General features: G+C 35.8%; 190 protein-coding genes, 11 long non-coding RNA genes, 10 other non-coding genes and 6 pseudogenes across 309 annotated transcripts; 116 read left to right on the top strand and 101 right to left on the bottom strand.

Annotated features, from left to right (window-relative positions):
- The first annotated feature begins 2,361 nt into the window (after positions 1-2,361).
- Positions 2,362-4,133, top strand: LOC103855719 (annotated as a pseudogene).
- A 3,482-nt stretch (positions 4,134-7,615) lies between these two features.
- Positions 7,616-8,739, bottom strand: LOC103855718 (embryo-specific protein ATS3B). Its single transcript, XM_009132734.3, has 3 exons — positions 8,433-8,739; positions 8,242-8,349; positions 7,616-8,060 (listed from the first exon to the last, which is right to left on the bottom strand). The coding sequence occupies exons 1-3, from the start codon at positions 8,562-8,564 to the stop codon at positions 7,812-7,814; spliced, it is 489 nt and encodes a 162-aa protein (XP_009130982.1). The 5' UTR covers positions 8,565-8,739; the 3' UTR covers positions 7,616-7,811.
- A 680-nt stretch (positions 8,740-9,419) lies between these two features.
- On the bottom strand, positions 9,420-12,645 carry LOC103855717. Of its 4 annotated transcripts, XR_004456785.1 has the most exons (14): positions 12,322-12,645; positions 12,168-12,245; positions 11,932-12,097; positions 11,741-11,855; positions 11,613-11,660; positions 11,475-11,539; positions 11,340-11,400; positions 11,191-11,244; positions 11,055-11,102; positions 10,742-10,972; positions 10,593-10,649; positions 10,419-10,514; positions 10,191-10,342; positions 9,420-10,076 (listed from the first exon to the last, which is right to left on the bottom strand). XR_004456785.1 is itself a non-coding variant. In XM_033288731.1 (13 exons), exons 1-13 carry the CDS (start codon positions 12,599-12,601, stop codon positions 10,289-10,291), a joined length of 1,353 nt encoding a protein of 450 aa, XP_033144622.1. In that variant the 5' UTR covers positions 12,602-12,645; the 3' UTR covers positions 9,420-10,288. The 4 variants fall into 4 exon arrangements, 3 of the variants coding, with proteins under 3 accessions (XP_033144622.1, XP_033144623.1, XP_033144621.1); XM_033288731.1 differs by having other exon boundaries at positions 9,420-10,342; XM_033288732.1 differs by having other exon boundaries at positions 9,420-10,514; positions 10,742-10,847; positions 10,932-10,972.
- On the bottom strand, positions 11,780-13,893 carry LOC108871137 (nonsense-mediated mRNA decay protein 2). Its single transcript, XM_033288734.1, has one exon. The coding sequence runs from the start codon at positions 13,307-13,309 to the stop codon at positions 12,818-12,820; it is 492 nt and encodes a 163-aa protein (XP_033144625.1). The 5' UTR covers positions 13,310-13,893; the 3' UTR covers positions 11,780-12,817.
- A 225-nt stretch (positions 13,894-14,118) lies between these two features.
- Positions 14,119-16,359, top strand: LOC103855715 (sorting nexin 2B). Its single transcript, XM_009132730.2, has 5 exons — positions 14,119-15,226; positions 15,295-15,504; positions 15,590-15,850; positions 15,937-16,023; positions 16,138-16,359. The coding sequence occupies exons 1-5, from the start codon at positions 14,321-14,323 to the stop codon at positions 16,216-16,218; spliced, it is 1,545 nt and encodes a 514-aa protein (XP_009130978.1). The 5' UTR covers positions 14,119-14,320; the 3' UTR covers positions 16,219-16,359.
- LOC103855716 (PRA1 family protein B6) lies at positions 16,326-17,426 on the bottom strand. The gene has a single exon (XM_009132731.3). The coding sequence runs from the start codon at positions 17,171-17,173 to the stop codon at positions 16,517-16,519; it is 657 nt and encodes a 218-aa protein (XP_009130979.2). The 5' UTR covers positions 17,174-17,426; the 3' UTR covers positions 16,326-16,516.
- A 235-nt stretch (positions 17,427-17,661) lies between these two features.
- On the bottom strand, positions 17,662-19,704 carry LOC103855714 (40S ribosomal protein S4-1). Its single transcript, XM_018658112.2, has 5 exons — positions 19,548-19,704; positions 19,169-19,246; positions 18,898-19,078; positions 18,721-18,818; positions 17,662-18,279 (listed from the first exon to the last, which is right to left on the bottom strand). Exons 1-5 carry the CDS (start codon positions 19,548-19,550, stop codon positions 17,851-17,853), a joined length of 789 nt encoding a protein of 262 aa, XP_018513628.2. The 5' UTR covers positions 19,551-19,704; the 3' UTR covers positions 17,662-17,850.
- Positions 19,705-20,026: 322 nt separating this feature from the next.
- Positions 20,027-22,299, top strand: LOC103855713 (aspartyl protease AED3). Its single transcript, XM_009132728.3, has 3 exons — positions 20,027-20,593; positions 21,105-21,585; positions 21,758-22,299. Exons 1-3 carry the CDS (start codon positions 20,117-20,119, stop codon positions 22,117-22,119), a joined length of 1,320 nt encoding a protein of 439 aa, XP_009130976.1. The 5' UTR covers positions 20,027-20,116; the 3' UTR covers positions 22,120-22,299.
- A 4,224-nt stretch (positions 22,300-26,523) lies between these two features.
- Positions 26,524-27,832, top strand: LOC103855712 (cytosolic sulfotransferase 15). Its single transcript, XM_009132727.2, has one exon. The coding sequence runs from the start codon at positions 26,533-26,535 to the stop codon at positions 27,670-27,672; it is 1,140 nt and encodes a 379-aa protein (XP_009130975.2). The 5' UTR covers positions 26,524-26,532; the 3' UTR covers positions 27,673-27,832.
- LOC103855711 (fasciclin-like arabinogalactan protein 21) lies at positions 27,814-30,662 on the bottom strand. The gene is made up of 2 exons (XM_009132726.3): positions 28,397-30,662; positions 27,814-28,311 (listed from the first exon to the last, which is right to left on the bottom strand). The coding sequence occupies exon 1, from the start codon at positions 30,610-30,612 to the stop codon at positions 29,428-29,430; it is 1,185 nt and encodes a 394-aa protein (XP_009130974.2). The 5' UTR covers positions 30,613-30,662; the 3' UTR covers positions 27,814-28,311; positions 28,397-29,427.
- A 3,405-nt stretch (positions 30,663-34,067) lies between these two features.
- LOC103855706 (polygalacturonase inhibitor 2) lies at positions 34,068-35,336 on the bottom strand. Its single transcript, XM_009132721.3, has 2 exons — positions 34,761-35,336; positions 34,068-34,673 (listed from the first exon to the last, which is right to left on the bottom strand). Exons 1-2 carry the CDS (start codon positions 35,302-35,304, stop codon positions 34,222-34,224), a joined length of 996 nt encoding a protein of 331 aa, XP_009130969.2. The 5' UTR covers positions 35,305-35,336; the 3' UTR covers positions 34,068-34,221.
- A 384-nt stretch (positions 35,337-35,720) lies between these two features.
- On the bottom strand, positions 35,721-37,405 carry LOC103855707. 2 transcript variants are annotated; one of them, XM_033288733.1, is made up of 2 exons: positions 36,168-37,405; positions 35,721-36,076 (listed from the first exon to the last, which is right to left on the bottom strand). In XM_033288733.1, the coding sequence occupies exons 1-2, from the start codon at positions 36,792-36,794 to the stop codon at positions 36,062-36,064; spliced, it is 642 nt and encodes a 213-aa protein (XP_033144624.1). In that variant the 5' UTR covers positions 36,795-37,405; the 3' UTR covers positions 35,721-36,061. The 2 variants fall into 2 exon arrangements, with proteins under 2 accessions (XP_033144624.1, XP_018513405.1); XM_018657889.2 differs by having other exon boundaries at positions 35,721-36,507; positions 36,556-37,405.
- Positions 37,406-37,682: 277 nt separating this feature from the next.
- On the bottom strand, positions 37,683-38,882 carry LOC103855708 (polygalacturonase inhibitor 1). The gene is made up of 2 exons (XM_009132723.2): positions 38,330-38,882; positions 37,683-38,234 (listed from the first exon to the last, which is right to left on the bottom strand). Exons 1-2 carry the CDS (start codon positions 38,493-38,495, stop codon positions 37,783-37,785), a joined length of 618 nt encoding a protein of 205 aa, XP_009130971.1. The 5' UTR covers positions 38,496-38,882; the 3' UTR covers positions 37,683-37,782.
- Positions 38,883-41,489: 2,607 nt separating this feature from the next.
- LOC103855709 (polygalacturonase inhibitor 2) lies at positions 41,490-42,768 on the bottom strand. Its single transcript, XM_009132724.3, has 2 exons — positions 42,148-42,768; positions 41,490-42,061 (listed from the first exon to the last, which is right to left on the bottom strand). Exons 1-2 carry the CDS (start codon positions 42,677-42,679, stop codon positions 41,565-41,567), a joined length of 1,029 nt encoding a protein of 342 aa, XP_009130972.1. The 5' UTR covers positions 42,680-42,768; the 3' UTR covers positions 41,490-41,564.
- Positions 42,769-42,996: 228 nt separating this feature from the next.
- Positions 42,997-44,282, top strand: LOC103856838 (annotated as a pseudogene).
- Positions 44,283-44,508: 226 nt separating this feature from the next.
- LOC103855710 (polygalacturonase inhibitor 2) lies at positions 44,509-46,310 on the bottom strand. The gene is made up of 2 exons (XM_009132725.3): positions 45,436-46,310; positions 44,509-45,079 (listed from the first exon to the last, which is right to left on the bottom strand). Exons 1-2 carry the CDS (start codon positions 46,058-46,060, stop codon positions 44,580-44,582), a joined length of 1,125 nt encoding a protein of 374 aa, XP_009130973.2. The 5' UTR covers positions 46,061-46,310; the 3' UTR covers positions 44,509-44,579.
- Positions 46,311-46,634: 324 nt separating this feature from the next.
- On the top strand, positions 46,635-49,987 carry LOC103855705 (FT-interacting protein 1). Its single transcript, XM_009132720.3, has 2 exons — positions 46,635-46,860; positions 47,352-49,987. Exon 2 carries the CDS (start codon positions 47,383-47,385, stop codon positions 49,762-49,764), a length of 2,382 nt encoding a protein of 793 aa, XP_009130968.1. The 5' UTR covers positions 46,635-46,860; positions 47,352-47,382; the 3' UTR covers positions 49,765-49,987.
- Positions 49,988-50,330: 343 nt separating this feature from the next.
- LOC103855703 (transcription factor TGA10) lies at positions 50,331-56,118 on the bottom strand. 3 transcript variants are annotated; one of them, XM_009132717.2, is made up of 11 exons: positions 56,001-56,118; positions 55,785-55,900; positions 55,352-55,443; positions 55,049-55,165; positions 54,864-54,929; positions 54,704-54,763; positions 54,524-54,601; positions 54,359-54,440; positions 53,990-54,264; positions 52,715-52,969; positions 50,331-51,056 (listed from the first exon to the last, which is right to left on the bottom strand). In XM_009132717.2, exons 1-11 carry the CDS (start codon positions 56,072-56,074, stop codon positions 50,904-50,906), a joined length of 1,368 nt encoding a protein of 455 aa, XP_009130965.2. In that variant the 5' UTR covers positions 56,075-56,118; the 3' UTR covers positions 50,331-50,903. The 3 variants fall into 3 exon arrangements, with proteins under 3 accessions (XP_009130965.2, XP_009130967.2, XP_033144620.1); XM_009132719.2 differs by having other exon boundaries at positions 53,990-54,261; XM_033288729.1 differs by having other exon boundaries at positions 54,536-54,601.
- Positions 56,111-58,730, top strand: LOC117132988. Of its 2 annotated transcripts, XR_004456786.1 has the most exons (6): positions 56,111-56,213; positions 56,330-57,323; positions 57,425-57,489; positions 57,712-57,920; positions 58,018-58,376; positions 58,488-58,730. It is a non-coding gene; the product is annotated as an uncharacterized LOC117132988 (long non-coding RNA). The 2 variants fall into 2 exon arrangements; XR_004456787.1 differs by lacking the exon at positions 56,111-56,213 and having other exon boundaries at positions 57,247-57,327.
- On the bottom strand, positions 58,388-61,985 carry LOC103855699 (protein STRUBBELIG-RECEPTOR FAMILY 2). Its single transcript, XM_033288728.1, has 16 exons — positions 61,775-61,985; positions 61,557-61,692; positions 61,416-61,487; positions 61,280-61,345; positions 61,124-61,195; positions 60,978-61,046; positions 60,824-60,895; positions 60,687-60,752; positions 60,533-60,598; positions 60,117-60,448; positions 59,792-60,033; positions 59,450-59,715; positions 59,200-59,347; positions 58,987-59,126; positions 58,766-58,922; positions 58,388-58,703 (listed from the first exon to the last, which is right to left on the bottom strand). Exons 1-16 carry the CDS (start codon positions 61,866-61,868, stop codon positions 58,518-58,520), a joined length of 2,184 nt encoding a protein of 727 aa, XP_033144619.1. The 5' UTR covers positions 61,869-61,985; the 3' UTR covers positions 58,388-58,517.
- Positions 61,986-70,857: 8,872 nt separating this feature from the next.
- Positions 70,858-77,676, bottom strand: LOC103855697 (myb family transcription factor PHL5). Its single transcript, XM_009132714.3, has 7 exons — positions 73,054-77,676; positions 72,728-72,962; positions 72,292-72,368; positions 72,167-72,206; positions 72,002-72,056; positions 71,697-71,766; positions 70,858-71,314 (listed from the first exon to the last, which is right to left on the bottom strand). The coding sequence occupies exons 1-7, from the start codon at positions 73,465-73,467 to the stop codon at positions 71,087-71,089; spliced, it is 1,119 nt and encodes a 372-aa protein (XP_009130962.1). The 5' UTR covers positions 73,468-77,676; the 3' UTR covers positions 70,858-71,086.
- Positions 77,677-86,069: 8,393 nt separating this feature from the next.
- On the top strand, positions 86,070-86,987 carry LOC103855696 (late embryogenesis abundant protein 46). The gene is made up of 2 exons (XM_009132713.2): positions 86,070-86,290; positions 86,380-86,987. Exons 1-2 carry the CDS (start codon positions 86,204-86,206, stop codon positions 86,770-86,772), a joined length of 480 nt encoding a protein of 159 aa, XP_009130961.1. The 5' UTR covers positions 86,070-86,203; the 3' UTR covers positions 86,773-86,987.
- Positions 86,988-87,230: 243 nt separating this feature from the next.
- Positions 87,231-91,168, top strand: LOC103855695. Its single transcript, XM_033287171.1, has 3 exons — positions 87,231-90,059; positions 90,134-90,352; positions 90,452-91,168. Exons 1-3 carry the CDS (start codon positions 89,733-89,735, stop codon positions 90,578-90,580), a joined length of 675 nt encoding a protein of 224 aa, XP_033143062.1. The 5' UTR covers positions 87,231-89,732; the 3' UTR covers positions 90,581-91,168.
- Positions 91,169-92,462: 1,294 nt separating this feature from the next.
- On the bottom strand, positions 92,463-93,408 carry LOC103855691. Its single transcript, XR_630754.3, has 2 exons — positions 93,257-93,408; positions 92,463-92,757 (listed from the first exon to the last, which is right to left on the bottom strand). It is a non-coding gene; the product is annotated as an uncharacterized LOC103855691 (long non-coding RNA).
- On the top strand, positions 93,033-94,989 carry LOC117125608 (nucleolin 1). Its single transcript, XM_009132709.3, has 5 exons — positions 93,033-93,336; positions 93,678-93,748; positions 93,973-94,293; positions 94,380-94,499; positions 94,581-94,989. Exons 1-5 carry the CDS (start codon positions 93,241-93,243, stop codon positions 94,780-94,782), a joined length of 810 nt encoding a protein of 269 aa, XP_009130957.1. The 5' UTR covers positions 93,033-93,240; the 3' UTR covers positions 94,783-94,989.
- Positions 94,990-95,604: 615 nt separating this feature from the next.
- LOC103855693 lies at positions 95,605-96,684 on the bottom strand. Its single transcript, XR_630755.3, has 3 exons — positions 96,291-96,684; positions 95,887-95,953; positions 95,605-95,805 (listed from the first exon to the last, which is right to left on the bottom strand). It is a non-coding gene; the product is annotated as an uncharacterized LOC103855693 (long non-coding RNA).
- On the top strand, positions 96,123-98,047 carry LOC103855694 (nucleolin 1). The gene is made up of 5 exons (XM_009132711.3): positions 96,123-96,370; positions 96,742-96,812; positions 97,044-97,367; positions 97,455-97,574; positions 97,655-98,047. The coding sequence occupies exons 1-5, from the start codon at positions 96,275-96,277 to the stop codon at positions 97,851-97,853; spliced, it is 810 nt and encodes a 269-aa protein (XP_009130959.2). The 5' UTR covers positions 96,123-96,274; the 3' UTR covers positions 97,854-98,047.
- A 254-nt stretch (positions 98,048-98,301) lies between these two features.
- On the top strand, positions 98,302-104,678 carry LOC103855688 (homeobox-leucine zipper protein HAT14). 2 transcript variants are annotated; one of them, XR_630753.3, is made up of 5 exons: positions 98,302-101,847; positions 102,258-102,529; positions 102,642-102,721; positions 103,318-103,705; positions 104,195-104,678. XR_630753.3 is itself a non-coding variant. In XM_009132706.3 (4 exons), the coding sequence occupies exons 1-4, from the start codon at positions 101,529-101,531 to the stop codon at positions 103,613-103,615; spliced, it is 969 nt and encodes a 322-aa protein (XP_009130954.1). In that variant the 5' UTR covers positions 98,302-101,528; the 3' UTR covers positions 103,616-103,918. The 2 variants fall into 2 exon arrangements, 1 of the variants encoding a protein (XP_009130954.1); XM_009132706.3 differs by lacking the exon at positions 104,195-104,678 and having other exon boundaries at positions 103,318-103,918.
- On the bottom strand, positions 104,066-106,902 carry LOC103855689 (protein trichome birefringence). 2 transcript variants are annotated; one of them, XM_009132708.3, is made up of 5 exons: positions 105,828-106,902; positions 105,567-105,759; positions 105,306-105,499; positions 104,687-105,203; positions 104,066-104,344 (listed from the first exon to the last, which is right to left on the bottom strand). In XM_009132708.3, the coding sequence occupies exons 1-4, from the start codon at positions 106,730-106,732 to the stop codon at positions 104,690-104,692; spliced, it is 1,806 nt and encodes a 601-aa protein (XP_009130956.1). In that variant the 5' UTR covers positions 106,733-106,902; the 3' UTR covers positions 104,066-104,344; positions 104,687-104,689. The 2 variants fall into 2 exon arrangements, with proteins under 2 accessions (XP_009130956.1, XP_009130955.1); XM_009132707.2 differs by lacking the exon at positions 104,066-104,344 and having other exon boundaries at positions 104,471-105,203.
- An 8,147-nt stretch (positions 106,903-115,049) lies between these two features.
- On the top strand, positions 115,050-117,094 carry LOC103855687 (nucleolin 1; the record flags this gene model as incomplete). Its single annotated transcript, XM_033289063.1, has 4 exons — positions 115,050-116,419; positions 116,499-116,548; positions 116,782-116,922; positions 116,992-117,094. Coding segments are annotated over exons 1-4 (366 nt in total), but the record flags the coding sequence as incomplete, so codon positions are not given.
- A 4,494-nt stretch (positions 117,095-121,588) lies between these two features.
- Positions 121,589-127,446, top strand: LOC103855686 (annotated as a pseudogene).
- A 307-nt stretch (positions 127,447-127,753) lies between these two features.
- Positions 127,754-128,770, top strand: LOC103856836 (nucleolin 1). The gene is made up of 4 exons (XM_033289058.1): positions 127,754-127,791; positions 127,909-128,103; positions 128,199-128,321; positions 128,407-128,770. The coding sequence occupies exons 1-4, from the start codon at positions 127,754-127,756 to the stop codon at positions 128,711-128,713; spliced, it is 663 nt and encodes a 220-aa protein (XP_033144949.1). The 3' UTR covers positions 128,714-128,770.
- A 368-nt stretch (positions 128,771-129,138) lies between these two features.
- On the bottom strand, positions 129,139-130,672 carry LOC103855684 (probable 3-deoxy-D-manno-octulosonic acid transferase, mitochondrial). Its single transcript, XM_009132704.3, has 5 exons — positions 130,272-130,672; positions 130,093-130,186; positions 129,966-130,008; positions 129,643-129,765; positions 129,139-129,530 (listed from the first exon to the last, which is right to left on the bottom strand). The coding sequence occupies exons 1-5, from the start codon at positions 130,462-130,464 to the stop codon at positions 129,423-129,425; spliced, it is 561 nt and encodes a 186-aa protein (XP_009130952.1). The 5' UTR covers positions 130,465-130,672; the 3' UTR covers positions 129,139-129,422.
- Positions 130,673-135,260: 4,588 nt separating this feature from the next.
- Positions 135,261-136,193, top strand: LOC103855680 (TATA-box-binding protein 1). The gene has a single exon (XM_009132702.3). The coding sequence runs from the start codon at positions 135,345-135,347 to the stop codon at positions 135,969-135,971; it is 627 nt and encodes a 208-aa protein (XP_009130950.2). The 5' UTR covers positions 135,261-135,344; the 3' UTR covers positions 135,972-136,193.
- Positions 136,194-136,437: 244 nt separating this feature from the next.
- Positions 136,438-140,569, bottom strand: LOC103855681. The gene is made up of 4 exons (XM_009132703.3): positions 139,550-140,569; positions 138,089-138,427; positions 137,026-137,249; positions 136,438-136,914 (listed from the first exon to the last, which is right to left on the bottom strand). Exons 1-4 carry the CDS (start codon positions 139,763-139,765, stop codon positions 136,587-136,589), a joined length of 1,107 nt encoding a protein of 368 aa, XP_009130951.2. The 5' UTR covers positions 139,766-140,569; the 3' UTR covers positions 136,438-136,586.
- A 1,257-nt stretch (positions 140,570-141,826) lies between these two features.
- Positions 141,827-150,896, top strand: LOC103855679 (ubiquitin carboxyl-terminal hydrolase 12). 2 transcript variants are annotated; one of them, XM_009132700.3, is made up of 32 exons: positions 141,827-142,059; positions 142,338-142,407; positions 142,537-142,687; positions 142,787-142,944; positions 143,124-143,389; positions 143,491-143,709; positions 143,793-143,901; positions 143,988-144,103; positions 144,376-144,474; positions 144,572-144,681; positions 144,985-145,059; positions 145,677-145,755; positions 145,844-145,990; positions 146,065-146,145; positions 146,217-146,336; positions 146,554-146,676; positions 146,995-147,069; positions 147,173-147,261; positions 147,483-147,591; positions 147,668-147,736; positions 147,814-147,921; positions 148,239-148,294; positions 148,367-148,544; positions 148,628-148,729; positions 148,807-148,878; positions 149,166-149,231; positions 149,379-149,444; positions 149,687-149,770; positions 149,868-149,984; positions 150,088-150,162; positions 150,263-150,349; positions 150,448-150,896. In XM_009132700.3, the coding sequence occupies exons 1-32, from the start codon at positions 142,030-142,032 to the stop codon at positions 150,487-150,489; spliced, it is 3,348 nt and encodes a 1,115-aa protein (XP_009130948.2). In that variant the 5' UTR covers positions 141,827-142,029; the 3' UTR covers positions 150,490-150,896. The 2 variants fall into 2 exon arrangements, with proteins under 2 accessions (XP_009130948.2, XP_009130949.2); XM_009132701.3 differs by having other exon boundaries at positions 141,924-142,059; positions 142,341-142,407.
- Positions 150,897-151,135: 239 nt separating this feature from the next.
- Positions 151,136-155,092, top strand: LOC103855678 (probable carboxylesterase 15). Its single transcript, XM_009132699.3, has 2 exons — positions 151,136-152,638; positions 154,630-155,092. The coding sequence occupies exons 1-2, from the start codon at positions 151,944-151,946 to the stop codon at positions 154,937-154,939; spliced, it is 1,005 nt and encodes a 334-aa protein (XP_009130947.1). The 5' UTR covers positions 151,136-151,943; the 3' UTR covers positions 154,940-155,092.
- Positions 155,093-155,362: 270 nt separating this feature from the next.
- LOC103855677 (uncharacterized protein At3g28850) lies at positions 155,363-157,877 on the top strand. Its single transcript, XM_009132698.3, has 2 exons — positions 155,363-156,921; positions 157,008-157,877. The coding sequence occupies exon 2, from the start codon at positions 157,022-157,024 to the stop codon at positions 157,763-157,765; it is 744 nt and encodes a 247-aa protein (XP_009130946.1). The 5' UTR covers positions 155,363-156,921; positions 157,008-157,021; the 3' UTR covers positions 157,766-157,877.
- A 369-nt stretch (positions 157,878-158,246) lies between these two features.
- LOC103855676 (protein RISC-INTERACTING CLEARING 3'-5' EXORIBONUCLEASE 2) lies at positions 158,247-159,374 on the top strand. 2 transcript variants are annotated; one of them, XM_009132696.3, is made up of 2 exons: positions 158,247-158,422; positions 158,578-159,374. In XM_009132696.3, exon 2 carries the CDS (start codon positions 158,590-158,592, stop codon positions 159,187-159,189), a length of 600 nt encoding a protein of 199 aa, XP_009130944.1. In that variant the 5' UTR covers positions 158,247-158,422; positions 158,578-158,589; the 3' UTR covers positions 159,190-159,374. The 2 variants fall into 2 exon arrangements, with proteins under 2 accessions (XP_009130944.1, XP_009130945.1); XM_009132697.3 differs by having other exon boundaries at positions 158,251-158,422; positions 158,581-159,374.
- Positions 159,375-159,972: 598 nt separating this feature from the next.
- LOC103855675 lies at positions 159,973-161,833 on the top strand. Of its 2 annotated transcripts, none has more exons than XM_033289193.1 (6): positions 159,973-160,096; positions 160,175-160,287; positions 160,378-160,486; positions 160,553-160,592; positions 160,664-160,892; positions 160,967-161,833. In XM_033289193.1, the coding sequence occupies exons 1-6, from the start codon at positions 159,973-159,975 to the stop codon at positions 161,351-161,353; spliced, it is 1,002 nt and encodes a 333-aa protein (XP_033145084.1). In that variant the 3' UTR covers positions 161,354-161,833. The 2 variants fall into 2 exon arrangements, with proteins under 2 accessions (XP_033145084.1, XP_009130942.1); XM_009132694.3 differs by having other exon boundaries at positions 160,664-160,753; positions 160,967-161,161.
- Positions 161,834-161,958: 125 nt separating this feature from the next.
- Positions 161,959-163,722, top strand: LOC103855674 (iron-sulfur cluster co-chaperone protein HscB homolog). The gene is made up of 6 exons (XM_009132693.3): positions 161,959-162,334; positions 162,580-162,676; positions 162,770-162,859; positions 163,004-163,069; positions 163,213-163,281; positions 163,389-163,722. Exons 1-6 carry the CDS (start codon positions 161,997-161,999, stop codon positions 163,524-163,526), a joined length of 798 nt encoding a protein of 265 aa, XP_009130941.1. The 5' UTR covers positions 161,959-161,996; the 3' UTR covers positions 163,527-163,722.
- A 240-nt stretch (positions 163,723-163,962) lies between these two features.
- On the bottom strand, positions 163,963-166,881 carry LOC103855672 (fasciclin-like arabinogalactan protein 17). Of its 2 annotated transcripts, none has more exons than XR_004456913.1 (3): positions 165,022-166,881; positions 164,301-164,432; positions 163,963-164,259 (listed from the first exon to the last, which is right to left on the bottom strand). XR_004456913.1 is itself a non-coding variant. In XM_009132692.3 (3 exons), the coding sequence occupies exons 1-2, from the start codon at positions 166,319-166,321 to the stop codon at positions 164,356-164,358; spliced, it is 1,377 nt and encodes a 458-aa protein (XP_009130940.1). In that variant the 5' UTR covers positions 166,322-166,881; the 3' UTR covers positions 163,963-164,244; positions 164,329-164,355. The 2 variants fall into 2 exon arrangements, 1 of the variants encoding a protein (XP_009130940.1); XM_009132692.3 differs by having other exon boundaries at positions 163,963-164,244; positions 164,329-164,432.
- Positions 166,882-167,128: 247 nt separating this feature from the next.
- Positions 167,129-168,556, top strand: LOC103855671. Its single transcript, XM_009132690.3, has 3 exons — positions 167,129-167,336; positions 167,421-167,494; positions 167,703-168,556. Exons 1-3 carry the CDS (start codon positions 167,317-167,319, stop codon positions 168,389-168,391), a joined length of 783 nt encoding a protein of 260 aa, XP_009130938.1. The 5' UTR covers positions 167,129-167,316; the 3' UTR covers positions 168,392-168,556.
- A 246-nt stretch (positions 168,557-168,802) lies between these two features.
- LOC103856834 (NDR1/HIN1-like protein 1) lies at positions 168,803-170,575 on the top strand. Its single transcript, XM_009133966.2, has one exon. It carries the CDS (start codon positions 168,986-168,988, stop codon positions 169,625-169,627), a length of 642 nt encoding a protein of 213 aa, XP_009132214.1. The 5' UTR covers positions 168,803-168,985; the 3' UTR covers positions 169,628-170,575.
- Positions 170,576-170,857: 282 nt separating this feature from the next.
- Positions 170,858-171,827, top strand: LOC103855670 (NDR1/HIN1-like protein 3). The gene has a single exon (XM_033289206.1). It carries the CDS (start codon positions 170,918-170,920, stop codon positions 171,623-171,625), a length of 708 nt encoding a protein of 235 aa, XP_033145097.1. The 5' UTR covers positions 170,858-170,917; the 3' UTR covers positions 171,626-171,827.
- Positions 171,828-172,066: 239 nt separating this feature from the next.
- On the top strand, positions 172,067-173,717 carry LOC103855669. Its single transcript, XM_009132688.3, has one exon. It carries the CDS (start codon positions 173,009-173,011, stop codon positions 173,510-173,512), a length of 504 nt encoding a protein of 167 aa, XP_009130936.1. The 5' UTR covers positions 172,067-173,008; the 3' UTR covers positions 173,513-173,717.
- A 1,257-nt stretch (positions 173,718-174,974) lies between these two features.
- On the bottom strand, positions 174,975-184,653 carry LOC103855668. The gene is made up of 7 exons (XM_033289215.1): positions 183,492-184,653; positions 179,470-183,411; positions 179,155-179,310; positions 178,903-179,040; positions 178,630-178,717; positions 175,896-177,006; positions 174,975-175,761 (listed from the first exon to the last, which is right to left on the bottom strand). Exon 2 carries the CDS (start codon positions 183,405-183,407, stop codon positions 183,042-183,044), a length of 366 nt encoding a protein of 121 aa, XP_033145106.1. The 5' UTR covers positions 183,408-183,411; positions 183,492-184,653; the 3' UTR covers positions 174,975-175,761; positions 175,896-177,006; positions 178,630-178,717; positions 178,903-179,040; positions 179,155-179,310; positions 179,470-183,041.
- A 245-nt stretch (positions 184,654-184,898) lies between these two features.
- Positions 184,899-185,487, bottom strand: LOC103855666 (40S ribosomal protein S17-4). Its single transcript, XM_009132684.3, has one exon. The coding sequence runs from the start codon at positions 185,432-185,434 to the stop codon at positions 185,021-185,023; it is 414 nt and encodes a 137-aa protein (XP_009130932.1). The 5' UTR covers positions 185,435-185,487; the 3' UTR covers positions 184,899-185,020.
- Positions 185,488-185,512: 25 nt separating this feature from the next.
- Positions 185,513-191,696, top strand: LOC103855664 (B3 domain-containing protein At5g06250). Of its 3 annotated transcripts, none has more exons than XM_009132681.3 (3): positions 185,513-190,121; positions 190,581-190,811; positions 191,357-191,696. In XM_009132681.3, exons 1-2 carry the CDS (start codon positions 189,545-189,547, stop codon positions 190,805-190,807), a joined length of 804 nt encoding a protein of 267 aa, XP_009130929.1. In that variant the 5' UTR covers positions 185,513-189,544; the 3' UTR covers positions 190,808-190,811; positions 191,357-191,696. The 3 variants fall into 3 exon arrangements, with proteins under 3 accessions (XP_009130929.1, XP_009130928.1, XP_009130927.1); XM_009132680.3 differs by having other exon boundaries at positions 185,515-190,121; positions 191,331-191,696; XM_009132679.3 differs by having other exon boundaries at positions 185,515-190,121; positions 191,324-191,696.
- A 1,570-nt stretch (positions 191,697-193,266) lies between these two features.
- On the bottom strand, positions 193,267-199,428 carry LOC103855663. 2 transcript variants are annotated; one of them, XM_033289211.1, is made up of 4 exons: positions 199,207-199,428; positions 198,944-199,097; positions 198,820-198,854; positions 193,267-193,617 (listed from the first exon to the last, which is right to left on the bottom strand). In XM_033289211.1, the coding sequence occupies exons 1-4, from the start codon at positions 199,342-199,344 to the stop codon at positions 193,453-193,455; spliced, it is 492 nt and encodes a 163-aa protein (XP_033145102.1). In that variant the 5' UTR covers positions 199,345-199,428; the 3' UTR covers positions 193,267-193,452. The 2 variants fall into 2 exon arrangements, with proteins under 2 accessions (XP_033145102.1, XP_009130925.1); XM_009132677.3 differs by having other exon boundaries at positions 193,270-193,622; positions 198,825-198,854.
- Positions 193,788-198,812, bottom strand: LOC103855662 (putative nuclease HARBI1). Of its 4 annotated transcripts, none has more exons than XM_033289161.1 (3): positions 197,509-198,812; positions 195,783-196,058; positions 193,788-195,212 (listed from the first exon to the last, which is right to left on the bottom strand). In XM_033289161.1, the coding sequence occupies exon 3, from the start codon at positions 195,202-195,204 to the stop codon at positions 193,906-193,908; it is 1,299 nt and encodes a 432-aa protein (XP_033145052.1). In that variant the 5' UTR covers positions 195,205-195,212; positions 195,783-196,058; positions 197,509-198,812; the 3' UTR covers positions 193,788-193,905. The 4 variants fall into 4 exon arrangements, with proteins under 4 accessions (XP_033145052.1, XP_033145051.1, XP_033145050.1 ...); XM_033289160.1 differs by having other exon boundaries at positions 193,788-196,058; positions 197,509-197,572; positions 197,658-198,812; XM_033289159.1 differs by having other exon boundaries at positions 193,788-196,058; positions 197,509-198,151; positions 198,524-198,812.
- A 183-nt stretch (positions 199,429-199,611) lies between the features above and the next one.
- LOC103855661 lies at positions 199,612-205,684 on the bottom strand. Of its 2 annotated transcripts, none has more exons than XM_009132672.3 (18): positions 205,437-205,684; positions 204,631-205,087; positions 204,337-204,428; positions 203,745-203,909; positions 203,252-203,645; positions 202,771-202,889; positions 202,617-202,689; positions 202,311-202,537; positions 202,182-202,226; positions 201,985-202,057; positions 201,660-201,851; positions 201,334-201,437; positions 201,157-201,217; positions 200,863-201,012; positions 200,589-200,714; positions 200,317-200,487; positions 200,093-200,152; positions 199,612-200,002 (listed from the first exon to the last, which is right to left on the bottom strand). In XM_009132672.3, the coding sequence occupies exons 1-18, from the start codon at positions 205,475-205,477 to the stop codon at positions 199,889-199,891; spliced, it is 2,664 nt and encodes an 887-aa protein (XP_009130920.1). In that variant the 5' UTR covers positions 205,478-205,684; the 3' UTR covers positions 199,612-199,888. The 2 variants fall into 2 exon arrangements, with proteins under 2 accessions (XP_009130920.1, XP_009130921.1); XM_009132673.3 differs by having other exon boundaries at positions 201,157-201,214.
- Positions 205,685-207,920: 2,236 nt separating this feature from the next.
- On the bottom strand, positions 207,921-209,891 carry LOC103855660 (putative sucrose transport protein SUC6). 2 transcript variants are annotated; one of them, XM_009132671.2, is made up of 3 exons: positions 208,624-209,891; positions 208,476-208,539; positions 207,921-208,388 (listed from the first exon to the last, which is right to left on the bottom strand). In XM_009132671.2, exons 1-3 carry the CDS (start codon positions 209,821-209,823, stop codon positions 208,219-208,221), a joined length of 1,434 nt encoding a protein of 477 aa, XP_009130919.1. In that variant the 5' UTR covers positions 209,824-209,891; the 3' UTR covers positions 207,921-208,218. The 2 variants fall into 2 exon arrangements, with proteins under 2 accessions (XP_009130919.1, XP_033145038.1); XM_033289147.1 differs by having other exon boundaries at positions 207,921-208,539.
- A 378-nt stretch (positions 209,892-210,269) lies between these two features.
- On the top strand, positions 210,270-215,080 carry LOC103855659 (splicing factor SF3a60 homolog). Its single transcript, XM_009132670.3, has 12 exons — positions 210,270-210,418; positions 211,167-211,952; positions 212,284-212,397; positions 212,712-212,816; positions 212,957-213,099; positions 213,195-213,291; positions 213,365-213,529; positions 213,604-213,675; positions 213,789-213,950; positions 214,028-214,240; positions 214,328-214,474; positions 214,562-215,080. Exons 2-12 carry the CDS (start codon positions 211,779-211,781, stop codon positions 214,706-214,708), a joined length of 1,539 nt encoding a protein of 512 aa, XP_009130918.1. The 5' UTR covers positions 210,270-210,418; positions 211,167-211,778; the 3' UTR covers positions 214,709-215,080.
- Positions 210,709-210,795, top strand: LOC117133262. Its single transcript, XR_004457084.1, has one exon. It is a non-coding gene; the product is annotated as a small nucleolar RNA snoR120 (small nucleolar RNA).
- LOC117133263 lies at positions 210,876-210,963 on the top strand. The gene has a single exon (XR_004457085.1). It is a non-coding gene; the product is annotated as a small nucleolar RNA snoR120 (small nucleolar RNA).
- LOC103855657 (protein SLOW WALKER 1) lies at positions 215,035-216,845 on the bottom strand. The gene has a single exon (XM_009132669.3). It carries the CDS (start codon positions 216,756-216,758, stop codon positions 215,157-215,159), a length of 1,602 nt encoding a protein of 533 aa, XP_009130917.2. The 5' UTR covers positions 216,759-216,845; the 3' UTR covers positions 215,035-215,156.
- A 182-nt stretch (positions 216,846-217,027) lies between these two features.
- LOC103855656 (cyclin-B1-2) lies at positions 217,028-219,086 on the top strand. Its single transcript, XM_009132668.3, has 5 exons — positions 217,028-217,175; positions 217,401-218,116; positions 218,192-218,350; positions 218,438-218,616; positions 218,713-219,086. Exons 1-5 carry the CDS (start codon positions 217,139-217,141, stop codon positions 218,864-218,866), a joined length of 1,245 nt encoding a protein of 414 aa, XP_009130916.1. The 5' UTR covers positions 217,028-217,138; the 3' UTR covers positions 218,867-219,086.
- On the bottom strand, positions 218,632-222,014 carry LOC103855655 (cytosolic sulfotransferase 1). Its single transcript, XM_033289057.1, has 2 exons — positions 221,957-222,014; positions 218,632-220,729 (listed from the first exon to the last, which is right to left on the bottom strand). The coding sequence occupies exons 1-2, from the start codon at positions 222,012-222,014 to the stop codon at positions 219,825-219,827; spliced, it is 963 nt and encodes a 320-aa protein (XP_033144948.1). The 3' UTR covers positions 218,632-219,824.
- TRNAL-UAG lies at positions 219,574-219,653 on the top strand. The gene has a single exon. It is a non-coding gene; the product is annotated as a tRNA-Leu (tRNA).
- A 3,507-nt stretch (positions 222,015-225,521) lies between the features above and the next one.
- LOC117133110 lies at positions 225,522-225,628 on the top strand. Its single transcript, XR_004456951.1, has one exon. It is a non-coding gene; the product is annotated as a small nucleolar RNA R71 (small nucleolar RNA).
- Positions 225,629-230,243: 4,615 nt separating this feature from the next.
- Positions 230,244-231,655, top strand: LOC103855653 (cytosolic sulfotransferase 1-like). The gene has a single exon (XM_009132664.2). It carries the CDS (start codon positions 230,523-230,525, stop codon positions 231,498-231,500), a length of 978 nt encoding a protein of 325 aa, XP_009130912.1. The 5' UTR covers positions 230,244-230,522; the 3' UTR covers positions 231,501-231,655.
- A 27-nt stretch (positions 231,656-231,682) lies between these two features.
- LOC103855654 (dnaJ homolog subfamily C member 2) lies at positions 231,683-234,117 on the bottom strand. The gene is made up of 2 exons (XM_033289155.1): positions 233,934-234,117; positions 231,683-233,333 (listed from the first exon to the last, which is right to left on the bottom strand). The coding sequence occupies exon 2, from the start codon at positions 233,263-233,265 to the stop codon at positions 231,844-231,846; it is 1,422 nt and encodes a 473-aa protein (XP_033145046.1). The 5' UTR covers positions 233,266-233,333; positions 233,934-234,117; the 3' UTR covers positions 231,683-231,843.
- Positions 234,118-234,366: 249 nt separating this feature from the next.
- LOC103855652 (cytosolic sulfotransferase 1-like) lies at positions 234,367-236,370 on the top strand. The gene has a single exon (XM_009132662.3). It carries the CDS (start codon positions 234,884-234,886, stop codon positions 235,862-235,864), a length of 981 nt encoding a protein of 326 aa, XP_009130910.2. The 5' UTR covers positions 234,367-234,883; the 3' UTR covers positions 235,865-236,370.
- Positions 236,371-236,600: 230 nt separating this feature from the next.
- On the top strand, positions 236,601-238,708 carry LOC103855651 (dnaJ homolog subfamily C member 2). The gene is made up of 2 exons (XM_009132661.2): positions 236,601-236,774; positions 237,063-238,708. The coding sequence occupies exon 2, from the start codon at positions 237,106-237,108 to the stop codon at positions 238,534-238,536; it is 1,431 nt and encodes a 476-aa protein (XP_009130909.2). The 5' UTR covers positions 236,601-236,774; positions 237,063-237,105; the 3' UTR covers positions 238,537-238,708.
- Positions 238,709-238,958: 250 nt separating this feature from the next.
- On the top strand, positions 238,959-244,242 carry LOC103855650 (probable transcriptional regulator RABBIT EARS). The gene has a single exon (XM_033289207.1). It carries the CDS (start codon positions 239,966-239,968, stop codon positions 240,638-240,640), a length of 675 nt encoding a protein of 224 aa, XP_033145098.1. The 5' UTR covers positions 238,959-239,965; the 3' UTR covers positions 240,641-244,242.
- On the top strand, positions 244,054-245,659 carry LOC103855648 (uncharacterized protein At2g39795, mitochondrial). Its single transcript, XM_009132658.3, has 3 exons — positions 244,054-244,830; positions 244,925-245,298; positions 245,387-245,659. The coding sequence occupies exons 1-3, from the start codon at positions 244,579-244,581 to the stop codon at positions 245,544-245,546; spliced, it is 786 nt and encodes a 261-aa protein (XP_009130906.2). The 5' UTR covers positions 244,054-244,578; the 3' UTR covers positions 245,547-245,659.
- Positions 245,621-247,582, bottom strand: LOC103855647 (PRA1 family protein A2). Its single transcript, XM_009132657.3, has 7 exons — positions 247,255-247,582; positions 247,133-247,173; positions 246,971-247,049; positions 246,412-246,498; positions 246,249-246,337; positions 246,095-246,166; positions 245,621-246,008 (listed from the first exon to the last, which is right to left on the bottom strand). Exons 1-7 carry the CDS (start codon positions 247,410-247,412, stop codon positions 245,905-245,907), a joined length of 630 nt encoding a protein of 209 aa, XP_009130905.1. The 5' UTR covers positions 247,413-247,582; the 3' UTR covers positions 245,621-245,904.
- An 89-nt stretch (positions 247,583-247,671) lies between these two features.
- On the bottom strand, positions 247,672-247,745 carry TRNAV-CAC. Its single transcript has one exon. It is a non-coding gene; the product is annotated as a tRNA-Val (tRNA).
- Positions 247,746-248,103: 358 nt separating this feature from the next.
- Positions 248,104-252,121, top strand: LOC103855646 (folylpolyglutamate synthase). The gene is made up of 11 exons (XM_033289056.1): positions 248,104-248,137; positions 248,192-248,259; positions 248,719-248,787; positions 249,963-250,019; positions 250,198-250,258; positions 250,405-250,451; positions 250,555-250,632; positions 250,780-250,893; positions 250,975-251,250; positions 251,327-251,405; positions 251,473-252,121. Exons 1-11 carry the CDS (start codon positions 248,104-248,106, stop codon positions 251,721-251,723), a joined length of 1,134 nt encoding a protein of 377 aa, XP_033144947.1. The 3' UTR covers positions 251,724-252,121.
- A 419-nt stretch (positions 252,122-252,540) lies between these two features.
- Positions 252,541-255,748, bottom strand: LOC103855645 (cytochrome P450 71A1). Its single transcript, XM_009132656.3, has 2 exons — positions 253,903-255,748; positions 252,541-253,341 (listed from the first exon to the last, which is right to left on the bottom strand). The coding sequence occupies exons 1-2, from the start codon at positions 254,779-254,781 to the stop codon at positions 252,727-252,729; spliced, it is 1,494 nt and encodes a 497-aa protein (XP_009130904.1). The 5' UTR covers positions 254,782-255,748; the 3' UTR covers positions 252,541-252,726.
- Positions 255,749-256,937: 1,189 nt separating this feature from the next.
- Positions 256,938-263,939, bottom strand: LOC103855644 (annotated as a pseudogene).
- A 17-nt stretch (positions 263,940-263,956) lies between these two features.
- On the top strand, positions 263,957-266,173 carry LOC103855643 (probable sugar phosphate/phosphate translocator At5g05820). The gene is made up of 4 exons (XM_009132654.3): positions 263,957-264,403; positions 265,069-265,172; positions 265,245-265,473; positions 265,638-266,173. The coding sequence occupies exons 1-4, from the start codon at positions 263,957-263,959 to the stop codon at positions 265,782-265,784; spliced, it is 927 nt and encodes a 308-aa protein (XP_009130902.1). The 3' UTR covers positions 265,785-266,173.
- Positions 266,174-266,498: 325 nt separating this feature from the next.
- TRNAR-CCU lies at positions 266,499-266,571 on the bottom strand. Its single transcript has one exon. It is a non-coding gene; the product is annotated as a tRNA-Arg (tRNA).
- A 193-nt stretch (positions 266,572-266,764) lies between these two features.
- LOC103855642 (26S proteasome non-ATPase regulatory subunit 7 homolog A) lies at positions 266,765-269,322 on the bottom strand. Its single transcript, XM_009132653.3, has 10 exons — positions 268,992-269,322; positions 268,676-268,768; positions 268,509-268,590; positions 268,234-268,330; positions 268,069-268,144; positions 267,916-267,974; positions 267,613-267,735; positions 267,450-267,507; positions 267,270-267,355; positions 266,765-267,160 (listed from the first exon to the last, which is right to left on the bottom strand). Exons 1-10 carry the CDS (start codon positions 269,176-269,178, stop codon positions 267,095-267,097), a joined length of 927 nt encoding a protein of 308 aa, XP_009130901.1. The 5' UTR covers positions 269,179-269,322; the 3' UTR covers positions 266,765-267,094.
- Positions 269,323-269,377: 55 nt separating this feature from the next.
- Positions 269,378-271,810, top strand: LOC103855641 (syntaxin-31). The gene is made up of 6 exons (XM_009132651.3): positions 269,378-269,830; positions 270,438-270,688; positions 270,911-271,056; positions 271,137-271,181; positions 271,255-271,452; positions 271,532-271,810. Exons 1-6 carry the CDS (start codon positions 269,608-269,610, stop codon positions 271,689-271,691), a joined length of 1,023 nt encoding a protein of 340 aa, XP_009130899.1. The 5' UTR covers positions 269,378-269,607; the 3' UTR covers positions 271,692-271,810.
- A 451-nt stretch (positions 271,811-272,261) lies between these two features.
- LOC103855639 (probable zinc metalloprotease EGY2, chloroplastic) lies at positions 272,262-275,384 on the top strand. Of its 3 annotated transcripts, XM_009132648.3 has the most exons (13): positions 272,262-272,574; positions 272,651-272,714; positions 272,789-272,929; positions 273,116-273,166; positions 273,356-273,406; positions 273,478-273,588; positions 273,683-273,757; positions 273,836-273,941; positions 274,013-274,106; positions 274,207-274,360; positions 274,460-274,667; positions 274,752-274,912; positions 274,995-275,384. In XM_009132648.3, exons 1-13 carry the CDS (start codon positions 272,405-272,407, stop codon positions 275,247-275,249), a joined length of 1,641 nt encoding a protein of 546 aa, XP_009130896.1. In that variant the 5' UTR covers positions 272,262-272,404; the 3' UTR covers positions 275,250-275,384. The 3 variants fall into 3 exon arrangements, with proteins under 3 accessions (XP_009130896.1, XP_009130898.1, XP_009130897.1); XM_009132650.3 differs by lacking the exon at positions 273,356-273,406; XM_009132649.3 differs by lacking the exon at positions 273,116-273,166 and having other exon boundaries at positions 272,263-272,574.
- Positions 275,385-275,853: 469 nt separating this feature from the next.
- On the top strand, positions 275,854-278,779 carry LOC103855638 (anthranilate synthase alpha subunit 1, chloroplastic). 2 transcript variants are annotated; one of them, XM_009132647.3, is made up of 8 exons: positions 275,855-276,146; positions 276,440-276,624; positions 276,688-276,883; positions 277,082-277,233; positions 277,323-277,438; positions 277,526-277,772; positions 277,854-278,144; positions 278,215-278,779. In XM_009132647.3, the coding sequence occupies exons 1-8, from the start codon at positions 275,960-275,962 to the stop codon at positions 278,623-278,625; spliced, it is 1,785 nt and encodes a 594-aa protein (XP_009130895.2). In that variant the 5' UTR covers positions 275,855-275,959; the 3' UTR covers positions 278,626-278,779. The 2 variants fall into 2 exon arrangements, with proteins under 2 accessions (XP_009130894.2, XP_009130895.2); XM_009132646.3 differs by having other exon boundaries at positions 275,854-276,146; positions 277,526-278,144.
- A 247-nt stretch (positions 278,780-279,026) lies between these two features.
- LOC103855637 (cytochrome P450 90A1) lies at positions 279,027-282,878 on the top strand. Of its 2 annotated transcripts, none has more exons than XR_004456911.1 (8): positions 279,027-280,515; positions 280,820-280,969; positions 281,054-281,302; positions 281,781-281,867; positions 281,954-282,032; positions 282,135-282,252; positions 282,332-282,462; positions 282,565-282,592. XR_004456911.1 is itself a non-coding variant. In XM_009132645.3 (8 exons), the coding sequence occupies exons 1-8, from the start codon at positions 279,913-279,915 to the stop codon at positions 282,671-282,673; spliced, it is 1,515 nt and encodes a 504-aa protein (XP_009130893.2). In that variant the 5' UTR covers positions 279,027-279,912; the 3' UTR covers positions 282,674-282,878. The 2 variants fall into 2 exon arrangements, 1 of the variants encoding a protein (XP_009130893.2); XM_009132645.3 differs by having other exon boundaries at positions 282,146-282,252; positions 282,565-282,878.
- Positions 282,879-283,331: 453 nt separating this feature from the next.
- On the top strand, positions 283,332-285,276 carry LOC103855636 (signal recognition particle receptor subunit beta). The gene is made up of 7 exons (XM_009132644.3): positions 283,332-283,487; positions 283,678-283,825; positions 284,006-284,088; positions 284,225-284,311; positions 284,410-284,558; positions 284,645-284,776; positions 284,855-285,276. Exons 2-7 carry the CDS (start codon positions 283,684-283,686, stop codon positions 285,042-285,044), a joined length of 783 nt encoding a protein of 260 aa, XP_009130892.1. The 5' UTR covers positions 283,332-283,487; positions 283,678-283,683; the 3' UTR covers positions 285,045-285,276.
- A 153-nt stretch (positions 285,277-285,429) lies between these two features.
- LOC103855635 (PHD finger protein ALFIN-LIKE 7) lies at positions 285,430-287,390 on the top strand. Its single transcript, XM_009132643.3, has 4 exons — positions 285,430-285,629; positions 285,725-285,757; positions 285,881-286,106; positions 286,357-287,390. The coding sequence occupies exons 1-4, from the start codon at positions 285,455-285,457 to the stop codon at positions 286,469-286,471; spliced, it is 549 nt and encodes a 182-aa protein (XP_009130891.1). The 5' UTR covers positions 285,430-285,454; the 3' UTR covers positions 286,472-287,390.
- A 2,097-nt stretch (positions 287,391-289,487) lies between these two features.
- On the bottom strand, positions 289,488-293,622 carry LOC103855634 (probable 2-oxoglutarate-dependent dioxygenase At5g05600). The gene is made up of 3 exons (XM_009132642.3): positions 291,529-293,622; positions 290,841-291,171; positions 289,488-289,887 (listed from the first exon to the last, which is right to left on the bottom strand). The coding sequence occupies exons 1-3, from the start codon at positions 292,065-292,067 to the stop codon at positions 289,639-289,641; spliced, it is 1,119 nt and encodes a 372-aa protein (XP_009130890.1). The 5' UTR covers positions 292,068-293,622; the 3' UTR covers positions 289,488-289,638.
- Positions 293,623-299,363: 5,741 nt separating this feature from the next.
- Positions 299,364-303,169, top strand: LOC103855633 (putative RING-H2 finger protein ATL35). The gene is given in 2 exon segments (XM_033289210.1): positions 299,364-300,048; positions 300,051-303,169. Coding segments are annotated over 2 exon segments (582 nt in total). The 5' UTR covers positions 299,364-299,888; the 3' UTR covers positions 300,473-303,169.
- Positions 303,170-303,254: 85 nt separating this feature from the next.
- LOC103855632 (anaphase-promoting complex subunit 1) lies at positions 303,255-315,746 on the bottom strand. Of its 4 annotated transcripts, none has more exons than XM_033289137.1 (38): positions 314,248-315,746; positions 313,839-314,173; positions 313,520-313,583; positions 313,174-313,258; positions 312,814-313,091; positions 312,596-312,701; positions 312,360-312,520; positions 312,001-312,185; positions 311,827-311,896; positions 311,567-311,737; positions 310,911-311,380; positions 310,298-310,757; positions 309,789-310,127; positions 309,623-309,706; positions 309,298-309,390; positions 309,146-309,205; positions 308,838-308,936; positions 308,527-308,667; positions 308,175-308,255; positions 307,770-307,841; positions 307,248-307,319; positions 306,880-306,973; positions 306,734-306,807; positions 306,594-306,644; positions 306,400-306,477; positions 306,165-306,286; positions 305,921-306,081; positions 305,765-305,841; positions 305,570-305,683; positions 305,392-305,493; positions 305,173-305,313; positions 304,821-304,994; positions 304,641-304,704; positions 304,404-304,543; positions 304,148-304,305; positions 303,999-304,077; positions 303,788-303,886; positions 303,255-303,716 (listed from the first exon to the last, which is right to left on the bottom strand). In XM_033289137.1, exons 2-38 carry the CDS (start codon positions 314,057-314,059, stop codon positions 303,309-303,311), a joined length of 5,448 nt encoding a protein of 1,815 aa, XP_033145028.1. In that variant the 5' UTR covers positions 314,060-314,173; positions 314,248-315,746; the 3' UTR covers positions 303,255-303,308. The 4 variants fall into 4 exon arrangements, with proteins under 4 accessions (XP_033145028.1, XP_033145027.1, XP_009130887.1 ...); XM_033289136.1 differs by having other exon boundaries at positions 314,252-315,746; XM_009132639.3 differs by having other exon boundaries at positions 314,265-315,746.
- Positions 315,747-316,112: 366 nt separating this feature from the next.
- Positions 316,113-318,403, top strand: LOC103855627 (peptide-N4-(N-acetyl-beta-glucosaminyl)asparagine amidase A). Its single transcript, XM_009132635.3, has 2 exons — positions 316,113-316,976; positions 317,076-318,403. The coding sequence occupies exons 1-2, from the start codon at positions 316,445-316,447 to the stop codon at positions 318,269-318,271; spliced, it is 1,728 nt and encodes a 575-aa protein (XP_009130883.1). The 5' UTR covers positions 316,113-316,444; the 3' UTR covers positions 318,272-318,403.
- Positions 318,374-321,511, bottom strand: LOC103855628 (cytosolic endo-beta-N-acetylglucosaminidase 1). 2 transcript variants are annotated; one of them, XM_033289141.1, is made up of 11 exons: positions 320,981-321,511; positions 320,745-320,882; positions 320,563-320,672; positions 320,376-320,478; positions 320,198-320,305; positions 320,007-320,119; positions 319,842-319,923; positions 319,680-319,760; positions 319,520-319,575; positions 319,311-319,446; positions 318,374-319,227 (listed from the first exon to the last, which is right to left on the bottom strand). In XM_033289141.1, exons 1-11 carry the CDS (start codon positions 321,365-321,367, stop codon positions 318,508-318,510), a joined length of 2,034 nt encoding a protein of 677 aa, XP_033145032.1. In that variant the 5' UTR covers positions 321,368-321,511; the 3' UTR covers positions 318,374-318,507. The 2 variants fall into 2 exon arrangements, with proteins under 2 accessions (XP_033145032.1, XP_009130884.1); XM_009132636.3 differs by having other exon boundaries at positions 320,376-320,487; positions 320,981-321,507.
- Positions 321,512-323,200: 1,689 nt separating this feature from the next.
- LOC103855626 (abscisic acid receptor PYL5) lies at positions 323,201-329,270 on the bottom strand. Its single transcript, XM_033289208.1, has one exon. The coding sequence runs from the start codon at positions 328,424-328,426 to the stop codon at positions 327,815-327,817; it is 612 nt and encodes a 203-aa protein (XP_033145099.1). The 5' UTR covers positions 328,427-329,270; the 3' UTR covers positions 323,201-327,814.
- A 1,220-nt stretch (positions 329,271-330,490) lies between these two features.
- Positions 330,491-334,175, bottom strand: LOC103855625 (dehydration-responsive element-binding protein 2A). Its single transcript, XM_009132633.3, has 2 exons — positions 331,960-334,175; positions 330,491-331,815 (listed from the first exon to the last, which is right to left on the bottom strand). Exon 2 carries the CDS (start codon positions 331,786-331,788, stop codon positions 330,802-330,804), a length of 987 nt encoding a protein of 328 aa, XP_009130881.1. The 5' UTR covers positions 331,789-331,815; positions 331,960-334,175; the 3' UTR covers positions 330,491-330,801.
- A 235-nt stretch (positions 334,176-334,410) lies between these two features.
- Positions 334,411-335,235, top strand: LOC103855624 (cytochrome b-c1 complex subunit 8). The gene is made up of 2 exons (XM_009132632.3): positions 334,411-334,667; positions 334,920-335,235. The coding sequence occupies exons 1-2, from the start codon at positions 334,498-334,500 to the stop codon at positions 334,966-334,968; spliced, it is 219 nt and encodes a 72-aa protein (XP_009130880.1). The 5' UTR covers positions 334,411-334,497; the 3' UTR covers positions 334,969-335,235.
- A 246-nt stretch (positions 335,236-335,481) lies between these two features.
- Positions 335,482-341,264, top strand: LOC103855623 (peroxidase 52). The gene is made up of 4 exons (XM_009132631.2): positions 335,482-338,346; positions 338,467-338,658; positions 338,776-338,941; positions 339,370-341,264. Exons 1-4 carry the CDS (start codon positions 338,122-338,124, stop codon positions 339,759-339,761), a joined length of 975 nt encoding a protein of 324 aa, XP_009130879.1. The 5' UTR covers positions 335,482-338,121; the 3' UTR covers positions 339,762-341,264.
- A 1,731-nt stretch (positions 341,265-342,995) lies between these two features.
- On the bottom strand, positions 342,996-344,863 carry LOC103855622 (ribosomal RNA-processing protein 14). Of its 3 annotated transcripts, none has more exons than XM_033289191.1 (3): positions 344,682-344,863; positions 344,381-344,430; positions 342,996-344,278 (listed from the first exon to the last, which is right to left on the bottom strand). In XM_033289191.1, exons 2-3 carry the CDS (start codon positions 344,402-344,404, stop codon positions 343,244-343,246), a joined length of 1,059 nt encoding a protein of 352 aa, XP_033145082.1. In that variant the 5' UTR covers positions 344,405-344,430; positions 344,682-344,863; the 3' UTR covers positions 342,996-343,243. The 3 variants fall into 3 exon arrangements, with proteins under 3 accessions (XP_033145082.1, XP_033145083.1, XP_009130876.1); XM_009132628.3 differs by having other exon boundaries at positions 343,009-344,278; positions 344,381-344,427; positions 344,682-344,798; XM_033289192.1 differs by lacking the exon at positions 344,381-344,430 and having other exon boundaries at positions 344,682-344,796.
- A 37-nt stretch (positions 344,864-344,900) lies between these two features.
- LOC103855619 (uncharacterized aarF domain-containing protein kinase At5g05200, chloroplastic) lies at positions 344,901-347,906 on the top strand. 2 transcript variants are annotated; one of them, XM_018657717.2, is made up of 11 exons: positions 344,901-345,086; positions 345,163-345,277; positions 345,404-345,546; positions 345,628-345,741; positions 345,923-346,111; positions 346,192-346,347; positions 346,419-346,684; positions 346,782-346,855; positions 347,001-347,179; positions 347,307-347,423; positions 347,584-347,906. In XM_018657717.2, the coding sequence occupies exons 1-11, from the start codon at positions 345,033-345,035 to the stop codon at positions 347,764-347,766; spliced, it is 1,590 nt and encodes a 529-aa protein (XP_018513233.2). In that variant the 5' UTR covers positions 344,901-345,032; the 3' UTR covers positions 347,767-347,906. The 2 variants fall into 2 exon arrangements, with proteins under 2 accessions (XP_018513233.2, XP_009130873.3); XM_009132625.3 differs by having other exon boundaries at positions 346,782-346,879.
- On the bottom strand, positions 347,815-352,368 carry LOC103855621 (protein ENHANCED DISEASE RESISTANCE 4). Of its 3 annotated transcripts, none has more exons than XM_009132626.3 (3): positions 350,484-352,368; positions 350,167-350,375; positions 347,815-349,995 (listed from the first exon to the last, which is right to left on the bottom strand). In XM_009132626.3, exons 2-3 carry the CDS (start codon positions 350,285-350,287, stop codon positions 348,065-348,067), a joined length of 2,052 nt encoding a protein of 683 aa, XP_009130874.2. In that variant the 5' UTR covers positions 350,288-350,375; positions 350,484-352,368; the 3' UTR covers positions 347,815-348,064. The 3 variants fall into 3 exon arrangements, with proteins under 3 accessions (XP_009130874.2, XP_009130875.2, XP_018513232.2); XM_009132627.3 differs by having other exon boundaries at positions 350,167-350,366; XM_018657716.2 differs by having other exon boundaries at positions 350,167-352,368.
- A 228-nt stretch (positions 352,369-352,596) lies between these two features.
- Positions 352,597-354,593, bottom strand: LOC103855618 (protein NETWORKED 4B). The gene is made up of 3 exons (XM_009132624.3): positions 354,342-354,593; positions 353,944-354,022; positions 352,597-353,851 (listed from the first exon to the last, which is right to left on the bottom strand). The coding sequence occupies exons 2-3, from the start codon at positions 354,020-354,022 to the stop codon at positions 352,725-352,727; spliced, it is 1,206 nt and encodes a 401-aa protein (XP_009130872.1). The 5' UTR covers positions 354,342-354,593; the 3' UTR covers positions 352,597-352,724.
- Positions 354,594-354,829: 236 nt separating this feature from the next.
- LOC103855617 (cellulose synthase A catalytic subunit 3 [UDP-forming]) lies at positions 354,830-359,825 on the top strand. 4 transcript variants are annotated; one of them, XM_018657685.2, is made up of 16 exons: positions 354,830-354,955; positions 354,986-355,024; positions 355,114-355,170; positions 355,285-355,480; positions 355,568-355,773; positions 355,849-355,951; positions 356,048-356,228; positions 356,331-356,597; positions 356,698-357,043; positions 357,126-357,263; positions 357,347-357,472; positions 357,575-357,787; positions 357,896-358,157; positions 358,314-358,516; positions 358,615-358,965; positions 359,043-359,627. In XM_018657685.2, exons 3-16 carry the CDS (start codon positions 355,147-355,149, stop codon positions 359,625-359,627), a joined length of 3,201 nt encoding a protein of 1,066 aa, XP_018513201.1. In that variant the 5' UTR covers positions 354,830-354,955; positions 354,986-355,024; positions 355,114-355,146. The 4 variants fall into 4 exon arrangements, with proteins under 4 accessions (XP_018513201.1, XP_009130870.1, XP_009130871.1 ...); XM_009132622.3 differs by having other exon boundaries at positions 354,830-355,024; XM_009132623.3 differs by having other exon boundaries at positions 354,860-355,024; positions 355,111-355,170.
- A 160-nt stretch (positions 359,826-359,985) lies between these two features.
- Positions 359,986-362,923, top strand: LOC103855616 (autophagy-related protein 18e). 2 transcript variants are annotated; one of them, XM_009132621.2, is made up of 5 exons: positions 359,986-360,111; positions 360,337-361,088; positions 361,295-361,466; positions 361,549-361,675; positions 361,788-362,923. In XM_009132621.2, the coding sequence occupies exons 2-5, from the start codon at positions 360,360-360,362 to the stop codon at positions 361,891-361,893; spliced, it is 1,134 nt and encodes a 377-aa protein (XP_009130869.1). In that variant the 5' UTR covers positions 359,986-360,111; positions 360,337-360,359; the 3' UTR covers positions 361,894-362,923. The 2 variants fall into 2 exon arrangements, with proteins under 2 accessions (XP_009130869.1, XP_033145077.1); XM_033289186.1 differs by having other exon boundaries at positions 359,987-360,115.
- A 508-nt stretch (positions 362,924-363,431) lies between these two features.
- On the bottom strand, positions 363,432-367,802 carry LOC103855615 (cytochrome P450 708A2). Of its 3 annotated transcripts, XR_004456914.1 has the most exons (8): positions 367,328-367,802; positions 366,911-367,235; positions 366,510-366,662; positions 366,178-366,426; positions 365,842-365,934; positions 365,663-365,741; positions 363,985-364,294; positions 363,432-363,830 (listed from the first exon to the last, which is right to left on the bottom strand). XR_004456914.1 is itself a non-coding variant. In XM_009132620.3 (7 exons), the coding sequence occupies exons 1-7, from the start codon at positions 367,558-367,560 to the stop codon at positions 364,284-364,286; spliced, it is 1,143 nt and encodes a 380-aa protein (XP_009130868.1). In that variant the 5' UTR covers positions 367,561-367,802; the 3' UTR covers positions 363,432-364,283. The 3 variants fall into 3 exon arrangements, 1 of the variants encoding a protein (XP_009130868.1); XM_009132620.3 differs by having other exon boundaries at positions 363,432-364,294; XR_004456915.1 differs by having other exon boundaries at positions 363,435-364,294; positions 365,009-365,741; positions 367,328-367,793.
- A 5,624-nt stretch (positions 367,803-373,426) lies between these two features.
- LOC117133082 lies at positions 373,427-374,186 on the top strand. The gene is made up of 2 exons (XR_004456925.1): positions 373,427-373,759; positions 373,836-374,186. It is a non-coding gene; the product is annotated as an uncharacterized LOC117133082 (long non-coding RNA).
- Positions 373,696-376,608, bottom strand: LOC103855614 (probable mediator of RNA polymerase II transcription subunit 26b). Of its 8 annotated transcripts, none has more exons than XM_033289179.1 (9): positions 375,468-376,606; positions 375,353-375,431; positions 375,209-375,286; positions 375,046-375,128; positions 374,902-374,956; positions 374,658-374,817; positions 374,350-374,558; positions 374,184-374,265; positions 373,696-374,105 (listed from the first exon to the last, which is right to left on the bottom strand). In XM_033289179.1, exons 1-9 carry the CDS (start codon positions 375,782-375,784, stop codon positions 373,981-373,983), a joined length of 1,188 nt encoding a protein of 395 aa, XP_033145070.1. In that variant the 5' UTR covers positions 375,785-376,606; the 3' UTR covers positions 373,696-373,980. The 8 variants fall into 8 exon arrangements, with proteins under 8 accessions (XP_033145070.1, XP_033145067.1, XP_033145066.1 ...); XM_033289176.1 differs by having other exon boundaries at positions 373,696-373,898; positions 373,937-374,105; positions 375,353-376,604; XM_033289175.1 differs by having other exon boundaries at positions 373,696-373,902; positions 373,939-374,105; positions 375,353-376,603.
- A 4,487-nt stretch (positions 376,609-381,095) lies between these two features.
- Positions 381,096-384,208, bottom strand: LOC103855613. 2 transcript variants are annotated; one of them, XM_033289188.1, is made up of 7 exons: positions 383,314-384,208; positions 383,112-383,198; positions 382,781-382,963; positions 382,498-382,647; positions 382,319-382,372; positions 381,935-382,066; positions 381,096-381,541 (listed from the first exon to the last, which is right to left on the bottom strand). In XM_033289188.1, exons 1-7 carry the CDS (start codon positions 383,401-383,403, stop codon positions 381,161-381,163), a joined length of 1,077 nt encoding a protein of 358 aa, XP_033145079.1. In that variant the 5' UTR covers positions 383,404-384,208; the 3' UTR covers positions 381,096-381,160. The 2 variants fall into 2 exon arrangements, with proteins under 2 accessions (XP_033145079.1, XP_009130864.1); XM_009132616.2 differs by having other exon boundaries at positions 382,486-382,647; positions 383,314-384,198.
- Positions 383,843-385,680, bottom strand: LOC103855612 (zinc finger protein GIS). Its single transcript, XM_009132615.3, has one exon. The coding sequence runs from the start codon at positions 384,812-384,814 to the stop codon at positions 384,266-384,268; it is 549 nt and encodes a 182-aa protein (XP_009130863.1). The 5' UTR covers positions 384,815-385,680; the 3' UTR covers positions 383,843-384,265.
- A 203-nt stretch (positions 385,681-385,883) lies between these two features.
- CYS7 (cysteine proteinase inhibitor 7) lies at positions 385,884-387,220 on the top strand. Its single transcript, XM_009132614.3, has 4 exons — positions 385,884-386,192; positions 386,386-386,602; positions 386,672-386,817; positions 386,941-387,220. Exons 1-4 carry the CDS (start codon positions 385,977-385,979, stop codon positions 387,049-387,051), a joined length of 690 nt encoding a protein of 229 aa, XP_009130862.1. The 5' UTR covers positions 385,884-385,976; the 3' UTR covers positions 387,052-387,220.
- Positions 387,221-387,384: 164 nt separating this feature from the next.
- Positions 387,385-389,100, top strand: LOC103855609. The gene is made up of 4 exons (XM_009132613.3): positions 387,385-387,670; positions 387,873-388,497; positions 388,582-388,815; positions 388,904-389,100. Exons 1-4 carry the CDS (start codon positions 387,589-387,591, stop codon positions 388,917-388,919), a joined length of 957 nt encoding a protein of 318 aa, XP_009130861.1. The 5' UTR covers positions 387,385-387,588; the 3' UTR covers positions 388,920-389,100.
- Positions 388,985-396,677, bottom strand: LOC103855608 (transcription factor MYBC1). Of its 4 annotated transcripts, none has more exons than XM_033289201.1 (6): positions 395,877-396,677; positions 391,452-394,153; positions 391,161-391,360; positions 390,985-391,074; positions 390,368-390,482; positions 388,985-390,292 (listed from the first exon to the last, which is right to left on the bottom strand). In XM_033289201.1, exon 2 carries the CDS (start codon positions 393,471-393,473, stop codon positions 392,718-392,720), a length of 756 nt encoding a protein of 251 aa, XP_033145092.1. In that variant the 5' UTR covers positions 393,474-394,153; positions 395,877-396,677; the 3' UTR covers positions 388,985-390,292; positions 390,368-390,482; positions 390,985-391,074; positions 391,161-391,360; positions 391,452-392,717. The 4 variants fall into 4 exon arrangements, with proteins under 4 accessions (XP_033145092.1, XP_033145094.1, XP_033145093.1 ...); XM_033289202.1 differs by having other exon boundaries at positions 390,056-390,127; positions 390,211-390,292; positions 391,452-396,677; XM_033289204.1 differs by having other exon boundaries at positions 390,056-390,127; positions 390,211-390,292; positions 390,368-390,450; positions 391,452-396,677.
- Positions 396,678-398,107: 1,430 nt separating this feature from the next.
- On the top strand, positions 398,108-400,321 carry LOC103855606 (ubiquitin-conjugating enzyme E2 22). 2 transcript variants are annotated; one of them, XM_018657073.2, is made up of 8 exons: positions 398,108-398,365; positions 398,546-398,593; positions 398,799-398,873; positions 398,986-399,130; positions 399,214-399,291; positions 399,370-399,482; positions 399,578-399,681; positions 399,779-400,321. In XM_018657073.2, the coding sequence occupies exons 3-8, from the start codon at positions 398,871-398,873 to the stop codon at positions 400,104-400,106; spliced, it is 771 nt and encodes a 256-aa protein (XP_018512589.1). In that variant the 5' UTR covers positions 398,108-398,365; positions 398,546-398,593; positions 398,799-398,870; the 3' UTR covers positions 400,107-400,321. The 2 variants fall into 2 exon arrangements, with proteins under 2 accessions (XP_018512589.1, XP_009130859.1); XM_009132611.3 differs by lacking the exon at positions 398,546-398,593.
- On the bottom strand, positions 400,228-406,733 carry LOC103855605 (probable protein S-acyltransferase 3). Its single transcript, XM_009132610.3, has 5 exons — positions 406,345-406,733; positions 406,032-406,211; positions 405,638-405,949; positions 405,026-405,247; positions 400,228-404,945 (listed from the first exon to the last, which is right to left on the bottom strand). Exons 1-5 carry the CDS (start codon positions 406,474-406,476, stop codon positions 404,589-404,591), a joined length of 1,203 nt encoding a protein of 400 aa, XP_009130858.3. The 5' UTR covers positions 406,477-406,733; the 3' UTR covers positions 400,228-404,588.
- Positions 406,734-407,022: 289 nt separating this feature from the next.
- On the bottom strand, positions 407,023-410,140 carry LOC103855604 (coatomer subunit delta). Its single transcript, XM_009132609.3, has 12 exons — positions 410,085-410,140; positions 409,792-409,853; positions 409,658-409,697; positions 409,355-409,578; positions 408,972-409,214; positions 408,715-408,892; positions 408,335-408,633; positions 408,027-408,219; positions 407,788-407,941; positions 407,601-407,663; positions 407,417-407,513; positions 407,023-407,297 (listed from the first exon to the last, which is right to left on the bottom strand). The coding sequence occupies exons 2-12, from the start codon at positions 409,792-409,794 to the stop codon at positions 407,199-407,201; spliced, it is 1,593 nt and encodes a 530-aa protein (XP_009130857.1). The 5' UTR covers positions 409,795-409,853; positions 410,085-410,140; the 3' UTR covers positions 407,023-407,198.
- A 184-nt stretch (positions 410,141-410,324) lies between these two features.
- On the top strand, positions 410,325-412,292 carry LOC103855603 (translocase of chloroplast 34, chloroplastic). Of its 3 annotated transcripts, none has more exons than XM_009132607.2 (7): positions 410,325-410,404; positions 410,762-410,888; positions 410,981-411,088; positions 411,164-411,288; positions 411,370-411,703; positions 411,808-411,969; positions 412,052-412,283. In XM_009132607.2, exons 2-7 carry the CDS (start codon positions 410,787-410,789, stop codon positions 412,160-412,162), a joined length of 942 nt encoding a protein of 313 aa, XP_009130855.1. In that variant the 5' UTR covers positions 410,325-410,404; positions 410,762-410,786; the 3' UTR covers positions 412,163-412,283. The 3 variants fall into 3 exon arrangements, with proteins under 3 accessions (XP_009130855.1, XP_033145085.1, XP_009130856.1); XM_033289194.1 differs by having other exon boundaries at positions 410,346-410,403; positions 410,756-410,888; XM_009132608.3 differs by lacking the exon at positions 410,325-410,404 and adding an exon at positions 410,431-410,528 and having other exon boundaries at positions 412,052-412,292.
- Positions 412,293-412,537: 245 nt separating this feature from the next.
- On the top strand, positions 412,538-415,639 carry LOC103855602 (type I inositol polyphosphate 5-phosphatase 10). 2 transcript variants are annotated; one of them, XM_009132606.3, is made up of 8 exons: positions 412,538-413,195; positions 413,314-413,401; positions 413,547-413,651; positions 413,721-414,291; positions 414,550-414,743; positions 414,823-414,931; positions 415,024-415,175; positions 415,266-415,639. In XM_009132606.3, exons 1-8 carry the CDS (start codon positions 413,165-413,167, stop codon positions 415,414-415,416), a joined length of 1,401 nt encoding a protein of 466 aa, XP_009130854.1. In that variant the 5' UTR covers positions 412,538-413,164; the 3' UTR covers positions 415,417-415,639. The 2 variants fall into 2 exon arrangements, with proteins under 2 accessions (XP_009130854.1, XP_033145047.1); XM_033289156.1 differs by having other exon boundaries at positions 413,281-413,401.
- Positions 415,640-415,896: 257 nt separating this feature from the next.
- Positions 415,897-420,390, top strand: LOC103855601 (probable pectinesterase/pectinesterase inhibitor 47). The gene is made up of 4 exons (XM_009132604.3): positions 415,897-417,853; positions 418,920-419,274; positions 419,368-419,559; positions 419,638-420,390. The coding sequence occupies exons 1-4, from the start codon at positions 417,128-417,130 to the stop codon at positions 420,144-420,146; spliced, it is 1,782 nt and encodes a 593-aa protein (XP_009130852.1). The 5' UTR covers positions 415,897-417,127; the 3' UTR covers positions 420,147-420,390.
- Positions 420,391-420,733: 343 nt separating this feature from the next.
- On the bottom strand, positions 420,734-427,967 carry LOC108871269 (probable pectinesterase/pectinesterase inhibitor 46). The gene is made up of 5 exons (XM_009132603.2): positions 427,733-427,967; positions 426,969-427,694; positions 426,488-426,590; positions 421,888-426,060; positions 420,734-421,586 (listed from the first exon to the last, which is right to left on the bottom strand). The coding sequence occupies exons 4-5, from the start codon at positions 422,918-422,920 to the stop codon at positions 420,907-420,909; spliced, it is 1,713 nt and encodes a 570-aa protein (XP_009130851.1). The 5' UTR covers positions 422,921-426,060; positions 426,488-426,590; positions 426,969-427,694; positions 427,733-427,967; the 3' UTR covers positions 420,734-420,906.
- Positions 427,968-428,751: 784 nt separating this feature from the next.
- On the top strand, positions 428,752-430,011 carry LOC103855599 (nicotianamine synthase 1). The gene has a single exon (XM_009132602.3). It carries the CDS (start codon positions 428,812-428,814, stop codon positions 429,772-429,774), a length of 963 nt encoding a protein of 320 aa, XP_009130850.1. The 5' UTR covers positions 428,752-428,811; the 3' UTR covers positions 429,775-430,011.
- A 1,392-nt stretch (positions 430,012-431,403) lies between these two features.
- LOC103855598 lies at positions 431,404-432,286 on the bottom strand. Its single transcript, XR_630731.2, has 2 exons — positions 431,865-432,286; positions 431,404-431,665 (listed from the first exon to the last, which is right to left on the bottom strand). It is a non-coding gene; the product is annotated as an uncharacterized LOC103855598 (long non-coding RNA).
- A 558-nt stretch (positions 432,287-432,844) lies between these two features.
- Positions 432,845-436,841, top strand: LOC103855596 (histone-lysine N-methyltransferase, H3 lysine-9 specific SUVH1). Of its 2 annotated transcripts, none has more exons than XM_033289143.1 (3): positions 432,845-434,321; positions 434,538-436,522; positions 436,624-436,841. In XM_033289143.1, exon 2 carries the CDS (start codon positions 434,540-434,542, stop codon positions 436,475-436,477), a length of 1,938 nt encoding a protein of 645 aa, XP_033145034.1. In that variant the 5' UTR covers positions 432,845-434,321; positions 434,538-434,539; the 3' UTR covers positions 436,478-436,522; positions 436,624-436,841. The 2 variants fall into 2 exon arrangements, with proteins under 2 accessions (XP_033145034.1, XP_018513165.2); XM_018657649.2 differs by lacking the exon at positions 432,845-434,321 and adding an exon at positions 434,390-434,410.
- A 74-nt stretch (positions 436,842-436,915) lies between these two features.
- Positions 436,916-441,959, bottom strand: LOC103855595 (phospholipid-transporting ATPase 1). Its single transcript, XM_009132600.3, has 6 exons — positions 439,935-441,959; positions 438,523-439,490; positions 438,325-438,448; positions 438,008-438,227; positions 437,471-437,929; positions 436,916-437,393 (listed from the first exon to the last, which is right to left on the bottom strand). Exons 1-6 carry the CDS (start codon positions 441,391-441,393, stop codon positions 437,171-437,173), a joined length of 3,453 nt encoding a protein of 1,150 aa, XP_009130848.1. The 5' UTR covers positions 441,394-441,959; the 3' UTR covers positions 436,916-437,170.
- A 4,452-nt stretch (positions 441,960-446,411) lies between these two features.
- On the bottom strand, positions 446,412-448,729 carry LOC103855594 (chlorophyll(ide) b reductase NOL, chloroplastic). Of its 2 annotated transcripts, XM_009132599.3 has the most exons (13): positions 448,371-448,724; positions 448,217-448,285; positions 448,061-448,119; positions 447,886-447,972; positions 447,729-447,796; positions 447,595-447,643; positions 447,427-447,512; positions 447,300-447,357; positions 447,175-447,225; positions 447,029-447,079; positions 446,899-446,940; positions 446,699-446,809; positions 446,412-446,604 (listed from the first exon to the last, which is right to left on the bottom strand). In XM_009132599.3, exons 1-13 carry the CDS (start codon positions 448,633-448,635, stop codon positions 446,557-446,559), a joined length of 1,044 nt encoding a protein of 347 aa, XP_009130847.1. In that variant the 5' UTR covers positions 448,636-448,724; the 3' UTR covers positions 446,412-446,556. The 2 variants fall into 2 exon arrangements, with proteins under 2 accessions (XP_009130847.1, XP_033145072.1); XM_033289181.1 differs by having other exon boundaries at positions 446,899-447,079; positions 447,175-447,357; positions 448,371-448,729.
- Positions 448,730-448,841: 112 nt separating this feature from the next.
- On the bottom strand, positions 448,842-450,339 carry LOC103855593 (protein RESTRICTED TEV MOVEMENT 2). The gene is made up of 2 exons (XM_009132598.3): positions 449,977-450,339; positions 448,842-449,904 (listed from the first exon to the last, which is right to left on the bottom strand). Exons 1-2 carry the CDS (start codon positions 450,092-450,094, stop codon positions 448,952-448,954), a joined length of 1,071 nt encoding a protein of 356 aa, XP_009130846.1. The 5' UTR covers positions 450,095-450,339; the 3' UTR covers positions 448,842-448,951.
- A 97-nt stretch (positions 450,340-450,436) lies between these two features.
- LOC103855592 (lysosomal beta glucosidase) lies at positions 450,437-454,339 on the bottom strand. 3 transcript variants are annotated; one of them, XM_033289142.1, is made up of 10 exons: positions 454,066-454,307; positions 453,746-453,765; positions 453,166-453,706; positions 452,954-453,099; positions 452,624-452,867; positions 452,265-452,552; positions 451,998-452,199; positions 450,876-451,368; positions 450,725-450,799; positions 450,437-450,644 (listed from the first exon to the last, which is right to left on the bottom strand). In XM_033289142.1, exons 3-10 carry the CDS (start codon positions 453,682-453,684, stop codon positions 450,620-450,622), a joined length of 1,992 nt encoding a protein of 663 aa, XP_033145033.1. In that variant the 5' UTR covers positions 453,685-453,706; positions 453,746-453,765; positions 454,066-454,307; the 3' UTR covers positions 450,437-450,619. The 3 variants fall into 3 exon arrangements, with proteins under 3 accessions (XP_033145033.1, XP_009130845.1, XP_009130844.1); XM_009132597.3 differs by lacking the exon at positions 453,746-453,765 and having other exon boundaries at positions 454,095-454,339; XM_009132596.3 differs by lacking the exon at positions 453,746-453,765 and having other exon boundaries at positions 454,077-454,337.
- Positions 454,340-455,696: 1,357 nt separating this feature from the next.
- Positions 455,697-458,173, top strand: LOC103855591 (calcium-dependent protein kinase 1). Its single transcript, XM_009132595.3, has 7 exons — positions 455,697-456,585; positions 456,698-456,841; positions 456,924-457,076; positions 457,147-457,262; positions 457,355-457,522; positions 457,601-457,825; positions 457,914-458,173. Exons 1-7 carry the CDS (start codon positions 455,697-455,699, stop codon positions 458,037-458,039), a joined length of 1,821 nt encoding a protein of 606 aa, XP_009130843.1. The 3' UTR covers positions 458,040-458,173.
- Positions 458,174-458,662: 489 nt separating this feature from the next.
- On the top strand, positions 458,663-460,202 carry LOC103855589 (vacuolar protein sorting-associated protein 60.2). The gene is made up of 6 exons (XM_009132593.2): positions 458,663-458,923; positions 459,037-459,188; positions 459,273-459,366; positions 459,460-459,531; positions 459,614-459,725; positions 459,809-460,202. Exons 1-6 carry the CDS (start codon positions 458,855-458,857, stop codon positions 460,024-460,026), a joined length of 717 nt encoding a protein of 238 aa, XP_009130841.1. The 5' UTR covers positions 458,663-458,854; the 3' UTR covers positions 460,027-460,202.
- Positions 460,203-463,330: 3,128 nt separating this feature from the next.
- Positions 463,331-464,475, bottom strand: LOC103856830. Its single transcript, XM_009133964.3, has 2 exons — positions 464,131-464,475; positions 463,331-463,725 (listed from the first exon to the last, which is right to left on the bottom strand). The coding sequence occupies exons 1-2, from the start codon at positions 464,243-464,245 to the stop codon at positions 463,331-463,333; spliced, it is 510 nt and encodes a 169-aa protein (XP_009132212.1). The 5' UTR covers positions 464,246-464,475.
- A 1-nt stretch (position 464,476) lies between these two features.
- On the top strand, positions 464,477-466,024 carry LOC103855587. Its single transcript, XM_009132591.3, has 7 exons — positions 464,477-464,578; positions 464,649-464,760; positions 465,041-465,124; positions 465,215-465,254; positions 465,333-465,401; positions 465,507-465,616; positions 465,706-466,024. Exons 1-7 carry the CDS (start codon positions 464,551-464,553, stop codon positions 465,842-465,844), a joined length of 582 nt encoding a protein of 193 aa, XP_009130839.1. The 5' UTR covers positions 464,477-464,550; the 3' UTR covers positions 465,845-466,024.
- LOC103855588 (pentatricopeptide repeat-containing protein At5g04780, mitochondrial) lies at positions 465,964-468,032 on the bottom strand. The gene has a single exon (XM_009132592.3). It carries the CDS (start codon positions 467,920-467,922, stop codon positions 465,991-465,993), a length of 1,932 nt encoding a protein of 643 aa, XP_009130840.1. The 5' UTR covers positions 467,923-468,032; the 3' UTR covers positions 465,964-465,990.
- Positions 468,033-468,231: 199 nt separating this feature from the next.
- Positions 468,232-469,273, bottom strand: LOC103855585 (40S ribosomal protein S17-2). 2 transcript variants are annotated; one of them, XM_033289214.1, is made up of 3 exons: positions 469,114-469,273; positions 468,383-468,860; positions 468,232-468,346 (listed from the first exon to the last, which is right to left on the bottom strand). In XM_033289214.1, exon 2 carries the CDS (start codon positions 468,836-468,838, stop codon positions 468,431-468,433), a length of 408 nt encoding a protein of 135 aa, XP_033145105.1. In that variant the 5' UTR covers positions 468,839-468,860; positions 469,114-469,273; the 3' UTR covers positions 468,232-468,346; positions 468,383-468,430. The 2 variants fall into 2 exon arrangements, with proteins under 2 accessions (XP_033145105.1, XP_009130838.1); XM_009132590.3 differs by having other exon boundaries at positions 468,240-468,860.
- Positions 469,274-472,380: 3,107 nt separating this feature from the next.
- On the bottom strand, positions 472,381-475,578 carry LOC103855584 (cationic amino acid transporter 6, chloroplastic). Its single transcript, XM_009132589.3, has 3 exons — positions 474,610-475,578; positions 474,279-474,510; positions 472,381-473,124 (listed from the first exon to the last, which is right to left on the bottom strand). Exons 1-3 carry the CDS (start codon positions 475,576-475,578, stop codon positions 472,574-472,576), a joined length of 1,752 nt encoding a protein of 583 aa, XP_009130837.2. The 3' UTR covers positions 472,381-472,573.
- Positions 475,579-479,657: 4,079 nt separating this feature from the next.
- On the top strand, positions 479,658-480,966 carry LOC103855582 (transcription factor DIVARICATA). Its single transcript, XM_009132587.3, has 2 exons — positions 479,658-480,220; positions 480,429-480,966. Exons 1-2 carry the CDS (start codon positions 479,910-479,912, stop codon positions 480,754-480,756), a joined length of 639 nt encoding a protein of 212 aa, XP_009130835.1. The 5' UTR covers positions 479,658-479,909; the 3' UTR covers positions 480,757-480,966.
- On the bottom strand, positions 480,914-482,041 carry LOC103855583. Its single transcript, XM_009132588.3, has 3 exons — positions 481,789-482,041; positions 481,314-481,394; positions 480,914-481,160 (listed from the first exon to the last, which is right to left on the bottom strand). The coding sequence occupies exons 1-3, from the start codon at positions 481,951-481,953 to the stop codon at positions 481,137-481,139; spliced, it is 270 nt and encodes an 89-aa protein (XP_009130836.1). The 5' UTR covers positions 481,954-482,041; the 3' UTR covers positions 480,914-481,136.
- Positions 482,042-482,313: 272 nt separating this feature from the next.
- On the top strand, positions 482,314-485,110 carry LOC103855581 (ACT domain-containing protein ACR12). Its single transcript, XM_009132586.3, has 10 exons — positions 482,314-482,632; positions 482,969-483,029; positions 483,223-483,345; positions 483,581-483,675; positions 483,984-484,068; positions 484,176-484,235; positions 484,379-484,434; positions 484,531-484,636; positions 484,728-484,796; positions 484,878-485,110. Exons 1-10 carry the CDS (start codon positions 482,475-482,477, stop codon positions 484,938-484,940), a joined length of 876 nt encoding a protein of 291 aa, XP_009130834.1. The 5' UTR covers positions 482,314-482,474; the 3' UTR covers positions 484,941-485,110.
- Positions 485,111-485,523: 413 nt separating this feature from the next.
- Positions 485,524-492,351, top strand: LOC103856829. Its single transcript, XM_033289055.1, has 3 exons — positions 485,524-489,995; positions 490,141-490,434; positions 491,119-492,351. The coding sequence occupies exons 1-3, from the start codon at positions 489,588-489,590 to the stop codon at positions 492,289-492,291; spliced, it is 1,875 nt and encodes a 624-aa protein (XP_033144946.1). The 5' UTR covers positions 485,524-489,587; the 3' UTR covers positions 492,292-492,351.
- A 415-nt stretch (positions 492,352-492,766) lies between these two features.
- LOC103855580 lies at positions 492,767-496,914 on the top strand. The gene is made up of 7 exons (XM_009132585.3): positions 492,767-493,245; positions 493,494-493,985; positions 494,074-494,226; positions 494,309-494,368; positions 494,454-494,498; positions 494,869-495,299; positions 496,160-496,914. Exons 1-7 carry the CDS (start codon positions 492,828-492,830, stop codon positions 496,769-496,771), a joined length of 2,211 nt encoding a protein of 736 aa, XP_009130833.2. The 5' UTR covers positions 492,767-492,827; the 3' UTR covers positions 496,772-496,914.
- A 135-nt stretch (positions 496,915-497,049) lies between these two features.
- Positions 497,050-498,203, top strand: LOC103855579 (copper transport protein ATX1). Its single transcript, XM_009132584.3, has 3 exons — positions 497,050-497,193; positions 497,657-497,732; positions 497,880-498,203. The coding sequence occupies exons 1-3, from the start codon at positions 497,185-497,187 to the stop codon at positions 498,026-498,028; spliced, it is 234 nt and encodes a 77-aa protein (XP_009130832.1). The 5' UTR covers positions 497,050-497,184; the 3' UTR covers positions 498,029-498,203.
- Positions 497,955-498,451, bottom strand: LOC117133084. Its single transcript, XR_004456927.1, has 2 exons — positions 498,242-498,451; positions 497,955-498,199 (listed from the first exon to the last, which is right to left on the bottom strand). It is a non-coding gene; the product is annotated as an uncharacterized LOC117133084 (long non-coding RNA).
- A 66-nt stretch (positions 498,452-498,517) lies between these two features.
- On the top strand, positions 498,518-501,549 carry LOC103855578. The gene is made up of 4 exons (XM_009132582.3): positions 498,518-499,315; positions 499,413-500,669; positions 500,758-500,869; positions 501,095-501,549. Exons 1-4 carry the CDS (start codon positions 498,755-498,757, stop codon positions 501,343-501,345), a joined length of 2,181 nt encoding a protein of 726 aa, XP_009130830.1. The 5' UTR covers positions 498,518-498,754; the 3' UTR covers positions 501,346-501,549.
- Positions 501,550-501,625: 76 nt separating this feature from the next.
- LOC103855577 (cytochrome P450 77A4) lies at positions 501,626-504,368 on the bottom strand. Its single transcript, XM_009132581.3, has one exon. It carries the CDS (start codon positions 503,389-503,391, stop codon positions 501,790-501,792), a length of 1,602 nt encoding a protein of 533 aa, XP_009130829.1. The 5' UTR covers positions 503,392-504,368; the 3' UTR covers positions 501,626-501,789.
- A 1,031-nt stretch (positions 504,369-505,399) lies between these two features.
- Positions 505,400-506,736, top strand: LOC103855574 (uncharacterized protein HI_0077). The gene is made up of 4 exons (XM_009132580.2): positions 505,400-505,698; positions 505,772-505,891; positions 505,979-506,209; positions 506,296-506,736. Exons 1-4 carry the CDS (start codon positions 505,522-505,524, stop codon positions 506,644-506,646), a joined length of 879 nt encoding a protein of 292 aa, XP_009130828.1. The 5' UTR covers positions 505,400-505,521; the 3' UTR covers positions 506,647-506,736.
- A 1,200-nt stretch (positions 506,737-507,936) lies between these two features.
- LOC103855573 (phytol kinase 1, chloroplastic) lies at positions 507,937-511,579 on the bottom strand. The gene is made up of 6 exons (XM_009132579.3): positions 510,648-511,579; positions 510,207-510,274; positions 509,984-510,115; positions 509,771-509,886; positions 508,380-508,494; positions 507,937-508,263 (listed from the first exon to the last, which is right to left on the bottom strand). The coding sequence occupies exons 1-6, from the start codon at positions 510,951-510,953 to the stop codon at positions 508,077-508,079; spliced, it is 924 nt and encodes a 307-aa protein (XP_009130827.1). The 5' UTR covers positions 510,954-511,579; the 3' UTR covers positions 507,937-508,076.
- Positions 511,580-512,516: 937 nt separating this feature from the next.
- LOC108871126 lies at positions 512,517-520,370 on the bottom strand. Its single transcript, XM_033289216.1, is given in 2 exon segments — positions 512,517-515,479; positions 515,743-520,370. A coding segment is annotated over 1 exon segment (270 nt). The 5' UTR covers positions 519,950-520,370; the 3' UTR covers positions 512,517-515,479; positions 515,743-519,679.
- A 3,092-nt stretch (positions 520,371-523,462) lies between these two features.
- LOC117133079 lies at positions 523,463-526,248 on the bottom strand. Of its 2 annotated transcripts, none has more exons than XR_004456920.1 (3): positions 525,693-526,248; positions 525,501-525,591; positions 523,463-525,435 (listed from the first exon to the last, which is right to left on the bottom strand). XR_004456920.1 is itself a non-coding variant. In XM_033289212.1 (3 exons), exons 1-3 carry the CDS (start codon positions 525,576-525,578, stop codon positions 524,909-524,911), a joined length of 441 nt encoding a protein of 146 aa, XP_033145103.1. In that variant the 5' UTR covers positions 525,579-526,248; the 3' UTR covers positions 523,463-524,908. The 2 variants fall into 2 exon arrangements, 1 of the variants encoding a protein (XP_033145103.1); XM_033289212.1 differs by having other exon boundaries at positions 523,463-525,154; positions 525,319-525,435; positions 525,501-526,248.
- A 267-nt stretch (positions 526,249-526,515) lies between these two features.
- On the top strand, positions 526,516-529,576 carry LOC103855571 (protein BTR1). Of its 2 annotated transcripts, none has more exons than XM_009132577.2 (8): positions 526,516-526,744; positions 526,867-526,938; positions 527,425-527,663; positions 527,738-527,844; positions 528,225-528,418; positions 528,724-528,788; positions 528,952-529,109; positions 529,193-529,576. In XM_009132577.2, the coding sequence occupies exons 2-8, from the start codon at positions 526,872-526,874 to the stop codon at positions 529,287-529,289; spliced, it is 927 nt and encodes a 308-aa protein (XP_009130825.1). In that variant the 5' UTR covers positions 526,516-526,744; positions 526,867-526,871; the 3' UTR covers positions 529,290-529,576. The 2 variants fall into 2 exon arrangements, with proteins under 2 accessions (XP_009130825.1, XP_009130824.1); XM_009132576.2 differs by having other exon boundaries at positions 526,520-526,744; positions 528,661-528,788.
- A 224-nt stretch (positions 529,577-529,800) lies between these two features.
- LOC103855570 (acyl-CoA-binding domain-containing protein 6) lies at positions 529,801-532,831 on the top strand. Of its 2 annotated transcripts, none has more exons than XM_009132575.3 (14): positions 529,801-529,913; positions 530,055-530,233; positions 530,299-530,376; positions 530,447-530,551; positions 530,616-530,682; positions 530,774-530,835; positions 530,913-531,052; positions 531,151-531,277; positions 531,349-531,463; positions 531,554-531,642; positions 531,733-531,816; positions 531,902-532,228; positions 532,308-532,367; positions 532,481-532,831. In XM_009132575.3, exons 2-14 carry the CDS (start codon positions 530,123-530,125, stop codon positions 532,625-532,627), a joined length of 1,512 nt encoding a protein of 503 aa, XP_009130823.1. In that variant the 5' UTR covers positions 529,801-529,913; positions 530,055-530,122; the 3' UTR covers positions 532,628-532,831. The 2 variants fall into 2 exon arrangements, with proteins under 2 accessions (XP_009130823.1, XP_033145040.1); XM_033289149.1 differs by having other exon boundaries at positions 529,848-529,913; positions 530,096-530,233.
- Positions 532,832-535,471, bottom strand: LOC103855569 (NAC domain-containing protein 78). Of its 2 annotated transcripts, none has more exons than XM_009132573.3 (6): positions 535,143-535,471; positions 534,799-535,076; positions 534,525-534,716; positions 533,669-534,247; positions 533,470-533,590; positions 532,832-533,386 (listed from the first exon to the last, which is right to left on the bottom strand). In XM_009132573.3, exons 1-6 carry the CDS (start codon positions 535,306-535,308, stop codon positions 533,019-533,021), a joined length of 1,704 nt encoding a protein of 567 aa, XP_009130821.2. In that variant the 5' UTR covers positions 535,309-535,471; the 3' UTR covers positions 532,832-533,018. The 2 variants fall into 2 exon arrangements, with proteins under 2 accessions (XP_009130821.2, XP_009130822.2); XM_009132574.3 differs by having other exon boundaries at positions 533,470-533,587; positions 535,143-535,470.
- Positions 535,472-535,997: 526 nt separating this feature from the next.
- Positions 535,998-538,458, bottom strand: LOC103855568 (zinc finger protein ZAT5). The gene has a single exon (XM_009132571.3). The coding sequence runs from the start codon at positions 537,218-537,220 to the stop codon at positions 536,141-536,143; it is 1,080 nt and encodes a 359-aa protein (XP_009130819.1). The 5' UTR covers positions 537,221-538,458; the 3' UTR covers positions 535,998-536,140.
- Positions 538,459-539,747: 1,289 nt separating this feature from the next.
- Positions 539,748-546,402, bottom strand: LOC103855566 (salicylate/benzoate carboxyl methyltransferase). 4 transcript variants are annotated; one of them, XM_009132569.3, is made up of 5 exons: positions 542,205-546,402; positions 541,975-542,107; positions 540,738-541,133; positions 540,404-540,661; positions 539,748-540,302 (listed from the first exon to the last, which is right to left on the bottom strand). In XM_009132569.3, the coding sequence occupies exons 2-5, from the start codon at positions 542,023-542,025 to the stop codon at positions 539,955-539,957; spliced, it is 1,053 nt and encodes a 350-aa protein (XP_009130817.1). In that variant the 5' UTR covers positions 542,026-542,107; positions 542,205-546,402; the 3' UTR covers positions 539,748-539,954. The 4 variants fall into 4 exon arrangements, with proteins under 4 accessions (XP_009130817.1, XP_033145076.1, XP_009130816.1 ...); XM_033289185.1 differs by having other exon boundaries at positions 541,975-546,402; XM_009132568.3 differs by lacking the exon at positions 542,205-546,402 and having other exon boundaries at positions 540,738-541,128; positions 541,975-542,060.
- Positions 546,403-547,049: 647 nt separating this feature from the next.
- LOC103855564 (SHUGOSHIN 2) lies at positions 547,050-550,182 on the bottom strand. Of its 2 annotated transcripts, XM_009132564.3 has the most exons (15): positions 549,890-550,180; positions 549,591-549,751; positions 549,448-549,485; positions 549,259-549,367; positions 549,130-549,153; positions 548,969-549,040; positions 548,856-548,897; positions 548,710-548,764; positions 548,592-548,634; positions 548,327-548,503; positions 548,110-548,214; positions 547,923-548,027; positions 547,744-547,824; positions 547,570-547,659; positions 547,050-547,471 (listed from the first exon to the last, which is right to left on the bottom strand). In XM_009132564.3, exons 1-15 carry the CDS (start codon positions 549,933-549,935, stop codon positions 547,195-547,197), a joined length of 1,425 nt encoding a protein of 474 aa, XP_009130812.1. In that variant the 5' UTR covers positions 549,936-550,180; the 3' UTR covers positions 547,050-547,194. The 2 variants fall into 2 exon arrangements, with proteins under 2 accessions (XP_009130812.1, XP_033145042.1); XM_033289151.1 differs by having other exon boundaries at positions 548,592-548,764; positions 549,890-550,182.
- Positions 550,183-552,566: 2,384 nt separating this feature from the next.
- On the top strand, positions 552,567-557,017 carry LOC103855563 (probable pectate lyase 5). The gene is made up of 5 exons (XM_009132562.3): positions 552,567-552,984; positions 553,104-553,814; positions 553,924-554,140; positions 554,394-554,599; positions 556,597-557,017. Exons 1-5 carry the CDS (start codon positions 552,818-552,820, stop codon positions 556,832-556,834), a joined length of 1,539 nt encoding a protein of 512 aa, XP_009130810.2. The 5' UTR covers positions 552,567-552,817; the 3' UTR covers positions 556,835-557,017.
- Positions 557,018-557,484: 467 nt separating this feature from the next.
- On the bottom strand, positions 557,485-560,641 carry LOC103855562 (glycine-rich RNA-binding protein RZ1C). Of its 2 annotated transcripts, none has more exons than XM_033289195.1 (4): positions 560,526-560,641; positions 560,246-560,370; positions 558,085-558,617; positions 557,485-557,994 (listed from the first exon to the last, which is right to left on the bottom strand). In XM_033289195.1, exons 2-4 carry the CDS (start codon positions 560,354-560,356, stop codon positions 557,718-557,720), a joined length of 921 nt encoding a protein of 306 aa, XP_033145086.1. In that variant the 5' UTR covers positions 560,357-560,370; positions 560,526-560,641; the 3' UTR covers positions 557,485-557,717. The 2 variants fall into 2 exon arrangements, with proteins under 2 accessions (XP_033145086.1, XP_009130809.1); XM_009132561.3 differs by having other exon boundaries at positions 558,085-559,897; positions 560,526-560,621.
- A 3,301-nt stretch (positions 560,642-563,942) lies between these two features.
- LOC117133081 lies at positions 563,943-567,813 on the top strand. The gene is made up of 2 exons (XR_004456924.1): positions 563,943-566,056; positions 566,302-567,813. It is a non-coding gene; the product is annotated as an uncharacterized LOC117133081 (long non-coding RNA).
- An 842-nt stretch (positions 567,814-568,655) lies between these two features.
- On the bottom strand, positions 568,656-571,822 carry LOC103855560 (OVARIAN TUMOR DOMAIN-containing deubiquitinating enzyme 9). 2 transcript variants are annotated; one of them, XM_009132559.3, is made up of 10 exons: positions 571,025-571,822; positions 570,217-570,805; positions 570,042-570,115; positions 569,815-569,869; positions 569,651-569,725; positions 569,493-569,566; positions 569,373-569,421; positions 569,172-569,256; positions 569,024-569,080; positions 568,656-568,929 (listed from the first exon to the last, which is right to left on the bottom strand). In XM_009132559.3, exons 2-10 carry the CDS (start codon positions 570,712-570,714, stop codon positions 568,880-568,882), a joined length of 1,017 nt encoding a protein of 338 aa, XP_009130807.1. In that variant the 5' UTR covers positions 570,715-570,805; positions 571,025-571,822; the 3' UTR covers positions 568,656-568,879. The 2 variants fall into 2 exon arrangements, with proteins under 2 accessions (XP_009130807.1, XP_009130805.1); XM_009132557.3 differs by having other exon boundaries at positions 571,150-571,812.
- A 903-nt stretch (positions 571,823-572,725) lies between these two features.
- Positions 572,726-575,474, bottom strand: LOC117133073 (probable calcium-binding protein CML50). 2 transcript variants are annotated; one of them, XM_033289184.1, is made up of 7 exons: positions 575,160-575,422; positions 574,851-574,914; positions 573,834-574,601; positions 573,666-573,712; positions 573,416-573,591; positions 573,304-573,322; positions 572,726-573,053 (listed from the first exon to the last, which is right to left on the bottom strand). In XM_033289184.1, exons 3-7 carry the CDS (start codon positions 574,597-574,599, stop codon positions 572,949-572,951), a joined length of 1,113 nt encoding a protein of 370 aa, XP_033145075.1. In that variant the 5' UTR covers positions 574,600-574,601; positions 574,851-574,914; positions 575,160-575,422; the 3' UTR covers positions 572,726-572,948. The 2 variants fall into 2 exon arrangements, with proteins under 2 accessions (XP_033145075.1, XP_033145073.1); XM_033289182.1 differs by lacking the exon at positions 574,851-574,914 and having other exon boundaries at positions 575,160-575,474.
- On the bottom strand, positions 575,253-575,427 carry MIR1140 (microRNA MIR1140). The gene has a single exon (NR_120833.1). It is a non-coding gene; the product is annotated as a microRNA MIR1140 (primary transcript).
- Positions 575,475-576,146: 672 nt separating the features above from the next.
- Positions 576,147-578,092, top strand: LOC103856826 (annotated as a pseudogene).
- Positions 578,093-584,652: 6,560 nt separating this feature from the next.
- Positions 584,653-587,829, top strand: LOC103855556 (transcription factor bHLH101). 2 transcript variants are annotated; one of them, XM_009132555.3, is made up of 3 exons: positions 584,653-586,727; positions 587,131-587,502; positions 587,608-587,821. In XM_009132555.3, exons 1-3 carry the CDS (start codon positions 586,377-586,379, stop codon positions 587,677-587,679), a joined length of 795 nt encoding a protein of 264 aa, XP_009130803.1. In that variant the 5' UTR covers positions 584,653-586,376; the 3' UTR covers positions 587,680-587,821. The 2 variants fall into 2 exon arrangements, with proteins under 2 accessions (XP_009130803.1, XP_009130802.1); XM_009132554.3 differs by having other exon boundaries at positions 584,665-586,727; positions 587,119-587,502; positions 587,608-587,829.
- A 4,753-nt stretch (positions 587,830-592,582) lies between these two features.
- LOC103856825 (DNA gyrase subunit B, mitochondrial) lies at positions 592,583-601,030 on the top strand. The gene is given in 21 exon segments (XM_033289218.1): positions 592,583-595,686; positions 596,037-596,187; positions 596,269-596,343; positions 596,425-596,538; positions 596,651-596,707; positions 596,795-596,896; positions 597,051-597,090; positions 597,093-597,163; positions 597,237-597,364; positions 597,437-597,502; positions 597,700-597,841; positions 598,113-598,211; positions 598,304-598,433; positions 598,436-598,486; positions 598,632-598,699; positions 598,830-598,943; positions 599,040-599,156; positions 599,248-599,301; positions 599,380-599,485; positions 599,579-599,709; positions 599,790-601,030. Coding segments are annotated over 21 exon segments (2,004 nt in total). The 5' UTR covers positions 592,583-595,567; the 3' UTR covers positions 599,859-601,030.
- Positions 596,202-596,799, bottom strand: LOC117133086. Its single transcript, XR_004456929.1, has 2 exons — positions 596,612-596,799; positions 596,202-596,568 (listed from the first exon to the last, which is right to left on the bottom strand). It is a non-coding gene; the product is annotated as an uncharacterized LOC117133086 (long non-coding RNA).
- A 2,121-nt stretch (positions 601,031-603,151) lies between the features above and the next one.
- Positions 603,152-613,549, top strand: LOC103855554. Its single transcript, XM_033289145.1, has 13 exons — positions 603,152-603,240; positions 603,556-603,605; positions 603,682-603,780; positions 603,848-603,918; positions 604,004-604,145; positions 604,234-604,326; positions 604,435-604,563; positions 604,666-604,756; positions 605,023-605,093; positions 605,361-606,136; positions 609,035-609,093; positions 611,625-611,649; positions 611,879-613,549. Exons 2-13 carry the CDS (start codon positions 603,558-603,560, stop codon positions 611,916-611,918), a joined length of 1,644 nt encoding a protein of 547 aa, XP_033145036.1. The 5' UTR covers positions 603,152-603,240; positions 603,556-603,557; the 3' UTR covers positions 611,919-613,549.
- A 3,121-nt stretch (positions 613,550-616,670) lies between these two features.
- On the bottom strand, positions 616,671-617,572 carry LOC103855551. Its single transcript, XR_630726.2, has 2 exons — positions 617,417-617,572; positions 616,671-617,044 (listed from the first exon to the last, which is right to left on the bottom strand). It is a non-coding gene; the product is annotated as an uncharacterized LOC103855551 (long non-coding RNA).
- Positions 617,573-619,304: 1,732 nt separating this feature from the next.
- On the top strand, positions 619,305-621,363 carry LOC117133085. Its single transcript, XR_004456928.1, has 2 exons — positions 619,305-619,439; positions 619,838-621,363. It is a non-coding gene; the product is annotated as an uncharacterized LOC117133085 (long non-coding RNA).
- Positions 621,364-621,820: 457 nt separating this feature from the next.
- On the top strand, positions 621,821-623,781 carry LOC103855550 (S-protein homolog 21). The gene is made up of 2 exons (XM_009132546.2): positions 621,821-622,741; positions 622,914-623,781. The coding sequence occupies exons 1-2, from the start codon at positions 622,505-622,507 to the stop codon at positions 623,097-623,099; spliced, it is 423 nt and encodes a 140-aa protein (XP_009130794.1). The 5' UTR covers positions 621,821-622,504; the 3' UTR covers positions 623,100-623,781.
- A 5,842-nt stretch (positions 623,782-629,623) lies between these two features.
- Positions 629,624-633,524, bottom strand: LOC103855549 (triacylglycerol lipase SDP1). Its single transcript, XM_009132545.3, has 3 exons — positions 633,079-633,524; positions 631,457-632,905; positions 629,624-630,726 (listed from the first exon to the last, which is right to left on the bottom strand). The coding sequence occupies exons 2-3, from the start codon at positions 632,897-632,899 to the stop codon at positions 629,890-629,892; spliced, it is 2,280 nt and encodes a 759-aa protein (XP_009130793.1). The 5' UTR covers positions 632,900-632,905; positions 633,079-633,524; the 3' UTR covers positions 629,624-629,889.
- LOC103855548 lies at positions 633,316-634,586 on the bottom strand. Its single transcript, XM_009132544.3, has one exon. It carries the CDS (start codon positions 634,521-634,523, stop codon positions 633,828-633,830), a length of 696 nt encoding a protein of 231 aa, XP_009130792.2. The 5' UTR covers positions 634,524-634,586; the 3' UTR covers positions 633,316-633,827.
- Positions 634,383-638,624, bottom strand: LOC103855547 (defensin-like protein 301). The gene is made up of 2 exons (XM_009132543.2): positions 637,442-638,624; positions 634,383-637,091 (listed from the first exon to the last, which is right to left on the bottom strand). The coding sequence occupies exons 1-2, from the start codon at positions 637,506-637,508 to the stop codon at positions 636,844-636,846; spliced, it is 315 nt and encodes a 104-aa protein (XP_009130791.1). The 5' UTR covers positions 637,509-638,624; the 3' UTR covers positions 634,383-636,843.
- Positions 638,625-638,834: 210 nt separating this feature from the next.
- On the top strand, positions 638,835-641,426 carry LOC103855546. The gene is made up of 11 exons (XM_009132541.3): positions 638,835-639,269; positions 639,397-639,469; positions 639,602-639,620; positions 639,828-639,947; positions 640,100-640,169; positions 640,286-640,329; positions 640,420-640,461; positions 640,620-640,679; positions 640,761-640,828; positions 640,971-641,028; positions 641,123-641,426. The coding sequence occupies exons 1-11, from the start codon at positions 638,837-638,839 to the stop codon at positions 641,210-641,212; spliced, it is 1,077 nt and encodes a 358-aa protein (XP_009130789.2). The 5' UTR covers positions 638,835-638,836; the 3' UTR covers positions 641,213-641,426.
- A 3,234-nt stretch (positions 641,427-644,660) lies between these two features.
- LOC117133083 lies at positions 644,661-648,033 on the bottom strand. The gene is made up of 2 exons (XR_004456926.1): positions 647,059-648,033; positions 644,661-646,950 (listed from the first exon to the last, which is right to left on the bottom strand). It is a non-coding gene; the product is annotated as an uncharacterized LOC117133083 (long non-coding RNA).
- Positions 648,034-648,472: 439 nt separating this feature from the next.
- Positions 648,473-650,656, top strand: LOC103855545 (uncharacterized protein At3g28850). Its single transcript, XM_009132540.3, has one exon. It carries the CDS (start codon positions 649,383-649,385, stop codon positions 650,484-650,486), a length of 1,104 nt encoding a protein of 367 aa, XP_009130788.1. The 5' UTR covers positions 648,473-649,382; the 3' UTR covers positions 650,487-650,656.
- On the bottom strand, positions 650,549-652,358 carry LOC103855544 (probable calcium-binding protein CML32). The gene has a single exon (XM_033289213.1). The coding sequence runs from the start codon at positions 652,196-652,198 to the stop codon at positions 651,764-651,766; it is 435 nt and encodes a 144-aa protein (XP_033145104.1). The 5' UTR covers positions 652,199-652,358; the 3' UTR covers positions 650,549-651,763.
- A 245-nt stretch (positions 652,359-652,603) lies between these two features.
- Positions 652,604-653,262, top strand: LOC103855542 (40S ribosomal protein S28-1). Its single transcript, XM_009132538.3, has 2 exons — positions 652,604-652,624; positions 652,878-653,262. Exon 2 carries the CDS (start codon positions 652,879-652,881, stop codon positions 653,071-653,073), a length of 195 nt encoding a protein of 64 aa, XP_009130786.1. The 5' UTR covers positions 652,604-652,624; position 652,878; the 3' UTR covers positions 653,074-653,262.
- A 1,569-nt stretch (positions 653,263-654,831) lies between these two features.
- Positions 654,832-660,861, top strand: LOC103855541 (protein TERMINAL FLOWER 1). 2 transcript variants are annotated; one of them, XM_009132537.3, is made up of 4 exons: positions 654,836-656,031; positions 656,231-656,292; positions 656,533-656,573; positions 656,663-660,861. In XM_009132537.3, the coding sequence occupies exons 1-4, from the start codon at positions 655,822-655,824 to the stop codon at positions 656,881-656,883; spliced, it is 534 nt and encodes a 177-aa protein (XP_009130785.1). In that variant the 5' UTR covers positions 654,836-655,821; the 3' UTR covers positions 656,884-660,861. The 2 variants fall into 2 exon arrangements, with proteins under 2 accessions (XP_033145089.1, XP_009130785.1); XM_033289198.1 differs by having other exon boundaries at positions 654,832-656,031; positions 656,231-656,573.
- Positions 660,862-665,417: 4,556 nt separating this feature from the next.
- LOC103855540 (GDSL esterase/lipase At5g03810) lies at positions 665,418-671,450 on the top strand. 3 transcript variants are annotated; one of them, XM_009132536.3, is made up of 6 exons: positions 665,418-666,318; positions 666,673-666,806; positions 666,892-666,945; positions 669,567-669,746; positions 669,854-670,112; positions 670,323-671,450. In XM_009132536.3, exons 1-6 carry the CDS (start codon positions 666,084-666,086, stop codon positions 670,520-670,522), a joined length of 1,062 nt encoding a protein of 353 aa, XP_009130784.1. In that variant the 5' UTR covers positions 665,418-666,083; the 3' UTR covers positions 670,523-671,450. The 3 variants fall into 3 exon arrangements, with proteins under 3 accessions (XP_009130784.1, XP_033145081.1, XP_009130783.1); XM_033289190.1 differs by lacking the exons at positions 669,567-669,746; positions 669,854-670,112; positions 670,323-671,450 and adding exons at positions 667,230-667,493; positions 667,701-669,391 and having other exon boundaries at positions 666,892-667,125; XM_009132535.3 differs by lacking the exons at positions 669,567-669,746; positions 669,854-670,112; positions 670,323-671,450 and adding exons at positions 667,230-667,488; positions 667,701-669,391 and having other exon boundaries at positions 665,420-666,318; positions 666,892-667,125.
- On the top strand, positions 671,448-675,901 carry LOC103855539 (probable glycosyltransferase At5g03795). Its single transcript, XM_009132534.3, has 4 exons — positions 671,448-671,747; positions 672,148-672,389; positions 673,355-673,703; positions 673,792-675,901. Exons 1-4 carry the CDS (start codon positions 671,448-671,450, stop codon positions 674,455-674,457), a joined length of 1,557 nt encoding a protein of 518 aa, XP_009130782.2. The 3' UTR covers positions 674,458-675,901.
- Positions 674,973-686,637, bottom strand: LOC103855538 (putative homeobox-leucine zipper protein ATHB-51). Its single transcript, XM_009132532.3, has 3 exons — positions 676,588-686,637; positions 675,457-675,815; positions 674,973-675,324 (listed from the first exon to the last, which is right to left on the bottom strand). Exons 1-3 carry the CDS (start codon positions 676,703-676,705, stop codon positions 675,145-675,147), a joined length of 657 nt encoding a protein of 218 aa, XP_009130780.1. The 5' UTR covers positions 676,706-686,637; the 3' UTR covers positions 674,973-675,144.
- Positions 686,636-690,881, top strand: LOC103855537 (glucomannan 4-beta-mannosyltransferase 9). Its single transcript, XM_009132531.3, has 9 exons — positions 686,636-686,965; positions 687,071-687,169; positions 687,259-687,511; positions 689,454-689,564; positions 689,648-689,784; positions 689,881-689,994; positions 690,144-690,343; positions 690,430-690,621; positions 690,716-690,881. Exons 1-9 carry the CDS (start codon positions 686,636-686,638, stop codon positions 690,876-690,878), a joined length of 1,599 nt encoding a protein of 532 aa, XP_009130779.1. The 3' UTR covers positions 690,879-690,881.
- Positions 690,882-691,248: 367 nt separating this feature from the next.
- Positions 691,249-691,331, bottom strand: TRNAL-UAA. Its single transcript has one exon. It is a non-coding gene; the product is annotated as a tRNA-Leu (tRNA).
- Positions 691,332-693,045: 1,714 nt separating this feature from the next.
- On the top strand, positions 693,046-699,018 carry LOC103855536 (serine/threonine-protein kinase CTR1). Its single transcript, XM_009132529.3, has 15 exons — positions 693,046-693,887; positions 694,831-695,132; positions 695,226-695,367; positions 695,617-695,720; positions 695,855-696,060; positions 696,432-696,695; positions 696,871-696,911; positions 697,067-697,135; positions 697,218-697,318; positions 697,409-697,493; positions 697,587-697,685; positions 697,903-697,971; positions 698,071-698,202; positions 698,298-698,392; positions 698,493-699,018. The coding sequence occupies exons 1-15, from the start codon at positions 693,300-693,302 to the stop codon at positions 698,587-698,589; spliced, it is 2,394 nt and encodes a 797-aa protein (XP_009130777.1). The 5' UTR covers positions 693,046-693,299; the 3' UTR covers positions 698,590-699,018.
- Positions 699,019-699,198: 180 nt separating this feature from the next.
- On the top strand, positions 699,199-699,279 carry TRNAL-AAG. The gene has a single exon. It is a non-coding gene; the product is annotated as a tRNA-Leu (tRNA).
- Positions 699,280-700,827: 1,548 nt separating this feature from the next.
- On the bottom strand, positions 700,828-707,554 carry LOC103855535 (trihelix transcription factor PTL). The gene is made up of 2 exons (XM_009132528.2): positions 704,073-707,554; positions 700,828-703,009 (listed from the first exon to the last, which is right to left on the bottom strand). Exons 1-2 carry the CDS (start codon positions 704,525-704,527, stop codon positions 701,743-701,745), a joined length of 1,722 nt encoding a protein of 573 aa, XP_009130776.1. The 5' UTR covers positions 704,528-707,554; the 3' UTR covers positions 700,828-701,742.
- Positions 707,555-719,759: 12,205 nt separating this feature from the next.
- LOC103855534 lies at positions 719,760-722,500 on the bottom strand. Its single transcript, XM_009132527.3, has 3 exons — positions 721,661-722,500; positions 720,910-721,093; positions 719,760-720,404 (listed from the first exon to the last, which is right to left on the bottom strand). Exons 1-3 carry the CDS (start codon positions 722,498-722,500, stop codon positions 719,941-719,943), a joined length of 1,488 nt encoding a protein of 495 aa, XP_009130775.2. The 3' UTR covers positions 719,760-719,940.
- Positions 722,501-732,903: 10,403 nt separating this feature from the next.
- LOC103855533 (monodehydroascorbate reductase 2) lies at positions 732,904-735,603 on the top strand. The gene is made up of 9 exons (XM_009132526.3): positions 732,904-733,165; positions 733,380-733,451; positions 733,629-733,680; positions 733,773-733,853; positions 733,923-734,041; positions 734,121-734,340; positions 734,424-734,542; positions 734,758-734,883; positions 734,965-735,603. Exons 1-9 carry the CDS (start codon positions 733,112-733,114, stop codon positions 735,427-735,429), a joined length of 1,308 nt encoding a protein of 435 aa, XP_009130774.1. The 5' UTR covers positions 732,904-733,111; the 3' UTR covers positions 735,430-735,603.
- Positions 735,604-746,774: 11,171 nt separating this feature from the next.
- LOC103855530 (S-protein homolog 9) lies at positions 746,775-747,851 on the top strand. Its single transcript, XM_009132524.3, has one exon. The coding sequence runs from the start codon at positions 747,264-747,266 to the stop codon at positions 747,693-747,695; it is 432 nt and encodes a 143-aa protein (XP_009130772.1). The 5' UTR covers positions 746,775-747,263; the 3' UTR covers positions 747,696-747,851.
- Positions 747,852-748,081: 230 nt separating this feature from the next.
- LOC103855529 (S-protein homolog 9-like) lies at positions 748,082-749,219 on the top strand. Its single transcript, XM_009132522.2, has one exon. The coding sequence runs from the start codon at positions 748,667-748,669 to the stop codon at positions 749,099-749,101; it is 435 nt and encodes a 144-aa protein (XP_009130770.1). The 5' UTR covers positions 748,082-748,666; the 3' UTR covers positions 749,102-749,219.
- Positions 749,220-749,470: 251 nt separating this feature from the next.
- LOC103855528 (polyadenylate-binding protein 4-like) lies at positions 749,471-750,507 on the top strand. The gene is made up of 2 exons (XM_009132521.2): positions 749,471-750,046; positions 750,391-750,507. Exons 1-2 carry the CDS (start codon positions 749,803-749,805, stop codon positions 750,453-750,455), a joined length of 309 nt encoding a protein of 102 aa, XP_009130769.1. The 5' UTR covers positions 749,471-749,802; the 3' UTR covers positions 750,456-750,507.
- Positions 750,508-750,728: 221 nt separating this feature from the next.
- On the bottom strand, positions 750,729-755,192 carry LOC103855527 (solute carrier family 40 member 2). Its single transcript, XM_033289150.1, has 7 exons — positions 753,637-755,192; positions 753,189-753,536; positions 752,646-753,104; positions 752,398-752,569; positions 751,231-751,368; positions 751,004-751,114; positions 750,729-750,912 (listed from the first exon to the last, which is right to left on the bottom strand). Exons 1-7 carry the CDS (start codon positions 753,762-753,764, stop codon positions 750,757-750,759), a joined length of 1,512 nt encoding a protein of 503 aa, XP_033145041.1. The 5' UTR covers positions 753,765-755,192; the 3' UTR covers positions 750,729-750,756.
- A 241-nt stretch (positions 755,193-755,433) lies between these two features.
- Positions 755,434-757,427, top strand: LOC103855524 (dnaJ homolog subfamily C member 28). The gene is made up of 3 exons (XM_009132519.3): positions 755,434-755,736; positions 756,709-757,039; positions 757,128-757,427. Exons 1-3 carry the CDS (start codon positions 755,498-755,500, stop codon positions 757,212-757,214), a joined length of 657 nt encoding a protein of 218 aa, XP_009130767.1. The 5' UTR covers positions 755,434-755,497; the 3' UTR covers positions 757,215-757,427.
- Positions 757,428-757,499: 72 nt separating this feature from the next.
- Positions 757,500-759,679, top strand: LOC103855523 (purine-uracil permease NCS1). The gene has a single exon (XM_009132518.3). It carries the CDS (start codon positions 757,751-757,753, stop codon positions 759,503-759,505), a length of 1,755 nt encoding a protein of 584 aa, XP_009130766.1. The 5' UTR covers positions 757,500-757,750; the 3' UTR covers positions 759,506-759,679.
- Positions 759,680-760,536: 857 nt separating this feature from the next.
- LOC103855521 (MATH domain and coiled-coil domain-containing protein At2g42470-like) lies at positions 760,537-760,989 on the top strand. Its single transcript, XM_009132516.3, has one exon. It carries the CDS (start codon positions 760,537-760,539, stop codon positions 760,987-760,989), a length of 453 nt encoding a protein of 150 aa, XP_009130764.1.
- A 2,464-nt stretch (positions 760,990-763,453) lies between these two features.
- LOC103855520 (ras-related protein RABE1d) lies at positions 763,454-765,501 on the bottom strand. Of its 2 annotated transcripts, none has more exons than XM_009132514.3 (8): positions 765,226-765,501; positions 764,749-764,821; positions 764,570-764,670; positions 764,387-764,452; positions 764,207-764,304; positions 764,077-764,139; positions 763,898-763,990; positions 763,454-763,815 (listed from the first exon to the last, which is right to left on the bottom strand). In XM_009132514.3, the coding sequence occupies exons 1-8, from the start codon at positions 765,296-765,298 to the stop codon at positions 763,729-763,731; spliced, it is 654 nt and encodes a 217-aa protein (XP_009130762.1). In that variant the 5' UTR covers positions 765,299-765,501; the 3' UTR covers positions 763,454-763,728. The 2 variants fall into 2 exon arrangements, with proteins under 2 accessions (XP_009130762.1, XP_009130763.1); XM_009132515.3 differs by having other exon boundaries at positions 764,730-764,821; positions 765,226-765,264.
- Positions 765,502-766,930: 1,429 nt separating this feature from the next.
- LOC103855519 (zinc finger protein ZAT5) lies at positions 766,931-771,548 on the bottom strand. The gene has a single exon (XM_033289196.1). The coding sequence runs from the start codon at positions 767,908-767,910 to the stop codon at positions 767,080-767,082; it is 831 nt and encodes a 276-aa protein (XP_033145087.1). The 5' UTR covers positions 767,911-771,548; the 3' UTR covers positions 766,931-767,079.
- Positions 771,549-774,081: 2,533 nt separating this feature from the next.
- LOC117133077 (secreted RxLR effector protein 161-like) lies at positions 774,082-775,933 on the top strand. Its single transcript, XM_033289205.1, has 2 exons — positions 774,082-775,475; positions 775,648-775,933. Exon 1 carries the CDS (start codon positions 774,114-774,116, stop codon positions 774,828-774,830), a length of 717 nt encoding a protein of 238 aa, XP_033145096.1. The 5' UTR covers positions 774,082-774,113; the 3' UTR covers positions 774,831-775,475; positions 775,648-775,933.
- A 307-nt stretch (positions 775,934-776,240) lies between these two features.
- LOC103855518 (dual specificity phosphatase Cdc25) lies at positions 776,241-777,724 on the bottom strand. The gene is made up of 3 exons (XM_009132511.3): positions 777,499-777,724; positions 777,023-777,161; positions 776,241-776,653 (listed from the first exon to the last, which is right to left on the bottom strand). The coding sequence occupies exons 1-3, from the start codon at positions 777,621-777,623 to the stop codon at positions 776,483-776,485; spliced, it is 435 nt and encodes a 144-aa protein (XP_009130759.1). The 5' UTR covers positions 777,624-777,724; the 3' UTR covers positions 776,241-776,482.
- Positions 777,725-778,176: 452 nt separating this feature from the next.
- LOC103855515 (FAD synthase) lies at positions 778,177-782,339 on the top strand. Of its 4 annotated transcripts, none has more exons than XM_033289153.1 (17): positions 778,177-778,479; positions 778,592-778,720; positions 779,134-779,179; positions 779,254-779,411; positions 779,491-779,608; positions 779,700-779,782; positions 780,053-780,112; positions 780,194-780,421; positions 780,511-780,607; positions 780,694-780,744; positions 780,834-780,914; positions 781,061-781,132; positions 781,247-781,309; positions 781,388-781,531; positions 781,696-781,753; positions 781,841-781,893; positions 781,970-782,339. In XM_033289153.1, the coding sequence occupies exons 2-17, from the start codon at positions 778,620-778,622 to the stop codon at positions 782,045-782,047; spliced, it is 1,491 nt and encodes a 496-aa protein (XP_033145044.1). In that variant the 5' UTR covers positions 778,177-778,479; positions 778,592-778,619; the 3' UTR covers positions 782,048-782,339. The 4 variants fall into 4 exon arrangements, 3 of the variants coding, with proteins under 3 accessions (XP_033145044.1, XP_009130755.2, XP_033145043.1); XM_009132507.3 differs by having other exon boundaries at positions 778,560-778,720; XM_033289152.1 differs by having other exon boundaries at positions 778,177-778,491; positions 778,571-778,720.
- On the bottom strand, positions 782,310-784,704 carry LOC103855517 (transcription factor-like protein DPB). 5 transcript variants are annotated; one of them, XM_018657701.2, is made up of 9 exons: positions 784,279-784,704; positions 784,030-784,115; positions 783,883-783,926; positions 783,675-783,737; positions 783,453-783,599; positions 783,300-783,368; positions 783,108-783,206; positions 782,964-783,034; positions 782,310-782,875 (listed from the first exon to the last, which is right to left on the bottom strand). In XM_018657701.2, the coding sequence occupies exons 1-9, from the start codon at positions 784,464-784,466 to the stop codon at positions 782,551-782,553; spliced, it is 1,092 nt and encodes a 363-aa protein (XP_018513217.2). In that variant the 5' UTR covers positions 784,467-784,704; the 3' UTR covers positions 782,310-782,550. The 5 variants fall into 5 exon arrangements, with proteins under 5 accessions (XP_018513217.2, XP_009130756.2, XP_009130758.2 ...); XM_009132508.2 differs by having other exon boundaries at positions 782,310-782,872; XM_009132510.2 differs by having other exon boundaries at positions 783,453-783,593.
- Positions 784,705-784,925: 221 nt separating this feature from the next.
- LOC103855514 (heavy metal-associated isoprenylated plant protein 6) lies at positions 784,926-787,150 on the top strand. Its single transcript, XM_009132506.3, has 4 exons — positions 784,926-785,190; positions 785,287-785,579; positions 785,876-785,954; positions 786,233-787,150. Exons 1-4 carry the CDS (start codon positions 785,046-785,048, stop codon positions 786,895-786,897), a joined length of 1,182 nt encoding a protein of 393 aa, XP_009130754.1. The 5' UTR covers positions 784,926-785,045; the 3' UTR covers positions 786,898-787,150.
- A 637-nt stretch (positions 787,151-787,787) lies between these two features.
- Positions 787,788-794,855, top strand: LOC103855513 (putative nuclease HARBI1). Of its 4 annotated transcripts, XM_033289163.1 has the most exons (5): positions 787,788-790,116; positions 790,570-790,950; positions 791,022-791,074; positions 791,884-792,165; positions 792,651-794,855. In XM_033289163.1, the coding sequence occupies exon 5, from the start codon at positions 792,653-792,655 to the stop codon at positions 793,916-793,918; it is 1,266 nt and encodes a 421-aa protein (XP_033145054.1). In that variant the 5' UTR covers positions 787,788-790,116; positions 790,570-790,950; positions 791,022-791,074; positions 791,884-792,165; positions 792,651-792,652; the 3' UTR covers positions 793,919-794,855. The 4 variants fall into 4 exon arrangements, with proteins under 4 accessions (XP_033145054.1, XP_033145053.1, XP_033145056.1 ...); XM_033289162.1 differs by having other exon boundaries at positions 787,789-790,950; XM_033289165.1 differs by lacking the exon at positions 792,651-794,855 and having other exon boundaries at positions 787,811-790,116; positions 791,884-792,227.
- A 3,478-nt stretch (positions 794,856-798,333) lies between these two features.
- Positions 798,334-799,515, top strand: LOC103855512 (protein SLOW GREEN 1, chloroplastic). Its single transcript, XM_009132503.3, has one exon. The coding sequence runs from the start codon at positions 798,418-798,420 to the stop codon at positions 799,357-799,359; it is 942 nt and encodes a 313-aa protein (XP_009130751.1). The 5' UTR covers positions 798,334-798,417; the 3' UTR covers positions 799,360-799,515.
- A 239-nt stretch (positions 799,516-799,754) lies between these two features.
- On the top strand, positions 799,755-801,739 carry LOC103855511 (protein CANDIDATE G-PROTEIN COUPLED RECEPTOR 6-like). The gene has a single exon (XM_009132502.3). The coding sequence runs from the start codon at positions 800,343-800,345 to the stop codon at positions 801,582-801,584; it is 1,242 nt and encodes a 413-aa protein (XP_009130750.1). The 5' UTR covers positions 799,755-800,342; the 3' UTR covers positions 801,585-801,739.
- TRNAR-UCG lies at positions 799,857-799,930 on the bottom strand. Its single transcript has one exon. It is a non-coding gene; the product is annotated as a tRNA-Arg (tRNA).
- Positions 801,740-801,873: 134 nt separating the features above from the next.
- On the bottom strand, positions 801,874-803,093 carry LOC103855510. The gene has a single exon (XM_009132501.3). The coding sequence runs from the start codon at positions 802,526-802,528 to the stop codon at positions 802,067-802,069; it is 462 nt and encodes a 153-aa protein (XP_009130749.1). The 5' UTR covers positions 802,529-803,093; the 3' UTR covers positions 801,874-802,066.
- Positions 803,094-803,302: 209 nt separating this feature from the next.
- LOC103855509 (serine/arginine-rich splicing factor RS2Z33) lies at positions 803,303-805,575 on the top strand. 2 transcript variants are annotated; one of them, XM_009132497.3, is made up of 6 exons: positions 803,303-803,549; positions 803,818-803,932; positions 804,458-804,497; positions 804,605-804,700; positions 804,779-805,095; positions 805,179-805,575. In XM_009132497.3, the coding sequence occupies exons 2-6, from the start codon at positions 803,826-803,828 to the stop codon at positions 805,405-805,407; spliced, it is 789 nt and encodes a 262-aa protein (XP_009130745.1). In that variant the 5' UTR covers positions 803,303-803,549; positions 803,818-803,825; the 3' UTR covers positions 805,408-805,575. The 2 variants fall into 2 exon arrangements, with proteins under 2 accessions (XP_009130745.1, XP_009130747.1); XM_009132499.3 differs by having other exon boundaries at positions 803,436-803,549; positions 804,205-804,497.
- A 256-nt stretch (positions 805,576-805,831) lies between these two features.
- On the top strand, positions 805,832-814,741 carry LOC103856823 (putative nuclease HARBI1). Of its 4 annotated transcripts, none has more exons than XM_033289169.1 (4): positions 805,832-808,158; positions 808,249-808,386; positions 808,467-808,577; positions 809,848-810,834. In XM_033289169.1, exons 1-3 carry the CDS (start codon positions 807,964-807,966, stop codon positions 808,566-808,568), a joined length of 435 nt encoding a protein of 144 aa, XP_033145060.1. In that variant the 5' UTR covers positions 805,832-807,963; the 3' UTR covers positions 808,569-808,577; positions 809,848-810,834. The 4 variants fall into 4 exon arrangements, with proteins under 4 accessions (XP_033145060.1, XP_033145059.1, XP_033145058.1 ...); XM_033289168.1 differs by having other exon boundaries at positions 805,832-807,639; positions 807,964-808,158; positions 808,467-810,576; XM_033289167.1 differs by having other exon boundaries at positions 805,832-808,386; positions 809,848-814,741.
- Positions 808,944-809,714, top strand: LOC117133051 (glutathione S-transferase T3-like). Its single transcript, XM_033289036.1, has one exon. It carries the CDS (start codon positions 808,944-808,946, stop codon positions 809,712-809,714), a length of 771 nt encoding a protein of 256 aa, XP_033144927.1.
- Positions 814,742-814,978: 237 nt separating the features above from the next.
- Positions 814,979-816,858, top strand: LOC103855508 (probable protein phosphatase 2C 67). The gene is made up of 4 exons (XM_009132496.3): positions 814,979-815,558; positions 815,634-815,995; positions 816,083-816,319; positions 816,406-816,858. Exons 1-4 carry the CDS (start codon positions 815,288-815,290, stop codon positions 816,607-816,609), a joined length of 1,074 nt encoding a protein of 357 aa, XP_009130744.2. The 5' UTR covers positions 814,979-815,287; the 3' UTR covers positions 816,610-816,858.
- Positions 816,859-817,622: 764 nt separating this feature from the next.
- Positions 817,623-818,433, top strand: LOC103855506 (protein REVEILLE 4). Its single transcript, XM_033289035.1, has 3 exons — positions 817,623-817,825; positions 818,063-818,193; positions 818,255-818,433. The coding sequence occupies exons 1-3, from the start codon at positions 817,623-817,625 to the stop codon at positions 818,431-818,433; spliced, it is 513 nt and encodes a 170-aa protein (XP_033144926.1).
- LOC103855505 (putative F-box/LRR-repeat protein At5g02700) lies at positions 818,200-821,565 on the bottom strand. Its single transcript, XM_033289154.1, has 3 exons — positions 819,305-821,565; positions 819,037-819,210; positions 818,200-818,870 (listed from the first exon to the last, which is right to left on the bottom strand). The coding sequence occupies exons 1-3, from the start codon at positions 820,313-820,315 to the stop codon at positions 818,574-818,576; spliced, it is 1,482 nt and encodes a 493-aa protein (XP_033145045.1). The 5' UTR covers positions 820,316-821,565; the 3' UTR covers positions 818,200-818,573.
- A 1,000-nt stretch (positions 821,566-822,565) lies between these two features.
- LOC117133072 lies at positions 822,566-825,833 on the top strand. Its single transcript, XM_033289157.1, has 2 exons — positions 822,566-824,983; positions 825,063-825,833. The coding sequence occupies exons 1-2, from the start codon at positions 823,790-823,792 to the stop codon at positions 825,216-825,218; spliced, it is 1,350 nt and encodes a 449-aa protein (XP_033145048.1). The 5' UTR covers positions 822,566-823,789; the 3' UTR covers positions 825,219-825,833.
- Positions 825,834-826,123: 290 nt separating this feature from the next.
- LOC103855503 (protein REVEILLE 4) lies at positions 826,124-828,360 on the top strand. Of its 3 annotated transcripts, none has more exons than XM_009132493.3 (8): positions 826,124-826,451; positions 826,541-826,598; positions 826,680-826,803; positions 826,916-827,035; positions 827,151-827,276; positions 827,344-827,453; positions 827,769-827,828; positions 827,996-828,360. In XM_009132493.3, the coding sequence occupies exons 1-8, from the start codon at positions 826,267-826,269 to the stop codon at positions 828,035-828,037; spliced, it is 825 nt and encodes a 274-aa protein (XP_009130741.1). In that variant the 5' UTR covers positions 826,124-826,266; the 3' UTR covers positions 828,038-828,360. The 3 variants fall into 3 exon arrangements, with proteins under 3 accessions (XP_009130741.1, XP_009130740.1, XP_009130739.1); XM_009132492.3 differs by having other exon boundaries at positions 826,131-826,451; positions 826,877-827,035; positions 828,009-828,360; XM_009132491.3 differs by having other exon boundaries at positions 826,132-826,451; positions 826,877-827,035.
- Positions 828,361-828,667: 307 nt separating this feature from the next.
- On the bottom strand, positions 828,668-833,977 carry LOC103856822 (putative nuclease HARBI1). Of its 4 annotated transcripts, none has more exons than XM_033289174.1 (4): positions 832,997-833,977; positions 832,769-832,906; positions 832,578-832,688; positions 830,442-831,307 (listed from the first exon to the last, which is right to left on the bottom strand). In XM_033289174.1, the coding sequence occupies exons 1-3, from the start codon at positions 833,189-833,191 to the stop codon at positions 832,587-832,589; spliced, it is 435 nt and encodes a 144-aa protein (XP_033145065.1). In that variant the 5' UTR covers positions 833,192-833,977; the 3' UTR covers positions 830,442-831,307; positions 832,578-832,586. The 4 variants fall into 4 exon arrangements, with proteins under 4 accessions (XP_033145061.1, XP_033145065.1, XP_033145064.1 ...); XM_033289173.1 differs by having other exon boundaries at positions 830,579-832,688; positions 832,997-833,191; positions 833,516-833,977; XM_033289170.1 differs by having other exon boundaries at positions 828,668-831,307; positions 832,769-833,977.
- On the bottom strand, positions 831,441-832,211 carry LOC117133050 (glutathione S-transferase T3-like). Its single transcript, XM_033289034.1, has one exon. The coding sequence runs from the start codon at positions 832,209-832,211 to the stop codon at positions 831,441-831,443; it is 771 nt and encodes a 256-aa protein (XP_033144925.1).
- On the top strand, positions 833,974-835,234 carry LOC103856821 (annotated as a pseudogene).
- Positions 835,235-835,664: 430 nt separating this feature from the next.
- Positions 835,665-837,322, top strand: LOC103855502 (60S ribosomal protein L4-1). Its single transcript, XM_009132490.3, has 2 exons — positions 835,665-836,825; positions 837,025-837,322. The coding sequence occupies exons 1-2, from the start codon at positions 835,719-835,721 to the stop codon at positions 837,136-837,138; spliced, it is 1,221 nt and encodes a 406-aa protein (XP_009130738.1). The 5' UTR covers positions 835,665-835,718; the 3' UTR covers positions 837,139-837,322.
- A 251-nt stretch (positions 837,323-837,573) lies between these two features.
- Positions 837,574-845,450, top strand: LOC103855501 (E3 ubiquitin-protein ligase UPL4). 2 transcript variants are annotated; one of them, XM_018657973.2, is made up of 16 exons: positions 837,574-838,728; positions 838,957-839,663; positions 839,756-839,866; positions 839,969-840,085; positions 840,169-840,327; positions 840,415-840,576; positions 840,736-840,885; positions 840,976-841,097; positions 841,189-842,269; positions 842,617-843,798; positions 843,885-844,115; positions 844,205-844,309; positions 844,383-844,463; positions 844,537-844,605; positions 844,685-844,813; positions 844,921-845,450. In XM_018657973.2, the coding sequence occupies exons 2-16, from the start codon at positions 838,989-838,991 to the stop codon at positions 845,197-845,199; spliced, it is 4,653 nt and encodes a 1,550-aa protein (XP_018513489.1). In that variant the 5' UTR covers positions 837,574-838,728; positions 838,957-838,988; the 3' UTR covers positions 845,200-845,450. The 2 variants fall into 2 exon arrangements, with proteins under 2 accessions (XP_018513489.1, XP_033145029.1); XM_033289138.1 differs by lacking the exon at positions 837,574-838,728 and having other exon boundaries at positions 838,989-839,663; positions 844,921-845,004; positions 845,134-845,450.
- On the bottom strand, positions 845,408-846,910 carry LOC103855500. The gene is made up of 2 exons (XM_009132487.3): positions 846,390-846,910; positions 845,408-846,168 (listed from the first exon to the last, which is right to left on the bottom strand). Exons 1-2 carry the CDS (start codon positions 846,861-846,863, stop codon positions 845,554-845,556), a joined length of 1,089 nt encoding a protein of 362 aa, XP_009130735.1. The 5' UTR covers positions 846,864-846,910; the 3' UTR covers positions 845,408-845,553.
- Positions 846,911-847,452: 542 nt separating this feature from the next.
- On the top strand, positions 847,453-849,933 carry LOC103855497 (F-box/LRR-repeat protein At5g02910). Of its 2 annotated transcripts, XM_009132485.3 has the most exons (4): positions 847,453-848,448; positions 848,527-848,703; positions 848,818-848,964; positions 849,540-849,933. In XM_009132485.3, exons 1-4 carry the CDS (start codon positions 847,504-847,506, stop codon positions 849,540-849,542), a joined length of 1,272 nt encoding a protein of 423 aa, XP_009130733.1. In that variant the 5' UTR covers positions 847,453-847,503; the 3' UTR covers positions 849,543-849,933. The 2 variants fall into 2 exon arrangements, with proteins under 2 accessions (XP_009130733.1, XP_009130732.1); XM_009132484.3 differs by lacking the exon at positions 849,540-849,933 and having other exon boundaries at positions 848,818-849,141.
- Positions 849,795-851,005, bottom strand: LOC103855499 (40S ribosomal protein S23-2). The gene is made up of 4 exons (XM_009132486.3): positions 850,869-851,005; positions 850,378-850,533; positions 850,171-850,297; positions 849,795-850,082 (listed from the first exon to the last, which is right to left on the bottom strand). Exons 1-4 carry the CDS (start codon positions 850,871-850,873, stop codon positions 849,942-849,944), a joined length of 429 nt encoding a protein of 142 aa, XP_009130734.2. The 5' UTR covers positions 850,874-851,005; the 3' UTR covers positions 849,795-849,941.
- A 179-nt stretch (positions 851,006-851,184) lies between these two features.
- Positions 851,185-852,415, bottom strand: LOC103855489 (mitochondrial import inner membrane translocase subunit TIM14-3). Its single transcript, XM_009132478.3, has 3 exons — positions 852,206-852,415; positions 851,746-851,924; positions 851,185-851,544 (listed from the first exon to the last, which is right to left on the bottom strand). The coding sequence occupies exons 1-3, from the start codon at positions 852,206-852,208 to the stop codon at positions 851,388-851,390; spliced, it is 339 nt and encodes a 112-aa protein (XP_009130726.1). The 5' UTR covers positions 852,209-852,415; the 3' UTR covers positions 851,185-851,387.
- Positions 852,416-852,640: 225 nt separating this feature from the next.
- On the bottom strand, positions 852,641-853,894 carry LOC103856820 (protein IQ-DOMAIN 1; the record flags this gene model as incomplete). Its single annotated transcript, XM_033289217.1, has 3 exons — positions 852,641-853,482; positions 853,587-853,706; positions 853,865-853,894. Coding segments are annotated over 3 exons (750 nt in total), but the record flags the coding sequence as incomplete, so codon positions are not given.
- Positions 853,895-858,395: 4,501 nt separating this feature from the next.
- LOC103855492 lies at positions 858,396-859,169 on the top strand. The gene is made up of 3 exons (XM_009132479.3): positions 858,396-858,574; positions 858,664-858,822; positions 858,913-859,169. Exons 1-3 carry the CDS (start codon positions 858,508-858,510, stop codon positions 858,915-858,917), a joined length of 231 nt encoding a protein of 76 aa, XP_009130727.1. The 5' UTR covers positions 858,396-858,507; the 3' UTR covers positions 858,918-859,169.
- Positions 859,170-861,419: 2,250 nt separating this feature from the next.
- On the bottom strand, positions 861,420-864,032 carry LOC103855493 (L-type lectin-domain containing receptor kinase VIII.2). The gene has a single exon (XM_009132480.3). The coding sequence runs from the start codon at positions 863,779-863,781 to the stop codon at positions 861,634-861,636; it is 2,148 nt and encodes a 715-aa protein (XP_009130728.1). The 5' UTR covers positions 863,782-864,032; the 3' UTR covers positions 861,420-861,633.
- A 767-nt stretch (positions 864,033-864,799) lies between these two features.
- LOC117125630 (B3 domain-containing protein REM9-like) lies at positions 864,800-868,438 on the bottom strand. Of its 2 annotated transcripts, XM_033289200.1 has the most exons (3): positions 867,956-868,438; positions 867,591-867,885; positions 864,800-867,499 (listed from the first exon to the last, which is right to left on the bottom strand). In XM_033289200.1, the coding sequence occupies exons 1-3, from the start codon at positions 868,379-868,381 to the stop codon at positions 867,471-867,473; spliced, it is 750 nt and encodes a 249-aa protein (XP_033145091.1). In that variant the 5' UTR covers positions 868,382-868,438; the 3' UTR covers positions 864,800-867,470. The 2 variants fall into 2 exon arrangements, with proteins under 2 accessions (XP_033145091.1, XP_033145090.1); XM_033289199.1 differs by having other exon boundaries at positions 864,800-867,885.
- Positions 868,439-868,978: the final 540 nt, after the last annotated feature.

Genomic DNA, 868,978 nt, shown 5'->3' with positions numbered 1-868,978 from the left:
TAATAACATAGTTATCCTAATACTCTATTCACTATTTCCTGATCAGCAAGTTTGTATTACTGGAATCTTCTACGTTTAAACAAGTTTTATCTTAAAAACTTTATGTATTCCCTTGACCTTGGATTTTTGTTAAACTTCCTCAAATGAGATAATATCAGTTAGACAGAGAAGCTTTTATTCTGCAGTTAGACGGTAAACAAAAGATATCAGTGTTAGGTATTTGACAATTGGCACACAAAGAACAAGACCTATCACAAAAGACCAAATCGATGTGCTCGAGGATGGAAACGTGTAGTCTAAAGAAGATGGTTACGTTAAATTGGTAGTGTCCGTTTCTATACATCCCAAATTAAATATTATGTAGAAGAGAATTTAAATGAATTCATAGCTCTTTCTCCAAATACTACCAAAACCAGTAAACGCGAGAGAAAACATATGCATCTCCATGCGCCTTGAAGATGTGTGTCACTCACAGACATCACTGAAAATGTTGTACTGCCACACTCTCCACAGTAAGACAACCCTAACCCTTTCAGTTATCTTTTAAATTTATCACTTGTTTATTTTTGTCATAATATCTTACTAATACAATCATAATGGTCGGTGTATTTTTTTCATCATCAATATGTATAAAAAATCGTAAGTTATAAGACCAACAAGAATGGTTTTTTTTGTTTGTTACATAATAAAAAAATGGATATATTATTTGAATTTTGTGTATTATTACAGCTGTCGGGTTTTGTATTTGTTTATCAAATAGTACATATCATTATATTTTTGTGTGTAGTTCGACCATTGTATACTTGATTTTATACTGGTTTAACACTGATGTTTTTACACAACACATTCAATAATCTTTATAAGAAACCAGAAATCCTTTTTTTCAAAAAGAAAAAAAGAAACCAGAAATCTGTTGACAAAACCCTTTTTACTGAACATATCAGTTGAAATAATTGACTTCAAATCTTAAAATGTGACCAAATTTTTTTTACTTCAATAACTAAACTTTACATAATTTTAAGAAAAGCTTACTACATTCATTAATAAACATTTATATACCATGCGCCAAATAAATATCGTGTGGCCTTGCCATATATTTCTTAAAATGTTTTTTAGTATGTTCAAATTAACTTAAAATGTGTTGGATATTTATTTTTTTGTCAGTGTCAGCCAAATTTATGCTTGCTTACAGCATTTCGTCCTAAACAGCAATGTTAACTAGAACGTGTTAACATTCTTTTACTTACTTTTTACACCAAAAACATTTTTTATACATAAGCCAATAAGCATGTTATTTTTCTCAGCTTTGACATTATAAAACATTCGGTTCTTTTTTGTTTCTTACGTCTGGAGTTCACTAGTTCAACAGGAAAAAAAAAACAGAATTTTAGACTGAAATACAGGGGACGACAAATAAGCCACAAAAAGGTTTGAATCTTAAACACTAAGAGTCTAATAGATGTTTTATCCATTAGAGTTCTAAATATGTATAGTTCTAAAAATGTATATGTGTATAAGTATATTATATATATAGTTGTAGGGTTCATTACTTTGGATGAGGTTCTTTACAAAAGCAATGGATTCCACAACTACATATATATATATATTATATATATATATTATATACATATATACATATGCATTTTTAGAATTCTAATGAATAGAACCTCCAATTGGAAATGTTCTAAGAATCTGCCGGATATCATAAGAGCTTTTAGTAACTAAGAAAAAAATTCAACTTATCTTTAAAATTACTTTTCTAATTCTCACCATTCAGCTAATATCATCTGGCATTGTTATTAACGTTGTGATGGGCCTCACAAATGATGAAACGGTCGGTTCTTTGATGAACGTTCTAACGGACGGCTCTTGTATTATTGTAGCCAGCAGGTTTGAGTCCCTCGACTCAATAATAAATCGTACTTTTACCGCCAACGTTTTAGAAGTTTGACTATTTTTCACAATGAGATACATTAATACTGTGTCCTACTGGTTACTGGTTCAACCCTAATTTTTAAAAAACTTCTTTACTGTACTATTATATGATCATTTAAGTAACTAAAGTTAGATGATTGAAAGATAAAGAGAAAGAGACAAGTTGTATGAAATAGAACGAAAATGTATATAATAAAAGGAATAAAAACAAAGGTTTTGATTAGACACACTAATAAAGACAAAGTATTTTAAAAAACGAATACACACAAACACTGATTAGTATTCCCTACGCCTAAGACCATCTCAAATTGGATGTTACTCCAATACTCTATTTTAGAGTAAAAAATAGAGTGATAAATAAAAAATAAAACAATTACTATATATATATAGAATAAAAAATAGATTTACACTATTATAGAATAAAAAATTGAGTGCTATTAAAATATTTTTACTATAAACTCTATTTTAGAAAAGAAAATAGATTAGAGTTGGAGATGTTCTAACCTTCTCTCACACACCTATAAATATCACTCTTTGCTTCTCCACTTAGACAACCACTAAAAAAATAAGCCTCTTAACGTTAGTAATTTATATATATCTTAAAAGAAACCTGTAAAGGATCTTTCATTTCCACTAGTATATCTATACATATACATAAATGGCAATGGAGTGCATCGCAACTCGCCCTCAGAGATTCAATGAAAACAAAACCGAAGAGGATCCTTCTAACTTCGATGCAAATCTCCTGAATCAGCAGTCAAACCACATACCTCAACAGTTCGTATGGCCTGACCACGAGAAACCTACCGATGATGTTCAACCTCTCCAAGTCCCTCTAATAGACCTCGCTGGTTTCCTCTCCGGCGACTCGGTCTTGGTCTCGGAGGCTACTAGACTCGTCTCTGAGGCATCAAAGAAACATGGCTTCTTCCTAGTCACTAACCATGGCATTGATGAGACTCTCTTGTCTCGTGCCTATCTGTTTATGGACTCTTTCTTTAAGGCTCCGGCTTGTGAGAAACAGAAGGCTCAGAGGACGTGGGGCGAGAGCTCTGGTTACGCTAGTAGCTTTGTCGGGAGATTCTCCTCCAAGCTCCCGTGGAAGGAAACGCTGTCGTTTAAGTTCTCTCCCGTGGAGAAGTGCCATTCCCAAACCGTTAAAGACTTTGTGTCTGAGAAAATGGGATATGGATACGAAGAGTTAGGGTAATTAAATTAGCAAATATTTTTGAAACGTTCTGTTGAATATCTAGTTACCATAAATAGACTGAAGTTTGGTTGATTTTATCCATGCAGGAAGGTATATCAAGAATACGCGGAGGCCATGAACATTCTGTCACTAAAGATCATGGAGCTTCTTGGAATGAGTCTTGGGATCGTGAGAAGACATTTTAGAGAGTTCTTCGAAGACAACGACTCGATATTAAGGTTGAATTACTACCCACAATGCAAGCAACCGGATCTTGCATTAGGGACAGGACCTCACTGCGATCCAACATCGCTAACCATACTTCATCAAGACCAAGTCGGTGGTCTTCAAGTTTTCGTGGACAACAGATGGCAATCCATTCCTCCAAACCCTAAAGCAGTCGTGGTGAACATAGGCGACACCTTCATGGTACTTAATTAGTATGATGATCAATGCATGCATTAGTAAATCATATAGAAAGAAAGATTAACTATTTTTGGATTTTTTTTCTTTTGTGTGTGTCATATTTAGGCTCTAACGAATGGGAGATACAAGAGTTGTTTGCATCGTGCGGTGGTGAATAGCGAGAGTGAAAGGAAGTCATTTGCATTTTTCCTATGTCTAAAGGAGATAAAGTGCTAAAGCCACCAGAAGAACTAGCAGGAGTTATCTCTGAAAGAGAGTATCCAGATTTTACATGGTCCACGTTTCTTGAGTTCACACAAAAACATTATAGAGCAGACATGAACACTCTTGAAGAGTTTTCAAATTGGCTTAAGAACAGCAGAAGTTTCTAAAAATGAGGAGACAATGATGTGACCCAGAAGTTGACTTGTAGTTGGAGAACTTCCATATGGGTTTTTAAAGAAACAAGTGAGATGAGATGTTCAAAACTTTGTTTTATCAATTATTTTGTTTTTGTGAAAGATAAATTTAGCAAATAAATATATGTTCTCCATCGGACTCAATTATGATATTTGGTTCGTAAATAATATATTTTTTAATATTATCTATTGATCATTTTTAATTCACTATGACTTTATTAAATGAAAACAGTACTTTATCACATATAACATTTGTTCCAGTACATACTTCAGTCCTCATTTAAAAAAGGGCTACATGAATGCCACACCGAAGCTAAGCAAGGGGACTCTTGGAGATCAAAGACAATTCCACCATTAGACTACAATTAAGATGTTGTCCAGTTCTATATTTTTAATAACTGTCAAAACGTAATAATAACTATGTCTATAGTGAGATAATAAAATGACTATATTAGTAGAAATATTAAATATGATTCTTTCATAACTCACAAGCAAGAAAAAAAAGTGAATCCACTCTGTGGATCGCTAAATCTATCTGGAGATTTTTGAATGGTTGTACTTGTGCCATGTAAGAAGACAATGTACAAAAAAAAAGACAATGTACTTGCTTTTGTCATCTTCTTTTATTTTATTCGAAATAGAATCTATTATGATAAGAAATATATATGTAAAGATAAGATAGATTGGCCGATGTTTTTATAGAAAGGGTCTACAATTGTCTTCTGATAATGTGTATATAGCGTAACTCCAGTGAAGTAATAATTGTAGTTTTTGTGCAAACGAAAATTTATATATCCAACGAATGGATCAAAGTTGCAAACCTATTAGCTTATAGGCCTAAATTTTTGCTAGGTTGATAGCAATACTTGTAAATTTCGAATGTTTACGCAAATACCTTTTTCTATTATTTTTTCTGATTTCTTATGTCGTCTATTTTATTAATTTGAAATAGAATTACGGAAATTCTCATGCAAAGCCTTACTTATATAGCAAAAGGAACATAATTATAGAAGTAACTATTTTATTATTCTGCTATTATATATGAATAATAAAACTATGTAAAATTGTTATGATATTACCAAAAATACCAACCCAAGACTAAACCAAATTTTTTGAAGAAAAATGAAGACTAAGAACCAAATTCTAGAAAGAATCTTACCAAAAAAAATTCTAAAAAGAACTATCTTTTTTTTATCTGGTTAATTATGCTATTATAAATTATGAGAAACATTACATAAACGATATTACAATCGATAATTTTATCTGTCTTATGAGAATTCATGCCTGAGTGCATCATCTTGAGTAGCAGAGAACTATCTTTTTAGAAATGAGAAAACCACATTAGCGTGAAAATTTGCTTTATAGTTTTATTACATGTATGAATAAGGTAAGTCAAAAATAACCATCTAGGGGTGGGCATTTTACTCGAAATCCGAAGTGGCACCCGAACCCGATCCGAAAAACCCGAACTGAAATCCGAACCGAAGTAGCAAAATATCCGAACGGGTATTGAATTAGGAGAGATTGGATATCCGAACCCGAACGGGTAATATCCGAACCCGAATGGATATCCGAAAATAACCGAACATATGATAATTAACCTTATATTTATAGTTTACATCTTTCATTTTATATAAAATATTTATATTGATACTACACATACTTTAAGTTCATATGATATACATACAATTACGTAGAAGATGATTTGCTATTCGCTTAAAATGCATGTCAAACTTTTTATTTCAGCAATTAACAAAAAGTTACATCCAAAATTTAAAAACAATAACCAAATTAATGTCTTTTTAGTTTGAAAATGTTATGTCCAAATCTATTAACCATGCAATCTATTAAAAATAAAAAATAGTTAAGTGAAAAGTTATATATTTAAATACAAGAAATTTGAGAAATTAAAATTTTCATTTTTTTTTCTTCAAAATCTAAATATCTGAACCCGATCCGAAATAACCGAAACCGAACTTAAAATACCCGAACCCGACCCGAAGTACAGAAATACCCGAACGGGTTCTACACCTCTATACCGAAATACCCGATCCGAACCCGAACGCCCACCCCTATTACCATCATTAGGTGAATCAGGCTTATACGACACCGTATTAAGTCTTTCTTGTTTTTTCCACTTATCCTATTTATGAGACAATACAAAGATCTCCAATACAAACGCATTCGTAAGCTTGCAAAATAAAATTATAAAAGTATGGTCCAGCAAGTGAAGTAACATGCTCCAGTAGATAACATGTTGCTCTTTCACTATCCAATGCATTTCTCTCTCAAAAGAATTGTCAATTTTTTTCTCTGAGAAAAAAAAATATCTATTTGTTAGATTACATTTTCATGATAAATGTCAGAATGTGTTAATATTATATCATTTGAGATTTCTTCCATAAAATGTTATTTGTATTTTTCCGAAGAAGATAGTACAAAAATCTGAAACTTAAAAGCTACGCTCCAAAACACATTTTCCCGTATATATTTATATACCAAGGATACATTATGCCACAGACAATTATATAATTTCTGGGGGCTAATTGTAGTAGTACAATAGCCAAAAAGAAAAGAAAAAGCTGATAATGAAGTATTATATGATAAACTCGATTTTTTAATCCTCTAGGAAAAGGAAGTTATGTCGAAATATTATGTGTTTTATTTTAATAAAGATTTATATATCTTTCTGGCAAGTTGCAAGACCCAATCTTTGATAAAAAAAAAAAATCGTGAAATGACATTGTTGGTACTGTGTTTTTCCTTAGGTTAACTTTTTGCTATACCATGGGTCGTTTTGTCTTTTGTGTTGTCTTTGTCTTCAACGAAAAACTAAACTAAACTGTAATGGCCAGAGATTACGTCGAGGAAGGGGTTCTTAAATATTTATTTAAAATGCTTTCTTGAATCTCGATCTATTGGATTCTATAGATAGATGCGATTAAGATTGCTTGAATTTTTTTTCAAAAACTTATTCTAATTCGTGGGAGTAATTTCATTTGCTATATTGTCTGTATCGTTGTAGCAAACTACTCGCCTAGTTTCTATTCGTTTTTTTTTCTTTCATGTGAATAATTTACACACCTACTTTGAGGTTGATTTTGACGCGAATTTACTTTGTGATTTTGTATAAGTGGATTGAATTTAGGCTCATCAGCCTTTTAAATTGGGCTAAAGAAGGGCTTCATAATGCTGTCTTGTTTGGAACTAAATCAGTGGCTCCCAAAATCTGGCTTGAGAGTTTTCAGTGTTTATAGCCCAACAAGACGAAGAGTAACAACTTATCATTATCGTCTCGAACCGAATCAATCAAGTAAACCATGCATACGCATACCTAGACAATTACTCGGTCTGTTTTTAAAATTACTCTCTATGTTTCTAAAAAATCCATATTCTAGTTTTTTCACACATTTTAATAAAACACATTAAATATATATAATTTTTTATGTTTATCTTCTTTCCATAATTTTAAACCAATAAATTCTTTCCACAATTTTAAACCAATAAAAAATCAATTAGTGCAGTTTAGATTTTTAAAACTTATAATTAATTAATAAAACATGCATGAAAATGTAAAAAATGAATTTCTTATAAACAAAATTTTTTTCTAAAATATGTATCTTTGAAAAAATGGAAGAAGTAATATTTACACAAACCAAGAGTCCAATGTATAAAGAGCTATCCATATTTTAATATTAACATAGAAGTCTCACTCACCAGTAAAAACATACGAGAAGAAGAAGCAAAACAAACAAAAAATGGTTCGATACTAGACATTTAATTTACATAAGAGAGACATTAAAATTAAAGCAACGTAGCAAGCCTTTCAAGTATTAGGAGTTTGATGAGACCGGAAGGTAGGGTTAGATGGTGTTGCAGTAATTATGACCAAACCATATGCTTTCAGGGACATGCGTGTTGAAAGTGAAAGTGACTGCTTTGGAGCTATGACTGAATATTTGAACACTCTCTGGAACCCAACCATCTGGACCAGACCTGTGAACATATACGTAGCAGATCTGGCGTACACATGGTCCATTTATCTCATATGTATCTGATGAACATCGCTCAAATGCTCTCGACCCTGGGTCGTCAAGCCTAGGTGCGTATACCTGGTCAAGAAAAACGAGAGAACATGCATACAAACTTTTATCTATTCTGAAACGTATATACTATGTTACAGCAAGTTGTAAATGGGACTCTAAATCATGAAGTTCCTCAAATATAAAAACATGGAAACTTTCCGGCTAATACACCAGAGTGGTCTAGTACTTTCGCTAGGATAATCTTAACCTGATTTCTGTAGCCATCCCCGAAAGAGAGGCTGATCTGGTCTCTCGTGTACCTAGGTGAGGAACAACTCGTCCTGATGATCACTGTGTACCTACAGCTTCCGAAATTCTGCATCCTCGGTCAAAAATACAAACAATATCAGACGGCTCAGAAAAAAAGAAAAAAAAATCAGAAAGAATCAAATAAAAAACCTGAATGAGATTGATATCAAATGATTCTGCTGCATGAGGCTTCGAGACATCGATGGATTTTGAAACAGTGAAGAAGAAGAAAAAGAGGAGTGTGAGGAGTTGCAAAGACGCCATTCTTGAACTTCTTGACATTACTGCCTGCGGGATACCAAGGAAGATAAATAGCAAAGAACTCAACGTGTCAAACCTTGCATCAATGAAATAAGCCACATGTCACAAACACATTTATGTTTTACAAAAACAAATTAAATAACAAGTTTTTCTCTATGGGGTTAACCGAGTTAGGTAAAATATAATGATGAAAAACTAATATGAATACAATTAATATCCTGTTCAAAACTAATAAATAATAAATATTTCAAAAAGAATAAACAGTTCACAACGTATCCGTGAAGGTGTTTTAATATGTTTGGTGCTGATTCTAGTGTAAGGACACGTTCAAATAGAGCGTTCAAAAGAAAACAAATTTGTCTTAAGGGGAGAGTAAACATGTGAAGCATAAAATAGCAACATGAGTCGGTTACGTGGCGCCAATTTTCCCATGAGCTCTCCACCTACTACTACAAGACCAACTCCATGCATGATTCATTTTCATTTTCAACAACATTTCAATACCAATCCTAAATAATATCATAAGTTAGGTCAATTTATGTTTTATGTGGAAAGAAACCATGGTGACGATTGGTTCAACTATGGTTCTAAAAATTTAGATGTAAAAGTTTAGTTGTAAGTAAATTGGTTGTAACTGTAAAGTTGTTACTGTAGATTTTTTTTACAAAGATTTTTGTTTTAGTTAAATTTGTTGTAGCTGTAAATTATAGACTGTAGATATTTTAAAATAAATATGTGAAATATGTGATGTACATAGAAAATAATTATTTTTTATCAATTAAATAATTTATATTAATACTTTTTATAAATTCTCAAAGTTTATTGTTATTTAAAATGTGATATATAAATAATATATATTTTATTTAAAATATTTTAATAATTTTTACAACACCCAAAATTGAATTAAATATTTATAGATGTTTTTAATTATGATTATCTAATTTATTTGATATTATAGATAATATTTTATTTCACAGATTCTACAGCCTATAAAATAAAGTTTTAGGTTTTTTACCTAAAATACATTAAAAAAAATTTGCTTTAGTTTTTTTTGCTGTAGCTTTAAAAATAAAGCTAAAGCATGATTGGTAAAAGTTTACGAAAACTTGATTTAGGTTTTAACTATTAAAAATAAAGGTAAAGTATGATTTGTAAAGTTTAGTGATTTAAAAGTAAATAACGCAAGTAAGTAAGGAGATAAAGTCCAACCAGTCACTTCCCATATATCCGGAAGTTTGTTGTTAAAATTGTGGAAAATGTCTTTCCAAAACACATTACACGGCTTTAATAAAAGTCTTTTTTTTTGTAACACTGATAAAAGTCTTTCAATCTCCTTTTTAAAGCACGCACATCCATCCATTAAGGACTACTTCTATCACAATGTATAAATTTTGTACATTATTTCATTGATGATCAAACACAAACATTGCAAATTTATGAAACTTCTACCATCTAATAAGAGCACATATATATAATATGCTTTAATACAACTGTGAAACTCAAGGAACAATTAGGTACTTCCTAATGAATGTCCTGCAACAAAAATTCAAACTCGTTTTAGAAATGTGATTTGATGGAGATGTGTTGTTTGGTCTAAATATAACTAAGTAAATGTTGAGACAGAACAAAACACTAGGTTTCAAATACCTGCTAAACATGCATGATTCTTCCCTCGCATTAAAAATCTCAAATCTCTTCATAGTCATCTCTAATTTGTACAAGCAAAATAATATCTTGAAAATTCTCTATGTAGATGAGATACAAGGAGCAACTAAATCAGTATCGGAAGTGAGACATAGCTGTAAGAAAAATGTGTTAATATTCATAAGAAAACACAAATTTAAAAAAGTTGAATATGATAAAATGCTCACTTACTTTTCTGAGAGATTCAATAAAATGTTCATCTTGGGAGTTTGTGACATTTGGAGCTTCAAATTCCTTCAATGAACTAAAACAACGGTGGTTCTCCATCTACATATATTACATGGTCCATGAAGATGTTGTAATAGTTTCAGTTTCAAGAACCAACATACAATAACAGTAACTTACCCTCGGAAAATTGTTTTCATGTTTGATTTCCGTTGTTTCACCAAATTTTCTTGATACCTATCAAGAATAAAAGCTTCATGAGTGTATGTTATTCTATGTTAATCAAATACCTTTTATGGATTATAGTTCTTGTTGGGAGAGGAAACCACCTTTGATTCTAGATGTCTAATCTTAGATTCATAAACTTGACTATTTGTCTTTGAGATGTGAGATTCCTTCACTCTCCTACTACTTCTAGACACAACGGACTTTGACCTGCACAAGATGTGAAAGAAACATTCTGAGAAATCTTGATTCCAGTTCGAGTAAATGCAAATAGAGAAAAAACTATGGACTAACATTAAGGAGTGAGTAGGATCATCTTTGGGTGCATTTTTAGCCTGCAATGGAGAATTATCATTATATCCAGAGAGATATCAACAAACAGCGTAGAAACTTTGTGTAGTGAGTTTTGAGACTTACACTAGAAGAACGTTCCTTGGCTCTAAGAGATGTCCTTAATTGAAACCTCTACAAAATATAAAGAAACAGAAAATTGGTGAGACTGTGGTATGAATATGAGTATCAATTATCAAAATGTCCTTTGAAAGATTTTGACCTGAAAATCTTGAGAGCCAGGCGTACTCTTTTTATGAGAAAAACTTTCTTGAACCTACAAATGCGTTCAGACACAACAAAGATTTGTATATACTGCTGCGAACAAGTTGCTTGTATTGAAAGAAACAAATAAAAGAATTTCACACTCACTGTTTTAGTCATTGTAGAGCTAAATCTCGCAACCTGCTCAGGTGCTGAATTAGCCTTAAACCTGAAAGAGATTCATTGCAGATAGGTAGTAAGCATGCCATTTGAGGAAACCAAGATTTTAAAGAAAGTCCTTACCGCTGTCTTGTAGCTCTTTGGGCAGTCTTAAGGTTAGGTTCCTTTGGAACAGTGACTTTTGATAACTGTATATACAAATATATTAAATAAAAGAAGATGATACTATAAATGTTTAGTTTATAACGTTAAGTGCATTACCTTCTTTGGAACCTTATGTACAAAGGGAGTTTGCTCCAACCTTGATATCTAATTACACAAAGGCGAGCAAGATTAGTCCCAAAACCAAAAATGGGTTTAAGATGAGAGAGCAGTGAGTATAAAAAGACCTTGCGCAAGAAGCCAGACTCAAGTTTTTGCCTTTTGGTATCTTGTGTTTGAGGCATTGATAATATAACAGAGGATGAGATCTTGCCTTCGAGTTTCCCTAATGATCTCTGACATCTACAAAACATTTTAAATTAGATAGAAGCTAGGGGAAAAAAAAAAAGACTCCTCAAGAGGAAACATGTTATAGTACCTTGTGAGAAGCTGAACAGAGTAAATGTCAAGAGGTTTGTTCTGTCTCGCCAATAAAGAAGCAGTGGGTCTCGTCAAAGTCGAGTTCTTTCGTAAGAAAGGTTTGTTTTTAGACTTTTGCGTCGACTTAGGAAGATAATTAGCAGTTTGGTTGTAATAAATGAACCCTAATCACCATATAAAAACCTTGAGTCGCAAGAAAACAGAGCAAAAAAACAGAGGAATTAAGTATAATACCGTTGTATTTATCCGAGACGGGTTTGGGGATCTTGAGATGTTTATCGTCGAATATACAGCTCAGATTAAGGCTAAATGCTGAGATTAAAAGGGATAATCATTGTCAAGAGAACAAAAATTTCCATCAAATTATCAAAAAAGATTGAGATCTTACGTGAAGGAGGATAGTTTCCAGCTGATTCAAACCAAAGCTCTGTTTCTGAATCGAGTTCCGGTTTGGAGAAGTCATAGAACCGAGGCGCGTCGAATTCGAAATCAATGTCGAATTTCTCATTGAAGGAGGGATCTTCTGCAAACATATCCGGATCCATCATTGTCTTGTAAGAAGAAAAAATGTGGAGATTTAAATCAATCAGAACAGAGCCATGATTATGATCATTTTGTTCCGTCTCTGGAAAATTTGTAGGAACAAGAAAAAAAAGGCAACGGCTCATACCTGTATGGCGTGGTTACAAAATAATGGTGTTTAAACGAAGGCCGTTGGCTAAATACAGAAGTTAAACTTATTACCGTTTGTATGAAATTATTAGGACTGATAAATAGAAATAATGTCACACTTTATTTAACCTTAGAAAAAACTATGGTACAAAGTTACACAAAGGTAAAAAAAAAAAAAAAGTATGTCTAACGGTTTAAATTTTTTATCAAAATCAATAAACTAAGTTCAAAGCTCTAAGCTTCTCATGCTTCCACTCATTGTTGACTTTTGCTATAAACTCTTCTGCTCTTTTTCTTAACTCATCGTCTTCTTCCTCTTCTTCAACATCAGCCTCACTGCTCTCATCATCATCATCATCATCATCCTCGTCCTCCTCCTCATCATCATCATCATGACAACAATGGCAGCTTTCTTTGTCCTCGTATTCGTCTGGAATGCTGGAGGGATCGGTCAGAGACTCATCTTGAACATCAATGACAATCATCTCTTCATGATCATGATCATCACCACAACAATCATGATCTTCAGAAGCAAGGTTGTTGAAGCTCACAGAGGAAGTAAAAGTGTTGTAATCTTGAGAATCCATCGAACCGGGTTTTGAGGATCCAGTGAGGATTATGACTATGATGAGGTTGCAGAAACAGAACATAAGAAGCGAGTTCGACGTGGCTTGTCCCACCAATTCATACGCTATGTCCAACATCTTTGCAGCCAAAGTAGACAAAAATAAAATATTACGAGAAGCGAGGGGGAGAAGAAGAGTCTTTGGTAGTTAATTCAGCTTTGGTGTGATAGAATAGAACAGAGGTTTTGGCGCGCTTTATACAAAGGGGCAAAAGTGTGTGAGAGAAGCTCCTTGTCATGAGTTGAGAAGTTTTGTGGCAATGAGGTGTGGATAGAAAGCTTTGATATCTTAAAAGATTGTTTTAGACTTGGGCTTTCTTAAATATATTATTTAAAGACCCAAAACACATGAGCCTTGGGTGAATGTGAAACTTCGATGCAATGGGTCCAAAACTTGTTAAATAATGTTTGTGGTGAACTTGATTGGCAACTGTTCATTTACACAAATAAAGTAAACGGAGAGGCTTTCTTGCACATTGCACCACTCACATGGCTGGTGGAGCTCATGATAATCCCAATGATAGACTTTTTTGAAATTTGGATAATTTATCCATCAAAGAAACATCGTCGTAATTTCAGTGAATCGATAATGGAGCTCATCATAAGGTCAATGATAATAGACTTTTTTGAAATTTGGATAATTTATCCGTCAAAGAAACATCGTAGTAATTTCAGTGAAATGTCGATAAACTACTTAAATAATTTTATATAGACGTAACTATATATTTCTTACACTTCACAACATTTCATAAAATATAATCCAGGCAACTCGTTTGGATGCGGAGATATGCCGATCACGCTTGAGAATAAGTTATATATTGGGCCGTACATATTGGGCCGAGTCGGGTCAAAGCCCATCTAAAGTATTCAACATGACCCGAATCTCATCTCATCTTCCCCAATTTGATTCATTGACGGGACTCGTCACGACACTCATCGATCCAGTCTCCTCCGTGACCACCACCGCCGCGACTCAGCCTCTCCGGCTTCTAATCGCGGTTCACGACCACCGTATCAGCTTCACATCATCGGAAATCTCAATTTCTCTCTCCAATTCTTACTAAAATTAGATTCATCACTCACACCAAAAATGATGGGCTCAGAGAACGACGAAGACTCCCATCTCCACGCCTCCAAGGAGGAGATGGAGAGTCTCTTCCTCCGCGACGACAACGGCAGCCACCACCTCTCTCCGCCGCCGATCATCGTCACTCCGGCAGATTCCGATCCACTCTCCTTACCTCCAAACGGCGGCACCTCTTACATCGAGCCTCCTTCTTACGCGGACGTTGTCTTCAGCCCTTTCGATGACTCAGATGATTCCTCAGACACACTCTCTAGATCTCCGTCTTCCTCCAGCTCCTCGGACTACATCAAGATCACTGTTTCCAGCCCCCAGAAGGAGCAGGAAGCTGCAAGCTCCATGCTTTCCGGAGGAAGCACTTACGTCACGTACCTGATTACAACGAGAACGAATCTCCCTGAGTATAAAGGTTCCGACTTTACCGTGAGGAGGAGGTTTAGAGACGTTGTTGCATTAGCGGATAGGTTAGCTGAGTCTTATAAGGGGTTTTGTATTCCGCCGAGGCCGGATAAGAGCGTGGTGGAGAGCCAAGTGATGCAGAGGCAAGAGTTTGTTGAGCAGAGGAGAGTTGCGTTGGAGAAGTACTTGCGCAGGCTCGCTGCGCATCCTGTGATTAGGTGTAGCGATGAGTTGAAGGTGTTTCTTCAGGTGGAAGGGAAGTTGCCGTTAACGCTGCAGATGGGAACAGGTGTGGCGTCTAGGGTGTTGGATGGTGGTGTCTCTGTGGTTGAGGTGGCTCAGCCGGCTAGAAGCGGTAGAGATCTGTTTAGGTTGTTTAAAGAGCTTAGACAGTCGGTTTCTAATGACTGGGGTGGAGCTAAACCAGCTGTTGTGGAGGAAGATAAAGAGTTTTTGGAGAAGAAGGAGAAGATGCATGATCTTGAGAAAGAGATCATTAATGCCTCTCAGCAGGTAGAGGGTTCGTACTTGTTTAACTTCCTTTTATTGCATCGGTTAAGCTTTAGTATGGTCTTTTGTAGGCTGAGACACTTGTCAAGGCGCAGCAAGACATGGGGGAGACGATGGGGGAGTTGGGATTAGCGTTCATTAAGTTGACTAAGTTCGAGAACGAAGAAGCTGTCTTCAATTCTCAAAGAGCTCGTGCTAATGATATGAAGAATTTAGCCACCGTGGCTGTAAAAGCTAGCAGATTCTACAGAGAGCTGAACTCTCAGACGGTCAAGCATTTGGTAATGTTGTAGATATGAAGAGTTTATTCAGCTCTCGTTTGGGAAAGGCTTTGGTTTTCATTAAGGAAGTGTTGTTTGATGTCAGGACACACTTCACGATTACCTTGGCGTAATGATGGCGGTCCAGGGAGCGTTTGCAAATAGATCTAGTGCTTTACTGACAGTTCAGACGCTTCTATCCGAGGTTTCTTCACTTGAAGGAAGAGCAGAGAAGCTCGAAGCTGCGTCGTCAAAGGTGTTTGGCGGTGACAAGTCAAGGATTAAGAAGATAGAAGAGTTAAAAGAAACCATCAAGGCCACTGAAGATGCCAAAAATGTAGCCATCAGGGACTATGAGCGGATCAAGGTGGTGGTTTCAGTCAGTGCCCATATACATAACAAAAGTTATATGCCGATTTGAAGTCTTATATGAATATGTATTTATCATGTCAGGAAAATAACCGGAGCGAGGTTGAAAGGCTGGACAGAGAAAGACGTGCAGACTTCTTGAGTATGATGAAGGGCTTTGTTGTTAATCAGGTACATTGTTATTAGATGAGTGAGGTCTTAATTAGAGAGAGTGATACATTGATATGTTTAAGGAAGTTCTTACATAAAATGGATGCTATCTTAACGTTATATGATCTCTTGCAGGTTGGATATGCAGAGAAGATGGCCAATGTGTGGGCAAAGGTTGCAGAGGAGACTAGTCAATACAATAGAGAGAGCTCTTAACAAGAGAGCAGCCTGTAATTTTCTTATTCTTATTCTTTACTCATGGTTTTGTGCTTTACTCAGTTTCACTTTGTGTAAAAGAAACAACAAAAACAAAAATAGTTAAATACTCCATAAACAAGTTTAGAAGATTTTATTACATCCAAGTCCACATATTGTCGAGGAATAAATTAACAAAAACTGAAATATTACGAGTAATAAAAACGAAAGGAGTGAATAAATTCAATAGTATACAAATATATGAATAATTTTATCACATTTTTGGCAAATGTTGAAAAATGGTATATGTTTAATAAGCTTAGGCTCGAACTCTTGACATGGCGGAGGTGGCAATAGCAGCAGCTGCTGCGTTTGTAGCATTTTGGTTAAAGAAGTTAAAAAGACCAGACCCAATGGTTTCTTGCTCCTCAAGAAACAAATCTTCAGGCGCACGAAACGCGCCGTGCACGGCCACAGCCATCATCCCAAGAGCCAGAGTAGACATCAAGAGCGAACCGACGCTCGTCATGAACATCACCACCACAGTGCAAAGACAGAGCATCCCCAGCGTCTCCAGGTCGGAGAACGTGCGTCCTCCGATGACCAGCGGCTGATCCGAGGGGCGGAACACGTAGAGGAAAAGCCAAGAAGCGGCGAGGGACGCGAGGAGGAAGAGCGCGAAAGGGTGAGAGAGGAGAGAGGCCGCGAGCAAGATTGCTACTAAGGTTATGTAGTTTGATTTGAAGTAGGAGAAGTTCTTTCTTACTCGCGACGCTGCTTCTGAGAGAGATGGTGGCCGTGAGAACGCTGACCGGTCGATGAGTTCAGCCCAGGGACGAGCGTCTGATGTAGCGTGACGGACGGAGGATACAACGCGGGAAAAGAGGACGCGTAGAGAGCTCAGCAACTGTGGATCACCACCACCTGTTGGGAGGTGATCAGGAGGAGTTGAAGTTGGGAGAAGGGGAGAAGCCATTGAGAGACAGATCTAGTTTTCAGACAAAGTCAGAGTGAAGAATATACATAAAAGAGAGAGAGAGATCTCAAAAAAAGTGATAGGCTTTCACGTTCGCTGGACTTTACTTCATAGTGTCGGCTACTAGCATGTGCTTTTAACTTCTTTTCTTTAAAAACAAAAAAAAAAACTACGATTGCCTTTGTGTGTGTATTACATCATGAGCCATAAAACATCATTACACCATCTTTCACTTTCTACGTCTTTGTTCTTACTTTTTACTAGTAACCTTGAAACTTGACACTTAAGAATTGGCAATTTGGTTGCGTGCATCTGAAGTTACTCATAGGGTTTTCGCTTTCTTCGACTGTGGACTCAGATTTTGTATGCATCAAGTTGGGGTAAAGGCTGGAGCAAATGTCTGAAAATGAGATCATTGGAACCAGAAGCTAATAATAATGCATGATGGGTCTTAGAGATTCGTTTGCAATCTCGTTATGGTTTTAATATTAAGTCAACAGATTTAAAGAGTAAAATTACTAAAATTTCAATACAAAACACTCTACTGGAAACTTAAACTGTCTTGTAATAGAGTTTTGCAAGCAACATGAAAGAGGAAAAAAATCTCAAAACACAGACAAGTAGCGAGTCTAAGACACAAGAGTAAAAAACCAAACAGCCTTTGGTAATAAATTTTTTTAAGCAGCTTGTTGAGCAGAGAGCCTCTTCCTAGCTTCCTCAATGATGGTAAGCTTAATACCTTTCCCCTTAGGTAGAGACACCCACGGCTTAGTTCCTTTCCCCAAGGTAAACACATTGCCCAACCTCGTGGCAAACTCATGTCCGGTTGAATCTTGAATGTGGATCGTCTCAAAGCTTCCCTTATGCTTCTCACGGTTCTTAATCACACCAACACGCCCTCTGTTTCTCCCTCCAGTCACCATCACAACGTTGCCGACGTCGAACTTGATGAAGTCCACAACCTTGTTCTCCTCGAGGTCGAGCTTGATGGTGTCGTTGGGTTTGATGAGTGGGTCGGGGTAACGGATTGTGCGACCGTCGTAAGTGTTGAGGTAGGGGATTCCCTTTTGCCCTAACTGGATCGTCCTAACCTTGCAAAGCTTGAACTGCAAGGTACAATTAAGTCACATTATTCTTCTAATTCCTATTGGTTTTTTTCTAAAATGTAGCACTAAAAATGTAAACTAAATTTGATTCAACCAATCATCAAAAAAAATTATAAAAGTAGTCATTTAACTCAATAAAACTAAAATTGATATAAGATTATCAAAACATAATGTATTTTAAAACACAAAAATCTCTTTAAAACATCTATTTATTTTGAAACATATTCTTCTAGGGGCTTTAAAAAAAATAGTAATTTTTGAAATACTAGTGATTTAAATGATAAGAATTTGGTAAGTACAAAAACTATATATTTATTACCAACATTTTTTAAGGTTTTTAATATGTGTATAAATACATAAATTTACATTATTTAAAAACAAACCAAAGCACACATTATTCTTTAGATCTCAATCAAAACTCATATAGTCAATGTTGCATACCTTAGCTTCCTCATCCCTGACGGAGTGGAGACGGAAACGTCCCTTGGTGTCGTAGAGAAGACGGAAGTTCTCATTCGTCTTAGGGATAGAGACAACATCTATTAAGATCAAAATGAAACTTAGTCTAATGATCATTTTATAAACATGAAGTGCCGAGAGAGTATTAAGAGACGTTACCCATGAAGCCAGCAGGGTAAGTTTTGTCAGTCCTGACTTTACCATCGACTTGGATATGCCTTTGCATGAGGATGGAGATGACTTCACGGTATGTCAAAGCGTACTTCAACTTGTTCCTGATGATCAGGACGAGAGGAAGGCATTCTCTAGACTTGTGAGGTCCGGAAGAGGGCTTGGGAGCCTGCAAGAAACAGTTTAAGAGACACATGTTACAATGAGTATGTAATGAATGGTATTGAAACACAAGTTTTGAGATTAAGGAAAAACGTACGAAGGCACCACCAAGTTTGTCAAGATCCCAATGCTTGGGTGCATTGAGCCTCTTCAGATGCTTCTTCAATCCTCTTGCCTACATTCAAAACATAAAAGGTCAAAACAAACACAAGCCAAAGAGACAGAACTATCACATTGGATACAGCCTCGTCGAAATGACATTCAACATAAGCCTCAACTTGTCAAACGTTACAGAACATGTGTTATAAGGCATGAAGCGACCAAACTAGAGAAGCCATTAAGACACAACCTAAACTACCATAGTAAAATATCCATTTCTACCTAGAAATGAGCAACCATTGAACGCACAAGAGATAGAGAAAACGTTGGGACAGCATTAACACAAACTGTAAGTAAAGGAAGAAGATCGGACGAACCATTTTTGTTGCGAGCACGACGACTTGTGATTATTTTTGCGGCGGCACTTACTCTACGTTTATATATGAAAAGGAAATAAACTAAAACCCTAGAGCTGTTCACGTTATATAAATATTGGGCTTTTTACTTAGTACAGGCCCAATAAAGGAGCAAACACACTTGTGGGCTCAGTTCGGATCTTAAGAGCATGAGTTGTTGCTGAGCTGGAGTTCAATCATTGGTCACGCATGTGACAAGCAGCATTTCACCAATACTGGGACCACACATGTGACTAGTCCAATCTTTGTATAAACCCATTTGTTGTATTAAAATATAACAGAAATATTTAACATTTTCTATGTATTTGTAATATCAATTGCATGAGAGGAATGTATTCATTATTTTACTACTCAGCCCATCAGTTACAAAAGTAGTGGAAATCTCAAGTAACTTTTGCACTACTGGAAGAATTTTGGAGCTTTTTTTTTTTTTTTTTTTTGAAACACTGATATTGGAGCTTATACTACTATATATACCCTCTCATGCCAAAGCAATTAATATCACATCTTAACCCAAAACGTATAATACAATGACCACTCTAGCTATGCTCCTTCCGCTTCTATTCATCATCCCATTAGCATTTGGGTTAAACCACCCAACATGTGACCTAACCAACACTCAAGACCAAGGCTCTACTCTAAAAATCTTCCACATAGACAGCCCGTGCTCACCCTTCAAATCCTCCTCCCCACTTTCATGGGAAGCGCGTGTACTAAAGACTCTGGCTCAAGACCAGGCCCGTCTACAGTACTTGACCAGCCTCGTCGCCGGGAGATCTGTGGTCCCCGTCGCCTCAGGGCGTCAAATGCTGCAGAGCGCAACGTACATTGTCAAGGCTAAGATCGGTACTCCGGCTCAGACTCTACTTTTAGCCATGGACACGAGTAGTGACGTGGCTTGGTTACCTTGCTCTGGCTGCGTTGGCTGTCCTTCAACGACCGCTTTTTCTCCAGCCAAATCCACCACTTATAAGAACGTCAGTTGTAACGCTCCTCAGTGCAAGCAGGTATAATAATTTCGTACTTACATACCTGACACAGTGACACCTACAGTTATAATAAATACGTTTCATGGAATGTTTTTGATTATATATAACTTTATTCTTCACACTTTTTATCACAGTTGCGTAGCTTCATTAATGATCATCATCGACTTTAACATTTTTGGCTCATGTATGCATATACTATAATGTAGTCGCATTTTAATATTAGCAACCTGAATTTGTTTTCGTTTTTAAGATCTGATTATGAGAATATTCCCCAATTAAAAAATTGTATTCATACTAATGTTTTCAAGGGAGTATATCACTTTATCAGATCTAGATTGTATTTGATGAATTATACGTATATATAATAGTATAATTTTTGTGAAAAAGGTTTTCACAGAGTGGGGTCCCATGTGGTTAATAATTGATTATTCCACCCGCACTTCCAAATAATCATTCACGGGACTACAGAACACACTGCACAACTCAGTCCGACACACTTCACTAACTCACGTGAACATTTGTCTTGCAGGTACCCAACCCCACGTGCGGATCAAGCGCGTGCTCTTTCAACCTCACATACGGAAGCTCTTCCATCGCCGCTAACCTCTCTCAGGATACGATCCGCCTCGCCGCTGATCCAATCGAAGCCTTCACCTTTGGATGCGTCAACAAGGTCGCCGGTGGAGGAACAATCCCTCCGCCACAAGGATTGTTGGGCCTAGGACGAGGCCCATTATCACTCATGACGCAAGCTCAGTCACTTTACCAATCCACCTTCTCATACTGTTTACCGAGTTTCAGGTCCCTAGCCTTCTCTGGTTCGCTGAGACTCGGTCCCACTTCTCAGCCCCTGCGCTTGAAGTACACGCCCCTCCTGAGAAACCCGAGAAGGTCCTCTTTGTATTACGTCAACCTCCTTGCGATACGTGTTGGTAATAAAGTCGTCGATTTACCTCAGGAAGCTATTGCTTTTAATCCCACCACCGGCGCTGGAACAATCTTTGACTCCGGTACGAAATTTTTTTTTTTGTAAGCCGGTTTAATCTCAGTTAGATTTTTATTTTCTACTTTCTGTTTGATTTAATTACAATTTCGGTTTAGTTTTTGTACCGGTTTATCGACTCTAAATAGTTCACCTAAAATCAATGTTATTAACCGACTATATGATATTATGATGTGCAGGGACTGTGTACACGCGGTTGGCTAAGTCGGTTTACGAGGCGGTGAGGGACGAGTTCAGGAGGCGCGTGAAGCCACGTAACGCTGTGGTGACGTCACTCGGAGGTTTTGACACGTGCTACTCGGGGCAAGTCACGGTACCGGCGATAACATTTATGTTCAAGGGAGTGAACATGACTATGCCCGCTGATAACCTGATGTTACACAGCACCGCCGGAAGCACGTCGTGCCTAGCCATTGCCGTGGCGCCGGAAAACGTAAACTCTGTGGTGAACGTGATCGCAAGCATGCAGCAGCAGAACCACCGTGTCTTGATCGATGTTCCCAATGGACGGATCGGGTTGGCACGTGAATTATGCTCTTAAAAAGTTGAATGAGACAGTATAATTATTTAAGAGCAGAGACTTGTTTGTTTGTTTTTGTGTTTTTCAGTTTTGTCCTTCACGTTCTGTTTGCTCGCACTACTATTCATTTCTGTTATTAGAGGGCGGTGGCGTATAGCATTTGTCCTATCAAGTCGTTTCTTATGTGGTTTTAACTCTGGAGATTCGGGTCAAAACTAATAGAATCCCCTATATATTAAAAGAGAAACACTACAACATATTTTTGTAGCCACATGTTATCACCACAATCATTCTAAGAATCCTTAGAAAAATATGTTGGTCCATATAAATATATAATAAGTTTTTTTATTAAACTAACCATAAATTAATCATAAATGTTTTTCATTGTTTCCTTAAATAAAACTCACGGAATTACCTAATGTGGCTAAAGTATATATGATAATTAATGATTTTGAATAATAAAGATTTGATAAAAATCAGTCTATTCTCTATCATTTTTAATTCATTTTAAAATAAATTAAATAACCACATTAACTATATAATAAAAATTTAGATTTTGCCGTATATGTTATATTTTGAATTTTAAAAAACGAATATAAATGACTAAAGTTGTTAAAAATCTCACACTGAAATTTTTGTGATCTATGGTTTAAAATTTATATTATAACAAGATACAAATGATTACGAAATTACATAAGTAGGAAGTCTCATTTAATAAATATCAGATATATGCATATTAATATTTTTTAAAAATAAATTATATAGCATATAAAATACATAAGTATTTTAATTTAGAATTTTATTTGAAATTTTTTGATAAACATTTTGAACAATTATTGACAACTTAATATTTAGATTTTAAACTTTGCATTGAATATTTTTAAAATTATAAATTACTAAAACTATTAAACATCCCATAAATTTTTTATTGTTATCATTGATTTAAAATTTTTGTTATAAGAAAAATACAAACGATCAAAAATAATATGAGTATAAATATTTTTTAACCGATGTAAATATTAAAAATGTACTATATATCTATGTTAATATCATTTAAACTTAATTTTATAACATATAAAATAGAAAAAAATATTTGTCTGGATAAAAAAAATTATTTAAGTATTTGTACCAATTTAGTTATATACGTAATAGTTACTAAATTTTTAATTATTCAATATGTATTTATTATTTTATAATATGTAAAAAAATATATAATACTTAAAAATAATTTATATATAATATTCATCCCGCGTAATGCGCGGGTCTTAACCTAGTAAAATATTATACCTAAGGACTATATGTTTTGGTGGTGGTCATTACTAATGCGACTATAATAATTTTAAAATCATAACATTAGACCATTCAAACTATAGTACATGCAATTAAGCTTTAACATTATGTAACATACAACACATAAACTTGGTTAGAAATTGCTAGCTGCATTTTTTACAAAACGCTAATCATTTTAAGCATGCATGCATGTCAGTTACGTTCATCACAACGGCGTCTTTTAGCATATATGGCTGTAAACTTACACGCGTAGCCTGATTGAAAAGCCCACTACACAAGACAACACATCATCGTCTCTTCGGTCTTTTCCTCCTCACATATTATCTTTACCATTTCTCAACGTTTATATTACCATAGGATCAGGTTCAAATATATATTAAGTAAAGATGAGTTGCAGCCTATACCAATATTGTTAATATATGACTATACCAATTTTGTTAATTAATATTTTTTAAAAAAATATTGTTAATATATTATGATATAACTATATATATTAGAACATGTTTATTGCAGTCTCTTAGATTGAAATTCTTAGCGTAATATAAGATACAGTCTCTTAGATTTTAACTAAAACACTAAGAGACGTCTCTTAAATAATATAAGAGATATAAAAGATATCGCTTAGTTTTTTTAATTAAAAACTAAGAGACTATATCTTATATTACGATAAGAATCTCAATCTAAGAGACATGCAATAAACTCTTATATATATGTAAAAGTTTTGCATCTTCTTCATTTTACCACCAAACACTACACAACTTTCAATTTAAGAAGACCCACATCTTTGTAAATACAAGAAGTCTCAACAAAAATAAAAAGAGTGCAACTGAATGTTTCTGGATACATATCTCTTTGATTATACTTGATAAACACGAAGGAGAAAAATCAGGTTGTGCATAAAGACAAAACGTAGAAGGATATGGTTTAGAGTAATAATCAAAGAGATATCAGATATGTATCATTCCCCATTAAAGTAGGTCTAAAGTCACTCACTTGTCTATAGCTGTCGACTTATACAATAGATAAAGCATAAGATATAAGAGCACCTCCATCCATTAGGACTCCTTTGGGGTTCTTTAGATTAATTTAGTGTTTAATTGTGTGATTTGAAAGCTTAAGGACCCCTATTAGTCTATTTATTTTTTTCATCCTCCATTGGTAGAACCTCCATTGAGGTTCTTAAATTTTTTTTTTTGTTAAGTAGAATAATTTAAAATAAAAGCATACATAAAAGTTTTAAAAACATATTAAAAATAGAAATACAAATCATGAACGAGAAAAAACTAATTAGTTGAAATCTTAATGCATTCCAAATTTTTGCCATATATTCTCAACCAAATCAGCTTTCAATCGTTGATGTATCTGGTTATCACGGACTTCATTCCGAATGGTCATCATGCTCATAATATTCCCGACATTTGAAGGCATCCCTGGTGAAAAGTTCAAATCGACTTGTGAACTTCGGTTTGATTCCGGTTGTTCGAAAACTGAAACATCAAACTGAGTGTTCCCATCCCGTTCGTCTTCGACGATCATATTATGTAGAATGATACATGCTCTCATTATCTTTCCAATTTTTATTTTGTCCCACAAAAGAGCTGGATTTTTGACTATGGCAAATCGAGCTTGCAAGACCCCAAAAGCACGTTCGACATCTTTACGAACACCTTCTTGATATGTAGCAAATAAGGATGCTTTCGGGCCTTGTGGATTTCGAATAGATTGGACAAAAGTAGCTTCGATGTGATCATCGAAATATAATTTACCTCTTCTCCATTGTGAAATGAAAGACAGAAGCTTCGATGTGATCATCTTGAGCAATGTTCCGTTGCCTTTATTCCACGCACATCCTCAACCCTCACACAACCAACAAACAAAGTATAATTAAAAGCTTGTTCTCTGTAATGAGATAAAACGCAAACTAAAACAAAAAACGTCAAAGCTTCATCTGATCATGTGAAGCACAATTCAGATACTAATTATATTAAGCTTTTTGATTCCACAAACAATCATTTCCACCATCGCTAACTTATACAAAACTGAAGAAAACTTAACCTTAAGCATATCGATTTCCAGAAACAATGTACTAGTAATCTAACAGACTTCACCATCCTCAGTATTATCAAAAAATCACCATCGACATCAATTTTAAAAGACAAGGGATGATTTCTTACCGATAAGGAGATGGAGTCGAGATTCCAGACGAGGTTCGAGAGAGAGTCGACGAGGTTCGAGAAAGGACGAGACTTGACAGAGAGACGACGAGAACGAGATAACCAAGCGACATGACGGAGAAGTCGAGAATGAAAGTAACCGGGAGAGAAGACGGAGAAGTGGAGACAGAGACGACGAGCTTCAACAGAGAGACGAACAGGGGTCGAGATAGGGACGACGAGACTCGAGAGACGACGCGATTCGCTTCAGAGACGCCGAGAACGAGATCACCGACCGAGAAGACGGAGTTCTCCAGAATGAAAGTCACCGAGAGAGAAGACGGAGAAGTGGAGACAGAGACGACGAGGTTGGACAGAGAGACGACGAGGTTGGACAGAGAGACGACGAGGTTCGATTCTCAGACGCCGATAACGAGAGAGACGCGGAGGTCGCCGAGATCGCGTAGAGAGAAGACGGAGAAGTCGAGAATGATAGCCTTTGGCTTTCTCGCGACAAAGGAGAGAGAGAGCATTGATGCGCTGGCCAATAACAAGGCGCCACGATAGGGGTCCCAACCGAAACTACAAAGCCCAGTTTAGAGAGCGTTACTGCATTAATTTGGGCTTTTTTATTTATTTTAATTCAGTTTTGTTAGGGAGCTTGGGCTAAGTACTCCCCGATGGAGGTGCTCTAAAGAAAGCAACGTAGTTACGTAGGCTCCACTTTCTTAGTGCATCAACGCATCCAATTCCAATGCCAAGGTCGTGCATAAAACGGCATGTCGATAAATAAACTGTTCAATGTCGACACAATTGTCTTTCGAGAATACAGATAAAATGACACATCACTCTTATTATAAAGTGTAAAAATGGAGTGGGCCAAAACTTATATCCAACGTGCCTGAAAAAATCTGAGATAGCTCTCTTCTCTTCACAACACATCTCTTCATGCATTCACGTTATTATTATTATATAAACAACAAACTTGGGCATGAAAATATATCAAACAAAACATAAAGATTCAAAAAAAACAAACAAACACGTTACAATGGCAGCCTCAAGCATCAAGAGTGTAATTCCAATAATGGCGATCCCAAGTTTCTCCATTGGCCACAAGCACGAGCTCCTCAAGGAAGAAAGCAAAAGCCAAGACACGAAGCGCCAAGAAGAAGAAGAAGGGCTAAGCCACGAGTTCCTAGACATGTTGGAGTCTCTACCTAAGGAGAGAGGTTGGAGAACTCGTCACCTTTACCAGTTCCAAGGGTTTTGGTGCCAAGCGAAGGAGATTCATGCCATCATGTCCTTCCAGAAACATTTCAAGACTCTCCCAAAAGATGTTATTCTCGCCACCATACCAAAATCCGGTACAACATGGTTAAAAGCTTTAACGTTTACCCTCCTTAACCGACACCGGTTTGATCCGGTAGTTTCTGACCACCCTCTCCTCACATCAAACCCTCATGACCTCGTACCTTTCTTGGAGTACAAGCTTTACGCCAACGGAGAAGTTCCTGATCTCTCCGGTCTAGCTAGTCCAAGAACATTCGCAACACACGTCCCTTTCGGTTCTCTCAAGGGCTCCATCGAGGAACCGGGAGCGAAGGTTGTGTACTTGTGTCGGAACCCGTTCGACACGTTCATCTCCTCGTGGCATTTCAGCAACAGCATAAAGTCGGAGTCAGTGAGTCCTGTCTCGCTAGAAGAAGGGTTTGATCTGTATTGCAGGGGAGTGATCGGGTTCGGACCGTTTTGGGAACACATGCTGGGGTACTGGAGAGAGAGCTTGGAGAGACCAGAGAAAGTCTTGTTCTTAAAATACGAAGATCTGAAAGAAGACATTGAGACTAACTTGAAGAAGCTTGCAAGTTTCTTAGGCGTTTCTTTCACGGAGGAAGAGGAAGTAAAGGGTGTTGTGAAGGCGGTAGCGGATCTGTGTAGCTTCGAGAGTCTAAAGAAGTTGGAGGTGAACAAGTCGAACAAATCGATCAAGAACTTTGAGAATAGGTACTTGTTCAGGAAAGGAGAGGTTAGTGACTGGAGAAACTATTTGTCGCCTGTACAAGTGGAGAGATTGTCAGCCTTGGTGGATGATAAGTTAGGTGGGTCTGGTCTCACTTTCAGGTACTGCTAAATAAAATAAGAGGCCAAGTGTTCATGTTTGTTTCAATATATATCAGTGTGATTTGCAATAATGTTTTCGTTTGTTTGTATGTGTTATATAGTTCATGTGTGTGTATGTGACTGAATGTATTGATAAATATGTATGAATATATGTCTATGTATTATATATATATAAGGCTATGTACTAATTGGTCATGTGGGAGAGGATAATAAGCTAAAAAACACCAAAAATATTTGATATGCATTAAATTTCATCTCATCTTTGGTGGATGCATGTTCCTCATGTTGGATTCCATCTTGTTGAATGTGAGGTTTGGCGACGGCTCTGTCTATTGAGTTTGTTTCCAGTTCAGTCTTCTGATTTCTATATCTACTGAAAAAAACATGGATGATGACAAGTCCGTTTTTAAGAATACAGTTGTTGAATGATAGAGCTTAAGCTATCGAAACACGTACAATCTTCAAATGAAGAAGACGACTCAGCTACAGTATCTTGGATGTTGACTTGTTGACTGCAACAAACAATCCAACTGAATCGTTGTTCAACGGCCAGTCCACGTCACACACTAATTTCATACATTTCTGTAGAAAAACCCCAGTCTATCAGCAGATAATCAGATTTGCTCCACCTCCAAGTGAATGTTTGCTCCTGATTCGGAAAACACACACAAAGACGTCACACCTAACCTCTGTTTAAATTTGAACAACCAAGGCATAGAAATATTCTCTGCCACCTGATCTATGTCTACACTGACTCACACAGCCCGTACGCAACTATTGCAGTTGTGATACGCGAGACAACCTTCTCTCCACAACTGAGCAAACCCCTCATGCCAATGAGGTACGATTGCTTCCTAGTCACAGCCTCATCATGCTCTACATCAGAATTATGACTCTCAGCGTCAGTTTTGCCTTGTTTGCGTTGCTGCCTTGGTATCAACAGTTTTCTCCATGACCTCTTCTTGAACTTTACTATCCAGCCTTGTTGGTACTTTTGCTTCTTCTTCTTGCATTGTACTCTTTTTCAAACTCTTTTTCAAACTCTGTGTGTGTTTGCTTCTCCTTTACACTTATTTGTACCAAGTCCTCTGTCTTAGACCCTGTTAGAACATACAGTGCTTCATCTTGATGAGCAATCAACGCACCATTGTGAAAACCAGGACGTACTTCTCCCAAAACCACTTCGGATCGTGATGCTATTTTGTCCTGCAACTGAAGTTCCAGCCAGACTCTAATTATTCTTGTCATGAACATATTCACGACCACTGATTCACTGCAACTTCTATGGCCAGGTTCCAGATCAGACATTGTTACCTGAGATTGAGCAGTACAATTAGGCACCACGAGTGAAGCACGTGTCTCCGATTTCAAAGGCGGAGTGGAGGCAGTTTCGATTGATTCACAATCACAACCCGAGTTCTCCTTAAGGAAAAGACCGGCTTACCCTCACTTTTCAACTTAAACTACCCTCCAGTTATAGCATATGGTTAAACGACGACGTATCGGATCAATTTCATTATGCATTCAAAAGAATTTTTTTTTTTTCATCATAAAATTTTATACATGTAAACTTGGATCTACAAACCTGAGACAAGAGATCCAAGTTTGTGATGTCAAGACTAAGGATGATCTAGCTTACCAAAAAAAAAAAGAGACTAAGGATGATCTAAAATATAACAAACAGATGGTGAATTAATACATGGATGTCTCTATTTATTTACAAGGGAAACAACAAGAGACATGGTGAATTATGCACGTGGGATCTCTAGAGTGTGTGAGATATCCCATGGATTACAAAGTTGGAAGAAGAGAACATATCTGGAGCTATAATCTCAACTCCAGAGATCATCAAACGCTGTGACTGTGACGAGTTAACTACACTTGTTCTGGTGATTATGAGATCTTGGTAAGGATCCAGTGTCTTGAGTAACGCTTTATCAGGCATTGAAGCGAGTTCTTTGTTGGTTAGCCGTTGAGCAATAATGTGACGTCTCATGACTTCATATAGCAACGGAGAGGCAGATGACAGTGAGACCAGACTCGGTGTGGCTAGAATCGTTACTCCGGTCAAGTTCTTGTGTTGATCTGAGATGATCCTGTTGAGAACAGAGTGTAATCCGATTGCAAATGGCACAAACCCGTTTGAACTTAGCAGCTGAATGATCCGAGTCCAGTCTATCTTAACCGGGACAGCTTCTTCTTCTTCTTCTAGAATGGTTTTGTTTCTATCAGATTGACATAAAGATGAATGAGGGATATGATCCATGTGAGGTTGAAGAGGTGAGAAGGGTCCAAGAACTCCGTGAATAACCAAAGAATCCCCAAGAAACATGTCCGGATGTGAGATCATGACATGATTAACTTCTGCGGTTCTTGATTCTTTGTCAACGGTGGAGATCTGGACGCTCTTGTGACGGAGAAGGGTAGGGAGACAGGTTCCTTGAGGCTTCTGTAGGAGGTCCTTCATCGGAAGCCTTAGAGGGAGCGTGTGATATTGAAGAAGCTGTTTCAGAAACAGAGGAGGAAGAGATGACGTGTTGAACAAGGAAGAGTCGTCAATAGCGAATAGGGTGGTGTTGGGAGAAGAAGAAGAGAGGAAGATCTCAGGGGAGATGCGGAGGAGAGTGGCGATTGCTTTGAAGTTGGATTGACGTAAAGCTTGTGAAGCGTTTAAAGAGAGAGGATCACGATGAGAAAGGGGTCTGACGTTAGGTTTTGTGATGTTGGAATCTGGAGGTGGAGGTAGAGTGGTGGAGACGGCCATGAAAGCTAAAGCAATAGAGAGGACGAAGTAGACAAAGCAATCCAACGAACAACAACCCATCTCAGAAACTTGTAGAAGAAGAAGAAGAAGAAGAGAGAGCTCGTCAAAGAAATTGTTTCTTGGAGGGATGTTAGGGTTTAACAGAAGCGTTTCCGTGCGAGCTAAGTCTTTGTCATTAATAGTCATTTTATTAGTTATCCCTTTTCGTGTTTTTTTTCTTTTTCTTCAAGCGGTTACTTTTCGAACAAGCCAATGACATTATCATGAAAGAATTTTCAAACTAGTCTTATGTAAAATTCACACAGGAGCTTCAAAACTTAGTGAGAGGTAAGTTTCAAGAAAAAAAACTTAATGAGAGGTTACGTAAGTGTCGTGGGTTACAAGTGATAGGGAATGAGCGTATAGAGATGAATGAAGGAACATGCATAAAAGAAACAAAACTAGCACTGCACTCTAAAAGAGTTGTAAACCATGATATTATTATAAAAGGTTTTAAGATATCTAGAGACAAAACTTTTTGGAAAATCCAAAACAAAATTAATTAAGTCAGGACATGATATAGTTTAAAACATAAAAAGATATTAAAGAAGACGAGCTACGTTTATGTTAAACGCCTTACTGTTTTGGAAACTGTCGGTTATACTCAGTTTTGAGTAGCTAATAGTCGTTAAAATCGCTCTGTCATTTACAGTATGGTAAACTTCTGGAGTTCTGTTTTTGTCTTGCCTAAGTGGTTCTATGCGAAAGTGGACTCCCTTTGCTCCGGTTTTCTTTGGAAAAATAGCACCACTTCAGCTTCAGGGGCAAGAGTATCCTGGGAAAATATTTGCAAACCGAAAGCTGAAGGTGGTCTTGGGATCAGAAAGCTTGAAGAGTTTGAGTTGGTCTTCAGGTTAAAGCGAGTCTGGCTGTTCTTTTATGGCTCGGGTTCTTTGTGGGTTCCTTGGTTAACCAATAATAGGTTTGGAGGCAAGAGTTTCTGGCTCATTAATGATTCCCCTAGATTCTCAAGGACAGTGAGAAGTATGCTTCAGCTGAAGCAGGAGCTTCAAACCTTCCTCCGCTGTAATGTTGGTGACGGGAATACAGCATCTTTTTGGCATGATAATTGGACGGAGCTAGGTCCACTACATCTCATGTTTGGTTCTTCAGGGGCTCGGTCTCTGAGAATTCCGCTCGATGCTACTGTCTCAGGCGGTTACAAATGGAAATTGGAACCTCCCACCGGCTCGTTCTGATTTGGCTGTGACTCTCCAGATTATTTTATTGACTCTGTCGGTCCCGACTGATGATAGAGGTGGTGATGTTTACTTGTGGCGTAATCATTCAGGTGGTTTTGGTCCGTCTTTCTCTGCTCGTGTTACATGGGAGAGGATCCGTAGGCCTAGCCCTTTAGTTCCTTGGCATTCCGTCGTGTGGTTCAAGGAGGAGATCCCTCGTTGTTCCTTTATAACTTGGAATGCCTATCTTGGAAGGTTACCTACGAGGGACCGCTTGATCTCATGGGGTCTATCTGTTCCAACAGATTGTGTCCTATGCTCTACAGCTGATGAGTCTCATAACCATCTTTTCTATGAATGTGTTTTTGCGGCTGCTACTTGGTCTCGTTTTTGTGGCAGGTACATGGCGTCTCCCCCAGCTTCGTTATCTGCAGTCCTAGGCGCATCACAACATCTAAGAGGCCCCCATGCTGCTCGTGCTGTAATAGTCCTGAAGCTTCTGAATCAAGTCATCGTCTACTCCCTCTGGCGTGAACGGAATGGCCGCATCTTCAAAGGCGTATCACTGACTCAGGAGGCGTTCTTCCATGTAGTGGACCGTGCTATGCGTGATAGACTTCTTTCTCTGTCTCGTCCAGCGGCTGCTGTTGTTGCTCCCTCTCTTCTAGAGCTCTACTTCTGGTTTCTATCTCCTTATAGTTAACTCTTCTCTCTGGTTCTTGCTCTCTCTCTTGTTCTCTCTTCTTTTTCTTTTGCTCCTCCTCCTCCTTTCTCTTCTTGTGTTTATGTAATAAGTTGTGTTTCACAACATTGTAAACTCTAAAAAAGTGGTATAAATCTTAACATTTACACCCAAAAAAAAAAAAAAAAAATAGTCGTTATATTCTTTTCGTTTTGACACAGCCCAGTCGTACCAGTCGCAGTCACGGTAAGCGTCCAAACCACCCACAGCAAACTTCATATCATTCACAGAACACCATGGCTGACCTGGGGTCGCCTGCTGCCAACGTATTGGTTTAGATGACCAGTCCGTTTCAAGAAGATACGGAAAATCCACATTTTCTCCCTGCTCCTCCTCCTTCTCCTCGGGATCAAGGAAAATACGGACAGCATTGAAAAATACCTCAAGAACGGTAGCAGTACTAGGGTAGCCACTCTTGTACTGAGGAACCGGCGGCAAACTCCTCGTATACACGAGAGTAACCTCATCGAAAAACCCGCGCCTGCTATCAGTTGGGTTCAAAAACTGAAACAGAGATTCAAACTCAGGGTACATAGACACACTCCTCATCAGTTCTTGCTCAAACTGCATCCCACGACCAGCCACAGTCTTCGCTGTGAGGTGAACAACAAGAAGCTCCTTGCGCGTGATCCCGAGAGGTACTTGAGGACGTGGAGGATCAATCTTTGCCGGAGATAGGTTTGAATTCTTTTCCACAAGTTGCAAATCATTCTGCTCTGAACTAGACATTTTTCTTTCTCTGCAAACATTAAATTCAAAATCGGAGATTAAAATCAAAGAAACCATTAAATATATCTATCTGCAGCAAAAATTTACAAATCAACCGAAAGGTATATATATATATATATATATTAAGCAGAGGTTTCAAGATCAAATCGGAAAAATCATTAATATGTTCATGGGAGTAGACATAAATACTCAGAGAAAGCAATCTACATAGGAGAGTAAGAAAAAAAAAAAAAACACCGTGACCGCCAAGGAACAGCTCTGCTGGGGATAAGCGCCGTGACGACAAAGAAATCGAATAGCTTCGAAACCCTAGGCTATGTATTTATACGAAAGTAACCACCAAATTAATGACCAAAAACATTATTATATATTTTTACTTTTTCTTATTATTATTATTTTTTTTTTTTTTGATAACTTTGATATGATCCCAAAGACTTTCTAGGCCCAAGGACTAATCACCAAGAGACCCACAAAAATCCGGATTTTCTTACTTTAAACAGAAGATTGTTCTACTATTTATTTAATATTACTTTGTATATGATATAAATAAATAGTATTATACTATAAGATATATGATATATGTATCATATATTGGTAGTTTTTAATGAAACTAAACTGGACTAACTATATGTAAAAGACATTTAATGTTGACTAATGTTGATTTCTACTGTATACATGCTAAAATTTCAGAATCTAGTTTTCAGAAAATAAGGTAAAATATATATATTTTTGAATAAAATTAATAAGAAACATATTATTATTGAGAAAGTGACAATATATATTCTATATTTTTGTAATTTTTTATCTATATCTTTAGATAATGTCTGATTTAAAAATTTAAATCAGGTTATATGTAAAAATTATACATTTCAGTTGAATTTCAAATTTGATTTATTATATAGTTGATGGATATAAAACAAATAAGATTGGAGAAAATAAAATAAATAAAATATAGAGAAAAATTAAGATATAACATAAAAATGTGATGAATTCATCAAATGCAAATGTGCTTAAGTTTTTATTATTTATTCCCAATGGAAAATACAGTTGTCCTTAGACTTCATTGATACTTGTGGTAAGTAAATAGATAAACGCTTGGTAAGCTCACTTGCAACTCTGAAGAGGTGCATCACACAAACACTTGTTGTGTAAATACGCATAAGCATCAAATCTCTGAAGGTCCCCTCCCTGGGGGATGCGTCCACACAGTCTATTATAGCTTACATTGAAAGTCTGAAGATCAAGTTGGGTCCATTGAACCGGGATACTCCCTGTGAGGCTGTTGTGGTTCAAGTCCAAGAAATTAACTGTTTTAGCTACCTTAACCTTGGAGATATTGAACTGGAACATGTTTCTTGATAGGTCAATGTGCTGTGTTGTCTTTTTGGCTCCAAACAACATCGACGCATCACCTTCGAGCTTGTTCCGGGAAAGATCAATCTGGTTAATGTCCAGGTTGCCTAATGATTTCGGTATAGAACCGGACAGCTGGTTGTGCGATAGGTAAAGAGCATATACCACTCCTTTAAACGATCCAAATGACTCTGGTATCGAACCTAGTTTAAACTTTAGGTTAGAAAAACTATTGTTTGTTACTCAGATTAATCGATGACTAACAGAGACAGAGTGAGTAGTAAATTCACCTGTAAGCTTGTTCCTGCTGAGTTCAAGAAACTCGAGTTTAGGTAACAAAGAGAGTGAACCGGGTATCGAACCGGAGAGCTTATTGAAGGAAAGGTTAATGTACTCTAGATTCTTGAGCTGACTCAGTAATTCAGGAACCGGGCCGCTCAGGTTGTTCCAGCTGAGCCAGAGATAACGGAGATACTTGAGCTTGGTGATGGTGGGTGGGATTTCACCGGTGAGGTTAGGGAGTTTGTGGAATATGAGATATTCTAGATAAGGCAAGTCGCCGACTTCGGGTGGGATCTGAGCGGAGACGTCGTCGTTTGATATGTCTAGAGAAGTGACGCGGTGGTTAATAGATGCGTTGCCGCACTCAACGGCGTACCAGGTGCAGCAATCGTCCTTGGGGTCCCAGGAGATGATGGTGTAAGGGTCGTTCATGGCTTTCTTGATCTTGAGGAGGGTGTTTTTGTCATCTTTGTGACAGAGATCTTTGGATAAAGATGTCGTGAGGAGGAGAGTGAACAAGAGCAAGAGCAGTGTCGTTGTCTTACCCTCCATAGTGTGTTGTGTTTGTGTTTGAGCTTAAGTGGAAACCCGTGATGATATATACGCAACCAATTAGAAACATGGTAGGGTACTGTTTTTGTTGTTATTAATATTGCTGACTAGACCACGTGTTAAATAAGTTCGGTTGTTGGTCTTTAAAATAAAGTATTTTGATGGGTTAAACAGGTGGTGCGTGAACCCATGGACCAATTTCCGGTCAGGTTCAATTGACTGGATTACTAAACCGGAAGTTTGAAAACAATGTCCGAACTTAAGAGTTAGTTGTTACTATTAGAGCATGTTTATTGTATGTTTCTTAGGTTAAAATTCTTATCATAATATAAAATATAGTATTTTAGCTTTTAACTAAAAAAAGTTAAGAAATTAGTTAAGAAATTTTTTTTTTTTTTTTTGATCAAACTTACTTCCATTAAAACTTAAAAGAGTTTAACTCCACTAGTGGAGGATACAACAAGGCTACAAAGAGCCAAAGAAACTAAAGCACAGACCAATATACTGGACAGGCAAATGGTAAAGCTTAAACAACAAGTACTCAAGCAAAGACTTGATAAAGGTGATATCACACGTTCAACCACCGTTTTCTCCGAGAAAGGCAAGTCAGACCAGAAGACTTCTTCAAATTGACATTCCTGATCGAAACAATAAAGGGGAGGGATAAAAGCCTCCATGGTCAATGAGGTCAGACAGTTAACACCATCAAAACGAGAGACGATAGACATCTTCGCTTCTGCTACAAACAGAACCATCTTCAACACAATGCTCCCTATAACAATTTCACTTATAACAAGTGATCGATGTGGGAGGATGAAACACTCCTTAAAGGAATAGGGAGGACAAAGAGAGCCTAAACAAACCAGATTTGCTGAAAGGATACACAACTTCAGAACTTTCACTCCAAATTGCCACATGAGGAGAGAATGCCATGTCATTTCAAAAGCCATTAGAGCAAAGGTGGAAGTAAACCTGCATACTGCAGTAAAGGGACAACATCTGCATACTGCAGTAATGGACCATACACAGACCACAAAGGTACCAACAAAGGCCACAATAGCATAACCAAATGCAACCGAAACAGTCGGAACTAGAACGGAAAATCTCAGATCCAATAAGACCAGCTCTACCCACACACTGATAATCCAACCACACTCGGAAGCGTAGGGTAAAGAGTCTGAGCTTACTTGGTATAGGGGAGTAAGTACAAAGACTGTTCCATCCGGGAAGAACAAATCTTTATCTGAGGCTAGCCCACCATCTGAAATCGTCAAGCATAACTTTGGATCTGAGAACTTATGGGGAAAGCCAACGGTGGCCCAGAGATTGTACAACTGAAGAAACCCCATGACTGATAGAATATCAGGCGGAGGGTCAGGAGGAACCGGAGGATCTGGAGGATTTGACCGGAGAGCAAACTTAAAACACAAATCTGGCGGATCTGAGGGAGGGCGTGGAAAGGAAGCTAGACCTGCTACCAGCGACGCCATGGACGGAGAGGAGGAGAGTGAAGACGAAGAAGTTTCTCGTTGATACGCGTGAGGCGAAACCAAGGCGGCGAAAGGGTGGTGAAACCCTAATCACCTTTGCTATCGTCCTTTCCTAGAGAGCGTTTTTTTTTGTTATGAGTGCTCTGACCTCTATTCACCAACAGTTCATCGTTAAGAAATTTCTTTTATATCTATTATTTAAGAGACATCTCTTAATTTTTTTTAGTTAAAATCTAAAAATAGTATGAAAATATGATAGTTTTGGATTATTTTACTATGAGTGTAACTGGATGACATCATTAGCGTTAAAAAAATTAAGAGTAAAATATTTTACTCTCAGTTTCATTCAATTACATCCAATCATCCATCGTGATAAAATAGGTGAAAATACTTTTTCACTCCTTTACGGTAGAAAATGAATCTTTTATTTGCTGTTTCCATTTTTTTTCTACCCTACAAAAGCAAGAGTAAACCGGCTGAAACAAATAACAATATATATCTTTCCACTTAATTTTTACTTTAATTTACTCCAGTTGCCGCTGTCCACGTTACCAATCATACCCTATGTTATTCTTCAAACGGTGGATACCTCGAGCATTTTCTGAAGAGTTAGTGGGTCTTGTTCATGGTCACTAGCTATCTTTTATATTGGAAACAACTTTTCACCAATTAATGGTTTTGCTATGTTGACGTGGTGACATACTAGAGTCGATGAGCCTAATGAAACATTAGCTTTGGTTCCAATAAATAAAAAGTTATATATGTTTTATACTTTTAAAATTGTATAAGAATATATTTGTATCAATATTTCTTAAAATGTTATGGACTTTCTAACATACTCGAACGTTGCTAGCCAATAAATCACATACGTTTTGAAAATGTAATGAATTCATCAAATGTGCTTCATGTGTTTTATTATTCACTGCCAATGGAAAATACAGTTGTCCTTAGACTTGATTGATACTTGTGGTAAGTTTACTCGGTAACCTCACTTGCAACTCTGAAGAGGTGCACCACACAAACACTTGTTGTGTAAATAGGCATAAGCATCAAATCTCTGAAGTTCCCCTCCCTGGGGGATGCGTCCACACAGTCTGTTATAGCTAACATTGAAAATCTGAAGATCAAGTTGGGTCCATTGAATCGGGATAGTCCCTGTGAGCCCGTTGTGATTCAAGTGCAAGAAATTAACTGTTTTAGAGACTTTAACCATGGAGATATTGAACTGGAACATGTTTCTTGATAGGTCAATGTTATGTGTAGTCTTTTGGGCTCCAAACAACATCGACGCGTCACCTTCAAGCTTGTTCCGGGAAAGATCAATCTGGTTAATGTCCAGGTTTTCTAATGATTTCGGAATAGAACCGGACAGCTGGTTGTGAGATAGGAAAAGAGCATACATCACTCCTTTAAAGGATCCAAATGACTCTGGTATCGAACCTATAGTTGGAAGTTTAAACTTGACGTTAGAAAATTTATGGTTTGTTACTCAGGTTAATTGATGACTTATAGAGACAGAGAGAGTAGTAATTCACCTGTAAGCTTGTTCCTGCTGAGGTCAAGAATCTCGAGTTTAGGTAATAAAGAGAGTGAACCGGGTATCGAACCGGAGAGGTCATCTTTGTGACAGAGGTCTTTGGATAAAGATGTCGTGAGGAGGAGAGCGAACAAGAGCAAGAGCAGTGTCGTTGTCTTATCCATAGAGTGTTGTATTTACGTTTGAGCTTAAATTGAAAACTTGTGATCATATATATAGGCTAACGCAAGTCAGGCAATTAAATGGTAGTGTACGCGTTTTACTTTTGCTGACTTTTACATGTTAAACAAGTTCCGGTGATATCTTTAAAATATCCCACTTTTAAATTTAAAACAAAGTATTTTGATTGGTTACCGACGGTGTGTGTGAACTCATGGATTAATCTCCGGTCTGGTTCAGTTGACTGGATTGCTAAACCGGAAGAGACATTTGAGTCGATAAAGGGACCGAGCCTTCAAAAGTAAAGCTCAAAACAGAATTATGCACTGGAGTCAGCAATTTGAAAACGAGCCCTGAAATGTTTAGAGGTCCAACCTTTGAGTTAGCTTATAAGTGAAAAACAGAGGATAACTCGATAAGTCTTTGTCTGGCTTCTTCTCCGTTCTTAAAACAGAGGATCGAACAAGCATTTTATGAACATTTAATTGGTGTGGTTCTGATCACTCGATTTGTGTAACATAACTTAGATTTACTTTGCTAGTAAATATGGCATTAGAAATTAGAAACACTGTACCGTGCCAGTGAAGAAACAGCTCTGCTGCGGTAAGTGCCGTGACCTTAAAGAAAACCGAAAACTTCGAAACCCTAAACCATCAAAAAAAACCTGGGCTAGTATTTATATATGGAAACTCTTTATCATTTGGGCTTCTATTTTCCGGTCCGTAAAATCATTTTTAGCCCTACATTGTTAAAAGAAATGTACGTTTTATACAAAAAAAAAGGGATTTGGAAGAGATAATGTAAAAAAAAAAAACTAAAATGCTCTAAACATTTCTGTACCAATCAAAACTTTATTCACATAACAAAAAGTTTAGCTCTATCATTTTTTTTTTTTTTTTGAATTAATGTTAAATTGAATTCAAAAGAAAATATCTTTTTTACAACTATGTGTGTCCTTTCTTAAACTTTCTATACAAGATTAGTTAAAACCCAAGTAGAAAGATAGAAACTTTTCCTGCAAGTCATCAGCTTTACTCATCCCTATATTCACCTTCTTTCAATCTACCTAGCTCTCACTCCTACTAGGTAGCCAGCTCTCACTCCTACTGGTTATCCAGCACTCACTCCTACTGGATGTCTAACACTCACTCCTACTAGACCACTACATTTCATAGCAACCTTCTCACCTTGCATCCAACCATGCGGCCATCAAAACAACTTCAAATATCTGTCTATAGCAATCATGAGCTAGGCTGAACACCAAACCATGTTACCAGACCTTCTTCATAGTAATCTCCTCTTCCCTTTAGTGATAAAAGTTTCAACCTCATATACTTGTCCACAAGCTTAATTAACCCATTGATATCTCTAGGCTTCTCCCCATGCCTGCGCGCATTTCTCTCCCACCAAATTGTGTAAACTGTGGCTTGCAATACATATCGGAGTATGAATGTCTTGATAGGTGTTACCCATGATTTCGAGACTATAGATATCAACTCACTCCAGTCCACAGTGAAAGCATCTCTCATCAGACCCTCCGCAAGCTTTCTCCAAATCCTCTCGGAGTAACGACAGCCAAAGAAAAGATGAGCACAAGACTCTGGCACATCATTACAGAGCACACACGTTGTGTTAATGGAGCTATTCCACTGCTGCATTCTGTCTGTTGTCTGCAATCTTCCTTTGATAGCTACCCACATAGTAAAAGCATACTTCGGAGTTGATTGAGGAAACCAGACTCCCTTATGCCATGTGCATATGGGCTTCACATTTCGAATCTGATCCCAAGTTTTGCTTGTCGAGAAGTTGGTTCTGAATTTACCTTCTGCATGCTTCCATAATACAATGTCCTCCTCATTGCCATTTTCAAGCCTACTTATCACTTCTTCTATCTGATTTAGGATATCCACTCTATGGTTTCTTCTCCTACTACTCCTCATTCTACTTCTTTTTACTTCCGCAACAGAATAGTGGTCAGGAACTCCCAAATCAAGCGAACCTCGTTCTCCAAGCATGTCTTTTAAAATATCAAATCTTGACCAGCTATCATACCAAAAAGATGTATTCTCTCCATTTCTCACTTCCTTCTTTATATACTGTTTTGCAAGACCTCTCAGTTTCAGTAACTTCCTCCAGACCCATGATCCCGAACTAGTATTTTCTTTGATAGACCAGAATGAACCTTTGCGAACCAAATAGCATTGGACCCAACGGACCCATAACGACGTCTCTGCCAGTAGCCTCCATATGAGCTTCAGCCCATACACTTTATTTAGTTCCTTCAAAGGTCTAAGCCCCAATCCACCTTCTTCTTTTGGGTAACAGATGTCTTGCCAGCTAACCTTCGCTTTTGTTGTTTTGAGATCAGGACCAGACCAAAGATAAGCCGAGCAAAGCCTTTCAATCTCTTTTAGGCAGCTACGGGGAAGCCTGAAAGCTGCCATCCAGAAGTTAGCTAAGCTTGTTATGACAGACTTTAGAAGTTGCAAGCGTCCCGCACGCGAAAGAAGTCTTCCTGTCCATGAGCTCATTTTCTTTCGCACTTTCTCTACAAGGGGCAGATAGTCATTCACTGTCATGCGCTTAGTAAGGAGAGGTAATCCCAAGTATCTAACCGGTAGGCTACCCGTTGAGAAAGGAAAAGATGCAAGAATGTCTTCCTTTATATTGTCACTTATGCCCGCAGTGTATAGAGTGGATTTTTCCAAACTTATCCTTAAACCAGAACAGCTTTCAAACACCTTGAATATCCTGAGCACTGCTTCAATAGACCTTTTCGTGCCATCAGTGAAAACCAACAGATCATCTGCGGAACATAGATGGGAAAGCAGAATGTTTTTGCATCTATCATTTTTATAAACAGTTAATGGGAAAGATTCAATGTCACTCGATTTGTTTAACTCGTAAAAAAAACAATCACCAATAATGGTTTCGATCTGTTCATGTGGTGTCCTACTCAACGTTGCTAGACGATCAATCATATTAGTACATTCTAAAAACGGGCTAAATCTTATCAAATGAAATATGATTCATTTTTATTCCGAAAGGAACATACAGGTGTCCTTATACATGATTTATTCTGATGGTAAGTTTAGATAAAGATCGGTTGCCTGAATCTTCACGTTGCAACTCGGAAGAGGTGCACCACACAAGCACTTGTTGTGTAAATAGGCATAAGCATCAAAACTCTGAAGGTCACCTCCCTGAGGGATGCGTCCACACAGTCTGTTATAGCTAACGTTGAAAGTCTGAAGATCAAGTTGGGTCCATTGATCCGGGATACTCCCTGTGAGCCCGTTGTGATTCAAGTCCAAGAAATTAACTGTCTTAGCGACCTTAACCTTGGAGATATCGAACTGGAACATGTTTCTAGATAAGTCAATGTGCCATGTCGTCTTTTTTACTCCAAACAACATGGACGCATCACCTTCAAGCTTGTTCCGGGAAAGATCAATGGTGTTAAAGTCGATGTTGCCTAGTGATTTTGGTATAGAACCGGACAGCTGGTTGTGCGATAGGTAAATCCCATATACTGCTCTTTTAAATGATCCAAATGACTCTGGTATGGGACCTAATTGTATATTTTGATAAATGAGATTTTTAAAATTACAGCTTGTTAATAAAAGACTAATGGAGACAAAGAGAATGAGTGATTACCTGTAAGCTTGTTCCTGCTTAGTTCAAGAAAATCTAGTTTAGGTAACAAAGAGAGAGAACCGGGTATGGAGCCAGAGAGTTTATTGAAAGAAAGGTTAATGTACTCTAGGTTCTTGAGCTGGCTCAGAAATTCAGGAACCGGGCCGGTCAGGCTGTTCCAGCTGAGCCAGAGAGATTTGAGATACTTGAGCTTGGCGATGGTGGGTGGGATTTCACCGGTGAGGTTAGGGAGTTTGCGGAACGTGAGGTATTGTAGATAAGGCAAGTCGCCGACTTCAGGAGGGATCTGAGCGGAGACGTCGTCGTCTGATAAGTCTAGAGAGGTGACGCGGTTTGCGTTGCCGCACTCAACGGAGTACCAGGTGCAGCAGTCGTCCTTGGGGTCCCAGGAGATGATGGTGTAAGGGTCGTTCATGGCTTTCTTGATCTTGAGGAGGGTGTTTTTGTCATCTTTGTGACAGAGGTCTTTGGATAAAGATGTGGTGAGGAGGAGAGCGAACAAGAGCAAGAGCAGTATCGTTGTCTTACCCATAGTGTGTTGTTGTGTTTGTGTTTGAGCTCAACTGGAAACTTGTGATGATTTATATAGGCTAACGAGAGTAACGCAGTGAGTGGGAAACATGGTAGGGTATGGTTTTAGTTATTACTTTTGCTGAATAGACCACGTGTTAAATAAGTTCTGGTGTGTGACTTTTAAAATAAAGTATTTTGATTGCTAACCGACGGTGCGTGTGAAACTCACGGATCGATTTCCGGTCTGGTTCAATTGACTGGACTCCTAAACCGGAAGAGACATTTGAGTCGAGAAAGTGACTGGGCCTTCAAAAGAAAAAGCCCAAAATGAGAATAATGCAGAGGAGTTCGCAATTTGAAAATAAGGCCCAAAAGTGAAAGGTCCAATCCAACCTTGGAGTTAGTTATTACCGTTATAAGTGTAAACAGACGATAGCGACAGCGAAACGAAACCAACTTTCAGCAAGTCCACAGGCCTTCCCCGGAAGAGATTCTACAGAGAAAGAGCTCATAGCAACCCACTCAGCGATTCTCACTTCCCCATTCCCATCTCTCCATCTCACGTCGCACTTTCACTTCACTTCCCCAAAGCTAACACCAAAACCTCCAAGAAGATTGAGTTCGCAGATATCGGATGCGGCTAAGGTGGCCTTCTCATCTCCCTTTACACACTCTTTCCCGATACTCTAATGATCGGTATGGAGCTGAGAGATAAAGTCACTGAATACGTCAAGGAACGGATCTTAGCCCTGAGGGAGAGTATGAGAGCGCCTATGTCGTTAGGACAAACTCAATGAAGTACGTTCCTAACTACTTTGAGAAAGGACAGCTTTCGAAGATGTTTTTCCTCTTTCCCAATCCGCATGTCAAGGAGAAGAATCACAGGGGGAGAGTGATCAGCGTTGATTTGCTTGATGAGTATGCTTACGTTCTTAGAGGTGGTGGGATTGTTTACACGATCACTGATGTTGAGGAGATTGGTGAGTAGATGAAGTCTTGCTTAGAGAAACATCCGATGTTTGAGGCTTTGACACAAGAGGAGCTTGATTTGGATCCTGTTGTTGTTGTTGTTGTAACACATGCTTCTTTCTAACTTCAAATTCTTGGGTTATTATTTACAGAAATTTTGAAATTATTTGTTGTTTATATCAAGACACAAGAGAAGGTGGCGCTATATTAGCATCCTGTTGTAATTCTCAGTTCAAAATAAAGATGCGGAAATATTACAAAAACTCCACATTATAGAACAAAAAAACTCAATAATATCTTATATTTTATTCTGTTAGTTATTCAGTTCAGTTGAATGATTTTGAGTAACAATGAAACACAAAAAAAAAACAGGGAAAAACAGAGGAAGAGAAGACAAATCCTCTGATGCCTTCGGGTTGCTTCCGTGCGATCGACGACACATGTTTTCTTCGCGGCTTGTTTGCTTAACCAAACGTTGGCAATTTGTAATTTTATTGATCAAATTCCGGTTCAACCAAACCTAACATAATTTACTAAAATAATGATAAAATTATACTAATATATTATATGTTTTCCACGATTACATTCTTAAGTTAGCCTTGTACTTTCAGAAACGAATGTGAAATGGTTGGTTGCTTACTCCTCATTAGTTTGCATATTGATTTATATTTTCTCGCTTGTGGTTTGTGTATAAGATATGGTCATGTATCTACTTGCTACTGAGTCAGGGTAGAATGATCAATTTGGTATATCATATGTTATCTCATGGCTCTATGCTGGGGTATCAGAGTTTCAAATCCGTAATTGTTTCAATCTCCATGGCCAACCATAGTCGTTGCTCGCGGATGGATCTAATACATTTTGAAAATGTGCAGTGAATTCATCAAATACAATTTATTCATTTTTATTAATCATTCCGAATATAACATACAGATGTCCTTATACATGATTTATTCTGATGGTAAATTTAGATAAAGATCGGTTGCTTGAATCTCCACGTTGCAACTCTGAAGAGGTGCACCACACAAGCACTTGTTGTGTACATATGCATAAGCATCAAATATCTGAAGGTCCCCTCCCTGGGGTATTCGTCCACAAAGTCGGTTATAACTTACATTGAAAGACTGAAGAGTAAGCTCGGTCCATTGAACCGGGATACTCCCTGTGATCTTATTGTGATTCAAGTCTAAGTTATTAACTGTTGTAGCCACTTTAACCTTGGAAATATCAAACTGGAGCTTGTTTCTTGATAAATCAACGGACCATGACGTCTTTTTGGCTCCAAACATCATCGAAGCATCACCTTCAAGCTTGTTATGGGAGAAATCGATCCGGTGAAAATCGAGGTTTCCTAGTGATTTTGGTATCGAACCGGATAGCTGGTTGTGCGATAGAAAAAGCTCAGGAGGTACCACTCCTTTAAACGCTCCAAATGACTCTGGTATTGAACCTAACAAGAATTTTAAAGTATAAGTTAGATTAATAATGACTAATAGATAAAATATGCGACAATAAACATTTTAAAATTAATCTTAACAATTTTTTTTAATAATATGAGGCCATGCAATATATGTATTGAACCTAACAATTAGTGTACAGTATAGGTTAGATTAATAATGACTAATAGCCAAGATATGAGACGGTACACATTTTTAAATTAATCTTAACAATTTTTTAAAAATTAATATGGGGCCATGCAATCTATGTATAATATCACTTAAAATTTTTAAAGACCAAGGCGAATGTTTTATCTAAGCTCCAAACCGGCCTTGCCAAGATAGACAAAGAGAGTGAGTGATCGATCACCTGTAAGTTTGTTCCTGCTTAGTTCAAGAATCCCGAGTTTAGGTAACAAAGAGAGAGAACCGGGTATGGAACCAGAGAGGTCATTGAAGGAAAGGTTAATGTACTCTAGATCCTTGAGCTGACTCAAAAATTCAGGAACCGGACCGGTCAGGTTGGTCCAGCTGAGCCAGAGAAAACGAAGATACTTGAGCTTGGCGATGGTAGGTTTGATTTCACCGGTGAGGTTAGGGAGTTTGCGGAATATGAGGGTTTGTAGATACGATAAGTCGCCGACTTCAGGAGGGATCTGAGCGGAGACATCGTCGTTTGATATGTCTAGGGAGATGACGCGGTGATCAACAGTTGCGTCGCCGCACTCAACGGAGACCCAGGTGCAGCAGTCGTCTTTGGGGTCCCAGGAAATGATGGTGTAAGGGTTGTTAAGGGACTTCTTGATCTTGAGGAGGGCGTTTTCGTCATCTTTGTGACAGAGATCTTTTGACAAAGAGGCCGTGAGGAGGAGAGCGAACAAGGAAAAGAGCAATGTAGTCGTTATCTTATCCATGGTGTGTTTGCTTTCTAATGAAAACTCTGATGATTTATAGGCTAATTCTATGAATGTGAGCATGGTAGTAGGGTAATGCATGGCGAAGGTGTAATACTTTATTAGTTATTTTGCTGACCATACCACGTGGTAAACAAATTGCCGTGCTGATTTTGAATAATACTCACGTCTAAACTAACAAATAAAGCATTCCTGTTTGTTTGTCTTCCAATTCCCATGAACGCTTACGGCGTCGGTACGGGTGAGAGTGAACTCATGTGGTTTTAGTTGAGAAAGTTGGTGGGCCTGTACTCATGTGGATTTAGTTGAGAAAGTTGGTGGGCCTTCAGAAGTGAAGCCCAAATGAGAGTTATGCATGGGAGTCCGTAAGATTGAATTATACTCTTCCAATTTTGAACTAGTTTACACACCAAATAATTGTTAGAAGAAGTAGAACCAATCGATAACTTTTTTCGATAAAGAACCAATATAAGAACTTATTCCACACCCACCTTTCTCTTCCTTTTGTGATAATATGCATGTTTCTTTCTCAGTGCTGCAAAGTTTTCTGAATGTACATAAAGATCAAAGTCTAACCAAGAATCAGGTTCCCTATTTAATAAAACGAAAAAGAAGGAATCAGCTTCCCTATAAAAGAAGAAGCTGAAAAAAGAGAGAGAAAAAGATTAATCTTTATCGAATTTGCTTTTTCATTTGATTCCTCTTTTTCAAATAAAATTGTTTCTCTTTGTTCCTTATTTACTCCTTCTCTTTGTTGATTTGTTATTCTTTTTTATCAAACCAAATTTTGATTCCGCAACAATCTTGAATTCTTGGTTCCGTTTCTCATAGTACAACCAAACAGAGAGTTTTCTGGCAACTTCTTCAACATCTTTGTTAAGGTGCTACTTCGTATACTAATCTTCTTTACATAACTTTTTTTATATACATACATACATTGTGGATGTAGTTCATAAATCTTTTATATAATTTCTTGTTCTTGAAATACTGCTAGTCAAATAAAACTAGCTCAGTTTCTTGTTCATTCTTATACTATAGATTATATTTTCATTCGTTTTCTTTAATAACTTGTTTTAAAAAAATTAAAAGATTTTTTTAGATTGTTAAACTATGTTTTTGGACTAATTCTTCAATTTACATGATTAAGTATATTCTGTATTTTCCTGCAAACATTTGAATGAGTTCATGGAAACAGAACTAACTGTGCGTCTAGAATCCTATCAGTTTAATTTTTTGAGATTAAAAGAAAATTACTAAATACTACTTACTTAGGGTTTTGAATCAGTTCTGAGAAGATACATTAGTTTCTTAAGATCCACTTGTTTTCCCTAATCATTTTCTGAAACTAAAACACTTTTTTTATGGGAGACAGATAATCATTTGGTTCAAGGTAACCTAAAACCATGGCAAAAGATGGAGCTAAGAGCCAAGAAGATTACAAGCTCAAAGACATGAAACCAGACCTCGGAGAGAAATGGCCACACGGAGGACAACGTGGAGGAAGTGGATGGATAAGCAGCGAGCGAGTAGCAAGCACATACGACCTCGTCGAACAAATGTTTTATCTCTACGTCCGTGTGGTCAAAGCCAAGGACCTTCCTCCAAACCCTGTCACAAGCAACTGCGACCCTTACGTGGAAGTCAAGATAGGAAACTACAAAGGAAAGACTAAGCACTTCGAGAAAAGAACAAACCCTGAGTGGAACCAGGTTTTCGCCTTCTCCAAAGACAAGATCCAGTCCTCTACCGTTGAAGTGTTCGTGCGCGACAAGGAGATGGTTACGAGAGATGATTATATAGGGAAGGTTGTGTTTGATATGCATGAGATACCTACAAGAGTTCCACCTGATAGTCCACTTGCGCCTCAATGGTATAGACTAGAAGCTCGCCGCGGAGAAGCCAAGAAGAGAGGAGAGGTTATGGTGGCGGTTTGGCTTGGGACGCAAGCTGATGAAGCGTTTCCTGATGCTTGGCATTCAGATGCTTCCTCTGTTCAAGGAGAAGGTGTGCAAAGCGTCAGAGCTAAGGTTTATGTATCTCCAAAACTGTGGTATCTCCGGGTTAATGTGATTGAGGCACAAGATGTTGAGCCTAGTGATAGGAGCCAACCGCCTCAAGCTTTTGTTAAGGTTCAAGTTGGGAACCAGATTCTGAAGACAAAGCTATGTCCTAACAAGACAACGAACCCTATGTGGAATGAAGATCTTGTCTTTGTAGCTGCTGAGCCGTTTGAGGAACAGTTCTTCTTGACGGTTGAGAACAAGGTTTCTTCAGCTAAAGATGAAGTCATGGGGAGGCTGATCTCACCGTTGAATGCGTTTGAGAAAAGATTAGATCACAGAGCTGTTCACTCCAAATGGTACAATCTTGAGAAATTTGGGTTTGGTGCGTTGGAAGGAGACAAGAGACACGAGCTCAAATTCTCTAGCCGCATTCACCTGCGAGTTTGTCTTGAAGGAGGGTACCATGTAATGGACGAATCAACACTTTACATCAGTGACGTGAAACCCACGGCAAGGCAACTATGGAAGAAACCTATAGGGATCCTTGAAGTAGGTATCTTGAGTGCTCAAGGGCTTTCGCCAATGAAGACTAAAGACGGTAAAGCGACGACAGATCCTTACTGTGTCGCCAAGTACGGACAAAAGTGGGTTAGGACAAGAACCATCATCGAGAGCTTTAGCCCTAAGTGGAATGAGCAGTACATGTGGGAAGTGTATGATCCTTGTACTGTTATTACACTTGGAGTGTTTGATAACTGTCATCTTGGTGGGAGTGAGAAGTCCAACAATGGAGCTAAAGTTGATGCAAGAATAGGGAAAGTAAGGATCAGATTATCAACCCTAGAGGCAGATAGAATCTACACTCACTCTTACCCTTTACTTGTGCTGCAAACAAAAGGGTTAAAGAAGATGGGAGAGGTACAACTAGCTGTGAGATTCACTTGTCTTTCTTTGGCTCATATGATGTATCTTTATGGCCATCCTCTCCTTCCGAAGATGCATTATCTCCACCCCTTCACTGTGAACCAACTAGACAGTCTTAGATACCAAGCAATGAGCATTGTCGCGGCGCGGTTAGCAAGAGCAGAGCCTCCTCTGAGGAAAGAGATAGTAGAGTACATGCTTGATGTTGATTCACACATGTGGAGCATGAGGAGAAGCAAAGCTAACTTCTTCAGGATAGTCTCTGTGTTCTCAAGCTTGATTGCTATGAGCAAATGGCTTGGAGACGTCTGCTACTGGAAGAACCCTCTGACGACTATACTCTTCCATGTTCTCTTCTTTATACTGATTTGTTATCCAGAGCTGATCCTCCCAACAGCTTTCCTCTACATGTTCTTGATAGGTCTCTGGAGTTTCAGGTTCAGGCCGCGTCACCCTCCTCACATGGACACAAAGATCTCTTGGGCTGAAGCTGCTACAGCAGATGAGCTAGATGAGGAGTTTGATACTTTCCCGACATCAAAGGGGCAAGATGTCGTGAAGATGAGGTATGATAGGTTGAGAAGCGTTGCGGGTAGGATCCAGATGGTTGTTGGAGATATTGCAACGCAAGGGGAGAGGTTTCAAGCGTTGTTGAGTTGGAGAGATCCGCGTGCGACTTGCTTGTTTGTGATTACGTGTCTTGTGGCTGCGATGGTGTTGTATGTGACGCCTTTTAAGATCGTGGCTCTTGCGGCTGGGATGTATTGGATGAGGCATCCTAAGTTTAGGAGTAAGATGCCTTCTGCTCCAAGTAACTTCTTTAGGAAGTTGCCTTCTAAAGCAGATATGATGCTTTAAATAGTGCCAACTTCTGTATGACTCGAGGTCTTCTCTGTTTGGAACTTGTGTTTTTTGTTGTTGTTGTTCTTGTGAGTGTGTCTACTCTATTTATTATTGGGACCTTTATTATTTACTGCTTAGTTTATTACCATGGCATTTTGGATTTCTCGCATTGTATTCAATACTTGTATTCAGACTTTTGCCTCCTTATCAAAAAGATTTGATGTGAAAACTTATTATATTTTTGGTATTATCCTTCAATGTGTTGTTAAGCTTGGTCTAAAACCAAATTTAGTAGGACTTTCACCCCAAATTTATTGGGCCTAAACCCAAAATTAAATAGGCCTACTTATAGCTTGTTGATCAGCACCGTTTTGCTATGAGTTTAGTATAAAACCAAGTCTCTTGTTTCTTTACTTCGAGCGTGAATGCAAAACTTTTTAATAAAAAAAAAAAGAAGCGGTTAGGGACACAACACAACACTACACACCTTTCGTCTCAGTGGCCCACACCAGGACAATGCACGGTGTAAATAGTCCAACAGTTAATTTTGTTTGAAAGTTTATAATATTTGATTGTTGGTGTAAATAGAATCAATCTAGTTTTTGTGGAGTAAAATAAATTCTTGTTTCGTTGTTTCACCATCGTTTAAAGTTTTTTTTAGACAAAAACAGCTGACAGCAAAGACATGAAAAGTAAAGATGAATGAGAAAGAGGCCGTTGAACCCAGAGCAAAACGGTACTGATCCCAAAGTCCCTGATTGTTTCCTACAAGACTCACCATTTGTCACCTTCCTAACTCGCCGATGCTTAATTTTGACCTAACTATTCCTCTTTCTTTCTGTCTCTCTGTCCTCATTCTTGCATGCAATCGCAAAGTTGTTGCCAGACTTCTCCTCTTACCTTTCACTTGTTTTTCATATTTTTATAAAAATAAGTCACTGTCTATGTTCTTGTGTTTGGAATCGAAGATCAAGTCTTGACTTTCACATGCTCAAAGAAGAATTAAAGGTATGAAATACTTTTCTATTATCATCTGCATCATAAAAGCATATTTATATGGACTGATATATTAAGTTTTGTAGAAAATATCATAAAAGAGGTCAAGCTGGCTAACTAATCAACCGATTCTCTTGTTTTTCTCCTCATCAGTGGTATCATCCATCTTGGCGTGGACGGGCTAGCCAGAGAGAACTTAGAGCCTGAAGACGGTGGAAATACTCCGCAACGGCTAGAATACAACGTGCTTCTTGACGGGTCGTCAACAATTGGTTCAACCTATGGATCGTTTGGTGCCTCAGATTATCCGCCTGTGAGTTTTTAATGTATTAGTCAAAAGACTCAAAACTATACAAAGAAATAGAAAATGGAGCAATAGTAACAGCGAGATAAAATAATATGGAAAAAATTGCCTTCATGTTATTGACTAAGACTAATTAAGGGCAATGTATTGAATATGGACCATGACTATAATCTCATAACTTGGAAAATTAAGATATTAATGGAGTACTTAATTAAAATTTTGTATTTTGAAGAAACTGAATCATCAATCAAATGATTAGTCTCCATGACCTAACATTATATGGTTGAATGGCGACTAATGAATGCCGATTATTCAACATGTTGATCGAACAAAAATCAAAGCTTGTGCTACATTGATAAAAACACGAAACTGAATTTTAACCGGAAAAAAAAACACGACACTGAATTGTCAAGTGGAACCGTGAATTCCACATCTCGGCCCCACGCCATGCTTCATAATACTATTACTTTTTGATTATTAACTAGATAATTAGCCTATGATATAACTAGAAATGCATACCGTACCAGTAATGTAATGTAAAGGAAACTTTCGAAAACGAGTGTTTTAGGAGGATGAGATACTCGGGACGGTTACGTCCATGACATCATGGAATGATATGGGCTCCAAGCAATCCATGTTTCCATTTGATGTGATATATGTGTATGCTTTTGGACTATATATGTGAATATACAAATACATACATTCTTAAGTGCTAAAAAAATATATTAAAAATACATACATTCATGGTGGCAGTTGTCACGTCCGTTTTTAGAAGTTTGTATCACTTATCCTATTTCAGTAATCTAACTCCATATTTACAACCTCATTAGGAATTGGACCTTTTTCTTTTTTCTTTTTAAACATTTGGAGATGAAATTTTTTAAGCGTGTAGCTAAACACGAATGAACACATAAAAAATAATAAGATATTATTAAATGAAAGATGACAATTTGTATATCCATGGATGTTATACAGTATTATACTAATTGTCCAGTTGCATGTAGAACATTATATATGTATATGGGCTGTCACTTTTATAGCTTATACAAGCATATCTATAATTTGTTTTCATAAACTTGCATGTTCTAAACTAGTAAACAATTAAGGGAATTAATATTAAATTAAATAAACTTGATCTGCTAAGTAAAGCAACCCGACCAAGTTGATACAAGACAAGTGTTGGTTAGACACCTACCTACATAATGTCGGAATCAAGATGCCAAATACATTTCATTTCTCATAAACACACATAAAGATATATATATAGTTAATAAGTTTGCAAATTAGTTTGAATGTTCTCCTATAGTAATATTCTTCCAAACAAAAATCAACCACTATAATTACGAATATCCTCTCTAACCAATAAAGACCGACGACGGTACGCATATATAATATATATGAGTTGAACACAAACATATAAATATCCATATAGTTGTAGATAGCGTGTTATAACAACCAAATATATATGAATATATGATAGTGTTTAATAAGGAGTAGTTCAATAATCGAAATATGTAATCCTAGTCTGATTAGGACCACAGCCCTCGCCCCTCAGGGACCACTTGAATATCATCTCTATATATATTTGATATATAAAGATTGGTATACGTATATAGTTTCGTGTAAACTTCAGTTTTAAATAAGAAGAAATGGATTAGAGGGTACCTGAAGAACGAAGCCCTCTAGAGCAGAGAGTTTGTTGAGAGCTAAGGACATGTGTGACATAAAATTGGATAGATGAGGAGGAAATTGTGCAGAGGCAGGCGAAAGAGAGTCGGATACAATACTATCGGAAAGCGACTGATTCAATGCCTCAAGACCTTGTGAGAGTGCCTCTTCTGCCTCGTGTGTGGACTGTTGCAGCCCACAAATCCCAACTATTTGTTGCTCTGTCAATTGTTCTATCTGATTCACAATCACCTGCAAGCGTTTTACATTAATTAAACCACACATAAATATAATATATATTTACAAGGTTAGGAGAAAAATATGAGAACGTACGGTCGTAATAGATGATGCACGCATAAAAACGTTGAATGCATTAAATGTTTCGTGTACATGCAAAAGTTACTACCTACACCCAAAATCTCTTATTTGTATTCTGTTTTCACTAAAAAGGACATAAAGATTAAAGCATTGCTTTTTTTTTTGTAATTGTTGGCTCTGTTAAATTTCATGGTGCTTTTTCGTTATATCTCTCTATTATATGGTCCATATATCGAAAAAACAGACAGGCACTTTCTTTTTACATTATGCCAAAACCTAACCTTTTCTAGAAATACTTCGCAATCACACAACTGCACGCATTCTTCTCTTCTTTTTATTTTCTATAAATATTTTTTTTGTAACCCTTACTATTTTTCTTAATATAAGGACATGTATACTGTATAAACATATATGTTGGCTTTAAACATGCAATGTTATATATACCTCGTCCTACAAAATCACTATACTCTTGTGTCTTTTCTGTCTTATCTATTATTACTATAACTTACCGTCTTGAAAACAAAGACCAAAACTTGTAAAAATAAACCGGAGAAAATCAAAAATTTATATTAAGTACTAAATCCTTTCAACATGTCTTTAAAAATAATAAATGTCACTATTTTAGTCATAATAATATATTTCTGCAACAAGTATCCACATTATTTGATTATGTTCAATGACTGAATTCTGGAATGTGGATTAATCTAGTGTATAAGATATGATTTAATATAGCCAGTAAAAATCAAAAATCTAGGATTATCTAATGATCCACATTGATTAGTTTACATCATGACTAATTTAGACACATCCTACTAAACGATAGCTAAATTTATGATTATCTTAAGTTGTGTGGGGGTGTACCACACAAGTAGAAGGAAATAATAAAATGTATAAGAAAACATACTGACATATATAAAATATAATTGATTTTGTGTAAACAAAGACGAGATTTACCTTAATGATCTCAGATGGGCGGAAACCTCCCATCCACAAGAAGCAACGTTCGGCTGGAGTTTTCCAAGCGCCAGAGATAAGGTGGAACACATCGGTCTTAGCGACCATGGCCTTGAGGTTAATCAAATGGTCATAGTGAGCTAAACAATTGTCTACAAACATCCTAAGCTCGTTCTCGGCCAAGTGCTCTTGTGTAGCCATCCTTAGTTCGGTTAACAGCCTCTGCTGCTCCTCTAGCCACCTCGTGTATTCCATATCAAACACCGCTGCTTCTGCTTCACGTTGCACTTACTCAATTATTCTCATTTTCTGTTCACGAAATCTATGGTTTTTAATTCAGTCATATACATGCATGAAACTGTTACGTACCAGAGCTGGTGTTGCCGGGACCAGTGGGTAGTCCGCCTTGCTGTTGATCTCCTCCTATAAGAGACCCTCCGAAAAATACGCCCTAATTAAACATCAGAAATCAAAATAGTAAATTATAGACTCTTGGTGAAATAGATAACTTTAAAGACATGTAAGACTGTTTACTTGGGATCTGGCCCGTTGAATCTCTTGTTCTAGTTGGCTTAGCTTGATCCTACATGACTCAAGTTGCTGAACATAAGCCTGTCATAATTTACCAACATACACAACGTTAGTATATCATTCTTTTATAATAAAGTTTTTTTTTTTGCATAACGTATTCTCATGGAGTGTATATATGCTGACTTTTTTTCGTAATCTGCTTTTCCTTGCTGCTTCTCTGTTCTGTGCTAGTCTTCTCAATGTCTGTTGAAATTTTAAATTAATAAACATGACGAGAAGAAACTATCAAAAACAAAAATGTAAAAAAAATGTTTTGATCTTGTTCATATATGACAACACTCACCTTAGGGTCTGATGATTTTGGTATGTCGTAGTCCGATGAGGCAGGACCCTTGCGGTTCCCTTCTTTCTGCCATAACATTTCAAAATGACTCATTAACTTATAAAATGACTTGAACAAGTCTAAGATTAAATTCCATTTATATATCAACAAGGCAACTATAACTTTATAAAAAAAAAGATAGAGACCTTAATTGATTTAGAAGGCTGAGGAAGTTGAAACTGAGAATGATTGGCCAAGTCCATGGACGGCTCAGAAGATGGTCGAGTTGAACTACTAGGTGCAGCCAATCTTGTATTATCGGTCTTACCAAACACATTATAAACAAAATAATCAAAATCAGTACTCATTAGAAAAATGAGAAACGTATAATAATTGGTCTGACTTGATATTATAGGATATAGCTAGTAGTTGCGCTGACATTATATTAAAGTAGAAACAAAAACCAACTAAAATTGGCATATACAGAAATATATAGTAATATTTATTACATTGGGTGTTGAAGAAGGAGGTGGCTCTATGTGCATAGGTTGAGATGGAAAGATGTTGAGCGTTGATGTTGGAGGTCTCATCGCCAAATTCTCTGCCATAAGATGCATAGATAAGTCATGTGATGTATGTGAAATGGTCATGTTACGTATATAAATATGTGAATGGACTAGTTCTAATAAGAGTGAAATGGAGAGAGAGAAAGGGTTTAAAGAAGAGTCTGAAGTATATAGAGATATGGTCCGAAAAGAGAGGATTTGGTCAAAGCTGAAAGTAGAGTACTGATGGCAGAAGAAAGATTGAAATCTGTTTGAGATGTTTTTGCTGTGACTCTCTCTCTCTCTCTCAACAAGGGAATCTTCCTAATCTGCTAAAACAAAAACCAAACCCCTATTCCCAAAAAGGAAATGGGAGAGAGAGAGAGAAATAGCATACGGTTCGTGTGATGATGAGGTAAAGGAGCAGTTGATGGAGGATCATGATGTCCTTGTCCATCAAGATAGAGGAAGAGTGATGGGTCTATCTCTCCAAGATCATATCCATCTTTGTTCCTGAACATATTCACACACACACAAAGCAAAGCTCTTAATTAACTTGGGATCATCAATTCAAAAGGTTTATGACTTTAGGTCTAAAAGACACTTAAATTACATGAAGTTTCCATTGGAAGACGTGGCCGAGGCTGATGATAACTGTTGGTGATGATTCTGGTGATGACCTTGCATTTGATGATGGTGGTGGTTGAAGTCTGTGGATGCTGTTTGAACGAGTGTGATAGTAACAGCAGAAAGATGATGATAGATCTCTTATGTTGGTCTTCACCTGAGGCAGCAAGCTTATGATGACGGTGGCTTCGATCACTAGGTGATATGTTCTTATAGCTGTTCTTCTATATAACTATTATTTTTCTTTCTCTATATTCTTGAAAAGAGATAGAGATTATGTAACGGAGCATTTAAAGCTACTTTTGGTATTTTCAGAAAGAGAGAGAGAGAGGAGGTCGGCTATATTGAAGTGGAGAGGGTTCAAACTTGAGGATATTGGAGAAAATGGAGTTTGTAGAGAAGAAGGCAAAATGATATTTATTTTCTTATTATTATAGTTTGTAAAGTTTCGTCTTCCTTAAAATATTAGAAGACGACTTTGTTTTTTTCCTGTGTAAACCCAAGAAAAATATTCTGATAAAGCGGTCAAGAACATGTCTTTTTCCATCTCTTTCTCCCTCTAGAAAAATTGCTGCTAACAAACTTGTATAAATAGTTTTTGTTTGATTTCTAAATTATTATTTTATTCTCATATTGTTCAACTATATTCTTCAGATATTAGATCTGTATTTCTTTCAAGAATACTTAAAATAGTTTTCAATTCCATCATATATCATATTATTTGAAAAATAATACAACTAATAATTAATGATCAGTTAACGGGTTTGGAATTGATAAACCACTGAAATCTGAAAACTGATTAAATTCTTTTTTGTTTGATATTATACACCAACTGTTCCATTGAAGTTTGTTTGATGGATATATATGGTCTAAGTTTGGTTTTACTATAAAATTACTGGTTTGATAAAGAGATCTAACCAACCAAAGAACAATGTTTTAAAAGTGAATCCTTTTCGATCATTAGATATATAAATGTTTATATAATTTTTTTAAATAATATTTCATGATGCATAAAACATAATGTTTATAAACATTAAACTTTTTTTTTTTGGAACACTATAAACATTAAACTTAAAAAAAATAAAAAATGAGTGGATCAGTAAACCAACAAATCCGTTAAAATCCACAAATAAATTAAATCAGCCACGAACCGGAGTAAATTGGTGCGGTTAGCTCGCAAACCGGATTCAGTATATTCGATGACATCACCTTCTCTCGTCGACGATGTTCGAAATCTTCCCCATCGACATGACATCACCTTCTCTCGTCTAGTCGGAAATGCAGAATCTCAATTACGAGCACACGGAATGTTAGTATGTTTCGCGTGTTCTACGTCTGAATTCGAATCTGTTTTCAAGATTGTAGTCTTAATTTGAATTCAATTTTGTTTTTTTTTGTTTGGATTCGAAGAATGGTTTGGTGGATTGGAGGAAGAAGGTGGCATCGATTCTCATCTTTGCTTAAAGACATTGAAGGTAACTTTTGTCTGAAAATTGAATTTTCTGTCTTTTTTTTTGGTCAAAGAATTTTCTGTCTTAAACTTAAAGTGTTAGTCTTTGTTTTTGAAAAGGCCAAAGATTTATGATTTGCATCTTTGTGAAAACCTGCGTGGAGTTTTGGCTGTATCTGATGCTGATTAGTGATTTAGCAAGCATACTAGTCGTTTTCTCATCCAAATGACCTTCTTTTACTTCCAGTGATTAGTTACTTGGAGACCAAAAAGATCTGAGATTTCTTGGGATGTCAGTGTTGAAGCACCTGTGGTAGAAGAAATAACTGCTTCAGCTTTGCTAGAATCAGGCCAGGAGAATCAGACACAGTTGAGAGATTTCACAACTCTAGTCTTAGGGAGTGGAGAAGAGAGGAAACAGAATATAGGAACAAGATCCTTGATGATTTGTATGGGGTACTTACTCTTATCCCTGACTATTTAATGCTCAGAGTAATCCTGGGGATGCTTGTTGACCGCGTTTAAACATGTGTTGTGGTTTCTCTTGTGTCAGGTTAAGGCATTTTTGAACCAGCGTTTGATAGAACTGAGACACGAAGATACTCTGTCCTTGCAACGCCATGTGCAACCAGTTTCCCCTTAGTTCTTCAGCAGTATTCTCCTGAATCATCGAGCCAGTGGTGGTTGATATCTACATGGCCATCTCATTGCTAACAAACAGGATATCTCGGGATCTGAATTCTCAACTCCAAAAGGTATTTCAAGTTAAATCATCTCTGGCATTGTATCGCAGTCTGTTCCATATAGATAGGCTTGTTTCGGAACTGGAGGAGAAGAAGCACCGTTGAAGCGAAGTTAAGAGAGAGCGTGAAAGATCAGATCAATTCACTCTCTTCAATATGGCCAAAACCGGTAAGCTCATGTTAGTCTATCAGATAACTCTTTTTTTTCTTTGATTTACTGAGAAACAAAGACTAGTTTTTAATCATCATCACTTATGCTAAGATCTATTCTTTTTGACAGTACAGAAAATGTGTATGCAAAGGAAAATGGTCAGTTGGAGAGGTGGGTGAGGGTAGGCGAGGAGGGGAAACGTGTGCGTGTTGAGTAGAAAGATTTACTAAAAGGGTCCACCTCTGTCTTGTCTGCTACACTGCTTGCTGCTTCCTTGTTCTGTTTCTGTATCAATCCAGTGAGTGCTTCCACTATTTCTGAAACCTCTGGTCTAAACTCCTCTGCCTGCTTGTTGGAAGAATGATTTAGCTATTGTATTTGCAAGTGATGAATCTACTGACAGTTACCTGAGTGCATAGAGAGATAATGAATGCGTAGTGTGAGGCGACTCTTAAGGAGAATGTGCCGGCTATGCCTTGATCAATCATCTGTTCTATGCTTCGCTTGTCATGAAGTCTGGTTGATGCCCATTTCACCAGTAGCTGTTCTCCTTGGGGGCGTGAGCTGTAAATATTTTTCTTTAGCTTGTCTATTGCATCCGGAAAGTATGTGAAAGGCTTGTGTGTACCTGTCAAATGCTTTCCTTCCTGTTAACAGCTCCAAGAGTAGCACACCCAGTGCATAAGTGTCGCTCTTTGTGCCACTGCTTCCTGGTTGTCCATGTTCCGGTGCTATGTAGCCAGTGTTTTGAATCGCTATCTCTGAAGCCTGCTTCAGATCTCAACTCATTAGTTACCAGTCGAAGAACAAAGCGAGATAGAATGTAACGTTCTTCACTTACCCGAAGCTTGACACTGTTGCTTGTGAGTGGCCTTAAACTAGCAAGCCCACAGTCAGCAATCCTAGGCGTGAGTTCTTCGTCTAGTAAGATGTTTGTTGCTTTCAGGTCGCTATGGGCAATAGGAGGGCTAAACGAGGAGTGCAAATAGCTGAACATTTTGATTCACCAGATAGTGAGTGATGTGCCAAAATAAATCTGCGAGGATTGGGAATAAGCTATTATTTATGTTTGAGAAGATAAGATTACTTACTCCAGAGCTCGGGCAACTCCGATAGCAATGTGGAGACGGAAGCCCCAAGAAAGTGGCTTGTATACATCATCATGCATAGCATTGTACAGCGACAAATTCCCGGCATACTCATACACAAGAAGATGCTTCCCATTATCAATGCAGAAACCGAGAAGTGTCACAATGTTTGGGTGTCTTAGTTTGGAGGCTGTTTGGAGAAGTTCAGTAAATTTTTCCTCTTCATGTAAAGACAGCGAAGACATTGGGATGTTTCTCACAGCGGCCAACTGTTTTAAAGAAAAGCACCAGTGAGTGACATTGGAAGTTTCCCATTTTTGAAGAGAGAGAGAAGAGAAGTTATACTTCACCATCAGGCAATTTTGCTCTGTAAACAGAACCAAGGGGACCCTCTTCGAGTAGGTTTTCATCACTGAAACTGTTAGTTGCCAATTCAAGCTCTGCAGCTGAGAAAAGCTTTCCATATGCTGGGTATTGGCATGTAGCAGAGAAGCTGTTTCGTCTTGCTGTTTTATCGGTTCTGACAGGTGGAGGAGGTATATGTCTCAGCTGAGGAACTGGCGGTGCAATAGAAAATTCTGTTAAATCTGAAGTTAAAAAAATCAGTCCTGAGGAATCAGAATGGCTATGGTGATAACTGATAATGAGGGGAGAGAAAGGTATAGATCACCTCGGTTTGTACTGACTGGAAGAGAGTATGTTGTGCTATTGCTGCTTCTTTGACTAGCAGCAAGGTTCGGTGAACGTCGATGATGACTCATTCGAACTGCAAAAACTGCAAAGAAAGTTCCAAGCAAAGCCAATCCGCCAACCAGCAAAACAATACTCACTGCTCCTAAGCCCTTCTTCTTCTTTCTGACCTTCTGAGGTCTGGGAAAGTCCATGATGGCACTTGACTGAGTAGTTGGATAGCCACGGGCATTCTGAATCATCGGTATGACGTCCAGAGGGAACTTCCACGGTTTATAGTTGGCCTCTACATGAAACTTGTTTCCCCAAATCCTGCTCAGCAAAAAACCATTGATTATCCAGAGTCTTAGGTGTCTCGAGCCAATTTTTTGAGAAGAGGGGAGAGTAGTAACTCACCACAGATGAGGAATGGACTGAAAACTACTAGGGAAAATACCACTGAACTGGTTATCTTCTATATTCCTGAAGACAATAACGAAGGGTTTTGAGCTCATCAAAATAAAGGATGCTCAATGAAATGCAAAATCAAAGCAGAAAGAGAGTTAACTACAGGTCAGTTAAAGGTAGATCCGCGAGGTAGATGATTGATCCTGTAAACCTGTTGTGCTGGAGGTACCTGTAGTTTTGTTATTAGGTTACACCTACGTGCACAGAGTTGGTTTCAGATAAAGATCGTAGATAACTTACAGTGAGTTCAGATTCATTAGAGTTCCAAAAGAGCTCGGTAGATCTCCCGTCAAGTTGTTGAATGAGAGATCCCTGGCAAAGTCAAGATAATTTGAAGAATGAATGGAGCATCTTGCATCTACATATCACGATGAAAGGCTAACTGAAGGCTCACATTTCTTTGATCTGTAACCCGGAAAACACATTTGCTAGAGGTCCAGATAATGAATTATGGCTCAGGTTCCTAGAAGACAGATCAAGTCATTACTTCACAGATCAGCAAAAAGGGATGCAATGTACCATTTGGAATAAGACACTTACAGGGAGAGAAGAGATGTCATGAGAGGTAAAGAGAAGAGGAGACTCTGAGTCAGATTGTTGTAAGCCATGTTTCTGTAATCAAACAAACAAAGGAGAAAATCTCCTGAACTGCACTCTGCTGGTGTAAGCTTTAAAAGATGAATGAACAAAGCTTACAAGTGGGTAGCGTTTGGAGGCAAGCCAAATGGAATGTCACCTTGGAGGTTATTGAAGCTAACATCCCTATCACACAAAGAAAAGTGATTCAGTCTCATGATGGAGTTAGCATGAAGAAGAGGAAACTTTGCTTTACATATTCTTTAAACTGTGGAGACGGTGAAGGTTGTTTCCAAGACTTCCCAAAAGACTTAGCCCTCGTAGCTGCCTGCGAGATCATACGAATCAGATTGTTTTTGTTCGAAACTATGATAATACTGTGGGGGAGAGAAATTACAGAGCTACTATAGACGATCCAGAACAGTAAACTCCAATCCAGAGTTCTCCGCATGGATCTCCACCTCCCTCGAATCTCCATCCTCTCAGCTGCTGTGGATTGTTTAAAGACTTGTGGAGATCTTCAAGAGCCGAAACTAACGAAGAAACAAGTAATGTCAAAGGATCTAAGCAACGCGATTTAAACCCCAAGAATCAGGTGAGAATCTGGATAATTACCTTCGAGTGGATTAGTATAGGTCTCAGCTAGCGTAAACAGCATCACCGTGAAGATAACTGCAGCGAGGTATCGCGATTGCTGTTTGGTTGTCATCTCTAGGAAGGTAAGAGACGATAGAGAGAGTGTATGAGTAGGGATGCTGCAGAGCACTGATAGTGTTTTCTGATTTTCTCGCAGTTTCTCTCGCTTTCCGGGAAAGTTTCGGAGGAGAGAAAGATCAAAACAGAGCGGAAGCGTAAACGCGCGAAGATTCCACGTCAGCAAAAGCGGTTATGGACGTTGGAGTCAACAAGTCAACTAGTCATACCGTATACGGGCCTCGCTATGCCACGTGGTGGCCGTATTTTTCAGCTAATGTGAGATAATTTTCATAAGCGATCCTGTAGTTAAATTTTTTTACTAAAGAATGTAATTTATTCCAACAAAAACAATATAACTATGCCACGTGGTGGCCGTATTTTTCAGCTAATGCGAGATAAGCGATCCTTTAGTTAACTTTTTTTAACTAAAGAATGTAATATATCTACTAATAATAGCAATCCCAATTAATTCCAAAGGTTGTGAATACCATTTATGTTGAAAGGTTGTGTTTTTTCAACAATTAAAAATTGTGTCTTTTTATTTAAAAGTAACTATTTATATTGAAAAAATGTGATCATTTATATTGAAAAGTTGTGACTCTTCATATAAGTATTATTACAAAAAGACACAACCTTTTAATTCAAAAGACGTGACTCTTCAAACAAATTTTTGAAAATCTATAAATAATCTAATGTCTATGCCTTTTCAAAGCATAATTTTCACAAATCAAATAAAATGATGAATAAAAAAACAATTAATAATAGCAAACCCAAACAATGTTGAAAAGTTGTGTGCTTTATAAGAATTTTATTTCTTGTTCAATGTTGATATTAATTAGTCCGCCGTATCAACGTATTTGATGATAAAAGAACCTTTGAATTGATCTTGATTTGTCTCGAACACCATCTATCTTGCCATGCTCGACGTGATTCCGACCAAAGCATACTAATAGGCATAGAAGCAGTCATCATCATCCCGAATTCAAAACTCTTGAATAACACTGTCATTCATATTGCGCCTTTTTTAGTGCGTGAAAGAAAAACGGGACTATCAATATGATTTGCCAACACAAATCTGCCAATGTATCACTAATATTCCACAATCGCATCTTGTTATTGCTAAAGAGCCGTAAGAACTCAAGCCAAAGCCGAGAAGCCGTAGACAATTCTTCCTTAGACCTTGCGAACTTAGGACGAACCGTCCATCCAATACACCCATACGTAAGCAACCCAAATAGCTTAGCTAAACTACTAGGGTTGGTTGCTGGTGAGTACAAAAGCCCAGTGAATGGTTCATAAAACAACACCATCTTCAACGGTGGTGGCCATGCCGGTGTTATAATCTGTTCGATTGAAATCGAAACAGAACGTCAAACCGCCGGACGTAAACCGTCAAACTTGAAATTTGGCGGACAAACACCTTCAATAAACCACTGGAATTGGAGATTTTGTGCCGGAAAAATGCTCTCCCATGAGGAGAGAAAAATCTTATCGAAAACGGAAACCAACATCAAACGCCAATATGGAGGTCGCCACAAATTTATCAATGGCAAGATCAAATGAAATTCACCATTTTTGCCGCAATTGGAAAAGCCAGAGGAATACAATCCCCAAGTCTCCCAGAGCAACATCGTCTTGGCCATTTGCATGCTAGTCATGATGTGGAAAGAAATGTGAAGCAATTGAATAAAGAGATCTGGCGGACACAGCCACCGAAGAATAAACGGTTACTTTTTGTAAGATCGCCTTATGATCGTACTTGTTGGGGAGTCGTCAAACAAGTTTTTTTTTTTGTCATCACAAGTTTTTTATTTCTTGAATCAGTATATCTTGTATTTTCCATTTATCTAATGAGCAAACGTTCGGTAAACGTAAATCAAAATTTTAATAATTCACATTTAATTTTCAGTAGAATAGATTTGCCTTCAAAAATACCAAAAGTGTCTAATACATTTCTGCATCATCAAAGATCCATTATTCCATTATATTCTTCAACAAAGAAGGTTATTTTGCGTGTCTTATATTTTTTTTTAATATTTACTCTATATTGATTAAACTGGAAATGACACTTTAAATATAGTTTTTTATAAGAACGACTTTTTTCTATTGTGGTATATCAGATAGATACCTGACAACATCATTTAGTAGCATATAAGGATAACTACTTAATCGATAAATAACTAAAAAAAAGTAAGTATGATTCTATATTTGTTTATGCATATTTGATAATGAAACTTAGACCAAATAATATGGTTTAGAGTTCATGCGTAATATACCAAACACTTTTTAATGTAAAGTATATAATTCATTATATTATCAGAAAAAAACGTCCATTTAAAAATGAAACTATTAATAAATTATTGCAATGTGACCAGTGCAATGCTTAAGTTTGGTTACTAGAAAGTACCGATAAACTATTTAAAATGTGTATTTCATCAGAAAAATGATATTTTCAAGAGAATTTAATGATGTATCTTTTAATCCTTAAAATGAATAGGTTTTAAAATGTCTAAATATATATTTAACTATCCTATAAATTGTGTAACTTTTTAGGTGTTATTTCTTGTCTAATATGTGTATGTTCATAATTAAAAAAAATTTGGTATTCAAGCGGTAAGAAAAATGTTTTATGTTTTTATATATGCATAAATATTATCATCTTACAACATGTCTATCTTCCTAAGAATTGCATGTTTTTTTTTTTGATATATCTTAACGATCGGTACGGAAAGAACAAACTTAGTGTTATAGAGCGGACTTGCTACCAAACTGCGTGATCCGAATTTAGAATACCTTCCGATTAATGTAAATGGGTGAACCGATCATCTGTTACGATCTATCATGTAAATAACTTTGACCGAAACTCAAGCCCAGACTGGCAAAATAATGATTAAAATGTGTTTTTTTTTTATCTTAAGAAGTGCATGAGTTTAAAAGAAATTGTCAATTAAAATGTGTATTTTCATCTTAATAATTGTATGGTTAAAACATTTTTATTTTATGCATCGGCCTGTTGTATGTGCTATTTATTTAGTACATCAATATTACACGTAAATTAGAGAAGATAATTAGCGATTTGAGTGAATCATTGCAAGTGTTTAGTGGAACAGTTACAACTTCTTAAATGAAATATTGTAACTGTTGGTAGATATAATTTAGTGATGAACTAATGCAATTGTTGGTATTAGTAGCCTTTTGGTGATAAATCATCGCAACTTTTGGTGTTAACCAGCCATTGCAACCTTTAATCCTCTATATAAAGAGTTATGGACATTGATATGTTTCTATGTGTCTTTTTCATTTAAAATACTTCTTACTGATATGTTTTTGTTTTATTTTCTCAATTTCACTTATATTATAAGTTTTTATATTCTATGGAAAGCTTAAGGATATGTTTTTCTATCTTTTGTGACACATATACTCCTTTGAAAACAAAAATAAGATATATTATACAAAATTATAAATTATACAAAGTGTAAAATATTTTTTTTAATAAAAGTAGTTAACGATAATAAATTAAAACACACATACAAATTTCAATATGTGTGCATTAGCAATTGATACAAATGGAAATAAATAAATATATATTAATTATGAAATATTTGATACAAAAAAATTGGAAATAAATAATGTAAATATTTTTAAGGTTCAAAACATGATTGAATATATTTTTAGGTCCAGAATAAGTTGAATAATTTTTTGATACATTTATAAAATTTTGTATTATAATATGTAAAAAATTGTTGGTTATGATTAGGTGTTTTTCTAAATCTTTTCATTCTGAAGAACTAATTTCTGTGATTTTACCTTGTCAAAATATGAAATATATTTAGGTTTAGTAATAGAAATAAAAATAAAATGTGAAAGAATGTATTGTTTCATCATAAACATTGTACTGTTATCTAAGAGGTCATTAACATGTTTAAAGATGTGTCTTTTTATCCTAAAAGTTATATAAGTTTATAAGGATTTGCCTTTTCATTTATTTCACACATATTTTATGTACATTCAAAGAATCTTTAAATTTGTCTTAAAGTATTCAGGTAATTTAGTTTTCTGCATAATTAAATTATTGTCATAATACTATATGTTTTTGGTGATGGCCCATTGCAACTATGATAAACTATTGCAATTATTGGTATTGGTTGATTTTAGCAGTGACCATTGCAACTTTTAATGCTAATCCTTCCAACTATTGGTAACAAATATTTTTGGTAAGACTTTAATAAAGAACCATTGCACCTTTGGTGGTAATCATTATAACTATTGGTTAACTATTGCAGTTTTTAGTTGTTAACCATTGTAATCCTCAATTCTCTATATAGAAGTTGTAGGTATTAGCAAATAACAATAAGAAACAAATAAACAGTAGATATAAAAAAAAGATCAATTTTTTAAACGATCATCGAGATTTTAAAGAAACATATATAAACATGAAACAAGAATATTTTATTTGTCAAATACGTTTTTAAAAAGGTGATTTCATGTGTGATCTAATCATTATCAACCCCAAAATAATAATATAATTACTAATAATACCAGAATTAAAAATATATATTTAAAAATGTATATTTTCATCTTTAAATTTGTATATGTTTCAATGGATGTTTATTTTATTAGCTGGTTATGCTATTTATTGTACTTTTAAATAGTCTAAATAAATATCTAAAGATATATCTTTTCATTTTTTTTGAAAAATAGTCTGTGGATGTATTTATTTTTTCTTAATTATTCAATTTTATATACGATAATTTTTTATATCCTATATTTTTTAAGAAATCTAAAAATAGCTTCTACTACTTAATCAACCAACTTTCAATTTTTTTTAATGAAACTGTAATTTATACTACCGAACTAACACAACTCTCGTTTTAGAATATGACTTATCTTTTTCATTTATAAATAAATATTCATTCCTAACTATAACTATGTTTTTCCTAATTCTAAACATTGTAACTGTACCATGTAATCATTTTTTTACCGTACATACATTTTTATATGGTTTCAAACAAATTATTATCAAAGAAGATCTCTTAGCTTTGTAAATGAGGCTATAAATTTAATTAATGATTAGACATATATCTTATTTGAAATTTATACATATTTGTAATTTTATTACAGCTAATCTATAAATAAAACATATATATTTTAATATTATCATAATATAGCATTTATGTAAGATATTTGAAACACATATATTTTTTCCAATTGCAACTATATAAAATGTAGCAAAAATTTATTTTTATAAAATGAGTTCCCGTGCGATATCGCACGGGTTCCTTACCTAGTTCCAATAAAAACAATATAGTTTTTTTTTTAATAAAAACAATATAGTTACAAGTTACAACGAATGTAACTTTGTTGTCAAGTTCTGGAAAACATTTTTTTATCCTTTAGATAAATGTTTTTTTCTTTGGGATCAAAAGTCGTCCTTTAATTAGATGTTCACAAGATTTATTATTTTTTTTTAATTTTTTTGAATATTTTCATATGATTTATCAGCTTGATATAGTTACGTTCTTGCGATTTTACCAGAAAAAAAATTACGTTCTTGCGATATTATCTAGCTTAATCTAAACCATCAAAAATGACCATATATAGCTCATTTGAATGAGCATGAAATGGATGGACCACTTATCAACCACTTCCAGGTGCGGGCACAAAGCCAATGGTACGTGGTCCCGTGCCCCGTCTTATTTTTAACTTTTCCTATAGTAATTAGTATAAAATCTGATGAATGTCACACTTGGAAAATTAAACATAATGTAAGAAGGTCATGTGCCCCATTTAAATATAGTCCTAGATGGCTAGATCCGCTCCCGACCACTTCCATGCATAGATTTTATGCAGCAAGATTGAGGTGTTCTTACCTTCCTTTCATCCTGCTTTTGTAAACATCGTCAAACATATCAAAAGCCCACTTGCTATTATGAGCTGATGATCTTCATTTTTCAAAATAGTTATATGCAGTTTCTTGTGTTTACGTAATAGTCTACTAGAGTAATCGAGTTTTGGGAAGAAGAAAAAAGATGAACGAATTAAATTGAATATTCAAAGTAGAATGTATTAAAAAGCATAAAACGTGGGGTTGCTCATGCACAATGGTAAAAGTAGCGTTACTAATTTAAGAAGCTATCTCTTTGTATGAGTTCTTTTAAAACAAATAGATAGCTCAGACAAAGACTTTGGAGGATCCAAATCAGAGAAATGTAGTGGCAGAATCTATTGCTTATGGAAGGTGGTCGATTTTATCTATGGTGGAGGAGAGGGTTCTAAGTCAGAGGGCAAAAATTCACTGGCTAAGTGTGGGAGATGGAAACAATAAAAATTTTCACAGAGCTGTTAAAGTAAGGGAAACAAGAAATGCTATCAGAGAGATCAAGCGGCTTGATGGATCAATAGCAGAGAGTCAAGAAGATATAAAGAAGGAGGCAGTGGATCATTTCAAAAATTTCTTAACTCATGTTCCACCGGATTACCGAGAAGTGCATAGCGATGATTTGAAGCTTCTATTAAACTATGAATGCTCGGTAGAGGATGGAAGTATGCTAATTGGTGCAGTAACTGCTGAAGAGGTAAAGAAAGTCTTGTTTTCTATGGCAGCGGATAAGTCTCCCGGCCCTGATGGTTATACGAGTGAGTTCTTTCGAGCCTCTTGGTCTATTACGGGCAGAGACTTTGTCATTGCAGTTCAATCTTTTTTCGAGAAGGGCTTCCTACCAAAGGGCGTTAACTCCACCATTTTAGCTCTTATACCAAAGAAGAACGATGCCACTTACATGAAGGACTACCGGCCGATATCTTGCTGCAATGTATTGTACAAGGTAATATCCAAAATCCTTGCTAACCGCATGAAGAGACTATTACCGTTATTTATCTCACTGAATCAATCAGCTTTCGTAAAAGATCGTCTGATTATGGAGAATGTGCTATTAGCTTTGGAATTGGTCAAGAGCTATCATAAAGATTCAGTTATAGAAAGATGCGCAGTAAAGGTCGATATTTCAAAGGCTTTCGACTCAGTGCAGTGGCCTTTCCTGCTCTCAGTGCTAAAAGCTCTGAACTTCCCGGAAAAGTTTATTCTCTGGATCAAAAAATGCATAGAGTTGGCGTCTTTTTCTATCCAAATCAACGGAGAGCTAGCGGGCTATTTCAACAGTAAACGAGGTTTGCGTCAAGGATGTGCACTCTCTCCATATCTATTTGTGATTTGTATGCAAGTGTTATCAAAGCTTTTAGATAAGGCTGCAGCAGATAAAAAAATTGGCTATCATCCGTACTGCAAGGAACTGAACATGACTCATATATGTTTTGCTGATGATGTTCTGGTCTTCTCTGATGGCAAGAAAAGCTCTATTGAAGGGATTTTGGGGGTGTTTCAAGAGTTTGCGAAAATATCAGGTTTAAACATCAGCCTTGAGAAGTCAACTTTATTTTTGGCGGGTGTAAAAAATGAGGACAGTGCATCTATTCTAGAGCAGTTCCCGTTTGAAGCTGGCTCTCTACCTGTTAGGTATCTTGGGCTTCCGTTACTAACGAAGAAGATGACAGTACAAGACTACTCTCCTCTGATTGCCAGGATAAGAACTCGCATATCTTCATGGACTGCAAGACATTTGTCCTTTGCAGGTAGACTTCAATTAATTGGCTCTGTCATCTATAGTATTACCAATTTCTGGATGTCTGCGTTCAGGCTTCCCAGTCAATGCGTCAAGGAAATCAACAGCATATGTTCTGCTTTCCTTTGGTCGGGTCCGATATTATCCACGCAGAAAGCAAAAATTGCTTGGTTTGATGTTTGCCAACCTAAAGATGAAGGTGGTCTTGGGCTGCGGAATCTTATGGAAGCTAATAGAGTTGCATGTTTAAAGCTCATTTGGAGAGTGTTATCTGCTAGGTCCTCTCTGTGGGTGAAGTGGATATGGAAATATCTCATACGAAAAGGGTCTTTTTGGAGTGTAAAAGAGAAGAGTACTTTGGGATCTTGGATGTGGAAAAAGCTCTTGAAGATGAGGCCTTTAGCTGCGCAATTAACCAGGGTAGAAGTCAATAGTGGCTCTGCTACATCTTTTTGGTTTGATAGTTGGTCGCCTTTGGGTATTCTTTTTGAGTTCACAGGAGGCAGAGGGTGTGTAGAACTGGGCATACCAATACACGCTACGGTCGAAAGAGTTGTTCAAACCCACAGGGCTAGAAGGCGCAGAGTACCTGTCTTTCAACAGATAGAGTGTGAGATTATGACACTGAAGGGAAGAGGTCTTAATCAGTTGGATGATATTTGTCTGTGGAAAAGAGAGAGTGGTGATTATGCAACAGTTTTCTCTACTTCTCAAACTTGGAACTTAATAAAAGAACATAAGCAGAAGGTACATTGGTCGAAAGGAGTTTGGTTTCCTGAAGCTACTCCTAAGTTCTCCTTCATGACATGGATTGCCATTCATAACAGATTGGCTACGGCTGTTAGGGTGCTCAGGTGGAATCCCCAAGCAATTGCTACCTGCTGGCTCTGTAACACAGATCTAGAGACCCGGGATCATCTTTTCTTCGAGTGTGAGTATTCAAAAATAGTATGGAGTGGCCTAACAAAGGATCTGGCGGGCAATGGAAGACAGTTTCAATGGTCTCAGGTTATGCAGACTCTGGTTAATGGCTTACATGAGAGGGTGGTGACTTTTCTTTGGAGATATTGTTTCCAAGTTGCTCTTTTCTTTATGCGATTTGGAATGAAAGAAACCGTAGGAGAGTGGGCGAATCATTTCTACCAGCTCCCTGTCTTTTGCTGAGATTGGATAAGCTAGTAAGGAACAGGATTACTTCTTTGAGAAAGAAGAATGGAGGTAAATATGAGAAAGTTATGGAGGTGTGGTTTAGAAGAAGCTGAGTATAAAATGGTTCATATTTTTTCTTTGAATCTATTCATGAATTTGTAATAGGAAAACAGAACTACTCTGTATCAAGGTTTTTTTGAAGTGAATAAAAATTTAAAATTCTTTCAAAAAAAAAATAAAACAAATAGATAATTAAGAATAATCTCACACATCTACTAGTCTATGACTAAGACGCACCCCATCACACACCACTTGCACACATAAAGTACCTGATTCTGTTTCCAAGTGTTAGTGTATGTAGCACGTTGGACATTCTTTTGTCGCGTCTCTTATAACTTTATACCACTTTTAATAGAGTAGAAACATGCTTTAGGCCTTTTGTATTTAGCCAATCTCTCGTTGTTCAACTTATCTTTGATTGGAAATGAGTATCTTCATAACTTGGTAGCATCATGGCTTCGGCGTCTTGTAACGAGAAAGGTGGAGGAGAGTGATCGAAAGCGGAGAGAGGCAACGATACTTCGGCGTTTGGTGACTTGAGAAGACTCTCTTTTGTTTTTTGCTGTTGTTCTATCATTAATTCCAATTGTTTCCCTTGTTCTTCGATCCTCACTTGTAGGTTTCGTTGAATCTATAAAAATAAATTTAAGACGCATGAATTAAGATGAGTGTTGGTAAAAAGATGTATTTAGGCAGATAAGTATGAATAAATATAGCTCACTAGCGAAATAAATATATTGAAATTAAAGTGATTTAAGAGCCACAAAACGGTCAAACATTCAACTATAGTAATTAGAAAGCCTTTATTATTTATATACATTATTTTTTTTTAATACACTTTTGATGTTGTTTAACATATGTTTATCAAACGAAATTCTTATCTTTAAATGCAATTTTGAGGACATAATAAAATTGACGAGAGAAACCCTATTTAACCCCATAAATACTATACTGGGGAAACTGGGACAAGCATATGTTAAGTTATAAGTAACTGTTCTCGTTTTGTAACATACCTCTAGTTGTTCATGAAGATGCCTCTGAACATCAAGTTGGAGCTGGAGTGCCTCCTTAATTTGCACTCCACTGCCTCCACGATATCAAACAAAACAAAATGTAAATTAAAATCAATAACAGCTCATCATTTATTGTTTCTGAATAATGTTAATCGTATCTCGTTGTTATTGCTCCCGTAAGGCATGATGTCATCAAGTATGTCATGAACTTTGGACTTATGTGGAGGAAAAATAGATCGAGGGCTATTTAGTAATAAATAATATTAGTTTTTTCAACCCAAAACCTAAGGAGAAATAAAACATACGTTTTCGTGTCAAGCTGAGACAACTCTTTGGAACAAGATCTCTTCTCAAACTTGCCTGCAACAACATAAACTCATCGATTTGCATTATTTCCAATTTATTAATGGATATATAGTCACTATATTACTCTTAGTGACAAAAAAAAGTCACTGTATTACTCAGTTTACCTTCTCGAGGATCAGGGATGTATTTCGCAATCCTATACTTCTGAAATATAACCCCAAGAACTATTGAATAAAATGATTTTTAAAATTAAACAAAAAAAAAATGAAAAGAGAGAAGTAACGTTAACCTGTAAGTGGCTTTTAACATGAAATATTGTGAGTCCGTCAGAATCCATCAGCTTCAATATCGCTTTGGGTGTTGCCTCTGCATAGTTTTCCACCAGTTACACTTTTTAGTGACCCACCAAAGAAACAATGGCCCTTCTATCCGTAAAACAAATCTCAATTTATTTTTTCAAATAGTCGGTCCGGATTCAAAGGATAAAGTTCTTCAATCCACTCATAATGTTACTTGAGAGCGCACAATATGACTTTTGATCTCATGCAAATCATCATAACATCTATATGCTATGGTTAGTACGTGACCGTCCATGATTCATATTCACATCAAAGCATAACTTTATGCTAAAGCAAAGTTACTAGCTAGATCAAGTGATAGAGAACTAATGTTTAATTCCTCTAACTCTAAAGTTGAAGTACGTATCGCTAATGTTTCTAACTTACTATTAGCACCACCAAGGCGGTTTACACATTCCAAGAACTTGTCATGAAGGTCTTGAGTCCATCTTATCCGTGTCTTGTTCCCGGTAACCGTCCCATAGTTGCGAACCATGGACCCTCCATAGGTTGAGAAGGAAGGAGAAGAAAATCTTGAATGAGTTTGCTTAGATTGATGATGTGATAATGAGAAACTCAGTTGTGTTACATTAGAATTACTATAGTTCCCCCTACATATTTCCTGCAAGCCATCAAGTAAAACCATGATGAATGTTAAAAAAAATTAAAGATTATAAGAAAAGAAAAATTAAAAGTAGTTTTGTGTGGCATACTTGTGGATCTTGACTTGCTCCAAAACAAAGCGAGTACGAGGCTGATGAAGCATTTGTTGCTGCAAAATCGTTGACGCATGATCTTTTATATAATGGCTTTAAATATTGATCCGGACTAGGTTGCATAGGAACCATCGATTGGGATTGGTCCAATGATGGAGGATCCGAGGATTGATGATCGTACGAATGAAGCGAGGGAGGATAGGGTTTTGAAGATGAACATTGTAAGGAGAAAGATTGATTAGCTATGCAATCGTATGGAGTAAAACCTGAAAACGTCTCGGTAGTCCATGGAGAGGTTTGACTGTAATGGATCGTATCCACGTCTTGTAAATTAAACGGCTGGGGCGGTTGCGGATGCAACTGTAGACGGCTTCCTTGTGAAGCGTTTGAGGATTCAAAGTTGTTATCCATTAAAGACCAAAGAGAGACCCGGGTTGCCTCTTTTGCATCAGAAACATATGATCTTGTTGCACGTTCGATGATATACTGAATAGAATGAAAATAAGTTTCGAGTAAACACAAAAATCGGAGGGATAACGATCGAAATGAAATCTATTGTGGTTTTTTTTTGGTTTTCTGGAATCTCTTTGCATTCCTCCAAAGTCTTCAGGTGCAAGAGGGATTAGTATTGATATAGGCGATACCTTTTCTTTTAATTATTCTAAAAATGGATAGGAGTGCGCATTTTTTAACCATCCAATGGCCATAATTGCAAAAGTCCAAATATTCTTATTTCAAAAACAAATATTATAAGAAGTAATTTTAATTAAACTCCCACTTGCTTAGACTTGTCTTTATTCTTCTTCAATTGTGGAAGCATTTAAAAAGAGTTTGTTCATAAAAATAGTAAGAACGCACACGTAAAAAGACTTAAGTATTATTAATTCACTCTGAAACCCTAACTGATCCTGTTAACCCATGCATAGAGATACTCACTTAATGTTATATGCATAAAACATGAATGAATTCGAGATAATTTGATGCCTTTAATTATTTATTCTTATAGAAACATCAGAAAAAGTTTGCAAATAAAAATAGTAAAACCACGGGGAACTCAATTACATTATTAATTCATTTTAAGCCCTATTCTCTGAAACAATGCATACACATATATTGCGCAAGGCCATTCTCTATGCTTCAGACTTGGATCAAACTTATAAAAACTATATATGTTCCATAGATTTAATTTGAATAGATGATTGATCCATGCGATGATGCGAGATTATTTCTTTGACCATCACAAAAGCACATACCTTACTGAGAAAAAATTAATCAGATACAAATAAGATTATTAATAAACAAAGAAAATAACCGAAGGACGATTCAGAAACATGTAGATACAGAGTGATTCAACATCCATGTCTCATTTGAAACAATTTCAACCAACAAAAAACGTATTTTTTTTTCCAAACTCGCCAGAGACGCGACATGATAAATTTCAAAAACCAAGTGAGACCATCGTCAAGAAATTTAATGGTCGCCATCGTTTGTGTAGTTGATGCTTGTGATGTGATAAATAAAACACATATCATAAAACTAGGATAATGAACATTCAAAAACACTACTAAAAAGTTCATAATACATAGGGAGCATCCAAATTTTTGAATTTTAGTTTAATCGAAATAAAATTTCATATATATTATTGGATCTATGGTTGACAAATCTTTTTGAGGGATGTCTTGGTTTGAAACTTGAAATAAGTATTTAACACGACCACATTGACAGCTACAGATATTGATGTAACTATTTACTATATAACTCAATGCCCAATCAAAATAAAACTGCGTTTGTCAAATTAAAGGTAGATTGGGTTTGGGATACAGTTAAGACCATTGAACATAAATAATAATTTACTATGAATTTTAAATTGTTCTACCCAAGATATGGGAGAATATATCTACATGAGCATCTTTTCTTTATAATGTGTCTATAACGACGATTCTCGCATACATTTTGTTCATTTTTTTACGAGCATGAATTTGATTGATGGTCTAAAAAAGTAAAAAGTCATATCGAATTATTCTGGATAGGGTGGATAAAAATGGCTTGCCATCTTGAAAATATGTTGTTTTGGCCCAATTCAACTTTTTTTTCTTGTCTTTTTTTAATTTATAATTTATTATTTATAATTGATACGACGCCCCCAATTAGATTTATATAGTTAAAATCTTTTTTTTTTGTAACTCTAATGGTGTCACTCCGTTAAAAGTTTGTTTAGAAGCAAACCACATTCGGCACCCAAACAACATTTATATAATAATAAGACTCTAGGTAAGACCACAAAGAAATATAGCAGTATCAAATTCCATTCCATACTTTATATTAATTCAAACCTTTTATGTTACTTTTAAAATAAGGTACCGATTATTTGTACCATCTTTCAACACACATTCTCACTTTCTATTCACACACAAATCTTCTTATATTATCAGTTTTTATGAAAGACATATAATCAATATTTGTTATTGTCGTTTTCCTGTGAACGCATTAGTCTGGTGAAGGCGTTAACGGTGACAAATATATATGTACAAGAAAACATTCAAAGTTATATATATATAGTTAAGTTAACATAGATTTGGCATTAACAAAATCTTATACATACGTTATCATATTTTACGAGTGGCGACATAACATCACTAATGTATATGTGCGGTGATTTGTTTTCCTTTGAATTTATTTACGTACATGATTGGCTGCCCCTCACTTATCATAACTCCAGAGTACAGTCATTAAATCAATATATGTGATCATGCCAAAAGAACAAGATATATCTAATCAGCTAATTTTTGTTGTTCCGGTTTTCAAATATATATGTTTGATCCGATTAATATTTATTTATTTTGTTCTACTTTGCGTAGAGGCTACCTTCATTTTCTTAGTTCCATACTAATACCAATATCCCTTACAAAATTAGGAATTATTCCAATAATATTTAACCCCCTAATGTATAGCATTTGCATAAAATATGTTTACTTAGTAGTAAACAAATTAAGACATATCAGAATTTTTATTTCTTTTTGATGCGTGTACTAAAAACTAACGATAGAAAATGAAACAATTAAACGTTAGGATTAGTCAGAAAAATAATTTAACGTTAGGGCAAGAGAAAAACTCTGATCGTAACAACTCAATCTTCACAAAACATGCAAAATACAGTGACATATACTGAAGTTGTAACTCTTTAATTATTTGTCATATAATTGTCTTTTATTATAAATTTTTTGATGGCTATTTCTTCTAAAGAAAGATGGTCCCAAAAAAAACGAGATGTTTGGTGTTGGAAAATAACATAAGGGGGTCCATAATCAATGAATCAATTTTAAATGGAAAGCAACAGTGGAACAACTGTAAGATTCTCCCTACGTGTTAAAATAATACCCAATAGTAGTCTTACAAGTTGCAATTCCCACTTTATTTATTTAATTACGTTTCTTGAGGAGTTTCTTAATTGTTTGCAAATTAGACTTTATATTCGTCTTCGCCAGTCACAGATGGACCCCTGACACGTGTTGACATAACAAATATTCGATACTTTTTAATTGAATATTTTTTTTGTTTTAAATGTTCGATATCGAGGTAAATTTATTTTATAATTCTATAGATATTAATTTCTGTTGGCAAAAAACAAGTTTATTATTTTTTCACTTAGCAGAAAAAAAATTCGAGTAGACTTTGTTAAAGGCGATATCTGAAGAAATTTGACCTCAATTTAAAGTTTGAGAAATAAAATAAAATTCGAAGTTCTAAGAAATTATTTTATGTATAAGAATCGCGATATTGTAAGAAATCAAATCCTTCAGAATCTACACATGGACAAAAGAATCGTAAATAATCTAAAAATCAGATTCTAAGAAAGTATCTCCGTTTAGGGTTAACAAAGTATGTATCCCCTGCGGATATGTATTTTACAGTTATAGAAAGAAAGTAGTAGTTGTTGTTATTCCTTAAATCCTGGTAAACTAGAATTGATCATTTAGAATTTAGGAATGATTAATGAATATTAACTGAAAATAGACGAGTTCGATTTGTTTTTTAACTCTTAAGCATGTTCACAGTTCTTTTAAAACATTAAAATTTCGACTATATATGACTATAGAAAACAATCCAACGTTTGAAATTCTTTTATGTAAATATACTTAAAATTAACTTGAGATTAAAGTAAATGTTTTATTCCAAAAGGACTCTAGGCTCAGTCTAAACAAGGCATTCGTGAAGCTGACTGATCCTATATTTTGATGGGCTCAAAGACATCAATTAAGCCCATACTGTGCAAAACCTCCATGATCAAAGGCTGAGGAGAGACTCACTGGATTCTTAATTTTCTTTTCTGTGTCACCGTAAACTTGCATATCGTAGATATATTTTCTGTTAAAATGCATTTCGAGTCCACACTATCTATCTAGTCAACTGAGATGCATGCTGCGTACCCTGATTTAGTGATCAGTTGATGCATGCATGGTCAGTGGCGTAAGGAGAATATTACTTTAGAGGAATCAATTTGATAACAAATATATTTTGCAAGGGTCAATAAGTTAAATTCATCAAATTTTCAATAAAAATAACAAGTAAAATTTTGTTTTGGCAAAACTTGGCATGGGTCAATATTGACCCCCCCCCCCCCCCCCCCAGACACAGACACACACCGGCTCCGCCCACTGTGCATGGTTACTAAGACATATCATCAAAGTTAGGGATAGTTTATGAAGTTAACAGACTGATAGTGAAATTTTGAAATTCTAAGTATTTAAAATGCACTACAAGAAAACACAAGTTTTACGAGGGCAGTTTTCCTCGTTACTTCGTCGTAAAAGCAGTGTTACGACGAATTAGCGAGGAAACCCGTTTCGTCGTTATACGTTTGTCGTAACGCATATATCCTCGCTAATTCGTCGTAAGTTAGCGAGGAAATAATTTCGTCGTAAAAGCGAAGGAGGATATTTCGTCGTAAAGACCACGTAAAGATTCCACGTAAGGACGTCGCTAAGTTTCCTCGTAAATACCACGAAAAACTTTCCTCGTAAAACCCACGTAAATAAATACTCGTAAAATAAACGTAAATACCTTGACAGCTTTCCACGTAAAGAAAACGTAAAAACCTTGATAGATTTCCACGTTATTTCCTTGTAAATGTTTCCTCGTAAAAACCACGTTAAGCTTCCACGTAAAGAAGCCGCAAAATTAGCTACGAATTTACTTCGTTTCATTATTTTATAGAAATATAAAAAATTATAATTATAAATATAATTTAAATTATTTAACTTATTAATAAAATTAAAATTCTAAAAAAATCAAAACCAAAATATTTTATATATAAATAAGTTTTGAATTCATAATACAAGAACCGAAATTAAAAAGAACTAAGGGTGGTCGTTAATTAATCGCCTCGTAGAATTCATCACTCCTCGCCTGAACATCCGCCTCGGCATGTGAGTCGTCGGTCGGTGACTGGCCTGGGATAGGATTTTGTTGTCGCATGGTCCTCAACAAAGTCGCCCATTCCGGATTTGTGGCCGCTACAACGTCCAAGAAGCCCTCGAGTCCACTCTACGCAGCTCTTCGGACTCCCTACGCAGCTGAGAGACTTCATCATCCCGTCGCTGAACATAAGACGATGTCGCTCTCGGAACATCGTTGACGGAACCAATCCCCAACGTCCGTCCCTTTTTTTTAGGGACAACCTTAAAAACAAAAAATAAATTTTGTTAGTAAAAATTTAAAGTTAAATTAAATGAATATTTAAAAAAATTAAAATTTTAGAAAATTACCTCCTCGTAAAGCTTATCCACTTCAGGTGTGGATAAGGTGACGGGTAATCCATCGGTGGACTGTTGGGTCAGCTGGGTCTGGCGTTCTTCAACCCGAGCAGCCAAATCGTTGTAGATTTGCTCGGACTTGCCATCTATAAATCGGCCCGCCTTGTTCTTGTGGGTCCTCTCGTAAAGTTGCATAAGAGACGGGAATTCTCCCGTCTCTTTGGCCTAAAAAAACATTTAAGAAAGTTGTTAATTAGAATATATATAAAAATATACTAAAAATTTAATATAATTAAATTTTTAATTACCATTTCCAAACGGACACCGGCGTGGGGTTTTTGGCCCGTAGTGTGAAGCATCGGCCCGTTCCCGTGCTCATCGACTGTGTTACGGGAGTTAGAGCAAGACTGGGCGATTCTAATGGAATCAGGAAGACGCCAATATCGGATGAGGCCATCCCAGACATCCGTGGTGAGCTCAGCGGGTTTGCCACGCTCATACCCCTTCACGATCCAGTCACCCTTCCAGTTGGAGACCGTGTCCAACAAGCGAACTTTCGCCTTCGCTTCAAACTTCTTCCTCACCCTCTCAGTGATCCCCAAGGCCCAATTATATTTTTGCTGTTGGAAAAAATAATTTATAATTAGTTTTTCAGAAAAAAATATATATATAAATAATAAAAAAATTTAAAGATATATATTTAATTAATAGAACTTACAGCGTAAATTTTGAACCACGTCTTTCTGACGTAGTGGGGCGTCGTTTTCCAGTTCGGATGTGCCATGGAGAAGTAACTTTTATCGTGTCGGTTACGTCCGATGCAAGACATCCGTCAATCCCCCACCTGAAAAATACAAATTTAAAATATAAATTATTTTTTAAAGTTATAAAAGAATTTAAAAAGAATAAAAAAATAATGAAACATACCATAAAGTTCCGTCCGGTCGGTCGGGGTCGATGACTGGTAAACCTTCTCTGCCTGGCAGACGGAGAATGTCCTCTACGGTGTACTGCGAGTAAGGAGCACTCGGAGGCACCATCAAATCGGGATGAATCTCGGCCGCGGGCATCGGAGGTGCCGGCATCGTAGGAGGCACAGGAGGAGGAGGCATCTGGGGAGGCACGTGAAGAACCGATGGTGCACTAGAAGAAGGAGATCCAATGACTCTCTGAGTGTACTGAGTCTCGGGGACAGTCTCCTGACCCGAAGAACCGGGAGCTGAAGAAGACGACGGGTCTAAACGACTACCCGGCTCACCGAACATCTCTCTGTAATGGGCAGTAAGTCTACCTTTTCGAACCTGAGAAAAAAATTTAATTTTTTAAATTTTCGTGAACATATACTTCCCAACATTATCCACCTAATCAACACTAAATAACATAAGATCCGTAAACCTATCTAAATTCCCTATACTAACCACCTAATCTATCCTAAACTAATCAAACTAGAGAGGAATTAGAGAGACTTACCATTGCTACGAATTAGGGAGGAAGTGGAGAGGAAGTGGAGAGGAAAACGGAGCGAGCTCGCTCGGGATATATATAAGATTACTTGTCCTCGTAATTTCCTCGTAAACTTACGAGGAATTACAGAGGCCCGCGTTTTCAGTTACGACGAAATAGCGACGAAATACAAAGGCCCGCGTTTTCGTTAACGACGTTTTTACGACGAAATGGGTTACGTGGAATTAACGAGTTAACCAGTTACGAGGAATTAGCGAGCCTTTATTTTCTATATATACCCACAACTTTCCTTCTCAAACCACACACAAACTCACAAAACACACCCTATCTCAAATCACACTCCTCACCAAAATACTTTTCAAATTAGAAATATTTGAAAAAAAAAAGAAGAAAAGAAGATATTAGAATTTATGTGGGTGAGACTTAAGTTTCACCACATATAATTCCAGTATCTTTCTTTTTTTCTTTTTTTCTAGTTTTTATACTATGAGGAAGTAGCAAGTCCCGCTTTTCACCAATTTAGAAAATTTGGAAAAAAAAGAAGAGAAGAAGATATTTGGAACTCATGTGGTCGAGACTTACGTAAGTCTTGCCAAATGTGATTCAAGCATCTTTCTTCTCTTCTTTTTTTTTAGTATTTTTAATATTTTTGTCGTAATATCGTCGTTATTTTACGACTCTTTTACGACGATTTTGGCTTACGTGGAATTAGCGTGCCCCGCTTTTTTTAATTTCGTCGTAAACTCCTCGTGGCCTTACGAGGTGTTTACGACGAAATCATCCTACGTGGAATTAAAGAGTGCCTCCTTCGTCATTTACTTTACGTGGTATTTACGTCAATTTACCTTACGAGGTCTTTACGACGATTCTGTCCTACGTGGAATAAACGAGGATTACGTCGTACATTCGACGTCAAATTACGAGGAATTAACGAGCAGTACGTTTAAATCCCTAAAATCCGAAACCCCAAACCCCAAAACCCCATATTCCTTATCTTCTACTTCATATATTCCAAACCCCAACTTTATTTCCATTCCAAACCACAATTCCCACATTTACTTATTTATAAAACAAACTCCCACAATTTCTTATTCATAAAACAAACTCTCACATTACCTTATTCATAAAACAAACTCTCACATTACCTTATTCATAAAACAAACTACACAAAATCAAATGCATCAATCGGATACATCGACATTCTCGTCATCACTAGAAATATCATCATTTTCATTAAACTCGTCTTCTACAGCTTCGTCTGTGGCATCATCGGTAAGATCTTCGTATTCGTGATTATGCGGATCAATGAGAAGGATGTCATCAACTTCTTGTTCAGGTTCCTCGACTTCATTTATCTGTTCTTCTTGCAATGGTGGTTCTTCTCCACTGATGATTCGTCCTCGAGGTGTAACTTTGATCACTGCTAACCAATTTATACCCGAATCTCTCATCCGAGGGTATGGAAGGAAGCTAACTTGGTCTGCTTGTGAAGCTAAGATGAAAGGCTCGAATTTGTTGTACCGACGTCCACCGTTGACATCAACTACACCAAATTTGTTAGACCGAACACCTCTGTTGACGACGGGGTCGAACCATTCACATTTGAAGATGACGCATTTCAGCTTCAGTATCCCTGGAAATTCGACTTCAATAATCTCCGTCAAGATCCCGTAGAAATCTGTTTCCCCTTTCACACATATTCCATAGTTACTGGTCGCCCGCTGTCTACCATACTCATATGTGTGAAAAGTGTAGCCTCGTGTGAAATACATCTGTGATGTGGTGACCTTTACAAGTGGAGATTGAATTACTTCGTGTAACCACTTAGGATAATCTGCATCGTCGTCATAATCAACCTGCAAAAATAAAGAGAACATTAAAATACAAATCATGTATGAAAAAATAGTTTGAGTTATAATACCTGATTCCGCAACCACTTAATGAAGTGCTGATCTTTCCTTTTGTCTACGTCACTTGTGGATATACCAGGAAATGTTTCTTCGACTTGAGAAACAAATAGGCTGTAAAATTAATCACATTTCATAGGAATGAATCTCTTGCAATTATATAATTAATTATATGTGTTTTGAAGTGTCCATATATGTTACCTTTCAAAATAACGCATCAATGGATCCTCGCAATTGAGTAGAATATAGGTGTGTGCACTATGAGCGTCTTGTTCACTCGACCACCAAACCTCTTTAGACTTCCCACCGAGTCGTCCAATCTGGCTAAAGATGTCTGGAACACCAGCAACTGCATATGTTGGCGCAACTCCACCATCATCATATCTTCTTGGAGCTCTTCTACGGGTACGTACTTTTGACGCAAAGTAGTACGATGTGAAGTGAGAAACTTCTTCCGTCAAACTTCCAGCAATTATAGAACCTTCAACTTTGGCGAGGTTCTTTGCTTTTCCCTTCAAATATTTCATGGCTCGCTCATACTGATACATCCATCCGTAATGTACAGGTCCACGAAGCAATGCTTCATATGGGAGGTGGACAGCTAGATGCTCCATGACGTCAAAAAATCCAGGAGGAAATATCTTCTCCAAGTTGCACAATAAGATGGGAATGTTCTCCTGAAGCTGTTCTACAACTTCTTCTTTAAGAGTGCGTGTGCTCAGATCCCTAAAAATGCTCCAATGCCTTTTATATTCCAAAAACAATTAAACACATTGTTAGTCGTATATTATTTTGCAAACTAGACCGTTATAAAATTATTGTGATATAAAACACTACGAACCTGCAAGTGCTTCATGTACGTTTGTTGGAAGTAGCTCCGCAAATGCAAAGGGCAGTAGTCGTTGCATAAAGACATGACAATCATGACTCTTCATCCCAGAGAACTTTTGACCCTTTTCAACACATCTAGAGAGATTTGAAACATACCCATCGGGGAACTTCACTTCTGATGCCACCCAGTTGAACAACACCGACTTTTTTTCTGAAGACAGTCTGAATATCGGAACGGGAACTTGTCCATTGCTTTTAATATGTAACTCGCTTCTTGAGCAAATATCCGGCAAGTCCAACCTCGATTTTATGTTGTCTTTTGTCTTCCCTGGGACATTCAATATTGTATTCATGATGTTCTCAAAGAAATTCTTCTCTATATGCATCACATCGAGGTTGTGGCGCAGAAGAAGATCCTTCCAATATGGCAACTCCCAAAATATACTCTTCTTGTGCCAGTTGTGATGAACACCGTAAGAATCAGGCATATTACGAGGGACATGCCAATTACCACCCCAACGAACTGTTTCGTTAGCTCCGTAGTAGTCGATTTGTGCTTCAATTTGTTCTCCAGTTAGATATGGTGGAGAAGTGTCTCTCACAACCCTTTTGTGCCTAAACAAATTCTTGTTTCTTCGGTAAGGATGGCCAATGGGAAGAAATCGACGATGACAATCAAACCAACTTGTCTTCCTACCATTCTTCAGTTGAAACGCATCTGTCGTTCCATTACAATATGGACAAGCTAATCTCCCATGTGTAGTCCATCCAGACAACATCCCATATGCAGGAAAGTCACTTATGGTCCACAAAAGCATAGCTCGCATCGTAAAATTCGTCTTCGTTGAACAGTCATACGTCCTCACCCCTGTTGACCACAAATCCTTCAACTCTTTTATCAGTGGTTGTAGGAAAACATCCAGGGACCTTTTTGGATGGTTCGGACCAGGTATCAATATCGTCAAGAATAGCAACTCCCGTTGCATGCACATCTCCGGTGGCAGGTTGTATGGCGTAAGAAAGACTGGCCACAATGAATATTGTCTCCCTGACATTCCGAACGGACTAAATCCATCTGTGCATAATCCGAGATACACATTCCGGCTATTGCTAGCAAAATCCGGATGTACTTTGTTGAAATGTTTCCAGGCTCTTGCATCTGATGGATGAGTCATCTCACCATCCGTCTGAGTATGCTCGGCATGCCATCTCATCTTTGCAGCAGTCTGCTCTGATTGATACAATCTTTTCAATCTGTCTGTAATTGGTAGGTACCACATCCTTTGGTACGGTACCCTATTACGTCCCCGTCCTTGCGGCTTGAATCGTGGCTTCTTGCAGAATCGACATACTTCTAGCTTCTCATCATCTCCCCAATAGATCATGCAGTTGTCGATGCAGACATCTATCATCTCCGAAGGCAACCCAAGACTATAAACTAATTTCTGAATCTCATAATAAGAATCAGCAGACACATTGTCTTCCGGCAAATACTCTTTAAACAAGTCCGCCCATTCGTTCATGCAACTTTCAGGTAGATTGTGATCAGTTTTAATATTCATCATTCTAGCAGCCAACGACAATTTAGAGAGACCTTCTCTACAACCACTGTAAAGTGGTTGATTCGCCGCGTTTAACATTCCGTAAAACTTTTTTGCATCTATATTAGGTTCTTCATCTTCATCATGAGCTACGAATGCATCAGCTACCATATCATGAACCCTATCATAATCTACCATCTCCTCCTGATGGTAACTATGTTCATTATGCAAATGATGATTAACCGGTTCTTCCTGAAAATTGCTATTACTACTACTAGCTTCATTCTGATCATAATTATAACCTTCCCCATGTTGAAACCAGATATAGTAATTTGGCGTGAAACCTCTATTTATTAAATGCTTCCAAACATTTTCACGGTTTGCCAATTTCGAATTGTTGCATTTCCGACAAGGACAGAACATCTTACCACTTTCTTGGGCGAGCGGTGTTGAATCTGCTTGGTGCATAAATGTCTCCAGCCCCGCAAGGTATTCTTTCGTCACTCTCCCGTTAGCATCTCTATGCATATACATCCAATTCCGCAACTCGTAAATAGTTCCAGAGCCAGCCATTTTTTTTTCTTTCACGTTTTTTGTTGTTGGTGTGTTTAAAATGATGTTCCAACATCCATATTTATAGAAAATTTCGAATCTGGTAGTTGTAATTTTACTATGAAATTACGACGAAAATTAATTGTATGGCCAAAAAAAAAACGTGAGCCACCTACCAAGTTGGTGGATTCAAAATTTCTTCGTTAAGTACACGTAAAATATGTCGTCGTAAAGCACTCGCGAAATTTACGTGGCTTTTACGAGGAAAAACTATTTCCTCGTAAAAGCCACGTCAATTTACACCGTCTTTACGACGAATATTTTTTGTCGTTACCTTACGACGAAATAACGATGCTTTTCTTTCTCAACGTACTTTCCTCGCAAAATCAATGTTTTTTTACGAGGATTATTTTTCCTCGTTAAACTTCCTCGTTAAAGTTACGTATTCTTGTAGTGATGGTAGCCGGAAAATTATAGCTTAAGTGCACTTGTAGGTTTATTTTTACAAATGCTGTATGCTTGTTTTGTTGGTTAAGTGTTCTTGACCACGTTATCTTAATTATAATGTTAATTCGATCCATCTTTTAATGTTTCAACATCTTTCGGTAGCGTTTAATTGTTTTAGTAATTAGATATGTTTAGTAATGAGTGATATGACCTTTTGTGCTGAATTATTTACATGAACAAGAAAACAATGGAGAAATCTATAGTATTACTATTAATAAACGACGAACTCGGGTCGAACACTTATAAAAGGAAAAAGAAACCGCATAACGTTAACGATTAACGACTCTTTGCACTCTTACACAAAGCCTAACACGCGTCAACACTCAAACTGTTACGAGATCTACCGCTGCTACACGTGTATGACAAAGAGGTGCAACAAAGCCTACCACCTCTTGTTTCATGACACGTTTCGCTGACGTGTTGCCAAGAGCGTAATTAAATAATAGTCACAGTTACCACGTGGCGAAGGCAGTGCCTATTTTTATGAGACATGCTCACATGAACAACAAAACATAAGCTATCTTTTTGGTGTAAAACATAAGCTATCTTCTTGTAACATTTTGATTTTTACTAAGGAAGAAAGATTAAAAAAATGCAGTCGATGAAAGAAACAGCTTCGAACATTGCAGCTTCTGCAAAGTCTGGCATGGACAAGACCAAAGCTACCTTGGAGGAAAAGGTAGGTTTATTAGTTGTGTTTAATCATCGATCATTTAAGCAAAATAATTTCTTTGATAAATAATATGGTGATATTGGATTTTTTTAAAGGCGGAGAAGATGACGACGCGAGACCCTGTTCAGAAACAGATGGCCACACAGAAGAAAGAAGCAAAGATTAACCAGGCTGAGATGCAGAAGAGAGAAGTGCGTGAGCACAACGCTGCCATGAAAGAAGCTGCTGGAGGTGGAACCGGAACCGGTTTAGTTTTGGGGTCAGCCACTCACTCAACCACTGGACACGTCGGACATGGGACTGGGACCCACCAGATGTCAGATTTGCCTGGTCACGGAACGGGACAAGCAACCGGACACGTTGTGGAGAGAACGACCTTGACAGAACCTATCGGGACAAACACTGGAACTGGTCGGACCGCTGCTCATAACGCCCACGTTGGTGGTGGCACCACTGGGTACGGAACTAGTGGAGGATACACTGGATAAGGCGATTTCTCATATATATGCTTTTGTGTGTTCATATTGTTTTTCGGGTCCTACCTTTTGTTTTCTCTCCTAATAAATATGGGTTTCTTTTCTTGTTTTTTTTGGTCTGGTGACAGACTTAACGTTGTGTCTTTCTTATAATAATTATGTTAATTTTCAGTAATTGGTGTGTTAATCTTTTTTTTTTTTGGAACATATGATATGATATTCAGTAATTGGTGTGTTAATCTTCGTATCCCAAAACTTGAAACTCGAAGCAAAGATTGAATGGATGTTTGCCGATAATTACTGGCATAATGCATGTTCCGTGCTTTCTTCCGGTTTACAAAATACAAACCAAGGAGGATCATCAACAACGTCCATATAACATTGAACATCATCCCAATAATTTTTGAGGAACACATTCATTGGGGCACGCTCATTTTGTGAAACTAAACATTCAACACTCTGAAATTTACAAAAGAAAGATGTCATATCAAGTTGATATATTTGAGACTTCGAAAACTTTAACTGATTTAAAATAATTACCTACCATTGATCCCAACCTTGCTAATGTGGAAAAAACATATTAATTAAAGATCAAAACATTAAATTAGTCGAGGAACATAAGATATCACAGAGAAAAAATCAGTATCTAAACTAGTTTCAATTCGAAGTAATCAGCACAATGAAATTAAAAATATAGTTCCCTCATTGATGCTGCAACTTTTTTAGTATGTAATTACTAATTAGTAAATATCTACTTTTGTGTGTGTGTGTGTGTTTTAGGCTGTTAGGAGGAACGCGTTTTGAACTTTTGCTTTATAAACAAAACGACCAATGTCAAACAGATATGACGTGAGATCCTTGGGAATGCTTACACAACCTGTGTCAACATATATTGATTACTCATCCATTGCGTGAAAAATCTCAAGTGAAAAGTGAAAAGTGAAAACGATAGCAAAAAGGAGAGAAAAAAATTAAGAAATTTAAGTTAGGAGATTCAAGCAACCGACCTTTATCTAAATTTACCAACAGAATAAATCATGTATAAGGACATCTGTTTGTTATATTCTGAATGTTTGTGTTTAAAAAAAAAGTAAATAAAAAAAAGAATGATTAATCAAAATGAACAAATTTCATTTGATGAATTCGTCGCAGCAAATGTATTTGATCCATCGGCTAGCAACGCTCCAGTGGGTCACCACCAGAGTGGGTCATGGGGATTGAAACAATTACGGTTTAAAACTCTGATACCCAAGCGTAGAGCCATGAGCTAAAATATAATGTAATTAGGCCTAAATGTAACTAATTGATCAATCTACCCCGACTCAATCTACGTCTAATTCATGTTTTATGGAGATCGTCAAAGTCAATCAAAATGATTCCTTCCTTTAAAGCAAGAATAGAGATTATTTTCTTTGTCTAGTACTTAAACTCACGTATCTCTTTCTGATTATTTAGATAGACCATGTTAAAATCAAATGATTATTAGAGTTTTAGAGAGTTAAGATACCAATAGAGTTTTTTTTTTAATTGTTGGTTGTATATTATTGATCCTACTCTCCTAATTTAATATAAGGATCAATATTGTGTGAATCAGTTTGTAGTCGGATATCAATCACTATGAGTAATGGAACTTTGGATTTTAGTTTAATTTAAGAAGAAGGAAACTCTTTTCAACGTACCTAAACACATAATTTTAAAACTTTTACCTTAATTGCTCTCCGTCTCGTTTTTTCAACGAACAGATATAGAGATTTTTGTTATTTTTATATTAACAAAAAAAACTTTATTTTTTCAACCTACTTTTTACCGCAAAAACTATCTTCCAACATATGAACATTACTTTGTACATCCTTTTTCCAAAAACAAAAATCATTATATCAACCCATACTTTAACTACAAACTCTTCATTCATTATTTTTTTTTGCTTGCATCTAGTACTTAAACTCGTGTATCTCTTTCTGATTATTTAGATAGTTCATGTTAAAATCAAATGATTATTGGAGCGCTAAGATACCAATAGTGTTTTGATTCAATACATGTAATCAGTTAGTATCTATCGTACCTTTTTTTTTTGTCACTGAATTATATTAAAATAAAAAGGAAAGCAGGACCCAAAAGTCATTAGCCCAAGTTCTGCGCCTACTCTCCTAATTTAATAAAAAGGATCAGTATTGTGAATCAGTTAGCAGTCACGAGTCAGATTTTAATCACTATTGAGTATCGAGTAATGAAACATTGGATTTTAGTTTACTTGTAGAAGAAGAAAACTCTCTCAACGTCCGAAATAGATAATTTTTTAACTTGTATACGCACTCTTAACTTATTTGCTTTCCATCTAATTTATTCAGCGTACGCAAATAGATATTTTAGCTTTTTTTATGAAAACTTTTACCGCAAAAACAAACTTTCAACATACAAAAATAGATAATTCACCTTTTACGTTTATTTTACCTCTTAAAACTTTTCACTCTCAGCGTTTTTACTTTTTTTTTTCAAAAAAAAGTTCATTTTATATCAACCCACACTTCAACCACAAATCTTCATTCTCATTTTCTTCAACATATTTTTCCTCTCAAGCAAGATATGTAAGTTATTTAGTTTTAGTGATCTTAGTCTTATTCGTCTTTTTTTTTCTACATGAACAATGAAAACTGTGACCGTAAACTAACTTTCAACATAAGAAAATAGATAATTCTCCTTTTATGTTTATTTTACCTCTTAAAATTTTGCACTCTTTAGCCTTTTTTTTATTCAAAAAAAGTTCATTATATCAACCACAAATCTCCACTCTCATTTTTTTCAACATATTTTTTCCTCTCAAGCAAGATATGTAAGTTATTTGTTTTTAGTGATCTTAATCTTTTTCTTCTTCTTTTCTTTTTTACATGAACAAATGACATTGCTTAATCGGTGAATCATTTGTATTGGTTTAGATTTTAAAAATCTTATATATTGATTTTCTGTTGCAGAATATGGAGTTGTTCATTAATTGGGAAAATGATGCTAATAACCTCGTCGACGACATCGAGTGGATACAAATTCATGGCACGGGCTGGGCGTATTCTCTTAGGCGGCACATGAATGCGGCATGTAGAATTGCGAACTTAATTGGTGCAGAATCCCTCTCTGTGGACTACTTGGTCAACTACATGAGAATGACTTCAGGGCTTACAATCACCTTGGGTCTTCCTTCCCTTCATTCGGTTAGGCCCTTCCTGATCTGGGAGGGTATGGTCCTGGATGATGATTATCAAATGTTGTTTGCTCAATTTATGAGGATCCCGGAACTCCCACTTCCGGTACGTAAATTTAGCTTAATTTTTAGTTTCTTTTTATTGATTATAAATAAGCTCGTCTTTCTTTTTCCATGCAGAGGGGAATTCGTCGTTTCGTAGTTACGGACATGATAATTCATTCTCTAGATCACTATCATTCCCCTATTACAGAGGGGAATCCGTCGTTTCGTAGTTACGGACATAATAATCAAGACTTTGAACAAGCATTCATCAATGCAATGAATCGTTCCCCTATTACAGCGGCAATCCCAACCTACCCATCGATACTTTCGTTCTTAGCAAACGCCCCTGAAAATGTAAGTTAAAATCTATATATATATTTTTTGGTTAACTTGAATTTTGGTTTCTAAGTATTTATTAATATATATATATATATTTTTTTTTTTTTTTTGCAGAATATTTACGCTCCGACGCTCCTAGAACTTCTTTTTGATGATTACCAAATCTGCATGTTATGTTCGCTACTGGAAGAGGCGTTTATCAAGGAGTTCCTTTTGTCAGGTTTCGAGACAGTTCTGGGTTAATCAACGGTGGCTTCATGAATGTTGAATTGGGTCAAGGAATCATCGTTCAGTTTGTCGAGCTGATTGGAGCATATGTCTTTATTTGATCGGTGCCGAAATGATCTAGAGCCTGCTATGGCGATGCCCCTATCTCTACCCCCTATTTATATAACAGATTTCTATTACTTTACTTTTGCTGTTTCATAACTTATCAACATCTTTCGGTACGCGTTTAATTGTTTCGGTAATTGGATATTTGTAGTGATGACCTTTTGTGCTGAAAACTATTTACATGAACAACATATATAATAAGAGAAACCAATGACAAATCTATTAGTATATGATAACATCTGTGAAAAAATCTATTAGACGTATATAATATCAAGTACTAGTGGTGTAAATGTGATAGCTTCTAATAAAATTATATGAGAATGCATAATATGTGAACACTATAAATATTAAAGTGCAAATATTCGTTTGTGTCTACTAGACAAACTCCAATGCAATCATGATGATAAAGACCTAATCACTTATAGAAACGTGTGAAGGATTCTGTTTCTTTATGTTGGTTCTAAATGGCATTATCGGTAAGAAATAACTGATTCATAACTAAAAGTGGGTTCACTCCAAAAAGTCTTTTCAATGCTAAGTCAATGCTTCGTAAAGACAATTATTTGATATTTTTCTGTTCTTTATTTATATACACAAGATTTTTCAGAGTAACTAATAGATTTTCATATTTATAATTATATTTATATAAAGTTATATTAAATAATAAATTATGACATATAATGTGTCACCAGTAGAATACATTAAAACTAACTTTTAGATTTGATAAATTTTCATGATAGCTGGTAGTTTTACTTTCATTTCATACCTTTTATATTTATTTTTAAATTAAATATTTTAAATATAATCAGTGTATCAAATATTTTAAAACTAATTGTAGTATTCTTATAAGTAAATATGGTTTCGTGTTTTATTTATTAGATATTTCTATTTTATTCGAAATAAATTATTTATATACCAGATTTTTTAAATGATTACTAGATTTATATTCATTTAAAAAATCAGTTTCTGAAAGTGTAAGACTTACTTAAGAATGTAATTTTGGTAAAATATAATATTAGCATAACTAAATTAATTAATTTAGCATAACTAAATTAATTAATTTAGCATAACTAAATTAATTAATTTAGCATAACTAAATTAATTAATTAATTATTTTATTTGGTAAAATATAATATTAGCATAACTAAATTAATTAATTTTATTATTCTTTTAATAAATTATGTTAAAAAATTAGATAATGATACAAAAAGTTATGTAAACATTTTCCAAATTATTATATATTATCTAAAAGCATGATCGGTAGAGATTGTAACTTTATTTTCTTGGTTCAAAATATAGGGTGTAAGTTTTTTTACTTTAGATGTAAATTTATATTATAACCTTTAAATTATTAAGTATAAAGTTTTTAAAAAATTATTTCCAAAACAAATATGTTTTCTGCTTTAATTTTAGTTTGTAGATTTAAATTATTTTGGTAAATTAATATGATTGATAAAAAAATAAAAGAAATGGTATTATAAATAGCTTCTTGCTAAACAAAGAATGAACCATTCTTCCTAAATCCCTAAAAACAAAAGTATTGTTCTTCTCCATGGAAAGATAGATCTGAATCTTTTCGTGTTTCTGCTTCGTATATGGTGAGTGTTTTTTTTTGTTTTTTTATGTACACGAAAAAAACACTTGACATGAATTTATTCGGTGTATACGTACATAAACTTAAAACTAAATATTCTGTAGCTTTAAAACATATATGTTGAAGCTGTGATTGGTGAACTAATAAAAGTCAGTGAATTAAAAATAAATGAAATAGTAAAACTGAAATACATCAAAAAGTATAATAATATTTATTTTATTTATTCATTAACAAATTTGTCAAAGAATAGTTTTTCTTTGTATTTTATTTAATTATTTTTGAGATTGGTAGAATGACTTCCATTCTATTAAAATAATTAATCACATAAAAATTATAATCCAGTTGCTCCATAAACGGTTGTTAGAATATTGATATTTGTGGGTCCCAGCACGAGGCGTTACCTCTTACATTGCATCGCATGATGAGCGTTTTTCAAAAGACTCTGACCACTATTTTATCAGAAAAAGCTCTCCACTATCTTTTTTTCTTCAACCTACAAAAATATATATTTGCTTTTTTTTACATTTCTCTTTCAGATAAAAACTTCATTTTCTGTACCCTACTTTTTTTTGAGTTTTACCACAAAAACCAAGACTTTAATTTCTCTAACCACTATTTTACCAGAAAAGCTCTCCACTATCGTTTTTCTTCAACCTACAAAAATATATATTTGCGTTTTACATTTCTCTTTCCGAAAAAACTTCATTTTCTCTACACTACTCTTTAAAGTTTTTACCACAAATACCATCCACTATCTTTTTTCCAACGTACAAAAAAAAGAACGGTGCCTTTTATGCTCTTTTTTTTTTTTGCTTTAGCTATAAATTTATATTAAAATAAGATTTAAATCACTAAGTATAATTTGAACCCAAAAAACAAAAATCACCAAGTATAAAGTTCCTGAAAGTCTGTGCCAGAAAATAAGATATTCTTCCTGAAATTCCTAGAGACAAAAGTATCGATCTTATCAAAGTCCATGGAGAGATCCGAACCTTCTTCTGGTTTGATCGATTTTATCAACGCCTCGATGGAGAGATCCGAATCTTCTTCTCGGGTTTCTGCTCCGTACACGGTGAGTTTTTCTTCTCCGCGCATCTAACGGCGTCGTCACTCTGTTTTTCTTTTCTCTCAAAACTATCTTTTGCTTCCGGCGGTCTTTTCTTTGCTTTTGATTATTGTTTGAGCTTCAAAGACCCGCTGTTTATCTCTTCCCAAACTCAGTGCCTGTTTCTTCTCTATCTCTCTTACCCAGAATCTTCTCCTAACTCTTTTGTTCCAGCTGTTTGTTTTTGTCGGCGATTGTACTGTTTGGTCCCCAGTCTTTTTAGGTTTTTAAATTAATATACATATATATATATATATATATATATTATTTTTTAAAGGATTCTAATTACATTTTTTTTATAAATATAGGGGAAGAGGACTTTGTACGGTGATAAGTATGTCGAGGTTATGAAGCAGTACTATGATTACGTCAAAAGCAGGTAAATAGATTTCTGTTTTTTTTTTTTTTTGCTTTTTGGAGATTTTGTGTAATGTTGATAGATACCAATAAATATTCTATTATTTGGTTTAGACTGAATAGCTATATTCGTGGGAATATCCAGATTTTTTTTTATTATGATTCTGATGTAAAGACGTGAAGTAATACAAGATGAATACCTTCGCTTTCAAATGTGTTTGCTAATTGATTCTATTGAACAATTAGGATAAGGATCGGTGTTGAAGGTTACGATACTTCCCTTGAACCGATTGATCTCTACCGGGCTTTGGAGAGTCTTTTCAAGACATGTGGAGAAGTCCACAACATGGAGATTCGCCGAGATCGAGTGACAAAAGCACTCCAGAAGTCGTGCATTGTTATCCTTCGTGGAGAAGGCGCAGGAGACAAAGCCTTGCAACTCAATGGAAGTGACATCGGAGGAAGGAAGATTGTCGTTACGAGTTTGCCTCCAGGACTCGACCTCAGCACTGGGTTGAGTACTGATGTACTCGCTGCTAGGAACGTGGCACATAATAAAAGAAAGTAGTAAGTTATTATGTATGCTGTTGACATTTTCGGCTTATGTAAGTCGTGTAAACGATATAATACAATGCAATTTTTTACTCTTGCAGTAGCGAAGGCATATCCGTTACTGGATATGACACTTCTCTTACTAAAGATGATGTCAAGAATGCTTTGACTAACCATTTCTCCACATGTGGCGAGATTACCGACGTTTTCGTTCTCAACAGGTTAGAAGTTGGAACCGTTCTCTAGTTTTGTTACCAAACCCAATTCGCTTAGTTTCCTTTGTTTTTTCTTTTTCTTTGCAGCCGTGCCCTGGTCTACTTCTACGAACAAGGCTCCAACAACCGAGCGCTTCAGCTGTCTGGAACCGACCTAGGAGGCTGCACACTGGTAGTCAAAGCCTTGCCCTATCCAAAACCCAAAGGTCGTAGTGCCTGGACCCGTTTGCGTTACCGTTTCAGGTCAGCCACTCTCTCAACGATCACTGGGTGGGCACATCAGATGTGAGAGGAATTCTGGTTTAGTATTTTATTTTATGAATTTCGGCTTGTTTGCTTGTTCTGTTTAGTACCCAAAAAAAAACTTATATTTCGGATATGTTTGATTACTACAAAAAAACTTATATTTCGGATATGTTTAATTACTGCTCTTTAGCTTAAATTCACATGGACTGTTTTTTTAATCATTTGATTATAACAGAGAATGTAGAACTTATAAGAGTTTTCTCGACCGACTTTATCTTATTGCGTCCAAGAAAGAATTTATCGTTGGAGAATTATTTACGAATAACCCATCTATAACGACAACAAAAACCGCCTAACATGTAAATAAATTATCAACAATCATGACAGTTCTTGTGTGATGATATCACCGACATATTAAATTTACATTCGAAGTTTAGGGGAGACAGATCATAAATAATCAAGCAGTCTTGTTCCACGATGAGCTCTGCTAAACACGAATGTTCAATCCTTTTTTCGTCCTATGAAATAGATGTCCTTGGGTGGGTTGATGATAAATCAACTAGGTTTATTCGTGGGCAGTATGGGCCTGAGAAATACTTGCCCAGAAGCTATTTTTGGCCCTTTGTATTTTTTTTTGTAAAAATCTTAAAACGCTGAAACAGCTCAAGTGTCGAACCCGATTAGTAACCGGCGGTTCTAATAGAGCTACATAAGACCATCTCCATTGGTAAGAGACCTCAATGGGTTCTTATGAATAAATTAGTAGTTAATTTGTTGATTTGAAAAGTTAAGAACCCTTGATAAGCTAATTAATTTTTTCATCCTCCAGAACCTCATTGAGGTCCTTAAATTTTTTTTTTTTTTTAAGTTGAATAATTTGAAAGAAAATGATACATAAAAATTTAAATAAGAAACAAATTCTTAAATTGTTGGAGAAAAATAAGATAGGAGAAAGAAACAAGTGCTTTGCTTATAAAGAAAACATAGCTCAAGAGAAAGAAACATGTACTTGGCTTATAAATAAAAATGTGATCTCTGTGAAACAAATGAATTGGCACATGTTGATCTGCGAAACAAAAACAAGTCTAACGATTTCGTATTCGAGATCATGCACAAAAGAAACTACAAGCTCCAGAGAGATACTTACAGGTTAGTTGTGATTTTTGTTGATGATCACCATGCTTGCAAAGAACTCACACATATCGAAAGCTGCCCTGCAAAGCTCAGAGACCAGAGAGTTAATAACAATGCTTCACCATTAACGTCCAAACATCCAAACACAAGTTTTTACCACAAATACCATCCACTATCTTTTATCCAACGTACCAAAAAAAAAGAACGGTGCCTTTTATGTTCTTTTTATTTTGCTTAGCTATATATTTATATTAATAATTAATAATAACCTTTAAATCACTAAGTATAATTTGAACCCAAAAAAAAAAAACCAAGTATAAAGTTCCTGAAAGTCTGAGCCAGAAAATAAGATATTCTTCCTAAAATCCCTAAAGACGAAAGTATCGATCTTATCAAAGTCCATGGAGAGATCCGAACCTTCTTCTCGTAGGATCGCTTTTCTCAACGCCTCGATGGAGAGATCCGAATCTTCTTCTCCGGTTTCTGCTCCGTACACGGTGAGTTTTTCTTCTCCGCGCATCTAACGGCGTCGTCACTCTGTTTTTCTTTTCTGTCGAAACTATCTTTCATCTCTTACTTCCGGCGGTCTTCTCCGGCTCGAGAGAAGGCCTCCCTCTCCCTCTCCTTCTTTGCTTTTGATTATTGTTCGAGCTTCAAAGACCCGCTGTTTATCTCTTCCCAAACTCAGTGCATGTTTCTTCTCTATCTCTCTTACCCAACTCTTCTCCTAACTCTTTTGTTCCTGTTTGTTTTTGTCGGCGATTGTACTGTTCTGGTCCCCAATCTTTTTCGGTTTTTAAATTAATATACATATATATATATATATTATTTTTTAAAGGATTCTAATTACATTTTCTTATAAATATAGGGGAAGAGGACTTTGTACGGTGATAAGTATGTCGACGTTATGAAGTCGTACTATGATTACGTCAAAAGCAGGTAAATAGATTTCTGTTTTTTTTTTCCTTTGCTTTTTGGAGATTTTGTGTAATGTTGATAGATACCAATAAATATTCTATTATTTGTTTTAGATTGAATAGCTATATTATTTGGTCTAGCTAATGTATGTGTATATTTATATTATGATTCTGATGTAAAGACGTGAAGTAATAAAAGATAAATACCTTCGCTTTCAAATGTGTTTGCTAATTGATTCTATTGAACAATTAGGATAAGGATCGGTGTTGAAGGGTACAGTACTTCCCTTAAACCTATTGATCTCTTCCGGGCTTTGGAGAGTCTTTTCAAGATATGTGGAGAAGTCCACAACATCCAGATTCGCAGAGATCCAGTGACAAATGCACTCCAGAGGTCGTGCATTGTTATCCTTCGTGGAGAAGGCGCAGGAGACAAAGCCTTGCAACTCAATGGAAGTGACATTGGAGGAAGTAAGATTGTCGTTACGAGTTTGCCTCCAGAACTCAGTGAACTCAGCACTGGGTTGAGTACTGATGTACTCGCTGCTAGGAGCGTGGCACATAATCGAAGAAAGCGGTAAGTTATTATTTATGCTGTTGACATTTTCGGCTTATGTAAGTTGTGTAAACAATATAATACAATGCATTTTTTTTACTCTTGCAGTAGCGAAGGCATATCCGTTACTGGATATGACACTTTACTTACTAAAGATGATTTGAAGAATGCTTTGACTAACCATTTCTCCACATGTGGCGAGATTACCGACGTTTTCGTTCTCAACAGGTTAGAAGTTAGAACTTTTCTCTAGTTTGTTACAAACCCCAATTCGCTTAGTTTCCTTTCTTTTATCTTTTTCTTTGCAGCCGTGCCCTGGTCTACTTCTACGGACTAGGCTCCAACAACCGAGCGGTTCAGCTGTCTGGAACCGACCTAGGAGGCTGCACAGTGGTGGTCAAAGCCTTGCCCTATCCAAAACCCAAAGGTAGTGCCTGGACCCGTTTGCGTTACCGTTTCAGGTCAGCCACTCTCTCAACGATCACTGGGTGGGCACATCAGATGTGAGAGGAATTCTGGTTTAGTATTTTATTTTATGAATTTCGGCTTGTTTGCTTGTTCTGTTTAGTACCCAAAAAAAACTTATATTTCGGATGTGTTTGATTACTACAAAAAAAAAAACTTATATTTCGGATGTTTGATTACTACAAAAAAACTTATATTTCGGATATGTTTAATTACTTCTCTTTAGCTTAAATTCACATGGACTGTTTTTTAATCATTTGATTATAACAGAGAATGTAGAACTTATAAGAGTTTTCTCGACCGACTTTATCTTATTGTGTCCAAGAAAGAATTTATCGTTGGAGAATTATTTACGAATCACCCATCTATAACGACAACAAAAACCGCTTAACATGTAAATAAATTATCAACAATCATGACAGTTCTTGTGTGATGATATCACCGACATATTAAATTTACATTCGAAGTTTAGGGGAGACAGATCACAAATAATCAAGCAGTCTTGTTCCACGATGAGCTCTGCTAAATACGAATGTTCAATCCTTTTTTCGTCCTATGAAATAGATGTCCTTGGGTGGGTTGATGATAGATCAACTAAGTTTATTCGTGGGCAGTATGGGCCTGAGAAATACTTGCCCAGAAGCTATTTTTGGCCCTTTGTATTTTTTTTGTAAAAATCTTAAAACGCTGAAACAGCTCAAGTGTCGAACCCGATTAGTAACCGGCGGTTCTAATAGAGCTACATAAGAATGTGCCGTGTGATGATAAGGTTGTAGCTCACCAAAGAGAAGAGGTATCTCTCCGTACAAATCACAAGCAAAGACAAATCAGACCCTACTGCCACCGGTTCATCAATTCATCACACAATCGCTCGAAACTCCATCCACCAATTACTTCCTCAGGCGCATTGTCACGTGAATATCTCCCTCTTCAACTCCATTTCTCACTTGCTTCTCGCTTATTCGTTGGTTTGGTAAATTGAATGTGGTTTAACCACATGATCATATTAATTTATATTAGTATTGTAGTTCTATGTCCATATATAATTCAAATTTGGTAAAATACACGTTAACAGAAAATAAAACATCTATAAGTTTTTAAATCACGATTGGACTCAATGTGGGTTGGTCAAGTTAGGTTGCTTACAAAATTCTATTATATTGCAAAAAGAAAGGGGTGTTGTGTATATATTAATTATATACTAGTTTTAAGGAACGCTTTGCATGGGCAAACACATATAAAATAGTATAATTCCGTATAAGAAATATGTTACGAATCCTAAATTGTTTTAAAGTTGCATGGAAGGGTTTATAGTATATCATCAAACTGACTTGTTCGTTGCATAAAACATAGGGTTAATTAGGTGAATATACAAGCGGTTAAGTTTTGCTCAGAAAAAAAAAGTTTTTCTCAGAACTATTTAATACTCCTCAAAAACATGTAGCATAGGAAACTAACAGAAAAAGATAGCATTGGGCGTCAAATTGTATATATAGTTATATACACAACTCCTCAAAACATGTACCATAGATAAGATCAAATAAAAGGAAAATAAAATCTGTATAATTAATTTAGTAGGGCAGAGAGGAGAAACATAATTTAGGAAAAAGAATGAGATGCCACAAAATATTTGACATCGTAATTATAATAACAATAATGTGGGTATGCATGACTTCAATTATTGAAAGTAGCCTAAAAGCATGACACCCCTGTCCATTTTTTTGAGGATATCCGCGTCCCACGCGTGTGGGGACATCCTCTTACTCTGTATGCATGGAAACTCCGCTCTCGGATAAAACTTTGTAACTTCTAAAAAAACAAGATATATAGCAGTATATGCGTACAATGAATATCGTAACAAAAAAAATGCGTTCAAGGAATATAGTATGTTTCCTTTAACGCCATCAATCTTTTTTTTTCTGAAACTTAATCGGTTAATCATGTATTCATGTTACAAAATAGTGAAGGGAAACTTGTCGCTATAAAGTGATAGATTTTAAGAAGTCAAAACTAGTTTATGTAACAATAAGCGGCAGATATTGCTCCTTGAATTTTGTTAAGTACGTAATAAAATGTGGCAAAATCATGAATGAAACTTTTTTTTTGTAGAATGACATCGTTAAATCTTATTTCGGTCATGAAATTTGCGAAAAGGTAAAATCGTCGAGTATTCGTTATTCTACATAAGATTGTGAAATTTAAATTAATTGTATATACGACTATTCAATGAATTATCAGTCGTCAGACCCTACATTTTTTAGTAATTTATAACAACGTTCTATTTTGAAACCAATTATCATGTCCATCACATGTTACCATTCAAAAACTTAATAATGAGGCTGTTTAATGTTGATTTTTTTTTTTTGAAAGCAACTTGCAATAAGTTTAAGAGAAATTATAAATACTGAAAATTGTATTCATGATGTTGGGTAAGAACACATTAATCAAGTTCTTCTAGGACCACTGGCCATTGCCATGGTGATTAAAGCATTGAGCCCATAACAATTTGGTCAAAACATTTTTAAACAAAAAGGAAAAAATATTGGTTAAACTAAAAAGAAATCAATTTGATTGAGTGTTTTCGTGACCGTTTGATGGGTCATCGTTTTCACGTTTTAATTTGTCTCACCCTTGTCATTATGTGCAACCCTAATCATGAGTCTCTGATGCTGAATTCTAACGAAAATCAATCTGATTTCGATGCAGCATTAAACGGTAATTACTATGTCAGCCGTCACTATGTCCTTTTTTAACTTCCAATTATTTTTTCTTGTTTTTTCTTCAACAACTCTCAACTTTTCTTTTAAATCTCTTAAAAGTTACTAAAACATAAAGTCAAAATCGCCATCATTAACGTATGACCAAGAATCACTCTGGCTGGTCAATCTAATTATGGTTTTCAATGATTTTCAACAAACAGTCTAATTCTTTCAAAGAAATTCATTAATTCCTTAATGGTTTAATATACTTATAGTTCAATGGAATACTTGGGATAAGGTAAGAATACTAACATGAAATTCTTTCAAAATAATCCGATGCTATACGTTCGATGACTGGATAGTACTGATGAACTACATACGAGAGTCCGATATATTCACAATTGGTCGCATATTCAAATGTGTAGTTGTATTTATCCAAATTATCTGTTATATATAGGTGTGAATGCTATCTTTACATTTGGAAAGTATTCGAATGAGTTTGCACTTTGCATCTGCGAATTTCGTGATTTTTTTTTGTTTTCTATTAGAGTAAAAGTTCATACCATTTTCTCAAGATTCGACTTTCATCTTGCAAATACAAAGATAAAGGATTAACATTCCCCTTATTTTTATATATAGAGATAATATAATGACATAAACACATAAGGCGCTAGACTCGTGTAAAATAGGAATATATTTATATGCATTTTACGTGCGTATGTGAATCGGCAGTTGTCGGTCAGTCTAACTCCTAAACTCTATATCACATTATGTATGTAGATATATTTATTCAGTATATTAGATGGAGATGATTATATTCAATTAATGTTTGGCTAAAAAGTAAACCATAAACTTGTTTTTATGCGAGACGATATACTATATAACATTATTATTAATTAATTAAGTATACTGAGCCTCTGGAGATAAATAAGTGGGGCTTCACTTCATGACCATAAGGCCAAAACAGATCTTCTTGTTTCTTTCTTTCTCTCTCAAATTCTTATTTCCTTCATAAGAGATGGAACCAGCTTTGTATCTAGGTGACAATACTAACAAGTTCTCTTTTCTGGAGAAGCCCTCGAAGATTCCTAATAATCCCTCTGCCTCATCGACCTCTACTTCCGACAAGAATATTGGGTTCAACATGGGTTTGGATGTACTTGGTTTTGGTAGTCAGAGATCGTTGTCATCCTCTTCTTCCCCGTCGGTAGAAGATGAGAAGAAGTATAAGAGTAAACTAACACAAAGAGCAAATTATTCTGATGGAGTTAGGGTTTCATCTTCCGTTGATCCGTCACTACAGCTTCAGCTTCACTTACCTTGGATCCCTGAGAACAGTAAGGGTTTTAGTTTGTAAACAAAAAAATGGGGCATAAGAATCAACTAGTTTCTCGTAGTTATATTGTGTGGTTATGCGTACCCACAAAAGAAAACATACCGTATATTTTCACGAAAAACAAAAACAAAACATTTGAAATTTATTAGTATCCCTTAATATGGCTTATGTTTTACGATTTTCTTAGTATAATGTACATACTTATTATAATTAATGTGTCGGTGGGATGTTGAAATCATTTTCCAAATATGCCTTGACTGATTTGTGACAAGAAAGAAAACCAAGGTTTGGTAGAAAACGAAAATCAAATGTAATGTTGAAATTACAAAACTAATCGGTTATTCCACGACCGGCCGATAATTAGTTTTGATTTCAGCTTAAGATCATTGTTAATGTAAAACAATCTCTCAGGAGCACCTACGGTGGCAGAGCCTAGTATGCCAGTGTCCCCTCCGGATAGTGTAACGTCGTCGTTTCGATTAGATTTTGGGATTAAGAGTTATGGTTATGAGAAAAGAAATAATAAAAGAGATATGGAAGATGAGGTTGAAAAATCTACTTCAAGAGCCAGCAACGAAGACAACGATGACGAAAATGGAGCCATCAGAAAGAAACTGAGGCTCTCTAAAGATCAATCTGCATTTCTTGAAGACAGCTTCAAAGAACACAACACCCTTAATCCTGTTGGTCTCACCATTATTTTTTACATTTTGTGAATTTTATTGAGATTTTTTGTGTTTCAAATCAAATCTTATCATTTTATTGTTTATCTTATGTAAAATATAAACATTGCAGAAGCAAAAGATTGCGTTGGCAAAGCAGTTAAATCTTCGTCCTCGTCAGGTTGAAGTTTGGTTTCAAAACAGACGAGCGAGGTTAGCTTATGTCACTATAGCTTAATTCATTTTCTTTTTATGAAATAGTATTTTTTATGCAAGATACTATTTTTCTCCTATTTTTTTTGTGATGATCATTTATTTCTGAAAAAGGAATGAGGACGACATGCATGATGCATCACGAGTAATAATAACACATTGTCGCTTGTCTGTTCTTGTCCTTTTTCGTGCAAAAGTAGCATTTCACTTATGCCACCAATATTTCCGTCTATAATTTGTTTATTCTGACTTACTGATAAAAAGAAAGTAAATAATAACTCTTCATATATAATTTAACCAAATATCACAACTACTCTATTTAATGAATATACGGCGTCAAAAAATACAAGTATATGAAAAAAAAATTGAACATTGAAATCAAGAAGGCAATCTTGAACATACAAAACTTCTTTTAGCACTTGGTGAGCTTTTGATCTCTTACAAAAAGTTATAAGTATATCTTAATTCTTAATCATGTTTATAAAAAATGCTATATGTTCCCTTAGAGTTGCTCCTTTGCCTGAATTCAGTGCCTTGTAGTAATATACCAATAAGCAACATGTGTTTATGTTTATGTAATTGACAAATGGGAATAGGACAAAGTTGAAGCAAACGGAAGTGGATTGTGAATACCTAAAGAAATGTTGTGAGTCACTAACCGACGAAAACCGGAGGCTTCAGAAAGAGGTTAAAGAATTGAGAGCTTTGAAGACTTCTTCTCCTTTCTACATGCAACGTCCGGCCACCACTCTCACTATGTGCCCTTCTTGCGAACGTGTTGCCACCTCATCATCACAACCATCCACGTCAGCAGCACATATAGACTTGTCCACGTCATCATTTCATAGTCCTTTGATTCCGGTTAAGCCTGGACCGGCCAAACAAGCTTCATGAAAGCACGTATGAAATAAATGGCTGAGTGGTTACAGTTTGAGCAAATGGACCGTCTCCTATTTTAAAAGACGACTAGCGAACGATTATCCGGTTAGTCTTTTGTTTTCTTTTGGATTTTGGTACTGTTTCTGGTTGTAGGACCGGGTAAAACAGATGGAGGAAAAGGGTTGACATGTTTATTGAGTGAAAGACAAGCGAACAAAATATATGGTTTGATTTATCCATATTTTGTAAAGTATTATACTCTATTTAAGCAAAATGGTGAATATATCATTTATACAATACTATCATTTATCGGATTTATCGAGGATCTCCAAGAATGTTGAGATGTTCGTATTGGTCTTTCTAGCAATGAAATGTCATTCGCTACTTTTTCACTAAATAAAGCTATTTTGTACGATGGTTGAGTCTCGTACTGCGTACTTCAGTTTTCAGATATTTCCAGCTTTCTTCAATTTTTAAGCATTCCTTAAATTAATTTCTACACAAACATAAACACATTGTATCTACTTTTCCCAATCTCCAACCAAATAGTCACATGTCCCATATTAACTCCTACATTAATACATGATGAAATAGGTAATAAGAAGTCACGTGGAGAACAACTGCACCAGGTTGGATCCAATCGCACTGAACTCATAAAAGCACTTGTCGGAACTGTCGGTGGTCGACAATCTCTCAAATCCATGCTTCCATATGCAAAGTCTTGCGTTTACATTTACATTATTCCTAAATCCAAAACTTTATTTCAATAACAAAAAATAACAATGTTCCACCTCATAATACATGTAATTAAAAAAGTCAAAAATTATTCTCAATTTAGATCATCAATCAAACATATGTTACAGCGATTACTGGAATCAAAAGATCAATATGTAACTTCTCTCTTTGGAGCTAAGTATAGTAACCGTGGTAACAAAAGGATTTACAATAAATAGTAGCAAAGATATAAGAGAGTAAATCATACTTTTCATCTTTTTTACTCTAAACATTCTATAATCAACTAAAAACAATCAAACAGAAGAAAGAAAAGTATTGAGAGATCAAACAAATGTTCGAGATGGAAAAAACCTTTTAAGGATTCCGTCGTGTTTGGCCAAGCTGATTGAGTTTGACGAGCAGCTCAGCGTAGAGGATCTCGTTCCAAGAGTCAGGAACTCCAGGGAGGCACCAGTGGCTACAGTCTTGGTACAGCAACGGCGTTTTCTTCTCTTTATCCGATAAGCTCTGTTTCCGGTACACCGACGGGTGACCATCTTTTCTGTAGTCCGTTAATCTAGTGATGTTAAGATACGTGACCGGCGTTCTCATACCCTTTAACACTCTCTCTAGCACCTTCATTTTATCCGGGTACGGTGTAAGGTACGTCTCGTTCTTGATCGGTTCCGTCTCGCTATCGCAAGCTCCTCCAGAGTTCCATTGCCCACCGCTGAAATGCGAGGCCGAGTAGCCACGGAAGAAAACAAGAGACTTGTCAGGGTTCACGTTCTTCTCTACCCATCGACCCCATGTGGTCAAAGCTTTACGGAAAGCTTCAAGTACAGCGAGCTCGTGATACACATTGCTCCCTTCTTGATAATAATCCTCCCTTTTAAAATTAATAATTTTAAAATTAATAATATCAGTTCTACATTACAACACAAAGACAAAGCAACTCACATTATAGATTAAAGAGAGTTGTCTTTTTTACCCTTTGGATGTTTTCTCGTGAGTCCACCAATGTCCGGTATTAAAGACAATAATATCAGCTCCTTTGTACTGCTCTGAAGACTTCCCAACCAAATCAAGCCTTAGCGTCTCCTTCTTTGTTCCCTTCTTGTCAACAATCTCATTTTCTTGAACCAAGAACGGTGAAACAAAGAACTCCACCGTGCAATTATAATCCTATCAAATTAAAAAAAAAACATTTAAAAAAAATGAATTGTTGCAAGAGAAATGAAAAAGCCATTACCTGGAAGACGAAGGAGTACTCAGCCTCCCCACGAAAATGATGTCTACCACTAGCTTCATAGACTTTACTCTCATCTTTAACCGATCCTTTAAGCATACAAACCAGAGACTCCCACATGTTCCTATTCAGAGAATCCCCCACGAACACTAGCCTTCTTCCTCTAAGCATCTCAAGCATAATACCTCCATTTAACCTTCATTTTCATTACATATATTTATTAATCATATATATAATCCAAAATAGTAAATTAAATAACGTTACCTCGGTAAACTACATTTCTTAGGTTTCCACTTCAGCTTCTGAAAGTCTTTGTCGGGTCTTCCGTTTGAGATACAGTTGAACTGCTCGTCGATGATATTACACGAACCGGGTTTGTAAAGCGGGTACGTGTCGTCCATGATCCATCCACCGTCGAAGAACTCACAGTCTTTCAGAGACTCACTCCACTTCTCGATCTCTTGTTCCAATAAAGAAACAGAACCGGTTTGCTCCCCCGGTTTAGAAGGAGCTGAGGAGGTGGAATTGGATGTCAGATCCACCGACACCGGTGGTGATTTCGCCGGCGACGGAGCTTTGTCGGCGGTCCGCGACAGATTACTCGATCCTGTCGGAAGCAGAGGTTGCGAAGTGTTGGTTTTCGCAACCGGTTCGGTCCGGTTTACGACAGGAGATTCAAAGGTTGAGTTTTTAGCAACCGGAGTTCGATTCTCCGGCGGCGGTGCTTGCAACGTACTGTTTTTGACGACGGAACTCGAACTTAGGGAAGGAGAAGTGGAGTTAACGGAGACGGGGACGGTGGTGTTAGACGCGGCGTCGCTAGATCTATTGGTGGGGTTAGTTGAAGTGACATTGGGGATTATGTAGGAGAAGATCGAAGAGACGGAAGCTGTTTTCGATGAAGAAGGAGCGGCGGCGGTGGTGGTGGTGGAGGAGGAGAAGGAGGAAGAAGAGAAGATGTTGGAGAACCAAGGAGAAGATGAGTTCGGAGAAGGACTAAAGGCGAAGAAGAGAGTGAAAGAGACGAAGGTGATTACAAACGCGTAAGCGAAAGTTGATGTTTTTTTCGGTTTCACGGCGGAGATGAAGCTTCTTATTTCTGCTGCGGCGGCGGCGGTTGTTGTTGTTGCGCCGTGAATCGGCATATATTTGACGGCGTCCGACGCCATGTGGAGGGGAAGTGGTGTGTGTGGAGGAGTTCGTGGCGCGTGGGGAGTGTTTTAGTGGTTGGGAGAGAGAGAAACAGTGGTTTTGTTTAGGGTTAGAGAGAGAAAAAAAAGTAGGAGAGAAGATGAACTTTTAGAAACAAAGAGAAAGGGGTCGTAGTTATGTCCGAACGACACCGTTAGGAGAATGACTTAAAGTGGAGAGTTATCTACAAATACCCCCTCGATTTTGAAATTAATTACGGTAATGCCACTATCAAAGTGCGTGTCGGTGGTACGAGATTCGACTTTTTTTTGTTCCTATATCTACGGTCAACAGGTTAAAGAGGAGAGAAGAGATTAATGTGAATGGTTGGGAAGCTTCTTTACACACATGTTGCAACTGTGTAATTAATTACTGCTGAGTTGTTCTTATTTGTACTATGATCTAACGTAGGATATTTTCTTTTGTAACTGAAAACTAACGTAGGATATGGCATATAGATTCATGTGTTTGCATCTGAATTAAATCGAAATTTATTAGGATCCACGTCGGAATCTATTTTCAATTATCTCTGAATGACTAAATCCATGCTTGTGTAGTTGTATATATCCATACAAGTTTGCTGATTTGAATCTGATTAACTAAAGTCAAAGATCTGGATGGTGGTAACTTTGTTCTTCGATGGAAACCTAGTCAAATCTGTTTTTAATGCAAGTTTATAACATTTTGGCAAAAACTTATATGACTATTCATGAAATATACAAATAAAACAGAGGAAAAGATCAACATGGAGATGATAAAAACAAAATCAAATACGTTGGTAAGTTGTTGGCCATAAAGAGCATAACTGATTGGTGGCCACATTGAAAATTCAGTTATATTCCGATTAGCTTATACCAAAGACCTTCTTTTGTGTTATCTTGCCGAGAATGTAAATCTGCGGGGTACAAGATCATAGCGGCAGACGTTTTAACATATTTTTCCTTCATTAAAATTCATACCCCATATTAAATGTAGCCACATGTGTTTTGAGTCATCTTCACGGTTTATTTATTGACAGCAGACCTTTCCACTATATCACCAGACACCAATCAACCTACCTTGTTCTTTACGACCCTTGTCCATGTGTGAAAATTATATACGTAAGAAAATGTAGCTCGGCAATGACTAGATAAAAGCCATGTTTTTTGAGAAAGATAGATAAAAGCCATGTTCATGAGTAAATTTAGCGAGCTATGGTTATTCATATGCATCTTATATTGAGTGTATCTGGAGGTCCATGAGACTTGACTCTTTTATTTGTTATCGTCTTAGCTAATTTAGGTGGCAGGTTAGGTAGATGAAGAGGAAAGTGCTTGGAGGGCTGGTAATGATGGTGTGATGCCCTTGAAATTAATACAGAAGATTCCAATTGGCGTCTGTAAAAGTCTTAAGCGCTTCATAATTCATCACTATTTCATGGAATAAGATATTGTCTTTTAGAATTAAACTAGGTAATAACCCGCGCCTTGCGCGGGATGTGATTATTACTTTCGTTATTTTTAATAAAAAAGACAATATTAATTTAGGTTTTATGTTTTTTTGTTTTTAATCTTCTAAAATATAACTATTATTTTAAATTAATATTTATTTTAGTTTATTCGGTTAAAACATTTGATTTTTTGGTTTTTTCGGATAAAAAACTAAAATTAATATTATATGTTTATTTTCATATTATGAAGTTTAGATAGTTGTCATGTCGAACCAATAGTTTCATATTATAGTTTTTAAACAGATAATAGTTTAAGAAAAAGAAAAGAAAATTATTAAGACAAATCATTTCACTACAATTTGGTCGGTAGTGAAAGAAACATTAAGAAAAAATATTTCAACTTTCAAAAAAATTAGATACTTCAGCTGTGGTGAATACTTAGTTATAAGATGCTCACATCAAGGTGCACATGTATGTTTATGTAAAAAATATATAAAAATAGTTGAAAAATATATAAAGATATTGTTAATTAATATTAAATGACATTTTTGTTCAGAATAATACATGAAAGATAAAATTAAAATTTATTTAAAATAAAAAAGACCTTGACATTAGTCATTTTTTCATCAAAATAAAATAAAATTATATTCGTAAATAGGGGTGGACACATATCAAGTATATGGATATTTGGAAGCATTCTTGTCAATTCTATCTTTAGCCACCTAGATATTCGGTGACTCCGATATCCGAAATGTTTTAGAATTTTACAGAATATCCGATTTGATTCGTAAATAAAATAAAATTTTAAAAAAATTTTAATAATAACATTTTATTACAAAAATAAAACATTATATAACCTTTTAATTCTAGTACCTAATATAATAAATTTATATTGTAAAACTGATATAAAGTATAATATATATAATTATTTTCATATATGTATATATATGCATATAACATATCGAATTAGATATATGTTCCTAAAAATATTGGTATTAGTGATTTGCTTCTTTTTTGGATATTGTATTTTAGTATTTGATTTGTTTCGTAAAGTTTCAAATATCAAGATTTTTTGGTTCAAATCAAAACGGCTAACAAATCGAATCAAAATTTATGAATATTTTGCTCAATTTTATCTGTAAACAATAAAAATAATATATATATAGTTTGGCTTTTGATTCGTTATCTATTTTTATTCGAACCGAAAAATCCAGAGTTTTATTGGAATTATGTATGTGAGTTTATATTAAAAAAATCACAAAGTACATAGTGTGAACACATTTATGACTATAGTGTGAACGCGTTAGCATATTTATTATCAAATCATTGTGAGGCTGCCACGTGTCTATTATAATGTGAATGCATTTATTACAATGCTTCTCTTTTAATATACAAGGGATATGTGCATTGCATCCACACATGGACACGGTTTGTATTGTTTTTTACAAGAGAATATTTATATATAAAATTAGATACTAATCTGTCCACGAGAGAATATATATACTAATTATATTGTAATTGTAATAATATATTATAAAAATTAAATTTAAATTTTAACAATGAGAATTTTTGCAAAAAGAACACAGCTACGAATAGATAATATTTAAATTTGATATGGCTGTTTATCCTTGTCATATTTTTTCCAACTCATCCATCTTCCTGATAAGCTCTTTCCCGTCTCTTCACATCGCTTCCCAAACCTCTCAAAACAAAATCTTAACTATATCACATGAAAAACTTTAAAATATCTCACCATGTATCTCTTCTTTTGAAAATAATAAAAGAAAATGGCAGCTCTTGCATCAAATTCTCAAATGATAACGAGACAAGGTCACAATAATAATAAACTTTACAAGAATGAACAACTATGAATAGATAATATTTAAATTCTTAAGCGCTTCATAATTCATCACTATTTCATAGAATAAGATATTGTCTTTCATGATTAAATATGGGTATTTGGGTGTTTTTCAAAACCAACCCATATTTTCAAGTCAAATCCAAAACCAACCTTTTTTTTTTGTCCATACTATTCATCAATAAAATTTCCATACTATCCTTATGTTTTTGAATTATTCACAAAATTGCCATTTTTATTTATTTTTTTATTAATTTCGAAATTAACAAAAAATCAAATATACCCTAACCATTTCTTCTTATTTACAAAAATGCCATCATCATCAATTTTCCAACCACCATGAACAACCATTTTTGAGCTCTAAAGCTCTAGAATTCAATTTTCAACCACTTTTTTTCTCATTATAACCCAAAAAACTTCATTTTCTCTCATCTCCTCTACATTTCCATCTAAAAAACTCTCATAACTATCATTTTCATAATCACAAACTTCATATTTTCGAGTTTCTTCATTAGTGAATCGTTAAAGATGCTTCTTTTTGCTCATATTTGGAGTTTGGACGGTTGAAAAGGTTGGAAACAAGCTTTACACATGAAAAATGTAACTATTTACATGGTTTTCGTTCTTTTTCAGATCTGTGTCGCGACGGTAGACTGTTTTGTATGTCTACGCCTCCGTGGAGACTTACGATGCAGTCTATTTGTCAACGCACGGGTTAGTTTTGCAATTGAGCAGACAAATTTTTTTTCTAACGCAGACTTCCCCAGTAGTCTCCGTCTTTACCTTTGACAACAAAAATAAAACTTTCGGTAGACTTACTAAGACGTCTACCTAAAAGAGGTTAGTTTTTCATTTGACCGAACTTTTGACTTTTCAAAATAGACTTCAACGGAAGTCTACAAAATGTAGACTGCCAACAAAGTCTATAAAAGGTCAGTTTTGCATTTGACCAAAAATTTGACTTCGTGGAATAGGTTAGTTTTGTGTTTGACCAAAAAGTTTAAAAAGCAATCAAAAATTTATTAAATTGTAGACTTCATATGCAGTCTTCTTATCTTAAAAAAAAAATGTAGACTGCGTATAAAGTCTACTTTTTTATTTTGGTCAAATGCAAAACCAACCCGTCGGATTTGAGAGTAGACTTCACAAGAAGTCTACACACCCGTAGACGTTCATTTTAATCTACTGATTTGAAGTCAAACTTGGTCAATTGCAAAACTAACCTCTTTCAAAAAAATTCAAACATGTAGACTGCATATGAAGTCTAGTTCTGAAAGTCAAATCTTGGATGAATTCTGGTCAATTGCAAAAAGTAACATTTTTAAATTGTAGACTGAAATGAAAGTCTACATGTACAAAATTACAGCTTTTATTCAACTATAGAAAGCAACCCGTAAAATGGTCAATTGCAAAAACCAACCCAAAGAGTAGACCTATTTGACAGTCTACGTCTGTAAACTGAAAAGAACGTCAACATCTTCAGAGACTAAATATTAAGTCTTCATAGAAAAATCTATAAAAATGTGAATTTGTGTATTATTCATTAAATTTTTTCTAGTTTTTTTGTTTGACAGTGTGTGTTAGTTAATCCTAATGGGTTTGAGTGATTTTGAAAATAAATTTTTTTTTTATAATTATGAAGGTATAATTCATTTGATTTGACAATGTTGTTAGCTAATAATTGTAGACGTATTTCTAAGTCTTCGTTTATAGTTTTGCTAGTAAGGCTGAGCTTGTTTCAAAGCTGAAGTCGGTGACTGTGGAATATAATTTTACATTTTCAGCATATAAGACAACAAAAACTCTGTATGTGGCTAAGTGTCGTGTTCAAGGATGTGGTTGGAAACTTAGAGCGAGTGTGAAGTATGGGCCAAAGACATTTTGTGTGACAAAATATTCGAAAAAGATGAAGAATCGGAAAGGTTGAAGAATGTTCCTTGTGCATGATGGCTGTACACATGGTAAACTTCTTGAAATGACACAAGAAGATTATGATCTGGACAACAAAATTGAGAAGATGGTGCTAACCTATTCCTTACCAAACATCATTTAAAACAAATGACTCCGAATAGGAATATACTCCTCTTATGCCTATCACGAATAATCGACAAGTACGGAACTTGATCGAGTTATCTAAGACACACTTTGTACGCCTTTGTGTATCAAGCCTGCGCCAATACACTAAAAAAATTTGGATTGACTATATGTTAAATAATAAGTGTAGACGTTTTTGTAAATCTACAAATGTAGACTGCAGTTGAAGTCTACGTCGTAAATTCTATTAAAAGTGTATTTGTGTATTATTCATCATATTTTTTCATGATTTAATTATTTTACAGTGTATGTTAGTAAAATTTTAATGGTCTTGGATGAATTTCACAATTTAATGTGTTATAATTATACACTTGATACTTATTGCAAATTGTTTTGATTAGTATTATTCTTGAAAATTTTTGGGAAAATTTTGTATAGATTTTCTTCTTCTCACATGTGTGTTAGTTATTATTTTAGCTTATGGTGGTTTTACTTGTTTGGTTGGTTAGATCTTGTGAAAAAATTGATATCTAACAAAAAATTAATAATATCATACAAGTGAAAACAACTAAAAATGAATACAATGTTTATAGATTATGCATTAAAAAATTATTTAAAAATTAATATTTTATTATGAAAGTTATTACAGAGCAATATATTAAAAAGTATTCTTGAGTATGTTTGATTTTTCATAATCTTGATGCTTCAAATAAAGTCTTGGAAAAAGTACCTGCCAAATAAGATAGAGTTATGAGAAAAACATAAGATAAAAAATAAAATCATATTTTAGTAGACTTTTTATTAAGTCTACGTAAAGTTATTGTTTAGTAGACTTTAGTTGAAGTCTACACTAATGGAAAATTTTCATATTTAAAAGTGTGCATTTAGAAAATTTGAAAATACTTTGTTCTGGAAAATATTTCAAAAATGGTTTTTTGTCATCCTTGTAACAAAGCAAAAAGATAATGTATGAATCTATAAATTTAGTTCATTATAAACACAAAATATCTTATAATGAATATATGGAAAGCTTACATTTTTGGGAAGATGATTTGAAAATATTGGAAGAGAATACCTGCAAAATAAAATAAAATTTTAAAAAATAAGATAAAAATTAAAATCATATTTGAGTAAACTTCTAATGAAATTTGCTTAAAATTCAAGGCTAGTAGACTTCATTTGAAGTCTACCAGCCGTAAGTTTTAAGTAGATTTCAAATGAAGTCTACTCTATCAAAAAAAATAGATCTGAAAAATAATACATTAAAAATATGAAATAAGTTTAAATCTAAAAAACTTTTAAAAATATGATTTAATAGACAAAATAGTTATAAATTAAAGACATATTAATATGAATTTTAATATGTAACTTTATTTGAATATAAATACTAGAACACATATTTTAAATCTATAGATGTAAACCTTACATTTCTAGGAGGAGAAGAGAACAACTATGGAAGAAAATACCTGCAAAATAAGATAAAATTATTAAAAAACATAGAAAAAAAATTAAAGTCATATTTTTGTAGACTTCCAATGAAGTCTGCTTAAACTTTATGGTTTAGTAAACTTCATATGAAGTCTGCAAGCTTTAGTAAACTTCTTTAGAAGTCTACACTGTCTGATAATTTTCAGATCTGAAAAAATCTATATATTTTGAAATGTGAAAATAATTTTAAATCTGAAAATACTTTACATAATATAATTTATAAGGTAAACTAGTAGCAAATTAATGTAGAGAGCTTGATCTATAAATTTATTTGAATATAAACATGTAAATACATATTTAAAATCTATTAATCTAAAACTTACATTTTTAGAGGAGATGATGAAATCCATGAGTGATAATACCTACCAAAAAAAGATAATATTGTGAGAAATAAACATAAAATACACATTTAAAATCTATAGATCTAAAACTTACATTTTTTAAAGGAGAAGATGAAAACCATGAATCATAATATCTAAAATGACAAGATAATATTGTGAGAAAGACTTGAGAAAATTTTAGAGAGAAAGAAGATAATGAGAGAGATTTAGAAACAATTGAGAGAATTTTAGAGAGAAGAGAGATAGTTTTAGAGAGAAGGGAGAGAGTTTTAAGAACTTGTGCAGCCACTTTAGAGAGAGATTGAATAAATTTTGTTTATATAGGGAGACAAAAATGTAACTAGGTTAAAATTTACGATACTGTAGACTTCGTTTGAAGTCTACTAAAATTAAAATTTTGGAGTAGATCTTACTATAACATAGTAGACCTTTTTGGGAGTCTACTATAATAATTTAATTATTGTTGTTTATTCTTTATTATTTTAATAATTTTAATATATGATTTATTAAATTTATTTCTTTATTTTTTTAATAGTTATAGTATATGATTTCACTTTTTGATTCTTAAGGAACTTAACTTAGTTTAAATATAATGATTTTTTGTAAAACAAATTGAAAAATATAGACTGAAAAAGACGTCTTCAGATAAATAGACTTTATTGTAGGTCTACGAAACCCTAAACCACAAATATCAAACCCTAAATGTTTTGCTTGATAATCAAAAAGTCTCATTTATACAAAATATAAACTACTAAACATTAATATGCAGATTTAAGTTAATAAAAAAAAAAAAAAAAAAATCTAAAATCTAACCCTATGAAATCAACTACTAAAAGACATAACATGTTAGAACCTTTTGTTTCTAAACTATGAACATAGTCTAGCACATGATAACCAAATTAGTATATATTCTTCAAAATTGTTCGATTATATGAAATTTTAATTTATTTACTTCATATTATCCATTATATTGATGATTAATTAAAATATCACAATAATTATTTTTATACATTTTTAAAATTAAATTAGTAGACCAAATTAGAGTGTAGACTACAAAACAAGTCTATAAAGTAGACTTCGTAGGAAGTCTATATATATGTAGACTTCTTTTATTACGTGTAGACTTCCAAAGGATAGAAACGTAAAATACATTTATGTTTTTTGTTTGGTCATAAGGGTGAAATAGTACTTTCACTACTCCTTTAGGTTGGTTTTGCATTTGACTGAAAGTGGGGTACACTTTTACATTTGACTTGAATATTTGGGTTGGTTTTAGCAAATGTCACCCTTAAATATGTGCATTGCATCTACACATGGAAACAGTTTCTAATTTGGCTTTTTTTACGAAAGAATATTTATATATAAAAATTTAGGTACTAAACTAATTATATTGTAATATTTGATTCCAATATTATATTATAAAATTTGAATTTAAAATTTTAACATTGAGATTTTTTGTAAATAAAAAACAAAATTAGGCGTAGATAATATTTAAATTTGATATGGCCGCTTATCTTTGTCAAAATTTTCCCAATTCATCCATCTTCGGATAAGCTTTGTTGTGTGAAGGTATACATATCCATTACCGTTTATGTTACTGGATATGACACCTCTCTTAGTGAGATTGATACCGAGAGTGCAATGCGTAAACATTTCTCTTCATGTGGAGAGATAATTGAAGTCGATATTTCCAAGAGCTCAGCTGAATTGGCTATTGACGGAGAAGATGCGCAAGGCAAGGTGATGGAACTTGATGGAAGCGACATGGGAGGAGCAAATTACTTGTTGAGGTTATTTGTGGGGGAATAAACACTGTCCACATGAGGCGTCATTGTGCCCTCCGTAGGAGGTTAGATGACTGCGGGGTGGATAGCTCTAGATTTACAATTAGCAACAAGAAAAAACGTTATGTAGTTTTCTTGTTACTTGTTAATACATTTTTACCTCAACCTATCATCGTCGAATAGTAATATAAACACCAAAAATCATATAATCTTAACTCGAAATGGAATCCCGATTCAGAGAATCAGAGTGTATGGGAACGATAGGTTATTTCGTAGCTTTCCGTACACACTTGCTTTAGGGACATATATGACTCTCATTTCACGCACTAGTCTCGCCAAAGCAGCACGTGAACCATACCGTGAAGCTGAACGTAAATTAACCATAATGATCAACGGTTGAGAATCACTTGGGTGAGAGCAAAACGATAAGAATGTCGACAACCTGGACAAGCTCAAGATCAGGTATAAGCTGTTCTTTTCATATGCATTTATAACTAATTTTAATATGTTTTATTAAAAAGAGTGAAAACTCTAAAACATAGATATTTTAGAAACATAGATATTTATTTAATAATGAATTGGCCGTTGTGCCCAAAAGTAGGGTAGTGGAGACGATATAAATACCTCCTTCCGACCACAAAAATCCCTACAGATCGCTAATGGAAACCCTAGCAAGCAAAGTCGATCTTCTCAACTTGTCTCCGATGGACAGTTCCAGGATCAGGATCATTGTAAGTAATCTTCTCCGTATCGTTATGCTCTTATTTGCTATCGGTGAATGGTTTCTGGTATGATCTTCTTGTACCTTAGGGGCTGGCATTGGACGACCCTCGTACTCTTCCACTCAAAACAAAAATCCGGTAAAATTGATTGCTTTTGTATCTATGAGATGTCTTGTTCTTGTCACGTTGATTGCTTTTGTAAGGTTGACTGTTTTCTTTGTGCGTTTGAAATTTGATCCTTTTGTTTTGTGTCTGTAAGATATGTTGTTTTTGATCCAATTATTACAGTAACATTGATTGCTTTGTTTGTGTGTTTGAGATTTATTTTTATCTGTGTAAGATTTGTTTTGTTATTGCTCCGATTATTGCAGTAACGTTGGAAGGATTATTGTTAAGGGGTATGACGCCAAGCTTCCACATGATGATGTTGAAAGCGCTTTGAGAAAAGTTTTCTCATCATGTGGAGAGATCAATGATATTTTTATTTGCGAAACTGAATATCGTCTCTACAGGTTTGTTGCTTTCTTCATGTTTTCACAGCTTAACCCAAGAAAAAACTTTTTTTTTTTTTTTGCTCGCAGTGATGCTATTATTTATTTCATCGGAGAAGGCGCAGCAGAAAAGGCTTTGCAACTTAGTGGAAGTGACGTTGGAGGATGGAAGCCCATTGTTACACCTTATCCTTTCCGAAACTGCAGGCCGGTACGTAAATCTGAGAATGTTAACTTTTTGTTTTGTATACTATTAACCATGTGATGTTATTATAATAATTCTTGTGCCATTGCAGTTCCCTTATCGTTTGTGTTACTGGATATGACAACTCCCTTAGTAAGATTAAAATCGAGCGGGCATTGCGTCAACATTTCTCTTCATGTGGACGGTTGCGTGACTTCGACATTTCCAAGAAGTTTGCTTCAGCTGAATTTGGTATTGTCGGAGAAGATGCGCAAGACAAGGTGATGGAGCTTGATGGAAGCGACATGGGTGGACGCGAAATACATGTTAAGGTTACTTCTGGGGCAGTAACTGCTGTCCACACGAGGCGTTATCGTAGCATACCTAACAGGAGGGCTTGTAAGGTGCAACGATGTTAAGTATCATACAATGGAGGAGCCTTTCTATATAATTATGTTCTATGCTTTCTTATCTGGATATTTTATCCTGTCAATCTCTGTATGTTGTATTTCTTGTTAATATTTCTGAAAACACGAGCATTTTCCAATACATAGAATCAACTCTTAATCGGGTCCGGTATCTGTTTACGGTTTTCTTCATTCCCTGACCAACCAAAACACACCAAACGTTGAGGTTCATCTGATGCTCGGCCCAACCACTCCTTCGTTTTTTATTACTCATAATATTTCAATTTCTCCTGATCTATTCCTCAACAACATGTGGACTTGGATGTAATTAAATCTTCTAAACTTGTTTATGTGGAGTATTTAACTTTTGTTTTTTGTTTATGTTGTTATTTTACACCAAAGTAAAACTGTGTTAAGCCCAAAAGCATCACTACAGAATAATAAGAATTAAGAAGAATACAGATTGCTCTCAGTCCGGATCTGAAATTACGGAGATTTGAAATATTTCTTTAAAAATTGTAATAATTTTATTTTTTCATAATTTGGAAACATATGCTCATGTAAAAAAACTTTCAATTTTTTTTGAGGTTAAGGTTAATCCCCTATATATTAATTGAGAAACATTTGAATAGTTGTAACCTCAATTTTGTATTAATTAAAAAAAGTTCCAATGCATAGGTGGCACTCAATTAGGTAGTCAATTACATTCAATTGAAAAATAAGTAGGTCCACATTCGATTTTTATATGTTGTTAGATACATAAGTTGGTCAAACTATATGATATAATGATATGATATGATATTTTCTTTCCTAAATAAAACCTACGGAATTACCATAAATGACTAATATATATATATGACAATTAATGATTTTAATAATAAAGATTTGATAACAATTTATATCTCCTCCATCATTTTTTGTTTAATTTTATATTATTAAAATAAATTAAACAATCAAATTAGCTATAAAAATAAAATTTAGATTTTTTTCATATATGTTATATTTTGAATTTTTAAAAACGACAATAAATGACTAAAACTATTAAAATTATTATGTTAAAAATTAATGATCAATGGTTTAACATTTTTATTATAAGAAGATACACATGATTTTAAAACCATATGAGTAAAAAATATCATTTAATAATAAAATAAATATATATATATAGATTAAACACTATATACCATAAGATTACATAAATATTTTAATATCAAAACTTTCAATGAATTTTCAAGAACATTTATAAATTATAAACTTATTAAAGATTTCAGAATGAAAATTTGTTATCGATGATTTAAATATTTTGTTATAAAACGATATGAATGATCATAGAACCGTATGATTATAAATTCTTATTTAATAAATAACTATAAAAATATACTATTCTTAGAAAAATAGGTTGGTCCATCTTAATTTATATTACACTTTTTATTAAACTAACTATCGAATTGATAAATAACGTACCAAAAAATGTTTTGCAATTTCCTTAAATAAAAGCTACGAAATTACCTAATATGAATAATTAATATTTGATAACAATTTTTGTATCTTAGTTCTTTTTTTTAATCTTATATTATTAAAAGATATTAAAAATCACATTAAATATATAATAAAAACATTTATATTTTTTCTTATATGTTATATTTTGAATTTTTCAAAACGTCTATAAATTATTAGAAATTTGAAGATTCCCACTCTGAAAATTTTGTGATCAATAATTAATTTCTTGTCATAATAAGTTACAAATGATCATAAAATTGTATTAATATGAACTTTTATTTAATATTATAAGAAGATACACATGCTTTTAAAACCATATGAGTAAAAAATATCATTTAATAATAAAACATATATATATATATATATATATATATATATAGATTATACTATATACCATAAGATTACATAGTATTTTAATATTAAAACTTTCAATGAATTTTCAAAAACATTTATAAATTATAAACTTATTAAATATTTCACATTGAAAATTTTGTTATCGATGATTTAAATATTCAGTTATAAAATGATGAATGATCATAGAACTGTATGATTATAAATTCTCATTTAATAAATGACTATATAAAATATACTATTCTAGAAAATAGGTTGATCCATCTTAACTTACATTATATTTTTTATAAACTAACTATCGAATGATAAATAATCTACCAAATATTTTTTTGCACTTTCCTTAATTAGAAGCTACGAAATTACCTAATATGATTAACGTATATATGAAAATTAATTATTATGAATAATAAATAATTGATAACAATTTTGTATCTTAGTTCTTTTTTTTAATTTTATATTATTGAAAGATATTAAAAAATCACATTAAATATATAATAAAAACATTTATATTTTTTCTTATATGTTATATTTTGAATTTTTTAAACGTCTATATATTATTAGAAATTTGAATATTTCCAATCTGAAAATTTGTGATCAATAGATTATTTTTTTGTTATAATAAGTTACAAATGATCATAAATATAATGCATATGAATTTTTATATAATAAATATTCAAACTAAATAATATATATATATATACTAATGCTTTAAAGCAACAAGATTGGCTGATCAATTTATCGTCTAGTTGAAATCTTTCAAAAGTATGTGAAAGACTAAAGTAAAGTAAATATGGATTTAGAATAGTAGTTATATTTTACTAACCGAAATACTTGTTTTTTTTTTTTTTTTTTTTGTCAACTATTTCTTTCATTCAAATAACTTAAAACCCAAAGTTTTTAACAATCAACATTCAAGGCTAGCCTTTGCCAAAGAAACAACCTGAACATAATCAATACAAGGAATGAAGCTAAAAGATAGAGGATTGAAGAGAGTAGCAAGGCTTACCGTCATGGAGAACACCTGCAATCTCTTTCAAACCAGACCCTAAGCGCAGGGTAGATATGAAAACTTGAGAGTCTGAGAAATATATGAAATCTAAGGAGGCTTAATTCCTTAGCCTTGAGAAGAACTGAGCAAATCATCAAAGCTCCAACCATGAGTGAAGATCTCACCAACACTAGAGAAACATCTTTTGCATCTTGACAGTTCCAGACAATTTCACAAAGGAGAGACATTAAAGTCTCAAGGGCCAGCATGGCCAAAAGGTCAGTATCAAAGATTGCTGAAAAAAGAGCTAGTGAGGTCATAGTTTCTGCATCTGAGATAACCTTCTTCAACACAAAGTCTCCTGTAACAATGCCACTCAAACCAACGAGAACATCCTCATAACGAGGTAGCAGAGTGTTAACAGGGAGTTCATCATCCTCATACAGAGGTAAACTAGATCTCATCCTAAGAGTTAAAGAGAGAGTAACATCCTCACACTGAGGTAAATAGGGTTTCAACTGGCAGACATCACAATGAATTTTCCTCAAAAACGATTTGTTCCAAAGAGGTACATAGACAATACCTTCACAAGGCTTGTTGGAGAGGTACGATGGTCTAGGAGAAGCAGCACTGCCAATGGAATTAATCGCTAGATCTGAAAGAGGAGACTTGAAATCCCAAGTTTGGGTAAGTGTTCCGAGAGAGACGCTAAAGTCGCTAGAGAACGAGGCCAAAGGCCGAAGACGATGAATAAAGACGAAGAACAAGTCTGGAGGATCTGGTGGTTCAGGTGGGATGATGGAAGTGAGAGTTTCAAATCCTACCAAAAGAAGCTTAGATGGTGGGGGATCGGGAGGAGGTCGGCACCGCGACGGAGGAGGGGCCTTCACCATCAACACCATGGAGGAGGAGGACAGATTCTTCAGAAAAAGGAGGTCTTGGCGTCAGATCTGGAACGGCGGAGCTCCATGCCTAGGGAGTCGGGCCTGAGAGCTTTTCTAGTCTTTTTTGTTGTCACGGTTGATCTCTTGTTAAAAGCTCTTTCTCTCTCTTTGTTGTATTGACTAGTCTTATAAATTATTTAATTTTAATATTTATGTTGACAATTAATGTATTAATTATTGTTTTACTTAAGAGCATATTATTGAATCAAAATAAAAATCTTCCATAGAGATAACTAAACCATAATCGGGCAAACTGGAGTTGAAATCAGCACTAATTATAGTATTATATATTATCTAATTTTAATATTTATATTGACAACAGATGTATTAATTAGATTACTTAGGGTAACAACTACAACTTACTCTTATCCCCTCCAACAGCACAATATAGTTCCACGGTCCATAAAAACAAATCACCACGTCCACCCAAAAAGTATTCCACACAGTACTCGACATCACCACTGCCGCATCCAAAATAAAATTTATACAGCTCTCTAACACCTTCATTATACTACTTTCATTCTTCTAAAGTCGATTACAAATCCTCACCACCTTCATATTCAATCGTTGCAGGTCACCTTTACCATACTATTTACCTTCTCCTAATATCATCGATTACAAGTCTCCACCATGCACCTTCATCATAATTCTTTCATTCTCCTAAAATCGATTATAAGTCCCACCACCTCCATACATCTACCGCTCTCAGCCTCATTTACCATACTATTTTCCTTCTCTTAAGATCGACTACAAGTCTCCATCATTTACAGCTCTCCGCCACCTCCACCATACTACTCTCCTTCTCCTAAGATCAACTACAAATCTACACCACCACCATACATCTACAGCTCTCTGCTATTTTCACCATACTACTCTCCTTCTCCTAAAAAGAACTACAAATCTCCACCACTGCCACACGTCTACCGCTCTCAGCCTCATTCACCATACTTTTCTCCTTCTTTTACGATCAACTATAAGTCTTCACCACTCCCACACATCTACAACTCTCCGCCACCTCCACCATACTACTGATCTCCTTCTCCTAGGATCAACTACAAATCTTCACCACCGCCATACATCTATACCTCTCTATTATCTCCACCATACTACGCTTCTTCTCTTAAGATCAACTACAAATCTCCACCACCGCCATACCTCTACAACTCTCCACCACCTCCACCATATTCCTCTCATTGTCTTTAGGTTGACTACAAGTCTCTGCCACTACCATATATAAAACCTTCACCATATTACTCTCCTTCTCTTAAAATCAAATAAAAGTCTTAGCCACCGCCATACGTTTACACCACCCCGCCACCTTCGCCATACTATTATATATCATTCTCTTAAGTTCAAATACAAGTCCTCTCACAACCAAACGTTTAAAGTTCCTCACCACTTCCACCATATTACTATCCTTCTCCTGAGGTCACTACAAGTCTTCACCACCATCTTTCATCTACAGCTTCCCGCCATCTCCACCATATCGCTCTCATTCTCCAAAGGTCAGCTACAAGTCTTTGTCACAGTTATACATCTACAGCTTCCGCCACTTCTACCATACTAGTCTTCTTCTCGAAAGACTATTTATAAATCTCCATCACCACCATGTATTTCCAATTCACCACCTTACCACAACTCGTCTATTTTATAAAATTGTTTCATCATCAAGTAACATGATTGTGGTTATTTTTCTGATGATTTTTTGTCTTCTGATTTTTTGTCTTCTGATTCTTCAGTTGTTGCCTCTTAATTTGACTATCTTGCTAAGTTTTTATCAAGCCAATAAAGTGGCAATTTTATTAAAATACACCTGGTTTCTCGAATCACTAGAAATTTGAAAAATATCGTGTAACGTCCTACAATGTGGCTAAAGTTCGACTAAGCTTATAGGCAATTTTCAGTTGCATACCAGAGAATCGCTAAAATAAAGTCATGTATATGTGCTCAATGAAGTTGGCATATATGTTTATTAATCTATTTATCAAAAAAAGGAAAATCAGTTTATAAAAAGGAAAAAAGTCTTGATTTCCCTGAAACACCCTCGGTATTACGAAGACGGTCAAGTGTAGCTCAGGCTCCTCCTATATATACAAACGCAAGTTGGCCTCTCACAGATCAAAAACCTCTCTGAGCGAAGCGAGAGAACGAAACCAATCTCATTGTGTAAGCACAAATCTCTCCGGTTCTTTCGAAAAGCTTCATCGTTTCTAATCTTTGGTTTCTTTGGGCTACGAAACCCTAGATTTCGTGTCGGAACCAAAACATTGAATTTGATCGTAGAGAATGAGTGATCAAGATTTTGATGGGAGTAGTGAACCAGTGGACCTTATCAATCATCCGTCAGGGATCGTTCCCACTGTTCAAAACATCGTTTCTACAGTTAACTTGGATTGCAAGCTTGAGCTAAAAGCGATAGCTTTGCAAGCACGGAACGCTGAATATAACCCTAAACGTTTTGCTGCTGTGATCATGAGGATAAGGGAACCAAAGACCACAGCGTTGATCTTCGCCTCGGGAAGAATGGTCTGTACTGGAGCCAAGACCGAAGACTCCTCCAAGCTGGCTGCTAGGAAGTACGCTCGGATAATTCAGAAACTTGGATTCCAAGCAAAGTTCAAAGACTTCAAGATTCAGAACATCGTAGCTTCTTGTGATGTGAAGTTTTCCTATATGGCTTGAAGGTCTTGCCTACTATCACCACGCTTTCGCAAGCTACGAGCCGGAGATGTTTCCGGGTCTTATTTACAGGATCAGAGGGATGAAAGGAATGAAAGGAGCACAGATTGTGCTACTAATCTTTGTGTCTGGGAAGATAGTTATCACTGGAGCCAAGAAGAGAGAAGAGACCTACAAAGCCTTTGAGAATATCTACCCGGTCCTCACACAGTTCCAGAAGAAGTTCACCAGATAGGCCAAGCTCGGATCTTGAAGTTGTGTGTGGTCTTTTGTCCCCTTGGATTGCTAAGCTTGCTTCGATTTGTTTCGTTTAACGAGTGTTGATTTTGATGTTTGGAATATGAGAAAGATCATATGGTGGAAGTATATTTTATATTTCGAAAAATATCTTTCAAAGTTCTGTAAGCCATACAATACAAGGCATATTACAACTGTCGCATGCTTATATATTCTACTATAGATAATCATGTAATAAACACGTTGGTCAATTGTATGCATCGGTAGCAATTCGGATTCGTGTTCTAAAACATGCATAATATTGAGCAAATTATGATTTCTGAAGTATGTAACATTTGATATGAACAGTTTTAACAGAATTACATGAGTTTAGAGATTTTACACGATATGTAGTCTTTTGAATCCCAAGTTTGTAAAAAATCTATTATTTGTGTAATTGTTTTTCATCCTCAATAACTCACCTTTGATCTGAGAAGATAAAGCAGGTGGTTGTAGTATGTTAAGATAGTCAACAGACAGAGCACCAGACCATAAACGTTTTGACCATAATCGTTTTGATTTTAAAATCACCCTTACACAATTTTCTATCCTAATTCTTGTGACATTTTTAATTTTACAAAATTTGCCGCTCATCTAATAACTCCGGAAACGTGTTTTGACCGTCTTGGTGGTGAAAATCAATCTTCATCTCCTTAGGAGAAATAAAACAATCGATGGATAGGCCAGGGCTGCCAGGCACGTCGATTGCAACATCATCTATGGTCCATCTCTCCTCCATGCGAGTCACAGAGATTCCTCCCTTGAGATTCTCTCCAAATATTGATATCAACACATCCGTTCTACCTGAGTGTGCAATCACCACTTCACTACCTTCGATCGCTCGGTAATCATCCATCCATGACGACATTGAGGTCTCCCAGTATGTAGGAAGACTTCCTGGTGTTTGAATGGTTTCTGATATGATCTTCTTGTACCTTAGGGGCTGGCATTGGACGACCCTCGTACTCTTCCACTCAAAACAAAAATCCGGTAAAATTGATTGCTTTTGTATCTATGAGATGTCTTGTTCTTGTCACGATGATTGCTTCTGTAAGGTTGGCTGTTTTCTTTGTGCGTTTGAAGTTTGATCCCTTTGTTTTGTGTCTGAAAGATATGTTGTTGGTTTTGATTATCATTATTACAGTAACACTGATTGCTTTGTTTGTGTGCTTGAGATTTATTTTTATCTGTGTAAGATTTGCACTACAAGAAAACACGCCGAATTCCGACGGAGGTTCCGACGGATTAAAATTCGTCAGACGTTTGTGACGGATTTCCGACCAATTTCTGACGAAAACAAAAAATTTGAAGTCGTCGGAACTCCGTCGGCCATTTCCGACGAATTTCAGAGGAAAAATGGCTCGTCGGAATATTCCGACGACTTTTCGACGACATTCTGATAAAACATATAACCGTTGTAGTCGTCGAAAATTCGTCGGAATATACCGACGAACTTCCGACGACATTCCGATTGAGAGATATAAATGTTACCGTCGTCGGTATTCCGTCGGAATTTTCTGACGAATTTCCGACGAACCATGTTTCCGTCGGAAATCCCTCGCAAAATACCGACGACATAGCGACGACAAAGGGTTCCATTGAAGTTTGGAAATGTCCTCGGTAATTCGTCAGAATTTACCGACGATATTCCAACGAACTACACAAGTTCGTCGGAATGTCGTCGGTATATTCCGACGAATTACCGAGGACATGTGTTTCTAAAAATAATAAGTGTTTAGTATAGTATTAGATCACAACCGTTCAAATATAACAACTCATTAAAATATTTATGTATGCATATCATTGTTTTCATAACATCTCATCTTAACACTCATATACTTATACAATCATATTCATCTAATCTTACACTACAAAAAATGTTGTTGTGTAAAATCGTGTTATAAAAACATTTTTATTGTTAAATCTTTATGCAAATACTATATATATTATCAAAGATTTGGATTTTGCATTTAGAAACTTGTAATCAACCCCTAAACACTAAGTCGTCGGAATTCGGTCAGAAAAAGTCGTCAGTATTCCGTCGGAATCTACTGACGGACACCAATTCCGTCGGAATTTCAATTTACCCGGGAAAACCAAACCGCGTGAAAATTTTCGCGAACCGCCAATTGGTATATATTTAATTATCCCGACGGAATACTGACGAACCTGTGTCCGTCGGAAACATTAAATATAATTACCCTTCTTCTTCCTTCTTCGTTATTTCCGCCTCCGCCTCTCTCTCAATCCTCTCCGCGATTTCTCTCCCTTTCACGGCGATTCCGACCATTCTCGAGCTCCTATCACCGGGGAATCCTCTTCTCACCCTCATATCTCTTCCCCAAACCCCAAATCATGTAAGAATCATCCCAACCTTGTTTTATCTCATTTTTTTAGGGTTTTGGAAGTTAGATCTCGGATTTTAGGTTGTTTGATTGAAAATTTTAGGATTGAATGGATAGTTTAGGATATATAAGTTAGGATTGTTGTTTGGATTGTTGTTTTAGTTTTTCTTGGAATTATTTTGTGTGTTTGTTAAAATTCAAAACGTTTTACTATTTTTAAAACGTTTTTTTATTTTTAAAAACGTTTTTCAAGTTTCCAGTAATAAACTATGTATAATAAAATGTTTTTTAAAATTTTAAAAATATTTAACAACATTTTTCTATATTTATAAAAAATTTATAATTTTGTATACATATATATATATATAAATCATGTATAATAAAAAATTTTAAAATTTTTATAATTTTTTATAAGTTTCCTGTAATAAACTATGTATAATAAAAGGTTTAATAGTTTTTTTTAAAACGTTTATAAAACCTTTTGTAAATATATAAATGAAAACATTAAAAATAGAAATGATTTGAAAAGATTTTTGATGTATTAATTTTTTTTTTAGGTCTGAGGATGTACCCCGCCCCGCAGCCCGTCTTCGACGTAGTTTGGTGAGCAGTTCCCGTGCATCGGGATCGTCTCATGAACAAAACTCGGTTCCCGCATATATTCCCGCTCCAGAAGAAGTTCAGCGCCGAGATAATGCAGAAGCTAGATCGTTTGATGTCTTCGAGTTCTTAGTTTTTTCTGCTTTTTAAAACTTTCTGAATGTTTTTTTTCTATTTCGGTTTGTATGAATTTTTAACTTTCTGAATGTTTTTTTTTATATTTCGGTTTGTATGAATTTAAATTCTATAATATTATTAGTTTTAAATTTCAGATTTTATTTATTTATTAATTAATTTTTAATATAAAAAAATATATAAAAATGCAAAATTAATTCGTATTTAAAATTGATATATTCCGACGAATTGAGGGCGTCGGAATATACCGACGAACGAAGTCGTCGGAAAATACCGACGGAGAAGGTTCCTCGGAAAATTCCGACGAACCATAGTCCGTCGGTATTTTCCGAGGACTCGGTTCGTCGGTATAGTCCGAGGAACGTGCTCCTTCGGTATATAGTTTTTCCGATGAACTCTGGTCTCGTGTGTCCGCATCGGAATATCGTCGGAAGTTCGTCAGAATGACGTTTCTCGGTATTCGTCAGAAAGTCGTCGGAAGGTCTGACGAAATTCCGACGAATCTTTTTTTTCCGACGAAATTATACCGACGGATTGGTTCGTCAGAAATTCGTCAGGATCGGTCTATTCCGACGAATTTCTGACGATTTCGGCCATCAGAATCCCCCTGTTTTCTTGTAGTGTTGTTTTGTTATTGCTCCGATTATTGCAGTAACGTTGGGAGGATTATTGTTAAGGGGTATGACGCCAAGCTTCCACATGATGATGTTGAAAGCGCTTTGAGAAAAGTTTTCTCATCATGTGGAGAGATCAATGATATTTTTATTTGCGAAACTGAATATCGTCTCTACAGGTTTGTTGCTTTCTTCATGTTTTCACAGCTTAACCCAATACGTGCTATAACTAAACTGTAGAAGAAAAACTTTTTTTTTTTTTTTGCTTTCGCAGTGATGCTATTATTTATTTCATCGGAGAAGGCGCAGCAGAAAAGGCTTTGCAACTTAGTGGAAGTGACGTTGGAGGATGGAAGCCCATTGTTACACCTTATCCTTTTCCGGAAACTGCAGGCCGGTACGTAAATCTGAGAATGTTAACTTTTTGTTTTGTATACTATTAACCATGTGATGTTATTATAATAATTCTTGTGCCATTGCAGTTCCCTTATCGTTTGTGTTACTGGATATGACAACTCCCTTAGTAAGATTAAAATCGAGCGGGCATTGCGTCAACATTTCTCTTCATGTGGACGGTTGCGTGACTTCGACATTTCCAAGAAGTTTGCTTCAGCTGAATTTGGTATTGTCGGAGAAGATGCGCAAGACAAGGTGATGGAGCTTGATGGAAGCGACATGGGTGGACGCGAAATACATGTTAAGGTTACTTCTGGGGCAGTAACTGCTGTCCACACGAGGCGTTATCGTAGCATACCTAACAGGAGGGCTTGTAAGGTGCAACGATGTTAAGTATCATACAATGGAGGAGCCTTTCTATATAATTATGTTCTATGCTTTTTTTTCTTGTTCTTATCTGGATGTTGTACCGTGTGAATCGCTGGATGTTTAATAATCATCATCTTGTTATGGTAACAAAGTTTTTTCATTAGAAAAAGTCGAAACATGGTTTGTTTTTCTTGTTGGTAAAACATGTTGATGATAGTTCTGAAAACACGAAGCATTTTCCAAATTGTAGAATCAACTCTTAGTCCGGAAACTGTTTAACGGTTTTTTCATTCTCTGACCAACCAAAACACACCAGATGTTGAGGTTCCTTGCAATCTTCTCTTGTAAAAGCCTCATCTGACATGCGAACGAATCCTCGATCACAGTTACCGACATCACCATCACTGTCTTGAAATTCCAAGAAACGAACGCCTCTCCAATCAACTCCATGTCCTAAACTCAATTTTAAAAATGATAAATTTAGACACCTGTCATGAACATAACGTGATCTAAACCTTATACAGCATTAAACGCAGATTTACACAGCAGACGGGCCTTTTCTACTACAACGTCAGTACTGGAAGCTGATTTGCAGGCCCTTTGGTGGGCAATGGAAGCGCTCCATGACATTCATATCAAGAGAGTAATCTTTGAGGTATCTTCTGATGCATTAATGGAAGCGGTGTTCTCTCCTCCGAATCCCCTTCCACTATCATATGGCATCTCAAGAATCTTACGGTCCTTGCATCACTTTGTTTGATGCCAGAGGTAGTAAGAGAGGACTAGACCACCGTTTAAAGGATTTTGTAGACATCCGAGCGTTCAACAATGCCAATGGAATCTAAAAATTGGAATTAACAGAAAACACTATATTAACCAATGCAAAAGAGTCAAGTACATGTTACTACAAAGCATAAGCATGAATATCATTGAGTTTTATTTTGAAGAATCACTCGAAGTTGTGAAGCAGACATGATGAGATTAGGCCACAGCTCGTTCTCCATAATGACAATCGCATTTGGTTTCCAATAACCAAGGAATATATCAATAGCCACCGGTGTATCGAGCGGTGCAAACTGCTCAAATTTTTAAATTTAGCACATCAACAAGAGCTCAGAGATATTATATCATCAAACAATGGTTAAAGAACAGTGAATCATAGATAAACGAAGGAAATGAACTGGTGTAACTAACTTTCTGTTATTTCCGGTTTACATGTAACAGACATTTAACCAATCTAAACCATATAGTCGGTTTACTACTCTAATAATAATACCTGATGTAATACACCAACAGGAAGCTGCTTCTTTATCACTTCACTACAAACGAAACAAAAAAAAAGATTGAAACTTTCAAATTTCAATCCCGTTTTTAAAAATTTAAGTGTATGAAAGAAACAATACAATGCAGAGACTGTCGTCGTGGTCATCAAGATAGTCATCTCTGGCTTCATCTCGTTGCATCGTCTGATCACGGGAATCGCAGCCATTCCTTCACCTGAAGAGAGAGTCAGTCACCACAATAAGAAGAGCTTAATTTCTCGATTTGGAGACTAATCGGGATGATCAATGGAGGTTCTAACCTAACGAGACGGCGTGAAACCATACGAGATATCCCGGTGGTCGTACGGCGGAGGGATAACCGAACCGTTCGTGCCACCGGCGGGAATGCTCTAGGCCTCGGAGCCTGCGCCACCGCATGTGGAGGTGAAGAAACGGTGAAGCGCTGTAGGTTAAGGCTCTGTATAATCTGTATACGAGCACTCCGAGCTCCATCGCGCATCCGCAACTCAGCGACGGCGCCGACGTCAGCTCTGCTAATTGAAAGACTGCTTTTAATACGTCGCCGTATTGTAATCGGGCTGTTTAAAGCCTATAATATTAGTAAATTATTTTTCTAGCCCAATGATATTCAACTTTGGCCCAACAAGGATAAACGCTTCAAAGGTCAAACGCATAGTCATGCCTCTGTCATGTGAGAGACCAAAACTTTTTTTTTTTTTTGTCACTTTGAGAGACCAAAACTAAAGAGTGATATCCCGGTCCAGAGAAGCCAATTTCATTGCGATGCAAGTTGCAGAGAGTGTTACTAGAGACCAAAGGCTTCAATCTTATATGGCGGCGGGTGGTCCGAGTTGGCTATCATCTTCTATTACAGCTGAAGCTCTGAATGCTGGAACTTATTAGTTGGCTCATACGAATGGTCAGGAGGTTTAGCCAAGGAAAGGCTTTGATTATCCTTCTCATCTACATGCTGTTTCTTTCTTATTTGTGGCATCTACTGATGTTGGTTTTGTTTTTCTTTTCATAATACTCTGTTACCTTTTCCCTTGTCGTTTGGCTAGAACCTTCTTATTGAATGAATGATTCATTGACAAAAAAAAAAAAAATTACTAACCTATGCTCATAACGAGATCTAAACCTTATGCACTATAAATTTAGACGTGATCTAAACCTGTTATGAGCATAACGAGATCTAAACCTTATGCAGTACAAAACGCAGATTTACTAACATAGGAGTTGTTAAATTTACTAACCTTAGGCTCATAACGAGATCTAAACCTTATGCAGTATAAATTTAGACGTGATCTAAACCTGTCATGAGCATAACGTGATCTAAACCTTATGCAGTATTAAACACAGATTTACTAACATTTGTCTTAAACGCAACATAAGCTTTCAATTTTAAATCAACAGTTAAGAAAAAAATTTTAGAAACTTGTCATTAGCATAACGTGAGTCCCGACATCCCTGCACCTGGAAGACTTGAATTTTTTTAATTCAGCTTCCATTGGCGTGAAAATTATCTGAAAACAAAACAAGTGAGGACAAATTAGACAAACTTATTTTACAAAAAAAAGTTTAAGGTAAACAACAAGAGATAAATAACAGAGGCAACTTACATCATCTCTAACTCCATAAAAAGACTCCCACCACAAGACCGTTACAATTAAGGGACACTTTTTCAATCTTCTTATCATTCTGGCTTCATACCGACGGTGCCTTGTGTCAAAGTGAATCTTCATCTCGCTCACCTTGTGCAACTTTCCATCCTAATACAAATACAGTAGAGATAATTTGAAATTCATATACAAGAACATATTGATTGTAAAAAACTGCACAAAAGTTGCATAGAATGCTGATGAAGTGAAAATCAATCGACCAATTCATTGAATACAACTAGGCATCACATATAGCAGACAATATTTTATAAAATGTACTATTGTTTATGGTAATATAAACACTGGTGATGTTGAAATAAATTCTGCGTATGTATACCAAAAAAAATATTAGAATGATATATATGAGGGGTCTTGATTTGAAAATTTGGAATATAAAATCATGATTACAAATAAGAACATATTGAATGAGACTTTTTTTGGTGAAGACTTATCACATGTTAGAAATAAGAACAAGATTTAATGAAATAAGCATATTACTAACCAGATTTCTCATCAAGCCGAGGAGACTTTGTTTAGTATGTCCGATCACTGGTAGATATTGGACATTGTGGTTAACAGTACTTGGATATTGGACAAAGAAAATCATTTCTCATCAAGCCGAGAAGACTTTGTTTAGTATGTCCGATCACTGGTGGATATTGGCCATTGTGATTAGTAGTACTTGGATATTGGAAAAAGAAAACCATTTTTTAGATTGAAAATGAAGAAAGAATGATAAAGGGATGAGGAGAAAAAATATGAGATATAGGAACCAGAGGAGGAGATTAATCTACATAATGGCATAATGCTTGTTAGAGCTCTTCACCAATTCCACCATACTATCTAAAGTCGAATGCAATTTTACACCACCATCTTTCATATACAACTTCCTGTCATCTCTACCATATCACTCTCATTCTCCAAAGGCCAGCTAAAGGTCTTTGCCACAACTATTCATCTACAGCTTCTGCCACATCTACCATACTATTCTCTTTCTTGAAAAATTCTTTATAAATCTCCACCATCATATATTTACAGTTTAGTACCTTACTACGACATAATGGCACTTAGCACTAAATTTTAAGATCAATATGAATTATAAAGATATTTAAGTGATGCATCCACTCATAGTTCTACATCTTCCCTCTTAACCAAGTTATTTATATAAAATGGACAAAATAGTTATGTAGAATGAATTTTGAAAACTAAAACTAATAGTTTAATACTAGATTATGAGAGGATGCATCATAAGACTAAACTGAGTTGAACGCTCTATGTTAATACTCTGTACGACTTGTTTAATTTGAATCTTCACACGGTGGTCTACCAACATAGGTCCTTAATTATTTTTTGTCAACATTTTGAAATTTCTTATTTCGTTAACTAATTAATTTATTAATTAATTTATGTGCTCTACATATATTTAGATAATATAGTTTTATTTTAAGATTATATAGCATTTATATGGACTAGCGTTCTAGTATACTAATGATATTTTTGTTCAGAAAGTACATTTGATAGGTGAATTGTAGTTTAAAAGCAAAGTTGATATACTGTATATATAAAACTTTCTATCTCATCTCCTAAAATTACTCATAAATCTCCATCACCACCATTTATCTACAAGACGCCGTACTACTGATTTTTTAATTGTTTCATCAACAAGTAACATGATTGCGATCATTTTTATGATGATTTTGTCTTCTAACTCTTCTGTTTTTGCTTCTTAATTTGCATATCTTGTGACGTTTTGTTACCAAACCAATAAATTCTGGCTATTTAACTCCTAGAAATTTGAAAAAAATATCGTGAAACATCCAATAATATGGCTAAATTTAGACTAAGCTTAGGCAAATTTCGTTCGTTTTTTTTCGTAAATCAGTTGCATAACAGAGAATCGTTAAAAGAAAGTCATCTACTTTATTAAAACAGAAGTACACTTATAGAATAACCCTAAAAGTTACATAATATTTACAGTCAAATGCCATTGAGAATTAAATTAGTTTTACATTAAAAATGATTGTCTTTTCCACTTATTCATTGTTTTCCTAAAATAACTCAAACTAACCACAAAAAAAGGAAACATATTATTAATAAACTCAAACAAACTACATATTTTTAATTAAATGAACAAACATAAATAATTCCTCTGCAATATCGACACCCTAACATTGCTTATTATATAAATCTCATCCTTAGCTTACGTAACCTGCACGAACATCAAATTATATAAGTAATTAAACTAAGAAAAATTAACAATGATTCTCACACGAGTTGAACAATTTCAGTTCACTTAATTTCACGGTGGTGTTTGTAGCATATTTGTAACCAATTTATTATATTGAAATATTCCACTGACTTCCATATGTCCAAATAATTAATAATCATTATCTATCTTATTAAAATCTAATATTTTTGAATTGAAAATCTTTTTCCCTAACAATCTTCGGAAAAAAAAAATAGAAATATTTGCAGAATTTACTAATTTGTTTCTAAATAAGATTTCCCCTTCAATTTCGGAACAAGGAATATATATATATATATATAATTTGATCCATAACTACTAAACAATAAACATAATATTCGAATTTCAACAACATATTCTGCATACTAATGCAAACAAGAGATGCCTTACGAGGGTGGTTAAGATATTTCCTCAACTTTAGCGTTTTGTATTGCGTTAAAAAAATTGACCCACACACTTGCGGAACAAGCATAAAATCTAATCATTTCCTATTTCAAATCATAACCATTAAGATTTTACCATAATTTCAAAAACAAGAAACATAATCAACAAAATATTATTTTCATTTATTTCACCTAATATGCCTTGCAAAATAAGCAAAGATATTTATTCTCAACTAGGGTATTGTCTCTCTACTATATATTCTATCTGAGTACAAACTCATTCTACACATTCTTTTACGACTTACTTCACAAAAAAATCATGTCTGCTAACAAAAGATTTCATTTGATCAGCGATCTTAAACCCTTTAAGGAAGTGTGGCATGTTCAAGTAAAACTGATTCACTCATGGATACAAAACCCACATTACGCTGATGAAACATTAGAAATAGTTTTAGCTGATCAAACTGTTAGTTCTACTCTTTGTATTTTTTTTTGAATTTTAGTAAAGTAGATCAGGATGAATAAGTGATGATCTAAGATAAATAACAGGTAAAACATTAGAAATACCACGGTGTGATCAAATTATGTTACAGCAATATTTGTATTATGTGATGTATTTTTGTCATCATTTGTATAAAAATTTGATACATTATATAAGGTGTGAAAATTTTTAATTGCATTACGTAAACAGAAAAATACACCCGCCCGGTCGGGCGGGTCCAGATCTAGTGTACATTAATTTTCCATTGGAATAAAAAAAATAATTTGCAGATATATTCGACATTATCATTTATTAATAACGGAAAGTTAGTTTATAAAAAGGAAAAACTCTTGATTTCCCTGAAACACCCTCGGTCTTATGAAGACGGTCAAGGGTAGCTCGGCTCCTATATATACAAAACTCAAGTCGGTGGCCTCTCACAGATCAAAAACCTCTTTGAGATAAGCGAGAGGACGAAACCAATCTCTCCGGTTCTCAAATCTTTGTATTAAAAAAGCTTCATCGCTTATAATCTTTTGGTTTCTTTAAGCTACGAAACCCTAGATTTTGTGTAGGAACCAAAACATTGAATTTGATCGTCGAGAATGAGTGATCAAGATTTCGAAGCGAGTAGTAATCCAGTGGACCGTACCAATCATCCTTCAGGGATAGTTCCCACTCTTCAAAACATCGTCTCTACAGTTAACTTGGATTGCAAGCTTGACCTAAAATCGATAGCTTTGCAAGCACGGAACGCTGAGTATAACCCTAAACGTTTTGCTGCTGTGATCATGAGGATACGGGAACCAAAGACCACAGCGTTGATCTTCGCCTCGGGAAGAATGGTGTGTACCGGAGCCAAGACCGAAGACTCCTCTAAGCTGGCGGCTAGGAAGTACGCTCGGATAATTCAGAAACTTGGATTCCAAGCAAAGTTCAAAGACTTCAAGATTCAGAACATCGTAGCTTCTTGTGATGTGAAGTTTCCTATAAGGCTTGAAGGTCTTGCCTGCTATCACCACGCTTTCGCAAGCTACGAGCCAGAGATATTTCCAGGACTTATTTACAGGATCAGAGGAAAGATAGGGATGAAAGGAGCACAGATTGTGCTACTAATCTTTGTGTCTGGGAAGATGGTTATCACTGGATCCAAGAAGAGAGAGGACACATACAAAGCCTTTGAGAATATATACCCGGTCCTCACTCAATTCCAGAAGAAGTTCACCCGCTAGGCTATAGATCTTGGAGTTGTGTTGTGGTCTTTTAGCCCCTTGGGTCGATTTTTTCTTTCCCTTAACGACTGTTGAGTTTGATGTTTGGAATATGAGAAATATCGTATGGTGGAAGTATATTCATATTTACAAAATATCTTTCAAAGTCTTGTAATCTATATAAGGCGTAGTAGAACTGTAGCATGCTTATTATATATTCCAAGTTATTAATACTCCAGATAAATGATGTAATAAACACGTTGCTCAACTGTATGCATCGATAGCAATGTGGATTCGTTTTCTAACACATGCATATTGAATAATATGAGAAAACTCTGATTTTTAAGTATGTAACGTTTGATATCAACAGTCTTTAATAGAATGACATGAGCTAAGAGATTTTACACGATATGGTTTTCTGAATCCCAAGTTTGAAAAATCTATTATTTGTGTATTGTTTTTCATCCTCAATAACTCACCTTTGAAATCATCTCAGAAGATAAAGCAGCTGGTTTTAGTATGTCAAGATAGTCAGCAGACGGAGCACCTGACCATAAACGTTTTGACCATAAGCGTTTTGATTTAAAAATCACCCTTATACAACTTTCTATACTAATTCTTGTGGTGTTTTTGATTTTACAATTTTTGCCGCTCATCTAATAACTCTGGAAACGTGTTTGGACCGTCTTGGTGGTGAAAATCCATCTTCATCTCCTTAGGAGGAATAAAACAATCTATGGATAGGCCAGGCACGTCAAATGCAACATCATCTATGGTCCATCTCTCCTCCATTCGAGTCACAGAGATTCCTCCCTTGAGAGTCTCTCCAAATCTTGATATCAACACATCCGTTCTACCTGAGTGTGCAATCACCACTTCACTACCTTCGATTGCTCGGTAATCCTCCATCCATGACGACATTGAGGTCTCCCAGTATGTCGGAAGACTACCCGGTGTCTGAATCCTACATAACAACCACATCTTGTTTATCTAAACCAATACTGTCATCTATTGGTTTGCATGAACCCCTTAAAGAATCAAAATAGAATGATCAAACTGTTGTGATGTAATGTACCTAGTTAGGGAAGAGTCTTCAAGGCAAAGTAGAAGGCCACTTTTCTGGCTGAAGTAACCGAAGGCGACATGTTTGATCATCTCAGCCGTAGAGTCGCTGCGTCTTGTTAAATCAGTTTGGTCGGTTGATAACTTGAGAACGAAGCAATCCTTTCCATTGATTTCTTTCTCTCCAACAAATTGTGCCGATGAAAATACTGATGATATTGTTAGAGGATCCAACCCCTGATTGTGTATTGAGATATACAATCTCCATTAATAGAAATACAGTATTATCCTTAACAATTCACATACTATCTCTGTATTCTTAGTGGAACTATTCATATTAATCAACCGGATTTATATTGATGTTGTCCTTACAGACCGAACTGGACCACAACCAAACAACAGAACAGAAAACTACAAAATAGGGGACAATACACATGAATAAGAGCAAAACATAAACCCTCTTTATTTTTAGTGTCAATATTATTATATAAAACCAATAGAGAGGTTTAGTTTTAAATTATGATGCAAAGAATTAATGATAACAGTGATATATGTACCATAAAAAGGGGACCACTAACACATAATGTTTTGTCCCTAAAATCTAATAATTGTATAAAGTTTGGATTAACTATATATATATATATAAACTTTGAATCTCTCTCCCAAGTTCCGACCTTTATTTCCATTTTTTAAGCGCATGATAAAGTCAATTAGTAGCACGTGATTAAGGCAAAAAATATTCATCTCAATAGAAAGCTAAGAAAGCATCTCCCAAAGTAGAATGTCAGATCCAACACACTCATCTTCTTCTTTTTGCCTAAAGCAAATTAAAACAATATACAATTATGATTTTTCAGCTTTCACTAGATGTATTTCTATACTTCGAATCTTGAAAAATGTTTGTATTAACTATATGAAGATTAATTGCATAATCTCTAGTTAGATAAAGATTAACAAGCTTATTCTGGTATATATATTCACACTAATATAAGTTATTCTTCAAATGTTTACAAAAATGTGAATATTTTTGTATAAATTATTGATGAAATAAAAAATTAGCGAAAATATATACTTACTTGTAGAGTACGTCGCAAAGGCCGTATAGCGCCTTTAGCAGCGTGATCACCGAGCCAGGGTGTATAACGCCAAGCAATTTCTCCATCACTTCCGGCTGAAATCTTATGACCGCCACCGACCAGCTCGATGAGCCACTTTTCTGGTAGCATTTGCCACATGACGAAGCATCCTTTATGAGACACAGGCGAAGCATTAACTGTGGCTGAGCCACTGAGGTCATTCATCATAGTCATTGTAATTTTTCCAGTTACGAAAGTGTTTTTGATTCCTCTTTCGAGTTTCTTGCATCCCGTTGCTGCGGCGAAATGTTGTATGATGTATTGTGCTGACGATGATACCTATAATGATCATAATAACTATATGGATTAGTATGATTCATGCATATTTTAGCATGGATCTGAACCTTTTGTTTCCTCTATCAATATGTTGGAGACCATATTGTATCTAATCTATTAAACTACGAAAAGGGTATTTTTTTTTCTCTAAAATAGTAGTGATTTGAATCATAAACAATTAAAACTATGATATGTACTCAATCAAATTTGGGTCTAAGAAGTTTTAATATGCAATAGCAGCTTAATTTGTTTTTGTTTTTCTCTTTCTAGTACAAATCATGTAATTTTACTGAATACAAAATAATAATAAGTATTCATTCAGATCTGAAAACCATAAGTTTATTGTAATGGAATAATTGTGTCTCCTGTAATTATGTAGGGATCTCGTGATCGAGTCTTGCATTGACTAATTCTTATTCTTGGTATGTGACACTGACCTGTGGCCTTATTGTCCACAGATTCTAGCAAATCTCACACATGTAATCATGTATCATGAAAAATCTTAAGAATAAACAGTGGAGTCATAGAGACTCGCTTTTCACAGGAACCCACCTAGAAATATATATTCTTAGTAATTTACCAAAGAGGACACTGAAAAATCAAACACAAGACTTCTATAAACTTTAAAATACATTTATAATTAACCCGATAAATCTTATATCATTTATTCTGTTATTTAAAAAGAGGAAATGCAAAATATGGCAAGATTATCTGAATTATTAACAAATACTTGCAAATTGCCTTTTAAATATAAAGTTTTGCATATGTCATGTTTTCAAATCCGAAAAGAAAGAGAAGATAAACTACGTTATATTTTAGTCAAAAAAAACTTACGTTATTTCAACTGAGAAATATACCAAAAACCATTTATGAGGTGTAAGTGTAACTGTCGTCAATTAATGGATGCAAACTTGTCAAGTTAATAGTTCTCACCAGATTAAAAGCATGTCTATGTAATTAATACGAAAGATACTTCAGATGCAATGAGAAAATATATACAAAAGCATCATAAACTAATTTTATTTAATGCCACCCACCAAAACATGTTTTTAGTTAGTTGAAATAGTTTTCCATATAAGTACATACAGTATGTAGATATCACATACATACGCCGTATAATAGTACCTGTTGGAGAGACATCTTGGAGAGAGGAGGGACAGGGAAGAGAGGGCATCCAAGAACACTGAGAAGAACCTTTGCATCTGGTTTTTTGTGAATGATCATAGACTGCAGTTGTGTCTTTATCCATTTCTTCCATGATTTCGTTCTGATTGATCCTCCTCCTCTTTCTTGTTCTTCTTGATCCATCGGTTCTTCCATCAATGGTGCTAATCTCTGCATTTTTCTCTTTTGTTTTTTTGTTCTTTTTTGGTTCTTCCTTCCTCTCTCTCTGTGCTCAAGCAGCTTATAGACTTAGTGCGTCTTGTTCACCTTTCTTTTTCATTGTTTGTTAATTATTGTTATTTCTTTCTCTCTCTTTATAGAAAAGTTATATTGGCATAAGTCGTCACCACCTTTCTTTCTCTCTAACCTCTTTTGAGTTTTACTTTTAATTGTTCTGAGTACTTACTCTGCTGTTAATATTTATTTTTCTTCTTTTCTTAGGATATCTGAGTATGATTTTCCAACCCCACATGGAAGATTCAAGAAAGCTGAAGCTGAAAAGAAAAAAAGTGTAAACAACTGTTATATCATTAATGTTGATATTAGACATCAAGATTTGAGTTAACGTAGGATCCACATTAACTTTTAAGAAAGTCACACATGAAATCAACTGGAATCTCCAACTAGTTCAAGAAGTCTTGGATAAAGAAATTTATACCTATTCATGATGCACTGACTTCTTACTTAAATTCATCATTATTATGTTTCAAGTTCTAAATTATACTAAGTTTTCTTTTTACTGCACACCAAGTCAAATAAGAAAATTGTTAGGAACTAAATTTTACATAAAAAGATTGCATCAATATTTTTCTCATATTATTTTACCCTACTTTAAAGAAAATGTAGTCTTACTACATACACGATCTACTTCAGCCAGTGTAACTGATCAATACAACAAGTGATCCAACATATAAAGATTATAAAAACCAATTTAATAACTTTCTTCACTGATAAAGTGGAATTCTTGACTTATCAAAGTAGTGTAACCTTGTATTGAAATTCGAAGTTTGGTCAGGTGAAGATGAAAGTAAAAGGGAAGCAAGGATAGGTGACTTGTCCACGTCAATTTATCCGGTAAGTCTAATATTTTCGTCCATTGAGATGATTTAGTTCCCTGCTTAGAATCTTCTTTTAATATATTGTTCGGGTGTCATCTCAAAAATGAGACAAAGAAGCAGATAACTTGGAAAAATCAAGTCGATTGATGATGACGCAAGGGTTAACCTAATCTTATCTCCAAGTTTGATGTTATATGTATAGAAGATAGGAAAAACAGATTTTTAATATAAAAAGGAAGCTTTTGTCAAAAGAATAAAAATACAAAGGAAGCAGATAACCCATAAACTAAATTTAATTACAAATGAGAGTTAAACAGTTCTAGAGGAATATGATTTCGACTTTCTGACCTCTCAAATAAAAACCTTATACCAAAACTCTTATAAATATATACAATATTGTACTTCATGTCAGATATTTCATTTGTAAGGAAAGTTCTAACAAGCATACATATACATATTAACAAAAAAGAAAGACAACAAGAAAGTTCTAACAAAGTACAAAAACTTTTATAAATCAACAATGCATGATTCGAAGAAAAAATCTCATAAAGTCAAGGATACGCTCGGTCCTTCCATAATCCAATCTTTGTAATTGCCTATGGTCTTTGAGACTTGGGCTTCTCTGCCTTGGTGATGAAAGACCGCTCTGTTAGTCTTGTTTGCTTAAGTCATGCCATTAGACTGGCATTGTTCTCAAAAAGCCCAGTTTTAGCCCAATTTAGAGAAGAGATAAGAATTTTTAAAAATTATTTTCTTAGTATAAAAGGAAAATTAACAAACAATATTCGTCTAATTCTGCTATTGAAACTTTTTAAAAATCAAATGGTCAACATATTTACTAAATTTTACCGATTGCTATAAAAAAATATCAAAATGAAAATAGTTGTGTCTTGTGGTATTTCACAACTCTATTGTCCCAGTTAATTTATTTAGGTTATATCAAAAATAAAACATACTAAACTGACATAACTAATTAAAATTAACCAGAAAATATTTTTAGGAAAATTTAGAGCAAAAAGACAACCCCAAAGGAAAAGATTAACCTTTACCAAAAGCAAAATAAAGAGCAAATCTCAGGAGATTAACCTTCGAAGCAGCCACGTCGAGCGTCTTGTATGACAGCAGCAGCGTCCTAACACCAATACGTGTCGCTTAACCAGTGGTCTGTCTCGTTAGAAAGGACCCAACCTCGGAGAAAAAATAAATCTGAGTACGGAGCGGTTTGAAAATTACAAAAACACCCCCGTAAATCATCGAAAATATCATACTTCGAAGCCGAGAAAGAGAGTAACAAAAAGAATCGAGCAGATTGTACATCTCTCTAGTCACTTTGATTTTTCTCTGTTCGTTCTCTCGATTTCACCGTCGATCTTCCTCCGGCCAATGACTATGATGACTCCGCCTCCCGTCGATGTAAGCTCCGATTCATCATTTCCTCCGTTAATTCGATTTCCCCCGTCGTGGCTCCGTTCTGTATTCGCCGTGAATCTGCTTCTGATTGTTTTGTTTAGCTGATCCGTTAGGGTTCTTTAGATTAGATTTGGTTGAATCATCGCTGTTTTCTGGTGTGTTAGTTTAGTGATTTTAGTTTCTATTTTTTTCGCTGTTTGTTTTTGATCATCGTAGAGCGAGATTAGGGCTTGTTTTGGGGTTAGAAGTATTGTTGATGGTGATTTGTTCATGTTTTGCAGCAGCAAGAGGATGAGGTGATGCTCGTGCCGCATTCTGATGTTGTCGACGGTCCTGCTCAGCCCATGGAAGGTGAGACTCTTTTAAGGTTGATTCAATTTGATCTTGTGATGGAATTGAATGGAAGAGATGAGATTGAGGATCTTTAGCTGAGATTTAGGGTTTTGTGATTTTTTCTTACTTTTTTTGATGCATTTGTAGTTTCCGAAGCTGAGACTGCTGTGAGTACTGTGGAGAATCAGCCAGCTGAGGAACCTCCCACACTGAAATTCACGTGGACTATCCCAAACTTCTCTAGGCAAAACACCAGGAAGCTTTACTCTGATGTATTTGTCGTTGGAGGGTACAAATGGTAATAGGCTGTACCTAGCTGCAGTGGAATTTTTTGTTGCCATTGTTTGTCTAGTTTGATCGGTTGACACTTGACGCCATGTGGATTTTGCTTATGCAGGCGCATATTAATTTTCCCGAAAGGAAACAATGTCGACCATCTGTCCATGTACTTGGATGTTGCTGATGCTGCGAATTTGCCATATGGTTGGAGCCGTTACGCTCAGTTCAGTCTGGCTGTAGTCAATCAAATCCACACCAGATATACCATTAGAAAAGGTACATATACTTTATTTGTGGTGTTTATATTAAACATGGAACCTGAGTGCATGCACGAGGATAGTGCCTGTGCACTGGAAAGGTATGATTTTCGAAATTTCGAATGCTGGGCTGGAAGAAGGGGATCACTCAGGTTGATACAAATTTCACTGACATTATGAATCCTATTTGTGGTGCAGAGACGCAACATCAATTCAATGCTAGAGAAAGCGATTGGGGATTTACATCATTCATGCCTCTCAGCGAACTTTATGATCCTGGTAGAGGATATTTAGCGAATGATACTGTTTACGTTGAAGCTGAAGTCATTGTACGTAAGGTTCTTGATTACTGGTCATACGACTCCAAAAAAGAGACTGGTTTTGTTGGTCTCAAGAACCAAGGTGCAACTTGTTACATGAATTCTCTCCTACAGACGCTATACCACATACCTTACTTCAGAAAGGTTAAATATATTCTTGTATATTTTTTTGTTCAATTTATTAAATCCTGTTGTTCTCGCTTAATTCTAAGCCAAGACAATCGAATCTTGTATGATGCTTGTAGGCTGTATACCACATGCCAACAACTGAGAACGATGCGCCAACAGCAAGTATACCTTTGGCTCTCCAAAGTTTGTTCTACAAGCTTCAGTATAACGACACCAGTGTTGCGACAAAAGAGCTGACAAAGTCGTTTGGTTGGGATACGTATGATTCGTTCATGCAACATGATGTCCAAGAACTCAATCGAGTTCTATGTGAAAAACTCGAGGACAAAATGAAGGTAATTCTTTTTTTTTGCTGATAGACCATGAGTTTCTTCTCGGTTGGTGTTTCTTGTTTTGAGTTTTTTTCTGTTCTCTATAGGGAACTGTTGTGGAGGGAACAATACAACAGCTATTTGAGGGCCACCATATGAACTATATTGAGTGCATAAATGTAGATTACAAATCTACACGGAAGGAATCATTTTATGGTATATTATTTTACAAATGCACTCTGTTTTCTTATTCTATTGCACCAACGTTTTTGTCAATTCGTCATGTTCTTATCTCGTTGCAGATCTTCAGTTGGATGTTAAAGGCTGCAAAGATGTTTATGCTTCTTTTGACAAATATGTGGAAGTTGAACGCCTTGAAGGAGACAACAAATATCATGCAGAAGGACATGGTTTACAGGTTGGTTGTCCTCACTCTTTCCATTTTACTGTCTGGGATGGTCGAGTCATTCACAGCGGGCCTATTTTGGTACCTAGCAACTCTTTTCTTTCCTTGAATACCGAGCATATTAAAAGGTGTGGATACTTCATATCGTGCGAGTTGTAGGGAGAAACGAGGAGACAGTTTGAACTTTTTAACTAGTATCGTCTTCTAAGCGTAGTTAATAATCACCGACATATCTGTTATTATTAGTCCTTATCTAGTCTTATTCTGGATGAATAATGTTTCAGGATGCAAAAAAAGGTGTTCTTTTCATCGACTTTCCACCAGTTCTTCAGCTCCAGCTCAAGAGGTTTGAATATGACTTTATGAGGGACACCATGGTGAAGGTTAGTATTTGAAGTGAGCATGTTGTTGTCACCAGGAGTTGTACTTTCTCGTTTGGTGGTGCCTGATTTTGAATACTGATGTAGCTTTTATTGATAGATAAATGACCGGTATGAGTTTCCTCTCCAATTGGATCTTGATAGAGAGGATGGAAAGTATTTATCCCCTGATGCTGACAGGAGTGTCCGCAACCTGTACACACTTCACAGGTATTTATTACATCTTTAGATTAAGTTGTAGTAGATTCCTCAGGTACTAGCATTCAAAGATTATATTCTCTACAAAATGCAGCTTTGATTATAATGGTATTTTGTTGCACTATTTAGCTCTTATTAGATTATCGCTGGTCTTCTCGGAATCGAGGAATCGGCTTTATTTAACTAATATTTACCCTGTACATGCATATTTAATTAACATCTTATGAGTGTACTAGACATAAGAAAAGGTTTTCATTTTCATTTTCATTTCGTTGCTGTGACATTTCCTTTCTACCTGCTACCTTTTCTCTGCAGTGTCTTAGTTCATAGTGGAGGAGTACATGGTGGGCACTATTACGCTTTTATAAGGCCCACGCTCTCAGATCAGTGGTATGCATCTTTCTATTCTTGAACAAGCAAGTTTAGTGCTCGAGCAAGTTCATATTAGGTAGAAAATAGTCGAATCTGAATTCTGAAAAGTAATTTAGTAATCTTATGCTGCTGGTATTTCGTGGTCTCACGTTTGAGCAATTTGTCCAAAACATGTCGAAGTCCACTAGTACATTACTTCACCTATTACTAATAGCTATTACTTGAAAGAGATATTTGAATAAGCAATATATTTGGATTTTTTGATTCATCAGATAAAGGATTACCATGAAAATAGGTTGGATGAGCCAAAATATTTGGATAATAGAGAAACTAGAGTATCATAATTTGAGTTTCTTCTTGTTTTGTTTTTGCTTATCTGCTATAAACTCGAGTGGTGCTTTTTAATATGTGGTACATAGGTTTAGTACATAAAGAAATCTGTTATTATAATTATCAACCCGGTAATCTAAAAAATGGAACTGCCTTTGATGTTATGTTACATGGTGCAAGACCAACATCACACATCTCTTCTGATGCTGGTTTGAGAAACTATTATAACATATTTTTTCTGTGCATTCCTCTTAGACTTTTCCTTCTCATAAACAAATTTAAGCTTCTAGCCTTCTACTTTTCAGGTATAAATTTGATGATGAACGAGTAACCAAGGAAGATTTGAAAAGGGCATTGGACGAGCAATATGGTGGTGAAGAAGAGGTTTGCATTTTCTTGCTACATTTTCTATGTTTGGAAAAAGGCATTGCCTAATTCCTTCGCCTGACATAATTTTTTGGGTGTCTTTCAGCTACCACAGACTAATCCTGGTTTCAATAACCCGCCTTTCAAATTCACAAAGTACTCGAATGCATACATGCTTGTATATATCCGGGAAAGTGACAAAGATAAAATAATCTGCAACGTTGATGAGAAAGACATTGCTGAACATTTAAGGGTAAATTGTTTTCAGGCATTTCTGCAGTAATGTGCGTCTTAGTTTAACCTGACCAATTCATTACATTTTGACAGGTGAGGCTGAAGAAAGAACAAGAAGAAAAGGAAGATAAAAGAAAGTACAAGGCACAAGCTCACCTTTTTACGATAATTAAGGTTTGTTTTTCCCATTTAAGAGTCTAGTTTTGACATTACTGTTACTAATAGAATATTTATTAACATGAAAGGTTGCAAGAGATCAAGACCTCCGGGAACAAATTGGGAAGGATATATATTTTGATCTTGTTGATCATGACAAAGTTAGAAGTTTCCGGATCCAGAAACAGACGCCATTTCAACAATTTAAGGTGCTTGCCCAAATATCTTATATAAAAAAATAAATATATTATAACTACTGAAGAAATAGGTTATGTGAAAACAGTCTTTCTGGTTACTTGATTCTACCTTGAAGACGAGAACAATTGATCTGGATTTCATGAGAATTTTCATACTACTGCTAACTAAATAGTTCTTGATGTACTTGTAATTTGACTCTTTTTGACCACCAAACTTATGCATATATAGGAGGAGGTGGCCAAAGAATTTGGTATACCTGTTCAGTTACAGAGGTTCTGGATCTGGGCAAAGCGACAAAATCATACTTATCGTCCCAATCGCCCACTTACTCCTCAGGAGGAATTACAACCGGTATGCTATTTATGCATGTACTTTGCCTCTCTTTTTTCTTTGACATTTGAGTTGATAGCAAAGTAATAGTCCAACTGTTATAGAATCTAATCATCCGCTAGTTTTCTATTTCTATGTTATAATCTTTGCATCTAAGTATCTGATTTTTCAGAATTTATTACCACAAGTTTCTTTGTTTTTTTTGCTTTGAAATGAATTTGACTTGTTGTATGCTAGAAACTTTATTTTTATAACTTCGGAATTTGACAAGAGTCCCATGCAAATAAATTTATGTGCATCATGTACGAATGTGCTTGATTTGGTAAATGGATTTTGTAGGTTGGACAAATAAGAGAAGCATCTAACAAGGCAAACACTGCAGAACTTAAGCTGTTTTTGGAAGTAGAGCTGCTGGTAAGAACTCCTTTGTTGCAAAGTTTGAATTTTGAGGCCTTTACTATTGTTAAACAGGGAAGATGAGCTAATACTTTTTTTAACGTATTCTTGAATAAATTAGGATGAACGTCCTATTCCCCCTCCAGAAAAATCGAAAGAAGATATTCTTCTGTTCTTTAAGCTTTATGACCCCGAGAAGCCAGAGTTAAGGTAATATTGTTTTGCACATCTTTCTTTCCTCTGACTTCTAAGTAAAGTGGCCTCCCACGACTTTAGTAACAATTATACTTCAAAAACGAGGTCTTTCTTCCTATTTGCTTTGTGATCAGAAAAGTTCCAACTGTTTTGTCTTCTTTCGTCTTTTTGGTTTTTGTTTTCTTTTCTCCACTGTACCTCAGTCTCCTATGTGAAATTTTTTCTTGTGCTACTAGGTATGTTGGCAGACTCATGGTGAAAAGTTCCAGCAAGCCTATGGATATAACTGGAAAATTGAATGAAATGGCTGGTTTTGCTCCTGATGAAGATTTAGAACTTTTTGAGGTTTGATGTTACTGGTGCCTCTTAACCTCGTCTGTATCATGCTTATTGACTAACTGTTTTTGGGACTTGTTTTCAGGAAATCAAGTTCGAGCCTGGTGTTATGTGCGAACACCTGGATAAGAAAACTTCATTCAGATTGTGTCAAGTAATGTTTCACTCTTATCGAACGAAAGTTTCCAGCCTCGTGTACCTCTTTCGTGACATGCAGTTTCTTGCTTTCAGATCGAAGATGGAGATATCATTTGCTTTCAGAAACACCTTGTTAAGAAGGAGACTGAATGCCGCTACCCAGCTGTGCCTTTGTTTCTTGAATATGTCCAGAATCGGCAGGTATGATTTGACTAAGCACTGGTTCCTAAAGTCAAGCTTGGTAAAGTTAGTCCAAGTATAGTTCTCAAATGATAAGCTTTCTTTCTAGTGGCATATAAGTGTTTAGTGGTTTAGGCTTGTCTCGTAGAGTAGTCTCCTGCAGCAGCTCTAAAATGTACTTTTCGTGTTAAATTCGTACCACAGTTTCCTAATATTTTGATCGAATCCGACCAGAACGTATGCTGATGTGCCACTAATTCTTTCTATTGGCTGGGTTGCTATGCTAGTATGCTTTATTCTGAGCATTTATGACCCTTTGCGGTTTGTGGTTTTTGTAGCTGGTCCGGTTTCGTGCTTTGGAAAAACCCAAAGAAGATGAATTTGTTCTGGAGTTGTAAGTATCTTTGTGGACACATTTGTTACAGCTGATCTCGGTGAGGAAATCCTAATTTGTTACTTCCTATAGGTCGAAGTTGCACACTTATGACGATGTCGTGGAAAGAGTGGCCCAGAAGCTTGGTCTTGACGATCCATCCAAACTTAGGCTTACATCTCACAATTGCTATTCCCAGCAACCCAAGCCTCAACCTATCAAATACCGTGGAGTAGACCGTCTGTCTGATATGTTAGTTCACTACAATCAGGTAATTGCCGTGAAGTTCAGTGAATTTATTATTTCTTCTTACTTCATAAGGCATGTTTTCTTATTGAATTATATTTCTTTCAGACGTCTGATATTTTGTATTATGAAGTTCTGGACATCCCTCTTCCAGAATTGCAAGGTCTTAAAACCTTGAAAGTTGCTTTCCATCATGCCACGAAGGAAGAAGTATGTTTACGCTGATTCATAGTCTTTTCTTTTGTATATTGGAATAATTTTCAAGCCTTTTAACCATCATTTTACAGGTGGTAATCCACAATATCAGACTACCTAAACAAAGCACAGTCGGGGATGTTATTGATGAACTTAAAACAAAGGTGAGTCGCTTCCCTTTAAATTTCTCTGTAAAATGGCTGGCTTAGTTTCTAGTATGTGTTTTCTTCCTTTTAATTGATCTCTGGCTTGCCTATATATCACTGCGAGACTACTTTAAATGACAATCCACTGAAATTGAAGGCATCCGAATTATAGGGCGCTTCTATGGCTGACCTCCATGTTTTTTGTTACTTAGAAATCTCGGTTTTTAGGCTTTGGGATGTAATGGTTTTCTCCATATAATTACGAATTGTTTGTGCAAGTTAATCTAAGATTATGTCTGATACAGGTGGAGCTTTCTCATCCAGATGCAGAATTGAGATTACTTGAGGTGTTTTACCACAAGATCTACAAGGTAAACGAGCGGCTTCTTATCTCTTACATTGTAGTCAATGATTTCATGATCCTAAGATGATGGCTTCCGACTACATCTCCTGATGAAATTCTTTAAACCCTCCAAAGTATAGCGAACACTAAATCAAGGTGCTGGTATGCCTTGCAGATTTTCCCCTTAACTGAAAGAATTGAGAATATAAACGATCAGTACTGGACTGTACGAGCTGAGGAGGTAATATTACTGGGCTGCGCCTTCTATTTACTTAAGTTTTATCTTCAAAGATATTGGTGTTCACGAAGTCTTAGCGGTCTTGCTATTCATTAATTATTGCTGATTTTCTTAAGTCTACTTGTAGCTTTGTTTCCCTTTGATCTCAGAATGGAATTTGGTTTTTTAACGTCAGATATTAAACTAGTGAGATCTGCTTGTTATTCCGTCGGTATGCTGACTTATTTAACCTTCTTAAATCTCAGATTCCGGAAGAAGAGAAGAATATTGGTCCAAATGATCGCTTAATTCTAGTGTACCACTTTGCTAAGGAGACTGGACAAAATCAGGTGATGATCAGCTATATCAGAATTTTGTTATCTAACTAACTGTTGTATGAGTGTGGCAAAGTTTCTTATCAGTATCATTTTCGTTTGTTCCTCACAGCAAGTGCAAAACTTTGGGGAGCCCTTCTTCTTGGTAATACATGAAGGCGAAACTCTTGAAGAAATCAAGAACCGTATCCAAAAGAAGCTTCATGTATCCGATGAGGACTTTGCCAAGGTATGCACACGACTGAGTTATGATCAAAGCTAAATGAAGAATCGTAGGTGCTAATATTTGGGTTGACCTGCTACGGTTCTTACATTTCTCATTCATTATGTAGTGGAAGTTTGCGTTTATGTCAATGGGGCGTCCAGAGTACTTGCAGGACTCAGATGTTGTTTACAATCGCTTTCAGGTTTTTACTTCTTCCTCTAGTCTTCTAGAAGAGCGCCTGCTAGTATCTGAGATCTAACTAATCTTTCTTTTCCATTGGGATTGACAATGAGCTAAAACAGAGAAGAGATGTGTACGGTGCTTTTGAGCAGTACCTGGGGTTGGAGCACACTGATACCACTCCCAAGAGGGCTTATTCTGCAAACCAGGTAACCATTGTCTGTATAACCAGATTCTTTTACCTAAGAAATGCGTATCCAAAGTCCCGCTTCTGTTAATTTTGTTGTTGTTTGCATTGTCCTTGTAGAACCGGCACACTTATGAGAAGCCGGTTAAAATATACAACTAGCCGAAGTAAAGGGAAAATCAAAGACATTGTGGCAGCAACGTTGGCCAAAGGCATCGAATAAGAAAGAGGAGTGAAAGAGCGGAGAGTGTGATGATGATCGACCGTAGGATGTTGTAGAGAACTTGGTCTGATAGGGTTTTGGGTTTGCGCATTGATAGTGTGTGTGTGTGTGTGTTCCTTTATTTCTTTCTTTCGTGCTTCGATATACTGTGTTAATATATGCAATGTGTGAGACTTTCGGCACATCGTGCAATTTTTATTTTCGAAGAAAAGAATATGAATTCGAAAAGAATATGAAAGCCAGCCGCTTGGATTCGGGAGCACGGTTTGGCTTTCAGAGCTTATAGTATACCGAAAACCTTTGTAATTTTTAGAGATTTGGGGTTTAAGAATATATTTTTTTCTGACTGGCGATTGCATAGTTGTTTTCATTTGTAATATTGTTATCGTTTACTTTGTCGAAATCAGATGGATAGGTTTCCAGTTCAACGACTCGAAAGGGTACGATTTAGCTGACCGGTCTGTAGGAGTTGTTCGAGGAGGCTGGAACAGGAGCGATAAAATTCAACGAATGTTATAAGGAATGTGTCCTTGGTAAAACATATATGGTCTAGAGGAACTCCAGAACGATTTTTTTCGGTTCCTCTTGTGGGTAATAATAATAATGAGGGCGAGATATGTTAACTGTATCGTGTAGGCTCAAACTGTTTCACTTTGGAAAGTAAAACTCAAAGTTTCACTTAGTTACAAAACAGCTGATGCAATCAATTTTTTATCGTATTGTATTTACTTATTATTAAGTGACAGTCTAACCAAAGAGGATAACGACGTTTTGTGCATCTTCAACCGTCGACTTTTTTGCCACTAGAGACAAAAACACTGAGGTATTTTTCTGATTTCGACTATTTATATATTACACGAACAAAATCTTTTGACTGTCTGTTTATTAAACAATTTTCTTTTAAAAATCGAGTTTTCTTAAGATGTTCATATTTAAGAAGAGAGTTTGAATAGGTAAGTTCATTCAATCATTCCCTTGTTTTTGATTTGAATACGTTTTGTCTGTTGTGCATGATAGATAACCATTATGTAATAGGAAGATAAGATCATTTGAAGGTTAAGTGAAAGTGCAACATAACGTCTTGTTCTTATCATTAACTATATGTGATTTTCAAAGATAAACCGTAGATTTTCTTATAGATATGATATCCAACAAGTCATAAAAGAGGAGGAAAAATCTATAGGAATGACTTGGTCACATGTGACGAATCAGCCGCAAAGCAAAACAATTAAAACGTGGTCTCCCTCTATTCAAAGATTTTGAGATAATCATCTTTCACTCTCCATACTTATATTACAAAAATACCCTTTTTACTACCATGGCCTCTATATATTTCAAGCACATGACACTAGTGCACATATCCAAAAAGAAGATTACTTAGAGGAAAAACAAAATGGGGTCTCTAGGAGAACAGCCACAAGTAGCAGAAGACTGCATGGGCTTGCTTCAACTCCTCAGCGACGGCACCGTTGTAAGATCCAAACGCATTGACCTTATCACCCAACAAATCCCACTCGCTAACCACAAAAGTAACGTTCTCTTCAAAGACTCAATCTATCACAAACCAAACAACCTTCACCTCCGTCTCTACAAACCCGCTTCCGCCTCTAACCGCTCCGCCACCGCTCTCCTCCCCGTCGTGGTCTTCTTCCACGGCGGGGGTTTTTGCTTTGGCTCACGCACTTGGCCTCACTTTCACAACTTCTGTCTTACTCTTGCATCGTCCCTCCACGCCCTTGTGGTCTCACCTGACTACCGGTTAGCACCAGAACACCGCCTCCCGGCCGCCTTTGAGGATGCGGAGGCAGCGCTTACGTGGCTCCGGGACCAGGCTGTTTCCGGTGAAGGGGACCACTGGTTTGAAGGTGGACCGGGAGTTGACTTTGACCGGGTTTATGTCCTTGGTGATTCCTCCGGTGGGAACATAGCTCATCACCTTGCTTTCCGGTTCGGTTCAGGTTCAACCGAATTGAGTCCGGTTAGGGTTCGCGGTTATGTGCTTTTGGGACCGTTTTTTGGCGGGGTAGAGAGGACCAAGTCCGAGGATGGCCCGTCGGAAGCTTTGCTCAGCTTGGATTTGCTTGACAAGTAAGCTAACATCATAATTTAAATTTTCTTTAGACGTAACGGATATATTTTCGTTGTGCATATAAATATTAAAATATATAGAAGTTCATTGAATTATGTCATGCATGACTTCATTACTTATAACCTAACTATTAACTATTTTTAAAAATACTAAAAAACTATTTAACTACATCATGTATATTATTATATAGGGATGTATGTCGTTTTCAGTTACTTTAATTTTCATATTATCTTTGCATTGGACATGCTCTATATAGTACAGTACATGACTTTTTTTTCTCTAAAGAAACTAGACAATCAGTTACAAAAAAAAAAATCTTTTAAATTGAATGTGACATAGTCGAATACATGTGACAATTTGATATATAAATAACATACACATATGATTCATATCGAATTCGCAGACTAGTTCAACGGTGTACTAATTCTTAATTATGGCCAAAGAACACAAACTTTTTACAGAAAACGACTTCTCCTACCGGTATACATTTATTTTGTTTTGAATTTAGAAACATACACACGAGCAAACAAAACATATTGATCATTTTATGTATCGTTTACTCTTTTAGTCAAAATTTAGCGTGAAATATAACAATACTGTTATTGATTTTATTTATTGGCTAGTACATATAATTTAAGCCCATCATATATATGATTGGTAAGATGTTACGTCAGAAAATTAGTCAATGTGCTTAATCTACTAATATTCCACTATTTGATTAGTCTCAACTCATTCAACGTTAAAATAGCTTTTCAAATGTATCGGTCTCCGATCACAGTGGCTTCACGATTCGGTCTTGTAGAAAACATCCAGTAGATGGGCGACAACTCAGAAAATATCTTGTATGGAAAGTAATCGCATTAAAATCTGAAAGGAAACCTGATAGAAAAATCATGAACAACCATTTAGAGACCCTACCATTTCACGATTCCACAAGATAGTAGCTCACGATTTATTTTGTGAAAATGGTGTAAACTTAAAGAATTCGCAGCAAACATGTTACTCCGATCCCTAATCCGCTATTGCGACACAAATTCGCAAAAAAGTATAAAAACACTACACAAACTATAGTTACTCGACTGGTTCAATTTGACCATGTTTATTTTGATATTTTTTTTCAGTTACAAACTCATCGCTCGTCTTTAGTAAACTCTTAGCAGTCTATTTTGATTTTTTTTTCTGGAAAATGATCACTTAGCAAACTATGTATTCAACATATAACAACTATAAAACTAAACCTAGTACTATAAACGACATTAATTTAACCACTAGTATAATTATGCTATACTATAGTACGTTGAAAAATATGTTATAAAACAAAGTTATTCACAATACGTACTTTAATTGTTTTTGCAAAACTAAACATGCTTTTAACATTAATATGTCGAGCTTACAAGTCCACTTACCATTTATTAATATACGATTTTGTGTAGCTATAGAATAATTTTAAAAGCTCGTGTAACTTGAAAATGTCAGAATAATTAAGTTTGCTTTTTGTTGCAAAATCATGTAGTTTTAGATCACCTTCGGTCCTTCCATTTGAGAATAGTAATTAAATAATTAATGGAACAAATAGATATTCAGATATAACAGTAGTCGGTATATTTGGAATGGGATAATGCGTCATGCACTATCCTCGTTTCGTTTACTATCTCAGCTTAACTTTGCTTATGATTTTCATGAGTCATGACCATCATTGCACAGGATATAGATAAAACCAAATGCAAACAAGGTCTCACATTTTAATATAATATTTAGCATATTTGAACGTGCATACTCATTTATGTATATCAACGTGGAGTCATTGGGATCACATATCGTTGAAGTCTTCTCTACAATTGATAGTTTCTCTTTTTCTGTTTGAACAATGAAATGATTGACACGCCTTGTTCATGGCCATTGTCATAAAGCCACATGCATAGTAAAACTTGGTATAGTCAATGTCACTAAATAATACAAAATAAAAGGTCTAAAGTTTTTTTTGTTGAAGGTTTTGGAGACTTTCACTACCAGAAGGTGCAACAAGGGATCATCCCATGGCTAACCCTTTTGGGCCGACAAGTCCTGCACTCGAATCAGCTAGCATAGAGCCAATGTTGGTGATCGCTGGTGGCTCAGAGCTCCTAAGAGATAGGGCCAAAGAGTATGCATATAAATTGAAGAAGATGGAAGGGAAAAAAGTAGATTACATTGAATTTGAAAACGAGGAACATGGTTTTTTCAGCAGCAATCCATCTTCTGATGCAGCGAAACAGCTTCTTCGTATCATTGGAAACTTTACGGATAACTTGAATTTCTAGTATATTTTAGCATTTTACTTGTTTAGGTCACTGAGAGCTTACATCAATTTTGGATTCCATCTCAATAAGTTTCATTGGTGAATCATATATCATGTTTTTGGTTTCATAATACATCCTTACATATCATATCTATCTTGAATGGTATATTATTTTGTTTATGATGTTTTTTTATTCTTATGTTGTTTGCTAACTCATTGACACAAGAGGTATGTCCAACTTTATCTTAATATTTTATATGTGCTCTTCCATTTTGATGTAGTAAACTCAAACACATTTGAATTTACATATATCAAGTATTACCTATAATATTCTAAATAAATGAAAAGGGAGTTTCAAAAAAAAAATGAAAAGGGAGTTGATGCAGAAAACAAATGTTTTACCTTCAATGCCTAACTAGGCCATGGCTAGTGCAGTGGATCTAAGTCATAGAAATTATATTTTGATCATCGTTAACATAGAAATTTATTACTAAATAAGACTAATTTCGAGTAATTTAGTCTACTGAATAGATATCAAGAATCCAACTTTATACGTTCAAGTCTAAGCTTTGTTGGATAAAAATAAAATATATTTTTTTGTTGAATCATTTGTATATGCAAAATAAAATTATAATTTTATCTAACATATTTACTATAGCTTCAACCAAACTGAAATAAAAAAAAACATAAGATTCCAGTTTGTTTCGGGAATCATTTTCAACAAACCAACCCAAATTAGTTTTGTATGAAGGCACTGTATTCACTAACCACCGGTCACTGATCAGCCAAATTGGGGATTGGGGTATTTGTTAACTAATGGAGTTTTATTCCACACATTATTAGATCAAATTTAGTGCAATTGGCGAATGGACATATTCATATGACATTCATATGAAATTCATATCTCTAGTCAAACCAAGAGTCCAACGTTTATTTCCTAGCAGTTTCAACCTGATAACATATTTACAGAATGAAAATAAATTCTGAATATTAAAATAAACAACTTACATTTTCATGTGGTTCTTCATCTAGGGAATATGTGAGAGAACACATTATTATAAAATTGGGATTAGATCTTTAAATCATATAGATCACTATCTTCATCATATAGTGGTTCTTGGAAGTTTGCCTTTAATTTAGCTTCAGATATGCTTCAGTTTGCATAACCAAGGCTTATCACACTGCAATTTTCTGGTATAAGAGGAATGCTGGGAAATCTGATTTTTCAAGAAAAGTACCTCATAAGTTTGATCCTATCAGGCATCAGTCAAATGGGTGAAACATTTTTGTTTACTCTTTCAAACAGATTTTGATTTTTCTAGATTTTTTAAAATGTACGAGCATCGTTCAACTCATACACACAATACTATACATTATACATCATGCTAACAACAAAATTTTTATCTAGCTTTATCAGTAATTTTATACGTGGATTTGATAATCATATATATCACTTGCTCTTAAGGCGTCAGTCAAATGGTTGAAACGGTATTACTGACGATTTCTTAACGATCATATTAATTATTAGTTGATCCCATAATGTTATACGAGAAGTAATCAAAGTAAGTATATAGTATGTATGAGTATGTATGGTTACATTAAAAATGGATTAATTAGAAGTTTGCTAGCTAAAGCTGAGCTACTTTACCAATCCGACATCATTGCACGTTTACGGAATTGTAAAAGAAGGAATAAAACTTGTAAAATCAATCAATGACTCTTGCCATAAAGATTTATATTTATTAAAAAATTCTTAAAGCTAGATTATATCATCTTTTTTTTGTTATTATTTTTATTAATCCTCTGGCATATTGGGTTGATCTGGTAAAAATCATTACTCATTAGTCTTTTTTTCTCTGTGATTGAGGTGTGAAATTTATCATCTTACATTATTGTAGCAATGACCCACCAAAAAAAAGCATGTTCTTCTTCTTTTGTTCTGAATAAAACCCATCAAGAACGACTTTTGAAAGCTAACCAAGAAAGTGTCTTTTGAAACTCTAGGTACCCACACGTTAACACATTACGTTTTGTTTCTTATTCTCGTGCCTGATCTTATCTTTGGTTTTGTTCTTGATTTCTCTTTTCAGATTCTTGAATTGCAATGAAGGGAATGAAGGAGAGATTGGCCAAGAAAATCAAACTCATCACCATTGTATCAACCTTGAAGCAAGGCCTAGCTCATCATAGGAACAACGTTGACCGGACAATCCATCATCTAAAAGAGGAAATATTCGCTGAGTCTGGTCAAAACAGAGGTTGTGTTACTCCAACGCTACTAGAGCTTGAAGAAGATGTGGAAGAGCAAGAACAAGAACATGATCTTCAAGAAGAAGAAAGAGAGATTCTCTTGGAGTTTGAAGAGAACTGCCCACCTGGAGGAGAAGATTCGATCGTATTCTACACCACGGGACTACGAGGAGTGAGGAAAACATTTGAAGCCTGTAGAAGAGTAAGATTCTTGTTGGAGAATCACAGGGTGAAGTATAAAGAGAGAGATGTATCGATGGACTCAGAGTTTAGAGACCAGATGTGGAGGTTGCTTGGGGGTAAAGTTACATCTCCGAGACTGTTCGTTAGAGGTAGGTACATTGGAGGAGCAGACGAAGTTGTGGCATTGAACGAGAACGGGAAGCTTAAAAAGCTTCTAGAAGGGATCTCATTAGTTGATTCTCCCTGTGAATTTTGCGAGAACGAAAGGTTTTTGATATGTTCTAGTTGTAATGGAAGCTCTAGATTGATTGTAGAGCACCATGACGAAGAAGAGACTAGTAATGATAGTAAGATGTGGACGAGATGCAGAGAATGTAATGAGAATGGGCTTGTGAAATGTCCTCTTTGTAGTTAATGTTGTTGTAATAACTACTACTATCTGATTTTAACTTTGTTTGATTAATGTCTGAACATTACCATGGTTCAAAACATGTTCTTCTGTATAAGGATTTGCCTAGTCGTTTGTATTTAGTTACTCGAACCATCATCACAAAGTCATTTGAATTTAACAACTTAATTGTTCACAAGGGTCACCAAAACTCTCATCAGGCGTCCATAACTTCTCGGTTGTCAATCTTCAACAAACACAACACAAAAATAAAATCCTGTTAATTTCTAGTTGAATAATTTTATTACCGTAAAATCAAAAAGGTTATATTGTTAGGGTAAAGAATAAGAGAATTATATTGTACTAATGGGCTTTCGAATTTTGTTTAAATTCCATTCTATTGGGCCTTGGGATGTGTACCAATGGGCTTTTGAATTTCATTTAAATTCCAATCGGTTAGTTTCGGTCGAACCGGGATTTGGTCGTCTAAAAAATCACAAACCGCAATGGTTTAAGCAAGCAAACGCTGAATGGACATGTCTCGATCGCACCCAAAGTCATCAGAATCTGTCTACTCTTCCATTATCGTGGTCTTATCGCGACTCTCTCTCTTGCGGCAGAAACTGAAGAAACAGTTTCTCTCTCTCTCTCTCTCTTGTCTAAACTCCGAAAGCGTATTCTAAGGTTCGTCCTCCTCTTTGTACACTCTGTTTCTCTCTCTCTCGGATCGGTTTGTTTTTGGTTAATAGGAACTGATGATAGCTATTAAAAGTCGACGACTTTTTGTTTCTTCGTGTTATAACCTGAATCTAATACATTCTGTTATGTGAACCCTGTAGTAGTAATATCACATGACTTCATTTGATGGGCCAAAGTTCAAGATGACCGACGGCACTTACGTTCAGACAAAATCCATCGATGTCGGATCAACAACAGACATCTCCCCTTACCTCTCTCTCATAAGAGAAGACTCCATCACCAACTCAAACAGAGCAGTAATCTTCGACGTTAACTGGGAAACAGACACCAAACCCTCAAAGTGGAGTCTCTCCTCCGTGAAGCTGAGCACTCGCAACCTCTGCCTCTTCCTCAAACTCCCCAACCCTCCTTTTCACGACAACCTCAACGATCTCTACCGTTTCTTCGCTTCCAAGTTTGTAACTTTCGTTGGAGTCCAGATCGAGGAGGACTTGAACCTGCTCAGAGAGAACCACGGTGTTGTAATAAGAAACGTGATTGAGGTCGGGAAGCTAGCTGCGAAGGCTCGTGGGACTCTGCTGCTCGAGTATCTTGGGACTAGAGAGTTGGCTCACAGAGTGTTGTGGTCTGATTTGAGTAGGCTTGATTCGATAGAGTCCAAATGGGAGGAGAGAGGCGCTGAGGAGCGTCTTGAAGCTGCAGCTATTGAAGGTTGGCTTATCTTCAATGTTTGGGATCAGTTATACGAGTGAGTGAGGTTCTGCTACTTTTGTTTTGTGTCTTTTGTGATCTTGTGACTGCATCTAGTGTCTGTTTGGTATGAATAAAACGAACGCTGCATCATTACTAACATCTAGAATGCAAACACATGGGGAAAGAGATTATCAATGTTATAATGTTATCTTGTAAAGTGGGTTATATGATTTTATTGGTGGCCTACTATATTATATAACCTGACAATAGAGGTTATCAATATACAATATAAAAATGTAAGTTATTTTTCTGAATGAGTGTCACATTTATACAACAAACAAAATTAACACTTTCACATTTTTTGAATTTTCTAAAGTTTTGGAGTAGAAGAATGTCAAGTCTTATTCATCTGGTTGCTAACCATAATTGCACAAAACATAAGGACCCCAAAAATGTTCTGGTGCACCTGTCTCATCATCATCCTATTTATGACTATTTTTGTCCTCTGCATATGTATTAAAGAATAGATTTATAGAAATGTAGAGCCAAGAAGATGTGATTAAATAGGCAGAAGAGAACTTCCCACCTATCTTCACTGACACCTAAACTTGTAGTTGTCCGTTTCCATAAACTCTTAATCTTTGTCAGCCTCTCTTATGGTTAATCTTGACATTAATCTTTCTCATCACGCAACCCTTTATTGGTAAAACTTCAACTATTCCTGGAAATGAAACAGATTTTGAATTTTCTATAGATAGTTTTCCATCTAGTGGATCACGTTTTGTCCTCGGAATCTAATAAATAACTTCACTAGAAGGCTGTAAGTTTGGAAGTGTGAGATTATGGAGAAGAAACGAGAGATCTCTGAGTACAGAGAGAAGTTGGACAAGACCCTGTCTTCTCCTGAGCTCACTGATCATGAGACTCTCAAATCTCTTCTCAGAAACCAGCTTTACTCTTCTCAAGGTATGTCCATTTTGTGCTTTTATTGTTTATGAATCCACTCTGAGGTTTTGTGTCATGTTTGGTGTGATTAATGTGTAGAGTGTAATGAGAATATATTGGATAAAAGAGCAGCTGATGTATCAAAGCTACTTAGCATGCTTAGGAGTGTTTCAATGACGGATGCATCATCATCATCACATGGTGATTGGAAAGTATGTCTGACTTCAGACACACATTAAACTCTTTTTGGACAGGTGATCTTGGATTGTAACTAGTTAGCAAACAAGTGTTTTCTTTTACAGATAAAACAAGATCTTGAAGATTGCCGTGTCATGTACCGTGAAGGGCTTGAAGGAAGTCCCTTTCACACTTTGCTCGTTGAGGGTTACATGGATTCCACTCTCGAAGACTGTAAGTGTTTCTTTTAATAGCATCTCTAAAACATGATTCTGCATCTGATGTTTTATGATGATGCAGGTTTGTGTGTTTCTTGGGAAACAGCCCTCTACAAGAACTGGTTAGTGAGAGTCTCTTAAGACTATGGATTGTCAAGAACAAGGGATCTCATGTCTTGTTTTATGTTACTAGGTGGCCACAGTTTGCGTTTCCACCATTTAAGATTTTACAAGGCACATGCTTGCATAAGGTCCGGACCGGTGAACAAGTTTGTCTAGTGAGGTTTGTTCTTAAAAATATATATATAAAATTTTGTAGGGTGATAGGGGAACTTGATATAAAGCTGGACTTGGTCCCTCCGTCTCTTATGAATTTTATCGCTAGGCAGATCGTCGGTAAAGGTTTCAAACTGTATAAAAAGGTCAAGAAAACATGAGTTTTGGTTTAGCTGTCTCAGTGTTTCGGTGCAGTTTTCTTACTTTTGAATGTAAACAGGCAGCTGGTTCGGTGGCGAAACTTGATGAAGATTTCAGCAGAGCTTTAGCTGATCCTTTGTACATTAACATACGTCAAGCTATGTATTCAACTAATAAAGCAACTGAGGAAGAACAAGAGTTGGAGACGGAGAATAAACACGAAAATGATGAAGATGAAACTGTCCATTGCAGACGAGCGATTTTGGAGATTGAGGAGGAAAAAGAAGAATATTTTGAGGAAAGTGTTTCTTTTGAGGAGAGGAATGTAAATGGCAATATCAGAAGACAGTTAAGCATTAGTACAGAGGTGGAACAAGCTTTAGGAACTCTAGATAGAGCAATAAACATGGTTAGGAATATAACACCGGTCAAAGAAGATGTGGAGTTCCCGCCAAATAAAACATAGGATCAGACAAAGAAAGTAAGTTTGTCAGAGATAATTTGAAAATGTTCCTCAAAGATCACACACAGTCAAGATTTTTCAACATCAAGAGGGGAGCTATTTTAGTCAAGAAGACAAGAGAGAGCAGGAGACAGGAGATGATCACTTAAACAAAGGTAAGAATGAGAACTAGGGCCAGCCCTGAAATTTTGGAGGTTTTAGGCGATTTTTGTAAAGATTTCGGTGAAAAAAAATATTAAGAAAATTTGGGAGCCATTTTAAAAAATTTGGGAGTCTATGCATATGTAAATTTTTTTCAAAAAATATGGGACTGCGAATGTTTCATCGGGCTTTACCCTGGATCGGCCCTGATTAAAACGTAAGATAGCTTCTTTGCTTTCAGGTCTTGGCTCTGAAGGAAGCTCAGGTTCCTATGCATGCTATAGTTTTGTGGATTCTTTTTGTAAACTTGTTGCAAATTCATAATCAAAGCTACTCTAATTAGAGCTGGTCCAAGCCGAATAACAGTCTTTAACCGGAATACATTTAATACTAACCGGAAAACCAACTTTTTTACAGTTTAGACCTAACCGGTTTGGTTCGGGTGCTTAAAATAGTATACGACGATCTCTCGTACTTGTGTTTCCGACAGAGAGAGACAAATCAAATGAACAAATCAAAGAAGCTGGTGGCTTCAATCTCCACCCTTTTAATAAGACGAAGAATCTCTCATCCTTCTTCTTCTACTCTCCGATGCAATCCACTCGCAGCGATTTCGACTAATCCACAAACCGACTTGAATCCGGTTAAAACCTTGGCGGTTTCCATCAGGAGACTCCAATTTTCCGGGAGAGCTTTCTCCTCTGAATCTTCCGACAAGAGAATCTCCTCCGTGTGCTGGAACTGTGGTTTCTCTTCGGACAAAGCTGCGTTTTTGTTCTGTGACTCGTGCCGCAGCATTCAACCCGTTGATGATTCCGTCAACTACTTTCAAATCTTTGGCCTGTAAGTATAATATCTCTACACGCTTTTCGTTGATTCCAAAGGTTGTTTCAGACAGAAAGATTAGAACTTTATAGTTAGATTCAGTAACTGATCACTTTGAAAGGTGACATCTTTGAACTGGGTTTGGGTTTTAATAACTTGTCTTCATTAGGGAGAAGAAGTATGAGTTAGAAAGATTTGAACTTTATATTAGATTCAGTAGCTGATCACTTGAAAGATGACATCTTTGAATTGGGTTTGGATAGGGAGAATAAGTATGAGTTAGAAGGTGGAAGCCTTGAAGGGAAGTACAAAGACTGGCAGAAGAAGCTGCATCCTGATTTAGTTCATAACAAATCTCAGGTGTCTGTTTTGTTTTACTACTACATTGATGCATTATCATAACTTTTGTTATCATGTTTCTTACAGCAATTTCCCCTGAATTGTTGTTAACAGAAAGAAAGAGATTACGCAGCTGATCAGTCTGCAAAAGTGACTGAAGCATGCAGGACACTAACCAAGCGGCTCTCAAGAGCAATGTATATCGTAAGGTCCCCACTTTTTTACCTGTTTGTGGCTTCTATTTGGTTAAGGATTCTTGAAAGCTGAGACTTCTGACACTATACAATGATGTGAAGAAGTATAGATGGGTCTTATTGAGTCTGATTGATATTTGGTTTCGTTTTGTAGATGAAGCTGAATGGCAAAAATATTAATGAAGAAGAAACAGTAACAGATCCAACGTTGTTAATGGAGGTAAATTGATCTACCTCATAAAATAATATTAGCTCTCAATGATGAATTTTTTTGTTTGTTTGTTTGTGCAAATACACTTTATGTTTACAAATTTACAAATAAACAATATTCTTCTAGTTTTATTAACTGAAAAATTATGTCAGATGATGGAACTCAGAGAGGCCATAGCAGAAGCAGATGATTCAAAAGAGTTAAACCAAATCCAATCCCAGGTACCCTTTGAACATCCTGATTCATCTGCCTTTCTTCAGACGCTCTTGGTCACTTTTCTGAAACTGGGCACTGATTGAATCAATGTGGTTTTGTTGTTATTTTCAAGGTACAAGAGAACCTGAAGCAATGGTCTGATTCTTTTGCCGACAACTTTGAAAGCCAGAGGTTTGATGAAGCTGTAAAATGTATTCGGAGAATGACTTATTACGAGAAAGCTTGTGAAGAGATTGTGAAGAAGCTATGAGGAAAGCAGCCCTCTCTTGAACCATTCTTTTGTTCGTTTTCTTAAAGGCCTCAGTCACATTTGAAGGGAAACACATCATGATAACTAAAGTACCTTTGCTTCATGATTTGATTTACTTATAATATTTAACTGAAGACGTTGTAATAAAGAACATGGACAGATACCTTTCGCTGTGCTAGTTAAGTAGACTTCTGTATACAGGAAGCATCATCGACCACATGGGAAAAAAAGACGAGAGATTTCTCACTACAGCTAAGTTTGTATTCGTCTTTCAGACAACCAACAACACAGCCATGCAGCCAACCCGTTTCCCATGTCCATGTGATTAACTTAGAGACATCTAATCATGGTGATGATGATTATTCTCTTACCAAGTGCAAATATACCTTTCTCATAGTAAAAGCCAACGAGTCCAAAAAGCAACAAATTCTTAAGATAAAAGAAAAGGTTTATGTTCTCTCTCTTTTGTTACCCCTTTTTATTAATTGTACTTTCATTCTCATACACCACCAAATTAATTAAGAAATGATTGTATATCTAATTACAGTATTCATACTCCAACACCAATTATAAAAACTCCCCCCCCCCCCCCCCCCCCCCCCAAAAAAAAAAATATTTAAGAAAAAAAAAGAACTCAAAAACCATCTCTCTCATTTCATGAGAAAACTGGTTTCTGAAGCGTTGTTGTCTATACACCCAAGGCCAAATCTTCAATCAGCTGCATTAAGAGAAAGTCATGTTACCATTGCTAAATCGCTTGAACATATCAATGAACAAGAAACAAAGATTGTACAACCCTTACCTTTTTGAATGTGTGTACATAAGTTCTTTACCGGCATTTGGTGAAATAAGAAGCGTCCTTGCCAATAGCACCAAGCATTCTACAAGCTACTTCCAAAAGTTTTCCTGTTTGTTTCAATAAAAACAATAACACCTTTAATAAGTCAAAGTCCATCAAGATCACACACACTCTAATCTCTCCATGATTGTCCCCTTGCATTACAATAATTTTATATGTACTTTACAAAAAGCTATCAAATAATTTAAGTAACAAACCGTCTTGAAGGTAAGAAACGTGACAAGATGCTTATATCCAGCTTAGCCAAGGGCTATGACCAAACACACACACATGACACAACAACAACAACAAAAAAGCCTAACCCTTCTTTGATTCTTGCTTGGGTTTAGTATCATCCAATATTCTTCAAATCTTCACTTCCCTAACTCTAATATTGTTTCTTGCTAAGAGCCTAAGACATTTACTACATAACTACCATTCTCAAGGCCTAATTGCTTATCAGTAATCCACCTAAACCAAATTGGATTTAACCAAAGTTCAATCAAACAACTATAGACTACCGCAGTTGAATGAACCAAACATCAAATCAGTTTGCCAAAACTATGGGTGCTTAATCATCTAAACTTGCCAATACTAAAGGCAGATTATAAGATCAAAGATTCAATCAATGCAGCAAACACAGAGAAACAAACGTACCTCTTCTCGGTTGAACAACTTTCTTAACCGGTTTCTTAACCGATTCGACAACCTCCTCCATTTCAGGGAACAAAACACCATCAATCCCCTGAACCGAAATCCGACCGTCCGTAAAAATGTCCGGATCAAACAAATACGCCGACCTCTCACCGTCCCCAAACTTAACCGAACCATCAGCCTCCTTAGCCGCAACCTTATGAGGAAAACGCAGCGTATCGAACTTCACCTTCCCAAACCTCCTCACAGAGTTATACATACTCTCCTCCGTCTGATACTCGGGTATAATATGGTAATACACGATCTGCTCCGGAGCTCCAGGCTCGCTCAGCTGATCCGTAGTCAGCTTCGCCATGGCCTCGTCATTCGGAGCAAGAACCGTCAACACGTAACCTTCCGACACCAACCGACCCATCTCCGTCGCGAGCGACGTCAGGTTCACGAGAATGTCCGCCATCTCGTTGTAGCCGCCGTAATGCAGCAGCGTGTGGATGAAGTCTTTGACCTGAGCTTCGCCGTCGAAGTGGTGGCGCTTGCCTCCCGGTCCCGGCGCCGGCGCCGGAGCTAGCGATGGACCGGGAGCCATTGCGGATTTGATCGGGAGAGCCGGTGGGGATCCGGCCGGTGCCGGAGCGGGTTTCTTCTTGAGACGGTTGGTTCTCGGGTCGACCTCCGGAGCTCCTTCCGGTAACACGGCGGAGATTGATCGAAGGCTGCGGCGGCGGTTGAAATCCTCTTGCACGGAGCGGGGGATGAGGAGCCGTTCGATGCCGTGGATCAACCCGTCGGGTCGGGTCAAGTCATCGGGTCGGATTATTGCGGCGGAGTCCACCATCTTTTTGCCGTCTCCTTTGATCAAATGGAGATGATCGTTCGCTAACGTAATGTGTTTGACCCGACCCGGGTCCTCGGAGGGCCATTGGTCCGACCCGACCCGGGTGGGGATAATGTGGAACATGAGGAGTGTTTGGAGAGATTTGAGATTGCCTGGCTCGAGCAAGAAGCGCTTGAACTCCGGGTCGAGGTCACGCTCCAGAGCTTCGTTGCGAGGGGCGAAGATAGTGATGTTGTGGCGACCGACGGCGTCTTCGAGTGTCTGAAGGAGGAGAGCCTTCTCGACTAGCTCCGAGAGCTCTGTGTAACGAGAGTCGAGGAGAGCTACGAGGACGGAGTTGGAGTTGATCTGACCCGAACCGGATGAGGGATTCGGGTTCTTGGATAATGCAGATGAGGAGGAGGAGAAGAAGAGGAGGAAGAGAATGAGATTAGCGACGGCGGAGCCACCGTAGATACGGCGATCCATGGAAGCGGTGTTAGATCGAATAATCAGAAAGAGTTTATTTTTTCTTTTTCTTTATTTTTTATTCTTCTTGAAGTGTCGGCGATGGCAAGTGGAAGTGTGTGAGAGAGAGAGATGAGTTTGGTTGTGTGTCTGTGTTGTGTACTTGTGTGTAGTTTTGGGTTTTAGACCTTTCGGACCAGGCTGGTGTAGGGACCCACCAATTTTTATAATGTTCGTTGCTGACTTCATCTCCACTCAGCTCAGCTTGGCTTAAAATTTCCTTTCATTTTTTTTTGTTTTTGTAAGCTAAATTCTAGAAACTTAACAGAAACATATGTAATTTGGTACAGGGAATGATGTAGTTATGTGATGATATTTAACTTACAGTGAAATTAAAGAGAAGAAAGGCAAGTAGTGTGCGATTTTTTTTTTTTTTGAACAAATGTGAGAGTAACGCGTGGCTTTAAACGTGTGAGAGTATCAGATGAGTGAATGTAATTTCGAAGCAAAGGGTAAGCCGAGGAACGCGTGGCTCTCTAAAAGGAAGCTGTCGGTTTGGGACGTAAACATCAATCTAAATAGTAAATACACCTTTTGGGTTTGTGAATTATGTGTAATCTCTCCGTCGGAAACTACTGTCACGTGCCCTACGTGAACGTAAAGTCACGTCCAAAAGAAGCATCTACAGCCTTTTTTCTCTGTGACCAGAGGAAAAAAAAAAAGAGGTTTTCGATAATCAAGTTGGGCCACCTGAATCCTAATCAAATTAAAAGCCCATTACATATCAACACCGGCCCAATATTCTCAAAGCAAGAAGAAACGATGCCACATGAAACATACGGTTGGCACCTGTCCCATCGTCTCTCCCTTTTAATTATTTTCTTAACGACAAAGCAAGTATGGGCGGATACCAAAGCCATTTATCACGATACATTCTATATCGCTTGAAGATAAGTTTTAAGAAAAGCATCAGTCTCGTCTCTTCTACGGCCTTTCAGAATCTAAAGAGATCATAGATGGGTCTTCTCTCCAACAGGTTCCATCTTCTTTTATACTTTAATTCTTCTTGTTACTTTGCGATCATCTCATTTTTGGTGTATCGTTTGCCTTTGATGAACAGAATCGATCGATCAAGTTTGAAACCTGGGGATCATATCTACTCGTGGAGGACTGCTTACATCTATGCCCATCACGGTATCTTCTCCTCTTCGATTTATTTAATTTATCTTTACATTCGTTGTTTTGGATGTAATTATGTTAAAATTGATTTGAGAAAAAATTAGGGTTAGACAATGATTAGGTGTTTATATTGAGCCTCTCCTTGCTTGATTCACAAGCTAATTGCTTTGGTCCCAAAATGGACACAAGATAGTGTAATAATATGTTTTTTTTTTGTAAGCAGGTATCTATGTTGGAGATGATAGAGTCATCCATTTCACAAGACGAGGCCAAGAAGTTGGAACCGGGACCGTTCTCGATCTCATACTCGTAAGCTCAGGCCCATCACGAGCCCACACTCACTGTCCAACGTGCGTTCCACCCAACGAAGGCCACGGCGTCGTTTCCTCGTGCCTTAACTGTTTCCTAGCCGGTGGCGTCCTGTACCGCTTCGAGTACTCCGTCAACGCCGCTCACTTCCTCGCCAAAGCCCGAGGAGGAACCTGCACGCTCGCGGTCTCCGACCCTAACGAGATAACTGTCCACCGAGCCAACCACCTCCTCCGGAACGGGTTCGGATGCTACGACGTTTTCAAGAACAACTGCGAGGATTTCGCGATATATTGCAAGACGGGGTTGCTTGTTCTCGAAGGAAGAAGGACGATGGGACAGAGCGGTCAGGCTGTTTCGATCATCGGTGGGCCGATCGCTGCGGTTTTGTCCACTCCGATGAGGCTTGTGACGACGAATATATATGGGATGGCGGCGACTGCGGTTAGTGTGTACTGTGCGAGTAGGTACGCTACTGATATTGGTATGAGAGCTGACGTGGCGAAAGTTGAAGTGGAGGATCTCACGAGAAGGCTCTCTGTAGGGCTGTTCCAAGTGGTTGAGCCTCCAGTGGCAGCCGTAGCTTTGCCAAACACAAGTTGATAGATAAAGCTTAAGAGCTTCATCTACTTCTTGAATGTTTCAGTGATTGTATCATGTGTTGTTTCCAGTTACATTTCGTATCTAAAACATTCTAATAAGCACACTCTGCTTGTATACTTGAACCTTTCTCTACACTACATGAAAAATTGATATTTTTGTGTCATATACTATTACCGGTTTTGTAGAAATTATATTATCAAAATATAAACCCCTGGTGCAATCCGGTTTGTTTGGGATTAATTTGATTGCGGTTTAAATTGGATTCTCAAGGCAAAGCCACGGGAACAAGCTTTGATATACATTTGGAAGGAAAGAAGTGAATTAAAAAAGATTACCAAAATATAAAAAAATTCCTTAAACGAAAAGATGTACAATTTCTTTGTTCATAAATGAAAAATGTACATTTTTATGAAGCTTTTTTCTATATGATTTCATCATATTCTATTTTTTACGTTTATTAAGTTCCTTTTTTTGTTGATCAATACCAATGTATAAAACCCTACCATGAGTCCATCACCAATAGTATACGTACTTTAATAGCATCCTCAACTTCCCTCTTCCACCAACCACCGTCATCACCACCGGAACTCCAACATGCCCGTAAAAGAATGTGGCTCTCACGCCAGCAACTCACCCCGCCTCCTAAACTTCCTCGGTCGCAATATCATCTGCTTAGTAATATTCATCATCGTGACCATCATCGGAATTGCCCTAGCTTGGGTAATTCTTCACTCACCAAAGCCGCGCTTCATCCTCCAAGACGCAACCGTCTTCTCCTTCAACGTCTCCGGGGACCCACCGGACCTTCTCACCTCCAGTATCCAAACCACTCTCATCTCTCGCAACCTTAACGGCAAGACAGGAATCAACTACGACCGTCTCGACGTCTACGCTTCTTACCAGAGCCAGCAGATCACTCTCCCGACGTCGATACCGGCGGCTTATCAAGGATACGAAGAAGTCAACGTCTGGTCTCCTTTCATCGGTGGAAAATACGTCCCCATCGCTCGGGCCAACGCTTTGTCTCTTGTTCAAGAACAGTCAAGTGGTGCAGTCAAGGTGTTGGTTCATGTCGTCGGGAAGATTAGTTGGAAGGTCGGTCCTATTACGAGGACATCTGATCTCTTCGTTAGGTGTCCGGCGTTAATCAGTTTCGGGAATAGCGCCGCCGGAGTTATCGTAGGAGGTAGAGGCGTTAAGTATACGCTCGTTACCGTCTGCAGTGTTAGTGTCTGAAAAGCGACCAACTGACTTAACGGTGTCGGATATGTGATCATGTCACGGATTTTAATACTACGTGTTATACTATAATGATTTTGTAGCAGTTTAGTTTTACCATGAATTTACATTCGGTTGCTAATGTAGTATTATTTATATTATTAAATCTGATTGACCTTTCTTGTTTAAAAATATGTAACATATGAAAGCAAGTCTTCACCTAATCTTCGTCTACAAGTCTTTGCTAAATTTGTATATTTTCTTCTGAATTTTGTGACAGTTTGTTTTGTCACATATAATAACTGGCATGTTTTTTTTTTCTCGACCTTTTATGTTTGTATGAGCTAATTGAATTCTTCATTCATTTTATAACTATTGCTCCAAAGTCTTAATTTTGTCCAGTTTCGAAAACACTAGCTTGGCTATCTTACTCTTAGCAATCGCTTTTAATTAAGGAAGTTTCTTGGAAGGTTATATTACATTGTAAAGATTGCTCTCTTTACAATTCCCAAACTAACTACTGCACGAAAGGATCATTAAAGCATCTCCGATGTAAAACTCCATTTTTTCCTCTAAAATAGAATAAAAGTGAAAATGGGGTAAAATTGCTCCAACCCTACTCTATTTCCCACTCCATAATAGAGTGATGAACAAAAAAAAATAGATTACTCCATTTATGGAGTAAATTTCATTATGGAGTGAGATATGAAGTTGGGTTGGAGTATTATTTACTCCATATTCACTTTTACTCCATTTTAGAGAAAAAAATAGAGTTGAGATGGAGATGTCCTTACATTCCCACTTGTATACATTTCCATTTTCACTACATAAATATTCACGTATATACGGAAAAGACCAATGCCCCGTTAATCAAATTATCCTAGATTTAATAGAAGTATTTAACTAATTATTATAATCTTAATTTACTAATTATTTTTGAACAAAAAATTTACATAGCTAAACTAAAGAGGGTAAATAAACAGAAAAAAATCTAAGTAAAAATTAAGAAACAATATTCTTGAATGTTTACTAAACTGTTATCATAAAGATGTAAGAATTAAGAACTGTGCCGTAACTCGGAAGTAACCTCTAATTAATCAACTCGCCTTAGAATATAAAAAACGCGTGTCACCTTTGACTTTGAAAAACAAAACCGCGTCCGTTTAATCGGTTTATCTAATACACGCTATCTCTAGTATATATACACCTTCTTTCTTAAATCTTTACAATCAATAACAATTCCATTTTTATTTTCTCAAAACATTACACACAAACAGAAACTTTCTTTAGAACTATTCCATCAAACCCATGGGCGACAGGCAACCGCACTTAAACGGTGCGTATTACGGGCCATCCATTCCTCCGCCGACAAAAACCTCTCACAGCCACGGCAGACGCGGCGGTGGATGCTGCTGTTTAGGTGACTGTCTCGGCTGTTGCGGCTGCTGCATCTTAAGCGTCATCTTCAACATCCTCATAACCCTAGTCATCGTCATTGGCATAGCCGCTCTGATCATCTGGCTAATTTTCCGACCAAACGCCATCAAGTTCCACGTCACCGACGCCAAACTCACTCAGTTCACACTCGGCACGGACAACAACCTTCGATACAATCTCGACCTTAACTTCACGATCCGAAACCCTAACCGACGTATCGGTGTTTACTATGATCAGATCGAGGTCAGAGGCTACTACGGTGATCAGCGTTTTGGAGCAAGTAACATCTCGCCGTTCTACCAGGGACACAAGAACACGACGGTGGTTGGAACTAATATAGTTGGACAGAGCTTGGTGGTGCTTAACGGCGGAGATAGGGGGGATTTTGAGGAGGATGTGAAGTCAGGGATCTACAGGATCGATGCGAAGCTGAGGCTTAAGATTAGGTTTAAGTTTGGGTTGATCAAGTCGTGGAAGTTCAAGCCGAAGATCAGGTGTGATCTCAAGGTTCCTCTTAGTACTTCTAACGCAACCAGCGGGTTTCAGTTCCAGCGGACCAAGTGTGACGTTGACTTTTGATGCTAGTCAAAGTCAATACTATATTGTCATATGAATTTATAGACACTTGTTTATTTATTTATTTTAGATTATTTTCTTTATTATTTTCATACATGATGGACTTTGTGTGATATCATTGGAGAGGCATTTCTTGTGTGATAATCTTTTATTGTATGGTTCCATGTAAATTAAATAAAAAATTTGAATTTTTTGTTTTACGATATTTATTCAGAATCAAATTTTGAGATATTCCAAGTAAACATATACGTAGACAGCATAAAATAGTTGTATGCTAAAGATGTGTTGAATCAGCTTTTTAAGCACTTAAATTATACAAATCAATATTAAAGCCATCTAAATCCAGACCTGATTGGCTGATTACATATGTTTTTATATTTTTTTGGTCAAATACTCTGCTTCCTGGCCTTGTTCTAAACTGTTTAGTATTTACGCATAGAAACATCGATTTGTTTATTAATTTTCAAGAGAATTTGATAGCAGAAATGAGGACAAAGTAAACAAAGATTTTCAAACGAATGTTCCTTCGGCAAAAACAAACAAACTCAGCTCTCCGCACACAAGAAAGGATAAAAATGCCTCTGCCTTTTCACCAAACATTTGTTGGTTTGTTCTATGAAAACGCCTCTAAATAGCTGAAAATATACTTAACATCAAAACAGCTGTTGTTAGAATTTTCAGGAGTACGAGGCTAGAAGCGAAAATAGGATGAACCACAATAAACATCGTATTGAGGCGGCGAGTGGACTGGGTCAGGATCTTTGCTATTATATTTCTTTTTCTTTTATATCGGCCTAGTATTCCTTACTAATTGACTAACTTCTGAGACCAGGTGGCCTAAACCACTTGCCCAACGATACATTCATCATGTTTTATATCAAGCACCATTGGTAATACATGCCTTCATTTAGGTGTGAGTCAAACAATAGGACTTTATCATGGTAATAAATATTTATGTTATATAAACATATCATTTCTTATTTTCAAAGAAGAAACATATCATTTCTTTATTGGATGAGTTAATTACGTCAGAAGCTTACTTTAATAACGGAAATAAAAATATTTTAGATTTACATTGGGTATATATTATATCAATTACTAATCAAGTATTAGGAAAATAATGATTACGTTGGTTGGTTGGATATCCGAATTATACATTTCATCTAATCTTCACACCCACTTCTATAATATATCTTTGTCTGTATGTAAAGTACTTTACATAAAAAGAATTTTGCAATTATGAGCTAAATACACACTTGGATGGTATCATTCATACACGGTGAATGACTCACATCCAATCAATAATTATTCAGAAAATACAAAGAAAGTAAACGTTTCTCTATTATAAGCCAAAGATAATGACAAATGTCTACATTATAGACATCAATGATTACATTAGACCTCATATTTACACACAAACCCACTCAGCCACAAACACAAGAGAAGACTATGGAGATACCGTCAACATCTCCGGCGACTCCACTCCGCCGTAGAAACTCCATTTCCACGACGACACCTGCGATCACCACCTTAGAAACTCCATCTCCGTCGTTCCATTTCGAGCTCATCTCGCTGAAACCACCCTCTTACACATCCCTCAGAGATATCATCTCATCTCCGAGTAACTCCTCCGTCAACTTACCGTCTATTAACGGTAGCAGCTCTCCTGTTTTATCCACCGTGGGAGATATCTCGATACGCAACCCACTCGTTAAGCAAGCCGCTTGGTCTTATCTCCAGCCAACGGCGTTGACTTCATCGGATGACTCGCCTGGGTGTTCTCAGTTCCTCCGCCGCGTATGGCTCCACTTCTCCGCCGGGATACAGTTCTTGAAACGTATGTTTGACTGGATTGTCCGATCAATCTGTATTCCTCAGATTGTTAAGTAGCTTGCCCTATACGTTTGAACACAAGTGTTTGTATACAATAAAGTGTTACCAGAATCCAAAAATATTATCAAGAAAAGAGTTTTTGATTTCTTGAATTCTTCAAAGTCTATTATTACATAAAGTCTCCAAGACATATCCATGTTCCTATAATGTAAGCTTGACCAACCTGTTGCTTGTAAGACAATGGAAGGAAGAAGAGACTGTTTCAGCTTGTTAGTGTTGAATCAACAAAAGCCCATGAAATTCTCCAGAGCATGTGGGCTGCTAAGTAGAATTAGGCCCAGCCGCCCAATTAGACGCAGGTCTGCTTATTTCAAAAAGCTTTGAAGATATGAAACTGAAATTGATGTTAGGTTGTTGTAGATTTAAATTCAATTCTTGTTCAAAACTTGGAACATATGTTTAACATGGTATGCATGTTTTTTATGAACTCTTAAAAATGTGGGTAATACGAAAAATTAAAGAACTTATATTCACAAGGTTATTACAGTTCATAATTTTAGCTATTTCTCTGCCACGTGCGAATAGTTGCCTCCTTGAATTTATACATTAACTAGTGGTTTGCCCGCGCTACGCGCGGGATGATTGTAAATTGAGTTTGCCTTCGACTGATTTGTGTTAGGCCTGGACATTTTGGGTATCGGTTCGGTTCGGTTCGGGTATTTCAGATTTCGGGTAGTTCGGATAGGAGCTAGAGTATCCATTTAGTACTTGACCTATTTTCGGTTCGGTTCGGTTCGGATAGTAAATGTAGGATCCGGAAAATATCCAGAAAAAGTTCGGTTCTCATTTGGATCCGGTTCGGGTTCGGATAATTCGGATAGTTCGGATAATTTGGATAAAATATCGGTTATTTAGGGTAAAATATCAAATAATTAGAATGATTTAAATAAAAAATTTGGATATTTTGGATTAGTTTGGATATTTCGGATAAAACTATCTGGATAGTTTCGAATAGTTCGGATACTTTATATTTTTAACTATTTTTAGATACTTTTAATAGAATTTTAAATTAAAATATATATTTAGTTATGTTATATGTATATATAATTATATTTTTATATATTCGGGTACCCATTCGGTTCTCGGTTCGGTTTCGGTTCGGTTCGGTTATTTCGGATATAAAAATATAGAAACCGTTCGGATATTTGAAGGTATTGGTCCAGTTCCGGTTTGGTTCTTCGGTTCCGGTTATTTTGTCCAGGCCTAGTTTGTGTTTTGAAAAATTTTAATTGATGTTTTGTTATTTTGGAATTGGGTGGTTTTTTGTTTCTGAGATTGTCTTGTCCTTTGGTGTTTGTGTGATTGGTATATTTTTATGAATTGTGAGTGCTTCATATTTGATATAATCTACTACAAAAGCAGACCGACTTCTGATGGATCTATAATATTTTAGACACTTAAATATATAACTGCTGGTGGATTGTGTTCCGGAATACATGGTTGGCTTAAAGGGTAAATATTTCGAAATATTCTTATATTAGTAGTGCAAAGAACTCAACCAACATACGTAACAGTAGTGCCAAAGCATTATTTGATTTAAAAAAACGACAGCAACATGGTAAAATAAGGTTTCCATATTCACCTATTCCGTACGGGACTTCTTAGCAGCAGGCTCAATTGTCTTGAGCTTTGGATTCTACGATATGAAGTCATCAACTTCAGGGAGGTTCCCCAGTGTGCAGTCTGTAACTCACGGTGTCTCCTTCGCATTGTTGTTGCCTAGCTTAGCAGAAGCTGAGGCAAGTGAGATGGCTTCAGGCATATTGTCTTTGGGCCCATCTTCTCTTCCCTGCTAAAGGTATTTGCAAACGTTTAATTAGTCAGCGAATTAGTATATATTCCAATTAGAAAAATATACATCAACACCAAAATCAAGACGCTAAGGTCTGATGCTTTGATGTAAAATTAAAAAGAAAACAATTTCAGCTGAAAATGTAAGTATTCATGATAATTTCAGTGATTAAATGGGAACTTGTTATCCTGCTGCTCAGCAAAACCTCCACCCTGAATATGGGAAATAATGTTTTTTCAAAAAAATTACCACCGGAAAAGATGAAATTTCTTTTTTTGGTAAACATGTTAAGTAGGAAAAGGTGAAATTTGTTAACTTATAGGAGGATTAGTTGAAAATGAACCATGTGTTGCCCAACTTCAGAAGTGTGAACGTTGTCAGCTTGATCATCTCGGAAAAAGCCGCGAAGATAGCTTCCTCGGTTTCATCTAAAATGGTCAACTCCACACGGCACCTGACAAACATTACCATGAGACATGGCACAGAAAAATAGAGTTAAAATTCACTGTCTAGGCTGGTGTAGAGAATGGTAACTGTTTGTTAAGCCATATGTTCGTTTCACAGTTTGTTTAGCCAAACGTTAGTTACCTGAGAGAAGCAACAACATTTGGGTTTGTGCAAACAGTGCGTGTGAATGAAGATTCACCCTGCAGAAGCTTCTTAGAGCAACCAATGTAACACCAGCCTTTGTCAGTTTGAATTCCCATAACTTTGCCAATACAAAGGAAGTCGATTGCCTAGATCACACATCACAACAACATAATTAGAGTAGTATGACACGTGAAATTGTGTTGTGGTGACATATTCATTCAGCTCTGAGACGGTGAGGGTTTCAATTTTCTTCCCATGACGTAACTTTGTTGGCTTTGTTGGTGCTGCTGAGCCGTCAGTAGCCAATCTAATGTGTTTCATAGCTTTTAGTAAGATCACTATGAGTACTGGGAATAATTATACACAGTAGAATAATCAAATTAATTGTTGGAGATAATTTACATCTCATAATAACACTGTTTTGCAGCTGTTTCTGAGTCTAAGTAGATATGAGTCTCAGATGTTGCGTTTGCAAATAACCGCCCTGAAAAAAAAGGCGTAAATGAAGATGATGGGGGCTCAACTATATATCCATTATACCAACCTATGCACGCCTATTGGTTCCTTGAGCAGTAGATAAAGTCTGAAATAAGAAAATCTAACCTCCAACCATTTTAGGATTGACGTATGTAGCTACAACAACCTTGGTTCGGTATCAAAACCTGTAAACTATTATGAAATTTGTAGGCTAAGCCGTCAAATAAACTTAGGCAGATAGAGACATCCCTGCAAAATACAAAGTGGGTGAGTGGTAACTCGGTGCGCCTATTCTTGTTTCATAGGAGTTAAAATCACCCTTCCATCTGAACTGTTGCCATAACACACTGGTTGCCTTGCAAGTCGTCATTAAAAGAGCTTCTGATGCTGTCAAGTCTCCAATAATGTTTATGAAAATTCAAGTTGATTACATTCAGATATTGGAAAACTATAGTCTATTTAGGTAAAAAAAAAACCTGGAGGTTGAGAAGCCTAAACATTTCATCAGGTATAGGATAGCGAGGGAGAGTCAGAGATTTTGAAGACATACAATAACCTCTTTGTCTCTATGCTTCAGCCGGGAGTTTTTTTTTCCAGATGCTTGAGGACCCTATATCTCCACAGCACGTCTCTATTAATAAGAAGAACAACTAGGTGATTTTCCCGTGCTCATGCACGGACATAAATATTTATAAAATAAATATAATATAATAATTAATTGATATTTATTTTTAATTTCAAATTAATTTATAATTTGTATGTATAGTTTATATTAATTATATCATATTACTTTAATTAAATATTTATCTAATTGGTTTTGTTGTTTTTACAGTCAATTTAGTTGTCATTTGGACATATTGGATTCTGTTTATTTATTTGAATTCAACTATTATAGAGATTTTTTGTAAATATATTAATTTTTGATTAATTTTCTTATTTACATTTTAGGTTGGTTGTTGTCTTAAATACATAGGTATATTTTATTAAGATTATATATAATTTAAGATATATTGTGATTAGAATAAAATAAAAAATAAACTAAAATGTCTTATTCCAAATTACATAAATTAATATAATGATAATATTCTAAAGTCTCATGCATATATATAAATTTTACAAAAGATCTAAATTGTAACAGTGAGTTAGTATTTTATTTATCATTTGTTAATAGATTTTATGTCATCATATAATTTAAATTTATAAAATAAATAAATTATAATTATATAAACAAAATAAATAAATTATTATTATATAAACAAAATAAATAAATTATACATTCTTATTGTAGTTACATCTATAATTTTATATATAAGTTGGGTTAGTTGCTAATAAATTATACATTCTTATTTTAGTTACATCTATTATTTTGGATATAAGTTGGATTAGTTGCTAATATGTTCATTTGTCAATATGTTTATTGCTAAAATGTATTTTCAGTTTTTTCAATATCTCTTAAAATATGCAGTAAATATGTGATTGTATTTTATAAATTATATTATATAAGTAAAATAAAATTTATTTATTTTCCCATAATTGTAAGATATTATAGTAAACTAAATATATGAAAAAACATAAATAAACATTTTAATAATAATAATAAAAATTTATTTTTTGTTAATTAAACCTATATACGTTTATGTTACCTAATTATTTTGTGTAATCATCTAAGAAAATATATAGATATAAAAAAAAATTCAATTACTTTGAAAATATATTTTTGTATTGTGTAAAATTATGTTTTAAAAGAAAAATATTTCTTTTTCTAATACCAAGATCATTTGTGTGAACTTTGTTTTTTTTGAAATCGCATTATATACAAATATATATTTCATCTAAGAAGATGTAGATAAAAAAAAGTATTTTATTACTTCAAAAGTATATTTTTGTTACTTAAAGATATTTTTAAATGGAATATTACTATTTTGTGAACTTTCCTTTTTTATGAAATCATATTATATATACATATATTTTTTCGTTTTTAAATTATTTTTAAGACTTTAAAAATTTTTCCTTTTTATTTATATTGTTTTTGGAAAATTTTAAAAAGTAAAGAATTAAATGTACTTTTTTATTTCATTAGGGATATCGTAGTAATCAACCACCGTAAGAGTTAACGTGAACGCGACACCTAGGAAAGTGACTTCTCAAATAATATTATAGTGATCATAAGCAACCCAAAGCTGAGACAGTAATATCTATATTTTAACAAAAGACACATCTAGGAGAAACCTCAAGCTGAAAGGAGTGAACAAACCTCTTTTCATGCCAATGGTGTACATCATCTGTTCCTTAGCTCTCCATCTTTCAAACCGTAAGTATTAGGCTCTTACTTGCCAAATCACCTAAGAAAAAGTGAATGAATAAATTTTATGCTCGTCCATACTTGCTCTAGATCATTAAGTAAAAACATAGATATTTAGTCAAAGAAGGAACTGATGTTAAGAAAGCTTTAAGTCAAGGTGAAGAAGTCATTTCAAGAGATGCAAACATGATGGCAGCAATAAGAGAAGGTAAGAGATCGAGTCACCTAAGGATTGTTTCTTGTAGTAAATGAAACTGATTCTCAATGGCTGAATCGGATTGTTTTTGCACGAGTAGAGGTTTGACTTCATGTTTGCGGTCGTCTTTTTATGATGAAGAATTCTAGTGAAGTCCAAATCTGCAACTGTTTCAGACTTTCAGTGACGAAGCTATTATCTACAATCTATTGAACAACTCAAAAACACATAATTTCTCAAGCCAAACAAAAAAAAGGATCATGAGCAAATAGAGATCATACGCAAGAGGGAGGTTGCAACGGGGATTCAGTGATCGTCGGCGAGAATATTATAGATGTTATACTGAAGGGAGGCTCTTTCCAAGGGAGATATCTGCCGAAATACATCTTTCCATGGAATATGAGTGCCCAAAAGATAAACTTGTAGGTCTTGATCCACTGAATGTGTTCATCAGAGAAGACAAAATCTGACTTTGTTAAGAAATATACACAAAGAGAGTTCAAATAACATATTCTTTTTCTATAACCAGAATATAGAATTCTAAAGATTATTTCATCCTTTCATTTAAATCAAATGAATCAGATGAGAAAATTTACCCGAAAATCTCCACGAAGTACAGACTTGGCATCTCAAAGGGGAGACTTGACGGTAGCAAGAGAGAGTCTGGAAAGATTGTCTTTCTCAAGTTCGTAGCTTATTAATTAAAGACGACGATGAGATCGATAATTAAAGAGAACTAAAGACGCATAGCAGTTCAATATTGAATGAATGCCATAACTGTATACGTTTCTCAGAAGCATCAATGAGGATGAGAAGCTGGACCGCGAGCGTTTCACACAGAGAAGACGGTCGGTCAAAAATCATCAACATCTGTGGCTCTGCGTTGGAGCCCATTCCATTAAATAATTACAAACACTTAGCCCACTAAACAATTGCGAAAGGAAATTCAAATGGTTTAAAAGAAAAGGACACGTGTCCAATTTTAAAACACCCTCTGCTGAGGTGGCTCAAGGAAGAGAGTTTCTGAGCAACTTTATTAATATAGATATTCATGGTATTTGTTTTTATTAATAATGGTAATGCAAGAAATTAAGAAAAAAACAAATTACGTTTAATATCCTGTCAGTATTGCTCTTCATATTGAATCAATACAAAAATGTACGTAAAAAATGAGAAAATATCCCGCTGGAGTGCCCGCCCCTGGGTTCGAACCTTGGCTACTGCGAAATTTACATATGGGCTGCAGCATCCGAGACCGAAGACCATTACACGGTGAGCTACATGGTGACGTCCTGTCAGCGTCCATGCTCACTTCGGTCTCTAGTCTGGACCACTTCGGTGGAGGCAGGATACTCGGTTTACAAAAAAAAAAAAAGAGAAAATATAGAAGATACAAAGAAAACTATTGCAGTTTAAATGTGTACTGCACTCACAATAAAGAATAGCATAATTAGATTTCAACCACTCAAGTATTAATGCATTTATAGAAGCAATAAATTAAATAATTAATTAGAAGAAAACAAAACATTGAAATAAAATTATGACATATCCTCTTTATAGCTTGGTCAAATTTCTTAAGGGTGAAGTTTTTTCTGTGTGGTATTAGTGGCAAAGACGTTAACGATCATCTTAAAGAACAATACATGAAAGCTAACGCTTAGGCAGCGGCAATATCCGGAAAACTCAACTATAGTATAAAATGTACGTACGTTTCTCCGTACTCCACCACTAAATGTGATCACAAACGCTAATGAATAATATGTTTGAATTGTCGATAAGTGATTATGATGAAACCTAATTTTTCTTAGATATAAATATAACGACTGTGACTAGTCAAAATATATAAACCCCGTGGACGGCGAATTGTGTGGGATTAACACTTTCGGATGTGGAGTGAACACGTCGAGATACAATTATCTAAATTAATAATACATTTGTAACTAATTAATTAGGCTAGATATGCATTGATATATATCTTAAGAATCAGAAAGTCTATAACTAATAAAGGTAATTGGCCATATATTAATTCAAGAGTGGGATAGATTTTGCATGCTTTCTATTTGTGGACGTGCAATTGCATGCGATAGAATAAGAACGTTTCTAATAGTTTTGCGCTGTGACCAAATACCTCTTTGAGCGGTCCTCAAATATCTTTGATGGACCTCATATTTGCGAAGGGGTCCACATCAAATCTAGTATTCCACCCTCCAAACGCCAATCTAATCTTCGCATCATCACTCACATGTCTCCTCTCGTCATCATGTAACTCACATATACACATCTCTAACATCCAACATGAATATGATTAGATGGTTTATTAGAGTAGAGTTGATGGAACTTATAGATGTAACAAGAACGTTTGTGCAAACAACAATACTTTAACTAACTTAGCAAAAAAAATTCTTTTAACTTTTAAAGTCTAACTGATTTATAGAGAGTATATATTTTTGTTCCCTTTTTAATTTTTTTTCTAGAACGGCCTAATACAAAATTCCCCAACGTCCGAGCTCTCTAATAATTCTCTTCAGAAATGAGAAAATTATATATTTTGGTTGATGATATGATATGTCAGTTCCACTAACCTAATGAAGTTAATACCATCAAACTAGTTTGGTTCTGTGTGGGGTTTATAAACTCTATGAAAGTAGAATGTTAATCAAATGATCGGGCATAACTGAGAAAATGAGAGGTAGGAAGCAAGCATTGAATTAAGGGAACACGGCAATAGAAAGGTGGCATTTAGTGAATGATAAGAAGAGAAATGGAGTTCTTTTGAAGACATGGCAAGTAGCCAAGTAGTGTAATGACGAAGAGAAATATAAAAAAAAAGTTAAGAAGTAGAGAAATGAAATAAAATTCGCAGCATCATCATGAACATAATTATTGTTTCGTTCTTTGAAGAGGTGAGCTAGAAGAGAGCAATGAAGGTGAAATTAAAGTCGTATTTATAATCTGACGTAACGCTCATTACAATTCACAACTGTCTCAATTACTATTGCATTTATATTTTGGTTTTAATGATCTTTAAATCTTAACAATTTGAACAGCTGTTATATACAAACTGATGCACCTTCCTCTGATTTTATTTAAATGCTCTGAACTACTTTCCTCTTCGATTTTAACCAGTTTTCATTTTTTACTTGTTTGTACTTCGTCGGCAGATTTTTGTATAGATTCTACAAATACAATCATAGCATTTTACACGTTGCATGCTCAGAAACACCTAATCTAAAGTATCTAACTATGTTTAGCTAATTATAAATGAAAAAAAAAAAGATTACATCTTATCACTTTTCTTCCCTGATAATTGTTTTTGCCATTTGCAAACTCCCGTCCTAGGTTTGTCTGCTTTTTTTTGTCTTTAATCAAACATGCAATTGCTGAGGACAAAAATATTGTTATGGGTTCTTTTGAGTTAACATAAAAATTTTAAAAAAAACACACACATGAAAAACAAGGGAATTTTTGTGTATGAGGCCAAAGTTACCAAGGTGGGACTAAATAAGAAGTTCTCGTCTGATCTCTAACCATTCTTTCTTCACTCATCTGAACTGCTTTTTCAACAAGTACAAGGAATCTATATAGTTTTCTCTTCAGATTTTCCTGGGGATTAGGATCAAGCTACTACATATTTCACAAGGTCAATTTTAGATCTTCCTTTTCGTGATTGGTACGTAATCTTTATGCTACGCCAAGAATGTCTACTTTTCTTATAGTCAAACACAAAACGTCTAATTCTCTTATACATATGAGAGGCAGAGTACCCCAAAAAAGATTTGGAATATAAGTCATCGGTTCCGTTACGAGGGTTGCCATAACTTTGATGGATGAAACGATTTATAAGACTCAGGAGTAGAATATGGAGACAATGACACACATTTTCACGTACAGATAGATTCTTCTTCCATTAGATAACCCTCAAATGGTAGAAAAATGTTAAGGAAAGATAGGAAAAAGAAAAGATAGTGCTATTCACGCTCCACCCTTTTTTATTTGAAGTTTTGTGAGTATGAAAACCCTAGTTTCATCTCTTACGTACCTTCTTCTCCAAGTTTATAAAGTGGAGCGTGATTAGCACTACTCTCATAAACAACAGCTACATTCGCAAAGATAAAAAGGATAAATAACTAAATAAAAAAGACATGGGTTTTTGGTTTTACTGGTCTTTTCAGTTCCTCCGAGTCTTGCGACCAGAGGAAGAAGCGGCTGGAGCGTTGGCGTTTGAGGCGTTTTCATGGTTGAAATCAAGAAGAACGGTGCTTTTGCATTTAGGGCATTTAGGGTCGTCTTGTGAGAGCATAACGTACATGAGACAACGAGGACACCCGACAAGAACCATCGAGCTTGTCTCTGGACTTGTCGAGTACCTCACAGACTGATCGTCCTGGTTCATCTCCGAAGAGACACACGAGCTTTGCGGTGACGTAGGTGATGTTGTCGCAGAGCGGCTTGGAGATCGAACAACCCTCCTCCTGCTTGACGTAGGCGGCGAAAGATTCAGCTTCATCTCGGGCTTTGGACTTCTTCGACTCATCTTTCTGTGTTAAATTAGATAAAAAATATTTCAGACAAGAAGCGATTAAGTTAAAAGTGAGTTTGGTCGGAGAAAAAAAAATACCTTGAAACCTGCGGATTGAGAGGGAGTGTTTTCCGTGATCTCAAAGACTTTTCCAACTTCAATCACAAAGAGTCTCTCTTCTCACTGGTGGTTGGGTTGCTTCAGCTTAGGTCTTTATATACAAGAAAGAACACAGACATAAACTTAAAAGAGAAAGAGAGAGATAGATTGTTCATTAAGGCTTAATTTAATTATGAGTGAGAGAGAAAACCATAAAGTTTGAACTGAAGTATACACTATTAGATGGTTAATTAATTGCCTAAGGAGGGAAAGAACAAGAGAGGTGTTTAATGGCAAATTAAATACTCAACAGACTACCATTATTTATTTTATTTTATTTTCTTTATAGGAATTAATATATGTAACCAATAAATTAAATGGCAACCAACTTGAATTAGATGTCTATAATAAAAACTTGAAAATAAATAAACTCATAATTTCAAAAGTAAAAAATGTACAGTCAAAGAAATTTAATTGAAATTAAAGAAAAGCAAACAAACTTAAATGGCAACACACCAGAATTGGTACAGAGAACCTCAAATACAGGCAAATATATAAAGTGAAACCACCTTCCTGGCCTTAGCTTTATTAAAAGTCTTATGAGAAGGAGACAAAAGAATAAATATTTCAATTTCAAACCTACCCATTAATATTTTCAAAAAATATCAGATTTGCTATCCTATTGAGGATGAAATGAGAGTTGGGAGTAAGTATAAACCCCATGAAGGGTTTCAAGTGAGTCCAGTGTTTGGTAGTCAAATTTGGTAGTTGTTTATGAATAACCAGTTATGTAGGTGGACCTCAAGCTCTCAGTTATGTCTATTGTTAGATATCATATAATTTTGACTGATACCTATTCAACTACCATCTAAACCAATAATAGTTTGTAGAAATTCTAGATCTTATGAATGAATTTGTAAAGTGTGTTCCAATTATAAACTAGAAGGGATCAATACTTCTAATTTGACTATTAAAACAATATGTATGTTGGATTCGATTCTCAGGTGTATTTTGGTATCAGTGGTTCTTAAGGAGAAAGGATGTTTGATATTGCTAAGGTTTTGGTCTCTTGATCTAGGTAAGAACTCATCCTATACTATAGACATTTGAACTGAGATTTTCAGATTAGATGTGCTGTCTCAGACATTCTAGTATGTCTTCAGGTCCGATTTAGAGTTGGTCGTGGTGGTGATCTTCAAGAGTGTGTTGAACTGATGCGGAATCAAGGAGACGGTGGTTGCATTCTTCAATACCGATTCTTTCTCAAACAAAACTCGATGATGGTTCTAACAAAGAGATGCCTTATGAGGATTTCAGAAGCTAGAGCTCACACACTCCAACCATAATGCATCCACAATGTCTGAGTGTGTGTGTGCAGATTGATTATATATAGTTCAAAATAATAGATGATCTACCAACCTAAGTTCTCTAACGAAGCATTCACCAACTGTTAACATTAAAGCTTATAAGAACATTCAACGTTCAGCAAAACAAACACATACGAAAAGATACTTAAAGGATCGATTCTTCTAGAACCTCCTTCCACGGCCAAAGCCTGCGATAGGAGCAGCCGAGACCGGCTCCACCTTGACGACACCTGGCATGTCTCCCATCCCCAAGGAGGCAAGCATGTCCAGCGTCTCCTTATCGACCTCGATGCGATCGGTTTTAATGGCGGACTCGTCGGGAACAAAGTCCATGCGGCGCTCGCGCTCCTCCTCCTGGAGCTTGAGGGAGATCCCGCGGACGGGTCCCTTCTGGATCCTCTTCATCAGATGAGTGGAGAATCCGGCGATCTTGTTGCGGAGGCGCTTCGAAGGAATGATCGCGACTTCCTCGAGGATCTTCTTGTTCGTGTGGAAATCGAGCGTCATGCGAGAGTAGTACTTCTCGATCACCTGGCGAGAGGACTTCTTCACCGTCTTCGTGCGGACGCGTCCCATCTTTTCGCCTCTCTGCTTGCGGTTCTGATGACGGCGGAGAGTAGGGTTAAGGTTTTATTCTGATGGATCAGATGGTGAAGTAAGGGTGAAATAGTAAATTGATAGTTTGTCATGAAGCCCATTCTTCAAGGGAAGGGCCTGTTAAGTGTACTCTCTGAATGGCCCATTAAGTTTGTTAATGACATATATGGGCCGGTTCACTTCACTGGTTTAACTGAATGGAGGGGACAGAGCTGGCTAATCGAGATATCCAGTGTGGGGGGGGGGGGGGGGGGGGTTGTATTATTAGTAGTCGGCTAAAGTTGTTAACCCTTGTGAAAAATCGATATTAAATGTTACACAATCGTTCCATTATCTAAGCCTTAGATATAATTTTCAATATATTAAAAAAATATATAATGTCTAATTTATTCATTAATGTTTGTTTTCACTATTTAATATTACTACTATTCTTTCTGTTCCTAAAAGATCTATATTCTAAAGAAAAATTTTGTTTCAAAAATGTATATATTTATATTTTCAATGTAATTTTTGTCAACTAATAATGAGACATTGTGAAGTTCAAGAACATTAATTGCATTTTTAAAAATTTTATTGCTTTAAAAATGTAGGAAATATAAAATTACAAAAATAAATGTATTTATAGCTAAGTTTTATTAATATGTTTTATTAAAAAATGTGAAAATTCTAAAACATAGTAGATTTTTTAGGAACGGGTGGAGAATTTATTAGCTGTGCTTTATGATCCTGTCTCCAAATATTGGAATTTGATGCCTTCTAAATTCACAACTTGAAATTAATATCCATGGGTCTAACTGTTTAAGTCTAGGAAATCGGCTGTAAACTTTAGTGTGGAACAATGTAGATGAATGTTTATTTTTAGATAGAAAAAGTGGGAAAATGTGTGGTCCGCTCACTCTTCCAGGCCAGTTTTGCTTGAGAATTAAAAAAGAAAATGCAGCAAGCTTTGGTCCCCTTCTTTGAGATCAGTACATTATTATATAAAGATATGTATATATGTTATTAATTACTTTAAACATCCACTGTACATTTAGTAAAAACAATCATCCACCCTACATATACAGCAGAACATTGAAACTTTAAAATTTATTAATTTATAGATATATTAATTTACAAAAAAATTTGTATTTAGATTTTTTAATTTAAGATATATTTATTTTAAAATAAAATAAATATTTTATTTTAATGTATAAACATTAATTATTTTCTTTTAAAATTTGATATTTATATTAATTTTATTATATTATTTAGTGTATATAATATATATTGCATAGAACTTAACTTATTCTATTAAGTATATTTATGTTCCAGCACATCTACTACACCCAAAAAATTATTGTATATGTTATAATTTTGTACAAGTCTATAACTATACCCAAAACTCACACTTGTGAACGTCTCTCTTTTTTTAACATCCAGTTATGAACGTCATCAAGCCGAGCATCTCTAATTGAACATTAGTTTTCCATTTATAATTTATATTAAAATAAAATAAATCTATTATAGAATAATACTATTTAAAGTAAACGTTACTATATAATAGAATTACTCTATGTTAAAATATGATACTATACAAAATATAGGTTAATAATGACTTTACCTCGATTCCTGTCAAAGTACCTATAACATATTTGTATAATGTAAGATACACACTATTGGTTTCAACTTGAACGAGGTCAATTAGCTAGTGGATCCGCTATTAGTACGAAGTATTATACTACTGCAAAAGGGAACAATTTTGTGGACAGACTTATAAAGAGAGTGTGCTATTTTACTAGGGAAGTGAGAAAATGTCACAAATATGTATAATAAGAATAGAAAATAGCAACTTACTCGAAGCTCAGTGAAGCTTCTTGCACCACTTTCCAAAAATAACAAATGAAGATTGTCGTTTATGGACAATTAAATAAAGATATTTGTAGGTTATAGACACCCTCCACGATATTCATCGCAGATTTCTTCATGTCTTTTTCTCCTCGTTGAGAGACAATTTGCTCATATAGTTGCTGTCATTGATGAATGGTTTCTAGGAAAAAGAATTTGCTCATATAACAACATTTGCGAGTACTTAGTAAAAAAAAAACAAAACATTTGCGAGTATTACACCTATATTTTTTTTTTAACTGAAAGATGTAAACAGCGCCCATTATTATTTGTTTTCGCATATTTATATAGGTTAACTGCAAGAGCACAAAATTATCCAAAATGAAACATGTGAAATTTATAGCGTTTTGTAGCTCAATAATCTCCGGGGAATAAAAGGAACATAAGATAAGGAGAGAAGAATTGAAGATGAATGCATGGACTGGTGTGTGGGAAAGGCAAAGCACATGCTCAACCAAGTTACTCTTTACTTTATGTGTGAAAATATCCAGACGCCATCTCAGCCGTTGGACCTCTTTCTTCCTTCATCTTGCTTCCGTCATCCTCTTTGGTCCCACGCCATATTATTATTATTACAGTTTTTAAGTTACTAATTCTTTGTTGACCAAAAAAAATGTTTCTAATTCTTTCTTAGTTCTTTGTGGATTTGCGACTACTCTCCTCTCATTTTTAACCCATTGATCATAACTTATAAAATGCTCAACAGGTATATATTTAAATCTACTATATACGGTATTTTTTTATATCAACTACATTAGTCTCCCAAAAGAAAAAGTTCTCCAACCTTTCAATAAGAATTTAGATTGGGTTCGTTATCTTCCAAAACTATGTCATGCAGAATATATTTTATTTAATCAAATTGATAAATGCAATAATTTTATTTAATTTATTATATTAGCCTTTGCAGGGGTTAGGTAGATGGATGGAGTAAATATATGTAAAAACATAAAATAAAAATTATGAATACTAGTTATTTAAAATGTTGTTTTTTCTTCTCGACTGAGCTGAAGATCGAAAATGCTCGTCCTAATACAGTAGTTTTTATAATATTTTTGGCAGCTATACTGCCAGACTTTTACTCCTATGTACCTCTTAGACCTCCCAATCGTTTCTCATTTTTTATTTGCCTTAAATAGATTCGATAAACAAATATAGTACACGTACGCAACGTTTAACAAAAATTTGTATCGAACTTGTTATATACTAGTGCATAACTGCATATACTAGTGCAATTGTTCTTAAGAAAAACTAGTGCATTGCTAATGCCAATGCCAACTTCAATTGTTCGCCAACGCCGAAAATAAATAGAAATTACGTGAAATCTAACACAGATTGCGAATGCTAACGTTAGTGCATTGAACAACACTACCAAAACATATGTATATATCACAATTGACTGTGAATTTACGTCTAGCTTTTACTAATAAAATGCGTATAAGAGTATGATGTCTATGAATTGCGTCAAATATCAAGGACCATATCTTTGTTCTCTTATTTTGGGAACATTTTGAGAAACACGCAAAGAACATAATGGTTTCCCCAAGATGTTATAGATAAAGTGACATTATGACATTTTCATTTTTTTTTCTTCCAGTAATTGCATTTTGTTTTCAAATATTCGCTATTCAGATACTTCTCTACCTCTATATGGGATGATTCTTTGGGGTTTCGTGTAGCTTAACCTTTTCTTTTTATAAAAACAACCTTTTAGTTCTTCTTTCTTGTATATATCACCCTCTTCCTAATCACCTACCTGGTCCTCACCTGAGGATTTCTTTTCATATCCCTGAAAGTTATGGCAGATTAATATATATTGTAAATAAAATGTTCAACCTTTCCTATAAAAAGATCTAAATAAAATTGAAGTGATCATCATGGAATCCAATGTGTTCAGGAAAAATACCACTATCAACTATCATGATATAAATCTATAATGATAGATAGAGAGAGACAAATAGAATAAATAAAAATACTGTAAGTAGTAGAAAAAAAGTAATAATGATGGAAAAAGATAAAACATCACGCAAAACCTTAAAAGAAAGTCGTCTGGTTGTCGTGTGCTGCTCTCTCCTCAAATAGTTTTGCCAAAGTTTTCACGTCAATTTTTTTTTACCCCCACTCTCCTTCGTATCATACTATATTAGTACAACGAGTACCCACCTCTTTTTCACCTAACCTTCTCTACGCTCTCCCCCATTGATAAAAATGTCAGTCAACCATTACTCCACGGACCACCACCAGGTCCACCACCACCACACTCTCTTCTTGCAGAACCTCCACACCACCGACACATCGGAGCCAACCACAACCGCCGCCACATCACTCCGCGAAGACCAGAAAGAGTATCTCTTCGAGAAATCTCTCACACCAAGCGACGTTGGCAAACTCAACCGTCTCGTTATACCAAAACAGCACGCGGAGAAGTACTTCCCTCTCAACACCATCATCTCCAATAATGCTGAGGAGAAAGGGATGCTTCTAAGCTTCGAAGACGAGTCAGGCAAGTGCTGGAGGTTCAGATACTCTTACTGGAACAGCAGTCAAAGCTACGTGTTGACTAAAGGATGGAGCAGATACGTCAAAGACAAACAGCTCGACCCAGCCGATGTTGTTTTCTTCCAACGTCAACGTTCTGATTCCCGGAGACTCTTTATTGGCTGGCGTAGACGCGGTCAAGGCTCCTCCTCCGCCGCGAATACGACGTCGTATTCTAGTTCCATGACTGCTCCACCGTATAGTAATTACTCTAATCGTCCTGCTCACTCAGAGTATTCCCACTATGGTATGTTATAAGTATTATTCTCATTATTACCGTATTAACTTTAATTTATTTAATGGTGTTCAGTATCATCAACTAATCTTATGTTGTCGGGAGGATTACAACAGTAAACACCTAATTCATTTATATGTTTATAAATTTTTTTATAATTGTGTATGATAATTATTTTTATTTTGTACACGATATACTGCCTATTACGTGCGTATTAACAACCTGAGTTTCTATAATACAGCAATGATTTTATTTTATTTTGCTTTCTAATTTTTAAAAAGACCCGACAGCTTCTATTACTAATTATCTCCAAGTTGTTTATGTAAGAGCGCGTGAAGAAGACCGTCCAATCTCATGGGAGAAACGTGATTTTTGTTTAGTTATGTTCTTGTCTTTGTTTCTTTCCAAAGAAGTGTAGTTTCAAAAAAATAAATAAAATAAATTAAAGAAGTGCACGTGTCGAGATTACAGGCGCCGCCGTAGCAACAGCGACGGAGACGCACTTCATACCATCGTCTTCCGCCGTCGGGAGCTCGAGGACGGTGAGGCTTTTTGGTGTGAATTTGGAGTGTCAAATGGATGAAGACGAAGGAGATGATTCGGTTGCCACGGCAGCCGCCGCTGAGTGTCCTCGTCAGGACAGCTACTACGACCAAAACATGTACAATTATTACACTCCTCACTCCTCAGCCTCATAACATGGTAATTTTAATATATATATATATATATATATATATCTGTTTCAAGTTGGGTACATTACATCATCATTGATACTATAGTTTAAAGATACGTGATTATAAATACACATGGGCGACGCTGTTTCTCGAGATGAGACATATAATTAAATAAACGAGATTGATTAGGAGATTTTTTTGGTGTGTTAATTAATAATACAATGAAGAGGATTCAGGAATCTGTTAAGAGACTTTTTGAGCAGTCGCACATGGCCACTTTGTTAGAGCCCACTTTCATTAGTTTTAGATACGATAATAAATTAATCACAGTTTTTTTAACAATGGTTAGGAAATGTTAAACTGTTAGAAAAGAAAATGAACATGATTTGGAAATGTGTACAACAAAATTGATGTTTTGTATTCAAGAGTGGATACTATTATATGCATGTTAGACAATATCTTTGTAATAAAACAATGAGTGATGATTTTGGAATAATTTTTGATTAAAAAAAAAAAATTTGGAATAATTTATATAAACAGAATATAGGTTTCACGGGAGATACGATGAAGCAGGTTGGAGATAGACGAGGATGAGAGGTCCAAAGACGTGACAAGAAATGACCAAGACTTTCGGCATTCTCTATAGCCACAGATGCCAATTTTCTGGAAAATTTGTATGCATTTTTAATAAAAATATCTCATTGGCTTCCGTACTGTATGTAAATAATTAGGAAAAATAAATTAGAAAGGAGAAAACAGATCGCTGAATTTTAGGAAAACTCTTTTCTTTGTCCTTGTACTTCCAAAGTCAGAAGGAAAAAGAAATGAATACATCTCACGATGATTGATGACGATGATCAGATGATGTATTCACACACATGCATCATGGTGTATACTTGTACTTGTCTGATGATGATTTTTTTTTCTTCTGGTGAAAGATGAAATTGGAAACTGATGAGATTAATATATAAAAAGTGGGCCAACCAAATGATAATTTATTTTTATTGGAGTTGCTTTTTTTTTTTTGGATCAAATAGTTTCTCTTGCAAGTAAACCAAACATGTAAGGCATGGTTCAATACTTCAATTCAATATTTTAACTAAATATCAAATCAATCAAGTCAAATGATTATAATGTATTTTTGTCATTTAATTGGAAGTAGTGCATGAATAAGTCATGCATATTATGTATGACTATTCATACAATTATGCATTTTATCTCAGGGAGGAAGTCTATACAAATACAATTGAGATAGTCCTACAAGAACCTGTTCTTTTTTTCATGTACTAAGGTCAGATGAACAGTCAATCATCTGTTGAAAGCGATCGTATGTTCATGTACTGCTTCTTTTAGTGCTCTTCAATCTTTACCTCTCATTATATATATATATACGCAAATATCAGTGATTGGATCGGTTATCCACTTCCATGTGCTTCCAAAAAGAGATTCTGGTATGATCCAATGATAAATTTATCTAGCACATACAAAATTAAATGTATATATACAAAATTATTAATTTATGATTTTAACGGGATTATATATTTACATATAGTATTGCTGCAATAACTATCTGCATATAACACCAATGGAGTAAAGCTAAGTCTTGATTAGACAAAAAGTTTCCATAACAGAGATGGAAACAATACAACAATATCATTAGGACCGACCATGAACCATGCTAAATGAAATATTCGCCATATGTTCTCATTTTTTTTGAAAAAAATTACATACAAATAGATCTTATAAAAAAAATTTAAACTTCAAATATGTAAAAAAACATTTTTTACATAGACACGACAACCACATGCTCTCCTCCCCAAATCTTAGGGCCGGCCCTACTTATCATGACCACTCACTAACTACAAATGCTAGGGGTTGTATGCGCACATGCTCCAACTTTGAGTGCAGTAGTAACAAACAAGTGCTAATCTTTAAGGCAGACACATTTTTTTGACTTGACAGCATGGGTTTGATATTCAACAGTTAATTCTAAATATACTTTAATCTTACTTAGAGCCACAGGTGACTCTCTTAAGGGCCCATACAGATTCAGGATAGATACTTGTTGACTCGAAGGCAAAAACTGATATCTCCGCCCAAAGGGTTTAGTGGCTCAACAAGTGGGAGACGGACCCCTCAGCCTTCAAGACATGTGCCATTATCACTAGTCTTTCAAGCTTTTGGCTACAGTTTTAAGATGCTCAGTGGCTTCTCCTGCATCAGGGCTCCTGCAGATAAAGTTTTGATCATAACAGGACTTAAAGTACAGCTTTGAATGGAGGGCTCGACTTTTTTCCCCCTGAAATCTATCTGATATCTATGCTTTTTGATAACTTCAAGGCCTAGCCAAATTTTCCTACAACAGCATTATGGGAGACTGTTACATATAGCATGGATTTAATTCCACTATCTCTTAAGGTCAACAATGCTTTTAGCTTGGGAAGAAGAAATTATACAAGTCTGAAACTGTTTCTAACCATAACTAGAGTTGATTAATATATAGTGTATATAACTTGTAGAAGACAGAAGTGGCTTCACAAAGGACTAAGTTGTAGATAGAGAGATCTCTGGATTCTTGTGGCACAATCAAACAAAAACCAAGAACTAGCAAAGTAAATACTCGGATTCACGTCTTACAACAATCTACTTTGGGAGCAAACAAGTAAATATCAGGAAGTCTTTTTGGAGCTGTCCTCTTCATGATCTTTAGGGACTTGAGGCTCTTCTTTGCTCTGCATAACTTGCTGGACACCCTCATGATAACCTTTTATAAAGCTTGCAAGAGCGTCTTTGTAATTAGAAGCTCGTGTCATGTACACACGGTGTAAAGCAGGCCTTAGAGCACTTGCAATGGTCATCCCCACATTGGGATCCTTGGGAATTGTTTATTATAAATTTTTTTGCTTTTTTTTTGTTTGAACAGTGAAGGACTCGAGTCCAAAAAGCTCGTCCAATGGTGATCCCGAAGACGGAGTCCTTAACATTAAAATATTATTTTTTTTTTAAAAAAAAATTGAAATTGAAAATTTATTAATTGCATAATTAAAATAAAAGGTACAAGGATTCAATTTAAAGATACAAGGATTAAAAGATACAAGGTTTAAATATAAAGATACTAATTATTAATCTTCATCGCCAAATTTATTCCAAATGTTTTCGATCAAATCATTCTTCAATCGTTCATGAGTTTGCCTATCACGAAGATCATTTCGGTTGGGAAATATATTATTGAGAATTGTCGGGATTTCGTTTAGTGTAGGGTTTGCGTTTAGGACCTCCGAAGTTCTGGAAGATTCTCCTTCTTCAAATTCTGAAATATCGTACCGCATTGAATAACCATCTCGTTCATCTTCAACTATCATATTGTGTAGTATGATACATGCTCTCATTATCTTCCCTATCTTCTCTTTGGCCATTGTACGAACCGGGTTTTTCACAATCGCAAACCGAGCTTGCAATACTCCAAAAGCCCGTTCGACATCTTTTCGGACTGATTCTTGAACTTGAGCAAATAACTGTTGTTTAGGACTTTGAGGGAGTGCGATAGTTTGGATAAATGTTGACCATTTTGGATATATACCATCTGTGAGGTAATATGCCAACTTATACATGTGGTTGTTGACCATGTACCTCACACTGGGAGCTCGACCTTCTACAAGGTCATCAAACACAGGAGATCGATCGAGGACATTAAGATCATTTAAGGTACCTGGAAGACCAAAAAATGCGTGCCAAATCCAAAGATCTTGTGAAGCTACGGCCTCTAGAACAATAGTCGGTTTTCCGTGGCCACGGGCGTACTGTCCTTTCCAAGCGGTTGGACAATTTTTCCACTCCCAGTGCATACAGTCAATGCTCCCGACCATCCCAGGAAACCCTCGTTTCTCTCCCATATCGAGTAGTCGTTGAAGATCCTCTGCTGTGGGTGGTCGCAGATACTCATCTCCGAATAACTGTATTATCCCATCAGTGAAATGATGTAAACAAGAAAGTGCAGTGCTCTCACCAAGTCGGAGATATTCGTCAACCGTGTCAGCCGAATTTCCATAAGCAAGTAGACGAATTACTGCCGTGCATTTTTGTAGTGCAGTAAGACCCCACCTCCCCGTTGCATCTTTTCTTTGCTGAAAGAATGGAAAGAATTGTTCAAGGCCATCGACAATACGCATGAATAATCCCTTATTCATGCGGAATCGGCGTCTGAAAGTTTGTATCGAATATGTCGAATGGTCGTCGTTGAAGTAGTCATTGCTTAGCTGGTGCTGTCCTCCTTCGCGGTGTCGTTCAGTATAGCTACGGGTTCTTTGCGGTATGGGTTCGGCCTCCACTATATCGTCGTAAATTTCGTCAATGAAATCTTCGATAATATCATCCAATCTCTCCTCGATTTCATCATTTTCATCAGATGAAGATGACGACATTGCTTATCCTGGTGGATAAATAATAAGTTGCTTAGAAGATTTCTTATATTTTGAATTTTTCTACTTTTAAATCTTTTCTATTTTTTTCTTATAAGTTAAAAATATTTAGATTATTTCTACTTTTAAATCTTTTCTAGTTAAAAATATTTTGAATTTTTCTACTTTTAAATCTTTTATATTTTTTTCTTATAAGTTAAAAATATTTAGGCTATTTCTACTTTTAAATATTTTCTATTTTTTTCTTATAAGTTAAAAATATTTTGAATTTTTCTACTTTTAAATCTTTTCTTATTTTTTGGTAGTTTGGGATTCTAGTTTTTATAAATGAAGAAAATTCTAGAAACAAAGTGAGAATAAATATAGCCGTTCTTATAACTGATACAACTAGTTAAAAGTTAAAACATATATTAACAAGCATGTAAAACTGAAACAAAATGCATGTAAGCCATATGAAACAAAATGCATGTAAGCCATATTAACAAGCATGTAAAACCTAAGATGCCAAAGACGATAGCGAGCAAAATGCATGTAAAACTGAAACAAAATGCATGTAAGCCATATGAAACAACAACCGAAACCTGATTATGGTTATGGTACAGAGAAGCAAGTTGATGAGATGGATACAAAGGATTGAGAGAAGCAAGTAGCAGACAAATATTACAATGGTTTTCGTTCCAAAATATTACAAAGGTTTTGATGATAAGGTTTTTGATGTTGAGGAGAAAGACATACATATCCGAGTACTTATACTACAAGAAGGGAAAACCCGTGACTTATGAGCAGGAGCTACATGCCAAAATGCTCTCAGTACTCTAAATCCACCCGTGACAACTCCCGTGACCTCAAAGAACTACCTGCAACAACACGTTTAAAAAATGGTTAGTTTAGCTGTAACAACTAAGCAAGTACACACATCACACAACAAGTACTAACTTTTCCTACAAGTGACCTCAAAGAACACACAGTACACATCATAACATTTCAGACATAAGCTTCATTTTTAGTGTTGTTTCGATCTCAGACAATGGCTCTTTCTTGGCCAGCAAGCGATCAAGGCTTTATTTCTAGAAAGTTTTTCCTTAAGTTCCAAAACGCCTTGTAGCTTAGACAACTCCTCATCTCGACCACTCTTCTTCTTCTTATTGGCACCTTTCGCAGCCTTTACCCCGACGGGTCTATCCTCATCTTCTCCAACAACATTTTCTTCTGGTCCGTCAAGATCCACCACCGGCCTCCGCTTTTCCTTTCCACCATCCTTAGCCATATATGTGGAGGCCCATTTCTGCTCATGCCTGAGCTCTCTCCAGCAGTGATCGAGTGTGAACTTGGTATCGTACTTGGTGAAGAATATGTCGTAAGCAGCTTTGATCACATCATCATCATTTTGGCCGCTTCTCTGCTCCCTCAGCGCCTGGTTGTAGCAACCAGTGAATCTGGATACTTCATGATTGATCCTAGACCACCTCTGCTTACAAGAAGTAACCTCCCGCGGTACTTCCCCAACGAGCTGAGGGCTGGCGTTGTAGTAGTCTACAATACGCTTCCAGAAAGCAACAGCTCTCTGCTCGTTGCCTACGAGAGGGTCCTTACTGGTGTTAAGCCAAGCACCAATAAGGATCCTATCCTCTTTGGGTGTATATTTCCTTCTATCTGGAAAGGTCTTAACAGACTCCTCAGGGACTTGCCTACGAGACTGACCAGGGACTTGCCTACGAGACTGACCAGGGACTTGACTAGGACACTCAGGAGGGATTTGGCTAGGACACTCAGGAGAGATTTCGCTAGGAGAATCATCAGGAGCTTGAGACCCGAGCCAAAAAGGCTCGGGTGATTCAAGATCTACTGGGATTTGACTGTACAGAAGGTGTCTATAACCCGACATGGCTGTAAAAATACTCTGTGTTACTCAAGTAGTTACACAGAGCCTTAAGTAATACAAGTTCTAATTTATTATACAATAACACCCTATCAAATCTGAGCAGTTAGGAAGATAGGAAGCAAACTAAAAGCAATTAACAAATATCAGTAGCATTTATTAATACAGTCCTAGTTAAATCCTATGTACTATAACTGCTATTTAACCAAACACCATTCAATAAATCCTATGTACTATAACAGCTATTTAACCAAACACCATTCAATAAATCCTATGTACTATAACAGCTATTTAACCAAACACCATCCAATCAAATCACACGGGTTTTTATCTACCTACAAAAATCATTCAATTAATCTACAAAACTATTGGAATTTTTTTTTTACGGAATATACATTGTCAAGTGATAGAAAAGAAAAGCAGAGTACCTTTACTTTTTTCGCCATTGGACAGGTGATAGAACACTCCCCATTGAAGCCTTTGAAGCTACTCCTGCAAACAAGTAACATTAGGCAGTCAAATGTTTTAATACAAACGCATAAACTGAAAATGAAATCCAAATAAGTCGAGAACTTACCATGTAGAACCAAGATTACCAAACCTATGACCACTAGCAGGCACACCATTAGCTTAACTCGTGTGGTATCCTTTCCTGCGTCGTACACAGTCTTCTCTAGCAGCAGCAGCTTCTGCTCTCTCTCTGCAACTGCTTCCTTAAGCCGTCTTATCTACGTCTGAAAGTCCCTCATCTCCTCCATGACCGCGTCATCCCACCACTTCCAGATGTGAGTGGCTCCATCAACGACATTGTTGCAGGTGAAATACCTACGGCCTGGATCTTTTTCCGTGTAGGCTGTAGCAACAACCGGCTCACTCCCACAGTAGCAGATCGTCGGGATGCCATCATCCCCCTCAGGTTGAGGTTGGTTCTGAAACGGCTCTCCATTATCGAAGCTACTCTGAGCTTCATCGGCGTAACCCTGAGCTTCAGCTTCGAGAAGTGAGGCGATGTCGACGGACGCTGATGATGAGGACGGCTGGCTATAGCTATACCTTCCCATTTTCGTTAACCTGCAAAGAAAGAGACAAGCAAAACACAAAAATTAGCATTAATTTTGAAAAACAATAAGAAAGACGAACATATCAACACTAAATAGAGTCGCAACCCTAAATCGAATGGAAAAAATGCACAATGTTTAAATCCCTAAATCGATCGAGACCCGAAAAGGGTTTTCAAATCCCTAAATCGATCGAGACCCAAAAGGGTTTTCAAATCCCAAAAGCGATCGAGACCCAAAAGGGTTTTCAAACCCTAATATAAAAAATCCCCAAATCGCAGATTTTTTTCGAACCCTAATTTTGATACGAAACGATCCCAAATCTATTGAATATAAATGGAAACAACCACAGGAGATCGATAGAAAAGAAAACGCTTCTACTTACCTTGAGGATCAGACGGAGTTGAATCGCGACGGTGGGATCCGACAAATCGCCCTGGAGAGTTGAGAGGTTTTTTTTTTTTCTTTGCTTTCGTCGAAATGAGGTTTTTTTTTCGCCAATACCAAACAGAAACGCTCCTCCGTCCAATCTCTTTCCGCCACGTCGCCCACGGACCGGGTCCGTCAAGATGCTATTTACGGATCAATCCGTCAAATGGGCTGGGTTTATATTAATTAAAAAATCCAAAATCTGCAACGGACCGGGCTTAAGGACTCTATGTCATCCCCCGTTGCAAGTGCTCTTAAAGTCTCTATGCCGCCTCTTGCAGCTACCGCTGTAACAGAAAACAAAAACAAAGCGGTTATGAATAAAATGGATAGACAATAGATTAAAAAAAAAATCAATATGAATAGTAGGGCTTACCAAGATCTTCGAAAACAGAGGGCTCTTTCTCAGTCTCTTTGGCTTGTTTCTTGGGCTCAGCATCGCCTTGCTTCTTGTAATCGTTTGGACGAAGCTCGGGACCTATGTCTCGTACCCAGCTTGCACCGTAAAGCCTTGAAGCTTCCTTCAACACCTAATTTACAAAAATAAAATAAAACATTTCATTCACTGGTTAGCATCTTGTGAATAATCTTTTTGCTCAGATAAGAGAGTAATCAAAGGAATATAGGAAGGAATCTCACGAGAAAGCGCTCGTGCCAAGTCAATTTGCGGCGTTTGACGACGTGAGGTGGATCGGGAAGTGATGAAGGTAAGACGATTTCTTTGAGATCGTAGCGGATGTAATCGGAGACCTTGCGATACACAACCTTTAGTTTCATCTTCACGGAGAAGAGAAAAGCCGTTTACAGTCGCCGGTAGCAGCTCCGTTCTCACACAGTTGAGCTTACCGTCGCCGGTTATCTCTATTTGAGATTTGGCTTAAATGTTCGGTTTAGGTTTCGGTTCTGTTTCCGGTTTAGTCAAATAAAGATTAATTTTCCGGTTTAGCTGATGTATAAATATTGAGATATCTTATGTTCTTTGGTTTAGTCAAAAATGTATTTGATCGACACCATGTAATGGACTGACGAAAGGAAGATGGAACCTGATACAACTCGCAATAGATATATATCTATGATATGAGATATCAACATAGTAAGGTTTTAAGTTTCTCAACATTTTACGTATCTGACAGAGATTATAGGTAAGATGGTTCTCAAGTGGTACTCCTGTTTGTTGATGCTCCTCAGGACTGCAGCCACTGGTGCCTACCAGGCGTACACAGACACATATGGAATGAGATTCTCTATGCACACCTCTCTTGTCAATAAATTATATAGAACAAGGTGATGTATAAACTGATTTTTTGCATCTTGAATCTGTTCATGATTCTGCTTCATCGATGCCTTCCTCGAGCTCTGTTTCATTTTTCATTTGCTTGACCTTCTCCAGCTGTCTTAATAGGTTCAACCTTTCTGGTCCGTAGGTCGAAGGTATCTGAACAAAGACGGATGTTTGTCAACTTAGGGAACAGAGAAAGAAAAATAACACAGGAGAGCAAAGCAAGTATTAAAAAAAAAGCATTACCAAGCCTGGTACATATCTTTGAATTGCGGCAAGCATAGCCGCATGACCCACTGCTGTGACCTGTTTGACATACGCGTACCCATTAGATTAGTTAAAATTAACGGTGAAGCGACTTTGGTGCCAATGATAAGTTGTGAAACAGAGAAACTTCTTTACAAGGATGAACAACCAATGCGGATGGAAGTATGATATTTGTGAATCTGATGAGGTTAGTTTTTACTCACAGGAAGAAGCATAAGAACACCAATAGGAACAACTGATGCCAAGTCAGTAATAGTTCTGCGCAGAGCTTTCTTTTCTTTCTCTGTTAATTCATCTCCTATTACAGACCTCCGAAGCAGCTCCATAGCGGCAGCTGAATCAAATGCAAGAAGCTGCGTACCTTGCCACACGTCCTATAAAAAAAAAACACAGTAAAGTGAAATTTTAGTAATTAAATCATGAAGTAGACAAAAAGAAGCTGCAGGTGCCATGAGACTTGGAATGACTTTCATACTGTGCTTGTTTCTTTAATTTGGTCGAGTGTTTTCTCAATGACGCTTTCTTTCTTTGAGCTTTGAACCAACTCCACACCTTTCATACTACTGCTTGATTTCGGAGTAGGATCACCAGAGGCTTTTCCCTGCAGAACGTGCCAAATTGATTGTCAAGGAACAGAGTGATATTTGCTAGTACTCGTGAGAAAGACGCAAATGATCATCGGCTACCATGTTAAAAACTTTAAACATGAAGGAAAGAGCACACACAAAGTCTGGTTACTACTAACTAACCTCTTCCTCTACCGACTCATCTGTACTTCCTTGGACCCGCTTCTCCAGCTCTATCAGTTCATTCCTTAGAAGTTCGAACCGATAAATCTCACTAGATTCGGAATCAACGCTATCTACGTTTTCTCTGGACCTCTCAGTATATTCATCTACCTGCGTATTGTAAAAAAAAATGAAACCTTTTTTAAGTTTTAACAAAGCATCTTCTCACTGGGTGGAGACTGAGTAAGCAGAAATATTCCCAAAAAATATTAGGTATAAGATATGCTTCGCATAAGATAAGAAATTAGAGAATACCTTGGGGGCAGGCTTCTTCCTTGGAGGGCGCTCAAAGAAACCCCAGAATCCACGACTCCTACTAATATAGATGGAAAAGAATAAATCAGTTTCTGTTACCAGAAGAGAACGAAGGGGAACCTACAACTTATACTTAAACACGGAAGATATTACTGAATAACAGAACATGCAACATACCTTGTGCCTTGATCTACAGAGCTAATTGAATTCTTTGTGTCTTTTCCTTTTAGATTCTGTTTTTGTTCCTCAGAGGACACCTGGGAGTTGCTGTCACCACCTCCCTGAGTGAACCACATGAGATTTTAGCCATCCACACACGTTTAATAAAATGAAATGCACTCATCATCATTGTTTTCATATTACAAGCACCAAAACTGATGCTACACTTCGTAAAAAGGGTAAATGTTGGTGTATCTTCGGTTAGTCTAGCAAACTCCAGTATCAGCACTTGAATATCAATCCAAACTACATGAAAGGAAAGATATGATATAACCACTACACACCTCTTGCAGGGAAGCTGCTTTGGCTCTGAAAGACGCCTCTAAAAATTCGGCCTCTTTCTTGAGCTTCCTTATTTTCTTTAGGTCAGAGCAAGCAGCTTTTATTTGTTCCTTTCCAGAGGATGAGCTTGACGCATGCAACTGCTGTAGCAAGCTTTCTAGTCTCACGAGAGCTTCATCTACACTCTCTAGAGCCTGGAAAATAAGTGCTGTCAGTAGCTATATAACATTTGATAGTCACACCAACTGGAGTGCTAAACAAAATCTGGATTCAGTTGGTGTACGGAAAGTAAAGCAAATATTCATGACTAATACAGAGATTACCGACCTTGTCAAATGAGCTCGACTCTTCAGTTGATAATGCATTCATGTCAGCAAACCCTGCTTCTGTTACTGCCAAGCTGCATCACACATTATCCAATTGAACACTATCAAATCACTTGATTAATAAGGGTATGCTACATAGAATGCACAGAGTTGGATATATACAACTTCTTTCTATTCATTTATAGCTCTTTTGCTTACCTTGATATCCCCAGTTCTTCCTTGCACTGAATTAGCTTCTTGTGCCTAAAAATTGAGAATGAGAATAAATATGACCACCAACTAATTCATTTAACTATCCAAAAATTTGATAAGTAACAAGTAAGATACCCAGTAGATAAGAATTTTGCTGCCTTGACATTAGAAGGATTTTCAGGCCATTTGCTGTATTTAATAAAGCTCTGTAGCCAATAAGAGCAAACATTCAATATTTGAGGAAGAGCATCATAATTGGGTGGCCCTTCTGGTCTGTTTTTATGCCCATGTGCTTGTTTGGCTGCCTGCGAGTCCTTTTTATTTGGATAGAAAGGGAGCCACTCTAGTTCTTCACAGACAACCTGCACTATGAATTTCCATGATAAGATTTCAAAATGGTTAAAGGATAATTCCACCAATGACGGCATGGATCATGCCTACCTCTACATACAACTGGTACGAACTGATGGCTGAAAGTTGAGGATATTGGAGGAGACTGCCCCCAATGAAGTGCCTGCACAAAGAAGCTTGCGAGTTTAAGTGGTAGTGTGGAACGAAGAGTATGGGAAGCCAACTGAAGAAAATAATGAGTCACCTGACAAGGTCTTCCATAGGATTCTCCAGCGCATCAAAACCATTTGCAGCTAAAAAAGACTGTGTGCTCCTGCCTAAGGCAATGAAGAATCCAAAAATAGCTAAATCTCTTTCCAAAACCTGCAAGGAAACAGTAACCGGTCCTAATAAACTATCAAGATATTTACATTAAAGTATTCAACCATATTCTGTTACTGCACACTTTCACAATCTAAACACACTATGAATCGTTATACACTTGCGAACTGTTTCTGCCACGTTTTTAGACTCTAAACAACACTTACAAGAGAAGGCACAGAAAGTGATCCAACAACTTAACATAGAATTGGTTGTTTTCCCCAATGAATTTAAACAAGCAATTATATTAACTATACTTGCACATAACTCTAATATCTTCAAATACTATCATGAGCTCACATGCTCACTGCACAGAGATTTTAAAAGCTGCTTAAATGTGTACACTGTAACTCTCTATTCATTACCTCGATACTTTCAGACGTTGTTAATCTTGACCATATTTTCTCCCGGTCAATAGCTCGAAGCAGTTGGTTTTGTATAAGATCAACCCAGAAGACAACCTCATCTGTAGGACAATCACTTTTTACTCTGCAGGCTGCTGCCCGTGGTCCAAAATGAACAAGAAATTCTCTGCGCAGACCAAGGCTTTTCATTGAATGATAGGCCTGAGGGAGTGGAACAAAGTCAACAAATTTGTCCATCAATCTTCCTGTAGTATCCGGAATCAAAGAAAAGAAGGGCGGGCACGAAAGTTTTGTTGGGCCAAGTTTCGTGACTGCTGCAATGCAATTGAGCACAAGCATGAGAAGTGACACTTCAGTCTCATTGCCTGCAGCTGAGGACTTGCCTTTGGCGTAGCTGGAATGAACCATAAAGCATCATCACATTCCAAAGATGTTACACTCAAACGAGTATTCCACATTACTAACTAATATGAAGAGTAAAAAAATCACATACGCAGAAGTAGCAGCAACAAATCGTTGGTCCCCCTCAAAACAACTCACAAAAGATGTCACAGCAGGAGGAACTTGGTCAGACCAAAACCATTCGTTGGCTTCAGGATGACTGGAAGATAGTTTATCCCGCATCATGCTATCAAGGGGAGCAGCTAGGCGTGATAAACTGCACAATATGATTATTTAAACATCAAAACAGGCATAACCACAGCCTGTTTATGGTTCTGCGCAGGCAACAGCACGTGATTATTTTTTAAACAGTATCCGCTAGTTTTGGAAAGGTTTCAAAGTTGGTAAAGGAAATTCTTAGGAAGACTATCTAGGAAATAGATACGAAACCAAGACCACATAAATCTCAAACTCATACTTTGTTGCATCCTCTTCTAAAAGCAAGACCAAAAGAATCATTAAACTGTTAAAGAGATTCAGCCAGTAACGATTTGGTTCAATCAAGGAGATGACCAGAATTCATTAATACCATCTATTCAAGACGCATATTACTATTGATGCAATAAATAAACACGACCACAACAAAATGTTGACAAGTTCCAGTAAAGCCGAATGTCATAATTCTTAAGTAAGTCGTGCAGTACCTCCTTTGCACAAAGACATTAAGATCGTTATCTCTGTTGTTTCCTCTAGATGAAACGTCATTTGCAGCTTGTAGTAAGGAATACACGGAAGCCTGAGAATGAATAAACGGAAAAATAGTTCAGCTATTATAGCTAAAATATGACAAGAGAACTTTTTGTTCTCCACCAAATATGTATCTATCCCTGATAATAATTAGTAAAAAGCTTTCAAATCCAGTTGTATACTGCTCTATCATGGTACCATGATCGTGTGAAAACAAAAAAAACTACTGTAACCACTCAGATGATAAATACCTGATAAGAAAATGTCTTAACCCACGCGTTTCTATCGACTCCCAACCAAGCTGCTGAAAACCACGGTAACTTGGAAGAAGAAATCTTCGTTTTAAGCGCGAGTTCAAAACTTCTGGCAGCATCATGCAAAGACTGAATAAGTTCATCACAGTTGTACTCATCTTGTAGAGATCCACTGAGTTTGGCCCTCATCTCCTCAACATCATCGCTAGCTCTCGGCTGGGGAGTCCCATTGACAGCCACACCGTCGTCAGAAGATGCTGCAAGGAGAAAAGGCCGCATTCTCCTCCTCTGCGATCTATACCAGCATATCTTCTTACTCTCCAGAACATCATATGTTACAAACAACCGTCTACTCGAGTTCCCGGAGAAGTTCGATGTGTAATCCAACTCCACCACTCTTCTGCAGGAGATAAAAGTTCCAATTGACATCCGCGATAGACAAGGGTTCGAAGAGCTACAAACACAAGAAGAGTAATGAATTAAAAAAAAGCAATAAATCAAAATAGGATCACATAAATTCATTGTTCTAAGTTTCTCAGGCAAGCAGGTTTAACATGTACATGAAAGCTCAGCTAAATGTTTATACCAAGAAGTAACCAAATCTCTACCTATTATAAACTATCCCCAACGCTTGAATTGCACACAGCTGCTAAATTTCTCAGAGGACGATTCAGCGGAAACTACATTCATTTGAGCTTCGAAAACCTAATTTACGCTAAGTACGAGCAAGATCATGGACATGAACATCACGATGAGTAATTAATTTCACGATAAGGACCATAGAATCGAAGAATTGAAATTACCTTGACGGTATAAGACCCGGTCGATGTAGCTTAACCGCCATCTACCATGAAAGCTTTAGCAAGAGGGGAGTAGCTTCCGGAGTTTTGGTTTGGAGACGAATTGGAGAATATTTGATTAAGAGGAGCCGAACGAAGGAGATGATGACGTGTCACGACGTGGATCTTTATCCGGAGACGTGGAGGTCCGAAACTTCACTCACAGCAGATGGACCCAGGGACTTCGTCTTTGCAGACGGTACCCAATCAGATCGCGCCACCTGTATCGTATTTATTTTTAAAATGTAAATAGTTTTTTTTTGCTTTGTTAATTGTATAAACAAACACATAAATTTAGTGTTTGAGACAATGAAAACATTGTTACATTTTAAGAGTCGCGAAGAATTTAGAGTTTTGTTGTGATTAATAAAACTATATTTTAATAGAAGACTCAGAGATCACAATGAAACAAAAAGCTTATAGCAAAGCTAGCACATATCTCTAAACACAACACTTCATGTCTAGAGTCCAGCAGATGCAGCACTACTTTACTTCAGCTTTTAGTTCACACATTCTAATCAGGGACGGGGCCATTTGCAAGATTTTAACAAAAAAAATCTTTTTACAAATTTGGAGATTTTTACAGTGTAAATGTTTTTACAAAAAATGTAGAAAATTTTGTCTAATATTTCATTTCGTTATGTTAAGGACCACCACTAATTCTAATAGAAGATTCAAAGATAATAATGAAACAATCAGATTGTATGGGTGGGCAATATTCATTTTCAAATGTGAATAGTTTTTTTTTGTTACAGGAATCTTGTTTTGTTTTGTTAATTGTATAAATAAGCACATAAATTGTTACTGTTTGACAATGGAAACGAGGTGTTAAATAAACAAAACAAAACACATATACAAGTTCAAATAATCAAAAATATTTAGCTGACAAACAGTGAAAAATCAGCAGTGCAAATGATTAAAATATTTAGCTGAAAAACAAGAAATAAATAAGCAAAAAATAAGGATATATTATGCTCTTTAAAAACTACTTTTTAAATACAATAATAAATTTTCTTATAGTTATTACCATATATATACTATTAACTAAAATAAAACTTAGAAGTACTTTGTTTAACCAATTGATTGAATTATAAAAGTAGACCCCTCAATTATAAGTTAATAAGCTTTTGAGTTAAGACTAACGTTATGAGGTGAGGATCTAAATGCGTCCAAGGATGGGTAACATGGGATTACAGCCGCGACCAGAGAGTAATTCAGTGCGGAGAAAAATGCTGTCTCGAACTCGTTATTACTTTGATATTCATGGAGTCTATGAATCTTCATTTCCGACACCACAAACCGAGGAAATCTCTATATTAAAAAACAAACAAAATTAAAACAAGATCACACCAGTAGAAAAAAAAAATGGAAAACAATATAACAAAAGGAAAATCATCGTTACAGGAGCCGATGGTAAAGGGAGCCCACTAATACGATCACACCGATGGTAAAAATCGCTCTCCAAAATCAACCCATAAGCGGTCAGGAAGGGCACTGCGGTAATGAGCCCTTGGATAGCCATGGAGCCTGTTAGCGCACCCATTCTTCTCATATTGCAGATGAAGTGCCACACACTCAGAGACTCTGTTCTACCGAGTAATACGGCAAGACGGAAAGTTGCATTCATCTGCCGGGTGAGTCTGAAACTCCAGCAAGTGTCGGCAAACTGGGTCAAGTGGATATCGTCTACCAGGCCGGAAATGTGAGCCTCCCAATTTACAAAGATATCCATGTTTTTTTTCTTTTTTTTTGTGAGTTGGTTTACCATATTCCGAAGGCGGAAAAGTTGCTTGTGGAATATGCTTTGACTACTTCTGTCCTATACGGAGTAGTGCCAATAAGTAGCTAGGCGACTACCATCTGCATATTGCCGAGGGTTAAATTTTATTCGATGATTTTAATTATTGTATCCCAAACCCAATCAACCCCTTTAATTTTGACAAACACATTTATTTTGATTGGGCATTGAGTTACATCAATATATATATATATATATATATATATATATATACATATATATCAATGTGATTGTGTTAAATATTAATATAAAGTTTCAAACCTAGACTTCTCTCTCTCTCAAAAGATTTGGTCAACCATAGTTCTAGTAGTATATATGAAATTTTATTTCAATTAAACTAAAATCGAAAGTTTCATTTCTCGTTCGGTATACACCGATCTATTGAGTTAAACTAATATAATGACCGACCGATCCAAAGAGAGAGAGATAGAGAGCGACTTGGCTATACCTTAGAGCACCATTAGTGGTACTGGTGCTTGAGAAACCCTCACTGAGGGTGCTCTTACTCCTCTTGTCAAAACTCTCAAATATAACTGTTATATATTCTACTCAACAGTTCAATGCATCTTTCAGATTTCATTTAAATGATCATATCCTAATCTCACATCCAGACATATTTCACATTCATTTAAATGATCACATGCTTTACCTTTTGTTTACTACCATTATGTTATGCATCTTTTGTGTTTTTTTTACAGACATTATATGAAACAGTGTAGCTTCTTCTGCGAGCATTGTTTTTCTAGGAAGAATCGTTTTAATGGATTTAATTTAATTAAAAAAAGAAAAAAAGACAAATGAATAGTTCATACCAAATATATGTAAAATTACAAGGTTTTGACAGACAGATAAACATAATTCAAACTTGGCCTTATAACTCTTTCTTGGTCTATAGGGGTATTAAAATACTAAAGCCGGCCGTGATAAACACACATAACATAGATCTAATCAAGGTAGAACAGTTATTGCCACTACACCACTGATTGCCGCTGCAATTGCTCCGACCACAAATCCTGGTAGGTTTCCACCTCCGAACCAAGAATCGAACTGTCCAGCTCCAAGTGACACCACCATTTGTGGTATCACGATTGCCAGATTTAGAACTCCCAGGGAAAGCCCTATACGTTGGGACATGGTAAAGTTGGTATGCTTGACCAAAACCCATAAATAATTAAAAAATATATATGAAAAGAAATTTAAAATACCTTGGCCAGCGCCAGAGTTGCTTGAGATTATGGAAGCTAGTGCAAACGGAATACTAAACGTAACCTATATTACCAACAGAATAAATTAACGAATGGATATATAATAAGAGTAGCAAAAAATGCGAAAGGAGACAAGATGGAGACTTACAGCAAGTGGAATACCAAGAATACCAAAGAGAGTCAATGCCCCAGCTCTAATGCCATCGGTCGGACCGGCTAAAACACCGGCGGTTTTCCTGTGAGCATCCGCCAACTTTGTAACCAAAACCGTCATGGCCAAACACACAGCAAGAATAAAGTTCACAACTCCCCAAAGCCGTTTAGCTCCTCCCATTTTCCGACCAATCCATTCAACACCAAGCGACATGAACCCAAGAACGATCGCATTTATCATCAGTCCCAACGCACCAGCGTGGACTCCCTGGTTGTAAAGCCTCTTCGAACTCTCGTTTCCGCTCGAGTCTCCACCGTACACCTCACGACCCATCCAATCAGTATCGAACAGAAGAAAAGGGAACCACGCGATCCAGTTCAACGCCGTGACTATTATTAACATCCACATGGGACGTTCCATCACCTTGAAAGCTCCAAAGACCTCCCCGAAGAAGGGCGTTTTCACGTCGGAGTCTGCTTCCTCCGGCGACCATTGCTTGTCTTTAACGTACCCTAACGATGAAACGGTGACAAACAAAAGTAAAATGATGGAGAGGAAGAAACAGCTCTTGAGATTGGCACAATAAATATCACAAGCTTCAGTCATCGTGAAGGGAAAGATCTTGTGAAGGTTGGTGTAAGAACCCGCCGCGTATCCCAATATGTTTCCAACCGCCATGAAGAACGAGAAAAACGCGTTTGCGGTCCGCGTTTTCCTCGCGTCCCCCGCGGCCAAGTCCGCGAGGAAAGCGCGGCAAGGGCCTTGGAGAGTGTTGTTAGCTACGTCGAGGATCCAGAACCCGAGAGCGAAGATGCATATCGCACGCACCTTCACTGTCTCCTCGAGTTTGTCTCCAAGTACTCGTCCGAGATCAGCGGCGTATCCGATCAAGATCCCCGCGACTGCGACGAGTACCGCTCCCGACGCGATAAAAGGACGCCGACGACCGAACTTGGACGTGCATCGGTCGCTGTAGTAACCGACGGTCGGCTGGACAAGCATGCCGGAGATGGGACCGCATAGCCAGATGAGGGACGACCACTTGTGTGGGATGCCGAGAAGCTGCACGTAGGGTGTGAGGAGAGATAGCTGTAACGCCCAGCCAAACTGCACCCCAGCAGCGATCGAAGACACTGAGATCATCTTTCTCATTGGCGACGGCTCACCAAGCTGATCAGTTTGGAGGGGACTCATGTCGGCTCACAAACTTATTGTTCTTGTTGTGTGTTTTGTGATAAGGAGAGGAGAGGATGTGGTTGTGTAAATGTATGCAAGGGGTAAAGGGTGATTTTTATTTGATTCTATTAATGGAATGCTTTCTATAACTGAATATTTGTTTTTTAATTTGGGAAATAGCTGTTTTGGGAAGTAAATATACATGTATTATAATGCTGTAGTGTATGTTTATCTGTATGAGATTTGTTTATTAATAAGGGATAGTGAAAACGTAAATGTTGGTTAAGAACTGTACTAACAAAAATCAGTTTAATTTTATCCATATTTTTAACACGTCGTAGACATTATTGGGCTTTACAAACGATGGGCTTAATGGGCCTACAATAAGTTTTATATGTAATAGGCCTTAAGTTGGACTAGGGTAAAAAAACACTGTCTCCACTATATATCGCTTTCTCGCTTCTCTTCTCAATTGCAAGAGTATTGGGAGCAAATTAGGGTTTATGTTTTCGAATTAGGAGTTTTCGATTGCGCAGCCCTTAAGATCGCCTTCCACAAACTCTCAATGGAAGCGTGTCGAGTCATAGCTGCGCTAAATCGAAATTTTTATAAGGTTTGTTTAATTAGGGTTCTCCTAGTTAACTTACCTGTCATCTCCCTTCCTGATTTTTTTTTATCAGCTCGAGGCTCTTCGACATTAGAATCTGGAATCAAGATCCCTATTCGTCGTACTCTTTGAATATTAAGTGTTACAGCTTTTAATCTGTTAGAGATAAGCGTTTGGGGATTTTCAGATTCTAATTCGACCATTCCGTATCTCGTGCTTCATTATCTGGTCGGATACATATTATTGTTGTTGGCTTTGATTGATTGTTCTGTTTTTTTTGTCCTGTCGGAATGGTGGAAAATGAGGAAGAAATCAAATGTGAATCAAGACTTTAATGTTTTTGAGACCATGTACCTTATTTGCTTATTGATATTCTGATTCCACCGGTTGAATTACTTGCTCTATTTAGTTTTATTGATTGATTGGCCTTGATTTTTTCTGGTTTTTATTTGTCGGAATGGTGGGAAGTGAAGAACAAATAGAATTGTGAATCAAGGCTTTAATGTTTTGACATCATGTACCTTATTTTGCTTATTGATATTCTGATTCCACTATTGAATTACTCTATTAGTTTTATTGATTATCTTGTTTTGCTCTAATATGATTCGGTTATTCTTCCATTTGTGTCTGATTTGATGTTGTTTATAACTTTTCAAACTTGTATTTGTGGAACTATTCTTTGTGTCTGAAAGCATTGGCCTATTAGTCATAGTGATTGAAGGTCTTAGGATGTAAGAATGTATTATTTACGCAGGAATAAGCAGGGCTTTCTTTTAACCAGCCGTGATTCTCAAGAACTTTCAGTCATCAACTGGAACTTGCTACTTTATTATCATAGATATGAGATTGCAATGTAGTAGCTCGTTTATTTACATTCAACCAATGTATGTAGCTCTTTTGTAATGTTGATCCGCTTTGTAAATTTTGCCAGTCGATGGAACTTGGTAGTAAAAAGTAACTAGCTTCACATTTCCATATTATACTCGCAATACAACACTAGAAGTGTCAATTAATTTTTCCTTGCAAGGCTTGATTATATGCCTCATTGTCTTGGATGAGATAATTAGCCAAATAGCATCAGTGATTCTCGAAAGCCTCAGTATATAACCTTATCGTCTTGGACTCTCAATAATTTAGTTAAAAAGTTGTTAACCGACGTCAGACCGGTCTGTAGCCACGTAAACCAGAATATTTGAAAAAGGCCTGTAGGCCCATCACAGGCAAACCGTCTAAGAAAAGCCCAAAGACACAAGCCCAAAACTTTCAGTAGGACTATAAATATTCCCGTCGAGATTCGTATTGGAATCTAGGTTCCGGTTAAGTTGTTAGTCTCAGAACAAAAAGAAGGAGAAGCGTAGAATAGAAGATGTCGTCGACTCTCCTCGATCAAATTCGCTGCAATCACGAAGAGATCGAAAGATTGGAGCGATTGGTTGTGCAAGATCTACAGACTCATCCATCCTCGAGCAAGGACAGATTAGTACAAGGCCACCGCATCCGCAACACGATTCACTCTATCATGCGCGCCATCGAGAAGCTCGTAAGTTTATGCTCTTCTTGCTCTAAAGATTAGATAATACTCAGCTTTTGTTTTTGGCTATTATACTTTGGAGCTTTTTAGGCTGCTAGGTTTTGAATCTATTTCTGTTTGTTTTTCTTTCAACAGGTTTGAATCTTTGCTATTGAGAAAAGGCTACAGAGGTTGATGTTGAATCTATGATTCTATGTTTGTGTGAGCAAATCGTGTTGATGAATTGGTTTCTGTTACTTATAAATAATCGTAGAGCCTTTTAACAGTAATTGATTTGTAGTTTGTATCAGTAGATGCCTTTGGGATTAAATCTAACAGTGATTCTTGTGCTGGCTGTTAGGTTGAAACTTATGAAGATAAGGATGGGGCTAGGGATGATGAGATTGCTGCGCTTGGTGGCCACACTGCCACAGGGGTTAATGTGTATAGTGCGTTTTATGATCGTTTGAAAGAGGTTTGTTTGCTTTCTATCCCTTTTGCCTTTTTTTTTTAATTTTTATTTCTCAAAAGTTACCATTGTTTCTAAAATAGAGTAGCTGACCTTTTCAATAGTATTGCTTAATCAAGAATGAGAGATTTAGCAACCTGTTAATTATAATTTCATTGATTATCTTAATCCACTGGTGATAGCCGATAGGGAGTTAAGAACCATGTTCATAAATTTCAGCCAAGTAGAGTGCTTGAATGGATTGTTTATCAACTGAATCCTTGGTATTTATTCTATCAGATATTGAACTAATTAACCTTTTTTTTTTTACGAACTTACAGATACGTGAGTATCATAGAAAGTATCCTTCTGGACCTCTTGCTGATGCCACTGCGGACTATGAAGCACTTCTGCAGGTGAAACCAGTTATTTCTTTCAGTGGAGAGGTAATTTTCTGTTTGACTTCTTATTCTTGAAACATTTTAACAGAGCTTTATTAGTCCTTTTTTTTCAACACTAGTACTAGCTTCATGGCAAATTATAGAATTTCTAAAATTGTTTAAATCTTCTTTGTGTGCTTGTGCAGGAAGGAGTTGGTCGGTACTTGGACTTGCATGATATGTATAACCAGTACATCAATTCTAAATTCGGGGACAGGGTCGAATATTCTGCTTACCTTGATGTCTTTTCTCATCCAGAGAAGATACCGTGCAAACTGAAGCTTTCAAGGTATACATTTCATTGAAATTTTGTTATATACTTAAGAAGCCTCCATATTTTTTTCTAGTACTGTATGTTAATGGCTTTCCTTGTTGTCCTTTTAGGCAATACATGAAGTACATGGAAGCTCTGCTAGAGTACTTGGTCAACTTTTTCCAGCGAACGGAGCCCTTGCAAGACCTTGACAAAATGCTTTCCAAGGTTTAAACTCCTCACTCTCTTTATCTTTTTATGCACTTTGATCTCTTGCCATTAATACGTTGGTTTCTTGCAGGTTGAGACTGATTTTGAAGAGCAATTTGCAGATGGAAAAGTGATAGGCTGGGAGAGCCACGGCCAGGAAAGTAAACTTGTTCCATCTGAGCATACTGTCATTGATTTTGGTTACTACACTACAGTTGATGAATTGATTGGTGTGGGACCTGAAAAGCTGAAGGAGGTAATGACCATGCTTCATGTTTTTATGATCACTGAAGAATTATTGATCTAATTATGTGTGTTTATGTGATTCAGGCGCTGGGAGCTTTGGGACTTAAAGTTGGTGGTACTCTGCAGCAGCGTGCCGAGAGACTTTTCCTGATAAAGGTTAGTAGTTCTGTTCTGTTCTTTTAGTATGTCTATGATGGTAGAATTCGTTTGTAGCTTATGTTATTACCTGAACTTATCTTATGCCCTTAATTGATTCTGTTTATGTTCAGAATACGCCTCTGGAAAAGCTGGATAAGAAACATTTTGCCAAACCTGCGCTCAAAGGGAATCAAAACGGAGATGCCAAAGCGATGCAGGGGGCCGACAGTAGTGCTAAACAGATTGCACTAACAGAGGCCAAAGTGAAGAAGCTCTGCAACTTACTTGATGAGGTTAGTTGATGGAAGTACATCTATTGTTTTCTCCTTAAGCATGTCAGATCTTTTAACTTTGTTTGTTGTTTGTATAGACAATCGAAAGGACAAAGCAAAACGTTGTAAAGAAGCAGGCCATGACGTATGAAGAGATGGAGGAAGAACACAAGGGGGAGGAAGAGCGGGCAGAGATAGAAAGTGATGATGAAGAGGAGGAAGGTGGTTTTTACAATCCACTGAACCTGCCAATGGGTGTGGACGGGAAGCCTATACCATACTGGCTCTACAAGCTTCACGGCCTTGGCCAGGTATGTAGTAAGAGTTTATTAGACCATCAATGTTATAATAATACTTATATGGACTACTCAAATTTTGTGTGTTGTTATTTGGTGTAGAAATTTAAATGCGAGATATGTAGAAACAAAATCTACAAGGGGAGAAGGGCTTTTGAGAGACATTTTAAAGAGTCTCAACACCAAGATGGAATGCGTTGCTTGGGAATCCCAAACACAAAGAACTTCAACGAGATCACTTCTATTGAGGTATATATTATCAAGGAAGAATACTTTGATGTAGCTTAAAGAAATAGTTTGTGTAATTTAATATTTTGATTGTTTGGTTTGTTTCAGGAAGCGAAAGAACTGTGGAAGAGGATCCAGGAGAGGCAAGGAGTTAACAAATGGAGGCCAGAGGTTGAAGAAGAATATGAAGATGGTGATGGTAACGTTTACAACAAGAAGACTTACTCTGATCTTAAACGTCAAGGTCTCATCTGATTGTTCACAATTCAGAGACCATTTGTCAAGTATTGTCTTTACATAAGCTCAACAACCTTTGTTTTGTTTTTTTCGATTGACTAATTACAAATCAAGGATATTAAATCGTTACAAAAGAGAATTCTTTAGTCATATAAATTTCAGATTATGCTTCTCACAATTTGACATTTTTGATCATTTACATTTACAAAAAGTATATAATATTTTTTGATTTCTCTAATTGTTTGTCATTTCCAAAGACATCATTTGTTCCCATGTTTAGCTTTGTAGAAATTCATTATAGAATTTGTGTAAACCGTGAATACATAGTTAAAAAAAAGCCAAAGAAGCAAACAAAACTTGTATTGATTCATCATCTCCCAGCAATTGAAATAAAACAAACCTTGAAATATAATCTAGAATAGCATTACAATAAAAACAAAGCATCCAAAAACCTTACATTGATTAATCATCTCCCAGCAATTCTCATCAAAGGAGCAATAACACCTTGAATCTCCAACAGAGACTGTTGAATCTTAATCTCCTGATTCACCTCCCTCTTCAGGTTCCTCAAAATCCCTTTAAACTCCTCCTTACCGTTAATCTCCTCACCTCTAGTCTCCAAAACCTTCTTCGTCAACGCCATCAACAGTTTCGAATACCTCTCCACGGTACAGTACCTCTGCAAGAAACCGAGCAGCAATCCCAATTCACCTTCCTCCAAATTCGACACGCACTTGACAATCTTCCTCCTCGCCACCAACTCCTCCATCACCGCCACCACGTCGGCCGGCTTCTTCTCCTCCAAAACAGAGACCAAAGCCTCCTTATGCCTAAACTTCTTCAGCAGCTTATCGTGCCTCGTCAGCTTCACTCCTTTACTCTCCTTCACCAAGTAATCATCTTTCGACGGCTTCTCGCTCTGCCCTCTCTGGAAATACCTGAAGTAACTCGGCCTCAACGCCCTTCTCCTACTCTCATCCACTTCACTCTTCACACTCCAAAAACTCATCACGCTAGCTTTCTTCTTCTCCTCCTCATCTCTCGCCTTCTTCTTCTTCTTCCCAGCAAACACCATACCGTTAGACCCTCCAACAACACGAACAGAGCTATCCGGAGAGATCCCAACGGACATTAAAGGAGCTGGAAACCTCATAGAGTAAGTAACCTTCCCCCTCCCGTAATCAAACACCTTCATGTAACCGTCTAACGAACAACTCACAATCCTATTCTCCCCTTCCAACCCCATTCTCCCAACAGATAGACACGTCACCGTTTTGTTATGACTCTCCATCGAACAAACCATCCTCCCTCCTCCGATCAAGTCCCACACCTTCACACTATTCAATCCCGCCGTCGCGATCATTCCACCAGACGGTAAATACACAATATCCTCCACAGGTGCCCCGTGGTTGATCTCAGCTATCCATTTAGAGTTCCCCACTCTCGCGTCCCACACCTTGATGGTATGATCGTAGGAGCCTGTAGCGAACATCGAATCGTTCACCGGAGAGCAGTCTCCGCAGCGAACGTAATCTTTATGTCCGATTAGATCGGAGATAACCGTACCCCCGGCGACGTCCCAGTACTTGACGACTCCGTCGTCCCCTCCGGACACGAGATGGAGCTTGTCGTGGACGGGGTACTTCACGAACCTCGCCGCCGCCTTGTGGGAGCGGAGGCTACGGAGAGCCATCCGCTCCTTGACGTCGAAGACCTGGACAGTCCCGGAGAGGTCGGAGGCGGCGAGGAGGGCTCCGTCGGAGCGGAAGGAGACGGAGGAGACGACGTCTTTGAAGGAGAAGCGGCGCGAGGTGGTGAGCGTGTTGGAGGAGAAGAGGGAGACGGTGGTGGAGTGCGCGACGGCGAAGGAGTGGGGGTGGATCGGGGAGAAGGCGACGGCGGAGATGGAGGATACGAGGTTGGGGATTGAGTGGGGTTTGAAGGAGGACCAGTATCGAGAGTCGGGAGTTTCGGGTTTGGAGAGAGTTTTGGGTGTTGATTTGGGCTTCACCGGGAAGATCTTCGATGGTTGGTGATCGTTGAGTCGAACTCGAAGCTCCTCCTCCATTGTTGCAGCAAGAGCTTGAAAGGTGAAGAGGAAGAAGAAGAGGAAGAGAGGCTGTTAGGGTTTAAGCGAAGCTCTCTCATACGACTCTTGTTAATTAGGGTTCATATACCTTATTTGGGCCTTTAAATGGGCTTTTTCATTACACAGCCCAACGGCCCAGTGCCAGCGCATTACAGTATCGTTGACTGTCGTCAGATCAAAAAACCTAATGATCCAACGGTGAGAAATAAAAGCCACCAAAAATATGACCGTTGGAAGCGAACCGTTGGCTCCTCCTTCATAAGAAGGCGCTCTCTCCCATCAGAATCTCTCAGTTCTCACAAACTCTTCTTCACCAAGAGAGATCCAAAGATCAAGAAGAATCTGTAAAAAGTTCAATAATGGCGACGAGAACCAACATGCCTGAACAAGCCAGAGGTAGTAGTTTCTTCCCCGTCTTTGTGTTTTTTCGTTGATTCCGATCGATCTGTGTTTTATTTAATCTGTGTTTGTTTGATTTGAAATTGAAATTCGTCGCAGTTTAAATCGAATCTGGGTTTCGTTTGATTTAGATCCGATCGGTTTAGAAAATATCTGAATTGATTTGATTGTGGTTATGAATCGAAGATCAGATTCATCATACGTGTTTCTTGAACTTGTCAGGTGTTAACAAGAACGGCGCCGTGAAGAATCGCCGCCCGCTCGGTGACATCGGAAACAACCTTGTTTCCGTTCCCGTGGCTCAAGGAGGGAAGCCTCAGCCTCCGATCAACCGTCCCATCACCCGAAGCTTCCGCGCTCAGCTCCTAGCCAACGCCCAGAAGCCACAGCCTCTTGCTCCAAGAAACAACAACCAAGAAGCTCAAAAGGCGGTTCCCAAGAAGAACCTAGTGATCAAGCTCAAGCCGCAACAGACCAAACACGTTGAAGTAGCTGAGCCACCAAAGAAGGTGGAGAAGAAACCAGCCGCTAAGGTGACCTACTCGTCAGTTCTCAGCGCTAGGAGCAAAGCTGCGTGTTCTATAACCGCCAAGCCGAAGATTCTCGATATTGACGAGTCTGACAAGGACAACCACTTGGCTGCTGTTGAGTACGTTGATGATATGTACGCGTTTTACAAAGAAGTGGAGAAGGAGAGTCAGCCGAAGATGTATATGCACATTCAGACCGATGTGAATGAGAAGATGAGAGCTATCTTGGTTGATTGGTTGTTAGAAGTTCACATCAAGTTTGAACTTAACTTGGAGACTCTTTACCTCACTGTCAATATTATTGATCGGTTCCTCTCTGTGAAAGCTGTCCCCAAAAGAGAGTTGCAGCTACTGGGAATCAGTGCCTTGCTTATCGCTTCCAAATACGAAGAGATCTGGCCTCCTCAGGTAACATATTAAATATTGATTTGTTTGGTCCTTTTGTGTGTGTTTGTATGTTAATGATTTGGTGTGATTGTGTAGGTGAATGATTTGGTGTATGTGACGGACAATGCTTACAACAACAAGCAGATTCTAGTGATGGAGAAGACCATCCTTGGGAACCTCGAATGGTACTTGACTGTTCCGACTCAGTACGTGTTCCTTGTCCGCTTTATCAAAGCTTCGATGTCTGACCCTGAGGTGGGTTGATATTTTCTGTAAAGTGTTAATTTTTCATACGGTTTATATTGGAAAGAGACTGAGTTTTGGTTTGGTTGTTGTCTATAGATGGAGAATATGGTTCACTTTCTTGCTGAGCTGGGGATGATGCACTATGACACGTTGAAGTTCTGTCCCTCCATGCTTGCTGCTTCAGCGGTCTACACAGCGAGATGCGCACTGAAGAAGTCACCAGCTTGGACCGAGACGTTGACGTTCCACACAGGATATTCAGAATCTGAGATTATGTAAGAACAGAGAATACTTGCAAGTATCTGTTTTTGTTTGTTGTCTATTAGTTGCAGACACTTATATGCTTTGTTCTTTGTTGTTGTGTGTTATAGGGAATGCTCAAAGCTTCTAGCTTTACATCATTCAAGATGCGGAGAGAGCAGGCTACGTGCTGTGTACAAGAAGTACTCTAAAGTGGAGAACGGTGGTGTTGCTTTGGTCTCACCAGCCAAGTCTCTCTTGAGCGCTGCTCCTCTTTCTGCTTAAGTGGGGGAGAGAAAGAGTCGTTCGTCAGTCTCTCTCTGATTCAATTCGAAGATTTGCTTTAAAAACCTCTTTGTTGTTGTTATGAGTTCAAAAAGTAATAATGAATTCTTTTATGAGTGAGTGACGGTTGTTTGTACTCTCGTCCTAGAGAAACAAACATGTCTGTATTGGTTTCTTCTTTTCTATAACTAATAGATAAAAAAAGCTTTCTGATGTTTGATTGTGTTTGCTTGCATCTTGCTCAGTAGCCTCTATTGTCGGTTAATTACAAATCCATATAATATATTAAATTTAACTATACCTTCACAAACTCATGCTCACACGTTCTGACAAAGTAGGTGAGAGGTGGTAACAACAACAACTCCAACTTAATACTCTGTAGCAATGATATCTCTTGACCAAATGTTATCGTCCTACATAGTCAAAATAAGTAGGATTGATAACTTTTTGCCTAAAGTATAATAAATAGTGAGCTCCAGAAAGTTAATCTATCATGGTAGTGAGAGCTTTGATTAACACATTGATACAATCTTTTTCTCCATGCTGTATCCAAATTACATGTTGGTGCTTGTTCAACACTGAAAGAACCTCGTTTTGTATCAGATTACAAAGTCTTCAGATTACAATCTTCTTCCCCAAGTAAATGGAAAGAAAGAAAGAAATATGCGATACGGACTAATAAAATACTCTTAGACAAAGTGCAACAAGACAGTTTGGCCGAGTGGTCTAAGGCGCCAGATTTAGGCTCTGGTCCGCAAGGGCGTGGGTTCAAATCCCACAGCTGTCAAATAAATTTTGTTTTTTTGTACAACGTAAAAACTTTATCCAATAACTGAAGAAAACCAGAGAATCTTATTACGTTCATAATAAATAGAAACACAACAACAGAAATGATAGAAAATCAGAGAATCTTATTACGTTCATAATAAATAGAAGCACACAACAACAGCAAATACTCTTAGAAACTCAAACCTGAACCTCCCAGTTTCTCCTCAATGATCATGTCGATTCTGCTCTCCATCTCCGGAGTGAGATGATTTTTCCAGTCACCGACTTCTCCTTTTCGGAAATAGAACTTGTAATCCACGCCGTTGACGTTTTTTCCGGACTTGTTGATCTCCAAGTCGCTAAGGCTACGCAGGGAGCAGAGCTCCAAGATCATGTCCACAGATCCGCTCTCTAATTCTTCCTCGGTGAAAGGACAACCTAAGAACTCCGCAAGTCTCTTGAGCTGAGCATAAGGCTCTTCTTTCATTTCCTCGTACTTCATGAACAGGACACGACTCGGATCTTCCAAGCTGCCTCTCCAGTAGCTGAGGACTTGGTCCCAAAAGGGACCGTAGAAGGTGACTCCACTGCACAACGACTCGAACAACGACTCGAGAATGCTTCTACTCGCTTCAACTCTCTGATACTTGCACACGAAATACCACATAGATATCAACACGTCCTTTGCGTTCCTGCACATGAACACAATCTTGCAAGGAGAACCCTTGAGTCCCTCTTTCAAGGTGTGCAAAGGCATGTGAGTCGCAAACAGCCTCGGGGATGATGAGTACTTGGTTAGGTCCGGTGTTGAGCTTTTGAGGTACAGATTGTTCTCCAAGAATGGTACTATGCCATGAGGATTATCTGACCGCAATGGATGGTTGAGAGGATCATCATCTTGTTGTTTAGATCTCTCCAAGAGGGCGACAGTGAGTGCCTTGAGCCAAGTTGTGCCGGACTTTGGGGAAGAAGCAAGGATTATATCGGTCTCTTGTGGCTGAAAATTGTTGTGGAAATTGATGACTGCTTGGAGAGTGTTGTAGTAATACCAGCTTCCTTGGTACTTGCAGAGCCTCCTTCCTTGAAAATCTTTGTCTGTAGGTGATGTTAGGAGTTTTCAAGGCTCCTAAGACAAATGTTGTAGTATAGAAGATTGTCGAACCAGTTCTGAGGGATATCAAAGCACTGAGAATGCAAGTACTCACTTAATCTAAGTGCAACCAATGATTTAGATGGGTTTTAAACTACTACTAAACTAGAATGCAATAACAGAATGATACTTTCTTAACTAAGGGAAAAGAGAACTCATGGGCATAGGGATTAGACCTTGGGTGATCAAGTATCGAATTAAGGATGGCAAATGATCAATCAAACTATCAACCTTAAGCCTAGACACAATTCTAAGCAAGCTCTATGTCTAGATGAATGCTCATTTGCTAACATATCTCAAACATCAAATGTCTTTGGTTGAATAATATGAAAGCAATCATTAATAACAAGTCTATTAGCTATCTTAGCATCTTTAACAACAAATGTCTTTGGCAAAGTATACTAAAAGCCTAGGAGAGTTGTCTCGGGCATTTCATCGAACACCTTTCGGGTGAGAAATGCCTAAGGATCAACTTTTGAGTGGCCAACTCAGAAGATGCATTATGATTACTCTACTAGCAAGGAAATATGAATGATCTACACTAAAACATCCTAGCTCTAACCTAATCACCCTTAATCTCCCTAACCCATGAATTCAAAAGATGATTACTCACTAATCTCCATGATTCCTCTTAAACCCATATTGGATTTTAGATTAACCATGTAGAGAAATAGATAAGAAATCAACAAGAACACAAGATGAAAGCAATGAAATCTGAATCAAAAGAGGTTTTTTACTAGTTCTTCCCTAGAAAAGAGATTATTCTTGCCTCCCTTGGCTTACAAAGTACTTAACTTAGGTTTAGAAAGTGTAAAACATCAAAACAAATGACCAAAAGGTCCCTGAAAAATCATAAGTTTCGTCCAAGCAAAACACGCGGAGGGACTTCGTGGTGTAGCTCCGAGACGTAGCTCTGGGTTGGGAGCTACCTTATGGTGTCGCTCTGGAAGGTCCCTCCAGGCCTATGTTTTGGCCTCCAAAGTGATGAAAAGGCGAGTGACGTAGGGGTGTAGCTCTGGAAGGTCGCTCTGGGTTGGGAGCTACCTTATGGTGTCGCTCTGGAAGGTCCCTCCGCGATGCTCGACCAGGATGGATATGCCTCTAGTAAATTGATCATAACTCCTTCATTACATCTCCAAATGACTTGAAACCACTTCCATTAGAAAGCTAACTCGATTTTCTGTGTCTCCACAAAATCTTAGCAACAGAAGATTTCTCTAAGGCCTCCATCCATGCTCATCTTTCACCCCATTTTGGATCATAATGCTCCCAAACATCTCAAATCACTCCATGGCACACTCCAGCACCTAATAAGGACAATGAATGCAAAATGCAACCTAGACATGGCTAAATCCTAATCTATATGATGAAAATGCTCATGGATGAATGGATAAAACAATGTAAATATGCAAGATATCAACTCCCCCAAACTTGTTCTTTTACTTGTCCACAAGTGAACTTTCTAGAACTCATAGGGAGAGAGGTTGAAGGTGGGAGCACATAGCCAAAAGAAACACAACTAGCACACTCTCTTATTACACTCTAGCTTCTCTAGGCCTATCTTAACTCTTTTTGTTCTTACACTCATCATCAAGCATCCACACATTCAAATCAACCAACTCTCACATTCATTAAGCACAAAACATCAGGTGAATTCTTGCAAATGGTCAGTTGGTCCAAGTCATTTGGTTGGGTAAGGGAAGGCTTTTATTCAAGTGATTCAAGAGATTCAAAACATATGATCTTTAAGGTGGTTTACTCTCGAAACAAGTAGCCTTGACATTGCACATAATATATCTAAGAAAGGGATCAACTCATGCATACAATGCTCAATCTCCATTGTTCTACCCTTTTCCCAAACATACAATTACACAATCATTCCCAAATGTCAAACCCAACTCACATCTCTCACCAAAAGATCCTAAGAACATCAACTCTTTCTCTTTGAAATCTACAAGGGATTTTTCACAACCTCAAAACATTTCTTAGCTCTTAACAACTTTGCTAGCCCCCTTTTTCTTTTTTTTTTTTTTTTTTTCGTTTTTTTTTTTTCCTTTTTTTTTTTTTTTTTTTTTTTTTTTTTTTTTTTTAGGCTGGGGGCCAAGACTTTTCAAAACTTGAGCTAGAGGCTTCTCTACTTATCCCAATAAAACAATTCACTTAAGCACAAAGAGTCTATTCTTTTCCTTTTCATTCTCCCAAATCATAATCACAACACTCACCCCCCACCTATAGCTAGACAATAGAGTGCCCAATCTAGCAAGAATGAAGATCAAGCATTGTCGTTCCCGATACTCTCAACATTATGCACATGTAAGACTTTCCGAAAAAGGCCTCACTCATCAAACAATGAAAGCTTAAAAGGAGGGAAGGGTTTTGGGAGTGGTCTACCACTAGAGTTTGTCAAAATAAGATTGGCATAAAGGATGTGACAACTCAAGTGTGTATAGCCATGACTCAGTACACAAGGGACCATGAGCAAGAAGCATTAAGTTCGTTCAGTTCAAATAAGGTTGTAGTTGGCTTCAAAGACTGAGTTTCAGCAATCAACAAGTTTCAGGAAGAGTTTTCAAGGCTCGAAACATACAAGTCTTTTTGAGAGGTGCAAAAGCTACTCAGGTGCAACGTAGTGTTCTTTACAAGGCATTTAAAATCATTGCTCCCAATGCAAGTGAATGCAACCTATATGCTCTAGACTCTCCTAGAAATGCAAATGATGCAAACTAAATGATTGATTTTTTTTTTTTATATGCAAATAGGTATGCAATGCATGACTCAATGAAACAACATCAAAGCAAACATGATCAAATACTTGGTACCTCCCCCAAACTTGAGTTACACAGTCTCTGTGTTGTCAAGTAGAGAGAGAGATACCGAAAAGAAGACTAATATGCAAAAATAAAATGGTATATACAGGGAGTGTGGTGGGTTACCTTCTATGGGGAATGAGTAGAGGGAGATGATCCCTCCTCGTCGTCCTCAGGTGGTAACTCTTCAAGGTGCTCATCAGCAGGAGTGTCCATCTCTTCAATGTAGAAGGCTTGCCCGAACACAGTTGGTTTCCTCATTTTCCTCTTGATGTCAAAGTGGAGGATGTTCTCTTTACCCAAATGGAGATCAATCGTGCCTTCCTTCACATTAACAATAGCTCCTGCTGTAGCTAAGAATGGTCTTCCTAGAATCAATGGATCTTGAGCCTCCTCACCCATCTCAAGCACCACAAAATCTGTAGGTATCTCATACCTTCCAATCTTCACAGGGAGGTCCTCTAAGATGCCCACAGGATACTTCACTGAACGATCAGCTAACACCAGAGAGAGTCTACACTTCTTGTACTGGGTGAATCCAAGCTTCTTTGCAACAGACAAAGGCATCAAGCTGACACTAGCTCCCAAATCGCAGAGACTTTTCTCAAATACCATAGGTCCAAGAGCACAAGGTAGTGTGAAGCTTCCTGGATCCTCTAATTTCTCTGAACATCAAGCCTCTGGATGATGGCATTGCACTCATGGGTAAGAATCATCATGCCTTCCATCTCCTTCTTCTTTGCAGCTACAACATCTTTCAGAACTTGCTGTATTGAGGAATCAACATAAAAGCATCGATGATGGGCATTGCAACCTGAGCTTCACTCATTTGCTTCTCAAACAGAGCCTTGTATTTCTCTAGCAGCTGCCTCTTGAATCTACCAGGGAATGGAAGTTTGGGTTCATAGGGAGGAGGAACAAAAGAACTTTCACTTGCTGGAGTAACAACTTCACCATCTTTTACTGTCTTCTTCTCTTCCCCAACCTTTCCTTTACCTTTGGCTTCCACTATCTTTCCAAGATCTCGTCATTGATCTTCTCATCAACAATCACCACTTCATCATCTATGTTGATGGCAACCCCCTCACCTAGTTTCTCAGCATCCTTGGTGAGGGTTTTAGGAGGTAACTGTTTACCACTCCTAAGGGTGATAGCTTTGGCCTCCTTGGGGTTTTGGTCAGACTTTCCAGGTAGAGATCCTTGCTGGCGATTCTGGTGAGTGTTCATGGAAGCAAACTGATTCTCTAAATTCCTGACTGTAGAAGCAAGGTGAGAGAATTTGTTGTTGAGCTCATTGTAGCTCCCATCAATCTTGGTATGAAGGTTCTTCAACTCATAACCAACATGCTTCTCACTTCTAGTCTGAGACTCCAAGATTTGTTTCAGTAAGGTATCAGTGCTGCTCTCTTGAGGAGCAGAGGAACCAGACGAGGGGTTTTGCTGAGGCTGATAGCTGCCTTGCTGGTTGTTTCTAGGCGGATAACCACTCTGTTGGTTGTTGGGATAGGATTTCTGTTGGTAGTTGTTGTACTGAAAGTTGGGCTCCTTTTTGTACCAGCTACCATTGTTGTTGATGAAACACAACTCTTCCTGACCTTCCAAACCCTCAACCTCATTGACAGCAAGTGGATCTTCCTGCTTGGAGTTACCAACAAACTTCAGCTGCTCTTGGGTGGCTTTTTCAGCAATGAGAAGGTCGATCTTGTCTTCCAAAGCTTTGATCTCTTTCCTCGTCTGCTTATCATCTGTTCTACTGCCTCTGTCGTGGTCTCCACTGTAGACTGCATCACTCTTTACCATGTTATCAACCAGCTCTTCTGCATCCTCCTCAGTTCTCCCCAAGAAAAACCCATTGCTAGCTGTATCCAGTCTGGCTCTGTACTTAGGAAGAGCACCACGGTAGAATGTGCTCAGCAAGCTCTCCTTAGAAAAGCCATGGTGTGGGCATTGAGCTTGGTAGCCCTTGAATCTCTCCCAGGCTTCACTGAAGCCTTCCAAGTTCTTCTGTTGAAAGCTGGAAATCTCGTTTCTCAGCTTAGCAGTTCTTGAAGTAGAGAAGAACTTCTCCAAGAATGCTTTCTTGCAGTCATCCCAAGTGGTGATGGAGTCGCTGGGTAGAGACTTCTCCCACTGACGTGCTTATCCCCCAAAGAGAAAGGGAATAGCTTGAGCTTTAAGGCATCTTCGGACACACCATTGGTTTTTGACAACCCACAGTAGCTGTCGAACCTGTCCAAGTGATCAAATGGATCCTCTAGAGCCAAGCCATGATACTTGTTGTTCTCGATCACATTGAGGAGTCCTGATTTGATCTCAAAGTTGTTGGCTGCCACAGCTGGTGCTCGGATTCCCAATCTATGACCATGAATGTTGGGGCGGTCATAAGTGCCAATGGGTCGCGCTGCTCGCTGTTGGTTTTGAGGTATGTCTCCCATATCAGTATCCAATCTCTGCAAGTGAGCCTGTTGCTCTTCTTCTCTTCTCTTTCTAGCACACTCTCTCTCTAAAGCTCTGATATCTGCAGCTCTTGGAACTAGGTTTGATGGACCCCTGCTCCTCAAGTTCATACACCTGTAGATTAAAGGGAGGTGAAGAAGAATCAGTAACAAAAGAAAATAAAAATGACTTAGTCTCAAGCAAGTGACTAAATCTCAATGTTTAAATCTACTCAGAATTTGGCAACGGCGCCAATTTGATGTTAGGAGTTTTCAAGGCTCCTAAGACAAATGTTGTAGTATAAAAGATTGTCGAACCAGTTCTGAGGGATAACAAAGCACTGAGAATGCAAGTACTCACTTAATCTAAGTGCAACCAATGATTTAGATGGGTTTTAAACTACTACTAAACTAGAAAGCAATAACAGAATGATACTTTCTTAACTAAGGGAAAAGAGAACTCATGGGCATAGGGATTAGACCTTGGGTGATCAAGTATCGAACTAAGGATGGCAAATGATCAATCAAACTATCAACCTTAAGCCTAGACACAATTCTAAGCAAGCTCTATGTCTAGATGAATGCTCATTTGCTAACATATCTCAAACATCAAATGTCTTTGGTTGAATAATATGAAAGCAATCATTAATAACAAGTCTATTAGCTATCTTAGCATCTTTAACAACAAATGTCTTTGGCAAAGTATACTAAAAGCCTAGGAGAGTTGTCTCGGGCATTTCATCGAACACCTTTCGGGTGAGAAATGCCTAAGGATCAACTTTTGAGTGGCCAACTCAGAAGATGCATTATGATTACTCTACTAGCAAGGAAATATGAATGATCTACACTAAAACATCCTAGCTCTAACCTAATCACCCTTAATCTCCCTAACCCATGAATTCAAAAGGTGATTACTCACTAATCTCCATGATTCCTCTTAAACCCATATTGGATTTTAGATTAACCATGTAGAGAAATAGATAAGAAATCAACAAGAACACAAGATGAAAGCAATGAAATCTGAATCAAAAGAGGTTTTTTACTAGTTCTTCCTAGAAAAGAGATTATTCTTGCCTCCCTTGGCTTACAAAGTACTTAACTTAGGTTTAGAAAGTGTAAAACATCAAAACAAATGACCAAAAGGTCCCTGAAAAATCATAAGTTTCGTCCAAGCAAAACACGCGGAGGGACTTCGTGGTGTAGCTCCGAGACGTAGCTCTGGGTTGGGAGCTACCTTATGGTGTCGCTCTGGAAGGTCCCTCCAGGCCTATGTTTTGGCCTCCAAAGTGATGAAAAGGCGAGTGACGTAGGGGTGTAGCTCTGGAAGGTCGCTCTGGGTTGGGAGCTACCTTATGGTGTCGCTCTGGAAGGTCCCTCCGCGATGCTCGACCAGGATGGATATGCCTCTAGTAAATTGATCATAACTCCTTCATTACATCTCCAAATGACTTGAAACCACTTCCATTAGAAAGCTAACTCGATTTTCTGTGTCTCCACAAAATCTTAGCAACAGAAGATTTCTCTAAGGCCTCCATCCATGCTCATCTTTCACCCCATTTTGGATCATAATGCTCCCAAACATCTCAAATCACTCCATGGCACACTCCAGCACCTAATAAGGACAATGAATGCAAAATGCAACCTAGACATGGCTAAATCCTAATCTATATGATGAAAATGCTCATGGATGAATGGATAAAACAATGTAAATATGCAAGATATCAGTAGGAAGTGAAGAGATCAGTTTCTTTGTTTCTTCACTTACCTTGTCTTCTCTCAAGTTCATTGGAAGTTCATTGTCAGCCATTTTAGAAATGTGTGTGTTGCTTCAAAATGCAAACACATCTATTTAACTCCTCATGGATGGAGCTATCCGATTAATATTTTGTTTTATGGTGATTTTTATTATAAGCAAATTAAATATGTTTTGGATTATTGTCATGTGCAACAACTAATCAAGCAATTAGAAAATTGCAAATTATTTAATTCCTCATGGGAAGATGGAATGCGAATTAATATTTTGTTTTAAAGTATAGAGGTTACTAGGATAAGACCCGCGCCTTGCGCGGGATTAAGTTATTATTTTTATTATATTTTGGAGAATGAAACAATAGTTTGGCTTCATTTGGATTACGGGTGTTCAATCCGGATATCGGGTTGGTTTCGGTTCGGTTCGGTTTTTTCGGTATTTGGTTAGTAAAATATAACTACTATTCTAAATCCATATTTATTTTGACTTTAGTCTTTCACATACTTTTGAAAGATTTCAACTGGACGACTAAATTGATCAGCCAATCTTGTTGCTTTAAATCATTAGTGTTTATATATATATATATATATATTATTTAGTTTGAATATTTATTAAATAAAAATTCATATGCGTTATATTTTATGATCATTTGTAACTTATTATAACAAAAAAATAATCTATTGATCACAAAATTTTCAGAGTGGGAATATTCAAATTTCTAATAATATATAGACGTTTTGAAAAATTCAAATATAACATATAAGAAAAAATATAAATATTTTTATTATATATTTAATGTGATTTTTTAATATCTTTCAATAATATAAAATTAAAAAAAAGAACTAAGATACCAAAATTGTTATCAAATATTTATTATTCATAATAATTAATTTTCATATATACGTTAATCATATTAGGTAATTTCGTAGCTTCTAATTAAGGAAAGTGCAAAAAAAAGTTTGGTAGATTATTTATCAATTCGATAGTTAGTTTAATAAAAAATATAATGTAAGTCAAGATGGACCAACCTATTTTTCTAAGAATAGTATATTTTATATAGTCATTTATTAAATGAGAATTTATAATCATACAGTTCTATGATCATTCATATCATTTTATAACTGAATATTTAAATCATCGATAACAAAATTTTCAATGTGAAATCTTTAATAAGTTTATAATTTATAAATGTTTTTGAAAATTCATTGAAAGTTTTAATATTAAAATATTTATGTAATCTTATGGTATATAGTATAATCTATATATATATATGTTTATTATTAAATGATATTTTTTACTCATATGGTTTTAAAATAATGTGTATCTTCTTATAATATTAAATAAAAGTTCATATTAATAGAATTTTATGATCATTTGTAACTTATTATGACAAAAAAATAATCTATTGATCACAAAATTTTCAGAGTGGGGATCTTCAAATTTCTAATAATTTATAGACGTTTTGAAAAATTCAAAATATAACATATAAGAAAAATTTTAAATGTTTTTATTATATATTTAATGTGATTTTTAAATATATTTTAATAATATAAAATTAAAAAAAGAACTAAGATACAAAAATTGTTATCAAATATTTATTATTCATTATAATTAATTTTCACATATACGTTAATCATATTAGGTAATTTCGTAGCTTTTATTTAAGGAAAGTGCAAAACATTTTTTGGTACGTTATTTATCAATTCGATAGTTAGTTTAATAAAAAGTGTAATATAAGTTAAGATGGACCAACCTATTTTTCTAGGAATAGTATAATTATTTATTAAATAAGAATTTATAATCATACGGTTCTATGATCGTTCATATCGTTTTATAACAAAATATTTAAATCATCGATAACAAAATTTTCAATCTGAAATCTTTAATAAGTTTATAATTTATAAATGTTCTTGAAAATTCATTGAAAGTTTTAATATTAAAATATTTATGTAATCTTATGGTATATAGTGTTTAATATATATATATATATATATATATTTATTTTATTATTAAACGATATTTTTTACTCATATGGTTTTAAAATCATGTGTATCTTCTTATAATAAAAATGTTAAACCGTTGATCATTAATTTTTAACATAATAATTTTAATAGTTTTAGTCATTTATTGTCGTTTTTAAAAATTCAAAATATAACATATACGAAAAAATCTAAATTTTATTTTTATAGCTAATTTGATTGTTTAATTTATTTTAATAATATAAAATTAAACAAAAAATGATGGAGGAGATATACATTGTTATCAAATCTTTATTATTAAAATCATTAATTGTCATATATATATTAGTCATTTATGGTAATTCCGTAGGTTTTATTTAAGGAAAGAAAATATCATATCATATCATTATATCATATAGTTTGACCAACTTATGTATCTAACAACATATAAAAATCGAATGTGGACCTACTTATTTTTCAATTGAATGTAATTGACTACCTAATTGAGTGCCACCTATGCATTGGGACCTCTTTTAATTAATACAAAATTGAGGTTACATCTTTTCAAATGTTCCTCAATTAATATATAAGGGATTATTGGAAGCTTTATATTTTGGATTCTTATTTGTTGTAACGTGTAACAACTACTAACAACTAATCATTCAATTAAAATATGCAAATTATTTAATCCATCATGGGAAGTAGGAATCCGATTAATATCTACTCTATTAAAATAGTCACAAAAAAATCTACAAGATCTTGGAATAATTCATTAACAAGAGAGGAACATGGATCACAATGAACTTCCAGCGACCGTGAGAGAAGACTACATAAGTGAAGAAACAAAGAAACTGATCTTTTCACTTCCTGTGAACAAAGATTCTCAAGGCAACCTCTGCAAGTACCAAGGATGTTGGTATTACTACAACACTCTCCAAGGAGCCATCAACTTCCAGAATCATTTCCAGCCACATGACACCGATGTAATCCTTGCTTCTTCCCCAAAGTCCGGCACAACTTGGCTCAAGGCACTCACGGTCGCACTCTCGGAGAGATCTAAACATCATGATGATCATCCATTGCTGTCAGATAATCCTCATGCCTTAGTACCATTCTTGGAGACCAAGCTCTATCTCCGAACCTCAACACCGGACCTAACCAAGTACTCATCATCCCCGAGGCTGTTTGCGACTCACATGCCTTTGCACACCGTGAAAGAGGGCCTCAGGGGCTCTCCTTGCAAGATTGTGTACATGTGCAGGAACGCAAAGGACGTGTTGATATCCCTGTGGTATTTCAAGTGCAGGTATCAGAAACTCGAAGTGACTAGAAGCGTTCTCGAGTCCACGTTCGAGTCTTTCTGCGGAGGAGGCAACTTCTACGGTCCCTTTTGGGACCATGTCCTTAGCTACTGGAGAGGCAGCTTGGAAGATGATCCGAGTCGTGTCCTTTTCATGAAGTACGAGGAAATGAAAGAAGAGCCTTGTGTTCAGCTCAAGAGACTTGCCGAGTTCTTAGGTGTTCCTTTCACTGAGGAAGAAGAAGAGAGCGGATGTGTGGAAAAGATCTTGGAGCTCTGCTCCCTGCGTAGTCTTAGCGACTTGGCGATCAACAAGACCGGGAAAACGTCTAGTGGCCCGGACTACAAGCTCTGTTTCAGGAAAGGAGAAGTTGGGGACTCAAAGAATCATCTAACTCCTGAGATGGAGATGAGAATCGACATGATCATTGAGGAGAATCTGAAAGGTTCAGGTCTGAGTTTCTAGAGTTATTGTTACTCCTTCCATTTCATTTAACTAATCATTGTAAAATAAAATTTTCGTTTCGAAATAAGTGTTTCACATTGTTATTTTGGTTTGATGACCAACGTTCTTGTTAACACAAACCAAAATATGTTTGTATTGTTTCCTTGTTCAAACTAGTATGTCACGTTTTGGTTCTTAGGGGAAGCCACAAAAGTGAATAAAAATTAGAACAAAAATAGACAAATAAGAATAATTCGTTTGTTGTCAAAACACTCGGAAATAGCAGATCATGATATGGTATATGAAAAATATTAAAGGTAGCAAACAAAAATTGAGTCTTCTCTCTGTCAAAAACCAAAAATTCTCAGACCATTGCAGCAGCACGAGGGCTCTGAGTAGCAAATCCATTAGCTTCTACATGACCATTCTGCTTAACTTCTTCTTCTTCACTCTCAGTTTCATCATTGTTCCCATTCTTGAGCACCTTTGCCAGCTTCATCCCTTCCTTGTTCTCCATCTTGTCGCACAGGTTCCTCAGCTGCTCGGTGTTTAGCGACATGCAGAGATCCTCCACGTATGCAACAGAGATGCCAAGCAGACGCTGGGACAGAACAGGTGCGGAGAGAGTCCTGAGCCTACTTCGTTCCTTGGAACGAAGCTTCTTCTCCTTCTCCTTGTTTTTCTTTTGCTGCTGAGCAGCCTCTGCAGCGAGCTTAGCTTCCTCTTCTTTCCTCCTCTTCTCCTCCTCGATAGCTGCAGCAGCTTCTTCTTCCAGCTTCTTCTTGGCCATCACTTTCTCATCCTTCTTTGCCTGCTTCTTCGCCTTCTCCTCCTCCTTCCTCTTCACTATCCTCGGGTCCTTCTTATAAGCGTTGTCAACAAGAGTCCTTATCCGAGCGTACTCCTCCTTCCTAGCCTTCTGAGTCTTCCTCGCGTTCTCTCTCTCCATCCACCTCTTCTCCTCGCGCGAATCCGCCTCCTCGAGATCGTGCTCCTCCTCCTCGGGAAACTCTCTCCAGCTCTTGAAAGCGTACCAGAAGTTGTAGTAGCTGTCAACCTCTTTAACCGGCGTGTTCTCGTCTCCCAAGTCCGGCACACGAGTGTTAACAGACCACCTCGCGTTCCTCTTGAACGCTGGACCAAACACCTTAAAGAAGTCCTTGGGAGCACACTCGCTCGGGACCTCGTCATCAAACTCATCAGTAGAGTCGAATATTCTCCTCTTAGTTTTGTCCATGAGAACCTCATACGCTTCTTGGATCAGCTTGAAGTGAGACTCAATCGCCTCCTTCTTAGCTTCCTTCGCTTCCTCGCTCTCCTCAGTAAGAAGGAGAGCAGCAGCAAGCTTATCAGGATGATGCTTCAGAGCAGCGTCGCGGTAGCTTTTCCTAATCTGATCCTCTGTAGCGAGATACCTTAAACTGCCCAAACCAAGCAACGCATAGTGATCATGCTGTTCCTTGACTTCCTTACCAGACTTATTCTTCTTCTTCTTCTCCTTGTTGCTGCTACTGTTCTTGTACGTTTCATAAGAAGGAATGTCTTCAACATCGTTTGCTACTTTCTTGGGAGATGCAGAAGAGGTATCTTCTTTATCCTCCACGACTTTCTTTGCACAGCCACGGAGTTTGAGAGCAGCGGAATGAAAGGAATGACCAGCAGGCTCACGGTTTAAAGCCTTCACAGGAAGACAATTGGAAGAAACATACAACGGCTTCCCCTCAGAAAGCTCGTTGGAATAAGTAAGCAGCTTAATAACAACAGAGTTACTCCTTAAACTCTGCATGATGATACACTTTGTAGGATCCTCCAAAAATCAACCAGAATCCAAAAAGTGAGCACAAACGTTTATCCCTGTAACAAGTATTAAAAGAAAGTCACAACAAACTTCTCAGCCAGCAATATACATAAACTTGTAGAGAACACATCAGCTTCTACATCAATAAAGATAGAAACTTTTTCTTTTTTTATAATTCAGACATCTTCTCAACTGAACTCTCTTGTAACAGATAGCTAGATACAAAACAGAACCAAGCAATCAAAACACACACAGTCATAAATTGAAGAGAAACAGCTCCTAACCCCTAATTACAGTCATTATCTTCGCCATAAACAATAAAACATATTAAAAAAATAGCTTTCGTCGTTACAGTAAAGCTCTTTAAGCAAGTATACAGTGTAAGATATGTTTAAGCGAAACTAAGAAACCCTAGATTCCTGTAAAACAGAGCAGCTAAGTGTTAAAACAGAACCAAGCAATCAAAAACACAAATTTGAAGAGAAACAGTTCCTAAACCTTAGTAAGAGTTACTAATCTTCTACATAAACAATTAACACATGAAAAAACCCCTAGCTTTCGTATTTTCAGTATAGCGAAGTAAGAAACCCTAATCGATCCATAAGATTTTAAGACATGAACTCGAACAGAAGAAAAGGAAGCAGCTTTTTTCTTACCCAAAAGCTTGAGCTTGCCGTCGCAGTTTATCCTCCGAAGTTATCGCTGGCGAAGACGAGAGAAAGTTCAATTTTTGTTTCAGGAGGAAACGGCGGCGGAAGCTCAATGAAGAGAGGGAAAGAGGAGAGAAGCTAAAGAGAGAAAGTTTGCTTAAAAAAGTGGCAAGTCTTCTCCTAAACCTTGTTGGGTTTACATTTTTTTCGTTATTTATATGTTAATAATACTCACAACACTGAGGGTTTGGACCTAAAACCCTTATTTGTTTATAAACCCGATATTGTTATGGGCTTTGGCCCATTAAAATAAGAACTACATATAGACGTGGCTCATGAGATATTTAATCAGATTTCTCAGTGTTCGGTGGGAAGTATTCAACATGTTTATACAAAAAAGTTTGGTTTTTGGTTCGGTAGTGCGGTTGGTAACCAAATTTTGAACTGAATCAACCTAAATTTTAGACCGAACTAATTGAAATTACCCAAAATTCAAATTGAATTAACTGGATAAACCAAAAATTTTAACTGGACTAATTATCCCTATTTACCAAGTTTACTTGAATTTTTAACCAAAATATAATTGGAACCAAAAATTCCGGTTAGTCTCTATAAATTTTTCAGACAACCAAACTACCCGAATACCGAGCCAAACGAACTACCAGATATTAAATAATTTGCAAATTTTCTAATTGCTTGATTAGTTGTTACACGTTACAAGAATCCAAAAGATCTCATATACTTTTAAAAAACCAAAATATGAATCGGACTTCTCCATCAAATAATTTGCAATTTTTCTAATTGCTTGATTAGTTGTTTGCACATCACAATCATCCAAACACATATTTGCTTAAAATACTAATCAGATTCCATCTTCTCATGATCAGGAGCTAAATAGATGTGTTTTCATATTGAAGCAAAACACATTTCTAAACACAAAGGATTAACAAAGAAACATGGCTGACAATGAACTTCCTATGAACTTGAGAGAAGACAACGTAAGTGAAGAAACAAAGAAACTGATATCTTCACTTCCTACAGACAAAGACTGTATAGGGAAGCTCTGCAAGTACCAAGGATGTTGGTATTACTACAACACTCTCCAAGGAGTCATCAATTTCCAGAACAACTTTCAGGCACAAGAGACTGATATAATTCTAGCTTCTTCCCCAAAATCCGGCACAACTTGGCTCAAGGCACTCACGGTCGCACTCTTGGAGAGATCTAAACATCATGATGATCATCCATTGCTGTCAGATAATCCTCATGCCTTAGTACCATTCTTGGAGAACAATCTGTATCTCAAAAGCTCAACACCGGACCTAACCAAGTACTCATCATCATCATCCCCGAGGCTGTTTGCGACTCACATGCCTTTGCTCACAGTGAAAGAGGGACTCAAGGGTTCTCCTTGCAAGATTGTGTTCATGTGCAGGAACGCAAAGGATGCGTTGATATCCCTATGGTACTTCAGGTGCAAGTATCAAAAACTCGAAATGACTAGAGGCATTCTCGAGTCAATGTTCGAGTCTTTGTGCAGTGGAGTCAGCTTCTACGGTCCCATATGGGACCATGTCCTTAGCTACTGGAGAGGAAGCTTGGAAGATCCGAGTCATGTTCTGTTCATGAAGTACGAGGAAATGAAAGAAGAGCCTTGTGTTCAGCTCAAGAGACTTGCGGAGTTCTTAGGTTGTCCTTTCACCGAGGAAGAAGAAGAGAGCGGAGCTGTGGATAAGATCTTGGAGCTCTGCTCCCTGCGTAGTCTTAGCGACTTGGAGATCAACAGGACAGGGAAAACGTCTAACGGAGTGGACTACAAGTTCTATTTCCGAAAAGGAGAAGTCGGGGACTCGAAGAATCATCTCACTCCTGAGATGGAGAGCAAAATCGATATGATCATAGAGGAAAAACTGAAAGGTTCAGGTTTGAGTTTCTAGAGTATTGTTATATATCCTCTGCTGCTGCTGCTGTTGTTGTTGTTGTTGTTGTCGTGTTTCTATTATTAACGTAAATAAGAGTAACTTTGGTTTGATTTGTATTGTTCCAATAAGGAGTTTGAAGAGTGAGAGGCAACTATTAAGAAGAAAATCTTCATTATCATCATCCTCTAATCTATTTCTTCCTTGATAAAGGTAAGAATGCTAAAGTTACAAAACAAAAATATATCGGAAAGCAAAGTCTTGACACAAAGCCGCAAGTATAAGAGATCAGTTTCTTTTTAGTTTCTACACTTACGTAGTTACGTTGTCTTCCTCATTGCGAGTCATGTTTCAGAAATGTAGTTTGCTTCAACATGCAAACATATGTTAGTTTCTACACTTAAGTATTTAACTTTTGATCACGAGGAGGAACCCGAGTAATTATTAGTATTTCAAGCAAAATATGTTTTGGGATTATTGTCACGTGCAAACGACTAATCAAAGCAATTAGGAAAAGAACTGCAAATGATTTAATCCGAGTTAATATTTTGTTTTAAAGTACAGAGGTTATCTTTTGGATTTTTGTAACGTGCATGCAACTAGTCAACAACTAATCAGACAATTAGAAAAATGACCACGAGTGTTTCAATATGGGCTAAATTCTGTTTTAGTGGGTCTAGGCCCATTAGTATATCGGGCTTAAAACGAATAAGGGTTAGTGTTGGTATTAACATATAAATACGAAAAAGATGTAACCAACAAGGTTTTTTATAGTAGACTTACCAAAGTAAACGCGCTCTCTCTCTTTCCCTCTCTTCATTGAGCTGCTGCCGCCGCCGTTTCCTCCTGAAAAATTTGAACTCTCTCTCTCGTCTTCGCGAACGATAACTTCGGAGGATTAACTGCGACGGCAAGCTCAAGTATTTTGGTAAGAAAAGCTGCTTCCTTTTTCCTTTCGAGTCACCAGATGGATCGATTAGGGTTTTTTTTTAAGTTCCTCTTGCTTAGAGAGCTTTACTGAAGAGATGGAACTTAGGGCTTTTCATGTGTTTATTGTCTATGTAGAAGATTAGGAACTTTGATTGGGTTTAGGAACTGTTTCTCTTCAAATTTGTGTTTTTGATTGCCTCTCTGAGTGACCCTTCGTCGGTTAAGTGAATCTAAAGTAGAAAGTTTATATCTTTGTATAGGTTAATTGCTTGTTGCCTTGTGACAGGGACAAAGGTTTGATTTTGGAGGATCCTACACAGTGTATCATCATGCAGAGTTTAAGGAGTAACTCTGTTGTTATTAAGCTGCTTACTTATTCCAACGAGCTTTCTGAGGGGAAGCCGTTGTATGTTTCTTCCAATTGTCTTCCTGTGAAGGCTTTAAACCGTGAACCTGCTGGTCATTCCTTTCATTCCGCCGCTCTCAAACTCCGTGGCTGTGCAAAGAAAGTCGTGGAGGATAAAGAAGATACCTCTGATTCTCCTAAGAAACTAGCAAACAACGATGTTGAAGACATTCCTTCTTATGAAACGTACAAGAACAGCAGCAGCAACAAGGGGAAGAAGAAGAAGAATAAGTCTGGTAAGGAAGTCAAGGAACAGCATGATCACTACGCGTTGCTTGGTTTGGGCAGTTTAAGGTATCTCGCCACAGAGGATCAGATTAGGAAAAGCTACCGCGACGCTGCTCTGAAGCATCATCCTGATAAGCTTGCTGCTGCTCTCCTTCTTACTGAGGAGAGCGAGGAAGCGAAGGAAGCTAAGAAGGAGGCGATTGAGTCTCACTTCAAGCTGATCCAAGAAGCGTATGAGGTTCTCATGGACAAAACTAAGAGGAGAATATTCGACTCTACTGATGAGTTTGATGACGAGGTCCCGAGCGAGTGTGCTCCCAAGGACTTCTTTAAGGTGTTTGGTCCAGCGTTCAAGAGAAACGCGAGGTGGTCTGTTAACACTCGTGTACCGGACTTGGGAGATGAGAACACGCCGGTGAAAGAGGTTGACAGCTACTACAACTTCTGGTACGCTTTCAAGAGCTGGAGAGAGTTTCCCGAGGAGGAGGAGCACGATCTCGAGGAAGCGGAGTCGCGCGAGGAGAAGAGGTGGATGGAGAGAGAGAACGCGAGGAAGACTCAGAAGGCTAGGAAGGAGGAGTACGCTCGGATAAGGACTCTTGTTGACAACGCTTATAAGAAGGACCCGAGGATAGTGAAGAGGAAGGAGGAGGAGAAGGCTAAGAAGCAGGCAAAGAAGGATGAGAAAGTGATGGCCAAGAAGAAGCTGGAGGAAGAGGCTGCTGCGGCTATCGAGGAAGAGAGGAGGAGGAAAGAAGAGGAAGCTAAGCTCGCTGCAGAGGCTGCTCAGCAGCAAAAGAAAAACAAGGAGAAGGAGAAGAAGCTTCGGTCCAAGGAACGGAGTCGGCTCAGGACTCTCTCTGCACCTGTTCTGTCCCAGCGTCTGCTTGGCATCTCTGTTGCATACGTGGAGGATCTCTGCATGTCGCTAAACACCGAGCAGCTGAGGAAGCTGTGCGACAAGATGGAGAACAAGGAAGGGATGAAGCTTGCAAAGGTGCTCAAGAATGGGAACAATGATGGAACTGAGAGTGAAGAAGAAGAAGTGGTTGAAGCTAAGCAGAATGGTCATGTAGAAGCCAATGGATTTGCTACTCAGAGCCCTCGAGCTGCTGCAATGGTCTGAGAATTTTGGTTCTTGACAGAGAGAAGCGAAGAGCATAGACTCTAAATTTTTGCTACGATTAATATTTTTCATATACATCATTCATCATCATGCTACTATCCTCTCCCTCCTTACATAGAGTGTTTTGACAACTGAACCTATTCTTATATATCTATTTTGTTTCTTGGTCTAATTTGATGTTACGGTCGAGTTTCTTTTTTTCTGTGATTTGGTGTAGCAGATTAACCAAACAGAACTAATCAGAAGTGATTTAAACAGATAAACTAAACGAGACAATTTGGTTTGATATTTCATTAGAACAATTGTATCTGGTATGTAGCAACCACTTCCCCTGTACTTCGGCAGTCACTTCCATGCCATGTATTATATATTAGTATAGAACAGCAACATTTGCAGTTTAACACATGCTTGACTAATGCCAATATATAATCATAAAAGTATACAGCATGAAGGTAATAATAATACAATTCCATGTAATGTCTTCACTTATTGAATCCAGCTTGTTACGTGAACACCGATTTCTTTTTTTAACAAAACCAAACAAAGTGATATTCATGTTTTTGGCGTTTCCTCAAAACATTCTTTTAAAAAAAAATTAATCTGACGTTTATAAAAACTTGTATTATTTTGCTTTGTAATTAAGTCACTTATCAGTTTGGATACTTTGTACTCCAATACTATTTTGTTGTGTTTCTCCCACTGTCTGAAAACCGTAATATGGAGACAAATTGTAGGTTGAATAATCTCTTACGAGTCCATAAAAATAATCTAAATTTCAGGCAATGATCTCCACTTTTCATCCGTATAATACTCGCAAAACAATCACACGATATCATATTAAATTGCAGTATCCAGTGTCTTATTAGCTAGATCACATAATCTATAAATTGATAAATTAATTTGATGGTCCACTGTCTTCATCACCTCTACAGCCACACATATCCATAAATAATGTATTTGTCTAGTCTCTACATATTGTAGTCCAACATCAAAATTTACAGTTAAGCCATATATTATTTTGTCATATTATTAGGTGTTATTGAAAAACATGGACTCTAACAACTTGTTAATTTTGTAGACTCGTGGAAAACTTATGTTGCGTTTGGCATTAAGTTTAGCTACCATCGAATCAAAAGCTCGCCACCTAATTGTTACTATTCAAATATTTAAAGTGAAGACATAGAGTAACTAAAGTAAAAAAGAACTTTCCCTATCAAAGTCTCTCCCTCTTTACTCATGGTTCTCAATGTAGCTTTCTCACATTCAATGCTTTAACCATATTATACTATCATACATATACGTACATGCGTCTCTCTTTATATATGTGTTCAATTCGTGTATATAAATTTACATACTTCTCTCCCACCCTTAAAACCTCTCTCAACTTCTTATACTAATAGAGGAATAATACATTTATATTTGTATTTGTATGCGTTCGTATTCGTGTCAGATGGAGAGAGATAAATGCTTGATGTCGATGAAGTTCCGACCGGTGGTGACGAGACAATCCTCGAACGCGGCTTTACTCTGGCCATTTGGGGAAGAATATGGCGGTGGAGGTGGTTGCATGTGGCCGCCTAGGTCTTACACGTGCAGCTTTTGCGGGAGAGAGTTCAAGTCGGCTCAAGCACTAGGTGGTCATATGAACGTTCATCGAAGAGACCGAGCTCGTCTTAAACAACAATCTTTATCATCTTCATCAACTGACCAAACTACGCCTCTTGATTATGATCATCAACAACACGAAGTTCTTGACGTGGGACCAAAGTTTCCCGTCCAAGAAGATTCGAGAAAGCCAAATGGAAGTAAGAGAGAGATAAGTGATGTTGGTAATAGTAATGTTTTAGAAATTTCTATGAAAAGATTTGAGCATTACAATGATGAAGTAAAGACTGATTTATCTATCGGTCTAGTGAGTTCTGAGTTCGATCCTCGGAGGAAGCAACTAATCAACGGGGTTTTGGCGTCCAAGAAAGCAAAGACTGATGTTTCAAGATTGCCGATGATGGTAGGGTTGGTCATCGGAGTATCCAAGATCAACGGTCATCACGAGGAGTTGGATCTTGAGCTAAGGCTAGGAGCTGATCCACCAAAGGTTAACTAGCCTAAGTAGTAATAATGATAATAATAGTGAATGTGATTGCCAAAATCTCAAGAGGGAAAAGTAGGTTTTGTAGTGTTGGCTTTGATATAGTAATTAATTCTATTGTATGGGAAGTCAGCACTTTTACTCTTTGGTAAGACTCAAAAATAGAAGAAAGAAAATTCAATGATATAATTTGCTTTAATATTCCATGTGAACTCTCAATATTATAAAAAGAAATTAGAAACTAAAAGTCATCATATTGTCTATTTTGTTAACCCACTTATCATATAACCTATGAGGAGATTCGAGAAAACCAAGAACTTAAGGCTGATTATTTATTCTAATGATGATAATCGTAAGAGCTAATGTCTATAGTCTATTAATGGGGTTTGCTTGTAAATAACAGGAAAGTAATTAACGTTTGCTATAAGCTTATAGGGATGGCCACATGACCTCAAATCTAGATTAACATTTTTTACTTCTACACATATCACTTCTCAGTGGTTGACACATGGAAAAAAATGATAATTGTTTTTACTTACTCTGATATGTTTGAAAATAGTAGGAGCTTGGAAGATTACTCTTTAATGTAGCTGGCTTTGTAATTATAGAAATGAATAATACCGTAAATATTACATGAAGGAATAAAACTGATCCAGAAGACAAATACTGAACAGTAATAAAATATATTTCTTCATTATTTCTTGGTAAAAAGAAAATGCACCATCAAAGTATTAATGATCGAATTAAATAGAAATGCAATGGACAGATTATTATTATCTCGTTGACAACAACTTTGCAGATATGAACATGTTACACACAGTATGTATATATATATTTGTAAACTATAATTGTGCTTGTGAACATCTCTGTAGTTGAGAAGGGTAAACTATAATTGATCGAAGTGAAAGTGGTCTTTTCACAATTTACAGCTCCTAATATAAACACATGCAAACGTTTGTATGTTGTACTTTTAGATTACCTTTTTTGTTTTACATTTATAAATAAATTAAAGAAGAAAAAATAAGTGAAAAGGAAAGAATGGAACCGATGGTTATAAAGGGGATATGGCTTTAAATGGGAGGGGCAACAAATTTCAACGTTGTCTAAAAGAGGAAAATTCATGAAATATATCTTCTGACTTTATTATTACAAAGCATAATGCAAAAATGAGCCAAGGAAGAAGTCAATTAAAAAAAAAACTGAAAATTAACCCACACAAAAATCAGACTCTGCTCTGCAACAAGAGGAGAACTGAACACACACAAAATGTAAAGCGAATATAATAAACGGAATAGAACTTAGAGAATTTATGTCATAACTAATAACCACTAGGTGTAACATCCTTTCCTCTTTTGGGAACTCTTCTTCGGAATATTCAACGTGCTCTTCTCATTCTCAATTGAGTCAATTCCATTTTCTTCTATCATTTTGTTTTCTAATTTTTGAAGATAAATTGGTAATTTTATTATTGTAGCTAGGCAATCTATTCTTTATAGGTTTTGAAGCATTGGTGAAAAATATCCAGTTCGTAAAGAGATTTCTGTTTTATGCTAAATATTTAGTTCAGTTTCCCCACAAACAAATATCTTGTTTCCGGTGTTCATTGTTGTTTGTACCAATGTTTGTAGATGTCTGAAAGATTTAAGAGATTAAGATTTAACAGAAACTTGTTGTTACAATTTTTAAAATCTATGATTAATTTACAAATAAATAAAAACCTTTTTTTGGAATAATTATTATACCATGATGATCTTGTTGAACTGTAATGGTGGATATATGGATGTAAAACAGGCACAAGTCCTGCAAGATCTAAAATACTTGACATATGAATATGATGATTTAATGAAAAAAAAAATTAGATTGAAAAATATTTTAATAGTGTAAAGAATTACAAGTATATTAAGATCTAAAAAGACTTACAACTACTGCATCTCATTATCTTCTCCTTTTTAGCAAACAAAAAAACAAAACTATTGCATCTCATAAGTCCATATTTTAGAACCTTTTCCGGCAATTTACATTTCAGAATTTATATATCAATAAGTTACCCCAAAAGTTGATATCAATAAGTTACCCTAAAAGTTATTTTGGTGTATGTTGCTATAACACCTACATACACAAACAGGTAAAGTGAAGAACGCTATATTCTCTGCTGTCTAGCTTTCCCATTGAAGCAACTCAACTTCAAGTTGCACCATCATCATTCACTACGCATCTATTGTTAAGAGGTCTTATGTACAATAAGAAAGTGAAAGGTTTGGTAACAGGGTAGCAAATAGGTGACTTCTTTAGTGTAAAAGAAGTAATAGAGTGGTTTTAAAGGAGAGTTCAGAATGCACATGCTCATGCTTGCCCTCTCCTTATTCATCAAAATTTATTTCACTGGTTGGTTCTTTATATGTTTTGTCCATTAGAGTTTCCTAGTTTAGTAACGTTTTCTCTTCTTCTTGTTTCAATGTACTTTCCTTTTTTGGCTCTGTGTTCTGATTCACATTGCACCTTCACAAACCGTGTGCATAAGATGCATTTAAAGTCAAATGACACCATTTATGTTATTCTTTACTTTACTTTCTTTTCCCATTGGTGACGTTAAGACCGTGACGTGTGTCCATAAATTCTTTTAGACATACCAAAGCCTAATAAATGTATGTGTACGTCAAAGTTGGACTCAATGTCCCCTGAGTACATTAGCAGACCAGGCCCATTAGGATTATCTCCACCGGAGTTTGATCCAACTGCTTCACTCACAAACGCACAGCGAGATTCCTGAAGGAGAGAGTGTGCGTGACAAAGGAGTGACAAAAGATGGACAATCTTCGAACTTGGTCCTGAGCCTTCAATCATTGAGCATTATCTTTTGTCGTATTAATAAATGTAATGTAGAAAGACTTATAACTTTTTTTTTATGGTTAGACCATGTACTGTAATGTAAGTTTCCATCTATTAGTCATGATCGGTATAACATGATGAACATTACTGTCACAAGTTAGAGGGTTTGAATCATTTTACGCAATTTGTTTGACCTTTAGCACAGCTAATGAAGCCGCAAATCAGCCAAGAAAAAAAAAACAGATGTGTTGTAGTTGGCAGCTAGGTAATGAAAGCAGAAATCAACTTTCGAGCAAGAAGCCACCAACAAAACATCTGGGTGGGCATTACGGCCACCCGCGTATAGAATAATTCGGCTGACTAACGTGCCCATCCGTATAACTAGCGAGTAGCATCAACACCAAGCAGTTTAAAAAGAGAGCTTAGTGTGTACAGTTAACAGCCAAGAAAGGAGAACACCAGCTTTTGCTCACATTCAGACAGGCTACCAACAAGATAAGTGATATTGGTGACATACTGACCAATCACAGAAAGAAGCAGCCATGTAGTGGCTAATATGTGATCGGCTAATTGGTCACCTTATGGACTCTCAGATAAAAGTAATATAGTCAAAACATATATAGTTAATGATCCATAACCAAAACAGGGTTTAATCCTGTTTTCAGTGTTGAAACAAATCACCAACGAGATTGCTATAGGTGAGCTCACTGACCATTCACACAAACAAAAGCCATTAGGCTAACATGTGATTGGCTAATTAGCCACCATAAAACAGAGTTTATAAAAAAGCAAAACTACTGATTTACTCTCACTAATCCTAAAAAGAATAATACATTACAGTAGCCATATAGTGTATATCAAACTGTTAGTTATCTATATGGAATCCATCGCTACTTTCTTCTGAACTTCAAAAAAAGACTGCAACTGAAGAAGAAGAGGCAAACTAGGGTTTCTTCAGATTATGTTAAACGGTCTCCCACTTATTTAACCTGACATATCGTAATGGGCCAACCGGCCCGATATGGGCCTGTATTTTGGGCTGTTTTGATTTATTAAACCCTGAAGGAAATCAAAAACCTTCGGAGTCGGTCCATTTCTCTTCAGTTCAAGCTCCGACACAAATAATGGCGACTTTGTTACGTCGGACAGCTTCACGGCTTGTCGGAAGCTGTATCAAAAATCGCTTTTCCGTAAATCCATTTTATAACCAGACGACGTGTGCTCCTCATGGACGCTTGCGACATCTGACGCCGTCTATTTCTCGTAACAATCACTTCACTACATCTGCCAGAAAGAGAGCTTCCTCAAATGATCCTCTTCTCAGAGTGATCGAAGCTGAGATTGGATTCGCCGAGCAAGCCGATGATTACAATCGAGTAAGCCATCTCCTCATTTTCATGTCAGTTTGCTCTATAATGTCACATTTGACGCCAATCTCCTCTGTTTTTTTGCTTTTGTGTTTGAATAAAGGTTGAAGAAACTCCAAGTGGTTTCCCTTTCAAAATGGAAGACAAACCAGGGACCAAGATCGTGACTTTGACTAGAGATTACCAAGGAGAGAGTGTTATAGTTGAAGTACACATGACTAATCTTGTGACAGGTGATAAAGGAGACGACGAAGATGAGGAAGAGAGTGATGAAGAAGAAGAAGAAGATGAGGATAAGCCAGAGAAGCCTAAGCAATCTAATGTTCCTCTCTTGGTAACACTTTCCAAGGAGACAGGACCAAGTTTGGAGTTCAGATGTACTGCGTTTCCGGATAAGATTGTGATCAAGGACATGTGGGTTACGTTTCCTGATGATCCTTCCAAGGATGAGCTTGCCTATGAAGGCCCTTCCTTCCGGTAATAATAATCAGAAAAAAAAGTTTTTGACATTTGATGATTATAAGAATCATCAAAGTCATGATCTTTGATTGGTTTCTTTCTGCAGGGTTTTGGATGAAAAGCTGAGAAAGGCTTTCCACAGGTACATCGAGATTAGAGGGATAACGCCTGGCATGATCAACTTCTTGCATGAGTATATGATCAACAAAGATAGTAAAGAGCACTTACTGTGGTTGAAAACTCTCAAGAACTTTGTTAAGTCTTGAGGAAAACATAACACTTTTTTTTTTCAGTTTTCAGATGCTCTCTGTTTTCAAATTTCGTACTTGAAACACAGTTATGTTCTGTTTGGATCTATTTTATATAATAAAAATGAGTATTCTGAAATCAAATCACTAACACAGTAAGTACGAGCATCACTACAGCAAAAAGAAGTAACTCGGTCAAGTATGTTGACTACTTCAAGTGAATCTATTCTGTCTATGATCCAAAGCTTATAACCATCTTAACCAACTGAGAGCTGTGTCTGCCATCATCTAACAAAACAACGAGAGACATGCCCTTACTTGACAACATGACAGCTGCTCGATTTGCTTCTAGATTGCTTAAGGCGACCTTGTGACTTTAAAGTTCGCTGTAGTTACGCCAGACAGCCCGGAACTCTTCACGGAATGTGTTTAAGCGTGCCTTGAGGTTTGGTGTTCTCACGCTTGCATGAACAATGATCACTGTTTGAGCGAAACAACAATCTCATGTGTCAAAAACAAAACAACATCAAAGGACATCAACGATTAAAACAAGTGGAATAACTTACGGGCGAGGGAAGTGAGAAATGCATAGAGGACCCACAACAAACCGCAGGAAGAGAACCACATGACAAGACTTGCTATAATACATAAGCAAACCAAGACATTGATCACTTTTTGAAACCAATGATGCATTATATAACAAGGGATAGTGTCAAGTACCTGTTAGGAAAGTAACGACAAACACCCATCGTGGTTTCCCACAAACGTACACCGTCTTTCTTGCTGCTGATCTCCCACGTATGACAGGCCTGCAAGTGCTCACATTAGCTAAGTACTCTCTTTATATCTTCCAATGGCAAATAAATTAAAATTAGAAACTCACATGTGAGGAGGCCTCATCTTAGCTGCCAAGTGTGGAGAGAAAAGCCTAATAGTCCTTATGAACTTCTCATTAAAACTAGCCGCAAAACTGCAAAAAAAAACATCCTCTTTACGCTTGAAGAACGCTCAATAGATTCTGCTCGGGAGAACACACACACTACCACATGCTTCAATGCAGATCAACGCTAAGCAAAAATAAGCTAACATATCAACATGAACAACCAAACCGCCACAGCGAGGACGAAACAAAGCACCTTGAAACACTCAGATTTCAAGATCCAAGACCAAAAACCCTATTGAATCTCCACTACAAAATTCAAGACCAACCATTAAAGACAAAGAGAGCCTCTAATATCCTCCAATCCATGCACACAGAAACTGGAAAAGCCACTCAGATTTTCAAGAACCAAAATCACGAAACCTATAGAATCAATCCAGCTCAAGAGCAACCGTTGTATACAGAGGAGTCTAACGTCTTCCAAACCTATGCAAACTTCACGTTGCCATGAGAAGCCTCAATCGAAATTAATAACTAAACTAAAACGAAGTCACACCATTACCTATCGTTAAGGAAAGCTAAGCTCAAGGCGGTGAAAGCAGCACCAAGAATAGCCAATGGTCTTGTAATCAGAGCAAGACCTGAGCCATCAACACACACAAAAAAATCATCTATCAACAAGATCTTAAATTAAACCAAAAAAATACAAGCTTTATTCACTAACCTAGAACAAGAATCACCAGGATAAAGTAATTCGTCCGATAGCTGCAACAATAAACGAAACAATTTTAACAACATAAGAATCAAAATCCATGAGAGAGAGATACAGAGTGATGATAATTATACTAGTAGAGATTGCATTTGAGACGGCTCTTCCACTTAGAGAAAGAGCGAGGAAACGCGAATCTAGAGAAGAATTCGCCGAATGAGCGAGGAGGCGTCGACCACTCCACTTCTCTCAGCGCCTCGATCACGTCCTCTGCTGCTACGTTCTCCCAATCCATACTCTCCCCACTCGATTCGGAGCCGCCACAGGATGGAATCGATCTCGGCGACGACGGAGAGAATCAAGCTCCGATGAGTTTCTTCAGATTCGAATTTGGGTCCGTGACTGTTCGATTTTCGATTCCTGCGTAGTTATGATGACGTGGCATTCGGTGGGAAGAAATACAAAAAACAAAAAAATGAGTGAAATGTCTGAGCCCGGGTTCGAACACCGGACCTCTAATGTATGAAATTACAAAAAACTAAAAATGAGTGAAATGTCTGAGCCCGGGTTCGAACCGGGGACCTCTAGTGTGTGAGACTAGCGTGATAACCGACTACACCACCCAGACGTTTGGTCTAAAAGAGCATGCTTACTATTCACTTCATAAAGTAACGAAGAGTATGAGTGCAATGAAAGTCAACAGAATGTTTGCTGTTTCGTTTGTACCTCGTACCACATCGTGCCGTTTGATCTCTGCCACCTCTCTGTTCCTCCCCGCTGTCCTGCACGACGCTTCCACTACTACCAGCACGTGCTCTTTTCCGAGAATCTCGGAGGGTTTTCCTTTTTTTTATATCTCACTTTTCGCGTTGATCAAAAATAATATATATATATCTCACTTTTCGCATTGATCAAAAAGAATATATATATATCTCACTTTTCGCTGTTTTCATATTTGTTCGTTAAAAAAAAAAGCAGATAACGGCATGGCAGCTCCAGGTTTAGATCACTTGAATACAAGTAAAATAAACTGATAATCTATTGATCGAGCTCTCAGTTTGTGTTTGGTTACAGGACATAATGGAGGTTCGTATGAGGAAGCATTGGCTGCTTTCAGGGCCGGCTTACAAGGGGGACAAGCGGTGCGACCGCCCCGGGTCCGAGTCCGTGTCCCTCCGTGTAATGATAAATAAAGGGTCCAATTTTTTATAAATCTATATTTTTATATATAAAAAAATTATAAATACAATAAATAAAATTGAAAAAGGATCCAAAATTATTTGATATGTATATAATTTTATTTTCATTACAAAATATACAAAATATTATTGATTAAATTTTAAAAATATTTTAAACATTATCTCTATATAAATTTTAGAGAGTAAAAAAAAATTTTTTTACCCTAGGGTCCCTAACCGTGTTGAGCCGGCCCTGGCTGATTTATCTTCTTTGAGAATGAAGCGAAATCATGCTGATAATAGCGAGAAAGGAGACTGCTTCGAGATTCTTTTTGATTATCTCAAGGTTTTCTCTTACATTTTACGTTATTTTTTTTTTGTTCTCTCCTGAATATTGTAACGGTTGTCGTAATACATTTGCAGATACTTGAGCTGGAAGAAGAAGACATGTTAAATATGAAAGTTATCCATGTCGCTGGAACCAAAGGAAAGGTATGCCAACTTTTATTCTCGAGATGCTTTACAATAATACAAAGTGATTTTTTTTGTGTGTAAATATATGATTTTGATTTAGTTTCTGTTACTGGATCTCTGTTTGAATTTTTGCAAGCTTATCTTAGTTCTACACATGGCCGGCCCGGCACTGAAATTTAGTGGGATATAGAAGATTTATTAAAGATTTGAATTAAAAAAATTATTTTACAAATTTGGGTGTTTAAGAAAAATTGTTTCTGAGGATTATATCTATGTAGTTCTTTCAAAAAAATTGGAGGATAATGCCAATATTTCATTCGGCCTTGTCCAAGACCGTCCTGGTTCTACACTATTAGTGACCGTTATGTCATTATATGAACCTTTTTTGATGAAAGTGTTCGCACTGTTGATTACTATCTGATCCAGCAGCTAACATTATTCTCTTTATTTTTATCTTGGTCTGAAGGGATCCACATGTGCTTTCACTGAGTCTATATTACGAAACTATGGCTTCTGAACTGCTTAACTTCACCTCACCTCATTAGTGTCCGTGAAAGATTTCGCTTAGACGGGCAAGTTTCTCTAACTTTGTTGGAATTTTTGAGAGAAATACATAAGCCATAGAAGCAGGAACCTGATTACAAACTATTAGTCTGATGTGTTACATTGCTGCAGTGTGGACATAAGTGAAGAGAAATTTTTAGGTTATTTCTGGTGGTGCTATAACCGGCTTAAGGTATTTTTTTGCAACAGAAAAAAAAAGATTCAGTTATTTGATTCTGTTGGACTTTCTTTTTGTGTTATTTGGTTTCTTGAATGTCTAGTAGTTATCTTCAATGTTGAAGGGTACATGTATAGTGTTCTTGTTGGAAACACCTTTTGGTGTTGCGGTTTGAGAACTTCATGATAAAAACTATATTGGTGTGCATAGTTGTAAATGAAGATGGAGCTAGCTTTAATTTATTACTCAAACGACAAGGTAACTGACTATGTGCTATGCAGGAGAGAACTAACGAGGAAATACCAATGCCTACATATTTCCGCTTCCTTACGTCGCTAGCTTTTAAAATATTTGCTGCAGAAAAGGTTTGATGCTAATCTATACCTTTACTGAGTATTTTCTTACCAAGTAACAGGATAGATGTGCAAACATCTTTTTCTTTATTTATATTGCTCTTTTCTTTTTTATGCAGGTAGATGTTGCTATATTGGAGGTTGGATTAGGCGGGAGGCTTGATTCCACCAATTCAGTACGTTTGACCTTTTCTCTCTGCTGAGATGCTATATTTTCTCTAAATATGACTAAGTTTATGGTTCGCTAGGACTAGTTAAGTGTATGAGTACTGAAATATGGATTAACTCTATAATAAGTTTTTTGTTTCACCAAATAAGTTCTCATGGGGGATATACACTGGTGACATGTTACAGGTTCGGAAACCTGTGGTATGTGGTGTATCTCCTCTTGGATATGACCACATGGAAATTTTAGGTTTCTAACTGGAATCCTCTTATGCATGCCATACCTATACTTTCCTTAAATGGAAAATATACTTTCCTTAAATGGAGAAGCATAGTTCTAAGTTAGGTTCCTTTTGTTAATATTATATCATGTTTTCGCCTGTGGGTGTGTCACAGGTGATACACTTGGCAAAATTGCTGGCGAGAAGGCTGGAATTTTCAAGGTGGCTATAACTCTTTGTATATCTAAATTTAAAATGGATCAATCCTTTTTGTAACTTATTAATACTTTTGTAGTTTTCTTAATCTACCTTGTTTATATTTCAGCTTGGAGTTCCAGCTTTCACAGTACCACAACCTGATGAAGCCATGCGTCTCCTTGAAGAGAAAGCTTCCCAATTGAATGTACGCCCAATTTTTAATTATTTAATTGGGGAAAATGTTTTTGTGCAGTGAAAGTAAGTGTTTGATTTGGAGAAGCTTTTAACATCATATTGGCAGGTGAATCTCCAAGTGGTGCAACCACTAACTGCAAGGCATCTAAGTGGTTAGAAACTTGGACTTGATGGGGAGCACCAATATCTCAATGCTGGTCTAGCAGTTTCGCTTGCCTCTACTTGGCTCCAGCAAGTTGGTAAACTTGAAGTTCCCAGTCTTACTAAAAAGGTAAACTGCTCTGCTCTTTTCACTTCATAGCTTGTATCTAAGCCCTTCTCTAATCATTGTTTTCCACATTCTTTGTTTTAGTGTATTCTTCCTGAGAAATTCATCAAAGGGTTAGCTACAGCGAGTTTGCAAGGACGAGGACAAGTTGTCTCTGATCAGTTTATTGAGTCTCAGACTTCAGGAGATTTAGTATTTTATCTGGATGGAGCTCACACTCCAGAAAGCATGGAAGTATGCGCCAAATGGTTTTCATCTGCTGTTAATAGAGACAACCAGTCAGAGAGTTCAGAACATTTGCTTAGTGGCTCCTCAGAATCCTCTCATGATCAGTTTTCAGGAGAAGAAAACTGCCATCAGGTAAGGGGACGAGAGGTTTCTTGTTTTCTCTTGGATAAGAGATTTAATGAATTAAGAGCATATGGCTTGTTTGCAGATATTGTTGTTCAATTGCATGTCAGTTAGGGACCCAACTATGCTCCTTCCACATCTAAGGAATACATGTTCAAACTACGGTAAGTTTTTTGAGCATTGTGCCTTAGTTTGTAACACAATGTCCGTGAAGAAACAATACATGTGTAGGTGTTCACTTCAAGAAGGCATTGTTTGTACCAAACATGTCGGTATATCACAAAGTTGGTACAGCGGCCGATTTGCCAGAGGATGATCCACAGGTTGACTTGTCATGGCAGTTGACACTCCAGAAAGTGTGGGAAAGCCTTGTTCAAAGTGAAATAGGTAGTAAAAACAAAAACTATGTAGTCCTAAATCTTTCTGATCTCAACTCAATCCTTTTTTTTGGTTACTGGGAACGCAGGAGAAGAAGATGGTGAAAGTAGTGGGAACAGTGAGGTGTATACTTCACTCCCTATGGCAATAAAATGGCTAAGGGATAGTGTACATGAGAGTAGCTCAGCCACACGTTTCCAGGTATAACTCAAACCCTTTCCTATTCAGTATTCCTCTGTCTCATAATATTTAAGTGGCTCAACGAATGTATGTGTGTGCAGGTTCTTGTAACTGGTTCATTACATCTTGTAGGCGATGTACTGAGATTAATCAGAAAATGAAGAGGAAGCAAACACATGTCATCATTATTCAAGTTTCTCAGTACACCATACTAAATCTTATTTGTATTATTTTGATGATTTCATTTTCTACAAGACTTTATTCTTTAATCAAAAGCAAAATGTGAGAGGAACAGGTTCACAAATGCTACACAACTAGCTTGTTTTACTTCCCTTAGGATATAAGAACAAAACTGTGAGCCGAAGACCTAAGCACACAGTTAGCTAGTTCCTAACTTAGATTGTATTTGATGAAGTACACGAGTCTCGTGGCTAATGACCTTATTAGACAATATTTGGTATCAACACTAATCATTGTAGTTTCATGCCTAAAATAGAGTTTATTATTGATCAAACTAATTTGCAACGAAATAGGCAGACTTTGATAAGTATTCATTTTGAACGTGTCTTTTTGTTTAAGTGAGGTGTTGATGAATTATATGATAGGATAAGTTTTTTCTTTATGAAGAAGAAATTTCTCGTTTGCCGATCCAACAAAATGACAATCCAAAATTCTACTCGATTAAAAATAAAATAAAATAGAGCTGATTAATTAAATATATGATATAGTGTAGATATGTAGTCGTATAAATTAAAAAATTAAGTTGGTTGAATACTTTTTACGTTTACATAACGAAACGGCCTTATTCTTGCAGTAATATTATTATTGGAGAACGGAAACAAACATTTATCTCACTTATTAACAAACCAAATGGCTTGGCCTCATATAACACTTGATAATTGATATATAGGGAAACCGTACCAACCCTTAGGCATTGCTCTTAAACCTTGGAACAGGAACCAGCTTGAGAGGGTACTTCTTTGCGACAACAAATTGGCAAACCTCCTCCATGTTAAGCTCTTCCGGTTTAGAGCCATCAGGAATCTTCCAGTCAAATCGGTAGAGAAGATTCGCCATAATCTCCTCTAGCAACGCGTTACCATAAGCCATACCGGGACAATTCCTACGACCAAAACCAAATGGTGCGTACCCTTTGCTCCCCATATATTCAATGCTCTTGTCTAGGAATCTCTCAGGGATAAAATCTTCAGCGTTTTCCCAAATTTTAGGGTCACGTTGGACAGAAAACAGATTCACCAATAGTTTGGTCTTTGGAGGAATGTCGTACCCGCCTACTTTGATCCACTTTGATGATGTCTCTCGTGGAACTGTTCCCGCAGGGTGCAGCCTCATTGTCTCCTTGATTACACATTTCAAATATTGCATTTTATCTATTTCATTATTGGTTATCTTAGGTTTGGTCCCCACTATGCGTTGCACTTCTTCTTGTGCTTTCCTCATAACTTGGGGATGCTTGATGAGGTCGGCCAGCAACCACTCTAGCTCCAAGGCTACAGATTCTATAGCCGCCACAAATATACCCTACATTTGGATCAAGAACAAGCAGATATCTAATCTTTAGACAAGATCAATTAATGATCTAAAGACATAGATAATTGATTATAGGCATATGACATTTAATATCTTTTTGATCTGATACTCACTTCAAGTCGATAAAAAGATAGAAACAATTGGAAAGTTACTCATTCTAGTTTCACTGAAAATGCTATTCTACTGTTTATTTTTGTTAAAAATAGTGTTATTAATCCACAGTTCCAATGTAATTCTACATATTTAATCTCTTACCATTTTGATTAACCGATAGATTTTTATTTAATAGATTATACAATAAGTGTGTACTAGTATATTATGTAATTTTTTAATCTGTGGGAATATGTCAAAATGACAGTTTTGTGAAACGCATGGAGTACTTAGTTTAGAGTAATATTAATCAAGAATATATATATATGGTGTATGTTCTATATTTGTAAATATATATGCATGACTATGTCAAAATTATATATTTTTCTTCATAAAATTCTAAGTATGTGCGTACACACCTCTAATATTTATCAATCGATTGCAAATAATAGATAGACAAACCTGCATTATTGCTTTGACGTCATAGTCAAGCTTCTCGTTGTCTCGTTGATGAAGAAGAACATCCACGAAACTCTCCTTCTCTCTTTCATTGATGAGAGTCTCCATAATACCATCCAACTCCAAGTAAGTACTCTTTAAAAGAGTTTTGAAGCCCGTAAACCTATCCATCCACGCTAAGATCGGAAACAAATCCTCCAAGCAGAAAGATCCCAAGAGCTTCTTGAACTTGACATCCCAATTCAAGAAGACCCGCGTCGCATTCTCAAGCCCTTTCTTCTCTTCCTTTTTGTAGCTACCAGTGTACGACCTATGAACGACATTACTAACCACGGTGTTGAACATATCCGACATATCGATCTCTTCACCTTTTAGGCTCGAAAAATGAATAGTCTCCAACATACTCGAGATCTCTTCATCTCTCAACGTCTGAAACCGGTTCACGACGTTCTTACTCATGAGATGAATTGCACTGATCTTTCTTAGCTCCTTCCAGTGGTCTCCATAAGGATGGTACACCAAGTCTTGACCATTACCCTTTAGAGGATTAAGGCTAGTGTTGGTGGGTCGATTTGAGATGGTGATGTCGTGGTTCTTGGTGATCTCTTCGAGAGCATCAGCGGACGAGACAATGAGGTACCGAGTGGTTCCAAGGTTCACGAACATCAACGGTCCATGTTTGAGTGAGAGGTCGTGGAGTGAGTTGTGAGGTAGGTTACCTATTTGATGAAGGTTTCCAATGAGTGGAAGTTTTGAGGGAGATGGAGGAAGGTTTAGCTTTTTCAATTTGATCTTATTTTTGACAATTCCGAAGAAGAGAACTGGAAGTAATGCGAAAAGAGTTAAAAGGAAAGGGTTTGAGTTGAGGATGATTTGATCCATGATTCTCAAGTTAGAGTTCACTTTCTGTTGTGGTCACTTGTTTTATTTGATCTAATTACCTAGACGTCTATTTATAGGAGATAAATTTAGGATCACTAGTTCCCCCTCCCCCACCCCCTAGAATTGTCAAATCAACATGTGCACATTATATATTTTATTTTTGATTGAAAATTAGTACACGTTTTAGGACTTTTACGTCAAACAATAAGCTATTAACAACGAAAGATACGTGACATGTTCACCACATCTTTTGGGAAGTAAAGTAAAATCACCCATTTTGGATAACTAACATCCTAATGTTAAAATCTTTACAATCTAAACCATTGGATGAAAGAAATAATTCCTAATGCAAATATTGAGAAAATGATTACATGTGACTGAGCGAACTATTATATATTTTACATATTTTTGCCATTTTAAACCAGCAGAACTTCATTCTGTGCCTAAAATTGCAAGATATATCAAAATATACATTTATTCAAACTAAACACTTGAAAAGTATTAAGTTTGACTTGTCATTCTACGAAATTAGGGCACCAAAAGTTTTGTTGGTTTATGCTATATTTACGCTTCTTACGTACAAGTTTACTTGTCATGCTATATTGCTGTTACGTTAAATATGTACGTACAACTTTTTATGGTCCGTTGATTAATCACATCACCTGTTTTTTTTGGGTCAAAAATCACAACACCTGTTAAGATACGCTTAACCCGTAGACATTCGTCCCATAAAATTTGTCTCAACATTGATTAATCGTAGTGATGTGACCTATTTGCCAAATTTCATTTGTTTTTCACCTAACCCGGTAGACAATCGTCCCATAAAATTTGAAATATTTTTAGAAGTTTTTGGACGATTCAAAGGGGAATAATACGATGGTCTATTCTTGATCTTGGGTTTCATTAGTTTGGATCTACACTGATCTGGTTTAGTTTAGTTAAGACTGGTAACTAGTTATCTTTTAATTTCCTTAAACTATCAGTCCTATTTCCTCGAGATTTAAATGGACGTGGATACCTCATGCGACCTCAATTCTCTCCCGTAAGTGTTAAGAGCGAAGTGTGATTTTACTTCTTCTCCCCTAAGGGCCATCGTCCCCAAGCCCTTCCATAGTTTAAAATAACAAAATAAATATAAAAGTTACTTTTAAGATTTTTGAATTCTCCCACCCTCTTATTTACAGCAGAAATTGATTTCAAGTTGGTTTTAATTACTGTCGTTCTCTTCTCCTATTTTTCACTATGTTTTCAATATTAATGAAATTTCCACGGAAGCAGACAATATATACCAAGTAATGGCGGCAATCCTAGACTTTTGTAACTTAGTTTTTTTTTGATGTATATATAGTCGATTCATAGTGCTTGGCTACGTACTAATTACACACATACATCACTAAAGTAAAGTTTTCCGTTTGGAAACTTTTCTTAAGAACACTTAACATTCAAACATGACATGTTTATTTTTGAAAAATGCAAAGAAAATGTTAATTGCCTGAAAGTGATTTACAATAGTGTATCCATAAGAGACCGAAACGCATAAAAAAAAAATTTTGAATTTTAATACAAATCGGAAATTCTGTCTAAATTTCCGAGCAACTATTAGGTGTGAATATGGTTAGAGAACGTGGGAGATTGAGATGTATTCATGTACACAAACTTATTTGCCGGAGTATATGATTATCCGATAGTATTAGCATGTCACGTTCACAAGTTATTGTAGATATGTATTGCATCATATAAATTGCAGTGGTCGTGAAACTAATTACTATTCCAACTACATTATCTAGAAACTATATGACCATGCATGAAATTAATTAATGATAGGCAAAAACTATGTCCTCGGTTGTTTTTGTGGCAGACATATGTGGCTTATTAAGTGTGATTGTCGAGCTATGGGATTATGAACGTATGTATGCTTGTGTTGACGAAGGTGATGAGTGGGCGAATAAGTATCTATGATTTATGTAATCATCAAATGAGATATTTAAAACATTTTACTAAGGCTGGTGCAGTTGATAATGGATTTTATGATTTCTTAGAATTATTTCCTTTGAATAGGAGGACGATTGTGGCTTCTTCGACAAGGGTGGGGCGTTATGAACGATTACATTTTTGGAGTTTTTAAAATGTGAGCCTTTTGTGAAAGTTTCTCAACATTTTCTTTTCTTCTCTTATATTTTTTTTTCTTTTTTTTTTGTGTGGAAAACTTCCAATATTTATGCGGTTGCACATATATATATGAGCCAAGTAAATGGGAGAAAGGTGCAAATGTTTATGATCCATGGAAATTTTGTATTTACAAAAGAGTTTCGCATAGAAAGGTCCATACTTCAAAAAAAAAGTCTAAAAGGCCAAAAGTCTCAATCTCTACTTTTATATGGATAGGAAATTGTGACAAAAAAATATGGATAGGAATAATATTAAACACTGGTGGTGTGATAGCCATGTGACACAAGTTACAGATTAATTTACACAATGCGTGGGATGATTAACATTACTTATCTGACATGATCATCTACAAATAACATGTTAATATGTTATATTTGCTTAGTAGAATAACATGTTAATATACAAAAGAAAAAAAAAAGCAGAAGACATTCATAATTACTTGAAAGATGAGATATGATCAATCAAATGTTCTAAATATGCCGAACCATTCTTTTTTTTGGGTAAAAATGTTAAGTATGCCGAACCATTTTCTTTAACCAGCGTACGAACATATAGCTAGAAAGATGATAGACGATCAACCAAATGTTCTAAAGATCGATATGCCGAACCGTTTTGTTTAACCGATCTTCTTACTTTCTCCATAAGAAGCTTCATCCTCTCTCGTATCACTTCTCCTTCAGGCTCCAACAACAATCTCCTTACAGCTCTGTCAATCACATTTCTCTCAATCCGACCCTCTAGATGAATCCCCACCATCCACACATCACTAACGAATCTTGCATTCAGTAACTGATCCCATACAAAAGGCAAACAAATCATAGGGACACCTTCACAAACACTCTCAACGGTCGAGTTCCAACCATTGTGTGTCAAGAATCCTCCAACGGCTCTATGCTTCAGAACCTCTTGTTGCGGCGCCCATTTCACTATCTTCCCCTTCTCCTTAATCCTCTCCATGAGTTCTTCAGGGATCATCTCGATCCATTCTGTGTCTTTGACCGAACCAACCCTTACGACCAGCAAGAAGGGTTGGTCGCTGTTGCTTAGACCCCAAGCAATCTCTATTAACTCTGAACAGCTCATGTTCGCTAAGCTACCGAAACTCACGTAGATCACAGATTTGTCTTCTTGTTTGTCTAGCCACTGGATGCAAGTGTCGTCCGGTGTGAACAAGCTACTAGACGAGCCTGGAAAGTAGTTATGAGAAGGTCCTATCGCATAGATAGGGACTTTGAAATCTTGACGTGCTTGGCTGAGTGAGTCTTGATCCAACTCCTCGCAAGATGAAACGAATATAAGACCAGAAGACGTCTTTGTCGTTTCCAAGATCTTATCTGAGTACGACTCTAAAAGCTCTGTTTCTTCGTCAAGAATCTTTTAAAGATCTTTCTTTCGAAGCGGTGGAAACTCCTCTACTGGATCATCTTGTTCTGAATTTGTGATGTGACCTGTAATATTGATTTTAATCCATATGTGATTAATGATATATAATGTTTTCAAATATATATGACTAGCAACTTCAGTTAAAACTCTAAAATTTAATTTCTGATAAACACGATAAATTAATAAAATTTTCTGGTTTCAAGTTAGACCGATGTAAAATATAACACGGTTTGTTAAGATAATAAGATATTTATATTTAGAAAAATCTTAGATATATATATATATATAATCTTATTCAAATCATAAATTCATAATTACTTTATATAAACATACATAAAACCTTTTATTGTTTATTTTCTTCAAATAAACTTCTCCTCTCTAAACTTTTTGTCCAAAAAAAAAACCTCAACTCTAATTTATATTTCATTTAAGTGAAAATATATAAAAATGCACTGTATGCTATGATATGTATATAAAATATATCAAACAATCTAATAAAAACAGATGAAATTCGAATTTAAAAACTTTAACCAATACATATTATCGTGAATAAAATATTCTTTCATTTTTCTAAATAAAATATATTTTTAAACTATAATATTTAAATTAATAATTTTATTAATTGATAAATTATTATAGTCCTAGCATTATTTTTACTGGTTGGAGTGAGAGGTAAATAGTCAACACCTTGCAGTGGAAGTAATCTTTGGCGGCGGAGGTGAGGAAGAACGAAATGGCCATGAAAGAAAGAGACTTTGTAGGTATTGAGGACCAATCTCGGGAGATTCAAACTCTGAGCGAGTGATTGTGTGAAGATCCATTGAGCATCATGGATCAAACAGCTAATCCTCTGTTTCCGTTCCCCTGTTTCAGATTGCAACAGTTTAGTCAAACAGTCACGAAACGGAGACTCACAGCTTCGGTTGAGACGCGTTAGGAGAAGTGTGACATCGTGAGTTCTTGTCTCAGCTTCAGACAAGCCATCAGGGATCTGTAAGAAGGTGAAGAGAGGGTGGCTTGAAGGTTTTGGGGCGTTGAAGCGTGTGTGGATCACAGTGATGGAGAAACCTCTTGAGTGGAGGATCATTGCAAGCTGAATCATGGGGTTGATGCAGCCTTGTAACGGAAGTGGAAACAGAACCACTCGTTGGCCATTACTCTTCTCCATTGAAAGCTTTCTCCTGCTGTTTTCAATCCAAATGCATATGTCTTGATTATTTCAGTGTATGCTGTTTTTAAAATAACTCGGATAAGAAGTCAACGTGACAAAAGAAACATAATTTTCGTCACGTGGAGACAAAACTCTGTTCTTCTCGATGTACTAATAAACAAAGAGCATATCCGTTTTCCCTATCAATATTTTATCAATTTGAGTTGATCTGGTTATATAAAATATATCGACATTAACGTATTTTATGGAAGATTATTAAACTAATCACGTGTATTATTGTTTTCCGCTCAGATTTTAAAATTTGTTTGTAGTTTCTCGGAGATTACACGATAGTATAATCCAGGGGAACATAGCTGTAAACCGTATGACAGATTCAAACCAAAAACAGCCCACCAATAGGGACTCCATTTGAATGCTCTACCATTGTGAATGCTATATTTTAAATAAAGAAATTAACCTAATAACGTGTTGTTTGCATATTAAATCCAATCTTATTTAAAAAGAAAAGAAAATAGAAATAGAAATAGGTTTAATAAAAATGTTATGATTGGTTAAATTGTAGCTACTGAAATTTATTGTAATTTACTAGAGATTTTTAATGTTTTTGTATCGCTGCAAAAACTAAATGATAAACAGATAAACAAATCAATAGTTATCTACTTTAGAAAAGAAAACTCATGCAACCATTTTTTTTTATTTCTGCTTTAAAAACTACATAAAATATGATTGGTGATTTTTATGCTTGTAAATATAAACTAAAGCTAAAGATACTTGATAGCATAAAATAATCAACCTGATCAAAGTTGGACATTTTTATATATTATACATTATCTCTTATATACTAAAGCGCAAGTCGCATCACCAATCTAAGTTTGACATGTGGAAAATCTATTTTTTAAAAAAAAAAATTGAAAAAAACAGAAAAATAAAACACGTTATCAAAATATGAAAGTTTGAAAATAAGACAAATAACTAACTTTTTACGACCCAATCAGAAAAAGCAATTTTTTTTTATTTTCTTTTACGAATTTTTCTTTGCATTTCCTATTTTTCTGGAGTCTAAATATAAACTAACACAAGTCATTTAACAATGTCAATCTCTAATTGGCATGTGTCATTTACAGTTTCTAAAAAAATAACCTTTTGTTTTCAAAATAATTAATTAAATACATTCAGAATTTTCACCAATTGGGTAAACCTAAAAAACAAATAAAACAACCGCAAAATCTCTTACATACTTTTTTGAAACTGCAAAATCTAAATCCCTGAATTTTCTCAGATCACCACGTCCAAAAGTGGACATATCATCATAACTTCTATATCATTGCACGTTTCAAACTGTTTATTCTTATGTATGTATATATAACTTTCAATCAACTAATTTGTTTCTATTCGCTCTTTTTTTTCCACAGTTTCATCTTCCTCTTCGAATTGTTTTTTTTCTTTTGGGTTTTGAATGTAACAAAAGAAAACAGATACACGTTTATATTTTTCCCAAAAAAATCCAGATTCAATGTTATCTTTTTGTTGGTAATCGATTCAATGTTATCTTCTTCTTAACTTAATGTTCTCTTCTTCTTTTTTGCATGATTCACAATAAAGATACCAATGGAGTTTTCTCCTGATTCAGAGCTTAGTTCTTCCAGAAAATGGGAAATCAAAAGCATTGTCAAGGTAATAGTAAGTATATATGACTATATTATATAACGTATATTGGATGTAGATTACTTTTTTCTCTTTCTTTGACAAAAAGAATTTCACTATTTACAAATATATATGTGTTTCTTTCATTGGTTTATGCTTAAGAAGACCAAGGGACAACAGATTTAGATGTGTATACAGAGATTCCAAACACCATACCTTAACTCGATTTGAAATACTAACGTGAATATTTGACAATTTTTTCAGCTTACCAGAATTTTTTTTGGTGTTTTAAAGCTTCCTCTCCAAAAACTTATGTTTATAATGGTTATAGAGAAAAAGAAAACCTGGGCCATATTACCACTGAGGAACGTGAATATAGTTTTTGGTGCTGTGGTGGGAACTACCGAACATGATTAAGGTCAATTGTTCAAGTAAGCTTATGGATAATGAAAGTTGTTATATTTTCCTTGGTACATTATGTATAATTTATGGGTTTTTAGTAGAAGAAGTAAGTTTATAATAGTGTGGATGATAAAGCTAATTAGTTCTGTAACATGTACATAGAAAACAAAAACGGAACAAATGTCATGTGATTTAAATTTGTATATCACCAAGTTATGAAATTAATCCCATTTATTTTATTTTGACAAACAAATTTATTATATCCTTTATAAGTACAAAGAAATTGCATATTTTATGTTTTATAGTTTGTCACTATCTAAATAAAAATTTCACTATCTTTTATGGATTTGTTATGATATATTAATAAGAAGTTAAATTTCTTTTTGATAATAACCTATGGAAAGCTAAAACATAAATATATCTAAACTTATTTTCATTCAGAACTATTTATATTTATCTTCAGATTTAATACTCTAACTTAAATTTGACTCAAAATAGTGTTTTCGAATTTAGAATGTAATACTATTAAACATTATATGAAGACGAAGAAACAACAAGGTCGCACAAATAGAGTTAAGAAATGAGACCATGTGTAGAAATACTAAAGTAATTGTTTTACCACTTTTATTTCAGTTGTTTCATTGTTATTGTTTTTTCATAGATTTATAGTCATGTGGCAAAAGAAAGACATTTTATGTATCCATTAAGAAACGTGAAGATAACATATCAGTGGTGCTGCTGGAACGCAATTGAGGTAATTGTTATGATTTTTCTCGATATATTATCCATAATTTATGTTTTATGCAAATGTAAATTAACACTCTTCAGTATCTCTTGACACCCAATAAAAGTGGTATGACAATATAAGTGGAGTTAATATATTTTTAACCCAAAGTGTATTGTCAATACACGTTCAAAATATATGTTGAACTTATAAAAAATTAAGATTGTTTCCCGTACGTAGTACGGGATCAAACACTAGTTTTGTCTAAACTTTCAACATAGTACCTTTGATTGATTGCAGAACAAATTATCCACTCTTTTTTATACATATGGATTGTTCTTGCCTGCTCCGAAAATAAATTTATTAAAATATGGTGAAACTTAAAAAGGATGACAAATTTGTGATTAACAAATTAAAAATATAAAAAAATGGAAATCATAATTAACTAGCAGAAAACTATTTTAATAAAAAATGATAAAATCGTTGTGAATAGAAAGAATAAAAATGAATGTTGTGTATTTATTCCATAAGTAATGAACCTCTTACATAAAAGTGGATATTTAGTCTTACCTAGGAGATTCATATAATTTGTTCAAAATAAGCTAAATCTGAATTATTTTTGCTAGAATTTAGCAGTTCATTACATATATAAATTATGAGCTCGTGAGAAGAGTATGCACACACTAACAAATCATCATGATGAACTCATCTACAAAAAAAACTCATATCTATTATATGCTTAATGTTTACTATCTTCATGATTGTGGTACCTATAACTAGTTCTAAAGCTTTGCAACCAGATATACCTAAAAGTGAACGTACTAGAGTCATGGTTCAGAATAAAAACGACTATCTTCTTGGAGTTCATTGTTTATCTCGAGATGATGATATAGGTCTCAAGTTTCTTAAAAAGGTGAGATATATCACTGGAGTTTTGGTGTTGCTATCTTAAAAAAATACACTATCTTTCACCGTGGATTCAGTCGTGAAAACATAAACATAGGCAGATTCACAATTTATGAAGAAGCTAAAGCTTCCGGATTCTGTGACAACTGCACATGGATAGCAGAGGCATATGGTCTCCATGGATATATGCGAAAGCCCCCACCTCTGTTTTTTAAATGGTCAAATTAATATAAAAATGTTTAATTAAAAAAAAATTGTAATACTCTAATATTCACACAAAGATTATATGCTTGTGTGAACAATAAATAAAATAAAATAATATATTATCTTTATGGGATTAAATTTTTAGATCAACTATTCGATTGTTACATTATATATTTATAACGTAATGTACAATAGCAATTGTTAAAAGTTAAAACATTATAATACACCCTCGAAGAATGTTTATATAAAGAATGCCATTTTAAAATTTTAATACAAATTATATTTACTTCAAGTTTGATAGAATAAATAATTTATCTCAAATTTTATTTATTATTTATGTACAATTAATAAAAATGTAAATACATTTTAATTATTTTAATGGACATAAAAAATGTGAAATTGATACTTTATTTGTGAAACGAAGAATCTGCTAATGTAATAACAGAGAAAGATTGTAATAAAACAAATAAACTAACATTAAAAGATAGTTGTTTTGTTTCTAACCAAAGGCTCTACCTTTCCTTCATTGGTACACATCTCGACGACACAAAAGCTCTCTCCTTTAGAGTAAGATGAAGATGGCGACGAACGGCCGCGTTTTCACAATCGGGCTGGTGACGTCATGGTACACAGCGAACATCGGAGTGCTGCTGCTTAACAAGTACCTCCTCAGCAACTACGGGTTCAAGTACCCGATCTTCCTCACCATGTGCCACATGACGGCCTGCTCGCTCCTCAGCTACGCCGCCGTCGCGTGGCTGAAGATCGTCCCGATGCAGACGGTTCGATCCCGGGTCCAGTTCGCGAAGATCTCGGCTCTGAGCCTCGTCTTCTGCGTGTCGGTGGTGTTCGGGAACGTCTCCCTGAGGTTTCTGCCCGTTTCGTTTACTCAGGCGATTGGGGCTACGACGCCGTTTTTTACTGCGGTGTTTGCGTGGTTGATGACGATGAAGAGGGAGGCTTGGTTGACTTACTTGGCTCTGGTGCCTGTGGTGGCTGGTGTGGTGATTGCTAGTGGGGTTGGTCTCTTGTCTCTCTCTCTCTTAAAGTTTGAATCTTTTCGAGTGTTGATGAAAGTGTGAGGCTTTAGTTAGAGAGATTGATATAGATGTGAAGCAAGAGCATTGTTTTTTTGTGAATTGTAGGTCTACTAGCTAAATCTTGTTATTGCTAGCTCTCTGAAAGTTTGAATCTTTTTATGAGAGGACGCGTTTTTGATACTTGAGGATAGTAATGCATTGGTAGGGATGATGAAGTATGATGCTTTAGAGAGATTGATGATATACATGTGAAGCAAGAAGAGCATGAGTTAGAGGGAATGTTATTTTATTTTGTTGGTGAAATGTAGATATACTAGCTAAATCTTGTTGAATTGGTTTAGCTCAAATCTGAGAATGATACTAGCTCTTATCTTCGGAACAAGCCTCAAGCATTGCTAAAAATTGCATTTTTTTTTTAAGTTTTGGTATTGTTTTGTGTTCGACTTCTCTGAATGTGTGTGTTGTCTCTAATCATGTTTCACCATATGGACTTTATATTGCTCAAAGAGTTGTTAGGATTAGAGGAGAAATTACTCTTTTTTTTTTTTTCTCTGTGTGTTGTGTTTGCTTCCTCTAGGATCTTCTTTACTCCATTGATCATTTACATTCTGTATTGATGATTCTTAATATCTGGTTGTCTTCAGGGAGAGCCAAGCTTTCACCTCTTTGGATTCATTATGTGCATTGCAGCAACAGCTTCGAGAGCACTCAAATCAGTGCTTCAAGGCATTTTGCTTTCTTCTGAAGGGTAAGACATGGCCTCGTTGTTTAAAAATATGCTAAAGAGTGTTGCTGAAAAAGATTTTAAATTGTGTTGAAGGGAAAAGCTGAACTCCATGAATCTCCTTCTTTACATGGCTCCAATAGCTGTCGTGTTCCTTCTGCCTGCTGCTCTCATCATGGAGAAAAACGTTGTCGGCATTACAATTGCACTCGCAAGAGATGATTTTAGAATCATTTGGTATCTTCTGTTCAATTCAGCGCTTGCCTATCTCGTGAACTTGACTAATTTCTTAGTCACGAAACACACTAGCGCCTTGACTCTGCAGGTAATCATTACATATTCTTAATGACATTCCTTGTTTAATAGCTAAAAAAAGATGGTATTGGATTGTGGTTGGAACAGAGTCAGTCCAAGTAAAGCTTATAACTTATATGTATATACTCTTTGTACCGTTGTCTTGGATGTTGAGGTGGATTTGCTCTGTGATAGGTGCTAGGAAACGCGAAAGGAGCAGTAGCGGTTGTGATATCTATTCTAATATTCAAGAACCCGGTGTCAGTGACTGGAATGCTTGGTTATGCCCTCACCGTCTGTGGAGTTATCTTATATAGTGAAGCCAAGAAACGGAGCAAATGACAACACACCAAGATTCATCTTCTTCATCTTTTCCTCCTTATATATATGTGTGTATACTTTTTCCCACAGGCACGTAGTCTCCTTGGCTCCTCTTGTCTTGATGAAAAGCTGGGCCAAAAGCATGTATAGTTCTTGAGCAGAAACTGGAGAAGGAAAAGCAACACAAAGATGAGTACCAAAAGGCAAGCATTTAGAAGACTTTCTTTGTTAATAAGTAACCTTTTCTCATTCTTGGATTCTCTGGCCTTTCTTCATAGTATGTTGTTTTGTTGTAAAAGTAAACGTTGAGTTAGCTTTTGTTGCTTCCATTCTTTTACGTTTTAGTTTCATGTTGTCAAAATTTACACCGATTGACTATTTATATATAATGTTATTCTTTGAGAATTCAATATATTGTGATGCCATCACAAGTTCACTGGGTTGTTAAGAACACAGAGATGTGTACTAGCTGTTTTGACAGAGAGCTGAGAATCAGAATTGGAAGTAATAACTGTTGCAGAAGAAGGAGCTAAAAGAGAGGAGACGAGAGAGAGTTCTTTTTTTTTTTTTTACTAATGAGAGAACAGTCTAGTCTTTGTATGGTCAAATCACTCGCTTGGTTTCTTTTTCTTGAAACGGCAGCCATTATCGTTATCAAGCTGTAGAAATTCTATAGCCAATAAAAAATAATGGTGATTTCTTCTAGTGGGAATAAAAAAAAAGTTATTTTCGTAACGCGCCAGGTAGGGGTCGAACCTACGGCCTTCTGCTTAGGAAACAGACGCTCTATCCACTGAGCTACAGGCGCTTTGGTTGTTACATAATGTCTCATACTGTTAAATATCTTTTTAGTATTCGTCATCTTCTTACTGACATAAACTCTTTTTCTAATCAGGTTTTTGTTTCTATGGCCATCGGCGGCTTATGATCTTTCACGAATATTACGTAATATTAAGCCATGTCCATTAAGCGTGTAAACTACTGTTAACCACAAGATTGAGTAGAGAATAAAATTAAACACACACGCTGTGTCAAACTATCTTAATACTTTCAATGTTAACCACAATGACCCTTTGTGGAGATTTCGACGCATTAGCGTTTAAACTTTGTATCACCTAACCATCTTGAAAGAAAAATGAAAAAAAAAGACTCCTTGATAACACATTCTGAATCCAAACAACAGAGAAAAATCAACACTCAGAAAGAGACCCGTTATCAAACTAAACTCGTACAACCCGGCTTGTCACTTTCTTTTGGGAGAAACAACACTAAACAGCCGCCTTCATCGTAGGGACAATGATGACTAACTAAACACATCTGATCAGCGCGGTTTAGCTAGTGGCGGGTATGGCCACGGGCTTTGAGTCCTCTGCTTTCTCATGTTCCTTGTTCAGTAACTGAAACATAACATCCCAACGAATACGTTCACAAGCAGAAATGTAGAGACCATCTTTAAGTAGTTGGTTTCCTCTTCTGGCTAAGAACATAAGAGAGTTATGATCTAACCTTGTTGTTGATCAAGTTGTGGAGCGCAATTACACTTCGGATGAGGGACGATAGATAGATAACGAGCATCATATCATTTGTTTTCACTGCTCATAATAATAAATCGCAGTAAGACTAATGGGATCCAATGATTCAAGAAAGCAGAGCACAAAGATAATAAAATTGACCGGAGAAACTCACCTGAGAAGGCCTTCACCAACTCGTTCACATTCAGGTTTGGAAGCAAGTTGAAAACGTCCTGCAGATTATTAAGCAGACTATTTCATTAGATTACAATGACCAAAGATCACATAGATTTGGAAAATGTCAACGAGAACACTAAATGAAATATGCAAGTTCTAACCTGCAGATGGTATAGAATCTCATGATTTAGAGGGAGCTTCCCGTCAATCACAAGGTCAAGGTAACTCCGGATCTCCCGAAGACGTGCATCAAGCCCCTTCAAAGCAGTAAGTTTGGCAGTAACCTGGAGCAAAATACAATACACATTACATCAGTCCATAAGCGGTAACTATTATTTTTATATAATAATAACTTAGTAAGAACATCAATAGTAAACACCAAAGGCAACAATCATGACTTCAGCAGACATTTAAAGGGACGATAATGAAACGTTCAAGTTTTGTAAAGAGTCTAAGACACAAACCTCAGTCGCCAGGGTACTGATAGTTGTGTCTTTCACATCTCTAAGCAAATGTTCCACACCTATAAAGAAAACGAGAATAAAACAGGTATGTTTCAGCAGACCTTCCTTAAATACATAAAAAGTACACCAGACGTGTAAACATATTGGACATACCGATCTCCTCCACTTCATGAGCAGCTATTTCTGTTGACACATGGACGAACACTTTCTGGCTTTTCTGAGTAGCGTTCTGAAGAGACAATGGAATATGTAATCAAAATTAGATATAAGGATATATCTGTACAAAGTGAAAGAGATAAAGAAGCATATGTATGTTACCTCCTTGACCTCCTCCACAGCATAATAAGCTTTTGTGGGAATCCCCAATTCTTTAGGCTGTACATCAATAATGACAAGCACTGGATTTGGAACATAACTGCAGCAGCAAAAGTAAAAACGAAACATTATCTAATTAGAACTGAAACAGAAGCCACACGAAGATGTAAGGAGGACATAACCACGCTCTGCCACAACTTAAAACGGACCAACCTATCCTCAATCCATCTCTCATGTCAATACAGCCAAAAAATCTAAATGACGGAGCTGGAAACTACCCATTGAAGAGCGCGTGAACGTCCAAATCATTCTCTCGGAGTTTAGGGCCCGTGCTGTACCAACCTACAACATGCTCCTTGGCTGAAAAGGAAAGAACTTTCCGTTAAAAACATGGTTTCTACATTACCAAATACAGTCCAAGCTTCAAATTTCTGAGAAGAAGTACCGTTAATTCTCTTGAACATGTGGAACATTGATTCATGGTAGTTGTGATCAAGAAACCATATACTCGAGTCTTTGTCATCCTCCTCGAAGGGCACTACAAAATCAATATACCAAACGTCAAACAAGTCATATGCAAGCAACATCTACGTTCCTAGCGACAGTGCAAGCTCAATTACAGCTAAACCTCAAATGAATCAACCTAAAGTTTTATCTTTTCTTTTAACCCTAGATTGCTAGAACCCTAATACGAATGAAACAGCTCAAAGAGAATCTGAGATCTGAGAACACTAGGCAGTGAGATCGAAGATAACGCAAACCTGCGTAGCTGTTGGTGACGTCGACGACGCCACGGGAGCTGCTGCCGAGAAGAACACCGACGACGCGCTTGCGAGAGTCCTTAGCGACGCGGTTGTAATGGTCGACGATGCTAAGCAAGACGAGTGGGTGAACGACCACTTTCTCGATCGTCCTTGCTGATATCTGCTGCGTCTTTATCACATCCATCTTCGGAGAATCAGCCTCGCTACTAGTATAATTCGATTTTCTCCGGGGAAGATGTGAAGTTCCGATTTGTTTTTTCTTTTTAACGACGGAGCTTCAAGTTTGCTTCTTCTCCAGGAAAACTCCTCTGAACTACTTACTATTCTCAAGTCTCTTTGATTTACCTTATATGGGCCATACTTGGGCTATGGGCCGAAGATAGATTGGGCAATGTCCTACGTATCTTAAACACCACACCTTTCTATTAAAAACGCGACACCAATCAACGACATTAAAACAACAAGTCGTTCCATGTTAGAACAAGAAAACGACACGCAGGGTTTCTTTAGTTACCTTTTTTCTGTTCTAGTGTCTCGTTCTCTGGGAAATGAAATGGAGCTTACCATCTGAGGAAACTCAATCATCAAAGCTTTGGCCGGTGATCCATTTACGATGGGATCAGCGTTCCGTGATCGTACGGCGGAGTTTCGTTCGCTCTCCCAAACGTTGAAGAAGATCGGAGCGGCGATTCCGTCCGTTCATCAAGCCGAAAGTGATCCGACATCCTCCAAACGGTCTTCGCCGGGATCTTCGAGATCCGAGTTCAACAAGAAGGCTTCCCAGATCGGTCTGCGTATCCACGAAACGTCTCAGAAGACTGCGAGGCTCGCTAAATGTACGTTTCAGACTTTCAGTATCAGATTCATCTTCGCATTCTTCGTAATTCGTATAGTGGAATTAGGCTGTAGGATGTTTGGATTCTAACGAGATTCAGACATAGTTTCCGACAGCTGTCTTGTAATGAATGAAACTTGCAGTGATTCTAGAGACATTGTAGTGATTGAAGCTGAAAGTTGAAAGTGTCGAATGAATCGCGGTGTAATTAGTCTTTAGGATGTTTGGATTTTAACGAGATTCAGACATGTGTTTTCGACAGCTGTCTTGTAATGAATGAAAACTTAACATGTTTCCAGAGACATTGTAGTGATTGCAATTGAAACTGTTGATGAATCGCAGTGGAGTTAGGCGTTAGGAGTTAGGATGTTTGGATTCTAACGAGATTCAGACATAGTTTCCGACAGCTGTCTTGTAATGAATGGAACTTGAAATGACCCCACAGACATTGTAGTGATTGCAACTGAAACTGTTGATGAATCGCAGAGTAGTTAGGCGTTAGGATGCTTGTAATGAATGAAACTTGCAATGATTCTAGAGACATTGTAGTGATTGCAATTGAAGTTAGCCTTTACTTCTTCTGACATTGGTCTGGTTATTATCGACAGTGGCAAAAGAATCATCGATTTTCAATGACCGGACTTTGGAGATACAGGAGCTAACCGTGTTGATCAGGAACGACATCACAGGGCTGAACATGGCTCTCTCTGATCTGCAGACCCTTCAGAACATGGAGATCGCCGATGGGAGCTATTCGCATGACAAAGTTGGTCACTACACAGCTGTTTGCGATGACTTGAAAACCAGGCTCATGGGAGCTACAAAGCAGTTTCAAGACGTTCTAACTGCGAGATCAGAGGTTGGATCTCTAGATTTATCGACTTACTATTTATTTGTATCCAATGTTCTAAATATCGTTAGACAGTGGTTAGGTGTCTTATAGAGGATTATTGTTTAGGCTAGGCGCGCCTAGGACCATTTTTTGAACGGTTGGTTTGAAAAAAGGTTTGCTCATATCCGATTGGCCGACCGATTTTTAGAACACTGTTTGTATCTAATTGAGAATGTTGTCTTCCCGCAGAACATGAAGGCTCATGAAAACCGGAAACAACTCTTTTCCGCAAAAAACGCAGCAGTAGATAATCAGAATAATGCAAAAGCTGTACCTGAGCCTCCTCCTTGGTCAAGTTCATCAGTTCCTTCCGGGAATTTACAACAACAGCCACTGTGAGTTTTGTTCTAAAACTATCTCCTAAGTAAACATTTGCTCTCATCTAATTAGGTTTGGTCTTCTGCAAACCGACCAGATTGCCGCCAGTTAATAGTGGAGCTTCTTCAGGTAGCCAGCTTAGGTATGTCCTAATTTTCATTAGCTGTCAGTTAAGGTCAAATCATGTATATAAACATGTGATTATGCCAAAACAGACGCAGATCTGCTATCGAGAATGCACCATCGCAGCAAATGGAGATGTCCATGTTACAGCAAACAGTGCCAAGGCAGGAGAGTTATAGCCAAAACCGAGCTGTTGCGCTTCACAGTGTGGAATCAACGATAACAGAGCTCAGTGGAATATTCACGCATCTAGCTACGATGGTTACTCAACAGGGAGAGCTAGCTATCAGGTTCTTTAACGTTAACCTCACCATATACAGAGTTTCAGGGAAGGCTTTAGTTTAACATATGTGGGGTTATGTGGAACAGAATCGATGACAATATGGATGAATCGTTAGTTAACGTAGAGGGAGCACGCAGCGCTCTTCTGCAGCATCTCACTAGAATTTCGTCTAATCGATGGCTCATGATCAAGATCTTCGCTGTTATCATATTGTTCCTCATTGTTTTCCTCTTCTTTGTGGCTTGAAACAATTACCTTTATATATTTTTTGATCTTGTTGCATCAAAAACAAAGCGAAAGGTTACATCTATACACATGTTAAAGTTTGGAAGCTTCAAGAGTTCAAAAAAGTTTGAATTTTTTTTCTTGCAAGATTCAGTTTGGTTTTTGACCAGGAAACGTTTGATGTAGTAAAAATTCAAGTTATATATTCAAAAGGACTGCGTGAGAACATGCGTGACGTTTTTTATATCGACATGAGAACATCATGTCGGTTAAATTACTAAAACACACATGACGTTTTCAGTATTAAGAAGGGGAATTTATGTCGGAAGTCAAGAAAACGGCATGGCGCTCCTCTGTTTGGCAAAAACCACGCGTGTCGTTTCAAATATTAAGAAAGGCAGTACCTGTCGGTCATATCTAGAAAAACTTAGAAAAAAAGCTAAGAAAACGGCATGGCGCTCCTCTGTTTGGCAAAACACACGCGTGTCGTTTCAAATATTGGGAAGCGAACTACATGTCGGTCAAATAAGTGAAAAACTACAAAGCGTTATTCTTGGGAAGAGCTCCTCCAGTGGATAAATGAAAGATGCTCTGTTCTCCAGCGATAAGAACCACGATCGTTAAACTGTTGGAAGACAAAACAAAAAAAATACAAATCTTCTTTACGTCCTAAGATATTTAATGACACCTGGGTTTTGATCGGAGAACCTAAAGGTCTAGACTTTCCGTAGGATATGAATCTCGCGGCTAGCTTTCGCGCCAATTACGGCGTCTTGCCGCAATGCTGCAGCTCACGTTGCTGCAGTCTTCAGTTTCAGCCATTGGTAGCTACTTCGAGTTTAGGTTTTGGGCAGAGAGATAGCTATCGGAGAAAGAAGGAGCTGAAGCTGTTCCCAGTTCAAAGGTTTCATTTTTTTCGATTGTTTTTTTTTAATATAATAATCTGTTTATCTGATGGCTTTGAGCTTTGGAGTTTGCAGAAAGAGGGAGACTTTTTGTAGAGTGACGGATGCACAAACGGAACCAGATGGCAATAACGATGAGGTATTTGCTTAATAGCATCTATGCTGCTTCTACTAAGGTCTATGGATTCTGTTTTTGATCTTCCATGTTTGTAGGAAAGTGGAGGAGAAGACAAAGAGGCTTTAGCAGATGAACCTCCTTCACAGGCTCCTCCTACTGAGTTGGTTCCAGAGGCAACTGTTGTGGATGAGGCCGTAGGCAGTAATGAGGAAAACAAAGTTCAATTCAGCTCTCAGGTATTGTTTTTATGCATCAAATGACATAACTGAAGCTTCAATTGTATAACTAAGCAGTGTTGTTTACTAACTAGTAGCCTCAGAGGAATTGAATCTAAATTACTCTATTTGGCTTATATTACTTGAACCATATAGCTTCTTGGTTTTGTTTCTGAATGTATTATACTTTGCTGTATTTTGTCATAGGACGGTGATAAATTAGAAGTTAGCACCGGTTCTCCTCTTCCTGGTGTGAATGTAACTATATTAAAAATTATATTTACAAAACGGCAGCTTAATGCTCTAATTGTATAACTAAGCAGTGTTGTTTACTATCTAGCTTCAGAGGACTTGAATCTAAATTGCTGTATTTGGCTATTACTTGAACCATAGAGTTTCTTGGTATTGTTTCTGAATGTAGTTGTACTTTGCTGTATTTTGGAATAGGACGGTGATAAATTAGAAGTTAGCACTGGCTCTCCTCTTCCTGGTGTGAATGTAAGTATTACCAACAATGTTATTTACAAATGTTTTTTATTTATCTTTTCATAAAAAGTTTTTGTGAACAGCCGTTACAACTGGATGATTCCATGAGACTCCCCAAAGAAACGATTGATATCCTCAAGGACCAAGTATTTGGGTTTGACACCTTCTTTGTTACAAGCCAAGAACCATATGAGGTGAGCCACTGAGAAAACTCATCAGTTTCTTTTCTTAAGGTTATATTATCATACAAGCGAGGTTGTGAAAATTTCTCTCCAATGTTGTTGGTAGGGTGGGGTGTTGTTCAAAGGAAATCTAAGAGGCCAGCCTGCTAAAAGCTACGAGAAGATAAAGACAAGATTGGAGGTAGCAACTCTGCTTCTTTAGGACAAGCACATGTGGTGGCAAAGATTCATAGTAAATATTTTGCTCATCAATCTGCAGAATAAATTTGGTGACCAGTACAAGCTTTTCCTTCTCTCCAATCCAGAGGATGATAAACCTGTGGCTGTTGTTGTTCCTAGAAGGTCCTTGGAGCCTGAGACAACAGGTAAGTCGTACCATATGGTTCCTTATTTATAAGGTTTTCTCTCAGATTATTAAACTTACATACAACTGCAGCTGTTCCTGAATGGTTTGCTGCTGGTTCTTTCGGATTGGTGGCGTTGTTCACATTGTTTCTCCGTAATGTACCCGCCTTGCAATCCGACTTACTGTAAGAAACATCTTAAAACCATGTCTTCTCCGGAACATGTTATGCTTCAAAAACATCAATTGAAGAAACCTATTCCTCTCGTCCATGAATATGATTGCAGATCAGCATTTGACAACCTTGAGCTGTTGAAAGATGGCTTACCAGGAGCTCTCGTCACCGCTCTTGTCCTCGGAGTACATGAACTGGGACACGTTTTGGTTGCAAACAACCTAGGGATAAAGCTCGGTGTTCCATTCTTTGTTCCAAGTTGGCAGGTGAAGATTTCTCTTTAAAAAGCAAAAAAAGGGAAACCTCCTTTTTATCTGGAAATTTGTTTTTGTTAGACATTTGATGAACATGTTTTAGATTGGCAGATAGGTTCTTTCGGTGCTATAACGAGAATCAAAAACATCGTGCCCAAACGAGAAGATCTTTTGAAGGTCGCAGCTGCAGGACCTTTGGCAGGCTTTTCTCTGGGGTTTGTTCTGTTTCTTGTAGGGTTGGTCGTACCTCCGAGTGATGGTATTGGCGTTGTAGTTGACTCATCAGTGTTTCATGAGTCCTTCCTCGTTGGTGGTATTGGTAAGCTTTAGCTGTTAATCTACTATGATAATGTCAAGAGTACTAATATGTTTATGCATTTTTTTGCTTTTATCCTTTTTATAGCAAAGCTCTTACTCGGTGATGTACTAAAGGAAGGAACATCGATATCTTTGAACCCACTTGTGATATGGGCATGGGCTGGACTCCTCATCAATGGCATTAACAGCATCCCTGCAGGAGAGCTTGATGGTGGTAAAATAGCTTTCTCCATTTGGGGTAGAAAGGTAACTTCAGACCCAAACTTGAACATTCCCATTTTTCAAAAAGAAAAATACTTAAACTCATGGTTCCAAATGGTTTATTCAGGCCTCCACACGGCTCACGAGTGTCTCCTTAGCGCTCCTGGGTCTATCTGCGCTGTTCAGTGACGTGGCATTCTACTGGGTGGTGCTGATATTCTTCCTGCAGCGTGGACCAATAGCACCGCTAGCTGAGGAAATCACTGAGCCTGAAGAGAAGTATGTGTATCTAGGAATCTTGGTTCTCTTCCTCTCCTTGCTTGTGTGTTTGCCTTATCCGTTTGCTTTCACCGGTCAAGACGCCATGATGATTGGCTTGTGAAATGAGACTCATCATTATACAAACAAAGAGCAATAACTATAACTTTTAGTTTTGGTCTCTAAGTTACATAACATTTATATTTGAAAGAGACTTTGAATGGTTGAAAAAAGAAAATGGACCAACATTATTTATGGATAGTAGAGTACCAAATGTGATTAGGTATAATAATAATAATATATAAGGTAGAAGTGAACAAAAGAACATGGTTTTCATGTGGATGTATTTGATTTTGGTTGGTAGCAACTAAAGCAACTTTCCAATTTATAACACTCTTGTTAAATCAAGAAAATGTCAAAGTTTCTACATCGATAATAATCAATATTAAACAATTGACTTAACCAACCAACATTGATATCACTATCTGGTTTGGGAATGAAAACCATTCGGTTAATAAATTATACGTTGAGAGCAGGTCCAGTGGGCCCAAAAAGGTTAAGCCTGCCAGTCATCCACTTCACTTTCTTTGTAGTACAAACGAGTATTACCCTTTACCAAGAGAGAGTGAATGCACGTGACTTGGTGTAAGAAAATACAGGTGAGGGGTATTATAGTAAATTACAAAATTAGTCACATGGTCGTGCTTTATAAATAAGACATATCCTCTTTTTATGTCGTTCGCCACTCTTCTCTGAATCTTCTTCTTCTTCAATCTCGTCAACATTTGGGCCGCCGGAGCCCGTGACCACCGCTTTTTTTCTCTTCCGTTACGAATGTCTTCCTCGATGAACGTGGCGACGGTGAAGCCTCTGAGCTTCTCTCGCCGCCTCGTCCCCTCTGCGGTTTCTCGCGGACTCGCTTCTTCCGTGACGGTTTCTGGATATTCCGGTAAAACCTCCGCTTACGCGCCTTCTCTCCGTTCGATCAAGTGCGTCTCTGTATCGCCGGAAGCTTCAATAGGTGAATCAATGCTCTTCGATTTGTTAATTCTTTTTCTTTGGGTTTTGGATTCTGGTTAGGCATGCGGTTTAGGCTTATTCGGTTCAGTTATTTTGGTTTCGGCATTGAACCGGAAAATTTGAAATCGGAATCTGATTTTTGATAGATATGGTCACAATCGGAATCGGAATTAGGCAAGCGGTTTAGGTTTATTCGGTTCGGTTAATTTGGTTTTCAGTTAGTTCGGTTTTGGCATTGAACCGGAATCTGATTTTTGATAGTGTTGTAATATGTTCTCGATTTGTTATTTGCAGTAAGTGATACAAAGAAGCTCGCAGATGCTTCTAAGAGCACGAACCTTGTACCAATTTTCCGCTGCATTTTCTCGGATCAGCTCACTCCCGTTCTTGCTTACCGTTGCTTGGTCAAAGAAGATGACCGCGAGGCTCCTAGCTTTCTTTTTGAGTCCGTTGAGCCTGGCTCTCAGATGTCCAGCGTTGTAAGAATATAATAATCTTTCTTTGTATCTTGTTTTTTAGTTCCTAATACAAGATCACAATAGGGTCGTTATAGCGTTGTTGGGGCTCAGCCTGCGATGGAGATAGTTGCAAAGGAGGATAAAGTTATTGTAATGGATCACAAAAGTGGAAGCTTGACTGAGGAATACGTTGAGGATCCTATGGAGATCCCGAGGAAAATCTCTGAGTCGTGGAACCCTGATCCTCAACTAGTTCAGGACCTTCCTGATGCGTTTTGTGGTAAGGAATCCATCTTTGATTATTTGTAACTATTCACTTGTTAGAATCGATAAAATAGAGTAATGTAAGCTACTAGTTTTATGGACTGGGACGATGTGATAAAAGTGTAGATGTTTTTGATATTAGATTCGAACTAAGGACGTTAGTTTCCTCTCCATGCTTTGTCTTTTACTTAATAAGACTTCTCTATCATTATAGGTGGCTGGGTTGGTTTTTTCTCGTACGACACAGTTCGCTACGTAGAAAAAAGGAAGCTTCCATTTTCAAAGGCGCCTGAGGATGATAGGAACTTGCCAGACATGCATCTTGGTCTATATGACGATGTAGTTGTATTTGATCACGTGGAGAAGGTAATACTTTTGTTACTATCTGTGTTGTATGATTATTACTTGTGGAGTCTCCAAGTTTGGTAATTAGAGGTTGGTTCCCTTTTATACAGAAAGCATATGTTATCCACTGGATTAGACTAGATGCGACCGTTCCCTATGAGACGGCATACAGTAACGGACTGCAGCATTTGGAGAATTTGGTATCCAAGTTACACGATATTGCGCCGTAAGTATATCTCTTTGACTTTATTTAGTTTGTGAGCTTTTTTGTTACTATTCTGAAAGTTGTTTTTTTTTGTGTGAATCTCAACAGGCCAAAGCTGGCTGCAGGTAACGTGAATCTTCAGACGCGACAATTTGGACCAGCTCTGGAAAACTCAAACGTGACTCGCGAAGAGTACAAGGAGGCTGTGGTCAATGCTAAAGAACATATACTTGCAGGAGACATATTCCAGATTGTGTTGAGTCAGCGTTTTGAAAGGAGAACGTTTGCAGACCCCTTTGAGGTCTACAGAGCTCTAAGAGTAGTGAATCCAAGTCCGTATATGGGTTATTTGCAGGTCTGTAACGGAGAGACTTGTTCTTGTACAACTATGTATTTGTTCTTGCGGTGGATAACGATTGATGCTTTTAACCTTCAGGCTAGAGGATGTATTTTGGTAGCATCAAGTCCAGAAATTCTCACCAAAGTAAAGCAGAACAAGATAGTGAATCGGCCATTAGCTGGAACCAGCAGGAGAGGGAAAACAGAGGTGGAAGATAAGAGATTAGAGAAGGAGCTGCTAGAGAACGAGAAGCAATGTGCTGAGCACATCATGTTGGTCGATCTCGGTCGCAACGACGTTGGGAAAGTTGCCAAATACGGTTCGGTGAAAGTTGAGAAACTTATGAACATCGAACGTTACTCCCATGTTATGCATATCAGCTCCACCGTAAGTGTTTGGATCAAATAAAAATATTGTCTCAGATTAACTGTTCCTGATCATTTTAAGTTTAATGCAGGTGACAGGAGAGTTACAAGATGATTTATCTTGCTGGGACACACTACGTGCGGCTCTACCAGTGGGCACAGTTAGCGGCGCACCGAAGGTGAAAGCCATGGAGCTAATCGACGAGCTCGAGCCTACACGGCGAGGACCATACAGTGGAGGTTTTGGTGGAGTCTCGTTTACTGGCGACATGGACATTGCTTTATCACTTAGGACAATAGTTTTCCCGACGGCAAGTCAATACAACACAATGTACTCTTACAAAGATGCTAACAAACGCCGTGAATGGGTGGCTTATCTTCAAGCTGGAGCAGGTGTGGTGGCAGACAGTGACCCGGAGGACGAGCACCGCGAGTGCCAGAACAAAGCCGCTGGTCTTGCCCGAGCCATCGACTTGGCTGAATCCGCTTTTGTTAAAAAATGAGTTTGATCTTCGAATCATCTGTATAACAGTTTCAGGCAGAACAAGCTTTCTAAACACGAAAACAATTGTAGATTTTTTTCGACAATAAAAACTACACAGATTGTGGCAAGCAGCACGTAATGTAATAAAATGTAATCTATATTTTCGGATATTTCGGACTCGTTGTTCTTAACTAGGGGGATATACAATCTGGTTACTAAGACCAGAATTAGAGCTTGAAGTTAAGTAAACAAGAACAATTTGTATGTTTAAGCTCTACAACTAATGCAAAACAAACTAACCAGAAATGTAAACAAGGATTAAAGTGATTTACACACTATTATGATGCGGTACACATTTTATTTCATGTTTGGGTTCCAAAATATCATAAGTCTAAACCACAGTGTAAAAGTTGAAATTGTAATAAATGGAGCCAGATTTTTCACTTTCTGATATATTATTTCCTCCACATCTCTGGTTTTGTACTCACTCTCTTTCCGAAAGTAGAAAGTAGGATTTTCCAAAATTATATTTTTTTTGTTTCAAAATAATAAATTTTCTAGAATTTTAAGAAACTTTTACTAGTTAATATTGATAACTTGTATACTTTAAAAAAATATTAATTGAAAATATTTGAATTAGTTAAATATTATTGGTTGATACTTATTAGAAAATGCATAGTAAAATAAACATTAATACATTTAATTGTAAATATTTATTATATTTTAAATATATATAAATACTTTATAAAATATTTCTTTCGGAAACCGAAACAGTATCTTATATGTTTCGTAGATATTAGAAAATACATGAATTATTTTTTTGTTAGTAAATGGAATACAGTCACAAATACATGTGAATAATTATGTACATACATCGCTAAAATATCATAAATTATTATTATATTTGCACAAAATCTAATATATTCAGAAAAGCTAATAATATATGATATTTTTAGATCTTAAATGTATATCTACTCTAGTCAGTGTATTACATGCATAAAAGTCGATATATTTACATAAAAGTTAATATATACCGAAAATAATATATTTATGATATTTTTAGACAATACCTTGAATATATATCTTGGAACATTTAAAATTTCATAGATAAACACCAAGCAATATAACAATGATATATAGGAAAAAGAATCTAAAAAAAGAATACTTATTTCTTAGTTAACAATTCATAAATTAATGAAATATTAAATGCTATCAAATTTTAGAGAAAAATAATGAAGAAAAATGCAAAAGAGTATAATGATGAATTGACCAAAAAAAAGAGTATAATGATGAAAGGTCCTAACTCATGCAGAAACCCCCAGCGTGCCCACTCTCCCATCTCCATATATACTCCCTCTATCCTTTCCTCTCTATCATCATCATGGCCTTCTCCTTCTCCTTCACCGCCCTCGCCCTCCTCATCTCCTCCCTCGCAGCCGCTTTCCTCCTCCTCTTTCGCCGCACCCGTTACCTTCGGATGGGACTTCCTCCAGGAAGTCTCGGCTTTCCTCTCATAGGCGAGACTCTGCAGCTGATCAAAGCTTACAAGACAGAGGATCCTGAGCCTTTCATCGACGAGAGAGTGGCCCGGTACGGTTCGGTTTTCACGACGCACCTATTTGGTGAACCGACGGTTTTCTCTGCTGATGCGGAAACGAACCGGTTCGTTCTCCAGAACGAAGGGAAGCTCTTCGAGTGCGCTTATCCAGCTTCTATAAGTAATCTCATGGGGAAACACTCTTTGATTCGTATGGAAGGTTCTTTGCATAAACGTATGCACTCTTTTACCATGAGCTTCGCTAATGCTTCAGCCATGAAAGACCATCTCATGGTTGATATTGACCGGTTAGTCCGGTTTAATCTCGGTTCTTGGTCCTCTCGTGTTCTCCTTATGGAAGAATCCAAAAAGGTAACACATTAAATAAAAGGCATGCATGGATGATATGATCGAATGAATATAAGCATTTTTAACTTTTTTTTTTAATTTGAAAAAAAAAATCCGACAATATAAGGACCATGCTACCTATGTATAATAAATTAAAAAAAACATATTTTACCATTTTACCAAAAAAATAAAAAAAAATTAGGAATTAAAGTGAATATTCAACCGTTTGTGTCCAAAACCAGCCATGTAGGTGATATATATATCACTATTTTTTTGCTAATTTGCATGGATGATATATGTTGAATTATTATGGTTGATGATGATGCAGATGACGTTTGACGTAGCAGTGAAGCAGCTCACGAGCTTTGATCCAGGGGAGTGGAGTGAGAATTTAAGGAAAGAGTATCATCTTGTTATCGAAGGGTTCTTCTCTCTTTCTCACCCTCTCTTCTCCACCACTTACCGCAAAGCCATCAAAGTACTAATTACTCTTCTTTAACGCTTCTTTTTTTTTATAATTATTTTAGACTATTCTAATATATATTCTTGTATTTTTTATAAGGCGCGGAGGAAGGTGGCGGAGGCGTTGACGGCGGTGATTATGGAGAGGAGGGAGGAGGAGAAGGAAGGAGCGGAGAGAAAAACAGATATGCTCGCGGCGTTGATAGCGGCGGATGATGGCTTTTCCGATGAAGAGATTGTTGATTTCTTTGTGGCTATACTCGTCGATGCTTATGAAACAACGCCTACTATCATGACTCTCGCCGTTAAGTTTCTTACCGAAACTCCTCTAGCTCTTGCTCAACTCAAGGTATTTTCTATGCTTAGTACTCATTCCGTTCGCAAAGAGTGTCTTAAGTATATATGTGTCATGCATGTTTGTTTGTGTTTTTGAAAAGATATTCAAAGCTCTTTTACAAAAAAAAAAAAGGATATTTTAAAAGTTAAGATTCGATCCTCTACTGCATGCATGCAAACCGATATAATTTTAGGACCAGAGCTGCCGATGTGTTATATATCACTTATCACTTATCAACTATGCTGTTTTATCTGGGTTTTAGGGTAGAAATGAATTTTATTAAAAAGTAAATTATGTTTATTAATGTAGCATTTTAATTATTCTTTGTCTATATCATTAGTCTTGTCTCTAACTCTAAGGATGGTTTAATGTTCACTAGATTTAGTGCGTGGTACTATAAACCAAAGAACACCTAATTATAATTTTGCTTTAACCTTTTTGTTCTTTTATTATTGGTTGAGTTGGTATTGGCTTGGTTGAAATTAAACAGGAAGAGCATGAAAAGATTAGGGCAATGAAGAGCGATTCTGAGAGTCTTGAATGGAGTGATTACAAGTCAATGACATTCACACAATGTGTGAGTGTTCTTACTTAAAAGATTTTATTACCTCTTGTCTTATGATCCTTTCTCACTAATCTCTTGCAAAAATTATTATGATTCAGGTGGTTAACGAGACTCTGAGAGTAGCTAACGTCATCGGCGGTGTTTTCAGGCGGGCAATGACGGATGTTGAGATCAATGGTAAACTATATACTAACTTTGAAATTGAAACCCCTAGCAAAAAAAAAATTTGTGAAATGAAAATGAGTCAGTTACAAAATGCCAAAACGTTCTTACATGAAGAAAAAAAACAGGTTATAAGATTCCAAAAGGGTGGAAGGTGTTCTTATCGTTTAGAGGAGTTCATTTAGATCCAAACAACTTCAACGACGCTCGCACTTTCAACCCTTGGAGATGGCAGGTTTATATTTTTGTAAGCCATTGGCATTTCTTGATCTTGATTTAGAGCTTATCTTTGCTCTCTTGATTTTGATGAACAGAGCAACTCGGTAACAACAAGCCCTTCTAAAGTGTTCACACCGTTTGGTGGAGGACCAAGGATATGTCCTGGTTACGAGCTAGCTAGGGTTGCAATCTCTGTTTTCCTTCACCACCTAGTGACAAGCTTCAGGTAAATAAATACCTTGAGATACAAGATAATTAATAGCCTACTTTTCATTATCCAAATGCTAAGAAGAATGATTTGGTTTTGTTTTGTTAATTTTCTGAGCAGTTGGGTTCATGAAGAGAAAGACAAGATGGTTTTCTTTCCAACTACAAGAACACAGAAACGGTACCCGATCACCGTGAAGCGACGTGGTGGTGGCTTATCATCTACTTAATGAAAAAGAAGAAGAGATCAGAAGATTTTATTTAACTTTCTTTCTTTTATGCTCATAAATAGATCTAGAGCTGAAAAATAAAAGTAACCGTTACTTTACAAAGACTTTTGTTTACCTTAATGTTTGCATTAATCTCTTCTGCTTCACATCCCTCCATCTTTCTTTTTGCTCATTATGGGTACTAATATTAAACTATTTATTTAAATTTTAAATATCTATAATTATCATTAGATATTATATCAAAATAAACATGAAACCGAATGTTTGAAGTACATATTTATGTTTCAAATATTTTTATTGTATACTAATTTGAACATTCAGATCGGTTCCTTCAGATACTATATAAGATTTTTTTTCTGTTTATCCATTCGAGTTCGGTTAATAATATTTGAGGTTCAAAAGTTTTTTGTTTAAAAACACTTCAGGTTCGAATATGTTTTGTAACATCCTATAAAGTTCATTGTATATTATTTAAATTTTGGACTTCGGTTCGGTTTCGGTTTGAATTTCGGGTTACTGATATTATGTCAAGCATAGTTCCAAACTTCCAAAGTAAGTTAGGTTGAGCAACTTTTCCGTGCATAATTACAGTGGAAACGACGTCGCGCGCGAAAGTTCTCAACTTCTTTATAAGACACGTCATCACAACTGAACGGGCTGGGCTTTTCCTCGGCCCAGTTAAATTCTTTTTAAAAAGTAATAAAAAAATATCTGGACCCTAAATCATCCTCGCCGTGGTTTCTCCGCTTCCACCGTCGTCATCCATCTCCTCACAGTGATCTTTGTGGCATTCATTCTCCCGCCTCTCTAGTCGGTGCGTTTCCGTCTCCTCGATCCAACCGTTTCCTTTCTCTCTCTGTAAAACTTTTGTAGTTCTCATCCGTAGAAATTTGAATTCGAAATCTATATTTGAATTTTCGAGATCCGGTTGAAGCTGAAAAATCAAATATAGTGTTAGGCATTTTATCTGTTCGTAACTTGGGAACATTTATCTCTGGATTTAGGTTGAAATGGAGAATTTGGAAGATCTGAAAATGATGGCGGAGCAGTGGTCGAATCAAGGTATTGAGTATCTTCAGAAGATACCTCAAGATCAGCTCTATGCCGCCGTTGGTGTTCTCTTGTTTACAACCGTTTTGCTCCTCTTATCAAGTATGTAGCAGCATACACCACCACCATTCTTCATATTCAATAGTTTGTTGTTCCCTTGTGAATATGATTAGAATTGTAAAATTTTTAAATTTGTGTGTGTATGTGATTTGTATACTCTTAGGGTCTATGCAATACATAAATAATGGTTATTAAACTTAACATTCTTGCTGGTTTATCTAGTTCGCTTGGTGAGGCGTACCAAATCAAACACTGTGCTCCTTTCTGGGCTCAGTGGAAGTGGAAAGACTGTGCTCTTCTATCAAGTGAGTGTTTTGGCTTCTTCACGTTCCGTATGAGATGTAATTTAGTTTTGTTAAGTGTCACTAACGGCCAAATCAGGGTAGATGACTAGTTGATTGTTTTGGCTGTTATAAGATGAGATAAATGTTTGATTGGCAGCTCCGAGATGGATCATCCCATCAGGGTACTGTAACATCAATGGAACCGAATGAAGGCACTTTCGTTCTTCACTCCGAAAACGCTAAGGTGAGGCTTCTGATCTTTGTCTCTTTTAAACAACTCACCCTGTTGATTTTGATGCATATATTAACACGTTAACATCCTGTGTATTCTGTGCGTGACAGAAAGGAAAAGTCAAGCCTGTTCATCTTGTTGATGTTCCTGGACACTCTCGGCTTCGACCTAAGCTGGAAGAGTTCTTGCCCCAAGCAGCTGCTATTGTCTTTGTTGTAGACGCCTTGGAGTTCCTCCCTAACTGTCGTGCAGCTTCAGAGTAACTTCAAACTCTCTTTTTTTTTTTTGTTCTCTCACACAGATACACACAATCTTAACACATGAGGCATTGCAATGGTTTGATAGGTACCTATACGACATTCTGACGAATGCCAACGTTGTCAAGAAGAAGATACCAGTCCTCCTTTGCTGTAACAAGACGGATAAACTCACCGCGCACACCAAGGAGTTCATCAGGAAGCAGATGGAGAAAGAAATGTAACGATTTTTTTAATTTTCTTAACAAACCAAGCCAATCATCATTTCTTAATGTTTTTTTTAATTTCTTGCCGTCAGTGAGAAACTGAGAGCTTCAAGGAGTGCAGTATCTACAGCTGATATAGCCAACGACTACACCATTGGAATCGAAGGAGAAGTGTTCTCCTTCTCGCATTGCTGTAACAAAGTCACTGTCGCTGAAGCATCTGGACTCAATGGAGAAACTGTTCAGGTCCAAGACTTCATTCGTGAATACATCAAGCCCTGAGTGAGAGCCAACTTCTACATCCGTAGATTTAATCCTTTATCACAGGCTTCTTATGCACTTTGTCTGTGACTGTGATTGGAGTTTAGAGATCTTTCTTTTGTATATGAGTTGTTGTCAGAGATCTTTCGAAAAGTTAGGACAAAAAAAAAGAGAGAATAAATGACATCCATAATGATGTTATGATCCATCACACAATTTTTGGAAATTATTCAAAAATTAATATATTGATTTAGATGGGCCGACCCATGACCAAGAGGCCCAATAAAGATATTGCGTCTAACGCAAGGCATAACTTCTGTTGTTAAACAAACACTCTCCTACTTAAACAACTCTCCAACACCTTTGATTATACGTATACTCAAAGCATACCGTATCTTCTTCTTCCTCGTCTTCTCCACCAAAACGACGACATGTTCCGCCGTGTAGTTCCTTCTTCTTCTTCTTCCGCACAAAACGGCGACATGCTCCGTCGTGTAACAACTTCTTCCCCACTGATACGCGATGACTACATCCCAAGAACCGTCGAGCATATCTTCATAAATTATAGATTACGTCGCGTCGGCATGCTTCGAGCTTTCGGTACAGGTAAACAAACTGAACTTCTTGTTTCTCCTAAACCCTACGTAACCTTTTACTTTCTTTCTTTAATCTTTCTTCTTGTTCTTGCCTGTGTTTACCAGATGTTGGAACTTTATACAATTTATGCGATCCGGGTAACATAAACTCTATACATTCATCAATCAGTTCCTCTCTGTTATCATGTTGACTTGTATCTTGGGTGGTTCTTGTGTTGAACTTGAACTTATGCGTTGCATTTTCGGTGGGATTTAATTTAGGTTATAAGGAGAATCTGTCTTTATACGGATACCCGGATGGGACATGGGACGTGCAAGAAGCACGCATGCTGCTTCCTCCTAATCTTCCCGAGCCAACGGTTGGAATCAACTTAGCCAGAGATCGTATGAGGGCTATTGATTGGGTGACGGTGGTGGCTGAGCACTGTGATTCTTGGTTGCTCTCTCTTGCTTTCCTTTTCGGTGTTGGCCTTAGTCATGATGACAGGTATAACTATGGTTTCTTCCTTTACTTGAAGTATAATTAATTAACGCACATGTAACAACTACAAGTGTCACCTGTCTTTTGGTTGTATGTATGCTAGTATATATATAGTTTTGCTAAGTAGAAAGCATTGATGAAACTTTCTTCAGGATTAAAAAACCTCACTTGAATCTTAGTTGTGTGTTTCAAATTTTCTGGTAACGCTGCTGATCTAGCTGATGTTGCTGTGTCTATGAACTTATTCGTTGAGCAGGGAGCGTCTATTCGAGAGGATCAATGGTCTCCCAACTCTTGCTGAAAAAGTGAAGGAATACTATCCAGGACAGTTAATCCAATCAAGGATCCAGCAAGCAAATCTAGAAAACTAGATTGATAGAGGAAGAGAGAGAGAGCTCTTCACATGGTTTAGGTATTGAACAACAAGGTTTTATGTACATATTAGCTGTTTCAAGAACTCATATATCGAAACATTTCAACTGAGTATACTTGAATCTCAACAATAGAGTTGTAACACTGTTTCAAAAAAATCAAGGTTCATTGAAAAGTAAAAAAAAATCTTTAAACAGTAGCGTTGGGTAACCTAGAGGTTTCTTGAAAGGCAAGCTTCAGATAATAATGGGCCAGGCCCATGCAAAGTAGGCGTAATAAATTGCCTATTAAACTCAAAGACCAGAGAGAAAGAAAAAGCTGTTACTGTTGTTCTTCTTCTTCTTCTTCTTCTTCTTCTTACATCTCTTCATGTCCTGACGCACCGCACGCATCGGTTTTGAATACCATTGATACTGACCTCAAATCCAATCTTTAACACCACTGATCTACCTCTCAAAGCTCACTGACTCTTACTTCTGTACCCTTTCTTCGTTTCCTTCTACATCTATGGCTGCTACTGAGTCCTCTAACCTCACACCGTGGAAGAGATCTTCAAAGATGGTATGCAGCGTCAAGATTGGCTCTCTTTAGTTGCTGTCCACAGTGATTGTTGGCTTCTCTATGTTTCTTCCTACTTTGGCGCTCGGCTCAGTAGCAATGAGAAGTATGTAACTTTCTTTCACACATATTGTTTCTTTGCTTGTTTTTGGTATATTCATGTTTGAACATTCAACAATGACGCATAGACTCGTGACCAGTTGCTTATCATTATAATCAATGATTGCATTCATTACCAAATGTGTTTGTATATGTATTTTTTTTTTTTTGGTAAAATGTTTGTATATGTATTGACTCTACTCTCATCGTTTAATTGTGTAATCATGTTAAGGTTATTAAAAAATTTATCTTATGCACTAATCTTCACAACCTCATGGTAATTATTTATTTTGATGTTCCTTCTGCAATTGTATATGTCCTACGTGAAGACTATACTGTATCCACATTCATTTTGATGTTCCTTCTGCAATTGTATATGTCCTACGTGAAGACTATATTGTATCCACTATGATCAACTCAAACATTTTTATAAAAACATGTTCACTCATCCAATTCATTAAAGAGACGCAACCTTCTACAGTGTGAATTAAAATGCAACTTGCATTTTCTATAGTATTTTTTTTTTGAACAACTATAGTATAATATTATATAGTATTCACTTTTCTGGATAAGATTATATGTTATTTCAAGACCAGGTCGACACTTTGTGGTGCCTACCCACCTACTTGAATAACGCACATGCTTATGATTCCATTTAATACGATACTAGATTAAGATTCGCGCCTTGCGCGGAATGAATATTATATATAAATTATTTTTAAGTATTATATATTTTTTATATATTATGAAATAATAAATATATATTAAATAATTAAAAATTTAGTAACTATTACGTATATAATTAAATTGGTACAAATACTTAAATAATTTTTTTTAATCTAGATAAACATTGTTTTTCTATTTTATATGGTATAAAATTAAGTTTAAATGATATTAAGATATATAGTACATTTTTAATATTGACATCTGTTAAAAAATATTTTATGCTCATATTATTTTTGATCATTTGTATTTCGTTATAACAATTTTTTTAAATCAATGATAACAATAAAAAATTTGTGGGATGTTTAATATTTTTAGTAATTTATAATTTTAAAAATATTCAATGTAAAATTTAAAATCTTGTCAATAATTATTCAAAATGTTTATCAAAAAAATTCGAAACAAATTTGAAATTTAAATAAATATGTATTTTATATGGTATATGGTTTATTTTGAAAAATATTAATATACATATATATAATATTTATTAAATGAAATTTTCTACTTATGTAATTTCGTAATCATTTGTATTTTGTTATAACATAAATTTTAAACCATGGATCACAAAAATTTCAATGTGATATTTTTAACAACTTTAGTCATTTGTATTCGTTTTTAAAAATTCAAAATATAACATATACGAAAAAATCTAAAATTTTATTATATAGTTAATGTGGTTGTTTAATTTTTTTTTAGTAAGTTAATTTTTTTTTTTAAAATGATAGAAAATAGACTAAATTTTATCAAATCTTTATTATTCAAAATCATTAATTGTCATATATATTTTAGTCACATTAGGTAAGTCCGTGATTTTTATTTAAGGAAACAATGAATAACATTTATGATTAATTTATGATTAGTTTAATAAAAAGCTTATTATATATTTCTATGGACCAACATATTTTTCTAAGGATTCTAAGAATGATTGTGGTGATGACATGTGGCTACAAAATATGTTATAATGCTTCTCTTTTAATATATAGGGGATTATTTATATATAGATATATGTGATATCTTGTGTATAGTCAATTGTTTGACAGACTGAATCTAATGATTAATCCACAGGAATAAGGTAATCCATATGGGAACGAGAGGCTACAAGAGCGTATACGTGCTTTTTGTTTTTAGATTATTATCCACTCAGTCTTCTTATTCACCACTAATCCTCAATTTACAAATGCAGTAATATCGAATCTCTCAGGGTTTTATAATTGGATAATATTTAATTAGATAGAAATATGTTTGTCGTATATGATTCATCATCATTGACAAAGTGCAAATGATATGATATCACGCTCAAGTCTCAACTCACTTATGTATAAAGTATATCGGCTTTAGTCTTTTATTAATAGATTGTATATATTGTTAATGTTTGTGTGCATAATTTTACTCTGAATAGTTTTGTGAAACTAGTTGATTAAGCACTATTTAAATATTATCATGTGACGTTAGAATTCAATATTTATACATTTTCTCTTTATAATACGCTAATTAATTGTACTCTGGTCACTATCAGTCAGGTTTTTCAAACATGGCGACAGATTAAAAAATTAAACAAGGTGCCAAAGATAATGATAGATGTTAGTTTTGTGAAACTATGTTCCTTGAACATTAATTTGCTTGCAAAATATTAGATACTAAAACATTATTGTATAACAATATATCTCATTCAATATTTATTTACTCGAAGGTAAATCAGATCCTGAAAGATTGTACACATACAAGTCAGATATAAATCATGAAACAAACCAAAACATTTAATTTTCTTTATAGGAAGGGAAAACAATTAACGAGGAGAGACATGAGATTCAACATGAGATTTGCCTTGTGGACCTTGAGTTCTGATAAAGAGTCTGTATTGATCAAAGGTCATTGGAGGATATAAAGGAGGATTATGAGTGGATACAAGTTCTTGTAATGGTTGGATTGGTATATCGCTTTTAGGATTGTAGAAGAAAGCAAGCGAAACTCTCTCTTTCTCCGAGTTCACTATCACTCTATGCTCCACACTCTTGTATGCTGAGTTGCTTAGTATCTGCATTTTATCATGGCACACACATAAGTTATAATACTAAGATTCATAACAGTTTAGAAAATAAGATTAAAAGTTGCCGGTTTATAATATAAGATTAAAAGAATCTTTTGAAAAGTTGCCGGTTTAGTTATACATTGAATGGCAACATGGGCAAAGGCCAAACAACACATGTGCGCAGTGAAGGATTATGGCTGTACTGTTGTTTCGTATCAAAACAGGGACACCCACCCAATTTTTTCGAAACAATTATAATTGAGGATTACTTTATTTGTGAAACTGTCGTTTTATAGAAACAGGTTGACATAGATCTAAAAGGACGTAATTTCTGTTGTTGGAATTGACATAATAATTACAATGATATTTTCTTTTGAATATTCAAAAAGGTATTTTGGCACCAAGTAGTTACTGTTTATCATACTTGCATTTTAAACATGTCTAAAACGTGGAACTATAGCTTAGATACTCTTCGTTCGTTCTCAAATAACTAATTCGGCATTTGTCCTTTTATTAATAGCCTAGATTTTTTTTCAAAAAAAAAAACAAGGAGAATAATCTGTTTCTTTAAAAATATTTAGTGTATAAACATGTAATTACAGTTTGTAGGATATTTAGTAATAGTATGTGATTTATCTACTATTTTAACTAAATTTACTTTATTTCCAATTTTTTTCTTTTTATATTGTATAACTATATCGTATTTTATTCCATTCAAATATTAGTTATTCGTGATTCATAAAGAAACATGTAATGAAATTTTTTTACTTAGTTAGCATTTTTTGTAGTTTTTTGGTTATGAATAATTCGAATATATATATAGTAGATGAATGAAAAACAGATATGGAAATTGTCTCTATATATAAATAATTTCGAGTATTTCATCATTTAAAACATTTATTTATATACGTTTTAAAATTAAATTGATATAAATTCTGAAAAGAAAATTAATTAATTACCTGAATTTGATCACCGATATTAACGATGAACGCATGAGGATGAGGCTTGACGGTGATCCACATGTCATTTTTACGGACTTGAAGACCGAAGACTTGATCGTCTGGTAAGAGAATAGTCATACCGCCAGGATCAGAGTGGGAGGAGAGACCTAGAGCCAGCTCTGGTCGAGGGCATTTTGGATAATAATTAACCCTCAAACATGCCCCTATGTTTTCACCTCCAAAAGCATCTTGAAACTCATCCTCCTTTAATCCTAAGTTTAACGATAATACCTTCATGACTCTCCCGCATAGGTTCACTACTTCCTTGCCATACTCATCGATCACTTCTCTATTTAAAAAAAATATAAAATAATTAAAAATCTATGAATCAAGTTCCAAAATTGTACTTTTTGTTTTTGTTTATAGGAGTATATTTTTTCTTTTGGTGATTCCAACGAATCATATTACAAAATTCTATGGTAAACAAAGAGATTCTTCTCTTCACACTCCCCAATAAAATGAAAATACTATTTCCCAAGTTCGTACCGTTTGTTCCCTACATTTTAACGGTTAAGAAAAAACAATCTACTTTTTGGTAAAATGGGTCTTCTTTCTAGACTCTCAAAAAAGTAAAAGTAAAAAGTACAAACATTAAGAAAATTCATAATAAGGTTATAAGAAAAATATTAAAGAAGAGAGGATGGACCTAATGGTGGGAGGAAAAGAAGGCCACTTGTTGAAGTCTTTCAAATGAAGAGGAAGAAGATGGAGAAAGTAATAATCACTCCAGTCAAGAATGGCTCCTTTCTCAACTCCTAGTCTGCTTCCATATCCTTCATAGGTTTTTGGTGAGTTTCTATAAGTCTCCTTCTCATTAACCGGCAAGTGGAAAAACTCTCTCCAATTCTCCCTAGCCGCGTCCATCAGCTCTGGCCTCACACCATGGTTCAACACCTGGAAGAATCCCCACTCACGGCAAGCCTCCGATATCTGAGCCATGATGGCCTCGTCTGGCGACCCGTCTTCCGAGAAGAGTCCTTCAAGGTCAATGATTGGTATGTTGGTCGCGGCAGGAGCCTCCTCTATCGTGGTGGGACGTTGAGATGCTGGTTTGATGTAGCGGTCGGGGAGAGAGGAGAGGTTGCTCTCGGCTAAGGACTGAACTCTGACGATTGGCTCAGGCCACTCATCCATCGTGGACCCTTTCCTTGTCTCGATATTCACTTCCTTCTTGTTCTTGGTCATATTCTTTGTTTTTTATGTACTGATATTGCTCTTGCTCATGTGAGACGTTTTAGAGAGAAGAGGATTTGTGATAAATAAATAAAAAATTTGATTGATGGAAGGAGTTTATAAGAAGGGTAAATTGTGGTGGAGGAGAATCCAGAAATCGGCTCAAGAAGATGAAAGCAATCTCTCTTTCTTTATTAATGAAACGTGTTAAAATTATTATTATTATTATTATTATTTGTTTTGGGACACAACACACAAGGACAAAAATATATCGTGTCGACAAGTGAAACTATGAATTACTTTGAGTTTTATGGCAATCTTTTTCTAATATATTTACCTTTGTTAGATGACTAAATGTGGACAAAGACAAAAGATTAATCTCTTAATATATTAATTAAATGAGTTTGCCCAATAGGATGCACGTGCCATGACGGATTATGTGTAAGAGATTACGGTTATTTTATAAAAATGATAATTATATTTGTGAAAAAGAAATGGGGATTGACATCAAATGGAGAATTACGGGGATGATTGATAGAAACTAAAGTTTTCTAAAGTTTATAATATATATCTAAACAGTTCTGTCATCAATCATGATTTAAGAGCCATAAACAAATCTCGTTATTTATAATACGTACAATAATTTGTGTTTTTTTCTCTTGATAAAATACAATAGTTTGTTGTTTGTCTTATTTGTCATTGTCCTACGTTATATCGGATCTAAATTTCAGATGTGACTAATACAAAATATTAGATTACAAATTCTAATGTGAATTGTTTTCCTTGTCTAACAATTATTATGAGTCTTTATATACTTTCTGTTTTTCTACTGTAGATGCAAAAAACTTTTTAAATGTGTATGATATATTTCCTAAATGTATAGGATATCTTTCTAAATTTGAGTTTAGGAAAATTTCTTGCATAAGTATAATATCTTCCTAGATTTAAGAAAGATATTGATACATATGTATAATATGTTCATAACATATAGAATTTTTTATAAGTATAATATGTTCCTAAAATTATTATGACTATTTAGATACTTCTTCTTTTTCCACTGTAGATGCATTTTTAAAAAAAAAATGTGTATGATATCTTTCCTTAATGTAAAGGATATCTTTCTAAATTTGAGTTTAGGAAAAATTCTTGAATAAGTATAATATCTTCCTAAAATTAAGAAAGATATTGATGGCCACTTGGCCACTGAGTAAAAACTATGTAACCCTTTTCTTTCTCCTGCATTTTAATAGAAGATTTTTTTACAAAAAAAAAGAAAGATATTGATACATATGTATAATATGTTCATAAGATATAGATTTTTTTTTCAAAAATGTGTATTAAAAAAATATATTCTTAAATGTATATTTAAGAAGATTTTCATGAATATATATTTAATAAATTTGAATTATCTTTTAAATATCTATAGCATTTTCCTAAATTTTTTGGAATACATTATTGAATTTGACATCTAAATTTTATAAAGATGTTGCATATATTTAAAAGTATCTTTGTAAATTTTCGAAAGATGTTTATATATTGAGTAAGAATTTATTAAATATGCATATAAATCAAATTCAAAAAGAAGCCATAAACATTTAGAAAGAAATCAAAAACTTCTTAAATACATGGCCGGCTCAGGAGGGAAGGCCAACAGTTTAATCGCCCAGGGTCCATCCCAAAATCAAACAAATTTAACTATAAAAAAATCCAAATTTTTTTTTCTAGCAAGGGCCCCAAAATATTATTTTTATTCATCTATAATGAATAGAAACAATTATCAGGGGTCCAATAAAAATTTAGGTCGGCCCTGCTTAAACATATATAAAAGTTACATTTAAAAAGTTTATTTACACATTTATGAAAACATTCCTAATTCGGAGAAAAAATATGCAAATATTTTTTATTTTATTATTTTTAAATATTTACATTTATATTTATATATTCAGTAAATAATTAACTAAAATTATAAATAGGATAAAGTTATCTTTTACTCCTTCATAAAACTTATTTTGAATTTTATGGACTATCTAGAGAACATAAAACTAAAAATAAACTATTAAGAGATTTGTCTTAGAGAACCAATATTATTGACAAAAAAAAAACTTAAGATCTTGTTTAATATGATACCACGTGCGCTATTAATCTATATGTACAATGATGTCATCAATGACGCAATCTTTTTAAAAGATAAAACGCTGAATAAAAGTTTTGTAGAACCCTGTTAGTTTTGTACATCTAGAAAATGCATCCAGATGGTCCATTTAGATGTCTTATCCAGATGCTCCATCTGGATGTTGTTTGTTTCTTCATTTCGTCCATGCATGCAGATGAATCATCTTAATGCAACTATGTTCGTTTGCTTTTGATTTTTAACTTCCATCTGTATCCAGGTGGACTTGTTAATAAAATAACTAAAATATACATTTTTTACGTTTCAGCGGAAAAATAGCATTTTACAGTTTTGGCCGAAAATATTTTTGCGGTATTTGAGGAAATATGTGTGTTTTTGCAAAAAAAATGCATTTTTATGGTTTTGGCATAAAAATACGTTTTATGGGTTTAGCGGAAAAATACGTTTTTGCGGTTTGGACGGAAAATGTGTGTTTTGATGTTTTGGCAGGAAAAGTGTTTTTGACAGGAAAAGTTTTTTCGCGATTTTGGCGAGAAAAGCATTTTTGCGGTTTTGGCGGGAAAATACATTTTTCCGGTTTTGGCGGGAAAATATGTTTTTCCGGTTTTAGCGGAAAAATGTGTTTTCCAGTTTTAGCGGGAAATGCGTTTTTTTTTTTGTTTTGGCGGGAAAATGCGTTTTCCGGTTTTAGCGGGAAAATTTTATTTTACGGTTTTGGCAGGAAAATGCGTTTTCCGGTTTTAACGAGAAAATACGTTTTTTCGGTTTTGGCGGAAAAATACGTGTTTCCGGTTTTGGCGGGAAAATACGTGTTTCCGGTTTTGGCGGGAAAATTTCACTTTCCGGTTTTGGCGGTAAAATTGTGTTTTCAGTTTTGACGGGAAAATGTGTTTTTCGGTTTTGGCAGGAAAATTCAGTTTTCCGGTTTTGGCGGGAAATTGTGTTTTCCGGTTTTGGCGAGAAAATGCGTTTTTCCGATTTTGACGGAAAAATTGTATATTTCTGGTTTTGGCGAGAAAATGCTTTTTGCGATTTTGGTCGGAAAATGTTTTTTGGAGTTTTGGCTGGAATATGTGTTTTTCGGTTTTGGTGCGAAAATGCGTTTTTTTTTGTTTTAACGAGAAAATGCGTTTTTTCGGTTTTGGTCGAAAAGTGCGGTTTTACTGGTTTAGCCGAAAAATGTGTGTTTTATGCAAATGTGTTTTATGCTTTTTTGCGGAAAAAACGCATCTTGCGGTTTTGGCAGGAAAGTGTGTTTTTCAGTTTTTGTGTTATGCATTTTTTGGTGATAGCGGAAAAATATATATGGAAAAAATAGAATTTACGGTTTGAAAATAATATTTTAATTTTAAAAGGTCATTTTTGTCATTTATTATTTTGGACTAAACTAGATGCATCTGCATCCAGATGCACCATCAAGACTCATCTTCATTTGTGTGAGAATTTGAGATGAATTTTTAAAAATTCAGCTGGATGATGCATCTGGATGTAGCATTGTAATGTAAAAAATGAACATCAATTTGCATCTTCACCCAGATAGATAGATTATCTGGGTGAGCAAACGAACATGACGTAGGATTCTTGGATGATATATCCTCTTTAAGAAACTTCACAGATACATGGTTTTAGTCCAGTCCATACTAAATTTAAAATTCGATCCACAACTATATGGTTTTTAGGTTTCGACGATTGCTATAATATCCATTGTGATAATTAAACCGCCACGTTTGTAGACCTCCACATTTAAACATGTGGGTTCATTTTTGTCTATCTATAGATGTTCAATTCATTGAAAGAAGATTTTCTGTTAACTATATTTATAGCTTTCGTGGTTTAGTTTATTAACATGTTACGAAAAAAAAAATTGATTAACTGAATTATACGGTAATGTAAAATTGCAAGTCATCAGTCTATTTTAATGTTATAGTTGATCAAACCAAGTTTTGAACGTTCTCCATATACATCATCCTATATGTGTTACAATTATGATGGCATTTTTCTTATAATATGTACAGCGCACGACAGTGTTTGTTGAAAAAACATGGTTATTGGCCAGAAAGAACGATCTTATTTTTTAAAAAGATATTCTTTTAGTGATCTCGCATATATCTAAACAATTATGAAGTTGACTGCACTATGGTGAGGCTGAATGTTCTTCGTACGTTTTGTAAATGGTGAAAATAGTTGAAGCGCATCGAACATCATGAATCATGATAAATCTTGAGATTTGGAAATAAAATCTTCGAGTTGCTTTTAAATTGTCGCCATTCTTTACATTCTAGGTATGTGTAGATATGTAGGAAACCCCACGTTGAGAGTAGTGGATCACATGCTTCTATTGAAAGTTGTTATCAGAGTATAATCGAGTCTCTCTATATTTGGCTAAAGTCATCTCTTTCAATTTCACATATACCTTTTTTAATCAATAAAATAATTTTGTCCAAACAAAAGGAGAAAAGAACCTAAACTCTGAAATGATATATGACGAATATTCAATACATATTCAATTTGTTCTGATCTTTTGTTTTTTTAAAGGAGTATATCATAAATCGATAATTTTATAAAGAGAAAAAGACTAGGATATCACCAAACCAAGTTTTTGTTCCCAAAGTAGCACTCAAGGCTCAAAGTCACAAAAATAGATTTTATTAAAGAAGTAAATATACACTTATACCACTTGGGTTAATTAATCCAAACCTTAGGGTTTAGAGTTAAGGAGTGGGGTTTTGGAATTAGGGTTTAAAATTTTATAAAAAATAAATACTAAAATAAAAAATAAAAATTTTAAAAACAGTTTCAAAAAGTATTTTTAAATTATAAAAAGAAAATTCCAAAAAAAAAAATTAAAAAAAAAATTTTCAAAAAACAAATTATAAAAATTTCGAATCTGAAAACATATAATCTGAACTATAAAAAAAATTTCTTTTTTTTTTAATTTTTTTATTTTATTTTTTTATTTTTATTTTATTTATTTTTATTTGTTTATTTAATTTTAAACCAAGAGTATTAGGGATATTTTACCCTTTAATGAATGTCATTTTTGTGACTTTCTCCTTTTAGTGCTATTTTTGAGACATAAATTTCAAAAGGTGCTATTATTGACAATTGCCCTTTTATAAATTATAATGCAGTCTTTTTTTATTTTTTATTTGTAAAATATAATGCAGTATATAATGCTTTAATAATATTGTTTGGAGCTTTGAGATTTTATCATATGTTGTCTGGGTCGGATAGGTTGGTTAACGTTATTATGTCTCACCTGTCAGTCGTTATTGGTCGGAAGATGTGTATTTTGCTCACTCCCCGACATACATGCTACATCATATAGCAATGTTTAAAACCATTCGAAGTGTGGTAACTTGTGTGTGTATATATGCCTCATTTATATGAAAAGTTATTCATCAAAACAATCATAATTTGTTGTCCAAAAAAATCACAATTCTTCGCGAGACTTAAATTATCATTTAAGAATGTTGGTGTTTAATCCGTACTCTCTAACATTTGCACACAAGTTCGCCACATCGAACAAGTTTTCCAGTGGTGGAAAAACATTTTAGAAATTTTTATTTCGTTGCTTAAAAAAAATATTTCGAAAGTGGTAGAATGATTAGATATATATATGAAGAAATGCTAGTCTCTCATTACCCGAAAAAACAAGTGCTACATCACCAAAATTACTATTAATTTTTAAATACTCTATAGTTAGATATTGATTGATTTATCATGAACGGAACCGAAAAAGTATAAAGCATAACTAATCAAATAAGGTCGAAGGAGAAGCCAAAAGAGAGTTATGTTATGTGAAAAAGATGAGGTTGCAAGCCTAAAAGAAGGTTAAAGAGATGAGTTTGCGCCTAACAACGACGAACGAATAAGGTTACGTTTGCTTTACAATTAAATATAATTTTCCAAAAAATGATTTTGTGTTGTTTAGCTGTTCGTCAACTTCTACATATACATTTTAAAAGATAGCGGAAACTGAATAGTTTGGTACGTTTGAGATACAATCACATTTATCACGTGCTTAAAATAGAGGGAGACAAGTTGTGGTAGAGATGGGCTCACTTTGATGTAACGAACCGCCGTGTTGCTAGAGATGTCGGCAAATGTTGCATTCGCAAGTCTTATCATGTGCCCTCGAATGACAAGGCGTTCACACTTTGATATTTTATAACAAAAATACAACAATAACATGTATTGTTAATAAAAAACCATGTATTAAAATTGTTTGTTTGCTTGTTTTCCCAACTTGCAATTCGTTGATTAAAATTCAAAATACTAGTAGTCTAGTGCTAATCAAGAGGCAACACCTACCACATGAGAAACATAACCCCAAAAGTGGACTGAACAACAATATTATATGATTAAAACAAATTATACACTATCCGGAAATCTGTTATTAAATGAACTTAGTCAAATGATCTTATGTATGTACTTACATTTTATCATATTATGTTCCTTAATATATGAATATGAATTTTTAAATAAAAAGAGCAATTAAAATTTATCAGATAGTTTTCGTAAATGTAGGATTAGTAGAAAGAGAAACCTAATAAACAGTATCTCCGGTTTGAGAAAAACCAAAAAGAAATTCAATAATCCGATTCGGTTCAGTTATACCTAATCCAAAAGTTGATAGTTGCCTCTCCTTTACCGCTAGGGGTGGGCACTTTACCCGATATCCGAAGTGGCATCCGAATCCGATCCGAAAAACCCGAACCGAAATCCGAACCGAAATAGCAAAATACCCGAACGGGTATTGAATTAGGAGAGATTGGATACCCGAATCCGAATGGATAATATCCGAACCCGAATGGATATCCGAAGATAACCAAACATATGTATAATTAACCTTATATTTCTAGTTTACATCTCTTATTTTATATAAAATATTTATATTAATACTACACATACTTAAAGTTCATATGATATACATGCAATTACGGAAAAAATGATTTCGTACTCACTTAAAAAGCATGTCAAGTTTTTTTTATTTCAAAAATTAACAAAAAGTTAGATCCAAAATTTTAAAACAATAACTAAATTAATGCATTTTTAGTTTTAAAATGTTATGTCCAAATCTATTAACCATTTAATCTATTAAAAATAAAATAAAAGTTAAGTAAAATTTATATTCTTAAATACAAGAAATTTAAAAAATGAAAAATTTAATTTTTTTTCAAAATCTAAATATCCGAACCCGATCCGAAATAACCGAAACCGAACTAAAAATACCCGAACCCGATCCGAAGTATAGAAATACCCGAACGGGTCCTACACCTCTATACCGAAATACCCGAAAACCCGAAATACCCGATCCGAACCCGAACGGGTACCCGAACGCCCACCCCTATTTACCGCCATTCTCTTATCTCTTCGGCCGTACGACCGTCTCTCCGCCGATCTTCCTCCGCTTTTCAGTTTGGGCCTTAAGTTTTCCTTTTCTTAATGGGCCTATTAATTGCTGATCCACCAAACCGTGATGGCAAGCATTATCTGTTTCGGGATTCCCTTGTATCCAATTTATCTAGTTCCATTTTTCTGGACGTTATTTAACTCTCCGATAAGAAAAACAAAGGAAATGAAATTGACTTTGCTTAGATGAGACGCTAGCTATAGAACCTAAACAACGCTATAAATACAAACCATAGAACCCTAACAAGCTCATCCTCTCAAGAAAACAAAAAAGAAGTGATTCGATCATGCAAAACAGCCAGCTAGTATTTTACTACCCCGTTAGTTTCTCACCGCGCCACCGTTCGAACTGCTGTTTTTCCATCACGCTAAAGAGTTTCCGACGAGATGTTTAGCGTCCCATCACCGGAAAAGAACGACTCTTCGGACAGACACAACTTGATCCTCCAAGTTCGAAATCCCTTCAAAACTTCTAGCATTCGGCTCCGTGGAGACATGCCTACAACACGTGTCTCTTGTTTTGAAACACGTTGAGTCGAGGGTTCTTGAAACTATGGTTTTGTACGCCATTCAGCTCTTCGGAGAAAGCCAAGGAAGAACATTCGAGCTCAAAGCTAATGCGGAAGATGTCGAGTTGCACTTGATGGAAGAAAGTAAAGGCTGGAGAACTTGTATCCCTAAGTCGATTAATGAACCGGTCGATGAATGTAGTATCTGCTTTGAGGATCTATCCGACGTGGACGAGGAATCTATAGAGTTACATGATTGTTCTCATGTGTTTCATAAAGTTTGTCTTTTCCAGTGGATTTGGAGCAAAAGCTCTTGTCCTTTATGTCGTCATCCTATTTATTGTGGAAAACCAAAATCTTAGGGTTTTTCCTTCTTTTTTTTTGGAAGTGTCTATTTACTTAAATATGTGATTATTGTTTATTAATTTGTATTTTATCTCATTGGTTGAGTCTCTGGTATAAATACTCGACGAATTCGCACTTTACGTTTTGTTTCATTATCTGATGATAATCTGACCATGCATGAGATTATCTATACTATAAGAGAAAACAGAGAAACTATGTGAACCGAATTGTTTTAAGAACTTCAATCAGAAAACTCATAGTAGTTTAAGTTACCAAAATACAAAAAGCAATCTGGAAGATGAATCATGCAAAGAGTAGATAGATATTTTTTTTGGGTAAACAAAAAGTTGTTTTCACCCTCTTTATCAGAAACCGAAGCATTGTAAATAGTATTTCTAAGGTTTATCAAGAGCTGTCTAGTTCCGGTGAGTAAATAGATATTTCACTTGTGTTTTAAGTATATGACTAATTAACGCCGATGAGATGGATCGTTCAAGAGTAATATCTACGTCACTTGTGTGTTAAGTATGATCGCAACCTCATATGGTTATAAATGATTTAACAAGAACCAAACATGGCTCCAGTTTCATATTTTGTATTCGTTTTTTTTTTTACTTTGCTAATTTAAAGTTAAAAAGAAATCAGAGACTACAATATTTCCAGCTTTGTTTTAAGGTTTAGTATTCAATGAAAGTAACAACACCAAAGGAAGTGTATCTGATAGAATTAGAAGAACATATTAAGATAACTACATGCAATTAAGAGAGAGCAACACTCAGAAGCCTCCTCTTACTCTGGAACCGGAACTAGACTAGGAACAAAAACACAGCAACGACTACGAAATGTCTGATCATACCATCGATGTTGTCCTGTCTCAACTTGTTTCTCGACCACACCTTCACCTATTTGGTAAACTTTGACGTATTTCTCTTCATTTTGGACATGTTCTTCCTCGCACCATAACATGATCCTATTGGTCTTGTGGATGAAGAATGTCATATTAAGGAAATACCAACGGGATAATATCGGGAGATATGGGGGAGTCACATTAAAATACTTGCTCCACGAGACAATCTCATCAGTCACATTGTTTGTAACCCACAACTGAATCTTCCCATATTTTTCTTTAGATAACAAAGAAAGCCTATCTCCTCTGAAACCTGATAGGCGTGGTATAACCCAATCACAATCACCATCACGAGTTATAAAGGGAAGACAGCATCTGTCTTGGAATATCTCTCTAGAGAAATCAAAACACTGGATGAAGAATTCAGTTATGACTTTATCAAAATTCTGTCTCTCAGCAAACCAATACATTTTTCCATCCATAGACACAGCTTGATCATACCATGCATACCATAAATACGCACATGAGTAATCAACACTTCTCCAGAGTTGAGTCTTGAACTCATATATCTCAACGCCATTATTTCTTGAATCATAATCATGTCCTAATCCTCTACAAAACCTCAAGATCTTGTAGTTGTCACGGGATACATTGTCGTATCCAAAACCGTAGATACCCCAACACACTTTGATCGAATTCAAGGCTTCGATCCATTTGATTTGGCTCAAAAACGGATTCCAAACTGCGAGTTTTTTTTCTATACTATCAGATCTTCTACATTCACATAGCAATAATCCATCGCAATGAATCATTGAATAAATACAAGATGGACCTTGTAGACTTGAAAGGGATAGGGTCTCAACATTAATGAACTGATACAACTTATGATCAGGGACTTGGATGAGTCCTTCCCGGGAGAGTTCCAAGTGTTTGTAGATGAATCTACTGTCGTTTAAAAGAGTTTCGAGCATCAACCTGCTGTACTCATGTGAAAATATATATTCTATTAAAACAGCAGTATGGCCTATTGATATAAGTTATGTCCAATTAATTATTTTCAACCATACTAACTGCATATAATTATATATAACCACCAGCATAATAATCGGGCAGGCCATGTTTACTTCAGCATAATAATCGCACGACTGCATAGAACTAAATATAAACATTATATCGTCGATGTAACCACCATTTTTCTCCGATCTATACTTAAAGGTTTCTGTCATCTTGTATTTGGTACCTAATTAAATGGCCAATATATAATTTAAATTCTGAATATATTTTAAATGTGTATTTGATATTATTATGGAAGTACTATTTATAAAGATATACTCTATGGGATTTAATTAAAAGAGTTGTTAAAAAATTTATTTGATTAAAAATTAATATTTATTAAATGTGATTTTACTTAAAGTTAATGAAGACCATATTAATCCATTTACACACACACACACACATATATATATAACATAATATATTACAAATTATTATTTTCAAAAAACTTTTCAAAAATTTTGTTTGGTTTTCGGTGCGGGTTGGATTTAATATTGATTTTCGGATATAATTTTTTAAGAACCGTTAGAGTATATAGGCCATATCTAATAGAGTATGAAACTTTAATTTTTGGGTCAATTCCGAATTGAGTTTTTTAAGTATGAATATTCTTGACTAATTATGTTAGGTAACTATTAAAAAATATAATATGTTGCACACTTTAGAAGTAAAGTTTAAAAATAATTTCTGAAATGCATATGGTATAAGTGTATAATTATGTAACTTGACTATTTAATATAGTTATCAAAAATTATATTAAATTAATATTAAACACAAATATGATTATAAAAATAGTTTTTAAAAAATAAAAAAAAATATTTACCAGCCTTTTCAAGGACGGGTCATAATCTAGTGTCATCTTAAAAGATTATGTTTTCTGATTGCTCAAAGAGTAAATATTAATCTGTGGTAATTTAATAGCCATTTAAATTAGAACCACCAAAATCATGCTTTCACAATGCAATTGTTACATTTGATGGGAAAAAGACCCTATCAATCTCACTAATGGCACTAATATGCGTACTTGGTAACAACAATCGTAACAAAGGAACTGCCGAAGTTGAGATATTGAATTTGGATTTGATCTTTTCCACTGCTGCTCTGATGATCGATGGAGACGGTACACTGAACCATTTTAAATACCACGAGAGAAGGATTGTATCTTTCTGCAGCTTAGAGTTATGATCATCAGACCATGCCTCTGAGGTCAAATAGTTCCTCAAGTTAATCTTCAGCTCGGTTGAGCAATTCAGTATCTCTTCACACCGTTTCCCCAGTGATGCTAAGAAGATGGATTGAACAAAGCCACCTGAAGAGGCCAATCTTCCGCTTGTTACCGCCTCGTTGTAGGCAAGAGCAACCTGTGATCACAAGAGATTAGATCCAATGATAGAAAACCAAATCAGATTATACAAAATGTAAAATCAATTACCTTGAGGCTTGAGATGGAAAGTGAATCACACACATTACTATCGGTTTTGACTAGCAGATCAGCCATTGAAGCAATAGTTGTATACAAAGATAAATAAACCTATAAGAATTCACGTAAACGTATATATTAGAATAACATGTGCTATATACACTGCAACCAGAACGTTCTAAACTCTAATAACCATTAAAAAAATGAAGTTAAGTGCAATCACCTGCAAAAGAGCTGGCCTATCCTTGCTTATACAGTCGAACAACACTTGCAGACAGAACTCCTTGAAATCAGAATCAGATCTGCATAAATGAGCTCTGTTATGACATGGACACTGAGGGAAAAGAGAAAACGGATAAAACAGTATCTTACCTGTCATTCCAAGTTTTGTCACAGCACAACTGTGCAAAGGCTATTAGGCTTGGATCAGATGAGAAAGTGCTGACCAAGTGATCAACGCTATCAGAATCCAGTTCTCTATGACTATTAGCAAGCGTGTTGGATTCGCCTAAAGTTCTTAAACCAAAAACCTGTATCACCAAAAGCATTTAAACCTGTATCAGAATCCAGTTCTTGACGACTGAAAATGAATATATCTAAGCAAGAGAGTATATGATGGAGTTACAACCTTATGCATTGCTCGTGAAAGCAGTGACTGACACCCAACTGGATCATCGACATACGAACAAGCTCCTACTTTCCTTTTGACATGTATAACACCAGAACTGAAGGGATCACTCTTGTCACCAAAGCTCCACCAATGTTTCTCTGTGTTCCATAAGGTAAAAATTAAAAATACCTTAAAACCAGCTAAATGACCAAGGAGAAAAAAGGAATATACTGTATATGCAAATGAATCAAATACCTTCTGGGACAAGCTCAACTTGTTGGGGCCAGTATCGAGGACCACATACACAAATTCTCTTTAGCTGCAGGAAACAGATACATTTTTTCAGGTGAAGGAATCAAGAAAAGCTCTGTATTTTTCTTTCTGTACTCAATGTAATGCAGGGGAAGCGAGGGAAAGTTGTTGAACTTGTCTTACAATAGCACGCTCTGGCAGAATGCACGGGGTAACCTCGCAAAATCTTGTTTCTGAATAAAGTTCTGTCTCTTTTACTGTGACTTCTAGAGGGGCATATACAGGCAGGCCGGAATCAACATCAATAGTCTGCAGCCAACGAGCCTCTGTTGCAAGGACATATAAATGCCTGAAAGCCTAAAAAACGAAGGAAAGTTAGAAACCAACTTCCAAGCTTGGCATGTCTCTGATATCATGTAGGCTAAGTAACATTTTATATAGAAAAAGAAACTCTCGCTTCTATAGAAGAGAGACAGTAACCAAACCAGATACACAAAAGAGCAATTCAGAGAACAGATAAGAGAGTTAAACTTGCCTGGAGGTGACAACGATTGTCATTTGGTCCAGAAGGCAACCGTGGATAGAGAGTGATGAGCAACATAGCAATTGAGCCATTACTCGTTGAAAATGTTCGCATACCACCCCCAAGAAACAAGAAACCTGTTGCTAAGCTCACCTAAAGGAAAAAAAACACTATGCTGTCTCATGTTTCTACAAAAATAAAAGAACCTTAATTTTGCACGCAAGTGCTTACCGCCATCTGAGTGCCATAGTTAGCATGTCCATCAGCAGAGTTTCGGCTACGGAGAAACCTCAACAACCGAAATATTTGCAAGTCCCCTGATCCCGCCATGACCTACACAAGCGAGTCCTTCAACATAAAGCTACCGCCTTGTAAATTGTTGAATACGAGTCTTCAAAAGAAGTATTACCACTGAAAGGGAAAGAATGACAAGATAAAGACACATTTCAAGCGTTCCCTTGTCAACAAATTTAGATATTCCCCTCGGAAATGCAGTTCCAGATGTAGCAGAAACAGGCTTGATCTACATACATCAAAACATATAAGCTCACATTGAGATGACTAGAAGGAAGCCCAAAGAGTAACATTTAAGAATATGATATACCTCATTCAGAAGATAGAGAGCATAGTTGTAAAGCAAGTCACGAGCATTTCCATCTCGTGTACCAGCAAATCTCAGCCCTATCAAAAACAGTAATACTTGTCATAATTATCATGAGAGATAAGAGACTATCATCTCATAAGAGGTAGATTATATTACCAAGTGAAATGCAGGCCCCGGCCACTATATTGACATATGCCTGCACAAGGGCTTCAACATCCATCTCATACATATCATCCATGTCATCTTGGAGGTGGCTGATGCCATTTTTGACAACTTCAGGAACTTGGGACTCAATCCACTCACATGTAGGACGGATCCTATAAACAAAAGTTATTAGAATTACGGTCTCAGAAGCATCAATAACAGCACTACTAACTAGGCAAGATAAAAAAAAATATACCTGCTCCACATTATTAAGTTCCGAGCAATGACACGGAGCATTATGAAATCAGGCCTTACGCACTCCAACTCATAATGGGTTTGTGGAATATAGAGCTTTGAGAAAATGACCTCTGATTCTGTCTGCAACAAACATAAAATTAACCTTTCTGAATATCCAAACTCTACAAGAAAAGCACAAAAATTACAGGCTCAAATTCGAACCAGTTACTAGTTAATACATCGTCAAGACTCACCTTAAGATACATCAATGCGAGAGCAATTATCGCTCCAGGTGCAGTTATATCAACATTGGAAGTGCTTCCGTCTGTTATCTGAGACAGAAAAAATGATAATCCAATAATTAGAATTCAGCAAGTTTTGTTTTGGCACAGATTATTCCAATACAAGCTTTATAAAGAATTATATGAAGAACAGATAACAAGGGAACCTGTGCAGCACTTCGGTGATCTTCGTTTGAAGGTGCAAGGAGAGATCTTCCCTGCATGGAATTCCAGGAGTTGTTCAGTAAAACTAGACAATGTTTGCAAATCAAGTGTGATATGTGAAATCCAGAAACAGACAATTAACCTCTTTTGCTCCCAAATACTGGAGTAAGCGATTGACAAAGGGGTCCAGCGAACCGAGCGCATCACCTCCACGGCCTTGAACCAAAAAAAAAGCAAAGTGAACTTAAATAGGAAAAAATAATTCAGTAGCCAAAATCCAAGACATACCCAATGCAACAAGACCAAGTGAGAATCCTGCAGATACAGCATAACCCTCCCTTTCAAGAATATTGTCCCCTGCACTTCGGCGGCCAATTTCACCCTGATAACATGTACGAAGTGGGATCCGAAAGATAAGGGACGATCCACATGAATCGCATAGAACTAAATTGCAATATAAAAGATATGCATGAACTTAATTGATGATTTTAACTCACTTCAAGATTGTATATGTATAGACAAGTGTACTTTAAAACAAGAACCTCACATGCAAGAATGCTGTAACCATGAAATGATGAAAATGGCATATGGTAACAGGAAGAATGCTATATCAAATGTCGACCATAAGTGAAAAATAAACACGGAGGAAACATTACCAGAAGTAATTGCATTGTCTGCTGGTGTGCTGATCCTTCAAATAGAATGCCAACAGAGACTAAAGCTGCAGACTAGAGAATCGTTGAAGACAGCATGTTAAAGAAAAATGTCAACAATAGTCCTCCTTTTTCTATCAACCAGTTTCTCTGATCATCACTTCTAAAAAGATAAACTAAATTTAATGGATTCTGCTAGGAGCAAGATATATGTGAGGTAGAAAAGATGAACAATCCAAGGATGGCAGTAAAAAGGCGTTGCATATTGGCACATGTGTTTACACGTAGCGCAAATAAATACCAAGCCAAGGAAACTTTCTAAATGCCAGAACTAACGATGTCAAAATCTTATATATCACTAGACATTGATTGCTAACCTCCACTAGAAGCTCAAATAAACAAAAACATTCAGCATATGTAATTAAATTCCATAGTAAAATGCTTAACAAGCAACTTTTAGTTTCAGTAACTGCTTGTAGAGAACTAAAATTCTTTCAGCAAGTAAAACATCACAGCAATCTGTACCTGCAGAAGTGTTGGTATCTCAAACTCAGCATATGAAGCTTGGTATCGCGCGGGAACATGGAAAAAGAGAGCCTGTTATGCAAAGAAGAGTAAGTTCTTAGAGAATTTCCAGAGCTGGAACAGAATATTTTTTTTTAAAAAAGATGCTAGTAAGAAATATTAGCATCTATCAGTGTGCATAAATGAAAGTAAATATTTTTTTAAAGACGTTGATTATCCACCACTTTAAGTACTACGGATCTAAATAAACAAGAAAACATACAGAGATCCCTAAGTAGTGTTTCTTGGAAAACTTCGGGTATCTTAAACGAAAAACGGGTCTTTGGTTAAGTCGCTATCAACAAAGCACTTAGAGGCCAGTTCAAGATCCAAATAGCCAAGAAAATGAAGCAACTGAACATTTACCTTTGCGATTTCAGGTTGCATTGTTCTCCTATAAGAAGCCGCCAGACCAAGCATCAAACCTACAGTGGTGCTCTCATGGTCCTAAAAGACCAAGGAAGAAAGCAGTTAAAGTAAATAGAAAGTAGTAAGGAATAAAATTGTGTTTGAACTTATCAAACAGAAAAAATCACTTTAGTATAAGAATATAATACTATGTGAGATGATTAAGGCTGATAATGAAAAGACTACAATTGTCAGATGAGGAAACATATAAATCTAATCTCCGTTATTGGCACGTCTTACTAGTTATTATCAACCAATAGGAAGTAACGGGAAGAAATAACTTAATGGAAATGGAGCTATTGAAACAAACCTGAGTGAAATATTGGTATATGTCACTAAGGTTTAACACATGCAAATATCCCTGTAACCCCAGCCCAAACAGAAGTCCAGCATGAACAGCATTTGGCTCTCCAGGTTTATTGTATTTAATCCACGTTCTGGAGACCTTTCCCTGCACCAAATTTTAGGAAGAAATATAACTGGATTAATTGGGCCCGGATGAAGGGTACTTGCTGCAGAACAACAAATATAATGTGAGATCATGTGCACAATTTCGTGCATTCTCTTGTAGCATCTCATAGATGCAAAATAAAAAGAGAAACTAAAATACACGAATCAAACCTGAAGCGGAGCCAGTCGTAACCCAGCAGCAACAGCATTATGAAACTCCGGCCACGTCTTAAGTTCTTGGATATTCCTTACGTTTGGATCTAGATTAACCTGTAAGGGAAAAATATAGTGTAGGCAAAATTACTTTACTGTATATTTTATTTCTTGAAATTGCCGCTTCATGCAAATTATAAGTTCCATATTCACAACAATAACAAAAGCCATTCGCACAAATGGTTATTCCTCTAAATGAGAGCGTAAAATAGGTTTCTTATGTGTAAGAGTCCCTCTACTAAATCATAATAAAAAAAATTACGTACGATGGCATTTTGTTGGGCAGGCAGCCGACCAGCCAAAACAAGCTTTGGCACAGTAAACGCCTACAAAAATTCAGAGAGAATGTAAATCTTCAAGTAGTCATTAAAAATGATGAAAACCAACTATAGATTTCGCTAGATAAAAAAAAATTTGCCTCAGTTAAAAGAGTGTGTATTGTAGATAATGTGAATGCTCCACGCCCAAGGGGAAGCACAGCAGTCCTCTGTGCTATGCGCCATAGCTGGTCCTACAATGAATTAATAAAGCAACGTATTAAATATTAAAGAGAGTTTTAGACCATGAAGATCTGATTAAATTTGGATATAAAATTACAAAAAGTGATGTGAAGGCATATCAATGGAACATGAACTTTAACATTCTATCCTAATTGTTGAACAAAAAAAGGTTTCTATCCTAACTTGCTTTTAATAGTAGTTAAGATTTACAAAACAGCAATAGAAATGAACATATATGTGTACCTGTTGCTGCTCTTGATCAGATATAGTAGGGTTAGCAGACGTTTGTATTATCACAGGTCGTGCAGAGCACAAAAGACGTCGGATCTAACATGCGAAGGAAAAAAAAAAAGAGGATATCAAGAGAAATAGTATGAGTTGATAGTTGTAAATGGGTGTGTAGATATACCTCATTCAGCCGTAGATCTCGTCCATACCGTAACTGCGTATAGGAGTTGAAGATATGCTCCATTCCATCTATCACAGAACCATCCACGGAACTTGTATCCTCAATCTTACTGTTTTCCATGCCAACTGACTCAGATAAAGAGGATGGGACAATTACTGGATGCAAGTGCAGCATGTAAGGTATGAACATGGATATTAAACTCGTATCTGATTGCATCTCAAATTCCTTAGATGAGCTCAAATTTCTGAAGACGGAGAGGGCCATATCTTCTCGACCAAGAAGCACATAAGCAATTGCTGGCCAGTCAGCCGGAGGAGATTCTCGACAGCTATCCAGAGCCTACAAAATACAGCCAAAATGTTATACAAAAGATAAAACAAGTAGACGACAGGAAATAACAAACCAACATCCTAAGAGACGAGAAAATAGAATCACCACACTGATGTAGAAGTTATCAATTCCACCTGCATATTCCTCTCATCAATACATATCTAAACATTTCAACTTACATGTCTCAGAGGGAGAGATACACCAGAAGGTAGCAAATCCAGTTGATGAAGCCCAAATCTCTCTCCAGCCATAGCTAAGATAGCAAGTTCCTCGTTACTGGAATATGATCCTGGGGAAATATTACAGGGCACACCTGACGAAAGTTTTTGTCCTACTGGCTTATCACCAAATAGCACACTGTAGAAGGAAACAATTTTCCTTGCCCAGCTCACAATGGAGCAACCATCTTTACGGATCAAATCTGGGAGGTCATCAAGGTTTGTGGGTAAAGATCCCCGTCTTAAACAGTTCTCAAACCATCTGAACAGATTTGGAGGTTTTCTGCTAGAAGAAAGGGTTGTGCATGCCCGGATAGTTTCGGAAAGACGAGGAAAATCACGTATGTAGTGATCTATGTAACACTTCTCACCCAGGAACTTGGCAATATTGCACAATAAAACAGCTAGCTGATGCAAATCCCTGCACGGTATATGTCAAAAATCAAGTTTGAGTCAAGCGTTAGCAGAAATTCAAAATAATAATTTTTACTCTTTTTGAAGTTATAGCTAACCGTTTGCTAAGCAAAACAGGCAAGGTGAAAAAAGAAAAGCTATGTAGAGCCGATGTGCTTACTGTTTCCGCAGATTATCCATCTTCAAACTCTCATATACTGCATGAAGACAATCTAAACTCTGGACCATCAATTCCATTGACTTGCTTGGGATTTTTCCACCACCAGTCTTAGTACCAAATGGGACAATTCCTTCCAGATCCGAAGAATTGTTTGAAATGATGCCACTGTGAAACCTAGGGTAGGCCTTATGAAACTTGCTGCTGAGAAGAAACTCCCAGGAGGACTCTGATGATGTTTTGGGTTGCTTCTGATGTACATCAGTAGGTTTCTTACAGATCCCAAGAAAAATGTTGCAAAACGCTTCCCATTCAAAATGAACACAGGAGCCTTTCTGATCAGAATTATCGTCTCCCCAAAGAAGAGAGAGAAATAAATTATACAAATCCGATTGTAATCCCTCAGCTAAGGCTGCTATGCAATCATTTGCAAGTGAAGATGAAGGACTACCAGTTAAGGCACACCGAAAGATCTACAGGAGTATAATACAAACGGCAAATTAAAACAGAAGACAACTTGAACAACCAAATAAATAGGTATCGAAGTTCAGAATAGTAAACCTAAATGCAGCAATCACATGATGCGGATAGAACGACTATGGTACTTAACAAAACTAATCATTTTGAATTTCAAAAGGACTGATAACTCTGTCACATACCTGTGAATGATTTACTGATAAATTGATACATCCTAACACAGCATCAGATAATCCTGTAATCTTCAGGTCCCGGGGACCTGAATCTTTTTCTGCGGACTCTCTATCTCCAGAAACGAGATTTTTCCCAAACCCAGATGGCAGTACATATTTACAGAGACATTGTTTTCCTGACTACAAATAATATAGATAATTTAATTTAAACATAGTTCATAAGGATGTATATAACGAAGAAAACGGTATGGTGCATATCAAGAACCTACATAAAGAACGAGGTCATTTTCTGGAGATAAAACAATGATATCCAAATGTGGAAGCAGTCCGTTTTTCACTCTGCAGGAAAATGGAAAAGAGCATTGGACAAACTCTTAACATGACAACAGAAAAAATCTCATATACAGTGACAGAGAGGCATAAAAATGTAGATAGGAATTTACTGAGAGCGTGTCACAACAACAGGTGCGGCAGCAATTGCAGAGACACTCCAGCTTATATCAGGCTTAACGTCAAACAGAATTTCATTATTGATCTCAACAGTTTGGAGTCCCACCGATAACAGCTTCTTTTGTTCTAGAATCAGAAAGCAAATTACTGGGACTGCATCGTCAGTTGCCAAAAAGACCTGTAATAAAATGAGGAACTTGTGAGGAATCAATAAGAAGAGTAAAGACTTCAAAAACAGAGACCACAGATCTTTCTCCCATTCACAGTCAACAAACAACTTAAGTACAGTATTCGAATATTTGCACGAGAACACATTTCACAAAATGAACTTGGAATCCTATGGAATTGTCACCTTAGATGCAGCTTTCTTAGCACCTTTGGCTTGCCATATTCTGCGAAAAGATACTCGCTTCGGAAAAACAGTATCAGGAGCCACGCCGCTTGAACATGAAGCAGAAGCTTCACGGTTAGAATCTATAAACTCGGCTGCCCACACAGAATGTTGCATCTTGCCTGAAAAAAAAAACCGACGAAAAATAAGAAGAGCATGTGGCTAGTTCAGCCTGGCCGGAGAAGAAAATAACAAACCTTTGTTATATGAGGTCATAAGGGGAAGACGGTCACTTGTCCAAATTGTTCTCTCATCGTAGTCCTTCATTATGTTCAACTTTCCCCTCTCTTCTAGATAGATTGGCTGAAAAATCAGTTAGATGAGTTACCAGATGCAATATATAATATAACCAAACATTGCAGGACCAAAAAACATTAAGTAGACAAGAAAAGTCTAAGCATATGACATCATTTACCTCAGGTTCCTCTAATGGATCTCTTAGGATCAGATGGGAAGACATGTCTCTTCTGCTAGTAAGTTCATGCGCGACCGAGGAATGAAAATTCTGTGGTGAAATATTCCCAGTTTCTTTTCTTTGGCGCAGCATCTCACGGGAAGCAAGAGTGGGGGTAGCAGAAGAAAATGGAATGTGTGATGATTGATTCACTTCAGCAGCTTGCTGAAGAAGTAGACCAAACGGTAGAGGCCATATTGATATGACAGTACGTGAAAGTGGAACAGATACAACTTCCCCTGTCGCTCACAAATGCCAAAAATGATAAAAAGTAAATACCTCAGCTAGCATAATATTCCAGATGTATCTAGCCACACATACCTGACGTGCTGTATACTGTTAAACAACCAATTTGTAAGACACAAAGGAAAGCTTCTGGTCCTCGACCCAGGTGACTCCAGCATGCCTATTGCAAAAAAGGTCATTCTCGCGCATCAAACAAATAGAAAAAGAAATCATTTTCTGCTATTTATCTAATCCAGTGAGGAACAAACCGAACAGCATCACCCAAAAAAAGAATCTAACGCATTTTCCAATACAAAAGAAAGAATGGTTGATGCAGAGCTAGATTGTTATTGACTCGAGAACAATCAAGAACAAGAAACCATGCATTCTCAGAAAAAAAAAAGGACTGGAGACAAAGAGTCCAACTTGTAATGGAAACTACCTTGATGATGGGAGAAGACAAGGTGAACCGCTTGAGCACGCGTGAACCGCTTGTCCAGATTATGCTACCACCAAATAAATAAAAATAATCATATGGTCAGGAACAGATAGAGTCAGCCAGATATATTAAGATCAAATTAGCTTCTACATACATTAATAGAATAAAGAGACAAACTTGATGAACTTAAAAGATGAATTCAAGTAGTGGTAGAGTAATCATCAAAGCGTATAGACAGCCTAAAGTCATATCTGATGTAATCCCCCCGCCAATAGATTTTTAAAGTCCACAACCGTCAAGAAGATGATAGCAGGGTTCTTACCGGTTGTGTCGGATGAAGAGCTCATGCTCTCTCTGCCGCGAGAAGTTAGCTTCATTGCCATCACCATCGTTTCCCTGGCCGGTGAGATGAGGATCGAACAGAAAATACTCGTAGGAATCGGAAACATCAACGTCCGGAGGTTTACAATCAGTAGCTTCAGCGATTAGACCGAAAGGTTTGAACTTTCCGAGGACCGTAAGACTTCGAACCCCTGGAGACATTGAGCTTCGTCAATGGATGGATAGTGCACTCTCCCGCTCTTTCCCCCGTTGTCTCAATTTTCAAAATTCTAAACTGAAAAATTCAATTTCTCTTGTGGGTCTCCTCGGCATTAGCTGGTAAGAGGGCCGAAATAGTGAGCCGTGTTAGTAGACAAGTAAGTGAGAGAGAAAAGGACAATAGAGCGGACCAGCATCGCTTACGAACCAGAAAGAGAGTACGAGGTTTCAGACGAGTCCTGAGTTAGGTCAAAGCATCTACGCGCGTTAACGTAGGGAAAGTATCGAACCCAGTGAAAGAGAGATGCTCTCTGAGAAATTTAATCAAACACCTTCTGTGCAAGATGCTTCAAGCAAATCTGAAATTGAGCTCCGGGTTTAAGAGAAAATAAAATAAATAAATAAATAAATGGGTGAAGAAAGAAAGAAAAAAGAATAATAATATTTCTCACGTTTGACCAATGGGTCAATAAGTAGGCCCACTAAGAGAATAAAAGTTGGGCCCAATAAGACATCTTTCTGCTTAATTTGTACTTGGTAATAACAGTGTGTTAACGAGTTTAGAAACAGAGAGGTTTTGGTTCATGTTAACAAAGAAAATAGAGAGCGTGTGAAAAAAAAGGGGGTTAAAACTAAAACCGCCGTTAGGACCAATCCATAAGGTCGTTGACGTAACCGCCGGACGTGTAAGGAAACGAGCTATGAGGCACTTCTGAAGTTTTGAGGGAAGTTTAGGAGAGATCCGTACATCATCGTCAAAGCTAGAGACTTGCTTACACTTCTGTCCAGAAGTGTCCCTTCTCGTCAGGTAAAGCTTCTGCTTTGCTTTGCTTTTGTTTGTAAAAAATAAATAAAATTTCAGTTAACGTTTTCATGGATTTATTACTTTTTACTCTACAGGCACGTAAGATTCTGGAACACGACATGGCTTATGATATCATGAATATCCGCCGTATGGTTGTTCGATCAAAGGTACATGCTTATGATGATGATATTACAGGAGACTCTATGTGTAAATTTTACAAAGACTTTATCTTTTCAGGAGCATTTTCTAATAAGAAGGATTCGTTTTTTGGGTCATAAGTCTTCTACCTTAAAGGTGTGTGTGTCCATTAATCAATGATGTCACTAGTGTCATGTTTGTTCTTCCTGAGTCTTGATTTGTTTTTGTCTGTCTGCTTGCAGGCGCTGGAAACATCAACCAACTGTTTCATTCGGATGCAGGTAATAATTTGTCCTCTCTTCTCTTGGTTCCAATTTTTGCATTTTTCTACCTCTCATGTTTTTCTTGTCTCCTTACAGGGTAACACTATTGCCGCAATGGGTTCTTTCACGGTCTCAGACGACTCAGGATTATTGTTGAAACATGCTTCTATACTCGAAATCGTCCTTTGGATGTCTTGAGAAAGATGGATGCAGGTAATTAATTGTCCTCTCTATCTCTCTCTCTCCTTTTTTTTTTTCTTTCTGGCAAATGTTGCTCTATCTCTTTCATGTTTTCCCTTACAGGGGATAGCCGCAATGGGTTTGAAGAGATGGATGCAGAGATCAGTCCATGTAATTGTCCTCTCTGTTTCATTTTTTTTCTAATGTTGCTCTACCTATTTAAAGTTTTCGTTTCTCCTTAACAGGGGATAGCCGCAATGGGCTTGAAGAGATGACTCCATGTAATTGTCCTCTCCCTCTCTTTCTTTTTTTGCAAATGTGGTTTGGTGGTTGTTTTAATCTTTTCTTTTTTTTTTGATGCCCCCCCCCCCCCCCCCCCCCCCCCGTCCTTGCAGTACACTATGAATACATACGGAGGAGCTCTGACACTTCTTTGGAAGATTGAGGATCTGTGCTTCCTTGATCTTCTCCAGATCTTCTCCAGTAGGTTTTAATAAATTTGATTTCATTATTTCGCTTGACAATTACAAAAGAGGTAATATGTCCATGTTTTTTGTTTACTTGAAAATGTACTATGGAATCTGTTTCTTGTATTCAAGGAAGAGAAATATACCTATATATATAGAAAGATATAAAGACACTGGCAAATCGTATAAAATATTAATTACATATTTTAATGAATGCCATTGTCTTTGTCAACAGTATAAAATATTAAAGTATTGTTTATCTAATCTCTATTCACTATTCTTAACATGAATATATAAACCGGAACCAAAAAAAATTACTAACCACATGTGTCACTAGACTCTGTCACTATCAATGCTCACTAGACTCAAGGCCCTCACCATTTTATAATAGCGAAAACTACACGTAGTCGATTATTAGAAACATAAAACGCTCTGTTGTTTATCCACGGCCGGCCTTGCCTCTCTCTATTGACATTGGAGGCTTTGGAGCTTTGCATCGGCGTTATCGGATAATCAAAATACCCAGGAGACTACAATGTCGAAGATGAACCAAAACGGTGTCGTTAAGTTCTTCACTGCACTAGCTTTCCTCACTGCCACCACCGTTTCACTCCCTTCTTCGCCGGACCGATTCCTCAAATCGGCGTTAACTTCTCTCCGTTCACCGGCCCTACCCCAGGAGTACCAAGAACTCACCCTCCCCTCACCTTCCGATCACCTCACGCCATCATGCTCTCACCTCCTCCTCCGCCACTCCTTCGCCAACACCATCAACAAACCTCCGTTCACCGCTCCCTACACTCCTCCACCCCCCGATTGCGCATCGCCGCCGTGGTCTCGCGTCGTCCTCGACCTACGCGCCGCCTCGAGCGGCGATCAGTACGATCGAATCTCCGGCCTCTGGCTCGGCGGCGTGGAGCTGCTCCGGACAAGCACGGCGGAGCCGAGTCCGACGGGAATCTTCTGGAAGGTTCGTAAGGACGTCACGAGATACTCCTCGCTGTTCACGAGATCCGATCTCAACGTCACGATGATGCTCGAGAACATCGTCAACGATGTTTACACAGGTATTATTAATCGGTTTAATGTTGGTTTAGTAATCCTACCCGATTTACATAAAATCCGGTTCAGTAGCTACTATAACAGACTCTGTAACGACTTAATAGGTATCTATCACATCAATGTCACACTCGACTTCTACGAGTTCAATCCCACTGAGATAATCAGTAGACACTTCCCGGCGGATTTGATCGTTCCGGTGAGTAACGACGGAGTCTGGTTCATGATTGAAAACGCAGAAGAGAGTTATTCAAATAGGATTGCACTTCCGTTGAACACTCGTAAGATTGTGCTGGAACTGTATGTGTCTTCTCACGGAAACGATGAGTTTTGGTACTCGAATCCGCCGGATTTGTATATCGAAACGAACAAGCTAGCGATTACGCGTGGGAACGGTGCTTACAGAGAGGTTGTTGTGAAGATAGACGGGAGGAATGTGGGATCAGAAGTGCCGTTTCCGGTGATTTTTACCGGTGGGATTAATCCTCTGTTCTGGGAGCCTGTGGTTGGGATCGGTGCGTTTAACTTACCTTCGTATGATATTGACTTGACACCGTTTCTTGGAATGCTTTTAGATGGGAAGGCTCATGAGTTTGCGTTGAGTGTTAACAATGGGATATCGTATTGGCTTGTGGATGCTAATTTGCATCTCTGGCTTGATCATGAGTCGTTGGATGTTGAAGCTGGGAGTGGGTTTTACGAGAGTCCTAAGCGTCATATGGTGAGAAGAGAGCTGTTGGAAGAGCTTGATGGGTCTTTTAAGGTTGAAGCTGAGGTGCGTAGTGAGTTCGATGGGTGGGTTAAGTCGAGTGAAGGTAATCTGACAACTATGGTTAAGAGTGTGTTTAAAGTTGGGAGCTTGGTGAAGTTTGAGAAGGATGGAGCGTATAAGAGAGTTGAACAGAGAGTGGAGAGTAAAAGGGTTGTGGAGGTGACTACTGAATCGGGTAAACGAGTGGATAGAGTTGTTCATCAACGGTCGTATCCACGCACGGTGATCACTTCTACTCTTAGAGGGTTGAGCAATGATAAGGATATGTATGTGCTCGTGACGAATGTTTCACAGGCTTTGAATGAGAGATATTCAGTTGGAGAGGCGTTGACTGAGGTTTACAATAGACAGGACTCGGATGGTTGGATGCAGGTTGAAGATCACAATGTCTTGGCTGGTGAAGCGAGGACAAGACAGAGCCTCAGGTATATCGATGAGTTTGGGTGTTATTCTCGCACCGTTGTTGCGGCTAATGGTGAGATCGATCAGGACAGTTCTTCTGATAAGTGTCCTTCGTCTTCATCCTCTTAACTCAACACACTGCACAGCTGATCATAGCAATGTGAGATCAAGATGTAACACTTGTCAAACGGATGCTTGTACTTAATAACCATGTCCAGGGACAAAAACAAGAGATACAATGCATTTTCTTTATTCATTAAATTATTTCTTCATAATCATATAATCATATGCTGACCAGTGACTAGACCATGCATTAGTCCTCTATATTATCGCATGAGTTGCAAGTTCAGAAAATGGACCATTGATCAAATCAACCCACAGCAACAAAGCTTTGAACTGAGACGCTCTGCCTCAACCAGAATGTTTGGGGAAGCATCCAGCTCCTGCCATGAACCATCTTCACCACAGGTCTGAATCACAAACTTGACTTTCTTCACATCGGGTCCAACCACCATATCAGAAATATAATAAGCATCAACATGAGCCGTTCCAAGAAACACTTTCTCGCTTCTTGGTTCTTCCATTACCTTCCTTGACTTGTCATCACTTGAATTCAGCTTCTCCGCATACACATTGTACCTTGTAAACACAGAATCCTCCTCAGGATGCTTCAACCTCCATTGCAGCTTACAATTCAAAGTCCTGGAGCCGGAATCACCCGGTACAATCTCTATGTTATGAGCCTCGACAACCCATGCTGAAGCTGGGGGGAAAGGTTTGGTTTTCTGCTGGGACTTGATAGAGATATGGCCAAGCAAAGCAGAGTATCCTTGTGTGTTTGTTTCTTCTGCAAGATCATCTGGACCGTAGCACAAGGCAGAGATCTCAGTCAGTGTGTGTCCATCCATAAGAAGGTTTGTTTCGTGCACTGTCCAGTCCGATGTGGTCCTTCTTAGGCATGGCAGGAACATGTCACCAAATCTGTGCATGTATTCATTTGGAGCCATGATTAAGGACTTTGTCTCCTGTGAAGGAGTTGAAAAACGGAGGAGAAGGCCTAGCATAGATCTTTCATCTGATTTCACCTGCACCGTTCCAAACACTTAAAAGATGAAGAAGACGTCAATTATTATCAGCTAATCAAAAATGTGATGCATATGTGACTTACAGAGTAGGAGACAGAGATGTGAGAACCAGAAAGCTTTAGGTTAGGTTTGAATAGTCTTGTTGTGTAATGTGCATTTCTCTTTAGTGTTCCTTTGAAACTAATGTTCCCTCCTCCGTTATATGATGCTTCTCTACCACTGTAAAAATAGTTTCTTCTTAGGACATGTGAGAATAAACTATGTAAAGGCTAGTGTTAAGTTCAGAACTCACTCAACCATGACCTGCATGGCCTCTGACTTGTTTCCTTCATTGAATTCTAAGAGTGGCTGTTACAAAGAAGACAAGATAAGATCAAGAATGCGACTAGAAAAAGTTATGCCGTCTTGTATATACTTGGAACAGAGTTAGGAGCAAGAAGTGACAGTTGAACCTGCAGACTTTGGCAAGAAATGTTGTACCAGGGAGCATCTGATAGTTTCTGACCTTGGAGAGAAACATGAGAACCAAGTCCCTGGATAATAAAACAAGAGAAACTAGTTTCAAAACTTGCTAAGAACATTGCATCTCTGGAGACTAAGGTACTGAGACTCACCTGATTAAAATCTGAGTAGAAGGGTAAAGATTGTGGATATGTTTGAACTATTCCCCATGACTTCTCAACAAGTGACCACCATCTACAAAACAAAAAAAAGAGAATCCATGATGATAAAAGATCACATAGATCCTTTATACCATCACAAAGGCTAATAAGTATTACTTGTTTTGTGCGGTATGATAATCTGGTGGTTGATTGGTCTCATACACCCATCCAGGAGCAAATAGAGCAGCTGATACATCGCTGCTCTTCAGCAAATCAAGTGCAACATTTGCCTACAACCATGTATAAGAAGAAAACAAACTTAACATGCAGCTTATTTATGACAGTAGTGAGAAAATTGAGATGCATACCTTCCACTGGCCACCACCGAAAGTGCCCCTACCAAACACATCTATTCCCATGTAGACATCATGTTTTCTCTCACCAGCAATCTTAGCTGATGCTTTTGGGTAGTTCTCCTGAAAAGAGATGCACACTCATATATTAGGAATGAGGATGATGAGAATGAAACAAGTAAAAGGGACAAACCTTCCATGTATAGTTCATGAATATTCCATCACATATATCAAAGAAAGGCTTGTTCATTTCATTCAACTGGTCTTGCCAAGCAAGTCTGCCCTCAACAGTGACACTATCATACCTATACCATTAAAACACTCACAAGGATCAGTACATTTTAGCTAAAGAGTGAGTTCTGAGGCTTGTCAACACTTACCATATAACTAAACTCCCGGGTACAGATGAATGCATGACTTTTGTAAGATGACTAACAAAAGTCTTCAAATTTGGAATCTGGACTTTATCTATTACATTCTCTATATTAATCTGCAAGTAGGAATGTTTCTAAGGTGTGTACTAGTATCATAAATTATATCAAAAAGAAAAAAAAGAACTCACCAGCCACCCATCAAAGCCTAGAGCAGCAGCAAGTTCTGCTAAGCGCTCTGCATACATCTGCGCAGACTCCTTGGTCGCCAACAACTCCTTGCAAGTAGCTTTCCCTTCGTCCCATTCAGTGATGAAAGTCCCCAGTACCTTAGATTCAAAACCCTCCATCAGTTAACATTCAAAGATAACTTCAAGAACGAGATCCCATCTTAAGATTCAAGATCCTGAAAGGGTTATATACTGACCTTGACGCCGTGTCTGTGAGCAGTGTTGGTCCAGCAAGGAGGAGGGAGAGTGACGAGAGAGTGAGCAAAGTAGACAAAAACGTCCATCAAGTACCAGTTCCAGATCGCGAAACCTTTGTTGTTTCCACACCCTTGTACCCACTTGTCGTCAACGTACCCTCCTTTCATGTCGTGACAAACAAGAAGCCTGGATCGGTCAGGCAAGGAACCGATGTTCTGTCGGAGAGAGACTGAGGAGCGGTTAAAGGGGAAGTGAAAGGAGTCGAAGTAAGACCGAGACGCCAAGTCTTGGAGAGTTTTGATAGGAAATGAGATTGGTGTGGATGGCTTAGTGGGATCGAAAGGTGGAAGTGGAGCTAGCATAGTTTCGTCTTTGGATATGGACATCACGACCAAAGAGAGGGAGAGGAGTTTAGAAGAGATTACAGAGAAGTAGAATGGTTTTTGCGAGACTTAAACTAGTCAACGTCAACGGCAAGAGACGAAGACGATGCTATGTATCCCTTTAGTTTAGAGCAAGAGACTTTACTAGCATGTGCAAGCGTGCACACTTTATTAGGAAGATATTGGCAATCAATTAGAGAAATAATCTAATATTTAATAGAGTTACAACAACAACAAAAAAACTTATAAACAGAAGTTTGTTCTACTATGAGGATTCACTTTTGTGTTATGGCTCTTTCGATATAAGATTATCTCAGGTCTTTTTCTTTTGACTAATTATCTCAGGTCTTTTACGAGACATGTTCTTTGAAATATCATATGGAGATCGACGTGTATTTCCTTTGGATTGCAATTACCTTAGAGATACGACTTTTGATCTATGTTTTATGTTTTAGTTAGTACTAGGTTAAGACCCGCGCCTTGCGCGGGATGAACATTATATATATATAAATTATTTTATATATTATATGTTTATAACATATTATAAAATAATAAATATATATTGAATAATTAAAAAGTCATTATCTACTACTTATATAACTAAATTGGTACGAACATATAAATAAATTTTAAAAATCAAAAAAAATATTTTTTTCTATTTGATATGAAATATAATTAAATTTAAATGATAGTAACATAAATATGGTATAATTTTAATATTTATTAGATGATGCTTTTTACTCATATTTTTTTATCATTTGTATCTGTTATAGCAAAAAGTCTAATTTAGTGATAACAAAATTTTCACTGTGAAATTAATGGTTTAAGTAATTTATAATATTTTTAAAAATTAAGTTGTCAATATTTTTTCAAATTTTTATCAAAAGAATGTTCAAAGTAAATTTCAAAATTAAGGTATTTATGTATTTTTATATGGCATATAGTTTAATTTAAAATGATACATATATTTATATATCTTTTATTTTTGATACTTATTCAATGAGACTTTCAACTTAAATTATTTTTTAATTATTTGTATCATGTCATAACAAAAGTTTTAAATCATAGATCACAAAATTTGAATGTGAAAGTTTTAACAGTTTTAGTAATTTATACTCGTTTTTAAAAATTCAAAATATAATATATAAATATTTTTTTTTAATTTTTATTATATAGTTATTATGATTTTTTAATTTATTTTAATAGCTTAAAATTAAACAAATATAATTATAATACACACATATTTTTATCAAATCTTTATTATTCAAAATCATTAATTGTCATATATACTTTAGCCACATTAGGCAATTCCGTAATCTTATTTAAGGAAATAATGAAGCATATTAATAATGTATTTATTGTGGTTTAATAAAAAGCTTATTATATATTTAGATGGACCAACATATTTCTCTAAAAATTCTAAGAATCATTCTAGAGATGACACATGGCTACAAAAAAATGTTGGAATGTTTCTCAAATAATATATAGGGGATTCCCCTTTTTATCTTTATTTGCTATTTTTGATTTTTTTTTCTCTTGATGTACTGATTCCGAAAGATCGATCTTTGCATGTTTCTAGCTTTAGAATTTTTTTTTAATATAATATTTAGATAAAAAAGTTTTCTTTAAAAATAATATTGTTGATCATGAAAAGATACATGCCCGACATGGGTTATGATATTGATATTATTAATATCCGGATTTTGGTTTGATCAAAGGTATAGTTTCAATCACATGCTAGATGTTTTGTTGTTTACGACTTTATAAGCTGATGATGATGTTGTCTAGATATACTTTTTGGAAAAATAATAAGATTTTATCTACGTATCATCTAACTATTCTTGTTTTTTTGTTTGTTTTATTTAATTTAATGGAACAGTTTATGTATGATCTTTTTATTTTATTTATCGGAGTCGAATGTAAAATGATTAATGTAAATTTATATATATATATATGAAGTTTATTTGTAAGAAAATATAACATTCTAATAATATTTGTCATTTTTCATTGTAACATTTTTTTGTTTTTCTGTAGAATAATCCATAAGATTCTTAGTTTGTTTATGAAATAGTAATGATTTTATAACACTCAATATTCATAAAAATGATCAAACACAAATAAAGTCAATCAAAGTTCATCTATGCACACATGATATATTCTGTAAAAATAGTAAACTAATTTGTTTTTCTAAAATAATAATTTTATTTGATTGTATTTAACTAATTAGTTAATTGTTTTCTTTGCCATCAGTTAATAGCTTATCAATCGAGATTGAGTAAAAAATCATTGAATTAGATATATAACAAATATTTTATTGTATAGCTTATTACTTATTTATTATGTTAAGAATATAATAATTTTTTGTTTAAATTTTTTGATTGATTGATAATTGAATCATATCTTTACACAACAATTTTGATTAAATATTTTTTAAGTATTTTATAAATATGTATGTATGTTTATTAGTTTGCATGACTAGATTTGTAGAAAAATCAAAGTTGATTATGGAGCAGACTAAGAAGCATCAAATATTGATTTTGAGGTAGATGATGTTTTATTATAGTTATTAGGTTTGATGGTTACAAATTGATAATGTTAGTACTTGTTTATTATGTTAAGAATATAATAATTTTTGTTCTTAAATGTTTTGATTTATTGATAATTGAGTCATATCTTTATCCAATAATTTTGATTAAACATTTTAAGTTTTATAGAAATATTTGTATGTTCATTAGTTTGCATGACTAGATATTGTACAAAAAATCAACGTTGATTATGGAACGGATTACAGAATCATCAAATATAGATTTTGAGGCAGATGATGTTTTTATATAGTTATTAGGTTTGATGGTTACAAATTTCTAATGTCATTACTTGTTTATTATGTTAAAAATATAATAAGTTTTTTTTGTTTAAATGATTTGATTGATTGATAATTGAATCATATCTTTATCTTACAATTTTGATTAAACATTTTAAGTATTTTAGATATATGTATGTATGTTTATTAGTTTGCATGACAAGATTTGTAGAAAAAAAACAAAGTTGATTATGAAGCGGATTAAAGAATCATCAAATATTAATTTTGAGGTAGATGATGTTTTTATATAGTTATTAGGTTTGATGGATACAAATTGCTAATGTTATTACTTGTTTATTATGTTAAGAATATAATGATTTTTTTTGTTTAAATTGTTTGATTGATAATAATCATATCTTTATCCAACAATTTTGATTAAAATTTTTAAGTGTTTTAGAAATATGTATGTATATTTATTGAGTATGGACTGTAGAACAAAGCTCAATATTTTATCAATCGAATTCAGTTTTTTATCGCAGAATTTGCGCTCAAGTATTTTATTAATCCATTATATTTTGTTTGTTTGTCAACCTATTAATCCATTTGTATTACTCCATAAAAAAAGTTTTCAGTTTTGTTTTTCCCCGCTTATTTCTCTCTAATACGTATTGTAGTGTTAAATAAACAAAGAATCTCTGACGATATAAATATTAGTTGCAAAAAATAGTTTGTATGACTAGATTTGTAGAAAAATCAAAATTGATTATGGAGCGGATTAAAGAATCATCAAATATTGATTTTGTGGTAGATGATGTTTTTATATGGTTATTAGGTTTGATGGTTACAAATTATTAATGTTATTACTTGTTTATATGTTAAAAATATAATGATTTTTTTTTGTTTAAATGGTTCGATTGATTGATAATTGAATCATATATTTATCCAACAATTTTGATTAAACATAAGTATTTTAGAAATATGTATGTATGTTTATTAGTTTGCATGACTAGATTTGTATAAAAAATCATCGAATATTGATTTTGAGTTAGATGATGTTTTTATATAGTTATTAGGTTTGATGGTTACGATGTTTGATCATCGTATGAGAAACAACAATAGAACATGTGAGAAATTTCTAAAGATTACAGACTTCAATGTTTGGCTAAGTGATGCTTAATCAATTTTTTTTTTCAAAAATGTAAATATAAAAAATTATTCAAACAACGTTTAAAATTTACAAGTAAAATTGAAGATGTATAAGTATAGAATATACAAATTAGCTAGCAAGACACAAATTTGTTAAATTTCATTCCTTAAATTTCCATTAAATTTCACCAAATTTATAACATTGCAATATGTATGTATGTTTGTTAATTTGCATGGCTAGATTGTAGAAAAATAAAAGTTGGTTATGGAGCGGATTAATGAATCATCAAAGATTGATGCTACGAGAGATTCTATCTATTAAGCCACAATATTTGATCAACGTATGAGAAATAGCAATAGAAAATGAAGAGAAAAATCTAAGGATTACGGACTTCAATGTTTGTTTAAGTAATGTTTGATTAATTGGTTTTTTAGAAAAAAATGTAATTATCAAAAAGTATTTTAACAAAGTTTAGAACTTAAAAAAATAAAAATAGAGATGCATGTTGGTAAATCTTTACGGTCAGATTTCAGATTTTGATTTTTTTTGTTTACGAGTTTCAAAATTTCACAAATGATTCAATGTAATGTGTGGTTAAGTTATATAGTTAATGTTAATTCTATGAAAGGTTTATTAAATTTTTTCCTTAAAACAATTATATGGATTGAAGGGTGGATTATAAAAATATAGTGAAAATTATTTAAAGTAAAGATTTAACTAGGATGATCTCAAGTGTTTTTTTCACAAGTAAAAAACTTTTCCAAGAAAAGATAATATCATGTTTTGGAAAATTTATATACGTTTTGTCAAGTGGATTTGTAGAAATTGTATTCACACAGTGTGAATTGAACATTAGGTAACTTGAACTCATAAGGTTTTCATAAGGATTCACAATTTAGTTGCTTTTGGAGTGTACAAAAGGTTTAAATGAAAAAGTGGGAATCATTTTATTGATTTTCCATAATCTTTAGAACAATATGATCCCACGTACTTCTCAAAAACTAGAAGCGAACCAAAATTAAATACTGAACCGGCTACCAATTGAATCGTATTTTCTCGGTTTCTTCAAAAGCCCTTTTTGTGCAGCTTTCAAAAGCCCATTAATAGAAGATATCTATTTCGGCTTGATTTCAAAATACTCTCGGCACTTAAATATTATTACACGACAAAATTTTATAGTCCTTACCCGATTCATTAAACAATTTAAGTATGTACACATGTTTGTTAGTTTCCATGTCTAGATTTGTAAGAACAACGAGATCATTTAGGTTATAAGAAAAGGCACGACACCCTGATATCCATTGCATTTAAGAAAGTTACTCTTATGTTATTGATGTATGACCATTTTGTGTGTGTTCTATAATTCAAATCGTTGTAGACTTCTAGAGAAGGAATAATTTGGGTGTTTGCAGCGGAAAGCTATGAGTTTTTTGACTGAAAGCGGAAAGCTATGAGTTGATAATTTGTTCTTTTAATCCTTGTGTTCGTAAAAATAAATTGAATATACAGGTTCTTTGTATCATTTCCCACTAGGGGAATAAGAACTATCACGTTGCCACGCGTTTCCAGCTAAGTTTTATTTTTGCATGTCCTTTTAGAACCTTCTTACTTGAATAAAACTTTGAATCAAACGAATTAAAGTAACCCCATATAACAAAAAAAAATTAGTAGACCAAAGAACTTAAATTTGAATAAAATATGAACCACTAGGTTGGTTGGTTGTAATTAACTAAGGAAACACAAACGGAATAGAATAAGATAATCCCAACTTGACCAGACTAGTAGCCAATGAAACTCAAGTTGGCAATAGTTTAAGCACGTCAGTCTTTGCTTTTGTTCTAATAAATAATTATATGAACATGGTAATCAGGTTTAAACTATATTCCCTTCTTCTTTTTTTGTCAAACCAAAACTATATTCCCTTCTATATGATCTTTTCAAATACGATTCTTTTCATCTTGAATACATATGATCTTACGAGAATAATGTATACTGTTTTTTGGTCAAAAGTTGTTTTTTTGCCAGAATACCCAGGCTTTTTGTAGACAATTTAATATTTATCAATGTATTTAGTCAAAACAGACACACGGCAGATGTAACTTCTGTAATCAAATTGATTCCTAGTTCAGAATATCGGCTTTAAGATTATACTAACATCGGCCTTAAGATTATACATTTTTTTTGCGAAAAGTACAAGTATATCATGTTAACACTTACATACAACAAAAACGGTGAAGACATTAATGAAAAAGAAATCATAAATTAAACACAAATTATTTAACATATTATCAACTCACAAATGTTATTATGTACCAACGGTGCGAACCCCTCGAAATATGTGGTATATGTCGATATTGCTACCAAGTCTCAAACAAATTTCAATTATTTCTAAACCATACTTATATTAAAAAATAGGCACTCGAAATTTTTATCCTTGCCATCCAAATAAAATATAAAAAGAGAGAAAAATAGATACATAATTGCAACAATATAAAAAACATGATTATTGCCGGTTGGTACTTCTAGCCAGAGACTGAAGATTGCACCGGACTATAGTATCAACGAAGCTAACAGTCTCCTCCTCCGTGTTTCCCGGCGGTATATCGACGATATAAGACTCCACCACGACGGTTCCTTCGTCATCCGACGCATGCAGTGTCGTCACCGATCGGTAGTTCTCGAGCCGGTGGTCCCCACCCACGACGCTAAAGCTTATCACGTGACGCTCCTCGTCCAGGATCTCAAGCCTCTCGGTGCTCGAGACAGCAGGGAGTCCCGACACGACCATGACTTCCCGGAGATCTCCGGCGTGTAGCCCGTCGCCTTGCATGATACGGCACTGCCTGATGAAGTTCTTGTAAGCTCTAGGGTTATCGAAACGACGCAGGAGGGACCAGACGGACTCGGGTGGCGCGTGGATCGTCTTCACCACCGAGGAGCAGCACTGATCCGGACCAACGTCGTACGTGTGGTGCATCGCCACGTGCTCAGGCACATGCATACCGCGCGTGAGACACACTCGTCTGATCAGACCATCGGTTTGGTCGTGTGGCTGCAGCGTGTGGAAGCCGTTGGGGGCGTCGGAGCTCTGTTGGATCTGCACCGCTGATCTCATCTCTGATATCTTCTTCTTCGTCTTATTCTCTTGTTCTCACTCCTTCTTCTCTATCTAGCTCTCGTTATGTGAATGAAAAATTGTGGATTCGTATATATTGGTTGATGAGAGAAGAAGAGAACTTTTTTGATTTCGGTCGCTGTCGGTTGTCAAGTTGGTTTTGTTTGAGAAATTTTTAGAGGATGATCAACTTTTAAATAATAAGATATTGAACATATTGTGTTTTCTTTATATATAGTTGTCGATAGATAGATAGAGATAGCTGGGGATGTGAAGGGTTTGTGTGTGTATAGACTCAGTTGTGTTTGTATATGTGACCATGTATGATAGATGCATTGTACCATTTTATGTCCCATGATTTTTTATCTTTAGACGTCTACATTTTCTATAAATACATTCCATTGTATATTCCTCATTTTCCATCCAGATTGAGAATCTACAGGGTTTAATTATATATGATCCGGTAAATATTTTTTCTGGAAAAAGGTTAATTTCAGTTGTCATTTTTAATATGAATATATCATTACCTATTAAAAAGATTTGCTTGTTATTATAAAATACTCTAATTGTATTCATGTTTTAATTCATTATTACTAATATAAATAAAATGTACAATATTTCTTTTGAAGAATGATTAAGGTCAATTTATGAGTCGCAATTAAAATATCGTCTCTGATATATTTTTATATAAAAAGTCGTGATGATTATAAGTTATTTGATGTAACACTGGTTTGACTATTTATTACAAATTCAGAACATATGGTATCTATATATCTGTCAGCCGGAATAACGCATTTGAAATGTGGTCTAATATATAATTGATTGGTTGTGTTAATCACAATTCGTGATAGCCATGGCCCATAGGAATGGCTAATTCAGAGCACCATACATGCATGAGCACACGTGCATGCACAGATGTTGATGTGTTTGTTACATATATGTAAGAATATATAGTATGTATGTATTGTATATATGCATATATGTGTATGGAGAGAGAAGTTTGGAGGAAACGAGGAAGGTGAGAGACCTTATCAAAAAGCTTACGCCTGACGATGCAAGTGGATGTTGCAACTTGCAAACTTCTTTGGACTTGGTTTAGGTGGAAGATTAATCCTTTCCTTTTTCTCTATTTGTTTTATTCTTGTTGCCATTTTAATATTATATTCTCATTTAGTACAAAGGTTGTTGCATCGTGCGACTTCGTATATTTATACTTTTAGATTATGATAATCTGAAATGACGACATTGGCGTCATGGTGTGATACCCTATTTGTAGCTAATTGTATAGACATGCAGTTATGTTGCATTAATTTCGATAATCGGAATCGATATTTGTAGCTCCGTACTACATTTTTTGACGCAGTGTTAGTTATTGCATGGAACTAAAGAGACTTAAAACTTTGCATATACAAAGAAGAGTATTACTGAAATTCCAAATAGTTCAATATCTTTCTTTATCCTTCAGAATGTTGAAAAGAAGAAGCTGCCTGAGAAACATCTCTTGAAGATAATAACTACAACAAACTTTACTGACCAATTTGGCTGTATTCACTTACCATTTTGCTCTTTTAAGAGGAGGCATGTTCCTTTTCTAATAATAATTTCAAAATATCAACACCGCTTTTATCATGTAATGCAGCCACTTATCCTTATCCATATTACAAGCATACACACAACATGTGAATAAACACGAATATGTGCGTGTATATGTAGATATATAAATCTTTGTGGTGAATGAATCTGCATTTGAAAATAAGAGAAACTTGTTTAAAATGAATTATCGAATTTAAAATACACAAGATCGTTCTATACATTTTCTTTCAAAAGATATCCTTCTAACAGTAACTATCTTAAGAAATGGATTAAACCAGTACGTTAATGTATAGTACGTGTGCGTCAGTTCGTAAATTGGATTTAACCTTGTATAACTCACCCTCTAGATTCCGATAACAACAAATCACCTAATAAATCATTTAACCTGCAGCAGGTATTTTGAGTTCATGCATATTTATAACAAAATTTAAGAGACAGGCCAAATAGACGTACCATTATATTTCACATGAATGATCCATCACAATCCATTTGAGAGATACATTAAAGCCCATCAGGCATGACACATTTCAAAGCTCCTTTACATTGGATAATTACCAACAGAAGTTACAGAACTAAAGAGAGTCAGTGTAGCAACTTGCAAGTCATACATTCTCTGTTGCAGAGAAGACAGTTTCTCGCAGTATAAATATATACAGTTCAATAGAAAATATAGTCTTATGAGGTTCTCTATATTACAAAAATGTCAATAGAGTCTTTAACACACATGATGGTATAAAAGGCAAATTACAGAATACAAATATACCCAGCTACATTCCATTGTCTCATCTCTCCAGGTCCAAGAATCTCAGATCAACGAACTCATTATCATCCTGTGCATCAAGCTGAAGCGGAGGCAATCCGTAACTAGAGTCAAGGCTTTGAAGCGGATATAGTCCAATTTGCTTCTTCTCGGATTCCGACAAACCACCACCTACACTGCCCGCTAGACATTGGCTCTGGTCCAAGCCTGTAAACATGTCTCCATTCAAGTCACCTAGAAGCTCATCAACATCAAACATCTCCCAGTGACTCTGATCCAAATCCTCAGGCCAACCGTAATCTGAAACAGATAGCGATGCAGGCTGTTTCTGACAGGTTTCTACTTGCTTCTTTTGTTTCTCTTTCTCCTCCAAAACTTCACTCCAATACTTCTGTTCAAACTCGCTCAACCAATCACTACCAGCATCTACCTTAACGTCCTTCTTTACCTTTTCTTCATGTGTGTAGGCACCATTCTTGGCATCAGCTTCAACGAAGGAATTGGATTCATAATCTGCATCTTCTGTTTTCACATGAACAAGTCCTGGAGCCGTGCACACCTCAGAATGACTCGAACTACTAGTCACATCAGTCACAGACGACTGGGGGAAGTTGAGACGGGCCATGGGACCGTACATAACCCTAGCCGCCTCGTCATAAGCACAAGCAGCTTCGTCAGCGGTTGGGAAAGTACCAAGCCAAAGCCTACTACCACGGTTAGGCTCTCTGATCTCAGCGACCCATTTACCCCAAATCCTCTGCCTAACTCCTCTGAAACTACACTGACCATTCTCTGGTCCTCCTTTGCCTTTCATACACCCTTTCTTTGATCCTTTCGCAGGTACTTTCCGCTTCTTGGTGGAAGCTTCTTCTACATTATCATTGTACTGTTTCCATATCTGAAGCCTCTCAGCCACAGTGGTACCATCACGTCTACTTCTTGACTTCCTTTTCCTCGATGTATCGAGCTGAGTTTTATTAATATCCCCACTATGAAAATAAACTGCCATTTACGTCTCACCAGACACAAACACAATCTACAAAATAGCGGCAACACTTATGTATCAGAACACAAGTCCAAGTGTTATAAATACCATTAAAACAATATTTGAACACACATAAAAGAATGAATCAGGACAAAACTTATATACACAAACAATAATCAGGACAACGATATATACCTATTGGTTGTAGATAACTAAGAATCCGAAGTTGTGGTCCAAATCAAATCTGTTCGTGTATCTAATTCTTCTCGCGTCTTCTCTAATGATATCTCTCTTCTTCTTTTGGTAAGAAAGCTTGTCTCAGAAAATTACAAGTATTATGGTGACGAGAATGATCCAGGATCTATTTATAGCCTTCTCTAGATATTTCCGATTTTTATTAATATTTAGCTGCGCTTGAAAAATAATGACGTGTCATCATTTGATTCGGTCGTTGGGGTTTTGACTGGCTTAGATGTCTTCTCTGACTGACTAGTGTCCGGCATCTTCTCGAACCACTAGGAACGCGCTGTACGGCGAAGTAATATATTCTCTATATTTAAACCTTTTTGTTAAAGATCATGAGGATTTTTGTTTAAAAAATAGTTAAAGTATGACAAGGGACAACAGCTCATGCTCGTATCTGTTATCTTCGTTACTGACTCCTGCTTTTTTCTAGACAACTCTCGCCGTTGCCCACTTTTTTTTTTTTTTTTTGTCAACAAACTTATATTGATAATGCCCTAATGGGCTTTTGTACAAGTGAAGATACAATAAGGTTCATTACCCATAAGTTACAATCTCGAAATTTAAATAAACCTACATGGTAAAGCCTAATTTATTGACTTTGCCAGCATCTTCGAGAAAGACACGTCCGCAGGACGCGCGTCCATCATGCAGAAATTCTTCAACTCACGCGTCATCACACGCTTTCATATCAAGTTTGGATACGCGCCATCGCACGCGCCGCTGCTACAGTCGGGTAATTGGCACGCCACTCCTCCAGCAAAATTCACACAGCTTGCTCAAGCTTCGTGGCTGGATTGAAAGATCTTCACTTGTTGGATACTTCTCTCTGTGACGCCTCTGTCTTCACCGGATCTTCATTCTTATCGCCGGATGTGATACTTACCAAGCAGCTTGAACTGATTTACCCACAGTTCTTGTTGAAACACTTGCTAATAACAAGTTTCAACTCATCTAAAACTGAAGCAAATCACGAGACAACTTGCAAAACTCAATCTTTATCTCCTCTGGAAAACTTTGCTTGATGATATAAAGCAAAGATTGATTTCCTTATAGATGAAGATAGAGGATAACCGACGGGAAGAGGAGAACCAAATGAAAAACAGTCGGGATGTTAGGTTTCCATTGAGAGAAGACCCCTAAACGACTACCGATCAAAAGATCGGAACTTTATTAAGGATCAACTAAGTAAGACCAGAGAAAGGAATTGAATGAAAATTGGCTCTGGCTGTTGATGATCATAAGCACTTCAAAATCGCCTAGCGAAAAGAACATCCGCAACCGGAATAAAAGATCGATCAAACAGATCGAATATATACATATAAAACAAAAAAAAAGATGGTAACCGGCGGCGAAGGCCACCGGCCACCAACAAACACCAGTGATGTAGAAGCTTCTTTTTTTAGTGAGAAGTTGGAGAAAGTCCTCTCGCCGTTGCCCACTAAATGTAAATTTTTAAATCATTGGTGCATAATATTTTTGGCCTTTATTTCTAGTTATTGTAGATGTATGTTGTAATCACTTTTTTTTATAACCGAATATCCTATCTCCACCGTGGTGGTCCAGACTAGAAACCGAAGCGAGCATAGATCCGAAGGTCACCAGATGGCTCACCGCGTAACGGTCTTCGGTCTCGGATGCTGCAACCTATATGTGAATCCGCAGTGGCCAAGACTCGAACCCAGGGCGGACACTCAAGTTGGAGCTCATATACCATTAGACCAAAGCAACTTGGTTATGTTGTAATCACTTTGTATGATTGATCATTCCAGATCTAAAATGTATGCATATTCCTTTCTGAATTATTTTGCAATTTTTAACACTTTTTAGTCGTGTCTCTGTGGCAAAAGACAATGGTTAACTTTTTGTTGATGTTGTAAATATACGGTTTTCAATTTACGTTGAAGGGAGAATAAGAGCAGCTGTCATTTGGTTTCCTATCAAAAAGTTACTAACATTAAATATTTTATTGGAAATATTAAAATAGTATATTTTACTAAATACTTATTGGGGCTTAGCTTCGACCATATAATATCAGTCATTGCATGTGCGTCGTGTGTCATACCGTGGCCACTTCAGGGACTACGTGTGTTCTAACGCCATTGATGATATCAATCTACGCAATTGCCTACGTAACTACTACAAAAGCCCATATCCCTTAAGGTTAGGACCAATTTATTGTTGGTACACATGAAGCATCTGAGCTAATGCCTCTATTAAAGCCATTAATATTCCAATGGGTGGGTTTTGTTTACCCGAATAAATAGAGATTTTTTAAAATTGTTCAAAATACAAAAGAATCTTCCGTCCTCGTGGACTGAAGCAAACATCAATACATTACTCGGCAGAGAATCAGAAGCCCATTAGTACAAGGCCCAATTTTAAATACCCTGCGTAAATCGAAAACCACAGTACGACGACGTATAGGTGGAGACGCTGCGTATATCCGTCTTTGTTGTTTCGTCGCAGAAGAAGAAGACGAAGACGAAGATGGGGAAGCAGCCGGTGGAACTGAAGGCGGTGGTTTACGCATTGTCACCGTTTCAGCAGAAGATCATGACTGGTCTATGGAAGGATCTGCCTGAGAAGATCCACCACAAGGTCTCCGAGAATTGGATCAGCACTATTCTCCTCCTCGCTCCCGTCATCGGAACCTACTCGTACGCCTCCCCCCTCTCTCTCTATATATCAAATGATTGCGATGTTCTTCGAATCTAGGTTTGTGGTTTTGATTGGATATGACACACACAAATGGTTTTAGGGTTATTGATTGATTCATGGTGATTTCTTCAGATAAGGACTATTGAGGAATTAGCTTTGCTTTGTGTATTGTGAATAATTGTAATGTTGATGTTGTTGGTGATATACTATCAATCATTGTTCATTGTGGTTTGGGTTGTAAATGAACGCAGGTATGCTCAACACTACCAAGAGCAAGAGAAGCTAGAGCACAGGTTCTAAGCATGGAGATTTTCTCTGATTATACAAGAATCCAATTCTTCATTTTCCATTAAGAGAGTTTGTTTTTGTCAGCACTCAAATTAGAAGCGGAGAAAAGTTGCTTCCTTGCTGTTTTGTTGGGTTTATGAATAACACCACCCTGAACGTTTGAATGGTCGTACATAGCTGCTCTTTTTGGTTCATTTTTTTTTTTAAACTCGGTTTTGCATTTTAGAACAAAACATTCTTTTGTTACACTCTTCAGATTTATCATATGATCGTTTACTAGAAGGTTTCAAAACATGGTGAAACCCATGCACGTTCAATAAGTAAAAGAAACAGCATGATAAAAACTCAGGGACTTGTTACAGTTGAGGATCATGATTCATTTTTTTCAATAGTTCATTATCCAAAAAATGATCCATCCTTGCAGAGATTCAAAATTTTGGCTTAATTTATCTTTGACATTTCATTCAAACCCAATAAATCATAAATCCTAAAACGAGAGTGTAGATTCTAAATCTGGAATAAGGAGAAGAAAAGTCAGGTAGTGTAAGTATCTCAGGTAGTGTAACTTTATTGCAAACATTAAAATTAATTTTGATTCCGTGCACAAAGATATAGTAAACGACTGGCGAAAAACTATGGACGATGATTACAGACACACTAGTATTACAACAACGAGTTCTGTCACAGTTGAATAACTTGGATTGCGTGGTAATAACATTGACAACCGATGATTCTTTTACCACTGAAATGACACCAAAGCTTCTGATTTCAATGCAGCAATAGGATTAAACAAGGGGGAGGGGAGAGATACTAACAAATTTAAAGTCACTAGTCAAATGTCTGGGTAACAAAATATTGAAAAATGTCATCAATCTTTCTTATCATTGGAATCTGAATCACTTGCATCATAACCTGAATGAGAAGAAGAAAACAGAGTAGTACGCAGCAGTGATTTATATTTGGTCAACTTAATTATTTTTATTTTTAATTGTTATCATTTTAGCTTTCAGAATATTTCGAAAATATTTTAAAGAAGACTCATCCATGTAGATACTTTAATTTTTGTGTGTTTAAACATAAAACCTCAAACCTCTTTCAGAATATTTCGGCCTATTTTAAAGAAGACTCTGTTTTCCAAGTGTTGTTTACAAAATTCATTTATATGCTCCTGCGCACAACGTGGTCTTTATATGCTCACGCGCAAAACGTGATCTAGATGTTACGAGTTGGAACTGTTGACCTTTTAATTTTTATTTCACGTTAATAATGATCAATCATTTTACGTATGAATATATACAATATTAAGAACTGAAATATGCGTGATCAGAGTGTAATATATCATGTCACCACATGGATATACAATATCGCACTTATCACGGGACGGCCAGACTATAAAACTGTCAGATTAAACACTACTATATATTTTATTAAATTTATTAATATCTTATTTTCTCATCATTTTCAAAGTCAACTATGGCTATGGGAAGCTTCTGCTTAATTTGAAAAGCTATTTAAGTACTATTTACGTGATAATGGGTGAGATAAATTAATTAGAAAAACTTTAAACCCAGTTTACAGAATGGCTATTTGCGTACGATTAACGTGATGTTTGAGATAAATTCATTAGAAAGTCATTGTTAGAACGCAGTTACGTACTATTTGATGGAAATTTACGTACTACTCACGTGATGTTGGCTTATAAATAAAATTATGATTTCATCTTCTGTATCACTATTTGATTTTCCTCGTGGGAAAGCATCTTGATCAGATCTAGACGTATTAGCCAGATAGGCAGACACCCAGTGAAAAGATAAGTGATGTTCAATTATTTGAGTTCAGTCTAATTTTCGACCTAACAAGAGCAACGGAATCAAGCTTTGTAGGATTTGAATCCACAACAAAATTAGTGAATTAGTTGTTTTATTATATAGTTTTCGTTCATAATCATTTTTGTACAAAACGTTATGATGCCTCACCCCGCCCACAGTTAATGGGCAATCCACGTTCGCTCACTCGGCATGTAGGTCCCATCCTGTCTGACGATGATGCGTTAAATTTTCTAAAGTCCGAAAGTCTTGTTTACTGACCTTTTTCCGTGCTTTGGCCTCACTCACACGGTATCGCAAATCACTTCCCGATAGGTCACTCATCCTTTTCACTACTCCAGCTCAAACACGCTTAACTCTGGAGTTCTAAACGGATGTGTGACGGAAAAAGTAAGTCAACTTTGGTGACATAGGTAACCAAATCAATTCTCTTAAACCTTTCCATATATCACAACTCGAGATGTTACAATTAACCCCCTCTCAAAAAACGCAACGTCCTCGTTGCGCCCCATGACAGGTCTCAAGACGCCTCTCGGATCAGAACCGAGATGGCTAACCAGCTCTGATACCACTTATAACACCCCACCCCGTCCACAACTAATGGGCCACCCACACCCGCTCACTCGGCCCGTAGACCCCATCCCGTCTGACGGTGGTACGTTAAATTTTCCATAGTCCAAAAGTCTTGTTTACTGTTTATGTAATCACCACTCCGCCTTTCCCCGTGCTGTGGCCTCACTCACACGGTATCGGAAATCAGTTCTCGATAGGTCATCCATCATTTTCACTACTCTAGTCCAAGCACGTGTAACTCTGGAGTTCTAAACGGATGTGTGACGGAAAGGTAAGTCAACTTTAGTGACATAAATAATCAAATCAATTCTCTTAAGCTTTTCCATATATCACAATTCAGGATGTTACAAAAGTTTCACTTAAATTTATAGTTATCTAATCCAATAAATAAAAACTGATTTTATTACTAAAAATATAAAGATTCTCAAATCGTTTTTAAGCAAATTCCTTAGCAAAAGTTAAAGATTAATGATTTGGGTAACAAAAAAAATCAGAGATTAAAACATTTGACCAATAAATTTTAAAAATTTTGGCTGGTAAAAATATATAGTTGAATAGTTATTGGCAACTTAGTGATAAAAAAAAGAATAGTTTTTTTTTAAAGCAAAAACAAAAGAATAGTTATTGGCAACTTTTTTTCGTTTTCCAACACTCTTTCATTTTAGAACACCCTACGTCTCTATATAAACATCGACTTCGTTATGCATTGTTCCTCAAGCACCAAATCAACTATAAGTCGTCTATCCGAGTCCTTATTCACTAAAACATGGATTCAAATAAGCTTATTGCCTTTTTGGTTATCGTCGTTACACTATTACTGCATGGTAATAACTATACCGTCGTCGAAGCACAACTCAGCCAAGGTTTCTACTCATCATCTTGCCCTCTTCTTCTCCCCATCGTTCGAACTGCTGTTACTTCTGCCGTTGCATTCGATCCTAGAATGGGTGCATCTCTCCTTCGTCTGTTCTACCTCGACTGCTTCGTCAACGTAAGTTTGTTTTTTACCTTTTCTCTTTAATTATGTTCCTTGCATCCGAAGAAATATTGCATGATTTTTTTTTTTGGTTCTTTCCTGCTAATCATAGTCTTAACTCACACATATATATAGGGATGCGACGCTTCGATTCTACTAGATGACACATCAAGCTTCACGGGAGAACAAAACGCTGCCTCAAACCACAATTCTGCTCGAGGGTTTAATGTCATCGACAACATCAAATCAGCGGTTGAGAGAGTATGCCCTGGGGTCGTGTCTTGTGCTGATATCTTAGCCATCGCAGCTAGAGACTCGGTCGTAACCGTAGCTCCCTTTATCATCTCCTAGTCTGGTTTCACAAATTTCAAAACCGAACCGATCTAAAAATATTCGTCTAAAAATATATATATTTTACGTCTTAATTAATGTTTTATGTTGAAGCTTGGAGGGCCTCGTTGGCGGTTGAATTTAGGAAGAAGAGATGCAAGAACGGCGAGTCAAGCGGCAGCGAATAGTAGCATTCCAGCGCCGACTTCGAGTCTGAGCCAGCTTATTACTAGTTTCGCCAACCTTGGATTCACCGCTAGAGAGATGGTTGCTCTCTCCGGTCCGTTTCATTTCTCTCTTTATAAACCCATCTTTTTATTATATATGCAACTATTTGTTCACAGCTTAAGGTTGATTCTTGATTATAATTTTTAAAATATTTATTACTAATAATAGGAGAATTCCTTCCTAATCTATATTTTTAATTTAATATTGCTTCAAGACTAGAAAAAGAGAAATAATCAAGAGTACTTCGACAAAAAAAAAAATTGATTCTTTGTCGACTCTTTTTGTTTCTTCTTAATTTGTGTGCTTTTTTGAAAAAAAAGTTCAACACATTTTTCTTAACGCACCATCGACATTTTATCTTTATTTGCGAAAATGTAATTAGATGAATTATTAATAGGCAGTACGGAAAAAACAATTTAGTGATATTTAATTAACAAATAATTAAGTTCAATTATTTAACAAATTTTTTTGTTTCTTCAGGCGCGCACACGATCGGGCAAGCCCAGTGCAGAAACTTTCGAACGAGGATCTACCAAGAAACGAACATTGACCCCACTTTCGCCGCCACACGCCAGCAAAACTGCCCGATAACCTCCGGCTCCGGCGACGGAAATCTAGCTCTACTGGACTCACTTACGCCGTTTGTTTTCGACAACAGTTACTTCAGGAACCTCATGAGCCAGAGAGGTCTCCTCCATTTCGACCAAGTGCTTTTCAACGGTGGCTCCACCGACTCCATCGTCCGTGAGTACAGCCAAAATGCGAGGGTTTTTCGCAACGATTTCGCGGCGGCGATGCTCAAGATGAGTCAAATTAGCCCCTTGACTGGTAGTGATGGTGAGATCCGGATGAGCTGCGGGAGGACCAACTGATTCAAACCTACTCTCCAGTCATGTTGTTTGCTTTAATAAAAGTCTAATAAAACGAGCCATGAGTTTGTTATTTATGAAGTTTTTTTTTTTGAAAACTATATTTTATGGTGTTTTTCTATCCACATGATATGCCAGAGCCCAGAGCAATTCTTTATATGGATGGATTAAGGATTCACTACAAGAAAACACGCCGAATTCCGACGGAGGTTCCGACGGACTACAATGTCGTCGGACGTTTGTGACGGATTTCTGACCAATTTCCGACGAAAACAAAAAATTTGAAGTCGTCGGAATTCCGTCGGCCATTTCCGACGAATTTCCGAAGAAAAATGGTTCGTCGGAATATTCCGACGACTTTTTGACGACATTCCGATAAAACATATAACCGTTGTAGTCGTCGGAAATTCGTCGGAATATACCGACGAACTTCCGAGGACATTCCGATTAACAGATATAACTGTTACCATCGTCGGTATTCCGTCGGAACTTTCCGACGAATTTCCGACGAACCATGTTTCCATCGGAAATTCCTCGCAAAATACCGACGACATAGCGACGACAAAGGGTTCCATTGAAGTTTGGAAATTTCCTCGGTAATTCGTCGGAATATACCGACGACATTCCGACGAACTTGTCTAGTTCGTCGGAATGTCGTCGGTATATTCCGACGAATTACCGAGGACATGTTTTTCTAAAAAATTTCAAACATAAAAATCAATAAATTTAGATGCCAAAACAATGAAAATAACACATAATAAGTGTTTAATATAGTATTAGATCACAACCGTTCAAATATAACAACTCATTAAAATATTTATGTATGCATATCATTGTTTTCATAACATCTCATCTTAACACTCATATACTTATACAATCATATTCATCTAATCTTACACTACAAAAAATGTTGTTGTGTAAAATCGTGTTATAAAAACATTTTTATTGTTAAATCTTTATGCAAATACTATATATATTATCAAAGATTTGGATTTTGCATTTAGAAACTTGTAATCAACCCCTAAACACTAAGTCGTCGGAATTCGGTCAGAAAAGGTCGTCAGTATTCCGTCAGAATATACTGACGGACACCAATTCCGTCGGAATATACTGACGGACACCAATTCCGTCGGAATTTCAATTTACCCGGGAAAGCCAAACCGCGTGAAAATTTTTCCGAACCGCCAATCGGTATATATTTAATTATCCCGACGGAATACTGACGAACCTGTGTCCGTCGGAAACGTTAAATATAATTACTCTTCTTCTTCCTTCTTCGTTATTTCCGCCTCCGCCTCTCTCTCAATCCTCTCCGCGATTTCTCTCCCTTTCACGGCGATTCCGACCATTCTCGAGCTCCTATCACCTGCGAACCCTCTTCTCACCCTCATATCTCTTCCCCAAACCCCAAATCATGTAAGAATCATCCCAACCTTGTTTTATCTCATTTTTTTAGGGTTTTGGAAGTTAGATCTCGGATTTTAGGTTGTTTGATTGAAAATTTTAGGATTGAATGGATAGTTTAGGATATATAAGTTAGGATTGTTGTTTGGATTGTTGTTTTAGTTTTTCTTGGAATTATTTTGTGTTTTTGTCAAAATTCAAGACGTTTTACTATTTTTAAAACATTTTTTGATTTTTAAAAACGTTTTTCAAGTTTCCAGTAATAATCTATGTATAATAAAATGTTTTTTAAAAATTTTAAAAATATTTAACAACATTTTTCTATATTTATAAAAATTTTATAATTTTGTTTACATATATATATATATATATGTATATATAAATCATGTATAATAAAAAAATTTAAATTTTTTATAATTTTTTATAAGTTTCCAGTAATAAACTATGTATAATAAAAGGTTTAATAGTTTTTTTTTAAAACGTTTATAAAACCTTTTGTAAATATATAAATGAAAACATTAAAAATAGAAATGATTTGAAAAGATTTTTGATGTATTAATTTTTTTTTAGGTCCGAGGATGTACCCCGCCCCGCAGCCCGTCTTCGACGTAGTTCGGTGAGCAGTTCCCGTGCATCGGGATCGTCTCACGAACAAAGCTCAGTTCCCGCATATATTCCCGCTACAGAAGAAGGTCAACGCCGAGATAATGCAGAAGCTAGATCGTTTGATGTCTTCGAGTTCTTAGTTTTTTTCTGCTTTTTAAAATTTTCTGAATGTTTTTTTTCTATTTCGGTTTGTATGAATTTTTAACTTTCTGAATGTTTTTTTTCTATTTCGGTTTGTATGAATTTAAATTCTATAATATTATTAGTTTTAAATTTCAGATTTTATTTATTTATTAATTAATTTTTAATATAAAAAAATATATAAAAATGCAAAATTAATTCGTATTTAAAATTGATATATTCCGACGAATTGAGGGCGTCGGATTATACCGACGAACGAAGTCCTCGGAAAATACCGACGGAGAAGGTTCCTCGGAAAATTCCGACGAACAATAGTCCGTCGGTATTTTCCAAGGACTCGGTTCGTCGATATAGTTCGAGGAACGTGCTCCGTCGGTATATAGTTTTTCCGATGAACTCTGGTCTCGTGTGTCCGCATCGGAATATCGTCGGAAGTTCGTCAGAATGACGTTTCTCCGTATTCGTCAGAAAGTCGTCGGAAGGTCTGACGAAATTCCGACGAATCCTTTTTTTCCGACGAAATTATACCGACGGACTGGTTCGTCAGAAATTCGTCAGAATCGGTCTATTCCGAAAATTCTGACGATTTCGACCATCAGAATCCCCCTGTTTTCTTGTAGTGATTATACAATCGATATAAACAAATATTGAAGCAACGCTGTATATATAATTTGATATAGGCCCAATTATTCAAAATCCCATAAACGTGGAGCTCATCTAAAATCGTTGAAGGAAATGATGATGATGCATGAGTCTGTGATAAGTGATAACAATCGCTGACTCCAGCACGTCAAAAAATACATGCACATGGTATGTCGTAACCTTTTGTAAATAAAATAAAGTAATGAGGGTTTATAGCAATGGGCTCCACATAACACGAAAGTTCCATTTTAAATGTCCCGAACCACACTATTCCGTCCACTAATTCTAGCTAGAACTCGCACCTCAAGATCATTTTTTTTGGAACTCAATTTGATTCAGTTTAGTTCAGTATCTACAAATGTTGATTACGGATTTAAACACCAATTACTAAAACTAATATTGAGATTTTATAGCTTGTAAGTATCTTGCATTCATATCTGCTCATTTATGTGATAAGTTTGTCTATAAACTGCAAATTCTATTTCAAAACCTGTTAAGATCATTAACTAGAAACACGCAGTGTAGAAAATCCAACATCTGACAAGTCTACAAACTGTAAAACAAAACGAGCTAAAAGAGATAAGAGATATTGCTAGGGACATGATATTTCAGATGTGTAAACCCTCTTCACAGCCTCCTTTTGAGATGATCACATCTTGGAACACAAAGGGCATATCAAAGAATTTTCAGTTTCACTTTCCACCTTCATTCACAAACCCTTCTTTGCGGCCTTCAAAGCCAGGACGAAGAAGCTTCTTCTCCCTCTTTGCGATCTTCCTCAGCTTGTTCTGTTCAATCCTCTCCGCAATGTTCCCTGATCTCTTCTGCTGCTTCTCCACTCTAACCTTCTGTTGCCCTTCAACTCTCTCCTTCCACTTCTCCGCGTTCTTCTCGTGCCTCTTCTTCTCCTTGTGGATGCTCTGCTTCAGGAGCTTTGGGTCGTCATGAACCTTGATACCAGCTGCTCTGCTTGTAGCCGCCTGCCACGAGTGCTTCTTTGCAATCACTTCGCCCTTTTCTGGATCCTTCTTTGCTGCCTCTAACTTCAAAGCTCTTTCAAGCTCTCTCGACTTGGAAACCCTCCGTTTCTTTTTATCCTTTCCGTGCTCCTCGTCGTCATCGATCTTGACGTAACCGTACGTAAGATCCTTAGCAGCCTCTTCCACATCCAGCTTACCCTTCCCTTTATCTTCTGCCTTACTCTCATCCACAGAACTTGACTCCCTCTTTCTCTTATTAGGCACAATCTTCTTCCTCTTTTCGTGGCTTCTTGGTCTATCTGAACCTCCACGACCACCTTTAAGCTCATCAATCTTACGGTGTAGACGCTGCCTCAGCTCCTCGTAAGTAACAGAATCAGTCCTACGCTTCTTCTTATGATCAGTTTCCTCCTCCTCACTGTCATCATCATCATCATCTGCAACCACATGACTCAACTTCTTCTCCTTCTCTATCTTCTGTTTCAGCAAATCAAGAGTCGTCAAGCCAGACTTCTCAGGATCCAACCGATCCCTCCTCGCTTTCTTCAGATTCTCCGTAGTTTTCCTCTTGGCTCTAGCCTTCTGAGCCTTGCTAAGACCAGGAAACCACTTCTTCTCCGTCTCATCAGGTAAGTAGAATCTCGCAGGGATGAGCTCTATCAGCTTATCGAAAAACTCAGCATGCTGATGAGCAGCCACACAACTAACATCCGATTCAGAATCAACTTTCTCCTTCTTCTTAGCCATCTAATAACAATTTGCCAAAACCAAATCACAATCAACTAAAAAAAAATCACAGATAATAAACTAAAGAGTCATACTCAAATTCAGAAGGTAATCAAGACTTACATCAGTACCACGAGATTTAGTCATTCCTCTCTAACCTCAAGAACAAGCTGCAGCAAAATAAAACTATTAATCATTGTGAAAGAATCAATCAAGCGTAGCTATAGCTAAGCTAGTAAAGATACATCATCATCATCATCATCATCATCATCACTATCATCAAACGAACCCCTAAATCCGAATTGATAGTATAAGTTTCATAAAACTCCTCGTCTTAAGTTCTAAACGATTCAATTGAACAACAAGAACAAATCCAAATGGAAAAGGATCCGAGTTTACGGAAGAAAACAAAGGAAAAACTCACCGGTAGCGACGATGGCGAAGCAACGGCGATTGAGAAGAAGAAGAAGAAGAAGAAGATTAGGGTTCGAATGGTTTTGTTATTTTCTCGATTTGAATAAGGGTGTTTATGTAAATGCGGTATCGTTCAGCGTTCTTAACAACGGTTCGGTTTAAGAGGATTGAAATTAAACTAAACCGGAGATCGAATCGAACCGGGAGGAAACTAACTAACTTAGCTTAAACCGGAGATCGAATCCACGTGGATTGTTCCTCCTTCACTCCCCTCTTGTATTAACAAAACGGTGTCGTCTCTTCGTCCCCTGCTTGATCGGAGTTTTCTAGACTTCTTCTCTGCTTCAGTCTCCGGCAAGCGATGGCGGTCTCAGCTTTCCGTGGCGCGCGGTTACCATTTCTTCACCAATCTCAGGTATAATTTCTCTCCTCAGCTAATATATTTCCTTTGTCTGATCAAAATTGGCAAACGCTGAATCTCGTTTTTGAAGCTTCCCGTCGCGAGAGGAAGTTCTAAGAAGATGATCGGAGGAAGAAAGTCGAAGTCTTTTGCCATCTCGGCGCAGTATTCGCAAACGCAGGACCTTTTCACTTCTCGTCTTCAAAGTAGAGAACTTTCCTTCCTTTTTTTTGTAAACTCAATCTAAGACTGTGTAGTGTTATGATGAAATGAACCTTCAAAGTACAGTTTATTGATGCCACGTGCTTGCTCACGTGGCCCTTTTGATGCAGGCCGGATTGAGAACTTGCCGAAGCTGGTGGAGGATATAGTTCAGACTTCGATTAACACAGGTCCACGTGGTGTGTTGCGCCTTGTACAAGGGGTCCAGGCCTTTGTTGGGGTTGGAGGAGAGTGGCTGAATGATATCTCTAAGGTAACTGTTTCTTCTTATGTGAGTAAGGCACTCGACACTTCCTGTGAGCTTAAATTTGCTTCTTCTGGTGACTCTCTGCAGTTGACAAGTGTGTCTGGTGGATTACCGACTGAAATGCAGCTTGGTCTACTGTCTCCTCTGTATTTGAGGAAACTCTTTGAACGCATGGGAGCTACTTACATTAAGCTCGGCCAGGTAATTCTTGTCTCTTAAATGTAGACTGTGTTGTATCCTTTGATGATGTCGTTAGTCTCTAGACACATGTGAACTGCTTGTCTAAAGTAAGCGTAAGTTGTATTATACTGTTCTTTGTCAATTGATACTTGTTCTATCCAATTTAACAATATCCTTCTTTTAATGTCCTTTGAATTCGTAGTTTATAGCATCTGCGCCAACTTTGTTCCCACCAGAATACGTCGAGGAGTTTCAGAACTGCTTCGACAAAGCTCCTCCAGTACCGTTTGAAGATATTCGTAAAATTTTACAAGAGGAGCTTGGGAGACCCATAGAAAGCGTATACGAATATGTTGACCCTACACCACTTGCATCAGCCTCAATAGCACAAGTATGCTCTTCTTCTTCTTCTGGTTGTTTAACGAAATGTATTAGTACTCTTCTCCTGCTTAAAGAAATCATCATGACCAGGTCCATGGTGCAAGGCTTCGAGGCTCCCAAGAGGATGTAGTGATTAAGATCCTGAAGCCTGGGATAGAAGATTTCTTAGTGGCTGACCTGAACTTCATCTACGTTGTTGCCCGTATATTTGAGTTCCTTAGTCCTGAGTTCAGCCGTACTTCACTGGTATGCTCTCAAGTAGCTGTAGAGAATCCCTTCTCCTCTGTCTTAATCTACAGTTGCTGTCCTATTGGTAGGTTGGTATTGTCAAGGACATTCGTGAGTCAATGCTGGAAGAAGTAGATTTCAACAAGGAGGCTCAGAACATTGAATCATTTAAAAGATATCTTGAATCCATGGGGTTGTCAGGACAAGCCACTGCTCCAAGAGTGTATAAGCACTGCAGCAGCCGGCGGGTTCTTACAATGGAGAGGCTATATGGAGTCCCTCTTACTGATCTAGATTCCATAAGATCGCTCGTTTCCAGTCCTGAAAACAGCCTTATTACAGCTCTTAATGTGTGGTAAGATCTTTGAAATTCACTATTGAAAATAATATTTGTCCTCCTCCTTTAAAAGTAGCGGTTAGTGAATTGATCTTCATGTGAATGTAACATGCAGGTTTGGAAGTTTACTTTCTTGTGAAAGTTTCCATGCTGATGTACATGCAGGGAACTTATGGCTGTTGCGTGATGGCCGGATTGGGTTTCTTGATTTTGGTAAATCTTAGTTCCTCTTTTCCATCTATTAATGCATGATTGGCAGATTTTTTCATGAACACTCTTCCCTGTTAATTAGTAGTTTTTGGTGTATATTAGTAAGTGTCCACACTGTTTTCAGGCATTGTTGGTCGGATATCACCCAAAACATGGGATGCTATGGAAGTATTTTTAGCGTCCATTGCAACTGAAGAATATGAATCCATGGCCTCAGCTTTGATTCAAATGGGAGCCACAAATAGAGATGTTGATGCCAAAGCTTTTGCAAGAGACTTGGAAAAGATGTTCTCTTCTATCCAGGCAAGCTGGCCTACTCTTTCACAATTTTGGAGTAAAGGGCTAAGCTAAAGATTTTCCCTCTTTAGCCAGCTACATCTGTTGATAAGTACCACCAATCTTATGGGGAGTAGTGAATCTCTTCTTGCAGGAATTAGATACAGAGATAGTAGTGGCTACAGCTCGCGGACCAAACTCAGACAGAACTGCTGTTGCTGCTAACGTAGTTGTGGACGAGAGACAGATGAATGCTCTTTTCCTCGACCTGGTAAGCACTAACTAGACGTAGTTGTTTAAGAATTTTGATTATGATATTAAAGTTGCTAGCATTCAGAAGTTGCATTGATGGATGGAAGTTTAACCAAGTTGGTTTTGTGCTTTGAGCATTGCATTTGCATTTGGGCTAAAGTGTTCTTTCTTTTGTGTAGGTGAGGGTTAGCGAATCATATGGGCTGAAGTTCCCGAGAGAGTTTGCACTTCTAATGAAGCAACTTCTGTATTTCGATCGGTACACGAGACTATTAGCTCCAAACCTGAACATGCTGCAGGATCAGCGAATCTCTGTCGTGTCCAACAGGAGGATGAATCGATACAAGGACAGCTTCAACTAAGTTCATACTCATATACTCCACTTACAAGTGGTAAAGTAGATTGATAAAAACTAGGAATAATGCTGAATTCAATATTGTTACAAACATATGCTAGATGACTGTATATACAACATATATCTTTTGTGTATAATTTTGCACAAGTGTTGTGGTTTTCTCTAACCTTAAAACAGAAGTGCAGAAACAAATCTTTTTTACCTATAAACATGTGAGACAAAGAATGATAAAACGAATGGCAAAACTATCGATCTAGAAAAATGCAATAGCTTCTCGTTGCTTGATCAGAAGAAGCAGAGAGATCTTACACAGAAGGAGGACGCTGAGAAGCTTTAAAGACTTGGCTTACAGTAGAATATCCCATTAGCCGATGAAGCGGTGAGCCTCTAGCCACAGGTATCTCCTCTTCCTCTTCCTCTTCCTGAGCAGCAGAGGAGCTCGGGTTTTCGGGATTGCTACTCCTGTTAGCGTTTATGTCATGTGTTACTGCAGGAACTAAATGAGTTCTGGACTGAAGCGAGAATCTGAGAACAGTGGTGCAAGTGCCGCATCTGAGGAGATGATACTTCCTCTTGAAAATGAGAAAGTCTACAGGAAGCTGTAGGTTTGCTGAGCAGCTGTAACAGCTAACGAAAGGGGCCCCACCGGCCGTTGGACGGATATGACGCTTGGCCACAGGCTGTTGTCGACGAAGACGGGCCTCATGTCTAGTACGCTGATGATCCTCAGCATCAGAGACTATCTCATGGCTCCATCTCGGATAATACTCAGGTTGTTGTTCCATTAGTCTCTGTGGACTCGCGGAGTATGAGCTGTAAGAGCTATACATCTGACTTGAATACCAACCGGGATGGTTCGTCATCTCTCCTGAGAACCTACTCCCTTGTCCCCGTTCTCTTGCCCTTGTGTTGTTGTTGTGATACATATGGTCAACACCCTCGTATGGAGGAGGCATTTGAAGCGAGTGTGCACGGGAATAGCGATCAAACACATCGTGTGATGGATATGAAGAAGGGCTTAGACGTGCGTATGGTTCTCTCGGATATAAAGGCACGTCTGGTCGAAGTTGTTCTGAGACGTGTCTCCTCCCTTGTCTTCCAAGACGTCCTCCTGGCCCCTCAAGTTGCAGAGACTTGTACTGATGCCGTTCCTTGTGTGTGGTAGTCCCACTTGGCCTCTTGTCAGAGAAAGTAGATGAGGAACTTCCACCTTGCTCCTTGAAAGTTTGAGGGTATCTTATGTTCTGAAGAGCATTCCATTGTTGGTTTTCTTCTTGGTCTTCTCTTTCGTCGGAGGAAGACTTGCTCCCATCATATGCAGAAGAAGTCTTGTTTGCAGGAAGATCATCTGTTGAGTCCCTGTGAGGTTGAAAAAGATGATCTTCTTGGTCTTGTTGCTCCTCTTCAATTGGAGAAGCATCAGGAGAGATTTCAGCTTCAAGCTTGTGGAAAGCATCACTAGACGAATCACTAGTTCTTCTTGCTTCCATCACAGGATCATCATTCAAGCTTCCTGAGCTAGTCCCAGCCACGGATTTCATATCAGACTTCAACCTGCTGGAGTTGTCTTCTTCTTCATTCTTGTCAGAATCACCAAGTGAGAGTTCGCGCAGTTGGATTTCATTCCTCTCCTCTCCTTGAGATAACTCTAAGCCATCAAGCTGCTTCTCAGTGGACTCCATGGATCCATCCTGATCCTTCTCATCTTCTTGGCCTGAGGGTGAAGCAAGAACCGTGTCCTGCCCTGAGCTGCTGGACACATTGTTGGTTTCAGGCTCGCTTGGCGGCTCACTGGCTTGACCCCCCTCTGCTTCTCCTGCACTTGTTGCAGTGTTTAGATGCTCACTGGCTTGCGCCCCTTCTGCTTCTCCTTCACTTGGTGCAGCGTTTGGAGACTCACTGGCTTGTACCCCTTCTGCTTCTCCTCCACTTGTTGCAGTGTTTAGATGCTCACTGGCTTGAGCCCCTTCTGCTTCTCCTGCACTTGGTGCAGCGTTTGGAGACTCACTGGCTTGAACCCCTTCTGCTTCTCCTCCACTTGTTGCAGCGTTTGGAGACTCACTGGCTTGATCCCTCTCTGCTTCTCCTGCACTTGGTGGAGTGCTTGGAAGCTCACTAGCTTGAGCCCCTTTTGTTTCTCCTGCACTTGGTGCAGTGTTTGAAGACTCACTTGCTTGAGCCCTCTCTGCTTCTCCTGCACTTGGTGCAGTTTTTGGAGCAGTGCTCCGTCTTTTGGCTGAACCAAAGAAGCAAACAAACAAGTTCAATAACAGAGAGACATCATGACAAGAAAAGAAAACAGAACTACACAACTGGTTTGAGCTCAGCATTAAAATTCAAGATAACATTAATGTTTAGGCGAAATCAAAATGGTAAAGTTAAAGACTTTATAATAAAAAAAAATGACCTTGGAGAATGGCTGAGCAACCACCGCATTGATAAACAGGAACATCTTCGTCTTCCTGTAGAATCTTTAAGCACTTGGGGCATTTCACCAACCGAACTCTCTGCCCGGACTTGCTCGCCATTGGTTAGTACCAAAGCTGATGACTTTATCCCAATCTTCTGAATCAAAAGATCGAGACTTTGAGAAAGTTCTTCAAGTATCTACAGAAACTTGGAGCGAAGACCAAAAGAAGAGGAAGGTCAACACGGAATGATCAAGAGGAGAAAGGGAAAAAAAAGAAGTTTAATTTCAATGGGGGTTTAATAATGGTAACAAACCGGGTCTGAGAGCTGGTTACGGATCCGGGTCGGGATGGAGAGAAAGCAAAGATTACATCATTCAAGGATCCATAAGATCTTGTCACAGGAATCCATGAGGAATCAAGAACTTAAGCTCTTATAAGTTGAGAGATTGTGAAAGAAGAAAGACAAGAAGATTCAGATTATATAGAGAGAGAGGCCTAGAGAGAGAAGAATCTCATGTCGTGGGGACGAAGTAGAAAGAAGAGAAACAGTGACAAAAGGCCAAATCTTTGGACAGGTTTTTTTACTATGTTTCTCTTCTGAGAAAAGTCTCTATTTTTCCGTGTCAATAAAAGTTTTTTCATTTTCTTAATAATACTTTTTGGGTAATTTTATTACATTATTAACGACCTGTCTGGACATTATATTAACCAATTTTATTTTGAAAAATATTAAGGTTAATGGTCGGCAGCAGACTCGGTATTATCGTTTTGTGCTGCTGTCTATTTACCTTTCCAGATTATCGTTTTGGCTTTGTGATTCCGAAGAAGAAGTCAAACCTTTGGTTGTGGAGTCCTCCTATAGAGGTGACTTCTACATTTGTTTTCTCTGCCTAGTCCAATGACTATGTGGATACGGTTCTCAAATCAAATCAAGTTCATTTATCATTCAAGTCTTCTCAACTTCATATATGTATCGAGTCTTCTATATTTGGGACCACTACTATTTTCTTGTAGATGTTATTGAACTTCAAGGCATGAACAAGAACCTATTTTATTTTAAAAGTCAAATTAATTTTTCAAATGTATAATTATATTACTTGAGAGCCACTTCTCATTCTAAAATCACTTTTGATTTTTTTTGTCAAACTATCCATACAATAAGATCAAGTTTTAGCTGCTAAAAAACTGGAAAAACTGGTTCCAAAAACCACCTCTATCTAATCCGGTATGAGCTACATGCATGATGTTTCGATTCTTAGCTTCTTTTGCAAAAAGAACTTTCACGAATCTTCGATTTATTTGTTAGTGATCAAGAAGTTTTGAATCCCTAATTATAAGTGTAAGTCTCAATTAACATTTGATTTATTTGTTAGTTATCAAAACTATTTGTCTTTGCTACATTTATATCTCCAATAGATAAGCATAAGTTCAAAGCAAGAAGAATTACCGTTTACATCTGACAACACAAAGCAATTTACTTATATCCAAACACGTCTTAGCTATATTTGCGTACAAAACCTTAATTAAGAAATCACTAAAAGTGAAATTTAAAGGGCATGCATGCCCTTTTTCAAGAAAAAAAGAAATTTAAAGGGCATATGTGAACCTTTTCTTTTTAGCTATCTTTAAATGATTATCTGTTGTTTCTAACTAATAAAGTTCGTCGCCAGCAGTCTTGCTAAGTCATTTCACACATGCAAACACATTTACAACCTAATACCCATAATAATAAACTAATAGTAATATATAGTGTAAATAGTATAAATTATATATATAACTTTATTTGCATGGGGATGCATAATTACGCACTCAAGCATGTGTGTTTACACAATAACACAATGAGAAAATGAGACGCAATGGACTCTCTCAAAGTTGAAGTTTCGAAATTTTCATTTATCTTCTCTTTAATTAGTTAGAAACAAAGTCATGCAGATCATGACCAATCTTGAAATGATATGGTCTGATATTATTATACTATTTAAAGAAATAAAATAATAAATGATTTGACCAAGCACAAACTTGTAACACGAAATAGAATTGGAATAAGCATATTATAAAAAAACAGACTCGTTCAAATCATATTAATTCTTGGTTCAATTTTTGTTTAGTTTCTATCATTCATATTTTAGTCGAAGATGCAGTGTTCATTCAAATACCTTTTGGCAAAACATATAATAAATCAGTAGTGAATTTCAAAAAATATAATAAATCATATAATAAACATATAATAAATCAGTAGTGTCCATAGTAATTCAGTTATAAGATTCAAAAAAGCTTTTATCAGCATTTCACATTAACTCCAACTCTTATATTGGGAGAGAGTCAACCAAGTTGAGATATTGGAGGATTCGGTTTGTCTTTGGCCTTTTGACTTTTTCTTCTCTAAGCTTTTAATACCCAGGCTTTGCGTCATGATGACATCAGCATGAAATAATAAACAGTAACTTGTAGATACTAAATGTCTGACACGAAAGAGAACACACAGTATGGGACAAAGGAAGACATATTAATGGTATAAGGAATAAGCAAAGGGGAGATAGAGCATTCATCTAAATCAAACGACCATTGTTGCCTGATGTTGCTTTTTGTTGCCCGAGAGAAACCGCAGAAGCTGTCTGTATCCGCTTTTGTAATGATCCAGAGAGTAACAAAGCTGTCTTATCGCCTCTCGTTTCTCTTCCTCACCTTCTGATATCGCATTCCTCTGCAACTCTGCTTGCTTCTCCAGTTCTTTAACCATCTCCCTCAGCTCTTCCACAGTGTTCTTAGCATTTCCTGATTCAGACACAAGCTGGTTAACTCGCTCCTCCATTTGCTTGATTTGGATGTCTCTTGCCCTCATCTCCGCTTTTAGATTGTCTACTTCAGCGCAAACTCCATCTCTCTCTGCCATCAACATGTCATACCTCAGCTTATGCTTGTCGAAGTCCTTGTTCAACGCTTCAATACGCTCATCTCTTGAGGCTAAGTCTGTCTTCAGTGCATTGATCTCCGCTTCCAGCTTCACCTCGTTGCTCTTCATCTCCATTTTCTCTGCGTCAGAACGCTTAATCTGATCTTCCAAGAAAGTCTGCTTCTCTAAGAAACTAGAAACATCACTCTCCAGCTTTGTTTTTTCGGTAGAGAGCTTTGAGATCTCAGCATCTGCTGCAGCTAAACACTTTTTACTCGCATGAAGCTCGTCCACTACATTCCCTACATTGAAACGCAGGTCTGAGAGCTGAGATTCCAAATCAACCACCTGTCCTTGCATCTCCAGGGCTCGCCTTTTCTCAGTCTCAATGTCTGCGTCCTTTGCCTCTATCTCCCTCCTTGCAGCTTCAAGCTCAGCAAGAAGAGCATCATAGTCTCTCTTCTCAGCCTCACCCTTTAGTTTTTCAATCTCTTGTTCAGATTCTTGGAGCTTTAGGCTTTTAGTCCTTAGCTCTTCCTCGTATTGACCAAGCTTCTTCACCAATTCGCTGTAGCTCATTGGCTTCTCAAGACCATCCATTGTCCCTGACGAGACCAGCTGGTGGTTAAGAGATGAGTAGAAGGCCTCAGCTTCCGAGTCTAACTCGGAGTAAGAAGAGTCAGACTCATGATTTGGAGAAACATCTGAACTTCCGTTTCCAAAGCTGAGAGCTGCATGTAATCTGTCAGACTCTGGAGTTACAGGGGAAGAAGCACCTTGGTCTAAACCTGACAAATCATGTAATAAAGATTCGTGTTTGGAGCAGAAACAAAACACAACCAAAGAAGAGAGATAAATGAATCAGACAACAGTCACGTACCTGATGAGAATTCTTCAAGCGAATTTTCACATGAATCACCAGAGATCTCAAGTCTAGTTTCTTCTCTAGGAGAATCCATCTACAAAATTAAACAAAGGTAAAGAGAATCACTGGTTAAAACAATGATCAAGCAAAAACACCAAACCAACCTGAGCAAAATTAAACAAAATCCGGCAAAAATATCTTGAAGAGCTGTCACAAGTGACACAGAGGGGAAGACAATAACATGTTCTGGAGGAAAAACATAATCATGAAATTGGATACGAAAGTATTCATTTTTCTAAGTAAAAATTCCAACTTTATCAACTTGATGAAGAACCCATAAAAGAAAAAAAGCACCATCAAACTCAGATCATAAGATCTATTAGAAACATAGATAAAACATAGAAGCCACTGACCTGAATTTGATTAGGTTGAGAGGAACAAACGCTCAGATCGCAGAGGAGAAGAAAGGGGAGAAAGTTTAAGAAGAGGATTGTAGGGTTTTACGAGTTACGATGCGGAGGAAGAAGGTATAGAGAGAGGGACAAGGGAGGCGTGAAAAAGGAGGGAAGTTTTGTCGGGTAGCGAAGAGATAGTGGCGCTCTTTGGGATTCAAATGTTTGCCATTTTCTCCCTTTTCGTCAACTTACAGTCTGTCTCTCTCTGTCCACTGCCCACATGCAGAAGACCTACAGTTTTACCAATTATTGGACTCGGTTCGATCCGGTTTAGTCCGTATTAGGTTTTGAGATAAGAACATGAACCGTAAACAAACCAATTCACGCGCTTTATTGGGCCTTTCAATTTGGCCCAGTTATTGTAAAAAAATTACCGTGGAGTTGTCGGTGGTGGTGGTGGTTGCTTCATGCTTGGCTGGATATGAAAATGATTTATTTATTTTTCTACCGACGGATATGATTTGTTACAAATATAAATATTTTAAAAAATTGAAGAGTGACGAGCAGGGAGACAAAAGAGCAGCTTGCATATCGAAAGAGCCATCTAAAGATTCGTTCTCCCTTGCTTACTTACTTACATATACTCTCTCTTTAAGAGAATCACAGATTCAAAGAGATCTGAAGAGTCACATATACTCATGGTAAGCTTTCACTCTCCTTTCTCAGATTTTGACTTCTCTTCTCACTCCGATCTCCTCAGATCTAATCGCATTTCGATTATCCCCAGCAGATTTGAACTCTCCCGACGATTCGTTGATCGTATATGGAATCCGAAGGAGAAACCGCGGTATGTTCGCATAGAATCTGATTTGAGTAGATTTTGTTTGCTTGTGTACTGTAGAGATCTGATTTAAGTAAGGTTTCTAAATTTGGAATGTGTGATTCGCCTTGATTACGCTAGGGGAAGCCGATGACGAGCGTCGGCGGCCAGATTTGCCAGATCTGTAGTGACAATGTAGGCAAGACTGTTGATGGAGACCGGTTCGTGGCGTGTGATGTTTGTGGATTCCCGGTTTGCAGGCCTTGCTATGAGTTTGAGAGGAAAGATGGGAATCAATCTTGTCCTCAGTGTAAAACCACTTACAAGAGGCACAAGGGTTAGATTAGATTCCTTTATGATCTGAGTGTTTTTGAAAGCTATGGATGATCAGATTGGTTGCTTACTATAGTTTGTTGATTTCTAGGGAGTCCTGCTATTCCTGGTGATAAAGATGAGGATGTCTTCGCTGATGAAGCCACCGTTGAGTTAAGCTACCCGCAGAAGGAGAAGATTTCGGAGAGGATGCTTGGGTGGCATCTTACACGTGGCAAAGGAGAGGAGATGGGGCAGCCTGAGTATGACAAAGAGGTCTCTCACAATCATCTCCCTCGTCTCACTAGTAGGCAAGAGGTAAGGCATTGACATTCATTAGCAATTCACAGATTTGGAATATGATTTGTGTGTCTTTTGCTTTTTTTTTTACAGACTTCAGGAGAGTTTTCTGCTGCCTCGCCTGAACGCCTCTCTGTTTCTTCTACCATTGGTGGTGGAAAGCGCCTTCCCTATTCATCTGATATCAATCAATCACGTAAATATCCTTATTATCTGGCTATTACATTGCCTAGCTAGGCGTTTTTTTACGTCAAAGCTCTGACAGTGAACTATGTTTTCATTCGTGGTGTAGCACATAGAAGGATTTCGGATCCTGTTGGACTAGGGAATGTAGCTTGGAAGGAGAGAGTTGATGGCTGGAAAATGAAGCAGGAGAAGAATAATGGTGGTCCTGTGAGCACCCAGGCTGCTTCTGAAAGAGGTGGAGGAGATATTGATGCCAGTACAGATATCCTCGCAGATGAGGCTTTGCTGTGAGTCCTTGTTTTGTTTTCTCGTTTGATTCGTCATTGCATAATCTAAGCACCTTTCCTATTAAGCAGTGCTTATTTTCCAAATTTTGTTGTTTTGTATAGGAATGACGAAGCGAGACAGCCTCTGTCAAGGAAAGTTTCGATTCCTTCATCAAGGATCAATCCTTACAGAATGGTTATTATGTTGCGTCTTGTCATTCTATGTCTCTTCTTGCACTACCGTATAACAAATCCAGTGCCGAATGCCTTTACTCTGTGGCTGATCTCAGTGATATGTGAGATCTGGTTTGCCTTTTCCTGGATTTTGGATCAGTTCCCCAAATGGTTTCCTGTCAACCGTGAAACCTACCTAGATAGGCTTGCTTTAAGGTATGTTCTATTTCCCCATTCTTCTGAGGCAATTACTCAAAATTTTTGACTCCCTATACTAGTTCCCATATTAATCTGGTCATGCTCAATTTTGAAACAGATATGATCGTGAAGGTGAGCCTTCACAGCTAGCGGCTGTGGACATCTTCGTGAGTACTGTTGACCCCTTGAAGGAGCCACCCCTTGTGACAGCCAACACAGTGCTCTCTATTTTGGCTGTTGACTACCCGGTTGACAAGGTGTCCTGTTATGTTTCTGATGATGGTGCTGCAATGTTATCATTTGAAGCACTTGCAGAAACTTCAGAGTTTGCTCGTAAATGGGTACCATTCTGCAAGAAATATAGCATTGAGCCTCGCGCACCAGAATGGTATTTTGCTGCGAAAATAGATTATCTGAAGGATAAAGTTCAGACATCATTTGTCAAAGATCGTAGAGCTATGAAGGTATGTTTCTAATTTTCGCCATGAAGTCACACCCTCATTGTTATTTGAGTCTATCATATATTGACCTTCTATTTTCTTGCAGAGGGAATATGAGGAATTTAAGATCCGAATCAATGCACTTGTTTCTAAGGCCCTAAAATGTCCTGAAGAAGGGTGGGTTATGCAAGATGGCACACCATGGCCTGGAAATAATACAAGGGACCATCCAGGAATGATCCAGGTAAGAGAAATTGGTTTTAAGAAAGGAAATTGAGTAGGCTCTCTCTGGAAGTTCATTGTTGAATTAGCATTTGTTGAATGCAGGTTTTCTTAGGGCAAAACGGTGGGCTTGATGCAGAGGGCAATGAGCTTCCGCGTTTGGTGTATGTTTCTCGAGAAAAGCGACCAGGATTCCAGCACCACAAAAAGGCTGGTGCTATGAATGCACTTGTATGTTTCTGATCTCGGATTTTGACTTCTTTGTTCTCTGACTTTTTTTTTTGTTAGCCTAACCGGCTAGTTAGCTAACCATGACACTTTTCAAATGAACAGGTTAGAGTTTCGGCAGTCCTTACCAATGGACCTTTTATCTTGAATCTTGATTGTGATCATTACATCAATAACAGCAAGGCCTTGAGAGAAGCAATGTGCTTCCTGATGGATCCAAACCTAGGGAAGCAAGTGTGTTATGTTCAGTTCCCTCAAAGATTCGATGGTATCGATAAGAACGATAGATATGCTAATCGTAACACCGTTTTCTTTGATGTAAGTCACACTTACCTATACTTGCATCTAATTTTCTTCTGTCAAATTGGTTTCAGAACATTCAGTTTCTTGACTTTTCTTGTGATTTTTCGTCCATATGTTTTGCAGATCAACTTGAGAGGTTTAGATGGGATTCAAGGACCTGTATATGTGGGAACTGGGTGTGTATTCAACAGAACAGCATTATATGGTTATGAACCCCCAATAAAAGTAAAACACAAGAAGCCAAGTCTCTTATCTAAACTCTGTGGTGGATCAAGAAAGAAGAATTCCAAATCTAAGAAAGACTCGGACAAAAAGAAATCAGGCAGGCATACTGACTCAACTGTTCCTGTATTCAACCTCGATGACATAGAAGAGGGAGTTGAAGGTACACTTGTTTTTATTTCTTCTTTGTTTTCTACAGACTACAGTTTTTTTTTTTTTTTTGTGCAACACAGACTACAGTTATGAATGCAAAATTTTGGTGTAGCCAGTGCAAAATGCTTAAAGCATTGTCTTACTATTTGACATTTGTAAAACCCAGGTGCCGGTTTTGACGATGAAAAGGCGCTCTTGATGTCACAAATGAGCCTGGAGAAGCGATTTGGACAGTCTGCTGTTTTTGTTGCGTCTACCCTAATGGAAAATGGAGGCGTTCCTCCTACAGAAACTCCTGAAAACCTTCTCAAAGAGGCGATCCATGTCATTAGTTGTGGATACGAGGATAAGTCAGACTGGGGAATGGAGGTATTTTCTCATTTTAACACTTAACATGAAACTGCGATGTTCTGAGATTACCTACTTTGGCACTCACTGTGTTTATCTTATGTGCTCTCTTTGTTCAGATTGGATGGATCTATGGTTCTGTGACAGAAGATATTCTGACTGGGTTCAAAATGCATGCCCGTGGATGGAGATCCATTTACTGTATGCCAAAGCTTCCGGCTTTCAAGGGGTCTGCTCCCATCAATCTTTCAGATCGTCTGAACCAAGTGCTGAGGTGGGCTCTTGGTTCAGTTGAGATTCTCTTCAGTCGGCATTGTCCTATATGGTATGGTTACAGTGGGAGGCTTAAATTTCTGGAGAGGTTTGCGTATGTGAACACCACCATCTACCCACTCACCTCCGTCCCTCTTCTCTTTTATTGTACATTGCCCGCCGTTTGTCTCTTCACCAACCAGTTCATCATTCCTCAGGTTCGACACACCTCTCTCTTTTGAACGTATTTTAATTACGTTCAAAAACATATGAACCGTTGTTTCCTCATTTGCAGATTAGCAACATTGCAAGTATATGGTTTCTGTCTCTCTTTCTGTCTATTTTCGCCACGGGTATACTTGAAATGAGGTGGAGTGGCGTAGGCATAGACGAATGGTGGAGAAACGAGCAGTTCTGGGTCATTGGAGGAGTATCCGCTCACTTATTCGCCGTGTTTCAAGGTCTCCTCAAAGTCCTAGCCGGTATCGACACAAACTTCACAGTCACGTCAAAAGCATCAGACGAAGACGGAGACTTTGCGGAGCTCTACTTGTTCAAATGGACAACGCTTCTGATTCCTCCCACCACGCTGCTCATCGTAAACCTCGTGGGAGTCGTTGCGGGATTCTCGTACGCTATCAACAGTGGATACCAATCTTGGGGACCGCTCTTTGGTAAGCTGTTCTTCGCGTTTTGGGTGATTGTTCACTTGTACCCTTTCCTCAAGGGTTTGATGGGGAGACAGAACAGGACTCCCACCATTGTTGTGGTCTGGTCTGTTCTCTTGGCTTCCATCTTCTCCTTGTTGTGGGTTAGGATCGATCCCTTCACTAAAAGAGTCACTGGCCCGGACATACTCGAATGTGGAATCAACTGTTGAGAAGTGAGCAATAATATGCTTTTTGGGCTTCAAAAGACGCAGAAAATATATAATTTTATTGTTTTATTTGTTAAACGGTTTATTTATCTTGTTTGTGTGTATTGTCTTGTTCTTGTTTCGTTTTTTCATGTGTAGAATATATTACTCTAGTTACTTTGGAAAGATTATTAAGTCAAAAGCGAATATTTTTCTATTTTTTTTAGTGTGACCAATAAACTGGTTGTGACATTTAAATCGTACCAAATCTACGGGTTGATTTTCCTAAGAATATGGTCAAAGTATTTATAGACTACTGAACGACGTCGTTGAGAAGGGCTTAGGAAAAAGAGTTTACAACTCTAGATGATCTCGTCTTTTCTTCCTAATCCTACTCCTATTGTTAATTTGATTAACACGGAGAAGCTCAAACACACAATAAAAGATTGCCCTATAAAAACCCTTTGTTCGTGACCAAATCTCTTCTAATACATCAAAGTTGTGATTCGTAAGTAATGCTCTTCTCTTTAATAATCTCTTCCTTTGTATTTTGTGCTATTCACCTACATATTCTCTCTTCTGGAACTTTTTATGACTTCATTAGTTGTTTAATTGATTAGCTTCCGTCAGCGATTGCCCTAATTTTATTTACTTGAGCTTTACGGAAGCTAGGGTTTATCTAGGGCTTAGGATTGCTTTATATTTAAAACGCTTTGATTGTTTACTTCTGCAGTTTCGGTTGGAAAAAAAAAAGGAATGAGTTCGATGATATTCTCCACAGTCCGTGGAATAGGATCGTTATTAAAATCTAAAACTTACGATACGCCAATAGATGAAGCCGCCAAGGGCGACACAAAGGTATTATCAGTGTCCTGGAACCAGGACTGGAGCGGTTTCAGTGTCGGAACAGAACGTGGCTTCAATGTATACAGCTGCAACCCAATCAAAGAAAGCATCAGCCGCGAAACACACAAATCCGGCTTCAAAATCGTGGAGATGCTCTTCCTCTCAAATCTCTTCGCTCTTGTCGGCAACGGTTACAGCAACTCGGAGTATCCTCCTAACAAAGTCTTCATCTGGAATGATCATACGAACAGCTGTTTCTGCGAGCTCGGTTTTAAATCACAAGTTGTGGCGGTGAAACTGAGGAGAAAACACATTGTGGTTGTCCTAGAAAGAAGTGTCTATGTCTACAATTTCACTAACCTCAAGGTTCAGTCTATTATCGAAACCGCTGTGAATCCAAGAGGGCTCTGTTGCGTCTCTCAAGCTGAGGCGAAAGCAGTCATGGCTTGCCCCGGGTTGCACCCGGGGCAAGTCCAGGTCCGTGACTTGAAAAGGAATATAGTCAAAGTCATCAAAGCGCATGATTCTGATATTGCTTGCATGAGTTTGACTCTTGATGGAAGTTTGCTAGCTACTGCTAGCACCAAAGGAACACTGATGAGGATCTTTAACTCCCTTGATGGTACTCTCTTACAAGAGGTAACTGAGTAAACCTTACTATTATTTTTGTTTATTGTTTTTCTTATATACTCTATCGCCTGATCCGGTCTGTCAAGGAAAGAACACACTTAGTGTCACCACACTGTCTAAACCGAATAGGAATGATTTCTGACTAATGTTCTTATTATGTTATAAGTTATGTCGTTTTGGTTAGTGTCATATATGTTTTGGTTTTCATTGTGTAGTTTCGGAGAGGCATGGAAAGAGTAGAGATTTATAGCGTTGCAATCTCCTCTAATTTGAAATGGGTGGCTGCGTCGAGTGAGAAAGGGACTCTCCATGTGTTTCATCTAAGACCTGACATTCTTAGTTCACCAAAAGACATCAATCACGCTTCATCATTGTCGTTAATAAGAGGTAAAACTGATCATCAAGAGTGCTCGTTTGAAGAATATTATATACATTTTTGACCTTATATTTTTCTTAAACATTAATGCAGGGATATTGCCAATGTATTCTTATGGCAATGAACGGTCGTTTGCTCAGTTCTCGTTGCCGGTTTCAACCAAGTTCATTGTAGGTTTTGGACCAGAGAACACAGTTCTACTTGTAGGCATCGATGGAAGGTAAAACTATCTAGCTCTATATGGTTTCTTTATATATATGACTTGTCTCTGCATGCTTTTGGCTCTTATTACTTACTACTATGGTCTGATGGTTTATTTGGAAAATGTGAAGTTTCCGAAGATGCAGGTTTGATGGAGAAGGAGGGCAGATGGTGGAGTTGGAACACAAACACTTCTTCTCCTTAACACAAACAGAAGAAGCAGTGGTTGTGATGTGACCAACACAACACATTTTTGTTCTTCTCTTTTTCTAGATTTTGTGATTTTGGTCTTACCAATAAATGTTGATGTTGCTTATAGATTATGACTTGCACCGTACGAAACCGATGGGAACTATCTTGTTTTACATTATATCAATTTTATAGTTGATATCTTTATATTTTGTAACGCTATTATACTATATTTGTAATGTATCTGATTTATATCAAATATTCTTACACATTATATAGAAAAGGCTATTGATAAGATGGAAGAAAAGAAAGATAGATGGTATGATTGATGTGATCCGATCAAGTCACTTGGAACGCTTGGAGATGTTCATAGAGATGCCATTGGGGAAGAGAGCACCTGGTACCCGAATCACCTCGCAGTCTTTGGATAAGGAGAAATCGTAAGTGGTGACAAGATGATGAATGAAAAGTGAAATCTGAAGCCTTGCATACTCTGAACCAGCGCACTGTCTGGTTCCTGCTCCAAACACCATGAACGTTTTAGACCCAGACCGCAACTCCTTCCCCTATCCATCATATTTATCATCAGGGTGTATATAAATATATTCTAGAATATCATATATTAAAACTTTAGGATTTGAAAAATATAAATATAATATATGTTATTTTTACATAGACTAGAGTAACTGTTAATACCTCCCATCTCCACGGATTAAACTCAAATGGATTATCATAAATTTCAGGGTCAAAATGAACCAGTGAAGGTATAACCAACACTATCCAGTCTGCTGGAATCGTATATCCTGTTGGGACCAAAAAATTATGTTAGCAAAAAGAAACTTTTTAACAAAAATCTATATGTATACTAGGGATAGACACTAGTTACTTGTAAGATTTGAAATTTAATGGATTTTTTTTTCTCTCGTGTAGGCTTTATCACCTTTTATAAGTGGACTTTGCTTATTAATCCATTTAAAAAAAAAAAAAAAATACAATGCAATGCAAAAAAAATATTTTAACGGCTAACAAATATTTCTTAAGAAGTAATATATATCTTTTGAACGAATAATGAATAAAAATAATAGAGCAAGTAATGTGACAAATATCTATATATATAAAACAGGGTTTTCTCTCACCTCCTACTGCCACATCAGCATAGAGGGAGGGGCATTTTGTGACACGTCACCCTGCTTTAAACGATGTCGCAAGCTTTATCTGATTCGTCTGGGCCTTTGGAGATTTCGGGAAGGCCCATCGTTTTGTTAAAACCTGTGATCAATACCGTAACACACACATCAAGCTATGACAAATCCGAAGACTAAAAAATAATATTAATACGAACTTCCAAAATGAAATACTAAAACATAGAAAACTCTATACCATAACAACATCATAAAAAAATATCTTAGGTTTACCAAACAAAACTAAAAATAACCAAACAAAAACTTTTACAATGGATAAGAAATATTAACCATTCATATTCATAACAAATATCTTTCAATCTAAGAATAAAAAGTTGTCTGGCCGTTGCGAATGAGCCATTGACACACATGTAACGTAATTACATAAATGTTGAAAATCCAGAGGAAAAAATTAAACCGTCCAATTATGGGTTACAATAAATATACGAAAACAATTGCAAAACGTATCAATCCACTTTCTCTAAGGAAAACAAACACGAAGCACCATCCTCGGCCCTATATAAACAAAGAGAAGCAAAGAAAAAACTAAAATATAACATCAAAAGCAAAAATACACAGACAGAGGATATTTTCATGAGTTCCATCAATCCGAAACAAAGTATCATGCAGACCCTTGAGGCCATGCCTGAAGACATGCGTCTTCTAATAGTTTCGAAAGTAGGCCAAAACTCCCACGTCGACTACTTCAATACGGTACTGACATGCAGAAGCCTAAGCTTTCGTCCAGACAACCCCTCTGTTGCCAAAGATCTCAACCTCTCGCCTTTTGTTAAGAAGCCACTCCTATCCAATCAGTACGAATCATTAATGGACGCCTGCCTTAAAGCAGACAATACTGATGCTCACTTTGTAAAAGGTATGATTCAATTCTTCCAATCTCAAAATCAAGTCCTAGGTCTACATCACATCCACATAGCATCAAAGAGTGGTCACCTACAAGGAAGATACATTTTTGGTGTTCTCCTCATGGCCATCGGCGAGACAGACAAAGGAATCAAAATCATCAACAACCTCACGGAAGAGAAAGGTATTTCGTTGGTTGAGGATTGAATGATAAATTTCAAGAGGGCTCTGGAACGTCCACTTCTTCAGATGAGGGATATATATATAAGAGCTCGGTTCTGAAAATGTGGCCAGAGCTGAACTGCCATCCTGGAGACGGAACGGCGAACACGGTCTGCTCAAAGTGTTTCCACTTCTTTTTACTCACCGATTTCTACACGATGATGATGGGCTTCAACAACCTTCTGGATTAAGAACACCGTAACACCAGACTTTATTAATATCAACCCGTTCACCTTCTCTATTAGCTTGAAATAAAACTTCCTACCATTTGGTTTTACATAAAAGATCTGTGTGGTTGTACAATTTTAAACTGTTGCTTGGTTTTAGTTCCAATTTTAAATTTAAATAAAGCAGAAATTAAAATTTCAAAATTAAGAAAAAATAAACCCATGCAATGAGATAGTGCTATATAATTTTAGTTCTGTAAGTGTAATAATTATAATAAAAAACATACAAGTTAAAGATATTCTTCCAACCAAAAATATCAAACTCTGCTTCAAAAACTTTGCTTACGATCCCATAAACATAATACAAAATTCATTTCGAATTCATACATCTTCCATTGTAGTTAACACAGTAACGGAAATTTGACACATTAAACATTGACCAAACAAATTACAGTAGAGTAAAAGGTAAAACTAAGTTCAAGATACAAAACAAAACCCTTTCTATTCCAGAGAGAAAATTGCAATCAAGCACGACAACAACAAAAAACTACATACAGTCCTAAATACTACATAGAATACAACAATTCCCAAATTTTTAAAGGAAAACATTACATATGAATCCAGCTTTTGGTGTTCGTTAAAGATTTATGTTCACTTCAATGACAAACATTTTAATAAAAAACGCAAGGGTTTGTGCAGCTATAGCATCTTCGATATTAGATCACTTACTCTATTCATTTTTCTGTCGAGAAGCACCTGATAGAAGTAGGTAGAGGCTGGAGGTAAGTGGTATTTGCAGGTGAAATTTGGTTTTCTTTTGGAGGTTAGTCAAAGCAAAAAAAACCTTGAATGTTGTCCACGTTCCAGGAGAAAAATATATTTAGTTCCAATGCAATGAAATATGACTGTTTATAACGTTTCCAAATAACTCTCTGCGAATTACTTAAGTCACAAGCCAAACTCACCGTACTTACCGTAATACAAAAATACAAACATCATGCAAAATATCCAATATTTAAAATAAACACAACCCTGCCTACACTCACTCATAACAACAAAATAAAAGAACACAATGATACCAATTTGAAATAGGAAAAAAAATCCCAAACCCGGCGCGTAGCGCCGGCGAACCTCTAGTTAAAAATATAATACTATTTAGATATTTGATTCGTTTTCTAAGTAAAAAAATTTGTAAACTTTTAACTTGAATGTCATACAAGGCGAATATGAAATAAATAAAAAGTATAAGCCAAATAACAACTAATCATCAAGTCCAGCTTTTTGTATACAATTTTATTACTAGTACCACATTATTTTATTATTATTAGTACACTATTTTTTGTTTGTTAATTATAATAGTAAAACTAGTACAGTACTACTTGCCTTTTATTTCCACATCTTTCACCACTTTTCTAAACATCATAGGGGCCAGATTTGTCATTCGAAGCGACTCATGTATAACCTAGAGAGTGTAAACAAAAAACACACCATGTGAATGTGATAAACTGATAATATACTGTACAATATGGCCTTATGAAACCAAAGTGACGTTATCAACTTACCATGTTGGTGAAAATCATCTTGTGTCTGAATTCTTCCCAAGTAACTCCGCCTTCTTTATCTTCTCTGTTCGCAAGGATTGCCTCATGCTCTCTCTGTCAAATTACATTACATTGGCCAATGAGTGGAAACCTTTCTGCGCTGATTTAATAGGAACATAACTAAGCTAGACTACTATCACCAGGCCGGCTCTTGCATTAGACCAACAAAGCATTAAATTTAGGCCTTATATTAGATTTGAAATGAGGCCACATTTGACAAATAAGCTATATATAGTAGACTCGGTTAGATGCAAAATTTACTAGCTTCACCGTTAATATGCATATGTTGCTACGTACCTTCAACTCTACAAGAACTTTTGGGTTTTCCGATACGAATTTCACAACCATGCAAATGGCCTTAGAGGTGGTATCTTGAGTGATACCGGAAAGAGTGAAGATGAGGCTTACAATCACATCTTCGTTCACTGAGTTTCCTTCTTTCTCTGACTCTTCTAATGCTGTCTCAAGGAAGTCATTGTACTTCTCTCTTGACGTTATTCTCCTCGTGTAAACATCCTTTATCAACTTCATCCCCTGTCTGCATGCCTGTATGCAATATTATATTATTGTAAATTGAAATCACGTTTGTGTTATTCCCCGAGAAAAGCATCAAAAAATATAAATCTTACCCAAAGGGTGTTGTAGAGACCCCTCCCCGCAGAGAGAATGTAGGATGTCCGAAACCAATCAAAACTGAAGGCTTTGAAGCTTTCCATAAGCATTGATTGAGTCTCTGGTTTGAGACCACTTATCACTTTTGGTGTCAAGTGTGCTGTTATCAACTACAAAAAACAAATCTGGAATTAGAGTGACACATTAGCACGCAACAACATTAACATCAAGATCATAGCCAAAACCCGTTATGAACATAGACAAATAAAACATTGACATATAACCCCCAAAATTTAAGATATAATTTAGGCCCAAATTATAAAGACAAATTGTTTATCAAAATCTTTACTAAATTGCTTAAAAGCCAGTTGATATTAGTTGACGACAACAAACAAATAAAGAAAGAAAGAAAGAATACACTTGAAGCTAGGTCCCTGAGGTCGAATCTTCCCTGGCCAACTTTCAAACTAAGATGCTCGCATGTCACGTGATCCATATCTTTTATTATCTTCCGCTTCAAATTCTCGGAGCCCAAAAGACGCATACAGATTTTTTTGATGTGCTTGTGGATGTTTCCCGTCTTCAAGAACATGCTTTCTTTTCCCAATGGCTTCACTAAACCATCTGGATAACTTAAATTAAAATACTCGTTCTCGTGTCGTAAAATATCCAAGTTCACATCCATATCTGTAGAAATCACAGTGTTTACACCAAGAATGCTAGTCCGAAACAAAGGTCCATACCTGAAACACTCACACAACACACAAACATACAAGATTTCATCTCTAATGAAATGAAATATCATATACACATATATAAATGATTGAAACCTGACCTTAACATCTTCTTCTTGAGAAACGGGGAGATCTCGTAGAATCGATGAGGCTTAAAAAAATCGAACGTCTCTCCGATTATGGGGAAGCCCATTGATCCCGGAGGTAACTTGCCATTAGACTTGGGGTTTGACCATCGGTACCACCAATTGCTAATCCTCACAACCACTAGGGCTGTAACACACAATCCTGTGATCCACAGCAAGCTCATGTTGTTGTGCCTTGAACAATGCATTGGTGGGTCATATATATAGATGATGAATCCTAAAATGAAAAACTAAATTTACTTACGTGGATAGAAGAATGTCACAAGGTATTAAAAACCCGCCTAACTTTATGAAAGTAATTTGATACCGTAAAACATTATAGTTTTACCAGATGACAACCTATATCAATTGGTAATATTTAAAATCTAACATAGACTTACACCAAAAAAAAATCTAACATAGACATAGTTAATTACTTATTTAGGTTCTTTAACATAGAAATAAAATAGAGTTTCACATTTCAATAAATAGCAATATTTCATTCTTAAATTTCCAACTTCTGATTTTTGTTTGATAAAGATGAAATATAATGTTATCTTTGTTTTGATAATGTATTTTTTACTTTCACTAAAATTCAGAAAATATAAAAGATAAATCAAAATACTTTGTGTCGGTAGAATTAATATGATTCTTTGTAAAATTTAATTGGTTTAAATGCAGCGGTTGCGAATGTAAAATTGTACAGATGTGGATAGTTGCAGTTTTAATCATTGTTAATAAATTCATATAATACTAACGCATTAGTTAAAACGAATGCATTTGCGGAATAATTATTGTTAGTTGAAAAATAGATATATAAATTATTTAATAATATATTAACATTTTATATAATTATAAAATATTAAAAGATATCTTCTTATACTGAAATATAAAATCATTGATTTATATAATAAATAATAACATGTAAATTTAATGGATATACTTTTTCTTTGGTCAGAATTAATAGTAAAAATTTTAAAATTAATTTGTTAGATTCATATGTAAGTATTATATACATATTAGGGATTAAGAAAAAAGGTCTACAAAATTTTGGGTTTAAAGTCTTATAAATATAAATTATGATTGTCATCAGTGAATACAACTAGAAAATATCAAAGATATTTATATTTATAATTATACTATCTAAAATTTTAATTTTAAATTATTAAATATATTTTTAAAAATCTAAAGAGATGGATAATATTTTTGTGATTGTAATTAACTAATTAACAACAAGACTAAACAAACCCTTAAAATATCTCGACCCAAAAACGCCTTCCTCTCTACGACTCTATACACTCCATTTCACAATATTGTCGTGTTTTGACATGACAATTTAAGGTCCTACTTCTTGTCTCCAACAGATAATTACAAATGGCCTTCATAAATAAGAAAAATATTACCGCACAAAAGAGAGGAGCATATGACAAAAAAAAGAAGATGAAAACAATAACAGTCGTTTCAATAAAAAAAAAAGACAAGAACAGACGAACAAAAACAATGATACTAATCTCAAAAGGAATTTTTGGGGTCAACACATCTATACTATTAAAGCAGGATCCTATTGTCATAATTACCTTAGGGACATGTTTTCTTCACTAACATTGCATGTTTCATTAAGGGCAATTAAGTAATATTAATAACAAATCTATATTGGGTCATTATTTTTGGATCCAGCCCAAATCAAATCTCTCTTTGACTATTTGGGCCTATTAAAAAATCAGATTCAATTTTCACTTTTTTTTTCTTTTGGGCAATTGAGTCCAAGTTCAAATAATTTTTTTTCAACTATTCTTAATTATTATTTTTTTCTTTTCTTAATATAATTTAAGCATTCATAAAAATAATTGAATTTTTTTATTGAAAAGTATAAATCTTTATTAAAAGTATATAATTTTTTAATTAAAATATTAACCCCATAATAAAATTAATTTATCAGAGTTATACCAACTTAATTCATTAAAAAAATAAAGTTTAATTTTTTTAACATAAATAGTCATTTAAAATGAAATACGATAAATAAAAATAAAAATTTTAAGTCTTTTATAAAATAAAGCACAAATATATGAAAATATAACATTTACTAAATATTTGTCAATTGAAAAAAAAAACAAAAATAAACCCGCGCTTTGAAAGCGCGGGTCAAAATCTAGTACCATTTTAAATTAATTGGTATTCTCTTTGTTTCATGTTTTATTTTAGTGATCATTTTAAGTTTATGCACACAAATTTAAAAAAATATTTAATTATATATATTTCAAAAATAAAAAACATCATTATTTATACACTTGATTATATTTAATCAATAAAAAATAAATAAATAAATATTGTTAATAAATTTTACATTAAAATGCTAAAACGATATATATTCTGAGATAAAAATTTTATTTTACAATAATAATTAAACTGAAATGAAGAGAATATCATTTTGAATCTTTTAACCGTTGTAATTGTATATTGTGGTCAACACATAACCTTTTGAATTAATTGTTATTCCAAGTATTAATAAAAATTCTGATTCACAACTGATAACATAAAAATGACAAGAAATATCACTTTGATTTATGAACTAATAAATTTAGATAAAGCGAGGGCATATAATATCGGTCACATATTGCACTATAATAGCATAACTACTCAATACAAAATCTCATAAATAAATTTAAGAAAATATTTGAAACAAATTAATTACATATTATGGTTTCTTGTTGTTGAACGTATACGTATTCATACTAATGTTTATCACTCATGTGTTGTTTTAATCATCAAAGAAGTTAGTGGGTGAATGGTGATTTACTAATGTTTCCTTTACCAGAGATTGGTGATTGCGTTCGAATTGCAAGCGCTGTACAAACCCCATTTACCTTTTGTCAAAGGATATGTGGAATGCCTTGGAGGATATACAGATGAAGATTTGGAGACGTGAAAGAAGAAACAAAAAAGAAATATTATGTATGTGTATTTGAGTACCATGGGACTGACCTTAGATTAAAATAATGTGTATTTGTGTGTTCTGCAAATATTATGTGTATTTGATACAGATAATAAATAATAATTAAAATAGTTAAACAATTATTACTTATTATTATGTATACAATTTTAATAATTCATAAATAAGCTACATAATGTATTATTTTCAAATTTTATAATTATGAATAACATAATATATGGTAATATAAATAATAAAATAACTTACATAATTATCAATAAATTCAATTAAAGACTAAAAATTAATAGTAAAAACAATGTGCATTTCAAATCATATTTTCAATTTAATTTCGTATGTTTGATTATGCATTATCAAATACATATATATATATATATGCAAAAATAAGCCATGCAATTATGTTTTACAGTTTTTAATAAAAATTGGTTTTTGGGGGTAAATCAAATCATTTCTTTTCATGATATCTTAAGAATAAATTATCAACTTATAACAAAATCAAATTAAATTTCATATCGAAGTGGTATAAATGATAACTAATTACTACTCCTATCATTTAAATATTAACGATATATTATATAAAAACTTCTTTTTTCTTTTATTTTATTATAGAGTAGAAATATAATGGAATTAAAAAAATTATTTTAAAATATTGATTAAAGTAAACATTTTTCAATGAGAGTTTATTTATAGAATAAACTCATTTTTACCCTACATAGAATAATCCATTTAGTTTTTATTCATCACTATAATTTTTTTTTTTTTGGTAAAGTTCATCACTATATTTTTCACTCTAAAAAAGTATTATTAGTGTATAACACAATTCTAATATAAAATTATTCTATTTTGAAAAAAAAATAGAATAAACTATTACAGATGGTTAATTTAAAATATATATATATTTCAATAACTATATTTTAATGCACATTTTAAAGTTATAAGTTTAATAACTATAAATAACTGCAAATTTGTTATAATGATACAAATCAATTAGAATGTCAGTTTAAAACATAGATTTTTTTTTCTATTTTATTTGTTGGCTTTCTGCATTTGTATCTCTTGCGGGCCTCCTCAAACGTCCAAAACAATGAATTCATCGGTAGAATAGCACGCGTATCACATTGTCACAAAGTACTGATTTTATTTACATTCCACCCAAATATAGATAAATAAATGATTATAATTTCATCACTAATAATTTTTTTTGCATAAAAATCACTACTAATTTATAGAATTTTGCATTTTAACCGTATAGGTTATTTTAAGTTTGTCAACTTTACCAAATAATTATTCCTACCAGATTAAAGTTGGAAAAAATGTTTCATAAAAAAAGGATTTTGGTGTGTTTAAATGAATTTTCATTATTTAAATTATAAACTATAAATTTAAAAATATTTTTCATTAAATTTAATTGGTTTAGTTTTTTTCTAAATCAATGATCACAAAAAATACTTTATTTACAATATAATTTAAAGACAAAATCTTCTAAATAATCTATTTTCAGTTTTAAATGTATAGCATATTTTAAAATTTTCAGATTTTACCAAATAATATTACTACCTGATAAAAGTTGGAAAGTGTTCGAGAAAACATTTTAATTGGCTAGACGGTTTTTTAAACGTTAGATTTTATAAGATTGTGGCTATTACATTTTAAACCGTCTAGACAATTACAATACTGTAATAATAAAAATTTATTAGTTTAAATTATAATAATTAATATATTATAATACAAGATTTTATGAAAATAAAATCATTTTAATTTTTGTCATTTGTAAATAATGATATTTAATATAAAATATTACATATATTTAGTATGTTGTTGTCATTTTAAAATACATATTTTCTAAACCGTCTAACTAATAATTTAAACATCTGTTAAGTTTGATAGGCGCTAGCTAGGCGTTGAATAACAGTATGATTAGGGCCTATTGTTTTTTTGAACAATTACAATATTATAAAAATATTTATAAAACTTAGAAAATATGTATTTAGACCATCTCCAATGATTTACTCTATTTTGTTTTATAATAACTTTATAATAGAGTTGGTTGTTGCTCCAATAATACTTTATTTTGAAGTGAAAAATAGAGTGATGAACAAAAAATAAATAAATTACTCTATATAGAATAAACCTGTTTTTTGTTCTTCTATAGAATGAAAATTAAAATATTATTAGAATATTTTTACTCTAAATTTTATTTTATATTAGAAAATAGAGTGAGACTGGAAATGTCCTCCTAACTCATATACAACACGCACAAGGGACACAATGCAACATTCCTATCCATCCACGTTAGCTCTCACCACCACCACCTCCCCTTCTTTTCTTATCCACCAAACCAAACCATCTTTAAGCCTTTCAATGATATTACTTGATTGATTTAAAATAAAATATAACGAGTAATAACAAGTCAAGAAAGTAACAACACTTGGTCACGTTTGCACTCGCAAACAATAGATATCATTAGCTAGGTTTTTGTTTATTTGATAAAACAACGTCTCTATCGTGTCCCAAATCATTTCACGTACATATACAACGTTTAGTTAAAAGAGCATGTCAATTCGTACAGGCTTGTCTACCCCTTTCTTTTACATTTTAATAGACTAATCTCCTGAACTATATTTGCGAAGTGATTTTGCTACATATCCTTTATATAATCATTTTTACAAAAAAAATAATAAAATGGCTAACAAGATTGATGACATGATTTATAGTTAATATGACATGAACAATCACATTTATTACTCACATATATTTTTGGTAAACTTTATAGAATATAACAATAACTAATACATTACATTTAATGTTGATTTTATATTTTTGTTAAATTTCTTAAAATATGATAATAATTTATAAATCATCAATAAAATAAATATATTGAAATATGCATTATAAATTTAAAAATATATTATTTAATTGTATTTTTATAATTATATAATTTTTTATTACTAATATTTTCAAAATTTTCTACATCTTTTTAAAAAATTAATAAATTGTTAATCGTAATTTCATTAGTTTTTTTAGATATCTATAAATTTTATAAATATTGATTAGTTATAATTTTTAATCTATATGATTTTTTAGTAATTTTATACAAGTTGATTTAATACATTTAACCAAAATAAATAGATAAAAATTTTATCTAAAATTTGAATTTTAAATATATTATATATATATTATTAAATGTAATTTAAAATAAACAAATTTTTTTTGCTTAATTTTATGTTTAAATAATCAACTTTATATTAAATATCAGTCAAAAATAATAAAATATACAATATTAATAAATTTTATTTTAAATATAATTTAACTTTTAAAAAATGTATCACTGCACATGATGCAGGAAACACCTAGTATGTATGTATATGTAATGCAGGGGATCTCCCAAAACCGTACATGACCGACCAAACGGGATTGAACTAAACCGGGACTGTACCGAAAGTCTCAAGAACGTAACACTAGTTAGGATCCTATCTGGCTGCAAATTGGTGAATCAAAGACAGAACGAAACATAGGAGAAAAAGAGTCTGTTCAAAGAAAAGTTCAGTTGTGGAATCTGCTCGTCATCCTCTGCTTGTGAACTAGACTCTGCTTTACCTTATTTCACCAGAGCTTGCAGATATTTTGTGGTATTCATGTAAATAATGTTTTTCTCCTCTGAAAGTTATTCACCAATCTAAAGCTATTTACGACCGTTAGACCAACTTCTGTTTTTCATTCCAGGTCTCTTGAGTTGCGGTTTCTGAGCAGCACTACCACATTGCTTTGGGATCGTCTCAAGTACTTGTATTGTTCGCTGCTTCTTGGCTGTTGACAATATCACAAAACATTTTCTTGGTTTGTTAATTTTTTTTTCAAGAAAGTAATTAAAAAGTAGAAACAAACCTTTATCATGTTGTTGGTAGCTCGCTTGAAGTTTCCTCTTAGCAAACTCAAACTTTGCGTCTGCGTCAAGACCTTTATGTTTCTGCCATGGACAACAAGAGTCAATTAACATTATCCAAGATTAACGATTAAAAATTCAACAAAAAGGTTTAGTTGCCACACTCACTTCTTCTGGAGGTTTCCTTCTTTGGATCATGGGGCTTTCAGACTTTTGAACAGATCCCACTTCGTTCTTCATCCTTTGATTAAGAGGTCTCCTAGTCCCATCAGCTGGTGATGGCTTCTGTATCCTCATTTGTGCTCCCTCTGGTCTTCTCTTCTGTGGTCTTCTTTGGTCTTCTCGGCTTGTGTTGTATTCCCCAGAGTTACAAGGATCTAAAACAAACATCACCCCGGGAATATCAATCAACCAAATGTATAACTAAAACATGGTGATACCAGCATAGTTCTTCTTTAAATAAATTAAAAACTTACTTCCATCAAAGTCCAATGAATCAAAGAAATCCCCATTTAACATTTCAAAGCCGTTAGCTTCCGGTGTAAAGATATCAACACCATACGGAAGTGAAGGAAACACTTCTTCTTCTTCATCAACTACAGACAGATTAGCAGACTCTGGTGTACCTTCAGCACCTGGTTTTTAACACAAGACTTATGGATCCATTCTCAAGAAACCAAAAACTGTAAAAAGTGAATTCTCATTAAGACAGTAAATGTTACCATTGATATCCTTGGTGGTGTTCACCCACTGATCAACCAGCTCCTTCCACTCTCTGCATCAAAACAAGAAAAAACTCAATGCCATAACTCTAAAAAGTGTAAGAAAGTGTCAATCTTTTATGTAAGAATCAAAAACTCTTACGCGATCAGAGTCTTTGCAAGTTGGCGAATATTATCAGAGCCATGTTTCCTCAAACCATTAACAGCCTTTCCTATCTCAGTACTCTGCGAGAACAACCTCAAAATCAAATCACATTTCAATACAAAACCTCATGATCAACAACAACTATCCACAAGAAACCAACCTTGAGAACATCCACATCCAAAGACATCAACTTTAGCTTTCTCAAAGCCTCAACTATCACCGAGTGTGGCTGCCACCCCTACAAAAGAAACATTCAGAAACAAAAGCAAAGATACTAATTGCCAAATTAGATCAAAAAACAAACCTCGTCGTCTTTGTTGAGCAAGATCTCTTTGATCCTAACAACTTCCTTAAAAACCACAGAGAACTCTTCAATCGCATCACTCAAAGCCTCAGCTTCATCATCATCATCATCATCATGACAATCATAACCGCCAACAATAATCTGATTGTTATCTCCTCTGCTACTATTAACTTTGCTCTCTTTACTCCCATCAACCGCCTCGTCGTCTCCGGGAAGAGATAGCTCGCTGCTGTGGTGGCATCCGTTGCAGCGAGTGACTCTGCACGAGAAGAGAAGCTCTGCGATTCTGTCTCTTCTCGATTTGAATTTGTTCGGACAATCAGTGGCAGCGACCATGATGGCGTGATCGATGATCTCGAATATATCGGAGCCTCCTCGCCGGAAATAGTCTCTCCACCTATCTAACGAAGCAGCTGATGGTGGTGGTTTCATATTCTAAAGGTTGTGAATTTAGGTGATTGATTAAAGAAATGATCGAAAGGGAATGTGATCGAGAGAATCTATGCACAAGATCTGTGTTTGGTAGAGTTCTGTGGATTTTCTTTTCTCTTTTGTTGCAAAACTTTCCCGGAAAAGCTCAGAAAATGTTTTTTTTTTCTCTCGAGAAAAATAATAGAAAGTGAAGATGAGAAAACCAAAGAGGACAAAACACGAAACAGTGTTTGGTTTACGTTGTCTGACAATCTAAAAGTAAAATGAGAATGTTATACTGTATAACATTTGCTCAAAAAAGAAATGAGAATGTTATAACATTTATGGAAGATTTACTTGAACTTTTCCTCAAAAATGAAAAAAAAAAATTGAACTAAATTTTGTCATATAATCAAATCTATGGACTAATAAATAATAATAAACAGCTATTTTTGTTTAAAACATAGAAAAAAAACTTTTGTAATGTTGAAAAGTTCTAACATTTATGTGTTGGGGCAACAAAATTCACCAGAAATTTTTACCAAAAAAAAAATTATTTGATTTTATTATATACGTGACAAAACGATGGTGTAACCTGATATAACAGCCGATTATAATTTAGAAGTACAGAGACAGAGGAGTGGGAGACGTTTTAATTCATTCACCTTCATAAGCGTGAAAACACTTTTAACTTATCACAACCGGTAAATGACATATGTTGATTAGCCAAATGTCAGCAGATTTAGTGGCTTACTTTCTATTTCTTGGTGGACACATTGAAACTGGTGCCTCAGTTTTGGACTTATAAGTGTGATTTCATGTTAATAACTTTATATAGTCCACAATAAAATGCAACTATCCGATCGTTTAATCAAATATATTTGTATGCACTTTATTGACATTGTCACAGCTAGCGTTACAGCTGTGGTGAATATCACGTTCCACTTTGTATCAAGAGATTACCTAAATGTAGTGGATAATCTTGCTAAACAAGCTAGATTAGATAGGAAGTCTTACCTTTATAACATGGTTGTATTACGGTTACTAATAAAAATGTTGACAAAAAAAATGATTCTAGAACCAGCTTATACTAAATGATAACTTGGCTTTATGGTGTAATAACGATGGAAATCTCTTCAGATCTATGATCTTGCTTATGGTTCTAGTATGTTTGTACTTTGTTGTTTGGTCTCGGTTTAAGCCATGATGTTTCTCCGGTGTCAGATACTGTATTTTCAATCCCCTTTTTAGAATTTTTAATATATTTTTAAAAATGTTAAAAAAGTTACTGATTTTTTTTCTGAATTTTAAAAAATCACTGAGCAATATCATTTTCCATCCAACTAAGAAATCATTAACTTGGATGGAAAATAATATTACAACAGCTCAAGACAACATCAGCATGTTGATGAATACTAAAATCATCTCAACACCACTTCATTCTTACTTTGAAATAGAGGCTATAATTAATTTTGCTCAATTTTCACTCAATTTTTACTCTATAATAGAATAACAAATAATTTTACTTTGTAAGTAAATGAATGTATTTTTTGTTTGTTCATTATTCCATTTTTACTTTAAAATAAAGTTGAATTATTGTAAAATGCAACTCCACTATATAATTATTTTATTTTGAAGAAAAATGAAATTTTATATTGGAAATACTCTAGCGGTAAGATAAATGGATACTAACAATTGCTTAACTAGGCACAATCTATTCAATTCTACAAGAAAGCTTGATCGTTCTTTTTGTATTCGCCATGTGTTGTACCTGGACGTCGACACCAGTTAGTGAACTAGGTTAAACTAGTTTTTGCCTACATCTTTTCACATAATTATTGATGGAGTAGAATGTACTATTACGTTTGAAAATGTTAAAAGGTAGAAATCTTACGAATATACTTCATTAGATTTTCTTTCGATATTAAGCTCATTATCCTCACAACTGTCTGCAACGTTTCGAGGAAAATATAATATACAATTATCAAAACGTACGAGCGACTCACATTTTCAAAAATAACAATGTTTTATTGTGGAATCTGCATTGTAGATACGAGATTGTGATAGTGTTTTGACAGTCATAATACTAGTTATATGAAAAATAATATAATGATATTTTTGATCAATTTTGAAAAAATAATTTGCTAAACACGTTTTTAGCACTCCGCAATTTTGATATCTGATGAAATATGTGACAAAGAGTATAATTATATGTGGATGTTAGATATAGACTATTACATATGTTACGATTATAAATGGAGATTGATCGCAATTTATATAGAAACTTAGATCTATTACAAACATCTATTAGTTAAGTTTTTGTGGTTTAACATTTTGTTATTAGTTCAGTTTTTGTTAGCATTTTTCCTTACTAGTTTTCTATTATATTCATGGTTCACTGCTTGCTTCGCAGCTTAAGTGTACCTAATGTCTCTACATCGAGGAACTGATGGCGAAGATCCGCAACATAAGATCTAAGAAGAACTTCTGGCTTTCTCTGATCCTTCCATTCATTTTGAGTATGTTTATCTCTAAACTTAGTTGATTTATTCTCAGATTATTATTTTTAGGTTGATTTTATTTAGTAGGTAAAGTTGCATTCTATTACTAAGAGCAAATAGTAAAGTTAGTTTAGCTTTAAGATAGACAAGTTAAAAAAATAATAATAAATAATAAAAAAGTCGAAAAAAGTAACAAAATAAAAAGCAAAACATTCGAAAACTAGGTTTTCTCCCTCTGTTAATTAGAATTTTCAATTATATCAGAGATTGTGGCTCAAAGTCTTAGAAATACATGTACACAAACCCAAAGCCAGCATTGTAATTGGTCTTATAAACGATGATAATATGACATCTTGTTTTTTAAAAGGCTGCTTTGGTTTGTATCTCTTATATACTAAAACACAAGTCACTCTACCAATCAAATTGTGACACATGGATCCTGTTTTTTATTTTTAAAATTAAAAATTGTTTATAAAATAATGAAAGGAAAAATAAAAATGGAAAAAAGAAGAGTAACACACGTTCTTAACAATCCAGTTCAATCCAATAATCTCTTTCCAACAGTTCTTTTTGCCTACACCTCCACAATCACCATTCACGTCAATCTCTCTTATAACTACCTTTACTCCATCATTTATATTTCTGCAATGTCATTGCAAGGTTCTCTTACTCAAATCCACACAACGTTTCTTCTCCAAGATAAATTGATATTTGATGTATCATCTCATGTTTTCTCTCCTTTTGTTGTTTAATTTCTATGGATCTCATTATTTTCTATGCCTTTCACTATGATATTTTTGTACCAAGCTTCGCTCGCATGCAAGGTTTTTTAGAAATAAACCAGGTTTGTATCTTTTTTTGGTAAAAAATCAGGTTTGTATCTTCTTTCTTCCAAATATAAAAATCTGAGATAGAGGGAGCGAAATAGAATATTTTATGTAAGTGTACACCTTTACATCCATCAGAAACATGAGAGAAGAAGATAAGACAAATTGGCTTTAACAAGAATGAATCATTATTGGATCAACATACAATCCAGCAAAATAAAAGCCGAAACAAAATGAAGGACTTTTTTTCTACAACAAACGAAGGAGTAGAATCAGGTGTCCATAATCTGATAACAAGTGGTATTTTAGATCTTCTCTAATTCTTTTTTTTTGTAACTGATCTTATCTGATTATTTTTCTTATGCTTTTCTTTAAAAGTATCTATTTTATTTTTGTAGCCTTTGCTTGAAGAAATTTCATCAGTCAATATTAAAGATGTGATACAGCTTTCGAAAGAACGAAAGACATTAAAAACCAAACACTCTACTCGGGAAAAAGAGTATTAACAATTTTGATGATGCAGCTGAGTATTTACAATCTGTAAGTTATGATCTGAGTGTTTCAAAAAATCTTTTTTTTTTAATTATAATAGAGCATGTGTATTATATACAAGTTGAATATTCTAAATATATCGAATCTCTTATGTTTAGTTTTATTGTTTTTATTTGCCATTATATTAGAAATAAGGAGATTTATATTTTCAAGAAATGTATTTACAAAAAAAATGCAGACAAAACTGAACTGATTAAACATATTTTTTAACTACATTTATGCATGTGTGTGTGCATCTTAACTTTCTATGAAAATTGCTTCCAGATATGTATATTATCTCTCTGAAAAATCATAATAATTCTTATAAGGCTTCAAACTCTTTGTCTGAATGCATCCACTTCTAATTTTAGATGTCGGTGTGTGTTACTAACATAATGTTTAATTTTGATGAAAACAAAAAGGAAACAACAACATTGGAATTGTACTATAAAAAGATCGTTAAAGTGCAATATTTCAAAAAAAAACATCAGTTAAGTGCACGTAAAAATTGATCCCGTGCTTAGCACGGGGTAATAATACTAGTATATGTATATTTTGGAAGTATAAGGTAGGTTTTGTATACTTGCTTTGAATTCCTAGACAAGTAATTACAAATGCATCCAATAATTATGCCTATTATACTTTTAAAATAAAAGGTTGAACTTAATACAATAATGGATTTTAGGTAAACAAAATAACCACACCTAGCTCTTAATTTGGTAATTGTATTTAGTTTGATAGTAATTATTTTTATTTTATAAATTTGCATGATATTGTAGATTTTGTAAGTTAATTTAATAACCATTTATAGGTTTTCACAATACAGATTTTTAGGATTATAGCTATGAACCGTACTATACTTGTTCTTATAAATGTGGTTTTCATTCTCTAATTGTTAAATATGCTCTTGGTTATTCATTGTGTATAAAAGTCATAATAGTAAATTACTATGAACACTCTATCGAACCTCTCGGCATTATTAACCAATCAGTCTCACCCAATACTATATATTACATACTCCCTATACCCTTTTTTTAACAAAACTCCATATACCTAAAACACACACGAATGCGAATATAAGACGGGATCAACGCATTGAGGTTTACGAATATAAAACGGGATCAAATACATGAACGTATCGTGAAACAAACGGACTCATTTGGACATAAATATAAAACCACCAGTCTTTTTTAAAAACACTGGAATTATATTGATCTTCAAAGATACAGAGGTTGTATGGGATCAACGCACTGCGGTTTACGAGTATAAACGGGATCGAGTACATGACCACGTATCGCAAAACAAACGAAATCACAAACGCAATTTGGAATGCAAACACTTGATCGTGAATGCAGTTATATATTTTTCCACAATCGTAAAGATTCGTTGAGACGCTTTATTAGTGTAACGAACTATACACATATTACGCACAGAGCCGGTCCTTGTTTACTTAAGGCTGTTGAACATAAATTATAAAGCCAACAATCAAATACTTTATTATTATATAATAGCATTAACATAGTTTTAGCTGGTAATGTTTATATTCCACATGAATTTCCTCCCGGTCCACCAAATGTGAAAAAATAGTCGTCCCCCTTTTTTAAGCCATAGCATTTTTCACTGTCTAATAGCTTATCCAACTTAGAATATTGGTAATAATTCTTGAAGTCTGAGTTTTCGTATCTGTAGAGGAACTCTGAAACGCGTGCTGAATCCATGTCCTTTTTTGTTGGTAAATGACCATTACCCATTGGTGGACTTACACCGGAAGGTGAAGACTGGACTGCTCCTCCAATTCCAAGTATGTTCGCACCACCACCCATTAGATCAAATAGTTCTTTAGGCCAATAACCAATATGTATATCTGGTTTATTGCCTTCTTCTATATCTGTTACCCACCAGTGACCTGTGTCCGTATCCTTAAATGAATAGAAAATATATATGTTAGATTTGATATATTCAAATAGCAAGCCAAAGACAGTAAAAATCATGTTGGAACTGATTTACATATACCCAAACAATATAGTATCCAGGAAACTGCATTTGATCCCCATCCATCTTTCCTAAATCTTTATCTTCTGTTATATATTTTAACATAATGATCATTTTATTGTTCAAAATATGTTACTTGATTCATAAAATAACTAGTAGCTACTTCAAGGACTTATTGTTTAAAGCTATACAATTTACATACTATAAATCTATAATATAATGGTACAACACACAAGAGTTAACTTCAAGTTAATCATCAAATTCAAATTTAAGAATACATCATATATTTTACATATTTAATCGAATAGAATATAGGTTACCTGCTGAATAGTTAGAGCAATGTTTCTTTTTCCTTCTGGAGCATTAGGTAATGGTTCACTTAAAGGATCATCTTTTGACACTTGAATAAAACCAGGACACACTGTATTATAACAGCCTGCTCCGTTGACACCCTGTTATTAATTTTCACAAATGCATTAATGTATATTTCATAAAATCGTTCAAAAGTAGATAAACATTTTGATAAAATCAAGGAGCACATATACATTTAGTAAAAGACATGCATATGATGTCAAAAAACAAAATAAAGTAAAAGACATGCATATTAGTCTATAATATGCTCTTTCGCATAAGTAAGGTTATCGAAGAGTATTTCATAATTTGATTTGTATTGAGAAGGTGGTATAGAATGAATGAATCAATACCCTCCAAAATCCATAACTCCACGGTCGTCCATCTCCAAGTACACTTGGATTTATCTGTGACAAAATATATATATTTGAAAATTATTTATATAATATAAAAAAATAATCGTTAGCACAAAATAATTATTTTAAAAAGATAGAAAATATCATAAAACATTAAAAAATACCATCCAACCAACTTGAATAAAATTTTCTTTGTTGTTTACTCGATTGCCAACATACATGTTGGCATATGAAGCTTGGTCTCTACTAATGTTTAAGTCATGTACACTTATCCAAGCTGCTATACCATAGTAAGGACCATCCTTTTGCAATCTAATTCCTGCAAACTTCAAATTCCAAGCTTTTTAATAAGCTTCAAATCACTTTAATATACAAAGTCATAGCACAAGTAATTTTTTTTTTTTGTTTAAAAGCACAAGTAATTTAAGTAGAATAATTGATATACAATTGAGTGCTTACATGTGTTCCATGACTTTCAACTGTGAGTGGATTGAAATACTTTTCTGCAAAATATTGAGTATTTGCAGCATGGTCTTTTATGTTTTTCAATATAGGAACTGTTCCGTTTGGACAACCGATTATATTTTTACGCATTTTATTTTCAAATCGATTTGATTTAGGGACTGAAAAAGATGGTTCCATCTACAAAACAGCATATTGTCACATTAAATACATGAAATGAGGGATTAAATCATTAGACTAACAAAAATCTACCATTAAGTTATATATCAAATAAACATGAGATTGTCAAATAATATCTATGAGAACAAATTTGACGAACAAAAAATACCTGAATTTTGTGATTTTGGAGTAAAGGATGGTTTAACGCAGGCTGCTTGTAAATATCCACACAATTGTATATCATCTTTCCATTTACCTACGTGAAAACATAGATATGATAGAGATGATCAAAGATTAGTTTAAAAAAATCAGTATTGATATCATCGTAAAATCGAGCTACGGTTTTACCATAGATAATATTTTCCAATTACCTTAAAGGATTTATGAACTTTTAAAGTTTCTCCGGACTGAAATAAAGAGGATGCAATTATGAATGCAACGAATTTGAGAACAATATCCATGGATTATAGATCAATGTTTTGGAAGATTTTTTTAATAGCTCTTGTTATCTTATAGACCTCACCTCAAGTATTTATGATTACGATGGATGGTTAACATTAACTACTTCTAGATCGTTTTTTATTCTCATCCATAATACACATAAAGAGTTTTGTTGTATTCCTATTGGCACTCGACTTTTAAAGACAAAATTAATGGCTTACCTTTCATGAACAATTTATAAATTATAGTACATACTTTTATTTTCTTAAACGTGTTTTTAGTTTTTGACATCATTTTGTTTTCGGGTTTAACAGTTTCGAATATCTGTGGATTTTTTTTAATCTTTTCTTGATATTCACTTTTAGCTTTGTTCATAGTGTCCAGATTTATATACATAAAAGACATGAAACTTTCATTGTTCTCTCTTTTAAAAGAAAGAATCTTACGTTACATTACTCCATCTTCTTCTTTTTGCCAACCATCTGAGTTGTCTTCTATTATTTTTGTTCAATTGTTTTAATTTAAATGTGGTTTTAATATACATTTCTAATCGTATTCTGTATTTAGCTTTCATATTATGACATTGAATATATCCTGCATAAGCATACATTATATGTTAGTTTTCTTAACTTAATTGTATTTTTTTTTCAGCTTATTTGTAAAGGCTGATTTCATTTAGTAGTTTTTGTATACTTACTTTGATTTCCTACACAAGTAATGCAATTGCATCCATAACCAATCGTATTATACTTTTCAAGTAAACAAAGTCGAGTTTAATACGATAATGGTGCTGGAAAACATAGGAGATCATCTGAGTCGAAATTAAATTTGAAATTAGTCGATCGATTTCAAGATATTATTTAAAAGAGAAAGATTACAGCATCATAACTTGAGTGAGAGATAAAGGGAAAGGTCATGATCTTCTTTCTCAGCATCCATCTCTCTTGTTGCATCGTTTGGTTCTTTGGTTTGCGTTTGGTCTTGTGAGCTACTTCCAACACCTAGACAAAGTTTTAAGCAAATGGGTGACGATGCTGGCAATAATGATCGAGTGTGGGGTTGAGCCATGACGGATTGGTATGGGCTTTGACTTGAGTTGTAGACCACATGTAGAATATCTGGTTCATCAATGATGTAACGACGCTGTTCAAATCCTGATGGGAGTGCGTACTGGCTAGGAAACGGATGTGGGTACGGATATGGATCGGGCGGGTTCATATTCACCAACATAGCACGTTCTTGTCTTTTGGTGATCTCTCTCTCCCTCTTGTGAACATTTTGGTGACCACCCAGTGCTTGTCCTTTGGAGTAAGTCTTCGGACAATAATTGCATTTGTACGTCGCTTGTTCCATCAACTCGGTGGCAATACCATCGTCGCTAACATCACTACCGTAACTCGATTCTGAAGACAACATATCGACTGGATCCATCGGGCTCTGGCAGATTCAGCTTTAATGGTATATGAACGTGATTGCACCCTGATGGCTATTTAAAGATTGAGTATGTAATATATGTTACTTTTAATAAAATGGGAATGTATATACTTAGTTTTCTGATGTTTGAATAAGGTAGTTTGAATGCATATTAAAGGAAATGGCAAAGGAATATTTAGAAAATTAATAAATAACAAAGACTAAGTCAAGTATTTAACTATTCAATCTATGATTTCGATCTGTCACATAAGCAAACTTTTTAATTGCTAGATAGATTGAGATTGACATGATACACTTTCCGTTTGGCATACTTATTTGGTTAATTTGTTAACTTAATTACTCCTCACAGTCAAAATCGTTCCAAACATTATTTGATTTCCAAAGAAATTCGGAGTAAAAAAATGTAAGAGATATGCTTGAAAACACATTTGCTATATATATAGTCTATAAGAGTTTAACCTTTAAAATTATTTAGTAAATTTTGCAAACATGATTTAAAACTCTTAAATAAAAAAATATAGTTTTTTTTTTAATTTTAGGTCTTGTAAAACATTTATTTATTTATTTCAAATTAGCAATAGATTTTGGGCAAATCTTCAAAATAGCACATTTCTAAGTTTATATCACAAAAATAGCACTCAAAAACTAAAATGACCAAAATAGCATTTTATCTTTTGAAAAATTTAAATTTTTTTATTTTTCAAAATTTGAAATCTTATTCCCAAAACCTCACTTCTCAACTCTAAACCTTAAAACCTAAACTCTAAACCCTAAACCCTAAATTATAAACCTTAAACCCCACCCCTTGAGTGCTATTTTTGTGACTTTTGGTTTTGAGTGCTAGTTTGAGAACAAAAACTTGATTTAGTGCTATTTTGGTTTTTTTCTCGTAGATTTTTGTATTTACATTTTTGTTATTTTTTTTTTTTTTTTTTTTGTAACACTACATTTTTGATATTTAAATTACAGAAAACAACAACAACCAATTAAAATGGGCTTGGACACTAAATCATGGCCCATCAAACTTTTCCCGTGGCTCCTTTTCTTCTCTTACACGGAACCAGTCTTTTTCTATCGGCGAAAGAAACCACCGTGACTGCGATCGTTAGGTATCTAAAGAAAAGTCTCATCGAGCAACCGTAGAATCCTACTGGTAACGATGGATACGAGATTATCACTGTTGTTGATTTGCGTGTCGTTTGTTCTCCTTTCTGGACTCGGCCAGTTTGTGATCTGTAGTCAAGAAAAAGAAACTTACAACGACGTCGTGAGGATGAAGCTCGGTGGATATAGAGATTCCACGAATAATCGGAACGGTGGAGGAGAGATCGATGATATAGCACTCTTTGCTGTTCAGGAACACAACAAGCGAGAGGTTTGGTTTCCTCAAACCTAATTTCCCTTTTTAGGGTTTGTAAAATTTATATTTTTGAGCTTAAATTCAATAAAATTTGGATCTTTTAGCTACAGAACAAAACTATAGAAATGATGAATTTTATGATTTTTGTAGGATTAGTCAGCTCATGTATTTAATATTTTTTCCATTGGTTTATGGCTTTGATGTGTAGAATTGTGTTGTTGAGCTTGCTAGAGTATTAAAGGCAACAGAGCAGGTGGTAGCTGGGAAACTCTACAGTCTTACACTTGAAGTTATAGAAGCTGGTGAGAAGAAGATTTATGAAGCTAAAGTTTGGGTGAAGCCGTGGATGAAGAATTTCAAGCAGCTTCAGGAGTTCAAGAGTGTTGTCCCCTCCTTTACTGTTTCCGACCTTGGCTTGAAATCAGGTAAGAGCACCGTGTGTGTGTTTTTACTATTTAAATGTTGTTGATGTCATTTGCTCTGTTTTGAGGCAGATGGGAATGGATTTGAGTGGAGATCGGTATCAACAAATGACCCGGAGGTCCAAGAGGCAGCAAAACACGCTGTGAAGTCGATTCAACAGAGATCAAACTCGCTGTTTCCTTATAAACTCGTGGACATAATCCTAGCCAGGGCAAAGGTTGGAGTGTTTGTTTCCTTTTTTTTTTGAGCAACCGAAGTGTTTGTTTCCTAACTTGACAAGTATCAGTCTTTTTTAATCAGCATCTAATAAGGTGAAGGAATGAAATATTATGATGCGCAGGTGGTTGAAGACCGTGTGAAATTCGAACTGCTTTTGAAGCTAGAGAAGGGAAACAAAGCGGAGAAGCTCATGGTTGAAGTGATGAAGTACCAAAACGGCAAGTTTCACTAGAGTTGTTGTTGGATAGGTTGTGTCTGATTAAATAAAAGACTGAATGTTGTGATGAAAATAAACTTGTTTGCCCTGTAAAAAAGAAGTTTTTATGTAAGTAAATATGTAAAAAAATTCCACTAAACATTGGAAGTAAAGGGTGACTAATATATGTGTGTTGAACATTAAACTTTGAAATCTAGAGTCAGAGCCGACCACATCTATCAGAAGACTCCTTTTGTCTAAAAGAAAAGTTGTGGTCTTTAGTTTTTGGGCCCCAAAGACACCAACTTTGAGAAGTTTTGGGTTTTAAAGGTCGAAACTTTATTATTATTTTATTCATAAGAGAGAGAGATAGGTAAGGGTCAATAAGGTCTTTTTACCACTCCTTCCCTTCACCTTCTCTGATTTGGATTTTGTCAATCTCATCGATTCGATTCTTCTCCCAATCAAATCTCTCTCCAATTCTCATCAGGAAACTTCAAATCTTTCTCCATCATTCTCTCTCTCTTTGGGAAAAAAAAGAAGAAAAATTTGAGAAAAAGAGAAACCTTTTCCATGGCAGCTATGAGCGAGAAGGAAGCTATGGTTGATCCTTTTCTGGTCGAAGCTCTTCAGAACCCTCGTCATCGTCTCACAAGTAACTCAATTCTCCTTTACAATAATAGCTTAAAGCTCTAGTCTTTAGGGTTCGTAATCAACTCTTGGAGAATTTAGGGTTTGGACATTGCTTCCACCTCAATTGAGAATCCAAAAGCTCTGATTTTTAATTAAAATTGTTTTTTTTTAATGTTTAATCGGTTCTAACGTGTATAATCATCATTCTTTGTGTATATGCTTAGTTCTGCGTATGGAGTTGGACATACAAAAGTTCTTTCAAAGCCCAGAGCAGCACCAATACGAGTTCCCTCCTTACCCAACCTCTTACCTTCGTCTCGCTGCTCACCGTGTCGCTCACCACTACGGCCTCTTCACCACTGCTTTGGACGGTGCTGCTTTGGACGGGTCCGGGAACAGGATCCTCGTCACCAAGACCGCGGAGAGCAGATACCCTTTTGTTTGTCTGTCTGAGATCCCTGTGAAGCAGCCTGAGGTTAACGGGAGGAGGCCTCAGGGCTTTAAGCTCGCCATCAAGGCGAGGCCTAACGGAGGAAGCGGTGGGGCGGGTGGTGGGTCGGGTGTGGAGAGGAATCTGTTGAGGAGCGTTGAGGAGAGGAAAGAGGAGTATGAGAAGGCCAGGGCTAGGATCTTTAATAGTCCTAACAGCTCAGACTCTGAAGACTCTTCAACTCGAGCTCCTCCTCCTCCTCCTGTTCAGACAAAACATAACAACAGTAGACTCCCAGCTAGAAACGAGGCTGAGAATCTTGTTGATGTGGAGAGGAATAGTGTTGGAAGGACTTCACGGGTCGCCATTATTAGAGATAGAGAGAAAGATCGTTATGATCCTGATTATGACCGGAACAGGTATACAAACATCTCCTCTAATGATAACAACATTTATTTTTATAGGCCATTTCATCAATAATTAATACTGTAATGTTTTTGTAGGTACGTGAGGGTTACTCCACCTGTTGTACAAAACTTCAACCCGATGCCGCCGATTCATCTTCCGTTCCATGACGGAGTCTTCCCACAGATGCCAAGAACTCAAGCCAATATAAGCTATGGACATCCCTTGAACCCTGCTATGAGTTCTAGTAACGCGCCTGCGTATACAGAGTGGCCTAGTGTCACAATGAGTTATGCACAGACATTGCATGCTTCAGACCCAAATCATTTCAGGTTAGCTTTTCACTCTTAAAGAACTTTTCTTCATCGTCTCTGTTGAACGCTTTGTATCTCATGTTGAGCTTATGTTGTTTTCTTGCAGGCACCAGAATCCCTGACCTTTGGTCCTGATCAAACCATGTCTGTATGCTTTTATATTAGGATGTAGTCTTAGTTTTTTTTCTTCTGCTCTTGTTGAAAACATTGGCCGCACAAGACATTTTTACTCTGTTGTTACAAATTATATTAACATTATCAAGCTTTTGCATCAAAATCCCATCTGAAAGCTTTCATTTCTAAGCGGCAGTTTGCTCTGTTTCATCTATTCAAATTAAATCTTTTTTTTTGTCAAATTCAAATTAAATCTACCAAGGGAATCTAAGACCTAAAATTTTATTCAACTATTTATAGATTTATTAATAATTAAAAATGTGTTTGTTATTATGCCATTTAACTTTTTCTACTAAAAATAAAGTAATAATTATGAAGAGTTTTATAGGGGGCATTGACTTTTATAGAAGCAGATCAGAACATGCCAGCTAATAAATACACCATCATTGCTTTTAATTGATCCCCTTCTATCCAATGATAACCTATAGTTTCCTTTTTTCATCTAATTATATAGTTAACTAGGGGTTGTCCCGCCCTACGGGCGGGTGATTTTAAACTAAAATGATTTTATATTAAAATATTTCAATTTAAATTTATTTTGTTACTAAAATATAAATGTAATCTATTTTTATTCTAAAAGTATATTGTAAATTTTATTAAATTTTGTTGGTTTGAGTTGAAAAGACCACTAACATTTTTTTGTTAGAGAACACAAAATTATTAAATTTAGAAATTAAGAAAAAAGTAAATATTTATATTTTTCTATTTGATTTATATTTCAGTTTTATATAGTTGAAGAAAATCTAAGGTAAAAATAACTAATATTTTATTTCTAAGATTATCAGATTTTAATATTATTACAATAACTAATTTTCACGAGAATAAATTAATACACTAATTTTCACGAGAATAAATTAATACACCCATCTCCAAACTAAATCAATTGCAAATCAAATGTAATGTGATAAAATTATTAAAAGTTATATCTTAAAGCAATATATAAATAGTTTCAATAATACCTTAAATAATAATATATAGTATATATTATGTAACAACAAATGATGTTTTATTTTGCGCGGAGTTTTATATCTTTGGTTACATCTAGTTCCTAAATATGTTTACATATTGATTTGCTTATTTTTTTAGTTTCTCAATCTTCTCAACACCCCCATATTTTGTAGGGCTGGAGGTCGAGCCTTTTCCAATGCCACATGTCCTAAATAAGAACCGCTTTCAGTCAGTGGGTTTGGACTATTAAGGTTTTCTCCTTATGTAGAAAATAGTGGTGAAAGTCATTACCTCTCAAGATAACTTTTACCTGCACCACTGTCATTATTAAAATAGAAATGGATTGGAGAGGTTGCATTCAGGAAGAGCCGACCTGAAAAAAACTTGAGTCAATTAACATTTTAAGACCAGCTATATCATGCTTAAGAAATGGTGGTTAATTGCTTACTCTCAATTTAGGGTTGAAGTTTGTGGCAACCACCACCTTCGGTTCAATAGAAATTCTCATTTCATCAAGAGCTTTCGCCAATCCTTCAAACACACTTAGGCATACATTTGAGTTCCTGGAACGACAGTTGCGAAATTTTTTATGCATGTCGACACATAGACCTAGTTGCTTTCTATATTTGCTCGAAGCATTAGAGAAGATAAGATCAAATTATAATTTAGGATGACAGCTCAAATTATTTAATTAAGAAATGAACGTATAATCTATACAAATGTATGGGTTCTACAGAGATAATGCTCATTAATTATTTGGAACCTGCATTCGTACGACGACGTGTTCGGTTTCTTGTACCATAACAGTTTTTATTTAGAGATGGTTTCACGTTTATCCATAAAACATACATATGATAGTACATATGATATGATGTTGACTTTCTTTGGGCCAAAAGCAGTTTGTATATAGTAATACCAAATCACGAAATAGTGAAGACAGCTAGAACATTACTTTTCAGTATAGATGGGCATACTATATATTTAAGAATTCGAGCTAGTTGCATGATAATAATAAAGAAAGTTGGCTAAACTTTAATAGAAAAAAAACTGTATGTGAGTTTATACCTTTTGATGCTTATGGTAATCATCATGTGTTGTACTCTGAGTCTCCTTCCCTGTATGTAGTTCTAGTCCTCTTTACTTGGCCAACAATATCTATGGAGGAAATATAACCAAAGCTAGTAAGTCTTGTATCAAAGTAGTATATTGAGAAGTATTAAAAGTGTGAATTTAAATCTAACCTGGTAAATCAGAATTGGTGTTGGCTCGTACCATTAGTTGGTCATAATTCAGAAATCTGAAGTGCTCCACTGGGATTGGTTTGAACCGTTTCGGATATCTCCATAAAGACGTTTCGGTTGCTTCTTGTCACTCAATAACTGTTAGAAGATGTTCAGCCGGTGTACATTTCTTGATGCCTGAAGCCCTGAACCATCGTCACCTGAGAAGAAGGTAGGTTACTCAGACAACATCTTGAACACAACTTCGATAATAACATAGTTAATCAAAAAAGATCTCAGTTACAAAAATACCTTGGCATCAAGCAGTAGCATATCCATGCTCATCAATTGACCTCCTTTCTTCACATTCTGAGACGCCCAAAAACGGAGAAGTCTCGTCTGAACAATATCATTTCACCGGCCTGTCTTCAACTCGAAAAAGTGTAGCTGGAAGTTGCCATTTTTGAAGATCTTGTTTGAGAGTTTCAGTCCAGAAGTAATAGGCGGAGACTATGGGAAACGGGGAAGCCACATCGAAAATATATATAGATGCTGAAGATAGCTACTGAACAACAAATAAAGGCAGCAATAAAGAAGAGTTCATGGGATTTTTGGGTTTTCTCATTGAATGACATAACTCCCGAGAGTTACTTGGCCGAGGAAGTGGAAGAGAGATGGTAAGCTCTTCGATTACAGAAACCCTAATCTTGGATTACAGGAAGCAGAAGAGGGATCGTAAGCTCACACACAAAACCATTGAGCCTGAGAAAACAACATGATATAAGCCCAAACAGAAGTCCTGCTGTCGTAGAGCCCATAATGGGTTTCGGTATTCAGAACGAAAAAATCGATTTCATTTAAAATTTAATGAAGTGACACGTAGCGAAAAATGCCCTATGCATACTGATGATGTGGCAGCATAAGGAGGGACTCAAGCCAACTTTATTATATAAGATAGAGAAATCTTGATTGGGTTTGGTCCCCATAACCGATTCTATGTACAGAAATAAAAAGTAACTAAAATAAAGAGGGTATGATTAAGGATATGAGAGCACCGGATCTTGAGGTTCAGATTATGCCTGGCACTGTCTAGTCTTTGCTTTTTGGCTGCTTCATGTTCTATGTACAATGTACTATGATTCAATCAATGGTTTGGTCAATCAATACATATTTATATATTAGATACATTTTTCGGTTTGCTATGCAAACATTCAATATGAATTTGGTTAGTATCATATTCTTGAATTTCACAAGAAGAAAGAGAGTGCAATTTCTTTTATGAAATATTCGGTTCAAAGCTACAAACAACTTTTAGGAGACAAATCTAAACCCATAAGCAAAAACACACAAACAAAAGAAAGAAACAGAGTAAAGTACTTTTGTATAATCAAGTGAATCTTTTCGTCCAAACTCAAATCTTATACATGAAAGATATTTTGAAACAGAAAATACATAACCATGAAATATCCAGTCACATAGCCTTGTTGTACTGACCGGATCTACATTGCACAAACAGAGACAAACAAAGGTTGAACTATAATTTTGAGGAATGTTCCAATCTTATAATTGTTTTTTAATTCAATCTTGTCGAGTTGGAAACAGTGTCAAGACCGTCTTAGCTCCTAATTCCAAATCCTCTGCGTAATTAGCCACTCGACTTTGTAGATGCAATGAAGATGGTCTGATGAGAACAGGTTGATGCTGACTCTGCCTAGCCAAGAACAACGATTGTTCCATCACTTTCCCGTTGTTGTTCGCCTGAGAGGTGAAATTCACGGCGGGTGTTTGCCGGTAGAGGAACTGCTGATGCGTAAGAGTAGCCGCCATTGGGACAAAAGACGGTATGAAATGGTCGGAGCTTTGTCTCCCTGTCGGGTGGAAGAAATGTGCAGGAACAGGTGAGCTCGCGAAGAGGCGATCAGACTCACCGACGTTTCCTCCGCCGGACTGCATCCTCTTGAGGTAAAGTCGGTACTTTTGGAGATGACTAGCGACGTTCTCTCTGGTTAGCCCCTCGACGCTCATAAGCTGCATGATGGTTTTGGGAACAGCGTTCTTGATTCCTAGATGCGCCACAGCGTCTACGAAACGCTTGTGCAGCTGCGGGGTCCATACTAAACGCGGCCGTTTCAGTGTCCGGGCTGGTTCATCTCCGGCGGAGGAGTTGGCTTGTGTCGGCGTGGTTTGAGGCAGAGGGTGGCCGGAACTGCCGTTTTTGCGGTGGTGAGTGCTTCGGAGATCGAAGGCGATGGCGAGATGGGGAGTGATGAGAGACTGAGATAACGGTATAAGCTCCTCCGGCGAGGGAAGCTCTTCTTCTTCATCATCTCTCATACTTAAAGCACTCAAAATAGAAAGTCTCCGGCTATAAATGGCAAGTTATTCAAATGAGATCATCACTCTCTAGCTCAAGCCCATAAGGTGAAGATGAAGTTAAAACATCCAGAGGTAACGCAATCTCTGAGAAGGGATGATGAACAAGGAGAGAGAGTTCTTGATTTTGAGGCAAAGACTTGAAGAGACATCAGAAGATTCTTTTATATTTTTGTTTCTCAGTTGAGAGTTAAGATCATTAGAGCATCTTTAACCCTAGCACCCCCAAGTGGGGTGTTTAATTTTTTTTTTTTTTTGGTTTTTTCTCTGATTTAAAAAAAAAAAAAAAATTAAAACGAACAAATCGCGGGCCGCCACGTGTCAGTGGGGCCCACGATACAGCTCAAGCACCGGCGCCAGATCTGGCGTTTTTGGCATCGCTGCTTCTCCTTTTTTGGTGGAACCCACCCTTAAGCACTCCTCTTAGCACCTGCAATAATCCTGCTCTTAGATTCGACCGACGCTTACTTTGGCGCGTGTCTTCCACTTTTTTACCATTTTTAGTGTCATTCTATTAACTTTTTGCAGAACTGTTTTGATTCTTTGCTTATACTATATGAAGAACATGTTGAAAGTGTTATTTCATTCAGGTTTGGATTTTTCTCTTATAAGGTGCATGCTACTGCATTTAATCTTCAAACCTACTGCATTGCTATATTTTTGTTTCAGTTGAGAGTTAATCATTAGATTCGACCGACGCACACTTTGGCGCGTGTCTTCCACATTTTTTTACCATTTTTAGTGTCATTCTATAACTTTTTTTTTTTTTTTTTTTGGTAAAATGTTAAGATTATTATACTAAATTTTCTTTTTTTTACAGAAATACGAAGAAGACTAGAAACGGAATTGCAGAAATTAAAACTAAACAAAGCATCTATAATGAAAATGCACTTTCTATTACAAAGAAGAATAGTCTAAGAGATGAACCGGAGGTAACGTAGAGACGATGACCCAAAGGAGAAGTGTGAGGGGACTAAGCTCTCAGTTGCCGCGAGCTCCCAGAGAGAAAGGCGGCTCAAACCTTGAAACAACGGGTAAAGACCTACAGCTTCCAAGAGACTCAATCATCAACACAACCACAAAGAAATACATCACGATGCTGCAAACCCATTCAACATCGCCCCACCGGCAGCACGAGGAGGAGTCCACAGATAGGCGGTGCCGTCGTGCGGGACGGTGAACTGGAGATTGCTGCCTCCAACCCTCCAAACCCAAGACCGTATACACCCATTTAACCCACCGAACAAGAGGATCAGTGAGACATATCGGGCACACCTCCTCCGGAAAAGAGCAACCTTCGAACTAGTAAGAGAACCGAGTGCCAAACTACCTCCTATCCACACTCTACAGACCATACCGCTTTCACAGAAGCTACAACTCCAAAAAGATGACGCCTTTATTGCAGGAAAGAGAGAGACTTACGCGCTGCCACAGTCAAGAGCTCGACTCTGGAAGACAGAGACCACCAATGAGACGCGGATGCTGTCTCGTGACTCGTTACGTACTGTCACAGGAACCTCCAAGCTCGGACGACAACACCGAAAGAAGAAGCACCTCACACGCACCCATAACTGAGAACCAGCAACAGGATCTCCCAAAAGTAAAGAGGCTCTGGACGGATCCAAAAATCCAGACATAAAAACCCAGCCATGAAACACAAACCTCACTCGAGCCACCAAGGAAGCGTGACAATGAAGAACCGCAGGGTAGAAATCTCATCTAAACTCCATGCGCCGTCGCTCTCATGGTCGGAACCCTAGATCCAGGAAAAAGCTGAGAGAAAATCCAGCGACCTGAAAGCGGGAGAGAGGATCGACGCTGGTCCTAGCGCTAACCTCTAGAACACCGCCTCGGTACCAACAGATCTACTACAGGAGCTCCAGCAAAGATACATACGGCACCAACCACCCACGTAGCCGACTCCACCGACAGTCCCTTGCACCAATCGTCGCCGTCACACCAGATCGACTACCGCGAGAACCAAACCACCGGATCTATCACGGATAGATGAGAAGTCTGAGGCGGAGGGGACAGATCCAGGGCTTTGGCAAGACCGAAGGGAGAAGGGAAAAGCCGATGAAGCAAAACAGAAAGAGAAGACACGAGCCTCCGACGACGACCTAGAAGGACCACCGCCGCCGGAGCAGGGAGGAGCGAGGCTGGCTGAAGCTGAAACTAGGTTAGAGAGATGGTGGAGAAAAGTTTTAGAGAGAGAAAAAAGATCGCTCCATTTCTCCGTGTCATTCTATAACTTTTTGCACAACTGCTTTGATTCTTTGCTTATACTATATGAAGAACATATTGCATGTTGACGTTTGGATTTTTTTCTTATAAGGTGCCTGCTACATCATTTAACCCTCAAACCTACTGCATTGCTATATCTCAGTTTTGTAACATGGAAAACATAATTTAGGATGGAACAAATAGCCTGAAAATTATCATAAATTTATGAATTTCCAGGAACCATTTGATTAAGTATCCTTAATTGTTTTGTTTGTTAATGTATTTTTCACGCATCTATATTATCCCCAATGAAGAGAGCTTCATTAGCTAAGAGTTTATATCTTTATGGTATATGTTATTATGTTCTTAGGAGGCTGGAAAATTATTAAAAAAAATTTTGTGCACTGGACAACTACAGCTTAATTAAAGGTTTTATACATAACTTTATTTTGGATCTACATGACACTTGAACCCTAAATTAGTGGTTGTTATGGGTTTGTTTAACTTAGTGGAAGTTGTGTTTATGTATGTTAATGTCAAACATATTATAATCAAGCTAATTTGGAGGGCATGACAAACTAGATAGACCCTATGTGTGTTTAAGATACATAGGCATTACATCACTTAAAACATTTATAATTGGCTATTTAGTTATACAGATAATGCAAGCAAATAACAATGATTATGAAAAAATCATAATAGTTTTCATAACATGAAAGCATAAATAAACTATGTTCCTCTCAAGATATTTCACATATGCATATGTTCAATATGATGAAAGCTTAACGGGAAATATTCATAACAAAAAATTTTGCAAGCTTTTGGCTTGTTAACCTAGTTCTTTTACCTACCTAGCCGAACATATTTTCGAAGATAAATAAAAACGTCAATGGAAGATAAATATCCTAATTCTAAATAAATGAATGAGCAGCTAAAGAGTTTGAGAAGGTTGGAGTACGTTATACAATCAGTTTTTAATATAAAAAAATCATGTTATAAATGATGAATTCGGAATTGATTTTGGGTCCATGAGGTTCAGATTATTTTGTATTTATTTATTGAAATCTATAAGATAATACTCATAACAGAAAGACTCCTGAAGATAAACACAATACCTTCCAATCTCCTTTGTCGATCAAGTGCTGAAATTGTACACATCCACATCAAAAACATGTGTATGATGATGATATTTATAGACTAACCATTTTTCTTAAGACCCAAAATCGAACCAATCTCCAAGTTGTGTTCAATTAAAGAAATTTTTTTTGTGTAAACATGTGACAAAGAAATCAAATTATGTGGAGAGAAATTTGCTAAACCAAAAATCCAAGTCTATTTGCTAAATGTAACAAATAATCTGAATATCCAAAGAGAACAAAAAATCAAGATTGGAAGAGATTGCCATAAAACAAAACTCAAGATTGGAAGCTGATCTCTGTAACTGTAGTTGGTCTGTTGTCTATAGGTTGAGTTTTTTCCAATCCTGATGCGATAACGTTTTTTGGTAATCTAACATTTTGTGTATTAATTTTCATATTTTACAAAGAAAATTGCAATTTTTTTTTGGTATAAACAACCAACGTTGAAAGTTATAAATAAACACACAAAATTACATCGCATTAAGTCATGATTCAAAATGCATGTCGATAAATATTTATTTAGACAAAAGTGTGAAATCCATATTATGGCCTAGTAAATTCAAATTTTATTTTTAATATATTTTGGTTATTTTCTTATAATTCTTCTTCACATTGGTTTCACAAGATGATAATTCTTATTTGACCAACTATCATGAAGTCTTATTTGAACGGTAGGCCATATTTAATAGTATAAGGTTGGTAACAACCCTATTAAATTTGCAGTCTTCAAAACACGCTTTACTCAAGGTCCTCAACTCAACTAACCAATGTTCCTTCCAATACTTCACCTAGATCGCATATTTATTTTGATATTGCTCACTAGCTCAAGATTTTAAAATCTCTATTTTTCTTTTCCTTTGTTTCTAAGCTTTTGATAGCTTCTACAAAACTAGATTAAGCTTTTGCTTAATTATATGTCTACCTCCTAAGAACTGTAGGAAAACAAAGTCAGAGCTTGTATGTTTGCTTGATTTAACAGAAACCCTTTATAAAAAACAAAGATCTATTTTCTTCTTCTTGGTTTTAGACAATAATAAGACTTGATCACTAGACCAAATATTTATTATACGAGAAATTTTCTTTAGTGTACTTAAATCCTGTATTAAGTGTTATTCTCCTTATATTTAAAACATCAATATATTGTTCCCATAAATTCAAAGGTGGAGAAATAAATCATATAGTTGAAGAACACCTGACATTAAGTAACGGCTACCTAAATAGTTTGGCGGGTGTGAAGTAGAAGAAGAAGACATACTAACGGTCAGTTCCAACCTGGCAGAGTATTTACAAAAGTACCCTCAGTTTTCTTTCTTTTGTAGATACGCTCCTTAAATTTTTCTTTTTAATAATAAAGCCATCTCTCTCTTCTCTCTCGTATAAAATTACAATAATTGAACCTCTCTCTTCTTCTCTCTCGATTTCAACTACTCGTAGAAGAGAAAGGGATCGCCTTTCCTCACTCTCTGCGTCGTATCTCGATTTCGTGCGAAGGTAATTTGATTTCCGATGTAAACTTCATCGTCTTTGTTCGATTTGGGATGTGATTCTTTGCTTTGTATATGTTCCTTATCACTCGGATCTCTTCGATTTTCGTATACATCTTACCCCGAATTGAGTTTTTCTTCGAAACCCTTGAGTCGATTAAGCTAGATCCCAATTTTTCATTTTTAGGGTTTTCCTCAATCGATGTCTTTCTTCATTGGTTTCGCACTTATTTAGGTCGGATTCACTTCCCCTCTTCTTATAGAGATCAAAGTTTAAACCTTTTTTGTTTACCTCATCGATTTGTTCAATGGCCTTAGTTTCAATGGGTTCTTTGTTGTTGAGATGAATCTATGACTTGATGAAATGTTAATTAACTTAATTTGCTGAGGAAGCTAAGCATTAACCCCTTTTTGTGTGTGCGTTGTGGTTTTTGCCTCAGGTTGATCGCATTTGAGTCTTGAAGACCTGAAAACGAATTGATCAGTCAGTTCGTTACTTCTTAGTATTCTCCATGGTAACTCTCACTCTCTGTATAGTTCTTACTTTGAAACTTATGAAATGCCTTTGAAGATTACCTGTTTCTGATCTGTCTTTCTTTATTTTGATGGGTGTTTTGGAATGCTCAGGGAAGTAATGAGAATCTACCACCCAATGTTATCAGGCAGCTCGCCAAGGAACTCAAGAGTCTTGACGAATCTCCTCCGGAAGGCATCAAGGTTGTTGTCAATGACGAGGATTTCTCACAGATATGTGCTGACATTGAAGGACCAGGTGCACTACCATATATCCCCTTTCAATTCCACTGTGAACGATTACAATGTTGAATGAATTTAAAAGTAAAATGTTGCTTACAGTTGGGACTCCTTATGAGAATGGGCTTTTCCGTATGAAGTTGGCACTGTCTCATGATTTTCCACATTCCCCGCCTAAAGGTATGCATCTCACTTAAGTTGAAGGACCACTAAAATGTTAAGTTTTTAATGATCTCTTGGGTCTGCTTGCCATTGTAGGCTACTTCATGACAAAGATATTCCATCCCAATATTGCTTCTAATGGAGAGATCTGCGTTAACACGCTTAAGAAAGATTGGAATCCTAGTCTTGGATTAAGACATGTCCTCTCTGTAAGTCTCCTTTACCACTTATGTTTTCATTGCTTAAAGTGCTTAATACTTGAGACTCAGTTTTTTTTTTCGTGTGTGTTTGTACATGTTAACAGGTAGTGAGGTGCTTACTGATCGAGCCGTTTCCAGAATCTGCACTAAACGAACAGGCTGGAAAGATGCTACTTGAGAACTATGAAGAGTATGCTAGGCATGCTCGGTGAGTCCATCTACTTTGGTTTTTCATATGTTGTTTGGACAAAGAAATGAATGAATGCCGTTTTGAGTTGAAATTGACTGGACTTGTTTGTATGCAGGCTTTACACGGGTATCCATGCTAAACCAAAACCTAAGTTCAAGACGGGAGCTATCTCAGAGTCGACGACGGCTCTAAACGTTGGCCAGACTAACAACAACGAGACGCCTGGTGCTGCTTCTGCAATACCCTCCTCAGTGGCAGACATCAACAGAGTAACAACAACAACGAGTGGCCAAGACCAACAAGAAGTGGCTAACAATTCTTTAGCAGCAGCAGGTTCTGCGAGTGTGGTCACTACGACCCAGAAAAGGGAAGCCGGTTTGGCCAAGGTGCAGGCAGACAAGAAGAAGGTAGACGCTAGAAAGAAGAGCTTGAGGAGACTGTGATGATGCATGCTACTTCTCAAACTAAAGAGTTTGATAACTTTTATAACTTAATTATTTTTGTTTTTTTTTGTATTGGAATTATCTGTTGATTTGCTTTCGTACAATAATGTCTCTTTGTTACATGTTGTTTTTACTGTTTAATCAGATTTGTAAAATTGTTTTGGAATACTGAATGTAATCAGACAAAGAAACCATAGATTGCATGTTAAGATTTATGAGAGAAAAGAAACACTTAAAAAGAAAAGATAAAGAAGTGAAAAACTTCAAACTAATATTTGTATTCAGCTAGCTAATTAAGATCAATGCATTTTTTTCACAAAAAAGTCTTATTTTATTTTTATATGTTTGTGTGTTATTGGTTTGTTTATGTATATTCATCTCCCTTTGATAAATGAAATTTTTGTTATACATGTAATTTTGGTTATAAATAACTGAAATTTGGTCTTTTATGATAAAAAAGTATTCACATGCATAGCATGGAGTCAACACTAGTACTCTATAAATAAGAATTGTTTCATTGGATACAACAAAAGCACACTTTTTACTATAATTTTTACTAGTTTTAATAAATTTTAGTTAGATATTTTACAATAGTTTAAAAAATGTTTATAGCTTTTAAATAAAATGAATTTTGATAATAATTTTGAAATCTGAAAGTTCTATTAAAATTAATCACATCAAGAAAATAACAATATGAAATAAAATTAGTGGGACGTTCACTTTTATTAAACAAAATCATTGGAAAATGTTAATATAATAGAAAAAAAAAGAAAATATGTAGGGTGTTAAAATGTAAAAAAAATAGATTGGTTTGTGTTATTGGTAGTTGTTTTTCATATAAATCTAAATCTTTGGGAAAATAATTATAATTTTCTTTCCTTTACTACAGTCTTGGGTTGTAACCGGAAGTAACTTGCCCATAGCAGGTCTTGATAGGTCTGTTAAATGCCAAGAGCATCATATGGGTTGGAGGGATCCTGACGTCATAATATCTCTTTTCACGGATATGGTTCTCTGTGAAGATGTGTCTGAAGCTCCTATTAAGGTTTTCGCTTGTACCCATGATCAGGTATCTTTACACTGTCTTTTGTATGTGCGGATTACTTTCTTTTGTATGTGTGGATAACTTTCTGTTGTTTGTGTTGTTTAATGAAGCTTGATAAGCAACATCTCGAGGAACTGAAAATGGAATTAACGTGAAGTGCAGTTAATGTTAGCACATTTGTGATTGAGTTATTGGTTAGTAGTAGTATTACTACTTCATACGTCATCATCATTTTCTAGTTTCGTCCAAAACTTGTGCAATTACTTAGGTAACATATAGTATGTTTCTCTCCCCTGATTTACAATAAACAGAGGACACACAAGCCTCTCCAAAGTTCTCGTCATCCTCGTTGTGTCCATGAGAATTTCAGCTTTAGTGATAAGACATATTACCCTTCTCATCTGTTGCTGCTCCCTTTTACGTGTCATTGGAACCGTTTTCATATGAGAGTTGAATGAACAAGTTAACATAGGATGAAAACAGCAAACATCCAAAGAAAATCAATGCATGAAACTAGAATCACATGGAAATATAATAGAACTTCAGATGCAGAGGATATACTACAACTTCAACTTCAGTTCATTTTGATTTGACTGTAAAGCATCACTTAACTAAGGTTATAAATGTATAAACCCATGCAACTAAAAAAATAAAACTTGGTGTTCTTTTCCCTACGTATTCTCGTGAGTTGCGGCTTCAATTTTCCTCCCTCGGTCCATTAAATCTTTAAAGGGAAAAAGTGCCTGATTGTATGCCTCGTACGATTGTCAATACTTCCTTTGCTGCTGCCTTACAATCTTGCTCGACTCTACGACTACCAGTCATACCTAAAGCCTGAAACCATTAGAAGAAGCCAAAATTAAAAATTAAAAAAAAATTAAGAGAGATCAATCAAAATACACAGAAAGAAGAAAAACTCTTTTAATGTGCATTGCATTTTTAACTTGTTCCAACGTACGCCTTAGGCCATTACCCACAACGAGCGATGTATCAATAATTCTTGCGTGGTACATCTTCAAACCTAATAATCCTTTCGTTTCATTTTATTTGTCGTTTTAGGTTTATGCATAGTTTAAGAAAACACTTAATTTTGTATATTTTCAAAATAAAAACATTATTACCTATACATGTAACCATATTTCAACCAATAGAAAAATAAATAGGAGAATCTTGTCAATGAATTTAGCATTAAAATCAGAAAACAACACTTATTTAGAAACAAAAAATTTGATCTACAACGACAATTAAAATGAAACGGAAGGAATAGAAATCAATGATTTTAACTAATTAAGAAAAAAAAGAGAACGGGAATCATCAATTGAACAATTTTTTTTTGTAAAGTACATTCTAGATGCTTGTTCAAATGGTGACCTACCAAAACATGATGTAGAGAAATTATTCTCCGCAACGTTATCTGTAAACACAAGAGAGAGAGAAAAAGAAAAAGAAAACCACAGTTCAATAAGTTCATGTAAACATACACTCAAATAAAACAGTCGTGTACCTGCACATGTGCCATATGTAGAGTTACATGTCCTTCAACATCTGCCGCAGTGAGTCCGGTAGCTTCGGTATTGTAGTCAGCAACTGGTTGATCCATGGCCAGAAATGTCTCAACAAGTACTACCTTATTAATCAGAAGAGTTGAAAGGGATGAATAGTGAATACACATTTGCAAGAATGCACAGGTTTTGGACGAAGCTAGGAAATGATGATGATGTATGAAGTAATAGTACTACTACTAACCAATAACTAAAAGACCAATTTATCATTCTACGACTAGCTAGCATTAGGAAAATGTAACACCATTTGCAATCAGGTGTTCAACGGTTATATGTCTCTTACAATCTGGCAGCAGTTACACATGGAACTTCATCAATGTGGGCAATATCAGCCTCATTTTGAGCAATTTTATCTGGCTTCTGCATCAGGGACTGATTCTTCAATCACAAAGGTGCTAACATTAACTGCACTTTCCGTCAATTCCATTTTCAGTTCCTCGTGGTGTTGCTTATCAAGCTTCATTAAACAACACAGACAGCAAAAAGTTATCCACACATACAAAAGAAAATTAACATGCTCGAGTTACTACTACTCACATATATCTAGGTAGAAGTAAAAATAACCTTCTTCTTGGCTCTAGCAGTTTCAGCCGAAGGCAACAGATGAACAACGTTTCTGAAGCCTTTTAATGGTTTCCGCATGATCAGGAACATCACCTTCTGCTTCATTATCCACAAACAGTGACGGTCGACTTCTGCTTGTACACAAAGCAGAAATCTTAAACATCTGATTTTTTTTTAACAAAAACGGTTGCATTATCAAACCAGAGACATATGTCATTAAAACAAATTTAAAAATCTTAAATTTCTTTGATAAGAATACCATTATCAAACCAGGGACATATCTCACTGAAACAAAATCTTTGATAAGAATACAACTATCAAACCAGAGACAAATCTTATTGTTAATTGGTCTCTAAATCTCGAAATACAAATTTGGTTATGATTGAACAATAGTCCTACTCCACTAAGCACTTAAATTGTCAGATCTCTGTTAATAAAACAAAACCTTTACAAGCAAACTAGTGGGTCTTTGACCACCTCAGACATGTCAGAGATTCAAACAAACGAGTATGTTTTGTCCCTACCGGTTAAGTTTTGCTTTTCCAAACCATAGATTCAGTGACTCAGAAGGAATAAGTCAAACAAAGATGAAGATGGCTAATTTAGAACTTTTTTTATGAACAAGTAAGACTCTGGCAACCCACCAGGAAACAACATTCCTTAGTTAAAATGTTTTGAGTAGCAGTTGTCACGAACATACAAATCTTTCAACTTTGACAGCAGCATTCTAGCAAACAGTCAGCCAGGAAAAGAAAGCAGGATGGGTTGAGGTAGAGTTCACTACAAACAAATATCAAAACTACTTAAAAGGTTCCATAAGTACTAATTAATTCTACTGTATAAATGCAGCCCTGTTTTAATAGAAGTGTAACAAATATTAGGTGGTCAATTATAATGTAGCCCTGAACCACAACTCGACATGTAAACCGGTTTTGATCTTTAATCGGATTCTAAATTTGGTAGTTAATTTGGTTACTGAGACACAAGAGTGAAGGCTCTAGCGCCAATTTGTTACAGAGGTTCATTGCTAATAAACAGTAGCAGGAAAGACCAATTTAATTAAATTAATATAATAGAAAAGTTAGACAACAACATATCTTTTAGACAATTTTTGCCAATCCAACCGAATGTTTAATATTTTGGTGTTCTAAGTCTACAGTTTTGATTCTTATACATGACAATGACACATACATCAAACCTCCAGTCGTTTGTAATTTTTGTTACACAAGTTTCATCAGAATGTTCTTGACAATATAGACAAAAATGATACAACATCAGGAGGTCTCTTCATTGCAATTACTTGCAGCAAGTCTAGTTGAGATGAGAAGAAAGATCAAGAGAAACATCATCTCTAGTAGCCAGAGATTTGTCATAGTCATCACTAAGGTCAATATTATCTAAGTTTCTTGCGCGCATAGGAAGCTTCTTTGGACTATCCCGATTAGTGAGCTTGCCTCCCATTTCTGAATCATATCTGACTGATGAACTATACTCTGATTGATACTCAGATGCTATTGTCACGTCATCTTCTTCTGGTACCATTGCTCTGAGATCTAGTTGAGAAGGCGGTATCTTGGCGAAGAACACTTCTTTAACGTTCTTTAGTAACCCTCTCTTGTAAGGATTTTCTTTCTTGTCATAACGGTACCGGAAATTCTCATAAGTTGTCTGCAAAAAAAAGTAGATACAACACAAGAAAGATGTCAAAGGTAAGTAAGATAACAAGATATTTAAAGTATGTTCCCTACCTGATTTGTTGACATTAGATAGAAGTGGAAAATGGTTAGGCCACCAACGAACCAGACAGCAACGAATGTATAGACTATAAGAATGACAGAGACTATATCATGAGACATTGTCCTCCATAGTTTCCCAGGCTGTCTGATTAGATTGATCCAAGAGAACACAAAGACATATAGGCATAACAATGTTGAAGTTGAGATGAAGCATATGAAGAAAGGGTAGTTTCTCTGCAAAAGTTTCACACAAGATAAATGTTGTAGAAAAAAAAAATTGTTTCACATGTTTTTTTTCTTAATTTTATTTTTAAGTTTAAGAAAATTAATTGAATTTATTAAATTGTTATTGGTTGAAATTTATTAAAATTGATAGTTGTAAAAAATAATGCATTTATGATAGATGTTTTAAAAAAAAAATGTTTCACAAGATTTTTATGTTTTCTATGCAGAAATTAAAAATTTATTGAGTTTATTAAATTGCTATTGGATGAAAGTTATTGGAAATTGATAATTGTAAAAAATAATGTATTTATAATAAGAATATAACGTCTGAAAACAATAGAAAATTTAGTTTAAAAGAACCGAGGTAGTATATATGATCAAGAAGTGTAGGGAACTTACACGGGCAATGCATTGTCCGACCCATGGACAATGATGATCAAAGCGTTGGACACAGTTATTACATATGGAGCAGTGAGATGCGCGTGGTGGACGGTATAGCAAGCAAGTATCACAGAACTTGACTTTGATAGTGTAGCCGTTAACGAAAACGTCTTTCGTTTTAGGAACCTTGAGATGGGGAGTTTTGTTGTTGACCCATTCCATAGATTGTGTCAATGAACTCTCTGAGCCATCTTCAAGATTCATTGATGTTTTGTTCCTGGGGATGATTCCTGGATCCCTAGCTGATGTCAACAATAGAAACATAAAGTCCTGCAGGCCAAAGGAAGCAAAGATAATCAGCATTAAGGAAGGGAAGATGGATTGAACAAGTTGAAGAGAAAGGAGGTTAAACCAAGAGGGTGAGGATAAATCCTGAAGTCAGAACGGTGTAGTTGAAGGAAGGGTCGCCTCTTCGGATCCAGAAGAGCATCCTTATGCAGAATGTAAGGGCAGGAGCTCCAATCAAGAAGGAGGTTAGAAAGAGAGATGATACATCAGGACCAAAGATTAGCCTCCCACCACAGAAAAATCGCTGATGCAACAAGAACAGAATCAAATATCATTATTTATATAATCTTGGCATTGTAAAAGACCAACATCTAATAGGTTGGAGGTAAAATAAGAACATTTGAAATAAATGGAAGAAAGAATATGTAAATTATTACGTTGTTACCCTTCCAGGCTTTGTACAATCTGATCTCAGGAATGCGTTTTGAAGTAGAAGCCGTCATGAGATCACCAGAGGGAAGACAATGAACCTGACTACTCTTCTTCTTGCTCATTATCTCCCTCTGCATTTTCTGTTTACCCCTTGTCTCACAAACCCACACATGAAGCCTATTTTGAAAAAGAAAATTTTTCTACGAGATTCTAAAATTTGAACTGCGTTTTCATAAATTTTCTATTTTTTATTTGGTATCAACCAAATTAAAGGGAAAAAATCATGGGTTTTGGGGATTTCTCTATCTTGTTATTTAATTTATCTCTCTTTTTTTTTCTTGTTCTTTCCTTAATAATCCTTTGCAAACCAATCCTCTGCAGTTTTTGTCTGTCTCTCTCTCTAACAAGTTTTGTAGTCCTCTAATAGTTTCCAAGATAATCGGTAATTTTTTAAGTGAAAATAAATTTAGGATGAAACAATAATAGAAAAAAAAAAAGAGGAAATGCTGGAACGATAAAACTTTGTTTTGATGGCTGTCTAGAAGCAAAAGCTCATCAAATGAGAACACTGACAGATTCTTTTTTCTTCTGAATACTCGTAAAATTACTATTATTATAAACAACAATCATGAAACTTGGGTGTCAACAAACTGCGAGGAGTTATTATGGTTTTACTTGAGAACTAAAAGTAGAATAGCGAAATCTAGAATATAGAAAAGTAGTTAAGCTTGACAAATCAAGCAAGTCGAGAAAGAAACCATAACAATAATGTATATATGTATAGTATTATTGTCTTAGAATAAAGTCGATAAAGAAACTAGTTTAGAAGCAGTAAACAAAAAGAAATGACAGAGCCGTCTCATACGACTTGGTAATCCTGTGCAATCAGCTGCGTCCTCTGCACAAACTTTGGAGTCACACCACCACTACCGCCTCTCAGAGGAATCATCCCCGTCACCTGCACCACCGTTATGATTAACACAGTTCTCATTTGTATGTAATAATCCAACATTAATGAGCTCTTTTTGATGTCTTAATTCTCAGATGGAATTTGGATTTGTTTTTAAAGTCTCATACCTTTAAGCCACTGTATGTACTGGTGGCTGCAAACTGAACAGATATGGGGAAGAACACCGATGAATCAAATGGTGGCACAACAAACTCCATCGACCCACTACACATGTTTTTTTCATTGTTCATACTTATATCTAGATAAATAAAAGATCTACTAATATAACAGATGTTTTAATCATGCACTTACCTGCGGTTGGAGTTGTCGATAAGAAGTATAGACCATTCAAGAACAGAGTTTCTTGAGTCGTACCTGATATCATTCACAAAGGTGTGGTTGGTTAGGTTCTTATGACTTAGATAAGACAATTATAAGTTGCATCTCAAAACCAGAATGACCAGAGAGAGAAACATTAAAGTATGATCAATTCTCAAACCTCCAGTCTCCATCACATTGTTTAACGATTGGTGCATCTCTCAGAGCAGGAAGAGGTACGGAGATGATAACATTAGTTAGATCAAACGTGGATGAGGCTTCGTATTCGATGCTCACATATGTCTCGTTTCCAGAGACTGAAGGCCAGCAGTTGACTGCACCAGCACAAACGTTTTCCATGATAATTGGGTCAAACATTTAAAATGTAAACCTCTCAAAGCTAATCTCCAAAAGCATTACTTGTTAGTGGCACCATCGACTCGTCTGCTCTTTGCATTCTCCACCTCAGAAGACCAACACCACCTCCACCTTGACCAGTGGGAAATGGCTGATCAGGTCTCTTCAGCCCAAGAATACTCTCGCTATTAAAGAGTTCTCTGTTGATGTTGGGATGAGTATTGAAACGAATTTCAGGGTTTCCACCAGTTTCAATCTGAAAACAAAGTAAAGATAGAAAGTCTCATAACAAAAAAAAAACTCGAGAACACTGTAAAAGGCCTGGCAGACACATTGGAAATAGATTTAGAAATAAATGGAAGTTGGATTACCTGAACTTGGACAAACCCATCTTCTTGGTTAAGAATTTGAAGCGAGAGGGTTCCCTGCACATCAAAGCTACTGATTCCACCATCGCGTCTCAATGCGACACTGAGCTTCTCCTCGACAGTTAATGTGAAAGGATCAGTAGGAAGTGCGACAGCTGCTCTAGTTTGCCCAGTAGGCTTAACATCTTCAATGATGTCTTCACCTTCGGCTTTAAGGGACTCCATTAACTGGTTCTTTCCCGACTTGCCAAGTTTCATGCCAGAACTCTTAGGAGGAGCAGTGACGGAAGACCGTGATCTATCTGTGAGATTAAGAACGATTAAAAAGATGATTATTTGAAGTATATCAGGAAAACTCAGGATCAGTGAAGCACCACACTAACCTTTCGCCTTGGTAGTGAGCGGATCAAAATCTGAAACCATGCCAAATCCAGTACCACTACCATAACCACCGCCACCACCTTGAGATATGTTCAAGTCATTGAAACTACTGTCAAGTCTTCCAGATCCCATTGAACCCCTAGACGAAAACCCTCCCTTGTCACCTCTAGTCTTTTCAATCTGGGAATTCCATATGAAATATTAATAAGAGTTACAAATATAACACAAGAAACAGGGTGCTCTCCTGTCATGTACGTACCTTGCTTTTGTCAATCTCGTTAGCCTTACGCTTCATCACGTCTTTAGTGTCATCGATCTTGCTCTGCATTACCAGTTTATGCAACTTCTCCTCGTGACTTTCCATTTCACAGTACTGCTTCACCTGGGCAACCGTCACATCTTCCTTGTGCCCAAGTGATATGACTTCATCGAAAGCATGTATCAGGTCAAAGTTAGCCCTGCCAATCCCTTCTTCATCCAAAGACATGCAATACTCAGGTACCTACAAACAGTCAAATAATCAAAAGGCATGCCCACACTTCAGTGAAGATAAGGTGCTAGCAGAAGGAGGCACACTCAGTACTAAAACACATGCAGACTCAAGTAACAACTGAAACGTATAAAAGAAGAAAGAAAGCATACAAGTTTGGAGAGAAGCCTGAGGGTGTCGAGATCTTGAAGAATGTTACTCTGCTTAGTAGTAACAAGAAGCAGGAAGAGAGCTTCAATAGGCTGATACACATATCGCACATTCTCTGTCTCAAAATAAGTATGCTGCTTCTCCAAGCCAACCAGTTTAGGAAAAGCTGCAAGCAGGCCTTCAATCACAATACGGGACATGTCCACATATTGTCTAGAAACAAGCACTGTAAAAAAAAAAAAAAAAAATTAGTGAAAAAAAAAAGATAATTGTGGAATGACAAATTTGTAATAATAATTATTCACCTTTTCCAGATTTGGTCACAATGGAGGCATTAGTCACGACCTAGATAAACCAAAAGGTTACAAACTAGAAAACTAAAAAAAAACAATAAAAAATTCACAACAACAATATGTATAATCAAATAGAAACTCTATACCATTTTTTATTTGATTTTCAGGCTGCAACAATCTCAGCAGCTATAAGAACGGTAGTGTGAATCTGGAATACAAACACGAGATCAAACGAGATTTGATATTCAGAATCGTAAACCGCGTTAACCGTGAAGATATCTAACGAAACGAAACACTATGATAGACTAGACTAACGAATCAAAACTAAAGAATCCTGCAGAGCCAACGGATCGGATCTAAGAGCATCAGAGGCACATTATCGAGAAACGTAACTGTAGAATCAAAATCAGAGACGAAGAGCTAGAGAAGAAGACGTTACCAAGAGACTCTGATCAAACGCGATTCGCAGGAGCTCGCTAAGTAATTAGAAAAAAAGATGATACGAGCTAGTTTCGATTAAATATATAGTGTGTTAAGAACTGTTCTGGGCCGATTCAGTTTATTATTGGGCCTTTAAGCCCATCTTATACTAATTTTTCACAGCTGGTTTAGTCTGCTTGACCGATGTTCGGTTTAGTTCGGTTGACATTGATTGTAGCAATTAATCAACCTTTGAAAAGTCAATTTCATCATTCCTAGGGTTTTAATTCGATACGAGGTCAGCTAATATCCGGCGACTGATAACTCAAGCTCCGACAGGTCACTATCTCTGTCTCTTTTTCACTTACAAGCATGCTCACTTGATCTGTTTTTGACCCAGTTCTTAGGATTTGTCAGTACCCGATTAGTGAAACTTAATCAGTGCTTAAGTTATTAGTTCTTGGTATGATCAGTGATGCTTTCTGAAGCAATGAGATTGTTATGTTCCTATAAGGAGATCTAGAAGAGAACTGGCTCAAGGGTTTTCGTTGTTTAGTAATAAAGTTATCTACTTTATGGTTCCCAGAGACTCCACTTGATAGAAAAAGTCCTAGGCTTGATTCAAGGCAGTGAAATCAAACTGATTATGTAGATTCTAGCAGATGATTGAGTCTTCTCTTTGCTTTCAACGTGTAGGACAAGGAAGGAGTTGTTTGTGTACATGGCAGCTTTGCTAATGTCTCGTGAATGGATCGGTATTCAGCAGTTCCCATCTGCTACTCAATCTAAGCTGCTTGAGATCCTTGAGAAGTTCAAAGAAGAGGTTCCTTTCTTACTTACTAGCTTCATACGCTTTCTACTTGTGTAATGTTATCACTGGTTAATGTTTGAAGAGATAAAATAAAAATGGTGTAGGATGTGAGCTCGCTAACAGTACTTGTAATGGGGAAAGGCGGTGTTGGGAAGTCTTCAACTGTTAATTCAGTTATAGGAGAGAGAGCTGCTGCAGTCAGTACTTTCCAGGTACCATGCTTAATCCTCTTCTCATCGCTTTCTTCATCACTGTTAGTTAAAAGTGTTGGTTTTTCTTATTTATAGTCTGAAGGACTGAGACCGTCCTTGGTCTCTCGCTCACGGTCAGGTTTTACATTAAACATCATCGACACTCCTGGTCTGATCGAAGGAGGATATGTGAATGATCAAGCCGTCAACCTTATCAAACGGTATGTATGTATGTATGTTGTTGACTCACTCCTCCTAATTTTATTAATCATCATTAGTAAATTTTTATTGTTCTTGAACAGGTTTCTCCTGAACAAGACTATAGATGTGTTACTATACGTGGACCGTTTGGATGTATACCGGGTTGATGACTTGGATAGGCAGGTGGTGATGGCTATAACAGATGCATTTGGTAAAGAGATATGGAAGAAGTCTGCTCTTGTCCTCAGTCATGCTCAGTTCTCTCCACCTGATGGATTAAACTATGATCTCTTTGTCTCCAGAAGATCTGATGCTCTTCTGAAACTGATCCGTGGTGCCGCTCAGCTGAAGAAACAGGATATGCAGGGTTCGTTGATTCCTGTCATACTTGTTGAGAACAGTGGAAGGTGTCATAAGAATGAAAGCGACGAAAAGGTGAGTTTGTTTGGTTTCTTTCTTCCATTTTTTATCTATTTTCTTGCATTCTTTTAGTTGGTCCAATATAATCTTGTGATTTGTTTCTTCCAAACCTGTGACAGATTCTTCCAGATGGAACTAGTTGGATCCCAAATCTGTTCAACACAATCACAGAGATCTCCTTTAATGGCAACAAGTCGATTCACGTTGACAAGAAACTTGTGGAAGGGCCAAACCCAAACGAAAGAGGAAAACGACTGATTCCATTAATCTTTGCATTCCAAGTAAGCCTCTAGTTTGCTCAGAATAAACTGTTTAATTGCATACTGTTTCATGATTCATGTTTTGATGGTTTTGAATTTGCAGTACCTGTTAGTGATGAAGCCACTGGTTAGATTTATCAAGTCTGATGTATCTAGAGAGAGTAAACCGGCGTGGGAGATGCGAGACTCCGGTTCAGCAAGCCGAAGGTCTTAAAACTCCGGTTTTGGTTTTGTCTGTCTTTTGAGAAATTTCTGTAACGACACCGAAGCTTTTATTATATCTTTGAGTAATTTTGTACTTTTTTGGTATCTACCGGTTTGGTGTGATTAGATGATTTTGCCAAGTGTTATGTTTGCAGAAAAAGGAAGGTAAAATATGAAATGAATAAAACTAATTAAAGAAATCCAATTGGTTTTGTTAATCCACAAAAACGCATCTTACCTGTCTTGTAGTAAAGATATGATAATTAACATCATCTTCAAAGAATATCGCACCAACTTGGTTTTGATCGTGCAGAATATACACCGATGCTTAAATGTCATATTCAATTAAATCAAATCTATTCTAATCTGCCAAATAGTTTACCAGTGAGTTCATTTGTTTTTTATTGCAAGACCAAAACTCTATCAAACTAACGCAGAAATGCTTTCTAGAAAGAAATAAAATAAAATCAAATTAACTGGAGAGCTCTAGGCTCTCAACATATATAATTCATACGTAAATGCATATTGCACTAAAGAACGTTACTTTATAATTGAAGTAATCAAAGTTCGGTCAAAGGATGCTTCATAAGGTAACAATTGTATAGTGTAACCTTAGTTTATACACCATCTAAGAGATTGAAAAGTTGAGATGAAAAAGGAAGATGAGGATTTGTTAATAAAAAGAAAAGAAACAAGGGGTATATAAGTATCAAGGAAAGGGAACAGTGTTCTTAATTTCAGACTTTTTCAGAATATATTCATTCAAATAGTTAAAAAAATTCTTTCTTATCTTTGCTTCTTGACCTGATAAAGACCTCTTCTTTTTAATATAAAATATAAGGAAAATAACGGATTGAACACCGAAGCATTTGCATAAAACAAAACAAATTTAATGATAAGAAATGTCCTCTTCTGCAGTAGTTTCTTTTTAATTCTTTTGTGTTCCATTGGAGACCAAACCTGAAGAAGAAATCTCCAAATAAAATCTCCTTTAATCTTTGCAAAATAAAACATGTCGGATCCACTCTATATATTTAATAAAAGTATGTCAATTTATCTCTATATATATGTGTGTGCTTGTCTATGTGTAGCTTCAGATTTTTCTTGTCTTTCTCTCATATTTTGTAGATATTTTTTGGACTTTGTTTTAATTAATTGCAGAGTCTCAGTCCGAGATAGTAGTTGAATCTCTGTTATCTTCAAGCAATTTCAGGTCTTCAATGCCTGCTCAGCAACTCCAGTCCTTAAGGTCTGTGTTCATGTTTTCTCTGTAGATAGATTTTCTTGACGTGTTCCACAATTAAAGTCTTCTTTTGTTATATAAACCCTGGAAACAGAGCTGCTCTGTTTTCATTTTCTAAATGTTTTTTTTTTGTCTTGTGATTATTTTGAAGAGTCTTTGTGGCTACATGGAACGTGGGAGGAAAGTCTCCTCACTCTGGTCTTGATCTTGATTCCTTGTTTCACGTCCACAGCGAGTTCGATATATACGTTTTAGGGTAACTTGTTTTTCTTGATTTTTTTTTTGATTATATACGTTTCTTGAGTTTGTTTCTTTTTTTCATTAGTTTTCAGGAGATTGTTCCATTGAACGCTGGAAATGTTCTTGTGCTGGGAGACAACGAGCCTGCTGCTAAATGGTTATCTATGATCAACCAGTCCTTGAACAAATCCTCATCATCATCATCCTCTGGTGGAAGATTTGTTCCAAAACCACCAGCTTTTGGCGCTGGGTCCATGTTCTTTGTGAAACCATCTTTGAAGAAGATCAGTGAGAACTTCAGAACGGGGTGCAGGAGGAAGCTGAAGATCTGTAACTGCAGTTCCTTCTCTGAAGAGATTTCGAGAAAGTATGGGAGAGAATCTTGTTTTAGATGTCCAGAGTCTCTTGTTAACCAAACTGACTTATTCTCTGATGACGACGAAGAAGAAGATGATGATGAAGAAGAGGAAGGGGGAGGAGGGAAGGTTGCTTCTATTGTAAACAGCCAGATGATGATGAAGTATGGTCTAGTGGCATCAAAGCAAATGGTGGGAATATTCTTGACTGTGTGGATGAGAAAGGAACTTATTCAACATGTGACTCACCTTAGAATCTCTTGTGTCAGCCGTGGAATCATGGGTTGCTTAGGAAACAAGGTACAGTACTTTACTACTCTCTTGTTTGGGCCTGTTCTGAGGGAAACCAGATGAAACATTCGCGTTGACCTCCAAATTTTCAAATTTTATGGAGTTACTATATATAGGTCGCATGGTCCCAAATTATTGATCTTTTTTATTAAGATTAACCTAAAAGTGTTTATGACCTCTAATTTAGTCTTTTGTTACACTTCAACCAGAACAATAAAACACAAAAAACTTTGTTTCTGATCTCTTTCTGCTCCTTCATAATCATAGGGATGCATAGCTGTGAGTTTACAGCTCTACAAGACGAGCTTCTGCTTCATTTGCAGTCATCTAGCTTCTGGCGAGAGAGAAGGAGATGAACGTCGCAGAAACTCTGATGTTATTGAGATCCTGAAGAACACAAGTTTCCCTAGAATCTGTAGAACGTCTTTCACCCGTGTCCCCCATCGAATCACCAAACATGAGTAAGAACTAAGAACAATGATCATCATCTTCTATATATTTACCGTTTTTTTTTGTTTTCTTATGGTGTTCTTGTCTCAGTCGTGTCATCTGGCTTGGAGATTTGAACTACAGAATAGCTTTAAGTTACTCAGAAACAAAGTCCCTCTTGGATAAAAACGCTTGGGACACTCTTCTCAATAAAGATCAGGTTTCCTTTTACGGTTCCTTTCCACCCAAGAAACTAACTTCTAGGTTGATTACTAAACAAGAAAAGCTAAACCGGTTTTTGAAAATTTACAGCTCAAGATTGAAAGAGACGCAGGAAGGGTGTTCAAAGGATGGCACGAAGGCAAAATCTTCTTTGCACCGACTTATAAGTACTCTTATAACTCAGATGCTTACGCGGGAGACACTACCAAAGAGAAGAAGAATAAGAGAAGAACTCCCGCCTGGTATAGTCTTAACCGGATACATTATATTTTGATTTTGATTGGTTTGTGTTCGGTTAATGAATGCTGAGCGAGTTCTCTCTATTTCCTTAGGTGTGACAGGATTCTCTGGCATGGTGATGGAATCCGGCAGCTCTCGTATGTTCGCGGCGAGTCGAGATTCTCCGATCACCGGCCGGTATGCGCCGTGTTTGTCGTCAACGTTGAGGTTTGCGAGGGTAGAACCGGAACTAGGAGACAATAGTTTACATCAACTGTTGAAAGATATCTTAGTAGATACTAAAAAGGCCACACCGTTCTAAATGTTATTACAACATAGTCACTACTCACTAGCGTGTTGTGAAAAAGGTGGACAGTAGACATAGTGTCCTTGGTAATATTGACCGACCAAACCAAAAACTCCGCAACTCGTTTGTATCAGCAATGTCAACAAAAAAAAAAAAAAATCATCTGTTTAATTTGCTTAATAAATTTCCCTCTAATGGAAGTGTTGCATATTATGTCTTAAAACATAATATCCACTATATATATTATAGTATGATAAAAATATTTAGTGTTTTTAGGTTAGTGCATGATTATACATCCATATTCCATAAATGATTATGTATGTATTCACATGTTTCCGTAAGTTCCTACCGGCTGCCTAATATGTTAAGAAGATTATCGCAGTTTGACCTCTTAAAATTAATTAATCTCTTTTAGAGTTGTAATTTGACTATTCACGTGTTTTAAAATATGAATCAATTCTCTGGTAACCAATGTTTGGAAATAGTATAATCAATTTCGGCCTAACTTCTAAGTGTAACAAACTAAGTGATGATTTAAGATTTCAAAAACTTTTAGACGGGTCTTTCCTTCGACCTGAAGCTCCGCATCATCTCACATGTATTCTTTTTTTTTTTTGACAAAACACATGTATTCATTTTAACTTCATTCTAATTAATCATTACGTATTTGCTTTATGAATTATAGACATTACTGCTTTGTTTTAATTTGTTGGTTTTGTTTGTAAGAGAATTTTGATATTTATACTCTCTCAATGATGATTTTCTTTTCCTTTTGTGCTTGTCGACTTGCATGTGATATAATACGAATCGAGATACAATGTTTTTTTTTTTTTGAAAAAGGGCTATCGAGATACAATGTTCCAACATTATATGTTGTTTTTCCTAATAATAAACACATTGCGGTCGTCTATTTCAAAAAAATAAGAAATTTTGAGATCTTATCACAAGTATAATTGAGCACAGAATTTTTTAGTTACGTAATTGAGTCATATTTTGACATTATACGAATATATGATCAAGTAAAACAATGTATTAATATGTTGCGACTTATGTCAGCCTTTGTTTGCTAACGTTCATTGTTGTAAGGTGCAAATATTTTATTTCTCTCTTTTTTTTTTTGGTAAAATGATGTTTTCTTTTTCGTTTGTGCAACAGTTTGGATATGTAAATATATATCATACGGTAAGAAAATTGATTAAATCAACAATATAAACAATGCAAAAGTTTTTTCAAACAGCCTAAAACTCTGGCTTTAAAAAATTAACTCGCTGTAAAGTTGCTATTAACGTAGGTGCAACTCTAAACTCGTATAATAAGCCACCATATCAATATCATATATTAATATCCATATATTTTGGTCATTGTAAGACTCGAGAATTTGTTGCGCTCCATTGGATCTTACGGTAACTTATTCAGAAGAGCATCTATAAAAATTCTAAAAATTCCATGATCAAGATTAAAAATGATATAATATATACGTGCCTATATAATTTTATAAAACTATATGTATAATTTTCCCTCGATCTATTTTTTCCTAAACAAGGCAATACATACATTATTAATTAGTTTCTCTCTCTACCATGCAATATTTATAAATGTATATGTATTCTACCATGCATAAATAGGACAAGCTCTTAACTAGTAAACATCAAGAAAGAAGCAAGAAAAATGCAAACACAACACTTCTGTTCATCTCTCTTGTTCCTGTCTCTTCTCTGTCTGTCATGGGCTTTGATAATCTCATCGACGCAGCCTTCATCACAGCCACCGTCACAGCCTCCATCACAGCCACCATCACAGTCTCCAGCGCAGTCTCCATCACAACAAGCCAAAATCGCTTGTAAAGCCACTCCATACCCGAAACTCTGCCGCACAATCCTCTCCGCCTTCAAATCCTCACCGTCCGATCCATACCGTTACGGTAAGTTCACACTCAAGCAATGCCTCAAACAAGCGCGTCGCCTTTCCAAAGTCATCAACCGTTTCGCCCAGCGCGTACAGAAAGATCCCGGAGCGTCCACGGCGGAAGAGGTCAGCGCGGTGGCTGACTGCGGCGACCTGGCGGAGCTTAGCGTTGAGTACCTTGAAACGGTTTCGGATGAGCTGAAAGCAGCGGAGCTGATGACGGAGGCGCTGGTTGATCGTGTCTCGAGTCTTCTTGGCGGCGTCGTGACGAACCAGCAGACGTGCCTCGACGGTCTTGAGGACGCGAAGAGCGCGTTTGCGACGGTGATTGGATCGCCCTTGGGGAATGTGACGCAGCTCTACAGTGTATCACTGGGGCTTGTGAGTCACGCGCTTAGCCGTAACCTGAAGCGGTATAAAGGATCCAAGGGTAAAATCTTCGGTGGTGGTAAAAAAGCTGTGCGTGAACCGCTCGAGACTTTGATTAAGGTAATTTCCTTACTTTATTAGCTCTTTATTTTATTTTGTCTTCGTGGGTTTTTAAATAAACTTATTATGTGATTTTAAAACTAGATACGACAAAAACTAGCATAAACAATAGACTAACACCTATGTGTGTTTAAAAAAAAAATAGACTATGTCGGAATATCAAGATACGTTGAGAAATGGTTAATATAAGTATTATTTACTTTAATATTCTTCAATATTGTTAATTATATTGAATTTGTTCTATATAACTAATAATGAATATGTATGTGAAAATACTTATTAAACTACTTTGCTAGGTTTAGCATCCCTGTGGTGGACCGGGAATATTTCACAATACTTACATTGTGAAAAATCACATCGATCCTACAAATTTAAAAGTTTTAACATATAATACAATGTACGAAACTATACTTTTAACAAATGGGAAAATAAAATATAAATAGGTAAGATGCAACGTATTAGAACAAATGGATTCATCATTTTTAGTTGCTTTAAATTTAGGAAAAGTACATAAACAGCCTAATTTACTTTGCTTAATGATCAAATGTGCGTCGGTCATAAACTTCTTGAGCTCTATTTTTTTATTTGGGGAGAAGGATGTGATTAAACTGATCAGATCATTAGATGTATAATTATATAAATGATCTTATTCGTTTTGGTTAACTTATAGATCTGCACATGTGGTTCAAATAGTGGTTGGAGTGTACGTACGTACTTAGTACAATCAATAATGGCATATGGCCACATATAATACAAAGTCAACGGAATTCTGTGAATATGTCGAAAGACGTTTGAGTTTTGACTTGCAAATTTAAAACTAGAAAGTACAAACATTAAACACTTGAAAGTTGAAACTTAACACGAAAATAGACAACAAAAGATATGCGAATAAAATCACATGGGTCCACATGCTCTTTCCGGACCAATCAATACCCTCACATCACATGGATTCCCCCCTCCCTATGTACATCAGTTTTATCCTGTTCATTATGATTATGATCATGAACTCGATAATCAGAATTATGTTAAGTATCTAATAAGTAACTATAAACTAATCATTGTGAAGGTTTTACGCAAAACATGCGACAAGAGCAAAGATTGTAGGAATGATAGGAAATTAGGTGAGCTAGGGGAAACGAGTGGTGGCTCGATCCTCGTAAGAGAAGCAGTGATCGTCGGTCCATACGAAAACGATAACTTCACCACCATAACTGAGGCCGTCGCTGCCGCACCTAACCAAACATTTCCCGAGGATGGCTACTACGTCATCTATGCAAGAGAAGGTCTTTACGAAGAATACATTGTCATTTCAAATAAGAAAAGGAACATAATGCTTATTGGAGATGGAATCAATAAAACCATCATTTCTGGAAACCACAGTTTTATCGATGGCTGGACTACTTATAATTCTTCAACCTTTGGTAAAGTATCTTCGTTTTTTCTTTTCTTACATTTAGAATGGTTTGACTCCTAAATATACGCTAGATTAATTGTGATTTAACTGGCATTTGTAGCGGTGGTTGGAGACCGATTTGTTGCAGTTGATGTGACATTCAGAAACACAGCTGGACCGGAGAAGCACCAGGCCGTGGCCGTGAGAAATAATGCGGATGGATCGACATTTTATCGGTGTAGTTTCGAAGGCTATCAAGATACTCTCTACGTGCATTCTTTAAGACAGTTTTACCGTGAATGCGATATATACGGTAATGATATACTTTACATTTTTAACTCCAAACTAATACAACAATATTTTTTGAATTATTTTATCTTTCCTGTTACAGGTACCATAGATTTTATTTTCGGAAATGCAGCTGCAGTATTTCAAAACTGCAATATATATGCTCGCAAACCAATGGAACACCAGAAAAATGCAGTGACAGCCCATGGAAGAACCGACCCAAACCAAAAAACCGGAATATCCATAATCAATTGTACAATTGGAGCTGCCCCGGACCTAGCGGCGGACCCCAACCCGGCCATGACATTTCTTGGGCGGCCATGGAAGCCTTACTCGAGAACGGTATACATCCAATCCTACATTAGTGATGCTATCCAACCAGACGGATGGCTAGAATGGAATGGTACAACCGGGCTAGATACGATCTCATATGGTGAATATGACAACTTTGGACCGGGGGCTAACACAAGCAAGAGGGTCCAGTGGTCAGGTTATAGCCTATTGAACTTGGCACAAGCCATGAACTTCACCGTCTACAATTTCACTTTGGGAGACACTTGGTTGCCTCAGACTGACATTCCCTTCTACGGTGGGTTGCTTCGCACAGAATGAAAATGTCCTACTATGTTATATTCATAATTGATCCTGCGCCAAAAATAAATGCAATAAAAATTACTATTCATTTTTGCTGTTAGAAATTTTGTATTTGGTGTTAGTTACTTTCTACGATGAACGTTTCATGTATTAGGGGGTTTATGCCTATGTCAAAACTTAAAAATATCTACTTAGTATTAATGAACAAAAAATATATCTTATAAAACTCTTCAATTTAAAAAATATATAGTTCTTCTTACTTTTTTTTTTTGATCAAACTACCATTCATTCATAAATAAAAGGGGTTCAGAAGTCAGCAGAGGATAGAGTTTCCTCTCTTACAAGAGCAGCTTTCACAACCAAATCAGCATCCAAGTTTTGCAAGCTGGGAATGAAAACAAAAGAGATAGCCTCAAAGGCCTTACTAAAGTGATAGATGTCATCCAAAAAATATAAAGTTCTTCTTACTTAAAAATAGGAACTAATTGATTGTAGCCGTTGATGCAGTGCTATATTACACGCATGGTTTTTGTGAAGCAAATAAGTCGTATACCTCAAACAGTATATTAATATGTATAATGTATTACTATAATCATCTCATAACATATGCAAAACTTCATAAAGGAAAATAAATTGAATGGTATGATTATATTTGTAGATGGTAAGAAACAATTTCAGAAACTTTGAAAGCCACACAACACATGAAGAAAACTGGAAGGAGAAATTGTATGTTCGTTAAAAAAAATTAAAGAACGACAGGCATTTCAGGTAAAAAGAATCAAAAATCAGATTTGAATGGAACTTTGGTCGACGGTAACCACTTTTTGCCGTCGATGAAAGGTTTAACTGTAAACCTATTCGCTTCCTTCTTTGTTAAGAACGTCCTCAACCCTCTCCACTTAACTCGGTTCTTCGTGGAGGCTCCTGGCCCGAAATTTAAGTGCTCGGCATAGAAGATAGTGTCTGGTGCATTGTCTCCTACCCACGGTAACCACCCTTTCGGGTTGATAAATCCGTCCATGAAAGACTTCATGATCACCGTGGTAGAGAAATCTTTCCAAGGCCGGCCTAGGAAAGTTTGAACATCAGTTAAGTCATCCAAAGGCAAGATGGTACAATTGTGGATAGAGATTCCAGTGTTTTGGTTCGGATCTTTCTTTCCCTGAGCGGTTATGGTGTTTTGCTGGCCTTTCATAGGACGACGAGGTAAAATGTTGCAGTTTTGGAAAACAACCGCAGCGTTACCGAATATAAAATCGACTGTTCCAAAGATGTCACACTCTCGATAAAACTGACGTTGTGCATGAGCGTACATCGTGTCTTGAAAAGCATCCATGGTGCATCTGTAGAACACAGATAAGTCTGCGCTCACCATAAGAGCTACGGCTTGGTGCTTGGCTGGACCAGCAGTGTTGCGGAAACCCATGTCCCTAGCCATGAACCCCTTTCCGAAGACAGCTACACAATTCAAAGAAACAAATGAATAAATGATCTTATGAAATTACATACAAATGAGCAAAAACACTAGTGTGTATGGAATTACACACTAGTAGCGAGTTAATATAAATAAGTACTCCAACTCAGTTCAATTAGCTAACAAGTCACACAAAACCCAAATTATCATATACAAATCCAGCATTTTCCAAAAGCATCTATTGTTCTTTGTGTGTGTGTGTGTGTGCATGACTTTTTTTAGTAAAGATATCTAAATAAATCAAATTAGAAAATTTTAAAGATCTTCATATGTATAAGTACTTACCAAATGTGGCCGTTTGGAAAGTTGGTGTTCCATCGATAAAGTTAAGTCCACCAGAGACAATAGTCTTACTCTGACCATCACCAACCATCACAACGTTCCATTTCTTCTTCTCAACCCTAACATTCTCCACGTAAACTCCTTTCTTCACATATATTATCGTACGCTTCTCATTCTTCTCTTCCACTTCCACTAAAGCCTCACTTATCGTCCTATACTTCCCTGACCCATCTTGCGCCACCACAATGTTCGCTATCTTCCTTAAATCCCCACTCTCCAAAAGCCTCCGACCTTGCATCATTTCAAGAGTGCCAACGTCACCAGTCGCCAGTAAACGACGATGGTTTAGCTTAATCGAGTCAGCGATTTTCCCTAACCACGTTATGATCGCTAGCGCATTGCTCGTCATCTCCGTGGAACTTTTCAAATGCGTCTCCCCAAACGTCGTCGTGTTAGGGTTGTTCGCTTCGACCAACGCTTCCATGCACGTTTCTTGGTACGTTTCAACGGAGCTAAGCCACGTCCTGAGATCCGCAACACTCTTGGAGGACGACGCCGTATGGTCTTTGAGTGACGTCATCGTCTCGTTGAGTTGGTCAACGGCTAGCTCGATAAGCTCCACGCAAGCTCCCATCGCTGCTGACGTGGCATTGTCCGTGTGTTTGTTGTCCGAGAATCCGTTAAGGACTTTTGTGAGCTCCGTGAGCGTGATTTGGACAGCGTAGTTGAATAGCTCCTCAGGGTTTAGTGTGCTCGCGTTTGGAGCGGATCCAACGGTCTCAAGACATTTGTCTTTGTGTAATGTAACGTCGCACACGGCTTTCACCGAGACGGAGATTGAATCTCCGTTACCGTTACCCTCCGTTGACGACGGTTTCTTGCCGCTACTGTTAGCTGCGGTGCCGACGACTGCTCCTACCACGATGCAGACGAGGACGATGGAAGATATAGCGATAATGGCGATTCTCTTTCTCGTCCTCCGCCTTGCTTCGAGTTTGGCTTGCTCATGCTCGTTAATTTTTCCGTAGGAGGCCATTTTTGTTAATTGCCTCCTGTTCGGACCTTACAATATGATATTTATCAAATGTTTTGGCCTTTGAGTTCTTCATTGTCATTTGCATATAGGGATTTATAGTGTTGTTAATTTGTATATTTTATTTGGCTTGAAATTATTATGGAATTTGGTTATACGCGGTGCATACATATTTGCGTGCGAGGCACTAAGATGAATCGTTTGATACTTTCATTATTAAGCTGAGAACATTGCGAGTGCTTCTCATGTATATTCATATTTGCTAGAATCTTTCTGGTTTTATTCTGTATTTATTTAAAATTAAGATTGGTCTTGCTGTTTATATTATTAGTATATTATTATAACTGAAAGAGACCTCTGATTTAATAGTTGTTTGTACATTTCCTTTTATTTTATATTTTACACATATTAAGTCCAGATCTTCATCAAAATTATTGTATCCCATCACTACTAGGTGGGATACCAAATCATATATATATATATATATATGTCTACTTATAATATTTTCTCTCAACATATAAATGATTTGCGAATTTTATACAGAAACTAGTGAAGAGCACATTGTAAAAGTATTGGTGGAAGTTCTCCGTACACAAACTCCAAACTTCCATTTTATAATTACTTAAAGCTCATAGACATCTCTAAAAGCGAATCCTTCTAAACCTAAATTTCCGAACGGCATTGATTTTTCAAAAATCCAATATACATAAGTTAATTCGGTCTCCAAACTATTGTTATAAAAATATCAGAACCGGTTTTGAAGAGACTCCATCAAAAATTATACCATGCATTAAGAATCAGTAGGAAATATAGGTTGAAGATCGGTCTTAAGTTAATCTATAGGCCCAAATTGTCACCAAAAGTTAAATGAATTAATTAGCATAATGTGAAACTTTGATTAAGAAAATTAGTTATCACAGCATATAACTTCATGTATGCAGATCGAGTAAAAAAAATGTTTGTTTTATTTGATGGGTTATTAAGCTAGCTTTAGAGGTGTTCGACATGATCTTACAAAAGTCCAAACTACTTCTTGAACCAAACTACTTTATATATACTCGTATAACCAGAAAGCTAGGCAACCTGATCACATTTTCTAATACGGGAAAGCTAGCTGAGAAATGTCCATATGGCTTACAGAAGTCGGTCACATCTACACGACAGACTAGTCCCCGTTTTGAACTCGGAGGTTTTGAGGTAGCTTGAAAGGAATAAACTATACATGAATTAGGTTTATTCGTATCTGAAATTAACATATATACTAATTTTTACTTCTTTCGTATGTTCCAAGAGCGGATAAACTTCTCATCCACGTTAAGATTCACTTATCAACCACCTAGCATAAGAAAATATTTGATATCGGTTTTTAGTTATGAATATAATGCTATCTCACCTTTACATAAAATGGTATACGAATTAAGTGTAAAATAATATGCGAAAAAACATTTTTGGCATCGATGTAACTTTTCATTGATATAGACGTGTTGGTAGGGACTTTTATTAGTGGTTGCAAACATTTGTTCTGTTCACTACTTATGCAACATATTAAAATCTTTAAAATACTATCACACACTCATTTAGATTTTGGGGGGTTCTGTGTGTATTTATGGGTCTTGAAATTGCTATAAATAGACATCAAAGCATATCTGCTTGTCTAATTATAAAACTAAACAGCTACATGATGGATGTTGTATTTCTTAGTCAATCAAACCTTTCTCCATAAATAAGTGAATTTATTAATTTATATCACAGTAGAGATAATTATAAGCTTAAAAACATTGGCAGAAAGTGAAATGAAAAGAAAGCGAATATATGACACTAAAAAGTTAAAAACAGTTTTTTTCTTTAACAGTTCAACCATTGTATTATACAAAAAAAAAATCCAAAAATATGGTTTTGTTATCTAAATATCATTGAAATATTAATTAATTGTTTGTGTTATGTATTTAAAACATAAAAAACAAAGCAAAGAAACAATCAGGATCATGAATTGCATTTTAACAAGAAGTTATATAGCTTACTGTGTTTACGTTTGATTTGAAGTCTGAATACAAATCGTATTTTGTTTTTTTAGGATCATATCTGTCGACGTACATTGAGAGAGACGTCAAATTGGCCGTTCATTTTACGCAAGAGGCACTAATGGAAATTAATAAACTCACTATATATGTAACGTTAATCTAATATAATTGCATATCAAAAAGATTTGGCCAATTTTTATGATCATTTTCCGTTCCAATTATATATGCTTAGTGTACGTCTGAATGATATATAGTCCATAAACTCTTCTTGGTGGTGATCATCTGATGATAAAAGATGTACGTAAATTCTTATTTGGGTTGCTTTTCATCCTTATTTCCGTCTACCTAACTAAATCTAATATTTTTATTGATTTAAAACCAGATGCAAATTATTGTTTGAAGCCTTGAAGCGTCGCAGCAACAAGTAGTTGTGGCTAGTCCACATCACATGTTCATTATACCACATATCACTAACTAAGGGGATGAATAATGCCGAATCAAATTGATATGAATGGAATATTGAAAGTAAATGGAATCAAATGTCTATAAAGTCACCATTTTTTCATCTGCTCTTAAAAAGCAAGGAAGAATTCCTATCGAAAAGTGATCCATGATATTGTATGAATGAAACCAAAGACGAGAAGAATCATGTGATAATTGCAGGGTTTATAAACAAAATTTGAATCTCCGAAAAACTAATGTACTGCATGTTGCAAGGATGGGATATCCACGTATTGAATGAACGGGTTCGGAAGGCTGTAAGAGCATAATTAACCCTATAACCCCATTTGGGTTTCTTAATAATTATTTAAATAATTAATTGTACTTAAGAACTTTAGTTAAGAAACTATTAGATTTTGTATTTCAATGGTAGTTTCTTAATTAAGGATTCTTAAAAACAAAAAAAATAACTTGTTAAAATCAACATTGCAATGAATCAAGCGTTGTTCCACTTCCGTGACACAATAAAACTAGACCACAAGACCACTTCTACAAGAATACAAAACATGTGACAAGTAATGATTTATGACTTCACCACAAGAATGCAACACACGACAACACAACACATGGATGCTCCGTGATTTATGACTTCATCACGCCCAGTGCTCCCAATTCTCCACTCTGAAACCAAAGCCAACACAACACAAGAACAACAATGAAAATAATCTTTGGTATATCTTCACAATGGTAACACAACACAATAACATGAAACAGAAACAACTTGTCGTTACCAAAACATAAGAAGAACATGAAACAGAAACAACATTTCATTACCAAAACAGAACAACAACATGAAACATACAACAATCGATCACACGACCTTGAACATAAAACATGAACATTGAAACATACAAACTTAACATGCCACATTGAAACATTAAAACCAAAGATGAAGCCTTTACCCTAAGAAACCAAAAACAAAAATAATAGTTGACTCCACAAAGACATAATCCAAAGGAAAAAACAAATAAACCAAAGAGAACAAATCATTTAACAAAGACATAATCCAAAAGAAAAGACAATCAGAGAATAAACAAAAGGGGCTTACTTTTCTAGAAAGGCTTTTGTTAACAAAGAATTGTTCTTGAGAAACTAAACAACCTTTCACTTGCTTCAGCTCAACCGCCCTAGACATCACATTCCGCCTGAATCTGTTTAAAGCATCAAATCAAATTTCAGAAACAATATCATGAAGAAGAAGAAGAGAAGAAATAAAACTCTGTTAAAACAAAAACAATCAACCAACACACACACAATCTCAAAAAGGGTCTACCAATCCCACGAGAGCTCAGTATATAACAAGTAAACAGAGCCACAAAAAGATCAAAGCTTTCAACCAGAGATGAGTAAATAAGTACCAGCTTTCAACGAGCAAACAAATTCGATCTGTTTACTTGTTATATACTGAATCTCAACCACAAAAGATCCACAAAAAGACACAAAAATTAAAACTTTCTGAATCTCAATCACAACAGATTATACAAACCATAACAAACAGATTCAATCAAAGCATAAGAGGAGGGTTCCACCTCTGGAGATAGTCATGGAAGAAGGATCGGTGGAAGATCGGTGGTGGTTTCGATCGGTGGTGGTTTCGATGGGTTTCGCCCTTTTCCTTCAAATGGAGAACAAGAGAAGACAGCCAGAAAGTGAGAGAAGAAAAGAAAAAAAAACTTCATCTAGAACGCTGACACGTGGGTATAAAACCCCATTAATAATCGATCACCAAACACCCAAATTAAGGATCGGTAATTTCTATTTTCTTTTTTTCTGATTTAATTTTAATCACTTTTCCCCCTAAGAAACCCACTAAGGTTCACCGTTAATGATGGTCTAACATTGCTTTACCCGTAGACTGTCGGAGTTTTTTTTTTTGTAACATTGCTTTAGCATTACAGTGTTATAAACAGTTTTTTGATGTTTTTTTAGCCGTTGGATTTTTAAGGAATATATATTATTTTCTTCAGATAGTCATTACTCATTAAGGTAAAAATGAGCAAGTTTTAGCAGATGCAAACGGAATTGAGATCTATTCCCAACCAAGCATGCGAGTGAACGGAATCTATTATTTTTTTTTTTGTAAAAAGAACGGAATCTATTATTTGACGAGATTTTGTAATTCAACGCCATATAATACGATATTGACCTTAAAAAAAAAATGATATTGACCTAGATCATATTTTAAATAATTTGATATATCTTCATGGTGACTAGCAATGTTCTGAGACATGCCTTAATTAATTACCATTTACCAACTTTATAATACGTTCTCATGAATCAGTTCAAAAAAAACTTTATAATACGTTCTCGAAAAGATTGAATATATATACAACCACAAACCCGTGTAAAAACACGCATAAATGATATTAAGACAATATATCACATTTTTCTCAACATCTCCTATTTTTATTCCATTCACACGTTAATAGTGAAACTGCACGCATAATTTATGAAACTTTTACACTCTAGAGTATTGCAAATCAATAAATCTTTTAGGATGTCGAAGTTAGTGAAGAAATAAGAATCCTTCGTAAAATAAAACATAAATAACTTTTCAAATAGCCGATACGTGTCAGTTAAATTCTTTTCAATACATATGATGTGTATATATATATAATTTTTGTTATATAGATTTTTTAAAATAACAAAAAATAAGAATCTACTCGCTTTTTCATTCCAATTTAAACTAATTTTGATATAGCTTCGCCTTTCACTAAATGATTTAAAAGCATTTTATGTTTGATTTTCATATTCTGTGACCAAAGTGAGCCAATGATCAGGGGTAAAATTATTGCCATGTTGATCTCTGCCTGATCAGAAGACATGTTCAGGAAGGGTTAATCCATACGTTACCCATATAACCTAATAAATTTTATATACATTGTGTATCGTACGATACCTAATTCTTATAAGTTTATGTAGTTTTTAGGGGGTTAACTAATAAGCTTATATAGTTATAAACTTATAATAATGAACGGTATTAGTCCAAGTTGTGGGTCATGCCATGTGGGTAAAGACTATAGTATGGATTAGTGCCGCACTTTTATTTTGCAAAATTTTGCGCTTACCAGACTACCAGTTTCCTTATACGTCTAAACTATATATTAAAACTTTCAATATTATTATGTATGTAGAAAATAGAGATGATTTGATTATAAACGACACAGACCACACATCATTTATGAATTACGTATATGAATAAAATCATCAAGATAAATAATTTCATTACGGACCCCACAGCTACAACTGCCAATAAATAACGACCCTTTGTGAAGGTTAAAGCCACAACACAGATTTTTCAAAAGTCTTGAAAAGAATACTTAAGAAATCAAAATATATCATCTCTCCTAAAGATAACCTCATAGTGTCGACATGGCTTGCGAAAACAATCTTGTTGTGAAGCAGATCATCGACTTATACGACCAAATTTCAAAGCTCGAGTGTTTGAAACCTTCAAAAAATGTCGACACTTTGTTCGGACAACTCGTGTCCACGTGCTTACCCACAGACACAAACATCGATGTCACAAAGATGAGTGATGAAGTCAAAGACATGAGATCTAACCTCATCAAGCTATGTGGTGAAGCCGAAGGCTATTTAGAGCAACACTTCTCCACTATCTTGGGGTCTTTACCAGAAGACCAAAACCCACTTGACCATTTAAACATCTTTCCTTACTACAACAACTACCTCAAGCTAGGCAAGCTCGAGTTCGATCTCTTGAGCCAACACTCGAGCCATGTCCCCAACAAGATCGCCTTCGTTGGCTCCGGACCGATGCCTCTCACATCCATCGTCTTGGCTAAGTTTCACCTCCCGAACACGACGTTCCACAACTTTGACATCGACGCACACGCAAACACACTCGCTTCAAGCCTCGTCTCTCGCGATCCAGACCTCTCAAAACGCATGATCTTCCACACAACGGACGTGCTAAACGCTACCGAAGGGCTAGACCAATACGACGTAGTTTTCTTGGCGGCTCTCGTTGGGATGGACAAAGAGGCAAAGGTCAAAGCCATCGAGCACTTGGAGAAGCACATGGCTCCTGGAGCTATCCTCATGCTGAGGAGTGCTCATGCTCTTAGAGCTTTCTTATATCCAATCGTTGACTCTTCTGATCTCAAAGGTTTCCAGCTCTTGACCATCTATCATCCGACCGATGATGTTGTTAACTCGGTTGTGATCGCACGCAAGCTCGGTGGTTCAAGCATGACCGGAGTCAATGGTACTCGTGGATGCATGTTCATGCCTTGTAACTGCTCTAAGGTCCATGCGATTATGAACAATCGTTGCAAGAAGTTGATGATCGAGGAGTTTAGTGCCATCGAGTAATCAAAGCAAGTAATTACTGAACACATCTCATCTCTTGAGACTATGTGTTAATGTTTTGTCTTATATTAATTTTTCTTTTTAATTTCATGTGATCTTGTGTGTTTTCTGACGTGTGTGGTTCGTATAAGTTGGTGAATTTTGAGTTCTTTGATCTTCGTTATGAACTGTGAAGATACAGAAGAACTCTTTCTTCGTTCCTTTTTTCATCAATAAAAAATAATATAAATAATGTTTTTATTTGCTTGGTATAAATTCTTGAAAAATCCACATCCATATACTATTATGCTATCATATTGGTTTTGTTTGTGATTGATGTATATATGATTGTATGGTAATGGTGGCTCAAAAGGAAATACACCAAGACTGGAACTACACCAAACCCATGAATACTCAGTTTACAGGATTACACATTTGAAATAATGATTTGAACAACCAAACAAAAATTTAATTTGATTTGATTTGCTTCAGAAAACATGAATGGCAAAAAAAAAAAATTTGAAACTTTTTTTTCAATTGTCCATATGATTTTTTTTGGATTGGTAAAAAAATTATTATTAAAAACAACTCTATCTGATTATCCCTTATATAAAACATTACAACATTGTTTTGTAGTCACGTGTCACCATGAGAATGAAATTCAGAATTCTTAAAAAAATAAGTTGGTCCATCTTAACTTATATTATACATTTTATTAAATTAACTAAATAGTATACAATATTATCGCACTTTCTTTAAATAAAAGCTACGTAATTACTTAGTATAGTTAACATATATATGACAATTAATGATTATGAATAATAAATATTTGATAATAATTTTTGTATCTTAGTTCTTTTTTTGTTTAATTTTATGTTATTAAAAGATATTAAACAACCACATTAACCATATAATAAACAAAATTAATTTTTTTCTTATATGTTATATTTTGAATTTTTAAAACGATTATAAATTACTAAAAACGTTAAATATCTCACACTAAAATTTTGTGATCAATGGTTTAATTCTTTTTTTTGGTAATAACAAGACACAAAAAATTATAAATCGTATGAATATGAAGTCTCATTTACTAGACATTCATATTATATATTAATATAGTTTAAAATTAAACTATATAACATAGAAAATACTTAAATATGATAATTTTAAAATTTGTATTGGAAAAGTATTGAAACCTTAATATTTTAATTTTAAAATTTTCTTTCAAAAAATCGCACAATAGAAATTTTGTGTTTATCATATGAGCAAGAATTCTCAATAATAAATATTTATATTAAAATATACTATATATCTATGTTATGTCATTTATATTTAGTTATATACCATATAAAACAAATAAAATGATTGTTTTGCTTTATTTACTAAGAAGTATCCTAAATAAACAAGATATATTATTTTGATTTATGTGTTTAATCTAATTTAGTTATATACATAATACATAAATGAATAAAAATAAATAATAATAGATAAAAATTATTTTTTATATATAACATTTATTCCGCGCAATTGCGCGGGTCTCAAACTAGTCAAAAAGTATAAACAGAATCAACTACAATATACTATGTAGAAATGACTCTTTGGCTCAATATGAATTATTTATATATCAATCTCATTATGTGAATGCAACGAAGAAATAAAATGGAAATAACATTAGTTTTAGTCAAACTTTTAAGCTTTATTAGTTGTTATTTCATAATTGAGATTAACAAACAATAAAATTAAGGAGGAGGTATATTTAGGATTTTAGGGGATTTGGGATTGCAGCAACACGTTAATCCTTTACAGAAGCCTCCAGTGAACCCTAAGCTAATGCAGAGTGTATCGCAGTCTGGTACAATACCGGAATGGCATACCCCTGGACATTCATCATTTAACCCTGATCTTGCTTCTGATCCTGTAAATATTTTTTTTATGTTAGTAACCCAAAACCCAAGTGCGTTTACTTTAACTGCATTCTTATAAACTTCTGAAATATATAAATAAAAAATTACATGAGAAAGAATGCTTTGAGATTTTCAGAAAATTAATTTTGAATAATCTTCATATCCTTATAAATATATCTAAGCATGAATATAATTTGGTTTCAGCTATACCTATGATAAGGAACATTACTATGACAGAAACTGCAATAAAAGCATATGGAGATCTCCAAACATCCATGTTTTGTTTTCCTCAATAAATTATTTCTATGGTATCTGTAAAATCTTGAGAATGTTATTTAATTGGATCTTCTGGAGTATTTCAAGATATTTGAAGCTCCTTATATAGGTCCACTTGTGAAATTTTAGTCATATTTATTTATTACATGTCAGATTCAAACCTATAAATTTTGGTAGAAAAATAAATTAGTATATAATTGTTTTTTGACAAACAAATCCATTATATATTAATTGAGGAGCATTGCAACCTTTGACTGTAACCACGTGTCATCACTAAGATTATTCTCAAAATCCTTAGAAAAGAGGTCGGTTTATCTAAATATATATTATATTTTTTATTGAATTAACTATTAAATTGATTAGAAGTGCATAAAAGAATATTTTTTATTCTTTCCTTAAATAAAAGTTATGGAATTACTTAATATGATTAACATATATACAAAAAATTAATGATTTTGAATAATAAAGATTTGATAATAGTTTTTGTATCCTTAATCATTTTTGTTTAATGTATATTATTAAAAAAAAAGTAAACAATCATATTAACCATCTAATAAAAATCTAATTTTTTATATGTATTATTATGGACTTTTTAAACGACTATAAATTACTATAACTTTTAAAAGTCTTACTATGAAAATTTTGTGAACAATAGTATATATATATATATATATATATATATATATTATTTAAGTTAATATATATATTGAGACATGAATATTTTAATTTTGAAATTTGCATTGAATTTTTAAAAATGAGTATAAACTACAAAAAAAATTCACATTGAAAATTTTGTGATTAAATTTTTAATTTTTTTGTTACAGCAAATATACAAATATTATTAAAATCATATGAGTAGAAACTAGGAAAATTCAATTAATTATTCATATTAAAATATACTAAATATTTATTTTATAGAGTCTATATGAATCTGTTTGTTGCTGACAAAAAAAAAATTGGTGGTAAATATTTTTGACAGGATTTTGGAAATGTTTTGAAAAGAATTAGGAAATATAATATTAGAAATTAAGTCAATCTAATTGGTTATTTGAGAATCTTTAGTTAGTAAAATATGGAAGTTCATATTATTTCAAAAAGAAATTACAGATATTTGTAGATATAGTTAGGCTATATTTAAATGTGAATAGTTAGTAATAGTATAGGTTAAGAGAAATATATTAAGTATAGTTTAAAAAAATATTCTACCTAGAATAAAGTTGGATCCAACTTTGTGATTCTGTTTTAATAAATTGTACATATTAAGATATAGATGATATAAATAAGATAAACCAAAACCATTTTGAACAGATAAATGGTAAATATTTTTTTTTTCTGAACACACCTTCCTCTTCTATATCACATTAAAAAGTTATTATATTATTTATTAGTTTGAGTGTTTTTGTGTAATTAAAAAACAAAAAGAACAAACAGAATATACATAATATGTCATTTAAAATTTATACATGTTTTAAGCAAAAAACAAAAAAGATTTACACAAGCAATATTCATATTTAATTTGAAAGGAGTAACTATTGTAATTGTATAAATTTAAGTTTCTTCCGCGTATTATAACCTAGTATATAATTTAAATGAGAAAACAAACATCTAAAGTTCTAGTGTTTCTTATGCATCTCTTTCTAGCTTGTTTTGCTAGAAAACCGCATGAACATTTCAACACATGAAGATATTGATCAAGTTTAAACTCTAGATTGGTAGGCGAAGTGTTGTGTTCTTTTGGTGACAAACTATTATATAGTGTTTAAGTCTTCTCTTCAACGGCATAAGACGCCAACTGTGATGGATTCTTGTTGCATCTCCAACAAAAAAAACTATTTCTAGCATTGTACTAAGTTACTAATTCTTCAGATTGTTTTTAGGACAAATCACTCATAGCTTGTGCTTGATTAAAAATTAGATGAAAATGATTTTTAACCATAGCCAAGCACCGAAGCTCAGCTCCAAAACTTATTCAATGAGACGGTGAAAACAACTGAGCCAAGGGAAACGACAACCATCTTATTACACACGTGTTGACAACCAACCGGCAACTGACAGAAGCTCCAAAAAGTCATTACATCACTTCTTCAAGACGGAGTGCAAGTACACAGTACGAAACTGAAACGGAAGATACAACCTGCTCCGTAGGTAATCCAGTCATATTAGATCATTTGTACGGTCAAAGATCCAAAACAATTTTGATCCAACGGCTGATCTAATTAATCATCTTCTCCAACTATTACAGATTTTTTATTTTTTTTGTTACCAAAGGTGGAAACTTTCAGCTCGATTTGTTTCCCTCTCATTCTTCTTCTCCTCTCTGTCTCTCTCATTCCGGAAAACCCTAAAAATCTTGAACGGAGTGATCTCGATCTCAAAGTCCGTACCTTTCAGGTTAATCTTTCTCAAAGTCATAAGCTTTTCTGGGTTCTTGCGCCTTGAACACCTCTGAATCTGTGCATGCGTGTGATTTGGCTTTGAGGGTCTCTGATCTTTAGCTCGTAGGCTTAGATTAATCTGATAAAGACATTGACTTTCCCAGATCTTTCGTTAATTCTGAATAAAAATCAGATTTTTATTTAGAAATTTTTGTTTTTGTTTTGTTTGCAGCTATGGAAGGGAGCTTCGGAAGCTACACTGACAAGACTCGAGTGTTGGACATCAAACCGTTACGCACTCTAAAACCAGTGTTCCCAAGCGGGAACCAAGCTCCTCCTTTCGTCTGCGCACCTCCTTTCGGACCCTTCCCTCCTGGCTTCACACCTTTCTATCCCTTTAGCTCCTCTCAACACACTCCAGATCTCAACCAGAACAACACCTCAGAGCCTTCGTTGGTTACTCCTCTAAGAACATTCAGGTCTCCTCCTCCTCCTCCTCCTGATACAGCAACTAATGGTGATGCTGTGGAGTTAACAGTGAAGAGAAAGATTCCAAGAAAGCGCACACCAATCGCTCAGAACCCGAATTTCTCGAGTGGGATCACAGTGGCGGAGAAAGAGAACGGCGACAGGAAGCTGGTGATGAGTGTCCTCACGCGGTTCGACGCGCTGAGGAGGAGGCTTTCACAGCTGGAAGATGCAAAAGAATCCGTCACCGGGATCATCAAACGCCCTGACTTGAAAGCAGGATCCACTTGCATGAGCAGAGGCGTCAGGACCAACACCAAGAAGAGAACCGGTCCTGTTCCGGGTCTTGAGATCGGTGACGTGTTCTTCTTCAGGTTCGAGATGTGTTTGATCGGTTTACACTCTCCATCCATGGCTGGCATTGACTATCTCGTCCTCAAAGGAGGAGGAGAAGGAGAGGAAGAGCCTATAGCAACCAGCATTGTCTCCTCTGGCTACTACGATAACGACGAAGGTAACCCTGATGTGTTGGTGTACACTGGCCAAGGAGGTAACGCTGATAAAGATAAGCAATCGTCTGACCAGAAGCTAGAGAGAGGTAACCTCGCGTTGGAGAAGAGTCTGGTTAGGAATAGTCCGGTTAGGGTGATAAGAGGGTTGAAGGAAGCTTCTCAGAGCGCTAAGATTTACATATATGATGGTCTGTACGACGTCAAAGAGTCTTGGGTGGAGAAAGGGAAGTCAGGACACAACACTTTTAAGTATAAGCTAGTGAGAGCTCCTGGTCAGGCTCCTGCCTTTGCCTCGTGGACTGAGATACAGAAATGGAAGAAAGGTTTGCCTTCGAGGGAAGGAATGATCCTCACCGACCTCACTTCGGGTGTCGAAAGCATCGGAGTCTCGCTTGTGAATGAAGTTGACGGTGAGAATGGTCCTGCTTACTTCACCTACTCAACGACTGTGACGTCGTTTAAGCTTACTCAGCAGCCTTCTTATGGATGTGAGTGCGGCGGGGCGTGCAAGCCGGGGAACTTGAACTGTCACTGCATAAGGAAAAACGGAGGTGACTTCCCTTACTCCGGTAACGGAGTTTTAGTTGGTAGAAAGGGTATGGTTCATGAGTGCAGCCCGGCTTGCCTCTGCCCGGGCTGCAAGAACAAGGTGACTCAGATGGGAGTGAAACTGAAGCTCGAAGTGTTCAAGACTGTGAACAGAGGATGGGGGTTACGGTCGTGGGATCCTATCCGTGCTGGTTCGTTTATATGTATATACGCAGGCGAGGCTATAGACAAATCGCAAATGCAACCAACGGTGGCTAATGATGATTATACTTTTGATACGACGCGTGTGTATACCCCTTTTAAATGGAACTATGAGCCTGGCTTAGCGGATGAAGATGGTACTGAGGAGATGTCTGAAGAGCCTGAGCTTCCGCTGCCTCTTGTGATCAGTGCTAAGAACGTTGGGAACGTTGCGAGGTTCATGAACCATAGTTGCTCGCCTAATGTTTTCTGGCAGCCGGTTAGTTATGAGAATAACGGTCAGCTCTTCTTGCAAGTTGCCTTCTTTGCTATCTCTCATATTCCTCCCATGACTGAGTTAACTTATGACTATGGAGTTACGAGAACTAGTGGAGCTCAGAGTTTATGTGGTAAGAAGAAGTGCTTTTGCGGATCAGAGTTTTGCCGTGGTTCATTTGGTTGATGATGGCTAGAAGAGTTGACCTCTGATAATTTTTGGATGGGAAAGGTTAGTATCTCTTTTTTATTTGTTACTTATGTACTGAATCTTAATTAGATATGTGAATAAAGCTTAAAAGATGGAACCTCTGGGCTTTGTTTACCTGGCAGTGAATGGCGGCTACTCTTGGTGGCAACTAAAGTGTTAAAGTCTCGGTTTGATCTTCTCTTCAACAGCATAAGACGCAAGCTGTGTATGATTTTTTCTGGATTGTGGAAGATGTGTTCTCATGTTTCTCTCCTGTTGGATATGTAATCATATTAGTGTTCAGACCGTTTTTAAATTCTTGTGGAAACTTGTTTTTTTATTTTAGATTACATGAATGTCATAAAAGGGTAGTCTAATCAGTAGCTAAAACCGATTTTATCAGTCACTGCACTGGGAACAAGATTAACCAGGAAACGAAATGAATGAAATTTTCAATTTTCTTCTCTTTACAAAGGAAAACTGGTGTGTATGTTACAACAAAATGTAAAATTACAGCCGGAGATTTAAGTAAATCTTATGTTACATTACAAGCCAAAACAAACTCTACTCTTGCATTAGTAAGCAAACCAAGAGGGAACTTGAACATTTTATAAAATATATAATTTGTATTTACTTCCACTGAAGGGTATAAAGAATTTTGATTTTGAGAAAATGTGGTCTGTCCTGATATCATCTCCTTGGAGGATCTCGAATCTGGTTCATTTCAGTTCCCATGTTTTGTTGGGATTCACTGAAACTTCTAAGCTTCTCAACCTCCCTAGCAATCCGAACATCAGAAGGTCTGTAATACTCGACTAGAAACTTGATGGCGAATCTAGGAAGCAATGCTGTCACCACAATCGCAAGCAAGCAAAACCAGAACATCCATGTCTTCGCCACTTGGAATATTGCCCTGTCACAGCCATAAAAATTAGAACATGTGGGCAAAAAAAAAAAATGCAGGGAAGCTTGAGGGAAAGAAGTTCTTACCAGTAACCAGGGAGAGTGGGTATAACATCAATCACAACAACACATATACAAGCTGCAACAATAGATCCCCAAATGGCGGCGTGTGCGATCCAGTTCCATCTAATCACATCCATCGCCAAGTGAAGATTCACCACCACAACTGCAGCAATGGTCCATAAATCTCCTAGGCTCGACGTGTCGATGGTACTTCCCCAGTAAGCAAAGAGAGGAATGAAGAAGATAGCTGCACTTTGCCAGACCGTGTCAAACATCGTATACCAGAAGAGCGTGGTCGAATACCCCTCTGCTCTCTGGCCAACACCGTAGAGCTGAGGATGGCTTAGAAGAATCCTCCTCCCGAGGTTTTTGTCGAGTATACCGATAACTATCGTAGGGAAGGAAGTGTATACGACTGAGTACAAGACGCTGCTCCATTCCGTGATGGCTGTTGTCAATGTGTAGCAAGTAAACAAAACATACCTACGTGAAAGTTGTTGAGAGTTAAGTCTTATAGTCTAAGACGGATAGAACAAAAGGCAGTAAAGACAGTTAACTCACCAAAATAAAATTAGAACGAAAACTGCGTTTCTGTAGAAATTGTATAGTATCATGTAACCCATTCTTTGGTAGTTCCAGTGTCCATGGACGAGGAGTAATGGGACTAAGAATCTGAACTGTCCCATTGCGAAATCAGACGCCATCACAGCTTGCCGACCTTCTTGGCCGCTGATCCCTACCCCAACATCAGCCATTTGAATCATGGAGACATCATTGGCACCTGTCAAAACCCCAAAAACAAATGAGAAAGGTGAGAAAACAAAACAAAGAATCTAGTTACTCTGCTTAGATAGGATCAAGCAAACTGGTCTCATTACCATCACCAATGGCAAGAGTCATGTCAGATGTCCTGTTCTTCACAAGTGCAACGATTCCAGCTTTCTGAAAAGGAGCAACACGGCAGCAGAGTACTGCAGAGGATTTACATGCCACTTGGAAGAGCTGCATTGTAAAATAAAAATTACATCACCATGAAAGACAGACATAAGTAGAGTAAGCAAGAGATCTTCACTTACCACATCTTCAAGATCATTGTCGAGTACATATATGAGACTGGTACCGTCAATAATCAAAGCCACGCTTTCTTCGTCATCACTAGCAACACTAGCATTCGCTTCTTCTAAGCTCCTCCGACACGAATCCAACGAGTTGCTGTTTATCACAATCTGCCTCATGTTTCTAGTCAGAAGCCTCGAGGAGAAGCCAATGGAGATCGCTGTCTCTTGCTTGTCGCCTGTCAACACCCACACTTTAATCCCCGCGATCCTAAGAGACTCTATCGCCTCCGGGACGCCGCGCTGCAGTTTGTCTTCGATCGCAGTAGCTCCTACTATCCTTAGCTTAGTCTCGATGTTCCCAGCGACCTTTCTCAGCAGTCCAGCTCTACCGATCAAAGCCGTGCTCGCCGCCTCGAAGGAAGCATGCCACTGCTCGAACTCTGTATCGTTCAATTTCCTCATCCCAACAACAAGAGTCCTCAAACCATCGGATGAGTAAGCGTGGAGCTGTTTCTTGGTCGCTTCAATGACGTCACCGTAGGATTCTTCATCCATGACGCTAAACATGGACGAGTCTGCACCTTTTACGAAGAGCTTCACAGACATATCAGGGCATCCCAGTATCACCGACATTCTCTTCCGGTCGCTGTCGAACTCGTGCAGTCCCAAGACGTTGAACCTTTGCATCTCTCCGCGGACGTTGATGACTATGTGGCCAGAGGTTCTCTCTATGAGCAAGAAACCGTAAGCAGCTGCTGCGTAGACTAGTGCTTGCTCATCAGGGGACTCTCCTTGGTAATCTACCAGCTTTACGTTGGGATCAGATGTGTTGGTGACGATCGGGACGATTGTGTTGCAAGCTGCTAGTGAGAGAAAGAACTCATTCGCACGCTTTGCTTCTTCTGTTGAATTGCCGTTTCTGGTCAGCTGAAGAAGTGAAGGATCAACTCTCACCCTCATCTTTGGCTTCAAAGTAACTCCATCAACTGTATCAAAAGGTGTATGCACGTCAGCTAACAGAGAAAACATACTATTTAACAGTCCTGCGGTTTTTGTCCGAACCGAACCAGCCGAACCGAAATTTTCGGTTTCGAATTCGGTTTAGGGTTTAGGAAAATCATTTGGTTTTCGGTTTGGTTTTAGATTCGAACACAAAAAATAAAACGAAAATATCCAAAAATAACCGAAAATTCGAACCAAATTTAACTAAAAAGAATCCAAATTTAACTTAAAATAACCGAATTTAACCAAAAATATCCGATTTTAAAAGAAAACTATAACAAAATTAACCGAAAATTGGTTATTTTCGGAAAATGTGAAGACCAAAATTAACCGATAACCGAACCGAAATGTAATTCGGTTAACCAAATCCGAACCGAAATCGCAGGGCTACTATTATTACTCTCAACAACACAAAAGAGTTTCTTTACCTTCAACGGAGTATCCCTCTTGCTCACTCTCAGCAGGCTCCCTGCCAGAGTAATCCACACCTCCTATACACGCACATTGAAACTCCATCTTGTTGTCAGTGAGAGTCCCCGTCTTATCAGAGAACAAATACTTAATCTGCCCCAAATCCTCATTTATATTCAACGCCCTGCACTGGAAACTCGAGTTCGAAGACTCATCATACATCAGATCATCTCTGGTCATGAAGTACGCTTGACCAATACGGACAAGCTCCATCGATATATAGAGAGAGATCGGTATCATGATCTGATACACAATAACCGCCATAAAGAACGTGAAGAATATCTCCCAGCCCCAACCGTAGTAGTTATGATTCTTCCCTTCCGGCCTCACGGAGTAATCCTTCCTCCTGTAAAAGAGGATCGTGTCCAAGTCATCCCTGTGCGTTCTCAGCCACACAGCAGCCGTGGCAGCCGCGGTGGTACATAAAGCGATGAGAAACAAAGACAGCAGAATGATCTCTAGATTCATCCGAGTCTCCAGCCTGCTTCTCTTAGACGGCGCTCCAGAGTTGTTCAGCATAGCTTTCGTCTCACTGCCAGCGTATACAACCACACCTAAGGCCCACTCAGTGTTCTTAAGCTCACATCCTCTGAGGATAATATTAGAAGGTCCGAGAGAGAGCCTCCTCCCATCAATCTCCATGTTCGCTTGAAACCCGTATATGTTCCTATTCGGTTTCTCACACTTTATAAACCCATCAAACGTCTCCAAATCAGTAGCTTTCTGAAGAGTCTCCTGCTTAGCGTACCGCGTCTTTAAATTAGACTCTCCATCTAGATTAGTCGTTTGCACATAGACAACCCCTGTAGGATCACTCGTAGCTAATAGCACCATGTCACAAGGGAGAGTCTGGTTGGACACAACTTTAATAACCTCTCCTACACGAATGTACTTCCACTGCTTCTCTTTAAACTCGTTATCCTCGAAAACTAAAGCCAACCTATTGTTCTCGACTCTATCTGATCTATGCCTCCTAAAATCCTCGTAAGCGTCTTTGATGGCTGAGACTAATAAGACGAACGCTAAGGGCATGATGGAGGCGCCTCTCCCGAAGACTGCAAGCTGAGGGAGCTGATTGAGGACAGCTATCACCAAAAAGTACACGTAAGCGACTCTGTGGAACTGTTCGAATAAGTTTCTGGGGAGGAATGTGAAGACGGAGTATTTAGCTGTCTTGATTGAGTTGCCAGTGAAGTCGAAGGTCTCGTTGGTTCTGTCGGGGTCGTTGATGTAGATGAGACGAGCGTCCTCGTCTCTGATCTCCTTCTGAGACATGCTTAGCATCTCGGAGTCGGCTCCGGCTGAACCGTGGCGGATACGCTTGGAGCCTAGGTCGGCGAAAGTGACTTCTTTGTCTTTGGAGGAGAAGCTCCATCGAGATGATATGGATTCGTGATGAGGCGGTGGTTTGTCCATCGTCGATGGAGGATGAAAGGAGGGAGCTTTTATTAGGGATTAGGGATCGAATTGAAAACTCTCATTGAAAAGGATTACTACCCAGAGCTCGAATCGGAGATAAAGCCTTCTCCTTGGAGGGATGGTGCAGATAAATGAGGCGGATCGAGATCCTCAATTGGAGATGAAAAAGGGGAGATTTTTGGAATTGATCGAGCGCGGAGGAAACCCAGAGATTATTCCCGAAATGGGCAGATCCGGATTCTGGAGGATTTCGCTTTTTGAGAGATGGAGCGTAGACGTCAATCTCAAAGCAGATAAAATAATTTTTTTAAAAAAAGGGAATAAAATGAGAAGGCTGCGAGGGCAACACGAAGACGAAGAAGGAGAGAGATCTGGTGAGGCAAAGAAGAGGAGAAGATCGGAGGAAGGAAGGAAGGAAGGAAGGAAGAAGAAGAAGTCGCCAATGGCTGGCGACGGCGAGTATCTTTTATTCAGTTTTTTTTTTTAATTTAATTTGTATCTTTCATTTTAGAAATTAATAAAACACACACACACAGATTATGGAGAGAAAGTGAGGAAAAGTCATGTCGTGTTGGTCCAGAGAAGCACTCCAATTTTTTCTTAGCCTTCTTCTACAACTTTTTATTTATACAATTATTATCTTCTTATTTTTTTCCAATATATTTTTGGAAAATATCACACAGTAAGAATGAAATAGATTTTACATGAATGAATCAATTACAAAAAAGTTTACAAGCATCAAGCAGAAAACAAACTATTGCATGAGGTATATTGTCTGGTGACTGGCATGAATGATCTTGCTAGCATGTTACATACAATTAGTTAGCTCGTCGAAATATTATATGGAAAACTATTAACGCATTTTACAGAATTTTTATTTGAAAAGGTGATTGCTTATTTGAATCTTTTTTTTTTAAAAGGGCATAATTGCTTATTAGATTTGATACACTTAAATTGAGTATTTAATATTGCAAGCTAATAGTGGTTAGTGTAATACTTTTGATTTGATTCCAAAGGATTGTTTCTACATTTTGTTTCTATGAAATCGATACTAAGCTAAAACAAATCAGTTTGAAGTGAAAATAAGAAAATCAAACAAAGTTGTAAACAGAGTTGAATTGCTTTCAAATTATAAAAGAGTTAAGCCTAAGTAAATGATCTGAAATCAACTAGCATGAACCAAACATCTATTCAAAGAACAAATCGCAGCAAGTCGTAAACTCGAACAAGAAAACAAGATTGATCTACTTTCGTGGCATCTATCATTTATCATGCATTCATGTATCTAAATTTCCGCTTCAATCAAAGAAAGATGATAAACATTAAGACCATATTCGATAAGTTCATAATTTGCCATAACATCTATTTTTGATGGTTGAGGACAAATCTTCATGATAGTAGCTTAAAACACTTTTGCTGAATAGATTAAACCTAGACTCATGTGCTTCTTTAAGTTCAACAATGAAAGGAGACAATTAATATATCAATTTTTATTGGTGTTTAACTCATGAATCCATGATCTTCTAACACCTTAGACTAAGTAAATCAACTACGTAGCCATGGGAATAAAGAAAACATAGAGAATAATAGATGAAAAAGACATGATAAACAATTGCAATAGAATAACAAAAGGTTCATGATTCTTCTCAAGAATGTAGAGATCTTTTCCGCTTCAATCTTACAAAAGTCTTAGTTTCTCTTGTTCTCTCTAAATCTCTCTGTAAAAAGACATAAAAAGTATTATGTTCAGATAAAAATAATCAGAAAAGATATCTCGCATGTCTGTGACACGGTTCCAAAAAGAAAAGAAGAATTCTGAAATATTGAAAACTTCCTTAAAAATCTAAGTCGTTGACGCCGTTATTCTATTTTAAATCTTAATGTTTCATTTTGAAAATTTCAAATTTCACTTTTTTCTGCGCATAATTTCAATGCAACTCTAGATCTGTAACGATTCAGAAAAAAAAACTAAAATTTTTGATAAAGACTCGAACACTTTATAAAACAATGTAATTAGAATGTTTCAAAAACAAGACATCGAAATTCTAAAAAAAAAAAATCAACGCGTTATGATTTTAAAACTAGTTTTAAGCACGTCAAAGCCAAATTGTCATACTCGGATTAGTTGTAAATTGTAATTTTAATTTAAAATAAACATAAGAGAAAGGCAAAGGAGTCAAGAATTAAGATGCTCACCCACACCAATGTTAGAATTTCAAAGAACACGATTTCCACACCACACACTTAGTTTATAGTATTTCTTAGTTTATATGTATTTCTTGATGTACATGCTATAAGTGAATGATGATGTAATTCTTTCGAGTTATTCTCTTAACGATGAAACATCGGTCTTATTATTTCATTAAATACTATGATTGGAACCAACCAAGTTGTATGCATATGATATGATGATGGTTAAACATTATTCTATGTACATTAATAATTCACCTAAGGACATCGCTTTCGTACATGTTTGTTTAAATGTCCTTACATAAACTCTTTAAAATAGTACTTCCACTCATATTGGGGTTTACAGAGAAGTTTTGATATTATCGAAGATCAATAGAAAACTAAGTGAATACAGGCGTGAAAACAAAACAAACATAATATCAAAACAAAAATAATTGACATGACACATTATGTTTGATTACCTTTTACATTATGCAATTTCAATTAAGTTATCATAATCAATCATAAAATATAGAAATCGTTTTAATTGAACATTAGTTTTTTTTTTTTTTGATCAACATTGAACATTAGTTTAAAAACAAAAACTTACACAATCCATTTAACAATTTCTATATATAGAAAAGAAAAACTTGAAAGGGGAATTTTTGATATCATGGAAGGCCAATTAGAAAAATAAAAACATTAATTGACGGGCCATTATATTCAATTAATTTTTACACATGCAATTACACTTAAGTTTTCATAATCAATCATAAAATTTGGAAATTCCTCTTAAAAGTTTGAAAAAAAAAAGTTAATGATAAAAAAAAAATATTTCAAAAGACATTTATTTAGTAGAAATTTTTTTTGGAGAAGCAAAACTCAGAAATTTTGATATTATAGGAGATGAATAAACAAAATAAAAAAAAATATCTCTAACAATCAATGATAATTGACAAGATATTATGTTCAACTGTTCTACATCATGAAATTACACATTTTTATCATCAATCTATAATATAAAAATTAAAATTTCTCTTAGAAATTTCTCTTAAAAATTTTGAAAATATAAAGGAGAAATTTCACTTTCACACTTTATCTCGATATTATAAACAGGAAATATAAACTTTGAAAAGTTAGTATAAAAAAAAATTTATAAAACAAGAACTCTTTTTTCTCTCGATATTATACTCGATTGTTTACATCATGAAATTACACTTTCACACTCTTTATAAAGTTACTATAAAAAAAAGTTTATAAAACAAGGACTATTATTTTTTCTCTCGATATTATAGATTGTTTACATACAAATTACACTTAAATTTTTATCTCTCTAACAATAAACTACGGCCCCCGACCGACAAGCCAAGCCCCAGGTCCCCCGACATGCGAGCCCCGACCGGCGAGCCCCCGCGACCGGCGAGCCCCCGGGACCAGCGAGCCCCCGGGACCGGCGAGCCACCGCGACCGGCGAGCCCCCGCGGGGAGCCTCCGCGACCGGCGAGCCGGCACCCTCCGCGACCGGTGAGCCCCGCGACCGGGAGCCCCCGTGACCGGCGAGCCCCCGTGACCGGCGAGCCCCCGCGACCAGCGAGCCTCCCCCCCCCCCCCCCCGACCGGCTCCGCGACCGCCCCCCCCCCCAAACGGCCCCAAACGAGAGCCCCCGCGAACGGGGAGCCCCATCGAACAGGGAGCCCCCGCGAACGGCGAGCCCCCGCGAACGGCGAGCCCCCGCGAACGGCGAGCCCCCGCGAACGGCGAGCCCCCACGAACGGCGAGCCTCCGCGAACGGCGAGCCCCCGTGAAACGACGAGCCCCCGCGAAACGGCGAGCCCCCGCGAACCTCCACGAACGACGAGCCCCCGCGACCGGCGAGCCCCCATCCCCCTACCCTCTCTCCCTCCCTCCCTCCCCCATCCCCCCTACCCTCTCTCCCTCCCTCCCTCCCTCTCCCTCTCCCTCTCCCTCTCCCTCTCCCTCTCCCTCTCCCTCTCCCTCTCCCTCTCCCTCTCCCTCTCCCTCTCCTTGAAACCTGAAACATTTACATTGAAAATGTTATTATATAATGGCACAATATATACAAGATATTCAAAACCTTTTGGTTGTGTCACCAATGCACTATGAAAGAAGTTCAAAATAAAAGAAACATAAAATTAACTAATCAAACTTCTTATCTAATATATTAATATAATCCAATCATTTTATTTAGTTGATTTTGTAAATGAATCTAAAAAAAGAAACCTAATCCGCAAGTTGTATTCTACTAGTTTAAGTATGATTTTAACAGATGAAAATTAGTTTTTAAGTATTTTTGGAGATCCCAAAAAAGTATACCTGAAGATGAGGTTGGGGGGGGAGGAGAGAGAGAGCCAATGAATGATCGAAGAGCTTCACCAGCACAAACATAGATATCGAGAGGAGCATGGATGGCTCAAGAAACACAAGAGCGTACACCATGCTTGTGAAGCTAAAACCAGATCATCAACACGGACGAACAAAACATAGAAGAAAGAAAGAGATATGGTCATGGACGAAGGAGGGGGGGCAAAGAATCTGCAGAGTGAAAGAAAACAAGGTTCTTCTCTCTATGCAAACCAACGTTTATATAGAGATGCAAATGTTACCGTTTTCTTGAAAAAGGAAAGTTACCGTTTTGTAAATTAAAACTTGTGTTTTTCTTTTTTTTTAAATGTTTTGAAAAAAGGAAAGTTACCGTTTGTAAATTAAAACTTGTGTTTTTCTTTTATTATTAAAACTTGAAAGTTTTTCTTGAAAGTTGTGATTTTTTATTTTTATATTTTAACATGAAGTTTTTCTCGAAAGCCTATGTTCTACTCGAAAGTTGTGATTTTTTATTTTTATTATTAAAAAACTTGGTTGACTTGGGTGAATAACAAAATGTAGAGGTATTTATTTACATTTTGTTAATTAGTGTTGATGATACATGATCAGTGTCAACAAAGAAATATAGAGATGATCTACTGCGATATCTACTCTTCAGTCACGTATCTATTCTTCCTTGCTCCCAATGCAACTCTCTGAAACAAATCCACAAGAGAATTGTTTAAGTATTTTTTTTTTTTGCAGATATCATTCACATGTAGATCTATCTATCTATTATCGATTCTTAACTGAGAATATTTTGGTATAGGCTTTGATTCCGGTTAGGAAACGGATGTAAGTCGGCTTCATAGATCCACTAGCTGGTATTGCTCTAATGTTCGGGACAAGATACTCAGCAACCTGAAGAATGCGTAATCATGGGACTAGAGATTACACATCACATCATGGTTGGGAAGAAAAAAAGAAGAAGAGATTTTTTGGTTTCTTACCACTTCAGCTGGCTCAGCCAAAACATTGATGAAGAATTTGGCCTGCGCAATAGAGAAATGTATTAGAGGAATCTCTTGGAAAAGGAATCTAGAATTTTTTGTTTGTTTTAGTGTAATGAAGTCATCCAACTTGTTTAGTTGTAGCTCCAGACATGAGTAGATCAGTTGTGACCATTCCAGGCTGCAACAATAACACAAGAGAAACATATTGCAATTATGATCATTGCTTATATCAAATACTTCCTTCTAAATTACATATCTTATATATATGCATACCGATAGATTGTGTACCACAACATTTTTGACATCTTGCATCTGCAACTCTGCCTATTGAAAAAAAAAGAAAAGAAACAAGTCAAATAAAGACAGTTAAAACAGATATACAACATTGGCATTATTACTTGTAATGACTTTGTCAGGTGAACAACACTCCGTTTTGTTGCACCATATGCAGCAAACCTGTGTAAACATTAGTCAATAATATTTGACATTAAGAGAAGAGAGCTCAAATCATATTCCCTAAGAAACCTGGGTGTTGGTCTCCCATCTGAGCCAGCTCCATCAATATTGAAGATATGACCACCCCGAGATTGGGTCAGCATCATATTCATTGCCTATTGATTCATAAACACATGTAAGTCAATCCCAAAACATACAATAGCCTAATATACATGCTGAATCAATCTATCCACATACCTCTCGGCAACATAACATCAGCCCAAGAGTGTTTGTTTTCACAACTTCACTACAAAATAAAAATATTAAAGTGTTAATAAACAAAACAGAGAAGCCAACAAAGAAATGGATCAAAACTTCAAACAAAAACTTACATAAGATCCTCATCAGAGGCCTCAGACAAAGGTTTAAAGCTGTATGCATTAGATCCAGCATTATTAATCTGTATCAAGAAAGTATTAAGACAATGCACACACACACACACAACAGGGGCTAGTTAATCGAGAAAGAAGAAAGATGTATATTATTTACCCAAATATCAATGTATTTAAGATTCTTCTGACAATAAGATACAAGATCCTTCACATCCTTCCCTTCTCTAACATCACACTTAGTTCCCTGCCAAATGGTTTTGAGCATTAATTAATATTTCATGATATTACACCATCACTAACCAAAAACATGTTATTGAAAAAGGAATCAGTACCCACACATGCTCCCCATATTCTTCCTTAAGACTCTTAACAACAGACTCAACTCGTTCAGCTGCAGAGACAGAGAAACAGTCATTTAAAACATAACAAAGAAGAATCTGGTTCTCTCTTACTATCCCACACAAACACACTTGTTTGATTCTTCTTACCTGATCTGGAACATATGACAACGTTGTCTCCTGCTTTCAGAAACTCTCTAGCTAACGCATGTCCTATACCTGAAACCAGTTCAAGAAACTCAAAACGCCACGTGTCAGCCACGAAACGAGTTAACAAGGACAGAGTGAATCAATGTGAAAATACCTTTGGTCGAGCCAGTGATCAAGACGTTATAGGGAGGCGTCATCGGCTCTCTTGTCCCCGAAATGCGAGCTTCCACCACCGCAGACGGCGGAGAAACCGAGAGGTTTTGGCGCGAAACAGTTACAGTTGCGAGACCGAAGCTTTCTGCTAGTGAACGACCGTTACAAGGGGAGAGAAACGGAGGTTGAGCGGCGTATGCGACGGAGGAAGAGCGAAGCCTGAGAAAAGGAGAGGAAGAGATATGGAAACCACTCGAAGTAGCCATTGCAGAGAAGAGAAGCTGAAGAACAGAGATGAAAACAGAGAGAGAGAGTTTAGGAAGCAAGCGCCTCTAGAGAAAAATGCCACGTGGCGATATACAAGATGATGATTGAAAGCCTCAATTATTGTTTAAATTACACTAAAACTCCTCAAATGTTTTGGATTTTATGTTAGAGTCCTATACTATTGTTCTTACTACAAACAACCCTATAATTTCTTAAAATATTACATCATCAAACTTTATTATCTTTCAGACTATATTACAGTTACAAATTATTAAAGCACTCTTTCACACAACAACAACTTCTTCTTATAAGACATCATTCTGGTTTGCTAGGAGGAGCAGAAGATGAGGAACAGAAGGTATAAGAAACGTAAGCTCCAAGAGCAAAGATCACAAGAGCAGCCACTCCTGTATTCACCATCAACTTCTTCTCTTCACTTGTTATCTTTTTTCCTCTCATTTTCTCCATCATCCCTTTCTCTATTTTCTTTTCCTTATCCACCACGTAACCTAGTTTCTCTTCTGCTGATTTCACGACCTCCCTTGCTCTTCCAGACACAGGTTTGGTCACAGAACCGGAGCCAGATTTTGTATAATCCACTTCTGGAAGCACCCTCTCTATTATCTTCCTGTTTCCTACAGATTCATCCACATACTTTTTCTTTAGTGAAGCTTCTTCCACACGCTTCCTCTCCTCAAGCTTCTCTTTTGCTTTGGCCTCTTCTTGAAGCTGCCTTGCTCTAGCTTCTTCCACACGCTTCCTCTCCTCTTTTGCTATGGCCTCTTCTTGAAGCTTCCTTGCTCTAACTTCTTCTTGAAACTTCCTTGCCTCAGCCATCTCTTTTGCTATAGCTTCTTCTTGAAGCTTTCTCGCCTTATCAGCCATCTCCTTTGCTTTGGCTTCTTCTTGCAGCTTCCTAAGTATTGCCTCTTTCTCTTCCAGAAGCTTCCTCTTCTTCTCATCCTCTTCTTCTTTCCTTCTAGCTTCTTCCAACAGCCTCTTCTCCTCCAGCTGCTTCACCTTCTCAGCCACAGTTTTAGAAGTCTCCGGAAGGTTAGGCGTCTTCGTAATAGTCTCCTTAGGCATGGTGATGGTGAGGGCATTGTTCTTGAAGCTCCCATGGATCTTATCCACTAGACAGTTCTGTGGAACAGTGAACACTTCATTGAAACGGCTCCATCTCCTATCACCCAAGGGACGCTCTCCGGTGACTCTTATCATCCTTGAGGTGTGCACATACGTTACCTTTATTTGCTCCTTTGTAAAACCTTTAAAAAAACAATTCACATCAGAACTAGAACCACCACAATTAGTACAACTAATATTATCTATCTACCAACCTGGCAGATCAATGGTGAGAATAGTGGCCTCAGGCTGATCTTTCCATTCAGATTTGGGGACAAGATCCTCATACTGAACCACCAAGCCTGTTCCTCTTGGTTGCTGTCTTGCTGCCATTACTTAAAATCTCTTTCTGAATTTGGTTGTTTTGTTTGAGCTTTTGTGAATATCCATTAGGGTTTACTGCTCTGCTTATAAATAAGATCAAATCTCTGAAGGACTTAGCCATTTTCTCTTGTGTTATGCAATGGATATTCCTAGTTTTGCGGCTATGTCTCCTGTTCAACCAAAGTCTCTTCTTTAGTCTCAGGTCATCATTCATAAGGTTTCTTCTCTTACAAAGAAAGCATAAAGGTTGCTTTCTTCACAAGTTTATGCCTTGTGTTCCCCATATGACGTCAGTTTTATATTTTTTTACCAACATTTACCATTAGTACCCCACAAAGGTTGAATATAAAGTGATTTAAAAGCAGAGATACTGTCAGTAGAAATTCAAGAACTTGAGTTTAATCATTTAAGAATGTTCCAGGTTTGCAATATAACTCTAAACATAACATGACACAGATTCAGAATCTCTTCTAGCTAGGGCTACAAGAACTACACTGCGTACAAAAAAACAACTCCAAGCGTTTGCAGCTTCTCTCATCTCCTCAAACCCCAGCTCAAGCTGTAGACAAAAAAAAAGTCAGATTCTCACCAATTTATGTGGAAAATCAAAACAGAAGTTGAACTGATAATGATACATACCTTGGGAAGAAAAACAGACAAACAAGAAGTGTGATTAAGCATGGCTTTGCACCAGCAGCAGAACCTGAGGTTGACCTGTTCACAACCAAAAAAAAAAAAGGAGTTTAAGCATCATAATCTCATGTCTAAGTATAATGTGAAGGACTGTTACCTAGCAACAGTGCTCACAACAGACTCAGTTTCAAGACCAGTCCCATAAGCAAACAACGGATCATAATGCGAATCTCCAAAGTTCATAGGCAACTGCTCCGTGTTTCTAAACCACGTAACAGGAAGCTTCCCACTGAAGCCATGGTCCCCAAAGAGAGCGTCAGCGACACCTTTGCCTTCTGTTCCCGGTAGCCAAGCTGCAACCAATGCCTCTATCGAGTCAACGTAAGGCTCCATCACAAGCGGTCTCCCTGAAACGACCACAACCACACATTTGACAGCCTGACAAGTGGAGGTCACGATGGCTGGACCGGGGTCCATCATGGTTAGCTTGTCGTTGTCTCCAGCTGTCTCTGCGTATGGAGGTTCACCAACAGCGATGATTGCGTAAGAGAAGTTGTTGGATTTGAGGAACTCAGCGTCTGGATTCTCGTTGAAGATGACTTCGGTGGTTTTATCAACAGCTGATTTTACAGCGCCAAGAATCGTAGTCCCTGAACCAGAAAAAATATACACTCTTCATATTATTTATTGCTGGAATGTTTGTTAACACTTGTATTAGGCCTGGGATTTTGAACCGAACTCATGAACTGAAACTTTGGTTAGTTCGGTTTGATTCGGTAGGTTTTCTAAATAGTTCGGTTTCAGTTCGGTTGTTTCGGCAAGTTACTTCGGTTTTCTTCTTTTTTAAAGGAAAAAGTTTAACTAAAATCCTGGACCGAACTAACCGAATTTTGAGCCGAAGTAACCTAATTTAACCAAAGTTATCCAAAATTTTATATAAAAACCCGAAATCTAACCAAAATCAGAAACTTCGGTAGAATTTTTGAAAACATAACTAACTGAATACCAAACCAAACTTTATTTCAGATTAAATCGTAAGACTTATGCTAAACCGAACTAACCAAATTTTGAACCGAAGTAACCTAACTAAACCAAAATTATTCGAAATTTTTTTTAAAACCAAAATAAAAAATTCAGTAGAATTTTCAGAAATGGAACTAGCCGAATACAGAACCGAACTTTATTTCAGATTAAATCAGTAAGGTTTATGCTAAACCGAACTAACCGAATAACCGCATGCCTAACTTGTATAAACTACTATAAGAGTTGCACAATGTACCTCTCGTGTCCTTGTTACCGTTAAACCCTTGCCAAGTAATGGTCCAACCACCACACTGATAACCTAAATTATCAGCGTGAGTGCCAGTGACTAGGATCTTCGAAACCTTCCTGGGAAGTGGGAGCATAGGATTGGTCTTGTTCCCGTTTTTCAGCAGCACAAGTGATTTCCTCACAGCCTCCCTTGCCAAGTCTCTATGTGCCTAAATAGAAGACAACATTCAAATACTTTGCAAACAGGTTCTAGAATACTAAAGCAGCAACTGACCTGGCTTCCTAGTTCATTGGAGAAGCTGTAATCAGCTAAAGGGTTCTCAAAGAGACCCATTGTGAACTTGACACGCAGGATTCTTCTCACAGCATCATCAATCCTGGTGACAGGAATCACTTTGTTCTTCACCAAGGAGGTGAGATCATTGACAAACTCAGTAAAGTTGAAAGGGACCATGACCATATCTATCCCAGCTTCAATAGCAGCTCGGACAGAAGCCGTGTAGTTCGAATGTGGAGGTGAAGAGATCTTATCAACGCCTTGCCAATCCGAAATAACAAAACCCTGCAAACATAGACAAAAGGATTCACACAAAGCACATGGCTAACGAGAAAAAAAAGAGAGTGTAAACAGACCTTAAACTTAAGGGTACCCTTGAGATACCCTGTGATGAGCTTTGTATTAGCATGCATCTTCTCACCGTTCCAGCTAGAATAAGAAACCATCACTGTGGAAACGCCTTTGTAAATTGCATCAGCGTAAGCAGGCATGTGAATGCTGAGGAGACTGTGTAGATCAGTCACTGTGTTGTTCTCGTTTATTCCTCTGGTTGTCCCACCATCTCCCACATAATGCTTGGCACAAGCTGCAACTTTATCCCTAATAATCAAAAAATTCAAATTAATTTAAAAGAATGAAACATTCACTTATAATTAAATTAGCAGCAAAAAAGAAAAAGCTTTTACTTTCCACCAACGAAGGGAACTCCATGCTTATAGTTAGAAGGAGGCTCTCCTTGTAAGCCAAGTATGATGTCAGTCATGTTCTCCACAACTTTGTGATCCTCTCCGTAGCTCTCATAACACCTGCCCCATCTTGGATCTCTACAAACCTACAACAAGTCAACAAGTGAGAACTCATCTTTAGAACTTGTCCAAAAGTGTATTGTAACACTTACTGCAATGCAAGGAGCAAATGTGTATGGGATTCCAGTGGCTCTGACTTCTACAGCAGTTGCTGCTCCAATCCTCTTAACCAGATCAGGATCCCTGGTGGCTCCAAGGCCAACATTGTGAGGGAAGATGGTAGCGTTGAAGACATTGTTATGGCCGTGAACAGCATCAATGCCATATATCATAGGAATGCCCAAACGGCTGACAAGAGCTCCTTTCTGATACTCATTGATCATATCAACCCAGTTCTGAGCAGTTGCTTCAGGGAGTGGAGCACTCCCACCACCACTCAAGACACTGCCAATGAAGTAGTCTCTCATGATGTTGACAGTGGCAACACTTCTGTCAATCTGAACCATCTGACCAATCTTCTCTTCAAGAGTCATTCTACCTAGCAAATCCACAACTCGATCTGAGACCTTCTGTTTGGGATCCTTGTAGAGGAGATACTCTCCATCATCCCCGTTACAAACCCACACACAACAACACATCCATAGAAGGATCCTTACTGGAACTTTGCTCATTTTATGTTAACAGGGGGCAGTTCTGGAAGAAAACAAAAACAACAAAGACAGAACAACAATCAAGATAAGAAAGAGCTCTCGTTTCTTAGCTTCAAATGTCCAAAGAAGAAACCTTTTTCAACAGTGAGACAATATAAGAAAAAAAAAAGTAAGCATTGTTAGATAAAGAAGAAAACTTTTTTGAGATTCACTGTTGGGGTTTCAAACAAAGATGAACAAAGACATGATTTTTAAGAGATTTTTTCTAATTTTCTTCCCATAAAGTTTTACTCAAACAAGATTCAATCTAAGCACAAACTGGGTAAGAGCTGGATACATGAAAGTAATATACATTGCGGGGAAAGAAAATGCAAGATCTCAACAGTAGAATGGAGGGAGAAAGAAGAGCTTACAAGTGAAGAAGAGCTCACAAGTGAAGAGGAGCACACACACACAGCAACACCAGAGAATATCAGCAAATCTTTATTCGTGATAAAAGAAGTAGTTAAAAAACGCTTTTAAAGCAGATTGAGAGTTTTTTTTAATAAAATAATGAGAGAGAGAGAGAGTAAAGAAGGAGGTTTTGATGCAGTTGTGGTTTTTTCTTGAAACGTGGGTTGGCTCACGTTTTTCCACACAACATCTCTCTCTCTCTGTACCAGACTAGACGGCAAAACGACGACGAAATGCGGCGTCGTTTTCTTTTGTTAAAGTTACTTTCTTTTTCATTACTTAATTTTCTTACCAAAAAAATATCGTACGCCTTGATTGCAAATTCTACCTAGCTTCAAGCCTTCACAACACACGTAGGAAAGATCAAATATTAATTGTTAAATAGTTTGTGCACAAAAAATTGTTAAATAGTTTGAGAATGTTAGTGTGATAGTGATCCTCTGTTATTGCAATTTCTTGGAGCTTAGTTTAGCTAACACACTGGATGAAAATTGATTCAAGTCTCAAAACGTTACAAAGGTAGTTACTGGGTTGCATCATTGAGGACTGCACACAAAACCTGCCTTTTTGAATACTGATTCAACCCCCCCCCCCCCCCCCCCCCCACCATCTTCTCATGCATGACAATTGACTACATAGCTTTATTTTTCTTTGTTTAGATTTTTAGACACTTGAGCGTTCCGTTAGGACCGTCCAAAAGGCAATGAGGAGTATGGAACATGATGTAATGATATGTCAAAGTCACAAGATAAGAATGTATATGGAGCTTGACATAATCTATGATCGGAAGGTTTTTTCTTCTCGCAATGCTTTTGGATGAGAGAAACTATCATCTTTCTCGTGAGAAATTAGTATATTTCTTTCTCGTGAAGTTCCACATGGGCCACTGAAGGGGAAAAAAATGGCTTATGGTAAATACCCATTGGTTGTTCAAAAAAAAAGTAGTACTTATTGAAAAATTGAAACCCAATTAGACGCTTTTGAGATTGAGAGGGGCTACCTACTAGGGCTACTACCGCTGCTTTTTTAGAAGTTGCCAAGACTGAAGAAAAGGTTAGAGACTTTTGGAAAGAAAGAACAAATTAATTAAAAGACAAACCGCAGCGTAAAACTCGGGGAGATAGACTAAATAGACACAAAGAAAAAGACTAATAAAAACTGGTTCAGTCTTTCTTCTTCTCTCCTCAAACCTTTGACTCTCTCCCTCCTATTCTCCCAATTAAATTAACAATGTGCAAGTGTAGTAGTGCTATTAAACTACCCTTCTAGTATATTTCCCCTCATTTTCCTACCCATACCCAATCTATTTTTCATTTACTCCCCCAGATCTCTCTGTTTTTTTTTTTGTTTGTTCTTGTCTGAGAGAGATTTCTTCTATCTGGGTTTAGTTCATTACATACTTCTCTGTTCTGGGTTCGTTTCAATTCACAAACTTTCCATTACCCTTTTGATCTTACTTGCTGTTTTTTCACCTCTTGATGGTCTTAGCATCGAAAGGATTTGACTTTCAATGAGATTAGATTGTTTTTGACCGTTTTGTAATCAGATCTTGATTGTTGAGATTAAGACAAAGTGTTTAGATGGGTAACACTTGTGTTGGACCAAGCAGAAATGGGTTCCTCCACTCTGTTTCCGCCGCCATGTGGCGGCCACGAGATGCAGCAGATGATTCTGTTTCTCAGACCAATGTAGACACTGCAAGTGAAGCTGTCTCAGGAGAGCTTCGTTCTCCATCATCTGATCAAGTCCTGAACAAACCTCCTGAACAGCTCACAATGCCAAAGCCAGGTGGCACTAACATCGAGATAAAGGCCAAAGACAATGTAGAGATCCAGCCTGAAAGCAAGCTGGAAGAGAAAGAGGAGACAAAACCAGAGACCAAGGAGGAGACTCCAGCTGATGCTAAGCCCCCTAAGAAGCCCAAACACATGAAGAGAGTGACCAGCGCAGGCCTCAGGACCGAGTCAGTACTCCAAAGAAAAACCGAAAACTTCAAGGAGTTCTACTCCTTGGGAAGAAAACTCGGACAAGGCCAATTCGGAACCACTTTCCTCTGCGTGGAGAAGTCCACAGGGAAGGAGTTCGCCTGCAAGTCCATCGCCAAAAGAAAGCTCTTGACCGACGAGGACGTGGAAGACGTGAGAAGAGAGATTCAGATAATGCACCACTTGTCTGGTCACCAGAACGTTATATCCATCAAAGGAGCGTACGAGGACGTTATGGCAGTGCACTTAGTGATGGAGTGCTGCGCTGGCGGCGAGCTTTTCGATAGGATTATCCAGAGGGGTCATTACACTGAGAGGAAAGCCGCTGAGCTGACGAAAACTATTGTTGGTGTTGTGGAGGCTTGTCATTCTCTTGGTGTTATGCATAGAGACCTCAAGCCTGAGAACTTTTTGTTTGTTAGTAAAGACGAAGATTCACTGTTGAAGACTATTGATTTTGGACTGTCTATATTCTTTAAACCAGGTTTGGATTCATTGTAATATTAGTTTCGTCCCAGCGAGACCTCTGACACAATGGTCAGGGTTCTTTCCAGTTGAGCTGAGATTTTTAATCTTTGATCCTTCCTCTTTGGCAGATGATGTGTTTACAGATGTTGTTGGTAGTCCGTACTATGTAGCTCCTGAAGTTTTGAGGAAGCAGTATGGTCCTGAAGCTGATGTGTGGAGTGCTGGAGTGATTGTGTACATTTTGTTAAGTGGAGTTCCTCCTTTCTGGGCTGGTAAGAAAGTGTTATATATTTGTAAAAACAAAACATCTCCCACTTGTCCTAATTAGGCTTTGTTTTTTGATTAATATTCCAGAGTCAGAACAAGGTATATTCGAACAGGTTCTCCACGGTGATCTTGACTTCTCATCAGATCCCTGGCCGAGCATATCTGAAAGCGCAAAAGACTTGGTGAGGAAAATGCTTGTAAGGGATCCCAAGAAAAGACTAACTGCACACCAAGTACTATGTAAGTTAGTTCTATCTTAAACCTGTACAATGTATCTCTATCTCTCTAATGAAGTTTTGCTTGTGAACAGGTCACCCATGGGTACAAGTGGACGGCGTGGCTCCAGACAAGCCTCTGGATTCTGCTGTTCTGAGCCGTATGAAGCAGTTCTCTGCAATGAACAAGTTCAAGAAAATGGCTCTTAGAGTAAGTGGGATTCTCTTCTTCTTTGTTATGTGTGGAAGGAAAGAGACAATGCAAAAGGCTAAGTTTAGTCTCTTTTTGACGCCTTGTTGTAGGTGATTGCTGAGAGCTTGTCTGAAGAAGAAATAGCAGGCTTGAAAGAGATGTTTAATATGATAGATGCGGACAAGAGCGGTCAGATAACATTCGAAGAACTGAAGGCAGGACTGAAACGAGTAGGTGCTAATCTCAAAGAGTCTGAGATTCTCGACTTGATGCAAGCTGTAAGTTATCACCAACCCAGCCCCTTTGCTAGTTTATTAACTATGGTTATGAACAATGTGAATGTGAATTTTTTTTAGGCGGATGTGGACAACAGTGGAACAATAGATTACAAAGAGTTCATAGCAGCGACGTTGCATCTAAACAAAATAGAGAGAGAGGACCATTTGTTTGCAGCGTTTACGTACTTCGACAAAGATGGGAGCGGTTATATAACACCGGACGAGCTACAACAAGCTTGTGAGGAGTTTGGTGTTGAGGATGTTCGGATAGAAGAAATGATGCGTGATGTTGATCAGGACAATGTAAAGCTCCTTTGAAAATCTTGTTTGGGTATTTTTGGTTATAAATGATGAGAATGTTGAGCAATATTTGAATTGTTGTGTATTGCAGGACGGGAGAATAGACTATAACGAGTTTGTGGCGATGATGCAAAAGGGAAGCATGACAGGAGGAGGAGGTCCAGTGAAGATGGGAGGACTAGAGAAAAGCTTTAGCAATATTGCTCTTAAACTCTGAGTTTCAGTCTGTTACAAAACCAAAAGACAAAAACAAGAGTAGTTTCTTCTGATGCACAAGCCAAGATTCTCAAATCTTTTGAATGAGAAAATTGTCTTAAAGACTTGTGTTTGGAAACTTGATTGGTTTCAACTTCAATATAAAAGAAAGAAACCATTTGACAAGAACAAAGAGCTGTTCAACAACAGTCCTGTTCGTTAATCGAACGCTGCCGCAGCGAAATATAGAAGGGAAAAAGAGTATCCAAAAAGAAATAGAGAATAACGGATGACGCGCGTCTCTGTTTTCAGTAGCAGAGAGGAGAGAGAAATGGAGAACAATGGTCGCTACTTTTTTTGACGTCAGCGGCAACATCGGAAAGCTTCGCTTTTTTTGACGCTGCGTCGCTTGTTAATTGCCGCTGCGGTCATCGGTGTTGTGTGTTGCCATGATTCCCGTTTAATTTTTGGCCGCTGCCGCTGCGTCTTGCGGCAAAGAAACGAACACAGCTAACGACCAATGCAAAAAAAAAAAAAAATAACAAAAGAAAAAAAACCAGGAAGACTATTTGAATCTCCAACTTGTTTTACTAGTAAACTTCTACGCTAGTGCAGCAATTGAAAATTTCAAAGTCTCATTACTCGTTTTCTCTCAAGTATTATAATTTTTCTTATTTTCTTTTTGGGGTAAATTTTTAATTATTAAAAAAATAGAGATAAAGGTGAATTTAATTATTTTCTTATAGGCAAAGCTTCCCCTTCTCCTCCTCCTCTTCGATAAATCTCGTGTCTGTGTAATATCTCAAATCTATCGTTCTCACAGATTTATTGTTGAAGATGAAGAGAATATTCGGTGCGAAGAACAACAAAGAACCTCCACCTTCCATCCAAGATGCCTCTGATCGGGTTTGCTTTCTCCTTTTCGATTCTCGCGTCTCGAAATCGTTAGAGAAATGTAGATGATTAGGAACTTGTAGCTTTTGATCTTTTAATCCTTTCCTTATTGTTGTTTTTTTCAGATCAATAAAAGAGGAGAGTCAGTGGAAGATAAGGTGAAGAGGCTTGACGCTGAGCTCTGCAAGTACAAGGACCAGATCAAAAGGACACGCCCTGGTCCTGCTCAGGAAGCTATCAAAGCTCGTGCTATGCGAGTTCTCAAGCAAAAGAAAATGTATGAGAGATAAGATTATCATCCTTTGTTCATGCTTCTCTCTCAATGGTTTAGTTAATAATCATTATTTTTTTTTGGATTAAGGTATGAAGGACAACGTGACATGCTTTATAATCAAACTTTCAACCTTGATCAAGTTTCTTTTGCTGCTGAAGGACTCAAAGATGCTCAACAGACTGTATCTATCTTTTTCTATCTTATACATATGAGTCTTATGATGCTTTATGTACATGAATGTGGATAAATATTATAAAACTTGCATTCATTGCAGATGACAGCGTTGAAGTCTGCTAACAAGGAGTTGAAAGGAATGATGAAAACCGTCAAGATTCAAGACATTGATGTACGTTTCTTATACGAGCTCTCTTGTGTTTGCTTCCTAGATGATATATTCTTTTATTTATATTGGATTATTTACTTAACAGAATTTACAAGATGAGATGATGGACTTGATGGATGTGAGTTCCGAAATTCAAGATTCACTCGGTAGGAGCTACAATGTTCCTGATGACATTGACGAAGATGACCTCATGGGCGGTAAGTTGTTGACACATTCTTTTCTAATATATATCCACTTTCTGCTGCTGCTACTTATTGCCATGTGTGTTTGTGAATGCCAGAGCTTGATGCTCTTGAAGCTGACATGGGAAACGAGACTGAAGCAGACGGTGTGCCTTCCTGTCTCCAACCCGATACGGAACCTGATCTTGATGAAGGGCTTGACTTGCCTCCACCACCAACGGGAAGGACACAAACCGCCGGAGCTCAACCTGGACGAGCTCAGGCTGAGGATGAATGGGGATTACCTGCTGTACCACGTGCATCACTTCGGGGATAAACCCACCGTTTTCACACACTTCTGTTTGTGTGCATTCAAAAAATTCATCTCCAAGCAATTTCACTTGTGAAGATTTTTATAAATCCTTTTGTTATTATGCAATCATACGTTTTGTGCATAACAGTGTCTAAACCTTGGATCCAGATTCATCAGATTGAATAGCTTTTAGAACCAAATGGAGAGCCTTCCATGGTAAATAGGTTAACATTATACTACAACACTAGGTGATACCCGCGCCCCGGTGATTTAATGTTTGAAATCAAAAATAGAATATGTATTTGCAATATATCATCGATGAAGTACGACTTTATAACAACGGAGAAAATTTTAAAAAATGTATGATTTCATATACCTTTCCCCAAGAATGGTAAAAGCATATTTAAACAATAGAAAAACTCTCTTATAACTAAAAAGCTCATTTTTATTAAGATGCATAATTATAAATGTTAACACCCTACATAAATGTATAACAATCCACGTCAAAAATAAGGATACTTCTTCACATAAAAATAACGGAACAGAAAGAGTAAAGATGCCTTACATTGGAGTCGATTAGAACCATTTCGATCGTCAAACCACCAGAAGCAGAATACTGTTTCCACAAATGTAGGATCTTCACTCTAATCTTCCACATTGACTTGAATGGTTTCAAATCACACACGTTGGTTATCGCAGCCATTGTAATAGAATGAGATAAGATTGTAAGTTTTCGACTGTATGAGATCAATTATACGTATGGCAGAAAGGGGTCTTATATAGCAAAGCGTAAACCTAATTCAATGGAGAAGATATGTCGTTTTATGAAAATTTAATAGCAAATATTTTTACCTTGCGGATCACTCTAATATCTATATATTACCATAACTTAAAAACTATAAATATATATTGCATTATACTATCATTAAATAACCTTGCAAAACACTCAAAACATAAAGATTCGGACCAAGCAATTAAGTTTGGTTTTATTTGGGTTGTTTATTATTGATTGAATCACGGTTTGTTTATTTTGTACGTGAATTTTTTAAATACAAACAAATCTTCCGTTCGAAATTTAGTTGGCCAACAACGTAGGTGCATGAACACACACGTACATGCGTTAACTCGTAAGAAGACACCGAAACTACATTGAAGCAGTTAACCTAAATACACCAGTCCATCTTGAACTTCTAAACGAAGTCTTAACTTCCCTGAAACTACACTGAATCTTCTCCGACCCTTAATTTCCTTCAATGCAGTATTTCTTGGATCAGTTTGCAGGTAATTAACGCTTCGTGGGGGAAGAAGCTTGTTCTTTGTTGTTGTTGTACTCTTTCCAAACCTTAAGCCTCTCATCGACAATGTCTTGGACGTTACGCAAGTTGAAGCCACGATGTCTTCCCGGTGACCGTCGATGAGATCAGTCTGCTATTGCAGGTGCTGCAAAGAGGTTCGGTTAGAGGCTCTGGTAGGAATGGTTGCACCCATATTCCTCGCGGTGGTTCAGGAGGGTGCCGCCACGGATAAAGCTGTCACGACAAACTTCTTCATGCTTTGGCAGAGAGCTAATGTGATATGTGATTACCGTCCCGAGCTTCAGGGTTACTGGATCATCGTTTCCTGAGTCTGTCTCCACGTAGAACTCCGAAGCTTTCTTTAAAAACAGTACGTTTGAAGTAAAAAGTGGGAAAGAATGAAGAAGAGACAAATCTCTAGCATTAGTTTTACGTGAAAACTCCAAAACATTAGTTGGTTACTTATTTTTGTAGAATAAGGAAACTGTTTAAGAAATTTGTTTATAGAAAAATCAAATAAGGAAACTTATTTGTGAGAGTGTCTATGCAATAGACACGTGTCCAACTTGGTGTGAAAGCATTAACTCCAATGCTTCTCTTTTAATATATAAGGGATTAGAATCCCAACCAGAAAGTTGGATACTTCTCTATATACAAATCCAAAAACGATCAGTCCTTTTTCTCAAACATAGAAACCGTTATTAAATCCTTTATCCTTACGCTACTTCCAGTCCAAGTGTGACGAACCTGGCCTTGGACCTATACTTGAACCAGCAGAATTTGACCAGTCTGTTATATATAATGAAGATTGACACAATATCTAATGAAGTTACCTGTATTGGGTTATCCAAGGTTTTCATTTGATGTTGTTGTTCCACAAAATGCATCACCGTATGTTTGAATCTTCCAGTCCATATTTTGGATATATGTGGTCAGCAAAGCAAAGGGAACAACGGACGCATGGTCCATGACAAAGAGCTACATGTATCAACGTGAAAAGATATTGCTTTACACAAGGTGAACCACACCAAACTAGATTTCCGCTATAAACACAAGTTCTTTGCGGGAAGGGCTTGCGTTAATAACCAAAATCTAGTTTGGTTCACCTTCTGTAATCTTCACGTGGATACCGGTAGCACCTTGACATGGACCTCACATAGTTACTGTGAATTTCTTCTATCATTCCTCTCGTTAACCATTAAACCAACTGATGTATCCCTCACAATCCCCATTTATTATTAACACACTTCCTAGAAATTGTGGTGATATGCTTTTATAGCATAATGAGGGGGGAGAAAGAAATGTCTTATGCTTTTATTGCATAATGAGGGGGAGAAGGAACTGTCTTAATTTTTTTTTTTGAACACACGGAACTGTCTTAGTTATAAATGAAAGATTCGTGAAGTCGAAGAAAGTGATATCGAAGCATGGAGAGAAAGCGTGTGTCACACCAATAATGCATCAAGATGATTTAGGTAGAGATTAGGTAATGGGCAAGGAGTAAGAAACGATGGAATAGGTGAAATTTAGTTATTTTATTCTTAAATCTTTCATAAATTAGAAATTTAAATGTTTTTTTAATTTAGAAGATTTTTTTAAAGAGAATTTATATTCTCTACACACAAAATCTACTCTATTTGCACTCCATACTTTATTTTCCCACAATTTTCTTTTCCCATCATTACTATTTTCTCTCATTCTATAGTATCTCACTTTTTTTTAGTATATTGAGCTAATTTGCTCTTTTTTTAATTTTATTTGAAATAATTAAAAGAAACTCATGAAGCTAAGCACAACACATATTTTTCAAGTTCCAAAGCACACAGCAAACTCAGTTTCTTCGTTCAAAAGCGATTCAGTGACCGCACAAGTTTACCATATACGTATAGGCTCCGAATGGTAACATCCGTCCCGCATCGCACAGCAGTTAACAATAACAAAAACCTCTACATATACTATATATCTATACGTTTTTATAATTGTCAGAACTGCACCGTAATTAAATCGCTTATCCCGCACCGTTCAATCCGTTGTTACCATTCGGAGCCTATAGTATATAAGTTAAATGATTTTTCTCGGTTGGAATAATCTACGGTCAAAGCAAAAACACACATATGGAGATGATTTCGCCACGTGGACGATAATCCACCACCGATCCATTGCAGATGTCTAGGAATGGCAATTGGGACAACCCGCCCCGCCGTGGCCCGCCCCGCTGCGGTCTCTATCTCTGGCGGATCTTTGCGGGTCAGCCCGCCGTAACCCGCGGTTCCCAAACCTCTACCCAAACCCGCCCCGCTTGCTATATAGGACTTTGCGGTCCGGCCCGCGGGTAGTGAAAATGCTGTCCTCATTTCTTTGTTGTTGCTTGACTCGTGTGGTGGTGGTTCATGTGTGTCTAATTTTGTAGTAAAGCTTCTCAGCACATCTAGTGACATTAAAAAAAAAAGATAAGAAGGTTGGTTGTCAAGCTTTTTAATGAGACCAAACAAGTGGTATACAATGGGTGCATACCTCTCACAAGTTACGAGTTTTTTATAACCATCATCATCAAGCAACTTATAAGACAAATGACAATTAACAGTAAAACTTTAAAACAATTAACCGTAAAACTTTAAAACTGATAACTTCTTGTCACTAAAGTCTACAACCATCATGTTTCAAGTCAAGTAGTCAAGTCAAACAAAGCAAACGAACTCTTGAACTCAATACTGTAACTTAGTAGCAGATTGTAAATTTGTAATCTAATTACAGTATAGAATGGCGAGTGATATAAATAACATGCAAAGATTTAACTTTAACTCGTGTCTACTGAGAGGAAGAAATCATATACCTGTATAGATGGTAGATGGTGGTAGATCGAGGAAGAGGTGATGAAGATAAGGCTCAGTGGTGACCTTAGTCGACGAGTGGAAGAGAAGGTTCAGAATTGCCTCCACAGTCGCCATTTCTCACCTTTTTCGTCGGTTAGCAGAACACCAAACGTCTCTGGTGAAGAAGACACGCGGGTCTCGAATGCCCCGCAAACCCGCGTCGACCCGCCCCGCATTGGTCCATACCCAAAATTGACCAACCCGCAAGACCCGCAATATCTCGGGCCTAAGATATCTAAGCCCAAACCCGCCCCGCAGTGGGACTTTACGGGCTTAGCCCGCGGGCTAAGGTCCCAATTGCCATCCCTACAGATGTCACTAGCTAGTTCCCTCGCTTCAGTTTCGTAATTCAATCTTTCAACAATCTCTGAAACGCATCAATGGGGAAAGACGATAATCCGAGTCCAGGTTCGTTCAATTATCTTCCTCATGGATCTGATTACCGATGAACAATGATCCTCTGTTTTGTTTCTGTTAGGTGAGACTGGAGCGGCGGTGACAGATCCGGCAAGGGAATGCGAGGGAAAAGGAGCTTGTGAATTCAAACAGACTCGTTTCGCTGATACAATCATGCCTCATATCCTCAACTTGTTAGCCCCCCCATGTTTTTTTTTTTAAATCGATTTTGTTCAGATTCTGATGTTATTATTGGGTTGTCCACTTGATTATAGTGGTTGTAAGTTTTAAGGCATGACTGCGATTAATCATTGATCATACTTGTTTCTTGCATCTCAAGTCACATTGTATTTAATTACAGTGCAGATCACAAGTTTGATTTCCATATAAAACATATCACTGTATGAACTTGAGTTTGTGTATTGAATTTGATTCTGATGTCTTAAACGCAAGTTGTGGGATTGTTTTTTTCAGGTATGGGGCATGTGCAAAAGCCAACGACTTTGACATGTACGCGCCAAATGCTTCTTTTGAGGACCCTTTAACACATGCTCAAGGGTGTGTAATGTGCTCATCAAACTTACAAGTCCATATTCTTTACTCAGCTTTGAAATGATCAGTGTTCTCTACCCATGGCTTGCTTTTCAGGGTGAAGCAAATCAAATCAGCATTTTACTCATTAGCTAAGGTATACAAATCTCATTTATGTTGATGGAACTATCTCCATCGTCCAAAGACTCAATCCCACATCATATTTTCCTTACAGGTGTTTGGTGAGTCGAAGATAGTTGAATACCAGGTTCAAGAAAGTGATATCGCACCAGGGAAGAAAGAGGTTAGAATCATCTTGTTTTAGCCTACTCATTACTACTATAATATAATCTTTAGGGTAAACCTTTTCACTATCTAAATATCAAACAACTCATGGAAAAAAAAACAGATACTAATCGACAACAAACAACACTACAAGATCATGGGAAAGGACATAGATATGATCTCTCTCATTAAACTCTCTGTTGAGAACGGGAAGATTGTCCGACACGAAGACTGGTAATAACTAATAAACTCCACATCCCTTTTCTCTATATACTTTGTGTCATTTCATTTAAACTTGATTGTTGTGTAAATGATGTTACAAGGTGGGACAAAAAACCTCTGAGGAACAGAGACACGGTTAGCTTCCCATTAGTCGGTCGGTTTATGGAGATGGGTCGTAGAGGCATGATGCTAGCTACTCATGCCATGATGGGTTTTGGTAAAGATCCTGACTCCCATTGAACAAGGAGATATTCATCAGGAACAAAAACAGTTATATTATATAGTGTCTAGGCTCCTCAAAACACTCCTTCTATCTGTTTGGTTTGGTTTGGTTTCGGTTTTGTTTTATATATGTAATATGTTAAACGTGTGTTTGGTTATATTAGTCACCAAAATTCTCCACAAGAACATTGACCATCACTGAAATGGTGAAACCTATTAACATCTCTAACAATGATTAATCTTCCTGTAGCCATCGATGCAGCCTTCATGAACTCATGACAGTCCACACAGATCCTCAGGTTCTTCATGATCCTAACACTAGAGCCCTCTGGCAAACACATTATGCCAAAAACCAAAGCTAGCTTCTCGCTGTGCTGCATCAGAAGCTCCTCTTTCTTCCTCTCCTCCACGTCGTGCAGCTCATGTTCTACTCTTGGTTTATATCCAAACTTCCTCAATTCGATCACCAGACTGTCTAGCTTCAAACAGATCTCGCGGATTCTCGGATGACCGCTCTCTCCAACGCTGAAAACGTGGACCTTGTCCTTGATCTCAATCCAACTTTTCCCTCTCACTTTCTTCACTTCGCTGTCTCTGAGAAGCTTTCTTGATTTAACAATGTCCTCCCAGTGATTGTTTGCTGCGTATATGTTGGATAGCAAGACGTGATTACCCGCATTCTCTGGCTCTAAACTGAACAGTTTCTCAGCTGCAACCTCCGCCAGCTCGAGATTCTTGTAGACGCGACAAGAAGCAAGAAGAGAGCCCCATATGGAAGCAGTAGGATCAAAAGGAATAGACTTTATCAACTCATACGCTTCAGACAACAGTCCAGCACGACCAAGAACATCAACCATACAAGAGTAATGAACCACATTCGGAGATACACCGTACTTGCTTCTCATGAATCTGAAAAACCTCCTTCCTTCCTCCACCAAACCCGTATGAGCACAAACAGATAACAAGGAGCTAAAAGTAACCTCGTTTGGTTGCATTCCACCTTGCTGCATCTTCTCAAACAAGATCATCACTTCCTTTGGACGAGCGTGCTTCGCAAACCCGGAGATAATCGTGTTCCAAAGCTCAATATTCTTCTCTCCCACTTCTGAGAAGATGATGTAAGACTCTCTCAAGCCTCCGCATTTAGCATACATATCAACAACAGAGGATGCCACAAAGACATTAGAAGCATACCCGGTCTTATGTATAACAGCATGCATCTGTTTCCCTTCTATTAAAGCAGCCAGATTCGAGCAAGCGCAGATGACCGAAGATAACGTGAACTGATTCTTCTCTAGGCTCATCCTCTGACCTCGACGGTAGAGAAGCAAAGCCTCTTCGTAACGTTTGTTCTGTACATAACCTGCTACCATTGAACTCCATGTTACTGAGCTTTTCTCCTGCATAAACTCGAAAACCTGCACTGAGTCCTTCATCATCCCGCACTTTGCGTAGAGATCAAGCAAAGCAGTTCCAACGTACACGTGCGTGTCGAGACACGCTTTGAGTGACAAACAGTGCAGTTGCTTGCATTCCAAGGCACCGCAGTTCACTCCACTACAAGCGGAAAGAACGCTCGAGATCGTGAATTCGCTAAACTCAACTCCTTCTTTCCGCATCTCCGAGAACATATTCAATGCTTCTAACTCCATTTTGTTCCGTGTATACAAACCAATCATGGTGTTCCAAGAAACCAAGCTTCTCTCACGCATTCCATCGAACACTTTGCGTGCAAGCTCAGCAAAGCCACATTTGGAATAAGAGTTGATAAGAACATTCGACAGAGTAATGACATCTTCATGCATCTCAAGACGGATAATCTTCCCGTGGCAAGCTTTGGCTTCAAGAACGTCTCTATTACTAGCACAAAGCTGCAGAATTTCGATAAAGTCCGAAGCTTGAACCACGTTACGATTCCAAAACTCATTGTCATATCGTTCTAGTGTAACATCATTCTGCTCATAAGCAATAAATACAGAGAGATTTCGAAAAAGAGGACGCGCATGGCTTCTTCTTCTGGGCAAGATTCTGCACTGTCTCAACAAGTTCATTTTGAACCCAAGTATGTTCTTCCTTGACAGCGAAAGAAACAACATACTTGGTCTGAGAAGGAGGGTTTAGTTTTTTAACCAGATATGGGCCGTCATATCAGGCCCATGATGTTAAGCAGAGACCCTAGTAGCCCAACAAGTTGAAATCCTGTGTCCTCAGATTGTGATACTGATTTTTAGTGAAAAAAAAGTGAAAATTTTAATTTCACCTCAAAAAATTTCAAAGAATTTCAATACCTTTAACACTCTAGAAAATAATATCAAAACTATATATATTAATTATTTAATTAACTTTTATATTTAATCTAAGAAATTGAACAAGTTTATAAGAAACAAATAAGTTTGGGTATCATAAGACTAAAGATCATCAAAACTTAAAAACCATGGAATAAAAAAGAGAGTGTAACTTTCAGTTCAGGACATAAATCTCGAATCAAAAGCAACAATAAACATTTCAAGAACAGCAAGTCTTTTGTCCCTAACTTCAAAACAAAAACAGCCAAATCTAAAGATTTCTCTTTTGATTCGACTGATAATAATAACAATAAACTCCTCAGAACCTTCTTGGTGGCCTGCTGAAAGTAGGTGCAGCCTGTGGCTCGACTTCAGAGATGCCACTAGTGTCAGACATGCCAAGGGAAGCAAGCATCTCCAGAGTCTCCTTGTCGACCTTGATCACATCGGTCTTGATAGCAGACTCGTCGGGGACAAAGTCCATGCGGCGCTCACGCTCTTCCTCTTGAAGCTTGAGCGAGATGCCACGGACCGGTCCCTTCTGGATACGCTTCATCAAATGGGTGGAGAATCCAGCGATCTTGTTGCGGAGACGCTTCGAAGGGATGATGGCGACTTCTTCGAGGATCTTCTTGTTCGTGTGGAAGTCGAGTGTCATGCGAGAGTAGTACTTCTCGATGACTTGGCGAGATGATTTCTTCACGGTCTTGGTTCGGACACGCCCCATCTTTAAGTTGTCTGAAACTTACCTGGTAAGAGAAAACTCATGTCTTAGCAAGAACACATTGAAGTAGTCATGTCTTAAATTTTCACCATTATGGTATGATACTAACAACGCAAGACACATGAATTGTTATGGCAATGAACAATGAACTTATTAACAAAATCTAAGCCACTGACGAATCTATTAGCAAAAGCTAAGACTACCATTCTAAACCTTTCACAGGACAAAAGCTTATAGTTCCTATGTGTTTCTCTATTATAAGGTTAACAAGAGCGTACCTGCTAGGAAGATGAAGCTGCGGCAAAAATGAAGAAGAGACGGAAGTGAGGCTTTGCCCTTTGCTTATAAATAAGGTTCCCTCTTTAGGGTTTGGTTTTTTTATTCAGCTTACGGGCTCTATCATCAGGATCAGCCTCGTATTATTTTGGGCCTAGGTCTAATTTAATAATGCTTAGATGAGGCTCATTAGCCCAAAGGTTAAATTCCTCTTTTCTCAAGTTTCTAGGCCTATCTACACAATCAATGTGATTTATATAATACTGAATTTTAGTTAAAAAATCAAAGAGTTCAACTGGTGAACTTAAAGGAAAAAGTTTACATGAATGAAAATGAATAGTTGTTTCATCTCAAATTTAACAAGAAATAGTTTTGTTTTTTATTTCTCTACAAAAAAAAAAAAAGAATTATAAAAAATGACAAAAAAAATTATTTTTTGTGAAAGATAATATTTTTTTTAGGAACGTTAGATAATGCATTATCTTTCGTCGTTTTCTGGTTACCATTTATACCCATAAATGTAATATTAGAGTTGTCTTTTCTTTAGTTCAACGACTTTGTTTCTTGAAAGAACAAAGATCTACCACGTAAACAAAAATTTAGGCTACTTTGGTCCCAAAAAAAACAATTCAAGGGAGTGTAATTTCTTGTATTATGCTAAGATAATCAGTGAAGCTATTAGTTAAAGTCAAAGTGTTAATAGATATTGTTATTAAGTATGGTTTATGTATCTTATTCTACTTCGATTTGTTTGGTTAAAAAAAATAATTGATGTGGTTTGCTGATCTAATACAATTGGTGAAAGAATAGACATATAAAATCTGCGAATCCATATTGTATGATTAGAATGTTGAATAATGTCCAAGACCAAGTTGAGGACAAGATTTACACATCATGGAATGGAATGTTTTGTAACTTTAATTTTACTTTTTGGATGATAAATATGTGGAAGGTATTGCAAGTTGCAAAGAACTTCCCTGTTTAAGGAGAATCTAATCAAAAGTCGTAACTCTAATCTTTCTAGCTATTTTTCCTCTTGCGGTCTTTTTTTGGAGAGACTATATAACAACTTGCTATCAAATATAAAGATCACAATGATTCGTAAAGCGAATGTCAAAGCTTATGATAAGTTGAGAAAAAAATCGTAATGAAAATGTCAACAGAAAAGTGAAAGTAATTAGATTATACCTATATCTAGCTATGGACTAATGGACTCACTAGCTTCTGCACAACTTGTCTTAGATTGTGTCTTGAGTGGTTTTAAAGAGGTTGACATTTTTGTGGTCCCATTCTCTATTGAATCATGATTAAGCTATTGGCTTTTTCATCTACTCTATTGCATCTTACAAGTCTAGCTAGTCTCAATTTATACTACATACAATACCTTTTTTTGTTCAAAATACTACAATACTTTATTCTAAATCCGAACCATATTTTCTTTCTTACATCTTGGCTTTTGGCTGATCTTAGAATTTGTTGTCATCCTTTCTATGTAGTTGTCTAGTAGTTATCTTTTATGGCTCTGGAAAGATTTCGATCTTTGCCGGCTTCTGGCTCTGGAAGGAAAGTGTTCCTTGCCGGCTTATGTGTATTCGACTGCATTTCACCCGTTTTAATATTAATCCAACAGATGACAAAAAAAAAAAAAATCCAAACCATATTTTATACACCTTTTTCATGGCCGTCGGAGAGGAAAAAAGTGGTGTAGTTGTTATCCTCGAAGGATCAAAATAATGGTAATCCAATGTAGAATCCAACATTAAGGTTTGTGATTAGGATAAAGGCAAGTTCGAAAGAGAACACTCACACTTAGATTTTAATGAACCCTTTTGGTGCTGGAATGAAACTCATGGCTTAAGTAAAGTGTTGTTTCTAGAAAGAGATTAAATATATGTTATTGCCAATAGAATCAATCTTTCTTATTGGCAGAATATTTTCTGAAAACAAATCCAAAAATATAATAAAAAATATGAATAAAAAGTTTCCAACAATTTGAAGATCTTGAAAAATTGGGCTATTCTTGGATGGTCCCTATCTCTAGGAATATAGTCACCAAAAAGAGAGCGAGAGAGGGAATGTAAGCAAGTGTCGTCTCCCACTTAAACACACTTATTTCAGATTCGAGTATATATATCATCCACTTAGAAATATATAAATGTAATTATGTATATTATATTAACCAAAATGCTCACGTAATTATTGAGAGTGTTCAATAAAAGAATAATTGGACTGATTTGATTATTCGATTAAGATTTACAGATTCGCTCCTGACTTACACAGTCCTCTGCAAGAAAAGATTAGAAAATACAGAACTTAAGTATTAACTAAACTTAAAATGAAAACATATTTAACAAACCAAAACTTTTTGAGCATATGCTTAGGTTTGTAGCCAATGAAGGGTATAGGAAATACTGTAGAATATGTAATATATTTCGTCCATTTAATATTGAAGTTCCTAGCTAACACGAAATAATGTTCTTTAAGCTAAAGTAACATGTATTACACTTGAAATGGTATCAAAAATGTTATTTGGTTCGATATGTAAGAACATTACTGATTGACATGTATACAGAGTCTTTTACATTTGAGAATATTTAACAGTACGAAAAGGTAAGTTATTGATCACTAACACACTGACCTCGTAAGTGAATAATTAAAGGCTAAGAACATAATAACTACGTATATCAACTATCAATATTGTGTATGAGAACAAAAAAAAGAAATAACAAAAAGAATGTATTATATCCTTAAGTAATTCGTAACAAGTGATCGTGGAAAAAATAAAAAAGAAAAAGGTGATATTGTTCGACTTGAAGCTTCGGATAAAGTCACGTATGTGTGTCCCGTGATAAAGATGGGGACCCTTCGCTATCAATTGTATGCCATCTCTCGTATTCATGAGAGGCTTATGTCTAGCTAACGTATCCATTTATTAAGGGAGTGTATCATATATTCATTCATATATAATACGCCATAACTATTTCATACCAGATCCTGCCTTATACGATTGATAAAGATTGATGTTTAAATGTCGCAATCTTCTTTATCGGATAGGTGTAATTTAATATAAATAAACGGATTAGTGTAGTTAGAAAAAAATACACGTTTAAATGTGTTGTTAACTACTCAAATGTTACACAATATGTCTTAACAAAAAAACGACTCAAATGTTTAGATGTTGCATAAGAAAAATAAAATATATTTGCAGTGGACTTTAATTTTCCTCACAGAATCTCACAGACAGGAATATATACATCAGTTTCCAAAACTGTTAAATAATAATTCTGTCACATATATATTCTCAATAATCACCCTCTGCCAGAAACAATCAAGAGTCCAAATTCCCCTAAAGTTAGATTAAATAACTTTCATTAATTATTTCAAAACCCCCTCCTTTTGAAAATAGAGAGTTTAATTACATAAGCTAATTTTTAGGAAACAAACTAAATAATGTTCACTTATTCACACTTCAGTTAGTTCTTTCAAGACTTGTCCATCTTCTTTCACACCAAAAGACCCATTCGCTTCAGCGTCAGAGCTGGCATGAACACCATAAAACAAATACACAAGCACGATCAAACCGGAGAAGAACCCAAACCGGACATACGACGGTGCGTCCAACGAACCAAGCAAGAATATGTTCAAGAAAATCGACACACACGGGGTCCATGGCATGAAGGGGACACCCCATAACTCAGGTTTGTTCGCCTGAGGGACCAAATAATGGAAAATAAGCACGATGGCTATAGCCACCACCGCACTTGCACCGAGCATGAAAGCCTTGACCTTCCCTTGTGGCGCAAGTTGCCAGATGAGGGTGAAGACAAGAGAGATGGTGGAGAACAGTGTGAGAAAAGTGAGTGTCGGCCATGGCTTGGTGGGTCCTACTGGAACATAACGCTTGAAAATGAGAGCGTTTGCGACCATGTAGAAGACGAATAGGGTTCCAATGGATACTAGGTTTAGTAGGATGTTAAGGTCGGTAAAGAGGGCAAGAACCGCCGTGAAAATGCCTGATATGAAAAGAACAGAATAATTAAACAAATATTAATAACTGATCAATAGATTATTCCACCGGCGACAAAGTCTAGTTGAAAATCAAATTGAAGATAGTAGTGGGAGAAATGATTTAATGTATTTTGTCTCTTTTGCCATAGTAAGAAAGAAATTGTTAATGCTCTTGATCAATATAGCAAATTTGAGCTAGTGGGATGCTAAAATTGGTAAGGATAAGGTTGGACGCTTATGACCCTAAATCATAATGATCCACTTTGTGACAATGTGAATAGCTTTATGAGAAAAACCCAATGTTTATGCATATATCATATGGATAAAAGAAAGTGTATGGCTCACAACAATGCTCTGATCAACTTAGATTATGGCTACCAATAATTGTAAAATGTTGATTGTCATGACTAAGATGTAACCATTGAGATACTGCCAATATATTTCGAATATATGTCTTCCATGCATTTTCAAAAATATCTTCACGGTTTTTGTTTTTATAATGATATGATGATTAGTCGGCCAATGGATGAAGTTCCTTATAATTATCCAACAAAAGTGGAATATGTGTTTTTAACACTAAGGGAACACGAAAGAGACCAAAAAGACCCACCAAGCAATATATCACAATCAAGACCGTTGAGAAAGACTGAATCTTTTGGAAGCTCAGAACTTTACACAGAGCAAAAGAAACCAATGGTGAACATGACATCTAGCCATCGTACTCAGATGCTCTCTCTGTCTTAAAGTTGTAAGACCCAAACACCACAAAACCCATGACGTCCCTACGTCTAATATACCTTCTACACATCTTGTCACGATCAAGATCGATAGGTGAAAGATTTTTAAATGGTTGAGTCCAAAAGTTTTGATTTTGAAATATATTTTTGAAATGGACACGTATAGATAATGCACTCACGTGGATCGTATGATCTTTGAGAAAACGTTAAAACATCAAATCAAAGAGAGAAGAAAAAAAGATCATGACAACAACTGAAACGGTTCTAGCTTCACTTTCTAACCTAACTGCTTGCCTCTATCTCACTTTATAGACCAAAATGCACAAAATCTAATTTTACTAGTATATTGATTATTCATCATCATTGTTTTTGACAGTAATAATATAAAATGAATGCGACAGAACAAAAAAATAAAAACGTACCAAGAAAAGAGGAGGCGTTGACTGGCGTAGATGTTCTGTGATGAATCTTAGCGAACCAAACGGGGACCACTCTGGACCGTCCGATGACACACATGTACCGAGCTTGACCTAACATGGCCACCAAAAGTGATGTTAAGATCCCAAAGCTTGCTCCTATCCCCACCACTTTCGTCACCCACTCCCAGCCGTTGGATCCTCTGAACGCCGCGGAAAACGGCGCCTCCGGATCTATCTGCGTTACACATGTCCGCCGTTTTCAACCCCCAAAGTCAAACAACGTACCGTTTTTTCTTTAACATAAATAAAATAAAACATTTAAATGATTACGGACCAGATCGTATGGGAGGAGCATTGACATGGAGACGGCCATGAGGCAGTAGAGAACCGTAACGATGGCGACTGAACCGGAGACACCGACCGGTATGTCCTTAACCGGGTTTTTCACTTCTTCCGCCATGGTCGAAACGGCGTCGTATCCTATATAGCTCAGGTAAACCATGGCGGCTCCGTTGAAAACACCCGCCGCTCCGAACGGGAAAAACCCCGACGGATGCTCCGGTTTCGCCGGAGAAGTCAGATTCTTGGAGTCTCCTCTCAAGAACCCCATCACGATCACGAACACTATGAACGCGATGTGAAATGCCGTCATGATCATGTTCACCTTCGAGCTCTCCCTCGTGCTGCAGCAGATGATGACGGTGATCGCGAGGACCACGACGACGGCGACGGGATCGATCTCGTTGAACCCGCCGGGGAGGGCAGAGACGACGAAGCGCCATTTGTGAGTCGAGATCCCGAAGGCGGTTCCCAAGTACGCCGTGAAGCTCCTCGAGACGGCGGCGTTCGACATCACGTAGTCCAGGACGAGATTCGCTCCGGTGAAGAAGGCCGGAAACTCGCCGAACGTGATGCGGATGTAGCTGAAGGCGCCGCCGGCGACGGGGAGGTGCACGGCGAACTCGGTGTAGCAGAAGGCGGAGAGGAGAGCGCAGAGGCCGGCGATGGCGTAGGAGACGACGATCGAGGGGCCGGCGTAGAGGCGGCTCGCGCGGCCGGTGGTGACGAAGACGCCGGCGCCGACCATTCCGCCGATTCCGAGGCCAATGAGATCGTACCACCGGAGCGTACGGCGCATGTGCTCGCCGGAGACGGCGCGGACGCGGCTCATCTCGTCGGAAGAGGTGGAGACGGAGACGGCGCGGCGGGCTAAGCGGGAAGGGGTCGAGGAGAGGGAGTTAAGGTAGACGCGGAGGCTGGAGAAGGAAGAGTGTCCGCCATTGTTGCTGCTCTGCACCTCCATTTTCACCGGTTTGAATTCGGGTCGGGTCGGGTCGGGTCAGATTGTGGAGGACTGAGAATTTTAGTGATTTAGACAAGACTTGGTTATATAATAGAGAGATTATGGAAAACTGAAAGGGAGAAGAATAAGGATAAAAGATAGTGGCGTTTTGCTGTAATTAATGATAATGTTTAAGGGTAAGTTCATATTACCATATTATTATTAAGAAGAAGATTGTTCTTATTCACAGTAATCTCATAAGCATCGTCTGAATAAGCACAATTACAAGATGCCTTATCTGTTTGGTTCGGTCACAATTAATTTTATATATTACCAATTATGCTAATGCTTTTATAGATTCATGTACAAATCCTAAACTAGTTTGGTAAGTATATAGTATGACTTTCAGAACTAGCTTTGCTTGTAAATAAATTTTTATTGAATAAATAATCTACTAAAAGTAGCATCTTAATTAATGCCATTAGATTACGTGAGAAGATAAAATTGATGTGTTTCTAGACTGAAAGTTTGTAATTACGTTATTGCTAATTAATTGGCACTAACTTATGTACATACAATTAAGAACCTATATAGTTGAACAACTACACTTGTTCGAAACGTAACGACTCTGCTTCAGAGCTTCTTTGTTAGTTCCCGATGAAACCGTAACGGACGTTAAAAAGAAACAAAATCAGACGGCGTTAACTTCCGAATATACGTAAGACACGGTAACGACGACGTTACCTTTGACGGCTATGTAGGTCTTGAAGGTTCACACGTGTGGCAATGAATGTGACACGTGGGATACAGTTTCTTAAACAAATGGATAAGCACACAGGTTTTAAAGCATATATAGCGTGACCCAAAATCGAGGAAATCAGTTTTTTTCCTTTTCGTTTTGTGTTGGTTTTAAACATCTCTTACAATCTTCTAGGAATATTCATATCAAATACCTTTTGTATATCACAATTTGGATATCATACTATAATAGTCCTGCTATAATGTAATAGGCGATTATTTTAATGAAGTGACTTCTGTTAGGTCAGCACAAGTCAAAGATTGTCAAGACCAACTAACAAAATGTCCAAGATCATTTTTACATTTAGTTTTAGCTTCAATGAAAGCTGAATGTGACTCATCTGGCACCATCAACACTTGATGAGGTTACTGTAAAATGATTTTGTATATGCTAGGCAAAATGCATGCCCCTTCCAAGATCCAATCACACTCATATCTGGATACATATTTCATTGCATTGACGTTTTTTGGACGCGCATTGCACTAGCTTATCCAAACAAATATGAAATATCTACTTGGAAGCCTATCCTTTTCACTATAAAGGATAATTAGAATGAGTGTTAGCCTATCACCAACGTTGACACATATTCGCATCAACCACACACATATACACATTAAATTCGACGAAAAAAATAAAACACTATGATTCGCATGGAGTCCAATCACGAGTCCACATTTTTTTGGTTAAATAAAAGAGTAAAGAGATAACGCAATAAAAACACAAGATAAGGGGGAGTGGTTTATACAGCGAGTGGGATGGTCAAATCTGATTTTAGATAAGATGCAAAACTCAGTTTGCCTCAATCCGATCACGTCTCTCACACACTGTATATCAGACCTGCCCATCTCCTATAAATTAATACAACTATATATGAATATGAATATTTTAAATAAGAAATGTTTACCTTATCATACAACAAGCAAACATTATAATTTACAGTGAAGATAACAACATTCTGCGTTTTGTAGGGTTACAGGTTTTTATTTTATTTTGTGGTGTAGCAACTAGCTGAAAGCACACAATTAACCATAAAATTTTTTGTATGTCAAATGTGTAAGAAATGTTTGATAAAATTATATATAATATGGGTTTAAATTGTTATTCAGCAACTAAAGAATATATCTTCATTTGAGCATCACGCAATGTAATGTAACAATTCTCTATCTAAACAGAAAGAAGTTCAAGAACCTCCTTAGACATTGGTTAACATAACAGTCTTCATCACCTTCTTCGTATTGTAATGTTTTCCTTCTTTATACTTTTTTTTTTTGCCTTCGAAGCACTTTGTTTAGGACTTAATCTTTAGCCAAAAAAAAGTTTCTCTATTTGAATCTCTCTTGTAGCGTGAGCTAATTTAAGTTGGATCAGCCCATAAGGTAACTACGTATTATGGATCCGCTGATAGATAGTTAAGCTTACGAGCCCAATTTAAACTCCCTTTCGGAGGCTTTAACTAACCCATTTAATAAATGTTCCTTTTTCGCCCCCTCGTTTTCGAAGATAATATCAAAACTAAAATGTGATAAACAGCCAAAAAAACTTATAAAAAGAGCAAGAAATTAGTAGATTTTTCTTCAAAGAGCCACGTGATGGCTGCGCAAGAAGCCACGTCATATAGGCAATCAGTAAGATGCCAAAAAGTACTTTTGAGAAACAATTAGGAGAATGACACGTGACTCAATATTGCCATACCGGTGAAGAGTCGGTCCACGCACCTTCCTGGAGTGCGTAACGTATCCACTTAATTCGCGGATCCAATTAGATTAGTAAAAGTGTGTAAATCATATTAAAACAAGTAAACTACTTTGTGATTTAAATAAGTACAGTTAATATACTAAAATACTCGTCGAAGTTCCTTTGTTTCCTTTAATTAATTTGTTGAAGTTGGTTGAGACTCGATAATATAATAAATAAATACAATGAAAATATCGGATAAGATAAGACAAAACTGAATGTTGTCTTTGTTTTACTGAACAGAAGTATATTATAAGTGGTATATAGTCTCAACATAAACGTGCAACTTATAACCAAACGAAAACTTGTTTAACTGAAGCATGGTAATTACGAATATTGATTAGAATATTTAATTAATCACTAGGTAAAGAGTCTTGAGTCTTGAGTTTTGAACTTTTAATTTTAAAATAGTTGAAAATTGTGCGTTTTGACTAACATTAATGGCCTAACTATCAAACATTGGTCAAATTTTGCGGTAAATACATAAGTAATCTGGTCGAAATGTGAAAAAAAAAACTGGTCACACTGTTGAGCAATCATGGTATTGTCTTATTTGAATGACAAGAGTTGCGTTCTCGGAAAAATAGTTAGATGGATTAATCGCCAAGAAACATGAAAAGTCAACAAGTTTTACATATGCAGTGAAAGGTAACACAACAAATTACAGTAGAGGAAGTAAGGCGTTAGTATGATTTAAGTTTTAAATTAAACGGACGGTGTAGCAAAGCAGCACATTGGACCCCCAAGAAAAAGAAGAAGAGTGACAGGTATAGCAAAGAGACGTAGACAGTGGATTCCTTTGCGAATGTGAACTCGAAAGAAACTTTTATAGACTGCTTTTCGTAATTTTAGGCGGTTAGTTTTTCAAATAGCCACCTGTCGAGATATTATTGGAAAGTAAAGTGGCATATGCTTATAAAAGAATTATAAAAGGGCAATTGTCAATAATAGCACCTTTTGAAGTTTATGTCTCAAAAATAGCACTAGAAAGAGAAAGTCACAAAAATGACATTCATTAAAGGGTAAAATATCCCTAATACCCTTGGTTTAAAATTAAATAAACAAACAAAAATAAATAAAAATAAATAAAATAAAAATAAAAAAAATGAAAAAAAGATTTTTTTTTTTTTTATAGTTTCAGATTATATGTTTTCAGATTCGAAATTTTTATAATTTTTTTTTTCAATTTTTTTTTTTAATTTTTTTTTTTCAAATTTTTTTTTTATAATTTAAAAATACTTTTTGAAACTGTTTTTAAAATTTTTATTTTTTATTTTAGTATTTTTTTTTTATAAAATTTTAAACCCTAATTCCAAAACCCCACCCCTTAACTCTAAACCCTAAGGTTTGGATTAATTAACCCAAGGGGTATAAGTGTATATTTACCTCTTTAATGAAACCTATTTTTGTGACTTTGAACCTTGAGTGCTACTTTGGAAACATAAACTTGGTTTAGTGCTATTCTAGTCTTTTTCTCATTATAAAAAGTCAGAATAAGAAAGAACTGTAACAAACTGGAGCATAAAAATACAGTCATCAGGGGTCAGGTGTGTAACCCTAAAATTAAAATAAATAAGAAAAAAAAATAGAGAAGAGAGAGAGAGACAAAAGACATCCCAATTGCAGAGAAACCGTGTTGAAGTTGGTCTCTGAGCTGCTTCTTCGCCCCTCTTTATATTTTCCAGCAAATTATTTTCCTTTAATAAAAACTTTTCTAAGAAAAAAACCGTATAAATTATCTGAGAGTCTTCAACAGTTTCTCCAACATCCAACAATTTTCAGATTTTTTGGTGACTTTCTTTCGATTAAATCTTTGGATATGGCGTCGAGTCAGTGGACGAGGTCAGAGGATAAGATGTTCGAGCAAGCTTTGGTGCTTTTCCCTGAGGGATCTCCCAATCGGTGGGAGAGAATCGCTGATCAGCTCAACAAATCGCCTGGTGAAGTTAGGGAGCATTACGAGGCGTTGGTGCACGACGTTTTGGAGATCGATTCCGGCCGAGTCGATGTCCCTGATTACATGGATGACTCTGCGGCGGGTTGGGACTCAGCTGGTCAGATCTCGTTTGGTTCTAAACACGGCGAGGGGGAAAGGAAACGAGGAACTCCTTGGTCGGAAAACGAACACAAGTATGTGTCCTAAAATCATAATTCACAATTTTTGAAAAATCTTTTTTGGTAAATTAGGGTTTTGGTTGGTTAGGGAACTTAGGATTTAACAGTTTTAAAATTTATTGTCGTAAAATTTTGATTAATTTAGGTGATTAATTACATTGTTTAATATCTAAATATAGGTGATTAATTACATTTTTGAATGTTATGAATCTTTTTGTTACAGATTGTTTCTGATTGGATTGAAGAGATATGGTAAAGGAGACTGGAGGAGCATATCAAGGAACGTGGTGGTCACTAGGACACCTACGCAAGTCGCCAGCCATGCTCAGAAATATTTCCTTAGACAGAACTCGGTGAAGAAGGAGAGGAAGAGGTCGAGCATACACGACATAACTACGGTCGATACTAATTTAGCCATGCCTGGTTCCAACATGGACTGGACTGGCCAGCAGGAGAGCTCTGTCCAGGCTCAGCAGCAGCAGAGCATGTCGGAGTTTGGTCAGGAACTGACTCCTGGTGGTCATTACGAGGAGTTCGGTTATCGGATGTGATAAAAAAGGGAGGAAGTTTGTAATGGTTTTAGTTTGTTTAGTAGGGGGTTTTACACATTTTATGTGAATAGGAAAGCAATAGCATTGGGTTTATTTTCTTATACTGATGAAAGAATAAAAAAATAGTGTATAGAAGTAAGTTTTTTTTGTAACACACTTTGTTTGGTACCTTTTTGGTATTTTGAATCAAATGCATATGGTTGTTTTTCAGTTGAGGCAGTCATTTATATTTTTTTATAACAAACACACAAACAAACATACATCAGGAGGGTGACAAGTACAAAGTCTCAAACCAAGAGGACAAAGGTCAAACTGTCACAGGCTTATTCTTCACTTTTTTTTGCTTGCCTTGTGACCACATGTTAACGCCGATGATGAACTCATGGCTTCTTATCCTCTGGCTTCTGCATAAGAGAGTGGAAGCAAACGATCAATGAACGAGTTCTTTTATTTGATATGTTCCTGCTACATTAGGGTACTAGATATCCCCCTAGTTACACATTATTTAAAGAAAAAGAAAACAGAGTGTAAGTTGATGTGGTATGATTAAAGTTTACCTTTCCTGCACTTCCTTTCTCACTATCTGTCTTCTGTTGCTCGAGTTTCTTCTTCCTCTCAAGTATCTCCTTCTCCATTTTCTACAACAAAAAAAAAAGGTTCTGGGACTTCTTAGATGTGGGTTGTGAGAACTAGATGATACATAGCTTCATAAACTAGACGGCGTGCCAAAATACATTCATTCAACACAGAGAAACTGATATAGAGCTGCACAGCTCATCGATCTACTCTTTGACTTTGACTTTTTGAAACGAAGGCAGACCAATTTATATATCAAAAGTACGGATCCAAATCTACCTAATCAGATCTAGCTTCATTTCCATAAATGGCATTTTGATCGATTAACAATGATCAGATATTTCTTTATCTGGATTTTTTCTCTAAACATTGAATCTAAATAAGTAACAGCGAATTAAAAAAAACTCTTATTCAGCAATCAAGGGACAAAAAAATGAGCTTAAAATGAAGAAGAACCTGGATGTAAATGGTCTCTTTGGCACGTTCCTCATCGCTAAGCACACGACCTTTGTCGTCGCTGAAGCAACGAACCGATCCAACAGAGCGAGATGCACCAACCTGACTCTCCCCTAAGGATCGAGCCAGACCTAGCCGTGCGATCGCATAACGAGCCGAAGACATCTTTGCTAATCACTGATATTTTTCTCGAAATGTCGTTTATTTTCTTTCCGGAGAGAAGGAGAGTCTCGTAGCAGATTCCGGAAGAAACCGCTTTAACCGAACATATTTAAAGGCCCATTGGGCTGTTATTGCCTAGTTTTAAGCCCAACATCGTTTTTTATTTATTTATATGCATTAGTAAATCCGAGAACAAGTCCGATTGGCTTGTAGATTAGAAACGTCAGCAACCAAATCAATGCGTCTAAATTCGACTCACTCTCACATTATTTATAGCAATTTGAATAGTTTTCAATCAATTATTCGTAGAAACATACAAGAAAAAAATAAATTAATATGCGATGGTACTACTACTACTACTACTACAGGTGGACCAACTAAAAAAGTGACGTCACACATCAGCAGATTCAGCACTCCACCATCTTGTGTGTTATCACAAAACGCCAATTATTATCGCCGTTTTGGATTCAGTTCTCTTCTGACTTGGGAGGAGAAAGAAGAAGAAGTCTGTTTCAACAACTTCAATGGCGCTCTCGAATACTATCTTCTCTCCTACTCATTCTCGCCCGATCAGCCGGCAAGCTCGTTTCCCCGCGCAAACTCCACCTCCAGATCTACCGTCTGCTTTGTTCGGTGATCGCCGCAAGTTCGTCGAAGGTGTAATGCCTCTATTGACGATGAGGTTAGCGGTTGCGTTTTTTCTTCGCTGGAGATTTACAGTCATTGTTGCTCGTTCTGATATCTCGGATTTAGCGAACTTTTGTTAGGTTCTTTATATTAAAGCTACTCTTAAGTTCGAATGATCGAATCTACTAAAATATTTGCTCAGTATGTGATCTAGATTCGTCGTTATGAATCTTGAGCTTAAGAGAATCGAGAAACTATATGTATCGTTTGTTTAAGATGAACCAATCGCAGATTCTTGTGTGTGTGTGTGTTTTTGGTGATATCATTGGTTCGGGTGATTGATCTGAGATCTGCTATACATCTTCACGTCCTTGTTTGATTTGATGTGCAGTATAAGAAACCGTGTATATGCTTCGATTAACAGCACTGATGCATCCTCTCCGTCTTATCCGGTTAGTTTCTTGTTTCAGCCTTTTTGTTTTTTGGATTTTAATCACCATGGACTTGCATGTATAAGGTTTATGTGTTCATGTGTATAATATTTGATATATGTGATCTCATTTTCTTATGTTTAATAGGGATAACGGTCTGCGTATGAGTGTTTATGTTGTTGAGATGACATTTGCTGGATAATTTTGATCGCAGAAATCAGAAGACGATGAGGACTTTGTTCCAATGCCAATGGTTTTGATTGACCAGGATGCTGACCCTGAAGCTACCATTGTACAGCTCAGTTTCGGAGATCGTCTTGGGGCTCTCATTGACACTGTTAGTGATTGATTCTGCCCATTAAGCTTGTTTTGGTTTTTATTCCCATCTTATTAATGTGGTAAAGATCCTGCTTACACCGGCAACAGCACAAGGCTTTAGCCGTTCTTGATCTACTCGAGCTAGATTTGTAGTATTTTGATGTTTGACTATTAGCTTATCTCTGCTTATCTTCTGGTATTGTGGAAACTTGCCTTGTTTTCGGCTTATGAGAATCATTGTTGTGTTTTGGCAGATGAGGGCGCTGAAAGATTTGGGATTGGATGTAATAAAAGGAACTGTCACAACTAAAGGATCCGTTAAACAGACAAGGTTTTCTATAACAAAACTGTAAGAAAGTCCTTCTTTCCTGCTCTCTCTCTTTGCTTTAGATGTTTTCCTAATCACTTATTGGCCTCTAACTTCTTCAATAGCATGTACAGTTTTGTTAATGTCCACCTTGTTTATGATGATCAACCGTGGAAATTTATTTTCATCTTATGCTGGTGTAGAGATCTTTCATATGTGACATTTACTATAATATTTATCTGAATAGTTCTTTCAAAAATTGATAATTTCTGCAAGTATCATCTTCAGCTACCTGGATTGTCAGCTGTCATAGATGCCTAAATTGATTTTCGATATATTTTTTATAACAGAGACACTGGTCGGAAAGTGGAAGATCCCGACTTGTTGGAGCAAATTCGGTTAACAATCATCAACAATCTCTTAAAATACCATCCGGTCTGCTTATGCTTTCTTTATCCCTTTACCTTAATCACATTCACATTCAAAAAGGCTTGCATTAAGCTTTGGATAATGTTATAACATTTCCCGTGTTTGTTTTGCAGGAATGTAGCGAACAACTTGCAATGGGTGAGACCTTTGGAATAAAGGCTCCAGAAAAGAAGGTAAGGTTTACTATCCTTGTTGGACTGTACTTATGTTCCCCATGTCTTCTGGCTAAATCGAGCGTTTGAAGAAGTTTGAAGTTGTTCTAAAAAAGCCAGCTTTACTGATATCTTTATTCTATTTTGGATTCATGTGGTGACAGGTTGATGTTGATATCGCGACTCACATACATGTGAAGGAAGACGGACCAAAGAGGAGGTATATATATATAAGTAGAAATGAGAGCACACAGTCACATTTTTGTGCCTTACAGAATAGTTTACATAACCGTCGCCGGTTTGTTGTTTTCTCTAGCCTGCTTTGCATAGAGACAGCAGACAGGCCAGGTCTGGTTGTAGAGATGATAAAAGTGATGGCTGATATCAACATTGACGTGGAATCCGCAGAGATAGACACAGAAGTACTGAAAATTCTTTAATACAATCTCCACATGTACCTGCAGTGTAATTCCCTTTCTACATCCTTATAACAATAACGTGTAATTGTCTCAGGGACTGGTTGCGAAAGACAAGTTTCATGTAAGCTACCAAGGGCAAGCACTAAACCGTACTTTGTCACAGGTGAGCTTTTTTTTGTTTCTGTTACTTTCTACTTGAAACATTTAAAAAAAAAGATAGGTTAAGAATCAACTTCTCCTGCAGGAGCTGGTGAACTGTCTGCGTTATTTCCTGAGAAGGCCTGAAACTGACATCGATAGCTACTAAATGAACTCTGTTTGTTCAAAAACATAAATTGCTCTCTATCCTTCTTCACGCAGTCGTATCTGTGCTTCGAAACTTTCAAGTCATCTGTTTGGAAGATGATGTAGAAATTCCTGATACTAAAACTGAACCATTGTGGCTAAAAATAAATAAATGGGGTTCTTGACACTTGATTTTTGGGTCTTTTTGAAAATAATAAGAGACTCGAATTTTTCAAATTCGAAAAAAACTTGAAAACCTGCCTTTCCTTCCGGATATTGAAAAGGGAAATTGCCACAAATACCACATTCATAGTACCATTTTTCATGTTTACTCAAACTTTTAATGAAGGAAAAATACAATTATACTCTTAGGATTAACTAATGTAGACATAGGGTTTAGAGTTGAGAGGTGGGGTAGGGTTTTTGGAATGTGAAATTTATAATTCTAATAAATATATAATTACTTAAAAAATATATGAAAAATAGTTTCAAACATAATTTTTGTTTTTAAAAAAGAAATTTGAAAATAAAATTAAAAAAGTTCAAAAAAAAATTCAAAAAATTATTTTTATAAAAAAGTTCGAATTTAAAAAAGTATAATTCGGAAACATAAAAAAAAAAATTATTTTTTTTTATTTTTTATATTTAAATAATGATTTATTATATATATATAAATAACAAGGGTCTAAGAGTCTTTTGCCACTTAATGAAGAAGGTATTTTTGAAAATGTCTCATTAGTGGTGGTAAAAATGAAAAGTGATACTATAAAATTGGTAAACATGTAATTTCTCCTATTGAAAAGTTTATGTTTCAGGGCTGGACTGGACTGGACCGAGTAAGGCTGGATCTTTGGATAATAACGTGACCTGAATGACCCCTAGGATCAGAGTAATAATAGGGTGTATCTCTGAAATAATATAGAAATTAAACATAAATTTCCAAGTGGAAAACCCAATAGTACTAAAGCATAATTTATTTCAAAATAACACATAAGACGATCTCCAATGGTGCTCTATAATTTTTTGTATTCTTTTTTCTCTATAATTTACTCTATGTATAACCACTGGAGCAAATTCAACTCTATAATAGAGTTACTCTATTTTATAGTGAAATAAAAAAAAATATATAGTGTACCATTATAACATAAAATAAAAGTTAAAAAAAAAATATTTATATTTTGGTTATTAGGATTTAGGGTTTAGTAGGAAATGGGGCCAAGATAAGGGTTTAAAGTCGAAAGTAATTTAGTAAATTTTGATTAAATAATTAATATTATTTTGAAAAAAATCTGTACGCTATTTTTATATAATTTTATTTTTTGCTATTTAAATCATTTATCTTAAAAATTGAAAACAAAATCCAAATGTTTGCAAGCTCTACAAACATAAATTAGTAATCATAACAACACGTTAACTAAAATTTATTATTATTTGAACTCACTAACTGTTTTATATTTAAAATAATATATTAATTATTTTTTATTTGAATACATCTGTTTTTTGTTTTCTAAAATGTAATACATAATCAATTATGAGAGATATTTTTTGTTAAAAAGGATTAATTTAATTAAAGAGAGATTTGACTATTTTTATTTAGAAAATAATACCGACAACTAGTACGCCTCTAGATTTTATAACAGTCGCCATCTCAAGTAGCAGCATCATAAGAGATTTTTCCAACTTCAGGTTCTTTTTCAAAAGCTTTAGACATCCAGCTTTTTTTTTGGTAAAATCTTTACTCAAACTTATTTCAGAATCTATCAACATATTTTTGAAAAATTGTAAATCTTTATGGTGTATATGCTCCTTTTTTTTTGCTAAAAGTGACTATGCTCCTTGTCAGCATTATTCGCTGATGTTAACAAATTTTGTTTAGTATATCATGTTTAATTGATAAATTGAAGGTGAAAAATGCACTCCACCACCTCATTAATTAGCTGTATTCTGTAATAGTCAATCATAAATAACTAAACAGTTTTTCGAAATTAAAATCGTTTTGGACTGATTCTACTCTTTTTTTGGTCTCCAAAGATAACATTAATAAAATTAATAGAAACTTCGCGTAAATAATTTTAATTGTTTTGGTGACTAATTCTAGTTTCTTTATGACTGATTCAATAACATAAAAAGAAATTTCAGTATCTCAACAAATTATTTTATTTTCAGAAACTTAATAGAAAACCACTAATGGGACCACTTCTCCACATGAACGTAATACATAAACTGGAATGTCAGTTGCGGAGATGTATATTTTTCTCCCAGAGGTTGATTGTTTCCAGTTTTTGAAGTAGTTTTTGGGTTTTTGTTTTTTCTAAAAACTATTTTTTAGACAATCAAGCTTTTAGAGAAATAGATTTCCTATAATCCAGAAAAATTAGTTTTTTTCTTCAAATAACTGTCTTTTATAAAGAAAAAACTAAAATCTAAGTTTTTATGGTTTCTTCCAAATCTAATGACAGTTTTTCAATTTTTTTATTATGATTAAATTTTTGCTATATTTTTGCTTTAATACAGGAAAACAAATAAAACAATAAATACTAGAAACAAATCAGATTTAATAAAAAAAACATCTGTTTAATATATATAATACAAAAATAAACTAATAAGAACATTTCTAAAACTTGTCAATAAAATTAACTTAAGTATTTAAATTTACTTTTATGTAGAGTTTACATGTTTTGTTAATAATCTATTGGTATTATTTATTGATTTTTTTGATTTATTCTTTTGATAATTTAAGTTTGGTTTTTAAAATCAATCTATAAGTGAGAAAATTTCAAAATAAAAGAAAACATTGATAAAATTTAGAAAAATTAAAATACTTTTAAAAATAAAAAATAAAAAATTTAGAAATAAAAAAATCTAAAATCAAAAACCAAAATCCAACATTTTCAAGTTTGTTGTTTAAAAAAATTTCATTTATTTTTAGTACAAATAAAAAATTCATGATCCAACTTACGTAAGTTTTTTTAAACTAATCAACATAAATTAATTGCGGATAATAGCATTTTATTTTTTATTTTTTCAGAATAAACATTTTACTATTATTAATATATTTCTTTTTATTAATATTAAAAACAGAAACCAAAAACTTAAACTTAATTATATGCACCGGTGCCAAAAGTTATTTTATAGTACAGATTATAATATTCTTAAGAACACATAATATAGTTTTCATAATTTCAAAGGGTCAGCCTTGGCCCCTCTATTACTAAATGACCTCTTGGTCTGCCCCTGGGAACGTCTAGAAAAAATTATGTGAAAATCTCAAAGGAATTTGACAAACCAAATATACCAAAGGAATTGAAACTGTCCAGCATGATCTTTTAATTTAGTAACATTCTATATAATATGTTTGTAATACTGTTTATAAATGTTTCGTAAGAAAACAGAGAAAAAAAAACCAAAAAGTCAGACGAACAAAAATAATCATATAATCATATACTAATAAGTTCCTTTTACGGCAACAAAAAAAAAACAGTAAACATATTATTTAAGAGAATGTAATGACGTGAGAGTAATTGCGCTAAAACCCCTATAAATATAAGATTCTTATTGTGCCAAGATTTCATCAAATTTTGAAAGAGAGTTGATTTGAGAATAAATTGACGAAACAACTCCCGATTTCCTATCAGAATCAAAAGAAATGCCAGGTTCTTCAGCTAGTTCCTCAGGACAAGCCGCAGCTAGTTCTTCAGGACAAGCCGCAGCTAGCTCTTCAAGACTAGTACCAGGTTTTTTAAATAGCTCACTACTGTTTCTTTTCCAGTGAAACTGGGTTTTCATCATCTCGTTACTACTTAAGCACTTGTGGCGACTCTGTGTAAGAACACAGACGCATGTTTCTTCCACGTCAACGGTTTGCATGTTGTAGTTCTTATAACTTGTTTTCAACGTTAGGTTCCGTTTGCATATGGATGTGGATGCGCATATAAATGCATCGTCCATATTCAGTATCAAATATTATTAAACCGTATAATTTTGCATCTGAGTATATTTTAAGGGAAATAGCCATAAAAAAACACTAAATTTTTTTTTGTCAAAAATATAGACTCGCGTGATCAAAATGACCAAAATATTTCATTAAAGAAGAAATATACACGTATATGCTTATGATTAACTAATCCAAACCTTAAGGTTTAGAGTTAAGGGATGAAGATTTGAGATTGAAATTTAAAACTTTATAAATAAAAAATAAATATTAAAAATTTGAAAATAAAAATTTTAAAAATAATTTCACAAAGTATTTTCGAATTACAATAAGAAATTTGAAAAAAAAATTCAAAAAAAAATTTCAAAATATTTTTTTTTATAAAAAAGTTCGAATTTGAAAACATATAATCTAAAAATATTTATTTTTTTTAATTTTTTATATATATCTAGGGTACTAGAGTCTTTTTACCTATTAAATGGAACATTTTAGTTATTTTCTTCCTTGTGGTCTATTTTTGTGACCAAAACTTAAAAATGGTCTATTTAGGAAAATTGCCTTTTTAATATGGATGTAACTTGTTCGCTTGTTATTTTCATAAAATTACCAGTTCATAAATGCAATTCCTTTTTAACTGGTTAATTATTTTCTTATTTCATGTGCGGTTTGTAATTTTTAGGTCAAAATTGTGAATGTTCACAGTTAGAATCAATAGGCCTGGTTGATTTGGAAAACATCATGAACCGGCGGCAAAATGCAACAACGAGAATCGACGTATTCGAGTCACCATTGCAAAAAGCATGTACTTGCAGTCAACTGGAGATCGTCAAGCTACAATTGCAAGAAATGACGTGGCCTAACCAGACGTCGGAGAGTTTAGCGGTCGATATTGCTGCTGGTAATGGCGATTTAGTGACTGTTAAGAACTTGTGCAATGAAAAAAATCTTGGGCTGGTTAGTGAAAAGCGTCCAGCTGGCTGTAAGCTAGCTGTACCGGTTGTGCGGGCTTCAAATGCAGGGCACAAAAAGGTCACTCGCCATCTTTTTGATCTGACACCTCTTGACGTTTTGATGCATGAAGACGGATATTGGGCTACATGTCTCCTTCTTGACGCCATTTTCTATGGATTTCTCGGTAAGTCTTTAGTATCTGGTATCTAACTGAGGCCGTTTATAGTTGCTTTTATAATATACTCAACTTATGCAAACGTTTCATTTTCGAGCTGTTAATTCAAAATTTTCGGAAACCTAAATAAATACAGCTGCATGCATGTTTAGTATTTTATGCTAGTATTTAAAAATTGTCATAAAATTTTGGTTTCATGGATTGCTAGACATTGTGTTGGAGTTATTCGAAAAAGTCCGGAAAGATGTCGATCCAGTCGTTTCAAAGAAAGTCCCGTATCTGGCAGCGACTAATTACTCCAGTCAAAGGTCGTCTCCGCTTAGGTTGTTAGCTTTGAAACCTGACTTGTTTCGTAGCCACGACGATCTTGGACTTTGGAAAAGCCTCGTCTATACTTGTATGTATCCACCTTCACAATTCATCACCCTCCTTTTCTGTCTCTCTTCATTGAAATCTTGCTAACTAAACTTGATTGTTCATATATAGGTATAGGTATAGACTTAAATTTTCCAACGGACTTTGAGACTCCAAAACCAAGCCTATACCAACGTACGCCATGCACACATCCAATTTTGGATTCTTTATATCCCAAATATAACAATTAATTTCAATTAATATATATAAATATATACTTACTGAAGTTTATCTGTGTTTCCTTTCATCAGGTCTATTTTGGATGTCAGTAAAAGCTCTGCCGAAATGGTTTGGTACGTAAGTTGAACTTGTTTTATTTCACCCTTTATTATCTAAGTTGCTTGATGATCTATGCCACAATGAAAGTTCACACACACACAGACGTATATATACCGATTGTTTTAATTTCTAGATGAAGTTAATTATTATACATGCATGTCGTTAGTAGTCAAGGAGATTTTCTTTTTCTTAAATATTTGGTCGGGCTCAGGCTATTTTTCTAGAAACACACACTTAGCCAGTACTACTAATTCACATGACTAATATCTATCTGCGATGAATCATGATAAACCACATGGACTTTTGAAACAAAATCATATATCAGTGAGTAGGTTGACCAATTAGGTTTTTTCATATATTAGTTTTTTTTCCTTTCTAATTAATTTCCATTGTGGAATTCATAGAACCATAGCTATACCTAAATGCTTAGCTATCAAAAGATAATAACATAAACTATGTTTTTTCTTTGAGATAGGATTCAAGCAAATATATGAACTTAAAGATAAACATCTTAAAGCTGATACTTTGCTACGATTAATGTGCAAATCTGCCAAAGAGATACGAGACCCCGTTAATGATAAGAGTTGGAGAGATATGATCTATGAAGCACTACTTGAAGCAGTGGAGAATGGGAACAAGGAATTTTTCATCGAGATAATTAAATATAACCCTCAACTTCTTTGGATCTTTGAAGCTGTCTCTGGCCGAAACCTCTTTCAGCTGGCCGTTGTATTCAGGAAGGAGAAGATCTTTAATCTCATACATGGCTTAGATAATAGAAAGGTCGCGCTACTTAGATCTCTCGACAAAGATAACAACAACATCCTCCATATAGTCGCTTATCTATCTCCTCGACCAGACCATCTATCCAAGATTTCAGGATCTGCCCTAAAGATGCAAAGAGAGATTCGATGGTATATGGAAGTAAAGAGCTTGGTATCAGAACGTGAAGTGGTGCAAAAAAATAACGAGAAGATGACACCACGGCAAGTATTCGAAGTGTCTCACGAGCCTCTAAGAAAAGAAGGAGAAGAATGGATGAAATACACAGCCACTGCTTGTAGCTTCGTGGCCGCTCTCATTGCAACCGTCACCTTTCAAGCCATATTCACTGTGCCTGGAGGTTATGATGAGACGTTGGGCAAGCCTCTTCTTCTTAGAGACTTGCATTTCACGGCGTTTATCATTTCAGACAGTCTCGCCTTCTTCACCTCTTGCACCTCTGTGCTCATATTCCTCAGCATTTTGACCGCAAGATACTCTTTTGATGACTTCATTGTATCGCTTCCTAGAAAGATGATATTTGGTCTAGCCATCTTATTCTTCTCCATCGCATCGCTGCTTGTTGGATTCATCACTGCTCTTTCCTCAACGATGCGTCAAAAGCCAACGCTTGTAGTCCCCATGAAGCCACTCGCTGCCCTCCCTGTCCTTCTCTTCTTGATGTTGCAGTATCCTCTTCTCAAGGAGATGATTTCTTCCACGTATGGCAAAAGACTCTTCCACCGCGATACAAAAAGTTGGCTAGAACTTCCTGGACAAGATCAACATGCTAATGTAACTTCCGTTTATGTAGGATCTTCACATAGTCAACACTCAGTTAACAGTCATCGAAGCCAGTAGGCAGTACTGATAGTCAAGTTTCCTTCCTTGTTGTGTTAAAGGTTACTAATCTATTGTACGTTTTTAAGCAGAAATTAATAAAACTTTTTTTTCTCATATTTCTAAAGAACAACAACCATCCTGCAGCAAGAAGATCATTATTCTTCGACTGAACAATTGTTAAACAAAGAAGGTTTGCATTATACCTTCCATAAACAAGATCATTATTCCATCTTTAGTCCTTTTCGCAACCAAACCAAACACGAGAAGTATTTTACAGAAACATGTTTATTAGTCGTCATTCATCAGTTTGATGTTTCATTTTTAAAAGGGAAGTGACGAATAGTGGTATATATATAACGTATGATGAAGTGCAAAAGGAAAACAAAGGAGATGTATATTTTTCTTTCCATTATAAAAGCAATCTTTCATTAATTACTAATTAAATGTATTAACAGCAAAACGTACACGTGAGTCATATTTCAAATTAATAATTTCATAAGGAAGAACCTTTATTTGTCTTTCAACCAGAAAAGCACAGCTTTCGAAATAAAATAATGAGTAGCGAAGCAAAGCATATATTCTTATGTAAGATCAATCAAAGAATAGGACAGAAAAACACCAAAGCTTTTATGTTACTGTTATGCTTTGCATGTACGTACAGACAACGACATAAACGCATTTATATATATCCTATTACCATTTCCGTTCTTGTTTCTTATACTTCAATTTGTTTAGAGTTTGTCAAAGAAAACTTAATTATGGCAATGGGTTCTAATTACTTAGATTCAGCTGGTTTAAAGGAGACATTTAGAAGGAGCCCTTTCAAATTCGCTAACACAAAGGTTCCTCAAGGTGGCTTAGGAGATAGTTTCACTCCTATAAAAGAAGCTCCTGAAGATGAAGCTCCAAATGATCACTTAAATATCCAGACTCCATTCATCGAATCAGCTCTTTCCGCATCTCGGCTTCACGGTAAGTTATTTGCATAGCACATGACCGGTCATGAGCATAGACTAGTGAAGCATTGGTCTACAGCCTCCAAATTTTTAGATTTTTTTTTACATATATATTTAGAGGTTTTACATTTATATAAAACCTCTAAATTTGTTGGAAAAAAATTATGTAAAACCTTTACTATAAATAAACGATCCTGCCATAACATGATCTCTAGATGCAAATAAATGTTTATTGTGTTTATTGATATCTTGTTGATGATGTAGGGAAGAATACAAATGTATACTATGACTACATACAACTTAGTCAAGGAATAAGCCAAGGTCGTGTAGAAGCCGTCAAGGACTTCTTGAACCAGCGTCCAGACGCAGTAGATGAATGGATAAACTTTTACGAGACGCCTTTGTTGAAAGCATGCGCGTGTGGCAAACCAGAGATTGTTAAAGAGCTTCTGCGTCGTATGACACCTGAACAAATGCTTCCCAAGATGAGCCAGAACGCTTCCTACCACACTCCTCTCACCGTCGTTGCGGTCAGTGGAAACATGGAGATTGCTGAAGTCTTGATCGCCAAGAACCCTAAGCTGCTAGAGATTCCTGGAAACAATGGGCAGATTCCTGTTGTGGTTGCGGTTGAGAACACGCAGATGGAGATGGCTAGGTATCTTTACACTAGAACTCCTGTACAAGTGTTGCTTGATGAAGATGGGTATCATGGTTCCTTGCTCTTCCTCAACGCCATCTTTTATAAAATGCTTGGTAAGCGATTTCTTGGGTTTCAAGCAACACATGTTTTAGGCATGTTTTAATGATAATTTTCTTGATTTTTTTTTCTTTATTCAATTAGACATTGCGTTGGATCTGTTCAGCATGTGTAGACGCTTGGCCGTCACAAAACATTTGCAAATAGAGTCAATTCCCATCATTGTCTTGGCTTCCAAGCCTGATCTTTTTCCTGGTGGCTGTTATCTCGGACCGTTGGAACGCTTCATCTACTCTTGTTCGTACCAATCTAAGACTTTTAAATAACAAAGTTCCAAAAATGCTTTTAGAAAATGATATTTACTTTTATCATCTATTAGGGTTAGAAGTAAAGCTGCCGACTCTTCCAGAGGCTTCACGTTCAAGCAAAGATCAACATAGTACTTTTCTATATACATCATCAATGTCTATATATTCCCTTAAAAAAAGTGCGAAAATTTGATTTTATTTCTCTTGGTTTTTTAGATACTCTAATGGGGAAACTGCACAAATTATTCACCAAATGGACGGGTAAGTATTAGGCTTCTCTACATTTTTGATGATTAAGAGGTTTTAAGTAGGCTTGAAACTTAATATCCGGTATCCGATCTAGGATCCATTCCGATCTGGCGGATCCAGATCCGTCCCACCCTCTAGTTTTAAGTACGAAGTTTCATACATCTCCTAAGACAAAGTCAACCCCATGTTAAATTAACTATTCTTAAAACTATTTCCCCAAAGGAAATCAAATTGAACCTATGTTTCTCTTAATCTCTACTAGTTGATCTAAGAGTTTTAGGCTTTTAACCATTAGATACTTTTTTGTTTATTTTTTCCTAGATGATAATGTTGTTTGGTAGAGATTACATGAAATTTTAATTTGAGTTGAGAGATGGTTCAGGAATAGATGAAGTGTACAGAATGAAGGTGATGCATCTACAAGCCAAGAAGCTTCTACTAGGAATATCAGAGGAAACACTAGCTATGGGACTGAATGAACGTTCTGAGACAGTGGACGAGGCTTTACTCTTTGCAGTAAGATTTGGGAATGTTGATTTCCTGGTGGAGATGATTAAGAACAACTCCGAGCTTCTATGGTCCACGAGGACTAGCTCGAGCAGTACTCTGTTTCTTTTGGCTGTCGAGTTCAGACAAGAGAAGGTGTTTAGTCTCCTTTACGGTCTGGACGACAGGAAACACCTGTTGCTCGCTGATAAAGACTGTTATGGGAATGGTGTGCTTCATCTCGCCGGCTATCCTTCCCCTCCTTCTAAGCTCTCTAACGTCGTTGGTGCGACTTTGCAGATGCAACGCGAGTTACAATGGTTCAAGGTTTGCTATGTTTCACTTTGTTTGCTCTGTTTCTCTATGTTTTTCTTTGTTTTCTTCTGTTTTCTCAGTTTTGCTATGTTTCTCTCTGATTGGGCATTTCGGTTTAATTACGGGTTCGGTTTGGTTTAAAAAATCTTGAACCAAAGTCAACCCAAATTAGTATGGTTCGGTTTATGTTCGGTTTGGTTCGGTTTTACTTCTGTTTGGTTTGTGTTCAGTTTAGTTTGTGTTTGGTTCGGTTTAATTTGGTTTTTTTTGTTTTTTTCAATTCAACCGAGTTAGCTTTTTAGTTTTGTTCTAGTTCAATTACAAAAATATTATTTATAAAAACATATACAAACCATCATTTGATACTAAATTATTATTTCCTTCATATTTAAATGTAAAACCAAACATTATGTAAAAAATGTAATTCAATAATTTTATATTATTATCTTCAAACCTAATATAAATATCATAAAATAATTTTCCGTTTTGATATTAATGTATGAGATTTATCTTATTTTATTTTATTTTATTTTTAGTTGTGCTTATTTTATTCATTTAAAAGTAAAATATATAAAATTTTGTTTAGTTGTGTAAGCTAAATGGTTAAATATATTAAATCTTAATATTATTAGTATATTTAATTAATCTAATTAAAAAACACTTCAGTGTTTCGGTTTGGTTCGGTTTAAAACCAAACCAAACCGAACCATTTGGGTTGGTAAAATTTTGAACTAAATGGATTAGACATATATTTGGTTTAGTTTGGATCGGTTTGAGTTCGGTTGGATCAGTTTGGTTTGGTTGGGTTTTTTTTGCTCACCCTCTTTTCTCTTAGCAACAGATGTCTAAAAATCAATACTTCGATCACGCAGGAGGTTGAGAGGATCGCACCGGAGATAGAGAAGGAGAGAGTGAACACGGAAGAGCAAACACCGAGCGAGATATTCACAAAGGAGCACGAAGCATTACGCAAAGAGGCAGAGAAATGGATGAAAGACACGGCGATGTCGTGCAGCTTAGTCGCGGCTCTCATCGTCACGGTAACTTTCGCGGCGGTCTTCACCGTTCCCGGCGGCACTGACGACAATAAAAAAGGTATCCCCTTTCATCTAAAAGACCGACAATTCGTCACGTTCGTCGTCTCCGACTTGGTCTCGTGCTTCGCCTCGTGCACCTCTGTTCTCATATTCCTCGGGATACTCACGGCGAGATACTCATTCGACGATTTCTTGGTCTCGCTGCCGACGAAGATGATCGCCGGACTCTCGATACTGTTCGTCTCCATCGCGGCGATGCTTATAGCGTTCTCCTCGGCGCTGTTTACGATGTTTGATGACGAGAAATGGATAGTTCCTCCGACGATACTTCTCGCTTGTTACCCGGCGCTGTTGTTTGTTCTGCTTCAGTATCCTCTCCTTAAAGAGATGATCTTTTCGACTTACGGCAAAGGAATCTTCGACAGAAACATGAAATGTTGGTCTTAATGTAATGACATTGAACAAACATGTCAAAAAAAAACTCGTTGTAAATATTCTCTTTTTTTTTTTTGTAAAGTTTCAGACTTTGAAATGTGTTTGAAAGATGACATTACGATAATTTGCTGCCGTACAATTTTATCTGCCGTGGATTCAGTGGCTTTGATGTTTTCTAGTTACCCGTCCATCAAGGTCATGCATCCGTTATTTTTTTTTTGTTGAATAGTTGGTCTAGTATGATTTGATTAAATAAGAATATCTTCGGGTGACCTCACAATGGAAAAAAAAAGCTAAGAATATATTCGTTGAATTGGTCAAAGCTGCATTCGTTTAAAAAGCTCCAGAAGCATCTCTTTTCTTTTACAAAATTTTCTCCGCTGTGGTTGAAACTTTTACATATAGGAAGGAAAAAGAGAAGAAATATGTCTCAGGTACTTTTTTATTTATTTTTAAGTATGTCTCAGGTACTTGAATCTGACTTTGGTTTGAGTTATGGTTTGTTGATGCTTTGTAATCTGGTTTTATGATGTATGAATCAGTTCAGCGAGAGATCTGTAGTTAAATATATTAAAAACATTGGTGTCAGTAGTTTCCCATTTTATCAAACTGGTGATGATAGCAAGGATCATATAAGACCATGAATCATGTAAAATTGTTGTTGAAAAGGGTTGATCTGTCTTTGTCTAGGTCAATCTAGCTGATTTTTTTTTTTTTGTATGGAGGAAGTAGTTTGTTTCTGTGAGATGATTTGAGGAATTTGATTAGGACATGGTGTTTCAAAGCAATTAACGGGACAGTGTTTCAAGATTCTTTTACATCTTGACAAATCCACTTTGATAAATCTTTCCAGAATTTTAACTTCAAAATTTTTTTTTTGGTACGTTACCCGAGTAGACTGTGGTTCTAAAGGTGGCTATGCCATGTGAGGGATGCGTGGGAGCTGTGAAGAGAGTCTTAGGCAAAATGCAAGGTTAGTCTCAGATAACTTTGCATTATGTTACAAACTCTCTGGTTTCATTAATTTGCATATATCTTATTTATGGTTGTATATATTTGCTTTCTCATCTCATTGATTTTTATGTGTAAACAAAACAAACAACGAATATTGTATTGGTAGGTGTGGAGTCATTTGATGTGGATCTGAAAGAACAGAAGGTAACAGTGAAAGGCAACGTGGAGCCAGAAGCTGTTCTTCAGACAGTCTCAAAGACAGGAAAGAAAACAAGTTTCTGGGGAGCTGATGAGGCTGAAACCGCCAAGGCCTAAATATAACAAGCAATAAAAGCATCCTACATGTTATAATAACTCTGTTTTAGCAGAGATTCCCAAATAAAATAGAAATCATATGTAATACAAAGTCAATAAATCTAATCTCTAAACAACCCTTTTGCTTTTTAAAATAGACATTGTGTTTGGTCTTGTAATCCTCCTCTTCTTCTCACATCTCAGTGTCGTCTTAAACAAGTGTAGTTCCGACACCTTCCGCTTTAAAGACAAGGGTAGTTCTGTCAATTAACATCTTGCCTTTTGAAATTTTCGGCCCACTCCGTTTTAAATTCAATTGTTTTAGATATTCGTGTAAACCCAAAAAATACGCCGCCTACGTATGCAAAAAACAAATAAATATAGCCTTCCGGGACCCACCGAAGCCGAATCAATCCGAACCGTCGTTTCAATCATCCAACGGCCACGACCCAATCTACCCCTCGAAATGATAATCTCCTTCGATCATAAACCCTAGATAGCAGCCTCCTCAGTTCCCTCTCTTCCTTCTCCAAACGAGAAACTTCTCAAAACTTCCTCATCTCTCCACCATGTCTACTTGATTCTTGAATCAACGACCCATGAACAGATCTCGATCGAGTTTCTCAAACTTTCTTCGATCTCCGTAGATCTACTCGATTCGAAATCGGATTCGGGGGTCCTCCGAGAAGATAGATCGACCGAGTAACAACAAGTCAGAGCCTATTTGAGTGAAACGCTGTCGTTTAGATGCCTTCAGTGGGTATGAGACGCACCACGAGGGTATTCGGGGTGGTTAAAGCCGCGGACGGAGCTCGGGTCCTCCGCTCGGGTCGCCGGATTTGGCCCAATAACGACGAGCCCAAGGCCAAGCGGGCCCATGACGCTGTGGATCCAGATTGGGACTGCAAAGGGGGCAAAGTCTTCGCTGAGAAGCAACAACACGACAAAGGAGAAGACTTTACCGTCGTGAAACGGAGGAGAGTGAGAACTGAAGCTGTCGGAGATGGGAAGAGTGTTGATACTAAGTTTGGGATTGTATATAATAGAAAAAGGAAGAGACTTTGTGACCAATCAAGTGGTGGTAGTTCAGACCTCAAGTTTTATCGCAGGCGGACAAGACGACTTTGTGGTCCTGTGATTGCTCTTACAGTAGATTGGTCTTGTGGGGATTGCTGGTTGTCGACTGTTTTCGGTTTGGTGATGAGGTACTTGAGGAGGGAAGAGCTGAGTCTGCGTACGCTTGCGTCTTTCTTCTTGTCTCAACCTATCAACGACGACTTTGCAGATCATGGCGTGAGGTTTCTTGAGGTAAGTAACTAAGTTAATAGCATGTTGATATAAAGTTAGGATCTTTAGTGTTTATGTTGGTAGTGATGATATAAAGTTAGGATCTTTAATGTTTCAGGAGCCTACTTCCCTTAGCTCAAGGGGTGTATGCAAGTTCTTTGGTGGCGTGGATTGTCTTCCTCTCTTGTCAGCTGATTTTGCTGCCATTCCTCGATTTTTCATGGATATGCATTTGACTCTGTTTCTCAGAGATGCGCCCCGCTCCTTTGCTTTCGTGAAGAGATCTCTTTATTTGCTAAACAATCCAGTTGTTGAAGAAACTGATTCAGAGTCTGAGTTAGTTTCATCTCCACCTTGTCATCCGAGGAGAGCCTCAAATGTTCAGTATAAAGGCAATTTAGGGTTTCACAGTATCCAGAAGAGGAGAAGATCCTTAAGAAGGAGGAGAGTGAGGAATCTTTCGCATAGCGGACACAAGTTGTACAATGGAACGTCTGTTTTCGAATTATCATGGAGAAACAGGACATCAGCAGCAGCAGTATCTACGAGAAGGCTTAGAAGTTCGGTGCTAAACAACTCAAATGAGATTAGTGTCGTTCCAAAACCGTTGACAAAAGAGGAGATTGATTCTCTACGTTGTTCTGTGAATATTTTGGTTTTGGGTTCAGACAGATGCACCAGAGAAGAAGGTTTCAGTGCCGTGTTGGAGTTCGTTTCTTCAAAGGAGTGGTTCGTTGTTATCAAGAAGGATGGGGAAATCAGATATAAGCTCAAGGCGAGGAAGACTATGAGACCTTGCTCGTGCAACAGGTTCACACATTCTGTAGTGTGGGTAGGGGACAATGGTTGGAAGCTTGAGTTTTGCGAGAGACGAGATTGGCTCGGTTTCAAGGAGATTTATAAAGAGTGCTATGAACGGAATGTGTTGGAACAGAGTGCGAAAGTCATTCATATACCTGGAGTAACAGAAGTGTGTGGCTATGCAGAGAATATTGATGCTTTGCCTTCATTTTCTATGCCGGTTCCATATATATCTGTGAAAGAAGATGAGGTTTCAAGGGCCATGGCTCGAAGCACTGCCATCTATGACATGGATTCTGAAGATGAAGAGTGGCTGGAGAGGCAGAATGAGGCAATGCTTGGTGGAGAAGATGAGAAGAAGTCTCAACAACTTCATCAAGATACTTTTGAACTGATGATTGATGGGTTTGAAAAGTACTACTTCCATAACCCTGCCGATGATCTCTTGGATGAGAAAGCAGCTAGTGTAGCTAGTCTTTCGTATTTGGGTAGGCAAGATGTGGTTGAAGCTGTGTATGATTACTGGGCGAGGAAAAGGAAGCAGAGGAAAGCACCACTCCTCAGAGTTTTCCAGGTAAAAAATCATGTTCTTGTATATACTTAGACCAGTGTTCTTTATTTTTCCATCAGTGTTACAAAAGTTATGTTTGTTATGTAAACAGGGTCATCAAGTTAAGAAGACTCCTCTATTTTTCAAACCTGTGTTTCGGAAGAGAAGATCTTTCAAAAGACAGGGGAGTCAACTCCATGGCAAATCCAAACAGTCAAGTCTCGGTATGTTCCTTCCTTATACATTACAAGTCAGAGTTTTTTAAGTAGATCATATATGTTTTGTGGTGGTTAGTGTTGTGTTATATTGGTTTTGCTGAGTACTTAAAAATGATGAGTAGTATATACACCTGAGATAGAGATTAGAGAGGATAGAGAAAGTTGTGCACTTTTATTGAGATAGAGATCTAAATAAGATCTGAATTTATGTGGACCGTTTAACTTGGACAGTGTCTGTAAAGGCGGCTAAACTGGAAGCTTGGGAGGGACAAAACGTTTTTCTTAGAGTGGAAAAAGCCAAAGCCTTGGCTGATACATCTATGGAGATTGCCATGGCCAAAAGAAGAAGAGCTCAGGTTCTTGCAGAGAATGCAGATTTGGCTGTTTACAAAGCCATGCTGGCTCGTAGGATTGCACAAGCCGTGAAAGTAGTAGCTGATTCAAGCGGCGAGGTGGCTGATGCATCCCTTTTCTTGAACTGATAATATTTGGTAATGACAGAAAATTAAACAAGCTTACTTGGATTGAATTAAAAGGCTTGCTTCTTTTTGAAGCATAATAGTCTCTGTAGCTTCTGCTTATGTGTATATATAGTTTCTCTACGCTAGGGATTTGTAAATGGGTTTAGAATATTTTATTCCTTTCGAAGGTTTTTTGATATATAACTAATATTATTAATCAATGCTGACCTTAAGTTTTCTTAGTTAAATATAGTTAACGGAAGCTTCTAAGATTATTAAAAAATTAAAATGGTTGTAAATGGGTTTAACAATCAAGTATCAACTACTATTAATCAATCTCTTGGATCATAAGTTTGTTATTTAAATATTTTTAACAGAAGCTTCTTGTAACCATTATTGGATAATTAGAAAATTTATAATATAAAGATAAAATTAAAATACGTGAAAGTAGATAACTTTAAAAAATTAAACCCTTGGTTTAACCATGGCTCTCAATGGATTCTTCATCACCACTGTGAACTCCGTTTTACCGGCGAAGTCAATCTCGCTTCCGGTCGGATAAGCGGTCCACTCAAACTCTTGAACCATCCTCGCAAGCATGAGGTGCACGTGTACGGTCGCCATTCCAAGCCCAGGACAGATCCGACGGCCAACACCAAACGGAATCATCTTCACTCCACTAATCCCGGTTATGTCAGCATCTTCTTTACCCGATATAAACCGGTCCGGATCAAACTTCTTAGGATTAGACCAGATTCTCGGGTCCTCGCTTATACCGGGAATATAAACCTCGACGTTAACGCCCGCGGGAACATCATAACCGCCAAGCGACGTCGTTTCCATGACCGCGTGCGTCAGCGAGAAATAAGTCGGAGGATGTTTCCGGAGAAGCTCCTTAACGAAGGCTTGCAAAAAGACCATTTTATCCACGTCACCCTCCTCGATCCGACGATCTCCAGCCGTCGATCTAATCTCATCGTAGAGCCGAGATTGAATCTCGGGATTCGCGATCAGCTGCGCGATCCCCCACTCGATCGCCGTCCCCGTCGTGTCCGTGCCCCCGTTGAGAAACTCCGAGCAGAGAGTCACGATCTCTTCGTTAGATGGCGCCGTTTCGCGTCCTTCTACTTTCAAATCGAAGAGCGTGTCGAGGTAAGAGAAAGACGGCGCCGTTTTATTCCGAATCGCTCTCCGTCGCTTCTCGATGAGGCTCACGACGAGATCGACCTGCTCGCGGCGGACTTCGAGAGCTCGTTTCCTCTCTTTGGAGAAGAACGGAGCGAGGATCGGGAGGTAATCGTCGATTCGCGGATCCACCGTCATCAGCACCGTCTTCATCATCTCGTCCATCTTCTCGATCGACTCCTCATCCATCGCGATTCCGAAACACATCTCTAACAGAATGCAAAACGCGGCGAATCTCGCGTTTCGAAGCACCCAGATTAAACCGTCGTGCTCTTTACCTTCCGATTTGATCCGTTCGATGAGTTTATCCATGGCGGATCGTCTAACGGATCCGAACTCCCTGAGGCGGGTCGAGGAGAGCATGTTCTGGACCATGTTCCTCCTCAGGGACCTCCACACGGGGCCGTATTTGGCCGCGTTGACGGTGAATTTATCGCAGCTGAAGATCGTTCGGGTCGGATTCTCGGCGGGTCGAGTGGCGAAGAGAGATCCGCGCTGGATCAGAGCTTCGTGGACTAGCGTGGCGTCGGAGAGGATGATCATCGTACGAGTACCCATCCTGACTGTGAAGATCGGGCCGTAGGTTTTCTTGAGCTCCTCTGCGTATTCGAAAAACTGTTTCCCTGAGCGCGCGAACTGGAATAGGTTACCGACTACCGGCCAACCCGGTGGGCCTGGAGGGAGGTTTAACCGTTTCTTCGTCTTTGAGTTCCTTCGAGTGAGAGTGAAAACTAAACCGGAGACGATAACCACAAGGATTGTTAAACCAAGAGAAAAGGAGAAGAGAGACATTATAGCTCTTCTTGAATCACTGCATGCAGGAGTGAGTGAGTGAGAGAAGAGAAGGAGATGATATATATATATGGAAACAGAGTAATGCATGCAAAAACTTAAATAAAATTTAATGGTGTTTGTACTGTTTGGTCAACTACATTCTTTATCTCTACTTAATAGTCAAAGTCAACATACTGTGGACTCTGGACTGTGTCTGCTCACTAAAACAAGGCATGTTGATTGGTCTTAAAACATATAAGTATAACCGATTGTTGCAACCAAACCCATGTGCTGAACGTAGTAATTAGATGAAAGCTTAAAACATGATATGTTGTCCCATATACTTATTTAAGAGATGCTGGTGAAAGTAGATAATTATAATGAAATTAGAATTGTGTATTTAGTATTGTCCGGACCAAATTAGCTGTAACTGTGAAGTGATATAATGAAAATAGAATGGTGTACCCACCTGATGAACATATAAGGTTTAGTATCCGTGAAAATTAGCTGTGATTGTGAGAGTGACATAGATAATTTTTTTGAACTCATTGCGTTCAACTGCTCATTTAATTGTATTGGCGTCTGGGAAATATAAATGTCTGCAGAAGCCATTTCTCACTTCCAATGTTGTATATACTTTAAAAAAAACTCGAATAAACGTGTTTGACTTGTTTGTAAATTTAATTTACTTGTCAGAAATTTCCAACCGTATCAAAATTGACACGCGAATACTCAAGGTTTAATCGATATTCTGCGATGACATAATGTAGTAACCACAAAGAAGACCGGTCTTGATGATGACTGGTTTTGGTATTTGTAATACTCATTGATAGTAAGATTAGTTTTTTTTTTTTGGTTAGATACTGTATTTATTTATAACAGTGAAGGTTAGTATTATTTTCTTCTTTTTTTTAGCTAAGGTTTTTTTGTATTCAAATAGTCACTTCTTCTTTGACAGACACACTAAGAGCTTGATTGGTTTCCCCGCTACCACCCGCAAACGCAGCTTTTGCGGTTGGTAGCGGTTGACAGCGTTTCGAAACAATCATATAAACCGGTACAAATCGCTTCAAACCGCTCCGAACCTCTTAAATTCAAAAGCTGGTTCCAGCTAGCGTTTGCGGTTGCGGGCGGTTGCGGGAGGATAATTTTTTTTTTTTTTAAAAACCATATAAATACAAAAATAAAAATATTCAATAAATTTTTTAAAATGGAATTATAAAAATACTAAAATATATCTATTATATTTTAATTAATATTATAAAATTTTAAAATAAAAATATTTTCTATAATTTTAAAAATTTAAAACTATAACTTTGAAAATATAATTTACATATTTATTATAATATTATGATTTTTGATATTTTTATAATTATATAAAATGTAAATATTGTTAATTTATTATTTAACCGCTGTTGTATTTGGTAGTTAACCAGTCATAAGTATCCCGCAAACGCACCAATATCTAACCGCAGAACCAGTCGTACAAATCTCTTAAAACAGCTAAAACCCGCAACCACCCGCATCCGCAAACGCCCGCAGCCGCAACCGCAACCGCTGCGTTTGAACCAGTCAGGCCCTAAGGTTCACTAAAGTTTGCGTTTGGGCATGTGACAGTTTCACTAGTTAGGCTTTTAATTTTTTTGGCCCAAGGAAACATTGATCCACCTTCTTCTTTGGTTCTCTGTTTTACAGTGGAGACCATGTAACTTTATGTTAAAAAATGCATTGCACATTTTACAAACATAGGGGACTACAACAATACAGTAAGATTTTTGATTCACTGAGACAAAGAAAAGGTTTTAGAGTCTGGGAGAAAGAAAGGAGGGAATCTGAGTGGTGTTTTGAAAGTCCAAACAAGAAGAAACCGCAGTGATGAGTTTCTTCACATCTTCTTTGGTATGTGCTTGCACTAAGCGTCACCCTTAACCTGAACAAAAATTACATCGACAGGCATATAATAGTGCTGCTAGTTAATTATCGGGTCTAATCCGACAAACAATGAAATATTTATTACAGTAATCTGCTCTTTGGTCCAGCTATGCCTAACTTTGACTTTAAAATCAAGTATAGAGAACCAAACAAAGTCACGCGCTTGAAATATACGTCATTTAAAGGACGTGTGATCCACTCTCTGCGTTCGCGCGTGGAATTATGTTTAAACATACAAGAAGTTAATTACATCACGTGTCGGCCATCTCAACTCCGCCGGCAAAACAAACGAGTAAGAGAGAGAGAATGGATAGCGAAACCCTAATTGAATCGGCGATTAGAGTTCTGAACACAGCCGACCCATACGAAAAAGCGCGGCTTGGAGATTCGATTGCAGTCAAATGGCTCCAAGGCGCTATCTCCGAACCGTACGATCCCACCGTCGATCTCCCCGTCATGGACAGGCCAGCTCGTCTCACCAACGTACTTGTCTCCCCTTCTCGTGTCTATGTTTAGTTTATAAAATTGCTTGAGACGAAAACCCAAAATCTTGTAGGTAAAACTGGTGTCTCCGAGTCTGATGCCAAAGCTGGGGAAAGCTGGTAGCTTGCAGAGCAGGCAAGCTATTGTTCACAGTCTTGTTCATATTGAAAGCTGGGCTGTTGACTTATCATGGGTAAGCTAGAAAGATGTATAAGTCTCTTTTTTTTTTGTTTTAGTGAAAACTTGGGTTTGACGATTATGCATTATTGTTAATGCTTAGGATATAATTGCTCGTTTTGGCAAGCAAGAGAAGATGCCGAGAGAGTTCTTTACGGACTTTGTTCGTGTAGCTCAGGACGAAGGCCGTCACTTCACGCTGCTTGCAGCTCGGCTTGAGGAGATTGGTTCTCGTTACGGTGCATTCCCTGCCCATGACGGTCTTTGGGACTCTGCAACCGCTACTTCTCAGGATCTCTTGGCTCGCTTGGCTATAGAGCATTGCGTTCACGAGGTGAAGTTTCATTAGAGTATTGTGTCATTAGCTCCTTAGCAAGTGAAGAATAGTCTTTAGAGGTGTTTCTTTGGTACCACTTGCAGGCTAGGGGGCTAGATGTATTGCCCACGACGATATCGAGGTTTAGGAACGGAGGGGATAACGAGACAGCAGATTTACTGGAGAGAGTTGTGTACCCTGAAGAAATCACTCACTGTGCAGCTGGAGTAAAATGGTTCAAGTATCTATGTGCACGGTCCAAGAATCCTGAAGTTACCGTCAACAGCGTAGAAGCAGATGATATCAGTGAAGAGATAATCCAAAAGTTTCATTCGGTAGTAAGAGAGCATTTTAGAGGTCCGTTGAAACCGCCTTTTAATGCCGAAGCAAGAAAAGCTGCTGGTTTTGGCCCTCAATGGTATGAACCTCTTGCTGTCAAAGAGAGCAATGCCTAGCAAAATCAAACATGTCTTCTTGTTTTTCGGAATACATTTTGTTTGAAGCATATTTAAATAGACAAAGCTTTTGCATTTGCTCTCTTTTTATTGTGCTGTCAAAAGTTGTGAGAATGTGGAAGTGAAATGTTCAAAGTGGTTATGGTAAAAAAAAACATCAAAAGAATGAGTTTGAACATGTTTGGTCTGTTCAAATCTCTAAAAGGAAAGAAAAAGAAAAGAAAAGTCAGTACACATGCAGTTTAGTTTTTGGACGTTACAGAGAAAGAAAACCACTTGTCATGTAAAGCCTTCTCCATCTCTTGCTCCCATCACCGCCTTCTCACCGAATAGTGTTAAATGACTTAACCATCATTGCCATCTATACGTGAATGCTAAATAGATACAAGTCAAACGAACAAAAACAAAAAAAAGAGAGAAAACAAGACGAGAGATGTTCTGAATGAATAGTTCGAGTCGGCAGAAAACATTACCGGGCCTGGTAGATTGAAGAACAGAAACGGTATCTGCTATCAGTTGGATTGAGGAACCCGAACCTAGGGTCATTTATCACCCTATTCTTTAGACCATCCCTGAAAGTACATCCCAAAAACTGCCACAAACTGTGCTGTGAGCTTTATAATACCAAGCTCTTTGTGGGTGATATCTTCAGCAGGCCCGACCCATAGCATAGGTAGAGTAAGCCACTGTTTAGGGCCCAAACAAATTTATAAATTTATTGAGTCTAAAAAATTATATATTTTTAAAATGAATTTTTAACGCTAAAACTCCACAACTAAGTTTGTTTTGGGTTAAAATCTCAAACTAAGTATTTAACGAAAAAATCTCCAAACTAATTTTATTTAATAAATTAAACTCTACCATTACTACCGGTAAATTTTTAGTTTAGGGGTTTCTACATTAAGTAAACATAGTTGACGGGTTTTACCATTAAAAATATAAAAAATCTAAAAATTAAAATTTTTATAATATTATCTACAAATTAGTAACTTAAATTTCCAAATATAATTTTTTATTTTTTTTTTGTAAATATATGAGTTTGATGTGTTTTTAACATCAACATTATATATGTATAAATTAAAAATGTAAAAACCTATAAAATATAATAAAACTTATCTAAAGATTTGTTATTACATTTTTATTAGATAAGATATAATTTTTATTATATTTTCTTGTTTTTTATTTTGATTATATTTTCTTGTTTTTTACATTTTTAATTTTTTAGTAATTTTATTATAGGTAAATCTTTAGATAAGTTTTATTATATTTTCTGGGTTTTTACATTTTTAATTTATAACCCGAAATTGTATTAGTTATGAATCTTTGAGCAGTAATAGTAAAATATATACAACTGGTAGCATATTCGTAGCTGCATTCCCAGGTCGTATTTCATACAAATACAACTTATACAGTTTATGAGAGGGATGAGTCTAATATCCAAAACTTAGGTAAGCAGCCAAAATAGTAGCCAGAGGAACCGAAACGTTGTCGTCTATTTGATCGGTGATGGGTAGTGACTCAACCAACGTAGCGACCAATGAGACAATCGCGACTCTCGTAAAGGTTGTTTCCCAGTTCATGTGAAGATACCCAAGGCTTGAGTAATAGTAAAGTAATCTGCATATTATTACAAAAGAAATAACGTTTTGGTTTAGTAGGAAAAAGAGTTGTTCATCAAGAAGACACGTTATGAATGAATAATTCACTAATTGTGGGTTTGGTGCTTTTTTGACCCGATGGAGATGAAGAAGCCGAATATGAACATGGAGATGCTTCCCGCCAAGCTCTTTCTTGGGTTGTAAGGTATCTTGTATGATCCGTACTTACGTCCCATGATATCAGCTATTCCTACAAATTATACATTTTCGCAATAAGTTAATATATTTATGTGTGTATATAGTTAACAAAATTATAACTGATAGCTATTATAGATGACAAAAATCCCCTATATATTATTTGAGAAGCATTGCAACATTTTTTTGTATCCACGTATCATCACTAGAATAATTCTTAGAATCCTTAGAGAAATAAATTGGTCTATCTAAATATATAATAAGCTTTTTATTAAACCACAATAAATACATTATTACTGTGTTTCATTATTTCCTTAAATAAGATTACGTAATTGACTAATGTGGCTAAAGTATATATGACAATTAATGATTTTGAATAATAAAGATTTGATAAAAATAAGTATGTATTATAATTATATTTGTTTAATTTTAAGATATTAAAATAAATTAAACAATCATAGTAACCATATAATAAAAATTAAAAAAAATTATTATATATTATATTTTGAATTTTTTAAAAACGAGTATAAATTACTAAAACTGTTAAAAGTTTCACATTCAAATTTTGTGATCTATGATTTAAAACTTTTGTTATGACATGATACAAATAATTAAAAAATAATATAAGTTGAAAGTCTCATTTAATAAGTATCAATTATAATAGATATATAAATATATGTATCATTTTAAATTAAACTATATGCCATATAAAAATACATAAATATCTTAATTCTGAAATTTACATTGAACATTTTTTTGATAGAAAATTTGAAAAAATATTGACAACTTAATTTTTTAAAATATTATAAATTACTTAAACCATTAATCTCACAGTAAAAATTTTGTTATCACTAATTTAGACTTTTTGCTATAACAGATACAAATGATATAAAAAAATATAAGCAAAAAACATCATCTAATAAATATTAATATTAAAATATACCATATATATGTTACTATCATTTAAATTTAATTATATATTATATCAAATAGAAAAAAATATTTTTTCGATTTATAAAATTTATTTATATGTTCGCATCAATTTAATTATATAAGTAGTAGATAATGACTTTTTAATTATTCAATATATATTTATTATTTCATAGTATGTTATAAACATATAGTATATAAAATAATTTATATATATAATGTTCATCCCGCGCAAGGCACGGATCTTAACCTAGTGTATAATTATTATTGTTTATTAGTAATCATCATATTTGAATTAGTTTAAAGTTTCTAGTATTTTAGTACATTAAGTTTTGTTATAAATATGATGATTATGGATTCTTCACCCCCAAAAGAGATTAACAAAAGATAAGAAATGTTACCGTCGCCACCACACATCATTGCCAGCGAGATCATACCGGTAGGAGAATCTCTCCAGAAGAAAACCGCAGCAACGAGAAGGGCTAGAACGTAGAACAATGGACCTTTAAGCAACTCTCTGGGGGACAGGTTGGTTGGAAAAAACAAGAAGTGTGTCGGTCATAAGATTGTTGAAAATCATCAGAGTTTGGAGAACGAACAAAACAACAACTTACTCTGGTCGTCCTTCCCTAGTGACGGATTGGATTAGCGTGGAGTTAGGGGAGACAGATAATCCATTGACAACAAGCCTTAGGCCATTCACTAACGGAACAAAAGCAGCAAAGTATCGAGCCTCCGTTGATGCGCTAAACTTAATTAAACATGAAAGAAAAAAAGCAATCATGATGCTGAAGTTTTAAAGGGTTTAGAGAGGTTTCGTTTGCTGCAAAGGAATACCTGAAGATTGGCCACGAGAGTACGAAAAGCAGACCTGAGAGTATATGCACAAGCTTTCTGCTCAATCTCTGTTTAATCCAAAATAATTCAAGAATTATAGAAAAGTTATTAGAGAATCAAAGTCCATTGTTTCTTCTTATTAGGTATCACTGTTTACCAAGAAAATAAAAAAAGTCTAGTGTTGTTCCTGTTCCTAAGTATTACAACATCAGTTTTGTAACACTATAACGAAATGAAACATTAGTTTTTGTCCTCAAAATTTAAATGAATATATTGTATAAATCATTCAGCTCCGATTCTTATTAAAAAAATATTTGATCATATAGTTTTTAATCTGAAATTGTTTTAAGTCCCATAAATTTGGTCAAGAACAAGAAAATAAAGTATAACTCGAACTTCAAGAGTTTAATTAGATCATTAAAAAGCGATTAAAAGAGAGACCTGTGGAATCACGTCTCGCTTCGTGAGACTCTCGAAGAGTAAGACAAGCGCGTAGGCTCCACCAAGAACTGCCACCGTGGCTCCGACGTCATGCAATAGATAATCAGTCGAAGCCGCTGAAGAGATCAGAGGGTGGCGTGGCCGTAACTGACTCGACGAGCCGATTCCTTTCACGCCGATGAGACAGGGAGAAGTAGTCGAGAAAACCGGCGAACAGAACCTGGGAGTCAAAGCGTTGTACCAGAACCTGTTGCTTCTCCGACATAACTGATGGCTAACCGGAGATAAAGGTAAGGCTGCCGCCATTTTAAACGCCTCACCGGAGGAAGCAAAGCCGAGATGGGCGGAGGAAGAGAGGAGAAGCTTTGAGAACTCAATAATTTCGTTTTTGTATTTTAGCTAGAAAGAAAACGTTATCTACGATGTGTCGCTCTCATTGATAGATGAGAGAATCTGAAATGTAACTCGTATGAAAATCTCGTTATTTGTTACTTGATACAGTTGGGGACACTGTACTTCCTAGTGATGGTAAAAGCCAATGGGCATGTCCTATTTAGGGGTGTGTTTTTTTCCTTATCGTGCCAGTTTTTTTTTTTTTTTTTTGGCTTATTGTAACTATTGTAAAATGGGTGTGTGTGTGTTTTACATGGGAAATCCATTAATAACATTTTTGTAGTTTTTATCATAAAATGACACATAAATATTATCTATTCTATTAATTTAGAATCCTATTTTTTTATTTACTTATAAATGTTGTCATTTAAGTTTTGGATTTGTTCACATTTCACTAGAAATAAATATTAATAAAATCTTTTTGAAGTTTCCTTAATTTACTTTCAATATTTCAAATGTCCCACTCCAATTTTTATGGCTAACAACATTAATTAGTTTCATCCTAAGTACTATACATTCGTAAAACTTTCACCATTTATTTTCATTTAAAACCTATCAACATTTCGTTGTATTTAATTATTTCTTATTTATTCTGGCATTTAAATTTTCCAAAGCCTAATAATATACAACAACATTGCTTCGACTTTTACTATTAATATGAATTTACGATTGGTAAATTATATTTATACAACTATACGCTTTTTATAATATAGTTAACCTTTAATATTTTCATAGCTATAATATGTGATTTTAATTAAACATATTTTACTCAAATGTGGACTAACATATTAGATCACATATAACACTAAAATGTAAATCATATATTTATAACAAAAAAACTAGATTTTTCATCCGCACATCCGTGCGGATAGATTTTCATTTTATAAATATATAACATATACCATCGCAAAATTTTCAAAGATATAATTTACATTTTAGTGTTATATATTGTGTAAATCTATAATGTTATTGGTTATGTTTCTTATTCGATATTATTAATGTATAATGATTTATTTTATATATTTTACTTTATTATTAATTATTATTATATATTAATATATTTTCGAGTTTAGTAAAAAAATTCATAGTATGAAATAAACAAATTGAGAATTTCGTTCATTTTTTCTAATTTTTACAGACTGAATACAACACATTTTAAAATTTTATGTAGTTACTATAGAACTCATATTTTCTTAGCATAATTTATATTTCTATGTTATTTATTTTAGTATATTGTGGGATTTTATAAGTAAATAGATTATAATAATACTATATTATTAATTATGAAATCAATCGCTGCATTAATTTAAAAATATTTTAAAATTTTATTAAGATTTTGTTAGATTTTTTCCAACTTATTTTGTTATAAGTAAAAATAAAATTTAAATTTACAGTTAAAATTTATTTATTAATATCTATATAATTTTTAAGATTTTTTAGAAATGTTATATATTAAATATACTCCCTCTATTTCAATATAGATGATGTTTTAGGTGATTGTTTTTGTTTCACAATAGATGATGTTTTCACATATCTAGGTAACTTTAACTTTATCAAAAACTGTGTAGCCAATTGTGTTTTTATTATTTTTTGTTTATAATTAAATAAATTAGTTTAAAATTATATTTTAATGATTTTATGTTTAGAAAAGATAATTTCGTAATATGTGTGCAAAGTACTAAAACTTCATCTATTATGAAACGGAGGGAGTATTAACGTAAATAATCAAATAGATGCAATTGATGAAATAGACCTAGTATGAAATTTTTATGGTATTTCTTTTAATAAAGAAGATATAGAATATAATTATAAAATTTGAAAAATATCATACACTTTTATTTTATTTTGTTTTATAATAAAATCTTATTTAAATTAATGTATAATAGTATATATTATTAATTATGAAATTAATCAATGGTATTTTAAAAAGATTTTGTTAGATTTTTTCTCAACATTTTGTTATAACTAAAGATAAAATTTAAATTTACAGTTAAAATTGATTTATTATTAATATCCTTATATATTTAATAGATTAATGTACATAACTAAATAAATGTAATTAATGAAATGGATCTAATAAGGTTAGTATGACTTTTTTATGATAGATAAAAATGGTACTTATTTTTTAATAGAGTAGATATATGCACAGACGTGTGGGTTCAAACTCTAGTTTCTTCTTAAAATAACATTCATTAACTGATAAAAAAAACTAAATTACCCTACATTATTAATCAAAATCCTACATTGATCCTTAAATGCTAAATCCTTAACCATAATCTAAAACTCCAGACCTAAATTTAAATTCAAATATAAATATACAATTATCGTATTTAAATAATTAAGAAAAATAATTCAAAATTTAATTTTAATATATTTAATTAATTATATAGTTATAAATAGATATATATCTTTTAATGAATGTTGTCTAGGAGATTTTCTGTGTTATTTTAGAAAATACATGTTTTAGTGCTATTTGATGGTATTTGGTTTGAATATTTTTTTAGATAATTTTTTTTACAAATCTCTGTCAAAATTTAAACAAAATTAAAAATATTGTTAATACAGCAGTGAAGATATTCTCATGACCTTTTTACCAATAATGATGTCCTTGTAACTACAAAATGCGGTTTAACTGCGGTTTGTTCAAGAGAAACGCATGCTGCGGAACAACTGCGGTTTGTGTAAAATAAGCGGTTCAAAAAATAGTATGAATGGTAACATGTATAATAAATAGTATAACGGCGGGATACATATAATATATTTTAAAAAAGCAATGATACTAATATAATATTTTAAAATATAAAATTTATTTATAAATTAGTTTATATATCTCAAATATGAAATTTACTATGCTATTACTGAAATTTTATTTAATTTATAAAATAAATTATATATTGGAGAACTTTACAAATCAGATTCACATATACCTCATCTAAAATATTGTATTCAAAACTTTAGCTAGGCATGGACACATTTATCCAGAACCAAAATGAACCAAACCGAAAAATGAAGTTTGGTTTGGATTTGGGTTTTGATCCTATCATTTATACTAGTGGATCATATATCTTTAGAACCGAAAAGCTAGAACCGAACGAAAAACTGAACCATAATTGAATCGAGATCCGAATAGGTATGTGAATTTCTATAATATAGTTTATATATTGATAAATATTAACTATATTTGTTTTTATAATAATCTAATCTATGTTGCATGGAAATTCGGTTGAAGGTATGTTTCATGTTTCGGAAACGTTTCAGAATCGGAATCTTTCGGAAACTCGCAGAAACGCATTGGAAACTCGTTTCTTAAAAATCTCAGTTTGGAAACTTAGTGGAAACTTGCGTTTCTATTGTGGAAACTCGCGTTTCTGTTTTGGAAACGCTAAAACTTTCCAATTAGTTATGATTTGTTGTTATGATTTTTATTTTTGTTAAACTATTTAATATTTAAGTACTCGGTTTTTGTTATTTTGAATTTTTATATGATTTTGATGTTTAATAATGACTTTGGATATAAGCAGATTCTCAACTTTGTTATCCAAACCGAACTGAAACCGAACCAAACTTTCTAAATACCAAACGGATCCTAAAGCTCTAGAACCGAAGAAACGAAAGAACCAACTGAAACTGAACCGAAAAGTAGTATTGATGTAATTGAGTGAAACATATTTATAATTATATAGACAAAATAAAATTAAGTAAATAAGTAAAGATAATATAAAGATATAGTAGATAAATGTATAGAATAAAAATAATTTATTTACAATAATATAACCTCTTAACCACACTATATTTTTGAATACAGATTAATGTGCTCTAAATAATGTGTTAATATGTAAAATTTTAGAAATATTTTATTATTGATGAAAAACAATCAATAAAGAACCGCACGTTGAAACACATCTCATTTGCTGTGATTAAAGTTTGCATGGCGTTCCACTGATTTTCTTACGTAATGCGAACCGCCTGCGTTTCAGTTGATTTTTATATTATTTAATTTTCAGCTTAAACACATCTAAATATTTGTGTTGAATGGTAACCTTAATTGCGGTCCAGTCCGTCCCGCATGTCAACCGCACTATACATTCATAGCCAAAATCTAAAGAAAAGGACAAGGTAAACAGTATATTATCATGTGCTTATATGTGAGAGCTCTTGTATAAGGGACCCCAAAGCATAAACGATTTGACAAAGGTACAGTATAAGGAGGACGAAGGGTGTCGATGACGACGAGCATGTACTTTTTATGATTTCGATTTACTGTTCGATGAAAAGACATCGGATCAATATATTCCACGTTTAATCCATTTACATAGATTGCATGTAACCATAATATATGCCGCATTTCATAAAATAAATAAATGTCTGCTACATTGAATACAATTGCAGACATTGCATTTATTTGAGCTTTGATTTGCGTTATACATTAGTGAATGGTACTCCCTCCGTTTTTTATTATAAGTCGTTTTAGAGAAATTTTTTTGTGCCAAATTATATGTCGTTTTCGGTTTTCTATGTAAAATTTATTAATAATTAATGTTGTATGACCAATGGTAATATATCTTATATTTTTCTATTAGTTGAATTGTGGTTAGGTAAATAATTAATGATGTTTTTGTTTAGAAAATATAAGAAATTAATAGTTTTTTTAATCTACGTGCATAGTTGTAAAACGACTTATATTAAAAAACGGAGGGAGTACGTTGATAACAATCTAACATTTGATAAATGATGAATGATAGTAAATGATAAACTACATTTGTTCAAACATGGGCTTCCAACATGGGCCATGTCCATTGCATGCTCATGGGCAATTGCCATGTGTTTCAGTTAGATGTTGCTCCTTGTTTATGTCAGTATGGAATTGAAGCTACATTACTTTCTAGATGTGCCAAGGAGTCTGCTGGTACATCATGCTTGAACTTGGCGGTAGGTGCTCACGGTTACTTTGTAATTATTGACATAGTTAATCTTCCGTTTCACTCTAGTTGGAGCCTATATACAGCTAAAATTATCAAATAAAATTGTAATGTACTATTAAGCGGTCGGTTTGTTTGTCTATTCTCCGGACAGGGCTTGTGGACTGGACACTATCGAACCAGAGAATCTTTCAATAATTTTGAGATCATACACGAGATAAAACAATGGAGTTCCACTATTCAAAAATGAAATTACAACCACATATGTTGTAGATGACATGACTCAAGACCAACAATGCTAACAACCGTCTTGATGCAGATTCACCACCTCGTGTTTGATTTGCATTGAGAATCAAGTAGAACCCCTCGACATATATAAAACGAAGAAGAAGAAAAATCATTACAAAAGCTAGTTTTAGTACCCGATTTATCAATATCTCAATACTTTAGACAAAAGTATTTGAAGACAGACCAATTCACATGCGAGTTTGGACTCAATCGACCCTTTAACAAACCCTTTTTCGGCCATCTACTAAACAAGGAGGGACCATGCATAATTAAATCCTACATAACTTTTGGAAAGCTAAAACGTGCAAAGCTTCCTTTTCTTCATGTCTACATCGATAACTGACCTAATGAGTTGAGCATTTATTTAATTGTGAACTGTATCAATCGGAAAACAGTGAATTTAACGAATTCATAAAATTAATTGGTATGGGGACAATCGAGCAGAATCAAGAAAAGTTTGGTATAATAGTATATAAATGGTCCCGATACTTTATAATTCTCCAACAAACTTTTTTTTTTTGAAACAAATTTTTACTATTTAATTAGCAAACTAATTTTACCAGTTATTAAGTTATATGGCCTATGGTTAATTGGTTATATCATCTACTCTCCAGTAACTTAATATCATTGAATAGAATAAATATGAGAAATTGATGTCCGGAACTTCCATAATAATCAAAAAAATAATCGTATAAAGTATTTTATTACAATTTATATGTTACATTCTTAATTACCATATATATTTTCTCATTTTATATAACTAATACTTTTGGATTCCTTTTTCGATGTTAGTTCTGTATATGTATTTTATTTTTGCTGTATATATATGCATATATATGTTTTGGATACTTGATACCATTGTTAAAAAGACAATCGGACATTTATGCAACATAAACATCCAATAGAGGACCTTTTCATGATCGTTATCTACTTCGTGTCATTCGAAAATTAATAACTTTTTTTTTATTTAATAACAAATAACTTTAAGTATTTAAAATAGAACTTTGGAAACTAGTTTGATAGTATTATATAAGGACAAACATGCACGTTACGTTTTACTTGTTTCCCCTGTAGAAATTTTTTGTAATATCATTTTACAATTTTTTTGTAATATCCCATATTTATATATTTGCTATTAGGAAGAGGAGATACATTTATATAGTAAAGATGAAGAACCTAAAACTTGAATACAAATAATTTATAATAATTTTATAAATATTGTGGATCTTAGCTATAGTGATTGTCATGATTATACCGATTAATAATCTCGATCATTCATTCCCTTGTCTCCACCGTACTTTACAACAAACAAGATATTAAAAAAAAAACAAATACTAATACTTAGTTAAAAAAACAAATAATACTTTAACTAAGCCACGTAATGAACTGTATTCATATATGTCAACCAAGTAAATGTAATATGTAATATCATTTAGATAATTTCATGCGTTGATTCTTTGTTTGTATAATTGTATCGAGTAGTTCTAAGTAGGTATTCATTGATCTACTCGCATAAAACTGAAACCAGAACTTAATAAAAAAACAACTGAAACCAGAACAAAATCCTTGCATCTCTTTTCAAATATCACATTATTCTTATGAAACCGACACTCAGTTTTAAGTTTAGCAGTTAGACTAATGTGTCTGTTACTAAAATTCCTTTACACATCATCGTATATATAAAATAAGATTAATCTATTGATCATATATATTAGCTAAATAAGTAATACCAAATCTTCAACAAACAAATAGAGCTTGAAAGGCATGAACTCTCCAATATCAACAGAAAAGTTTTATTGTTGTCAACAACTAAAGTAGTTCAGAAGGAAAATTTAAAATAGGAAAAACGTCCCAAAGGAAAAAAGTTAAAAAAAAGTAACTCTATTGTGTTAAAAATCTAAGTAGAAAATGGAAAGAAAAAAAGACAGTGAGATTCAGATATTGGGAATGATTCAGAGGATCGTTTCTTCTTATGTACCTTTGTTTTGGGTTTCATCGTCTGATATTACCAGTCACTTTCACAGATCTACCCTACATCACACCACATGCATCCTCTTAAAGTAAACATGTGGCATATATCTTTAGATGATAGATTCTCTGCACAATAATACGTAAACGTAATTACCTTATGTAATCAACACTTATACATCATGTCTGAGTATGCTGACTTTTAGTTTTAAGTAAATTTTGTTTTTTTTTTTGCTAAATAGTTTTAAATAACTTAAAAATATTTAATTATGAATAGGTTTATATATTTGGCATCAGGAGTCTATTGTAAGGCATATATACAACCCATGATTAATTCTAACGTGTCATGTCGTGCGGATCCATTGTAGATATTAATCAACAAGAATCATACGTACAAAGATGCAATGGAATCTTAATTAATAAATGAATAAGGCTAGTTCCTCTCGTAATGGATCTTAAATGATAAAAAAATAAAATAAAAATTAAACCGATTGCAATTATATAACAGATCTTACTATAAATACACCTAATAAATAATATATTAACAAATATATTTTAAATAAAATTGCATGCGTAAATTACTAATGCATGTACAAAAAGTCTAAAGTCTAAACACATGACATGTCTCTAGTTTCTTTAGCGGTACACCACATAAATTCTAACCAACCTCTACGTTTATCAAAAACTTTGGTCTGAAATTTGAATCCTTTTAAATATACCTAATTTGTATATAATATTTATTAATCAAATTTTGAATCCTTTTAAATATACCTAATTTTTATATAATACCTATTAATCAAATTATATATATTATAAACTAAATAGTAGATGTACTATTGTGCATTTTTTTAAGAAAGGGCCCTACTATTGTGCATGTTCCTGCTTGATTGTTTTCCAAACATATGCATGTTACTACTTTAACAAATATGCAGGATAATCTATTCGCATTAGTAAAATTTGATTTATTTTTACATTTTTCTTTCTAAAAGTAATACATAATATTGCATATATGGTGTATACGTTTAAATGGCTAAGTTGAAAAAAGAATGATGCCAAGTTATAATTTTTTTTCTAAATTTACAAAAGAAGTTTCAACCACAATTGGTGTTTAGACTATTGTAGATTTTTTTGTAGCGATCAAAATAAAATATAAAGTACAAAATTATAAACTAAGTTTCAGAATTGTGTAACTTCGATTAGTATAATATTTTGGTTGAAAGGTGGTATAGTTTTTTTCTCAAAAGCAGTAAATGAAGAGAAAGTAGTGTGGTTTCTACTTTCGTGTCTTATCTTTCTAATTATATATTAAGATATATATACACATAAATAAAAGAGAAGCATGTATGTAAAGACAGAAGCACATATATACAAGAAACCTACAAGTCCACTTCTCTAAGAAGATTTGTTCAGTATACACGACAAAACACAAAAACAAAACCTTCAAGAACAACTCCATTTAAATATCTATAAAGAAATGAATCTTGATTTAATACAAGATCTGCCCATGCTGAAGTTCCCATCACCCATCAAGATCCCATCCAACAACACCAACAGAGATGATGACGGCAGCAGCGGCGGCTGCACCACTCCCACTTCCTCCGACCACAAGATTCCTCCCTCCACCGCCACTACTCCTCCTCCTCCGCCTCAGAAACGCCGCCCACCTCCGTCGCCATCATGTTTCATCAGATCTTGCAAGAGGAAGCTTTTGACGCCATCAAAGGTTGAGATCATCGTCAACAAAGATGAGATCGAACGCTTCTTCTCCTCTGTTTACAATCACCAGGGCCGTCCCTGTAATACGTGAGACCCTAGGCAAGAAAAAAAACGGGGGCCTACACATTATTGTAGAACATAAAGCTTAGGATAATTTTTTTTTTTTTTTTAAAAGCTTAAGAGTAATGGAAAAAGAGGAAGAGAGCCAGAGATAAAAAATAGTCAATGAAAAAAGTTAAAAGAATAAATTTTACGTAGGTCCCATTTTAATTTTGTGTTGTTATCTTTTTCTGTTTTTCATTTGTACATTTTCATTATGTAACTGTAAATTGTGATAAAAAAACATTAGCTGCATAATTTTTTTTTTAAATGGAGGCCTTTGAAAAATGGGGGCCCTAGGCCTAGGTTTCATTGTGCTCTGTCCAAGAACGCCCCTGACAATCACTCAACGACGTCATCCCCCACAACAACCACCACCAAAACGGCTCTCGCGGTGGTTAGGCGACGGAGAAGTTTCCGTTCTTGTTCACGAAGATGATCAATAATTGGAGTTAACCACAATAAAGTTAAAGGTTCCTTCATTTCGGTAACTTTTTATTTATTTTATGTAACGATTCTCAACTTTACACGTCGACCCACTCTATAAATATACATGTGCTATCGATCGTTGGAATCTTTCTTTTCTTAATAGCTTCATGAATTATGTAAATGTTCAATAAATTTATATTTGCTAGTTGCTTTGTAAACGAACGAACGAACAATTCACTAATTCACTGACTCAGTATGTACATATCATCTTTTAGTAAAACAATGTTAAATCGACTAATAAATATTTCAGAAGAAAAAGCCAAAATTAGAATATTTCCACTGAAAATTAACAGTGAAAGCCCATAGCACAGTAACAGTGAAAGCCGAAGCAGTTCAGTGTTAGATGCACTTTCGTAAGATGGACATATGAAATTGAAAATTTTACACTTACACATACTTTTTCCTTCTTCCATATCATATAGACATACTCTCTACTTGTCCAGTACTTTATTAGACTCAAATGACTTAAATACCCCACAACCAGAAACACCTCTAGTTTAGTTAACACTTTTTACACCTTTAGTTTAGTTAACACCTTTTACGCTACTTTTATTTTTTATTTTTACCTCAGCCAATTTCATCCACCTTACCGTAACCCTAGATATTGTTTATTCCCCTCTCCCCACCGCAGTTATATATTCACGTCGTATCCATCTCCGAGATTCTCCTAAATCTCCCATTACTCAACACAATTTCATCTTCTCTTCTCTCAAATCTACAATTACTCAACACAGTCTCTGAATCCTATACATCGTCGATTGTTCTCTTCGCGGCGCAGCTCCAGAATCATGCCGTCTTCTTCGCCATCCTCCAAGTGAGTCACTGATATTAGCCGCTTCTCCGGCGAACAATGACTGGTATGTATTCTCTTCTCCGAAATCTCGAATCTTTCTTACATAACCTTATTTCTAACTAATTCCTTTCAACTCGTCATGCATACACTGGCGTGTGTTCCCTACCAGATCGCCGTCTTCCGAAACGGCTCTTTGCAACAAACAGGGGCAGAATTTCGAACTCCTCTTCGTCGACCACTTCTAGTTTACGCGTCTCACTCTGTGCCGGTGTGACCACATTGTCGTGACCAGGGTTTCTCGACCATGGAAATTTCACTTCTTCCTCCTCCGGTTTCGTTTTGGCGTTGGAGGAACTCGGCCCGCCAGTGACGACGGTATGGTCGAAAGCGTTGTTGGTGGTGCAGCTATAAGTTCTACGGTTAGTGTCCTCGGCATTGAAGACCTTCCCCACAACATCAGTACCGCAGTTGTCCTCTCTTATGAACAGGACATGACCATGCAATACTCGTCCATGTCGTGACCACAAGTTGTTGCACCTGCAAAAACATAGGTAGACATCGTTTCAGAACAACACCAAAACAAAGATGGATCCATCATAATCTAGGTCTCTTCGAAACATTACCCACAGATTTGGTCGCCGAAGGTTTTTCTGCTTTCAGAGGAGAAAGAAGATAAGAATAAGCAATTAATAAATCTCTTTTACCGCTTCAAGCATCCTTGTACTGCTTTAAACGAGGGCTGTCCAATCCTTTCCAAAAATATATACATCTAACGGCTCATAATAATCCCACTGTTTCATGTACCTTCCAATTTTTGACTAATTTATTACAACCAGCCCATATAACGACAATCTCAAATGTAATTGCTTGGCTCCTTTAGACTTAACCATAGTTAGAAAGTTTGTCCACCAGAAGGGTTTTTTGGAGAGAAAAATAGCTAAAGTAAGGGGAAAAGTATGCCTCAGTTACAAAGTATGTGAACATGCAACAAACAATGGAAAAGTACTCTTAGACGTAAACAGCTCTATGAAATTCGTGAATGATCAATAAGAATTATGGAATCAATGTAACATATGTTATGATGGTAATTAATTAGATACACGTAGCAATCTCAAAATAACCATGTGAGTGAGAGATGTCACGAGAGAAAGAGTGAAAATGAGTTGCCTTTGCAAGCAATTATTTTTGTCGGCCACGATAGATGTATATAATGTGTTACCATGGTGTGCATCATCATGCCTCTCGATGATCCGATCTAATTAACATTACATATTCTGATGATACTAAAAGTTAAAAAAGAAATCAGCATCATCAAGATTATCTAAAAACTCGAAATGTTAGTGAGAATACTGAAGACATGAAGTTCAGATTAAACAAGTAATTAATAAAATTAGATTATGTAAAATGATAAAAAGTTATAAGGTTAAAAGTTCATGTAATGGCGTTTCAGGTGTTGGTTTGGTATGGTAGGATGAGATGTGTAATAGTCGCGTGTCTTGTGAAAGACGTCACGAGAAAAGATAATGATGCCTTGATCCAACTATTTTAAATTAATATTTTTGAATAGATTGTTGCTTATTTTACAAGCTAATTAAAGTAACTATTGTAATCGAGTAAAGTTGATCGGAAATTCATGTTGATCTCTGACATTTTTTTGAGCCGACAGGTAGAGCGATAAATATGGCTTTGGGATCGGTAAATTAATGTTGTTTGTGGATGACGTCTCCTAGAAAAATTAATCTAAAATTTGTTAGGAATGCCCATCCGTCACGTACTCGGAAAATCGTATAGATCAATACTTCATACACTTCAATAGTTTTTTTTTTTTTTTGTAACTTCATAGAAACTAGTTGTATATGATTAATGTATTTCTATTGTAAATCTGGACATAATGAACATTTTGTTGATAAATCAGCGTTAATCTGAAAGATTCATTAAGATGCTACTAAGTCAACGCATATGCTTCGAAATTTAATTTTGTTAATGATTTTTTTTAAAAGGCTTACTTCATTCTTATTCACAGCGTCGAGAGTGTTAAAAGTTTTATTTAAGGACTTTTTAAATGGCTTACTTTATTTAAGGATTTTTGGATTAACTTACACAACTTCGAAAACTCGTGAAATGTTGCAATCGTCTTCTTCGCTTATGAATTGATTTTTTTTTTTTTTTGAAAAAGTGCTTATAATTATGAATTGATATTGTGAGAAACGAATTTGAACTACATGTTATTCTGAATCACTTGAGATATACGTAATGTATGAGTTTTTGATATGAGTTTCTTTTGATATTTGAATATTGTAGAGGGTCGAGCTATACTCGTATAAACATTGTCAATATTTACTACTTACTGACATATTATCGACAAATTTGATCTTTAACAATGGGATGACGTCAATTAGCAACAAGTACAAACATTACCAAGTATGAGATTAAACAAAAGAGGTTAAACAATATAATATAGTTTACATTGTAGATTTACTTTTCATTATGGAGATCTTGTGAATGCGATGTAAACAAAGGTGGATAAGCACGATGATGATTGATGAAAAACATAGAGTATTAATTTCCATGATCCTTGTTAATTATGTTTGATCAGGTTTATTTTATTAGATCGTGCGTGAAAGTACCTACAATAAAAATGTAGTACTTTATATAACACGCCGTAAGAATCAACAATGATGATTATTCCAGCACATGAAATCAAATATTATTCGATATTAGTATCAAATCAACAGGTTATTAAAAAAATGTTGGCTAGTGGGGTACAATAATTAGCCGGGTTTGTTTGGTACAGTATTACCATCATGAAGTCTGCAAAACTTTCTAGTATCATATTATAAAACGAACGTCAACTGAATATACTGATCTATATGTAGTCTTTTTTTTTTTTTTTCTTCTTCTGGTTACTACTTACTACTGAAATACAGTTCCATTATTAAGTTTTGTGAATATATACGATGGATATGTAATTAAATAGCTTATAAAATTAGGTTACAAGGGGTAGAGATGAAATAAATGGAATTAGACCAAACATTTTTAATGACATTGAAACAGAAAGTATTGAATGGTACTGTGGCCAAAGATCGGAGCCATGCCTACACATTTAAATAGGGTAATGATCTCACCTTTCACCACATTAGTTGTTTTTACCATTTAAAAGATTTAACTGCTTTGGTGCTTTTACTATTTTGTCTTACTCGAACAGTATCAGAGTTTCACATGAGTTGTGGTCTGGTCTAAAAGAGATGGCTTTATATCCCATCTCATCTAAAGCTCTACTTAGTTCATGACTGTTTAGCTTGTACTAAGATTTGATTAATGGAATGAAAAAGAAAACATGAGTTCTTGTCCTAAAAGAACAACTGTTGTCTAATCTAATATTACAATTAATCTGGTCTAGTTCAACCTATATACAAGATTTAACTCACACTTTTAGCAATTAAATCTATGACTGAGGCTAATCATTAAACCAGTTTAACCGGATGGTTTAGCTGAATTTTTTTCCCCTTGAATCAGCTAAAAATATACTTTGGGCTAGGTAAAATACGGCACATTTTAAGGTCGGGTCAAATTTAAATATTTATGGGTTTTGCATATTATGGGCTTTGGCTGGACCAATTGACATTCCTAAATAAAGTGGAACAAACAACCATTCTATCAAAGAATTTTATTCCAGAGAATTCAAACTCATCTATGGTCATTTTACAAGAACACATTTGAAAAAGATGAAGACTTCTCTGAGCCAGGTAAGGTCCATTTTGATCTACTATCAGATCTCGCCAGTCCCAAGAGGTTGCCTTGAAGTGTCTCCGGAAGCCCATGGCTTGATAGTCTTTGGAGAGCTAGAATCACGAGTAAAAGAGTATGTCAAGATTATATTTCAAGGAGCCAGGATGATCTTTCAGTTTAAAAACATGGTGGCCACAAAGAACCAATGAAACGGGTCACATTGACGCAAGATAAGTGATCATAAAAGGTAATAGTACAGATATGTTTCCCTTCATACCTGAGACAAGAATCGTGGTAGCATGAGTCTAAGAATCTGGTCAAGAACTTGCGTCCCCGTCGCCTCTATAGCTCCCACAGGAAACACTCTAAACGCAAAAGAAACCTCTATATTGACCTACAATTGCCAAATAAGTCAGAAACACCACAACAATACACTCATTAACTAAGCACTTAGATAACCTCAATGACTGCATCTGAAGTAATCCGTTGCTCTGATGAACCCTCCAGAGTGCTATCACATGATACCCGGTTCACCATAGAAGCTGCATAACTAGAAAATAACAAATGTTAACAATCACCAAATCTAAATTACAAAAAGGAGCATGCTTTCGAAATGGGGTTTTTAGTAGAATCATATAAAGTGATGCTTACCATCAAATTTGTCATTTTGAGCAACCACAACCGGCGATCGGGAGGACAACCATCACCACCAGCTTTACGCGCGGTGTATCACTACAGTTAAAATACGGCGAGTGTTGTAAGCAGGCCCAATAAGAGCCCATGAAATAAATATCTAACCGCATGGGTCTAATTGAAATTATATAACGAGAAGTAATTGCTAATTATAAAATTAAAGTATAATGCAACTTGATTTGGTTGGTCTTCTCCCAATTTTAATTTGTGATACCGAGAAAAACTATGACTAATAAAAATTTCACTAATTAATCTGCATAGCATTGTCATGAGGCAAATACTGGTTGCCACTTCCCATTATTGTCGGACTAAATACTTAAATCACATTATAACTAATACTATTGACATTCATTAATGGACCAATCCAAATAATAGACATGCATTACCATTAATGGTATCTAATCTAAGTATCTATTATCTTCTTTGTCAACTCTGATGTGTTGTATAGTTTGAAAATCTAATAATGTGTAATCACTAACTTTTTTTTTTTGCCAATGTATAACTAACAAACTATGAAAAATTCAAAGTTCAAAGAAAAACATTTAATGGATGCAAAAAAAAAAGAATTCAATGTTTAATAATTGATTTTTATACTAAATTAATAATTGATTTTGAAAAGATAAAATCACCTAATCTAATAATGTGTAATCACCAACTTATTTGTCATCGTAATTTAGTGAAAGTTGAGTTGATTTAATAATTTTAGATATTTAACTATAAATTTGCCCCAAAAAAAAAAAAAAGATATTTAACTATAAAATAATAAGATTAAAAAAGGAAAAAAACAATAGAATAAGCAAGTGGATAGAAATAGATTAGTGGAAAGACACAAAGAGCCAAACCTTCAATTCACTTCACAGATCGCTCGGCGACAAAGACGACGAATCCGAGGAATCCAGCAAGTGTCCAGAGACGCAGACTAACTCCTTCTCAGATTCAGAAAACCACAGGCTTGAGAGAGTGTCGGTGACGGAAGTAAGGAGGAGATTCGAATTTGTGCGAGAACAGAGGTAACTCTTTGAATTTTCTTATCTCAATCTCAGATTCCCACGAACGACTCTTATCTCCTTTTGTATTGGTAATGTCGATTGATTCGATTCGATTCGATTCGATTCTTATATATCTTATGCAGCGGCAATGGAGTCCACCGAGTCGTATCCCCCTGAAGAGCTCACCAACAGATCCCCTGAACCTTCCGAAGATGGTATTCCCGATCCGATCTGCTCTTTTTGAGCAAAGATAATGCATTTCCGTGTGATATTGACATCGTAGATTTGGTGGTTGACGCAGCCGGCGTCAATTTTTTTAATAAACTCTTGTTCGTTTCATTGACGCCGGTACTGCGTCAGCGTCTACGAAACGAACAACAACTATTTTTATTGAAGCCGACGCCGAAAACTGCGGCAACCAAACGAACATGACTATTGAAGAAAATCTAGTAACTTGTTTAGAATGCAAAATAATTATACTTAGGAAAATAACCAAATAATTATGTGATTTGAGTTAGATCAAATTCATCTTCATATATATTTTTTTTAATCGAGGTTGTATGTTTTTTTTTTAGTAAAGATTGTTTTTTTTTCTGCCTTTTTCGAATTTTCAATTCAACGTTTAGCTCAACTACTGATGAGGATTCTATGCTCTCTCTCTTTCTCTCTTTGACTTTATAATGATTTTTCTCTCTTTGCAGACTCTGCTGAGAAGCCAACGCACATTCGGTTTCTTGTATCCAATGCGGCGGCTGGTTCTGTCATTGGGAAAGGAGGCTCCACCATCACTGAGTTTCAGGCTAAGTCCGGTGCTCGGATCCAGCTCTCGCGTAACCAAGAGTTTTTCCCTGGGACGACCGATAGAATTATTATGATATCGGGATCCATTAAAGAAGTTGTCAATGGTCTTGAACTTATCCTTGATAAATTGCACAGCGAGGTATATCATTTAACTAATGTATACATAGTTTGTTATGACGAGAGCAGTTTTGACTTTTCTATTTGTTTGTTTAGCTTCATGCTGAAGAGGGTAGTGATGTTGAGCCTAGGAGAAGACTAAGACTTGTGGTTCCTAACAGTTCTTGTGGAGGCATTATTGGAAAAGGAGGGGCCACCATCAAGTAAGTTTTTTTTTTTGTTCTGAATTTGTCGCAGAAGATACTATGAGATTGTCAGAGCCTCGATGCTCTGTTTCCCTTATCACCTTTTATTATATAGCACACTAAAATCACCAACTTACATCTAGAATGCATCTGGTCGTGTCCTTGCATTGTTTCCATGCTCATTCCATACATAAACAAGTCAAGATCCTATAACAGATGCAAAGAGTTTTCTGGATAGTAGAGATGACTCAGTTTGAAGTATTAGTGTTAGTTAGGGATGTCTAATTTCTCTTTAATTTTTAGAATATGGCTTTGCATTTTTTTTGGCGTTAGGAATATTGACTTCAGTAGTACTGCTGTCACCAACCGTTAAAAGACATTTATTTCTATTGACACAGGTCATTCATTGAGGAATCTAAAGCTGGTATTAAGATATCCCCTCTGGATAATACCTTCTATGGGTTGAGTGATAGGCTAGTGACATTGTCTGGAACCTTCGAGGAGCAGATGCGGGCTGTTGATTTGATTTTGGCTAAGCTTACCGAGGACGATCATTACTCCCAGAATGTACATTCCCCATATTCGTATGCAGGTATATCAACTCAGTATTAGCTTAGTTAGTTTTTTTTTTCCTCATTAAAGTTTATTTAGATCACTTCTGGACTATTCTTTGGGTGTACACTATGTACATTATCAGATGTCAACTAGGTAGTAATGGGTTTAAGTATCTTTCATCTCACATGGAATTTCTATCTTACTTTGGGTATTGTGTATGGTGCTTGTCAATTGTTAAGCTTATTTTTCTTGTAAGTTCCTTTTAAATCGACATTTTAGGTCTTTCCTACTCTGGTTTTCATGGTCATCCATATGCGTATGTGCTTCCTTCTGTTGCAACAGCGGGATACAATTCGGCTAACTACGCACACAACGGTTCTGGAGGGAGGTATCAAAACCACCAAAAGGTTAGTCTCTTTGCATCATATTCCACCCTGTTTATGAATATATATTGAAGTGTGGTGTATAATTTTGCATAATATATGTTCAACCCTGTTCATGTAAATGCACTCAGAGATGATTTCTTTCGTTTGATCATTTCTTAAGCTTTGTTTTTGGTATACATTCCAGGAAGAGGCTGGTAGCACGGTGACAATTGGTGTGTCGGATGAGCATATAGGCTTGGTCCTTGGTCGTGGAGGAAGAAACATCATGGAAATCACTCAGATGACCGGTGCTCGTATTAAAATATCAGACCGAGGAGATTTCATGTCTGGAACCACTGATAGGTAAAAAGCTAACAGAGTTATAACCGAACAGTGTGTTGAATACCTCTCATGTCTAAACATTTGAAATGGCAAAAAATGGACAGGAAAGTGACTATCACAGGATCACAGAGAGCAATTCAGCAAGCTGAGACGATGATAAAACAGAAAGTTGATTCAGCCTCTGAGAGAGAGACCGAATAAAGAAGTGTCCATCTAGGTTCCTTATTGTTGGTCATTTGTTGAGGCTTAAGCTTTCAGATGGGGATCACAAATGAGGCAGAGAGTTGTCTCTAGGAGCTTTGTTGTCTTCTTGTTTCATGTCTTGACATAATACAATGTGTTTTTTTTTTCTCTTGGGAGAGAAGCAGGTTTGGATTTAGAAGTATTATTTTCACTTTGTTTTTTTTTAATAACTTTATTTCAGTTTTGCTGCCCTTGAGTTCTTTCTGTTTGTAACAATTTTACAATAACACAACCATTACATTGCACTTGCTTCTTTCATTTATTTTCATTATTTACGCTCATTAACAAAAACTTTTTTATATTTCCCAAAGTTCCCCTATCTTCTCATATCTATACAAAACTACCGATCCTTTTGGCTATTCACCTAATTGACAAGTAAGCTTTTGATATTTGCCGAACCACCCCGTTCTTGTTGAATTTAATAATTACTGAAAGTACCAGAAACTTATACAATTTACGGAAATGCCCCCAAATTATCATATACTCGAAGATGATTCAATCTCACTCCCACATTCCTTTCACCTTCTCCGGCTCCGATACCATTCGCTCTCTCCGGCGGCTCTGCCTATCGCCGCCATTTAGGTCTACCTCCGTACCTTTATTTCTCCGTTATCTCTTAATTAATGTTCAGATCTCATTGTGATCGCATTGTTCCCCCCTAGTCTGATCTCGTATCTACTCGATTATGAATTTTCCTAATTCGATATCAATTCGTTAAATCAGATTGAGATCGTAGCTCATCTCATAACTTATCTAAAAATTAGAAGACTTAGAAGCTGTGACGTGTGGCAATGGAAGAGATCAGGAAAGAGATAGACGTCGGTGACTGGCATTCGAATCTCCCCCACGACGAGTGGACGCCGCTCACTGTTCCTGGCTCACGAGCATCGGCTCGGTACAAGGTGGATTTGATCGATTCGTTTGATTTGATTGGAGATTTATTATGCTTATTATCTGGAAAATGCAGCATGCGGCGGTGGCTGTTGATGAGAAGCTCTACATTGTCGGTGGAAGCCGTAACGGCCGATACTTATCTGATGTCCAGGTTAGTTTATTTCTCTGTTTCCTTTATCTTTTTCTTTAATGGATCTGTGTTGATTTGTTCAATTTGTCAGGTGTTTGATCTTAGAAGTTTGACTTGGGATAGTTTTAAACTGATAACTGGAGACGGTGATGGTAGCTTAGGGGAAGCTTTTCCTGCTATTTCAGATCACCGCATGGTTAGTCCTTTACATGCAGGAGACTTTTTTATTCATACTAAAAGTTTGTGAAAAATATTGGCAGATTAAGTGGGGAAACAGGCTTCTCCTGATCGGTGGATACTCCAAGAATCAATCAGATAACATGTCAGGTTAGCTTCTTGCTTTCTTGATGTTCTGTGAGATGCAAAAGAAGGAAGAAAAGGTAATGTGTTATAGAGTTTGATAATTTTTTCCTTACAGTGCGGTTCATTGATTTGGAAACGCATCTGTGTGGAGTCGTTGATGCCTCCGGGAATGTTCCGGTAAGGAAACTGTTGTCTGAACTGGTCCGTACACATTTTATGTTACGGCTAGTTATAATCCTTTTGTTGTTTTATAGGTATCACGCGGTGGACATTCCATTACGCTGGTAGGTTCCCGAGTTTTTGTGTTTGGTGGGGAAGATAAGAAAAGGAGGCTCCTGAATGATCTGCATGTTCTTGATCTCGAGACAATGACTTGGGATGTGGTTGAGACATCGTAAGTTTATTCAACTAGATTTATGTTTATTTATGTTTTAGTGCAGTTATTTTCTTGCTGGTCTTAGATCTTAAGTGTGTACTTTTCTTGTTTGATAGGCAGACACGCCCAGTTCCCAGATTTGACCACACAGCTGCTACGCATTCCGATCGTTACCTTTTGATTTTTGGTGGTTGTTCTCATTCTATCTTCTTTAATGATCTTCATATCCTCGACTTGCAAACTGTAAGCACTTTTCGGGAATTTTATTTATCATTTTCATCATGTTTCTGATAATTATCTTACATACGTCGCAGATGGAGTGGTCACAGCCTCATGTTCAGGGAGATGATGTAACTCCTCGGGCAGGACACGCAGGAATAACCATTGACGAAAACTGGTTTATAGTTGGGGGTGGTGATAACAGTACCGGTAAATGCACTCAAGATTACGCCTAACAGGCTTTTGCAGTTAATACTCCGCATGCATCTCTCCTCTGTGACTCTTTTCTTCCACGTGCAGGTTGTTTAGAGACACTTGTTCTAAATATGTCGAAGCTGGTTTGGTCTACATCAACACATGTAGGAGCAAGGCATCCACTTGCTAGTGAGGTTGATAAACTAATCCGGAATTCAATTTTTTTTTTTTAATTTCTTTAATGTCTGAGCTTTTTATGCATTGCTGTATTATGTAAACTGCAGGGTCTTAGTGTGTGCTCAGCATCAGTATTTGGAGAGAACATCTTAGTAGCTTTTGGCGGCTATAACGGGAAGTATAACAATGATGTAAGCCCATAGACAGCTTACACAAATCATGCCTTAGTCATATGTCTTATCCATTATATTCTCGACTCTTGTCTTCTTTACGCAGATATTCGTCATGAGACTAAAGCCCGGAGAACCATCCTCGCATCCCAAAATCTTCAAGTCACCAGCAGCCGCTGCAGCTGCGGCCTCTGTCACTGCTGCTTATGCCATAGCCAAGTCAGATAGTTCAGACTTTCCTCCACCACCTGCAAACCCAACTCTCAACGGAACAGGAAACAGCTTCTCTGGGAGTAATATCAGAAACACAATCGATTCCATTAAAGAAGAAAAAAGAACTCTGGAGTCATCTGTTGCAGAAACCCAAGTAGAAAACTCGAAGCTTAGGGAAAAGATAGATGAAGTTAATAGCACCCACGCTGAACTATCTCAAGTTCGTACCTCTCAACACTCTCAAGTGAAATGTTATCCCCCTTTTGTGTTAGATTCACAATCTTTTCACATTATTGCAGGAACTCCAATCTGTACAAGGTCAACTTATCTCAGAGAGGTCAAGATGCTTTAAACTTGAGGTATACAAAAGCCTCCTTCTATCTTCACAGTGTGCTTAAGTTTTCGCCTTTTGTCTCTCTTTTCCAAAATCTCCAACTCAATTGCGAATTCTCTCTCTAATGGAATGTCTCAGGCACAAATAGCAGAACTGCAGAAAGCATTGGAGTCAGGACAATCCATTGAAGCTGAAGTTGAGATGCTTAGAAAACAGAAGTTAGCAGCGGATGAAAGAGAAGACGGGACCGTGAAAAAGCAAGGCTGGGGCTGGGGTGCTAGGTAGAGATCCCACTCAATACATACATTTGAAGAATGCTCAACGTTCGAATCCAACATTGGTTTATAATACTACTTTTGAGAGTGAGAGTGTGGGGATATAAGTTATTTTTTTCTATCTATTACAAAAGATTCAGAATCAATTTGTTTGTTATGAATGTGTTTTTTTTTTCACCCTCATCTTAAATAAAGAACTACATTTTGCTGATAATTCCAGTTTGAAACGTTTAAAGCCAATTGATAATTATGTTCTTATTTCTGGAAGTTAAACCAGAAACTGTAAAGAGAGTTCAAACTACACAAAATCCTTACACGAAAGATAAAATATTGGGGGCAGCAAAGCATTGCCAAAGTAAAGCCTATAAATAGTTGGGCGAGGTACAACTTTTTGATGTTAATCACCGAGCAGAGACCATGGTTCCTATCTTGAAGCTAACGGAGAGCAGGAGAATCCATAAGCAAAGGAAGATCAACATGGCTCTTGTCGCTGGAACTCCTCCTGTCTTGTTTACAGAGGAACTCATCCCATCATCTCGTTGGACCGAGCCGAAAGAAAGGACTACGTTGAGGTTATTGTTCTTGTCATATGACCAGCCCATATCCGCTGCTAGATTCATGTTTGATATTCTGATTATACCTGCAGTAACGTGAACCGAACCTGAAGATTGTCCTGCGTGTAGCCGGTCCTTTGTTTGGAACTGGGAAGCAAATGAAGATGTTGCTCCACACATCTGGCTCGCCTTCTTGAGGAAAGGGTACTTCGAAGCTGCATGATTTAGTTTCAACAGGGTTAGAACCAGTCATCAAATGCTTTGTTTAACAAGGAATGTATGAACATCTGAGCGTTACCTGAATCGAAATCCGTGACATCCGCATCATGCTTTGAGGTAGATCCTTCGCCACTTTCATCTTTCTCCACCGCCTCTTTGCCTTGTGCGACCTCCTTCTCCAAGTCGCCAGAGGAAGGCTGCTGTCGTAAAAGTAAGTTAGAAAGGACTTACACATATAAAGAAAAACTAAAGCAAGTCAAAAGGAAGAAGACTCTTACTATCTGCTCAAGGCCGCCTTCTTGTTCAGGAAGCGCATCTTCAGATCCCAACAATTGAGAAACATCGAGAGTTAAATTCTGACCGTCCTCATCGCCAAAGAAGTCAAGATAATCTTCAAAGTCAAAATCATCCGGTAGAGCATTGCCGAGATCATTCCCTTCCAGGTACAGACCATCAGTGAGTGGAAGGTTGTTGCTAGGGTCGATGAACGACTCGTCAGGCATATAGTTGGTATCATCAATAGGAATGTCGCTGTAGCAATTCTCAGCCGCAAACACATTACTGTTGGACGTTTCCAGATTCACCGCGTTCTCATCATGCACACCACAAACATTTTGCTCATTAGGAAACAGAGAACAAGGCTGAATGCTACCGTCCCGAATGATAGGCTTCTGATCTTCCCCAAACGTTTCAATTGTCTGTCCAAAGCAACCACCAGAGTCAACAGCAAAGTTTCCTGGTTGAATGAAGTTTCCAGAGTCTGAGTAGTTTCCTGACTCAACGTTATTGCTTGATTCTCCGTGGAAATAATTAGGATCAACAGGAATAGCATCATAGACCACCAGATTATCAGGCTTCTGCGAAAGAAAATCAAATTCAGTCCGACATTCACACAAAATAAATGCCATCAATGCATCTTAACAATAAGATAATGTAGAAATTCAAACCTAAGCTAACTAACATACATCCCTAATCTATAATCTAAACAGTTATCATGTTCAGCATATGCTATAACCCCACACCATTTATTCTAACCGCATCGCTAAACACTCTTACACTACGCATAGATCATAAATAGATATAATTTCCAGACTTGTTGAAGAAATAGCTAAAGCTACTACTTAATACACAAACCTCTTCAAACTCGTCGATGCCGAGATAAACATCATCATCAAAACCCAACCCTTCACTAAGAGCCTCTTGTTCTGGCACAAACGTCATTTTATCCTCTTCCCACTCCTCCTCAAGATAAGGAGCACCGTACTGCTCCCCATTCTTAGGCCCCGTACCACTCTTCTGGAATATCCTACACAGCACAAACGCATCCTACACAAACAGACTCAAACAAAGTCAACAACTCAAATCCATAAAATTTCTAGATCACAATAAAAAAAAAAGGAATCTTTACTTGTGGGGCACCAGTTCTCTTCAACTCCTCATCAGTAAGACGATACTCATGCATAACCCAATTAGTCCTCTCACCACGTGGAGCTCTCCCCTTGTGATAAACAAGCGTCTTCTTCATCCCCACGGCTCTCGAGCCATTACGAATCTCCCGATCCTTCCCCGTCGTCTTCCAGTATCCTTTCTCCGTCGCACGATTCGTTTTCGATCCATTATTGTACTTCTTATCCAGCATACTAAAGAAGTACCACTCCAAGTCTCTACTTTTCAGCTTCGACTTGTCTACAAAACCCAATCGAATCAAAACCTAATTCAAGATTGAGCTTAAACCAAATTCGATTATCTAACCTGGTAGATCCCAAGGCTCGGATTTGTACACATCCGTGACGGAGATAGCGTCGAGCTTGAAAGGTTTGTTGCAGACCTTGCGCTTCAGGTAGTAGCGAACGAGCTCCTCGTCCGTCGGGTGGAAACGAAACCCGGGAGCTAGCGACGTGGCTGAGCCGCGACCCATCGATTGGCGAACAAGAACTCGAGAATTTTAGGGTTTTGCCGATTCTGGGTGAAATTAACAGATTAGGAAAATTAGGGTTTTGAATTGGGGGAAAATTGGGGGAAGGCGATTCACGAAGACGTTGTTATGAAGCAACCGTAAAGAGAAAGGGAAGAAGCACGAAGGTGAGGTTGGAGAGATGTTTATAGTGACGGTACGTTGATATTTTGATTCGCGACGGCGTTCTAGTTAGGTGACACGTCAACACGTTTCTTAATATTTGTGATTCTAGAAGTTTCCGACGTGTTGTATAGGTCGTTGGGACGCTTATCTGTTTTTTCACGCTATTTATGATTCCAAACGGGTTATGAATCAATAAATTATGGGCCAGATCATAAGCAGAGAGGCCCATAGTTTTCTGGCATCAATTGGTGGTAATAGTTGAAAAACTGAACAGCATGCAGTCTTCACAGTAAATACCAAAACAGCATACACTTCTAATCTTGAAAAGCAAATACTGTCTTGAGAGATACTTTGACGTTGGTGAAGCATCCATCTCTTACAAATTGTTGGCTTACAGAAAAAAAATGATAAAAAATTAAAGATGAAGTGAATATAGAATATAGATTTATCTGATCAAAATCATTAAAGAACGTGACATCAATAGACAATATTTATACTTTAGTATATACTGGTCTGAAAACAAAAAAGACAGAAGAAAGAATCTCGCAAGTATTTAAAGAAGCAAAGAATCGGTTACAAAAAAAACGTTAGATATATAATAAATTATCACTTTCCTAGTAAGTCAAAAAAGAAAATAATATGTTCTTAGATTGTGGAGTATCATGATAAATCAGTAATAGCAATCCACCAAAGTAGGAGCAGACAAGACAAGAGACACTTGTTCTTCTCTTTGTTTTGTCTGTTGATGTTCTTGTTCTTGTTCGTGTTTTTGCTTCAAAGTCAAGCTCAACCCGTTGACCCGATTCTCATCTTCCGGTGCGGGTAGATTCAGATCCAAATCCAGTGACACGACCATCTTCTTAGCTTTCTTTGCCTCTGGCATCACCAGATGATCTTGACCCTCGGATATTTGATCATACGACATGGAAGACAATGATAACTCCGTGTTGGCCGCAGCCGCGGCCACCGTCACGATGGGAGCTGGTGCCGCAGCCACAACCACCGCACCTCTATGCCGTCTCATGTGGCCACCTAAGGCTTGTCCTGACGTAAACTCGGCTCCACATATTCCACATTCATGAACTTTATTGTTACCTGCCTTTCCGTAAGCAACAAGCGACCTATTGTTATTGTTCTTGTTATTGTAAATATTTGTGAGTGAAGCGGCGTCGTTTTCGTAGATACTCTTCTTTACGTCAAGGTTGGAGTAAAAAGAGGTGGCTCTAGGTTTCTTATGGCTAGCTCTATGGCCGCCTAGAGCCTGAAAAGAAGGGAAGGTCCGGTCACATGTTTTGCACTGATAAACGTAGTAACCTGATTTGCCACCACCGTTTGATGAAGAAGTCTCTAGAAACCTCCTGCTGCTAAATCTATACGTGTTATTATTGTTTATTTCTTGGTGAGGTATCTTGAGCTGTTGGTTGTGTTGAGGGAAAGAGTGTCCCTGGGAAAGGAGTATCAAACAATTGGCTATGTCTTGATCTTCCTCGTCTTCTTCGGCCTTCAATGTTGGGTTGTTGTTAGAGGACCAAGAGGCTGATGAAGATGAAGACGTGATCACACCATCTTTTTTGCGGTTTGCTACATCATTTTCCTTGGAATCAAGAACGTTGGATACTTCTTCTTCAACTATAGGAGGGGATACAGAGAAAGGAATAGGAGACTGTGGACGTTGTCGCTTTGTACGCTTCCCTTTAAGGATCAATGCTTGCTCTTTTGAGGCCGCTATCGCCTCTTCAAATGCTTCCATTATTCTGATGTTCAAGAAAAGAGAAGAGGAGTTGTGTTGTTGGTTATGAAGATGTTAAACTGATGTATTATATTAATGTGTTAAGAGGAAGATGTGTGTGAGATGGAGAGAGATGTGTGGAGAGATGGATACATAAATAGTGAGTGATATAGAAAGAGAGGAGTCAAAGAGAGACACCACCACATATATAGCAAAAATGTACGAGAAAAGCTTTTTAAGTGTGTGAATATGTTTGGACTTGTCTTTTTGTAGCCTCTAAAATTTTAGTAATTCTGTTATTGTCTCTCTTCTACCATTTTTCCAACTTGGCAAACTAATCACAATACAATGAGATAGAGAGAGAGTAACCATTTGCAACAAAATGTACAATTTTAGACAATGTATATAGTAATATATGTTTGTTCCAGTTCATTATGCGTTGTTTAACTCTGTATAACGATTTAGTGTGTGTGTATGTGTGATGATGTGATCATACATCAAATAGTTTGGTTAGTTTTTTTCTTTTTGTTAAAGCTGTTTTTTAGTGTTACAAAAAAAAGAAGAAGTTAAAACTGGTTTTCACTTTGATGAGTTAATTTACATAAATTTTATGAATCACTTTGAAATAGAAATTAAAAGACAGATGACCTCATTAAGTATATCTAATTAGATTATTCAACATCACTCTGAAATAGACATTAAACGATAAAATAAAATAAAATAAAATTTCTGTTATTTGATTAAAATTATTTCTTATGGTTATATTATGTAATGTAATTGGATTATATGTGTTTCAGAAAAAAAAATGGGATTATATAGGATAGGAATCTTTGATATTCGGAAAGGGAAAAAAAAAGATTTTGTATTGTAGAAGCTTTTTCAAATCTTATGGAAAGGAAAATCATTTAAGGAAATAAAGAAAACTAATGACCGACATATTCTTAATCTTAATTAAATAAATTTATGTTATTTGATTAAAAATATATCTTATGGGTATTTAAGAAATAACGTGAAAATGGTATTTAAGAAATAACAAAAATGAATGACCGTTAAAATTTTATTCTTAATTGAAATCCATGTTATTTGATCAATTATAATTGTTTTATTGTGGGAGGGGGAGAGGGGTGGAATGTAGATATGGAATCTTCAAACTTAAGCAAAATGAAAAATTGAGTAATAAAAAAACCTCTAGCCAACATATATAATATCATTTTATATATTATAACAAAAACACTTACTCAATATAGATGAAAACAAACTACACATCTGATTCAGATTTCTATTGTGAAATTTGTAGGTCAATTTTAATTGAACCACAACAACAACAACCAAAAACAGATATTAAAGTTTATAATCTTCATCAAACAATGCAATCATACACCTGCATGAAAGAGTATTAATAGGCCGTAAGATTCCAATCATATCTTTTCACCAAAGGTAAACCATGGGGGTCTTGTCTAAAGTAGATCCCATCCTCTCTTCCTATCCAATAGGTGTATCCCACATACTTACTCCACGTAGATCTGTATGCCTCAAACACTTGTTGAATCTTATAATCAGGTCCTTGCCCCATATGACACCAGAAGAGCGTCGTGTGCCAAAGATTATCCCTGAATTTATATTCTTGGCTTTGGCCGACGGCCAAATAATGGTCACCAAGGTCGTCGTCCTTGGATTTACAATGTATTGCGAGGATTTTGTTGTTCAGCTCGTTCGTGAGAACGAGAGTTTCTTTTTCGTCTACTATCTGTCCGATGCATCTACTAAGAAGAATGAAAAAGATGATGAGATTTTTCATTTTGTTTTTTTCTGAAACCAAACCTCTCTTTAACTTTTTGTAAAGAGATTATATATATATATATATATATCCATCTTAGATGGTATTCATACACATTTTCACGCTGAGATTCCTCCTTTCTTATTGTTACCAAATGATATTCTGCAACAAAAATTGATGAAAATGGTAAAATAATTATTCTATTTCTTATTTCAGTTTCTTCTTATCTTTATCTTTATAATATAACTTTGACCAACAATATTTATCTAATCTTTTAATCTTATTTTGGAAGTGTATTTAGTCTAATTTGACCAGCAAGACTTAACCATTTCTGCTTAATTTGACAAACCAGATTCTATAATTTGGTTTGACAAAATACAAAATTGTAGATTTGTAACTTACACAATCGGTTAAGTAGAAGGGGAACGTCAAAGATAACATAGAATTGGTATACAAAAGCATGAAGTAAGCTTCGGAACAACAATTTTGAATATTAAGAACATAAGAGGCCAAGAGAATGCTGGAGATTCAGCCGTTTCGCCGCATCTTCACTTTAAGTGAGACTTCTTTTATGATTGGCCTTTCTCTGCTGCATGTCTTGATGGGCTTCCCACATATGTTCTTCTCATATTCCTTCATTTTTTTCAGCTCTAGGCTTGTTCTTTGATTCTCTTTCATGATCCCCCTTAGATACCCTTGATGGTAAAAGATCAAACTCTTGAACCATGTTGATGCACAGAGATAGGTCTGTTTATCTACTCTAGATGGGTGTAAAAAAAAATTATCTAGATGAAAACCTCTAGTTACAGAATCTAGATGAAAACTTAATTAGCCTAGAAATTCAATTTATGTCTTTATGGACTTAGATGATTTATATATTCTTTAAACGCAGGAATTCATGCATGATCGACGATATACTTTTAAAATATTAACCATTCACATAGCTCGCCAAGACTAAACTTTATTACATAATAAAAGTTATTTGCGAGTCAATGAAACAACTAGACTAACGGTCGTTTTGTTTCTGCAACCAGCATGTTGAGACACATGATGTGCGAACTTGCCAAACAATCTATTGATAATGGCATTTCCAAAGTGAGCCACGAGCAATGGTTCGCTCACCGCTCTTATATAAACGGCTTCATTTTGCCCTGACTTACTTCTCTTTGACTGGTCTTGGTTACAATGGCCAAGATCATATTCATGTGCCTCTAAATCTTTGATTTCAAAGGAACCCTCTTTCCCTACTATTTCTTTAACTTCTTCTTTGCTAGGATCATAAAAAGGCATGTAGAACGAATCTACCATCGAAGCACTCACAAGACCCTACGAAAAAAAAGTAGATATATGTGAAACCAGTGTTTGAACATATATTCAAAATATGGAAAGACAAAAAAAGAACGTTTTTATTTTATTTTGATATATACCTCGATGACTAGGTCATGAAGAGATTTGGATAATAATGTCCAAAAGTGACAACAATCTCTATGCAATGGATTATCCATATTGTTTCTACCAATGAAAGTGAGAACCATACGTCCATTAGAAACCATTTCTTCAGAACGCAGTTTCAAAAATGTTGTGAAATCTCTTTGGAATTGTTTTAAGTAAGCCTTGTATGCACTTAGGGGACTTGAAGCTGTGATGTACACACTCATTTTGTTCTTTTCAAGTCCTTCAGGAACCTTACAATCAAATAGTTCCAACATTATAGCAAAATTTCGATACAGAATAATCAGTTTCTTTATAATGAAGCCATACCTTAGAGAGCCAATGGAGGCCATAAGAGGAATGTACTAAATGGAGACTCTTACGAGGGAAGAGCCTCGAGTAGAAGGAACCTGGTACTCCAGAAACGAAGTATGGTACTTTACTTGTGAAGTTCTTCTCTTTGAAGGAATGTATGAGTTTGAATGTCGTGTTAAAATCGTTATTAGGGAGATCGTTTAGACAACAATCTATTTCTGGTGGGTTTTGGTTCCACTTTTGACAGAACACATTGATTGTATTGATGATTTCAGACATTGCCAAGAACGTGTTCTGTCCTGAAGAGCAGCCCAAATCAGCTACTTTAATGTATTTAGGAAAGTTCAAGTCCATCATCAGCTCCTTTATGTTCTTAACCAAAACTGGCTTAGCCTTTGCTAACGCTCTTCTCTTAAAACACGGAATTTTTTGAATGAGTTAAGAAAAAGTTGAGCAATATAATAAAAACAAAAATGATGTGACTTTATAAAAATAATAAAGGGGGATTCTAACTGGTTTCCTTTGTAACAGCCTAACAGGTGTATAATTGAATTTAAGGCCATATTCAAGGATCCATTTATACTTGAATGATTGGTACCCATCTTGTTCATACATGGCCTACATTAATTAATATGTGTCCAGTTTATAGTGTAAAGTAACGAGTTGTGGTACTGAGGATATTCTAAAAATTATATGAAATCAAACCAAAGATAAATCGTAAATTATGAAGCAGTATTGAAATTAAATGTTTACAACCGTATCGGATATAATGTTTAGTAAAACCAATGTTTTAGGCGGTGGTTAAACGCCTTATAGAGCAATATTATGTTTTAGACGGGCCTAGACCGATTATTTAATAAAACAGTTTGAAAAATTGTTTCCTTCACGTCCGATTTGCCGATTAAGCACCGCCTAGACCAAATTTTAGAACTAAACCAGAAAATTTTGTAAGGCTAATCATTTAATCACCATCATTATTTATGCACAAAACAACAATTTTAAAAAAATTATACTATATCATAAAAATTAAATTAACTGATACTGATTTTAGTAATTATTTCGTTTATATTTTTCTACAAACATAACATATAACCAAAATAATTTTGTATAAAAGAAAAAATGTAGTCATAATCCAGCAAATTGTATTATAAACAACAATTAAACCGAATCACCCAATGCGAGTCTAAATTTATTGATCAACCACCATCTACATAAAGCATTAAATTTTGTATCTGTAGAGGGAAGGAAAAACCTGAAGAAGAGAATTTGTCGAGTAGCTGTTGGCTCCCTCTCCTCCGCTCATACATAGAGCACTCACAAAAGAGTATTTGCTACTTCTCTCTTCATCGCCGCTACTCGACTCGTTCTCAGTCTTATAATCACATCTGCATGTCATACATAAAGAAATACATATAGAAGGTGCATGAATACATCTATGTAAACATAATATATACAATCATATTATGAATTTGAGAGAAGAACCTCGAGGAATGAGTGATCTGGATGAATCTTGATCGAATCCATATTTCTCGCAGTATTTCAAGGAGAGAAAAACGAGAGTTATTACAATATGTTATGTTGTGTAGGGTGGTGACACCTTGTTCACCTTATTTATAGAAGTGGGACATATCTAGAACGTGAAACACGTTGAGTTGTCGTAAAATAAACTCCAATAATTAGTCTTTACCCAATCTGTATAGAGATTTTTGGTTGTGATTTTCGTGACGTTCTGAAATATCATATAGCATCTGATTACAGTCATATATAGAGAACCAAAAGAAAGTGCAATATGGCATTGGTTGTAAAGTAGAATTATGGTGAAGATCATGAAGCATAATTATGACGCCCCATGATATTCTCAAAGAAACCATGATATTCTCGATGATATAAAATGTACCGGTTTTTAAATAACTTGTTGTAGACATGTGCTTGTCGTACTCGAACTTTCCTCGAAAATAAAGGGTTCTCTGCTGTGGAGATTCCATACGACTGTCTTCGTTTGGTTTTGTTGTACTTGTATTGTATCTCTTGATTTTCTTTAAATTTTTTTTACTAATTAATTTTCTTTTAATATTTAATATTCAATTTGCTTTATCCGAATTCGAAGGCCCCATGCAAAGATTGCGGAGCCATCTATTAGGAGACTTAAATGATGATCCAAAGCAAACGTATCAATAAATACATGCCAAATGCCGCTATGTCTTGTTTCGTATGGCAATACCACCACTAGCTTTTATTAGAACATACTATAATCAATATTGCAAAAAAAAAAGAAGGGAAACCCAATGCACATGCATGTTACTGACAGAATATTATGGAACATAGCATTTTATTGCTTTACTTGTTTTGCTAAAAGAAGATATGCTCAAAGTCACTCAACCATTCCTGATTCAACTCCGCGTTTTCGAAGACTTAATCACCTGCGATTTTAAATGGACCATATATATTACTCATTCCGTTTCATTATAAGTGTCATTTATACACTTTTTACACATATTAAAAAAATGATTGAAATGTATTTATGTTTCATTGATTACATCTAATTGACCAATAATATTTGAGATAAATAAATTTATTTATTAGATCAATGCATTTTATAATTAATATTCAGTTGAAAATAAGTAAAAATTGTATTGGAAATCTAAAACGACATTTTTTGAAAAAAAATCTAAATTGACATTCTTTAAGAAACAGAAGGAGTATATATTCTTTTGCAGAAAATATCAACAATATGCTAGCTAACACTTCAATATTGGAAGACCAAAGAGAACGTTAAACATTTTATCAAAGGTAATTAAAATCCATTCGTCTAGAAAAGAAGTAAAACGACACCGAATCTAATCAATGGGAAAGAGTCAAAAGTGATTGGCTGAAAACAAAATATAAGATTAGTTATTACACGATTTGTATTTATAAATCAATTAATAATTTTAAATCAATCATGGAGATGATGATTTGCATGCATTTAGTAAGCTGATGAAAGCTGATCTACCTAATCAAATCATATATGACTCAAAAACATCTCAATAGTGGTTGTATCTCTTAAAACATTATCTAGTGATTCTTATCTTCTTATAGTTCCTACTAGGTGATAACCCGCGCCCTGCGCGAAGCGAGGAGATTATTAAAGTATTATAACTTTTAATATGTAGACATAATAAAAGTTAAAGTTATAGTAAGAAAAATATATGTAGGAAAGTACGGATTATAGCTAAGAATTTTAGTATGTCAATATAAATTTATATGCGATGGCCATTAAAATTAAATTGTATATTTGTTTGCATGCGGGTAAATTATAAATATAATATTAAATAAAACATAAGCAATAGTCTAATAAAATATAAAAGAAACAATGTATAAAAAAACAAAAGAAAATTAAAAATAGAGACAAAATAACTGCTGTCAATAATGCCTTCAGAAGTCTTCGTTTGCAATCCTATTATGAGCAATAGCAAAGAGATCATCTAGAGAATTTAAAAACATTATTAAAATGATGAGAAATTAATACCGTATACCAGTTGCCTGATTTATAAATTGTGTGATGCCTGGACGTGAAATAGATAAGGAAAATCAGTGATGGTCACGCAAAAAATATTTCAGAAATATTCCCCTATCGATTAAGGTAAGTTTTTCAATTCTTTGAATTTTGTTTCCTTGATTACGTACACAATTCAATGGTGTTTCCAAAATTGAATTGTGGCCGGTGCTATGTTAATATTTTTGAAGCACTAAGTGATGAATTGAATCGAAAATATCATAAAACGATTTGATATGAATATTCGTATAGGTTATGATATGAACATTATGATAAACAATTCTATATTAGTTTTGTGTCTAACATAGTTTGCTTGTTGCAATATTAGTTTTATGATTTTTGATATGAACTTTAGATGTACCAAGTACTGATACAGGTTAAAGAACTTAGTTGTACCACGTTTAAAATTACGAAAATTGTACTAAAGCGTACATGACTTTAGATGAGACACTTATTTTGTTGCCTTATCTAAATGAAACACTTCCAAATTTTCGAACATACCATAAAATCTCTCTTAGGAAGGAGTTAATATGCTGCCTTATTTAGATCCCCGTTTTTTTTTTGAATTCAAAATGTAATCAAGTGTAAATGTAATCCGAAATCATATAGTATAATGTAATGACCAATGTCATTTGTTTGTAATTTTTCTAGTTCATAAAGGGTTTTTTTAAAAAGTAAGTGAGAATGCATGTGGTGATGACACCTAGGAAATGGCACCAATGTAATAAACACATGAGGCCAAGGTTTATTTCTATCAATGCTCCTCCTTTAATAAGAAAGGGATTCTTTTGAAAAGTACCATTCATTCAATGATTAATCTTATTCCCATTTCCAAAGGAGACACCATTTGAGTTTTACAATTAAAAATATTCAGAGAGTGAACATTATTTAATATATATCAGCAAAGAATATAAGCCCTAGTTTTTCAGGATGTGATGAGGACCATCCCACACATATTTCTCATGGGAGAAAAATAGATTACATCTAGCAATGATTCACGAGCTTTGCCCCCACGAATCTTCATATGCCACAAACACTTGTTGATGTTAAAAATTAGGACCCTGTCCATTTTACACGAGTAACGCGCCGTTCCGATTTTGTTATCACCTAATGTAAACTCGTACGCTTCGCCGATTTTCACAATCTTCTCGTCGTCTCCGTTGTCACAACGAAGTTACGAATCTTTAGGAGTTTGTTGTTTTCCAACTGGTTGCTTATCATGGCTTTACTTTCTCATTTATGGAAACCATTGCTTAAGCTGATGACATATGCCTCAGAATATCGCAATTATCAAGAGATTGTTCTTTTTTTTTTGTCTGCTATATCTGAGACTTGGGAGATAGACTAAATCTATAGGAATTTTTTTTTTATCAAGCCTAAATCTATTGGATATATTCGTGGTTTACGTTTCAAAACTGTACATATATGTTGTGTATTTATATTTCACGTTTTTGTTCATGAAGTACATTTTTTACATTCTTTATTTCATTATTTGTATCAAAAAAAAGTTGACACAGCATGTGGAATGACTGATTAACCAAACAAGGAAACATTGACCAAAAAGTATTTCTTATGGTTATTTGTGGCATGTAACAGAACTAAATATGATAGAATCTTTGATTATGAAAAAAAAGAGGATATTTTGTTCTGGATTGTATAAGACGTTTCATATCTTGTAATAAGGTAAACTCTTTTAAGAATAAATAAAATTAATGACCAACAGATTCTCAGTTTTGATTGAAAATATGTTATTTCATAGTGCCTCAGTTTTCAATCTCTCATTTCTCTCAATCCTTGTTTGAGATATTATTCCTCTTTAGCAGAATTGAAAATTCTCAACGCTTTTCACCTATAAAATTTTTCCCCTCACCATATTTGATTTTGATTAAACGTAATATTTAATTTCTGTCAATAACAAAACCTCTAAACTAAATATACAATATCATGATTAATATCATTTTTATATATCAGATAAAAATATATACACACCATAGATCTGAAAAGAAAAAAACTAACCACACATCTGATTCTGATTTCTATTGTGAGATGTATAGGTCAGTTTTATTGAACCACAACAAAAACATAGATGCAAATGTGTAATTTTTCATCAAACAATGCAAGCATACACCTGCATGAAAAAAGAATAGGCCATCTTTCTGATCAAGGTGCCGTATGATTCCAATCATATCTTTTCACCGGAGGTTTATAACCATAGAGTTCGTCTTCTCTAAAGTAGACCCCATCCTCTCTTGCTATCCAAAAGTACGTTGGATCCAAGTGTCGTTTCCACTTAGACCTGTATGCATCAAACCTTTGGTGAACCCTATAACTAGGTGCTTGCCACATATTACACCAAAATAGCGTAGTTTTCCAAACGTTATCGCTGAATTCGAAACGCTTGCTCTGGCCAACGCGCAAATCATGGTCGCCAAGGTTGTCGTTTTTGGATTTACAACGTATCGCCAGGACTTTATTGTGCAATTCGTTCACGAGCACGAGTTTAATTTCTCCTCCTATTGTATGCTCGATGCATAGACTAAAAAGAATCAAAAAGATGAAGAGATTATTCATTTTTTTTTTTTGGGAACGAAACTTCCCTTTTTATTGTAAAGATATATTTCTCCATCTTGGTGTTATTTATACACGTTTTCATACTGAAAACTCCTTCTCTTTTATTGTTAGCGATTGACATTCAACAAGCAAAAATAGGAGAAAATGGTTATGATATTTTGTTCTTTATCTTATTTTTAGTAAACATTTTTGTAGTCTTCTTTTTGAAATTTGTTTCTATATATATTCTACGTGATCTTTATATAGCAGGATAAGAAACGTATATGTAGAGAGAAATTAGAGCACACATAATCATCTAAAATATCGGTGAAACAAGAAAAGTAAAAAGTGTTTTTTGCCGCACTATAAGTAAGCTTCTTAACAACTTTAGAAGTTTCGCCGCATTTTCACTTTTAGTGAGACTTCTCTGTATGATTGGACTTTCTCTGCTGCATGTCTTGATGGCCTTCTTGCCACAGATGTTCTTCTCATTATTCCTTCGGCTTCTTCAGCTCTAGACTTGTTTTTTGATTCTCTTTCTAAGTCCCCCTGAGACGCCGTTGATGGTAACAGATCACACTCTGTCACTATATCTTTGATGGCTCCATTGGTGTCTGAAGCTGTCTGAGATTTACCCTTTGTTGATTGCATTCTCGTCGAGACTCTGGCGAGAAACACCAGAAAGATAACAATCACATTACATCACTGAGACTCTAAACTCGTCAGCGGAAGTGCATGAAGTTCAACAGTCACTTAACAAACCTGCGTTTCCCGTTTGTATTTTTTGTGTCATGTCTGCTTTCAGATGGTTCTTCTACAGCTTCGGAACTTGATCCTTCGCTTACTAAGTTTCTGAAAACGCAAGTGGGTTTAGCTAACACAATGCTGTCAATCAACGTGGTAAAGAACAAACTAAAACGGTATGTTTCAACAAACCCTGCATCATCAGCATTCAAGGTTTCGGTCACTTCCGGTTCTTGGAAATCAAACATTGAAGACTGTTGTCTTGAAGAGACTCTGCCCAGTTATACAAGAAATTAGTGACCTCTACTGCATCGTTTTTAGTGATATCCATACAGGCTATTACTTGTAAATAGGAAGTTAAGCTAACAAACCTTCTCCTCTTGGTCGTCTTCCTGACTTCGCCCCTCACATGGAAGCTTTTACATGGTTCAGCTTCTTCGGGCCTTAACCGAGCAGACCGTCTTCTCAATGAGAGCCTGCTCGAAACGGAGACAGTGTCAGTCCAATACGCTATTTGTCAATTCATAGTTTACAAAAACTACTAACTAAGTAACTAACCTTGCTATTTCTTTAGTTTCTTTGGCATTATCCATCACAATTAGTGTTTCCGTTTGTTCAGTTTCTTGAACAGCAAACCTTGCAGATGTCCTTCGTAAGCATTGCCTATGACAAAACAACCAGACAAACTAATTAAACCCCAAATAAGATACTATTGTCTTCCCATTGTTTTGGAAGATATATGAAAAATGTGATTCTCGGGACTGAATATAAGAACCTCTTGCTACGCACACTGGCCTTTACGGGGTTGGCTGCATCAAGAACAAACTTCTTGTTGATAGTATTGCCAACATTTTGGTTTGCCCCTTGAGAGACAACCCCCTTTTCAATGTCACCTTCAGTCTGACAGGTCAGTTCGGGGATAACAGTAGTATCTCTGACTCCAGAAACTTTCCTACAAATGAAACAATACCAATTCAGGTTTGTTTGACTGCCAAAAGCTTTCTAAGAAAACATGGATTACACATGAAGCAGATTTGAACCTTTTAGTGTTTGCGTTCTCTTTAACGATAGAGCTTTCTGAAGCTGAAAATGAAAGGATATAGGATAAGTATGCCAAAAGGGTTTCTGAAGCTGTAAATAAAAAAAAAAACAGATAACCTTTTATCCTTGACGTTCGCTTTCTCTTGGTGTATTTCTGATTCATATCAACCCCCTGAAAGGGTTTGCAATCCCCATCAGAAACGTTTGATGGAACCTTGACAAAGCCAAATAGCGTGAAAACAATTATCTTATCAAGTAAGCACCTTATGTTTCGAGGGGTGATGAGTACATGGAGGTTCTTGCTCCTGAACGAAATCAGATGAATGAGTTTATAACTATAACCAATGGGAATATACAGAATGAGTAGATGACTTGCCTCAAGCTGCATTTTCTTCCTAACCCCGAGTAATACATTCTTGCAGCCAAGTTCATGCTGAAGCAGCTTCAGCTGAAAACGTACATACACAATGTCATTTGAACGAAGAAATTGTCAAAGCCTCGTTTTGAGCAACTTCAGAGTTCAAGAAAAAAACATACTCTGTCTCTGTTTGTATTGAGTTCCTGCCACGAAAAAAAAAGACCCATACTTTAATCATAAAGAGTTACAAAGACTCTCACAATCATCTCAAGAAACTGAAGCTTATAGAAAAGATTGGGAGTCCCCACCGCCAACATATGAGTGTTCGCCTGTGCAAGATGCATATTATTCTCCTGCACTTTCCGTAAGTTGATCTTCAGTTTCTGAAACTCAACACCGCTCAGCTCGATTATCTTACTGAAGCCACAACACAAAACAAAAATACAAATATCAAACTCACAAGCCAACACACTGTAAAGAAAAAACAAGATGGTTACTTTCTGTGAGCTAGAGCTTTCATCAATGTCATGTTTTCCTGCAAAAAAAAAAAAAAAAAAAAATCAATAAAGCAAACCAAATCAGCAAAACACTTAACCGCCACGATTACAACAAAAAGATGAAAGTGAAAAAGGGAATATGCCTTTTGGAGCTTTTCAGGATAATCCTTGGAAGAGGAGAGCAGATTCTGTTGCTGATGCGTCTCTTCTGTGTTCAAGTTGCTTATATCCGCAAGTTTCCTCCTCTGTTCGCTGCTCATCACAACGCTCGCCGCTTTCCCTTTTCCTTTACGAATCGGAACCTCTGCCATCACAATTTTCACAACTGTGTTAGCGAAATCCCTAACGCTAATCTAACGAAACCCTAATTGAGCTCGCAAGCAAGTCAATTCCAAATGAATTGCAAAATCCGATGGAAGATGAGTAAAGATGGAATTGGAACCTTGAGGAGCGTGATTGTCATCTTCGAGAACCGTCACGGAGCTCATGGTGGAGGCGGCGATCGGGTTTTTCCGAATTTTGAATCGAGAGCGAGGGACGACGACGATTCACGACGGCTGGTTTTGAGGGTAAAACCGTCAAATTCTTATGCGACTCTGGTTAAACGACATCGTAATAGTATGTCGTTTTGGTTTACGTGATGTATTGTCCCTCGGTTTCCATTCTAACCGGATTGATTATTCGAATTGGTTAAATTTTATCCCATGATCATCACTCTGTTTATCTATTTTGAGCTGCTATAGAATTAGACAGTGTTCTAAAAATCAGTGTACATCCGCTTAGGCCCTCGCCTAGTCGGTAGATCACGTATGAACAAAATAATTTTTCAAACCGATCTTTCTAAAAAATCGGTCTATACGTTCAAAAAATCGATTTAAACGTTCGCCTAGACAATAATTTTCTATAAGACGCATAACTTCAGGCTGACGATTTTTAGAACATTAGAATTAGGCATTAACCATTAATTTTTTTTGGGTAACTAAAATTTTTCATAACTTTCCACAATTATTTGACATTTTAATCATCTTTAGTAGAAGAAAATTGAGCTTCAAAAAATAAAAATCAAATAAAATCTTATATTTCATTATCTATTCTGCATAGGCTTATACCACCAACTACTATTCAACATAACTGATAACACCCCAGAGAGAAACACCGCCGCCGTTAGGAGCATTTCAAGAGCTATGTTTCTCTGTATCATATTCTGAAGGCCTTCAAACACACACACACACAGAGAAGAAAGATAACTCATGTAGTAAGAGTGTGATAAAAATTCCTTTAACCAAAAAAAAGAGAGTATGATGACAAGGAAAAAAATGACAGGAAGATAGAGCATATAAGTCGAGAATGTCAGTGGGCATGACTACTTGTTCTTCCAGTTCTTGGGAGTTTGCATTTTTCTTGTCAATCATGTTCCTAAGTTAGAGTAGTTCAGCCTGCATAAACTATACTTGTCCTTAGTACTCAGAAAAAAATATCTATAAACAGAGCTTCGGATCTCTTTTTATCCCTGGGAATTATATTCATAGCCACCGACACGAGAACGTTACGAGCACGGAGCATCATATACTCTATTGCTCTTCGCCTTATCAGACTGTTGCCCTTAAAACGTTTTCACATGATACAGTAGTTCGCTTAAACCGTGGTCATCAAACGGACAACAATGTCAAACTTACCCTAGAATCTGACCAAAGAGTAATTGAATTATAATATTTTGAATTATATGTACAGCATTTCCTTTTGTATTTCTGTCTTATTCTAACACGTTCTGTTATTCACAGTCTGTTATTTTCTTTGGTACGTTCTCCATAATACTAAAGTTGCAATAAACAATTGAATGCAGACAAGTTGTTCGGAGCGCCACCTTTGACGGTTTAAATTAGCAAATAGATTCACGAATTCAATTCATCTTGTTTCCTTAAAAACAGTCGAGTAATAGGCAACAGTTAAGTGAAAAGACGATGGTAGGTAAATATATTCAAAGGTCAAATTCGACTGATTATGTTCTTTTTCTTTGACCTTTTACTTTAAGAAAATTCAAGATAATAATAATTGAGGATCATGTATATATCTTTAAGCTATCATTAGTGGGGTTTTTTTTCTTTAGCTTACTTATGTTTTTTTTGTAATGACATTAGTTATGTTTTTAAATGCAAATTTATATTGAATATGCATTCACTAAACCTGAAATGATTTGATGTGTAATTTACGACTTCGATCAGCACAAAAGTCATATGATAGTTATGACTTATGATCGTGTTTATAAATTATAACTGTTTCAATACTGATTGGTTGTTATATTAGTTTTTTACTCCGCTTATTAGAAAAGCTTTGGATCTTAAACCAGCTGATAACGAGATGAGTCAAACTGAATGTTTGCATCAGATTAAATAAAAACTAATTGATGCTGCGTAACAAAAGAATCGAATATGAATGTTATTTTAAAAGTTTTACAGGAATCTTCAAAAAGTTTACTTTTCTATGAAAAAATCACCTTTTTGTTTTAAGTTTTACCCTCTTATTCTTTAACTAAAAGATAAATAATTCATGTCATGTGTTCTAAACTTGTCAATATATTAAGTTTCCACAACTAAAACGGTTAAATTTCTTGAGAAAGAATTTTTCCAAAGAATGTCAAGCTTCCATTTTGAGAGATTGCGAAACAAAATTTCTAATTGTGATTGAAAAAAATGTATTTATGTAAATTTAAGTATAACTCCTTTACAAGAAATATTCCGATAAAAATTGTCTTGAGGAACAACTCTGTTATTTTGAGTTTTGGAAAAAAATTCTTTAGAAGTTTTTGCTCTTGGTGTGCACAATCAAGCCAGAATCTTCGACACAGAGTACTCTTAATTTCTCATCTCGCATTCGAGGTAAATATCCTTTTACTGCATACGTTTATCTATGTAACCTGAATTACAATCTTGAACAACATATATTTTGTGTAACTTGTCCCAAGTTTAATGGCATCAAATCCATAGAAAGATTGTTTCCTGGAGAGGATGTGTAGGTGATTGTGTAATGCAAGTAACTGAGTCACTCTTACAAAAGTAAGAATCATATTGGAGGAAGGAGAGAGAGAAAGAGTTTTTAAGCACTTTAAGGATTCTCTGTGCCTTCACACACCCTATCTCCATCTCTCTCTCTCTCTAAACTTCCTTTCTTCTACTTGAAACAAACTATAGAGATTAGAGAGAGAGAGATTAAGGAAACACACCTAAATTCTTTTTGACCCTTGTTTATTATATAAACCCAAGTTGCACAATTCCCCATAAACCCATATTTAAGAAACTTCTGTTTCCTGATTTGGCTGGTCTTTTTTCAGAAAGAAGAGATAAATAATAGAGGGAGAGAAGAGAACATTATAATGGTGGCTCATAAGAGGGTCCATAATCCTCTTAGACCAACATGCATTTGCATAATCTGGTTCTGCCTCTTGGTCTCTCTCCCTTACCATGGAAGAGCATCTTCCTTCAATCTTTCTCTCCCACACCAACACCCATTCCCTGAACATGTTGTTCTCAATGTTCAAAGGTATAACCTTTCTCTTGCATTTGATCTTTTTTTGCCTTTTAACTAAAAAATCCTCTGTTTTAAAAAACAGAGGATCATCATCTTCTCTGTTTTAACATCCTCTGTTTTATCAACTGCAGAAAACTCAACGACTCTCTCTCCAGAAGAAACCTCCTCACTTACCAACAAGACGACGCCACGACGGCGTCGTCGGCGCCAATACCTTCTTGCCTCACCGGAAACCCAATCGACGACTGCTGGCGCTGCGACCCGAACTGGTCGCAAAACCGCCAGCGCCTCGCCGACTGCTCAATCGGCTTCGGACAAGGCACACTCGGCGGCAAAGGCGGCCGCTTTTACCTCGTCACCGACTCCTCCGACAACGACGCGGCGAACCCACTCCCCGGAACCCTCCGCCACGCCGTGATACAGCCAGAGCCTCTCTGGATCATCTTCTCCGGCGACATGGGGATCACGCTCCGGCACGAGCTCATCGTCGGGAGCTTCAAGACGATCGACGGGCGAGGCACGAACGTCCAGATCACCGGCCACGGGTGCCTGACGATACAGCAGGTGAGCCACGTCATCATCCACAACGTCCACATTCACCACTGCAAACCCTCCGGGAACACTCTCGTCGCCTCTTCGCCGACGCACGTCGGGTTCAGAGGAGTCTCCGACGGTGACGGGATCTCGGTCTCGGCTTCGCATCACATTTGGGTCGATCACTGCTCTCTCGGGTACTGTTCCGACGGACTCATCGACGTCATCTTAGCATCAACGGCGGTCACAGTGTCCAACAACTACTTTCATCACCACGACGAAGTTATGCTCTTAGGTCACGACGACAGGTAGTTATTTTCCCGCGAAAGTCCCTTGACTTCATTACCTTTTAAATTAAAGCATACAAGTTTTGAATGTATCAATTTAACCCAATTATTTTGGCTTTTGATTAAAAAGGTATACGGCGGACTCGGGGATGCAAGTGACGATTGCATTCAACCATTTTGGGGAGGGGCTAGTGCAGAGGATGCCACGGTGTAGACATGGTTACATCCACGTGGTGAATAACGATTTTACTGCATGGGAGATGTATGCAATAGGTGGAAGTGCTAACCCTACGATCAATAGTCAGGGTAACCGTTACACCGCACCTATTGATCCCAATGCTAAAGAGGTAAATATTTATACATTAATGATTCTATTTATTACATGAAAAATACATAAGTCAATTATTTTGAAGATAATGTTTTGTTTTTTGGTTGATATTTTGGGAAATATCAAGTTCTCTTTATAACTGGATATGGTTTGGTGTGGACACTATGCTCTGGCTGATGTGTCTACAATAATGGGCCATGCCACGGTGACATGCATGGTTTTGACTTTTGATGTTGTCGTTGTTCTCATGTGCTATGTCATTTTTGTGATAGGTGACGAAGCGTGTGGACTCAAACGAGAAACACTGGGGGAAATGGAACTGGAGGACGGAAGGAGATGTTATGGTTAACGGAGCGTTTTTCGTACCGTCAGGTGACGGAGTGAGTCCGGCGTACGCCCGAGCCACTAGTCTTCAGGCAAAGACCGCTGATGTTATTGACCAGCTCACGGTCAATGCCGGCGTTTTCGGCGATCCCAGGTATGATATTATCTACTCTAGTATTGCTTCATCCACCCAAACTAGCATCTTTCTTGCTACTGTTTTTTGTCCTTATATTCTTTATTGAATTCTTTTTATAAATTAGGACATTATTTTTAGACTATTATTAATCCAAAAATATCTTAGAACATTACCTAACTTTGTGATAATTCAACAACATATGTCTAATAATTTTTTCAAAAAAATATTAATGATATCATTTTGAGCAGCAACATATATCTAATAATTTAATTTTGTGATAATTCAAAAGTTAGTGCTATTATAATTACAAAAATGATTGCAAGTTGTGTTTTTATATTTGTATTATTTCTATATTTTCGCTTTACCTAACTTGCCTTCTTAAAAATTTAAGATTAGGTTCTTCATTAAAAAATATTAGGTATTTTCTTTAATACAAAAAATATTTTCATAGAGTGTATATTTTCTGACACAGAGAGAGTATACTCCTTTTTTTCAAGATATAGAAACATGAATTTATGCATGCCATATAAGTGTTTTGGATGTTAAAAAGTTAGTGAGTTACACATCAAAGTGCTAAAGACAATTCCGAAATGGCAACAAAGAAAACCATGACGTTAACATGAACATGCATAAAGTCTTTTTTCATGCTAAGAAAAAGCTCAGCTTTTACGATTTGATAACTCACACGTGCTGAGCGTGTGGATCCGAGATCTAAACTTCTAAAAGATCTCCGATCTAAAACCCAAAAGCCTTTCTATAGTGTCTGATCTATATGCCTTTCTTGATGCTTTGTCGTATTTCCTCTTATACATGCAAAATAACAAATGTAAAACCTATTAAAAATATTCATTTCCCTATTACTATTTCTTCACCAAATTAGGGTTTGGTGGTTTCTTTCTTTGACGACATGGTATATCTTCAACTCCCAATAACAATAAAATAAAATAAAATAAAATAAAAAACATTCATTTCTTTATTAGCAAGTTCTTTGCAAACTTAGGGTTTAGTGGTTCTTTGTTTAGCAACTTGGTATTATATCAAACCCCCGCAAATTGGAAGAACTTAAGGAAGAAGGAAAAAATATTCATTTCCTTGTGAAATAGTTCTTCACATACTGAAGGTGTGGGAAGTCGCATTTCATCAAAGTTTGATTATCGGCTCAAGTGGACCATTATATTTGACTTTAGTATTGAATATGTGATAAGACATATATATTATACGTATAGTAAATATAGGTTTCTATTTCGTAATATATTCCCGTTTTAATCATCTCCTTTCCAGCAACAAACAAACGAAACCCAATGGGACCTTCTCGAAGACTATATAATATATAGATTCTATCTACTTAAATGATCTGGTTAAGTAGTTATAATACCTATTTATACGTATGATATTCTCCATTACGTACTTGGTGTCATTTTATCTTTTTGATAGATAAATCGATATAAAAGTTTATATTTGACCCTCTTTTGCAAAAGTAAAGTATGCAAGAAGCTTGGTGGATTCTCTTAGCCGGCTTGCTGTCAAAAGTTCGATATTCCTTGTCATACTACTTTAATTTCCGGAATTTACCGGTTATCTAGTTAACCAATACTGGCTTGCTGGATAATTATTTATAGTGGGTTAATATTTTGTCGAGGTGTAAATTTCAAATTTGTAGTTTACGTTTTTTTTTTTTTTTAGTTTACGTAACTTTTTTAAAGTAAAAGAAGTTCCATTTTATTTGATAGGAAATTGAATATTAAACGTAAATCATAAACTCTTTTTTTTTTAACACAAACTCTAATATGAAGCATGCATGTGATGGAGCAACTTGTTTTCGTCTTTACTCTCTCTTTTGAGCTTTTTACATTGATTGGTCCATTTTGATCAGAGACTCATGTCACTGTCAGTATCTTTCGACACAGCACGTTCAAACGAATCATGATTATGATAGCAATATTGTTAGTATGATGATTTTTATTGACATGTTATTATATGATGGTTTTAACTGTTGTTGATATGGTTTGGTGTAGTGGAAGAAACGGGCAAGGAGGAGGTTTCCCCGGAATCACGGGCGGTGGTGGGACCGTCACACGCGGTTACAGTAAAGGTGGACCCGGAGGCGGTAGCAGCGACAGCGATGATGGCATTTTCACAATGATATTCGGTAGCAATTCCAGTGCGGCGGCGGTGGCTTTGAGGCCGAGACAAGTCTGGTCAATTGTATTCACTATCATCTTACTTTGGTATTTTCCACACCATAGGAGATGACAACTTCATTATTGGTTCAAGGGGTTCCACTATTTATTTTAACGGTATAAAAAGCTATGAAAAGAAACCAAAAAATCGAATATACATACATATTAAAAACAATATATAGAGTTATATACCACACATGCATTTGCAAGTTGTAGAATATTGCGGAAATATATAAAGAAATTTTATTCTTGTTGATGGCTTAACTTTTTTGGGTCCCTCGTCAATTGGCTAGAGGAATCTTTTATTTTTATTTTTTTCATTACTCTGTTTCTTGATTTTCTTACAAAAATTCTAAAATATAATTGTGATTAAAAATGGTAGCTAACTAAGAGAAAAGAGGAGCTTGATGGGATACTACTTAAGAAGTTAGTTACCAAGTCAACTTCAAGAAGTTTGTCTTCTTTCTTCTGATTCACTGTCTTCATTCATTTATTAGACGGAACAAAATGCAGTTTTAATGCGAACTACATGTGAATAAACTAAGCTGTGATGCGTCTTAAGAAAAATCACTAGTGACCATCATTTATAATAAGATACAGAAAAAATGAAACCCAAAAGTCAAAGGAGCTGCAAAATAAGAAGAAATCCCCAAAAGATGAGCAGGAGGCACCTAAATATTAGACTTAGAGAATGTAAGAACTACTTACTACTCAGGATGTGTATGGTTTAAACACAACACAAACTTGAAGCTCAAAGTCATTGTAATTGTACCAGAACAAACCAAATAAAATATCATGATACAAAGCTAACAGTTCTCCAAACTAACAGTACGAAAGAAGTCTTTACATATAAGAACGATTACAGAGATATCCATTACCACATACGCATACGCACACACACAAGAGTGAGTGTAAATAACCCTAAACCCAACATCATTCACTTCTTCATTCATGCCTTAGTAACGGTCTAAAGTACCGGAGGATGGATAACCACCACCACTGCTTCGGCTCGGCCTATCGTAAGGACCACTGGCTCTGCTTCTAAACCCTCTTCCCTCGTCTCCTCCACGAATAGGCCCGCCAGCTCTACCACCACCATACCTGTCACTGCCTGCACTTGGGACTACGTCTCTCTCAAAGGACCTGGGTTTCTCATAACTCGCTGGAGGGTAACGGTCTGATCCACGGCTGTACCTATCCCCTCCTGCAAACCGATCAACCGGGGCTGCATACCTGTAACATCATTGGATGAATCATCATGCAAATGCAATGCAAGTCAATGTAAGTATCTGTCAGTAAACACAGTTATAGAGAATATATAACCTGTCACTGGCGTAACGATCACGTGGGATGTAAGCTTCTCTGCTGTCAAACCTGTCTCTAGCACCAAAGCGTGGAGCACCACCATCATATCGATCATCTATGTAACGTTCACGGTCCACATATCGCTCACGGTCTGCATAACGGTCGACACGCCCATCAGATCCTCCATACGCAGAACGGGAAGAAAAGCCACCAACGGGTCCACCACGACCACCAGCAGCAGACGGGCAGTCACGGGCCCAGTGCCCAACACGTCCACATTTGAAGCACTCATCTTCACCAACACGGCCACCGCCACCAAAGCTTCCCTTTCCAGCCAATGAGTACCCACCATCTCTGCCACCACCTCTAGAGCCATGACTTTCCCCATCATCTCTCCCTCCCATTTTCGGTTCAGCTCTGTTCACTGAGATGACCCGATCACCGAAGTCCCTTCCGTGCATCTCTCTGATGGACTCGTCCATAGCACGGCGATCAGCAAAGGTAATAAACCCAAATCCACGTGAACGACCGGTGTCTCTTTCCATCATGATCTATACACAACACACCACACCACAAAAGCTGATTTTCCCAAAAGTATATGCTAGAAACTGATCAGAAGGGCAGTAGAAAATGAAACATATGCAAAATCTGAAAGATCATATCAAGTCCATCTGTTTAAAGGTTTACTGCATAACATTGACTCTGTCTTTTGTGCAGTACTAAATTATCATTCAATCTTCACTTCAGAGCAAAACAACTAGAGATCCCCAGAAACTGAAGCAGCACACCACTAACATTTCTTCCTCAGTCCAAAATGACAGCTCCATGAATTAATCCCCTAAACGAATCTACTAGTCAATCCCTATTTTCAACAACTTTAAAGAGAAGAAGTTTATAGACAGAGAAGGAAGCCACTGAAAATAAGAGTACACAGTATTCCTGATCAAACATCTGTTTCTTCTCAATATGCAGATATCATCTGACATTGATCCAGCTAATGTTATTCAGTTCTCCTGTAGCTGACAACTCTTTGCATAGCCCCAAAGCCCACTGATCAGAAACACAACTCCGTCTCACACAACGAACTTTATCAGATTCCAGAAACATGCGAAAAAAATAAGGGCAAGGAACTGGGGTAAGCGGATCTAAAAATGCGTGGCCTACGCACAAGATTCATTTAGCTGGGCATGTAGTTATATGTAAGGGCGTGTGTTAGGCTTGGAGAAGAAAAAAATAATGAAAGGAAAAGTTAAAATCCATGCAAATCCTACTAAGCACAGAGGGTACGAGAAGCGGCGTTCTTCAACTGGCGCAGTCTTTCGTTCTGCAGTTCCATCGTCAGCACTGGGGCTCAAGGTATCAGGAAGAAATAGAAATCTTGCAACAGGACAGCTGAATTTCGGACTGGGCTACTAAGTATCTTCATCCACTGGCCTAAACTGAGTAGCATCTTCAATTCACCACTCAAAATTAAGTGAGGAATCCCAGCACGAGCTAACAAACAAAACAAGACACAAGCGCTTCTTCCTAAAGCTTGTTAACCAGAATCTCGACTCAGAATACAAGAGGCAGCAACAAGGACAATTTCAGGAAGGAACCAGTAACAACCCAGTGTTGCATACTTAGAGAAGTCAGAGACTACACTAGAAGAAACTGAAGTAACCCGATACCACAGTCTCAACCTCGTGAAACAAATCCCAAAACAGTGGAAATCAATTTTCTCAGAGACTCAAAACACAATACTGAGTTTCCTAAATTCTCAGGCAGTTTTATTCTTTAATCACAGAGCAGTATCTCAACTCGACTCATGTAGCTCTGATCAATGTCATCCCTAATTCATCAATTTATAGTGTTTTAGTGGAACAATACATTACCAGCATCAAGGAAACAATAGAGAAGACACACAATAAGCAAGGATATGAAAAAAAAAAAAAAAGTTTTTAAAATTTCTACTCATTCATCTAATGGCTACTACAAGTACTATTTTTTTTTCACAAATCAAGAGAATACGCTCCAAGCAACAACAACTTAAAAGGTTCAAAAATCATCACAGATCATGTTCAATTCTATCCAAAAAAAAAAATCAGAGCTTTAATGTACCTATAAGTCCTCAGAAAGCTTAAAAATTTATAGATAAAACATCTCTAAGTTTCAAGATAATTAAATTAGAAAAAAGTACCTGACAATCGAGAATTTCACCGAAGCGGCCAAAAGTTCGCTGAAGGTCTCTCTCTGTCACCTCCGGAGATAATCCACCAACGAATATTCTGCTCCCTTCTTTCGTCGCCATCTTTTGATTCGTCTCTTCACACAAAACAAAGCATTAAATTAGGTTAAACCCCCACAAAAAAAAATCCCCAAAAATTCAACAAAACCACAAACACTTCGTCTTCCCGAGAAATCAATCGATGAACTACTACTACGGCGGAGAATTACGAATACGAATTGATTCGTCTTACCTTGTTAACGAAGCTGCGGATTTCGAAAAGATAATCGTAGTGTTGTTTTCTTCGCCGTCAAATGTTAGTGATAAGTGTAAGGAACCCTAGAAGGTGGTTGAGATGTTAAGGCCACACACACACGGAAAGAAAGATAGAGGCCCAGGCCCATATTTCATTTTGGGCCCAAAACATAAAGCTTATTCGGTTAAGCTCACTCACATACTAGAAGAACCCTCTTCATTTACCAGCTTCTATTGATTAATAATATAGCTTTGAAGTTTAATACATTACAAAACCTCTTAGCCAATGAATATGGAAGCCATGTTTCTCTACAATGTTTATGAGAGTGTAACTGAAAATTAAAATCAGTTAACAATAAATAGATCAGAGGTAAATCTGATTTAGAATTACTTTATTTGAATAGTGTCAAACTCAGACTTCCAACCAAAACTAATCTAATAGTATTTTTTTGTCCCTTTAGGGCTTTTTTATTCAGTTTCCTGATGTTTTCCAATAAAAACCATACTATTTGGCATGTTTGTAGCTTTACCAAAACACAGCTTTTCATGTAATGGGGTCGTTTAGGGTTTTGACGCTGTTATATGGTTAAGGCCTTATTAAGGGATTATTTTCATCCCAGATGAAAAGTTATTTCCTAACTCCAAAGTTTTAAACATTTTTATTGAGGTATACGCTAATATCCATATTATTGAGGGTCTGAAATGGATTTGCTCTTAATTAAGGGGTTTCTCCATTAAATTATATTTGCTTGTTTTAATTTTATGATTAGACCATGCTTTAAAAAATTAAGTGCGAATATTTTTTAGTTGATTTATACTGTTTTTCTTTCTCAATATATTGTTTTGAACTTTTAAATAAATTAGAATATCTGAAGGTTCATTCCACGTGAGATCCAAGTCACAATGTTTAGATGACCTAATGACGCATTGATATCAATAAAAAAATATTTAACCAGCCCACAGTTTTGGAGCAATACAATCTAGCGGAACTGTATTCATCATTTGACCCTACTATTGTTTTAAAAGTATTCATTATATCCAACCATATCCTAGTACGCTAGTACATATATAATATGATGGAAATTTTTTTTTTTTTTTTTTTTACTCGAAAGAGAGATATCATTTCCAAAAGAACCCAAAAGGAAAAGTTTACATCATTTTCTACAGCATAATCGAAAACACAAAATAGGGTGAAACTCATGTGAAGCAGAAATTTATGGCAGTGTCTTTGTTAGTCTTGATAGTCTTTCACGCTTGATAGTCTTTCACGCTTGAAACTGATTGAACCATGTGGAGATAAAAGATTCCTGAGTACGAGATCGAACTTGATAAGATAGGAAGATTTCCTTATCCATTCCCAACAGCTTCGCCCTGATTTGAACCTGAATCTCTTTTACAATTTGGGTGGCCGGTTTGTTCACACCCGAGTGTAAACGTGAGTTCCTCTCTCTCCAAATGAAATAAATCGCCCCCTGAAAAACCAACTTCAAGATAGCTCTAACCCGAGGTCTTACTGTGACATTTAACAACCAGTGAACAATTTGTTGTAAGGTAGATGGGTAAGCCATTCGAACCCTCGCCAGCAACAAATTCCAGACTGCATAGTATTGTTCAATAGTATTGTTCATCTTTTACATAGCATTGTTATTCAGTAAACCGGAAGCTCCAGATTTTATGGAGAAAATTAGAAATACCATGAGTCCATTACGTACGGGTAAACACTATGATAATATAAGCATCACTTTGCTGGTAAAAGTATATTACAATTTGTCAAGGTCTTGCATAGGTAGTAATAATATATATAAAACGATGCCCTTCCAGACAGGTTACGAAGTTTAAAAATAATAATCATTTGATTTAGTTATAAGCATTCATGTTCCCATGTGGACACATGTAATTGATCTAAAGTCACTGATTAAGCAAGATGGGAAAATAAACAAGGAATATTCGTAGTATACAAATTTGTATGGCCTAATAAAAATTTCACTCGAAAAGGAAAATAAGTTTATACTCACATAAATTATTTTAGAACTTCAAATTTCAAGAGTTGTTTTAATGGAAATACAATTTTGGCTAGAAATTGAAATATTTGGTTTAATTGTAAGGTTAGTTATCGTCAAAGGAATAGGTTGCGGTTGTAGATAGATATGGGTGATGATTGTTTATGGTTCTTGTTTTCTCATTCGCACATCTACAAAACTAAAATCTTTTAAATAAAGTTTGCTTTAGAATTACTAATTTTGCTGTCAAGATTCGAGAAAAGAGTTTTATAGAACAAATAAACGAAAACTATATACTATCTCAGTACCAACTTGGATTAATGCATAGTTCCGACTGGTGCATAAAACTTACATTTGTTTAACCAAACGCAATATTATTTTGTAAATTTCGAGGGGTTCCAGCAAATTGGAAAAGATATATATATCCAATACCGTATATGTGATTTCTCTTGATCGAGTTTTGAGTCAAGACTCTTGACCTAATAGACCATTTAATGACCCAAAAAGTCATATCTAAAGAGGGACAAATACTATATTAAATTTTTTGCTATGAAAATTTGTTAGTAGAAAATACTGGAGCATGGAATATAAAACCAAATATAACCTATGGAAACGTGGACCGATGTAAATGTACCAGGTTGTCTGCCATGATATGGGTAGATAAGAAAATAATTGTCTGCAAAGTTCTTTTGTATTGACAACTGTTAAATGTTTCTTTTAAAAAAAAAATTGCCCAGGCGGATTCTTTAGAAAAAAAAACTAAAATCAGAAGCATTCTATTTTTCATATAGATAAGAACGATTCAATTTTGTCCGGAGAATTATCTCATTGAATCAGAACTTGTTATAGTGAAACGGATAGCTGATAAAAAATTGAGTATTTCTAACCATTTTGTATATCTTACTTACAAAGAATACTAAATACTTAAGATATTTATTTCTATTATACTATATGTTTTACTAAAATTAATATTAGTTATATTTTTAGGTTTTGTAATATTTTAGATATAAAAATTTATGTTGAACCGGGCCTGACTATATGTTATCAAAGTGCTTTGGGGTTTTATTATACCCAAAAACTCCACAATAAATCGCATGTTTAATATGAAACAACACATATATTGTTTTTCAAAAAAAAAAACAGCACACAAATTGATAATTTACTGCATATAGTTTTTATCATTGTACGAGTAATTAATTATATTATAGCTCAGCACTTTATCCAAACATATAAATATTTAGTAAGGCACAAGTAACAAAACGTATAGCAGTCTAAACTTATGAATGATTTATTGTTATAAATTCTTACAGTGTTATGTAATTCTTTTATAAATTGATTAAATCATATTGTATATCATTTTTTGCAAAGTTGTATATAATGTTTTTTTTTTTAAGTTATTTATAATAAGCATTAATAATCCCAAAATAACTTCATTGCTATGATTTTTTAAATCATGATCATAAAATAATAGCTCATTTTGTCACTACTATTTTTTGCCCAGATTTTATTCAGTTATTATATTTTGTATTATTATTCTAAGATCCGAAACTAATCGGCAATAGTTAATACAATTTTTACACATCAGCAGAGCTTCAAAAATAAAAATATACCAGCTTTATGAGAAAGACATTACTTTCATGGCAAAAGAGAGAAACGAAAATTGTGGGATCCATGAGAATGAAGCACATTTTTGTCCGTTTACGTTTTTTTGTTTTAAAACTAATAAACTTATTAATGTTTTCTAACATATATAATAAAAATGGTAATATACATAGTGGTTTTGTTTCTAATTTTATATAGGGTTGTGGCTTTTGATGATCTTCAGGTGAAAGTGTAGGAGACAGGGAATCTCTCTTTGTTGATGTGTAGTGTACTATGTTTATCAACTTGCCCTGAGCACTTTACGTATATACACACTCATTTCCAAGTCAATGGATATATTAACTAGTATATATTAAACATTGTTGTTTATCTAATGCTTATAATGTTATATAGTTGGTCGATGTAGTTAATTGTGTATACTCTTGTTTGGTTGAGAATCGAGACGATAAGTTAAAACCCACCATCATATGGAAACAATTTGTTTGTTACACTATCCCAGAAATTTTGTAACGAAGTCTTTTTTATCAGAGATGCAAATCAAGACATTCGTTGAAATTTATTCATGAATTTATATATTTTAGGAAATTAATATATAGCACAGTGATCATCTTTTTTGGGAGAACGTGCTGAACTTATCAGTTCATCATTCACCAAGACCAATATTTTTGCAGTGTGGGAACACTCGCTAAGTCGCAATATTTAATCTCATGGACGAACGCATAGTATAACGATAAACTACATGTAAACACCGCATCATATTAAATATTCAAATAAAATTATGACAATACTTATACACACATTTTATGTATATATATAAAAGAAATTTCTATTTTTCTCGAAAAAATGGATTATAACTTGATGATACTTGGTAACTAAAGAATTTGTAGGGCTAGAATCCAAATAAACTTTTAGGTTTAGAGACAATCAACCATACCATCAAGAAACCAAACCATACCATCAAGAAACCATAAACATGGTTCGGTTCCTTTCGGTTTAGCTAGTTTACCTAAGCTATTGCGTCTCTATAAAATACTCACTCCGAGCTTCTTCTTCACTTGCCCCTTTCACTCCTTCTCTCTAACTAGTCGTGTGCTTATAAATATAGACATATATGTATGCATGTATAAGTACTCTTCAATCGTAAATAAATAATTTTAAAATTCTGTTAAGCATTTATGATAGAAATGTACAAGATTGGTTTGTTGTGTCTGAATCTGTACGGGTCGACAGATCGGAACATAACTAACCAGTCAGTATTGTATATTAATTTAATATATCTTCCACCTATATGCTTCGTTCTTCAACAATCATCGCATATTTTTTCCTGGAATTATGTTTCGTTTTCAATATATTGGTCCCTAAATTGATTATTTTTTGTAATTTCTTATGGTATAAAACAAAATATTCCATATTTTTTTATATGACGAGAAAACATTTACAGGTTGACACGTCAGCCCTTGGATTCTGGAACGTATTCTCTATACTTCACACCTATATGTACTTGCTTCATCTCAGACTGCTTTTCTCCTTGTTTCTTCTTCAGGTTTCATCTTCTCAGAGTAGATAGTTATCGAGGAGATTAACCAGATCTTTTTCTACTTATTTAATTTGCGATTATATTTCTGATTGTTCAATCAACTTTATATTTGTTCCATTAATTCGTACAATCTATTTCTTGTGTGTGTGTGTGTGTGAATCTGATACAAGCTCTCGGAGGATCCGTGGGGAAAGTTCATCAGTCGCTTTTTGTAGGTGCAGCACCATCAAGATTCACATGGAAATTGAAAAACCCCTAATCTTATTAATTAGGGTTTTGATATGTATATATGAGAATCTTGATGATGCTGCATCAACAACAGACGGCTACCAAATACCTAAAGCTACAGAAAGAAACCACTTATATTATTACATGAAGTCTGGATCTTGGGTAAGAAAACGGTAGAAACTCGATTATCTCTTGATTACTTTTGATCTTTATTTTTGTGTGTGTTGAATATATTTTACAGCTTTACATATATATATCCTATAAATATTATCTATATATATATATTTTTTTTCTTTGTCTGATTAGGGCGTTAATTGCAAATGAAATGGAAACTATTTTGTATTTAATCTTAGCTTGTGTTTGATGAATGGATATAAAGGTATGCAATATCTGAACTGTATTTCCAGGATATGATACTCTGTAGTCCATATTCAAATCATCGGGGTCCTTATCTGTGATGCAATGATCAAGAACAACAAGATATTGAACACAAATCGAATACTTGGGCCAGTTTAACTGGTTTTACTATCTCTTATCGTCTCTAGACATTTTATATATTGTCTTCCACAACTCTCTTGTACTAACACTTATTTGCCATTGTTTCAGCTTCTATTTCTGAGTTATCACTTGTACTCTATTCACTATCATTGTTCTAAATTTGTAATATTATAAATAATGTTTTTATGCCAAATCAAATCAAACATAATGGAGTGTTGTACATTGTACCATAACTTTGTTTTTAAGTGGCTCAACTTGAGAAAGATTTGTCTCTTCCCTTCCGGTTTGTATCTATATATTCCTGAAACAAAAATAAGAAGAGAGCATTGAACATACTTTCGCTTAAATATTTAATTTTGTGTAAAGGTCAATTGGGCTGTGGCCCGATATCAAAACTAGTTAAATCAATTTATTCTCCTCGTTAGTATTCATCAAAGTTTATAGCCTTGAAATTTCCTATATGATCGCTCTTGGTTATATTGGTAAAGTGAAAACAATTCGATAAAAAAATAGACATATATATGCATCGCATCAAAACACTAACGGAATGAATTAAGTGAAGGAATTAGAAAATGTGCTCCACAAAAAGCCATTGGAGAGATGGAATCTAAAGAGATTGAGTCATGTAGGGCACGCAATTAAGGACAAATTTGAGCTGGTTTGTCTTTTGGCATTACTGATGAAAAGCAAATTAAATAGCAAGAGTAAAATGTCAAAAGTAATGGTGATGATTTGGGTTCATCACAATATATTGTTCCCAGTCGCTTCTTAAATCTCTCTGAGTAAGTAGGTTACTATCCATAAATTTAACTTCCCCAATTGAGTGTTCTAAGATTTTCTAAACAAAACTAGTTGAATTCGTGGTTCCTAGTATACGATATTTTGAGTTTCTTTACCACAACTTACAAATGTCAGTCAACTGGAAAGGAGTCAATCTTGTATATGTATACATAAATTAAGAACTATAGTATTAGTTTATTGGAGTATAAAAATCAAAACAAAATAGTAGTATCATATATCGTATAAGTAACATGATAGTATATAAATGAATTAGTGGGAGCAGCATATAGAACTAGAAGTTCGAACACAAGTTTATTGGAGGTGAAAACTATTATACCAAAAAAATCAACATCCTCTAGAAACTTTTGTGAAAAAACATCCCCTAGAAAAAATTATTTTAATTACTGGGGCCACATGACCTCCCAACACATATACATTCACTTATATAGCTATTTGCATAGACTGAGGGAATGATGTCCAGTCTAGGGTTCTCGTTTTTTTTTTTGCATACGAATGATAACAATGGAAATAAAACGCTTGTATTGTTGATGGTTTCTGAACATTAGTATAAACTAGAAACGAAAATATTATAAATCTTTGATTGGTGAAATTAAACCTTTGTGAGTGTTCCAAAAAAAAAAAAAACTTTTGTGAAATACAAGATGTATAACAACATATTCAATAATATTAACTTGTCTTTGATAACATTTTCATAAGTATCAATATAATTTAATTATGCCAAAATGAAGAAAGTGAACCAGAATCAGACACGTAGAACCATGTTGTGCCAATAAAATGTAAAGGACACATATCACATGGTAGATAATAAACTTATGGTAGCTGTCCTGTCCATTCATAGTACAAATCTTCATCAAGTTATTGTACTATATATGCCATATATACAATGTATTATGTATATACTACTTTGAAATTTTCTAAAGTATATTAATTGATCGTGAGTCTGTGACTATATAAAAAGAACACAACACACTTAACTCTGGAAAACCATAAGAAGTCTCCTATTTAATGACGTTTTCTGACGTATTTAATGAGTCCTGTCCATTTTATTTTTAACTCCACCGTAAGCCCAATATTTCAGAGAGTAAAGACCAAGCCCATCTACGAAACTACTAAACATATCTGATGGGCCTCGCTTCGTTCAAGTAACAACAACAATACAGGTGAAGTATCTTATATCTTGGATCTTGATTCTGAATAACTGTTTTGAAAACAATCACTGTCTATGTATCTTGTTCCCTTTGCAGCTATGGAGAGATAACCAGAGACAAGCTGAAGTTACCGGTGGCCACAAAGCGCATTTCGTTAACTGGGATATGATAGAGGATGATTCCATCAGTTGAAACTAACAGTCTCAAGACTCTGTCCTTCTGAATGTTCTTAGTTTTGGGAACCCCTCCTAGTTTTGAAGCAAAGTGGATTAGTAATTTGTAAATTGTTCTGTTTCTCCATAGCTATAACCAGATACTGAATAGTATAGAGGTTAAGTTTTTTGGTAAGCAAAGAGCTATAACCTTCCTCTATTTATTTATTACCACACCTATAAAAGTAAATCTTAAAAACAAAACAAATGAGAATGCTATAAGTCTAAGTAATGTACAAGAGCATATTGCTCTCTAGAACTAAAGTTAGCAACAAGAATAAACATGTTAAATATTATTCAGACTTCATCAACGCTCCCATCAGAGCTCAGAAAACCCAATATTTCTTCTTCTTCTTGCCTTCCTGTACCGGCAGCTCTACACAAAAGTTCCAACAACAGAAGAAGGCTGCTTAGAAACAACTACTTGTATCTAACTTGACTCAACACATCTTATAAGAAGTACCACATACCTCCTTCAGGATAGATTGAATTGTAATGAACCTCAGCCCAGAAGCTTAAACATATAACTGATTCACAAGCCAGCCAAACACATGAATTATTATTATGAAGAAAACCAAAACTTTTTACTAAATAGAACAACATTGAGTAGTAACTTACGGCGATTAGACTTCTGCAGATGAGGCAAGATCTCAATGTAACATGTATCCTTGAATGAAGTTATCACAAACATCCTAACACCATACTGCCAATAACATCAAAACCAAAATGCCACAATCTCATTTCATATGTCTTAAGTCCCTAAAGATTCTTTCTTCAAAAATTATATAAACTACGAAAGAGTTTAGGTTGTATAAGTACCCAATCAGCAGCAGCCTGAAGAGTAACGTGATCACCCCATTCTCCATTCCTGTGTTCATAACAAATCACGGTTAATATATTAGTGGAAAGAACTGATTCAAAAGAGAGAGAGTTTCAGACCGTTTCATTGTTTTAAGATAGTCAGTGTACGCCATTGGAACATAACCTTCATACATCTCTCGATTATACGCAAGCTGAAACAAAATATGAGAGAATGTCAAATGCAAGCTGATATGGAGGGAACTAGATTCATTTATTGATACTATATATCTCTCAACCTGATTAACAACTTGTTCTCTGACAAAATTATGATGCTCTGAAGAGCGGTATAGCTGATCTGACAGTGACCGAAACTGAAAAAATATATATAAAACCAGTCACATACTGCTATAAATTTCATGTCTAAAACCATAATTAGAAAAGAGAAGAAGAGAAACAAAACCTGGCAGTTTCCGTCTCCTTCTATCTTGTTCTCCACCAAGCCATAAAGCTGTAATCTGTAAAGTGTATAAATTACCATACATAAGAACAACTAGCAAGAAGCCTAATGAGACTTAGTTAAAGACCGCACAAGAGGTTGGAGATCCAATTGCATTTCAAAGTTCTAACATGTTACATCAAAACCATATTCTCTAAAAATTGTATTTGAGATCAGAACTATAACTTTACCTCTGAAAGAGCCGTTCATGATCAGAAACCTGCTCATCCTCTGACGGTAACTCCCCATTGATTTTCGGCACATGCTTCAACACAACAACATCAAGATTTTTTTTAAAAAACTTGAATACATTTCTTCTGAAGAGTTTATATTGGAACAATCACAAAGAAGATGTAAGTAACTCACAGCAATAGGTATCAATTGGTTCATTCGCTTGCCAACCTCAGAATCCAAAGACCAAGACTCTTCCTCTATCTCCACAGAACAATCTGACTCATCATCATCACCACGAGCTGGAGCACTCTGCTCTCCCTGAATCCTATCCTCCATGTCACTTTCACGAGAAATATCAATAGCTTCCCCTTGAAGAGGGTGATGAGGCCACTCTTGTGAAACAACAGAGATCCGACTAGGATTATCACTAAGCCTCAGATGAGACTCTTCTTCAGCTCGTTCAACTCTAGACAACTCGTCTTGGTAAAACTGAGCTATAACCGCATCGTTGTCTGCATAACCAGTGAGAGGCTGGTTGTAACCTTCTCTAACGTAGCCTTGAGCGACAGCAGCATCATCTGTCTCGTAACGCGTAACGCTGCCGCAAGAGCCAGCGTTTGTGAGGGTGCACACTTCGAGATCGAGGAGACCCCAACGAAGAGCATCTGGATCAGGCTGATTATACCCCATTAATAAGAAAAAACGGTTAAAGTATCAAACTTTATAAAAACACACAAACAACCAAAGGGGAGTAGTAGTATTGCGTGTAGAGTTGAGTTTCCTGCAAAAGAGAGGGAAAACGTGGAAGGCATGATTAGCATTAAAAATGAAGATGTGATGATCAAACTAACTTGAGGGGAGAAAAAGGAACCGCCTTTGGAGTGAAAAATCATCAAATCAAGCAAACAGATTGTTCAATCGATAAAGGTTTTAAAATTGGCAATCAAAAACAACTACAAGTGGAATGACATAGTTATGACCAACCCAGAACCAAACTCACCAATAATCCCAACAAAACCGATAAAAAGGAAAACTCGGGAACCTGGAGATGCCCCAAAGATGAAGCTTTTGGGAACGAAAAAGCAGACAGAGACAGAGAGAGAGAGAGAGAGAGAGAGAGAGAACCTTGGAAGGTGGGTTTGGTCGCGGACAGCCGTTGAAAATGCAAAAGAGAGAGAAAAAAAAAAGAGCGATCGAAAAGACGGCGGAGAGATATTTAAAACCCGTTTCGTTTCAGACCGTCGTTGTTTGGTTTATCGGAACAAAACCCGCTCTATTTCCAACGACCTCCGCGGTTCTTCCACGTGTCTTTTGTTTCTTATCCTTTTCAAATATCTTCATAAATATAATCCTAAAAATCACGTAATTTTATTTTTTCCATTATTCCCAAAATTTTGTTGTTTTGGAGATGGGGTTAGTATTTATTTACGAGGTGGTTTTAATACAGAAATGAATTACATCTGATGCCAATGTGCTCAACTAATCTTCTATGGAACTGCAAAACTTTCTTACACATTAAGCGGTTAAACATAAAATGCCATAAAATTTGTAATAATAAATATCATTTTGCAGAGAAACACAATGAAAAAACACATCAACAAACTAAATATTCATTCTAAACATAATTTTGTTCTATTCTTTTATAACTTGAATTTCAATGTTCCTAAACATTCTAAATATACATTTTTATATTTTTTGTTAATTAATAATGAGAAATTGTAAAATTTAAAAGCACTAACTACATTTCTGAAGTCTTATTGGTTTATAACTATAACAAATATAAAATTATAAGAAAATAATGTATTTTTAATTAAGTTTTAATATGTTTTATTAATATGTATGAAAATTCTAATGTAATATTTCAAAACAGAGGGAGTATTAATGAAGACAATTTTCTTTTTAACAGTTTAAAATATTTGGGCAAAGAAAATGAAAAAGACACATTTTATGAAACAGAAAATAATTAATACTGTGGATGTGGTTAGTAGTAAAAAATTGGTGAAACCAAAGTATCTATATATATGAGTTATAAATATTATGTTTTACAATTTTTATTATGTATCTATTATTTATTTATAAAATTTTAGTGGTTATAATTAATTATTATGAAACTGAGGATTAAAATGTAACATATTTAAATATTTAAAAATATATTTGAGGTTTTCAGTTGGAGCAACTCATCCTCAAACTTTCATTTTGAAAATGAAGTTCTTTGTTGGAGATACTTTTAGGTGCTCACGGAACTACGATGGATCCGATCCATGTGGGATAATGGACTCACGTTCACGTAATAAACATCTGATATTGACATAGATTTCAAGTTTGTTTTAAAACACCTGATTCTCATATCACCAACGACACGTCGACACATATAGATCATGCTTCTCACGCGTAGGTCTTTACAGAAACAAAAACTTTACAAGTAATAATGCTTGCCAACTAAAAAGAATTACACAAGACAAAGATCACACAAGTTATGCTTTCGCATCATGGATCATGTCCACGATTATGTTCGTTTCAGGAGCCCTTCTAAGCCAAGTTAAGCTGAATAATTTTTTTTTCACTTCCTGCTGCTTGGTGGTGCATAATTTCTTCCGACAATAAGTTTTATGCTACATTTTGACGATAAAACATTGTTTGCTTTTCGAAACTCTCATATGCGTATTATTTGGCTTTGGTCTTGGTTAACATTTTTACTGACAGCGTATAATGGACAAGATCAATACGATCTCAGACAAGCATAGATTCAAGAGAGTTCGGATGGGATCTCTTATACAAAATTCTATGAATATAGAGAGGGTCGCTGACGACGACTTATAGTTAAAATCATCAACAAGGTAGTGCTCCTAAACCGGAAAATCACCTTAACAACGAACGTGCAACAACAACCAAAAAAGACTGAAAATGTGGAAGACGGAACCACCTTAAGCGATAAGGAAGGGGAGGACAGTGAGCATGAAGGATTCGTAAGTGAAAGTAGCTGAGCCTGAGTATCCTGTGTCCTTCTCCTTGAACTTCTCTGTCAGTCCCTGCAAATTTTCCATCATTAAACAAACATATCAGAAGACCTACTAACCTCATAGTATTGAAGACAAATCAAAGAACAACATATATTCCTCTGTTTCTGAACCCACCAAACCTCAACTTATTTGGCAAAATCAACATCAAAATTAACATAATGGACTTTGATATTCCTCTTATTTGAGCTAAGCATTTATCTACGAGACAGCAACAGAGTAAATGAAAAAAGAAGCATCAGAGTAAATGATATGCGTGTACCTTAACGGTAAGACAACACCTGCATCAAGGCAAAGCAGAGCGAATAATTAGCAACAATTAGAAACAAAATAAAGAAGGCAAGAAGAGAAGGGGTATGGAACGAGAAACCTACTCAATGAAATTATCATACTCAATGGCCCTATTCTTGCCTCCACTTTTGTCAAACTTGGAAACTAAAAGATCCAAAATCACAGGAGAAACTGAGAAACCAAGGCTCATAAGCGCATCCCTAAGCTCATTCACATCTATCCTTCCGCTCCTATCCTTATCAGACCTCTCAAAGATAGACTGAACCAAATCACATGAGTGTCAGCTTCAACCAATCTTGCTATCATACTAAAACATAAAACAATCAAACTTACCCTCCAGTTCTGAAGACTGTAGAAAAGTGCAGTAAACTCCTTAGGTCCTGCCAACATAGAGATTGCACAAGTCATTAGCAATACATAACTTGACAAACCAACAATCCTTGTCTGAATCTAGAAAGCTTCTATGATCAACGGCACCAAGGATATATAAAGAGAACTCACCGATCTTCATGGCATTGCTGTTGGTGAACAGATACATAAGGAGATGAACCGTTCTCATGCTGAACCTCTGCTGATACGAGGAGAGAGCCCCTTGAAGCTCCTTGTCATCGATGAACCCGCTACCGTCCTGATCCGCAGCCTGGAAGCAAGCCACTATGTTCGGATCCGTCCCCGGAGCAAAACCAGACGGAATCAGAGAAGCGAATGGGCTTCCATAAGATCCCTGAGGAGGAGGATAGCCTCCGTATCCTCCGTGCCCTGAAGACGCCGGCCGAGGAGGTGGAGCACCACCGTATCCTTGCGGTGGAGCAGCACCGTATCCTTGCGGCGGAGTAGCACCGTATCCTTGCGGTGGAGTAGCACCGTAACTGCCATACTCTGACGGTCCATGCTTCGGCGGAGGTCCGTAACCGGGACGTGGTGCAGCGCCGTAACCGGAAGGGTCATGCGGCGGTGGATCTCCGTAACCTCCGTAAGGCTTCTCCTTTGGCGGCTTGTAGTCCCCTGACGAAGCAGGCGCGTACGGTGGAGCAGACGGCGGCGCGTATGGTGCGGAAGGAGGCGGCGCGCCGTAGGACGGAGCAGACGGCGGCGCGGATGAGGACGGCGGCTTAGGTGCGCCGTAGGGCACAGCGTAAGGAGAGGAGGATGTTGATGATCCGTACGGCGGATTGTTTCCTCCGCCGGAGGAGTAAGGTGGAGGCGGTTGATTACCGCCGCCGTAACCGTAACCGTAGCCTTGACTCGTCGGAGGGTAACCTGACATCTCTGGAAACGAAAAGGTAAAGACTTTAGCAAAAAGAGATCGAAGAAGAGAATCAGTTGACTTTTAAAAGCTCTGTTTCAGAGAAAAGGAGGATGCTTTTTACTTTCTAGGACTTTGGTTTTTGAATTATTTACAAATCATGCCATTGGAACTGGATCTAACCGACAAATCAAGTTAGAGGCTTTCTCGAGTTTGGTTCAGTAACATTTGACCAAAAAAAAGTTTAAAATCCGTTGAAAACGATTTTATACCTCAACCGTGACGGAATCTGGACTCTGAGACAGTGGCGATCGTCGTACTGCTGCACATTGAGTCCTTGACCACCCAAAAAAAAAAAAAAAAAAAAAACTAAAGCCAAGTTAAAAAAAAAAAAAAAAAAAAGCTATCTTTGTACTGAAAAAGACAAGATTTATTTAAGCTCAATCTCAGTTGTAAATAAGCTTCAATGAAGAAAGAACATTTTTGTAATGAAAAAAAAAAAGACAAGATTTTTTTTAAGCACAAACTCAGTTGTAATAAATAAACTTCAATGAAAGAAGAAGAGAACAAAATTCACAAACCTTGAGTAACTTCTTGGGGACGCCAATCAGAGAACCAAAAGCAGACCATATCTTTGTCGGAATCCAGTGTCACGAGATCGATTTGCCTTAATACCCTTACAAGAACTCATCACCATGGCTCCGATTGGTTTAGGCTGTTGTGGCTGTGACTTTTAAAAAAATTTAACGTGATTGTGAAAAACTAAATTTTGAAGACTTTAGAAAGAAGTCAAAGCCACAACAGCCTAAAGCCAATCGGAGCCATATAAAAGATTGAGAGAACAGGGGAGAAGAGAACACAGAGAGACTTAGTTATCTTTTTTTCTTTTCTGATCTGTGAGGGATTTGAGAGATGATGAACAAGGAAAGAGAGGGAGAGCTTCTTATTTATAAGGAGGAGGAGCCAACGGTCATATTTTTTTGGGAAGAGGAGGAAGGAGGAGCCAACGGTCATATTTTATGGGGAGTTGTGTTTCTGACCGTTGGAAGATTAATTAGGTTTTGGTGGTTGTGTATATGAATTTACCACAGATCATTCAATTCCCTCCGCCTGGTTAATGAATTTTAATTAGTCCGATGTCCACAATCTTCTCTTTCAGACAAAGGAGGTTACTTTAGGACACTGCTTTTGATGCTATTTACGAACTATGCCATTAGAACTGAATCTATCCGACAATCAAGTTAAGAGGCTTTCTCTAGTTCGGTTTTTTTTTTTTTTTTATCAACTCTCTAGTTCCGTTTAGAAACTCAAAAGGTTCTCTTTTTCAGACAAAAGCCTCTGTTTCAGACAAAGGATGATACTTTAGGACTCTGTTTTTGAAGTTATTTACAAACTATACCATTGGAACTGAATCTAACCGACGAATCAAGTTAAGAGGCTTTCTCCAGTTCGGTTTAGAACTCAAAAAGTTATCTTTTTCAGACAAAAGCCTCTGTTTCAGACAAATGATGATACTTTAGGACTCTGTTTTTGAAGTTATTTACAAACTATGCCCTTAGAACTGAACTACCCGACCATTAAAGTTAGAGGCTTTCTCGAGTTCAGTTTAGAAACTCAAAAGGTTTTCTTTTTCAGACAAAGGCTCTGTTTCAGACTAAGTTATTTACAAACTATACCATTGGAACTGGACCTAACCGACAAATCAAGTTCAGAGACTTTCTCTAGTTCGGTTTAGAAACTCAAAAAGTTCTCTTTTTTTATCTCTCTTTCTCTCAACGAATCTCGATCTCGAGGAGGAGGAAGAAGAGACACAACAATGTCGTCTTCTTCGTCGAAGAGGCAAACCCTCTTCATATCGACATTGATCATCTCATGGTACTCCTCAAACATCGGCGTCCTCCTCCTCAACAAGTTCCTCCTCTCACATTACGGCTTCAAGTTCCCTATTTTCCTCACGATGTGTCACATGTCCGCTTGCCCCATCGTCTTCCTCAAGCTCGTCCCTCTCCAGCACCTCAAATCTCGCTCACAGTTCCTCAAGGTCGCCACTCTCAGCATCGTCTTCTGTGCCTCTGTTGTCGGCGGTAACATTTCGCTTCGTTACCTTCCCGTCTCTTTCAATCAAGCCGTCGGTGGCACGACGCCGTTTTTCGCCGCTCTGTTCGCTTATATTATGAGTTATGACCCTTAAGAGAGAAGCTTGGGTTACCTATGGTGCTCTTGTCCCTGTCGTTGCAGGTGTTGTCATTGCTAGTGTGGTAAAGCTTCTTTTGTGTTCTTCCTCTGGTTTAGATTCTTTTAGTAGTAATAATGTCAAATCTTTGATATGAATCTTGAGGTTTCTGTGTAATGTTCTGTGAAAATTTTAAGCATTTTATGGTTTAATCATGTGTAGAATTTGGTAGTAACATCGTTTTGGGATCTCATCTAACCTTTGAGCTCTCTCCTTATTTTTTACTGCAAGGTGATATCTTTTTTTACTGTCTGTCACTGTATTTTGTTAGGAAGCTTTATCAAGTGGTTTTGGTGGTCTCTTGTCTGATCTTTGATCTAAGATCTAAGCACCATTCTCTCTACTGCAGGGGAGCCAGGGTTTCACTGGTTTGGTTTTATCATATGCATTATTACCGCTACGGCGGCAAGAGCATTTAAATCTGTTCTTCAAGGCATCTTACTTTCTTCAGAAGGGTAAAAAATATTTTTAGAACTAACTTTGTTACCAACCAAAAGATTGGTGCATTTGATATGTAATAATATAGTTGACAAAAAAAAAGATATGTAATAATATCTGTTTTTTTTTTTCTTATGCAGGGAAAAGTTGAACTCGATGAATCTGATGTTGTATATGTCCCCTATAGATGTTGTTGCTCTTCTTCCAGTCACGCTGGTTATGGAACCAGACGTGATCAGCTTGACCTTGACGCTAGCAAAACAACGTCAGTACATGTGGATACTTCTTTTGGTTAACTCTGTAATGGCTTATTCAGCAAATTTGTTGAATTTTCTTGTTACAAAACACACAAGCGCCCTCACTCTCCAGGTAACTAAACCTATGTGCAGGCCTCTTATCAGGCTCCAATCCTTAGGATGTATTATTGTGAGATAACAATGTTGATTGTGTTTTACAACTAATGCAGGTTCTTGGGAATGCTAAAGGAGCAGTTGCAGTGGTGATCTCGATCTTGATCTTTCAAAACCCGGTTATTGTTATGGGAATTGGCGGGTACTCCATAATCGTTCTTGGTGTGGTTGCTTACGGAGAGACAAAACGCAGGTTTAGATAAGAACTATTCAACAGCACAGAGCTTCTCTCCTTGTGCTTGGTTCTTCTTCTGTTCATCAAGAACTTATTAATTTAGGACCTGCAAGTTTTGGGGATTTCAGAGATGAGAATGTCTCAATAGTGATTTTTGTAACTATTCTTATATTAAATATGTAATATGATGTATCGGACTATGTTAGATTCTATGGTGAGATGTCATAGTTGTTTTCTCAAGACAGCTTCCTTTGTCTACTACGATGAGATGCTAATTTACTATGCAAGAATATTAATCCATTCATCCTATGGTTATATTTAAATACTACCACCTTTTGGTGTTTGCGTTATATTTAAAAAAATAAAGATACATATAACATTTTTTATGTTGTTCACAATATGTAAAACAATATGCATTGTGAACGAATATTTTCATTATTTTTGTGTTCACAAGATGTAAAGTAAATGTACTATAAATTTATATTGACTTGTTAACTCAAACGTAAGCATAAACGTAATTATACTGCAAATGATTGAAAAACTACCTATAACACTTTTTTAACTTAACTTTCTAGAACACTTACTAATCATGATTTATTTAAATAGCTTATATATGCGGATTTTAATTTATGGACGGCTTAACATTTAACAAGAATAGTAGGAAAAGTTAAGCTTCCATTTACTTTTTATGCATAGGAATATATATGTTCTGGCTTGTCGCGGACGTGCTAACCATCATCAAACTAAACATTCTGTTTGTCTTCTGCTTTCTTTTTAGGGGAATATGGTCTTATAGTTTTTTTTTTGTTTATGTCAACTAGTCTTGGTTATAGTTTAAAAGTCTTATAAGGACTAAACCATCAGGACTGATTTGAAAATGATAGAATTAAACAATATTGAACAAGTGAAGAAAAGTTAGTGAAGATTTTTAAGAAAATGTAGTCTTCAAAGACTATTGAACTTAATGCTCGATATTAGATCTTCGAACCTTTCAAGGTGGTTCATGGAGTGTTCATTAGAAAGACCATGAAAAATTGCTAGCACACAACATTGAATTACATGGGTTTCACCTCAAAGTCACTGTAAGAGTATGGAAAGTGTATAATCATTAACGTCTATCAACGGCTATATAGTCTGTAATTAGTCTATTGTATCTCCTAGAATATTGTCTTGCCTTTCTTGTAATCATCTCTGTACATATAAGAACTGAGCTCCTTACTCAATAATATTCATTCAATTCCAATACTCAATATGGTATCAGAGCCCTATAGGTGAAAACCTATTTTTTTCTTTTCTCTTCCGCCTCTCTTCTCCCAAATCTCGTTTCTTCTTCTTGTCTCAGACCTAACTTTCTCTCCAAGTATCAATGACAATGAATGAACACACGGCTGAACGTACGGTTGTGTTCAATCCCGATGATCCACGCACCACCCTGCTCTCGGTCAACATGTCGAGCGTGACCAAACTCACCACGACGAACTATCTGATGTGGAGTCGCCAGATCCGTGCGCTTCTTGAGGGTCATGAACTTCATCACTTTATTGATGATAACAACACCGCACCTGCTCCGACTATTAATGTTCATGGCGAGGCTCAACCAAACCCGGCGTTTGCTCCTTGGAGGAGACAAGACCGGCTTCTCTACAGCGCTATCATAGGTGCGATCACCTTACCGGTTCAGACCGTCGTCTCCAGCGCAACAACAACAAAAGAGGTGTGGACTATTCTCCTGTCTACCTTTGGCATTCCGACTCGTGGTCATGTGCGCCAGATCAAAAAGCAAATTGAATCTTCTGTCAAAGGTACCAAGACCATTAGTGAATATCTGCGCCTAGTTAAGTCCAAGGTTGATGAGCTAGCCTTGCTCGGCAAGCCAATGGATCCAGAAGATGTTACTGAGAGAATTCTTGATGGACTCCCTGAGGAGTACAAACCAGAGATTGATGCTATCAACGGCCGTGACACTACGATCCCGTTCACTGAGCTATACGAAAGACTCATTAATCGCGAGGCCATGCTCATGTGTAAAGACTCTTCTGCTGCGACTCCGATTGTGGCACACGCTACTGATGCTAGACCACGCTCTCACTGGAAGAACAACAACAACAATCACAACAACTATTCGCAGAACAGAGGGAATCAAGCCACATTTCAACCAAGGTTTAACAAACCTTATCTTGGCAGATGTCAAGCATGCGGCACACAAGGACATAGTGCCAAGTATTGTCCACAGTTCCGTCTTGTTCGAGGTGCAGCAACGCCACCACAAGCGACTGCAATGCGACCTCAACAGTCTTGGAACTCTCAACAACTCAACCTGGCGTGGCATCCTCAAGCTAATCAAGCAATCATGCCTTCTCCGATGAATCAACCAATCATGTCTGATGCATCTACATGGCTCTTTGATAGTGGCGCTTCCCACCACATGACATCTGACTTGGCTAATCTGTCTCTCCACAATCCTTACAGTGGCGGTGATGGTGTCTTACTCGGTGATGGGTCAGGCCTCAACATCTCCCACACTGGTTCTTTATCTCTTCCTTCTTATACAAAACCTTTCTTTCTTAATAGTGTATTATGTGTTCCATCGTTACAAAAGAACTTAATTTCTGTGTTTCAATTATGCTCAACTAATGGGGTTGCTGTCACGTTTACTCCAACTTACTTTCAGGTGAGAGACTTGCAGACGGGGGCTCTTCGTCTGGAGGGCAGGCCTAAAGATGGTACCTATGAATGGCCGCTTTCAAAAACCTCTAAACCTCCTTCTCTTGCGTTTGCTTCAGCTGTCAAGACCACTATGTCTGATTGGCACTCGCGTCTTGGTCATCCTGCTTTTCCAATTCTTCAAAAACTAGTTTCTATTTATCAGTTACCTACTACATCTAGTGTTTTAATGGCTTCTCCATGCACTTCTTGCTCTATTAATAAAATGCACAAGTTGCCTTTTAAAAATTCTACTTTGCGATCATCTTTTCCGCTTGATATAGTCTTTTCAGATGTGTGGACATCACCACAAATTTCAGAAGATGGTTTTAAGTATTATGTTATCTTTGTAGATCATTTTACACGCTATACATGGTTATATCCATTGAAACAAAAATCCCAAGTGTTTGATGTTTTTACTAGATTCAAAGTCTTGGTTGAAAATCGATTTCAAACCAAACTTAGAACTCTATACACTGACAATGGGGGTGAATATATAGCGTTAGCATCCTTTTTAGCTTCTCATGGCATCTCTCATATGACAAGTCCACCGCATACTCCAGAACATAACGGTATATCGGAGCGTAGACATCGACATATAGTCGAGACTGGTCTTGCTCTGTTATCTCATGCTTCAATGCCTAAATCGTTTTGGACTTATGCATTTGCTACGGCTGTCTATCTTATAAACAGAATGCCAACTCCGGTTTTAAATTTTCAAACTCCTTTTCAAAAGTTACATGGACATGTTCCAAATTATGAAAAACTTCGGATCTTTGGCTGCCTGTGTTTTCCATGGCTTAGACCATATGCATCTAACAAGCTTGATGCACGATCGACACCTTGTGTCTTTCTAGGCTATTCAATAACACAGAGTGCCTATTTCTGTTTTGATAGAGAAACAAAACGGATTTATACTTCGCGTCATGTAGTTTTTCATGAATCGGTTTTTCCATTCTCTATTTCTTCTTCAAAAGTTTCAACAGAGGATGATCAAGACGTCCCCACTCGCTCTCATCCTGTTGTCTCTCTTATACCACAACCGGTTCCTCATGCTGAACCCCCACCCGCAACAAACCCACCTCAGCCTAACCCTCCTGCTACTACCACTCCCAGCAACACTCCACCCCTCGATGTTCCTTTACCTCCTCCATCTATACCACCTTCAACCCAACTTCCTCAACCTACTCGCGCGAGTACTCGTACCCGGAAACCAGTCCAAAAACTAAACCTTCATACTACCACTACCTCGCTCTTGGAACAGATTCCTAAAACAGTTGCTGAAGCCCTCAAGAGCCCCCATTGGCGCAAAGCTATGAGTGATGAGTTTGATGCTCAAACAGGGAATCATTCATGGGATTTAGAAACACTCACTGAAGCAGCTAATCATGTTAATGTTGTAGGTTGCAGGTGGATCTTCACCATAAAGAGAAACGCAGATGGCTCCATAGCTCGCTACAAAGCCAGACTTGTTGCCAAGGGTTACACTCAAAGACCAGGTGTCGATTATCATGACACATTTAGTCCAGTCGTGAAGCCGGCCACAATCAGGACCATTCTCAGCATTGCAGTTACTAAAAATTGGAACCTGCGTCAACTTGATGTCAACAATGCATTTCTTCAAGGTCATCTCAAAGAAGATGTCTACATGATGCAACCCCCAGGTTTTATTGATAAAGATAATCCCACTGCAGTGTGTAAGCTCCGGAAGGCTATTTATGGACTTAAACAAGCCCCACGGGCATGGTACAATGAGCTCCGCACGTTTCTTCTCCAGTCTGGTTTCAAGAACTCAGTAGCGGATGCCTCTCTCTTTATCTACAACAAGAATGGGGTTCTCATCTACATGCTTGTCTACGTAGATGATTTGATCATCACTGGAAACAGTCCCTCTCATACATCCCGGTTTATCGAATCCTTATCTCAACGTTTTTCTTTAAAAGATTTAGATGATTTGTCGTTCTTTCTTGGCATAGAAGTAATTAGGACAAAGGAGGGAATGCACTTGAATCAAAGTCGTTACATATTAGATCTTCTACATCGTACAAAAATGGCTGACTGTCATTCAATCAAGACACCTATGTGTTCTAACACTACTTTAACGTTGTCTTCAGGTACTCCTTTGGCTGATCCTTCAGAATATCGAGCAGTAGTCGGCAGCCTCCAGTATCTCTCATTGACGCGGCCTGACATCTCCTTTCCAGTAAATAAGCTGTCGCAGTTCATGCACAAGCCCACCACTGACCACTGGCAAGCAGTCAAGCGCATCCTTCGTTATCTTGCTGGCACAACCACACGCGGCATCTTTCTTCCAGCTCACAACACTCCTAGTCTTCACGCGTTCACTGATGCGGATTGGGCTGGGAACCGAGACGACTATACTTCCACTGGTGCTTATATAGTCTATCTTGGTCGTCACCCTATTGCCTGGTCATCTAAGAAACAAACTGGTGTAGCTCGATCATCAACAGAAGCAGAGTATCGGTCTCTTGCATCCACTACAGCTGAAGTCTGCTGGCTTCAGTCTCTTCTGTCCGAGCTTGAAGCCCCATCTCCTACTAAACCAGTCATCTACTGTGACAATATTGGCGCTACATACCTTGCTGCCAATCCGGTCTTTCATTCCAGAATGAAACATCTTGCTCTTGACTATCATTTTGTTCGACAATTTGTGCAAAGCGGTGAACTGCGCGTATCTCACGTCAACTCAGCTGATCAACTTGCCGACGCACTGACGAAGCCATTACCTCGCACACGGTTTGATTCTCTACTAGTCAAGATCGGACTCTCGAATGGCCGTCCGTCTTGAGGGGGTGTGTAAGAGTATGGAAAGTGTATAATCATTAACGTCTATCAACGGCTATATAGTCTGTAATTAGTCTATTGTATCTCCTAGAATATTGCCTTGCCTTTCTTGTAATCATATCTCTACATATAAGAACAGAGCTCCTTACTCAATAATATTCATTCAATTCCAATACTCAATAGTCACTTCTTAAGTAAATAAATTGGAATATTCTAATATAAATTTCATTCTAAGCAAGTTTTTCTTTAATATTAAAAGGTTATTTCATAACAATTTCACTTTGTCATGTTCTTGCATATTTGTATGACTTGAGTAAATAAAATATTTTTATTTTTATTTGTTAATTTTGGAAATATTAGCTGTTAAGATGTCAACGTAGGCGAGACCAGAGGTAGGTCAAGCCTTCATTATAATATGCTTTAAATTCTATTGTTTCTTAAATGCAGTTGTAGACATTTTAGGGTTCTTAAGTTCTTACTAACATGTTAGAGTTGCAAAACAATATATTATACTATATCTCAGGTAGTTGCAGTAAATGACTATATAACATGGATAATACTTTTGAAAAATATGATACTTTTGTAGGCATGGTACGTAGTTCAATTTATGGCGTATTCTGTCTAAATAACATGGATTTTGACTTGTTTTTTTTTTATAACATCATATTATTTATCTAGAAACACTCTGTTTAAGCCAGTTTTAAAACACTGTTTACATATGATATTTTATTGATTTTCCAAAAAGGGTTATTGAAGTAGCATGGATCTTCTAAATAGCATGAGTTTTGATGTGTTTAATTTCTCCTATATATAACATTATGTCTTTTTGAGAAATATTATTTTACATTATGTCATGTTATAAAAATCAGGCTATTTATTATAATTATCATATTACAATTGTATTTTTATGGACTTCTGGTCCTAGCTGACAAAAAAGGACTTCTGGTTCTTTAGAACATGATTATCGGATGAAATTTATTTTGGGTTTCTAATTTTTTTTTTCTAGCTAAAAAAAAATTAAAAACGGAACTAATCGCAAGTAACCATGTGTCGTGCAGTCCGCAAATAATACAAAGAGCTGACCAAAAACGTCTCTTATCTAACGACTTTTGCGATTGTTTTAACTGAAATTCGCAGGACCCACCCCTTAAGAGACTGGGTTGGGAACAGCGATAATCATGGCCTAACATGGTCATCTACAAAGTGTTCCTAACATCCTTTGAACAGGTAAAATAAAAGAGATAACTAATTAAAAATAGAAAGAAACTGTTTTTTTTTTCTAAATGAATTTGCAAAGAGGTTATTTTATCGTAAATATTAAAAATATTTTTTCCATTAAAGACTTACAAAACATTCGAAATGTACTACTTTTAAAAGATAAAAAGCTGGAAAAAAAATTCTTAGCTCGAGCGTAATCGGGAAGTGGCTGATGATGTGGACATGGAGAGGTGGGTTACTCGGTTCTAGCGCACAGCTGACACGTGCCGTTAACCAACGAGCTCGTGCGTTTACCCTCTTTCATCATTCTTGAGTTTCCATTTGTGGATGGTTAAATTATATTCTATCCGAGCTTTGTTATTCAGAAAAGATGTTATGATATAAGTAGATAACATTAAAATATAGATATGACCAAAAAAAGATGAGTAATGAAACCAAACACCTATAAACGATAGATAATATGTCTAATTTGTTTTATAATTAGCTTGACTATACATTCTATTATTATTCAATTCATCATCTGAATTTTTTTTTGTACTTTCAAGACTTTTAAGTTCGCTATTCTGATAAAAAACTAGACTCTAGCTAGTAAAGACCAATAAACCCTAACATTAAGATCAACCGTACAAAACTATAAATCATAAGCTTATAGTACGGGATCAAGATACGACTAAGCTGATAGTATTTCCTTTACCCTTTTTATAAGTTAAATGAAATAATATGAAATGAAGTGATGATCACAACAGAAATGTTAAACGTCATCGATTAGATCATATAGTGTCGTTTCTTCTTACTTTGTATTTGTTTGTTAATTCAATATTACTTCTAACTTTGTTTTTTTTTTTGTTAATTCAATAGTACCTTTAGATAGTATCTAGAAACAAGGGTATAGTACATGTGATGATAGAAAAAGGAGTACGTATTGCGAGGAATTTTATTTCCATGGTTAAATGCGTTGAAAATAGTTATACCGGAAAGAAAGACAATTATTTTGATCAAGGATTGTGAAAATAATCTGAACTCCGTTAATTTGTTTAAACATAATTAAATCTGATTGTGATTTTCTTTTGTTAATCTCTGACGGTTCTTTTAAACCTTTATCTATTTTATTTGGAAGAATGATGGATTATCAAACATCATGCAGAAAATTTCATGAGGGAAATCAACAAAACTAATAAATCAATGATATCTAAAAGAAATTTCCTATGATGTATGCATACTTTTTTTAAAAAAAGTGTATGCATACATTAATTTGGTGATAGTTGAGCTGATGCCCTTAAACCATGCGTTCACATGTTGTAGAATATAACTGAGAATAGATGGATTATGTATAAAAGTAGGTTACATTAATTATACATACAAACATATTTATAATGTTATTTGGGCTCTAAATGTTAAATAAAATTAAATGCTAGTAATTCAAAATTGATTAGCCACTTTTAAATGACAAAGCAAGATTAGCAAGTACAGAGTAAAAATTAATTACCAGTCATAGCTTTGAATAAAACCTCGATTATCGAGTGTTCTATAACTCTAGTTATCAAGGGAAGATAGAATAATAGATAAGGTTGTACGATAAACCTCGTGCCCTACTCGTTCCGGCACGAGACTGCGTGTGGAGTGTAAGACAACTTAAAAAAGCTTTAAAAACTTCCTTAAGACATGGAGCTATAAGTACCAAATACTTGGAGACATAACTAGCTACATCCATAGATTCCATCTCAAATTCGGTCTTATCATCAAAGTCTCTCTCTCTCTCTCTCATCTACTTAATTTTCTTTCTAGTTGATTCCTTCAAATAATTGAGAGGACAATAATGTGTGCCTTAACACCAATGTTTCCAAGTAACCAACAAGAATGGTACTCTACTTCAACAATGGAGTATCCATGGCTTGATTCCTTCTCTCCTACTCTCCCTTCTTCTCTTTATCCTTCTTTCGACCAACTAGATGAATTCAAGAACTATAACATCAATCTTCTTCCTCATCATATGAATCTTGCCGACATAAATGGTACTAACAATACCAGTAACAATGATCAAGAAGAACATCAAGGATCGGTTTTGGAAAAGAAACTGAATCACAACGCAAGTGAACGCGACCGCCGTAGAAAGCTAAACGCCTTATACGCTTCACTTCGTGCTCTCTTGCCTCCTTCTGATCAAAAGGTTTGTGCTCGAAAGAAATCTACAAAACCCGTCAAGATAATTAGGTTTTATAATCTTGAAATGACTATACTATACACTTATGTTTCATAAATAATGTTATTTTGATATTTTTTCTTGTTACACAAAATGTTAGTTTAAAATTTCAATATAATATATATATAAACCTTAAAATTAATTACAAAATATTTTAATTTTATAAATAAATTTATTTATCTTAAATATTATTGTTTAAATAAATATACGTATTACAGCTATAATCAAATTTTAATCATTTTCTTAATTTGTAAAAACATGTCAAAATGAAACTTCATAAAACTGAAAGAATATATACTAAAAATGACTAACTAAACAAAACCCTCTTTTGATCGATGATTGTTTATTATTTATGTAGTCGGCGAATCAGAGAAAGTTGAGCATTCCAAAGACCGTAGCGGGAGTGGTGAAGTATATACCAGAGCAGAAGCAAGAACTTCAACGTTTGTATAGGAGGAAAGAAGAGCTTATGAAGAGGATCTCCAATAAGATAGAGACTTTGAATCATCAACAAGAACAGCTGAGAAATAGAGCATTAATGATGGAGTCAATAGATTCTTCTTCACAAAAGATCGCTGCAAATTGGATCACCAACACAGAAATAGCTGTCCAGATTGCTACATGGAAATGGACATCTATCTCAGACATGTTGCTTAGGTTAGAAGAAAACGGGCTTAATGTCATAAGCGTCTCTTCTTCGGTTTCTTCCACCGCAAGGATCTTCTACACACTGCATCTTCAGGTAACTTGTCCAAAGAGATCTAATGAATACATTAAGTAAAAAAAAAAATCTAATCAAGAACTGATATCTTGTTGTTTTTGTTTTGCTTTGTTCTAATTTGTGCAGATGAGAGGAGACTGCAGAGTGAGATTGGAAGAACTCGACAGTATGCTATACGGATTTCACCAATCACTTTGAGAGATGAGAGTTTCAAGGAATGAGTCTAGTTATTTAATGTTATAGACTTTTATCAGATTTTAAAACTTTACTCTTTTGTAACGTCTTCTTGTTATAGTTTTCTCTTATTGTTAAATTAATGATATTATTTGACTCAGAAACTTTATTCAATGATCATACAACTTTATGAGATTTTTTTATAGCAACTGAATACTGTACAGTTAAAGAAATCCCATGCAATGGAAGACATAAGACCAGAGCCATCACCAGGTCCAGAATCATTGTCAGCTCCACAACCTCGACGATGTTCCATACACCCGAGAGCAATAAGAGCATCCTTGACGACTCCATGTGAAGGGATGTTATCTAAGTTATCTATAAACCCAACTCCACAAGCTCCTCTCTCAGACAATATCTACTCCAAACTAGCAACCTGCTTTAACACAAAAGAATCTTGCAATATTGACATGGCCCAAATCACTGTTGGAATGTTTAAATGATTATGGGCTCTGAAATTATTGATTTTGATAAAGCCTATACTAAATCCAGCCCAAGTCAGGGTATATTAACTACTTTGGAAACCGCGCTAAATCTCTGGTTTTCGTAGTTACTAGAGATTAACCCGGGCTACACCCGGGATTTTTATTTTTTTCTAATTTAAGTTGTTAAATTATTTATATTAAGGCTATGATTTATATTTATATGAATGTTAAAATACATGTCATAATTAAAATTTATTTTTAAATTTTAACACGTTAAATTAACATATTTTTTACTATTTAAATATTTTTTGTAATTTTATTGGCTATCTAGTTATCATATTTAGCAAAACTATCTTTTGAGTGTTGGAATAAATGTTTTAGAGATTTTATTAAACTGCAGAGTATTTTTGGATCGACCACATGCTCAACATTCGAATGATCCGTAAAAAGATGGTCGATCTCCTTGGCCAGGTAAGTATAATTTTAGCAAAAATATCTTTTATTTTCAAATATTAAGTATATAACTATTCTTTTTAATATTTTTTTAATTGTATTTTTGATTAAATTATTGTATTATAATGGTTATGTAAATATTTTTTGTGATGTTTGAATTTTTGTTGTTCGTATACTTAACCTAGATGATATTGATGTTTAACAATTTATTGTTTTCTGGAAATAAAAAATAATGATATATCAAAACGTATCTAAAACTTGTTAAATGATAGTATAATGTAAATTACATCCATTATTTGAAAATAAACATTTGTTGTTTTTATTTTTATTTTAAATCAGAAATTATTTTTATTTAAAAACATTATTCATATATAATATAATAGTTTAAGTTTTGAAGATTAATCTATATATATAAATTATGTATATTTTCTAAAACATAATTTAAGATATTATATATTGAGTATCTGAATAAAAGCTGAATTTCTTATCTTGAAAATCAGATATTTATATTTTTGTCTTCATGTTATACTCACCAATCCATCATTGATATGTATAACTCAGTATGTTTTTTTAAAAAACTTAGTTTTAAGTAATAAACGAATTTAATAAATTAAATTCATCACCTATAATGTTCTGTAAACTATATTTGAAAACTCTCTAAAATTATATTTTAAGCATAATATTATTATTATTTAATTTAAGTTATTTTAAACATAATATATGCTAAACCAACTTAAATTATTTACAATAGGACCATCCTAAACCGGTTAGTAAACCAAAAACAATACTAAACCAACATGAACCAATACCTGATTCGGCGAGGAAGGAAGTGTTTCGGGATAAACGCTTGAATGGTTATTAACTGAAATGGTTTGATCATGAAAGAGTTAGTATGAATATTAACAATAAAATTATAGATTAGATTAATTTAAATTTGTAAGAATACCTTTGAGTCTATGAAAAGCAATTCAATTCCCATGAATAAGTTTGACTTTTGGAAGTTGCGGGTTTCCCAACAATAAATCCACCTAACAAAAAGTTTGCTGTTATAAAAAAATCTCATTCAAGGTCATTAAAGGTTTCTGAGACGGCAAGAGTTGATAGTGAAACCATTTTTTTGCTCGAGTGCTTTGAAATTTTCCTTAATAGTGTGAGGTTGATGTGGATGGAATAATGAGTTTTATAGAGACTTTCTTGATGTAAAACTATACATTTTTTTTTGTTTAATGTGGTGTTTCCATTTTTATATAATTTACTACCATTTTAAGATAGAAGTACATTTAAAGATAGATGCTTAAATCTTAATGTATTTTTTCCATTTTTTTAATGTTTATTTCCATTTCTTATATTTTTATTTACGTAATATCTATATTTTATATTTTAAATAGATATTTAAATATTAATGTTTTCCATTTTTTAAATTGTGTATTTACTTATATTATATATTTTACATTTTAAGATAGATGTTTAATGCTTGATTAACTTTTTCCATTTTTAAAAAATTGTGTATTTACTTATTATTACATATATAATTCATATATTATATATTTACATTATTTAATTATTATTTATTTTCATGTATATGTATTTCCATTTCTTGTACTTTTAATTTACTTAATATCTCTATTTTACATTTTAAGATAGATGTTTAAATCTTAATGTATGTTTTCCATTTTTTTAAATTGTATATTTCCATTTGTTTTACTTTCTATTTACGTAATATCTATATTTTAAATTTTAATATATATTTTTAAATCTTAATGTAATTTCCCATTTTTTAAATTTGGTATTCACTTATATTATATATTTACTTATTATTTATTTTTCTTTATATTGTGTATTTCTATTTCTTATACTTTCTATTTACTAATAATTTTATATTTTAAGATTGATTTACATTTTAAGATAGATGTTTAAATACTAATGTATTTTTTCCATTTTTTTAAATTGTGTATTTCCTTTTCTTATACTTTATATTTTCTTAATATCTATATTTTACATTTTAAGATAGATGTTTAATATTTAATGTACTCTTTCCATTTTTTAAAAATTGTGCATTTACTTATTATTGTATATATAATTCGTATATTTATATATTTATAATATTTACTTATTATTTATTTTTCTATATATTGAGTATTTCTCTTTCTTATACTTTATATTTAGTTAATGTCTATATTTTATATTTTAAGATAGATGTTTAAATCTTTACGTATTTTTCCATTTTTAATGTAAAACGGCAATGTTTAATAGAAGAACTTGGACAAATAGTCAAATAGTTATATTTATGTTTTTTTTTCTTTTTTTAATAAAATGGTAATGTTACATTATGAAGATAACCCTTTTTTTTAGTGAACAATGGTAATCTTACATATGTTTAATGTAGTTTTTCCATTTTTTTATGTTGTATGTTTACATAATATTGTTATTTTTAAATGTAAAATGGTAATTTTACATATGTTTAATGTAGTATTTCCATTTTTTATGTTGTATGTTTACATATTATTTATTATTTTCGAAATTATATATAATTCTTTTTTTTACAAAATAGTAATGTTACATTATGGAGATAAGCCGTCTTTTTTTTTAAATGAAAATGGTAATCTTACATATGTTTAATGTAGTTTTTTCATTTTTTATGTTGTATGTTTATATATTATTTTCTTAAAATAAAAATGTAAAATGGTAATCTTACATATGTTTAATGTAGTATTTCCATTTTTATGTTGTAAGTTTTACATATATTTATTATTTTCAAAATTATATATAATGTTTTTTGTTTTTTTAGAAAACGGTAATGTTACATTATGGAGATAAGCCGTCTTTTTTTTTAAGTGAAAAATAGTAATATTACATATGTTTAATGTAGTTTTTACATTTTTTTTATGCTGTATGTTTACATTTTTTTTATAATTTTCGAAAATAAGTAATATTAAAATGTAAAACTATATTTTAATGTCATGTGTCATCTTTCGAGATGATATTATATATTTACTTATTATTTATTTTTTCTTTATATTGTGTATTTTTATTTCTTATACTTTCTATTTACTAATAATTTTATATTTTAAGATTGATTTACATTTTAAGATAGATGTTTAAATACTAATGTACTTTGTCCATTTTTTAAAATTGTGTATTTCCTTTTCTTATACTTTCTATTTGCGTAATATCTATAGTTTACATTTTAAGATATATGTTTAAATCTTAATATACTTTTTCCATTGTTTTTAAGTTGTGTATTTCTTTTTCTTATATTTTCTATTTACTTAATATCTATATTTTACATTTTAAGATAGATGTTTAATATTTAATATTCTCTTTCCATTTTTAAAAAATTGTGCATTTACTTATTATTGTATATATAATTCGTATATTTATATATTTATAATATTTACTTATTATTTATTTTTTTAAATATTGAGTATTTCTCTTTTTTATACTTTATATTTAGTTAATGTCTATATTTTATATTTTAAGATAGATGTTTAAATCTTTACGTATTTTTCTATTTTTAATGTAAAACGGCAATGTTTAATAGAAGAACTTGGACAAATAGTCAAACATATTTATGTTTAATGTAGTATTTTCATTTTTATGTTGTATGTTTTACATATATTTATTATTTTCGAAATTATATATAATTTTTTTTTTATAAAACGGTAATGTTATATTATGGAGATAAGCCGTCTTTTTTTTAAAGTGAAAAATAGTAATCTTACATATGTTTAATGTAGTTTTCCATTTTTTAATGCTGTATGTTTACATATTTTTTACAATTTTCGAAAATAATTAATATTAAAATGTAAAACTATATTTTATGCCACGTGTCATCTTTCGGGAGAAATTTTTTCCGCTGATGTGGACGCCCTATGGAGCCTCAAAAACTCCATTTTATTAGTAGAGTGAAAAATAGTAATCTTACATATGTTTAATGTAGTTTTCCATTTTTTAATGATGTATGTTTACATATTTTTTACAATTTTCGAAAATAATTAATATTAAAATGTAAAACTATATTTTATGCCACGTGTCATCTTTCGGGAGAAATTTTTTCCGCTGATGTGGACGCCCTATGGAGCCTCAAAAGCTCCCTTTTATTAGTAGAGATTAATTTTATTTACTTACTAGTGGTGTGTCCGCGCAACGCGCGGAGTGATTGTCTTTTGGTCTAATTTGTATTAGTTGATGTAGCTATATTTTAAGCTATAGAATTTTGTATAAAAGTGAGTTGTTGTTGTTGTTTTTTATGAGAAAACAATGGTGAGAAATAAAAATATATATTAATGAGGACAAATCATTTATAATTATTTTTAAAAATTAAAATCAAAGTACATAATAGGACATAAATGATATTAGAATTAGTATCCAATAAACTCTTTTTAACTTTTTAATTAAGCTAGCATCATAGATTACTTTCTTATATACCGGATAACTTTTTTTTGTACGAATCCATTGATTAATGCAAGCAAAATGGAAATTATGGCCGAAAGTAAGAGAGCAAAGATTGTTTCCATCCTTGTAATTTCGGAAGCATACAACGCATATATCATTTTCTTTCTCTGTAGTTGGAGGCCTATTACTACCCTCTAGATCGGTGATGATCAGATCAACGTCTAGTCTTGATGTTGCGTTTTGGTTATAGTCTTTGATAATTAGAGTAACTTGAAGATCATTAACTAAGATATTTCTGACGTCTCTTACTTCATTCATCACGTATTCGATAGTTTCTTCAATGAGGAATGTTGAGTCGAGGTAATAAATATCATGATATGTTAACATGTATTCCATGCTCTCAGTTATTAAGTCATTAAAATTACATTCGCTGTCGATGATAGATGGTAGCTAAAAATCAATGATGGATTATTGTGTGTTGGATCTGTGGATGTAGTAGTGTTTGCTTTGGGTTTTCACCTGAACAACTTGTTTGATGTGACAGCCGATGAGATATAAGTGTTTGGTTACTCATTCTTGGAGTATTTGTGGGAGCATAAGGTATTGTAGAAACGTATTATATAGGGTGAGGTTAAAAAGATGAATTAATTGCCTTCTTCTAACTTTGGTTTTAAAGATCATTTATTCATGGGTGTTAAATTTTTTGGAGTTATTTTTTTTGTATTGAATTGCCTTTTTTAACGTTTTACAGGTTCTTTTTTATCAAGACTATGTATTATTTTCATATTGTGTTTATTTTGAAGAGACTTTCATAGTATTAGTTGTTATGTAGCGTTCGGGTTTAGTAATAATATAACTTTAATTTTAAATTGTTAAACAGTATATGGTTTAACTAACCCAAGATATTTGTGCTCTTTATTGCAAAGTTTGTATATGGAGTGTTGTTTTATAACTAAATGAGTCATAGCTAAGCTTTGCATGAATTTTATATAATTCATGGTTGTAGTGGAATATTTTTGTTTTGTTTTGTTTTCGCAGGGAATGGGTGATAGATATATATACTGTTCTGTCGTTTTTTGAGTTGCGTTATCTGTAAATATGAGATTTTTTTTTTCATGGGACTGCAAGAAAAATTAAAGGAAATTGTTTGAATGTAATTTATAAGGTATTTTAGGACCTTAACTTATGTTTTGGTACTTTTCAATACACGATTATGAATATATTTTATTTTATTGGTGCTTTTATATCAGTGATATGTACTTTTTTATATATGTTTTACTAATTTTTCAAGACAGTTAAAGCAATATGGACTTATTTGGGCAAATCAAAATTACCTCTTTTTGGTTTTTTCTTTTCATTTATTCTTTAAAATCAAAATATAGAAAGTTTAGAGTCTAAACTCTTTGAAGCAAAGAAATAGATAAACTGGTGGAATTGATCTCTTTTCTAAAAGGAGATAATAACCCACTTATTAACTTAAATCTCAATAGCGCAGATCTTCATCGCTCCAAAACACTTATTTATAACTCGACCTTGGATATGTTACAAACACCGATTGTTAATGAGAATAAATGAGACGGAGTGGAAGAGAGGTGGGGTGAAACTTAATGATTGAATTAAAGTTTCATTTTAATAAACATGGAAGACGTTACATGAATATGTGATTGGGGACGATAGAAGTTGATGGCTTTCAGATGAAGACGATATAGCTAACCTTAAAAAAGAAACGGGCCGCTCAATAAATAAATAGAAAGCCTAAGAAAGTCCAAAGAGAAAAGAAAGAGAAAATCGTGTGTTCGAAGCAAAAGAGTAAAGAAGAAGTTGTCTCTGCTCGACACGTGGTACGATATGGAGATAGGAGAGATGAGGTGGCAGCATGTGGAGCTTTTCTCTTCTACTTTATTAATATAGATATCTAGGGGCAGGCACGATGCAAGTAATTGTCGATTCTTGGTTACTTGCTACTTGACTTACCTTGTCCGAGTAATTTTTTTGCGACTTGATACTTGACTTACTTGAAATAAGTACTTGTTTTATCAAGTATTTAAAAAAAAAATTGATACTTGCAAGTAATTTGCATTATCTTGTTATTTGCTAAACCAATTAATTATCTCTTGATTACATACAAAAAAACATATATATTTTAAATTTTTAACATCCAAAAATTACATGAATTTTTTTTAAAAATAGATAAAAATTAAAAATAAGCGTTCAAAATATTGAAAGACCATATAAAACTCAATATTCTTCCATTTTATTTCGATGTTCCAAACTTTTTTACAAATAACAAGTATTATTTAGCAATTAACAAGTATTTTATAGAACGAGTATGGTAAGTACCAAAAAGGAAAACAATACTTGATATTTGTCTTGTCTTTGCAAATAGTAAATTTTTTTGATTTGTTAGTTAGTTTTTCAAGGCGAATACGGATCAAGTCTGAAGTATAAGTCGAGTATCTAGTAATGATGCCCAGCCCTACTTAACCGTTTAAATTTGAGCCAAAGCAAAAAAATTCTTATAGGGTTTTAGTGAAAAAAGAAAACCGAAAAACCTCAGAGTTCGTTCTTCCTTCCATACGATGAGCCTTGTTCAGAGAGCGCTTTGGCGGATAATGGCTTCTCGTCGTCCGCGTCTTTTCTCGAGCCCACTCTCTCCTTCTCTTCACCGTCACTGCTCATCTCTCTCCCCAACTCCCAGGTTCCTCTCGGTTCCCTTTTTCCTTTCAGCTCAACGAGATATATTATAAGAGATTAGGTTCGCATACTCTGTTCTCGTTACTGTGAAAAGATACAAACTTTTTTCATGGGTTTTGTTAGTCTTGTCTTCAGGTTACTCAAAGTGCCAAGCTTTCGCGATGGTAACTTCCTGTATACTCTGTTCTCGATACTGAAAGATACGATCTTTTTCATGGGTTTTGTTAGTCTTGTCTTTGGGTTACTGAAAGTGCCAAGCTTTAGCGTTCTACATTGGCTTTAGCGTTCTAAAGTGCCAAGCTTTAGCGTTACTCCTCGGTTGCTTAATTGAGTTTTGTTTCTTTCTATTTTCAGGATAAATTTTCAGTTAGCCAAGGTTTTGAGTCAAGGGCTGATACAAAGGAATGCAATTTCAACGAGGTCCTTTATGTCATCAACCATATCCACCGAGTCCTTCCAAGAGAGCAGCGCCACGTCTAAGGGTTACAGCTCCGAGCAAATCCAAGTAATCTTCTTTTTTTTTAATCATCATTACACATTCTTGTTGCTTTGGTTATTGACCTCTCTCCTACTATACATACATTAGGTGCTGGAAGGATTAGACCCTGTCAGGAAACGCCCAGGGATGTATATAGGGAGCACTGGACCTCGTGGTTTGTATGTAAAATGTTTCTCCATTTAAAATCCCTTGTTCCCTATTGGCTGTTGATGTGATCTCTAATAATGTAACTTCTTTTCCTAGGTTTATGAGATACTAGACAACGCTATTGATGAGGCTCAAGCTGGTTATGCTTCAAAAGTTGATGTTGTTCTGCACGCAGATGGTTCAGTTAGTATTATGGACGATGGGCGTGGGGTATGTGATATATGTTACACCTTCTCATTGCTACCAATGGATTATTGTTTTCACTGTCCTTTCTCATATCTACTGTGAACCACACTGTAATCTTGTTTTGTCATTCTTGCAGATACCTACTGATTTGCATCCTGCGACAAAAAAATCTTCACTGGAGACTGTTCTTACGGTAAAGATTACTATTATATTTTCATTTGCTTAGTTAACATGGTACTTGATCATCTGATTTATCAACTATGTTTGTTATTTTGTGCAGGTGTTACATGCCGGTGGCAAGTTTGGTGGCACAAGTAGTGGTTACAGTGTGTCTGGTGGATTACATGGTGTAGGTTTATCAGTTGTCAATGCTTTGTCTGAGGTCTGTTCTAATCTTTACTCACATTGCTTCTTCTTTACTTTTTGAAATAGTTTTTTTTCTTCTTTATATCCCATAGTGATTTGTGAAACCATAAGCTACTTGGCATTGTTAGAAAGATAAAGCTAGAATGTTTCCTTTATCTATTGATTTGCAGGCCCTGGAGGTTACGGTTTGGAGAGATGGGATGGAGCATAAGCAACTGCGGTTGAGTTCGATCATAACACTATTGCTGGACGAATCAGGGAGCTTGCATTTCTGAATCCAAAGGTTAATTTTCTTTACTCTTAACAAAGTCAACCATGACAAGTCTTATCGAATGTCTGTATCCTTGTGTTTGCAGGTAACCATATCTCTCAAAAACGAGGATGATGATCCTGAGAAGAACCAATATACTGAACAGTTTTATGCTGGAGGATTAAGTGAATATGTTAGTTGGCTAAATACTGATAAGGTGAGAATCTACACCACGTTAAGTAGGCTAACATGACTAGTGAAACTCTTATGCATATGTTTTCATCATCATAATTATTACTTGAAAAGAATTGATGACGTGCTTGGCTTCAGGAAAGAGATCAATGGTGCCAGCATTAACGTTGCTCTTCAGTGGTATGTTGTTTTTCCAATTAATATTCTGTTACAAAGTAGTCTCCCCAGCTTTACTACACCTACAGAATTGAACACTTTGAACCTTTGTTCATCTTATTTTGTAGACTGCTGTCATTTGTTATCACAAGAAAGCACATATTATTATATGGCTATTTTAAAGGGGTCTGATCTTATGGATTATCACATTTTTGTACCAGGTGCTCAGATGCATATTCAGACACAATGCGGGGATATGCCAATAGCATTCGCACTATTGATGGTGGAACACACATCGAAGGTGTGAAAGCTTCATTAACAAGGACCCTTAATACCCTTGCAAAAAAGTCTAAGGCAGTTAAGGTATCAAACCAGTAACCAATTTAACTTATGTGGCTATTTTCAACTACTATTCTTCTTGATCATAGCTTGCTTGAACTAGAAAGAGTCCTCTGAGATTATGTAGCTAGAGAACTATATTCTCATCTTCATGAATTGGATTGAATTTGAAAAAGCTGTACATATACATTATAGTAGGTCTGTATTGCAAAGATCCTGCTTTTTGCACTAACTTCCTAAAGTGTTCTTTTTTAACTTTTAGTACGTGTATAATCTTGTTGGCTGTGTGTTTCAGGAGAAGGATATAAACTTAAGTGGAGAACATGTTAGAGAGGGGTTGACCTGCATTGTCTCAGTCAAGATTCCTAATCCTGAGTTTGAAGGTCAAACAAAGGTACTTGAACTCATAATGAGCGTCTCTTTAGCAATGATCTCTTTACCCCTACTAATATAATTTGTCTCATGATGCTCCCTTCCACCTCGCAGACAAGATTAGGAAATCCAGAGGTGAGAAAAATCGTTGACCAGTCAGTTCAAGAGTATCTCACAGACTATCTGGAATTGCATCCAGATGTATTTGAGAGAATTATTTCCAAATCCCTTAACGCTTACAAGGTATGCTTCCTGGGAAACTTTCTGATTGCTCATCAACAAATCCTGAAGAATCTGGTATGTATTGGCCAGCATTAAAATGTTGTTTGTATAATTGATGAAAGCTTAAACATGAAATGTCAAACGTATGCTTAAACTATGTTAACATCTGTATCACATGCTAATTCAGTCAAGTAGTGACGTATCTTTGTAATGTCTCCAGAGATTTTTATAGTCGAAGGAGATTCTGCTGGTGGCAGTGCAAAACAGGGACGTGACAGACGTTTTCAGGTAATCAACACTTCTACCTCTATATTTCAGTTTGTAACTATAGAGAATATCAGCCATTGTGGAAAGTTAAATTGATATGAATTATATGGGAGTAGTTATAATGCAGAAGCCATATTTTGGATATGTGTAGGCGATTCTTCCTTTGAGAGGTAAAATTCTGAACATTGAAAGAAAGGATGAAGCAGCCATGTATAAGAACGAAGAGATTCAAAATCTGATTCTTGCCCTTGGCCTTGGTGAAAAGGTGACATAGTAATAATCTCTTTCCCATCTCTTGTTTTTTTTCTTTCCTTTCTTCTCTTTTGTGTATATGTGGAAAACACAAAATTACTGGTTTCAGGGAGAAGATTTCAAGTTGGAGAACTTGCGGTACCACAAGATTATCATCTTAACAGATGCAGATGTTGATGGTGCACATATCCGGACGCTTCTGCTAACCTTTTTCTTCAGATACCAGGTAAAGTTAGTTTAGTACTAAACAAAAAAAAATGTCCCATAGAAGAGTTTATCTTAGATGTCAACTTAACTTCAATATTTTGTTTTGACAGAGAGCCTTGTTTGATGCTGGTTGCATATATGTTGGTGTTCCACCTCTTTTCAAGGTAATATAAACTATAATCTTCACCGCATTTTTTAAATTTAGATCCTTAAATGTATTATTCTCTTTGAAAAACGAGCAGGTTGAGAGGGGAAAGCAAGCACAATATTGCTACGATGATGCAGACCTTAAAAAGATTACAGCAGACTTCCCTGCAAACGCTTCCTACAGCACTCAAAGGTTCAAAGGTAAAAATGTTTAAAAAACTAGTGTAGGCCGAGTCTTTTACATATAACCAAATCAAGAGTTTAATTGCTAATATCATTTTGCTTATTTTGCAGGTTTGGGAGAGATGATGCCTGAGCAGCTTTGGGAAACAACGATGAATCCAGAAACAAGGATCTTGAAGCAACTCGTTGTTGATGACATAGCAGAAGCGAATATGACTTTCTCCTATCTTATGGATGCTCGGGTAAGGCTACCAACTCTACCATATTTGTTTATTCTTTCGGGTAAAAAACTTAAGACAGCATTTGATCTTTTTTATCTCAGGTTGATGTCCGGAAAGAACTCATAAAAAATGCAGCGACTAGGATAAATCTGCAGCATCTCGACATATAACAGGAAACGCCTGGAGATTTGTGAAAGTATATTTTTTCTCCACCTATTGGAGACGTCATCTTTAGATTATTTTAATCGGAGACATATTACTATATTAATGGAAAGTCTCCCACTTGTTCAACATGTTCTTTAGTTGGAAGTTATTCAGTTGATACTTTTTTTGTGTATTTAAGTAATGAGTTGTTTATGGAATGCGATACGAAGAGAAAATTGAAATAAATTGTTTCTTAAGTCTTTAGGATCCATCATGTTGTTGCGACTAGAAAAACATGCTTTGTGGAAGCACCGTAGCCTATTGGTTAAGGTTTAAAGGCTTTTACATCCAGGTCTGAGGTTCAAATCCCAGACTATGCAATTTATTGCAGATTACAGGAAATCCAGGTTTCACGTCCCGGAGAGAGCGGTTTATTAAACAATTATGCAGACTATAGAGGAAAGGTTTGCAAGGGATCTTCAACATGGTGCAAGTAAATCTGGCCAGGCGTGGATCTTCATAGGACGGCTCAGGTGATGCAGTTAGGCGTAGGTCTTCATAAGGCAGGTAGTATTGTCGGTTGTCGAATCGTCTATGTAATATTTCCTCTATCATAATTGTAAGATCATGATAAATCAGCGTTATAAAAAAAAAGAAAAACATGCTTCGCACAGTTGAGATAAACATATCCTTTCGTAAGAGTGCACTTAATGTATGGTTAGCTCCGTGGCCCGTATGTCATAATTTGATAAGTTGACCACTTATTCTTACGGCTCTCATGTAGTACAACCTTTTTCTACGAGTTAACAATGTTGGGATCCCAACACATGACACATGCTAAAAGTAGAATATTTCATCGAACTTTAGTCTTCTAAGCAATTCTGACAAAAGTACTGCCATGTGTCACTATTAGATTGGTTACTAGAAAATTATCAATAAAATAATATTGAGCCGATTAAATCTTAAGAGCACATACAACGCGAGTCCGTAGGTGCAATCCATAAAAAAAACAAATATTAAAATATTGATTTTGTTGGTTTCTGTGCCGGATCGAGATCGAAAAGTCCGAACCTAAGAATTGATCCAAGTGGAGTATTGTTACTGTGTCGCGGGCTCCACGATACGTGGCGGTCCACGATTAGTTTATTTTTTTTAAATTTTTTTTTTCAATTAGAAGAAAAAAGAAAAAAACTAATAATAAAAAAAAACACATAAGAAATCGAGCCATATCAGACTCACCGTTGCGGTTGGTCTAAGAAACAGAGAAGTAAAGATTGAAAAAACTTTTAAACAAAGATCTAAACCTTAACCGGTAAATATCGCTGATGTTAATGTTTCAGAAAACCGATAACATAAACTAGAAAATGAATATAAAACAAACCCAGATAATCATATTTAAACTACCATAATCATCGAGGCAGAATATGAAGAGGTTAAAGCCATAGCTGACCAACATTTTACTTAAGAAAGCTAATGGTTGCTAGAGTATGAGCCTGAACACCGGGAGTCAGTTGCTGAAAAAAGCTTGGAAAAGAAAACTTTGTTTCTTTTTGTGAAAGATAGTTAAAATTTTTTTTGTTTGACTGGTAATTTGGAATATTTGTTACCTAATCATAATATTCTAAATATAAATAATTGGGCTTAATATTAGTTTAAGGCCTAAGCCCAATAATTATATGGTTAAAAATGTCTTTTACATATTTAGGGTTTTAAGATTTTCACTATAAATATGATTTATTTTTACAAGCATTCTCTAGCCACAACACCTAAGAACACCACATAAAACATATCAAACATTCCAAGAGACAAGGTATCCCTGGAACAAAGCTAGATCCATTACAAGGTATTCGATTTTCTAACTTAAAATCGATCGATGATAATTATATGTTTGTGTATTCTGCAAAACTATACTTGGTAGATGAACATTCTTTTAGAACATAAGGATCTGAGCCTAAGTGTAGTATTAATCTTTTACGATAGTATAAAATATGTCAGATCTCTTTACAAAACTAAATGTTTTCCAAGAGCACAAAATAAAATTTCAGTTTTTTTAGTTAAGATTGCGAGATTTTTTCATAGGGAACTTTGTTACATATGTTGTTCTATTCCGGTCTGGTTACCTAGACCACTTCAAATTTGAGTAATAGAATAGCCGTTCGCTGTAAAAAAAAAAACTAAATTGCTCAAGTGTTTTGCTATAAGTTTTTTGAGTTCATCTTAAACATACAAATCATATCATGGGGGTGATTGGTTGGGCTGTAACTGTAGAATATATACTTTAGAATTTAGTCTATAAAAATTTTTGATTTAACTTTAAAGGATGTAGCATTAAAATTTCCTACAGCTAAAAAGATGGAGCTTTAGAAAATAAGATTTTTACAACCATTTTTTGTATGTTTTTACTGTAGCTTTAGTTCTTTGGTTGTAGCTTTAAAAAATAACATAGTGCATGATTGATAGTATTTAAGGTTGTAGATAAAAATTAAAGCTAAAGTCACTTCCTACCGCCCAACCAATCACCCTCCATATGATTTTGATAAAACAATGTTTGATAAGAACTATTGATTATTCTTAACAAAAATATTTAAATTCCTGGAAAACTAGGAACACAAAACTTTATTTTTTCGTCATCTTAAATTTTTCAAAAATTTATTTTAAAACCAATTGACAATAAGCAAATAATGGGCGAATGGTCTTTCATATGTCCATGTAATCGAGTTTATAGTGATCATGTACCATGTTAAAAGTTATCATATTGAGATTTTTGATTCAAAACCAATTGATATTCAATTTCTTTCCAAAACCTTATATTTAGTATATTGATGATATGAATTATCATTAAACATTATATTTTAAAACATAATCTAGTCAATAAATTAGGAAATCATTGATAATATCTTTCCTTAATAAAAACCTAGAGAATATTCTCTGAACATTAGAAAATAGTTACTAGATCTTAACAATATTCACGGATATATCACAATTTCTTTCCTTCTTTTAAAGATTTTTTTTTTCTAGTCGTCAAAAAAAAAGGATTATTTTTTCTAATAAATAAATTCATTAATTAGAGAAGTGAAAGCATATCTAATAATTACCGCTGGGTATAAAAAGTTAAAAACTGTATATAGATTTTGAATCTCTCTTTCAAACAATGAGGCAAAACACTGTAAAATAAGTTTTTGCTTTTTTTTTGTTCGTCCTTGGCTCAGTGCTTATGGGGGAACTTTGTTTTTGTACATAGTTTTCGTTGTTTTGTCCGTATAAATAACTGACGGTTTCATAATTTTTCTGGGAAAATGAAGGAACATCGCTCATGATTTCATATTAGTAAGGTTTCTCTTATTGTGTGTCTCTCTCTCGATCTCGATTTTCTCGCGTATTTTTCTGATTCGATTAAAGTGTCGATAGGTAATGATGTAATTGAGACATATTGAATATGTTGTGCTGTTTGATTTGGTTCTGTGTGTGTTGTTTGTTTGAAATTGAATTTGATCCAAGTCTCAAAATCTGATTTGATTCTGCTCTGTTTTGTACAATTAATACATGTTTGGTTGCTCTTTTTGAATATTAGATCAGAATCTCTCTGTTCTGACTCTTTTTGTGGATGATCAATCATTTCATTGTGTATTTTTCAGAAAAAATTGCATATAAATCGATTTAATAAGTTGTTTATTGTGTTCGTTAATTGGATTTGAGAGACCAATCAATTTTGTAAATTTGCAGCAATGTCTTGTGGAACTGTAAGAAAGGTTACACGGAAAGATGTCAAAGTGGTAAGTTTCTTGTTGCAATTGAGTAAGAGGATTGTGTTTTGGGTCTATCCTAAAGGCTCTATGCTAATGTGCGCAGGTTAAAGCTTCTATGGAAAAGGAGGACAACCTTTATAAAGACTGTGTAAAAGGTGGAGGAGGCGCTAGTGTATATATCACTTGGCTAATTGGTGATAAGGTGAGACATTATTGTCTGTTAACATTTTTTTTTGTATGTGTTGTTTTGATGTTTATATTCTCTTCAGAGACCACTTCATGATGTGATGGGATTCAAAAAGGAGGTAAATGATATGAAAATCGACATTGCGCTTCAATGGTATGTTTCTTTTTTTTTTTTTCCTGTTGTCTTAGTTACTCTGAACAAGATCCTATTGATCTCATCCAATGTTGTTGTATAACAGGTATATAGATGTATATTCAGACACAGTGTTGGGATATGCCAATGGCATCCACACCGTTGATGGCGGAACACACATTGATGGTGCGAAAGCTTCAATAACAAGAACTATCAACACCCTTGGTAAAAAGAAGAAGTATGTCAAGGTATAATAAGACCAGTGCAGTCACATCATTAACTAGTTTTGTCTTCCAGGGGAGGCATGTCTGATGGTAATATAATTTTTTTTTTCAGGACTTAGACTTAAGTGGGGAGCATATTAGGGAAGGCTTGACTTGCATTGTCGCAGTTGTTGTTACAAAGCCTGAGTTTGTAGGTCAAACTAAGGTACATAAGACTATATTGATCGTGGTCCTCTTCTTTGGCAATGATATATCTGTTTAAAAAATAGTGATTTTTTTGTTAATATATTTGTCACATATAATCTGGAAAAAGAAGAAATTAGGAAACCCAAAAATCAGGGAAATTGTTGACACATCAGTCCAAGAGTACCTAACGGAGTATTTTGAATTGCATCCAGATGTATTTGAGAGCATTTACACCAAATCCTTTAAGGCTTACCAGGTATGATATTGGTGATAATACCTATTGATACTGACTGTATCTTCAGTTGTTTTCTCTATATTTTTTAAATTAAATGACCATGCCGACTCTTTCTATTAATAGAAAGCTTTGGCTTTGAAGAGGGCAAGGAAAGTGATTTCAACGCCGCGCACCGTTCCTCAGAATCAGACCAAAAGATCTTCTGGAAAATTTGGTATGTTTTAGTAAATCACAACATGAGCTATGTATTATGATTTTTTTTTGGTACATATAATATGATTGAAAAACCTGGGGGCAAGTCCTAAACTCTGATGTTAAACAATCATCCTACTCATCACCACGAGTATTGCACTATGGAACCGTACACATGGTTCCAGTAATAAGTAGTGTGGCTGGAGATTAGATCTCGTAGATTCAGAGTGAGAATTATAATAGGGAAACAATATAGTTTTTAATTAAAGTTTTTTCCCATGCCTCCAGAAATATTTATACCCATAGGAGAATCTTCTGTTGGCGCTGCTAAACATGGTGATAATGACAGGCGTTTCCAGGTAATATATTCTTTTTGACTTTAGATTTTATATCTTGGGCAATAAGACAACAATAGTCCGCTTTCAAGCGGACTATTGTTGGATGCTTGAAAATAGCCATTGCTTTTGAGATTTTATATCTGTGCGATAAGTAGAGTCTAGACAGCTCGTGAGAGTTGTCTGAAAGAGATGGAAACAAGGCATTGGTGACTAGTATGCCAATGCCTACCAGCCAAAAAGACATTTGTCTTGGTGGCTCTGACGGTTATAATATCTATCTCTTGCCAGAGCAAAAGGACACTGGAACAGCCTCTGAGTAATGGTGCAGCAGTCTCTACAGCTCCTCCTGGAAGATCGTTAGAGAATACTATTGATTCAAGGGTTGACAAGAAACGCCAAAAAGTTGTTCCATCCTCACAACATCCCTCCTCTTCTTCACGACAAACTGTTGCTGCTGCTTCAAAGCGACCAAACCGTAAAGATGTTGGCGCCAAGACCCTCAAAGGTGTATCCACTGGCTCTAGCAAAACCAAACCAGTCATCCCTGTCGGTCCTGGTTTCCAGGCTGAAATTCCTATTTGGATTGCCCCTACCAAGAAGGGGAAGTTTTACGGTAGTCCCGGAGATTCCGACACTCTTAGGTGGATTGGAACGGCTGTTTGGCCAACATATAGCCTAAAGAAGAAAGATCACCACAAAAAAGTCGGCGAAGGGAGATCAAACTCTTGCACTTGTGCTACTCCAGGATCAGTCGATTGCGCGAAGCTACACATTAAAGAAGCAAGGGAGCTTCTAGAAAAGGAAACTGACGGTGCTTTCTATACTTGGAAGTTTGATGAAATGGGTGAGGTGGGATCAAAATCATGGACGGCCAAGGAAGAGCAAAAGTTTGAATCTCTTGTGAAAAAAAATCCTTTGTCTAGTTGTGATGGGTTTTGGAAGTATGCTTCAAAGGCTTTGCCAAGGAGAAGTGAGAAGGATCTCATTGGTTACTACTATAATGTTTTCCTCAACCACCGTAATACCGATGATGACCACTATGGTGACTTCTTAGCGGATCACAGGTAACTCAAGTTTCCAAGTTCCTGATACTTGGTGATTCAAGAACATGTTCCATTTCCCCCTTAAACTTTTCTGCCATATGATTTTTTCCAAAAGAAATCTCTATAGGGCAAATGCACCAATCTAAAATGTTTTTTTTTCTTTCTCCAATTCTTAACAGGTAGCTGTTTTCTTCTTCATGAACCTTGTTACCTTGTTTCACTCAAGAAACAATCTTGAATATTTTCGAATTTGGCACCTTTATTTTCTTAGCTCCTTTGAGGATGCTTGGACTAAAATGTCTATGATTGTGTCCTTTTTCTCTTCTTTGTGCATTAAATTTATATCTAAACTTGCATTAAACTAAATCCAAAATTATCATCGATGTGAGTAAACCTCAAATATCTTTTGTAAGATTTCTGATCGTAATCCATCTGTTCTATCGTAATCCATCTGTTTCATCGTAATTCAAAGCAAACTTTCACCACGAGACGTACATAGTAATAGTCCATGTTACGGATTTCATTCCAAATTCCGATGGGAAGACCGACCATCACGAAGATTCTATCCCGCAATGAAACAAAGAAAACTTCATCGAAACTCTAATATACAAAGGCGAATTGAATACATCTCTATTCCATATCTACACATTTGTTATATACTTTATTCATCATCAAATGTGATATTCTTGATCAATTATCATCAATGCGAGCAAACCTCAAATACCTTTTGAAAGATTTCTGATCTCGCAGTCCTTCCGTTACATCGCAATTCAAAGCAAAATTTCACCACGAGACGTACATAGTAATAGTCCATGTTACGGATTCCATTCCAAATTCCGATGGGAAGACCGGCCATCACGCAGATTCTATCCCGAAATGAAACAAAAAAAACTTCATCGAAACTCTAATATACAAAGGCGAATTGAATACATCTCTATTCCATATCTACACATTTGTTATATACTTTATTCATCATCAAATGTGATATTCTTGATCAATTATCATCAATGCGAGCAAACCTCAAATACCTTTTGAAAGATTTCTGATCTCGCAGTCCTTCCGTTTCATCGCAATTCAAAGCAAACTTTCACCACGAGACGTACATAGTAATAGTCCATGTTACGGATTCCCTTCCAAATGGGAAGACCGACCGTTACTCGGATTCTATCCCACTATGAAACTTAAAAAACTTGGCCTAAACGTTAATATACAAAGGCAAATCAAATACATCTCTATTCCATATCTACACATTTGTTATATACTTTATTCATCATCAAATGCGATTTCATGATCAGTTATCATCAATGCGAGCAAACCTCAAATATCTTTTTAAAGATTTATGACCTCGCAGTCATTCTGTTTCATCGCAATTCAAAGCAAACTTTCACCACGAGACGTATATAGTAATAGTCCATGATACGGAGTCCATTCTAAATTTTGATGGGAATACCGACTGTTACACGAATTTTATCCCGCTATGAAACATAAAAAACTTGGCCTAAACTTTAATATACAAAGGCGAAGTGAATACATCTCTATTCCATATCTACACATTTTTATATACTTTATTCATCATCAAATGCGATCTTCATGATCAATTATCATCAATGCGAGCAAACCTCAAATATCTTTTGAAAGATTTATGATCTCGACAGCAATTTAAAGCAAACTTTCACCACGAGACGTACATAGTAATAGTCCATGTTATAGATTCCATTCATCATTCCAAATTTTGATGGGAAGACCGACCGTTAGACTGATTCTATCCCGCTTGAAACATAAAAAACTTGGCCTGTACTTTAATATACAAAGACCAATTGAATACATCTCTATTCCGTATCTATACAAATATGCACATTTTTTATGTACTTTATTCATCATTAAATGTGATCTTCATGATCAGTTATCATCAATATGAGTAAACTTCAAATATCTTTTTTAAGATTTTTGAGCTTGCAATCATTCTATTTCATTGCAATTCAAAGCAAACTTTCACCCTGAGACGTTCATAGTAATAGTCCATTTCTCTAAGTTTAAATTTTTTTTTCTAAATCGAATCAAACTGCTAATTGTTCTTGCAAGCAATATACTCTCCCAGTTTCTCCGGAATGAATATCCAAATTAAGTGATGCAGATGTTTAAATTCGAAAAAATTCTCATTTGATATAAAAAGAGATATTTGGTTTTATTCAATTCTTCTATGAAAACCAATGCATAAAGATCAACTAACAACGTCAACCAAACATTTCATACATCCAAATTTCAATAGATCTAAATGAAAAATGGAGATCTGAATCAAGGTACAACGTCATCGTCGACGTACTGGATATTAAAAGGAAACTTTTCCTCACTACCATGTAAAGAAACTACCATTGAGAGGTGTTGAAGAATCTGTCTGTAACCGATATTAGATCCCCCAAAAAATACAGTCCAAAATCTAAAATAGCTACCTAGATTTATGGATGTGCATGAAAGTCTTCTTAGTGTAGCGGTTTGACTAAAAGTTCATTAATGATTTTACATCATGAAGTATGAGTTTCAAATTTTATTAAAGACGAAATCACGCAGATTTATAGAAAAAATACTTACAACAGATCTTTAGTATGGTGAAAGGAGTACCGTTAATTGTCATTCTTATAAGGTATTTCAGGTGATGCAGTCAAACGTAAATCTGCATAAGGCATATAAAATTGTCGGATGTATAATATTTTTCATAGTTAACGAAAGCATAATTATTCATCATTAAGAAAAAAAATTCACGGGTATGTTTTTAGGGGAATTGATTTCATATAGTTAGTACCAACTCGAAATAACCAATTCGAAAGATGAGTTATGTTTAATATAATTAAAATAACTAAACAAAAAAAATCTAAAATTGAAGTTTTTTTGTTAATTAATTACTATTTTACTTAAACGCAGACATGCGAGGAGGCGAAGAGGAGCAATCACGTCCATGCACTACGAAAACTTTTTTTTTGGTGTAATGATACAGTAAAACGTAACAGGGAAAGTAGAAGAAGAACAGTAACTCGTATGATTCGATCCAATGTATTACACAAAGAATCGCTCTCTCTCCTGCCAAGAGTTTACATGTAGAAACAACTCAAAAGCAAGGATGAGGAATCCATGGTGATTTTCTAGGAAAATCACAGAGAAACAAACCAGAGAAGATGCGAAGAAGATAACAAACTTTCTTGATATTTTTTCGATGATCCTAACTTCTGTTTTCTCAAGCTATATAATTGCTTCCTCTTGCTGACGTGGCTGAGATGACGTGGCTCTCTTAGTATCTTCTTTTCCTATAGCAAATCCTCCCTCTTTGAGAAAACCTTGACCACAAGGTTTTGAAGAACCAACAACTCGTGTCCACAATTGCAGCAGAAATGAAGATTTGACACTACTCTGGCCATTGGTACGTCTGTTGTCTAGTTCTTTAAGTGCTCTACTGGCCAGTGATAGTAAGGCCAGCAACATGAAAGTTCTTCTCCTGTATCTCCAGTGTATCAGCCTCGTGTGCAAACAGGTTGCGTAACAGGTCTCGTGTTGTTGTTTCGTAATGTTGCAATAACTTTGAACTTAAACATCCAGTTCTTGCAGAACCGTCTCTCCCAGTTACCATCATGTAACCTGAGGCACTTGCTTCGACAATCCAGAATTATTTGCTCCAGATATAAGTGTGTGTGGTCAGTTCGTAACACCACTGTCTTGTTGAGTATTGGCTGTTCTGCATCAAACGTGTTGTCATCCCTTGCCATGATCACGATCATTGGAACTGAAGTTTCTGTCATTACAGTCACAACACTAACAACAACTTCTTCATTGTAGATATGGTCTCCAACCATCCGATAATCTCCTTTTTGACAAAACCATCTCACCGGTATTATTGAGTTTCCGAAGAGAAGAAGCTCACTCTCATTTCCCCTGTAGCTCTGCTTAGTACCTGATTCCTCTTCCCAAGCAGCCTTGAGTTTTTCACATTGTAAAGGAAACATCAATCTCAGTTTGAACAACAACCATGAGCACTTCTGTTTACTCCAGTGAGCTAAACTCTCTGCCACTTTAACCATCACCGTATCAATGAGGATAGGTGGATAGGGACATGTAGGATCAGACTGGTACTGAACGAGATTCTTCCCCAAGTCTGAGAAGGGTACTATCTTTTTCTCAACGTGAGCTTCAGAACTGAAGAACCATGACTGTTGTTGACTTCTCCAACGACCACAAGTGCTCATTTTCTCCAATGATCCCACATGATCACTAGCACATAGACTGTTGGAGGTTTGGTGCTTTACTCTCATAGATGTATAATGATCATTTTGTGGCAGGAATCTCCCTAGGTCCTCCATTTTATACTTAAATTTCCAGTTCTTGTGACACCTCGGTTGCTTCCTTTTACAACCAACCCTTTGAAGCAAAAGATCAAACAAGTGGTGTGCAACTAGCTCAGCCTCAGCATCTGCTGATTTTTGAATCAATTCTTCCCCCATGTCAACATCCAAAACGTATGTGTGTTCTACCCTTGGAGATTTCCACTCATCAACTCTCAGTTTGTCAAAATCTCCATGTAATTGCAAGCTTTTGTTCTCAAGAAACACATATTCCAATCTTCCTATCCTATGGCATGGTTCCAAAAGAGAAATTGGTACCTCGTTTACTAGCGATTCAATCTGCTCTGGATCCTCTGAATTCACATCTACATCAAGAGTCAAACCAGTCGACTCCATCTTGGTAGTTAAATCACTTTCATCTCGTATGTGAATCGCTGAAACTGATAAGGACTGAACTTGCGACTCTGAAACAGCAGGATTAGGCATCGTCATCTCTTGAATCACATCGGCCTTCCTGACCTTAAGTGCCACTAACCAATTATGCGTTGATACGTCCCTCTCCGTCTGCAATCTGATCCGTTCCGGATCATCTCGTTCACCAAACATACGTATCAAGCTACTCTTTAGTTCGTCCCAAGTTTCAAAATACTTGATTTCTTCTCGTTGATGAACAAAAGATTCTGCTTTACCTCCAAGAAGATACACAGCTAACGCTAATTTGTTCATATCCGAGTAGTCATCACAAGCAAATTGATCTTCCAACTTTGAAATCCAAGGACGCAAATCGCAGGAAACACCTTCGAAGACTTGGAACTCAACGCCTGCCATTGATTCCGAGGTTCGACTGGCTCTGATACCTTTGATACAGTAAAACGTAACAGGGAAAGTAGAAGAAGAACAGTAACTCGTATGATTCGATCCAATGTATTACACAAAGAATCGCTCTCTCTCCTGCCAAGAGTTTACATGTAGAAACAACTCAAAAGCAAGGATGAGGAATCCATGGTGATTTTCTAGGAAAATCACAGAGAAACAAACCAGAGAAGATGCGAAGAAGATAACAAACTTTCTTGATATTTTTTCGATGATCCTAACTTCTGTTTTCTCAAGCTATATAATTGCTTCCTCTTGCTGACGTGGCTGAGATGACGTGGCTCTCTTAGTATCTTCTTTTCCTATAGCATGTAAGCACTACGAAAACTTAAGGTTAGTCTTCTTTATTCAATAGTTAAGCTTATTAGTTTTTTTTTTGAAAAAATTAACATGTAATTAAGTTTTGTAAAAACATGAGGTAAACACACACACACATATATATATATATATATATATATATACTTATCATAATTAATGTGTAATGTAAAATGTAAGTGGAAATTAAGTTAATAACTATAATTACCTAAATTTCATATGCTTATATTTGCAAATTTTTTGCAAGAATCGATGAAACTGCTATTGAGGCTGCAAAAGCGAGGTGAGGCTTGGTGGAGCGTCTTCATTTGTGCAAACGCCTAGCTCACCTCTTCTAGGCCTCGCATAGGCACACACGACTGCTAAAATACAATCTTAATTAGATCCACCTGAATTGAAATCAAAACTAAACCAAACCATCCCTAATGCGTTTGATATTATATTAATATTATAATTTATTAAAAAATATATATATATTATAATTTATTTAGATGTTTGCGTCAGGTATGAGATAAATAATTTTCTTGTCCCATATTTAATTATTAGTGTTTTAAGTAAAATTAAGCTGTGTTATAAATATTATTCTTTTTAAATGTGATTGTAAGTTATTTTAAATAAAAATATTATAATTATTAACAAGGTTTAAATTTCTTTTACTAATATAGATTATTTTGTAGTTTTAGATTTAAATTTAAACTAGATACTGACCCGCCCTTTTAAAAAGCGGATATTCTATCTATTAAAATGTCATTTTTCAATTTTAATATTATTTCTAATTAGATGTGTTTCAATATTTTATTATCTAATATGGTTTTATTTTTATAAATTGTAATTCTAATTAGTGCGAGTATGTGTTTGAATAGTTTATTATCTAATATGGTTTTTATTTTTATAAATTGTAATGTAATTTATTTGTTATTAGTTAAATTGTGTTTACACATATAGGACTGCAAATCCGTTGTTTGTTTAATTCTTAAATATATCACATATATTAATTTGTTTATTTCTTAAATGTATAATCTCAATAAAAATAAAACAGGTTTTTTATGATTTTAAGTATAGATATTTTACACAAATTGGCATAATGGGTTAATATATTTGTTTATCTCTTAAATGTATAATTCCTGTATAAAAAATAAAACAATCTTTTTTAATGATTTTCACTAAATATATTTTAACCAAAATAGTCTAATGGGTTAACAATGGTTCAATTTGGATCTATCCAATGGGCTTTAAATTTCTGTAGATCATTAAAGATATTAAAAAAAGTTATGGTATGTTTTGTAATTTTTAAAAAAATTCAGGGGCATAATCATAAGAAGGATTCTGCTTTAATAGTATAGATGATAGACAAAAATTTTTGTTGATTCTTAGTAATTTGGAATAGTTACTATATTATCACTAATTTCTTTTTATTTATCTATACTATATTAATGCATAAATATATATATATATATGTATATTAATATTTCAACAAAAAGAAAACAAAAAAAAATCACGTACATACATACATTGCTTAAGGAAACCAAGAAAATGTGGTTTTTAGTTTTTGCTAAGAAGTAGGTAGTTGTTTCAAAATCTGGTTTCCCAAAATTTTATGACTTTTATGATACTGGATTTTCTTTGAATGTTGAGCCGCTTTATTGGGCAAGCATAAACCCAGTATCAATCTGGTTTGTTTGATTTTTGGTCGATCGTATACCAACTTAGAAAATTTGATAACACTTAAGTTACTGATATATGGTAATAATCTTCTTTCAATGCATACAAGCACCACCCAGAGTATAGGAAGTTAAGATTAAACTACTATATAGTCCCTGCAATCTCTCTCGGTGATAATATTAAAAGCCACTAATAGATACACAAGGAAGCTTAACACACTGTAGTAGTGTTCTTTTTTTTCCTTAGAAACACATTTCACAAATCCAGCAGCAGCAGAGTGCAAAGAGACTGCATAGGAAGAAGCAAACACAAGAGTTAGTGCTAGAAAAACACAGGAACAGAGTCTTTGATCTGTTTTCTTGTTCAGTTCTTGAAGTTTTACCATCCTTCAATGAAGCCTTTGTCTCCTCTCTGCTTTGTCTCGAGCTTCTTGTTCTTGTCTTGTTGTCCCCGCAGTTCAGGGACCTCTACTGCAGCTGGATATCCTGCCAAGAGAGGTAAGTACTACATATCTCTTAATTAATTTGCTTCAGAAAAATGTTTGATTCGTTGTTATCTCTCAAACTTACAAACAAAATAAAACCACATAAAAATCCTGACCTGGTGGAAGATGTTGTTGATCTTGTGCGATTCCCGTGTCCTTCTGCATCTTTTCTTACAGAAGACTCTCCTCTCTTTGTGTTAACTCGTTCAGTTTACAAGTGGAAACAAACAAAAGGCAGTTGTGTTTGTGTGATTCGAGATTATGATTCTTGTTTTGGTTTTGATATAAAACATTTGGTTGTGAGGATGCCTCTTTTTATATAAGCTGTGATATGATAGAAAAAAAAAAAAGAAAGCTATAATAATGGCGCGCGGCAACGGCAGATGATAATATTCTTCTTTAGTTTTATTTTTTCTGACTTTCGGTTTATTCGAGTATATCTTTATACCTTCCTTCACGAAGGGGCTACTGCAGAATCTAAGTTTTAAACTGTGAAAAAGGAGACTTTTGCCTTTTTGAGGTTCTTTACAAATTGGTTCACACTTTTTTATATTTGTTTGGCTTTTACATCATACTTTTCGTCTCTTTTTGCTGATTGTCCTCAAAACTTCTTCCATTCATACATTTTACCCCTACATTTTCATTATGGTTCTAGACGTCCTAACGAGTTTCTTTAACCATAATAACATAACAGTATTGATCTCTCCTTAACATGATACAAGCAAGGTATTAGCTTCTGTTTTTCATATTACTACATCAAGAAACATACTTAAATGCTGATTGATACAAGTGAGAACATACTTATGTGTGCAAATGTGTAATAACCGATTGGAGAAGAGAACCAACACTTTTGGACTTTGATGTCTGTTTGCAGTATTATACGTAAGAAACTGCGTTACACATTAAATTGCTTCTTGTTGGCGATTAACAGAGTGATTTAACGTGGAACCGTGATCAGAGATAACTTGTGTGGATTGAGTTGTCCAAAAAGTTGTTTGGAAAAAGTAATTACTTTTAAATACCATCAAAATAAATTGTTATAGACAAAATCTAATGATATTAATTCGTGATTGGGATTCTTCCTATATGTTTAATGAAAATTAGATTTTGACCCACGCTTGAAAGCGCGGGTTTGGTTTTGTTTTGCTTTTCATAATTATTAAATTTAGTGTTTGAATCATATAATCTTGAAGATTATTTCACTAATGAAATTTAGTATTTGAATCATATAATCTTACACCCAAATCTTTTATAAAGCTTTTATGTAGTGTAGTGTCTTACATGTAACGTGTTTTGTAATCGATGGTAGTATATGAGGGAAGTGAATATTTCGTTAACGTAACAGTTATAATAGGTTGTGCTTTGGTTTTGGTTCATGTAATGTATTTTGTTTGGGTAGGGTGGTTTAGCAATCGGTTTTAGTGGTTATGTATAAATAATAATGTATACAGTTCGTATGGTTAGAGTAATAATCGGGGGTTTATAGGGTAAAAAAGTTGTTAATTATTGTTATAATATACAGGGTAAGTCCAAAAAAATTTAAAAGTAATAAGTCCAAACAACTTTCATAGGTAGATTTTTTCAAAATCCTTCCCTTTTAATAATATTGATTTATGTTTAGAGCAAAGATAAAAGTGAGTGTTTTTTTGGACAATAGATGAAAGTGACTCTAAAAATTTAATGAAGGAAAATTTGCCCCTACAACCATAAAAAAAACACAAACCTTATATAACCAAAAAACTCTCTCTCCTTATTTATCTTCCTATTTCTCTCTAACTTCTTACTAAAAATCTAATTACTTTTTTTTGGTTATTTGGCAAATAAGCCCAAATGTTAATATGCATAGTAAAGTTGTTTTGTCTCTTTATCATCTCACAATTTGGCTATCGTGGCAAAAAAACTAGTTCACACTTCACAGACGTAGTTGATTATATGATTATTACCCATATTAGCTTAAGACATGCGTGGAATGAATGTTATATACAAAAATAGTTTTTTATCTATTATTATTTATTTGTATTCATTTACGTATTATGTATATAAATAAATTAGAGTAAAAGAATAAATCAAAACAATACATCTTGTTTATTTACGATACTTTTTTGGTAAATAGATCAAAACAATAATTTTAGTTATTTTATATGGTATATAACTAAATTTCAATTACATGGACGTAGATATATAGTATATTTTAAAATAAATATTTCTTATTGAGAATTCATACTCATATGATAAACACGAATTTTCTAATGTGAGATTTTTTAATTCAAATTTCAAAATTAAAATATTAATGTTTCAATACCTTTTTAATACAAATTTAGAAATTATCATATTTAAGTATTTTCTATGTTATATAGTTTAATTTTAAACTATATTAATATATGATATGAATGTCTAGTAAATGAGACTTCATATTCATACGATTTATAATCATTTGTATATTGTTATTACCAAAAAAAAAAGTTAAACCATTGATCAAAAAATTTTAGTGTGAGGCATTTAATGTTTTTAGTAATTTATAGTCGTTTTAAAAATTCAAAATATAACATATATGGTTAATGTGGTTGTTTAATATCTTCTAATAATATAAAATTAAACAAAAAAAGCTAAGATACAAAAAATTATTATCAAAAAATTATTATTTATAATCAGTAATTTTCATATATACGTTCATCATATTAGGCAATTCCGTAGCTTTTATTTAAAGAAAATGCGAGAATATTTTTTGTACACTATTTATAAATTTAATAGTTAGTTTAATAAAAAGTATAATATAAGTTAAGATGAACCAACATATTTTTCAAAGAATTCTGAATTTTATTTTCATGGTAACACGTGGCTACAAAACAATGTTGTTATATTTCTGAATTAATATATAAGAGATGTATGCATGTATCCTTAAATAAACAAATTGATTCTTATAAGTTTATCTTACTTTTAGATTTATCTTTTATTAGTTGGATTACTAAACATAATTTTCTAGATAATTAAAGACATACATCTAGAACTTTTCCAATTATTGGAGACAACTAAATCAACTTGGGACACAAGTGCAAACGTCAAATTGGCAGATAATGCGATTGTTTGGTGGACACCCATCAAGAATACAGTCACGAACTCCTAAACATTGATCGCCAATAACAGCACCATGGGCACAAGTACACTTGTGGTCTTTACATATTACATGTGTATATCCTCTGCAACCACGAGGATCACAGTCCTCGGCTTTGTTACATCGAAATTGACCTTCACTCCTCATTATCATGTCTATGTAACAATAATTAAATTTAAGTCAAACCCAATCAGACCAGATGATTGTGTACTATTAAATTAAAGGCCGGGAGGGGGGAGGTGGAAAAAAAAATGTAACCAGTTATAATCATTTTCAATGTTCTTCTCTTAGTTTCTTGCTTAATTTTAATAAATTTCATTTTTTTGTAGTGTAAAAATCTTTCATATAAACTAGTTACAAATTTCATCATTTTCTCTAGTTGTTGTTTCTTGGAAAAAGAATATATTCGATCAATATAATATTGCAAGTAAAAGGCAAGTTTAGATTTGATTAAACATGTATTAATATTCACATATATAATGAATTATTTAACATCTGAAAAGAAATGACAGTTTTAGATTACTTACATGAAGAAATTAGGAGAACAATGACGAAAATGATTGTTGCTTTTTCCATTCTAATTTTTCTCCTTCAGTATTTTTCTTTCATTTTGAGGGTGATTTAGAGACGTGTTTATATAAGTTTTCTTGGTCATCTTTGTAATGGTAATAACTCTAGCTAGATTTTTATCAAACACTTTTATGGTAATTATTGAAACGGATATTGGTCAGATCAATATATTTTTTGTAACATAATTTTCCACAGATTTATATCTTTGACCAAATAATAATTAATATGACTCCACATATCTTACATCTCAGATTCAGAAAGTTGGATGTTAGGTGTGATTGGTAATGGTTATAGGTGTTGTCTACGGCCTCATTTATTTATATATCACTAAATTCACATCAATCAAACTTTTAAAAAAATTCAAAATCACAGTTTTTGAAATTCACCACAGCTGTACAAGTGCTCTGTATAACCAAAAATCCAGAGCAATTTTTTGGAGCTTTCTAAAAATTCTAAAACAGTAAAATATAAATCCACAGCAAAAAATCTACAGATTTTTTTCTACAACAAAATTTTTAAAACTACATTCATTACCAATCGGACCCAAGTTATTTTATTTTCTTCCTAAATAAGGCATGCATAATAAATAAATATAATCTACTCCATTAACCACATATGTTATTAGAAAACATTGAATTATATAACTTCTATAACTAAAACATAGAACTATATTTCTAAAACATAGATTTTTTTGACAAAGAAACATAAAATTTTATTACTCACAAACATATTATATTTTATAAACAATTCTAATATATGAAGTCCTATATATATACATTTTTGAATATTAATTGAAATGTGATCTACAAAACATAATATTTCTATAATTATAAATAAATTTTAATTTTAATTTTATTAATAAAATTATTATTATGTAAAGTATCCCTTTAAGATTAAACATTTGATGATTTTACTGCATATCATGCGGATCTTATTTAAATAAAAATGTGTATTTGTTATTCTTTTCTTTAAAATACTTACTAGATTTTGACCCGCGCTTTCAAAGCGCGGAATCATTTCTTTTTAAAATTTTATTTAAATTAATAAATATTTGTCTAATCTATATTTTAATAGATTTTATATTTGTTTATAGTAATTTTTTATAATTTTATCTTCTTTATTTTTTATTATATAATAATAAATTTGTGTACTAATTAATTTGTGCAAACTTCTACTCAATAAATTTAATCATATTGTGATTATATATTTACTAAGGTTATTTATTTACAATTTTAACTTATTAATTAAATATTATATGACAAATGTAATAGACATTACGTTTTTCATTCTACATATTTTTCAATAATGCATAAATATTAAATTATAATTACACAAATATTAAATAATAATTATGTATTTAAATTGACTTATAATTGTTTTTAAAAGAAAATATTGTTGGATTTCTTTGACTTTAAGTTTTTAAATTATTGGGTTGTTTTGTTTAGTTGGACAGAAGCAAATGTGTTGGGCTTTTAATTTTTGAAACCCACTAAAAACAATTTAAAAAAGAAATGGAATGTTTTGTAATTAATAGAAAAATTCAGGGGCAGATTCATAAGAAGTATTCTGCTTTAATAGTATAGATTACTTTTGTTTGAAAAAGACTAAAAACAACGAAGACATTGTAAACGCAAAAGAAAACTACTGTATTTTACCACTGACGTCCACAGATATTACATCTCACCTGCATTGATGAATTATATTGGACTTCTTCCTATATATATAGTTAAGACATACATCTAAAACCATTCCAATCATTAAGTACCGGACAAATAAATCAATTTGGGATACAAAGGCAAACGCCCTCATAAACACCAGCATAACGATTGCAAATAACGTGATTGTTTGGTGGGCATCCATTACGAACACAGTCACGGACTCCTGTACATATGTTTCCAATAAGAAGGTCACAAGTACACCTGCGGTTTTTACATACTGTATGTGTATATCCTCTGCAACCACGAGGATCACAGTCTTCAGGTTTGTTACACTGATACCGACCTTCACTCTTCATTATCATGCATGTATGTATAAACCAGATCAGATTATACCAGATGATTGTCATTCCGTTCAGTTTGTCTTTATGAATAAGAAACCTGAACTACTGGGAATATTTTTGCTACTTATACTTCATCAGAGGAAAGAGGACTGAAAAAGAGCAAAATATTCATTTTCTTTGTGCTTGATTCATCTAAAATATTTACAGATTCATCTATTTTCTCTGGTCATGATTTGTCAGAAGAAGTCTATCTTGGAGCAATGGAATATTGCAACTAAAATTATGGAAACACATTTATATTATATCACTTCTTATAAGCTAAAATTATGTAAATAAAATGAACATGATTATTCAATATTCTTTTTTCGGAAATTTACAGATATTTCAACACAACAAACGAAAATGTGAAATTTCACTCAAATGATCAAATCAATCAGTTTATAACACTACCAGACATCGGTTCTTGTAAACCGAAATCGTCTGAAGCAACTGGAACCGAGCGGTTATGTTGATATTCTTCATCATCATCTTCTTGATCTACTTCATGTTCTGATTCAGAGCAATTATCAATCTCCTTCTCAGGTATGTCGTGCTGTACACTCTCAGGTAGCTTTGTGTTCTGGTTCCCTATAGACATTTCCAAATTCTCTCTTCTAACAACGTTCAACACTATACCATTGCTCGTTCTCGCTGGCTGTAGAAAATCACCTTCAGTAACTGTTATGCTTGAAGTGTTTGCAGCTGGAGAACTGGGGCTGCTACTAAATCCTCTGGTCAATGCAATGTCGACATCAAGACTCCGAACGAAATCAATGAACTTATTAGCAGAAGCTGTTCTCATCAAAGGTCCACCAGTTCTTGTCCAAGAACTCAACTCCACGCTCTCCGTTTCACTATCACTCAAGTTCCTGCCCGAAGACGCGTGCAGATTACTCTCAGCGACCAAGTCATCAAGAGAACCAGTAGAGTTCTCTCTGGCAATAACGTTCCAAGAAGGGATTCTTTTAGAAGCATTGAACCAAGTGGAGTAGTGGTTGAAGCCAAACCGTGATGAGAGGAAGCTGCTCTCTCGGCGCTTCTCTTGAGCCTACGCATATGGTTGAGGACAGCTCCTCACTTTGTGTTGACTCGTTCAGTTTACAAGTGGAAACACACAAAACGGAGCTGTGTTCGGGATTATGATATAAAACATTTTGTTGAGGATACTTCTTTTTATTATATAAGCTCTGATATGATAAAAATCTGGAGAAGAGAACAAACACTTACTTTTGGGCTTTGATGTCTGTTTGAAGATTTGTTGGCCGTTTGTTCGGCTCTGATGTCTGTTTGCAGTATTATACGTAAGATATTGCGTAACACATTAACTTGATTCTTGTTGGCGGTTAACAGTGATTTAACCTGGAACCGTGATTAGAGATAACCTGTGTGGATTAAGTTGTCGAACAAAATTGTTTGGAAAAAGTAATTACTTTTATATTGTATCAAAAGATAGTAATGGTAGCCAAATCGATACTATTATTTGCGAAGTAAAATTTTGCAACGGAGCTCTCACATTAAAAGTTATAGCGGTTAATATTGTTTATACCCTTAATGAATAATTATATAAATTAGTCAAAAAATAAAAACGAATTTCAAGTCTATCTGATTAAAATCTATACTATTATTTGCGAAGTAAATTTTCGGAATCGAGTTCTCACGTTTAAAGTTAAAGTGATTAAATTTTTTATACCCTTAATGAATAAAATGTATAAATAAATTAAAAAATAAAAACAAAATTTTAATTTATTTGATTAGATAATTGATTAAAATTAATAATAGTACGAATTATCCAAAATCTGAAAATATAATTGATTAAAATTAATAATAGTAAGAATTATCCAATATCTGAAAATATAATTTAAAAAAGAGATAATTTCTATATATATTGTATTGTTATCTGAAAAAGTCTTTTAGTTAAAAGTTTAAAACATAATTATATAACTAAAGTTAAATTTTTGGAATCGAGCTCTCACGTTAGAAGTTAGAGTGGTTAATATCGTTTATATCCTTAATAAATAAAATGTATAAATTAATTAAAAAATAAAAATGAACTTTTAATTTATTTGATTAGATAATTGATTAAAATTACTAATAGTAAGAATTATCAAAAATTTAAAAATATAATTAAAAAAAAGAAGATAATTTCTATATATATTGGATTGTTATCTGAAAAAGTATTTTAGTTAAAAGTTAAAAACTTAATTATATAACTAAATATCAATCAAATAAAATTCTTAATTATATAGTTAAAAATAGAATATTGAATTATCCAAAATCTAAAAATACAACTAAAAAAAGATAATTTCTATATATATATATATTGTATTGCTATCTGAAAAAAGTATTTTAGTAAAAAGTTAAAAAACATAAATTATAGAATTAAAAGTAGAATATTGAATTATTTTAAAATTTATTTTAGTATAATGTATATAGTGTACAAATAACTTTTCAAAAATTTATGAAATGTTTAAGTTCGCATCGCGGACAAAACACCTAGTAAATTAGTAAGGCATAATCTATTAATCTAATGATATTAGTATATTACGTTTAATTAATGTCCACGATTATGAAATATCATAAGATTGAAAGTCATACACTTCAAGTCATGGTCCAATAAATACAAAATGAAACTCTATCTATAGGATACAATCTAAATTAGGATTATTCTATAGTAAAACTAGATATACAAGTTGATATATACATCATTATTTCGTAAGTAAAAAAGGTATAATAATAATTGATAACAACCAAAATAATGTTTAAAATATAGAAAATCTAGTAAAAATATTTGATAACATCCAAAATAATCTTTAAAATATAGAAAATAATCTAAATGTGATTACTGTTCTTTCAATTATTGACTGCATTCGTGATTATTTTTGAACAGACAGATTTGTAAAAGCAAACTTTTCATATGAAATATTAAAATATTAAAAAATTAAAAAAATATGGAGTTTATTTTTGTATATATACATGTATTCATTCATATACGAAAGTTTATACAAAGATGAGGGAAATTCTAGTATTTTTCCTGATCGTCTTCATCTCAATCCACAGAATAGACTCTATCCTACTCTTTAGGCATTTTAACATTGATATTCAAAATAAACTTGCAGCTAACCAAATGGTCTATTGTAGAGACAAAAATACATTATCCAAATTTGAATTTCTTCGCTTCAAGACCGTAATGGAAGTTAAATTCATAATCTACCCAAAAACTTTGATATGGTGCAACTTATGGAAGGTATAATTTGCTATAATTTATATTTTTTGTTCATTAGATTTGTCTTTTTTTTTTTTAAAGCAAGACTTGTCTATTTTCAATAATCCAAACTTATAATATTTAGACTATTTTATAACGCTATATATATATTATGTTATTCCATATATACACACACATATATATATTTATGCAGGGACCTGATTATGTGCATCATATACGATTTAATGCATTTATTAAGACTGAGGATTTCATACATGACTTATGTGGGGGTATGAAGCCTAATGTGTGTTTCTGGCAAGTGCAAGATGACGGAGTATGGTTACGTCATAATCCAAGCGGTACCCTTAGGCTTATGCATGAATGGGGTGATAAAGTTTGACCTATGAATTTATTTTTTATTTTCTGATATGTTGTCATTATTTATCGAGATTTGTTATTACATTTAAACTATAATAAACGTAAAATATATTAAGGAAAATTTATGTTTAGGTCAAAGATAAAAGTGAGTTTTTCTATCAACGGATAAAAGTGAGTCTAAAAATTAATATGTGTAGTAAAGTTGTTTTGTTTATTTATCATCTCACAATTGGCTATTGTTTTAGTTTATGAAAAGAAACCTGAACTATTGGGGCATATTTTTGTAATTATATTTAGTCAAAGGAGGTGGGAGGTGAAAAGGAAGAAAAACAAAATGTAACTAGTAATACTCATTTCTTTGTTATTGTCTTAATTTATTGCCTATCTTAGATCAAAAGAATATTTGCAAATAAACTCAAAATTAGGTCAAAGAAACATGTATTAATTAATATTTACATATATCTATCTATCTATACTATTTGCGAAGTAAAATTTTGCAACAGAACTCTCACGTTAAAAATTAGAGCGGTTAATATCGTTTATACCCTTAATGAATAAAACGAAATTTTAATTTATTTGATTAGATAATTGATTAAAATTAATAATAGTAAGAATTATCTAAAATCTGAAAATATAATTTAAAAAAAAAAGATAATTTCTGTAAATATTGTATTGTTATCTGAAAAAATCTTTTAGTAAAAATTTAAAAATATGAATTATATAACTAAATATTAATTAAATAAAATTCTTAATTATATAATTAAAATAGAATATTGAATTATCCAAAATCTAAAAATATAATTAAAAAAAGATAACTTAAATTTTTGGAATCGAGCTCTCACGTTAAAAGTTAGAATGGTTAATATCGTTTATACTCTTAATTAATAAAACAAAATTTTAATTTATTTGATTAGATAATTGATTAAAATTAATAATAGTAAGAATTATCCAAAATCTGAAAATATAATTTAAGAAAGAGATAATTTCTGTAAGTATTGTATTGTTATCTGAAAAAATCTTTTAGTAAAAAGTTAAAAACATGAATTATATAACTAAATATTAATCAAATAAAATTTTTAATTATATAATTAAAAATAGAATATTGAATTATCTAAAATCTAAAAATATAATTTAAAAAAGATAATTTCTCTATATATATATTATATTATATTATGTTATATAAATATTGTATTGTTATCTGAAAAAATATTTTAGTAAAACGTTAAAAACATAAATTACATAATTAAATATTAATCAATTTTTTTAAATTATATAATTAAAAATATAATATTAAGTTATTTTAAAATTTATTTTAGTATAATAAATAGTGTACAGAGAACTTTTCAAAAATTATTAAAATGTTTAAGTCCGCATCGCGAGCAAAACACCTTGTAATTAATTATTTAGCGCCTAAAAAGAAATGACAAATTTTTGGAAAACTTACATGAAGAAACTAGAAGAAGAATGAAGAAAACAATTAACCCTCTCTAAAGGCAAAAGAAAATTATTTTAACACTGACGTCCACAGATGTTACATCTCACATGCATTGATGGATTTTGAATTATGTTAGACTTCTTCTTATATAATTAATACATACATTTAAAACCATCGTATCATTAGGTACCGGACAAATAAATCCTATTATATACTAGTTAATACATACATTTAAAACCATCGTATCATTAGGTTCCGGACAAATAAATCAATTTGGGAATTGGGATACAAAGGCAAACGCCCTCATAAACGCCAGCATGACGATTACAAATAACGTGATTGTTTGGTGGGCATCCATTACGAACACAGTCACGGACTCCTGTACATAAGTCGCCAATAAGAGCACCCTGGCCACAAGTACACTTGCGGTTTTTACATACTAGGTGACTATATACTCTGCAACCACGAGGATCACAGTCTTCAGGTGTGTTACATTGAAATCCACCTTCACTCTTCATTATGCCTGTGTTTTTAAACCAAAACCAATATCAAATTCAAATCAGATTAAACCAGATGATTGTCATCCGTTAAGTTTGTCATTATGAATAAGAGACCTGAACTACTGGGACAAATTTTTTGGTGTACCTATCTATATATATAAAGGGGAGTTTTCTCTCACCTCCTGCTGCCACATCATCTCTATGCATAGGGCATTTTGTGCCACCTATCCACTTCTTAAAAAAAACTATCGGCAAGTTTATGTTTTCCCTGTGTTTTGTGTATTAGGCCAAGTGCATTGAACCATATTTAATCCATAAGACCCAATAGTTTTTAGGGTTTTGTCCAACTCGCTGGTCCACCTCCGTATCTCCTCGGATCTCGACGCCTCCGGCAGCGGCTACCGTTTGTATTCTTCTGACGTATTAGATCAACCATTTACGTTTCAGTGGGCTTTAAATACATATGCTATAAAACAAAAGATTTCTATTGATGAATTTAAGAAACATGCATGTAACCAGACGGTTGTTACATGTCTTCTACGTTTCTTGAGGCGCTTGATGTGAAAAGAGGGTGAGCTCATGGTCGCGGACATGATGTTTCTTGATGAAAAGGTATGTATCTATGTGATAAGCTTCTAAAATCGTTAACCCCAAATTTGCGGAAGGTTCCCTGCGTTCCAAGAAGTAGATTGTCAATATTTTTGATTTGTGTTCTTTTCCTTGAGTCCCTTGATAATGTGTTTTACATTGATTTGGTAGCCATATAAACAATTACCGTACTTTAACTTTCAGGTTCTTCCATATTTTTTTTCCTTAAGTTTCTAATGTATAATTATGTTGGTTTGAACAGCCCTACTGCAACTCGTGTGCTTAAAGCAGCACTCAGTGATCAGCATGTCAGAATTCAAGTATGTCTCAGATGCTTAGTTGTAGTGACAAACTCATTATAAAAGGATTTATAAACTTTTTTTCTAGGATGCCGTGAATGAGAGACACTCTTATTCTATGGAACCGAAGAAGCTACTAAAGAAAGAAAGTCTTACTGCTTGAAAACTCTGTTGAATTTCCCAGTAAACTCTTGACTGGAAAGGTACTTATAACTTTCCCGGCTGATATATAGTTTCATTTATCTGCCTCCAATGATCGTTATTGGTTGAGTTCTGCAGAACATGGCCTCCAAAAATCAATCAAAACTGTATGAGCCCATAGAAGAGATTGATATAATGTTGAACCAGACATCATCCTCACCAATGCTCCATTTTTCTTTCATATCTCAAAGTCACCGATTGTTTTTTTTTTTTGGCAGGTGAACCTAAGGAATCTGAAGTCACATTCCTAGCTTTAACATTCAGTTATAAAGTTAATCACAACACTGAGTTGCTACCTTTGGTACACTCCCCAAGTCCTACCAAACAGATGTATGTATTTTCTTAAGAAATATTTTTTCAAATCTTTGGAAGTGTTATTATATTATTTTCTTGACAATCTAATACATTAATCTTATTAGTATTTACAAAGAAAATGTTACATTATGTTTTATTAATGCATAAAACATGGATATAAAAAACATAAATATGTCCAAAGCTTAACCTGAGACGTATACATGCCCCTCTGAAGCTCACTTGAAAGAGTTTTTCATGTTATCTCTTACGTTTCATATTTATTGCTTTTATTTTTAACTTATTCATTTAAAATTCGTTAATAATAATGTATAGATAAAAGTTAAACTATCGTAAGATTATTACTGTCTGTTTGAGAGGGTGGTTTATACTTGCAAGGTTTGGGTAATTATAATTGCATAATTTTCAATAACATATAAGAAAAATTCATAAAATAGAAGTTAAGAGAGTCAATTAGCGATATTGTTTTTAACATTTCATCAACGTAACTCACCAAAAATTTTAAACATTAACTCTGCCAGTTTTAGTTTTCATTAATAATCATTAAACCCAAGATAATAGAAACTGACAATACATTGAGGAAACCAGCGAAAAATTAAAACATAATTGGAAAACGAAGGGTGACCAACTCGGGAAACAAACCGGACATAGCGATAAATTATAGGGATGTGTTAAAAACTGGGAAGTCAAGCTACGAAAAGACAAATCAGAAATTTATGAGTACAAATCAGAAATTAAGAACAAGATGAGAGACTGATTGTTCTGTACGAGCAATAATAGCTCTAACAAATGATAGAAAAAGTGGCAGAAGAATATGGTAATGATACTTTTACTTTAAGATATGCAAACATATATATATTTTAATGAATAATGATGCTTTCACTTTTAGAGATAGAAAAGGAAAACACATAGTATAAAAGAGAGCGTAAGCAACGCAGCTTGCATAATTGGTGAGGAAGGATGCTACAAGAATAAGTGGAGCTAAGGGAAGGCTGTTACTACTACCCACTTATGTGCTCCAATGTTCCAAGTTTGGTTTAGATCCAGTAAGGTCCACTATTGTGTCTACTCTGTTTTTCTTTCATGTAATTTGAATCAAGATCAGTTAATAAAGACATAGTTTTCAACTTTGAAGAGTGACGGAAAGGTTGAGACATGATTTTCATTACGAGAAGATGATCAAATTTTGAGAACATATACCGATCGAGCTACTCACACTTAACGAAAGGCTATTTATAAAAGGCTAATATCATGTTTTTCTTAACATACTTTCTGGCATACTCATTGCACTTGCACATCACTAATCCTATATCATATTATATTTTCTATTCCTATATCATATTACATTTTCCTCAATAGAAGAAGAACATCCTTAAATATTTGGGCCAGTAAGTTTTATGGTCTCTTTGTAACATTCTTACATTTAAGCCGGTAGATATGGTTGTCAAATGAATAGAAAGATTAATAATGCCAAAAAAACAGTTGACTAACTACTGGTCACTCTAAAATAATTGTAAGTCTGTCGTCATTAAATTGAACCAAACAATAGTAACTGAGTTTCCTTACTTTTTCGTTCGGAGAACAATAGCATTTTTTGTCGTTTTGGTATTAAAGATCAGACGAGGCACTCAATCACCTACGCAATTCTGCAAATGCAAATTATCTTTGTGGTTTATTACTTTTGTGCAAATGAAAAATCAAGAAGAAAAAAAAGTTCCTAGATACCCTAGACTGGGAACGCACACTACCTACATCCGATCGTTGCTGGAGAAAAATTAAAAAAAACACTCAGTGTCTTCCTATTCAGCTGGAGGACGTATATCTAAAGAATATGGCTAGACTCAAACCCCCAAGAAGTTGCGACCTCCAAAACATAAATCATCTATGCAAGAATTGTTACTACTTCATAAGAGTTGAGAAATTTGTCGATTACATTGTTCATAGATTAAAAAAAATGTCATTGCTTACTTTGATTTTTAAAGACAAAGCTGATTTTACATTTTTTCTATCATGAATATTTAAAAATCTTTAATTTATTGTTTGCTTTACTTTTGAAATTAATTATTACTCCATCATGCACCTCCTACCATCAACTTTCCGTTTAGGATAAACCCATAAAATTCAAAAAATAAATAAAATTCTTTATACATACGTAAACCAAAAAAATACATTTCCCCCATAAGTTAATTTTTGTTTTTGCATTTTCACTAACATGTACTCATAAAATCTATTATTAGTCACGACCCTCAATTCTTAATTGGCAAGAACTACTAATTCTAACTCGACTGGATAACAACTAACAGATGAAAAATGAAACTAATTGAATTCAAAAGAGAAAACAACGTCGAAACCCGGCGCGTAGCGCCGGAATACCCCTAGTGTTTTATTAAAGGAAGGTGGACTGGAAAAGAAAAGAAAAATGTAACTAGTAATACTCATTTTCTTTGTTCTTCTCTTATTAGCTTCTTGCTCAATTTTCATAGATACCACGTTTTGTTAAGTATACTATCTATAATATTCACAATTTCGTCAATTTTCTCATGTCATGGTTTCTAAGAAGAAATACTATCTTGGATCAATAGAATATTGCAACTGAAATTATAGAAACAGACATTTATGTTATATGTATATATATATATAATTAAAGTATAAAACACCCGTAAAGAAATGACAAAGTTTTAGAAAACTTACACGAAGAAATTAGGAGAAGAACGACGAAAATGATTGTTATTTTTTCCATTAGATTTCTTCTTTTTCTTCTTCAAAGTTCTCTTTTATTTAATTCTGGAGTGGCGTGTTTATATAAGGTTTTGGTCATCTTTGTAAAGAAAGTTTTTCAATGATATTGATCAAATCTTAAGAAGGTATTGATCTGATTTTAAGATACTTATGGAAAGTTGGAAACGGATATTGATCAAATAAATATATTTGGTTATATATATTGAAACGGATATTGATCAAATTGTTCATATCCTACATACATTATAAGCTAACTTGATACGGATATTGATTAAATCAATATAATTGGTAACCTAATTGACGGAGTAACATAATTTCAACGGACTAATATCTTTGACCAAAAGATAATCAACATGTAAAATGAGAACTAAAAACTTATTTCGGTAGCAGAAACGAGATTTCTACCAAAACAAATATAATTTTATTACAAATATAGAATTCTATTACTCAAAGCCCACATATCATTTCTCTGTAAACATAAAGTTCTAATCATAAAAGCTAATTAAGTACTGTAGAATATTTTATTCAAGCTAGTATATATCACTCACTTCTCATAAGCTAGAATTATGTAAATAAATTGAACATGATTATTCAATATTCTTTTTTCCGGAAATCTACAGATATATTTCAACACAATAAATGAATAGGTGACACTCCATTCAAATACCAGACACCGGTTCTTGTAAACCTGAATCGTCTGAAGATACAGTAACCGAGCCGTTATGTTGGTATTCTTCATCATTCATCCACTTCATGTTCGGATACAGAGCTATTATCCATCTCCTTCTCAGGTATGTCAAGCTGCACACTCTCCGGCAGCTCAGTGTTCTGGTTCCCGACAGACATTCCCAAGTCTTCTCTTCTAACCACGTTCAACACAATACCGTTACTCGTTCTCTCAGGCTGTAGAAAATCACCTTCAGTAACTGTTATGCTTGAAGTGTTTGCCGCTGGAGAACTGGGGCTGCTACTAAACCCTCTGGCCAATGCAATGTCCACATCAAGACTCTGAACGAAATCAATGAACTTATTAGCAGAAGCTGTTCTCATCAAAGGCCCACCAGTTCTTGTCCAAGAACTCAACTCCACGCTCTCCGTTTCACTATCACTCAAGTTCCTGAGATTACTGTCGGCGACTAGTTCATCAAGAGAACCAGTAGAGTTCTCTCTTGCAATAACGTTCCAAGAAGGGATTCTTTTAGAAGCATTGAACCTTGTGGTTGAAGCCAAACCGTGATGAGACGAGGCTGCTCTCTCGGCGCTTCTCTTGAGCCTACGCATATGGTTGAGGACAGCTACACACTCATCAAGCGCGAGCTCAATCCCGCAGTTTGCTTTAATGGCTGAAAGCTTCTCCCAAGTGCACCTCCTTCCTTGGTTAGCCGCTTTCTGAAGCTCCACGTGAGTAGGGTTTTGTATGATCTTTGAGTATTGAGCAAGAGTAGCAGGCATTACAACTGTTACATCACCTTCCCACTCTTGAGCAAAGAGCTTTGCGAGTCCACCGAGTGGGAAGCCTAGCTCTAAAACCTGGTTGCATCTATGTTTAACCTCCATCTCCACTAGATGCGCAAGCTACAAAGACAAGACACGCATAACGGTTATAACTAATCATTGACACATTTATCCGGAAGAATCAAACTGTACTGAACTGAAAAGACTAAAACCGAACCGAATTTCATAAATAACCAAAAATCCAAAAACTGAAACCGAACCAAGAACCATATAGATATTTATTTTTTTTAAATATAAATTATATACATAAAATGTTAATTATATTTAATTTCAAAATAACCAAAAATCCAAGAACTGCAACGGAACAGAGAGTCCAGAGCCGAATAGATATCCAAACTTTTTAAAATACAAATTATATACATAAATTATATTTAATTTATGAATATAATTTATGAATAACCAAATATCCTGAAATCACTATTTATAAACTAAATTACACGAATATTATTTTATCCAAAATATTAAAATTTATATAAATTATCTCATATTTTTTAATCCAAAATTTTCGAATTATCCGATATTTAAACTCAAAAACCCGAATTATCTTATGTTTTAATTTATATTATCCGAGATTATCCGCAAGGACAAAGCTATTTTTTTTAGGATATTAACCGGTTCTCAACTTTTCTATCCAAACCAAACCAAAATAATTGAATAGAAACCAAACCGAATTTTATAAATATCCAGAACAGTTCGTAAACTTCTAGAACCGAAAAACATAACGATATCCCTATGCCTAGTTATAACAAAGACCGAACAAAACCGAGTTAAGTATGAGACATATACATACCTTGGCAGCGAATCTTCCACCATAAGCTCGAACTAAATCCTTTATACGCAGTAACGGAGCAATGTGAGGATTAGCTTGACTCACAATAAAATGATTAACATTAAACAGCTCCTTAAGCTGCATCATCGGCAAATCAACCTCCAAGCTACCATCTCTCCACCTGCGTGCAGACGGTTCAGTACCTTCTTCAGGATCCAAATTAAAAGGCGGATGATACGGCACAATCTCTCCACTTCTATCTTTAGCCATTAGCTCCTGAGCCTCAAAGAGACCAGGAAAGGCGCAAGAAGCAGTCACCGCGCTCCATATAACAACATGAGGCGAAGTCAAATAGTTAAGACACCGAGGCGGCTCGTGCTTCCTCGGGGAGCAAACCGTTATCCCCAGTATCCTCCCCGTTAGATCATAAGCCTCTTGGAACGTGAGGTTGCACGTGAGGCTCCTAAGCATGCACTGCAACTGTCTTATATCGTGTAACGCCCCTTGCGTCATGACGCGTTTCACGATCGTGAAAACGCCTCCGAGCTGGTCAAAGAACTGTAAGGACTGCAGAGAGTTCTCGAAGAAGCCTTGTAGCTCGGGCCAGGATCTTGACGCCACGACAGAGCAGATTATCGAGCCGACGCTTGAGCCAGCAATGATCCGAGGCAAGAGCTTGTGCTCGACAAGAGTCTTGACCACTCCTACATGAAACGCGCCGAGAGACGCCCCGCCGCTTAGAAGCAGAGCGGTTCTACCAAAGGCGTGGCGCGTCTCGTGCATAAAAGAAAGCTTCTCATCTAAAGAAAGATCCTCTAACGAGTCAGAGTTGTTACAGACCATTCTCAGCTGAGTAGAGACCTCGTCTATATACTCTTTGATAAGCCTAGGAACCTGGAGTCTTCCTTTGTGAAGCTCAGAGTTACACATGTTACCGAGGTTCCTCACGAGATCGGCTCTCATGCAGAACATGATCTCTCTAAGGGACGCTTCTTGGCGACGGTGGAGAAGCTCGTTGAGTTTGTTCTTAACCAACTCTTCGTCGTAAAGATCAGACTCGTTTAACATCTTTAAAGTCGTTGTTGTCTCCTTCTCTAGCATCTTAGCGGCGTGAGACCATTCCTCGTAAGTCAGAGCAGTTCGCATCATGTTCCTCCAGAACTTCCTACGGTAAGCCATCTCTGACTTTATCTTCACGTTCGTGTAACGTTTCAGCGCGAAGGCGATGACTGTGACGACGGCTAAGATCCCTTGCGGGTTTTTCCGGGGGTGGAACCACGACACGAAGGGTGTAATAACCAGCTTAAATGTACGGAACCAATGGAGGAAGAAGCGTAGGAGATCGCGTCTGAGCTGTGTTATTGATTTGCAGAACAAGACTCTGAAGGCGATGGTTCGACCAATGATGGATGTTGGTCCGATTGAGAAGGGATCTACATTGGCCTCGTTGCTTATATGATCCATCAGAAACTGAAAATGTAACAAAAGTCATAAACTTGACGATGAAGAGAAACAGAGTCTTAAACAGAAACAGAGTATTGTTGGAATTTTAAATCAAGTCTGAAACTTTTTGGTTGCCCAGATTTTGAATATCAATGAATCTATGAAAATGAGATCGTAAACCCAGAAAATAACGAAATTACCTGAATCGAGAAGCAAGAGGAAACGTAAAACAGAGGACTTTACTTGGGAACAGAGAAGCAATCAGAAACAGAGGAGGGAAAGAGAGAGAGAGAGAATAATTAAATCATAGATTGCATTGGGAATCGCGACGAGATAAGAGAGGGAGATAATGGTGACGCTGACGCAAGCTCGGACACTGCCGAGATATGGCAGATCACGAGTCGCGACAGCTTTTTTTTTTTTTTTTTGTTCTTGTCTGTTCTGTTCTTTTTTTTTGTTTGTTTTGTTCTTAAGCACTTTTTGGATCAACGTGAGAGAGAGACAACAAGAAAAATAAGATTTACGCGAGAAACGGCATAGTGGTTTCGTTTGAATAGGTTAAACAACTAGTAGTTTATGAAAAAATGACAGATTGTTTTATTTGGACGCCGAGTTTTTGTTTTCTTCTCTAAACGCTGCGTTTCACAACAAATTACTAATGTGGGAGCAAGCAAACGCTGATTGGGAAATATTCGTGTCATTTCTAATTATAGACATTCCATTACTGTTTTAAAATTAGGATGAACAAACGATTTGTTGAGTTATTGAACGTGTAATGCAAGACCATAGGGTAACAGCAAATAACCCAGCGCTTATCTTCTAAACAAATATTAAAGTTTTATCATCCAGGGCTAGTTTATATACAACCAAAACCCAAAAAATTTTGTCCTTTGAACAAACTCAAGACTTTTTTTGTATATATATCTATTATCTATCTGTTATATTCTTCTTAGTATTCAGGTTCAGGTATGCTATCTAACACAGGTCTCCACCCTCCATTACATTCAAGATTATCATCATCATCAGTATGCAAAACTTGTTTCTCAAGAGTCTGGTACATCATCTCATGGACCGACCCTCCTCGAAGCAGCTTCTCCAACTCTTGCTTACGCACAACGATCTTCATTCTCACAACACTCATGCTTTTGTTGTCATCTCTGTTGCTCTTGCTTTCATCAGTATCACCATGATGTTGTTCATCTTCTTCACTTGGTAATCTTTCTTCTGGTTTCACCTCAGGATCAGCAAACCTCACTTTCTTGGTCTTTTTCTTGTTTATTGTTGTTGGTAGGAGGTAGTAGAGACGACCAGAGAGAAGTTTAGCATCAGGCTGAAGATGACAACTAGTATTGTTGTCGAAGACAGAATGGCCAGAGAACTGAGTAAGGATGTGATGAACACAAATGGGTTTTCTATATTCAAGTACCTTCCCATCATTTCTCATTATCGTTATCAACTTCTTCTCCATTACTAAACAGTTTCCCATCTTCTTCTTTCTTTGCACTTTTTTTTTCTTCTGTGTTTTTGTTTTTATTTGCTTGGAGATTTTGTGTTTGTTATATTTATAAGAGTTTTTGAGTTTTCTTTTAGTGCCCCCGTTGGCGGTTAGTGCCATATCAGGTAGACCCCGGTTTGATTCTTCCATCTTCTCCTTTTTATTACTTTTATTGTGGGTGGGGTGGTGTGGTGTGGTCGGGGTGTTGCATTTTGTTCATTGTTCTATGTATCCTCTATGTATGTGATTTTTTTCCTTCTTTACGAAAACATATTTGGGTTGGTGGTCCACGGATACAAGATGATGGTATTGCGCAGCTAATGTATATGTTTAGCAATGTGATCCCAAGTTGTACTGTTTTTGATAAAATGTTCGGGTGTTAATTTTCTTTTTCATCATGACCTCATGTGTAACAAAAGATGTCAGCCAAAAATAAGACTATAACGATGATGAACACACTTGGACACTGAATCTACATGTTACAATTTCAACCATTGAACCATCATTAATTTATACATAATTATGTTTATCTATATATTGTTGCATGTCCGTAATTTTACCCTCTAAATTCTTAGTAATCTAACTATCGTATCGAATTAAGGATATCAATTGATATTTGTGTGTCTTGGTATTTTCTTATTATCGAAAAACTTTAAATAATATTCCAACTTTCGTATCGAATTAAGGATATCAATTGATATTTGTGTCTTGTATTCTTTTTTAAAACATGATATAATATTTGTCTCTCCGAACTACGGTAGAAATGAGTAGAGGTAAAGCTAGAGGATGAGAAGTAAATTTGTGGTCAACGCAAACCATTTAAATGGTATATACGTAATTGGTGGGTGTGGGTCAGTGGGTACTGGGTGTATAAGAACTATCAAATGTTTGTGCCAAAGTGGATTCACTTTCATCTTATGTATTACTAGTAATGTTCAAGGTCAACGATCGATTAGCAATAAACGCACACAGTAAAATAATGCGATATTGACATGATCGATAAAATGATATAATGTATGTTCTAGCATATTGTAGGGCTTTCTCATAATGACGGATATACAAATTTGTTGTATATAAGGAATTAGAAACCAAAAAACTATACGTTGTCCACAACTAAAAAAATTCATCTAATAAATTATATGAGTCATAGGGAGTTAGTTCTACCTAAAGATCACATTCCAAACCAGCTCTCTTTTTGAACTTATCTAGTTAAGAAATTATTTTGTAATATAGAATGGTAAAATGTTATGTTACATGAAAACAACAAATTCGCATTCAAAGTATAGACATCAAACGCTTATAATTAGTGTGACAATTAACCATAGCTTAACGTTATAAACTTGACAAAATAAGCATGCCATTGAATTTTGCCCAAGGCATCGAGTACGTTTCCTGTGTTATAGTGGTGGTGGCAGAAAAAAATTGTTTACGGTATCTCAATGGCTGGAATTACTTTTGGAAAACTTTAACCAAAAGCGCTAAACATAAACATGTCACTAAAGAATCAGAGATTCTTTTTTCATTCTCTTTGGAAAAGTACAAAGAGCCCTTTCGTGATCCCAAGCGACGAAGGCAAAAGGAATTTAGATTTCTGAGTCTTGAGTTCCCATGCTTTTGGTCGGCTCACGTGCTACCCTCCACCAAATCTACTTACGTCACGTGAGTAGTCCTCTGTTGTTTGTACTTGGTAGGCGCCGTCCAAAGACCTCTTTTTCGTTAGAGACGATCTCAGAAGGCGTAAACATAAATTTAGGCCCATTAATAGTTAGAAGCCCATACCTTAACGAAGATATACAACACTTTTATTGGGACTGGGAGTTTCATACATGACATGTGTGGGAGTAGAAAGCCTAAATGTGGGTTTATGCCAAGTGCAAGACGACGGAGTATGGCTGTATGCGTCATAATCCAACCAGTGCCCTTAGGTTTATGTATAAATGGGGCCATAAAGTCTGACCCATATATATATATATATATATATATATATATATATATATATATATATATATATATATTTTTGAACTGAATATATATTTACTTTTTCTTTACTGAAAATGTTGTCATTATTTACCAAGAGATGTTATTACATAAAAATCTATAATAAAATTAAGTTATTTTAATGAGAACTTATGTTTAAAAATCTATAATAAAATTAAGTTATTTTAATGAGAACTTATGTTTAAAATCAAGATTAAAGTAAGTCTAAAAATTAGTTTATGTCGTAAAGTTGTTTCATTTTTTTTCAAAAACTATAACAATTTGGCTATCGCAACCAAAACACTAGTTCGTACCTTCACACATGTAGTTGATTATACGATTATGCCAATGCCTGCATGAATCATTAAATAAACAAATTGATTCTTTTAATTTTGTCTTATTTTTAGATCTCTTTTTTATTAGTTGGAGTACTACAATTATTTCTAGATAATTAAAGACATACATCTAGAATTATTCCAGTCATTGTAGACCACTAAATCAACTTTGGGACACAAGTGCAGCGGCCAATGTTGCATTTTACTTGATTCTTTGGTGGACACCCATCAGGAATACAGTCACCATCTCCTTTACAATTACCGCCAATAAGAGAACCATGGTCACAAGTACACATATGGTTTTGACATATTACACGTGAATATACTCTGCTGCCCTTGCAACCACGAGGATCACAGTCCTCAACTTTGTTACATCGAGATTGACCTTCACTCCTCATTATCATGCCTTTGTACCAAGAATTAAATTTAAGTCGAACCAAACCAGATGATTGTGTACCTCTATTAAGTTAAAGGAGAGGGAGGTGAAGAAGAAAAACAAAATGTAACTAGTAATAATCATTTTCAATGTTCTTCCCTTAATTTCTTGCTTAATTTTCATAATTCACTTTTTGATGTAGTATAAAAAGTGCATCTAAAATAGTTACAAATTTCATCATTTTTCTCTGGTAGTTGTTCGATTAATATAATATTGCAACTAAAAGGCAAATCTAGATTAAATAAACATGTACAAATTTTCACATATATATTTAATTATTTAACGCCTGAAAAGAAATGACAAAGTTGTGGAATACTTACATGAAGAGATTAGGAGAAGAACAACGAAAATGATTGTAATTTTCTCCATTTCTAAGTTTTCTTTCATTGTGAGGGTGATTAGGAACGTATTTATATATGATTTTGGTCACTTTTGTAATGGAAATAACTTTAATTTATATCTTTGACCAAATTAAAATATGACTTTTTTTTTACTTCACATACTTCAGAAAAGTTGGATTTTCTATAATTTTCTTCCAAAATAAGACTATACCTAATAGATACATAATCTCCTGTACATTAAAAGAGATGGACTTCTAAAAAGACCCTTTTCAAAAAAAAAAAAAATAATATATATATATATATTCACAAGTTTGCTACTGTGAAGTGAAATCATGAAGATTTTTTTTTCGAAAAAAAAACTAATGTGTCGTAAGGAGAATGCTTTTCAAATAATCGTACAATATAATGCATTCACATATTAATTTTCTTAATCCGCTCATTTTTAGTTCATGCATCTTAACCTTTGTATTAGTGAATTGAAGTTATATGTGTTGAATAAAATCATTGTTGAAAGAAAGAAATTACAAAATCATTAAGAGATCACATCAATTAAAATGATGGAATGAGAAAGTTTTTAGAAATTGAAAGTTTCATACCTTTCCGAGCTTGGTCATGATTGAGACTTATGTACACAAATACAACAAAGAATTGTGATTAGTTATGAATTAAGAAATCTGAGGTGAAAAATACCACACATAAAATCATATCTCTAATTTAGCCAAATATTGATTTTATTTACAGAATTTTCATATTATACCAAGAATTAGAAACATAATTAGATTCCTAAAGAAAATAAGAAAACAAAAAAGCTTAAAGAGAAAAAAAGAAAATTTGTGAAATCGATTAAAAACAGATTTTTTCACTCGATTGTATCGTGTTTTTATTATATTTACCAGTAACCTTTTTAATAAGAAAGTACAAAGTACACGTTATTAGTTATATATTACGTAAATTTTACAATATACTCAACAATATTGACATGATGTCCAACCATTTTGATTGATATTCTTAAAGTATGGTCTAATAATTATGTATGTAAAATAACCTCAGAATATTTGTTCTACATTTATTTTATTTTTCTTTATATTAATGGGAAAAGTAAGTATAGGTAAAATATTTGGATCCGAAAAACCGAACATAACATAATTAAAAAGTAATACTAAACACAAACTAAAATATTTTAGATACTGAAAACATCTAAATCACAATTATATACTTAAATATATTAATGATTTCAAATTTTATATTAACTAGATATTAATAAATATGAAAATATCTAAACATTGTCAAACACCGTCCAAAAACCTCTTTTCCCTTAGAGACGATGTCAGTAGGCTTAAGGCCCATTAATTGTTAAGATCAGAACTCGCAGTAATGACATATTCACGTCCCCGCCCTCAAGTTCATCAACGAGAAGAGAGAATCGAATCGAATCGGATGGCGGGGATGCTTGCGAACAGTGTCCTCCTCCCTCAACCTTCGATTCTCCTTCCGGTTTCTTCTTCTCGAAGCAGCAGATCAATCCGAAGAACCCTAGTCATGGTCAAAGCCTCCTCCGCTAAACCTTCCGACTCTGTCTCAGTGTCCACCAAATCCAGCGCTGATTCTGCATTCACTGCTCCTCCAGGATTCAAACCTCCCGAGCCGAAACGCTTCGCCGTTAAACCGGGGAAGCTCTTGGATGTATTGGGTGCAGCAATCGGAGTGCTTCTCCGACTCGGCACCGGCGTTTTCGTTTCTGGGTACTCTGCTTCTTTCGTGTCCAAGGATGCCATTCCAGCTGATCAGTATGCGTTGCGAATTGGAGGTAATCGTGATCAAAGTTATAACCTTTCTTTCAGTCTATGTTTCTCTTCTTCTAGTTAAAGCTGTGGACTTTTTATTCAGATGGGCTTGTGATGGTTATTGTAATGGTTGATTGATGGTATGTGTAGGGATCACGGTGAAGGAAACCTCAAGGCTCGGGCCTCGTCCTCAGAAACCCATTGAGATATATGAGTTTGAAGGGTATGTATGTATGTATGTATGTATGTATGTGTTGTGTTTAGTTTATTCATTTAGACTGTTTTGGTTTCTACTATCTCTTGATTATTGAATGAATATTTCATTTTTTCATCTGTTTCCGGTATGTGAATGAAGCTGTCCCTTTTGCCGGAAGGTAACATTAACACTCTCTTCTTCTTCTTCTTCTTCTACTTAATCAATGTTATTGTCTTAAGACCTTTTTGCAATTAGCCTAAGATTCTGAAGATTTCGTTTTATTTAAAACCTTTGCTTGGTACCATGAAAACAAGTTACTGAATCATTATATTCTTGATGTATTGCAATAACTTAGGGTAAGTCTACTAATGTTGAGAAGTTTCAGGTCAGGGAAATGGTTACAGTGTTGGATCTTGATATTCTCTACTATCCTTGCCCAAGAGGGAGTCCTAATTTCCGCCCCATGGTTACTCAGATGGGTGGCAAACAACAGTTTCCCTACATGGTTTGCCTTCTCCATCCTAATGATTTTTTCATTTCTTTTCCATTCTTCCCACCAAAGCCATCAATGAAAGTAGATTGACACCACTTTAGTCACTACGAAATGAGTTTATTGATGTTCAGTGTTAATTATACAATTTTCTCTTTTAATGGTAGGTTGATCCAAATACTGGAGTGTCCATGTATGAATCAGATGGAATCATCAAATATCTATCCGAGAAATATGGTTGGTTTCTGCTTCTCAATGGCTTTTTTGAAAATATCATCATCTTTTCATTATCATTACTATTCAAGTAGTACTACTGTTTTTTTTTTCTCTAATGTTTGGTTAAACTTGTTCAGGAGATGGGACAGTTCCTTTAAGCCTGTCACTTGGTCCATTAACGGTTAGTTTCTTTGCACATGTTGCCGATTATCTTTCCTATTGCTTCAAAAATTCAAGAGTCATATTAGTATCAACTACGTCCATGTTGTAGGCTATAACAGCTGCCTTTGCAACGCTTGGTCGTCTAGGAAAGGTAACAAGAATCTCTATTTACATTATTTGGCATATATTCTCAAAAGACAATGCCAACGAAATTTATAAAGATCAAGTGTTTCTTATAAATTTGAATGCTTGAATATAAGTAAAGCAATGGTTTTGTCATAAAATGTTTTGAGCTTTTTTACCATGCAGGGTAACTTGTACACACCAGCAAAACTACCACCTAAGCCAATCGTTTTCTGGGCATACGAGGTTTGATCTTATCATTTTACATCGATCTTCAAAAACCAAAATCTTATTAAACTTGCAATCTCTGTTTGAATTGCTCTGCAGGGTTCTCCGTTTTGCAAGCTTGTACGCGAAGTCCTCGTAGAACTGGAGTTACCACACATTCAACGCAGGTATGGTAACAACAACAACAACAACAAAAAGTCTTTGAATAGCCACTATCTGCTGTTGTTCTTTATTTGTTTCAAAGAATCAAAACCAAAAGGAACAATAGTCTTTTGTTGATATTAGCTGTCTTTTGTTTATCGTCATCAGTTGTGCTCGTGGCAGCCCCAAACGGCAGGAATTGCTTACGAAAGCTGGTCACTTTCAGGTGGGTTAGAGAAAAACATGCATATATAAGCGTATACAATGTATATACATAGAGAGACTTCTGAAATGTGTTTGTTTTTTTATATACAAATCAGGTGCCTTACCTGGAAGATCCAAACACTGGAGTAAATATGTTTGAGAGTGCAGAAATCATAGAGTATCTGAAGCAAACTTACGCTGCTTAAAGTGGATCTTCTTCACTTAAAGTGAATGTGTGAATGGGTAAGCAAACTTATGCTGTTTAGTTCAGGTACTTTCGGTTAATCAACTCAACTCAGTTATATGTAAGTGTAGGGTTTAATGATCAAGAAATGTACCTATACATAAACCAAATACACTGTGACAAGATTATCCAAGGGTTGATATTCTTTAATACAATTTTCAATCAGTTAACATAAATTTTTAAGAACTCATGTGAAAGGAAATAGAGAGAGTGGCATCAAGTCCGAGTATATGATTACACCCACTAACACATCTGTGGTCCGTTTGTTTAAACTTTAGTTTGCGTGGCTATTTTTGTTTCTTTTCATGTGTCCTTTTGTATATAGATTTTGACAAAATTAGTTATTTAATCATCCATAAATTCGAATCTGAAGTTTCAAAATGTTTTCCCTGTAATTGTTTGTTTAGTTGTTAGTGGTTGTATTGTCGGCTTTTGCACTTTAGTTGCTTGTTGTGGACGGATAATGTTAGTTAATTACTTGTTATGTTTACTACTTTTTATCAACCAAGTGTTTTATCAAACATTTTCATAAATTTTTGAAAAATTCTTTTTATACTATACTAGTTATATTGTGTTTTCCAAAAAGAATTCTTGCGATCAATTTAGTATCATCTATGCATTGTCTACTCTCGAATATATAAATATATATTTCTGAACAATTAAATATTAAAATATTTTAATGGTATAATTTAAACTTGGGTCTCTGGTCAAAAAACAAAACTTGTTTTCAATTTATGTAAAAAATATTATTTTTTTGAATGAGCAAAGATTTAAGGATGGTTATTGGCAAATAAATGTTTGAGAACTTTAATTTTTTTTTTTTTGAGATTCTACTGCTATAATAGTTTATAGGTTTTTGAAATATTAGTAATTAATTGTTATTGATTTCATCAAAATTCTTTATTTATTTATGATAATAGTTTTTCATTCTATTTTAATAAAATTTAACTTTATGATAATACAACTTTCAAAATATTTTGATAATTAAAATAATGGATGAAGATTTAAAATCCACTATGTAATTTGTTATTTGAATATCACAACAACAAATTATATAGCCGTAGAGTTTAGGTTTTTTTAGCATTAAGTTTTGAGATTATTTTTTAGTGTTTAGGGTTGGTAGAGTTTTAGGTTAGATGGGATTTATGGTTAGGTTTAGGTAGGGTTGTAGGGTTAGGTTTAGGTAGGGTTTTAAGGTTAGGTTTAGGCAGGGTTTAGGGTTATCGGGATTATCAGGGTTTAGGATTAGATAGGGTTTATGGTTAAAAAGGGTTTAGGGTTAGGTAGAGTTTTTAGGGTTGAGCAGGGTTTAAAGTTAGGAAGGGTTTAGGATTAGAAAGGGTTAGGTAGGGTTTAGGGTTAAAAGGGTTTAGGGTTAGTAAGGTTTAGGGTTAGGTAGGGTTTAGAATTAAGTAGGATTTTGGGTTAGGTAGGGTTTAGGGTTAGTAGGGTTTAGGGCTAGGTAGGATTTAGGGTTAGGTAGTGTTTAGTGTAGGTAGGGTTTATGGTTAGGTAGGGTTTAGTGTAGGTAGGATTTAGGGCAAAAAGGGTTTAGGGTTAGGTAGGGTTTAGGAGGTAGGGTTTAGGGTAGGGTTTAGGGTTAGTAGGGTTTAGGGTTAGAAAGGTTTTAGGGTTAGGTAGGGTTTAGGAGGTAGGGTTTAGGGTTATTAGGGTTTAGGGTTATGTATGGTTAGGGTTAGGTAGGATTTAGAATTAGGTAGGGTTTAGAAAGGGTTTAGGGTTAGGCAGGGTTTAGGGTTAGGTCAGGTTTAAGGTTAGAAGGGGTTTAGGGTTAGGTAGGGTTTAGGGTTAGAAAGGGTTTAGGGTAGGTAGGGTTTATGGTTAGGTAGGGTTTAGAATTAGGTAGGCGTTAGGATTATGTAGGGTTTAGGGCTAGAAAGGGTTTAGGGTTAGAAAGGTTTTAAGGTTAGATAGGGTTTTGGTTAGGTAGGTTTTAGGTTAGTAGGGTTTAGGGTTCTGTAGGGTTAGGGTTAGGTAGGGTTTAGGGTTTGCAGGGTTTAGGGTTACAAAGGGTTTAGGGTTAGTGGGGTTTAGGGTTAGTAAGATTTAGGGCTAGAAAGTGTTTAGGGTTAGGCAGGGTTTAGGTTTAGAAAGGGTTTAGGGTTAGGCAGGGTTTAGGGTTAGGTCAGGTTTAGAGTTAAAAGGGGTTTAGGGTTAGGTAGGGTTTAGGGTTAGGTCAGGTTTAGAGTTAAAAGGGGTTTAGGGTTAGATAGGGTTTAGGGTTAGAAAGGGTTTAGGTTTAGGTAGGGTTTAGGGTTCGACAGGGTTTAGGGTTAGAAGGGGTTTAGGAAGGGTTTAGGGTTAGAAAGGATTTAGGGTAGGTAGGGTTTAGGGTAAAGTAGGGTTTAGGGTTTGGTAGGGTTTAAAATTAGGTAGGGTTTAGGATTAGATAGGGTTTAGGGTTAAAAAGGGTTTATGGTTAGTAGGGTTTAAGGTTAGTAGGGTTTAGGATTAGGTAGGTAGGTTTTAGGGTTAGTAGGGTTTAGGGTTCTGTAGGGTTAGGGTTAGATAGGGTTTAGAATTAGATAGGGTTTAGGGTTAGCGGGGTTTAGGGTTTAGGGTTAGTAGGGCTTAGGGTTAGGTAGGGTTTAGTATTAGGCAGGGTTTAGGGTTAGGTCAGGTTAAGGGTTAAAAGGAGTTTAGGGTTAGGTAGGGTTTAGGGTTAGAAAGGGTTTAGGGTTAGGTAGGGTTTAGGGTTAGGCAGGGTTTAGGGTTAGGTAGGGTTTAGGGTTAGGTAGGTTTAGGGTTAGGCAGGGTTTAGGGTTAGGTAGGGTTTAGGGCTAGGTCAGGTTTAGGGTTAGAAGGGGTTTAGGATTAGGTAGGGTTTAGGGTTAGGCAGGGTTTAGGGTTAGGTCAGGTTTAGGGTTAGAAGGGGTTTAGGGTTAGAAAGGGTTTAGGGTAGGTAGGTTTAGGGTTAGGTAAGGTTTAAAATTAGGTAGGGTTTAGGATTAGGTAGGGTTTAGGGTTAGATAGGGTTTAGGGTTTGAAAGGGTTTAAGGTTAGTAGGGTTTATAGGGTTAGGTAGGGTTTAGGGCTAGTAAGGGTTTAGGATTAGGTAGGTTTAGGGTTAGATAGGGTTTAGGGTTTGAAAGGGTTTAAGGTTAGTAGGGTTTAGGATTAGGTAGGGTTTATGGCTAGAAAGGGTTTAGGGTTAGAAACGTTTTAGGTTAGGTAGGGTTTAGCTTAGGAAAGGTTAGTAGGGTTTAGGGTTATGTAGGGTTAGGGTTAAGTAGGGTTTAAGGTTTGGTAGAGTTTAAGGTTAAATAGGGTTTAGGGTTAGGTAGGGTTTACGTTTAGGGTTAGGTAGGTTTACGGTTAGATAGGTTTAGGGTTTAGATAGTAGGAAGGGTTAGGGATTAGGGTTAGGTTTATGTAGGGTTTAGGTTTAGATAGGGTTAAGGTCTGGTTTAGGTAGGGTTTAGGGTTAGGTAGGATTTAAGGTTTAGGTAGTAAGAATGGTTTAGCGTTTGGTTTAGATTGGGTTTAGGATTTGGTTTAAAATAATGCTTAGGTTTATAGGGTTTAGAGTTTGTTTGTTTTTTTGTTTATGCATTTATTGCTGAGTTTTTCGGATAAAATTTTATATTATTATTATTGATTCATATTTTTTTTTTAAATGTTAAACTTTTTAACGTGGTTTTCACTATTTTTAAAAGAGTATGTGTTTTTTTTTAAATGTTAAACTTTTTAACGCGGTTTTTAATTATATAATTAATAATTTTATTTAATTATATTTAGTTATATAGTTTTATGTTTTTAATTTTTTAACTTAAAGACTTTTTAACTTAATGGTGAACTCGAGAAACCGTGTTGAAAGCCTCAAGGAGATAAAGTAGATCTAGTTTTTTTCCGGCGACGGACGGCGCGTGAGCGTGCGTGCCGTCGCCGGAGCTCCTTTGTGTGACCAATCAAGCTCGTGGTTCTCGTTTCTAGCTCGCCTCCTCTCCTCTCCGCCTTGCCTTAGCTCTGAAACAAGCACCCACGGTGGTTCTCGTTCTGGAGTAACGGCGCGGTCACGTTGAGGCTGGTGCGGGGAAGCTGTCCGTTTTGTCCAGTTTGTGTTTTATCTCCGAGAGACGGAGGCTGAGTCAGCCTCGTCGACGTCGGTTCTGTTATCGGGAGACGAAGGCTTTGCCAGCTTCGCCGTCGCCGAGTTTGTCGCCGGAGGGTGAAGACTCCCTATGTCTTGCGCTGTCGGCTAAAGTGGGTCCAGGTCTTTGGGCTTTTCTGGAGCGGTTTGTGATCTGATTTTGGATCGGGTTTTTTCTAGGGTTAAAGTTAGAGTTTGGGTCACGGCGGTTGGCTTTCTCGGTAGTCGATGAAGCCCTCCGGTGGTGGTGACGAGGGTTTAAAGGGAGAAAGTGGTGGTTCTCGTTTCGCATGTCCAGTGTTTGAGGTGGTTCAAAGTCGGAGAAGCCGTGATGTGGCGGTGAAATTCTCTGGCGTGAAAACTTTGCGGAGTAGATTAGATCGAGGTTGGTAGAGGCGGTTTGGTTCTTGTAATCTGTGAGGGGTTCGTGGGTCGCCGTCGATGAGATATCAGTTTAAGCTCTCCGGCGACGGCGATGAAGTTTTTAGAAGAAGTTTTTGCGGTTCTCGGTTCGACTGTCCACCGTTTCTGGTGGTCCAAAGTCGGAGGCGTTCTCGGTTATCTGATGAACCCTCCGGCATGAAGACAGTACGGCGGTGAACGTGTGTGTACGTGCGGAGGCTCTGCAGGTTCGGAGCTCCGGCGGTAGTGTCTAGGGCGAACGGCCCGGTTTATAGTTGTTTGGGCCGTGTGGCCGTCGTGTATTTCCTGGGCTTGGCCCATTGTTTGTTTATGTCTTCTGGCCCGTTTCGTGGGGTTTGTTTAATTTCTGTTATGTTTGGGCTTCGGCCCTGGGCTTGGCCCATCTATTAATAAAAACAATTTGGGAAAAAAAAAAAAACTTAAAGACTTTTTCAGATAACAATACAATACTAGATCTTAACCCGCCCGACTGGGCGGGTCTATATTTTTATGATATATATATAAACATTTGCAGATCTTAATTTAGTTGAACGAATTTGTATTATTAAAGTTTACTGTTTAAACTTTGTATTTCGTCACTGTATTGTGTAATCTTGAAATGTTGAGAACAAACAATATTTTATTTAGGTTTTAACAAATTTACAGCTTTATGAAAAATACATATTCTATTTTATGTATATTCATTTGTTTATGGAAAATTACACGAAGCCAAATATATCAATTCAATATGGTTAAAAAATCATGTGTATTATATATTTCGTAACTCGATGTGTAAGATCTGTCAAATTGTTATACAGTATTTAAAATCTATATTATTATAATCTATCTTAATACAATTATTGGGGAACCTTATTTATAATTAATGAAAAAAATGTTGAAAAGGCAATATATATTACATCAGAAACTGTTTGTTCTTAATATATGATAAATACTTTTAAAATATGTAAGAATAAGGTTTTTAAAATAATTTTTTTCACATAAATAAATAATAATAATAGAAAAACAAAGATAAAATAATAAATGTAATTTGGAGAGGTAGTTATTCGATATTGACCTCCAGCACTCGTAACTGTAAAGTTCTCAATAAACCGCCATTCACCAATAGGAAGGTTGCGCTGTAGACGATACATCTGATTTCTTTTGGCAGAAGCATGAAGTTTCTCACCCTAAACACAATATAAAAGCTGATATTAATATTTTTTGCTAGTATAAACAACAAAATCGATAGAGTATTACATATAAGAGACGATATATATATATAAAATCAAACTTACTTGTTCATCCACGAGAACGCATTCGAGAGATTCACCAGAGTTGTTGTTTATCTTACATGAGTGAAGACACTTCACATGTACTCGCCAAGTGTCTTTGAAGGGTTTGACTTGGTTAAGAAAAACTAAACTCTGCTTGTTCGACAAAACCAAACTACTTTACTTGTTAGACATTTTAGTTTTTTTTTTCTTTGCTACGGTGAGTATGAAGAATATGAGGGGAAGGTTTATATATATAGTGGGTTATACGTAATCTAAAGAATTTTTTTAAAAATTTAATAGCACGATTTTTGTGGAGTCAATCAAGCAAGATATATATTAGTTGCCTAAGTAACTAAATTTGTTAGCACAAAAAGAGAATATTCGGTCGTTATACTTAAAAGTGGTTTTGATAATTTATTATTTGAAAATTGGATAAAGAAGGTGTGAAATGAGGGAATCAAGTAATTAGGATTCTCGTTTAGATATGTTAGTTTGTAAGATCGATATATGTGGAGTTAATGTGTTGGAATTATGTTTTTGTTAAGTTTAGATTTTGTGTATATTTTGTTTTTGAAATATATGCCTTATTTTTAACTTGGAAGTTACGTTCTATTAAAATCTAGCCGTTTTTATTAATCCTATTTTAAGTTAAAATCTAAAGTATTAAATATATGCCTTATTTTGTTTTGTTCACGTTTTTAAAAAGCATGTCGAATTTTTAAATTAAAATCTAAAGTATTAACTATATCTATGCATCCAAACAAAACAGTTTTTATTAATCCTACTATTCATATACCCAAACAACTCTCAAATGTACTTCAGTTTTAATAATATAGATATACAAAAGTTATCCCTTTTTTAAATTATATTTTCAAATTTTGGATAATTCTTACTATTCTTAATATTAATCAATTATCTAATCAAAATCAATTAAAATTTCGTTTTTAATTTTTAATTTATTTATACATTTTATTCATTAAAGGTTAAACGATATTAACCACTCTAACCTTCAACGTGAGAGCTCCATTGCGAAAATTTACTTTGCAAATAATAGTTTTTAATTATATAATTAAAAAAAATTGTTTGATTGATATTTAATTATATAATTTATGTTTTTAACGTTTTACTAAAATACTTTTTCAGATAACAATACAATATATATATATATATAAATTATATTTTTAGATTTTAGATAATTCAATATTCTATTTTTAATTATATAATTAATAATTTTATTTAATTAATATTTAGTTATAGAATTTATGTTTTTAACTTTTTACTTAAAGACTTTTTCAGATAACAATACAATATATACAGAAGTTATCTTTTTTTAAAATTATATTTTCAGATTTTGGATAATTCTTACTATTCTTAATATTAATCAATTATCTAATCAAAATCAATTAAATTTCGTTTTTATCTTTTAATTTATTTATACATTTTATTCGTTAAGGATATAAACGATATTAACCACTATAACTTTCAACGTGAGAGTTCCATTGTGAAAATTTACTTCGCAAATAATAGTATAGATATCGCACGTTAAATCAATCATCTTTATATATAAATGGAGCTAAAATAGTTTTATATGTTTTATTTTTTTAGTATTCTTGCCCTCAATAGAGTGTTTCTCTTGCTCTCAATAGAGTAATATACATGAGAAAAAGGCTAAGCACGGGTCCTTTCTGTATGGCGGCATTATGAATTAGATATGCAATTGATTATATATATTATCATGATATCATTTCAGTCTTTTTTAATTTAAAGCGCAATCTATGGTGAGTGAGTGGGTATGTCTAGATTGCTGTCAAAAAAAAAAAAAATGTGGCTGTAGTCCCAAGTTCCCAACCAAAGTATTGATAAACCAAAGGGTGGTCAACTATTATAATTTCAATATATTAAATTCGTACGCACATTGCTACAAACAATTGGAAAGCGTTAACGGTCGCTTAACGTACAATAATAGACCGTTGCAGTCTGCAATTGCAGAAATCTAGGCAAAGAGAAAATATATAAAAAACTTTACAGGTAAAATTCGAAGACAAAAATATTTTTAGGAGGCAAAATGAAATAAGATAGGAGTTTAATGAGGGCTAGCTAGTAACTTGAAAAGGTTATACGGTAAAAAACTAAATAAAACATAAGATCAGGGTTGTGTTACAAAAAAAAACAAAACATAAATATCAGGGTCTTCCGACAAAAGTCTTATCGATCCACTTAAAACACTTCCACAATGTCCGTTCGAAAAAATATGACCGTTTGAAAGTAAATAAATTCAGAAATAATAAACTGCCTTCCTCTACTTCAATCTCTGTTTCTTCCCTCAGTAAAAAATCAAGAGAGAGATGGGTTGTGTTTCTTCGAAGCTAGTAAAGAAGAAACTGGTAAGAGAGATTCGAGTCAACAACGGCGGCGATCACATTGTCTCTCTTACTTCAACTACTTACGGTCATCTCGATCTCGACCAACGAGCAGAGACGACTTCTCCTAAGTTACAGGAACTCACTTACGAATCCGAAACAATCAAACCAAGACGATCTACTACACAGAGAGATGATCATCCAGAGATAATCAACACATGGGAGCTTATGAAAGATCTCGAAGATTCGACAAAGATCAGCCCCAAATCTCGCGGAATGTTCGGAAAATCGTGGAAGACTCCGGCGAAATCGAGCCTGGAGTCTCCGAAGAGGAACGGTAGTAGTAAGAGATTCAGAGGAAAAGAAAACAGAGGAGAGAAACAGAGTCCGAACCAGGTTCCGAAGAGAGGCGTGATGCGTTTGAGTTTCCCTCTCAAATCAGAAGAGCCTTTAGCGGTTACTAGGCAGAGGAGGAAGAGTTTCAGTCCAATGTTCGATCCGGAGCTCGTGGCTTCTTACGAGAGAGAGCTCTCTCAGGAGAAGGAGCAGATCAAGATGGTGATAAAAACAGAGGACAAAAACAGAGGATCAGTGAGAATCCTCGAGAGTTTCCCGGAGAAATGCCCGCCGGGAGGAGAAGACTCGGTGGTGGTCTACACAACGACGTTACGAGGGATAAGGAAGACGTTCGAGGATTGCAATAAGGTGAGATCGGTGCTGGATTCGCACGAGGTTAGATTCTCGGAGAGAGATGTGTCGATGCACTCTGTTTTCAAGGAGGAGATCAGGGGCATTTTGGGAACGAGGCAGGTGAAGATACCGGCGGTTTTCGTGAAGGGGAGGATGGTAGGAAGCGTTGAGGAAGTGATGAGGTTGGAGGAGGAGGGTAGATTGGGAATTTTACTTGAGTGTATGCCTAAGCAGAAGATGGGAGGTGGCTGCTGCTGTGGGTGCGGTGGGCTGAGGTTTGTGATGTGTGATGTTTGTAATGGAAGCTGCAAGGTTAGGGATGTGGAGAAGAAGAAGAATACTGTTAAGTGTTTGGTGTGTAATGAGAATGGTTTGGTTCTCTGTCCAATTTGTTCTTAGAAGAGCTTTTTTTTTTATTTTCGGTTTGACTTGGTTTTGGTTTGTAATGATTTGATTACAGAGTTTTCAAAGTTGGGTTTAGGGTTCTTGGTGTGTGAACTAGTAATGACTAATGAGATCTGTGTTAAGTGTTTGTAAACGTTTTTCTTTAATCAAATATTCAATTCATTTTGTTTAGAGCCTTTTAAAATATCACTTCAATGGACTAGTTAGTATTTGACAGACCACATACATATTCGATTGATTTTTTTTTTTTGTATTGCTCCTTGGTTTAATTTGCAGTACAAAGCTTGAATTACAAATTAAATAATACAAACGAATTATATTAATGAATAAAACGAACAAAAGAAAATTAAGAGATATAGTTTAATTATGATTCTTCTTTGCTTTGCTTACATTAAGTTTAACTGAAAATATTTTCTTCTTCACTTTTTGAAAGAATTAATTTGGAAATATGCAAAATATGTTTATCTTACATCGAGTCTTTTATTTATAGTCATGACATGATTGTTGGTAGGATTGGCAAAAGAACAGAAAAAAAAAACTCGATGTTACATTATGAATTAAGTGCAAGATAAGAAGTCAATACATTAATGTTTGAATGCACCAGTTGATATATGTTGAGTTGAGCTTGTTTATATAATGCTCAGGCTGCTCAGATTCCGATAAGAGATTATCCGAAAGCGAATGAGATGGCGTTAGAGCTAGTGAGGAAAGACAAGCTAAGAGAAGTAAGAGCAGGACATGATGGGACATGGGCGGCTCATCCAGGACTCATCCCAATCTGCATGGATGCATTCACAGGCCACAAGGGAAACAATCCATGCATTCACAGGCCACATGGCTAAGTATTGAGATATGACTTTGCGCTTTTGTTATGTGTTTCTTCTCAGATGTTTTTTTTTTCTCTAAAGAGTTTCTATACGTTGGTCTGTTTGTAATAACCAGAACTTGTTCTTTTTATTTCCAATATGAATTAGAAATTTTATAGCATCCTCTCATTCTGTGTTAGAAAAAAAAGCATCGTCTCATTATAGCTTTAAACTTCAAAGCTAAGATGAAGGTTTAGTTTGGTAATGCTTTTTATGTTTAATCACAACTTAATTTGTATCAAAATAATTACATATATATAAGTATGTGAACTCTTTTTAGATGAAAAAGAGATCGACTCAAATCTAAACAAAATCATTCATATGCACGACGATGTCGTTGCTTAAAAAATCAAATTTATAAACAGATAAAGAAAAGCATATAACTATATAAAATCTAGGTTAAAATCATAGTAACGTTTTGTTGTCAGAATTCATCATAGTCTTGAATTCTTCAAAGCTAACATGACCATCTTGGTCTGCATCAACGGCACCAACCATGCTAGCACATTGCTCCATTGACTTATTCCTTCCAAGACGCTTCAACACAACATGAAGCTCACCCGGTGAAATCTTCCCATCACGATTGAGATCATACAGATCAAAAGCTTCTTTCAGAACAGCTTCTTCTTCTTCTTCTTTTTCGCCAACCACATAGCACTTGGCAAATTCTACAATATCTATTTGACGGTCACCATCAGCATCAAGCTCTGTGAACATCTCATCGATTTCTTCAGACGTCATCAAAGGAGAGAAAGCACGGATCCATTGAGAGAACTCGTCCCATGAAATTTTACCATCTTTGTTTTTGTCGATGCTTTCAAAAACCTTAACGTAAGACATTGTTGGTTTCTAATGAAAACTATATGAATGATGATGATGTAAAGAAGTTTATGAAATAAGTTGTGCGATGATATCTATATTTATAGCTAAAATCTGTATGGAGATTTCCTTTTTGCACCCAAAAAAAAAAAATCCTAATCCTTAATGGTTTTCGTATTTTCCTTTATTAAATTAAAAACACGCGTTGAATTAAAAGAACCGGCAAGAATCACTGAACCAAGCGAGACGTTGTGTAACCCGAACAACTATAAAGCCCAGCCCATACAAATTTAAGTGGGCTTTGTATGGGCCGTATCGGATCAATCCACACCTCCTATAAAAGCTCACGATAACAACAAACTTTCTCGCTTCTCTAGAAATTAGGGTTTTTGCATCGCCGCTAAGTTCTCTCACCTCCGCCGCCTCTCCCTGAGCCGTCGTCTTTAGGTATCTCAACCTTCTATTTGATTATTGCAATCTTTACGAGATTTGTCGTCTTCTTTTTTTCATTTCTCTCGAATCTGTAATTAGTGAACTCTGCTCTGTTTGTTAGATTACGGAACCTAGTTTCGCTTCAGACAGCGATTAGAAACAAGGATTGTTAGTTTGTTTTGTCTTAATTCATAATCAGCAGATTGAATATATCCTAGCAAATGTGAATTCTGATTTTTTTTTTCATGTTTGTTGTATATTGAATCAGAATGGATTCTCAGATCAAGCACGCCGTGGTGGTGAAAGTGATGGGTCGTACTGGATCCAGGGGTCAGGTGACCCAGGTACGAGTGAAGTTTACAGACTCTGATCGTTACATTATGAGGAACGTTAAGGGACCAGTGAGAGAAGGCGACATCCTCACCTTGCTCGAGTCTGAGAGAGAAGCTAGGAGACTTCGTTGATGCGTCTTGTTCTTGTTCCTTCTCCACTAGTAGAAACAAGAAGACAGAACCATGTCTGCTTTTTCTCTCTTTTTTCTGTTTTCTGTGTCTGGATTAGTGATTATGCCTTCGAATTGAATTCTGTTTTGCTATAAGACATTTCATGGATTGATTTATGTTCTCGTCTTATCATATTTTTGTTTGAAATCATCAGTACATCATCACCCTCCAAAATCTCTTGGATTAATCAACCGAAATGATATAGAAAGTTCTAAGCCTTTTTAGATTATATGATTTTCTATTAATTTTCTCCAACTTATTATCTAATGTATTAATTTTCAAATCTCTGCTTCAAAGTAGCCTTTTAGCTTGATCCATTTTAAGACTGGCCATGGTTTTATCCACTGGGTGGAGTTCGTCTTGACCATATGCGCTTAGGCATGAAACGGGTCTGTTTTAACTTTCCAAACAGAAAATTTGAGGTACGTGTGTGTTTTTGACTTACCGGAATATCATTACTTGTCATGGAAGTGCCCCCACGCTTTGTGTTTTGTTTTGGGTCTCTCAAATATTAGATGCGAGAATTCCAATAAGATCGTTTGTTCATTTTCAGATGACCGTCGAAGATGCAACAGCAAAAACTCTCGCTGTGACTGAGAAGATTCAGTTGGTAGTTTTGGGGTTATAATGCATTCTCTGTTTCTTGCTACATCTTTTGGTTTAAAGCTTCATCAAGCTAATTGATACGTTGGCCACTAGTCTAGTTGATGTTCTTCTTTGAAATATATGTTTTGTTTTTATCTGCAAAGCTTATATAAGCCATCCATTCTGCTTTGTGCCTTTTTTTTTTTTTCCCGTCAAGTTTATTATAATAAAAACTGAAAAGGGTTTAAGCCCAAATTACATAGTCCGAGGCCCAACCAAAAGCCAACAAAACCCAAAACAAATGGGGGAAACACACACTCAAACGGCCCTACGGCCCAACAACCAACCCGAACGACTTCAACCGGCCCACGGGTCAGGGACGCTCGGCACGTGTAAGGATAACGCCCCTCAGTGCGGCACGCGTCACGTCAGCATCAACCTGACCTTCACCATCTCGAGAAGTCGCCGGAGATACACCACCGGAGGCCAGGAGCTCGGACAAACCGCAAAGCCTCCATCAAGACCACCTCTTCTCTTTCACGCTTTGTTCTCGCTTCGGAGAGCATCATCGATCCGATCGAGAGCTCCTCCGACAGCACAAAACCATTACCCACTTGGGATCACGAACCAAAAGACCCCCACACACACCCAACACACACCCAACGAAATCAAAGACCGAACCAAAAGACTGGAGCAACAAACCGGCGACGCAAGGTTGAAGAAACCTTCACCCCCGGAGAACAGAACCGACGAAGGCGGAGCTGCAAAAGCCTCCCCTCCCGGAGACAAGAACCGGCGGCGACGGAGCTGAAGGAGCCTCCATCTCCCGGAGAAGAAACATCCACTGGCTAAAAACCCTTAGCTTCTCCCCACCGTACCTTCACCCGACCGCGTCTTGACTCCAAAGACAGAACCTCCGCAGAGGAGGCCTGAACCAGAGCTCAGACAAGGCGGAAGACGGAGGTGACGAAGGAGAGACGCACGACCAACATCTTTAAAGCTACTCTAGGGGCTCCGGCGACGGCACGCACGCTCACGCGCCGGCCGCTCGCCGGACCAACTTCAAGATCTACTTTCTCTCTCTACTTTCTCTCTCAGTCTAATCCGCTCCTGCTTAAACACGCTTTGTGCCTTTATTCTGATCAATTTCCCAATATGATTAAATTCTCAATCAAATTTTGCTTCTATAAGAAAAGTATATATAAACTCTTATTTGGAGTCTCCACTAAAAAAGTAACAATTATATTTTTATACGGCTTTTATGTTGATTCCATAAGACTTGTTATTTTTGTATGATTTTCTAACGATTTTTGTTGTTGTTTTGGTGGAACTCTTAAGGTTTTACAAAATTACATTATACATGTACAAATCATTCAGTACAATCTCCATTTTAAGAATCGTTTCTTTACGTAAAGTCTTGGTTATAATGATAATTAATGTTTTTTATAACTAGTGTTCTTTTGAAGATCCAATGCGTTGTCGGTTCCAGTAGTGGGGAAGTCCCCAAATTCTGCGATCGATTTTTTTCTTTTAACCATTGGTATATTACTTTTTAATATTCCTTTGCCATACGTTTACATCTTACTAAAATATGCCTTATACGATCTATGATTACTGGTATTATAAAAATTCATAATAGTTACCATCCGTTTTTAATTATGTTTATTCTTAATGCAAAAGAACAACAAAATCCCACCTTAGGACAATGAAGTGACCTTTGGGCAATAATTTTATCCGTAGTTGTAATAGAATCATGTACGACGAGTGAAAAGAGCTCCTGAGTTCATTTATTCAGAGAGATATCTAGCTAGGATTTTTTTGGTCGAACTTTTAATGGTTTTTGTTCTTGACGCCGCTAAAGATTATATGATTCTGTAAATTAATGGAGTCAGTTATTGATTGGTTTAAGACACTAGTAACATAAACCATATTAGTTATAAATGTCTTAATACAACACGAGAGAGAGCGCTTGCCCCTAAAGTGTCTCTCTCTCCCAAGTTGGAAAACCCCTATAAATAGATGTCTTGGTCATCTTTGTTAACCCACACCACTACAAATCTCTCCCTTAGCTCACTTTAAATCCCACATTTAGTTAGAAGCAGAAAGAAACTTAATAAGTTAAAAATGGAGAATATGGGAGTTAGAGTGATAGAGCCATTGATAATGGGAAGAGTGGTAGGAGATGTTCTTGATTTCTTCACTCCAACAATTAAAATGAATGTGAGCTACAACAAGAATCAAGTCTCCAACGGCCATGAGCTTTTGCCTTCCTCTGTCTCCTCCAAGCCTAGGGTTGAGATCCATGGTGGTGATCTCAGATCCTTCTTCACCTTGGTATATATGCATATATTAAGATTATTCTGAAATTAGCACTAATGTTGGAACGCTGGTTGTTATGGTCAAAACATATAAAAGTCTCTTTTTTTATCTTATATTTTTTACATGTTTTGTAAATAACATGATGCTGTTATTTAAATTTTATCATTATTATTTAATATTTTACTGATGGTAAACACAACTTAATCGAAAACAGGTGATGATAGACCCTGATGTTCCAGGTCCTAGTGACCCCTTTCTAAAAGAGCACCTGCATTGGTACGATCATTTTCGTTTGTCGTTTCATTTTGGGCCAATATTCAATATGTATTTCATGAGAATTTTTAACCCTAATGATGTTTTTGTTTTTTTTGTCTCTCGACTGATTTTATATGAACTTGAGTTATTTTGGTCAAAATCTCTTCCATCACAACACGGGGATTTCCCTAAACTTTTTAGTAGAAAGATAAAGAAATTAATTCTTGTAAATGTTGTTTTTTCTTGTAAATGTTTAAACAGGATAGTAACAAACATCCCCGGTACAACCGATGCTACATTTGGTACGGACTCGTCATGAATTTTGCGATACATAATACTTTAGTAAAATATTTTCACATATTCATTAAAGACATTTGAATTGAAATAATAGGAAAAGAGGTGGTGAGCTATGAGTTGCCAAGGCCTAGCATAGGGATACACAGGTTCGTGTTTGTTCTGTTCAAGCAGAAGCAAAGACGTGTTATCTTCCCAAACATTCCTTCGAGAGATAACTTCAACACTCGAAAATTTGCGATCGAGTATGATCTTGGTCTTCCTGTCGCTGCTGTCTTCTTTAACGCCCAGAGAGAAACTGCAGCTCGAAGACGTTAATCACGTTTATGCCTATCAAATGCAAAAACCAAAAATTAATAAAATGTTTATTTCTGTTCTAAATAATTAGCCATGTTTGTTTTTATGTTCTGAATTTCTGTACTTTGAATAAAGACTGACAAAAATGAGTTGAATCCGACAAAGTGTAATCTTTATTAGAACATGATTTATTGTAAAAAAAAAAAAACATGATTTATTGTATACACAGTATACAGTAAACCCTTATTTATGGTTTAATAGGTCACGTCGAGTTGATTTAGCTTGTTCTTATATGATATATGATAAACGTGGAAACAGAAGAAAAAATTATAAAAAGACAAATAACTTTTAGTTCTTTGGTCAAATTGACAAGAGTTTGATGACCGCCTAAAACTGGACGCTTCTTCTCTCTCGGCGAACGTGATATATCATCAGTTCATATTTTTTTTTTGAATGACTGTTAAATTTATTCAGATCAGAAAAACTTTTTTACAATTTGTGTGACTTGGTTTTGTGAAAAATAATAACTCAAAACTACTGAAACTTCTTCCAGATATCTATCGTGAAGCAAACCATATCTATTCATATCATATATATGTTCAGTGTTTGATATTTTGAAAATGTATATACAAATATATACGTTGATGCTAGTGCAAACTTGTGTATATTTTGAAAATGGGTATATGTAGTGAATTTATCCAAGGTCCTAGTACAATAGTTTTTTTTTTTTTTTTTTTTTGATAATCTCCTAGTACAATAGTTTTCTTTCAATATCGTGTTTTTAGTTTTATTGGGTATTATGTCACTATTATGCCTAAGTAACGTGCATGGTATAAGGGACGTATAATTTCAACTGATCAAATGAAGTAGCGGTTATTTTGCAAAAAAAAAAAAAAACAAGTAGCGGTGACAACGCAATTACAAAATTAGAATCATAAAATGCTTTAAAAAAGAAAAAAATATATATATATATATATATAATAATGGTTATATATATGTAAAGTTTCTACTAATTCCACGTAAAGATTAATTTACATCTACATCCAGTGTTCAAATAAAGAAAAGAAATATTAAAATGGATTGGCCATTTTGGGTCATTGGGTGCATAGTAGTACTGCGGCATAGATATGATTACCTCATGTTGAAGAGATGCAAGTGGGAGAAATTACTTTCAACGGTACACTCAAGAAAGACAACGTGTTGTTAAATGAGTGGTTTGCAACTAAGTACTGGTACACGTATCCTCAACCCATAGCAACTACTTCTCTACATGTATATTCGCTATCATATCAACAAATCTAGCAAACTATTACTACTTTATTTGGACTTTGTTAGATTACTATATAGTTTGGATTCTTGTTTATGAATAAAATATTAAGGGTATCTCCAACATTAACACTAAATTTGGTGTTGAAATTACACCAAATTTGGTGTTTTGGTGTCAATGTTTTTTATCATCTTCAACAATAACACCAAATCTTACACCAAAAACAATATTATATATTATTTGATGTTTTCAGTTTTAAATTTTTTATATTTCTATTATTTGTAATTGATAAATAATGATTTTGTTATATCTAGATTATATTTATATTTTATTATTTGTAAGTGATAAATAATAATAATTATTTACTAATTTATTTTGAATATAATAATAAAATAAAATAAAAATTTTAATTATATGAAAATAAATTAAAAATATAAATAATATAATATTATTTATGTTTAATTACAAATTTGATAGTAACTGATCTATATTATTAAATGAAACACATTAAAATGTATTTTAGAAATTTTGTGTAATAAATATTATCACACCAAATGTGAAAACAAATTTAAAACAAAAATAATACAATATATTTATGTTTAATTACAAATTTGATAGTAATTAAATTATATTTTTAAATGAAACATATTAAAATATGTATTTTAAATATTTGGTGTGATGAATAGTGTTACACCAAATTTGGTGTAAAACTAGTCACAATACACCAAATTTGGTGGAATAGTGTCAAATTTGGTGTCTTGTTGGAGATGAAATCACACCAAATTTTGTGTTTTGGTGTCTTGTTGGAGATGACGTAGATAGTATATCATCTTCATTCACCATATGATTAAGGGTGATGATACGAAGTAGATTTTAATTCAGTTTTGGACCTCTTGGTATGAAAAAAATACTGGTTTTGTTTGCAATTTTGCATGTGTAAGTCAGTGTTCAACATTTTATATAACTTTTTGTAAAAAATAGTTTTTAATCGGCTTTTCTGCCAAATCCATTTTTCAAAAAAAAAAATCATCTTTTCAGCCTCGATTAGCTAATGAATCACCTTTATAAATAAAAGAAAGATGTTTAATACTACATCCATTTCATAAAGATAGACTTTTTAGTATTTTTATATATATTAAGAAAACACATTAAACTACCATAATAAATGTATCCTTTTTTGTAATTTTCAATTTTCAATAACTTTAAATCAATAGTAATTCAATAAAGTCAATTAATTTTCTCGAAGTTTATAATTTTTTTCATAGAAACACACAAAAATAGATATTTGTGAATCAAACTTTTTTTTAAAAAAGTTTATCTTAATAGAACGGATAAAATGTCTATTTCTTAAGAAATTAATTATCATAAGTATAATAAATAGTTTAAGAGCTAGAATGGATAAGAATACCTACAAATGTGTCATAACAAATCTCATGCATGCAATTATTGTTTTCAAGACTTTAGATAAGTATTTACACAGTACACCTACGTCGGTAAATGATTCACTACCAAATCAAGGGGATGCAGAGACTTTAGTATTTGCCTGAAAAAGAGACTGAACTATACGTTACATAGAGTGTTAGGGTATCAGTAAGAGTGGAAGACCTCTGTTGTGTTTAGCCACTTATGGTTATTTTCATAGCTAGATCTTTTTCAAGATAAAACATCTTTCAATAGTATGTTTATTTGTATAAGGACCGGCCCTCTTTTGTTGTTCAAATCAACGCGTGCTCTGTTCCATCCCTGGTTTTACTGAACATTTGCTTCATCTAAATATATTTGTCATTTGCCAAAAATTGTACCAGTGTTAAGTGTTTGGATATGAATCGTTTTTTTTTTTTTTTTTTTGCTAAAAAGGTTAATATCATAAATGAAGTGGTTAGGTTACAAAATTGCTTCCTATACAAATGATTACTTGGCAAAAAAAAAAAAAAACAAGAAATCATTAGTGTTGAACTAGGAATGGATAATCAGGCTAAGATTAGATCAGCCATTTAGCCATAAGGTTTCGGAACCGTCGTTAATATCATAATCAGGATATGAATCGTTTTGAACTTCGCTTATATATGGGTCGGGTCATAGACCTAAAAATGTTAGCTAACGTTTTTCCTTAAGACATATGAATTCGGTACACATAAATCACATCATTCAAATCGCACATTGATTAAGAAAAATATATCTACCGGTACATAGATCTACAAGTACACTGCGAAATATTCAATTTCACCGGTACGAAACCGCAAACCTTGTGATTAACCAGCAGTGCAAATAACTAGCCGCCAACTTCGGTTTAGGACGAATCTCAAGGACAAACCAACATGCAATAACCTTGCGATTAAAAGAGACGACCTGCCATGTTTCATGTAATAACAAAGAAAAAAGAAGAAGAAAGGGACATACTATCCCTTGGACCAAGTCCACTGGTCCGCATCAACACAAACATTACACTTTTAGGGGTTTGTAATATATAAACGCTGTCTAAATTTGATTGGTTTACGTGTCGTAGAATCGTGCCAGGCCCCTCTCAAGAATTATGTGAAGGTTTAACATATCCTCGTATTGTTTTGGAATTGGCGAGTTTTGAATGTGCTTCAGATATATTATACACTCACAATAAACAAACAACATATATAAAGCGAAGAGTATATGCATTTACGCATGAATAATACGCAGAATGTGCTACCAGTGTTAAAAAAAAATCCTTTTTTTATTAAAAAATTCTTAGTCCCTTCGGAGACATCCGATAAAAATAAAAATTAAATAATACATTTACGCATACATCTAGAAAATAAGTAAATTTAATGAAATTAAGATGTACATTTTAGTGACTTAATGCAATGCATGACACTGAATTGTTACAACAAACGCTAGGGATGTTGGATTATAATCGTTTTGGTTTTGGTTTTTACGTTTGGTGTTTTTTTCGTCTCAAATGAAGCAAGCGTTTTGTAACAAATTAAAAGGTAAAATACATGTCTGCGTTAGTTTAATATTATTTTCATACTCTGCAGTGACTTAGGAAAATCGTATAATATTTTTTTTAAATTAATACAGTCATTTCTCGATTTTTACAACTAATTAACTAAGATGATTATGCATGAAAACGTGATTATAGATGTAAACATAACGATTTTCACCAAATCAAACAATCTGCTTTTGTAAAAATATCTTCAAACTATAGGAGTTTCTTCTGCGATGCTTTTGTACTGGAAAAAGCTGCAGAACAATATGTGTCTTTTTTCTCTTTATTTATTTTATCCGAATTTACTTGCCTTTTTATTTTATAAAAATTACTTTGTTATGCAAACTGCGAAGACTTTCTTTTGGAAGCGTCTGTTTGCAACCAAAAATAATAATCACAAGAAAATTGTCTTTTTGAAGAGTCCAAAGGTAAAGGAAGAGACTAGGAACAGCAGCCACACCTCCTCTGTTCACAATCTTGGTTCTGATTTGCAAAATCTAGCAGGAAAGTTTGGTTAATAATACAGCTTTGGGATCATTCGTATACGCCAAGTGGCCAAGTATATTGTTCATTCCCAATTTACCACTGTATTTCCAACTCGGTGTGAATGTGATCCACAGATTCATACTTGAGTAGTGTATATTTGTTTGGTCAACATTACTGTTTCTTGTCCACAGATCCAAGAACCCTATACCATGTGAACTTAGAAATAATTAGTCCGTACCGAAATTATTTGCTTATCTACGTATCGGGCCGGTTTGGGCATATAATATTCCATCCAAAAGCCCAATCTCTGTTCCCTCTCGACTCTTCTTGTTTCATTATAGTTAGGCCTTGTTCTGCAAAAGAACGCTAAAACCTTTTGACTAGCTAGAAATTCTGAAAATAGTGAGACCAAGCAAGTAGATGGCTACTTGTTAAACAACCTTTCCAATATGTTAAGTGTAATTTATCATCCAAGATTGATGCGGACCAAACTGGAAATTGACCCCGTAGAAGCCAGGACCTGAAGGAGAACATGTTAAAAGGTGCACGTGAAATAATAAGAACAAGTTGTTGAACACGTGATCCCTTTGTTTCTTTTTTTGAAGGGATACTAGGTGTCTTCGTGCAGTAAAAAAATTTAAAATATTTTTAACAGATAAATATAAATTATATTTTAAAATAAAATTTTATCAATATTATAATTTTTTTTTGTATCAATATTTTAATATAAATTTGATTTAGTTAAACATAAAAGTTATATTTAAGAATATGCATGTATATTTTTGAAATTATAATCTTAGATATATTTTTCTATCTATTTATTTTAATTAAATATACTACATAAAATTGTAAAAGTTGCATAGTTACCAAAAATTAAAATTAAACAATATTTATAAAATTTGTAGATATATAAGAAAATAATGATTTTACGATTAATTTTTTATAATTTTCTAAAAAATTGTATACATTTTTTGACAATTTTAGTAATAAAATTCTATAATTTAAAAATATGTAATTATATTATATTTCGAAATTTATAATGTCATATTTTAATATATTTATTTTAATGATGATTTAAGAGTTATCCCCATATTCTAAAAAAAAATTCAAATATATAAATTGACACTAAATGTAATATATGAGTTATTACCATATTTTAAAAAGTTTACCAAAAATATAAATTAACATTAAATGCAATTGTCCATGTCATATTAAGCTAAAACATATCATCAATTTAAGTAGCCATGTCATATTTTTTTGTGAAATTGATTGTATAAATGACATGTGGCAAAATCACTTAGCAAATATAGTCTAGGGGATTCAATAATGTATGCTTTGTCCTCTTGCAACTGATTGCCTTTCCTTATTAATTAAAATTCCCTCAAAATAAAATAGAAAACTAAAATGTTTTGAATATCGTCGTCACCAACATTTTAATTTTAAATATTTCTCATCTTTATATTTTTGTTACAAATAACAATTGAAAAAACACTAAAAAGTAAACGAAAAACAAGGCTCCTATATTGGGTTATCCAGCCCAGCCCTATAAAATATAAACCCAACCCTATTCTAGCCGTAATCATACTTTAGCCCTACATGCATGAAGGGCTGGGTTAAGGTTGGCGGGAAAACTCGTTTTCTCGATTTTGGCGGAAAAATTTAATTTTTCAATGTTGGCAGGAAAATTCGATTTTATGGCTTTGGCGGGAAAACTCGATTTTCCAATTTTGGCGGGGAAATTCGATTTCTCGGTTTTGGCGGGAAATTCGATTTTTCAGTTTTAGCATGAAATTTGATTTCCCGATGTTGGTGGGAAAACTCGCTTTTCCAATTTTGGCGGAAAAGCTCGATTTCCCGGTTTTGGCGGAAAAACTCTATTTTTCGATTTTAGCGAGAAAACTCGATTTTCCAATTTTGGCGAAAAATCTTGATTTTTTTGCAATTTTGACGAAAAACTCAATTTTGAAATTTTGATATAATTTTTTTTCTTTTTGCAATTTTAGCGAATAACTCAATTTTACGGATTTGGAAGAAAAAATCTTTTTTGAAGTTTTAACTCCAACATCAAAACATTATTGTTTAACAAAAAAACCAAAAAAATTATCTAATAGGTCAACCCTGTCAAAAGACTCAAACCCTTTACTTCTTAAACCCAACTCTAAATTGGCGCTAAATACTTCTTAGGTTAGGGCTCTTAATTATTTGGATGGGCTGGACCAACCCTAAATATAACAACCCTAAGAACAACAGTAAGGTTTAATTTGGTGTAGTGTTTTGCGGTAATGGCAGCTTTAAGAAGTCAGTGTGTGCGTCTTTAGTATTCAAAGTTACTGTAACATTCACATGGTTAAAACTATTTTGCACAGAGCACATACCTTGAATAATATAGCTTTCATCAACTGGTTCAAGATACGATGACTAGATATCGATCTTACTGGTGTATTCTTGACCCCAAATAAATGCACTCGATTACCCAGTAAAAAATAGAAATTCTAAGAATATTCTTATTTTATAGTTGTGACGTGACACAACGAAAAACCAGCTTATCAGGTTATAAGTTTTAGTTTCATTCGGTTTAGTAAGACACTTGTTGGAAAAGGGAACCGAAATGAGGTATGAGACTCAAGGAAGAAAACAAAAAGGTTTGTTAAGAAGAAATTTGGGAGGTAAGAGTTTAGTTAAAGTTAGTTTCATTCAAATGATAAAACATGCATGTGATCTCTTCGTAGATCTTTTGACCGATTAAGTCCCTATAAATATTAATATTTTTGTTTATAATAATTGCATGAAAAATGTGAGAGGTATCATATGCAGTATATGCCCACGGGTTACACTGATTACTCATTCTTCTGGATGCATTGCGTGTCTCTTATCCCAATAGAACGTTAGTACGATATCAAATCTACCAAAAAGTTAAACTAGAAGATATTGTTTTTTTTTTTCTTTTAGTATTTACAATCTGTTAACTTCCACATAATCATGCTATAATTAAGACTAGATTTTGACCCGCACGCTCGTGCGGGTCTATTTTTTTTAAAAAAATATGATGATATTTGCTTCTTATGTCATTATTTAGGGTTGAGTAAAAAACTTGAATTCGAAGATTCAAACCGATCTTAATCCGAATAAGTAGTACTAAATCCGAACCAGAATTGATTAAATATCTGAATTATTCAAAATTTTGGTATTTGAATAATTGAAACTTAATCCGATCCGAATTATTTTGGGTATCCAAAATAGATTTATATACTTATATATATGATACTTTTAAGTTCGCATAAATGCTTGAAAATATATACAAATAATTAAACGTAAATATCTTAAATAGTTAAAAAAATACTCAAAACTCTAAAAATACTTAAATAATTATTAATTCTCTATCCAAATATTTAAACCAAACCTATTTAAATTGGTTATCCAAATCAGAACCAAATCTTCAAAGATCTGAACTGAACACGAAATCCCAAAAAGACCCGAAAACGAATCCGAACGTCCACCCCTAATCACTATTATATATATCCTATATGTGTTATCATAGGTTACAAAATATGTGTTATCATATAACTAATCGTATTTTATACGTACCATCAAATAAGTTTTCTTGTAATTAATAATATTTTATAAGTACAATCATATAAATAATCACATATTATATTTTAAAACTTAATGTGAAATATAAAACCATAATTTAAGTTGGTGTTTGAAATTGGATTTTGTATTGTATTTTTATTATATATATTTAAAAAAATTATAATAGTTATTGGAAAATATGTTAGTAAAAATCAAATTTTGAATATATGTATATTTTTGAATGAATTTTTGATATAAATTAATTTTAAATTATTATTTTGATTTGAATATATATATATCAAGTAACATAGATCCATTACTTTTTAATATAATGTAATGGACTTTCAATTTTTTTTAGTAGCATAAGCCCATTATTGTTTTTTCTAATTTACTGCTATCCATGTTTCCAAACAGTACTATTTTTTAACTACTATTCATATTGCCAAACAATCCCAATGTGTACTTCAACTTTAATAATATAGATGTTCTAACAAAAATACATCAAAATTAGCAAGAATGATGGTTGAAAGATTTTTTTAATGCATCATTTTCTACTCTATCCACGGATTTAACTCTATCCACGAATTCAGAGCCTAACCATTTTGAGTGATCAATTAGTCCTTGGAATGTGGAAATGATCTAACTACTAAACATAATAATAATATAAACGTTATTAACTGGTTTGAAATCCAATGAAAATGTAACAGAAAATTCAGATTGGTATGCTTCGAACAAATTGTTTATCCTTTTTTGGTCCTTTTTTTTCGTCACTATCCTTTTTTGGTCTAAAAATGGTAGTTTGTTTGGTTTGTTTCTTTATCCTTTTTCAAACAATTTCACTACTTTCTCGTCCTTTAAAAGCCGTAACCATTCACCACCTCTTCGTTCACTCATCTCTTTATCGTTTTATATTGTATATCCAAAGAGAAAAGGAAAATGTTTACAAGTCTGATTACCTTCTTGGTCCTTACCGGTTTCTACGCCGGCTTTGGGACCGGTCAACCTCTTGTACCGGCTCTAATCATAATGGGAGATTCTGTTGTCGATGCCGGTAACAACAATCTTCGCCTTACCCTCGTCAAGGCCAATTTTCCTCCCTACGGACGCGACTTCTTAGCCCACACTGCCACCGGTCGTTTCTCTAACGGAAAACTCGCCATAGACTTTACCGGTTTGAGCCAGCCTAAAATTACTTACATATATAATGGTTCATATATGCCACAAATGCAATCGCATAATTTGTGAAAATATGTTTAGTCATTCCAGTGAAACTATGTTTAGTCATACTTTATGTTACTTGAAGACTTAATTTTTTAATAATTCTCATTCCATTTTTTATTAATCCTATTTTTCTTTTTGAGAAAGGGCTTACTGATTTTTTATTAGTTATTTTGTTTTTAGTTCTGTTGTTTTTTAATTAATTAATTAATTAATTTATATTATTTTGTAATTATTCATTTTATCAATTTTGGATCCATAATGTCTTACTTTATCAATTCATATATCTTGTTTTTTTTTTGAGCAGCTGAGAATTTAGGGTTCACTTCTTACCCGGTGGCGTACCTTAGCCAAGATGCAGCAAATGAGACTAATTTGTTAACCGGAGCCAATTTCGCCTCTGGTGCTTCTGGTTATCACGACGGAACTTCCTTATTATACGTAAATAACTCTGTATTATAAACTTGGTTAGTAACTAGCTAACCGGAATGCTTTAACATTTTATGGTGTATCGTATGTTTTGTAGAACGCAATCAGCTTGACCCAACAAGTGGAAAACTACAAAGAGTACCAAAGCAAGGTGACAAGCATGGTAGGGAGAGACAAAGCCAACGAGATATTCAAAGGCGCGATTCATCTTCTTAGCACCGGATCCAGCGATTTTCTTCAAAGCTATTACATTAATCCTATCCTTAATGCAATAGTCACACCTGATCGATTCTCAGATCGTCTCATGAGATTTTATTCAACCTTTATCCAAGTAACTAAAAATATTACCATAGTTTTTAATTATCCTAACGTAACGGTTTACTATGTATTACCTTATACCAATATTCAAAAAATGTGCTTTATCTTTTTTTGCAGAATATGTATGATTTAGGTGCTAGAAGAATTGGAGTAACGTCGTTACCACCCTTGGGTTGTTTGCCAGCAGCGATAACGATGTTTGGTGGTATTGGGAGCAATACGTGCGTCGAAAGACTAAACCGGGACGCGGTTTCCTTCAATACCAAACTCAACAACACGTCTGTGAACCTAGCCAACAAGCTTCCTGGTCTGAAATTGGTCGTTTTTGACATTTATAATCCTCTATTGAACATGGTCATGAAGCCTGAAGAGAATGGTACGGTATTTTGACAATCCTTTTATGAAACCATACGATTTTTCAAGAAATATCATAACGCTTCTTCGTTGACAAAAATAAAATAAAAATCATAACTCTTCTCCTGATTTTTATGAAATCCAACATTAGACTTTAGACGACCAACAGTAACATTCTTTTTCCATTATTTTTGTTCTTACTAAATATTTTTAGATATTTGCTTTTGAATGTAGGGTTTTTTGAATCAAGGAGGGCTTGTTGTGGAACCGGAACAGTGGAAACTTCGTTTCTATGCAATGCATTATCGGTGGGTACATGTTCAAATGCTACCAGTTACGTGTTTTGGGACGGTTTTCATCCATCAGAAGCAGCCAATCGTGTTCTAGCCGACAATCTTCTTGGCCAAGGATTCTCTCTCATTTCCCAAACCTAAATTAAAAGATTCAAACAGTTAAGATGACGTGACCAAAATGTATTATAGACTAATTAGCCTAAACAATGCTTGCCTGCTTGTTTTCTTTTAGTCATCCGCATTCAATGTATTTACCATCTCATGTAAGAAAAATACAAAAAATAGTGATCCACTAAACTATGCTTCCATAATCACTGCATGTTTGTTTGGCAAGCATCCTTGGTCAACTATTTAGTATAAATGTCAATATTTGTAAGCTTCCAACAATACAGACACCTCAAGTAAATTTCTCCACAACAATATCAGAATAGTCAGACAAAGAAGGTTTATCCATAGCCATTTAGCTCCCCAGCGCTCTTAAATTCATTCATGTTCATTTAGATTTTTTGAATCAAGAAGGGCCTGTTGTGGACAACGGAAACCTCTATGCAATGCATTATCGGTGGGTACATGTTCAAATGCTAGCAGTTACGTGTTTTGGGACGGTTTTCATCTATCCGAAGCAGCCAATCGAGTTCTCGCAGACAATCTTCTTGTCCAAGGAATCTCTCTCATTTCCTAAACCTAAATTAAAATATTCAATCCGTTAAGATGACGTGACGAAAATATATTATAGACTAATTAGCTTAAATAATGCTTGCTAGCTTGTTTTCTTTACTTAGTCATCCGCATTCAAAATTTCTCACATTTAATATCTTTACTAGCAATCCCATGTAAAAAATGTATATTTCTTTAGTTTTGTTTTATGTTAGCAATCTTTTTTTTTGGGTGTAAATGTTAAATATGTTAGCAATGCCTTCTAACTTAATATGATATCAAATTCTGATTTATTTAATCAAATTCAATCTACTATCGATCCAACTTAATGCTGGTCCATCAATCCATCTCAGAGGGCGTAATAATGGCATTATCCATCGTGATCTTAGATAATACTCCCATTGTATTTAAAAGATTGTTGTTTAAGATTTCCACACATTTTAATAAAAAACTAGAATACGATTCGCGCTTAAAATGCATAAATATTTTTAACAAAATATAATTTACAATGTCAATAGATTTCAGCAATGTTTTAACATTTTTTTTATTGTATTTGAAAATTATATAATTATATTATTTTATATCTCGCTTATTAAAAAATAATTAATTTTGTTTTTAATTATTTCAACCCGTTTTATTATAAATTTTAATAAAATATCTCTAATTTATTTGATTAAAATATTAATATATTGACTCTAACATTTTATTTATATAAAACTATTTGACGTTAAATCAAATATTAATATAATCTCGCATATAGAATTATGTGTTCTTAAGAATAAAAACAATTTAAGAATAAGAATCTAATAGATAAAAAAAAGTTATTAAAAAATTAGGACCTAATATTTTATATTGTTTGGACACAAGATTAGTTTTTGTGTTGTTTGAAAACACATTTAATAGTATAATGCTATTTTCCAAAATTAGAATAATGAATCTAACTATATAACAGAATGATGTGTTTAATTTAAAAAATTACAAAAAAGATTGGGTCCATGAGAATGATTCTGGTTTAATAAAAAGAGATTAAATAATATTTTTATTTTGTATTTTTTTTTAGTTATATATGCTTTTTCTACCATTCATATTTTTAGATTTTAGTTTATGTTTAATATAAAATGCATTAGTTAAAGCTAAAAACCAAAGCAAGGTGACAAGCATGGTAGGGAGAGACAAAGCCAACGAGATATTCAAAGGCGCGATTCATCTTCTTAGCACCGGATCCAGCGATTTTCTTCAAAGCTATTACATTAATCCTATCCTTAATGCAATAGTCACACCTGATCGATTCTCAGATCGTCTCATGAGATTTTATTCAACCTTTATCCAAGTAACTAAAAATATTACCATAGTTTTTAATTATCCTAACGTAACGATTTACTATGTATTCACCTTATACCAATATTCAAAAAAATGTGCTTTATCTTTTTTTTGCAGAATATGTATGATTTAGGTGCTAGAAGAATTGGAGTAACGACGTTACCACCCTTGGGTTGTTTGCCAGCAGCGATAACGATGTTTGGTGGTATTGGGAGCAATACGTGCGTCGAAAGACTAAACCGGGACGCGGTTTCCTTCAATACCAAACTCAACAACACGTCTGTGAACCTAGCCAACAAGCTTCCTGGTCTGAAATTGGTCGTTTTTGACATTTATAATCCTCTATTGAACATGGTCATGAAGCCTGAAGAGAATGGTACGGTATTTTGACAATCCTTTTATGAAACCATACGATTTTTCAAGAAATATCATAACGCTTCTTCGTTGACAAAAATAAAATAAAAATCATAACTCTTCTCCTGATTTTTATGAAATCCAACATTAGACTTTAGACGACCAACAGTAACATTCTTTTCCATTATTTTGTTTTTACTAAATATTTTTAAATATTTGTTTTTGAATGTAGGGTTTTTTGAATCAAGAAGGGCTTGTTGTGGAACCGGAACAGTGGAAACTTCGTTTCTATGCAATGCATTATCGGTGGGTACATGTTCAAATGCTACCAGTTACGTGTTTTGGGACGGTTTTCATCCATCAGAAGCAGCCAATCGTGTTCTAGCCGACAATCTTCTTGGCCAAGGATTCTCTCTCATTTCCCAAACCTAAACTAAAAGATTCAAACAATTAAGATGACGTGACCAAAATGTATTTATAGACTAATTAGCCTAAACAATGCTTGCCTGCTTGTTTTCTTTTAGTCATTCGCATTCAATGTATTTACCATCTCATGTAAGAAAAATTAAAAATATAGTGATCCACCAAATTATGCTTCCATAATCACTGCAAAATGTTTGTTTGACAAGCATCCTTGGTCAACTATATGGTAAATGACAATATTTCTAAGCTTCCAACAATACAGACACCTCAAGTAAATTTCTCCACTACAATATCAGAATAGTCGGACAGAGAAGGTTTATCCATGGGCGCTCATTCATTCATGTCCACCGTTGGAGAGGTTTCTATGGGAGAAATATTCTAGCTCTTCAACCTTATTGATACAAAATGGAATTAGCTCTATGGAGCTTTGTTATGCATAAATGTTAAGAGAAGGAAAAGCTTTTAGTAGTCTTCAATAAGCTAAGGGATTTGATATATATTTCATAGATGGGAATGTGTAGAAACTCTTCACCGCAGCCTTGGTTACAAGAGGTGAAAGATAACACACATGTATAATATGAAATCACTTGGAAAGAAAAATGACATAATATTGGGCTACTTAACAATGGGTTGGGCATGTGGTTAATAATTTGTTGGGAGGGGGTGGAAAGAAATAGAATTAAAAGGTTTGGGGTACACAAAGGAAATAGAGAAAAGTTTGCATGTGAGAAGTAAAGAGAGAATGGAAAGACGACGCTTGGCACGAGGAAGCAACCACTTATTACCAAATGTTATTCTACAATTCACCATCTTAAATTTCTCTTGCTCTGCTGATAAAACCGAAAGCATAAAGGTAAATTAATTATATAAAAAACTTCTTTAATTTGATTCTTCGTCTTCTTCTTCTCATAAAAAAATTGAGAGAGAAAGAGAGATGGGAGATGAGGATGTTGATGGGAAGTGTAGAATCATGTCAGCATGTTCCTCGGCCAAACTCTTTCTCTTCATGGTTCCTCTTGTTCTCGTTTCTGGTTTCGTCTTTGTAAATATTGGTCCTAAATGTCCAACATCTTTCTTAACCTCTTTGTCCACCACTCATATTTCTCCTCCTCTTCTTCTTTCTTCTCCATCTCTGCCTCCGGCCCCGGCACCGGCACCGGCACCATCTCTACAGGCGGCGAAGGAAGTGTCGTTGCCAACATCAGCTTTATCGACTAAAGTGGAATCTGTTCAGGTTAGGGAAATTGCTCAGGAATATCAAATTATTCTTTTCTTGTGTCTCCATCTTTGCATGTCTTTCTTCTTTTTTTTTATTCTGCGGCTTCTGCCTTTTTGTCTTTATCTATTTACTTTCTAATTGTACATTATACCAACAAATATTTTTTTTAAAGATTAGTATGTTTCAAATTACATGGTCAAACTACAGTCAACTGTTTAAAACCGCAAACTCGTGAAACAAAAAGATAGTAGAGAAATGCCCACTATTCTATGATACGTGTGCGGTTGGGTGGTCTAAAATTTAAGTAATTAATCAATAACACATGTCAATTTTTAATTGTATTAAATTCCAAAAAAAAAATTATATTTCTTCCATGTGCATAATCATCTAAAGAAAAAACTGATGTTGTTAACAGGGTGATAAAAATCGGACAATTCAATTGAACCCGATCAACATTACTTTGGTAAGTAATAACGTCACTTCTACGGCATCGTCGGAACTAATGAAGAAAAGAGTTACTAAAAAAATAGACAAAATCGAATTCGAACTACAAAAGGCTCGAGTCGCCATTAAAGCCGCTTCGATGGACGATCCCGTGGACGACCCGGACTATGTACCTATTGGTCCGATGTATTGGAATGCCAAGGTCTTTCATCGGTAAGTAGTAGTAGTATAATATTCTTTTTGCGCATGTTTTCAATTATAATTACTTTCTTCTACTACTAATTTTAATAATGATGTTTGAAGTTACAAAACATTTAGGTTCGCTTAGCGTTTATTGAACTAAAGTAAAGGCTAACGGCTTAGAAATATGAATTTATTCGTTTTCTAAGAGTTTATTTTAATTTAATTTTAAGTTAAACGGGTCGGAGCTTTGAATCGTAATTAATGCTGGAGAATATGAAGTTATTATTGTTCTTTACCAAAAGTGATGTTGGAAATATGGCATGGAGATTTCTAGTATTAAATTTGAATATCACGTCTTAAATTTCTATCTTGATATATAATTGTTGATTTTATTTGGAACATTTATGAGAATAGTACAGTAGTAGATGATTTGCTCCATATCATTTCATGATTGTATGTCTAGATCATTTCACTTTAAAGAACTTTTTATCCTACCACAGAATTCATGGGAAAACCTACATTTGAAAAAAGTACTAAAATTGAAGATTATGACGACTAGATGTATGCAGTATGTATATGAACCTTGGTGATGAAATTATTACCTACCTTATTTGGTTTTTATTATTCTATCTTTTGCGGTTCCATATTAAATGCTTAAGACAAGAAAAGTATCACATACCTTGATTTTTTTCTTGGGACTAAACTAGTAAATTCAAGAGATTCCATATTGGCCCCCCATCTTGTATGGTTTAGCAGAATAAGGTAACGTTTTTTTTAAGAAATGATGTTGAGAACTATTGACGTAGACTGCACAAGACAGTTGATACGAGACGACTGTCGGTTTGCGTACTATAGATGTTGATAAATACAATTTTGTATATACAGATTCTTGCTAAAGTAGATAATGGTAGTGTCTTTTTGGCATGGCGATTTCTCCTAACATGACCACGACGTGCTAATGTTTTCTATCGTCTTATTTGTATTGAATTGCTTAGGAGCTACTTGGAGATGGAGAAACAATTCAAGATATTCGTGTACAAAGAAGGTGACCCACCGTTGTTCCACGATGGTCCATGCAAAAGCATATACTCTATGGAAGGAAACTTCATCTACGAGATGGAAAGGGATACCCACTTCCGTACCAATAATCCGGACAAGGCCCACGCCTTTTATTTACCTCTCAGTGTCGTAAAGATGGTAAGATACGTGTATCAACGTGACTCCCACGATTTTGGCCCCATCCGAAGAACCGTGAGGGATTACATCGATCTTGTTAGCGATAGGTATCCTTATTGGAACCGTAGCATCGGAGCTGACCATTTCATACTCTCTTGCCATGACTGGGTACACTAGCACTTGACGTATACTGAGTGTATATATATCATTTAGTTAGTTATTATTACCGTTATAATCTTGGACTTTTTTGGTATAGGGTCCTGAGGCAAGCTTTTCTCATCCACATTTAGGACAAAACTCGATCCGAGCTCTATGCAATGCCAACACGTCTGAGAGATTCAAACCGAGAAAAGATGTCTCCATACCAGAGATCAACCTACGGACCGGTTCCTTAAAAGGATTAGTCGGTGGCCCATCACCTTCTATACGTCCCATCCTTGCCTTCTTTGCGGGAGGTGTACACGGACCGGTAAGGCCGGTCTTGCTCCAACATTGGGAGAACAAAGACAATGACATTAGAGTGCACAAGTATCTCCCTAAAGGAACGTCTTATCCAGACATGATGCGGAGCAGCAAGTTCTGCTTATGTCCGAGCGGCTACGAGGTTGCGAGCCCTAGGATCGTCGAGGCGCTTTACTCGGGATGCGTTCCGGTTTTGATAAACTCAGGGTACGTCCCACCTTTCAGCGATGTGTTGAATTGGAGATCGTTCTCGGTGATCGTTTCCGTGGAGGACATACCAAAGTTGAAGACGATCTTGACGTCCATATCGCCTAGACAGTATCTAAAGATGTACCGGAGAGTGTTGAAGGTAAGGAGGCATTTTGAGGTGAATTCTCCGGCTAAGAGGTTTGATGTGTTTCATATGATTCTTCATTCAATATGGGTAAGGAGATTGAATGTGAGGATACGTGAGGTGTAAGTTATGGGTTGGTTTGTAGATTTTTGTTTGTTTCGGTTGTGAAATGAAATGTCCGGGAAAGTGGTCCTGTATAAATAATAACTTCTCTTCATTAAATCTGTAATAAACAAATAATGCATCGTTTGTTTCGTATTTCTTATTTTATTTATTTAGAAATTAATCAAAGAATCAGTATGAAAATTTGTTGATTCATTGAAGAACCGTGACTATTGATCAGATTATTAGGTGGAATGTTGGTGTTTATTCTGTTAATTAATTAATTTAGAGTTGATATTACATTATATATATATGAAGTTTGGGCTTGGGCTCAACTAAACTGACCTTTAAATGGGCGAAAACCAGAAAGCACTAGCTTTTCTGGTAAATCAATGAGAACTGGATGGATTCCTCGTGGGCTTTCCTTAATGGGTTTAAGTTTCTTGCTTAAATTAGGCTTCCACTTGTGTATTAAAAAAAATGAAGCAAAGAAGCCAGCATGCAGCCAAAGCAAGAGAAAACACAAAGGCAAAAGCAACTTTCAAATAAAGATACCATGGAATGAATATATTGATCAGCGTGAGACACAAGAACGTTACATTTATGTTTTCAGATCGTACAATGAGCAAAAGCTTGTCTCTTAGTTGCAACACAACTTGAAAGTACCATGACTAGTCTAAAGCTCTCTGTCTCTAAGATCAGCAGCAGCTATCACGGGTAAGGCGGCCAGCAAGAAGAAGCGACAACCATCTGATTGTTGTATTGATCAGTACCGTACACTTTAGTGGTCACCACAGATGGAATCTCCGTCGTGTCTTCCCCACTGGTCACACCGGAGATCTGCTTCTTGATTAGTCCATGGTCTCTTAGTATAGCTCTCAGCTTCTTCACCTGCGTTACAAATCAATTTTTTTTGGAGGGGGTTTCTCTGATTGAATCAAGAAGTAAAATATAAAACAAAAATAACGGATAGTATTTAATTAGACCCTATTATTTTAAATGAGTGCAATATTGTACACAGACCTCCTCATGTAGCATCTGCTTCTCTCTACAGACCACGTCGTACTCTTTCCTAAGCGAATCGTACAGCTGCTCGAGCTGTTTTGCCTTCCAGCGTGCACGACGGTTCTGGAACCAAACCGCTATCTGACGTGGCTGCAAACCAAGCTCTCTTGACAGCTTTAGCTTCCTGTCTGAATCAAGTTTGATCTCATCTTGAAAACTCCGTTCAAGTGAAGCTAATTGTCCACTCGTTAGTCTCTTCTTTTTTGTTATCTCGTTGTTGTTGCTTGGTAATCGGTACGCATTAATGATCTTGTCTGGTTCAGGTACAGAGATAACCGGTCCGGTTTGCGTATCAGCAGGCGTGTATGAATTTCCTGCTGTAACACAAACAGTATTATTTTTTAGCAAACGCCTAGCAGTTGTTCAAAAAAAAAAAAAAATAGCAAACGCCTAGCTAGAAAAAGTTCGGAATAAACATTGATAAAAAAAGTTTCCGTGTTTTTTTTTATAAAAGTGAACATAAACGAGTCTCAACTTTTCAGAAGTGACGTTTTAGCTTCATAGAATTTGGATCCCAAGGAAAAGTTTGGATCCCAAGAAAAGGAAAAAAACCCGTAAAATCTTATTTTTTCTAGAGTGAAGATAAGAACATCTTAACTTCTCATCTCAGTTGTTAGAAAAAAAACTTATCATCTCAGAAGAGTAACGTTTTTAGGTGGCATACTCAAGGCTTTGGAATGATGCCTGCGAACACGTTCTCAAATAATCCATAGCATAAAATAAAGGAAAGGAATAGTCCTTTATACTTGAAAAACACTTGAAAGTGTGGGAAAATCAAGTTTTTTCTACTTACATGGATTTGTTGTGACAAAACAAAGTTAATGGATCCGACCAAAAAATCAAAGTCAATGCATGGATTTGTCAAACGCGAGACTAAACTAGCACTTACAATACAGACCTACGTCTTCGTAAAATATACAAGGATTTAAAACCTTACCCCAATATAGAACAACGCCACAAAGAGATAAGACCATGAATATAATTAAGTTAAAACTCTATAGAATCGAAAGCATATAAATCGACAGTTTGAAAAATATATATATATATATATATATATATATATATATATATTTGTACATCAGTATATACCTGCATAAGGATCATAGTTGAAGTTATGTAGTGAGTTAAAGGAGCTCGACTCCGGCCATGTCGGCAGCATAAAAGCAACTCTCATGTTTTCTAAGTTGTTTGTCGTTGACCATTCCATTTCTTTTATTTTCTTATTCGTTCTTGTGAATCTTAATGTATATAAGAGATAAGTAAAAAGTATGAAAGTTGTAGGATCTAATATAGTGGAGAAACTGACGAAAAGAAAATTAGGGTTTTATTGGACCACAAGACAAGAGTAAGAGAGGCGTGACAAGAAGGTTCTCTTCTATACACTTTGTCTTTTGGAGGTGCAACAAAGTTTGAGAGCATGCAGCGTTCAAAGGAAGATATTTATAATTGGGATATGCATCTAGAGGGATATATAGAGATAGTGATGGAAAGTGAGCGAGATGTGTGTGTACTATTCTGTGAGGATTTCCATCTAATAAGGGAGCAACCCAATAGTGCTTTTTGTTTTGGAATTTAAAGATGGAAAAGGAAAGTGTGATATAATTTTGTCTTACTTGCACATCATCAGTCATCATCCATCATCTCTCTAACATTAATATAGGTTGACATATTTTGTTGTATCCAAGGAATTTTAAATATTTTCGGCCAGCTATTTTTTGTCGTCTGAATTACATATTTTCTTTATATTAAGAAAAATATCATCGTTTACAAGTATTGTTACAAGTTTAAACACAATGTGAACCAACCAACACAGTTTGGATTTTTGAGGTCATGTGCGAGATTTAAGAGAATTTTTATTTTACTTAAAAAGGATAAGAGGTTCTCTTAATATAATTCATAAAAATATAGATATTTTTACAATCCTAACCGTGTGTGAGTGCACCAAAAAAGAGGATTGTATAAAACCAATAAATGGTAATTCACATTCCGTCTGGACTAAATATATTTAACGGATTTTCTATAGTTGGAACTTTTTAACATTTACAAAACCCCAATTGTGAGCACTAACATCAAAACCACCGTCTCATTGGACTGATTTTTATAGACGTGGAAAATAAATAATGTAGAAGAAAGGAAAAATGAATGAACATTTTTGAGCTTTTATATATTAAATCTATTAACATAGGTGGGGATGTTTATTTTTGTCAAAGTTAAGCTTGAAGTATGTGAAAGAGAAAGAGTGAACAGGAATAAATGGTCCCAAAAACTCCAGAAAACTGACAATGTAGTTCCCCTCCTTTGGCTATGCCTCCATTCTTGGTATATATATGTGTGTGTGTATGTGCGAGCGCGCTTGCGCTTGAATTACTACATTAATATGCAAAAAAAGTTGTCACTAGTGGCAAATTCATAATGACCATAACCATGTATATGTGCAGTAACCTGTATAGAGTATAGGGTGAGGCCAAAAGCTATCTTTGAAAGCTAAGAATCAACACAGAGAGCTAAGTAGATCATATATATAAAGAGTGTGATATGACCAATAAAAGCCAAAACAAAGAACAAGTTAATTTGAAAACTAAGTCTCATTGTCCTCATCTACTGCGTACTCCTCTTTCTCTCTTTACCCCCACATTCTTTTATTAACTTGAAGTTATACACACAATCTCTCTCTCTCTCTCATATTCAATTGCCACTCAACAAATAGTTGATGTGTAACAGTTTAATAGAGAGAGCTAGAGGTGAAGAGGAAGGAATCTTTTTGTATGTTAAAAGCAGATAGGGCTGAACGGATTGATGATAAGTAATGAATTTTAAAACTAACGACAGTGTATAAGAGAAAGGGAACCTTTTGAGCCTAAACTCTTGAAAGAGATGAGACATCACAATTTTCAGAGTGTTTGATTTTGTTTTATTTTTTAATGGATTTAGATGACTGCATTCATTGTAAAGGATTCGTTTGATAACTACTTATCATAGGCTCTTTCTTTATGAAATTCTACTATTTCAGCTAAAGACCCTTCATAACAGTCTTCGATCTGGACTAAAAGTAAGATGTGTTTTCAAAACTCAAAATAATAGTGTTATTTGTGTGTTTATACTCATATATGGTGTCTTTTTAATATTATGTATGGATTAGGACAAACACAATCCACTTTGTTCTCAAAATAATCTAAATTCAGATCAATTTCTCCAAAAAAGACATCGGTATTTATCATTAAGCTGAAACTCCAAAGTTTTCCTACCCAAGTTAATTTAGTTACTCGTGAATTGTATGATATGATCGCCAATCTTTTCAACTTTTATTTATCATTATATATTCACCTATGAACAGGAGCGTCCCTGAGATGTTGAAATTAAGGATATTCAAAAAAAAAAATTTTTACAAATTTGGAATTCTTTTTATGTATAATTTCTTTTAAAAATTTTGAGGAACTTATGCCGAAGTTTCAATTGGCTGTGCTCAGGACCAGTCCTGCCTATGAACATATAAAGATATTTTTATTTGTTCAAGTATATTTTAATTGAAACTAAAGACTAGCGGCTCTTAATTTTTCCATATAATAGTAAATGATATTAAGAACCAGTAGATAGTCAATTGGGTTCATGATAACGGTTTCTACATACAAAATCATGTTACAGAAGTCGAAGAACAAACACAGAGTTCTTTTAACCAAAAAAACACACAGACAAAATAAAAATTTACTATGTAAATATGGTCATGGAAATTAAATAATATCCGCGCAAAAACCTTTAACAGTCTCATGCATGCATTAGAAAAAAGATAAGAAAAAAAGCGAGACAGGCTTAAAATCTCAGATATTAAGGAGAACCCAACCCGTTCAAAGACCATTAGTTACTACGATCGGTAATCAATAAAAAGGTCCCCACTCTTCTTGGAGCTAAACGTTATTTGTCACATGGGATGCTTCATATAGGGTAAGAAGATCCTAGAGACTATATATATAACATTGTTTGCTAAACTTTTTTTTAAAACTAAAAAGATTAAACCCGGATATATTTCAGACCTAACTTCCGGATGAAGGTACAACCCACGGATAAACTATATCTTAAGCATTCAAATAAACTGAAAACAATAGTTCATATCCGTGTGGTCAGCAGAGTTGGAACCAGAGTTCACCGTATTAGATTTATCTTCCCCTCAAACGCCAGTGAACTACACTTGAAATTTCACAAATTATTTTTAACAACTAAAACTTAAACTGCTCATAAAATATAATACTTTTAGTTACTAGATTCAAGTGATTAAAATCTACTGGCTAACTTATACGTAAAGTATAAAAGAAATATAAGATTGATCATATTATCAATATATAAGCCATAAACTATATATAGAATATACAAATTTCTAATTTAAATTAGAAGATCCCTTAATATAAACAAATACATGTTTTTTCACGTTGATCATGATAATTAATTTGTTTCTTACTACATGCACATGATCATACACTAATTACTACACTCACAAGATATAAACTAATATCTTTTATACCACCAATGAGTAACGATATGTGGAAACTGGAAAGGTTCAACATTAAGAAAAAAAATCAAAATAACAGTGAAGCCGTGAAGGTTAAAGTTGGTACAGTACCTCCCTTTACTATTGGTTTCAATTCGTAATACGTAAAGAATTGAATCCCGCCGTTAAAGTCAGACACTAAATAAGACTGTGCACAACTTAATTGTTCCTATGCAAATTCATTGTGTGTAGAAAATTTACCCGACATATATAGTAAAAAAGGGGGAACAAGTTCCATAAGACTAACCCACTTATACATTGAATAATTATTAACGAAGTCACAAAATATATTAAACTATTCTTGTAATAAAATGATGGATAAAATTTTGGATCTAAATAATTATGACAAAGCTATAGTAAAGCATTTAACATGCTAACAGATATTGATGATGAATAATAGGTAAACAAGTTATTCCTCCACAAGAAGTATTGTATAGTATCGTATCGTATGTTTTTCAAACTATGATCACGTTCTATATACATCTGAATTTAAAATTTAAAATATGTATCTCCACATATTGAAAGATCAAAACTCTAAACCCTCCAAAATTAAAGTTTGAAACTCCATAACCCATATACCTTAACTACATTTTAAAGATAGTTACAAACCAACAAAATGAACATTTTGGAAAGGCCATTTGAAGAATCAGAGTAAATAAATTTGCAGTAATTTACTTAGATAGCAAATTCGAAATTTCAAAATCCATAGGATATGAAGACTGGCAAAATGGTTTGTAGGAAGAAACCCACAGATATCCAATTACATATAGAAAGAACAAAAATAAAAACAAGAATGACTAGAAGTCAAACGCCTTATCCATTAGGCCACGGGCGCTTTGCTTGACGGCTGAAGAAAATAGAATATTATCTCCGAATCTCGTTTGCTTATAGTGTCAATTATCCAACACTAGCAACTGAGAAGATTCCAAATGCTAGAGACAATGCAGCTCGCTAGAGATTCATATGCCTCTTTAGAAGCTCTCTGATTCGCTTCCAAGATCTCAGGGTTACTCAGGAGCAAGTTAATCGCTTCTTTGAGCTCTAGTTTGGTTGATACATGTGTAATCGATAAGGGATTCCCGTGCTGCATTGCCTTCACCATACGAGAGAAATGTCCAACGTAATAACCTATCAAAACATAACATAAATGTTGAGAGAAAAGAGGGAAAGAGTGGACTATATACTATATATGCATCTTATCAATGAGCACTTGTAAGTTGTAACATACTTCAAGGTGAATGAACGGTGAGACGCTGTAGGTTAAAGCTCTGTATCATCTGTGCACAAGCACTCCAAGCTCCATCACGCCTCCGTCACCACCCAGCGACGGCGCCGAAGTCACCGTAGATTACTGCCAAGACGTCGTATTGCTTTGAGTCCGTGTAAGGCCACTGTATTAGTAAATAAGGCCCAACATTGGCCCAATTAGAATAACCGCTTCCAACGTATCTATACGGTAACAAACGCGAATGTGAGGTTCACATGGAATAAAGATTCTCCTTTTAGCGTTTACGTTTGCAAAATAATCGTAAACGTTTCAAGAGTTTAGTGCAAGTGTCGGTCCATTATTTCATAAACTCGAGTATTATTCATTACTTGATTAAACGATCTTCCAAAGGTAACAACTAACATCATCAACTTCGATAGAAAGTTTAACTTCCCACGTGCCATGTTGCTTGCTGTTGAGCCTTTATCTGTCGTTTCAGATTAATCTGGAACTCACATTCGTCGTAACTAGCATCGTAGTTTTGTTTCAGCCCACCTTAAGTCTAGTCAGCTTATGTACGTAAAATATTGTAAATGGAAAAGTATTAGAACGATTGTTCGATTAATGAACGAACAACTAATTAATAGAATATTAAAGATGGCTATGCTTTCGTCAAAAGAGGTAAAAGTATTTAATATGTGATAATCCACCTAAAAGTTATATATAAAAAAACTTGACCTATGAACTTTCCTGTTGTATATATAAATATTTAAAACAAAATTAGTATTGGAACATGGAAGTAGGTGAGAAATAGAGTGATGAAGACTGAGGTGTGGTTTCTCCTCCGCCTTATAGGAGCGAAACTGTACACATTAAGTAAGTGGTTTATAAACTTTAACCAGATCCAATGATAGCTTCTCGAAGTATTATGTAATGCAAGCACACCCAAACATAAATAAGGTATTTTTAAAATTACTTTATAATTTTATATCGTCAAAAAGAAAAAAAAATCTTTATGGTTCTTGTTTATTGTAAAAATATATAAGGGCGATATTTTTTAAAAAGGATTAAATATATATCATTAAAGTTTTTCTTTTGTGACTTGTTTATTTCAATTTCATGCAACTACAACAATTATAATGAATGACATAATGATCGGGTTTTATGCTAATTAAGTTTAGCCATTAAACATTTAATTAGGAGGCTCAACAACCCCCTCATAGCTTTTAAAGGGGATGAAGACTAAAAGAATCATTCTACAAAATCAACATATACGTAATGTAATAATATAGACACAGAATATATATGCCGACAATTAAAAGTTGAAATAACACCCTAAAATAAATAGAGAGGAGAGTTTCGGTGGCAAAGTAGATAGGATATCAATTCTATATCCCATCGGTTGTTATTTTTTAGTTCCTTCGATATGTTTTCTACAAAAATTGATTGATTCTTTGAATACTTTCATAATTATTATAGCTTATTTAGTACTCCCTCCGTTCCTAAAAATGTATATTCTAAAAAAGAAATTGTTTCAAAAAGATACATTTTCACTTTTTAATGTATGATTTTATGAAAAATTGTAAGTTTCAAAAAAATTAATGGTGTTTATTGAATTTTTATTGGTTAAAAGTTATGAAAAATTGTTATTCACAAAAACAATGTATATTTAATGAGTTTTTTTAATATATATGAAAAGTTTAGAATATGTATCTTTTAAAAACAGAGAGAGTACAATATAGTTATCATATCTAAAGTAACATAGATACCCATTTTTCTTTTTGAAAGACTTAATTATAAAATAAATGTACAACCTTTTCTTTTGAAAATCAAACAAACATTAGGGACCCAACATTCTATTTGTAAATGTTTTGTTCATGGGGATAGAGAGCAACAAGGTCGATCACATATTTTATGAGTAGGAACATTTACAAAGAGATACATTCCTAACCTTCTTCGAGATATTTCAATCTTTTAAAATTTCAAAACCCAAAAACCAATAAAAATGTTTTATAAATTCATAAAATCCAGTTGGTTTTATTTCCTTTTTACAGTGAAATCATAGAATCTATCTAGTTTTCTGTATAAAAATCGTATACATTTTTTTGTCTGATAAAGTGTATACATTGTCATCAGTTTTCGGAATAGGATTATGTGTCTCTAGCTATTTACTGAGAAAATCACATATAGTTAGCTGTATGTTTGATTTAGTTCAATAGACACGTAACTTATTGATATAAAAATTGAAGATTCAGAATTATTTAAAATGATGAAAGATAAAACGAATAGTGATAACTGTGAGTGAAAGAAGCAAAGTTCAATTGTAAGAACCCATGTGGTATTTGGTCCCTTTACATTATATTTACTTGCATGGCACTGCATGTTACTTCCTGGTTGCATGCAACTACATATGTAGTGCTATTTTATTTCTCCAATTATTTATTTTATTCATTTATTTGTATTATCATTATTATACCTCAGACCACAATTTTTATTATTGTTTAAGTTACCATAATAATATAGAGATATAATCATACATACTTGTTTCACATTCCAAGAAATCAAAAGCCAACTGTAAATTTTTTTTTTTAAGAATGGCATATATGCAATTCAAATTAACAAATTGCTTAAGTCTAAGAAGCAATATATGAGTTATGTCACGTACAAAAGTTATATTCTAATAGTGAATATTTGTAAGAATATTGGCGAAGACGTAAGAATTTATATGATTTAATTTTAGTAATTATGTAACAATTAACTCAAGTTTGTTTGTAACTTTATATTATCACAAACTCATGTATATATGCTGGATTATTATCTCGGTATGTGTTCTCACATGACATGCCAACTAATTACAGACTTTAATTTGTCAATCTACTGACTTAATAACTGATTATAACACGAAGTACCCTATCAGAAGCACGAACCAAAAAAAAAAGGGTAAAAGCTTCTAAATTATTTGAATTTTAGGGTTAATTTGTTGAATAACTATATTGGAAGAAATATTAGTTTTGTAGTAAGAGAGTAGAGAGAGATAGGAAGAAAAAGAAGGAGAGATGGAAGAAAATGGTTAGTTAGTGAAATATAATTTTTTTGTTGGTTATTAGTTCAAATTTCCCTTTTTAATATATGTTTTGGAACTGGACGTACGGTCCGAAAATGAATCATTCCAAATAAAGTATCTTCGTGAAGTGAAATGTTTGTTGCCGTGATGACTAGGAAATACAAGTCTTTGATCCACAAACTATTTTGCATTCCATCGTAGATGTCAAGTTCACGTTTTCAAAAGTTTTGAATAAATTTAGACCAAAAAAAGTTTTGAATAAATACGTTTTTATTTATTGTGTTTTAAAATTTCATAACGACATAGAGTCTCGTAGCAAAGAACTACATAGAGTAGTGCAAGATAACTACAAAAAAAAAAACTAATGACCATCTACGTTCTAAATAGGTAACACCGTAACAGTCAACGTCGGCTATTGGGCAGTCCTTTCTTTCCCGCTGTGTGTTCCATCTTACTACCGTCTGAAAACAATCGAGATCCATCTACCTTTTTTTTAGAACGAGATCCATCTAGTAACATTAAGTTCATGTAGTAAAAATGATTGATAAACAAAGCTGGAAACGTGCGTCGAAGTTTATGAAAGAATTGACTTTTTTGTTTACTAAAATGTTTAGTCAATGTTTTATTTGTTTATTTATGATAGCTATTAAAACTGATGATGTATGTATACAAACAAAATGGTACCGTCGGTGCTAGATGAAGCGGCATCATCGCCAATTAACAATAAAACAAATGTGCTTTGCTGAAACATCTTGAGTATTCTTTATCAACTCTGGAGCTTTTGGTCAATTTTTATTGGTTAGCAACATATTTTCTTTTCAGTTTTGAATTGTTGTTCATTATTATCAGATATTTTCTAAAACAATAACTAACCTACTACAAGCTGTCCAAGAAAAAAAAACTAACGTACTACAAAACCAATACTATCAATTATAGATCATAATCCAAATTAATGTTAGCCAGCTCTTTCATGATTAACATTGTTTATTTTTCTTATTGATTCGTTAAAAGAGTGTGAATGTATATACAATATTTGTTACTTATTCGACCAATACACATATAATTAATATTGTTACACATAACACCTTAATGGACTTCACAGACAAAACTGAGACTCCTATATCTGTTTCTCTATATATGGACCACTGCATGATTTCAATACTTGTACTACACAATTGATCATTCTATAATCGTGAGTTTTACGTTATACTGTAACGAGAGAGGACAACAATACGAGATATTGTTTCCTCGAGAAAAGAATAAATACAATCACTTTCCTATTGGAATAAACTTGTTATACATTATGTGATTTGTAGAACATTGGTGTCCGCCAAGCATTATTTCTTCATTTTGTATTGAACCTCACACAAAATGTTATTTGGCCTTTAATTGCTAGTTCTAAACTACTAAATTACCAACTATGACATCTACCGAACTCTTTTGACCTATGTATATAAATATCCAAAATGTTCTGTTTAATAACAGTATACAAACGATGTCAAGAAAAAAAAAACAGTATACACACTTCACGGTGGTTATTAGTCAATTACATTTTGGTAATGTCAACTGGAGAAAAAAATAAAAGTCGTATAAAAAGTTGAAAACTAACAATAAAGCACAAAAACAGAAATGATACTACATATAACAATTCGATAAACTCCCATCCCGGCCATCGTTTATGTTTTGTGATGTTTTAATTTTTGCTTAAATAATGTTTTTGATGTTCAACAATGTTTACTAGTACTTATATAGATAAAGCAAGTTTATGGTTGATGGAGCAAAAAAATAATTTATCTATAATAACAAATACATACTGTAAAATAAAATAAAGTAAAACCAAAAGAGAAAATGAAAATGAAAATGATTATTCTAAAACAATACAAAGGCAGACATGCTTTATATAAAGACATTCACCTCTGTTTATTTCTCACACACACACTCTTCTCTCTGTTTCCGTTTATAGATCTCTCTCCTCTCTTCTTTATTTCTTCCCAAGAATCATCTTCTCCTTCTCCACCTTTCGTTATTATTAACTTTCCTCTCTTACCAAACCATATAAACATTAAAAAACAAAAGTTAAAAAGTTTAATTCTCTTTGTTCCCGACAATCTGAGTGTTTTCAGGCAGAGAAGACAGAGATTTTTCACCTTGCCGGAAAAAAAAACTCTGTCTCTCTGTTCCGTCCTCTTAGATTTCTTTACGCCAAAAGAAACTTTTTAAAGAATCACATTGTACCTTCTTGCGTGTTTCACAAGGATCACATATATTCTAGGGTTCTTGCTTCCTCCTCTGTTTTTTTTTCTTTCTGTCGTCCAAGTAAGAAGAAATGGAGCTCGGCGATTCAGCTGCGGTGATTCCGGACTCGTTCATGGGATACAGAGACGACATCACAATGCAAATGACAATGATCTTGGATCAGATTCGAGCTCCATTGATTGTCCCAGTCCTTAGGCTCGCAGTTTACATCTGCTTAACGATGTCGGTGATGCTATTCGTGGAAAGGGTCTACATGGGAATAGTAATCTCTCTTGTTAAACTCTTTGGTCGGAAGCCAGAGAAACGTTTCAAATGGGAACCAATGAAAGACGACATCGAGCATGGTAACTCTGTTTATCCTATGGTTCTTGTCCAAATCCCAATGTACAACGAACGAGAGGTACCATCAACTAACCAAAACTCTGTTTCATGCTCTGTTTCATACTCTGTTCCATACTCTGTTTTGTTCATCGATCTCTTGTGTGTTTAAATGTTGTCAGTGTAGGTTTATCAGCTGTCTATTGGAGCTGCTTGTGGGCTCTCATGGCCGTCTGATAGAATCGTTATTCAAGTTCTTGATGATTCCACTGATCCAACGATCAAAGTAAGCTCTTTTCTTCACAAAGATTTAATTTTTCGACGTGGGTTTTTCGAAGAGTTGCAAGTTTATTCTTGTTCTTGATGTTTGGGCAGGATCTAGTGGAGAAGGAGTGTAGTAGATGGGCGAGTAAAGGAATAAACATAAAGTATGAGATAAGAGATAACAGAAACGGGTACAAGGCTGGAGCTTTGAAAGAAGGTATGAAGAAGAGTTATGTCAAAAGCTGTGATTACGTTGCAATCTTCGACGCTGATTTTCAGCCTGAACCGGATTATCTCTGGAGAACCGTACCGTTCCTCCTCCATAACCCTAAGCTTGCTTTAGTTCAAGCTCGCTGGAAATTCGGTAATTTTTTTAAAAAAAATCTGGTTATTATTTGAACATTTTTTTTTTCGAGATACATAGTTTTGATTTTAGTAATTTTAGGCCAATTTAGTTTGGTTGTCACGTGATTGATAAGGGCTAATAATCACTGATCACTGCTTAGATTAGAAAGTTAGAGACGGGTTTGATATATTTTTTTATCTCAATTACTACTCCCTTTTTAGGCTAAGTACTCTAAATTGTACAACCTTTTGCAATTATACTCAAATCGGATACTAATAATAATTACAAAATCATGTGATCAATGCACATTAGTTAATTTAGACATACTTATGTTATACTATGTGTGTTGATTGTGAATTGATGACATTTTAAATGGACGACTATTGTGGAGATGGTTCGAATAAACTAATACCTATAGTTAGATTTAAATATAAGTGAAACTTTGTAAGAACTGAGGAACGTATTATAAAACACCATAAAACAAATAACACACGATATATGATCGTTTACCAAAAAAAAAAAAAAAACACACCATATGATTATGACATGATATGATTATGAGGTTTTAATTATTTAATAAATAAGATTATGTTTGCATAAAGAAAGTTTTAGTTACATTAACAGAAGTGTCGGTGGGTGTTTTATTGCTAGGCCCCAAGTAAAGACCTACATAGCGGATCTTGATGTTGAGATATCGATTATGTTCGTCATTACTCATTACTTTGTGCTTTAGCTTTAAAATGTGGAACCACTTTCTTCAACTATAAATTAAAAACACTTTTATTAACAATTAATATTTTAAATGATCTAGGAAGCATATAATAAGGGCAAAATCAATTTCTAACTACTGCCATATTTCATTTTTTGTCCTTTGTATTTGGTATGTCTGCAAGAGTTAGTAAAAATAGATTTTCCACCAGTGAGTCTATAACTTCTGGCGTTCAAAAAGCTGCCACACATATACTCCCTCTGTTGGTTTAAGATAAAATTTTTATGTTTTCTATGAGAAAATTGTAAACCTCAAAAAAAATTAACTGATTTTATTAATTGATTTTATTGAATTACTATTAGTTGAAAGTTATTGAAAATTATAGAAAACAATATATTTATTATGATAATTTAATGTTTTTTTTTAATATGTATGAAAATACTAAAAAATATATATTTGTGGAACAGAGAGAATAGTATTTAACACACTTGAAACTGAAGTATTTTCTTCGAACAAGAAGCGGATTCTCTTCGTTAATTTCTTAATTTTTGCAGCAACCAAACATTAGTCGACAACTCCACATATTAAAATTCAGAAAACCAACAACAACAAATATGTTTTATGATTTTTACCAAAAAAAAAAAATATGTTTTATGATCAAATTAAAGAGTAGATTTAGTGGTGTTGCTTCACTGGCCTCGTCGTCGTGTCCCATAACGAGTGCAGAGAACATAATGGGAAGTGTAGGTCCATGGGGGCTTGTTTTGTGATATAGTAAAAATAGTATGCCGAGAATAGTCATCTTCCATGTGCAACAACGTGGAACCTACATGGTCTCTCTGCTACTAGTCTCTGTCACTCTCATTCTCACCACTCACTTTTTTTTAAAGTAGACTTTGTTTATGTCAAAAAAAAGAGTAGACTTTGTTTTTTGGTATTTTCTTGATTGCAAATCTGATACGACCAATTAGTGAAACCATTTTTATTTTATTTGATTAGTTATACTTGTAGACAAGAACAAATACTATACTAAAACATAGTAGCATAGATCATGTGAGCTAAATTGACAAAATTAATGTTGAAATCTAATTGGACGTCTGAGCTGTCTAAGATTTGATAATTGAAAACATTGATCTAAATGTCACCAACTGGTTTTTAATGTCTTCATCAATGCCACATTAACTGATTGTGTAATATGCAAAATACTTATTAAAATTTCATTATTCAACTCTATTTTTTCTAATATTGCAGTAAATTCGGATGAATGTTTGATGACAAGGATGCAAGAAATGTCTTTGGATTATCATTTTACGGTCGAACAAGAAGTTGGTTCTTCTACTTACGCCTTCTTCGGTTTCAACGGTATTTTTTTTATCTTCATTGAATTTTTTTTGTCTGTCTTTAACTTATTACAATTTCATAATATTTGGTTACAATAATATTAGGAACTGCCGGAATATGGAGAATATCGGCATTAAGCGAAGCTGGTGGTTGGAAAGATAGAACGACCGTGGAAGATATGGATTTGGCCGTTCGAGCTAGTCTCAAGGGTTGGAAATTTTTGTACCTTGGCTCCTTGAAGGTATATATACATTTTACTATCTAACAATGTGTATATGTGTCAATTAGTGGCTGAGTAAGCAGTTTAATTGATATATATGGTTTTTAAAATTTATAGGTTAAAAACGAATTGCCAAGTACATTCAAGGCGTATAGGTATCAACAGCATAGGTGGTCATGTGGTCCAGCAAATCTTTTCAGGAAAATGGCATTCGAAATCATGACTAACAAGGTTTATAACTCTTTCTATCTACCTCCATACTAAATCGAACCGGTTAGTTAACCGAAACTTACATGGTTAACAAGGTTCAAACTACTAATCAAACGTATAAAGCCTTCTCTTGTGCCCCAAGCTAAAAAATTCGGTCTTCTTATTGGCAGAACGTGACATTATGGAAGAAAGTTCATGTGATATATAGCTTCTTCGTGGTTAGAAAGATTGTAGCACACATTGTTACCTTCATCTTTTATTGTGTGATCTTACCGGCTACGGTTCTTGTACCGGAAGTAACCGTACCGAAATGGGGAGCGGTTTACATTCCTTCCATCATTACTCTGCTTAACGCCGTCGGTACACCAAGGTAAAAATAATATTCCAAGAGTTTCTTGCTGCTCAAGCGACGTCTCATTTGGCCTCTAATTGTTGCTTACATATGTCTTATTATAGGTCATTGCATCTTATGGTGTTTTGGATTCTATTCGAGAACGTGATGTCTCTCCACAGAACAAAAGCTACATTCATCGGTTTACTCGAAGGTGGTAGAGTTAACGAGTGGATTGTTACTGAGAAACTAGGAGATCTTAAGGCTAAATCCGCAACCAAGACTCTAAAGAAGCTTCGTTTTAGATTCGGAGATAGGTGAAAACTTCTCCCATGTAAAAGCAAACCAAATACTTAAATTTCTTGCAGTTTTGTTTCATTCTGATTCTGTTTTCTTGGTGTCTTTTGGCAGGATTCATGTGTTGGAACTTGGCGTAGGAATGTATCTGTTCTTTGTGGGATGCTATGACGTGTTCTTTGGGAAGAATCATTATTACCTATACCTTTTCGCGCAAGCAATCGCGTTCTTCATTGCGGGATTAGGGCAAATTGGGACGATTGTGCCTAACTCTTGAAGGGAAAAATGAGTTTTCTCGAGAATAAGAGGATGATTTACTCTTTTTTTTTTTTTTTTCATTTGGCTTCTCTTTTTAAAATTCTTGTTGGTGTGAATAGAGAGAATTGATGATGGTGTGTAGTGTTGAAGATAAGAATACTTTCAGATTTCTCAAAAGCAATAGAGTATTGGCGCTTATGGCAAGGCAGAAAATATTTTGATTCCATTTTCTATGTATTGAAATCATCATATTGTATGAATATGGACGCGGTAGGCCTAGTTTTGATACAAAGGTTTCAACCGGAGGATCAGAGCAAACCAATCTGTAGACAAATGATCTTTGCACTCTCTTTTTCATTGGACATGTACACATTAACAAAAACAAAAGATGCAGGCTGTGGGGTTCGAACCCACGCGCACTTATGTGCAGAAGAACTTAAGTCTTCCCCCTTAACCACTCGGGCAAACCTGCTAGACGATACTTGTATTCTTTTGGCAGCTATTAATACGGAAGCACAATGTAAACCAAATAATTATACCAGGCCCTCTTTCGGGGCCCATAGGGCTACTACATTTGATTGATCGCCTTTGGGCTACTATCTTAAAATCTCAGAAGGCAAGTTTTCACGAGAAAAGCCTTCAAAAGACATTAGTAATTTAGTATTATGTATATCCAATATTAGCACTACTTTGGTACATTTTATTTTTTTCGTTATATATCACAACTACAGTTGCATTCCACCAACTAATACCAAATTAATTGTTTGAGTAGAATATTACTTTTGGTCAAAAAGGTATAGAATATTACGTTCTAGTTTGCAACAAAGATCACGTAAAGTAAAATAAATTTAAACAAAGAATATAATTTACAGATAAATAAAAAGTACAATTGTACTTAGGGCTGTTCAATATGGTAAAACCGAACCGTACCGAACCGAAATAGACAATATGGTTTGGTTTTGGTATATACCATATAAACCGAATGGATATAATTTTATAAAAACCGTAGGATTTGGATATGGTTTGATATATAACCGATTAAACCGAATAAACCGAACAAAACCGATTAAAAGTAGAAACATGTAAATATGTATCTATTTTATAACAATACATGAAAATCTATTTGTTACATAAGTTAAATTTGTGTTAATAACTATTACCATAATTTTATAGCAATAAAGAACCTTAGTTTGTAAAACACTTGAACTATAATTAAGTAACAATACATCGCAATTCAGACATCTTATTTTTTAAGTCTTCTTTTGATCTTTTAGCTTTATTTTAGTCTTCACTAAATTAATATGAAGATTATAAATTTGATGGACAATAATTAATGGAAAATTTTCAATTGAAAAAATATGACTTTAATGAACACTAAATATGGAAGAGTGGAAAAACTTTTCTTTCATGTTTCTGTTTTGTTTCATATTTTTATTTTCAAAATTTCAAGCTTTGATTTTAGTTATAGATTTGATAATTTTATTTGATGGTAGAAGCATTTTTATTTTTTTTTCATTTATTTGAACATGTAATATATTTTTAATAAATGACCGTGTTGATAATATGACTCTAAAATTCATATAATATGATCTCAAACTAAATAATTATGTTTTTTGGTATAAAACCGAATAAACCAAAAACCGGCAATATATAAACCGAACCGAACCGAAGTAAATATGGATTTAAAATGGTAGTTATATTTTACTAACCGAAATACCGAAAACCGAAAAAAACCGAACCGAAACCGAACCGATATCCGGATTGAACACCCCTAATTGTACTCCATTTACGTAACTTCTCAAACTAGCCCTGATCGGTAGAAAAAAAAAAGAAGACAAATTGGTAAGCCAAATTTATTATTCTTGAACAAAAATCCACATATAAATATCCGTGAAAAATCACATAAAAAATTCTGAAATTACATTATTCTCAAATTTTTAGCTAACATTTTTAACTTTCAAAATAAAGTTTGTATTATAAAAAACTTTCAAACTAACTAACTTGTTCATCATGTAAAAATGATAAAATCGATGTGATTTTTTCAAAAATAATGATTTAATAAATAAAATAAATAAAAAATCTAGAAATTAAATATAAAATAGAAAACTAAACAAAATTTCAGCAAATTAAATAAAAAAAATTAAAAACTAAATAAAAATCATAAAATTAAATAAATTAAATTAAAAATACATAAAACTTAAAATAATTAATAAAAAATTCAGAAATTTCACAAAAAGAGGGACATAAAAGAGGACTATCAAGAATCTATCAACAGAAGCGTACCAACAGTTTCCTCTGATAACTGGAAGAGAATTTTAAAAAGGTGAAAAAAAATGAAAAACTAGAGAGAGAGAGAGAAACAAGTGGCTAGCTAGCTCTCGTCTCGCCCAACAACAATGGCGGTTTCCTAGGGCTTTGAGATCTCATCTCTAGATCGCGAATGGAAATGCCCGGTAGAAGATCCAACTACACTCTCCTCACCCAATTCCCCGACGATCAGGTCTCCGTCTCCGTCACCGGAGCCCCTCCCCCTCACTATGACTCCTTCTCCAGCGAGAACCGGAGCGGCGGCGGGAGCAACGGGAAATCTAAAGGCGGATTCGATTGGGATCCGAATCGCGTGGCTGGGAACATGTACGCTTCCCCTCTCGGGCTGCAGAGGCAGTCCAGCGGGAGCAGCTTCGGCGAGAGCTCCTTGTCCGGTGATTACTATGTCCCTGCTGCGGCGGGGAGTAGCGAGATCGAATCTGCGGGGTTTCCTCTGGATGTGGGGTTCGGCGGCGGCGGTGGAGGAGGAGGAGGGGATTTGAGGATTCAGATGGTGGCGGGGGAGGCTGGGGGGTCGGCTTCTGGGAAGAGCTGGGCGCAGCAGACGGAGGAGAGTTATCAGCTGCAGCTTGCCTTGGCGTTGCGGCTTTCCTCTGAGGCTACTTGCGCTGACGATCCGAACTTTCTGGATCCTGTGCCTGATGAGTCTGCTTTAAGGACTTCTCCAAGTTCAGCTGAAACCGTTTCACATCGCTTCTGGGTATTGGTTTAATTGCATCTTATTCCTTTATGTTTAGCTTTGTTTTACAAACTTGTTCAATCTTTGTTTATGCGTTCGGGGTTTATTGAAAGCTTTGAACTTGTTATAGAGATATGGTTCTCTTGTTTGGTATTGTAAAAGAGATCTGGGAGAATTGAATTATTTAGTTTTAAATGTCTTAGGTGTTATTGTTAATGCCATCAGATGCTTCAGGAGTTGTTGAAGGTTTAGAGGTTGAGTTTATCAATGTGTATTTTGGGATGAGTTGGTCAGTACGAGTCTCTATGCAAACAAGTGATGGATTGGGTAGTGAAATACTTGTTGTCATTTGTGTTGGACATTAGATCTAAATTGCTTAGTAGAGAGCTCATAAATGAAGCTGTAAAACCCATTAGCATCTCCATCCCCACTCCATATTTTACTCCAAATAGAGTGAGAAATAGAGTAATAAACAAAAAATAAAAGCATTAGGACATCTCCAATCCCACTTCATTTTTTACTCCAAAATTGAGAAAATGGAGTAGGAAATGGAGTAATGAACAAAAAATAAAAGGATTACTCCATTTATAGAGTAAAACTTTTATTTTTTGTTCATCACTCCATTTGACACTCCATTTTTTCTATTTTGGGGGTAAAATATGGAGTGGGGTTGGAGATGCTCTTACTCTATAAATGGAGTAATCTTTTATTTTTTTGTTCATTACTCCATTTCCCACTCCATTGTAGAGTAAAAAGTGGAGTACGAACTGGGGATGGAGATGCCCTTAAAGCTAGACCTGCTGTGGTGTATGCAGCTGATTTCCTTACTCCCTAAATGAGCAGTTCGTTTTAGTTTGTTAACAGTTCCTGAGTTGACTGATAGTGAAAAAAGAAAAATAGTAACAGATGGAATATAGTGTCTTAGATGCATTGCAGAATATGACTGTTTTATGTACTGCATCAGGTCAATGGATGCTTATCGTACTATGATAAAGTCCCTGATGGATTTTATATGATTGATGGTCTGGATCCATATATTTGGACCTTATGCATTGATCTACATGAAAGTGGCCGCATTCCTTCGATTGGATCATTGAGAGCTGTTGACTCCGGTGCTGACTCTTCGCTTGAAGCTATCTTAGTCGATCGGCGTAGTGATCCAGCCTTCAAGGAACTTCACAATAGAGTCCACGACATATCTTGTAGCTGCATAACCACAAAGGAGGTTGTTGATCAGCTGGCAAAACTTATCTGCAACCGTATGGGGTTTGTACTCGCACAATCTTTTTGAAGTAATAATTTTATTTCTTCCTCTGACTTATCATGTTGTCGGTAATCTGTAATTCTCACCTCCTTCAGAGGTCCAGTTATCATGGGGGAAGATGAGTTGGTTCCCATGTGGAAGGAGTGCATTAATGGTCTAAAAGAATGCTTTAAAGTGGTGGTTCCTATAGGTAGCCTCTCTGTTGGACTCTGCAGACATCGAGCTTTACTCTTCAAAGTGAGATCCCAACTCGATGCTATCCATAGCCATGTCACTTTAGACATATCTTTTGGAATGATCATATAAATTATCCTGCTTCAATAATTTCTTTGTATTGTAATACTTGTGAAGAAACTTTTTCGAACAATCATTTCTTTAAAGTGGTGTTATTGGCTAGAAAACTACTGTTATTTATTTTGTATGCTATTTTATCCCTTTTGTAGTTCTTTTCTTTTAAGTGTTAATCTCTGCATTTGGTACATGCAGGTACTGGCTGACATAATTGATTTACCCTGTCGAATTGCAAAAGGGTGCAAGTATTGTGATAGAGACGATGCTGCATCGTGCCTTGTCAGGTTTGGGCTTGATAGGTACGTGTCCAAGTGATTTCTATTGTGCTTTTTTTTTACCGTTTTGGTTATGCTTTTTCTTTCTGTAAGAGCAGTTATGGCATCAGATGTTTCTCATTAGGTTATAATGTGGAAAAATATTGTTTGGGTTTCAGGGAGTATCTGGTTGATTTAGTCGGAAAGCCTGGTCACTTGTGGGAGCCCGACTCCTTGCTAAATGGTCCCTCAACTATCTCAATTTCTTCACCCTTGCGGTTTCCGCGGCCCAGGCCAGTTGAACCTGCAGTTGATTATAGGTCACTAGCCAAACAATACTTCACCGACAGTCAAGCTCTGAATCTTGTTTTCGATCCTGCATCAGGTATTCCCGTTTAGTAAAAAAAAAACAAGAATAGTATGCTAACAGTTTGCATGCTTCTTACATCTCATTTTTTATTTCCCTAAAAGTGGAATCTCCCGTCAGTTAGGGTATTTCTTGATTATGTCTTTGATATGTGAATGGTTAGCAATCACAGAATGATTCTTTTGTTTGTTTTTTTGTCTCTTTTTTGTTTGTAATGGGTTTTGGTTGGGGATGTGGATGTTCGTATTGGTGTGTGCTTTGCTTTGGAATTGGATTTCCTAGTGAAGTTTAAACTCTTGGGAGTGCTGTTAGCATATCTGATGCCTTTATGTGAATAACTTGTCTTCTGGACTCTGATTTCTTATATCTATTTGTTTGAATTTTTGTAGATGATATGGGATTCTCAATGTTTCATAGGGGTGGAGAAAATGACGTTATGGCAGAAAATGGGGGTGGGTCTTTCCCTCCCAGTGCTAATATGCCTCCACAGAACATGATGCGTGCGTCAAGTCAACTCCAAGAAGCAGTACCTATAAGTGCTCCACCAACCAATCAGCCGGTTCTGAACAGGGCTAACAGGGAACTTGGACTTGATGGTGATGATATGGACATCCCATGGTGTGATCTCAATATAAAAGAGAGGATTGGAGCAGGTATTAATTTTATCCCAAAAAGCAGTGATTTAGTTAATGAACGAAAAGCAGTGATTCTGTTCGCAAACGAAATAAGAAAAGTGCTTCCCATTTAGAGATTACTTTCTTCTCCGAGAGCTCAAGATTATCTTAATCCCTCCGGCCTCCACTTATACTTGAGCTAATGTTCTTTCAGGTTCCTTTGGTACTGTTCACCGTGCTGAGTGGCATGGCTCGGTAAGCACTTTTTCTCTGAATTTTCTATGACTGATTTTTCTTGGCTTTTAAAGTGTGTATATCATAAATATATCTTCCTCTCTGGATTTTCCAATACTATCACAATAAGAATTCGTATTTTGATCATTGCATAATTATGCTCCACCCACTTTCAGGATGTTGCTGTGAAAATTCTCATGGAGCAGGACTTCCATGCTGAGCGTGTCAATGAGTTCTTGAGAGAGGTGCACAACTTAAATTTTTATCGTTTTTTATGGTAACGAACTTGGTGTACTGATGCCTTTCATGATCTTGATTCACTGGTAGGTTGCAATAATGAAACGCCTTCGCCACCCTAATATTGTTCTCTTCATGGGTGCTGTCACTCAACCTCCAAATTTGTCAATAGTGACAGAGTATTTGTCAAGGTACTGTTCAGCTGGATTTTGAAGGTTCTGTGTACTGAGTGTAGAGTTTTACCCTAGTCTATTGCTAATACATTTCTCTCTTTGAAACAGAGGAAGTTTATACAGACTTTTACATAAAAGTGGAGCAAGGGAGCAATTGGATGAGAGACGCCGCTTGAGTATGGCATATGATGTGGTATATTTGACACCTTTCTTTATAACTGAGTTGATCACCTTGTTATTTTGGTTTGTATCTCTCATCGAACGTTCTTGTCATTCTTTGTTGCAGGCCAAAGGGATGAATTATCTTCATAATCGCAATCCTCCGATTGTACATAGAGATCTAAAATCTCCAAACTTGTTGGTCGACAAAAAATACACAGTCAAGGTTTGAATCCGAATTAATTATTTTGTCCATTGTCTTGATCTTTTTTAGTATATATACCATTCTTCTTTCGAGTTCAGCTTTTAGAGTATTTATGTTAAACCATTTTGGAGACGCTGCAAAAAGGCATTAGTCTACTCTAACCTATGGAAGCATTAGTCACACGCTATTGTAGCTCTCGTGCAAAATATCATTTCTTCTAATTATTGTGGAATTTCAGGTTTGTGATTTTGGTCTCTCGAGGTTAAAGGCCAGCACGTTTCTTTCGTCAAAAACGGCAGCTGGAACCGTAAGTTCAGTCTGTTTGAAGCTAAATAACAAGCTGAAGAACTTAACTCTAGTTTAATTCAGTAGAAGATAAATAAAATGATTGGCTTTGATTTATCAGCCCGAGTGGATGGCACCAGAGGTCCTGCGGGATGAGCAATCTAATGAGAAATCAGACGTGTACAGCTTCGGGGTCATCTTGTGGGAGCTTGCTACGTTGCAGCAACCGTGGGGTAATTTGAATCCGGCTCAGGTACTTTTGCATTTGAAAGCAGCTCAGTTTCAAGTTTTCAGTAACTACATTTCATAACAAACTATATTGCTCACTGAATAAAAATGACTCCATAGGTTGTAGCTGCGGTTGGTTTCAAGAATAAGCGGCTTGAGATCCCACGGAATCTGAACCCTCAGGTTGCAGCCATAATCGAGACTTGTTGGACTAAGTACGTTACAAAATATCTTTCTTTTTCCGAAACTTCATTTTATTGTTTCCTCCCATGAATATCCTTTCATGTTTATGCATTATTATTGTTTCATTGCCAGTGAGCCGTGGAAGCGTCCATCATTTGCAACAATAATGGACTTGCTAAGACCATTGATTAAATCAGCGGTTCCTCCACCTAATCGCTTGGATATGTGAAGTCCAAACAGATCATAATCATTGATGATGTGCACATATACTCTCAGCATTCTTTTGCTTCCCAGGAGGGGGGACTAGTTAAGATAGCTGTAAGGTACATGCCTCGTGAGCTATCGGTTTTATCCTATACAAACTCTTGTATGACTATTGTCACAGGGAGGAAACAAAAAATGGTAATTGAAAAAGTAGTAATGGAAACAGTGAGGGATATTATGTTATCTACCTCCTCCCAGGGGTAAGCAAGCAAGGTTTTGTTGTAGTATTTTGTTTGATACCACATGTAATGTCTGTTTCTTTACTTACATTGTTGTACATCAAAACTGCTAAAACTAGTAGTTAAGACTCTAAGAGTGTCCCAACAAAAAAAAAAGTTGTGTAGCTGCTGCTGTCATGGGTTTTGCAAACTCAATATGATTCATTGGATATACATTTGCTTCTCTCTCCACTGTAGAATTCCCATAAGATTGTTCTGAACTTTAAACTAGTACCAGAGAATAGAAACTTCAATGGGTGATCTTTCGTTTTCCCCAACTAGTTCACCATTGTTATATCTTCTTCATCCTTTGTGACTATCAATTTCTTTATGCTGTCGTCTACCCCAAGTAAAAGGTTGATATGGCCGAGTTGGTCTAAGGCGCCAGATTAAGGTTCTGGTCCGAAAGGGCGTGGGTTCAAATCCCACTGTCAACATTTCATATTTTTTAATTCTTCATCATATTTGGGCTCTTTTTTACATGTAACTGGATTTAGCGAGCCATATTATAAAGACTAACAATAGCCCTAAAGGTTAAGCCCTCCAACTTTGACACGATGCATATGACATGGTATATATTCGAAATGACACGGGCCTCTCATAAGACTCTCATTCCCTCGGATTATTCTCCTCCATGGCTGCCTTTTGCTATATAAAGCCCAAAGGCCCATTCTCCTCAGATTCAAACCGATCTATCTTCTCCGTTGCCGCCACCTCTTTTGTACACAATGTCGTGTTTCAAATCCAAATTCACAGGTCAATTTTTACTACAACCTTAACAACGAACCCTCCGACTCATTGATCCTCTCGCATTTTACTTCTTACGATTGCTATTATAGATTACTGTTCTATCTCTAGATCAAATTTTGTCTGATCTCAACAGATGAGCTTATTGCCAATGCCGCTTACATCGGTACTCCAGGGAAAGGCATTCTCGCCGCGGATGAATCTACATGGACAATAAGAAAACGTTTCGCAAGCATTAACGTCGAGAACGTTGAACCAAACAGACGTGCTCTCCGCGAGCTCTTGTTCACCACTCCCGGAGCTCTCCAATTCATCAGTGGTATCATCCTATCCTCTTCGAGGAAACTCTCTACCAAAAAACAGCTTCAGGTAAAACTTTTTTTTTTTATAAATCTAAGATCTAGAAAGACAAAACATTAATTAATTTTAATAGTTTTTTTTAAGAATTTGACGATCATGCAGCCTTATATAGTTTTTTCTTAAAAAACTAATGTTAAAATCAAATATTTTTTCGGTTAAATTCAGAACCCGCCATAAATCTCCGTCATTGACCGACATTTTTTCGTAGACTTTTTTATATCTCTTCTGTAAATACTCTCTAGTTTATATTTATGGTTTTACCCTCTGTCTATTTTATACTACTAGTTTACCCTTTGACTGTTTCATGTCTATGCTGCCCTCGGTTTGTTTCATAATTATGATTTTGCTATTTGGTTGTTCCATATTTATGGCGTCACCCTCTTATTGCTCTTCTTTTGCGTATTTACCCTCGGAATGTTTCTTAATTATGGTTTTACCCTTGTTTAACATATGTTTCATAGCTCCTCGTTCTATAGATACATGTCTGAAGTTTACTTTCACAAATTAATTATAATGTTTTTCTCTTTTTCTTTTTAGTATATCCCTTGTATATTCTTAACCAGAAAAGTATATATATATATATGTTTGTACTAATTAAAGAAAGACAAAATGTGAAAGTCTAATAAGTGAATTTTTCTGTGTTAAATTAATGAGTGAGACATAGAAAAAGTTCATATAATGAGGTGATGATGTGTCTAGTCGTAGGGTTGACATAATAGAGAGACAATGGCAGAGCAGACTGACTGAACGTAAAATAGGGTCATGAGAACAGTTTTAATTGTTTAGTGATGGATAATGTTACGAGAAGTCTACTTCGTCTTATTAACTACAAGTCTACAATCCCACTTTTTGTTACTTTCCGTATTTTACGCCAAAACTTTTTTTTTTTTTAACACAACAAACATTCATTCATTCAAGGTGGTTAAGTCTCAGCCATAAAGCATAATTTTTAAGTGGTTGTAATCTATGGGTTGTTTTGAAGAATTAGTACACATTGAACTTCTGAACACGATTGCGTGACGTATTCTCTACATTGCCACAAGATATATGACACATGCAGCATTAATGACACAAAATAACTACGATGTTTTCCCTATTCAAGTGTCAACATCTATATCCAAATTAAACATTTAATAAAATTTGACAAGAAGAATTATCAAATCTAGTAGTAGGAATGGTCTTGTGTGGAACCCATAAACTGAACAAGCATTTAAATGAGAATAGAGACAATTCAGAATTAATCAACATTGTCAATAATGTGTACGTACCAAGGGTTGTATTGACTCGTGCTCGTGTCTCACTGTCCTCTATAGGGAATAGGGCCAAAAGGATAAGAGTGAGATCATGGAGAGAGATAAAGGCAAATGGTTACTTTCTCTCTGACCATCAACACACTGAATCGGCCAGAGCTTACTTCACCACTATTCCTCCCTGCTGTCTCCATCTTCATAACTGATCTATCTCTTTCTCTCTAGGGTTACCCCAAACGTACATCTCTACCTTCAAAGTATGTTTTCTTTTCTCAATTTATGTACATACATTAATTAGATTAAGTACGCTAGACCAAAGTTCAACCAAGTTACAACGATCAGTTAAATGATATGAACCAGACCATGGCAGCAAAGTTGGTCCAACCCCAATAGAAAAGGGATAAACAAGTTTGATTTAAATTTTTTTTCTAAATATCCTTGCTAGATACCGGCCGTAACCAAACTAAACTAAAAAGAAAAGGCATCATAAATCCTTCTGCCCTAATATTAAGATTTTTAAACATAATTCCATCGAAAATACACTCACTGATTCTCTCCTTTACTTAGCCTCAAACTATAACTCTCCCATAAATTCTGATCTCCATCCCCCATGACGAACGGGAAGCAGTTTGTACTAGCAGCCATTGCGCCTCTCAAATCTCCAGCAGCTGCGTTTGATGTTGAAGAAACTACATTGTCTTGTTCATTCATCTGATGATGATGCTGATCATTATCATCATATCCACTTTCTTGATTGTTGTAGATCGCATTTTCCTCGGTTCTTGGATAGTACACGCCGCAGCTCGACGAATTGTCCTTCCTTTTCTTGCTGATTTGCTTCTTTTCTTTCCTCATTCCATTGCTTATACATTCCCACTTTTCCTTGCACGATAAGGCACTTTTGTGATCAAACCCTAACTGAATCAATTTCGCTGAGACTTCCTCCCATAGAAATTCATCGGAGCATTCTCCCAATATCTCTTGAAACGCCGTGTCCATGCTAGTTCTTATCTCCATAAGCTTTATGATCTCTTGCTCATTCCAGCAGCTACCACTTCCTTCAAGAGAAACATTCTCACTATTGTTTTGGATCTCATTATTACCATTAATCCTCTCTTCCGGGGACGAACATGACGGTTTTATCAACGTCTTTCCGGCCAAGTACTGCAATGCCTCAAGAACCGCCACATCCCTAGCTTCCATCCTCTCCCTCTCTTTAGCCCAAAACAAATGCACTTGCTCAACCCTCGCAGCTTCACTCTTTCTCCATTCCTCTTCTTTCATCATCCTTTGTTCCTCTTTGTCTTCGATAACCTTTGTCAGCTTCTCGAGCCAAATATCTTGTCTCTCTATCAACCTCTTCATGTTCACATCAATGAACTCCTTGATCTTAGCTTTCCAACTCCTCTTTTTCCTTCTACTATCAGAATCATTCCCTTCAGAAGACGAAGTCATCAGTTCCAGCTCGGAGGAGTTGTAGTTGTTAGAAATACTTAGGCTTTGATGATGTAAAAGACCATGAGCACTATCAACGTCATGAATGTTAGACGTTGTTGCAGTAATGTTCATAGCGTTTTGAGTGTGGAAACCAAGAGCATGGCTCATGAACTGTGTGTTATGATTGGGAAAAGAAACCAAGTTGTTGGAATCACCGTAGAGCGCCTCAAGCTGCCGGAAAAATCTATAGTGTTTACCGTCTTGTCTTCCGGCTTTGCCTTCTTTAGTCTTCTTATAGTATTTGTAAAGATTCTCAAACTTCTCTCTGCATTTCTTCCCACTCCTTTGGTATCCATATTCCTCAGACATAATCCTGAATGTTAAAACAAAATGAATGATAAAGACTACAATATTTCATACTTGGATTGAAATTTGAAGCAGTGCCCTAATTATCTTGATGCTAGATTTGAATTATTGACAATTCATAAGATATTCATTTTTCATGCATAAATTTATATACATATACATTATACGGTATTTTTACTTAAGATTAGATAGTGGACCTACATAAATGGTTTTTTTTTTCATAACTTACACTGCCTATAACTTTCGGACCAAGAATATTGTTCCGGACTTACTAGTGGACTAATAGTTTAACCCAAGAACATGTTTCTATGCATAGTTACACAAAAGAAGAGGGTACATATCTTCAGAAGCTAAGAAAGTTGAATCAGAAGTTATCAGTAGAAAAGGAGAAACAACTAAATTAAAAGTCAGAATGATATTAATTTGTTTTGTTTTACTCTTGTTTATGTTTTACCCTTTTGGGGGTTTAAAGCACCTGATAGCGTCTTAACTGAAACTGCCAAGGTCTGGTCATTCTCTTGACCAAAACAAAAGGACTCCTAAAGAAAATTGTTTGAAACTGACCACTCTGTAGATGCACCTCAATGTGTGTGTATGTGTGTATACGTGGGAATGTAATATTTATATATGTGTCCCTATATTGATCAGCCTAAAAAGTAGTATGCTGAAATTGAGGAGCCCAAGGGAAGTGTTGAGGTCACATTCTTTTTAGTTATTGATGCAGAAATAATATAAAGATTCAACTTGTATTCGGGATTTTCAATGAAAGGTTTAATAACAAGAAAGCGTATGAAATGTCAAATCTGAAAAACCCCATAAAACAAAATACTCAAAGTTAAAACTCAAAAAATAAAAGAACACGAATGTTATTAATTTCCTCAATTGGAAGCTAATTTTCTCCTAATTGACTAACTTAAAAAAATGAGGCACTGTTGATGAATAAACAAATCTCTTGTGGTATGCATAAAGTTTCTTTTAAAATGTATTTATCAAAAAACGAAAAATGGGAGGAGAGATTAGTGTAAAATCAAGAGAGGAAAAAAAAAGAAAAGAGGATAAGTGAAGCAAACCTAGAAACTTCATCCCAGAAAGGTCCCTTTTGATTAGCTTCTTTGAACTTATGATCAAGACGAGATCTAATCTCCAGCAGAGTTAGGGTTTCTTGTCTCGGCCACCGTCCCGTTCCTCCGCTTCCGCCGAGACCTCCTCCGTCGAGAAACCCACTAAACCCAACTCCTCCACCACTGGTGCTCATGTTTAAGTTACTGTTATTTCCAGCCGTCGAAGAACCCCCACCCAACCCGTGTATGCCATGTGGCAAGAAACCCATCTCCTGGTTAATAGTGAACTGATGTAGACGGTGGTGTTGAGGCGGTGGCGGCGGCGCGGCCGGGGCCAGGTTGAAGCCGAAAAAATCAGAAGGAAAATGAGAAGTGGACGGTGATGCCGTCGTAGTCGTCCTCCCTTCGCCTTTCATGAGCTGCCGGAGTTCCGGTATACCGTACTGAGTATGGTGGTCTTCCATTTTTAGATTTATATTCAGCTGAAAGACAAGATCGATCGACAGTGAGGGGAGAAGAAAAAGTAAAGGTTAACCTTTTAATTCCAAAAAGAGATAAAATATTGAAGTTTTTTAGAGAGAGAGGGACAGAGCGATGTATTGTATGGATGTCTCAGTTTTCATTTTCTCTATCAAATAATTTAATACATGCGTGCATTGATGTGTATATATTCATATCAATGTAAGGTTTCTTGTCTCACTTAGACCATGCGCAAGGGTGAGACTCATTGGAATCCTTAGCAACAAGGACATTTCGGATTAATCTTGGATAATTGTTCGCTAATTCGTGCATGTGACTCCATAATTGACACAATCTTTTTGGAAAACAAGGGTTGTCTATAAAATTATTCCCTTTGATATTTATGTAACATCATTATTTGGCTTCAGACTAGGATTTTTTCATTTATTAAAGTATGATTTACTTTGTGAGACCCTGAATAAGTATTACGTATATACATTTAAAGTATGATTTACTTTGTGAGACCCTTAATAAGTATTACGTATATACATTTCTACATTCCTACTTCTACGAGCAAAAGGATGACTCTTTAACTATTATGATTATACAACTGGGTATTTACATGTGTAGTATATACAGTACATAACAAAAAAATATGTAAATGCGTAAATCTAGAAGTTATATCGTAAAAATCAAATAGTTTTTTTAAACAGCAGACTCGATTTCTTTGGCATGTTTTAGTAGATTCACTTACCTTTTGTTTTTCTTTAAACTCCGTTATTCAAGTTTGAAAGCTTCGTATTTCATAAAAATGTTTAGTCTGCATTAAAAACTAAGAAAGAAATTTTCGGGATGCATGTGTGTGAATTTGAAATTATTTTTTCTCAAAAAAATAGTTTACAAGAAAATTAAATTATCTAGCCGCAATAAGAGGGGGTCCTCTATAATAACCAAATTATGGCTTTTATGCTCATTGCTCACCTACATTTCAACCTGTCTTATCCCTAACCATTTGGCTTTATTGTTCCTTTTGGCACTTTTATTGCTTCAATCCTAATGTTCACCGAGTTTTTTAATCCCTTATCAATAATTCTGTTTTCAAAAATCATTTCATAGCTGGAAAACACCAAATTGGATCCTAGCTTGCTTCAAAGATAAAGAGTAAAAAAGATGCATCCATAAACATTATGCATGATAAATTCGCTTAGCTACGAGATTAAAATGTAAATATGCATAAAACAGTTACTTTAATTTTTTTCTTTTTGAAAAAAGAAGAAGGTTGGGTGCCTGGTGGTGGTGACCAATACTCGAACCAAGGCCTTGAGGTTTTGAACTTTAAGCGTTCTTACCGCAAAGCTTTGGTCACATTGGTCCAGTTACTTTAATTTACTATCTAATTTAGACTGTCTGACTAGATATCATTTATATTATACTTCTTTTATATTTTATTTGATGATACAATATTTATATCATACAAAAAAATATCAACACTAAACTATCTATCTGATTAATTTTTATACTCGTATTTGCTTCATATAATATGTGGACAGTTATGCTACGGTTAAAAATATTTTTTATTTTATTTTTTTCAGTTACAAAAAAAAAAATATGCAATCGAAGTAACATCATCTCGTACCTACTTCCTCATCATGTAAGTTTTATTCAGATATTTCATTAAATTATTAATTTATTTTTTAATAAAATGATTATTTATGTTTTGTTAGATTCAGGTATTGGAATTCTTAATTTTCTAAACTCCACAGTAGTTTCTTTACATGTCAATTAACCAACGAATCATATAATTTATTGTAAAAATTACTGGACTAATGAAAGATAGAAAAAAAAACAAGAATTTTAAAATAGGAGTATATTTTTACTGATGAGCTGGATAGGCGTGTCACATTTGTAGCCCTTTATTTTAGGACCCCTAAAAAGTTTACCTTTTATTGACTAGAGATGGGAGACTTCAACAATTCCTCAGAAGGCACGTTCAAAACGACGCCGTTTATTTCTCTATAGCTTTCTTTTGTTTATTTCCTCTTCTCAGTTTTAATTAATGTTTTAAAACAGGAAATAAATACATTTCTTCCATGGCTTGGGGGAAAATAGACAAGTGTAGCTACAGTGTGCATTTGTCACCTACCTATTTATTGTTTAATCACCGCCAAATTAGTTGACCCCTTATTAACTTCTTTTTGTTTGAGAAACGTCTTCTTTTCAATCTCCTTTTGATTTAAATTTTGATCTATTTCTTTAGGGTACAAATTTGATTTTCATCTTTGTTTAGACTACAATATACAAACATCAAAACGGTATTTTAAATATGTTTTTCTATACATTTTAGTTTAATAACCAATGATATATATATATATATATATATATGTAAATAAACCATCTCTTGTGAATGTTTGTAATGCAAAAATTAATTTATCATAGAATCATTTATTGTAGTCGTCTATATATTGAAGATATGTTTTATTGATATATCATTGTTTACAAAAAGAACCTTTTGTTGATTATATAACAGAAAAACTAACAGGATTTCATTATTCTAACTATTGTCATTCATATATTATAGTATTACTTAATTTGAACTAGTGTGGACTCAAATAAACTTCTCTTTCCAACGAAACAATAAATGATTTAACTATATTATTCTTGTAAAAGTGAAAATCTAATAATCTCTTTCCTTGGTTTTAAAATGCTTATTTTCAAAGTATCATATATTTTATACATTTAAATAAATTTTAACTTAAGGAAATTATGTGTCCAATTGTATTTTACCATTTTTATATTTCCCTAAATTAGTTTAATTGATATATTTAGTATTGTTACTCTTTGTACTTTTTTTTTTGTCAAAATACTTATTTTATATTTAAAACGTATACATACATCAAAAAAATTAAACAATGTCTTTGCTAGTAGATGCCCTAGAGGCTGGGTGTGGGCTACAATTTTCACATCGGCTAGAAGCGAGTAGCATGCTTTTGCGTGAAAGTGAAACTACAATCTGAACTCTAATACTAGTGAGATGGGTTGATGTTATGTCCACATGCATACCATTGTGGGTTTTTGGTCTTCAGCTTGTTTTCTTCTGGTTTGGGCCAATGCTATTGGGCCTGCTACTTCAGTAACGGAGAAAAAAGAAGAGCGCGCTGGGCCTCGTGACACTCAAGCCCACGAGCTCAACAGCTGATTAAAACGGCTGTAACGGCCATCATCTTCCTCGCGGCTTCTAACAGAAAGAAAGATCAGAGAGATCAGAGAGCTTCACGAGAAGAAAATCAAGAGAGAGAGCTTTACCGGTAGCTATTTCAACAGGAGGTGACGGCGCAGTGTCTCCGACGTTGATCTAGCCGAGGATCCGATTATCTGTGGTATATTTCGGAGGTAACGACACTAGACTCTTTCTGAGGATTGAGATCTTGTTGTATAGACGTTTCCAAAGCTCTGTATTGATTCTAGTGAAGCTTGAGGGATACCGCTCCCTCCCCGGACAGTAGGCAACGAAGTCCGGGTGAACAATCTCGTTTGCATTTCGTTTCCTTGCGTAGTTGATCACCTAAGAACAAGAACGAATCAGTTAGATCTATAATTGAACCTGAACATACAAAGAGAACAAGCGTAAACTTACCAACAAGTGGTATCAGAGCTGTGGTTGCTTGTTTTGGAGCTGATTGTTTCAGGAAGGATTCGTAATTGCACTGAGGGTAGAAGCTGTTTAAAAGGAGGTTGTTCAAGATGGATCTTGGGAAGGACTCTGTGGAGATTGATCCTACTCGAGGTCGATTCGAGATGGATAAGTTTGATGGAAAGGGAGACTTTGGCATGTGGAAGTACAAACTTCTTGGTCAGCTGGAGATTCAAGGCCTGGGATCAGTTCTTCAAGAAGGATCAACACTCTACAAGACGTCAGAGAAGCTGGAAGAAGGTGCTGATCCAGTTCTTGATCCTGCAAAGGTTGCGAAAGATACAAGAGTCAAGAATCTAATGGGAACCTGTTTAAGTGATATGATTCTAAGAAAGGTAATGCATGAACCTACAGCTCTTGCAATGTGGAAAGCGTTGGAACGTGATTATCAGACCAAGACTCTACCTAACAGGATCTATCTAAAGCAACAATTTGCCAGTTTCAAGATGGATGAATCTAAGAGCGTTGAAGAAAATATGGATGGTTTCCTCAAGTTGATTGGTGATCTAGCGAGCCTTAATATAACCATAAGTGATGAGGATCAGGCGATTCAGTTACTTACAGGTTTACCGTCACAGTATGAGGCGTTGGTTCATACGCTGAAGTATGGCACCGGGAAAGATACTCTCACAGTGAGAGAGGTGGTCTCCTCTGCGTACGCCAAGGAGATAGAGCTCAAACAGAAAGGTCTGCTTGGAAAAGCTGGAAAGACAAATGAAGGGCTGTATGTGGAGTCACGTGGACGGTCAAGCAAAAGGAATGATCGTGGTAACGGCAATAGTCAGTCTGGCAGAGGGAGATCTAAGTCTCGTGGTCAAAGGTCACAGTCAAAACCAAGAGCAAACAAAGACGGTAAAACTGCTTGCTTTATCTGCAAGAAAGAGGGACATTGGAAGCGTGAGTGTCCACAGAGGCAAAACAAGTCACAAGATTCTAATGATTCAGCAAACACGGTTTCAGAACGAAGGCAGCCTCTAGTCCTAACTGTAAGCACTTTGGATTCTAAACAAGAATGGGTTCTAGATTTCGGGTGTTCTTTTCACATAACTCCACAACGGGACGTGCTGTATAATTACAAGGACGTCAATGGTGGAAAGGTTTTAATGGCAAACAACACACAGTGTGATGTGAAAGGCATTGGGAATATAAAAATTCGAAATACAGATGGAGTTGAGGTCATACTTACTGATGTGAGGTATATGCCACAGATGAGCAGAAACTTGATATCATATGGAATGCTTGAGAAGGCAGGGTGTACCTACAAAGGTGGAGACTTTAAAGTTGAGTTCTTTAAGGATGGTGAAAGAGTGATATCAGGTAACTATCAAGACGGGCTCTATTACCTAAAAGGCACAGTGTCCAGAGGTGAAGTGAATATAGGAAAGGCTGAGCCAAATATGATAGATTTGTGGCATTCCAGACTTGGGCATATGAGTGTAGCAAACATGAATGTCTTGGTGGAGAAGGGTTACCTGAAAATCAAAGAAGTCGAAGATTTAAAATTCTGTGAAAGTTGTGCTCTTGGAAAATCACATAAGCAGAGTTTCAAGAAAGCAAAGCACACTACAGAAGGGATCCTAGACTACGTTCACTCTGACTTGTGGGGATCACCATCCACGCCAGAGAGTCTAGGTGGCTGCAAGTACTTCATAAGTTTCATTGATGACTACTCAAAGAAAGTTTGGGTTTACTTCTTGAGGACTAAAGACGAAGCTTTATAAAGCTTCAAAGAGTGGAAACTAGAGGTTGAAAACCAAACAGGAAGGAAGCTAAAATGTCTAAGAACAGACAACGGTTTGGAGTTTTGCAACTACAAGTTTGATAAGTTGTGTAAAGACTCAGGAGTTAAGCGTCACCGTACGTGCACCTATAATCCTCAGCAGAATGGCGTCTCTGAGCGTATGAACAGAACCATTATGGACAAGGTAAGAAGCATGCTATCTGAAACCGGTTTGGGATCTGAGTTCTGGGCTGAAGCTACATCAACCGCAGTATATCTGATAAATCGAACTCCTGGCTCCAGCATCGATTTTGAGATCCCAGAGGAGAGATGGACAGGAGGAAAGGTTGACCTGTCACATATTAGGCGTTTTGGGTGTTCAGCGTATGTACACAAAGTACAAGAGAAGACAAGTCCTAGAGCTGTAAAAGGAGTGTTTGTTGGTTATCCTTTTGGAGTTAAAGGCTACAGGGTTTTGATTCAAGATGAAGGCAAGTGTGCTACGAGCAGAAATGTTGTGTTTCATGAGCAGGAATTATATAAAGATACAGAAAAGGTGAATGGGATTAGAAATATTAAAATGTCAGAAGACTCTGAAACTGACAGGAAGATGAAAAAGAAAGTATCTTTTAGTGATGATTTGATACTTGGTCCTACTCCCAGAGGAAATACTGAAGGTGCATCAACTTCAGGTGAAGATCTTTCAGGGCAGTCAGATGAGTCCGACAGTGAAGGTTCTCAAGGGTCAGTTAGTTCAGACGGAGGGTCAGATTCAGATCTCGGTACAGGAATCATGGTCAGTTCAGGGGATACTGCTTTAGACGACTATGTACTGGCCAGAGACAGAAGCCAAAGACAGAATATAAAGGCTCCGTCTAGGTTTGATGATGCAAACTTGGTAGCCTATGCGCTGATTGCTGCTGGGGAACTTGAAATTGACGAGCCTCAGACTTATGCAAAAGCTATGAGAACTAAGGAAAGAAAGTTCTGGAATAATGCAGCTAAGGAAGAGATCGCGTCTCTTAAGAAAAATAGAACATGGGATTTAATTGAAAGACCTAAGAATCAGAAGCTTATAGGCTGTAGATGGATTTTCAAGTTGAAACCTGGCATTCCAGGAGTGGAGGATCCGCGATACAAGGGCAGAGTGGTAGCCAAAGGTTATTCACAGAAGGAGGGTGTGGATTACAACGAGATTTTCTCACCTGTTGTGAAACATGTATCTATAAGATTGATCCTATCGCTAGTAGTGAATTTCGACTACGAGCTAGAACAGATGGATGTGAAAACCGCGTTCTTACATGGAGATCTCGAGGAGAGAATTCTCATGGAACAGCCTGAGGGTTTCATTGAGAAAGGAGATGAGAACAAAGTGTGCTTACTGAGAAAATCCTTATATGGCCTTAAGCAATCACCTAGACAGTGGAACCTAAAGTTTGATAGTTTCATGAAGAAGCAGAGGTTCATCAGAAGCGAATATGATTCATGTGTTTACATGAAAGATGTGAATTCTGATAAAGCGATTTATCTACTTCTATACGTTGATGATATGTTGATTGCTTCAAGAGACACACCTACCATCAAAGCTTTAAAAGACAGTCTAAGCGGAGAGTTTGAAATGAAGGATTTGGGAAAGGCCTCAAGGATCCTAGGAATGGATATTACTCGAGACAGGCAGAAGGGTATTTTAAAACTATCACAAGCTAAGTATCTAGAGAAGGTACTAAAGACTTTTGGCATGTTTGAAGCTAAAGCAGTTGTTACTCCTACTGCATCTCATTTTAAACTGAAAAGCTTACATCCTAAGGAGAGAGCAGATGAATATGAGTTTATGAAGGACGTGACGTACGCAAGCGCAGTGGGCTGCTTGATGTATGCCATGGTTGGATCAAGGCCAGACTTGGGTTTTGCAGTTGGCCTGATCAGTCGTTTCATGTCACACCCGAGCAGAGAGCACTGGGAGGCAGTGAAATGGGTACTAAGGTATGTAGCAGGAGCTTATGAGAAGTTTCTAACATTCAAGAAGTCTACGGAGTTCATGGTTGAAGGGTTCTCGGATTCAGACTATGCTACAGACCTAGACAGGAGACGATCAGTATCTGGGATTGTATTTCAAGTGGGAGGTAACACTGTGTCCTGGAAGTCAGGACTTCAGTCAGTAGTAGCGCTCTCTACCACCGAAGCTGAATACATGGCATTAACACTAGCAGTGAAAGAAGCTATTTGGCTAAGAGGGTTCATTTCAGAACTAGGATACAAGCAGGACAGTGTAAGGATACACTGTGATTCTCAGAGTGCTATCTCTATATCTAAAAATGCAGTTCATCACGAGAGAACTAAGCATATGGATACACAGTTCAATTTCATCAGGGATATTGTTGCTAAGCGTATCGTCAACCTAGCAAAGATTCATACATCTAAGAATCCAGCAGATTTTCTAACTAAGTGTGTATCTGGCACTAAGTTTCAACTCTGCTGTGATTCTTTGAACGTGTGCTGAAGTCAGTACCGGCTCCAGGTAGCTCCGTGATGGTCTCGGAAAATTTAAAAAAAAAAAAAAGGGTTTATGTGTGAAGGTTTTTTAAAGAAAGAAGCATACGAGAAGGAGTTACCTGTCGAGCAAAGGAGATCAAACCGAAGGATCTCTGAACAAGGGTTGAGGTTGAGTCACTGAGATTGAGTCACTGAGATTGAATCAGGAACTGCAAATCAGGTGGAGTTTGCTGAGGGTTGGTTCGAGATATTTCTTCTGGCTGTATCAGGTGCTCGTCTGCAAATCTGCAGTCTCAGTGTCAGATAAAGAGTGAGTCAGAGAATAGAGTTCTGATTGTTTGAAACAGCAAAGAGCAACAACAGTTCGTATTGTTCATTTGTAGCTCTTCTACAGAACGGAATGTTCAGAAGCTATTTGGTGAGCTAAAGGAAGTATCTATAACTAACATACAAGATAGATGGATATTGGTTTCAGGTGGAGATACTCAATTACGATTCTAAAGAGAGAGAATCGAGAAAGAAAAGAAGCTTACCGGTTCGAGACAACTGAATCAGAGGTTATCGCCAGAAGATGATATTGGTCGATTTTCGCCCGAGTCATTTTTAAAGTAAGAAGGCGGAGAAGAGAGAGGAGGAGCTGATTACCTCCTAGGGTTTCGCGGTTGTGTCTGAAAACCAAAGAGGTGGAGATTTGTGGGTTTTTGGTCTTCAGCTTCTTTTCTTCTGGTTTGGGCCAATGCTATTGGGCCTGCTACTTCAGTAACGGAGAAAAGAGAAGAGCGCGCTGGGCCTCGTGACACTCAAGCCCACGAGCTCGACAGCTGATTAAAACGGCTGTAACGGCCATCATCTTCCTCGCGGCTTCTAACAGAAAGAAAGATCAGAGAGATCAGAGAGCTTCACGAGAAGAGAATCAAGAGAGAGAGCTTTACCGGTAGCTATTTTAACAGGAGGCGACGGCGCAGTGTCTCCGACGTTGATCTACCCGAGGATCCGATTATCTGTGGTATATTTCGGAGGTAACGACACTAGACTCTTTCTGAGGATTGAGATCTTGTTGTATAGACGTTTCCAAAGCTTTGTATTGATTCTAGTGAAGCTTGAGGGATACCGCTCCCTCCCCGGACAGTAGGCAACGAAGTCCGGGTGAACAATCTCGTTTGCATTTCGTTTCCTTGCGTAGTTGATCACCTAAGAACAAGAACGAATCAGTTAGATCTATAATTGAACCTGAACATACAAAGAGAACAAGCGTAAACTTGCCAACAACCATAATTTTCAAAATATAACAAAAATAATAGTCGGTAGGGCCTTTATTCATTCGTACATTACATAGTATTCCTACGATGATTAATTTTTGATAAATAAATATATATAACTCATTAGAGTGCATAATTTTTAACTAGCAAATTACTTAACATGAGCTTCATGAGTGAGATGACACCCAAAATACGGGGTACTTACGATCAACTTTAATTCGCTTGTACAGTGAGTTACTATTTCCTATATTTATAACACTAGGATAAGATCCGCGCCTTGCGCGGAATTAAGTTATTATTTTTATTATATTTTGGAGAATGAAACAATAGTTTGGCTTCATTTGGATTATGGGTGTTCAATCCGGATATCGGGTTGGTTTCGGTTCGGTTCGATTTTTTTCAGTATTTGGTTAGTAAAATATAACTACTATTCTAAATCCATCTTTACTTTGACTTTAGTCTTTCACATACTTTTGAAAGATTTCAACTGGACGACTAAATTGATCAGCCAATTTTGTTGCTTTAAATCATTAGTGTTTATATATATATATATATATATTATTTAGTTTGAATATTTATTAAATAAAAATTTATATGCGTTATATTTTATGATCATTTGTAACTTATTATAACAAAAAATAATCTATTGATCACAAAATTTTCAGAGTGAGAATATTCAAATTTCTAATAATATATAGACGTTTTGACCTAATGTGATTTTTTAATAATTGAACCTGAACATACAAAGAGAACAAGCGTAAACTTACCAACAACCATAATTTTCAAAATATAACAAAAATAATAGTCGGTAGGGCCTTTATTCATTCGTACATTACATAGTATTCCTACGATGATTAATTTTTGATAAATAAATATATATAACTCATTAGAGTGCATAATTTTTAACTAGCAAATTACTTAACATGAGCTTCATGAGTGAGATGACACCCAAAATACGGGGTACTTACGATCAACTTTAATTCGCTTGTACACTGAGTTACTATTTCCTATATTTATAACACTAGGATAAGACCCGCGCCTTGCACGGAATTAAGTTATTATTTTTATTATATTTTGGAGAATGAAACAATAGTTTGGCTTCATTTGGATTATGGGTGTTTAATCCGGATATCGGGTTGGTTTCGGTTCGGTTCGATTTTTTTCAGTATTTGGTTAGTAAAATATAACTACTATTCTAAATCCATCTTTACTTTGACTTTAATCTTTCACATACTTTTGAAAGATTTCAACTGGACGACTAAATTGATCAGCCAATTTTGTTGCTTTAAATCATTAGTGTTTATATATATATATTATTTAGTTTGAATAATTATTAAATAAAAATTTATATGCATTATATTTTATGATCATTTGTAACTTATTATAGCAAAAAATAATCTATTGATCACAAAATTTTCAGAGTGAGAATATTCAAATTTCTAATAATATATAGACGTTTTGACCTAATGTGATTTTTTAATATCTTTCAATAATATAAAATTAAAAAAAAAAGAACTAAGATACCAAAATTGTTATCAAATATTTATTATTCATAATAATTAATTTTCATATATACGTTAATCATATTAGGTCATTTCGTAGCTTCTAATTAAGGAAAGTGCAAAAAGAATTTTGGTAGATTATTTATCAATTCGATAGTTAGTTTAATAAAAAATATAATGTAAGTCAAGATGGACCAACCTATTTTTCTAAGAATAGTATATTTTATATAGTCATTTATTAAATGAGAATTTATAATCATACAGTTCTATGATCATTCATATCATTTTATAACTGAATATTTAAATCATCGATAACAAAATTTTCAATGTGAAATCTTTAATAAGTTTATAATTTATAAATGTTTTTGAAAATTCATTAAAAGTTTTAATATTAAAATATTTATGTAATCTTATGATATATAGTATAATCTATATATATATAAATATATATGTTTTATTATTAAATGATATTTTTTACTCATATGGTTTTAAAATAATGTGTATCTTCTTATAATATTAAATAAAAGTTCATATTAATAAAATTTTATGATCATTTGTAACTTATTATGACAAAAAAAAATCTATTGATCACAAAATTTTCAGAGTGGGGATCTTCAAATTTCTAATAATATATAGACGTTTTGAAAAATTCAAAATATAACATATAAGAAAAATTATAAATGTTTTTATTATATATTTAATGTGATTTTTAAATATATTTTAATAATATAAAATTAAAAAAGAACTAAGATACAAAAATTGTTATCAAATATTTATTATTCATTATAGTTAATTTTCACATATACGTTAATCATATTAGGTAATTTCTTAGCTTTTATTTAAGGAAAGTGCAAAACATTTTTTGGTACGTTATTTATCAATTCGATAGTTAGTTTAATAAAAAGTGTAATATAAGTTAAGATGGACCAACATATTTTTCTAGGAATAGTATATTTTGTATAGTTATTTATTAAATAAGAATTTATAATCATACGGTTCTATGATCGTTCATATCGTTTTATAACAAAATATTTAAATCATCGATAACAAAATTTTCAATCTGAAATCTTTAATAAGTTTATAATTTATAAATGTTCTTGAAAATTCATTGAAAGTTTTAATATTAAAATATTTATGTAATCTTATGGTATATAGTGTTTAATATATATATATATATATATATATATATTTATTTTATTATTAAATGATATTTTTTACTCATATGGTTTTAAAATCATGTGTATCTTCTTATAATAAAAATGTTAAACCATTGATCATTAATTTTTAACATAATAATTTTAATAGTTTTAGTCATTTATTGTCGTTTTTAAAAATTCAAAATATAACATATACGAAAAAATCTAAATTTTATTTTTATAGCTAATTTGATTGTTTAATTTATTTTAATAATATAAAATTAAACAAAAAATGATGGAGGAGATATACATTGTTATCAAATCCTTATTATTAAACTCATTAATTGTCATATATATATTAGTCACTTATGGTAATTCCGTAGGTTTTATTTAAGGAAAGAAAATATCATATCATATCATTATATCATATAGTTTGACCAACTTATGTATCTAACAACATATAAAAATCGAATGTGGACCTACTTATTTTTCAATTGAATGTAATTGACTACCTAATTGATTGTCACCTATACATTGGGGCCTCTTTTAATTAATACAAAATTAAGGTTACATCTTTTCAAATGTTCCTCAATTAATATATAAGGGATTTACAATCGAGATTTTATTATATTCGATCCCTTTTTATATGAAAATGTCATGATTCTCTTTAAAGCAACCTTTTGTTTTTATTGAAAAGGAGAAAGTTGCATCAACCATGCTATGTTTCATTAATATAATATATTTCTGTATGCGTCTAAGTTGATTAGATTTTTAATTTAAAATTATCAATTAATCAAAAAAATTCTTCTTCTTTCTTTAAGTTTTGCAAGATATATATCTTTCCATTGTTTTGATCAAAAAAAAATAAAAAATATCTTTCCATTGTTGTGTATGAATCAGTATATAATTTTCTGAGCAATCATATTGTAAAAAAGTCACTCTTTCTCACAAATTAAGTTGTGGACCACGGTACCAAAAATCAAGAATATACAGGGGTTTTATTTTCAAACTATCAATAGCTAAGATATCTAGATACAGAGAAATTCATAATGATCACCTTGGATTTATTTTAAATAAATCATAAGTGGGGGTGTAATTATTTCTTAGAAAGTAGTCAAGGACAATCAAAAGGAACACATTTATTATTATTGTTGAGCAAAAGCAACATATATATAAAGTTCAAAAAGAAAGGTAAAAAAAGCAACGTATATATATATATAAACAATTATCTTCATTTTTTTCTGCTGCCTGAAGATTATATAACATATGGGTGTTAACTGGTGTGGAAAGAGAAATGCGCAATCAATTCTTACTGATGATACGATTTGAAAAAAAAAACAATATAAAGGATTTAATTGAAAGCAGAGTACGTAGAGTATGATGAAATCATGTACAGTGTATGGTAACTGTAAGAAGAGTGAAGAGAATTCTTTAATAAGGGAAACATGCTGAACAGAAGAATCTCAGTCTTCCTCACTCAGTCTCTGTCTTAATCCCGACGAATAAAACAAATACATTTTAAAAACTCAATAAATAGTAGAAAAATCATTCTTAGAGTGTATTTTAATTCTTAAATAACCAACGAAAATATATTACTAAAGAGGAGCTATATTATCGAGAGTCTGAATCTCAAAGTGGTCAGACCTGGTCCTGTCCGAGTTGCTTTTCTCGCAGGTCGACGTTCGATCCATGCAACGTACGTTACACATACACCTATGCTCATATGTACAGACACAGTGTTTTGTAAAATCTACCATTATTGCTTGCTTTCTAACAGTTATTTTATTTACTTTAGACTGTTTAGAATAATTAAAAAAGTGAAGTTAAACAAATTCTATTTCCTTGTAAATAAGAAACAATTTGTAAAACAATAAGATAAGTTGTTGGCTAAAACCAACTAGATTTTGTAGAACAAACTCATAAGAAAAATCGTCACTCTCTTAAGATAGAGAAAATGCTGTAATTGGTTTGAGTAGCTAAACCTAACCCAACTCAATCGAACTGGAAACCACAGTTTTTCTGTAAAAAGAACTGGATACCACACTTTTAGGTACATTAACTAGGAAACTATACTTTAACAGAAAAAAAAACTAGGAAACTATTATAAATATTTTTCTCTAATAAAACTGATATGGCCTGGTCGTCTCTTGTTTCTTCAATGCAGATGAGGCAAATCATGGCACGATTATGATGGGCATTCCACAAATTCCACATGCTTTTATAACGCTCGCGATCAGTATGTATTGTTTTCCGAAGAATGTTTGAGAGTCTTTTTCAAAAAAAAAAACGTTTGAGAACTGTCTAATAGTTTAAAGTGTTTCATTTTCACACGTATTAATAAAAAATTTAGAATAATAAATATAATTTTTTTAATCATAAAATAGTTTTGAAAACTGCACAAGTATAACTGTATAACTAAAGTACTAAAGAATAATATTATGTAGGATTACATTTGAAATAGACAAATCTTGTACTCGAGAAACATCTCTGTAGATGCCTCAATCATCTAATGAAGAGATGAGAGCATCTCATTTTTTCAAGAAAAAAATTTGTGTTGTCTTATAGTCGATGTTCGATAAGAGGGGACATTGATGGATGTCGATAAGAATGTGGGGTCACACCCACCAGCTGGATTTGATTTCAGCCTTGTTCTTAATTTTGTTCTTTTTCTAATAGTATCGTTTTGGTAAAAAAGTTAAAATATATTACCAAATAATTTTTATTTTCATTAATTAGTAAAAATATGTACAACTGCGTGTTTATATATAATTACAAATGTGGCTTAAACCAGAGTTGAGATCAACGATATTTAAACTGATTTATAGTATACCAGTTTACAGATAATTTACAGTCTAATCATGTACATAAAGAAGAAAATATACAAACTAATAGAAGGATTTGAAAAGAAGAGGGGAGCAAGGTTTTAGTGTGAAGGCCCATGTTGATGGAAGGTTTGAAACGACGGATGCATGCATTTGAGAACCCTGAAAATATATAATAACATACACAAACTGCTCTCACAAGTTAAATGATATATATTTTCACACCAGCATGGAGTTTTCAATCAATCATTCTGGTGCTGGTAACCCAACGAACCTACCGTATTTAGCCATCTAAAATAGTATATAAAGATATATCGGAAATGTTACAAGTTCGAACACTAACCTTGTGAAAAAAAAACTAATTAACTCGATTTCTGTCTTGTTATCATTATTACATTGAAAAAGAAAAATATAATTGCAATTCAATTTAGTGAGATGACGCTTCACACCTTAATATCGATACTCGGACAGAACTGTCGAGTCTTCGTAAGCTTAATCAGAGAACGTTAACATTAACAGATGTGACAAGGAGAGGAAAATAATAGTAGTGGAAATGTCTTTTTCAGAATGATTATGTAGTATATAAACATAAGACTGTAGTTGATTAAAGGCACTTTTTGACTAATTAATCAATTATATATTAAATTTCTCAGGTCTCACATGGAATTACACAAATCTTAATACTCTCATCAAGCAAAACTTTTACATACATCATAAACCCACCATCTATTATAAAATATGCAGGTTAGTTGTCATTACTTGTGACAGAAGCTACCTGAATGTAAAAAAAACTGATCATCGATTTCCACCAATGTCTTGTGATAGTTCTTCAACCAAATCCTCAAAAATCTCTAACTCGATCTCCACAACCGCCTCTGCGACTTCTGCCTCGTTCTTTGATCTCCATGATCCCAAACTCTCTGTTCTGAAATCATGTTCGACCATCATATCGATAGTGTTTGACTCCACATCTCTCCAAGATCTCAGTCTCTCGCATACCCTCTTGGCTACTTGGGCTTCACCGTCTTGCAGCAAGCTGTTGTATTGTAATTCCTCTGCTACAAGGTCTGAGATCAATGCTTCTATGCCTTCAGGAACTTCGGCCATGTCTTCAAAATACGTTTTGAGAACTATCATCTCTTCTTCTTCGCTATCCTCCTCGGTCACTTGGTCAGACATTGTTTCCTCGAGTTCCAAGGGATCCAAACCCGCGAGTTGCTCAAATCTACAAAGCTTCTGTAGAAGCAGATGCTTTGCTTCTGTAAAAAAAGATTTAAACGCTAAAAACATAAGTCTAAATGATCCACCTTGTGAGAAATGAAAGGCCTGTAAAATGTTTTTATTCATATAAAGTCATGAATAAAAATCTAAATATTTTGTTAAAAAATATACACAAAATGAAAAATGTTAACTTTCCTGAATCTAATAGGAAATATATCTATATAACAAAGGGAAAATAATTCACAAAATGTTTTAAAAACCAAATCTAAAAGAACTAGTCACAAGATTTTTTAACCAAAATGTAAGTGGGTGTGACTCTAACAAACACTATGCGTGGACTAATAACGTGTATGTAAATGCAACTGAAACATATTAACACAAACATGCTGCTAGTGTTCTGCTTCGAAAACATAGCTTCAGTGCAACAGATCCAACAGTTTTAGAAACCATGTAATAAAAAACAATAAATGAGTAGGGTAAACTATAAGATCTGAAAAGATCGAATTAAATGAAAATTTAAGACAAAAGGTTCGAAAAACGTACTTTGTGCAGATCTGAAGCTGGAAGTGATGTTATTGTCATCCATGTGAATGTCTTCGTCATCGTCCTCAAATGGAGGGTCCAAAACTGAAACTGGGCTGCTCTGTTCCTTATCTTCTTCTTCTTCTTCTTCCTCCTCTACTTCTAGTTTCTTTAGCTTCTCTACTTCATAACTATCTTTCTTCATCTATTTGATTTAAATAAAACTTAGTACTTTAGATCGAATAATTACTTTGGATTAGATTATGCTAATTTGAGTGATTTTATCTTAAGATTATTGGTAAATGCATAACCAGAGACAAAAGTTTTCAGACAAAAACCGAGAAGCAAAAAACATGAGAGATAGATTTGCATGTCAGAGACAAAGATCGTCTTTGTTTTCAGCATCACAAAAGGCTGAGTTCATTTTCGAAAAGACGAAAATGCTTTTGTCTTAAACTGTTACTTCATCTTCGAAAATAGCCAAGCGATATGCTTTCTCGGGGTAGTTTTGTCATTTCATGTAATCATTCTTACTTTACCGCTAATTTAAATGGGTCAAAACAGAGTCAAGCTAGTTCATAATTAGACTTCCTATGCCAATTTTGAAATATCAAAATCAAAATAAAACAGTAGTAACACGTTACGATATATGATTAGTAAATTACTACCATGCACATCAATTATTTTAAGTCTTTCTAATTCTAACTAACGAATATGATCAATAATGTAATCATTATTTTTAAAATATTAATGGATAGAGAGAGAGACAAACCTCTGGACAATCGTGGCGTGGAGAAGCCGCAGGCGACGTGAAATTCGGCGTTCTGAAACCGCCGGGAGAAGACATTGTTGTTTGGAGAACAAAATGAAACGGGCTTTCACAAAAGCGTTTATCCTCCGACAAATCTGAACCGTTCATCAACCCACACGCTAACTCATCTAAACCGTCCGATCCGCTGCTTGAGCTAATCGACGGTTCGAAATCGCACTCCCAAGATCTCTCTCCGTTTGTAACACTCTCTGACCAAACACCACTACTACTAGACCTACGTGAGAACTGCTTCTCAGACGCGGTTTTCTGCGTTTGGGAGGAGTTTTGTTCTTCTCCTTTGCGTTTAGTAACTATTTTACGAACAACTGGAGATTCCCATCTCAACATATCCTTAACCGAAGAAACTCCACCGCCGCTGATTTCGCGTTTCTTCCGGTGCGTTAGCTTCTTTAACACTGACCCAAATATCCCAAACGCGTTTCCTGCGTTCCGCGTCTTCGTTTTTGACCCCTCGGACGATTGTTTCTGTATCCTAACCGCAGCTTCTAGTAGCATAGAAGCGGTTCTCGCCGGTATGTTGACAAAAATAGCGTTTTGGCTCCGGTTCGGCGACTTGGGTTCGAAGAGTGGAGACTTCTTGGGGTCAGGCGATTCACGTAGGGAGAAAAAACAAGCGTTGCGGCAGAAACGTGAAGGAAGTCCAGCGATTTGAGAGACTGGTCTGCGTTTCTTGACCTGTAAATGCGTTATTTGGCGACGTCGGTCGGAAATGTAACTCTGAAGTTGAAACGGTTCTTGATCTTCTTCAAGAAGATCTTTCAAGTGTCTCGGTGACGCCATTTTATCAAAACTCTTAACAGCAAGAAAAACAGAGTCGAAGAATGAAAAAACTTTCCGTGAGTATATTCAAAAGTTTCTAGATGCTTTTCAATCTGTAATTAAAGAGAAAGTTTTTTGTGTTTTTGAACTCTGGTAGAGAGAGATAGATGATGATGGTGATTCAAAAGTTGTGGATGGTTTAGAAGATCGAGGCAAGGGCTAAGTAAATACTTGTCGGTAGGGAACGTCTATGAAGAAACAAAAACAACGATTATTATTTTTTTTTAATTTTAGTATAGTTTCTGTTTCTTGTTGTATTGGTGATTTATTAATAAGACACAAAAAAAACAAAATTATTTTCCAATATTATTACCAACCGTTTTCCAAAGGGACAAACAAAATATTTATTTAATCGAATTGGTCCCCTTGATATTTATTTCCTCTTTGCTATTTATTATTTTCATGCCCGCAGTTTATTTCACCTCTAGTTACATTTATAATTTGAATTTTGCTGAGTTAATCTTTTTATGTCTCTTCTCCATACGTTTTATATTAAAATAGAAACAAAAATCTAGTGAGCGTTTGTTTCAGCAATAGCATCGAGCAGTTGTTTTTGTTTTTCACATTGCCGTGAAACTCTTCTTTTTTTTTTCCACCGACGGCAAAGCGTTGACGATCTCAAAGAGGAAAGAAGAGTAAAGGACATGAAAATTAGGGTTAAACTAAAAGAAATCTGAGAAAAAAAATTATTGCAAAACGACGAAAGAGAGGAACAACACGCATGCCCAATTTATTGTAGGAACTGGATACTGACTCTATCTACTTTTTACGTCCCTTTTCTCACAACTTTTCATGCATGTTAAAATCTTTTTTAAGTTTTTTCCCATCGTCTTCGATGATTCACCAATGACATTATACTCTGAAGCTTCACATGAGTAAATGAATTTACATTAACTGATGTTTTTATAAGTTGCTAGACTCTCTGGTGATAAAATTAATCTTGGGTCTCATCCCTTTGGGAGAGGGATGAAAACCAGACAACAAAAACATAAGAGAGAGAGTTCAATGTAATATGTCTAAGAGCATCTCCAGTGTAAAACTTCATTTTTTCCTCTAAAAATGTTAAAGTAAAATTGTTCCAATCCTATTTCTTTTTCCGCTCCATAAAACATAAAATAGATTACTCCATTTATAGAGTAAATTTCATTATGAAGTGAGATATGAAATTGGGTGGACATCTCTAACTCTACTCTGTTTTTAACTCTAAAATAAAGCTTATAGTGAAAATGCTTGAATGATACTCTATTTTTCACTCTATAATAGAGTGAAAACTAGGTTTATTCTAAATATAGAGTAACTTATTTATTTTTTGTTCATCATTCTATTTTTTACTCTAAAATAAAGTACTATTGGAACAAACTCCAATTTTATTATAGAGTTACTTTATTTTAGAAAAAAAGTAGAGTAAACCATTGGAAATTGTCATGTTGCCATGCAGTTAAACAAACCATATTGCCATTTCACCGTTTTGACCATTTGAGTTTTTAATGCATGTCTATATATTGAAAAAATAAGTTGTTTCCTTTCTAAATAGATGCAAACTCTTTCAGGTACAGATTAATGTAACTATCAACCAGTTTGCAGGGCCGATTCAATGGTGTCATATGTTCTGAAGCAAAAAAAAATATTTAATTTTTAAATTATTATTTATCTTTAAAAAATCTGATACATGTATATTTTTTTCAAAATACCAGAAGTATTTTTAAAAATAAATCTATGGAAATAAAAAATACTTTCATATAAAAAAATTTGGACTCTTTTTCTTATTTTTAATATAAAAATACATGAATTTTAAAAAAATAAATCTCTTATCTATTAAGAAATAGGAAGGCAACATATTGGGTCCGGTCGCACTGCTGGTCCCCATGCCAGTTTGACGTTTCACGAGTGAACTTTAAATTAGACAAGGAAGCTAGTTTTTTAGTATGTTAACTGACTTTTCGTGGAACTCCTTGATAATGTAAAAAAAACTGTTTACATACACAACAAACACATGAATCAATTTTCTGCAAGGGAAATTCAAATTTTACGATTCGAAATGTAACATGGAAAGAGGGTTTACAGTACTCCTCGTGCTTAGAGATTGATTGACCAGTAAAAAGAACACCGTACGACATTTTACTACTGTCATCTGACTCGTTATTCCACAAACACATCAGCTTTAGTTTAAAATAAATAACCTTTTCGAACTTTTGTTTATTTGAAAGAAGTAATTATGATTGTGTTTATGAGAATGGTAATAATTTTAATAAAGTTTGTCACAGGTATTTCCTTATATAGTACCCAGATATATATTGTCAGAGCAACGCGTGCTTCTTTTCTTTACTGCAGTCGCTTTATGCTTCTAGCGGTGCGGTGAGGCTGCTAAGTTAAAATTGCGTCAATTATTTGGTTAAAATTTGTTTCTACGAATAAGATTTTACTGTATGGAGCCATTGGGTGTGCCTGAAAGGTCCAGCTTTTCATAATGGTCTTTAAGCTTCGCATAAATAAACATAAATTTGTGGTAGTAAACACGTTTAACTACCCAAGAAAATCTGAGATAAATGAATTCACACTCTATAGAATTATAACTATATACAAGTTGAGAGAATCCTACGCAGGAATTAAAAACTGTCATACATCTATATATATAAAGGGGGGTTTTCTCTCACTTTAGTCCTCCACCTCATCACATTGCATAGGGCATTTTGTGACATTTGTCACTTCCTGATTAAGAACTTAACGTCATCTATTTATTTTGTGGGCTAACAAATCTTTTTTATTTATCTAGGCTTTCTGATTTTATTTGATCCATTAGCTCAATAAACGAGTTTCTTTATGGTCACAATGTAATGATTTAGGCCGTCGTAACATGTTTATTTGCTGTACTTTTTTACTGGGCTTATCACACTAACGTAGCATCGTAGCCAATTAATATGAACTCTCAGTTTTTTTCTAACTGCAGTTGGCAAAGAAAACATGAACTAATCACTGCGTCTTACTCTTTCAACAGGTTCTTTGAAGCGGGAAACACACATAGGAGGTTAGCAGCCACATTACTACCCAGTCTACTTTCATTGTAACTAAAATGTTTACGCACAAAACAAAATAAACTGATTTGTTCCTGTTCAACCTGCAACATCCATTGTTGCACCTAGTCAACAAATAAGAGGCCATCCCTTAAACCATTTAAACTTCATTACAAATCCATTCATAATATTTATTTTTCAAGTTTCATCAAACCAAGATCAACTAAAAAACAAAAGAGTGAATTTAACATTTTTTCTCTTTTAATTGCTAAACTCATGTTAACTAAAATTAACAAGATATTGATGAAAAACCATAACCCAAAAATAGAAAAAAACAATAGGATGAAAATAAAATATAAAAATAAAACAAAATAAAACTGATTCTTAAAAAGGTTATCTCATTAATTCCAAAAGGCCTTGAACATAAATCTAATATTGATATTAAAATAAAAATTGTTTAATGGCATTGTCCATACGGAAGACACAATACAAAATAATATGAAAAATGCATAAGAACAATAATAACAATATATGACTTAAAATAAAATCAGTAGATGTAAAAATTTACACCGCCAAAAGAAAAACATATCATACTCCAGTAAAACAACCTTAACAATCATATAAAAATAGTAATAACGGAAATAATGATTCACACATAATGTATTATGAAATGATTCGAAATAAAAACAAATGTTAAACAAAATACTTAATGAACCCCTCCCCAGTGCTACTATATCCGACTTACCAACTACGATTTGCAAAATACCAAAAACGCACACCTTAAATGATTTAGCTATTCTCATAAAATAGTTAATTCAGGTCCGATCAATGTTGGACCATGATTAAAAAAATCAGTTATTGGATTCAAAATAAAGACAAAATAATTATTAATCAATACATCTAAAGTGGAACCCTTAATAGATTGCCACATCCATGACATTGACAAAACATGCGACGATTGTTATTAAGAGGTTAAAATAATTATTATTTTTATTCAAACAAGATAATCACAAAACAAACACATTTATTCTATTTTATTGAATCGATCAGAAAACCACTTACAATATTTCTCTTAAACTTTAACTTCAAAACACAGTAATATATTACTATCATTAACCACTAACAAATAGATACAAAAACAATATTGAACTCATTAGAACATAAAACATACTAATCCGACGCGTAGCGCCGGAATACCACTAGTATGATATAGAGAAAGGTTTTTGTCAAAAATATAAAGAAAGGCACCCAAATCAATTCATCGTATAGTAGTTGAAGGTAAAGTTGAAGATTTACCTCTGGCGCTACTGCGCTAGTATAGACTTGACGTATTCCTATTGTATTTGAATTTAGGCTAATATCGTTCTTGCTTAGTTCGTGATACATTTAGTATGAAATCAAAAATAATTTACACGTGATTAATTTTATGTTATGTAGGTTCTGTAGAGTTTGTATCGAAGTGTAAATCGTATAACACATTCTTATAGCTAGTCAATTTTATTGTGTTAACTATTAATAATAAAATAATAATATTTTTTCGTTTCTTACAATGTTTTGATATATCTAGACTATGGAAGTACAGAGTCGGCACAATTACGAGTATATTTATCTAACGAGATCATTAATTAGGGTTTACTAGTTGACAAAAAAAAAGGTTTTACTTTTAAAATGTGATTACGTACCATACAAGACTATTATAATTACTAAGTCCAAAATGATGTCAATAATGGACCCATAATATCAAGTAATCCTGTGAGTGGACAGTAAAAATATCCCCTATATATTATTTGAGAAGCATTACAACTTCTTTTTGTAGCCACATGTCATCACTAGGATGATTCTTAGAATCATTAGAGAAATATGTTGGTCCATCTAATTATATAATAAGTTTTTTATTAAACTAACAATAAATTCATTATTAATGTATTTCATTATTTCCTTAAATAAAACTACGAAATTGCCTAATGTGGTTAAAGTATATATATCACTATTAATGATTTTGAATAATAAAGATTTGATAAAAATTAGTGTATATTCTATCATATTTGTTTAATTTTAAACTATTAAATAAATTAAACAACCACAATAACCATATAATAAAAAATTTAGATTTTTCTATATATGTTATATTTTGAATTTTGAAAAACGATTATAAATTACTAAAACTGTTAAAAGTTTCACATTGAAATGATTACAAAATTATATAAGTAAAAAGTATAATTTAATTAATTATTAATATTGATATATATATATATATATATATATATATATATATCGTTTTAAATTAAACTATAAACCATATAAAATACATAAATCTTTTAGTTTCAAAATTTACTTTGAACAATTTTTTGGTAAAAGTTTTGAACGAACATTGACAACTTATTTGTTTAAAATTATAAATTATTAAAACTATTAATCTCACAATGAAAATTTTGTTGTTAGTAATTTAAATCTTTTGCTATAAAAGATACAAATGATCAAAAACACTATATGAGTAGAAATCATCATTTAATAGACATTAATATTAAAAATATACTAAAATATACTATGTATGTTAGTATTATTTAAATTTAATTACATATCCTATCAAATATTAAAAAAAAATTGGATTAATAAAATTGATTTATATGTTCACACCAATTTAATTATATATTTAATAGTTACTGACTTTTAATTATTCAATATATATTTATTATTTCCTAATATGTAAAAATATTTAATACAGAAAATAATTTTTATATATAATGTTCATCCCGCGCAAGGCGCGGATCTTAACCTAGTGTAAATGTATAGACCACGACTGTGAATTGGGAGTATATGTATTGAATAAATGTATACGTCACTTTCTTTTAACGATTCACGAACAAAAAATAAAAATAAAAGGTTAACCTCAGTGACTATTTCTTTTCTTTTTTCGGCGTGATGAAACTTTTAGATTGGGTCACGATCACAACCTTTTTCCATGATTTATATGATAATCAAACATGGATGATTAGTGAGTATGGGAACAATTATATGATATCATATATATATACCAAAAAGGTATAGAATTGTATGTTAAAATTACAGAAACATTCCTAACTTTGTTTAACAAAACAAAATCCTTATTATTGTGGTTAACTGGCCAGGAGAATGATTGGGTCTTCAGTAGAAAGACCACCGGTGGTTGTAATCAGTTTATGTAATTTGTTTACACATAAATCGTTGAAGTCTTTTCTTATTGCAAAAAATTCTGAACCGAAATTCGTAATGTTTTTTGGATCAAAGAGAAAAACCGATTGGTAAATATTTTCCTCGCAACTGTATGAGAAATCGTTAAAATTATGCCCATATATGAGCCAAGAGTTCGAATTTTCCTATGAAAGAAGCTAAAAGCAAAGTGAAAATAATCCATAATCGATGTTACACGATTGGTTATGAAAATTAGGCAAATATGTATATAACGTAGATTGAAATGCCCAGATGGCCATATACTTGTTTAGTTGTTTTCATAACTAAAAGATATATGCGACGCTATTAATCAAGGAATGGTAGTCAAGTCAGATATCCCAACAATCTGTCAAAAGACAATAATGAAAATAGATCATAGATATTTAGTTTATCTAAAAAAGAACTAAATAATTTGTTACAAATGCATCATTTTTGTAATTAGGTAAAGGTTGGTGCTTCTAGTGGTTGGTGTTTGGTAAGTAGTTTCTCAATATTCTTCTTGTTTTCACACAACAAGACAAACTTAGGACATACTTAATTTTATATTGTTATTTCATTTGTCGGTATGTCCTTTTCCTACGATGCTCAATTTTTATTTATCTCTTAATTCTATAATCTAAAATTACCAAGGTTATAAATTTAATTTGATCGTGTAGATAAAAATACTCTGCCTTCTCTCTAGTTTTATCACCACCGCAAATAGTGTTCTCCGGCCGGCGGTGTGGGCTTCCACAGCCAACGCCGGTCCGGTTTTGTGTTTTTTTTTTCTGTTCTCTTGCTGCATGTCTTGGTTCTGACTCCGGGATGAGGAAGCTCCGCCAGTTTTCGTCGTCGCCGGCTTAGATTCCGGGGGGTGGAGGCTTTCAAAGCCTTGCGTCGCCGACCTTTGGTTTTGATCTTTATTCACGTTGGGTTACTGGTACGGATTTCTGGTTTGTCGGATTGGTTTTCTTGGATGAGATCTCGAATAGATCGATTGATGCTCTCCAAGAATGAAAATAAGGCGTGGAAGGCAAACAAGATGGAGGTTCTGGATTTCTTAATCCTGTGTCTGCCGGCTTCGTGGCTCTGGATGAGATATCGATGTCGATCGATGAAAGCTCTCCGATGAAAGGAGCACGGCCGTGGAAGATGCATGTGAACCAGGTGGGATTCCGGTGAAACGCCGCTTGGTTTCGGCGGTGGAGGAAGATTAGGGTTATGGTGACACGTGTTTGCCTCGCAGTTGAGGCGTAGACACGTGTGTTTGACGTGTCGGGTTGGTTTCGGTGTTGGGCTTACCTTTTTGGGCTTTTGTTTAATATATTTTTATGTTGTTGAGCCTTTTGGGCTTTGGTTGTAAATATTGTCGGGCTTGGCCCGTTTTGGACCTTGACTTTTATAATAAAACTATAGATGGCAAAAAAAAAAAGGTTATAAATTTAATTTTAAACCAGCATTGATATTAAATAAAATCAGCTTTATTACAAATGTACTATCTAATTAAATAACTTCAACTTTAAGTTATTTGTAAGTACAGTTATAAAAGTAACCCATTATAAAAGTACTTAAGACACGAGAAGAGGAGACAATAACATCGATTCACGAATATTACAAAATCAAAATGGGCCCATGATTTTCTTTTGTTTTAATCACTCATCTTGTTTACTACTTAGCACCGCCACATAGAGAAAGGACAAGCTTCGTGTTCGGCCACGGAAAGCCACACGTGCGCGTCGGCGTTTTGTTCAGCCCTCGTCGTGGAGGCCTACAAGTCGCGATCATTCGACGCTCAATGATGTTGCAGTTTTCTTCATTGGATCCTTTTTCGCGTTTCTGTTTAAAACTATATATTTTATATAAGTCGCAATTAAATCATAATACGATAATGACGATTGAACTATAACATTGCCTCCTTTATTTGCAAATGAAATTTGTTTTTGTTGTTAATTTTTGCAGAAGTAGTTTTTACATGTTTATTAGTCAATTAATGACTTAAGGCCGCAGAGTATTAAACGTTTAATTATTTGTATACACGTTTTTCATTTGATATGTATACCTTATTTTCTTTGTAATCAATCTTAATAATATTATTTTTCTTTTCTTTGTGAAGGTTCCAAGCAAGAAGACACTGAAATAATTTATTAGTTTAATTTAAGAAAACTAGAAACCAGTAATCTTTTTTTTTTGCTAAACAAACCAGACAATAAATTTATACCAGCATGCATGTATAATAATACATATACGATGTTGGATATACTAATATATTTACGTAGATTTGTTTGTATTATTATATATTAAATATAAAACTCAGACTGTACTTATACGGCTAATCATGTGAACCGATCAATGAGATATCGAAGAGATATGGGCAGAGTTGAAAGAAGCATGTCCCGATGCAATTTATGTAGAAGATAAAATAATAGCTAAAAATTTTAAAGCCAACAAATTTAATAGATACATCATACATAGTTACATATGAATTATTGATTCAAAATTTTGGTCCTACTACATATTTAAAAGTTTGCGACTGACGTATTCTTGAGACAAAATTTCTCCGTTTGTATCTTAAACCTGGATCGTGTCGCTTGATTTGTAGCTTTCCTCCATGCTCATGCACGACCGGTACATTTATATTTTACACTAATTCGTGCACATCTTATTACATGAATTCATATTTTGATCAACAAATACAATTGCGGCACGGCGGTACTGTCACAGCTTAGAAAACACACATATATTGTATGTGTATTATTCTGATAAAGCATCCAAATTTGATTTATCTTTGATCCTATAAGATTTTTTTTTATTTTTTTCTTTGCGGCTCTTAGGATCAGTTTAGATATCTAGCAGAATAGATTTCAAGTTTTCTTGTAATCAAACTTTCATTATTTGGTTAATGATATTTACATTTCTAGCAAAAAAGGCATCCAAATTTCCACTAATATATATCCTAATAAATGGAAAGGCTAACTGGAAAGCTCAAAATCGGAACATACTAGACGTGCTAAGTTCCTTCCGAACTACCCTCTATGATACTCGCATCGCATGTTGAGTCGATCTATCATCTCTATCCAAATTTGTTTTGTTTCACATTTTGATAATAGTGTTGCTGATGGAGTAGCCAAATCAGCCTTTTGTTTATTATCTTCATCCTTCTTTGTGAACTTAACTCTGTTTCTTCTTACTATTAGTATTAATGAATGGTTTAACCAAAGAAGTAAACGTGCTAAGTATAATTAATTATTTTACATTTTTGTACATTGATCAATATGATAAATTGGGAAATGCTCATACAAGTTAACATCATTGATATTTCCACCAAAATAAAACGTTTTATTCCATTTATTTATCCTTTCCTTCGATTTTATTAACTTTAAAATAAAATTGGTCCAAACTTTTTTTTGTTTGTCACTAAGGTCCAAACTAAATCTCAAAGGATAGTAGATTCATTTTCTTACAAACAGGCAGAATAGTGTAACATATTGGCGTTATCGTGGCCTAAAGGCTTATTGGGTTTCAATTCTCTTATTAAATTTTTTTTCCACGTAAAGGCCCACATAGAGACACTCATATCCATGTGTTTTGGTGATTATTATGTAGGGTGGGCATATAATACATAAAACTGGTATGTCTGAACTTGTGCTTCGCTTCGTATCCGTTTAGTTCAAGTAATCGTTAGTCAAATCGAGTAATAAATCACAAAATTTAGATTGTTAGCAAGTACATATCATGCGACAAGTACACTATTATAGTTGATATTTACAAATTGAAATTTGCGGATAATCCAGAATTGACATGCAAGCAATTTACAAATAATTCATGAGTAGCTAGCAAATTAATACTCCAATGCTAGAATACACAACAATGATAGAAAGAAGAATAGTACTAATTCCCAGTGAACTCCACTAACCCCTTAAAGATTTGTTACTTAAATCCCCAACTTGCGTAGTGATTGCTGATAAAGCAATTGTTGATTCCTTTCTATTACTTTATATATTCTTTGCTAATATAGGTCAAGATACTGTATATAAATTAAAAAAAGACCTCCAAATGTGAAAGGTATAATCAATAAACCGAATCGTACCGGAATGTAAAACCGAATGTCCGTTTCACATCTAACTATCATCACGTGTTACGTAAGACCGGGTCAATAATGTTAGACGCCTTGTCTTGATTTGATGTCTGATTTCGATTTCTACAACTATTGGCGGGATATCTAACGATCTATAATAAGCCACGTGTTAAGATTCCTTCCAGACCGGACAGCGGGACAGGTTGCCTATATAAACCCCCTGACCCAATCACGTTTCTCGGATCCGAAAAGGAAAGTAAAAAAAAAGACAAAGAAGGACGATTTTGATCGCATCAAATGGCGGAAGAGAAGAGCTTCAAGTACGTGATCGTCGGAGGTGGTGTAGCCGCCGTAAGTCTATGTTCTCTCTTAGCTTATGAGTCGTCACTCTGTACTGCTCACTCTTTAGCTATAGATCTATTGTTTAAGAAGAACTAGGAAGTAAAAGAATATTGAGCTGTTACTACTGTTTGAGAATCTTATAGAAGTTACACAAACGAATCAAAAGTTTCAAACTTTCTTAAATCCATTGTTGTTGTTGTTTTGTGGCTTTCTTGAATCATAGGGATACGCGGCGAGAGAGTTCTCAAAGCAAGGTCTCAAGCCTGGTGAACTTGCTATCATCTCCAGGGAACCTGTAAGTCTCCGCAAGGCCGGCCACGGGCCGTAGGCTATTTATTAAAGATTTCAACTAATTTTTTTTATATATAAAAATATGGGGACCGGCACTGAGTCTCGGCCTTGAATCTTCTTTTATGGTAGATTCTCTGTGGTTTATAGTTTTTTTTGGCGTTTTTGTTTGTGTGTTAAACAGGTGCCTCCATATGAGCGTCCTGCACTCAGCAAAGGATATATCAATCTCGAGAGTAAGAACATTCTCTGAACTTAACTCTTTGTTTATAGATAGTCTGTGATTTGGTTCATTAATTAGATTATTATTGTTGTCATTGGTATACAGATAAAGCTTCACTTCCGGGTTTCTATGTATGTGCTGGAAGTGGAGGAGAGAAACAGTTCCCTCAATGGTACAAAGACAATGGTGTGTGTCTTTTTTTCTCTGTGCTTCATAACATAGTTTCTCTCTTACTCATATGTCTACTTTTGCTAGGGATTGAGCTGCTTCTAGACACAGAGATTGTGAAAGCAGATCTTGCTTCAAAGACTCTCGTCAGTGGCACTGGACAAGTCTTCAAGTACCAAACTTTGGTAGCTGCTACTGGCTCATCTGTACGCACAAATCTCTCTCTCTCTTTCTCTGTCTCTTTGTCCAGCATTTCCTCTAAAGGAAGGTTTTGAAACTGTGCAGGTCACAAGGCTGTCTGATTTTGGCGTTGAAGGTGCAGATGCTAAGAACATATTCTACCTAAGAGAGCTTCTCGACGCTGATGAGCTCGTGACTGCAATGAACGTGAAGGCAAATGGCAAAGCTGTGGTTGTTGGTGGCGGTTACATTGGTCTTGAACTCAGTTCTGCTCTCAAGGTTAACAACATGGAAGTTACCATGGTTTATCCAGAGCCTTGGTGCAGTAAGTCAACACTTTAATCCAAACCCCACTTCCTCTCTCTTCTCCAGTAGCTTTAACTAACATCTTTCCTTTTGTTGAAAAAGTGCCTCGGCTTTTCACCGCCGGCATTGCTTCCTTCTACGAGGGCTTCTACGCCAACAAAGGAATCAACATTGTCAAAGGCACCGTTGCAGCTGGTTTCAACACCAACTCAGATGGAGAGGTAAGCAAGAACAGTGCTCTTTTCTCTCTCTGCTGATTCTGTTGGGTTTTCTCAGGCCCATGTCCAAGCCGGCATAAATTTAATTTTGGGCTCATTTCCAAAAGACCTTGTACTAATCAGAATTGAACATTATTTGTCTAAACTTCCGATATGGAACTTGGATTGACATCTCTCAGATTCAACAATAGTAACCGCTCTTTTGCATTATGATGCAGGTCACTGAGGTGATATTGAAGGACGGAAGAACATTAGAAGCTGATATAGTGATCGTAGGTGTTGGCGCTAGACCTATTATCTCACTCTTCAAAGGTCAAGTTGATGAAGACAAGGGTGGACTCAAGGTTCTTGCTTCTTACAATACTCTAGTTAGTAAAAATGTTTTAATGTTTTTGTAGACTGATGAGATCTTTCTTGGATTGCAGACTGACGCATTCTTCAGAACAAGCGTTCCAGATGTATACGCCGTTGGTGACATAGCCACCTTCCCAATGAAACTCTACAACGAGATGAGACGCGTTGAGCACGTGGACCATGCTCGGAAGTCAGCTGAACAGGCCGTTAAGGCAATCAAGGCTGCAGAGGAAGGGAACTCGATTCCAGAATATGACTATCTTCCGTACTTCTACTCTCGAGCCTTTAATCTCTCGTGGCAATTCTACGGTGACAACGTTGGAGAGACCGTGTTGTTTGGGGACAATGATCCAACATCTGCTAAACCGAAGTTTGGGAGCTTTTGGATTAAAGATGGGAAGTTGATAGGAGCTTTTCTAGAAGGAGGAAATCCTGATGAGAACAAGGCGATTGCTAAGGCTGCAAGAGAACAGCCTGTAGTTGAGAGCGTAGAGGTGTTGGCCAAGGACGGACTTTCCTTCGTCAGCAACATGTAAAAGAAAGGAACCAAACTGCTTCTACGTTCTGATTTGTGTTGTGTGTTTTAGTGTGAGTTTGAGTGGCTTTATGTCATTTTGCTACTATAAAACATCCTCACTATGTTTGTTTTGGTTATTGGTTTGTTGGGATTATTTGATTTGAGAAATAAATTTGAAACTATTTAGTTTGTATTGTTGCATCCTCTTCAATCTTTGTTAATGAAACTAAAATAAATGCTAATTCATACTAGAAATGAACACGTTTAAGGGTTTTATTAGTGGCAAAAACTTTAAGACAGAACATAGAAACACAAATGAATGAAGAGACACTGAAAAAAAAACAGAGAAAGAACAAACAACTGAGCTTAGAGGAATAACCCTAAAAATGTTTTTGTTTCTTTACCCTCACGCTTTCATAAAAGAAGCGGTAAGACTTTGGTGTAAAACCGAGTAAACCGATCTCCATCTTTCTTCAGTAGGGTGACTTCCATCCCAAAAGAAGGCAGACTTGGGATCATCACATATCATATACTTCTTCACTCCCTTCTCATCCACACTTCCACAGTTATACTCACTGCTCACGCCTACGCAGCACGGTTTTAACGGACTCTGAAACGTCGTGCTCCCTGATTAGCTCCTTTGTTACTGAAGACGGTCAAGAAAGCATTGTAGAGGTCAAGAATAATAAGATAACTATCATATTATATAGGATAAATACTACTTATGAGGAGATAACAATGTAGTTACTCAGGTCCTTATCTATTTAGGCCTTCTACGTTGTATATATACAGGCACATTGCCAAAGAGATCAATAACACAAACTATACTTTTACATTCTAAAGTTATTTCATGGTATCAGAGCAAAAGATCTGATTTTTTTTCTCTAAAATCGTGTTTCTTGTTCCTCAAGAAACATGACTGAAACTAATTCTTCTTTGTCGACTACATCTTCGACATCTCTACCTGCTATTAACAACTCCTCACCGTACTATCTTCACCCATCTGACAATCCCGGAGCTCTTATTACTTCGGTTCTACTACGTGGTGATAACTACACCGAATGGGCCACAGAACTTTCAAATTCAATTCAGGCTAAACAAAAGTTTGGATTCATCAATGGATCTCTGATCAAACCAACTACTGAACCAGATCTATCTCGCTGGCTAGCCACAAACTCAATGCTCGTAGGCTGGATTCGGACATCTATTGATCCGAAAATACGTTCGACGGTGACTTTTGTCCCTGATGCTTACAAACTATGGGAAAATCTACAACGCCGGTTCTCTGTCAAGAATGGTGTTCGTGTTCATCAAATACGAGAGGCAATTGGTAGCTGTCAACAAAACGGTCAAACTGTGATCGAATACTATGGACGGCTTTCTAAGTTATGGGAAGAGCTAGATAACCTAAAAACAACTAGGTCATGCTCGTGTGAAGCTTCAACTGATATCGAGAAAGAACGAGAGGAAATTCGCGTTCATAAATTTCTCTTTGGGCTTGACGAGTCTCGTTTCCGCAATATACGCTCACAAATCATTGATGAAGATCCTCTTCCTGATATGAATAATGTTTACTCACGTGTTATTCGAGAGGAGCAACACAACAATACAGCTCGCGGTGCAGACCTCAAAACAGAGGCCATTGGATTCTCGGTTCAGACAGACCTATCAAAACCAGAAACTTCTCTTGCCGCAGCAACAACTACTACATCAACTACACGAAGTCGCGACCCCAATCGTTTTTGTTCTCATTGTTCCAGGAAAGGACATGACAAGACAGAATGTTTTCTGCTTCATGGATATCCGGAATGGTGGTATGAACAAAAGTCTACAGGGTCTAATTCTTATGGAACAGGACAACGAGGAGGACGAGGTGGTCGTTTTTCCAACTCGGGAAATCGTGGTCGTGGTCGATCAAATTCATCCAGAGCCATCACCAACAACACGTCCTCAACTGCACCACTCAACAACGATCAAATCTCTCAGATAATCCAACTACTTCAAAGCTCCCGTACGGACATCTCATCTGAGAAACTGGCTGGTAAAGCAAAACTTTCTGATGTGATTATAGATACAGGGGCTTCACATCATATGACAGGAGATTTATCACTTCTCAGTAACGTTACTGATATACTACCGTCCTCAATAAAATTTCCTGATGGTCGATACTCAAGTGCACAGAAAAAGGGCACTATTACTCTGAGTACAGACTACTATCTGACAGACGTGTTATATGTTCCAGATTTTAATTGCACACTGATTTCAGTGTCTCGACTTCTTAAGCAAACCGGCTGTATAGCCATATTCACTGATACTCTTTGTGTCTTGCAGGACCGTTTTACGAAGACCCTGATTGGAACGGGTGAAGAACGTGAGGGAGTTTATTATTTCACAGGAGTCACGGCTGCAAGTGTTCATAGGACTGCGTATATGAATTCTTCTACATCAGAACTGTGGCATCGACGGCTTGGGCATCCTTCGTTTAGGGTTTTGAGTTCTTTGCCGATTTTAGATAAACTTTCCTTTACTTCAGAACAAGCATCGTCTTGTGAGATTTGTTTTCGTGCCAAACAAACTAGATGTGTTTTTAATGAGAGTTCGAATAAAGCTTCTTCGCCATTATCTTTAATACACTGTGATGTTTGGGGACCTTATCGAACTTCTTCTTCTTGTGGAGCAAAGTATTTCTTGACCATTGTTGATGATTACTCCAGAGCTGTCTGGACATACTTAATGTTAGAGAAATCAGAGGTTTCGAATCTTCTTCAACAATTTTTTGCTCTTTGTGAACGACAGTTTGGAAGAACTGTTAAAATAGTAAGAACCGATAATGGTTCTGAATTCATGGTCCTATCCCCATACTTCAAGAAACACGGCATACAACATCAAACATCATGCGTGGATACGCCACAACAGAACGGCCGAGTTGAAAGAAAACACCGCCACATCCTTAATGTCGCTAGGGCATGCCTGTTTCAAGCTCGGTTACCTCCTACCTTTTGGGGTGAAAGTATCCTTGCTGCAGCTCACCTAATCAACTACACACCCTCTCAGGTACTTCACGGTAAAACCCCATATGAAGTCTTATTCAACAAGAAACCAGACTACGATCAACTTAGAGTCTTTGGCTGCCTCTGCTACGCACATAGGAAGTCCAGAGACAAAGACAAATTTGGTGACCGAAGTAGGAAATGCATTTTTGTTGGTTACCCGTATGGCAAGAAAGCATGGAAGTTGTACGATCTTAATACAAATGAGTTCTTCTCCAGCAGGGATGTTGTATTTTCTGAAAGCAAGTTCCCTGGAGTTGGAACAGACGAGTATGTTCGACCTCCAAATACTCAGTATGATCCCACTATCGAAGAATGGCTGCTACCGGGTCTCGACTCAAGGGGGAGCACGCCATCTCCAACAAACCTATTCTCTACGTCTACTTCTACTCCCACCACACAATCATCTACCTCTGCGCCCACAGCTACTTCATCTACTCCTCCTCTGCTTACCACTACTACTACTACGTCTGCTCCTACTACATCTACAGATACTACATCTACAGATACTACAATGATAGATACATCTGCTCCTACTACAACAACTAACGATCCTTCATCCTCCCCACCATCTCCATTACCCTCAGATCCTCCTACTGACAACCCGTTTACTACTACTTCTTCCTCTCCTGGATTACCTGAAGTTCTTGGTCGTGGCTTGCGTCACAAGACTCCATCTATTCTTCTCAAGGACTACGTCACGCACTCTGCTCTATGTGAAAATAAACTCTCTCACGATCTCTCCCTGCCTGATCAAGGTCCTCAACAAATGGTCTCAGGTACTACTCCATATCCCATCTCAAGTTATGTCTCTGACCACTTATTTTCAGATACACATCGCGCCTATATGGCAGCCATCATTCAACATGAGGTTCCTCGCTCTTATAAAGAAGCTGCTAAATTAAAAATATGGAATGACGCGATGGCTAAAGAAGTACATGCTTTTGAGATCACAAATACTTGGGAGGTTACGTCTCTACCGCCTGGAAAGAAAGCACTTGGGAATCAATGGATATATACGAATAAATACAATGCTGATGGAACCTTGGAAAGACCTAAAGCTCGTCTGGTTGTTCTTGGTAATCACCAAAAAGAAGGCGAGGATTACACTGAAACATTCGCACCTGTCGCTAAACTTGCCACAGTCCGTATTATCTTGAAATTGGCAGCGACAAAAGGGTGGCTTGTGGATCAAATGGATGTCCACAATGCTTTCTTACATGGAGATCTTCAAGAAGAAATCTACATGAAACTTCCTCAAGGCTTTACTGCTTCGGATCCTACAAAAGTCTGTCGATTGAAGAAATTTCTTTATGGGTTAAAACAGGCACCAAGGTGCTGGTATGCCAAACTCTCCTCTGCCCTTGAACAGTTTGGATTCTCGCATGACTATGCTGACCAGTCACTATTCTCCAAAGTCCGAGGCTCTATTTATCTTCATATTCTAGTTTACGTCGATGATTTCGTCATTGCCTGCAACGACGCTACCACACTTAAAGAATTCAAAGAATATCTACAGCGTTGCTTCTGTATGAAGGATCTTGGCAAACTGAAATATTTTCTAGGCATTGAAGTGGCTCGTAATGAGTCTGGGTTCTACCTGTCTCAACGAAAATATGCATTGGATATTATAGCAGAGACTGGACTCTTGGGGGCCAAACCATCACCTGTCCCCGTTGAACTCAACCACAAACTCATCGCAGCTAAAGGTCCTCTCGCCAATGCCCAACAATATCGTCGCCTTGTTGGACGCTTAATCTATTTGACTCATACACGACCAGAACTTGGTTACATCGTCCATATTCTTTCATCATTCATGCAGAAACCTCTCTTGCCTCATTGGGAGGCTGCGCTACGAGTCGTTCGTTACCTCAAGGGATATCCTGGACAAGGTATCTTATTGAAAGCAACTGACTCTCTACAGGTTACGGCCTACTGTGACTCAGACTGGTCAGGGTGTCCTTTATCACGCCGGTCGCTGAGTGCTTACATTATCTACCTTGGGGACTCACCAGTGATTTGGCGAGCAAAGAAACAGGATGCTGTTGCTCTATCTTCGGCAGAAGCCGAATATCGGTCCATGTCTGTCACGCTTAAGGAGCTAAAATGGTTGAAGGAACTCCTGCAGTCGTTTGGCATCTTGCATTCTACTCCTATGCGTCTCATTTGCGACAGCAAGTCAGCCTTATACATCGCCGCAAATCCGGTATTTCACGAAAGAACTAAACACATTGAAAGGGACTGTCATCATGTTCGAGATGCTGTTAAGTCTAAGTTGATTGCAACAGAACATGTCTCCTCAAAGAACCAGCTTGCAGACATTCTCACTAAGGCTCTACCGCGTCCTCATTTTGAAGATCTTATGTCCAAGTTGGGTATTCGAAACCTCACACTTCCAACTTGAGGGGGAGTAATAAGATAACTATCATATTATATAGGATAAATACTACTTATGAGGAGATAACAATGTAGTTACTCAGGTCCTTATCTATTTAGGCCTTCTACGTTGTATATATACAGGCACATTGCCAAAGAGATCAATAACACAAACTATACTTTTACATTCTAAAGTTATTTCAAAGAATGATGAAACTCGACTGCTTGATTTGGTTATTGAGCTTCGCCACAGCTTGTTGCAACAAGCTGTTGTGGAGACTTGCTAAAGCCTTTGGGAAAAAAATCATCATGAAAACATTATCCGTAGAATTGTTAGTCAATATCACTTGTTGTAAGCAGCTGATCATCATTCTAAATAATAAAACTAAATATTATATAATGATATAATTGTTACCAACATTAAAAACATGTTTACTAACTCCTCGTATAATTATTAAATATATACCAGTGTATTTTATTTGTATAAATATATTTCAGATTGTATTATAGTTTAGGAAAAATGAAACCCCTGATCAACAAAACTAACTTCATCATAATATTCTACTAGATGATTTGACCAAAAAAGACAATTTACATACGCACATTTTTGGTAAATAATTAAACTTTCAGTCTTGTCTCTTTTTATTTGGTAATAATAGCAGTTCTAGTGAAAAATATAATAAAAAGGTAAAAATAGTATTTTAAAAGCTGTTTTTTTTTTCTTTTTCTTTTGTTACAGAATATTGCATTGAAACTTAAGGTGAGATAATCTTCGTCTGATATCAGACGAAGATTATCTCGGCATATCAGACGAAAATTATCTCGGCTACCACCTTTTGAAGAATCTACCGGTTTAGTTTTTAGTGTCATGGGAACCAGGATCAATTGTGATTTAGCGCAGGGAGTTGAATTCAGATTTCATGCAAAGTTCATGGCATAGTGGTGGTCTGGTAAGAAGAATTTTTTGTTTTGTAGAGATGATGGGATTTACTGTACCCATGGTAAGGAGGAACCAAAGTTAGAGTATAAGTGGATCTGCAATGTCCTTGACATGGCACCGTCTCCTTAGTCTACTCCTAAATCGTTCTCTCAATAAATTGTTGTGATTTACTGATATGAAGTGAAAAGATCTTTGTTCAAGTGGAATTTTATAAATTCCGTTCATGGAATGGGTACCTATAATATATTGAATAAGATATAACAATTTATATATACAGTAAAATCTCTATAAATTAATATTGTTGGAACTTTTAAATTTTATTAATTTATATAAATATTAATTTACAAAAGTTTTTTTTTTTTCTATTTTGTTCTATTTTTATTTATAAAATAAGAAAGTATTTAATTTTATCATATGTATATTATTTAAATTTTAGAAATTGATCTTTCATATTGTTTTATTATCTTATTTGGTGTATATTTTTATGTTTCATAGAATTATTATGTAATTTTTCGATATAATTTTAGTAAATATTATCAAAATATATTGAAATGTTAAGAAAAAAATTATTTTCATTGCTTATATTAAACCAACAATATAATGTTTAACTTTTACTTATATAAAATTATATATAGATAGATTATTAATTTATGATTTTAATGGAACTATATATTTACATGGAAGTTCTAAAAATATTATTATCTTATTATTTTATCGATTTATGTCATATTTAACACCGGTCCAACTTGAGACCGGATAAATTTATTAATTTATAGAAATTATTAATTTATCGAATATTAATTTATAGATGTTCTATTGTAGAACGCATCTTTTTAGTTTTTACCTCCTACTAGAGATTTTTTCCGGGCTACGCCCGGATTTTTTCATATATTTTAACTAAAATTAAATGATTATATAATTTTGTTATAATGTATAAATGTAAAAATATTATTTTCCTTATTTCAGTTACTTATCGCTAATTAGATAGATTTTAAAGTGTCTATATACACCAGCTCCATTTGCTAAAAAAATCATGCAGAGTACTTTTCCTATTTGAACTACTCAAATAATCTTGATGGAAGCTATCAAAGGTTATAGAACAAAAAAAATAAACTATTTGAAAGGGAATATGATTCATTTTACCGAAGTGACAGGTTCGACCAATTAATTTTGGTTACTGACCAAAGACTTTCACATAATTGAAGACCTAGGTGAAGATTGGCTATGCTTTCTAAGTCTCTATGATTGAATTCTTTATTCAAGAACATGAGACTCACAATGTTTTCATGAACATAAAATTGGCTATGTTCTCTATGTTTGAAAATTAGATTATATATCTAAAACATAAGCATTTTAAGAACTTCTTCAAACACCAAACGTAATATATTTAATATATAATAGTTTTAAGCCATATAGAATTAAATTAATTATAGACGCATAAATAATTTAGTTACTTTGTTTTCATGTATTGTATAATATGTTATGTAAAGTAAATTTAGAATGAAAATATGACCAGCAACATAAAACAACTTGAACAATATGTTCGTAGACAGAAGTCAAAGAACTATGAAAACCTAAAGTGATTCGAAAGTTATCAATTTGTTAAAAAATAAATTTCAGACCAAAAAAGAAACTAAAGAAACTAAAGGGAATTGATGTTAAAAACGAATACTATTTTTCGTGCACCTGAAAACGTACACAATTTACTGGTTCTTTTATCAAACTTTAAAGCCATGTGCTGAAAGCCTATAATAGAAACATCAAAATCACAAAACCTACGCTTCAAAAAGAGTTTTTAGTCCTAAGCAGTTAGAAAAATGTGTAACTACGTCCATATGGGGATTTCATCTTTACAAAGTGTACCAATTATGACAAACTTTAAAAATCTATCAGTTTCAACAAACAATCAGTTCTAAACTATATTACATGGAATCAAAAACGGATACGCGGAATTAGAATCGTAAAAGTTAGATTTTTTATAAAATTAGAGAGCGTGTATGTGTTGAAAGTGTATATCAAAAAAAACATAAAACATAAAAATAATTTTGTAAAACTTATGACTAAAATATATGATTCAAAATAAAAATACTTATTATTTTTATTCAATTTAATTGACTTCATATTTTAATTATAAAAATACTAACAGATTAAGCTTATAATAAGTATTAGCAATTTAATTATTTTTATAGTTCCCAAATATCTGTCACTATATATTTGAATATATATGCATTTTTATAAAAATTATAATGCATAAAGATTATTTATAGTATTAGTTTTGTTATTTGTATATTTTGTATTCTCTCTATTTTAATATTATTTATTTTAGATCTTATACAAAATAAAAATATAACTTTTTTTTATTTATGACACTAAGTTTTAAAAATGGAAGCGTGATTTGTAAAAAGAAGCGTAAGCTTCCAATTTGTTTTTAAAAGGGAAAATTATTGAAAACATTGTTAATTTTGATTGTTTGGATAGAGAAGAAAATATTTTATAAGATGCAAAATGATTGTGCAATATGCATATTCGCTTAACTATGAAAGGGACCATTTGGGATCCCCCAAAGTTTATTGTACCTAAAAATTGTTCTGTTTTTGAAATGCTTCGGTTTTCAGACCGAAGTAATCTTGAAATTTCAGATTTCTTGCTACTTACGCTACTATCTAGGGTTGAAGGGTCGTTGAAGATGTTAAATAAAACGAACCATGTATCATATGACAGATTTAACTGTTTATAAACAAAGTAAACGAAAACCACAAAACAATGAGAAGACTAATACGACTCGCTTCACTTTCGGTCTTGAACAAACTCTCAAACAATGACAAAACTTAGTGAATAATCTCATCTGGAATCTGTCACTTTTCGGCGTTGATCATGTATTCATGTGAAATACAATTTATGAGGTGACGTTGAAAGTTTTGATCCCTCCAGCAAAGAGATCGACTCTTTGATAATCGGGCCAGTTTATAAGTACATGTGATCACTAAACTAATTTTCCTAACGAAGCCACATAAACATTTTGACATTCAACAAATAACGTATGCTAGATCACCTACTTACAATTGTTGCTTCTCAGCCGAGTAACTTTGCTGAGAAGAGTAACCAATTCACACGAAGGGAAACAAAAACTGAAATTGATGAATAAGGAAACCAAAAAAATCAAAATTCAATGACTACTATTTTCCACCTATATTGCAAAAATAACAAAATAAATAGACAGCGAACCAAAGAGTTTGATTCTCGAAAATCCTTTCGGCTCACCTACTCCATATTCGATTCCACAAATGAATTGGTATCAAAAATTCAAATCGAGTGAATATAATAATTGAACATGCCAGACAAAAGTCTCCTTTATTAGCCTCTAGATATAAAGTCATGATAAGTTCATCCATTTGGATCAATACTCATGAAACAAAATATCTAAAATCTTGCTGGAGAACTTCCACTTCGAAGATGAGGACGAAACGTAGGTGTAAACCACGGTAATCCAGTTCAAACTTATCTGCATTAACGAAAGGATATTTGAACCTCAAAAAATATCGTCTGCCCATCAGATGAGACCGCAAGGTACATAACTTGGTAGGTGTGACCTGTGAGAGTTGCAATATGAACTCCCAAAAAAGAGACAGGTTTAATTAGCCGCATATACTTAATGATGGAGTAATATACAGAGGCAAGGATGAGAGAAATTTGTGCGTGTTAACCAACTCGTATACGTTCAAAGACCAAGCTAGATTGCGTACCTGTCATATGCAACGACAAAGACGGCTATAACATTTGGTTATGCCAACGTAAAATCATGGAAATATATAATAAGAAATATACCTGATTAAAATATACCAGGAAAATTAAATGAGTATTTGTCGTAGTATTCCAAATATGTACGCATATATAAGGAGCCACCACAAAAAGCAAGAAGCCTGTTAACATGAGGAGAGCAAGCAATGACTGTAACCATTGCAGTGTGTTCAGTAATTCAAAGCTGGTTGTGTTCACTGTTGGTTCCATACAAAAAGCTGCAAACATTTATAATTCATGTTTACCCATGTTGGCAAAGCTCTCTATATTGTCATATGACCACATGAGTCCGTGACTGAGTGCCTGATTTTGACTTGTGTCTTGTCAGTGCTTGGTATAGTCCATTTGTCCCCAACTTCAAAGTAACAAAAAAAAGGAATCCATCAAATAGGTCAGTTACACAGGGAAAATAAATGCAAAAGGGAAGATTTGCGCAAATGTTATATGTTTTTCAAACCTATATGTCATCTTTTAAAGACTCGTGGCATCCCGTAATCAAAACCAAAATCCAAGTGAGCAAAATAAGGGAAATTACCTTTGTGCCTGTGACCAATCAAAGATTAACTACCCCGATCTTACGCCCTTCTATCGATTGCTGCCATTGTCACGGCAGTGATGTTCTTGATGTCTAAAACAACAGAAATCGCTCCATACTTGATTTCATCATGAGATCTTGCTTACATTCATAAAAGACATTGTCAAGAAGATGTTCACCACTCTGCAATAGCCCGATACTGAGATCGTTCGGAAAGCCCTTGCGAAGAGTCTTCACTGCAAGAGATCATCGTCAAAGCAGCTGAGAATGGATCAAAAGCTAAGATTGGCTCTTCGAGAACTGGATCAGGATACTTCTTCTCCGATATCATACTCAGGTATGTGATGATGACGCAGAGAAAACATTGTTCTGCACATGAAAAATCACTATCAGAATGAAAGACCACAAACCAAACAAAACAGAGCTCGAGATATAGATTTCTGTTTGATGTAACAGTAGAGGGTATGATTTAAAACGGAGGAGAACAGAAGTTAATGATTCAGATTGGTTGAGATAAAGTGAAGAAACGACGATTGAAGAGAATCGAAGCGCCTGATACAATCACCGTTTACCTAGGAGAAGATTAGCTTTGGAAAGGTGGACTTCACATGGGCCATGATTAATTATTAAAACAAAACAAAAAGCCCATTTCATATTGAGTCGACAAAAGACGTAGTGACATGACAAAACATAAGTTTTCTATTGGCTAATTTTTTTTGAGGACGTGGACAGGCTATCTGATCAAGATATCTTACTTTTAGTATAGTATAGATTCAAATTAATGAAAAATAAATATACAAATGAATTAATTTTACTGAGATTTTCATAAATAAAATTATTATTATATGTACTTTTACACTTTTTGTTGTTGTTAAAATAACATTAACTTCTAACTCTACCATTAAAGTCTTTTAGCTTAAAGGTAGATCTACCAGATTCGAATCTCAGTATGTGAGAGATGATAAATTTATCATTATTAATTAAGATTTTACTGAATATTTCATAAAGACAAATATTGTTATATGTATATCTTCTTTTTTGGAAAATAACTTTTACACAGTTATGTGTATACTAAATCTTGACAGGAAAATAAATTACACATGCATATAAGAACCATCCACTCAAAATATTGAGCACATAGATTGATCAAAGCAATGAATAACCTCTACTGTTCTCTGTTTATCATTGCATTGTGCATAGGATTGAGTAATGCCCTGGTCAAAGAGAAAAATTCGGTACATTTTATGAACTCTCTTGGTGGAAACAACGTTCTTAAAATTCATTGTATATCAGACGAAGACGATCTAGGCGAGCACCTTTTGAAGCCTGGAGAAATCTACGAGTTTAGTTTTTATGACAGTATCATGGGAACCTTGATCAATTGTGATTTATGGCAGGGAATTGAATTCAGATTTCATGCAAATTTCAGGGCATATGAAGGTGGTGGTCTCATAGGTCATTACGGCAAACAGAATTTTTGGTTTTCTAGAGATGATGGGATTTACTTTACCCATGGTAAGGACGAGCCAAAGTTAGAGTATAAGTGGGTCTACAGTGTCCTTGACATGGCACCGTCTCATTACTGATCTGAATCTTTCTCTCAATAAATTGTTGTGCTTTACTGAAATGAAGTGAAAAGATCTTGTTTGTTTGAAGTGCAATTTTATGAATTCCGTTCTTGGAACGGATACCCATAAATATATATTGAATAAAATATTGCAATCTATATTTAGAACGCAACTTTTTACCCCTATTCAAATTAATGAGAAAAATATAGACAAATGAATTCTACAACATGATACATAATAGATTTAATATACATACATATAGTATATATATTGTAACAAAGACTTGATAGTTGATAGTTAGTATATGATTATTTTCGGGGGTTTTCATGACAACTAGACTTACGTTAATCTGTATGCGCGTGGTTGAAGAGATTTTTGCAATTTTACGTTTGGCCCTTGGCCCGACGAACGTGTTTATAAGATCATCATGTATATATGTTTCTTCAATACCAGTGGGTTTTTATTTGTATAAATATATTTCAGATTGTATAGTTTAGAAAGAATGCAACCCCTGATCAATAAGACTAACTTCATTGTAGTACATACTAAATTAGATAATTTAAATTTAGTTAAAATTAAATAATTTAACCAAAAAGGAAAGTTTATATACGCTCAATTTTTATGGTAATATAATATTCAATCTTATCTCTTTTAATTTTGTAATAAATCAGTTTTAGTGAAAATATAATAACAAGGTAAACTATTTTCTTGTTTTTTTTTCATCAAACTATTTTCTTGTTAGAAACTATTTTCTTGCATCCATATACATGATGCACAAAAAGTCACTCTGACCATCACCAATTAATCATTATTAATTAAGATTTTGCTAAACTTTCTTGAATACAGTTTTTGTTATATACTTATATGTACATATTGAAAAGAAAATGATACATGTATTTTAGAACAATCCACACCTTTATATAAACCAGGATCTTTTAGTATTCAGATATGACCCCTCAAAATATAGAGCACATCGATTGAGCAAAGGGATGAATAACCTCTATCGTTCTCTTTTTATCATCGCATTGGGCGTAGGATTGAGTAACGCCCTGGCCATCAAAATGAAAAATTCAGTACATTTTATAAACTCTCTTGCTGGAAACAACGTCCTTAAAATTCATTGTAGATCAGACGAAGACGATCTAGGCGAGCACCTTTTGAAGCCTGGAGAAGTCTACGATTTTAGTTTTTATGATAGTATCTTCGGAACCAGGATCAATTGTGATTTAGCGCAGGGAATTGAATTCAGATTTCATGCGAAGTTCATGGCATACAAAAGTGGTGGTCTCATACTTCATTATGGTAAGAAGAATTTTTGGTTTTGCAGAGATGATGGGATTTACTTTACCCATGGTAAGCAAACGCCAAAGTTAGAATATAAGTGGGTCTACAAAGTCATTGACATGGCACCGTCACCTTACTGATCATAATCTTTTTTCTCAATAAATTGTTGTGATTTACTGTTATGAAGTGAAAAGATCTTCTTTGTCTTAAGTACAATTTTATAAATTCCGTTTCTTGGAATGGATGCCTATTAATATATGGAATAAAATATTGAAATCTATATTTAGAACGCAACTTTCCCCTAATCAAATTAATGAACAAAAGATATAAACATATGAATTCAACATGAGACATAATATATTTGACATAACAAAACTATTGTTTAGAATATAGTTCGATATGATTTAATTTGCAGTTAATTTGCACTTCTCTAGCTTTGTTTTTGTCAAGCATGTCAAACAAAAATTGTTTGGTTCACTTTAATTTCGGTTTGGTTATAATGCAAACTAAAATTTAAAGTACTTCGCTGTCTCTCCTAATGGTCAAATCTGAATCACTACTTTTGGTTAATAAATTTGTGTGTATATGAATACAAGTATACTTTTCTATTTTTGTTACAAAAAGACACATTACATTTAGTACTATGAAACTGAAAATAAAAATGCGTCATAGTCAAATCTGTAATCACTCATTTTAGTCAATAAATCTGACTGTATATATGCACATATTCTTTTCTATTTTTTGTTTTTTTAGAAAACCTATTCTTTTCTTTTTTGTTACAAGGAGACACATTACATTTATTACTATGAAGGTATTGATTATTGAACATAGCTAGCTAAAGATGAGCAACCAGTATCGTCACGGTTTTTCTCGTCGTCCAAGCCAGTTCACGAGTTTGTATGTAGCAAATCTCGATCCACAAGTCTCTGATGAGGCATTGGTTCAGATGTTCTCGGGTTTCGGAAAGATTATAAGATCGGTTCGAGCAAAGGATTTCAGAGGACAGTCGAGAGGATTTGCTTTCATTGAGTTTGAAAGCAGTGTAAGCGCTGAAGCCGCTGAACAAATGAACGGAAGGTTAATAGGTAAACCAATTTGACGAAAACTTGTTTTGATTTTATTTTCATAGATTTATTATATAGTCTCAAAGTCCCTTCAAGATTTCATGACAAGAATCATGATCCCAAATGGTTTATGTTTGAAATAAGATAGAATTTCAACTGATATGTAATAAACACACACAAATTACTCGTTGTATAAATAAGTTTTGAGTTGGAAGTTTTTGAACTTTGACACCAGAAAAACCAAAACTATAAGGATAGCTAATGTATCAGATTATTCTCCCAAAATATGTTTAATCAAAGTTAGTATTGCTTATAATTTAACTGCCTTAAGGTTTAATTTTTTTTTGTGGTAATGTGACGAGTAGGTCAGAGGATTCTATGCGTCGAGAGGACGCCGAAGGTCGACGAAGGTGATTACAGTACTAGATGAGATAATTAAGTAACTTTAGTGACAAAGGTATGCAGTAATAAAAAAAGTATGCAATAATAAATTTATATTATGTTATTGTAAAATTTTGATTATAAAAATTGAAGACTAAGTATGAATGAAAGTTGGTGTTACAAAAAAAAAAAAAAAAAGCGTAGGCATTGTTTCAAAAAAAAAGCTGGGTATATTTTTATGGTGGACTTGTGGAGTAAGAAAATGTTTATTTCAAATTTAAAATGGTGGCATGTTCTTTAAACGTTACATAGTTACATGTAATTACGAGAAGAAAGTAGGACTGTAGTAACTAATTAGTTGAATGATTACGAATGAAAAAGTTGTTCAATAGTGGAATCTTCTCCAAGTGAAACAGATGTTTTCGGATACGGTAGAGATGAACTGTATAGAGAACTCCGGCTAACGAAACCGTAGCGAATGAGATCAACGTCAATATCCAGAAATCCTGAAACACATCCAAACACACAAATTATAACGAAAACAAACCTTATGAATTTGAGAAGTCATCTGTAAATGTTAGCTAGTGGTTATTTTACCTTAGGATTAGATACAATGATACCTAAAAGATTAGCCATCAAGTCAAGAGCCGCTTGTAACGAGTTCTGTACACCTCCAACCACACAACGGTCCGATTCCGGTACAAGATCCTAAACCAATGTTCCCAAAACATGAACACACTCAATAACAACAACAGAAACCAAAACTTTGATGAAGCAGTATTAAACAAAACAAAACAAAACCACTATTAGCTTTAAATTCGCACCTGCATTTGTTGGATTACTGCTAGATCAAACATCCACAAGCCAAGCCTTGAAGCAGCAACTCCAGCCATGAGCATATATGATGCTACCTTCTCCTTTTGAACCCAAATCGATCCAACACAGACCAAAAGACAGGTCCACTAGAGAAACAAGAACCCAACTTCGATAACAAATATAAATAGACCAAATACGGATCATGTATAGTTCTGAGTAATTAATTTAATCAGGGTTCTGATGCACAATCATCTCTAGTAGATATACGTTCTACCTTATTTAATTTGTAAACTAGCTGTTTTCATACACCATGTGCAGTAAAGAATCTTTTAAATTTAACTTATATTTAAAAATAAATTTTATTAAATATTATAGATTTTACTATTTTCTTACTATTATTTAATATAGATTTGATATATATTAAATTAATTTGTATGAAACTAATAAAACTGATATAAAATTGTATAATTATAAAAAAATTAGCATAAACAATATTTATAAAATTTGTAGATATATAAGAAACTAATGATCTTAAGATTAGATATTTAAATTTTTAAGATATTTAAATTTTTAAAAAATTATAGAAATTTTTGAAAGCTTTAGTAATATAAATTGTATAATTATACAAAATAATAATATTTCAAAATTTGAAATGTTATATATGATATTTATTTTATAGATGATGTATGAGCTATTACCATATTTAAAAAAAAATTACCAAAAAGAAATATCAATATTAAATATAATATATGAATTATTACCATATTCTAATACGTTTGACAAAAATAAAAATTAACATTAAATAAAATATTCATGTCATATTTTTCTGACATCCATGTCATCAATTTCAGTAGACATGTCATATTTGTTTTGTGAAATTGATTATAGATAGGATATGTGGCAAAATCACTTCGCAAATATAGTCTAGGGGATTGTAATAAGGATAGGTTTTTAACACTTCTTGGCCAGCTAGGTTTTCTTGTAATCATCTCCTTAATAGGCTAGTGATTTTATGGAGACTTTGATTGATTAATATAACACATAGCTTGTTAACTTCTTTCTCCCATGCGTAAGAAGATCTGGTTCTATTCAGGGAAGATCATACAACACGATTTATATTGCATTTCTCTAACTTATTACTCTGCTATGTCACATTTGGATTAGTATCATATTACCTGAGACCAGAAGGACCAGAGTCCGGTTCTGAGTGGTGAGAGACGGGACAGCAAGAGAGGGTACACGACTGTAGCAGTTAGTCCAACACCTGCGCTCATTCCTCTGCCTATACCAATGATATAAGTAGGTATCCCTTTCCACTCCAACGTTGCCGTCATCAATGTTCCAAAGCTGTTTCAAAAAGAGAAGTATATATTTATGAAAAAACAAAAGCCAACAATACTCTAAAGAGAGATCAAAAGGTAACCTGAGCACAGTGAAGAACAATAGAGCCAAAGCAACTCCAGGAAGCACAATATCTTGATTAAGATAATTCCTCCATGCGCCAACAAAAGGAGACTCAGAGATTCTCTCAAGAATCCTCATGTTTCCGCTTCTACTTTGTGTGTTCTCATCGTTTAAAAGAGGAACATAATACTGAGATGCAATATCTGTTTGAGACGACAACCTTAAACTCCTTCTTTCATCGCTTTGTAGTATCGCAGGAACACCGTTATATACAGATATAAAGAGCCAATATTCGATCCACACGGTTATAGTAGCCCAAGCCGCAAACGTGACCGCTGATGCTTCTAGAGAGACAAAGCTAATGATTAAACCGGTGATAACCGGAGACAGCAGCTTAGAGCTCAAGTCAATTCCTCTAATAACAGAGTTCATTCTTGTTAAAACATCCGGTGAATGACCTTCCGACATAACCACAACCCTGTAATATATATTAAAAACCTCTCAATGATATTGTAGTTAAAAAAAACCATTATGGAGTGGAACTAAACCTTAATTTAATTACCAGTCTCGTTCGATCAAAATGGTGCCAGCAAGAGTCGAGAGTACACCAATGGCACCAGAAAGGTTTGTTAACACGACTAATGCTGAGAAAACCGGGAAGTTTTGAGACTTGAGATCAGGAACTAGCAGCAAAGCAATGACTGAACCACCAGCAACAATGAAGGAGAGGTTCTGAGTAACAAGCCACAGTCTAAGGACTTTAACGTAGCTCATTCCATCTATCATTTGGCCTACAATGGGACCGAAAATGGCGGTGGAGCCGGATTCTACAGCACCGTACATGGCAGTGAGGAACAGAGAGTTTGGCCAGAGGTAAATCATATAGAGAGCAACAGAGAATTCCCAAGTTCTGCAATTTCAGTTTCATACAATATTATACAAAAATTAATGAAATTATAATTTTACGTGAAATCATGTTTGAAATTAATCTACGAAGATTTTGATCATACCTGGCACCCCATCGAGCAAGAAAATAGCCGAGATAGAGAGAGATCACCATGGAACGTGGTAACAGTGGCTCTTCTTCTTCTTGATGTTGTTCGCTTGATAGGAAAACCCTAGTTTCTGTCTCTTCCATTTCGTCCGAATGATTTGATTCTTACCTCCGAATTTTAATTGAATCTGATACTCAGAAACATCGATCAAAGCCAATTCAGTGTTCATTATATGTTGCTAGGTAGGTTTTCTATTGAAAGGGTGTAACTATTTAACAATGGATGGGGATAAATAAAAAAAACTGAATAAAATTATCGGCACAATATTAATATTATTTTCACTATGACAAAGGTTTCACATAATTTTTGTTAATATAACATGTTGTTTGACATAATGATATGACGTGCTATTTTACAATAATCCGTATGTATTTCATTGAACATATCATATGATTTTTACAAATATAACATCTTATTATTTTTAAAAAAATTGGAAATAAAAATTTCAGTAGAAATCTCAAGTAATTCGAATAATAAAAATAAAAGTTTCCAGTGTCAAACACCATTTAGTTAAGTGCATAAAAGTATATGGAAGTTGGGCGTTTCATTAATTTTTAAAGAAAGCATTTACTCGTTAGAAATAAGATGATAAGAATCTGTCATATGACAATTTCTGATCCATCGAAAAAACATATTTTAATTTGTAAACCGGTCAAAACAATGAGTTATGGTTTCTCACTTTTGCATCTGATATAGAAGATGTAACAAAACTTTCTGAAAGATCAATAAAATCCAACTAAAAGTCCAACTTTCCTAAAAGACATAGTTCCATCTAAATACTACTCCACTATTTGACTTCCAACGGTATTCATCCCCATGAAAACATTAAACAATCTGAAGAAAACAAAACGAATATCTTCAACGGACGCTAGAAAGTTAGAAACAAAACCTCACCCGGCACACGAGCTGGGAGGATGAATGATTGAATCACCAAATCAAAGTCGTGGAAGTCAGAGCAGATCGAGACGGAGAGAGTTTTAAGGGCACCTGTGTGTTATTAAGCCACTCCGAATATTTTCTTCGATTTTTGGCTTCAACGATGATGCGATCTATATCATCAATACTAAATAATATATCAGACAACACAGCGACTGAGTAACTAAGACGGCATTTTTCGTGTGAGAATCATAGTTTATATATAAGTATACAACTTGTTACGATATAATATATATGTTCGATCGACTACCAAAAAATAAATAAATAATTTGTTCTATCAATGTACAAATTTCAACATTATCTTCTCATGATATCTCGATTTTCTGAAAATACTGTAGGCATATACGAACAAGAAACATCTTATATATTATATTAAGACATGAACTCATGTAGCATGGCATCATGTTTTTAATACAGTCTCAAAGTTTTGGACGTACTTTTGTAACTGATTGTCACGTTACGCTGTCACAGTAAACAAAATGCAAAATGTACGCTTTTGTCACCTAACTAGAAGAACTTAACAGGATGTCTGTTGAAGTATTCAGTTATTCTACTACACACATTTTCACAAAATTTCTGTTTTATCAATTTGATGCGGTTGCTTCGCGAGAATAACTTCCAGTCTCATACGTGATGGCTGATGCGAGTCTGAAACTGCAACGTAGACTAGTTTAAAAGTGGACGTCAAGCCCTACAAAAATGCTGAAAGTAAAACGGCATGTATTTTTTGACGTTTGTAAAACAACGGTAGGTTGTGTCGATTCAAAACGGTGCGTATCTTAAAATCTGGTGTAAATAAAATAATCACTCTTCGGGGATACATCAGTAATTAACCACAAGTTCCAGCATCTTCCCAGTTCTCTCTCCCTGAGCTCAGGCCATGGCGGTTCGTCTCGCGAGGTCATCCTCATCACGGCCGTCGCTCATCTCCATCGTAAATCGGATCTCTGATTTCGCCTATTATTCGTCTTCGTCCTCTTGGTGGTCGTCTCCGGAGGATCTGACGGCGGGATCGAAGAGGCGGGAGAAGAAGACTACAGACCGTTTCTCCGCCGCGATCGACGCGGTCCATGACCGGAAGCTCCCGCCGGAGCTACGCGGGCGGCGCGATTTCGTAAGGTGAAACTAATCCTGTACAAGCTAATAGTTCGTCTCTTTCACCAGAGCTTAGACTTTGGAATCGATTATTAGATTATATACTTTAGTAGAGAGCTCATAGGTTTCCCTTGGCTTTGCGGTAGAGTTTGATAGGTAAATCCATATGTTGATACAATGAAAGAGAATCAATTCTTCATGAAACAAAGAAACTCAACTCAAGTGTGAAGAAGAGAATTCTAAGAACAACATTTGAGTAATTTTCCTAGAAAGTTCACAAGAAAATTTTGTAACTCTTAAAAAAAAAATTCTGTATTATAGTGTTTCTTCTGCCACGTCATCCAAGCCCTTCCTCTATTTCCTGTATCAGAGTTTTTGCAAGTCAATTTCTCACTCTCTGATGATGAATCAGATGAAGTGTGGTGGCACACACTGCTGTCGTCGAGGCCTATGCTAAGGCAGGCCAGCCTGAGGAGTCTCTCAAGGTTTTCGTGCGTATGCTGGCCTGTGGAGTTTTGCCTAATGCTTATACGTATACTGTTTTGATCAGAGGGCTTGCGGGGGATGGCAAAACGCTTAAGGGTGCGGAGAAGTATTTGTTGGAAATGATGGGAAAGGGGATGAGACCTAATGCTGCTACTTATGCGGCTGTGTTTGTTTTGAAGGTTTTGTGAGAGAGGGAAAAGAGGAAGCGGCTAGAGATGAAAGGGCTGTGATAGAGGCTTTTAAATCTAAAAGAGGCCAAGTCTTTAGAACTATCATCAACCTCTTATTTGATAAGTAGTAGTAGTAGTGTCAATTGAACACCTTGCTATGTTGTTGCTGAGTCTTCTGTTATGGATGATATGACATTTTCTTGTGAGAGAGAGCTTAAGTTTGTTATTTTTTTTTGTTGCTTTGTGGTTCTTTTATTGTCAGATGAGATTCTTCTTCTTGTGGAACATGTTATTGCTTTGGCCTGTTTGTAATGGATACTAACATGGGATGATATTGCAGGTCAGAGACTGACATAATCAACGTGGTCGAGCAAAGGATATGGCACTCAATGGAAGAAGGCCAGTTTGAGAATTTACCTGGTAAAGGCAAACCCTTGAACGTCCACACAAATCCTCACGCAGACCCAGCGGAGGATACGTTGTACCGGATTCTTAACAAGAACGGGTTTGCTCCCGAGTGGGTGGAGCTCAACAAAGACATAAGAAGCAAAGCAAAAGAATGGAGAGTTTCACTGAAGAAAGCATGGGCTATGAAACTCGAGGATGACCAATCGGGCTGGGAAGAGCAGTCAAATTTGCTGAAAACACAATTGAAGCAAATCAACAACATGGCAAGTCTTCAACTCAACTACAAATCAAGATCGTGTTGTGATCCATAGTGATATCTTTGCTCATTTGTGCGCTCTTGTTTATGTGCAGGTGTTTAGGTACAATCTGATTGTTCCTTTTGGCCGTCAAATGTTTGGATTGAAGTGGGAGAAAGAGATTGATCGCTTGAAAGAATAACATCTTCAGATACCTAAAGGTCGGTCACACTTCTATGAACTCGTTTTTGAGTTGTTAGTGTATGTATACGAGTCAGTGTGGCTCTTATAGCTTATGTTAAGAAGAATAAGAAACAGAAGTGCTTGAGTTGTTGTCAGACTGTGTCAGTGTCATGTATGTTGTATCACCTCTTCAGAAGCAATACAAAGAAATTTATAGGTTAGGAAGAAGTCATTAGGGATTAAATCATGTTATTTATTTTTAATTATTTCGATTCAATGATTAAGCAATGAAAGTCAAACAATTGAGTAATATGAGAGTTGGAATCTTTTAGCTGGAGTGAAGGAAATAGAATCTTTATTAGTTTTTTATTGTATAAAATAAAAGAAAAAAAAATGTGAGTGACAAGACAACCACTAACACATGTGGTTCATCTCCAACCACTTGTTATCAAGAGGACTTAACTAGCACAGCAAAGGTACAATCTCCATCTCACAATTCTCTCCTTTATTATATCTCTCTCTATCTTTATCTCTCTGTATGAGAGAGAAGTCTCAATGGTCTCCAATTGCATTAGCCTTGGCCACCATCTCCATCCTCACCCCCACAAACATAACCATCATTCACTTTCTTCTTTAAGATTCCACACAAAAGCTAAAACCCATCACCATGTCTCATATACAGCTCCGTCTGATGCACACCATAGAAGTCTCAAACACTCTGGATGGAGGGATCACAACTTGAGTTCTAGCCGGTCCGTTAACAACTTCGGTTTGAGTCGGTCTGGTGTCATCCGCCCAAGACTCTCGGCGATGACAGGGTCAGAAGTCGGTGACTCTGGCTACGACGAATCACAATTCGACCCGACCCTCACGAACGACGACTTGAAACCGACCAAACCAAGCCAAAGAACGTTCTCTTGGTTGGATATGTCGAGTTTATGGATCGGCCTCGTTGTCGGTGTGCCTACTTACTACCTGGCTGGAAGCTTAGTGGACTTAGGGATGGCGTGGTGGCAAGGGATAGCCACAGTGGTTGCTGCCAATCTAATACTCCTCGTGCCGCTGGTTCTCACCGCTCAGCCTGGCACTATGTACGGAATCTCTTTCCCCGTCCTCGCTAGATCATCCTTCGGCATCCGTGGAGCCCATATTCCGACACTACTCAGAGCATTGGTCGGTTGCGGATGGTATGGTATCGAGACATGGATCGGAGGAGAAGCTATCTTCTTGCTCTTACCGGCTCACATCAAGAACTCGGCTTTGTCTCATACACTACCTTGGCTAGGCACTTCTCCCCTTGAGTTCTCTTGTTTCATTGTCTTCTGGTTAGCTCAGCTTTGTATCGTCTGGAGAGGAATGGACGGAATCAGAAAGCTCGAAAAGTACGCAGCTCCTGTTCTGATCACTCTCACTTCTTGTCTCCTTGTCTGGTCTTATGTCAAAGCTGGTGGGTTCGGTCACATGCTTTCCTTGTCATCCAAGCTAACCTCTGCACAGTTCTGGACTCTCTTCTTCCCATCTCTAACCGCAAACATAAGTTTCTGGGCAACGCTAGCTTTAAACATCCCTGACTTTTCCCGGTTTGCGAAATCACAAACCGATCAAATCATTGGTCAAGTTGGACTTCCGGTTTTCATGGGTTTGTTCACGTTCGTTGGCTTAGCTGTTACGTCCTCCACAAGCATCATCTTCGGAAGAGTCATCTCCAATCCCATTCAGCTTCTCGGTCAAATCGGAGGCCTAGCCACAACTCTACTCGCTATCCTTGGAATCTCTCTCGCCACAATCACCACAAACATAGCTGCAAACGTGGTCGCACCAGCAAACGCCCTGGTGAACCTAAACCCTAAGGTTTTCACATTCGGAAGAGGAGCCTTGTTGACCGCGGTTCTTGGAATCGTGTGCCAGCCTTGGAGATTGCTCAAGTCGAGTGAGAGCTTTGTCTACACATGGCTCATCGGTTACTCTGCGCTTCTTGGTCCTATTGGTGGTATAGTTCTTGCTGATTATTATCTGATCAAGAAGATGAAACTGAACATTGGAGATTTATACTCTTCGAGTGCCTCCGGAGAATATTATTATTCCAAGGGTTATAATGCGGCTGCTGTGGTGGCTTTGGTCGCCGGAATCGTCCCAGTCGTTCCTGGCTTTCTACACAAGGTCGGAGGTTTGTCAAAGATCTCAAATGGGTTCGTGGTTGTGTACGACAATGCATTGTTTTTCAGCTTCATTATCGCAGGATTTGTCTATTGGATGTTAATGTCTCGTCTGAGAACGAAACAGAGCTCCTCTTCACAGCCACTTTTGTAAATATTTGGCTTTCAATTCGTTTCGCAAGAAATCAAATCTAAATCCACATATGTGCAAATCACACAGAACAAAAAGAAAAAATAAAGAATTCTTGTTTTTTTTTTCTATTTTTTAGTTCATATCAATTGTTTTTGTTTTTCGTATACTTTGCTGAATAATATAACGTTTTGTTAATAATGAGCCATGATGAAGCACGAATTAGAAAAAACTTCTGTAAATTGACTGCGTGGGGAGCATATCAATTCAAAGAGAGAAGTTTAGAGGAAGCGAGTTCTTCTACAGTTATGATGAAGCACTTGCATAGACATGAGAAAGAAGTGATTAATGGCTTCATCCTTGATCCTTCACAGACGACTATAGCCAAGTGGATTTTTACGCATTATCCGGAAACTGCAGTGCATGTTCAGTCGCAAGACCTAGCGCTTAGGACGAAAGACATGAACGTTCTCCTTGATATCTTCGAGACACTTTCCTACAAGAAGTCGTGTGATATATCTGAGGCTCAACTACGCCATGTTTCAGATAATTTGTCTTATTTGAAACGAGCAGGTTTTAAGGTGGAATGGTTGAGGGCAAAGTTTGATGATGTTTCTTTGAATGCTTGTGAAGCAAGGATTGTAAAACTCAAGGAAGAGGTCAAAAAACAGGAGCAGATGGTTTCCTATCTCAAAGATATGCTGAAATACGAAGAGGCCAAGTTGAAGAAGCTATAGTTATTTAGTTTCTCATTATTTCTTGTTGCAATCTCCTATATGCAATTTCGATTTAGATTCTTGTTTTAAGTTTTTGGTTAGTTATAATTATCTTGTTTTTTTTTTTAATTTCTAAATTTATTTTTAAAAATCAATATAATTCACTAATTTGATTCCGAATTTATCTTGAATTTGCAAACTAATTTAAGTTTCTTTTCCTACCTATATATGCGTAAACATTAATATATAACAAAGAGAATATTTGGTTACATAGCTATCTTGAAGCAACGAGTAGTGTAAAACTTTCCCTGACAATTTTACCAATCGATTTCTCAAGTGATGGGGAACCAATTACAGAGACAAAGAAAGGTAACTGCACACGGCTTCATCATTGCTTCTTCGAAGGTGAAGTTAGCAAACTGGATTTTTCATACATACCCAAATACTTCAGCTAATGTTAAATTGCAAGACGATGTGCTCAGGACAAGATACATGAACCTTCTATTCAGCGTCATCAAGAGACTTTACCACAAACCTCTGAGTGATCTCACAGAAGATGAATTGAGCAAAGCTTCCCTGGAGTTGTCTGATGTGACCCAAGCTGGTTTTAGTGTGGAATGGTTGGCTTCAAAGCTTGAGAAGGTGACCTTGGAGAAGAAGACTTCTGAAGATCGGATTCGGGAACTGGAAGAAGAGGTCGAAAAACTTAAGCTAACCATGTCAGAGGAGAAGGTCAAGTTGAAGAAGCAACCATCTTGGATCACCAAGACAGAGATACCTACTTCTCCTTAGGTTAATTTTAATTGGTTTGATTTTCTTAGTTTTTTTCATGTTTCTTTTCTCAAAGATATCCCTAGATTTTATTTGAATCTATCCAACCCTATTTAATAGTGTAAGATGATGAAATGATATAATATATCTCAATCCTAGCTTGCCAGACACGGTTTAATTAGGGCTCTCTTGGGTTTCTTCATGGATGGCTTGAAATTTACTGGATTTTAATTTAAGATGAAGTGGACCACTAATAGGTTAAGGATGTGCTAAGTGTGATGTAGATTGCTAAAGAAATTTTCCAAAGACACATGAACAGAAAAAGATAGAAGTAGAGTTTGATTTTAGATATATATATAAAAAGACGAGAGTATTCTTTTATTCTTCACACATTAGATATGAATCATATGAGGGACTACACATGAATGAATGGTGAATCTCACAAGATTACAAGACCACCCACACATTCAAAACAAACTTAATTAAAGACACTAAACCAAACCAGAAGAAACAAACAAAATAAGGCACATAGACATAGGCAAAAGAGAGAGTAAGATAGTGTAGTAACATAATAATCTGCTGATTCCGAGGGGAACCGAAGCTTGCCAAAGGATCGAAGTTGCCCTAACAGAGGGATAATAATAGACAAATCACGCTTGTCTTCATCAACCTTCACGCAATCTTCATCGCTCCATTCACACAAAATCCTCATCATAATCATAACCAATCAAATGATAATGATAACGATGACCATTCACACAATACCCACACATAAACACAATTCATAATCATAAATCTCCAAGAAATCTCTTCTTCTTCTTCTTCTTACCTTTTGTGAGTACTCTTGTGTTTTGGGCCATCCCCTAAAGAGAATCTGAACCTCTCAGAACCCTCTATGGTGAGATCTTCTGATCACTTTCTTTAGGGGATGGCCATATATTGTGTTTTTTGGTCTTGTGCCAAAGGGGAGTTTCAACCTTTACGGATCTTGTTTGGGATTTTTAATGGCTTCTCTGGTTGTATTAGTATTGGAGACACGTTAAAAGAGAGATTGTAAACATCCATTGCATAAGCCATATTGTCCTTTTCACTTTTTTTTTTTTTGAAACACCTTTTCACTTTTTCTTTTGAATACTCTTTTGTAATAAGTTATTAGCTCAGGTGTAACTACTGTATCACATGTCTGTTGATAATATATTATCTTTTACAACGTATCTTAAAGTGAATACAAATATAACATTAAATGTACGTATTATTATATGATAGAAAGTTATGGATATATATATATATATGTTAATAAAGTAGGTGAAAACAAAAATATTGAAAAAATATACAAGAAAATGTATATATATTGGTGTCAAGGGGAATAAAATAAGATTGTCACTGGTGTAAAGATGACATTTATAAGATATATTATTATTTGGGAAAAAAGTGGAAGGAGATGGTGGAAATGGTGAAGTCCATATAAATATGCTGGGAGAATTTGGATCTTCTAAATGGAATATGCCATTACCAAACTAACAAAATGATATGCCATTACCAAACATGTGTTTAATATACATATCGATCGAGTTCTATTGTCTTGTCCGGTTCAAGAACAATGTTCTGGTCGGTTTTGGGTTCTTTTTCATTCATTTTTGGAACTAAACTAGTTTGTTTTAAGTATGTTCTCAACACGCCATATACAATGACAACGAATCTTAACTAATGCAAGGTAATACAACAACACCACCAAACAACAAAAAGTGGAGCTCGATAGACATTCACCGTACTCAATTAGTTTTGATGTCTTTTTTTGTTCGTGGTGGTTCATTCACAGACTTTCCTTCAAACAACTCACCCAACATCTTCAGCTGTATACTTTATGTATCTCTGAAAATTCTTCCCACTCTCAACCAATGGCCAGCGCAGATCATCGGTTTACATCTCTTTAGCTTTACATTTTGATAAAATATTACACATATAAAAGGAAAAAAAAAACAAAAAGATTTTTACCCAAAGCGTTTGAGGAATAATGATCTGTAAACAGGCAAAATAATACTTCAGCAACAGCTAGTCTTAGTAACTCTCTTAGCTGTGTCTTGTTCTGTCCAGTGTGATTGTCTCTGATGCAACTCATCAAATTGCATATTGAAACCTGTTCCATTCTTTTACTCATCATTTTGAAGTATAGTATTGTTTTCTGATAGTTAATAACTTAATATATAAACTTTTCATAAGTACTGTGTGTTTTAGTTAGTTGTTCAAGGCCTTACCACTCTTTTACTAATCCTCTTGAAACTCCACTACTGTTTTTAAATATTTTAAATTTTTAAACTATTAAATTTTATACCAATTTTAATTTCTGATAAAAAAAATACAATAATGACCATCACAAATCCTTAGTAGATCCCAATAACATTTCTTTTAAATACATTGTTTCAAAAGAAATACAGTGATCAAATTTGTTTTTTCCCTTAACCCATATATGAACTGATAAAGTAAGTTTTATACACACTACAACAGTTTTCATTTTCATAAATTCAAAAGTCTGAAACATTGTTTTTGACCAACATTGTCTTCCTTACCAGGAAGATCATTGTACAGGATTACAAAGATAACAAATTAGACGACATACAAAGATCACAACCATCAATGAGATAATCCTACTCGTCCTATGTTACACAAACAAGAACGATCTCTGATTTGAGACGTAAGAGATGAAACATCAGATGGCTAGAGACTTAGTGCAGGCGAAGAAGAAGAGCGGTGATCATACTCCTAAACGTAACTACAGCAAGCTGATTTCTCAGCTGTAGTAGAAGACGATGAAGCAGCATCTTGCTTAGTGATCTTGATGCCTTGTGGCTGTAAAACAACATTACATTAATATTTTTACCTTTGTCTGTATAAAGATAAAATGAAAGAGTGGGAGTACGGTTCTTCTTACCTCAGCCTTTGTATCAGTTTCTGTCAATCTTTGTTTGATGTCTTTGGCAATAGAGAGGAAAACAGACTCCACATTGAGGTTTGTTTTTGCACTCTGCAACAATTTTTGTAATCACTATCAGTACTCATCAAGAACATAAAAGGGCACATACATATGATGTTATGTTTTTTTAATCTCACCGTCTCAAAGAATTTGATTCCATACTCATCAGCTAAAGCTTGGCCCTTTGCTGTTGGGATAGCCTGTGAAAAAGGTGCATCAGTGGTCATGAAAGAAAGTATGCATATGCAAGTGAAGATTACTACTTACCCTTTTGCTTTCATCCATGTCAGCTTTGTTACCGACCAGTATTTTGTTCACGTTATCTGAGGCATGCTGCTCTATGTTCTTCATCCAGTTCCTAATGTCTGTCATAAAACAATCCAATTTTCTTTGAAAATGATATAGCAAAGTTGATTTGATAAGATAAAAATAGTAAAGAAGACATACTGTTGAAGGATGACTCATCGGTTACATCGTAGACAAGCAGTATACCCATGGCTCCTCTGTAATAAGCTGCATAAAATGGACCAAAACACTTTAGCCACAAGAAATAAACAGATTAATTGCATTATTTACTTATAAAAGAGTTTACTTGCAAGTGTAAATAATTAAACAGTTTTTTTATTAAACCTGTGGTGATAGTTCTGAAACGTTCTTGACCAGCAGTGTCCCATATCTGCAATTTGATACGCTTCCCATCAAGCTCAACGGTTCTTATCTTGAAGTCAATTCTGAAAGAAAGTAAAGACAACAAACTTAGACAAAAGAAAGACATAACTCTTAAGAAAACAGAGCAAGGGAGACAATACCCAATGGTAGTAATGAAGCTTGTAGTGAAAGTATCATCTGAGAAACGCAGCAACAAGCAACTCTTCCCCACACCTGAAGAGAGTACATTTACACCACATAAAGACTAAAACAAAACAAAACAAAACATGAATCAACTTATTTCGTCAAAGTCTTCTCCTTTTTTTTTTTTAAATTTACACAATATTAACTCTACTACTAGTTTTAGTAGAACAAATCAAAATCATAAAAACCCTAGTTAGACACCGACAAAACAGACACGAGGTTTTGTCGGAGAAACCAATCCGAGCACTTGTTAGAGTATTTAAAGTTGCTTACTTTAAGCTACTACTAGTTGGTGGAACAGATCAAAATCATAAAGCCCTAATTAGAATCGGAAAAAGACAGGAACTAGATGTTGTCGGAGAAAGCAATCCAGCACATGTAAGTTTTCAAAGTTTCTTACTTTATCTACTAAAGAGAGTAGAGAAGAAGCTTACCGCTGTCGCCGATGAGAAGGAGCTTGATGAGGTAATCATAGTCCGAACGAGCTCTCGCCGGAGCAACCGCCATCTCTCAAGATCAGGTTATAGTTTAAAAGCTCACAGCTTTTTCACTTTTGCTTCTCTTACAAAAGCTAAACCGAGTCTGCTTCTTCTTCTTCTTCTTCTTCTTTCCAAAGATTGAAAGTGTTTCTGGAGAACAGCTAAAGAAGTTGATTGCTCCTGAAAAAAATAAAATAAAAATTTTGGTGGATGTTATTTTATTTTGTTTATAGTTTTAGACCCTGAATTTTATATATTTACAATTTATCACCCTTGGTTATAGCAAATAAGTTGATTGATGTGGGTAAAAGTTGATCAGATTATAAATATTTGGGGTTATTGTAGAATGTTTCGGAAGTTGAGGGCGCAGTAACGGAAGAAGTAATGGCACTTTGCTGTGATCAAGTATGACGGGTCTACTCTACACAAGCAGAATAGTGGAGTTTTCTGGTGAGCTGTCAAGCAGTTAGTGGATGGAGGCGGTTGCTTCGCTGTATGTACGTCGTACGCTAGCGTAATCCAGCGAAGTATCTAATCATGCCAGAGCCTCTGTTTACATGTGGCATGGTTCCAGACTAAGTCAAATATATACATATTTATCCACCATATATATAATTATTCTTATAAATATTATTAATCACATGTATATAAACTTATTAACAGTGTCTCAATCCTTTTAGTTATCCACTATCTATAATCCATACGAATTCAAACATTGAACGTGTCTCCTCTATATGTGCCGTATAAGACTTTATTTTTCAAGATAATAGAGAACACTGTATTTTTAAGTTTATCCCAAATTCACATGTAACGATTGATCTTTGAAATCGTCGTCAATTACACAACATGGCCTCGATGTTTTGTCTTATTACAAACATAGACGGTTTGTATCAATTAACAATGTGAAAAGTACAGCCACTACATTAATTAAAAGTCCACCGACGTTTTCTGAAAGTTTACTAAACATAATGTTATTATCAAATCTCTTAATCCTTTCCAAATGTTAGGAATATTCACTCGCTTATGTTAATTTGTAATTTCTCTACGTGTCATGTTCATGGATTCCAAAAGAGAAACAAATACAAATGTGTCATTTTAACAAAATAAAATATATATATTATCTGTATATGGACGGACTGTATAAAGACATAACATGATCGGTATAGAGATGCCAATATACCAGAAATGATACTATGCGTAGTGCAGCTCCTTTTTTCTAGAAGATGTTGTAGTATTGACAGATGCTTTTGAATGATGTTGGACATATAGGGTATAATCTCAATGCGGTAAGTTAAAATTACGCCATGTTTTGTTATTTTATTGAAGACTTCTGATTGATTTTAGTTTAGTATTTGAAGTGTTTTTTCTTTTTTCAGTTGGAGATGAAGTTCCTTCTACGTTGAAACACTCTAAACCGCAAAAGGAAGTGAAGTGCACCGAAAGGAGTTACAGAGTTAGTGTGGCGGCTAACAAACGAAGTGACTTTATATGAAAGTCATCGTCACATGCTTCTTCCACTCTTCAAGGAACAACCTCATCAGCATCTTTAATCATTCTCCCAAAGCTAAGTATTACATATAGACTTTTGGTGCTAATTATGAAATTCTCTTGTAAAGATGACATCACCACATTCAAGCAAAATAGTATATGGAGCAATGAATAGTACTGTTAAAATGAATAATTTGAAGTTAATTCAATAAATGTCAAATTACAAGAATCAGTATTAGTTAGATAATAATAATAGTAAGAGGAGGGTTATGACTTATGAGTACATATGAAGGTAAGAAAGTAATTACAAGAACTACTTAATTAGTGATGACAATCAATCAAAGAATTGGACGCTGCAGCCGCGAAGAGAAGAATCTGATCTTTGGACGCAAACACGAACTTGGGTTCATCTTCTGGCGCTGGAAGATTCAGATCTAGCTCTATAAAGTTCTTTTCCCGTATAGATTCTTGATGATGACTTGATGATATCTCTGTTCTGGTTGTTGAGTTAGCATTTGCATTCAATGTTAAACCTCTATGTCTCCTCATATGTCCTCCTAAGGCTTGTCCCGAAGAAAACTCGGCCTTACAGATCGAACATTCATGTGTTTTTTCCTGTTTCTTGGTACCTTCACTACTAGTTACTTGCAGAGAAAGAAAGCTTCCTACAACTCTCGCAGCTTCTACTGTTTTAACCGCAGACGCAGATTTCTTCTCGCCGCATTTGAGAATGATTGCTCCGAGTTTAGGCTTCTTATGGCTAGTCCTGTGCCCTCCTAGCGCTTGAAACGAGTGGAAGCTTTTATCACACGTTTTGCACTGGTAAACACCGTTTAGCCCTAACCCTAGAGAGGCCACCGGTTTCTTGTTGCTCAAGAAACCAATTTTCTGCGTCAACAAAGGATCTCCACTAGTGTTTGATTTATGTCCTTGCGACAACAACATTAGACAATTCGCCATGTCTTGGTCTTCGTCCGTAGCTCCCCGGAATTCGATTTCACCAACTCCTTCTCTTGCCTCCAGTGATCGTTCCTCTTTGCAAACGCTGGACATTGCTTCTGCGTTCATATGCGGGGACACAGATCGCTGACGTTTGGTACGTTTGCCCTTGATGAGGAGTACTAGACGCGTCTCCTCATGAACACTTGTCATGATACTCCCCTGTTAATTTGGTATGTTTCAAGAACACAAGAGAGATATGTATATATGGAGAGAAGTATTGTTTGGTGTGTTTCGTTTATATGTCTGAGTATCTCTCTATATGTATATTTGTGGTTGTACTTGTTTATACGCACAAAACTCTTGTATTGTAAATAGAGTATATATGTAATGAAGGGTAAGAGAAAGGATAAGAAAAGAAGCAAACCCCAAAAAACTTTTGGTGAAGGATTCCTTTCTGGAAGTTTAGATTTGCAAGCCTGGAACCACTTCTTTCTCTCCTCTTGTTTTTTTCTTCTTTCCACTGTTTAAATTAATTTTCTCTTTATTTGGTTAACATTGTTTTGCTTGTATTATGGATCATATAAAATTTAATTAGTATTTGTTAAACTTGATTACTCATGAAACTTCTCCATTTCATCCTTATAATTTCCATATCTTGGTACTACTACTACCTTAACAATAACAAAAATTAAATTCAATATCAGCACTTGTCTTAGTAGAAAAATTGGATGGATAAATGAAATCTAGTTTAAGTAGTGGCACAAGCCGAGGCATCTGTATGTATAAGTATTTTAACAACCGTATGTATAGTTATTCAGACTTTATTTTCTGATACAAGAAGAATATCATTCTATAATTTGAGTGCATAAATTTCAAAATAAATTATGACAGTTGGCAAAATGTAAAGTAGTATCATATTTAGAGAAAAAAACTGAACTGCATTTTCTAAATATCTCACGCCATTTTAATTGTCTATTGTCATGAGTTATAAATATGTACATATATATATATGACTTAATTTGAAATATAATTCAATTTATAAACTTGTATCATATACCACTAATCATTGTGGATTGTGTGCACTGAACTTAACTAGCTGATTAATTAAGCTAATCAATTGGAAAGTGAAAAAGCAATCAAATTTTGAGGTGAGCAGTTCATGTGAAGTTGAGGCAACACACAACTATGGATCATGATCATAGTTATATTATAATTTAATAATATTTTTATAACAAATTTAATATATAATATAACTTCCTATGTTTGCGCCTCTTTCTAAGATACATTGATTTTTATTTTGATCATCCAGTTGATTGATCAATCCATTATTAAGCTTGTGATTAGCTAATAATGTGTATTTGGTGAAGTAACCTCTGTTATCTCAGTTTCTTAACATTTTAAATGAAAATAATAATTTGCCATACTGTCCTATATGATTATGTACTGTAGTATACCAATAACTCGGTGATAGAACAATTATGAATTTGATAAAGATTCCACAAAAGTATGAAAAAATAATGAGTTTTTTATCCAACTTTTATTCATTCGACTCTAAATAGTTAGTTTTTCCTTGGCTCTATGAATATTTATTCATAACGTGTTGATAATATATAACAGATTACTAAGACGAATATTTTTGAGTGTATTGTGAAGCTAGGATCACAATTTTATAATCATATATATCAATAGATAATAATTGAATATATGAAGAACTGATTTAAGTCTTGGAGTTGAAGATTGTATGTGTGAAAGAGAGAGAATTGCTTGGCCGCCAAAAGAAGCCATTACTTGCCAACTAGCTAGCTTCACTACTTACCCTAAGCAAAGCATATACTTTTATTTTAATCATCTGACATAATCATCGATCGTTCATCATCATCTTAATAGAACCCTTTTTATTTTACTTTGAATGACCATCACAATATTCTTGGTGCAAAGCTCATTGCTAGAAATGTGGTTTAGGAGGATCTTTATCAATCATATATTGCTGTTTGGTTTTTTTCTTTGAGACCGGCCCTGAAATTTTGGGAGTTTGTGTATGTATCTATATATTTTTTTTTTTTTACAAATTTAGAAGTTTAATTTTTTTTAATCTATTTGTATGTAATTTTTTAAAAAAGAATTAGAGAACTGTCGCAAATGTTTCATTGAACATTCTTTAGGGCCGGCTTTTATTTTAGACTTAGCCACCTTTTACCAAGACTTTTATTTTAGACTTAGCCACCTTTTTGTTTAGGCTTCCTTTTGATTGGTGTAGATCCTTGATTAACTTCTGTAATCCTCGTATTCTAATGAAATTATAGTATTTAATAAAAAAAGCAAGACTTTTCACAAACCATTATGTAGTCGTTGCAAGGATCATCTAGGGGCAAGTGTAGAAGACATATGCATATCATCTAATCAAAACAGAATTGGATTGCGAGTGAAGATAGCTCACAAGTCACAACAAACTTTAAATATTTGTGACCCAAATTTTCTTTGTAAGAAAATGTTTTCATACATATATATATGTCATTTAGTAAAGGAAACATGATTACCTTATACAGGAAATTTGTATGCTCCACTCTTGTTTTTGTTAATATTTCAACGTAGATGAGTGACAGAAACATGAATCAATCATGCAAACGTGACGTTATCACAGAAACATGAATCAATCATGCAAACGTGACGTTATCATGTTCTATACACCTCACCCTCTTACGACAATAACTCTATATGTGCTAATTAATTAAATACTGACAAAATTATAAAACGATATTGCCTATTGATAAATTTTCAAAAATATCTTGATAAGCTCCATTATATCTTTAATGTAATCATGTAACTAACTAATTTTCATAGTGACATAATTTCATAGTGTCCCGTCTGTTGGATAAGCTTCAAGAGAAAGCTTAGGAAACAAGTTATTCATAAAAAAGGAAAGATGAATAACAAAATCTATTAGATTTAGGATTAAGATAAGTTAAAGATAAGATTCCTAGATCAACATGTAATAGGATAAAAGTTAAGGTTCCTATTGCCTATATAAAGAGATCAAAGTGTAAGATGATCTCATAAGAAAAAGAAAAGAAAGTTAAGAAAGATAAATAAAACAAAGCAACAGTTTTATTAAGTTTGTGTTTGTGTTCTGTTCATACGTTCTTATCAAAGCTCAGAGTCTGCGACTTTATTTGGTATCAGAGCAACCAGGTTGATCAAGAAACAAGACACAAATCATGAGTGATTCAGACATAAAACCGACAATGAAGACAAACGCAATATCACCCTCTGTCAAAACTCCAATGCTCACAACAACCAACTATGCTGTATGGTCTTTACGAATGAAGGTTCTATTAAGGTTTCATGAGGTATGGGAAACTATTGATCCAGGATCAAAGGACCAAAAGAAGAATGACCTAGCTACGGTTCTCTTGTTTCAAGGTATTCCAGAGAACCTAATTTTGCAAGTTGGTGATCAAGACTCTCCTAAAGGTATGTGGGAGGTGTTAAAAACAATGAATGTTGGAGCCGATCGAGTGATAGAAGCTCGTCTGCACACACTGATGATTGAGTTTGATCATCTAAGAATGAAGGATAATGACTCTATAGATACATTCTCAGGAAAATTATCAGAGTTTGCAGGTACAGCTGCATCACTAGGCCATACGATAGAGGAAGCAAAGTTAGTGAAGAAGTTTCTATCCTGTCTTCCAAGCAAGTTTCTTCAGCTCTCCGCAACACTTGAACAAGTTCTCGATCTAAATAACACAAGGTATGAAGATGTAGTAGGTCGTCTCAAAGCTTTTGAGGAGCGCTTGCGGGGAGAAGAAAGAATGCGAGGAGAAAAGTTTGAAGAAAACAGCAAGCTTCTCTACTCCGATCATGGAAACAGAGGAAGAGGACGTGGTTCTAACAGGGGCCGTGGGAGAGAAAACAGAGGAAGGGGACGTGGTAGAAGCAGTGGTGGAGATAAAAACAAAGAGAAAAGAGATTACTCTCAAATTGAGTGTTTCAATTGCCACAAAAAGGGTCACTTTGCCTCCGTATGTCCAGAAAAGAAAGAGGACCAAGAACTCAACAAGACAGAGACTGAGCGTTCAGATATTGCTCTGTATATGCATGAGATTGTGTTCTTAAACGAAGAAAAAGTGATACCGAAGAAACTTGAAGCAGAAAAAGAAAAAGGAATGTGGTATCTAGACAATGGTGCTAGTAATCACATGACAGGAGAGAAATCCTACTTTGCACAACTTAATGAGAACATCAAAGGAAAAGTTAAGTTCGGAGATGGATCTTATGTCGACATTAATGGAAAAGGTTCTATTCTCTTTGAAGCAAAGACAGGAGAACAGAAGCTACTGAAGGATATTTATTACATACCTGAGCTAAAAAGTAACATACTAAGCTTGGGACAAGCCACGGAGCAAGGTTGCGACGTGAGGATGAGGGATAACTATCTTACCTTAAGAGATCCTAGTGGACGTCTATTGGTTAAAGTCTTAAGATCACCTAACAGACTCTACAAAATCTCACTACAAGCTGGTAAACCAACATGCTTACTTACACGGTTAAAGGAAGAACCATGGAAGTGGCATGCAAGACTTGGTCACATAAGCTTCAAGACGATCAAGACAATGGCAACAAAAGAGATGGTCTATGGATTACCAGAAATCACAGAAGAAAAGAAGATATGTGATTCATGCTTGGTCGGTAAGCAAACCCGACAATCCTTCCCTTCATCCACAACGTATAGATCATCCAATGCATTAGAGCTATTGCATGCTGATCTATGTGGACCGATTAGTCCAGCAACCTTATCCCACAACAGGTACATATTTGTCATCATTGATGATTGTACAAGATATATGTGGTCTATCCTACTCAAAGACAAAAGAGAAGCATTTGAGAGATTTAAAATATTTAAGGCTCTTGTGGAGAAGGAAGTTAACAAGAAAATAGTAACACTCCGAACTGATAGAGGAGGAGAGTTTACTTCAAAAGAATTTCAAGAATTCTGCAATAGCAATGGCATCAAGCGACAACTAACAGCTCCGTATACTCCACAACAGAACGGAGTTGTGGAAAGAAGAAACCGAACTCTAATGGAGATGACACGGAGCATGTTAAAAGCCATGAAAGTACCGAACTACTTGTGGGGAGAAGCTGTGCGCCACGCAACATACTTAATCAATCGTGTTCCTACTCGTGCATTGAAAGATCAAACTCCCTATGAAAGACTAAGAGGGAGAAAACCGAGTATAGGACACATACGTGTGTTTGGTTGTGTTGCACATGCCAAACGTGATTCTGCTCTCATAAAGAAGCTAGATGACAGGTCTGAAGCTTTAGTTCATCTAGGTATTGAACCTGGTTCAAAAGCCTACCGACTTTATAACCCAAGTACTAAAAGAGTGGTTGTAAGTCGAGATGTTATTTTCAATGAAGAAACATGCTGGAACTGGAAGGGAGAAAATAATCATGAAGAGGCGGATTCTGGTAACTTCAGCATGACTTGGGGATTAAGCCTTGATAGAGGTAATGGTCCATACAACGTCAGTACAACAGAAGAAGATGACGTTGTAGAAGAAGAAGACGTTACTGAAGGCAATACCGATATTGAAGAACACACTCAAGACATTACTGAAGAAACAGAGGAAACAGAGCCAAACGATGAAGATGATACAGGGCCAAGAAGATCATCTCGGCAAGTTAAACCACCTAAGCATCTAGAAGATTATGTGATGCTTGCAGAGGTGGAAAGTATCACGCTTCTATTATCTATCAACGATGAACCAGCAACATATCAAGAAGCTAAACGATATACTCGCTGGACAAAAGCTTGTAAAGAGGAGATAGAATCAATCAACAGAAACAAGACATGGACGTTGGTTGATAAACCACATGGAGTCAAGATCATTGGACTTAAATGGATCTTCAAAGTAAAGAAGAATGCCGATGGAACTATCAACAAGTTTAAAGCAAGACTTGTTGCAAAAGGTTATGTACAAGAACTTGGCATAGACTTTGAAGAAGCATTTGCACCAGTAGCTCGGATAGAGACTATAAGACTTCTTATTAGTCTAGCTTCAGCTCATGGTTGGGAAATTCACCATCTAGACGTGAAAACAGCATTTTTATATGGTGAGCTAAGTGAAGAAGTCTATGTATCTCAACCGGAAGGGTTTGAAAAGAAGGGAGATGAGCATAAAGTTTTCAAACTATCCAAAGCTCTATATGGGTTGAGACAAGCGCCTCGTGCCTGGAACACAAAGCTGGATCAAATCCTAAAAGGCCTCGGGTTCTCAAGATGTGCAAAAGAGTGTTCGGTTTACCGTAAGCAAGAAGGTAAACTCTTGCTCATTATTGCGACCTACGTTGATGATCTGTTCGTAACAGGTAACTCAGTCACGGCAGTTAAAGGGTTCAAAGAAGCAATGTCTAAAGAATTTGAGATGTCTGATCTCGGGTTACTTACATACTATCTCGGGATAGAGGTTAAGCAAGGACCGAATGGTATAACAATACATCAAGAAGCTTATGCACGTCGTGTTCTAGAAGAAACAAACATGGATGGATGTAATCTAACTCACATTCCTATGGAGTTTGGTTTACAAATGTCAAAAGCCATGGATGAAGCAGAGATTGATGCTACTCAGTATCGAAGGAGAATAGGATGTTTAAGGTATCTAATGCATACAAGACCAGATATGGCATTCTCAGTTGGAATTCTAAGCAGGTACATGTACTCACCTCGAGAATCACATGGGAAAGCATTAAAGCAAGTTTTAAGATATCTTAAGGGAACTCTAAGCTATGGATTGGAGTATAAGCAAGAAAAGATGCAGAAACTTATTGGATATAGTGATAGTAGTCACAACACAGACCCGGATGATGGAAAGAGCACGACAGGCTACATATTTTGCGTTGGAGAAACACCTATCAGCTGGAGCTCTCAGAAACAGGACGTAGTAGCCTTGTCGTCATGTGAAGCAGAATACATGGCTGCAACAGAAGCCACGAAACAAGCGATATGGCTGCAAGAACTTATGAGTGAGATAACCGGAAGTAAAGAAGAGAAGACATTGATAAGGGTTGATAACAAATCGGCCATTGCTTTGGCCAAAAAACCCGGTCTTTCACCGAAGAAGTAAGCACATTCATAAGCGGTTTCATTTCATAAGGGAGTGCGTGGAACGAGGACTGATAGACGTGGAGCATGTGCCCGGGACGAAGCAGAAAGCAGATATCCTAACTAAAGCTTTAGCCAGGATCAAGTTCAAGGAGATGAGAGACTTGATTCAAGTTCAAGAAAATGGCTTGAAGCTTAGAAGGGAGAATGTTGGATAAGCTTCAAGAGAAAGCTTAGGAAACAAGTTATTCATAAAAAAGGAAAGATGAATAACAAAATCTATTAGATTTAGGATTAAGATAAGTTAAAGATAAGATTCCTAGATCAACATGTAATAGGATAAAAGTTAAGGTTCCTATTGCCTATATAAAGAGATCAAAGTGTAAGATGATCTCATAAGAAAAAGAAAAGAAAGTTAAGAAAGATAAATAAAACAAAGCAACAGTTTTATTAAGTTTGTGTTTGTGTTCTGTTCATACGTTCTTATCAAAGCTCAGAGTCTGCGACTTTACCGTCTTGATGGTGAAGGTGGTGCATCGTCATTGGTGGATAAAATTATTCTAATCCAATCTGTTAAGCACCACCTGAATGATCTGACATTAATAGATAAGAAAACAAAACTATAGTGCGCACTACTATTTTTGGATGAATATTTCATGTGGTGAAGGTAACACTGTTTAACTATAATGCCACAATTCACTAAGTTCTTCTATTTATAGTGTGCCAGAATCATCAGTTGTTGAATTATAAAAAAAAAAAAGCTAAGTAAGAGCCATGAAGAAGACCAAATCTTTATCCCTCTTATTGCTTGTGGTAATGGTCGTGGCTACGACTATTAGACTGCCGGAGGAGCTGCTTGTTGCCGGAGCACAAAGAATCCTGATGGCGGAGAAGATAGCAGGAGAGGAAGTTGAGGCCGACGTGAATAACCACCACAGCATTCCAAGAGGGTCATGGGAGAGTAATGATACAATCCATGCCCCATAATTAATGTTTTATGAAATATGACATCATGTTATGCTCGTTAATTCAACTGTAACATGACATCATGTTATGTTTGATCCCTTGTTACCATGCGAATCATATGTTGCGTATTAATGTAGAAATTTAACTAAATTAAGACTAGCGAAATCACAATAGACCTATCATTCAAATTGAAAACACACTGTTTAAAAGCAGACAGAACATATAGTACACATAATCACATACCCCCGATTTTGGGAAAAGCAAAATAAAATATTTGTTTCAAAATTCTCAAATTTTTTGTAGAAAAATTACATACAAAACTCCAAATTTGTTTTAAAAAAATTATTGAAATCTTTACCAAATCTTACATCCCACAAAATCTCAGTGCCAGCTCTGAAACACTAATCGCATTTTTTTAATATATTGATAGACTAGAGTTTTCCAAATGATTCAACTAGTCTTTGGTAAATCAGCAATAGAACTGTCATTGTAAGTGTTGAGAGAGTTATCTAAAGACAATAAACGTGACTTTGACGACGCCCAATACATATCGAAAGGGCTCTTTAATATTGTGATTGTCAATAGAGAGAGGTAACAACAACCAGGCATAATGGCCAAGAGATTATTTCATGAATAGTAGTAATCATCATCTCTGATACACATCGACAAATGTGGAGATCAATTAGGTTTCCAATGGTTCAGTAAGGCTTAGGTGCAGTCACCTTTGCAAGGAACGTCGGCGCAGCGGCAAACCGGTTTACCAGCAGCTTCCCAGCCATTGAAGCCACGTTCTAAGATCATTATGTTTTTTATTCCAGTTTCTTGTTTCTTCTCGTCGAGGTAATTCACCAGTCTTCTTGCACATGTTGGGCCACGAACCTGCAATGAATTTGGTTTCAGAAGCTTAACAAATCACTTCATATTCGATTGTTATTTCTAAAGAATGCAATGAAAGTTCCTACACGATGGCATACATTAAGCAACCATATAGCAAACCAGTTGCAAGACAATGTGATTCTTCTCTATGTTGAATCCATTTTTGACACATAAAGGGCCACTTCAAGACGAAAAACTATAACTAATTGAAATCTTCACCAAGAAGAGTCCATCTTCATCCACTTAATGCACAGATTAAAAAAAGTATTATTCAATCATTGGCGAGTGTTCCTTTTATGTAGCCTCAAACAAAGATATTGTGGGAAAAGTGAAAAGTGTGTAATAAGAGAGAGAGAGAGAGAGAGACAGGACCTGGCTCAGAGCACAATGGAAGACAAGTGTGTCTTTATCCTTGACATTTTGAACAAGATGAGAGATCCTGTCTTCAAACGAACCACTAGCATAGTGTAGCGAACCAGCTATATGTCCGTCATAGTTCCTCTCTTCATCCCTGGGAAACAAAAACAAAAGTCCCGATTTTTATAGCCATATTTATGTATTACAAATAAAAGTTGGATCCTTTATTAACTTCTCAGACACCTAACCACAAAAGCTTTGGTCCAAGCTCATGAGATTCAAACAAAACTTCACCTTTACAGAACATTGATGAGATTTCTCTAGTTAAATACTAATCAAGCAGGGATCAAAAGTCCTAAAATTCATATCAGTAGTACATGGTAGAGCTAAACTTTAACCTAAAGAGCAATCAGATTGATTCGATCTAAAATTATTGCTGAATAGGATTTAGATTAGTGACTCAAAACGGTAGTGTAATTTGAAAGTCAAACCTGACATCGATGATGGCGATGTTGGGACGACGATGAAGAGGAAGGAGCTGAGTTGAGGTTATGTAAGAGATGCTTCTCGCCGCCATCTTCTTCTTTCTGCCGAAAAGAGAACAGATGCTTTTCATCACCGTCCTTTAGAACACCTTGGCTTCCTTCTTCTACGAACATCATCAAGTGTGCTTCGATTATTTTTGACGTTATATTAAACTATACACAGAGGTAATCAACAAGCGGGGATAGCTCAGTTGGGAGAGCGTCAGACTGAAGATCTGAAGGTCGCGTGTTCGATCAACGCTCACCGCAATAACTTTTTTTTTAATTTCTATCTGAGAAGAGAGCCTCTATGTCGTTCAGCGGGTTTTTTTTTTTTTAAAATGAGACCCTCTATGTCCTTCAGCGGGTTCGGTCTGCTGTGTAAAAAAAAAAGACCTTGACCGTAACTTTTCTTTATAACTATTCTTCGTATGAAAACGAAATTTATTAAGTCTAATAATTTTTTTTTTTATTTAAGCGGAAAAATATATTTTTCCAATAAATGTGTAAGAAATAAATATTTTAGAATGACGTTTTGGTATTGCTGTTTTTTTTTACAGTGTCAGTTAAACTATGATTGTATTTGATAAAAGCTAATAAACCCGTTTAATAAAAATTTATATATGCTGGTGAACTGCTTAGATTTCTAACCATGTTCTAATAAAATGTTGCAGGGATAATTTTAATTTCTTTTTACAATTTTTTTTTTTTTTGCAAAGAAGAACATCTTGAATAAGCAAGCTTTTGTCTTTCTCTACCATAAAATTTTGTTTTTTATGTTCACATATGGAGATTTTTGGTGGGTTTAAGATAGATCGGGTGTGGCAATAAAGAATTGAAACTTTGGAATATAATAAAAATATCCATAAAGTTTCAATTTTTATAGTACAAGAAAGTCTCCTTTCTGTTATCTATCATCATCAATCATCTCCAGCAAATCTGTTAAAGGTGAGCACTTTCAGCTAACCCATAAACTCCTCAATCTGACTCCAATTTCAAAGCATTGAAGTTTTTATGGTTTCCTAGAGTTCTGATCATTGAGAGCATTTTTGAATTGTAGGTTGCCACAGGGGAGAAGAGAAAGAGAGATGGAGATCGACAAAGCGATCGGAGAAAGCGACGATAAGAGGTTGAAGACCAAGTACAACAACGCCATCTTCGTCATCAGAAGAGCTCTTTCTCTCTACTCGTCAGTTCCCTCCTCTTCTCTTCCATCTTCAGATTCATTTCTCTTACAAACTTTGACCGGAAAAATAGTTTAATTTATCAAAAAAAAAAAAAGGTTTAATTTTGCTAGTACTAGTATCTTGTCTGAAGAGAAACTCTTTACATCTTGTCTCTTTGACATTATAGGATCTTTTCATGAAGTAAAGTAAATAATTTATTTCACATTCGTTAGAGGATCAGTAGTCTAAAGGATTTGAATCAATAGCTTTTATATGCAAAGATTTGTATTGTACTAGAGACTGCAAGTTTGATTACACACCAAATCATGTTAATCATGATCAGGTCTAACTAAAATGTGTGAGTCGTGTTCATTTCATTGTATGTGTGTATTGCTATCTACTTTACTGATTCTTGATACTCTCTCGGCTTCTGCAGTATTGAAGAAGTCGCCTTCAGTTTCAATGGAGGAAAAGATTCCACTGTAAGTTCAAACTGCTTAATTTTTTCTAGCTTCCTTAGTAATAGTAGTGACTCTCTCTCTCATTATGTTTTTAGGTGTTACTGCACCTTCTTAGAGCCGGCTACTTTTTGCATAAGAAAGAGCTGAGCTCTTCTAACGGAGGTCTATCAAGTTTTCCAGTCCGGACCATATACTTCGAGAGCCCTTCTGCATTCACTGAGATCAATGCATTCACTTATGATGCAGCTCAAACGTAAGAAAATGTTTTGCTCCCAAATGATATTTTAATTTCTTCTTCTTGTTAGCTAATCTTCTCATTCTATAATTGACAGTTACGGTATCCAGCTTGATATCATTCGTCAAGATTTCAAATCCGGGCTGGAGGCACTGTTAAAAGCTAACCCTATCAGAGCTATTTTTCTTGGCGTACGAATTGGTGATCCTACTGCGGTTAGCTTCTCTTCAAACCTCTCAAGTATCAGTAGAACTTGTGATAAGTTTTGATCCTTGTGATTGATTGCTTCTCATTGATTTATTCCAGGTTGGTCAAGAGCAGTTCTCTCCTAGTTCCCCTGGATGGCCGCCCTTTATGAGGGTGAATCCTATTTTGGATTGGTCATATAGGTATCCTTCTTATTGCTTTCTCTCTTGGTTGCTCTTTCCACTAAATCTACAAATAAATATGGATTGGTGGTTTTATGAATCAGTGTGCTTGACGTCCAATAACAATTTTTTCAGATATATTTGTATAAAAATAAAGTTGATTGATGTATCAACTTGCACTCATGTGTCACTGTTACTGGTACAGCCAAAATATGACAGTCTAACCCATAAAAAGGTTTTGAAAAATTGGAAACTATAGCAATTATGTTTTTTTTAATGCTTCCTGTGCAGAGATGTTTGGGCGTTTCTCCTAACTTGCAAGGTCAAGTATTGCACTCTTTATGACCAGGGGTAAAAGTCCTTCCCACAGTCACTCACTGTAAAAGTATTTGTCTTTCGTAACAATTCATGTTATATTGTGTTACTATACAGATATACATCAATTGGGAGTATTCATGATACTGTTCCCAACGCGTTGTTGTCTGTTAACGACACCAGCAGCAAAGAGAAATTCAAACCTGCTTATTTGCTTTCTGATGGGAGGTTAGAGAGGGCAGGCAGAGTCAAGAAAAATGCTTCAGTTAAGAATGACGTAGGAAGTGATTCACAAAAACACGAGGTGCTTTTGGCCTCAGTTATTGCTGTTGGCGATGAGATTCTGTAAGTCATTTGCTTCTTAAAAGGTTCCTGTGTATTCTACTAAGTGCAATGAAATTTCTTCCAACCCATTTATATGCTCCATAGCTCAGGTCCGGCACTGTTGAAGATCAGTTAGGACTGTCTCTGTGTAAAAAGCTGACTTCTGTTGGTTGGTCGGTGCAACAAACTTCTGTTCTTCGGAATGATGTGAGTTAGATTTACTCATTGTCTTTGTTGCATCAACCAGAGAAAGTAATTTGTTTCTTATCGATTCACTGTGTTTCTTTAATCAGGTAGATTCTGTATCCGAGGAAGTTGACCGCCAAAGATCTATCTGTGATATGGTAAGTCCGTTAAACAGATGATCATAGGTTTTGTCTTGGTAAGATATAACTGACAGTTTTTTTTTTTTTGTGATTGATGCTTTTTGGAGGTGTTTATATATGGAGGAGTTGGTCCTTTGCATTCAGATGTTACTCTGGCTGGTGTTGCTAAGGCATTTGGGGTTCGCCTGGTACGTTTCTCTTTCATTTTAACACAGGCTCATGGTTAAGATAGTTTGATAAATGCCATAACATCTCAATGCATCTGAGTGTCAGTAAGTGAACAAAAATCACCACTAGATTGTAATGTAAGAAGCTAATAAATTCGTTTATTCAGGCGCCTGATGAAGAGTTTGAGGAATACCTGAGGCATCTAATCAGCGAGCAGTGCACAGGTGACAGGAATGAAGTGAGTTTTGTCATGAGAATAACCTTTTTAATGAATTTATCTATCTTCAGACAAAATAGCTAAAAGTTTATAGCATATGGTCTCTCACCAAGTGGATTGCTTTTCTCTTTTCAGATGGCTCAGTTGCCGGAAGGAATTACTGAACTACTGCATCACGAAAAGCTCTCAGTGCCATTGGTAGGTACTCTCACAACTCTTCAAAAAAAAAAAATTTTGATACCCATTCAATCACTGATCACGGGTCATTTTCTGTAGATCAAGTGCCGCAATGTGATTGTTCTTGCCGCTACAAACACTGAGGAGCTCGAGAAAGAGTGGGAATGTCTGACCGAGCTAACTAAATTGGGTGGAAGTACATCACTCATGGAGTCAAAGCGCTTGATGACATCTTTGACAGATGTATGTTTTTCTTGCGCGTTTCTTGCAATGACACTGCTATTTCTTTGGTTTTCATGCATGAATCTGGGTTTAACTAAGAGAATAGTCACTTGCAGAAAGTTTTCTTAGTTTCTTTTTGTAGAATGAGTTTGGATTTGCTGTTTATTTTGTTTCCTGGAATGCAGGTTGAAGTTGCAGAACCTCTTTCCAAACTTGGTCTTGAGTTCCCAGACATATATCTTGGTATAATACATTTGACCTATCTATAATATAGTTTAACATACAGAGCATCTAAAGTCTCTCTGTATTTAACCGCAATCTTTTTCACAGGGTGTTACCGGAAATCCAGACAAGGTCCTATCATCATTACCTTGAAGGGAAAGGTACACAATACAAGCTCTGCTTTCATTTATTTCCTTCAAGACTCATAAGTTTCCCTTGTATTATATGTTTCCACAGGATAATGCACGGATTGACTTAGCCGTACAGGGTCTATGCAAGAAATTCAAGGAGGGTGTATTCGTAGACATGAAATAGATACAGGGTGAGTTACTGGTAGAGCTTGAGAGGCAGCTTCAAGGGCCACCACTTGAATGGCTTCTATGCACTGGGCCACAAGACACTGAGAGGAAGCAACCGGAGAGAATAGGATACACTTATAAAGAAACCGCAGCAGTTGATGGTAATGTTGCATTCTAGAATGTTGATGGTTTTGTATTCATGAACGGCTTAAGAATGATGATGGTTATGTTGCATTCTAGAGACTTGATTCAAAGATTTGACCCCAACTTTGTTTGAATTTACAAGGCACAACTATGTTATTATTTAATGAACTACCTGAAACTGTAACTTTGTCCATGGTATAGCCTTAAGACCTAAGAACAGAGCAAAACACCTTATACACTCCTTTCCCTCTGTTTAAGCTGGTATCTATCATCTGCGACTGCGAGGCTCTTGATCGAATACAGCACTAAAACAGTAAAAGGAAGAACATCATCTGTCTCCAGAATTCTAAATTAACTTTCGAACTACGCTGTGTTTTAGTTCTCTGTCTTCACGCTTGACTTTATGATACCCGAGAGAGGCGGTGATGTCACCGGAGCATTACTGGCTGCTGAAGCGTTGATAGTCACAGGCGTTGGAATGATTTGTGGCTGAGCATGAAGTTGATGATGAGACTGGTCCGTATCCACTTGCTGAGGCAGCTTAGGATCGGTGCTGAGGCCTTCTTTATTTTCTTCCGGCACGAAACTGTGAGAAGTTTCATGGCTGTTGTTATTGTGACCGTTGTTCAATGGCGGCTGGTCGCAAAATTTCATCGTCTTGAGGACAAAATTGTCGTCGTGGAGCTCGAACGGAGTACTGCTAATAGAGACAAGAGATGTCATGCAGTTTTATGGAGGGCATTTGGATGAAAAGAGAAGATCAAATCTAATGTTTTAGTTCATTTTACGTGTTGAAATCGAAATGCACGAGCTGCATATCTTCTGATATTTCCACTTCTACGGTCGCATTTGGACGAGTCTGATGCAAAACAACAGCAATCAGGCAATGACCGAACCAAGAGATGCTATTGGTCTGCTTTGGTGAAGCTTACCTGGACGAGGATAAATGGAAGAGTAACACCGCCATTAGGTGCATTTCCAGAGCTATATAAGTGTTCGTTCCTCCGTATCAGATTCTGAAGGCCTACATACTTTTCACACACACACATAAGAAGGAAGAGGAACAATGTAAGAATCTTTTATGATAAGATAGAGACAGAAGATCAAGCAGTGGTGTCCATTACCTGTTCTTCCAGTTCTTGGGAATATTCAGTTTTCTTTTCAATCCTGCTCCTAAGTGAGAGTCGTTCAGCCTGCAAAGATTATAAACTCAATATTCAGTAAAATTATTCTAAACGAGCTTTGAAGCAAACAGAGAAAGTTGGGGGTTTGAAAACCTTCAATTCTTCAATGTCGCTTAAGCTAGACCGAGGAAGACCTCTCCACAGAATCTCTTTCTGATACTTGGAGACTATATCCATAGCCATGAGGACGTTTAAAGCATCGTATACTCTCCTTCTTATGTTCTTCTCATCATACTGTTGCTGTTTTAAAAGGAACTCAGACGATGTAATTATATCATAATTCATGTTATTAAACTATCAAAGAATCGCATATACCTGATCAGGGGATGTGTCATCGTTATTTGGGAGTGCAAACTCAGCAACAAGCTCGTCCGCAACCTGAAAGTAGTTTACACCCGTCAGATACCGTATCACAGAGCTACATCTTGTAAACAGTTCCATGAAGATAACGTAACACACAAGCGAAAGGAACTTCTAGTAAAGCAGAAACATTGTTTTGAGAAAAAAAACTAGGGGGTAGTACCTCGTTGTAAGTAGTCCTTCCTTTGCTTTCCACCTTTTCACAAACTGAGAGGAAGCAGGAAGAGAAGAAGAGTTAAATGAATAAACAAAAACAAAGAGGCTTTCATCTTTCAACCACAATTCAAAGCTATAAAAAACTTATTGAGACCTTTCAAGCTAAACTGACGAAGGCCTCTTCCGTTTTTATCAGGACCAGACGCACGCTGTCCCCTCCTCTTCTTCTTCTGACCACTGCTATAACATTAACGATCAGTTAAACAAACTTAAGTATTCAAAGAGGCAGACTTTATACATTTTGTGAAGCAATTTTAAGTCTTTACATATCAGGAAACAAAAGATTCAAGCTTGGTAAGTTTGATCGAAGAAGAGAGGTGGAAAGTTGAGCAATTTGACATACCCAGAAGCTAATTGAGAAGCAGGATCGTCGCTAGCAGGTGTAGTAGCTACGGTGGTGGTTTGCTCGGAAGGCGAGCCCATGCTGCCGCTAGAGGACACCGATTGAGCTGAAACCGTCGTACTAGGAGGGTTCTTTACGGGAGAATCTTCATGATGGTTGTGAATAGAATTGGAAGGAGGAGTTGTCATTCGACTTGACTTTTGAGGAATGCCCAGACGATTACTCACTTTCAATTCGATTTTCGCGCGGTTGCAATCGGAGAAAAGTGATGATTTTTGGATTTTGACGGAGGAGGAATCGATCTGAGAAGACGAGATGATAAAAGCCACAAAGTCAAAAACATCCAAGTGTCACAAAAACGAAAAGTAAAAGCCCAAGCCCAATGGGCCGAGGATAGCTCCGTCATTTTACATCAAGTCAGGTAAAACGCCGTCATTTAATACGTCATCGTTCGTCCGCATCGAAAAGTGCCCATTTTAATGACGAGTCCAGCTAGACGGCATGAAAACAAACAAATCTCTTGTCTCGCCTACTAATCTGACCTTTTATGTATGTATGTATGTGCTTACATACATTACACATCATCATCATAATAATAAAGTTTTATATCATCATCGACACATTAACTGCACACCGTCTATATATATTCTTCCTCCTCCTCTTTCTCCTTTCTCTTCAAAACAAAAATATTCTCTCGGATTTATAATTCCAGAGTATATTCAAAGGGAAATAAATCAAAACAGTGTGATTCTTCTATCTAGTATACGATGGGTAAGGTCAGTCAGAAGAAGGAAGAAACGGCGACGAAGCCTGAAGGAGAGAAGAAGCCAGTCAACGTCACAGTCATGAAGCTTGATATGCATTGCGAAGGTTGTGGCAAGAAAATCAAACGACTATTGAAACATTACAAAGGTATTATTATAATGATTAAACGTTCCTCTTCTCCACGAATAGCCTCAAGTTCATAACCCTAACGCGAGTTCTTTGATTCTTTGTTATGTAACTCAGGCGTTGAAGACGTGAAGATTGATTATAAAGACAACAAAATGACGGTGGTCGGGAACGTAGATGCAGAGGCAGTTCGGGATAAAGTCGCCGAGAGAATTAAGAGAAAGGTCGAAATCGTGTCTCCCAAGAAAGAGGCTCCTCCTCCTCCTCCTTCAGGCGGTGAAAAGAAGGTGTCGGATGAGAAACCCGCCCAGAAGAAGCCCGCCGATGAGAAACCCGCCGGAGACAAAAAAGAAGAGAAGAAGAAAGAAGAAGGAGCGAAGACAGCTCCTCCTCCTGCTCCACCAAAAGAGGTAATAGCACTATCTTTAAAAAAAAAAAATTAAAGAAGAAAACATATATAAAAGTCAGATAGGGAAAGTATATAATAAATTGAAGTTTCATACGTCAGTCCTTTTGCATGTGGTCTGTAACGTGTATGCACTTCAAAACTTTACCGTATATTTATATTTACACTCGTTCTTATCCAATTATTTCATTGGATGAATAGCTTTTCTAATAATATTTTTTAATAACTAAATTATTTCGCTAATCAGAATTTTAAAAACTAACCAAATATTGATCGTAATTTTATTTTGATGTGATGCAGAGTACGGTGGTTCTAAAGACTAAATTACATTGCGAAGGTTGTGAACACAAAATCAAAAGAATAGTCAACAAGATTAAGGGTGAGTTTATACGATCCTAATCAAATCCATTTTTGAAGCGTTCTTATTAGTCTCAAATATATTAATTGATACGGTTGGTGATGGAAGCAACAAAAGATTAAATATAACTACTTCTCTATTAGTGTTACAAAAAAAAAAAAAACTACTTCTCTATTTATTATTTTAGTCGAAAAAATCAAAGGGTTAGCTAGGAACTGGTTAGCCTAATCTAATCTATGAGCTTAATTATTGTATTAGTTATAAATTAGTTTATTAATGTTTGAATGTTTATTTTACAGGGGTTAATTCAGTTGCCATCGATAGCGCCAAAGACTTGGTGATACTGAAGGGGATCATTGACGTTAAACAACTCACTCCTTATCTCAACGAGAAGCTTAAACGCAACGTCGAAGTTGTTCCACCGAAAAAAGAGGAAGGAGCCACCGTGGCAGCAGCGGCGGCGGCTTCAGCTTCAGCTGGTAGCGAGAAGAAGGATAAAGATGCTGGTGAAAAGAAAGAGAGCAAAGATGTCGGAGAAAAGAAGGATGGTGGTGAAAAGAAAGAGAACAAAGATGTGGGGGAAAAGAAAGACGGTGGTGGTGACAAGAAGAAAGAAGTTTCCTCAGCCGGAGGCGGAGACGGTGGTGCTACGGTGGATGTGAAGAAATCGGAGTATGGCGGTTATGGCTATCCACCTCAGCCCATGTATTACTACCCACCAGGACAAATGTACGGTCAACACTACATGATGCAAGGTCAATCATCTCAATCGTACGTACAAGAACCGTATACTAACCAAGGATATGTACAAGAATCGTATACGAATCAAGGATACGGCCAAGGGTATGGACAAGAAGCACCACAACCGTATATGAACCATCAAGGATATGCAGATCCTTATGCTCATATGCGTGCTCCTCAGATGTTTAGCGATGAGAATCCAGAAGGGTGTTCTGTTATGTAAGTGGAAATGAAAGGGGAATAAATTGTAAATAACTAAGAAAGGTAGATATGGTAAAATTATATCTTAACCGGTGAAACTGGCCGGGGTATAACCGGTTTTTGAGAGAAATGGGTCTGGTTTACTCTACCGACTATACATATAAATATAGTTTCCTTCTACTATAATATTGAATCCTCTGTTTAATAACTTAGTTTGTGCTAATGTATGTAATGTTCAAGTGATCATAATGAAAGTATATGTTTGCTACTTCAAACTTTTTCTTTAAGATAAAGCATCTTTCACAGTTGTGATGAAAGTGAACGGTCCACCACGTTCCACATAAATAAAGAGGAAATGTTCATGAAAGTCTATTGTGAAAGATCATTACAACTATCACCGTCTCCAAGAGGACCAAGAGTCGCTCTAAATCGTTATATTTATATATATATTGATACAATGATATTATCAACTCGTATAAATTCGTAAGATGGAAGTCCAATATTTTGATAACACAACCGACAACACATTAAAAGACTCGTCGGAGGCGGTTACCGCATTTTAAATCATTCATCACAAGGAGGGAAGACACTACATACTGGCTGGTCTTTATTTCGATTAGGTTGATTTATAACGCAATGTTTATACATACTATATTAGACAAAATTGTTAGTAAAATACTGTATTTTATTTCGGTTGATAAGATCTTAAGCCTTTGGAATGTTCGGAAACGAAGGCTGTAAGAATTTATGAAAAGGGAGAAATACTTGGGGTTTTTTTTGTCAACAATACTTGATTAATCTTTCAAGTTTTGAAACCCTGTTTAAGAAAAAACTGAACATTTAGAATTCAACTTTAATTAATTTTGTATGTAGAATCATCTTTAGTGTTTCCAGAAGTTCCTACGTAGCTCTTCGCTTACCATAAAGGGTAATACTGCTATGGTTAATACAATAAAAGACATTCAACTTGCATTCAAAGATTACATATAAGAAAGAAAAACGCATGTAGTTAAAAATATATGAGTATATGTTTGTATTAATTGGGAACAATATTTGGCTCACTGGTTTAATAAGGCCAAAAAGAAGAGACGATGGGGACGTTATTTATGGATGTTAGGTAGGAAAGAAGTTATGAGGTTGAATCTAGCTAATAAGACTAGATCACATTGCTAGATGTTTTAATATAGTAGTAGTATAGTGTCAGGAGAATTGTGGAAGAGTTAAAACTGTCTTCATCAGACATGATCATCAAACGGCCAGAATTGCCAAGGGACAAATAACTATTAGCATTCTCCGATAGATACATTTATATACAGAGATTGATGTGGTTACTAAATCATACAGTATGCTATACAATCTTCCAATGAAAATGATGAACGCGGTTGATATAACAACCAGACACACAAATTAAAAAGATCCAATAGTCATAAACTACTCTAAAATTGTAAAATCATGAAAATTTACTTGATTTGGATTCTTTCAAAGAAAAATATGCTAGGAGGAGGAGTCCATAAATATTGAAAACATACATATTTTCAGAATAAGGTAATATTAAGAATATGGTCTAAAAAAACATTCACCAACGTTTTACAAAACAAAAATCATAATTTCTTGTCTTATAACTAGATTAGGTGTAAAGCATATAACACTGTGTGGAAGATTTACATAATATTATAATATTTAGATATATATAGCATATTTCATTGTTTCTATTTTATATTTTCATGTTTGTCTATTGCAAAAACACTCGTTCGAGATAGTCTAGAATCTTCCAGCATTGCATGACCAGAAAATGATAAAGAGGTTATAAATTATAATGAGGTAGGAACGAATGAAATGACATCGGTCCCTTCATGAATAGAATTGTTGGTTCCTTTCACTCTCATTCAAAGTTAGAGGGGGCAGATTAAGCTAATAGCCATGCCTTACTTATTATTTCCCTAAAATACAATTATATATATTTCTTCAGTTTGGGAGTATCATAGACCAAACACCGACTATTGATGTAAATTTTCTTTAGTTTATGATATGATTATACATATACAACTTAATTAACCATGCAAAATATACGTATGACAAAACCCACGTAGTTTATAAAAGCCTATTTTAAGGTTATGTGAGTGAGTAGTTATTTAGATGGACCGACGCATGATCACGTTTACGTGTGTGTTCCACTGTTTCTAAAAAATGTATTTTATAAACGCAATGCCGATAATGCTTTTAAGATGAAAAATTTCATGCTATTTCATATGTCAGTAGAAATTTTCTGTGTTTTTGAATCCTGCAAATTACTAAATTATTAAAATTAATTTTATTTTTTGGCAGCCAGTTTTTATTAAACTGCGAAAATTGGTTTTAGATTGCACAGGTTTAATTTAGTTTATACATATGTTATCAGAATTTCTTAAATTATAATATAAAATGTTGTTTTCTTGTCGCTGACCCACATAGCAAATCGCGAAAAGACAAATAAGTAAAATGAGAAGGTATGCATATGAGAATATTTGAATATATATACAGTGTTTGTTTGCAAAATACATAAGAAATCATAAAAAAAACTAGCTCCGTAATCTAATTTGTTTGGACGGACAAACATTTTTTCAGAATATCATATAATACAGATATGTTTTCACCATCTAAACCTCTATCTAATATAGATGAAATTAAATGTACTATTGAATTTATTGCATGCATGATTAATGTTCCAAATTTTGATTTGAGAACACACTAATCTCAAATAGTTCTATCTAAAGGTTCAGTGTGAGCTCCACCATAAGATAACATATGAACACAAATTGTTTACTGAACTTCTTCCAAAAATTTGCTGATGCGGAAACTTAACCCAACACTTAATTATTATTGCAATAACATATGAACTCATGATTGCAATTTAATAAAGAAGATCCTTCAGCGACATTATAAGAGCATGCGCAACGGTGTGTTTTAGGGAGTCCTTAGCGCTAGATTATAGGGTAATCACATTAAAAATAAATGAAAAAAGGCAAATAAGCGAAGGATCAGTCCGTGTAGAAGGAACTTAAGGACTTAATCCTTAGGGCAGCTGGCACGCTTTGATTGGGTCGAGTTGTGTTTGTGTGTCGTGGTCACGAAAAAAAAAATCATTCGACACAAACGTAGAAAAAAAAACTCTCGAAGAAACAGAAGGCGATTTTCGATCCATCTCGTTCCATCTTCTTCCCTCGCGTTCCAAGATAAATCGAGAGGAATCTGTAGATTTATGGTATTAGATTAGGTTCCTTGTAGTTTTCCTGTAAATTTAGGGTTCGTTTTGCTTTTTTAAATCGAATTGGGGATTTTCGTTTCAAGTTAGGGTTTCAAATGATTTGGGTTTTCAATCGATTTGTAGAGGTTTTGGTTAGTAGTTACGGTTCCGAAACTGAAATAGGTTTGATTAACGATTTGCTTATCTGCTTTTAACCATTGATCCATCTGGTTCTGTCTGTCTGATTTCAAACGATGAATGCTTATCTGCTTCGTCTGCTTTTCTGCTTTGACTCAAGGTTTTATTTTCTTGTGAAACTTAAAACACGATCCTTTGTGTGTTTACACGATCCCCCTCATCTATGCTTTGATAAATTTCTGTTTGGTTAGTCGTCTGATGATGAATGCTCTGTGGTAGTTGTTGTTTCACTTTTGTTGTTCTATTTTGTGCTTACATATTTAAAAATTTCAGGTTAAGCAAACATGGGCCAAGACTATAGCTACACCCAGCCTTCCTCATCAGACGAGTATGACTTGACCTCACTGCTTGAAGCTGAAGCGGCTTTGTACGCCGAAGAAGCTGAGAGTAGCTACAACATTGGTGAGCCTGTTCAGTGCCCACCTCAGCCGTTTCAGTACTTATGTGGGGGACATACAAATGCGGAGGAGATGCGTGCCTTTGAGACACAACTTAGTCTTCTCAAGGATCAAGTTCGTGCGAGTGACCAGAAGCTGGCTACGCTCGAGAAGACCCTGTGTGATGAGTTATGCAAGAAGACATCATGGGTTACAATTCTTGGAGTATCTCTTCTGCTGAGCCTTTTACTTTTAATAGCGGTGATAATTCTTGGAGGTTAGTTTCAATCCTTGTTTTTTAAAAATTTTGTCCTGTGGATTTTTAAAATTTTTTTTGATGTTTTCCAGGAACAGCTTCGAAGGATAGTAGAAGACTATCTAACGTGGAGACTGTCTTTAAGGTTAGAAACATTTAAACTGAAGCTATTTCTCTGTTTTTTGCTTCTCTGAAAAAAACAAAACATTTATATTGAAACTCTTTATCTTAAATGCTTACCTTCCTTATTCAGATTTGATATGATATTAAACGTTATCACACTCGTACTTGTTTACTTTCTGTGTTACTAGTAGAGGACTTATTAGATTTGATTGGTGATAAATGCTAGTTTAGAGCTTTCTATCTGCCTAACTACTTAGTTTTGTTGGTGATAAATGCTAGTTTAGAGCTTTCTTTCTTCTAGCTGGCTTATTTAAGGGCTGTGTTGCTAATAGAGTAACACAGACAATTAGATAAAATGAATAACAGCAGTGGTTTCCGAAACCTACTGTTTAGTCAATGTCCCATTGAACTTGATTCACATGAACAAGTTTGGTTCGGTAGCCAACCACCTGAGCCTGTTGGGTCCAGTAGCGAAGCTCCTGTTGGCGAGTCTGGTGAGCCGGTTGTCGAGCCTGCTACCAAAGAGAGGAGGAAATGGAACCAGCAAGAGGATTTAATACTGATAGGTGCTTGGCTCAACACCAGTAAAGATGCAGTTAAAAACACTGAGCAGAAAGCTGGTGCATTCTGGAAGAGGATCATCGAACTTCTTGATCGTTTATTAGCTAAAAAAGTGCCATTAACTGAGATGGAAACATCACTTAAGCTGAAGTTAATGTCTGAAATGTTATGATGTTTTTCTCTTTAGGTAGATACTTCTCTGTAGGTTGCTTTAAGTCACATGTCTTTTTGTTGATTTGCTAAGTCACTCACGGGTCTTTTATGTTTCAGGTTCCGCAGTAAAAGAGGAAGCAAGTCACGGGTGCCTTTGGAGTGGTGAAAGTCTTTTCTTCTGTAGCTCATGTGAAGCAAGTCACGGGAAGTCCTTTTTCTGCTATAAGTTTGTGTCTCGGTTTCTATCTTGCCATCACTTCTTCCTTCCTTTTTTTTCCCGATTCCAATCTGGTCGAGAAGAAGTTGTTTTAGTTTATTGTTGTTGTAACATTTAGCTACTACTCCAAGTTGTAAGTTTGGCTACAACTCTATCTTGCCATCAGTACTATTTTTAATCAGGTAACTTAATCCCTTGTGTTGTCATTAGTTATATAATTATATGCATAATCATTGTTGATGAAGGTCTCTGTTATATAATTATATGCATAATCATTGTAACCTGTTAAAAGAAATGATCATCACGCCTCATGAGTTCACTACAACCAAACATACTAAAATATTAAGAAAAGATCATCACGTTCATCTTCTTCTATATAAAGAAATGATCATCACGTTCATCTATATAAAGAAAAGATCATCACGTTCATCTTTTTGTTTTTACTATAATGGAGAGTTAAAAACTTTTGTTAAAAAACTTTAATATTATCATTATCTCAAAAGTACATGGAGAGTTAAAAACTTTTGTTATTATTATCTGACCTTTTAATATTTTGTAGATAATTTTAGATAATTCAATAAAAATGTGAGAAAATTTTCTAGATAATTATTGGACGAAATTATTGTCTAGATAATTTTAGATAATTCAATTTTTAATTATTTTCTAGATATGTCATCATCTTCATCCGATGAAGTCGATGAAAGATTGGACGAAATTTGTGAAGAATACGTAGAAGAAATATACAACGACATTGTGGAGGCCCAAACCATACCGCAAAGGACACGTGCATATGTAGAACGACACCGCGAAGGAGGACAAGACCAATTATGGAATGATTACTTCAGCGAAAATTCGACTTTCTCGACTCAATTATTCAGACGCCGTTTCCGCATGAATAAGGAATTATTCTTGCGTCTTGTTCATGGCCTAGAAGCGTCCTTTCCATTCTTTCAGCAAAGAAGAGATGCAACCGGCAGGTGGAGTCTTACTGCACTACAAAAATGTACTGCAGCTATTCGTCTGCTCGCTTATGGTACCGCGGCCGACACCGTTGACGAATATCTGCGACTTGGTGAGACCACTGCACTTTCGTGTTTACATAATTTTACTGACGGAATAATACTGTTATTCGGAGAAGAGTATCTACGACGACCCACACCGGAGGATCTTCAACGACTACTCGATATTGGAGAGAAACGAGGGTTTCCTGGGATGGTCGGGAGCATTGACTGTATGCACTGGGAGTGGAAAAATTGCCCAACCGCTTGGAAAGGACAATACGCCCGTGGATCAGGAAAACCGACAATTGTATTAGAGGCTGTAGCATCCCAAGATCTTTGGATATGGCACGCCTTTTTTGGTCCTCCAGGTACCTTAAACGATATTAATGTCCTCGATCGGTCTCCTGTTTTTGATGATATTTTACAAGGTCGAGCTCCGAGGGTAAAGTACGTGGTCAACGGACACACGTATAAGTTGGGGTACTACCTCACAGACGGTATATATCCAAAATGGTCAACATTTATCCAATCTATTACCCTTCCTCAAACTCCTCAACAAGAGTTATTTGCTAAAGTTCAAGAAGCAACCCGGAAAGATGTGGAGCGGGCTTTTGGAGTACTTCAATCTCGATTTGCAATTGTGAGAAATCCGGTCAAAACATTGAACAAAGACAAGATAGGGAAGATTATGCGAGCATGTATCATACTTCACAATATGATAGTCGAAGATGAACGGGATGGATACTCTCGTATTGATATATCTGAATTTGAAGAAGGAGACGTCCCCAGATGTTCAGAAGTGGAAACCGAGTGGCCAACAAATCTGAATAATATCTTTCCCACTCGAAATGATCTTCGTGATAGGCAAACACATGAACGGTTGAAAACTGATTTAATTCAAAATATTTGGAATAAATTTGGTGAAGAAGATTAGAAATTATTCTATCTTTATGTAAAATTAATGTTCTTTTCTTTAATTGTTGTCTTTTTATGTTTAATTAATGTATTTTATGTTTAATTATGGAATTTTATGTTTAATTATGGAATTTTTTGTTTATTTATTATATTTAGTCATCCAATATATATAAATTATATTTCACAACAAATTTTTTTTTTTTTTTTTAAGGATCCCAACTTCGGACTCACCATTGTACAGCTATTTTTCACAAGAGTCCTTAACAATTAAAAAAAAAAAAAAAAAAAAAAAAAAAAGATTAATCTAATCCTAAGGACTCCACAATGGGTATCACCATTGTGGGTGCTCTAAGAGTAGTATTCTATTCTCTACTGTTCTCCAAATTCAGATCCGGTGTTTTCAGTTTATTGACGGGATCATTCTTTATTATTATTATATAATTTTTATTGCTTAAAAATAAACAATATATAGTGAAGGTTACATCGATATTATGTATTAAGTTGTATTTTCAAAGGAAGACATTATGAAATTTTGTCAGAAGCTCGTGAGTTTAAGTATACATGAACAATTAACTACGACATTGTTCACTTTAGAGAACTGCAAACTAGTATCCCAAGCTAATTAAGAAGCTGAATCAGGTATTATACCAAACACACTTAACAGAACTAGTAAACATTTTTTTTTGTAACACAACTAGTAAACATCTATACTCTGTAAAGTCAAAGAATATTGGCTTGCAGAACTCATGATTAGAAGTTAACTCACATATCAAACCAAATTGAACGATACTAGTTCATTTTGTTGATCTCGGACCTCTGCTTTACAAGACATTTTCTCACGATATATAGTATGGAATAAAGGATTTTTCCAAATTTAAAAGGACAAACAAGTACTTAAATGTGAAAGTCAGTAAATCTTGTTTCTTCAAAATAGATCTGGCAAATTTATAGTGATCCGCAAACGAAATTTAAATGTTAGAAAGCAAACAAGAAGAAGAGAAACCACCTTTTTTTCTTAACATTTAGGGCATCTGCATCAATGAACCTTTAAGGGAGTCATAATTTTAACTTTTTTTTTTTTTTTTTTCGTTTGATTTTTTCTAAAAAAAAAAAATAAAAAAAATAATAATCGGACCAATCGCGGGCCGCCACGTGGCGTGGGGCCCGCGTTACAGGGGTGAACTCGTATCAGTGGAGAGAGCTCACACGAGCTGGGTTCATAATTTGTGGATTATTATAATAGTTTTTTTTTTTGGAATTGTGTGAACTTTATACTTAACCCCTTAACCCCTTGATGCGGGTGCTCTTATGCCCAAAAAAAAGAGAGAAAGAGATGTCAACAACAACACAACGATAAAAAAGGTTTAAAACGACAGCGTACTTTGGAAATACCAATGAATAGGCAATGTAATGTAGTTCCAAGCTCTTTGGCATGCATTTTCAAATACTATTATATTTTTGTTTTGTTATTCAAAAAATGGTTCCGACGGTCCAGTTTATTTGCGTAACCTTCGCGTATACTTATTCTAACGTTAACGTCTCTGTTTTAGTCAATCTTAGTGGTATTCATTAATATGGAGGAATCAAAACAAAAGTTCGTAACCACAAGTTCACGAGTACAAGACGAAGATAAGAGTTTATAAATGAAAAGAAAAATCAACAAATGATGGGGATTTTGTCTCTTTGTTATTCATTTTTATGAGTTTTGTGTTTGTATTTGAGTAATGCTGATATTGGTGGTAACCTAAAGAGGAATAATCTTTTTAGGTTATTAGAATGGAAACTAATTAGTTGAACCTAATCATCAAAAAGCACCGAATAAAAACAATTTGAAAATTTTGTTTTCTTTGTAAAGGTATAAGAATGGAAACTATTTAGTTAAACCTAATCATAAAAAAAAACTGATGATGATATGTTGTAGTATTAATTGATGTCTCTCTCGGTCGATGATATTTCATTTGATACATAATTTCTAATTTTATTCAATTTTTTTAAGAGAATTTCAGTGAATAATTTTTTTGAAACTCTCAAAAGTCAAAGGTACCTTTCACTACTCCTAGGCTCGGGCATTCGGGGTCCCAATCGGGTTTCGGTTTTATCCAATCGGGTTTCGGTTTTTCGGGTTTATCAAAATCAGCCCCATTCGGATTATATGAAAGTTCGGTTCGGGACCGGTTCGGGTTCTATCGGGTTCGGGTCGGGGTTAGTAAATCTTCAAAGAACCGGTACAACCCAATATATTTTCGGGTTCGGGTCCCAATCGGTTTTTCGGTTTAAAAGTACTTGATTTTTACCTATTTTATAACCAAAACATGACTAAAATCGGTTCTTTAGTTTTAAAATATCTGATTTGTACCTATTTTGTAACCAAAACTTAAGTAAAATCGATTCAAAAATAAGGAACATAAAAGAAAACTAAATAAATAAAAACATAAAACGAAAACCAAGTTCTCATGAAATGAGAAACATTGTTTAACGAAAACAAAATCAAAATCTAAATACTTCAAGATTCAACGGCCATCTTTATCCATCAACCTTCATGTAATAGAACCAACAACCTTCATGTAATAGATAAGTATTTTAGATGTTCAATATTTCTTAGTGTATTTTGGATACATATTAGGAATTGAGATCATGTTTGGTACAAGATCTTTTCGAGGTTTTGAATGTTTCGGGTTCTATCGGATATCCATTTAGATTCGGGTTCGGTTCGGATAATACTCATAACCCGAAATACCACAAAACAAGACCCATTCGGTATTTACGTCGGGTTCGGATCGGTTCGGATTCATTTTTATCGGATCGGATTCGGTTCGGTTTTTCGGGTTCGGTTTATTTGCCCAGCCCTAACTACTCCTCTCATGATCCTTATAAGCCCATTAATATTATAAAGCCCATTAGTTATGTAAAACTCATAATATAATTAGATGAGAAAAGCCCAATAATAACTTGATGCATGTCCAGTCCCTTCCTCATCGCTGGCGTTGAAGGTCTCTCCGGCTCTAGCGACTATGGCGTCTCTGCAGCCACCGTGGACTAGAGTTTCTAAACCATCTCTCTGATGTACATAGTTTCAAGATTCTGGAGCTTAAATGATCAGAGATCCATGCTAGGACCAGCTATTGGTAGCTCAATTTCGCGATTTTGATCACGCAAATTAAGGTTGAAGTAGTTAGGATTTGTCAAGAGTTAGCGACGAGCTTAGAGATTATGTTTGATCATCAATTCAATACGAAGAAGCTTCATCAAAAGTTTCAGACGCACATAGAAAGATCGAAACTTTCAAAAAGGTTATGACAATGGAGGAAGGAACTGAGTTATTATTTATTACCGACGGTTATTACATAAGTTTGCGTTTCTGCATATTTGCAGTACAAAGATTCAGAACAAAGTCTCGGTCTTGCTCGCAACATTTGGTGGCTTCACTGGTTGAGAATAGAGGAAACTGTTAGTAGTTTCTGCTGGAGGAGCTCCACGTGAAGTCTGGAACAGACCCTCAGCTTTGCGTGCAGTATTTGGTGTCTTCACAGGTACACCATGGAGCAAACGTTTAGTTGTCGGAGGATCTTCATGTGCAGTCTGGAACATACCCTTGGTTTTGCTTTGAGTATTTGGTGGCTTCACAGGCACAACATGAAGCAAACGCTTAGTGGTTTCTCCCGGCGGAGCTCCATGTGGATTATCTGAGATCCCTGGAAAAGGTCCGGACCAGTACAGACCCTTGATTTTGCACGGAAGGCTAGTCTTGGTTGCTGCATGATGGGCACTAGCGAAGAGGAGGAGACTAAATGATATCACGAGAGCTAAAGAGAATTTTGCCATTGCTAGCGAGTTTGGAAACTGTGATATTTTGTTGATATGGGTTCAGGGTTTATATAGACTGTAAAAAACCTCATCTTCTGTTGAAAAAGGAATAGTAGTTGAAGTTTCACAGTCTCGGATAACAAGAATCACAGCTACTGTTCAAAGTTTAAACACAAAAACAGGCCAACTCATTAAAAACTTGTGGTTAAAGAAGCGTGTCACTGTCTCTAGTTACTTTCTATTTTACACTGGCTACGCTATTATTTGTTAGAGTAGTTGGTGTGTAGATTATGCAGACTTTGGAAAGAAGCTCTAAACCTTTATTTCATTCTGAATCCTGCAGAGAAGCCTTATCTTCTGTTCAAAAAGGAATAGTAGTTGAGGTTTCACAGTCTTGGATGATAAGAATCACAGCTACTGTTCACACACAAACACATGCCATATCCCTAAAGACTTGTGGCTAAAGATTAGTGTGCTGTTCAAAGTTAAACACAAACACAGGCTAAATCTCCAATATGTGTTAATCTATGCCCAGTTCAGCCCATTCATTTTAGTAAGCCCATTAGTCTCAGAATAAAAAGCCCAAACCAAAACGACACCGTTTTAGCACTCTTCAACAGTATATTTTTCATTTGCTTTAGTACAGTGTCTTCTTCTCCCCCATCTTTTAATCTCATCGCCGTCGTTAGGGTTTTTATCCTCGGAGCCTAAACCATGGCGTCTCTCGCCAAATTCCACTACTCTGACCAACCATTCCACCTCAAGCTCAACAACGGTCAGAGAAGCTTTCAACCAAAACCTACTTCATACCGAATCCTCCAGAAGCCTCCTCCCTCTCGCGCCATTAGAGCTTCTTCTTCTTCACCTAAACCCTCTTTCCTCAAATCAACCTGCGTTACTCTCACCACAGCCGCCGCTCTCTTCTCCGCCTCCCTACACCTCTCCGCCAAACCCGCCGCCGCAACCCCCATCGCACCTCCTCCACCGTCATCCACAGAATCAATCGAATCGGACCAAGAATCATCCCTCGAGAAGCACCTCGCCACCAACCCAAACGACTCGGAAGCTCTCCAATCCCTAATGAAAATCAAACTCCAATCCAAAAACCTCGACCAAGCGTTAGAGATTCTCAACCGCCTGATCTCTCTCGATCCCGAGGAGCAGGAGTGGCGGATCCTGAAAGCTCAGGTGCAAACCTACGGCGGCGATTTCGACTCCGCCACGAAAGGATTCGAGGAGATTCTCGCCAAGGATCCGCTCCGCGTCGAGGCTTACCACGGCCTCGTGATGGCCTACTCCGAATCGGAATCAAAACTCTCGGAGCTCGAGGGGAGAATCGGCGAAGCGATCGAGAGGTGCAAGAGGGAGGACAAGAAGAAGGATTTTCGCGATTTTATGCTTTTGATTGCGCAGATTAGGGTTATGGAAGGGAACCCGAGCGAGGCGCTAAGGGTTTATGAGGAGCTCGTGAAGGATGAGCCGAGGGACTTTAGGCCGTATCTGTGTCAGGGTTTGATTTATACGTTGTTGAAGAAGAAGGACGAGGCGGAGAAGCAGTTTGAGCAGTTTAGGAGGTTGGTTCCTGAGAATCATCCGTATAAAGAGTATTTTGATTCTAATATGCTCAATACCAACAAACTTTTCGCTAAGAGTTAAGGTGAGGAGAGGCTTTGAGATTTTGAGTTTTGTTGTTGGATGATTTAGTTATATGTTTGGTTTGTAGTTTGTACTTTGTTCTCTCAAAATTGTCATCATCGAGTTGAAAGACTTGCATCTTTTGCTGTGGGATGATTCGAAGTATATACTTCTTCACACATGGTCTTTACAACGTAAAAGATGATAACGTAGAAGAAAACAGAACTAAAGCCATAAACAAGATAGCAACAACTTAAAGCCCATGATACAAAAAGTCAGTGATCATGATTTTAGTATTACATTGTCAATAAAAAGTCTGTGATCATGATTCTGTTAAAATGGACACTGTGTTTGTCATATGTCCATTCAATGTAGCACCAATTCAGGAAGAGAAACACAATTGCAAATGATGTAAAAAGAAAAGAAAGTTCGGCATAAGGACATACTTTTTTTCCGTTCATAAATTCAGAGTAAACCATCAAAGAGATGATTAAGAGCTAGAAGTAATAAAAAAAAAATGACCACAGTGGGAGTCGAACCCACGACCTTTTGATCCGAAGTCAAACGCGCTAATCCACTGCGCTATGCGGTCTGGTTTATAAATAACAATGTCTTAATTTATATGAAGTCTAGTCTATTAACTTATGGAGTGTGTGCGGCGTCTTCATGTTTGGCGTGCATAATCGTGGCACCATACTGTCCATGTAAAAATGGGCTAATAGGATAGGATGGCTCGCGGACGCAGTCAGAGAGTTACGGTAATAGAAATAGTATGGTATCACTTGTGTTAAAAAGATTGTAGTCTACAAATTTTCTTGGTTATAATCATCAAGACTATGTCAAACTATACACAAAATATAATCGAGAATATGTCAAAGTCAAAATAAAACAACAAAAACTTCAAAACTTTGATTGCTATATATAACCACCATTATTCATTACTTGATATCCAAACAACTTGCCGACAAAATATAAACAAAGAACAAGGCAACTAGTAGCCAGATATGACGAGATCACCCTTTTTCGCCGCTGTCATCTCGCTACTCCTCGCTACTCTCGCGGTGGCGGAGATCAAGTCCATCACCATCTCCGATGATTCCCGGCCACTGATTCTCTTGCAGACATTCGGGTTTACTCAGACCGGTCATGTAACCATCTCCGTATTGTATTCTTCGAGTCAGGACTCGTCAAGGACAGGCTTCTACCTTGTAGAACAAGAATCGGTTCTACAAGTAGACATCGAGCTCCAGCAAAACTCTAGCTTCTGCGTCCTCGACTCACACTACGTCCACCATTTCGATCAATCATATAAAGTAACGTCCCCGGGATTGTACTCTCTCTTCTTTGCGAACTGCGTACCGGGAACTAAGGTCTCGATGAAGTTCAAAACAGAGATGTATAATCTAAACCCAAACGGGTCAAAAAATTACTTACCTCCCGGGTCAACCCAACTACCCGGTTTGTTTTTGGTCTTCTCCCTCTGCCACTTTACTTTATTTGGTCTCTGGGTCTATTTATGCTACAACAAGAAGCAACGGATTCACTTTTTGATAGCGGCTTTGCTTCTAATAAAAGCCATCAGTCTAGTTTGTGCCGCTGAGGTTAAACACTACGTGAAAACCACAGGCACGCCTCGCGGCTGGAACATTCCTTTCTACGTTTTCCAGTTCGTTGGAAACGTTTTGCTCTTCATGGTGATTGTTCTAGTCGGAACAGGATGGTCGATCTTGAAACCGAAGCTACAAGAAAAGGACAAAAAGTTGATGATGATGGTGATCCCGTTTGAAGTTATATCCACCATTGCTTCGGTTGTGATTGGAGAAAGTGGACCATATGTCCAAAACTGGTTAATTTGGACCTACATCTACTTGTTTGCTGAGGTATCTTGCTGGGTCGCCATGAGATTGGTAATAGTTTGGTGGATGTGTTCTTTAAGAAAGACATCGAGGAAAACAGTCAAGAACTTAGGCACCTCACCATTTTTTGGGAAATTCTACAATTTGGTTTTTGTGTATCTGCTTTTCACAAGGGTTGCAATTGGTGTGTTTATGTTGAATGAGACTGCTGGTTATAAGTATCAGTGGGAGAGCAATGTAGCTGGGGAGATTGCAAGTCTTGCGTTTTATGCATTGATGTGTTATTATATGTTCAGGCCAATAGAAAGGAATGGATTTTCTGATGTTGAAGATGAAAAAGAAGAAGAAGAATTGCTACAGATCTTTGACCTAGAGGAAGATCAAGTTTGAGCTATGAAGCAATTTTAAACTACTGTTTTAGTTTTTTATATACTTGTAATAAGGAACTTAGATGTGTGTCTTGTACAGTACCTTAAGGCTTGCTTGTTAGTATGATGTATTTGTGTTTGTGTATTATCTGATGAAAATATATGCATGTTCGTGTTTTCTTTTGTGTGCTGATAATACGAACACTCTGGAAAACAATGTATTTTCCTTCGTTTCCAGACATGTTAGAAGATTTTGACATTTAAATTAAATCATTAATCCGTCGTTTTTTTCGTTCTTTAAAATTCTGAAGTATATCAAAAAAACATTTACTCATACATGAAAGATCATCTATATTACTACTATATATACTACGAAATCTCTATACAAAACAAAATAAAAAGAATATAAAAGAGGAAGGAAGAAACCAAACGAGAGATCTTAAAAAGCAAAGAGAAAAAAAAAATTCAAATATTAATTAAAAAAGTTTAAGGTATTGAATTTAACTAATTTGGATCAACAACATCTACGGTCGCAGCACAAGACAGTAACCTTCGAAAGAACCTGAACATAACAGAACAAGCTTGTTCTCTCTTCGTCCTTCTAACTCTCCTCTTATCACGAAGGCGGCGCGGTTTTGCCTTCTCAACGATGACGTCACTTTCATCCTTATTCCGTCTCCTGAAAGACACCGTTTCCTTAACCCTCCCTAGACAAGACGTCCGCGTCGCGGGCGGCAAGCTAGTATCCTCGTCTTCCCGAGAGAACGTGTAGCTCCGGAGATACATCTGGCGGCAAGATATGCTATCCACTACACGTGCCGCAGGTACGCCGCCTCCACGTCGAACGGAGCGGACGAACTCGGCGTCCGACTCAGGCCACTTATAGAGGTTCACGTAGGTGGTGCGAACCAGCACACGAGTGTCACGTGCATCGTCGATGCAGCTAGAGATGCATACTGAGTTCATGTGCCTCTAGTGATGAACTGATGATATTGCTTTTTTTTTCTTCTTCCGGTGATTCTGTATTGTGTATTAGTGTATCAGTGCATGTGTAATACACAAGAGTGTTTTTCTTCTTTAAGTGAGAAACGTGGAGGAATAAGTGAAGCTTCAATATAAAGAAAATGTTGAAAGAGGATGATTAGGGAGGGGATATTATTTAACTTTGATAGAAGAGATGTGAAAAATAATACATCTGACAATTAGTAGTGGGGGTGGCAATGAATGTCTTTTTGTTTGTTTTATAATAACAGAGTAATTAGGTGGGTTGTTATGATTTGGTGTGATTGAAATGTACAATGGCTGTATTTACCTGCTAAAAAATGATAAAGCTATTGGCACAAGTGAAATGGTAAGAGTAAAATAATGACTACAACGATTACACAATATTTTTAAACTTTTAATTATGTACATATTTTCATCTTTTTTTTACGTGTATGTTTTTTCTTAGTTGTTCTAAACATTTTGAATTGAAATCATACAAAGTGATATTACGAATGATTCGTCAAGCTCTGATGATATAAAATCAAACATTTTTAGACTTTAAAGCATGATTAATAGGAAGTATTTAGGATAAAATTTTTAACAAAATATAATAAACCGTTTCTTAACTTTTAAATAAAAAATTAAGAATCGGATCTTAAGTACATACATAGTTTATTACTGGCCTCATTAGCCTTTCAGAACTATTTAATGGGCCATTTGAAATCAACTTAAGAAAATATTCATTTTCCCTTATTTTTCTGAATTAAAATCTAATAAGACACGTATGACTTAATGCTTTTATCTTTGTCCGAAAAAGGAAAATATATAAATACGTAACCTTGAATCTGCACCGTTGATTTTGCATAAGCGAATAGTGACCGTCAGATTGTTTCCTCTCTTTAATGTCCAGAGAGAAGGAAGATGCGGATTAGCTCTCTCAGTTTTGATAAAAAGAAAGAAAGGCGAAAGTCAAAAGCGCGGGCGACCTCTCTCGGATCTGAAGGTAAATGCATTCTGTTCGATTGCTTCTCCTCAATCTTCTAGATCGATCGACGGTTGTGATGGTTGCTTGTCTCTCGTCTCTGTGAATTGTTAATTTCGAATTTGGGTATAATAAAGGTTATAACTTTTGATGTCAGATTCACAAAGTTGAACAATTCATAGATTCGTAAATTCAATTGGACTTCTTGTCACTATGATTCAATCATACAAGAACTTTGTCTCATGATTTAACTAAGCGATTGATTGTTTTTGTTTTTGGTATGTAATAGATTAAAAGATGCCTCGTTATGAAGATCGTCACGGAAGCACAAGACTCTATGTTGGCCACTTGTCCTCCCGAACTCGGACTCGTGATGTTGAACGTCTCTTTAGCAAATATGGAAGGTGAGCTTGATAAAACATTTTACTTTTGTCTTTATTTCGTTTTTATGCTTTTATCTCAAACATTATCTAATCTATGAAGCTACTGATAGTGTTGCGTAAGCCTTGTTTTACTATGTACAATGTGGAACAAAGCTAGCATTTTTCGGATACTGCATATTTATTAACCATTCAGTCTTCTTCCCGCTTGTGTTATGGGTTTACAACCAAACCTTTCCAAGATCATATACAATAATAGGTGTAGAATTATATTAATATAAGTAATGTTGTTGAAGGTTTTCTTGGCTATTTGCCTGACTTTGGAGGTTGTTATGGTGAGAGAGAGAGAGAGAGGGTGGATATTCTTTGATGCTGTTTAATGGGGGACTTTTTGGCGCTTCTCTCTGTTTTTGTTTGTGTGTTGAATTTGGTGAAAACTGGCAACAAAATCTCTGGTGTTTTGTTCCGACTGTGATGGTGACTGATGAAGTAGTCAAAATAATGATGATGCCTGGCCTTACACTGTTTCTGCCAAAACAATTTCCGCAGAGTACGAGATGTTGATATGAAGCGTGACTTTGCCTTTGTCGTAAGTAGTTCCTTCAAAGGCTAGTTAGTTACAATGTATAATGATAACGACCATGATTGTTGTCTCTTTTGTTTTGGTCTTCTCTGTTCCTCACTTTTTGGTAACAGGATTTTAGCGATCCCCGAGATGCTGATGATGCAAGATACCGCTTAGATGGAAAGGACGTTGATGGAAGCCGCATCGTTGTTGAATTTGCTAAAGGGGTAAATACACTTTAATTCATATGAGTTGTTTATGTTTATTATGGAACAAGTTTTTTAAAAAGTTTGTCTGTCATATAGACACCGCGTGGTTCTGGTTCTGGTTCTGGCTATGGTTCTCGTGAGATATCTTCAAGCAGAGGAGGACCTCCTCCTCCAGGAAGCGGACGCTGCTTCAACTGTGGTCTTGATGGACACTGGGCTAGAGATTGCACTGCTGGTGACTGGAAGAACAAATGTTATCGATGTGGCGATAGAGGTCACATTGAGAGGAACTGCAAGAACAGTCCCAAGAAGCTCAAGCGGGACCAAAGTTACTCCAGATCACCAGTTAGGTCTCCATCTCCTCCTCGTCGTAGTAGAAGAAACCGCAGCAGAAGCAGGAGCCCAAGCTACAGGTTCATTTTTTTCTCATCAGATTTAACTTCACTATTAGCTCTCTTGATTCACTTTTGTTTCTTTGTCTCAATCTGGTTAATAGTCGCTCAAGATCCCCGGTTAGGACTGAAAAGGCTCGGACTCCTGAACCAGCTGCGAGGAGCAGGAGCCCTGAACCAACGGTTGTTAACTCTCCTCCACTCAAGGATAGAAACCATAGCCTAAGTCCTAATGAAAAGAGCCCAGTGCCTGAGAAGAACGGTCAAAGCCCGAAAGATCAAGAGAACGGCAATGGACAAGACCACAGTCCTAGAGACGAACCTAGTCCCTGAGACGTGTTCACAATGAGTGAAGAAACTCTTCAAAACAATTTTATGAACTTGCATTTCTTATAAGACTTGTTATGAATTTATTGTTGTTTTGTGTTTGGAGACTTCACATTCTATGACTTCCTCTGTTCTTTTCTCCCCTTAAAAAAATTTATTACATTTCATGTATTACTATTACATCTTCACAAATTAGTTCTAAAAAATCATGTACAGACCAACCGGCTCAAGGACATGTCATATGACAGGTTCAAGTCCAAGTTCACCTTCAGGTTCATCATTTTCCTCAAACAGCTTCATGAACTTGGCTTGATATCTCTGCAGCTTCATCCTCTTTGAATGCCTAAACATAAAAACTCCAACCAAAACTAGAGTTGAATCAGGGTCTGTTAATCGGCTTGTCATTGGGCTTGGGGTTGAATCAGGGTCTGGTGATAATTATTATAAGGGTGTTTTTTTCTTCAAGTGTGTAAGAATGAAGTCGTATGCCGATTGAAATCATGTATGATGTATTACATATACTTCCCAAACCAAAAGAAAAAATGAATAACTAAAAACTCAATAGGGTCACCGGAGATATTTCAAAATTTTAAAAGAATAATATGCACTGAGATATTTCACAAAATAATAAAAAAACATCGTCCACTTGGTATAAATATGTAGCCGTCAATAAACTTTATTAATTTGATGATCAAGCAATTGACTAGAGTTATCATTGTCATATGTCTCATGTGCATCTATTCCTTCTTTAAAAATCAAGAATTCCTCATATAATTTTAGGGCTGAGCGATAAAGATTCTATTGCAATAACTAAATGTACAAAATGATATTATTTAAAAGTGCAGAAAACGATGATGATGGGTAGTAAGTTGCTAGATGAGATGATAAATCTAATCTTATAAAAGTACAAAGTCAAAGTGATAATAGTACGTCTAGATACAGTTGCAAAGAAATGAGCTAGATAACAAAATGAAAATCCAATATTATAAAATTTAGTCTGATTGTAATAGGAAAAATATAGTAAAGTACTACGACAATACGAAGAACACTATTTACTAGATAGATAGCGTTGTGATAAAATGTCAAGGTTTGGTTCGACCAGACAATATGGGACCTTCACAATGTCTGTCTCATGTTTCCTGCATGCCATGCATTCTATTTACTCTTTCGTTCTCTACGTGCCCACGTCTCCACTTTTCATTTTCTTATTACTGATTGCTCAAGCTTGTGGTACGATGCAATCACATATAATTAGTGTTTAAGATTCTTTCTTCTACAGGTAGGTTCAGTTAGCTGAATACTATATGGTAAGCTAGGTTTCTCGAAAGATGAGATGCACTTAAAAACTCGTTTAAACTATATTCTCCAAATTAAATGAATAACTTCAGAAACATTTGCAAAATATGGCAGACAGTGTCGAATCGAGGCATTCAATTTTCTTACTATTTGGTCTTTTAACTAGAAAATCGAATAATACTTAGTTGGTAGACAAACGATCATGTATTTGAATCGATGCATGCAATATATGTTTTGTAAGAACAATGCGAGCCCAGGTAAAGCAAGCAAGGGCTTTAGGCTCCAAATTTTAAATTTGGGGAATCAATTACAAATAATTTCTTTAGTATAATGGTTGGAAGACTTAAGAGCATCCCCATTAGCGAACTCCATGGAAGAGGTTCACAAAACATTTTTTTATTATTATTTTTTTTGGGTTGGATTTTGTTTTTAAAAAAAAAAAAAAAAAAAAATTATTTTTTTGGACCAGTCGCGGGCCGCCACGTGCTGTGGGGCCCGCGCTACAGTGATGAACCAGGTTTATGGGGAAGGGGTGGAGAGAGACAGGTTCATCACTATTCCTTATTTTAATATATTTTTTTTTTTTGAATGTGTGTGAACCCCCCATAAGACCATGCGCATCAGGGGCTTTAGACGGGTTCACGGGCCCGAGTTCTAAGGCCGGAGTAATTAAAAAACAATTTAAAATGGGTTTGTGTCGATGAAACGGGCCTTACGGTTGATCCGCTATGAAGCGGATTTAGCCACGCGTCATATCCTGGTTGGACGAGAGAAACCGCGTAGAGGGGGAGGAAAGACGGGTTTCCCCGTGTCTCTTCTCATTTTCTCTTCTCGAAACAAAAGCTAGGGTTTGTTGTGTGAGAGGCGATAATACGAGTGACGCGGAGTCTTCACGAGATTCTCGTTCAAATCGACGACGGAGAGTCTTCTCCACGACCTCTGGTAAGTATCGAGTAGATCGACGGTTTAATTTCGTTTAATTTGGTCGAAATCGTTTACTGAGATTTAAAATCAATTTGGGGTTTTCGAGTTTCGGATGTAAATCGATAACTGGGTTTCGATTAATTGATGTAAATCGACATGCGCGTTTAATTTAGGGTTTGTTTGTGTGAGATTTCAAATCGATTGAGGGGTTTGGAGTTAGGGTTCTCAATTGATTCGTTGATTCGTTTTATAGTTTTAATTCCTCAAGAGGGCTCGATATAGGGGTCGTTTTAGTATATTGTTTCGATTATAATGTTCTAATATATTGGGGTTTTTTCACAGATGGATCCCGCGGATGAGAGAAGCCATTCAAAGAGACAAAAGGAGTATTTTGACATGCTACAATACACTTGTGATTCAGAATATGGGATTCCTAGAAGGTGTTCCTGTGGTGGGAGAATCATCGACGAGGTTCGAGCCAAGGAGGAGTACGACACTCTTCCTGGGAAGAGGTTCTTCACGTGCGTCAACTACGAGGTAATGTGGGTTTCAACCTCCTGATTTTGTTTTTACATTGTATATATTTCTTGAAAAACCACCTCTGATATTTGTTTTGTTCCAAACAAGGCTGATGGGTTTCACTACCGTCAGCCTTGGGTGTTTGGTGTCCAGGAGCAGATGGAACGCTTACTCAAGCGTCTTGAGGAGGCTGAGGAGGTGATGAAGTGGGTGCCGAGTCTCAAAAACAATATTGAGACTCTGGAGGTGAGTAAATGAGTTTGTATATCGTCTCTTATATTGCTGCAATTTTTGTAATGAGTGAGTAAATGAGTTTCTATGTGCAGGCCGAGGCAAAAGGGCTGAGTGACCAGGTTGATCGACTAACTGGGGAGGTTTACAACCTGACGGTGCAAGTGTCTGTGCTGGAGAAGCTCTGCTTCGACTAACAAGCAAAGGTAAACACTCAAACTTAACTGAACTAGAACAGAACTGCAAGTGAATAAGGATTGTAAAAGTACAACCTAATAAAGTATCTGTTAAAAACATTTATAGTTTTTAATAACTTTTCAAACTAGGTAGAGTACAACCTACTTTAAAAACTTATCGAAAATTTTTAAAGTGATTTGATTGGTAATGAATGGTAACTGTGAATAAGTTGTTGTGTAATTAAGTTAAGTAGTTGTGTAATTTACTGCAGTAGTTGTTGTGTAATAAAGCAATGCGAAAACTAGTTTAAAACATAGGCATTTCACTTCTAAAAACACAAACAATCAAACCTTAAAAATCACACAAACCCCTTAACAACAAACCAAAATCACACAATGGACCCTTTTTCCCTAAACTCTCACGGGTTTGTTAACTTGTTAGCTTCGCAGAGCAGTCCTACAATAGACGTAGACTCTGCTGAGGCACCTGTTAGCTCTCCCGGGTTAGTTAAACCAGCGGAAAGGAGAAAGTGGACCACAAAAGAAGATCTTGTGTTGATTAGTGCTTGGTTGAACACCAGCAAAGATCCAATAATTAGTAATGAGCAGAAGTTAGGGGCTTTTTGGAAGAGAATTGAGGCGTACTTCAATGCTAGTCCTCAGCTCATTGGCTCCATTCCTAGAGAGTGGGGTCAATGTAAGCAGAGGTGGGGAAGGGTGAATGCGGAGGTTTGTAGGTTTGTGGGTTCCCATGAGGCCGCTCTGAAGCAGCAAGCTAGTGGGCAAAGTGAAAATGATGTCATGAAGGCGGCTCATGACATCTATTTCAATGATTATAATGCCAAGTTTGCGCTTGAACATTGCTGGAGGGAACTTCGGTTTGATCAGAAGTGGAAGTCACACTCTCAGCCGAAGGAGAAAAATAAGGAATCTGGTGCGGAGCCGGTGGCTGAGGAGGCAGAGGTTAGGCCTCCAGGCATTAAGGCTTGCAAAGCGGGGAAACGCAAGAAGCCAGACGACGTAGCTTATGATAAAATACATAGCATCCTAGCTAATAAAAACACCATTTCCAGACAAAAGATCCTTGATCGTCTGCTAGTAAAGGACACACTTTCCCCTAGTGAAGAAGCTCTGAAGGAGAAACTCATCTCTGAAATGCTTGATTGAATGTGTTGTCTAATTGTTTCCCCTAGTAAAGCCGTCTCATGTGTAGGAACTTGTTTGAATATGATTGATTGAATGTGTTTTCTTAATCTCTTGTCTTTGTCTCTGTTTTAATCACGGGTGCTTTCTTTTGCAGGTACCGGGTGGGAAAGCGTCTTGAAGTCACGGGTGGTTTGAAGCTTTGTCGTAAGTGTAGCCTTTTTAATCTCTTGTCTTTGTCTCTGTTTTAATCACGGGTAGAAAGTGTAGCCTTTTGTTTCATGCTACATCTTTCATGTACTATGGTTGTAATGTTGCTGTTGATTCACGGGTGGTTGTGTACCCTTTATCTAAGTGTAAACTTGAACTCTCTCCCTTTATATAAATGTATGGTCTTTGGTTATTGTACAGAACAAGGCAAACTTGAACTCTCTCCCTTGACAAACTTCTCTTCTATTCTATTCTTTCTCTTCTTTCTCTTCTTTATTGTCTCTTCTATTCTAGGCTCTATTCTTTCTCTTCTGATCGTGGTGCTCTATCTGATCGTGTAACAACAAGCTTCAAACCACAACAACTACTCAACTTGAACAACCTTCACAACCTCAACAAGCTTCACAACTCAACTTGCTTGAAACCACAACAACCTTCAAACACTCAACAACAAACTCAAGGTAAGTGAATGATAGAATTAGGAAAAATAAGATTAGGAAAAATATGATAGAATTAATATAATTGAATAATGAAAAAAAAAGATTAAGAAAAATATGATTGAATAATGAAAAAACAAAGTGATGAAGTTTATGAATATTATTGAATAATGGGAAAAAAAAAAGATTAAGAAAAATATGATTGAATAATGAAAAAAAAAAGTGATGAAAAAAAATAGTGATGAAGTTTATGAATATTATTGAATAATGGAAAAAAAAAAGATTAAGAAAAATATGATTGAATAATGAAAAAAATAGTGATGAAGTTTATGAATATTATTGAAAAATGGGAAAAAAAAAGATTAAGAAAAATATGATTGAATAATGAAAAAAAATAGTGATGAAGTTTATGAATATTATTGAAAAATGGGAAAAAAAAAAGATTAAGAAAAATATGATAGAATTAATATAATTGAATAATGAAAAAAAAAGATTAGGAAAAATATGATTGAATAATGAAAAAAAAAGTGATGAAGTTGGTTAATATTATTGAAAAATGGGAAAAAAATAAGATTAGGAAAAATATGATAGAATTAATATAATTGAATAATGAAAAAAAAAGATTAGGAAAAATATGATTGAATAATGAAAAAAAAATATTAGGAAAAAAATATTATAAAAAATATGAACACATCCCGTTTTCTGATTTTAGGAAAAAATTTCACTAATGTCTTCCTCATCAAGTGATGAAGTTGATGAAGCTTTAGAAGAAATGGTCGACCAAGTAGTTGATAATTTCATCGACTCAGTGATAGATGCTCACCCCAACAAGCAGAAAAGACGGGCTTATATCGAAAGACATCGTGAACAAGGACACAATCAGCTATGGAACGATTATTTCCAAGAAAATCCTACATACCCACCGCAAATGTTTAGGAGGCGTTTTCGAATGAACAAGCCATTGTTCCTCCACATTGTCGAACGTGTAAGTAATGAAGTTCCATACTTTCAGCAAAGACGAAATGCTTGCGGAAGGTATGGGCTATCTGCACTTCAAAAGTGTACGGCAGCTATACGTATGCTGGCATATGGTCAATCAGGAGATACATATGACGAGTATCTCCGACTTGCTGACAGTACTTCACGTTTATGTTTGGAAAATTTCACTAATGCAATTATAAATTTGTTTGGAGATGAGTATCTCCGCAGCCCTACAGCTGAGGATCTTCAACGATTGCTCGATGTTGGAGAGGTACGCGGTTTTCCAGGGATGATAGGCAGCATCGATTGTATGCATTGGGAGTGGAAAAACTGCCCAACCGCTTGGAAAGGTCAGTACACACGTGGTACGGGAAAGCCGACAATTGTCTTAGAAGCTGTGGCATCACAAGATCTTTGGATATGGCACGCATTTTTCGGATTACCAGGTACCCTCAATGATATCAATGTTCTTGATCGGTCACCGGTTTTCGATGACATCGTACAAGGTCGAGCACCAAAAGTTAAGTTCAAGGTCAACAACCACACTTATCGTATGGCGTACTATCTTACTGACGGAATTTATCCAAACTGGTCAACATTTATCCAATCCATCCCACTTCCTCAAGGTCCTAAAGCTGAGAAATTTGCAAAAAAACAAGAATCCGCCAGAAAAGATGTCGAACGGGCTTTTGGAGTATTACAATCAAGGTTTGCAATTGTTAAAAACCCAGCTCTACTATGGGACAAGGAAAAGATAGGAAAGATAATGAGAACTTGTGTCATTTTGCACAATATGATAGTGGAGAACGAACGACACGGATACGCTCAAATTGACACATCTGAGTTCGAGTCAGGAGAGTCAAGTAGAAGTTCGAGGGTGACAAGGAGGGATAGTATTCATGTCGATATGTTAGGCATGCGCAGAGAAGTTCGAGATCCAGCGAAACATGCTCGTCTTAAAGCTGATTTAATGGAAAATATATGGCAAAAGTTTGGTGATGACGATGAATAAGCTTTGTATGTTATTGAATTTCTTGTTTTATGTATTCTACTCATTATGTATTGAATAAAATGTTTAAAAAAATTTAAAATATATTTTAATGTATTATTTTATTCATGTTTTCTCAATAATTAGAAATTTGGAAAAAAAAAATTATTATGAATAATAAATATTATTATTTTATTTCTATGAACTTCTTCTTTAGGTTCACTAATGCAGAAAACAAGAGGTTCAGGTTCTTAACTATTCATGGACCCACATAAAAAATATTAAAAAATACTTGTGAACCCCAAGGGGGGTTCACTAATGCTCATGGTCTAAGTTCACTAATGGGGGTGCTCTTATATATCTCCAAAAGGTGCTGAGTTCATATGTTTGAAATTTTGCTTTAGGCGTCCAGTTGTTCTGGACCAGCAATGTGCGAGCCATGTTTTATCTCAGAAATTTACGTAGCTCTTTTATCAACCAGGCGAGTATGTTATTCATAGGCACTAATATTAGGTCTTTATATTTTGAACAAAAATAATAGTGATACGGAATTTATTTGCATGACTAATAGTATCAATTTCTACATGTAAAATTGTACACATTATTTTGTATAAGTTAAAAAGAAACTTACTACAATTAATGTAATAAGTAATAAAACGTTGTTCCTTGAAACTAGGTTTTTGGATATTTCATTTATCACTATACTAATATTGAGTCTAAAATAGTTTCTTTGAGAGGTTTCTGAGTTGTCCATTTATTGGATAGTTCATTTCGTACTACAGTAAATTCAAAGTAGCAGAAAGGGATAACTTAACCAATGTTGAATAAAACTAATGCTAAGCTCAATATAAACCCCAAGAAAAGAAAAGAAAAAACAAAGCGAAGTAAGAAGCTATAAGAGATAGACTGACATGCATCATGCATGCATGCTCCCTCAACCAAAAGACAAAACACATAGTGCAGCATCAATGGCCCAGTTGTCACCACAACTCTTTTTTTATTATATATAGCTAGGAACTTGTTTTATTTTATGGTTTATAATTGATTTATTATCTTGTTTAATCAAAACGAGCCTGAGTTTGCTTAATTTTGTAATAAGATAGGAATCAAGCTAAGGATCGATGGAGAGCAAATGATAAATACAATGTACTGTAATGATGCTTTCAAGTACTCTTCAATACCTTCCAAGGCCACATGTTCAATATTTAATCGGTCCAGATATATGAAAGTTATTTGATATGCTAAAGAGAAAATGTACCTGGACCATTTTCTATTTATATTAGACTAATCTACATGTGATTTTCTTACTCTTTGATTTTACTTTAGATCTACATATAGATCATCTAATTTCTTTTTACCAAATAATGCGTCAAGTCACACGATCTAGTCGACACCAAGTGATACGAGCTAGGCCAAACAATTAAAAAATATTGTGAATGATCGAATAGGAATAAGGAGGATGTAATATAAAAGTCATGAATTCAAACCTATCTTAATTGATTATGTACATGTTTTGGTTCATATCCGAAAAAAAATGATAGAACATAAAAGAAAAACTCATTGTCATTAAGAAAAATATAAACAAGTTTAAGTGAATGTTGTTGTCTACCAACTTGTTAAATTCCTTCATTTCGAAGCACAACAAAAAATATACATGATAACAACAAGTGTACCTACCATCACTATAATATATTGATTAACACACGTCAGTCCTTATGAAAGGTCAATGGAGGTCATGGAAGAAGAAGAAGAAGGGCCAATGCAAATTGGAAGTTAGGAAGAAGACCAAAAAAAATCCATCCTTTTTGGGAAATTCATTACAACCCCATAATCCATGAAATGAATCTCTATCTACATCTCAGTAGCAAAATCTTTAAAGTAAAAAAGAAGAGAAAATGGCAAAAGATGTAGGTGTTTAGACAGCTAAGAGTGTTCCTCAGTCGCCCCACAAAAAGTCATCTCTCCCCTCTCTTCAGTCTTTCTCAGCTCTCCAAAAATCTTCTTAAATGGTTCCAAGTTCACTGCTCCTAAAGGCCACGTCCTCTTCTCCCTCACACATGCCTGATGCATCCTATGACCTTTCCTTTTCTATCCATTTTCTTTCTGCAAAAGCAAAACCAGAAAACATATTTACAAAACTTGGGAAAATAAAGAGACACTGTGACACACCACCACCACCACTGTGAAAACAGACTTATCCATGATATTAATCTTCATAACTCATAATCACATACTTTCTTCATATAAACCCCGATCATAATCTATATATTTCATTTAGTCGCCCACTGTAATATAATATGAAGGGACTGTACTGAAATGGCAGAGACCATAAAGCAAAATATATATAAAAAAGGCCATTTTTATAGATTTTTGATAAATTTTTAATAAAATAATACGTATAATGGTAAATTTTTCAAAAAAAAAAAAGCCATTTTTGTAGATTTATATATGTTTTTTTAGTGGGCTGGAAGCAGGTGCTTGTTGTGCTTGCCTCCTTCAGGGTCGGCACTGTGAAGGGTTTAGCACCACTGGTTACTGACTCCAAATCAACTAGAGTTATAATCAAATAACTATTTAGGATGTCAACATTCTTGCTTCCTAAGTTTAAAAGATTTTAACCTATAAGAAAGGAAAGATAACTTCAGAGGCAAAAGCATCTCATGGATAAAATATACATATCAGAAAGTAGAATAAGACAGTTTTTACTTCACCTTACTAAGACAGAGAATCAACATCGAACAGTAAAGAAGAGAATCTCTCAATAATATAGTCATTTACTTTTGTTTTCAGTTATTTTGACCCATTCCCTTTTTGGCCTCTTCCCACATGGTTTCCAACACTTTCAAAATTTACTCTTAAGGGCTTACACGGCTATATTATATATATGGTCCCTTCCTCGAAGTTTAAACTCATAATTCACAACCAACACCTCTACAACTTGTTATCAATTCTAATATCTAGTCTTATCTGTATATATTACGATGGTTAAACCCTTTTGGAGAAGTAAGATCAGTGCCACAAAGAATGATGGCTTGACATGGTACAAAGACCTTGGCCTTCATGCCTTTGGAGAGTTTTCAACGGCAATGATCCAAGCCAACAGTGTGATGGAGGATCAGTGCCAGATAGAATCAGGGCCATTGACATTCAACAACTCGGCAGTTCATGGCACGTTTGTTGGAGTTTACGACGGTCATGGAGGTCCAGAGGCTTCCAGATTCACTGCAGACAACATCTTTCCAAATTTAAAGAGTAAGACACAACCGCCTTTATCCTCATTCTTGTAACTGTTAGGCACACTAACGCTCAGGTTTCACACATCAACAGAGTTTGCCACCGAGAGTGGAGATATATCTGAGGAGGTGATGAGGAACGCATTTGCAGAGACAGACGAAGATTTTCTCACGGCAGTGAAGAAGCAATGGCGCAAGAATCCGCAGATGGCATCAGTGGGGTCATGTTGCTTGGCAGGAGTGATATGCAACGGACTGGTGTACATCGCAAACGCAGGAGACTCGAGGGCTGTGCTGGGAAGATCTGAGAGAGGTGGAGTGAGAGCTGTTCAGTTATCAGTAGAGCACAACGCCAACGTGGAGTCTGCGAGACAAGAGCTGTGGTCAATGCATCCTAACGACCCCAACATACTTGTGATGAAACACAGGATGTGGCGTGTGAAAGGCATCATCCAGGTAGAGTATTACTTCATTATGAAAACATGTGTACATCAAGATATTAAAAAAATCTCACAAGCAAATGTGTTGTTTACATTTAACTAGGTCACAAAATCCATAGGTGATGCGTACCTCAAAAGAGCAGAGTTCAACAGAGAGCCGTTGCTGCCCAAATACAGAGTAGCAGAACATTTCACCGAGCCAATACTTAGTGCGGATCCATCAGTCACGGTTACTAGGCTTGACCAAGAAGACGAGTTCATGATTTTTGCTTCAGATGGGCTTTGGGAGCATCTTAGCAACCAGGAAGCTGTTGATATTGTCCATAGTTCCCCACGCCAAGTAAGCTTTACGCCTAAGTCACTTCTCTCTTGTACACTTTTGCACGCAAGAATATATTTGTTAATAATACCTTTGAAAATCTCCAGGGAGTAGCAAGGAGACTACTCAAAGCTGCATTGAAGGAGGCAGCAAAGAAAAGAGAGATGAGATACTCAGACCTGAAAGAGATCAATCCTGGTGTTAGAAGGCATTTTCATGACGATATAACCGTTATTGTAGTATATCTCGATCCCCAAATGGTCCAAGCCAATGGTTGGGCTTCTCCACTGTCAATAAGAGGTGGCTACTGAATGCATCCATCATCATGAACTTTTCCTGTGTGTAATGACGTGAGGCAAAAGAAATGTCGGAAGCAGGAGCACGGATCACTAGTAGTATAGCTAGAATAATATTTTGATATGTTCTTTTTTTTTTAAAAGAAAACATAAGTGTAAATGTACCCCTGTATGCAGTAACGCAAGTCATACACGAGGGTACTTGCAATGCAACATCATCAATGTCAATGCTGGTTAATTTAAAATTTCAAGTAACTTGCTGCATATCAGAAGTAAAACTAAACATTACATTCCCTTGGTAAAAGTTTTCTGGCGCTTGATTCTGAAGTATCAGCGTTTGCTTATGTTTTCTGATACATCTGCCTCCTGTGAAAGCACAATGAAACAAATCGTTAAGCAATATATATACCATTAGCTATTTTTTATAATTTAGAAAATAAGAGTCATATATAACCGATTTTTATTCTCTTACTTTAGTTTTGAAAACTAAATAAAGCATAACTGATAATTTTTATGTATGTAAATATAAATTAACGAATAATTGCTACTTCATAATCAGTCACCTCCTTATACGTCTCAATAGTTTTAAAAAGACAAGTACTCATTAACAAACTCATCAAACTAATAGAACTATGAAAGGAATTTTGAACGAATGTATGTATGTGAATATTATGTAGTTGAGATATGTTGCCATCTTAGTTATTGAAACTTTTGATATTTTTTTCAATCTTAATTATTAGTATGAAATTTTTATATAGTATATAAAATTTAATTTGACCAAAAAGTATTATAAAATTTAATTTGAAATGCTGTTCTTACAAAACTTCCGAACCGGACCGGACCGGATATGTGGTGTTAACAATACGTCTATCCAATCCGATTTGGCAAAGAAAAAAGTAACTTTAAAATTAAATAAACAAAAAAGGGAAAATGGATACTTTCTTGCCCGCCATGTGGACATTCTCATCTCTCTCTTCCCTCTGTTCACTATCGCTCTAACCGGTCGCTATCTTTGAGGAAAAAAACCGATGACCTCGTCTCTTTCAAGCAATCCGGTGGTTGCTGAAGAAAGACCGGCGGAAACATCCACAGATCTTACAGAGACGACGACGGAAGCTCCGGAGAAGAAGGTGAGGAAAGGTTACACGATCTCCAAGTCCAGAGACAGAGTTGGACTGAAGGAGAGCACGATAAGTTTCTTGAAGCTCTTCAACTGTAATATAGCTAAAAAGTTGCTATCTTTCTTCTTAGTATGTGACTTAATTATACACTTTGTTGCTGATACTACTTACTGTTGTCTTGCGTCCTTCCTTAGGTTTGATCGTGACTGGAAAAAAATGAAGATTTTGTTGGTTCAAAGACAGTAATTCAGGTTTGAGATTAGCTGCTTTGAGTTTTGGTTTTGATGTAATATACACTGGCACGTTTCACCACTTAATCCTAACGTGCCTACTCTGATTTGCTACAGATCAGGACTCAGGAGCCATGCCCAAAAATATTTTTTGAAGGTTCAGAAAAACGGGACCTTTGCGCACGTGCCACCTCCTACACCTAAGCGCAAAGCTGCTCATCCTTATCCTCAGAAGGCATCAAAGAACGGTTTGTTCTACTACAAAAGAAGTTAGACTGTGTTTTATCTGAACTCGGTTCAAATTTGCAGCTCAAATGTCGCTTCAGGTGTCCATGCCCTTTTCTACTAAAATAAGTAACGTGCCCGAGTATACCTCATGGGATGATGATACCTCTGTACTGCTTAGCATAGCCGTAAGCGAGTATACATCATGGGATGATGATACCTCTTCACTGCTTAGCATAGTAATAATGATTCATAAATCATAATATAATATAAAATTTATAGACTATATAAAATAAAATATTTATCAAAGAATCAAATCCCGCACTTTAAAACGCGAATCAAAATCTAGTTAAAATTAAGACTACTAAACAAAACAATAATGAAGTCTTTTTTAGCAATTGCGTCATTTGAACTCAATGGAGACATTATTGTTTGGAGAAAGTGTCCCAACCATCAGAAGCCGCTCCATTTGTTCATCACTAAAGTAAGAATCTCCCAGCCATACAACGATCTTCTCTAGTCTCTTTGCGTTTCTCAGCACCAATCTCAGGAACGAACCTAAGAGTCTCATCTTTGCACCATTACAATCCGACATGAACCTAAGAGTCTCATGGGTAGGAAACACCTCATGCTTTGATCTCCAACATGTGTCTGAATCCAAGCCATGAGATATTCTTAAATACTCGTCCAAATCAGCATCCTGTAGAGCATAGAACATGTTACTCCAAAGCATACTAGCACGTACAGGTGTTTTTTACCAAAAATACAATTCCTATATACTGATTAGCATGACAAGGAGTTAAAGACATGGTTCATCTATTTATGGAATATTCCAAGAAAATGAACGAGGTTTTTGGTGAAGATACCTCGATATAGCTCACGTATGTTGCGTGTACTTCAAGATTCTTCAATCCAGGTGAATTTTGTAGTAACCTTGCTATGCTAGGAATAACAGATCGAGCAAAATTTGTCTGAACAGTTAAAGTTTGGACCTTGAGCTTCGGTAAACGAACACCACAGAGCATGGCGAGAGATAGAATCTAGCACAATGATGAAAAGGTCAGAATAATTAATGGAACATAAATAAATAAATAAAAACAAAACAAGTTAATATAGGGTGCAAACATATAATACCTGAAGAAGGTATCCCCCACGAAACGTAAGCCTCTCTACGTTTTGCAATTTTGCTAGCATCTTAAGCACCATGGTCTGAAGAACATCAGCATATTGTTGAAAACCAGCCATGAAAGGACGGTACCTGTTCAAGCCAATGCGAAGGATAGCATCGGCGAGAGAGGAGACATCCACTAAAGTACATGGTCCCACATCAGAGTTTTTCAAATTCAAATAATGGATGTGCGGCGCTACAATCTCCATCTGCCCTGAACGCTCGGACCAGCCATATATTTCTAGTGCACTCAGACTCGGTGATTTACTCAGATCAAGACGCTTAAGTAAACCATCACAGTAAAACAATTGCAAGGTTTCAAGATTTGGAGAGCCAGAGAGAATATTAGCAATAGATTCATCATAGAGACTACAACAACTCAATGTCAACCTCCTTAGGAAGTTCCAAGACACAGTGCATCCAGGACGCATATCAAAACCCACCAAATTGAGTTGCCTTAAGGAGGAACTAAGATAGAAGCAATCCGGGAAACCATTATAAGTCTCGTAAACAAATAAAAGGCCGGTCAGAGACAGCTCCCCCACATTGCGAGACATAGCGAACTCGACCCAGCTATTAAACTGGGGCTCAGTGACTTCATGGGTCACACAAAGTTTAAAACTCATGATTTTCAGTCTCCTGTAGGAAAGCAAGGTTTGGTCTATCCCCTTAGCGGTCGTTCTAAGGTGGAGACAAGGTAATTCGCACCATGCATGCCTCCACCGTCTGGACAAGACGGAAGTTCTGATGGCGAGATCGATGGGAATAAAGGATAGAATATGGTTGAGGATCTCATCTGGCATAGAGTTTATGAAATCTGCTCCTTCGATAACTTGTTGGATTTCGCGGTGGGGGTTGAGGATCTCATCTGGCATAGAGTTTATGAAATCTGCTCCTTCGATAACTTGTTGGATTTTGCGGTGGGGGTTTAATATACGACGTTGTCGACGGCTACGTTTCCCTCGCCTTTTCGCCATGCTAACTATGATTAGGTTTTATTTTGTTTACACAGCACGAAACTTATTAAAGTATTTTGTATAGATGATATTTTGTTTATGGACAACTTGATAATTATTACACGGTCAACTATATATAAGACAAAGATTTCTAATACTCTAGTTCCCTTATTCATAGTTGTTTATTGAATTATCCTTACTATAGATGGAATTATCTTTCTAAATAAAATAAAACAAAACAATGAATTATCTTTATTGTAGATGGAATTATCTTTCTAAATAAAACAAAATAATGAACCGACGTTGAGTACTTGAGTGTATATATAGAGACTTTTTTTAGAACATATATATAGAGACATTAGGGTGGATCAATTTCCATGTCTTTAAAAGCTCTAAACCCTTAAATAAAAGTCTTTTTATTCAGTGAAACCATGTCATAGCATGCCTTTTCTCCACAAAAAAAAAAACACTATGTCATATCTTCGTACGAAGAAACCAACCGTTTAAGTCTTTATCGATGAGATGAAACCAGGAAACAACGTATACAACTTAATCACTATTACTGTTAGTTACAGATGATTTACGTGTACAAACACGGTCTATATTATTTGATGGCGCACTTTTGACTTTATTTCCTTCAGTCTCATGAAACAGAAAGTTACGCTATTTGCGCTTTTTAATTAAGTTTCTGCAGCTTCCAAATTTTACATTAGTTTAACTTTTAGGGTGTACAATTCATATTATTAGCTATTGACGAGGCTCGAGCACAAAGAAAACGTGTTCTGTTACGCGACGGTGGAGAAATATTCACTATAGAGACTGTTGTTTTAGAACATGGTAATTAAATACAGTAGATCCACTTGAAAATTGTACCTACTGTTGTAAATCAGCTGCACTAAAGAGAACAGACAGACTGCGCGTCTACGATTATCACTGCAACATTAAGCCTTACAATTTACTCTTGGGTTTGGAAAACATATTTGTTATGTAGCTAAATTTTGATATTACAAAAAACCACAATAACAGTCAAATCATTTATTACTAATTGAACTGTTAGCTTTCATAATGCATGTACTAGATTTTGATCCGCGTAGGCGCGCGGATATATATTTTGAAAAATATGTTGATATTTGTTTTTCATGTTATTATTAAGGTTTTACAAAATGAATCCAAGGAACATAACCGATACCGATCCGAAAATATAGTACCAAACCCGAACATAAATTGATTAAATATTCGAATTATTCAAAATTTTGTTATTTAGAGAACCAAATCTGATCCGAACTGAAGTATTCGGGTACCCGAATTTATCTTAAAATAGATTTATATACTTATATATATATATTAATTATTTTTAGATTTAACGTATATAAAACATTAAGAATGATACTTTTAAATTGGTTTAAATACTTGAAATTATATATATAGATAGTCAAAAATAAATATCTGCAATAGTTAAAGTATACTCAAATCACGAAAAATACTTAAAATAATTATTGATTCCGTATCCAAAATTTTAAATCAAGCCAATTGATATGTTAAGCTTAAGTATTCTGACATATGTTATTCAAATTTATAGGTAATATATTATTTTATTTATAGATTTTGAGAAATTTAAAATAGATAATGATTTAAAACTTTAAAAATAATTTAAATGGATTATCCAAACGCGAACCAAACCCGCAAATATCCGAATCAAACTCAAACCAAAATTTAGAAACATCCTAACATGGCTTAAATCTTTGACTCCGAAAACCCGAAACACAAACCGATCAGAACTAAACCCGTATGGGTGCCCGAAATCTCATCCCTATTCATTATTATATATCGTATACTGTCATCATATAATTAATCGTATTTTATACGTACCATCATATAAGTAATCATATAATTAATAGTATTTTATACGTACCATCATATAAATAATTACATATATTATATTTTTAAAACTTAATATGAAATATAAAAACCATAATTTGAGTTGGTATTCCAAATTGGGCTTTGTATTGTATTTTTATTATATATATTGACAACATTTTTTTATAATGGTTATTGAAAAATAGTTTAGTAAAAATCCATTTTTGAATATATGTATTATTTTTTAATCAATTTTTGATATAAATCAACTTTAAATTATTGTTTTGATTTGAAATATGTGTATAAAGTTTAAATTTTGTTTTATGGTTAGTTTAGAAAAGAAAAAGTTTTAAGCAATTAGATTGATTGTTTTCGTATATTTTAAATCTGGCTCTGATAGATAGTTTCTTATAATATGATGGACTTTTAATTTTTCTTAATAACATAAGCCCATTACTTTTTTTCTTCTTAATACTACTATCTTTGTTTCCAAACAAAATTAATTTTTTTTTAAAAGACTACAATTCATGTTTCCAAACACTCCAAATTTTTTTAATAGTCCTATTCAAGTCTCCAAACACTCCAATTTTGTACTTGAGTTTTAATAAGATAGATTACAAAAACTCTTAAATATTTATGTCAGCATGGCACCTAGATATTTTATTTATTAAAACATTTATTACGTCGGGTTTGTGCTTTGGTCTATATCTCCAAGTAAGCTTTGGGTTTCTTTGCTCGACGTCCTCCTCCTATGGTGTACCGGAACCGTTGCCTGTCGCCTCCGTTGAAGCCTCTTGGAGCCACCTCTGAGTGAGAGTTCGTTTGTTTTGCCTCTTAGCTTTACCAGATCCGGTTTGTTGATTTTGGACGCCTAAAGCCCAACCTAAATATAAAATAAGTTTCCCAAAAAAAAAAGTTTGAGAATCGAACCGTGCCCTCATTTGAAGAATAATGACAGTGTCGACCACTACACTACAAGTAACTTTTCACAATTTACTGCCCTATAAATATATAACATAATTTGGCGCTTAAAACATGAGTTTTACCAGTTTTAGCCCATGACCGACCCTGAACTTTACTCTTGTCTCTTCTCTGAAGCAACAAGAAGCGCTTGGATTTGAGTTTCATTAACGTCAAGAAAACCATTATTGGTAAGCTTGATGTTAACTTTTGTGTTTCATAGATGTTTTTTTATCTTTTTTGCGGTATCTACGAACAAACCAGCTTGTTAGCAGAATTTGGTTCAATCTGATTGTAACCAAATATTTGTTTCTTTGGAATAATATTTACAATTTAGCAAAAAAACATGTAAAAGATTTAATTCAAATCTGGATAAAAATATCTTTCACGTTAAAAAGTGTAATTTTCAAAAAAAATATATATATAAAAGTTATCCCAAAATCTTTCTAATTATGTCTAGATTTATTTATTTATTTTCTTCTGAAAAGGGTAAAATAAGGCACGTGAATAAAAGAAGAAAATAAAAAGAGCACGTGACAGTTTTAAGGATGTTTGTGGGAAATAATGGGCCATAAAGCCCATTTTTATGGCTTTCTTACCAAGCAATCATTATAAACGTTCCTTCATCATCTTCAACGTTTCCTACGCTCTGTTTCTTGTTCTTGAAAAAAACAGAGCATGGAGAGTGAGTACGAAAATGTTCTTCGTTTTGAATCACAAGGCAGATACATAGAGGCTTTAGAGATTATAAGCGAGGCTGAGCGTTGTGGTAACCACAGTGAACGTCTTAACATACTTCAAGCTGAAATCTTCATGTCTCTAGCAGAAGAATCCGAGAATCTGTACAAGAAACTCGTATTTTTAATGGCAGCCGTTGAAGCCTACTCAAGAAACGACGCGTGTGAATGTGTCTACCCACTGTTCGAAATATCAGAGCTTCTTGGTTCAGCATCATTCTACAGGAGAGTATTGAAGACGGCAGAGCTCTTCTTGAAGCGTATTGCTACAGCTTTGAGATCTCAAGAACCGGACGTGGCTAAAGACGGCGTATATGCTCACCTCTTGAAAGAAAGGAAAAAAGTGCGATCTTTGGTTAACGTTGTGAATGCGAGGATTGCGAACCATGTTCCTTTAGCTGACTTCAAACCAGAAGCCATAGAGATGAAGAAGGAGAATGGTGCTATGGTTGAGCGATTGAGACCTCACTGGGAGTCTTCCAGTGAAAACACCAAACGTGAGTTCATGAAAGTTAGTACTCAGGAACTTCGAAGGTTTGTGCTGAATAAATTTGAAAAGGAAGGAAAATATGCGTTGGAGAAAGTTCTGGGTCACGTAAAGAAGAACGCAAGGTGGATTTTTTGGCTCTGTAGAAGTTGTTCCCAGAAGTTCTCCACTTCCGAAGAATGTACGAGTCATCTTGAACAGGTACATGCTGCAGAGTTCGCACCATCTTCGATGAATGATTTGGTGGAGAAGGAGGTCTGGTCTGATAAGACAGCAGTTGGAGTTTGGAAAGATGCTATCGATCTGGTTTGCTCCTCAGTTGAAAGTTTCTGCTGTCAAGGTTTAACTGGAGTCAAAGAGAAGATCAATTTTGACTCAGACATGGCATATGTGCTGCTCGACAAGAGACTCTTGCAAGGAAATGTTGATGAGCGAGTTGATGAGGGAGGTAAGATTAGCTTTTCTGATGCTAAACTTCACTGCACAAGGGTGCATGCTGGTGGAGGAGATGACTTCATGTCATGGCTAGCATTGTCAGAAGATTGGAAATTCAAATTCCCAAGACCAATCAGGGAGTTCAATTTGGATATGTGGATTGCTTCATTGAGATCATATCAGTTAGTCTGTAGGACTTTGCAAACACACAAGGTTAGTTGATGGCTCATTTTTTTGAATCAACCTTTTGTAAAAATGTTTTATAATCAACCTTTGACTTTTGTCTTTGCAGGTTATTCACTTGGACGCAGAGATTTTACTGATTGACAAGTCTAGAGTGAAGTTGCTGAAACACCTCACAGGGATGTGTCTTTTTGACTTCAGGTGCTACCTTAATTCACCTCTCAAGGAATACATAATTGATTGTCTGCGTCGAAGGTTCACTTGAGATGATTAGTGTAACGTTGTCTCATTTGATTTTTGGACTAGAGTTGGTATACGTTTAAATCCTGTTCTTGTATATTTTGGTCAATTTTGGCCCTTTCGGCTGCGTGGAAACTTGTGTCTCTATCCAGTCGCAGCTGGTTTATATCTCAGAGCTTAAAAACTTACATAAAAGACTAGTGTTTGGTGAAACATGTTGCTAGATCTAGCTCAAGTACACTATATACATATACCTTTGTTAAGCGAGAGAAGGAAAAAGAAAAACAAAATATCAAACAGAGATCTTTAAGCTTAATACAAGTAAAACACTTCACTCGCTGTTGATGGAGTTAACCTGAACTAGCTTCCTCGGAATTATCTGATAAATGATCAGAACAGCAACCGAGTTAAATACAATATGAAAGTAGTAACTGAAACCAATAACATTTTCAAGCTGCATTTAGCATATGAACCTTCTTCACATGGAGTAACTCAACTGCCAAACAATATTTTTTTAAAAAAATTGAGTAGAGATGAGAATGCATGCCTTCTCCTCCACAAAGAGTGTCAAGTAGGATCATTTATCATTTCATATTGTATAGCTCTACCACCAACGAGAACACAAGCATAGTTGACTGGATAAAAAAAAACAAAAATTAGAGAAGTTCTCAAATAGGATCTGTTGCTATCAACAAGACCCTTTCACAGGAAAGCCAATCATACTTAAATTACCAAATAAAAGCAAACACATGAGAACAATCTCGGATTTTCAAAATAGCTTAAAAATTCACAAATTTTAACAAGACCGTTCAACAATCTTTTGATGGGATTCAGGTATTCAATTTTTTATACAGTAAATAAAATTTAATTAATCTAATAAATTCTATTTTGAAAGACTGTTTAAAATTAAATAAACAAAAGGGAAAATGGATGGCCTCAAATTCAAAGCGAAGCGTCTCCACATACTTTACCACCAACTTCTTGCCCGCCATGTGGACATTCTAATCTCTCTCTAAAGCTCCCTCTCTTCACTATCTCTCTAAACGGTCGCTATCTTTGAGAAAAAAAAACCGATGACCTCGTCTCTTTCAAGCAATCCGGTGGTTTCTGAAGAAAGACCGGCGGAAACGTCCACAGATCTTACAGAGACGACGACGGAAGCTCCGGAGAAGAAGGTGAGGAAAGCTTACACGATCTCCAAGTCCAGACAGAGTTGGACTGAAGGAGAGCACGATAAGTTTCTCGAAGCTCTTCAACTGTAATATAGCTGAAAGTTGCTCCATTTTCTTCTTAGTATGTGACTTAATAATACACTTTGTTGCTGATACTGTTGTCTTGCGTCCTTAGGTTTGATCGTGACTGGAAAAAGATTGAAGATTTTGTCGGTTCAAAGACAGTTATTCAGGTTTGAGATTAACTGCTTTCGAGTTTTGGTTTATATATTTATACATTGCCACTCACTCAATCTTACTCTGATTTGCTACAGATCAGGAGCCATGCCCAAAAGTACTTTCTGAAGGTAGAGAAAAACGGGACCTTTGCGCACGTGCCACCTCCTAGGCCTAAGCGCAAAGCTGCTCATCCATATCCTCAAAAGGCAGCTAAGAGTGGTTAGTTTTATTACAAGAAGAGTTTACTTTGGGTGGATAGATGAATTTAACTTTGTTCAATCTAAACTTGTAGCTCAAATGTCGCTTCACGTTTCCATGTCATTTCCTCCAGAAATAAGTAACTTGTCAGGATATGGTTCATGGGATGATGATACCTCTGCATTGCTTAGCATAGCCGTAAGCGAGGTTATACTACCAAAAGATGAGATTGACACTCTTTGTGGAGGAGAAGGCCTGCATTCTCATCTCTACTCAATTTTTTTTTTAAATTTGGTTTGGCAGTTGAGTTACTCCATGTGAAGAAGGTTCATATGCTAAATGCAGCTTGAAAATGTTATTGGTTTCAGTTGTTATTGAATTGAATGGCTCAACAAGTGCGGTTAGTCCTTCAGCATCTGGTATAGGAAGCTCAAGCAGAACTCTACCAGATTCAGAGGGTTTAACACCGGTGAATCAAGCTCCCTCAATGCAGGGTAATTATTTCTGAGTTTTTATTTTATGGTGGAGTTCACTGTTCTAATGGTTGTTTTTTTTCGGCAGGTCTTCCTGATTTTGCTGAAGTTTATAACTTCATTGGGAGTGTGTTCGATCCTGACAGCAAAGGCCGCATGAAAAAGTTAAAAGAGATGGATCCTATTAATTTCGAAACTGTGAGTTACAACATGCTTGTTTGCCTTTAGGTTATATGATGTGTGTGACTGTGATACATCCATCATTTAGGCGACTTTTATCTTTATAGTAAGCCTGTCACATAGCTGAATCTAATAGTAGAGGCTGCATTCTGTAGATTTTGTTTCATAAACAAAGTTTGCTTGGTAGTATGGTACCATGATTCTGTGGAGATGTTGAACAACCTTGGTTCAGTATTTTTTTTTTTTTTTTTTAAGTTTCCTGGTGCATTTACGTAGCTGCCAGTTGATTGTTCTTGATATAGTACCCTTGACCAATCGCTGTATGCATGGCAGGTACTGCTATTGATGAGAAACCTCACAGTGAATATGTCAAATCCTGACTTCGAACCTTCTGTAAGTGTTAAAACTTATCATAACTTCCATGCTTGTTAGAAATAAATCTATTTCGTTCTTGGTGTGTTACTTCCTTAAACGTTCCAATGATTAGAGTGAAGATTGTTGTACTTTTTTGAGATCTATATCACACACACTGAAACATATGTAATCTAACCTTGGTATAGTCTGATGCTGCAGAGGAAGGTTCAGAACACTTAAGCTCTTAGCTCTAGTGTGAGATCGCTGGCCAAGAACGAAACAAGTGAATTATCTTTCTTGATGGACTTCTTGCTCACAACAACTGTGTATATCAGCTATAAAGTAAGTGTGGTTTTATACCTCATCCTTCCCACATCAATGTAAACCAGACCTTACCGCATATATAAGCTTTAATCTCTCAGCTGAGCTGCTATAAGGAGTTACCATTGGCTATATGATCTCTCTGTGCATTTGGTGTATTGCGTCACATGGTAGATAAAATTTATAGTGTGTGTAGTAGAAAAATGGGCACCTTGTATTTTCCTATTTGATATATATATTTATTTGTTCATGCGTTTTGTAATTTGTAGTTTTCTTTCCCACTTTAGACGATTGGTTATTTCTGGTCATATATTGATACCAAAGACAATGTCTCAGCTAGAAAATGCAACTAAACCCATAAAAGAGACACATGAGTCAGTTGTATCCCGTTTGTATCAGGCATTAGACCATGAGCATTAGTGAACCCCCCTTGGGGTTCACAAGTATTTTTTAATATTTTTTATGTGGGTCCATGAATAGTTAAGAACCTGAACCTCTTGTTTTCTGCATTAGTGAACCTAAAGAAGAAGTTCATAGAAATAAAATAATAATATTTATTATTCATAATAATTTTTTTTTTTCCAAATTTCTAATTATTGAGAAAACATGAATAAAATAATACATTAAAATATATTTTAAATTTTTTTAAACATTTTATTCAATACATAATGAGTAGAATACATAAAACAAGAAATTCAATAACATACAAAGCTTATTCATCGTCATCACCAAACTTTTGCCATATATTTTCCATTAAATCAGCTTTAAGACGAGCATGTTTCGCTGGATCTCGAACTTCTCTGCGCATGCCTAACATATCGACATGAATACTATCCCTCCTTGTCACCCTCGAACTTCTACTTGACTCTCCTGACTCGAACTCAGATGTGTCAATTTGAGCGTATCCGTGTCGTTCGTTCTCCACTATCATATTGTGCAAAATGACACAAGTTCTCATTATCTTTCCTATCTTTTCCTTGTCCCATAGTAGAGCTGGGTTTTTAACAATTGCAAACCTTGATTGTAATACTCCAAAAGCCCGTTCGACATCTTTTCTGGCGGATTCTTGTTTTTTTGCAAATTTCTCAGCTTTAGGACCTTGAGGAAGTGGGATGGATTGGATAAATGTTGACCAGTTTGGATAAATTCCGTCAGTAAGATAGTACGCCATACGATAAGTGTGGTTGTTGACCTTGAACTTAACTTTTGGTGCTCGACCTTGTACGATGTCATCGAAAACCGGTGACCGATCAAGAACATTGATATCATTGAGGGTACCTGGTAATCCGAAAAATGCGTGCCATATCCAAAGATCTTGTGATGCCACAGCTTCTAAGACAATTGTCGGCTTTCCCGTACCACGTGTGTACTGACCTTTCCAAGCGGTTGGGCAGTTTTTCCACTCCCAATGCATACAATCGATGCTGCCTATCATCCCTGGAAAACCGCGTACCTCTCCAACATCGAGCAATCGTTGAAGATCCTCAGCTGTAGGGCTGCGGAGATACTCATCTCCAAACAAATTTATAATTGCATTAGTGAAATTTTCCAAACATAAACGTGAAGTACTGTCAGCAAGTCGGAGATACTCGTCATATGTATCTCCTGATTGACCATATGCCAGCATACGTATAGCTGCCGTACACTTTTGAAGTGCAGATAGCCCATACCTTCCGCAAGCATTTCGTCTTTGCTGAAAGTATGGAACTTCATTACTTACACGTTCGACAATGTGGAGGAACAATGGCTTGTTCATTCGAAAACGCCTCCTAAACATTTGCGGTGGGTATGTAGGATTTTCTTGGAAATAATCGTTCCATAGCTGATTGTGTCCTTGTTCACGATGTCTTTCGATATAAGCCCGTCTTTTCTGCTTGTTGGGGTGAGCATCTATCACTGAGTCGATGAAATTATCAACTACTTGGTCGACCATTTCTTCTAAAGCTTCATCAACTTCATCACTTGATGAGGAAGACATTAGTGAAATTTTTTCCTAAAATCAGAAAACGGGATGTGTTCATATTTTTTATAATATTTTTTTCCTAATATTTTTTTTTCATTATTCAATCATATTTTTCCTAATCTTTTTTTTTCATTATTCAATTATATTAATTCTATCATATTTTTCCTAATCTTATTTTTTTCCCATTTTTCAATAATATTAACCAACTTCATCACTTTTTTTTTCATTATTCAATCATATTTTTCCTAATCTTTTTTTTTCATTATTCAATTATATTAATTCTATCATATTTTTCTTAATCTTTTTTTTTTCCCATTTTTCAATAATATTCATAAACTTCATCACTATTTTTTTTCATTATTCAATCATATTTTTCTTAATCTTTTTTTTTTCCCATTTTTCAATAATATTCATAAACTTCATCACTATTTTTTTTCATTATTCAATCATATTTTTCTTAATCTTTTTTTTTTCCATTATTCAATAATATTCATAAACTTCATCACTATTTTTTTTCATCACTTTTTTTTTTCATTATTCAATCATATTTTTCTTAATCTTTTTTTTTTCCCATTATTCAATAATATTCATAAACTTCATCACTTTGTTTTTTCATTATTCAATCATATTTTTCTTAATCTTTTTTTTTCATTATTCAATTATATTAATTCTATCATATTTTTCCTAATCTTATTTTTCCTAATTCTATCATTCACTTACCTTGAGTTTGTTGTTGAGTGTTTGAAGGTTGTTGTGGTTTCAAGCAAGTTGAGTTGTGAAGCTTGTTGAGGTTGTGAAGGTTGTTCAAGTTGAGTAGTTGTTGTGGTTTGAAGCTTGTTGTTACACGATCAGATAGAGCACCACGATCAGAAGAGAAAGAATAGAGCCTAGAATAGAAGAGACAATAAAGAAGAGAAAGAAGAGAAAGAATAGAATAGAAGAGAAGTTTGTCAAGGGAGAGAGTTCAAGTTTGCCTTGTTCTGTACAATAACCAAAGACCATACATTTATATAAAGGGAGAGAGTTCAAGTTTACACTTAGATAAAGGGTACACAACCACCCGTGAATCAACAGCAACATTACAACCATAGTACATGAAAGATGTAGCATGAAACAAAAGGCTACACTTTCTACCCGTGATTAAAACAGAGACAAAGACAAGAGATTAAAAAGGCTACACTTACGACAAAGCTTCAAACCACCCGTGACTTCAAGACGCTTTCCCACCCGGTACCTGCAAAAGAAAGCACCCGTGATTAAAACAGAGACAAAGACAAGAGATTAAGAAAACACATTCAATCAATCATATTCAAACAAGTTCCTACACATGAGACGGCTTTACTAGGGGAAACAATTAGACAACACATTCAATCAAGCATTTCAGAGATGAGTTTCTCCTTCAGAGCTTCTTCACTAGGGGAAAGTGTGTCCTTTACTAGCAGACGATCAAGGATCTTTTGTCTGGAAATGGTGTTTTTATTAGCTAGGATGCTATGTATTTTATCATAAGCTACGTCGTCTGGCTTCTTGCGTTTCCCCGCTTTGCAAGCCTTAATGCCTGGAGGCCTAACCTCTGCCTCCTCAGCCACCGGCTCCGCACCAGATTCCTTATTTTTCTCCTTCGGCTGAGAGTGTGACTTCCACTTCTGATCAAACCGAAGTTCCCTCCAGCAATGTTCAAGCGCAAACTTGGCATTATAATCATTGAAATAGATGTCATGAGCCGCCTTCATGACATCATTTTCACTTTGCCCACTAGCTTGCTGCTTCAGAGCGGCCTCATGGGAACCCACAAACCTACAAACCTCCGCATTCACCCTTCCCCACCTCTGCTTACATTGACCCCACTCTCTAGGAATGGAGCCAATGAGCTGAGGACTAGCATTGAAGTACGCCTCAATTCTCTTCCAAAAAGCCCCTAACTTCTGCTCATTACTAATTATTGGATCTTTGCTGGTGTTCAACCAAGCACTAATCAACACAAGATCTTCTTTTGTGGTCCACTTTCTCCTTTCCGCTGGTTTAACTAACCCGGGAGAGCTAACAGGTGCCTCAGCAGAGTCTACGTCTATTGTAGGACTGCTCTGCGAAGCTAACAAGTTAACAAACCCGTGAGAGTTTAGGGAAAAAGGGTCCATTGTGTGATTTTGGTTTGTTGTTAAGGGGTTTGTGTGATTTTTAAGGTTTGATTGTTTGTGTTTTTAGAAGTGAAATGCCTATGTTTTAAACTAGTTTTCGCATTGCTTTATTACACAACAACTACTGCAGTAAATTACACAACTACTTAACTTAATTACACAACAACTTATTCACAGTTACCATTCATTACCAATCAAATCACTTTAAAAATTTTCGATAAGTTTTTAAAGTAGGTTGTACTCTACCTAGTTTGAAAAGTTATTAAAAACTATAAATGTTTTTAACAGATACTTTATTAGGTTGTACTTTTACAATCCTTATTCACTTGCAGTTCTGTTCTAGTTCAGTTAAGTTTGAGTGTTTACCTTTGCTTGTTAGTCGAAGCAGAGCTTCTCCAGCACAGACACTTGCACCGTCAGGTTGTAAACCTCCCCAGTTAGTCGATCAACCTGGTCACTCAGCCCTTTTGCCTCGGCCTGCACATAGAAACTCATTTACTCACTCATTACAAAAATTGCAGCAATATAAGAGACGATATACAAACTCATTTACTCACCTCCAGAGTCTCAATATTGTTTTTGAGACTCGGCACCCACTTCATCACCTCCTCAGCCTCCTCAAGACGCTTGAGTAAGCGTTCCATCTGCTCCTGGACACCAAACACCCAAGGCTGACGGTAGTGAAACCCATCAGCCTTGTTTGGAACAAAACAAATATCAGAGGTGGTTTTTCAAGAAATATATACAATGTAAAAACAAAATCAGGAGGTTGAAACCCACATTACCTCGTAGTTGACGCACGTGAAGAACCTCTTCCCAGGAAGAGTGTCGTACTCCTCCTTGGCTCGAACCTCGTCGATGATTCTCCCACCACAGGAACACCTTCTAGGAATCCCATATTCTGAATCACAAGTGTATTGTAGCATGTCAAAATACTCCTTTTGTCTCTTTGAATGGCTTCTCTCATCCGCGGGATCCATCTGTGAAAAAACCCCAATATATTAGAACATTATAATCGAAACAATATACTAAAACGACCCCTATATCGAGCCCTCTTGAGGAATTAAAACTATAAAACGAATCAACGAATCAATTGAGAACCCTAACTCCAAACCCCTCAATCGATTTGAAATCTCACACAAACAAACCCTAAATTAAACGCGCATGTCGATTTACATCAATTAATCGAAACCCAGTTATCGATTTACATCCGAAACTCGAAAACCCCAAATTGATTTTAAATCTCAGTAAACGATTTCGACCAAATTAAACGAAATTAAACCGTCGATCTACTCGATACTTACCAGAGGTCGTGGAGAAGACTCTCCGTCGTCGATTTGAACGAGAATCTCGTGAAGACTCCGCGTCACTCGTATTATCGCCTCTCACACAACAAACCCTAGCTTTTGTTTCGAGAAGAGAAAATGAGAAGAGACACGGGGAAACCCGTCTTTCCTCCCCCTCTACGCGGTTTCTCTCGTCCAACCAGGATATGACGCGTGGCTAAATCCGCTTCATAGCGGATCAACCGTAAGGCCCGTTTCATCGACACAAACCCATTTTAAATTGTTTTTTAATTACTCCGGCCTTAGAACTCGGGCCCGTGAACCCGTCTAAAGCCCCTGATGCGCATGGTCTTAGCTTCCAAGTCATGTCTCAAGCCTTTCTCCTTAACGATAACCGGGAAATTGAACTCAACCCTTTCTCATTAACGATAACCGGGAATCTAGATCGTATTGGTTTGGTTCAAGAGAGTTTTTAAAACCCTCTGGCTCGCTCTGAAGGTTTAGGAAGTGGATTATTATTATTATTCTTATCCAGTGATCCACCGTCGTCGATCTATAAACCGAAAGGAGAAGTCCACTGTCTCTCCGGCGGCGAGGATGCTACAGCATCAGATCGCTCAATCTCCGGCGAGATTAGGCTTAACAACAGGCCCTGGCTCTCCCTCCGTACAAAATCTCACGCCTTCTCGCCATGGCCATCCAACCTCTTCCTCATCCTCCCAATCTCACCACCAACAGATCCTGACGCACCTTCGAAGCCGTTACGGAGCTTCAAGAGATCCTCGATCTCAAAAAAAAAAAAAAAAAAAAAAAAAAAAAAAAGAAAAGAGATCCTCGATCTCCAAGACGCAAAGCAGAAGGTCGCGCGTGAGGTCAAATCCAAAGATTCGTCTCTTCTCTCCTTCGCCAACAAACTCAAGGAAGCAGAACGCGTTCTCGCTCTTCGTCCTCTGTTACCACCACAGTTTCTTCTCAGCTCAAGCTGAAGGACATCTTAGCCTACGCTCACAAGATTAGCTACACAACGTTTGCTCCTCCGGAGTTCGGTGCAGGGCAAGCACCTCTCCGCGGCGCGTTGCCGCCAGCGTAGCTTCTCAGCTCTACACCTTCGCTGATCTTGACATCGGTCTACCCAAAACAGTTGAAAACATTGAGAAGAAGGTTGAAGCACTCATCGAGCCGCCGCCACCAGAGAGTATGATGAACCTTTCTGCGATTCAGAACCTGCTTCCACCGAATATCGAGGTTCCATCAGGATGGAAACCAGGAATGCCAGTGGAGTTGCCTAAAGATTGGCCAATGCCACCTCCTGGATGGAAACCAGGAGACCCTGTGGTGATACCGCCTGCACCTAGAGCCCAGGAGCAGCAACAGATGCTGCGGCCTCCTCCTGGACTTCACAGACCGCCTGACGTCATACAGGTCCGAGCTGTTCAGCTCGACATTTTGGAGAGTGATGATAGCAGTGATTACAGCAGCGATGATGCCAGCTCAGATGACGGGGAGTAATCAACATTATAATTGATGGTTCTCAATATAAGATGATGATTGAAGTATGTTTGTTACTGCCAATTCTTGGTCAAAGAGTGATTTTTAGTATATTCTTCATCGATTGTCCCTTGGCAGTTGTTAAGCCAGGAGGCTTTTCGCACCAAACCTAAGATTCTAATTAAAGTTTACAGAATTATATCATGTCTGTTTTCTATACTCAGTCTTTAACTTCAGTTTTTCTAGTAAGTTTCAACCATCAAGAAAGCATTTTGATGATGACAAAGTTAGATTGTTGGATCTTTTCTCAACAATACCACAAGTGAGCATTTCTTTTTTTTTTTAGCAACACAAATGAACATTTTAACCGTAAAGTTTTATAGTGAAATTCAGAATGTTCAATTGGTCAAGTTAATGGAATCAAATTATTTTTTTATCCAGTACCGATGTTTGGTATTGTTTCATCTCAGTATTGAGTCTTGAGAATAATATCAGCCAATAGAAAGTGAATAATAACTCATTCCTAACAGCTCATCCATAAGCTCTCATGAGAAATATATTTGGGCCTGTGAGCAAGCCCCAAAATGATAAGTCGTTTTCTAGTTTATTTGTGCCTTTGGGCTTTCTAGGCCCGCTTATACGTCCACCATTTGCTATATAACTCGCCAGAAGCCCTAACAACATTTTTCTCCGTACCCTAAACGCACAGCCACAGTCCCGGACACTCCAAAAAATGGCAGCCGCCGCCGTACGCCCTCTAGTCACCGTCCAAGGACTCGACGGAGACATGACAACCGACCAATCCACCACCGTCTGCTTACCCGACGTCATGACAGCTCCCGTGAGGCCAGACATCGTCAACTTCGTCCACGCCCAAATCTCAAACAACAGCCGTCAGCCTTACGCCGTCTCCAAAAAGGCCGGTCACCAGACCTCCGCCGAGTCCTGGGGAACCGGACGCGCCGTCTCCCGTATCCCTCGTGTTCCCGGTGGTGGAACCCACCGCGCGGGTCAAGCGGCCTTCGGAAACATGTGTCGCGGCGGTCGGATGTTCGCTCCGACTAAGATCTGGAGACGCTGGCACCGTCGCGTCAACGTCAACATGAAGAGGCACGCGATCGTCTCGGCAATCGCCGCCACTGCTGTGCCCTCTCTCGTGATGGCACGTGGTCACAAGATCGAGAATGTCCCCGAGATGCCTCTCGTTGTTAGCGATTCAGCTGAGGCTGTGGAGAAGACTAGTGCTGCGATCAAGGTTTTGAAACAGATCGGTGCTTATGATGACGCCGAGAAGGCGAAGGATAGTATTGGGATTAGGTCTGGTGTAGGTAAGATGAGGAACCGTCGTTACATTTGTCGGAAAGGTCCTCTTGTTGTGTACGGAACCGAGGGAGCTAAGATTGTGAAGGCGTTTAGGAACATTACTGGCGTTGAGCTTTGTCACGTTGAGAGGCTTAACTTGTTGAAGCTAGCTCCTGGTGGTCATCTTGGGAGGTTTGTGATTTGGACTAAGTCTGCCTTTGAGAAGCTTGAGTCTATTTACGGATCGTTTGAGAAACCGTCTGAGATGAAGAAGGGTTATGTCTTGCCTCGTGCGAAGATGGTGAATGCTGATTTGGCGAGGATTATTAACTCTGATGAGGTTCAGAGCGTGGTGAAGCCGATTAAGAAGGATGCGAAGAGGGCTGTGATGAAGAAGAATCCGTTGAAGAATCTTAATGTGATGCTTAAGTTGAATCCTTATGCTAAGACCGCGAAGAGGATGTCTCTGTTGGCTGAAGCGCAGAGGGTTAAGTCTAAGAAGGAGAAGCTCGAGAAGAAGAGGAAGAGCGTCACCAAGGTAAACTCAACGCTCTCATTTCTAGTGGATAATTTCATTTTGATAGTATATAGTGTGTTAGGACTTAGCACTATATTTAGATTAATCTTGTAGAGTAGCTCTATTCTGAATATTTTATAGTTTTTTAATCTGTTGTGCTTTATAGTTCACACAAAGCTGATTCATTTCTCAAACTATTTTGTTTTCTTGTTTACTCTAGGAGCAATCACAAGCTATTAAAGCAGCAGGAAAGGCGTGGTACCAGACTATGATCTCCGACAGTGACTACACAGAGTTTGATAACTTCACCAAGTGGCTCGGAGCCAGTCAGTAACAAGAATATTTATGATTTTGTCGTCTCATATAAGATTTTGGTTATATTTTATGTTTTGTGATATTCATTTCCCTTGGATTTACCTGTGTTCCAATCTCTTGAGGTTTTTACTTGTTGAGTTAAGAGGATTTGAGTGCGAACATGTTTTATTTATGCTCTGTTTTAGTTATTTTGCTTCAATGTCTTTGATTATCTTAGTCATAACAAACAGTAGTCGTCAAAGTCCATTTTAAGGATGAGAGTTAAATCATGAGTATATTACCACCAATACTAAAGGTCACTGAAACTGTTAATCTCCTACGTAACATAGCAGCCGCAAGCCTGCAGACCTCCTGATTTTACTTGGTTTCTATCATTAAGAGAAGAGCATAAATGTAGACAGGACAAGTCCAGTATCGTCAGCCCGTGGGACATAATTAGCCTATCCAGCCCAAAAATATGATAATTGTGAATTCCTTGGCCCTCAAGTTTCTTAAGTATCCAGATGGAGCATTTATATATTTTTAAAGCAGACCATATTAAGGTGATTTTTTTTTTTTGTCAACAAAGTTAGATTTTGTTCTAATTAATTGGAAATATAACCTCTCCGAGAAAGGTGTGGTCGCAACTTTCCATATAAGTTTTAGTTTTTGTCAGATATTTTGTCACTTTCCCTGTAAATTATAAGGAAATTAGTGAGAAATTTATGGAAGATTTTAGGAAGTAACAATAGATTTAAACTGGTTAAACATATATTTTTTTGACATTAAATTATCAAACATTTAAATCATTCATAATGTTAAGTATATTTGGACGCCTCAGAATTATTTTAAATTAATTATCATGAGAACCTATTTTAAATAAATTGTCATTTCATTTTTGGTTAAATATTATATTGACTAATTTTAAGAAGACATACTAATGATTTGAAAAGTTATTTGCGATTAATATATTCAGTTAGAGTTAGGTGGCGGAAGAATTGTTGTGTTTGTTTATAGCTTTCATCAGACCTTCTTATACAAAACCCTAAAGTAAAAGACTTAATGACGCATTAATCATGTTACATTTAATACAAAAGTACTAATTAGGCTATGAAATAACATAAGATTAATTTGTGGAAAAAATGGAAAAGAAGCTTTTGATTAATTGCACGGCTTACAACTGTTAATGACGACACGTGGCAAAAGTATAACATAAGGCGGTGGTAATTACTCTGTTCCCGAAATCGGAAAAGAAACGACTTACAAAACACTTCATCCGTCGGATATTATATCAACCAATAGGAGCCGTCCGATCCAATCAAACCTTCGAATTACCGTGTGCGCACCCGCAGAGGAACAGTTCTTGTCTAACCCAGCGTCTTAGCAAATAAGCAAGGAAAGTGACATATATATATATACACACATATAGATAGAGAGATCATATAGTTTCTTGTATTTATATGTGATTTTCTGGAGATTAAAAAGCCCTAAAGACTCTCCTCCTCTCTGTTATCGCAATCTCTCAAGAGAGGATATTTAAGGTTCTATCGATTCCAATCAAAGCAAGCCATCGCTTTCTTTGTTCACAGAGATCGTCGCTGTGACTTGAAAAGCTCTGTGATCACGAGAGGTCTCTCTTCTATTAACTGATTTTGATTTTCACTGCGATCATCATGATCTTCTTGCGTATTGTTTTATATGTCTTTGTTCTCGTCTCTGTTAGCTTGGTTTGATTCTCTCTCTCTGTGATAACGATCGCCTAATGACTGTGTTAATTAGAATTACAGTAGTAAAACCCTAATTTTTTTACTGTTATCTCCACTGTGATTGATTGAAACCTCGACTTGATTGTTGATAGGTTGAAGTTTTGATTTCAAGATCGAAGAAGTGATGGAGAACAGGGGGCAGAAACGAATGGAGGATGTGGAGGAGCTACCTGCTGATAAGAGAGCTTGTAACTCACAGGACTCTAGGTCAAGCTCATCTGGTGGCTCGTCTGTTCAGAGCCAGTCTCAAGAAGCAGCCAATGGAGCGAGCTCGGGACACGAAACCACTGACGCTGATATGGACACTTCTTCATCAGATTCTCCTTCTAGTCATTCAGATGGAGAGCCAGACAAGGAGGAGGAGGAGGAGGAGGACTACGGATCTTGCGATTCTGATGATGATGATGAAGAAGGTGAAGATCCGAGGCACAAGGCGCTTCAGGATGTTCAGTGGGGGAGATCGTCTGAGGATCAGCAGAAGTTGAGTTCTCTTGTGACGAGATTGAGTGAAGAAGTCGATCCTTCTTTGCAGTTGACTGGTCTTACGGAGCTGTGTGAGGTCTTGTCTTTCTGTACTGAAGATTCGCTGTCCACCGTTATGGCCGATACGCTTTCCCGGGTGCTTGTTAAGTTGGCTAATCATGAGAGCAATGCAGATATTATGCTGCTTGCTATCAGAGCGGTTACTTACTTGTCTGATGTTTATCCGCGGTCTGTAGCATTCCTTGTGAAACATGAGACTCTCCCTGCTCTTTGCCAGAGACTACAGGCAATTGAGTACTTGGACGTTGCTGAGCAGGTACCATTACCTTTTGGCACATGAGTCCCTTTTTTATTCTTCTTACACCTCAAAAGACCTAGTTTTGATCTGTGTTTCGTTGACTTGGCCAGTGTTTGCAAGCACTTGAGAAAATATCCAAAGATGAGCCAGTGGCGTGCTTGAATGCTGGAGCAATTAAGGCAGTGCTTTCGTATATTGATTTCTTCTCAACTAGCTTACAGGTTAGCCATCTGGAGAATGACCTTGCTATATCAAAATTTTGTTTTTTTTTTGTGACTTGGTTTAGCTCAAAGTTATTGATTTGAACATCGCATTTGTATCAGAGAGTCGCAGTTTCTACTGTGGTGAATATATGTAGGAAGCTTTCATCTGAGTCTCCCTCCCCTTTTATGGATGCTGTTCCAATTTTATGCAATCTTCTTCAGTATGAAGATCGACAGGTCAGAATGAGAATCAGTCTCTTCTTATCTTTTCTTAACTGAAAAAATGTTCTTCTATTGATAGTAATATGTTGTCCTTGCAGTTGGTGGAAAATGTGGCTATTTGCTTAACAAAAATAGCAGATCAAGTTAGCGAGTCACCTGAAATGTTGGATCAACTATCTAGCCATGGTCTGATTCATCAATCCATACATCTTTTAAACTTGAATGGCCGCACCACCCTATCTCAACCTGTTTACAATGTACATGATCTCTTCTTCTTTTGGATGATCGCCCTTGCTATATCGTTGCATAAACATAACATCTTTGTACTTTGGGGTTTGTGGCAGGGTGTGATTGGATTGCTAAGAAAACTATCTTCTGGTTCAATTTTAGCCTTCAGAACGTTATATGAACTTAACATTGGCTACAGACTAAAAGAAATTATATCCACGTATGACATTTCCCATTCAGTGTCTTCTACACATCCCAACAATACATGTTCCAACCAGGTATGAGTACTTTCGTAGATCACTCTTTAGTTCCTTTATACTTAAACAGAGGGATTCGTTTTTCTTTTCAAAATATTCATATCTCAAAGTATCTTTTGGTAGAAGGAATGCAATGATAGTGATTTTAATGTTGGTGATGAAAATCAATTTACTTCTCAGGTGCATGAAGTCCTGAAGTTGGTGATTGAGCTTCTTCCATCTTCGCCTGTAGAGGATAATCAGCTGGCATTGGAAAAGGAAAGTTTTCTTGTTAATCAGCCCGATCTCTTGCAACAATTTGGAGCAGACATACTTCCTGTTATGATTCAGGTTATTTCCGACATACAGTTGTATGGTATGTGCATATGAATTTTATGGTTCTCTCTTAAGAGTATGATGTAACTTGTGAATTCTTTATAGGTGCTAAAATCTGGAGCGAACGTATATGTTTTTTATGGTTGCCTATCAGCAATCCACAAGCTGACTTGCTTGAGTAAGTCAGTCGATTTTGTCGATTTACTGAAGAATGCAAACATTTTAAGGTACTTCGTTTTGTTTTCTACTTTTCCTTTTTCTGTTGAGAATTCCTTAATCCTGTTGTTTTCTAGCTAATGATATTTCATGATGCTGCAGTGTTTTGGCGGGCATTTTGTCAAGGAAAGTTCATCATGTGGTTGTTGTAGCACTACAGATTGCTGAAGCGCTTCTTGGGAAATACAGTGATGATTTTTTGAATTCGTTTATAAAGGAGGGTGTTTATTTCGCAATTGAAGCGCTTTTAAACTCGGGGCAACAGAATCAAGGATCAGCTGACGGTTCAGAAGAGCATGTTCCGAAAGAGACTGTGAAATGCTTGTGCCAGTCTTTTGAAAGATCGAGTTCCTCTTCTTCACAAACTTGTAAGATCGAGAAGGATTCTGTCTACATTCTCGCAACACGTATCAAGGAGAGTTTCTTTGGACCTGAGGTATTCGACTCTCAGAAAGGCTTGACAGATGTTCTCCAGAACCTCAAGCACTTGTCTGCAGCACTTGACGATTTGATGACTGAACCTATTGATGCACATGCCCTGCACGATGAGAAGTTCTTCTCAGTATGGAGCCAAATCATGGAAAGGCTGAATGGAAGGGAATCTGTGTCCACATTTGAATTTACAGAGAGTGGAGTTGTGAAGGCACTGACAAATTACCTGTCTAATAGACTCCACCAAAGGAAATTTAGCAAAGGCGATTCAGAATGTGATAGTTTGCCATTTGTTGGTAACAGATTTGAAGTGTTCACAAGATCACTTTGGTCTGATGGCGAGGCAACTTCATCCGTATTAATAAAGAATCTCCAAAATTCCTTATCTTCATTAGAGAACTACCCAATTGTCCTAAGCCAGTTTTTGAAGCAAAGGAACTCATTCGCGACTGTTCCCAATGGACGTAGCATAAGCTATCCAATCCTAAGAGTTCGTTTTGTCAAAGCAGAGGGGGAGACTTGCTTGCGTGATTACTCCCAAGACTTGGTCACCGTTGACCCACTTTGCTTCTTGGATGCTGTCGATCAATACATGTGGCCTAAAGTGCAGTTAGAACCTTTATATTCCGTTGAAGAAAAAGATCAAGCTATGGAATGTCCATCTTCTCAGCTGGAGTCAACTTCTATATCTTGTCAAGGTGAAAGCTCAACCCATATGGAGATTGACAGTCCTAACGCATCTCAGTTGCAGGTAATTTCTAATCTTAGCCTTGCGGAAGTAGCATCTCGAACATTCCTTTTACCTTCAGGTTTTGCTTTGATTAGGATGGATTCAAAAATCTAGAATATGAGTTTAGAGGAATCAATTGTGTTTTAGAACAGAGTTCTCTGCTTAAATTTTTATTCTTAGCTGCACCACCATTCCACAAGTAGCAGTATTTTGAATTCAAGATGAGCATTAGGTAATGTTTCGATTGTTGGTTTACTTGAGAAGAAGTCGACTTGCTTAGTATCTTTTCTTCTCTCCAAGCTTCTTTTGTTGGTTACTATACTATATAAATTTATCTTTTGCGTCTTTGGACTTTTTCGTGTGTGAAGGGATCTCAAGAGGAAGACCAAGAGCAGCTTCCAGATTCAGGGGAAGATAATACTTCCTCATCTGAAGAGGAGGATGCGTTACCTGAGGAGGATGCGTTACCTAGACTTTTGTTTCGTCTAGAAGGGCTTGAACTAGACCGCTCTTTGACTGTATACCAGGCTATTCTCTTGCACAAACTAAAATCAGGAAGTGAAACTACCAACGATTCCAAGCTGAGTGGATCCCACACCATCACGTATGAAAGGGCCCCACAACTTGCAGAGTCTGATGAAAATCTGTTTCCTCTCGGATTTATGGACAATGACGAGTATCACCCGTTTTTATCCTTCTTGTTTGCTCAAAGACTTGATTTGCGCCACAAAGCAACAAATCCTCCTGCGTACGACATGTTGTTTCTGCTCAAGAGTCTGGAGGGCATGAACAGATTTCTCTTTCACCTGATTTGTCATGAACGGATAAATGCTTTTGGGGAAGGTAGGCTGGAGAATTTGGATGATCTGAGGGTGCAGCTTCGTCCTGTGCCATATGCTGAATTTGTTAGTAGTAAGCTAACAGAGAAGCTGGAGCAGCAGCTGCGTGATTCCTTTGCTGTGTCAACCTGCGGTCTACCACCGTGGTTTAATGATCTAATGGGTTCATGCCCTTTTCTGTTTAGTTTTGAAGTCAAAACCAAATACTTCCGGCTAGCAGCATTCGGTTCGCAGAAAGTCCATCATCATCCACAACACCTTAGCAGTGAAGGGCGCCCAGTAACTGGTAGTTTACCTCGCAAAAAGTTCTTAGCTTGCCGTGAAACCATTCTAGAGTCTGCTTCAAAAATGATGGAGTTGCACGGCAACCAGAAGGTGGTAATTGAGGTTGAGTACAGTGAAGAAGTGGGAACTGGTCTTGGGCCAACGCTGGAGTTCTACACACTTGTCAGTAGAGCGTTTCAAAATCCAGACCTTGGCATGTGGAGGTGTGATCGTAGTTCCTTTGCTGGAAAACCAAAGGAAGACTCAGGATTTTTGGTGGCTCCTTCGGGACTCTTTCCACGACCTTGGTCAGATACATCAGCTGCTTTCCCAGATGTGCTACAGAAATTTGTGCTCTTAGGGACAGTGGTAGCAAAGGCTCTACATGATGGACGAGTTTTGGACATTCCTTTCTCCAAAGCCTTCTATAAACTGATTATCGGACAGGTAAATTGAGTCATTCAAAGTTCTCATTTTACATATCTCTTTCCAACTTTTATAAAAATCTTACGGAGTAAGTTTAATTCTTGTAGGAGTTGAGTTCATTTGACATCCACTTCATTGACCCTGAACTTTGTAAAACACTGGTGGAATTGCAAGCTCTGACACGTAGGAAAAAGGTTTTCTCAGAATCACAAACTGATGCCCGAGCAGCCAAGTGTGATTTGAGTTTCCGTGGAACAAATATTGAGGATCTTTGTCTTGAATTTGTGCTGCCTGGCTACACAGACTATGTTCTCGCTCTTCATTCTGCTAATGATATGGTAAGTTAATAATTCAGTTTTGTGATCACTTCTCTTTCTTAAGATCCTCGTTCGTTGTGTATTGATATTGACTCTGCTTCTCGTTCTAGGTAAATTTGGATAACCTCGAGGAGTATATCAAGGCTATTGTCAATGCAACAATATGTAACGGGATCCAAAAACAAGTGGAAGCATTTCGGTCTGGATTTAACAAAGTACGTAGAGCCATCACTTTAGCTACTTTTTTCCTCTACAGGTTTTAAGGTTGCTTATTATACACGTTCTCAGGTTTTCCCTATTGAACATCTTGGGATATTCAATGAAGAAGAACTGGAAACTCTCTTGTGTGGAGAACGAGATCTCTTTAATGTAAGTAAACCTTTAGGTTCTATGGTTCTGTGGTATCGTTTTCATAAACTGAGAAGCTGCCCTTCCTTTGCAGATGAATGAAGTCTTGGATCACATCAAGTTTGATCATGGATATACTTCTAGCAGCCCACCAGTTGAAAATGTTGGTCTTTTTTCTTTGAACTTACAACCCTTTTTTTGTGGATTAAACTATAAATGGTTCAATTGTTTTTGTATTCCAGTTGTTGGAGATTCTGCATGAGTTTGACAAGGATCAACAACGAGCCTTTCTGCAGTTTGTAACAGGATGTCCTCGTCTACCTCCTGGGGGCTTGGCGTCTCTCAATCCCAAACTAACAATTGTCCGCAAGGTTCACTCTTGATTCAAAGCTTCTTTATTTTGCTCACGTTATATGTCATACTTTCTCTCTCTCTCTGTTTTCTCATCAGCCTTCTGTTTCATTTGTTGTTGCAACAGCGTGGTAGCGATTCTTCAGAAACTGACTTGCCGAGTGTGATGACATGCGCTAATTATCTAAAGCTTCCACCTTACTCTTCCAAAGTGATATCTCTCTCTTCATCTTTTGTTAACCCACTCTCTTTCTTACTCATGTTGACAAAAACCGGTCTCAGGAAAGATCTAACTGTGTTGTGGTTCTGCTTTGTGTTCTGTCTTGTCTGTGTTTTGCAGGAAAAGATGAAGGAGAAGCTAATTTATGCTATAACTGAAGGCCAAGGTTCCTTCCATCTCTCTTAAATTAGCATCTTGTGAAAAATTAGCAGAAGCGGTAGGAGGTGAGAGAAGGAGAAGAGTGGACTGTTAGAAGAAAACAAGAGGATGCTCTTCTTAAAGTTTTCTTTTTTCTAGGATTTTGTACATAAGAATTTTAATCGGTAGAAATAGAAATACATTTTAAAAAGAAAACTCTTGATGGAAAAGGGTTGTATATTATAAAAAAAAAGAATCACTTCAAAGGTTCTAATATTATTGGAGTATTAATTGACAAACTAATTTGCAGAATCACATGGTTACATAATAAAATTGACAACAATTATTTTATCTTAGAAACCATAGAATAAAAAAATGAAATAGTAATGCCACATTAATGAATCACTTTTTTGGCAATGCAATAACAAATTTGACAAGCGACTTAGTATCACCAAAAGTAGATGGGACGCCAAACACAAGCCCTTTTGAGATAGACCCAGTCCAGCATGAACTGCCTTCAAATTTGTCATCGAACGACAAGCTCAGATCAAGTACTCCAACATCTGTCTCCTCTTCTATGTCGTCACCACAATCGCAGTCGCTAATCGCTTCATCACTCGTATGAATGTCTACCTTCGTACCATCACGTTCAGTAGTATTTCTATTTTTATCACCAACTTGTTCCTTGACGAACAAGAATACATTCGCCCTAGTTGTTTCTCGGTTTGCAACGGCCTTTTTCACGCATGCTAGTGACATTTTCGAGCATGTTTTAGCCAGGAAAACAAGGGGTTCACCGCGGTCGAGAACCGAGGCTGACCTAGACAGTTCAGTGAGGAAATTGATTCTTTTGTTTGATGGGAGGTAGAAGAGTGGTTTGAGTGTGGTCTGATATTGAGCTAAAGAGCTTTGGATTTGTGCCCATTTGGTCAAGAAGTCTGTCTCAAGGAGGATATCAGCTAATAGGATGCTGCAGCTTATCCCAACTGAGTACCCACCACTCTCAAAGCTAGTCACCTATTAACAAAATTAAAAGAAAAACACCTCTTCATTACAAGTCCAAGAAACTTAGTTTTAATAAGGGAAAATTTTATAAAAATATCTCAACTAAATTTCGTTAAGCTTTTTAACACCCAAACTTTTTCGCTTCACAATTTTCACAACTATAATATAGGGCGTTTTTGACATATTGATCTCAGTTAATGTAAATTTAAGTAAATAGTTAAAGATTAGTTTACCTGAACATAGAACAATGGAGAGAATTGAGGATCAACTTCATTAATGTCTGTCCAGAAGACAGTCTCTGCTTCAGCTCTGCCTTTGTCTCTCTTCACCATCTCAAAAAACTCCGGCAAACTCGCCGGGAACCTAGCCTCAACCAGCCTAACGCCACAGTCATTAGCCACCACCTCCAGACCATCTTCATCCGCCGCTGTTGTCTTCCTCCTCCACCTCAGTCTACCAGCAGTCATAGGATGCAACGTCAAGGCTCTCCCTAACGACTCCTTCATCCACCCGCCCACTAACCATCCTCTATCACCACTATCACCTGCATGCTTGTAATAGGTGACTATGTTTAATGTCCGCTGGAATATTCCTGCTCCCAAGGGATCTCCAACAGATATGGAGCGGACTTTACGGTGCTTGGTGACTTCCACCGGCGGGACCGTCTGTATTCCAGAGATCATCGACTTTTGGAATTTAGCCTCCATATTTGGCTCTTATTTGTGAATTGGCTTTAGATCGTCCTTTGCTATATTTATAGGAACATAAAAAGTTACTTGCATTAATTCAGACTGTTTACATAAATTTTACTTTATCCACTATAGAAAGTATACATGGAGTTTCTATGCTCATTCACCTTTGCAGTTGGGTGTAGTAAAGCAGTAGTAATATCTCATTCATCAATCTGTAATGGTTGCAACTGTATCATTGGCAACCTCTTTTATTAGCTGTCTGTCATGTGTGGAATATGTAACACGAGGTTCAAAACTATTACATGACATGTAATTAGTATTCGACTTAATTATATTATATGATTGATGTTTTAGTTTTTTTATATTTAAGAAGTTAAAGTTGTAAAATATGAATGATAAAGTTTTAAAAAAAAAACATTAAATTTATCAAAAGCAAAATTAAAAGGTAATAAATAAATGAGCGTAATAAAATAAGTATAGTAATATGTGAACTCAAGTTAAAAAAGAATAATTTTAAAAAATACAATTGAAGTACATGAATAGGTTTTCTAATGTTGCTTCGGCCCAATAACATAATAGGCCCACTAATTGAATCACTACCCGCCACTACAAAAAAAAAAAACGAGAAATGAATCGACGCTTGTGAAGTAACACCATGTCGGACGATTGCCGAGAAAACCACAGCTACCGCAAAATCAAACGAGCTAGAGATTCAACCAACGGTGTGGATTCCATCAGCTCTCTACCCGACGTGATCCTCCAACACATCTTCTCTCTAATCCCGACAAAATACGCAATCAGAACCTCCGTCTTGTCCAAGCGATGGAAGCACGTATGGTCAGAAACACCTTCTCTCGACATCGATTGCTACAGATACAAACCCGATTCGGTCTACGAAACCATAGCTAGAAGATACTCATCTCCCAAAATCACGACCTTTCGTCTCTCCATCAGCACCACCGAGGCTAAACCTAAACAGATCGACAGCTTGATCGAGTTCGCCGTGTCTCGCAGCACGGAGAAGCTGTCTCTAGAGCTCCGTCATGCTTACGCTGTGGCTTACCGTTTCCCCGAGGTCTTCTTCACCAGCTGCTCTTTAAAACAGCTCTTTGTCGAATCGGGAACTATCGATACGATTCCTGGACACGTCACCGTGTCTTGGAGATCTTTAAAGACATTATCTTTGAGAGGCTGTGTGCTTTCTGATGAGGCATGTGCCAAGATCCTTTCTGGCTCTCCGCTTCTCGAATGCTTGACGTTGTTTTGTGATAAACTCGAGCGTCTTGATCTCAGCGAGTGTCTGATGTTAAAGAGGTTGGATGTTCAATGCTGGGAGCAAGAGCTGCAGATTGTGGCGCCGCGTATCAGTTTTTTGAGTTTGACTCATAGTGATGAGTCAAAATGTGAGTTAGCGGACGTCTCTTCTTTAACGGAAGCTAACGTGAACATCTACTGTTCCAGACGTCTTGGTTTCTTGTACGATGACTTTGGCGATCCGGAGACTGGTTTAGCTGATTCGCTTCAAGTGTTGATCCTCCAGACGCTTGAGAAGTTGCAGAGCGTGGAGAAACTTACTTTGTGTGGAGCTTTCTGTCTTCAGGTATTCTTTACTAAGTGAAATGATTAAATATTTTGCATTTGTCATAGTTGATTTTTTTTTTTGTTTTGTATTGTTTAGATCTTATCTCTTGCCGTCGTTTGTGGTGTTACTTTTCCGATGTTCAAGAAGATGGAAGCTTTGACTCTTGAAATGGCTATCTATCCATCTATTGTTCCTGGTGTAGCAAAGCTGCTACAAAACTCGCCAAGATTAAAGACTATCAAATTTGAGACAGTTGACTGCAAAATGTTAGAGGTATATAATATATTTAAACATCAACCACACATTATAGACCATTATTATCAATCTTCTTCATTTTTTTTTTTGTGGTTCTAGTATTGTTATGAAAACATTGTTATCTTTATGCAGGAGACTCGTCTTACCAACTACTTGTATTGGAAAGGCTTGGAAACGCGTCAATGTTGGAAACCGAAAGATTTGGACGGCTCTGAACCGGAACTCATGAGTTCTGTCATGAAATTTCTGCTGAAAAAAAGTGGAGACGATTGGTATAAGGTTGGGAGTTACACTTTCTCACTAAACAAAAACTCTGAGTTATCTTTTGTCACTGACTTGACTCAAGACTGGTTCTTTCGTTGAATATTTTATTCGTATAAATATTTTTCTTATTAAGACGTTTTCTCTGTAATGAAACTATTTATATTTAATAGATTTTTTATTTGACTTTTCTTATGGATCGTCATATTCGAAATCGAACTTTTTTTGCAAGTAAATGGTTCTTTAGTCACCTTTATAACACATGATTTGAAGTCTTTTATCTTATACAATGTTGGATGTTCAATACTCTTTTTTTTTTAATCATGGACTTCCCTGTTCTGATAAGCATGTTTATTAGAAGCTTTATGTGTCAGATTGTTCATCAAATATATAATTCTTGTGCGGTTGTGCCTGGAATTTATGTTCACACATCACATTGTTTTCCTTTATCCTTAACCGTACTATTTTAAGTAAGGAAAATGCTACCGAGATCTCTATGCATCTCTTGTGCAGTTATTCTGAAGAGACTAATGCTTCATGATCAATGGTTCTTGTCATGTCATGCTTACTTGCTTAGGATTGTCATTTTTCAGTAATCAAAATTTATGTGCCAAAGTGGAGTTCAAAAGAGGTGAACTTAAGCAGCTGAGGGAAATACGGAATCTTTGGACATTGCCTTCTTAGGACAACAATGATCGAACCCACAATCTTGCAATGACTGGTCTTACGCCAGATGTTAAATATTCATAGCTAAGACTGACTTCTTTTTTTCCATAGCTAAGACTTCAACATCATAATAATATGTTACGAGAACGGCATAATAAGGAGTTGATCTAAGAGATGAAACATGAGAAAACTTGTTGGAAAACTAAACATAAGACTCCTAGAAAATAAATGTTTAAACTCAGTTCTGGAATTTTAAAGTAGAATAGAACAGAACAATATGAGTTTGTTTTCAAAAGATAGTTATAAAAATCAAAAACAAATTCAAAAGCTTAAGATCTTGGCTTCTCCTTCTTCTCCTTGAAGAGGGCCAAAAGTGAAACACCAGAGACCTTGACGACCTTGAACCGAACTCCAGGAATATCTCCCACGGCATGACCTTTACGCCCAAATCCAGCAATCAACACCTCGTCCTGCGACAACATTAACAAACATTGAATAAATATTCGACAGAAACCAATAAAAGCTTTAAGGATTAGATGAGAAGGGCTGAGAATTTACATTTTCCTCAATGTAGTTCAAGCAACCATCGTTGGGGACAAAAGCGGCAATCTTCTTTCCGTTCTTGATAAGCTGAACTCTAGCACACTTACGGATAGCAGAGTTAGGCTGCTTAGCCTCAATACCTCTGCATGATAAAACAGAAACATACTCATCAACTCTGCTACATATACTAAAAAGCAGATGAAAAATCAAACTTGGGCTTACATTTTCTCAAGAACGATACCCTTGGCGTGGGAAGAACCAGCAAAAGGCTTCTTCCACTCGTTGCCCTGATGGGACTTCTTGTACTGCTTGTCAGCCCACCTCTGATTAATCCTAAGCCTTTTGAGCTTGCGCCCTGCTCCCATTCCCCTTGTCTTACTGTATCAAATCATCACAACAACAACAAAAGCATTTAATGAAAAATGAAGAAAAATATGCAGAAGGTCCAACACTCATTCAGCAATTCAACTCAGTAACTTCATTTTCAAATACATCACGCAGCAAACAAAACTCAATGAAGACATTCAACTTCGAGACTATATAGGATTCAAACGAGAACCTTCATATCTACAGCACCAGAGCAACTTAAATATCCAGTCATCTACCACATGGATTCTACTATAACTCAAAAATTTCCAGATCAGCTAACAGAGACGCTAAAAAGAGCTAACAGAGACAGAGCATATGAAGACTGTAAGAAAGGTGAAACGTACCCCATGTTTGTGAATGGAGATGATGATCAAGCAGCAAAGAGGTGTAAGCAGCAAGGAGGATAAGATAGTTTTAAAGCGGCTGCGAAAACCCTAAACCTAGTGATGCCAGTGACCTCCCTAATATATACGTCAAACCGATTTATAAATACTCGGCCCATTAACAGATAGGCCCATCATGATCCAAACTGAATTTTCTCTTTTTAAGTCGTATTTTACATTCTAGAAATTGTAGTGAATATTTTTGTCAATGGTTTTCTACTAAGCTTGGAACATAAACAGAAAAGTTTGTGAATTTTGAGGCTAATTCACCCAATTATTAATCAATTTTTTTTTTATTCAGTGCATCTGTCTGGATTACACAGGCTTAAGGTGATAGTTTGTATCATATAACAAATATTATCAGCTGCTTCTTTGGAAACATAATAATGATATACAACAAGAAATTGGTAGCACATTCAAATGAAGAGACAAAAGAGTTTCCTTGTGGAGCGATTGTATTAAACTCTCAATATGACAGAATCAAAAAGCAGAGTCGGAGTTATTGGATTTGCCGAGCATAATATCTTTGGCTTCATTGATCTTCGAAGCGAGATAGTGACTACCTCCAGCGTCCGGGTGGTTTGCTACCATCACTCTCCTGTGCGCTTCTTTCACCTTCTCCGCCACCACTCTCTCCCTGCATTATTATGGTAAAACAAACACACAAAAAAAAACTCAGTCAAATCACTAGAGAACAACTACTTTAGCAAAGAGTAACTTGCAGGATAAGATTTATTAAACTACAAACTAACTCTAGCTGGTATCAGCCTTTGATGAAATGATCTTAATACCATTTTTCAAATCGAGGTGCAAACTAAAGAAAGAAGTAAAGACAGACCTGACTCCAAGGATGAGAGCAGCTTCACGGCGTGTCATGGCAGCTTGGAAACCACCTTCGTAAAACTTGCGCATTCTAGGCACGATTGGCCTTGCCTTGAAGGCTTGCCAAGCGAGTATACCATATCTACCAGCTATAGCAGCTGCAGCTACTGCAGCACCTGCAACCATTGGCGTCGCCTGTGTGTAACCAACAAAATAAACATCAGATAACAAAATTTTTAAAAAAAAAAAAAAGGAACGCACTTGGAGTTGGAATCAAAAAGAAACATTCTCTCAATTGCTTTCACAGAACCACAGATTTAGATCAATCTCTCTCTCTCTCTCTCTGTTATAACCTCAGAAGAGGTGACAGGTAGAAAAAAAAAGGGATTCGATTCAATATCCACCAAAATGATTTTCCACGAGCGTCCAGCGATAATAATGATGAAGAAACAAAGAGATAAGATTTATGAACTTACCATCGTTCACCGTAGCTTTGAGCCGAAGAATCTACACAGAAAAAATCGGAATAAAACAAATGAAAATTATTCTTCGATTCTCTCTTATCGGATCGGGGATGGGTTTTAGGGTTCTTGAAGAGGAAAGAGGAAAACAAAACCAAACATAAAAAGATCTCTCTGCCCTCCTCCTTGTCTTAATTCTTTTAATTTTTATTTTTATTTTTGCGTGGGGAAGAGGTCGGTTTATCTGGCCGGTTAAGTAAGTCAAAGTCAATACCTTCTTTCTCCTTCAGAGGACTCGTCAAATGTAATTTCTCATCGTTATAACCTGCTCACCGTTTTATTAAATAAAATTCAGGTATAAGACTAGGAGTTTTGTATTTGATTATTTACGAGGACTAATTAAGAGTAGAATACAAAATTACAACCTCGGATTTTAATTCATACAAAGAATAAAGTAGGAGGGATTCCAATATAAATAAATCTCTTCAGTATTCAAAGAAACAAACAAAAAGCTTGAATTTAACGTTGTTCGAATAATAATTTTTTTAAATTAAATAAATAAATGACAGGCGTTTACACTGCTGCACAAGGGGGAGAGGTGGAACACATAACAAACATGACACAACTCATCTCGGACAGATCAATAAAATGGTAATAAATATATGACAGTAACAGTAAATACCCACAGCTTCCTATACTCCATTGGTCACGCCGACTTCCACCTTAGGCGGAGCTGAGAACCGTCTTGGTTTAGGCAATGCAGGTGAACTCGGATAAGAGAGGCGTTTCTTAGCCGATGCCTTGTCTCCAAAGCCGCCATCGCTCTCCTGCTGTGTGGTGCTACCACTTGATGGTGGGCTCTGCTGCTTGTTGACCCTGGCTCTAGCTGATTTAGTTGGTACCATATAGCTTGGGAGAGCCTGTGAGCCAGCAAGGCTCTCGTCGTCTCTTACTGATGAACCACCGATGCTGTGTCTACGGTTCCTCTCGGATAGGACCGAGATTGTGCTCTTGGCGTCGTCCTCGTCTTTAGATTTTCTGGAGGAATGGTTTAGCCTTGAGGGAGTTGGAGGAGAGAAGAAACTGTTCTTGTTTCTTGGAGTACCACCACCTCTCGCGGATGATGGTGTCTTTGGTTGAGTTGAGTTCTTGACTGAAGCGGCATTGTCATTGTTTGGTTCTTCTAATGGCCGACCAGCCATCCATCTCTCTAACCAGCTCCAGCCCCATGTCGGATTGCTCGGATCCATGAACATCGGGTTTCCGGATTTAGAATTGTTCTTCCAGTTTTGCTGCAAACATGAACATATGAGATTATTCATCACAACATTCAAACAAACCATATATCCAACTCTAACGTATGTGTTTCAGTGTTAGGCTACATTGATTGATATACCTGATGAGAGTATGCATAAGCCAATGCTCTTTCCCTTCTCATAGTTGCCTCGTACTTGCTCAGCAATTTCGCTTCAACTTTTTCCTTTGACTGAATGCTATCATCCCAGTTACCACCGTTCTGAGAGCAGCAAAAGAAACTATTAGCATAGGCCAAGAAGACTTAAAAGATAATTGATTAATGGTGTCAGTACGCAACTAAGCATAACTTATGACAGTGAATACTAATGCTTCAAAACTGAGATATCACCATGGATGTATGGGGAGAGAGAAAGAGACCTTTAAGCCAGCAAGCTCTTTGGCATGTTTCTATTATCTTAATAAAATTTAATATAGATTTGATATATATTATATCAAATTATATAAAACTAATAAAAATGATATAAAATTGTATAATTATCAAACATTTGGCCTAAACAATATTTTTAAAATTTTGTAGATATATAAGAAACTAAATATCATACGATTAGATATTAGATGTTTAAAAATTGCATATTTTAAAAAGCTTTAGTAATACAAATTGTATAATTATATAAAAATAATAATATTACTAAATCTGGAATGGTATATATGAATATATATTTATTTTATAGATGATGCATAAGATATTACCAACATTAAATAAAATTATCCGTCTCATGTTTATTTTTTTAATTGTAGAGATGACATGTAGCAAAATGCCCAAAATGACCCTAATACCCTAGATATATAGAAAATATAAAAAATTTGAAATATAATACAATAATTATTTGTAGATAACTGGTACGTTTAACTTTGTGGGACAAGGAGACGTCTAATTTCAGGGAGTAAAATCGCATATCTACCAGGAAAAACTAAATCGTAATCATCACAAGTATCATTCTACGGTTACATGAAGGTAATAAACTAAACATAAAGTTTATGTCAAACTAAATTTTTACAAATATTTCACTTTTTCAGGGAAACTATCACTCACAACCACACCTGGATCGTGCTTCTACTTTGACAACGATATTGATATCATACAACGCTTCCAAAAGAGGAATAAATGTCTATCCTAAGCCTCATAGCAAACGACACCAGTCAACTTTTTTAAAATTTACGTTACAGCTTTCTACGTCAATTAAATAGGCACACTCAAATACTATTTTCTCTTACGAATATTAAATTCATCAACATAATTTATTATTCAAACTTACTTTAGTTTATAAAAAAAAGTGATCACCGCTTCCAACGTCTTCGCATTATAAAAGAAACAAAACTTAACTTACACTTTCAGAAACTTTAAAACTTCCAATTTTAATTAAACTGTTCTTTAATTAAACATGTAATCCGCGCGAAGCGCGGACACGGGCTCTAGTGAGTATAAAAGCCAAACAAAAAAACTTTGAAATTCGATTCGGCTTAGTTAGTAGGATTAGATTGCACATCTACATGAATATTTTGTTTTGGTTATAAGTGGCTAAAAAGAATATATATATATATTTCCATATGATTTTTTTTTGTTCTTTGAGAGCAATCGGCAATTGTATTTTGGGTAGATACTTGTTCATGGGTTAGTGAGGGAATCGAAAAAAAGAAAGAAAGATAGGACTTGAATGCTGCTTTCATTTGTCCGACGGATATTTCACTTTATGTTTTAGTCATCTTCAAAGTGGAGAAGCAGACAAAATCGTTTCCGGTTAGGTCTTGCCGCAAGTCTTTCGATCCCTATCCACCCCTTCCGGTAACTACGCTATTACCTTCCCCCATCTTCGTTCGTTTCGGCTTGTTTCTAATCTGAAAAATTAGGGCAATTATCGAGATTAGCTTCAGTTTCTGAATGTACCGTGTAGGGACTTTTGGAGCTTCGAAATTAGAATCTGTTGTAACTCTGTTAAGTTGTTAATTAATCTTGTCACAGGAAAGATTTGGCTCTATAGAGATTGATCCAGATACTGTGCGGCCTCTCAAGAAGCGGCTTAAATCCGATGATGCTTGTATTGTTTGTGAAGTTTCAGAAGAGGGAGCATCAAGTTGTTCTTGGGTTGACTGTCTTCTTCGGTTTCATGAAGAGTGTTTGACTCCTGAGTTCGGTGGTAGTGAGGATCTCTCAAATCCATTTTGTTGGTTCCTAGTTGTAGCGCTCAAATCTAAATCATCGAGAGAGGAGGCCGTCCGTGCGGAGAATGCAGTTTACAAGTATCTAGATAAAGACACTGTGAGTGGTCAAAGGTTACAAGGAAGAGATCATGCTGAGTGCTCATCGAAAGAGGATCAATTTGACAAGAGTTCTCATCAACCTGAAGAGGAAGAAGAAGATAAAGTGATAGAGGACGAGGTTGAAGCATCAGCTGAAGACGATGAGAGGGTATCTGCAGATGACGAATCAGTGAAGAGGATGTGAGTGAGCATGTGGCTTCTCAGCCGAATACATTCAGGTTATTCCTTTTTTTCTTCTTTCACTGGAACATGTTCATACAAATAGTATCTTCCCTCATTGCCACACTAAATGTAGAAAGTACAATTACCTCATGGGATTTGCATGTTCATTGGCATCTGATAAGCCTATATCCTCTATTCTCTCTCCAACATGTCGAGCAGTCGTCGTAGCATTCACATCATCTGTCAAAAAATACTAATTCTTCAATGTGTAATGTTCTTCTTTTCAAACAAAACATAGCAGTTTCCTATATTCAGTTAACTTGTTAAGTATGAATCAACCTTTTCATCAAGCTTCATTTAGCTGACAGATGGGAGCATCTTCTGGCCCAACTGATGTATGGGATTACATATGGTAGGGCTCTTTAAAATACTTTGACCAATTGAGACCCAACATGTAAATATAAGTATACAAGTTTTTCTTTGGTTAGAGTAGAGCATTGACGGTTTACCTCCATTAAATATCTAAAAAGCAAATTATAATAATTGATTTAAGTAATTAGTTTATATTTACCTTTTTAAATTTGAACCAATATAAAAGTGACATTTGGTTTGTGAGTTTCTTATAAGGTTCTTCAAACATCTGATTTTAGAACCATTTCTGGCATTCTTCTTATCTTTTTGCATTTTCTGATTATTTTTAATTCCGAAAACTTGTGTTAAAACTCTCCGCTGAAAGTTCTCTTAAAAGATTAAAATGTATTTAAGTTTTTAATATGATTACATATTCACGATATATAGTTGATGTAGTATATATCCCAAGCAAGATTAATTGAAGAAACCATAAAAGATGGGTGGATGTGAAAGTGAAAGGAGACGCCTAAGAAAACACAGCCATGAAATAGCTGTAGAGATGGATATGGACCCATTACAATTTATGGTTTACGTAGACGCACCACGAAGGTCTTAGACAAAAGAACATTTATGGAGTCCTAACACATATAGTATATAAAAGTGTAAATAATATATATTTTCAATTTCTATGATATCGCTCCTCTGGCGTATTTTATAAATAAGTATAATTTGCATGTCGTTGATAATTCAATCTACAAATATATGTATGTAAGTATTAATGAATGAGGAATGTAATAATATTGCTCCTAATTAATATATTTGGGGTGCACGATCCATCATCGACCGACTTGAAATTAATGGAGAGGTAGAGAGTACATCAATGTACAGTTGTAAGAAGTGGGGATAGATGAAGCTTATAACATTAACATCTTCTCATTAAATTTTCATATTAAACTCAATTACGTATATCGACTTCATACCAGCGATTTCTCCAAAATAATGTATATGCATTTTTATATCACCGCCAAAAATAACAGAAAATACATGTCAACTGTGTATGGCGTCAATAAAAAACAAAAGTATATAGTTACATGTATATATATATTTAACTACGTATAGTTACAAGTACTTTCAATATGCACTGGTCTATCTTTTCCATATGCAATTACAGTTTTAGACAAGCTGTTAGACCAAAAAAAAAAAAAAGACAAGCTCTTATGATTAGATAGTACTATTGTTCATTATTAAATACGAGTTCCTGCAAAAACAAAAAGGAATGAATAGATTGGAACACGAGTTCAGCTTGGAAGCCATGAGATAATAAGCTAGCTAGTATTGTCTCTTACACATGAACTTGTCTTCTCCTATTTCTTTTTTATTTTATTTTGTAGGTTGTTCTCCCTATTGAAACTATTTTATACTCCAGTTTATGATGTATGGTCGTGAAAAATAATTAATTACGTCGCCTTCTTTTAAACCGTCCACAATGTCTTGCCTGTTTATGCCGGCACGGAAGTCAGGACAGGAGCATACCTGTTGAAGCATTTTAATCAGTTGAGAAAAATCATGCATATAAAATACTAGTCACATACCCTAATTCAATAATAAGAAAGTTATAAACATAATTCAGATGAACATGCAGAAAATATTAACCATGTTAGTAATTGAATAATTGTCCCGTTTTGCATACTGATCTGAAAATTGTTTAGCCAAAAAGATTAAGCTTACGATAATAAATATTTATAGTAGAACAGAATAAATATCACAAGAAAATATTGGGAAATAAAAAATAGAGAAATTCACTAGAATATCATTTTTTAAGTTATGTCACAAAATAGCTTTCAATGAGAAAAATGATCAAAAAAAGTTTTTTTTATTAAAATGTAAAAATATATTTATACTTTAAGATTAACTAATCTAAACTTATTTAGAGTTAACAGGTTGGATTTTGAAAATAGGATTTTAAATTTTTTTTTTTTAAAAAAAAATATTAAATTTTTCAGAAAAAAAAAACTATTTTCATCATTTTTTATTGAAGATCATTTGTGACAAAAACTTAAAAAAAAAAAGTTATCTGAGAGAATTGCCCAATTAAATATAAATGAAGACAAGACACGAGTGTTTTATCTGTCCATGCTATTATAAATATAAGGCTATCATGTATTCCAAGTATTACCATTCAAAACAAAAACACTCAAAAGTTCATAACTGTTTATAAGTAATTGAAAATGAAGTCGACCGTCGTGATTTTTCTCATGTACCTTCTCTTTGTTGTGCCTTGCTTTGTCGCTATAGGTATGTTTGCTCTTTGTTTTTAGACAAATATTAGTTAGGATCATCATTAACATGTTTCTTGATTCATTGTACTTTAACACATAACTAAGCATCGGAAAATACGGATTCGGAGGTGTACGAGATCGATTACAGGGGGCCAGAGACACATAACTCTAGACCTTCGCCGGAGACTTCACACGGCAAGCCACCGTTCATCCACCATAAAACTTCCGCCGCTGGATCCGCCAGTGCTTATGTTGGAGGGCAGAGTAAGACGCTTTCTACCTTTTGTTATTACTCGTAAATATATTTATGCACAAAGGCTGATAAACTCTCTCTCTCTCTCTATCATTTATCAGACTAGATAGAGACTTTTTCCTAAGGAGGAAGGAGAGTCTCAGAAGCTTCAGGTTCAAGAGTAACTATATATATGATGAGTCTGTGATAAGATTAATGATGCGGGTACACAATTATTTATATATTAATGCGTAATTATCATATGATCATCGAGTCATTAATGTCCAGTATTTTCTTTCCTCTTTTTTCATGTACCGTTACATATATTATATTTTTCGGTATGAATCTCTTGGAAAATATTCAAATTAAATCGTGTTAATGCGTCAGTGTCGCCATGACGCCATGCATATGAATATCACTGTCATTCTCATATCTTTGGATCATTGTCTATTTGATCGAGGCTGACCATGAGGAAAATTAGGAATAAATATGAGAAAACGATATATATACACACTTAGGCATTTTTCTTTCTTTATTATTTATGGAATCTCTTGGATGTTGGTTTACAAGTAACTTTTTGAAAATACACACCGACCAAAATAAACATATAGATATAGTATAGGATACATTCTATTTTGTACATACTTCTAGCTAGTATATCTTCTAGAAAACACTTCTCACTGGCGACGATTTTAGTTGTTTTTTATAGAAGATTGTTAGTATGTGATATCAAAATTAGAGTTATATATATGTGGTTACATCGAGTAATATATAAGACACTGGATCCAAGGGATCCACCATTAACCACGACCCCAATCATTTCATTTCAAATTTTGACTGTGTATTATTTATCACAAGATTCATATAACCAAACCGTGTCTCTCATAACACAGCTCTGGAAGTTTCGGAGCATGATTAGTTTGTAATGTATGATTACGACACTTTAATGGATTTATTAAGTCTAAAACACGGCATTTTAATGTCAAATACACATGATATAATCTTATCGACAATTAGACATGCTTGTCTCTCAACTAAAACTCGCACCATTAACCATTGGTGTTTAGATTTTTTTTAATTAAAAAAAGGAAAGAGAAGAAGAATAAGAAGAAAAAGAAGGTGTGCTTAATTAGACATCACAAGCATATATTGCTGTTTACGGACTCTACTAACACGTAGAGCAGCCCGCGATTGGTTATTTTTTTTTAATTTTTTTTTTAATTAGAAAAAACTTTAAAAAAAATTAAGCGCTTTAAATAGGGTGCTAAAGTTAATGGTGCTCTAAAACACTAGTTTTAGATTATCAGCTACTATATTTATAAACGAGTTTACGAACATCAGATGTGTGTATAGACAAACAAATATTTTTTTCGTGGCCCAATTATCTGCCTTTAAAATTCAGATACTTCACATTTTGGGTCGAGCCCTAAAACCCAATAGTCCAAATTAAGTTTTGGTCAAATCTCATGATGTTAGGCATTTCTAAAATCCAAAAAGTAGTTACATGAATTAGTTGACTTGATTCCCCAACTATGCAACTCAAAATAAATCGCATGCCTGCTTAACTAGTGAAAGGACCAATGCTTCACCACTAAAAAAAAAAGGTTAGTTAAAGTTTTGATTTGATTTATTGTTATATCTATTTGTATATTGATTGAATTAAGAAATCAGTAAGATTCCCGTTTAGTGTATGTCATCTTTTATGATTACGACCATCTACCATATTCTAACATATTTTATTTAGTTTTTCTAGACCTTGCCATGCTTCTACTCCAATCTCTTGTTCTTTTTCGTATCATTAGATATTACTTTTGCTCGTGACAAGAAAAAAAAGATATTACTTTTGCAAGCAGCATTTCGAGCTAATTTGTAAGATTTTTTTTAATATAAAATTTTTCCTAAACTAACGGTGACTTTGGATTGGAACTACATGCTATATTTTCTTTTATAAACCTTATTGGTTATCCTGTCGGTTTCGAAAAAAAACTCACTTAATATTAAAAAATAAACTAGTCTAAAAAAGTACCAATACTGCGAGATCCGAATTTGATTTCAACTATTGCTAGAAAATGAATCAATAATCTGTTAAGATTCACCATAAAAACTATTTGTGCCGAAATCCAAACAAAATAACACTGGCCAAGTAGTATAATTAATTTTTATGGAAATCGAACCTAAAACTAATATGAATGTACATTAAGTCCCAATAAATTATGAATGTACATTAAGTCCCAATAGATTGCCACTAGGCTACTACAACTTGGTTAACTACGTATAATTAATTGTTTTTTTATCAAACCTTTCATTACTTGCTTAAAACTTGTAATTAATTGTTAAATGCCAAAGTTCAGCCACTTCTTAATCACACCACGATTAGCAAGCGAAGTATGCTGTGCCAAAACAATGTTTTGTGTCCACGCACACATTTTTGTGATAACAGTGATCTATATTGATATATTAAGGCCATAACTATAGGTTATACAGTTTTTTCTATGCTCCCACTTATAGTTATAGACTTGGGACCAAACTGAAACTATATTATTGGACAGTATAAACTTTATCAAATTCAAAGTAAAGAAAGCGACATTCACCAAACTTACCATGAGAGTTAAAACACGACTCAAAGCTATTAACACAACTCCAAGTCTACAGTGCTTTCATATTTGAATTATTTTATATACATCGTTACAAACTGAAGTCTTGAGGATCCAAAACTAAGAATTATTCAATCAACTCGGAAATTTACATTTTACAAATCTACCGTTTTCAAAATTAGTATTGTTTACCGGTAAAATTGTGCTCCGAATTTATAATCATGTATAATTAATAATTTAAATAAAATATTAAACCGATCGATCCTTGCCGACAATGAAGATGTCATGTTCGGACGAGGAACAAGAAGTCGTCGAGACCGGGGCCAAAGCTTCATTACAGTCTGATGCACTGTCTTGTAAGGTAAGCAATAACTCCGACGTACTAAAGCTCAAAGACGGCGACGGTCTCGCCATCGGAACCTCCGGCACATCAGCTTCCCCAACCAGAATCTGGACCACAGTCCTCATACTAGGCCGGGTTACCGGGTCGGGTTGCGAACAAGCAAGGCCCACCATCAATACCCGATTAACCTCCTCCGGGTTAAGCTCTCCGTCGCTTAACCGCTCATCCACCGCCGTCAAAAGCCTCCCTTCTCTATACAACCCCCAAACCCAATCAACCAAACTCGACCCGGTTTTGAAACCGGGTCGCAAACCGGGATTAGCCTCGGCTCGGGTTATGGGCCTTCTACCAGTGGTTACTTCCAAAACAACGGCTCCGTAGCTGAAAACGTCGGTTTTCTCCGTCGCTCGACCGGTAAGCAAATACTCCGGCGCTAAATACCCCATCGTACCGGCGGCAGCCGTCGCGTCCGGCGACTTATCGTGCTCCGTTTGCCTAGCGAGTCCGAAATCGCCTAACTTGGGATTAAAACTCGCGTCGAGCATAACGTTGCTCGTCTTAACATCACGATGAATGATCTGATTCTCGCACTCTTGATGCAAGTAAGCCAAAGCCGAAGCGACCCCGAGGAGGATCTTCCTCCGGTGAGGCCACGGTAACGTCGTCGGAGACTCGTGCAATGCTTTATCTAAAGATCCGTTGGGCATCAGATCGTAGATCAGCAGAATCTCTCCCTTTTCTCTGCAGTAGCCTTGAAGACGGAGAAGATTCCGATGACGGAGAGTTCCGATCAACGATAGCTCCGTTAAGAACTCGGTGTTGCCTTGAGAGACGTGGCTGCATCTTTTGACCGCGATGATTTCGCCGGAGCCTGGTAAGATACCTTTGTAGACGGTGCCGAACGCGCCGTTTCCGATCACTCGAGTGGTGCTGAAGCTGTCGGTGGCTAGCTTCAGCTCCTTGTATGTGAACTCCCTCGGCGATTTCATGATCTCCGATGAGAAGGATTCGCTCTTTCGAGTGTATTTGATCTTTTTGGAGTAGAGCCAGATCATCGCTCCGGCGAATAGCGCTAAGAAAAATGCGCCGGCGGTTACTACTCCGGCGACGGCGGCGGGGGATTTTTTGCAGAGTTTGTTACGGCAAGGAGAAGACGGATCGGCGGGTTTTATCCGGGAGGTGGGTGTAGAGAGTGAAGGAGAAGACGGCGGAGATGACGGTGGCTCACCGGACAACGGCGGCGGAGAAGATTCCGATGAATCGAAAGAGGAAGCGAAGCTCCACCAGTCGATGCTGTGAATCTCCGTGCTTCCCTGCGTCGAACCGGAGAATCCAACGAACATCGAATCGCTGACGTACCGATCGAGATTCAGAGGAACCGACAAAACCGGCGACTTCGGTTTAACGTTTGAGTAAGAGACGTAAACCGTTAAGACCCGGCCCGATCCGTCGTAAGTGATCCACGAGTTCACGGAGTTCCCGCTCTTGAGATCGATCTCGACGTTTCCCAGATCCGCTACTGCGGCCGAAACGACGTCGTTTAGATCCAGCCCCACGTGGTTCCCGTTCACGTCTTTGAATTCCACATCCATCAGCGTGTCGAACTCCACCGCGACAAAACCCGACCCGGATCCGGATTCTCCGGTTAGACCGAGAAACCCGCCGGCGGATCCGATGGATTCTCCGTCGGGGGAGATTACGAAAGCCAATCCGCCGCCGATCGAGGAAGGGTTGAGGTTCGTCACCGTGAACGAGAAGTACGTGGAGAAGCTCGCCGGAGATTGAGTCTCCGGGTGCCGGAATCTAATCGGTTTTCCGTAGAGAGCTTTTCCGGCGGTGGAAGTCGGGACGGGGAGCTCGCGGGTGAGCTTTATGGTTCCGTTGTTGAGATGAGCGTCGCCGAGGAGCTTGAGGGTGGAGAGAGACAAGGTGCCGAGATCGAATCTGGTCGCCGGAAAGTCGCCTCTGACGTCGGAGGAGGAGCAGAGGAGAGAAGCGAGAATGTGGATGAGAGTCGAGTAAACGGAGAGGAATCTCGGTGGGAGTTTCAACATTTGTTATATATTTTTCATTTGGATTCGTTCACTAATCTGAGGAAGTGAAGCTTTGGGAGTTGGTTGGATTCACTGATACAATCATACAGAGAAGACGATGACAAATCACCGAATCAGACAGAGGGAGACGGAAGAAGACAGAAGAGAGTGGAAATAAAAGGCACGAGTGAAGAAGACATCTGGATCTGACTGAGCGACACGTGGCCTTATAAACAGTGATGGAGAAGATCCTCACGTGCAGGCGCGTGCTTGCTTTTGTCTGAAAAACTCATCAAAAAGTCTTGTAGTAATGTTGATGTTATGATCGAAGTACTTGTTTTGATTTTTGTTGTTTACAAGTCGGTACAACCAAATTAAACAAAAAGAGTTTAATAACTCAGTAAAGTGAGTATAGATTAGTAAGTGGGAACAGTTTTTGGTACGAGTATATAGTAGAGTCCAAAAACCTTCACTTGTTAGCTTTTATGTAACAAAAGAACATATACGATACAACGTTGTGAAAGTATCATGGCACATGGTTTTTTTTGTCTGACTTTTTTTTTTTGTTGCATGGTGAGTCCGTTTTCTTCAAAGATTCTCAAAGGAAAGTTCATATGGATATTGATAAATCGACATACAAAAGAATATTTCAATTCTTAAATCATTATCTCTAACTAATCCACAAGTTCACAACGCAGCCACTCGTTTTCACACCAGCTCGTGTTGATGTGTCATGTGTGTGTTTTGTCTCAGTGTGTATATCTCTTCTCTATGTCCCCAGATATAGTACCTATTAATTATTTAGCTGGTAGCAAAAAAATGATATCGACTATAGCATCTAATATTATGAAGTATTTATGTCTCTTTGACTTATATTTATTGCGGTCAATAAGAGTTTTTAGATCTCTTTGCAAAAGCGAACAAGTTTTAGATCTCTTGCACAATTCTTTTGAGCTTATAATTTTACTTTTGGTTGGTGTAGGTGTTCTCAAACTGGAATATGCTACGACAGAGCTTGTATCTATCCGTACTTTTTAAAAAAGCATTAGAGCCATTTAAAAGAAAAACTATGAAGATCCTACTCAAGTTATAATGTTGAAAGCTATGTCATATGTTATGGACTTGGGGTGGGAAAAGGAAAACAAATTGTTATGGACATGGGCTGAAACCCATTTTGGCGCAAAAGCTACAAATGTTTAATCTCGCTGGTAGATTTGGAGGAAGAATAGTGTGAATTGTGTTCCTGGTTTGAATGTATAGAAAATAATTAGTTCTTCGGAACGGAAACAAAAAATATTTTTAGTGATAGAAACTTAGTTTAAAAGTTAAACTCTGGCATGGTAGTTTCAGTAGTTTCACCGTTGTATATTTGTCATTAGCCTTACAAAACAAGAAACAAATGAATGCATGGAAATTGCGATCGACGTACAAAGAACTATCGATAGGCTTTTTGCGGAATTGCATATATACTAACAAATACGTTTTCGGTCATTCAATAGTTAAAATACAAATCAAAATCATAGTTATTAGGAAGATCATGATGTTAATGGATTATCAACCAGAGCCTATTAATTTGTTTTTTCCATGCAACCCAAATTGAAATTTCTAGCTTTTTTCAAAGTGGGTCGGTTTAGTTAAAGAATCATGTCGGTCCCTTGTGTACTTAGTTGAAACGTTGAATCCACAACTTGTGTTTTTCAAAGTTTCAAACTAAAGTAATTTCAAAATTGAAAGAATTTTGCATGATTTCTTCATTTTCAAGATACCAAGTTCGAACTGCATCATTGAATTTACAGTAGCATATATAATCATGATGTTTTTGTTCTCATATCCGGAAAGTAATATAGTGTCTCAGAATTAGTACAATATATTTGAATTATTTAGATATTGTGACGACAAATATTTCAGATCATTTGCCAACCGTTCATTTGACTGGATTAATATTTAAATGAGTGATCTTAATAACTTACATACTTAGTTTTTAACGAGAAGCCACTTTTGCAGAGATGCTATTTGTCAAGTATTATTGTTTTGAAACATTTAAACTATATATGTATATATCAATACTAATATAATAATGTCGTTACGTCTAAGGTGTGAGTATTGACCGGGTGAGTTTTATAACAAGACCGGCATCCATATTCAAATAGAATGGTTACAACTTACAAAAAGTAATAATTAACAAGATACAAGTGGAGTCATAATATGCAATATGTTCCTAACACGCATTTTGTAAAGTTCTGTATAGAATACAAATCCAACGTAACTCTCTCTCTTTTTTACTACCTTATATAAAATCTAAGTAGATATATTCATATATCGAGGTACATACGATTTGTATTATATTCCTAGTTTACGTTCGAACTTCATCAATTAATTTTGGAAAGACAAGATTCCAGATGAATTAGATCAAGAATCAGATATTACAAACCCAAACTATTTACACAGACTGGATTTAATCTGAATTTTAGATTTTACGGCTGAACACCAAAATAATTAATTGTGTATAGACGTATAAACTATGATAACACTAAAATCATATGATATTTAATCGTATACAAACATCGGATACCGAGAAGGGAATATGAAAGCATCCAATGGATCTAAAGAAGGCAAACACAAAAAGCCAAAAGAAAGGTTGGGTTGAATTATTTATGGAGTTTTTATAATGTATTCTCCAAGATGTGTATAATTATTGTACTACTTGTTCATTTTATGTTACATTCCGAGACTAAATATTCAAAATGAAGGTTTATGACGCATCGTGGTAGTTGTAGTATAGTGGAACTCGCAACATATATGTGTTTTTTTTTAAACCTACATACACCTTTCAAAACCAATTAAATAAAGTGACAACTTCCAAATCATATATACATTTATTAACAACATTTTAGATGTTCAAATGTCCAGCAAAAAAAAATCGATATTTAAATGAGTAAAAAATATATGTATCAATCCAGATCACATTCTCTTTGTTTCATCACATTCTTATATTCGCGTCAAAATTATAAATTTAATTCATGTAATATTAATAAGATCAAATTTTAAAATTCAAAAACAAATTGTAATGTATACTCCTACGTGATATATCAAATGGTTAAACGAGTCTAAGCAAATCCTATAAACCCATCGCTATATTAGAGCATGAGCATTGGTGAACCCCACTTAGGGGTTCACCAAAATTTTTTAATATTTTTTTGTGGGTCCATGAACAGTTATGAACCCGAATTTGTTGTTTTCTGCATTAGTGAACCTGAAGAAGGAGTTCATAGGAATAAAATAATAATATTTTTTAATTTTTAAAAAAAATTTAAGATTATTCAGAATACATGAATACAATATTAAAATATATTATAAAATTTATGAAAACATTTTATTCAACCTATGTTTTAGTTTTGGAGTTTAAGTTTTGGTTTTGAGATATGTTTTAATATTTTGGTATGTGTTTTCAGATGTAGAAAAGGTATGTTAGAGTTTTGGAGTTTATGTTGTTTCTTAACTTAAATTCAATTCATAGAAACATTTTGTTCGATGATCAGTCTACGCATTCAACAAAGCAATTAAGTTCGAGAATGTTTAACTTAGCATAAAAGTTCACATAGAAAAACCATTCAAGTTTTACAAACCGAAATACATAAGTTGATAAGTTGCTAATGAAACAAAAAGAAACAAGTTCAGATGATAGAGAGGAAAGACCGCAAAAGAGCCATCTAATTTCGTGAGGTAGAAGCAATGCTACCTGTAGAAGAAGAGAACACAAGTTAACGCAGAAGCAAAGTAGTAACATTGAAGTTATAGACAACACAAACAAGTCAAATGAGAAGACTTACCATCGATTCTGCTGAAGTGCTTGATCAGTAGTTCAGTACACTCCTTCCTTTCCGGACATACACACAGTAATGGAGTTGTCGTCCCGTCTCCAACCACGTTGAACACAAACAAATCTCCGATGGTGCATCTGTTATCACGACAGAACTTTCTCCACCCTCTGCTGATGTAATATGCGCCGTCTGATTCGCTAAATCCGAAGCGCGCAGTCCATGACTTTCCCTCCTTGTTGACAAGTTTGACCTCTTTGCATTGTTGGTTCAAAGCACCACACCTCATAGCTTCCACAGGAAGAAACTACAAACACATACATAACATCAGCCAAGAAGCAGTACTAGAAACAAATAAATAACTAAATTTTACTCACCATTTTGTCGTCCTTTTGATTTGTAGCAGTAACCTCAGCCAAGAAGCAGTAGTCGTATGAGAAAGTAGGAGCATCATCCGCGTCGGCTTCTTCCTTAACGATGTGAGGATGTGTATACTGAATGTCACAACAGCTAGGACCAAAAGGTGTCACATGAAAGACCATGTCTCCTTCGTGTTTGAAGATGACAATGTCACCGATTCGAAGATCATGTGCTTCGGTGAACTCTTTCCAACCTTTGGTGAGTGTCCTGCCTTCTCGGATCACCTCCCAAATTTGATCCGAAGCGTCCGATCTTAGCTTCCATGGTTTATTGATCTCAGCCCCTTGTATGTGTTTTGAGTAGAAGTCAAGTGGTATTGCCACGCCACTGTGAAAACCAGGAAGAAGAGGCTTGAAGAAATGAGGTTCTCGGGGAGTTTCCATCTGCAACAATCGAGTTTCAAACAAACCGTGAACCCTCAATCGCAATTATTAGCACACATTAACGACAGATTATTAGCACACATTACCACAATTGAACTCCCATATCGATTAAGAACCCTAAAAAAAAACCCCCAAATCGATTTTAATCACAAATCGCAAATCCCTTTCGAACATTCAAAGAAACGAACCCTACATGAAACGACCATGACGATTTACAGCTATTATTCGAAACAGAGACTTCGATTTACATCCCTAACGCGAAAGCCCCAATTTTTAATTGAAATCCGAGAAAACGGTTTCGAGTTTCCACCACAAAATCGAACCAATTCAACCCTCAATCGAACTACCATATCGATTAAGAACCCTAAAAAAAAAAACCCCAAATCGATTTTAAATCATACAAATCGCAAATCCCTTTCGAACATTCAATCGACGCTAACTCACTGTGAATCTAAGTAATACTGGCCTAAGAGCGTCGAGAAGAGATTACAGAGTCGATTTGATGGAGAAAACCTCCGGAATTCGCCGTCGCACGGTGTGTCGCCTCCGCGGAAAGAAACCCTAGGTTTTTCAGAGAGGAGACAAATGAATCGCGTT

The sequence above is a fragment of the Brassica rapa genome, chromosome A03, assembly GCF_000309985.2.
Source record: "Brassica rapa cultivar Chiifu-401-42 chromosome A03, CAAS_Brap_v3.01, whole genome shotgun sequence".
Classification (NCBI taxonomy): domain Eukaryota; kingdom Viridiplantae; phylum Streptophyta; class Magnoliopsida; order Brassicales; family Brassicaceae; genus Brassica; species Brassica rapa.
This window is presented reverse-complemented; position numbering and strand designations above follow the sequence as displayed.

Coding starts and splice junctions, on each gene's coding strand:
- LOC103855718 (XM_009132734.3), bottom strand. CDS start 8,564: ATGTCAAGAAGTTCAAGAATGGCGTCTTTGCAACTCCTCACACTCCTC. Junction 8,350..8,432: donor TTGATATCAATCTCATTCAG/GTTTTTTATTTG, acceptor CCGAGGATGCAG/AATTTCGGAAGCTGTAGGTA. Junction 8,061..8,241: donor GGGATGGCTACAGAAATCAG/GTTAAGATTATC, acceptor TTTCTTGACCAG/GTATACGCACCTAGGCTTGA.
- LOC103855717 (XM_033288730.1), bottom strand. CDS start 12,601: ATGAGCCGTTGCCTTTTTTTTCTTGTTCCTACAAATTTTCCAGAGACG. Junction 12,098..12,167: donor CGTCTCGGATAAATACAACG/GTATTATACTTA, acceptor TATGGTGATTAG/GGTTCATTTATTACAACCAA. Junction 11,103..11,190: donor CTGGCTCTCAAGATTTTCAG/GTCAAAATCTTT, acceptor TATATTTTGTAG/AGGTTTCAATTAAGGACATC.
- LOC108871137 (XM_033288734.1), bottom strand. CDS start 13,309: ATGTTGGACATAGCGTATGAATTGGTGGGACAAGCCACGTCGAACTCG.
- LOC103855715 (XM_009132730.2), top strand. CDS start 14,321: ATGATGGGCTCAGAGAACGACGAAGACTCCCATCTCCACGCCTCCAAG. Junction 15,851..15,936: donor GGGACTATGAGCGGATCAAG/GTGGTGGTTTCA, acceptor TTATCATGTCAG/GAAAATAACCGGAGCGAGGT. Junction 16,024..16,137: donor AGGGCTTTGTTGTTAATCAG/GTACATTGTTAT, acceptor GATCTCTTGCAG/GTTGGATATGCAGAGAAGAT.
- LOC103855716 (XM_009132731.3), bottom strand. CDS start 17,173: ATGGCTTCTCCCCTTCTCCCAACTTCAACTCCTCCTGATCACCTCCCA.
- LOC103855714 (XM_018658112.2), bottom strand. Junction 19,079..19,168: donor ACAAACTTGGTGGTGCCTTC/GTACGTTTTTCC, acceptor TGTTTCTTGCAG/GCTCCCAAGCCCTCTTCCGG. Junction 18,280..18,720: donor TCAGGGATGAGGAAGCTAAG/GTATGCAACATT, acceptor TGTACCTTGCAG/TTCAAGCTTTGCAAGGTTAG.
- LOC103855713 (XM_009132728.3), top strand. CDS start 20,117: ATGACCACTCTAGCTATGCTCCTTCCGCTTCTATTCATCATCCCATTA. Junction 20,594..21,104: donor ACGCTCCTCAGTGCAAGCAG/GTATAATAATTT, acceptor TTTGTCTTGCAG/GTACCCAACCCCACGTGCGG. Junction 21,586..21,757: donor TGGAACAATCTTTGACTCCG/GTACGAAATTTT, acceptor TATGATGTGCAG/GGACTGTGTACACGCGGTTG.
- LOC103855712 (XM_009132727.2), top strand. CDS start 26,533: ATGAAAATATATCAAACAAAACATAAAGATTCAAAAAAAACAAACAAA.
- LOC103855711 (XM_009132726.3), bottom strand. CDS start 30,612: ATGACTATTAATGACAAAGACTTAGCTCGCACGGAAACGCTTCTGTTA.
- LOC103855706 (XM_009132721.3), bottom strand. CDS start 35,304: ATGGAGGGTAAGACAACGACACTGCTCTTGCTCTTGTTCACTCTCCTC. Junction 34,674..34,760: donor CAGCAGGAACAAGCTTACAG/GTGAATTTACTA, acceptor AGTTTAAACTAG/GTTCGATACCAGAGTCATTT.
- LOC103855707 (XM_018657889.2), bottom strand. CDS start 36,794: ATGGCGTCGCTGGTAGCAGGTCTAGCTTCCTTTCCACGCCCTCCCTCA. Junction 36,508..36,555: donor ACGATTTCAGATGGTGGGCT/AGCCTCAGATAA, acceptor AGTCTTTGTACT/TACTCCCCTATACCAAGTAA.
- LOC103855708 (XM_009132723.2), bottom strand. CDS start 38,495: ATGGATAAGACAACGACACTGCTCTTGCTCTTGTTCGCTCTCCTCCTC. Junction 38,235..38,329: donor CAGCAGGAACAAGCTTACAG/GTGAATTACTAC, acceptor TTCCAACTATAG/GTTCGATACCAGAGTCATTT.
- LOC103855709 (XM_009132724.3), bottom strand. CDS start 42,679: ATGGGTAAGACAACGATACTGCTCTTGCTCTTGTTCGCTCTCCTCCTC. Junction 42,062..42,147: donor AAGCAGGAACAAGCTTACAG/GTAATCACTCAT, acceptor ATATACAATTAG/GTCCCATACCAGAGTCATTT.
- LOC103855710 (XM_009132725.3), bottom strand. CDS start 46,060: ATGCATTACCCTACTACCATGCTCACATTCATAGAATTAGCCTATAAA. Junction 45,080..45,435: donor AAGCAGGAACAAACTTACAG/GTGATCGATCAC, acceptor AATTCTTGTTAG/GTTCAATACCAGAGTCATTT.
- LOC103855705 (XM_009132720.3), top strand. CDS start 47,383: ATGGCAAAAGATGGAGCTAAGAGCCAAGAAGATTACAAGCTCAAAGAC.
- LOC103855703 (XM_009132717.2), bottom strand. CDS start 56,074: ATGCAAGGTCATCACCAGAATCATCACCAACAGTTATCATCAGCCTCG. Junction 54,602..54,703: donor AAAGCAGATTACGAAAAAAA/GTCAGCATATAT, acceptor AAATTATGACAG/GCTTATGTTCAGCAACTTGA. Junction 51,057..52,714: donor TAGAGGGCTTCGTTCTTCAG/GTACCCTCTAAT, acceptor AAAAACTCACAG/GCGGATAATCTGAGGCACCA.
- LOC103855699 (XM_033288728.1), bottom strand. CDS start 61,868: ATGACAACCAAACAGCAATCGCGATACCTCGCTGCAGTTATCTTCACG. Junction 60,034..60,116: donor TCCAGTCAGTACAAACCGAG/GTGATCTATACC, acceptor TTTTAACTTCAG/ATTTAACAGAATTTTCTATT. Junction 58,704..58,765: donor TTATCTCTCTATGCACTCAG/GTAACTGTCAGT, acceptor TCCAACAAGCAG/GCAGAGGAGTTTAGACCAGA.
- LOC103855697 (XM_009132714.3), bottom strand. CDS start 73,467: ATGGATAACAACTTTGAATCCTCAAACGCTTCACAAGGAAGCCGTCTA. Junction 72,963..73,053: donor GAGCAAGTCAAGATCCACAA/GTATGCCACACA, acceptor GATGGCTTGCAG/GAAATATGTAGGGGGAACTA. Junction 71,767..72,001: donor TCTCAGCTTGACACGAAAAC/GTATGTTTTATT, acceptor TCGTGGAGGCAG/TGGAGTGCAAATTAAGGAGG.
- LOC103855696 (XM_009132713.2), top strand. CDS start 86,204: ATGCAGTCGATGAAAGAAACAGCTTCGAACATTGCAGCTTCTGCAAAG. Junction 86,291..86,379: donor AAGCTACCTTGGAGGAAAAG/GTAGGTTTATTA, acceptor ATTTTTTTAAAG/GCGGAGAAGATGACGACGCG.
- LOC103855695 (XM_033287171.1), top strand. CDS start 89,733: ATGGAGTTGTTCATTAATTGGGAAAATGATGCTAATAACCTCGTCGAC. Junction 90,060..90,133: donor TCCCGGAACTCCCACTTCCG/GTACGTAAATTT, acceptor TTTTCCATGCAG/AGGGGAATTCGTCGTTTCGT. Junction 90,353..90,451: donor TAGCAAACGCCCCTGAAAAT/GTAAGTTAAAAT, acceptor TTTTTTTTGCAG/AATATTTACGCTCCGACGCT.
- LOC117125608 (XM_009132709.3), top strand. CDS start 93,241: ATGGAGAGATCCGAACCTTCTTCTGGTTTGATCGATTTTATCAACGCC. Junction 93,337..93,677: donor GGGTTTCTGCTCCGTACACG/GTGAGTTTTTCT, acceptor TTATAAATATAG/GGGAAGAGGACTTTGTACGG. Junction 93,749..93,972: donor TATGATTACGTCAAAAGCAG/GTAAATAGATTT, acceptor TTGAACAATTAG/GATAAGGATCGGTGTTGAAG.
- LOC103855694 (XM_009132711.3), top strand. CDS start 96,275: ATGGAGAGATCCGAACCTTCTTCTCGTAGGATCGCTTTTCTCAACGCC. Junction 96,371..96,741: donor CGGTTTCTGCTCCGTACACG/GTGAGTTTTTCT, acceptor TTATAAATATAG/GGGAAGAGGACTTTGTACGG. Junction 96,813..97,043: donor TATGATTACGTCAAAAGCAG/GTAAATAGATTT, acceptor TTGAACAATTAG/GATAAGGATCGGTGTTGAAG.
- LOC103855688 (XM_009132706.3), top strand. CDS start 101,529: ATGGAACCAGCTTTGTATCTAGGTGACAATACTAACAAGTTCTCTTTT. Junction 102,530..102,641: donor AACACAACACCCTTAATCCT/GTTGGTCTCACC, acceptor TAAACATTGCAG/AAGCAAAAGATTGCGTTGGC. Junction 102,722..103,317: donor TTTCAAAACAGACGAGCGAG/GTTAGCTTATGT, acceptor AAATGGGAATAG/GACAAAGTTGAAGCAAACGG.
- LOC103855689 (XM_009132708.3), bottom strand. CDS start 106,732: ATGGCGTCGGACGCCGTCAAATATATGCCGATTCACGGCGCAACAACA. Junction 105,760..105,827: donor AAGAAATGTAGTTTACCGAG/GTAACGTTATTT, acceptor ATGAAAATGAAG/GTTAAATGGAGGTATTATGC. Junction 105,204..105,305: donor CACGAGAAAACATCCAAAGG/GTAAAAAAGACA, acceptor TAATTTTAAAAG/GGAGGATTATTATCAAGAAG.
- LOC103856836 (XM_033289058.1), top strand. CDS start 127,754: ATGACGTTTCTCGGTATTCGTCAGAAAGTCGTCGGAAG. Junction 127,792..127,908: donor CGTCAGAAAGTCGTCGGAAG/GTCTGACGAAAT, acceptor ATTTCGGCCATC/AGAATCCCCCTGTTTTCTTG. Junction 128,104..128,198: donor ACTGAATATCGTCTCTACAG/GTTTGTTGCTTT, acceptor TTGCTTTCGCAG/TGATGCTATTATTTATTTCA.
- LOC103855684 (XM_009132704.3), bottom strand. CDS start 130,464: ATGGAGCTCGGAGTGCTCGTATACAGATTATACAGAGCCTTAACCTAC. Junction 130,187..130,271: donor GTTTCACGCCGTCTCGTTAG/GTTAGAACCTCC, acceptor CTCTCTCTTCAG/GTGAAGGAATGGCTGCGATT. Junction 129,531..129,642: donor TGTCTGCTTCACAACTTCGA/GTGATTCTTCAA, acceptor TCCAATTTTTAG/ATTCCATTGGCATTGTTGAA.
- LOC103855680 (XM_009132702.3), top strand. CDS start 135,345: ATGAGTGATCAAGATTTCGAAGCGAGTAGTAATCCAGTGGACCGTACC.
- LOC103855681 (XM_009132703.3), bottom strand. CDS start 139,765: ATGCAGAGATTAGCACCATTGATGGAAGAACCGATGGATCAAGAAGAA. Junction 137,250..138,088: donor CTTTGCGACGTACTCTACAA/GTAAGTATATAT, acceptor ATACACAATCAG/GGGTTGGATCCTCTAACAAT. Junction 136,915..137,025: donor GAAGACTCTTCCCTAACTAG/GTACATTACATC, acceptor GTTGTTATGTAG/GATTCAGACACCGGGTAGTC.
- LOC103855679 (XM_009132700.3), top strand. CDS start 142,030: ATGACTATGATGACTCCGCCTCCCGTCGAT. Junction 147,737..147,813: donor CTTCATTCAGATTGTGTCAA/GTAATGTTTCAC, acceptor TCTTGCTTTCAG/ATCGAAGATGGAGATATCAT. Junction 150,163..150,262: donor TTGTTTACAATCGCTTTCAG/GTTTTTACTTCT, acceptor GAGCTAAAACAG/AGAAGAGATGTGTACGGTGC.
- LOC103855678 (XM_009132699.3), top strand. CDS start 151,944: ATGGGGTCTCTAGGAGAACAGCCACAAGTAGCAGAAGACTGCATGGGC. Junction 152,639..154,629: donor AGCTTGGATTTGCTTGACAA/GTAAGCTAACAT, acceptor TTTTTGTTGAAG/GTTTTGGAGACTTTCACTAC.
- LOC103855677 (XM_009132698.3), top strand. CDS start 157,022: ATGAAGGGAATGAAGGAGAGATTGGCCAAGAAAATCAAACTCATCACC.
- LOC103855676 (XM_009132696.3), top strand. CDS start 158,590: ATGACTTCATTTGATGGGCCAAAGTTCAAGATGACCGACGGCACTTAC.
- LOC103855675 (XM_033289193.1), top strand. CDS start 159,973: ATGGAGAAGAAACGAGAGATCTCTGAGTACAGAGAGAAGTTGGACAAG. Junction 160,288..160,377: donor CATCACATGGTGATTGGAAA/GTATGTCTGACT, acceptor TTTCTTTTACAG/ATAAAACAAGATCTTGAAGA. Junction 160,593..160,663: donor ACAGCCCTCTACAAGAACTG/GTTAGTGAGAGT, acceptor TTATGTTACTAG/GTGGCCACAGTTTGCGTTTC.
- LOC103855674 (XM_009132693.3), top strand. CDS start 161,997: ATGAACAAATCAAAGAAGCTGGTGGCTTCAATCTCCACCCTTTTAATA. Junction 163,070..163,212: donor ATCCAACGTTGTTAATGGAG/GTAAATTGATCT, acceptor AAATTATGTCAG/ATGATGGAACTCAGAGAGGC. Junction 163,282..163,388: donor TAAACCAAATCCAATCCCAG/GTACCCTTTGAA, acceptor GTTATTTTCAAG/GTACAAGAGAACCTGAAGCA.
- LOC103855672 (XM_009132692.3), bottom strand. CDS start 166,321: ATGGATCGCCGTATCTACGGTGGCTCCGCCGTCGCTAATCTCATTCTC. Junction 164,433..165,021: donor AGTTGTTCAACCGAGAAGAG/GTACGTTTGTTT, acceptor TGAAACAAACAG/GAAAACTTTTGGAAGTAGCT.
- LOC103855671 (XM_009132690.3), top strand. CDS start 167,317: ATGGGTCTTCTCTCCAACAG. Junction 167,337..167,420: donor ATGGGTCTTCTCTCCAACAG/GTTCCATCTTCT, acceptor TTTGATGAACAG/AATCGATCGATCAAGTTTGA. Junction 167,495..167,702: donor TTACATCTATGCCCATCACG/GTATCTTCTCCT, acceptor TTTTGTAAGCAG/GTATCTATGTTGGAGATGAT.
- LOC103856834 (XM_009133966.2), top strand. CDS start 168,986: ATGCCCGTAAAAGAATGTGGCTCTCACGCCAGCAACTCACCCCGCCTC.
- LOC103855670 (XM_033289206.1), top strand. CDS start 170,918: ATGGGCGACAGGCAACCGCACTTAAACGGTGCGTATTACGGGCCATCC.
- LOC103855669 (XM_009132688.3), top strand. CDS start 173,009: ATGATTACATTAGACCTCATATTTACACACAAACCCACTCAGCCACAA.
- LOC103855668 (XM_033289215.1), bottom strand. CDS start 183,407: ATGAGTCGAAGAAGTCCAAAGCCCGAGATGAAGCTGAATCTTTCGCCG.
- LOC103855666 (XM_009132684.3), bottom strand. CDS start 185,434: ATGGGACGCGTCCGCACGAAGACGGTGAAGAAGTCCTCTCGCCAGGTG.
- LOC103855664 (XM_009132681.3), top strand. CDS start 189,545: ATGTCAGTCAACCATTACTCCACGGACCACCACCAGGTCCACCACCAC. Junction 190,122..190,580: donor CTCAGAGTATTCCCACTATG/GTATGTTATAAG, acceptor TCGAGATTACAG/GCGCCGCCGTAGCAACAGCG.
- LOC103855662 (XM_033289158.1), bottom strand. CDS start 195,204: ATGTCGTCATCTTCATCTGATGAAAATGATGAAATCGAGGAGAGATTG.
- LOC103855663 (XM_033289211.1), bottom strand. CDS start 199,344: ATGAAACTAAAGGTTGTGTATCGCAAGGTCTCCGATTACATCCGCTAC. Junction 199,098..199,206: donor CTTGGCACGAGCGCTTTCTC/GTGAGATTCCTT, acceptor TTTGTAAATTAG/GTGTTGAAGGAAGCTTCAAG. Junction 198,855..198,943: donor CTCTGTTTTCGAAGATCTTG/GTAAGCCCTACT, acceptor TTTCTGTTACAG/CGGTAGCTGCAAGAGGCGGC.
- LOC103855661 (XM_009132672.3), bottom strand. CDS start 205,477: ATGGCGGTTAAGCTACATCGACCGGGTCTTATACCGTCAAG. Junction 203,646..203,744: donor TTTGTTGCTGCTACTTCTGC/GTATGTGATTTT, acceptor GGTTCATTCCAG/CTACGCCAAAGGCAAGTCCT. Junction 202,690..202,770: donor CCTATGGAAGACCTTGTCAG/GTGACTCATTAT, acceptor TTCTTTGTGCAG/GCACTTCATTGGGGGCAGTC.
- LOC103855660 (XM_033289147.1), bottom strand. CDS start 209,823: ATGAGTCCCCTCCAAACTGATCAGCTTGGTGAGCCGTCGCCAATGAGA. Junction 208,540..208,623: donor TTCTTGGTATTCCACTTGCT/GTAAGTCTCCAT, acceptor TTGGTAATATAG/GTTACGTTTAGTATTCCGTT.
- LOC103855659 (XM_009132670.3), top strand. CDS start 211,779: ATGTCGTCGACTCTCCTCGATCAAATTCGCTGCAATCACGAAGAGATC. Junction 211,953..212,283: donor TGCGCGCCATCGAGAAGCTC/GTAAGTTTATGC, acceptor GCTGGCTGTTAG/GTTGAAACTTATGAAGATAA. Junction 213,530..213,603: donor GACCTGAAAAGCTGAAGGAG/GTAATGACCATG, acceptor TATGTGATTCAG/GCGCTGGGAGCTTTGGGACT.
- LOC103855657 (XM_009132669.3), bottom strand. CDS start 216,758: ATGGAGGAGGAGCTTCGAGTTCGACTCAACGATCACCAACCATCGAAG.
- LOC103855656 (XM_009132668.3), top strand. CDS start 217,139: ATGGCGACGAGAACCAACATGCCTGAACAAGCCAGAG. Junction 218,117..218,191: donor AAGAGATCTGGCCTCCTCAG/GTAACATATTAA, acceptor GTGATTGTGTAG/GTGAATGATTTGGTGTATGT. Junction 218,351..218,437: donor CTTCGATGTCTGACCCTGAG/GTGGGTTGATAT, acceptor TGTTGTCTATAG/ATGGAGAATATGGTTCACTT.
- LOC103855655 (XM_033289057.1), bottom strand. CDS start 222,014: ATGGAGGCCTTAGAGAAATCTTCTGTTGCTAAGATTTTGTGGAGACAC. Junction 220,730..221,956: donor GTGGAGACACAGAAAATCGA/GTTAGCTTTCTA, acceptor CATCACCTACAG/ACAAAGATTTTCAAGGAAGG.
- LOC103855653 (XM_009132664.2), top strand. CDS start 230,523: ATGGATCACAATGAACTTCCAGCGACCGTGAGAGAAGACTACATAAGT.
- LOC103855654 (XM_033289155.1), bottom strand. CDS start 233,265: ATGCAGAGTTTAAGGAGTAACTCTGTTGTTATTAAGCTGCTTACTTAT.
- LOC103855652 (XM_009132662.3), top strand. CDS start 234,884: ATGGCTGACAATGAACTTCCTATGAACTTGAGAGAAGACAACGTAAGT.
- LOC103855651 (XM_009132661.2), top strand. CDS start 237,106: ATGCAGAGTTTAAGGAGTAACTCTGTTGTTATTAAGCTGCTTACTTAT.
- LOC103855650 (XM_033289207.1), top strand. CDS start 239,966: ATGCGTTCGTATTCGTGTCAGATGGAGAGAGATAAATGCTTGATGTCG.
- LOC103855648 (XM_009132658.3), top strand. CDS start 244,579: ATGGCGACTTTGTTACGTCGGACAGCTTCACGGCTTGTCGGAAGCTGT. Junction 244,831..244,924: donor AAGCCGATGATTACAATCGA/GTAAGCCATCTC, acceptor GTTTGAATAAAG/GTTGAAGAAACTCCAAGTGG. Junction 245,299..245,386: donor TATGAAGGCCCTTCCTTCCG/GTAATAATAATC, acceptor TTCTTTCTGCAG/GGTTTTGGATGAAAAGCTGA.
- LOC103855647 (XM_009132657.3), bottom strand. CDS start 247,412: ATGGATTGGGAGAACGTAGCAGCAGAGGACGTGATCGAGGCGCTGAGA. Junction 247,174..247,254: donor CTCAAATGCAATCTCTACTA/GTATAATTATCA, acceptor TTATTGTTGCAG/CTATCGGACGAATTACTTTA. Junction 246,009..246,094: donor ATTTCTCACTTCCCTCGCCC/GTAAGTTATTCC, acceptor TCGCTCAAACAG/TGATCATTGTTCATGCAAGC.
- LOC103855646 (XM_033289056.1), top strand. CDS start 248,104: ATGGCAGCTCCAGGTTTAGATCACTTGAATACAA. Junction 250,020..250,197: donor GGCTTGATTCCACCAATTCA/GTACGTTTGACC, acceptor GACATGTTACAG/GTTCGGAAACCTGTGGTATG. Junction 250,894..250,974: donor TTCCCAGTCTTACTAAAAAG/GTAAACTGCTCT, acceptor TCTTTGTTTTAG/TGTATTCTTCCTGAGAAATT.
- LOC103855645 (XM_009132656.3), bottom strand. CDS start 254,781: ATGGATCAAATCATCCTCAACTCAAACCCTTTCCTTTTAACTCTTTTC. Junction 253,342..253,902: donor ACGTCAAAGCAATAATGCAG/GTTTGTCTATCT, acceptor ATCCAAATGTAG/GGTATATTTGTGGCGGCTAT.
- LOC103855643 (XM_009132654.3), top strand. CDS start 263,957: ATGAAGATGGCGACGAACGGCCGCGTTTTCACAATCGGGCTGGTGACG. Junction 265,173..265,244: donor ATTTTGCTTTCTTCTGAAGG/GTAAGACATGGC, acceptor ATTGTGTTGAAG/GGAAAAGCTGAACTCCATGA. Junction 265,474..265,637: donor CTAGCGCCTTGACTCTGCAG/GTAATCATTACA, acceptor GCTCTGTGATAG/GTGCTAGGAAACGCGAAAGG.
- LOC103855642 (XM_009132653.3), bottom strand. CDS start 269,178: ATGGATGTGATAAAGACGCAGCAGATATCAGCAAGGACGATCGAGAAA. Junction 268,145..268,233: donor CTGTGGAGGAGGTCAAGGAG/GTAACATACATA, acceptor TTGTCTCTTCAG/AACGCTACTCAGAAAAGCCA. Junction 267,356..267,449: donor GTTGGTGAAGGCCTTCTCAG/GTGAGTTTCTCC, acceptor TATTATGAGCAG/TGAAAACAAATGATATGATG.
- LOC103855641 (XM_009132651.3), top strand. CDS start 269,608: ATGGGATCAGCGTTCCGTGATCGTACGGCGGAGTTTCGTTCGCTCTCC. Junction 271,057..271,136: donor AATTTACAACAACAGCCACT/GTGAGTTTTGTT, acceptor CAAACCGACCAG/ATTGCCGCCAGTTAATAGTG. Junction 271,182..271,254: donor TCTTCAGGTAGCCAGCTTAG/GTATGTCCTAAT, acceptor ATGCCAAAACAG/ACGCAGATCTGCTATCGAGA.
- LOC103855639 (XM_009132648.3), top strand. CDS start 272,405: ATGAATCTCGCGGCTAGCTTTCGCGCCAATTACGGCGTCTTGCCGCAA. Junction 272,575..272,650: donor AAGCTGTTCCCAGTTCAAAG/GTTTCATTTTTT, acceptor TGGAGTTTGCAG/AAAGAGGGAGACTTTTTGTA. Junction 273,167..273,355: donor CTCCTCTTCCTGGTGTGAAT/GTAACTATATTA, acceptor ATTTTGGAATAG/GACGGTGATAAATTAGAAGT.
- LOC103855638 (XM_009132646.3), top strand. CDS start 275,960: ATGTCTTCCTCGATGAACGTGGCGACGGTGAAGCCTCTGAGCTTCTCT. Junction 277,234..277,322: donor TATTTGATCACGTGGAGAAG/GTAATACTTTTG, acceptor CCTTTTATACAG/AAAGCATATGTTATCCACTG. Junction 277,439..277,525: donor AAGTTACACGATATTGCGCC/GTAAGTATATCT, acceptor GAATCTCAACAG/GCCAAAGCTGGCTGCAGGTA.
- LOC103855637 (XM_009132645.3), top strand. CDS start 279,913: ATGCAGAAACCCCCAGCGTGCCCACTCTCCCATCTCCATATATACTCC. Junction 281,868..281,953: donor CAATGACATTCACACAATGT/GTGAGTGTTCTT, acceptor ATTATGATTCAG/GTGGTTAACGAGACTCTGAG. Junction 282,033..282,145: donor GACGGATGTTGAGATCAATG/GTAAACTATATA, acceptor GAAAAAAAACAG/GTTATAAGATTCCAAAAGGG.
- LOC103855636 (XM_009132644.3), top strand. CDS start 283,684: ATGGAGAATTTGGAAGATCTGAAAATGATGGCGGAGCAGTGGTCGAAT. Junction 283,826..284,005: donor CGTTTTGCTCCTCTTATCAA/GTATGTAGCAGC, acceptor TGGTTTATCTAG/TTCGCTTGGTGAGGCGTACC. Junction 284,777..284,854: donor AAGCAGATGGAGAAAGAAAT/GTAACGATTTTT, acceptor TCTTGCCGTCAG/TGAGAAACTGAGAGCTTCAA.
- LOC103855635 (XM_009132643.3), top strand. CDS start 285,455: ATGTTCCGCCGTGTAGTTCCTTCTTCTTCTTCTTCCGCACAAAACGGC. Junction 285,630..285,724: donor GCTTCGAGCTTTCGGTACAG/GTAAACAAACTG, acceptor TGTGTTTACCAG/ATGTTGGAACTTTATACAAT. Junction 286,107..286,356: donor GGCCTTAGTCATGATGACAG/GTATAACTATGG, acceptor TTCGTTGAGCAG/GGAGCGTCTATTCGAGAGGA.
- LOC103855634 (XM_009132642.3), bottom strand. CDS start 292,067: ATGACCAAGAACAAGAAGGAAGTGAATATCGAGACAAGGAAAGGGTCC. Junction 291,172..291,528: donor TCTTTTCCTCCCACCATTAG/GTCCATCCTCTC, acceptor TTTTTTAAATAG/AGAAGTGATCGATGAGTATG. Junction 289,888..290,840: donor ATATCGGTGATCAAATTCAG/GTAATTAATTAA, acceptor GATAAAATGCAG/ATACTAAGCAACTCAGCATA.
- LOC103855632 (XM_033289135.1), bottom strand. CDS start 314,059: ATGTCTCCAGGGGTTCGAAGTCTTACGGTCCTCGGAAAGTTCAAACCT. Junction 313,092..313,173: donor AACAGTATACAGCACGTCAG/GTATGTGTGGCT, acceptor TGTGAGCGACAG/GGGAAGTTGTATCTGTTCCA. Junction 305,842..305,920: donor CGGGGCCTGCATTTCACTTG/GTAATATAATCT, acceptor TGTTTTTGATAG/GGCTGAGATTTGCTGGTACA.
- LOC103855627 (XM_009132635.3), top strand. CDS start 316,445: ATGTCGAAGATGAACCAAAACGGTGTCGTTAAGTTCTTCACTGCACTA. Junction 316,977..317,075: donor CGTCAACGATGTTTACACAG/GTATTATTAATC, acceptor ACGACTTAATAG/GTATCTATCACATCAATGTC.
- LOC103855628 (XM_009132636.3), bottom strand. CDS start 321,367: ATGTCCATATCCAAAGACGAAACTATGCTAGCTCCACTTCCACCTTTC. Junction 320,306..320,375: donor TCATGAACTATACATGGAAG/GTTTGTCCCTTT, acceptor ATCTCTTTTCAG/GAGAACTACCCAAAAGCATC. Junction 319,228..319,310: donor ACATCTCTGTCTCCTACTCT/GTAAGTCACATA, acceptor GGAACGGTGCAG/GTGAAATCAGATGAAAGATC.
- LOC103855626 (XM_033289208.1), bottom strand. CDS start 328,426: ATGAGATCAGCGGTGCAGATCCAACAGAGCTCCGACGCCCCCAACGGC.
- LOC103855625 (XM_009132633.3), bottom strand. CDS start 331,788: ATGGCAGTTTATTTTCATAGTGGGGATATTAATAAAACTCAGCTCGAT.
- LOC103855624 (XM_009132632.3), top strand. CDS start 334,498: ATGGGGAAGCAGCCGGTGGAACTGAAGGCGGTGGTTTACGCATTGTCA. Junction 334,668..334,919: donor CCCGTCATCGGAACCTACTC/GTACGCCTCCCC, acceptor AAATGAACGCAG/GTATGCTCAACACTACCAAG.
- LOC103855623 (XM_009132631.2), top strand. CDS start 338,122: ATGGATTCAAATAAGCTTATTGCCTTTTTGGTTATCGTCGTTACACTA. Junction 338,347..338,466: donor ACCTCGACTGCTTCGTCAAC/GTAAGTTTGTTT, acceptor ACATATATATAG/GGATGCGACGCTTCGATTCT. Junction 338,942..339,369: donor AGAGATGGTTGCTCTCTCCG/GTCCGTTTCATT, acceptor TTGTTTCTTCAG/GCGCGCACACGATCGGGCAA.
- LOC103855622 (XM_033289191.1), bottom strand. CDS start 344,404: ATGACTAAATCTCGTGGTACTGAT. Junction 344,279..344,380: donor CTAAATCTCGTGGTACTGAT/GTAAGTCTTGAT, acceptor AATTGTTATTAG/ATGGCTAAGAAGAAGGAGAA.
- LOC103855619 (XM_009132625.3), top strand. CDS start 345,033: ATGGCGGTCTCAGCTTTCCGTGGCGCGCGGTTACCATTTCTTCACCAA. Junction 346,685..346,781: donor ATTACAGCTCTTAATGTGTG/GTAAGATCTTTG, acceptor TGTAACATGCAG/GTTTGGAAGTTTACTTTCTT. Junction 347,180..347,306: donor AGATGTTCTCTTCTATCCAG/GCAAGCTGGCCT, acceptor CTCTTCTTGCAG/GAATTAGATACAGAGATAGT.
- LOC103855621 (XM_018657716.2), bottom strand. CDS start 350,287: ATGGCGAGCAAGTCCGGGCAGAGAGTTCGGTTGGTGAAATGCCCCAAG. Junction 349,996..350,166: donor TTGCTCAGCCATTCTCCAAG/GTCATTTTTTTT, acceptor TCTTTGGTTCAG/CCAAAAGACGGAGCACTGCT.
- LOC103855618 (XM_009132624.3), bottom strand. CDS start 354,022: ATGGATTCTCCTAGAGAAGAAACTAGACTTGAGATCTCTGGTGATTCA. Junction 353,852..353,943: donor GCTTGAAGAATTCTCATCAG/GTACGTGACTGT, acceptor ATGATTTGTCAG/GTTTAGACCAAGGTGCTTCT.
- LOC103855617 (XM_033289139.1), top strand. CDS start 355,147: ATGGAATCCGAAGGAGAAACCGCG. Junction 355,171..355,284: donor AATCCGAAGGAGAAACCGCG/GTATGTTCGCAT, acceptor TGATTACGCTAG/GGGAAGCCGATGACGAGCGT. Junction 355,481..355,567: donor CACTTACAAGAGGCACAAGG/GTTAGATTAGAT, acceptor GTTGATTTCTAG/GGAGTCCTGCTATTCCTGGT.
- LOC103855616 (XM_009132621.2), top strand. CDS start 360,360: ATGAGTTCGATGATATTCTCCACAGTCCGTGGAATAGGATCGTTATTA. Junction 361,089..361,294: donor ATGGTACTCTCTTACAAGAG/GTAACTGAGTAA, acceptor TTCATTGTGTAG/TTTCGGAGAGGCATGGAAAG. Junction 361,467..361,548: donor ATCATTGTCGTTAATAAGAG/GTAAAACTGATC, acceptor ACATTAATGCAG/GGATATTGCCAATGTATTCT.
- LOC103855615 (XM_009132620.3), bottom strand. CDS start 367,560: ATGCATTGTTCAAGGCACAACAACATGAGCTTGCTGTGGATCACAGGA. Junction 366,663..366,910: donor TCAGGGACCTAGCTTCAAGT/GTATTCTTTCTT, acceptor TGTTTTTTGTAG/TTGATAACAGCACACTTGAC. Junction 365,935..366,177: donor AAGTTCTTGTAGAGTTGAAG/GTACGTAGCAAC, acceptor GTAATTTGACAG/AGAGAGCATGAGGCAATCCT.
- LOC103855614 (XM_033289176.1), bottom strand. CDS start 375,784: ATGAAACCACCACCATCAGCTGCTTCGTTAGATAGGTGGAGAGACTAT. Junction 374,957..375,045: donor CTTGCAAAGACTCTGATCGC/GTAAGAGTTTTT, acceptor GTTTTGATGCAG/AGAGTGGAAGGAGCTGGTTG. Junction 374,106..374,183: donor CTACCAACAACATGATAAAG/GTTTGTTTCTAC, acceptor TATTGTCAACAG/CCAAGAAGCAGCGAACAATA.
- LOC103855613 (XM_009132616.2), bottom strand. CDS start 383,403: ATGGATATTGTTCTCAAATTCGTTGCATTCATAATTGCATCCTCTTTA. Junction 382,648..382,780: donor TTGAAAGTCATGGAACACAT/GTAAGCACTCAA, acceptor TGGAATTTGAAG/TTTGCAGGAATTAGATTGCA. Junction 381,542..381,934: donor TTGCTCTAACTATTCAGCAG/GTAACCTATATT, acceptor TATTCATTTAAG/GATACGGACACAGGTCACTG.
- LOC103855612 (XM_009132615.3), bottom strand. CDS start 384,814: ATGGATCCAGTCGATATGTTGTCTTCAGAATCGAGTTACGGTAGTGAT.
- CYS7 (XM_009132614.3), top strand. CDS start 385,977: ATGGATACGAGATTATCACTGTTGTTGATTTGCGTGTCGTTTGTTCTC. Junction 386,193..386,385: donor AGGAACACAACAAGCGAGAG/GTTTGGTTTCCT, acceptor TTTGATGTGTAG/AATTGTGTTGTTGAGCTTGC. Junction 386,603..386,671: donor CGACCTTGGCTTGAAATCAG/GTAAGAGCACCG, acceptor GTTTTGAGGCAG/ATGGGAATGGATTTGAGTGG.
- LOC103855609 (XM_009132613.3), top strand. CDS start 387,589: ATGGCAGCTATGAGCGAGAAGGAAGCTATGGTTGATCCTTTTCTGGTC. Junction 387,671..387,872: donor CCCTCGTCATCGTCTCACAA/GTAACTCAATTC, acceptor GTATATGCTTAG/TTCTGCGTATGGAGTTGGAC. Junction 388,498..388,581: donor CCTGATTATGACCGGAACAG/GTATACAAACAT, acceptor ATGTTTTTGTAG/GTACGTGAGGGTTACTCCAC.
- LOC103855608 (XM_033289203.1), bottom strand. CDS start 393,473: ATGAGAGATGATGAAGAAGAAGAGCTTCCCTCGCCGGAGGAGCTTATA.
- LOC103855606 (XM_009132611.3), top strand. Junction 399,483..399,577: donor GATTAAGACATGTCCTCTCT/GTAAGTCTCCTT, acceptor ACATGTTAACAG/GTAGTGAGGTGCTTACTGAT. Junction 399,682..399,778: donor GAGTATGCTAGGCATGCTCG/GTGAGTCCATCT, acceptor GTTTGTATGCAG/GCTTTACACGGGTATCCATG.
- LOC103855605 (XM_009132610.3), bottom strand. CDS start 406,476: ATGCAGAGGGAGATAATGAGCAAGAAGAAGAGTAGTCAGGTTCATTGT. Junction 405,950..406,031: donor GATTTATCCTCACCCTCTTG/GTTTAACCTCCT, acceptor TTTGGCCTGCAG/GACTTTATGTTTCTATTGTT. Junction 404,946..405,025: donor ATCTAATGTCAACAAATCAG/GTAGGGAACATA, acceptor TTTTTTTTGCAG/ACAACTTATGAGAATTTCCG.
- LOC103855604 (XM_009132609.3), bottom strand. Junction 409,215..409,354: donor TCAGGCTTCTCTCCAAACTT/GTATGCTTTCTT, acceptor GACTGTTTGTAG/GTACCTGAGTATTGCATGTC. Junction 408,220..408,334: donor ATGGGTTTGTCCAAGTTCAG/GTAATCCAACTT, acceptor CTTTGTTTTCAG/ATTGAAACTGGTGGAAACCC.
- LOC103855603 (XM_009132608.3), top strand. CDS start 410,787: ATGGCAGCTTTGCTAATGTCTCGTGAATGGATCGGTATTCAGCAGTTC. Junction 411,089..411,163: donor CTGCAGTCAGTACTTTCCAG/GTACCATGCTTA, acceptor TCTTATTTATAG/TCTGAAGGACTGAGACCGTC. Junction 411,970..412,051: donor CATTAATCTTTGCATTCCAA/GTAAGCCTCTAG, acceptor TTGAATTTGCAG/TACCTGTTAGTGATGAAGCC.
- LOC103855602 (XM_009132606.3), top strand. CDS start 413,165: ATGTCGGATCCACTCTATATATTTAATAAAA. Junction 414,292..414,549: donor TGGGTTGCTTAGGAAACAAG/GTACAGTACTTT, acceptor TCATAATCATAG/GGATGCATAGCTGTGAGTTT. Junction 414,744..414,822: donor CATCGAATCACCAAACATGA/GTAAGAACTAAG, acceptor TTCTTGTCTCAG/TCGTGTCATCTGGCTTGGAG.
- LOC103855601 (XM_009132604.3), top strand. CDS start 417,128: ATGCAAACACAACACTTCTGTTCATCTCTCTTGTTCCTGTCTCTTCTC. Junction 417,854..418,919: donor CGCTCGAGACTTTGATTAAG/GTAATTTCCTTA, acceptor ATCATTGTGAAG/GTTTTACGCAAAACATGCGA. Junction 419,275..419,367: donor TTATAATTCTTCAACCTTTG/GTAAAGTATCTT, acceptor TGGCATTTGTAG/CGGTGGTTGGAGACCGATTT.
- LOC108871269 (XM_009132603.2), bottom strand. CDS start 422,920: ATGGCCTCCTACGGAAAAATTAACGAGCATGAGCAAGCCAAACTCGAA. Junction 421,587..421,887: donor TTTCCAAACGGCCACATTTG/GTAAGTACTTAT, acceptor TGAATTGTGTAG/CTGTCTTCGGAAAGGGGTTC.
- LOC103855599 (XM_009132602.3), top strand. CDS start 428,812: ATGGCTTGCGAAAACAATCTTGTTGTGAAGCAGATCATCGACTTATAC.
- LOC103855596 (XM_033289143.1), top strand. CDS start 434,540: ATGGAAGGGAGCTTCGGAAGCTACACTGACAAGACTCGAGTGTTGGAC.
- LOC103855595 (XM_009132600.3), bottom strand. CDS start 441,393: ATGGACAAACCACCGCCTCATCACGAATCCATATCATCTCGATGGAGC. Junction 438,449..438,522: donor ACAATGATCTTGAAGATGTG/GTAAGTGAAGAT, acceptor TTTACAATGCAG/CTCTTCCAAGTGGCATGTAA. Junction 437,394..437,470: donor CCCACTCTCCCTGGTTACTG/GTAAGAACTTCT, acceptor TGGCTGTGACAG/GGCAATATTCCAAGTGGCGA.
- LOC103855594 (XM_033289181.1), bottom strand. CDS start 448,635: ATGGCTACTTCGAGTGGTTTCCATATCTCTTCCTCTCCTTTTCTCAGG. Junction 448,120..448,216: donor TGTCATATGTTCCAGATCAG/GTAAGAAGAATC, acceptor CTGTCTCTGCAG/CTGAACGAGTTGAGTCTGTT. Junction 447,797..447,885: donor TTAAATACATTGATATTTGG/GTAAATAATATA, acceptor TTCTTGATACAG/ATTAATAATGCTGGATCTAA.
- LOC103855593 (XM_009132598.3), bottom strand. CDS start 450,094: ATGGCAGCAAGACAGCAACCAAGAGGAACAGGCTTGGTGGTTCAGTAT. Junction 449,905..449,976: donor TCTCACCATTGATCTGCCAG/GTTGGTAGATAG, acceptor GTTTTTTTAAAG/GTTTTACAAAGGAGCAAATA.
- LOC103855592 (XM_009132597.3), bottom strand. CDS start 453,684: ATGAGCAAAGTTCCAGTAAGGATCCTTCTATGGATGTGTTGTTGTGTG. Junction 452,868..452,953: donor GTTCCCTTCGTTGGTGGAAA/GTAAAAGCTTTT, acceptor TTTGATTATTAG/GGATAAAGTTGCAGCTTGTG. Junction 450,800..450,875: donor GTTGTGAGCACTGTTGCTAG/GTAACAGTCCTT, acceptor GGTTGTGAACAG/GTCAACCTCAGGTTCTGCTG.
- LOC103855591 (XM_009132595.3), top strand. CDS start 455,697: ATGGGTAACACTTGTGTTGGACCAAGCAGAAATGGGTTCCTCCACTCT. Junction 456,586..456,697: donor GTCTATATTCTTTAAACCAG/GTTTGGATTCAT, acceptor CCTCTTTGGCAG/ATGATGTGTTTACAGATGTT. Junction 457,523..457,600: donor TTCTCGACTTGATGCAAGCT/GTAAGTTATCAC, acceptor AATTTTTTTTAG/GCGGATGTGGACAACAGTGG.
- LOC103855589 (XM_009132593.2), top strand. CDS start 458,855: ATGAAGAGAATATTCGGTGCGAAGAACAACAAAGAACCTCCACCTTCC. Junction 458,924..459,036: donor TCCAAGATGCCTCTGATCGG/GTTTGCTTTCTC, acceptor TGTTTTTTTCAG/ATCAATAAAAGAGGAGAGTC. Junction 459,367..459,459: donor TCAAAGATGCTCAACAGACT/GTATCTATCTTT, acceptor CATTCATTGCAG/ATGACAGCGTTGAAGTCTGC.
- LOC103856830 (XM_009133964.3), bottom strand. CDS start 464,245: ATGGCGACTGTGGAGGCAATTCTGAACCTTCTCTTCCACTCGTCGACT. Junction 463,726..464,130: donor ACCATCTACCATCTATACAG/GTATATGATTTC, acceptor TAATGTCACTAG/ATGTGCTGAGAAGCTTTACT.
- LOC103855587 (XM_009132591.3), top strand. CDS start 464,551: ATGGGGAAAGACGATAATCCGAGTCCAG. Junction 465,402..465,506: donor TCGCACCAGGGAAGAAAGAG/GTTAGAATCATC, acceptor AAAAAAAAACAG/ATACTAATCGACAACAAACA. Junction 465,617..465,705: donor ATTGTCCGACACGAAGACTG/GTAATAACTAAT, acceptor TGATGTTACAAG/GTGGGACAAAAAACCTCTGA.
- LOC103855588 (XM_009132592.3), bottom strand. CDS start 467,922: ATGTTGTTTCTTTCGCTGTCAAGGAAGAACATACTTGGGTTCAAAATG.
- LOC103855585 (XM_033289214.1), bottom strand. CDS start 468,838: ATGGGGCGTGTCCGAACCAAGACCGTGAAGAAATCATCTCGCCAAGTC.
- LOC103855584 (XM_009132589.3), bottom strand. CDS start 475,578: ATGGAGGTGCAGAGCAGCAACAATGGCGGACACTCTTCCTTCTCCAGC. Junction 474,511..474,609: donor TGCTCCTCCCATACGATCTG/GTCCGTAATCAT, acceptor TGTGTAACGCAG/ATAGATCCGGAGGCGCCGTT. Junction 473,125..474,278: donor CAACGCCTCCTCTTTTCTTG/GTACGTTTTTAT, acceptor TTTTCATATCAG/GCATTTTCACGGCGGTTCTT.
- LOC103855582 (XM_009132587.3), top strand. CDS start 479,910: ATGGCGTCGAGTCAGTGGACGAGGTCAGAGGATAAGATGTTCGAGCAA. Junction 480,221..480,428: donor TGGTCGGAAAACGAACACAA/GTATGTGTCCTA, acceptor TTTTTGTTACAG/ATTGTTTCTGATTGGATTGA.
- LOC103855583 (XM_009132588.3), bottom strand. CDS start 481,953: ATGTCTTCGGCTCGTTATGCGATCGCACGGCTAGGTCTGGCTCGATCC. Junction 481,395..481,788: donor AAGAGACCATTTACATCCAG/GTTCTTCTTCAT, acceptor TTTTTGTTGTAG/AAAATGGAGAAGGAGATACT. Junction 481,161..481,313: donor AGAAAGGAAGTGCAGGAAAG/GTAAACTTTAAT, acceptor TCTCTTATGCAG/AAGCCAGAGGATAAGAAGCC.
- LOC103855581 (XM_009132586.3), top strand. CDS start 482,475: ATGGCGCTCTCGAATACTATCTTCTCTCCTACTCATTCTCGCCCGATC. Junction 484,069..484,175: donor ATCTCTTAAAATACCATCCG/GTCTGCTTATGC, acceptor TTTGTTTTGCAG/GAATGTAGCGAACAACTTGC. Junction 484,797..484,877: donor TAAACCGTACTTTGTCACAG/GTGAGCTTTTTT, acceptor CTTCTCCTGCAG/GAGCTGGTGAACTGTCTGCG.
- LOC103856829 (XM_033289055.1), top strand. CDS start 489,588: ATGAACCGGCGGCAAAATGCAACAACGAGAATCGACGTATTCGAGTCA. Junction 489,996..490,140: donor GATTTCTCGGTAAGTCTTTA/GTATCTGGTATC, acceptor ATTTTATGCTAG/TATTTAAAAATTGTCATAAA. Junction 490,435..491,118: donor TCTCTTCATTGAAATCTTGC/TAACTAAACTTG, acceptor AGATAATAACAT/AAACTATGTTTTTTCTTTGA.
- LOC103855580 (XM_009132585.3), top strand. CDS start 492,828: ATGAGTAGCGAAGCAAAGCATATATTCTTATGTAAGATCAATCAAAGA. Junction 494,369..494,453: donor TTCAAGCAAAGATCAACATA/GTACTTTTCTAT, acceptor TTGGTTTTTTAG/ATACTCTAATGGGGAAACTG. Junction 495,300..496,159: donor GCGAGTTACAATGGTTCAAG/GTTTGCTATGTT, acceptor TCGATCACGCAG/GAGGTTGAGAGGATCGCACC.
- LOC103855579 (XM_009132584.3), top strand. Junction 497,733..497,879: donor AGTCTTAGGCAAAATGCAAG/GTTAGTCTCAGA, acceptor TTGTATTGGTAG/GTGTGGAGTCATTTGATGTG.
- LOC103855578 (XM_009132582.3), top strand. CDS start 498,755: ATGCCTTCAGTGGGTATGAGACGCACCACGAGGGTATTCGGGGTGGTT. Junction 500,670..500,757: donor CACTCCTCAGAGTTTTCCAG/GTAAAAAATCAT, acceptor TTATGTAAACAG/GGTCATCAAGTTAAGAAGAC. Junction 500,870..501,094: donor ATCCAAACAGTCAAGTCTCG/GTATGTTCCTTC, acceptor TAACTTGGACAG/TGTCTGTAAAGGCGGCTAAA.
- LOC103855577 (XM_009132581.3), bottom strand. CDS start 503,391: ATGCATTACTCTGTTTCCATATATATATATCATCTCCTTCTCTTCTCT.
- LOC103855574 (XM_009132580.2), top strand. CDS start 505,522: ATGGATAGCGAAACCCTAATTGAATCGGCGATTAGAGTTCTGAACACA. Junction 505,699..505,771: donor GGCCAGCTCGTCTCACCAAC/GTACTTGTCTCC, acceptor AAAATCTTGTAG/GTAAAACTGGTGTCTCCGAG. Junction 505,892..505,978: donor GGGCTGTTGACTTATCATGG/GTAAGCTAGAAA, acceptor GTTAATGCTTAG/GATATAATTGCTCGTTTTGG.
- LOC103855573 (XM_009132579.3), bottom strand. CDS start 510,953: ATGGCGGCAGCCTTACCTTTATCTCCGGTTAGCCATCAGTTATGTCGG. Junction 510,116..510,206: donor CTCTCGTGGCCAATCTTCAG/GTATTCCTTTGC, acceptor AATTAAGTTTAG/CGCATCAACGGAGGCTCGAT. Junction 509,887..509,983: donor ACTAGGGAAGGACGACCAGA/GTAAGTTGTTGT, acceptor CCTGTCCCCCAG/AGAGTTGCTTAAAGGTCCAT.
- LOC117133079 (XM_033289212.1), bottom strand. CDS start 525,578: ATGGTGAACCGGGTATCATGTGATAGCACTCTGGAGGGTTCATCAGAG. Junction 525,436..525,500: donor CTTCAGATGCAGTCATTGAG/GTTATCTAAGTG, acceptor TGGCAATTGTAG/GTCAATATAGAGGTTTCTTT. Junction 525,155..525,318: donor TACCACGATTCTTGTCTCAG/GTATGAAGGGAA, acceptor TCGTGATTCTAG/CTCTCCAAAGACTATCAAGC.
- LOC103855571 (XM_009132576.2), top strand. CDS start 526,872: ATGGAGTCCACCGAGTCGTATCCCCCTGAAGAGCTCACCAACAGATCC. Junction 526,939..527,424: donor CCCTGAACCTTCCGAAGATG/GTATTCCCGATC, acceptor CTCTCTTTGCAG/ACTCTGCTGAGAAGCCAACG. Junction 528,789..528,951: donor GGTATCAAAACCACCAAAAG/GTTAGTCTCTTT, acceptor TATACATTCCAG/GAAGAGGCTGGTAGCACGGT.
- LOC103855570 (XM_009132575.3), top strand. CDS start 530,123: ATGGAAGAGATCAGGAAAGAGATAGACGTCGGTGACTGGCATTCGAAT. Junction 531,053..531,150: donor TGGGATGTGGTTGAGACATC/GTAAGTTTATTC, acceptor CTTGTTTGATAG/GCAGACACGCCCAGTTCCCA. Junction 531,643..531,732: donor GGCATCCACTTGCTAGTGAG/GTTGATAAACTA, acceptor TGTAAACTGCAG/GGTCTTAGTGTGTGCTCAGC.
- LOC103855569 (XM_009132573.3), bottom strand. CDS start 535,308: ATGGGTCGCGGCTCAGCCACGTCGCTAGCTCCCGGGTTTCGTTTCCAC. Junction 535,077..535,142: donor CGAGCCTTGGGATCTACCAG/GTTAGATAATCG, acceptor TGGGTTTTGTAG/ACAAGTCGAAGCTGAAAAGT. Junction 534,248..534,524: donor GCATCGACGAGTTTGAAGAG/GTTTGTGTATTA, acceptor TTTCTTTCGCAG/AAGCCTGATAATCTGGTGGT.
- LOC103855568 (XM_009132571.3), bottom strand. CDS start 537,220: ATGGAAGCATTTGAAGAGGCGATAGCGGCCTCAAAAGAGCAAGCATTG.
- LOC103855566 (XM_033289185.1), bottom strand. CDS start 542,118: ATGACATGCAGATGTGATTATAAGACTGAGAACGAGTCGAGTAGCGGC. Junction 540,662..540,737: donor GCCTCCATTGGCTCTCTAAG/GTATGGCTTCAT, acceptor TTTGATTGTAAG/GTTCCTGAAGGACTTGAAAA. Junction 540,303..540,403: donor TTCATGACCTAGTCATCGAG/GTATATATCAAA, acceptor TTTTTTTCGTAG/GGTCTTGTGAGTGCTTCGAT.
- LOC103855564 (XM_033289151.1), bottom strand. CDS start 549,935: ATGAGCTCCGTGACGGTTCTCGAAGATGACAATCACGCTCCTCAAG. Junction 548,504..548,591: donor GAGAACGCAAACACTAAAAG/GTTCAAATCTGC, acceptor TTTCATTTGTAG/GAAAGTTTCTGGAGTCAGAG. Junction 548,028..548,109: donor GAAACTAAAGAAATAGCAAG/GTTAGTTACTTA, acceptor CGTTTCGAGCAG/GCTCTCATTGAGAAGACGGT.
- LOC103855563 (XM_009132562.3), top strand. CDS start 552,818: ATGGTGGCTCATAAGAGGGTCCATAATCCTCTTAGACCAACATGCATT. Junction 552,985..553,103: donor GTTGTTCTCAATGTTCAAAG/GTATAACCTTTC, acceptor TATCAACTGCAG/AAAACTCAACGACTCTCTCT. Junction 554,600..556,596: donor GGCGTTTTCGGCGATCCCAG/GTATGATATTAT, acceptor GGTTTGGTGTAG/TGGAAGAAACGGGCAAGGAG.
- LOC103855562 (XM_033289195.1), bottom strand. CDS start 560,356: ATGGCGACGAAAGAAGGGAGCAGAATATTCGTTGGTGGATTATCTCCG. Junction 558,618..560,245: donor GTGAAATTCTCGATTGTCAG/GTACTTTTTTCT, acceptor TGTTGTGTATAG/ATCATGATGGAAAGAGACAC. Junction 557,995..558,084: donor GATCGTTACGCCAGTGACAG/GTTATATATTCT, acceptor ATGATGTTACAG/GTATGCAGCCCCGGTTGATC.
- LOC103855560 (XM_009132559.3), bottom strand. CDS start 570,714: ATGGGGTATAATCAGCCTGATCCAGATGCTCTTCGTTGGGGTCTCCTC. Junction 569,257..569,372: donor TTCAGGCTGCTGCTGATTGG/GTACTTATACAA, acceptor TGTTATTGGCAG/TATGGTGTTAGGATGTTTGT. Junction 568,930..569,023: donor TTCAATCTATCCTGAAGGAG/GTATGTGGTACT, acceptor ACTTTTGTGTAG/AGCTGCCGGTACAGGAAGGC.
- LOC117133073 (XM_033289182.1), bottom strand. CDS start 575,208: ATGGTCTGCTTTTGGTTCTCTGATTGGCGTCCCCAAGAAGTTACTCAA. Junction 573,713..573,833: donor CAGCAATGCCATGAAGATCG/GTGAGTTCTCTT, acceptor CTATGTTGGCAG/GACCTAAGGAGTTTACTGCA. Junction 573,592..573,665: donor ACAGTCTTCAGAACTGGAGG/GTAAGTTTGATT, acceptor GATTTGGTTCAG/TCTATCTTTGAGAGGTCTGA.
- LOC103855556 (XM_009132554.3), top strand. CDS start 586,377: ATGTGTGCCTTAACACCAATGTTTCCAAGTAACCAACAAGAATGGTAC. Junction 586,728..587,118: donor TGCCTCCTTCTGATCAAAAG/GTTTGTGCTCGA, acceptor TTATTTATGTAG/TCGGCGAATCAGAGAAAGTT. Junction 587,503..587,607: donor TCTACACACTGCATCTTCAG/GTAACTTGTCCA, acceptor TAATTTGTGCAG/ATGAGAGGAGACTGCAGAGT.
- LOC103855554 (XM_033289145.1), top strand. CDS start 603,558: ATGTCTTGTGGAACTGTAAGAAAGGTTACACGGAAAGATGTCAAAGTG. Junction 604,146..604,233: donor AAAAGAAGAAGTATGTCAAG/GTATAATAAGAC, acceptor TTTTTTTTTCAG/GACTTAGACTTAAGTGGGGA. Junction 605,094..605,360: donor ATAATGACAGGCGTTTCCAG/GTAATATATTCT, acceptor ATCTCTTGCCAG/AGCAAAAGGACACTGGAACA.
- LOC103855550 (XM_009132546.2), top strand. CDS start 622,505: ATGAGGGAAATTCTAGTATTTTTCCTGATCGTCTTCATCTCAATCCAC. Junction 622,742..622,913: donor TATGGTGCAACTTATGGAAG/GTATAATTTGCT, acceptor ATATTTATGCAG/GGACCTGATTATGTGCATCA.
- LOC103855549 (XM_009132545.3), bottom strand. CDS start 632,899: ATGGATCATATAAGCAACGAGGCCAATGTAGATCCCTTCTCAATCGGA. Junction 630,727..631,456: donor GTGGAAGATTCGCTGCCAAG/GTATGTATATGT, acceptor TTGTCTTTGTAG/CTTGCGCATCTAGTGGAGAT.
- LOC103855548 (XM_009132544.3), bottom strand. CDS start 634,523: ATGGAAGAATCAAACCGGGGTCTACCTGATATGGCACTAACCGCCAAC.
- LOC103855547 (XM_009132543.2), bottom strand. CDS start 637,508: ATGAAAGAAAACTTAGAAATGGAGAAAATTACAATCATTTTCGTTGTT. Junction 637,092..637,441: donor TCTTCTCCTAATCTCTTCAT/GTAAGTATTCCA, acceptor CTTGGTACAAAG/GCATGATAATGAGGAGTGAA.
- LOC103855546 (XM_009132541.3), top strand. CDS start 638,837: ATGACATATTCACGTCCCCGCCCTCAAGTTCATCAACGAGAAGAGAGA. Junction 640,330..640,419: donor TGTCACTTGGTCCATTAACG/GTTAGTTTCTTT, acceptor TCCATGTTGTAG/GCTATAACAGCTGCCTTTGC. Junction 641,029..641,122: donor CGAAAGCTGGTCACTTTCAG/GTGGGTTAGAGA, acceptor TATACAAATCAG/GTGCCTTACCTGGAAGATCC.
- LOC103855545 (XM_009132540.3), top strand. CDS start 649,383: ATGGGTTGTGTTTCTTCGAAGCTAGTAAAGAAGAAACTGGTAAGAGAG.
- LOC103855544 (XM_033289213.1), bottom strand. CDS start 652,198: ATGTCTTACGTTAAGGTTTTTGAAAGCATCGACAAAAACAAAGATGGT.
- LOC103855542 (XM_009132538.3), top strand. CDS start 652,879: ATGGATTCTCAGATCAAGCACGCCGTGGTGGTGAAAGTGATGGGTCGT.
- LOC103855541 (XM_033289198.1), top strand. CDS start 655,822: ATGGAGAATATGGGAGTTAGAGTGATAGAGCCATTGATAATGGGAAGA. Junction 656,032..656,230: donor TCAGATCCTTCTTCACCTTG/GTATATATGCAT, acceptor AATCGAAAACAG/GTGATGATAGACCCTGATGT. Junction 656,574..656,662: donor TACAACCGATGCTACATTTG/GTACGGACTCGT, acceptor TTGAAATAATAG/GAAAAGAGGTGGTGAGCTAT.
- LOC103855540 (XM_009132536.3), top strand. CDS start 666,084: ATGTTTACAAGTCTGATTACCTTCTTGGTCCTTACCGGTTTCTACGCC. Junction 666,319..666,672: donor ACTCGCCATAGACTTTACCG/GTTTGAGCCAGC, acceptor TTTTTTGAGCAG/CTGAGAATTTAGGGTTCACT. Junction 666,946..669,566: donor ACAAAGAGTACCAAAGCAAG/GTGACAAGCATG, acceptor AACCAAAGCAAG/GTGACAAGCATGGTAGGGAG.
- LOC103855539 (XM_009132534.3), top strand. CDS start 671,448: ATGGGAGATGAGGATGTTGATGGGAAGTGTAGAATCATGTCAGCATGT. Junction 672,390..673,354: donor AATGCCAAGGTCTTTCATCG/GTAAGTAGTAGT, acceptor TGAATTGCTTAG/GAGCTACTTGGAGATGGAGA. Junction 673,704..673,791: donor TACTCTCTTGCCATGACTGG/GTACACTAGCAC, acceptor TTTTTGGTATAG/GGTCCTGAGGCAAGCTTTTC.
- LOC103855538 (XM_009132532.3), bottom strand. CDS start 676,705: ATGGAATGGTCAACGACAAACAACTTAGAAAACATGAGAGTTGCTTTT. Junction 675,816..676,587: donor CAACTATGATCCTTATGCAG/GTATATACTGAT, acceptor TTTGTGTTACAG/CAGGAAATTCATACACGCCT. Junction 675,325..675,456: donor AGCAGATGCTACATGAGGAG/GTCTGTGTACAA, acceptor TTTGTAACGCAG/GTGAAGAAGCTGAGAGCTAT.
- LOC103855537 (XM_009132531.3), top strand. CDS start 686,636: ATGGAGCTCGGCGATTCAGCTGCGGTGATTCCGGACTCGTTCATGGGA. Junction 689,995..690,143: donor TCGAAATCATGACTAACAAG/GTTTATAACTCT, acceptor TCTTATTGGCAG/AACGTGACATTATGGAAGAA. Junction 690,344..690,429: donor AACGCCGTCGGTACACCAAG/GTAAAAATAATA, acceptor GTCTTATTATAG/GTCATTGCATCTTATGGTGT.
- LOC103855536 (XM_009132529.3), top strand. CDS start 693,300: ATGGAAATGCCCGGTAGAAGATCCAACTACACTCTCCTCACCCAATTC. Junction 693,888..694,830: donor CCGTTTCACATCGCTTCTGG/GTATTGGTTTAA, acceptor GTACTGCATCAG/GTCAATGGATGCTTATCGTA. Junction 697,319..697,408: donor GTGACAGAGTATTTGTCAAG/GTACTGTTCAGC, acceptor TCTTTGAAACAG/AGGAAGTTTATACAGACTTT.
- LOC103855535 (XM_009132528.2), bottom strand. CDS start 704,527: ATGGAAGACCACCATACTCAGTACGGTATACCGGAACTCCGGCAGCTC. Junction 703,010..704,072: donor TTCTGGGATGAAGTTTCTAG/GTTTGCTTCACT, acceptor TTTAACATTCAG/GATTATGTCTGAGGAATATG.
- LOC103855534 (XM_009132527.3), bottom strand. CDS start 722,500: ATGGCGTCACCGAGACACTTGAAAGATCTTCTTGAAGAAGATCAAGAA. Junction 721,094..721,660: donor CACGCCACGATTGTCCAGAG/GTTTGTCTCTCT, acceptor TAAATCAAATAG/ATGAAGAAAGATAGTTATGA. Junction 720,405..720,909: donor CAGCTTCAGATCTGCACAAA/GTACGTTTTTCG, acceptor CTTTTTTTACAG/AAGCAAAGCATCTGCTTCTA.
- LOC103855533 (XM_009132526.3), top strand. CDS start 733,112: ATGGCGGAAGAGAAGAGCTTCAAGTACGTGATCGTCGGAGGTGGTGTA. Junction 733,854..733,922: donor TCAATGGTACAAAGACAATG/GTGTGTGTCTTT, acceptor TACTTTTGCTAG/GGATTGAGCTGCTTCTAGAC. Junction 734,042..734,120: donor TAGCTGCTACTGGCTCATCT/GTACGCACAAAT, acceptor GAAACTGTGCAG/GTCACAAGGCTGTCTGATTT.
- LOC103855530 (XM_009132524.3), top strand. CDS start 747,264: ATGAATAACCTCTACTGTTCTCTGTTTATCATTGCATTGTGCATAGGA.
- LOC103855529 (XM_009132522.2), top strand. CDS start 748,667: ATGAATAACCTCTATCGTTCTCTTTTTATCATCGCATTGGGCGTAGGA.
- LOC103855528 (XM_009132521.2), top strand. CDS start 749,803: ATGAGCAACCAGTATCGTCACGGTTTTTCTCGTCGTCCAAGCCAGTTC. Junction 750,047..750,390: donor AATGAACGGAAGGTTAATAG/GTAAACCAATTT, acceptor TGTGACGAGTAG/GTCAGAGGATTCTATGCGTC.
- LOC103855527 (XM_033289150.1), bottom strand. CDS start 753,764: ATGGAAGAGACAGAAACTAGGGTTTTCCTATCAAGCGAACAACATCAA. Junction 752,570..752,645: donor TTGTTCTTCACTGTGCTCAG/GTTACCTTTTGA, acceptor TTTTTGAAACAG/CTTTGGAACATTGATGACGG. Junction 751,369..752,397: donor TCTGGTCCTTCTGGTCTCAG/GTAATATGATAC, acceptor TTGTTTCTCTAG/TGGACCTGTCTTTTGGTCTG.
- LOC103855524 (XM_009132519.3), top strand. CDS start 755,498: ATGGCGGTTCGTCTCGCGAGGTCATCCTCATCACGGCCGTCGCTCATC. Junction 755,737..756,708: donor GGGCGGCGCGATTTCGTAAG/GTGAAACTAATC, acceptor ATGATATTGCAG/GTCAGAGACTGACATAATCA. Junction 757,040..757,127: donor TGAAGCAAATCAACAACATG/GCAAGTCTTCAA, acceptor GTTTATGTGCAG/GTGTTTAGGTACAATCTGAT.
- LOC103855523 (XM_009132518.3), top strand. CDS start 757,751: ATGGTCTCCAATTGCATTAGCCTTGGCCACCATCTCCATCCTCACCCC.
- LOC103855521 (XM_009132516.3), top strand. CDS start 760,537: ATGGGGAACCAATTACAGAGACAAAGAAAGGTAACTGCACACGGCTTC.
- LOC103855520 (XM_009132514.3), bottom strand. CDS start 765,298: ATGGCGGTTGCTCCGGCGAGAGCTCGTTCGGACTATGATTACCTCATC. Junction 764,671..764,748: donor AGCTTCATTACTACCATTGG/GTATTGTCTCCC, acceptor ACTTTCTTTCAG/AATTGACTTCAAGATAAGAA. Junction 764,140..764,206: donor ACATGGATGAAAGCAAAAGG/GTAAGTAGTAAT, acceptor CCTTTTTCACAG/GCTATCCCAACAGCAAAGGG.
- LOC103855519 (XM_033289196.1), bottom strand. CDS start 767,910: ATGACAAGTGTTCATGAGGAGACGCGTCTAGTACTCCTCATCAAGGGC.
- LOC117133077 (XM_033289205.1), top strand. CDS start 774,114: ATGTCTAAAGAATTTGAGATGTCTGATCTCGGGTTACTTACATACTAT.
- LOC103855518 (XM_009132511.3), bottom strand. CDS start 777,623: ATGAAAAGCATCTGTTCTCTTTTCGGCAGAAAGAAGAAGATGGCGGCG. Junction 777,162..777,498: donor ATCGCCATCATCGATGTCAG/GTTTGACTTTCA, acceptor TTTGTTTCCCAG/GGATGAAGAGAGGAACTATG. Junction 776,654..777,022: donor TCCATTGTGCTCTGAGCCAG/GTCCTGTCTCTC, acceptor AATTCATTGCAG/GTTCGTGGCCCAACATGTGC.
- LOC103855515 (XM_033289153.1), top strand. CDS start 778,620: ATGGAGATCGACAAAGCGATCGGAGAAAGCGACGATAAGAGGTTGAAG. Junction 780,422..780,510: donor GCTGTTGGCGATGAGATTCT/GTAAGTCATTTG, acceptor TCCATAGCTCAG/GTCCGGCACTGTTGAAGATC. Junction 781,894..781,969: donor TCATTACCTTGAAGGGAAAG/GTACACAATACA, acceptor ATGTTTCCACAG/GATAATGCACGGATTGACTT.
- LOC103855517 (XM_018657701.2), bottom strand. CDS start 784,466: ATGACAACTCCTCCTTCCAATTCTATTCACAACCATCATGAAGATTCT. Junction 784,116..784,278: donor GCTTCTCAATTAGCTTCTGG/GTATGTCAAATT, acceptor TTAATGTTATAG/CAGTGGTCAGAAGAAGAAGA. Junction 782,876..782,963: donor GTGCATTTCGATTTCAACAC/GTAAAATGAACT, acceptor TGTCTCTATTAG/CAGTACTCCGTTCGAGCTCC.
- LOC103855514 (XM_009132506.3), top strand. CDS start 785,046: ATGGGTAAGGTCAGTCAGAAGAAGGAAGAAACGGCGACGAAGCCTGAA. Junction 785,191..785,286: donor ACTATTGAAACATTACAAAG/GTATTATTATAA, acceptor TATGTAACTCAG/GCGTTGAAGACGTGAAGATT. Junction 785,955..786,232: donor AATAGTCAACAAGATTAAGG/GTGAGTTTATAC, acceptor TTTATTTTACAG/GGGTTAATTCAGTTGCCATC.
- LOC103855513 (XM_033289163.1), top strand. CDS start 792,653: ATGTCATCATCTTCATCCGATGAAGTCGATGAAAGATTGGACGAAATT.
- LOC103855512 (XM_009132503.3), top strand. CDS start 798,418: ATGGCGTCTCTCGCCAAATTCCACTACTCTGACCAACCATTCCACCTC.
- LOC103855511 (XM_009132502.3), top strand. CDS start 800,343: ATGACGAGATCACCCTTTTTCGCCGCTGTCATCTCGCTACTCCTCGCT.
- LOC103855510 (XM_009132501.3), bottom strand. CDS start 802,528: ATGAACTCAGTATGCATCTCTAGCTGCATCGACGATGCACGTGACACT.
- LOC103855509 (XM_009132497.3), top strand. CDS start 803,826: ATGCCTCGTTATGAAGATCGTCACGGAAGCACAAGACTCTATGTTGGC. Junction 804,498..804,604: donor AGCGTGACTTTGCCTTTGTC/GTAAGTAGTTCC, acceptor TTTTGGTAACAG/GATTTTAGCGATCCCCGAGA. Junction 805,096..805,178: donor AGCAGGAGCCCAAGCTACAG/GTTCATTTTTTT, acceptor TCTGGTTAATAG/TCGCTCAAGATCCCCGGTTA.
- LOC117133051 (XM_033289036.1), top strand. CDS start 808,944: ATGGACCCTTTTTCCCTAAACTCTCACGGGTTTGTTAACTTGTTAGCT.
- LOC103856823 (XM_033289167.1), top strand. CDS start 811,065: ATGTCTTCCTCATCAAGTGATGAAGTTGATGAAGCTTTAGAAGAAATG.
- LOC103855508 (XM_009132496.3), top strand. CDS start 815,288: ATGGTTAAACCCTTTTGGAGAAGTAAGATCAGTGCCACAAAGAATGAT. Junction 815,559..815,633: donor CATCTTTCCAAATTTAAAGA/GTAAGACACAAC, acceptor ACACATCAACAG/AGTTTGCCACCGAGAGTGGA. Junction 816,320..816,405: donor TCCATAGTTCCCCACGCCAA/GTAAGCTTTACG, acceptor GAAAATCTCCAG/GGAGTAGCAAGGAGACTACT.
- LOC103855506 (XM_033289035.1), top strand. CDS start 817,623: ATGACCTCGTCTCTTTCAAGCAATCCGGTGGTTGCTGAAGAAAGACCG. Junction 817,826..818,062: donor AACTGTAATATAGCTAAAAA/GTTGCTATCTTT, acceptor GATTTGCTACAG/ATCAGGACTCAGGAGCCATG. Junction 818,194..818,254: donor TCAGAAGGCATCAAAGAACG/GTTTGTTCTACT, acceptor TCAAATTTGCAG/CTCAAATGTCGCTTCAGGTG.
- LOC103855505 (XM_033289154.1), bottom strand. CDS start 820,315: ATGGCGAAAAGGCGAGGGAAACGTAGCCGTCGACAACGTCGTATATTA. Junction 819,211..819,304: donor GTGGGGGATACCTTCTTCAG/GTATTATATGTT, acceptor TCATTGTGCTAG/ATTCTATCTCTCGCCATGCT. Junction 818,871..819,036: donor CATACGTGAGCTATATCGAG/GTATCTTCACCA, acceptor TATGCTCTACAG/GATGCTGATTTGGACGAGTA.
- LOC117133072 (XM_033289157.1), top strand. CDS start 823,790: ATGGAGAGTGAGTACGAAAATGTTCTTCGTTTTGAATCACAAGGCAGA. Junction 824,984..825,062: donor GGACTTTGCAAACACACAAG/GTTAGTTGATGG, acceptor TTGTCTTTGCAG/GTTATTCACTTGGACGCAGA.
- LOC103855503 (XM_009132491.3), top strand. CDS start 826,267: ATGACCTCGTCTCTTTCAAGCAATCCGGTGGTTTCTGAAGAAAGACCG. Junction 826,804..826,876: donor TCAAAAGGCAGCTAAGAGTG/GTTAGTTTTATT, acceptor CTAAACTTGTAG/CTCAAATGTCGCTTCACGTT. Junction 827,454..827,768: donor ATCCTATTAATTTCGAAACT/GTGAGTTACAAC, acceptor TATGCATGGCAG/GTACTGCTATTGATGAGAAA.
- LOC103856822 (XM_033289170.1), bottom strand. CDS start 830,088: ATGTCTTCCTCATCAAGTGATGAAGTTGATGAAGCTTTAGAAGAAATG.
- LOC117133050 (XM_033289034.1), bottom strand. CDS start 832,211: ATGGACCCTTTTTCCCTAAACTCTCACGGGTTTGTTAACTTGTTAGCT.
- LOC103855502 (XM_009132490.3), top strand. CDS start 835,719: ATGGCAGCCGCCGCCGTACGCCCTCTAGTCACCGTCCAAGGACTCGAC. Junction 836,826..837,024: donor AGAGGAAGAGCGTCACCAAG/GTAAACTCAACG, acceptor TGTTTACTCTAG/GAGCAATCACAAGCTATTAA.
- LOC103855501 (XM_018657973.2), top strand. CDS start 838,989: ATGGAGAACAGGGGGCAGAAACGAATGGAGGATGTGGAGGAGCTACCT. Junction 840,577..840,735: donor ACAATACATGTTCCAACCAG/GTATGAGTACTT, acceptor TTTACTTCTCAG/GTGCATGAAGTCCTGAAGTT. Junction 842,270..842,616: donor CTAACGCATCTCAGTTGCAG/GTAATTTCTAAT, acceptor TCGTGTGTGAAG/GGATCTCAAGAGGAAGACCA.
- LOC103855500 (XM_009132487.3), bottom strand. CDS start 846,863: ATGGAGGCTAAATTCCAAAAGTCGATGATCTCTGGAATACAGACGGTC. Junction 846,169..846,389: donor CTCCATTGTTCTATGTTCAG/GTAAACTAATCT, acceptor TTTTGTTAATAG/GTGACTAGCTTTGAGAGTGG.
- LOC103855497 (XM_009132484.3), top strand. CDS start 847,504: ATGTCGGACGATTGCCGAGAAAACCACAGCTACCGCAAAATCAAACGA. Junction 848,449..848,526: donor GTGGAGCTTTCTGTCTTCAG/GTATTCTTTACT, acceptor TGTATTGTTTAG/ATCTTATCTCTTGCCGTCGT. Junction 848,704..848,817: donor TTGACTGCAAAATGTTAGAG/GTATATAATATA, acceptor ATCTTTATGCAG/GAGACTCGTCTTACCAACTA.
- LOC103855499 (XM_009132486.3), bottom strand. Junction 850,298..850,377: donor GGTATCGTTCTTGAGAAAAT/GTAAGCCCAAGT, acceptor TTTATCATGCAG/AGGTATTGAGGCTAAGCAGC. Junction 850,083..850,170: donor TGAACTACATTGAGGAAAAT/GTAAATTCTCAG, acceptor ATGTTGTCGCAG/GACGAGGTGTTGATTGCTGG.
- LOC103855489 (XM_009132478.3), bottom strand. Junction 851,545..851,745: donor GCTCTCATCCTTGGAGTCAG/GTCTGTCTTTAC, acceptor ATAATAATGCAG/GGAGAGAGTGGTGGCGGAGA.
- LOC103855492 (XM_009132479.3), top strand. CDS start 858,508: ATGAAGTCGACCGTCGTGATTTTTCTCATGTACCTTCTCTTTGTTGTG. Junction 858,575..858,663: donor GCCTTGCTTTGTCGCTATAG/GTATGTTTGCTC, acceptor CACATAACTAAG/CATCGGAAAATACGGATTCG.
- LOC103855493 (XM_009132480.3), bottom strand. CDS start 863,781: ATGTTGAAACTCCCACCGAGATTCCTCTCCGTTTACTCGACTCTCATC.
- LOC117125630 (XM_033289199.1), bottom strand. CDS start 868,381: ATGGAAACTCCCCGAGAACCTCATTTCTTCAAGCCTCTTCTTCCTGGT. Junction 867,886..867,955: donor ATCAAAAGGACGACAAAATG/GTGAGTAAAATT, acceptor ATGTGTTTGTAG/TTTCTTCCTGTGGAAGCTAT.